This window comes from Geotrypetes seraphini, chromosome 1 (genome assembly GCF_902459505.1).
Source record: "Geotrypetes seraphini chromosome 1, aGeoSer1.1, whole genome shotgun sequence".
NCBI classification, from domain to species: domain Eukaryota; kingdom Metazoa; phylum Chordata; class Amphibia; order Gymnophiona; family Dermophiidae; genus Geotrypetes; species Geotrypetes seraphini.
The window spans coordinates 478,457,023-479,339,713 of record NC_047084.1 but is presented as its reverse complement, the minus strand read 5'-3'; the positions used below and the strand labels follow the sequence as shown (position 1 = coordinate 479,339,713).

At 42.6% G+C, this 882,691-nt stretch overlaps 3 protein-coding genes, 18 non-coding genes and 1 pseudogene across 24 annotated transcripts; 4 read left to right on the top strand and 18 right to left on the bottom strand.

Annotated features, from left to right (window-relative positions):
• The first annotated feature begins 238 nt into the window (after positions 1-238).
• Positions 239-540,284, top strand: RFX3 (regulatory factor X3). 3 transcript variants are annotated; one of them, XM_033925406.1, is made up of 18 exons: positions 128,286-128,386; positions 154,123-154,194; positions 308,732-308,856; positions 323,577-323,674; positions 342,434-342,692; positions 385,901-385,975; positions 406,439-406,620; positions 406,756-406,875; positions 411,817-411,938; positions 415,357-415,469; positions 444,348-444,463; positions 468,961-469,115; positions 493,216-493,313; positions 507,635-507,784; positions 527,000-527,208; positions 528,118-528,271; positions 534,157-534,199; positions 539,182-540,284. In XM_033925406.1, exons 1-18 carry the CDS (start codon positions 128,350-128,352, stop codon positions 539,418-539,420), a joined length of 2,367 nt encoding a protein of 788 aa, XP_033781297.1. In that variant the 5' UTR covers positions 128,286-128,349; the 3' UTR covers positions 539,421-540,284. The 3 variants fall into 3 exon arrangements, with proteins under 3 accessions (XP_033781312.1, XP_033781297.1, XP_033781306.1); XM_033925421.1 differs by lacking the exons at positions 128,286-128,386; positions 154,123-154,194 and adding an exon at positions 239-444; XM_033925415.1 differs by lacking the exon at positions 154,123-154,194.
• LOC117352735 lies at positions 221,015-221,133 on the top strand (annotated as a pseudogene).
• Positions 540,285-565,286: 25,002 nt separating the features above from the next.
• LOC117368371 (60S ribosomal protein L39-like) lies at positions 565,287-565,439 on the top strand. Its single transcript, XM_033962000.1, has one exon. It carries the CDS (start codon positions 565,287-565,289, stop codon positions 565,437-565,439), a length of 153 nt encoding a protein of 50 aa, XP_033817891.1.
• A 55,354-nt stretch (positions 565,440-620,793) lies between these two features.
• On the top strand, positions 620,794-863,336 carry LOC117350769 (histone-arginine methyltransferase CARM1-like). 2 transcript variants are annotated; one of them, XM_033925354.1, is made up of 13 exons: positions 620,794-621,025; positions 677,424-677,549; positions 730,380-730,486; positions 736,065-736,169; positions 748,412-748,522; positions 780,188-780,365; positions 789,137-789,227; positions 797,580-797,661; positions 814,454-814,539; positions 832,419-832,508; positions 837,722-837,859; positions 845,773-845,862; positions 862,881-863,336. In XM_033925354.1, exons 1-13 carry the CDS (start codon positions 620,854-620,856, stop codon positions 862,888-862,890), a joined length of 1,386 nt encoding a protein of 461 aa, XP_033781245.1. In that variant the 5' UTR covers positions 620,794-620,853; the 3' UTR covers positions 862,891-863,336. The 2 variants fall into 2 exon arrangements, with proteins under 2 accessions (XP_033781245.1, XP_033781254.1); XM_033925363.1 differs by lacking the exon at positions 862,881-863,336 and having other exon boundaries at positions 845,773-845,866.
• A 3,618-nt stretch (positions 863,337-866,954) lies between these two features.
• On the bottom strand, positions 866,955-867,026 carry TRNAQ-UUG. Its single transcript has one exon. It is a non-coding gene; the product is annotated as a tRNA-Gln (tRNA).
• Positions 867,027-868,377: 1,351 nt separating this feature from the next.
• On the bottom strand, positions 868,378-868,449 carry TRNAQ-CUG. Its single transcript has one exon. It is a non-coding gene; the product is annotated as a tRNA-Gln (tRNA).
• A 364-nt stretch (positions 868,450-868,813) lies between these two features.
• On the bottom strand, positions 868,814-868,886 carry TRNAF-AAA. The gene has a single exon. It is a non-coding gene; the product is annotated as a tRNA-Phe (tRNA).
• A 394-nt stretch (positions 868,887-869,280) lies between these two features.
• TRNAQ-UUG lies at positions 869,281-869,352 on the bottom strand. The gene has a single exon. It is a non-coding gene; the product is annotated as a tRNA-Gln (tRNA).
• Positions 869,353-870,703: 1,351 nt separating this feature from the next.
• On the bottom strand, positions 870,704-870,775 carry TRNAQ-CUG. Its single transcript has one exon. It is a non-coding gene; the product is annotated as a tRNA-Gln (tRNA).
• Positions 870,776-871,140: 365 nt separating this feature from the next.
• On the bottom strand, positions 871,141-871,213 carry TRNAF-GAA. The gene has a single exon. It is a non-coding gene; the product is annotated as a tRNA-Phe (tRNA).
• A 394-nt stretch (positions 871,214-871,607) lies between these two features.
• On the bottom strand, positions 871,608-871,679 carry TRNAQ-UUG. The gene has a single exon. It is a non-coding gene; the product is annotated as a tRNA-Gln (tRNA).
• A 1,794-nt stretch (positions 871,680-873,473) lies between these two features.
• TRNAF-GAA lies at positions 873,474-873,546 on the bottom strand. The gene has a single exon. It is a non-coding gene; the product is annotated as a tRNA-Phe (tRNA).
• Positions 873,547-873,940: 394 nt separating this feature from the next.
• Positions 873,941-874,012, bottom strand: TRNAQ-UUG. Its single transcript has one exon. It is a non-coding gene; the product is annotated as a tRNA-Gln (tRNA).
• Positions 874,013-875,370: 1,358 nt separating this feature from the next.
• Positions 875,371-875,442, bottom strand: TRNAQ-CUG. The gene has a single exon. It is a non-coding gene; the product is annotated as a tRNA-Gln (tRNA).
• A 364-nt stretch (positions 875,443-875,806) lies between these two features.
• Positions 875,807-875,879, bottom strand: TRNAF-GAA. Its single transcript has one exon. It is a non-coding gene; the product is annotated as a tRNA-Phe (tRNA).
• Positions 875,880-876,282: 403 nt separating this feature from the next.
• On the bottom strand, positions 876,283-876,354 carry TRNAQ-UUG. The gene has a single exon. It is a non-coding gene; the product is annotated as a tRNA-Gln (tRNA).
• Positions 876,355-877,704: 1,350 nt separating this feature from the next.
• Positions 877,705-877,776, bottom strand: TRNAQ-CUG. Its single transcript has one exon. It is a non-coding gene; the product is annotated as a tRNA-Gln (tRNA).
• Positions 877,777-878,140: 364 nt separating this feature from the next.
• On the bottom strand, positions 878,141-878,213 carry TRNAF-GAA. The gene has a single exon. It is a non-coding gene; the product is annotated as a tRNA-Phe (tRNA).
• Positions 878,214-878,597: 384 nt separating this feature from the next.
• Positions 878,598-878,669, bottom strand: TRNAQ-UUG. The gene has a single exon. It is a non-coding gene; the product is annotated as a tRNA-Gln (tRNA).
• A 1,798-nt stretch (positions 878,670-880,467) lies between these two features.
• TRNAF-GAA lies at positions 880,468-880,540 on the bottom strand. The gene has a single exon. It is a non-coding gene; the product is annotated as a tRNA-Phe (tRNA).
• A 395-nt stretch (positions 880,541-880,935) lies between these two features.
• Positions 880,936-881,007, bottom strand: TRNAQ-UUG. Its single transcript has one exon. It is a non-coding gene; the product is annotated as a tRNA-Gln (tRNA).
• Positions 881,008-882,360: 1,353 nt separating this feature from the next.
• TRNAQ-CUG lies at positions 882,361-882,432 on the bottom strand. The gene has a single exon. It is a non-coding gene; the product is annotated as a tRNA-Gln (tRNA).
• Positions 882,433-882,691: the final 259 nt, after the last annotated feature.

The window sequence follows — 882,691 nt, the reverse complement described above, 5'->3', positions numbered from 1 at the left end:
ACTTTGACCCGCATCCCAGTTTGGGAGGGGAAAAAAAAAAAAAAAATCACCCACTTGGCTTTCCCGTGCAAACGGTGCAGAGGCCTTGTTTATATATATCTTTTGGGAAAATGTTTTGCCCGAACCCAAAATGGCCGTCCCGGGCACCAGCCTTTCCTTCCTTCGCCCCGCCTTTTCCGGCTGTCAGGCTAGGTTTTGCCCGCTCCTCCTCCTCCCTCCGCTTTTGTGAGTTATAGCAACTGTTGCCTTGTGAATCAAGCGCCATAGTCACCGTAGTCCTGGCGACTGTTACCCATCAACAACAACTACTCCTCTCCTCTTCATCCTCCTCCTTCTCCTCCTCACCATCTCCATCACCCACCTCCTCCACCATCACCACTACTACCACCACCACCACCACAACAACAACAACATCAAGCAACTACACAACCATCCACAACCCAGGTGAATATTTATAATCATCTCTCTCTTTACTCTCTCTTCCTCTTCTCAGATTGCCGGCTCTTCTTCTCTCTTTCTCGGCGTCTTCTTTCCTGTCTAAAATGTTTTAATCTTTCTTTTATTTTGTCAGTGTACAAAAAGGAAAAAAAAAAACCAACAAAACCCCGCACCAAAACATGTTGATGTTACCCCTCTCTCTGTAGGTTGTATCTCCATCCTCAGCCCTCGCTGGGTTTTCTCTGCCGTGCTCTGGTGGGGGGTGGAGGAGTGGATGGAGAGGCGGCAGGAGGAGGCTGGTTTGTTCTTTTCACATCATCCTTCCTGGACATAGTGGCGATTTCCTGGTATCACGTTTTAGGAAAGGGAGGTGGGGGAGAAGGGAAATAAAACTGGCATTCAAATGAGTCTTTGTATGGATTTCTGTGCTGTGTCTGCCCAGATGAAGGAAGGAATAAGAGGGAGAGCCACTCTGGGGCCTTTGCTGTGTACTTTTTTTTTTTAAATTATTATTGTAACTGCTGGATATTTCCTGCACTGTATTTAAATGGCAATTTTGTCCTCCCCCCCCCCCCTTCCTTTTGTTATTGGGGAGAGGTGAATGGTGCTTTTATTTAAAATAATGTTGGTTCTTCTTTAGTTTCTGTGTTGTTTAAAACCTGTGCTCTTTGTGCTGGAAAGAACTGAGGAGATTGGATGGTGCAGCTTTTTGCCTTGCTGGCTACCACTGCTGGAAAAGAGCCCTTTCCCTCCTCCTCTTCTTTACTGCAAGTGGCCTTTTTTAATAGAATAAGGGCATTGGCCTTGTCTGAAAGCCAGATGCAATGCTGTGTGGCCTCACAGTCAGATTGTAGTTATATTGACCTGGACTTCCAGCTTTCATTTGAAGGGACAATATGTTTAAACTCCTCCTAATGTGGTGCTCACCTTTACATATTACAGACTGAAGGGAAAGGCAAGAAGTAAATACTAGGATAACATTTGTTTTCAGATGGATTGTACTTATGGATCTCTTTCATAAGATAACTTTTGTGCTTTTACTTCTAGGAATTGAAATACAGGTCAAATTGTTCCTTAAGAATGTATGAACTTTCAGATGTTGAAATCTATATTGCATATTTCTTCTTTTTTGTGATCATTAATGTGCAGGGATTTAAATTCTGCCTAGTAAATGAAAAAAGATCATACTTGGATTTTTAGATCCATATAATGATGCTTCTTTATTAATTAGAAGGTGGATTATTTTTTTCTTGTTGCCCTAGCTATCTCTGCCTGAAACACAAGACATTTCTTCTTAATTACTGGTTTTCTGTTTTGCTCTTTTATTATTTCTTGGATTTAGCCATGGATTTATGTTTCCTACCAGATATTTTCCATTAGACAGTACATAATTTTTTTCACATACATTAACAGTTCAAAATTGACTGCATTCTGTCTTGTTTTATTTTATAAGTTTATGAAATCCTGGATTAAATTCATTCCTTTTCCACCTGATAGTGTCAAGAGAAAACATATTGATTTATTTGAAAGAGCAGCTACTGAAGAATGTGGCAGTATTAATTATTCCAGTGATTTGTCAAATACAGAATAAGTTTAATCATTAATGCTTTACTATAGTACTAATCTTGTTTTCTGAGCTAAGATGATTCTTGATTTCTTTCCAAGTTTAACTGTTTAAACATGTTTTCAATTTATACAAGAAAGTATTTGGGCATCAGCTTACACTTGCTTGACCCCTGAAAGTAATTGACTTCTTTGTATTTTATCTAGAAAAAAAATATTAGAGTATATTTGGTTCCTTAGGGACCCTTTTACTAAAGCTTAGCATACGTGCTAGCTAAGAAGACCATTTTATACCTATGGACTTCTTGGCATATAAGCCCATATTCTATAAATGGTGCCTTAAGTTAGGACCCTACCGGTGCCTAACAAATTGAAAATGCTGTTTAACCCCCCCAAACATTTTAAAAATGACTAACGTAGGTACCTACTGGTGCTTTAAAACATGGTGCCTGTATCCCGCTTACAGAGGCACTTTTATGGTGCCTAACACCACTATAGGTATGGCTTAAGCCAGAAGTTGCTTTAGGCATTGTTCCATAGGTGCGATTCCCATAAAAGGTAGGCGCCGAAAATGTAGGCCTTGAAAACCCTGGCCTACATTTCTGGCACCTACGTTTTCCAAAGCCGTGAGTATAAATAGCAACATCGAATATTTGATACACGTTCAGCAGCTGTTTCTAGAATCCAGGCCATAGTGTGTGTGTTAATTCTATTAGGATGCAATTTAACTTTAGTAAAGGGTCCCTTAGTGTGTAAATTGTTTAAGTTGAAAGTGACATCTTTACTTTTGAAAATGAGACAGGATATCAAAGTATAGACGTATCGTGAGATTGGTCAAAGAGAGATATTAATGTGTTGTACTCTAAGCTGCATTATACTGAACTGATACTTGTATAGTTAGTTATGTGTTGGATAAGGTACCATACATATTCAATATGGTACCTTATCCTCTGAATTTGGAGCAACATTTATAACCAGATCCATCTAAAGTACTATATAACAAGTTCTGATTTGAGAGCGAGAATAAATTATGTGATGTTTGTCATAATTTGAAAACACGCCTTATTACAAAGTATTTGATTGCATAATAAGGTTGTTATTAAAGGTGAAAGCTGGGGTTTAGCATTATTGTCTAGGTCAGATGTATTTTTAAATTTTGCATGTTAAATATCTATTATGTGGAGAAATTTTTAAAATATTTGATTATATAATCCACCTTGAACTGATGGTTGGGTGGAATATAAGTGTATTAAGCTAAACTGAACTATCTAGAACAGGGGTGGGCAACTCCGGTCCTTGAGGGCCGGAATCCAGTCGGGTTTTCAGGATTTCCCCAATGAATGTGCATGAGATCTATTTGCATGCACTGCCTTCAATGCATATTCATTAGGGAAATCCTGAAAACCAGACTGGATTCCAGCCCTTGATGACCGGAGTTGCCCACCCCTGATCTAGAATATAGTAAATGTCTTATTTTTTCCCAGTGATGCAATCAGTCACATGTTTGTTTGTTTTTGGGTTTTTTTTTTACTTATACTACTATTAATGCTGAGATTTTACCCATTTTGTTCTTAACTTTCTTCCTCATAGGGGAAAGTTCTTATATTTTCATGTACCTTTTCTGACTCCACTTATGATATTTCCTCAGAGTAATAGGAGGTATATTAACTTATCTCATCTGTTTATATGTTCCAACTCTGCTTACAATCTTTGCTGTTTGTTGAGATGCTTTAATGCATATTAGGTTGACGTTGTAAGTAGCATACTATGCCATACTATGTACTGTTATTTGACAATTTCTACTGGTTTAATTATCTATTGTCTACAGTTTGGCAGGTTTGTTTTTGCTGTGTAATTCCTTGGGTGAATTTCTTCAAAATGGCGGTAAATAAAATCCTCATAGATAATAAAAATCGGCAAAAGGAAAAAAGTACTAGCCAAAAGAGAAAACTTTGTTTGCATTTCAGTCAGCTATTAGATTAGACCAATTCAAACTAGGATTGTTACCACAGCAGCACTTTTTAAGTTATGAAAATACTCCAAAGAACAGCACTATTAGCAGTTCATCCTCCTCACCCCCTTAATGCTTGTTAGATAGGCTCTGCATTATGCATTTGGATTCCCTAGTGCCCTTGATTATCAGAACAGCAGCTGTTTGTGATGCACACCTCTCTTTTTTGACATTCTAATGCTGCAGATTTCTGAGTTAGCTTATGTTTCTGGTTTTATAATCGTACAACTGAGTGCTTGTGTGTGTATCTGCTGCCCCTTTGAAGAGTTTCATTTATGTATTGTGGGACATATGCTGTGGTTTGCCAGTTATGGGCTCTCCTGCATTGTAGCAGAGGGTTCCGACAGCTTTCATGAAGCATTCATCGGTAATAAAGCCACCGTGGAATCCATTAACCATGGCTTTTGTACTACTTGAAATCTTCATCCTTTTTATGCTCTTTTGGATGGGAAGCATTTTGTGATGAAGCACACAGTTTTTTCACCCACTAAAGAAAGCAATGTGTTAGTAAAATTATCCTGGAAAATTGTTTGCAGAAATAAACAATGTTGCTGTTGCTTTCTGTCTTACAAATATAACTTTTTTTCTAGTTATAGTCTGCTTCTCTTGGTTGATCTCTCGTCATCCTTTGTTGTGACTTTCCTTTATAGTATTAGTATCCAAAGTTTTTTGTAGGAGCCTGGTTTTATGGAGTCATGGGGATTTCATTACTAGAAATTGACATGTAACTGTTTCATAATTATTCAATGTACCCAATGTATCACTTTTCTATCTATATGTTATGTAGGGTGGCATCTAGTGTGTTGTCAAGAAATTATGAGCAAGAAATTTTACAGCAACAGTTGGAATATAATGAACTATGCAGGCATATTAATTTCGAGTCTTAAAGCTGCAAAGAGTTTGCAGAGTCATACCATCATAGTTTTTAAGCAGTCAAAACCTCTAACTTTCAGCATGACTGTGTGGATAGAGGCTCTGAGTCAGACTAAGAGCATTAGCAGTGCAGTAGTGCACCAAGAAAGAACAGCCTTTAGTTATGAATGGAACTCATTAGTGATTGCATGTAATTCTGAGCATAATGCTAAGAACTAGACTATACTCAAAGAATGTGTTCTGTTTTCCCACTGATGCCTAGGGTGCCATGTCCTGCAGTGCTGTCAAATTGTTTATTAATGCTAGTGATCGTGAGCTGGATGCTTTACTTTTTCTTTGCTCACAGGTGCACTCTGGGGCCCACATTTCAGGAATTCCTGCCTAAGTGGATAGACCATGATTTTGACTGTGTCTAGCTTGTTAAAGACAGATGGCTGCTTTTAACAGGTGTCACTTTCCTTCCTGGGGCATTGTGTTGGGACTTCCAGTGGCTCACAAAAGGGCTGTCTAAAGCAGGTGCCATCCTCTGCCTTTGTCATTAGCAAGATCTTTACTCCACACACTTAATTATTTTCCCAGGGAGCAGGAACATTTTAATAAGTAGGATGTTTGTATCAGGGTTATTTTAAACCATTCTTACAAAACATCAAGGGTTGATTCTACTTTCAAAAAGGGTTCCTCCTATTCCGCATCTGTGGCAAACAGCATTTGAAATTGGACTTCATTTTGATGGTGACTTTTTTTTTCTCTTTACCAAATACAGTACAGTCGACTCCACCTAAGTGCATGTCGGTTAAGCTCACCCTACCACCACGGTCCCGTTTTTTTACATTAACGTCAATGGACATAAACTCCACATATTTGCAATTCGGATAAGCACACAATCCGCTTATGTGCACTGATGTCATAGGTCCAACCTCTATTCGTTCACTTTACATTCACTCCAGTTAAATGCAATCATGTTCTGACTGGGAATGGCTAGGCTTCACACAGCAGCTTAAGGGCTGTAGGGCATAGCTTTCCTGTACTTTAGGCTCCAGCAGCCTACGCGCCATATTTAAACTGAGCCAGCTTAGCTACAGCCTCCCCCTATTCCTACTAAGCGCACACTCTGTTTATGCGCATGTGGCGACCCGGTCCGAGGGGCGTGCACTTAAGCGGAGTCGACTGTAGAAATATACAGTAAAACCTTGGATTGCAAGTAACTTGGTTTGCAAGTGTTTTGCAAGACAAGCAAAACATTTTATTAAATCTTAACTTGATATACAAGCAATGTCTTGCTATACAAGTATATACAGTATACACACATCCCAACTGAGCCAATGGTTCTTCTCTCTTACGCTGCAAGAGTGTAGTGACTGTTCTAAAGTTTTTGGGTTGTGGAACGAATCATCTGAGGCTCCATTATTTCCTATGGAGAAATTTGCTTTGATATACGAGTGCTCTGGATTACAAGCATGCTTCTGGAACAAATTATGCTCGCAAACCAAGGTTTCACTGTATATTGAAGTTGAAACAGTACATCTATTTTTGACTGAACAATAGTAGTGCCACTGGTGGACTGAAAAGCATTGGGGTAAAGAGATATATAATTGCGATGGATGCCCATTAGATCAGTGCTAGTGTCAGCCTTGCGTTCTGGACTTCATGTGGGTTGTTAGAGCAACAAGTGTAACTCCTTTTACATTGGTCAAACATGTACAATATGTTTGTGTCTCTGAGCCATGTTAAATATAAAAGTGGCTATATTAAGCAATAGTGCTTAAGAATGGTATTTCAAACAAAAGAGCAGCATGCCTGTTGTTGAATATTTTCCTTCTTGCCAGAAGATACCCCAAATTAAGACCAAATCAACATTTCCCAGCCACTTTGCTTCTCAACAAATTTTGTGCTGAAAGCATGCTGGCTGTTTACTATCTTGCTGAAATAGAACGAAAAGAAAAAAGACTGTGCTAGATTGTCCTAGTTAAGCAACTTCCCCCCTGGGGCTTTATCCCTTGACCCATTAATGGGTCCAGCCCCACAGTTTGGGAAACGAGAGTAGCGTACCATGAAGCTCTATATTGTTATGAGAAACAAATGCGTGCATTTGCCCACCAGTTGACTGAGATGTCTGTGCCAGGTGCAACACAGTTTGTCATTTTATGCCCTACCATGCAGCACCCAGAGCTTGCCTTGACAGCCTGGCTCTAACAATAGAGACATATGTGTAATTTAATAATTAACTGCCGCACATCAAGAGTACCTGTTTCCATATGCTATGTAAATAACACCTCTGTGTGTTCAAGCAGCACACTGTCTCCAAAGTCCACTTGTAACGATACCTGAGACTCCTGCAGTAGAGGGCAGCGTTAACTAAAAGCTTTGTTGTATGTTGTATTTATATGGCACATAATATGTTAACTGTTGACTTGTAGCATAATGGAAAAAGAATTCATTGTAGCGCACACAGTGGTATTGACTGGATATAGATAATCTTGCAAACAATTAGATTCACGATGTCAGCAGTATTTCCTATTTAACATTAAGAAAGACCAGCCTTTTACTTGAGCCTGGATGCACAAAACTCACCTTGCATTTTAACGATTGTCGCTAAACCAGTTATAACTGGTCTAGCATCAAAGTATTTCAGCTATCGATTCAGAAAAATGGCAAAACCGCTGTCTTTATCTGATCGGAAAAATCTCTTAAAGTCTTCACGTCACAGTTAAAGGCTTATTATTTCAGAAAGGCTTTTTGACTGTGAATCCCTACAGACGCTTCCTATCCCAGAATAAACAAAACAAAAACATCTTTATCCCCTTAACCTTTTGTGTTTTTCCTTTGTTTTATTAATTTCCCCTTTCTCTTATAAATATTGGAACTCATCCCTTCCCTGAATATCCTTTTGCCCATTTGTTTACAGTATCGGTCTTTCCCCTGTCTGTTTTTAAAAAAATCTTGTACTTTTTAACCGCCTTGATTTGACTACAGTTGTTAAGAAATGCGGTATATCAAATAAATTGTAACTGTCTTTTCTGTGGTTTGTAGCAGCCTCCAATAATTGTATGTAAAATACATTGCAATGAGCTCATCAGTATTAAAATGAGCACTCTGATCAATGCCCACATTTATGCACAAATAGAAATGCCGGTTTTTAATGCTCCAAAATCTCCGACAGGTCTGGAGATGCCAGTAGCATTAAAAAGGTAGCTTTTTCTTTTTTTTAATAGGCACAGATATATATGTGTGTGTGTGTGTGTGTGTTGCACTTGCATAATATCTGTCCCCATAAAAAAAAAAAAAATGTGATGGCCCCAAAACTATTAAAAAAATAATAATAATAATCAGCAGGAGGGAAGCCTACTCCCTCAGCCAACCGGATCACCCCCAAACCTCCACCTTTAAATTAAAAAGCAGTAGTTTGGATGCCCACACCCTCCTGCCACCGAAGCCCCCGCAAACCCCTAACACCCCACCTTAAACCCCCTGACACTCCCCTGAACCCTACCCCGAAAACCCCCACCCTGTACCTTAAATGACAATCCCTTCCTGGTGTATCCTGGGATGCACTGAGAGGGGCCTGATTGGTCTTAGGTGCCTGGGCCAATCTGAGCCTTAGGCCCCTCCCAGTGAATCCCAGGGAGCACCGGGAAGGGGTCTAAAGCTCTGATTGGCCCAGGGACCCAAGGCCTCTCCTATGGGAGCAGCCTTAGGTGCCAAGGCCAATTAGAGCCTTAGGTCCCTCCCTTTGCATCCCAGAATGCACCAAGAAGGGAAGGACCACCATTTTGAAGAGTTGGGCCTGCCAACAGGAGGGAGTGGGCATCCTTCCTACCAGATTGTCATTTAAAGTACAGGTTTGTGGAGGTGGGGTGTTGGGGGTTCATGAGGGCCCCAGCAGCAGGAGGGAGTGGGCATTTCTCCTGCTGCTCTTTAATTTTAAAGGTGTGTGTGTGTGGGGGGGAGGGGGTCAGGGTTGTGAGGGAATGGGTGGCCAAGGCAAAAGGGACTGGACTTCCTTCCTGCCAGTTTTTTTTTTAAACAGGGATGTGGGTCATCATCGGGGGAGGAGGGGATCCTGGCACAACTTTAAAAAAAAAAAAATAGGTACAGATGTGCATATGTAACACATGCACATCTGGGCCCATTATAAAAAACAAAACTACTCTTCTTGCCCTGAACAGGATGCTTTTTACGATGACTCATCGGATGGGGTTACGGCAGAACTCCGGGAAACTAATTTGCATGCAAAATTGTTTCAATATCAATTACCGTTTTCAGATCTGACAATTAATCGGCCCCACAGCAATCCACAGGATTTTAACAATGATTTTGGTGCATCTGGCCCTTGGTTTCTACCATATCTAATCTAATCTTCTATTTCTGCATCACGCATACCTAAGCAGTCTCAAGGTAACTTACAAAGAGAAGTGAAAGGAAGCGGAGAGAGGCAGGGAAGAGAAGGAGTTGAGAAAGGGGGGATACATTTGGGCAGGGGAAGATCTGAGATGTTCAAGTGTCAAAGAGGTAGGTTTTCAGTTTTTTCTGGAATGTGGTATAGTTGGGTTCCATTCTGGTCATTTCAGTGAGGTCATTCCAAGCTTTCACTCCTAGGAAGGTAAGCAAGGAGTGAAAAATTTGCTTGTATTGGAGATTCTTTGTTGATGGCAGGTTTAGTAGTATCCTGTTAAGGGTTCTGCGGGAGGTAGACCCTGCCTTTGAGAAGAGCTGGATGAGTGGAGCTGCTGAGTTTCTGTGAATTATTTGGTATATGATGCGTGAAGTTTTAAATTTTATTCGTGATGGGATGGATAACCAGTGTAGTTGCTTGATGAAGGCTGATAATGAGTCTTATTTTTTCAAGTTGAAAATTAGTCTTACAGCTGTGTTTTGTATGAGTTGCATTTTATGGATCAGTGCGGTGTTGATTCCCATGTAGGCAGAGTTACAATAGTCCAGCTGTGGTAGGATCATCGACTGTACAATCAGAGCAAAGTGATGCTGGTGAAAGTATGGTCTGATGAGTCTTAGTTGTTTCATGGTGAATAGGAACTTTTTCCGGATATTGGAGATTTGAGCTTCCATGGTTAGTGTGGAATAAAGAATGCAGCCTAGGATTTTGGAGGTTTTGTTGATAGCGAGGGTGTTGTCCTCTCGGAGAGTGATGCTTGTCTGCACTGGCTGTTGGGCTGTGTAGAAGTATATCTGTGATTTTTATAAGCCGTTAGCAACAGAATTGGGGTATCGGGTTCCATTTCTTTATGCAGGTTTTTTTTTTTTTTTAATGAGATTGCATCCTTTTTGTTGAATTCAAAAGTGCTGTCTCTTTTAGTTTTCTGGTTATATTACTAAGGGCACACATTGCCTCTCACTTCACTTCAAGTCCTCTAGAGTAGCAGCATTTTATACCCCTTCATTAAGCCACATGTCAGCTGTTTTTTGCAGCTGAAGGTGAGAAACATGATCAAGAGCACAGAGTACCCTGCTGCTATTTGAGTAGGTTTCTGTGTTGATTCGATATAATGGATAGCCTTATGTGGCATCACTAGCAAGTGGAATGGCCTTCCCCTTATCAGAATTAAGATCGCACTCAAATGGAAGATCCCTAGGAAGCTGACAGCTTGGTTATTGTGCTGCTGGTTTTATACCCAACGTTCAACTGTTTGATCCCTCCCCCCTTTTATTTATTCCTTGTTGATGTTGAGAGAGAGAGGTGCTTTTTGTAGGTGGATAACATCACAGATCCTTATCATGTAGTTAGATAATTGATGTGATCTGGAGGAATGGGTTTATGCTGGAGAACCTTTTTATGTAAATGTACAAAAAATTAAGGTGATTAGTGGTAGATTTGAAATTTACATAACAAATGCAACACACATGGACTAATAATAGAAAAGTGAGGAACGTAATTTATTTGACTATGGCATAAAATTGGCCATAAATGTCATAATCAATCGTTTAAAATTTTTTTTAAAAAATTTATTTAAGTATACAAACAATGCAAGAATAATAATATAAAAGGTTCAATGGTAAGCAGTCCACAACAATTCAAAAGGAAACAATCACTGATGTCGCAAGCTTTCATATAAACCACACATACACAAGCTCCAAGTGGATAATCTCAAAGTAGATCATACATATTCGAAGGTCCCATCAGTCAAGCACCACCAATTCCAGCAGGTTGAACAAAGTATGTGAACAATATTTGGAGGTGGTGCTTGGATAAAACATAATAGAAAAAATTGGTCTTCATATGGTATAGCTTTGTAATACAAAATTCCTATCGGAAGAAGACTCATGAGCATAGTGGTTCCAAAGTGCTTCTGTTGAATAACCTAGAGTTTTGAAAAGCAGCATGTGATGCTACTAGCCATGTGATGATGCTAAAATCTGAAAACGTAATTTAGAATTGAGGAGCCTTATCTAGCCATGCTCTGAAATGTGGCAGAAGTCCTCCGTTTTCCCAATGGGCTGTTGAGAAAGCTTCTTTGGTGGGCAGTGAATTATAGCTTAAGTTCTGTCTGGGTCTGCATAGGGCTTACTGACTATAGCAAACTTTTAAAAAAGAAATCATCTTACACTATTTCTGATGTGAGTGCTGAATTTGGAAGCATGGTGCAAAGGAGACGTACATACATTGTAGCCCAGTGGTCTCAAACTCAAACCCTTTGCAGGGTCACATGTTGGATTTGTAGGTACTTGAAGGGCCGCAAAAAAAATAGTTAACGTCTTATTAAATAAATGACAATTTTGCATGAGGTCAAACTCTTTATAGTTTATAAATCTTTCCTTTTGTCTAAGTTTTAATAATAATGTTGTAATTTATAGTTAAAGAGACACATGGTCAAGAAACTGTTTTATTTTACTTTTGTGATTATGATAAACATACAGAGGGCCTCCAAATAGTACCGGCCCCCGGGCCGCGAGTTTGAGACCACTGATGTAGCCCCTTACCTTTTATAATTTATTTATTGTTTCTTTAAAGAGCTCTTCTGGAAGCAAGGGTAGTTGATTTAACGAGGTACATACCTGTACAATTATTGCTGGATTATAGTTTCTACTCAGTGTGAGAAATAAAAAGACCCCCCCCCCAAAAAAAATAAAAACAACAAAACCTAGGGCTCCTTTTACTAAGCTGCACTAGCGGTTTTAGTGGGCGCTGCAGATTAGCGCGTGCTACGCGCCAGAAACTAACGCCAGCATCTAGCGCGCGCAACAATTTAGCGCTAAAACCGCTAGCACAGCTTAATAAAAGGAGCCCTTAGTGTGCTCTGTGACATTGTATTTTTTTTTAAGTCATCAAATCCTTAGAAAATGATAAATGCCAAAAGTAATTCCTGCAAGTACTGCATGGAGATTCTGAGTTGCCTAATCTCTGTACAGTGTGTTTTCTCTATTTATGCATCTAATATTTATGATTTTGCAGTGGGTGAGTGAATTGTGACCGCTATTCATGGACCTGCACATTTCAAAATCAGCCTTCTTTACTTTCGCTTCTGAAAATGGCCACCAAGCACCCAGGGAGTGAGTTGCAAGCAACAACTCCTAAAAGAAAGAAACACGTGATATGTCTTAGTGATAAAATATTTATTTATTTATTTATTAAAAAATGTACATACCGCATATAACTATGCGGTTTCCATATCACATACATAAAGTCTTGTTTCCATGCGATTACCACATATAACATAGACATGTCTAAACAACATCATAATCGTTCCTGTTATAAACTGGGATAAAACACAAATGCAATCAATTCAGAAAATACAAGCAGACTTTAAATCTAAAAAGGAGATTATCAACTGGAATAAACCTTAGCATATGTGTGTTAGACTTCATTCTAGCAAGTCTGTTTCTGCTGTTAGCTGCAAGTTTAATTTTAATAAATCAACACTCCAATCTATCCAGCAAAAAGATGAAGCTATTTGTCAGACAGTTTGCGAAACCGCACTGGAAAGTTCCAAAACAACATCAATGGTTTGTGATAAGTCAATGGAAAAGATAGAGAGGCAACTACATTTGTGGATAATACAAACTGTAAATGGTAAATGAAGCACATTGGAGACAGCATTGTCGTGAGGGACAACAGGCAAAGCTCAGGGTAGCTTAAAATATGAATATACCGTCCAGATCAATTTTTAAAAAGAAAAAGATTAAATAAGTAATAAATAACTTTAACAAAAGTGTAATCTGTTCAATAAAGAGCTAAGAACCAATCAAATTTGAACTTTAAAAACTAATAATAAACAATAATTAAATAAATACATAAAATGAGTACAAATATCACTATTAGCATAAATGATCATAAAAAATTATAGTTGGTGTAAATATTGGTCAAAAACAGATTGGCCATTAGAACAGATTATAAAAGCACACTCAAGTCTGATTCATTGTTTAACCTATTAGATGTGATTGTTCAAGACTGACACAGTTGTTTCAGTCAATGAGTCATGAGACTTATGTGCCAAAGATTTATTAGGCTGAAGTCGACTTGCCAGCCAGGAGTCATACGCTAGAGGTTGATCAGGCTGAAGTCATCTTATCAGTTTCGATGTCTTCATTGTTTATAGGTACTGTCATTCTGGAGCCGGCCGCCCGTACCTCCCCAGAGGTTGGTGTGCCAGAAGTCGACCTGCCAGCCTCGACTCATGCGCCAGAGGTTGATCAGGCTGAAGTCAACCTGCCAGCGTCAACGTCTTCATGCTCTATCAATATTCTGGAGCTGCAAGGCTCTCCCTCTCCAGTGGTTGATTTGACAGAAGTTGACATTGTGTGATACTTCTATATATCCGTTTCCCAGTCTGTACTGCATTGTTTTGTCCTAATGGTGAGAAAACTATGGTACATTATGTTGGTCGATGAGCACACAAACGGCACAAATGGTGCCGTTATCAGCAGTCTCCTTCAAAATCAGCACTGATTGCGTGTCAGTCAGGCAATGGTGCCGTTTTGAGAATCGTGGCTAGGTGAAAGGTAGGCGCCATAAAAGTAGGACAGGGTTTTAAATGCCAACATTTTTGGTGCTTACTTTTCATGTGAATCATACCTAAGGAGATGCCTAATGGTGCCTAAGGCCTCTTCTGACATTAACCTTGCCTACAGTGGCTTTAAGTGCCATAAGGCACCTCCATAGATAGAAAAAAAGAAGACCCAATTTTACCTCCTTAGATAGGACAATGGCGCCATTTTTGGAGGCGCCATTAGGTACCTTCATTTTTTTAACAGCTTTTTAATTGGGGTTTTAATCTGTGCAGTCAATTACTGTGTCAGTTAAACCAATTAAGTCAGGTGGCAGGGCGCCTACTGCCGCCGAATAGATGGCACCAATTTTTTTTTAAAAATAATCTCTTTATTGAGCAACAGGGAAACAACCAACAGTAGTCAAAAACAGCACTCAGAATAAGTACAAAAGGCTCACAATAGAGTACACAGGAAATACACAATAGAGTGTGCCAAAGTATAAAACCAGCACTACAAGTAGGAACAACATAAGTCCTCAGGTGCTACTGCGCGGAAAGGAGCAAGTGCAAAACAAAGAGTAAAAGTTTCAATACCCATTGCTCAACAGAAAGTTTTTCATATATCCACCCAACATCCGGGAAGTTGATCCCAGAGACATTCCAAGACATGCAGCATATACCTCGTTTAGGGATCAGAGATACAGATAAAGACAGATTACATGCAGAACAAGCCAGAACCACTGCCAGAGCGCCCAGCCCTCACCCTGATGGTCAGACTCCATAGTAACATTCACACTTCGTACAGTCACTTCCACGCCGGTCACACAACACATCCCCTCCCCTCCACAAAGCCCCCATCCCCATCCCCACCCCAAGACCCCCCTCCCTCCCATCTTATACTCCACAAGCCACCAAACCATCACAGAGGGTCCCACATGCCAATAACCCCCCACACACACTGCCCAAATTACCAGACCCATAACAGAACCCATAGGCAACCAGGAAAACAGAGAACTTAAATCAAACAAATAAGTTCCTTGTCTCAGAAGCAGAGAAAATCATCCAAGCATCAAAGCAAGAGCTGGCTCCAATGGTACCAGGCCTCCAGGTGTATGGGAGCAAAAACCCAGCGAGATGCGCAGCTGAGGGCGAAAAACCCCAAGAGAAGTCAACAAAGGTCCTTCCAAACTGCACTTTCACCCCGCACAGAGGTCTCCCGTCCAGCAGTCATAGGAACCACACCAGCCAGGTGTTACCAGATAATCAGTCAAACAGGCTGCTCCAACTCTGGAAACCATTGTCTCAGTTGGTCCTTTGCCCCTTCAGTGGTCTCAAACACATAAGGTTGACCATTACATAGAACCCGCATTTTAGCCGGGTATTGCAGGGTAAAGCGCAGATTTGTGTCCGCCAGCTGTTTACAAATAGGCGAAAAACTCCGACGAAGGGAGGCCACCTGCGCAGATTAGTCCTGGAAGATGAGAATCTTCTGATTCTGGAAAGTGAGATATTTTCGTTGCCGGTATGCTTTCATAATCAGATCCTTGATAGCAAAGTTCAGTATACAAAGGATCACAACTGCCCCGGCCTGCTTCTTGCCCAGCCTATGTGCTCTCTCAATCTTCAGGGGGCCCAGTGTGGAAGTAGGAAGTAGTTCCGCTGAGAGTCATTTTTCTAGGACGACAACCAAATTGGCATCCGAGATGACTTCAGGTATGCCAACCAGCCAGAGGTTGTTTCGCCTGGAGCGATTCTCATAATCCTCCGGCTTTTCCTCATAAGAATCTAGCTTGTGTTTCAGCCGGGTGAGCTCTACGTGCACAATGGTCAGAGAGTCCTCCGCTGTACTCATGTGGTTATCCACTCTGCCATCCAGGAGGCAAACTCGGTCATGGAAGCCGAGAGGGTAGTCAGGGTTCCGCGATCCCAGTGCCAGAATGACAGCCTCTGTAAGTTTTGCCACCAGTGTGTCACTAACCACTTACAGTTCTTCGGCAGGGCCCACCATTTTCTCCTCCTCACTTGCCGGGGCTTTGCCACGGGTTCCCTCTTTTTTTCCACCCTTCGTGGCTATATCAGTACCGTTTTTTGGGACAAACTTGTCCATGTGAGGAGGTGGAACAATATGGTAAACGATTGGGTCAAGATGTGCTATAGAATTTGAATCAATTAAGCAGTATGAGAGAGAGAGCTACGGAGCTCATGAAAAACACAGCTTCCCCGCTCACTGCATGGCCACGCCCCCCGACGGCACCATTTTAAGAATCTGAGCCTAATTGCTTACTGTGGTTGTGCAATAGAGTACTGTACAGTATTTATTTTACAGCACTGGTCTGTGCAATTTTTTTTAAATTTAAGAATGTTATTTTATAAGCCGTACTGCAAATACAAAAACTGTTTACAACATTCTGAATGTTCTATATGGTTTTTGTCAAGTCTGTCCCATGCAGGAATCTAACCTCGTTTTTCCTATAGGATCTGTTATTCACTTTCTGTGGTTTTGAGGAACTACATGTGTGGCTGGAACCTAACATCTATTTTTTTCATAGATGCATTGTTTTGTTATTCACAAATTTGTGGTTTGCAAAGATTTTCAGGAACTATACTGCTGCGAATAGCGAGAACGCACTGTATATAGATTGTGGGTAAAATAGCATGGTGGTTGTCAGTCTACTTTTAAAGGTTAAGAAGTAAAAGGAAGAAAAAATTATGTAATTTTGTTTTCTTACATGTAGATTAGAACTGTCTCAGAATGGGCTGTATTACCCTATAGAAATACTCTTCAATAAAGAAATATCATAGATAATATACCAGATCCAGATGTGCTTTTGAGTCAAACAGCCTCCTAGTGACCATACAGTGAGGGATCCCTCCCTTTATGGTTTCCTTGACATGATAAAGGAGCGCTTGCTTTTTGCCATCTCCAGATCAGTGAAGCACCACTCTTTCAGGCAAAAAAGACAGGCCAGTTTTTAAATCAAATTTATTTTCTGCCTGTCTGGAAAGACTTCAGGTAGAGTACAGATAATCAGCATTAAAAAAAATATTTACATGCGAGACACATACATACATACATATATATGTAAATAATATATACCAAATAGTTGCCCATGATTGAACTGAGTTTAATAAAAAAAAAAAAAAAAAAGAGAAAACCTAGTAGGTGGCGATGGGGAGATGAGTCTTTAATAATGTTCTATATTTATTTTGGCATGAATGTGGAGTCTTGGGCTAGGGCCCCAGAGAGCTTTCATTCCAAATAGGAACCTGATGCAATAGGAGATAAAGTGACTTGCCTGAGTTCACAAGGCATGGAAGTGGGAGAGGCTGGGTTTTACCTCTGATTTCATGGTTCCACTTTCCTTATTTAGCTAGTCTGTCACTTCTTTTCCCTTGTAAACTAAAACAACTAATTGCGTACTTGATTATATAAATGTGATGCAAAATTTATTTTTCTTCCTCGCTACTTTCCTTGGCTAGTTGTTTGGTGTAGGGTAGGTTGTTTTTGTTGTGATTGTATTGTCAGCACTGGAGCTCACTCACCATGGCATTGAGGTAAGTAGAGTTCTGTACTTCCTGCAGCACTCTCATCAATATAAGAACATAAGAATAGCCTTACTGGGTCTGACCAATGGTCCATCTAGCCCAGTATCCCATCTTCACAGTGACCAATCCAGGTAACTAGAGAATGACATGGGGACAAATTTTTCCCCATCCCCATAGGAACTCAATTTCCCTGTCCCATCCCCACAAGTTTTGTCACTATCACTATCCCTATCCTATTCCTGTAAGTTCAGCCTTAACCTCATAAATCTCAAACACTTATGATTTTAAAGTGTTTGAGGCTTGTGCAGATGAGGACAGAGCTTGCAGGAATGGGGCAGGGACAGGAAAATAACTCTCTAGGACAGGATGGGGAAATGAGTTCCTGCAGGGAGGGGGGAAAAATTTGTCTCCGTGTCATTCTCTAATTAGTACCTGGCAAAACCTCAAATAGTAGCAATATTCCATGCTGCCGATCCAGAGTAATCAGTGACTTCCCCCATGTCTGTCTCTCAATATGGGCATTTCCTCCAGGAGCTCACCCAAGTCTTTTTTTAAACCAGCTACATTAACTGCTGTTACCACATCATCTGGCAATGTGCTCCAGCAGAGCCACCTAAGCACACCTGGTTTCAAGTGGTATTGGATGAAAGCATAGGACTGAATGAGTCATATTAGGTTCATAAGGACCTTTTTCAGGGAATTTTTATCTATTTTAAAAACAAACAAACCCCAAAATAGGAGAACATTATTTTAGAAAATACTAGATTTTATTTTAATGGACAGAGGCTTGACATATTAAAAAATACATATACAGTGGTACCTTGGATTACAAGCATAATCCGTTCCAGGAGCATGCTCGTAATCCAAAATGCTTGTTTATCAAAGCAAAATTCCCCATAGAAAATAGTGGCAACACCGAAGATTCGTTCCAGAACCCGGGGTCTGTACCTGTCGGGTGCCGGGTGCTGCAGCGCCGTCTCCGCCGTCCGCCTCCTCTGTCCGTCATCCGAAGAAGAACCCCACAGTGCCGCTTCGGGGGGGGATGCCTCTGATGTCCGCCAGCCGCCAGAGATCCCCGCAGTGCCGCTTCAAAGGGATTCCTCCTCCATCCGCCGGCCAGCCCTCCACATCAGATGCCCCCCGCATGCTGGAGAGCCCCCATACGAGCCCACGCAGCCGAGCGCTGCCCCACACGCATGACACACACAACGCCGATGATTGACGCTGTGCGCGTCACACGCAACATGCCGGCGGGACGGCACCTGGCCACGCAGGCCCAGACAGCAGTTCTCCAACCTGCGGAAGACACCCAACGTGGGAGGCTGGCCGGAAGACGGAAGAGGAATCCCCCGAAGCGGCGCTTCCTGGACTGTAAGTGCTCGTTTATTGGGGCAGTGCTCGGTTTGCGAGTCAAAAGTTTGCTGAGTGTTTTGCTCGTCTTGCAAAACACTCGCAAACTGGGTTACTCGCAAACCATGGTTCCACTGTATATTAATGAAGATCCAAGTTAAGATCTAAATCTCCAGCACTAATTCCAACACTAGTGTACAATGCAATATGAACAAATATTTTTTAGCTTCAGACATTGTCTGGGCAACCTCTGTAGAAGGTCACTCAGCTTTTCAAAGGTCCCAAACTTTTTATGTGAAGGGCTATATACAAATCATGGCTGGATGAAAGTTGTTAATGACCTCTCTCCTAACATCTTTTGTTTGTCCTCCTCCCCTTCCCCCTGTTACTTGTTTGCATTTTCCTTTCCCTTCAGGTGTGCCTTCCTCTCATAAGAACATAAGAAGTTGCCCCCGCTGAGTCAGACCAGAGGTCCATCTTGCTCAGCGGTCCGCTCCCGCGGCGGCCCATCAGGCCTAGTGCCTGAACAGTGGTCCCTGATTAATTTTGTAACTTACCTCTAATCCCATCCCTATAATCTACCTTTACTCTTATCTGTACTCCTCAATCCCTTTGTCTTCCAAGTACCTATCCAAAGCTTCTTTGAACCCCTGTAGCGTGCTCCTGTTTATCACATCCTCTGGTAGCACGTTCCATGTATCCACCACCCTCTGTGTGAAAAAGAACTTCCTGGCGTTTGTTCTAAACCTCTCCCCTTTCAATTTCTCTGAGTGCCCCCTTGTACTTATTGATCCCCTTAATTTGAAAAATCTGTCCCTGTCTATTTTTTCTATGCCCTTCATGATCTTGAAGGTTTCTATCATGTCTCCTCTAAGTCTCCGCATTTCCTTAGAACAGTGGTTCCCAACCCTGTCCTGGAGGAACACCAGGCCAATTGGGTTTTCAGGCTAGCCCTAATGAATATGCATGAAGCAAATTTGCCTGCCTATCACTTCCATCATATGCAAATCTCTCTCATGCATATTCATTAGGGCTAGCCTGAAAACCCGATTGGCCTGGTGTTCCTCCAGGACAGGGTTGGGAATCACTGCCTTAGAACACTGTTCCTTGTGCCTCTGTCTTTGGCAGCAATACCAGTGGCAGCTCTAGCAGTAGATATCCAGTCTCTCTCCTTCACCAATTACTTTTCCTCCTACAAAACAGGCAGACATTCATTGCTGCAGCATATATGTGCATGCTGGATCCTTACATATTTCTCATACCTGATTCTTGTCAGTCTTTGGGGGTAGGGAAGTTGGTGATGTTGGAGAGCATCATGTGCCTGTAAATGTTTTTAAAACTAGGGTGAAAATAATTTCCAACTGAAATATTCTACAGGTTTGCAAGAATTCTTTGGGAAATTCGAAAGAGCAAGAAGATGCTTTTTTTAAATTTGTATTTGGGGTTTTTTTTTTTGGTCTGATTACCTTGATATATTGTCTGGATACCTTCATGTATGTGGCACAGTGGTTAGAGCTACAGCCTCAGCACCCTGAGGTTGTGGGTTCAAATCCCACACTGCTTCTTGTGACACTGGGCAAGTCATTTAATCCCCCATTGCCCCAGGTACAGGACAGATAGGGGAAAAATGCTTTGAGTAGCTAAATGTAAACCACTTAGACTGGCTGAGTGGCAGACTTCAGAGGGTGGTAGTTAACGGTACCCTCTCTAAAACATCGGAGGTGACCAGTGGAGTACCGCAGGGCTCAGTCTTGGGCCCGCTCCTTTTCAACATATTCATAGGGGACCTAACTCAGGGGCTTCAAGGTAAGATAACGTTATTCGCTGACGACGCCAAACTATGCAATATAGTGAGAGACGACAATTCACCCGATAGTATGACACAGGACCTACATTTGTTGGAGCTTTGGTCCTCGACCTGGCAGCTGGGCTTCAACACTAAGAAATGCAAGATCATGCACCTCGGCAGCAGAAATCCGTGCAGAACTTACACCTTGAATGGCGAGACCTTAGCTAGAACTTCAACAGAACGAGACTTGGGAGTGATCATCATCGCAGACATGAAAACTGCTGATCATGTGGAGAAGGCTTCATCTAAGGCAAGACAGTTGTTAGGTTGCATCTGCAGGAGTTTCATCAGCCGGAAGCCTGAAGTCATAATGCCATTATACAGAACCATGGTGAGACCTCATTTGGAATACTTTGTGCAATTCTGGAGGCAACACTGCCGAAAAGATGTGCTGAGAGTAGAGTCGGTGCAACGGATGGCCACCAGGATGGTCTCGGGGCTCAAGGATCTATCGTACGAGGAAAGGCTGAAAAATTTGCGGCTGTACTCACTCGAGAAACGTAGGGAAAGAGGAGACATGATCGAGACGTTTAAGTATATTACTGGCCGTATCGAGATGGAAGAAGAGATTCTCTTTCTCAAAGGACCCTCAGCCACAAGAGAGCATCCGCTCAAACTCAGAGGCAGGAAATTTCATGGCGACACCAGGAAATATTTCTTCACCGAGAGAGTGGTTGATCCTTGGAACGAGCTCCCGGAGCAGGTGATCGAGGCAAACAGCGTGCAAGAATTTAAGAGCAAATGGGATGCCCATGTGGGATCCCTTAGAGGGTTAAGCCAAGGGAACCTGTCACCAGGAGTGGGATCCCTAGGATAGTAGACTTGGGAGTGGGTCAGTAGAGTGGGCAGACCTGATGGGCTATGGCCCTTATCTGCCGTCATCTTCTATGTTTCTATGTAAGTGGTATATAAATACTTAAATATATATGTTGAAGCAAATAAGAGTGTTTGCTTCCCTTCTTTACTTGCCATGCAGATACACATACAGTAGATTAATAAATCCTCAGAATTCAGCTTATAAGTGTATAGGTATTTTGTGATGTTATCTTTGTATACATTATTATTTTCCATTTTGCAATATAAAAGGCTTAACCTTGCCTGACAAACTTGATTTTTTTTCCTGAATGTCTTGTTGTATAAGCGCTTTATCCATTTAAAATAGTGCACCACAGCACACAGCTCATGGAAATCCCATGGTAATGAAGGCATTGGGTATTCAGTGTGTGTGTAGAAGACTTGAAGGTTGAGGGCAGGGTTTTCTTAATGCTGGGGCTTTAGTACATGTCTGAGGAGTAAAAGGCTAGTTTCTTCTGCAGTAAGCATTAATGAGGATGTCATGCCTGCTGCTTTTTGCTGAGTAAAGTGGAGTGGTAGCCATATTCATCCAGTTGAAATAAAAACAAACCATAGAAAAGAAAATAAGACGATACCATTTATACTGGACTAACTTAATACATTTTTGATTACTTTCAAAGGCAATACCACCTTCAGACCAGAAATGGGCAAATGTTGACAAATAGAATAGAGAAGTGAAGCATAAAAGCACAAGACATTTAAATGCTTTTATGCTTCACTCGTATTTTGTGGTATGTCATCTTTTGCTCATTTCTGATCTGAAGAAGGTATTGCCTTCAAAAGCTAATGAAAAATGCATTGTTAGTCTAATAAAAAATGAATTTCCAATTGTTCTCTTAACTGAGAAGCCTGAAGGACCCACAACATTTTTCTGGCATGGTGGAAAAGGATGGGTGAAAAATAATGACAGGGGATGAGGAACTGAGGGGAAGTGTGCCAAAACAAGCAGCCAAGCGCTAGACATCTGGCTAATATTATTCGTGCATACTTGTATTTATGCACGCAATAGCATTCCAACACATGTGCATTGTTATCTCTGAGCGCCTATGCAATTTTTGTGCAATATAGCTGTTGGTAGCACAGATTAATGTGCGCATGCTGCTCAAGTGCATACTATTTGCAAACTACATCAAATGCAATTCTTTTGTGTGCATTAGGAAACTTGCGCAAAGGTTTAGCTCGCAAGTCTAGCGCAAGATTTCTGCTTTGAGGCCACAGTTTGACCTTTCCTATCTGTGGAGCTTCGATACCTGAGCACGCCCTGTGTTGTGTAGCACCAAATTGAACCAAACTGTCCAAACATCACTTACTTAGAAAACTCTCTGTCTCTCAGTTCTCCCCAGACTCAGTTGGACAATTAACCCTTTCAGGACCAAGGGACATATTTGTCCCATAACTTTAAAATCCTATAAATTTTGATTGGGATAGTCTACAGTTCTAAATTTGATATGTACGGATTCCATATGATACTGCCTTTATGTAAACAAACTGGTTCCGACATTCATTCATTAGCGTCGTTGCCAGATTGACGAGAAGATTCACTTGCCACACTGTCCATAAGCCAGAAGTTTGATTTTTAAAAAAAAAAATAATGATATTTCACAAAAAAAATCAATTTTTTGGCATCTGCAAGCCCTTTTTACCATACAAATGTCGTCAAAACCACAAAAATTGGCCTACGATCCTTATGGTCCTGAAAGGGTTAAGTACCACACAAAAAGCATTCATGCCAATGTTGGAAAGATTTTTGCCATTTCTTTCCGTGTGATGTTCTTTGAATTATTGTTGACAATGCTTGGCAGAGCCGTATCTCTTTTATAGTTCTCTTTGACAAGGCAGGCGATTCGCACCAGTGTTTGTAGCCTGTCCAATTATCAGGGACCAGTCCCACCTAGTCACATCATTAAAGGGAATGCAAAGCACGCTGGGGTAAAGAAGACTGTGCCTAGAACAGGTGCTTTATATTTGGCACCACATTTGTGCTATTTTTGAGGGATAAATGTGTTTTCAGAAAGAGTGCCTAGAAACCTGTATTTAAGACCACCTGTTCACAAAGGGACTTGCCTAGCACACCCTCCTTTCTTCAGGCTCAATTAAAATGACATTTGTTTACTAGTTCCTGTGCACAAAGAACACCTGCTTTCAAAGGGCTGATGTCCTAAAGGACTTTTCCCATTTTGTGTTGCTTATTATATGGGCCTCTGAATCTCCTATTTGTTCCTAATTTTGTGGCTAGTGACTTTAGTACATTTTGACCAAGGCCCCTTTTTAGTTGATGAAATGTCTGTTTAACCTACAGAATTCAAATAAATTATTTGACATTAACATATGCTTTTAGGTGTTTAGCAGGAAAATGAGAGATCTTTTTTCAGGGCACAAAAAATTTGGTGTTTACATGATTCAAGTACTATTTCCAATTACCATTTTCATTTCAACTAAATATGTAAACTTCTACAACTCAGCAGTGCAGAAAAGGCATAGAGTGGTAGATTGAAGTGCAGGTGAGAGAGTACCAGCGGGATGTGCAGGGCTTCTGATATTCAATAAACACCTATTGTACTTTTATGCACCGAGGGTGTTTTTATCAGTTTCAAGCTAAAATTGGATGTCATATTTATAAAATGTAAACTACGGGAAAGAGGATGGAAATTGGTATACGACCTTTCTGTGGTTGCAGTCAAAGTGGTTTACATTTAACTACAGGTTCTTATTTTGTACCTGGAGTAATGGAGGGTTAAGTGACTTGCCCAGCATCACAAGGAGCTACTGTGGGAACTGAACCTGGTTCTTAGGCGACTACAGGACCCATTAGGCTACTCCTCCGTGCTAGACAAGTGAGCTGCCTCATAGTCAACAAGATTTGAGCCTGGGGGGGAGACCCCCAATGGATTTCAAGTCCATTACCTTAACCACTCGGCCACGACTAGCAACTAAACATGCTGAGGACAACTCTATAACTTGGTATGTCCATTTAGTTATCCTAATGCTGCTCATTAAGCACCAATTCTATAACAGCATCTGTGTGCAAAGGTGCCAATATAGAAGACTAGTGTAAACCTGAATCTGCTCACTTAAATTTAGGTGTGACCATTTCAGTCATAAATGGTCATTCTAGTGCAATAGGTGTGTCATTCTGAACAGTAGCGAATTCTTCCCATGCCCACAAGCCCTGCAGAAGGAATCCACTCCAGGTTTTCAACTTCATCTCCTTTGCCAGAGGACTCTGCTGCTCCCTTCAGTTTTTTCCTTGTGCATGCGAGCAGGAAGGTATCTTTCTGATCTGCTCTGTATATTTCTTTATTCATTTTAGTATTTTCATGTTTTTTTGTGGCTTCGGTACAACAGAGCTCTCCAGTGCAGGGGAAAGCTCTGCTTGCCTGGAGAAAAAGCAGACTTGGGTCTTCAGCCAGTAGGTTAATCCCTTGGGGACCTGTTTGGACAGCCTGCAGAAAACTTTGTGGAGCTTGGGGTCTGTATCCCAAGTTACCCTTTCTCATAATCATGGAGGCGGGAGTGTCCTTGTGCACGGTTTCATCCTTTTTGCTGAAAGCCATTTTGGCATTTCATGTCAGTCAAGAGGTAAGATTACCTCCAAAACTGTTGTAACTTCACTGGAAATGTCCAGTTAGCTCTTTTGTTATCCGCTTTGAACTGCAAGGTATAGGCAGAATAGAAGTCCCTAATGTAATGTAATGTAATGTAGTGTTCCAGACCACAGGGTCAAAGAATAAGAATTGGATTCTGAGAGTACAGAATGTGAGGCGAGTCCTCCTATTTTATCTAGAGCTCACCAATGGATCTATTGTGCTCACCAGTCAGACTAGATGCAGTAGACCAGTGTCTAAAGCTACCATTTCAAAATGGATACAAATGGTTATCTCATCAGCATATAGTGCCTATGGCAGGCAATCGCTAGTCTCCTTGAAAGCGCATTCCACAAGAATAGTGTAGCCTCTTCGTGTATGGAAGCTCAGACGATTATGCCCAGAGAGATTTGTTGATTAGTATCCTGATCTACTTTGCACACATTCTCCAAGTTCTACAGAGTGGACATGGCAGGATGGAAAGACACCATCTTTGGTTTCTCAGTGTTACGAGCAGGTGCAGAGGTCCTGCCCTAGATTTCTGAGACTTCTGAAGTATGTCCCTACTGTCCAGAATGATATACATATTGTACTAGAAAAAGAGATTAGGTTCTTACCTTGCAAATATCTTTTTTAGTAGATAGGTGTATCATTCTGGAACCATGCCCTGTCTGTTATTGCTTACTTTTTCAATCAGAAGTTCAAGTCAAAACCTGAGATTTTGATGTCAGTCAAACCTTAAGGGTATGAATAATAATAATAACTTTATTGTTTTATACCGCCATAACCAAAAGTTCTAAGTGGTTTACACTAAAAAGAGCTGGACAATCCGCGAAATATAATAATACAGTAAAAATACAAGTATTTGTAAAATAGAATTTCAATAATAAAACTCACTAAGTAATAAACTTATCGAACAAAGTGGTCTTAATTAATTTCCAAAAACTGCAATAGGATAACATAGCTTGCTTAATACATTTACCTAACCAAGATTGTTGCCTACCAGCTTGAAATGCTAGGGTCCTATCTAAGAAGGTCTTATATCTACACCCATTAATTTTTGGATAAGCAAATAAGTAGAAGTTTCTAGTTTCTCTTGATGGTCTATGCAACACAAAATGAGGAATAATCTGTTGTTATGATTCATTGGGTGGGGTGGGGGGTAGGGGATGTTTGAGCTCCATAAATGTTCCTGATTGGTGTGGTAATTTTGATGTTTTGATTGTTCAGTTAAAATTCTTAACTTGTTTGTTATATTTTCAGAGCAGAACAGATTTGTAGTTTGGTGAGTCTCCCTGTACCTCTTCTTCTTTATCTGTTCCTATATAGGAGGACCATTGCCTGTTTTGGTACAAACTGAAGGGGGCAGCAGGCCCTTAAGGAGAAGGAGTTGAAAACCTGAAGTGTATTAGTGTATTCTCCCTATGCTCACAGGCATGGGCACTTGGGCAGTATTCTGTACTGTCCAGAATGACACATCTTCTAGAAAAGATATTAGCAGTATAATAACCTAATCTCTTTATTTATTCTGTAAGTCATCACCTGCTTTGTACATATGGCACCCAAACTTTCACGATGCATGCAAATCTTATTTGGCCAATGAGCCGATAATGAGAAATAATTGGATACAAACAACCAATTAACATTAATTTGAACAATTTAGGATTTGCATGTGCATCTGGCTGCATGCTATTCTGTAATACTCGGTGCCGAAATCCCATAGTACGCAACTCAGAAAGGGAGTGTAACCATGGGAGGGTTATGGGTATGTCAGGCATTCCAAATGGTTGCAGTGTTATAGAATAATTGGCCTTTGTGCACAACTTGGGCACCGACATTTACACCAATTTTCAACAGGTATGCGTGGCGCCCAGAATTGGGTGTGGGAGCTGATGTTACGTGCAATTGTATAAAGAGCACATACCCTTCACAGAATAGCACTTAAACAGCAATGTTTTCAAGTTCCCATTTTTCAGCTCCATTTATAGAATTCTCCCCTATGTGTTTAAGTTGGAGACATGCCAATGCTCTACCCCCTTACTCAATATAGCACCTAGTTCACTTATGCACTTTAGGGCTAATTTTGGTGCCTCTGGTGTGCATGAGTAGTGTATAAGTGCCAAACTATAGAATAACCCATACCATCTAGTGCTTCTTGTTCCACCCAGATCCTGGAGGGTTGTTACAGGGTGGTATCTTACTTTTACATAAATGCTGTGATGTCAGATGTTTCTTTGGATAGAATAGGATGTCTGTACACAAAGCTAACAGGTTGCTCAGTCTGTGGTATTTGAAGTCAGAGCCCTAAATGCATCAGGATGGAGTTGTCAGAAATCTAGGACTGGCCCCAAATCTCCCTCTCAGAACTGAGCATTGTGGCAGCTCTCTGTGTAGAATATGATACAATTAGATAATATACCCTTACAGAGAGGGTTCATGATTAGAAAGTGTTTGTGGAAACATTACTTAGCATAAGAGGGTCATTGTAACATAATTAGCTTGTCTGCCTACCTCTGTGCTGTTTAGAAAGACTGTGGTGATATTTTTTACTTTTTATCCTAAGATTCTCAGTCTGTTATTTCTCTCAAAAAGCTGTTGTTTGCTCTTGCTGGCTCAAGCTCATTTCTTGTGCTTACTGCCATGCTGACACCTGCTCCGCCTCCATTGTGTTTATTACTCCAAATGAGCAAAGGATAAAAAGATGAACTTCCAAATGGGCATATGGAAGAAAATATTTACATGTAGTTTCTGCTGTGGCCCTAAACATGATAATAAGTGCTTTAAGAGCACTTGTATTGTCTGAGGTAGAAAGCTTCTGTGTGTGTAAGTTCTTGTTGAATTTAGAGTCCGTGAAAGACATTGATTAAATTGACAGGATATTTATTACAAAATTACAACTGAATGTCTCCTTTTTCCACAATGCAGGTGGATAACTTTAAACAATCACCCTGCACAAAAGTTTCCTTTTGGAGTGGTTGATTTTTGGGTGAAACACTGATCTGAGAGCTTCTTATATCAGTGATGTCTAACCCTGTCCAGAGGAAACCCCAGCCAGTCAGATTTTCTGAATATGCATAAGAGAAATTTGCACATCAAAGAGGCAGTGTATGCAAATCAATCTCATGAACATTCATTCTGGATATCCTGAAAACCTGACTGGTGAAAGTTCCTCCAGGACAGGTTAGGGAACCACTACTTTACATTTTCAGATATGTTTTATTTATTGGATGCCTTACTGGGTCAAACCAAACAAATGGTCCATCAAGCCCAGTAGCCGGTTCTCACAGTAGCCAATCTAGGTCACTAGTATGTGGCCAAAACCCAAGGAATAGCAATATTCTATGCTACTGATACAAGGCAAGCATTGACTTCCCACATGTCTTTCTCAATAATAGACTATGGACTTTTCCTCCAGAAACTTGTCCAAACCTTTCTTAAAACCAGCTATCCACTCTTACCACATCATCTGGCAATGCATTCCAGAGCTTAACTATTCTCTGAGTGAAAAAAAATTTCCTCCTATTGGTTTTAAAAGTATTTCCATGTAACTTCATCAAGTGTCCCTTAGTCTTTGTAATTTTTGACGGAGTGAAAAATCGATCCACTTGTACCTGTTCTACTCCACTCAGGATTTTGTATTCACACCTTCAAAGAAGGCAAGCAAATTTGTGAGGCAAGATCCCCGCTGGCTGAACCCATGCTGACTCCGTCTCATTAAATCATGTGTATCTATGTGTTCCACAATTTTATTTTTTATAATTGTTTCCACCATTTTGCCCGGCACTGAAGTGAGGCTTACTGGTCTGTAATTTCCCAATCTCCCTTGGAGCCCTTTTAAAAATCTGCGTAACATTGGCTATCCTCCAATCTTCAGGTACTGCTGACGATTTTAGCGACAGGTTACAGATCACTAACAGCAGGTCAGCAATTTCATGTTTGAGTTTTTTTAGTACCCTGGGATGTATACCATCCGGTCCTGGCAATTTATCACTTTTTAACCTGTCGATTTGGCTTAGTACATCTTCCAGATACACCAAGATTTCTTTCAGTTCCTCCACATCATCACCTTTACATCTTCTTCCGTAAAGACCGAAGTAAAGAATTCATTCACTATGGCCTTATCCTCCCTGAGCACCCCTTTTGCTCCTTGATCATTCAACGGTCTCACAGATTCCCTCACAGGTTTTCTGCTTCTGATGTACCTAAAAAATTTGCTATGAGTTTTTGCCTCGTTTGCAAGTTTCTCTTCATACAGTGGTCTCTCTTGATTTTTATGGTGGTACAGGCAGGCAACAGTGGTGTAAGCTTTACCAAACTGCCCTGCCCAATGCACCTCGGCTCTGATGTAGAGGTACCCATCGCCTTCAGTCATTTGCAAATCTATCTTGTTCATATTCATCATGGGTATCCTGTAACTTCAACTGAGTGCATGCTGAAAATCACTGTTGTAGATGGAGATAAGGGAGTTAAGATGTTCCCCATGGACAAATTCATGGTAGTGACTTGCTGCTCTAGTGCTAATTGTTTATTATGGGTTTAGCACAGCTCATACCTGTTTGCTGGGAGCAAGATGGAGGCCATCAACTCTTTTCACAAATGCTATAAAACAATTTTCATAAGTATGATGGTGACTTTTCAGGTACCACTAATGTGACCCAGATTCATAGGCTCTTAGTGTGTGTATGCTTTGAGCTGGTCCAGTTTTTGCTGGAAACTTAATTAGATGGTCCCTCTACTGGTAAGAAACACAGGTGTGCTTAATTAAGCATATACTGGAAGCTAGAATGCATCTAATTGCTGCTCAATAAGCCTTTTATTATTTTGTCCCTAGAACAGCGACCTAGAGAAGGTTGTATATTTATGCCAGTCTACTGAACCATCCATTTTCCTACATGTTTGCATTTCAACAAAAATGAAATTGTTGTTCTACCAGATTCTGAAAACGTACACACACATATATATATATATTTATATATTTTTTTTTTTTTTTTTTATTTTTGTATTCATTTTTTTTTACAGATATACCCCTCTCCTTTACCAAGCTGCATTAGCGTTTTTAGCACCAGCCACTGAGGTAACAGCTCTGAAGCTCATAGAATTCCTAAGAGCGTCCGAGCTGTTACTTCCATAGCTGGCACTAAAAATGCTAGCGTGGCTTTGTAAAAGGAGGTGGAAAATGCATTATGTTCATTATCCCCAAGCGTAGCTGCTTGGAGGTAATCTCAATTCATTTATGGTTGGCAGTGTTTGCCATAAATGATCTGCAAATTAAAATATAATGTGTCTTGGCATTCATGTCTCCTCTTCCTCCCCCCATTTGCAGTCAAGCATCCATGTCTCCTCCTCTCCCCCCCATCCACTTGCAGCCCAAGATCCATGTTCCCTCTTCTTCCTTTCCCCTCCCACAGACCTAGCATCCATGTTCCCTCCTTCCCCTCCTCCCCTAGTTGTGGTCTAGCATCCATTCCCCCTCCTCTGCACAGGTCTGGCCTCTCTCTGACTGACTGAACCCCCACTCTATGAGATTCGACATACCTAAGGGCCTCCCAGAGCAGCAGTAGCGGTGGCAGAGACAGTGCTGTGAATATGCTGCTCACACCCAGCCCTACTGGGGCCTTCCCTCTGCCACATCATCCATCTACAGGAAGTGATGTGACAGAGGGAGGGCTCCGATAGGACTGGCCACACACTGCTTGTTCACAGCGCTGCCTCTGCCAGCCGGCACTGCTGCTGTGTCTTTGGAAAGCTTATAGGTATATCATATATAACTGGGGGAAGGGGGGGAGATCGGTCAGAGGGAGAGAGATCAGACCTGCGGGGGGAGGAGGAGGGGACGGGAACAGGGGAAGAAGGGAAGATTTGTACAGAATTCTGCCAGGAGTAAAATTATATCCACGCTATTGGTGCAGCACATTGCCGGTTAAAGGAAGAAGAACTGTGTTTGGCAGAGCAATCGCTAGCCGAGGTCCTCCTCCTGACTGCCTATAAAAAAAAAAACCAGCCCCTGCTTTTCCTGCCTGCCAGTTCAGCTGATCACAGCAGGGAAATCCCCAATCAGCTGAGCCAGCAGAACTCCCTTTCAGATTCAACTGATCGGAGATTCACCTGCCCCAAATCAGTTGAACCGGCAGGCAGGGAGAACAGGGGCTGTTTTTTTATTTTTTTTAAATGGGCCCAGCTGTTGTGCATGTGTTATGCGTGTGTTATGCACATCTATTTCCTTAAAAAACAATAGTAGTGCAAGGACCCGACCACCCCGACCCCATACTTTAAAAATAAAAAATCAATTGGCAGGAGGATTGTTCACTCCCTCTTGCCATGGGTGCAGGACCCTCCATGGCCTCCTGAAATCCCTACCTTTAAATTAAAGAACAGTAGAAGGGATGCCTGCTCCCTTCTGCTGGCAGGCCCACCTCTTCAAAATGGTAGGCCTTCCTTTCCCAGGGCATTCTGGAATGCACTGGGAGGGGCCTAAGGACCTCATTGGTTCAGCAGCCTTAGGCCTCTCCCAGTACATTCCATAATGCACCAGGAAAGGGAAGACTCACCATTTTGAAGAGGTGGGCCTGCCAGCAGGAGGGAATGGGCATCCCTCCTGCCAATTTAATTTAGAGATATGATGGGGGGTACGTGAGACTAATGGCAGGAGGTAATAGGCATCCCTCCTGCTGATATAATTTAGAGGTATGGGGGGGGGGGCAGCGGAAAAAGGGAGTGGGCATCCCTCCTGCCAGTTTTCTTAAGAAGGTATGGGGTGGAAGGTATCAGGCTGTCAAGGGTGCCACTAGACAAACAGGGTGGGAGGCCCTTTTGGCAGGAGGGAGTTGGCATCCCTCCTGCCAATCCTCTGATGTATGGGGGAACTGGGGGTCCCGGCATTGAGGAATCCATCCTTCTTTTGGGGGAGGGAGGTGCTTGACTTGCTTGGCCGGAGGGCAAAACATTAATGGCAGGATCTACCGTATTTTCGCGGATATAACGCGCACCATTGTAAAACGCGCACAGGGGTATAGCGCGCAGAAATCACGATGATTTGTACAAAAACTTTTCTATACCGCGCTCAGGCATATAACGCGCATGCTGCCCGACTCTCCTCTGGCCACCCCGACTCTCCTTTCGCTCTCCCCGACTCTCCTCTGGCCACCCCGACTCTCCTTTCGCCCTCCCCGACTCTCATCTGGTTGCCCCGACTCACCCTGACTTTCGGTGCACTGCCCCGACTCTCCTCTGGTTGCCCCGACTCACCGTTCACCCGCCCTGACTTTCGGTGCACTGCCCCGCCTCTCCGTGCCTGTCCCCCTTGAAGTCCTGTCCCCCCTTGAAGGTCTGCCTGTCCCCCCTTGAAGGTCTGCCTGTCCCCCCTTGAAGTCCTGTCCCCCTTGAAGGTCTGCCTGTCCCCCTTGAAGATCTGCCTGTCCCCCCTTGAAGTCCTGTCCCCATCCTGAAAGCCTGATGCCCCCCCCTCGACGTCCGATTCTTCTCCCCCCTCGGCAGGACCACTCGCACCCCCACCCCGAAGGACCGCCGACTCCCCGACAATATTGGGCCAGGAGGGAGCCCAAATCCTCCTGGCCACGGCGACCCCCTAACCCCACCCCGCACTACATTACGGGCAGGAGGGATCCCAGGCCCTCCTGCCCTCGACGCAAACCCCCTCCCCCCAACGACCGCCCCCCCCCAAGAACCTCCGCCCGTCCCCCAGCCGACCCGCGACCCCCCTGGCCGACCCCCACGACACCCCCACCCGCCTTCCCCGTACTTTGTGTAGTTGGGCCAGAAGGGAGCCCAAACCCTCCTGGCCACGGCGACCCCCTAACCCCACCCCGCACTACATTACGGGCAGGAGGGATCCCAGGCCCTCCTGCCCTCGACGCAAACCCCCCCCCCTCCAACGACCGCCCCCCCCCCAAGAACCTCCGACCGACCCGCGAACCCCCTGGCCGACCCCCCCACCCCCCTTCCCCGTACCTTTGGAAGTTGGCCGGACAGACGGGAGCCAAACCCGCCTGTCCGGCAGGCAGCCAACGAAGGAATGAGGCCGGATTGGCCCATCCGTCCTAAAGCTCCGCCTACTGGTGGGGCCTAAGGCGCGTGGGCCAATCAGAATAGGCCCTGGAGCCTTAGGTCCCACCTGGGGGCGCGGCCTGAGGCACATGGGCCAAACCCGACCATGTGTCTCAGGCCGCGCCCCCAGGTGGGACCTAAGGCTCCAGGGCCTATTCTGATTGGCCCACGCGCCTTAGGCCCCACCAGTAGGCGGAGCTTTAGGACGGATGGGCCAATCCGGCCTCATTCCTTCGTTGGCTGCCTGCCGGACAGGCGGGTTTGGCTCCCGTCTGTCCGGCCAACTTCCAAAGGTACGGGGAAGGGGGGTGGGGGGGTCGGCCAGGGGGGTCGCGGGTCGGTCGGAGGTTCTTGGGGGGGGGCGGTCGTTGGAGGGAGGGGGGTTTGCGTCGAGGGCAGGAAGGCCTGGGATCCCTCCTGCCCGTAATGTAGTGCGGGGTGGGGTTAGGGGGTCGCCGTGGCCAGGAGGGTTTGGGCTCCCTTCTGGCCCAACTACACAAAGTACGGGGAAGGCGGGTGGGAGTGTCGTGGGGGTCGGCCAGGGGGGGTCGCGGGTCGGCTGGGGGACGGGCGGAGGTTCTTGGGGGGGGGGCGGTCGTTGGGGGGAGGGGGTTTGCGTCGAGGGCAGGAGGGCCTGGGATCCCTCCTGCCCGTAATGTAGGGCGGGGTGGGGTTAGGGGGTCGCCGTGGCCAGGAGGGTTTGGGCTCCCTCCTGGCCCGATATTGTTGGGGAGTCGGCGGTCCTTCGGGGTGAGGGTGCGAGTGGTCCTGCCGGGGGGGGGGGGATGTATCGGACGTCGGGGAGTCGGCCGGGCAAGAGGGCTTGGGCTCCCTCTTGCTCCGATCGTGGATGCGGGTGCGGGTGGGAGCGCGTGCGAGCGGTCGTTCGGGGTGGGGGTGCGAGCGGTCCTGCTGGGGGGGTGAATCGGGCGTCGGGCGGGGTGGGAACTATGTTTAAAAACTTTTGTATACCGCGCTCAGGCATATAACGCGCGAGGGGTATGCGCGGTACGTAAAATCACGTATAACGCGCGCGTTATATCCGCGAAAATACGGTAGTCTGCTCTAGCCTTATTCTCCTGTCAGTGTTTGATCCAATCGGTGCTCAGATACTGACAGGAAAGTAAGGCTATGACATTTCAGACCCTGCTGTTAAAGTTTGCTCGGCAAACAGCTGCTTGTTTTGCTGTGCATTTACATAGAGTACTCATTATAATACTAATGAGTTGCTTGTATTGAATTTGCATAGGATTCTCTAATGTTCGTGGTAAAATCTGACGGGCTGCTGTTGTAATGATTTCAAAAAGATGAGTCATTCTTTTAAAAAACACACTTGCAAATGAGGTTCTTGGAGGGTCGCTAAATTTGCATGGGATGGCGATAGCGATTGGTACATGAGCAGAATACACCCGAAAATGAAAACATTTTTTTTTAAAAGACCTCAAATCGAAGAACGACAGGAGGGGTGCCATCGTCAGGCAATCCCAGCCTTAGACGTCTGGGCCAATCGGAGCTTTAAGCCCGTCCCTGATGCATCCCATGATGGGTCAGAGCCAGCTGAAAACTTATTCACAATTTTTCACACTTTGTGGTCCGGCTGTGCACCCAACCACTGCGAATATCGAGGGAGAAGTGTATAGCTACGCATGCAAAGAGTGAAACCAACCAAGAAGAATGTGTGAAATGGGTAAAAATTGTTGACATTCTGTATGTAAAGACACTGTTAGATTGTTGATTACCAAATCTTGGAAGGTTTTTGTTCATCAATGTTTAATGCTTCCATTGTGGGGGCTTGTTTGTTTTTAAGAGAAGTTATAACCAAACATACTTTCTTCATTAGGTGTTAGACTCCTGATGTAGGCATTTCTTTCTGAAGCATGGCTGTGCCAGGTCACCATTTCAATAAACTGTTGTGACTTCACACCTTCTTCTTGGTTGGTTCCACTCTTTTGCAGCCTTGCCTATGTTCTGTGGAATTTATTACTCCTTTTTATTCTCTCAGGAGGATATGAGTAAAGAACATAACATAAAAATTTAATTGTATTCTGCAATACCTTGCAGTTCAATGTTGTTAAATACATAGCATTAATCTTCCAAAAATTTTACAAACAAATAAGATTTCAGTAACTTCCTATAATGCAAATAAGAGGTTGAGCTGGCTAGTATCTGACGGAAGCCAGTGTACCAACTTGCAGTAGTCGTTGAAAATATCTCATATATAAACAACCTTTTACAGATGGAAAAACAAAAAAGCAGAAGTATGCAACAAATGTTTTAAATTGGCAAATATAAAATGCTCCACAAAATAACTAGGTGCAAGACCATGTGATACCTTATAACATATACATCCAAAATTAAAGATCACTCTTGCCTCAACAGGGAAGCCAGTGTACATAAGAACATAAGCATTGCCCCTGCCGGGTCAGACCAGGGGTCCATCGTGCCCGGCAGTCCGCTCCTGCGGCGGCCCCCCAGGTCCATGGCCTGTAAGTGCTTCTAACCTAAAACGTTCATACCTTATTTGCTTAATGTCCTGTAAATAACCCTCTATCTGTACCCTGCAATCTTTGGTAATAAGGTGTCACATGGTCTGTCTTCTTCAAATTAAAGATTAAACGCACAGCCACGTCTTGTATTATGCGTAGTCTGCAGAATTTTTTTTTTTTTTTTTAGAAATAATTAGAACTAGAAGTCCTAGTGGAAATGCAGAGTTGAGTGTGTCTGGCAGGCTTCGTTAGAGTTGCCACCTGACATCATGTCATAAGGAGTAGGCTAGTCCAGTTCTGTGCTCACCCTGTTGCATATGTGGACTTGTAGTTCTGATTGTCGTATTGGGTTATCATAAGAAAACCAATGCAATAGAGTAAAACTGGACTAGTTTAGTCTCTTCTTGTGACATTGAGTCAGGTAGTAAACCTAGATTATATTATCCTCATGTGGACCAGCTTTGGTGCTGGCAGAGCACTTCCTGGTGGCGAGATGTTTAGATAACCGCTGCACTGCTTTTAATGACTGTTTGATTTATTGTAGGACCTAATGGTTGGGCATTCAAGGGGGCTGGCTATGAGTTAAAAAGGGACTCTTGCATGCTCAGCTACCCAGGAAGATAGAATTCAATTGATGACTATGCAGAACTGTATTAGAAAAGGCAGTGATTATGTACAATGGCTGCCAGCTGGAAAGTATCCTTAGCAGTGTGGACAGAAAGGATCTACTTGGCCAGTTCTGTGTTGTGCAAAAAAAAAAAAAAAAAAAAAAAGAGTTGGATCCTTACTGCTCTGACTCCCAGGATTCAAAGAGCAACAACCTTATGTGCGAAAAAAATGCACCATAAATATTACACCAGGTCCTGAAACACTAATACAACACCTAGTGAGAAAACAGAAAAATGGAACAGTTGCAAGATTTCTACACAGAAACATTCCAATTAATAAATTCAGAAAGAAATACTTTTTTCTACCTTTGTTCTCTGACTACTTTATTTTCCCATTTGCTTCGCTAGCAGTGTCTCTTTGGTGTTTCTATATTTTTTTCTTCTGTCTTTGCAGGGTGTCCTGTCCATTTGATATATCCTCACTCTCCATAATATTCTCTCTGCATTCTTATCTATTCTGTCCAGCATCTACCCTCTGTGTCCTTGACCCTTTGTCACCCTGTAATCAGAATTGCCCTTCTGTGTCCCCATCCCCTCTCCATCCAGCATTCCCTGTGTCTGCCCCTATTCTCCCTCCATGCCTAGCATCTCTTCTCTATGCATCACCTTTCTATTCTTTTTTGCCCATACCTCCCATCCTGTGGCTTCCATGTCTCCCTTTCGATGCCTTGCTCTCCCCCTGTAGTTCGCATCTCTAGCTCTTCGAGTCCAGTGTACCCCCTTCCCCCTAATCCAGTCTTTTCCTCTCATCTCCTTTCCCCAGACCCAGCAGCACCTCTCCTCCTCTCATCTCCTTTCCCCTGGTCCAGCAGCACCTCTCCTCCTCTCATCTCCTTTCCCCAGGTCCAACAGCACCTCTCCTCCTCTCATCTCCTTTCCCCAGGTCCAGCAGCACCTTTCCTCCTCTCATCTCCTTTCCCCAGATCCAGCAGCACCTCTCCTCCTACCTTCCCCTTCCCTAGGTCCAGCAGCACCTCTCCTCCCCCTAGGCTGGCCTGCCTCCAATGATGCAACTTTTTCTTTCCTCGGAGACGGCATGACCTTGCGAAGGCTCTATGGCAGCCTGATGGAATCGCTAAACTAATGCTATTGGCAGCTGTGTGGGGAAGTTAAAAGCAGTCAGGGGAGACTGGGGCGAGAAGATGACGACGGTGATTGTGACAGAAGAAAAGCGGGATATATGTGTTGGCAGAAAGAGGGTGTGAGACACGCAGTGCCGCATGCCTCCTGACAATAATATGCATACCCCCTGCGGGACATGTCCCGCGTGTTGAGAACCTCTGTCCTAGTGGATAGAAAAAGGTAATTGAAGGATGAAAATGACAAATGGAACTTGAGATTATTTTATATTTAGTTGCTGGGATGTATAAGGTTTTAAGGCATTAGAAGTGCAGCTTTATTTGTAGTAAGCATGGATAATAAGAAATGAATGTTCAGCTAGACTAGACTGAGGATCCATCAAATCTAGCATCTTGTATCTGACAGTGACCAAACTGGAACCAAAAAACACGCATTGTATATTTAGTTTAGCAGAGGGACTTCATTCATATCATATCAAAAGACACCACAGACAAAAAAAATAATAATAAATAACAAAACAGAGAAAAACAAACCTCATACAATGCAAGTGCCCTAAGCCAGTGTTCTTCAACCACCGGTCCATGGAAATTTCCTGCCAGTCCACAGGGCTGGCATGTGCATTGGGCCGAGATAGTGTTCATCCACGGTCCACGGTGTGATCGATGCGGCGTTGTCTTCAGGCTGGCTCCCACTTCCTCAGTGCTGCAGTGCACAAAGCCGTGGGCAGAGGCTCCTACGCGCGTCCTGCGCCTGAACCAGAAGCCTTCTCTCTGACATCGCTACATCAGAGGGAAGGCTTCCAGATGGGACGTGTGAGGAGCTGCTGCCCAAGGCTTTGTGCACTGCAGCACTGAGGAAGAGGGAGCCGGCCCGAAGATAACACCAAGGGGGGGGGGGGGGCGGCATAAAATGGCCAGGTGGGAGCAGGCCAGAAGGCAAGGCACAGAATGGAGGGCGGGAGATAACGGTAGGGGGAATGATTTTATTTTTGAATTTAGTGATTGATTTTCATCTGCTGTCTGTATTTTGCACTGTTCAGGAAGAAATGCATTTGTTTCTTTTCCTCTGGGGTTGTACTGCATGCAGAGTCTTGCATCTTAGGGTTTGTTTGTATATATAAATACTTTTAGTTCCGTATTTGCATGGTATCTGTGTTCTGGTAAGAATGAATATTGAGTGCGCTTTGTGTAGTTTAATTTTGTGGTTAACCATTATGTGTTGTTAATACAATTATATTGTATGTGTGTATATATATGAAAAATGAATGGAAAAAATGGTGTTACAATTAGTACTATTATGGAGGCGGGGTCTGGCCCACGACTTAGCCCAGTGTTCTTCAACTGCCGGTCCACAAAATAATTATTTTATTTCTGCTGGTCCATAGGTGTCAAAAGGTTGAAGAATACTGCCCTAAGCCACCTGATGATGTTTAGTGAATCGCGCATCACGGTGGTGATGTCATGACGCCCGGCTCCTTCCTTTTTTTTTAATGAGCCGGGCCCGTCTCTCAGTCCCGCTGCCATTTTGAAAGGAGCCAGCCCTACTAGTGTGTTACGTGGGAGCATTTGGAAAAAATATTACTTATACAATTACAGAACTTCTTTTTTTTCCCCTGAAGTGGCCTTATGAGGCGAAACAGAAGTGTTTTCTGTCGGGAAGTGGTAATTTGGATGAAAACGTGCTGCCGCAATTTTGAAATAAGTTTTTCCAAGCTTGATCTAATTTTTTTATTTGTTTTCACGTTACTTAGAAATGTTAATATTTACATTTATACCAGGCTGTTGCCATTATAACCGGTTTTAGAAAGATTGGATTTCTCTCTATATATTATGATGCATGAGAAAAAAAAGAATTTTGAAAAATAAGCTTTTGAAGTGAATGAAAAGATATTTATGTACGGAGTTTTTTTCAAACTAGTGATGATACAGGTGGCTTAGGCCACTTCCATAGTCCTGGCTGCCTGTGTATGAGGTTTGTTTTTCTCCGTTTTGTTATTTATTATTATTTTTTTTGTCTGTGGTGTCTTTTGATATGATATGAATGAAGTCCCTCTGCTAAACTAAATATACAGTACGTGTTTTTTGTTTTTTTGTTGGATATATACGACTGTACCCTTATATATACTAGTGACCAAACTGGGTCACTAAGACGAATCTGGCAGATCCAAAGGAATAGATCCATTTCTTGTAGTTTCCTTTTATGGATGAGCAGTGACATTCTGATATCTACTTGGATAATAAGTATTTATGGGCTTCTCCACTAGAAATTTGTCAAAACCCCTTTTAAATCCATCTGTTTTGACTGTTAGCATAGCTTTACATTTTTTGGAAGCTCTGTCTTTTGCACTCAAGATCTAAAATACACCAAATAACTACTTTTTGGTATTTTTTTTTCCAGTAATTGCCAGTTACAGGAAGCCACCCTCTGGTGAGAAATGCAGCTTTTTCCAGAAGGTTTTCATCCTCCAGATGCTTTGCAAAAATGCTTTAGTCTAACCAGTTTAATATCTGTCACCCCTGAATCTTCCCTTTTATTACAGCTTTGTCAGGTACATTCTGGAAATACTCATTTGACCTGGCAAGATACTGCTCATTTAGACTTGGCTATGAACAGCATCTTCTATTTTTGTTTTTGTTGACATATCTGGATAAAATACATAAATATTTTTTAAAAATTCACAATTATACTTTTGTCTTGAGGTCAGGAGCATGCAGGAAAGCACATCAATAAATTTTAAAATAAACAAGGTGTATTTTGCAAAAATGATAAGACACTTCATAGTAATATCAAAATTAATTTCTACCTATTTTTCACTTATCTAAAAAGAAATCCCAAATTTGGAAATGAATGACTTGGTTATGTTTTCTTGAACCTTTGATGGGACAATTCAATTTTTAAGAAAAAGAAGATTTCATAATATACATTATTTAAAATTTAAGAGAGAATTTGAAGAAGGATATTTGTACATCCTCATAATTGTCGTGGAGGTTTTGTAACAATCAGAAGGATACCAAAAGGTATAAGAAATGACTATCAAAGCAACTTGATAAGCTGTAAAGAATGCCAGAAATATGGGAAAATTATATATGATAACCAGAGCCATGGTTTCCATGGAGATAAGTACATCAGATTTTTTTTTGTTAGGTCCGTGTCAAAGAGAGTGCGAATTGTTATAACTTAGGAAGCAATATAAATTAAAAACAAAATAAGAATTCTGTGGTTCTTGTGTTTTGATAAAATATGTCATTGAGTATGGGTTGGCTGCTACTGAACTTTGTAATTCTAAAGGTAGTGATATTATAATTCTTTGAGAGTAATATTCATAGTCCCTCATAGCAATATTACAGGCCTTTCGGTACAGATGTACCAGCAAACTTTGGACCTGTTTGTATGGGTCAGTTCTATGGGAAACTACACATGGATATCTGACAGTCAAACTTCTGTGCTTGCTTTCATGCACCTGACATCTACCCTCTAATTGTGTCCCATTTCTCCATACTTATTATTAGCAGTTTACAGAAGCCCGTTTTACACAGATAAATGTGCTTTTTCCTGTCATCTGCAGCAGATGAATGTAGATGGATAGGTTATGTCCATCTACCAGCAGGCAGAGATAGGGTACTGAATTGCTTGCTAGATACCAGATGGCACACTCCCTGGCACTTCAGTGTACTCTTATCTCCAGCAGGTGTGTGAATGGCCATTCCTAGCTCCTGGCTTTGTGGTTGTATTGGGGTATTGTAGCCTTGGGCTTGCTCCCAAATTAGTGGAATGTGTGTCAGGTGGCTGAGTATCTGTTGAGGGCACAGCTGGATGCTCTAGCTCCCTGCACGTTCCACCATGCCTGCTTAATCTCCTCTGTTCTCTTGGACTCCATCCTCTCATTAAAAACAAAACAAAACCACACACACACACACACACGAATGATTAAACCCAGTGAGAGAAAGAGTGCTGGAGTGAAGAAGAGAATCAGCATCCACAGACAAAGTGCTGGCAATCAGTATTGCAGAGTTGTGAGTGGCTTCCCTTTTCCCCTCCAGGTTGAGCCATTGGGGTTCGTGGGTGGGAGGAGATGTAGAGACTCTGGGGAAAGTTGACTGTGGGGGTTCCCAGCAGCACGAGGTGGTTTTTTACTCCGCAATTTAGCTGTTATTGGAGCATTGTAACCTCCCTTCTCTTTGCTGGTGCCATTTTAGTCAATCCCGAGGCCTACCTCGTGGTGTCAGTGTTCAGAGCGCTCCTCTCTGGAGAAGTGTGAGGATTTGGGCCGATGGTGACTGAACTCATCAAATGCTGCTCCCACTGTGGGAAGCAGAGAGCAGCATCCGGTGCATGCTTCAGTTGTGATGCGGTTTCGGAGGGACTTCCCATACAAGAGACGGTTGACTCAGTGAGTTCCTAAACAGTACTTGTGAAGAGATGCTGGAGGGTTCATAATGGTGGTTTTCTCTGCAAATTTGTCCTTAGCAGAGGGGCTCATCGGGACATTGGGAAGTGTCGAGGAGGTCGATTCTTCATTGCAACAGGCTCAGCGGGCTGTTGATGAAATGACTTCTCAGGGGAAGCAGGTGATTCTCATTGCCTTTTCCACAGAATTTGTTGTATTGATGCATCAGGCCTTTCTGTTAAAAAGGTTCAGGTAGCCTGGCAAGGGGCTGCTTTGCCTCAAGAGATACTAGAGGAATTGGTTATCAACAAACACTGGGTTCAGTAGCCTCCTCTGGAAGAGATCACCATATTGGCCTCTCTGTTAGCTTAGAGACAGCGGATTCCGTAGCATCTATGGCATCCTCTCTCTTGGATGTTCTGGAAGAGGGGGAGCTCCTGGCTGGGGAGTGGGATGACCTGACTGTAGTGCAAATATTTCACAAAGAGGAGGTCCCCTCTCTTATAGTCTCTAATAGCCTATCTCACAGGATTATAATCTCTCTGCAGGACTACAATTAAGGATCTCACTCTGAAATTGGTGTTCTTGGTAGTAATCTCTTCAGTAAGGCAAGTCTCGGAGCTTCAGGTTGTTTCATGTAGAGACCCGTTTCTGTGTTGTTGTTTTTTTCTGAGGCTAGAGTGACACTGTGTATGGTTCCTTTGTTTCTACCCAAGGTGGTTTCCGCTTTTCATCTAAATCAGCCTTTGTTTCTTCCTTCGGAATGTCGACTGTCCAGAGGATTTTCATTACCTTCATCTGTTGGATGTGTGCAGGATTTTGAAGCGATATCTGCAGGCTAAGAATGAGTTTCGACGGTCCAACTGTTTGTGTTCCTTGGAGGGCCATCTCAGAGGCTGGCAGCTTCTAACGCTTCCATTGCTCAATGGATTTGAAAAGCAATTCTATCAGCGTATCTGACGGTATGGAAATTTCCATAAGCATTGTGAGTGCACTCTACTAGATCCCTGGCTATATCCTGGGCGGAGTTGAGGCTGTTTTCTTTGGAAGAAATTTGTAGGGTGGCTATTTGGGCATCCTTACACCTCTTTTTGAAGCATAGAGTGGATGTGGCAGCTCAGACAGAGGCTGCTTTGGGGGCGTCAGTACTCTCTGTTGCTTCGTCATCTTCCCATTTCTAATTAAGGATTGCTCTACTACATCCCTTCTGTCTGGATTTGTCTGCTGTAGATGACAGGGAAGGTAAAATTAGGACTTGCCTGATAATTTTCTTTCTCTTAGTCACAGCAGATGAACCCAGGGTCCCACCCTGATATCTAACTGAAGTGCTGTTGTTGGTGGTGTTATTTGTTTGTTCATTAGCATAATTTTTTGTAGGTTATCTTCGGTACAGTTGATTTCAAGTTTCAAGTTTCAAGTTTAATCTTTATTTGATAAATCGCTTATAATAATATCTAAGCGATGTACAATATAAAAACCATCAGATTGTGGTAATACATTTAGATAACAAAAGTCAATTAAAAGACAGACAGTATTGGACTGACACGAGGGGTTGGGAAAAAAGGGAAAAAGTTACAATGTTGTTTTACAATAGAAATTAACATCAAAAGGAAAGCACATTAGGTAATAATGGGTTAAGAAAATCTAATAAAAAAAATGTGAAAACTTGAAAAGTTATGTTCTATGAGTCGTATGCATCTTGAAATAGATATGTTTTTAAAATTTTCTTAAATGTGACAAGGTCTGTTTCGCTTTTAATATAGTTTGGAAGAGAATTCCATAATGTAGGGGCTTTCACAGAAAACATATCATTTCGTCTTGTACCTATGATTCTTAGCGAAGGGATTGAAAGTAATTGCAATGAGGAGGATCTTAACGGACGAGAGGATTTGTATGGGACAATCATTTCACTGCCCTTTTCTCATTTTATGCCACATATGTTTGAAAGGAGGGAGTCGAGGATTCAACTGGGGAAGATTTCTTTTCCTGAGTAATACTGAAGTGCCAGGGAGCATGCCATGTGGTATCTAACAAGCAATTCAGTGCTCTCTATCACCACCTGCTGGTAGATGGACATAACCTATCCTTCTGGATTTGTCTGCTGTAACTAAGGGAAAAAGCAAATTATCAGGTAGGTCCTAATTTTACCATTCTTTTAATAGCTCTTGAAAATTAATATCCTTGGATGCATCAGACCTCATTTACTAAAGTATGAAAAGGTTTTGCAGTTATTGCTTGTTAATTGCCAAAGTTAATGTGCAGTAACTGCAGAAGCCCTGTGTTAACTGTTGGGGTGTTTCCCAGCAGTTTGCTATTCATTTAACACACTATACACATTCCATGCATGAACTGCATCGCAGATTGTTGCAGTACATTAGCTGTACTTAACTGAATGGCGCAATCCCTTCAGCATTCTGCATTAAGCAGTTAGCACAGGAATTAGGACATGCTGATGAGCCATCATGCTATTTGCATAAATAATTCCTCTGTTAATCTCTTGGCTTGCTCCAGTAAATACAGCTATAAAAGTGATTTTTCAAACATCTGTTTTTAGAATTGATATAAACTTTTGGTATAAGGAGCATTCTAAGGTTTTTATACATTTCTAGTATTTTTGATAGAGCAAGAAGACTATAGTAGCAATGGGATAAGTTATTGAATGTAGATTTAGCACACTTTAGTAAAAGGGCCCTATGAAAACACACATAGAATTAATCCAGATCCCAAATAGCTAAGAAAAAAAATTAAATTGAATCAGGTTGGACAGACTGGATGGACCATTCGGGTCTTTATCTGCCGTCATCTACTATGTTAAGTGAAACAACATACCAGGAATAAAATCAACTTGTTAGTAGTCCACAATGTAACAGAAGAGGAGCAGCTTAATGATTAGAACAGTAGGCTTTGAACCAGAAGGGCTCAAGTTCAAATCCCACAGCAGTTCCTTATGGTTTGGGCAAAGCACTTGTCTTCTCCTGACTGAGGCATGGATAGTAAATGCCAAACCACTACTGTGTCATGCTAAAAATACTATGGAGTCCTTCATTTTGTGATTGCCAGGTGTCTCGCGCTCACTCTCTCTCTTTTCTAAATGTAAAGGAATCAGAAAGACTAATCAGGTACTTGTGTGGAAACTTTAAGAGAAAAGTAGCTCCCAATGCAAGGGCAAGATCTGAAGCTGAAAGAAAGCTTTCCTCTGACATTGTACATATCAGAATATTCTGATTCCAAAACAGTGCATCACTGTTGTAAACTAACTTGTAAACAGCCAATTCTTAGATTCCTGTCATTAGTTAGTTTTCTTAAAATCTTCAATTTATGATGAGTAACTAGAGAGTCTTCATTTCATTCACTTGCGATGCTGCTGCAAAACTGACACGCAGAATTATGAAGTTTACAATACTAAAAGCAGTAAAATGAAAAGAACTTCAGTTCTTAATAGTAAGGAAAGAAGACATTCATAACAACAAAAGAGACATACATCTAGGGCAGGGGTCTGCAACCTTTAAGACATAAAGAGCCACTTGGACCCGTTTTCGAAAAGAAAAAAAAAACTTGGAGCCGCAAAACCATTATAAAACAAATCTAACACTGCATATATTGTTTCTTATCTTAATGCTATATACAGGATCACTAAATTGAAAATAAAATCATTTTTCCTACCTTTGCTATTTGGTGATTTCATGAGTCTCTGGTTGCACTTTCTTCTTCTGACTGTGCATCCAATCTTTCTTCCTTTCTTTCAGCCTCCTGTATGTTTCCTCTCCTCCAGACCTCATTCTCTCCCCCAACTTTTTCTTTCTGTCTCCCTGTTCCCCCTTCTTTCTGTCTCCGTGCCGTCCCCCAAGCCACTCAGTTTGCTGCCACCGCAATCGGGGAACAGCCCCCAAGCCACCACCGTCCCAAGCTTTCCCTGCAGAAGTGTTGCGCTGACCAGCATTCCGCTCCCTGACGTCAATTCTGACGTAGGAGAGGAAGTTCCGGGCCAACAAGGCATTTCTCCTCATTCCATCCAGCCTGAGCCCCATCTCTCCTTGATCCAGCATTTCCCTTCTGTGTCTGTCAGAATTACCATTCCACCTATTTTCCAGCATCACCCTTCTTTGTGTCCATCTCACCTATATCCCTATCTCACCACTTTTTCAGAAGCTTCATTTGTCTCTGTCCTTATCTTTACGCCATGTTCACCATTTGCCCTTTCAATGTTTTTATCTCCCCCCACACACTTTTTCAGCATTACTTCTATGTCTCTATTTCACCTCCTCTTCATGTCCCCTCTGTATCTCTATCCTTATTCAGTAGGTCCTGCTTACCCTTTCTCTTCTTTGTGTCACTATCTCCATTTTCAGCTTTCCCCCCTTTTCCTTTGTTACTGCACCCTGTAGCTAGAATCTATCCACCCTCCCTCCACTCCGGCCCAGCCCAGTATGAAATATTTCCTTTTGTTTCCCTCCCCTCTCTCTTTCTCTCTCTCTTCTGCTCCCTAACCCACGAGTCCTGCATCTGGCCCTCTCCCTTCTACCTGCACCTGGCAAAACCCCCCTGCTCCGCGGCTCTCTTCAGCAACTTGTCAGCAGCAGTGATCAAGACAAGCTGCCGACATCGAGGCCTTCCCTCTACGAGTCCCGCCTTTGTGGAAAAATGAAGTTGAAACAAGCGGGACTCGCAGAGGGTAGGCCCCGACGTCAGAAGCTTGTGTCGATCGCTGCTGCTGAGTTGCCGAAGAGAGCCGCGGAGCAGGGGATGTGGCCGGAAGCAGGTAGATGGGAGAGGGAGATAGGAAGGCTGTAGATCTCCGGAGCATGACACCGACCCCGGCCAGGATGATTTCTTTTTCAGCGTGCACCTTACAAGTCCAGCGTCGCGGCGGGAAATAGCCATGCTGAGCAGTGAGCTCAGCACTACACAGATGAAAGCCTTGCTTGCTGATTGGTCCGGCGGCACGGCCGCCGGACCAATCAGCAAGCAAGGCTTTCATCTGTGTATGTGCTGAGCTCACTGCTCAGCATGGCTATTTCCCGCCGCGACGCCGGACTTGTAACTGCATGCCTGCGTGACACACTACCGGAGCTGCAGCAAAGGTGGAAAAGAGCCGCATGCGGCTCTGGAGCCGCAGGTTGCCGACCCCCGATCTAGGGAAACAGGTGGACTGCCGGATGCCAGACTCACAACTTCTGAATTACAGTGAAAGCGAAAATGCCTGATCAAAAAACCAGGTTTCCAATTTTTAAAGTGATCCTTCTGCACACAAACTTAATGGTAATAAATTCCAAAAATATGGAGCAGCAAAAAAGAAAGCACAAGTTGCGTGTTGATTCTAGTTATGCTAATCGTGGTCTAGGCAAATCCATCCTATAATCATTTAAAGACCTAAGGAATCGAGCAGTGGAATTTTGGGTATTGTGAGAGATAATTCATCCGGTGAATCCTGTTCGAAAGCTTTAAACGCAAGTAGAATTATAGGCTACTGGAAGCCAGTGATATTGTTTTATTAAGGATGTGACATGATCTATAGAACGTGAATAAATTACCGTAAAAGATGAATAGCTGTGTTTTGTAAAGTTTGCAATCTTTTGATTAAAATAATTATTTGTACCAAGAAGTACTATGTTACAATAGTCCATCTGCGTTTTCAACAGTGTGTGACAATAATTTTAATCAAAAAAATGAATAAACAGTATGAAGTTTTCTAAGTATGAAAAATCTAGGGCTCCTTTTACTAAAGTGCGCTAGCGTTTTTAGCGCACGCACAAGATTAGCGCGCGCTATAGCGCATGCTTAAAAGGAGGCAATAGCGGCTAGCAGTAGCGGCTAGCGCGCGCACTAAAACCACTAGCGCACCTTTGTAAAAGGAGCCTCTAGTCTTACATAGAGCTGAGACTTGCAAATTAAATGTTAACTTTGTATCTAATATAACTCCCAAATAATAGAACTGAGGTACAGGAGTAATGGTGGTCCCTAAGAGGGTAATGGGATCAGTAGAACTGAGAGATTACTTGTATGCCAACAGGCTACGGTTTTATCATGGTTCAGTACTAGTTGATTAGAAAATAGCCAGTGGGCAACATTTTCAAGACAGTTTTGATAAGGAGAGATGTCTGGAGAAAAAGCATCAGTGCAGTGCAATAGAAGAATATCATCATTGAATATGTGGAAAGACGCTGCAGTTCTGAAGAATAGATGCAAGTGGACTGATGAAGAGGTTGAAAAGGGCGATTAAAATGGATCCTTGGGATACTCCACAGAGAAGATGTTTTGTCTTAGAAGTTATTTGGTTAAAAGAGACCTGATAAGTACAACCAGATAAAAATGATTTAAACCAGGCTAGGAATGCATGTGATAATTCTGTGTCTTGTAAGCGGGAAAACAGTAAGTCATGATTTACTAAACAAATGCAGCAGAAAGGTCTAATGAAACAGTTAATGTTACTTGATGTTTGTCCAAAAAAGAATAAGTTTCACTAAGAACTGAGGCTAAAATCGTTTCAGAATCACATGAGAGTGAAATTTAAATTGATGAGGATGGGAAATGAATTTGTTCTCCAAACTGATTTAATTGTAAGAAGGCCACATTCTCCACAACTTTTGAAACAAAGCAGAGATTAGAAATGGGTCTATATTGAGCAGGTAAAGAGGATTATCCTAGGACAAGCAAGAAGCATATTCTCACATGTGGGTGATGTCATCCACGGAACCTAGTACAGATGCTGAAAGTGTAGATCACTTCAGTCTTTAACAAAGCTTCTGGATCGTCTGCACTGTGCATGCGTGAGTGGCTTCCCGCCTGACATCAGCTCGCGGTACTTCTTTCTCCATGGAGCAAAGAAGTTCTGCCAGGATCACCCTCCAAGTCAGTATCACAAGCCTCTATTGCATCAAACCAACAATTGATACAGGCTAAGTGTCAATGCCATAAATTCCCATCGGTATGAGCACTATCATCGGTGCATGCTACTTCTTCATTGGGGTCTCCATCCTGAGGCAACTCTTGTACCGGTGCATCAGACTGTACCAGTGCCATCAATTCAGGACCAACTAAAACAGCTGTTGCATAGAGAGCTTGCTATGATGTTACAAACGCAAACGGCATCGGTGCATTCACAGTCTCCCTCAGTACTGGCCCAGTTTGAGCATAGCACATTGAGGCCAGAAGGTACATCTCCTTGAGCTCCTCCTGTTAAAGCCAGTACCAAGAGAGCGTCGAAATCTATCTACCGAATCCCATTCTCCCCAACGTAAGTCTAGATCAAAACACTAAACGTCATTCACCATCTTCGACATCTTCATCCGCTCGGTACCAACATCTGCATCGTAGTCCTTATTGACATCAGACATCAAGGGTGTATCAAGCCTTTAAAGATGCAGCATTTAGCATAAGCATTTGGCTGTTTTTAAATGAAAGTTTTAATGACGATGTATTTCAAGATGTAAAGCGTTGATTGATTGGAGAGTTAGTTTTCCTTTCCACCTGGTGATATTGTTGCTTAAGTCAGTGGTTCCCAACCCTGTCCTGGAGGACCACCAGGCAGTCAAGTTTTCAGGATAGCCCTAATGAATATGCATGAAAGCGTAATGCATGTAATGAAGATGATAAGAATGTAGATCTGATCTATGCATATTCATTAGGACTATCCCGAAAACCCAACTGGGTAGTGGTCCTCCAGGACAGGGTTGAGGACCATTGGCTTAAGTAATATGAGTAGAGAAATTATTCTTAAGTATTTATAGATTTGTAAATTTAGATATTTAATTTTCTTTGGGTGGGGTCCTTCATTAGTACTATTTCAGTATTTTCACTGCACAGGTGCTATTGCTGGGTATCTTTTCTGATGGAATCAAATCCATTCATTTGTGCAGCTGAGGAGTACATCAGCACAAGGGAAAGGTACAAACGAAGAGTGGAGGATCCAAAGCAGGCAAGAGGAGGAGTGAGAGAGTACACCGGAGTGTTTTATTGCCGTTTATCAGTTAAAACAAAAAATGCAGAAGCTCTAATATGCCTGAAGGTTTGCAGTCTGCTGTCACCATCCAGCTCATTGGTTCTCCAGCAGTCTTCCTTGCTGGTCCTCCAGTCTGACTATGGTATCTCTATTACTTATGTATAACTGGGAAATATTCACATAACATGGCCTCTGTCCTTGAGACAATTGTTCAAACATCAGTTAAAGTTTCTTCATGAGGAATCAGGCTGCTTGCAAGAGGTTTCAATATCTCCTCAGGTGATTAACTTGTATTCTCTCTAATGTTTGGTGGCATGAACTACTGTACTTTTCCCTATGCACAACTTTTCTGCAGTGAGGAGTTCAAGAAAGAGAAGGGTGAGATGTTGAATTGGTAGAGAAGGGGGGCACGGGGTTTGCTGTATGATACTATGGGGAAGAGAGGGGGCAGGGAAATGCTGGAGAAGGCCAGTGAGATGTTAGTTTGTAGGGGATGAAGAGGGCAATGCTGGATTGTGGGATGGAAGATGGAGGAGGAGAGGGCCAAGGAGATTACACAAAGGAAGGAGAAGAGAGATGATGGGACAGGAGCCAGAGGTAGAACATAAGAATTGCTGCTGCTAGATCAGACCAGTGGTCCATTGTGCCCAGCAGTCCACCAGTGGAGTATAGTGCCCTCTTCAGTTTTCCTTCTGCAAGCAAACTAAGAAGATGTGTTCTTATCTGTTCAGTTTGGTTTTTATTATGTTTGGATATTTTTATCTTTTTCATGAGACTTTGGTGCCTAGAGGTCCTCTTGTGAGGAAGTTCTGCTTGGGAGAGGATGTAGATTCCACATAGGAAGACTGCAACTCGCAGGGCAACCTCCAGGTGTACCTGCTGAGCCAGCCTTTGTGCATTTTGGAAGCTTGGGTACCATTCCCCTGGGAGCTAGCTCATCTGATTTATCAGAGGCTTTAGTGCAGACTGTGGGGCTCCTGTGTTAGTCCCTTTGGGCTTCAGAGACCTAGCTGCATTTTTTGCTCCCCCTGTTGCATGCAAGGATCCATGGGGATTGAGGTCACAGTCAGTACTGGCCCGACTGGCAGTCCGAAGATCTCCAGTTTTGGATCCCTTCAGTCAGGCTGCAGGAAAGCTGACACAGGGAGGCACCAACACAGCACCGTGAGTACTGCCTATTATTCCCTATGGTGAAAATTGGGGGAGCCCCCACAGGCTGATTTTGGCATAAATTTGCTGGCAACAACCATCTTGGATTTTAAACAATCTTTTTTTTTTTTTTTTCTAAAGCCTTCATCTGCCTCAAACCCCCTCAATTTAGCTCAAAATCAACTGGAATGGACTCCTCAGGCTGTTCTGTCCCTATATCATGCCAGTTTTTTGCCGGATGGTCAGCAGAGGAGTGTCTGTGTACTATATGCCATGGGGTATACAAGAGAGGAGTAGCCTTAGGTTTAGCCGCCTCCGAGTCCTCTAGGGCTTGTGAACCACATGAGGTCTGGGTGGCAGGAAGGAAATGCCTCCCGGAAATCCCGAATAGTGAATATGCAAAACACAAGTGCGTGGAAGTGGCAGAGCCCAGTCTTAGGTCCTGCAGTGGTTTACTCTGGATTTTTATGTTTTCATACAAAGCCTGTTTGATGGGTCTGGGGTGCTCTGCGCTTCTTGCAAATGCACTGGCTTTGGATTGGAGAGAGATTTCGTTCTAGGAGACCTCCCCACCAATTAGAAATCAGATGCCCAGCCTGAGTGATCAGGCAGACCAGGACTGGGAGGATTGTTGATCAGATTCCATGCCTTTACTGTCCCATAGTGCAGTTTCTTGTCTGGAGGACTCTGGTTCCCTTGCAAGGATCGGAAGTCAGGTGGTGATAGTCCTCAACCAGGGAGATGAACCCTCTGTGCAGCAGCTTTTTAAGTTGGCTACCATGCCTCATATTATTGCAGATGTGCTCAGGGAATTGAAGGGAACCACAACACCCATTGACCTTACAATGCATAGTCATGAGTGGCACAAATGCTCAGACCTTTTTTCCCGTGCACCTGGACATCACTTTACTAGTTGCTGAGCAATGGGATTACACCAAGATCAAGTTTAATCAATACTCTGTAGAGTCATGACCCTGGCAACTAGTGAGTCCCATATATCACACAGTAATATTTAGAGCGAAGAAATGGGATAATCTGAAACTGGTGCTCTGGTTAAGAAAAAAGACTCAGATATGACTGCACCCTCCCATTGCCAAAGTAATATAAGGGCAGGGGTAAAAATACCATTATACGTCAGAAAAAAAAAACTCCATGAAACACTGCAACCAGCTACAGATATAAACCGTGCTCTCAAGCAGGAATTGACCAAAAAAACAAGGGGAAAAAAATAGAAACTTATCTTGACCATTGTATCAGACGCTCCTCATTCTCATACTTTGCCAAAATAACCTTGACAGGGAAATCCCTGTTTTGTCTGCTGCTTCAGAAGGGTGTCCTGCTTCCTTGTAATGGCTCTGCTCTGGAAGAAATGGTGCAAGGCAGCAGCAGAGACAAAACAGGGATTTCCCTGGGGTATTTTGACAAAGTATGAGAATGAGGAGTGTCTGATACAACGGTCAAGATAAGTTTCTATTTTTTTCTCTTGTTTTTGGTCAATTCCTGCTTGAGAGCGGGGTTTATATCTGGCTGGTTACACTGAGTTTTGTGGAGGGTTTTTTTCTGATGTATGATGGCATTTTTGCCCATGCCCTTATATTATTTTGGTACTGGGAGGGTACAGTCATATCTCAGTCTTTTTTTTTTTTAATAATCTTTATTTCATTTTATACTTTTGACATAATTATAAGTCAAAACCAAGAAATAATACAATACCAGTTCCAACATTGAGATAACACAATAATCTATAATAAGAATTTACATAAGAGAAACAAAAAGACTTCTTTTTCTCAACTTAAAGGCAAAAAAAAAAAAATTAAACCAATATATATAGCATACTGGATTGTAAAATTAGACCTCAATTAAAGGGGGAGAAGGCAATACATTCGCTGAATTTTCTAATCTAACAATATAAGGAAAATAAAAGATGGTAGCTGAGAGGGAACAAGAACCTTATTAAACTGAGCTAGCTTGAAACAGAGATTCTCTCAAGAATACTAAATTTGCTCTTTAGCAGAAATAAATTTTATCAACTGCTGAGGTTCAAAAAACCCCCAAATCTATTCCCTTGGTAGGTCATTACACATTTACAGGAGAATCTGAGTACGACCGTCACACCTAACTGCAGGACCCTTGGTCTCAAAATAAGAAACTGTTTTCTTCTCTTTTGGGTCATTCGTGACACATCTGGATACATTCTCAATATTTTAGTCATAAATGGTGTATCCTTAAACTTAACAACTTAAGCATCCATTCTCTGTCAGAATCGATAGCAAATTGTACGAGCAGCGTAGCAGTTGCCGGTGTCTCATTGTCAGACCTCTCAAGGAAATTTGTCAAGCCCAAACTATCAGCAGATAAATTCTGCTGGTTTGGTTTCTGAGCAGGCGGTCTAGTTGGTAAATAATATATTTTTGTGAGAGGCGGATAAGAGATTTCGGGAACTTTCAAAACTTCTTTCAAATACTTCTCTCCACTTTTTTATAACCAGAGCACTGGTTTCAGATTATCCCATTAGTTCGCTTTAAATATTACTATGTGACACAGGACTTCTTGTTTTGGTGGGTTTTTTTTGGAAGCTAGTGAGTCCCACATGTGTGAATATGCCTGCTTGTCCATGGAGAAAACAGAGATACTTTGTAGCAGGTGTTCTCTGAGGACATCAAGCATATAGTCTTACAACCTGCCCACCTCCCCTAGTTATCTTCTTAACCTTTTTACTGATTGTCCTGCGCATCGACATCGCACAGCACCTGCATGCACACAATGGGGCACTGCCTCTAAGATTTAAAGTGACAGTATACTTGGCAGTGTCTGCACCGAGTTCTGTGGATGATGTCACTCACATGTGAGAATATATGCCTGCTGTCCTTGGAGACCACCTGCTACATCTCTATTTTTTTCTTTAGGACCAAAATTACTTTCACCTTTGTAAAGTATACCACTGCAATATCAACTTTTATTCTACAAAAATCTTTCAAAGATGTAGCTTTCTTATGTATATTTTGAGTAATTTAGACAAGTCTTGGAATTATATGCACCCTGTGATCAGCATAAGTAACATATTTTTCTCTTTAGTTATGTTCATCATAAGGACTTTATTGGCCCCTTCCTAAAAGGAAGCCACAGTATTACTTCAGCTATCAACATATTAGAATCTGTATGACTTTGGTTTTCATGATACTGTCAGTAACTTGCCTCTGAGAGAACATAATTGCTCAAGGGAGACTGCTTTTAGCACTGCTGATTCCATATAGTTTGTTTGCAATAAATGATGAAATGCAATTTCTATGTCCTGAACTAATAAGGTTGTCACTTTTTTCTCTCACAGTTCCAATTAAAACATATCCTAGTCTTTCTATTTATCCAGTTCTTATTTTGTTTCTGAAAAATTAATATTAATTAAAACAGATATCACAATAATATGCATAGATCCATTTCAGATTTTTAATCATATTATCAATCTTAGAAGAATACTGAGATTTGGTGATTTAGTTCTGAATATTTGCCAAGCTTTATTTCTAACCACTGATTAGCTCCTAAGGACAGTTTGATTGCTCCCAAACTGAATCATGTTAAATATTGTAGTTTATGTTCAACAATTACATTACAATACATATCTAGCTTCCAGGTCAGACTGTCCAACTCTAATCACTGTTTAGGCCTGGATTGATCCATCAAAGTTGGCATTCTAGATAAGTCAGACGTTAACTTCCTTTTTCCCATTGTGTGTCACAGTGAAAAATGAATGAACATTAACACGAGTCCTGTTTATGTAATATAAAGCCTTCTAAATAGAAAACTGCACAGTGCAAAATTCCAGATCTCTTCAGAGATACCTGCTCACAATGGATATATTATTTCTCTGCTATCTTCACAATGCCATGTTTTTAAACTGATACCCCTAACCCATAGGGATAAATAAATTCAGTAATTATTGAATCTGATTTGAAATTCACAAGGATGTACTGATTTTCAGGCATTAGTATTTCAAAAGTATATTCATTTCCACACAGGCTTAGCTATTGTGTTGGCGCAGCAAAATCACATGAATTTACTGATTAGTTTAAATCTTTACATTTTAAAAATATGACCTTATTATAACATCATTTGTACAACTGGAGTCCACAGTTCTGACTTACATTCTTGACGTCCCTCTGCCTTTGTTTATGTTAAACAACACCAACTAATGATCTTTTGAGCTCAGGTGAGCATCTACTGTACCTTGAATATTAGAAACATTTTTCCTATTTGAAAATGCTATACCACGTATAGCTCCCTCTTTCATGATTCTATTATTGTGTGCCTGAGGAAGGGCATTGAGAAAGAATTCAGAATGTGTCTACTTCTAATTTAGCAGAAAAGAATCAACAAGCCAAAGTAATCAACAATCCATTAACTTACCTCTACCCATCCATTGCAACTTTATAGCCTTGAGTAGAGACTGACACAGGGAAAAATTTGTCCCCATCCCCGCCCCTTCTTCCCAATCGCATCCCTGTCCCTACCCCGCCCCGTCCCCGCGAGTTCCATCCCCATCTCCGCCCCGTCCCCGCTCCATCCCTCGGCAGCATCAATACAAGTCTCAAACAGGTATGATTTTATACGCTAGTCTTTATTAACATATACAAAGGAAACGACAGTGCTATAACATTCTTTACAAGTTAACTATCCCAGCCTATACAAACACAACCTGTACTTTTAACTGTCTTGATTTTTTAATCCATGGTGCTATCCTTGAGAAGTGATCACAATGTAACTTACTTAAGCAGAGGGAAACTATTACAATGTTGTAACCAAACTCGTGACCCTCAGCTTTGCTTTGGACACCAGATATTTTCCTGTTCCTTCTAAATACTCTTGACAAAGGCATAGATGCCGAAACACTGTCAGTGTTGAGTATTTGAGTCCTCGCAATACTTCTATCAATAAAGTGAATTTTGAACTTTACACCTGTGGCTGAATTATTGACATCTCATCCTTACGACTCATTTGTTGTAACCAAACAGTGTGCATTCATTAGCAACTGATACACAGACTGTCCACATTTAAAACAGAAAAACAGTTGGTACACAGATCAATGATGCCCTGAGGATACTTTTAAGTTTATTGATGGTATGTTAATTAAACTACAAAAACTTTGGAGTATACAAAACATTCTACCATTAGTAATATCCACCAACAAGGATATCAGCGGGTGCATCCTTAATAAAAAAAATTATTGCAACCCCCCAAAAAAAACCCCTACAAATCTAACACTTATCTTTTTGGGGGAATGTTTTATGCAGGTTGTGCACTAATGGAGTCAGTCAGAGCACGTTAACTGCTAAGATTTAACAGTGACCCTCCCCACCCCCAACTTAACTGGAAGTTGGAGATCAATGGAAGACTTGCCGGCAGACCTGCCTCTTCAAAATGGCGGGCTGTCCTCTTCCCTTGCGATCAGCTCAGCCGGCGCAAAGACACCCCCATTGGCAGGAAGGATGCCTAATACTCCCTCCTGCCTCACATCAACCCCCCACCCCTGGTGCCCTCCACACCCGAAATTGGTAGGGGGGATGTCCACTCCCTACTGCTAAACGACCCTACCTACCTCTTCACCTTAACGGATCAACAGAAGACCGGCAGGAGGGATTCCCTAATCCCTCCTGCCTCACAACACCCTTCGATGACCTCCACACCCGAAATCAGCAGGAGGAATGCCCATTCCTTCCTACCTGAACGATACCCCCCCTAAGCCTCCCCTGCCTGAATGACCATGAACCTCGCCCCCCTCCCAACACTTTGAGTGGAGTCACTCTGGAATGAAGACCATCAATGGGATCTCTTCTCTCTTGCCGGCAGGCTCACCTCTTCAAAATAACAGACCTTCCCCTATCCAGTGCTCCCTAGGAAGCACTGGGAGATGCCTAAGGCCATGATTGGCCCAGGTGTCCATGGTCCCTCCTACTTAGGGCCAATCAGGGCCTTAAGCTCCTCCCCATGCATCACATGATGCACCAGGTAGGGAAAATGCCACCATTTGTAAGTGGCAAGCCTAAGAGCAGGATGGACTGAGCTTCCATCCTGCTCTAATGAATCTGAGAAGGCACGAGGGGGGGGGGGAGTTCAGGGGGTGGCAGGGGACCTCTGGTGGCAGGAGGGAGTAGGCATCTCTCCTGCCTTTTTTCAGGGGGAGGGTAGAGGATGTTTTGGGGGGCACCTGGCACAGGAGTGGGTCTTTGGTGCCAGTAGGGAGTGGGCATCCCTCCTGCCATATCGCTGTCATAGCTGGGGGGAGTCGCTTTGGCAGAAGGGAGTGGGCATCCCTCCTGCCTGTTTTCTTTTGCATGGGGGGTGTTCGTCATAGCAGGAGGAAGTGACTATTCCTCCTGCCATTTTCGCTGGCGCAGGGGGCCATTTCATGGTGCCGGTTTGTCAGGGAGGGAAGGCCATCTTTTGTGGAGGGGGGGGGCAAGAAATTTTCAAATGTAACACATGCAAAATATCTGTGCCATTGGAAAAAACAAAACAAAACACCAGGCTGACCTGCCAGTAACACAGTTACCAAAATAGATAGAGGGAAGATAATTTAATAAATATATAAAGTAATCAAATCATCAAAACTAGCACCATTCATGACTAACATAAAAGCCATAATAGCGTCTAATGTGATAAATCTAGATCAAAATATGATCATGAATGTTCAAAATATGATTGAAATTAAAATACTCAATAAGGATTATGATTTAATTTCAATCATATTTTGAACATTCATGATCATATTTTGATCTAGATTTATCACATTAGATGCTATTATGGCTTTTATGTTAGTCATGAATGGTGCTAGTTTTGATGATTTGATTACTTTATATATTTATCTTCCCTCTATCTATTTTTGTGTACATTTATAGGGTTGATATATGGTTAAGGCCTTTCTATATAGTAACAGTTACTGACAGGTCTAAACTGAAGGCTTTTTCCAACAGCTAAAATTCGGCATTTTGTCTGGGTTTTGAAAAGCAAATCGCGTTGGGAAGGGCAATGCGGATGCAATGTGGTGATGTCACCACGTCACATCTGTGCATGAGCAGATGCCCTCCCGTCCGTGATGAGCAGGCTGAGGGTACAGGGCTAGGTGCGAGGCTGGGTTTTCCATGTACTCCAACTTTTTGGGGGTAAAAAAGACCTCTCTGTAACAATATCCACTTCCAGTTCCTTAAATTGCTTAAGTTGTTCTTCATGCTTTTTAATACTCTCACCATGCTCCCTTAAGGTATCACTTTGGGTATTACTATAATCAGTCCTTAATTCAGAAACAGCCCTTTTGAGATTGGAGTCCATAGTTTCAATAGCCTTCCACAGAGCTTCCATATTTAAAATTGCAGGCTTAACCATTTCTCTAAATTGTAAGGTCTCATTCCTGAATGCAGATTTTTGAAATTTCCATTCAGGTTACCATTGTCAAGGTTTCTGCAGAGGTTCTGCTGCTGTTCCTCCAGGGCTAGAAATTGCTAATTCCTTTTGGAAGAGCAAAACTGAAGCTTCTGGGCTGGAGCGGTGCCTGTCTGAGTTCCGGGCTCAGTGAAGCCCGACATTCGCTAAGGTCTGCCGTGAAATCTGGCGCACCTCCTGTAACTGGCTGCACTTCTTTCACAGGTTGCGTCACAACTCTCAGTATGGTGGTTTGAATCAGATACCGAGGCGTCACAGACACTGAAGAACCAGTCCGCAGGACACCTTTTCATTTCCCCATTGGAAAATCAAGAAAGCCATAAGAGAAAAAACAAGGTAAAAGCACCGCGTTTTCACCTGACTGGGAGAGAGTAATGCTTATGCATCTTGTCTCCAACGCCTTCTTGGCCCCACGGGATATAAAATTTTAAATAAATAAATAAATAAACCCCTGAAGTACCCACTTCTTCCCAAAGCTCCTTTGGCAGAACATCCACTCCCCTACACTCCCTGTAGGCCTCTTTGGGCCCCTTAAGGACTCTAGCTTCAAAATGGTGGCCATAGCCTGCCTGCCCTGCCCTAGACTACTAGTGCATCTTTAAGGTAGACCTTGGGGGAGGACTCAAAACCTACTCATATCCACATTAAGCAGCTAGCATGGGATTTTTACCAAGCCTTAGAGGTAAAAGAATAATCATATAGTCCATAAAGACATGTGTAATCCTTTTTAACAGCTCTGAAAAGCTTTGGCACAGTTGAGGGTCTGAACTTTGTAGTGTGATTATTCTGGAGGGAACAGTCTTAAAATAGACAGTAAGTACAGTTTGTTGTGTAAGTGCCCAGTGTTGCAATATGAGTGACCTGTAAGCAGGTTGCCAGCTGTCTTCATTTTTTAGACAGGCTTATCTATTCTTGTTTTGCCTAGTGCATCCATAGACAAGCAGCTCTGCTTTTTATGAGAATTTGCAACTATAATATGTAATGGCTCAGACCTAGAATAGTTTGGAAAAAATGGAGTCAGGTAGAAACTATAGATTCTGGAGTCATGTATACTGAATTTATGCACTAAGGCCTGGATTCTCTAACCGGCATCAGTTTTTTTAGGCTCCTTTAGGTGCCCAAGCTCAGTAAATTATGTTTTTAACTGAATTTCAAGGCACCTACCATCGCCTAAAATATCAGCACCGAATTGCGCCTCTGTAGGCACTTTAGGCCGCTTAACTCTACTGTGGGCATGGCTAACGCCAGAACTGGCATTATCCTAGGACAAGCAGGCAGTATATTCTCACATGTGGGTGACACCATCCACAGAGCCCTGGTACAGACAGTTTAAAAAGAGAACTGTCACTTTAAGTTTTGAGAAATTTTATGATGGCCCACACCGTGCATGCGCAAATGCCTTCCCGCCTGACACCTGCTCATGGCATCTCCGTTCTTCGTTTTCTGCAGAATGAAGAATAGAAGTACTTTTTTGACTGGATTCAGTTCAGTCTACATTGCTTTCCCACTTTAGTGTTTTTTTTCTTTTAATATATTTTCTTTTGTTCTTCTGTACAGTAAAAAAAAATATTTATTATTTTTCCTTTTCATTCAAACTTGGGCTTCGGCCTTGGGGTTTTTCCTTCGGCAGGTCTCTCGTTTCCTTTCAAAATTGAGTTTAATCTCACCGATGAAATTTTTCCATATATGCCGAACCCTTTGATGGGTTTTAAGAAGTGCTGTAGGTGACAGCGGCCTATTTCCATCACTGACCCTCATAGTTGGTGTCTACAATGTTTAGGCCCTGAACACTGAGTCGAATCTTGTGCTTCAAAAGCACTTTATCAAGGCCCTTCGCATTCAACAGGAAAAGCTGTTTGGCTCAGTCATGGGCACCGCCAAATCTTCAGAGCCGTTCACATCAAAAACTCTTACATCGACATTGGAAGATCTTACAGCATCAGGGAAGCCAGCTAAGAAGCCATCCACTGCCCAGCAAGCATTGCAATTCTCAACAGCTATCATTCTACAGCTTTGCAGGTTGTCTCTCCTTCACGGGGTGCATCCTCATCGAGGTCACCTGCTCTGAGACAACCTGTTGCACCGATGGTACCAGCTGATGAGCGAACAGTACCGTTGCATACTTTCAGGGAGAAATTCGATGAGTTCTTCCAGAGGGAGCTTGGTAATATATTAAAATTGTACTGCATGCCAGTGCTAACATCAACTCCCTCGTTATTGGCTCAGCCTAAGCATAGCACTACGAGGCCTCAAGATACTGATGTCAGCTATTCAACGGAGCATTGAGCTACTTCTCATGGATCTTCTACGAGGCATTGTCACTCCCCATCTCGATGACATTCTATCTCCAGGCATCAATCTTCGCATCGACATTCTAGCTCAGGGGTAGGCAATTCCGGACCTCGAGAGCCGGACCAGGTCAGGTTTTCAGGATATCGACAACAAATATGTATGAGATGGATTTGCATGCACTGCCTCCTTGAGATGCACATTTATCTCATCAAAATGCTCCTTTGAAAAACCAGTCAATCCTTTGAAAAACCAGTCAATCCATTATGGATTGACTGGTTTTTCAAAGGAGCATTTTGATAATTTATTATGTGATGAATTGGTATCCTGTGCTTATATGTTTAATATATTGTATACTGACTGTGTGTATTTATATAAAAAATATTTAGGATTAAAGAATATTTAAGATTAGCAATTCTTTTTAGTTGAAGTTTTAGGAAATTTTTAAAGAATTGGATGTAATTAATTGTTACTCCCATTATAGTGAGAAGTTTTTAAATTGCCATGCGCTAATGGCAAAATTAGTGCAAGTAGGCACAAAAGAAAAACCTTTCGTCTTGGGATGAAGATGCACAAACTGATGAAAGACAAGGTGCATGTCTCGATCAATCAAAATAGGTCCTTATTTTAATTGTACAAAACCTTAAAAAAGTCCCAACAAGGATCCCTGTTTCGGCACTACTGGTAACGCCTTCTTCAGGGGACACTGTTAGTAGGATGTACAGGCATGTGCTGTGGCAAAATAGCTAGGTGGTCTGTGCTAATCGCTGCAAAAATGAAAGTAACGTTTTGTACAATTAAAATAAAGACCCATTTTGGTTGATCAAGACATCCACCTTCTCTTTCTTCTGTTGTACAAAATTAGTGCAAGGCCATTAATTCATAAAGTAGGTAACTTTGCCATTTTCTGGCCATGGCAAAATGGCCTTATTGTACTGTACAGGAAAGAACCCTGTAAGGGGTGTACTAAGGCCACTTTTGATGTGGCTTTAGTAAAAAGGCCCCAATGTTATTCTGTCCTTGACTAAAGACTATGTATATTGTGAAGTAATACAAAGTTCAACCAAAAAAATCCTGTAAGGCCTAGAGAAAATCTATCGTACTAACTGTGCTAACTTCTAAAACTCATCCAACAAAGACCCTATCTAGGGAAAGGCAAAGCCATAAATATTGCAGTGGACCCTAGAACATCAGTGCAACTATTGAGAAAAATGAACAAGCCAGAATACCAAGATAATTACATAGATATTTCATGCTAAAAAAATACCTGGCCTTGGTTACATCCATAAGAGAGACAGACCCTCACCAAATATACAATTATTTACCGCAAACTAAACAATAGAAATATTTAGACAAAAATCAAAACTGCAAGAAGCCAGAGTTTGCAGCTAGTAGAATACCAGAGAAATAGAGAGAATGTTTTCCTCTTTATTGCATAAAATATATGAATTGCAGATGTCATGGCTGGTATTAGATGGGCAACCAGAGTAACAGCCAATGGTTCCCCAGGCAAAAGGGTGCCAAGCCTCCATGAAGCTGAAAAAGGCACAGCCTTCTAGTAGGCTTTGGGGTCACCTTCTCCCCCACACATTTCTGCCTTTTGCACTAGCTTTGGCTCTAATGTATTATATTCCATAAGTTGACTCAATCGCTAAACAGAAAATATATTTTTTTCTACCTTTCTTTTCTGGCCATTTCATTTTTCTGATTGTATTGTTCCAATCTATTGTTTTTACTTTCCTCCATCCATCTTTGTGTAACTGTTTCTGATATCTCCTGACCTTCTATTTGCATTTTCTTCTGTCTTCATGTTCTCCTACACATTGATATCTAATATTGATCTCATCATAGGCCATGTTTATCTGCCTTCATTTTTCCATCTAGTCTGCCTAACCATGCCATCTACTATCCCCTCTTTTCCCTTAGAGATCCAATGTAGTTGTCCCAAGCTTTCTTGAATTCAGATACACTTTTTGTCTCCACTATCTCCACCAGGTGGCCATTTCATGCATTCACCACCCTTTCCTTGAAAAGTATTTTCTGAGATTACTTTTGAATTTATCCCCTTTCACCTTCATCCTATGCCCCCTCATTTCAGAGTTTCTTTTCAATTGAAAGAGACTCGCCCCTTGCGCATATATGCCATGTGGTGTTTTAACATCTCAATCATATCTCCGTTCTCCAGCCTTTCCTCTAAAGTATGCATATTGAGATATTTCAGTCTGTCCCCATACACTTTATGACAAAGACAACCAACCATTTTAGTAGCCTTCCTCTGGACCTACTCCAACCTGTTTATATTTTTTTGAAGGTCAGGGCTCCAGAATTGTACACAATATAATAAATGAGGCCTCACCAGAGCCTCTAATACAGGGGCATAATACCTTCTTTTTCCTACTGGCCATTCCTCTCCATATGCACCCAAGCATCCTTCTAGCTTTCATAGTCAACCTTTTTGGCCACCTTAAGATCATCATGTACTTATCACACCCAAGTCCCATTCCTTTTTCATGCACAAAAGTTCTTTACTTTCTAAACTGTACCAATCCCTCTGGTTTTCTCAGCTCAAATGTATGACCTTTCGTTTCTTAGCATTAAATCTTAGCTGCCAAATTCCGGACTATTCTTCAAGCTTTGCTAGGCCCTTCCTTGTGTTATCCTAATAGCATTCTTCCATTTATTTTTCTATCCAGATTTCATATTATCTTACTAACTACTCAAAATTTTCTCTTTTTTGTTATATCTCCTTGCCCCACTCTAGCTCTCCCATTTCCCATCTTATTCTCCTTCCCTAACCTCTTATTCTTCAGTATTTCACTATCCTCTCCATGTCAAGTATCTCCCTATTTTCCCCTCCGTATCCAGTATCTCTCCTTTCTCTCTTCCCCATCCAATATCTTCTTGATACCCCAGGACCAGCATATTCCTTCTGTGTACCTATCTTCCTCTGATCCAGCATCTTACCGCTCTGTTACTCCTACCCATATCCATATTCCCCCCTCAACCATGTGTGTCTGTAGAAATTCCTTTCTGTCACATTCTAAGACTCCTTTCACCTACCCCCCACTCAAAGGCACCCAGCGCAAGAAGATATTTGACAGTCTTCTAACGACGCAAGCAGCGAAACTGGACCATACCATCTCCAACCTGATGATAACAACAAGCGACTTTAAAACTTTTCGCAAAGAAATCAAAACCCATCTATTCAAAAAATTTATACAGACGTCATAACTCAAAACTGGATTCCCCTCAGCGTAACTCCCCCATCCTCCCCCCTTCACCAGTTACCCTTCTCTTCAAAGCCTCAAGCATGTCAACTGCTTCCCTAACTGTATATATACTGGAATTGCACTATCTCCTATTTGTACAGCATCCCGAATTGTAAACCCACAGGAATAGCCCAATCTTCCCTGCTGTATCCCATTCCCTAAACTGTACTGCACCATTCTTCTTGTAACTCTTCTGGAAATGTCCAGAAGTCTCTTTTGTAATCCGCCCAGAACTGCAAGGTTGAGGCGGAATAGAAATCAGTAATGTAATGTAATATATGGTACTGACCAGAACAGCGCTTAGTGTGATTCTATAAAAGGTACGCACACCTTATAAAATCGCGCTAATCAACAGTGTGCTGCTTAACTTTTGGATGCATCCATTTTGGCTAGGGAAAGCCAGGCCTTAAGAGCTGCAAATAAATTCTACGAATGCCCACGATCTGCCTATGCTCCTCCCCTGGCCACTACCCCTTTTCAGATTTGGTTTTAATTTATTTATTTGCACATTAGAACTGGCACACAGCACTTTATAGAATACGCCAACCAAGTTGAGCGTGCAACTTTTAATTAGTGCCAATTAGTGTCAGTTATGAGGTATTATTTGCTAATTATCAGTACCAGTTAGGGTTATTTAACAATAACATTATGCATGTGAATAGGATTTTAGCACCAATTTGCACACATAACTTAAGGTGCCATATACAGAATTTGGGAGTTAATGAATACCCCCTTCCCTGGCCCCACCATGCTCAGCATATATTTTCTCCACCAGTGGGCCAGCTGCTTCCATGGTTATCCTGGGTCCAGGATCTGCAGCAGTGGTGCCAGTACAAAAAACAGAAAATAATCTGAGGGCCAGCTTTTTGAACCCATGTGTGTGCTAAGGCAGTACTGTCAGATCCCATCTGCATGCCTTGTGCTTGCTTCCTGTTTTCTAAACTTGCACCGCTACTGCAGGTCCCACAGAGGTATGGCTGGAGGAGGTGGAAGAGGAGTGGCAAACCAGCACTGACATTGCTTGATTTTCTGTCTTGCTGGCTGCCAGCCTTCCCTTTGGAAATCTGACCAAGCTGATTGACAGTTTGATTTCCTTTTCTAGTTAACTCATTACGCAGAGTTGATGAAAAGTTCTCAACCTAACCAAGAAGGGAATGACATGGAGCCATGAAACTTATAAGTTATTTGACATATGTTCACATCTAAGTTCAACACATTTGGCACATTGTGTCTGAAGTTTCTGTAACCCTTCTGTTCCGCCACTTATTTCTGTCAAATGGGATGATCAGTGACACTCAGAAAAGCACACAGACAATATAAAGCATAAACAATAACCCTTTAATATACTTATATATATAGATGAATATAAAAATAGAATAACTTCACCGTGATCCTGGGCAACACCATCCTTCACAATCGGGAATCCCTGCAATTGATAGGTGGGTAGACACGGGCTGTCCCTTGGTTGCAACGAAAATGGATTCTAATGTTAGGGGCCGAGTCCCTTCCTTATATAGGATGAAAGCTGCTGAATTCATAGTTAAAACAGCTGGTCCTGGAGTAACCAGCGTCCTTCCCTACGATTCAGGCACACCCGGTCCTGGTCTTTTGTTCTTTGTTTTGGCAGCACCCAGGTCAAGGAGGTCAAGATAGAAGATAAGCAGACTTGTTGCAGAAACCAGCTTTCCATCTGGTTTTACTGTCCTTTTGTTGTTGTTTTGGCAGCACCCAGGTCAAGGAGGTCAGGATAGAAGATAAGTAGACTTGCTGCAGAAACCAGCTTTCCATCTGGTTTTACTGTCCTTTTGTTGTTGTTTTGGCAGCACCCAGGTCAAGGAGGTCAGGGTAGAAGATAAGCAGACTTGCTGCAGAAACCAGCTTTCCATCTGGTTTTACTGTCCTTTTGTTGTTGTTTTGGCAGCACCCAGGTCAAGGAGGTCAGGATAGAAGATAAGCAGACTTGTGGAGACATGTCAGTAGTATGCTGAGTTTCAGTTACCCCCCTGGCCATAGGCATAACACCTTCCAAAAATACTCTGATGTCTGGTCACTGGAATACTGCTCCACTGCTGCAATCACGTCGGAATCACTTGAAAATTGTCACCCTTTCAAACTTGGAAACAGAAAATAGTTAGATGGAGCAAGGTCTGATAAATAGGGTGGATGGTTTATGCAACTGTGTCAAAACATCCATCATTTTCCCAGCCTTGCAAGCAGGTACATTGACTTGCAAAAAAAGAACTCCTCTCTGCAGCTTCCCTCTCCTTTTAATGCCTCCTTTAAATGGCACAGCAAGTTACAGTAATATTCTGCATTAACTGTTTGGCCCCTTGAAAGATAGTCAGTCTTTACAACGCTTTCCTGATCCCAAAACACTGTGGCCATGGCATTCCCTGCTGACATTTGGGTCTTGAATTTCCTTGGTCTTGGAGAACCTGAGTGCCGCCATTGCATGGACTATTGTTTTGTCTCAGGATCATAGTGGTATAACCATGTTTCATCAACAGTACTAGTCGTTCCAAAAAGTTGGTATCAGCTCATTGAAAACGCTGCAAAATCAACTTGCAAGTGTCGATTTGATGCCATTTCTCATCAGCATTCAAACATTTGGGCACCCACTTGGCTAGCAGCTTCTGCATACCCAGCTGCTTGTGGATTATACACCCAGCATGTTTCTTGGATGTCTGTAGTGTCAACAATTGTTTTAGCTGATATTTGCCAATCTGCCAAAATCAGGTCATGGACATGGTCAATAATTACAGGAGTTGACACCGTTTGAGGTTTCCCAGACCTTGCTGCATCTTTGGTATCAAAATCTCCACCCTGAAAGTTTGCACACTACTTCTTCACTGTGGAATATGATGGGCATTTGTTACTCAATGTTTTCATCATACATTCATGAATTCCCATTGGAGTTTTCTTCTGCAAGAATAGGAACTTCATGATGGCTCAGAGTTCTAAACTTGAAAATTCCACACTTTTCATTGGCATGGTTCAATCAATGATCTGAAACAATGTCAAAACATAGCATTACAATTCTGCAAATTGGCACTTTGCAAAGTAAAATAACTCTCTTCAGCTATAGTGGCAAAATACTACTACTACTACTACTTATCATTTATATAGCACTGAAAGGCATACACAATGCTGTACATTTTTACATTTATAGTTGGTCCCTCTGCTCGGAAGAGCTTACAGTCTAATTTGGAAAGACAGACATGACATATAGGGTTTTTGTCCACTTCTTATTGCAATCTGAATGTAGTTGGTTTTCCCCATTTTTAAATTGTACATCGCTTTGATTCATGATATTGCGATTTATCAAATTTTTAATTAAACTTGAAACTTGAGTTATGAGTCAAAAGCACTCTCAAAGAGGTGGGCTTTTAACTGTGCCTTGAACACTGCCAGAGATGGAGCCCACCATAGGGATTCGGGCAGCTTGTTCCAAGCATAAGGCACAGCAAGGCAAAAGGGACAGAGTCTGGAATTGGCAGTTGAAGAGAAGGGCACGGATTGTTGGGCTGAGAACTTTTAAGCACCCCCTTTGTATCTTCATGCTGCTTCTTTTCTTGTCTCTCCTCCCTAGCTTCCTGTTTAGTATTGCTCCCAAATTGCCTTCAGATATCTACATGTGTTGAGTTCCTCTTTAGCTCTCTTCTCTCATGCAGCATTAAAATGCTGTTAGCTTCACATCTTCCTCAATATACCTTATGCAAATTAAACTATGTCTCGTTTTAATTCTTTTTCTTGGTTTGATTTCATCTTATAGAATAAGTGACTGACTGAAATGCAGGACTTACCATCTCTACCCACTTTCTTTTAAAGACTTATTACTTTAAATTGGTTGTTCATTAACTTAGGTCAGTATCTCATTATTATTTTGTTTCACTTTGCTGTTGCTATGTGCTGCCTAGTTTGTTTTGCTTGAGTTGCATTTTATTGCGGAGTAAGGCACGTAACAAATACTATAAATATATGCTCAGAAATAAAATTGAAACCCATTCCTAACTTGGGTTGTATTCTTTGTTCATTATCTGGTGCTTATTCAAGTCTGTTGTGGAATTGTACATTCTCAGCAGGGGGGTTTATCAAGCAGCTGGCTGCACAAGACCCAGAATTTTATAGCACACACAGAATAAGTGTTTTAGTTTTTGCTTGTTTTTTTGAATGAGAGAAATTAAAAAATATTAGGAAATGAATGTGGGGAAACATGAAGGAAAGCGAAAGGAAAAGCCTGGATAGTATACATAGAAGCCCTTCTACTAAGGTGTGTTACCGGTAGTTGCTAATGCATGCATGCTAACACAACAAAAAATGGATTATCATGGAAAGTGCTATGACATCATGTTGTAGTTTTTGAATGTATGCACACTAACTATAGTAATTTTTTTTGTACATTTTTGAAGGGAGTTCAGGTGCTAAGGGGAAAGAGGATGGACTTTATATACAGCCTTTAAAAATCAAAGTGGTTTACATAATTTATCCCAGGACAAGTAGGCAGCATATTCTCACAGATGGGTGATGTCATTCCATTAATCACAAATTTCCACAGTTTTGCTCCACTCGCCCTACCGTCTGGAATCCGATGCTTTCCTGCTGGACTGGGTAAACAAATTTCTCTACGCGTTTCCTCCAGTACCCTTAATAGGGAAACTTCTTTTCAAACTCAGGCTCCGAGATGGCCAAGACAGCCCTGATACCCTCTTCTACTTTAACTCAGTGTCAAGTCACCCATTCCTCTGTAGATTTTTCCAACTCTTATCACTCCTTCACCCCAATCTACATTCACTAGCTCTCACAGCCTGGTACCTCTTTTCCAGCAAGTAAATGATTTCCATCTCTCTGCTCCAGTATCAGCTATTATAGATGCTGCCTGGAAACTGTCCAAACAGTGCTGTTACCAGTTCCAATGGACCTGATTCACCCTCTGTCATCAGTATTGGACTACCTCTTACATCTCTCAAACACTCTGGTCTAAAGACCACTTTGGTGAGAGTGCACCTCAATGCCATTAGTGCCTTTCACCTTTTTCTTCATGATAAACCTCTGGCTATACACCCACTGGTTTCCAGATTTATGAAAGGACTATTACACGCTAAACCCCCAATCAAGCCTCCTTTGGTTGTACGAGTAAATTACTTGCATATAAAGAAACCCCTCGGGGTTTCTATTCCTAATGAGACTCTAGAGGTAAAGCTGTGGAAATGAATTTGTCGACTTTTCTGGAGAATTCCTTGGAAATTATTACGGATAGAACAACCATGTTGATAACTTTTGCTTTGAAAAGTGATAGAGAATATCTTTATTTCCGTCGTATGAATGATCAGTTTTTAGACTCTTATGTTCACATTTTTCTTGATATCTCAGAAATCTCAGAGGCGAAGGAAAGAATTCTTGGCGTTTAGACCAAGAATCCTAGCCTTGGGAGGTGTATTTTTATTGAAATTTCCTGCAAAATGTTATATTACTTATCAAAATAAGAATTTTCTTTTTTGAGCTAAAACAGCTGTCAGAATTTCTTGAGTCAAAAGAAGGGTTGGTAACTAACTAAAGATGTGTGACGTGCCATATAATGCATGTACCGACTGTGTAGAATATTGCTGCCACTTGTGTGATACATTTATTTTTTCTTTATAACAAATTTATATTTCCTGATGATCTCTCTCAATATTGTGGGCTAAATACTTGAGATACTATTTCCTTTTTTTTTTTTTTCTTTTACTGTTATCAAGCTTTGATGTGATTCAAGTTGTAATTATTATACTTGATTGTAAAACTGAATTTGTTGTAAATAAAAAAAATTTTAAAAACCCACAACTTTTGATTATCCCTGTAGGACTGTCTTTTAGGTCGTCCAAGTGCCGATTTGGGCGGGTTTTTAGATGTATTTCTGTTTCAATTATTGTATATCTCTTGAATTGTGCATCGCCTTAAACCTAGTTAGACATGGAGCGACTCATAAATTGTAGATTAGATTAGATCTCAGTTTTTCCACTTAGCACTCTTGATATATGCCATAGCTATTATGATTAATGAAAGAGATCCACAGGCCCACACATGCACCTGTGCTTTTAGGAGATGGAACAAACAGATATTTAGGAAAATAAATTGAAACAATTGTCCATGTAAGTCATACAAGTACAACAACAACAAAAATATATATAGGCAGCAAAATCAAACAAAGCAAGCTGAGGCTTGCCTAGGTCAATACCTTTTTAAGGTGTTGCAGCTCAGTTAAGTAATGAGAGAATTCACCTTATGAAACGAGTACCCCTCATTGCATAGCAACAAGCGAGGATATGCAGCAATGGTCTATCATTGTTACTTTTCCCAATCAGGCATTCTTATTATAATTTATTGATTTAGATTAGCATGAAGATGTTCATAGAACAATGTTTTCTGAGTTTTTGATAACCATTGAATACAGTTACATATTTAGAGTTTATGCTTACTTAAATCTGGTTTAAACGCTCTTTTCCGGAAGAAACTGAAAACTCTACTGTTTGACAATTAATACCTACAAGACTCTTATAGGCACCTGTCCAAGCTTAGTACAACTAAGATCTCTATGGACACCTGTTTTGCTAATACGATTAGGCTCTTCTTCTCCTTTCCCCCGTCCTTCCTCTCCTGCCCTCCCCTCTATACCCCAGCTACCTTTTTCGTTCTTTGAGTCGCCTAGAGCCTGTTTAGGTTTGTGCGACGCACAAATATTAGATTAGAGTAGAAAAAGAAAGAGGAAAAGCCTAGGAGACCTAAATATAGTATTGCTAAATATTCTGTGGCCTGAGATGAAAATAACATATTGGCTGAGCCTATGGGCTCATTTTACGAAGCCGCGTTGGAGGCTTTGTCGCACGTAGCTTTTTAACGTTCGCTAACCCCCGCGCTAGCCGAAAAACTACCGCCTGCTCAAGAGGAGGCGGTAGCGGCTAGCGCGGCCGGCAAATTAGTGCACGCTATTACGCGCGTTAAACCGCTAAAGCGGTTTCGTAAAAGGAGCCCTATGTGTTGCTCTTTGATTTTGAAAATGTTATTTAGTTGGGGGTTGGGAAAATGCAGATACCTTTCCTAAATTTTGCACATTAAATTCTGACTTTTATGATAAAGCTTTTCCTTGAGCATGCACTTTTCTCATTTACTTTTAACTAGGCAAACCCCTGAAGGACATTGCGTTTTTTTTAAGCATCTTTTTTTTTAAGCATCAGTCCCACTAGATTCATCCTTCACTTCCAAAAGAAAGCACAGAGCAGTAAACAGTGACATGATGAAACAGTTGTTGGCTCTTGCATGTGGTGCAGAAAAGTTCTGTCTCTTTAATCTTATGAAGGGTCAAATTTTCAGTTTCCTATTGTTTTCCTCTGAGTTGATGCTTTCTTCCAGCTTAGTGGTAAACCAATGACTAGCAATTTAGGCTAATTGTTGAAGGTTTTTACACTCACTTGAATGTACTTACTGTACTTGGTTTTATAATTGGAACTTTAGGTGAGATTTTAATATACTATTTACTTAGGAAATGAAAACGACTGAAGATTTTAGAGACGGTGTGTTCTGTTTGTACATATAAAAAGCATATTTACGCACATATAAATAAGTTGTGATGTTAGAATAGGTCTATATGCCAAAGCATGCAGAATTGTAAAGGGGGCCCGGTCTTACAAAGTATTTGTGCATTAAACATTTTTGAACTGCAATTACCGTATTTTCACGCATATAACGCGCGCGTTATACGCGTTTTTACCTACCGCGCATACCCCTCGCGCGTTATATGCGTGAGCGCGGTATACCAAAGTTTTAAAACATAGTTCCCACCCCGCCCGACGCCCGATTCACCCCCCCAGCAGGACCGCTCGCACCCCCACCCCGAACGACCGCTCGCACGCGCTCCCATCCGCACCCGCATCCACGATCGGAGCAAGAGGGAGCCCAAGCCCTCTTGCCCGGCCGACTCCCCGACGTCCGATACATCCCCCCCCCCCGGCAGGACCACTCGCACCCCCACCCCGAACGACCGCTCGCACGCGCTCCCACCCACACCCGCACCCACGATCGGAGCAAGAGGGAGCCCAAGCCCTCTTGCCCGGCCGACTCCCCGACGTCCGATACATCCCCCCCCCCGGCAGGACCACTCGCACCCCCACCCCGAACGACCGCCGACTTCCCGACAATATCGGGCCAGAAGGGAGCCCAAACCCTCCTGGCCACGGCGACCCCCTAACCCCACCCCGCACTACATTACGGGCAGGAGGGATCCCAGGCCCTCCTGCCCTCGACGCAAACCCCCCTCCCCCCCAAGACCCTCCGACCGCCTCCCAGCCGACCCGCGATCCCCCTGGCGCCCCCCACGACCCCCCCACCCCCCTTCCCCGTACCTTTAGTAGTTGGCCGGACAGACGGGAGCCAAACCCGCCTGTCCGGCAGGCAGCCAACGAAGGAATGAGGCCGGATTGGCCCATCCATCCTAAAGCTCCGCCTACTGGTGGGGCCTAAGGCGCGTGGGCCAATCAGAATAGGCCCTGGAGCCTTAGGTCCCACCTGGGGGCGCGGCCTGAGGCACATGGGCCCAACCCGACCATGTGCCTCAGGCCGCGCCCCCAGGTGGGACCTAAGGCTCCAGGGCCTATTCTGATTGGCCCACGCGCCTTAGGTCCCACCAGTAGGCGGAGCTTTAGGATGGATGGGCCAATCCGGCCTCATTCCTTCGTTGGCTGCCTGCCGGACAGGCGGGTTTGGCTCCCGTCTGTCCGGCCAACTACTAAAGGTACGGGGAAGGGGGGTGGGGGGGTCGTGGGGGTCGCCAGGGGGATCGCGGGTCGGCTGGGGGGCGGTCGGAGGTTCTTGGGGGGGAGGGGGGTTTGCGTCGAGGGCAGGAGGGCCTGGGATCCCTCCTGCCCGTAATGTAGTGCGGGGTGGGGTTAGGGGGTCGCCGTGGCCAGGAGGGTTTGGGCTCCCTTCTGGCCCAACTACCAAAGGTACGGGGAAGGGGGGTGGGGGGGTCGTGGGGGTCGCCAGGGGGATCGCGGGTCGGCTGGGGGGCGGTCGGAGGTTCTTGGGGGGAGGGGGGTTTGCATCGAGGGCAGGAGGGCCTGGGATCCCTCCTGCCCGTAATGTAGTGCGGGGTGGGGTTAGGGGGTCGCCGTGGCCAGGAGGATTTGGGCTCCCTCCTGGCCCGATATTGTTGGGGAGTCGGCGGTCCTTCGGGGGGGGGGGGGGGGGATGTATCGGACGTCGGGGGGGGGGGCATCAGGCTTTCAGGATGGGGACAGACCTTCAAGGGGGGACAGTGCACGGAAGTCAGGGGGGGTGAACGGAGAGTCGGGACAGCGCACGGAAAGTCAGGGCGGGCGAAAGGAGCGTCGGGCAGCATGCGCGGTATACCCGTGAGCGCGGTATATCAAAGTTTTTGTGCAAATCATCGTGATTTCTGCGCGCTATATCCGTGTGCGCGTTTTATACGGGTGCGTGTTATTTGCGTGAAAATACGGTACACATATGCCTTGAAGAATTTCCCCATACCTGCTTAAAGTCACCCACAACTCTTGACAAACTTCATATTTGTACCTGAGGTTTGTAGGAGAGCTTGAGGGAGAAGTTGTACTTATCTCTTTGCAAAAATGTTCACTTTTGAGTGATGGCTCCTTCATCAGTTTTCTGAGGATATTCAGATTTCCCAAATTTTGTTACAGGTTTATTAAGAGAAGGGGGGGGGGGTTAATTTTATAACAGGGCACCTATTTGAAAGTCCAAAAAGATGCCTGTTTTAAGCCTATTTTATAAAGGTAACATAGATGCTTATAAAATAGCACTCAGAACCTGCCCCTCTAGTGCATAAAAGCCCATACTCTGAAGGAGATACAAATGTGTGTGTGCATTCATTGCAATTCAGCTTCTGCTTCACCAGCACTAAGGGCTCCTTTTACGAAGGCGCATTACGGCCTTAACCTCTGCTACCCGCTACGGCCTCCTCTTGAGCAGATGGTAGTATTTTGGCTAGCGCGCGCTAATCCAGTGCATATGCTAAAAATGCTTGCGCACCTTCATAAAAGGAGCCCTAAGTTTCTGGGAGCAGCTACCTGAGGTACATAATAATAATAATAATAACAATAACTTTATTATTATTATGTACCTCATATACTAGTGTAAATATATTTGAACTTATTGGGGATCTTACAAGCGCGTGTTTGGCCACATAATTTTATGTCGTTTTTCTTTATGTAAATTAGACTTTACATAAACAAAATCCAGTTGTAAAATTACCCCATTAAGTAGCAAAATTGTCATTTATATGTGCATGATTTAGGCCTGAAGATTTGTGATAGTTTGTCACGTATTGTTGATGTAATAACTTAAGTTATTTATGTAAGTGCTGTAAACCGCTTAGGTTCTAAAGCAGAATCAAAATTTGTTAAATAACATAAATAAATAAATGTTAAGGTACAGGTACACGATCCCTTATCTGAAATCCTCGGGACCAGGCATATTTTGTTTTTTGGAATAGTTCAGTTTTTGAAATGTCAGACCATAAAATTGCCACCAAACTTTTCATCATAATCAAGATTCTGCAATACCTCAACTTTGTGTGCCATTGACAGCGATAAATGCTTCCTTTTCTGCTTCTCCCTGTCACCCTGAGTGGAATCTGCAGCTCTCTGCCATATTTCTAGCCCTTTGACTAGAATTGTGCAGAGAACAAGAGAAACACACGTCAAATTTCAGTTTTTCAGAGCTTTTTGGTTTTTGGAATTTAGGATAAAAGATCTTGTGCCTGTACTTAAAAATGCAAAACCCCAAGTGATGATGTTCTGTTTCGGGTTTTTTCTTCTTCAGTAAAATGGCTGTTCCAGTTGTGTATTGTGCAAAATAAATATACTTGTTTGGTGGCACTATATATACTTCAGAAAAAAGTGTGAATTTGCTACACCTTTCCTAAACTACTAGGGTTATCTTGCACACATGAATGTAAGTGTCCATATAACAGACAATTTATACAAAATTATCTACTTCAATGTAATTATTTATAAATATAGAACATTTTGGCATTAAATGTGAAAACTGAAAATGCCTGTTAACACATATTTCCCTATTTAACTGTTCAGTCTCCACATGATTTTATAAATTTCGTTCATATTTCTTTTTTATTTATTTCTTTTAAAAATTTCGATACCGTTTTATATCAAAACGGTCGATAAAATGATTACATACATAAAATGTTAAATCTGGACAAGTAGAAACACAGCATTAATTTTAATAACAATCGGTACTCAGAAATATGCATCAACAAATAATTGTGTTTATAACAGTTTTCTAAATGAGCTCCTATCACTTCATTTCCGAATTTGGCAAACAAGGGCATTCCATAGTTTTACCCCTGCACATTCAAATGTCATTGCATTGGTTTCCGCATATTTGGGGTTGACATTTGTTTTCAACAATGCAGAATTTTCCGAACGCGGTTGTTGGTTGATAACTAGGCATCTTACTCTTAAAGAATTCTGGAATCAAGCCATGTAGAAACTGGTGACAGCTCATAATCTTGTCTTGGTCATCTCTTTTCTAAGCTGAAGAGCCCCAGCCTGTTTACTCTGTAAGGAAGGCGTTATATCTCCTGTCATTGTTATTACCATACTCTGAGCCTTTGGTAGGTCTATTATGTCCTGTTTGAGATGGAATGACCAGAAATGCATACTGTACTCATGGTACGATTGCAGTGTAGACCTATACACAGACGTATGGTATTCTTAGTTTTGATATTAAAATGCATGCGGATTGTGAAAAATTGCAGGCGGACCTTAGGAAATTGGAAGACTGGGCATCCAAGTGACACATGAAATTTAATGTGGACAAATACAAAGTGATGCACATTGGGAAGAATAACCTGAATCACAGTTACCAGATGCTAGGGTCCACCTTGGGTTTTAGCGCCCAAGAAAAGGATCTGGGTATCATTGTAGATAATATGATGAAACCTTCCGCCCAATGTGCGGCGGTGGCCAAAAAAGCAAACAGGATGCTGGAAATTATTTAAAAAAGGGATGGTTATCAAGACTAAGAATGTTATAATGCCCCTGTATCACTCCATGGTGCGACCTCATTTGGAGTATTGCATTCAATTCTGGTCTCCTTATCGTAAGAAAGATATAGTGGCGCTAGAAAAGATTCAAAGAAGAGCGACCCAGATGGTAAAGGGGCTGAAACTCCTCTCGTATGAGGAAAGACTAAAACGGTTAGGGCTCTTCAGCTTGGAAAAGAGATGGCTGAGGGGAGATATGATTGAAGTCTACAAAATCCTGAGTAGAACGGGTACAACGATTTTTCACTCCGTCAAAAATTACAAAGACTAGGGGACACTCAATGAAGTTACAGGGAAGTTCTCTTAAAACCAATAGGAGGAAATTTTTTTCACTCAGAGAATAGTTAAGCTCTGGAACGCTTTGCCAGAGGATGTGGTAAGAGCGGCTAGTGTAGCTGGTTTTAAGAAAGGTTTGACAAGTTCCTGGAGGAAAAGTCCATGGTCTGTTATTGAGAAAGACATGGGGGAAGCCACTGCTTGCTATGTATTGGTAGCATGGAATACTGCTACACCTTGGGTTTTGGCCAGGTACTAGTGACTTGGATTGACCATTGTGAGAACGGGCTACTGGGCTTGATGGACCATTGATCTGACCCAGTAAGGCTATTCTTATGTTCCTTTTCAAGCATCCCGTTGACTGTTTTGGAAGTTGCAGCATAGTGTACTGAAAATTTCAGCATACAGGCCACAATGACTACCAAATCATTTCTTGGGTGGTGTCTCTTAGCTAAAAACCAGCATTTTATACCTATAGTTGGGATTATTTTTACCTTTCTGTATCCTTTTGCATGTGTTCATGTTAAACCTCATCTGGCATTCAGTTACCCAGTCTTCTAATCTACCTTATCCTTCTGCAAATCCTTGCAGTTGTCTGCCATTTAAATGACTTTGAGTAATTTTGAGTCATCTGCCAATATGATCACCTCTTTTGTCATACCTATTTGCAGTTCATCAATGAATACATATGTTAAACAGCACAGAAAGAAACACAGAAACATGAATGCAGATAAAGGCCAAATGGCCCATCCGGTCTGCCCATCCATAGCATCCACTTTCTCCTTCTTTTCTCCTAAGAGATCCCACATATCTGTCCCCCACTTTCTTGAATTCATACACAATCTTTTTCTCTACCACTTCTACTGGGAGGCTATTCCATGCAGCTACCACCCTTTCTGTAAAAAAAACAGAAAATTCCTTGGATTATTCCTGAGGCCATTGCCTTGCTTTGTGTTTCCACCCTTTAGTTCCTCTGAGTCACTATCAAAAATAGTTTATTGTGTGAATTTAACTCTAACACACTCCTTATTAAAGACTGAAGAAAAGAAATCTCATTTCAAAGTTGGGCTGTATTAGGGGGAAAATGCATTTTAAACTGACCTTGTAATGAGGTAAAATACATTTACTTTTATATACAGTTTAATTTTATACTTTTAAATAATCATTTACTGACCTTTTATTTTATCAAGCTAATTTATTTGGTACACTTTTTTTGGGGGGAAGAGATATTAGTGATGGGTTCTGACAAGGGAGGAAGGGGATAAAAAATAGAGGAAGGGGGAAAACATAGCAGCCCTTTTTCAAAAGCTTAGTGCCTGCTAATGGACATTAGTATGCACTAAGGCCCTGATGCTATAAAAAGCACCTACCATTAGGCACCTAGATTGGCACGCCTATATATATAGGCACCTAACTTAATTTTTTAATTGGTTCAATCAGCACTGTTAATTGAAAAAAGCCATTAAAACTAAGCAATTTAAAAGTACAGTGGTGCCTCGCATAACGGACGCCTCGCACAGCGAATGCTGCGCACAACGAACTTTATGTCTTGATCCGTACAACGAACTTCGTTTCACACAACGAAGTCGCCCGAGCTGCATCCTTCCGCGCAGGCACTGCGCTTAACTGCCCTCTCTCCGCCTGGTTCCCTCTTGCCCCCCCGACTCCCCGACACGATCGGGGCAAGAGGGAGCTCAAGCCCTCTTGCCCCCCCGACTCCCCGACACGATCGGGGCAAGAGGGAGCTCAAGCCCTCTTGCCCCCCCGACTCCCCGACACGATCGGGGCAAAAGGGAGCCCAAGCCCTCTTGCCCCGCCGATTCCCCGACACGATCGGGGCAAAAGGGAGCCCAAGCCCTCTTGCCCCGCCGATTCCCCAACTCCCCGACAATATCGGGCCAGGAGGGAGCCCAAGTCCTCCTGGCCACGGCGACCCCCTAACCCCACCCTGCACTACATTACGGGCAGGAGGGATCCCAGGCCCTCCTGCCCTCGACGCAAACCCCCCCTCCCCCCAACGACCGCCCCCCCCCAAGAACCTCCGACCGACCCCCAGCCGACCCGCGACCCCCCTGGCCGACCCCCACGACACCCCCAACCCCCTTCCCCGTACCTTTCTGTAGTTGGCCGGACAGACGGGAGCCAAACCCGCCTGTCCGGCAGGCAGCCATCGACGGAATGAGGCCGGATTGGCCCATCCGTCCCAAAGCTCCGCCTACTGGTGGGGCCTAAGGCGCCTGGGCCAATCAGAATAGGCCCGGGAGCCTTAGGTCCCTCCTGGGGGCGGGGCCTGAGGCACATGGGCCCAACCCGACCATGTGCCTCAGGCCCTGCCCCCAGGAGGGACCTAAGGCTCCTGGGCCTATTCTGATTGGCCCAGGCGCCTTAGGCCCCACCAGTAGGCGGAGCTTTGGGACGGATGGGCCAATCCGGCCTCATTCCGTCGATGGCTGCCTGCCGGACAGGCGGGTTTGGCTCCCGTCTGTCCGGCCAACTACAGAAAGGTACGGGGAAGGGGGTTGGGGGTGTCGTGGGGGTCGGCCAGGGGGGTTGCGGGTCGGCTGGGGGTCGGTCGGAGGTTCTTGGGGGGGGGGCGGTCGTTGGGGGGAGGGGGGGTTTGCGTCGAGGGCAGGAGGGCCTGGGATCCCTCCTGCCCGTAATGTAGTGCAGGGTGGGGTTAGGGGGTCGCCGTGGCCAGGAGGACTTGGGCTCCCTCCTGGCCCGATATTGTCGGGGAGTTGGGGAATCGGCGGGGCAAGAGGGCTTGGGCTCCCTTTTGCCCCGATCGTGTCGGGGAGTCGGGGGGGCAAGAGGGCTTGAGCTCCCTCTTGCCCCGATCGTGTCGAGGAGTCGGGGGGGCAAGAGGGCTTGAGCTCCCTCTTGCCCCGATCGTGTCGGGGAGTCGGGGGGGGGGCAAGAGGGCTTGAGCTCCCTCTTGCCCCGATCGTGTCGGGGAGTCGGGGGGGGCAAGAGGGCTTGAGCTACCTCTTGCCCCGATCGTGTCGGGGAGTCGGGGGGGGCAAGAGGGCTTGAGCTCCCTCTTGCCCCGATCGTGTCGGGGAGTCGGGGGGGCAAGAGGGCTTGAGCTCCCTCTTGCCCCGATCGTGTCGGGGAGTCGGGGGGGGCAAGAGGGCTTGAGCTCCCTCTTGCCCCGATCGTGTCGGGGAGTCGGGGGGGCAAGAGGGCTTGAGCTCCCTCTTGCCCCAATCGTGTCGGGGGGTGCCAGGGACTACACGGAGTCACCCACCGTACCACCCGATTCGGGTAAGCGCAGGTATCGGTGGGTGGCTTATTTGCGGGGGGGTGCCTTATTTTACATTTTTTTCTAAAAAGGGGGGGCTGTCTTATTTGATGGCCCTGCCTTATCATCGGGGAAACACGGTAGAAAAAAAAAAAAAATGAACAGTTAAGTCCCAGTTTTTGCCGCTGAGACTCTGCCCTCTCACTGTAAAATTAGACTCTACTTAGTCTGTCTTTAAATTTAAAAAATGTGTGTTGTTTTAAAAAACAATTATGTTTTTAGATGTATCTAAATAAAAATAATAACCAAAAATTTATCTTTTTTATGTCATCTTAGTATATTTTATGCTGCAGAACGAATTATTTTTTTTTACATGTATTCCTATGGGAAAACGCGTTTCACATAACGAACGTTTCACATAACAAACTTGCTCCTGGAACCAATTAAGTTCGTTGTGTGAGGCACCACTGTATATAATTTGCCAGTAGGCACCTAACTCTGTAGACGAGATGTAGGCATCTAAACCGAAAAAGTAGGTATGGTTAGGGGCAGAGTTTGGGTATAGATTAAGTTAGGCTCCAGTACTTTAGGCCATGAATAATCTGGCCTAATATATCAGTGCCTATCTTGATTTAGGTACAATTCTACAAATGGTGCCTAACTTTGAACGACATACTGCAGGTGCCGTTTTCCTAGGCACCTACCGAGTTAGATACTGTTTATAGAAGCAGGCCCTAAATGCTGAGCATCCTATTTGTTTACTGATGTGCCACATAGAGGTTAGTGCATACTAATGTTTGTTACCATGCACAACACTTTAGTAAAAAGGCTCCATAATAACTTCATAAAGGATGACAGTTAAAGGACAGTGTGGTCAATCTATCCTGCTCCAAACAGACTACCAACCCCATTTTTTGTTAGGATTGTATCATTCAATCTATGCAGGTTACCTCTCTCTATGCCTTTACAGCCTCATTTTACATAGAGTATTGAGATCAGAAATGAGAAGTTCAACTTGGGGGGGAAGGGGTAAAATGCGGACGTTATGGACCTCGCAGATCTAAAACCGCACGTCCTTAAAAATCTGAGGTCCGTGCCACTTGTAGTTTCTGGCTCTGACAGACCTGTATGACAATTTAGCTCTGACGATTCCTAATGCTTTTCCCTCCCAATGTTGAGACTATTGGCAAAACTTTTGCCCTGAGGTCTGTGCAATTTTTAGTCTCAGCATAGGGAAGGAAAAGCATTAGGATCTGTCAGTGACTAAAATGGCATAGAGGTCTGTCAGAGCCAGAAACTAAAAGTGGCACACACCTCAGATTTTTAAGGATGTGCAGTTCAGATCCTTGAGGTCTTCGAGGTCAGATGTACTGCACACATTACACATTGCACACATTTTTACCCCCCCCAACCCAGCTATTTGCCATCCAGTGTCATATCGCGGGGGCTCTCGGAATCAGCGAGGAGGGAGAGATCTGGAGGAAGGGATGATCGGGCTAATTAGCAAAAACCACGGTGCGCCTCCTCCCTCCTTAGCCATTAGGGAAGGCAGAGCCGGAGGCCTGAGCTGATCGTGCAGGGAAAGCGGTGGAATAAGCTAAAAGGCAGACTTGTCAATGCACAGACCTCAGATTTTTAAGGACGTTTGGTTTTAGATCCGTGAGGTCCATAAAGTACATGAGGTCCGCGTTTTACCCCTTCCCCCCAAGTTGGGGACGTATTCAATCCTAGTGATATTTTAGAAAATGCCTTTCCTAAAATAGCTATAGGAACAGTCCTTAAAGTACTTGAAGTAAAAATAAATTTATCTTTTAATAACTTAAGTAAAAGTTACAGTGAAGAACACATTTAAAATTTACTTAAGTGAAAATGAAAAAGTAATTGCCTAATCTATAATACTTTCACAGGTTTAGCGATGATCACTACTAACCGACCCGATTCACAAAACGGCCCACCACGTGTTTTCCCTTCGATCACCTATTTTCCGAGCAGGCCATGCAAATTTGTAAAACCCCATGTAAAATAGCCAAGCAATTGATTCCCTAACATTTGCTTGGCTATTTTGCATCGGATAAACAGGTCTGCTGGTTTTTTGACAGTTCTGCATGGTTTGTTTGTTTTTTCATTGTTTTTTTTCCATGGCACAGATATTTTACGTGTATTACACACGCACAATATCTGCCCCCATAAAAAAATCCCCTCCACTCCCCCAGTGACCCCCAACAATTGTGCCCTCCTGACAATCCACACTTCCTTGGCACACAGCCACCCACAAATGGCAGGAGGAATGCTCAATCCCTCCTGCCATGATGCCCGCCTGCCCACCCACTTCTCCAAAACTAGCAGGAGGGATGCCTGCTCCCCCCCGCACTGCACTTTAATATGGCAGTAGAGATGCCTACTACCTCCTGCCATCAGCCCCATCAGCATCGGAATTGGCACCCCCCCTGTGCTGAAATGACTGGAGGGATGCCCACTCCCTCCTGCCACCGCAATGCCCCCTCCCCTGCGTCCATACCTTTGGTATTGGGAGCAGGAGAAACCGCAAACACCTCCTGCTTCTCTGCCTGGCCTGCTACGCCACTGGGCCTTAAGCTCTCCCCTTAGGCTCCTTCCTAAGGAGGTCCCTGATTGGCTCAGATGCCTCATGCTCCTCCATTGGGAGGGGCCTGAGGTGTCTGAGCCAATCAGGGCCTTAGGGCCCTCCCCATGCATCATATGATACACCAGGGAAGGGCCTAAGGCCCAGTGGCATAACAAGCCGGGTGAAGGAGCAGGAGGTGTTTGCGGTTCCTCTTGCTTCCAACGCTAAAGGTATAGGCACAGGGGAGGGGAGGGGGCATTGCAGTGGCAGGAGGGAGGGGGCATCCCTTCTACCATTTTGGCAAGGGAGGGTTCGGCGGGGGGTTGGTTCAGGGAGTGTGCTGATGCTGATGGGGCCGATGGCAGGAGGAAGTGGGCATCTCTCCTGCTGCTTTTTTTGTAGAAGTGGGTGGGCCAGTGAGAGTCATGGCAGGAGGGAGTGGGCATCCCTCCTGCCAGTATTTTCGGGGAAGTGGGTGGGCTGACGGGAATCATGGCAGGAGGGAGTGGGCATCCCTCCTGCCGGCTTTTTCAAGGGAGTGGGCAAGCGCACGGGGGAACGGTCATTCAGTGGGGGCAGTTGTCGGCTTTTTTAATGGGACAGATGGTGCGCGTTTAATTCTTGCAGACCAACTGTCCCATTAAAAAAAGCAGAAGCCCTGACAGCAGTGACAGGAGGCTGCTTCTCCTGTAACTACTGTCAAGGCTCTGCACATGTCTCAATCACTCACTGAACGATTGAGTCGGTGGGTATGCATGGAAATGATTTGAACCTTCGTGCAAATCATTTGCATGACTTGATAGTGTGACTCAATCGCTGTTTGAAAATTGGCCAGAGAATCAGCCAACAGCGACTGAGTCGCTATCTTTAGTGAATCTGGGCCCAAGACGGTTAGACAGTGGGTACACTCATGAAGACCTTATAGGCAGGAAGGAAAAGAATAGTCTTCAGCTTTTTCTTGAAAGATCCAAAGCTGGACAATGTATGGAGAGTTGAAGGCATAGTTTTCCAAAGTTTAGGTCCCATGACACTGAAGAGAGATCTTCTCTAAGTTTCTAGCTGGACCAATCGTATCGAGGGAACTACCAGAAGAAGATCACCAGAGGAACGTAGCATCCTGGTAGACTGGCAACCTTGCAACAATGCGGCAGAGAAGCTTAAAGATGATTCTCTGTTCAATTGGAAGCCAGTGAAGTGAGATTAAAGTCGGAGTTATATGGTCAAATTTCCCAGTACTAGAGATGATTCTAACTGTGGCATTTTGAGCAATTTGTTGAGCCCTTGGATGCTTTTTCGAGGTTCCTACTAAAAGTCTATTACAGTAGTTCAAAGCAGAGAAAAATGCAGGCCTGAGCTACTGAGCAAAAGTTAGAAAAGGGTAGGACCTCACATAAACATCTCACAATCCTTAACTTAAGGAAAATCACAGAAACTACTCTCGAAATATGGTTCTTCATGGAGAGGCTGGAATCTAGAATGACTCTCAAGATTGCGCATTGTATCCACTATAGCAATACTGAAATTGCCAATCCTTAGGGATTTTGGAATATCAGAAGGGAGATGAGATAGAAACATGATACAAGTTTTGGCAACATTTATCTTCAAGAAGTTATCATGTAGCTAAACTAAACTAAACCAAACCTTAGGTTTGTATACCGCGCCATCTCGCAAGCGCAGAGCTTGGCACAGTTTAAAGAATTAAGAGGAAAGGAACTACAATGAAAGGATATAGGAGAGGGACTAAGAAGATAAAGAGGGACAGAATACTAGAGAATGGGAGGTGATTAGATTTTTGAAAGGAGCCAAGTTTTCAAGTGTTTGCGGAAGGATTGGAAGGAGCTTGAATTTCTGAGTGGGGATGAGAGGTTGTTCCAGAGTTCTGTGGTTCTAAAGGGGAGGGATGTTCCAAGTTTTCCTGCGCGGGATATACCTTTTATTGAGGGGAATGATAGTTTCAGTTTTTGGGAGGGTCTGGTGGAGTGTGGATTTGAGGAATTCCAAAAGAGTGGGATAACGTGAGGAAGGACGCCATGTAGGATCTTGAAGGCTAAGCAGGCACATTTAAAGAGGACTCTGGAGTATACTGGGAGCCAGTGAAGCTTGGAGAGGAGTGGGGAGACGTGATCGAACTTGTCTTTTGTGAAAATAAGCTTAGCTGCGGCGTTCTGAATTAGCTGAAGTCTATGGAGGTTTTTCTTAGTTAGGCTTATATAGATGGAGTTGCAGTAGTCCAGTCTAGAGAGGATGGCAGATTGAACGAGGACGGTAAAATGAGAATGGTGAAAGCAGGATCTCACTTTCCTCAACATATGAAGGCAAAAGAAGCATTTTTTTACCAAGGAGTTGAGGTGATCATTGAAGGAGAGAGAGGAGTCTATGACGATGCCTAGGACTTTGCTTGAACATAAGAACATAAGCAATGCCTCCGCTGGGTCAGACCTGAGGTCCATCGTGCCCAGCAGTCCGCTCACGCGGCGGCCCAACAGGTCCGGGACCTGTGAAGTAATCCTCTATCTATACCCCTCTATCCCCTTTTCCAGCTGGAAATTGTCCAATCCTTTCTTGAACCCCAGTACCGTACTCTGCCCTATTACGCAATCTGGAAGTGCATTCCAGGTGTCCACCACACGTTGGGTAAAGAAGAACTTCCTAGCATTCGTTTTGAATCTGTCCCCTTTCAACTTTTCCGAATGCCCTCTTGTTCTTTTATTATTTGAAAGTTTGAATAATCTGTCCCTCTCTACTTTCTCTATGCCCTTCATGATCTTGTAAGTCTCTATCATATCCCCCCTAAGTCTCCTCTTCTCCAGGGAAAAGAGTCCCAGTTTCTCCAATCTCTCAGCGTATGAAAAGTTTTCCATCCCTTTTATCAGATTTGTCGCTCTCCTCTGAACCCTCTCAAGTAACGCCATATCCTTCTTAAAGTACGGCGACCTCAAGCTGAAGAGTGGGGCCAGAAGGTAATGGGATGGAGGTGGGTAAATGATCTAATGTTGGGCCGAGCCAAAGTAGTTTTGTTTTGGACTCATTCAGTTTCATTTGTACAGATTGGGCCCAGGATTGGAGATTCGTTATACATGTGGATATATTCTCAGTGAGGTTAGAGAGGTTCGAGTTGGTCTCGAGGAGGATGAGGATGTCATCAACGTAGGTGTAGAGAGTTTCTAGGGGGGATAGAAGAAGGAGTTTCAGAGAGGACATGTAGATGTTGAAAAGGATAGGAGAGAGGGGTGAGCCTTGCGGGACTCCACATTTCGGTTTCCAGGGGGGGGATGAGGTACCATTTATGTTAACAGTGTAGGAACGGAGACATAGGAATTTTGAGAACCAATCTAGGACTGTGGAGCTTATGCCTATTTCGGAGAGTTGGAAGATTAGGATATCGTGATGGACGACGTCGAAAGCTGCGGAGAGGTCGAATTGTAGGAGAACAGCGAATTTGTTGCGAGAATGGAGTTGTTGCACCTTAGAGATTAGTGAGGCCAGAAGGGATTTGGTGCTGAAGTTGGGTCTGAAGCCGAATTGGTGGGGTAAGAGAATAGAGAATCTTTCTAGGTAGGATGAGAGTTGAGTGGATATGATGGATTCTAATAACTTGGTTAGGAGAGGGATATTTGCTATTGGGCGGTAATTTGATGGTATGGAGGGGTCAAGGTCGGCCTTTTTCAGTAGGGGGGTCAATGAAATATGTCCCATGTCGGAGGAGAAAAGGCCCGATGTTAGGGCTGAGTTTATAAGTTCGGTGAGGGAAGCGATGGCCTGTGTAGAAATATTCTCGAATAGGTAGGAGGGGAAAGGATCCAAGGTGCACTTGCAAGTTTTTAGTTTGAGGCAAAGTTTGGAGACTTGCGATTCGGAAACAGGTTCGAAGACGGTCCAGGATCTGTCGGCTGGAATGGGGGTGGAGACAGGCAAGGTGGGGTTGGGGTCAGTAGAGGCCAGGGAGTTGTAGGAGACTGTGGATGGGAAGGAGCATCTTAGGGTGGTAACCTTTTCATTGAAGAAGTTTGCAAGGGCATCGGCTGATAGAGACGGTGGGAGCAAGGGTGGGTCTTTTTTTGTAGTTAGGGAGCGCCGGATGTTAAACAGCGCACTGATCTGATTGTTGGATCTAGAGATCTTGTCTCCGAAGAAGTTCTTCCTGGCTTTTTTTAGTGTTGAATTGTAAAGATTAATATTGACCCTCCAGGTCTGTCTATCAGAGGGGGATTTAGATTTTTTCCATTTGCACTCCAAAGCGCGACATTTCTGTTTCAGTTCTCTGTGAAGAGGTAAGTACCAGGGGGCCTTTTGGGGGTAGGAGATGGATTTAGTGGATATTAGAGCAAGGGAGTGGTAGGTGGATTCGGAGAGGGGGGTCCATTGCGCAAATGGGATTCGGAGTCTGTAGGTCTAGGGTTGGAGGAGAGTTGGTTGAGGAATTTGGACCAGAATAGATTGTTCCCAACATTGTAACCAATGTTCTATCAGGTTCAGGTGTGATTGCAGTGCTAAAATTGTCTCATTAATGTTTCTTTTTACCTTGAGCAAGAATTGAATGTTATCAGCATAAGACAATACCAAGGCGCATAAGCAGTTTACAGAGTGACAGTAAAAAAATGAATAGAATGGGTGAAAGGACAGAACCTTGAGGAGTTTCATTGGATCTGCTTTGGGAAATAAATACAGAATAGGATCTATTAGAAAGAAAGGACTGCAACCACTTCCACACGGTGCTATATTCTCTGAACAGCAAAATTTAGGATGAAATAATTTACTACATAATGAGGGTTTGCTGTTTGATTTGGTTTACTGAGGAGTCATCATTTACACTTTGCTTCCGCTTTTACTTTTTCACTTTTAACTGTAAGCATCAGATGTAACTAGGTAAAATTAGTGAAATTATTACTTCATTAAAAATAACAAATGTTACCCTGTACTTTACAAGTAAAAGTAACAAAATGTTTACTTAAGTACAATAATCAGTTAAATTTACTTAGTTACTATACAACACCGTATACGCAGTGGAGGCAGCCAATTTACACAAGCACAAATATTTTTTAAAAATGGCATAAATCTGACAGCTTCCATTTGCAGTTACACATGGATGCAACACTTTTAGAAGTTCGATATTGTGATGGAGTGTATGTCCTGTCACCGGCAAGCAGAGGGAAGACTCAGTAACAGAAGAAGGATCTCATTTGCATATAAATACTGCAAAGATACCTGGGAGTTCCCTACTCGCCCTGAATGGAAAAGGGGTTAGAAAACAAGGCTTCCAGAGCACAAAACCTGGAAAAGTAGAGCTCCTTCTGGAGCTTAGGCGATCCTTAAGGGGGAAGAATGTTGGTGAGTGACTGGTGGTGACCAGTGGAGAGACTGCTAATGGTACCGGAAGCAGCCAGAAGATCCCTTCCAGTGATGGATAGTTACTGGTGGTGACCAGAGGGGACCAGTAGAGACTGGCATGAGCTGTGGTGTCCAGATTGACCGGGGTAGTGTCCAGAGGAGCCTAGTGGTGAAAGGGGAAAGGAATGGAAACTTGTATACCATTTTTTTTCTGGCTTTGGCATTTCAAAGCTGACGTTCAATGCAGTGGGCACTGGAGGATTAAGTGACTTGTCCAGGGTCACAAGGAGTAGCACCCGGATTTGATCTCACAACTTCTGGGTGCAGAGGCAACAGTTCTACCAGTGAGCCATAGCCCTTGGCCTGTCACACACATGTAAGGCCAACACTTCCATATGTAACTGTCCTATTTTAGAAACCTACACATATAAGGGCTGCCAGTTAAGAAGTGAGGTCACTATAACTTGGTCTCACTTTCCAAGTAGAAATAACCACACTGGATTAAGGAGAATTACTCCCTTAAAGCCTTGACTGAAATTCGTTTTTTAAATGACCTATGCATGCTTTTGAACTAGTGTAAAAACCCAATGTAGATTTATCTCTCCTTACACATGAATTCCCTATATAAATTGGGGAATACACTTGTAGATTGTATTCTAGCCAAAGCCTCACCCAAATTATGCTTTCTGGTGAGACCTCATTTAGAATATTGTGTACAATTCTGGAGAGCTTTCCTTCAAAAAGATATGAACAGGATGGAGTCGGTCTAGAGGAAGACTACTAAAATGGTGTGTGACTTCAAATCATTCTTGTCAAACAGTCACCTAGAACCGATTCCATTTGGCCCGACACATGATAAAGGCCACGCCACTGACTTCATTACAACTAGGGTCCCAGTCTGGACTTCAATCCCATGGTCTGATCACTCTGTATTATCCTTTACACATCACCTCTACATGGGCAGCACTACTCACAAACCAGTCAAACAGAAAGTACCACGCAGAGGTAAAATTGACCCAGATCAATTTTGGTCCATTGCATCCAATCAGCTGAACCCAGGTCCAAAGTTGATAGTGTAGATCAACTAAGCAACTGAGACAATGCAATTCTGCAAACACTAGACACTATCACACCTGTACACACCTGATAAGTACAGATCTCCAAACCTTTCCTCCTTTGGTACAGTGATAGCCTGAAGGTAGAAAAGCAAACTTACCACCGCCTGGAAAGGCAATGGCAGAAATCTAGCCCCGACAATCACAAACACGAATGGAAATTAGCTATGAAATCCTATAAACACCATGTAGCCAAAGCCAAGAAAACATATTATGGCTCAGAAATAGACAATCATACCTTTGATATCAAGATACTATTCCAGTTAATGTACACAACCACTGCTCCCCCAAAACCAGGCCTAGCTAGTGCTACCTTCCAACTCAGTACCCAAAAATTAGGAAACTACTTCCTTGACAAGATCAAAGGCATACAACTAGAAATTAACACAGCACACACCACAAACTTTGAGGCCCAATCTGTCCCTAGCACTACTGACCACTGTACAGTAGATAAAATCTGGGACACTTTTGAACCTCTCACCCAAAGTGAAGTACTCTCCCAACTTAATAAACTGACCACCAAAAGCTGCATACTGGACAAATGCCCTCTGCACCTATACTCCCACATCCCAAATGAGCTTATTCCCTGGTTGGTTTCACTACTGAACAACCTCCTAAAAGCAAGTTGACTACCCACACGAATGGGCCATATTCCACTTACCTCCAATTCAAAAAAATCAGGGAGCAGACCTAACCTCACTATCTAATTTCAGAATACCTCTGCTCTCAAAGTTACTTGAGGCTCTAGTTTGTACAAAACTCACAGCCTACATAGATAAATTTTCTTGCCTACACCTTTCAGAATGGCTTCAGAGCCCAATGTAGCACTGAATTGTTACTACTAACTCTAACCACCAAAATCAAACAGATGTTGAGAATGGGACGACAGTCAATTCTCGTACAATCTAACATATTTGCTGCGTTTGACTCTGTCAATCATGAACTTCTACTGACTAAACCAGAGGTTCTGAACCTGGGATTTGTGGACGGATTTCAGGGGTTCGTGAGGGTCAGATAAAAATGAACATTTATATTCACTATACAGTCTGGTACTGTTGATTTTTCTCGCAGATAACAAGAGAGTAGATGTAGTAGTAGTACTACACAACAAAAAGAACACCAACAAGTTCCACAGGATACCAAGGGAAAACCAAAACAAAACTGTTGATTTGAGGTACTTGATGTCGAAGTTTATTTCAATAATTCTTCACAAATATTTCAAATGGTGAAGCAAAAGCAATCCATACATCACATAAAGAGTCCTGTCCGGTGGTTTGAAGTTACAACTATGCAGAACTGACGTCAGATGCGGTCAGAACGCTATAACGTTATTAATACTAAAGAATCATGGAGCATAGCTGTGATCCCATTAAGCTCAACAGCGCTGTGAGTATAAAAGTAAATAAGAATATATATATAAGTCTTTAAAGACGATTGCAGTGTCTGGTTAGCGTAAGAAAAATAGGTTTTACAATAAGAATCAAGTATCCTCAGTAGGAAATGGCCTTGGGCATAATATCTTTTTGGCTGTAGTTTGCTTTACTGCAGTTTTTTACAGAGATATATCCCTTTCAGTTATAGATGCTGGAGGAGCCTCGACCCTGAAGAAGTATAATTGAAACATGGACATGTCGGGAGAGGCGCTCCATGAAATGATTCTAATACAGATAAGTTACATTATTTAAATATAAATATAGAGTACAAAATAGAAAAAAATTAAAAGATAAAATATTGAAGAAGGGAAGATCTGATGACGACAGCGGCTCATGCGACAGACGCATGAAAATCTATGGAAGAGCCAGCTGAGGATCTATGAAATATTTAAAGTAATTATTAAAGTTAAGAATTAGATATGAGGGGATAATTGGTATATTGTGAAATTTTAACACCCTTTACACCATAGCCAAATGATATTGATCTGGAAAACTTTCTGTGGCATGTCCCAAGGATCCCCTACTTTCTCTAGCACTATTCAACATATTTATGAGCAACCTAGGCAACCTCTCCTTCAGCACTAGTGAATGTCTATCCTACACATATGGTATTTTTCTCCAAATTCCTTTCAATTCTAATTCTAAGGATGCTTCTACAAAAGTTTCCAATGGCATCAGAAAATCTACTCTTAGGCACTCTCTAATAAACTCAAACTAAACACCACCAAAACAAAACTACTTTGGTTCCACTGACCCACACAGACTGTCTCCACTACCCTATTGCTGCCCTCAGGCACAACACTAAACATGGACTTCACTCTCCTCTATGAACCCCAAATCCCAAAACTTTGGAAAAAACCTCCTATAGCTTAAGACAACTAAGTCTAGTCAAACCTTACCCTAATGCAACTCAATTATTGCAACTCCCTGTATGCCAGCTTAACCTCTTCAAAACACTGTAATCAGATTAAGCCAAAAAATCAAAGAAATTTGACCCCTTCTCTGCCTGCTACCGACAACTTCACTGCATTGTCCTCCATTGTCTACCATGCCCTTGACACCAGCGCTCCTGAACAAATAATCCACTTTTTCTCCAATTCATTCTTCAAATTATTCAGAATCAGCAACACACACCAACTGCTCCTCTCATCATCCAAGGGATAGAAGTACAAACTGATATTCAATACCCCAAATAAGAACAGAGACAAGTTATCTCAACTTCAGGAAAAGGCTGAAAACATTCTTGTTTGAAAAATTCCTTACTATTCAGTGACTCAGCTCCCCCTTTGATGCTAAAATCCATCGGTGACTGTTACCTCTTCTGATTCATTGTTTATACCCCCTTTCTCTATTTGTAATCCATGATTTGCTTCCCATGCAATGTTGGTTGTTTTTTTTTTACTCTCTTCTATGTGGTACTAGACCCTCCCTGCTTCCCTATCTACTTGCAACATTGTATCCTTTTCATTGATGTGATATACCCACTATTCCCCATTCTTAGTTAGGGCTTCGTAACTTGTAAATCGCCTTGAACCTGTACTGATAAGTATAATACAGAAATTCAGATTAGATTAGATACTTTGGAGGAAAGGCGGGAGAGGGGTGATATGATAAAGGTGTTTAAATACCTATGTGGCATACTGTATATATGCATGAGGTGAGTCTCTGTGAATTGTATGGAAACTCCCACAGTGAGAGGACATAGGATGAAGTTAAGAGGTGATAGGCTCAGGTGTAATCTAAGGAAATACTTTTTTACAGACAGATAGATAGATGTGTGGAATAGTTTCCCAATAGAGATGGTGGAGTCAAAGACTGTGCCTGAATTCAAGAAAGCGTGAGACAGACACATGGGATCTGTTAGGAAGAGGAGGAGATAGTGGATGCTATAGATGGACAGACTGGATAGGCCATTTGGCCTTTATCTGCTATTATGTTTCTATGTTTTCTTTTTCCATGTGTAAATAGTGGTTTTATGAAATTGCTATTTATACATGTATTTGCAATATGCATGTGTAAATACCACTGTTACCACTATTTGTGCATGGATGTTTCTAAAATAATGACCAAATACAGAGTTTTTAAAGTTTTGCTTATAGTGGAAATTATCTCTCATCCCCACACTTCCCCTCACTCATTCTCTCCCCCCCCCCCAGTTCTCTCAGTCTTAGCTCCTATAGTCATCTTGCTTGCTAAGGGGATAAAGACTATGGTAGTACAATGTCTCCAACTGTGTCTTCCTCCTCTGTTGCATGGATCAGTTTTGTATTTTGATCTGTATGGGATACCTACTACTACTATTTATCATTTCTATAGCGCTACCAGACACATGCGACATTGCACATCAAACATGCAAGAGACAGTCCCTGCCCAAAAGAGCTTATGACAGACACACAAGATAAAAGGGTATATCTATACATGCTGCTCAGGTAGGGAATTGGAGGGGGACTGATGAGGCGGATTGGGTAGGGGACTATAGAGGGAATTACATGCAGATATGGGTGCTTTACAAGTTGGTTGGGTTAGGACTTAAATGCAGTTTCAAAAAAGCAGGTTTTCCACATGGATTTGAATACTACCAAAGATGGAGTCTGACGTACTGAGTCAGGCGGGTTGTTCCAGACATATGATGCAGAGAGGTAGAAGAGATGGAGTTGGCAGTAGAGGAGAAGGGTACTGACAAGAGAGATTAACCCAATGAACAGAGTTCATGGGGGTGGGGTATAGGGAGAGATAAGAGAGGAGAGATACTGGGGAGCTATAGAGTGAATACACTTGTAGATTAATAAGAGGAGTTTGAATCGTATGCGGAAATGGACAGGGAGCCAGTGAAGCAACTTGAGGAGAGGGGTAATGTGCACATAATGATACTGGTGTAATATGAGGCATGCAGCAGAAATTTGAACAGATTGAAGGAGAGGGAGATAGCTTAATGGAAGACTTGTGAGAAGCATGGATGAGGGTTTTGGCAGTGTGTTCTGAAAGGAAAACCAGATTTTAATGACGTTGTAGAGAAATAAATGACAGACAGGTTTTACAGTCTGTTGTATATGTGAAGAGAAGGAAAGAGATGAGTCAAAGATGACCCAAAGGTTGCAAACGAATGAGATAAGGATGAAAGTGTTTTCCACTGAGATACAGAACAAAGGAAGGGGAGAGGTAGGATTAGGAGGAAAGATAAGGAGTTCGGTCTTGGCCATGTTTAATTTTAGATGGTGATAAGATATCCAGGTAGCAATATCAGATAGGCAGATTGAGTTGGGCCTGGATTTCTGTAGAAATTTCAGGTGTAGAGAGATAGATTTGTGAGTTGTCAGTATAGAGGTGATACTGGAAGCTAGGGGAGGAGATTAGAGCATCAAAGGAAGAAATGTAGATGCAGGGAAGAAGTGGTTCCAGAGCCCTGAGGTATACCAACTGATAGCGGAATTGTGCTGGAGGAGGATCCTCCAGAGCTTACGCTGCTGCTGCTACTACTACTACTACTATTAATTATTTATAGCGCTACCAGTCGCATGCAGCGCTACACAAAGTAAAAGTGCAATGGGAAAGGTAGGAAGAAAACCATGAGATAACAGAACTTTGAACCCAAGCGAGCAGAGCGTATCAATGAATAGGTGGTGGTCTACATTGTCTAATGCTAGAGATAGATCAAGGAGAATGAGGTTGGAGTAGAGGCCTTTGGATTTGGCCAGGAGTAGGTCATTAGAAACTCTAGTAAGGGCAGTTTCCATAGGATGAGGGGTCAAAAGCCCGAATGAAGCGGGTTAAGGATAGCTGGAGAGGAAAGAAAGTCAAGACAATGGCGGTGAATAGCACATTCAAGTAGCTTGGATAAGAAGTGGTGGAGGAAGATGAGGCAATAATTGGAGGGACAAGTAGGGACCAGCGAGGGTTTTTTGAGGAGTGACATAACTATGGCATGTTTTAAGCATCGGGTGCAGTCACAGTAGAAAGTGAAAGGTTGAGAATGTGGTAGATATAGGGAATGACAGTAGAAGAAATGGTGACTAGTGGATGGTTGGGCATGGTATCAGAGGAACAGGTTGTAAGTTTGAAGGAGGCAAGAAAGAGCACAGTTTCCTCTTTAGTGATTTCAGAGAACGAAGACAAGGCAGCAGGGGTTGACAGAGCTTCGTCAGGGTGGATCAGAGGAGAGGAGAGGTGGAGGCGATTCAGTTGAGAACTCAAGATTAATCTTGTGAACCTTTTTGTTGAAGTATTCAGTCATAGTCTGGGGAGAAAGCGAAGAAGGAAGGGACTTTGAGTAGAGTTGAGCATGGGAAAGAGACAGTGAGGATTGGATCCAAGAGAATCAGTCAAGCTGGTGTCAGAGCCTCGTTTCATAAGCGAAAGGGCAGATTGGAAAGAGGTCAGTAGGAATCTGCACAAAGTCAGCATGAGTGTGGGATTTCAGCCAGTGACATTCCGCAGATCAGGCACAGGAACAGTAATCTTAGCGGATCTTAGAGGTCAGCCGGGGCTGGATTTGGGCATGTCTTACAGAATGTGACAGGGGAGGAGTAAGGGTATCAAGAGAGAATGGTGTTATAAGGAAACAGCCTCATTGACTGACTTACATAGTGTAGTGTTTGAGAGGAGGGGGAAAACAAGTGGTGGAGAGAATGCAAGGATCATTAGCCTCAAGATTCCTGAACAAATTGATGAGGATTGGTTGTGTCTGGGGGGAGAGTGATGAGTTGTGAAGATTATTAGATGATGGTCAGAGTGGGGAAGAAATTGGCAATTGAGCAGCTGGAGAAGAGGATAAGATCAAGGCAGTGACCATTCTGGTGCATGGGAGTACTGGAGCACAGCTGAAGACTGAATGAAGATATTGGAGCAAGAAGCTTTGAGGTATAGGAGTCAGAGGTGTCATCAGCATGAATGTTAAAATCGCAAAGGATGAGGGAAGAAAATGAAGGTTTGAGAAAGATGGAGAGCCAGGAGCCAAGGTCAGTGAGAAAGGAAGATAAGGATTTGTAAGGGAGGGGAGGTTGACTGCTGTACGGAAAAGTAGGGGAGCGAATAGATGGATGGAGTATACTTCAAAAGAGGAGAAGCAATGAGACTGAGGTAGGAGAAGAGATTCAAATCTAAAGGAGGGTGAGAGTAATAGCCCAACCCCTCCTCCGTGACAGAGTTGCCAAGGTGTGTGGGAGAAATGGTAGCCTTCATGACATAGGGCAGCGACTGAAACCGATTTGTGAGAGAAAAGAAGTTGTGGATGTAAGAGAGCTTGTTGGAGATAGAGCGGACATTCCAAAAGATGTATGTTATCTGATCTGATCTTAAAGCAGTTTAATATACTGCTATTAAGCTCCTTTATGAAGCCAGATAAATGTTCATTTAAGTCCCGTCTATATTCAATATCACTGGCATCCTGTAAATTATGGGATAGAATTCAAATTCCTTGTCATCAGCAGCAGATTAATCCAGAGACTTGTAGGTTATGATAATCAACCAGCAGGTGGAGATATGAAAATATTAAACTGAACTCAGTCACACAGGATGGCATGCTCCTTGGTCAGTCAGTATTCTGGGTCATTCCACACCAACTGTACAAATTTTCAGCATGATCCCCACCTTACCATCTCCAATTTCAATGGAACTTAGCACATAGATGCTCTGGCTTGAAAAACTAAGCCCTGTAACGTTTCAAACTCAAAAAAAAAAAAAGAAATTCATGTAGTAAGAGGTGCCTAAGGAGAGGCCCTAAAATTTTTGTGTGTGTTATACGAAACAAATGGGCAACTTCAAGGACCTCCTGTACAGAGAATATTGCTAACATCAGCCTGAAATTTAATCTACATGTATAACTTTTTGTACTTAATAAGCTTTTAGATTTTCAAAAGTCTAGGCTAAGTGCTCTACTAATGCCCCAATGCCAAAGTTGACCAAAAACTCAATTAGCTAATTTTTGGCTTCATCTTTGGGGCATTTTCTTCACCTTCCTCCTGTTATATATAATTACGTTACACGTCTGTTTGTTTCCTCCTATTTCATGCTCATGATGTAGCTTTGCTGCATTCATGCAGCCTCTCTTGTTGTAAACCGTCTTGAACTGAAAGGTATGAAGGGATATAAATAAAGCTATTATTATTATTAATATATGTGTTATTAGACATAGCATAAAAAATATATCTAAATAAATGAAAGGGTTACTTATCTTTAACAGCTGAGAATTTACTCCATTCGTCGCTCACAATACTCCAAATTCTCAACGTGCTTAATGTGCTCCCCAATTCTGTGTTGTAATCCAAAGTCAAGTTCAAACTCAAAATCAAAATCATAAAACAATAATAATCCATGTGATATAGGGGGTCCTTTTACTAAGGTGCTCTAGCTGTTTTAGCGTGTGCTAAACACTAATGTGTTCATAGACTATAATGGACACGTTAGCGTTTAGGCGCGCTAAAATGGCTAATGCGCCATAGTAAAAGGACCCCATAGTTTTTTAATCCCAAAATAATCCTCAATATCCACAGCCTGCATACTACAATCTTCCTCAACACTGCATGTGTTTCTCCAATCGCGTCTTCAGGAGGAAGGATAACCAGCACTGTTGAAAAAGGAATATTGTTTCAGCATCAAAATATTCACTTTAAAAATACTATAATAAATGTCCTGAAAAAACTACTTCAAACAATTCAAACACTCACATTCTTTTCAAACATCAATGAAAGCTCCACACTGGACAAGCATCAAGCTCAGAGCCCACTGTCAGCATAACTGCCAAAAGACGCTGTCAGCTCAACGCTCAACTCAGTGAGGTTTGTGGTTGAGCAATTTTACATTTCATATAACCTCTGGAGTCGCGTTTACTCACTTTCTTCAGCTTTAAAGGAGACTCCGCAAGTGCCACTAAGCTAATATTAACTTTTTCAATTTTTGGTTCTTCATCAGATGATGGATCAGATAATGAAGCTTGAGCAGTCATTCTGGTGTTTTTTTGACAAGTTATGTACAACTTTTAACCAGGTGTGAACTGAGTCTTTAATTGCTCTGCAACACTGTCACTGATAAGCTTCAGACTCTTTCTAACCTGATGATTAGGTTTCAAGAATGGATTGTAGCACGACCTTTGTAAAAAATCAAATTGCGTTAAAAACACTGCCTCATGATGGAGACAGATAGTTGAACTTCATCGAAACTTTGAGATGTTCGTTGAGTCAATAATTTCTGATGACTTGTGTGAAGGTCTTTTATGAGTTTTAAGGCTCTCTCTGCCCTGTAGGCTGTTAAATGGCATTGTGATTCATTGATTTTGCCAATGGTGCAAGCATTGATTGTATCAATAGTTTCTGGATCCTTTGCTTATTATCCAAATGTTCAAAAAATAAACTCACTTTTTCAAGCTCTGGAAATAAAACATGTGAAAACAAAAGCAAAAGATTACATTACTAACATGCCTGGTATTCACAAGCAAATTTACTCATATCAATAACAATGGTGTAACATGAAACACATGGAGCTTCTTCTATAAACTGCGCTAGCAAGTTTTAGCATAGAGAGCCGCGCTGAAAGGCTCGCGCTGCTCCCAATGCTCATAGGAACTCCACGCTACAAACTGCTAGCACAGTTTGATAGAAGAGGCCCATAGTAACAAAAACATCAAACAAAATCAACTGCTCTTATTCACAAATTATTCTACAGGTTTGATTCAGCACTATAATAATTATGCAATGTCATCACAATTAAGCTTTAAAATAAACAGTAAATTATGTGTGGTGTAAAGTTCTTCATAGTTCAACTTGAATATTTGAAGAACCCTTCAATGACAAATACAATTAATACTTTTAAATAGTTACGCTGTTGTGACTATCAGAATTCAATTGCAAATTTCTTCCCTATACAAAAAAACCCACCATCCTGAAAATTTGATATCTGGTAGAGAAAAAGTTGCTCTAGCCAATGCGTTTTCTGTTTTTTTAATTTTATGTTTATTGAAGTTTGTATTTTACATGATGACATTAACAATCATTCAGAAATAAGCAAAGTAAAAGAATATCCCCCTTTTCTACGAAACTGCACTAGTGTTTTTTAGCGCAGAGAGAGCACAAAGAGCCGCGCTGAATTACAGGACCCTCCAGGATCAATATTGTATCTTCACCTGCACTTGAAATGAAGAACCAGTATGCAGCACTGGAAGCAGAGGAGATGAGAGCATCCTAAGGAGAGGAAAGACCAAAGCTCAAAATCCCAAAAGTTGCTGGATCTATGACCACTAGGAGGTGTAAGGTAGTAGTTATTAGTGAGGCATCCATCTGTAGACCAGACATGATGTCCCAGGAGGTATGCTGTCTGCCTGGTGTCAAAATCCAAGATGCCGAGACTCAAGCCTAATCACTATTGTCCGGTGCTTTTCATCCATGTTGGCACTAATGATACTGCTAGATGTACACCAAATGTATCAAAAGAGACTTTGCATCTCTGAGAGATGGTGAAGCAGTCAGGTGCGCAGGTGGTATTCTCGTTAATCCTCATCTCATGGGTAAAGGCCAGGGCAGAGATGCTCACATCCTGGAGATGAATGCATAGCTGTGTGGATGGTGTCATTGAGAGTGTTTCGGCTTCTTGGACCATGGGATGATTTTCCAAGAGCTGCTGAGCAGGGATGGTGTGCATCTATCAAACAAGGGAAGAAGTGTCTTCAGCAGCAGACTGGCTAACCTACTGAAGAGGGCTTTAAACTAGAATTACTGGGGCAGGGTAATCAAAACCCCCAGGTGAGTATAAGTCCTCAGGTAAGTAAATCACTAAATACCTCTACACAAATGGGAAAAGGGGGCAATGTCTGGAAAGTAGTATATACTAATGCTCGAAGTATGAGAAACAAGGCTGTGATGGAAGAGGCTGAGTTGGATAAAGGGGCGATCGCAAAGACATGGTACACAGAGAACCAGGAATGGGATACTGTTATACTGGGCTATAATCTAAGAGTATAAGAACATAAGAATATCCTTACTGGGCCAGACCAGTGGTCCATCTGGCCTAGTATCCTGTCTTCGTGGAGGCCAATCCAAGTTGCAGGTACCTGGCAAAAACCCAAATAGTAGCAGCAGCATTCCATGCTATTGTCCCATGTCTGTCTCAACAGCAGACTATGGATTTTTCCTCCAGCAAATTTATCCAAACCTTTTTTAAAAGCCAGCTACATTAACTGTTCTTACCACATCCCCTGGCAGTGCATTGCAGAATTTAACTATTCTCTGAGTGAAAAAAAAATTTCCTCCTATTTGTTTTAAAAGTACGTATTACTCTGTAACTTCGAGTGTCCCCTAATCTTTGTAAATCTTGATGCAGTAAAAAATCGATCCACTTGTATCCGTTCTACACCATTTAGGATTTTGTAAACTTCAATCATATCTCCCCTTAGCTGGCTTTTTTCCAAGCTGAAGAGCCCTAACCTTTTTAGTCTACTTATACGAGGGGAGTTTCATCCCCTTTATCATCTTGGTTGCTCTTCTTTGAACTTTTTATAGTGCCACTATATCTTTTTTGAGATAAGGAGACCAGACATGAGTGCAATACTCAAGGTGAGGTCGTACCGTTAAGCAATACAGAAGCATTATAACGTTCTTAGTCTTGTTAACCATCCCTTTGCTAATAATTCCTAGCATCCTATTTGCCTTCTTGGCCACCACCACACATTGGCTGGAAGGTTTCAGCGTATTGTCTATGATGACACCCAGATCCTTTTCTTGAGTGCTGACCCCTAAGATGGTCCCTAGTATCTGATAACTGGTTTGGATTATTCTTCTCAATGTGCATCACTTTGCATTTGTCCACATTGAATTTCATCTTCCATTTGGACCCTCAGTCTTCCAATTTCCTAAGGTCTTCCTGCAGTTTTTCACAGACTCCATGGGGGTTTTTTTTTTTTTTTTTTTTTAATCTTTATTCATTTTCAAACATACAATAAGTATATCAATATGTTAAAATAAATTAATCATAAATATATCACTTAATAATCATCAGTAGTACAAATAATATGCTATTATCTTCTACCCTTTCCACCTCTTTCTATTATATAATCAAATACATTGTACAATATATAATAATAAAATCATAAAATTATCCCCCCACCCCCCTCATAATTGAACCTGTAAAATTAAAGGAAAAATTGTCATCTAATCAGTACAATATTTTGTTAATGGCTCCCACACATCTTGAAATTTCCTAAAACACCCTCGCTGTATTGCAATAAATCTTTCCATTTTATATATGTAACATAGGGAATTCCACCAAAAATTATAATTTAGTCTACTCCAGTTCTTCCAATTATACACAATTTGTTGAATGGCAACCCCAGTCATTATAAGTAACAATTTATTATTTGAAGAAATCTGACTTTTTGCTCTCATTGCCATACCAAACAGCACAGTATCATATGATAATGCCACTGGGTTGTCTAATAAACAATTAATTTGGTCCCAAATTGATTTCCAAAATGTCATAATAAATGGACAGTAGAATAACAAATGATCTAAAGTCCCTGCTTCAAGATGACAGTGCCAACATTTATTAGACTTAGAGCTGTCCAATTTTTGTAACCAAACAGGGGTCCATAATGCTCTATGCAACAGAAAAACCATGTTTGTCTCATAGATGCTGACACTGTATATCTCATCCTCCAAGTCCAAATTTGTGTCCATTGAGACACAGAAATTTGATGCTTGATCTCAGTGCTCCAAATGTCTTTCAGACCAGTGTTTGGCTTCTTTTTAAGAAGTCCAGATAATAATTTATACCACTGGGCAGCCTGGTGACCCAGGAAGTCCGCCTGAAAGCATAAGAACTCCATACTATATTGATATTTAAGATTTTTCCACTCAGGGAACCCAGCCTGAATGGCCTGCTTCAATTACAACCATCTAAAACTTTCAGATTTATTAAGGCCATATTTATATTGCAAATGTGAAAACTCAAGCAGTTTACCATTAGAGATAACATCATCCAATAAACGTATTCCTGCTCTCATCCAATGCTTCCAGGCGACCTTTTCTCTGCCAATTTGAATCTTGGAGTTTAGCCATATAGGTTGATTTGTAGATTTGCAAATTGGAATAGTTGTTAAATTACTTACATAATGCAGTGTTTTCCATGTATCAGCTAATATTTTATTATCTATACTGTACCTAGGCATGTGTTTTAACAACTTTGAACAGTTTAGTGTCATCTGCAAATTTAATCACCTTGCTCATAGTTCCAATTTATAGATCATTTATAAATAAGTTAAATAGCACCGGTCCTAGCACAGATCCCTGCAACATGCCATTATTTTCCCTCCTCCACTGAGAAAAATGGCCATTCAACCCTACCCTCTGTTTTCTGACCGACAACCAGTTCTTAATCCACAATTGAACATTGCCTCCTATCCCATGATTTTAATTTTCTTAGGAGCCTCTCATGAGAAACTTTGTCAAAAGCTTTCTGGAAATCTAGATATGCTACATCAACCAACTCACCTTTTATCCGCATGTTTATTCACACCTTCAAAGAAGTCAAGCAAATTGGTGAAGCAAGACTTCCCTCGGCTAAACCCATGCTGACTCTGTCTCATTAAATCATGTTTGTCTATGTGTTTCACAATTTTATTTTTTATAATTGTTTCCACTATTTTGCCTGGCATCGAGGCCAGGCTTACCGGTCTGTAATTTCCCAGATCTCCCCGGAACTATTTTTTAAAATCGGTGTAACATTGGCTAATTGGCTACCCTCCAATCTACAAGTTCTATAAAATATTTTAGCGACAGGTTACAGATCACTAACAGCAGATCAGCAATTTCATGTTAGAGTTCTTTCATTACCCTGGGTTGTATACCATTCGGTCCAGGTGATTTATCACTCTTTAACATGTCAATTTGACTTAGTACATCTTCCAGGTTCACCGAGATTTCTTTCAATTCCTTCACCTCATCACCCTTGAAAACCATTTCCAGTTCTTCCGTAAAGACTGAAGCAAATAATTTATTCAATCTTTCCGCTATGGCTCAGCACCTTTTACTCCTTGGTCACCCAGTGATTCCCTCACAGGTTTTCTGATTTTGAGGTACCTAAAAAAAATTGTTACTATGAGTTTTCACTGTTTTGGCAAGTTGTTCTTCATATTCTTGTTTAGCTTTCTTTATCAATGCTTTGCATCTAATTTGCGATTGCTTATGTATCTTCTTATTTTCTTCATTGGGATCCTAAAAGATTACAAACTTTACAAAACTCGGGTATTAGGCTAATGGGAAATGCCATGAAATTTGATCATGTTACCCCTTTGTATATAAAGTATCATTGGCTTCTTGTGCTCTTTAGAAATAAATTTAAATTATTTTGTTTAGCTCACAAGGCTCTTTGGAATCAAGAACCAGATGATTCTATATACACCTTCCATATGTCCAAGATCCCTTCAAGATTTTCAATTAGCATTGCCTCATTTTAAAATGGCCCATTGGACCATTACTCGAGAAAGAGAGTATTTTTCTGGCTTGTGATTTTTTGCGATAATCTCCCGAAAGAAATAAGGTCTGAAATGAGCTATAAAACATTTAAAATTTTGTTGAAAGCATATTATTTTAAGCAGGCTTAGAGAATTGAACATAATTTTTCAATAAGTGTGGCTAAATATTATTAAATATGACTTAGGTATACTGATTTTCTGCTAGGTTGAATGTGTCAATGGGTGTCTATTTTTATGTAATTCTTTTAAGAATGTGTGGGTTAGGATTTCCTATCTAATTATTGGAGTTCTTTTTAACTAAATATAATATGTTTTAATTGTAAACCACCCTGATCCAATTAGGCTGGGCAGTATATCAAGCTTTTGAAATAAACATAAACTTGAGCTGCCCATTTTGAGATGGAGTACTCTACAATTAGAGCTAAAAAAGTACTCTACATTCTGAAAAAAGGAGTAGAGCTCTACTCTCGGAGATGAAGCTGTCTCCCTCATCCAGCAATTGAACTATAACCTTCATCCAGAGATGGCAGTGTGCATGACATCCAGAGGCAGTATTGAACTTGACAAACTGAGAAAGAATTGTGCTCAACATCCCACTAAACTAAACTAAACTAAACCTTAGGTTTGTATACCGCGCCATCTCTGCAAGCGCAGAGCTCAGCACGGTTTACAGAGTTAAGAGGAAAGGAACTACAATAAGGGTTAAAGGAGAGGGACTAAGAGGAAAGAGAGGGACAGAATACTGAAGAATGGGAGGAGATTAGATTTTTGCAAAGAGCACTATACCCCAAGAAGAAGTTGCACATAACATCTAGAAATGGGGTTGAGTCTGCATCTAGCAATGGAGCTGGAGCTGCACTCTAGTTGTGCTCCACATTCTAAGATGGATTCTTGCTCTACATCCAAAGATGGAGGTATTCACTATATACCAAGACGGGTCTTGCATTGAAGAACATTGGCCTATGCTATGCCCCAACTCTGGTCCTGAGCATACCTTCTCTAGGCTACATTGCCTCGTGTGTAGCTTTAGATGTTACTTAATTTTGTAAGAGACATTTTATAGTAATTGATGGAAGATAAAGACTTGCATGATACATCCGATCTTTCCAACAAGTGGTCCAGGTTACACACCTTCATGAATTAAAATCTGGCATTGCAAACAATGCAGTAGTTTACCCCCATGTCTACTACATAAAGACATATGAGGGCAACTATAGTTATTGTTTCTTCTCAACTAGGGCTACCAGATGTCTTTTAGAAGACTATCCGGGTGCCCGGATGAATTTTGAAAACCTGGCAGTTTGTCCGAGTTTTGGAAGGCCCCAGTTCTGCCAGAACTCAGGGCCACATCTGGAGGGTCTTCAAGCATGTGTGGATGTGATGCAATGACATCATATGCATTTGCGCATACTCGGAAACCCTCTAGATTCGCTTAGAAACAATTTTAATTAAGCGATTAATCAAATATAAATAAAACTTGAAACTTGAAACTAGACGTGGCTCTGAGCTCAGGGAAGGAGAGGAGATGAGTTCTGTGGGGGGCAGGATTGGGGCAGAATGGGGTAGGGGGTGAGGTGGTAACCCTACCCTCACCAGCACGCCCTCAAAGTACCTCTCAGGTGCAATATTATCTTAAGACTCTCACTTCAGTCCAAGAAAAATGTGACTAAGCAAGGTAGAGCTGGATGGGTGTGACTAGCTCAATCAAAGAGGAGAGAAGAGAAGCCATCTACTCTATGCCTCAACCAAAGAAATGTAAGCTGCAGAAGGTCTGCTCAGGTAAGCTAAGTTTATCTTGGAACCCTGTTGAAACTGCTTCTTTGGAACTCAGGGCCAAGTCCGCCCATTTGTGATGAATTGTGAAGACAGAAACTTTAACTATGGAACTCCAGGCCAGAGACAAACTGTTTTTGTTGTCTTTTGAAAAACAAACTAGAGCATGCTGTGGCCCTGCAGAGGAGGCCATAGGAGAGAACTTTCTGAACATAAAAATTCATTTTTGATGTGTTTTTATTTTTTTCAGACCTGTGAAAGAAACAGGTTACCCATTTTTCTGCATATAAATAAATAGTATTTTACATCTAAGCTTCTGTGTGGCTGCGATTTCAAGGCTCCAGCCCTGCCCTTGCTCATGCTGCTACAAGTCAATTATATGATGCAATTTTGGAACATAATGGTGCTTAGTTTGGAAGCACAGTTTAATTAGTTACTGCACAGTTTATATACCATTCTAGCTTAAATTCTAGGCAGTGCACAAAAACAAACAGCAGACCATGTTTTAGATGCTCATAAACTGGAATTTAGGTATCCGTAGTGCAAGAAAGACCAAATCCTTGTTTTAGGTGCATATGACTATATAAAACTGAAGATCATCCATATGCCAGGGGGGTTTAGTCTGGCTGTGTTGTGGACAGGACTAGGTCTATTTATTTATATTTAAAACTAGTCTTTAAGCCCGTTACATTAACGGGTGCTAGAATATATATGTCTGTCTTTCATTCTTTCTTTCTCTCTCTCTCCCCTTGACCGCTTTCTGTCTCTCTCTTTCCTCGGCTGTCAACCATCACCCCTTGCCTGTTCCACCTGTCCAGCCGTAGGCCTTATCCCTTCCTTTTACCTTCCCCTGTCCAGCAGCACTCCTTCTTTTCTCCCCTGACCCTCTTCCCTGCTCCCCCTGCCCAGCAGCACTTCTTACTTTCTCCCCCTGACCCTCTTCCCTGCTCCCCCTGTCCAGCAGCACTCCTTACCTGCTCCCCCTGTCCAGCATGCGGCTCCTCTTCTTTAAAAGTATGTCTGTATTTTTTTTTGTTGTCTGTCTCCTTGGCTGCTCTCCCTTCCTTTTTTTTCCCCCCCAGTTCATCAGCACCTCTTCTTGCTCCCCCTGTCCAGCAGTAGGCCTCCCTTCCTCCCCCCCACCAGACCAGAATCTCCCCTTTCTCTTTCCCTCCAACAGTCCAACATATCCCTTCTCTCTATCTCCCATCAATCAAGCATCTCCCCTCTGTCTCCTCCTGTCAGCCACTGCCGTTTGCCATCTCATCGAGCCGCTGCCGACAGGCTGGGTCCAGCTCCAGTGCGTCGCTCGCGCACAGCAGCGGGAGCAGCGTCACCAGCAGCAGCACCGCCATCGCCGCTTCTGGACACTGCGGGAGCCCCCGCGCCTGCGTATCACCCTGGCACAGGTAGGCGAGCGGCAGTTGATTGCAGAGCGCGCGAGGCCAGCTTTTCAACCCTTCTCGAGGGGGCGGGACACGCCGGTGAGGAGCTTCGGGGGCTGCTGCTGTTAGCCCCAGCAGAGACGGAGTGGCCGAGCTGAGCGGGCGGCAGAGCCCTCGTGTGTCCCCCCCCTCCCTGGTGCCAGCGCCGCTCTCCCTCTCAACGGGCTGGGCCGGACCGTGGCTTCTTCGGAAGACGGGGCCTCAGCGTTTTGTAGGGCCAGGTGTGCCTGGCGTGCCATGGTGCAGGAGGAACAGAGATCAGTGGCTATTTTGAAAGCAGCGACGCGAGGTGGAGAGCAGGTGGTGACGTAAAACGCGCGCATGCGCACTCGTGTTTCCGCGACGGATCAGGGAACACGACTTTTGAGTGCGCTTGCGCGGCCTAGCATTTTATTATATTAGATTATACTGTCTATTCCTAGGTTGTACCTAAATAATAAATGGTAGCAGGCAGGGCGGGCAGCAAGGAGTCAGAGATGTGATGTAGGCAGATTGAGGGACGGGCAGGGAGAGTGGGCAGGGATCTCCAGCAGTGAGTTAAGTGGGCAGCAAGGAGGGATCCCTGGCATGGTTGCGGCTTGGATGGGTGGGCAGGGAATATCCTCTGGGGCGGCCAGGCTGTGTACCCCCAACAAGCGGCCCGCGTACCCCTAAGGGTATGCGTACCGCGTGTTGAGAAACACTGATCTAGATGTAGATAGGAGCTCAGGGAATGAGCTTTTCCTATGTTGTTGATTGGGAGAGGAACAAAACACTGTAAAAATACAGTCTTGGTCCCCTTTAGTCTTACGAGCCCACTTTAACACAGTGCATAGAGATACAGTTTGCAACCAGGAGGAACAGATTTCAGCTCCCAACAGTTCTTGATGCTATCAATATCAAATAAAGGGAGTTGTTTATTAAATTTTGAGCACATCAGAGAGGTTTTCCCCCTTGACAGTTGCCTACTTGCACTGATTGAGGAAGACTTCATTGTAGCAATAATATAGAAGCTAGAGAGTATCTAACCTGTCTAATATCCGGGGAGGGATCACACAGGTCATGAGATGCTTAGTGTCTCTAAAAGTGCAAAAAGAGAAAAAAGGGAGAACGGAAAGCATTAGTTCCTGTTGCTGAGAACCTTAGTCTCTGTCTGCCTCTGTAAAGGCAGACTAGTCTTTCAAACTAAACAATTTCTCAAATCAGGACCAGGTGTTTAATTAACTCCACCTGTGTACTACTAATTCAGAGCCCTAAGGACTACAGCTACAAGAAATCCTATGAGCTCACTACATCAAGAAGCTATACATCCGCTGGTGAACAACCTGGTTCAGCACAAGCCTTGTCCTGAATTTTGGGCACTTTTAATGCATTTTTCCATATCTCTCGCTGGGTCTAGCACTAAGTTATGAAGGATGGTTTGCCTGGTTACATAGGCTATGGTGATCATCTGTTGTGGGGCTTAGTGCTGTAGTCCCTCTACATTTAGCAGTCCACAGCTTGAGCAGGTTAGTACCTGGAGGCTAATTAGTGTTGCTGGGGCACAGAGAAGGAACTTTCCCCACAAACCTTAAATGTTTTAATTGTATCTCTTCTCTCTCCCTTTTCTTCCAAATTATGCCTGTTTAGATCTTTAAGTGTGCTCCCATATATTTTATAATGAAGATCACTGGCCATTATAATAGCTGCCCTCTGGACCAACTCCATCATGTTCATATTATCTTGAAGATGCTATCTCTAGAATTTCATACAATACTTCAAATGAAGTCTCACCATATACAACTTTTTCCTGCTTGCTATTTCTCTCCATATGCAACCAAGTGCCATCGTAGCTTTAGCTGTTGCCTTTTCTACCTGTTTGGCCACCTTAAGATCATCAGATATAATCACCCTAAATCCTGCTCTTCTTTTGTGAACAGAAGTACATGACTCCTATTCTATACTGTTCTCTTGGTGTTTTGGAGCCCAAATGCATAACTCTGCATTTTTTAAAAGCCTAATGGTTAGTACAGTGGACTAAGATCCTGGGGAATTAGATTTGATTCTCACTGCAGCTCCTTGTGATCCTGGGCAAGTCATCTAACCCTCTATTGCCACAGGTACAAAACAGATTGTGAGCATACTAGGGACAGAGTATCTATATATAATGTGTACAGTGCTGGATATATCTAGTTGCGCTATAGAAATTATGATTATTATTAGTAGTAGGTAGTAAGTCTTAGCTACCAAATTCTTGACTATTCTCAAGCCTTTCTGATCCCTCATTATGTTGTCCATGCCTGTTATTGGTTTTGTTATCATTTGCAAATAAGTAAAGCTTTCCTGATAGCCTTTCTACAGTATTGCTTGCAACAACATTGAAAAGAACTGGACCAAGGACTAATCCTTATAATATACCACTGGTAACACCCATGCCCTCAGAGTGAACTCCATTTTGTTATGCCCTTTGTTGCTTCCCACTTTGCCAGTTCCTAACTCAGGCCTAGATGCACAAAATTCACCGATCGTCACTAAACTAGTTTGATTGGTTTAGCGACTGATCGTATTTGCTGACCTGATGCCCAAAATGGCCCACCACGTGTTTTACCATGCGATCGCTCATTCTCCGATCCGGCCATGCCAATGGGCTATTAATATTAAAATTCCATGCAAACTAGCCCACCGATTGATGCTCTAACATCCCACAAAAAATAGCAATCGCTCCTACCGACCTGAAAATAGACAGGTCTGCCTTGGTTTTTTTTCCCTTTTTTTTTTAATGGCACAGATATTGTGCAGGGAGGGGGCCTAAGGCCCTGAATGAATCAGGCAAGTCCATCAGGGCCTTAGGCTCCTGCCTCTGTATCCCAGGATACAGAGGGAGAAGCCTAAGGCCTGACTGACTAATCAGTCTGACTAATTAGTCTGACTAAGGATGTCAGACTAATCAGGGCCTTAGGCCCCTCCTTCAGCCATTTTGGACTGGCGGGCCTTGGAGCAGTAAGGGCCATGCATCCCTCCTGCTCTCAACTTCTCATAAAGTTATGGGGAGGGTTTGGAGGGTGGGGTAGGTTCAGGGGGAACATCTGGTGGCAGGAGGTAGTGGGCATCCCTCCTGCCCTTTTTGGGGGGAAGGGAGTTTAGGGGATGGTTCATGGGGAGCTCCGTTGGCAGGAGGGAATGGGTATCCCTCCTGCCATTTTCGCTGCCCTGGGGGGGAGGTGATCTCTCAGTGCCAGCTCATGGGGGGAGGTCTTTGGGGAGGACCTTCATCAGCTGGGGGGGGCTAGCACAGCATTTTTTTAAATGGACAGATATTGTATGTATGTGTGTCTGTGTAACATGCACAACATCTGTGCCATTAAAAAAAGGAAAAAGCCCCAATAGCTGAGGGGCTTCCCTGCCACTCGGCTGTTAGGACTGCTCTAAACCGGCTCTGCACATATGTCAGTCACTCTTAGAGCGACTGATCAGATGGAGATTATCACAACCATCTGTTCAAATAATTTTCATGAAGGTTTGTTGGTACATCAGTCCCTGTTCCTGAATCGGCCAACAGCAATTCACACGGTCTTAATGACTGTGTTTGTGTGTCTAGCCTCCAGTCTGCTAGTGCTCAGTTTGTTTATTAGAGGGCAAATCAAAAATTAAAGGCAATTGTTAAATTATGTAATAATCTGAAAATAGGTAGCAAAATGCAACATAATGTACTCGTACTTGGCCTTTAGTCGTGTGGCAGTCACAAGATCAGAAACATGGATGCTCTATTGCAAGATTGCACCTTCAAAGAACAACGTGCAGTAGCGCACTTTCTTTAGGCAGAGGGCATGAAACCTATGGAAATTCATTGTCTCTTATTGATTCAGAATGGACATAGAACCATGAATCAGTGAAAGGTTTATGAGTGAGTAAAAAAAGATTTAAAGCGGGAAGAACAGGTGTAACTGATCTCCAGGTCATTCAGGTCGCCCATCAGCATCGTGCACACAAGAGCACATTGACAAGGCGGATGCCTTGATTAGAGAAGACTGACAGAAAACTGTGTCTCGATTGGCTCCAAATTTGGATATCAGCTATGTATCTGCATTTGCCATAATGCATGATGACTTGGGATACAGGAAAGTCTGTGCACGATGGGTTCCCAAACAGCTTACTGATTTGCACAGCAACAGTGTTTTGGGGTTGCAACCCATTTCCTGAGATGGTATGAAGAAGATCTGAGTATTCTGACAAGACATGGGTGTATCACTGTGACCTGGAGAGCAAAAGACAAAGCATGATGAAATAAAGAAAAGCAGTGCTCACCTGGCTTCTGGAGCAGCCAAAAAACTTCTTTTTTGCTGGAATGTAAAAGCTAGTTGAACAATACAGCAAATGCATTGTTTTGCATGGGGACTATGTGGAAAAGTGATACGCTCAAAATGCTCACAGTTACTTCTATTAAAGCTGTTCAATGTATTTTGTGTTTACTTTTTGATTTACACTTGTAGTTACCTGAAATCTAAAATATACCATGTCTAGTGCTTTCCACGATCTAGCTTTGTCTTTACTCTTCTGGCCTGAAATCTAATCTTGTCTCTATGGGCCCAGGACAGGGAGCAGAGAATCTTACAGCTTGGTGCCAGGGATGAGCTTGTTTATGATAGTGAAATTTTGACCCAGGTTGGAAAAAAGATTATCCCTTAGATAATTCAGAAAACTGCCATTAAACTCATCCACAACGGTAAAAAATATGATCATGTAACACCTTTTCTTACTAAATTTCATTGGCTTCCAATTAACAATCATATCACCTTCAAAATTTTACTTTTAGTATTCAAAACCCTCTCTACTAATGAACCTCAATTTATTGATAAATTACTCATCCCTTATAGCATTTCACATTCTCTCTGGTCTACTAATCAAAAGCATATAGTAGTCTCCTCTTTGAAAGTTATTGGGACACAACGACACAATATGTTTTCAGTGATGGCACCGCAGCTTTGGAACGTCATGCCACAGCATTTAAGAGTGGAAAATGATTTGAGTCGTTTTAAAAGTAATTTAAAAAGTTTTCTTTTTAAAGACGCTTTTAACCTTTAAATTATGTTTAATCGTTAAATTTGTTTCTTTCTTTGATTGCACTCTTCCCTTCCTATTGTTTTTTCCGTATATGGTTCTCCTCTGTACTTTAAAAATACTGAATTATAATTCTGTTCCCTCTTACCTTTTGTATTAGTTGGTCTGTAAGTCTATTTGTCTAACCCATTATTTTAAATTTAAAATTGTGTGTCTAAATATATATATATATATATATTTTATTATTTATTTATAATTTCAAATAACAAATCAAGATACACTTGTACAGAAAGTGATTACAGCAAAAGAAAACTTAACATTTAATCCATTTTGAAGAACAAATATTACTAAACCACTCAAGTCCACAATAAGATCCATGATATAACACAAACGGAATACAAGAAGAATATTAAACTTAGGATACGTGGAACATGGTTAACTATCAGGCATCTAATATATTAAGGTCCTCATTTCTTTTCCCTTTCCAGGGGGGACATAGATAGAAAAGCCGTTAGCTGAAATGGCTCAAAGAAAACATATTTCTGAGAATTATATTGTACTATGCATTTGCAAGGATGGTGAAGATAAAAAGTGCCTCCAAGAGCTAAGACTCCAGGTTTTAGTAGTAAGAACTCTCTTCTACGCCTCTGTGTGTCCTTTGCCAAATCTGGGAACATTTGTATTTTAAGATCAAGAAACTTTTTCTCCTTATTTTTAAAGAATAATCTCAGAAGCCAATTTTTGTCCAATGCAATAGCTAAAGTCACAATCAATGTTGTAGGTGTTGCGCTTTCTTTATCTGACATCTCAAGTAAAGCAGACACATCGATTGGATCTTGATTCTTTTCCTGATGAAGTTGATTTTTATTCGGCAAATAATAGACCTGGGTGAAAGGAGGCATTGAATCTTTCGGAACTTCTAATATCTCCAGCAAATAACGTTTTAACATTTCTCTTGGAGTAACTGTTAGGATTCGAGGAAAATTAATCAATCTAAGATTATTATTCCTAGAGAAATTTTCAAGTGTCTCTATCTTCCTTCTTAAATTAACATTGTCTTTAATTAAAGTCTCTTGAAGTAATTTGGAAGACTTAAGTTGGTCCTTAATATCCTGGATATCTAATTTTGATTCACCCAGATCTTGTTTTATCTGGAAAACTTCTTTATCCTGAGATTTTATTTTAGCATCAATTTGAAAATAGTTAGTATTCACTGTTCTGACCAAATTGGCAGTCAGATCCCACAGAGCCTCCAAAGTCACTTCCTGGGGCTTTACAATGTTAAAAGTCTGCAAATCTGGTAATGAAAAGTTTAGCTCACCAATCAAAGGCTTCTCAATCAAAGGCTTCTCTCTTCCTTGTTCCTCCTGGGTCGGTACTAGGTCCAATGCTGTTGTATCCCCGTGGGCATTCAGGCTCTGCTGTAGGTCAGAAGAACCTGAGTCGTTGATTCTCTCGCTGTCCCCGGGAACCTGGGGGAGAGAGCGCATGCCGACTTCCGACTGCCTCTCTACCCCCGGGGAACTAGCGGCACAGGGATTAGGAGGAGGAACTCTCACGTCGGGGCTCAACGAGATCTCGTGCACCCAATACGACGCCTCCATTCCGTCTCCCGGAAGCGTCTGGGGCTGTGGCAATACCAACGTTCCCATGGCGCCCTGCATCCGCCTCAACAAGTCTTCAATATTACCAGAGGAGAGCACTCCAGAGCGCCGCGGGGTTCCAGGGGCACCCTTTCCTCTCCTTTTTGGCAAAGCTGCTAATTGCCGAAGGAAAAAAACGCCGGTAAGTAAATTTAAGAGATGAGACTTGCGGGCAGTTGCTCAGCAAACCGTGTCCGCGGCCATCTTGGATCCTTCCTTCGTCTAAATATATTTTTATCGATTTTGTACCTCGCTTAGTAAAACTAAATAAGCGATTCATCAAACTCAAATAATCTAATCTAATCTAAACCTTAAGTTTATATACCGCATCATCTCCATGAGAATGGAACTTGACACGGTTTACAAGAACTTAAAATAGTGGGTAGAGAAGAAGAAAAAGGATTACATGAACTTGTGTGTAGAAGGGGGGAGAGAAAGGGGGGAAGGATAGAGCTACAATTTGCTGAAAAGCCAGGTTTTCAGTTGTTTGCGGAATAACTGAAGGGAGCTCAGGTTCCGCAGCGGGGTGGTGAGGTCGTTCCAAAGACCTGTGATTTTGAAGAGAAGGGATTTTCCCAGTTTGCCTGAATAGTGGATGCCGCGTGGAGAGGGGAAGGCTAGTTTAAGCCTTTGGGCAGTTTTGGAGGAGTCGGGACTGGAGGAGTTGAAAGACAGTGGGATAAGAGGAGGCAGGATTCCGTGAATGATCTTGAAAGCCAGGCAGGAACATTTGAAATGGATTCTGGAGATTATTGGGAGACAATGAAGTTTGGCAAGGAGTGGGGAGGCATGGTCAGACTTGGTGCTGCACAGGGAAATGGGGAAAAATAACAGACAGACAACGGGAGGGAGGGAGACAAAAAGAAAGAAAAACACAGGGGCAGGGAGAGGGACAGAAAGACAGACAGAGAAAGGGGGCCAGAGAGAGAGTCAGTGGGAGAGGGAAAGGGGGCTGCTTTGGGGGGAGGGGTGTGCTTGGGGCAAACAGCTTTGCTCTGGGGGGGGGGGGAAGACAGAAGGGGCCATGGAGAGACAGGGAGAGGAATAGGGGGCTGCTTTGGGGGGAGGGGTGTGCTGGGGTGAGACAGAAGGGGCCATGGAGAGATAGGGAAAGGGGACAGACAGCTTTGCTCTGGGGGGAAGACAGAAGAGGGCCATGGAGAGACATTTGGGGGGGGGGGAGGTGGGTGCTTGAAACTTATACAAGGTCAGGTACAGGCAAGGCAGGCAAGGGCTTATGACAGTACTAGAAGTTATGCAGCTGAACTAAAAGTATTTCACCTCCTCATGAGGAGATTGAGCATATAAAGCCATGGATTTGGGTAGTGTGACTCTGAAATTGGAACCAAATATTTAAAACTACTGCTCATAGCTCTTTGTGAGTTATGAAAGACTGGTATAAGGGCCTCCTTCTAAGCTTCTCTTGTCTTAGTTCTAGGTTTATTCTAGATTGTGTGGGACCTGCAAAGCTACTCTAGGATACATGGGGAGGCTTGAATAATTGGGCTTTCCTAAAGTCAAGTTTATAGCACCATTAGATCGTGTCTTAGAGACCTTTTAATTTGGTTGCTCTCAGTCCTGGTTGTGAAAAATCAGATGTCCCAACAAAAGAAGATATTCATAGAATGAAGTTTGGACAGGAAATTTATATTCTGACAGTCACTAATTGCTCTAGGGGGATACCAATGAACATATGAAATCTCATGAGTGCCATTCCTTTTAAGAAAAAAACAAAGGGGGAGACCTGTGGTGCTCAATCTTTTAATTCACTCAAGACCCGACACGTATGTGTTTTGACCCGACACGTATGTGTTTTGACCTACCTCAGGGGTCTTTTCCTCAATGTAGAATGCTGTCTGTAATTGTCCTCTTATAATATACAAACAATATCTGATTCAGTGATGAGGGATTCAATAAGATGACTCTTTTTTTTTTTTTTTAATCCAATCTGCTGTATGCAGGGACAGTGTCTTGTCTCTACTGGATCAAAAGTGGGCACTGTCCCTGTATACAGCGGCTTTTTGTTTGGTTTTTTCTAAGTCATCTTATTGAATGGGAAGTGAGTTCAGTTTTTTGCTCATGCAGTATGTGTTTTGTGCATAGCTATAGTATCTCACAGTGTGGTTTGTTAACTGTGCATTGTGTTGTGAAACATGAGCTAAAGAGTTTCTTCAGCACAAGTTTGGTTTTTGGAGCCATGAAGGCAATGAGTGAATTTCTTCAAGGTGAATCACTTTTTTTGTAAGGCTTGGTTTATCTTGATAAGCTTTGATTAGCCCTTCTTTAACATGAAATATGAACTCAAATTGTATTGAAATGCTGCACCATCATTCATCATTCTTTCTTTTTTTCAATTTGAGATACTCCACACTGGTTTGACTCTGCAATCAGGAATTGTAGCTAGCTATTCTGTTTGAAAAGTTTTGTATCTTTCTTTGCTATTTATGAAAGCTCCACAATGCCTTTAATTGCAATATTTTTGAAATTGGGCATTGTTAAAAAGCATGACACTGTTTAAACAGCTAGGTCAGAAGCAAAAACGAGGCCTACAGGTTTATTAACACCACTTGTCCAGAATGCACAGCATACCCTTTTAGGTTGCACAGCAACAGACTCCTAGCAACAATACGTGATTGAATTTCCAAGGGTGACCATGCTGGATGTTATAATAAAGGATGAGTACAAGGATGACTTTCTTAGAGTCATCTGAATTTTGAGACCACCTAGACTTTGAAATCAGGCAAAACTTCTTACAAAACTAAAGCTATTTGTAGCTTAAGTATCAACAAATTAACTGTAGTACCACATCTGTAAATCATATTAATCATGACTGACAGAAAGGCAGATTGGAGGAGGTGCTGACTATAGACAAAGATTTGTGTTTGAACTTTTGAAAAGTGAGAGTGGCTGAAGCCTGAGGAAAAACATTTGCTTCATATGTTGCTTTTAAACACAATTTAGTTTATATGGTATTTTGATACCACAGGTATATAGGTATTTTGGAATAATTGCAGGGGCACTAAAAATATAATCATTTCTAAAAGTTAGATATACTGATTTATAGCTAGCTTTCTTATGTAATGCCCTAAATTAGTTTTTATTTTCAGTAAAACCTCCATCAGGCTGACAAAAGGTAGAACTTGCATGTTGAGTAACCCCCACCCCCACCCAAAAAAAGAAAAAGAAAAATTAGAACTGAGTAAAAGACATGGGCAGAATTTCGGTTTTAAGTGGGGGATATGAGTTGGGGGTATAGGCTACAAGAATATAGCTGGGATCTGTGCACCATATATATGTTCCAGACTCTACACTCCCAATTGTCTAGAGACGGAAGCCTTTCTCCTCGATTGGCAAAATAAGTTCCTTTATGCTTTCCCTCCAATTCCTCTACTCGGGAAAACTCTACTCACACTTTGCCAAGGACAAGCCATCATGATTATCATAGCACCTCGGTGGCTACATCAACTATGGGTCCACCCTCTCCTTCTTCAACTCAACGTTTGAGAACCGATCACACTTCAAATCTTTCCAATGTTGCTGATACAGAACGATGGCTCTCTCCTCCATACCAATCTACATTTATTAGCTATCACAGCATGGTATCTCTGTCCCAGCCAATAATGCCTTTGCACTATCAGCACCAGTGTCAGCCATCATTGAAGCCTCTAGAAAGCCTTCCATGCAGCGCTGCTATCATTTCATAGTAACATAGTAAATAACAGTAGATAAAGACCTGAATAGTCCATCCAGTCTGCCCATTAGTTATTCTCATTAAAAATACATGATTAAATTAACTTGTCTCTTCTTTGATATTTCTGGGCCATAGACTAAAGTCCACCTGGGTATTGTCCTAGGTTCCAAATGTTGAAGTTGCCATTTAAGCTCACTACAGCCTATCCAACCATCCCTTTGTTTGCAGAATATCTAATGTAAACTCTGGCCAGTAACATCCTCCAAGTTAGAGGAATTCCCATTGAAGCCCTCCCAGGCCTATCCTACACCAAATCAACATATATGGGACACAAACCGTACAAGTCTGTTCAATACCGACCTTAGTTCTTTAATTTATACCATTTGTTTTCCAATTAGAGGTCTTCTGTGTTTATCCCACAGTTTTTTGAATTCCATCACCATTTTCCTCTCCACCACTTCTCTAGGGAGGGCATTCCAGGCATTTACTACCCTCTCCGTGAAGAAGAATTTCCTAACATTGCTCCTAAGTCCCTGTAACCTCAAGTTATGCCCTCTAGTTTTACTATTTTCCCTTCTCTGGAAAAGATTTGGTTCTATATTAATATCTTTCAAGAATTTAAATGTCTGTATCATATCTCCCTTATCCCTCCTCTCCTCTTGAACAGTGTTCCTCATCTCGGTCCTGGAGTACCCCCTTCCAGTCAGGTTTTCAGGATATTCACAATGAATGTGCATAAACTTGATTTGCATAGTCTGCCTCCATTATATACAAATTTCTTTCATGCATATTCATTGTGGGTATCCTGAAAACCTGACTGGCAAGGGAGTACTCCAGGACTGAGCTGAGAAACACTGCTCTAGAATATACATGTTTAGGTCTTCCATTCTCTTCTTGTACTTCTTTTGGTTCAAACCCTTACCATTTTCATCGCCTTCCTCTGGACTGCTTCAAGTTTTTTTATATCCTTCGCCAGATACGTCTTTCAAAACTGAACACAATACCCCAGTATTCTAAGTGTGGTCTCATCAATGACATATATAGGGGCATCAACACCTCCCTTATTCTGCGGGTTACTCCTCTTTCTATACAGCCTAGCATCCTTCTAGCTACAGCTACCACTTTACACTGTTTAGATGCCTTTAGATCCTCAGACACAATCACCCCAAGGTCCCTCTCTCTGTCTATGCTTTTCAGCCTCTCACCTCCCAGCACATACGGTTCCCTCAAATTTCTACTGCCCAAATGAATCACTCTGTACTTCTTCGCATTGAATTTTAGTCGCCAGTCATTAGACCATTCTTGTAACTTTTGCAGATTCTTCTTTACGTTTTCCATTCTCTCTGGGGCATCCACTCAGTTACAAATCTTGGTATCAACTGCAAAAAGGCTAACCTTACCTTCTAACCCTTCAGCAATGTCACTCACAAACATATTGAACAGAATCGGTCCCAGCACCGATCCTTGAGGCACTCCATTACTCACCTTTCATCTCTTCTGAGCAAATTCCATTAACCATCACCATCTGGTGTCTGTCCATCAACCAATTTCTAATCCAGTTCACCAGTTTTGGCCCTAACTTCAGCCCATGGAGTTTATTCAAGAGCCTCCTATGAGGAACCATGTCAAAGGCTTTGCTGAAATCTAAGTAAATTACATCTAGCACATGTCCTTGATCTAATTCTCTAGTCACCCAGTCAAACAATTCAATCAGATTCATTTGGCACGATTTACCTTTAGTAAACCCATGTTGCCTCGGATCTTGAATCCATTAGTTTCTAAGAATGTCACTATAAGAACATAAGAATAGCCTTACTGGGTCAGACCAATGGTCCATCAAGCCCAGTAGCCCATTCTCTCAGTGGCTAATCCAGGTCACTAGCACCTGGCCAAAACCCAAAGAGTATTCCAATATTCCATACTACCGATTCAGGGTAAGCAGTTGCTTCCCCATGTCTTTCTCAGTATCAGACTATGGACTTTTCCTCCAGTAACTTGTGCAAACCTTTCTTAAAACCAGCTACGCTATCCGCTCTTACCACAACATCTGGCAATGTGTTCCATAGCTTCACTATTCTCTGAGTGAAAAAAAATTTCCTCCTATTGGTTTTAAAAGTATTTCCCTGTAACTTCATCGAGTGTCCCCTAGTCTTTGTAATTTTTGATGGAGTGAAAAATCGATCCACTTGTACCCGTTCTACTCCACTCAGGATTTTGTAGACTTCAATCATATCTCCCCCTCCGCCGTCTCTTTTCCAAGCTGAAGAGCCCTAATAGTTTTAGTCTTTCCTCATACGAGAGGAGTTCTATCCCCTTTATCATCTTGGTCACTCTTCTTTGAATCTTTTCTAGTGCCACTATATCTTTCTGGAGATAAGCAGACCAGAATTGAATGCAATACATCAGATGAGGTCACACTATGGAGTGATACAGGGACATTATAACACTCTTAATCATGTTAACCATTCCTTTTTAAATAATTCCTAGCATCTTGTTTGCTTTTTTGGCCGCCGCCACACATTATGTGGAAGGTTTCATCGAATTGTCTACGATGACACTCAGATCCTTTTCTTGGGTGCTAATCCCCAAGGTGGACACTATCTTCCAGTAACTGTGATTCAGGTTATTCTTCCCAATGTGCATCACTTTGCATTTGTCCACATTAAATTACATCTGCCATATGGATGCCCAGGCTTCCAATTTCTTAAGGTCCACTTGCAATTTTTCACAATCCACATGCGTTTTACCAACTTTGAACATTTTAGAGTCATCTGCAAATTTAATCACCTCACTCATCGTTCTAATTTCCAGATCATATATAATAAATAAGTTAAATATCACCGTTTCTAGTACAGACCCCGGCGGCACTCCACTATTTACTCTCCTCCACTGAGAAAAATTTCCATTTAATCTTACCCTCTGTTTTCTATCCGATAACCAATTCCTAATCCTCAACTGAACTTTGCCACCTAACCCATGACACTTTAATTTTCTCAGGAGCCTCTCGTGAGGAACTTTATCAAAATCTTTCTGAAAATCTAGAAACACTATATCAACCAGCTCACCTTTATCCACATGTGTATTCACACCTTCAAAGAAGTCAAGCAAATTTGTGAGGCAAGATCTCCCTTGGCTGAACCCATGCTGACTCCATCTCATTAAATCATGTTTGTCTACGTGTTCCACAATTTTATTTTTTATAATTGTTTCTACCATTTTCCCTGGCACTGAAGTGAGGCTTATCGGTCTGTAGTTTCCCAGATCTCCCCTAGAGCCCTTTTTAAAAATCTGTGTAACATTGGCCACCCTCCAATCTTCAGGTACTACATACGATTTTAGCGATAGGTTACAGATTGCTAACAGCAGGTCAGCAATTTCATGTTTGAGTTCTTTTAGTACCCTGGGATGTATACCATCCGGTCCTGATGATTTATCACTTTTTAACTTGCCGATTTGGCTTAGCACATCTTCAAAATTCACCGAGATTTCTTTCTGTTCCTCCGTATCATCACCCTTTAAAACCATTTCCGGTTCAGGTAGATCTCTTATATCTTCTTCCACAAAGACCAAAGCAAAGAATTCATTCAGTCTTTCCGCTATGGCCTTATCGTCCCTGAGTGCCCCTTTTGCTCCTTGATCATCCAATGGTCCCACAGGTTCCCTCACAGGTTTTCTGCTTCTGATGTACCTAAAAAAATTGTTATGAGTTTTTACCTCTTTTGCAAGTTTCTCTTCATATTCTTTCTTAGCTTTCTTTATCAATGCTTTGCATCTAACTTGCCAGTGCTTGTGTTTCTTCTTATTTTCTTCTTTCGGATCCTTTTTCCATTCTTTAAAGGATGTTTTTTTTGGCTTTAATAGCTTCTTTCACTTCACCTTTTAACCATGCCGGCTCTTGTTTCCTCTTCTTTCCACCTTTGCTGATACATGGAATACATCTGGTTTGGTCTTCCACGATGGTATTTTTAAATAACATTCATGCCTGGTTTACAGTCCTAACCTTTGGAACTGATCCTTTTAGCTTCTTTTTAACCATTTTCCTAATTTTATCATAGTTGCCCTTTTGAAAATTAACGCCCCTACTGTAGATTTCTTTTGCGATGTTATCAGCTCAAATTTGATCACGTTTTAATCACTGTTTCCCAGCGGACCCAACACAGTTAACTCCTGTACTATGTCTTCCATTCCACAAAGGATCAAATCTAAAATAGCACTCCCCTCTTGTCGGTTCCCAGACCAGTTGCTCCAAGAAACAGTCATTTATGACATCTAGGAATTTTACTTCAATTCCACTCCCTGATGTAACATTTAACTAGTCAATGTTGTGGTATAACCCTACCTTTACATTCCTTCCCTTCAAACATGGAATTTCTATCCATAAGTTTTCCACACTGCTATCTATGTCATGCAGAATGTTTATTTTATTTGATTCAAATCCCTCTTTAACATCCTCTTTAACTATCCTATCCTTTCCTTCAGCAACGTTTCCATTATTTTTCCAATAACTGAAGTGAGGCTTACCAGCCTGTAATTTCCCGCTTCATCTTTGCAACCACTTTTGTGAAGAGGGACCACATCTGCTCTTCTCCAATCCTGCGGAACCTCTCCCATCTCTAAAGACTTATTGAAAAATTCTTTAAGAGGACCTGCCAGTACCTCTCGGAGCTCCCTCGATATCTTGGGATGGATCCTGTCCAGTCCCATAGCTTTGTCCACCTTCAATTTTTTCAAGTTGTTCATAAACACTTTCTTCTGTGAATGGTGTGATATCTACTAATTCTCAAATGGACTCATTTCTCAATCTGGTGTGGAATTAACTCAATCCAATCACCTATCCTCTCCCATTGGTCCTGGATTATCTTCTACTATCTCTCTAAGTCTGGGCTAAAACCTAATGCAGTCAGAGTTCATCTCAGTGCTATTAGTGCTTTTCATACTTCACTTTACAGGAAGCCACTCTCTGTACATCCTTTAATTTCCAGATTCATGAAAGGTCTTTTCCAAACCAGACTTCCAATCAAGCCTCCTTCTGTAACTTGGGACCTTAATGTTATTCTTTCCATTCTGATGAAGCATCCTTTTGAGCCACTCTCAAATTCATCTCCTAAACATCTTACTTGGAAAGTAATCTTCCTTATATCTCTCACATCTTCACGTTGAGTCAGTGACCTTTAAGCCCTTGTGTCAGATCCTCACTGTACAACTTTCTATCACGGCAGGGTGGTTTTTCACACTCATCTCAAATTCTTTCTGAAGGTCATCTTGGAGCTTCATCTAAACCAGTTCATAGTTCTACCTGTCTTCTTTCCAAGACCACATTTTCACCCTGGTGAAGTGGCATTTCATACATTGGTCTGTAAATATGCTCTTGCTTATTATTTGGATTGCACCTAATCTCACAGAACTTCTAATCAACTGTTCCAGACTTTTGATCCAAACAAACTTGGAGCTCCTGTCAACAAATGAACCATTTCTACATGGTTAGCGGACTCTATCTCCATTTGCTACTCTCAGGCTGGGCTTATGCTTGAAGACCGTGTCACTGCACATAAAATTTGAGTAATAGCCTCTTCTGTAGCTCATTTATGTTCTATCCCTTTTGAGGACATCTGTAAAGCAGCCACCTGGTCCTCAATTTATACCTTCACATCCCATTAATGTTTAGAGAATCATTCCAGATGGGATAGTCAGTTTGGCCAAGCAGTTCTGCAAAATTTATTCTCTACTTAGATGCTAACTTCTCTACAACCCTTTTGGTTTTGCAGGCTCATGGTGGTTGTAATTTTTTCAGAGACACGATCCTGGCAGCTAGGGAGTTCAACATCTAAGAATATACTGCCTGCTTGCCCTCGGATAAAGCATAGTTACTCACCTGTAGCAGATGTTATCTGAGAACAGCAGGCAGATATTCTCACAATCCTCCCACCTCCCCTAGTTGGCTTCTTAGCTTTATTACTGAACTCAAGGTCCTGCCAGCCAACATTGGGCAGGAAGTTACTGATGCAGTCTTGAAACTTTTAAAGTGACAGTACACTCTTGCACTGTCTGTGCTGGGCTCCATGGATAATGTCACCCCACATGTGAGATTATCTGCCTGCTGTCCTCTGATAACACCTGCTACAGGTGAGTAATTCAAAGTAGCTTTGAATAGACCGAACAGTTCTTGAAGAAAAAAAAAATCCAAGTTTAGCAACCTGAGAAATTTTAAATCGAAAGAAAGCTTAGAATCAATTGTATCATTTAAGGTATTGAAAGGAATCTATGGTTGGTAGAGGCCTGTCATAAAGGGGAGATTGGGATACAGTTTATGGTTTAAGGTTTTTATTTATATCCCACGTTATACAATGCGGATTCCAAAAACACATACATAGTAAAAAAACCACAAAATACTTATATTACAAATACACATACATGGAAGCACAGTCTTGTCTTAACTGCCTTGTCCTACATAAAAAAACACATCAAAACCAAACCACCCCACCCTCACATACAGTACTTACTCCCATGCCACAGTACCTATCCTGTCTCTTTATATTGTTTATACATTCAAGTTATAAAACTACATTTTCTTCTCTCTTAGCACCCATATTTCATCTGTTATCCAAGAAGTGATAGTTTTAGCTATATAAGGACCAGTTTATTAAGGATGAATTTATTCAAAGCAAGCCAATGGGCCAGTGTCTTGTGAGGTCAGATCTGTAGATGACTAAGATTGGGATGAAATTGAGAGGTGGGAAAAATAAGAAATCCAATCCAATCCTTAGTCTTACATACCAGGTCATTCCCAGATGGGACTTGAACCGGTTAACAAAGTTAGCTCAAAAGTACATAGGAAAAAAATAATTGGACAAGAAGAACATACACTACAGTCTCTTATTTGTCAGCTAAAAATTTATCAAACAAATACGTCTTCAGAGTTTTGTTATGTATGTCCCTGTTTGCTGCTTGTTTTTAGACATATTCTTGCTCAATTCCACTCTTGATAAGTTCATGTTGTAATCATGTGCCACAAGTGTATGGATGTGATGGCAACTACAGGGGGCTTTGCTTAAAGTCAGTATGGTAGAAGCAGATAAATGCCAGAGAAAGTAACAGGAACTTTTAAACATTATATTACTAAACAATGAAAAAAATGAGGAATCTTAACTTCCCCTCCCAAAAAAAACCCCAACAAGATTTTCAATGTATTGTTCTGGAACGGTTAGAAGGAGTTATCTTCAGAATATTTAGAAATTGTTTTCTAATCTTTTAGCAGTTTGTGTTTCAGGTTTATAGCATCCTAAAATTTTCTTGATGATGCAAAGTAGCTTAGCATTACATTATTTTCCTTTTGTCTTTGAGAGACATATAGTAAAACAAGATTGATAAACTATAAACCCTTTAAGTTCACCAAGCAGAAAAGAGGCAGTATATGTTCAGGTATTATATTTATGTTCTATGATATCATATTAAAAAATTATGAACACATCTGAAAAAATGTTATGGTAACTGACAGGTATTAGCACTTCTACTAATTATATATGAAGACATTGCCATCCTTCAACTCTCAGTTTGTCTTTGGAATGACAGTGTTATTACTTCTGTGTGGGTGATAATGAAGGACGAGAAAATCCGTACATGCAAATTCAAAAGCCTCTCAGAAACAGTTCTAATGAGGATAATTTTATGTGTATCTGATATGCACATATTTACACTTGCTATTTAATATGTAGCACTTTCCCAATTTATTTTACTTGCATATGTGCGTATTTGTAAAGTTTGCATGTACACACTAATTCCTCTCTGACTCCATCCTCGGGAATCTCAATTCATTTCAGATAAACATGCACATATTCTGTGGACAGTTTTATAAAAGGATTGAGAAAATGCTTCAAAGAGCTGCGACTGAAAAAAAAACAGTAGATAGAGGAGCTAGATACTAATTTTGTTGAATTAAGTAAATTATTATTGTTATTGAATCACAGACTGTTCTTTTGCAGGCAGCAAGTACATCTGAGGTTAAAGATGATCTTCAAAATAAGATTAAAAATATTACTAGAGCACAGAAACTGCAATTTTTTATTTTTCTATCATTCATTTGCTTTCATCATATTTTAAATAATCTTGGAGACATTTTAAATTTGTACTTTAAAGAGGTGGTGAAGATTTACGATAAGGTCCAGTTATGCTATCTAAATAATAATATTTCTAAATATTTAAGGGTAACATGATTGTGAGGGAGAAGGTAATGTTTAGCTACTTCAGATAGCTTTTATATAAGCCATATTCTAGGAAGATTCTCAAAATTCCATTCCTGAATAAGCAACTCTTCTAGCTATTTTTGCCACTGAAAAAGCTAAAATTATAGAAGTCCTTTTACTAAGCTGCACTAAAAGAAATGGGCTTAGGGCATTCTTAAGTGGGTCTTTCCTTCACACTAACGGCCTCTTTTACAAAGTCGTGCTAGCGGCTGCACTGCGCTAACGGCACCGAAGCCCATAGAGATTTAAAGGGCTTTGGGGCTGTTGCCGCACGGCTTTGTAAAAGAGGCTGTAAGCCTAAGTCTAGCATGGCCATAAAAATCTTTAATGTTAATGCGTTAATGTTACTGTTAATGCGTTAATGTTAATGTTGATGCGTTAATGTTATAATTAGCATGTGAAGTTCTTCACCTGATGTTAAATTTCTTATTAAATTAACTTGGGCTCACAGTCACTAGTCCATTCACCACTATTCCCAAGTATTTAAATTACTTATTCTTCTCTTCACCATATTTCTTTCTTTCTTTTCTCTCCCGGACCTCAGGAATACCACTCACTGCTCGATGAAGATAAGTAAAAGAAAATAATATTATTATTTAAGCTGGATTTAAGAAAATTCAAGATAGAAACCAGATTTATAAATATTTTAAGAAAATAAAATGTAATGCCTATAATAGGTGGACCAGTAAAGATATAACATGTGAGGCTAACTGCTATGAGAGTATTCAAGCGGTGAGTGGTATTGCTGAGGTCTGGGACAGAAAAGAATGAAAGACTATGGTGAAGAGATGAATAATTAATTTAAAGTTTCAAGTTTATTAGGATTTTATATACCTCCTATCAAGGTTATCTAAGTGGTTTTTACAATCAAGTACTCAAGCATTTTCATAAATACTTGGGAATAGTAGTGAATGGATAATTTGTATGTGGCCATTAAAAAATTTTAACGTGGGAGTACTTATTCAGGTAGTATGCACTAATGATAGCAAATCCATGACCATTTTCTGCTCCTAACTAACCCTTTCCAAAAAAACATTGCTTGGTTAATGTACACAGATGGCAAAAATAACAGTATTTTAGTGTGTTAGGCTATTTTTGCTTCATTAGGTGCACATAATGCCAAGGCAGGCTGCAACAAATTGCCAGCACAAGTCACAGTGAGTAAGGCTGTTACAGTCTGTGAGGAGAATTGTGGGAAGGGGATGGGTGGGGGTAGGGTGTCAGAAATTCCAGTTTTTAGTGGTATATGTTGTTCCCCTATGTTTCCCCCCCCTCCAGAAATCCTAAATTTGCTGATTTTTGTCTTTTATTTATTTGTTTTTAAGTTATTTTTTGGCACCAAAATCCTGACTGTGGCCTTCTTGGATTTTAGCAATCTTTTTTTTTTTTCAAAAATTTCCTGCAGCTCTAAAACTCCTTGTTTGGCTTCGTAACTTGTTGAGTTGGAGTCCTTGGGATCTTTTACTCCAAATCCATGCCAGTAATGCACAACTTGTGCACTTCAAGAGCATCATTGCACCATGTGCTGTGCCTCACTTGAAGGAGAGGCTGGTGTGTCCGACTTAGCCTCTTCTTTGCACTCTCAGGCTGAAGAAAGGGTGACTAGCCCGGTAGTTCAGGCATTTTTCTTTTCTGGTCTAGAAACGGTGATCGTCCTGTGCAAAAGGGCACAGAAGCAGCAGAGCCTAAAAGGCACAAATTAAGAGTCAACTTTGGGTGACTCTGTGCTACCTGATATGATTTTTTTCATCTGAATTAATTAATTTAATGTGGAAAGCCATCTTTCCAAGGCGAAGGTGGGCTGTGCTTCAGATACTACATGTGAGGGCTTGGCCCCTCTGGGTGCATTTGCCTCACAGGGCCTTTCCTCTGCCATGTCACTTCCGACGCAGAAGAAGAAAGGCCCTGCCAGAGCTGGACGGAAGCAGCCTGTTTATGGTGATTCTTCTATTCACCTGCTGCTGCTGCTACTACCTCGGTAAGGGAGGGAGTGGGTTGTCAGGAACGGCTGCTTGCTGCTACAGTATTTTTTTTCAGTAACTCACAAGCAACCAGAAAAACAATTATCCGATATCTACCAATCCCCATGAGTGCAGAATAGCTGAGAGTCTACTGTATTACAGGCTCCCTGAAGAAGATGAAACTGGAACCACAGTAGCTGTTGACCTTACAGTGCATGGTCCTGAGTAGTGGCACTAATGCTCAGATCACATCTTTTCTCACACATTCAGACATCACTATGTTAGTCACAGGTCTGTGGGATAACCTGGAGGGGGCCTTATGGGCAGCTAAACCTATGTCTAGACTTTATCCCATGGCTCCTGAGTTTGAGCAGTTTTTTGTTCAACCGAAAGTGGATTCCACGGTGAGAGATCTTTACCAGCCGGTTGGATAAGAAAGAGTGAATTTGATAAGTCTTTAAGAGCTCCAGAGATGTTAGTGCTGGTTGCATACAAGGGGGTGGATTATTAGTTCCTCCTAGAGTTATTTTGTTTGGGTTAACATTGTTCACTTTATTCATTAAAGAACAGAATAGAAATGTGTTTTTGGGAAGATTTCCCTGTTCCCCTCCTTCTGATTTCTCTTATTATTATGGTGATCAACTGCTTTGGTACAAACTGAAGGTGGCAATACAGTCCACTGGGGAAGGAGCCGAAAGACGTGAATGACATCTTTCTGCAAGCAATATGTAACCAGGCATACAAAACCTATTATCTGGAATCCTTTGCCCTTCTACTACAAAGAAAATTATTAAGATAAGAACCTAATTTTCCCATCAAAGAAATGACAGAAGAAATGCAAGAAATTAATCATTAATAGAGATGATTTACTAGCAGTTTTGGGGAATTTATTGCCAGTTTTGGGTTTTTTTTCTGTGACTAGCAAATACCTGCAATTTTAACAGAGAGAGCGGGAAGGTAAGAGCTTTTTGAGTGTGTCTGAAGAAAATAAAAGCCCTAGCGCACCTCTTTGCATGAATTGGAGTGATATTCTACACAGAAATATCTTTACAAACATTTTATGTGCAAGAAAATTTTGTAAGGATTTGCTTAGAATAACATTCTGGTCAAGTACAAACACGTGCTGGCATTTTTATTTTCTTTGGACATGCTGACAGTGAAGCTGCTTTTCCTGCAGAACCTTAGTGCACATATGTTGGGCAGGCTTTCCCTAATTTAGCAGCTCAGTTCATTGTATATTAAATTTGCACATCACTGCAGAAACTCAGCCATTGGCATGTGGCTGTACCACGTGGCTTTCTGCATCAATCCCTGAATGTGTTTTTTGGCTAGATACACGAGTATCTAGTTTCTTAACTTTTTTTTAAAATGTTGCCATGCTCTCAAGCCTTCTTTTCTAATTTGGACATGGTCAATTGGTTGAGGTCAGTCTTCAGTTTTCTAATGATTGCCCCTCAGTTACAGAAAGAACACATCCTGGATTTAGTGTTTTATTTGTACTGTACAGCAACTGTTTAGAAAGAGTCTTTAGTGTGTGAGGAAGGTACCATCACGTAGGAGTGAAGGAATCACCATGCTTAAGCAACTCGGGTTCTCATTTTTTAAAAATTGTCACCTGGAGAAGAGAAGACAGGAGAAGAAATCTTACAGTCATCTAGTAAAACTGCTGTCTGTGGAATTGCCATAAATTTGATTTGACTGGGATTGGAAATTGAAGTACAGCACTTGACAACAATAAGCTGTAAATACACAAACACTCGAGCACCCTGTGTGTTCAGCTATTGTGTTAGGTTTTAAAAGTAGCAGTTACAATAAAGACTGGCAAACTGGCAATTACAGTAAACAGCACAAATTAGACATTTGTTACCTATTATATTTCATTAAAAAGATTTCCTTAGGAGAATGACAACGTGGACTCTGGTTGGCTGACAGCTGTGTTTTAAAACAGGTTACAAAACATTCAGTGGAGAGCAAAAGCAACCAGTGTTGTGGAGAGCAAAAGCAACCAGTGTTGTGGCAGCTGAGTGACACAGAACCTGAAGGCAGGGGAGTAAATAATTATAACAGCTTTAGCCATTACATAATAGCTGTAATAAATGTGAAATCACACTTGTGGGGAATTATAGTCTTATACCTTATGCTTAATCTTGCACTATGGAAGCCTACTATAACTTCATGTTTAGACTAACTACTACAAAGTGGCATTAAGGGACCTGTTTACCTCTATTTTTTTGTATCACAGCTGCCTACTAACTAGAATGAGGAGCATGATTGCACTGTCATCTGCTGCAGTGAATAATTAAATGTTTGGGTCCAGTTCAGTGAACAGTTATGCATCAGGTAACATGTTAGTTTATAACGGCTATCTTTTTCTGTTTGAAAAGTAGAAAAAAACTCGTGTGCCCAAGATGGCATATTTTTTTTTTTGTATGCACTATGGGCCATATTCTATAAATGACTCCTAAATTCTGGATCCGCACCTAACTTTTTTTTTAATTGGCTTAATCGGTGTGGTAATTGACTTCATTGGTTTTCAGCCATTCAAAAAAAAAAAAGAAACAATTTAAGAGTTTGGCATCGTCAACCTCTTAAGACACCTAGTGCCGCCTAAGTGGAGGCATCCTCCTACGTCTAATGATGGTTATGGGCAGACAGTTGGCGTGGTTGAGTTAGGCGGCATCAGGTGTCCAATATAAGCACCACCAAATTAGGCAAGTGAAAAACTGGCCTAATGGCATGGTGCCTAATTCCACTTAGGCACCATTAGGTGTGATTCTATAAATGGCACCTAGCAGTTGATTGACGCCTACAATGTAGGCACTGCTAGGTGCCATTTATAGAATCTAGACCTATGAGCTTTCACTGTTTATCCTTTCTTGAAATGGAGGTTTTATTTTCTGATTTCTGTTTTTGGAGTTTTGCAGAAATATGACTAGCAATTTTATGCACATCGAGCCAAGGTTGATTAGTACTTGATGAATAATCAGTACATTACTTTGCTAATCAAGATAAATGACTAGTTTCATGTTATATTATAGAGCTCTTTGTACACGTGCATGTTATATAATATATGCTTTTCACTGTGTGCATTGCATTGGTTGTGCGATGGTAAGTTTAACCTAAGATACCTGAATTTACCATTAATTTGACTAACAAATTTCAATTTCAGGTAGTTTGAGGACCACAAGGTAGTTATAGTATAATGGTGTGCCCCTTGTTTCGCCCATACTTGCATTTATGGAGTAGCTTTCTTTGAACGGAAATGTTCCACTGAACAAGACACTTGCCATTAAAAAATATCTGTTAATGCCAACTTTCATGTGGTTTGTGTAAGACTCATTGAAGGAAGTAGGGGAGGACAAATTAAATTCCAACAAACTTCAAATGTAAATAAACGTACATAAAATGGTATTTATTAACAAACCAAAAAACAATAATGATGAAAAACTTTTTTAAAATCAATAAAATACAAATACAGATTGCCTGATTCAAGTACATACTGAAAAAAGTTTGCAATCTAAATTAAAATGTTGCTAGACTCAACATAGATCTGTGTATCAGTGATAAATAGTCACATGATCTAGCCAATACTGTGTCTGATTTGTGTATATGTAATTATTGTCAATGAATCGGCATGTGTTGAGCAGAAAGGTCAAGCGATCTGCAATCAATCGTTAACAAACCAAAAAGACAACCCTTCAAACTGGCCTTCCCTTTTCCCCAAAAAGTTCAATGGAAAAAGCTATTCAAATCTACCTTTCAAATTTCAGGGACCTAAGTTTGGAATAGCCTACCTTTAAGTCTGCATCGGCTTCTCAGTTATTACAATTTCAAGAAAATGTTAGACATATCTCTTCTTGTAATTCACACGAGGCTTACCCATGATCTAAGAAATATTACTGTAACTTCAACCGACTGTCTTTGTAATTTTATTGTAAACCGCAATGAATAAGAACATAAGAATAGCCTTACTGGGTCAGACCAATGGTCCATCAAGCCCAGTTGCCCGTTCTCACGGTGGCCAATCCAGGTCACTAGTACCTGGCCAAAACCCAAGGAGTAGCAACATTCCATGCGACTGATCCAGGGCAAGCTGTGGCTTCCCCCATGTCTTTCTCAATAATAGACTATGGACTTTTCCTCCAGGAAATTGTCCAAATCATTCTTAAAACTAGCTATGCTATCCGCTCTTACCACGACCTCTGGCAATGCGTTCCAGAACGTTATTATTCTCTGAGTGAAATTTGTTTCCTCCGATTGGTTTTAAAAGTCTTTCCCTGTAACTTCATCGAATGTCTCCTGGTTTCTATAATTTTTGACAGAATGAAAAATCAATCCACTTGTACCCATTCTACTCCAATCAGGATTTTATAGACTTCAATCATATCTCCCCTCAGCCGTCTCTTTTCCAGCTGAAGAATCCTAACCTTTTTAGTTTTTCCTCATACGAGAGGAGTTCCATCCCCTTTATCATCTTGGTCGCTCTTCTTTGAACCTTTTCTAGCGCTGCTATATCTATCTTGAGATAAGGAGACCCAACTTGAACGCAATACTCCAGATGAGGTCGAAGCATGGAGCAATACAGAAGCATTATAAGAGTCTTAGGGCAGGATTCACTAAACCTCCAAACCGTGTGCGATCCGTTTCCGTTTGCATGTCGGCTGACCAATTCAGTAAAGGCCTGCATGCAAATGGGGATGATCGTTAACACGCCCCCCCTACCCATGGCCAGAGTGATCCCCGCTCATGCGCACACCCTGACAGTAGTGACAGGAGAAGTAGCCTCCTGTCACAATTGTCAGGGCTCAGCCCTGATCTCAACCTGCCTGCCCTGCTCTGCCCAGATCTCTCTTGCCTGCTCCCGGATTCTCCTGCTCTCTGCCGCTGTTCCCTGCAATGCAAGCCCGTGGTTTTAATGTGGGCCTGCACTGCGGGGAACGGTGGCAGAAAGCAAGAGAGTCCGGCGAGCAGGCAAGAGAGATCGGGGCAGGAGAGCCTACATCGGCCCTGCCCGACCCCCCCTCCCCCCCCCACACACACCCCGATCTCTCCTGTCTTCCCTGCTCTGATCTCTCTTGCCTGCTCGCCGGACTCTCCTGCTCTCTGCCGCCTTTCCTGCAGTGCAAGCCCGTGGTTTTAAAGCGGGGCTACGGTGGCAGAGAGCAGGAGAGTGGGGGCATGCAGGCAGGAGAGTCTACAGTAGCCCGACACCCTAGCCCAGCCCGACACCCCCCCTGAATTAACCCCAATGAGCCCCACTGCCTTACCCATGACCGGCCCACCCACCGCGCGTACCTTTTTTAATTGTTGGGAGCAGGAGGGGTGCCCAGTCCCTCCTGCTCCTTCGGGCAAGGCTTCTCTTCAGGAGAAGGAGGGGGTGCCCGGTCCCTCCTGCTCCTAGGCTTCCATCTTTGGGAGCAGGAGCGTGACGTCCTCCTGCTCCTGCACCCCCGCAGGAAGCTGCACAATAGCGGCCATAGGCCACGCCCCAGCACATCATCTGATGCATAGGGAGGGGCCTAAGGCCTTAATTGGCCCCTTGGGAGGGGCCTGAGGTGCCAGAGCTAATCAGGGACTTCCTTAGGCTCAGCCCCAAGTACCACAGTTAGATTTTGAGCCTGCTGAGACAGATAGGAAAATATTTAAAAAGTACCTGATTACTATTCAATGTATTGTAAACTGCTTGGAGTAAATCTCTTCATGAAAAGACAGCTAATGAATCCTACCTCCCTACATTGACCACCTCCTTAAGTTGACCTAATTTTCATAGACCGGACATGTACCACATGTACTCAGTGGAAGACTGACCTCTATATATTGACTACCTCTGTAAATTGTATCTTGACCACTTGGACTGTGACACACAATTTACACTCTATAACTTGATCAGTTGAGTCCACTCTACACCAAATCTTTTTAAAACTAGCTACATTAACTACTCTTACCACAACCTCTGGCAATGCATTCCAGAGCTTAACTATTCTCTGAGTAAAAAAATATTTCCTCCAATTGCTTTTAAAAGTATTACTCTGTAACTTTGAGTGTCCCCTAGTCTTTGTAAATCTTAATGCAATAAAAAGTTGATCCATTTACACCCATTCTACACCACTCAGGATTTTGTAGATTTCAGTCATAGCTCCCCTCAGCCGTTTCTTTTCCAAGCTGAAGAGCCTTAACCATCCCCTTTATCACATTGGTTGCTCTTCTTTGAACTTTTTCTGGTGCCGCTATATCTTTCTTGAGATGTGGAGACCAGAATTGAATGCAATACTCCAGGTGAGGTCGCACCTTGGAGCGATACAGAGGCATTATAGCATCTTTAGTCTAAAACCATCCTTTTTAAAATAATTCCTAGCATCTTTTTGGTTTTTAGTCTGCCGCCACACATTGGACAGAAGGTTTCAGCATATTGTCCACGATGGCACCCAGGTTGTTTTCTTGAGCGCTGATCCCAAGGTAGACCCTAGCATCCAGTAACTATGATTTGGATTATTCTTCCCAATGTGCATCACTTTGCATTTATCCACATTAAATTTCACCTGCCACTTGGATGCCCAGTCTTCCAGTTTCGTAAGGTCTGCCTGAAATTTTTCACAATCTGCATGTGTTTTAACAACTTTGAACAGTTAAGTGTCATCTGCAAATTTAATCACCTCACTCGTTCCAATTTCTAGATCATTTATAAATAAGTTAAATAGCATGAGTCCCAGTACAGATCCCTTGGTACACCACTGTTTATTCTCCTTCACTGAGAAAAATGACCATTTAACCCAGCCCTGTTTTCTATCCAATAACTAATTCCTAATCTACAACTGAACTTTGCCACCTATCCCATGACTCTTTAATTTTCTCAGGAGCCTCTCATGAGGAACTTTGTCAAAAGCTTTCTGAAAATTTAGATACACTACATCAACTGGCTCACCTTTATCCACTTGTTTATTTGTTTCAGTTTGTCTGTCTGACTTATTTTATGTATAGCTCCGATTTAAAATTTTTGTACTCCGTTTAGAAATTTGATAAGCGGACTAACAAATTTTAAATAAACTTGGAAACTTATTCATATCTTCATAGAAATCAGGCAAAATCTCCCTGACTGAACCCATGCTGACTCTGTCCCATTAAACCATACAGGGTACAGTTGTCTAGGGGTAAAATTACATGGTCTGCTTGTATCTTTCAAACAGCTTCTTTCATAACCACCGGTCCCACCTTGCTGCCGCTGCCACTGCCACCATTGCTACTGCTGCTGCTTCCGATCTGCAGTAGTAACAGTAAGAAGAAGAAACATATGTGGGGTCGCTCTGCTCAATCGTGCACTGTTGCTGTGCTGGTCCTCTGTCCTGGAGCAGAAATTGACATCTGAGGGGGGCAGAGGACTGGCACAGCAAACAGTGGTGCTACGTATATTTCTTCTAAGCAGTAATAGGAGAGAACAGACTGAAGCCAAGGTAACCCAAGAGGGGAGGGGATGGGAACAGCTGGATGGAAGGGTAGGGAGAACGGGGAGCGAGTGGACGTAAAGACGGAGGGAGACATGTTAAATGGAAGGATAAGGAGAGAAAAAGGGGACACAATAAAAAGGGGTAGAGAGGATAAACTGGATGGGGAAGTGGGGAACATGTTAAATATAAGAAAGATGAGAGAAAAAGGGGACACTGGATGGAAAAGGGGTAGAAGGAAGATGCTGGATTTAAGGATGAGGAGAGAAAGAAGGGAGACGCTGGGAGGAAAGTTAAGAGAGGGAATACTGGCTAGAAAAGGGACAGAGCGAAGATGGTGGAAGGATGAGGAGAGAAAGAGGGGAGACGCTGGGTGGAAAAGGGGTAGAGGAGAGACACTGGATGGAAAGATAGGGATGGGGCATGCTAGATGGAAGGATAAGGATAGAAAAAGGAAATGCTAGATGGAAGGGTGGGGATAAGGGGGATGCTGGATGGAAGTGAGAGACTTGAGAGAGAGAAAGATTGGATGGAAGTGAATAAAAAGAGGGGGGCACTCGATGGAAGTAGGAAGAGAGAATGAATGCTGGATGGAAGGGGGTAGAGGATAGAGTTGATGAAAGATTGGAGAATAAGAGGAAGGGGAATGAGAGCTCTGGTATGAGAGAAAAAAGATAGAAATCTGTAGGTAGACAGTAAAAAGAGGGAAATTGAAGACTACCGTATTTTCACGCATATAACGCGCGCGTTATACACGATTTTACAAACCGTGCATAACCTTGCGCGTTATACGCGTGAGCGCGTTTTACAACTTTTTTTTTTCAATCCGATCGGCATCCCCCCTGTGAACCGGCATCCTCCCCCCCCCCGCTCGCATCAACCCCCCTCCCCCGCGATCCTACATCCCCCCAGCACCAAACATCTCTTACCCGATTGGGCACCGGCACCAGCACCAATGCACAGGACATGCCAGTGCCCGAAGATCTTCCCTCGTTGGTTTGGGCTGGGCTGGGCTGGGCTGGGCGGTGCGATGCAGGAGAGATAATCCTTCTTCCTGCGGATCCTCCCTCGTTGGTTTGGGCTGGGCTGGGCGGTGCGATGCAGGAGAGATAATCCTTCTTCCTGCGCCGGGCTGGACTAGGCTTTGAGCATTTGCGCATGCTCAAAGCCTTCTGGTCTCGCTCTCTCCGATCTAGAGAAGGTTTTAAACTAGAATCATTGGGGCAGGGTGATCAAAGCCCCCAGGTGAGTATACTGTAAACTCTCAGGTAAGTGAATCACTAAATACCTCTAAAAGAAACAGGAAAAAGTGGCAATATCTGGAAAGCAGTATATACTTGTACTAATGCTCAAAGTAATGGAAACAAGGTTCTGGATCTTAGAGGCTGAGTTGAATTTAGTGGTGATCACAGAGATGTGGTTCACGGAGAACCATGACTCGGATACAGTTACACCGGGCTATAATCTGTTCAGGAAAGACAGGGGTAGGAAGAAAAGGAGGAAGAGTGGCATTATATGTTAAAGATCATATTAAAGCCATAGAATTGCAGGATCTGCAAGGTAAGGAATAGGCACTTTGGGTCAAAGTGGAAAGAGGGAATTGAAAATGTATTACATACATCGGTGTGATATACAGAGGCTGAGTTGAATTTAGTGGTGATCACAGAGACGTGGTTCACGGAGAACCATGACTCGGATACAGTTACACCGGGCTATAATCTGTTCAGGAAAGACAGGGGTAGGAAGAAAAGGAGGAAGAGTGGCATTATATGTTAAAGATCATATTAAAGCCATAGAATTGCAGGATCTGCAAGGTAAGGAATAGGCACTTTGGGTCAAAGTGGAAAGAGGGAATTGAAAATGTATTACATACATCGGTGTGATATACAGACCTCCTTCACAGACAGAAGTGAACAGAGATTTAATAGTAGACATTCAGAATATAGCTGTAAAAGGGAAGTATTACTAATAGGTGATTTTAACATGTGAGATATTGATTGGGGTATCCCTTTGTCGGGTGTTCTAGAAGTAGGGAGATCCTGGATTCTCTACAACAGGGGTGTCAAGCTCAATCACATAAGGGGCTGAAATCTAAAACATAGGCTAAGTCGCGGGTCAAATATTTTATTAAGATACTTACCCCCTCTTTTACAAAGCCACACGGCAATAGCCTCAAAGCCCTTTAAATCTCTATGGGCTTCGGGGACGTTACCGCGCAGCAGCCCCTAGCGTGGCTTTGTAGAAGAGGTGGTTAGTCTTAGTAGAAGTATAGAACCTTCCTCACCCTGAGACACCATTCCAACGATCCACCTAGTTATTTTTATCTCATAGATGTTACCATACTTAATCCCAACTTTATTCAAATAGTCTTTCTAGGTATATGTAGAGGAATGCTTTTTTTGGGGGGGAGGGAGGGAAGCAATCTCCACCACAGACCCCGCCCCTATAATAGTACTAATTGTAATACCATTTTTTTCCATTCATTTTCCATGTATACATACAATATAATCTTATTAACAATACATAATGGTTAACCACAAAATTAAACTACACAAAGCCCACTGTATGCTTCTCAACAAATTCCTACCAGAACATCTGGCTTTGGACACACATGCAGAATACAGATAACCCCTATGAAAATACAGGACCACAAACTAAAAGTACTAATATATACAAACGAAACCCTAAGATGCAAGACTCTGCATGCAGTACAACCCCAGAGAAATAAAAGCAAATGCATTTCTTCCTGAATAGTGCAAAATATAGACAGCAGATGTAAATTCTCAAAACTGACACAATTCAATCACTAAATTGAAAATAAAATCATTTCCCCTACCTTTGTTGTCTGGTGATTTTGTTTTTCAAACCATCTTTTCCCAGTCTCTGGCTGTACTTCCTTTTGTCTGTGCTCTTAACTGTGTATCCAGTGCCACCTTATCCATTTGCTGTTTTTCTCTCCTTCACTTTCTGCCATACATCCATCTTTGATCCAAACAGACCGGGGATTTTGAATTACAGTCCACTCGAGGGGAGCAATACTTTCAAAATAGAACAAAACACAAAAGACCCCCCTCTCATCAATACTGGGCAAGTTTCTCAAATAATATCATCATGAAACATTTAAAGTCTTTTAAATATTTAAATGTGCTCATAAGCTCTTCAGCAAGGTGCCACGACAGCAGTACAACGTTGCTGGAAAGGTGCTTGAATTTTAATCATAACACATTGCATGGAGCAAGGAATCTTGCTTCTACAGGAGTGGCAAATGTTATGGCTCTACAAAAGCTATTTAACAGTAGACCACTTATGTGAAAAGGTCAGTTCACAGCTCCAACACAGTCTGTGTTTCCCTAAGCTACATCAGGAAGCTGGAAGGATAAGCTTTTTATATTGATGTTATTTGCAGTGTGCAGTGCCTAAGAAGAACAAAAATGTGCTATGAAAATTGTGCTCATAGTAAAATATATAACAACCATGTATTTAAACATTGTTTTAGTCTGGCTGCCACGCAAATTACCTGAGTCCTTTGATCTACACACTTGATGTTGAAAAAAGACGCCTTGGGGAACGGCACCAAACAGAGGCTGCAAAAAAGAAGCAGCCCAGCTGATGTCAATAACCACAGGGAGCATGAGGACCCGCCTCTCTTACTGTGATTGGTCAAAGTTGTATGCTGCTCAGGAGAGAAGACTCTTACTGCGATTGGTCAGGATGGTATACTGCTCAAAAGAAAATACTTTTGCTGTAATTGGTCAGACTGATATGCTGCTCAGGAGAGAAATCAAATATGTGACAGCACGACTGTAAAAAGCTCAAAAGCAGAGAGAGGAAGAGCCAAACGTTAAGAACCAATAACTTTGTAAAGAACATAATAAAAAAAATTATAAAAAACCCTCCCAGACAGGAAAAATCACCAGAGCAGAATAAAAGATTACAAAAATGCACCCCACTCAACCTCTTTGTTTAAACCTGCAGGGTGTATGGATTGTAAGCGGTGTAAGCTAGAATACTATGGAGGAACGAACAGCGGTGGATTCACCGCTTACAATCCATACATCTCAGTCCTTATGTTTACCTCCCAATATTATTTAAAAAACAGCTCTGGAAGAGACAGTCAATGTGGGCAAGAAGTTCTTCAGAATTTATTCTCTACTTAAAGCCAACTTTCCCTCCAATCCTGTGGGGTTTCTCTAGGTTCCTATATATTAAATATAGTAGTGAATGTTAATCCTCTTCCAGAGACATGATCCTGGCAGCTTGGGTGTTCCACTTGTGAGAATATGATTTCTGTCTGTTCTCAGAGAAAGCAAAGCAGGTGTTTTCTGAGGAGAGCAGATATATATTCTCACAAGCCATCCACCTCTCCTAGTTGGCTTCTTAGCTTTGTTATTGAACTGATTATCCTGTGAGCTGATGTCAAGTGGGAAAATACCAGCATATGGGTGGTATGAGCACTGCCTAAAGATTTAAATTGACAGTGCATTTGGAAGTGTCCTTACTGGGTTCTGTGGATGATGTCACCCACCTGCACAGGTAAGTATCTGCTTTTAAGTATAAGAAACATAAACCATAATTGTAGTTCCATTAATATCTACTTCTCTGTTATCTATTTTTTTAAGATGAGACTATATTTTCACTCACATATTAACATACATTAAAGGAATAGCATGACATCTGCCATTTAATTTGTGTTATATGGCAAAATTGTGTGGCATTTTAATGTTTATCTGTATGCACAATTTCATCTCCTCCGCCTTATTGGTAAAACTCTAGTATTTCATTATGATTTTCACTTTTTCTTTTCTTTTTTAATTTTTTTGGGGGTGTCAGGCCCTAAAGGGTTTTGTTTTAGCTATACTTGTCTCCCCTCCCCCAACTCTTACATAGTTGTGCCATCAGAACCACTAATCGATTTTTATTTCTTGGGTTTTTTGGAGGGTTTTTGGCTTTTCTTTCTCCCCATTTTGGATTGTCTCTATTAAGAGGAAAATTTCTCTTCATTCTGTTATGAATTTCAGACACATTCAAAAAGCAGGTCAGTGGCCTCAATTTGTATCCTAAATGCAGGCAGAATATGTGCATTATTGACCATCACTTTGTTTATTACAAGTGTTTGGAACAAGGCCATTATACCTCTGGCTGTGACATTCACTCAAGAAAATTGTCCACAGTGGTTCAAAGGATAGTCTCAGTAACTTCCCTGCTGCTGAACAAAAGTCTGAGAATCTGCAGATGACACAATATTCAAAATCATTAAAACAGCAGAGGATTGTGAGGAATTGTTTTCTTTGATCAGTGTGATGAGTTCAGGATGAATGGCAGCCATCATGAGAACAGATATCTTTTTCTGCTGTCATTTTACGCACCCATAGGGTATGCAAAGCTATTTTAAACCCAATAGAACTGAACAGTTTGATGGACAGTTTCATCAAATATGTGACACACATCTCATAAATGTACTGTAGAGGAAAAAGTAGTTCTTACTTATAACCATATTTATTTGGTGCCTATCTGCATTTTGCTTTAAGCAATGCAAATAATTGCCATCTCACTAAACAAATTTTTAATAGAATCTGAGCTTACATTGTATAGAAATTGCTATCTAGATAGAATGCCTTGGATGCTCTAAGACATGCAAAGAATTTACAGATCTTGTGAGACTAAGACGGTATATGGAAAAGTACAAATAATGCACGTATGGGAAGATAATCTCAACAAAAAATTACACAATACTAAGTTCGATGTTGGAGTCACTATGTAGAAAATACATTGAAATTTTCAACTCAGTGTGTTGTGGCTCCCCAAAAAGTAAATACAGATAATTCAAAATAGAATGAAGACATTCTTATGTTTCCATACTTGGAAGACAGACTTTGCAAGAGTACATTTTAGGTACCCTATTGGTTTCCAAAAAGCCTGGAGGATTCATACTTCAACATAGATCTTTTTCCCAGGTCTGTATGTCTTCAACTAAATCTGATACTACTGTTGCCTCTTAGATTGTTCTCTGATTCAAAAATAAAAGGTCTGTGTGGCTGGAGAAATGAAACAAGGGTATCTTTCTCACTTTGGAGGTGGATGGCATAAAATTGGCACTTGTTGTTAGCCTTCCTTGAAGAAATCCCACCAAGCTGTCCAAATAGAAACCTAGAAAATGAAGGCAGGTAAAGACTATCCAGTCTGCCCATTGTCTCTTCCTCTTCTTAGAGATCCTATGTTCTGGTCCCAAGCTTTCTTGAATTCAGATACACTCTGCCGCCACTTCTTCTACCAGGAGACTGTTCCATGTCTTCCACCCTTTCTGTGAAGAAGTATTTCCTTAGGTTATTCTTGAGTCTTTCTCCTTTCAGCTTTCTTCTATGCCTTTTCATTCAGAGTTCCTCCTCCTTTGCATTATTCAACAGAGGTATTTGAATATCTCTATCGTATCTCTTCTGCCCCTGCCTTTCTTCTGAAGCATACATATTGATGTCTTTAAGTCTGTCCTAATATGCTTTATGATGAAGACCACTGACTATTTCATTAGCCTCCTTCTGGACCAACTCCTTCATGTTTATATCTTTCTGAAGGTGTGGTCTCCAGAACTGTACACAGTACTCTAAATTAAGTTTCACCAGAGGCATTATCTAATCTAATCTGGGATTTATGAATTGAGCTATGCCTACAAAGGTTCAAGGCAACTTACAGTATAGTTTATGGAGAACAGTTAGTATAGTGCAAGGATGCTTAGAGATACATTACAGTACAAGGATGCTATAGAGATGCATTACAAGACCTTTGGGATTATTTGAAGTAGAGATTATCATACTGTGCAATTAAAGAGGTAATTTGGTACAGTTCAGGGGTGCTGCGGGAAGAACATTAAAATACTATTTAGTGGAAGATTATATACAGCAGGAACACTAATATTGTTCAATGAAAGATACCATGAGGTAGATAGAGACTGTTACAGTCATTAACTACTGGTTAGCTGAGCACTTGGTTCCATGATGGCAATTGGGTGAAATGCGTTCCATGGGTCTATTACTCTGGGAGTCTATTGCCTTTAAGTTTTTTTTGGCACTGATGGATATTGGAATTAGTTGCTGGTGGAATCTAAACTAAACTAACTAAACCTTAAGCTCATCTTCTCTATAAATATAAAGCTCGACACGGTTTACAAAAATTAAAAGTAAAGTACAGTGGGAGTTGGTGGTGGGGGAAGCAGAAATTTACATTTTTGAAAATAGCCAAGTTTTCAGGTATCTTCAGAATAGTTGGAAAAATCCCAGGTTGCGCAGCTGAGCAGGGAAATTATTCCAAAGCTTTGTGGTTTTGAAGTGAAGAGATTTCCCTAATTTTCCAATGTAGGTAACGCCTTTTAGTGAGGGGAAAGATAATTTGAGCTTTTGGATAGATCTGGTAATGTCAGGTCTCGCAGCATTCCAGGATAAAGGAATTAAAGGGGGAAGAATGCCATGCATGATCTTGAAAGTTAGGTAGGCACATTTAAAGTAGACCCTGGAAATTATTGGGAGCCAGTGGAGTTGTAGCAAGAGCGGCGAAACATGGTCAAATTTACTCTTTGCTGCAGTATTCTGGATCTGCTGAAGTCTTTGAAGACTTTTCTTGGTCAGACTTAAATAGACCGAGTTGCAGTAGTCCAGCCTCAAAAGAATGATTGATTGAACAAGGACAGAAAAATGTTGTTGGTGGAAACAGGATCTCACTTTCCTCAACATATGGAGGCTAAAAAAGCATTTTTTTTTTTTTACTAGAGAGTTAAAGATGATCAATAAATGAAAGTTTTGAGTCTATAATGACACCAAAAACTTTGCTTGAGAATTCAATCTGCAGTGAAAAAGTCGAAAGGGAATGTCATTATTTCTTGTGAAATATGGAGTAATTAGATTTACATCTGATGGTTGTTGGGCGGTCATTCCATGCTTTCACACCAGAGAATGTGAACATTGAGTGGAATACACATTTATACTTGAGGATTTTTGTTGTGGGGAGGTTCAAATGTATCCTGTCAAGATTTCTGGGTGAAGCAGACCATGCCGAGAAGAATAGGTGAATTAGTGGTGCGGCGGAGCTTCCATTGAGTATGTGGTGCATAATGCAGGATGTTTTGAATTTTATTCAAGATCAGATGGGCAGCCAGTGTAGTTGTTTGAAGTAGTTAGAGATTGAGTCGTATTTTTTTCAGTCTGAATATGAGTATTATTGCCGTGTTTTGTATGAGCTGCAGTTTGTGGATAAGGGTGATGTTGATATCCATGTAGATGGAGTTGCATTAGTCTAGTTGAGTCAGAATTAGCATCTGCATGCGCAGGGCAAAGTGTTGTTGATGGAAGTATGATCTGTTGAGTCTGTTGTCTCATAGTGAATAAGGTTTTCCATCAGAGGTTGGAGTTTGAAGGCTCCAGGGATAGTGTGGAGTCTAAAATACTTTGGAGAATTTGTCTACTGCAAGAGTGTTACCTGCTTGGAGGGTGATATTTGTCGGGGAGCTGTCTGTTGTGGGGTATGAAACCAAAGAATTTTGATTTTTGATACATTTAGATTTAGCTTGTTGGTCATTGCCCATGTTTGTATTTTATCTCTGTTTGAAATTTTGGGGGGGTTGTATCAGATTGGTTGCTAATTATTGGGATGAGGAGAAGGATGTCATCTGCTGTGTATGACAGTATGCATTCATCGTTGAATTTAATATTGCCAAATGAACTCATAAATAGATTAAATAATATTTGAGAGAGTGGAGAGCCCTGGGGTATTCTACAGAAAGCCTTCCAGTTGTTGGAAAAGATGTCATTTTTCTTGACGAGATATTCTCTTTTTACGAGAAAATCTTTAAACTAGTTTAGTGCGGTACCTGTCTCTCCTATCTCAGAGAGCTTCGTTAGGAAGAGGTGGTGATCTACTGAGTCAAAGGCAGCGGAGATGTCAAATTGGAGAAGGGCTGGCCTATACTTAATAACTGTTTGATTTTTGTGGTCAGGGTTAAGAGAAGTTCTGTGCTGTGCTGTGGTCAGAATCTGAATTGGGAGGGATGTAAGCAGGAGTGTTGTTCAATATATGTTGTGAGTTGTTTGCTTACATGGGTTTCTAGGAGTTTGGTGAGTATGGATCAGCCTAACCAATTTGTAGTTCCCAACCTCATCCTTAATTTCATTTTTGTGGAGATGTACCACATCTGCCCTTCTCCAGTTCTCTGGGACCACTCCAGTCCTCAGAAGCTCTTTTCAGTTTTTCCCATTGCTTTTTTACTTCTCCCTGATGTTTTCATCCAGCCAACAACTCTCTGAGGTATTCTCCCGTCTCGATAAAGTTAGGTGTTTTTTTTAAGTCTAGAACTTTCACTTTTGAATGAATCCTCTCCACATCTGTCTTAATGTTGTACCACGCCATATGGTGATCAGTAGATGCCATATGATCATTCTTTAAAGCATCCGAAACACTCTCACCTATCATAAGCATTAAGTCCAGTATGACTGTAACCCATATGGTTGCATTTATCAACTGCTGGAACAGCTCTCCCTAATTTTTGATTACTCTTTAACAGGGATGTCCTGACCAACATTTGGCATATAGCTATATTTTGAATGTGTTCAATCAAATATCTGTCCACTTTTGCCTTTTTAGGAAGCCTCTATACCACAACAATATAAATAGAATTCCATTCTCTCTCTTGTAATTAACCCACAGACCCTCTTACTTACTCTGTATCTACCAATCTACCAATAATCAAAAACATATTCAAAGCACGCAGAATGGCTGATGCAGGGACTATCCAACAATAATCTCTAGAGAAAAAGACCTCTGTGTCACCCAGGATAAATCCAACATTTTAGCTCTAGGAAAGAGTGCTTAAAAGATAAACCATAAGATAAACCATAGGAGCTTCCACCCATGCACATGATAAACAGGATTTATGTTCAGTCATTCTAGTCCTGAATGTCCGGGAGGTCTGTCCAACATTTAATTTGTTGCAGGGACATTTAACTATATAAATAACTCCTTTTGAGTCACAAGTAGTGTTACCTTTTAAACAGATTTCTTTTGTGTCCCCAGGATTTATAAATGATATTCCCTCCAATGTTATAGCACAGATCATGCAATGCCCACATTTATAGTGCCCCACCTTCCCACTTTCACTTTCAGTCTCAGCAATAGTTGAAATTGCCACTTTACTAGTAGGACATAAATGTTCTTGTAGATTCTTGTTCCTTGAATATGCTGTAATCACTCTGCTATCTCTAAAGCATTCATGTACTGAAAGACAGTGGCAGAATTTTTTTTACAGCTTTACTGAAAAATCTAGCCTGTTGAGTGTTGTATAACACAGGTAATCATATTCTCTTCTTTCTGTTGTTTTGAGTATTCCAGCAGATGTTCTCTGTGATTATAAAGAGCTCTAGTAAAAGAGTTTTTAATACAGCAATCTGGATAACCTCTTGCAGATAATTTCTCCTTTAAAATGCCTGCCTGTCTCTTAAATTCAGCTGTCATTGAACAAATTTGGCGGTAGCGTAAAAACTGTGAATTAGGCAAGCTATCTTTCAAATGCTTAGGATGCAAACTTGTAATGCAGAAAGATATTTCTATCCATTTCATTACGGAACACCATAGTGAAAAGGACTAACTCTCTTATTTCCACCTGCATATCCCCAAAAAAGGAGGGATTCCCGGTGGTGGCAGCTTAGCTTCGACAGACAGGCAGGCAGGGAATATTCTCCGGTGACTTTGCTGCGTACCCCCATCAAGCGGCCCGGGTACCATATGATGAGAAACACTTCTTTAAAGCTTATAACTGACTTCATACCTTCTCTTCCTGTGGTGCGACAGATTTGACTTGGTGGACCATGGGAAACTGTTACAATGCTTAGACGCAATTGGAATCAGAGGAGAGGTATTAAACTAGTTTCGAGGTTTCCTTATATCCCGCACCTATCAAGTACGTTTTAATTATGATCTCTCTGATACATGGAGCGATCCAACTGGCATGCCACAGGGGTCACCACTATCCCCTTTGCTTTTCAATGTTTACATGTCCTCATTAGGTGCGCAGTTGTCCTAGCTGGGGATAAAACTATTTAGCTACGCAGATGACTTTACGATCATTATCCCATTCACTACCTCTCTCTCAGAAGTTACCCCCAAAGCAACAGAAGTACTAAATCGAATGGAGCAATGGATGACTGAATTCAGACTAAAGCTAAACTCAGAGAAAACAAAATTTTTTTATAGCTTCGCCACACCTGCTTGACACTAAAGCATCAATGTGCATCAAAAACCTTAGCTATCCTATTCAACCCACTATGAAGGTATTGGGAGTAACACTGGACCAGAGCCTGACCATGAAAGACCAGGTGGACTCCTTGGTTAGAAAGATTTTTCTCACCCTCTGGAAGCTTCGGTCCATTAGAGCAGTGATTCCCAACCCTGTCCTGGAGGAACACCAGGCCAATCGGGTTTTCAGGCTAGCCCTAATGAATATGCATGAGAGAGATTTGCATATGATGGAAGTGATAGGCATGCAAATTTGCTTCATGCATATTCATTAGGGCTAGCCTGAAAACCCAATTGGCCTGGTGTTCCTCCAGAACAGGGTTGGGAACCACTGCATTAGAGCATATTTTGATGTCTCATCATTTAGAATTCTGGTACAATCCCTTATACTGAGTCAACTTGATTATTATAACATCGCCTACTTGCTACTTTCCCAGAAGAATACGCGGCGATTGCAGCTGGTACAAAATGCAGCAGTACTTTGTGAACTGAAGAAGTCTGATCATGTAATACCTTCCTATCGACTTCTACACTGGCTGCCGATGGAGGCACGTGTGAAATTCAAGTTTGGTTGTTTTTGCTTCAACTTACTATACGGTTTAGCCCCTAAATATATAACAGACCTTTTCTCTTTCACAACCAACAGACATAAGAGAAGCTGACATCCGAACTTTGTTTCTCCACCGGTTAGAGGTTGTAAATTTAAAAGTCATCACCAACATTTTTTCTCACATCAAGCAGCATTATGGGGTAAAGATCTGGAACAACTGCTCATGCCTATGACTTATGGGGAATTCAGGAAACACCTAAAAACACATCTGTTCCTGAAGTACTTAGGTAACTGACCTATACAATCTTATTCCTCAACAAATGATCTTTAGAACTGTTAATCACTAACTCTGAACTTTGTTAATTCCACTCAGTCTGTAGCATCTTTTAATCATTGTAAACTGCATACACCTTCACGGTCCTGCGATATATAAACTGTTATTATTATTATTTATTTTTTTACCTATTCTTTAACCCTACATTCTTACCCTTAGCACTCGTATAACCTTGCCTCTCACATGAATTCTTCCTTACCAAGCTACCTCTCATCTTAATCTTATGATACTATCTCCCAAGCAATATTGACCACGCCACCTTTGACTACAAGTCTGATTTATCTCAACAATCTAGGCCAAGGAAACTCTCCGATATCCAGGCTAAATCTCATTGACCACTAAAGAGGTGCCTAGTGCCCACTCCTTCCCCTCCCCCCTCCACTCATGACTCCTGTGCACAAACTCCTCCTCCTAATACTGACTTTTCCAGTCTCTCTTTTCACCTCAAACCACTTAACTCCCCCACCACTAACTCTCTTTTTGTTTTCACCACCTCACCCTCTTCTCAGCTTCTTCTGATTAAGTCATCCCTACTTTACCTGTATGCATCATAACTATGGCATGGCCCCCCATGCCTGTCTCATACTCATCTGTATTCTCTTACTCCTTCTCTTGCTCTCTGCTAGGGACATCAATCCTAATCCTGGTCCTCCCAATCAGCCCTTACACCGCAATGTATTCAATTTTATTTCTGTTCCTCTCCTCTCCCCTTCCTCTCTGCCTTTCTCACGTACCCTGTGGAATGCCTGCTCTGTCTCCATGACCTCTTTTATCTGTCGAACTTTCCACCTGCTGGTACTAACTGAGACTTGGATCTGCCTTGAAGACTCTGCTTCAGCTGCCACCCTGTGTCATGGAGGCTAATTTTTCTCACATACACCTTGCCCAGTTGGTTGCCGAGGTGGTGTTGGGTTGTTACTTTTGCCATATATCAACTCCTTCTTCCACATCAATCTCACTACTCTTCTTCCTTTGAAGCCCACTCCAATCATTGGTTTGCTCCTCTACCTCTCCGAGTAGCAGTTTTCTACTGACCCCCTGATAAGTCCCTTTCTTTTTTCCTGTCTCTCCTCCTTTCTCGAACCCTCACCTCCTTCCCTCATCCTTAGTGATTTCAATATCCATGCCGATGACCCCTCTGACTCCTACACGTCCAGGTTTCGTGCTCTAACATCCTCATAGAATCTCCAGCTGTGCTCCACCACCCCTACACACCAGAATGGCCACTACCTTGATCTTGTCTTCTCTTCTAACTGCTCTACCACCAAATTTTGTACTTCAACTCTTCCCCTCTCTGACTATCATCTGTTAACGTTCACAACCCCTCACCCTCCCTCCAGATCCAGCCAATTACTACCTATACATTTAGGAACCTTCAGGCTATTGACCCTGGCATCCATTCCACTAATGTCTCATCCCTCCCTTCAATTACTATGTCATACGAGCCTTTTAATGAAGCTCTCTTCTCCTACAATACCATTCTATCCTCTGCTCTAGATACTCTTTCTTCTCCTATTTCACTTCTTGTAAGGCACAACAAACCCCATCCCTGGCTGACCTCCATCTGCTACCTGTGCCCGATTAGCTAAACGTCTTTGGCTTAAATCCTGCACATGTTCTGACTTCATACACTTCAAATTCATGGTGACATCCTTCTAGTCTGCCCTCTCACTTGCCAAACAAGAATATTATGCCCATTTAACTAACTCTTTTAGCTCTAATCCTTGCCATCTCTTTGCCACACTCAGTTCTTTACTCAAACTGCCCTCATCTCCATTCCCCCTTCACTTTCCCCCCAGACAATGGCAAAGTTCTTCTAAGACAAGGTTCACAAGATTCACCTTGAGTTCTCAACCAGGTCACTCCCCTCCCCCTACTCCCCTTCCAGCTGTCCATTCTACCAATCTTCCTTCAACTCCTGCCATCTTTTCTTCCTTTTCTGAAATCACTGTAGAGGAAACAACACATCTTCTCTCCTCCTCCAAACCCACTACCTGCTCCTCTGATTCAATTACCACCCACCTGCTTGGCACTTTCTCTTCCACTATTGTCCCCCCTATCTGTCACATCATCAACCTATCACTGTCCATGACAACAATTCTTGATGTCTTCAAACATGCCATATTCTCATCTGCTCTCAAACAACCTCATTAGACCCCCACATTCCTCTCTAACTTATCTCCCCATCTCCGTCCTCCCTTTCTTATCCAAGCTACTTGAATGTGCTGTTCATTGCCATTGCCTGGACTTTCTTTCATCTCAAACTATTCTTGACCCACTTCAATCAGGCTTTCGTCTACTTTATTCAACAGAAACTGCCCTTGCTAAAGTCTTTGACCTGTTCCTGGCCAGATTCAAAGTCCTGTACTCTATCCTCATCCTTCTGGATCTATCTGCTGCTTTTGATACTGTTGATTGCCACCTAATCCTCGATATGTTATCCTCGCTGGGATTCCAGGATTCTGTTCTCTCCTAGTTTTCTTCCTGTCTCTCCCATTACAATTTGTGTATTCAATTCGGTATCTTCCTCCACTATTATCCCACTATCAGTCGGTGTACTTCAGGGCTGTGTCTTGGGACCTCTCCTTTTCTCCATATATACCCACTCCCTCAGTGCACTGATCTCCTCCTATGGTTTTAAGTATCACCTCTATGCTGATGACTCCCAGATCTACCTACCATGTCTCAACCTGCCTTTCCAATATTGCTGCTTGAATGTCTCATAGTTATCTAAAATTGAATATGGCTAAGACTGAGCTCCTTATCTTTCCACCTAAATCCACCTCCCCCTCTCACTTTTCTTTATTTCTGTGGTCAACACTCTCCTCCTCCCTGTCTCATCACCTCATATTCTCGGGGTCATCTTTGACTCCTCTTTCTCCTTCACCCCTTAAATCCAACAAACTGCTAAAGCCAGTCGCTTCTTCCTCTATAATATTACCAAAATTCTATCTTTCCTTTCCGAGCACACTACCAAATCCCTTATCTACATTCTTATCATCTCTTGCTTTGATTACCACAACTTGCTTCTCTCAGGTCTTTTGCTCAACCATCTCTCCCCCCCCTCCAAATTGTGCAAAATTCTGCTGCATGACTTATATTCTGCAAGAGCTGCCCTACTCACATTACCCCTCTCCTCAAGTCACTTCACTGGCTCCTCATCCATTACTAAATACAATTCAGACTCCTCTTACTGACCTACAAGTGTACTTACTCTGCAGCCCCTCAATATCTCTCCTCTCTTATCTACCCCTGTGCTCTGCCCTGTGAACTCCATTCATGGGTAAGTCTTTCTTAACTATACCCTTCTCCACTGCCAACTCCAGGGTCCAGGGGCTCCTTTTACTAAAGTGTGCTAGAGTTTTTAGTGCATGCACAAAATTACCACATGCTAAACTGCACGGTACGCTTCTAGAATAATGCCAGCTAAATGCTGGCATTAAGGTCTAGCGCGTGCGGCAATTTAGCATGCGCTATTCCGCGCATTAAGGCCCTAATGCACCTTTGTAAAAGGAGCCCCATGTCTTCTATCTTGCTGCACAGTATGCATGGAACAGACTGAGTGTTTACATCAGGCTCCATCTCTTGCAGTGTTCAAATCCAAATTAAAAGTCCACTTTTTTGAGGCTGCTTTCAACTTCCAATTCTCACTCACTGTAAAATTACCTATGCCCTTTTTATCAATCTCTCTGCAAGGAACTCCCATAACCCTATATGTCTTGTCTGCCTGTCCAAACTAGATTGTAAGCTCTTTAGAGCAGGGATTGTCTATTACATGTCAATCAGTGCTATAGAAATGTTAAATAGTAGTAGTAGTGAAGTTGCAGCAGATGGATATCACAGTTTGATGTTTCAACAATCATTGATAAATTTAAGAAAATTATTTTAGGAGAGAGGTATGTGCATTTTGTATTTTTATCTTTCATATATTTCAGTGCATTTCTATTTTTAATATTTCATATTGAAATTATTTCTGAAGAGGAAAAAAAGAAACACAAATGTGAATGGTGATTTAGTTTGTCCAAAGCCAATATTGACTTAAATTAAATCTAGGTCTTCATGGTTGACAGCTGCAGATAATTAGCTTTTTTCTCCTTACAAAGAAAGCTAATGGAGCCACAAGACATTCATTGCCTTTTCTGCCATCATAATAATAATGTATGTATTTAACTTCTGCAGTTCCATAAATTGATTTAGTGCTAAACTGCTGCATTATATGTAATGGGAGTGACAAGTGAGAGCTATAGAGCTTATTTGTGTGGAGTAGGACAATGTGATTGACAGTTAAGGTTCCTCTCTACAAAGAACAGCAACATTGCAGAACTGAAAAACATCTTGGATTTGCTTTCTGTACTGTGAATTTTCTGAAAGAATTTGTGCAATGGAATTGTCACTTGTACTTTTCTCAGTGTTAGTGACAATTGGGGAGAAAGAATTGAAAGTATGAAGAAGAATCATTATTTTTGAAAACAAGGGACTGTGTAACAGCGGTTAATATTAAGTAGTAAGAAGATACTAAAGAGAACCATGGATTGAAAGCAGCAACAGGATTAAAAGAACGATTAAGACAACTCTTGAAAACTTCAGAGATAAGTTTTTTGTACTTATGTTCATGCTATGAAATGTTTCACGTGAAATGTTTCACGTGATATAGTCCTGACAAGATAGGCATTTACAAAATTACAAAGTCTGATAAGTTTGATAAGTTATAAAGTTACAAAGTCACCGGTTCTTCTCATCATGGATAGCTTCTGGGGTTAATTGATTATTTAAAAAAAGAAAAAATAAATAAATAAGTATAATAAAATATAATAAAAATAAATAATTAGGGATTTTTTTTGCTTGTAATGTGAGCAGGAGCAAGTGAATTATTCACAAAGAGACCCAAATTGGGTACAGAGCTCCATATTCTGAGGCATTTTCACCTCAAGATGTTAATGATATATAAAATGAATTGATATTTAGAATGCTTAATGATTGAGCTCCATGATCTAACACCAGTGGGAGAATTGTATATTCTGTTGATGATACGTCTGGACCACATGGTCAATTTTGGATTGGTTTGAGAAAACACTCCTCTCAACACACAGTTTCTGATTCACCTAGAAGGGAATACTTTGAGGAGCCTGACTCAGAAATCTCCAACCATTCAGATGAGGATTTGCCAGAATACTCAGAAGAAGAATTATATGGTATACCTTTTGATCCTTTTCCTCCTCCTGAATGATGCAAATCTCCACCAAATAATATATCTTTTACTGGCTTCATGAGGCAGATTGATCAGGCTTTGTTCATGAAAATGGAAACAGAGGAGGAACCTCGCTCTGATCTTTTTAAAATCCTTGACTTTGAGGCACCACCAAACGAATGCAAAAAACACACAGATATTATGACCACTTTAAACCATAAACCTCTATCTTCTTCATCTAGATGTTCATATTTCTATAATATCAAATAGTGTTGTAATCAGTCATCTTCATCATTTTGAAGGCCTGCTGCTCAATGACCCGGAGCAAGTCAACCAACGACACATAAATCACAACTTCAATCTCAATCCAAACAGCAGTCATCCATTTGATTCATTTCTAGAGAGCATTCCTTTTCCTCTTCCTCCCCTTTTGGAAGCAGATTACTCTACTTCCATCTGTGTTGGACTCTTATAACAAGAGATTAGTCGGTGGTTTGGGTTGTTACGTGGGGCTACACCTTACACTTTATCAGAAAACCTCCAAACCACTCACCAAAAGAGTCTCCTTTCAGCTCCCTTCAGAAGACTCTCCTTCACCAAAAGCCCTTGGCCCTTCTTCAACTGAACTCAGTAGAACCTGTTCCTTTACAGGAGAGTGGTCGAGGGTTCTACTCAAAGTATTTTCTGATAACAAAAAGGATTTTAGGCCTTTGGTCAATTTTAGACCTCTGGGACCTTTACACATCAAGGTTTTTAAGTATTTTCCTGCATAGGCAACTGGCTGATCAAAGCTTCATTATTGCAAACAACTGAACATGATATCAATTCAACAGTTCATCTCTTGGATCTGGTCAGGCTTACCATCAACTTCCAAGTCACATCTGCACCCTTTTCTGATACTGGAGTTCATAGGGTTCTCTCCTGTATACTACTCAGGATTGTGCTTTTCTAACAAAGCAGAGAGCGCACAGTTTCATTCACCTGTGTCAAACAGTCTGCTCTCTTCGATGCATTTCCACAGGTCAGATGTTACTCCTCAGTCACATGGCATCCAGAGTACAAGTAGCTCCATGGGCACGTCTTTACCTCAAGAGTTCCACAATGGACCATATCAACCCATTGGTCTCAAGCCATGTGACATTTGTCTTCTCCAGTCCAAGTCAATTTAAACGTTTATCACTCTGTGCAAAGGTGGATGATTCCTCACAATTTCACTCAAGGTTTTCCCTTCTAGGCCTCCCACCATTACAAACCATCTAACCTCAGATGCTTTGAGGTTAGGATGAGGTTTTCATCTAAATAGCCTCCATACTCAAAAGGTATGGTTTCACCATGAAAAAACTCTCCATATCTATCTTCTTGAACTGCGAGCAATGGACAATGCTCTCAGAACATTCCAGGACCATCTCCTCCAACAAATAGTCCTTGTCCATACAGACAATCTAGATGTCATGTTCTACCTGAACAAAGAAGTGGGCATGGGATCTCACCCCCTTTTCATGGAAGCAATAGAGATTTTGAATTGGGCAACTGCTCACGTCAAATTTTTCAGAGAAGTTTGCTTAGAAGAGAAGCAGAATGTCTTGGAGATTTAAAAAAAAAAAAGACTCAAAGTGGCTCTAAGGCCAAAAACCAAAAAGGTGACAAAATGAACCAAACTCAGGTAAAATACTGGAACAGGACCAAAAGAACAAAATTGCACAAATTCATATCTGCTCCATTTCATGTAGATCTGTGCTTGTATTCTACTGATGTACCTGCATATTTTATAGAATACCTGTGTATATTGCAACTCTATCTGTGCTCTGCTCAAACTACATCCCTGGTCTTGTAGGCATACATATGTGTATGCACCCTTTCCATTTATATATATATATATATAAGTGTTTTTCTGTGCATAAAACTTTATATATATATATATATATTTTTTTTTCTGTGCATAAAACTAGTTCTAAAATTACCCCCATTTCTATAACTGTACACTTAGATTTGGTACATACGGTATACTATAAGGAAAAGTAAGTGCTGCTTTCCTTTCTAGAGTATTAGCATGTAGGTATTGAGGTGTGAGCACTTATGCCAGCTATAGAGCTAGTATAAGTGTGTACAGCTAACTGCTGATGATAACAACTGTAATGTTTAGTATTCTATGTTACACATGTACTTTTGTGCCCTACACACTTTCCCCTGGAGTCTAGAGTATATATGGTACCGAGATTTGCATGTGGATTTAATTATAATTAATGTTAACAATCAATTATTACAGTTAATTGGTAATTGAAATTTGTAAGCCATCTCCCTATGTTTTTTTTGTTTTATGATCCTGCACACCTAAATTCCTTAATGTGCAACTCAGAAGGGAATTTGGCAGGGCTGTTCCTAAAAGTGCCTGAAGTTGAGCTCCAGCATTTACGCCAAGTTTCAGCTGGAGTAAATACAGGCATCCAACTTTTGACTTGGAAATGAGCTGTAAGCGCTTTTCTGTAAATGGCACTCAAAACACATAGTGCCATTAATAAAACAGTGCTTTGCGCTGATTTTTTTTTCTGATGCCGAAATGTTGGTGCCATTTATGGAATGCCCATTCTTTCTGGTCATATGTGCACCCATCTGCAGCCTATGTGTGATATAAGATATGTGCGTAGTTATAGAATAGGGCTTAGGTACATATCTGGCAAATATGTACATATGTGCTCTTATTCACATTATATGTTAGTGTGCTAACCATTTATGCATGTGACTGGCACTTTACATAAACATTTGTGTCTAGTTTATTTTCCACATTATGGATATCTAATGAAGTTGTATATGTTTACATATGCACACAAAAAGATAATTATGAATTTTTGCAAGGTCATTCTAGAAACAGCGATGTTGGGATGATAGTTGAATTTATCACAATCTTGGTGAAGGGGGTTTAAAGGAGCTGAAGACTTAAGGTGCTTAATTCCTTTGCATAAGCCATGACTCCTGGGAATGCTTCCCTTTTTTCCAGTGGCTTAAGTCTTGCCAGCTTGTGAAGGAGAAATACAGATTAAGGGGGGGGGGGGATTTGATAGAGGTGTTGCAAATTTTTGTCATAGGGATCTACCTGGATGATTCTTTGAAAGGTGGCTTTAAAACATAACATTGGTTCTTTATTCAGCAATCTGTATACATTTTCAGTAATGCTAATTCACGTGCATGTTGGTTAACTGAAAGTAATTCTACCAGAGTAGAATAAGGGTGGAAAATTTAATTAAAAAACTGTCTGTAGTCACTCCTAGCAATTCTTAACATTTATTTTCTTTTAAGTGTTTGAGGAAGAATACATTTTTCTTACACTGAATGAGATTTCTGATTCATGGCATCATCGCATGTGCCCAGGTAAAGAGAAATGTCAATAAGCCAGTATTTATTTATTTTTTTTAAACTGAAATGTACATTAATATAATACTTGAATTGCTTTTGATCTTTCTTTTATATGTAATTCCTTTTCATCTGAAGGATGCTTAAAGTTTAGTGTACAGTTCAAGCTGATGGAGCAATAGCAAGTGCTCTGACTCATGGAAGAAAAGAATCTTCAGAGATATTTCATGACAATTTGAGCATTAGCTATATGTAGAACATCAGTTTCTGCTGTACTGTAAATATATTTATGACCACCATAGGTGCACAGGTGGAGACTAGGCACTTGACATAAATATTTCCTCTAAGAAAATTAAAAGAATGCTGTTATGCTGCTTTATTGAATATGGAGCTATAGTCATAGTTGCATGATGTCTTAAAAAAAAAAAAATTACATGTCTTTCTCTGCTACTCACATACATGTGGAGGGGCATAATCAAAAAAAGCGTCTAAGTCCCCTTTTGGCCTAAGTCCCTAAACGTTCAACCCAGAAGCAGGGAAAGTGTCCATAACCAAAACAAACGTCCATGTTTTGATTATGGCCTTCCTCTGCCTAAACGCCCAATCTTTACTACGTCTAAAAGTACACCCACAGCACATCTACACTTTTTAGCCATAATGAAAGAAAAAAACGCCTAAGCCCCAAACGCCCAACAGAAGAGCTTTTAGGCGAAGGAGGAGCCAGTCCTTTGCCTAAAAGCTGGATTCTGTAACCGGTGTCTGTCAAAAACAACACCGGTTACAGAATCCCCCCACCCACAGCCATCCAGGCAGGAGGGTGCCCAAGCCCTCCTGCCATGTCAAACCACCAACCCCCCCCCCCGATAACATCGGGGCAAGAGGGAGCCCAAGCCCTCTTGCTCTGCTGAAGCCACGACCCCCCTACTCGATCGGGGCAAGAGGGAGCCCAAGCACTCTTGCCCCGCGGCAGCCGGGCCTATTCTGATTGGCCCAGGTGCCTTAGGCCCCTCCTGTGGGCGGGGCCTTAGGCACATGGCCCAGGTTGGGCCCATGTTCCTAAGGCCCCGCCCACAGGAGGGGCCTAAGGTTCCCGGGCCTATTCTGATTGGCCCAGGCGCCTTAGGCCCCACCAGTAGGCGGGGCTTTGGTACGGCTGGGCCAATCTGGCCCCATTCTTCTGTGGGCTGCTTGCCGGACGGACGGGTTTGGCACCCGTCTATCCGGCCAACGAAAAAAAGGTACAGGGAAGGGGGGTGGGGGTGAGGGGTTCGTGGGGTCGGCCGGGGGGGGTCGCGGGTCGGCTGGGGGGGGCCGATCGGGGGTTCTGGGGGGGCGGACATTGGGGGGAGGGGGGTTCGTCGAGGGCAGGAGGGCCTAGGATCCCTCCTGCCCGTAATGTAGTGGGGGGTGGGGGTAAGGGGTCGCATGGGCCAGGAGGGCTTGGGCTCCCTCCTGGCCCGATCGAGTCGGGGGGGTCGCGGCTTCAGCAGGGCAAGAGGACTTGGGCTCCCTCTTGCCCCGATGTTGTTTGTGGGGGGGGGGGGAGTGATCTATCGCGGAAGGAGAGATGCCTTTTCTCCCCTCCTGCGATGCCATCACTCCTCTACCGGAACTGCCGCAGGTCGCAGCAGTTCGGGTAGAGGAGTGATGGCATCACGGTAGAGGAGATGGGGCATCTCTCCTGCCACGATGGTTAGGTTGCCAGGTTGCTGAACTGATGGCGCCAGCGGCCATCAGCTCAGCGACCCCTTTTTCGGCACTTATACCTGGTTTTCTTTCGTCTAAGTCAAACAGATCTAAGTGCCGACTAAACTGTTTTGGTTATAGGTGTTGTACGCCTAGGTGTAGGTCGGCCCACCTCCCGCCCACTGCCCGCCCTTTCCCCTCCTCTAAACACACCTCTTTTCTCTCTGTGCGTCTAGAGGCAGGGGAAAGGCCTAAGCTGTTTTTAGATACGTCTAAAAACCAGCTTTGGTTATGGGTACTTGGACGCTCAGGCTTTTTGATCGTCCAAGTAGCCACTTAGGACACTTTTTAGACTTTTTTTTTTTTTATTATTACCCCCTTGATGTAGCTTATATAATCCTGTGTGTTTTGAAAGTATTGTAACTCTAACATTGGTTGCCTTACATATAAATAATTGGTCTTTTACTATACAGCAAAAAAATAAAGCTTGCTGTACTTCCTTTATACAGTAAAAATAATCAGAAAAATTTACTATGAGTTAATTTCTGTAGCGAGGACACAGGTGAATTACCTCTGGTCGGGAGCTGCTTTTAGAAGGATGTCAATCACATCTTTCAACTCCTCCTCCTTTACCAGTGGAGTATAGTGCCCTTTTCAGTTTTTTTTCCTTCTGCTAGAGAGCTGAGAAGGTAATTTCTGATCTGTTTTGTTCAGTTTTTTTTAATTAATTTTGGGTATTTTTAAATCTGTTTTGTTAGGCTTTGGTGCCTAAAGGTCCCCAATTTGGGGTAGCTCTGCCTGGGATAGGATGCAGATTTTGCATGGGTGGTCTAAAGCTCACAGGGCAAACCTCAGGTGTACCTGCTGAGCAAGCCTACTGTGTGAATTTTGGAAGCTTGGGTACTGTTCCCCTGGGAGGTAGCTTGTCTTCTGATTTATTAGAGACTTGAACGCAGGCTGTGGGGCCCCAGTGTTAGTCCCTTTGGGCTTCAGGGAGCCAGCTTCATTTTTCTTCTCCTTTACATCATGGTGGAGGTTGAGGTCACAGTTGGTTCTGGTCCAACTGTCTGCCTGAAGATCTCCAGTTTTGGATCCTTTCTGGAAGGATTTGGAACAGAAAATCTTCTCCCTTCTATCAGGGTACAGAAAAGCTGACACAGGCAGGCACCAGCACAGCACAGTGAGTACAGCCCATTATTTCCTATGGGGAAAATCAGGAGGGGGTGTGTGTGAAAAAGTTGGATTTTTAAAGGTCTCTGGGGCCAGAGATAGGATCCCCCACTTCCAAAACTCCTTTCCCTGAATTTTTTAATCTTCAGGAGAGCCCCCATTGAGATAGTATAAGTTACTTCTGGTGGAATTCTGTGCTACTGCGCAGCACAGAGTTTGTGCAGAATTCAGCACAGGCAGCAGTGGCTCTACTCACTCTCTCCTTCCCTCCAGCGCTAAGTTCATGCCTTAAGAAGAGAAGGAAGTGACCCACTGCACAATGGGTCATTTCTTCCTTCTGTGCCAGCTTAGGTCAGACTGTCTATGCTTCATATAAACAGTTGAGTCTAATTTGGCACTGGAGGAGGAAGGGACCTATTGTGCAGTCAGTCACTTTTTCCTTACCATGGGATCTTAATTACTACTGTGTCTGAAAATGATAAGGGCCCAGAAAAAAGGGTGAGTGTGCAGTGACAAATTGGGGGCAGAGTAAAGGGGTGAATCAAGGGGGTGGGGGGCAAAATAAAGGAGTGAATGTGCCATGGGGAATTGGGGACAAACAAAGCGGGTGAGTGTGCCATGAATGGGTTTGGGAGCAGGGTAAAAGGGTAAATGTGCCATGGGGGAAGGGTTTGAGGGTAGAGTAAAAGAGTGCATATGCCATGGAAGTTGGAGCAGCAAGCTGAAAGCTTGTAATTGGAGATGGAGAGGGGAGGGAAGATACAGTGATAGCTTTGGAGGTGAGGAAAAAGAATTTGAGGTTGAGGTATTGCATATGAGAAAAGACTTTAAGGACAATTATGAGTCATGTTAGAATTTAGAGGGACTAAATAGGAAAGCCACCACAGATACTTTTAGAGCAGTGGAGAAAAGACCTCAGCGTCTCAGCAGTTATAAAATTTTGTAATCCTCCGGACATAGCAACTTCAAAAAAATGTTTGGAGATGCAAAAACATCCTTGGTCTCAAAAACTCCACATTTAACTATCATTCATTGCTTGAGTCAATTGATAATCATATAAATAGTTGCATAATAAATTGTATCAAATTGTATCAAAAACTCAAAGCAAGAAAAAAACAAAAACTTATCTGCAGCAGGAATTTCTTCCACATATTCTGTGGGCAGGGTATAGAAAAGAGGTGTTCACTCTGAGTCCAAATGTCTCCAAGTAAATGCATTAACAGACCCCCTTCTTCAGCAAACTCCCGACAGGGCCCCTGTTTCTCTACTCCAAGCTTCGTCAGCTGTAACAATACAAAAATTACATCAAAAAAATATAGACAAAAAACAAAAAAAACTGAAATCACTCACTACCTTTGGTTTGAGCTAAACGCTTCCAAGTTCCTGCCACCAAAATGGTCCCTCAGCGTCCCAGAAATAGGTTACCAATAACGTCAAAAACGTAATGACATCAAAAATGTCAATCAGATAAAGTGCAACATTAACAGTCCAAGAAGAACAGAAAGCATAGCATCAGAGGAAAAAATGTTTAGAAAAAGCATTCCATTCTATATAAGATTTCAGACCTAAAGGAGCGCATGTATTCAGATTAAAAATCCAGCACTGTTCTCCACCATGAGTTTGCAAAAATAGTTGTTCTATGACCCAGCATTTCAAATCCAGAAAAGAATGACTCAGTGCTAAACAGTGCTCTACCAGAGGTGCCTCTAAGCGTTTACAGTGTAAGCATGACTTATGTTCTGTCATTCTCGTTCGAAATTTCCTAGAAGTTTGTCCAATGTATTATTTCATACAGGGACACTATATCGCATAGATGACACCAGTGGAGTCATGTTGTTGTGCCTTTTAAAGCATAGCTTGTATTGTTTTTAGGATTAATAAACGAAGTACCTTCTTGGGATTTTTTTTGAAGTTGCTATGTCTGGAGGATTGCAAAATTTTATATCCTGCTGAGACGCTGAGGTCTTTTCTCCACTGCTATAAAAGTATCTGTGGTGGCTTTCCTATTGAGCTGTGGCACCTGAATGCATGTTAGAATTAGTGATTTAAGGAGCATTCAATTTGATTGATTTTCTACATTTTTGGAATTTAGAGGGAGACAGAACTGCAGTTGGAGATTACAGTTTGGGGCAAGTAGGGTTTTGGTGGGGGAGGGAGACAAGGCGGTTTTAAAATGTCACCTTAATTTTTTTTTTTGTTTAGAAAACATGGGTCTTGTGCCCCTCCTCCCAACACACATAGAAACTTGATGGCAGTTAAAGGCCAAATGGCCCATCTAGTCTGCCCATCCGCAGTAACCATTATCTCTTTCTCTCTCCAAGAGATCCCATGTGCCTATCCCAGGCCCTTTTGAATTCAGACACACGCACACATCTCTGTTAGTATATTGAGCCCTGGATTTGTGCTTCAAAGTACTAGGCCACAAGAAATTTGAGGCTGCTTTTCCAGTATGTGTTGAGGGAGAAGTGGATCTGCTTCACGTTATTGTTAGGATAGAAGGGCGTTCTCAGACCTACGAGGATCTCTTGGTGCTATAAGAGAAAAGACGTTTTATGAGGGACCTTTTAATGCATGTTACTATGGTTAGGAATTAGGGCTGTACATTGATTTTAAAATTTTAAGTGTGCAATTAAAATTTGAATCACATGATTAATCACATAAAGCACCCCATCACATTTCCTTCTGTATAGTGCAATATATAAATAGCAGATGTAAATTCTCAAAACTGACACATTTCAATTCAGTTGTCCCATAGAAAGGCAGTATATCAAATCCCATTACCTCCTTTACTAAATTAAAAATAAAATCATTTATCTTGCCTTTGTTGTCTAGTGATTTTATCTTTCTAATCATCTCATTCTGCATCTCTGGTTCTGTTTCCCTGTGCTCTGAACTCTACTGTATTTCCAGGACCTCCTGTCTAGTTACTCTTTCTGTTTTGCTCTTCTTTACTTCCTTCATCTTAATTGCCTGTGAGTGAGCATTTTGAAGTGGAAAAGAAGCTGCTCTTTGGACAATTGTCAAAAGTAACTACAACTGCAGAAGCCAGTCAAGAATCTTCCCTGGAAAGACCATCAACTTAGTGCAGCTGTTTTGGAAGTGACTGCAGAAGCCTGAGGAGAGACTGCCATCCTTGACTCTAGCCAAAGTGCTGACAAAGTGCAAGCATGCCAATGCAGATACTCCTAACATTAAGGGGAAGTGCTAGGACTGGGACTCTGCACACCAACAGTGTAATGCCTTCACCTTTTCTGTGGAGTCAACTGACAGTGCAAAAGGCTCATCTTCTACCAACCTTGCTACGCTCATGTCACCCCTATCCTTAAGTTACTTCACTGGCTCCCTATCTGCCATCGCATACAGTTCCAAGATCTTATTGCTGACCTACAAGTGTGTTCATTCTGCTGCCCCTCAATATCTCTCCTCGCTTCTCTCTCCTTATACACCTCCCAGAGAACTCCGTTCCTCAGATAAGTCACTCTTAGCATTTCCTTTCTCCTCCACGGCCAATTCCAGACTTCGTTCCTTTCATCTAGTTGCCCCTATGCCTGGAATAATTACCCGAGTTTATCCGTCAAGCCCCTTCCCTTCCCTTGTTTAAAAGCAGACTGAAAATCCACCTTTTTGATATAGCTTTCAATCCGTAATCCTACTCCTCTGCCCTCCATCCCAGCCCTCTGATTAACCGTTCCCCTTAACTGTATCCATGACATCCTGTTTGTCTGTCTTGCCTGTTTAGATTGTAAGCTCTTTCGATCAGGGACTGTTTTCTTACTCTTTGGGACTCTGCAGCGCTGCGCACGTCTAGTAGCGTTATAGAAATAATTAGTAGTAGTAGTTGTAGTTCAGTGCAGAATCAGCCTGCACCGCGAATGCACAAGTGCCTTCTCACCTGCCGTATGCTCAGACTGGACTGCGCCTGGAAAGTCGTGTCAAAGCTCACAAAGTCCAAGCTATGGCAGATTCTGTAGCTTTCCTTAGGTCTAAGCCTTTGAGGAAATCTGTAAAGCTGCCACCTGGTCCTCAGTTCATACATTCACCTCGCATTATTGTCTGGAGTCTATTTGGGACATTGTTAACATCTAATAGTCCAATTGATAAACATAAAAGTAGACTTTTTCTTATAATGACTGGGGTGGCCATTCAGTTGATCACGAGAAATTGGAAAAATTGGGCCCGTTTAAATTTTACCTTTTGGTGGGAAACACTTTGCTTATACTATTATTACGAAAGAATGTTAGCGGAACAATCTGGGAAAAGTAAAAATTTTAAAGAAATTTGGAGTCCATTAGAGTCCTTTGTTAAACAAATTAATGATTAGTAATTCATTAGATTAAGGGCTCCTTTTACTAAACTGCGATAGCGTTTTTAGCAAATACAGGATTTTAGGGTGCGCTAAACCCACGCTATGTGGCTAGAACTAATGCCAGCTCAATGCTGGTGTTAAGGTCTAGCATGCGTGCTAAAACCGCAATCGCAACTTAGTAAAAGGAGCCCTAAGTTTTCTTTGCACACACATTCAGGGAAGGAGGGAGGGAGGGAGGGATGGGTAATTTGTTTTAATAATTTGCAAGTATGTAAGTGCTGGTTTGTGTTTTGTTTTTGTTTTTTTAATTCTGTGAATGTATACTGTTTGCACTTTTTATCTGCTTAGAAAATCAATGAAGATTTTACAAAAAAAAGGCAGATGATATTTAATGTGAGCAAGTGCAAAGTGATGCATGTGGGAAAGAGGAATCCAAACTATAGCTGTGTGATGCTGGGTTCTAGGTTGAGTCACTGCCCAGAGAAAGGAGGTGTCATTGTTGAGGATATGTTGAAACTGTCTGCTCAATGTGTGGCAGTGGCTAAGAAAGCAAATAGAATGTTAGGAATTATCAGCAAAGGAATGGAAAGCAAAGATGAAAATGTTATAATACCCTCATATACTCTATGATATGGCCACACGTCAAATACTGTGATCAGTTCTGGTCTATTATCTCAAAAAAAGATAGAGCCGAATTAGAAAAGGTACAAAAAAGGGTGACAAAAATGATAAAAGGGATGGGACGACTTCCATATGAGGAAAGACTAAAACGGATAGGGCTTTTCAGCTTGGAGAAGAGACAGCTCAGAGTTGATATGATAGAGGTCTATAAAATACTGAGTGGAATGGACAGGGTAGATGTGAGTCACTTGTTCACTCTTCCAAAAATACTAGGACTAGGGGACATGCAATGAAGCTGCTAAGTAGTAGATGTAAAACAAACAGGAGGAAATATTTATTCACACAACATATAATTAAACTCTGGAATTTGTTGCTGAAGATTATGGTGAAATCAGTTAGCTCAGTGGGGTTTAAAAAAGGTTTTGATAAATTCTTAAAAGGGAAATCCATAGGCAATTATTGAAATGGCTTGGGGAAATCCACTGCTTATTCTTAGGATAAGCAGCATAAAATTTGTTTTATTACTTGGGATCTAGCTAGGTACTTGAGACCTGGATTAGCCACTGTTGTAAACAGGATACTGGGCTTGATAGACCTTTAGGCCCTGATTCTGCAAAGTGCTCCCGATTGTAGGCAGCTGTAGGCATCCTACAGCTGTCTAATCAGTCAATCAGGAGGCACTTTTTCTAAAAAAAAAAAAAATAATGCTCCCCAGGCAGGCCGCCTATATTGAAGGCGCCTCCAGGGAGCCTAGAGAGTCCCACAAGCCGCCTAAGCTCGCCTAAGGCTAGGCGGCAGCCTTAAGCGAACTTAGGCGGCCCTACGCATAGGGTTGGGTATCCTCCTGCTACGATCGTCGGGAGGGCTGTTGGGTCAGCAGGAGGGGTTGGGGACCCTCCTGCCGGCGATCTTAGGGGGGCATTGAGGGGTCCGGCAGGAGGAGTTGGGCACCCTCCTGCCGGCGATCTTCGGGGGGGCCGTTGGGGGGGTGTCCGGGGAGGGATGTTGGGCACGTTAAACCCGATTCTGTAACCGGCCTCTGCAACATGGACGTCGGTTACAGAATCGGGTTAACTTTGGGCGGGTGTAGGCACTATTCTGTATAGGATGCCCGGGATTGACGTCCTATACAGAATCTGGGCCTTAGTCTATCTCAGTATGGCAATTCTTATGTTCTTAATAGATTTTACTAAAAAAAATAACTTCACAGACTGAATGTACTGTTGCCCCAAAGCCAAAGCAAAGAAAAAAGGCTCACACAGAGAGTGGGAAGTTTTCCAAAGTTCAATTTCTCCAAGTAAAACAGGTTTTACACATGTACCGTATTTTCACGCATATAACGCGCGCGTTATACGCGTTTTTACCTACCGCGCATACCCCTCGCGCGTTATATGCGTGAGCGCGGTATACAAAAGTTTTAAAACATAGTTCCCACCCCGCCCGATTCACCCCCCCCAGCAGGACCGCTCGCACCCCCACCCCGAACGACCGCTCGCACGCGCTCCCACCCGCACCCGCATCCACGATCGGAGCAAGAGGGAGCCCAAGCCCTCTTGCCCGGCCAACTCCCCGACGTCCGATACATCCCCCCCCCGGCAGGACCACTCGCACCCCCACCCCGAACGACCGCTCGCACGCGCTCCCACCCGCACCCGCATCCACGATCGGAGCAAGAGGGAGCCCAAGCCCTCTTGCCCGGCCGACTCCCCGACGTCCGATACATCCCCCCCCCCCCGGCAGGACCACTCGCACCCCCACCCCGAAGGACCGCCGACTTCCCGACAATATCGGGCCAGAAGGGAGCCCAAACCCTCCTGGCCACGGCGACCCCCTAACCCCACCCCGCACTACATTACGGGCAGGAGGGATCCCAGGCCCTCCTGCCCTCGACGCAAACCCCCCACCCCCCCAACGACCGCCCCCCCCAAGAACCTCCGACCGCCCCCCAGCCGACCCACGATCCCCCTGGCGACCCCCACGACCCCCCCACCCCCCTTCCCCGTACCTTTGGTAGTTGGCCGGACAGACGGGAGCCAAACCCGCCTGTCCGGCAGGCAGCCAACGAAGGAATGAGGCCGGATTGGCCCATCCATCCTAAAGCTCCGCCTACTGGTGGGGCCTAAGGCGCGTGGGCCAATCAGAATAGGCCCTGGAGCCTTAGGTCCCACCTGGGGGCGCGGCCTGAGGCACATGGGTTCTTGGGGGGGGGCGGTCGTTGGGGGGAGGGGGGTTTGCGTCGAGGGCAGGAGGGCCTGGGATCCCTCCTGCCCGTAATGTAGTGCGGGGTGGGGTTAGGGGGTCGCCGTGGCCAGGAGGATTTGGGCTCCCTCCTGGCCCGATATTGTTGGGGAGTCGGCGGTCCTTCGGGGGGAGGGATGTATCAGACGTTGGGGGGGGGGCATCAGGCTTTCAGGATGGGGACAGACCTTCAAGGGGGGACAGTGCACGGAAGTCAGGGGGGGTGAACGGAGAGTCGGAAAGTCAGGGCGGGCGAAAGGAGCGTCGGGCAGCATGCGCGGTATACCCGTGAGCGCGGTATACCAAAGTTTTTGTACATATCATCGTGATTTCTGCGCGCTATACCCGTGTGCGCGTTTTATACGGGTGCGCGTTATTTGCGTGAAAATACGGTAAATGGCTTTGAAAATTGCCCTCTCCATTTTAGTTTAAAGGATTCAGGGTCCTTGTACTAAAGTGCATTAAATTTTGCAGTTACCATATCTTAATGCAAGAAATCAATATACTTCAAGTGTAGATGTAATTTAGTACCTATTAGAGGGTGTGTTCATCATTTTGTTTGTAAATTGTACATTAAAATGTCCATTAGCATGCAGTACCCTGATTGAAGTTAATGCCAATGCACTTAGGCCTTGATTCTGTAAAGTCCACCTGAGGTTAGGCACTGATATCAGTGCCTAACTTAATTGATCAATAAGCTTAGTCAGTGCCAGTATTGGAACTCAACATCTCACAGTTGGATTTAATTGAAAGTTAGGTGTCTAGCCCAAAGTGCCCCTAACTCAAAAAACTCGATTCTGTAAAAAGTAGGTGCCTAGCCCAAAGTGCCTGTGCTTAAAGTGGGCATGGTTGGGTTTGGATCATGGACATGTTTTCGAGTTAGATACCTCTTTGTGAATTAGGTGCTGTTATGCTCTGACATTTGTGCCTAACCTTTGGAGCAGAAAACTTTTGCATTAATTGGGGACGCCTAATAGCTACATTGGTGCGCCTAGCAGAGGTGGTTGTTGCAGGCCATGGGCAGATAATTGACATGGCGAGCAATCTACCTGCTTTTAAATATCAGCAACAGTAGGAAATCAACTGCTTTTTACACCTCAGCAGCAGCGGAACTATCCGCAACTACCAAGAGCACTCAGACCCGATCCAACCAAGAGTGTGAGCTCCACCTCCCCCTGCAGTACACTAGGAAGATCAACTGTTTTTTACAACTAAGCAGCAACAGGACCAGCCATCACTACCGAGAGCCCTTTGCCCTGATCCAGCCAGACAAGTAAGCTCTTCCCCAGCATTCCGTTGGAAAAATCAATATGCTTGCTTTTAAATATCATCAGAAGTAGGAGATCAACTGCTTTTACACCTAAGCAGCACCAAGACCAGCCGCCACTATCGAGAGCCTTTGTCCCAATCCAGCCAGACATGTGTGCTCTTCACCATACAATTTGTTGGAGAGATCAATCTGCCTGCTTTTAAATATCAGCAGCATTGGGAAAACAACTGCTTTTACACCTAAGCAGCAGCGGGTACATCAGCAACCACCAAGAGCCCACAGACCCGATCCTGCCAGGAGCGTGAAACCCTCCCCCTGCAGTCCATTGGAGAGATCAATCTGCCTGCTTTTAAATATCAGCAGCAGTGGAGATCAACTGCTTTTACATCTAAGCAGCAATGAGACCAGCCACAACCACCGAGAGCACTCAGACCCGATCCTACCAAGAGTGTGAACTCTTCCCCCCCTGCAATCCGCTAAGAAGATCGACCGTCGGCTCCGGGCGGCTTTCCCGCAGAGGAGAGAATCCTGCATTCACCGTGGACCTCATCTGGGGCAGCCTCCTTGGAGCGGCTGGGGCACGGGCAGTGTGTCTGGGAGGGAATGCATGGATGGGAGAACATCGCAGGGGAGGAGACATAGGCATCCTGGGACTGTCGGCCAGAAGAAGCCCTTTCTGGATACGTCAATCGCTCCTCCTAAACTTACTTGCTCCACTTCATCACTGACGCTGACCCATTCTGCTTCTATTCCTTTCTCTCCTCTCTTCTACCTTCCAAAGTATTTAGATCAATGCTGTCTTTTTAAAATGTTTATTTTATTTTTATTTTTCCTCTAACTCTACTTTTCACTTCACTATTACCCTCCAGGTACTTTAGTTAGATTGTGAGCCTTCGGGACAGTAAGGGAATTTTCCAAGTACCTTTCTTATTTCTAATCTTAATGTATATTTTCTGTAAACCGCTTAGAACCTAACGGATGTAGCGGTATATAAGAAATAAATTACATTACATTACATTACATTGTTGTTAGTCAGTCCAACTCCCATAAAATTTTCTCCTTATTAGTGTTGTGATACTCCTAGGGTTGCCAGCCCCTAAAGCCAGCTATAGAAAAGCTTTTATTTCGATATTAGGCTTCCTTCCCCCATGATTTTGCAGCTCGCTCTTTCCTTTCCATTCCTCCTGCAGGCTCAGTATCTTTTCTTCTGCCTTTTACACCCCTCTCTCCCACACCACTCAAGGTCCTCCAATCACAGCTTCTGGTTAGTCTTGGACCCTTGATGCAGCTGAAGGAAGGATTTGAGACTAGATGGAAACAGTATGTCTTCTTCACTGTTGGTGGTGACTCACTGTGTTTTTAGAGCCATGGGTGGGCGATAGAAGAGCCAGAGGGAAAGATGCTGGATCTACAGGAGGGAGAGATGATAAACTCACATAGAGTAGGGGAGGAGGAAGAGGGACAGATGCCAATGCTAGACCCACAGAGTTTAGGGCAAAGGAGAGATGACAGACTTATGGAAGAGGGGGAGGTTGGGGTGGAGGAGATGTCAAACCCATGATGAGAAGAGAAAGAGGGAAAGATGCTAGATCCATGGGGTAAGGAGAGGGAGACATGGAATACCTATCAAATGGGTGGGGGTGGGGAGCTTGGGAGAGATGCCAAAACATGAAGCGGGAGGGAGAGAGTGGAGGAGATGCTATAGTGGGTATGGAAGACATCCAGAGATGCTGGGGAGGAGGGGGGAAAGAAGTGCTGGATTGGGAGAGATGATAGACCCTGATGAGGGGAAGGTGAAAAGTGACAGAGACCTGACCGGGAAGGGGAGAGAAAGAGAAGTGAGAGATGCTGGACTCCAGGGGGGAAAGAGAATGAGGGAGAAATGTTGGATACAGGCGTGTGGAGGAAAATGAGAGAGAGAGATCGTACCAGGTAGTAGAGGAACAGGGAGTTCCAGAGTGAAGGTTCCACACATTTTCTTAGTTGTTGAGAACCTAATAACATTTAGCTCTGGAGGCTGCAGAAGGCTTTTATGTAGATGTGCGAAGATCTCTCCGAGAAGTGCACTTCATTAACTTGTTACAAAGATAGACTGGAAGTTTCATCTGAAATGAGGAGTGGATCAGAGGAAGGATACAACAGTAAGTGTGGCAAGGGAGAGGCATGGAGTACGGCAGATGTGTTTTTCTTTTGTCAAAAGGTCCCCCTAGGCACCACCAGTTCTTATCTCCTGGCACCTACTCTGAGAGAGTTTTATAGCCACAGGGGGCTTGCCCTCTCCCTTACCCCCCCCCATGTGCTCAGGTTCACTCCAAATGCGCAGCTCCAGTTAACTGGCAGGGATGCTGAAGCCTCACCAGCCAAAGAAATTTGCTGCCAAGCTGCTCCGGTTCTCATCTTGCTGCAGTACAGAAGTCAGTGGCTTGCTTCTAGCCGCTGATGCAAGCACTCCTTGCACATACTCAGTTCACACAGAACTGAGCATGCTTGGGGAGTCCTAGTGTTGGGAGGCATGATCGACGTCTTCTGTATTGCAGCAACACAAGGACAATGATTGGCTTTCGGGGCTTTGGCATCCCATCCAGGAAAAGTACTATTTTTAGTATGCTGGACTATATCTTCCTCCTCCTCCACTGCTTGGGGCCAACTACAGTATTTGAACAGCACAGGACACCACAGAGCCTTGTGGTTCAAGCCTACAGTCAGCCTAAGCAGTGGAGGAGAAAGATACATCTTGACAGGCAGCCACTTCCCTTCTCATAGGCTTTTACAACTTACACTTTGGGGAAAGATGGGGAAGGTAAATATTAAAACCTTTTTCTCCTGTAATAAGTGTTCCACTGTAGGGAGTTGTGCTGCTGGGGAAGAGGTAGGGAGAGGGACTAAACTCATGCTAGGAGAGAGGGAGAGAGAAAACCAGGCAAATCAATGCTGCTTCCTAGTGTTCAGAATTCTGCACAGAAGTGTAATTTTGTGGAAATTTTGTCATGCATAGTGACATGAAATTCTCCCAGTCGGTAATATAGAAATGTGGGGGAAAATGTGACATGAATATAGTATGAGAGAAGGGAGAGGTCATGTAAGGCAAAGATTAGACAATAGATTGTAGAAAATTTCATAGCTTTTTAGAGTGTGTAAATGTATATCTTGTAGATGCATTCCCAAAATTGTTTTTTTTTTTTCAGCCATTTTGATAGTCTCTGGTGGGTTGGTTAATGAAAGCCCTCTGCTTAGGGGCAGGTGAATGACAGCAGCAAGCCTTTGGTCAGTTACGCTTCAAGGGATATCCAGGGCAGTCACGTGAATCTTATTAGACAATTTTTCAAGCCTTGCATGTTTAAATCTCTTTGGAATATGTCTTGCTATATTCTGTTCTGCTGTAAGGGATAATTGTGAGCTCTCCAGGGAGAGAGAAATACCCACTTTACTTGAATGTATACCACTTAGATAATTTTCAGGCTTCCAAGTGGTATATTAAAAAATCAAATCAATCAAATAATTCTTTGTTTGAAATCTGCCTTTAGAAACATAGAAACATGACGGCAGATAAAGGCCAAATGGCCTATCTAATCCGCCCATCCACAGTAACCATTATCTCTTTCTCTCTCTGAGAGATCCCACGTACCTATCCCAGGTCCTCTTGAATTCAGACGTAGTCTCTGTTTCCACCACCTCTTCCGGGAGACTATTCCATGCATCTACCACCCTTTCCGTAAAAAGGTATTTCCTCAAATTGCTCCGGAGCCTATCACCTCTTAAAAAATTCCTTGACAAAACCTTCGCCTTCCAAGCTGCCAAGCTAAACCCATGGCTAACCTAAATGGCCCTCAAGGCCCCCAACTACCTCGGCTTTAGAAAAATGCTCAAAACCCACCTCTTCCAAGACCAGGATCCTTAATGCCCCGTCCTAACTAAATAAACCTCCCCCCCTCACCACCTCCCCCTTCCCCCCCTGGCAACTATGATCAAGTTGGTCTTGAACCGCTGTTTACTCTGTTTTAATTGATGTGAACCACTTGTAACTCTACTTAATTGATGTGAACTACTTGTAACTCTATTTAATTGATGTGAACCACCTAGAACTCTTCGGGGTATGGCGGTATACAAAAATAAAGTATACAAAAATAAAGTTATTATTAACTTCATCCTATGCCCTCTCATTGCAAAGTTTCCTTTCAAATGAAAGAGACTCGACTCATGCACCATATTACATAGGTATTTAAACATCTCTCACAAGTAAAAAATCAGAGTAATAAATTAACTCAAAAATCCACAAATGTATATATCACTCACCAGAGATGGGCTATACACCCCCAATAAACATTGCATCAAAAAAGTGGAGAAAAAGCCTCAAAATTGATATCAGCAGCCAACCATCAAAATTGATATACGTTCAAATCTGCTTTATTTTCTATCATAGGCAAAAAACTCCACCACCACTGAAATGTATTTATTAAAAGGGTGAAAAACCCATCACTGTGCACAGGAAGAAAAACTGAAAAGTTTAACTTAGCGTAGGCTCCATGGTCGAAACGCCATAGCTGAAGATGTCTGTCCAGACAAGATGGAACAGCGGCACTGATGAGATGAACAGTCCAAACCCATATCCCCTTCAAATTCCAAAAAGTGCCTTGTTTCGCCACACAAGGGGCTTCAGCAGGGAATATATATCAGCCAAAAACTCTGCTCTCGTTCGGTGCACGCCGGCACAAGAAACAGCTGTTGCTTAAAAGGAATACGAACATTCTACTTCCAGGGGCACTTTCGGGCCGTGGCCACTGAACCAAGAGAACAGCTGATAACATAAACTTGCTGAATACTGCCAGCTCAACCAAAAACGCGACCCAATCTACCCGCTGATTAAGCCCATTGGGCCATAAGGTGTCCAAATAAAAAATCCAGCGTTGTTCATGTTGATATAAGAGACGCTTTACATTGCCCCTACCGGTGCTAGAACAACCGCGTCTTAAGACATCTGGCAGTGTGTCCAATATAAGAAATCTGTGCCGTGATGCCCTCCTGCATGACATCACAAGCTGTACATTTGCCACAATGAAGTATGCATCCATCTGGGCTTAAGAATAACGTACCTGTATCCCAATTTTTTCGATACACACGGATTTGCAATTCAATGGAGCAATTCATAAATCAAGCAGAACCATTAAAACAGCGTTATAGAGAGAGGGGCTACCCTCACAAAGTAATACAGAAATCTTGGCTGAGAGCTGGGTTTAGTCCTAGAGAGCAGCTTCTGCAATATAGTACTCAGGGCACAGATGACAAGATGGCGCCCTCTATTATGAAATACTCTTCTGTATCTCAATGTTTGGGCAGGAAGATTAAGAATATTTGGCCCATGATGCAAACAGCAAGTTGTTTCCATGATCAGGAGTGCAAAATAGCTTTTTCATGCAACAGGAATCTTAATGACATATTATGTAAGGCTGATGTGTGGACTACTTATGAGGAGGGTAGGGTGGGACATTTTCTTGGTGGCAAATGTACAGCTTGTGATGTTATGCAGGAGGGCAACACGGCACAGAGCAGTGAAACTACGTTCTTGGACCACGTGCAAAACAGTAGGAGTGGCCCACGGGATGACGTGCCCTTGTGGGCTTTCTTATATTGGCCACACTGCCAGATGTTTTAAGACACGGTTGTTCGAGCACCGGTCCAATATAGTGAAAATAAAAGAAGTGGACATTCTTACCCAACATTGTGTCAAAGAACGACACAGTTTTGAAGAGTTCAATCGTTTTGTGTTGGAACACGTACCTGTCACCTCACGTAGGGGCAATGTGAAGTGTCTCTTATATCAGCATGAGCAACCCTGGATTTTTTATTTGGGCACCTTATGGCCCAATGGGCTTAATCAGAGGGTACAGTGGGTCGCGTTTTTTGATTGAGCTGTTATCAGCTGTTCTCCTGGTTCAGTGGCCACAACTCGTAAGTGCCCCTGGAAGTAGAACGTTCGTATTCCTTTTAAGCAACGGCTGTTTCTTGTGCCGGCGTGCATGTAACGAGAGCAGTTTTTGGCTGATATATATTCTCTGATGAAGCCCCTTGTGTGGCGAAACAAGGCACTTGTTGGAATTTGAAGGGGATATGGTTTTGGACTGTTCATCTCGTCAGCGCCGCTGTTCCATCTTGTCTGGCCAGACGTCTTCAGCTACGGCGTTTCGACCATGGATCTTAAGCTAATTTAAACTTTTCAGTTTTTCTTTTCCTGTTCACAGTGATGGGTTTTTCACCCTTTTGATAAATACATTTCAGTGGTGGTGGAGTTTTTGCCTAAGATAGAAAATAAAGCAGATTTGAACATATATCAATTTTGATGGTTGGCTGCTGATATCAATTTTGAGGCTTTTTCTCTACTTTTTTGATGAAATGTTTATTGGGGGTGTATAGCCCATCTCTGGTGAGTGATATATACAATTGTGGATTTTTGATTTAAACATCTCTACCATATCTCCCTTCTCCCACCTTTCCTCCAAAGAATACAGGTTAAGATCTTTAAGGCTATCCCCATATGCCTTATCACAAAGACCACACACCATTTTAGTAGCCTTCTTCTAGACCAGTTGTCTCAAACTCATGGCCCAGGGGCCACATGTGGTCCGTCAGATACTATTTTGAGGCCCTCAGTATGTTTATCATAATCACAAAAGTAAAATAAAACAGTTTCTTGATCATATGTCTCTTTAGCTATAAATGACAAAATATTATTAAGACTTAGCCAAAAGGAAAGATTTATAAACTATAAAGAGTTTTACCTTATGCAAAATTGTCATTTCTTTAATAAGACATTAACTATTTTTCTGAGGCCCTCCAAGTATCTACAAATCCAAAATGTGGCCCTGCTCTAGACCAACTCCATCCTTTTTATATCTTTTTGAAGGTGCGGCCTCCACAATTGTACACAATATTCTAAATGAGGTCTCAACAGAGTTTTATACGGAGGCATCAATCCCTCCCTTTTCCTACTGGCCATACCTCTCCCTATACAACCTAGCATCCTTCTAACTTTCACTTCATCTTTTCAGCCTGTTTGGCCACCTTAAGATCATCACATACAATCACACCCAAGTCCCGCTTTTCCGTCGTGCACCTAAGTTCTTCACCCCCTAAACTGTTCCGTTCCTGGTTTTTGAAGCCCAAATGCATGACCTTGCATTTCTTAGCATTAAATTTTAGTTGCCAAATTTCAGACCATTCTTCAAGCTTCGCCAGGTCTTTCTTCATGTTATTGCAGATTATTGTTATCATCCGCAAAGAGGCAAATCTTACCCGACAATGCTTCAGCAAAATCATTTATAAAATTTTAAAAAGAACAGGCCCAAGAACAGAACCTTGAAGTACACCAGTGGTAACATCCCTTTTCTCAGAGCGATCTCCATTGTCACTACCCTCTGTCGCCTTCTACTCAACCAGTTCCTGACCCAGCCCATCACTTTGGGACCCATCCCAAGGGTACTCAGTTTATTTATCAGACGTCTGTGTGGAATACTGTCAAAGGCTTTGCTAAAATCTAAATACACCATATCTAGTGCATATCCTCTATTCAATTCTCTGGTCAACCAGTCAAAGAAATTGATCAGATTTGTCGGACAAGGCCTATCTCTAGTGAATCCATGTTGCCTCCAGTCCTGTAATCCACAGGATTCCAGAAACTTGACCATTCTCTCTTTTAAAAGCATTTCCATTAATTTGCTTACCACAGAAGTCAGACTTACAGGCCTGTAATTTCCTACTTCCACTTTTGTGGAGAGGGACCACATCCGCCCTTCTCCAGTCTTCCGGTACCACTCCCGACTCTAGAGACTTATTGAAAAGATTAGTCAGCGGAGCTACCAGAACTTTCCTAAGTTCTTTCAGCACCCTTGGATCAGTGGCGTATCTAGCATAGGTGACACCTGGGGCCCATCATTTTTTGGCACCCCCTCCCCCATCTGTACGAAAAACATGATTTTTAGTAACAAGCCACACGTCACACATAACTACCTAGGAAAAGGCAGCATCTTACATATTGCAGTGAGCAGTACATCAATACACCCATTGTAAAACTAAACAAGCCAGACCAGTACAGATTAATCCTACACTGTCAATCCTAACAGAAAACCATGTCTTTCAAACACACAGAACACAGAAAACACCTTTGTCTAGTATGGAATATGTCATCACAAACTAACCCCTCCCCCTTTTACAAAACTGTAGTGTGGATTTTAGCCACGGTGGTAACAGCTCTGACGCTCATAGAATTCTGAGCATCAGAGCTGCTACCACCACGGCTGGCGCTAAAAAATGCTCCACAGTTTTATAAAAGGGGGAATAAAATAGAAATACATAGACAAAGGTTAAATTGAACCAGCAAGAAGCTGGACTCTGCATAAAATGCAACACCTGAAATGAAACAGTGACATATGACTCCTAAAGCAATAAATAAATAGAAAATTTTTGTTCTACCTTTGTCTTCTCTGGTTTCTGCTTTCCTCATCTTCTTGTTACTGTCTTCCTTCCATCCACTGTCATCTCTCTTTCCCTCCCCCCTGTGGTTTTTAGCATCTCTCTCTTCTCATTTCCTCCGCTCAGATCTGATATCTCTGTCTCCTTCCCCGTTCTCTGGCATCTCTCTCTCTTCCCTTTCCTTCTCTGGTCTTCCTTCTTTATTTTCTGCCTCCGTTTATATTAAATTCTTTCTTATTATGCAGTCCTCAGTTTCCCTCTTTTCACTATGTCTACCCACAGCATGCCACCCCTTTCCTTCACCCCTCCACTATCTCACTAACTCTATCTTCTTCCCCCCATCCAGCATATGTCCTTTTTCTTTATCCCTCCTTCCATCCAGTATATGTTCTCTTTCTTCACTTCCATTCAGCATTTGCTCTCCCTTCTCTCCACTTCATCATCTGACCTCTTCGCTCTCCCCTTTCTACCCACTTCCATCATCTGCCCCCTTCTCTCAATCTCTCCATCCACCACAGGACCATCTTTCTCCCTTTCCAATTTTGGCAACAAGATCTGCAAGGCCCCCCCCCACCCTTCCCCCGGACAACAGGCCCAGTCCGACAAACCTCCCTGCCCTGTGGCCGGCGATGTCTAAACTTCCTTCTTACAGCAGCCGGAGCGTTGTAGTTGCATATGGCGCCGTAAAGGTCATCTCTGATGCAACTTCCGGTTGTGTCAGAGATGACCTTTACGGCAGCCACAAGCAGCTTCAACGTTCTTGCTCAGGGGTGACCACACTTTTTGGGTTTGCGAGCTACTTTTAAAATGACCAAGTCAAAATGATCTACCAACAATAAAATTTAAAAAAACACAAAGCACACTGTACGCTGAGAAAATCTTAATTATCATTCCTATTCTGGGGGGTTTTCAAAGAGGTCAAAGCAGGTGACTCTATGCACTGTTACCTCAGTAACAACCATACAAAAATAGACAAATATACCCCCTCCCTTTTTACTAAACCACAATAGCAGTTTTTAGCGCAGGGAGCTGCGCTGAATGCCCAGAGCTGCTCTCGACGCTCATAGGCACCCTGCACTAAAAACTGCTATTGCGATTTGGTAAAAGGGGACCATAGTGCAAAATATAGACAGCAGATATAAATTCAGACACATTTTGATCACTAAATTGAAAATAAAATCATTTTTCCTACCTTGTTTGGTGATTTCATGAGTCTCTGGTTGCACTTTCTTCTTCTGACTGTGCATCCAATCTTTCTTCCCTTCTTTCAGCCTGTATGCTTCCTCTCCTCCAGACCTTATTCCCTTCCCCAACTTTTTCTTCCTCTCTCCCTGCCCTTTCTTTCTCCCTGCCTCCCTTTTTTTTTTCTCTCTTCATGCCCCCTTTCTTTCTTTCTCCCTGCCCTCCACCAAGCCACTGCTGCCACCATCGGGGAACAGGCTCCAAAGCCGCGGGTCTGTGATGGAAAGAAGCCGCTCGCACCGGGTGCACTTTTTAAAGCCGGTCAAAGGCCGGGACATAGGAAAATGAAACTGGCCGAGGCCCAAGTAGCGGCCGCGGCGACCCGGAACCCTCGATGCTGTCCGTGCCCGTTTTCCATGACCTGCTCCGGGCGATGATCTCGTCGGAGCTGTCCGCTGCACTTGCCCATCTACAACCGGCCCCGACCTCGACCTCACGTGCGCCAGAACAGCCTGAGCCTTGCGTCGAGCCCCCTCGGGGTAAAGTGCGCCAGCTTCGCCGCATTCCATCCTCCTCGGATTCCTCCCCGAGGCGCCCGAGACGCTCCCCCTCCTCGGACCGCCGCGGGGCAAAGCGTTGCGCTAAAACGACCGAAACCTCAAACCGCCGTACCTCTAAGAAGGCCCGGGGTTCTCCCACACTACGAGGCCGTTCACCAACGCCCCGTACAGGAACGCTGAAGGTGACTGAGTTATCACTCTCCAACCCTCACATCCTCCTAACTCCCCCTCGGACCGGGGCTCCGAGCCGAGGTCCCAGGCTTTCGCCAAGGGAGTCTGGGTCGAGGTCACCGATTCGACATCGATCGGTACCCCGTACCCCGGCATCGTCTCAGAGGGGCTCCTCGAGACGACGTAGGTCCTCGACCCTGGAACACTGCCACAGTGTTTCCCTGGTCTCGGAGCACGGGTCAGAGCACGAACCTCGATACTCGAGGGAAGCCTCCCCGTCCTCCGCCTTACGGAGGTCTCGTTCACCGTCCCCGCACGGGGCTCCGGGAACGTCTCGCCCCTCCTTCACTCGCTTTGTCCAGGACATGGGCCACGCTCTGGACTTAGACCTCCAGTCCGACTCAAGATACTCTAAAGAGTACCTGGCGAAACTAGATCTACCATCGCCGCCCAGAGAGTCCCTTTGCTTACCGCCCAATCAGGTACTCCAACAGGCTTTCTTCAGGAATCTGGAGACCCCCTATATGGTAACAGCTGTCCCCTCCAAAATGGAATCCAAGTACCGTACAGTACCATACCCAGGTTTTGAGCAACCACAGCTCTCCCACCAGTCGCTGTTGGTAGAATCTTCCCTGAAAAAGGCCCACCCCTCCCGGGTCTCAGCGGCGGTCCCCCCAGGTCGAGAGGGCCGGACCCTGGACAAGTTCGGCAGAAGACTGTACCAGAACTCCATGATGGCCTCTAGGGTACAAAGTTACACTTTCACCTTCACGTCCTACTTGAAACATCTCATTGGACTGTTGGGAGCCTTTGCGACTGACCTGCCAGCCTCACGCCAAGGAGCCTTTAACTTGCTCCTGGAGGTCTTCTCCAACCTATGCCTCCATTTGTTTCACGCGGCCTATGATGGCTTCGAACTTTCCTACAGAGTGGCAGCCTTCGCTGTCACCATGCGCCGCCTAGCCTGGCTACGCCTCGTCGACATGGACCACAACTTACAGGACAGGCTGGCTAACCTCCCCTGCGTGGGCAAAGAACTTTTTGATGACACTATTGAGGCAGCTACGAAATGCCTTTCAGAGCACGAAAGTTCGTTTGCCTCCCTCGTTTGGCAAAAACCAAAACCGCCAACGTCCAGGCCGTTCAGGGCCCCTCCTCACCGCTACCCTCAAAAGTCCACCCCTGCCTTCTCACGGCCTCCACCCAGACGCCCGCAAGCTCACCATCGGGCTCCGCCCAAGTCCCAACCGCCTGCGACCGCCAAACCATCCCCGTCCTTTTGACGGGATAAGCGAAGGGGGGCTGGCCCCCTCCGCCACAGCCCCAGGCCCCCTTCCCATCGGGGGATGCCTCAGAGCCTTCTACCCGCGCTGGGAACAAGTCACGTCGGACGCATGGGTTCTTGGCATGATCTCATCAGGATACTCTCAACTTTCGGGAAAACCTTCCAGACAATCCTCCAAGGGCGTGCCCTCCCAACCGAACTCAGTTACCCCTCCTTCTATCAGAAGCTTGAGAACTGCTTCGCTTACGGGCAGTGGAGGTGGTCCCCCCCGACCAACGGGGGAAAGGGTTCTACTCCCGTTACTTCCTAGTACCAAAGAAGACGGGAGACCTGCGCCCAATTCTAGACTTGAGGCGACTCAACAAATTTCTGGTGCGGGAAAAGTTCCGGATGCTTTCCCTACCGATTCTCTACCCTCTCATCGACGAGGGCGATTGGCTCTGCTCCCTCGATCTGAAAGAAGCCTACACACATGTTCCAGTGCACCCCTCTTACCGCAAATACCTGCGCTTCCAGGTGGGGGACCTGCACCTACAATACCGAGTCCTCCCCTTTGGCCTGGCGTCGTCACCCCGAGTCTTCACGAAGTGCCTCGTGGTGGTCGCAGCTGCCGTACGCGCGCAGGGCCTCCAGGTATTCCCCTACCTAGACGACTGGCTGATCAAAGCCCCGTCCAGAGAGGGGGTTATCTCAGCGACCCGACAGACTATTATTTACCTTCAAGGTCTGGGGTTCGAGGTAAACTTCCCAAAATCCCAACTGCGCCCCTCTCAGTCCTTACAGTTCATCGGGGCCGTGCTGGATACGGTTCGACTCCGCTCCTTCCTTCCCCCTCCACGTCAAGAGGCGTTAGTAAGTCTGAGCCGAAGGATTTCGCTGCTGACCTCGGTATCAGCTCGGCAGATGATGACTCTTCTGGGCCACATGGCCTCTACCGTCCACGTCATACCCTTCGCCCGCCTCCACCTGAGGATTCCTCAATGGACTCTGGCCTCCCAATGGCATCAGGACCGGGACCCAATCGACCGTCCCGTGACAGTGACTCCTTCCTTGCAACGATCGCTCCTCTGGTGGGCCGACTCTTCAAATCTATCCAAAGGTTGGTTTTTCTCGCCCCTCCACACAGCAAGGTACTCACCATGGATTCGTCGGAGTACGCTTGGGGAGCTCACCTGGATGGCCTACGCACTCAGGGGATGTGGTCAACAGAGGACCGCTGCTGCCACATCAACGTACTGGAGTTTCGAGCCATCTATCTCGCCGCTGTGGCTTTTCAACACCTGCTCCACGACCGGGTGGTTCTTGTCCGAACCGACAACCAGGTAGCAATACGTAAACAAGCAAGGGGGGACGGGGTCTCGGGCCCTCTGTCAGGAAGCCCTGCGTCTCTGGAAGTGGGCAATCTCCAACAACATCTTCCTTTGAGCGGTGTACATACAAGGAGAGCGAAACGGCCTGGCAGACAGATTCAGCCGCCTTCTCCAGCCACACGAGTGGTCGCTGCACACTCAAACCTTACGACAGGTGTTCGAGAAGTGGGGGACTCCTCAGATAGATCTGTTTGCCTCCCCCCTCAACCACAAACTCCCTCAATTTTGCTCCCGGATGTACTCCCCGGACCGCCTCGAGGCCGACGCCTTCCTCCTAGATTGGGAGTGAAGGTTTCTATACGCGTTTCCGCCTTTTCCTCTGATTCTGCGGACGCTGGTCCATCTCAAACCAGTGCGAGCCACCATGATCTTGATTGCTCCTCGGTGGCCACGCCAGCCTTGGTTTTTCCTCCTACTTCGACTCAGTACCAGAGATCCACTGCCTCTGCCTCTGTTTCCCTCTCTGCTATCATAGAGCCAGGGTTCGCTGTTACATCCAAATCTTCAGTCTCTTCATCTGAATGCTTGGTTTCTCTCCCCCTGACTTCTCTCCCTGTGTCGCAATCAGTCAAGGAAATACTGGAAGCCTCGAGGAAGGCCTCGACCAGAACCTGCTATTCCCAAAAGTGGACCAGATTCTCGTCCTGGTGCTCCTCGCACGACCAGGACCCGATGTCGGTCCCGGTCCCGGTCCCCTTGGTCCTGGAGAATTGGCTCCATCTTTCTCACTCCGGCCTGAAGACCAACTCCATTCGGGTACATCTTAGTGCAATTGCTGCCTTCCACCAACCCCTGGAAGGAAAAGCCCTGTCACTCCATCCCTTAGTTTCTCGTTTCATGAAAGGTCTTTTGAATGTCCACCCTCCTCTCAAACCTCCCCCGGTGGTTTGGGATCTTAATGTGGTCCTGGCTCAACTCATGAAACCCCCTTTTGAGCCATTAGACAAATGCCATCTGAAATTCCTCACTTGGAAGGTGATCTTCCTACTCGCACTCACTTCCGCTCGACGAGTCAGCGAGCTACAGGCGCTGGTGGAAGACCCACCTTTCACGGTATTCCATCATGACAAGGTGGTCCTCCGCACTAACACTAAGTTCTTGCCTAAAGTGGTGTCTGATTTTCACCTCAACCAGTCCATCGTCTTGCCAGTATTTTTCCCCAAGCCCCACTCTCACCCCGGAGAGACGGCGCTACACACGCTTGACTGTAAGAGAGTGTTGGCCTTTTACCTCCAACGCACTCAGTCTCATCGGACAGCCCCACAATTGTTTTTGTCCTTCGACCCTAATCGGCTGGGTCGCCCAGTCTCCAAGCGCACCTTGTCCAACTGGTTGGCTGCTTGTATTTCTTTTTGCTACACTCAGGCTGGTCTCGCGCTGCATGGTTGAGTAACGGGACATAAAGTCTGAGCGATGGCAGCCTCCGTAGCCTTCCTCCGGTCCACACCAATTGAGGAAATCTGCAAGGCTGCCACGTGGTCTTTGGTTCATACTTTCACCTCCCACTACTGCCTGGATACATTGTCCAGGAGCGATGGCCGTTTTGGCCAATCGGTATTACGTAATCTATTTGCTTAAATTGCCAACTTCCCTCCATCCCTTTTCAGTTAGCTTGGAGATCACCCACATGTGAGAATATCATGCCTGCTTGTCCTGGGATAAAGCACAGTTACTTACCGTAACAGGTGTTATCCAGGGACAGCAGGCATATATTCTCACAACCCGCCCGCCTCCCCGAGGTTGGCTTCTTTGCTGGTTAAGTGAACTGGAGACCACGAGGGGGAGATGCGCCCTCTATTGGAGCAGGAAGGCACGCATGCGTGGAGCAGCAGAGCAAACTTTAAATCTTCAATCAAGTTTGCTTGAAAAAGCTGTCCGCATCGGGGCTCCGTAGATGACGTCACCCACATGTGAGAATATATGCCTGCTGTCCCTGGATAACACCTGTTACGGTAAGTAACTGTGCTTTCCTGACTACATGACCAGCCTCTCTTAACTTTTCCAGATAATTTGAAGAACATAAACCTGATGAAAATGTTTCTTTTTAATTAGTTTAATAGTGTTTGGGTAGAACAATAATTACAAATCCATACAGTACTTACTGGGCCAGACCAATGGTCCATCTAGCCCAGTTGCCCGTTCTCATGGTGGCCAATCCAAGTCCCTAGTACTTGGCCAAAACCCAAGGAGTAGCAACATTCCATGATACCGATCCAGGGCAAGCAGTAGCTTCCCCTATGTCTTTCTCAATAACAAACTATGGACTGTTCCTCCAAGAAATTGTTCAAACCTTTCTTAAAACCAGCTTCGTTATCCGCTCTTACCACAACCTCTGGCAATGCATTCCAGAGCTTAACTATTCTCTGAGTGAAAAAAATTTCCCCCTAGTGTTTGTAATTTTTGACGGAGTGAAAAATCAATCCACTTGTACCCGTTCTACTCCACTCAGGATTTTGTAGACTTCAATCATATCTCCCCTCAGCCGTCTCTTTTCCAAGCTGAAGAGCCCTAACCTTCCTAACCTTTTTAGTCTTTCCTCATATGAGAGGAGTTCCATCCCCTTTATCATCTTGGTCACTCTTCTTTGAACCTTTTCTAGTGCCGCTATATCTTTCTTAAGATAAGAAGAACAGAACTGAACACAATACTCGAGGTGAGATCGCACCATGGAGCGATACAAGGGCATTATAACATTCTTAGTCTTGTTAACCATTCCTTTTTAAATAATTCCTAGCATGCTGTTTGCATTTTTGGCCGCCGCCACACTTGGGCAGAAGGTTTCATCGTATTGTCTAAAATAACATCCAGATCCTTTTCTTGGGCGCTATCTCCCAAGGTGGACCCAAGCATCCAGTAGCTATGATTTGGGTTATTCTACCCAATGTGCAACACATTGAGTTAAGCCTTGGTTTTATTTCAACAAATGGGTAATACTATTTTATTTGACTTGTTTAATTTCTTCTCTTTTTGGGTAATTAAGAGAATAGGGGGATATAAAGAATTCTGAAATACTAGACAGGGTATCCATTTTGTGAAATTAGCGGGGCTCATGTTCCTAAACCCTTCCTGTTAGGGCCTTCTTTTGACTTATAATAAATTCACAACATAAAATTGGTCATCTAGCTGGTGAATCCCTTTGTATCTCTGAGTGGAAGAGAATAGGCCTTTCTTTCCAAGTTTGCTGACTACCTTCTGTAAGGTTAGATCCCCCCCAAAATGTAAGGTTTGGAGGGGTTATATGAGGCAGCCTTACAATCCGCCAGGTCCCGGGTTCAATACCCTTGCAGAAGACCACTCAGAGTACTTGCATAAAGAATAGATATATTGTGCAGAGAAATAAGCTTAATATTACTGAAAAGCAAGATTTCTAAAGATACATCAAGCATTACAATGGTAGAAATAAGTTTTACAAATACAGAGACTGCTTCTGTGGTGTTGTGAATGAGAGAGAAAAACAGCTTCCTGAATAGGTGTTGTGAGTAGAAAGAGAGGTAGAGAGAGAAAGGGGGTGGGGAGGGTGATGTTCCAAGCTTCGGGTTCCAGAGAGAGAGAGAGAGAGGGGTGCTGCAGAGAGGAGGCTTTTATAGCTTGGAATCTTATTCTAAATATAGAAACTATTGTATTTCCCAGTATCTTTCTGTTTATAATTTGTAAACTGTTTGAAACAATGGTTAGTTTAATTGATAAGGAAGATGTGATTCTTGCAGGCATGGTAGATGGGATTAGTCTCTGGCTTCTTTGTCCCATTCAAGTAGCATATCTTCTTGATAAACAATCCAGTCTGGCTAGATGCTTAATGTATTTGAATTCTATGCAGGAGCCTTTAGGGTCTATCTGCATCAACATTCCTGAGTCAGATTGATATAATGTCCCATAAGCCTTTGCTGATGTTAGTTAGGCCAATCGAAAATGCTGACTGCTAGCAATGCTAGGCTGACACCTTCATCTGGTGGTCTTATTGTATAACATCTATACCAAATCTCAGCAAGGTGACATTACAGAGAAGTATGGTAGGAAGGGAGAAAAAGACACCTAATGGCTGCACATAGCCCAGGATAAAAAGGTGCCCATTTGTAGCTTACACACTAGGGTTGTTGATGACAATAATGACAGAGCAAAATTTTTAGAAGATAACATCCCTTATGTAGCAGTAGGCCATGGTGAAGATATTATGGATCTACTGCAGGAGAAGATAACTTTTCATTAGTTTCTATAGTTTAAGAGGACTGAAAACTGATAGGTGGATCTTGAAGTTAAAAAGGAGATAACTAAATGCTACTATTATGCAATAAACCCCAGATTTGATTATAGATAGTACACAAAGAGTTCACTCCAAAAATAAAAAGGAAGAGAGGAAAAATATCAAAAGAAAAGCTGCAAAAGGCAACCAATAAAAATATAAGGCCCTTGTGCAGATGAGGACAGAACTTGCAGGGATGGAGCAGGGACAGGGTCAGAACTTGAGGGGATGGAGGTAGATAACATAAAAACATAAGAAATGCCGCTGCTGGGTCAGACGAGTGGTCCATCATGCCCAGCAATCCGCTCACATGGCGGCCCTTTTGGTCAAAGACCAGCGCCCTAACTGAGACTAGCCCTACCAGCGTACTTCCATGTTCAGTAAGAACTTGTCTAACTTTGTCTTGAATCCCTGGAGGGTGTTTTCCCCTATGACAGCCTCCGGGAGTGCGTTCCAGTTTTCCACCACTCTCTGGGTGAAGAAGAACTTCCTTACGTTTGTACGGAATCTATCCCCTTTCAACTTTAAAGAGTGCCCTTTCGTTCTCCCTGCCATGGAGAGGGTGAACAACCTGTCCTTATCTAATAAGTTTATCTCCTTAAGTACCTTGAATGTTTCCATCATGTCCCCTCTCAATCTCCTCTGTTCGAGGGAGAAGAGGCCCAGTTTCTCTAATCTTTTGCTGTACGGCAGCTCCTCCAACCCCTTAACCATCTTAGTCGCTCTTCTCTGGACCCTCTCGAGTAGTACCATGTCCTTCTTCATGTACAGTGACCACAAGGACGGGGAGAAATTTGTCCCTGTGTCATTTTCTAGTTTCAGGCTGGTTCAGCCTGAGTAAAAGTCAGACCGAAGAGACAGAAAAAGCTGAGTTTAAATAAAAAAGTTTCCTCTAATTACAGCGTAAACTGATGCAGGCACATCATATGGCAGCATAGTGAGTACTGTCCATTACTGTCATTGAGAGACATCAGGGCTTAGAGGAGTTTCTGGGGCTTACTTAAGGGTTCCCCTCCCCTAAAATCCTGTTTTTGACATTTTTGTCCATTTTTATAGCTTTCCCAGGCTGTTTTTGATGCTAAAATCGCTGCTGCAGAGGTCATCTTGGATTTCCTGATTTCATTTTCTCGCCTCTCCCTGCTTCAAAACACCTCGTTTGTGTCTAGAATCCATCAAGATGGACTCCACAGGTGTATCATGCCAATTTTGTGCTGGATCGGTGCCTGAGTAGCAACCGTGCACTTTGTGCCGCTAAGGGGGAGGGGCGTAACATTGAGCTTAGCCTCCAGGCCCCTCCAGAAGCTCAGAGGCACAGAAAGCTCAAGAAGTGGGACATAAATCCCTTTTAGAGCCCTATAATGGCGATTCAGTACTGCAAAAGAAGCAAAAGTGTACGGACACTACTTTTAAAGGGAGGGCCCCCGAGGAAGTCCTAAAGAGGTCCTCTTTGGACTCGGGCCAGGTTTTTGACTCTGATTTTTTTTGTCCCTTATGTATGAGGCCTATGTAAAGTACAGTCTGCAGGTCCAGTTGAAGCTGAGCCAGTTAACACACAGGAGAATTTATCCCTGCAGAATCTGGTTCCTTTTCAAGAAAAGGGATGACAGGTACCTGAGGTCCAGGCAGAGAAGGACTGGGATGAATGGGGATTCGAGACTGTGCGTCTTCTCTCCAGAAGTGCCTCCTCTGTAGGAGACACAGGTTCTTATGGGGGCGAGGGCAGGCTGTAGTAGCCCTAGACCAGGGAGTGGATCTGACATTGCCCAGGCTCTTTAAACCATCTGACTTGAATTAAATCATTGCAGTCTCTCTGCAGGAACTCAATTTAGAGGTTTCCAAACTGTCTCAACACAATGCTCACTACTGAGCAGTTCCAAGACTCGGTTCACATTTTTTCCTTAACATCTTGAGATCACTATGATTCTGACTGAGCTTTGGGAAACGCCAGAGGGGCTCTTGCTTAGGGGCCAGGGCAATATCTAATCTGTATCCCATGGCTCCCGATTTCCAGCAACTGTTTACACCACCTAAGATGGTTTCATTGGTGGCACTGGTTACAAAGCGTACTTTGCTTCCCAGTGAAGGGGGTGTGGTCCTGAAGGATGCTCAGGATTAGAGAATGACATGGTGGCTGTTACCCGCAGCTAACCCGCCAAAACGGTGAGGGAGGAAAAAGTACTCACTACTCCGCAGTTAAGGGAAGGAACACGCACGATCACCTCCCTCCTTCCTACCTACCCGAATCTATCTATCTTCCTCCCTCCACCTTACTTTTGCGGCACGTTTTGAGTAACTTCATCACAAAGCCGTCGGGGAGGGAGGGACATAGATAGATTTGGGTAGGTAGGAAGGAGGGAGGGGGGCCATGCGAGGGGTGCCAAAGGGTGGTGAGGTGGCGAGAGGGAAGGTTGGTGGAGGAAAGGAACAGACGCTGAAGGGGGATGGAGAGGAACAGATGCTGAAAGGAAATGGGGAAGACAGAGTGGGGAGAAGATGCTGAAGGGAAATGGGGAAGAGAGAGTGGGGAGAAGACACTGAAGGAATGGGGAAGAGAGAGTGGGGAGAAAACACTGAAGGGAAATGGGGATGACAGAGTGGGGAGAAGATGCTGGAAGGGAAGAAGACAGAGATGCCAGACTATGGGGGAGCTGAGGGAAGAAGATGGGTGCCAGACCAATTGGGGGGAGGAGGGGTTGAAGGGAGAGGCCACAGTAACAGAGCAAATGGAAGACGCAGAGAGAAGACAGACAGTGGATGGAAGGAATTGAATGAGAAGATGAGGGAAGCAGAAACCAGACAACAAAGTTAGAAAAAAAAAAATCTATTTATTTATTTTGCTTTAGAATAAAATAGTATATTAGTTCTGTTCATAAAAATTGATAAACAAAGCCCTACCAACTGAACATCTCTTCCTCTAGTTCAGCAGCCAGAACTTTGATTTATAAGGAAGGAATAAGCTAAGTATTGCAGTACTGAGGCTGTGAGGACGGGGTGGGGACAGTGGTCACGGGGATGGGGAGGGGCGGAGACAGTGGTTGCGGGGATGGGGTGGTGACAGGGATGGTGGTGACGGGGCGGTGATGGGTACAAATTTTTTTTCCCTGTGTCATTCTCTACTCAGAATTGCAGACTGGATCTGATTCTCAAAAGACAAATTGAGGCCTTGGCTTTGGGTCTTAAGGCAGCAGCTTCCTTCATGGTACATACCTGCCATAAAATGCTACGCTAAGCTCCAGCTTTGGAGGTGAACATCTACTCCCAGATGGTTCTGTCAGGGGCGGATTATGTTGCAGATGCTATGTATGACATGTTTAGACTCATGAGTAAAATGCATACTCTATTTCTGCACGCAGAATGCTGTGGATCAGACAATAGGTGGGAGATTTGGCATCTAAAGCCACATTGAACAAGCTGCCCTTTCTTTTTGGCAAAGGGCTAAATGACCTTATGACCAGTGTAATGGATAGGTGTCCTAAGTCTCTCCTAGATAGCAAACCATGTAAGCCTGAGGGTCAAGTTGTGGCTCCTTTCAAGGCTACAGATGACCTCAGTAGTCTTCGGTGAACTTCTCTTCACAGAAGTCATTTTAAGAGACTAGGCAGAGGTTTGGTGCCTCTGGACAAAACCCGCATCAGGTGCCAGTTTGGCATCCGGTTCCAAGAAGTCCCAATGTCAACAAATCCCTCTCTGATCTTCCCTGGATTTTCTTTGGGCTTTGTTTGTAGTTTTACATCTTTTTTTTAAAATGATGACATTCAATTATGCATGGTTCTACATGCTTTTGTAAGATCCTACATGATTGGTTTCACATCTCTTTCATTCAACATGTATGTATATTCGATGTTATCCTCATATGCGCATGATTTTGTTTAAGCCTCCTTTTACAAAATTGAGATAGCAGTTTCTAGCGCGGGGAGCCACGCTGAATGGCCCGCGCTACTCCCGACACTCATTGGGGAGAGAGGGAGCCAGAAAGCCTTGAGCATGCGCAGATGCTCAAGGCCTAGCCCAGTGTCAAGAGGCAGAATCTTCAGGCAGCGGCACCGGGACATCCTGTGGGTTGGTGCTGTGTGCCGGTGCCAGATTTGGGTAAGGGTTTGGATTTGGATGGGCAGGCGATGCCAGTTCTCAGGGTGGGGGAGGCTCATGAGCGGGGGTGGCGATGCTGGTTCTTGGGGAGTGGGATCACGGGGGGGATGCCAGTTCTCGGGTGTGGGGTGGAAGCGCGCCAATGGCCTTGGAAGTGGGGGTTTTTTTGGGATGTGGTGGGGTGGGGTGGAAACGAGCAGCACCGGTGACCTCGGGTGGAGGGGGGGAACCAATCAAGCGAGTTTCCCTTACTTCCTATGGGGAAACTCGCTTTCATATACAAGCACGAGCATGCTTCTGGAACAAATTATGCTCGCAAACCAAGGTTCCTCTGTACTTGAATAACCTAGGCGTGGATATTTCCTCATTATCCATACCAGATCAGTTCAGTACCAATGGGAATATTTTGTCTGTCAGTCAATGGATGGAGACAGAGAAGAAAAGTAGCTCTATGTGATTTACCCCTTGAATGTTCAGTATTTTCTCTTGTTTCCAACTGAATGGCTGTTGGCTCATACAGCTCCTCTGTGGTAATTCTCTACCAGTTCCTGACCTAATTTTTGGCTGTTTCAGTTGAGCCGGGGCTTTATTCTTAATGAACTTCAATTGTGTAGCTCTTCAGGAGTCCGGGTAACACACTCATTGGTTCTTTTCCAGTCCTCTAAGAGGATACGAGTACCTGCAGTTTGTGGAGGCTAAAACTTGTTTGCTACATTTTGTGCAAGTCAAACTATTTGCTAACAATTTTATCATTCCTTAATGGTTTTTCACTGAAGTAAGTTTCTTTTGGTGTTTTCTCATCTCAATAGTCACCTATTGGCAGGAACTTTCACTTTATCCCAGGACAAGCAGGCATGATATTCTCACATGTGGGTGACGTCATCTACGGAGCCCCGGCGCGGACAGCTTTTCAAGCAAACTTGATTAAAGTTTCAAGTTTGCACACTGCACCACGCATGTGCGTGCCTTCTCGCCCACTAGAGGGCGCATCCCACCTCGTGGTCCTCAGTTCAAATTTTTCCGCGGAGCAAGAAAGCCCTGTGGATCTGAGCTCCAGTGTTTTTGCCTTCTAGCTGCCGCGTTTAGTTTGTTTTCCCTTCGAATTAGTTCGCGGTGCTGTTTTTCTTTTCGTTTCCCTTCAAAAAAAAAAAAAAAAAAAAAAGTCTTTCGTTTTTCCTCGGGCTCCGGGGGCTCCCGGAATCCGTGGCCGCGGGACGTCGGTACGTTCCCGGCCTTCTTCTTTTTCTTCGTGGATGTCCCGTCCTGTTACGGGATTCAAAAAGTGCAGCCGGTGTGAGAGGTTGCTTTCCATCACTGACCCTCACCGGTGGTGCATTGTCTGTCTTGGGCCCGAACATCCGACAGACTCGTGTGATCGCTGTGCTACCTTCCAAAACAGGGCCCTCCGTCGCCGTAAGGCAAGAATGGCCGAATTGTTCGCCGTCGACGCGCCGCCTAAGGCCTCGACGTCGGCCTCGGCTTCGGCCCCGGCCTTGACCTCGGCCTCGGCGTCCTCGGGGGCCTCGGCCTCGCCTCGGCCCTCTTCCTCGAAGGCGTCGTCAGTGAAGCAAGCTTCGGGTAAGTCCTCTGTTCCATCCCCTTCAGCAAAGAAGCCATCCTCGAGTCAGGCCAAGGCGGGTGGGTCGACCCCGGCCCCGCATCGGACCTCGACTCCGCACACCCCGAGGGAATACTCGAGACCGAGGTCGCCCTCCAGGGAGTGTGCCCCGGACTCGGAACTCCCCACCTTCGTGGGGATTCCGGCCTTCCAGGATCTCCTCCGAGCTCTGATCTCATCGGAGCTGTCGGGAGCCCTGGAAGTGTTGCAGCGTGCTGCGGTTCCGGCGGCCTCGACCTCGGCCGGGGTGCCTTCGGTCTCGGAGGCCCCGGCCTGGGCTCCCTCGGGAGCCCCGGCCTCGGCGACCTCGGTCTCGGGTACGGTGGCCCCGTTCACCTCGGTCTCGGCCCCGCCCCGGACCTCGACCTCGGGAGAACCCCCTGAGCGGAGTGTAAGGCCCAAAGAAAAGTTGCGCAGAGTGCGCCGTCTTTCCTCCTCTTCCTCCGGGTCTTCCAGACACGCCTCGCCCTCGACGCGACCTCGGACGGGGCGTCGATCGAGGAAGTCTAAGCGGCCCCGAGGCTCGCCTCGGCGCGACCGTTCCTCGTCGTTCGGGGGCGAGGCGCTGCAGGTGTCGGAGTTGCGCCTCGACAACCCGAGGCTCCTCCGCTCACCTCATGGGAAGTCTTCCCGGGCCGCCTCGCCGAGGAAACGGGAGAGTGTCCCACGAACCCCTGGGTCCTCACCCAAGGGTTCTGCGAGGAGGATAACTTCCCCTTCCCCCTCGAGGGCCCTTGAGAGAGGATCCTGGGATTCGGGATCGGTTAGGGATCCTCATTATTCCCATGAGGCCTCCCCCCTCTCCTCGGCGGGGCGGTCGAGAACCCCGTCTCCCCAGGCTAGGCCGTCCTCATTTTCATCCTTCGTTCAGGACATGGCCCAAGCCCTGGGGATTGACCTGATGGTAGGCTCTCGGTATTCCAAAGAATTTTTGGAGGAACAGGACCTCCCCACTCTTCCTAGGGAGGTGCCTAGACTCCCTCTCAACAGTGTCCTTCTGCAAACCTGGCTGAAGAACTTGTCAAACCCTCTTACAGTCACGTCTGTGCCTTCAAAAATGGAATCGAAGTACAGGACGATTCCCCCTAAAGGGTTCGATAAGGCGCAGCTCTCACACCAGTCTCTTCTGGTGGAGTCTGCTCTAAAAAAATCACAGCCCTCAAGGGTTTCTGCGGCGGTTCCACCAGGCAGGGAGGGGCGGACCCTGGACAAGTTTGGCCGTCGCCTCTATTCAAATTCCCTGATGGCCACCAGGGTTCTAAATTACGCCTTCACCTTTTCCTCCTATTTGCGTGGTATGGTGAAGGACCTTCCTCAATATCGAAACTCGTTACCGGACTCCCAAAGAGCAGGATTCGATAAATTTATGTCCAACCTGTCTCAATTGCGGTTGTACCTATTCCATGCAGTGTACGACGCCTTTGAGCTGGTTTCGAGGGTGTCGGCCCTCGCGGTGGCCATGCGCCGCTTGGCCTGGCTTCGCACCCTCGACATGGACCCAAACCTGCAGGAACGCCTGGCAGACTTGCCTTGTGTGGGGTCCGAGTTATTCGACGAGTCATTGGATGCGGCGACCAAGCGCTTGTCGGAACAGGAGCGCTCTCTAGCATCCCTGGTCCGCCCCAAACCTAGGCCCCCGCCGCAGAAACCCTTTCGGCCTCCGCCGCGCCGATACCCTCAGAAGTCGACCCCGGCTTTCTCGAGACCGCCTCCGAGACGTCCGTCTCAGCGAGGCAGAGGAGGACAAACCCAAGCCCCGGCGCAGGGCCCTTCTAAGCCCGCGCCTTCCTTTTGACGGGCTGAGCGGACGGGGCGGGTTCCCCTCCGCACTTTCACAGGAACCCCTACCTATCGGGGGCCGTCTTCGGTCCTTCCGGGAGGCATGGACCGGGATTACCTCAGACGCTTGGGTGCTCCGGATCGTCTCCGAGGGCTACTCGCTCAACTTTGTGTCCTCGCCGCCGGACAGTCCCCCAAGTTTAGTCCCCTGCAACCGCTCGCAGCTACCGACCCTTATAACCGAAGCCAAAGCCCTCTTGAAGCTTCGGGCGGTCGAGCCGGTCCCCAAGGACCAGTGGGGTACGGGGTTTTACTCCCGCTACTTTTTGGTCCCAAAAAAGACCGGGGACCTACGCCCCATACTGGACCTCAGGAAGCTCAACAAATTCCTGGCCCGGGAGAAGTTTCGAATGCTATCTCTCCCGGTTTTGTATCCCCTCTTGGAGGAAGGGGACTGGATGTGCTCCCTCGACCTGAAGGAAGCATACACCCATGTTCCGGTGCACCCCGCCTGTCGAAGATTCTTACGATTCCAGGTGGGGGACCTCCACCTCCAGTACAGGGTACTGCCCTTCGGCCTGGCCGCGTCCCCACGAGTATTCACGAAGTGCATGGTGGTGGTTGCAGCAGCCCTCAGGTCGCGTGGACTCCATGTGTTCCCTTACCTGGACGATTGGCTCATCAAAGCCCCGACCAGGGAGGGGGTTATCTCAGCGACCCGACAGTCTATTGCCTTCCTGCAAACTCTCGGGTTCGAGATAAACTTTCCAAAGTCTCAGTTGAGGCCGTCGCAGTCTCTTCAATTCATAGGTGCGGTGCTGGACACGGTGCGCCTACGCTCCTACCTGCCGACCCAGCGGTTGGAAGCCTTGGTACGGATGAGCCGCCAGGTCTCTCAACTATCGAGGGTGTCGGCCAAGCGCATGATGATGCTGCTGGGCCATATGGCCTCAACGGTACATGTCACGCCGTTTGCGAGGCTACATCTGAGGATCCCTCAGTGGACCCTCGCGTCCCAGTGGCGCCAGGAGTGCGACCCGGTGTCTCGCCTCATTTCGGTGACTCCGCCCTTGCGGAAATCGCTGCGTTGGTGGACAGACTCTTCAAATCTGTCCATGGGGCTATTGTTCCGCACTCCGCCTTTTCGCAAGGTCCTGACCACGGACTCCTCGGAGTACGCGTGGGGAGCCCATCTCGACGGTCTTCGCACGCAGGGCCTGTGGTCGGCAGAAGACCGTCAGTGTCATATCAACGTGCTAGAGCTGCGGGCCATCTTCCTAGCACTTCGAGCCTTCGTTCACATATTGCAGGACCAGGTGGTCCTCGTCCGCACGGACAATCAGGTAGCAATGTATTATGTGAACAAGCAGGGAGGAACGGGGTCATGGCCCCTCTGCTCCGAAGCTCTTCGCCTCTGGGAGTGGGCGGCCTCCCGGAACATCTTCCTCCGGGCGGTCTACATCCAAGGAGAACGGAATTGCCTGGCGGACAAACTCAGTCGACTTCTGCAACCGCACGAGTGGACTCTACACTCAGCAGTTCTACGCGAGGTTTTCGCTCGCTGGGGAACGCCACAGGTGGATCTGTTTGCCTCTCCGGAGACACACAAACTACCACTATATTGTTCTCGGATGTACTCGCAGGACCGTCTGGAAACGGATGCCTTCCTACTCGACTGGGAAGGGAGGTTCCTGTATGCATTCCCTCCGTTCCCTCTGATCATGCGAACGTTAGTACATCTAAAATCGTCCACGGCCACGATGATTCTCATAGCACCTCGGTGGCCGCGTCAGCACTGGTTCTCCCTGCTGCTCCAGCTCAGTGCCAGGGAGCCTCTTCCCCTGCCTGTCTCTCCTTCTCTGCTGTCTCAGAGTCAAGGATCCATGTTACATCCCAATCTGCAGTCATTGCACCTGACAGCCTGGTTTCTTGTTCCCTGACTCCTCCGGACCTGTCTCAATCGGTGAAGGAGGTGTTGGAAGCCTCCCGCAAGATCTCGACGAGGCTTTGCTATGCGCAGAAATGGACCAGGTTTTCCACCTGGTGTTCGTCTTTTCACCTGGATCCGGTATCAGTTCCGGTATCCTCGGTTTTAGAATATTTATTTCATTTGTCGCGCTCCGGCTTGAAAACCACTTCGGTGCGGGTTCATCTCAGTGCGATTTCTGCTTTCCACCAACCTCTGGAGGGACGCCCTCTGTCACTCCATCCCTTGGTGACACGCTTCATGAAAGGGTTACTCAGGGTTTGCCCCCCTCTTAAGCCTCCGTCTGTCGTGTGGAATTTGAATGTAGTTCTGGCTCAACTGATGAAACCCCCTTTTGAGCCACTCAACAAGTCCCTCTTGAAATTTCTGACTTGGAAGGCGGTGTTTCTGATTGCCCTCACCTCCGCCAGGCGGATTGGGGAGTTGCATGCCTTGGTTGCGGACCCTCCTTTCACTGTCTTTCACCACGACAAGGTGGTTCTCCGCACCCACCCTAAGTTTTTACCTAAAGTTGTTTCTGACTTCCACCTCAATCAGTCCATTGTCCTTCCTGTGTTCTTCCCGAAGCCCCACTCCCATCCTGGCGAGACGGCGCTTCACACGCTTGACTGTAAGAGGGCGTTGGCATATTATCTTCAACGCACCAGGTCTCATCGGAAGGTCCCTCAATTGTTTTTGTCCTTCGATCCCAATCGATTAGGGCATCCAGTTTCCAAGCGCACTCTGTCTAACTGGTTGGCCGCTTGCATTTCCTTTTGCTACGCTCAGGCTGGCCTTCCTCCCCCGGGTCGGGTCACGGGTCACAAGGTCCGAGCAATGGCAGCTTCGATAGCTTTTCTCCGATCCACTCCGATGGAGGACATATGTAAGGCTGCCACTTGGTCTTCGGTTCATACATTCACCTCTCATTACTGTCTGGACACTCTATCCAGGAGTGACGGCCGGTTTGGCCAGTCAGTATTGCAAAATCTGTTTTCCTAAATTGCCATCCTCCCACCTGCCCTGTTTTGGTTAGCTTGGAGGTCACCCACATGTGAGAATATCATGCCTGCTTGTCCTGGGATAAAGCACAGTTACTTACCGTAACAGGTGTTATCGAGGGACAGCAGGCATATATTCTCACAACCCGCCCGCCTCCCCGGGGATGGCTTCCTTGCTAGTTATGGAACTGAGGACCACGAGGTGGGATGCGCCCTCTAGTGGGCGAGAAGGCACGCACATGCGTGGTGCAGTGTGCAAACTTGAAACTTTAATCAAGTTTGCTTGAAAAGCTGTCCGCGCCGGGGCTCCGTAGATGACGTCACCCACATGTGAGAATATATGCCTGCTGTCCCTGGATAACACCTGTTACGGTAAGTAACTGTGCTTTTCCTTCTGTCCTGTTGTTCATTGTTTTTTCCTAGGATTACCAGATTTTCTGTTTGGAAAATCCAGACCCCTTAGACCCGCCCCCCAGGCCCGCCCAGTTCTACCCATCTCCGCCCCAACACACCCCAGCTGCCCCCCTCCCCCCCGCTGCCTATTCGGGTTGGGCATGCTCACATGCGACGCGATGATGTCACGTGCACATGCGTGTGCGTGACATCATGTTTCCCTCCTGCCTGACGGCGATTTTGAGGGAGGCTTTTCAAAACCCGGACAAAGTGCCGGGTTTTGAAAAGCCTTCCGGACCCCGGGACATGTCCTCAAAAGGAGGACATGTCTTGGGAAATCCGGACGTCTGGTAACCCTACTTTTTCCAGCCAATTTCTGTTTCTGTTTAGGAGTGGAGATTTTCGTTAGCAAAATTTCTAGCATCTGCATGTTTCCGCAAGTTGTTGTTATTAGGTGCCATTGACTTGTGCTCAAGCTTTCTTTTTCTCTATCACTTCGGCTTGTTCAAGGGCAGTGAATGGCTCAGTGCCGTGATGCTTATTTAATGCTGAGTAGATTTACTTTAATCACTCCCTCTTGAAAGTCACTTTCACGTGACTTGTTTAGCTTGCCTCTTTTCTTTAAAACAAAAAGAGAATATGCTCTTCTCGTAACCTTTTGCACATGGCTTTGAGCTGAGTTTCACAGCTTTCTGTGGTTTTAATGAAATGCTCTCTATTAGGCAGTTGGTCTATTTCCTATCCCACGGTCTTTTCCCGCACTTAATATTGTTAGAGTTTCTGGTGGGCGCTGTGGGGAAAGTCTCATAGTTTCGGCTCATCAATTCACCTGCGCAGCCATCCTAAATTCAGTTATTCTGTTCCTCGAAGGAAATGTTAGCTGGGTTCTCATATGGCAAAAATGGTTGCATTTCAATTGGAGCTTACAGATGTTCTTTTTTAAAGATATTTCCTGACCCAGACTGATATGCATTTGACAGTTTAGGCAATAGTGTAGCCTTTAAATTCTGTTAGGGTTTTACATAGAAAGTGTTTGAGTATACATTAGTATCTTAGGTTGCATTATTTTAGAGTGTAAGGTAACCAGTTTAGAGCACAGATAGCAATTGAGGACAGCTGATTTATAGGCCCTTCAGCCAATTAGGAGGTGGAATATGTAGACTAGGAGTGTTTTTCTTTGAGTTTTATGCAATAACATAAAATAAGATAGCTGCTTCTTTTAACCTAGAGAGCTGCTGTGAAAAATTTAGGCACTTTGTTAGGGCTTTATTCGAGGACAAGCAGGCAGTGTATTCTCACATGTGAGTGATGTCATTAAAGGAGCTCCGGTATGGACAATCAACAAATGTACTGTTACTTTAAAAACTTAAACACCGCATGCACTGTGCATGCATCTGTGCCTTCCCGCCCGAAGCCAGCTCACAGGACCATCCATTCTCAGTTTTCAATGGAACTGAGAAGCCATTCCTTTGAGTTTCAGTGCGTCAAACTTCTATGTCTATTTTCAGTGTCTTTTTGTGAGTATGTTATATACATATACGTATCTTTTGTGCCTTCCCTAACTACTTCTTTATTCAGTTTAGAAAATTTTCATTTTTCACTATCTTTTGTTTTGGGCCTTCGGGCTCTCTTCAGCCTGTCTTCAGTTTGGGAGTGTATAACCTTTTCAGTCTGCCATCTATTTGACCTCCCCAGACCATTGAATCCTTTTACCTTGTGCTGACAGTTTTTCCTTCAGTGTCCAAGGCTCCTAGTGGTTTTAAGTGGTGCAATAGGACCATTTCAGGTACAAACCTGCATAATTGGTGTGTCCAGTGCCTAGGTCCTGAACACCATGAGATTTCCTGCCCGCTCTGCTCTAAACTGCAGAAAAGGTTGCTAAAAGCCAGGAAATTACAGTATGAAAAACCTTTCAGGTCATTTACATCAAGAATGGCAGGAGACTCCGATGCCGATGCTCAGCATCCAACAACTCCAGCATCAACACTGGTACTGATGGCATTGGTAATGTCTACTTTATTAGTGCTGCCTGACTCAGGGAAACCTCATAAAAAAAAAAAAAAAAAGCTAAGAAGCATAAGCATACTTCCCCCTCCACGCATGCTTTGGCATCATCTGAGGCATCTTCACCAACGACGTACTCTAAGCATTGACACACTGATGATAGATCACCATCTTTACAGTTTGTCACCCCTGAATCATGCCTTGACATCGAGGTCCCCAACGCTTCGATACACAGCTTCTGTGCCTAATATACTCATATTAACAACAGTATCGGCGCCATCTCTGCAAGAACAGCATTACATGTTGTTGCAGAAGGAAATAACTGGGCTGCTGCAGACACACTCAGTGTCAAATCCTTCTTCTACACTCCCAGTCTCAACTCAGTCCAAGCAATGCCTAAAGACTCCATTGAAGTATCGAACTCGGACACCAAGATATCACGTTCTTACATTGAGGCATGCATCCATATTAAGGGAGTGAATTCATCCTCTCATTTTTGATGCTCCTCTTGACACTCAAGTCAATATTCCCCTTGACGTTCGCCTCATTGTTCTCAATTTGCAGGACCGGACGTTGAGGGTTATGACTCTGACTTTTCTCTGTTTTCTTCCAGCAACTATCCAGAGCTGTCAGCAGATGAGTGATATGGAATACCTTCAGACCCATCTCCTCCTCTGCCTTATAGAAGGTCACCACTAGAGAGTCTGTTTTTTACTAAGCACATTAGACAGATGGAGCAAGTACTCCTAATAAATATGGAGTCTGAATCAGAGCCTTGGTCAGAACTTATGGATGCACTTCATTATAAAGAATGGCCTAAAGACTGCATAAAGGCTCCTTTTCACAACTTCATGAAGGAAGTCTTGTTTAAGATCTGGGAATCTCCACTTCATGTCCCACGAAAGTTGGACACTCTTTACCGGATTCAGTCTTGTCATGGCTTTGACAGACCACAGCTATAACACCAGTTTCTGGTCATAGAGTCTGCCTTGAAAAAGGCTTATCATTCCGGATACAAACCTAAGGATTAGATTAGATTAGATTAGATCTTATGCCAGCACTCATCCTGGAAGAAAAGGCAGAACTCTGGATAAGTTTGGCCAGAGAGTGTTTCAGGGCTCTATGCTAGCAATCAGAATCCTGAACTATAATGTTTATTTTACATTCTGTCTAAAGTCTCTCATACAAAAAAATGTCTCTTTATGACCAGTATATTCCATCAGAACATCTCTCTTCTATTCAACATCTCATGGATGATCTCCTGGAGACCAAGAAGTACATGATATGATCTACATTTGATACTTTTGATATTTCTTTTTGCATCTCTGCAGTCTCCATAGTCATGTGAAGATAAGCCTGGCTGAGAATCTCAGATCTCAACACTAATGTTCAAGACAGTCTCTCCAACGTACCCTGTTTAGAGGATGATTTATTTAGCAACCGTATAGAGGAGAACACTCAGAAAATCAAGTGACATACTGACAGCATTACTACCTTGTCCTCAAAATCTCACCAGTTTCAGCAACCACGGAGATATTCCAACACCTCCAGGAGGTCTACTTATTATCCAAGGCAAAGATATCAAGTTCGTGGAGGAAAAGTCCATAAATGGCTGTTGAGACAGATATGAGAGAAGCCACTGTTTGCCCTAGACCAGACATGGGCAAACTACGGCCCACGGGCCATATCCAGCCTGTTTAGTTTTTTAATCTGGCCGGCCGACCATCCGAACCCCGCCGACTTCGAGCCCTATATACCTCCCTCCAGAGCAGCGTCTGGAAGGCAGCACTCTAAACAGGCTGCTTTGCAGCTTTCTCTCATCGAGGAATTCCCTCTGCTGCATCACTGATGATGTTATCAGTAACATGGCACACGGAAGGCCCTGACGAGAGAAGGCCACAAAGCAGCCTGTTTAGAGTGCTGCTGGCCCGACACTGCTCTGGAGGGAGGTATGTAGGGCTTGCAGTCGGCGGGGTTTGGGTGGGAGGGAAGGATGAAGGGTTAGCGGGGGCTTGACTGTGCTGGGGGGACAGGTGCTCAAGGGTTCTGCTGCACAAGGGATAGGAGGGAAGGATGGAACATGGGCAAGGGTTCTGCATGAGAGATGGGAGGAAGGGAAGGATAGAAGCTGGGCAAGGGTTCTGCTGTACAGTAGGATGGGAGGGATAGAAAGATGCTCTTGGTCTGGCCCCTCTGTCAAATTTAAGAACCCATTGTGGCCTACGAGTCAAAAAGTTTGCCCATCCCTGCCCTAGACGATTGGTTGGTCAAAGCTCCCATGCCTCAACTGGTTCTCCAATCCATGACTGCTACAGATCGTCTATGAAAACTCCTAGGTTTTGCAGTGAACTAAGAAAATTCTCATCTAGAACCTACTCAGACTCTGGAATGTATTGGATCCCTACTAGACATGACTTAAACTCATGCCTTCTTACAAAAGAGACTCGACGTGCTAGGTCGCTACATAACTGCACGTCAAATGCTGCGTGTCTTTGGCCACATGGCTTCTACAGTACATGTAACTTCATTTGTCCATCTACATCGCAGAGAACCTCAATGGGCACTTTCGATTCAATGGTCTCAGGCCACCAGTCCAGTCTAGTTTCCCAACAGATAAGTGACCTCTTTCCGAAAGGCATTTCAGTGGTGATTCTTGCCAAACAATCTCTCCAAGGGCCTCCTATTCCAGATGTCAGCACATCAAAAGATTTTGACAACAGATGCCTCAATGCTCAGTTGTGGAGCCTACCTCAGTGGCCTCCATACTCAAGATAACTGGACTCCTTGCAAAAAAAATCTTCATATCAACCTTCTCAAACTTCAAGCAATCCGCAATGCTCTCTGCCCTTTCCAGGATCGCCTCCTCAATCAAATGATGCTGATCCGAATAGACAACCATGTATTATGTGAATAAACAGGGTGGAACAGGATCTCGCCGACTCTGTGAAGAAGTCTTGGGCAATTCCTTGTACCATTTTCCTGAAGGCAGTCTACCTAGCAGGAAAGCAGAATGTCTTAGCTGACAAGTTGAGCAGACTCCTTCAACCGCACGAGTGGTCACTGAACTCAACCACTCTGCACCAGATCTTTGTGTATTGGGGGACCCTAGAGATGGATCTCTTTGTGCCCTCCTCCCCCTCCACAACCTTAAACTTCCACTCTTCTGTTCCAAACTCTATACTCTCAATTGTCTGGACTCGAATGCATTCTTCCTTGACTGGTAGGAAAAGATTCTTTATGCTTTCCCCCCCCAATTCCTTTAGCCAGGAAAACTATGCTCAAGCTTCAACAAAAGCAAGCCACCATGATTTTCATAGTACCTTGGTAGACACATCAGCCATGGTTCCCTTTCCTCCTCCAACTCAGCGCATGGGATCCCATTCCAACATTGCTGACAGAGCTCTCACAACGTGTTTTCTTGCTCCCAGCACATAGATGCTTTCACACTATGTGCACATGTGTCAGTCATCATTAAAGCTTCTAGGAAACCTTCTATACAGATTGCTACCATTTCAAGATGATAAAGGGGATGGAACTCCTCTTTTTGGATGAAAGACTAAAGAGGTTAGGAGCTGTTCAGCTTGTAAAAGAGATGGCTGAAGGGAGATATGATTGAAGTTTATAAAATCCTGAGTGATGTGGAACGAGTCCAAGTGTGTCGATTTTTTTTACTCCATTAAAAATTACAAAGACTAGGGAGCACTCAATGAAGTTACAGGGAAATACTTTTAAAACCAATAAGAAGAAATATTTTTTGACTCAGCGAATAGTTATGCTGTGGAATGCATTGCCAGAGGTTGTGGTAAGAGTGGTTAATGTAGCTGGTTTTAAGAAAGGTTTGGACAATTTCATGAAGGAAAGATCCATAATCTGTTATTGAGACAGACACGAGGGAAGCCACTGCTTTCCCTGGATCGGTAGCATGGAATGTTGCTACTATTTGGGTTTTTGCCAGGTACTTGTGACCTGGATTGGCCACCATGAAGACAGGTTGCTTGCCTAGGTGGGCCATTGGTCTGACACAGTATGGCTCATCTTATGTTCTTATCTTAACTCACTGGATCCAATCATCTGTTCTCTGCCATCAGTCCCAGATTACCTTCTCTACTCTGGTCTCATGACTACTTCAATCAGAGTTTGTCTCAGTACTATTAGTGCTTTTCATACACCACTGGACAAAAAGCCATTGTCTCTACATCTTTGTTTTCCAGATTCATGAAAGGCCTTTCCCATACCAAGCCACCTTTCATACCTCCTCTGGTGACTTTGGGACCTTAATTTTGTAAGTTCCACTCTAATGAAGACTCCATTTGAACCATTTTCAAGTATCTCACTTGGAAAGTAATTTTCCTCATACCTCTTACATCTCCACACAGGGTAACAGAGAACCGCAAATGCTAGTGTCAGATTCAACTTATACAACATTCGAGCATAATAGGGTGGTTCTTCTTACTGTGGCGGGGTGGTAGGTGAAGGCTGTAGCCTGCCTATGCCTTAGCTAGACACCAAGCTGAACAGAACCTTGGAGGGGCTGAATTAGGATTGCCTTCTCAATAATGAGTTCTAGAGACAACTTGGATACAAAAAAAAGTTATTTTATTAAGCTCACACCTGCACTAAAGACAAAACCAAAATAGCCAATCTTTTCTTTCACCCAACTGTTTCAAATACGGTTCCCAATATATTGGCAATTTTGCAGTTCTAGCAATTCACTTAGTCATAAGTTTCAACATCACCTTAAATTCTTCAGGATTTTGCCCCTTTTAACATCACTTTTCTTCAACATAAAAACCTTTTCTTTCCAGCAACCAGTCTCTTATCTTTAAAGTCCTGGCTTGTGCTTCTCAGGACAACAGACTTGTGGATAATCCTCTTTACAAGTAACCTGCATGAACCTTCTCAATTACTTAATGGGCTCCTTTTATCAAGGTGCGGTAGGCGATTAACGCGCGGAATACCGAGCGTTCAACCGCCTGCCGCTCTAGTCGCTAACACCTCCATTGACGAGGCATTAGGTTTTTGGCTTGCCACAGGGGTTAGCACGTGATGAAATGTCCGACGCGCTAACCCCCGTAGCGCACCTTGATAAAAGGAGCCCAATGTGTTTCACTGTCCTTCTGCTACCTTAGTGAATTTTTGGGCTAGTGCTCTAGGCAATGCCTTGCTTGTCGTGCTTTAAAAGCACTTCTTGATCCCATTCTCTGACTAGTGATCAGGATAAATAGTCTATCCTCCCAAGCTGATATACCCTCCCAATGAACCCTTTGGCAAGGTTTAAAGGTGATACAATCTGCCTTTGCTAACCTCTCTGCCTGGTTTCATTTAATAGGAGAGACACAGGTTCCCATTCCCCACCTTACTTCTCATTATACTGCATGTGTGCTACTTTCTGGAAATGGGTTACTTTTCTCTTTATTCCTTCTTTCAAGTTAGGCACTTGGGTTCAGGAACCAAAATACATTCATGCTTTACACTGAAAGGGGTGTCTTATGTCTTTTAATTCCCAAATAAACTTTTCCCTTCTAAGGACAGATAGAAAGAAAGACAGCGGGAGGGAGAGAGAGACAGAAATAAAGACAGACAGACATATATTCTAGCACCCGTTAATGTAACGGGCTAAAATACTAGTATATACATAAACCTTTATATATACACAAAGAGCAAAAGAGATTTTGCCACATTTCACAAATAAGGAAACAATAAAACTTGGATCTAGTCCAAAATGAAAAGCAAAAATACTCTGACTCTATGATAGCCCACATTTTGAGGGGGAAGACATTTCACAACTTCAGAGAGAATGATTACTAAAGGAAAAAAAGTGTAAAGAATAGTTTATTGGTAGTGTTTACATCTTCAAACTACTTAAAAGGATCAGTACTTCTCACTAGAGGCATCAAGAAAGAATTGTAAATGAGAGGGCTCAAAAAAAAAAGGAATTTTGATTCAATAGGATCATACATTTATAGGGATATCTTAATTGAAATTTGGCCCCCAAAGAAAGTACAAACTGTTTCAATTCTAGAAATCTTTTTCTCTTGGTCTGAGTTGATTTTGAAACGTCTGGAAACATACTGATCTTACTATCCAGAAAGGCTACTTCCTTAAACCTAAAAAATAGCTTTAGAAGTGCCTTTTTGTCTTGCTTAAAGACAAACGCCACCAAAAATGTCGAACAACAGATGACTTCATCCTATGAGGTTTCTAAAATTTTTGTCAGAGTTAAAGGACTTGGTAACTCAGAAGGGACCTCTAGTACAGAAGCCTTCTGCGTAGATGTTGGTAAAAAATATATCCTACGAAGAGGAGGAAGTCCAGTCTCTGGATACTTAAATTTTTCTTGCAGCAACTTGGAGAATAAGGGCTCCTTTTACTAAGCTGCGATAGCATTTTTAGCGCATGCTAAACCCGTGCTAGTGGCTAGAACTAATGCCAGCTCAATGCTGGCGTTAGCGTCTAGCGCACACAGCAATTTAGCACACGCTAAGCGCGCGCTAAAACCACTATTGCAGCTTAGTAAAAGAAGCCCTAAGTCTTTAGGAGACATTGTTAGCACTTTAGGAAAATTGAGAATCCTTAAATTCAGCATTTTAGTATAATTCTCAAAGTTCTCAACTTTTCTGGCAAACAATAGTCTATCCTGCAACAAACTAGTTGAGAGGTTTGTAAGCCTTGAATTCGTTGATCTAAATTATTAACCTTTTCTCCTTGCATCTTTATTTCCTCCTGAAATTTGTCCAATCTCTGTGCCTGATTATTCACATAATTTATGCAAAGAGTCTAAAACTGTCCAAATGGACTCCAGTGTAAATTCATCAGGTCTTACCAATGGAGGGACCGATGGAACCTGTCCTTCACCTGCTGTACCTTCTGCGGTCTTCTCTAGATTTGATGACCCCACCGCGATAGTATGTGAAGCTGGTAAGCCCACCAGCTCCTCAGGCAACATTACTTCCCGTGCTTGCCATTGCTCCACAATCTTGCGGCTGTGGAGGCGGCGCTGGTCCTGCGGGACTGAGCAAGGCTTCGCTCCCGAACATCGAAATCTCCCTCAGATTTGGCGAAGCCGGTTTGCCCCGAGGTGAGGATGTAAAGAAGCCTCATGAAGGTAGGTTCTGGCTGCTGGGCTGGTACAGCCACCCTTCCTCTTCTTTTTGGCATCGTCAAACTCAGTTAAACCCGATAACAGACATGAAAAATCTATCGGCAGGAGAGAGAGCACTCAGCGTCTGCACTACACCGTCACTATCTTGTCTTCCCTAAGAGATTTTTACATACAAGTACTAATACCTTCATCTGCCTGCCACAGCATTTCTGAACCTTCTTCCACATTAGGGTCCCATACCTAATCACATTCCATACTTTCCTTTCCCTCAGAATTTCCCTCCCAACCCTCATACTCTGAACTCAGTTCAAAGCTTGGCATTTCAGAATCATGTGCTTTAACCTGACTGCCAAGCTTAGCTTCAATAAACCTCTGCCACGTTCCTGTCTCTGTCAGGAATCTTACTCTGGCTGGCTGAAGTCAATTTGGCATCTCCTCTTAAGGGCTGTAGAATTTCCCCTTTAGCCTTTGGAAATCGCTTCCCTTGAGATGCTGAGGGTTTGTTCTCTCTAAGGGATGCTGCTCCTCAATTTCTCCACCCCTCCCTGTTTAACAGGCTCAACTAGGGTGTGGGAACTTCTCATTGATCTGGAACTCTTCCTGCTAGTTTTTTCCCACTCTGCTGTAGCTCTACAATTAAGGTTACTTTACCCCTTCCCCCTCTGAGTGCTGTGCAGGGAACTGAGCTGCCCTTGTGTGCAGTACATTCTGATGGGACTCCTTAACACGAGATAAATAAGTCTGCTTTACAGGAGAGCTCTGATTTCTGACTATCTTAGTGTTAACCTGGGGTTTATTTCCTGAGTGCATGTGCTTTCTTCCTTTAGTGACAGGGGAAGTTTTCTTATCTTGGAAAGGTGTTTCAGTATTTTCCTGGGGCTGTGCCTTATACCCCATCACAGTACTCATCCAAAATTCCTCCCAGAGGTTGTCTCTGAATTTCATCTGAACCAGTCTTTAGTTCTTCCTGTCTTTTTTTTTTTTTCAAGACCTCATTCTCACCCTCTAGTCTAATGTGAAGCCACGCTCTACACATTAGACTGTAAACGTGCTCTTGCTTATTACTTGGATTGGACCAAACTTTGCAAAACTTCCACTTAGCTGTTCCTCTCAGTCCTAACAGACCTCCTATAAGTAAGAGAACCATTTCTACTTGGCTGGCAGACTGTATCTCTTTTTGCTATACTGATGTTTGGCTGACACTTGAAAGCTGTGTCACTGCTCATAACATTCGAACAATGACAACTTAAGTAACTCATCTACATTCCACTCCCATTGAGGACATCTGTAAAGCAGCCACCTGGTCCTCAGTTCACACCTTCATACTCCACTACTTTTTGGAGAATTGTTCTAGATGGGATAGTTGGTTTGGCCAAGCAGTTCTACAAAGTCTATTCTATGTTTAGATGCCAACTTCCCTCCAACCCTTGTGATTTTGCCAGGTTCATGGTAGTTGTCAGTAACCCTCTTCTGAGAGGCATGATCCTGCTAGCTAAGGAGTCCCACATGTAGGAATATACTGCCAGCTTGTCCTCAGATAAAGCAGTTACTTATCTGCAGCAGATGTTATCCGAGGATAGTAGGCAGATATCCTCACGACCCTCCCACCTTTTAGTTGGCTTCTTAGCTTTGTTACTGAACTGATGGTCCTGCAAGCCAGTTTTGGACAGTAAGGCACAGACATGTGTGGTTTAGGCGGTCTTCAAGTTTTTAAAGTGATAGTGAACTTGTTGACTGTCCATGCCAGCATTCTGTGGATGATGTCACCCACATGTGAGAATATCTGCCTGCTGTCCTCGGATAACACCTTCTACAGATAAGTAACTTCACTTTTTCTGTTTTCTCTTTCATCAGGTGCAAGTACTTTTGCAACTACAGTATGACTGGGAAACATTGTGTCATCCAAAGCTGTTGACCCAGTTACAGCTTCTACCTCTGTGCAGGCAGAAAATGTCATTGACGGAGAGGGGCTGTGCTAGATGTCTTCAACTTGAATCCCTCATATAAAAAAGTGAAAGAACTGAGAGAGCAGGTGGCAAGATTGAAAAGTATCTGTGAAAATGAGAAATACCTTGCTGAAATGCTTCATGAGGCATCAAAGATTTCCAGCAGTGGGAGAAAAGAGGGCATGCTGAAATAAGTCAACTGGACTCAGATTACGGGGACCCAGCAGGACTGATATAATGACTCTCTACCTGCCTTCAAACCGAAGCCCTGGAAGTGGAGGAGATGAGAGTATCCCAGGAAGAAGAAGAACCAAAACTTGAAATCCCCAAAGTTGCTGGATCTATGACCACTAGGAGGTGAAAGATAGTGGTGACTAACGGTTTCCTTCTAAGGTGTACTGTTTGCCTGGTACCAAAATCTGAGATGTTATGAAGAGCTTGCCAAGACTTATCAAGCGTATATTAGACTGCTCATCCATGTATATTAGACTGCTCACAAATGATACTGCTAGGTATCCCTACGAACTTAGCAAAAGAGACTTCATGGCTGTGGGAGAGAAAGTGAAGCAGACAGGTGCACAGATTTGGATGTCATATCGAAAATGCCTCTCTATGTATATTTTATTTTTAAGAGGCCAATTAGTACATCCTACTAATATACACATATTACTGAACTAGTCTGTCTTGTAATAGTAATCATATATTGAGGAAATATTGGTATTTACATGCAAAATAAAATGAGTTCTGACATATGAATTTCATTTTACTGCACAACAGGGTGATAAGAACAGATACGATTGTACCTTTGTTATACTGTAATTTGCCAACTCTTCTGATTCATTCAATACCTACTTCCTGATTAACATCTTTTGGTAGATTGTTATCGTATTTTTCACTCCATAAGACACACTTTTTTCCATCCCAAAGTGGATGGAAATCTCGGTGCATCTTATGAAGCATAGGTGCAAAATTTGAATCCCCCGCACAGCTGCAACTCCCCTCCGCATACCAGCCGCACCACCTTGTTAAACACCGCCCGCCGGCCCCCCCGAACAATTGCAAATCCCCCCCTTCCGCGCCACACCACCTTTCAGCACCGCTCGCCACTCCCTCTGGTACAATTCCAAAACACTTCCCCACATCACTTGCCGCCCCCCCGTACAATTCCAAAACACCCCCCCCTGCACCGCAGCCGCGCTACCTTTTTTTTAAAACAACTCCCCCCCTCGCCGCTGTCGTTGCCACTGTCACCAAACTTTTTTCCAAACCTGGTGGTCCAGCATACAACTCTGTATTTTCCGTATATACACTTTTTGGGGCAGATTCTGTACAGGATGCCAGTTTCAGCAGTCGCCTAAGAAGCAGCTGAGAATCACACACCGGCATCTTATACAGAATTGTGTTTGCCCTAACGGACTGATGCCTAACTGCGCCTAAGCATCCCAATTCTCTAATCGGCACCCTTATCATAGGCACTAGTTAGAGAATTACGCCTGATCCTTTGCCATCAGCTAATCACAGCAAGGGAATCACCCTGCCCTTTTCTCTCCCTTACAGATCCAAAGTACTTGTCCCAAGCTTTCATGAATTCAGATACACTTTTTGGCCCTGATTCTCTAAAGTGCATCCCGATTTTAGGCGTCCTACAGCTGTCTAATCAGCCAATTGGGATGCACGTTTTTTTAAAAAAAATGCTCCCCAGGCAAGCCTGAAGGCACCTCCGGGAGCCTAGGGAGACCCGCAAGATGCCTAAGCTCGTCTAAGGGCCTTAGGCGGGCCTTAGGCTGAACCTAGGCGGCCCTACGCGTCTCCCTAGTAGAGGAGAAGCTTAAAATGTAGGCCAGCAAAATGCTGGCCTACATTGTAAGTAGACGCAGTCGCTATACTTATCGCGGCAAGGGATCTCTCTGCCGCTATAAGTATAGCGGGCCGTGGCCCCCTGACCAAGAGGGTGCCCAAACCCTCTGCCCGAAGACGCACCCCCCCCGACACTACCGACCGCCCCCCCCGACACTACCGACCGCCCCCCCGACATTACCGATCCCCCCCCCGACAATATCGATAGCTGGCAGGAGGGTGCCCAATCCCTCCTGCCCGAAGACGCACCCCCCCCGGCGCTAACCTCCCCAAACCTCCACTCCACCAAACCTGTTCTTAGAAGGGTCTTGCACGTCTTGAGCCGGCAGGCATGCCTCGTCGAAATGAAGCGGGCCCGCCCCTTCCCGGCCCATCCCGCCGAAGCCTAAGGCCTGATTGGCCCAGGCTCTAGAAGCCTGGACCAATCAGGTCTTAGGCATAGCGGGTCCGCCCATCCCCACTTAATCTAAGGCCTGATTGGCCAATCAGACCTTAGACTTAGTGGGGATTGGCGGACCCGCTATGCCTAAGGCCTGATTGGTCCAGGCTTCTAGAGCCTGGGCCAATCAGGCCTTAGGCTTCGGCGGGATGGGCCGGGAAGGGGCGGGCCCGCTTCATTTCGACGAGGCGTGCCTGCCGGCTCAAGACGTGCAAGACCCTTCTAAGAACAGGTTTGGTGGAGTGGATGTTTGGGGGTGGGGTTAGCGCCGGGGGGGGGGGTGCGTCTTCAGGCAGGAGGGATTGGGCACCCTCCTGCCAGCTATCGATATTGTCGGGGGGGGAGGGGGGATCGGTAATGGGGGGGGGTGCGTCTCCGGGCAGAGGGTTTGGGCACCCTCCTGGTCAGGGGGCCGCGGCCCGCTATACTTATAGCGGCAGAGAGATCCCTTGCCGCGATAAGTGTAGCGGGCTGTTTCTAATCTAACCCGTTTCTCTAACCCGCGTCTGTAACATGGACGCCGGTTACAGAATCGGGGTTTAGTTTAGGCCGATTCTGAATAGGACGCCTCTCCCGGGCGTCCTATTCAGAATCAGGGCCTAGGTGTCTTGCGGGCCTCGCCTTCAATATAGGCGGCCTGCCTGGGGAGCATTTTTTTAAAAAAACGTGCATCCCGATTGGCTGATTAGACAGCTGTAGGACGCCTACAGCTGCCTAAAATCGGGACGCACTTTTAGAGAATCAGGCCCTTTGTCTCCACCTCCATCTGGAGGCTGTTCCACACATTTACCACCTTTTCTGTGAAAAAGTATTTTCTGAGGTTCTGAGTCTATCCCCTTTCACCTTCATCCTATGCCCCCATATTCCAGAGCTTCCTATCAACTCAAAGAGATTCACTTCATGAGCATTTATGCCAAATAGGTATTTAAACATCTCTGTCATCTCACCCATATCCTGCTTTTCCTCCAAAGTATACATATTGAGATCTTTAAATATGTTCTCATATGTTTTATGATAAAGACCACCAACCATTTTAGTAGCCTTCCTCTGGACCAACTCTATCCTGTTTATATCTTTTTGAAGGTGCAGTCTCCAGAATTCTAAACAGTATTTTAAATGGGGTTTCATCACAGTCTTATACAGGGACATAATTACTTCCCTTTTCCTACTGCTCATTCTTCTCCCAAGCAACCTTCTAGCTTTCACTGTTGCCTTTTCAAACGGTTTGGCCACCTTAATATTATCACATACTATCACACACAAGTCTTAATCCTCTTTTGTGCACAAAAGTTCTTCACCTCCTAAACTGTATCTTTCCATCGGGTTTTTGCAGCCCAAGTGCATGTCCTTGCATTTCTTAGTATTAAATCTTAACTGCCAAATTCTAGTCCATTCTTCAAGCTTCACTAGATCCTTCTTCATGTTCTCTACGCTATAAGGAATGTCTACCCTATTGCAGAATTAGGTATCATCTGCAAAGAGGCAAATCTTAAAAGAAATGTTAAAAAGAACAGTCCCAAGAATCGAACCTTGAGACAGACTACTGGTAATATCCCTTCCTCAAAGCAATCTCCGTTTATCACTACCCTCTGTCACCTTTCACTTAACTAGTTCCTGACCTAGCCCATCACTTTGAGGCCCATACTGAGGGCACTCAGCTTATTTATTAGATGCCTGTATGGAACAGTGTGAAAGGCATTGCTAAAATCTAATGTACTATATCTAGCGCTCTCTATCCAAATCTCTGGTCAAACAGTCAAAGAAATTGATCAGATTTGTCTGGCAATACCTACCTCTAGTGAATCCATGTTGCCTCTGGTCCTTTAATCCATTTAATTCCAGAAACTTCACTATTCTCTGTTTTAAGTGTTTCCGTTAATTTACTTACCACAGAAGTCAGACTTACTGGCTTGTAGTTACCTACCTCTTTCTCATTTCCATGTTTCTGAAGAGAGTTCACATTTGCTTTTTTCCAGTCCTCTGGTACTTCTGACTCTAGAGAAGCATTGAAATATTAGCCAATGGAGTCACCAGAACTTCACTAAGTTTCTTCAGTATCCTCCGATGTGCGCCATCTGGCCCCATCTCTTTGTCCACCTTTAGTTTAGCTAGCTCATAACAAACATGATCCTCTGAAAATAATTTGGGATCTACCACACCTCCATTCCTATTTGCATTTGTCTTCTGTGGTCCTGCTCCCGGCACTTCAGCTGTGAATAAAAAACAGAAATATTTATTAAGCAATGCAGCCTTATCTTTATCAGCTTCTACAAATTCCTCCCCTTTACTTTTGAGTTTCAGAATGACACTTTTGCACTTCTTCCTATCACTAACATATCTAAAAAAATGTCTTTGCCCTCTGTTTTACTGTGTTAGCTATTTTTCTTCCATTTGCATCTTTGCTTTCCTATTTTATCAGATTTTCTTTTCTAGATATTTTTGTTTGGCTTCTTCTTTCTGCAATCTTTAGTCGTTTATGTAAACTAACCTTTTTTTTCCTTATCTTTTCATTTATCAAAGTGGCTTTCTTTCCCTCTTACTTTTATTTACTTTCTTTACAAAATGGTTTGTTGCCCTTACAATATCTCCTTTCAGTTTTATTCACTGTTTTCCTGCTTCAAGATGTTCCCATCCAGTCAAGTCCTTGATGTAATCCCCCATTCTGGACAAAGTTAGTTTTTTGAAGTCTAATGAGCCCTCTCCACACCTGCCTTAATATTAAACTATATGGTGATCACTGGATGCCAGATGATCACCTACTATAACACCAGAATCACCTTCCCCATTCATAAGCACTAAGTCCAGTATGTTTCATGTTTATTAAAATTTGATGCAAAAGCTTATAACATAGTTTCAAAGCGAATTACAAATGTAAAAAAAAGGGATAATAAAAACATTTCACACATATATTAACAAAAAATAGACAGACTAACAGAAAACATGGGGAAAAGGGGGTGGAACTCCCAAATTTTTGAAAAAGATAACATTGAAGGGTCAAACAATGTGGAGGGGCTAAAAGCAGAAGTATATTTGTTTAATTAAAAAAAGACCTATAAAAATAAGTTTAATTGGTGAATTTTAATTTCCGAAGGCATCTCTAAAAAGAAACATTTTCAAAAAACTTTTATACTTATCTAGTGCAAATTCTTCTCTAATATATCCTGGCAAAGAATTCCATAATTGAGGCACAGCTATCAAGAGTATTTCAGTTCATCTTATGCCGATAGCTCTAAGAGATGGTACTGAAAAAAAGTAGGCAGATTAGATTGACGGATCTTAAATGAAAGTAATGCTATATTGTAGGTGATACGATGGGATATTAGCAACCAATGTGCATTTTTTAAGAGAGGTGTAACATGGTCATACTTTTTTGAATTTGTTATGATTTTTGTTGCCGTGTTTTGGGTAAATTGAAGTCTCCTTATTTGTTTTTGGGTGATGCCTTTAAGCAGAGAATTGCAATAGTCGAGTTTCAAAATAACCAGAGTGGATAAGTATATTGAGTGCTGATGGTTCTAATACCTTTGCTAATGACCTGATCATGCACAGTTTGTAAAAACAGTTTTTCACTTGTTGTGTTATGTAGTCTTGGTATGTTAATTTGTAGTCTATAATAACTCAGATAATTTTAATGATTGTAACCTGTTGTAAGGGAATATAGCCAATTTTAATTGACTCTTGTAATTTTTGTTCTTCCTTCCAGGGAAAAAAGATAATCTGAGACGTGGTAACATTAAGGGCTAACATATTTAGCCTCAGCCATTGGCTGATTTGGTCTAATTTACCATTTATTTCACGAATTTCGCCTGGAACCTTGGTGTTAAGTGGATGTAAAAATTGGATATCGTCCACATAAGCATATGGAGTGAATCCAATAGATTGGTCCAGTGTTATGGAGCAAGAAAAATGTTGAAAATAAGTGGCAAACGTAGGGATCCCTGTTGGATTCCATAATTATAAGGAACAGTATCCGATGTAGAATTATTAAAGCTAACTTTAGCATTGCGTTCAGAGAAATATGAATTGAACCAGTTGAGTACTTGATCGCTAATGTCTATGGTAGCTAATCTGTTAAGAAGGAGTGAATGGTCTATTGTATTGAATGCTGCAGAGAGATCTAAAGATATAAGGATGACAGGTTTGTGGTGGTTTAAGTGGTATAGAATTGTTGTAGTAAGGCCAATAAGGAAATGTTCAGTGGAATGATGAGCTTTGAATCCAGTTTGGTTTGGATAGAGAACATGTGTTTTATCTATGAAATCTGAAATCTGATTGAAAATGATTTTTTTCTGTTACCTTTGCTAGGAATGGCATATTGGCGATTGGTCTGTAGTTCGATATTTCATTGATTGAATGAGAATGGTCTTTAATTGTGGGCCTTATTAATGACTCCTTCAAAGCTTTTGGGATAGAACCTGTTGATAAACTGCTTGAAATAATTGCATGGATATACGGCCCTAAGATTGAGAACAATTGTTTAATTTTAGATGGGGGAATTAAATGAGAGGCTGAGCCTTTCGGTTTCATAGATTGAAGAAACCTGTTTAGGTCCTTTAAAGATAGAATATTAAATTTGGTGCATCTCGAAGAGCATTTCTTTGGCAGATCATCTTCTTTGATAATAGTTGGACATGTTTTAGACTGAATGGATTGTCTTATTTTTTCTATTTTTCTTCTGAAAAAATCTGATAGATTTTGTGCAGAAATCTGAGGCGATTCTTTGGGATTTTGTTTGTGGATACTATTAGTAAGCGTTGATCATAGGATAAAAAATAAAGCAGAGGAATTTTTAGCCTTTGTGATCTGGGAAGAAAAATATTTTTTCTTTGCTAAATTAATTTTGTGCTTATAGTAGTTACATTGTACCTTAAATTTATTGAGATTTTCAACAGATTTATGTTTTTGCCACTTGCATTCAAGGGATCGCAATTGTGCTTTGATTAGTACTAACTCAGAGTTAAACCAAGGGTTTTTTTTTTTGCAGAGATTTTTCTTATTTGAATCGGAGCCAATTTTTCTAATAATGTTAGAAGTGCTGTATTCCAAGATGAAAATTGATTATCTATTGAATAGCCAAGCATGTCATCTGTCCTTAAAGATATATTGCCTGCTACAGAAGAGGGGTCAACTTAGTGAAATCTCTCTATGAATAACTTATTGGATGAAAAATTTTTGAGACCGATTTTGCCTGGTATGAAAGGGTGATCAAGGAGTGGTTAGTCCAAGGAATAGTTGTTATACTTGGGGTGCCAAAATGGGCATTTTGTGTATGGCCCTATTCTGCATGGGTTCCATTACCAATTGCTGGAACAGTTCATTTTGTAGAGAATCCAGGATCTCCCTACTTCTAGGAGACTTTGCAATAGGGATACCCCAATCAATATCTGGCATATTAAAATCACCTAAAAGTAGTACTTCCCCCTTTTTACAGCTATATTTTGAATGTCTTCAATTAGACCTCTGTCCACTTCTATCTGATGGAGGCCTGTATATTATACCAGTATAAATAACTTTTCCATTCTTTCATTCCAGATTGACCCACTGTGCCTCTTCCTTACCCTGTAGGTCCTGCAATTATGTGATATACAAAGTTTTTTTTAAAACCCTGGACCCTGGAGTCATCTAATTTTCCTTATTTATCACAGTTTACTTTTTAGCTCAGCAGTTCAGTACTGACCAAAGGTCTTTATTTTCTGAAATATATTCATTAAACTATGTGAAATAAATCAGTGGTCTGCATCCAGGTCCTGGACCATTGTAATCTTATATGTTTAATGTACTGTTCAGCATATGTCTAGCAGCACTATAGAAATGATAAGTATTTGAAGGTTGAAGTTACCTCTTCCTTCTACATACAAGTGGTTCCTCCAGAAAAGGGCAAAGACTTTGACAGGACACTGTTGGAAAGCTTGTACAGTCACTGTTGTGCCACAGATAAATGGAGAACTTTGGTTTTCAATTCTGCTCATCCTGCACCTCTTGGGGTTCCTTTTACTAAGCCGTATTAGGGCTTTAACGTGCGGAATAGCGCACGCACTAGACCTTAACGCCAGCATTGAGCTGGCATTAGTTCTAGAAGCGTAGTGCGTGGTAATTTCCTGCGTGCACTAAAAACGCTAGCGCACCTTAGTAAAAGGAACCCTTGGTTTGCTTGGGCTTTTATGGTTGGGGCGGGGTTAGTTTCTGCTTCCATGGTCTTCCTGGTGCACCAAACTAGTGTTGCTACAGTTCCAAAAACATTCATCAGTCCATTCCTAAGGCAAGGATCAGAGACACATCTCTAGAACAGTGTTCTTCAATCTTTTGACACTACGGACCGGCGGAAATAAATAATTATTTTGTGGACCGGCATCGGTCCACAGACCGGCAGTTGAAGAGCACTGGGCTAAGTTGTGCCCATCTCCACCCAATCTCCGCCCCAGACCCCGCCCCATAATAGTCCTGATTGTAACACCATTTTTTCCATTCATTTTTCATATATACACACACACACAATATAATCGTATTAACAACACATAATGGTTAACCACAAAATTAAACTACACAAAGCACACTATATGCTTCTCAATATTCATTCCTATCAGAAAACAGATAACCCCATGCAAATGCAGGACCAAAACCTAAAAGTATTAATATTTACAAACAAACCCTAAGATGCAAGACTCTGCAAGCAGTACAACCCCAGAGGAAAAGAAACAAATGCATTTTTTTCTGAACAGACAGCAGATGTAAATCAGTCACTAAATAAAAGTATTCCCCCTACCATTGTCTCTCCCTCCATGCTGTGCCTTGCCTTCTGGCCTGCTCCCCGGTGTTATCTTTGGGCCAGTCCATGGTGCGATCAACGCGGCGTCTTCGGGACGGCTCCCTGAGTGCTGCATTGCACAAAGCTGTGGGCAGTGTCCCGATCCTCATCTGGAAGCCTTCCCTCTGACATCAGAGAGAAGGCTTTTCCCATGGCTTTGTGCACTGCAGCACTCAGGGAGCCGGCCCGAAGACACTGCATTGATCGCACCAAGGACCGGCGGCTGAAGAACACTGTATTGGGCCTGATGGACATGCCAGCCCTGTGGACTGGCAGAAAATTTCTACGGACTGGCACCGGTCCACGGACCGACGGTTGAAGAGCACTGCTCTAGAATGTTATCCATACAGTCTGAATTTGGCCATTAGGAGTCCATGTTGTGTGATGGCTGAGATTCTTGTTTAACTTCTCACCCCTACCCATGGGGGCTGCAGTTGTTGCTTTTGAAGCTCAAGCTGGCCCAACTAGAATAGGTTGGTTTGATAATAGAACTTTTGTTTGCAATTTAATACTGTACCTTTTTCATTACCATTAAATTGATTTGAGAAATAAATATTAAGAAGTAATAGTTATATAGTTATATTTGAGCTCTGTACAGCTGTTGAAAGTAAATACATCTAAAAGGTATTGCATTTTATATTTTCTAAAAGTTTTTTTCTTTTCAACTAAATAGCTTTTTGATCCCTGTGGATCTTCTTGCAGAATGTTATTTTGTGGCTTTCTTGCTAATAAGCCATAGTGAAGGTCAGATGCCAATCAGAAGCAGAAATAACAGAATGCTGCTGAAAAATTATAGTGATAAAAGTTTAATGAAAAGTTGTTGTTTTCTTCCTCTGAAATACCCTATGGGTTGTAGATTTCTGCATAACCAATCTTTGGTCAATTGCATTGCTGTATTAAGGACAAAACTCTTGAGACTTCTCTTGTATTCTATCTCTATGGAAAGAAGTGCTTAGAAAATCAAGCTTTATGTATGTGAGGTTAAGACTTTTTGATATGATCAATTATTGCCACATTAAAGAATACAAGATGATAATATATGTTTTGTGACTGTAAACAGTTAAATCTTTAGAAGTTAAGGGGCTTATAGTAAAAAATAAAAACCGTTCAGAGAGTGGCCTAAATTGGTACTTTGACGATCAAAAAGACAGTTCGTTCAATTACCGATAAGCAAAACTGGTTTTAGACGTATCTAAAACCAGCTTAAGCCTGCCTCTGAATGCCTAGAGCGAAAAGAGGCGTTTTTAGAGGAGGGGAAAGTGCAGGAGTGGACTGACTTATACTTAGTCGTACTGCAAGTATAACCAAAAGTCTAACGAGATTGCCCAGTCGGAACTTATATGTTTTGACTTAGACCAAGACAAAACAGGCATAAGTTCCAAAAAGGGGCCGCTGAGCTAATAACAGCTGCCACGATCAGCTCAGCAGCCCCGGCAACATGCCTACCCCCCACCGCAATGATTGCAGCAGGAGAGATGCCTAATCTCGCCTGTGGTGATTGCGATCCCCCCTTGAACTGCTGCAAACCGGCAGGAGAGATGCCCAATCTCTCCTGCTTCCTCAAATATGGCTAAAGTAGTGAATGCTTATACCAGTCCCAAAATGTAGAAATGACTGAAAATATCAAAAAACTGGACTAGTGCATAACCATTTCAATAACAATGCTTTCAATTTTTCATGAGTATGCCTCAGCCCCACCACTCCACCGCTGTGCTATCTTGTGACTGCGTGGAGATTTATGTGGCGCTTCATCATCGGCTGCTCATATCTTTTTATTTTTATGGAATCGTGAAAAATCCTTCATATATTCTTAAAAATGTTTTTCTTAATATAAAGTGTGATGTAAATACTTAGCTCTTATCAGCCAACGTCTGGGAGTCTAACCCAACATGTTTCGCGCCAAACGGCGCTGTATCAAGGGTCTCCCTAAATACAAATTAAAAGACAAACAGTTATCCGTAAGTTCTATGTAACTGTCCCTCAAAACCTACACCTTCAGAATCATTTGTTACTAGAAAAAATGTGTGCTTACCGAGTACGCGCTAGTCATCCGACTCATAGTATTGCTCAGAGTAAGATGGCCGCGGCGTCTAGCCTCGGGTTATATATAGTAAAAAACTACAGTCATTCATAATCCCTGCACCTCCCCCCAGGGCCTGATTGGATGGAACACTAGCCTACCAGAGACATCCACTCTTTCCTTAGCAAAGCAGCAGATGAATCCAGAGACCAATGGGATAGCTCACTTCTACCAGCAGGTGGAGATAGAGAAACTGATTAACAGTGTACTTATTTGCTGGCACTCCTCCTGTCTCATCAGTATTCTCTATCTCCAAGCAGGTGGAAGTCGCTATTCAACTAGCTCCTGGATTCTGGCTGTGGCTGGAACTTTATTACCTCCTGTTGAGATTTTCTCTTCAGTGAGACTGCCATTCTGTTTCTCCTGTTGAGCTTTTTCTCTTCAGTGAGACAGGGGTGTCCGGCTAATCGGTGCCGGCTTTAGAGGTTACACTTGGGCCCCCCCTTGTCCCTGCCTCACCCTCCCTCCAATGATAGAGGGTCTGCCCTGGTCCCTATTTTTCTTCTTTCCCCATTTAAAAAAAAAAAAAAAGGGGGCCTACACAGCTGACTTTTTGCCCTGCTCGTGCTAGGCTGCAGGTGTTGCCGGCGTCTACCGGCACTATCCAGTAGATTGTGAGTATGTGTTTTATTCTACTGGTCTCTGAACTTTGTGGTTGTGTGAGAGCTGTGGATTTTTGACTATGGCAGTTTTGTTTTGTGGTGGAATATGTTATGGTATCAGCTTGATTCATTGAGGTAGGTGGCCTCTGTATTCCTGCGCATAACTAAGGAGCGCTTCCTTTTCTTACCCTAGCGCTTGTGCTGTGGGGTTGGTAGTTTCTGGGACATTGTTTCTTGATACTGCCACGGCCCGTGGGTAAATGTAACTGTGTGGCTATCGATATGGCCGCAAATTGTGAGGACGGCTCCGGGTGTGTATCTGTAATGGAGCTGTAGCGTTCTATAGCGCAGGTGGTGCGAGCTTGTGCTCCCCTTCTGTTGGGAGCCATGCGCCTTTTCCCCTTTCCTCCCCGAGGTGTGTTTTGCATTTTTTTTACGCTTCGGCTATGGGCTCCGAGTCCGGTGTGAGCGGCAATGTTATAGGAGCCAGCCTAATTTGGCGCGAAACAGTCCGAGTTTGGGTCGCCAGCACTGCAATACTCGGGGAGTGATTCTGGGCGGCTGCCGTTCTCAGCGCGGGCCTCGCCGTCTGCTTTGCGGAGCGATGTGCTGCGGTTTTTGCTATGAGCTCCCGGTCTGTTTTGTACAGCGCTATTGGGGGAGCCAGCCGATTTTGATTTTGGCAGGAAAGTGCCCGCGCTTGGGCCCCCAGCGCCGCGGGGTTCATTGACTCATGTCCTACAGCTAACTTAAGCGTGTACCGCGGCTTAGTTTTGTTTGAAATCAGCTGTGCCCCGTATTGCAGTGCTCCATTTGCTGTGGTGCTTTGTCCACATGCTTCTCTTAACAAAAAAAAAAAAATCCCTAGGCACGTCCACATTAAGTTTCTGCTCTGAGTTTGGCTGCCTACGCTTGGTTTTGCTGCCTTAGGGGTTAGCGAACAGCAAGGTGGAATAGGTGTCAAGGGCGGGCCAGTGTATCATTCGTGTGGTTCATTTCTTCACTCGGGGTTCCGATAACGTGCGGCGATGTTGGAGGTTTCCTTAGGCCTTCTGCCTGGGTGCTGAGTCCGCCGGCTTGGGTTCTAGATTGGTTTCTGCGGGGTTGTTGCAGGAATTCCGAGTTGAGGGTCTCTCTTGAGGCCTGATGATTCTTTTTTTTTTTCTTGCTGTGGGCCAGCTTGTCTGTGAAAACCTGGGGGCACAAGGGTTGTGTGCTGGGTTAGTAACAAGGAGCTGAGGTTCAAGCCCCAGCTAAGGAGTAGAACTGATATGGCTCCAAAAGAAGAGGCGAAGGTTCAAGTCTACTTAAAAAAAAAAAAAAAAGCTAGACGGCCTTCCGCTCTAGAAGCATGGTCTAGTGGCGGCTGATCCCTAAGGGCAAGATCCTCTGCTTGCGAGGTCGTAGAGTAGCTGGTACTGTATGCCCAATGAATTCTCCCCTTACGCTCTCTTTTGGAGTGGAAACCTGGTCTATTTTCGGCCAGGTACAGCTCGTTTCTCTGGAGAGGCGTATGCTGCTTCTGGATTACGCCTGGTGCGCCTTGTCTTTCCTTTGCTTGTGTACAGCTCAGGCAGGTTGCTGAATGTCCTCATGCTCCCTTTCACATCGCAAGACGGTGTTCTTTTTCCAGGTTGACAGTTTTCTCATGAAGGAGTAGTCGCCTTACTGTCAGGTCAGGGAGCTGTGAACTTTTTTCAGGATGCTTGTACTAGAGAATGACACGGTGAAAAAATTGGTCCCCGTCACCGCCCCGTCCCCGTCTCACCATCCCCGTCACCGCCCCGTCCCCGTCTCACCATCCCCGTCACCGCCCCGTCCCCGTCTCACCATCCTCTTCACCGCCCCGTCACCGCCACTGCCACCCCATTCACCGCCCCGTCACCGCCACTGCAATCCCATTCACTTTTCTTTATTTACGTATAAAGGAAACATTCTTTAAAACTTAGTTAAATATTAGTTAATAACTATACAAAAACAAAACACGCAGAGAAAAAATTAATTAATATAAATTCCCTGACTTCCCTGCACTGTCCCCCCTTGAAGGTCTGCCCCCACCCTGAAAGCCTGATGCCCCCCCCCCCCCCCGACGTCCGATACATCCCTCCCCCCGAAGGACCGCCGACTCCCCAACAATATCGGGCCAGGAGGGAGCCCAAATCCTCCTGGCCACGGCGACCCCCTAACCCCACCCCGCACTACATTACGGGCAGGAGGGATCCCAGGCCCTCCTGCCCTCGACGCAAACCCCCCTCCCCCCAACGACCACCCCCCCCAGCTTCAAAATGATGCCTGAAGTTACCTTGGGGGTTCTGAGCACTATTAATTTTAATTTATTACAGCACTCCAGAAATGGTCGGGTTGGGCCCATGTGCCTCAGGCCGCGCCCCCAGGTGGGACCTAAGGCTCCAGGGCCTATTCTGATTGGCCCACGCGCCTTAGGCCCCATCAGTAGGCGGAGCTTTAGGATGGATGGGCCAATCCGGCCTCATTCCTTCGTTGGCTGCCTGCCGGACAGGCGGGTTTGGCTCCCGTCTGTCCGGCCAACTACCAAAGGTACGGGGAAGGGGGGGTGGGGGGGTCGTGGGGGTCGCCAGGGGGGTCGCGGGTCGGCTGGGGGGGCGGTCGGAGGTTCTTGGGGGGGGCGGTCGTTGGGGGGGAGGGGGGTTTGCGTCGAGGGCAGGAGGGCCTGGGATCCCTCCTGCCCGTAATGTAGTGCGGGGTGGGGTTAGGGGGTCGCCGTGGCCAGGAGGGTTTGGGCTCCCTTCTGGCCCGATATTGTCGGGAAGTCGGCGGTCCTTCGGGGGTGGGGGTGCGAGTGGTCCTGCCGGGGGGGGGGGATGTATCGGACGTCGGGGAGTCGGCCGGGCAAGAGGGCTTGGGCTCCCTCTTGCTCCGATCGCGGGTGCGGGTGGGAGCGCGTGCGAGCGGTCGTTCGGGGTGGGGGTGCGAGCGGTCCTGCTGGGGGGGTGAATCGGGCGTCGGGCGGTAAATAGCGGTTCCTAGAAGGGGGTACATTGGCCCGCGGGGACAAACCTGTTCACCGTTTCCGCGGTCGGTGAATGGCCTTGTCCCCGTCACCGCAGCGACTGCTAGTTTTCTTCCCCGTTTTCGGCGGTGACCCGCGGCTTAAATGCGGTGGCCGCGGGTAAACCGTCACCGTGTCATTCTCTAGCTTGTACCTTTGCATCCTCCTCACGTTTCCAGAGTCTCTCTGTTTTGCGTTTCTCTTTGAAGTGTGGCTGGTCCTCGGGACAGTTCTTGTAGTTCTTAGGGTACCACTTATTAGTGGGTGGCCAAGATGGGGGCTTTAGGCAGGCTGGATTCCATTCGGCTGCATTAGTTTCTCAGGGTTACCCATTTCTGCAGTCAAACGGGGAAGATATTTACATTTTCTCTATGGACTCTGAGTCAGCACTAGGTTGGCCTGCCTCTTGGAGCAGTGCTTTCGGTTTGGGCACATTCCATTTCACCTACCCAGGGGGTCGTTGGCACTGCAAGGTGTTTTGTCTGATTTATGCGTGACTGCCTGCTTGATTCGGACGACTTCCAGTCGGGTCTTTTGACTGACACGAAGCGGGTGGTGTCTTTTCCTCAATTCTTTACATGCGCATCTTCATATTTGCAGTGCTCTTTTTTCCTATACTAGTTATAGGTATATCGGGTTGATGCTGTTATTCTTATAGGGGAGACTTGTATTTCTTTCCAGAGCCTTGAGTGTGGAGTCTCAATCTCAGATTGGCGTTCTTCGCTTACAATGGCTAAGAATATGGGATTCTGTTCAGGTTTTAGCATCCATATTGCTGACCCCTCTGGGAACCTCGGCTTGCTGTCCCTTCTAACGCTCAGCAGCCGCTTTTATTCCAGTGGTTCTCGGTATCTCTGGGCTCCTATTAGTTGCTAGTCTTCTCCTGCATAGCTCTGTATGATTTGGGGGCTCAGAAAGATTGTCTTCCAGGGCATGCCTCGGTCTTTCCTGGACTAGCTTATGACCACCGACTATTCCGGACTGTCGGGTTGGGGGGCTCGGTGGCTTCCATCCTCAGCTTCAGGAGTCTGGCTTCAGAGGCGAATAAGTTCTGGTTCCTTCTTCTACTCTTGAGCATGGTCAGGCTTCCTTTCTGGAGCTTCAGACCATTCTTCCGGAATGCCGCTGAGGGCCCTCTCAGTCAGTATTATGATGGGGGTGTTTCTCTGCAGCTTAGGCAGTAGGTGATGTACTCAGTTGCCAGGTACAGTGGTTGTTCTACTTCGATGGGTGGACCCTCATCTTTCTATTCGGTTGACCGATCATTTTTCAGGACAGGAAAAGAGTTTGGTTAGTCTTTCTCTCTGTGAAATCTGAGCATAACCCATTTATTGGATGTTACTGTGTGCAGCACTGCGTACGCTCTAGAAGTGTAGACGTTAGTTATAGTGATATCTTCTACATCCTGGTTATTGGGAATTTTGGCTCAGGTGTTCCACTTTTTTTGTGGTGGAAATAAGATCTCCTGGAACTTGACCTCATGGCCTCGTCTCACAATTCCATGCTTCCTGGCTTCTTAGGCGGGTACAGGAAGTGGGAGTTAAAGGGGGTAACAGTGTGGCTTCTTTCTTACAGCCATACCACCCTGAATGTGCCCGATCCCGTCTGGTCTCAGAAGCCAACCAGGATAGGGCCTGTTTAGTACCTGGATGGGTGACCACCTGGGAATACCAGGTGCTGTAGGCTTTTAAAAAAAAAAAAAAAAAAAAACAAACTCCTCTGGTTTCTCTTTTTCACTGTTTTCCCCTGGCTGATGATAGCTTGGATTTGCCATCTCAAGCTCGCTTTAGGGGCACAGTATTGGTACAATCTCTGGCTTGGCTGCGCCATCCTTGCTATGTGGATCTGTTGAGCCTTTCGACAGCCGGACTGAGAAGTTTCCTTTGATCTCCGACTTTGCTCTCCTTGATTGAGATCAACATGGATATTCATACTACTTTGGTATTACGACCCAGCTTTTGAACAGTCTTGACTGGCGTGTGACGGTAATGCGAAGCAGGTTATTTCTTCTCTTATCCAGGCGCTACAGGCGTCTTCTCCTGTGGCTTCTGCTTCCTTTTGGAGGTGTTTCCTTTCTTGAATACTTCTCAACAGTTGCACCCTTCCTGAGTTCCTTTTTAGCACAGGTATATGGCCGATGGCATAGCGTTCAATTCCCTTCAGCTTCATTTATCATTCTTGGCTTGTTACAGGAACTAGGTATATGGCCCTTCGCTGACTTCTCAGCTTCCTGTAGTTCAGTTCCTAAACAGAAGGCGGTATATTCATGCGCCTCTTAGAAAGCCCGGTTTGGTGTAATTCATTCACGTACTTCTTCTAAGTTTCCGATGGCTTCATTTTAGCCTTGTCCTTTTGGGCTCTAAAGAGCTGTGCGGTTGACCATGGGATTCCTTGTGGTCATGGCTTCAGCTTTGCAGTGGCGATGTTGCAGGCCTTGTTCAACGGGGATTCCTATTCCTTATTTCGGTCATATGAGGTGTCAGTTCGGATGGTACCACTATTTCTTTCTAGGGGGGGTCATCCTTTCTTTTACATCATGCTCGCTTTTCCTTCCTTCTTCCTGGAAGGAGATCGTGGAAGCAGTACTTTTATTCACTGCATTTTTTGAAACGTATGTAGCGTTCTCCGCGAGATCGGTTTCTAACAACTGTTAGTGGTTTATATCTCCTTTTTGGGATTCTTCAAGGGATGCCTCAGGCGTATGGCGGAGTCCGATGCCTACCTCGCTCAATGGTCCAGGAGGACATTCTTTATACTTGCCTGCTGGCAGGGGAGCGGGTGGCGATTGAACTTCATGACCATTCCGTTGGAGCGATGGCTGCTTCTTGGGCTCGGCCCAGAGGGTTTTTTGCCTTGGAGGAGATTTGTCTCACGGCTAACTGGTCTTCCGAGAGTACCTTCTCTCCGCGTCTCTGCATGGATGTGCGGGCACATGCGATAGGGGTTTTTTTGATGCTTCGGTCGTTGCGAAGGAGGCGTTTGCTTCCCACCCAAATTAAGGATTGCTTTGCTACATCCCATTGGTCTCTGGATTCATCTGCTGCTTTGCTAAGGAAGGTAAAATTATGTTCTTACCTGTTAATTTTCTTTCCTTTAGAAGCAGCAGATGAATCCAGAGCCCCACCCTTTCTGATATCTGGTTGTCAGTTTTTAGTGTACGGCTTTTAGTGATTGGGTGTTGTTCATGATTGTATTCTGTATCGTTGCTGTTCGCGAGGTGTTCTGGGAAAGAAGTTTTTTACATGCTATACCTACTGATGGTTAAATGTGCTTGGGCAAGGAGCTATACTGATGAGACAGGAGGAGTGCCAGCAAATAAGTACACCTGTTAATCAGTTTCTCTATCTCCACCTGCTGGTAGAAGTGAGCTATCCCATTGGTCTCTGGATTCATCTGCTGCTTCTAAAGGAAAGAAAATTAACAGGTAAGAACATAATTTTACCATCTCAGCATTCAAGCCAGAAGGTGCTACAGTATCCAATGAAAAGATAAACCTCTGTTCATTCTCATTAAGTTTATTATGATCTTTCCCACCGTCCCTCCCAATAACTCTTTTAATGACACGCCATCTCAGCTCGTCGATCTTATGTTTATAAGTGATCCAATGGTCTACCAGGGGGGCTTGTTGGACCCCATTCACAATACGTGAATTTTGAACTACAACTTTGTCTTCACTGCTTATCTCAAGGATTTGATCAACACTATCCCTGATTTTTTCAAATATCTTCCTCAACATTGACTTCTAGAGTTTCAACAAATGCATAATACTCTGGGTCAACTTCGCATACATATGGTTCAAGCTGCATATGAAGCATTTGAAATGTCCTCTAGAGTCACTGCGTTCTCAGTGGTGATGCACCATCTTGCCTGGCTCTGCACCGTGGATATGGACCCAAATCTTCAAGATCACTTAGCTAACATCCCATGCCAGGGCAATGAGTTATTTGATGACTTTACTGAGGCAGCTACCAAGCGCTTATCTGACCATGAGAAGCCGTTTGCTTCCATCATCAGGCCAAAGCCAAAGCCTTCCATTGCCAAGGGTTATAGGCCTACTCCATCCTACCAGAGGCATTTTCCACAGAAGGCAACACCCCTTATTCAAGGCTGCCTCCTAAGAATCAACAGCAGCAGCAACAACAGCAGCAAAAACCTCAGTCTTCTGCTGCACCTATAGCCTCTCAGTCTTTTTGACAATCTAACACAGATCATAAACTCAATTGTTCTGCCTCTGTCCTCTCCTCTTCCCATTGGGGGGTCGTCTCCATCATTTTTACCAGCGATGGGAACTCATTACATCCGATTTCTGGGTCCTCTCAATACTCAGAGAGGGTTAGTCTCTTCATTTCATCCAGATTCTACCAGATTTTCCCCCAAGAAAGTATCTTCCAGTCTGCAGATCACCCTTCTTCTTCAGGAAGCTTAAGCTCTGCTTCATCTCCGTGCCATTGAGGAAGTTCCTCTGGAACAGCATAGCAGGGGGCTTTACTCTCGTTACTTCCTAGTTCCAAAGAAGACGGGGGATGTGCGACCTATATTGGATCTCAGAGCTCTCAACAAATTTCTTGTCAGAGAAAAATTTTGGATGCTGTCTTTAGCATCCTTGTATCCCCTTCTAGATCAGAACGATTGGTTATGCTCTCTGGATCTAAAAGAGGCTTACACTCACATTCCCATTCATCCAGCCTCTCGAAAATTCCTCAGATTTTGGGTGCGAAATCATCATTTTCAGTACACAGTGCTAACCTTCGGCTTGGCATCATCTCCCAGAGTGTTCACCAAGTGCCTCGTAGTAGTAGCAGCTGCTCTGTGCAACCTTGGTCTTCAAGTTTTCCCATACCTGGACAATTTGCTCATCAAAGATTCAACATCTCAGGGGGTTATTGGAGTGACTCAATGGACTACTTGGTTCCTCCAAAGTTTGGGGTTCGAAATCAACTTTCCAAAATCCTAGCTACAGCCCTCTCGGACCCTACAGTTCACTGGAGTTGTACTGGACACTGTGCAAATCGGAGCATTTCTTTCTCAACAATTTCAGGATGCTCTTATTCGACTTTGTCACAAAGTATCACTTCACTCTCAGCGAGACACATGATGGTTCTCCTAGGTCAAATGGCCTCTACAGTTCACGTGACTCCTTTTGCCAGATTTCACCTCAGAATTCCTCAGTGGGCACAGGCTTTTGACCTACTCTCTCAGTACATTATAGTGACTCCTTCTTTGAGACAGTCTCTCCACTGGTGGATGCTCTCTTCCAATCTCTCCAGAGGTTTACTGTTTCACATGCCCCCTCATCAGAAGGTTCTCACAACAAATTCCTCGATTTACGCTTGAGGGGACTCATCTCGATAGTCTTCGGACTCAAGGCCATTGGTCCAGCACAGATCATCAGTGTCATATAAATCTGTTGGAACTCAGAGCAATCTTCAATGCTCTCAAAGCTTTTCAGCATCTTCTTCACAATCAAGTAGTCCTCATTCGTACAGACAATCAAGTTGCCATGTACTATATCAACAAGTAGGGAGGAACAGGATCTCTCCCTCTCTGCCAGGAAGCTCAAAAGGTGTGGCATTGGGCAATCCGTCACAACACCTTTTTGAAAGTGGTCTACATTCAAGGAGAGAAAAACTGTCTGGCAGACAAATTGAGTCGTCTTCTACAACCTCACGAATGGACACTCAATTCCTCGCCTCTCTATCACATTTTTTCTCAGTGGGGGATCCCTCAGATAGATCTCTTTGCATCTCCCTACAACAAACTGTCTCACTTCTGTTCCAGGATATACTCTCCTCACCGTCTGGAGGCAGATGTGTTTCTTCTGGAATGCACGAATCAGTTTGTGTGTGCATTTCCTCCATTCCCTCTCATTCTCAAGACACTTGTCAAACTCAAACAAGAACATGCCACCATGATTCTGATAGCTCCTCGGTGGCTCCTTGGTTCTCCCTTCTACTTCAACTCAGCAGCAGGGAGCCACTACTTCTACCAGTTTTTCCATCTCTACTTACACAGAGTCAGGGTTCTCTACTTCATCCCAACCTGCAGTCTCTGCACCTGACAGCTTAATACATCGCAGCGTAACTACCACTCTCCAGTTCTCTCAATCTGTCAAGGACATTTTAGAGGCTTCTAGAAAGCCTACCCCTAGGCAATGTTACAACCAGAAATGGTCTAGATTTTCTGCTTGGTGCACCATTCATCACAAGGAGCCTCAATCTTCCTCCTTGTCTTCAGTCTTAGATTACCTGTTCCATTTATCTCAATCAGATCTCAAATCAATATCCATTCAAGTCCATCTCAGTGCAATTGTTGCTTTCCATCAGCCTATCAAAGGGAAACCCCTTTCTGCTCATTCTGTGGTTTCTAAATTTATGAAAGGACTTTTCAATGTCAAGCCACCTCTTAAACCGCCTCCAGTGGTTTGGGATCTCAATGTTGTTCTTGCTTAGTTGATGAAGTCTCCATTTGAACCAATGGCTTTGGCTCATCTCAAATATCTCACTTGGAAAGTGGTTTTCCTCATTGCTCTCACATCTGCTCACAGAGTCATTGAGCTATAAGCTTTAGTAGCAGACCCACCTTTCACAGTATTCCATCATGACAAGGTGGTCCTCCGTACTCATCCTAAATTCTTACTTAAGGTGGTTTCAGAATTTCATCTCAATCAATCTATTGTACTTCCAGTGTTTTTTCCAAAGCCTCATTCTCATCCTGGAGAAACAGCTCTTCATACTCTGGACTGTAAGTGTGCTTTGGTGTTCTACTTGCAAAGGACTAAGCCACACAGATCTGCTCCTCAACTCTTTGTCTCCTTTGAGCCAAACAAGTTGAGACATCCAGTTTCTAAACGCACCATCTCCAACTGGTTGGCTGCTTGCATCTCTTTCTGTTATGCTCAGGCTGGACTGCATCTACAGATTGAGTCGCATCTACAGGATCGAGTCACATCCCATAAAGTCAGAGCCATGGTGGCATTTGTTGCTTTCCTTAGATCTACTCCTATTGAGGAAATCTGCAAGGCTACCACTTGGTCCTCGGTTCATACCTTTACCTCTCATTATTGTCTGGATTAATTTTCCAGACAGGATGGCCACTTTGGCCAGGCAGTATTGCAAAATTTATTCTCCTGAATTACCAACACCCCCACCATCCCATTCTGATTAGTTTGGAGGTCACCCATATGTGAGAATATGCTGCCTTCTTGTCCTGGGATAAAGCACACTTACTTACCGTAATAGGTGTTATCCAGGGACAGCAGGCAGATATTCTCACAACCCATCCACCTCCCATGGTTTGCTTTTTGTCTTGCTATCTGAACTCAGGAGACGTGTGCCCTTTGTTGGGCGGGAGGGCACTTGTGCATGCATGGTGCGGCGATCGCAAATTTTCTAAAAGTTCTTCAAGCAAGTTTGCATGTGAGGCTGTCCACATTGAGGCTCCGTGGATGATGTCATCCATATGTGAGAATATCTGCCTGATGTGCTTTATCTGATAATATCAAAGTTACAAAAAACATATCCTGAACTTCAGATTCTTTTTGTTGCATTGCTGTTGAATATGAGAATAACCTTATCAGTAAACTGAGTAGATAAAAGTAGAAAATTAGAAAGGTGCTGCTCATGGTGCTTTTGCTGATTGAAGATTCATTTTTTAAAATTTACTGAATTATACCAATAACAATCCAAGTAAGCAAAATTTTTACAGAACATAAGAATTGCTATACTTTGAAAGACCAAAGGTCCATCAAGCCAAGTATCCTGTTTCCAATAGTAGCCAACCCAGGTCCAAAGTACCTAGCTAGATCCCAAGTGGTAAAACAGATTTTATGCTGCTTATCCTAGTAATAAGCAGTGGATTTCCCCAAACTATCTCAATAATGGCATATGGATTTTTTGGGGGGAAATTAGCCAAACCTTTTTTAAACTCTGCTAAGCTAACTGATTTTGCTACATTCTCTAGCAACGAATTCCAGAGTTTAATTACACGTTGTGTGAAGAAATATTTTCTCCAATTTGTTTTAAATCTACTATTTAGTAGCTGCATCGCATGCCCTCTAGTCCTAGTATTTTTGGACAGAGTATATAAGAGATTCACTACTATCCTTTCCACTCTACTCAGTATTTTATAGACCTCTTTCATATCACCCCTGGACCATCTGTTTTCCAAGCTGAAGAGTTCTAGCTACTTTAGTTTTTCTTATTTATTTAACAAATTTCTTACTCTCTTACATCCTACAGTTCTAAGTGAGTTACAGGAAGACATTCATAATTTAAAACATCTAACTAACACTAAACAACGAACACTAAAACAAACAAAATAGTGTAAAACAGTGTTCTTCAACCGCCGGTCTGTGGACTGGTGTTGGTCCGCAGAAAATTCCTGCTGGTCCGCACAGGGCCGGCGAGATTAATGCGCTGAAATTTCCTGCTGGTCCGTGCAGGGCCGGTGAGATCAAGGGGGCACGATTCAGTATTTGCCTGCAGTAGCGCTGCAATTCACTTCGCCAGCCTTGGGGCTTTTGCTGAGTCACGGCCCTCCTCTGATGATGCAACTTCCTCTTTCCTCAGAGGTTGGCGCGACCCATTAAAGAACCCAAGGCTGCCTAAGTGAATCGTTGCGCTGCTGCAGGCAACGGGGAGGAAGCCACTGTTGGAGACTGGGAAGCTGCTGGACAAGTGAAAATAAAGGGAGAGCTGCTACTTGACCTGGAGGGAGAAGGAGAGATGCTGCTGGGAGGGGTGAAGGGAAGGGAAGAGAGTTAGTACTGGACAGGGGAGGAGGAAAAAAGGAGATTAGAGGAGCTGGCAAGGAGATTAGAGGAGGGGAAGGGGTCATGGTGGAATGGAGAGATCAGATGAGGGAAAGGGGAGAGATGGAGGAATGAGAAAGTAGAGAAATTGATGCTGGAAAGGGGTTCAGCAGAGAAATAAGGAGAGAGGGACAAAGATGTTAGATCTGGTTTAGGAGCGATAAAAATGAAGAGAGCAGAATATATCATGTAAAATGGAGAGAGGGGTGCAGGCTGGATGGAAAGTGGAAAGGGGAGAGAGGCATAGAAAGAAGTCAGATACCATATGGAAGGGGGAGAGGGCAGACAGTAGATGGAAGGGGCAGATGCTGGATTGAAGAGACAGAGAGGACAGACGCTGGAAGGAAGACAGTGAAAAGAAGATGAAAGCAGAAACCAGAGACAACAAAAAGTAGGAAAAAAAATTATTTCTATTTTGTGATTAGAATATATCAGATTTAAAATTCTAATTAAATTAGATCCCTGCTGATCTAGAGGAACTTCCTCTATAGCGTTTAGAAGGAGGAGGGATTGAACTTCCTGAAGAAGGAGGGCAGACTGAGGGGTGTTCAAAGCAGACTCTTTTGGCAGGCTTTGAGCTGGAAGGGTTTGAAAGTTGAGAGAGTAGCCGTGGTGGATGATGTTGAGGACCCATTGGTCCGAAGTGATAATTTCCCACCAGCTGAGGAAAAGAGAGAGACGACCACCTATAGGTTGAGGTAGGTGGGTAGAAGTGGGAACTTTGGCTATGCTTTGGAGAATGCAGTCAAAAGGGCTGCGTCGATTTTTGTTGTGGAGGTGGCTTCACCGGTTGCTGCTGTTGTGGCCTAGGAGGCTGACATTGCTGTTGACGTTGACGCCTGGGTTGCTGGGAAGCTGGTGACAATGGGCGAGCTGCATAGCGTCGTTGATAAGTCGACTGCTGTCTGAAAGGCCGAGTCTGAGGAGGCTTTTTCTTGGTTTTGAGCAGGATATCCCAGCGTGTTTCGTGGGCAGAGAGCTTTTGAGTGGTCGAGTCCATGGATTCCCCAAAGAGCTCATCCCCCAGGCATGGGGCATTGGCTAACCGATCTTGATGATTAACATCAAGCTCGGATACCCGAAGCCAGGCAAGGCGACGCATGGCCACAGACATTGCAGTTGCTCTGGAGGTAAGTTCGAAAGTGTCATAAATTGATCGAACCATGAACTTACGCAGTTGAAACAGAGAAGATGAGCAGTGATGAAAAGCTTGCTGTTTGCGCTGAGGAAGGTACTTTTCAAATGAAGCCATGGTGGTAAGGAGATGCTTGAGATAAAAAGAAAAATGAAAAGCATAGTTACCAGATCTGTTAGCAAGCATAGCATTCTGGTATAATCGCTTACCGAATTTGTCCATGGCTTTACCTTCTCTGCCAGGAGGGACAGAAGCATATACACTAGACCCTGCAGACTTTTTAAGCGTAGATTCCACAAGCAGAGATTCATGTGGAAGCTGTGGCTTATCAAACCCAGGAATAGGGATTACTTTATATAATGAATCCAATTTGCGGGGAGCTCCTGGATTAAAATATGTATCCTGCTAGAACTGGTGTTAGACATAACTGAGGATTGCAAAGCCCAGGCAGTGCTTCTTTAGCTTCTAGTTGGCTTAGGGCTCTCTCTGACCAGGGGGAAGTTGCCCTAGTTGCACTCCCCTAACACTATTCCTGTCATGTGTTACTGCGGTATTCTATTAGTATGATATTTCTGTGTAGCATTCTGTAATAATTTGGCTTATTCAGTTTTCTTGATAGTAGGGGATATATGTGAAGGGGAGAGGACACAGGGGTTTTGTTGATCCTTGCTCTGTATTATTTTTATTTATAAAATGACAATTGTACAGAATATTGTTTCTTTTTATACTTTAATAAAATACATTCAATATAAAATCATAACTGAGGTTTGTGCGGATGGGATCAGATGGTTTGCGGGGCCTGAGCTCACGGAGACGGGGCAGAAACTTTTTTTTTTAATTTCAGTCTTAGTAGTTTGCTGGTCCACAAAATAATTTTTTTATTTCCGCCAGTCCATAGGTGTAAAAAAGTTGAAGAACACTGGTGTAAAACATGAACATGAGAACATCAATACATTAGTCTTCCCACTTCCTACTTACATGTTACTGTTTTAATCTACTTCCTAAAATTCAGCAAAGATGGAACACCCTTTACCTCAACTGGCAATGCATTTCACAATAGTTCGCCTTGCACCACAATCATTGAGTGACAGATAATTCTGTCTGCTTCAAAAATGGAACTTCTAAACAAAGCTTCCCATCTACCTTCGTGCGTGTCCCTCTGCTTTCTAGACTGGTCCACAACTAAGCTTCTTCTCAGTTTCCTTTCCCCTTCCACTGTTATGAATCTCTTACTTCCCTTTCTTCTGATATTAACCATCTTCAATCTTCTCTTTCTCCCTAAGCCACTGAACAGCTTAACACTTCACCCTTCACTCTTTAAACCCACTGCCTCTCTCTTCCTCTTATCCTCTACCCGCTTCTCTGCTCTAAAGATCCTACGCTTTCTCCCTCTCATTCGGTCATCCCCTTTCTCCCTCTCATTCGGTCATCACCTATGTAGCAGCAGCAGGTACCCCCTCACCTCACCTACCCTCACCTGTACCTTCCTCCTCCTTCCCTTTCTTTCTACTGGGGACATCAACCCCAATCCTATTCTTACAGTCCATCTTACTCCTACTGGCCAACCTGCAATACCACCAACCTTATTTCTATTCCTCTCCTTCCCCCTCTTCCTTCCCCTTCTCTTGTGCCTTATGGAATGCCCGCTCTATTACCAACAAGCTTGCCTACATACATGACCTCTTCATCTTTCGATCTCTCCACTTGCTCGCACTAACAGAAACCTGGATCTGCCCTGATGACTGTATCTCAGCTGGTACCCTGTGTCATGGAGGCTACCTTTTCTCCCACACACCTCGCCTGATTGGTCAAGGAGAAGGCGGGCTACTACTCTTGCCCTCTTACAGATTTCAACCTCTTCTCCCACCATCATCTCAATCCTCTTCCTCCTTTGAAGTCCATTCCATCCGTCTTTTTGCTTCCATATCACTCTGAGTAGCTATCATCAACCAATCTCCCAATACCTCCCACTCTTCCTTCCTCACAGACTTTGACTCCTGGCTCTCCTCCTTCCTCAAGCCCTCATCCCCTTCTCTCATCTTCGATGACCCATCCTGCTCCTTCGCCTCTTAAGTTCCTTGCTCTAACATCCTCATACAATCTCCTGCTGTGCTCCACCACCCCTACATACCAGAAAGGACACTGCATATTCCTAATTCTATCCTCCAACTATTCTACCACCAAATTCTGCAATACCATCTCTGACCATCACCTGTTGGCATTCACTATTCATCACCACCAACACATTCAGGAACTTTCAGGCTATTGACCCCACAGCCCTCTCCACTGCTATCTCATCCCTCTCCTCAACTACTATATCACAATATACTATCAATGAAGATGTCCTCTCTTATAATACCTTTCTCTCCTCTGCTGTAGATACCCTTGCACCTCCAATCTCACGTCCTGTTAAGTGTGCCAGACCCCAGCCCTTTCTCACCCCCTGCATCCGCTACCTGCGCTCATGTGCCCGCTACGCTGAATGTCTCTGGCTTAAATTACGTTCATACTTTGACTTAATTCACTTTAAATTCATGCTGACATCATTCCAGTCTGCTCTTTCGCTGGTCAAACAAGAATACTATATCTACTTAACCACTTCTCTTCACTCCAATCCTCGCCATCTCTTTACCACACTAAACTCCCTACTCAAATCACCATCGCTGCCTATTCCCCCTTCAATTTCTCCGCAGAGTTCTTCTACTATAAGAATTAGAAGATTCACCTTTAGCTTTCAACCAGACTGCTTCCCCCTTCCCTTCTTCCATATGCCCTTTCTACTAACCTCTCCTCAACACCTGCCACCCTCTTCTTTTTTTCTGAGATCACTGAAGAAGAAACCACACATCTTCTCTCAACTTCTAAACCCAGTACCTGCTCCTCCGATTTGATTCTCACTCACCTACTTGGTGCTATCTTGCCTTCTGTCATCCCTCCTCTCTGTCAGATCCTCAACCTATTGCTCTCCACTGCAACTGTCCCTGATGCCTTCAAACATGCCATTGTCACACCCCTCATCAAGAAACCCTCACTGAACTCCACGTGTCCCTCCAACTATTGCCCCATCTCCCTCCTCCCCTTCTTATCCAAGTTACTTGAATGTGCTGTTCATTGCCGTTGCCTGGACTTCCTCTCATCCCACGATATTCTGGATCTGCTTCAGTCAGGTTTTCGTCTGCTGCATTCCTCGGAATCTGCCTTTACTAAAGTTTCTTGGCCAGATCCAAGGGCCTCTACTATATCTTCATCCTTCTCGATCTGTCTGCCGCTTTTGATACTGTTGATCATCGCCCACTCCTTGATAACGCTGTCATTTTTTGGATTCCAGGGTTCTGTCCTCTCCTGGTTTTCTTCTTTCGCTCCCATCGCACCTTCAGTGTATACAGTGGTGGTTCCTCTGCCTCAGCCTTCCCGCTATCGATTGGTGTACCTTAAGGCTGTGTCCTGGGACCGCTCCTTTTTTCAATCTATACTTGTTAACTTGGAGCACTGATCTCTCTCAGCTTCCAGTATCACCTCTATGCTGACGACTCTGAGATCTACTTCACTATGTCAAATATCTCTACTGAAACTCAGACCAGAGTCTCAGCCTGCCTGTACGACATTACCACCTGGATGTCTCATCGCTATTTAAAATTGAATGTGGCTAAAATAGAGCTGCTCATCTTCCCGCCTAAACCTACCTCTCTGCTTCCCTCATTCTTCATCTCTGTGGACAACACTCATCCTTCCTGTTTTGTCTGCTCATAATCTTGGGGTCATCTTTGACTCCTCTCTCCTTCACTGCCCAGATACAACATATTGCTAAAACCTGCCGCTTCTTCCTCTATAATATTACCAAAATCCGACCCTTTCTCTGAGCACACTACCAAAACACTTATCCATGCCCTCATCATTTCGTGCTTAGACTAATGCAACTCGCTACTCTCAGGCCTTCCGCTTAGTCACCTTGCTCCCCTCCAATCTGTCCAGAATTCGACTGCACGACTCATATTCCTGGAGAGCCACGTTACTCATGTTACCCCTCTCCTAAAGTCACTTCATTGGCTTCTCGTCAGTTTCTGAATACAATTCAAACTCCTCTTACTTACCTACAAATGCACTCACTCAGCTTCCCCTCGCTATCTCTTTTCAATTATCTCCCCTTATGATCCCCTCCCCACCATGAGCTCCCCTCAGCTAGTAAGTCCCTCCTTTCTGTGCCCTTCTCTACAGCTACCAACTCCAGACTCTGTCCCTTCTGCCTTGCTGCGCTGTATGCTTGGAACAAGCTACTTGAATACCTACGGTGGGCTCTGTCTCTGGCAGTGTTCAAGGCCCAGTTAAAAGCCCACCTCTTTGAGAGTGCTTTCAGCTCCTAACTCCTCTCACCTTGGGTTCTGCATTCCCAACCCTATATGTCATGTCTATCTGTCTAAGTTAGATTGCAAGCTCTGGACCATCTATAAATGTCAAAATGTACAGCACTGCATACGCTTTTCAGTGCTATATAAGTGATAAATATTAGAGCACAATGTTCAAATTAGCTGGTATAGGTTGAAAAGATTACTTATCACAACCGGCTTCTTTGTATGCCACAGCTTATAGATCAAATAAAGTACCTTAAAATCAATTTGAGCTGATATGAGCAAACAATGAAGACTCACTAAAATTGGTGTGAAATGATCAAATTTTGAAGCCCTCATGATTAATCGTGCAGCAACATTTTGCACCGATTTTAGTGCCTGAAGTATATACTTAGGTAATTCAAAGTACAGAGCATTACAATAATCGAGTGTAGGAATCAATATTGCATTTATAACTGTTCAGAAGTCCTCATAGGAAAGTCATCTCATCCCTTTTATCATTTTTGTTGCCAATCTCTGTAGCTTTTCTAATTCCATTATATTTTTTTTAGATACAACGACCAGAATTGCACACAGTATTCAAGATGTGGCCATACCATAAAAAGATACAAGGGCATTATAACATTTTCATCTTTGTTTTCCATTCCTTTCCTGAGAATTCCTAACACTCCTCTCTGCAATACTTCTCAGAGCTGTTTGCTTAACAGGAAAGCAAAATGTGTTGGCAGACAAACTAAGCAGTCTTCTTCAGCCTCACGAGTGGTCCCTAAAAACATCTATCTTGTGTCAGATCTTCTCTAGCTGGGGAACCCCCGACCTAGATCTCTTTGTGACCCCTCATAACAACAAACTTCCACTCTTCTGCTCCAGACTATATGCTCCCAATTATTTGGAGTCAGATGCTTTTCTGCTGATCTGGGAAAACAAATTCCTATATGCATTCCTAATCCTATTGTACTTCTCTTGAATTGTATATTGCCTTGATCCTTGTTAGACATAGAGCAACCCAGAAATTGCAGATTAGATTACGTTAGATTCCCTCCGATACCTCTCATCGGGAAAACTCTACTCAAATTTAGCCAAGATCAAGGTGCCAAGATTCTCATTGCACCTCTCTGGCTATGTCAACCATAGTTCCCTTTCCTCCTACAGCTCACTGTTCGGAAACCCTTCAGACTCCAACTGTTTCTGACATTACTCACTCAGAATAAAGGCTCTCTCTCCCGTCCCAATCTACGCTTGTTATTACTCACAGCATGGTATCTCTCTCGCTGAGCATAAATACCTTCACCCTGTCTGCTCTAGTATCAGCTATTATTGAAGCATCCAAGATACCTTCCATACAGTCATGTTGCAGTCATGTTCAAATGGAGTTATTTCACTTTCTGGTGTAGTCTCTACTTCCTGGACACAATCAATTGTTCTCTTCCTTCTATTCTGGAATACTTTCGTCATCTTTCCAATTCAGTTCGAGTACATTTTAGTGCCATCAGTACATTTCATTCTCCATTAGAAAAGAAACCACTATTTGTTTATTCCTTGGTTTCCTGATTCATGAAAGTACTTTACCATACCAAACCTCCTCTCAAGCCTCCGTCTATTGCCCAGGTCCTCAATGTCATTCTTTCTGCACTTATGAAGTCTCCCTTTGAACTACTCTTGACTTGCTCACTCAAACATCTTACTTGGAATGTGATATTTATCATAGCCCTTACGTTTGCAGGCCAGGTCTCAAATCCACCCTAAAGAAGAATCTACCATGATAGTCATTCTCTGAACTCACCTGAAATTTCTTCTAAAAGTCGTCCCCAAATTTCATCTCAAATCAGTCCATAATTCTGCTTTTCTTCTTCTCTAAACTGCACTCTGTCCAGGACATCTTCAAAAGTGCCACTTGGTCCTCAATACAAACCTTCATTTCACACTATTGTTTAGAGCAGAACTCCAAAGGAGACATTTGGTTTGGGCAATTAGTTCTGCAAAATTTGTTTTCTTCCTAAATGCCTACTCTCCCTCCAACCCTTCTGGTTTCGTCAGGCTCATGTTTCTTCATTATAACCCTCTTCCTAAAGGCATGATCCTGGCAGCTTGGGAGTCCCATCTGTGAGAATATTATGCCTGCTTGTCATCAGAGAAAATAAAGTTACATACCTGTAGCAGGTGTCTCCAAGGAAAGCAGGTATATATTCAAACATGCTCTCCTCCTCTAATTGACTTCTTAGCTTTGTTACTGAATTGTAGGTCCCACAAGCTGATATCGGTATGGGCAGTACCTTAAAATTTAAAGTTGACAGTACACTTGGTATCTATTTGTACTGGGTTCCATGGATGACGTCACCCATCTGTGAGAATATATACCTGCTGTCCTCAGAGAACACCTGCTACAGGTAAGTAACTTTATTAAATGCACATTGTAAAAGTGAAAGAAGAGTTTTGTGGTATGCTCACGTGCACCAGCAAACCTGACTGTGCAGCATACATCAACACTGCTCTTCTGGGCCCCTAAATATAAGCTTTTCATTTTTGTTTTTACTTGGAAGGCTTATAATCTACTATAATAAAATCCTAAGCACACATTACCAGCGTGTTCCGTGATCCCTGATTTGTAGGTCTGTGGCCGGCAAGAGTCCCGACTCCTCCAGAACTGCCCAAAGGCTTAAACTAGCCTTCCCCTCTCCACGCGGCATCCACTATTCAGGCAAACTGGGAAAATCCCTTCTCTTCAAAATCACAGGTCTTTGGAACGACCTCATCACCCCGCTGCGGAACCTGAGCTCCCTTCATTTATTCCGCAAACAACTGAAAACCTGGCTTTTCAGCAAATTGTAGCTCTATCCTTCCCCCCTTTCTCTTCCCCCCTTCTACACATAAGTTCATGTAATCCTTTTTCTTCTTCTCTACCCACTATTTTAAGTTCTTGTAAACCGTGTCGAGCTCCATTCTCATGGAGATGATGCGGTATATAAACTTAAGGTTTAGATTAGATTAGATGTGCGCTAGAAGACACCAGGACTCCTCCTCCCAAGCACCAGCCACACTGACCGGCTTCGCCCCCGCAGGCCTCTCATGGAGCCCACCTTCCCGCCCAGCATGGATGGTGGTGGTGGCAGCGATACCGGGAGCGGGCCAGTACCAGGGCGACTTGAGGTGGCTGTCGGATTGAGGTGCATGCGGCGGCTGTCGGCACGTGTAGGCCACGGTATCTTGAGGCGGCTGTTGGCGCGTGCAGGCATTTGAGCTGTAGCGAAGTCGGATGCTGGACAGGGGGAGCATGAAAGAGGTGCTGCTGGACAGTGGGGGAGGGAAACAGGAAGGGAGGCCTACTGATGGACAGGGGGAGCAGAGAAGAGGTGCTGCTGGATGGGGGGATGTAACAGCTGGACAGAGGGAGCAGGGAACAGGTGCTGATTGTCAGGGGGGAGTTAACAGGAAGGGAGGCCTACTGCTGGACAGGGGGAGCAGGGAAGAGGTGCTGCTGGACAGAGGGGAGGTAAAACGAAGGTAGAAGGGCTGCTGCTGGACAAGGGGAGCAGTGAAGGGGTGGTGGTGGACACAGGGGAGGTAAAAGGAAGGGAGAAGGGCTACTGATGGACAGAGGGAGCAGGCAAGGGGTGGTGGTAGACAGCCGAGGAAAGAGAGAGACAGAAAGAGAGATAGAAAGAAAGACAGACAGACATATATTCTAGCACCCGTTAATGTAACGAGCTATAAGACTAGTTACCATATATACTCAAATATAAACCGAGGTATCCTTTTTTCCCCTCCAAAAAGGGGGATAAAAGGTTGACTCGACTTTTTGATGGCGGCCATCTTGGACTTTTAGCAATCTTTTTTTTTTTAAAGTTCCCTGTTTCTTCAAAACTGCAAATTTTGACTGGAAACCTACTGGGATGGAATTCTTGGGCTCTCCTCATGTGGAGTCTTGCCAGGATTGTGCAAATTTAGCGCTTTTAGAGCATCCATGCACCACATGCCACATGGCACACCTGGGGGGGTGGAGGGGGGCTGCAGTGTCCAGCTTTGCTTCTCCACTGTTGAAGCATATGACCAAACTCTCAGCTAGCGCAGTGAAGTGGCCATTGTTGCTTTCGGAGCTCGGCACGTCTGGTACTTCAGTTAGCCAGGCTGTAGACCCTCCGCAGCCTAAGAAACACAAATGCAAGTCATCCAAGGGTGACTCTATGCCCCAGGAGCCGGACAATTTTGCCAAATTTATGAAATTTTTGTGTTCCAAGTTTCAAAACACATATTCTCTCCTTGAGCAGTCTCAATCTACCCCTCAAAATCAGGAAGTAACTAGGGGGGGGGGGGGGTGATCGAGACCAGCTGAGCCTATAGTGACTTGGCAAGAGGGAAAGCCCCCACTACATCTTGCTTCTTCATTACCAGCCGGTTTAGTGGGACTGGGACCGAAGGCAGTGCTCATCGCAATCTAGATGCACCACTGACTCCTCATTCCTCCCTCTTCCTAGCAGCTGACAAACAGCATAGATGACCGTCGTGGCCGCTGGCGGAAGGAATCAGCTGCCTGCCTCGTATTTTGAGCCTGCCCCCCTATCTACAATTCTGTTCCCCATAGCCAGAGACCCAGGTAGGTAGTGCTGGAAGTGGCAAAGGGAAAGGGTGATGGGGAGAGATCTTGGATGGAGGTGGAGGGAGAGAGATGAGGTTTATTTGTTTGATTTTTGTTTGATTTTATTTATAACCCGCCTTTCACAAGATGGCTCACAATTTAAACATACACAATTTAAAAAAATACATAAAATACATATAAAACACAGACAAATAAGTGACTAGAGCTTACACAATTGCAAATGCCTTAATGCTCCCCATATTTCATGTTACAGAATAGATGTCTCTTCAATAACTTCTTAAAAGCATCAAAATTATATTGCTTTCTAATGTACAAATGTAGCCGATTCCATTCCTGGGGGCCCCTGCAGAAAAATATGCTTACACGTGAGGTATTCATTGTCAGTTCCTTTATGGGTGGCACAAATAAGTCACCATGATGGACAGAGCATAACTAGGATAGTGGGACATAAGCCTGAATAATACCCACCAAACTTGCAGGAGCAAGACCATGCATACACAAATAAACCATCACAAGCAGTCTAAAGCAGTGGTATTCAACCCAGTCCTCGGAGACCACCTGGCCAGTCGGGTTTTCAAAGTCTCTCTCATCCATATTCATTGTGGATATCCTGAAAACATGACTGGCCAAGTGGTCCCTGAGGACTGGGTTGAATACCAATAGTCTTCTAACTTCAACCAGTATAGCGTCATGTAATATTCTGTTAAATGTTCAGTCCTTTCAAAGTGAAAAAGAGTCCTAACCACTGAGTTTTGAGCAACCTGTAATGCACTCAACAGGGTTGTTGGTAGGTCCACGAGCACAAGATTACAATAGTTCAGACACGATAATACCATTGACTGCAGAATGACCCTAAACAGTCAAATACGGTTGAAGCCTATTGAAAAGCTGCAATCTGGAAAAATATGTTTTATCAATTTCTGAACATGAACAGGTGTTGAAGGAAAGTGGAAGAGGATATGCTGGATAGTAGGGGCAAGACAGTAGATACTGCTTAGAAGAGTGAACCAAGACCCCCTTTTTTTGGCCCAAAAATCTCAGTTTATATTTGAGTACATATGGTAAGCACAGAAAATGGATGTCCATGTCCACTTTCACTTTCAGATTTGCCTAGACTTGTACACATTTCTTTCACAGTATTGGCGCTTACTGGCTTGCAAGGGCTTTCTTCTGTTTCCAAAAGAAATCAAAACCATAGATTTTAAGCTGGAAATCAAAAGAAATCCTTTCTTCAAACCTTTCACCAGCTCTGAGCTGGTTTTTATTTTTCCTGCAGTAAGATCAAGGTTTTGTTTTGGTTTGTTCAGTTCTCAGAGAATTGTGAAGGCATAGCAAATGATATAATTAGCATACATATGACTGCATTTAAATAAAATTTGCAGCCATTTCTGCAACACATTTTCCATGCTAAAGCCCTTTGAGCATTTATATGTATGCTATTCCTGTACTAGCTAGCCTTACTATAGGCCGTAGGTTTTGAAAATTGGCCTGTGGTTTTTAGTAAAACCACAATGAATATGCATGAGAGAACATGCATGTACTACTTCCATTATATGGAAATCTATCTCATGCATATTCATTGTGATTATCCTGAAAACTTGTAGGCGTCCTAAGAACTGGGGTAAAAGCCTTGATCTACATGGATCACTGTTCTGTTTACCGTATTTTTTGCTCCATAAAATGCACTTTTCCCCCCAAAAAAAGTGGGTGGAAATAAGGGTGCGTCTTATGGAGCGAATATAACCTCCCCCCCCCCAGTACCTTTATTTAATCACGGAGGTTTCAAGGTTTTATTAAAATTTGATTTAATCGTTTATCTAATTTCTAAGCGAGTTTACAATAAATAAAAAAAGAGCATGAACATAATAAAAATGCCATTAATAATACCATTAATAATTTTAAAAAAATTACAAAGAAACATCAACTAATAATTGGCATATTAAAAAGGGATAAATGAGACAGACATACGGGAGACAAAAGGAAATAGGGTTAGAAATACAATTTGGATAGGAATGAAAGACAAATAAGGAAAAAAACAAAAGGAAAGGGCTAATTGCTGCTTAATTCCTTAAGGGAGTTTAAAAAGGATACTGTAAAATTTAAATCAAATGTTAAAAGCTTCTTTAAATAAATGACTCTTGAGTAGGCTTTTGAAAGGTTTGAGATTGGCTTCTTCTCTAACAAGAACTGGTAAGGTATTCCAAAGTTGAGGGGCTATGACTGAGAAAATGTCATGCCTTTTGGTTCCTATTATATGAAGGGAGGGGACCGTCAGCAATTTACGATTAGATGATCTAAGACTGTGGGGTGGGTCATATGGGATAAGATATTTATCAATAAATTGAGGCAGTTTAGAATGAATTGTTTTAAATGTTATGAGAGAGATTTTGTAAGATATTATTTGATTAATTGGCAGCCAATGGGCATTTCGAAGTAGGGGGGGTAACATGATCATGCCCTTCCCTCACTCTGCCTCCTCATTTCTTCCGGCAGCAGCACAAGGCAGGCGCGAGCTTTTCGCAGCCTACATTGTCCTGCGCCGCTCTCTGAATGGCTGCCATCTGTTGTTGCTAGACTCACGAGAACCAACGATAGTCATTCAGAGAGCGGCGCGGGACCAAGCAGGCCGTGAAAAGCTTGCGCCTGCCTTGTGCTACTGCTGGAAGAGATTAGGAGGCAGAATGAGGGACCAAGCAGGCCATATATAGAAATGCCTGCCTTGTGCCGCTTCCGGAAAAGATCAAGAGGCAGAGCGAAGGAAGGGCAGGAGCGCTGGAACGCCGGGATTAAAAAAAGGTACACGGGGGGTGGGGGGGGAGGTGTTACTGTAATATTCATCATCTTCCTTCTTTCTTAAAATAGCCAGCAATTTGTCTGCTTTTCTATCCCAAGAAAACTGTGGGGCTGTTGAAAGGTCTTTAGTTTTGGTTGAGGAGGGGAAGTGCAGGCAAAGCCTTCTTAAGTGAGCATTCAAATTCATGTAAAAGACTGCAGCACTGAACAGGAGGAATTTGACAGGCCAACATGGTGCTAGGGATGATGGCTATATCTGCAGCAAAATTGCTTTATTTTATGCTTCCAGTGTCCACTACAAAGTTTTTAGGTAGCAGTTCAAGATGACTGGAAAGGATTTTGCACAACTACGGTACCTCAGGAATACCATTAATGCAAAATGTCATGGTATCTTACATGCTGCATTGCTTGTTCCAATTTGACAGGTGAAAAGACTTCCAGGGCAGGCCCTATTGCCTGCCCTGTGCCCTGTCCCGGCTTGCGACTAGACCACCAGAGGGGGGGGACAGGAATTTTTTTTTCTTGGTTTTTCCTCCTCTATAGCTAGGTGTGTCTTATGGACAGGTGCATCTTATGGAGTGAAAAATACGGTATATCACAGAAAAACAATTGCAGGTAAGTAATTATATTTTACTTAATTATAATAATTTACACAGCCCTTCTCTCTTCCCTTTTAGTGGTTGTTCTTTATCACTATTCTGATTATTAAACTGACTAGCAATCAATTTAGAATTTTATGTGTCTCTTCCTCTGCTTGCTCAAAAGCTTTTTGTGGAAAACTATCAAGATATTCCTCTGTTGATGTGCTTAGTGTAGGCTATGCGAATCATTTGGTTCCTATCATCATAGAGTGAACGTCATAGGTAATTTTACTTTACTGTTATGACAAGTACTTGATCGCTATTTAAAATATTCTTTTCTTAAGTGGGAATAAATTCATTTGTTATACAGAGAGAATAGAATGCCTGTTAAGGAGCCTTAACCATTTTTAAAAATGAGATGAAAGGATTCTTCTATAATTCTCATGTTGTTGGTGAGTAATGAAAATCCGTAATTATGGAATTGATTCGGACTCCCCATAAAATTCTACATAAAATTAAATGACTTCTAAAGTCAGAAAATAATAAAATTAAAAACAATAAGGGGGAAAGATACTAAACTACAGTAAAATATGGCATTTTGCCACAGCTTAGTTTACCTGAGTTACTGCCAACATGCAGTAACTCAGGGCTCCTTTTACTAAGCACTACAATGCCGTGCGCTAGATGCTAATGCCAGCATTGAGCTGGCGTTAGTTCTAGCTGTGTAGCGCGGGGTTAACACACGCTAATCTGCTGCGTGTGCTAAAAACGCTAGCACACCTTAGTAAAAGGAGCCCTCGATGATAAATAAATTATGAGCTACATTAGTCAGCTTCCTGGGAGCATGGGGCTGCTGATACATGGGCCAGTGAAGGTGCCGGAGCTTTTCCAAGTGCTCCCCCTCCCGTGGACCTAGCTCTATCAATTCCTGGTGGTCTAGGGCAATTTAGGAGGACTGTGAGACTACTGCTGGGGATCATTGGACCAGTTTTGAACTTTATACTGGTAGTGATCAGAGCATTACTCCCCCAGACCACCTGGACCAGCAACGATTTTGATATAAGTAGGCCCAGAAGAAGAAAGCATGGGGGGTTTTCAGGTGAGTGTCTTAGATCCGTGCCTCATTGAGGGGAAGGGGAGCATGTTAATCTGGAGCAGCCCCGGTCCCTTCAACATGATCCTTGGGAACATCAGGCCACATGATAGTAGCCTGATGTGTCAAAGCAGTTAAAATAATGCAACTTTCAGCTGGCATTATTTTTCCATGGATAAAACATCTTGTGGAGTTCGATGCAATCTGTTACTCAGTTTCCATAATAATGAGGTGCTTTGCAGCTCATTATTATGCAGGCCCTGATGACTTATGCTGTCATGCATTTTGGTAAAATAATGCATGATTTTGCTGTTTAATATGTGTTAATGGGCAAATATTGTGCTTTGTTCCCAAAATGTATACTGTATTAGTAACTATACCCTCCCCCACCTCCATATACTTTTTTCTGTATTTTTGAAATGAGAAGCTAAACTTGTGAATTGATTTTGGAAGTTTTTCCTACATTCACATTCATATAGAAGAAAGCAGGCAGATTTTTTATTATGGAGTAAGGTTTAAAGTTGCTTATCGAATTTAGTATAAATAATCTGTATTGTGCATATTTTATTTTGAATAAGTTAGGGTTGTACTTTGCTAGTTAGTATCTTTTATTGAATTGTGTTATTTCCTTTTATAAGACATTGTTATTTGGATCTGTATTTTAATTACTTGATGTAATTACTATTGTGTAAACCACCAAGAACTGATGGTTTGGTGGTATATAAAAATAAACTATTATTATTATTATTATTAAAGGTGTGGCTCTCAATGGTAAGGGATAGAAAATACACATATGCCTAAATTGGTGCAAGAGGCTGGCCTAGGTCTGAGAGGAGTTGCCACCACAGCACTTGGGCCTAGGTCTGTGAATAGCTGCATCCACTGCAATGGGCATGGCCAGATTGAAAAGTCTATTCTGCGGTGAAAGCCCCAAGAAAAATACTTTCTGTTGCAGTATGTCCAAATCAGAAAAGACAGACACTATCAGTGTGGTTTAGCCTGGGCAGATCTATCATGGTAGTTGGGTCCATACTGGAAGATGTGCTGCTCTGCTGCAACTGAGCCAGGAGAGGAGATACTGCAGTTGCAGTCAGGCCTTGCTGTTGCTGCTAGTATTAAATGTAGGCTGTAAAGTATAGAATTAAAAAAGAACAACATACAAAGTAGATAAGTGACATATTAGTGAGCACATTCAGATTGTTAAAACTAATTTAAGTGCATAAATTCCTTTTATTTTAGATACTGAGATGTATCATATGCTGTAATCCAAGATAGATAGTACAATCGTTTTGAATAAGCTGCAATAATTGTTTACATATTTGTTCAAATTATCATTAATAGCATTGTCCAGAAAAATAAAATAAGAATTACTAATAATAATGCAAAACCTCTATGAAAAATGTGTGATCTTTGAAAAGTGCTCAGTGTCCATGTCTCCTGCAACAGAGCTGCTTAGAGATCATATTCAGGGCCATCATAACACATTTCAGTTCATATTTGTTCTACAGAATTGTGTGGAATCAGTCAAGGATAGTTGGGAAATAGCTATTTGAGACAGTGGGTTTAAATAAGAATGGATGTTTACAGGAAAGAAAAGGAAAAATGGAGAGATCTACAGTAAATAAGGTGGTAAGACTGGAAAGTCGATATGTGGATGGATAATACTAGAAGAATATTTTGTAACCGGTTCTTAAAAACCTATAGTCATTTTTTTACTTTGTCGCAAAATGTAAGAAAACCTGTAGTGCAGTGGCTCTTAAGCCTCTACTTAGGGACCCACAAGCCAGTTGACATTTCAGAATATCTTTAATATTGGCATATGTATGGGATAATGGAATATACCATCCCCAAATATAAACTGACTTAGACTACTGCTTTTAGTTAGCAATCGTATAGAGCGGGTTACATATATAACCCATACCACCAGTACAACTGTGGAGTATTTCTTCTCTGCTAGTTGCTTCTTTGTTTATGATGGAGCCCAGGAGATTGAAATCCTTTACAACTTTTATTCTATTGCTTCTATTGTTTTCAAGCTCAAATCTTCATCATTTTCATGTTCATGATTTTCATCTTGTTTATGTTCAGTTCTAATCCCATTTTATGACTTTTGGACTTTTCTCAGTAGATATAGCATGTCGTCTTTGCTGCTGGTGATGAGCATTGTATATTCTGCATAGCACAGGTTGTTTATATTTCGGTCACCAGCTTTGAAACCAATGCTCTTTTCTTCCAAATTTGTTTTTCTGAAGATGGCTTCGCTGTAAAGGTTTAACAGATAAGGTAACAAGATGCATCCTTGCCTGATACCATGTTTTATTGGAAACCAATCAGTGTTGCCATGTTCAGTTCTCACTGCAGTTTATTGATTTTTGTAGAGGCTCTTTATCAGCTGAGTTATGTGTTTGGGTCCATTTGTGCTAGAGCTCTCCATAGTTTATCATGATCCACACAGTCAAAAGCTTTGTCTTGCCAATCTTGACATTGAAATACTCATTTCATTTGTGATACTTTTTCTTTATCACTGGAATGTTTTCCTTGTCTTCTTTGTTCTGCTACTTTTCTGATTCTTCTGAGATCCAAAGCTATTTCTTGGCTTTCTTTCTCTTCTGGAGTGTTTTTTTTTTTTTTTTTTTTTAGCTTCATCACTAATTACAGTTTTGATGTCGTTCTATAACTTTTCAGGCTCTCTGTCTCCTGTATCAAGAAAGGCAAAACTGTTGTCTAGTTTTATCCAGTGGTCTGATGGAATATTTTCAGTGTCATATTTTGGGAGATCTCTAATGATCTTCTTCTTGCAAAACTTTACTTTGATCTTGCATGTTAGAAGCTCATGGTCACTTCCACAATCAACTCCTGGTTTAGTCCTTGCAGTCAAAACTGCAGATTTACATCTCTGTCCTATGTAGATGTAATCAATTTGATTTTGATACATGCCATTTGGAGAGGTCCATGTATACTGGCGATGTTTGTGGTATTGGAAATGCATATTCATGACTGACGGTTCATTTTGCAAAACTGTGCTAAGTTATCACCAGCGTCATTTCTTTCTCCAGCTTTATTTCAGTGCTTTCCAACCACTGTATATTCAGGTGTACTTCCTACTTTTGCATTGAAGTCCCCCCTAATGATCAGTAGATCTTGTTTTAGCGTTTGATCTATTACACTTTGAAGTTCTTCGTAGAACAGTTCTGCATCTTCATTTTCTACGTCTGTCATTGGAGCATATACTTGGATCAAGGTGACATTGATCGGCTTTCCTTGTAGACGGATTGACATGACTCTGTCACTGATAACATTGTACTTTGGTACCGTCTTTGAAAGCTTATCGTTGAGGATGAATACCACACCATTTTTCCTGTGTGTTTCATGACCAGAATTGCAGATCCAATGCTCGTTTGATTGAAAATGGCCTTTCCTGTCCATTTGAGTTCACTGATCCGTATCAAATCAATTTTGTTTGTTTCCATTTGATCTTTAACAATTTCCAATTTTCCTTGATTCATGTTTTGTACATTCCATGTTCTTTTGTTGTTCCATGTTCTTTATAGCTTCTGTTCTCCCTTTTCTGTCCAGCTGCATCATCATCAGGATGCCCTGACGGCTTTGATCCATCAGCTTCACAAACACTGAGCGATGATCAGTACTTCTCTATTAGCATAGTAAATGCATTTCGATCTAGGGAACCATCTTCCAGCACTATACCTTTTTTAAAAAAAATTTTAAATTTCTTACTCGCTACATCTACAGTTCTGAGCGAGTTACAAATAAACACTCTTAATTTAACAAGTAAACATTAGACAAAAAAGTCATAGAAAACAGAAAATCATATACTTTAAAATATCAAAGAATCTAAAAACAAGCCTCAATGCAACATGCCTAATGACTGACAGCCATATAGAAACATAGAAACATAATGGCAGATAAAGGCCAAATGGCCCATCTAGTCTGTCTATCCACAGTAACCATTATCTCTTTCTAGCTCCGAGAGATCCCACATGTCTATCTCAGGCCCTTTTGAATTCAGACATAGTCTCTATCTCCACCACCTCTTCTGGGAGACTGTTCCATGCATCTACTATCCTTTCTGTAAAAAAGTATTTCCTTAGAATAGTCTGGAGACTATCACCTCTTAACTTCAAAAGTTTTACCAGCACAGCATGGCGTTTCAGACCATGGTCCCAAGCTAAGTAAAACTTTTTTGCTTTTCCTGTGCACAGTAATGGGTATATTACATTTTGATAATTACATTTCAGTGGTGGTGGAGTTTTTTTGCCAGTGATAGTACATAAGCAGCTTGGACTTTAAACACTATTGAAGTTGTTTACTGCTGCATTGAAATTTTTGAGGCTTTTTCTCCACTGGTTTGTGAAATGGTTATCTGGGGAGTTTAACCCATCTCTGATGAGTAATACTTTGTAGTTAAATTTTGGAATTTAAACATCTCTATCATATCTCCCCTCTCCCGCCTTTCCTCCAAAGTATACAGATTGAGATCTTTAAGTCTGTCCCCATATGCCTTATGATGACCACCACATATCATTTTAGTAGCCTTCCTCTGGACCAACTCCATCCTTTTTATATCTTTTTCAAGGTGCAACCTCCAGAATTCTACACAATATTATAAATAAGTTCTCACCAAAGTCTTATACAGTGGCATCATTACCTCCTTTTTCCTACTGGCCATACCTCTCCCTATTCAACCTAGCATCCTTCTAGTTTTCGCCGTCACCTTTTCAACCCACACAAAAAATCACACCCAAGTCCCGCTCTTCTGTCATGCACATAAGTTCTTCACCCTCTAAACATGTACCGTTCCCTCGGGTTTTTGCAGCCCAAATGCATGACCTTGCATTTCTTAGCATTAAATTTTAGCTGCCAAATTTCAGACCATTCTTCAAGCTATGCCAAGTCTTTCTTCATGTTATTCACACCATCCAGTGTGTCTACTCTATTGCAGATTTTGGTATCATCCGCAAAGAGGCAAATCTTACCCGACAGCCCTTCAGCAATATCGTTTATAAAAATGTTAAAAAGAACAGGTCCAAGAACAGAACCTTGAGGCAAACCACTGGTAACACCCCTTTCCTCAGAGCTATCTCCATTGATTACTATCCTCTGTCATCTTCCACTCAACCAGTTATTGATCTAGCCCGTCACTTTGGAACCCATCCCGAGGGCACTCACCCCCTCCTCTGTGAAACCGCGCTAGCGGTTTTTAAAGCAGAGAGCTCCGACCTCTGCCCCGTACCTTATTTTAGTTTGTCCGGCACAGCTTGAAAATGAAAAAACAAAAAGAAAGAAAAAAAAAAAAAGAAGGCTCAGTGTGATACCAGCCATTCAATCTCTCTGTTGAGACCATCAGGAATCACTGTATGCCATGAAAAAATCAGACGCTGCTCCTGCTAAGTAAGCAGCCGAGAAATATCACCACCATTTCTTAATACAAGTTGTTTAAAGACACAAAATTGCAAATCAGACAATGAGTGATGGAATTGAATCCAGTGATCCACTAAGGGAGAATCAATCTTCTGATTCTGATACAGCTTAAATGCTCAGCAATCCAAATTTTAATTGCCCTCTTAGTCTGCCCAATATATAGTTTATGGCAAGGACAGAAAATCATCAAAAGCATACAGCCTTAGCTAGAGTTAGTATTTATCCCATTTAGGACCTCAACGGTGCAAACTGTGAGAAGGTTTCATTCACAGTATGAATTGTACTAAAGTCTTCATCGGTCTTATTTTTTATAAATGGTTTTACTTATTTTATTTTTCAAAAAAATTTTTTAAGAAATTTAATAAAATCAGATACTCATCTCTTTATTAAAGCATAGCAGGGGTTCTTCACCAACATAGGCTATGTTTCGCCCAAAAGGCTTTATCAAGGTATTCTCCTTTGTTATGCCGGTTCCACAGATACTGCCATTGTTAATCTTTTAAGTAAAATAAGTAAAACCATTTATAAAAAATAAGACCGATGAAGACTTTAGTGCAATTCATGCTGTGAATGAAACCTTCTCACAGTTTGCACCGCTGAGGTCCTAAACGGGATAAATACTAACTCTAGCTAAGGCTGTATGCTTTTGATGTTTGAAATCTAGCCTTGGAAAAGTATTCATTATTGCCTTATATACTTGTATAAGGACAGAAAATGCCATATACCACCTGAGTGGAATTACAATTAGTTTTCCGACGTAATTCAAAATTAATGTTCACATTAGGAATGAGAACATTATTAGTGTTCATGGAAAATTGGCAATATCAGCATTTCCTACAAGGGACATGTCCCACCTCAGAATCAACTACTGAACGAGTGGGGCGATATTTCAAACACCTCTCCCAAATTTTTACTACGTCTGAAAGCAAACCTGGACATGTTTCTAAACTCAGGATGAAAACCCAGGAGGTGCTAGTGCTGACTAATAATATTCTGTACATGTGTGGAAAAAGGAGAAAAGGAAGCACACAAGTGATCCTTTCATCAGAGTTGTCTCTGGGAGGTTTAAGGAGGAAAAGCCATTGGCGTTCAGTGCAAGTCGCGCGTTTTATTACTTGAGCAGGATAGCCACATTATTTGAATCTATAAGACATATGAGAAATTTGAGTTTTGAAGTTCACATCAGAAGAGCACAAGCGTTTTAATCTCAACATCTGCCCCATTGGTATACTGTTACGTAATGGTTTCGGATGGTAACTATGATAATGGAGCAACAAGATTTCCGGAAAATAGAGGTGTCTAATTTCCCATTACAGTAAAATAACTGAATATCTAAAAAAACTAACAGATGTAGAGTGGCATGTCATAGTAAACTGAATGCTATGATCACATTGATTAAGATAATCCAGAAACCCTCAGACAAGACCTCCCCGAAAATAAGACCTAGTGCCTTTTTTGGGCACAAAATTAATATAAGACAGTGTCTTATTTTCAGGGAAACACGATAGTATATGGGAGGTTGCTGCGTCACACACGGAATCAAGATGAAGTAAGGGACCATCTTTTACTGTTCCTTGATGAATCAATCCCCCCTTAGTGGATTATGTGCCAAATAAAACAAGAGTAATAACAGAGTCTTTCTGAAATATTCCTCACTGGATCTTGATGTTAGGTGTTCCAAACTGTCCATATGGCAGTGGAGCATGGTTTTTGCCACACTTCTTGGTGAACTTGATCATTCCATGATTTATATTATACATTTAAAGACATTTTATGGTGACGGGACAATCGCGCGCCAGACACCAGTGTGCCGACAATTGAGCGCTGCAATTCTGCGCAAGACACAAGCACACCACAATAAAACTTAGTTTTAAAGAGCTCCGAAGCAGGGTGTGAGTAGGGAACACCCCCACTTTACTGCATACTGTTCACGCTGCCGTTGGGGGTGTGTGGGGTGTGCAACTCCCTACATTATAGAGAAAACAGAACTTTTACCGAAAAAAATTGGAAAAAGTTCCGTTTTCTCTATAATGGAGGGTTCCAACCCCCCAACCCCTCCAAACAGCAGCGCGAACACTATGCAGTAAAGTGTGGGGGTCTCCCACTCACATCCCGCTTCGGAGCTCTTTAAAACTAAGTTTTTCCGCAGCGCGCTGGTGTCTTGCACTGAATTGTCTGCCCTCCATTGTCGGCGTGCTGGTGTCTTGCGCGCGACTGACTATGAACCCATTTTATTATTCAGGAAATTGGAATGATATCAGAAGCTTTCATATAGTCATCTGAGATTTCTGATTTTTTTAGCACTGATCATATTTGCTTTGTTTAGTGTTAAACACATCTTTGGTTCCATTCGTCTCTCATCTGTTTTCCTTCCTTTCTTCTTTCCCACCCCACCTCATGGTCTGGAATCTCTGTTTCCTTTCCTCCCCTGTGGTTTGGCATGTCTCGCCTCTCCTCTGCTTCCCTTTTTTTCATCTTCCGTGGTCTGGCATCTCTCTTTCCTTCCCTGGTCTTCCTCCCTGCCTCTCAGTTTGGTGGGTTTCTCCTTTTTCCTCTCTCTCCCCAATTGGGTGCAACATTTCTTCACCGTGGGATGGGTACCTCTCTCCATTTTTCCTCCTTCAGGTTGCCAGCCCTGGCAGCTTTCCTTTTGCTTCATATTTACACATGCATCTCCCTACACCCTCTTCTGTAACCTCATGTGCATAAATCACCTAGTGTGCAACTCAAAAGGGACATGGCCAGGGGAGCAGCAGGGGCATTCCTAAAAAAGCACCATGTAGGATCATAGAGTAGTCCTATTTCTGCCTTAGAATGCCCAAAGTTGGGCACCAACATTTACATCAGGTTTCAGCTAGTGTGAATACCGGCATCCAACTTTTAGAGTGGAAATGGGCTCAGGCTCTAAGTGTTAGTCTGCAAATGGTACTCAACCCAGAGTACTGTTTATAGGGTAGCGTTCTGTGCTGATATTTTTCCAGTGCTTAAATCTTGGGGACATTTATAGAATTCTCCCCACCATGTTAGGTGTCTTGGAGATATAGGGCCCTTTATAAAGCCGCAGAAATGCTGCCATGGTAAATTCATTGAAGCCCATTCAGTTCTTATGGGTTTCGGTGCATTTACCTTGGTTTTGTAAAAGGGGTCCATAGTTTCGATGGAGTGGGGGATGGCTTTGGGAAATATATGTGTATTTTATGAAACTGTGCATATTCAAAGCAGGTGTACATTTTTGTGTGAATTTGCACACTGTTGGGACTAGTGCTGAGGACCTTATAGTGTAAATCGTGTTTTATTGTTGTACAATCAGCAAACACACAGAACAAAGCAACAGCACAACAAGGTCGAGAAAACCAAAGTACAACAAGACAAGTTTTGGAAATAGACCCCCGTCCCCCACTCTGCCCACTCCTGATTGCATACACTCAACCCATACTGGAATCCCTCCCCCATACCCGCCCATCTCCCCAAAGAAAACAAACAGACCAGAAGAACTGCTGAGCAAGCTGAACAGAGACATTCCCAACCCCGACCATCCTCCCAATGGAAACCACCCCCACCCTCCCCAGCTTACGAACAACACACTCCACTACATCCATACCATCCATCCACACTCAGCCAAACATTCCTGGGAAGCATCCAAGGACATGCGGTATCATCGCCTAGAACGAGTTTAAGACCAGACTTCTGGCCCTAGGGGAAAGCGATTAAATATAGGAGTCCCAGATCTGCAAAAAAAATCTTTTTTCCGCTTGAAAGACAAGCGGGCATGGCGTTGCTCCAAGAGCATCAAAATATGAAAGCAGTTCCTCCAAGCCCAGTAAGCAGGTGCGGTCGGTTGCATACATACACTAAGTATGATCTTCCTACCTAAAACAGCAGCCTTCCGAATCAGCATCTGATGTCCCCGAGCAGACACCCTCAAGGATTCATACCGATCCAGAAGTAAGCCTACCGGCGACATTGGAAGAGATTGGCAAAAAGCCGTTCCAGAAAGCGGAGTACGGCCCTTCAAAAAACTTTCACACGAGGGCACCCCCAAAAAGCGTGGAAAAATGAATTACAGCCCTGCTGACATTTAGGGCAGGTCAGGGAAGATATACCCCCTGCTTTGTGCACCTGCTCTTGGGAAAAGTAGGCTCGATAGGATAGACCACTCAAAATTGGCATTCCCTCAGTTCGGCGCTAATAGATATAGAGGAAATATGATTAAGAGAAGGAAAATTCAAGGATTCGACTGGTATACCCAGATCTCTCCCTCAGCGAAGCCCCAAAGTCTCATAAGACTTCCGAGTAGAGAGACGCCTTAAAGCACCATGCAATGCAGACACTGTCAGGCCACTATCTTGGAACTGGGCAAAAAAGAAATGAAATTGGTGCTGAGGACCTTATAAAAGCACAAAGGTGCATGTTACCTTTATAAAATAGGCACTTCTTGGGAATTTTCACCTATATACATACCCTCCTATAAAATTAATCCTTTGGAAAACTTTGAGTTGTTTTGAATCTATCGAGTTTATAAAAATAAGTTGGTCTAAATCAAGGGTAAAGCTTCCAATGTTCATACAAAGGCTTAAGTAATTGAGAGTAATATGCTGCATTGATTTAGAAATGGTTTTAGTGTGGGCCGAAGACTGCGAAATTTGTTCAGCAGTGAAATTTAGCCACTGAACATGTCTATTCATTCAGGTGGTAACTGGTAAATAGCAGATCAAATTTTAAATTGATCAGTATCTGCTTAAAGATGCATATGAATCAGTGGCAGCACTTACAGCTAATGCCACTTAAAAGTCATCTAGCATTAGACGACTTTCTTGTTTTAAGTTAGCAGCTCTACCATTGAATACATGAGCTTTCATTATTTAGGGCAGATCACAGGGTCATGTGATGATGAAGAGCTCCCAATCCTTCCTGGAAGAAGCTGCTTTTGCGTTAGTGGTGGTACAGATTGAAGCCAGAGATGGTAGGTTCCTAGATCCTGATACCTATAAACATGAAGCTAATAATGGCTGAAGCAGTAGAAAGCTAACAGTGAAGCAGGATTCCATCTCAGTCATGCGGCTCAGAGCAACAGTGACATAAGATGAGGAGTTCAGCCCTGGCACACATCCTATAGCCCTACTATGACATCCTTCACCTTAAAAAGGGCCTCTTTTATCAAGCTTTGGTAGTGAGTCCTGCTTGGCAAATGTACCGAAGCCCGTAGGCCCTAAGTTGTTTTTCCCATAGGAGTTTGATTCTGCTATGGAGGAAGGGAAACAAACCAATTTCACAGTGCAAATGTTCACTTTCCAACTTTCTTTTCCATGATTGTTATATACTGTTAAATATCACATAAGAATTCCAGAGTTTAAATACAAATTGGTTTTTTTTTCCACATGCTCTGTGCTGAGTTAAAGATTAGCTACTTCTAAGGAATTATTTCAGAAATGATCATTTAAGATACTTAATGCAAAGATATGGCTTAATTGTAAATTAATAAGTGTATAAATATAATTTGTATATAGATAGAATCTATTTGATGCTACAGTGTTTCTAATGCATAGTAAGACAGAGCATGTTAAAATGGTATGAATCAAAAGTGTCACCCAGTGGTCATATGGAATAGAAAAAATGGACAGCTTGTATTATTTAGTATGCTTTTGACTTGCAAAAATGCTTAATTATAGTAAGGTGAAAATAAAATGAAAATCTCCCCTACAATTGTCATTAATTAGTACCCTTAGTGAACGTCTGAACAGAGAGGCAAAGGACAGAATGAGGCTGGAAACTAAATTATCCTCTTACCATGAAAGGTGTTTTTATCAGAATAGCATTAAAGGTACAGTAAGAGGATAATTCAAGGAAGTTTACACTCCCCATGCTGTCAGTCTAGTATCATTTGCAAACAGTATATTTACAGTAAGTTATTATTTCATGTGTCAGGAATAAAAAAGTAAAATTTTGGTGATTGACTCACCGTTAGGGCCTCTTATAAAGCTGTGTTAGTGAGTGCTGTATAGCAAAAGTCTCAAATTGGGCTTGATAAAAGAGGTCTTTAATGATTTTGGGCTCCAGGAGGTATATAGCAGCCAAATAGATATACAGTACTGGGGGGGGGGGGGGGGATCCTGTTATTGTCCAAACAAAGTTGATTCTCGAATGTGGGTTTTTATATTTTCAAAAAGATATTTGCATGGACTTGAAACATATATTTGGACAGAGCAGTAGGTATAGCTTTGCTTGCACTCTTTATCCTCTGTTACCACTGAAGTCATATGGTTAATGCAGACAAACTCTATATACCACTTTGACAATGGAAAAGCTACTGTCTCTGTGTATATGCAAACATAAATAAAAGTCAGCAGGCAGTTTCAGTTTAAAAATTTTGTGGTATTCCAGTATTATTGGCATGTAGAGTGGTTTTTTTTTTGTGTGTGTGTGGGGGGGGGTATTTTTTAATATGTGAGACACAAAATTTCCTGTTTGTGATTTGAACTTGACAAGCATGTTTTAGGGGCCAAAGGAAAAAAAAGAAATATTATGCTTTTCAGTTAATATTTTTATAAAACAATCTATAAAAATAAATATTCTAACTAAAGAATATACCATATCATGCTCCATTAAATAGTATTCTAACAAGATGTTTCAGCATTCTTAGTTGAATTGCATTTAAAATGTGAAGCTACAGAAAGATGGTAAACCTGACATCTCTAAGACATTGCAGGTAGATGCATCTTGTGCTGCTCTGACAGTGAAAAGTGCACCTGCAGAAAGCTCTTATAGAGGCCATTATGTTTAAAAGGTTTTCCTCGCACACTAAAATAACTTAATTCAGTTGAAAACCCACAAGTTTCTGTTTATTTCAGTGACAATTACTAACACATGAATTTCTTCTTTTTTCTATCTGTTCTGGCAAATGAAAATCCTCTAGTTAAAATGAAAATGTTTTCTCCCTCCCCCACCTGTCTTCCCAAAGGTTTAACAATAGAAAAAGAGCTTCATTAAATCTATGAAACAGTAAAACACAACCTCACTCTAAGCTGCAGTTCTTTACATAAAACCCCTTTTGCCCACTATGCAAGGACAGAGCAGGTCCTCCGAACCACTCCTAAAACCTGCAGTGAACAGCAAGATTTATACTACCCCATTCCATCCTCTGCCATTTTACTACTGGACTTGTATAGTGCTATTCATGCCACATGGCCCTAAAAGATGAGGGTCCCCAGGACCTCTCTTTTCTACCACCTAGTGAAGGCTGCAAGACTCAAGCTTAAGTATGCCTCTGTATATCAAAGCACCCTCCTGGTGTGACTGCCATAGGCCTGAGTGATCCTCAAGCAGTCCCCCAAATAAAGCTATGCCCATTACAAATTAAACACAAACAAGCAACTCCAAGGTTTCCTGAATGTCATTAATAACTTCAATCAAGTGGCATCCACCCATTCATGCTAAATTTGTTTTCCTTCTTTTTCCCCTATCCATTTACCAATCTGATAGTCTCAGGGCTTGGTGAATGTAAGCTGCCTTATAGTTTACAGTTTAATTAAGATTTTTATGCTGCCACTGATGTGCAGAATATAGTAGTGCACAATATTTAAAACCAAAGGAGAAAAAAATGCCAATAAAGATAGGCAGTGGCGTACCTAGGGTATGTGGCACCCGGGGCCCATAATTTTTTGACACCCCCCCCCATGTAAAAAAATATTTTTTGTAATAACCATGAAACTGAATAAATGGTCATAATAGAAACAGGCAGTGAAAATTTTCTTTTATTGAACCTCATATATGTAACCATTATTCCAAACATACCATAACATAACATAAATTATGTCTGAATTATCATGACATCAGAAGTACATATGGAGTAGTTGCAGGTGATGCTTGGGACAGTTCTGATTGTGTTAGTTTGGTTTTATGTGTTTTTGATTAGAAGGGTTTTTATTTCTTTTTTGAAGGTTTTGTAATTTGTGGTCGAGATCAATAGGTTGTAGAGTTGGGGGTCAAGTGTTGCAGCTCGAATGGCTAGGAGGTTGTCGAACAGTTTTTTTCTTTTGACATTTTTGGTTGGAGGGTGTGTGAATGGTGCGTGAGTTCTCCTATGTCTGGTTGAGGTGGATTTAATTATTTAGCTGAAGAAATTAGTTACCCCCCCATTCCACACACATTAATTCTCTTCCATTTTTGTTCCCATTATAAAAAACACTGATAAGTTCTCAGAAAAAAAATACATTAAAATAAGAAGTGAAAACAAAGGCCCCTACAGATGAGAACATAACATAAGAATAGCCTAACTAGGTCAGACCAATGGTCCATCATGCCCAGTAACCCATTCTCATGGAAGCCAATCCAGGTCACTAGTACCTGGTCAAAACCCAAAGAGTAGCAACATTCCATGCTACCGATCCAGGGCAAGCAGATGTTTCCCCCATGTCTTAATAACAGACTATGGACTTTTCCTCCAGGAATTTGTCTCCAAACCTTTCTTAAAACCAGCTACGCTATCAGCTTTTACCATAACTTCTGGCCACTTCATTTTTAAGCTGAGATCTTTCCTTCCAAACAGAGACTCTGCTAGATGTCAAATACAGCACAAGGTAACTTCACACGGACTTAGCTGTGCAGGAAATGTGAATCTCCTCATACACCCACCATATAGTGCAAAAATGTGCAAAGGTCTGTTTTTTTCTTTCGATCACTACATAGACTAATTCCACACAAGCAGCGCTGTTACAAGCATATTCTGTAGGTCAGTGCTAAGGTTAACAAAGTTTCCTTCCTTGGACCAGAAGGAGATATTGACAAACCACTGGAAGAGATCCCAAAACAACTACCCAGGAACAACACCCAAAGACCCACTCAGTGTGTGAACCAGTTGAGTGGAGTTGACTAACTGGTGGGTGGAAATGGGCCCGGAGTTTGCTCAGCAGAATTTCCCAGATCACCTCTTCCTCTCAACACATTGACACGCTGCCACCACCACCACTAGGAACACCTCACCGGGTAGACCAGCAATGTTATAAACTTTATAAAACACATTATTTTATTTTCTTATAAAGCACATATTTTAACTGAACTCTCTGACATCCTCAGCCTTGCCATTCACAAAAATAGAAGGAAGAAAAGTTCCCATTTCCTGCTGTCTCATGTCCCCGGCCTATACAATATTTTTCTTCTGCAGAGTGCAGACCCTTCAAAAATCTGACCAAATCCTCATTTCACTTGCATTATAAAGTACTGAGGATGCCATCTCTCCCCAATCCCAAGTCCTAAAGTCTAAGACAGTAGCGCAAACTAGTGCTGCCAGATTCAGGAAAAAAAAATTTTGATTCGATTCAGCCTATTGAATTGGTTTATCGATTCGATTTTCCTGCCCAATTGGGTGTTTTTTTTCAAACATCCTGGTGGGTTTATTTTATAGCTTTTTCACCCCCCTTTGGCTTCTCCTAACCACACTGGCGCTGTGGTGTAAATAAAATAAAGAAACAAAAAAGGACTTTTCCTCTCTCTGTTAAATCCTAGCTCACGTTTGCGGTCTAACACCAGCTCTGGCAGGATACACATTTCAAATCTGACATATTGTAATCACAAAATAGAAAATAAAATTAGTTTTTCTACCTTTTTGTTGTCTGGTTATTTTTCAAATCTTGTTGGTCCAAGGCTCTGGTTGTCTTCTGATAACTTGCTTGCCAGGGTCTCTTTCTTTCTTCTTTCTCCATGCTAACCATCCATCTGCCATCTCTGTCCTCCCCTTCTGTTTCCCTTCCCTCTCCCGGATGTCTGGCATCTTTCCTTTTTTTGTCTCCCTCCACAGATCCACCTTTTCTTAACTACACTTTCATCCAGCAGCTCCCCCTCCTTCCCCACCACCCCAGGGTCCACCATCTCTCACTTTCTTTTCCCAACTACCCTCCTAATCAGTATCTCTATCCCCCCCTCCACACCATCCCTTGTGTCCAACTTCTCTCACTTTCTGTTCCTTCCCTCCCTAAAACCCATGTCCATCACCTCTCTCTCTCTCCTCTATTTTCAGACCCATTATTTCTTCCCACCCAAAGTCCGGCATATGCACGTCTCTTTGAACCCTTCCCCCTTCCCTCCGTGTACTTCTACACCAGGGTCCCCCCTCCCCTGAAGGCCTGTCCCCCCCTTAAAGGTCTGCATCCCACCCCTGAAGGCCTGTCCCCCCCCTTGAAGGCCTGCACCCCCCCTGAAGGCCTGCACCCCCCCGAAGGCCTGTCCCCCCCCCTTGAAGGCCTGCCTGCCTGTTCCCCTTGAAGGCCTGCCCCCCCTTAAGGCCTGTCCCCCCCCCCTTGAAGGCCTGCACCCCCCGAAGGCATGCACCCCCCCGAAGGCCTACACCCTCCTCGAAGGCCTGTCCCCCCCATTGAAGGCCTGCCTGCCTGTTCCCCCTGAAGGCCTGCCCCCTGAAGGCCTTTCCCCCCTCCTTGAAGGCCTGCACCCCCCCGAAGGCCTGCCCCCCCCCCGAAGGCCTGCCCCTCCTCGAAGGCCTGCCCCCCCCTTGAAGGCCTGCCCCCCCCTTGAAGGCCTGCCTGCCTGTTCCCCTTGAAGGCCTGCCCCCCCTGAAGGCCTTTCCCCCCACGAAGGCCTGCACCCCCCCAAAGGCCTACACCCCCCTCGAAGGCCTGCACCACCCCGAAGACCTACACCCCCCTTGAAGGCCTGCCTGCCTGTCCCCCCCTTGAAGGCCTGTCCCCCCTTGAAGGCCTGTGCCCTCCCTTGAAGGCCTGCCCCCTCTGAAGGCCTGCACCCCCCCGATGGCCTGCACCCCCCCGACGGCCTATCACCCCCCCAAGGCCTGCCTGTCCCCCTGAAGGCCTGTCTCCCCCCCCTCCACAAGGTCTGCCTGCCCGCCCTACCCTGAAGGCCTGCTGCCCCCCCCCACTACCTCGAAGGACCGCTCGGCCCCACCACCACCACCACGAAGTACTGCTCATTCCCCCGGCCTCCTCGCTTCATTTCCCTGGGGAAACAGCCTGCAGCAAGATCGCGCGATGCCAGCAATCTTTGCTTGCTTCGGCTGTTTCCTCCGCCGCGGTCCCGCCCCCTCCTCTGACATCAGAGGAGGGGCGGGACCGTGGCGGAGGACACAGCCGAAGCAGGCAAAATCGCTGGCATCGCGATCTTGCCGCAGGCTGTTTCCAGACGCGACACCCGGCGCAGGGGGGGGGAATCGGACCGGACCGGGAGCACCCCCTCAGGGTTTGACACCCGGGGCGGACCGCCCCCCCCCCCCCCCTTGGCACGCCACTGAAGATAGGACAGATGTCAATCATCCAATGAGGTTGGGGAAAGAAAATAAAAAAGTAAGGCAATAAAGAAATTACCAGGGTAAAGAAAAAGGAGGGGTGGGGAGAGATGAAGAAGAGAAGAGAGGTAGGAGGTAAGAGGGAAAAAGTAGAGGGGGGAGAGTTTAGAGCAGATTACTACTGCTGGGGCTAGTGGATGGTAACAGAAGTTGTATTAGGTGTAAGCCTGATTAAAAAGTCAGGTTTTGAGCTTTGCCCTGAAATTTTTAAAAGATAGCTCACTGCGAAGAGAGAGAGGTAGGTTGTTCCAGGTTGCCGGAGCAATGAAGTAAAATGCACTGTTTCTAGTGGATTCAAGCTAGACGAGCCTAAGATGAAGAAGGACTAGTTGGTGGTCATTGAAAGACCAGAGAAGTTGTGCGGAAGAGTAGGAAATAGTAAAATAGATAGATAATCTGGGACACCTGTGCAGAGAACTTTGAAGGTAAGTTTGGAAATTTAATAAGTAATTCTTTGTTTGATTTTTTTACCCTTCATTCAAGGCCTTGGAATTATGTTTGGCAAACAAGTGTGGCATTAGGGAGCCGACCAAGAACCTGCTCAAAGTCCCTTTTGGTTGCTTTAATCAATCGCTAACATGCCAGTCTAAATCATTTCCTTATAGCAGGGGTAGGGAACTCCGGTCCTCGAGAGCCTTATTCCAGTTGGGTTTTCAGGATTTCCCCAATGAATATGAATGAGATCTATTTGCATGCACTGCTTTCAATGCATATTCATTGGGGAAATCCTGAAAACCCGACTGGGATACGGCTCTCGAGGACCGGAGTTCCCTACCCCTGCCTTATAGAAAAGCAAAACTTAGATACCCACCAGTGATCGCAAACTATACAGAGTAGCTTTCCAAGCTGACTTGACTTTGGCCACTAAAGTCCACAGGTCTGCACTTTCACTTTTGGGAAATAAGATGTCTTAGAGACAGTATCAGTATCAGTTCCCAGGAAGGTCAAAATATTCCCCATAACCTCTGTCTTTTTATGTACCAACAGTATACTAAAATCTTTTGCTACCTCTATGAAGATAAACAATAAACTTGAAAGAACTGGACCAGCAACAAAACAAAAATTGTCCAAATCTTGGACAGAGTTATCCAGACCGTCTACTTGCTCTGTTTAACTGAATAAACAAAAGTACTAAACATCTCAAAATAAAGGATATTGAGCATCCAATCATCAAGCATGTTGACAAGAAACTGTTCTTCAAATATAATACACAGCAGTAGGAAAGTTGGGTGGACTAACACAGTAAGTGATGCAGAAAAGGACTCTTGCAGTCTGAAAGCTGACTCAATATTCAGCTTGGCTAGCAATGATCCCACCTCACACTTATGAAATAACGCTAGTGCTATCAAATGATAGATTTTGTACTGTACATAACTCCTGAGGCAAATTGTCATTCACTGACCCTGCACGTAAATAAAAGAGGTTACAAATCAAATGAAAAATGTACCTGGAAACATTTTGGGAATCAAATGCCCTTGGGATGGGTCCCAAAGTGATGGGCTGGGTCAGAAACTAGTTGAGTGGAGGTGACAGAGGGTAGTGATCAATGGAGATCGCTCTGAGGAAATGGATGTTACCAGTGGTGTGCCTCAAGGTTTAGTTCTTGGGCCTGTTCTTTTTAACATTTTTATAAATGATATTACTGAAGGGTTGTCAGGTAAGATTTGTCTTTGCGGATGATACCAAAATCTGCAATAGAGTAAACACGACTACACCAACCTAATAGGCACTGAAACCCAAGACACCAAAAAACTATTCCAAATTCTAAAAACCTTAACCGACACCAAACCATACCTTACCAGTAACAATACTATCCCCCTTCAGCCACTCTATTAGCAGAACACTTCCAAAATAAAATTACCAATGCAAGAGCTACCCTCAATGACATCTCTACCCATCCTAACGAATTCACAATTCTCCCCATAGAGATTCTACTGCAGCAGATAGAATATGGTCTCAATTCCCCAACATACAATGGCCTGAATTCAACAAATACTACAAAAAATACAGCCATGCATCCTGTGACCTCAACAACTGTCCACCATATCTCCTAAAAACATCCAGCACAAAATTCCGCACTCTTCTTCTAAACTGGATACAAATCTCGCTAATAAACGGCCACTACCCTACCAACCTCAGCAAAATCATCATCACCCCGATCCTCAAAGACCCCAAAGGACCGATAGACCAAACAACCAACTACAGACCCATTGCCTCTATTCCACTCTACCTCAAAATAATAGAAGGACTGGTTGCCAAATTCCTCTCCAATTACCTAGAAAACCATAACATACTCCATCCCACACAATCCGGCTTCAGAAACAACTTCAGCACGGAAACACTACTAGGATCTCTCTTGGACACAGCCAGACAACATCTCAGCACAGGAAAAAAAATGATGCTCATACAACTAGACCTTACCGCTGCATTCGACTTGGTGGACCATAACATTCTACTACAAATCCTGGATACAATAGGTATCACAGATAAAGTATACACATGGTTTGAAGGATTCCTTAAATCAAGAACCTATAGAGTAAAATCGGACAAACAAAAATCTGAACCTTGGTCAAACCCCTGCGGAGTTCCCCAAGGATCCCCTCTATCCCCGACTCTCTTCAATCTCTATACAGCCTCCCTCAGCTCTCACCTGGACAAACAAGGCATAACTTCCTACAGCTATGCCGATGACATTACCATTCTCATACGCTTCGATCAACCTGAACTTTCCATGACGAACACAATATACCAAACACTAAAATCAATAGCAACCTGGATGAAAGATCACAAACTGAAATTGAACCCAGATAAAACGAAATTCATCCTCCTAGAAAACAACAAAATACCAACCATAACCAACATTGAAATCAACGCAATCAACTACCCCATTCAAACACCCTAAAACTGCTAGGAATAACTATTGACAGATGCTGCACCATGCAACCGCAAATCAATAAAACAATACAAAAGTCATTCTTAGTCATGAGAAACTTAAGACAAGTTTGGAAATTCTTTGAGAAAACTCAATTCCATCTCATAGTTCAGTCCTTAATACTAGGCCTACTTGACTACTGTAATATCCCATGCCCTACAACCATATCAAAACAACTACAAACTATCCAAAACACAGCACTAAGACTCATCTACTCATTAAAGAAATATGATCACATTACAGAAGCATATCTCCAATCGCACTGGTTTCCGATCCCAGGAAGAATACAATTTAAATTCTACTAACTACTATTTAAGACTTTATACGGAGACAGTCCAAACTACCTGAATAACCGCCTCATCCACAACACCGCAACCAGACGTAGGAAAACTCACACCCCATTCTCATACCCCCCAATTAAGGAGGTCAAACGGAAAAACTATATGATGGCCTCCTGGCCACTCAAGCAGCCAAACTAGACAACCAAATCGCCAATCTACTGACGGCATCCCTCGACTACAAGACTTTTAGAAAAGAAATAAAGACCATACTCTTCAAGAAAACTCTGAAAAAAGAAATAATACTGCAAGACTCAAACTCCACCTCTCACTAAAGCCAACTACCCCAAACAAATAACCTTATCCATTTCTTACTCCTTTTGAAAATGACCAATTTTTTTTTTTTTTTTGTAAGATCTTGTTGTAATACATCTTGGATAATTATTTTGTAATCCGCCTTGAACTGCAAGGTAATGGCGGAATAGAAATCCCTAATGTAATGTAATGGTGTGAATAATATGAAGAAAGACCTGGCAAAGCTTGAAGAATGGTCTGAAATTTGGCAGCTAAAATTTAATGCTGTGTTTAAAATGACAAAAGAGGTTGCTTATGGCCAGAAAACTACAGTTTAATAAACTTTTTGGGTCAACTTCAACTGCATATACTAGGGTTGAAGACTTCAATGTTGATGGTGCCAACAGTGTTGATGGAGGAGCTTTGTAAAAAAAACTAAGAAGCATAAACATCTCTTCCCCTCAAAACAGGCATCAACATATCTCAGGTGTCATCATCATCGATGCATTTTAAGTGCTCACACACTGATGCCAGATCACCATCTCTGCAATTGGTGTCTCCTCTGAGGCATTTCTCAGGATCGAGATCCCCAGTGCTTCGACACCTGACAGAGACTACCTAATGTGCCCTTGCCAATATCAACACCTGTGCAATCTCTGCAAGAACAGCTGAGAGAACTGTTGCAGAAGGAATTAGCTGGGATGTTGCAGTCGCACTCTATGCAAATTACTGCATCAACATCCAGCCTCAGCCTAGTCCAAGCAATTCCTTGAACTCCAACAGTACACCAAAAAGAATTATTTCTTAATAATACCACTTGGGAAAGTGATCTTGTTGTTACATATAGGTTTTTTATTTATGCATTTTTTAAAATATATTTATTTTATATCATGAGTGTGTCCATACAAAATAAAGTCAGATATAAAATGTGGAATATAAAATGGTCCTCCGTAGTCACAGCTCCAAAAAACTGTAGAGGAGTTGGAAACTTGATTCTCAGGAGTGTCTATTGCAGATTTTGGTATCACCTGCAAAGAGGCAAATCTTAGCAGACAGCTGAATATCAGCTGGACTCGTAGTTATGCCCCAATATTTGGTGCCAGTGCCTGGACTTGTTCCAGCACTGAATATCAGGGCATAATTTTAGCCAGGGGCAGTCAGACCTTAGAAAAACATTGACCGCCACTGCCTTAATATCAGGGGACTTAATAGATAGATAGATTCTATCTCCATGAGAATAAAAATTATTTTCCTTGTGTGATTGAATGAGCTGATATGGTCGGTTGCATGGATCCTTGCTTTGCTCAGTCTTTCTTGTTCCTGACTCTATAACTGTCCTGGTTTCCAGTCTTATTTCTTTGTCAGAAAATATTTTTTTCTCATAAAAAGTGATGATTGCCTGGACAAGGTGGTAGAGATGAAAACAGCAATGGAATTTTTAAAAGAGTGTGAGATAAACGCTGAATTCCTGGTGACTAACAGGGTGGAAATGAAGTACAGGGAAAACCTGCAACCTAAGAAAGTAAACAAAGTGTTCAATGTAACCTGTGGAGAGTTTAGTTGCAACCTTAAAAACAATGATATTACTTTAATAGATTAGGACACAGGAGAAGGAAGACTGGGTTTTGAGTTCCAGGTGGACATTTATAAGCACTTCTAATCAAAGTAGGCAAATCACTAGTGGGCAGCCTGGATGGGCCATTTTAGCCTTTATCTGCTATCATTTACTGTGTTATTGTGTTAGTACAAGCTCTTCAGCAATATCGCTTATAAAAATGTTAAAAAGAACAGGCTCAAGAATTGAACTTTGTAGTACACCACTGGTAATATCCCATTCCTCAGAGTGATCTTCATTGACCAGTACCCTCTGTTACCTTCCACTTAATCAGTTCCTAACCCAGTCTGTCACTTTAGGGCCCATACCAAGGACACTCAACTTATTTACTAGATGTCTGTGTGGAACAGTGTCAAAGACTTTGCTAAAATCTAGATATACCACATCTAGTGCTCTCACTCTATCCAACTCTCTGGTCATCCAGTCAAAGAAATTGATCAGGTTTGTCTGACAAGACCTGCCTCTAGTGAATTCATGTTGCTTTGGGTCCAATAGTCTATTGTATTCCAGAAAGTTCACTATTCTCTGTTGGCATTTCAGTTAATTTGCTTACCACAAAAGTCAGATTTAGCAGCCTGTTGTTCCCTATCTATTCCTTGCATCCATTTTTGTAAAGAGGAGTCACATCTGCTCTTTTCTAGTCTTCCGGTACCACTCCTGACTCTAGAGAAACATTGAAAAGGTCAATCTATGGAGCCACCACTATTTCCTAGTTCCTTCAGTACCCTCGGATGTATACCATCTCGCCCCATCGCTTTGTTCATCTTTAGTTTAGCAAGCTTCTCAGGGTCAATCACACCTTCATTTCTATTTGCATTTGTCTTCTGTGGTCATGCTCGCAGTGCTTCAGTTGTAAGCACATGAAAGAATTATGCAATTCAGCCTAGAGAATAACACGGGGATAAATTTTTCCCCGTCCCCACAGGAACTCATTTTCCCATCCCATCCTGGCAAGTTCTTTTTCTGTCCCTGCCCCATTCCTGCAAACTCTGTCCTCATCTGTACAAGCCTCAAACACTTTAAAATCATAAGTGTTTAAGGCTTGTGTGGTTAAGGCATAGCTTACAGGCAGGGACAGCAACAAAACTCACGAGGACGGGACGTGAAAATTGAGTTCCTGAGGGGACAGGGACAAATTTGTCCCCATGTCATTTTCTAATTCAGCCTTATCTTTATCAGCTTCTACATATTCTTCCCCTTAGCCTTTGAGTCTCACAATGCCACTTTTGTACTTCCTTCTATCACTAACATACAGTATCTAAAAAAATATCTTGTCCTCCCATTTTAATTGGACCACTTGGGTCGCTCTCTGACGTTCAGAAATTTAAAAAGGTGTTGAAGACAACCTTATTTATAGAGGCCTTTTCCTAAAAGATGGTTTTCTTTTTATTATTAGAAAGTTCTTCTGATAAATGTAAATAATTTTTGTAGCATTATTTTTATAATTATGTATGTATTTTGTGAACCGCTTAGATTTTAAGTGGGGTATAAGTTTTTAAATAAATAAATTTTACCATGTTGGCAATATTTTCTTCCATCTGTATCTTAGCTTTCCTGTCTGCTTTACCAGCTTCTCTTAAGTTTGCTACAGGTATTTTTGCCTGCCCTCCTCTTTCTGCAATCTCTTGTAAAAAAAAACTAACTTTTTTCTTTAAATTTTCAGCTACTGCTTTTGAGAACCAAAGCTGCCTTCTTTTCCTCTTATTTTCCTTACAAAATGATTTTTTGCCCTTACAATAGTTCCTTTCAGTTTGCCCACTGTCTTCCTACTTCTTCTAGAATCTTGATGATCCCATCCAGTGAACAATGGACTGAGTATGAGGTGCTGCAGGCCCCATAGTCTGTGTAGTGTCCTGCAGATGCTGTTCATGTGAAAAGTTCATGTTTATGCCAATACACAGAACAAGGTGTACAGCCAGAGAGAAAAACAGGATGGAATATAGACAAGAAGAATGTGCAAGGCCGTGGCAAAGTTACCATTTCAGTAAAAGAAAAAGCGAGGACTGTCACCAGACAACAACTCCTTGACGTAATCCTTAATCAGAACAAAGTTGTTTTGAAGTCTAAAACCTTCACTTTTGAATAAACCCTCTCTACACTTGACTTAATATTAAACCATACTATCTGATGATCATTGGATTCCAGATTATTATTTATTGATTTAATATACCGCCTTGCAAATGATCTAGGTGGTTAACATTACATAGATAAAACACAAAGAAAAAACTCCAATTGATGACAGAAAAGTGGCACCATTTGTCTGATAGAATACACACAATGCAGTCAAAATTAAAAGGCTGTCCTGTGTTGCAGGTCCATCATTCCTAATACTCAGATTGCCTTGTCAGCCAGTGAACAAAAGTATGTTTTTAGCAGTTCCTTGAAGTCAGGAAAGCACTGCTCAACTTGAATCAGATCAGGCAATGAATTCCAAAGATATGGTGCAAGAAAGTGAAAGGCTGCATTCCTAGTGGATTCTAAATGAGCTTGTTGCAGTCCAGGGAGAATCATTCTGTAAGAATCTAGGGAACACAAAAAGCAGGAGGGAGAATTTGGGACAATAGACTGTGACAAGTATTCAGGTATTCCAGAATGAAAGGCTTCATGGACAAGAATAAGAATCTTAAATTTAATTATGTACTGGACAAGCAGTCAGTGAAGGCAGGAGAGGTGTAACATGATTGTATCCATTACTTTCCCTATTCTTAAGCAGTAAATCTAGTATGGCCATATTCCACATGGGTTCCATTAGCAACTGCTAGAACAGTTCTCCCTGTAAAGAATCCAGGATCTCCCTACTTCGAGAAGACCCTGCAATAGGAATACCCCAATCAACATCTGGTATACTGAAATCACCTATTAGTAGTACTTCCCCTTTTAAAGCTATATTTTGAATGTCTTCAATTAAATCTCTGTCCACTTCTTGTCTGCGAAGGAGGCCTTGCATGTATCACACCAGTGTAAATACCTTTTTCACGCCCTCTTCCAGAATGATCCATAGTGCCTCTTCCTTACAGATTACTACAGGAAGTTGTTTCTCAATCTCTGACTTTCCACTAAAAACTTAAATGACCCCATGAAATTTCAAAAATTCACAAAGGAATAAGCTTCTGAGCACTTCATAGGAGTTTCCTTCTAGGAGACTTTTTGTTGATACATAAGTGTTAGTGGCATAAGAGTTAGATTTCCACTTCTTGAATCATGTGGATTTTATAGTGTTCAGTTTGGTTTTACCTCCACATTGGAGGTTTCCTGATTTCTAATTATTATTTTTTTTAGACTAGGGGTGAATTGTCATGAAATATAGTTCAATTTTACCCTGTTTGGTTTTTTATTGCTTGATGGCCCAGGATATGTGTCTCTAATAGCTTTGTTTATGGTCCTTTGTCTACATTCTATTGCCAGATGCTATCTGTTCAGTTTTTGTAATATTGTTTACAAATGGCTAATCTCCATATAGGGTTTTTTTTTTGTTTTTTTCAGATGTAAAAGGTATTTCACACTCTGTCAAGGACAGGAAGATTCTGTGTTATTTAAAGCTTCATGCAGATAGCTTTTTCCATTAAGACATGAGACTTAAGGGAGCTCAGAGACTGTGTCAATGGTGTTTTAAAGAATGCTATTATGTATCTGGAAAAGGGAAGAAAAATGGGCTGGCAACTTTACTCAGGAAGAGACTTGGGCATTATTAAGGATAACTCTTAATGATTGATTAAAAAATAAGCATCAAAGAACCACCAGTGTGTCATGTAGACATCTATTAAATAAACCATAACTGATGTGGCCATGTTTTGGTAGATCCCTGCATCAAGGGAATAATCCCCCCCTCCGCCTGAAAAAAGAGAAATATAAACTAATAATGTAAGTAATAATAACAAACTGATGAAAAGCCATACATACTGTTTTTTCTTCATTTTCTTTTACTGATTATTTTGATGTGCTTCTCCTTTTGACCCCTAACTAATGATTATGTATATAATTGATTTACTTGAAAGCAATATGGGGGCAAATCTGTCTCATGTATATTTATGTGGGGATACCCTGAGTTGCTCAACCCTCAAGTAAATACGAGAGATTATGTGCAGTAGCTTATGTAAAGAATTTGATATAGATATATAAAATCAACCATCCTGTTAAATTGGTGATGGTGTTATTGCAATTCAGTTTATTCGTGCTTTTACTTGCCATGTGTTACAATAGGCCTAATAGCGTACATGTGGAAGGGCACAATAAAATAAAACGTCTTAAGTCCCCTTTTGGCCTAAGTCCCTAGATGCAGAAAGCAGGCAGCAGGAAAATGTCCATTCTCAAAAAAACATCCAAAACGAGGGTTTTTTTTTTTAGAATGGCCTATCTCTACATTGAGCAGTTTAATCGCCCAGACCACGTCTATCCTTACCATACATTCCTGATCAAAAAAAATCACCCAAGTCCCAAACGCCCAAAACAATACCTTTTAGGCAAAGGAGGGGCCAGTCCTTCGCCTAAAAGCAGGATTCTGTAACTGGCATTTGTCATAAACAAAGCCGGTTACAGAATCCTGGAACTGCCTCCCTGATCGTGGCAGGAGCGATGCCTAATCTCTTGTGCCATGATCCCTACTAGCCTCCCCGGCAGGAGAGAAGCATAATCTCTCTTGCCAGACACATAGTACCCTTCCCCCACACACACAACACCCGCACGATTACTGACAGAAGAGATGCCCAATTCTGCCGGTAGGAACTGGCAGGAGGGAGCCCAAGCACTCCTGCCAGTAGGAAACCACCCCCCAACACCTGCGATGACCGGCAGGAGGGAGCCCAAGCCCTCCTGCTGGTGGGAAACCCCATCCCCGAACACCCGCGATGACCGGCAGGAGGAAGCCCAAGCCCTCCTGCCATAAAGAAAGCAAACTTCTGAACCCCCCAAGCGTGTACCCACCCCCTTAACCACCACACACCCACCCCCGGACACCCTAGCCCCACAACCCCCCTAGCCCCACAACCCCCCTGGACTCCCCCTCTAGCCTCAAAAGATGGCCAGACGGGTCCTCCCTCCAGCCAGCCTGCCTTTCTCTTCCTGGTGCATTGTGGGATGCACCGCGGAGGGGCCTAGAGCCTAATTGGCCCGGGCACCTAAAGCCCCACCCATAGGAGGGGCCTTAGGCAGTTGGGCAAACTGGAATTGGGCCAGTTGTTTAAGGTCCCTCCTATGGGCAGAGCTTTAGGCACATAGGCCAACCTAAGATTTGGGGGGTTGGGGGTGCATTCAGGGGGATTCCGGGGGTGCTTTCTTTCTTGCAGGAGGGCTTGGGCTCCTTCCTGCTGGTCATCACGGGTGTTTTGGGGGGGTTGGTTTCCTATTGGCAGGAGGACTTGGGCTTCTTCCCTACTGATCATCGCGAGTATTGGGGGATTGGTTTCCTCCTGCCGGTCATCATGGGTGTTCGGGGGGGGGGGGTTTCCTTCCGGCAGTTGGACTAGTGCTCCCTCCTGCCGGACATCGCGGGTGTTGGGGGGGTCACTTTTGTCCGACAGGAGAGATTAGGCATCTCTCCTGCTGAGGAGGTTAGGAGGGATTTCGGCAGGAGAGATTAGGCATCTTTTATGCCGTGATCATTACTGGTGCGGGGGGGGGGGACAAGCTGCCTGGACTGCTGAGCTGATTGCGGCAGCTCTGATCAGCTCAGCGGCCCCTGTTCGGAACTTATACCTGTTTTGATTTAGTCTAAGTCAAAACGTATAAGTTCTGTCAGGCAACCTGTCAAACCTTTTTGATTATGGCTGCCAGACGACTAAGTCTAGGGTGGCCCACCTCCCACCCTTTCCACTCCTCCAAAAATACCCCTTTTCGCTATAAGAACATAAGCAATGCCTCCGCTGGGTCAGACCTGAGGTCCATCGTTCCCAGCAGTCCGCTTATGCGGCGGCCCAACAGGTCCAGGACCTGTGTAGTAATACTCTATCTACATCCCTCTATCCCCTTTTCCAACAGGAAATTGTCCAGTCCTTTCTTGAACCCCAGTACCGTAGTCTGCCCTATTATGCCCTCTGGAAGTGCATTCCAGATGTCCACCACACGTTGGGTAAAATAAAACTTCCTAGCATTCGTTTTGAAGCTGCCCCTTTCAACTTTTCCGAAAGCTCTCTTGTTCTAGGCGTACAGAGGCAGGGTAAAGGCCTAAGCTGATTTTAGATACATCTAAAACCAGCTTTGATTATTGGTACTTGGACATTTTTTTTTGATCGTCCAAGTACCGACTTAGACCACTTTTGAATGGTTGTTTTTTTTTTTTAATTATGAGTTCTGTACTGTACAGTATAACTATATAAATGATCAAATACAATGTCATAAAAATATAAATAGAAAATACATTATAGTAAAAAAGTTTTTACAATCTGACTCTTCCGCCACCTCTTGCTAGGAGCTGGAACAGAGTACAGAACATTAACATCAAAATTACACACTCCCAAAACCACATAATAATATAAATTAATTCAATAGAAATCCTAAACAATTCCCATCATAATCTCTAAACCAACCATACCCTCCTGTAATAAAATCTAGCTAATTTCTCAATCATCCATTTTTCTGTTATTTTTATTCAGGTATAACACATGCTATTTCATTTCTTCACTGATTAGTCCATGAGAGATGCCTCACTGATTAGTCCATGAGAGATGCCTGAATGGTTTCTATGGCTCTGGACACAACTATCAGATTAGAATGTTCCTTTCCCAATTGTTTTGCTTGTCTCTCATTAGGTATATATTTCTCTTTCAAGGCTGCAAATATAAAAGATTTGATTTTGGTCCTGAGAGGTGTTTGAAGGGTTTTTCAGTAATGACTGGAGACTGCTGTAATTTCCTCATTGCTTCCTATGGAGCTAAGCCATGTAAGTGCTTCTGAGCATATTGAAATGAGGCAGTGTGGCGATTACAGTGTGAACAAGCATTTTTGTGTCTTGTTCTTAATTAAAGGCAATATCATGTTGTGAGCATGCTGACATAAAGAGAGCGACTCTGCATTTTAGAAAGGGGTAATGACTCATGCATTTTGTATTGAAGCAACTTTCTGCCAGATTCTCACAGAAAGTTTGTAAGTATTTAAAATATTTTTTTTCTTTAGACTTGTGGTTCTTTTACAAAGCTATAGTAGAGAGTGGCCTTAGTGTGTCCTTAAGTAGGTTGTTGCCTGCATGCTAAGGCCTTTTCTGCTGCAGCAGCTAGTAAATTGCTGATTTTCTGTTTTCCACATTTATTTATTTTTTGGGATTTATTAATTGCATTTTCATAAAGAGATTCACTGAAAGCGGTTTACAATATATTGAATAGTATTCAGGTACTCCTAAGTATTTTCTCTATCTGTCCTGGCAGGCTCACAATCTAACTTTTTTTTTCCTGGGCTATGGAGGGTTAAGTGACTTGTCACAGGGAGCAGGCCATTAACATACGGCCATTAACAAAAATTAGGGTGCAAGCCCTTACATCCACCTATTTTGCATGTATTCAGTAAGGGCCCATGTGCTAATTTTCTGCTAATCAGCACATGGCAATGCCAACATGCTAGCCAATTAGCGTATCACTGCCCACTCTCCACTCAGCCCAGATATGCCCCCTCGGCCAAAAATAAAAAGTACTTTTTAGCATGTGAGTTACACGTGCACATTTGAAACTTTCCACGGGATGCTTCAGCACACCCCACAGTAAGCCCTTTTAAGATGCAGTATGCACACACCAGTGCTTACCACAGAGTAGTAAAAAGGAAGCCTAAATGAAAAGCATATTTCTTTTTTTTTTCCTTTGACTAAAACATGCTTGTTCAGTTCAAATGATACACTCAGATTTTGAGTTGCACATAGTTTGAAAATCATGATATTAATTGAAAAAATGTAAAGTAAAATTTTAAAACTGCTCCTGATGACTTTTATTTATTTTTACATATGAAGTAATTTTCCACTATGAAGGCAATATGTAGAGTTTGTATATACTACCTGACTTCAGTATTAAAGTGATAGGTTTGAGGCTGAAACAAATAGGTATGTAAGAAACATAGAAACATGTTGGCAGATAAAGGCCAAATTGCCCATCCAGCCTGTCCATCTGCAGCATCCACTATCTCCTACTCTTCCTATGAGTCCCACATGCCTGTGCCATGTTTTCTTGAATTCAGACACGGTCTTTGTCTCAACCACCTCTACCGGGAGACTATTCCATGCATCTGCCACCCATTCTGTATAAAAAAGTATTTCCTTAGATTGCTCCTGAGCATATTACCTCTTAACTTCATCCTATGCCCTCTCATTACGGAGCTTTTTTTGAAATGAAAGAGACTTGCTTCTTGCGCATTTATGCCATGTAGATACTTAAATGTCGCTATCATATCTCCCCTCTCCTGCCTTTCTTCCAAAGTATACATATTGAGATTAAGACCACTGACCATTGTAGTAGCCTTCATCTCCATCTTGTTTATATATTTTTGAATTGTACACAATATCCTAAATGAGGTCTTATAAAGCAGCATCAATTCCTCCTTTTTCCTACTGGCTATATCTCTCCCTATCCACCCAAGCATCCTTCTAGCTTTTGCCATTGCCTTTGCAACCTGTTTGGCCACCTTAAGATCATCAAATACTATCATACCCAAGTGCCGCTCCATTTTAGAATATGGAACAAAGCTTACAAAATACAAAAATGTACTAATATAAAATCAGAATACATAAAACCAGAAAACTAATTAGTATTACTATACTAGTAACACTTCCCATCCTCTGTTGATGTTAAGTTCAACATGGGCTGGCCAGTGTTTCTCTGTGTTGTATACTGTATTAGCTGAATTTATGTAAAAAAGCAGTAAATAAATCTTAATAAAAATACTCAGTGCTGAAAAAGTCTGCTGAAAATGCCATACTTTGAACTGCTTTCCTAAACTTGGTGACACACTTGAAAGGCCTCAACCTCTTTGGTAATGAATTCCATTCAATTGGGATAGCAACTGAAAAGTCACAAATATCTAGCATTTTAGCTATAATATCATAATTGTAAATGCATAAATTTTCAACTAATAGAAACTATGTATCATTTGATATTCCTTAGCCTTGATTACTGCCTCATATCTTCTTGGCATGCTGTCTTACAAGTCTTCGGAGATCAATATGTTTCTATATCGCCCCTCTCCTGTCTTTCCTCCAGAGTATACATAATTGAGATCTTTAAGTCTGTCCTCATATGTTTTAAGATGAAGACACCAACCATTGCAGTAGCTTTATGCTAGACTGACTCCATCATGTTTATATGTTTTTGAAGGTGTGGTCTCCAGAATTGTACACAATATTCTAAATGAGGTCTCACCAGAGTCTTATACAAGGGCATCATTACCTCATTTTTCCTACTGTGCATTGCTCTCCCTATGCACCCAAGCATCCTTCTAGCTTTCGCTGTTGTCTTTTCACACCCAAGTTCAGCTTCTCTTTTGTGCACATAAGTTCTTCATCCCATACCATTCCTTTGGGTTTTTGCAGCCCAAATGCATTACTCTGTATTTCCTTGTATTTTAGCTGCCAAATTCTGGAACCATTCTTCAAGCTTTACTAGGATCTTCCTCATGCTCTCCATGCCATCATGGATGTCTACCCTATTTCAGATATTTGTATCATCTGCAAATATGAAAACCTTACTAGACAGCCCTTCAGTAATATCACTTACAAAATATGTGGTGCTGAAATCTGTGATTCAACCAAGGATCTTTATATCTTCAGTCTAATGCTCTCCCAACGGAACTTTTTCAACTGCTTTTTTAATATCATCTGCATGTATCCTGTAGTGCACGTCATAGCTAGTTAATAGTTGATATGGGAACTAAATACAGATTAAAAAGTATGGCAGATAATGCAGATCTCTGACTACTGGATAATTATATGATTGATCATTATAAATACAAACTTGAAATTTTTCAAAGAAGAAGGTCAAAAACCATTCTAAAACTTTTCAAGTCACTTTAACATGAGCAAATAGGATACCTTTGATAATTTATCCTATCGATCAGGATCAAGATTATCTTTTGGCATATGACATCAGTACAAGACAGCAATAAATTATCTTTACTATGATATTGTCTGCAGCCAAAACGATAAGGTTCCAATAATACATACAAGAAATGTTAATATGTCAGTCAACACAGAGCAAATTTATTCTTCGTGACTCTTAAAACTACTGAAGAAGAGGACATGACATTAAATTCAAGAATCCAATAAAAATTAAGATCTTAGTTGGTACTACTCTTTTCAAGATATTCCCATGAAGCCCTAGATTTGAGGGTGAATGGAAAATCTTTAAAATGCTTAATAATTACTGAACATCTTATCTTATAGGTCTCCATGGCTCTGGTGGACAACAAATGTCCTAACTCTGCCTAATCAGTTTCTAGGAGCTAGTGGGATAAAGTTGTGATGTATGGACATTTTTATTAATGCTTGCACATATTCATAGAGTAGATACACATTTACACCTTGGGGTTAGAAGAATTTGTGTCCTACTGGAGGTCATAAAATAGGATCCATCCAAAGTTTGTAAATACCTTTTGTTACCTTTATAAAATAGGTGCCCTTTTGGACTTTTTACATATATATCCTATTATGAAATCACTATCTATTATGTATCTGAATGTCTCTGTTATGTCTCCCTTGTATTTGTTGTTATTTAGAGAAGTCCATAAGTCATCTTAAGAAATCCACTGCTTATTCCAAGGATAAGCAGCATAAAATCTGTGACCTGGGTTGGCCCCATTGTATCCCCATTGTATTGGAAACAGGATTCTGGACTTGATGGACCCAGTTTGGCAACTCTTATGTTCTTATACGAGGGGTGTTCAGTAATTTACCTGAGTATGAAAGAAAGTAGCAAGTGTGTTGAAACAAGTCTGTGCTTGTTATGACATATCTTAGTGTTACTCGTGCACAGTTGCAGCTCAGTGATGGTCTAACATTCTAAGAGACAGGGTGTCAATAGAGTCCTTGTGAAAATCAAGTAAGAACCTGTTAGATTTGGAGCACCATTCATTCTCATAAAAGAAGGGAAAAAGTCAACAGAGATCCATGAACGCATGACTGCGGTTTATGGTGAGTCTGCCCAATCATCCTACAAAGTAAAATTTTGGAGCAAGCAGTTTAAGTGGGGTAGAGAGTCCAATGAAGATGACCCTCACACTGGACAGCCTGTGGAAGCAAATTCCACAGAAATGTGCAAGAAAGTCGAGGATTTAATTTTGTCACACAGACAAATTACGGTTTCCCGAATAGCTGAAGAAATGGGCATCTCGCCAGGTTCAGTTTGGAAAATAATTCATGAAAGTTGGGCATGTCCAAGGTTAGTACAAGATGGGTTCCAAAAATGCTGACGCCCTGTCAGAAGACCACGAGGCTCCAGTGTTGTCAGGAGAACTTGGAGATGCTCCATGAAGATCAAGTGAAATTTTTCATTATTTGGTGATTGGAGATAGGTCTATCACAGAGATCCTGAGTCCAAAATGGAGTCAATGTAGTGGAAGTACAAATCCTTCACCTCCCCCTCCCCAAATTGAGATGGGTCTATCACAGAGATCCTAAGTCCAAAATGGAGTCAATGTAATGGAAGTACAAATCCTCCACCCCCCTCCCCCCAAAAAATTTCAAGACAGAAAAATCTGTAGTCAAAGTTATGGCAACTGTCTCCTGGGATGATGAAAGACTTTTGCTTCTGGAGTTCATGCCACACAAGACAACCATAACTGGGGAGTGTTATGCCAACATAATGATCACTTTGCTCTTTAGAGACATATGAAAAGACGAGGAAGGCAAGGAGAAAAGATGAGGAAAACTCACAGCAGGCATGCTGCTTCTTCACAACAATGCACTGGTACATATGTCACGACAATCACAGGCTGCCATCCAAGAATGTGGGTTTCAGCAGTTGAATCATCCAACCCACAGTCCTGACCTGGCTCCCTTGGATTATTTCCTGTTTCAAGTTTTGAAGAAATCTCTCTGTGATTTTCAAGTGATAAAAATGTCAAGGAATCTGTGACGTCTGATCTGAAGGTCAAATAGAATTCTTTTCAAAGGGGTTAAAATCATTGCAGGAAAAGTGGATGAAGTGTATGGAGCTATCAGGGGACTATATTGAAAAATAAAATTTTTCTTTAACTCTTTTATTTCCTGCTGAGGTAGATAAATTATTGAATGCCCCTTTATATCTAGCTATCTATCTGTCGTCTTAAAACTCAACTCTGTTTAGTTTTTGTTACAGAATGTCTCTCCATAACCTTTCTCTAGTCTGCTTCAAGTCTGTCTAAGTCTTTTCAGAGTGCCTCCAGAATAGAATGCTATATAGTAAGTGAAGTTTCAATAGCTTGTATAGCTTCTGTTGGTTATGCTTTTCCTTCAGTATGTTCCCTAGTGTCAGTCTAGTTCTGGGAATCACCTATTATCATATGTATTTGCATTGAAACAGAGTCATACTGAAGTTCATCTCCTCTTTCATGGATATTATTTTCTCACCTCTCTTGGATCTCTGCACTTTATGGTGTTGAACTTTAGCTAAAATAGGAGAATGGTGGTGGAAAGTGAGGTGGTCAATCTAAGAACTTTAAAAATACAGAGTAGACTAAAGGGCTCATTTTCAAAGCATCTTAGATTTCTATGGTATTTTGTAAGTCTAAGTTCTTTGAAAATGAGTCCCTAAAAACACTGAAGACCTTATAATGATAATATTTAACTATTTTGGATCAACTTTAACTCTGTGGAGGAGCTATGAAGGTGTGGGGGAGGAAATGAGGTTAGTTTAGTTTATTTGATAGACCACAAATATATACAAAGGACTAAAATCTATGTGATTTACAATTTAAAAGAAGATACAAGGGAGGGAACTATAGAAAACAATACAAGAACACAGAATCAAAACAAGACATACTGGTACAGAAGGAAAGAACAAGGTATATGGAACTGTTACAATTTATTCAGGATGGTTGGGTAAGGAATTAAGATTTATAAATTACCATAAAGGTTTAGATCAGTTAAATTGTGAGCTTGCCAGGACAGATAGGAAAAATACTTATGTATTTTAAACCGCTTTGGGCGAATCTATTCATGAAAAAGCGGTTAATAAAGCAAATAAATACATTTATCCTAAGATAAGCAGGCAGCATATTCTTACACATATGGGTGATGTCATCCACGGAGCCCGGTAAGGACAGTCTGAAAAGTGAACTGTCACTTTAAATTTTAAGAGCTGCACAACTGCCTTCCCGCCTGAAGAGGCTCGAGGCACCTCAGTTTTTTGTTTTCCATGGAGCGAAGAAGTATCTTTTTGACTGAACTCTGTTCAGTCGGTGTATGCTTACCCGCTTCATGTAATTTTCTTCTTTTTTCATTTGTTTTTATTTCCTTTCATTAAAGACAAGAAGAGAAAACTTTATTTTATTTTTTTTCCCATATCTCAGGTGAATTTCCTCAGTGGGTTTCGTGCTTCAAAATTAATAATGCTGAGAAAATTTTTCCATCCATTTCAAAATCTTTGCCGGATTTTAATAAAGGTAATACGTGTCAGTGGTCTATTTCTGTAATCAACTCTCATATTGGATGGTTCCAGAATTTAAACCCTGAACTCCACATCGAGATTTATACTCGGTGTTAAGAACATAAGAACATAAGAAGTTGCCTCCGCTGAGGCAGACCATAGGTCCATCCTGCCCAGCGGTCCTCTCCCGCGGCGGCCCATCAGGCCCATCGCCTGAGTAGTGGTCTATACCTATCTATACCCTTCAATCCCTTTTTCTTCTAGGAATCTATCCAAACTTTCTTTGAAACCATTTAATGTTTTCTTGTCTACAACAGCCTCTGGAAGCGCGTTCCATGTTCCCCTTTAAAATCACGCTCTCTTAAGGCCCATCGAGCTTAGCAGGAGCAGTTCTTCGGCACAACCATGGACATCGTTAGCAGTCAACATCAAAAGTTTGAGCATTGGCATCGACTTCAAACTTCTAGCATTGGAGGAGCCAGCTCAGAAGCATCCTCTTCCCAGCAAGTGTCATAGGTCTCTACAGCATCGAGTCTCTTGATGCAGACCAGTCGATGATGCCAACGCTCTCCAGCTTTGCAGGTTGTCTCTCACTCATAGTATGTATCCATAATGAGGTCATCCATTTTGAGACAACCTGCTGCACTGATGATACTGGCTGTTGAGCCATCAGTACCGGTGCATACCTCCTAGCATCACAGGTTTCAGTGGCATCGAGTCTCTTGATGCAGACCAAACATCAACGCCGACACTCCCCAGCATAATAGGTTGTCTCTCCCTCATGGCATACATCCTCATCGAGGTCATCCATTTCGAGACACCTTGCTGCACCGATGGTACGATTGTTGAGCCATAAGTACCGGTGCATTCTTTTAAGGTGTCGCAGGTCTAAACGGCATCAAGTCCTTTGATGCAGACCAAACAGTGACATCATCATTCTTCATTTACAGGTTGTTTCTTCTTCACGCTGTGCAATCATCAAGGCACCCTCTTCGAGACAACGTGCTGCATCAAGGGTACCGCCTGTTGAACCATCGGTACCGGTGCATGGTTATGGGAGACACTCCATGAGTTCTTCCGGAGGGAGCTTGGTAATATGCTTAATTTGCACAAATACCACTGCTAGCATTGACTCCCTCAGTACCGTTCCACTTAAGCATATTGATACAAGGCTTCAAGATACCAATGTCAGCTGTCCATCAGAGCATCATGAGTGTGATGCAGTGGTTAAAGTTACAGCCTCAGCACCCCGAGGTTCTGGGTTCAAACCCATGCTGCTCCTTGTGACCCTGGGCAAGTTACTTAATACCCCCATTGCCCCAGGTACATTAGATAGATGGTGAGCCCACCGGGACAGACAGGGAAAACTGCTTAAGTACCTGAATAAATTCATTTAACCATTCTGAGCTCTCCTGGGAGAACGGTATAGAAAATTGAATAAATAAATAAAATAAAATTGACGTTCTCCATTGAAAATTCGATCTACAGTTTTGAAGCATCAACGTTGTTTTGCAATGAGACGTTCCAAGCAGAGGTATCATCCTTTCTCATCGCATCGATCTTATACATCTGACCAAACAAGCGATATTCATCGATCCTCATCATCGTCTTCATCGAATCGGTACCGAGGATGTTGTAAGATTTTTTGAGGACACAAACTTCTCTATAATTCAAATTTTCAATGGGACTCAGATGATGCACTTACTTTATATAAGCCTGAGTCTAATGGCATGCCTTTTGAACTGTTACAGGAACTGCTTTTCAGGAGAAGATCATTTTCAGTGGCTCTTTCCTTTCTTGGATATATTTGGCAGTTGGACACAGCCCTTCCTGTTAATTTGGAAGCTGACACGGAACCTAATGCTGAGTTCATACATGTTTGGGCTATGATGAGTCTCTTCCAAAGAGCTTTTCAGGTTGCCATTATATGGTAGCCTTCCTCAGACGCTTCTCAACAAATTGAGGCACACCTTTAAGTATCATTGTTGCTCCAAGAATACTGGACTCATTCTTCTCCATGGCCCAAATCACTCATTACTGATGAACTCAACCCTTAACAAACATTCCAGCAAGTGAGTTTATACTTTAGCATCACTAGGACATCAAGGCTGTACTTGAGACAAATTTGGACATCGCCTTTGTCAAAATTTTATGCTAGCGACCAGAATCCTTTCTTACACTTTCTATGTGTCCATTTATCTAAAGCAACTGATAAGGAAATGGCCTGGCTTTGAGCAGTATATTCCTTCAGAGCACCTTCTAGAATATCATCAAATTGTTAGACTGATAAATATATAGCAAGGTCAGCCTATCATGCTATTGTGAGGTCATCTAGACCAGTGGTTCCCAATCCTGTCCTGGAGGACCACCAGGCCAGTCAGATTTTCAGGATAGCCCTAATGAATATGCATGGAGCAGATTTGCATGCCTGACACCTCCATTATATGCAGATCTCTCTAATGCATATTCGTTAGGGCTATCCTGAAAACCCAACTGGCCTGGAGGTCCTCCAGGACAGGGTTGGGAACCACTGATCTAGACCTTCTTCAATGTCGGGGTCTATCAGACGACTAGTATGGCTAACAGTCCCTCATACCATTATGGCAGCCACAACATAAAGGGAATGGGAATGCTTTGAATATCACAAAGTCTACTTCCTATTCTTATCAGGGACATATACTTCCACATCTCGGCTGCTGCAGCAAAAATAGCAAAAGTAACAGCAGCCTCAGCAACCTCACACAGCAGCTCCTTCTGAACATGCTCAGCCTTTTTTCATATGCCTCTGAAGAGCAACACTTTTTTCTCTCTCTTTCTCTGACGCTTCCTCAATAGATCTGGTCTGTAACACTGATTTCTGATGGCACCTGTGGGTTCTTAAAGTTAACAACGATACTTACATTTTTGTCACTATATCTCATTTCAAAGTGAGGCCTCATCATCCCTCGGCAGATGCCCTTTTCTCCTTTGACAAATACCGGCTCTACTTCAACTACATGGAAGTAGTTTCCCCCTTCTCAGAATCATCAGGGATTCTAGACAAACAATCTACATTCACCTGACCCACCTTCAACATTTTCAATACAGAGTTGTGCCTTTCAGCCTGGCCTTTTTCCCAGGAGAGTTTATTAATTGCTGGATAGTAATGACAGCAGCTTTAACAGCTCATAGCACTACAGTTATAGTTCAAAGTCAGCTTTATGAAATCCCTCTCAACCACTATGCTCAGCAAAGTTTCCCTTTGCAATCAAGTCTATCATCTACAATCCATCTCAATCAGTCCAGTGATGATCCTATTAGGTCACATGGCATCTACAGTGCACGTTACCCCCTTCACGTTCATCTCAGAACAGCTCAGTGGTCCCTGGTGTCTCAGTGGTCTCAAGCTCTCAATCCTTTTTCTCGGAAGATTGCAGTCATATCGCTTCCTCAATTTCCATGGATGACGTCACCCATATGTGTGAGAATATCTGCCTGCTGTCCCGGATAACACCTGTTACGGTAAGTAACTGCTTTTTGTGTGTGGTGGATGGTGAGCATATATGCATCTGAGGTAGATGTAAAGCTTAGCAGAGGAGCTGTGTGTAAGGAGTTGGGTGAGTGGTGGGGCAAGGGTGTGTATATGTGTGTGAGGAGGTGAAGTTTGGTAGGTTTAAGTAGGGGCTCGGGGGCATGTGGGGGGGTCTTGATATGTGTGTCTGGGTGCGAAGGATGAATGTTGGGGGGGTGAGGGGTTTCTGGGGACAGGTTGTTTATGGTGCTATATGTGTTCTCTGGGAATGAATATATATGTGGTGGATGAGGGAAAGTGCATTTTACAGCTTTGTGATATGTTTATTTGAAAAAAAAATTTGACAACTAAATCAATGTAACTTAATAATTTTGCATAATTTCAGTGGATGCACAAGACATAAATATTGACTTTTAGGGCCAAGGAAAGTAGGAAGTCTTCTGTTTGGCTTTGCCCAAAATTAGAGCAGCTACCTTCGTCCATTCTTTTGCTTCAGGGTACTCACTGCAGATTGAATTCTCAAGTAAAGTTTTGGGTGTCATTATAGATTCAACACTTTCATTCAATGACCACCTTAATTCTCTGGTAAAAAATGTTTATATGATGTTTATATGATGAGGAAAGTGAGAACCTGTTTCCATCAACAACATTTTGCTGCCTTGAAATTGAATGCTTCAAAAACCAAATTGCTTTGGATTGGGCCCAGACTAGAAATTCTCCCGGTTAATGTTATATTGAAGTCAGGTATCCTATTACAACTTGATTTCACTTCCAGAGTCTTGGACATTATCCTGGATTCCTGTCTTACTTTTAATGACCAGATAAACTCTTTGGCAAAGAAATGTTTCTTTAGTTTGCGCATGCTAAGAAGAGTCAGGTCATTATTTTATCATGAACACTACTCATTATTGGTACAGTCCACCGTGCTTGCTCAGTTGGACTATTGTAACTCTGTTTATTTGGGTATTAAACAAGGTAGTCTAGAGCAACTTCAGTTGATACAAAATACAGCGGCTAAACTTATCTTTGGAAAGAGAAAGTACGACCATGTATCCCCATTGTTGAGAAAGCTTCACTGGCTTCAAGTCCATCATAGGATACAGTTTAAGTGTGCATGTGTTGCTTTTAAATTCCTCTATGGAATAGTTGATCCTTCAATCCCTCTATGTTAAGAATATAAGAGATGCCACTGCTCATGCAGCAGCATTTTTGGTCAAAGACCAGTGCCCTTTAATCACCTCGCTCATCGTACCTATGTCCAGATCATTTATAAAGATGTTGAATAGTATGGGTCCAAGCACCAAGCCCTGTGGCACCCCACTGGTGACGATCTTCCAGTCCGAGTATTGCCCATTTACCCCCACTCTCTGTTTCCTATTCTCCAGCCAGTTTTTAATCCACATGAGTATTTCTCCCTCGATTCCATGGCTCGCAGTTTTCTGAAGTAGTCGTTTATGCGGAACCCTGTCGAACGCCTTCTGAAAGTCCAGATATACAACGTCGACCGGGTCACCCTTGTCTATCTGCCTGTTATGTTCAAATGATTTTTATTGTTTCAATGATAAACAACCAAATACAATTAGCAAAATCATCCAGCAAACAACAGTAAAATCTCCCCCCCCCCCTTCCCTATCACTCCCCACACCCAGAGTCCAGAGCCATATCAAAAACTGAGAGTCTGAGTCAAACTTAAAGATTCAATATTTTACTGCGAGCATGCGGTGTGAGGTCCTGCCAGAAGAACTCCCAGGTCTGACAAAATCTATGACCCAGTCCATGATCCAGGTCTCCCACCAGTCTCCGCTCCAGCGTAGCATGAATTATCATCAAGGATCTCCACTGGGCATAGGACGGGGGATCACGGGATAGCCAGTTAGTGAGGATTGCTTTCTTCCCCATCAAGAGCACTCTGGTTACGAAAGCTGACATTCCTTTGGGTTTGGGCGTAGCTATATTATAATATCCAAATAAGGCCCTCGGTTGTGGAAGCTAGCGCCTCCTCCAAAGCATCGTAATATAATGTCCTAGATGTCTCCAAAACTGTTGAATTTTGGGGCAGGCCCAAAGCATATGACCCAAAGAAGCATGAACTTGATCACATTTCGGGCAAGAATGAGATAAAGAAATCCCTATCTGGGCCGCACGTTCCGGTGAAATATAAAGTCTCAGAACAATTTTCAATTGCATTTCCCAGTGGGTGATATTAGGAGACACTCTCTGAATATTCTTCAGTACCCTCTGTAACTGCTGGGCCGTTAACGTGCAGTGCAAGTCCTCGGCCCATGCTGTCGCTAAAATGTCCAAATTGGGGCCAAATTGACTGTCCCGGATCCCCACTATGTGAAACCGAAGAGGGATCCTCTGTTGAGCAGAAAGGCTAAAGAGTTCCGAAAGGGCATCCCTGCTGTCCTTAGTAAGAGAAGTCACTGGTAGAGACTGAACATAATGTCGAATCTGGTAATAGGCAAAAAGATCATTAGACTGTAATTCAAATGTCTGATGTAATTCCGCAAAGGTTGCTAATCTCCCCTCCTCCGAAAACAGGTGGAAAAGATATTGAAGTCCCTGCGCACTCCACCTCTGGAAGGAGATATTTTGCAATCCCGGCTGAAAGGCTCCATTGCCCTGGATGGGTAAATATAAGGATACCCCAGAAGACAATTGAGCAGTTTTACAAACCCACTTCCAGGTTCGCCGAGCCGGCTCAAATATCGGGTAGTGGGACACCAAAGGACGTATCTGTGGATCCACCACATGCAAAAAATAGCTTACGTGGTACGGAGCCAACAAAGATAACTCCAGTGGCGTAGCAGTAAAATCAGATATCCCCCTAAACCAATCATTAATATGTCTCATCTGACAAGCCATAGCGTACCAACGTACATTTAATAGTCCATAGCCCCCCTGTCCCTGGGCAAGCACATCCTAAGGAATTGCATACGGGATCGCCTACCTCCCCATAGGAAGTGTTGTAAACCTTTAGTTAATCGTGCATTATGAATAGAAGATAAGAGCAAAGGCAGGACCTGAAAACGATATAACCATTTGGGAAAGAGCACCATATTAAAAAGGGCTACCCGTCCTGCTATGGTAAGGGGGAAAGTGGACTAGTTTTGTAAGTTGTGTAAGGTGTCACGTAGCATTGGGGAAATATTACTGTCGTAAAGAGTCTTAAGGTCTCTGGGAATCCAAATACCTAGGTATCGAATCGAGGTCGCTGCCCATGTAAAAGGAAAGCGTCCCCTCCATGTCTGTTGCAGTGTCACCGGGCTAGCTAAAGCAACAGATTTCTGATAGTTCAAAGTGAAGCCCGAATAAAATCTGAATTCATTTAGCGCCTGCAGTAGATGTTCAATGGAGTGGTTAGGGTTAGTGAGCATAAATAAGAGGTCATCTGCAAAGGCTAACACTTTTAGTGAGTGCCCACTCCTACAATATCAGGGTCCAGAGACACAGTGCGAAGAAATGATTCCAAGTATAACAAAAATAAAAGGGGGGATAAGGGGCATCCCTGACGGGTACCTCTTTCAATTAGGATTGGATCTGCGATAAGATCATTAACAAGTAGTCTTGCCTTCGGTGTCGAGTATAACGTGCGTAACGCTGTAGCGTACCAACCCGAAATTCCCATAAAGTTCAACACTTCAAATAGAAATGTCCAATTGACTTGATCGAAAGCTTGCGCGGCATCCAAGCTAAGCAAGAGCATCGGCGTGTCATGAAATTGTGTGTGAGCCAGCGCTAATAGTGCCTTGCGGACATTATGGACCGCCTGCCTGCCCTTTACAAAGCCCACCTGTGTCGAGGCGATGATGTTTGGGAGAAGAGTTGCTAGCCTGTCAGCTAATATTTTGGAAAGAATTTTGACATCCACATTTAATAAAGAAATTGGACGATAGGACTCGGGAGCTGTGCTGTCTTTGCCAGGCTTCAATATCAAAGTAATTAAAGCCTCATTCGCTTCTACGGGAAAGTGTCCAACTTGTATTACCTGAGAATAGTAGTCCCTCAGAAAGGGTCCAAGCTGCACCGATAAAAGCTTATAGAATTCTGCCGTAAAGCCATCCGGCCCTGGAGCCGAGAAATTTCTTTGATGGTGGATGGCTTGTAGCAGTTCTTTAGGGGTAATGACTGCATTTAGAAATTCTACATCTGGATCAGAGAGTGGCTTTAGACCAGAATCTGCTAAGTAGTCCCTAATAAGGGAGTCAGCTCCCGAGTCCTGGCGACCATATATCCTCTGAAAATGGGCTTGAAAGATCTGCGCGATATGTGCAGTAGAATGCTGTAAATGTCCCATGTCATCCCGCAGCCCCAATACATAACGGTGTCCCCGAGCCTAAGTTGTTAATCGTGCTAATAATTTCCCTGCGCTGTTGCCATATCGATGATAGCGGTATTTTTGATATAAAAGCATTTTTACCGTACGTTCGTGGATATAGGAATTAAGGGTTGTTTCCACTGAGATCAGGTGTTCCCTAGTAGTTCATGTCGGGTGTTGTGTATAGTGGCGTTTGGCAATTGCTAATTCCTTTTCCAACCTCATGATGCCCCGAGACAAACGGTGGTTTCGCGCTATGACATAAGCTATGCAATCCCCTCTGAGCACAACCTTAGCAGTGCTCCAAAACAGAGTCGGGTTATTACAATGCTGACCATTAAATTCCAGAAATTCTTCCCATTTAGTGGTTAAATAGTTTTTAAAATGAGCATCAGAGAATAGATAACTAGGAAAGCGCCAGCGCACTGGCCCCCGTAGACCAAAACCCACATTCACATCAAGCCAAATCAACGCATGGTCAGATATCACTGCCGGGCCTATACCTGCTGCGTCTACATTTAAAAAGGCCCTACTCGTAGTAAGAATATAATCTATCCTAGATTGTATATTATGGGCACGTGAGCGATGGGTATAGTCCCTTTCTGTAGTGTGAAGAAGTCGCCAGGGATCTACCAAATCCAATGTAGCACAAAGATAGGGAATACCTCTAGTGTGCGTGGCTCCCGTAGCATGTCCCAGTGTAGAGCGATCGCAGCTCGGGTCCATGACCTGATTGAAGTCTCCCGCTAAGTATACCGGGTCTGTAACGCGTTCTAATAACCTTGTTTGATTCCCTCAAAGAAAGAGTGGTCATAGGTATTAGGAGCATACAAATTAAAAAGATAGAATGAGTATGTTCCTACTGTCAAATGTAACAACACATATCTGCCCTGGGGATCACTGTCGACCACCCTAGTAGTACAGGGCAAGGAGTTACGGATTAAAATCACTACCCCTGCCCGCTTACGCTGGGAGGTGGCTGCATAAACAGCACCCACCCAGGATCTCCGTAATTTCCTATGTTCTATATCTGTCAGGCAGGTTTCCTAAAAGCAGGCAATGTCGGCTTTATGTCGTTTTAACTGTGTCAAAATCTTAGTTCTTTTAATAGGGGAAGTAATGCCGGATATATTCCAGGACACAATGCGCAAAGTGTTAGCTATTGTCTAGGAAAAGGAAAAACACCATTAGATATTGAATGTTAACGATCATTCCACCCCAGGCTCCCAGCCCAACCCAGGGTGATAGAGTGATACCCAGAACCCGCCCGAGTACCTGCATTTCACCTGGCATTTCCCATAGCATGTATATAGATGACCCCTCAAGAAGATCCAGACCCACACTCTCACGCAGCAAAAATATATATACAAACATCCACAATAGCAAAGGACTCCAACCCAAGCCTCCCCCATCCACCCCGCCCTCCCCCTAATCCTATCCCTCACACTCATATCTGTACAAGCACATCTATAGGTCCACCCTAAAGCAGTCCTAGAAGTATGAGAGATCACTAAGGAATGCCACTCCAGGCCCCGAGTCTCCATCCATGCTAAATAAAACATATATAGTGTTTGCCTAGTAAAATTAAAATAGTCTGTTATCCAGCTAACCCAAAAAGTACAAGCCCAATGAAAGTACCCTCACAGCATGCTATTCCAAACAAAACTAAACCACCCCATAAGCTAACAGTAATAGCAAGTGGAAGTCCAGAATCCCACTATTGAGTGGGCCAAGACTCCCAGTGATCACAGATCCAAAAATATTTCAATCAAATAAAGTTGTGTGCTTCCTGAGTCCAAGCATCCAGTCAAGTAAGGTCAGATTGAGGAAGCACATGGGTGTTTATATAATTGGCTGCCTTCCCGGCTATATCAAAAGCATGCCATTGTCCTTGGTGGTATAAGCGCAATATGGCTGGGACAGAAAAAGAAAGCGGATTTTTTTTTCGGCTAGGGAAGAACAGAGCGGGTAAAATAATTTCCATCGCTCGGTCAAAGCTGATGAGTAATCCTGAAAAATGCGCGCCTCAGAGTTCTCAAATTTTAAGTCCTCACGGAGTTGCTTGCGCAAGATTTCAACTTTGTGATTGTAGTTCAGAATTATGGCTATGACCATCCGAGGTCGCGCCTCCCGGGCTTGTTCCCTACCCAGCCGATGTGCCCGTTCCAAGCGTATTAGGCCCAAGCTCTCCCTCAAGGAAAAGGTATTTGTCAGCCATTCCTCCAGGGCTGGTAGCAGCTTAGACCCCGATACCGATTCTGGGATGCTGAAAAATCGCAGATTGGATCTACAGGAGCGATTTTCCAGGTCATCCAGCCTCTCTTCCTGCTTTTGTGTTAGGGCCTGCAATTCCTTCAATGTGGTATCCTGGGTCCTCTGCATATCATCCAAGCCCGAGACCCTGGTTTCCAAGGCCGTCGTGCGGCTAGTTGTTTCAGTAAGTAGATTTTTCAATTTCAGAAGCTGTTCAGATAAACGATCGATGCTAGGCTGCATAGCCACCGGCACTGCCTGCGTGAGCACATTCAGCGCCTCCGGCGCTATTTGGTGAACCGCGGTGGAGGTGGACGGCGCCAATTTGTCCGCTCCATGCTGCATTCGGTCTCTGTCTTTTTTTTGAGTTCTAGTAGCCATCGGCGGCACGGGCGAGGACAGATATTTTTCCATGCGCTATCAGCGCCTAAGGCGTCCATGTCCGACCGTCCTCTCACCTCCTGCAGCAGAGATCAGGGCAATCGAAGACTCGGGGCCCAGGAGCTCAGGCAGCCGACGTCTGCCGTGGCTCAGAGAATCACGTGATCTCTTCGTCTATCTGCCTGTTAGAATGCTATTAGATCTTGTCACTCAAGGATTACTACAATTTATAAATTATCATTTACATCCTCTAAAGGACTTAAATGTGCTGGGAAGCTATGTCATTTAAATTGGTGGAGATTTGGAACAAACTCCCAGACTCTTTAAGACTGTTATGTCAGCTACAGCAATTTCGGAAAGATCTAAAAACTTGGCTATTTACACAATAGTTTTCAAGATTATCAACAGATAAACTGTAATCAAGTATATTTTATTTTTTCAAATTTCTATATTAACTTAATAGCACTGATTCAGGAATTGTTACCCCCACTAGCACCCTTCTCCATATGGTCTATTATTATGTCATTTCTATTTTTAATGAATTGTAAATCGAGTTGAGCTTCTTCGGGAAATGATCCGGTATATAAACTGAAGATTAGATTAGATTAGATTGTTCAATCAATTATTCTTATGTGTCTGGATTATTGTAATTCAGTCTATTTAAGCTTAACCAAGAAAAGCTTTCAAAGACTTCAGCTGATCCAGAATATTGCAGCTAGGCTGATCTTTGCAAAAAGTAAATTTGATTATGTCTCTCCATTTCTGCAAAAACTTCATTGTCTTCCAATAATTGCCTGCTTAACATTTAAGATCTTGCATGGCATCCTTCCTCCTTTAATTTCCCTGTCTTGCAATTCTGCAAGATCTGATATTACCGGATCTACTCAAAAATTTAAATTGTCCTTTCCTACGTCGAAAGGCATTATCTACATTGGCAAATTAGGGAAGTCTCTACTTTTCAAAATTACTGAATTGTAGAATAATTTTCCTTCTCAACTGTGCGATCTGGGCTCTTTCCAACTATTTTGAAAACATCTGAAAACTTGGCTATTTTCAAAGTTGTAAATTCCGCTCCTCTCCATACTATTCCAAATCCACATGTTATTGTTCTCTTTTCTAATTTTGTAAACCGTGCTGAGCTCTACTGTTATAGAGAAGATGCGGTAAATATGCCTAAGGTTTAGTATAGTTTAGTATAAAGAGCATGAAAGTCCAGAAGAAAAGAAAATGACAATCCAATATAGCCATGCTATTCCCTATTATCTTTAAACATTTGTATAAATCTAGAACCATTACCAAACCAATCCATTGCTTGATACATGAAGGTCCACTCCACACGATCAAAGGCCTTTTCTACATCCAGGGATACAGAGAAGGCCGTTACTTCCATGGCTTTTGTTAAATTTAACATGTGAAAAGCCAGTCTGGTGTTGTTTGAAGAATGTCTTTGAGCAAAGAACCCCGTTTGGTGCATACCGATAATATAAGGGAGAGCCTTGGCCAAGCGTAGAGCCAATAACTTAGCCAGAAGTTTTCCATCTATATTTATCAAAGAAATAGGCCTGTAATTTGAAACCAACGTAGGATATTTATTTGGCTTTGGAAAAACTATAGTTAAAGATTCTGCTATAGTACCTGTAATACAACCTTTAGTCAGTTGAGCCTGATATAAATTTAATAGATGAGGTAATAGGGTAATTTGAAATGATTTGTAAAACTGTACTGTAAACCCATCACCACCTGGAGTGAATCCAACTCTAAGGGACTTCAATGCTGCTTGTAGTTCTTTCATTGATATAGGTGCATCAAGAGTTCCTTTTATATGCTCGGGATTTTTAGGCCCCTTAATTAACTTCAGGAACTCTAAACCTTCATGTTCTTTATTTGAATAAAGCTCAGAAGAATATAAAGCTTTATAATATTTCAAAAATTGTTTTAAGATATTTCCAATTTGAGAATGAGTTTCTCCATTCTCATCTGTGATAGCCACAATTTTAACTTTTCTTTTACTTTTAGGTAATTAGCCAATACTCTTCCCGCTTTATTCAAGTTTCCTTAATACAGAGCCTGTTGAGAAAACAACTCTTTCCTAGCCATCTGTGATGAAATCTCATTGTGTTTATACGTGGAGGGGCATAATAAAAAAAAATGTCTAAGTCCCCTTTTGGCCTAAGGTCTTAAACGTTGAAAGTAGAAGCAGGGAAAATGTCCATTATCAAAAAAAACGTCCAAAAGGAGGTTTATTTTAAATAATGGCCTGCCTCTACTTTCAGCTGTTTAAATGCCCAGACCACCACTACATCTAAACTTATATCATATAATCAACCTAAAAAAAGCCTAAGCCCCAAACGTCCAAAACAAGGGCTTTTAGGCGAAGGAGGAGCCAGTCCTTCACCTAAAAGCTGGATTCTGTAACCGGTATCTGTCAAAAACAACACCGGTTACAGAATCCACACACACCCCCACGACATCGGGGCAAGAGGGAGCCCAAGCCCTCCTGCCCCAGCCACCCCTGAACTCCCTGACAGGATCGGGGCAGAAGGGAGCCCAAGCCCTCCTGTCCTGGGCACCCCCAAACTCCCCGACAGGATTGGGGCAGGAGGGAGCCCAAGCCCTCCTGCCCTCGACCAAGAGCCCCCCCGAACCCCGATTGCCCCCCCCCCCCACCGACCCGCCACCCTCTGCCGACCCCAGGACCCCCCCACCCCCTCCCCGTACCTTCAATAACGTTGGTCGGACGGACGGGTGCCAAGCCCGTCCATCCGACAGGCCAGCCATCTATTGAATGGCTGGCCTTAGGACCTGATTGGCTAAGGTGGCTCAAATCCACCCACAGGTGGGGCCTGAGTCGCCTGGGCCAACCGGAATAGGCCCAGTAGGCTTAGGCCCCTCCTGTGGGTGGGGCCTTAGGCACATGGGCCGGGTTGTGCCTACGGCTCCGCCCACAGGAGGTCCTAAGCCTACTGGGCCTATTTCAGTTGGTCCACGCATCTGAGGCCCCACCTGTGGGCTGGATTTCAGCCACCTGGGCCAATCAGGTCCTAAGGCCAGCATTCAATGGATGGCTGGCCTGTCAGACGGACGGGCTTGGCACCTGTCCGTCTGACCAATGTTATTGAAGGTACGGGGTGGGGGTGGGGGGGTCGTGGGGTCAGCGGAGGGGGTCGCGGGTCGGCGGGGGGGGGCGATCATGGTTCGGGGGGGCTCTTATGTCGAAGGCAGGAGGGCTTGAGCTCCCTCCTGCCCGATACTGTCAGGGAGTTCGGGGGTGGCCGGGGCAGGAGGGCTTGGGCTCCCTCCTGCCCTGATCATTGTCGGGGGGAAGGGTGGATCGCGGCAGGGGAGATGAGCCATCTCTCCTACCGCAATCATTGCTGTAGGGGGTAGGCAGGTTGCTGGGGCTGCTGAGCTGATCGAAGCAGCCACGATCAACTCAGCAGCCCCTTTTCGGCACTTATACCTGTTTTGACTTGGTCTAAGTCAAAACGTATAAGTGCCGAATAGGCAACCTGCCTAAAGTTTTGATTATACCTGCTGCACGCCTAGGTATAGGTCGGCCCACCTCCCGCCCGCCCTTTCCCCTCCTCTAAAAACGCCTCTTTTCTCTCTGTGCGTTTAGAGGCAGGGGAAAGGCCTAAACTGGTTTTAGATACATCTAAATCCAGCTTTGATTATGGGTACTTGGATGATCAGGCTTTTTGATCATCCAAGTACCCATTTAGGTCACTTTTTAGACTTTTTCTTTTTTTTTTTTTTTTATTATGAGCCCCTTAGTTTTTAAGAATAGTTTGCTCCCATTTCAAGGCCAATTGTGACTCCAACTCTTTAATATTTTGCTCCAAAGTAGAAAATTCCTTTTTGAGTTGATTTCTAATATGTGCCAAATATGAGATTATGTTCCCTTTCATAGTAGCTTTAAAAGTATCCCATAATGTTTCTAAAGAGATTTCATCTGAGGCATTGAGTTGAAAATATTCAGTCATTTTAATTGAAATTCCTCAATAAAGTTGGAGTCTGCAAGCAATGTATTATTGAATCTCCAAACAGGTCTACTACAATCTTTTTCATCAATTTTAAATTCAATCCAAATTCCACCATGGGCTGACATAATGATTGGATCTATGGTAGCTTTTGTAACCTGCTGCACAAAATGACCCCCCCCCCCCTTTTGATGTTAAGGATAGCTTTATGTACATGTGTAAGCTGAATTGTGAATTATGAGTAATAATTCCTCCTATAATAATTCCTCCTATGAATTTGGTTTATGATCACTACTGGTTAAGGCATTGTTCAGAATATCAGACACTGATCACTGATGCTTAATCATGTTTAACTGTAATATTGGGCGGGGTGGGGGCGGGGAAGGAATTCAAATTTGAGTCTTATTTTGGGTAGCTATAATGATGTTTTGGTCCCTGTTTTCCGGCCATTTCATATTGTAATGTTAGTGTTTATTCCACTTCTAAATGAAAAGTTTGCTGTGATTAAGTTGATTAAATAATTTAGTTCATTTGAGCTTGGTTGGTGGTGTGAAATGTGGGGAAGAGTTTCTTTGGAGTCCTTGAAAAGGATTTGCAAGCTATCATTTGAATTAAAACATGTAGCATTCTTCAGAACGTTAAGACACACAATAAAACATATGTAGTGGAACTAAACTTTGTAAATTCTTGTATTAAGAAAGGAGCAAATTAGTTTGAGTTAAAAGACTTCTACAAACTAAAACACATTCCTCTTCTTTTTCTTCTACTCATTTGTACATTTGTGTTTGGTAGGGTAATTGATTAGGTCAGACTATTAAGTTATTTTGTCTGGCATGTAAATTGTAGATGTCAGAGAGATCCCTGCTGTGAATTTGAGTATATTAAATAATCTTCAGAAAGCTTAACAAAAGAAAACCAGAGCATATAAAACCTGCAGCAATCCGTGTTTGTTCTCAACACAGTTGCTTTGCTGAGATTTTTCCTGTCAAGTTGAAGAAATGCTAACTAATCTTGTCATGTTCAGCAGCTGGGTTAGTGCAATATTCTTTTCCTTCTCCTAGGGGTTAATTAGCCTTCTTTCAAAACGTGGCCTATTTAGCTGTAGATTCTCATGATTCAGCCAGCCCTGGCTGTACAAAGCAGAACCCTTAACAGGCGGGTGAGTCCAACTGCTTAATTAAGCAGAATAAAAAGGTCCTTTGTCAAACAAGCATCTGTTGCTCCTGATGCACCTGACATCCCTATTAGGCAAGGATGACTAGATAGAAATCCTGTGCTTTTTCTCCTACAGTAGAGTACTGCTCATTTACATATGGGCTGTGTTAATGACAAACTGCAGAAGTTTATTTAGCTTATCAAAATGAATTAGTGTGACTGTATTTGTGATTGATACATAGTGCTTGAAAGGAGCACTTTAAAGGAACTGAACTCAGTAAAATAATCCAGAGCACACACACAATACAACCAAGATTACTACTAGTTGAAATGAAGCACCAAAAGATTGTACATCATTGTCAGGCATCTTCCAAGTTGTCCTTTTTTTTTTCTTGTTTTGGCTGGCAGCTTACCCTTGATCCTTGTTAGAGTTTCCAATTCAGTGAAAATCAGTCTCAGCTGAATCTGAGGCATCAGGTGCCTTCATTCCCTACTGCCCAGAATTTGTTCCTGTTCTTTAATATAATATTTATTGATTGTGATGTTTTGTCTTGAGTTGTTAAATTTAATAATCAGAAAGTAAAGCATTTAAGCAAGTTGCAGGAAAATGAAAATCAGTTAAAAAAAGGAAATAGAAAATATTCCTGCAAAAAGGCAGGTGGTAAGAGCCTTTCAGATATGCTGTTACTGCAGCACATGTGGGCGGAGACCTACCTCTCAGCAACCATGCCTACAAGCTGTGCTTTTTTGACCTGTGGTAATTTCTGAATTGCCGCAGGCCAAAATCGGCAGTAGGCACCTGCTGTGTAAATTTTGGCCATAGGCCTTAGTAAAAGTGCCCCTTAGAGTAACTTCAAGAACTTATATAAATAGTACTAAGTTGAATTTGTATGTAACTCAAATCCTAGTATTCTTCCCACCTTCCCCACCTCCTTGAGGCCCCTCTTGCATCCCTTTCTATCCATCCCACTGTTCCCTCTCTACCACCACATCCAACATTACTCCCTCTCATCTCTCTTTCTTCCCCATGCATCTCTACTTCACTCCTCTCCCACCACCAAGTCCAATAATTCTCTCTCCCTCCCTATGCCTAACAGTTCTCCTTTTTCTTTATCTCCCCATGTGCACCAACTCTCTTTCACCCTCACTCAGACACCCAATTCTCCCTTCCTATTCACTCCCTCACCTCAGCATCTCTTTCCTTCACTCCCTCCATTTTTACATCCTATGACTCATACTCTCCTCCCTCCCTCCATTCTGTGTCCCAAGTTCATGCTCCCTCCCTCCTTCCTTCCATCCTTTATCCGAAGTTTGTGCTCCCTCCCGAGTCCCAACACGTCCCTCCATTGTGTGTCCCAAGTACATGCCTCCCTCATGTAGGTATTTACCTTCTTCTGGCTGGCTCTTTCCTCCTTCCAGCCACAGTTGTTTTGCTGCACAAAGCCGTGGGCGGCGGCTCCTACACATGTCCTGCAGCTGAGCTATGTCAGAGGGAAGGCTTCTGGCTCAGCCATGGAACGTGCATAGGAGCAGCCACCCATGGCTTTGTGCAGCGAAACGATTGCGGATAGAAGGAGGAGGGAGGCACATATTTGGTGTCCCAGCATGCACCTCTCTCTCCCAAGTCCCAACGCGCCCCCTCTCTCTCACTCCATTCTCTGCCCCAAAGGTAGAACAGGACCCCCGTTCGTAAGTACGAGTCCGACGTAAGTCGGTTGTTCATAAAATGGGGACTGCCTGTATAGTATAACTATAAAGATCTTAGTAAGCCCACCAACTTAGTTTAGTTCCTATTGCCTAAGTGGTAACATATCTGCATTGTTTTAGATGACATCCAGAGTCTGCAAACATCCCGTAGATGCATTTTATTATGTATGTGGCCAATTTATCAAGACAAGAGGGGAAAAGTACTCCATAGAAGCATCTGCTAAGATGTGCAATGCCTTCAAGGCATATTTCAGCATTCCTATTGGGGATCAAGACAAACCTTGGGCACCTCACTTCATATGTGAGCACTGCCAAAAACTCTGGAAGGTAAGAAAATTTTGTTTCTCACTAGGATGGTGAAATTTTCTGCTATAAAATTTCTTAGAATCTTTAATTTTTAAAAATATTTACATTTTAATATTTTCAATGTTATTTGAAAATATATCATTAGTCATAGGTGAAATAAATTTATTGTTTTCATTGCCACAATTTCATTTTTTTCTTCTACAGGATGGTACAGAAAAAAGAGAGCCATAAAGTTTGCTATCCAAAGAATTTGACGGGAACCCACTGACCACTCAGGCAACTGCTACTTCTGCATGGTGGACCCTTTCAAAGATTGAACTAGCAAGCATGCATTTGCAGTCACATATCTAGACATTCCTTCTTCCATCGCCCTCTTGCCACATTGCCCTGAGCTCCTCATACCCACTTCCCCAGAGAAAGAGCATATGTCTTCAGAAGAGAGCAGCAAGTCAGTGAGGGAGACAGTATAGATCCAGTTTACAATATCAGTAGTGTATCTGATGAGAAAAACCCATACTATCCAAACCAAAAAGACCTCAACAACTTGATCAGAGATCTTGGTCTCACCAAGTCCAATGATGAGATTTTGACATCTAGTCTCAAGCAGTGGAATGTATTTGAGGTTACAGGGAGGAAGACTTAAGAGCAATGTTAGGAAATTCTTCTTCAAGCAGAGGATGGTAGATGCCTGGAATGCCCTCCCAAGAGAAGTGCTGGAGAGGAAAACAGTTATGGAATTCAAAAAAGCATGGGATAAAAATAGAGGATCTCTAATTATAAAATGAAGAATGTAAATTAAAGAACTAAGGCTGGTATTGGACAGACTTGCCCAATCTGTGTTCCATATATGGTGATTTGGTGCAGGATGGGCTGGGGTGGGCATCAATTGGAACTCCACTAACTTGGAACATGAGGATGTTACTGGCCAGACTTTATGGTAGATATCCTGCAAACGGATTGGTTGGATAGGCTGGAGTGAGCTTGGACGGCAACCTCAGCATTTGAAACCTAGAACAATACAAGACTTTACAGTCTATGACCCAGAAATATCAAAGAAGAGACAAGTTAATGTAAGCATGTATTTTTAATGGGTATAACTTGTGGACAGACTAGATGGACTGTTCAGGTCTTTATATGCCATCATTTACAACATTACTATGTTATTAGATGAAAGTGTGCAAGTCACAGATCAGTGAAAGTGTCACCAAGCTTTCTCTACCTTCTTCACCTATAAAAATGGGCTCTGCTTCTGCCACAGTGTGACCAGTCTGTTTGAGGCAATTGGAATCACCTGTAACTCAAACAAGTGGCGTCTTTTCAATGGCAGCTCATCCAGGAGCATCAAAACCGTGCTGCTCCATTATGGAATCAAGTACCCATCTCTTCCACTGGCTCACTCAGTACACCTTAAAGAGGATTACAACAGCATCAAGACCTTGCTGGGTGCCTTGAAGTATGATTTGTAAAGTTGGGAGGTCATCAGAGACTTCAAAATGGTGACATTCCTAATGAGTCTCCAAGGCAGTTTAACCAAGTTTCCCTACTATATCTGTCTTTCGAAAAGCAGGGACACAAAGGCGTACTACCAAAGGTGGCAGTGGCCACAGCAGACCAAGTTCTCTGTGGGGAGAAACAATCTCAAATGGGAACCACTGGTGGACCCCTGGAAGGTGCTGATGCTACCACTGTACATCAAATCGGGCCTAATGAAACAATTTGTTAGAGCTCTAGTTAGGAGTTGGCAGCCTTCATATACCTTAGACATCTTCCCTAATCTGTCTGAGGCAAAGATCAAAGCTGGTATCTTTGTCAGACCACAGATAAACAAGATCCTGGAATGAATGGAATTTCCCAAGAAGCTAACTAAGAAGGAGAAAGCAGCTTGGAAAAGCTTTGTTGCAGTGGTTCGAGGCTTTTTGGGGAATCACAAGGCTGGAAGCTATGTGGAGTTGGTTGAGAATCTAAGGAAGAATTACAGTAATATGGGCTTTAGGGTGTCTCTCACAGTCCATGCTCTTAATGCTTATCTTGAGATATTCAAGGAGAACATGGGAACATACTTGGAGCAAGGTGAATGCTTCCACCAGGATATACTGGACTTTGAATGCCGCTACCAAGGACAATATAATAGCATGATGGGAGACTACATCTGAGGGCTGACTTATGAAAGTGACTTGCAATATAATCGCAAATCTTGAAAAACTACTCATTTCTAAATCTTCCGTGGTCATCTTTGTATAACATCGATATAAATACATGTTAATTGTGATTCATATGTTGTTTATGACTTTATAAGAATGAAAAGATTAAAAGTTTGGTTTTTTCACAGTTTAAATATGTAGATTGCAAAATTTGATTATCCTGGTCACAAAAGCAAAGTTTTATTGAAATAACAAATATTTTCTATACTTTTTAGGCCTGAGCAATTAAGAAATTACACTTACTGCCCAGGGACAAAAATCGTGTTGCATTGAAATTAGTGGCAGTAGATCTAGTTTGTCCTTATCCTTACAAGTGGAACTTAAATATATAAGAATTTATTTGTCTTCTAATTCTTCCCTTTACTTTAGCAAATGTATTATTATTTAAACTTATGTGTTTAATTTTAAATCTTTTTATTAATAATTGCCATATTGGGTCAAACCAAAATAATAATAATTTATTTTCTTGTATACCGCCCAACCAGTAATTCTGAGCGGTTCACAACAGGAGAATACTGAGACATTTCAGCACATGGTACAGTTTCATAGAACACACTATCTACGTACAATCTAAAATTATATAATAAAAGTAATACAATTGTTAAAAACATTCAAGTACATCTAGCCTGGCATCCTGTTTCTAAAAGTGGCTCATCCAGGTTATTTACATCTGGCAGGATCCCCAAAAGTATCAAAATTCTATGCTACTTATCTCCAATAAAATTCTACGCTACTTATCTCTAATAAAAGTTGTAGTTTTCTTCTAGGAATTTTGTTAAAGCTGTCTTAAACCCAGAAAAAAGAGCTTATGTTTTCCCCTTAAGGGGAAATATTGTCTCAGCCCCAGTGCTTGGTTCTGCTTGGTATAGAAGGGATGAGTTCTTTTCTTTCTATACCAAGCCTGCAATACCTCTGCACATCTGGTACAGCTCTCATGTCCTCACTATCAATTTTCCATGAAAACATAAGTGATTTCTGCAGAATTGTGACAGCATGAACTGCAAGAAAGTTGCTAGGAGATGTCAGTGGTGGCTGCAGTGGTGCTATGTGATTAATAATATAGGATAATCTTCCTGGGAAACAGGACTGTCTTGGGCCATTTCAGTTCCATCCCCATTACCAGCTGTATTTAGAATGACAGATTTATCCATAAGGCCCATTTGGGGAGTTGCTGGTGTAAAGGGAAATACTCTGGTCTTCCTTTCCATTTCCGTATGGCTGGTGTAAGGCAAGCTTTGCAAGAAAATTTTAAAGCTCACTGATGCCATCTGCTATCCTCATCTTCCTTCAGGACTCCTTGGCTCTGTTCCTCTGTCTAATCTTTCTCCCACAGTCCTTGGTTGAAAGCAACAGATTTCAATTCCCCTTAAAAAAAAGGGTTTCTGAAATCTGCCCTGGGACCAATTGAGTTTTTAGAATATTGATAACGAATATGTATGAGGTAAACTTGCATATACTAGGTTTCTAAAATATGTAAATTTGTGTAAGATGTATTTATTGCGGATGGCATGAAAATACAAGGTTTGATTTAGAAACTTGTAGGTGCTCTGACGTACTTGAGAAGTAGGAGCTGGAACTGAGAATCAAATTCAGTTGTTCATTGGCATTGCATTGCACCATTGCTGAGCTATTTGGTCGGCCCATTACTAAGTCATTTTTTATTAGGAACCCTCTAAAGAGTGAGAATGTTGAATTACCGGTAATGCAATTTGGTATCAATAGTAGCATTCTAGAACAGTCTTTCTCAAATTGGTCCTGGAGTACCCCCTTGCCAGTCAGGTTTTCAGGATATCAACATTGAATTTGCACAAACTTGATTTGCATACACTCCCTCTATTATATGCAAATGTATTTCATGCATATTCATTGTGGATATATTGAAAACCTGACTGACAAGAGGGTACTCCAGGGCCGAGTTGAGAAAGATTGTTCTAGAAGTCATGGGAAGGAAAGCAAAATTTTAAGTATATCTATTTTAAAAAAAATTAGTCCTGGACTATCTTGGCAAAGGGATATATATTTCTCAAGTGTGTTAATAAAATCTGAGACCAACAAGCATACACTCTTAATAAAACTTAAACTCCATGAGTTTCTCATATCTCCTGCACATTGCCCATTTACTAGTGGTAATCTTAAGTTACTCCTGAAATGAAACAGTTTCAGTTGAAGGCATATCATAGTCCCCATCTATTTTCTTATTTGTTGTTGCTTTCTCATAACCACTGCTCACATTTTCCTTATCCTGGCATCTTGTTCACTTTTTCCATCATCTGCTTTTGACCTGAATATAATAATTGCCATATTGGGACAGATCGAAGGTCCATCAAGCCCAGTATCATGTTTCCAACAGTGGCCAACCCAGGTCCCAAGTACCTAGCTAGATCCCAAGTAGTAAAACAGATTTATCTGAAATCATCATATAACGTTTACTCGTCTCTTGGTAATCTGCCTTTCTTGGCTAGAGGCTTAGGATAATAATTGTTGTAAAGCCATAATAAAGATATACCATAAAACATTTGGAGGCTGATATTATAAAAGGTTTTGATTAGATTGTAAGCTCTGTCAAGCAGGGATGTCTCTTACGTGTTTAATTTATAGCACTGCCTACGTCTAGTGACACTATAGAAATAAGTAGTAATTGTTATATCATTTCAGCACCAATCAGAAGGCGTGCTTGGGGCAGGTGTGAGATAAATTCAGATTAACAATTCAGTATAATATTCAGCATTAACTGGCCAAATTTTGCTGCACAAATCCAGTCATTACAATATAAAAACAAATCTGTCTAGTCAATTCTTTTTGAGCTCATATTAACACCCCCCCCCCCTTCCCTAGTTGCCCCAACTGATACAACTCTCCCCCCCCCAAAGTTCCCCGACCCTAAAAACTTTCCCTGAAATCAGGACTGTGTTATTTTAGTCAATTCATAGAAGTGACTAGAATATGTGCGTTTCTCGATGTAAGGGAGCAGTATAATTTGCATTCAAAGGATTTATTTCTCAATTTGTAAGTTACGGATTTTATAAAGAGAAGTAGATTGAAAACCCTGAGTAACTTCTCCAAATCTAGTTTTGAACAACTGTTGGGTACTCTATTTAGAAGAGGCTATATATCATCCTTATACCAATTGTTATAGGCAGATAGGGGCAGTAAAATTAATTATATAATTGCCTGGGAAAAGGATTTGGGGAGAACTATTATGGAAGTAGATGCGAACACATTTTTCTTCAGTTGCATCTTATTAATTATGCATCCCCGATCTTGGAGAATGCTCTGCAAATGTATGTTAGATGGCACATAATACCTGTTGTGATGAATAAAATGTAAAAATATGCTGATGCAAGGTGTTGGAGAGGGTGTGAGAGCGAGGGAACTTACATATGTGGTGGAGTTGTCCCAGCTTGCAGGGATTTTGATTTCAAATTTTTGATTGAGTTAGATTAGTGAAATACAGGATCCCTAAGAATGTGGAAATTACTCTTTTGGGAGGAAGAGTAGTAGATATTGAGGGTACACCAGATAAATTAATGTTACTTGCATTTACAGCAGCTAGAATGGTTGTTTCTCAGAAGTGGAGACAAACAACTTTACCTGCTTTGGAACTGATTCGCTCTCATTTGAGTTGGGTATGTGAAAGTTAACTTTCTGCGATATTGACTTATACATGGCAGCAGTTCTTATTCATTTGGAATAGTTACTGGAGCTTTGAGATAGTTTGGATTAAGTTTATAATATTGTTGTCTGTGACCATCTCCCTTTATCCTTTCTTTTCTTTCTCTGTTCTTGGCACTTGAGATTCTAGTTGTTTTCTGTTTGAGTGTACCATATGTTTAGGCATCATGAGATGGTGTATGCAGGGCCGGATTTTCCTATAGGCTAACTAGGCTTCAGCCTAGGGCAGCGATGGCGAACCTATGGCACGCGTGCCAACTGTGGCACGCGAAGGCCTTGCAGCTGGCATGCGCAGGGCCGCCATCAGGGCAGTACTACCAGGGGGTGCACAGGAGAGAGAGCTGAACGGGGACGATGGGGGACCCGCGGGGTTAAATATAACTCGAGCCGCGAGGCTCGTCTTCTACTCCGACTGTCCTGCCGCTCACACAGCCGATCGGAAATCTTCCCCGACATCAGCGCTGACGTCGGAGGGAGGGCTTAAGCAAAGCCCGCCCTCCGACGTCAGCGCTGAAGTCGGGGAAGATTTCCGATCGGCTATGTGTGCGCGGCAGGACAGGCAGGAAATAGAAGACAAGCCTACGTGGCTCGAGCTACATTTTGCTGAGAAAGTTGCTAAGATGGGCTGGGAGACAAATGGGGAACACAAAAGGGGGAGGGAGTGCGTTTTGGACACAAGGCATGACCTTGGGAGAAAGGAAGGGAGGGAAAGAGATGCTGAGGTGGGGGAGGGAATGGGTTTTTGGACACAGAAGGCATGAACTTGGGAGAGAGGAAAGGAGGGAAAGAGATGCTGAGGTGGGGGGATGGAATGGGTTTTTGCACACAGAAGGCATGGACTTGGGAGAGAGGAAGGGAGGGAAAGAGATGCTGAGGTGGGGGAGGGAATGTGTTTTTGGACACAAGGCATGGACTTGGGAGAGAGGAAGGGAGGGAAAGAGATGCTGAGGTGGGGGAGGGAATGTGTTTTTGGACACAAGGCATGGACTTGGGAGAGAGGAAGGGAAGGAAAGAGATGCTGAGGTGGGGGAGGGAATGTGTTTTTGGACACAGAAGGCAAGGACTTGGGAGAGAGGAAGGGAGGGAAAGAGATGGTTGTGTACACGGGGAATAGAAGAAAGGAGAATTTTTGGTCATAGGGAGGGAGTGAGGTACAGGCAGTGGCATACCAAGGTGGGGGTGGGGGGCGGTCTGCCCCGGTTTTATGCCCCAAGGGGGTGCACAGCTGGCCACCCCCCAGTGTTCTCCCTAGGCTGGCAAACTGCGTCTCTTTAGCCACTTGAGTGCCACCGCCGCCATTGGTAACAGGCCGGTGCCAAGTTCTCCCTGCTTTTCCCTGTGGGGCCGACCAACTCTCGCCTCCTGCGTCAATTCTGATGTCGGAGAGGACGTTCTGGGCCAGCCAATCGCTGCCTGGCTGGCCCAGAACATCCTCTCCGATGTTAGAATTGACGTCGAGTGGCGAGAGTTGGTCGGCCCCGTGGGGAAGAGAAGCAGGGCGAACTCGGCGCCGGCCTGTTCCCGATAGCGGCAGTGGCAGCCTATTCCCCAGTGGCGGTGGCAGCATTTTCCCAATGGTGGTGGTATAGGGGAGGGCAAGGAGAAAGAAAGAAAGGGGGGATAGGGAGCCAAAAAAAAAAGAAAGAGGGCTGGGTGAAACAAAGAAAAATGGGGCACGGAGAGAGAGAGAAAGACAGACATACAGAATGAAAGGGGGTATGGAGAGAGAGAAAAAGAAAGAAGGGGGCAGGGTGAAACAAAGAAAAAGTTTGGGGAGGGAATGAGGTCTGGAGGAGAGAAAGCATACAGGAGGCTGAAAAAGGGAAGAAATATTGGATGCACAGTCAGAAGAATAAAGTGCAACCAGAGACTGATGAAATTACCAAAGGTAGGAAAATGATTTTATTTTCAATTTAGTGATCAAAATGTGTCCGTTTTGAGAATTTATATATGCTGTCTATATTTTGCACTATGGCCCCCTTTTACTAAACTGCAATAGTGTTTTTTAGCGCAGGGAGCCTATGAGCTTCAAGAGCAGCGTGGGGCATTCAGCGCAGCTCCCTGCACTAAAAACCGCTATCGCGGTTTAGTAAAAAGGGAGGGGGAATATTTGTCTATTTTTGTATAGTTGTTACTGAGGTGACATTGCATAAAGTCATCTGCCTTGACCTCTTTGAAAACCCGCGGAATATAAATGATAATTAACATTTTCTCTGCGTACAGCGTGCTTTGTGTTTTTAAAATTTTATTGTTGGTAGATCATTTTGACTTGGCCACAAAGGTAAGGGGGAGGGAGGGGAGCTACTGAAAGAGTCTACCTTGACGTGGTTGCAGGCTTACAAATCTTTTGGTCAAAGAGTGCGGCGACAGAGAAAAGTATGTGTGTATTCGGCCCATGAATGAAATCATTAAAACATTATAAATTGCCAATAAATTGAAATGAAAACCAAAGGATTGTGAATCAAATTGATTCTCTGACAATACAAAGATTCCAACCTTTAAAAATGATGTTACATAGTTCAGGCAACTTTATAAAGAGTTTTTAGATACTAAAATCTTGTTATTAAGGTTTAATTGACGTGCTGGCACTTTGAGGAAATTCTTTGGTTTTGTGCGGCAGTTTGGGCACTCGGGCTCAAAAAGGTTAGCCATCACTGGCCTAGGGCCTCAAGAACCGTGTCACATTTTTTATAAAGGTTAGTACCAATAACAACATGTTTCATTTAACATATTGATATATATCACAGTAATGATGTATTTTATTATCTCTCATGTAATTTACAAACTTAAAAATGGGAGGTGAAAGGGCCTCATAAGTGGAATAGCCTAGGGCCTCTTTTCATCTAAATCCAGCCCTGGGTGTATGGGGTGGTAGGGGAGGGGGAAATTGCGGGTATTGTTTTTCATGTGAATACTGCAGAGTACACTTGTTGTTGATGTATATTATTGTAGCTCAGCACTGAAGAGTTTGCTACGTCGTACTGTTATGTAAGATGTTCACTTTAATAAAGTAAAAAATTGTTTTTTGCTTTTTTTTTAATCCATACTTATGTATATTCTTTGCAATGTGGTTCTTTTAGAATAGTCTCTACTGTTTTGTCAGACAATGGCATCAGATTCACTGGTTTATAAGTTCCTGGATCACCTCTGGAACACTTTTTAAAAATTGCCGTTACATTGGCCACCCTGTAGGTCTCCTTTTACAAAGCTGCGCTAGAGCCATAACGCGCGGAATAGCGCGCATTAGCCACTACCACCTCCTTTTGAGCAGATGGTAGATTTTCGGCTAGCGCGTGCTATAGCATGCGCTAATCTGGTGCGTGTGTTAAAAACGCTAGCACACCTTTGTAAAAGCAGCCCCTAGTCTTTTGGTATGATGCTGGATTTTAGAGATAAATTACAAATTACTTACAATAGATCTGCAAGTTCATTTTTCAATTCAGTCAGTACTCTGGGATGTATACCATCAGGTCCAGATGATTTGCTACTCTTCAATTTGTCAAATTGCCCCATTACATCTTCCAGTGTTATAGAGATTTGTTTCAGTTTCTCTGACTCATCGGCATTGAATACCATTTCTGGCACTGGTATCTTGCCCACATCTTCCTCAATGAAGACCAAAGGAAATAATTAATTTAATCTCTTCTCTATGGCCTTGTCTTCCCTGAGTGCCCCTTTTATCCCCTCAGTCATCTAGTAATTCAACTGATTTCTTTTTCTTGCTTCTAATATATCTAAAATAGTTTTTACTATATGTTTTTGCTTCCAACACAATCTTTTTTTCAAGCTCTCTCTCTGTGCCTTCCTTATCAGCATCTTGCTTTTGACTTACCATTCCTTATATTGTTTCCTTTTTTTTAGTCAGATTCTTCTTCCGTTTTCTGAAGGATTTTATTTTAGCTGTAATAGCTTCCTTTACCTCATTTTTTAACCATACCAGCTGCCATTTGCCTTATTTCCTCCTTTTTTTGTTTATGAAATATATCTGGTCTGGGCTTCTAGAATGGTATTTTTGAATAACATATATTCATGATGTAAATTTTTGATCTTTGCAGCTGTTTCTCTAAATTTCTTTTTTACTATTCTCATATTATTGTACTCTCCTTTTTTAAAATTATTTTATTTATTTATTTAAAAATTTATATACTGCATACAACTATGCAGTTTCCATATCACATACATAAAATCTTGTTTCCTTCCGATTATCACATAGACATGTCAAGACAACATTATTAATCGTCCCTGTTATAATATATAGAGAGAGAGCACAAATTCAATTAATTCAGAAGTACAAACAAGCTTTAAATCATACATTGATGTCAGAAAAATTCTAGAAGGCGATTATCAACTGAAATACATCTTAGCATAAGAAGGCATTGTATTGGATTACCTATGTGTACTTACTCAAGAGATTATATCAAATCTGATCATGTTATGATCACTTTTATAAGTGTCCCCTGCACCATTTCCTCCTGGATCAAATCATTTACTCTACTAAGAACTAGGTCTAGAATTTCTTCACCTCTTGTCTATTCCTGAACCAACTGCTCCATAAAGTAGTTCTTGATTTCATCAAGGAATTTTAGCTCCCTTGCACGCCCTGATATCGGGAAAATTGACATTTTCAGGCAGGATAATTTTGTTCAGATGGGGGATTACATCAAGGAATTGTCTGGATGGGAACAAGTTGAAGAAGTAGAAAAGCAATGGGCAAAACCAAAAGGAGCTATTGTAAGGGCATGTGAGGGAGGAAGGGGTTCTCCCTCACTAAGGCTGCAATTATACCACTGGGCAGCAGGGGGCACGAGCCCAGAAGGGGGTGAACTACATGTCACAGAATGCATTGAGCTCTGAAGTTCAGAACTGAGCCACAAGAAGAGAAGTAATGCAACCCTGCTGAGTCAAAGGGGCGGGACTCATGCTGGGAGGAGAATATATGCCCTAGCCTGGAGTAATTACAGAGAGGTCCCTGATGAAGAGAATTTCCTGAGCAATCACAGAGCGGCACGGGACCAGGCAGAAAGTGAAAAGGTCGCGCTCCTGCGTCGCTGTGCTAGCTAAATAGATGTATCTTTATGCGGTGGGATACATTTCAAAGGGAAAGTATGTGCATGCTTTCCCTTGAAAATTGGTGTACTTTATACAGGTTTTGGCTAAACAGGTTAGGCAGATTCTTAAGGAATTACTCTGATGGGGAGAGGAGTGGAGTAAATTTTATATTGAACTTTTTCCATATATAAAGCCTGTTTTACATGTAGGAAGGGAATTTTATAGAAGTTCATGATTACCTGTGTATGTAAACAAAGGTACATGAAAAGAGTGCATCTATGTTTATGTAGTCGGCATGTGGGGGTTCTTAGGGGTTTAAATGTGGATGAAGCAAAAGTAGGGTTGCGATGTACATGCATATTTTATAAAACATGCATGTACGTGAATGGAGTATATGCATACATTGCATTTTATTTGGAACAGCCATAAATGTGCATCAGCATTTATGTGCTATTCAACTCATGTTTCCTCTGAGACTGAGTCATGTCATCAGTATAAAAATGCCTAGGTTATATAAAGATCACAGAATATTAATAGATACATGGAAAACATTAAGATATGTTAATGATTTAACACCTATTTAAATTTTTAAATCTACATATCAGACCATATGGCTAAACTCCAAGATTAAAATTGGCGGTTATAAAGTCATCTGGAAATATTGGATGAAGGCAGGCAGATGTACTTTAGATGATGTAATTTCTAATGGTAAATTGCTTGACTTTTCATAAGTGCAACGCAAATATGATCTTAATAAATCAAAAAATTATAAATGTTTGCAATTGAAGCAAGCCATTCAGGCAGGGTTCCCTGAATGGAAAAATCTTAGTGATAAGTACAGTTTGCCTTTCTTATGTTTTCAGGTAGACTTTCTGGGACACCAGGCTGCACAGTGGTAAAAATTGATATCTGGATTTCTGAATAAAAAACCAAAAAATGGTCTTAGAGATATTTGGAGCATTGAGATTAAGCATCAAATTAATGCATCTCAATGGCCACAAATTTGGTCTTGGAGGATGAGATCTACAGTGTTGACATCTATGAGACAAACTTGGTTTTTTCTGTTGCATAGAGCATTTTGGACCCTGGTGCGTTTACAAAAATTAGATTGTTCTAAGTCTAATAGATGTTGGTACTGTCATCTTGAAGCTGGTACAATAGATCATTTGTTGTTTTTTTTGCCCTCTAATACATAGCTTTTGGGAATCCATTTGGAGTCAAGTTAACAATTTACTCGAGAACCCGGTAGCTCTTTCATATGATACAATACTATTTGGTATATCAATGAGAACAAAGAGCCAAATATCTTCTAAAAACAATAAACTTTTACTCATAATGACAGGAGTTGCCATTCAACAAATTATGAGAAATTGGAAAAATTATGATAGACTAAGCTATAATTTCTGGTGGAATTCATTGTGCCATATCTTTAAAATGGAAAGAATATTAGCTATTCAGCGGGGATGTTATTAAAAATTTAATGATGTTTGGGAGCCATTAACAAATTATTGTAAGGAGTGATTATTACTAATAATTTATTCTTCCCCTTTTATTTATTGAAGTATAGGGTGGGGGAGGGTAGGTTTAATTAAGTTTTCTGAAATTATAATGTGATGTTCTATTGTAGGGAGGGTGGGAGGGAGGAAATATATTATGAATCAATATATGTTTGATTAATAAGTGTTATTAAAGTGTAGATGATTGTATTCTATATTACTTATTGAAAGATTAAAAATAAATAAAGAATTTAAAAAAAACCCACAATGGTGGCTTCACCTGAAAAATAAAGGCATAACACAATGAAATTTTTTAAAAAAAAGCATTTATGTGCTATTGTGGATGGATTTATCTTTATAAAATATCTGCCTTTTTGGATTTTTCACATAGGCATCCTGCTGTAAAATCAAAATGTTAGGCTTCTAATTTTAAAGAAATATAGCCATTCTGTTAGTCTATAGATTGTTGTGTAACTAAACTTAATTTCCTATTTTACATTATTCAGAGTCCATCATGCAGACATCGGAGACTGGGTCAGACACAGGTTCAACAGTGACTTTGCAGACATCAGTGGCTGGCCAGGCATCAGTTCCCACACAGGTTGTACAGCAAGTGCCAGTACAGCAGCAGGTGAGTGATTTGGGATACCTATGGTACATTTAATCATATTTGTAGATTTTCACAAATTCAGAGTGATGTTTATATAAAGTATTAAATAAACCTTAGCATTTTTTTCTGAAAAAGAAAAAACAAGCCCAAAACTTACTCATGTATAATTATGTATTTGCTTTGTTTTTGTCTGTACATACATTATTTCTTCACTACCCTGATCTTGAAAAGATAACTGTTGAAAACTTTTTTATGGATTGTCTAATAAAAAGGTATCATCTACAGTGTGGTACTATGAATGAGAGTGAACAGAAGAATTCTTGATTACTAGGTCTGGCTTCTGGTCACACCCTAAACACAAATTATCCCAGGACAAGCAGGCAGCATATTCTCACATGTAGGTGACATCATCCACGGAACCTGGCATGGACCATCTAAAGTGATCTGTTACTTTAAGAAATTAAAAGACTGCCTATACCATGCATGCACGGGTGCCTTCCTGCCTGTTGCTAGCTTACTGGGACCATCAGTTCTTTATTTTCCGCAGAGCAGAGAAGCCTTATTTTGGTTTTCTCTTCACAAGCCTTCCTTAAAGCTTGTATCGTATGCATTTTTAATATATGCCTTTTACTCGCGAGTATTTTCTGTGCATATTAATTGTGCAGCTCCTTGTAACCCTGGGCAAGTCACTTAATCCCCCATTGCCCCAGGTACATTAGATAGAGTATGAGCCCAGTGGGATAGAAAGGGAAAATGTTTGAGTACCTGAATGTAAACCACTGAGACTATAAGTGGTATATAAATACTAAAAAAAATGTTTTATGCCTTCCTGTACTATTTTTCTTTAATGCTTATATATATCCCAGGACAAGCATATTCTTACAAATGAGTGGCATCATCCACAGAGCCCCGGTACGGATAGTGTAAAAGTGTACTGTCACTTTAACTTCTTTATAAGTTTCAAGACTGCCCCTACCACTCATGTGCAAGTGTCTTCTTGCCCAACTTCGGCTTGTGGGGCCATCTGTTCTTAGTTTTCCACGGAGCTAAAGTTGTATATTTGGAGTCTCTCCAAGTGTACATTTTCTCTCATTTTTTCTTGCATTCCCGTTGTTTAAATATATTATTTTCTACATAGTTTTCATTCCCAAGTATCTGTTCTTGACATTTTTACTTTTTATTTTTATTTTTCGGGCCTTTGGACCCCTCTCGACCTACTTTCAGGCCAGCGGCATTGAGCCTTTTCCAGACTCTTGATCGCATGACATCCGGCAAGATTGAGTTCTTCAACCTTGCTGCAGCTATTTTTCCATAGATGTCCAAGCCTTCTAGCAGCTTCAAGAAGTGTACTCGGTGCAATAGGACCATATCAGTTACTGACCCACATAACTGGTGTTTCCAGTGCCTTGGTCTTGAGCATCGGGTAAACTCTTGTGCCCACTGTTCTAAGCTACAGAAGTGTTCTTTGAAGGCTTGAATTTTATAACAGGAATAGCTTTTCAGGACTCTTGACGAATAGACAATGTCCACTCCACTTGCATCGAGCAAACACCATTCTCCAGAGGCGTCAACATCGATCTCCTGCTCGGTGTCGGCTCCTGCAGTACCACTGACTGCATCACCTCCTAAAAATGCTAAGAAGCATTCTCATGACTCATCTATTAGGCACACATCAGCGTCAAATGCCAATGTAAGCAGTCTCACTTACCATCTCGGTAGTTGATATCCCCTCGGAGGCATGCCTTTACATCGAGGTCACCAGCACCTTGATGCCCTGCAGCACCGACCTTACAGAAAACATCTGCAGTACCAGAATCAAATTAAAGAGCTACTTCAGAGAGAATTGACATTTATGCTACAGTCACAAACATCCCAGGTTCCTCCCTCGGATCCATAGGTACCGATTCAGCCCAAGCAATGCTCTATGAGAGATTCAGGTACCAGATCATGCTGAGCTCAGTATCACCACACTACTAAGTCTTGTAAACCTCAACACCGCAGCATCTCTTCCTATTCTACATCAGATCATCACTGGCATATGGATAGAAGCTCCTCTCGACATCACAATCTCCGGCCTTCTCAACAGTGTCATTCTAGACACCACCAATCTAGGCATACCCCATCTCCAAGGATTGAAAACTATGACTCAGATCTTATAGACCGGTCCTATTCTGATCCAGAGCTCTCTGCTCTGGAATCACATGGGATTCCTCATTGGATCCCTCTCCTCTACCGCCTAGAAGGAGGTCACCACTGGAGAGCCTATCCTTTACTAAATTCATTTGTCAGATGGGACATACTCTGCTGGTCAAAATGGAATCAGAGTCTGAACTGAGAGCTGAGCTTTTTGATGCCTTAGACTTCGAACAAATCCCAAGGATTGTTTGAAATTTCCATTTCACAACTTAATGAGGGATGCTCTATTTAAAAATTGGGAAGCACCTCTACTCTACTCTGTCGCACCCAGAAAATTAGACTCCCTTTATAGAGTCCAATTATGCCCAGGGTTTGACAACCTCAACTGTAGCATCAACTCCCTTCTTGTTGAATCTGCTCTTAAGAAATCCTCCAGTACCAGGACTTACACCAGTACTCCATCAGGGAGACAAGGCCACATCCTGGACAACTTCGGCTGCAGGTTATACCAGAATACAATGCTAACATGTCGCATTCTGAGTTACAACTTCTACATGACATTTTGTTTTAAGCAACTAGTTCAACCATGGTTTTCCCTTCTACTTCAATTGAGTGTCCAGGATCCCAGTCCACTACATATTTTTCCCTCTCTCTCAACTCAGGGGTCTCTTCTGCATCCCAATCTGCAGTCTCTACATCTTAACAGCTTGGTACCTGTCGATATGACTTCCAGATTTCAATCTCTCTGCACCACTACAAGATATTGTTGCTGTGTCTAGGAAACCTTCTACCAGCAATGCTACCGTTTCAAGTAGACACGCTTTACCACATGGTGTAAACTCCACCATCTGGATCCTGTAACATCCTCTATTTCTTTGGTGCTGGACTACTGTTTCCACCTTTCTAACTCTGTCCTTAAGACCACTTTGGTCAAGGTTCATCTCAGTGCTCTCAGTGCTTTCCACATCCACTTCAACAATAAGCTTATAGCTACTCATCCACTGGTTTCCAGGTTTATGAAAGGACTCATGGATTCTAAACCTCCACTCAAACCACCTCCAGTCATTTGGGATCATAATGTAGTTCTCATACCCCTAGCTTCAACCAAGTCCAAGTAAAGTAAGTGAGATACCGCAGACCACCGCTCAGAGACTCGACTCCTTCACGTTCGTTAGATATGCTTAATAAACATCAATGACATGCACCTGTCACCTGTGTCTATAACCGCATTATCATCAAGGGGGCATAGTATATCATCTTACTCTTGACATTCCTCTACATGACCTTCCCAGCAGCCACGTTCATGCTCCTCCTGAGGTTGCAGCTCTACACCATTGACATCGTTGAATAACCAGATGACCTGCTAGACCAGACATGGGCAACTCCGGTCTTCGAGGGCCAGAATCTAATTGAGTTTTCAGGATTTCCCCAATGAATATGCATTGAAAGCAGTGCATGCAAATAGATCTGCAATATGATGAGGATTATGATTCTGACTTGTCTCCTCATGTTTTTAGCAGATCCGAGTACGATGGTGATTTCTCTGATGGCAGTCTTCCAGATTCAGTTTTACTACCTGATCAGAGTTCTCCAAATTTATCAGACAAATGGACAGAATCTCCCAGTTAAAATGGAGTCTGAAACAGAACTTACTGCAGAATTCAGAGAGGTACTTGACTACAAGGAGTTGCCCAAGCCTGAAGGTTCCTCTCCACAACCTCATGAAGGAGGCCCTCAAGAACTGAAAATCCCCCCTTCGTGTACCAGTGGCTCCAAAGCAGTTGGATTCTCTTTACAAGCTTCAATATGCTCCTGGGGTTGACAAACCATGGCTGCCACACCAGTCGCTAGTAGTGGAATCCTTTTTAAAGAAAGCGCATAGCTCCAGAATTTATGCTAGTGCTCCTCCAGGCAGAGAGGGCAGTATGTTAGATAAGTTTGGACACAGGGTCTTTCAGGTCTCCATGCTCATGAGCAAGATACTAAATCACACCTTCTATATGTCCTTTTACATGAAGTCCCTTGTCCAGAGGATGTCCAGTTATGACAAGATTAGATTAGATACCCTCTAAACATCTCCCATCTTAGCAACATCTCAAGCCTGACCTCCTGGAAACCAGGAAATTTATGGTGCGCTTTATTTATAATGCCTTCGATGTAGCCTCTTGCATCTCAGCAGTCTCCATTGCTATGTGCAGGAAGGCTTGGCTCAGAATCTCAGATCTGGATGCCAATGTTCAAGACTATCTTTCCAACATACCCTGTATAAGTGATTACTTGTTTGGTGAATGAACTCTTGTACGTGTTTCCCCCATGGCCCATGCTCGACTGAGTCATTTGCAGGATTGAGATCTGTCCCAGCTTGGTAGTCCTAGTGGCACCCGATTGGCCTCATGGACTATGTTTGTCTCCAGAGGGACGAAGGCCTCAGACATCCGGTCCAAGTGAATCTTCTCACTCAAGGAATGGGCTTATGGCATGGATCTTCAGCGGGCGGCCCTAACATGTAAGGGTTATTTGGATGTGGTCATTACTATGTTGCTCAGAGAAAAGAAGCCATCTACGGTGGCAGCCTATGCTAAGGCCTAGAATTCCTTTCAGCACTGGTGTGCAGTGAATGATGTAGAGCTCTGGTGAGCTTCAATTTTGGTAGTCCTGGACTTTTTGCAGAAGGGACTTCAGAAGGGTTGGTTCTCTGAAAGTGCAGGTAGCAGGTCTTTCCTGTTTCCAAGCTCAAGGGGAACAAGGCTTCTTGGCCTCTCACCCATATGTCACTCAGTTCATTAAAGGGGCTCTGCGGTTGTGCCCTTCGGTTCATTTTCCTTTCCTTTTCAGGAACCTTAACATCATATTGCAAGGTCTCAGTACTGCTCCATATGAACCCTTACCGGAGGCTTCCCTCTTGGATATTACAGTCAAAACAGTATTTCTGGTGGCAATTACATCAGCAAAATAAGGTTCTGAGTTACAAGCTCTTTCCTGCAGGGACCCGTTTCTTATGTTCAAGAAAGCAGAGCTGTCCTTATGCATGGTCCAGTCTTTCTTACCAAAGATAGACTTGGCCTTCCACATCAATCAGGAAGTCCATTTGCCCACTTTTCACCCTAAGGGGTCTAAGAAAAAGGATAAAGCATTTGCTGGTTGTCAAGCGAGTGCTTCTTCGGTACCTAGAATTTACCAACGAATTTTGCCTTTCGGATCACCTTTTCATTCTCACAAATCATGTCAAGAAAGGGAGGCCGGCATCTAAAGCCTCAATTTCCAGATGGATTAAAATGGCCATTTTCTCAGTGTATGTGGGCTGTAGTAAACAGCCACCAATCGCATTGAAAGTGCATTCCACTAGATGAGTTGCTGCCTTGTGGGCAGAGACTAGGGCTGTCTCATCCGAAGAGATTTATAGAGTGACTACATGGTCTACCCTTTATACCTTCATCAGATTCTATAGCGTGGACATAGCAGCTGGGAAGGATGCTACTTTTGGGGCCTCTATCTTAAAGGCAGGTGCAGCGGGTCCACCTAGGGGACTGCTTTGGTACATCCCTAGCATTCAGGTTCACTAGACACATTGTACTAGAAAGAAAGATTAGATTCTTACCTCAATAATCTTCTTTTTTGTAGATGTGCCCGCCCTGTGTATGGGCTTTTCCTGCTTTACTTTTGGGGCCTCTGTCTTAAAGGCAGGTGCAGCGGGTCCACCTAGGGGACTGCTTTGGTACATCCCTAGCATTCAGGTTCACTAGACACATTGTACTAGAAAGAAAGATTAGATTCTTACCTCAATAATCTTCTTTTTTGTAGATGTGCCCGCCCTGTGTATGGGCTTTGCCTGCTTTCTGCCTTAAGATTAAGCTGAATTTGAAGAATTTCTGTTGATATATAACTATTTCCTCATGACCATACATTCTGGTTTAAGGTTCTACTTGTCAGCAGGTCATGCGAGTAGCTACAAGCTCTATACATAGCTGGTGCTAGTTGCACAAATTTGGATGTTATAATGTTTTTTCCTATGGTTGTTATAGAACAAAATTGTGGTGTCGGGGTCTTTCCCATTTTCCCTCCTTCCTGGTATATCTTTTATTACAGTGCTACTTGATTGCTTTGTACAAACTGAGGGGACAGGAGTCTCCTGGGAAAGAGGAGGGATTGAAAAACATGATTGACAGTTTTCTGCAAGCAACTTACTGGTTGGGATTCAAGGCCCTAACATTCAGGACCACTAGACAAATCTACAAGAAAGAAGATTACTAAGAAAGTGCATTACTAATCTTTCATAAATGGTCCTTTTTCCCAGGACACATTATGTGGTCTCAAGTACAGACCAGGATAGGGTTTGGAAGAAATCCTGATGACCACAACAAACAGTACCTTAGCGTGTGACCCGGCCTGGAGTCACCCTGCAGGATTGGGTTTTCAGCAGTCATGAAATTTGTATCAAAACCATCAAAATAAAGTTCCAACAATTGGATATGTTAAATAAATAGCTTACTTTACTTAAGTCCTCAAAACAGGTAAGTAATGTCTTCCACAATTTAGGCACAACAGTCAGGATTCCATACAGCATTCAAGAGGAAACACAGCACACAAACAGTTCCCAAAACACATTCACTGTTTGTGGCTCACAGACAAGTTCACCTGCATTGGTTCAGGCCAATTATCATCAAAGTCAGCACAAGCCTCCCGAAAGTCCATAGATTCTTCATACAGATGAAACGAATCCTCTGTCTGATCAACTTCAGACAACTCCATAGGTTGGGGCCAGTCGCCCCTGTTTAGCTCAGTAGGATCCCTGGGGAGACAAAGCTTAAGCTTCCTCCCTAGCCGGCTTGCTGGTCTGAATGCCACTGCTGGCTTATCTACCTTAGGGGCATGCCCTGTTCTAGGTGAGTCAGCAGAAGCCCAGGGACCTCTAGAGCTCCCCTGGTGATGACTTACACACAATTCACTCATTTCATCTTCAGCTAAGTATGGCTCCTCCAGGTGGACAGTGACATTATCCCTTAACATACACTCTTGGGAGATCCTGGAATCTTTCTTCCGGGGTTTTATTTTTACCTTATCTTTTAACTTAGCTGGGACCTTGACAGGGAGACTACCTGGCTGGTCACAATATCCATCTACCCAGCCTATGTAAAATTAGCAACATGCCAAACATAGAACTTCTTTTTCTTTATCCCAAAGAAATTGCTCTTTATTTTTTGACCAGATGTCATTTGTTTGAAATTACTGGAGCTTCAGAGACCTACCTGAAATCTCTGTGCATCAGGGATTCAACTCATACAGCCACATCTTGTAAAGCAGTATCTCCTGTAACTACTCAACCCAGAGCCTTCTGGCTTTTACCTAGCAACCTTTCCTTTGAGGAATCCCCTAGAATAGATCTTTATCTCATAGTTCTTATATAGGAATATTTCACAAGGACATTGATGCCCAAGTAAATGATTCATGTACTCTGAATTCTAGTAAGCTGGGCTGCCAGAGAAACAGTGAAGCATAGACCTTTATGGTTTGAGGAACTGCTTTATTACAATTCAGACAGGATGTCAAAAAGAAAAAAAAATACAGCTACTCCTGCAAGGATAGTTATTTTAATGACTATCTGTTCATAAAAAAAATTGAGCAATGAAAGTGATTTTATATTTTGTTCAGTTTGTTGCACAGATATTTCCATTAGGCACAAGAGCCTTGATGATTGTAAAGGTCATACAAAAGTTTCATCACATAAAATGATAGTTACTATATTGGATGATATATCACAGACCTGATTAAATTTTCTGCATTTGAATCATGATTTTTGTCAGTAAAGAAATTACAGTTGAAATTCATTTTATAGGGCTTTTAATTGAGCACAACTTGCCAATAGTAGCAGCAGATTAACAGTTTAGTAATCCTATCCTTGCCAAGAAATATGTGTGAAGATTAAAGACTACAGCTATAATTAACTGCTCTTGCACATTCTTGTATGAATACTATGCTTGACCTTTGTAAAACAGCACCCTTTCTTTACATGACATGTCGATAGGAGCAATAATCTGTAAGGAGGTAAACTATACCCTTCATTAGATTTATTTTTTGACAAATTAGATTGGGAATGCTCAAAATGCTGGTTGGTAAATTATATTTTTTAATCTGTTGAACAATTTTTGCTTGAAGAAAACAATCCCTTAAGAAAATTGTGGTGGATTATCTATAAATTACTGCACAATAATATCTAGAGTGGAGAGAAGAAAATATCAACCATCACAAAGTTGTCTCCATAGAGCTGGAAAATCAGTAAACAAGCCCGTTTAATATTTAAATGGATAAATAAGGACTTCAGTGTAGCAAAAATGAGCCCTAATGAAACTCCAGATCTCATGGACTAGCTAATACCATTACAAGTACCAAAAATACTCCATTAAAAAGAAAGTGCAATGTTAGAATCCAAAAAATTCTTGAGATTAACAGAGATTCTAGTGACAAATATTTCAATTGTACCATACAAAGGGGTCCTTTTACTAAGGTGCACTAATCAATTTAGCATGCGCTAAATGCTAAGGCGCCCATAGAATAATTCAGTTAGCATGCCTTAGTAAAAGGACCCCAAAATGTTCATGTTTCTCAATAAGTAAACAATTCCAATAATTAAAACTGAAAAAAATGCACAATGTAAGTAATTACTTTTAATTCTTAGATATAAACAGTTGCTACAATATTACATAAAATTAATTTTAGCTATTGAAAATTCATCCATTGTCAAAGAAAACATCTGAACAGAAAATGCTCAAGTCCTCAAATATAGGAATCCAGTACTTTTACTCACCCTCCCCCCCTTTTACGAAGCCACGTTAGACTTTTTTTTATTGCTGACTGTGGCGGTATTAGCTCTGACGCTCATAGAATTCCTATGAGCATCAGAGCTAATATGGCTGCAGCTGGCGATAAAAAAGCCTAACGCAGCTTTGTAAAAGGGAAAGTGAGGGGGGGGGGTAGATAGAGATTTAAATCAAATAAGGAAACAAATAATGAAAATAGCTGGCTTGTGACAAGTGCAGATCTCAATCAAACATTATCTATATTCAGCAGGCCTCAGTATGGCAGCATAAAGTAGAACTTCTGGTATCAATGCCAGCAAAGAAACAAAAATACAGTGGTGCCTCACACAACGAACTTAATTTGTTCCAGGAGCAAGTTTGTTATGCGAAAAGTTCGTTATGTGAAACGCGTTTTCCCATAACAATACATGTTAAAAAAAATTATTCGTTCTGCAGCATAAAATATGCTAAGATGACATAAAAAAAGATAAATTTGTCAAAATGGTGAAAATGGTGGTCTTGCTGAGGCCAAACTCTTTGACGAGGTCACACTGTTTTACCCCACATTCACTCCTTCTAATTATTTCCTGTTTCATTTCAACAGAAATCACCTTCCTGCTTTTTTTAGAAGCCATGATATATAAAAAATATTGAGTTTATCTTAAAAGGACGACTGCCGTGATACGTGCGTGCGTGCGTGATTTAATTCGTAATGAAGAACGATTGCCGCGATACGTGCTTAAGTTAAGCACAGTGACTAACGACTGCCTGCAGTGCCTGCGCGGAAGGATGCAATACATCGGCAGCGATCGTGGAAGCTCGGGCGACTTCGTTGTGTGAAACGAAGTTCGTTGTATGAATCATGACATGAAGTTCGTTGTGTGCAGCGTTCGCTGTGCGAGGCGTTCTTTATGCGAGGCACCACTGTATGTTCTATTAAAATGGTTGATCATAGAGTTCCAGTTTGAAGTGTCATTTAGAAATAGGTCAATGAAAGTTTCCTCTTATGAAGTCACTGTTTTTGAAGTATAATACCTGCTAATACTTTAACTAAACAGTTCCCAGTACAATGAAGGAACAAGTGCATTTTATTATGTTTGCCTGTTATTCTGTATCTTCTTGGAATCATAATTTGTCCACCCATGACGAAAGCACTTAAGAAATGAGTGCCTTGATGTGAGGAAACTGATACATTGGTTATTTCATGAGATTTTTCATTTAAGAACATAAGAATTGCCATGCTGGGACAAGACCGAAGGTATCTGTTTCCAATAGTGGCCAACACAGGTCCCAAGTACTTAGCTAGATCTCAAGTAGTAAATTAGATCCAATTCAGCAGCAACATTGGGATGAACAATCTATATTATCTGTGAGTGTTAAATTAGGATGAACAAGCTGTATTATTCAAAAATGGCAGGCACTCATTGAGTAGATTATTATGTAACTATAATGTTAATCTAGAATGAACATATATTACCTGTGAATGTTAACTAAGGGCTCCTTTTACTAAGGTGCGCTAGCATTTTTAGTGCACACAGGATATTACTGTGTGCTACGCAGCTGGAACTAACGCCAGCTCAATGCTGGCGTTAAGGTCTAGCGCACGTGGCAATTCAGCGTGCGCTATTCCGCGCGTTAATGCCCTAACGCAGCTTAGTAAAAGGAGCTCTTAGAATATGAAGGTTAATTTAGGATCTGTGAAGGTTAATTTAGGAAGTACAAACTGTACTATGTAAATGCCTTTGTAACCCGTTTGACTAATTATTGTCTAAGTATTGTGTACATTACCTTGTAACCCATTCTAAGCTCTCTGGGGAGGATGGGATATATAATGAATTAAATAAATAACATCACTTCCATCAACATTCTGAAAACAGAAGAATTAATCTTCATCATCACAGTCACTACTGGATAAAGCTGGTGCAGTTTATGCTGATGACAGCTTCACTGTCTTCATTGCTTTGAAAGGAAGTTCTTTGTATTTCATCTTAATTTCATTGCCTTGAACCCAGTGAAGACGAAACTGGCAGCATAACTACAGCCAGAGTCAAATCTTTGCAGTCAAGATAATGAACAAAATGCTCATCAAGTCCACATTGAACTGCACAAACTAGAGATGCGTGAAGGGAAGGAATATAAAGGTAGGATTATACTACCGTCCCCTGGGACAGAATGAGCAGACAGATGAATAGATGTTTTCAGAGATTAGGAAAGCTGGCAAATTGGGCTTAGCTGATGGGGATTCCCCCTGCCAGCATCAACGGAGCCCTATACCCCTCCCCCTGACATCCCCAGACCTCCCCCACAAATCCTTCCCATATCCACCAACATTTATGGACCCCTGAGTTCCCTGGACACCCCCCCTCCAATATCCACGGACACTCCCCAACATCCCCACCACGTCCCTGAACCCCTGACATCCCTGGATCCCCCCCCCAAAAAAAACATCCCCGGACTCAAAATCACCATTTTGAGCCAATCAGGGCCTTAGGCCCCCTCCCACTGCATTCCAAGTTGCATTGGGAGACAGAAGGCCCATCATACTCAGCACGCAGCCCTGTAGGCAGAAAGGAGTGGGCTTCCTTCCTTCCGATTTATCTTTGGAAGGTACGGGGGATCTGGGGATGTTGGAGGGGGTCCAGAATTGTTGGGGAATGTGTGGGGGGGAAGTCAGGGAGGGTTTGGGGATTGGGGATCTGGGGATGTTGGGGGTCCATAAATGTGGGGGGATGTCAGGTGGTGTTGGTGGATGTCGGGGAGGGGCAGGAATCCCCAAAAATGTCTCAGCTGATGGAGATTCCTCTGCTACAATCAGAGAAGGTAGTTTGGTACATTTACATAATTTGCTTTTGTGCTTTTTTTATGTAGATGTTTTTATTTATGAAAATGGCCAAAAAAGATAGATAGCCTAAGGACCAAAATTTATACATAGGTAATTTTCAAAAATAAAAGACAGATGTCTCCTGCCGCAATGGTTGCCAGGCCACTGAGCTGATCGCGGCAGCCACCATCAGCTCACCGGGCCCTGTTTCGGCACTTATACCTGTTTTGACTTGGTCTAAGTCAAAACATATAAGTGCCAACTAGGCAACCTGTCAAAATGTTTGGTTATACCTGCTGTAGATCTAGGTTGGCCCACCTCCCGCCTTTTCCCCTCCTCTGAAAACACCTCTTTTCGCTCTATGCGTTTAGAGGCAGGGGAATGGCCTAAGCTAGTTTTAGATACTTCTAAAACCAGCTTTGGTTATGGGTACTTGGACGATCAGGCTTTTTGATCATCTAAGTACCCATTTAGGCCACTTTTTGACTTTTTTTTAAAAATTATGAGCCCCGTAGCGTCCCTGGTTATCCCCTCTGAGGATGAAATTAGGGTGGGGCAGAAACTTAGCTAGTTAGCAGCAATTTTCAGTCCACTAACTGGCTAAGCAACTGCATAAATTTAGGACAGCAAAGCAGCTTTTCCTAACCTTATATATTGAATTGAGTGCATACCAGCATAAATATTGGATGGTGCTCAATTAATATCATTTGGCAGACATACCTAATCCATGCTGGGAACTGGGCATGTCTCTGCATTGCATATCTAGGATTATTTAAGTCAACTGCTAATAGCAACCTGCTAACCACTTACTGACTGCCATGGCTAAATATTGACTCCAGAGTCTTTAATGGAGTGAGTAGCAGTACCAAATTCATGTTAAACCTGTTTTTAACACAGGCCTCCAAAAAGAGGAAAGCAATATTACTCACATAGAGGTTTCTGGTGAGATTCAATTGAATAGTAGCTGCAGTTCTGAATATAATATCTATAAAAGACCATTGGTAAATTAGTGACTATTCAAAGCTGCTTAGCCTTAACTGTGAGCCATACATACAAATAGTTAAGGAATTAAAAATGTGCTTTTTACAAAAAGAGAAGAGAGAGGTGAGATTTGATAGAAACATTCAGATAGTCAAACATTTAACTGGTAGACTTTTCCACAGCAGGAAAAATTCAAGAAAATCAGGTCATTATAATCTTGGAAGCTGGAGAGGAATGCAAGAAAATACTTTCATTGAGAGGGTGGGGCCACATAGAAGAGATTTTTTAGAGGTGGCAAGAGCAAAATAGTGGAAGAATTCTAGTATGTTTAGGAAAGGCAGTAAGGCACTTTAGTGGCAAGAGAAGGAGACTACACTTCTCCCTCCATATCCGCGGTTTCCATATCTGCGGATACGCTTATTCGCGATTTTTCAGAAGCTGACTCCGCCCCCCCCCCAAATTACATCATCATTAAAGTTCTTTTTCCTTTTACTGTACCAATAAAAAGGGTATTGCTTACCATTCACTCTGAAAATCGCTGCTACCATGTTTTCTCCCACAAATTCGCTGCTTCCATGTTTCCCAGTGTGCAATGAGAAAAATGCTGCTTCCCAACATCCATAGAGAGAAAGGCTTCTTCCCAGCATGCCTGCCCTGAAATCGCTGCTTGCTTGCCTGCCCAGAAATTGCTGCTTCCTGCCCAGAAATCGCTGCTTGCTTGTCTGCCCAGAAATCGCTGCTTGCCTGCCCTGAAATCGCTGCTTCCTGCCCAGAAATCGCTGCTTGCTTGTCTGCCCAGAAATCGCTGCTTGCCTGCCTGCCCAGAAATCGCTGTAGAAAAGTTATTTGCGGTTCCAATAATAAAAACAGAAGACTTTTTCTAAAAACCACGAATAACATTTAAAAAAGTTATTTGCGGTTTTTCCATATTCATGCCTATGGTCCGCCCACATCCCCCGTGAATACGGAGGGAGAAGTGTACTGCAGACCAATAATATCTGTGGCAGCAGAATAGCCAGATATAAATAGACAGACTGTGTAGACCAGTGGTCTCAAGCTCAAACCCTTTGCAGGGCCACATTTTGGATTTGTAGGTACTTGGAGGGCCTCAGAAAAAAAATAGTTAATGTCTTATTAAAGAAATGACAATTTTACATGAGGTAAAACTCTTTATAGTTTATAAATCTTCCCTTTTGGCTAAATCTTACTGATAATATTGTCATTTATAGCTAGAGACATATGATCAAGAAACTGTTTTATTTTCCGTTTGTGATTATGATAAACATACCGAGGGCTTCAAAATAATGCCTGGCGGGCCGCATGTGGCCCCCGGGCCGCGAGTTTGAGACCACTGGTGTAGACCAAGTTCTACTTAAATTCTAGCATCATTAGTGAAGGCAGTATTCAGCCCTCAGTGGTCAGTGATTATACTGGCCATCACAATCTTTTCTGTATCGTGATATTTGGCACCAGGTCATACCCGGTTAAAGATGCTGAATATCTGGATATTAGATGGCTGCTGGGAGTTACCTGGGTACTGCTGATAATCAGCAGAGGTATCCAGATAGCTCTCTGATTAACTTAAAACAGCCTCTTTTCTGTTCTGAGTTAACCAAGGCACCACTGCTGAATATTGATAGGGGCCAGATAACTCCCAGTTCACCCAAATTTCACCTCCAGGCTGCATGGACATTTCCCAGATTTCAGGGTTGCTATCTATGTAAGAGCCACTGAAAATCCGAATTAGTCCCGGTCAGCATAATTTAACTGGGTAGAAGTCCTCTTACTTGGTTAAATCATGATGAATATCAACTCCTCTATTTTTATGTGATAGTTTTCTAGCTAATTTTAGTAGTATGTGTATGTCTTACATTGATTGTAAGTCATTGTTTCCCAAATTATTCTGCTCATTTCTGCTGCACTTAGCACATATTATGGAAGCTGATAGAAGCATAATAGTGTCTCTGTAGGATAACGCCTCCACAAATTTCTTTTTCTTTGTTATTCAGGTACAGCAGGTACAAACCGTACAGCAGGTACAGCATGTCTACCCAGCACAGGTGCAATATGTGGAAGGAAGTGATACAGTCTACACAAATGGAGCGATGTAAGTTTTATTCCTGAATTGAAACTTTAAATCAGTCAGGAGAGAGCAATCATAAATACATCTACCAGCCATGCTACATTTTGCACTTTTTTTCCTGTTGTGACCAGTGACACTATGAGCAAAATATTGAATTTTCTATTCAAATCTTTGAAAACATGAACACTGATAATTTTAGTGGCCCTATTACATAAACAGTAATTTAATAAAGTAACCCATATATGCGCAGAGTCTTCCTGCTTGTTGTACAGAAAAACATATTTGTGAATGCTAAGTCCCAGCAGAGCATTAACAACTTGCAAAATGGTTCTATAAGAAAAGCAGAAAGCATTTAATTATAGGCAGCATGAAAAATGTTTGTTTGGCTCTTTGTAATAAAAGACTATTGCTAATACATTTTGAGAGTAATTTTATAAAATCACACCTCCTTATCTGCTTAGACCGGTCAAGACCAAATGGGTTGTGTTGTCCATGTACCAGCAGATGGGAGTCAGAGGAATTTGAATGTTCCAATGATGATGTTAGGATAAAATCACTTCTGTCCTTGTAATTCTATGTGTATGTGCTTCTTTACCCTTTTCGCTATGTTTTACACCAGAGGTCAAGTTTATTGCAGAGTTAATATCAGGAAGCTTACCCAAATATAACAGCAGAAACCAGAGATTTATTTATTTATTTATGTATTTCAATTTATATCCCGTTCTCCCAGGAGCTCAGAATGGGTTACAGATTGACATTCACAATCCGTTTTAGGACAGACAATCATGACAAGGAAAGGGATAAACACAGATCATATTCTAGAGTCTTGGCTGGTCATAAAGAGGAGAGCATAAGAGGAATATTTGAGGAGACTGTTCATTGGAGGCCTGACCGGCAGAAGAGGAAAGTTTTCATTTATCTTCGAAAGGTCATTAGGGAGTCCAATAACCTTATCTGTGTGGGAAGCTGGTTGTAGGAGTGTTTGTGAGCAGTATTCGTCTGGAGGGATCTCCCCTTGGGAATGCTGAGTCTTAGCTCTGCTTTGGAGCGGAGGGGGTGGTTGGGGGTGTATGGCTGTATCTTGGATGCAATGTAGGCTGGAGTTTTGTGGTGGAATTTCTTGTGGGCCATCACTAGGGCCTTGGAGATGGCAGCGCTTTTCTATTGGTAACCAGTGGGCTGCACGAAGTGCTGGAGTGGTGGGGTCTTAGAAACTGAGGTTGTACAAGAGGCAAATAGCTGAGTTCTGAACTTTTTGGAGGAGTTTTAGATTTCTTGTGGTGATTCCATTGAATAGGGAGTTGCAGTAGTCTAGCCTAGAAAGTAAGTAGGCATAGAGCAGTTGAGCTAAGGCTGATTCTGGGAGGTTGGGCTTGATCCGATGGAGTTGGCGCAGGTAGTAAAAAGAGGTTGAGAGCACCTATGAGATATGGGAGGAGAGGGTCAGGTGGCTGTCCAGCGTTATTCTAAGACTGCGTACTTGGTCTTTTGCTATTAGGAGGGTGGATTCACAGGTTTGTGTCGGGCAGGTGAAAGTAGTGTTCTTTTTCCTGATCCAGTGTAGTTTGGACTTGGAAGCATTCAGCTGGAGTTTATTGGCTGTCATCCAGTCTTTCATGTTAGATAGACAGTGTTGGAGGTTTGCAAGTTGGATTGGTTGATGTTTACCTAGTGGGAGCAGTAGTTGAAGGTCATTGGCATAAGAGTGAATCTTAATGTTGTATTTATGCGCAATGTCGATGACTGGCCTGATATACAGGTTGAAGAGGAAAGGGGACAGCAAGGCACCTTGGAGAACTCCATATTTGATTGGCTTGGGGTTTGATTTGACTGTCCCTAATAGCACGGATTGTGTTCTTTGATCCAGGAAGGAGGTGAACCATTGTAGAGCAGAGTTCTTGATTCCTATGTCAGTGAGTCTGGCTGGTAGGAGTTTATGATTGACGGTGTCAAACACAGCACTGAGGTCAAGCAGGACCGATAAGGCGTCGTTACCTTTATCAAGTATTGACCTGCTGTCATCAATGATGTTAAGGAGCACGGTTTCCGTGCTGTGGCCTGCTCGGAAGGCTGACTGAAATGGGGATAGGGCTTCTTGTTGTTCTATGAACAGTTGGAGTTGGCGGAGTACTATCTTCTCCAACAGTTTGGAGATGTAGGGGAAGTTGGAAACAGGGCTTTAGTTGCTTGGGTCAACTTAATCAACTTGGCTTATGGAGAAAATTAATTTGATAATTACAAGAAAAAGAACATTAAATACAATGAATCTGTATACATCTGGAGGCTTCACTTGTAAGTCACAGCTTGTGATTACAGTAAAACTCTACTAAGGTAACTACCTCTTATTCTATGTATATCTAATCTATGAATAAACTAGTTTCTTTCTAAAAATGCAACTAAATTCTTAAATCAAAGGAAAACCATACATTACCCAATTTTTTCTCTATGAAAGAGCTCAGGATCCTGCAGAAGAAGGGGACCAAATCAGGAACAGGCTCCAATGAAGTAGCCTCCCCATTTCTTCCATGAATAGTCTTTTATGCATAAATTTTAGACCATGTGATGGGTGGAAAGACCCTAAATTTCTTGCAGACGTGTCTTCAGGGCACATGTCCTTCTTTGCACAACCTTTCAGAAGGTGAGGACAGAATACACACGCCAACCAGTCTCCATTTGCCAGCATGTGCAACTCCCCTACACCTCTACTTACAATTGGAGCATTCAATATCATGTCAACTCCCCTGTCCCCAGAACTCTTCACAATTCTGGGTCACCTCGACCCAACTTCTGGGGGTGGGTGGGACATGACTCAGCTAATCTTGTTTGTTTCTTGCTTCAGCCTAGAGAATGATACGATGACTTACCTGCAGGAACAGGGAGGAAAAAGGACTAGTTGCCGCAGATACGGGGACAAGGCCATTCACCACCCCATGGAGCGGTGAATGGCCTTATCCCCGCAGTAAAATATCTGCTGCATTGCCTCCCTTTCCACCCCTCCTGGTCAGCAGCCCCCTCTCACGATCACAACACTCGCTCCTTCAAGATCGCCGGTGGCAAAAACCCCCAACAAACCTGCAATCTTCGTGGCTCCCAGGGTGGGCCTACCAGCCTCTTCAAAGCTTCCTGCAGGTAGGGCTGCTTCGAAGTCTCTCCTTCTGATGTAGCTTCGAAAAGGCTGGTAGGCCTGTTCTAGGAGCTGTGAAGGGACTGTCACAGGCAGGGCCTGTGTTAGGGGAGGGCAGACAGGGCAGCTGCCCTGGGCCCCACAGCTTCAGGGTGCCCCATGATCCGAGCAACTTTTCCCCTCATCGGGCATCTCCTTCCCTTCTCCTCACCTTTGCGGGTGCTTTTCAGAGTTTTCTCTTTCTGAGGTATCCAGACGTGGCACCGTTCTCACAAGTCCGGCATGACTGCCCGAAGCTTCTCCTCTGACGTGAGCTGCCTAGGTGGAAACAGGAAGATGCGTCAGATGAGAAGTTTTGGGGCAGTCGTGCGGGACTTGTGAGAACAGTTGCCGGGGCCGGACATCTCAGAAAGAGAAAACTCTGAAAAGTGCCCGCAAAGGTGAGGGGAAGGGAGGGAGAGGGCCCGATAAAGGGAAGAGGTTGAGTGGCACTGGAGGGAAGTGAAGAGGGAGGGGAGAAGGGAACAGATGTCGAAGGGAAGTAAGGGGGGAGAAAGGGGTTTATTACTTTGATTTTTGTGTCATCTTTGAAGATACTTGTGTTTCATGTGGCACTTATATTAGGGACCATATCTATCATAGCTTGTTCTCTGTTCCTTATTTTACTTGGTAAACATTTTATATTTTTTGATTCACCAGTTTCTGATAAGCCATTACCAAGGGTCAGTAGTTTTAAAAGTTCAACTACTTTCCTTCTACACATACACTTTCATGGGCTCCGGCCCACTTTTTTTTCCTGGTGTTGTGTCCTTACTAAGCTTCTCTTGAGGAAACTTAAAAAAAAACAGCACTCAAAACCACTTAACCAACTTTTGGATTTTACAGGGATATTACACAAGTCCATTCTCACTGTCCATGTTAAATCATTGAGGGGTTTTCATCTTACTTGCATATTGTTTTGATAATATGCTTCCTCTTGCTGTTTTTACTGATTTTCTCATTTTAAGGCTTGTTACGTTACTTTTTTAGCCTTCGTGAGATCTTAAAGAATAATAATATTATTACAAATATTTTTATCAGGTTGTTTTTCTTCTCAGCAAGCCACTATGTCGCTCTGATTTTATGTTTCATAGCATCGGCTTCTCTGTAATAATTCTTTTCAAGAAAATCCCGCTTTTATTTGATTATGAAATTCCTTTCCCTTTTCATTCATATCTACTCAAGGTTAGGACAGATTTCAACTATTTGTTGGGTCAGCTGCTCCATATAGGTGCATTAGCTAGTAGGTCTCTTATTTGGTTCTTAAATCTTTTTGTTGTATCCATCGCATATATTTAGATTCAACTGACCAGAAGGTCATTTATTATCTTTCAACCTCCATGCACATAGGTTTTATTGGATTTTTCCGTTTACCTTTTGTGGAACATATAGGATTCCTTTCTTCATTTTCTCCATTAGGTTCCTTCCCTCCGCAATCTCACATCAGACATTAGGTCAATGTATACGAGTCAATTTGTGTTTTTCTGAGTTCTTGGAACCCAACTCTGCAATGAGAGGGCATAGGATGAAGTTAAGAGCTGATAGGCTACGAAGTAATCTAAGGAAATACTTTTTTACAGAAAGGGTGGTAGATGCATTGAACAGTCTCTCAGAAGAGGTGGTGGAGACAGAGACTGTGTCCCAGAAACAATAATTTCTAAAGTCCTGGCCATTTTTGGTACAGTAAGTCTGAGGTGAAGCTCAACCCTCCTGGGTATGGGGCTCTGATTTATAGATTAGTTTATACACACAGTTTATGTCTCTATCAGATTGGTTTGAGATGCTTTTGGTCACATACCATTCCGCAAAATCTTAAATAATGGTAGCTTTGTGGATCATTACCTGATCCTTTCTTTAAATCTTTCTCTTCCTACAGCTTAAAAACAATAAAATTCAGTTGGAAGAAAATGATCTGCAGTGCTCCTTGTAGGTGGGAGGGTAGGTGAATGTTGTAGGCCAAAAGTGAATTGGCTTCTAATTGATCTAGAACTTAAGAAAAGAGAAAAAGGAAGCTACTAGACCCAGGCAAATAGAACAATAAGAACAATATTTGTGACTAGTCTTATAACCCGTTACATTAACGGGTGCTAGAATATATGTGTGTGTGTCTGTCTTTATTTCTTTTTTTCTCTCTCTCTCTCCTTAGCCGCTTTCTGTGTTTCTTTCTTTCTGTCTTTTTTTTCCCTTGGCTGTCCACCACCACCCCTTTCCTGATCCCCCTGTCCATTCTCCCTTCCTTTTACCTCCCCTGTGTCCACCACCATCCCTTCACTGCTCCCCTTATTCAGCAGCAGCCCTTCTCCCTTTGTTTTACCTCCCCCCTGTCCATGATCACCTTTTTCCTGCTCCCCCTGTCCAGCAGTAGGCCTCCCTTCCTTTTTCTGCACCCCCCTGTCCATCAGCACCTCTTCCCCTGTCCATCCCTGCTCCCCCTGTCCAGCAGTACGCCTCCCTTCCTTTTTCTGTCCCCCCCCCGTCCATCAGCACCTCTTCTCCTGTCCATCCCTGTCCCCCTATAATCAGGCCCGCCATTAATCTACAGGGTCTTGGCCAGGAGAGGGAAGAAACGCATGCACGTGTACCTCTTGCCAGCTCTGCAACTTTACCATCCTGCAACCCAGACACAAACACTTCCACCAAGCCCCACGCTCCATTCTCTTCCGCAGCCATAAAGGAGAGGGGCGGGGACAGGGGGGAGGAGCCACAGTTTGGAGGCATACGGAAAAGCACAGCAGCAAAGGCACAGTATACAGCTGGCAAGGTTGTATGTTGGGGTGAAGCGCGCTCTGCGCTTGCACCTCTCAACGGAAGTTTTTTGCTGAAGGACAAAGTTTATTTTTTATTTCAAAGCCGCTGGTGTGGCTCCTCTCTCAAGCCGCACCTGCGTCAGAGAAGGCTTCCGATGTAGGCAGGGATCGAGAGAGAAGCCGTGGCGGCGGCTTTGAACTAAGAAATAAACTTTGTCCGTATTGAGGCTGAGGGAGAGCGGCGCGAGGTGAAGAGTAGGGGGGGGCACAATGCCTTGCATGCTTTCTGCGCTCCCACCGGCTTCTTAGCCCTTTTCGGCGTCTGCCCTCCACCAACAGCCCTCCTCCGGGCAGCCGCCACTCCGTGCATCCTGGAGTCCTACGAAGTAAGCGCACATGCGCACTCTCACCGGCCACATCCTGACAGATGAGATCTCAGGGAACACGCGGCGCGAGTGCGCAGGCGCGCTTAGCGTTTTATTATTATAGATGGTAGAACAATATTTTCATTTAATCTAAACCAGAAACTCTTAATGTAACCTGATTGTCACAGATTCATTACTATTGCTAAGTAGGATCTCGTAGTTTGCTCAGCCTTATAGAGAATCCTAGTCCTTCAAATTTGGACTCCCCCTTTCAAGTTGTTTTTACCATTTATGTTTACTGTCCTGTTCTAATGTAGTTCTTCCCCTTCTACCCATTTGTTTCAGTTTTTCAGTGTTTTTTTTTCTTTTGTTTTTGGTATATGTATAATTATGTCTGTCATTCATAATTATATGTATGTTCCCATTTTATATTCTTTGTATATCGCTTAGAATTTTGATAAGCAATTCAATCAAATTTTAAATAAATTTGAAACTTGAATCTGTCCATTCAGCTTGAGTTTAAGTATTTCATAATGATTAAATTTTACAGAATATTGCAATCCTATTTGTGGTTTCAAAAACTCAGGGGAGTAAAGGAGGTAAAGTTCTGTGCAGAAAAGAAAAGCAGAAGCTGTGAGTGATCAAATCTGACGATTTTAATGCGGCCAATCTGGTGGATAAGTTGACAACAACGACCAGATGAATCCTTGATTATATAGGAAGAGGAATTGCATGAAATAAAAGGAGACAATATCGCCTGTAAATAAGTTTCTGGTGAGATCTCATTCAGAGTACTATGTGTATTCCTGGAGATCACACCTTCAAAAGAAATCAAACTGGATGGAGCCTGTCTAAGAGGATAACTAATGAAATAGTTGGTGGTCTTCATTATAACAAATACAACAACAAAGGTGACCAATTGGTGTTCAGTCTCTTTTATTGAAATGGACTCGACACGATCGTGTTTCAGCCCACAAGGGCCTGCCTCAGGAGTCTTGTGATAAGTCGATTCGTGCAATTTCCATAAGCTTTTCAACACATACTATAAAGAACTGCAGCTCTCGTGAACGGCGTCTGATGCTGAGGCAGGCCCTTGTGGGCTGAAACACAATCGTGTCGAGTCCATTTCAGTAAAAAAGACTGAACACCAATTGGTCACCTTGTTGTTGTATTTGCTGTTCACCATTGTGAAGGCAGTTTCTCCTGTTTATATTCAAGAGGTCTTCGTTATAAAGCATATTGAAGAAGACAGAAAAATTTAAACAAGTATGCTGGAGGAAAGAAAATTAAGGGGGAATGTGATTACATTTATTTTTAAAAAATACTTAGATTCTGGAGTAATCTAAGGCAATATTTCTTTATAAAATAGGTGGTAGGAAAATGGAACAGCCTCCCATTGGAGGTGATAGAGATGAGGACAGTATCAGAATGTATGAAACAATATCCTTGTGCACACAATTTTTGAAATTTGCCCACAGAACAGTACATTTTAGCTATTTATGTCAGTATAGAATTTTGAAATAAAGATGGTAAAGCTAGCCCCCAAACAAATACTGAATCAGAAAACTTGGCATCTCAACTTAGATATTTGAATTGAGATATTACAAATAATGACTGGAAGTAGCAATTTATTGGCAATTGGATTTAATACATTTCGTAGCTAAATACAGTTGATTATGGAAATAAATGGAAAGTTCTTTTGCTACATAAATATGATTTGGATAAAGATTCAGGTTTCATTAACTTAAAAAATTTGCATTCTTAAATCATTTCACAAGGGTGAGAAGTCATGTTTGTCAAATAGGGTATTATTCCTTCAGTGATAAAAAGAAAACTCCTGTAGAGGAAAGAAACCTTTCTTGATGGTAGATTTTATTTAAGAAAAATGTGATTCTTAAATGAGCTCTAAAACTGAATAAGTAAAACTGTTACAGCGAGTCAAGATACTGTAACAGATTTAAGGTCATATTAAGCTCAGGTACATACTGAGGCATGATGGGATGGCAAGAACATTAATTTGCAAAAGTAGCAGATCAGTCGTGACATTTGCATAGATCCTAATAATAGACTCAGTTAGCAATAAAGTGACTGTGGGTGCTGAAATTGTAGAAATTAAATAAAAAGGTTTATCTTTTATTTTTCTTGATGTGTATTTATGATTCTGAAATGCATTTCTCTTACAAGAAATATCTAGAATCGGACAGCAGTAGCAAAGAATTAGAAATTCAGCTGCACTTTTCAAAGATTGACACAAATCATTCACTGGCTATTGCCAGTTTAAGTGCATACTTGAAGACCACAGGATAACAGAGTTGTATTCACCACATCAGAAAAGATGCAGGTATCCAGATTGGCAAGGCTACCACTGAATTATTTTGTCCTGGACATAAATTTAGAACCTGTTGTATAAGAGTTCCATTGGATTCATCACTATGTATGAAATGGAGACTAAAATCCACAGTGCAATTGCATCTTGATTATTTTGTGCAGGTCTAGTTGCCCCATTTCAAAAAAGATAGAACTAGAAAAGATAGCAGAGAAGGGTAACAGCATTATAAAATGAATGAAATGGCTTTCTTATGAAGAAAGGAGAAGATACTATAGAGAGGAGATATGATAGAGGTCAGTAGAATTATGATAGGGTGGAAAGTGCAATAAAGAATGGTTGTTTACCCTTTTCAGATAGAATGATTGTAGAGTTTTGTATTGGGGTTTACATGTAATCTGGTTCAATATTAAAAAATAATTAGCAATTGGACACAAGGTTTCCAAGAAGCAATCATTTATGATATCTAGAAATTTTATCTCTCTAGCTCTCCTTGACATAACATTTCAGATTCTTTCCTTTCAGATTATGCCTAGAAATCCATTAATATGCAATGCACACACATCAAAACTATTATCAGAGCACTTAAACATATTTCAGTAATTTTGTATATTTTTGCATAATTTTCTAGAAATTCCAAGTAGGTAAATAACATATTACACAAAATTTAAGCCAGTTATTGATTTTTCACATTAAATTGTACCAATTGTTCACTAGTGCTTTTTAAAATTGATACACCCTTCTGGTCCAGAACTGACAAGAATGGGAGCTGTTTTAGATCTAGTCCTCAGTGAAATGCAGGGCATAGTATGAGAAGTAATAATGTTGGGTTTGCTGGGAAACATTGATCATAACATGATCAAATTTGAGATCATATCTGGAGTGAAGTCACAAAGGAAAACTACTGTAGCGGCATTTAATTTTCAAAAGGGCAGCTATGATAAAATGAGGATGATGGTTAAAAAGAAGCTAAAGGGATCAGCCGAAAAGGTTAGAACTTTAAAAGGTCCTTTTACTAAGGCGCGCAAACCGATTTAAATGCTAACGCGTCCATTATAGTCTATGGACGTGTTAGCATTTAGTGCGTGCTAAATCGGCTATATCAGGTATGAATGTTGTTTAAAAATGCCATTTTGGAAGCCCAAACCAGATGTATTGGTTAAAACGAGAAGTGAAAGAAGTTATTAGAGCCAAAAGAACAACCTTCAAAGAATTGAAAAATGTTCTGAATGAAGGAATAAGAAGCAAATAGCAAGTTAGGTGCAAAAAATAATATGAAGAGAAACTTGTCACAGAGGCAAAAACGCACAGTAAACGTTTGTTCAGGCACATCAGAAGCAAAAAGGCTGAGGTAATCCACGGGACTGATAGATCAACAAGGAGTGAAAGGAACATTGAGGGCGGACAAGGTCATAGCAGAGAGAGAGATTGAATGAATTCTTTACTTCAATCTTTATGGAAGAAGATGAAATGGTTTTCAAGGGTGACAATATGAAGGAACTGAAAGATTTCTCAATGAACCTGAAAAGAATACCGAGTCAAATTGACAAGTTAAAGAGTGATAAATAACCTGGACCAGATGGTATGCTCCCCAGGGTACTGAAAATACTCAAACATGATGTGCTGTCATTAAAATAATTTGTAGAATCTGAAATTGAAAGGTGAATTTTTAAAAAGAGTTTTAGGGTTGATCTGAGAAATTACAGACTGGTAAAACTAACTTCTGTGCAGGGCAAGGTAGTTGAAACTATTATAAAGAATAAAATTACAGAAAACATAGACAAACATGGTTTAATGAGACAGAGTCAGCTTGGGTTCAGCCAAGGAAAGTCTTGCCTCACCAATTTGCTTCATTTCTGTGAAGGTGTGAATAAACATAGATAAAAGTGAGACAATTCACATAGTGTGTGTAGATTTCCAAAAAGCTTTGACAAATTTCCTCATGAAATACTCTTGAGAAAACTAAAAGGATAGAAGGCAATGGTTCTTGTAGATTAAGAATTGGTTATTGTACAGAAAACATAAGAATAGCTTTACTGGGTCAGACCAACGGTCCATCAAGCTCAGTAGCCCATTCTCACTTTCAGATCACTAGTACCTGGCCAAAACCCAAGGTGTAGCAATATTCCATGCTACCAATACAGGGCAAGCAGTGGCTTCCCCCATGTCTTTCTCAATAACAGACTATGGACTTTTCCTCCAGGAACGTGTCCAAACCTTTCTTAAAACCAGCTACGCTATCTGCTCTTACCACATCCTCTGGCAATGCGTTCCAGAGCTTAATTATTCTCTAAGTGAAAAAAATTTCCTCCTATCTAATATAATAAAACGCTAGGCCACGCATGCGCACTTCCTATGTGTGCGCTGGTTTTTCGTGAGCTGTAGCGACACATAGGAAGTGCGCATGCGCGGCTTACGCTCTGTCCTGCTCCCTGTTGAAAGACGCAGCGTCTCCCTTACACTAACTTTGCCGTCGCCACCTCTCCGCTCTCTCTCTTCCACCCCCCCGAGGCGGATGGCCAGCGGCTTACGCGCATGCGCTGGCTTGGTGCACCAGAGGGCAAGATGAAGGGGTGCGGAGCAGCGCTGGCGGCGGCAGTGTCCAGTAGGGAACACGTCCACGAGTCCCCCCTCCTGCATCAACTGCTGCTGCTCCTGTTTGAAGTGGCCTGCTGAGGTTTGCGGCCGGCTGTAGCGAACCTCGCAGGCCGCTCTCCACATGGAGCACGTTCCCTCTGACGCGATTGCGTCAGAGGGAACATGCTACCATATGGAGAGCGACCTGCGAGGTTCACTACAGCCGTTCGTGAACCTAAGCAGGCCACTTTGAACAGGAGCGGCAGCGGCGGAAGCAATCATGGGTGGATGGAGGGAGGGGAAGCGAAAAAGAAGGGCTATGGATCAGGCAGGAAAGAGGGCTGCTTTGGGGGGAGGGGTGTGCTGGGGCCAGACAGCAATCGGGGGGAGGAACAGATGGGGGGCCATGAAGCAGGCAGGCATTGCACAACAGGGGGAGAGGTGAAAGGGGGCTACTTTGGCAAGCAGGGGGGGCCAGGGAGACAGACAGAAAGAAAGATGCACAGACAGGGGACCTGGGATAGACACAGACACAAAGAATGACAGATAGACAGCGTCCAGGGAGAGAGACAAATAAAAAAACCAACAACACACCATACATACAGACATCTACTCTAGCACCCGTTAATGTAACGGGCTTAAAGACTAGTTGGTTATAAAAGTATTTCCCTGTAACTTCATCGAGTATTCTCTAGTCTTTGCAATTCTTGACGGAGTGAAAAATCGATCCTCTAGTACCCATTCAACTCCACTCAGGATTTTGTAGACTTCAATCATATCTCCCCTCAGCTGTCTCTTTTCCAAGCTGAAGAGCCCTAACTGTTTTAGTCTTTCCTCATACGAGAGGAGTTCCATCCCCTATACCATCTTGGTTGCTCTTCTTTGAACCTTTTCTAGTGCCACTATATTTTTCTTGAGATAAAGAGACCAGAATTGAACGCAATACTCCAGATGAGGTCGCACCATGGAGCAATACTGGGACATTATAACATTCTTAGTCTTTTTAACCATCCCTTTTTTAATAATTCCTAGGATCCTGTTTGCTTTTTTGGCCGCCACCACACATTGGGCAGAAGGTGTCATCGTATTGTCTACAATGATACCCAGATCCTTTTCTTGGGCGCTAATCCCCAGGTGGACCTTAGCATCCGGTAACTGTGATTCAGTTTATTCTTCCCAGTGTGCATCACTTTGCATTTGTCCACATTAAATTTCATCTGCCATTTGGATGCCCAGTCTTCCAATTTCATAAGGTCTATCTGCAATTTTTCACAATCTGCATGTGTTTTAAAAACTTTGAACAGTTAGTGTCATCTGCAAATTTAATCACCTCACTTGTCGTTCCAATTTCCAGATCATTTATAAATAAGTTAAATAGCACCAGTCCCAGTACAGTACCCTTGCGGCACTCCACAGTTTACTCTCCTTCATTGATAAAAAAGACCATTTAACCCTAGCCTCTGTTTACTAGCCAATAAGCAATTCCTAATCCACAACTGAACTTTGCCACCCATGACATTTTAATTTTCTCAGGAGCCTCTCGTGAGGAACTTTATCAAAAGCTTTCTGAAAATCTAGATACACTATATCAACCGGCTCACCTTTATCCACATGTTTATTCACACCTTAAAGAAGTCAAGCAAGTTTGTGAGGCAAGATCTCCCTCGGCTGAACCCATGCTGATTCTAATTTATTAAATCATGTTTGTCTGCGTGTTCCACAATTTTATTTTTTATAATTGTTTCTACCATTTTGCCTGGCACTGAAGTGAGGCTTACCAGTCTATAATTTCCCAGATCTCCCCTGGAGCTGTTTTTAAAAATCAGTATAACATTGGCCACCCTTCAATCTTCAGAACTGAACGCAATACTCCAGGTGAGGTCACGCCATGGAGTGATACAGAGGTGGTAAAGACAGAGACTGTGTCTGAATTCAAGAAAGCAAGTGATAGGCATCTCTTAAAGAGAGGAAGAGATAATGGTTACTGTGAATGGACAGACTGGATGGTCCATTTGGCCTTTATCTGCCATCATGTTTCTATGTTAATATGATGTAACCTTCTGCCCAATGTGTGGCAGTGGCCAATAAAGCAAACAAGATGCTAGGAATTATTTAAAAAGGTTAACAAGACTAAGAATGTTATAATGCCTTTGTATCACTCCATGGCATGACCTTACCTGGAGTATTGCATTCAATTCTGATTGCCTTATCTCAAGAAAGATATAGCGGAACTAGAAAAGGTTCAAAGAAGAGTGACCAAGATGATAATGGGGATGGAACTCCTCTAGTATGAGGAAAGTCTAACAAAGTTAGGGCTCTTCAGCTTGGAAAAGAGACAGCTGAGGGGAGATATAATTGAAGTCTACAAAATCCTGAGTGGTGTAGAACTGGTACAAGTGGATTAATTTTTCACTCAGTCAGAAATTACAAAGACTAGTAGACACTCGAAGTTACAGGGAAATACTTTTTCTTTTTTTTTAAATTCTTTATTGATTTTCTGAACTTCAAAAGTGCTAATACACAAATATATATCATATAATAAGTTAATAAAAGCACATTCAACTTACAATAATGCATAACCAACCATTTTCTCCCCACCCAATGATTATTCAATAAAACACAGAAACATAGACTATCCCAATAACCTTACCCTATTCAGATAAAAAATATCCTCCCACCCCAGATGGACATACTCAAAAGTCAAATTAGGATAGAAATAGCCCCTGCCCCCCACCCTTTCCTGGATGTGTACGAAAATAAACAAAAACTGACTCATAATCAAAGACCTACTATAGTGAAGTAATATATGAATTCAATGGCCCCCAAACCAGCTTAAATAAATTACTGTGCCCTAAACTATCGGCATTCGTTTTTTCATATCTATAGGTAGAGCACAAATTTGCCCACTAGAAAGGAAAATTTAGGCGGTCGTAATTCTTCCAATTTTGGGTTACCATCTGCATGGCTATCCCGGTCATGACAACAAAAAGACGGAATTTATAACGATCCATAGAGGGGGTTAACATGTAATAACGTTCCACATATGACCGCCTCATACGTCAGTGGAATTGATGATTCCAATATGTTGTTAATCGTACCCCATATTGACCTCCAAAAGGAAAATACTTTTAAAACCAATAGGAGGAAATATTTTTTTAACTCACAGAATAGTTGAGCTCTAGAATGTGTTGTCAGAGTTTGTGGTAAAAGTGGATAGCATAACTAGTTTTAAGTAAGGTATAGACAATTTCCTGGAGGAAAAGTCCATAGTCTGGTATTGAGAGAGAGATGGGGGAAGCCACTGCTTGCCTTGGATCAGTAGCATGGAATGTTGCTACTCTTTAGGTTTTTGCCAGGCACTAGTGACCTGGATTGACCACTGTTAGTACAAGCTACTGGGTTAGATGGACCAATGGTCTGACCCAGTAAGGCTATTCTTATATTCTTAAATTAATTAGGATTCTTTTGCTTTCCATAGATACTTTTATGCTTGATTTTTGTGATGGCCTGCTGTTCAAAACTATAAAGAAAATTCTGCTCGAATAATTCACTGCTATCAAATTGCTCCACAATGCTTGCTATACTGCTGATTCCTTGCTGAGCACCATACACTGGCTTCCAGTCTGTACTCCATTTAAATTCAAAATTCAAATTCTTGACTTTAAGGGTTCCTTTTACAAAGGCACGTTAGGGCCTTAATGCACGGAATAGCGCGCGCAATAGCCGCTACCGCCTCCTCTAGTTTTTTGGCTAGCACGCACTATAGCATGCACTAATCCAGTGCGTGCGCTAAAAATGGTAGTGCACCTTCGTAAAAGGAGCCCTAAAAGTTTAATTCCCCAGGTTCCTGCTTATTTGGCTGATCTGCTCACCTCTGTATTGTAAAACCATTTTGAAAGCTTCTTCTTACCAATGTTTCAGAAAATCAGTAAAGACCTATCTTTCATGCTACTGAATTTTTACATCGTTTGTAACTTCACTGTTTGTCAGTTATCTCTTTATTGTGAACTGCTTAGAACTGTTATTACATTACATTGTTATGGTATTGCGGTATACAAAAATAAAATTATTATTATTATTAACATACATTCTTTTCAAGCTATACTAGTTGCTCTCCCTCTCCTTGATATTATGCCTGGTATGGCCTTTTGCTATCTAGGACCATACCTATGGAACTCTTCCCAACATCCCCACAGAATCACTATACAAAAAAATTCAAAACTCTTCTCAAAATCTGACATGTTTTAATTAGCCTTTGGTTAAACTCCATGTCTCCTGGTTGGTTGTTGGCACTTTCCTTTTATTCCTTGGTTCTTCCTATACTTTTTCCCCCCTTCTTTTATTCCCTGTCCTTCCTCTAGCTGGTTTCTCTCTACTTCTCTGACTTTTCTTGAATGATTGTAACTTTTCTTACATTTTAATCTTTGATATTTTAATGCCTAGCAGCACTTTATGCAATCCGCAATCTATCAAGCATTCTCAAATAAATAAAAATAAATAAGTGCTTTTGAATATTGATCCCCAATTTTTTATACTCTAAAATGTTATATCATAATGACAAAATATATAAAATCCCAGCGGTGGAGTTATATGGTAAAACCTTTTTATAAAACATAGTAAGTGATGTCAGATAAAGACCTGCATGTTCCATCCAGTTTGCCCAATAGTCACATTTATTATCAAGACAATGTTGAATCAGCAGTCCAGTATATTATTATATTTTTCTGCTAAGTTCCACTGTAAAATGTCTACCCCCCCCAAAAAAAAAAAAATAAAAAGCAAGACCTTTACTTAGACAATACTTGCTCTTGATCCATCCTTGCCATTTTCAGGGATCAATCTGTAAAAAATGTCTCTCCTGCCTTGGCTCTACTTCTCCAGCTACCAAGTGCCTCAAAACCTACTCCAGCTCTTGCTGATCTGTCTTCTCACATACAGGACACAGACCATAGAAGTCCGTCCAGCATGGGCTACACTGCCCTACTACTGGAGTTGTCATCAATCTAACTCTAGCCCATCTTGATCTGTCTTGCCATTTACGGGATACAAACCATAGAAGTCTGTTTGGTATCACCTTCACTTGTCCTCTGCTAGAGCTGCCATCAAAGTTAACACCTGCCCATATTGAACTGTCTTGCTATATATGGGATAAAGATTGTAGAAGTGTTTTTGTCAGCGGCTTCATTTCCCCACTGCTAAAGCTGTGCATCATGAGGGAAGTTATATACTATCCTCTTCCTATTTAGGGATCCTTTGTGTCTATTCCCTGCATTTTTGAATTGTTTTTGCCTTCACCACCCCTAAAGGGAGGGCATTCTAGGCATTCACCACCTCTCCATGATAAAGTATTACTGATATTACTCTTAAATCTGCAATAAAAATAGATAGAAACATAGAAAATGACGTCAGAAAAGGGCCATAGCCCATCAAGTCTGTCCACTCCAACAACCCTCCCCCACTCTACACTCTATCAATCGTCCCCAAGCTGCCCTCCTCTATGCTACCCTCGTAGGGATCCGACGTGGGCATCCCATTTATTCTTAAAATCTTGTATGCTGCTGGCTACGATCACCTGCTCCGGGAGCTCGTTTCAATGGTCCACCACTCTTTCAGTGAAGAAGTACTTCCTGGTATCCCCATGAAATCCCCCCCCCCCCCCCCCCCCCGATTTTCAGCGGATGTCCCCTTGTGGACGAGGGTCCTTTTAGAAGGAAAACGTCATCTTCCACCTCTATGCGACCAGTGATGTACTTAAATGTCTCTATCATATCTCCCCTCTCCCTACGTTCTTCGAGAGATGAACCCAATAATCAACTGAAGGAAACTATGAAAAATATATAAACGTGGAAAAGATCTCAGAACTGGAATGCCCTTGTGTTAATATTTCTACACCAAAATTCTCAAATGACTGAGCTTTAATCCTTTCTAAGCTGCAATATACAAATGTCAGAAATAAAAGAATTATTATGTATGTATGCATGTAGGGGCAAATTCTATAAACGGCGTTCCGATTGTAGGCAGCGGTAGACGTCCTACTGCTGTCTAACCAGCCAATCAGGATGCACGTTTTCTGAAAAAATAAAAACCCCGAGGCAGGCCGCTTACATTGTAGGTATCTATCACAGGTGCAAGGAGATGCACCGGAACACTTAAGCTCATCCAAGGCTGGGTGTGGTTTCACCTGGAAGTGGCCTTGGGCGATCTTAAGCAGTTCTAGGTGTCTCCCTAGAGCCACGATAGATGCCTTAAATGTAGGCAAGCAAAATTCTGGCACACATTTCAAATAGACGCTGCTGCTGAGCTGGTCACGGCATGGAAATCTCCCACGAAGTCGGCCGGCAGGAAGGATGACTATTCCTTCCCTCCAGAACCCCCAAACCCTCCAACAAATCCCTCGGCAGGAGGGATGTCCACTCCCTCCTGCCAGAACCACCAAACCCCACCCCCGACAAATCCCCCGGAAGGGGGATGCCCACTCCCTCCTGCTGCCACCACTCCAGAACTTTCCCACCCCACCCAGTGACACTCCCCTACAGAGCCCCCTCACTTGTAGACCCCCCTGGTATTCCCCTAACCGGTAGACCCCCCTGGCACCCCCAGCCCACCTCCACCATACCTTTTAAGATGAAAGTCCAGCCAGAAGGATGTATACACTCTCTGGCTGGTAGGACTGCTACTCCAAAATGGTGGGCCTTCCCCTTTCAGGTGCATTCTGGGATGCACTAGGGAGGGGTCTAAGGCTCATAATGGCCCAGATGCCAAAGGCCCCATGGGAGGGGCCTTAGGTATCTGGCCAATTGGAGCCTTAGGCCACTCCCACAGCATCCCAGGATGCATTGGGAAGGAGGCCTAAGACTCCGGTTGGCCTACGTGCCTAAGGCCCCTCCTATGGGAGGGTCCTTAGGCATCTGGGCTAATAGGAGCCTTAGGCCCCTCCCTGGTGCATCCCAGAATGCACTAGGAAGGCCCGTCATTTTGGAGTGGCGAGCCTACCGGCTGGAGGGTGCATGCATTCCCCTGGCTAGACTTTCATCTTAAAAAGTACGGGAGTGGGGGGGGGGGATCTGGAGGGGAGTTGTTGCCAGGTAGGTGGGGGGAAATTCCGGGTGGGTGGCAGGATGGAGTGGGCACTCCTGCTGGAGGATTTGTTGGGGGAAGGAGGCATCAGCAGTTCCAGCAGGAGGGAATGGGCATCTCTCATGTCGAGAGATTTGACAGGAGGACGGGACGTTGGTGGTTCTAGCAGGAGGGAGTGGACATCCCTCCTGCCGGTAGACCTGGCCGGGGTTGGGGGGTTCGGGGGGTTCCCTGCCATGGCCATTCAGTTGATCGCAGCAGGGGGATTCCCTTTCTGATGGCAAGGGGTCAGGTGTGATTCTCTAATTGGCACCTATGACATGGATACCGGTTAGAGAATTGGGCTGGTTAGGCATCTGTCTGTTAGGGCAGATATGATTCTGTATAGGACACCAGCATGTAATTCTCAGCTGCTTCTTAGGCGGCTGCTGAGACCGGTGTCCTATACAGAATTTCCTCCGTAATGCATATATAATATCTGCATTAAAAAAATCAAAACAAATGTCTTGATTTCTTTTTCTCCTAAAGACGAACAACAACTTATCCTTATACAGAAACCCAGATGTACAGCCAGAACACTGGGGGAAATTACTTTGACACTCAAGGAGGCTCTGCACAAGTGACTACGGTGGTCTCGACTCACAGTATGGTGGGTTCAGGAGGAATTCAGATGGGTGTGACAGGAGGACAGCTTATCAGCAGCTCTGGAGGGACCTACCTGATTGGCAGTACAATGGAAAATTCTGGTCACTCAGTGACTCACACAACTCGAGCATCCCCTGCTACGGTAAGTGCACTTTTTAAGAAATGAAACTGAGAACATAATTAGTTCCTAGGTTTTCTAGTTACCAATGTAGCATTTACTGAAGGCTTCAGTACTATTTTCTATCTTTGTACAAGGAAACAAATTGTAAACCAAATAAGTGGCACTTGCACCTCTCCAGTCCAGGAGCTCACTTCAGGTTTATTGATCTTAGGTCAAAGGAAAATGTTTCTGACCTGCTTATAATGTGCTTGGCACTTTCTGTTTTTCATTACTTACAATTTTAGCGTTACATACTGAAGCAGAAAATCGGGTGATTTTATCTAGCACTTATAATGGAACCAACAAATCCTTGCTTATTTATTTTAATCTAAATTCAGTCTTGTGTTTTGTTTTGTTTTTAATAATAACGTGAAAAATATTATGTTAAATTAATATCTGAAGAGAACTGCATTCAAATAGTAAGGAAATTATTTAGGTATCTTGATAATAGATAATAGGCCTTGTTAGCTAGGAACATTGCCAATCTTGGAGATTTTATAGTCAACTTTATAAATAATTTTTAAATAATTATGTATATATTTATATGCATGTACCGGTGTGTGTGTGTATGTATGTATGTATATATATATATATATATATATGTGTGTGTGTGTGTGTGTCTATAGATAGATAGATATGCACACTCATACAGTGCAACAGAGATGGAAATGGTACAAATTAAAGTTTGAACCAAAATTATTAGCTCTGTATTGCAAATAATTTAAGGGACTATTTATTAAATAGAAATATATTTTTATTCTTTTTTTTATATGTATAATGACTCACTAAATAAATGGCCAAAGTTTTAGAATTAAAGCAAGGTTTTGACATACAGCTGTGGCTCCTTGTTTTCCGGTTCATAAAAAGAAACAGGTGAGGTTATACATTTCAGTAGTTGTGTACAATGTCAAAAACCATTGATTTAAGAAATGTTTTTTATTATCCTGTATTTTCAGCTAGTTGGTTAAAATTGGTATATTTATGTTTAGGATTTAAAAAGCTATAGCTATATATGTGTTTTTTATTTCTGTAATTTATATATGATGACCTGCTTCCAGATATGCAGTAAGTAATACTGGCTATGGTGGTTCAGAAAGATAATGTAGGCCATATACTCAATAGAATTTTCATAAAAACTGTACATCACACAAAATAATTTTGTTCTGCATTTATTTCTCTCAGTCATCATTACTTTATGCACTCAGAGCTTAACTGTTTGAAATGTATAAAGACAAGCCTATCTAAACTTTGATAAATGATTCTTTTAGGATTTTTCCAATACTGTTATAGAGGGTGGTAATAGGCACAGAGAAATTTTTTGATCAGCATAACCTTGTTAAAAGCCAAAATTGTGTCTCCATCATACTTTAACATGTAGATATGGCACCACCTGCTGGCTTGACAGACCAATGCCTACTTTTAACAGACAACTCCCTTCCTGCTTGGTTCATTCCAGTATGATCTTTTCTGCACTTCTACATCCATTTATTGGGCTGCTGGACGGGGGGGGGGGAGAATATGCAAACTATGTACTCAGATCTCTTTTTCTGCACATGGATGGCTACGTTCCTGTAATATATTTAAGTCATATTGAAGGAGTGGTGACTGAACACATTGGAGGATCCTAGGGGCACAGAGGGTACCTGTTTAAATCCCACAACTATTTCTTAGTGCTAAAGAAACTGCTGGATTTTGTCTAGTACTGAATTTATAGTAATTTTAAATTGTGTTTCTGGGAGTAAAATAGCATTTTACCTGTAGATATGGTGGTGCTTGTGCAAGTATGTACACTTAACTTAGGCATGTACTAGTAATACAGGTTAAGTGACCTGTTGTAAATTATCCTTAAAGAAACTGAAGAAATTTGTGGTACATGTTTGTTATGCCTTGCTCAGGCAAACAGATCCAGTAATCTTTTGTAGTGTCTAGATTTTCTAGGTATAAATCTACACATTCCAATAGTGCATTATCATTGGAAGTGCCTTTGTTTTTGTTAGTCACGGCTATACAGTAGTTATAGGATCAAAGTTTGCTTATCTGGGAGAAGTCTTGTTTATCACCTGTCTCAGGTCTTGTGCTACTTGGAATAAAGATTTGTTATTGATAAGAGTATGATAGGTACCTAGAAACAAGGTGGATCACCTGATAGATTAGGTCTAAGGCCAGAATATATGAATGCATTTTGTTATTGGCAACTAATGGAGTGAAAGCTGGAAAGAATGGACTCAACAAGCGATTATTCACTCTCTCACTTGTGGAACCAAAAGAGTCTATCTTGCAAAGTTAAAAGAGTTGTCAAAATAGATAAATACACAACGTGCTGATACAAGTATCCTCAAATAGGGAACCAGTTTGTTGGGGTTCACCTAAATAAATTTAGTCTAAAGTACAAGATCTAGAAATGAGGCTTATATTGGATGTTTTGGAAAAGAGTTATAAAGGCTTTATAGAATTTGCTAGTTCTCCGAGGACAATTAGGCATAATATTCTCATGTGTGGGTGATGTCATCCATGGAACCCAAGTGCATTGTCACTTTAAATCTTTAGGAAGTGCCCTTACTGTGTGCATGCTGGTGCCTTCCCATATGATTTGTCTTGCGGGACCATCAGTTCTCAGTTTTCCATGGAGCTGAATCTTCTTTTTCTCTGCAGCATGTCAAACTTAGAAAATCTATTTGTGCCTTCATGTTTTTTATTTTAGTGTAATTATCTTCATAAGTCTTCATTTTCCTCATTTTTTAGTCATTCCCTTGAATTTTGTTAATTTTTCTTCATTTTTGATTTTTTTGCCTTCAGACCACTTCAAGACTTTTTTCACCCCTGGGAGCACCAATAGTTTCTGGTATACTTTTCACTTGAGCACCCCAGGCTATTGAGCCTTTTGATTTTGCATCGGCCATTGTATCCTCCATGTCAAAGAGGCTACCAAGCTGCTTCAAAAAGTATACTTGATGTAATAGAACCATTTCAGGCTCTAACCCTCACAATTGTTGTGTTTATTGTTTAGGTCCTAACCATCAGGACTTTTTTGTGAGCTCTGTCTGAGTATGCAAAAGAGGACACTGAAGTTCAACATCTTCAGTGTAAAAATCATTTTGGTTTGTAATTGCCTTCGAGCATGGTGGGAGATTTGAGACCCGATGCACAGTCTACATCGACAATGGCATTGGTATTTACACTGTATATACAGACACTACTTAGAGAACATAGATTATCATGCTCTTTCCAAAGGCAGGATTTGATGTCATCTTTCTCCATGCCTCACCTGTTGGGGGAGGTAGCACTTAGGAAAGCTAAGAAGCATGAACATTCTTTTTGTTCTAAGCATGGCACGATCTCTAGACTAGAAATTGAATAAGGCATGGTGAATTAAATTAATTATCAGAATATGGAGACTCCAGCTGAATGAGGTTACAGTGGTTTATAAAATACCTCAACCTTCCTCCTACTGGAAGATCTTAAACTGAGAACAAGATTCTGACTAACTTCTCTTGGTCCAGTTAAAATCCCAACCCTTGTTTTGTGTTAGAGGTTGTATAGAGAGTTTTCTCCTCAATAGCAAAGCGTCAAGCGTTATTTCTGTAAAAGGCTTTCCATTTCAGAGGTGGCATTGATTAAAGTGTTTGAAGTGTAGGATAGTGGTCTTTCATAAGATTCATTACTTCCTTTAACCTTACCTTCAGACTGATTGCCTCCACTGCATGGCATATTTATAAGTCTTTCCTGTACATCTTAATTATGGCTTGTAACCCATAGCCATGAAAGTCTATAGGCATTGATATGTACATAAGAATAGCCATACTGGGTCAGACCAATGGTCCATCTTTCCCAGTATCCTGTTTCCACAGTGGCCAAATCAGGTCACAAGTAACTGGCAAAAACCTAAATAGTAGTAACATTCCATGCTACCAGTTCTAGGGCAAGCAGTGGCTTCCCCCTTGTCTGTCTCTATAGCAGACTATGGACTTTTCCAAACAGTTACGTTAACCATTGTTATCACATCCTCTGGTGACCTGTCCAGAGCTTAACTATTCTCTGAGTGAAAAAAAATATTTCCTCCTGTTGGTTTTAAAAGTATTTCCCTGTAACTTTGAGTGTCCCCTATTCTTTCTAATTTCTGATGGAGTAAAAAAATCGATTCATTTGTACCCATTCTACACAACTCAGAAACTCTTGATGGCATTTAAAAATGTCATTGTATGTGTGGACTACATATTTCTTACATCTTTCCAATGACCAGTAAGTGATAGGAATTAGCCTGACTTCATGACTCATTGAGCCCATTTTTGAGTTTCCCTCTGTGATACAGTGAGTGAGGACAGGGTTGGGACCTGGACAAAAAGACACTAAGCAGCAGGCTAAGATGAAAAATGTTAATATGTAAGGCTGTTAGGAAAGGGGTCCTGTTTGGGTCACAGGTGAAGGAGAAATCAAATGTAAATCCACACCTTTTGTATAGAAGTGTCCTTTGTGGTCTGCTCCTGCAGGACTACCACAGGCAATATAGTTTCTTGGTAAGGCAATACCTTCTCTTGGCTCTGGTCTGACAGGAGAGAAATCAGTCCAGTTCTTAGTGCTTCACCAGCCAGCCTGCCTTAGGCTGAGTCTAGTATGTCATACTACGAGGTCCCAGGTAAATTGAGTATACCTGACTGTTGCAGTTCAGGACATGGCAGAGGTATATGCAGTAGGTCTTTACTTCTTCCCTAGCTCGGCTGTGCCCTGAGCTTTTATACTTCCTAGTTCCTGTCTTCCTGGCTCCACCCCTCTTGCCTCACTTCCTCCTTGAGTGGGACAAGGGTTTTTAAGGTGGCTCTGACACACTGAGGGAGTGGTCTTAAAGAAAAGTGGCAGCATCCTATAGACTCCCTCACACTTTCATTGAGGAGATAGACAAGTATATAATGTAGAGTTCTTTCTACACATTCACATCTCATTATTCCTTGGTCATAGCTTTCTGATGGCATGGTAGGTTTCAGTTTTGTGTTCTCCAAGGTCTCATTCAGGTATAGGACCCAAATCTGTATTTATAATTTCAGATTGGCTTCACTTTTGTCTAAAATGAAAAATGACTATATAAAAGGGGGGATTACCCAACAAAAGCATTTTGATAGTTACCACTCCCTTAGATAAGGAAATCCCCCTTATGTTACTTGATGAACTTGCTTATCTTCAGAGAAAGCAAAGTTGCTTAACCTATAATGTATGTTCTCAGAAGACAGCAGTTTAACAATCTCACAAACCTACTTCTTTGCTTTCAGAATTCTTTTTCACCAGTTAGATTATATATGTAGAACTGAGGGGAGCTGTAGGGCTGCTATAAAGCAGAAACTATTGCTCTTGGGCAAAGAAAGCCTTAGCCTTACCAAAGAGCTCTGAAGGTTTCTGCCCCATCAGTCCTGATGCACAATGGCCTACTGGTATGACTGGTGAACTGATGTGTTCAAAGAAAATTAATTACAGAGTAGTAACATCACTTATCCCAGAACAAGCAGGCAGCCTATTCTCACATGTGGGTGACGTCATCCACGGAGTCCGGATGCAGGCAGCCTCGCAAGCAGACTTGCTTGAAGAAACTCAGAAGATTCGAGTCTGCCACACCGCGCATGCGCAAGTGCCTTCCCGCCCAGCACAGGGCACGTCTCCTCAGTTTTCAGATTTCCGCGGAGCCAAGAAGTCCGTCTTTGACGCTCTGTGCTGAACTTAGTTCGCTTCGTGCCTTCTCTCACTGCGGCTCATATTTTATTTCTTTATTACCATGTCGCTGTGCTTTTACTTCATTTGTTTTAAAAAAAAAAGTCGAATTCTTTGTTGTTTTTTCATTCAGTGATGGCAGGCCTTATCTCACGCCCTCAGCCTGCGGGCTTCGACTTTGCGGCTCCTCTTTTACCTTATATGTCCCGGCTGGTCACAGGCTTTAAGAAGTATAGCCAGTGTCAGCGTGCGATCTATCTCACTGACCCACACCGCTGGTGCCTTCAGTGTTTGGGGCCTGACCATTGCCCAGAGTCGTGCGTTCGCTGTGCTACCCTTCAACCTCGAGCCCTTAAATGTTGTTGAGTGCAAGTGGAGAAGATTTTTGGTATGGAAACCCCCACTCCAGCCTCAACCTACAACTCGGTCAAGACTGCCATGGGGTATCCTCCTGCTTCCACAACCTCGACTCTCATCAGACCTTCCTCGTTTGGAGTGTCCTCGACCTCAAGTAAAACTGCCAAGTCTTCGCCTGAGCTTCCCTCAGGTCAGATACCTCAGCAGAAGCTTCAAGCAGTAGTTCTCAAACTGCCCAAGAAGCATGTCTCCAGGCCGAAGCATCCTTCCTCTTTGCCCTCGGAGCCTTTAGCTCAGCAAGTAGTCCAGTTTCAGACTCGGATCCAAAATTGCAGGAAAGGGAGTTTGTTCAATTACTGACTAAATATAGTCCTGCTTTGACTCTGCTTCCTGCAGTCCAGCCTGGGCACTCAGCAGTCTCACAAGTGGTTGAGCCCTTGCCTGTGCCTCGAACTGATCTACACACTCTATGCAAGGAGTTGAGTCTTTGCAAGTGTCTGGTCTGGAATCTTCACACTCTATGCAAGGAGTCGAGTATTTGGGAGTGCTTCGAGATACCTCGATCCAAACCACTGAGTCTATGGAGTCTCATCTTCGATCTATAGCTTCCAGCCCTTTATCCTCACATAAGGCATTGACTGTTTCGAAGCATAGGGCGAAGTCTCCTCGACCTCGAACATGACCTGCTTCCAGGCAGCACTCTCATCGTAGGTCAAGGCACTCATCGAGGCACTCATCGAGACGCAGGTCCTCTTCAAGGGATAAACCTTCCTCATCCAGGCATTCCAGCTCTTTGAGGCCTTCAACTCCTCAATCGAGGACACCAATAGCAGAACCGCAGGGCTCCGCTTCTTCCAGTGCCTCATCCCAGTCTGCTTATTCACCAGGATATCAATACTCCAGAGAGGCCTCGCCTTCATTCTCCACTAGAGGCGCATCGAGGTCATCGAGTCCATCTCGAGACCATGCTCTTGTGGATCAATTGTCCTTTTCCTCCTTCCTCCATCAAATAACTGAGGACCTGGATCTTAAATTGGACTTTGGTTCTAAGTACTCTAAAGAGTATTTAGAGGAAATGGGTTTGCTTCTGCCTCCTGCAGGCTCTCAAACTTCCTCTTAACAGGCTTCTTTCTGAGATTTTCAAACGAAACCTGAAGACTCATTCCATTTCTGCTGTTCCAGGCAAGTTGGAATCGAGGTATAGAACTGTTCATTGCAAGGGTTTTGAGAACTCTCAACTATCTCATCAGTCCCTTCTTGTGGAATCTTCTTTAAAGAGAAGTCATCCTTCCAGGGTCTATGCTACCGTCCCTCCTGTTAGAGAGGGCAGGACCATGGACAAGTTTGGCTGTCGTCTTTATCAAAATTTGATGATGGCCTCCAGGGTTCTGAATTACAATTTCATCTTTACTAATTATTTCAAATATTTTATTGAAATACTCCCAGGTTTTACTAAAGGCCTTGCTCAACACAGGTTTTTAGAGTTCCAGCAAGTAATTGCTACATTAGCACAACTCAGGTTGCACCTTCTTCAGTCATCTTATGATGCCTTTGAGCTTTCCTCGATGGTCACTGCTTTCTCAGTAGCGATGCGCCATCTTGCCTGGCTTGGCACTATTGATATGGTCCCCAACATTCAGGAACATCTGGCCAATATACCTTGTGAGGGCAATGACCTCTTTGATGAATCTATAGAGGCCGCCACCAAGAAGTTGTCTGAGCATGAGAAATCTTTTGCTTCCATAGTCAGACCAAAGCCCAAGCCAGCTCCTTCCAAACCTTCTTGACCTCTTCCATCCTATCAGAGGCGTTATTCTCTGAGAGGAGCTCCTTACAATCGAGCACCTCCCAAGAAATAATAGCTCCTCAGTGGCCCAGGCAACCCTGGTTCTTCCTTCTTCTTCAACGCAACAGCATGGAGCCATACCTTCTACCAGTTTTTCCATCTCTGCTTACACAGAGTCAAGGATCTCTACTTTATCCCAACCTGCAGTCTCTACACTTGACAGCTTGGTACCTCTCAGCATAACTCCTCTTCAGTTTTTGCAACCTGTTCGGGACATTTTAGAGGCTTCCAGAAAACCTGCTACTAGACAATGCTATCACCAAAAATGGACTAGATTTTCTACGTGGTGCATCTCTCACAACAAGGAGCCTCAAGCTACCTCCTTATCTTCCGTCTTGGATTATCTTCTGCACTTATCTCCTCTGGCCTCAAGTCTACATCCATTCGAGTCCATCTTAGTGCAATTGCAGCTTTCCATCAGCCTATCGAAGGGAAACCCCTTTCTGCTCATCCTGTGGTTTCCAGATTTATGAAAGGTCTTTTCAATGTCAAACCACCTCCAGTGATTTGGGATCTCAATGTTGTTCTTGCTCAATTGATGAAGCCTCCTTTTGAACCAATGGCTATGGCTCATCTCAAATACCTAATTTGGAAAGTGGTGTTTCTCATTGCTCTCACATCTGCTCGAAGAGTCAGTGAGCTACAAGCTTTAGTTGCTGATCCACTTTTCACAATTTTCCATCATGACAAGATGGTCCTCTGTACTCATCCTAAATTCTTACCGAAAGTGGTTTCAGAATTTCATCTCAATCAATCCATTGTACTTCCAGTGTTTTTTCCAAGACCTCATTCTCATCCTGGAGAATCAGCTCTTCATACCCTGGACTGTAAACGTGCTTTGGCCTTCTACTTAGAATGCACCAAACCACACAGGTCTGCTCCTCAACTTTTTGTCTCCTTTGATCCAAACAAGTTGGGACATCCGATTTCTAAGTGAACCATCTCCAACTGGATGGCTTCTTGTATCTCTTTCTGCTATGCTCGGGCTGGACTGCATCTACAGTCACAGCCCACAAAGTCAGAGCCATGGCGGCTTCAGTAGCTTTCCTCAGATCCACTCCTATTGAGGAAATCTGCAAAGCTGCCACCAGGTCCTCGGTTCATACTTTCACCTCTCATCATTGTCTGGATGCTTTCTCCAGACGGGTGGCCATTTTGGCCAGGCAGTATTATAAAATTTATTCTCCTGAATTGCCAACACTCCCACCATCCATTTCTGGTTAGCTTGGAGGTCACCCACATGTGAGAATAGGCTGCCTGCTTGTCCTGGGATAGCAGGTGTTATCCAGGGACAGCAGTCAGCTTTTCTCACAACCCACCCACCTCTACTTGGCTTCTCTACTGGCTATCTGAACTGAGGAGACACGCCCTGTACTGAGTTTTTTCAAGCAAGTCTGCATCCAGGCTCTGTGGATGACATCACCCACATGTGAGAATAGCTGCCTGCTGTCCCTGGATAACACCTGTTATGGTAAGTAACTGTGCTTTTTTCAGCAGCTTTAAGAATCTAGGATTGTATGCACAAACCAATGTCTCAGAAACTGGAACATTTTTCTGCTATATTTGTTGTTGATATGGTCTGTGATGGGAAGCCTGGTAGACAACATACAGTTTTGTCTGCTGAAGATGATTTTTCATAGCGTGTTGTTGAACAAGTAGGCTCCAGTTTCCAAGTTTGGTAAAGATGTTGTGCCTCTATTGAACAGCATAATAAATCAAGAGCTAGGCTTTTTTACAGAGCAATGGAATATTTACTGTAATTAAGCTTCCAAGAACAAGATTTCTATAATTGGAGGAGATTTGCTTCATGCCATTGAAAATCAATTATTCCATCTACAGGTCCCCCATAAAATCTGTTTGTGGAACTTTTTCTGATGGTGTTGAACAAGACTTGGAGATTGCTAACTTAGCAGTATGTTGCAACATCGTTGAAAATAAGAAAAAGCATTGAAGGAGAACATATTATCACCACATTTGGCTATTACCATACTTGATTTTGAAAGCAACAAAGCTACCTAATTAACCTTGGTCCTTTGTCTAATATGGTTTGACTTGAATTTGAAACACCCAAATAAAACTGCCTTTAAAATTGTCTAATATTGAACTCTTTATAATCATTTTTAGTTGAAATGGTTTTCAGTTGACAGTTTGGCAAGAAGAATCAATAAATTTAAGGCATTGTATGTAATTTTTGGCAGATAGTTTTAAGAACAGTTCTAATTTAGTACTTAAAGAGAACTTGCTCCCTCTTTTACGAAACTGCTATAGCAGTTTCTAGCGCGGGGAGCCGCGCTGAATGTCCTGCGCAGCTCCTGATGCTTATAGAAACTCAATGAGTGTCGGGAGCAGCACAGGCCATTCATCGCGGCTCCCCACGCTAGAAACTGCTAGCGCAGTTTGGTAAATGGAAGCATTGGTATCACCAAATTTATTGCCTATATGATGATTCTTAATTGAAGAATGCTTTACACTCATTAGTAAAAATAATGTTTGGATTTTGCATCTTCAAGAAAGCTAAGCTGTCATTTAAACTATTGATTTGTAGATGTATAAGAAGAATAGCAGCTCTGAACATATGAAGCTTCTTATTTGCAAAGTTTCTGATAGGTCTCTGGATAAGAACTTTGGTGGCCTCTCCAATTGAGAGGATTAATTTGTCTTTGGCTGAGATTTGTAAAGTTATCAGTGGCTATATAAAACATTCTTTTTGTCAAAGTACAAATTTATAAGGCAATAGAGAGCTGTTTTTCTAAGGTTTATTTCAAAAATCAAATATAGGCAACCTTAGATATAGATACAGTTAATCCCGTTTAGAACATCAGCGGTGCTAACTGTGAGAGAGTTTCATTCACAGATATATAAGCACAGAAGTCTTCATCGGTCACAATCTTTTATGTATTTTTTCTATAAGTTTAAATTGTAGTACTTCATTTACTAAATAAATTTTTGAAAAAAAGTACTCATCTCTTTTAAAGAAGCATAGCATGGGCTCTTCACCAACATAGGCTATGTTTCGCCCTGGGGGCTTTATCAAGGTATTTCCCCTGACAGAAAGAAGAGAGAGTTACCATAAATAACTTCAACTTGTTATCATTCTATTTTATACAACCAACTCATACAGGCAAAGCTTCAAGCCTATATCAGTAAGTCTAAAGCAGTTTATAAAAAAACACTCAGAAATGTTTTTAACACATACCTTTGTTATGCCGGTCCATGAATACTGCCGAAAAAGTTTGTAGCAGAAACATGGCGGCAGCGTTCTTTTATCAGAAGTGTCAACGTAATGATCTCATACATACGTACCCTATCAGAATCGAAAGCAAGCAAGGAGACATTTAAACTAATGTCATCCATTCAACTTCGGTATTCAGACCATTCGGTTTAACTGTATTAAGTGAAAATATCATCTTTTGTTCCATAAAGTTTAAACATTCAGCATGGTTTCCACCCTCCCACCCTATCTCAATGCAATCGATTATTCTCCATTTTAGATCACTAATTTTATGCCTCATAGTCTGCCAATGTTGGACAAGCGGCGCTTCTACACTTCCGGTATTAATTTTAGACTTGTGTTCCGTTAGTCTAACCATGATTTTTCTACTAGTTCTACCTATATATACCAGATGACATGGGCATTGTATTGCATAAATAACATGCATACTATTACATGAGGTGTTCATCCTTGATTTAAAGATCCTCTTAGTGCCTGGATGGATCCATTCTGGGCCCACAATCGCTTGTGAGCACCATTGGCATTGTCCACAAATTTCCTGGGTACATACTTGTTCAGTAAAAATAGCTTCATTTTTTTCTTCAAATTTTTGCAAAGCCAAGAATTCGCCAATAGTCCGTCCTCTCTTAAACGAAGCTGTCGGGTATTGTTGAAAACATGAATGAAGTTTCAGCACTGACCAATTAGACTTTATACTTTGAAAAAACATACTGCTTAAATCATTAAATGGAAGCACACAGATCAGATTTTCTTCTTTCACTGATTTTACTTTCCTGAATTAATAAAGATCTTTGAGCATATTTCGCTCGAAGGTATGCTTTCCTAATAGATGTTTTAGGGTAGTGTCTTTCACGAAATCTCTGAGTCATAATTTTTGATTGTTTTTCGAACTCTTCTCGATCAGAGCATAAACGTCTTATTCGTAAGAACTGACTAACTGGTATGTTGTATTTCAAAAAATATGGATGGTAACTCAGGAAATGCAAGAAATTATTTCGTTCAACTTCTTTCCTATACAGAGTAGTTTTAATAGCTTGATCTTTAATTATCATTAAATCCAGGTATGCAATCTTATTAGGATGAGACATCATAGTAAAGGTGAGGTGCGGATCCAAAGTGTTAATCCATGTAAGAAAAGTTTCCAGTTCTGCAGATGATCCACCCCAGAAAAACAGTACATCGTCCAAATAGCGTTTCCATAGCTTTACATTATGAAATACTGGGGCTGGGTATATATAGTCAGTTTCGAATTTAGAGACATATAAATTGGCCACTGAAGGGGCTAGAGTCGCCCCCATTACGACTCCTTGAGTCTGAAAATAGAAATCACCTCGATACCAAAAATAGTTAGATCTAACCACCAGAGTAGCTAGTTTCATAAGCCAGTCTTTTTTAAAACGGCCCAAGTCCATAGTCGCTAAAGTTTCTTCCACAATCTGCAAAGCAGCATTCTGGGGTATGCTCGTATATAATGAGGTAATATCTAGAGTTACTAAGTAAGTAATTTCAGAAAGATTGTTTACTGTCTCCAAACATCTTAGCAAGTGAGCTGAATCTTTCAGGTAGGAAGGGGCTTTCTTAACTTCAGATTTCAAAAAATAATCAATAAATTTAGACAACGGTTCTAAAACCGAATTTCTGGTAGAGACGATAGGGCGCCCTGGGGGATTCTTGAGGTTTTTATGGATCTTTGGGAGTAGATATATTTTAGGAGTGGACGGATACGGTTCCATTAAGAATTGAGCTTCTTTTTTTGTAATCATTTTCCTTTTTGAACCTTCCTCCACTATCTCCTTTATCTCCAATTTCAGTTGCATAACAGGATCTTCATCAGCTTTAACATATGCAGCAGTATTGGCTAATTGTCTCAAGACCTCTTTATGGTAATCAGAGCGATCCCAGATCGTAATAGCCCCACCTTTGTCTGCCCGAACCACCAGTACATCAAACCTCTTTTGTAGATCTTTCAAAACCATCATCTCATTTCTAGAGAGATTAAACTTCCTATGTTGAGAGGAATATACCTCCTCCATAATCTCTAGATCTTTAAGAACAAGATCCCGGTAAGTACTCAAAAAAGGTTGCAAAGCCCCAGGGGGACACCATCTGGATTCATTTTTAACAATTGAAATATCGATATTAGGAGGGTTTTCATCAAAAAAAAACCTTAAGTTGTAATTTGCGAAAAAATTTGAAAAAAGCAATTCGCATCCGAAATGGATCATAGGCATTTGTGGGAACAAACCCCAAACCATATTGTAAAACCTTGGTCTGCTGTACAGAAAGTGGAATGGAAGATATATTTATTACTGTTGATAACGATTCATTCGTGTTCGAACATTTGGTCCCTGTGTATCTTTCGATCTCTGAACTTGTCTTCCTCTCCCTTTTGATTGATCCCCTTGTCGCGCTTTTCCTTGACTCTCTATCGATCCTTGAGCTCCTTGTGAGTCACTCCCGTCATCACTACTAAGATCAGTAGTTCCTGAAGATCCCTCAAAAGCTACTTGTTTGTTTCCAGCTTGAACATAAGATTTATCTTTAAAAACGGTATTTCTGTTTCCTATTTTCTTCATCCATGTATAAACCCTATCTTGTTGGTAGTCACGTTCGTCACGTTTAAATTTTTTAACTTTGCCTAGCTTCAATGTTTCTTTAAATTTAGCAATAGTATCATCTAGGGTTTTCCTTTTCTGCACATTTTCGTCAGCTAAGGATCATTAAAGAACCTAAGACTTTTAGTATGGATAAGTCCTTTATGGAAAAATGGACAGCTATACTGAATAGGTGTAGTCGAGACCTGATGATCCTATTAGTGGAGACCACAGTTAATGTGGAAAATGATATTAAAGAACAAATTAAAGCTATAGATAATGTCATTTCTCAAAACAACAGTCAGCTGACGAAAATGTGCAGAAAAGGAAAACCCTAGATGATACTATTGCTAAATTTAAAGAAACATTGAAGCTAGGCAAATTGCTTTTTTCAAATTTTTTCGCAAATTACAACTTAAGGTTTTTTTTTATGAAAACCCTCCTAATATCGATATTTCTATTGTTAAAAATGAATCCAGATGGTGTCCCCCTGGGGCTTTGCAACCTTTTTTGAGTACTTACCGGGATCTTGTTCTTAAAGATCTAGAATTTATGAAGGAGGTATATTCCTCTCAACATAGGAAGTTTAATCTCTCTAGAAATGAGATGATGGTTTTGAAAGATCTACAAAAGAGGTTTGATGTACTGGTGGTTCGGGCAGACAAAGGTGGGGCTATTACGATCTGGGATCGCTCTGATTACCATAAAGAGGTCTTGAGGCAATTAGCCGATACTGCTGCATATGTTAAAGCTGATGAAGATCCTGTTATGCAACTGAAATCGGAGATAAAGGAGATAGTGGAGGAAGGTTCAAAAAGGAAAATGATTACAAAAAAAGAAGCTCAATTCTTAATGGAACCGTATCCGTCCACTCCTAAAATATATCTACTCCCAAAGATCCATAAAAACCTCAAGAATCCCCCAGGGCGCCCTATCGTCTCTACCAGAAATTCGGTTTTAGAACCGTTGTCTAAATTTATTGATTATTTTTTGAAATCTGAAGTTAAGAAAGCCCCTTCCTACCTGAAAGATTCAGCTCACTTGCTAAGATGTTTGGAGACAGTAAACAATCTTTCTGAAATTACTTACTTAGTAACTCTAGATATTACCTCATTATATACGAGCATACCCCAGAATGCTGCTTTGCAGATTGTGGAAGAAACTTTAGCGACTATGGACTTGGGCCGTTTTAAAAAAGACTGGCTTATGAAACTAGCTACTCTGGTGGTTAGATCTAACTATTTTTGGTATCGAGGTGATTTCTATTTTCAGACTCAAGGAGTCGCAATGGGGGCGACTCTAGCCCCTTCAGTGGCCAATTTATATGTCTCTAAATTCTATATATATACCCAGCCCCAGTATTTCATAATGTAAAGCTATGGAAACGCTATTTGGACGATGTACTGTTTTTCTGGGGTGGATCATCTGCAGAACTGGAAACTTTTCTTACATGGATTAACACTTTGGATCCGCACCTCACCTTTACTATGACGTCTCATCCTAATAAGATTGCATACCTGGATTTAATGATAATTAAAGATCAAGCTATTAAAACTACTCTGTATAGGAAAGAAGTTGAACGAAATAATTTCTTGCATTTCCTGAGTTACCATCCATATTTTTTGAAATACAACATACCAGTTAGTCAGTTCTTACGAATAAGACGTTTATGCTCTGATCGAGAAGAGTTCGAAAAACAATCAAAAATTATGACTCAGAGATTTCGTGAAAGACACTACCCTAAAACATCTATTAGGAAAGCATACCTTCGAGCGAAATATGCTCAAAGATCTTTATTAATTCAGGAAAGTAAAATCAGTGAAATAGAAGAAAATCTGATCTGTGTGCTTCCCTTTAATGATTTAAGCAGTATGTTTTTTCAAAGTATAAAGTCTCATTGGTCAGTGCTGAAACTTCATTCATGTTTTCAACAATACTCGACAGCTTCGTTTAAGAGAGGACGGACTATTGGCGAATTCTTGGCTTTGCAAAAATTTGAAGAAAAAAATAAAGCTATTTTTACTGAACAAGTACTGTATGTACCCAGGAAATTTGTGGACAATGCCAATGGTGCTCACAAGCGATTGTGGGCCCAGAATGGATCCATCCAGGCACTAAGAGGATCTTTAAATCAAGGATGAACACCTCATGTAATAGTATGCATGTTATTTATGCAATACAATGCCCATGTCATCTGGTATATATAGGTAGAACTAGTAGAAAAATCATGGTTAGACTAACGGAACACAAGTCTAAAATTAATACCAGAAGTGTAGAAGCACCGCTTGTCCAACATTGGCAGACTATGAGGCATAAAATTAGTGATCTAAAATGGAGAATAATCGATTGCATTGAGATAGGGTGGGAGGGTGGAAACCATGCTGAATGTTTAAACTTTATGGAACAAAAGATGATTTTTTCACTTAATACAGTTAAACCGAATGGTCTGAATACCGAAGTTGAATGGATGACATTAGTTTAAATGTCTCCTTGCTTGCTTTCGATTCTGATAGGGTACGTATGTATGAGATCATTACGTTGACACTTCTGATAAAAGAACGCTGCCGCCATGTTTCTGCTACAAACTTTTTCGGCAGTATTCATGGACCGGCATAACAAAGGTATGTGTTAAAAACATTTCTGAGCGTTTTTTTATAAACTGCTTTAGACTACTAATATAGGCTTGAAGCTTTGCCTGTATGAGTTGGTTGTATAAAATAGAATGATAACAAGTTGAAGTTATTTATGGTAACTCTCTCTTCTTTCTGTCAGGGGAAATACCTTGATAAAGCCCAGAAGGCCGAAACATAGCCTATGTTGGTGAAGAGCCCCTCCTATGCTTCTTTAAAAGAGATGAGTACTTTTTTTCAAAAATTTATTTAGTAAATGAAGTACTACAATTTAAACTTATAGAAAAAATACATAAAAGATTGTGACCGATGAAGACTTCTGTGCTTATATATCTGTGAATGAAACTCTCTCACAGTTAGCACCGCTGAGGTCCTAAACGGGATTAACTGTATCTATATCTAAGGTTGCCTATATTTGATATATAAAACATTGCCATACTGACAGGAGGGTATCAACATGTAGCATGTGGTAATGAATTCTGGTGTTTATGATAAACCACCTTAATAAGGTGCTGCAATATCTCAACATGGTACAAGCTGGTGGAGACATAACATAAGAGGAATTACTCTTAACTGCTAATTTCCTTTCTGTTAGTCTCCATTCAGTGTGGACCTACCCTCTCTGGAGATGTAATGCTGAGAAGGTTTGAGGTTGATATGTGTTGCATATGATTCTATGATCAGATTCTAACTTGTACCAGTCGATTTTCTACTCAGGTCTCATGTTTTTCAGTATGTCTCTGGCAGCACTCTAATTGAAGAAGGAAATACAGCAAGGTAGATCTTGGAAGGAAAGAAGCATGATAGGAGCTTCTTTTCTAAAATGTGAATGTGAATCTGTTAAAGCAGCAAGCAGCGCTATCCCTACATGTTCAAATGGGTATAGAAATAATTAATAGTAGTAGTAGTATTAGCAGGTAAGAGGAAATTCTTTAAAAAAAATTACGTATATCACTGTTCACATAAACTGCATACTTCACACCAACCTTCATCTAGCTAGAATTCATTTCACTTGTGACCCTAACCATGCCTGCATCATCATAACTTTTCAACATTTTCATGGATTTGTTAGTTAGCTCCAACTAGTATTCTGATCACTGGTAAATATTTCCTTTCAAATAATGAACTTCTTCTATGTTTTCTAGTGAAATAAAATATTATGGGGATATGGGGATGTTATGGGGATTAAGGTAAAGTCATTTATTAAAGAATAACATCTGCACATTAATAATGAAAGTTACACAATTTAGTGGGCTTGATCTTGTTTCAGTTTTACGTGTGCTTTACTACTAAAACCGTTCGCACCTAGATCATTTGTAATATGATTCAGGATTTTAATACCTTTCTTTTCTTTATAGATACATCTAATTTACATTAACTATAAAAGCTAATATTGCTCTAGCTTTGAGTTCTTCTTGATTTGTTTGGAATGTTTCTTTTTAGAATACTAAGGGCTCCTTTTACTAAGGTGCGCTTTAGCGGTTTTAGCGCACGCAGGGTATTACCACGCGCTATGTGGATAGAACTAATGCCAGCTCAATGCTGACGTTAGCGTCTAGCGTGCGCGGCAATGTAGCGCGCGCTTTTCCATGCGTTAATGCCCTAACGTAGCTTAGTAAAAGGAGCCCTAAATTTACAGTATGCTATACAGTATCTGTCGGAAACATGTGGCATGGACTTGTATATCTACTATATTTGTTTTCCTTTTTTATTGGTAGATTATGTATATTGGTATTAGATCCCTAGTATGTCGAGTTAGGATAAAAACTTCTATTGAAAAATACTTATACTGTAGCTATAGCAAATTGTAACTTTTTACTATATAGCAGTGGCGTACCTAGCATATGTGACACCCGGGGCCCATCATTTTTTGGCACACACACCCCATCTGTACAAAAAACATAATTTTTAGTAACAATCCACACATCACACATGAGTACCTAGGAAAAGGCAGCATCTTACATATGCAGTGAACAGTACAACATCAATACACCCATTGTAAAACTAAACAAGCCAGACTAGTACAGATCAATCCTACACCGTCAAACCTAACAGAAAACCATGTCTTTCGAACACAGAAAATACCTTCACCTAGTATGGAATATGTCATCACAAACTAACCCCTCCCCCTTTTACAAAACTGTAGTGTGGATTTTAGCCACGGTGGTAACAGCTCTGATGCTCATAGAATTCTGAGTATCAGAGCTGCTACCACCACGGCTGGCGCTAAAAAACAATCCACAGTTTTGTAAAAGGGGGGATAAAATAGAAATACATAGACAAAGGTTAAATTGAACCAGCAAGAAGCTGGACTCTGCATACAATGCAACACCACAGAAACAGTGACACATGTCTCCTAAAGCAACAAATAAATAGAAAATTTTTGTTCTACCTTTGTCTTCTCTGGTTTCTGCTTTCCTCATCTTCTTGTTACTCTCTTCCTTCCATCCACTGTCTGCCATCTCTCTGCCCCTATATGGCATCTTCTCTCCTTCTATGCCCCTTCCAGAAACTGTAAGCCTCCCCCTTCCATCTCTCCTTTCACCCCCATTGGTCTGGCTTCTCTCTCCTCTCCTTCCCTCTCCCACACCTCTCTTCTGCAATCCCTTTCTTCCTTCATTTTCCTTTTCAATTTATTTTCTGCATCCATCTAGATTACGTTCTTACTACCCTTTCATCAATTTCCTTTTTTACTGTCTACCTACAGCTCTCCACCTGTTTCCTTCACCCCCTCCAGTATTTCCCTAACTTAATTCTTTTCCCCCATCATGTGCCCTCCTTTTATTTATCCCCTCCTTCCATCCTCTGCCCTCTTCTCTCTCTCCCTTCTCTCCACTTCCATCATCTGCCCCTTCTCTTTCTTTTCCCCCAATTCCATCATCTGCCCTCTTCTCTCTCCCCCTTCTCTCCACTTCCATCATCTGCCCCTTCTCTCTCTTTCCCCCAACTTCCATCATCTGCCCTCTTCTCTCTCCCCCTTATCTCCACTTCCATCATCTGCCCCTTTTCTCTCTTCCCCCCCCTTCCATCATCTGCCCTCTTCTCTTCCCCACTTCCATCATCAAAAGCTTCCCCTGACTGAACTGCCTGGGCGGAAACAGGAAGCTGAGTCAGGGGAAGCTTTTGACTGAGCACCTGTTGCCGATCTGAAGTTCTGCTGATACCAGGATAAGGAGGCCGAACTTGAGTGCTGTCGCAGGTCAGGGGGGGCGCCGAAGCTGCTGAGTGCTGTCGCGGAGGGGGGGTGCCGATGCCGCTCAGTGCCGTCGCTGGGGGGGGGGGGGGGGGGACTTGCCGAGCTTATTGCCAAAATCGGTAAGGTGAGGGAGAAAGATGGGCCTGTGGTGGATGGAGAGATTGAGAGAAGGGGACAGATGATGGAAGTGGGAAAAGGAGAAAGAGAAAGAAGGGGCAGATGATGGAAGTGGGGAAGAGAAGAGGGCAGATGATGGAAGGGGGGGAAGAGAGAAAAGGGGCAGATGATGGAAGTGGAGATAAGTGCCGCTGAGTTCCGTCGCATCCCAGGAATTTTCCGGACCTGTCCGGCTGTGCACCCCCTCCCTAAGGCTGCACCCGGGGTGGACCCCCCCCCGTCTCCCCCCTTGGTACGCCACTGCTATATAGTACGTATGTTAACCTGTAACCCATTCTGAAATATTTGGGGAGAATGGGATAGAAAACAAACAAATAAATAAATATTAACACAAGCAAAGCAAACCAGAACTTCAGGAAAGAGTTACATTAAAGCTGTAGGTTACTGCAAATTCAACAATAGTATCCCTTTCCCTGCAATCTCAAACCAATACCCCTTCCCTCCTAATACAGTGGATTCCAATAGAGCAGTGGTCTCAAACTCAAACCCATTGCAGGGCCACAGTTTGAATTTGTCGATACTTGGAGGGCCGCAGAAAAAATAGTTAATGTCTTATTAAAGAAATGACAATTTTGCATGAGGTAAAACTCTTTATAGTTTATAAATCTTTCCTTTTGGCTAAGTCTTAATATTGTAATTTATAGCTAAAGAGACATATATGATCAAGAAATAGTTTTATTTTACTTTTGTGATTGTGATAAACATACATACAAAATAGTACCTGGCAGGCCGCATGTGGTCCCCAGGCCGCAAGTTTGAGACCACTGCAATAGAGCTATAATAGTCCAGGAGGTTTCCCAGCAGAATAAAGGTAAAGAATGAGCCTTCAAATGTGATTCAATTATATTTCCACCTGGTTGGTGTTTTGTTCTTTCCAGTTTTGATAGCTATCCCATACTTTATGAAAAGCTACTATTTGTCCATTCCTTAATGCAATCAATTTTGAGTTTAAGAATATATAATCCAGCTTGCGGAGCACTGCCTCCATTGGGGGGGGGGGGTAACCTGTTACTTCCAAACTGCCGCCAGTGCTATTTTAGCTGCAGTGAATACTGTATTTGTTTTTCTAATGAAATATTCAGCTATCAAAGGGTTTTTCGTCATATAATTTACTGTGGGAAGTGAATTTTTTAAGTGATAGTTTCATTACATAAATGGTTCCATTAGAAAACAAAGTTGACTTTATTCCTCCCTTTTTAGAGATCTGGCAGAGAAGGATTTAAAGTCTCTTAATCAAGAATATACTATCTCACATTCATGATCCTCTCTTCTGGTTGCTTTTGCAACTGGGCTTCCACTTACTGGGGAGAAATGTATTCAACAACTAAGATGAATGGTAAAAAAAAAAAAAAAAAAAAGGTTTTTTTGGTATCTGAAATATTTAAAGGAAATGCTGATCCTGTGTTGGTATTTTCATTGGCAAAAAACCCTTGGTAAAAAAAATTGCTTACAAAAATTACTTTGCTTAACTAGAGCATCATCTTCTTGAAACCATTTCCAAAGCCAAATTCATGTTCTCTATAGCCTTGCTCTTTATTCTTAGTCCTTGAGAACTGCCTGATTCATAAGCAGCTACCTTTTGAACTAGAAGCCCAATGGGAGATAAAGAACAACATGTGCTTATATCAGGTCCATGAATGGGAAAAATGGTTCTAGGTTATGTCTATGCCCGTGGAGGGACATTTTCAATAGGATGTCTAAGTCGAGTTTGGACCTTTTGGGAAAAACATCCAGAACTCCAGAAGATATAATGTCCAGTTTCAAAACAGCAAGACGTCTACCTTCTTTTTTTTTTTTTTAAATGACCTTTGTAAATGTTTTGGTCCTTAGTACATCTATCTTTTTTGGCCATTCTCGAATATAAATATGACCACATGAAAAACACACAAAAGATTTCCTCTAGGCAGCCTGCATTCTTAGTAAACTGTTCAGACAGATGTGCCTAGCAGAGGGGCTCTTCTAAGAAGTACTGTAGTGATTTTCACTTTAAACATCCCAGGTACAGATGTCACTATATTTTGCTTTTATTGTATTACGAGTCCTCTAAAACCCAAAATTCACTGTACCCACCTGTACACAGCAACAATAGCCCTTATGCCTGCAGATGTCATCTTAATGTAGGTACAGTAAGTTTTTGAGGGCTCACCATTCAATATAACATAGTAAATGACGGCAGATAAAGACCTGAACGGTCCATCTAGTCTGCCCATAAGTTAAACCCATTAAAAAAATACATGATTAGATTAACTTGTCTCTTCTTTGTATTTCTGGGCCGTAGACTGTAAAGTCTGATATTGTCCTAGGTTCCAAATGCTAAAGTTGCTGTCCAAGCTGACTCCAGCCTATCCAACCATCCTATTGTTCGCAGGATATCTACCATAAACTCTGGCCAGTAACATCCTCATGTTCCATATTAGTGGAATTCACATTGATGCCCACCCCAGCCCATCCTATTCCGAATCACCATATATGGGACACAGACCGGGTAGATCTGTCCAATACCGGCCTTAATTCTTTAATTTACATCCTTCGTTTTCTAATTAGAAATCTTCTATTTTTATTCCATGCTTTTTTGAATTTCATTACCGTTTTCCTCTCCACCACTTCCCTCGGGAGGGCATTCCAGGCATCTACCACCCTCTCAGTGAAGAAGCAAGATATGGTGACATCTATACTTGGAAGTTTTAATTTGAAGTACCTGGAACTTTTAATGTGAAATTCACTGCAGTAACCTCTGCTCAGTAAGCTCAAATGTCTGTGTTAACATCTGAAGCTGCTTGGGCTGAAAACTTTTCAGCACCCCCTCATAACACAGGCTAGAATGTACTGTTTTTAAAACATATTTGAGTGATGTAAAGGGATCGGTGACCACTGATGGATTAAGGGGGGAGGGTTATGCCTTAATCCCTCTAGTGGTCAACTGGTCAATTTGGACACCTTTTTAGAATTTAGATGCTTTTAAAACAGGTCTAGCTCCAAACGTTTTAAAAAAGCTCAGGACCTTTTTGTTAAAAGTTTAATTATGCTTGATGAGTGTCCAAGCCCTTAGCCTACCCTAAGCCTGCCCAAAACATGCCTCTAACACCCCCCCCCCCCCTTAAGATTTGGAGACAAAACAACCCAAAAGACGTCTAGAAAGTCTATTTTGAGAATGCCCAGTTGGACGTTTTGACTAGTAAGATGTCCAAGTGCTGTGTTTTGGACATCTATCGTTTTTGAAAATGAGCCTCATGATGTCTGCTTGGGAGATGTATTCCAAATATAATTATGTTGGCCCTACAATTTCCTAGGTACTCTTTGCTGTTTTGTGGTAGGTGGGGGGGGCTGATTTCAGTACAGTAGCAGACCATAGTAAAGACTGTAAACCCTCCAAAATAGCACTTAGGGGGAGCACAATCAGGTATACAGCTAGGGCTGATAGTTAGAGAGTATTCCATCTTGCTAAGAGTGATTTTGCATTTTAATCACACCCCAATCAGAGCTACTCTAGACTGGATTATTTGTTTATTTTTCACCCGCCCTTATCCAGGGCGAGTTACATATTAACATACAAAATAAAGGATTTACATTTATCGTACAAAACACTTCATAGATACACTATAACAAATTACATACTTACATATCAACATTGGCGTACCTAGGGGGGGGAGGTCCGCCCCGGGTGCACGCCCCAAGGGGGTGCACAGGAGAGAGCTGAACGGGGACGACGGGGGACCCGCGGGGTTAAATACAACTCGAGCCGCGAGGCTCATCTTCTGTTCCTACCTGCCCTGCCACGCACACATAGCCAACCGGAAGTCTTCCCCAATGTCAGCGCTGACATTGGAGGGAGGGCTTAAGCAAAGCCTGCCCTCCAACGTCAGCGCTGACATCGGGGAAGACTTTCGGTCAGCTCTGTGTGTGCAGCAGGGCAGGTAGGAACAGAAGATGAGCCTCGCGGCTCGAGCTCCATTCGGCTGAGAAGGTTGCTAAGATGAGGGCTGGGAGGCAAATGTGGAACACAAAAGGGGGAAGGAAGTGCATTTTTGGACACAAGGCATGAACTTGGGAAAGAGGATGGAGGAAGGGAGGGAATGAGGTGGGGGAGGGAGTGTCTTTTTGGACACAAGGCATGAACTTAGGAGAGAGGATGGAGGAAGGGAGGGAATGAAGTGGGGGAGGGAGTGCGTTTTTAATAGAAACATAGAAAAAACATAGAAAAATGACGGCAGATAAGGGCCATAGCCCATCAAGTCTGCCCACTCCCCTAAGTCAAGTCAAGACCCACCCCCCTAAGTCTTCTCTCCTGGAGATCTTGCTCCTAATGACCCATCCTTAACTCATCCCATTTACCCTTAAAATTTGGCACGCTGTTGGTCTCGATTACCTGTATCGGAAGCTTGTTCCAATGATCAACCACTCTTTCGGTGAAGAAATACTTTCTGGTGTCACCATGAAATTTCCCGCCTCTGAGTTTAAGCGGATGCCCTCTTGTGGCTGAGGGTCCTTGGAGAAGGAAAATATCTTCTTCCACCTCAATACGTCCGGTGATGTATTTAAATGTCTCAATCATGTCTCCCCTCTCCCTACATTCCTCGAGAGAGTAGAGCCGCAATTTGTTCAGCTTTTCTTCGTAAGAGAGATCCTTGAGCCCCGAGACCATCCTGGTGGCCATCCACTGAACCGACTCTGCTCTTAGCACATCTTTACGGTAATGTGGCCTCCAGAATTGCACACAGTATTCCAGATGTGGTCTCACCATGGTTCTGTATAACAGCATGATGACCTCAGGCTTCCGGCTGACGAAACTTCTGCGGATACAACTTAACAATCGTCTTGCCTTAGATGAAGCCTTCTCCACTTGATTGGCAGCTTTCATATCTGCACTGATGATCACTCACAAATCTCATTCTGTTATAGTCCTAGCTAAGGTCTCACCATTTAAGGTGTAAGTTCTGCACGGATTTCTACTGCCGAGGTGCATGACTTTGCATTTCTTGGTGTTGAAGCCCAGCTGCCAGGTAGATGACCAACGTTCCAACAAAAACAGGTCCTGCGTCATACTATCGTGTAAATCGGAGCTGCTCACTATGTTACATAGTTTGGCGTCATCGGCGAATAGTGTTATTTTACCTTGAAGCCCCTGAGTCAGGTCATGGACACAAGGCATGAACTTGGGAGAGAGGATTGAGGAAGGGAGGGAAAGAGGTGGGGGAGGGAGTGTATTTTTGGGCACAGAAGGCATGGACTTGGGAGAGAGGAAGGGAGGGAAAGAGATGGTTATGTACACGGGGAATGGAAGAAAGAAGAATTTTTGGTCATAGGGAGGGAGTGAGGTTCAGATGAGAGGGAGAAATATTGTGGTGGAACGGACAGATTGAAATGGATGCAAGAGGGAGGAATGTTGGACATAGTGGTGAAGGGAATGGAGGGAGAGATGTGGCATGGTGCTGGAGAGGGGTGATAGAAGGAGAAATGTTGAGCATGAGACTGGTGGGCAGTGGTGAAAGATGAGAAAGGGATAAATGCTGGACCATGGTAGGAGGAACCAATATACAGCAACAGAAGAATTTACAGAAGATGGGAAAGCGGAAAAAAGAAACTGGGACCAACTTTATGGAAAAATAAGTCTCCAGACAACAAAGGTAAAAAACGGAATTTATTGACTAAAATATGTTAGCTTTGGGAAATGTATATAGCAGATGTCTTTGTATTGTGTTCAAAAGAAAAGGAAATGCATTTCTGGTTTTATTTCTACAGTGTTGAAGTACTTGCTGATCCTTTCTGTGACTGGTGGGGATCCCCAAGCACCGCCAGCAGAGGACCTCCTCTAGAGACAGCCAGAATTCCCCTCCACCAAGCACAGCAGTCTCTGGCAACATCCATGAGCCACTAAGGTGCCAGCATCTGTGACTTAGGGATGCTACTGCTGCCTGCCAAGCTTGGCAAAAGGGACCCCCGGCCAACTGCAAAGGAAGTCCTCAGCTGACAGCTTGGGGGTTCTCATCAGCTGAGTATATTTTATATTTACATTAGAGGCTCTGGTAGAAACCCATTTAAAAAGTATGTATTCTTCCCAATTAATATTTCCATATTAATAAAGTGTCTTTGCTTATTTGTAAATGGGTCTCTACCAGAGCCTTTAATTCAGTAGCATAATTAAATGAAATAACTATTTCTGAAGTTTATAGGGACGGGTGGGGACGGAGGGGATTCCTCGCAGCGACGGGTGGGAACGGAGGGATTCCTCACGGGGACGGGTGGGACTTCTGTCCCTGCGTAACTCTCTAGTGCACAGCCGGCCACCCTCCCTATTCTGCCGCTGCTGCTTTCCTTAACCAGCAGCAGCAGCAGCAGTAAACGGGTGTTCACGGGTGCTCACCAGCGTTGCTCATCTTCTGGCTGGCTCCCCTGCTGAAAGCCACGGGCGTCCGCTCCTCACGCGATCCGCAGCTGCGTTGGAAGCGTTCCCTCTGATGTCACAACATCAGAGAGAAGGCTTCCGATGCAGCCGCCCGCGGCTTTCAGCAGGGGAGCCGGCCAGAAATGCTGGGCAGGGAAGGGGGGAGGGTAGACATATTGGGCAGGAAATGAGGGAGGGTAGAAATGCTGCACAGGGAAGGGGGGGAGGATAGAAATATTGCACAGGCAAGGGGGGAGAAATGCTGCAAAGGCAAGGGGGGAGACATGCTGCTGCTTTTTCACAGGGAAGGGAGGAGGGTAGAAATACTGCACAGGCAAGGGGGTGAGACATGCTGCTGCTGCAGCACCCAATTGGGGAGAGAGAGAGAAAGAGGGAGAATGGAGAGGAACCAGAGATGGCAAGTCCATGGGAGAGAGGGAAAGGAAAAATGGAAAGGAGATACTAGACCATGGAGGGAGATGAAGAGATGCCATGGCATGAGGGAAGGGAAGGAGATAGAGATACCACAACATGATGTGGAGTGGGAAGGAAGGAAGGAAAGGAGAAGAGAAAGAGAGAGATGCCAAAGCATGGGGGAGGGGGTGGAGACAGAAAAATGGAGAGGGGTGAAGCTGAAATGTGCAAAAGAGAGAAGGGACCCCAGATATACAGTTTATTGAAGGGACATAGAAAGAGGGAAGATGCCATATAGAAGAGAAAGAGGGTGGACAGTAGATGGAAGGAGCAGAGAGAGTGTGGGCAGTAGATGGAAGTGGTAGAGAGAGAGGGCAGAAGCTGGGTGGAAGGGGCAAAGAGAGGGCAGATGTTGCATGGAAGGGAGAGAGGACAAATGCTGTATAGAAAGAAGAGAGCAAAGAAGAGGATTAAAGCAGAAACGACAAAAGGCAGAAAGATTTTTTTATTGATTTACTTAGAATCAAGTAGTATTGTAACTGTATTGAGTTTATAAATAGGAAATGGAAATAAGAAATGGAAATAAGGCAATTTTTTGGACTAAACCCTCTTTTCCTCAAGTCAGGACAGGATACCATAACAGTACTGTTCTGAATAAAGATTTGGCCTCTGAAAGCTAATTGAAAAATGGATTAGTCCAATAAAATTGTATTTTCTTATTTCTCATTATTTGTTTTATTTTTATTTGTTAATTTGTAAAGTGGTGATTGTTATGTATCATTTTTTTTCAGATTTACATCTACTGTCTTTATATTTTGCACAGTATTAGGAGACATGTGTCACTGTTTTTGTTGTGTTGTGGCGTTGCATTGTATGCAGAGTCTGGTTTCTTGGCAGTTCAGTTTAACTTTTGTCTACATATTTCTGTTTTTAGTTTATGATTATTCCATATTGGGCGAGGGTGTATCTCTGTTCTGTGTGTATGAAAAGGACATAGTTTTCAGTTGGCATTGACTACAGGATCAATTGACTGTGCGGGATCTGGCTTGTTTAATTTTACAATATATGTGTTGGTGTTCTAGTGCTCACTGCAGTGTTTAAGATGCTGCCTTTTCCTAGGTACACTCTTGTTGTGCAATGTGTGGATTGTTACTAAAAATCATATTTTTGATATAGATGGGGGGGTTGTCAAAAAATGATGGGCCCCGGGTGTCACATATACTAGGTACAGCTATAAACAACTCAGATGTGTTGAAAACCAATGTATGTAAAAACAACACTTTCAATGGGAGACTAGTGTGGTCATAAGATGTTATAGTGGTACAAATTTTTTGCAGAAGCAATGAGAAACCAGTGCCAGCTCTTAATTGCTCAAAAAGAAGGAAAAAACCTCAGAAAAGGCCCTCCCACCGCCACAATAGTGGATGTATCTATAATTCAGCATTTATGTGAAGCACAGTTTTTTACTCAATTGCTCACTTTTGAATGAAGGTTTTGCTTATGAGGTTATCGCTTAACCACCTTACATCCACTATTGTGGCGGTGGGAGGGCCTTTTCTGAGGTTTTTTCCTTCTTTTTGAGCAATTAAGAGCTGGCACTGGTTTCTCATTGCTTCTGCAAAAAATTTGTACCACTATAACATCTTATGACCACACTAGTCTCCCATTGAAAGTGTTGTTTTTACTTATACTAGGTACGCCACTTCATATCAAATCAGATTATATAGAACGTATACATCACATCAACGATTTCAGAAGCTTTGCTCCCAGCTATGCAATTAGCCAATATATAGATGGTTACTATTTCAGATCATGTACTGGTTCCCTACATTTGGATTAGGTGAGGAGAGATGGAAAACTTTTACCTAGCTCATGAGCCCATGGTCATTCCACAATGTTGTATTTGCGTAGTTTTTACACAATAAATGGACAGAATATTTGAAGAGCAGTTGAGGATCTGCCATGATTTTTACCACATTGGGAAGGTAGTAATAAAGGGGCATATTGTGGCTTGTAGAGAATCAACTAAAGCAGAGACAGAGATTTTGAGGTTAAACCATTTACTGCAAGAGAGGAAGTGCAAGCCCTTGGGGGATCTGGCCAAGGAAAGCAAATAATGTTTGCTTATTAGATTGGCATGCCACTCAAGTTTACAACAGTTCTCAACCATTAACAATTATTGAAAAAAGTTTAAAAATAGAAAGAAATGATTGCCATTAAATACAGGGCAGACCAACAACATGCACTCAGAGGGGTAAAAAACCATTTTGCATGTGATGCATAATGCCACCGCAAATATCTCGCTCCAGTCACTTAAGAATCCATTTTATAAATATGGTCATTTGTGGAAAGGCCTCTCCAAAGGTCTGCTGAAAAAAATATGTTTTTATTAGTCTTAAAAGCTTTAAACTTGGTTTCTTGACATAGAAAATTTGAGAGCTGATTCCATAGACTAGGTGCTAAGTAGAATAGAAGCTTTGGCTCTGGTTAACTTCCATTAGTTCTGTTAACTGATGGAATAACTAATCTATTGCTTTGTAGTGATCTAAGTATATGTGAAGGTGTATATGGAATGATAATTTGGTTGCTGTGAATAAAGTGACCTAAGAGCCAAAAAAGAACTTTGTAAAAAATCTTATCAGAAATAGGCAACCAGTGGTATTGCAAAAACAAAGGTGTTACATGATCAAATTTCCTCTTGTGTCCCAACAGTTTTAAAACAGTATTTTCTAGCGTCTGCATACATCTAAGATTATTACATTACATTGCATTACATTACATTAGTGACTTCTATTCCGCCTGTACCTTGCAGTTCTAGGCGGATTACATCAAAAGATAACTTGACATTTCCAGGAAAAATTACACTCTAGGGGGCTGGTTACAATAATCCAACTTGGAGGTGAAAAGGCATGAATCAAAGTATGTAAATTGGATTCTTCAAAATTGTGTCAAATTGCATGTAACATTCTGAGGATATGGAAATCTTTTCGGATAATGTATGAAACTTGATCATTAAAAGTCAGGTAAGTATCCTCATTAATTCCCAGATATTTAAACTTTTGCACCAAAGGTATATTCCTATCCATAAATTATCATTTTACCTGTGGTTCCAAATTGTGGCCTGTGAGCCAACAAGATGTGCATTTTTCAGTGTTTAAGATGAGCCTATTAAGAGTCAATCAATTTTTTACTGCAGTAAGACAGCTCACTAAAATATCTAAATTTAATTGGAGGGGGTCTATTCTTGCTCAAAATGATGTCGCATAGAAGTAGACCTTCATGCCATACTCTTGAATGATTGTAACTAATGGTGTTAAAAAGCATGGGTAATAGAGCAGAATTCTGCAGACCCCCACATTTAAGAGGGAACCTTTGGGATGAAGACCCTGTTGAAATTACAAAGACCTGTCTTCCAGAAAAGATTTGAACCAATCTAAAACTGTAAAGCAAATTCCTAAAGAAGCAAGTCTCTATTAGTATTCTGTAATCTATCAGATCAAATGCAGAAGCTAGGTCAAGAGATACTGCAAAGGCAAAAGGACCACTATACCAGATTTCCAGGGTGTCAATTAAAAACCAAAATATAATGGTTTCAGTGTTATGACTTGCTCATAATCCTGCTTGTTTTGGATGGAGTATGTTTGGTTTTTCTATGAATGTCTGAAGTTGTTCTTATACAATTTGTTCAGTGATCTTTCCAGGTAAACATAAATTTAAAACTGGCTTAACTTTGTGGTTGTATAATGTTCTGCAAAAAAAGGTAAATTTCAAAATATCGTCCTAGTCACAAAAGCAAAGCTAGGGGGGAATGATAGCCATTCTCTATACTTTTGTAGCATAGGCAATTAAGAAAGAACACTTATTACCCAGGAACAAAAATAAAATAATATTTTGTCACATAGAGGAGCATAATTGAAAGGAATGTCTAAGTCCATTTTCGTCTAAGCCGCAAGTCATCCAAAGTGAAAAACAGCCTAGGACACATTTTCAAAAAATACATCCAAATTTTTTTTTGTTTCGAAAATCGTCTAACTATATGTCCTGCTGATCTGATCGTCCAAGCCGCTAAATCGTCTATCTTTATACCACATTTTCATCCAACTTTTCGTCCAAGTCAAAAATGCCTAGACCAAACCCTGTTGGATATGGGAGGGTTCTGCAAAGTGATGGACTGAACACCCAGACATGGCACCTAAATAGTGGTGTACTTTACAGGGCACTGCTGTGAATTTCACAAAAAGGGTGCCTTGTCTTCGCCTCACTACAGCTCCCTTATATGTCATGGTGAACCCCCCAAATCACCTCCAGAAGCCCCTAGGCCCACTTATCTACCACCCTAATAGCCCTTATGGCTGTAGGAGCCACTTATATGCCAGTAAAAAAGGGTTTGGGGGGTGTATAGAGGAGTGCACATGTTTAAGTATCAATGCAGTGATTACAGGGGCTTATGGGCATGGGGCCTCCTCTCTATGAGTCCCTAACCCACCCCCAAGACGGCTTAAGCCGCTTCTGTGCTGGACGACTAGGCTTTCCTATGCCAGGCTGCCAGGTGATGATGGTCTGGAGGCTGAATTTTAAAGGTGTGATTACGATTTCTATGGGGTTGGGGGGGTCGGTGATCACTGGGGTAGTGTGTGGGGGTCTGTATTATGTGTTTGCAGTGCTTATCTGGTGACTTTAGGTGGTTTTTTGTGACTTATACATCTAAATCCCGGTTTGATTATCGGCACTTGGACGTCTTTCGTTTATGATCGTCAAAGTGCCGACTTAGGCTGCTTTTTGGATGTTTTTCTCTTTCGATTATGAGCCCCATAGTATATTCTACTTCATAATCAGGTAAAATACCTTCAGGCTCCTACTGACTAATTTCTCTTCTAAATATACAATGTAAAGCTTTTAGCTTCAGAGTTAGTATCTTAGGGGCAGTATACCAGATTTTGTGGGTGATTATTAAACTGGCTTTCTGAGGGGATTGAAGTGGTATAAGGAATATTTGGTGTTTGTTGATGGTCCTGACTCAGAAAGAGAGAGCGTTGTTAAGTTTGGAAACTGAGAAAACCTTTGATAAGGTGAATTGGAGAGATGCTGTTGGGCTGGATTATATTGTAATACTCTCAAGTGAGTGTGTATTTGTTAGTGAGTGGGGCAATGACAGTGGATTTTATGCTGCATGGGGGAACCAGGCAGGGGCACCCTTTGTCACCTTTGTTCTTTTTTTAATTGCTATTTCAAATGATGTATCAAAGAATAAAAAATTTGAAAAAAAAAGGAGAGCTAAGAATTAATATCACCAGGGGAAACTAGTAGAGCTGGTTACATTGAATCACTGCAAGAAAGATTAACAAGTCACAGTTCTGGAAGGCCTTTACCCCCAAATTCTATAAAGTCCACCTAAAGTGTTAGGCATCAGTGTGCCAAGAGAGTTTGTATGGGGTTAGCAGGAGCATGGTGAGATCCCTTCCTCTTCAGCATAAGGTAATAAATCAAAATGTTGAGAGAAATTCTTTCCTGATATGTGCTACTTGACAGCAAATTTAGGATCCTTGTTCTTCATTTTTACTTTAGAGCCTCAAGCCATGTATATCTCGCAAATGGAGGAATTAAAGGGAATTAGAGTGGGTGGACAAGAGCTAAAGATTTGTCTGTATGCAAATGATATTTTAGGAAAGCCCCAGCAAAGTATATCACTGGTGATGGAAACCCTTATATATTATGAAAGCTTTTCTGACTGAGGATAAATTTCAAGAAATCAGTGGCAATGTCAGTTGATTCTGTGCTTCTGGAACATGAATTGAAACATAGAAACATGATGGCAGATAAAGGCCAAATGACCCATCCAGTCTGCCCATCTGAGATAAAGAGGGAGGAGCCTAAGACCCTGATTGGCTTAGATGCTTAAGGTCCCACCCCTTGGGAGGGGCCTTAAGCATCTAAGCCAATTAAAGCCTTAGGCCCCTGCCCGTGCATCACACGATACACCAAGGAAGGGAAGGCCCGCCATTTTGGGCAGAGCATAGATGAGAAATGTGTGCCTTCTACTTTATTCTCTTACTATACAGAATACTGTAAGTTACACATCATCCCTGGTGCATTTTGGTGCCTGCAGTTATACATCTATGGCTGGTGTAATGCGAGCACATAAATTTAAGGCAAGCCAATAGGTTTTGCTAGTATTATGCAATGGAATCTGGGCATTCAGATACTGTTATAGAATAGGATCCCACCATATATCTGGAGACGTCTGGTTGTAGAATTTTACCCATTGTGTATTACAGAGGAGCCACTTATATGCCAGTAAAAAAGGGTTTTGGGGGTGTATAGAGGAGTGATTCTAACCTTGGTTGGCCTGAGGAATGAAAGATCTAAATTTCTTATACCTAGGTCTTCTTCATGAAAGTGTCTAGCATAATTGTGGGTTGTGTTTTAATTTTTTTGGGAAGTCCCATTTATAATTTCATTTGTTCTACTTTCTTTTCTTTCCCTTCCCAGTACCAAATCGTTGTAATGCTGGTGTTACAGTTATGAAAAAAACTTACAAACACCTTTGGGGTTCTTTAATTACAATTGATTCATGGCTTCCCTAAGTCTCCCTACTTTACAGTACTCTGAATGCTTTTTATTTTTTCCAACCCAATGAAAGTGAAAATGGAATGGGATGAAATGCAACATGAGAGAAATCATGTAAAAAGACTTAAACATAGTAACATAGTAGATGACGGCAAATAAAGACCTGAATGGTCCATCTAGTCTGCCCAACCTGATTCAATCTAAAACAACATTAAAAAATGAGCCAATCAGACTGAGAATTCCAGAGAAATAGGCTTTCCCCTCCAAAAAGGGGCCCAGTGCATTTCTGTGGAAGAAGCTCCTGCCTCTGTAGCATAGAAAATTTAACAGAATGAGATAAAACTTGGCATGTGGGTAGAACAGTACAAGCACACAAAAATAGGCTAAATTGAATAAAACATGGTCCAATGCATTTATATGAGAAAAAGAGTTCTGGTTTCTGTAGTACAGAAACTAAGAGTAACATATAGAATTCAGAAAAGAGGACAAGTTATTTTAAAATGTAGAATTCTCTATACTTCCAAACTGCCCCCTACCCCATCTTGCAACTGTCCCTCACACCCAAAAACTATCTTCCCGACTGCCACACCACATTACACTGCCACCACACTGCCCTATACATCTGACATTGCCCTATTCCCCATAACTACACTATAGCCCCACATACTGCACTCTCATCCAAAAATTATTCTCTGCAACTGCCATACTAGTCCCAAACTGCCTCAGCTCCTCTAATTGCTCTGTTGTGTTCTAAGTTTCTGTATTAATTTCTTGAATGTTTTATCCTTTAGGATTTATGATTTTGCTTGCTTGAATTTATGGAATATTGAAACAAAAACGATAGCAGAATTAGGAAAACAGAAAGGCAAGGTGGTCAAAATGGTAAAGGTGGTGGAATGGCTCCACCCTGAGGAAAAGCCAGTTAGGGCTTTTCTACTTGGAGAAGAAAACAGTGGAGGAGAGATATAACATAAATTTATAAAATCTTGAGTGGTATGCAACAAGTGAGCATAAGCTGTTTGCTTTTTCAAAAAGTAGAAAAATAAGGGGTACTCCATGAATTTATTAAATAGCACATTTTAAAAAAATTGGAGAAAATATTTTTGTTTTTTTATTCAACATACAATTAAGCTCTGTAATTCACTGGCAGTGGTTGTGGTAAAAGCAAATAATGTAGCTTACTTTTTTTTTTTTTCTTTTTCTTTATTTATAAATTTAAAAATTTACAATATCAAGGATATCAAAGATAAAGGTTACTTACAGCAAATTTTACAATCATATACAAACACAAACATTCCTTTTCAAGCCCACAATAATGGAGAGGCATTTCAATATCCAATTAACAAAATTAAAGGAAAACTCAGAAATGGTTTTGATTCCAAGACAATCTTAACCATTCCATACTATTTGGGAATCTTAAATCCACCTATATTCTCAGTAGTGAGTCATTAATAAACTTTAAAAGGAAAGTCATTTCTGTTCTCTTGATATTAAGAATTGTTGCAATTGAATTGAATCCCAAAATATATATTCAATGTCTTGTAACTTGACAAGACATTTGCATGGAAATTTTAAATAAAACGATGCCTCAAGAGCTAAGACTCTTATTCTTAATTTCAAAAAATTTTTTCTTCTTAATTGCGTAGCTCTTGAGACATCAGGAAAAATTCTGACTAAATCTCCACAAAATTTTGTCAACCTGTTTTTAAAGTAAAATTTCATAATTAACATTTTATCTATCTCACTCATGCAAGTTAATACCATAGTGGACCTACTCTGAATAACATCCTGAGTATCTTCCAAAACTCTCAGATTTATTTCACTTGCTACCAGGTGATCCACTTCCTGGTTGGATTGTATTTTCTTTTGTGGAATATAATAACAGTTATTAATTGGGAAATTCTCCGAATTGGGTAATCCCAGTATTTCCTTAAAATATTTCCTTAACAAAATTTCAGAAGAAAGTAAGTGAGTCACTGGGAAATTAACCAAGTATAGATTCCTCACTCTATGCATGTTTTCTAACATTTCTATTTTAGAATGTAACATCGTAGAATCCTTAACCACAGATACTGAGACAGCTTGCAATATATTACTTTGATTTTCAACCACAGTTAATCTTTTATCCAAAATACTTAAATTGGAATCCACATTTTCAAACTTTTGAGACACTGAATGTGAATAACACAGATTGTTTCAGTGACTCTCTGAGAAACCCTTCAATTCTAGATATACCTAACCATAAATCCTTAAGGGTAATATCTTGTTTTTCCACCGCTAGTGGTTGATCTTCTACTACACCTGAGAAATCAAGTGGTTTAGGTATTTCAGAAAAATCTCATTTACTTATCTGAGTGGAAGATACCCCTAATTCGGTGGACATAGCGGGCATAATATTCTCGCTAACACAAGATATTGGATGAAGAGGGGGGGTCCTTTCGAGGGGACTCATCGATGCTCCTGATATGGGAGAGTTCATGTCTAGTAGAGGTCGTGAGGTAGTTTCTGTAGAAAGTGTCAAATGTCTGTCCATAGGTCCCAAAACAGCAGGTGTTGAACTTTTAGGCTTAATTTTTCTTTTGCCCATGGTAACAAACAAAAGTTAAGAACCAAAAGAAGATGCTCCCGTTCCCCGGCTCCTCGTTGCTCCAAGGGGCTCCCAAGGGGCGGCCTTGTGGCTGCAGCTGCAGCCGCAGGCAGCGTTTCAATTTAAGGCAAAAATCATGAGCAGGGAAGACGGACCCAATGACGTCAGGGGTCCGTCTTCCTCAATGCCTGCCCAATTTTCCTCGATGCTCAGGTGCTGCTGCAGGGGCACAGGGCAGCGTTCTGGATCTCCTCTGAATGTCCTAGCAGGTAATTAAATGCACTCCCCCAGCTTACTTTTAATAAAGGTGGATAAAGTCCTATAAGAAAAGTCCCTAAGTTACTGAAAATGAGGTAGACTTGGGGAAAGCTACTGCTTATCGCTTGGCGTAAGCAGCATGAAATCTATCTGTTTTGGATCCTGCCAGGTACTTGTTATCTGGATTAGTCAAAGTTGGAAACATGATACTAGTACTTGATGGACCTTTGGTCTGACTCAGTATAGCAATTCTTATATTCTTATGAGCCATTTTACTAAAATATATTAAGCAGTTAGGACGTGTTTTAGCACATGCTAACCATTAGCATAAGCCTGCGCTAATAGCTACTGCACACACCAACTGCTGAACATGGGATGGAATGGGAACTGAGAGAGGGGTATGGTCAAGATTGACATGGACTACACGCTCTAATCAGCAGACAGTCACTAGCCCTTATTTTTTTAATTAATATTGTACTTTCGCCTAGAATTATGATAGGCGTGTATTCAAATTTTAAATAAATTATGAAACTATGAAAAACTTAACTGTTCTTCAGGGAAGATAATGCACAGTGAGTAAAACATCTGAAATACAGGCAAAACCAACTTTAGTATATATTAAAAATACATCATCAGTAGAACTTGTTTTGTTCTGACTTCAGGTCATTAGAGAATCACAAAAATGATATAGAGGCTCATTTTCAATGCACTTAGATACAATTAGTACCATAGTAACCTATGATACTTGGTCTGTCAAAGTGCTTTCAAAGTGATCCCCATAGTGTGATGATTCTTGAGGTACCCGATCATTTCACCAAGTTGGTGTATGTCTTCTGATATACAAATCAAACTATCAGCCACTCCCCATTTATTTTAAACAACCATTCCTTTCCCAACTTCCCTTTTGTTCCATGTACGTCAATGTGAATTCATCTAGTATTTTTATTATTTGATAAAATATTGCTTTTATTTACCCATTTACCCTGAATATTGTCGGCATTTGCATAACCCTCGGTTCTTCCTCAATGTTGCCCCCAGTCAGAGCCAATATTCAACAGCACTGCCCAGTTAAGTGCTTAAGTTGGATTATATGTATACTGTATATATACTGTATATATTTTTTGAATCAACATTCAGTGGTCATTTATGTCGGTGTAAAGCTTGCTAAGAGATGATAAGCCTTGAAAAACCCTTCTGTGGATGAAACATGTTGGCTTCTATTTCCCTCAAAGGAAGACCACAATTAAAAGCTAAGTACCTTTGAAATATGCTAGAAGGGTTGTTAAACAAAAATTTAAAAATAAAGTTTGTGAGTAAGAATTGATAACGGCTCCATTAAGGAGGTAGTACATAAAGCCTAGGGTTGTGAAAGCTTTTGAGCCAAGGTGGTACTTGAGAAGCTGGGGATTATACATTAGAGATGAGGAGTTTGAGGTATATATTGAGCTTGATATATATCTTGGTGAGAGTACTGTATATATGGAGCACAGTTTATGTTTAATATTGAAAAATTAATATCAACTATGTACTTTTACTGTTCTGTGAGGGGTGGTGTCTGGGTGATGATAGTTCAATTAAATGATCAAATTTAACTGTGAGGAGACTAGAGACCTGAAAGTTCATTAAAGAGGCTGCAAAGATGAAGATTCACCTAGAGTGTTTAATACCCATTTTTCACTGGCCCTTGTGAAGCCTGTGGGACTCCTTGTTATGCCAGTTGTAAACTCAATCAGATTTGAGTGTCCAGTTGTAGCTGACGTTCTTAAGTTGTCATCTGCCATAGTAGTTGTTGTCCTAGCAAGTCTTGCTATTGCTGCTTCTTAAACAGTCAAGATCTGGGTGTTTTCTGCTTCTGATACATTGTATTCATGCAAAACACAAAACACACACCAAAGTGCAGCGCTTATGCTGCTTTTTCTGGATGCTTCTAAAAATTCTCAGTCTCAGGTTTCCTACTCTTACATCTGCACACTACTAAGAACCCTGCTTTCTTTTGCTCTGGAATCTTGGGTGTTCTCTCTATGCTGTACCCACAGTTTATTTTCAACTGTGATATAGCAATCATACAGCAAAATAAAGTACAATATAGTGCAAACTTTAAAGCAGCCTACAGATGATCAGTCAATCTTCAGGAATCATCAGAGTACCAGCCAGGTAATATAACCTTTGCTGGGGCAATCGTCATTGATTTACACAAAGGAGAAGGTTATAGACATGATATACGTTATACCCGTGATACACATTGGAGGCTAAATAAATAAAGTATCTGAAACATGATACATGTTGGAGGGGGTTATACACGTGGTACATGTTATACACGTGATACACGTCGAGGAGCTTATACACATGATACACGGAGGCTAAATACATTTATTTAGCCTCTGACATATCACATGTATAACCTCCTCCAAAGTGTATAAAGTGTATCACATGTATAACCTCCTCCGACATGTATCATATTTCAGATGCTATTTTTCTGAGAATCTAAATAAATGTATATGGAACAGTTTCACTTCTTGATATTAAAGACTACTTATCTTACGCAATTGCACCTCTTCCGACGTGTATCACGTTTCAGATACTTTCTTCCCTTATGTGCTACTTGTTCAAATTTAAACCTCCCTTCCAGGGCAGGATTAATTCGTCGAGGGCCCCTAGGCACACAAGTACACTGGGCTCCCTGCCCCACCCCACCCCACCATGCGCCCAAGCAGAAACAGAAAGCTCCGTCAGAGGGAAGCTTTGGGCAAGTAGCACCGCTTGCACAATTACAGTTCCCGTTGCCTTTCTTCCCGCGTTGCTTGCTTGTCTTACTTTCCATTGATTGGGGGGGCCACGTTGCCAATCGGGGTGGGGCCCACATTGCCGATCGGGGGGGCCTGCATTGCCGATCGATGCTGGAGGGCCCCATCGCCATTTGGAAAAAACAATGTTGATGCCCCCCTTCATCGGGCCCCCCTGACCATTTCAGGCCCTAGGCACCGTGCCTATTTGGCCTATTGGTTAATCCTGCCCTGCTCCCTTCTCTAAGTGACATTCAGTGTTTAATGCAATCTCTAAACCCTACAGGCTCAAATTGTGATCTCATCCCACCATTCATCTTAAAGCATCATTTTTCCATTTTTGGTCCGTTCATTCTTAAACTAATTAACAAAAGTCTTTCCACAGCAATAATGCCATCAGCCTGGAAACACTCCATAATCCATCCAATAATCAAAAATATTAAAGAAAGCAACCTGGATTGCTCCAACTATAGGCCAATCTCAAAGCTTCCATTTCTCTCAAAATTAACTGAAAAACTTGTATTTAACCAGATATCCGATTTCTTTGACAAAACTCAAGCTCTTCACCCCAATCAAACTTTCTTCCGCAAAAATCACTCCACGGAACACACATTACTAGGTCTAACCACCTCTATACAAATACTTCCTAGATCAGCACAAATCAGTTATTCTTGTTTCTTTAGATCTCTCAGCCACTTTCGACACTATAGACTACAAATTACTACTCCAAAGACTTGCCAGGATTTGAATCTCTGAGCAAATCCTATTTTTCAAATCGGACTTCCGTGGTATCCTTCAATAACACATCATGAACAATTTTCCAAAATGACTTTGGCATCCCACAAGGACTGTCCCCTCTACTCTTCAACATCTATATGGCCCCCTTACTGACTTTGTGTCTTACCGCTTTTGCTTACGTGGGTGATATTCAGATCATCCATCCCATTGATGCATCCAGTCCCAATAGAAACCAAGAAAACACTGTGGAATGACAATGATCCTGAGATGGAAAGAATCAAAGTTCCAAATATACAATAAAATAATCCACATAAAAAATTAATAATCCACATACAAATCAAAAGGACCTAGTCCGCTAGTGGTGCAGGACCTAACACGGTCCACATTTCGACAAGATGTCTTCTTCAAGGGTCCCTAGGAATCCTATGATGATGAATATGTGGAAGAACTGGTATGTGGAGAGATGAAAGCTGCGTGTGCTAAAATTATGCGTGCAATAAAAACACTATCGCAGCTTAGTAAAAGGAGCCCTAAATCTTATTCAAGTGACATGGTCTTTGTCATTTTTTCTGTTGTGTTACTTGATACTTACATGAACTTCTTTGTCATACTTTTTTGAAATATACACTTTAGCAACAGATCTCACCTGGAGAACGTTTTGATAACAATGATATACTGGTGTTTGATGGGGAATTAGGATTATTTATTTATTAACCACCTTTATGAAGAGATTCACTAAAGGTGGTGTATTATGTAGGGAGTTTAATAGTATGGATATTTTAGTTAATTTTGTAAACTGTTTGCTATAGGTTTGCTATTAATCCATTGGTAATCATGTAGCAGCTTTTCTAACCCTTCATGTTTTTCTTAGCATTTTAACAGAAACAATGTTAAGAGTACTCCTTTAATGGATTCCTTTCTGGATTAAAAAAATATATTTTTAAACGATGGTGTTCCATAAAAAAGGTCTTATTTTTATTACTGTATCCACAGTGTATGAACATTGCTGTTGTGTTCTGAATCATCCTTTGATTATTTACCTAGTTTTGTCACTGAATTCTAATGAGAAAGGGAACATTAATTTTTTCTTATGAATGTTTCCTCTTTTTACATACCATCGCCACTCTCATTAACAATGTCTGCTCATTGTCATTGCACCACTAACATATCACTTGAGATAAAACTTAGGGCTCCTTTTACAAAGGTGTGCTAGTGTTTTTAACACATGCTAAAGATTAGCATGCGCAAACCACATGCTAAACGAAAAAATACTAACGCAAACTCTATGGAGGTGTTAGCATTTAGCACGCGCTAAAACCGCTAGCGCACCTTAGTAAAAGGATCCCTTAGTTTGCATTGTGATTTTTACTCTGTCATTTGAAAATAACTTCAGCTTCTAAACTTGTGATAAGAGGATTACTTATGTTATATAGTCTAATAGAAAGGGCTATAATCACCACTTAGATTCACCTATTCCAAATGAACTGTAGGACATTAGTTTTGAGTAGAATGAAATAACGTACAGCTTTATTGTTATTACCCCAACAAGAGGATCTAACCTGTATATCCAAACCTTTGATAGATAGCATTTATGGCAAATAGCATACAGTTGACAGTTAATAAATCCCAATAAATAAATATTTTTAGGAGGGGGAGGGATTGTCCTACTGGAAGTTGGGGAAGGGAGAATAGTTCTAGGATAACGCAGTGGGCCCCTTTAATCTTCCTATGTCTCCTCCCACTATCTCCACACATTTTTCTAGACTAGTCAGCCAGTCAGAATCATGATCATTCTAATGTGACTGTCTACATGCTATATTGTCCCCTGGAACTAGAAGAGTTCATTCTTACATGCTGTGACAAACCCAGGTCCGTTTCGGCCAAAACAAGCCCAAATCCGTACCGGATTTTGCCCCAGTGATCAGGAGTATTCACAGTGCACCTAGATGCAGGAGGGCTGATCAGGTGACCTGCCAATTGATTGATGAAGCTGACTTCTGCTCTGATTCTGACATGGAGGGAGAAGAGACAGGGCAGGATAAGATTAAGAGAAAAAACTACACTCCATGCAGACCTGCCACTGTCAGAAAGCTTATTCAGTTTGAACAGCCTGTTAAAATCAGGACTAGGGAGAAACCTGCCTGTAATAGCAGGAAGCAAGCCAGTGTGTGGAAAACCCTTCCCCCACCTTCTCAGAGGGGGAGTGGTTATCCACAGGATATAAAGGCTTCTGAGAACAGGAGAGGGGCACACGGAGATGGGAGAAGGGGAAGCCGAGAGGAGGCAGTCTCTCTCAGACTGTCCTATGCTTGAGGTAGACGAGCTACCTCCTGTCTGGGACACTGGAGTACAGCCAGGAGAAGCCATGGAGGTGCAGTAAAACTGTGTAGGAGCTGACACTCTGCCAACACCCATGGAGACACAGTAAGCCTGAGATTAGGATTTAAGTTCTTTATGCTGCCAGCTTGTCTCTTACCTGTGAAGCCAGTGCAGAAGCTCTCCTGGAAATCCACATTTTGAGGTTTCTGTAAAGCAGGAATGTATGTGTTTTCTGAGAAACCATTTTGAATATATTTCCTGTATGGTTATTCAGCTAGGAAATCTCGTTGATCCTGCACAGCTGTGCCTGATTGCTACAGCAACGTTTAGAGGGAAACGTTTGCTTGATTTTGAACTCTGAATAATGCTGTGATTCTTATGTGTTCTGGACTGTTTGATAAAAGAATTTCTTATCTGATTATTACTGCTCTGGTGAAGAGAACTGTATTTCTTGACTGATTAAAGTCCAGAAGCAGGGGACTGTACACAAGGCAGTGCTGACCCAGATTCAACTGCCTGATTATATTATTTGAACCTTTTTGATTTCATGCAATATCAGTTCATGTTGAACTACACGGCTGTTACCTGTATTTTGATTTATTCAACCAGTGGTTGAAATAAAGTTTATTTTTGCTTTGCCATTTCTGACTAAGATTCCTTTATACCTTGCATGCTTACAAGTTTTAGAATGTGCCTGTTTTAAAGACTTGAAGGATCCCTTAGTGGAAAGGGACACGCCGGGTTTCAGCTTTGGTCACGTTCCCAGGTGCTCGCTGCGCCTTACAGGAGCCTGGGTTGTGACAATGCTTGATACCCTTCCATTTCATTGTGGTATAGCTTGGAATTATGATAGCCGTGACTATGTACATTGTGCCAGGGGAAGGAATCAGGTGGCCCTTCCAGAATTCCATTGATGGCTGCCCTGAGTATATCTGCTTGCATAGGTGCTCTTGTTATTTACAAAACCTATGCAGGTCACATAAGACCACACACTTCTCTAGTTTGTATGCAAAAGAGGAACAAGATTATTGTTTGTGCAACAAAGGAACTCAAAATATTTAAAGTAAATTACTGGAGGAGAAATAATTTGATATCAATGAATTTAACCCACTGAAATTCCTACAATTTTAATACCTTTTTGTCTCTTGCTATATAAATTGAATATTCAGAAATGTTTATTTATATATATATATATATATATATGGAGAGAGAGATTATATTTATGTAAATTTGTTAATATTTCATGAATAGATATGGGGAGGGAGGAGGGTACATGGAATTGAATTCTCTTACTGAACCGCAAACATCAAAGGTAAATATTCTTGTTGAACTTGAAACACTCTGTCAAAGTTTCTCTGTTCAGCTTCTTATTACTATCTTGTCTTGAGTCCTTTTTTTAATGACATCTATTATCAGATTGAAATGGCGATTGAGACGCTGCAAAAGTCTGACGGTCTGTCCACTCACAGGAGCTCTCTTCTCAACAGCCATGTAAGTTGCCTCTTCACATAAGCTAATCTCTTGTTTGTTCTGCATGTTTAGCCTGCTTCAGATGCTTGAATCTTTGCTTTATATATTTTTTTTAATTAAATATATTTGTGAGTATGTCATTTACAGAAGAATATTTCTTTCCCAACTCCATTAATATCATCCATTGTAGCCCTTTTGCAGTAACTGTGATGATATGGGATAAAGAAAAATTATCAGTTGTCTAAATACCTAGATAAGATAGATAAAGCTTTGATTTTTGAAAACCATATACCAGTCTGAGTTGTGGGATATGCACAATGAATAATAATTGAACATGTGTGTCTCCCTTTTGTCTGAGAATCCAATGAATGTACATTATTTGGTTATGCTGAAGTTGAATTAGGTTCTCAAAGGCTAGCATTGCTGTCTCCCATGGATTAAACCATTACAAGCCTGAACTTGGATACTGCACTAATTTAATTTATTAGTGATATGAACAGATCAGTACATCCCCTCAATTACTATAAGTATTTCAACAATAATACTCCTAGTTGAAGATGTCTTCTTGAAGATGACAGTGACAGTTAATTAGTCAATCTTCTTTTTTGTAAACATGAATGGTAATCTTGACCAGCAAATTAAACCCCCATTAGTTGCGAAGGTTGTAGAGAGCCCACTGTTTGTTTTCATGCTTCATCTCCCATCACTCTGTGAGGAGCTTCTAGTTGGTGCCAAAGCTTCTAGCAAGTCCTAGAGTTCAAACATAGGAGAGGGGTGCAGGGAAATTCCCCAAAATTACATAAGTCTGTTCTGCTCTAAATGCAAACATTAAAGAACAATGCTGATAAATCACAACTAAATGAAACAAACAAGGTGGTAATAAAAGAATCACCTACCTGTGTACTATCTGCACCAATAGTTCAGTTGCTCTTATGATTGAATTCTTCTTCATTCCTAACCCCACCAGTCAGGCGATAGATACAAGACATCTGACTAAGCAATCATATCTGAAACAGAAAGCAGAATAGTATACATCAGACAGAGTGGGCATCAAGACTACCATTCCTGTTTACAATAAAGAAGATTAGCAAGGTAATAACCAAGTTTCAAGTTTATCAAGTTTATTGATTTTTGATATCCCGATCATAAAACAAATATCTGACCGGTTAACAATTTAAAAAAAATATAATTTTAAATAAGAAAGTAAGAACAAGTTATTGGTGTGTTGGGAGGAGTAACGAAAACATATTAGACATATACTGACAAACATGACTGTGAGGAAGATTTGGAAGGAGGGAAAAAGTTACATAATATTAGAGGAAATGAGATAGAGGGAAGGGATAGTACATGAAGGACAAGGTTGCAAGGTTTAAATGATATGCGCTGCAATGAAAGAGATCGTTTGAGAAAAGGAGAGTAAGTGAACGGATATAAAAGATTAAGATTTATTAAAGGCATCCTTGAATAGAAAAGTTTTAAGATTAGTTTTAAATTTAGGTAAATGAATTTCATCCCGAAGAAATTGGGGGAGAGAATTCCATAATGTAGGGGCTGTTATAGCAAAATTTGTTTTCCTTGTATAGTAAGATTCTTTTAAGGAGGGAATGAAAAGGAGTTTTTGGTCGGTAGATCGTAAGGTACGTGGAGAACTTTGAGGTATTAGTAATTTGTCCAAAAATAGGGGCAGATGTGAAAGTTTGATTTTAAAAGAGAGCAGTAAAATTTTATAAGTTATGCGGTGTGTAACCGGGAGCCAATGAGCCTCCTTAAGGAGCGGGGTGACGTGTTCGAATTTACCTGATTGGTAAATGAGTTTGATTGCGGTATTTTGTATAATCTGCAGACGGCGAATTTCTTTTTGGGGTAGTCCATTTAATAATGAATTGCAGTAGTCTAGGTGAGAGATAACTAATGAATGAATGAGAATAGTGATCGAATCGGTATTTAGGGTGGAAGTAAGTGAACGGATGATACGAAGTTTAAAGAAACAGTCTTGACCAGCGGGGGATGTATCAGAGCAGTCCCCTGTTCCTAGGGTGGGACAGATGAGACTGCTGCCAGTATTGCGATGTCTAGCCCAGCTGCCATATACACCCTGTAAAATTTTGTGAACGTGTGGAGATTAAACCAAGTGGTGCCCTGCAAATCTCTGCAGACATACTAAGTCTGTGTACCAAGGCTGCCTCTGCCAATCTGGAGCTACCAGGATCACTCAACCTGGGTGTGTTATGATCTGCTGAAGCACTCTGCCTATCATTGGCCATGGGAGGAACACATACAGGAGCTCCTCCACAGACCAGGCTTAGAATACAGCGTCCAGCCCAGTGCTTACAGGCTCGTACCTTTGACTGAAGAAACGAGATACCTCTTGTTGGATGTGGAGACCATCAGGTTGAATGTTGGATGTCCCAGTGCCTGACTATACAGTCAAAAGCCTTCCAAGAGAGAGACCATTCCCTGGGATCCAAGGTCTGCCAACTTAGGAAGTCTGCCTGCACATTCTTCACCCTGGCTACTTGAGCCGCCGAGATGGCCAAAAGATGGGCTTCCAACCACTGAAGAGCAGGCGAGCTTCCAAGCTCAGCAGTGCACTTCTGGTGCCTTCTTGCCTGTTCATGTAGACTACTGCGGTCATGTTGTCTGAGAAGACTCAAACTGCCTTTCCTTCTAGGGTGCTGGCCTGGGCTCGCAAAGCAAACCATATCACTCTCAGCTCCAAGCAGTTGATCAACCACTTTCTCTGAGATGGGGGGCTACCGCCCTTGCAGCAGATATCCCTCACAATTAGCTCCCCAACAGTAAACTGGCATCTGCAATCAGGACTGTCCACTGGGAGATGCGTAGCAGCATTCCTCTGATCCAGCCATCAGTCCAGGCTGCTCCATACCTTGCCTGACCACAGCAGTGGGAGGTCCAAGGTATCCGCATATGGAGACCACCTTGAGAGGACCAACTCCTGAAGAAGGTGTAAATGCACTCTTGCCCAGCAAACTACATCTATTGTGGCTGCCATGGCAGTTGAAGATACTGCCAAGGTATGGAAGCTGTCAGACCACAAATCTCCTGAATTGGCATCATTTTGCATACTTCCGAGAGGAAGACCCTGTTCTGTGCCATCTCAAAATGGATTCACAAGTATTCTAAGGATTGAGTTGGGATCAATTGACTGTTCCTGAATTTGACTACCCAGTCCAACATCTGGCATTGTCGCTCCCTCATCCTTCAAGGGTGCTCTTATAAGCCAATCGTCCAGGTAAGGATGCAACAGAATTCCTGCTTTGTGGTGATGCACTGCCACAACCATCACCTTGATAAAGGTTTGTGGTGGTGTTACTAGGCCAAAGGTAAGAGCAGAGAACTGGAAATGCTTGTCTAGTATATGGAACCTCAAGAACTTTCTGTGAGTCAGAAAGATGGAAATATGCAAGTATGCCTCTGATAAATTCAGAGAGGCAAGGTATTCCACCGACACAACCAAGGCAATGACCGACTGCACTGTTTCCATGTGGAAGTAGAGAATTTTGAGTGATGCATTGATTGACTTTAGATCCAGAATTGGTCTGCAGTCTTCTAAGTCCCTTTTGGGCATGATGAAGTATATGGAGTATCTGCCCAAGCCCCATTCTCCTTGCAGTATGGACTTCATTGCTCCTAGAGCGATGAGTCTCTGAACCATCACCTGCATCCGGGCTACCTTTTCCAGATTTGCTGCCAGAGATGTGAGAAAGTGGTCTAGGAGGGGCCGGTAGAATTCTAGCTTGTACCTCTCCCGAATGACCTCCAACACCCACTAATTTGAAGAGATCTGTGACCAAGCCTGCTAGTACTCTGCCAGCCTTCCCCCACACTTGGGGGAAGGGCTACTATCCTGGCATCATTGTTGTTTCTTGGAAGCCACAAAGGAATGGAATCTTGACCCATAAGGACACCTGGTGCTCCCGAACCTGTCTCTGGCCTTGGAATGTCCTCTGATTGGCAAAACTGCCAGAAGCCATAAAAATTTCCCCTACTGGACTACCTCGCATTCTGGAGTCTGCTCTCTGGTAAGGATTTTGGCTTGTTATCCACCACACTAGCCATTAAATCATCCAGGCCCTTGCCAAGGAGCAGCTGTCCTTGAAAGGGGAGTTTGCTCAGAGTCACCTTGGAAGCCAAGTCTCCCATCCATTGCCTGATCCAGAGCATTCTGCGGGTAGAGAATGGCGTAAGTTGAGACCTTGCTCAAGACCCTAAAAAGTTCAAACAGAACATCTGCAACATAATCAATCCCCTCCAAAAGGAACTGGTGATTAGCATTGCTGTCCAGATTCAGAGCCCAGCTTAGCCGAGAGTGGCATGCCCAGGCAATATAAGACAATGATGTACCGCTTTCTGTCCTAGCACAGCAGCCTCAAATTGTCTTTTGAGGACAAAGTCTATTCTGCTGTCCTGTGCATCCTTGAAGGCTATACCCCCTTCACAATAGAGTGAAGTTCACTTTGTAACCTGTGCCACCAGTGAATCCACTTTATTAATAATAATAATAAATAATAATTTATTATTATATACCGCCAAACCATTAGTTCAAGGAGGTTTACAGCAAGAAAGAACTGCACAAACAGTGAATTACTTACATAAGCATATCAAAATTTCTCAGAAAATACAAAATGGCAATTAAGTCACATATTTATCAAACAGATAAGTTTTAAGAATTTTTCTAAATAAATAATAAGACTGAGCTTGGGGAATAAGCATATTCCAACATGAATTTGTTGCACTATCCTGAAATGCAAAAGTTTTTCATAAGAATCTCTTATAACGACATGCTTTTACCAATGAAAACGTAAATCAGTAAGTTTTTCGTGTATTCTTATTTGAATTTAAAAATTCAAAGTGGAACTCAGCATCCATCAGATAGTGCTTAGCCATGGCCTTAGCTACCCCTAAGAGCCCCTTGGAAACATTCCATTGATCTGTTAGCATCTTAGTAGTCTGTGTTTGCAAGGGAAAACAGGCATTCTGTTCTTTAGTGCCGCTCATGAATGAGCACTGAGCTGAGGAGGCTTGAGGTAGCTCCAACTTTAGTTCCTGGAGCATCTCCACAATCAAACCTTGCAGGCCAGAGAGTTTAAATAACATTAGCACCCTCTGATCATCTCTGAGATCCTGGGCTGCCCCCTGATCATGGTCAGCCCCTCCCAGCTGGGATGCTGAATGTCCCAGAGCTGAGAACCCTGAATGAGAAATTAAAGGCCTGGGCTCTGAACCTTCAACCTCTGAGTCCACCAGAGCTAAGGTCCCCGTGAAATCTGCATTGCTTCTAGGGGTGGACCCTGCACCTTTCATTAAAAATCCTCAAACTACTTCTGCCGAGGCCCTCGCAGGGTTAGGTCAGCTTTTAAAACTTAAAAAGGCTTCATACATTATGTGTATGAATTCAGGAACAAACCACTGCCCAGGTTGGATAGGGAAACCACAGATCACAGGTAAGAGAAGATTTTTGCCTTAGACAAGCCTGGAGTCCAAAAGATGGCTTATTTCTTTGGCTGCCGTCTAGTTCCCAATATAGAACTGGACACTCAGACTGCCACTGGGGCTGTGTGACATTGTGGGGGAAGAAACATAGTTGGCCCCAATCCTGGATAAATTGCCCTGGGACTCGTTCAATCTATTCTCAAGCCCACTGTGAACAGAACCAGGGGTGAGCCACTCAAACCCATTGCGGATGAACCTGGGGCGAGATTGCTCCCAAGGGTACAGACCCTGATTTCTGAGAACTACTGATGCAGACTAGCTACACAAGAATCATGTGAGGCATGTGTCTGTGGGCCACAGATCTCAGCCCTGAGAGTCTGTATCTTCTCGCAGCTAGAGATGCCCTGGGGTGACCAGGATCTTCTGAGTACCAAAAGCATCTGACTGGATAATAAAATCCCCCCAAATAATAAAGATTAAACTTGAGCAGAATACACGGTCTCCCTACTCCTCGCTTGTAGAGAGTAAGACCGAAGGGGTGGAACTCATCCCAGGGTGATGAGAGGTGGAACATGAAAACAGTAGGCTCCTTACAACCCTCGCAACTAATGGGGATTTAAGACACTGGTCAAGACTACCAGTCCCTGTTACACAAGAAATGTGTATTGCTTTGTAGAAATATCAGTAGTTTTAAGGGTTCACTTGTGGCTTATTGTTCTTTTCCATGGTTTTTGTTTGTTTTTCATTTATTTGTTTTGCTCCCCTCCTTTGTATGCCTTTAAAGGTTATTAAATTCTTGTACTTATATAAAAGAGAAATTGCAAATGTTTATTGTTTCAGTTTATTAGAGTGAGATTTATTTTAAGCATAAGAAACTAGCAAACCTAAATCCTTGCAAGCCTGAGATTGAAAACCTGAGTGTTATAAAATAGAAAAATTGCACTTTGCTAATCGGGCTTCCTGAAATAATTAGTGTAAAAGATCAACAGAACTTAATGCTAACTAATCTGTATTCTTTTACTATAAAATTAGCAACAGAAAATACATTTTCATGATGGCTCAAATTGCTACAACAGATAAATGATTTTGTATAGGGACAGACCACTATAGCATAAAAATCAGACAGCATTTCATGAGGTCTCTTTTATAACAAAACTAGTCATTAAGCCCGTTACATTAACGGGTGCTAGAATACTGTTCACCCTCTATGTTGCCCCTTCCATTCACTGCCCTCTCTTCTCTTTCCATCCAGTGTGCGCCCCCCTCTCTCTCTGTCCCATATGGCCTCTCTCCATCTCCTCTTTCCTTTTCCCTTGGTCTGGCATACCTTCCTCCTTCCCTCCATGCCCTGCCATCTGTTCTTCCCTCCAAGCCACTCTCCCCTGTGCTCACTTTCCTCCTTCAACTACTTCATCGGGCAACAGTAGCATTGACAATTCATTGCTGTTGCTGGCTTCAGGTATTCCTCTCTGGCGGGTCCTGTGTTCATGAAGTAGGCAGGACCCACCAGAGAGGAAGGCCTGAAGCCGCAACAGCAGCGAATTGTAAACACTGCTGCTGCCTGAAGCACCCGAGGCAGTCGGTTCTCTCCCCTCCCAGCCCAACCCCTGCTGACTTTGCGACCCTCCCGGCGAGATGACTTTAATAACAAACCTCCCTCCAGCGTTGGCAGCTGCAGCACGTTAAACAGGCTGGTTCGCTGCTTTCTTCTGCCGTTGAGTCTATCTGTCGCGTCATTGATGACATCATTAGTGTCATGGCAGAGGGACTCAACTGCAGGAGAAAGTCGCGAAGCAGGCTGTTTAACGTGCTGTGACTGCCAACGCTGGAGGGAGGTTTGTGTAGAAGCGATATGTGTCTTCTATGTGTAGAAGCGATATGTCTCTTGCCCTGCAGTACCTTTGCAGCACTTTGCTGCAGCGCATCCTCCCATCCTGAGTCTGTTTCTCCCCTAGCCACCGCATACGCACTCTGGCCACGGACTTACGGATCAGGGATTACAGATCACGCAGGTCTGAGTGCGCATGTGCGGCTAGCGTTTTATTATATAGGATATATATAGCTACAAAGGTTTCTGTAAAAACTTTAGAAAAGAAATGAATAAAGGCAAGCAGCAGAAATGCTTCCTCAACCTGTTTATAGTAATTTACCCCCCACCTTTTGCAAAACCGTTTTTTTAGCGTCGGCTGGTGCGCTGAATGCTTTGCTCTGCTCCCGACACTCATAGAGTTCCTATGAGCATCAGGAGCCGTGTAGAGCATTCAGCACACCAGCCTGAGCTAAAAACGCTTCAGCGGTTTTGTAAAAGGGGGAGGGGGTTAGAGCATAAAGTATGTATCTGTCTTTTTTTAAGATTACATTTAGAGTTAAAATAAAAAATATTTGTGATAGGGAGAGATCTTATAGAAGAAAATTATTCACTAGAAAAGCGTGCCTCAGTGTTTAAACATAGATTTTCCTATAGTTAAATTTATTTTAAGCAAACTCTACTGTACCTATATGTAGTCAAAAGGAGGGTTATTATTTGGTTTGGGTAGGGACATCTGCTTCTTGGACTAAGCTATAGACAGTTGTTTCTGTTGGTATTGTGTTTGATAATGTGGAGGTGGATTTTAGGATGGACAAACAAGATCCCCAAATCTAGGGTTACCAGATTTTCCGGAACTAAAACCAGACCATGGCCCCGTCCCCAGGTCCGCCCAGTTCCACCTGAGTCATGCCCCGTTCCGCCCCCCCCAGCCCCACCCCCTCAACCTGTTCACTTGTCAGGAGGGCATCTGCGCATGCGCTGGTATGACGCGATGACTAGCTGCTAGATGGACTATGCTAAACTTGTGTTTACATAGAGCCAGCTTCATCATTCAGGATATTTTAATTCACCCCATTGTCAGAAATGCTCCCAACAAATTCACTCCTTTTTTCATGCCTTCTGGCTATGCCCAAAAATTTAACATTTTTGGAGACTAGTTTTGTCATATGTGGAAGGAATTCTTCACCACTCACTTCCATTATCTGCAGCAGGCCTACTGCTTGACAAGTATGAGGCTTTCCAACGTCCCCTCTGTGGCCAAAGGCAGTTTATGAGAAAAGTGGAAGTTTGGGGAAAAGAGGTGATACTTTCAGTATGGGTAGATACATCCCCACCATCTTTCTGGGTATGGAGGAACTATCTACATACCTTGATGCTCTTGGAGCAGAGGACTGCTCGTACCAGTGATAAGTGTAAACAATAATTTATCCTTATTTGGGACTCCTATATTCAATCTTTATCTCCCCAGGCTCGTAGTGACATCCTAAATTCCTTTAAATACTCTTCCTTGCCTGATGAGCAGAATGGCATGGATCACTGGGTGGTGTGAATTTTTTTTTCCCGTTGTTCTTTTCCTTTTCAATTACCTAACAGAATGGGGCTGCTGGAGGAATGAAATGGGACTTTATCTCAGAGGACTATCAGAGTTCAAATCTTCTGAATATAATTTGTACTTTGTCATTATTACTGGAACTGGGGAGGGGTTGGTGGGCAGGGAGAAAGAAAGAACAGACAGAGAGAAAGAGAGGGGAGACAGGGAGACAGAGAGAAAGAAAGAAAGGGGGACAGGGAGACAGAAAGACTGAAAGAAAGGGGGGAAGGGAGAGAGAGAGAAAAAGAAAGGGGAAGGGGCAAGGAGAGAGGAAGAAAAAGTTGGATTCATGGAAGGACAGAGATGTTGGTTGAGGAATGGAATGAGGTCTGGAGGAGAGGAAGCATGCAGGAGGCAGAAAGAAGGGAAGAAATATTGGATGAACAGTCTGAAGAGACTCATGAAATCACCAGACAACAAAGGTAGGAAAAATTATTTTATTTTCATTTAGGGCTCCATTTATGAAGGCGCGTTAGGGCCTTAACGCGCAAAATAGCGTGCATTAAAATGCCACACGCATTAGCCGCTACCGCCTCCTCTTGAGCAGACGGTAGTTTTTTGGCTAGCACGTGCTATAGCACGCGCTAATCTGGTGCGTGCGCTAAAAACACTAGCGCACCTTCGTAAAAGGAGCCCTTAGTAATCAAAATGTGTCCGTTTTGAGAATTTATATCTGCTGTCTATATTTTGCACTATGGCCCCCTTTTACTGAACCGCAGGGAGCCTATGAGCATCGAGAGCAGCACGGGGCATTCAGCACAGCTCCCTGCGCTAAAAACTTCTATTGCGGTTTAGTAAAAAGGGAGGAGGTATATTTGTCTATTTTTGTATAGTTGTTAATGAGGTGACATTGCATATTTTAAAGTCATCTGACTTGACCTCTTTGAAAAAAAAACCAAATATAAATGATAATTAACATTTTCTCTGCATACAGTGTGCTTTGTGTTTTTTTAAATTTTATTGTTGGTAGATCATTTTGACTTGGTCATTTTAAAAATAGCTCACAAGCCAAAAAAGTGTGGGCCCCCGTGTTCTAGTTGTTCCTATTGTCTTCTTGTTATCTAATAAAAATTGTTTCAACACAAATGGCAGTTTATGCACTCTAAAATTAGAATAGGTCTTCTGAAATAATCATCTCTATAAACTATGTGCATATTCTTATAAGATGAACCTGGAAAATTGGGCATATGCAATAATAGCTTTAAGTGTATATATGTACTTTCCATTTCCATAGCCTCATTTTCAAAGCTGGTGTAACTTATGGCATACCTACTGTGCAAGAGCAGTGAGGCTCCTAGAGGGCACTTAAATGAACTGGATCAGGGGGAGAGGGGGGCTTATTTTTGAGTTAGGTGCCTCTCTTTGAATTAGGCTCAAGTATTTAGGCAGAGAAAACCCTGACTTAAATATGGTATGCCTAACTCTGCTTGGCGGCACCAAGCAAAATTCTATACAGTGCGACTAACTTATATAAAATCACGTTTAGCACCACACTAGTCAGTGGCAATTTTTTAGGTGACCTATATAGAATTGGGCCCCTAGTCATTACTAAAACAAGTCTAGCACAAAATGTCCTATTGTTTGCTCTGGATGTTTTTACAGTGTTTCTGTGAGGGAATGCAGTCAGTGTTCTCCCTCATTGAGACTGTAGATAGGCCACTGGATAACAGGGGGCGCTAGCCCAATAGTAAGCCACCATAATGGAGGAAGGACAATCCTGCTGAATCAGAGAGGCAGGTCTAATGCAGGGAGGAGTGTAAATGCCCCAGAGGTCAAGGATTGAGAGAGTGACTTTCAGCTTTCCCTAGCTGTGGGCTGAGATAGATCCCTGGGAAGCAGAGTGACTCAAGTGAGTGAAAGAGAGCCGAGGTAAGCCACTGATATATTGATGTTGTGGACTTTTATTCTAGGTATGGCTAGTGCTAGACCATGGGCTAGCTGCTAGATGGACTGTGCTAAACTTGTGTTTGAGGCAGCTGTGAACCATAGAAACATGATGACAGATAAAGGCCAAATGGCCCATCTAGTCTGCCCATCCACAGTTTACTTTATTTCTATTTCTTGAAAAGTATAACTTGCTTCCTCAACCTGTGAAGTACAGGATCAGACTGAAGTGAAAAATAAAACATCTTTTGTTCCTATGCAAAGTATGTACTGGTTGTGTATATGCAGACCTCTCCTGGAAATCCTACCTAACCTTGTTACAGCTCCATTATTGCAAGAAAACATCCAAATCATAAGCCTTGTCTTATTCCTACCCAAAACAAACCCCCAACATGCCTCCTTGAGATTTAGATGAACTGTGGAGAAAAATAGCTTAAACATTAGTTTTCAAAATAATGATTTGGATGTTTTTACGAAAAAATGTCTTCTTGCCATTTTTTGGACATTTTTCTGTTTTGAAAATGAGCCCCAGTATGTATTAGGCCTATATGTGGCCCTTTAAAAAAAGCTATTAGAATACTTACAGAACATTTTTGGTCTTCAAACAAATGTCTACCATGTATATGCATGCAAATAACGTTTTGTAGTAATAACTGAATGCTATTGGGAACTGTGCTGTTTTATTTATGATTGGTAACATTATTTAATTGGGATTTGTTCTGCATACATCATGACAGGAATGAATTTGAATTTCAGTTTTCATTGCTCACTTACAATTCAGGCGTCATAAGTAGATTCCAGGCCTAGAGGGCTCACAGTCTCAGTTGGTTTTTAAGTTACTACAGTGACTTGCCTAAGGTCACAAGGAGCATCAGTGAGAGAATCAGGATTTGAATTCTGGCTTCCTTTCTGCTCAGCCTGCTGCTTTATCTAGACCATTCCTGTATTCTTAAGCCAAAGAAGGTTGTCTATGATTTCAGTTTCTGAAATTTACCGCATATACTTTTTTATGCTTAATTTGTACTAAGGAGGACTTCCTTATAGAGCTGAATACTCACGCTGCAGATCTGGGAGTTTCAGGACAGGCCAGCACCAACAGCTTAGCATTACCTGCTGGTTCTGGGTTCAGTGGTAGTGATCATAGAGCTAGTTCTCTGGGCAAGGGCACACTTGCACTCTCTCCAGGATGTGCTGCTATTCGCAAAGGGATGCGTTGCATATGCATCTATCTTAGAGAGTGGAATCACAACACAGTCTGAACTGGTGGCTAGAGCCTCAGTCACTGGCTCAAGGAGATCCATCCGCATCTCCACATGGATGATTCTGACTACAGATGCCAGCCTATACGGTTGGTGGGAGTGCATTGTGGGGGTATCTGGTTCAGAGACGCTGGTACTCCTCCCAAAGGAAGTGGTTAATCAACCAGTTGGAGCTGCAAGCCATCTGCCTAGCCCTGCAAGTGTTCAGAACTATGTTACAGAACAAAGTTGTACAAAATTTCTCAGACAATGCAATGGTGGCAACTTCTATTAATCGGCAGGGGGGCACGAAGAGTGCTGCTGTATGCCTGGAAGCTCAAATGATGGTTTGGTAGGCTCTCTCGATGACACATGTAGCAGAAGTGGACAATGTGCAAAGGGAATTGCTCAGCCAGAGAATGGACGCTTTCTCAAGAGGTGTTCAACAGCATTGTGAGCCATTGAGGGTGCCTGAAGTTTGATTTGATGGCAGTGGTGATCAACAAGAAGGCGGCTTGGTTCTTCAATTGAAGATACAACTTGGAAGCGACGGCTTTGACACCCTCTGTGGCCTATGATAGGCAGAATCCTGCAAAGAATAATGTCGCATCCAGGGCTGCAAGTCCTTGTCACACCAGACTGGCTGAGGCATCCGGGGTATTCTTGTCCATCTACAGATGGACCAGAATGTCTGTAGATCTTGTCCATCTACAGAGGGACCAGAGTCTCAGCCTACCGTGCCATCTGGACCAATTACCCTGGAGGATCCAGAGCACTTTGGCCTTACATCATGGCTCTTGAGCATGCAGCCTTAGCATGTAAAAGTTGTTTGGATATGGTGCAATCCTACAATCCAAGAAGCAGTCCACATTAGCCACCTATACAAAAGCCTGGATGCATTTCCAGGACTGGTATGCACAGAAGAGTGAGGACACAGTCACAGCTCCGATTTCTTTGATTCTGGCATTTCTGCAGGAGGGACTGGAAAAAGGCCTGACAGTTGACGCCCAAAAGTTCAATTAGTGAGTCTTGCATGCTTCAGACATCAGGTTTCAGACATCAGGCCTCACTACTGCTACTACTATTAATTATTTGTAGAGTGCTACCAGACATACGCAGCACTGTACAGAGGCACAAATGAGACACAGTCCCTGCTCAAAAGAGCTTATTGTACCCTCCAGTATGTGATCCTTTTTCAATGTGAAATCTTAATCTTATTTTTAGAGGTTCATTAGAGCCCTGTAAGAGCCGCCCCATATGAGCTTCTGGAGCTGACATTCATGTCGGACCTCACTGTTAAAACAGCGTTTTTAGTGGCGATCAATTCAGCTTGACAGATGTCAGAGCTGCAAGCGTTTTCATGCAGAGAACCCTTTCTCAAAATTTCGGAGTCTGGAATACCAGCTTTAGTGCCGAAGGTTATATCCAATTTTCTTGTCAACCAGGAAGTTTGGTTACCTGCATTTACACCCTTGAGGTCCATGAAGAATGAGGAAGTCCTGAGAGTGTGAGACATTCCCAGGGTATTACTTTTTTCTCTGGAAGGGACAAATGAGTTCTGATAGTCAGATCATCTCTTTTTTGCTGGCCAGGGCTACCCAGAGAGGCCGACCATATTCAAAAGCAACCATTTCAGGATGGATTCATATGGCCTTTTCTTCTGCGGGAAGTGTCTTCCCATATTCTTAAAGGTGCATTCCATTAGAAGCCTGGCTTCCTCCTGGGTGGAGTCTAGATCCATTTTCACTGAGGAAATCTGTAGAGTGGCCACATGGTCCTTCTTCCTTACTTTAACAAAGTTTTTTAGAATGAATGTATTGGCCAAATTGGATACTAAGTTTGGATCTTCAGTACTTGCAGCAGGCTCATGTAACCTTCCTAGGTTCTAGGGACTGCTTTGATACATCCCGAGTGTTCAAGAATGATGTGCTTATTGCACTAGAAGGGAAAGTTAGGTACTTGCCTCGATAATCTTCTTTCTAGTAAATAGGCTTATCATTCTTAAAGCCCACTCTGTCAGATCTTCATTTGCTTGCTTGCATTCTCACACATATCCTTATTACCGGTCTCCTTGTTTCTGTCCCCGGTCTAGTACAGTCAGGCATAGGGGGAGCAACTGCTATTGAGAAGAGACCATAGAGTATATTTTTCAAAACTCTAGTTTGCAAAACTCTAGTTTCAAAACTCTAGTACAGCTTGCACTCAGGCTTGTTCATTCCACCTCATTATATAGTTAAATGTTTGATTATTTTGTGCTATACGAAGACTGTTCAAAAAGTATCAGACCTTTATTCATTAAAAAAAAATACTTGTATTCAGATACAACAATCTTATATTAATCTTCAAAGTAGTCCCCTTGAACTGCCACACACTTCTTCCAAAGGTTCTGCCACTGTCAGAAGCAACGCTAGAATGCCTCTTTTGAGATTGCTCCCAAGTGGTCCATCGCATTATGCATGATGTCTTCTCTTGACTGAAATATGGTCACTTTTAGGGGCATTTTCATCTTGGGGAAAAGCCAGAAGTCACATGGAGACATGTCAGGAGAGTAGGGAGCCTGAGGAATCACAGGTATGTTGAATTTGGCCAGGAAGAATGGGCAGGTTCGTTAGCAGCTTTGGTACAAACTTCGCTGAAATTCTTCTGAAGCCCAAATCCTCAGTCAAAATGGAATGAACGGATCCAACGCTGATGCTCACCTTGTCTGCAAGTTCTCTGATCGTGATTTGATGATCCTGCATCACCAGGGTCCTCACTTGGTCAATGACAATCTCATTTCTGGATGTTTTGGGCCTACCAGAATGTGCTTCACTCTCCACTGATGTGCGGCCATCTCTGAAGCGGTTGTACCACTCCTTTATCTGTGTGGTGCCCATTGCTTCATCCCCGAAGGCCTGTTGAATCTTGCGGATCGTTTCCAATTGAGAATCACCAAGCTTTACACAAAATTTAATGCAGTGGCGTTGTTCAACTTTTGCTGTCATTTTGTCAAAAAAGAAAATCCGACGGCGTTCACTTACACTTCCTCACTCATCGGCGGTCTGCCAGCAACTGACAGCTTCTGTAGGCGTGAAAAAATTCAAGCATGTGCATTAGGGTCACCTACATAGATGCACCAAACCAAGCCTCCCTAGCTTTATTTGTTTATGCAAGAAAAATTAAGGTCTGATACTTTTTGAACAGCCCTCTTACTGTTATGATTTGTTTGTCTGCGAGAGTCCCCGTACCCCGCCCTCTTATGTCTCCTCTCTAGGGCTGACCATCTGGTTTGATACAAACTGAGGAATTACAGGACAACCCAGAGTGATGGGAGGCAGAGTGAAAAAATGCTAATGAGGCTCTCTACACAGAATCTTGCAGGAAGAGATTGACTACCCAAGTGTTCAAGAATGATGTGCCTATTTACTAGAAAGAAGATTATCAAGGTAAATACCTAATCTTCCCATACTCCTGCTGCATGCCCTTTGAGTTCCCCAATTATTGAATTGTCTCCTGACCTCCAGGTTCTGTGAAGGTCACTCAGAATTGCCAGGTGAAATTTGATCTCAGTCCTGAGATGTTTACAGCTTAATAGGTTAACAAGCTATTATTAACAGTGTAATTGGATGCTAAGCATCAATTATTGGCACCAATTCAGACTTGGGTGCACATCTGGCTGTGCACTATTCCACAACACTGCATGCACAAATTCCATAGCCTACATCCCAAAAGAGGGTGTGGCCATTGGATGGGTTGGTTAGGGTGTTCAAAAAATTTGTGCACACTATTATAGAATCCTGGAGATGCGCACTGAACATGTGCACCAGAATTTACACCACATTTCAACTGGCATAAGTCCTTTCATCCAAAGTTGCTCATGGGAATCCACACTTCATGCTATTCTGTAAATAGCATTCATCCCGGAGCAACCATTATAGAATAGTATCGAGTGCGGATTTTTCCTTGTGCCTATAAATCAGTAACAATAAATAAAAATGCTCCACTTGTACGGACTCAAAGCACTACCTCCAATGGAAGAAAAAGCCTCAGGTATTATTGCGGTTGAGCAAGAAATGCTCAGGACCTCCTCCACCCACATCATCGGCAAAAAACTTCCAAAAGGAGTGTTCTACTACCACTACTCTATTTATGCAGGACTAAGATCATTTACTGCCTATGAACTGTGAAGATGAAATAACATATTAGCCAACGTTTCACAGCACACAGCTGTTTCTTCAGGGCTTTGTTAAATGTCACTACATCTGTGAAAAAAACACAAACAGTCATTTAATGTACCTTGTTGTGGAACCTGACGTGTTATTCGATGTAACCCGCTGCTTGGCTTGCTTCTCTGTTCTTACCAGTATCCCGTCACTGTAGTTGGTAGCTCCTGTTCAATTTTAAACTACAGCTTCGCCAATCACTTCACTCCATGTCGCTTACATGGAGGAAGTTGGTTACTCATCACTAATTGGACAGCTTAGCCAAAGCACTTCCGGGTAGGTTAATGCAGATGCACGGAGCACTTAAATCAACGAAACTGTATGTTTGACAAATCACAGATCAAAAGAAATAATACCAGTCTATATTCATATTGAGACCCTTAGGTGTTACAGAGTCCAGCTCAAAAATCCAGCGCTGCTCCTTCTGTTGAAGGAACAGCTGTCTGTTCCCTCCTCGCTTGTCGTGTGCCACATGATCCAGGACGTAACACTGAAGCTGAAAAAAATCATAAGCCTGATCCAGGCAGTGTTGTACCATCAGGGCTTGTACAACCTGCCTGTTAATGGCACTCCTGTGCTCATTCAGTCGAATCCTCAACTGTCTACTTGTTTGGCCCACATAGACTTTGGAGCAAGGACACACTATGCAGTTGACTACAAATTCAGTCACACAGGTAGTATCTCTTCTGATTTAAAGGATTAATAAATTCTGTTGAAGTCACCATGATTGCACAGTTCATACAACTACCACAAGCAATGTGCCTTCCTTGTGTCCTAACCCCACTCTCTACGCTTCTCAGTACAGCAGGACTTAATTCTTCCTTCAAGTTTGATCCACTTTTATACGGTAATCTTAAAGCAAAATCTTTAAAGGGTGGTAGCTTCTGTACTAGCGGCCAATACTTATGCAGGATCCTGCCAACTTGATGTGATTTTTGGTCAAATTTAATTGTGCAGGTCAAAATATTTTCTCGGCTAGGTGGTCCCTTATCCATGAACATCAAATCCCTATTGGCATATAATGCTCTCTTATACGCTTTTTGAATGACATGATGCGGATATCCTCATTGTTTCAATTTAGCTTTCAAAATTTTAGATTGAACTTTATATTCTACCACCGTGCTGCACAGTCTTCTATATCTCAAAAACTGTGAAATAGGCAAATTATCCTTCAAGTGTTGTGGATGGAAGCTCTCATAATGCAGAAACGTATTTCTATCTGTTTCTTTTCTGTGTACCGTGGTAAATAAATCCCTAACACGTCGTTCAATTTTAATGTCCAGGAATGTTATACTATTCATGTCACACTGCATGACAAACTTAATATTCGGATGACAGTTATTGAGCCATTTCAGGAACTCTCCTAAATATAATCGGTCACCTCTCCAGATAAGGAACACATCATCTATGAGGCTTTTTCTTCCATTGGAGGTAGTGCTTTGAGTCCATGCAAGTGGAGCATTTTTATTTATTGTTATTTATTTATCCACTTCCACTTTTTTTAATTAGCCTATAAATCAGTGCCATTTACTGAATCCAGCACTGTATGCATACCCTCCCCCCCCCCCTTTTTACAAAACCACAGAAGTGGTTTTTAGCACAGGCTGGCACGCTGAATGCTCTGCACTGCTCCCAACACTTATAGAGTTGCTATGAAAGTAAGGAGCAGCGCAGAGCATTCAGTGTGCTGGCCTGCGCTTAAAACCACTTCCGCAGTTTTGTAAAAGGGGGAGTTTATAAGGAAGATTCTACTCACAATAAAAGCAAATTTCAAAGTGAAATTATACTTGTACTTCTTGTTTCAAAATTGATGCTGAGCTCATGGGTAAAAAGTATGGACAAAGTTTGTCAAGATGCACACAGTCATCGTAAAATGGTTCCATTGTAAAATGGTAGATGACAGCAGTAAAAAAGGCTAATTGACTCACGCAACCAATTATTCTAGTCTATATTGCCAAGAGTATGAGTTTTAGCTGCTAGCCACAGAAACCTGGCCACTTCCAGTCCAACATCCTTCTACCTCTCTCACTCCTGTAGCACCCCTAAGTACTATACTGTCATGAAAAGGCAAAACAGTAATTGTTGAGAATGTAAATATTAAAGATGGGTTGGGATTTTTTTTTTTGTTTTTTTTTGGGGGGGTTACCTATATTCTGGCTTAACACTTCTCCCAATAATATAGATACTGTGTTCTGGACTTTCCAGATGTTAAATGTCCTGTAGTTACTATGTATTGCTTAATATGGAAACCATATGGCGAATAAGCTTAGTTTTGATAGTCTAAATGAGCATAAAATTCAGTGATGCCACTGCCCAAATATCTGATCACCTAAGCTCCTCATCCAGTCTGACTATTTCAAGGCATGCCTTGTTCCCTGATTTGCTCAGCTTCTGTACCTTGTTGTACCACACCTTTTCATTACCAATCCAAGTTTGTCCAGATTTGATTTCATCTGCTGGCCTCCACCATCTCTGTTGGTTTACCTTCCTATGCTTTGCTACCTACTTTTTGATTTTTACAGTCCCAAACATAATTCAGCATTCAAGCCTTCCTTCCTCCATTTCCTGTCATTACGCTTTATCTCATCCTTGTATAACCAGCTAAGCTATCTAGTCTATTGTCAAAAAATATTCAGTCTCTCCCTCCTTATTGATGTTTGCATTTTAACCACGGTCCCTCCTCACAGATTAGCCCTTCCTTCTGGGAAGCCCAATACAGTTGTACCACCACTGTTGGGATTTTGACTGCCAATGTGTACAGGGTACCCTAAACAGTTGGATACTTGGTGCAATTCTACTGCTGCCATTAGGATTATAATGTTATTCTATATAGTTAACCCACCATAACACAGCCATTCCCAACCCAGTCCTCAAGGCACACCTAGTCCCATCGGGTTTTCAGGATATCAACAATGAATATTTATGAGTTAGATTTGCATGCAATTGAAGCAGTGCATGCAAAACTTTCTCATGCATATTCATTATGCATACCTTGAAAACCCAATCGGACAAGATGTGCCCCAAGGACTGGGTTGAGAATGGCTGGTCTAATGCATCCCTATCTCTGATAGGATGTAATCACTCTTACCTCTTCTCTCTGTACATTAAAATACCTGTTCTACTTTTAAGGCTTCCAGTATTCACACCACTCAAGCTCAAATGCCATGAGAGACTTAGGGCTCCTTTTACGAAGGTGCGCTAGTGGTTGTAGTGCGCGCATAGCGCCCGCTACAATGCCCTGCGCGCTAGACGCTATTGCCTCCGTGGAGCTAGCGTTAGTATTTTCCAGGTAGCGCATGCGGCATTGTAGCGCGTGCTAAAAACACTAGCGCACCTTCGTAAACAGAGACCTTAGTCTCCAGATAGCATTTAACAGGCCTTCAAGACCACACTTATGCTCCACAGCACTTACTGAAGAAGTCACTCTTTAGAAGTTCTCCAAAAACAGTTCTATCAGCTTAGTCTCTGATCATTCACTGCATGCGACACACACCACATTGCTCAACTTCTGGAAGCAGAGGAGGTAGAATGACTGGGAGCACATAGTGCGCTTGGAGGAGAGAACTGTAGTGGTTGTCTGCTGTAGCACAAAGAGAAGAAAATAAATCTACTGTGGCTGCTGTCAGCATAGCTATTGCTAGCAAACAGCATTTTCAGTTGGCATAACTAATGTCAGCAAAGGCCTATGGGAAATTATATCAATCTGACTTTGGCATATGAATGTAGATAGACCCTGAGTGTAGGCAGACGGTTTCATATAACCCTAAAATGCCTCCTCCAGTACATAATGGGAGTGGAGAGATCTGCAGTCAATGGCCCTTTCAATTTGATATCTTCTGTTGGCTGTCAAAGAACATGATGTGAAAATGACCACTCCTAGAACATATCACAGCCACTAAAATCTCGATATTTAGTCTGCTACACAATGATCTTGAAACAAATCACCAGCTCCTCAGTTTGTCTTAAAATAAGAATTTATTTTTTTTTAAAAACCCAAAACACCCTCATCACAACTCTAAAACTTATTTATACATTTTTGTAAACTGGTGAAAAAAATACAATACAAAACACCTGATAAATTTGAGAAACAGGATGGTCACAAGTGTTATGAGTTCAGCTAGTTTAAAGGTTTTCTTTAAAATAAAAAAAAGCCTGAAGTCAGCATAACATGAGCACAGATCTCCCTCAGAATGAAAGTAGAGGTCTTTTATTGTAGGTAATAGCTCATGACCACAACATTAAAGTTAGTTGTTGATACTTTAATAAGGTTTATTTATTTATCCTTACTGTTCAAAATTCTTGTAGCTTCAGTGGCTGCTGGATAACTACGAAACAGCAGAAGGAGTGAGCCTCCCCCGGAGTACCCTTTACAACCATTACCTACGGCATTGTCAGGAGCACAAACTAGATCCCGTCAACGCTGCCTCCTTTGGGAAGCTCATAAGGTCAATTTTCATGGGGCTCAGAACAAGAAGATTGGGCACCCGGTCAGTATTGAATTGTTGGATTCATTCCTTCACATATATTAAAAATAATGTTGCAGTGAAATCAACATAGCACAGTATCAATTTTGTATTTCTAACTTAGTGCACTCTTCTAATTTCTCATGTTCCTACTCAAAGGGGGAACTCCAAATACCATTACTATGGAATCCGGGTGAAGCCAGACTCCCCTCTAAATCGACTACAGGAGGATATGCAATATATGGCTATGAGGCAACAACCCATGCAACAAAAACAAAGGTATGTATTAAAAACTAGAAAATATATTTACAAATATAAGTATACTTTCAGGATTGTTATCGTGTACAGATCTTCCCTTCAGATTCCAGAAAGGAGTAAACTGAAATGTGTAAGAAATGTTTTTCCCTCACTTATACCTATTGAATCACTTTGAGGTCTAAATAATAATTTAGCCCTTGTCAAATTACAGTAGCTGTACTTTGCTGATGAGCCCTAGAACATACTTAAAGAAATCTGTAAATATCTGGACTGGTTTCCAGTTTCTGCAGTAGGGCTAGACACAATAACTTACTGCCTCTTTTATAAAGCCACGCAGCAACGGCCCTGAAGCCTTTTAAATCTCTATGGGCTATGGAGCCATTAGCGCAGAGCAGCCACTAGCGCAGCTTTGTAAAAGAAGCTGTTGGGGATAAATTTTCAGTAACATGCTAAGTGCAAATCAGGGAGAGCACACATGGTTCCATGCAGTGGCAGGCTGTGTACATGTCAGAGCAGAAAAACATATTAGGACACATCTGCGCATTTGCTAGATTGTTATCCTGTTCATAAAATGTTTGCAATGACAAAATTTATGTACAAAATATGTGCTGACACACACTTGTGTGTACTTGTAACTGCCCTTGGCATAAAACTATCACCTGCCTGTTCTGTCTTTTTTAAATTTTATTTTATTTTTTTACCTATGCCTCTGAATTTGAAAATCAAAATAGATATCTGAATATAACGTGTATGCATTTCCATGATGCAAAATGTTAAGGCTGAAATCTAATATAAACAGCCCCTTCCTCAAATGTTGCTGCATTCATTTGCATTATGAAAGTACATGTATGCTTTCAGATATCTAAAAACACATTTACCCACATATAGCTGACTTATATATTTAATCCTATGTTGCCTAAATAAAAGGTGTCAAAGGAATTTAAAATTGACACCAGTCGCTTGAATAATTTTTGACTTGCTCTCTAACTGTGCTCAATCGGAGAGCTAAAAAAAATAAAGGTTGTGTGGCAATAGATTTAAGAAAAGTGTTCCTCTTTTAGAATTAAATGGAGGTTAAATTGAAGATAATTAGATACTTGCTTTCCTCTGCAATAAGCTTGGTGGTTTCAAATAAACTAATTTTAGAGTTACTTTATTTCTAAAAATTATATTTTTAAAATGTATGCAAAGGAAGAAATTCAGTTCTATAAATGCTTTAATAAGTATGACAAACAGATTCCAAATCCACAATTATTGTTATTGCTCTAGTATGCTACCCCCCTTAACCACAGCTTGTTTCAATGGTCTTTCTACTCGTGTCACCAAGCTGCCTCTTAGGGCTCCTTTTACGAAGGCGCATTAGGGCCTTAACGCCCGGAATAGCGTACGCTAGCCGCTACCGCCTCCTTTTGAGCAGGCGGTAGATTTTCGGCTAGCGCGCGCTAAAACACTTAGCGCACCTTCATAAAAGGAGCCCTTAGTTTTGTCAGATCAGATCTTCAGTTATTTTATTCAGTGCATACCTGCGCAAAGCTGCCTTTAAAGGTTATCTCCTTGTTTCTTCTGATCATGAGCATATTGGCTTAAACCGTTTTCTTAATAAAGGGAGAAATTCTCTAACCAGTGCTTAAACTTAGATGCCGATAGGCTCCCTGCCAGCGCCGAAATTGATTAGCAAACGTTGTTTGAAATGGCAATTTAACATAAAATTTAAATTGCCTACCGGCACCTAAACAAAAGGCTCCAGAATCATGCCCAATGCCACTATAGGTTTGACTAACACCAGAAGGTGGCGTTAGGCAACTGTAGGTGCCTCCAAAGGCGTAATTCACATCAAAGGCACCAGAAATGCAGGCCTGGAAAACCCTGGCCTACATTTCCGGGGCCTATTTTTGCCGGAGGCGCGATTCTCTAACTGGCACTGTTGTTTGATTGGCACGGAATCGGCGGTCACTTTTAAGGCAGCCGCCAACGGTGTCAGTTACAGAATCCGGACCAAAACTCCTACTGTCTTTGGCTGGGATGTTGTCCTCACTAGGTTGTAAACTCTGCAGAGAAAGGTCTGTCTTTTGCATGCAGGGGTGTTCAAAAATGTATCTACCCGAGTATAAAAGAAAGTAGCAAGCGTGACATGCATGTTGTGACATGTCTCAAGGGATTCAAGCACAGTTGTTTCTCAGTGCGAATCTAGTAACAATCCAAGAGACATGATGTCAGGAGAGTCCTCGTGCAAATCAAGTAAGAAACTGCTAGATATAGTGCACCGTTCAGTGATAAAATTTCTCACAAAAGAAGGGAAAAAGCCAAAGGAGCTCCATGAACGCATGACTGCAGTTTATGGTGAGTCTGCCCCATCATCCTACAAAGTTAGGTTTATGTTTAATAAACTTTAATATATACCTCTTTGTCTTAGAAAGCTAAAAGCAGTCTACAGTATACAAAGAGTATACAATATTAGAAAAGAAACTACAAAACAACTAGGATAGAGCACACTCACACAGTCAAAGAAAAGAGAGAGAGGCAGGGCTGAGGAGGGTTGGGGGAGTGAAAATACTGGGAACTGTGAATTGTCTTCTTTTTTTTATCTCTTTATTGGAATATTAATGCCATACAACGAACAACAGTATATAACATATAATGTACTCAAGAGTATACAATAATGCAGAGCTACAGACTTATTAGGTGATACACATACCCAGAATATAACTTATTTATACAAAACCCAGATTCAGTTATATTCAAAACCATTATCCACTCGAGAATCTACCCATAACAGAACTGATGCAATTTTTTTATACCAAGAAAAGCCCTCTGTCAAGTACCTCAAATATACCATGACATCCTTTTACAAACATTAGACTCGATAGGAATAACAGGCAAGGTACTATCATGGTTTAAAGGATTCCTACAATACAGAACTTATAGAGTTAAAACAAACAAAGAAAAATCAGAACCATGGTCCAACCCTGCAGAGTACCCCAAGGATCACCTCTTCAACCTAAACATTGCTTCCCTCGGCTCCTACCTGGATAAGCTAGGCCTAATCTCCTACAGCTATGCAGATGACATTCTCCTCCTCTTCGACCAACCAGCGCCATCCATAGTAGGCCCAATACACAAAACACTTGAAACAGAAGCAACATGGATGAAAGAACACAAACTAAAGCTTAACCCTGACAAAACAAATTTCATCCTCCTAGAAAACAGCAAGCCCCCAACCTTAACAAACCTAGTAATAAACTCGATCTGATACCCCATTCAGCCCACGCTAAAACTCCTTAGAGTGCTGATATATAGAGGCTGTACCATGCAACCACAATCAACAAAATAACAAAAACATAATTCGCTATTATGAGAAACCTAAGACAAGTACGAAAATTCTTCGACAAAAAACAATTCTAACTCATGGTACAATCACTAATCCTAGGCCTAATAGATTACTGAAACATACTATATCTCCCCTGCCCAGCAACCATGATAAAACAACTACAAACAATACAAAACACAGCCCTAAGACTGATCTATTCACTGAAAAAATACGACCACATCACAGAGGCATAACACGACTCACACTGGCTGCCAATACAAGCCAGAGTACGCTTCAAATTCCACTGCCTACTATTTAAAGCTATAAACGGAGACAGCCCAACCTACTGGAACAACTGACTAATTCAATCCACCTCAACCAGACACAGGAGAACCCACACACTATTCACACACCCGCCAACCAAAATTGTCAAACGAAGAAAACTGTATGACAACCTACTGGCCACCAGAGCAGCGAAACTGGACAGACAAATCATCAATCTGCTGATCTCGACCACAGACTTCAAAAAAGAAACAAAAACCCTATTCTTCAAAAAATACATAAAACCAATATAACATGACCAGACATTTCCCAAGCTTCACCTGAAAGACTATCTACTCCTTAGCAAATTAGAAAATGTTCAGACTATTCCTTTAAGTTCTTAATAGCATAACAATTCTTATGTAATCTGCCTTGAACCGCAAGGTAATGGCGGAATAGAAATCACTAATGTAATGTAATACCCTCCGCATCCATTCCTACATATACCTCAACACACCGTCTTCCCTTGATCACAACACACATCCTCCCCTACACACACACACACCCTCACTCCACTCCCAAATATCTGTCATAAAATCTAGTCAGTCTGAGCAGAGTGTGTCTGCGGATTCCCTACACATCTGGTCTGGAAGGCCTTCTGCAGAGAAACATACACTAAGATGGCACAGTTTCTAGAGTTGCTAAGGGATTGGATCTCAAATCTAGCTATCTCTTGCATGCTATTAAGCCATCCCTGTACAGAAGCAGTGTCAGCAGATGCCCAATGTTGAAGCAAAGTCTTTTTAACCAGGAGCAGTGCAATGTATAAAAATCTTCTATATGGCATAGGAAATCCCAGCTTCCCCCAATAACAACATAGGATAATCCCAAGGGATGGAACAGTTCACAATCTGCTTGAGAATGGGCAACACCTGGCTCCACAGTGTAATCTGTGGACATTTCAGAAAGGAGTGCATAATAGTGCCCACCTTCTTCTTACAACTTGGACAGTTTCCTCCCTCCCAAAGTCCCAGCAGAGCTCCCCTCTCTCTGGTTATATAGGTCCTAAGTTCTTTAAGGTCAACAGAATATCCCCAAGTATGAAGTTCATGGACGAGCTCCAAAAACTGTTGAATGTCATAACTTGTGCCCAGTTCCTCATTCCAAACCCACAGGAGTTTAGCACTGGGATTGAGTGGAATCTCCAGTTTCAGTAGTCCATACCAGGTTGACAATCGATAAGAGCTAAAGGAATTTTTAATAACTTAGGGCTAGATTCACTAACCTGCCCGAATCGGAACAATCCAAGAACCCAGAACATCAGTTTTAAATTGTTAAATTTCTACCAGAACAATTGTATTTTACATCTATTGTTTATATTTTTTTTTCCCCAGGTATAAGCCTGTACAGAAAGTAGATGGTGTTGGAGATGGTTTCACAGGGAGTGGTCAACAGACAGGCACATCTGTTGAGCAAACTGTAATTGCCCAGAGCCAACATCACCAACAGTTTTTAGGTATGTGGGAGCACCGCAATGTATTGATATCAGTTTTCAAACAGCTGCAGAGCAGACAAGATAAGATAAGATTTTAATTTAGATACACTTTCATCTGAAATAATTGGCAAGATTTTGGCTGAAGATGTAGCCCTCTAGGTTTTGGCTGTGAATGTAGCCCTTTGACCAACTAGAGTTTGCATAATTCTGTATGGTTGAGTTCCCTGGTCTGACCTAGAGATAAATTTATGAAAATGTATGTCTGTGTTAATATACTGTAATACCATTAACATACATTAGTAGTAAACAGATGCTACTGCATAAAATGGATTATGAGTTAAGAAAGTAGTGCACCTTAATAAATCAAGTTGTTAAAGCAGAATATTAGTGTTAACTGACTTAGGCCCTCTTTTACAAAGCTGATTACCATGGTGGCCAGTGGTAATTGTACTGAAACCTTTGGGAATTAATAGGCTTCGATGACGCTAGCACAGCTTTGTAAAAGAATGCCTAAGTTTTTTTTTTTAAAAAAAAGAGAACAGCCCTCCATTCCCCCCCACCACCAGTTTTCATTAAACATAGCAAAAAGTACCTGAGTTGCATTGTCCCTCCCAACCTGTTCCTCTAATTCTCAGAATCTTCCTTCCTCCCCAAAGAATTCACCCAAATTAATCCAAGCTGAAACTAGCAGGGGATTTATGGTTCCTTCCAGACAACTAGTTTTCTAGCATTTTTTCTGACAGTGCTAATAGTTTTCCTACTAGTGGTGGTGTCGGAGCAAATCTGGAGGCAAAGCCAGCAGGATGGAAGAGTGGGGTGTCCTTGAAGTCTTTTTTCCCTCTAGCAAGAAATTCTGAGCTTGGAAACAAATAAGTGAAGCCAAACACTAGCGAGAGCCATTGGAGCTGTATTGTAAGTCTTAGTCAGACATTTTCGTAAGAGGATTGCTAGAGTGGAATGTCCTGCCAGCTTAGCTGTGGGCATTGTGGGCGAATCTGGATGGTTTAGAGGGTTAGGAGGAGAGTGTGGCGCAGTGGTTGAAGCTACAGCCTCAGCACCCTGGGGTTGTGGGTTCAAACCCCGCGCTCCTCCTTGTGACCCTGGGCAAGTCACTTAATCCTCCCCAGGTACATTAGATAGATTGTGAGCCCACCGGGACAGATAGGGAAAATGCTTGAGTACCTGATTGTAAAAACCGCTTAGATAACCTTTTTTATTGTTTATTTTTATTGATTTTTATTGATTTGTTTATTTTTATTGATTCTCAATAAAATCAAAACCGTTTACAAACAATATTGTTTAAAGTAAGAACAAAACGCCATGTGTGATAAAGAAACTAGCGAGATTAGAAAAATGGGGGTCACTGAACAGAAGAGGGTCAGTTTCATAAAGGAAAAATAAAAAGTAGAGATTTTCTGTCCAGGAGAGATACTAGCAGACGGATGATCTGGGGAATGCCATGCTGAACAGGTGGGCTTTCAACCTCTTATAGGATTGTTCAGACAGAAGAGAGATGGGGAATGAGTTCCATAAATGTGTCGGGGGGGGGGGGAGGTGGAAGGGCAATTTGGAAAATTGTGGAGTGTCGAGTTACTTCTAATTGAGAACAAAAATGGTAGAAATGGTGTCCAGTAGAAGAACACAGTGTTCGAGATTGAGTATAAGAGAGTAAAGAGGACATCTGTGTGAGGGTCTGAAGCTTGTGTTGTACCCATATTCTATTGGTAACCAGTGATGACATAAAGAGAGGAGTAACATGATATGGTGGCACTGGGAAGTATTAATGATGGTTAGAGTCTCCAGTTTTTGTACATGTATGTGTGTGTTATTTTTTTATGCTTATAGAGTGCCAGCGACAAGGGGTAGAAGTGATCTCTGCTTGTGGTGTTTTGTTTATGCTGATGGAGTGTCAGAAGAGAAAGGATCATGGGGGAATCAGAGCTCCAATTTTTTTTAATGACTTATCTTGTGCTAATAGAGAGATCATCAGGTTAGGGCAGGATTTTTAAAAAATAGTTTTCAGTCTCCAGGGGGTATGTGAACATTAGCCAGCCAGATTTGTTTGCTATTGCAGTGCCTTAATTTGATGTTAGATGGCTAGCAGAATGTCTCCTCATGACCGAATTGCACTCCAGAACCTGAGACGTTAAATTTAGCTACAAAATGAAATTTAACTGGCTAAATTTAAGCACTCAGTTCTTTATGGGGGTAATTTTGGAAAGCATCTTTAGCACATAAATTCCTTCTTAGGCATTGCCTCCATAGCCTTTACAAAAAAAACTTAATTCAGATTCCCTGTTGTGAAGCTCTTTTACCTTACAACGCATTTGGAGGCGACGGTGATTTAGTTTCCAGCACTGAGTTTTCGTCTTTTCTAGTTTCTTATGGATTATTGAATGAATGCTTTTATGTGAACCTGTTTTTTTACCTCATCGCATGATTTGCAAGACTCCTGAGGCAGGCCATTTTGGCCGAAACATGTACATGTCGAGTCATTGAATCACTATTTTGAAGAAATAAAATTTTTTTTTGAAGAAATAAAGGATCTTTATGAAATACATCTGAGTCCACCAGTCTTCTTTGGACATTTCCACTCCTTGGTGTGAAGCTCTGTGCACCATAAAGATATTTTCAGTAGTCTCTTCTTCATTTAATGTCACTAGAAACCATTTGATATTAAGGGCTATAGACTCAGATTGTGTACCATAATTGACTGTTGAATCTACTTACCTGTGAACGGTCTTGTGTGTAACTGGGGGGTGGAGGGGGCAAATATTGTGCTAGAAAACTTTGGATAGGCAGATTATAATTCAGTCCTTGAAAGTTCTTATGGCAGTGCCTCCCAAACTAATGCCAGCCACAATCCTATTTTAGCAGCTCTAAAAATCATGTAGCCCCTTCCCTGCTTTTCTTTCATTGCTTCTGCTTGGCTGAGGATGCTTCTGCAGTTCCTGCCTTTTAGTGAACCTAAGCAAGCCATCAGTCTGCACAGGCTGATAATGTTGGTTTTGGGAGGCTTATGGGGGGGGGCATAGGATAAGCTGTATTTAGGCCCCCAAATGAGGCTTTTGTGACCCCCCATGGATTGCAACACACAGGGAACTATTGGCTTACAAGCATTAACCGTAACTTTATTTGCTTATTTTGGTATACTGTAGTCATTTGTTTTCAATATAATGTTTGCTTTCAGATACCTTTTTATTTGATTTCTTTGTCAAGATAAAATTTCACATGATAGAGCTTATGAATGCAAACTTCATGGATCTTTTTAACTGTAGCTTATTTTTAAAAGAAAGAAAATCATTAAGGTCCCTTGCTCATTAAGAAATATGACCTTGTAGAATTTCTTTCTTTGAACAGTTCTTAAATGTTTTTCTAATGAAGCTGTAATTGGCACCATCCACACTATATTTCTTGCTTTATGTTGCCATGGTAACAGATGCATCTCGAGCACTTCCAGAGTTTGCAGAAGTTGAAATCTCCTCTTTGCCAGATGGTACTACCTTTGAAGATATCAAGTCACTACAAAGTCTTTATCGGGAGCACTGTGAGGTAAAGTAGACTACATTAAGTATTATATGTTAGACTTAACTCAGATGTACCAAATTGCCATTAACTCTTTGTTCACATCTTAGCTGTCCCACTTCTACAGTAGTCAATAACTGGGCATTGATATATTTCATATTTAGAAACAGTAATGAGGCAGGGGTCTACCTCTAAACAACTACCCCTAAAACCTGCATTTGTCGGCACATTTCTCACGGACATATTGTTTTAACCTCTTCGGGTTCTCTCCTGCTTCTCGTCGGGTGCCTCGGTGGAATGAAGCCTAGCTCCTTTTGGCAGGTATGCCGATAAAGTCCACGAGGCCCGGAAAGGAAAAGCCTGCGAAGCCTCTTAACATGGCGGCCTCCAGCCCAATCTCCCCTGCTCAGCCCCAGCACGATGCAGACATGCAAGTATCCATCTGCCATCTTTCCAAGTTGCTGGACGAGAAGTTGTCCAAGCTACATACTGTTCTGGAGGAGGTGAAGGATAGTATAGCGGTCCACGCTGCGCGGATCCAGCAGGCAGAGGAGCGTATCTCGGCGCACGAGGATCGGGTGGTAACAGCAGACAATCGCATAACCGCACTGGAGATGCAAATTAAGCAGCTAGAAGACTGGACTGAAGAGGCAGAAAACCGCAGCCGTCGAAACAACCTACGGCTGATTGGGTTGCCGGAAACTGTCCGTGACTCAGAGCTCGGGGACTTGGTGGCCACTTGGCTGCCCCAAACCCTCGGACTTACATTCTCCTTGGGCCCAGTGCTTGTGGAACGGGTTCATCGCATTGGGGCCCGGCGTGCAGAGGGAGCCCGACTGTGCCCGGTCATAGACCGCTTCCTAAACTACGCAGTTAAAGCCCACATCTTAGAGGCTTACCGGCAAGTTCGCTCTCTGGACTATCAAGGTACCAAGCTCTTGCTCTTCCAGGATTTTTCCATCAAACTCTCAGATCGGCGGCGGGCTCTGGCACCCTATTGCACACAGCTTCATGCCAGAGAGATTAAATTCACTCTTCAGTACCTTGCACATTAATCACAACAATGGGGTGGTCACAATGGACACCCCGGCAGAGCTACGCTCCTATCTGGAGGAGTTGCCGACCCCTTGAGTGGCTTGAGGCGCTGCAGGCCTGGTTGGGCTTGGACCTCAAAACCCTGGGAGGCAGCCGGTTCTCCTTCTGCTACCAGTGAAGTTGGGCACTTTTTGTACTTGTTCACAGCCCTGCAGAGTGTAAGGGGTCCTGCGCCTGCCCTGCTCATGGAGGCATTTGGGGGTCCTTGCCTCTTGCTCTTGGGCCCTTTGCTAACATCTGGCTGCTCTATCGCTTCCTGACTCCGATGAGAACCATCTTCTTTTTCCGATTCTGTACCTGTCCTGCAGCAGGTTGACTCTTTCTTATTTTGGACTGGAGCCTGGCGGAGAGCCATTGTTGGGCACTACTTCCATCTTTATAGTTCCTGGAGAGTATCTACCTATCTCTTTGTGAGATTGCTGACAGCATGGACATCTTGATGAACATTGGTTTCTTGGGGGGAGGGGAGGGACTCGGGGTATTTGTTACGTTCTGGTTTTCAGGGAAGACTGAGTGATGAATGAATGGTTCACGTTTGGGGGGGTTGGGAAGGGCAGGGATGGGAGGGAGTGCATCGGGTGGAGTATGATTGGTACAGTAAGCATGGAGTCTCGAGAGCACGGGCTCCTGACTCGTTGGCCAGATCAGTTTTTTCCATGCAGTTCCATGGATGTTTTTTGGGGCTTGGTGGGAGGATCCTTTTTGTAAGTTTGGAGGGGGGGCCTAGCTGGGAGGCCTCTCTTCCCTCTACTCCTTGGCAGATCTTTACTACATACGCTGTTTCTGGATGAGTAGATAATGGTTAATTTGAAATTTTCCACCCTCAATGTGGATGGGATCCACTCCCCGATCAAACGGAAGAAAATACTCTCCTGGTTTTGTAAAGAGCATATTGACATTGCCTTCCTACAGGAGACACACCTCACGACAACATGAGAAACTCCGGAGAGATTGGGTGGGTGAGGTATATTATTCCTCTTATAGTAGTCGTCAACGGGAGGTAGCTATTTTGGTCCACAAACAACTCCTGTTTCAAATGCTTAAAGTTATCCAGGACAGGGAGGGCAGATATGTCATGGTGCTGGGGGAGCTTTGGGGACAGCATTTCTTGCTTTGTAATGTATATGCCCCTAATATTTTACAATCATCTTTTTTTTCAGGAGTGATATCTCAGCTGGCACAGTACCTGGGCTACCAACTCATCCTGGGGAGGGGGGGACTTTAATATCACGGCGGATCCCACTCAAGATTGTGCTCCCGCAAAGAGCTTTCCTAAGGATTACATGGGTAAGGGGGTTAACTTTCTGACCACGCAGCTCGGACTTTTGAACATCTGGCGCTTGCTCCATCCCACGGAACACACCTATACCTTCTATTCTAACCCCCATAATCTTTACACACGCCTTGATTATTTCCTGCTATCACCTTCTCTATTGCCTATCGTAGCTGAAGCAGAAATTTTGCAAGTTCCTCTCTCTGATCACTCCCCTGTGGTCCTCTTGCTTCAAATTACCGCTGATCCTCCTGAACGGACTTGGCGTTTCCCGGGATATCTCTTTAAAGACCTTGCTTTTCACAAGTATCTGCGAGTTAAGTGGACGGATTATTATACTACTAACCACGCCCCTGATCTTCATCCGGGTCTCTTCTGGGAAGCTTCCAAGGTGGTACTGCGTGGTTTTGTTATTGCCTATGTCGCTGGAAAAAAAAAGACACTAGCAGCGGAATTGCTGACGTTATTGGACGAGTTACAACAACTACAGAGACGCCACCAGGGGACCTTGCAAGATGCTGACCGTATCCACATACACACCTTTAGACAACAGATAGATGCGATTCTCACCCAGCGGGCAGAGCAAGAGCTGTATTTTTGTCGATATACCCTTCATCGTTGGGGGGGGAGAGCTAGTAGGTTAATGGCGCGCTTAGTCCGTCCCTATCGCAAATGTCAGGTCATTACAGCTATCATCGACCCACAGGGTCACACCTATACGACCGAATCCCATATCCATCACCAATTTGTGACTTATTATAAAGATCTCTACGCCCGTAAGCCGTCTGCGGATTCTGATCGGGAAGCCTTTTTTCATAATGTCCTCCTCCCTAAGCTTAATCCGGCCCAGATTCAAGCTCTGAATGCTCCCATTGAACGCCTTGAGGTGGAACTGGGTATTAAGGAGCTTAAATTAACTAAATCTCCTGGACCAGATGGCTATGGGCCCAAATACTATAAAATTTTGTCCGACCTCATTTCCACCTCTTTGGCGGCTGCTTATAATTCCTTACATTCACAAAAAGGTGTGGATCGCTACAATTTGGCCCATGTTGTTTTATTGCCCAAGCCGGGCAAGGACCCTTCCCAGGTGAGATCTTACAGACCCATATCACTTCTCAATCAAGATACGAAACTGCTCGCAGCACTGCTCGCTAAATGTCTGAACGCATACCTACACCTTCTTATTCATGAAGATCAGGTGAGATTTGTACCTGGAAAATACGCCTCTATGAATCTTACGAGGGCCTTGATGGCCATTTATTCTCGCAGGGAAGGTGACAATCGGGCAGCTATTGTAGGTCTCAACATGGAGAAGGCATTCGAAAGTATTTCTTGGTCTTATCTTTTTTGGGTCATGGGTCAATATGGGTTGGAGGGTACCTTCCTGGAATGGGTGCGTAGTCTATTTTTTGCCTCAGGCTAGGCTTCTGGTTAATGGACACCTCACTTCAGCCTTTTCACTTGAACGCAGCACTCAGCAGGGGTGCCCACTGTCCCCGCTTCTCTTCCTCCTGGCTATCGAGCCCTTGGCGGTTAAGATTCGCTCTGACCCCGTCATTCTCGGCATCAAAGTTGGAGCCCGAGAGAGTCGCATTAATCTATTTGCAGACGATATTTTGTTATATCTGGAACAAGCCCATCTGCATTTACCTCTGGCTCTCTCTATTGTTCGAGACTTTGGGACAGTATCGGGCCTTCGGGTTAATTGTGCTAAATCGGAACTCCTACCCCTGGCTTCTCACAGGCATGAGCAATGGCATGATGCTCTTCCAATAACCCCGATTCGAAAACCAATGTGCTATCTCGGAGTCTATTTGAGCACCCAGCCTCATCTCCCCTATCAATATAATGTTCTACATCACATTGAGGATATCCGTAAGCTGTGTGAGAAGTGGAAGGATCTGCCGCTTTCCCTTTGGGGTAGGGCGGCGTTATTCAAAATGGTCTTACTGCCCAAATGATTCCTTTATGCATCACAACTAGAGATGTACAGACCTTTAAGTCTCTTCTAATTTCCTTCTTGTGGTGTAACAAAAGGGCTCGCATCAGCTTCGCTACCTTATCCCTGGACAAACGGCAGGGTGGACTGACTCTCCCTGATATTCGCTTGTACAGTGTGGCTTCCCTGCTGCGTTTTGTCCACGAGGGCATCTCAGGCTATTATAAGTACTCCCCCCCTGGCTGGTTCACTGAATGGTGCGCACCTCATTCCTTCATCTCTTTGCTGCATGTGCATCCCCGGTCGTCACCAGTGGTGGATTTCCGATTTCATTTTCTGAAACCTCTTCACCAGGCCTGATGGTGGTGGCAGAGAAATCAGCAGCGTACCCCCAGGCATCTCCATTCTTGCCCCTGGTGAGTAATGTAGACTTCATCCCGGGGATGGGTACATCGGGGTTTCGACTGTGGTAGTCCCGGGGCTGTGTCAGCCTGAGCCATCTCTCTGACGAGGACACGAGGACTTTCCCCACTTTTACTCAACTACAGTCCCGTTGGGAGCTCCCTACTACGCAATTTTGGGCTTACTTGCAAGCTAGGCATTATTATCTTTCATTATCCCGCAGGTGGGGAGAGCTGTGGTCTTTCGGAAGGTTGGGTGCCCATTTGGCTAAGTTACCCTTTGAGATGAATACCTTGGCCACTTGGTACTGGCTTCTTAAGCATGCTCTCCCCACCTCTTAACTGCCCCGGATTCTGGCCCAGTGATCCCGAGACTTGGGTATTGACTATACCAACGCCCAATTTTTGGACCTTTTCACTAACCTTATTCAATTCACGGGATCTATGGATCTACAGGAGATGCAATTTAGGATCCTCCACCATGCTTATATATCCAGGGCTCGGGGACGGGCCATGGGCTTATGGGATGATGCCACCTGCTCACATTGTCAGAGGGCTACTGGTACACTGGTACATATGTTTTTGGAATGCCCCCATGCGGCTCTTTGGCTTGCGGTTCTACCTTTTCTTGATGACCTGCTTGGCCGGACAGTAACCGGGAATTATGGCCTCTTGCTATTGGGAGACCAGAGGGAGGTATTTTCCGCAGAGTTCACCCCACACTACCAGAAGTTCCTATACACTGCACTACTCGTGGTAAAAAAGCTCTTGCTCCAGCACTGGGTGGAGGTGGCCCCGGCCTCCTTCGGCCAGTGGCTCCATAAAATGCGGTAGATCGCAACATTTGAACTACAGACCTATAAAGCTTCCCTGAGTAGCGATAAAAAGCTCTGTGTTTCACTGTGGAGGGTGTTTCACGTTGCGGCCGACTCCGTTGTATCTGCTGCATCGCCCTAATTTAGTTTTTCCGGATTTGGGAGGTCTCCCTTCTGGGACTTCAATTTTACTGGCATGGCCGGGTGCTCTCAAGCTTGAGTGCTTGATGTTTGAATGCGGTGTGCTTGGTGTATGGATGTTGTGATTTGTGTGTGCTGCTTGGGTTGGAATGTTCTGGGGGGTGGCTGGATGGGTGAGTGTTGCACACGGTGTTTAAAAATTTTCTGAAAATGTTCTTGCAGTCTTTGTTATATTTCGGAGGTTTATTTCTTGCTACGCCTTCTCGGACCCATTTTTGGAGGGGTTACCCCTTTCTTCTAGACTGATTCTGTATTATTTTTTCTCAGGTGGGCGCTCAGTTTGCACTTCCTATGTTGCATGGCATTTGACCATGACTCTGTTCTATTCTTCTGTTGTACCAGTTCTTTTGTTTTCTGACTGAAGTTTCTTGTTTGTATTGACTGCTTTTTCAATAAAAATTATATGCAAAAAAAAAAGAAACTTGAAAAGCAGGTGTCGTACACATTTTATAGTAAAACTTGACTGCCCATGGAATCTATATTCTAGCATATGGACCAAATTCCCATTCTAGTACAATGTGTCTAGTGGTCTGAACGCAAGGGTTTTAATTCTGAACCCTCAAGTTGTATGCAGAATGCTGTCAGTCATCTTTTGAACTCTGCCTCCTTCCCAGGGAGCTGCTCCTGATCCCTCAGGGGTTTTTTCTGCAAGCAAGTTGCTCAGAAGTGTTTCTACTCTGCTCTGCAGTTTTATTATTTCCAGGTATTTTTTTTTCTAAGTGTTCGGTCAGAGGCTCGGTGCCCAGAGGTTCCCACTTGGGACCTCTGCCTGGGAGAAGATGCAGACTCGTGCTGCAGAAATCTACTGCTAGCAGGATCAGCCCTCCGGGACACCTAGCTAAGAACCTACTTTTGCTTTTTCTTTTTCTTTTTTTTTTGTAGCTCAGGGGCTGTCCTCTGCATAGCTGCTCACATCCCTGATTTATCAGGAGCTTGAGCGTAGGCTGCTTGATTCATTCATGGATTGGCTGGGATTAATAGTGGGCTGGCTGCATGGTCCTATTCCCCTGTGCTGCATGAATTTTTCAGGGGGTTGAGGTTCAGTCTGAACTTGGTCCGACTGCCAGCTCGAAGATCAAATTTGTCCGGCAAACCTTTGAAGCAGAGTTCTCCATTTATCCCAGCTGCTTCCTGAGCTGAAGCAGGCAGGCACATGGGGGGATGGGGAGACGATGGTCTCCAAAAGAGAATTTTGAAGGTTTCAACAGCCAGAACCAGGGGCCCACACCTCTAAACCCTCTTTCCTTGCATTTTTTTTTTTTTCTTTTTACTTCAGGGAAGTTCCCACTGGCCTTTTTTTCTAAAGCCTCCATCTGCCTCAAAACCCCTCAAAATTGATTTTGCTTAAAGTTGACAGGGATGGACCCCTAGGCCTCCCTGCCCATATATCATCTTGTGTTTGTGCTGGATGGCCGGCCGATGAGCATCCATGACCCATGTGCAATGGAGCGTGGGGGAGAGGGGCGGAATCCTTGGGCTGAGCTTCTGAGTTCTCCTGGGCTGATGGCCAGCATTATGGACTGTCACCCTAAGGCCTTGCCAGACAGCAAACCCAAGATGACTCAGGGTACAGGATGAACTTTTTGAGATTCTCAAAGATTCCGTCCTTATGCAGGAGGCTAAATGGCACAGAGGTCCTTTCAGAGGTCAGGGCAGAAGCTCTCGCAAGAATTTGCGGGAGCCAGTCAAGAAGCCACTCAGCACCGAGCAGAAGCGCCAAAGTGCGCTCCTGCTCGGTGCCACTCTGCGAATGAAGAAACCCGATCTCGCAGGAGCCACCACCGACCGGGTTAGCAACTGGGAAGGAGAACGGAAAGCTAGCTCCTGCCCGCTGCACCTCTGGAGCACCAGGGATCTGCAGAGGAGGTACAAAGACAGGGCAGGGAGGGGGGACAGGGTACAGAACCTGGGAAGGAAGGAAGGGGGCTGGGTGCAGAACCTGACAGGGGTTGGGAGGGAAGGGGGCTGGGTGCAGAGCCTGAGAGGAAAGAAGGGCTGTGTGCAGTGCCTGGAAGGTAGGGGGCTGGATGCAGTGCCTGACAGGGGAGAAAGGGAAGGGGGCTGAGTGCAGTGCCTGGCAAGAAGGGAGCTGGGTGCAATGCCTGATAGGGGAGGGAGTGAAGGGGGTTGGGTGCCGTGCTTGGCAAGGAGAAGCCTGGATGCAGGGCCTGACAGGGTGCTTGAATATTAAGTCACCCGACTTATATTCAAGTCAACCATTTTTCCTCCTTTTTGGGGGAAATGGGGGTCTCGACTTATATTCGGATCAACTTATATTCGAGTATACTGTATACGGTACACGTTGTGTGAAGAAATATTTTCTCCAATTTGTTTTAAATCTACTACTTAGTAGTTTCTTCGCATACCTCCTAATCCTAGTATTTTTAGAAAGAATAAACAATCGATTCACATCTAGCCTTTCCACGCCACTTAGGGCTCCTTTTACAAAGGTGCGCTAGAATTTTTAGCGCACACACCGGATTAGCGCATGCTGTAGCACGTGCTACCCGAAAAACTAATGCCTGCTCAAGAGGAGGCGGCAGCGGCTAGCGCGCACGGCAATTTGGTGTGCGTTACATAGAAACATAGAACATGACGGCAGAAAAGGACCACGGCCCATCTAGTCTGCCCACACTAATGGCCCACCCCCTAACTACCTCCATGAAGAGATCCCACATGCCAATCCCATCTTTTCTTAAAATCTGGCACGCTGCTGGCCTCAATTACCTGTTGTGGAAGATTATTCCAGCGATCAACCACCCTTTCGGTGAAGAAATATTTTCTGGTGTCACCATGAAATTTCCCACCCCTGATTTTAAAACGGATGCCCTCTTGTTGCCGTGGGTCCTTTAAGGAAAAAGAGATCCTCTTCTACCTTGATACAGCCTGTGACATATTTGAACATCTCAATCATGTCTCCCCTCTCTCTGCGTTCCTCGAGTGAGTAGAGCTGCAACTTACCCAGTCGTTCCTCATACGGGAGATCCTTGAGACCTGAGACCATCCTGGTGGCCATTCGCTGAACCGACTCAACTCTCCGTACATCTTTTTGATAATGCGGCCTCCAGAATTGTGCACAGTATTCCAGATGGGGTCTCACCATGGATCTGTACAACGGCATTATGACCTCGGGCTTATGGCTGATGAAACTTCTACGGATACAGCCCATGATTTGTCTAGCCCTGGATGAAGCTTTCTCCACTTGATTGGCAGTCTTCATGTCTTCGCTAATGATCATCCCAAGTCACGTTCTGCTACAGTCCTTGCTAGGATCTCACCATTTAGGGTGTAAGTCCTGCATGGATTTTTGCCGCCAAGGTGCATGACCTTACATTTTTTGGCATTGAAACTTAGTTGCCAAGTCTTTGACCAATGCTCCAGCAGGAGTAGGTCCTGCGTCATACTGTCGGGCATTGAGCTTTTCTCGGGCACTGTGCTTTCATCTGTTGTGCGGTTGCCTACTATGTTGCATAGTTTGGCGTCATCGGCGAATAATGTAATTTTACCTCGAAGCCCCTCAGCCAAGTCTCTTACGAAGATGTTAAATAGGATCGGGCCCAAGACCGTTCCCTGCGGCACTCCGCTGATCACCTCCATTGAATCGGAGAGGGTACCGTTTACCACTACCCTCTGAAGTCTACCTCTAAGCCAGTCCCTAACCCGTGTGGTTAATGTTTCACCCAGTCCCATCGAACCCATCTTGCTCAATAACCTGCGGTGTGGGACGCTATCAAACGCTTTGCTGAAGTCCAAGTACACGACGTCCAGGGACTCCCCTATATTCAGCTTTCTTGTTACCCAGTCAAAGAAGCTGATCAGATTTGATTGGCAGGACCTTCCCTTCGTAAAACCATGTTGATGGGGATCTCGTAGATTCTCTTCGTTCAGGATCATATCCAATTGGCGTTTGATTAGTGTTTCCATAAGTTTACTCACTATCGATGTGAGACTCACCAGTCTATAATTCTCAGCCTCCGTTCTGCATCCCTTTTTGTGGAGTGGAATGACGTTAGCCATTTTCCAATCCAACGGGACTCTACCTGTACTTAGGGAAAGATTGAAGAGCATGGATAAAGGTTCCGCCAGGACGTCACTCAACTCCCTGAGCACCCTGGGGTGTAGTTTGTCCGGTCCCATAGCTTTGTTCACCTTGAGACTTGATAGCTCCTCGTAGACACTGCTGGGCGTAAACTCGAAATTTCAAAACAGGTCTTCCGAGTTTTCCCTCATCGGCAGCTGAGGGCCGGATCCCGGCGCCTCGCAAGTGAAGACAGAGCAGAAGTATTCATTTAAAAGTTTGGCTTTGTCGGAGTCCGATTCTACATAGTTCCCGTCGGGTTTCCTAAAGTGTACTATCCCATCTGTGTTTCTTTTTCTGTCACTAATATACCGGAAGAAGAATTTATCGCCCTTCTTGATGTTCTTCGCAAGGTTCTCCTCCATTCGGAGTTTGGCCTCCCTGACTGCCATTTTGACCGCTTTTGACTTTGCCAGATAGTCTTCCTTGGATTCTCGCTTCCCTGATTGTTTGTAGAGGATGAACGCTCTTTTCTTCTTTTGTATGAGGTCTGAGATCTCCGCAGAGAACCACTGTGGTCTATTGTTTCTTCGCTGTTTACTTACTGATTTGATATAGCGGTTGGTTGCTTCGTGTAAGGTTGATTTCAGAGTTGACCACATTACCTCTACATTATCTGTTTTGGCATGGTTTTGCAGTGCCCGATGGACGAAATCTCCCATGCTTTCGAAGTTTGTGTCCTTAAAGTTGAGGACCTTGGTTGATGTGCTTGACTTAGTGAAACCTTTCCTGAGGTTGAACCATATCATGTTGTGGTCACTGGAGGCCAACATATCGCCTACCGAGATCTCTGTGACACTTTCTCCGTTGGTGAGTATTAAGTCTAGTATCGCCCGATCCCTAGTGGGCTCTAATACCATTTGTCTGAGTTTCGCTTCCTTTATAGAGGTTAATAGCTTCCTGCTGCCGCTGGTCATAGCGGAAAGATTGTTCCAATTCACATCAGTCATATTGAAGTCTCCTAACAATACTGTGTCTCCACACAAAGTGATATTCCGCACGTTAAGGCCCTAATGCACCTTTGTAAAAGGAGCCCTTAGTATTTTATAGACCTCTATCATATCACCCCTGAGCCGTCTCTTCTCCAGGCTGAAGAGCCCTAGCCTCTTTAGCCTTTCCTCATATGGAACTTTTATCATTTTTGTTGCCCTTCTCTGTACCTATTCTATTCCTCTCTCATCTTTCTTCCTGTAAACCGTGCCAAGCTCCGCATTCGTGGAGATGGTGCGGTATATAAGCCCAAGGTTTAGTTTAGTTTAGTTAGTTTAGTTTACATCTTTTTTGAGATACAGCGGCCAGAATTGCACACAGTATTCGAGGTGCAGCTATACCATAAAGCAATACAAGGGCATCATAACATTTTCATCTTTGTTTTGCATTCCTTTCCTGATAATTCCTAACATTCTATTTGCTTTCTTAGCCATTATTGCACATTGAGCTAAGGGTTTCAACGTATCTTCAACGATGACACATAGATCCTTTTCCTGGGCAGTGACTCCTAACCTGGAGACCTGCATCACATGCATCACTTTGCACTTGCTCACGTTAAACATCACCTGCCATTTTGATGCTCAGTCTCCTAGTCTCACGAGGTCCTCTTGTAATTTTTCACAATCCTCTTGCAATTTAACAACTTTGAACAACTTTGTGTCATCAGCAAATTTAATTATCTCACTAGTTATTCCCATCTCTAAATCATTGATAAATATATTAAAAAGCAGCAGTCCCAGCACAGACTCCTGGGGAATTCCACTATTTATTCATCATTCCAAACTCCTAGGGGATATACAGTGGAACCTTGGTTTACGAGCATAATTCGTTCCAGAAGCATGCTCGTAAACAAAATTACTCATATATTTATTTATTTATTTCGATTTCTATCCCGTTCTCCCAGAAGCTCAGAACGGGTTAAAAGTAGACATTCACAATCGTTTGAAAACAGACTAGTCATGACAACAAATAGGTTACAGTAAACAATAACAGAGCTTATTCTAGAGACCAGACTGGTCATAGCGAAGACTACTAGGAGAAGTACATTGAGGAGGCAGTTTTTACTGGCCTAATTGGTAGAAGAGGAAGGTCTTTACTGCTCTGCAAGAGGTCATTAGTGAGTCTAGCAACCTGATCTGTGTGGGTAGTCGGTTCCATAGCTGAGATAGGAAATGGCTGTAAAATCTTTTGTACGCCATATTCATTCAGGAATGCTGAGTCTTTGTTCTGCTTTGGAGCGGAGGGGGCAGTTAGGGGTGTATAAGTGTAGCTTAGATGCTATGTAGGCTGGGGTTTTTTGGTAGAATCTCTTGTGTGTCATGACCAGGGCTTTGAAGATGCATCGTTTTTTGACTGGTAACCAGTGAGCTGCATAGAGCGCTGGAGTAATGGGGTCATGGTAGCTGAGGTTGTGTAGGAGTCGAATTGCTGAGTTCTGGACTTTTTGGAGGCGTTTTAGATCTCTTGCAGCGATTCCATTGAATAGGGAGTTGCAATAGTCTAGTCTAGAGAGTACATAGGCATATAGTAGTTGGGCTAAGTCTGTTTCTGGGAGGTAGGGTTTGATCCTTTGCAGTTGGCATAGGTAGTAAAAAGATTTGGCCATCCAGTTTAATTTCAAGACTTTGTACCTGGTCTTTTGCTGTTAAGGGGGTGGATTCCCAGGATAGTGTCGGACAGGTGAAAGTAGTGTTCTTTTTCCTGATCCAGAATAGTTCAGTCTTTGAGGCATTCAGCTGGAGTTTATTGGCTGTCATCCAGTTTTTCATATCTGAGAGGCAGTGTAGGAGGTTAGTGAGTTGGGTAGGCCGATCATCACCTAGGGGGAGCAATAGTTGAAGGCCATCAGCATAGGAGTGAATCTTAATGTTGTATTTGTATGCAATGTCGATGACTGGCCTGATATACAAATTGAAGAGGGGAGGGGATAGCAAGGCACCTTGGGGAACTCCGTATTTAATTGATTTGGGGTTTGATTTAGCTGTCCCTAGTAGCACAGATTGTGTTCTTTGATCCAGGAAGGAGGTGAACCATTGCAGTACTGAGTTCTTGATTCCTATGTCAGCAAATCGGTCTAGTAGAAGTTGATGATCTATAGTGCCGAAGGCGGCACTAAAGTCAAGCAGGACCAGTAAGGCATCATTTCCTTTATCCAACATTGACCAGCTGTCAATGATGTCAAGGAGGATAGATTCTGTACTATGGCCTGGTCGGAAACCTGACTGGCATGGAGATAGAGCTTCTTGTTGATCAATGAAAGGTTGTAGTTAGTGGAGCACTATCTTCTCCAGTAGTTTGGAGATGAAGGGGAGGTTGGAAACGGGGTGGTAGTTGCTTGGATCATTTGGGTCAAGGAAGGGTTTCTTGAGGGTGGATTTGATAATGGCCGATTTCCAGTTGAAGGGGAATTTTCCCAGTTGACAGTGAGACGTTGATGATGAGGAGGATTGATTCTGCAAAGGCATCTTTGGAGGACAAAGGGAGGTTGGATGGGCATGGGTCAAGGATGGAATTGGAGGGTCGGTGCTCTTGTAGCATTTCTAGGAGCTCAGCATGTGTGACCGGGTGAAGTTGGGAAAGGTTTCTACAAGGTGGGGTCTTGGGCATGTGAGAGGGATGAGCCGGGGGGGGGGGGGGGAACCTTGCTGGGATCGGAGTCAAGATTGCTTCGGATGTTATCAATTTTTGTTTGAAAGAAGTTAGAGAGAGTTTCACTGTCTAGGTTAGTGGGGGTATTATGATTGCATCCATAAGCAGTGGAAAAGAGGTGGTTAGTCAAGCTAAACAGGTATCTGGAACGGTTTGGAACTTTCTGTAAGAGGTGTGTGTAGTGAGCTTTCTTTGCTTCCAGAATGGCAGCTTTGTAGGTGTTTGATAATTTTCTCCAGTGTGATTTGTAGTTCTCTTTTTGGTGTTTGACCCATTTCCTCTCTGCTTGTCTCAGAGCTCTCTTTTGGGATCGGAGGTCATCGTTGAACCAGGGACCAGGGTTTTTGTTAGTAACTAAGCGTGTAGTTTTTGTTTGTGCCAGGTTGTCATAGAGGGCATCTCGGAGAGAATCTCGGAGAGAGGCGGGAGCCAGAAGGCCTTGAGCATGCGCAGATGCTCAAGGCCCAGTCTGGCAAGAGGCAGGATCTTCGGGAACAGGCACCTCCTATGGGTTGGTGCTGCACGGTGCCAGATGGGGGGAAGCCTTCAGTTTGGATGAGCGGGGAATATCGGTTCAGGCGGGGGATGCCAGTTCACGCCGAGGGGGCGTTCGCGAGGGGGGCGATGCCGGTTCACGGGGGGCGGCATTTGCGGGTGGGAGGGCGATGCCGGTTTGCGGGCGGGGGGACTCGCAAATCGAGTCAATGCTCGGTTTGCGAGTTACGATTTGCGAAAATGTTTTGCTCATCTTGCAAAACACTTGCAAATCGCGTTACTCGCAAACTGAGGTTTGACTGTACTCACTTGTTCCCTACTCAAAAGGAATTAAATATCAGTTTAATTTTATACTATAATCTTCATCCAGCTCAATGGGTACCTTAAAGGAAGGGGAAAGAGCCTCAGACTCCAGCCTGCCACTGCTCATTAGCTTTCAAGCAGGCTATAATAGTGAGCTACCTCATTGGCTCAAAAACCTCCTCCTCCTAAGGATTCTCTACTGATTTTTTAACCAGTTAATAAGTTCTGTAATTTTTAAATTAATAATAATTTATTTTGTAATTTTTAGATATATTTTTATATTAAAAAAACTCCTCAGAGCTATATCCTACAATCCAAACTACTATAAGCTTGGAGGGGCTTAACAGCTGTACTCGGGAGTGACCATAAAATCACTTCCCGCTAGTGTGTTAGAACGGCAGTCAGGTGAGTGTTAGCATAAAATGTGCACAAGAGCTTTAAACTACAACACTTATCTTTCTCCCTCGCAATTCAAAAAAATCTTCTTCATTCCACACTGCTGTTCAAAGAGTGGCAAGTCTTCTGAGCCCAAAAGCCGACAATGGTCTGCCTGCGTTTTGCTATGCTGCGTCAGGGCAATGAGGCTGCTCTGCAATACATTCAAAACAGACAAATTTCAAAAAATCAAACTTACTAAACCAAACTAACATTCCCCTTGGTTAATGAAACAAATGGGTTAAACTTACATTGACACATAACTCCATGCTCAAAAGGCTAGCAAACATGGAGACCTTCAGGTCAGATTTTGAACACGACAGCATTTGATGTCACAGACCCGCTTTCATCTTGAGCTACCCAATCAAATCATTCTCTTACAAAAGCTGGGCTGGGCATATTGTTAAACCTACCGTGCCTCGTAAATACATTGAGAATATTGACCATTTAAACCTTCTCTCTGTTTTCTGTCTTTCAACCAGTTCTTAATCCATGATATGGCATTACCTCCTATCCCATGACACTCTAATTTTCCTCAGAAGTCCATCATGAGATACTTTGTCAAATGCCTTTTGAAAATTCAAATACACAATATCAGTTGGCTCACCTTTATCCACATGTTCATTCACCCCTTCAATGCAGTGCAGTAGTTTAGTTTAATTTAATTTAGTGTAATTCAGCTTATTTGATATATCGCAAATATTGACAAATAAAATTTAATCTAAGTGGTTTACAGTATAAAAACAGGGAAGGGATATATCCAAAGACAATGGGTATATAACACAATAAAGCCAAAACAAAATTAGATGACAGACTCACCTGTCTATAATTTCCTGGATCGCCTCTGCAACCCTTTTTAAAAGTACTACAGTATGCTGAATTTTAGAAAAAAATTACAAATTAAGGGCTCCTTTTACTAAGCTTTGGTAGCGTTTTTAGCGCACACAGCAGATTAGCGCGCACTAACCCCACGCTACGCAGCTAGAACTAATGCCAGCTCAATGGTGGCGTTAGCCTCTAGCACGTGCTAAAACCGCTACTGCAGCTTAGTAAAAGGAGACCTAAGTTTCAAGTTTTTATTAAAATTTGATTCAATCACTTATTTTACTTACTAAGCGAGGTACAATTAAATAAAATTGGGTATCATACAAATTAAAATACAATAACAATATTATGATTTACAGACATGCTGATGAACTAGTATGAAAGGATGTATGGGGTGGCAAAACACATTCAAGGAACACATTCAAGGAAAAAAAGAATAGGGTGGGGGAAAGGGTATAGAGAAGTGGGATTGCTTTTCAGCATCTAAAGATTGTAAGCATCTTTAAATAAAAAATACTTTAAGATGCTTTTAAAGTGGCTTAAGTGTTTTTCTTCTCTTAAATGTGCTGGTAAAGCGTTCCACAATTCAGGGGCTATGATGGAGAAAATACCTTGGCAATGTGTGCTTATTATTTTTAACGACAGGACTGTAAGCAAGTGTTGGTCGATGGAATGAAGTAAGTGGGAGGGCATGTAAGGAATGAGCAATTTGTCTATGAATTGTGGTTCATTTGATGATAATGTTTTGAATAATAACAGTATTATTTTAAATGTTATTCTGTGAGTGTTCGGTAGCCAATGCACCTATTGCAGAAGTGGTGTTACATGCTTGAATTTTTTAGTATTTGTGATGAGTTTAAAAGCTGTATTTTGAATGATCTGTAAACGCCTTTTTTTCTTTTTTTTTCCACCATAAATAAAGAATTACAGTAATTCAACTTTGAGATAATTAATGAGTGAATCAGTATGTTCAATGATTTAGGCTCCAGAAATTTTGATATAGAGCGAATCATGCGCAATCTATTAAAACATGATTTAACCACACTGTTTATATAATCATGGTATGTGAATTTATGATAAATGGTTAGTCCGAGGATTTTGATTGATGTAACAGATTGTAATGGTGTATTGTCAAAAGTGATGGGGTACTTAAGGTTATCCCTCTTTCCATGGAAAGAGCATCAACTTAGTTTTTGAAATATTTAATGCCAATAGCTCTGCAAGTTCATTTTCTTTTTTATTATTATTATTCATTTTATTAATAAATTTTACAAGTATCCACTTGTTCTTGAAATACAGAGAATAAGGCATTAAAACAAAAAAAGAAGCAAAGAGAATTAACAATATCCCAACATGTAAACAAATTATTATCTCTTCCTCAGACCACAAAGAGAACACTAGGGGGGAATAAAAAATGATATGGAGATCGTCAATAAATAAGTATATAAGGTATTGAGGAATAAGCTTAATGGGTTATAGCATTATCTGTCTTTATATCACCTTGAATTTACTGGACCAGCTTCTTAGTATCTAGAAAGGCCTTAAGTTGCTCCGGAGCAAAGAAGACATATTTTGTGGCAACATACATGAAACGACCAGGTCCCAATTTGTATTAGCCTCGTTCTGCTGTCCTCACTACAGATGCATCCGGGGACATCTCTTTAGAAAGAAATCACACATGCAGTTGTATGGCCAAAGAAATGTGTCCTTTATTCAGAGCACTGACACATATTTATAGCATTTCACATGGGTCAGTTTTCTCAGCATATGACTGTAGGAAAGACCATATTTGGTAATAGGATACATAAAAGCAACTAGAAAGAGGTAGCAAACATAAGGGGGGGATAGTGGGAAGTTTCCATTATAGCATTTAATACTATCTTGTCTAAGGTCTAGCAATGTTTCTTTTCTAACAAATGTTTCTTATCAAAACAAGTCAACTACAGAACAAAATGGGGACACAGCTCAGAACACAAAAAGAAAAGACCTTGTGGTCTCTTGGCAAAATGATAACTGTTTCAGCAGTTCCTTTTACACAAGGATAACTGTTTCAGCAGTTCCTTTTACACAAGCAGGAATAGAAAAACTTACAAAGAATATATGTGCCCCTTCAATCCCCTCTTACGTCATGAAAATGACATCATATATGTAAAGCATAAGCTTGGAGGGAGAGATATTCCAGATATGTCTTATGATATATATTTCAATAAGAAGGTGTTTAACCCCTCTTGGGACACCAAGAGCAGCAATATAGACATGGGGGTCAAAGCTTCCGGGAAGATCAGAGGTCTGTGGTAGGGACCGGTAGGTACTAGCCAGGGCTGCAGTAGAGCGATGAACAGCAGAGTTGACTATATCATGGAATCACAGGACCAGGCAAGGCAGGCAGCCAAGAGCGAAAGAGTCAGCAGGGAGGCCACGCCAGGTTCGGAGAGGAACATGAGCCAGTTTGGTGATGCGGTCCACATCTTCCTTGAGCATGGTACCATCATCATCAAGGTCAAGGCAGTAGTTAGAGAGGTGGAACTTGCCACAGACGCTACCTTCCGCAGCCAGCAAGTAATCTAGGAACAGGCAATTCTGGTACATGGCAGTGCAAAAGTTCAAGAACAGCCTGCAAGTGAAGTATGCATTTGAACAGGTAGATTGGGGTCTGACAACCCCAGGAGCCATCTTTGGCCCATGTAGCGGGTCCATAAGCAGCAATGATCCATTCAGCAGGCCAGTTGTCACCCCATTTTCCAATCTGTATGGAGTGGAGAGTGCTAACCGCTTTTGGCAACCCCTAGTGTCGAACACAGGGGCTCCCAGGCGTTCGCCGTCGGCCAGCAGTAGCAGAAAGGAGCTGGGATGGATCCAAGTTCACATGTACCAGTCCGGTGAGCAGGCAGCCAAGGGTAAGCAAACAGGCCACAGAGCCAATATCAACCATCAGGAGCTGGCCGTTGGCCGTAGGAAGTTCCATGGAGCAGGTACTGAAAAGGAGGTCCTGGTAAATTGAAGATGCAATAATGGAAGTCTGCAAGGTCCACAGTGGAAGTCGTGGGGCTGACGTGAAAGAGAGGTTCTGTATTGAAGGCAGGTCTAGCATATCCAGCTGTGTTCATAGCCACTGTTCTCCCATACCGGTCCCACCACAGACAGAACAATTGCTGACATTAAGAGTCTGGCCTATAGATTCAGCAAACTGTCCTAGTTGTGACAGGAAAAACAAAATCTACTTTCATATATGCAGAAAAACGGGGGAAACACAATAGAAAATAGCACATGAGACACATTCCCATAAAGGACAGGCTCCATCATAAGTGAAGGTTTCCTCATAGGGGCATTGCTTGAAAGGCATTAAGCTATAGAACACATTTGAGATAATAATGCTGCCGGTCGAGGAACAGTATAAGGGGCAGTACCATGACCGTAAGCAACATCAAATAACATGCATGCATCAAAATACAAATGCATTGGGCGAGGAGGGTAATGAGGGGGCCCTCAGCACCTGCTAAAGGTACTAGGTGGGGGTTGCGATAAAACACAAGCTGCCAGTTATACTCAAACACTTGTAAACAGTTCCTGTCTAAGAAATTGTGGCGTTGCAGGGGTATCAGTCTCTTTAAACTGGTATGGTCCATACTTGGAGAGAAAGGTGTCTGCACAGACAGGGAGGGACACACCAGCTTGAAAGGAGTTCAGGTATCATCATCCAGCAGCTGAAGTCCAGGGAGGTGAGTCAAAGGAGGACATTTACTTGGCATAAGTACAGAAATGAGAGGCAATATGCAGGTATACAGTGTTCATAAGAGGACAGGGTGATAAGTTTGTGTGGGTTGCACACAACTAGTAAGGCATTCAAGAGAGACCATAAGGATATACTCAGTGTAGGGCACAAAAAAAGAAAAAAAAAATGTCAGAAAGTATGAATTGAGCATATCCAATGGGCACCATGGAATAAATGTAATGTAATTTATTTCTTATATACCGCTACATCCGTTAGGTTCTAAGCGGTTTGAAGAAAATATACATTAAGATTATAAATGAGAAGTAAGAAGGTACTTAAAAAATTCCCTTACTGTCCCGAAAGCTCACAATCTAACTAAAGTACCTGGAAATTAATAAAGAAGAGAAAATAAAGATGGTTGAAAAAAGAAAAATTCTATGTGAATTTATAGGATGGAAATTAAACTGACAGTGTATAGAAACTATATAAACACTGTATAGAATCTTTGTCTTAATAATATAACCCCTAACTAAGCAGCGCTCAGGCCATGAAAACAAGAACTAAAAAGATATTGTGCAATTTAGATAGGAAAAAACAAAAATGCAAAAAATGGGGATAAAAAACTCCAAAAATGGTCAATGGTATGTTTTCCGGGGTACCCCACAAACCAAACAGACAGACAACACAGACAAACATAGAGCTCCAGTAGGCCTTAAACTTGCTTTCATCCGTCAAGGAGTCAGGGCTGAACTTAAATCTACAAATAAACACAATTATACAAAAGGAAGAAGGAAAACAACATCATAGAACATAGCACTAGCAAATTAAATTTCCATGTAACACATGGCACAATAATCAGAAAAGGCATAATCAAAGGGTCTGGAGTCTAAATGTATGCTTGAACTTCTGAAAGAGAAAACAAAAAATTTAGTCAATGGGCTCCATTGCTCTGCCTATTTTATTCATAGGGCATTTCTTCAGTCAAGTCACACAGTCATAAGAGATCATGCAATCAGGGACACAACTGGCTAATTTGTGCTTCAATCTACAGAAATATGAAGATCTTACTAGGTAAAGCAAGATACAGTGTCCAGGGTTAGGCACAGAGGTAATATGAAGTATTGCAGTGGCAATGCTAAGAGGAAAAGAAACATTTTAAATCTTAAAAGGCAAGGTCATTTCAAGGTTACTTGAAGCACAAATTTTTCTTCCTGTTTATTTTGTTTCTGTTCAGCAAAAGATTCTTTGTGCCAAAACAGATCCAAGATAGCTATGTATGTATACCAACCGACTGCTAAGAGAGAGAGAAGAAACATTTTAGAAAAAAGAAAAGTGATAGGGGAAACGTCCCTTGCCAGATACCGGTGGTAAATTGGCTGCCAAAAATCGGCATCTCCCAGACCTGATAAAGAGACTTGTACAGAGTATTGTAAAACAAACAAAAAAATGAAACACTATAACAATGCTAATGCAGATCCACTGGGCTTACCAGATTAAAGTAGTAAATTGCACTTTCCACTAGAACATATGAATTAGTGTCAATTCATAGTTGCTTTATACAGTTCCTACCCCAAAGAGCTTACCTAAACAAAAATAACTTGGAACTTTACTCACACCTGCCTATTCCAACTAGAATGTCCCTTATAATAAGGACATAATACATGCACATACTTTCAAACACGTGACACATCCCTGTTTATCAACATACACTATCCTGTCTGCAACGCCACCAAATCTACATTAGCCACAAAGCAAACCTGAATCTGCAACCTTTCCCATGTTTCTAACCCAAATTATTTTTTTCCCATTTCCCCTGGTAATTTTTCAACAGCACCAATTTCTCTTTCACTGTTTCTTGTCTTGTTTCCCCAGTGCTTTCTTTGACTAAGTTTCCAAGTTAAAGACTCGATTAAATTCCAAATACTAAGCCTTTGACTTTTTTTTTAACTCCTTTGAATTTATCTAAATGTCACTAAACCATAAGATTAGGAGAGTTAATCCAGTCCAAGCATGACTGTGTAAAGCCTGAACTAATTAGCATACCTTATTTTTTATTGTAGGCATGGCAATCCCTAAAACCATAAACTAAGAACAATATGCTTGGCTCCTATTCCTCTTCAAACTTCAAAATGTGCACAGTGCTGTAACTTTTGGCAATAATCCTATTCTTAGATTTTTTTTTTTTAATATTCAGGCGATAGTGTTTGTTTTTCCTGTCACATCAAAATCTAATCTAAATAAAAACATACATTACGGTGCATAGTATTTCTGCCACCTTAAATTGGTGCTAGCAAAAGTCACACACCCACAGCTTTATAAAAGAATTCTAATGTCTCCTAAAGCCAAAAGATATCCTAAAACTATTAATACATAAATTTTTTATGTAGATCAGAAAACTAGTTCTTGGCTCCTACAACCACAGGTCTACCTAGCAAAGTTATCACACAGTGTTGTTTATTTTTATTATTAGTATTAGTATTCAAACTCAGTTAACATTGATTCTCCATAATTACCCAATAAGTGTTTGCTAATAATTCCCTGTTCCTTTCTGCTAAGCACAACACAAACAAAAAATTGACAATCTCCTTTCAAATATGCAAAATGGGTCCTTAGCTCAACTACTAAAGCTCTCTTTCTTCCTGAGTCTTATCTATTTCAGCTTATTCTCCCCCTGACTTGTTCATCTCCTCCCATCTCTGTTTAAGGAACCATCTCAAATTATTTTCTCCTAACATCCCCTCTTCCCCAAGGGTTTTACAGGGAGGAGATAAATTGTAGAGAATGACACGGTGACGGTTTACCCGCGGCCACCGCATTTAAGCCGCGGGTCACCGCCGAAAACGGGGAAGAAAACTAGCAGTCGCTGCGGTGACGGGGACAAGGCCATTCACCGACCGCGGAAACGGTGAACAGGTTTGTCCCCGCGGGCCAATGTACCCCCTTCTAGGAACCGCTATTTACCTGTGTTTCACCGTGCTCCTCATTTGTCAGATCAACCCTTCCTGCCAATCGCAGCAGAAGGGTACCCAACCCCTCCTGCCGGTCCTCCCAATGGCCTCCCCTAAGATCGCCGGCAGGAGGGTACCCAACCCCTCCTGCTGGACCCCCCCCCAACGAACCCTCCCACCCCGGAACCCCCTTAGTCTTACTTTCCAAGTTGGACCGGACAGCTCCTCGCTCGTCTGGCCAGCAGGCCTGCCTTCGTCCAAATGAGGCGGGCCCGCCCCTCCCCTCCCCTGCCTCCCAATGGCCTCCCCTAAGATCGCCGGCAGGAGGGTACCCAACCCCTCCTGCTGGACCCCCCCCCAACGAACCCTCCCACCCCGGAACCCCCTTAGTCTTACTTTCCAAGTTGGACCGGACAGCTCCTCGCTCGTCTGGCCAGCAGGCCTGCCTCCGTCCAAATGAGGCGGGCCCGCCCCTCTCCTCCCCTGCCTAACCCACAGGATCCTAGGGCCTGATTGGCCCAAGCACCTAAGGCCCCTCCTATAGCGGGAGTGGCTTTAGGTGCCTAGACCTATCAGGCCCTAGGATCCTGTGGGTTGGGCAGGGTAGAGGCGGGCCCGCCTCATTTGGACGGAGGCAAGCCTGCTGGCCATACGTGTGAGGAGCCGTCCGGTCCAACTTGGAAAGTAAGACTAAGGGGGTTCCGGGGTGGGAGGGTTCGTTGGGGGGGGGTCCAGCAGGAGGGGTTGGGTACCCTCCTGCCGGCGATCTTAGGGGAGGCCATTGGGAGGACCGGCAGGAGGGGTTGGGTACCCTTCTGCTGCGATTGTCGGGAGGGCCGTTGGGGGGGTCTACAGGAGGGGTTGGGTGCCCTCCTGCCGTGATCGCTGGGGGGAGGGGAGACTTGCAGCCGTAGCCGCGGTCACTATGCTAATCACGGCAGCATTTAAAGTACATGTCGTGTTTGTTTTTGCATTGCTAGCCCCAGGGGTGGTGGAAGATTAGTGATTGAAAAACTGTATGAAAAATAACTATTTTAAATTTAGTGATCAAAATGTGTCAGTTTTGAGAATTTATATTAATTAATTTTTTCTCTGCGTGTTTTGTTTTTGTATAGTTATTAACTAATATTTAACTAAGTTTTAAAGTTTTAAAGAATGTTTCCTTTATACGTAAATAAAGAAAAGTGAATGGGATTGCAGTGGCGGTGACGGGGCGGTGAATGGGGTGGCAGTGGCGGTGACGGGGCGGTGAAGAGGATGGTGAGACGGGGACGGGGCGGTGACGGGGATGGTGAGACGGGGACGGGGCGGTGACGGGGATGGTGAGACAGGGACGGGGCGGTGACGGGGACCAATTTTTTCACCGTGTCATTCTCTAATAAATTGTTTAAGGGGTCTCGTGGGCAGATTTTTTACCTCTTTGCAATCCCCTTTGTTTTTTGGGGGGGTTTTTTTGGGTTTTTCAACAGGAAACATTCCTAGCTGACATAACCAATTTGTCCTTCGCACTAAACTTTGGCCAGAAGCTAGGTGGAGTCTCAATACTTATCATTTGCTTCTTATCTTTTCTCTTAATACCGGACATACTGTCATTATCACTACAGGATCCTCTCTAAGGGCTTTTCCAAAGGATTGCTGTCTGGGGAGATCTCTCACTTTTGCTTTACTCCCCATTCTTGCCTCTTGAGCCACCCCGCATTCAACAGAAATCTTTTGCTTCGTCCATCTCTAACCATGCCCTTCGCAGGACAATGGAAACACAAATAAGGACTCCTCTCACTCCGTGCCCCTGGCACATCTCACACACACACACAAGTGCAGGGTGCTCACAGAAGAAACTCAAGCCAGATCTGGACTCAACCCTATTCTTTTCCCTAATATAGAGATATACAGTATATACAAATGTACAATGTCTACTTTCTTTCCCTATTACAAAACACAGCGTGGTAATACACAAATCTTACTTATCTGACCTTATAAACAAGACACCGTAATATACAATGCAATAGAAAGAAAAAGCACATGCAAGAAAGTTTTCCCTGAACAGCAGAACAGGCGAGTCTGTACAGATTTTAATTAGTTAGATCAGTCCTTCCCAAAAGGACAGGTAATCTGTGGGGTTGCCAAAACCACCACTATGGACTTCCCAAAAGCCCAATATAAACTCACAAAGGATCAAAAGCCTCAATAATCAAATAAGGGCGTGGAAGAGGGCAGAGACCAGTGAGCACTAGAAAACAGATACTCACTAGACCCGGCTCCAAATCTCCAATCCCAGACAAGCCCCCAGCTGAAACGACCAGGTCCCAATTTGTATTAGCCTCATTCTGCTATCCTCAGTACAGATGCATCCGGGGACATCTCTTTAGAAAGAAATCACACATGCAGTTGTATGGCCAAAGAAATGTGTCCTTTATTCAGAGCACTGACACATATTTATAGCATTTCACATGGGTCAGTTTTCTCAGCATATGACTGTAGGAAAAACCATTTGGTAACAGGATACATAAAAGCAACTAGAAAGAGGTAGCAAACATAAGGGGGGAATAGTGGGAAGTTTCTATTATAGCATATAATACTGTCTTGTCTAAGGTCTAGCAATGTTTCTTTTCTAACAAATGTTTCTTATCAAAACAAGTCAACTACAGAACAAAATGGGGACACAGAGCTCAGAACACAAAAAGAAAAGACCTTGTGGTCTCTTGGCAAAATGATAACTGTTTCAGCAGTTCCTTTTACACAAGGATAATTGTTTCAGCAGTTCCTTTTACACAAGGAGGAATAGAAAAACTTACAAAGAATATATGTGCCCCTTCAATACATAACTAAACATTTACATGGGTAACTTAGCAAAAAAGTAGCCCCCAATGCCTTAACTTCTTGTCTCATATTCAAGAATAATTTCCTGCATTCTTGATTTAGTCACATCAGGAAAGACCCAAATTTTTTGCCCACAAAACAGAGCCTGAGAAAACCGAAAAAAACATTTGCATTTAGGTCTTATTCAAACACAAATGAGACAAGGAGAGTGGGGCGAGATTGAATTTTTAAAGATTTTTCCAACAAAGCAGTTAGGTTATTTAAATCAACAGTTTGTTCATTTTCATCTCCAGGGGTTTTTTCCAACTTCTTTTTTTCAGGAAGATAGTAAATACAATTTATGGGCGGCATGGCTTGAGACAAATATTTTTTAAACATGTCACCCGGTGTCACCCCTGTTGCTTTAGGAAAATTAAGGAACCGAAGATTTAACCTTCTGTTAAAATTCTGTTCAATTTTTCTTTGAGTATAAAGATTGTCCTTAGACATATTCCCAGTTAATTGTTGAAGAGAAGATACTTCTTTGTTAATCAAATCAAATTTATCAGTTGTTTCTTTTTTTATAAGTTCTATGGATTTTGTTAAATTGTCAGTTTTACTCACAACCGTCAAATATTCAGCAGATGATTTAATTACAGCAGCTTCCAGCCTTTGTAGCAGACACCACTGCGGTGGGAATCCTGTCTCCCACTCCCTGGATGACTTGACCTTCGGTGACAGGCATCAGCTCAGATCTCTCTGCGCATGTCTGTAACAGCCCTCCCAGGGTTGGAGACACCACAGCGTCACTGAATTCTGATGTCGGGCGCAGTGGAGGCAGGATGAACGGAGGAGACAGAGATATCTCAAGCCCAAAGGTTTTGGAGACTCCTTCCTCCGAAACCAAAGCAGGCTGCTCCACTCTGATTGCAGATGGTGTGCTTGTCGTGAAGCAGTCCATCTTCAGCTGTCCGGGCATGGAGAGATTCTGCCGGACAAAAGCCTTCCTTTTTGTATGGAGCATAATGGAAGCAGAGGTATAAAACACTGAACACGTCAGGCAGCAGCAGCAACTAACCTGCCGCCATCTTCTGCAAGTTCATTTTTCAATTCTATCAGCACTCTGGAATGTAAACCATCCAGTCCAGGTGATTTGCTACTGTTCTTTTTGTTAAATTGACCCATTACATCTTCTAGTGTTACAGAGATTTGTTCAAGTTTCCTGTGGCAATGGTACTCACATATACCAAGATAGTTGGCTTCTCCCCAGCACTATCTAAAATCCTATCTAGGTGACACATGAGATCTGCCACCTTTGAATGAGCAAGCAAGTGATCATGTGATACTCACTTCCACCAGCCACCCAGCTATTTACATGCCTTATGATCGAATGCTAACTATAAAATGATAAAGGGGATGGAACTCTTCTCATATGAGGAAAGGCTAAAGAGGTTAGGACTCTTCAACTTTGAAAAGAGATGGTTAAGGATGGGGATATTATTGAGGTCTATAAAATCCTGGGTGGTGTAGAACAGGTAAAAGTGAAATACAGTGGTACCTCAGTTTGCGAGTGCACCGGTTTGCGAGTGTTTGCAAGACGAGCAAAACATTCGCAAAATCGGCGCCTCGGAAACCGAGCGTGCCTTGATTTATGAGCGCCCCCCCCTCCCCCCGGCGATCTGGCACCCTCCCCCCCACGAACCAGCACCCTCTGCTCGCGTCGCACCCCCCTCCCCGCCGCGATCCAGCATCCTCCAGGCATCCACCCACCCACCCAATCAAATTCCTTACCCCCATTTGGCACCAGCACCAGCACCAACGCACAGGACATGCCGGTGCTGGTGCCCGAAGATCTGCCTCCTTCGCGCTGGGTCTTGAGCATCTGCGCATGCTCAAGGCCTTCGAGTTCCCGTTCTCTCCGAGAATTGTATATTGATATATTGGTATTGGGAAGGAAAACTTACATTGTAAAATCTTGCACTGTAACTATGGCAAATCTAACCGGTAAACTGTATATTATGTATATGGAAATAATTAATAGTAGTAGTAGTAGTAATATCAGACCCCTAATATGTGCCAAGTTAGGATAAAAACTTGTATTGTAATCTTGTACTGAAATTATATGTATGTTTAACCTGTAACCCGTTCTGAGCTCTTTGGGGACAATGGGATAGAAAACGAATTAAATAAATAAATGTTCCTCTTTTCTAGGTCTAGATCCCAAAATTCTACTTGATCTTCTCCTGCACTTTTCTCTCTCTTTCTCCTCAATCAATCCTTCCTTCCTTCCTTCCTCTATTTTGATCCTTCTCTTAATCCCTGTCATCCCATTTTTTTCCTCTTTCCCCATGTCAGTCTCTTTCCATACTTCTCCCACTCAAAACAATCCAACACAGCCCCACACCGTGATATCGCCACATACTTTGCTTGCTATTTGAGATGAGGTTCTCAGGTTGGAAGGCAGTGTTAAGTTTTTGACAAACAAAACATTTGTTGTTGTGACCAAAACATTCAATTGTTGACTTGCCTGCTCGGAAAATATTATTCCAGAAGTCTCCCATTGGTTGCTAATCCCTTCCTTCTCCCCTGAAAGTGAAACTGGAAGGAAAACCAGGCTCTATGTCAGCTATAGGTGGTATGGCCATTCTGAACAAAGTAGCAAGCAGTCAGAGATTAGCCTAATGGTTAGTAAGGTGGACTGTGAATCAAGGGACTCAGGTTCAAGTCCCACTTCAATTTATTTTTTATAATTCTGAGCTTTCCAGAAACAGAAAAATACCTAGACATATGACACCTGCAAGCTTGAAGACTATTAAAGTGATGTACTTTCATTTTTCAAGTCCTGAGGTATCACATTTACAAAAAAAAAAGTTATAGTGGGTTTTGAACCTGTTGTCCCTTGGTGCCAGACAGGCGTTTGTCCTTGGTGTTTTTTTTTCTCAAAAAATTGATGTTTCACTGGATGTTTGGAAAATAGTTATTCATTTTGGATATTCTCCGTGCAAAAATGACAATCTCACAGCATAATCGAACAGTAAATCTTAGAAGTATTTTCTTTTTGATAATGGTTGTGAGATGGGTGGATATTTTTGCAGGATGATTTTTTTGAGGGGGACTTGGATGTTTTTTGAAAATGCCTCTCCACCTCTCTTGTCAGTGTTTAAGTTTGTACATAATCATGTTTGTGAGTATAAATTGTGCTACAGTAGAGACCATCCTAAGAGGTTTACAGTCTTTTGCTCAGGACTGGGTGTTTAACTTATTTTTCCAATAGTAAGAATCAGCAGATTATTTTCTGTCCAACTTAACTTTGTAGAAGAGTACTAACACATGAGGAAAGATCCTATAGCCAGCTGGTTATCTCAGATTTTTCTTCCTGCAAACCAGCAAACTTCTGCAGTGTCCTTCCCCCCTCCCCTCCCCCCCCCCCCCTTTGATGATTCTGAGCTTTTTCCCAATACCGGTATATAACTGTTTGAAATTGTTACTCCTGAGCATACTGTATCCTACAGTCCTTTGAGTAGTCTGGAAACATTAATAGTTTTTTCAATATGGGACATATTATAAAATTAACTTTAATTAACATGCAAATTTATTCATCTATCTATTCTAAAAATATTACTGTGACATTTGCTGCAGAATCTTCATCTGGGCTGACACAGGAAATTGTGGAATACAACATTTTTGAATAGTTATTTTTCATTATGCATGAGTTTGCTCATTTGTATTAGATCCTTCCCTTTCTTTACCTCTTCCACCACCATGCAGAGTAGCACTTGCCCCAAGCAAAGCAAACATATTCAGATGTCCAGTCCAAGACTTAGTTATACAGTACTTGGTTCAAGAAGGACAACAGCTCTCCTCTTTCTTGCACAGATCATCAGCATATTGTTGAATAGGCATGCAACAATATAAGTGCCAAGAATTCTGTTTCTGTTTTGCAGGCGATATTGGATGTGGTAGTAAATCTTCAGTTTAGTCTGATTGAAAAGTTGTGGCAAACCTTCTGGCGTTATTCTCCTTCAGCTTCAGCAGATGGTAGTACCATTACTGAAACAAGGTTGGTAAATGGTTGCATTCTTTTTATGTCTTGGTTTTTCTGGCTGCTAAGGCTGTACTATAGTTTTACACCATGTTCCTCAAAAAAGTTGTATGTATAAATCAAATACTAATTGAATATGAGACATGCAAACATTTTACATACACTGGAATATTTTCCAGCATGTGATTTTTTAAACAAGAAGTGCTAAGTGATGCTCTTGGGGTATATAAATCTAAAAGCACTGTATGAGCTAGGGGGTAAGAAGCTGAAATGTACGGATTAGGTGAGAGACCTTGGGGTGATAGTGTCTGAAGATATCAAGGCAGCAAAACAAAGTGGCAAGGTGATGGCTGTTGCCTGAAGAATGCTAGGCTGCATAGAGAGAGAGGCATAACCGGCAGAAGAAAAGTGGTGTTGATGCCTCTGTATAAGTCATTGGTGAGGCCCCACTTTGAGCTATATCTCTTTAAGGGCATAAAGACTTGAGGCAGTTCAGAGGAAGATGACAAAATTAATTCAGGAGAGGCAGTAGATTAAAAAATGGTGACTAAATTCAGAAATGCATGGAATAGACACAGAAGCTGCCTAGATAGAAAGAGCTGGAAACACAACATGGCTATTGAGGTGCTAGGCAAGAGTAGTGGGAACTAAGGCCTGATGCTGGACAGATTTCTATAATCTGGGTCCTGCAAATGGCAAAAGACAGGTAAAACTTTGGCAGTTCCAATGTTTTAAATCGCTTTATTGTCATGTGCTGCAAATGAGCGAGCTGTGCAGCTCAGAAGGAGAGGGGAAGACATCTTGACTGGTAAGTTGAATACTATTAGTAATACTTGGGGATGATATATGGCTATAACAAGTTTCAAGTTTATTAGGTTTTTATATACCGCCTATCAAGGTTAACTAAGCGGTTTTACAATCAGGTACTCAAGCATTTTCCCTATCTGTCCCGGTGGGCTCACAATCTATCTAACGTACCTGGGGCTATAGAACTAAGATTCCTATATTAAAAATGAACTGGGAATTATTATTTGTTATATTAGGCATTCAAATGTAATACTCCACCTAATACTAATGTCACTATTATTTTTTATTTTGTTTTTATATATCTGCTCTGTGTAATTGACCACATTGACCCTGTGACTGTGTGATAAATGCTAAAAGTGCTGAGTGCCTCCACCAGGTCATTGCTAATGCAGTTCTGACCACAATAGTTTAGGAACCATCATTGTGCTTTACTGTTCCTTTCCTTCCATTAATCATATACATAATGATTATGGCTCTAAGCAATGTATGAACCAATTTCACACGTAACTCAACAAGGCTGAAGCTAATGTTTATCTTGCAGTTCTTAATGCAGACTTGAACCATTCAAAACATTTTCAAAACATTACCGGTACTTATCTTATTGTTGAAATCCTGTTCATGTGTGTTTTCAAATCTCTTTCTATCGTGTCTCATTAATTGCATCAAAATCCATTCATGATAAAGGGCTCATTTTACAAAGGTGTCTTAGGGCCTTAACGCGCGGAATAGCGCTCGCTAGCCGCTACCACCTCTTGAGCAGGCGGTAGTTTTTCGGGTAGCGCACACTAAAAACGCTATTGCACCTTTGTAAAAGGAGCCCAAAGTGCCTATCCAGTGACTGATTGAAAATAACTTCTCATAGTTGTAATGGATTCTGTAGCTAATTTTAGTCTTGTTACTGCCCTCCCTAAGATTCCATCATTTTCGCTTACTATAAGTCTGGCATGGACAAGACTTGACAACCAGTGTTTAAGCTTCGGTGGCTGGGGCCCACACAAATTGGTGGGCATGACTCTGAGCACTTTGTTGGGCAGACTGGATGGACCATTCAGGTCTTTATCTGCCATCATTTACTGTATTACTGTGTCTGTTTTATTGTGTATAAATATAAAATTGTGGAACATTTTGCTGACAATGGACTTTTTCCTTCCTGAAGTTGCAGAAAATAAAATCATTGGTAAAGAATGCCCTGTTACAAAGCTGCAATTAACTTTACATATACAATCTTACATTTTTTGCTTATTTTGGCTGAAAGTATAACATTAATTCTAAATAACTAAAATTTAATTAAAAAATTAATCAGTGGAGAATGGAAATATATGTGGACTTTAGAGTAAAATAATCTAATCTAATCTAATCCTTAGGTTTGTATACCGCATCATCTCCACGTTCGTAGAGCTTGACGCGGTTTACAGTAGGAGAAATAGGAAGGAACTACAACAGAGGGTTAGAGGTAGAAGTGTGAAGAAAATTTAGAGGACTTGGGATGCCAAGATATAAGAGTTTCCTTGATTCCTAAATTGGAGGATCATTATGGGGGTAATTTTTTTAATGATTTGATTATGTAGAGCTGCATTTATCTAGACACCTATAAAATTGTCAGGAATATGTATACACAAAAAAGTAGATGCCAGAATGTTTATTAAAAATTTAGGGCCTCTTCTATCAAACTGCACTAGCAGTTTTTAGCGTAGAGAGCCACGCTGAATGGCCCGCGCTGCTCCCAATGCTTATAGGAACTCTGTGAGTGTCGGGAGCAGCGCAGGCCATTCAGTAGGTAGGGGGAAGGTAGTAATGGATTGAGGGGGAGGAAGGGGTGGTCGGGAGAAGGAGAGGTGGTAGAGTTTGGTTATTCGGGGGGTAAGGGTTCGAGAAATGTATCATAGAGGTAAGATTTGAGAGATTTCCTGAAGGATGGATAAATGGGGCAGATGAGATGAGGGTCACTACACTCCCGCAGCGTCAGAGAGAGAAAAACGATTGGCTCAGTTGTGATGCATATATGCAGTGCGCATTTGCATTGCAAGACCTCACAGCGTCAGAGAGAAGAACCATCGGCTCAGTTGTGATGACGTGGCGCACATATACTGTACGTACTTGTATTGCAAGACCTCATTTAGAATAGTCTGCAGCATCAGCATCAGCTCAGTTGTCATGCGCGTATACTGTATGTACTCGTGTTGCAAGACAGTGCTCGTTTATCAAGTTAAAATTTAATAAAATAGTTTGCTTGTCTTGCAAAACACTCGCACACCAAGTTACTTGCAATCCAAGGTTTTACTGTACCTATGTTAAGTAAGTAAAGTCATCTTCAAATAAAAATGTTTTGAATTTCTTTTTATAAATGGTCAATCTAGATTTAATCTCAAAGATGCTGGCATAGCATTCCAGAATATTGAACCAATAAACTAACATTCTTTTTCTTGAATAGTATCCAAAAGAATGGCACAGCTAATTGATTCTGCTGAATTGAACGCAAGGTTCTAAATGGAACATAGGGAATAATACGACATGCTAAATTGTTTAGCCTTTATGAATGTAATCTAATCTAATTTTTGTGTGTCGTGCACACCTAATCAGGCTCTAGGCAAGTTGAGGAAAGGGAAGGGAATGGGTAGGGGACATGAAACCTAAAACTATGCAAATAAGTAAAGGTCAGATGCTTATGATGATCTTAGAAGTTTAGTTGTCAAGTGAAATTTTCAGTTTCTTTTGAAATAGGGTGTGGTTGGTTTCCGTTCTTATAGTCTCTGTGAGTTAATTCCAAATTTTAATAATAATAATAATAACTTTATTTTGTATACCGCCATACCCAGAGAGTTCTAGGCGGTTCACAGCAATTAATTAAGATTACAACGGAGAGATCATTGGAGTTAACATTTTAGGAATGTCGTGGTCATTGAAGTTGGTAGGAAAATACAAGAATGTACAAGGAATATACAGGAATATACAAGAATATACAATAGCAGGTGAACATGGACTGGAAGATTTTTTTGTACTTAAGATTTTTTGTCGAGGTGAGGTTCAATTGGATCCTGTTAAGAATTCTGCGTGATTTGGGCCATGCATCTGTTAAGAGAATGATGAGTGGGGTGCTGAGTTGCCGTAGATAATGTGATGCATGATACTGGCTGTTTTGAATTTGATACGAGCTGTGATGGGTAGCCAGTGGAGTTGTTTGTGGTGGGTTGAAATGGAGTCTTACTGTAGTGTTTTGAATCAGTTGCATCTTGTGGGTGAGGGTGGCATTGATTCCTAGGTAGGCGGAGTTGCAGTAATGCAGTTGGGATAGAAACATCATCTGGACAATGGTGGCAAAGTGATGCTGGTGGAAGTATGGCCTGATGAGTCATAAGAAAATAAGCATGGCCTCTGTCGAGTCAGACCATGGGTCCATCATGCCCAGCTGTCCACTCCCGCAGCGGCCCCCCAGGTCTATGACCTGGAAGTGATTTTATACCTAAAACATTCTATTCCATAATCATTTAATATCTTGTATGGTAACCCTCTAACTGTACCCTTCAATCCCCTTTCCTTCAGGAAATCATCTAATCCCATTTTGAAACCCAAAATCGTACTCTGCCCTACAACCTCCTCTGGTAGCACATTCCAGGTGTCCACTACCCTCCAAGTGAAGAAGAACTTCCTAGCATTTGTTTTGAATCTGTCTCCTTTCAATTTTTGCAAATGCCCTCTTGTTTTTGTTGCCCCCGCTAGTCTGAAGAATCTGTCCCTCTCTACCTTCTCCATATCCTTCATGATCTTATAAGTTTCTATCATGTACCCTCTAAGTCTCCGCTTTTCCAGGGAAAAGAGCCCCAGCTTCTCTAGCCTTTCAGCATATGAAAGGTTTTCCATGCCTTTTATCATCCTTGTTGCTCTTCTCTGGACCCTCTCGAGTATCGCCATATCCTTCTTAAGGTACGGTGACCAGTATTGAACGCAGTACTCCAGATTCGGGCGCACCATCGCCCGATACAGTGGCAGGATAACTTCCTTCGTTCTGGTAGTGATACCTTTTTTGATAATGCCCAACATTCTATTCGCCTTCTTTGAGGCCGCTGCGCATTGTGCCTCCGGCTTCTTTGTTTTATCCACTAAAACCCCCAAGTCCTTTTCCAGTTTGCCTTCTCCCAGTACCATCCCCCCATCGTGTAGTTATACATCGGATTTCCTTTTCCTATGTGCAAGACTTTACATTTCTCTACATTGAAGCTCATCTGCCATTTGTTTGCCCACTCACTCAGTTTGTTCAGGTCCCTTTGTAGTTCTTTGTATTCCTCCACAGTTTTAACCCTACTGGAGAGTTTTGTGTCATCTGCGAATTTTATAACTTCGCACTTCGTCCCTGACTCCAGGTCATTTATGAATATATTGAACAGCAGCGCTCCCAGTACTGACCTCTGTGATCCCTTTCCAGTCAGAGTAGTGTCCCTTTACTCCTACCCTCTGTTTCCTGTCTGCCAGCCAATTTTTGATCCATCTGTGCACTTCCCCTTCTCCGAGTGAGCACATGAATAGGTTGAAAAGAGTAGGAGAGAGCGGTGAACCCTGCGGAACTCCACAGAAAGCCCTCCAGTTGTTGGAGTATACACCGTCTTTTTTGACAGTGTATTCTCTGTTCATGAGGAAGTCTGTGAACCAGCACAGTACCGTATCTGTAATCTCTATCTCAGAGAGTTTTGCTAAGAGTAACTGATGATCAACTGATTCAAAAGCTGCAGATATGTCGAATTGAAGGAGTATGGCCTGTCGGCCTGTACTTAGAAGTTGTTTGATTTTGGTTAGTAAGGTCAGGATGAGGAGTTCAGTGCTGTTGTCTGAAATCGAATTGTGTTTTATGGAGAAAGGATCTCGAAGTTTATTCTGTGCTGTACAGGAAGCCAGTATTCTTGTCTAAGCAAAAGAGTTATATGGTTGTATTTTCTTGCTCCACTTATTAATCAGATGGCCATATTCTCTACCAGCTGCAATCTCTTGATATCTGAAACATTTACCATTAAATAAAGTATTGCAATAATCCAGTCAACCAATCACAACAGCATGGACTAGAATTTTCAGAGCTGCTTTGAATAAATAAATGCCGTACCAAGTAAAGCCTTCATAGTTGAACAAAAAACCCCAGCTGTACTGATGTAAGAACAGTATGACTAAGATGTTCATTAAATACTGTATAGTCCTTAAGATCTTAAAAGAGAAATAAAAAACCAGTGGGGCTCCTGTCAATAGTGATAGGTTTAACCAGAATAGATGTGCCTGTCTGGGTAAAGAATACATCCTGAAATTTTGTTGGATTTATTTTTAATTTATTAATAGCCAACCAGTCTGCAAGTAAAGTCAACTTATAATTAAGATAATCAACTTCAGAATGATTTAAAGGGTCCACTGTCCCTAGTCTGTATGTCATCTGTGTAAACATAAGGCATATCTCTTCCATATTTTTTTCTAGATTTGTCCAGCAGACAAAATTGGATGTTTTGGAAAGTTTAAAAAACACAAATTGAGATATCTAAATGAATTTTCCAATATCTCTATCCTTCTAGACGTGAGCTTTTTATCCTTAACAACCACTGCTTGTATTTTCTGTAAATTAGTCATCTGCTGTTTTAATTTGTCCAATCTCACTTATGTACTTTTAGTGGGTTCAGAGGTAGATTTATTAACTTCTGTTTCCAGAACAGCTGCAGTTAAAGTAGGCATAGATTTTTGCATAAGAATAGTTGAGTCCCAAAGGGACCCCCAAAGGGACCCCAAAGTCACAGTTTGAGGTTTGATCAAAGAAGGAGCCAATTCTGATTCTAAAGGCCTCTACTCTTGCCTCTGTACTTGGATAACTTGTAAAGATCCAACTTCACTCCAGACAAACTTTCAGAGGCCAGGAGTGATAGGGTATTATCTAGAGTGTGACCTATATAGTGAATTGGACCCATCATATGCTTATAGAGCTGTAAAGTTTGAATAAGTGTTAAGAACTCTGTACTAAAAGGTGCTAATGAGTCATAAAAATGAATATTAAATTCTCCCAATATGGTAGAGGAAGGGAATGAGAGATGATATGAATTAAGAGATGGAAGTAGATAATATGATCCTGTGGTAATAGGAGGTATCAAACTAACAAGAAGTCAAGTGATGTCTTGGTCTTGAATCTAGTGTGAAGGGTTTCCACTGAAGGATATTGTACTGATGAAATTAACATCATAGATAAGAAAGAGTGGTATATAATGGCTACCACCCCCACTCCACCCTTATTATGTCTTGGTGAAAATAGACAAGAGAAACCCGGTGGAGTTGTTTCATGAAGATATGCTATTTCTACACCTTGAATTCAGATTTCTACTATAATCATACTATGTCTAGTCTATGAGTTTGAATAACAATACTGGGACAATTCTGTCACTTCTTGCATCACGTTAGGCATCTCGATAATGGCATCTTTGTACCGAGATTCTGTTATTGAATACTAATGTAATTCAGCAATGATGAACCTACAGTTTGATATGCTCACTTATGCCAGATCTATGGTTGTCGTAAAGTTGGCATCATAAGTGCCCCATGCAGTGAGTTCAAATTACAGTATTTTGTAAGTTGTGCACATAAGTAGGAGACATGCCCATGCATGTCCCCTAGAAGTTAGCACTTTCATATTCCCTTATATAGAATATTGCTTAGTGCATTTGCACACATAAGTACTAATTATGAGAATAGATGGAGTGGGGGAATAATCAGCATTTGTGCATATTGTTGCAAGCTAGACCCCCGATACATGCAGTGGGCATGGCTAGCTGCAATGTACTGTAATCTGGGCGTGTTCCCTAAGACCAGGGAACCCTTCAGGTAAGGTAATGCTAGACCTCCGCCTAGGAGTTCTGTGAACAAGGTTTTAGTGGTGTTGACCCCAAAGAGAAACTCAAACCAAGTAGCAGTTCCCAGGTTTATTCTGACCTTCAGCAGGTCCACAGTTAAGACAGCCAAATTGCATTAAACTTAAGCACCAAAAGAAAACGCTTTCTATCAATTCCAGAAAAGGTACAGAGTTCTGTTAATTGCCTCTGGACATGTGGAGGGGCATAATTGAAAGGAACATCTAAGTCCGTTTTCGTCTAAGTCGCAAGTTGTCCAAAGTAAAAAACAGCCTAGGACACATTTTCAAAAAAAAATTTTTTTTTTTGTTTCAAAAATCGTCTTAAGTATATGTCCTGCCGATCTGATCATCCAAGTTGCTAAATCGTCCATCTTTATACCACATTTTTATCCAACTTTTTGTCCAAGTCAAAAATGCCTAGAACAAGCCCTGTGGGACGTGGGAAGTCTGCAAAGTGATGGACTGAACACCCAGACATGGCACCTAAATAGTGGGGTACCTTACAGGGCACTGCTGTGAACTTCACAAAAAGGGTGCCATGTCATCATCTCACTACAGTTCCCTTATAGGTCATGATGAGACCCCCCCAAACCACCTCCAGAATCCCCTAGATCCACTTATCTACCACCCTAATAGCCCTTATGGCTGCAGGAGCCACTTATATACCAGTACAAAAGGGTTTGGGGGATGTATAGGGGAGTACACATGTTTCAGTATCAATGCAATGATTACAGGGGCTTATGGGCATGGGGCCTACTCTCCATGGGTCCCTAACCCACCCCCAAGAGGCTTAAGCCGCCTCTGTGCAGGATGACTAGGCTTTTCTATGCCAGGCTGCCAGGTTATGATGGTCTGGAGGCTGAATTTTAAAGGTGTGATTACGATTTATATGGGGTTGGGTTGGTGATCACTGGGGTAGGGTGTGTGGGTCTGTATTATTTGTTTGCAGTGCTTATCTGGTGACTTTAGGTGAGTTTTTGTGACTTAGACCATGTTTTAAATGGTCTAAGTCACAACGTCCAAGTTCCGTCGATCCTGTGCTGTATAACTTTCGGTTACACATGCAGTATGACTAATTCTAAGCCAGCCCACGTCCCGCCCAACTCCCACCCTCGACACTCCCCCTGAAATGCCCCGTATAGCTATGGTCGTTCAGCGGCACTATGAAGGCCTAGGTCGTTTAGAAATACGTCCCAAACCCGTTTTTATTATCGGCACTTGGACATATTTTGACAATGTTCATCCAAGTGCCAACATAGGCCGGTGTTTGGACGTTTTTCTCTTTTGATTATGAGCCCCTTAGGCTTCAAAAACTAGTCTACACCAGAGCATAACAATTTTTAGTTCATGCATTGTTCCCTTCATCACCAGCAGGGAACAGGGAAAAAAACAAACAAATTCACCAAAAAGCATGAGAACACTTCTCCCACTACTCCTGCACTGCTGGTAGTGTGGAACTCAGCTGAGTACAGCTTGGGAGAACTCTAGAAACTGCTTAAAATGTTTGCTTTGAAAGCAAAACCCTCAGGTTAACATTTCCCGCCCTGATAATTATCATACAGGCTCTTTCCCCAAAACAAGTTTCCCAAAATACAGTGAAGACATCATTTCACACACAAGCAGAAATGGAGATCATTCTGGGTTGGAGGCAGAAGTTCATTGCAACAAAACATATTCCACCTTGAAAAAGAAAGCAAAAACACGGCTTTAAGAATCAGGGGTACATTCAATCTTTACAGTAGAAACAAGTGGCATACTACTACTACTTATCATTTCTATAGCACTGCTAGACATATGCAGCGCTCTATATTAAAACATTCAAGAGACAGTTCCTGCTCAGTAGAGCTCACAATCTTGGCAAACAGGACAAGTAGGGGGTTAGGGAGTTTCTCATGCATGGTTGCTTTACAAACAAGTAGGGGTTAGGAGTTAAAAGCAACCCTATAAAGTGGGCTTTTAGCTAATATTTGAATACTGCCAGGGACGGAGTTTGATGTACAGAAGACTCAGGCAGTCTGTTTCAGGCGTATGGTGCAGCAAAAGAGAAGAAACGTAGTCTGAAGTTGGCAATAGAGGAGAAGAGTACAGATAAAACTCTCCTCCTTCTATCTATATATTCCCAAGTTTAGTCTACTACCTGGTTCAATTATCTTAATTAATGTAACCAATTTCAATTTCTAAAATCTTTTACTAATCCATTTACTCAATCAATGTAAGGAATTCAGTTTAGAATCTTTGTAATGTTACTACATTTAATTTTTTAATGATACAAAATTTATTATATTTATTATGTTAAATCCTTCCCATATATCGTATCCGAAAAAAAACCTCCCATATAATGTATTCTAAATTAATTTTCCTATGTACTGTTTTCCTGCCTTCTTCTATTCTATGTTTCTAGCCTAATTAATTTATTTTTCTCAAGTACTTTAGCAAGATTGTGAGCCTTTGGGACAGTCAGCGAACTCTAAGTACTTTTTCTTCATTTTAATTAATTTTACTTAATTGCTTCTCTTCTGTATCTTCTGTAAACCGCTTTGAACCTTACGGTATAACGGTATACAAGAAATAAAATTATTATTATTATAAAAGAGGCTTACCTGATGAACAGCGTTCCCAGGGAGGAGTATAGGGAAAGATAAGAGAAAATAGATACTGAGGAGCTGCAGAGTGAATGCCCTGAGAAAGAATACTCAGTGCGTAAAGATTGTCTATACTGGAATCCTCGAGACCAATGTGAACTGTTTCAAAACAAGAGTAAAAATGTTAATTTTAGTAAAAGCCTTTTAAAAATAAATTCTTTATTTCTCTGCCATTACTAGTTAGTTCTTTTGGTTGTCGTCTTTTCACCACCTTTTCATATACCTTTCAGCTGACCTCCCAGCCCACATCAGGCCTATATTTATTTTTAAAATTTCTATACCATTTTTTTCCAAAACACTTTACAAAAAGTTACATACATAAAATATTATTAAAAAAGAAAATCAGAACAAAATAGAAACAAAAAAACAGACAGATTCAATCTTTACATAAGGTAAATCGCTCAAAGAAATGCATCTACAAAAAGTTGTGTTTTTAAAATTTTCCTAAAGGAGTTCCTGTCTCTACATTTTCAAATTTGACCAACAAGGCTATTATACAACTTAACTTCTCTCAGTTCCCATGTTAATATCAACCATTCCAAATCTCCATTCAGTGTTACAAAGTCCAAATGAAATATCCATTTTTGCTCTTTAAAATTCAAATATTGTTCATAATTTCCATCCTCCTACCCTGTCTTCACAGTATCTTAACACAAAGTAACACTAGTCAGGAAAGATTCTATGGTCCAGAAACATAACATGTGAATTATTTAAAATAAAAATTTTAAAAAGGCAAAGAATACTTTCTTATCTCGAGCAAAACATTTGACCTATTTTGATGTCTCAAACCTGTTTTCTCTCAACTTCCAAAATGGTCTTTTTAAATAGTGCAACAAAATCCAAAAGAAGGACTGAGGTGATGATGTGCGCAAAAGCCATCCAGATGGATCCTGAGCCACTAGTGGGGGGTACTGTAAGAGAAGAGGAGCAGAGAAGAAGAGAGGTGCTGGTGCTGACTGACTGCCTAAAAGATGTGCCTCTCACCAGCTCTGGCACCTCTCCTCATTTCTGGCGCCTTGTGGCACACCTGGAATCTCAGGCGGTACATAGTTTGTGATATACTGAACCAGAGAATGTACTAATGAATAAGATTGAGTTCCAGATAATGAAACTGGAGAAACACTTGTTGAAGCACTCACCATACCACCCAACATAGTTTCATCTCTAAGAGGAGCTACTAATCCTTCCAATGCCAGGTTGTGGGGGTTGGGGTTCGTTCACCCAATGAAAAAGAAGCTGCTATCAGAGAGGAAGAACACAGTTGACTTCCAGCTACAACAGGGCAAATATGATTGTCAGTTGGACCCTAAACCAGGGTCATTTTCTTAACAGGTCCCTCGATCTTCCTTTTGCCCTTGGAGTCCAAATTGTCCTACTCTCAGCTCTTCAGCTGGCTCTAAAGGGGCTTCAAAGGGGTGGGACCTGCCCTTTTGGTCATGCCCCTTTGGTCATGTGCCCACACACCTGTGGCCACTTTCTGCGATGGAAATTCTGCTAAATAGCAAGTGGTCCTCAAGCAGCCTGATGTTGTTCTGTCTGACCATGCTGGTGCCTGTTCCACTCACTGGCACAGCTGAAAGAGCTTCCCAACACAAATGTGTTTCTTGCAATAAGACAACATCCCAATTTAAATGCTTAAGCTCATTAAACACAATACTTCTCTTGCCAGCATCATTTAAACCAGTGGTTCCCAAACCTGTCCTGGGGGACCCCCAGCCAGTCAGGTTTCTAAGATATCCCTAATGAATATGCATGAGAGAGATTTTCATACCTGTCACTTCCATTATATGCAAATCTCTCTCATGCATATTCATTAGGGATATCTTGAAAACCTGACTGGCTGGGGGTTCCCCAGGACAGGTTTGGGAACCACTGATTTAAACCATTAACACTCCAAGTGCTCACCTTGATTTTCATATCAGTATATGAAAAATTATTTTTCCCTTGTAATACCCTCCTTCATGATTCGATATTTGATGGCCAATACCCCCATTAGCCAGCTTAAACCCTGGAGAAAGATCCTCACCTCCAAGAAGCTAAATATATTTCCTTCCTCCCCAACACATTCCCCTCCCCCCTCTCCAGAACAAGTCAATCATTAACCTGATTAAAGTACAAAATTAAAATTCACAACATGAAAATACTATAACTCTATGCAGGTGTATCATTAAACCAGAGAAAGAAGCAAATTATGGCAAATCCCGCCTGAAGATAATGAGAGAGTGAAAAGTATCAAATTACTAATAAAGTGGCCTTCTGTGATTGTTTTGACTGTGTGCAAAAGACATTCTGCCACTTATTAGGCATTGAAGATGAATCTCCAGCCTTGAATGGTGGTAAATCTTTACAGCCGAGGTCAGCAAGAGCTCTCCAAGCCTCTATGGTCAATTGCACCCACTTAGATCTTCCAGATATTGTGATCAAAAGGCCACAGGGAAAAAGCCAACTTTAGAGATGGTTGGCACCTTATAAATATCATGTAACAACAGTAAGTTCTCTCCTTTTTAGAGAGTAGATTAGCTAAGTCCTGAAATTCAGCAATCTTACAATTGTCCCAAATGAGATCTTTATGAGCTCTGGCCTTTTTCAAGATAGCTTCCTTGACAGCAAAATCATGAAAGCATGCAATTATGTCCCTGGGAGCCGTATCTGTTTGAGAGCCACGACTTCTATGTACTCTGTCTGTCTGTCTTACAACTGATAAACTGCCTTCATCTATATTTTCCTCCAATTGAAATAAGAAGTGACATATATTCAGTATTACCAGTGTACCATCCCAGTATTAATCGGATTTGGGTATTCCTTAGAAATGCTAATTATTTCATCACAAATGATTTTCTAAGTACTCAATTGCGTCCATTATTCGCTGCAGTTTTTGTTGCCTTTGTTGAACCTTTGACCGGCACGTTTGCAGATTCTCCATCATCATTTCTATGTGTTCATCCCCCTGCTTCAATCTTCTGATGATTTCACTGATATCCTTGTGAATCTCCATGAGGCCAGATTGAACATAAGATTGTGCACCTTTCATTTTAGTCCCCGTTACAATGGGTAAATCCTTTTTCATGACTTCTTCCTCACCTAGAGCGCTCAATAAAAGTTCTTCAGTGGATTCTAAGTGTTCAGGTGCCATCTTGCATGCATGGTTGCTAGTTTTCCTTAACTGCGATCGCTGTCTCTCCTCACTACTGGGTGCAAATTTTAATCTTTCAAGTCTTTTCCTGGTTGACATCTTGGTTAGGTATATAACTGTCTATAATTGCCCAACATGAAGGAAGAGTAAAGTTTAAATTGCTATCTGACGAGCTGCCTTGACAGAGCCAAACACTCAGCCATCCATATTCCCCTGATGTCACTTCCTCCAATTTTTTGTGGTGGGGAAGAGCTTACTACTGCAGTTATACTATCAGCCATCTGAACTGGATTAAGAGACCGACACTGAAATGTGTATTCCTACATGTAAAATATGTTCCATTGTAAAGCATTGCACACTACCTCTTTGCTATCCAGATATCATCAGAGTGGTGTGGGGCAAAGCCGTAGGTGAAAGCAAATATTATCTAGTTAGTGACAGTATTCAAACCACTATCCAGATAAAGTTTGGTTTACTAACTAGATGTTTTTTTCAGAGAATGGTTTGAATATTGGTTCTGTCTGGATAATGGCAGCCCTGCCTGCTCTATCTGGATATTCATCATCACTCACTATCTAAATAGCTTTGATTATCTGGATTTTATTAAAATGCCATGGCTGCCTTTAAAAAAAAAAAAATTGCCAACCGTGGGGGTTTAAACATTGGCCCATAACTGCTTTGTTTTAAGATTGTAAACCTTCATGTAAGCCTATTTCTAGCTTATCTTGTTTTTTTTATAGCAAAACTGCTTAAATAGATAGCGTTGGCCCAGCTGGAAACCCTTCTTGACCAGCACTATCTTTTTGACTCACAACAGCATGGGTTCTTGGAAGCAGCATAGGATTAAGACTCTTGTGATTATTCAACAGGTTAATCTAGTCTGGAAAAGAAGGGTAGTGGGTTTTTGCTGTTGTTCTTAGATGCGTTTGCTACGTTTGATTCTGTGGTCCATGACTTGCTGTTTTAGTGAATTTAATCATAGAAATATGGCAGATAAAGGCCAAATGGCTCATCTAGTCTGCCCATCCGCAATAACCATTATCTCTCTCTCTATCTCTCTCTCTCTCTCTCTGAGGGACCCCAGGTGCCTATCCAAGCCCTCTTGAATTCAGACACAGTCTCTGCTTTCACCACCTCTTCCAAGCATCTACCATGCTTTCTGTAAAAAAGTATTTCCTCAGATTACTCTGGAGCCTATCACCTCTTAACTTCATCCTATGCCCTCACACTGCAGAGTTTCCTTTCAAATGAGACTCAACTCATGCACATTTATATTGCTTAGGTATTTAAACGTCTCTATCATATCTCCTCTCCTGCCTTTCCTCCAAAGTATACAGATTGAGATCTTTAAGTCTGTCCCCATACGCCTTATCATGAAGACCACACACCATTTTAGTAGCCTTCCTCTGGACCGACTCCATCCTTTTTATATCTTTTTGAAGGTGCGGCCTCCAGAATTGTACACAATAGTCTAAATGAGGTCTCACCAGAGTCATATACAGTTAAGATAAGATCTATGGTCTAGCAGTTGTTTTGATCTTATCTGTCTAACCATGAAAAACAAATTCCAGTGAGAGATGCCATTCCTACATGCTATAGGTTGGGGAGGGGAGTCCTACGGGTTCTGTACTTTCTGCCCTTTTATTTAATTTTTACAACCGTTATGTAGTGTTATCTATTCTCTATGCCATATATTATCTCTATCCTGTATGCTCCATTTGTGATTCAGTAAGCATTCAGTCCTCAACTGTATACTGTTTCTGGATGTCGCACAAGGGTTGAAGCAACATAGGCTTGCCATTAATTATGCTAACTTTATCCTCACTTTACAGCTGAACTAAAAGTATGTGATGCATTTTTATATGTGAAACTGGATGTCCGATATTTGGGGGTGGTTTTGAATGCCAGATTATGTTTTAAGTTTATTGGCATTTGATATACTGCCCTATCTTGGAGAAGTTCAGGGCAGTGCAGTTTTCTCTAGCAGATACTCTTAAGTATTTTCCCTATCTGTTGGGCTCACAGTTTGCCCAGGGTCACAAGAAATGGCACTGGGATTGAACTTGCAACCTCAGGCCCACTTTAGTAAGATGGTGAAGATGGTCTTTCATAAAATGAGGGTGTTTCAAAAGTAGCAAACATTTCTATCTGAGGATAAGTTTCATACAACATTGTTTGAATTATTAAAATGTTGTTACCAGGGTCTCACAGATGTCGCTTTGAAGCCATTGTAACTGCCACAAAATACAGCTGCTAGACTATTGCTGTGATAGCCTAGAAGCTCACATCTAACTACATTTCTGACACAGATTCACTGATTCTCTATGGAACTGAGAATACGTTATAAAGTGTTAATATTAAAAATTCCAAAATTTGTCTTATCTATCCTCCTTAGTGTACAAGTATACTTTCACTAGGCTTATGCATTAATTTTCATAAATTATTTATGTATTCATTCCCAGGCATTTAGATTCTATGCACCATCTTTGTGGAATGCTCTACCTGCTGAGCGACAAGCTACCATATATACTCGAATATAAACCAAGGTAACTTTTTTTTCTCCTAAAAAGGGGGAAAAAGGGTAACTCGAATATAAACCAAGGGTTTATATTCAAGTGACCTGCCTTGCCAGTCTCTTCCCCCAGTCCCCCTCCCTCCTTCCTCTCTCCCTGCCTTGCTAGGCTCTGCACCCAGCCTCTCCCCCTCCCCCTTCCATCCCTACTAGGCTGTATCCCCTTCCTCCCTCCCCTGATGCCTTTCAGGCCTCTCTCTGAGCCTGCCGTAAGTCCTATTGGTCCAGGGGCGAGCCGGAAGAGGAGGGATCCCTCCTGCCTCCTGTCTCGGCAGACTCTGAAATATCCCGCCTTCCTTCTGCCTCCCAGACCTCTAGAAAGTCTACCTGAAAGCTCCTGTGATCCAGCATACTAAGAAATTCAAGGAAAGAATCAGTGTAACAAAAGAGCTCAGAGGCTCTTTGACCTGGAAATGTTCCCCTTTTAGTTAGATCTTGGAGTTACTCTTCTAAATCTCTTCTCATCAAGCTATCTTAACTACATATACTTACAATCTGGATTTGGGCTCATTTTTAATGCAGAATTGCTAACAGATCACACAGCTTTTAGCTTCTAGATGATGAGTCTTAGGACTAGAGCATCAAAGTTATTGCATGGAATAGCAATCATTTTGGCTATTTACTTATGGAAAACCTTTGTTTTAATAAATTTTAAAATCTGCTAGATTACCAATCAATTTAATTGAGCAATATTATGTCCATTGGAAGACTATTTTTAAAATTTTATATATTGTCTATCAACTAGTGAAGTAAGTAGTGGGGTAGTATGGGAGGGATTTGTTAAAATCTACTTAGACTATCAAAATATTTAGGAAAACTAAGGACTCCTTTTACTAAGCTGCGATAGTGGTTTTAGCATGCTCTTAGCGCGTGCAGAATTGCTTTGTGCGCTAGACGCTAATGCCAGTATTGAGCTGGCATTAGTTCTAGCCACTGTGGCACAGCCGATGCCCGTGGATAAGATTGGCTCCGGCTAGCGCACAAGATAGCTCACCTCCGACGTGCTTCCATAAAGCTGGAAGTCCTGCTGGTCTCCAAGTTTCATAAAGTGACACAGAATTCAAAAGAGTTAATTCCCAAAAATAACTCAAAATCTTGGTTTATTGGTAAATACCTCTGCAACAGTCTTCTTTATCATACAAAACAATAAACAGAAAAATTGGCACAAAATAAGATGAGCTGAGAACAGTGTCTCACAGCTCCCACCTTTATGCAGGTAAGTAAAAGTAAATTAACTTCAAGTTCTGCCTTTGAAAATAGGCAGCTAATATAAGTCCACTGCTTTTCCAGTGCCTAAGCAGTGTGGTGTCCAAGCCCAGGTTATGACAGGCTTGGCCCCAGCCAACTTGAAAGAAGCTGGTGGGGGGAGGGGAGTAGCAGAATCCACTAATTATTTCTGTTATCACAGAATGCCACAAATGGCCCCGCAATCCCTACCAAGGATGACAAGTGGATTCTTCCCCAAACTACTTCCTCACTCCACACAGTGTTCAAACAAAAACACAAAATATCAACTTTAGCAGTGCAGTTCAAATCAGCTTCAAAAAAAAACGTTTTTCTTCCAAGCTTCACAGAAAGAAAAGTCCAGCACTACTCTCATTCAAAATGCACACAGCTGCTGAGAAGCAGTGCAAACAATTGCTATACTGAGCATGAAGAGCAAAAACAACTTTCAGACCAGTAACTTAATTGTCCTCCATAGGCATACCTTCAGGAAAGTAAGCAGTTTCCTGGCAATCCATGGGTTCTACTTCTGCTGTCTGGTTAGCCACAGGGTCAGTGTCAAAACCCACCATCTCTATATCAGTAGAGCAGTGAGGGTCAGGAGCCCCGTCCTGAACACCTCCTTCCTGAGCTGGCTCAGGGTAGACTGCCTGTCTTCTCCTCAGAGCAGCCTCTAATACATTGAGCCGGGCACGCCCAGTTTTCTGCGGGGGAGGAGCAGCCTGCAACTTTTTCCTACCTTTCCTAGGAGCTGCAATCAGCCTCTGCAGCTGAGAGTCAGCAGGGAAGGAGGAAGAGATCTGAGGCTGTTCCAGGATATTCTCCTCCCATTCCTCTCCCCCCTGGAGATCAGCTGCCTGAGACTTAAAGGGGAATATATCATTTTCCCTATCCTTTACCTCAGGCTTGTCACACTGGTTAGCCCTTCTGATGGCTGGGCTGGTTTTAGTCAAACCCCAGCCTGGCACAAACCGAGCTCTAAGGCTAGGGGTGTGACACCACGTAGCGTGGGTTTAGCGTGTGCTAAAATTCTGCACATGCTAAAAACGCTATTGCAGCTTAGTAAAAGGAGCCCTAAGGGCCTCTTCTACTAAACCGTGCTAGCAGTTTTAGCACAGAGAACTGCGCTGAATGGCCCGCGCTGTGCCCGTTGCTCCTAGGAACTCAATCAGCGTCGAGAGCAGCGCAGCCCATTCAACATGGCTCTCTGCTCTAAAACCGCTAGCGCAGTTTAGTAGAAGAGGGGGGTAAGAAAATTATCAGGCAATATTCACCAAAAATAAAAAAGCTTTAAAAAAGCTTTAAGATCAACAGCAATATTCAAAGAGAACAATAAACCAAAAATGTACCATCTATATTCAAAGCAAATACAGCTTGAACAACAATGCAATTTATTTTTTTATTTTTGCTTTATTAAATTTCAAATTTTCATGATCATACCAAATCATAAACATAATATAAACATAATAACTGTACAATAGAAATTCTAACACCACAGAAAATTATTATAAAATAAAATAATAGAAATTAATCTTTATCTTGAACAATTAATATAGTCCCCAATACTAAGAAGAGAAGGCAATATCAACGGAGATTTTATACAATAAATTTTTTAAGGAAAAGAAAAAGATGAAAGCCTTACTATGGGCTAAACTTTCTTTTCTTACAGAGTTTGTGCCAAAGATCTAATGGGGAAGTGGAAGAAACAACCATTTTACCTGCTATAAATTTAGTTAATTGTGATGCTTCAAAAATATATATATTTAACACCCTGAAGATTAATCAAACATTTACAGGGGTGGGGTACCTGAGGGTAAAAGTTGCCCCCAACTTCACAACCTGAGGTCGTAAAAGCAAAAATTGCTTCTGCTTTTTGGGGTAACCCTCGATACATCTGGAAACATTCCAGTTTTGCTATTCATAACCAATTTGTTCTGATATTTAAAAAACATTTTTAGCAGCCATTCTCTATCAGAGTCCAATGCAAACTGGACGAAAAGTGTGGCCGAAGTCACCACTTCCGTCTCAGATTTTTCCAAAAAGTTCATTAAATCCAAACTATCCATTGAGAGATCTTGCTGACCCTTCTCTGATTTCTTCTTGCCAAATGGTAAATAGTAAATTTTGGATATTGATGGGTAAGAAGACTCTGGAACATTCAAAACTTCAGACAGATATCTCTTGAACATATCAAGAGGTGTAATGGTAAATACTTTAGGAAAATTAATTAATCTGAGGTTTTGTCTTCTAGATAAATTTTCCAATATCTCTAATTTAAAGTTGAGATTAGCACTATCTCTTATCGTAAGCTGGCATTGATTTTGCAGTGTCTCAGTTTTAGTCTCTTGTTCTGTGTAATTTACTTCCAATTTTTCCACTCTGTCCTTTAATTTAGAAGATTCAGAAAATACTCCAGCACAGTGGGAAGCTAAAGTTTGTATCTGGGTACCCAAAGATACTTATAATGAGGAGATAGCTTCCCAAAAGGGAATCTAGGTCAATCGTTGGTGGTTTAACCAGGGCAGGAATCATTGGAATGGGTTCTAAGTCTAATAACTTTACAGTACCTTGCTGGAAATCATTTCCCTTGCCGTCTTCAAGGCACCACCAGATCACAGCTGAGCTGGTAGAGCAGTCTGTGATGTCTGTATCGCAGTTCCCTCTTTCTCTCCTTGGTCTGCAGGCTGGGCTGCGCTACTCTCCTCTTTCCCTGCGTCATCACACACAGTCAGGGAGAGTGGTTAATCTGGAACTCTTTGTTCTTCTGGGGAAAGGCTGACTGCCTCAAGGGAGGGTATTGAGTCTTCCGCTTGGCTCCCGCCTCTAGCCAATGACTTTTCCTCCAGTGCAACTGTTAGCCCCCGCTCTACAAAAGCATCCATGGGGCTGGATAAATACTAAGCCAACCCGGGTTCAACAGAATAGACTCGGGTCTTAGCCTTCCTTTTCACCATCAAACAGGTAAAGTTCTCCCCGTGGCGTCCTGTTGAGCGCTTCAGGCAGCCATCTTGTTCAATCTCCGCCCCCCAGACACAATGCAGTTTAAAGGTAAAATAATTTTTTTTTCTTCTTTTTGTGAAAAGCAAATGTATTGCCAGTATTAAAGGAAAGCAAAATACAGCCATACTTTTCAAGCAAGGAACATAGACCCATATTCTATAAATGGAGCCTTAACTTAGGTGCCCTATCAGCACCTAAGTTAAGAGGGAAACGCTGTTTAAAAGTTCTTTTAAAAGATATTTCTAGGCGCCTACTTGTTCCACAATTGTACCTACATAGATGCTATATGATGCCTAATGCTACTGTAGACCTATATAAACTCTGGCCTATATTTCCGGTGCCTACCTTTGCCGAAGGCGTGATTCTCTAAACAGTGCCATCACATGATTGACACATGAACGGTGGCCACTTTTAAGGATTCCACTGACAACGGCACCGTTTAGAGAATCTGGGCCATAGTACTTAGCATAATACAGGTCTCACGTGAGGCATCCTTGCTTTTCAAACTGGACAGTTGTCTCTTCAAAATTCCAGCTATGATTGGTATTGCTAATGCTATTCATCTCTCCCTCCCACACTGGTTTACTTATAAATCAACTTGAATATATAATAGTTGGTACAACATGAGAATTGACTCTTAAACTTTGTGGGGCTCATTAAAAAAAAAAAAAATAGACATCCAAAACAGGGCGTAAACCATCACTTGGATGTCTTACTAGTCAAAACATCCAAGTGTCTAACTGGACAAACTGTCAAGCTAGGCCATTTTTGAAAACTAAAATTAGATGCTTTGCGGGTTCAAAAATGCAAATTTTCTCAACCCGATTTCTGGACGCTTTTCTCATAATATCCAAAGTCGGACTTAGATGTCCTATTGAAAATGTTCCTCCATGTGTGTCAGTTTATTTAACAGTGGATTTGGATAACTATTGTGCTACCTCACCCTCTTCCTTTTGTTTCTGTTATATCTAGTTTTGCTTATATCTTTCTATTTATTTAATATATTCTGTTTTGTACTCTGCTTTGGTATCATTTGTTGAAAGGTGGTATCTAATATAATAAATCCCTAAGTGCGCATGCGCGCTTCCACCTGCATGCTCCCGTTTTCCGTGAGCTGTAGGGACCCACAGGTAGGAGGGTGCATGCGCGCGGCGGCGCAGAGCCTGTCGGACATGGCGGCTCTTGCAGTCTGAACTTAAGGATGTGAACTGGCCAGAGCGACGTCAGCGGGGGCCGGAACGGACTTTAATTGCTGCCTCCCAGGCTTCTCCTCCTGCTCCAGCTGGGCCCGCATAAAAAAAACAAAAAACAACCCATAGCTTGCTTCGGGTCCAGCAAGGGCTGTGGGTCCTGAAACCTTCCGATTCAAGCAGCGTCTGCAGCACTCTACACAGCACTCTACTTCTACTGAAGGCCCTGAAGCAGCAGTGTGTAGAGTGCTGCAGACGTTGCTGGAATCGGAAGGTTAGTTGGGACCGCGGGAAGGGAAAGGGGGGGGGGGGGCGCAGTAAGAGACTAAGGGAGCTGGCCAGACCACGGGAAGGGAAAGGGGGGTAGGGGAAACGCTGCTGCTGCACAGGGAAGTGGTGTGGGGGGATGGAAATGGAGGGGGAGGGAATCCTGCTGTGGCTGCTGCACAGGGAAGTGGTGGGAGAGAAATGCTGCTGCATAGGAGGCAGGGAGACAGACAGATAGAAAGAAAAGAAGAAAGACACAGGGGCAGGGAGAGACACAGAAAGACAGATAAACAAAGGGGGCCAGGGAGGGAGAGAGACAGACAGCGGGAGGGAGAGAGAGACAGAAATAAAGACACACAGACATATATTCTAGCACCCGTTAATGTAACGGGCTAAAATACTAGTAGCAAATAAAGGGGCCCTTTTACTAACCCAGTGTATCGCAAACTTTCTGGCTGGTTGCACGCTAAATCCAGTGCCCCAGCTGAAAGGCACCCGGAAGTGCGCGGACGCCGATGTGATGATGTCACGCACATGCATAACATCATCGCGTCCATGCATGCAAAGAGGCTCATCTGGCTGCAACCAGCTTTGGTGGAGGGATCCGGGAGGTGCGGGGAGAGGAGGCACATCCTATAGGCAGTCAACCAGTGTGGATGACTCTTCTCCTCGCCAGTGTGTTGCGGTACACAGTTTCTGATACACTGTACTAACCTGTGGTAAGCACTAATGTGTGCTTATTGCAGGTTATAATGCACTACCATGAGGCACGCTCAGGCATCCCTCAGTAGTTTTAGAATTGGCGCATTCTACCTATGTGTTAAAAGATAAAATAAGTGTCAGTAAGGGCTCACATGCTAATGCTCGCACACTAATGGGGCCTTTATCAGAAAAAAGAAAAATCTGCCTTTTACCAGCGGCACTAAAAATGACCTTAGCAAGTGGGAAAGACTCGCCTTGGGGCTATTGCAGGCCATGTTTTAGCACTGCTTGGTAAGAGGGCCCCAAAGCAAATAAATAAAACAATATTTTAAAGTTCAAAGATATTACGGTAATTATTATGTCCCTTGCTTAAAATGTATTTCTTAAAATGTATTTCCAAATAAGAAAATGTTTTTTGTCCTCACCAAAATATGTTCCCTCTCAGTGGAGTTATCTGGTCTATTTCTCTTTTCTATTGAAGATGAGCCTTAGCTATAAATTCTTATGTGTCTGAGATCTGTAAATTGCTGGTCTTATAAAAATGTGAAGTTGCTTACCTGTAACAATTGTTATCTGAAAACAGAAGTTAATCAATAATACAAACCTGCTTCTCTTCATCCATTCATAGGTACACTTCTCCCTCAATATTCGCAGGGGTTAGGGGCAGAGCCGGCCCGCGAATATTGAAAATTCACGAATAACTTTTGGGGCCGGATCTGACTCACCCCCGCCTTCCCCCCAGCTTCCCGGACTTTTTTTTTTTTTAAATGAAACGCTGCATCCCAGACCTCCCTGGAGCTTACCTGGTGGTCTAGCGGGCTTTTGGGGCAGGAGCGATCTTCCTATGCTCCTGCCCCGTGCAAATCACTCATATAAAATGGCTGTGGGGAGTTCCTGTCGTAGTCTCGATAGACTACTGGAACTCGCTGCAGCCATTTTGTATGAGTGATCTGCATGGGGCAATAGCATAGGAAGATCGCTCCTGTCCCGAAAGCCTGCTAGACCACCAGATAAGCTCCGGGGAGGTCCAGGATGCAACGTTTCGTTTAAAAAATTAAAAAAAATTGTGAATAACCGAATCCACAGATACTGAAACCGCGGATTCGGAGGGAGAAGTGTATTATATAAAATGGAGAAGAGCTCAGAACTACAGTGGCATAGAAACTAATGTGCATGAACAATGGAAGGCATTTCCAGAAAGAGCTAAAAGTATCTATATAATCATGTGGCCCATTTTTGAATGCTTGCTACATGTAAACAACGTGGCTAATTGGGCCATTAATTTGGGAGATGTCACTATCCATTACTAGGGCAATTTACAGCACTGCTTACATAATTGTAAAATTCATAAGTACTTTTATTCAGGGACTTTGGACCACTTCTCAAAAGGAACATACATTTTTTTCTTATTTAAAATTACCTAAAGAAAAAGGGTCAGTACTGAAATAACTCTGTTTTCTACACATACTTTTTCCATTGAAAATGATGTATAGAGTTGCCTCACCTAACCTAACCTTACCTCTAACGGCCTCTTTTATAAAGATCAAAACTAGGCAGCCTTACAGCCTCTTTTACAAAGCCGCGCTGCGCTAATGGCCCCAAAGCCCATAGAGATTTAAAGGGCTTCAGGGCTGTTGCCGCATGGCAGCCACTATCGTGGCTTTGTAAAAGAGGCCATAAGGCTGCCTAGTTTTGATCTTTATAAAATGTCTTCTGAAAATTGCCCAGTAGATTATAAAAACACTTTGAATCCAGAAAATAAATTTTTGCCATACATATATAGTCTGTATATATATATATAGTCTGTATTTTCTGAACTTCTAAGAAAATATTTTTCACGTATATGTGATGCAAGATGATTTTTAGTGCTAGCTATATAATCCTGCCCCCACCCCCAACCTCAAGCCAGGTTTACTCAGAATTTTACTGGCTAAACTCATCTTCCTAGTGAAATACAGGTGCAATAATTTAGCTTGTCAGTTTTCATAGACTTTTACATAGCTAAGTGTTTACTTGGCTAGATCCCTTTGAATTTTTAATTCTGTTTTTGTTCCTTTATATTTGTGTAGGTTTTGCTATATTACTGTATCTATTTGTTTCTTTCATACATTTTCAGCAATTTGAGTGAAATAGAAAGTCGACTGCCAACAGCAAAACTGATATCTCTGTGCAAAAATGAATCTATCCTGAAATGGATGTGCAACTGTGACCATGTGATGTACCAGGTTTTGGTGGAGATTCTCATCCCTGATGTCCTAAGACCTATTCCTAGTAAGTTCAGCAAAGATGACTTCTTGAATGAATGTTTGTTGATCTTTTACATTTTGTTGATGTAAGTCATCTAGAGAATTTAGTGGCCTTGTATATATCTGCAAGTACTAGTACCTTCTCATTTGGTCTTCTCCCATTCTTTAACACCATTATTTCTTTTTAGGCCTCATTCAGTGCCACCCTGTCATTGACTAAGGAAGAAAAAAATTACTCTATATACTGGAATATAAGCTGAGATTTTGGGGCCCAAAAATGGGGGGGTCTCGGCTTACATTCGGGCCATCACCTACCTACCCCCCTCCCGTTCCTATTGCAGGCCTCCAGCCAGTGGCATCAAACAGAGCAAGAAGATTGCTCCTGATATGTGCACTGGCTGGCTACCAGGGACCCGAGAGGTATGTGGGGGAGGTGGGAGGGAGGTGTGGTTGTCAATTTTGTCAGGCACAGGAGGCAGAAGGGATTCCTCCTGTCCTTCCCACCGTGAGGCTGCTGAGGAGTCAGGAGGAGAGGGATGCGCAGGGGTTTTTTAAAATTCGGCTGGGACGAGAGACAGGGGATCTCTCATATCCTGGACCACAGCTGGACCACGGCAGGCCCGGTGGAGGCTTGAAAGGCATCGGAATGGAGGGAGATAGTACAGGGTATGAGGGAGGGAGGACAGGGTGCAGAGCCTGGCTGGGTGCAGAGGCTGGCAAGGCAGGGAGGGAATGGGACTGGGTGAGCTCAGCTGCTATTTCCAGGAAGCTTTGGCTACTGTCACAAGTTGTTTTACCCTGGGAGTTGGTACAGTGGAATTTATGCCACCCCTGATGCAGCAGAAATGTGAAACAAGGATTTCTTTGTTGGGTAAAGTAAGTGAGTAGATCCGCAAAAGGTTAATCTACTGAAACAAAAAACCATCTAACTAAATGGTAGTAATTCAAAATGAAGGGAAAGATCTCAGAGTTGCCACTCCCAGGATAATATTGATATTGTCCAAAGGGGAATTGTGGCATATGGTATCTTTCATTGATCAAAAAACTTTCATTGTTTTTTATATATATATATTTGACTTAATTTGTCACTAATCATATATTTATTGAATGCTACCACTCCAAAGATAGCAGATTTATATTTAAAATAGAAATAAATTATTTTTGTATTTTTTAATTTTCTAGAACTGTGCAAAGAAGCCTAAAGTGCAAACATGCCTCACTCAAAACTATGCCAGTAGCATTTTTTTTATAAAGTGGCTAGTGCAACCCTAGCCTACTTGTGCAAACAGGCTGTGCAAAAAGCAAAATGTAACATCAGGAAAAGCCTAATAATGGCACTTATCTTTTAGACTTGATGTAACATGCAACGGCAGATAAAATTTGCCGTGATATTCCTTGTATCATGTCCCAACGGGAACCCATTTTGCCGCGGTCAAGCGGCTTCTTCAGGGTTTTTTGATAAACAGGCTATAAATAAACACATAGAAATTAGTAGAAAAATATGTAAATATTTAGTAGCTAACCATCTAAATTAAAGCACAGCTTACTTACTTTTATCATAAACAAACCGGGCTGTTGTTACACAAATCCGCTTGAAAAAATGGCGCTTAAGAGCAGAGAACACTAGCACATGCGCAATAGGATGACCTATTCAGTGTTTCGATTGGGCAAACATGTTTTATTTTTAATGAATGAGCAATCAGGTCAGATAAAAACTGACCAATCTAAGACAGTATTGAGGCCGAAGGGATGCATACTACTAAACATATGGATCCACCTTAACTCTCTCTCTCTCCGTGCCCCATTTTTCTTTGTTTCACCCTGCCCCCTTTCTTTCTTTCTGGCTCCCTGTCCCCCCTTTCTTTCTTTCTCCCTGCCCTTCCCTATGCTACCACCATTGGGAAAATGCTTCCACCGCCACTGGGGAATAGGCTGCCACTGTCGCCATCGGGAACAAGCCGGCGCCGAGTTCGCCCTGCTTCTCTTCCCCGCGGGGCCGACCAACTCTCGCCACCCGATGTCAGGCAGCGATTGGCTGGCCCAGAACGTCCTCTCCGACGTCAGAATTGATGCGGGTGGCGAGAGTTGGTCGGTCCCACAGGGAAAAGCAGGGAGAACTTGGCGCCATCCTGTTCCCGATGGCGGCGGTGGCACTCAAGTGGCTAAAGAGCTGCAGTTTGCCAGCCTAGGGAGAACACTGGATGGTGGCCAACTGTGCACCCCCTTGGGAGTAAACCCGGGGCGGACCGCCCCCCCACACACACACCTTGGTATGCCACTATCTGTACCTCACTCCCTCCCTATGACCAAAAATTCTCCTTTCTTCTATTCCCCGTGTACACAACCATCTCTTTCCCTCCCTTCCTCTCTCCCAAGTCCATGCCTTCTGTGTCCAAAAACCCATTCCCTCCCCCACCTCAGCATCTCTTTCCCTCCCTTCTTCTCTCCCAAGTCCATGCCTTCTGTGTCCAAAAACCCATTCCATCCCCCACCTCAGCATCTCTTTCCCTCCCTTCTTCTCTCCCAAGTCCATGCCTTCTGTGTCCAAAACGCACTCCCTCCCCCCTTTTGTGTTCCGCGTTTGCCTCCCAGCCCATCTTTGCAACTTTCTCAGCAAAACGGAGCTCGAGCCACGAGGCTTGTCTTCTGTTTCCTGCCTGCCCTGCCGCACGCAAATAGCAGACCGGAAGTATTCTCTGACGTCAGCGCTGACGTCGGAGGGCAGGCTTTGCTTAAGCCCTCCCTCCGACGTCAGCGCTGACATCGGGGAAGACTTCCGATCAGCTATATGTGAGCGGCAGGGCAGGTAGGAACAGAAGACGAGCCTCGCGGCTCGAGATGTATTTAAATCTGCGGGTCCCCCGTCCAGCTCTCTCCTGTGCACCCCCTTGGGGCGTGCACCTGTGGTGGACCGCCCGCCCCCGCCTGGGTACGCCACTGGGTAAGAGCAGTTAACATAGCTGGTTTTAGCAAATGTTTGGACAATTTCCTGGAGGGCGATGGCCCAGTATTGTGGAAACTACAGCTCCCAGGATGCACTGGGCTCAGCAGTCCTTCTGAGTCACGGGGTGGTCCTCAAGCAGGGAGGGGAATATCTGCATGAACCTGGGATCAGTTCAGAGAGGGCCCCATGAGAGAAGAAAAATCCTTATTTTTTCCCTAGATATCAGCTGATGGCAGAGTGGTGGGAAAAGAACTGTTGCCTATACTGCATGGTTGAAGTAAGCCAAGCTAACTTTCTGTAAAGTGTGAGGCAAACTAAAAAGAATAAAAAGTGTTTTGTTCATATGAGGTGGTGGTGTGTCCTAATCTGTCCCCTCCAGCACATGTGCGTCCTTATCACAGTGTGCATATGTGTTTCTCATTTGTTGTTCCCTTGCTTGATGATCTGTATTTGACTGTGTAGCAGAGGTGAGAAATTCTATTAACTTGTAGGTTCTGTGTGGGAATCTGTAGTAGTTTAGCTTACAGATGATGTGCAAATCATTTTACCCTATAACACTTCAATTGCTGAAATTTTTTACCGATTACACCCAGTGGCGTACCAAGGGGGGGGCGGGGGGGGCGGTCCGCCCCGGGTGCCAGCCCTAAGGGGGTGCTCCCGGCCTTGCCGTTCAGTCCCCCCCCCACCCCCGAAGGACCGCTCGCCCCACTGACCTTCCTGCACCACCCATGAAGCAGCCCGCAACAGGATCGCGACTTCAGCAATCCCTGAGCTGCTTGGGCGCTGCTTCCTGCGCCGCGGTCCCGCCCCTCCTCTGATGTCAGAGGAGGGGCGGGACCGCGGCACAGGAAGCAGCGCCTAAGCAGCGCAGGGATCGCTGATGTCGCGATCCTGCTGCGGCTGCTTCATAGGTGGTGCGGGGAGGCCAGGGGGGCGAGCGGTCCTTCGGGGTGGGTCGGGGCATCAGGCCTTCAGGGTGGGGCGGGTGGGAGGGCAGGCAGGCAGGCTTTCAAGGGGGAGGGGGTGATAGGCAGGCAGGCAGGCCTTCAAGGGGGGGGGGGACAGGCCTTCGGGGGGTATGCAGACCTTCAAGGGGTGCAGGCCTTCAAGGGGGGGGGCAGGCCTTCAAGGGGGGGGGGCAGGCCTACAAGGGGGTGGGACAGGCCTTCAAGGGGGGGACAGGCCTTCGGGGGGGTGCAGTCCTTCGGGGGGGGTTCAGACCTTCAAGGGGGTACAGACCTTCAAGGGGGGGACAGGCAGGCCTTCAAGGGGGGGGCAGGCCTACAACGGGTTGGGACAGGCCTACAAGGGGTTGGGACAGGCCTTCAAGGGGGGGACAGGCCTTCGGGAGGGGTGCAGACCTTCAAGGGGGTGCAGGCCTTCAAGGGGGGGGGGCCAGGCCTTCAAGGGGGGACAGGCAGGCAGGCCTTCAAGGGGGGGACAGGCCTTCAAGTGTGGGGGGCAGGCCTTCAAGGGGGTGGGACAGGCCTTTAAGGAGGGTGCAGGCCTTCAAGGGGGTGCGGGCCTTCAAGGGGGGGACAGGCCTTCGGGGGGTGCAGACCTTCAAGGGGGTGCAGGCCTTCAAGGGGGTGGGACAGGCCTTCAAGGGGGTGGGACAGGCCTTCAAGGGGGGACAGGCAGACCTTTAAGGGGGGACAGGCCTTTGGGGGGGACCCTGGTTTAGAAGTACACGGAGGGAAGGGGGTGTTCAAAGAGACGTGCATATGCCAAACTTTGGGGGGGGGAAGAAATAATGGGTCTGAAAATAGAGGAGAGGGAGAGAGATGATGGACCATGGGATTTAGGGAGGGAGGGAAGGAACAGAAAGGGAGAGAAATTGGACACAAGGGATGGTGTGGAGGAGGGATAGAGATACTGGATAGGAGGGTAATTGGGAAAAGAAAGGGAGAGATGGTGGACTCTGGGGTGGTGGGGAAGGAGGGAGAGATGCCGGATGAAAGGGTAGTTAAGAAAAGGTGGATCTGTGGAGGGAGATGAAAAAAAGGAAAGATACCAGACTTCCTGGGGAAGGAAGGGAAATGGAAAGGGAGGACAGAGTTGGCAGATGGATGGTTAGCATGCAGAAAGAAGAAAGAAGGAGACCCTGGCAAGCAAGTTATCAGAAGAAAGCCAGAGCCTTGGACCAACAAGATTTGAAATATAACCAGACAACAAAAGGTATAAAAATTAATTTTATTTTCTGTTTTGTGATTACAATATGTCAGATTTGAAATGTGTATCCTGCCAGAGCTGGTGTTGGACTGCAAACGTGAGCTAGGATTTAACAGAGAGAGGAAAAGTCCTTTTTGTTTCTTTATTTTATTTATACCACAGCGCCAGTGTGGTTAGGAGAAGCCAAAGGAGGTGAAAAAGCTATAAAAGCCACCAGGAGTTTTGAAAAAAATCACCCAACTGGGCAGGAAAATCGAAATGAAAAACCAATTCAATAGGCTGAATCGAATTGAAATTTTTTTTCCTGAATCTGGCAGCATTAGTTTGCACTACTGTCTTAGACTTTAGGACCTGGGATTGGGGAGAGATGGCATCCTCAGTACTTTATAATGCAAGTGAAACGAGGATTTGGTCAGACTTTTGAAGGGTCTGCAGAAAAAAAATATTGTATAGGCCGGGGACATGAAACAGCAGGAAATGGGAACTTTTCTTCCTTCTATTTTTGTGAATGGAAAGGCTGAGGATGTCAGAGAGTTCAGTTAAAATATGTGCTTTATAAGAAAATATAATAATGTGTTTTATAAAGTTTATAGCATAGCTGGCCTACCCAGTGAGGTGATCCTAGTGGTGGTGGTGGCAGCGTGTCAATGTGTTGAGAGGAAGAGGTGGTCTGGGAAATTCTGCTGAGCAAACTCCGGGCCCATTTCCACCCCCCAGTTAGTCCACTCCACTTCACTCAACTGGTTCACACACTGAGTGGGTCTTTGGGTGTTGTTTTGGGATCTCTTCCAGTGGTTTATCAGTATCTCCTTCTGGTCCAAGGAAGGAAACTTTGTTATCCTTAGCATTGACCTACAGAATATGTTTGTAACAGCGCTGCTTGTGTGGCATTAGGCTATGTAGTGATCGAAAGAAAATAACAGACCTTTGCACATTTTTGCACTATATGGTGGGTGTATGAGGAGATTCACATTTCCTGCACAACTAAGTCCATGTGAAGTTACCTTGTGCTGTATTTGAAATCTAGCAAGGTCTCTGTTTGAAAGGAAAGATCTAAACTTAAAAATGAAGTGGCCAGAAGTTATGGTAACAGCAGATAGTGTAGCTGGTTTTAAGAAAGATTTGGACAAATTCCTGGAGGAAAAGTCCATAATCTGTTATTAAGACATGGGGGAAGTGTCTGCTTGCCCTAGATCGGTAGCATGGAATGTTGCTACTCTTTGGGTTTTGACCAGGTATTAGTGTCCTGCATTGGCTACCATGAGAATGGGCTACTGGGCATGATGGACCATTGGTCTGACCCAGTTAGGCTATTCTTATGTTATGTTCTCATCTGTAGGGGCCTTGTTTTCACTTCTTATTTTAATGCATTTTTTTTCTGAGAACTTATCAGTGTTTTTTATAATGGGAACAAAAATGGAAGAGAATTAATGTGTGTGGGATGAGGGGGTAACTAATTTCTTCAGCTAAATAATTCAATCCACCTCAACCAGACATAGGAGAACTCACGCACCATTCACACACCCTCCAACCAAAAACGTCAAAAGAAAAAAACTGTTCGACAACCTCCTAGCCATTCGAGCTGCAACACTCGACCCCCAACTCTACAACCTATTGACCTCGACCACAAACTACAAAACCTTCAAAAAAGAAATAAAAACCCTTCTATTCAAAAAACACATAAAACCGAACTAACACAATCAGAACTGTCCCAAGCATCACCTGCAATTACTCCATATGTACTTCTGATGTCATGACAATTCAGACATAATTTATGTTATGTTATGTTTGGAATATAAGAAAATTTTCACTGCCTGTTTCTATTCTGACCATTTATTCCGTTTCATGGTCATTACAAAAAATATTTTTTTACATGGGGGGGGTATCAAAAAATGATGGGCCCCGGGTACCACATACCCTAGGTACGCCACTGATTACACCTTTCTTTGACTTGAATTTCTGCATGGATTCATACTAGATAAACATAGGAAAAATAACTTTGTTGTGGATTAGTGGTAAAAAAAAAAAATTTGTCCCAGGCCTATAGAAACTCCCTATTATAGATAGAAAGATATTTTTATTAAAGGCTGGTATTAAGAAGTACAGTACTTATGTATTTATTTATTCCTTTCTTAAGAATCCCATATTAGATAAGTTGTGAGAATTACATTCTAAGAGCTCCTTTTACAAAGCTGCGGTTTCTACCATGGGCTGGTGAGGTAAATACTCAGATGCTCATAGGAACTCTATGAGCATCGGAGCATTTACCTTGCTTGCCCGCGGTAGAAACCTCTATCACAGCTTTGTAAAAGCCAACATAAATTAGGACAAATTTGAGATTATTTGTCATTAAATGACTCATCATGTATTTTGGTTTTTGGTTTCTGGTTATATTTGTTCCCAGAGTATTGTGTCTTTTATCTTGTATTTCTATTTCAAAATAAGACTTTATTTAAATAAAAAATAAAAAATGACTTCGGAAAATAGTCCATGCTATTATACAGTATCTTTTTGATTACTCACCCCACCCCCTTTTTTTTTTTTTTTTTACAAAACCGCACTAGCGTTTTTAGCACTGGTCACAGCGGTAACAGCTCCGATGCTCATAGGAATTCTGTTACCGCCACAGCCAGTGCTAAAAACGCTAGCGCAGTTTTATAAAAAAAGAGGGGTAAATTATTGAAAAATTTAGGACTTTAAAAAATGCAGTAACTAGGCTCCAACTAAAAAAAAAATCCATTGCAGCTAAAATAATCTTATATATAACAGTAAATATGAGAGAGTGACTCTCTTATTAAAATCACCTCATTGGCTTCCATCTCTGCAAGAATACATTTCAAGTTACTCAGTTTTCTATTCAAAATTCTTTATTGCCTTAGTCCAAGTTATATTTCATCTTATTTACATCTTCAATCAAGAGCTTATTCTTCTTGCTCTGTTCATACTAATAAGATCCATGTTCCTTCTTACTGATAAATAAATGATTTCAGTTGCTCCTGAATAGTGGAACTCTCTTCCTTTGGAACTTAGGCTAGAAATTGTTTATTTGTGTGTTAGAAAAATGTTAGACATGGCTGTTTTCTAATTATTTTTCTTGTGTCCACTCTGCCTGTTGTATTATAATTGTATCTTATATTGTAAACCACTGAGCTTTTGGGAGAGATGACCTACAGAAACCGGACTATTATAATTATTCTCTTCTCAACAGGAGTTATACTGGTACTCTAGAATATTTACAGTGTTGGCTTTTCATAGGTAGAACTGCTACACTTTGAGTTCTTGGACTTGGTTTATATGGTGATCTTCTGGGTGTCCATTTGCAAGGTCTGTTTTACATTGCACAAGAAGCAATTCTGTGAAGGATGTTCACTTTAATGGGGGCACCAATGAGCATGCCCTTTACAGAGTAGCTGCTTATACTGTAGCAATTGTAAGCTCTCAAGCACAGTAGGGTGTCCACTAATCGTCATGCACAGTTGCATATGGATGTGTGTGGTGCATATGTTGACTGCTGCAGGGATGCCATCAAAATGGCTGCCACTATGAGACTACCTAATTTCAGAGCTTCAGACACCCTCCTCCTGGTCAAGGATGTTCCTAGGAAAAGAACACAATTTTTTCCCATTGCCTGGCAAGAGAAGTGACCATATAAAGATGAGGAGGGCCTGAGAAAGACTGCAAAGGCAATTTAACAGGGATGCTGCATTCCCAAGAGAGGTAAGTGCTAACAGAAGGGCAGAGCTGGGAAGAAAGTACTAGATTAGATATGCAAGGGAAACAGATGTGCCTGAAACTGTTTCCATGCATAACATATAGGCTAGATAGGCAGATGGGCCATAGAGGTATCACCAGCACTTATTCTCAGCAGGATTGAATAGGGACTATGAAAAGATAGAAGATGTAACATGCTGACAGGTCCTATATAACCCATCAGCACTTATACAGGCACATCCCACCTCACTTGCCCAAACACAACTTCCCATATGTAGTCACTGATAGCACATGTAGCCCAATGCAAAAGGGAGAGCAATGACTTAGATAGCAGACATCTGAGCAGTGCATCCTGCCTCGTCCACTAGCACACACTATGCCCATACATCCTTTCAAATTAGTAAGTTCTAGGAAACACTACACAGATCCAGTACTGCACAGGAGTGACAGAGAACTGTAGGGTTACAAAGTGGGCATAGGAAAAGGTCACTAACTTGACAGACAAGCATGCAGCAAATAGCAAAAACCTGGCCTTGATAGTGATTCAACCTCTCCCCTGCTCTCCTTTCCATACAGATTGAGGACATGAAGAGGAGGCCAAGTAGCTTCACTACAGTAGACCTGAATATCTCCAGTGGGTCCATGCCCAGATGCTGGAGGGAACAGGTCAGTACCAAGTACTCATATGCCGGCACATTAAGGGCATCCACACATGACTGCAATCACCACAGCAGACCCAGTCTTAGAATCGTTGTTACAGCTACGTCGATCAGTGACCTGCCATGTGGGAGCCCACATCCAGTATACGAGGTCTGCTCAAAAAGTTCCAGGACAGTTTGAATTGCGTACCAACGGGAAATTCTTTTGAGACGCATTAGGCGGCATTGAGTAGCTTGAAACCTTTGAGTAACCTCCTTTTTTCCGAATGTTGATATCTGTTTTCTTCTCCGAGCTACAGCAGTTTTTGTGAAAGTATGTTTTCATGATCGGTTATTTTTCATCATGTGCAATCTCAATGAGCAGCACTACAGCATGATGTTCTATTTTAAATTGGGTAAAACTGCTACAGAAACTTATGAAATGTTGAAAGTGGCTTATGGAGAACTTGTCATGAGTTGTGGAAGGTGTTTTGAATGCGTCAAAATTCGTGAACTTTGTGAAAAAACGCAATGACATTTCTTCCCCAGCCAATTTACTCTCCTGATTTGGCCCCTGCTGACTTCTTGTTTCCTAAACTTAAATCCATCTTGAAAGGAAAGCGATTCGACACCATTGAAGACATAAAGCAAAGTTCAATGCAGCAACTTTTGGCGATTCCTGAAGATTCATTTATGGACTGTTTCCAGAAGTGGAAACGATGTTGGGAAACGTGTATACATAGGGAAGGGGATCTAATGGAATAAGTTGTAAGATTGTTTAATGCATTTTTATAAAATCAATCCTGGAAATTTTTGAACAGACCTTGTATGCCAGTTGAAAGCACACACATCATTCTATGCTGCCATCTAACCCAAAAGAACCCCTCTAGGATTCCTTCAACACACTTGCCTCCATCATTCTCAAAGGCAGGAAAACTGCTGATGTTTTAGAGGAGCTTCATTTCCTATGCTCTGCCTTGCCCTAATGCACTGTTGTCTCTGAAGGTGTATTTGCCAATATTCTGAGAAAGCAATGGTCTCTGTGCCCAATTCCATTTCAAGCTGGTCATCATTTTCAAACCATTGGTGTCACCTCCAATCAAATATTGTGGAAAGGCCATCCACTGATCCGTGAGCTCACCATGTCTGTGCTGTAGGCTCCACCATGGCTGTTAACATTGTATAGTTGCACCATACCTTCTCCTATCCATAATTTCCATACCTTAAGGCCTCTCTTGAAACATCTCTGTTAATTCCGGTGAATATATATCTTCGCTGAGCACTTGTAACACATGTTTCAGTCCCTGAAATACTCACATTCCCCTGCTAGCTTGCTGCCACCTGTAAGCAATCTTAAACAGTGAGAAAATGATTGCATTTTCCACCAAGTTTAAAGGTCTAAGAGCTGTCCATTCTTGTTCATTTCTGTAGCTAAACATCAAGCGACCAAACCTGCAAGGCCTGGCCCCTTCCCTTAGAATCCACGGAAGGGACAGATCTGGAAGAGAAAGAGGTAGAGGCTGCTAGAGCCCTCCAACTCCATTCTCCCAAACATACCTCCCAACTCCCTCCATCTCATCCACCCATCCCTGGCCATCCTGGTATGCTACTCCTAGAAGAGGATGATGATCAGGAGGTAGTTCTTATCTCTGATTTTGAGGAAGCCCAAGTCCTCTAGTGATCTCCATCCCCTGCCCCTGTAGCCTCTAGAGTTATAGCTCAGTCTGTGAACTGAGGTGGTGCAGGAGATGGCTCATTAGCAGGAGGTTCTACACCAGAGACTAATAGCCTCTTTTACAAAGCCGTGCGGCAACAGCCCTGAAGCCGTTTAAATCTCTATGGGCTTCAGGGCTGTTAGCGCGGCTTTGTAAAAGAGGCCATAAGGGTCATAGAAGAGCATACTAAGAGGATGGAGTGTGTTCTGGTGCACATGCAGCATACCCATGGGAACTGACAATATCTGAAGGCCCCTCTTCTAATGCCCCTTAGCCTAGCTACTTCCTGATATCTGTCTTCCTCCTCTCCCAGAAGTGGCCTCCTTCCTCGCTTCCCTCCCTCTGTGAAGGTACCCCTTCCTAAAATAAAATTATTCTTACAATTTTATAATAAAAAAATTCATTATTGAAGAATCAGAATTATCAAGTGTATTTCATGTATGCAAATGGTTCCCCACCCTCTCTGACCTAGCAGTATGTACTCATATTGGCACACAGCTCCTACCCTAATGTGTTATTGATGGTAAGAAATCATTGAAAATGAAGCAATCCAAGTGTGCTGTAGGCCACTCTTGTATTCATATTCCTCCCTTACTAGGGTCACATGCACTTCTGCATCAAGAGAGTGAACAGGAAGTGAATCTCTGTTTCCTTTCTAAATACCCATCCCCTATTTTAGAGACCGATATATCATGTGCATGCTCCCATTTGTAAACAAAGAAGTTATGATTACCTGGGATATCCTGACTGATAAAAAAGCTGGTTGCCAGAAAACTAGATATAGTAGTAAAAGAGAAAAACACTACAGCAGCATTGATAGAGGTGTCAGTCCCAAGCGATTACTCAGTGAGTCACATGGAGAAAGGGAACATCCTCAAGTACCACGAAATGCAGTCTGAGACCAAGAAAATATAGCAGAGATACAGAAATATTTCCCAAGTTGGTGCCACCAACTTGATCCAAAAGAACTTCCAAGTGTGCCTTAATAAGATGCCTATACATGTTACATCTTATGAACTCCAGAAAAAAGCTCTCTTTAGCACAATTTAAGTACTACAGTAAATTTGAGAGACTGAGATCATATTCCACATACCCTGGCATAAGAGTGAAGTTCATTCCTTTCATGGTATGCACAAAACTAAGTCAACCAAGCAAAGTGGGAACAATTAAAGCATGCAAATGGAATGCAGTAGATCAAACTCCTTATTAAATGGAAACAGGACTCAGCACTGGCAGTGTTTCGGCAAAAGCCTTCATTAGGAGTCCAATCAATAAATCCCCTTACAGGGTTCAAGACTGGAAATAAGAGCTATGGGTGAAAACTAAGCTCATTCAGAGCAGCAAAGTAGCAATATTCAAGTCTGCCTCAGAAGTTATATCATCAACTTTTGTAAGATAATTAATCAGTGAAAATAATTTCTTATCGTCTATATGGTCTTTCTCTATGACAGTAGAGTAATAATTTTTCTTAGCACTGTTCAATTGGGCTTTGTAGTTATGGATCATAATTCTCCAATTTAATCTATGATCCTCACTATTTGATTTCCTCCAACATCTCTCTAGTTTTGTACATTCACACTTTAACCCGCATAGATTTTGGATATGTGGGATATAAATGTTTAAAATAAATAAAAATAACAATACTAGTTCTTCTGAGAACCAGCAAGTAGATTTTCTCTTAAGCCCTGTTCTCATCTTTAAAGAAACCAAGTCATCGAGAATAGATTTACTGAATGAGTTCCTACTACTCTGTTGCTGTCACTATGTAGGAACTCTGCTATTTTCTGTCAAAAATGTTAAATGATCAATTTTATCTCTTGACCAAAATTTTTGTTTAATTGTATCTTTACTAATTAAAGAGGTCCTTTACAAAGTTGCAGTAGCAATACTGCCGTGGTAAATGCACCGAAGCCCATTCAGTTCCTATGGGTTTCAGTGGATTTATCGCAACAGCAATGCTACCACAGCTTTGTAAAAGGGGCCCTAAACCTATTTCTCTCCAATTTATAGTAAAATCCAATCAATAATGATTGAACTATATAACCTTTCCCAGCAATTAGTTGAGAGAAGGATACATTTATTTATTTTACTTAAAATATTTGTTTACCGCCTAAGACCTAGCTGGTATACATTCATAATCAATTAAAACAGGGGTTTAGGGCCCCTTTTACAAAGCTGTGGTAGCATTGCTTTCGCAATAAATGCACTGAAACCCATAGGAACTGAATGGGCTTTGGTGCATTTACCACGGCAGTATTGCTACTGCAACTTTGTAAAGGACCTCTTTTAATTAGTAAAGATACAATTAAACAAAAATTTTGGTCAAGAGATAAAATTGATCATTTAACATTTTGGCAGAAAATAGCAGAGTTCCTACATAGTGACAGCAACAGAGTAGTAGGAACTCATTCAGTAAATCTATTCTTGATGACTTGGTTTCTTTAAAGATGAGAACAGGGCTTAAGAGAAAATCTACGTGCTGGTTCTCGGAAGAACTAAATATTAGCTGACGTCCATAGACTATAATGGACACGTTAGCATTTAGCGCGCGCTAAAACGACTAGCACACCTTAGTAAAAGGACCCCATAAAAAGCCTCCCTTTACTCTATGAAATTCAGCAGTATCAGACAAAACCTTCTCTAAAGAGAGAATAAACCTTAGTTCAGTAAAACGCCTGCATGAAAGAATGTGTTTTTAACAATTTTCTAAATCTCAAAACATCAACACAAAATCTTAAATTCCCTGGAAGGGCATTCCACATCACTGGCAGATTTTTTTGTCTCAACCTAATGAACGCCATCCCATATTCCCTCATCCAGCAACATCTTTTGTTCTGATCTTAGCGTATGTCTTGGCTGATACACACATAAAATATCCTTGAAATATCTTGGTATTGTACCATATATCCCTTGATGTAACTGTTTTAGAATCTTATATTTTATTCGAAACTGAACAGGAAGACAGTGAAGCTTCTTCAATATAGGTAAAATGTGATTGAAGTGAGAACCCCTGTCAACATGCATGCAGCAGAGTTCTGTATCACCTGTAATGCCTTAACATATGCTTGAGATATCCCCAGGTACAGGGCATTAGAATAATCTAAGTTTGAAAGAATCATACTCTGTAATACTTCACGAAAATTCCATCACGAAAGAACAGCTCTCACCTGGCATGACATTCTGAGAGCAAAAAATGCTGAGGACACAGAAGATAGCATTCTCAGAGATTTTGCCAGTACCGAGGGCAGACGTGAAGAGGCAGTCCGAGCTACAAGCAATAAACGCATGGTTGAGGAGATGGTGCGAAGAAGAAGGATTCCTTTTTATAAGAAACTGGACAACTTTTTGGGGGAAGAACAAGCTCTTCAGGAGGGACGGACTACACCTGAGCAAGGCAGGAACGAGACTGCTAGCAAACAACGTCAAGAGAGGAATTGAGCAGGCTTTAAACTGAGAAAAAGGGGAAAGCCGATAGTTGACCTGACGTCGACGGTTCGGACAAGAGTATCCAAAGAAGATACTGAGAGGGAAAAATGCTGGGAACAGGCAAGACACGAACAACAGAAGCTGTTGACCAACAAAAAGGACAATCAGATAAAATTAGAGGAACAGGAGAGATCAGGAAATCAGGATGCAGACGAAAAAGATACACCAAAAAATAAGGAACAAAGGAACAGAAAAGATACACCAAAAAATAAGGAAGAAGGGAACAGAAATGAGGGACCGACAGCCCAAATAGGGGATGGTATGGGGAGCAAAACACATGTAAAACCAGCAGAGAAAAGAAAAGACCAGGACTTAAATTGCTTGTACGCAAATGCAAGGAGCCTAAAGTCCAAAATGGGAGAATTAGAAGCCATAGCCATAAAAGAAAACCTAGACATCATTGGAATCACGGAAACATGGTGGAACGAGGATAACCAATGGGACGTAGTGCTGCCAGGGTACAAACTCTATAGAAGAGACAGGACCAACAAGAAGGGTGGAGGAATAGCACTATACATAAAAGACACCATTCCCTCGACCGGAGTGGATATAGAACCAAAGGCGGAAGGACTGGAGTCATTATGGGTCAAATTACCAGGAAAAGGTGGCCTTGACATAAGATTGGGTCTATACTATCGTCCACCTGGACAAACGGAAGCAAACGACAAAGATCTGGCGGCAGAATTGAGGCGGGAAGGCAACAACAGGAATGTGACAGTAATGGGAGATTTCAACTACCCCGGGATAAACTGGAGTATTGGAAACTCAAACTGTGCGAGGGAAACAGAATTCTTGGAGGCTGTGAGCGACTGCTTTATGGATCAGCTTGTCAAGGAACCAACAAGAGGAGATGCCACTCTTGACCTAATCCTCAACGGATTAGGGGGACCTGCAAAAGAAGTGGAAGTAGTAGGGCCAATAGGAAACAGTGATCACAACATGATCCAGTACAAATTAGGAGTAAGTACAACAAAAGGCAAAAGAACCACAGTGACAACGCTCAACTTCAAGAAAGGGAACTATGATGCTATGAGAGCAATGGTAAGAAAAAAACTTAGAAACAGCTCAAGGAAAACAGAAACTGTAGAGCAAGCCTGGTCTCTATTCAAGGGCACAGTGCAAGAAGCACAACATATGTACATCCCCATATTTAGAAAAGGGTGCAAAAAAAACCGAACAAAAGACCCCGCATGGATAAACAATGAGGTGAAGAAAGCGATAGGAGACAAAAAAAAAATCATTCCGGAAATGGAAAAAGGACCAGACTGGGGAAAACTGGGATGAACACAGGAAAAGCCAAAGAGAATGTCACCAAGTGGTTAGGAGAGCGAAAAGAGAATACGAAGAGAGACTAGCCAGGGAGGCAAAAAACTTCAAATCATTCTTCAGATATGTTAAGGGGAAGAAACCGGCGAGGGAGGAAGTAGGACCGTTGGATGATGGAGATAAAAAGGGAGTGATAAAGGAGCAAAAAGAGGTAGCTGACAGGTTAAACAAATTCTTCTCGTCAGTCTTCACAAGCGAGGACACATCCAATGTACCGGAACCCGACGTGATCTTCCATGGTGATCAAGAAGAAAAACTGTCGGCAATAGAGGTGAGCCATGAGGATGTCCTCCAACAGATAGATAGATTGAAAAGCGACAAATCACCAGGCCCAGACGGAATCCATCCTAGGGTACTAAAAGAACTAAGAAATGAGATAGCGGAAATACTCCAACGAGTTTGCAACCTATCCTTGAAAACTGGAGAGATACCGGAGGACTGGAAGATAGCAAATGTTACACCTATCTTTAAAAAGGGGTCAAGAGGAGACCCGGGAAACTATAGGCCGGTAAGTTTGACATCGGTTCCAGGCAAGATGGTAGAAGCACTGATAAAGGACAGCATCTGTGAGCACATAGAAAAAAATGGGCTGATGAAAGCGAGCCAACATGGCTTCTGCAAGGGAAGATCGTGCCAAACAAACTTACTGCACTTCTTCGAGGGGGTAAACAGCCATTTGGACAAAGGGGAACCTGTAGACATCATCTACCTTGACTTCCAAAAGGCCTTTGACAAGGTACCCCATGAGCGGTTACTTAGGAAGCTGTGGAACCACGGGGTGGAAGGGGACGTACACAGATGGGTCAAACACTGGTTGGCAGGCAGGAGACAGAGGGTTGGAGTGAAGGGTCACTACTCGGGATGGAGAAAGGTCACGAGTGGAGTTCCGCAGGGGTCTGTACTTGGACCGCTGCTGTTCAATGTATTTATTAATGACCTGGAAACGGGGACGAAATGTGAAGTTATAAAATTTGCGGATGACACTAAACTCTGTAGAAGGGTCAGAACTACGGAAGAGTGTGAGGCCCTACAAAGAGACCTAAGCAAACTGGAGGAGTGGGCAAATAAATGGCAGATGAAATTCAATGTAGGGAAATGCAAGGTCATGCATATAGGGAGAAAGAACCCGATGTTCAGCTACCAAATGGGGGGATTAGTATTAGAGGGAAGTAACCTTGAAAGAGATTTGGGTGTACTGGTGGATACAACAATGAAGTCAACGGCGCAATGCGCAGCAGCCGCGAAGAAGGCGAACAAAATGTTGGGTATTATTAAAAATGGTATTACGACCAGAACGAAAGAAGTCATCCTGCCGTTGTATCGGGCAATGGTGCGCCCGCACCTGGAGTACTGTGTTCAGTATTGGTCACCGCATCTTAAGAAGGATATGGCAATACTTGAGAGGGTCCAGAGGAGAGCGACACGAATGATTAAGGGCATGGAAAACCTTTCATACACTGAAAGATTGGAGAAGCTGGAGCTCTTCTCCCTGGAAAAGCGGAGACTCAGAGGAGACATGATAGAGACCTATAAGATCATGAAGGGCATAGAGAAAGTGGAGAGAGACAGATTCTTCAAACTTTCAAAACATAAAAGAACAAGAGGGCATTCGGAAAAATTAGAAGGGGATAGATTCAAAACAAATGCTAGGAAGTTTTTCTTTACTCAGCGGGTGGTGGACACCTGGAATGCGCTTCCAGAGGATGTAATAGGACAGAGTACGGTACTGGGGTTTAAGAAAGGATTGGACAATTTCCTGTTGGAAAAGGGGATAGAGGGGTATAGATAGAGGATTATTACGCAGGTTCTGGACCTGTTGGGCCGCCGCGTGAGCGGACTGCTGGGCACGATGGACCTCAGGTCTGACCCGGCAGAGGCATTGCTTATGTGCTTATGTGCTTATGTGCTGTACGACCTTTAACATTTAAGCACACATTGTCAATTTTGCATCTAATACAACCCCCAACAGAGTTATTTCTTCCTTTACTGGGATAACATAATTATTAACATGTAAGCACTTAGGCCATAGATGTTCTCTCACTTTCCCCACGATCATAAATTCTGTCTTTGCTACATTTAACACCAGCTCATTGCTTCGCATCCATTCACAAATCCTTCTCATAAAGATATTTCAAAAAAGAATTGGGCGTCATCAGCATACATGCGGGGAAAAAACCACCCATCTCTTCTAACAATTTCCCTAATGGAGCTAAATAGATGTTAAACAGCATTGGCGATAATGAAGAACTCAACGGTACACCCATTTCAACTATTTCCCTCGATTAAATAACCCCCTCTACTGTGTACACACATAGTTTGTCCTATCAAATAGGTTCTAAATCATCCCAGTACCCAAACTCCCCATTTCCTTAACCTCGCAATCAGTATATTCAGGTCTACCAAATCAAATGCAGAAGAGATAGCCAATAATACCAAACCAAAACATTTATCTTGATCCACCTCTATTTGGAGGGTATCCACCATAGATGTAAGAAGCATTTCCACACTATGAGCCCCCCCCCCAAAAAAAAAAAAAAACCAAATTGATTATTATCCAATCATTTCAGTCAATAAACTCAATTAATTGAGGTAATACTGATTTTTAAATATTCGTGCCAAAAAATGCAATATAGAAATTGGTCTGTGAATCTAAATGATGACTCTTTTCATGAGTTACAGAATAGGCAGATTGCAATAACTGTAAAGAATCCAAAATACTAGCAAAATCTTTAACCTTTGGATCATTTGCATTCCTAAGGTGTCCTCCTCTGCATTGGGGCTTTCCTCCTTTGTTGCCTCTCTTTCCTATGTCAGAACCCACAGGGCAATATCATGCTTGAACCCACCCCCAGTTATACCCAACAGCTACTACCAACTGTAATGCAAGACTACACAAACACTCGGGTTTCAATAAACGGAGCCAGAAACACAGACAGACAGTAGTAGATAGGCCCAACCAAATTCACATATACACATACACACAAACAATGCTGCACATTGATGGGGGAGAATGGAGGGGATCAGATGTTTAGAGGGTTGAAGTGAGTGATTGGAAGAGTCAAAATGGTGCTGAGTGGATATTAGTGGGAATACTTAGGATTAATTGAGGACAGAGAGGTTGCTACTTAGTGGGTGAGTGAGGGCTGACCTCACAGTGAGACAGACATCAAACCAGCAGCACAATGCACTAAATAACACTCTAGGCCAAAAGAGACATCATCTCTAGTATTTAGTCGATATTTGTAGCTGGTATTCGTTTGGGTGCATTTTTTATGTGCCATCTTGTGCCTGATGTTTATGGAATTATGTCCTGTCACTTAGTTGCTGGTTCTACTAAGTACATGCCTGCTCTCTGCTCCAAACATGCCCCCTTTCAGAGCACATATATGTATGTGACACGTTTGTGCACCTGTTTGTTGTTATAGAAGAGTGGAAGTGTGTTCCCGGCTTTTGGGCAGCCAGATGTTGATTCTAGGCATGCAGATGGCACCTAACTTTAATAGAATTGGCTTCATAGTGTCTGGCTGTGGAGTCTGTGTTATTGTCACTAATATGATACCAGAATTTGAATATAATATTTATCTGTTGAATTGTAATGTAAAACACACTAATTTTGCTTTGCACCTATTGTTGGAGGAGTTTTATTGATTGATCTGAGAAAGTTCCATGTGAATGAATAAATATTTTCTATATAATACACATTAGAAATGTGTGTTGAGTGACATTAATTTTAATTAAAATATAATGGAAGTGTAGTAGGTGGCTGAAAGTGACTGGGGCTGAAATATAATCAGAGGTGGCCAATAAGAGCTGGGTCTGTGTTTTCACTTCTACTACTACTTATTTCTCTAGCACTATCAGACATAGCAGGGCTGTACACCAAAACATGGAAGGAAACAGTACTGCTCGAAAGACCTTATAATCTTGTTAAGACAGACAAACTGAACAAAAGGTGCTCAGGTGGGAGAGATACAGAGGAAATGATAAGACAGATATTGGTGCTTATCAGGGCCTAATGCCTTTGCTGCTTGCCCTCTTCCAATTGACTATGTTTGGAGATCATCAAGTCTGCTACTGGCCTCACTGGAACAGTAAGGGGCACTTGAGAGGGAGGTGCCAAGTCTGCATTTGCATGTGAAAGGGAGGCAGAACATGGCATCAACACCAGAAGAAGGGGAGGGAAACTGTGAAATATGTGGAATATTTTATGGCCAAAATTTTGGGGGTCTGTTCTCATGATATAAACTCTGATTTCTGTATGCTTCATAACTGCCAACTTCTATATAAGACTATACCCTTTTTTCAACATCAGTTTTGATTTTGCTGCTTTTATTTTCTATTTAACGGCTCAGAGAGTGAAGACGACCAGTGGCTTCAAGAAATGCTACACATGGTAGAATCATGTTTGGGATAAATTTCCATGGCATGTATCTTCTATGCTTGGGGCCTGTCGTATATTATCCCTAGCTATTTACCTGCCAGCAGATGATAGCTAGAGGTCTTTAAGGTTGTCAAATATACTGAAAGGCTCCCTAAGGTCTGATCCAGATTTGTTGAAGAGGAAGATCAAGTAATGTTGACTACCTGCATGTTGAAGGAGGCAATGTGGTTTCTGTAACTGCTGTTGGTCCCTGCAGATGGTCTGACTGCAATGTGTTTGCATTCGGCTGCTTTTCAAATATTCTAAAGAGATATATAAAAATAATAATAATTAAGATGACTTCCAAGCAGAGGAAAGTTTAATTATTGTAGTAACTTTTAGTTCAAAAGGCATGAGTCTTGACCAGACAGCTAAAATTCTTCCAGTGTCAAAAAAAGAGTAGTACATGAAATAAGAGTTCATATCCACCTGACATGGGGATATGATTGTTAATTCAGTGTTAGTGCCTGTTACAATATGGTATGGTTTTGTTATATTTTCATTTTGTAATTGATTTTCTTTAAGGTCAGAGAAGACTTGGTCTGGGTGGGGAGCTTCCAATCCCTCTCCTCTTTTATCTTTATATTGATTTGTTGACTGCTTTGTTATGAATTGAGGTGCACCGAGCAGTGTCTTCGGAGGAGGAGCCAAAAATATAGATGATGCATGATGCCTTCCACACAAACTCGCAAGTAGGGGAGCACAACCCACTTGTTAAGGCTCATTTGCCTAGAAAGAAGATGATCGAGGTAAGTACCTAATCTTCCTTTTGGGAAGCAAATAGGACTCAGCCTATTTTGTTGTAAGGGAGGAGGTGTAACGGGCCATAGGCAGGGTGAGGATTGAGGAGTCTGGGGGCTATAAGCCATAAGTGTGGTTGAGGCGTAGTCCATATAGAGGGATGATGGTATTGGGAGCATTGTCTCCTCCCTCCCTCCCCTCTCCGATATTCAATTTTTTTTTTATCTCAATGTCTTTTTTACCACCTCTTATTCCTTCCTTCATGTCATGTTAGTTCCTCATGGTCTCATATCCCCCTCCCTTTTATAAATTTTAATTGCTTGTACTGTATTTTTGTTTAAATGCTTTTTAATGATTGTAAACCATCTAAATACTGTTTTGATAGACGGTATATCAAAGAAATAATAAACTTGGAAACTTAGTGGGGTGGTTAGAAGAATATCAGGCAGGGTGGGATTGGTCATGATTGAGGAGTTTGGGCCCCGCTGGTCCATTAAGGCATTTTTTGGGCTGGGGAAGGGAACAGGAATCAGGGAGTCCTGGTATTTGTGGTCTCCTTCCTGTCAGTGTGTGAGTCAATTTCTGCATATTACCTCGATGGTATGCACTGCTTCTTATGACATTGCACACTTTTTAATCCTTAAAATCCTAAACTAGTTTTATTTTTGATTTAAGTGAGTACCACAGATTCCATATCTTATATTGAAAATACCTTTGTTCTGCCCTATTTTGTTACTAGCAAAGTTATCAGCAGAAAACCAGATTTATAGTTGTTACAAACTGCTGCAGTAGCTAAAAAAAAAAAGTTCCAGGTTTTCAGCACTGTGGAGTGATGATGTTCCTGAGATGGACTTTATTAAAAATACAAAAGTTCCAAAGATACAATTAAACAGTCCACATGAAAATAAAATGATCCATATAAAAACCTAAAGGACCTAGTTCACTGAAAGCGTAGGACCCAACACAGTCCGCATTTTGACAAGTCTTCTTCAGCGTTCTCCTTACAATTCTCCACATATCAGTTTTTCCACGTATCTACCACCATAGGACTTTCAGGGACCCCTGAAGAAGACTATCTTGTCGAAATGCGGACCGTGTTGGGTCCTACACTTTCAGGTTTTATGTGGATCATTTTATTTTCATGTGGACTGTTTAATTGTATCTTTGGAACTTTTATATTTTTAATAAAGTCCATCTCAGGAACATCAACAGTGTTTTTTTAGTTTTCCTTGAATTCTTTTCTCTATGGATTCCTTGAGTTCAATTTTCTCTGGTTTAGTCTTTCAGCACCATTATCCAGACAGTGTTTGGTGCTGAGTATTTGGACAGCGCAATGACTGGCACTGCTATCCAGAAAGTGGTAACAAAGAGCCTGGTTTCTAAATAGCTAACCCAATGAAGTTAGGAGAGATTGTTTGCTGCTATAACTTTATCCATACAGTTATCCGGTTAGCAGAATAAGTATTGCCACTAACTGGGTAACTTCTGGCTCCAACTTCACTCCACCCTGCAGTGTCTGGATAGTGCCAGGGAGTTCTATATTGATTTACAGTGATATTCTCTAGATAGTATTAGTGTCACTAAAAATGAACAGGTGGCCCTAGTTAATGGAACTTACCCAGATAGCAGGTGCTGCTATATGGATAAGTGCATTTGTATATCGGGCCCAAGTTTTTATTTAAAGTAAAAACTCTTTTTATTATGATTGATAACAGAAAATTTTCAGAATCAGGACTTTATATCAGTGATGCAATTGGAAGACCTTCACGCTAAAGTCTACTTCTTCTATAAGCCTAATGAAAAGCAAACTTGCCACGTAATTTTTTGACCTCTGATGACTGCATATGAACAATTTCTTAAACAAGCATTTCAAAGAAAGCTGAATTTGATAGGCTGATATCTTTCCACTTAGCTATATGATATTCAAGTAGAGAGAGTTTGTGTATTACCGTATTTTTCGCTCCATGAGATGCGCTTTTTCCCCCAAAAGTGGGTGGAAATAAGGGTGCGTCTTATGAAGTGAATATGCCCCCGCACCTTTTTTTAAACACACCTCCCACCGCACCTTTCTTTACTTGCCAGCAGTCCAGTGCTCCTTATGGAGTGAATACCCTACCCACCACACCTTTTTTTAATCCTCCACACCTTTCTTTAGTTGCTGGCGGTCCAGCGCCCGTCTCCACCCCTTACTTAGCAGTGGGGCTGCAATAGTGTCCCGCCTTCCGATTGGCGGAGGGCAGATAGAGGGGGTCTTCGTAGGCATGCGGGTGCTACGGAGATGAAGTGGCGCAACACGTGTTTTCCGTGGCGCTTTGTTTTCCTTACGGGCTCCTCTCCAGACTCGCTGCCTGTTTGCACCAGGAAAGCGGCGGGGTTCTGAGCAGCACAATCAGCCCTGCTCGAGGCTGAGAAGACTCGGTGGCTGTGGCTCCCCCTAGTCTGACTTCATCTCTCAACTGCTGCTACTACGCATGCACAGCATTACACATGAACCTGCAGGAGACAGAGCCCACGACAGATACGCAGGAGGGGAGATCGCAGAGGCCTGCAAAAGAAAAGGACTCAGAGGCGCTGAACCACCAGCAATTAATAAAAGGTACCCGTGGGGGGGGGGAGGGCTGCGAGCTGCCTACCACCAGACACATCTACGTGTAGAGGAGGAAAACCCAAGAAAAAAATTCTGAACTAAATTTTTTTTTCTTCATTTTTCCTCCTCTACATGTAGATACGTCTTATGGTCAGGTGCGTCTTATAGAGCAAAAAATAATTATTAATTGTGTGTTATACTTGTAATTGTCAGTATATGAACAGTTTCTTTTATTGTTTGTTACATGCATTGAACTGCAAGATATTGCAAGATAGAAATAACATTTTATAATATGTTTATGTTTTATGTTGTGTTTATTAAACAATGAGGAAAGTGTTTCATCTTATTTTCCCCCTTACTTTTTAATTATTCTTTTACTGCTTAGGTGCCTTGACTCAAGCCATTCGCAATTTTGCAAAAAGCCTTGAAGGTTGGCTTACTAATGCCATGAACAATATTCCACAAAGAATGATACAGACCAAGGTAAAGTTACATTTTTGTAGTTCTTCATTTATACCCAAATAACAGAAGCAGTATGTAATATCAAGTCACCAATTTGTAGCTCTGATAGTCTGAAAATTGATTAAGAACAAAGAAAAGCCACGCTGAGTGAGACTGAGATCTATCAATCCCAGCATCCTATCTTCATATTTTCAATAGTGGCCAGTCTGGGCCAAAACTACCCAACGGATTCCAAAACATAGAGTTTCAAATAGCTTATTTCTAAAGATGAGCAATGGTTCTCCCAAGTGCACATGGCTAATAATCTTTTATGGGTTAGGCTTCCTTCTTTGTTATAGTTTTATACATATAGGGGGTAATTTTCAAAAGGTTCCCTAAAGTTAGACACTGGGATGGTGCGCGCTATGCACAACTTCTGTGACGGTAGTTACACATATAACTGCATTGTAGAATATTAACTTTAAGTCCACAGTTTCATACCTATCTTTAGACATAAGCACCTACACCAGCTCAGTGGCTGGTGTAAATACTCATCCCTAGCTGTAGGCAAGTAAGTGCATAATTGCTGGTATTCTACAACCCACACACATAAGTGCTAGGCACGCTCCGGACCTACCCATTCCCTCCCAGGACCATACCACCCTTGCAGTTGTGCACTATAAATTTTGCATGGGTAATTTGCAGAATCCCAACTAGGGCCTAGATTCACCAAACTTACTGATCCTGTAACGATCCTGTTCCCCAGCCCGATTCACTAAACTGCTGTCCGATGAATCTTCTAACCGATTCAATCCAACCTATGCAAATTAGTAAAACCCCATGCAAAATAGCCAAGCGATTGATTCACTGACATTTGCTTGGCTATTTTGAATCAGGTTTTACTATCCTAAAACCCGACTGCTATAGGCCTGCTGTAGGAGGGTGTGGCACAGTGGTTGGATCTACAGCCTCAGCAACCTGGGGTTATGGGTTTAAATCCTACGCTGCTCCTTGTGACCCTGGGCAAGTCATTCAGTCCTTCATAGCCCCAGGTACATTAGATAGATTGTGACTCCACCAGGACAGATAGGGAAAATGCTTGAGTACCTGATTCTAAAAATCTTCTAGAAACAGCTTAGATATACCTTGAGAGGCGGTATATAAATACCTAATAAACTTGAAACCTGTCGGTAACTGTGTTACCGAAATTCAGCTAACAAAAAACAGAACAGTTCCTAAGTTATCCAACCCACAAAAATGTCATCAATCAAAAAGAAAAGGGAGTATAAAGGATAATTTATACAAAATCTACTTCAATAAATTTTCTACACATTAGTGTCTAACTTCTTTATTGTAGTTAATATATTATTTCTGATAACCCACTTTTTATCATATAAGTAAAACCCTTTTATAGCAACAAACTTACCCCAGCACATAAACTAAGAGGTTGAAGTATCATAAAGGATGCATTGTTCTCAGTAAAGAGACCTCTTATAACTTGGATGTTATTTCAAGTCTTCATCCTGAATGCATATGATATAATCATATACTTCAAAACCTCCTTCCTACCCAAATTATTGTTTATTAATTTAGTTTATTAATTTAAGAGACTGTCAACTAACTAACTAAGAGTACAAACCTATCTTTTATTTAATTAGTTTAAAATATGTTATTGATTTAATTTAATTATGATATCCAAACCTAAAGTCATTTTATTCAACTTATCAATGTACTGGTGAATTTAATCGTGGTGTCCAAACCTAGAATCAATTCATTCAATTCATCAATATGTTTACATGTATTGAAGAAGAACAGCAACACTTATCTTAATGGCTTCCCAGCCAGAACCAATGTTGGTGGGTCGTGAACTACCCGATGCTCAAACTGTTTTAGAGCGTTTCAGCTATTAACTAGCCTTCATCGGGGGACAATGTTGCTGCTGTGCCACTGCAAAAACAAAACAAATAAAGTAAAGTAGTAATCAAGGTAAAAATGAAAATGAAAATAAAAAAGATGAATTGTGTGTGTGTATGTGGAAAAAGTTTCTATGGTGAAAGCTGCCTACTAATTTATAAATCAAAAACTTAGCAGATAAAAACACTACCAATTTAAAAAAACTACCTTATGTTTGTGTCACCCTTAGTTAGAGGAATCACTACATCTCAACATTCTCAGAATAGCGCAAGTAACCCCCTACTTCATGTTCAAAAAAACAATCAATGCATACTTGTTTATTACCTTCTGTTTGTACTTTAGATTAACATCAATATTGTCGGTGTATACTATCGCTATTTATATTAGAGAATATATATGAAGAGTAAATCAAAAAGATCCCAATAACAAACTGCTTTACCTTCTTAGTTTATCAACCTCGTTGGTGTTGTGTATGCGCCCAACGTCAGCATTCTATATAAAGGATAAAGCCCATACGGGACATTTAACTAAATCATCTACAGCTGGTAAAAATGTAATGACGTAGGGAGACGTAACTGAAAAAGGAGGGAAATTCAAAACAACCAGTTTCAATTGGGTATAACCTCTGGCTCAAATGAGCCGTAGTAATATCAAAAGCAGAAGGATTATCATTGGAGATATGGTGCAACTGGAATTATGATTTCAATTTCAATTAGGTTGTGACTTATGGTTCTAAAGAGCCATCATGATGTAAAAAAAATAGTGGAAAACATCATTAAGAGCATGATATAATTGGAAATGTCAATTCTAAAACAAATAAATTACCCCAGCGACAGGGGTGCCTCCGTCAAAGAATTCTACTCCCAAAGGCTATCGAAACAGAAAAGAAACAAGGTAATGGCTACAAAAAAGTAACTGTCAGCGGAATTCTTTGACGGAGGCACCCCTATCGCTGGGGTAATTTATTTGTTCTAGAATTGACATTTCCAATTGTATCATGCTCTTAATGATGTTTTCTACTTTTTTTGACATTATGATGGCTCTTTAGAAACATAAGTCACAACCCAATTGAAATTGAAATCATAATTCCAGTTGCACCATATCGCCAATGATAATCCTTCTGTTTTTGATATTACTACAGCTCATTTGAGCCACAGGTTATGTCAACCTTAGGCCCCGCCCCAGTGCATCATATGATGCATGGGGAGGGGCCTAAGGCCCTGATTGGCTCAAGTGCCTCGGGCTTCTCCCTTGGGAGGGGCCTGAGGCACCTGAGCCAATCAAGGACTTCCTTTGGAAGGAGTCTAAGGAAGTTCCTGATTGGCCAAAACAATGGTCAATCAGGGACTCCCTTAGACGCCTTCCAAAGGAAGTCCCTAATTGGCTTAGGCACCTCAGGCCCCTCCCAAGGGAGGAGCTCAAGGTACCTATGCCAATCATGGCCTTAGGCCCCTCCCTGTGCATCGTATGATGTACCGGGGTGGGGCCTAAGACCGACATTGCGTCTCTAGTGGCCTCCAGAGCAGGAGGGACTGAGCACTTCTCCTGCTCCCAACTTTTAAAGGTACGGGGAGGGGGATGGGCGGGGCCAATGGCAGTGGGGGGTTTCAACGGCAGGAGAGAGATGACATCCCTCCTACCATATCTAAGTTCAGGGAGGGTTCGACGGGGGGGCAATGGCAGGAGGCAGTGGGTAGCCTTCTTGTCATATTCTCATACGCAGGGGGGGCATCGTCGGGTGGAGCATCTGGTGGCAGGAGGGAGTAGGCATCCCTCCTGCCATTTTGGGGGTTCGGGGAGGTGGGAGTGAGGGTGCGCTTTGTCAGAGGGGTGAGGCTTTTTTTTTTTCCTTTTTTTTATTGGCCAGATATTTTGCTTGTGAAAAAAAAAAGAAAAAAAGCAAGCAGAAGCCCTGACAGCAGTGACAGGAGGCTGCTTCTCCTGTCACTAGTGAGCGATTGAGTTTAGGAGTTTGCATGCAAATGACTTGCACCTTTGTTCAAATCATTTGCTTGCAAAAAAGATAGTGAATCAATCGCTCTTTAAAAATTGGTCAGAGAATCGGCCAACAGTGATTGAATCACACTGTCTTTAGTGAATCTGGGCCTAAGAGCTGCTATGCATGTAACAATTAACATTAGTTAAAGCCAAAATAGTGAATTAATTATACTGACTCTGTTATATAATTTGTGTGTGCAATTTTGTGCACTAACCCCCAGATTCTGTATATGATAAGGTATGGTACGCACAGCTGTTTTGCGCAAACAACTTAATTGTTTAACAAGCCTAAATGATGATAATTGATCATTAACACCTCATAATTGACATTAATCATCACTTTTAAAAGTTTACGATAACTTGGAAAATGTAATTCTATAAAAAGTATGCGCCAATCCTAATGTGTGAATTTGAAAATGGGCATAGCTTGGGTAGATTGTGGGCATTCCTAAAAGTTAGGCACACTGTTATAGAATACACCCAATGTGCACACAGGTTAGGCACAGAGAATTAAATCTTGTGTTCCTTGGCCTAAAAGGGTGCACCTAAAAGTTTTGCAATGCACAGGTGCATAGCACAATTCTATAAAAGGAACAGGCACCTTTTAGAATCACGCTAAGTGCCGTTCTAGTTGGCACCAATTTTTTGGGCACTATATATAGAATCTGGCCCTAAGTGTGCAATTGTGCAAACAAGTTTATATAATTAAGATGATGAGGGCAATTCTATAAAGGTCACCAAAAGTTAGACACCAAGAGGCAGAACTCGGATTCTGTTGCATATACACAAGAGTCTGTGCATTAGGTGATCAATCCATGCTTGTGAACCACTTACAGAAGGGAGTCAATTGCATCTTTCAGCTCCTCCTCCTTCACCAGTGGAGTATGGCTCCCTCTTCAGTTTTTCCTTACTATTACTACTACTAATCATTTCTATAGCACTGCCAGACATACACGGCGCTGTACATCAAAACACAGAAGAGACAGTCCCTGCTCAAAAGAGCTTACAATCTAGTCAAAACAAACAAACCGGACAAGAATGTGAATCAGTACACTGTGCTCAGGTGGGGGAATTACAGAGAGAATGATAAGACAGACATTAGTGCTTAGAAGGTGGGTTGGAGTTTGGAATTGAAAGTATCTTCAAAGAAGTGTGCTTTGAGTCTGGACTTGAATTCTGCCAGACTGAAGCTGCTATATCGAATCAAGCAGTTTGTTCCAGGCAGACGGAGTCTGGATTTGAATACTGCCAGAGACAGAGCCTGATGAATCGAATAAAGCAGTTTGTTCTAGATACACGGTGCAGCAAGGTAGAAGGAACTGTGTCTGAATTTGGCTTTAGAGGAGAAGGGTACAGATAAGAGAGATTTACCGATGAGTGGAGTGCCCGGGGGAGTGATGACAGAGAAGAGATACTGAAGAGCTGCAGAGCGAATACACTTGTAGGTCAGTAAAAAGAGTTTAAAGTGTATGCGGAAACAAATAAGGAGCCAATGAAATGACTTGAGGAGATGGATAACATGGGCATAGCGACGTTGACAGAATATGAGGCATGTAGCAGGATTCTGAATAGATTGAAGGGGAGAGAGATGGTTTAGCGGAAGGCCAGTGAGATGCAGGTTGCTGTAGTCTAGGTGAGAGGTAATGAGGGTCTTGGTAAAGCGCTGAGAATAGAAGGGCCTGATTTTAGTGATATTGTAGAGAAAGAAGCAACATGTTTTGGCAGTCTGTTGGATATGTGGAGAGAGATGAGTCAAAGATTACCCCTTCTGCAAGCAATTATTTCCTTCCGCAAATGAATCAAGAAGAGGTGTTCTCAGTGGCATAGCGAGAGTGGATGGTGCCCCCTGCCCTCTTCTCAGCCTCCTGTTCCTTCCCTGCCCCTCCTTCCCATCCCCCATACCTCTATAACTTCCCTGGCGCGAGAAGCATCTCCAACTTGCTGCCCACACCGCTTTTGGCTCTCACTCTGATGTCACTTTCTGGTCACCAGATAACTAAGAGTTTATTCTATATCTGTTCTTGGGGGTTTTAGTCCAAGCTGAAGAACCCTAACCTGTTCAGCCTTTTTTTTATATACAGGAGGTTTTCTATACCCGTTATCATTTTTGTCATCCTTCTCTGAGCTTTTTCTAATTCTACTGTATCCTTTTTAATATTAGAACAGAATTGAATACAGTACTCAAGGTATGATTGCACCAGGAATATGTTCAGGGATATAAGCTGGTCAATATTCAAAATGATTTAACCAGCCAGAAGTGGCTGCCGACCAATTAAATCGCTTGTTCGGGGCTATCCAAGTTTTCAAATTTATTTAAAATTTGTTGTACCACTTATCATGATTCAAAGTGGTGTACAGACCTAATAAAAGAATAGTGTCATATATATAATTGTAATTAATAGGACAGCAAGAGGGTTAGGGATAGAACAGTAGGGAGTGGGAATCCTGTCTGAAATAGTCCGTTTACAGAAAGAGAATCATGTTTCAAAAGCGTCTTTGAATAAAAAGGTCTTTAGTTTTGACTTGAAACGTTCAGGTAGGGGTTCTTCTCTTATGGGGATTGGGATAGAATTCCAAAGTGAGGGGGCAGTTACAGAGAATATAGAGGATTGGATAGAATCATAATTTACACTTCCCCCTCTATATTCGTGGTTTCCGTATCTACAGATTTTCGGTTTTAAACCATGTATTTTCATTTTTCAGGCTATTTTAAGCCCTGTAAGCCCCCCTTTAAGCCTTACCTGGTGGTCTAGCGGGTTTTTGGGGCAGGAGCGACCTTCCCACGCTCCTGCCCCATGCAGATCACTCACAGGAAATGGCTGCCTTGAGCTCCCGTCCTGCCCCAAAAACCCACTAGACCACCAGGTAAAGCTTAAGGGGGTGCTTATAGGGCTTAAAATAGCTGGGGGAAAGCGGGGTTAGGGGCAGATCTGGCCCAAATATTATTTGCGTTTTTTTAATATTCGCGTGCCGGCTCTGCCCCTAACCACCGCGAATACGGAGGGGGAAGTGTATATGGCGTAATGAAGGGATCGCTAATAGATGTTGGGATTGTGACCGAAATGATCTCAAAGGGGTGTATGGGATCAAAAGCCAATTAATGAATTCTGGGGCGTTGGTTGTTAAAGAATTAAAAGTGAGCAGTAATATTTTATAGGTAATTCTATAGGGAATTGAGAGCCAATGTGCTTTGATTAGTATTGGTGTCACATGGTCGAATATTTTTGCTTTCATTGTGAGTTTAATTGCTGTGTTTTGTATGATTTGGAGTCTCCTTAATTCTTTCTGAGTAGTTCCTTTATATAGTGAATTGCAATCCACTAATTTACAGTGCACTTATCCAGTTATCACCACTGAAAACTACTTTGAGTCTGGATTTTAATACTGCCAGGCAGAGCCTGCTATATTGAATCAAGCAGTTTGTTTGAGGCAGACAGAGGAAATCTTTTTCTCAGTGCTGCTCTGGTTTTGAGACAAATTGGCCAAAAGGGAGTGAGCTGGGTTTTCCTTAGAATTAGTCTGAATCTGTGAAGAATTGGCATGCAGGGGAAATAGCAATGTTTCATACCCTCTGTCACAGAACGGTACAGTTTAGGGCAGGGGTGTCCAAACTTTTGGCTTTCCTGGGTCGCATTAGCCAAAAAAAATGCTTCTGGGGCCGCACAAATGCTGCAGCAAGACAGAGGAGGGAGCCGGCAAGATGGTAAACACCCAGGGGCAGCAGAGGAAAACACTGCATCGCCCTCGACCAGGGCCGCACAAAATACTTCATAGGCCGCAGGTTGGACACCCCTGGTTTAGGGGGGTAAAGAACCTTTGTGCATGAAAGAGGAGTGGGACTTGGGTGTGATAGTATGTGATGATCTTAAGGTGGCCAAACAGGTTGCAAAGGTGATGGTGAAAGCTAGAAGGATGCTAGGGTGCATAGGGAGAGCTATGGTCACAAGGGAAAAGAAGGTATTGATGCCCCTGTATAGAGAACTCATTTAAAATATTGTGTACAATTCTGAAGACTGCACCTTCAAAAAGATATAAACAAGATGGAGTTGGTCCAAAGAAGGCTACTAAAATAGTTGGTGGTCTTCGTCATAAGGCATATGAGAACAGATTTAAAGATCTCAATTTATATACTTTGGAGGAAAGATGGGAGAGGGGAGATATGATAAGAGATCAGAGGCAGCAGAACGCTTTTTTGTTTGGGGGGCCCGCAAGCTCCACCCCAGACCCAGCCCAATATCCGCCCCAGACCCCGCCCCCATAATAGTCCTAATTGTAATACCATTTTTTCCATTCATTTTCCATATATACACACAATATAATCTTATTAACAATACATAATGGTTAACCACAAAATTAAACTATGCAAAGCACACTGTATGTTTCTCAACATTCATTCCTACCAGAACACCTGGCCTTGGTCACACATGCAGAACACAGATAATCCCTATGCAAATACAGAGCCACAAACTAAAAGTATTAATATATACAAACAAAACCCTAAGATGCAAGACTCTGCATACAGTACAACCCCCAGAGAAATAGAAACAAATGCATTTCTTCCTGAACAGTGCAAAACATAGACAGCAGATGTACATTCTCAAAACTGACACAATTCAATCACTAAATTGAATTTAAGTGATGTTAAAGTATAAAATGACTGTATAATATGTTACACTTATTTTTGGCTTTAAAATGAATAAAGATTTATAAAAAAAATAAAATAATTTCCCCTACCTTTGCTGCCTGGTGATTTTGGTTAACAAACCATCTTTCCCAGTCTCTGGCTGCACGTCCTTCTGTCTGTGCTCTTAACTGTGTATCCAGGGCCAACTAATCCATTTGCTGTTTTTCTCTTCTTTACTTTCTGCCATACATCCGGCTTTGTTAAGACCAGACACAGGGACTTATTATGTACACACTAGTCAGTAAAATGGCTATGATGTATGGTGGAAGACTGACTATAATGGTAACAAATACCAGTGAGGAAAAAGTGAAGAATGCTTCATGTATGCTCAGAGAAACGAAACTCTGAAGAGGGGGTGAAAATCTCCTCTTGGGAAAAAGAGTTTACCATCCAGTCACTGCATAAACTTTATAAAAATTCACTCTTTGATCACTGGTAAAGCATGTATGTTACTTGCAAAGAAATTTTGTCTTGCAGAGATGGCAAAGTTTTTTCAAAATTCAAATGCCAAAATGATTGCTGGATTGCTAATGCACTTATCTCGTGAAAAACAGTCTTAGGGGTCTCCGATTCGAAACACACTTTGCAAATGTAATTACTTTCCAAGAAAATATCAGTTGCAGATTTCAGAAATTCCAAACAACCTAAGACCCCTAAGACTGTTTTTCACGAGATAAGTGCATTAGCAATCCAGCAATCATTTTGGCATTTGAATTTTGAAAAAACTTTGCCATCTCTGCAAGACAAAATTTCTTTGCAAGTAACATACATGCTTTACCAGTGATCAAAGAGTGAATTTTTATAAAGTTTATGCAGTGACTGGATGGTAAACTCTTTTTCCCAAGAGGAGGTTTTCACCCCCTCTTCAGAGTTTCGTTTCTCTGAGCATACAACTGAAGCATTCTTCACTTTTTCCTCACTGGTATTTGTTACCATTATAGTCAGTCTTCCACCATACATACATCCGGCTTTAGCATTAACATTTAACATTCAACTTTCTTCCATTTTTCTGCTTTCTTTTCAAAATCTACTTTTCCATGCTTTCCCTTCCCATCTATCCAGGTGTACCATCTCCTCCCTCTTTCTTCTCCCCTACTCCCATCTATCCATAAGAAGCATTTCTTCTTATCTCTTCCCTGTTGCACCCATCGCTGTGCACCATCTCCTCCCTCTATCTCCCCTTCCCCTCCATTCCTATTCACCATCTCATCCCTCTCCCATGGTCAGATATCTTTGTCTTCCCCCTTCCCCCCTCATATGGTCTGGCATCTATCTCCTCTCCTTCCCATAGCCTAGAATCTCTTCTCCCATGGTCTGGCATCTCTCGCTCCTTCCCTCCCTCTTCCCGAGATCTAACATCTCTCTCCTCTCCTTTTTGTGGTCTAGCATCTCTCTCTCCCCTCCTTTCCTTCCGTTTTGTGGTCTGGCATCTCTCTCTGTCTCCTTCCCATTCCAGTGGTCTGACATCTCTCCCTTCTTTGGGTCATCTCTCCTACCTCCCAGTGTAACATTTTTCCCTCCCTCCTCTCCATTACTATCATGTACAACAATTCTCCCTCTTTCTTCCTTTCCCCATATACATCATCTCTCTTTCCCTCCTATATCCAACAATTCTCCGTTCCTTTTTCCTCCCCACCAGCAGCATTTATTTCTCTCCCTTCCCATTACTCTACCTATGCAACATCTCTCTTTTCCTCCTTTCCTAACCCCCTCACCCCAGCCCGTGCATTTGTCCTTCCCACCCCTCTCCCCTCTCCCAGTACGTGAAGTATCTGTCTTTCACAACCCCATGAGCATCTGTCTTCTCTGCCTTCCTAACTCCTTACCCCCTGCACCCAGCCTCTCCCTGCGATGCCCTCCACCCAGCCCCCTCCCTCCCTCCCTCCCCTGTCAGGCACTGCACCCAGCCCTCTTCCTTCTCTCCCCTGTCAGGCTCTTCACCCAGTCCCCTTTCTTCCTCCCTTCCCTCCCTCAGGGGAGATATGATAGAGACCTTAAAGATCATGAGGGGCATAGAGAGGGTGGATAGGGACAGATTCTTCAGGCTGAAGGGGACAACAGGTACGAGGGGGCATTTGGAGAAACTGAAGGGAGATAGGTTCAAAACAAATGCAAGGAAGTTTTTTTTCACCCAAAGGGTCGTGGACACTTGGAATGCGCTACCAGAGGAAGTGATCAGGCAGAGTACGGTACAAGGATTCAAACAGAGACTGGACGGATTCCTGAGGGATAAAGGGATCGTGGGATACTGAAAAAGCTAACCAGAAAATAAGTATAGAAACCCAACCAGGTCGTGCTTGTGCAAGACCGTAGGGTTAGGACTTCGATGGGAAGATAGGACTCAATAGGAAACCAAGGTGGCAAGGGGGCTCCTTCTGGTGTACTGGTGTGACCTGTTGGGCCGCCGTGGGAGCGGACTGCTGGGCAGGATGGACCTATGGTCTGACCCGGCGGAGGCACTGCTTATGTTCTTATGTTCTCCCCTGTCAGATTCTGCACCCAGCTCCCTTCCCTCCCAACCCCTGTCAGGCTCTTCACCCAGCCCCTTCCTTCCCTCCCTCTCCTCTCAGACTCTGCACCCAGCTCCCTTCCCTCCCAGTCTCTGCAGTTAACCCTGCCCCATCCTCCTCCCGGTCGGTGGCAGCTGATTTCTACCGCCACTGACCGGCAACCAGCAGGAATGCGCTTTGGTGCTGCCTGCTCGGCTCTCAGCGGCTTCTTTGACTGGCTCCCGCAAATTCTTGCAATTCGTGAGAATTCGCGGGAGCCAGTCAAAGAAGCTGCTGAGCGTCGAGCTGGCAGCGCCAAAGCGCGCTCCTGTTGGTTGCAGCTCAGTGGCGGAAGAAATCAGCTGCCACCAACTGGGTTAGCAGTGGGCAGGAGCGCGGAAAGCTTGCTCCTCCCACTGCTCCCCTGGACTAGAGAGCTGCACGGGAACAGGGACGACGGGAATCCTGTGGGACCCGCAGGGATCCTGCAGGTTCCCCCTTCGGGTCACGGGGATCCCGTGGGGACGTCCCCTAGGGTCACAGGGATCTGTGTGCTGCGGCAGGGCAGGCAGGAAATGGAAGATGAGCAGTGTTCTCCCTGACACCCGGTTGCCCCCCCCCCCCCCCCCCGCCAGCTCAGCCGGTGCTTGTGACTTGTCCTGTCTAATGGCATGGCTTTAATTTTGTGACACTCTTGAGGTTTCCCTGCTATGGCACACTGGTTGGGAGCCTCTGCTTTATCTGTTAATTGTCCTTGCCTGCCCATTTTGTCACTTCCTGTATTTATTGCCCCTGCTTTCCTTTGTCTTTCTTCCCCCCCCCCTCCAAGTTCCTATATCTCTATTGATTTTCCTTGTGATGGACAAACATTGAATAGAAAAGTTGTTTCAGCAAAGGCACACTCTTTCATCAGTATGAAGATGACCTCTTTGTATGACTGGTGCTTCTGTTTGACTTCCATTTTGGTTTTGCTTTAATTTACCTTTGGGAGGGGAGTTAGGGAGAGTTAGGGACGGAGGGGATTCCTTGCGGGGTTGGGTGGGAACAGAGGGGATTTCTCGCGGGGACGGGTGGGGACGGAGAGATTCCTCATGGGGATGGGTGGGATTTTGGCGGGGACGGGTGGGATTTCTGTCCTCGCGCACCACCAGGGATCAAATTTTTGGGGAGGCCATGGCCCCTGTGCGCCCCCCCCCCCTGTTCTGGCGCCTATGATAGAGATGTTTAAATACCTATGTGGCATACATGCACATGAGGCAAGTCTTTCATTTGAAAAGAAGTTTTGAAATGAGAGGGCATAGGATGAAGTTAAAAGGTGATAGGTTCAGGAGTAATCTAAGGAAAAACAGCACAGCCAAAAAAATATATAAAAAGCAAGTTTAATGTTATTGTGCAGACATCAAATAAAACCCAACCCAGGCCATGTTTCGCCCACAGTAAGTTCTGCATTAGGAATTAATAAAACTAGATGGTGTATAAAAACTGAATCACCATCAGGTGAAAGCAAAAGGTAATAGATAGATAACAGAGACACACTCTTGAGTGCTGTTATCTAATGCTGCTAGTTTCCACAGAGATACACTTTTGAGTGCTATTACCCTTTGCTTAGCTGATTTCACCTGATGATGATTCAGTTTCTATACACTATCTGTTTTTACTAACCCTTGATGCAACCCTTAATGTGGGCGAAACACTGCCTGTGTCAGTTTTTATATGATGTCTGCACAATAAAATTAAACTTGCTTTTTATACATCTTTTTGGCTGTGCTGCTTTTTGTTGACCGCCATTTTGGACTTTGCAGACCACCTGCCCTGTTGTTTTCTAGTAATCTTAAGGAAATATTACAGAAAGGGTGATAGATGTGTAGAATAGATAGAGGTGGTGGAGACAAAGACTGTGTCTGAATTAAAGAAAGTGTGGTACAGGCGCATGGGATCTCTTAGGGAGAGAAGGCGATAATGAACGGGCCATTTGGCCTATATCTGCCATCATGTTTCTATGGGGGTTTTTTTTTTAAGCAACCTCAGCACACTGGGCTCAAAATTTGATCATACTGAGCCCAAGATTATTTTTTTGGGTGCTGACTCCTAATTCTGAACCCAACAATTAGTATCTGTGGTTGGGATTATTTCTCACTACACTTCTCCCTCCGTGGTTTCAGCAATTGCGGGTTCAATTATTTGCGGTTTTTAGCTTGCTCCCCCAATTAAGTCAGCTTACATAGAGAAATCACAGATTCCAAGCGTTTACAGAGAAAATTGCTGATTCCCAGCACTTTCTTCACTGTGTTTTGCCTCTCCTTCAGGATCAGGCCAGGTCTTCCACTATGTTATTTGCAGTTTCACCATATTCACAATGGTTTTTAGTAGAAAACAGCGAATAACATATGAAAAAGTTATTCGCAGTTTTTCTGTATTCACGGGTCTGTTAATCCCCTATCACAGCAAATACAGAGGGAGAAGTATATTTTGTATCATATTGCACTTGTCTATATTAAATTTCTTCTGACATCTTGATGCCCCATCTCTAGTTTTACAATATTCATCTTCAAATCCTTGTAGTCCTCTGCTGTTTTAACAACTTTGGAGATATATTTATTTGCTTAAAACTTTTGTATACCTTTTACCCTAATATAAAACACCTAAAACACAGCAAATTTGATCCCCTCATTCATCACATCTATCCTTGCATGATTTATGAATATACTGATTAGGTGATCCCCGCCTGTCTTCTGATCACTATCTCTCCGACTGTAATCCCTAGTATCTGCCATATCCTCAACCTATCGCTCTCTACATGCCATAGTTACACAGCTCCTCAAAAAAACATTGCGGAACCCTACCTGACTTTCCAATTATTGCCCCGTCTCCGTATGTGTGACATTGCAGATTCCTTACACCAGTATAATACTAGAACTTATAACAATACGTTTGAAAATCTGAATCTGTGCTTCCTTAAAACATGTCTATTGATACTGGTACCCACTAAAGGGCATCAATGTGGGATACCAATAAGATGTGCTATTTTACTGTTAACCTCAGTTATTGGCAACTAGTTCTCATTACATAAAATGGGGCCTGTGCTAAAATAGCTCAGGATAGCAGTAAAATAGCATGTCTTAAGTTAGCAGTGGTCTACATTGATAACTGCACCCCTAAGAAATGAAAGTCATAAATAGAGTTGCATATAGGTTCTCAGAAATGACAGTGAGTGCCTGAATTAGGAAACCATGGTGGTCTTTGCTAAAGAAGGTATGCTAAAGTGTTTTTCTTGATAGGTTGCTGCAGTAAGTGCCTTTGCTCAGACTCTGCGAAGATACACATCGCTTAATCACCTGGCTCAGGCAGCTCGAGCTGTGCTCCAGAATACATCCCAAATCAACCAGATGCTCAGTGACCTCAACCGTGTTGACTTTGCCAATGTCCAGGTAGAATAAACCTATATAAAAGTTGTATAGCTGTTACCTTTTTGGATGAGAAGCCTTTCAGTGAGCAAATAATGTGTTTAAAGGGGTCTGTTTGACATATACCAAATCAATTCTAATGCTAACACAGATGCAAATAACACACACCACCACCTGTGGTAACAGTATTACTTCATCAGCCTCTAAATATATAAAGTTATTATATACACAATGTATTGTATTATTCATTGCATAAGCACACACTCCTCCTTGAGAGTGACTTTTGGCATTATCTAAAGAGAAAATAGAGAGAAAAATGTTCTGTTTGTAGTTTGATGCAACTAATTTAAATTAAATTTATGCAGACAAAAAAATCCAAATGTTGCCTGCAGTGTGGGTCATTATTCAGCTACCATATCAGCATTTCTTTTGAAATGCTGGCTGCACTAGTTTTAAAAAAATAGCCAGAAATTTAGTGCCATTGCCTGGATAGTGGCTGGTGCTGAATATTTGGATAAGGCAGCAAGTGCTAGAAGGTATCCAACAATATCCAGTCTGCTATCCAGAGCTTTCTACTTGTCCTAAGTTATTCAGGTAGCAAACCAATAGCGTAGCCAGGCAGCTGATTTAGGGTGAGCCCGAGAGCAAAGTGGGTGGCAAAATGTAATCTCCACCCTCCCCCCCCCTCAACTTAAGCAAACCTAAATTTAAATTTCTGCTCCATGCCCCCCAAAATAAATGGCATACCTGTGCTGGCAGGTATCCCGAAGACCTTATCCTATGCCAAAGAGTTTACTTCTTGGCCAGCTGCCAGCACTGTCCCGGAGCCACTCCACAAGCCACCAGCCTCCTTTGAGCACATCTGGTCAGGCCTTATATCAGTGATATTCAATCTTTTTCATCTCATTGCACACTTCCAAGACACAAAAATTGTCAAGGCACCTCACTGGAATTTAACCCATACTCACCTGTCCCCGCTAAGATCCATTCCATCCCTGGAAGGAATTTCCTCTATCCCAATCTTAGCTGGATATACAGTTAAGAGCACAGCCAGAGACTGGGGAAAGTTGGTTTGAAAAACAAAATCACCAGACAACAAAGGTAAGGGTACTGATTTTATTTTCAATTTAGTGATTGAATTGAATCAGTTTTGAGAATGTACATCTGCTGTCTATATTTTGCACTGTTCAGGAAGAATACATTTGTTTCTTGCATTTTTGGGTTTCATTTTATATATTAATATTTTTAGTTTGTGGTCCCGTCTTTGCATAGAGGTTATCTGTGTTCTGCATGTGTGACCAAGGCCAGGTGTTCTGGTAGGAATGAATGTTGAGAAGCATGCACTGTGCTTTGTGTAATTTAATTTTGTGGTTAACCATTACATGTTGTTAATAAGATTATATTGTATGTATTTATGAAAAATGAATGGAAAAAAATGGTATTACAATTACTACTATTATGGGGGCAGGGTCTGGGGTAGAACTTTTGAGTACTCCCAAATAAAAAAACATTCCGCTGCTTATGCCTATGCCTATAATGACTATTTGAATAAGGTTGGGATTAAGTATGGTAATATTTATGAAGTGAAAATAATCAGGTGAATCGCTGGAATTTTGTCTTGGATTTAGCCTGTGTTTTAGATTTTGGCCCCTTATGTGATTGAGTTTGACACCTCTGCTCTAAGCCAAGGACCCCTGAAGAAGGTACTGTCATATGCCGAAACACGGACTGTGTAAGGTCCCATTTACCTTTCGGTTCTACAACACATCAGCATTTGGTTTACTGTATCTCAAGACTGATTTGACCAACATAGGTGATTCTGCCTCACAGATCAGCTAGAGACTATTTTGGTTACATTGTTGCTTTTGTTATTTCTTGTTTGTTTGTAATACACCTGATTACATCCAGCCCATTTACTCCACTTTTTTCTGCATTTGTATATGCAGGACATTTTGTTTTGTGTTCCCCATTGAGAATATTGACCATTTAATCCTACTTTCTGTTTTCTTTTAACCAATTCTTAATCCATAAAGACATTGCCTCCTATCCCATAACTATCTAATTTCCTCAGAAGTCTTTCAAGAAGTACTTTGTCAAATGCCTTTTGAAAATCCAGATACACAATATTGACTGGCTCACCTTTATCTACATGTTTATTCACTCCTTCGAAGAAATGCAGTAGATTGGTGAGGCAAGATTTCCCTTGACTAAATCCATGTTGGCTTTGTCTCATTAATCCATGTTTATGTATGTTCTCTGTAATTTTGTTCTTTATAATAGTCTCTACCATTTTGCCCGGCATTAACATCAGACTCACCAGTCTATAGTTTCCCAGATCACCTCTGGAACCATTTCTAAAAGCTGACATAAATTCTCAAGACTGATGTAATTAAATCACTAAACTGAAAATAAAATCATTTTACCTATCTTTGAAGCTCTGGTGATTATAATTATTTTAGTCATCTTGTTCTCAATCTTCGGTTGTGTTTCCCCCTTTCTGTGCTGGTAACTCTTTTTCCAGGGCCTCCTTTCCATTTGCTATTTTTTTTTCTTACCTCCTGCCCTAAGTCTGTTTGACACGTTCAGCTTCCTGCACTAAGTCTGTTTGACATGTTCAGCTTTCTTCAATTTCTCTACCTTTTTCTCAAATCTGTCTTGTTGTCCCCTTTCCCACAGCCTGTCTCCCCTTCTCTTCATGTTTATATATTTAGATTTTTATCCTGTCCTCCCAGTAGCTCAGAACGGTCTACAAGCAAACATTCACAATGGAGTACATTTGGACAGTACAAAGACTATACAGTAGTTAAAATACAAGGACTATACAGTAATTTAAGTATAGGTTAAGAATGAACTGTACAGCAATTTAAGTAGAAGTTTTGAATGGAGAAGAGAGGTTAGAGGGGAGGGGGCTTAAGAGGGGGGTGAAGCGTAGACTGTGGTTGAATTTTAGTTGAAGAGGAGGGTCTTTACCGCTTTCCGGAAGGTCATCAATGAGTTCTGTAGTCTGATTTGTGGGGGGAGTTGGTTCCAGAGTTGGGGGATGAAATGGCTGTAGAAGCGTTTGCAGGCAGTTTCTGACAGGAGGAACCTTCCTGGGGGGGTGCATAGGTGTTTCTCCATTTCTGAGCAGAGGGGGCAGGTGGGGGTGTAAAGGGTTAGCTTGGATTTTATGTAGGTAGGGGTGGTGGCGTAATTTCTTTTATGCGTTATTACTAGGGCCTTGAATGCACATCATTGGTTAATTGGAAGCCAGTGTTCAGCGCGGAAGGCTGGGGAGATGGGATTGTGGTAATTGAGGCTATGTAGGAGGCATATTGCTGCATTTTGTACCCGCTGGAGGTGCTTGAGGTCTTTTTTGGCTATTCCATTAAATAGGGAGTTGCAGTAATCCATCCTGGAGAGGACATAGGCGTAGAGGAGTTGGGCTAGGTCAGGTGGGGAGAAGTAGGGTTTGATCCTTCTCAGTTGGCGGAGGTAGTAGAAGGAGGTAGAGACTACTTGAGATATGTGGGTGGACAGGGGCAGGTGGCCGTCTAACATTATTCCTAGGCTGCGTACTTGATCTGCTGCAGTTAGTAAGGTGGAGTCCCAAGATAGTGTTGGACATGTGTATTTGGTATTCTTTTTCCTGATCCATAAAAGTTCGGTCTTGGAGGCGTTTAGCTGTAGTTTGTTGTTTGTCATCCAGGTTTTCATGTCAGAGAGGCAATGTTGGAGGTTGGCGATATGGGATGATCGGTTTTCACCTAGTGGGAGGAGTAGCTGGATGTCATTGGCGTAGGAGTGGATTTTAACATTGTACTTCTGGGCTATATCAATGACAGGTCTGAGATAGAGGTTAAATAGGAGGGGGGATAGAAGGGCGCCTTGGGGAACGCTGTATTTGATAGGCTTGGGGTCAGCCTGTTTCCCTTCTTCCCTTCCTTATTCCTTGTATGTGCAACACTTTACTTATTTTCCTCTATTGTACACTTAGAAATATCAGGAAATATTCTAATTTTGGAACCCACAAACATCTGATTCATATAACAAAGAAACAATATGAGAACAATAATCCTGTCCAGTTCTAAAGCAAAGGTCACAAATAAAGTAATTCTTTGTTTCACTACATCCAAAGATGACTCCAAAATCTCAGTTAAATTTAAACCCATTTCAGATGATACATTTGGGCTAACTCTGTCCAACAGCTTCAACAGAGATAAATATTAAACTCTCACAATCGATGGTGTCCAAAGCAACTACCTTTACCTCTTGCTGGTTATATGCTTGAACATGAACATTCAAAGCTCTCTTCACATTAGAAATCTCAGAAGAATTATTAGTAGCCACTTCCATAAAAGAAGAATTCAATGTTTGCATGGCGTCCCATAGTGCATCCAAAGTCACTATATTCGGCCTCAAGCACAGACACCGCTTCCACAATTGCTCCTTCCCCCGACAGAGATGGAGTACTCAATGTTGGTAATTTCTGCACCTCTCAGTCTTCCCCTCCTCCAACAATGTTTCCAGGGGATAAATCCAAAGCCCAATAGCCCTCCAAGTGAGACCTGGTAAAGATTCCTTTCTGGGCCAATTACTGCCTCCACTGGCACTTGGAGAATTTCCTGGTTACAGCGGGACCGATATCGAAGCAGGGCTCAGGGAGACCCTATCTATACTGCTGCCAGATGAATCCACTGATAGATGCGCCAAAGAGTCCACCTTCTCTGAACAAGTCAGAGTACAAAAAACACCTAAATTCAACTGCGGGGTATAAGCCTGCACAGGAGGAAATTGATGCACTTTCCCCCTACTATTCCCCATTACTAAATGAGAGGGAAGCTGCCAAAGCCTTCAGTTTCGATGAACCATGGAGCTCTGGCTCGAGCAACTGCTCATAACACCATCTTGGTTTTCATATGGTTCACTCTTCGTCTGGTTTCTCAACAGAGGCCAGTCTGATTTGGCTATTCTACTGCATAGCCCTCTGAGTCATTGAAACACACAAGCCCCTCCACCCCCTCCATTCAGACTTTTTCCTAATTCCACAGAGCTATTCTTCATCTCTTTCAGCTCATCTCCACTTCTCTTCTTCCTTTCTACCTCATCTCTTTTTCCCAGCTCCCTTCTCTGATCACAGCCAATGCTTCCTGCCTTAGTTCCTTTCACTCACACAACCCATGTCTAGTCCTCTCACATAGCTCTACTCCTAGTCCCTTACCCCATTGTGATCCTGGCAGAGTGTGCTGGTGCTCCATCCTGCATCAGAACAACAAGGTTTTGACAAGGAAACTTTCTTGGATTTGTTGTGGTTGCAGCATAAACTGGTAGTATTTTTTCCCTTTAATACTCTCCATTGAATGTTTTGTCCTTTTCAACTATTAATAAATCTGTCTTTCCGTAACGTGATATGCCATCAGCAACCATGATTTTTATTCCAAATTTGGGTCATCTAATGGAAGGGATATTTTGAGGCTTGTCTGTTCGAAATCTTTTCTTACCCACTTTCTTACTGTGTTCCTTGATACATTCAGCTTTTCACAAATTTTCTTTATTCTGAACCCAGCATTAGACAGGGCTTGAATTTTACTGCACTGATGCTGTCTTTCACTAGAAATTTTCTGTAACAAATTAGATTTAAAAAATGCAAATACGTTTAAAAAATAGTATTGCACAAAGAAGATGAACCCTGTTACATAAGTAAATATCTTAAGATTCAAAATGGTCATGAAGGAATACCTAGAACAAAATCATTTATAACACTGTAACAAAAGTTGTTGACCGGGGTCAGAAATTTATGGTTTGAAAAAAATATCTGCATTACAGACGCGCTACTGAAACTTTGGCTATTCAAATGTCAAATATTCGCCATACACAAAATTGTGCAGTACCACTCTGAAATTCAATTCACAGCATTTTTATAAGAAAAGACCTAAACACAGTATAAAATTATCTCACCTTTAAAGGGCTGGTATATAAATCACTTATTTAAATGACAAATTCCGATCTTTTTCATGCTTTTTTAGTTTGTACACAACCGCAAGATATTACTGGAAGAGTATGGAATGCCAATGACACCCTATATGTGCATAACAGGATGCACTTAAAGCCTTTTAGCCTGGTTTACTTGTAGACTTTCTCAAGGACAGAGTTAGGCTCAGAGCAGATGTACTGTAAGTGTGGATGCCTACTTTACAGTTGGGGGGGGCAGATATGCACATGATGCCTTTTTAAAATAAAATAAGCATAACTTATGTGCATTTCTGCCTCATAAGGTTGGTACCCTGTTATAATATGACCCTCCTGCAGGGTAATTTCAAAATAGGGCACGTATATGAAATGTACATAAAGGTGCTTATTATATACCTGTTTTATAAAGGCTTACCAAATATATAACTGTGATTGATCCAGACAGAGAATGGAGATCAACAGAAAAAAAGAGTTCCAGTAGCAAGCACTGTAATCTGGGCTCGCTCTTTCAATTGTCAGACCTATTATATTCAAGTTTTTATAATTTTTTTTCTGTCAATGTTGTAGCTGAAATGCTGTGACATCAAAGAGTAACTACTGTAATTGCAGAGAGAATTTTAGAAGAGTACTTATCCAGTGCATGGGATGTCTTCACAAAACAGCACTGTGAAACATGAGACAGGTTTCCAGCTGAGTGCTGCAGCTGCTGAGATAAACTCAACTCAATCAAGTTTCAAACACTCTGCTTCAGGGGTCAGCATGCTGAACTTTTCACTGTCCTCTACAAGTCTGCATGCTGGAGATTATACCCTCCTACTGTCGCATTAATTGCTGATGTCTGCTTACTCAAGATTCCTCACTCCCATAGGCATTTTTAAAAGACCTATGTGTCAACATCATTCAATCAAATTGTCTTTATTATTCACTAGATTGTTCACCAAAAGCATAAGGCTCAAGCATGCATAGAAGTAATCTAAAAGAACAGAGATTAAAATAGAATGCATCTAAATCTCTGCAGCAGTAACCATGCAAAATTGCAAAGTGAAACTGAAAAATAAAATGCCATGTCATCAGCGGAAGTAAGGAGGGGTTAGGGAATTATAGGCCTCGGTAGTGAGTAAACTAATGGAAATGCTTCTTAAGTGGAGGATAGTGAGATTTCTAAAATCAAATGGACTGCAGGACCCAAGGCAGCATGGCTTTTACAAGAGGCAGGTCTTGCCTGATGAATCTGATTGATTTCTTTGATTGGGTGACCAAACAGTTAGATATGGGAGGGGCACTAGATGTAGTGGACTTTGCAGAGCTATGGACACAGTGCTGCATAGGTGATTGATAAATAAACTGAATGCATTGTGGTATGGGCCCTACAGTTACAAACTGGATTAAAATCTGGTTAAGTGGAAGGAGACAAAGGGTAGTAGTAAATAGTTTGCTAGGAGGATAAGGATGTTGTTAGTGGAGTGCCGCAGGGATCTGTTCTTGAATCAGCTCTATTTAACATCTTTGTGAGTGATATTGTGAAAGGACTGTCTGACAAAGTTTGTCTATTTGCAGATGATACCAAGCAGTGTAATAGGGTAGACATCCTGGAGGGTGTGGATAACGTGGCGGGATCTGGCAAAGCTTGAAGAATGGTCTAGTAATTGGCAACTAAGATTTAATGCTAAAAAATGCAGGGTCATGCAATTGGGCTGCAATAATCCAGAACAGTATAGTATAGGAGGTAAAGTACTTCTGTGCAAGGAAGAAGAACGGGACTTGGGGGCGATTGTGTCTGATGATCTCAGGGTGGCAAAACAGGTAGAAAAGGTAGGAAGATGCCAGTAGGCCAGTAGGAAAAGAGAGGTGATAATGCAGTTGTATAAGTCTCTGGTGAGCAGTGGCGTGCCTAGCATATGTGACACCCGGGGCCCATCATTTTTTGACCCCCCCCCCATCTATATGAAAAATATAATTTTTAGTAAAAATCTACATATCGCACAACAAGAGTGTATCTAGGAAAAGGCAGCATCTTAAACACTGCAGTGAGCACTAGAACACCAATACATGCATTGTAAAACTTAACAAACCAGATCCTGCACAGTCAATTGATCCTGTACAGTCAATGCTATCAGAAAGCCATGTCCCTTTCATACACACAGACAGATACACCCTTGCCCAATATGGAATAATCACAAACTAAAAATAGAAATATGTAGACAAAAGTTAAACTGAATTGCCAAGAACCAGACTCTGCATACAATGCAACACCACAAAAACAGTAATACATGTCCTCTAATACTGTGCAAAATATAAAGACAGTAGATGTAAATTTGAAAAAACTGATACATAACAATCACCACTTTACAAATTAACAAATAAAAATAAAACAAATAATGAGAAATAAGAAAATACCATTTTATTGGACTAATCCCCGTAAGCTCGGTTCTCATCCCCACAAACCAACTGATTCCATCCACACAAGCCTTGAATTGTTTTATATTGAACTTATTATATTAAAGTATAAAAAGAAACAATATTCTGTACAATTGTCAATTTATAAATCAGCGTCTTCTCCCCACTCTCTCTTCCCCATTTCCCTTCAGCATCCTCAGCCCATTCTCTCTCCACTTTCCTTCAGCGCACGCACATAAAAACAAGTAAGTAATTTTATATCATTTTCATTCATAGAAATTAAAGTCTAAATAATGCCAGTCACATAACAAAACATGATTTTACAAAAATAATTTCCTGCACAGTCAAGCCTGCAAGGATTACTAGATGTCTTTCAGCAGCTCCCCTCCCTCCCTCCCCCTTACCCTTATGGCCAAGTCAAAATTTTAAAAACACAAAGCACACTGTACGTAGAGAAAATGTTAATTATCATTTATATTCCGCGGGTTTTCAAAGAGGTTAAGGCAGATGACTTTATACAATGTCACCTCAGTAACAACTATACAAAAATAGACAAATATACCCCCTCCCTTTTTACTAAACCGCGATAGCGTTTTTTAGCGCAGGGAGCTGCGCTGAATGCCCCATGTTGCTCTTGATGCTCATAGGCTTCTTGCGCTAAAAACTGCTATTGCGGTTTAGTAAAAGGGGGCCATAGTGCAAAATATGGACAGTATATATAAATTCTCAAAACGGACACATTTTGATCACTAAATTGAAAATAAAATCATTTTTCGTACCTTTGTTTGGTAATTTCATCAGTCTCTGGTTGCACTTTATTCTTCTGACTGTGCATCCAATATTTCTTCCCTTCTTTCAGCTCCCTGTATGCTTTCTCTCCTCCAGACCTCATTCCCTCCCCCAACTTTTTCTTTGTTTCATCCTGTCCCCTTCTTTCTTTCTCTCTCCATGCCCCCTTTCTTTCTGTATGTCTGTCTTTCTCTCTCTCTCTCTCCATGCCCCATTTCTTTCTTTCACCCTGCTCCCTTCTTTCTCTCTCCATGCCCCCTTTCTTTCTGTCTTTCTCTCTCTCTCTCCATGCCCCATTTCTTTCTTTCTTTCACCCTACCCCCTTCTTTCTTTCTCTCTCCCCTTGCCCCCTTTCTTTCTGTTTGTCTTTCTATCTCTCTCAGTGCCCCATTTCTTTCTTTCTTTCACCCTGCCCCCTTCTTTCTTTCTCTCTCCCTGCCTCCTTTCTTTCTCTATGTCTGTCTTTCTCTCTCTCTCCCCATGCCCCATTTTTTTTTTTTTCTTTCACCCTGCTCCCTTTCTTTCTTTCTGGCTCCCTGTCCCCCCCTTTCTTTCTTTCTGGCTCCCTGTCTCCCCCCCCCTTTCTTTCTTTCTCCCTGCCCTCCCCCCTGCCACCGCCATTTGGAAACATGCTGCTGCCACCGCCGCGGGGAAAGGCTGCCACTGGCCATCGGAAACAGGCCGGCGCCGAGATTGCCCTGCTTCTCTTCCCCGCGGGCCAACCAACTCTCGCTGCCCGACATCAATTCTAACGTCGGAGGACGTTCCGGGCCAGCCAGGCAGCGATTGGCTGGCCCAGAACGTCCTCTCCGACGTCAGAATTGACGTTGGACGGCTAGAGTTGGTCAGCTCGCAGGGAAGAGAAGCAGGGAGGGAGAACTCGGCGCCAGCTTGTTTCTGATGATGGCAATGGCAGCCTTTCCCCAGCGGCAGCCTATTCCCCGGTGAGTGGCCAGCTGTGCACCCCCTTGGGCTGTGCACCCAGGGCGGACCGCACCCCCCCCCGCCCCTCCCTTGGTACGCCACTGCTGGAATATTGTATGCAATTTTGGAGACCACGCCTTCAAAAAGATACAAATAGGATGGTTTTGGGTTAGAGGACTGCTACAAAATAAATCATAAATCATATGGGGACAGACTTAGAGACCTTAATATGTATACTCTAGAGCAGTGTTTCTCAACTCCTTCAAGCCACGTTCCCCCTAAGCCTAGCAAATACCAGACGAGTACCCCCGCTCAAGCTTCACCCCATACCCACCCAAGCTCCGCACCAGACCCCACCCCCATAATAATAGTACTAATTGTAATGCAATTTCTTCCATCCATTTTTCATATACACACAATATAATCTTATTAATACATGATGGTAACCACAAAATTGAAAAAACACAAAACACATTGTACGCACAGAAAATGTTAATTATCATTTATATTCCGGGGAGGGGGGGTTCAAAGAGGTCAAGGCAAATGACCTTAAAATATGCAATCAGTAACAACTATAGAAAAATAAACAAATATAGAAAAATAAACAAATATAGAACAAAATATAGACAGAAGATATAAATTCTCAGAACTGACACATTGCGATTATTAAATTGAAAATAAAATCATTTTTCCAACCTTTGTTTTCTGATGATTTCATGAGTGTCTGGTTGCACTTACTTTTCTGGCTGTACATCCAATATTTCTTTCTGCCTCCTGCACACTTCTTCTCCTCCATACCTCATTCCATTCCCCAACCAACATCTCTCTCTCTCTGTCCCTCCAAAGAGTCCAACTTTTCTTCCTATCTCCTCTATCCCTATTGGCAACACTCTCCCTCTCTCTCTCACTGTCCATCTGTCTTGAGAGATCCAGGCATCTCTCTACCCTCTCTACTGCCACATCAAACATTTCTCCTTCTCTCATCCCCCAGATCATGTGCAACATTTTTCACCACTGCCCACCAGCCACATGCCCATTTCTCCTATCTCCAGCACAATGCCATATCTCTCCCTCCATCACTATGTCCAACATTCCTCCCCCTTGCATCCCCTTCAATATGTCCCTCTGATCCCTCTCCACCACCATATCCAACATTTCTCCTTCTCATCCATCTATTCCCAATGCATCTCTACCTCACTCCTCTCTCTCTCCATGCCCAGTAATCCACACCAGATAATACAATCAACTGGAGGAGCATTTTGAAGTCACTCCCAGTGATAAAGATTACTTATAAGTCGGAGCTTGAAGTACATTTTCCTTATCAACATCTGTACATGTGATTTAAAAGATAATTGCAAATCAAGGATAACCCCAAGATATCAAGTCTCTGCGGAAAACTGCAAGACAGCATCCAGTATTTGAACTGAGGCCAATGGGATTTCATTCATGTGTTTAGATAGCAGCATCACTTTTGTTTTCCCTATATTAAACCTCAATCTACTCACATCCATCCAATCCTTTATTCTCAACAGGATGTCACTTAGCATCCTGCTCGCTGCTCCATTGTACATTCCACAGAAAAGAAAAACTGTATATCATCAGCGTATAACCCAGGGGTAGGGAACTCCGGTCCTCAAGAGCCATATTCCAATCGGGTTTTCAAGATTTCCCCAATGAATATGCATTGAAAGCAGTGCATGAAAATAGATCTCATGCATATTCATTGGGGAAATCCTGAAAACCCGACTGGAATACAGCTTTCGAGGACCGGAGTTCCCTATCCCTGGTATAACCGATAAGACAACCCAAGATCACCTAACAGTCTACATAACGGGCAAAGATATATATTAAATAGCACGGCTGACAGGGCTGATCCTTGTGAAACACCAGTTTTTACAGCTCATAGTGCTGAACATCTACCATTAACCTTGACTTCCTGCCTACGGCCATGAAGGAACAACCTGAACCATTCCAACACTATTCCACTAATACCACAGCCCTTTAGTCTATCGAACAAGATCCCATGATCTAAGGTGTCAAATGCTTGTGCTCAAGAGCCCTGCCTTAAGACCAAAGTGCTAGAGGTTTTCCATAGGAACAGGACCCTGACTGAGGTCTTAATGAAGAGGGAGCATGAGTTTCTTGACTCTCTGAAGATGGACTAGATCCACATACCATGGTTGTCGAGGCAACTAGCATCACGAGGCCCGGATTAAAAGCTATCCTGTGAATGACTCGACTTTCCATGGGCCAAAGCGGAAACATAGGACCTTCTGAGTCAGTCAGGGATAAACCAGAGCATTGAGACCCAAGTTTTATGGCACTGCTCTTTGACTGAAGCACTTCACTTTCGAGTTCTTGGCTGAAGCCATCAAAGTCTATCGTTGGTCTGCCCCAGCAACTTACAATAAGACAAAATGCTCTCTGTGAGAGCGAGCACTCTCCTGGGTTTAGGATTTGGTAACTGAGAAGTCTGCTTGCACATTTTCCACACCGGCCACGTGCACCACAGAAAGAGCCAGATGGTGCACTTCCACCCACCTGAACAGCATCCTAGCCTCCTGATTCACAGGAGCACTTCTGGTGCCTTCCTGTCGATTTACATATACTACTCCTGTGGCATTATCGTAAAACACCCTTACTGCTTTTCCTTCCAGGGTATTTTGGAGAGCTCTCAGTGCCAACTGTATGGCCTGTAGCTCTAGATGGTTGATAGACCAGTTCTTTTGACAAAGGGTCCATTGACCTTGAATGGAATGATCCCCACAATGAGCCTCCCAGCCCAAGAGACTTGCATCGGTCGTTAGAGTAATCCACTCCATGACTCAGAGATGCATGCCCCTCTTGAAAGCCTGGCCCCGAATCCACCAGCACAGACTGCTTTGAGCTGATTGCGACCAGGGAAGGGGCATGTAAAGAGGATTATGCTGTGGGAACCACCGGGACAGGAGGCATTGCTGCAGAGGCAACATATGCACTCTGGCCCAGGGCATTACATCCAGGGATGCTGCCATGGACCCCAACACCTTTTTTTTTTTAAATTATATATCTTTATTCATTTTCAATCTAAAAACAGTGCATTCAAGAATTCATACAAGTTATTTGAAAAAAACAGCACTTACATCCACCAAAAAATACATCAGAATAATTTTCACCCCCCCTGATTTCAATATATTCAAGATAACCATACAATAGTATTTACAAATCATTAATAAACCAGTCCCTGCACACTATCCTTCTCCCTCCCACCCACTCCCCTCCCCTGGATGTGCCAATTATAACCAGAAGTAAATTAGAATCAATAAAATTAGTCAATGGACCCCCACGTCAGACATTCTCCTTTTCAGAACTGGATAGGGTAGGAGCAGTTGGGGACACTTCTGTTTCGGTCCACTGGACACCAGGCATTACCTCTGGGTAAGTATTGGGTTGGTGGGGGATAGGTTTTTTCAGAACTTGTGGGCGGGGCTTTATTTCAGGAGGGAGACTTATCAGTGGGATTTGATTTTTGAGTGGTTGAGAGAATCAAATGATGTTGAATGTACCTTCATGTATCAGGCTATGGATTGATTTGGTATAGGTCCAGGATTTATACAAAAGATTCAAACATTGTATAGCTCCCCAGTTGCTAGATTGTATATTAATAATAATTTCTCAGAGCATTTCAATTTGCAATGGGGGGTTAGACAAGGTTGTCCCTTGTCTCCTTTACTTTTTGATGTAGTATTAGAACCCTTGCTATTAGCTATTCAGCAAGTGAAGGAGATACAGGGTATTCCGTATTCTGGTAGGGAATATAAAGTTTCTGCTTATGCAGATGATATACTTCTTCATTTGAGGAATCCTGGAATAACCATTCCATATTTGCTTGAACTGTTAGAGAAATTTGGGAAATTTGCAGGTTATAAAATAAACTGGAATAAATCAGAAGTACTTCCTCTTAATGTACATTGCACAAAAGGTTTATTTGATTCATTTCCCTTTTTATGGAGAGAGGAAGGAATAAAGTATTTAGATAAAAAAACACGCTAGAAGAAGCAATGAAAGTGAATGAAAATTTTTTATTACAGAAGGTAACAGAATAGTGTGAGCAATGGAATCCTTTACATCTGTCTTGGTGGGGGGAGAGTCCAAACTATTAGGATGATGATTTTACCTGTAGTTTGTTACCAAATGGGTATGATACCAGTTTTTTTCACGGGTCTTTTTATAAAAAATTAAATAGTATTCTTACAAAATTTATTTGGCTGGGTAAAATTGCTAGAATTGCCTTAGTGTCTTTACAAAAGTCAATTGCAGAGGGAGGGGTAAATTTTCCCAATTTCTATAGGTATCATCAAGCCTATATTATGCGCCAGGGTATGTATTTGGTCCTCCCAGAACTCATGGAAAAGCTCCCAGACTGGTTGGGATTGGACTGGCAGCTCTTGTTTCCTCTCAGGCTCGGTCATGTTCTTAGTATCAAAATGCCTAGAATGTATAAAGAAAACAGAATATTAATAGATAGATGGAAAACTTTACGATATGTCAATAATTTAACACCTATTCCAATTCAAAATTCTACAAATCAAACTCTATGGCTGAACTCCAAGATTCAAATTGGCGGGTTTAAGATTGTCTGGAAGTATTGGATAAAAGAAGGTATACGCATATTAAATGATGTTATATCTGATGGTAAACTGCTTGATTTTTCACAGCTGCAACATAAATTCGGCCTTGATAAATCACAAAGTTATAGGTGGTTATAACTGAAGCAGGCTATTCAGGCGAGGTTCCCTGAATGGAAAAATCTTAATAATCAATTTAGTTTAGAGTTCTTATGCTTTCAGGCAGACTTCCTGGGGCACCAGGCCGCACAGTGGTACAAATTATTATCTGGATATATGAATGAAAAACCAAAAACTGGGCTTAGAGACATTTGGAGCATTGAGATTAAGCATCAAATTACTGCGTCTAATTGGCCATGAATTTGGTCTTCGAGGATGAAATGTACAATGTCTCCATCTATGAGGCAAACCTGGTTCTTCCTGTTGCATAGAGCATTCTGGACCCCTGTTCGTTTACAAAATTGGATTGCTCTAAGTCTAATAGATGTTGGCATTGTCTTCTCAATGCAGGGACTTTAGATCATCTATTGTTTTATTGTCCATTTATTTTGGCTTTTTGGAAGTCGATTTGGGGCCAAATAAATTGTTTGCTAGAGAATCATGTGGCATTGTCATATGACACAGTTTTATTTGGCATGTCTATGAGAGCTAAGAGCCAAATATCTTCCAAAAATAATAAACTTTTACTGATTCTGACAGGAGTTGCCATTCAGCAAATAACGTATAATTGAAAAAACTGAAACAGATTGAATTATAGTTTTTGGTAGAGATCAGTGTGTCATATTTATAAAATGGAAAGAGCATTAGCTGTTCAAAAATGATATTTTAATAAATTTCAGTATGTGTGGAGGCCATTAATAAATTATTGTAATGAATAGATATCATTTTTCCCTGATTAACATAAATGAAAGAATGGGGAGGGGGGTTTGATTTTCATAATATGTTATGAAAGGAAGGAAAGAATTTATTATATTATATTATATGTAATATTTGATATTAGTATAGTGGGAGGGAGGGGAATAAATCTTATTTAATGAGAAAATTTGTGGAATTGCAAGTGATGTATTAAATTTATTGTTGTTACTTTCTGTGCACTTGATGTAAAATATAAAATGAATAAAGAATTAAAAAAAAAATAAAAATGATGTTGAATGGGATATATGGGGAAGGGTGCATCACTACGGCAGCTCTGTGAATCTCTATTTGGTTTTTTTGTGAGTCGGCCCACACCCCTTTGCCTGTGGTGCCATGTATAGGGCAAATGCTGTACATGCCCCTTGCAGTTACTACTGTCATTGTACTTATCCTTTATCCTAGTGTTTGCAACTAGCACACGGCAAGTGTGAAAACATACCACACTTTGGTAAAAGGGCTCCTGAATATCATTAGAGAAATAGTAAAAATAATCCTAATTTTTTAAATTATTTAAAATTATAAATTATTCACCTGGAACACATGGTATTCAGTAAAAAAATTAAATAAAAGAATATGCAAAAAAAAGAACAAACCCTTAAAAAAAAAACCTTGAAAATAAGAACATAAATAATCCAACTAAGGGGCTATGATAATAACAAACTGCAGAGGGAGCCTTTTCTCCATTTTTGCATCTCAAGTATTTTGGTCATCAATAGATTTACATCTCCATCTCTACTGTACAGTGTATGCCTATCTCATCCAAAACAGTCTGTTTGTTCTTGACTTAAATGTCATTTCCTCCTCACATTTTCTTTGGAAACTTCACTGATCTGCCTGGCAACTAGTTTTCAGGTTTGTTTCCCATTTCATGATACTATTTTTTGTGATTCCTTTACCATGTTTTCTATTGTGGTATTTATGTCAACCCTGGGTATAGATGGCTTTCCTTTTTCCTTCTGACCTGACATGAGATAACCACCCATTTTGCAGCAGGTAGTTTACCTGTTTCTCCAGGCCAAAGCCAGAAAACATATTTTGTCAAAAGGGGGATAAATAAAGTTAATATACATGACATGACAGAGAGTATATCCTGCTCTATTCTCGAGCAAATCAAACTCTATGTCATAGAGTCTATGAGCAAAGACTAAGACCCAAAAGAATTTGTAATATAATAATAATAATAATAACTTTATTTTTCTATACCGCCATAGTCAGGCGACTTCTAGGCGGTTCACATTGAAAGAAGGCTGGACATTCAGCGAATAATAATAAGTCTTAATACAATACAATAAGTCTAAATACAATACAATAAGTCTAAATAAAAAGCTTACATACTAATTGGAGTTCTATGGTAAAGAATACATGAATACATGAAAGAAGCTTCTTGAGAGAAAGAAAAGGCGTTTACAGAGGGGGAAATCCTAGTGAGGGAGAGAACAGTTTTAGTCAATGAATTTGGCGAATAATTTTAATTGATTTTTGGAATGCACTGTAAGTCAAATTGGGTTCATTTATGTAGTTTCTCAGCCAGACTTGCTGTCAGTTCGCTTGGAACTTAAAGGTTCTATCCAGGAATGATTTGTATCTACAGCCTGTGATCTTTAAGTATGCAAAGATGTTTTTGTTTCTGGTTGTTCGTGTGGGGTTGTGTAGGATTGTAACACAATGTTGCGCTCTGAGCAACAAAATCCTAGATGATATGGCACCAAAATACATAAAGAATTAAGACCAACAGGCATGCTGACAAATGGTTTGACAATGAGCTACTTCTACTCATAAAAGACATTGTAGGAAACTAGAAAGAAATTGGAGAAAGAAGAACCTAGACCACTCAAAGAAAGAATGAAGAGAGGGAAGTGTAAGTTTAAGCTGAAACAGAAAAGGAAATGGGGATGCCTACCTGCCTCCATCTGTCTACTCACTGCACCCCCACCCCCCACCCCTGAAGCCAACCTCCTCTAATTAGCCAATAACATTGCTGTTTGTTCACAAAAACAGAAGATTTTGCATGCAATATATCTGTTTTGATGTGCCCTGTTTATGTGGTGCCTTATTAAATGTATTTTGAGCTTAATAAAGCAAAAATAAAAACTCAGAGAGCTATTTAGCAGATCGCACTGAGGACTTCCAAACTGTGCCTAAGTTCTGTCCATAGAGCTCAGATCTATCTGAAGCCCAAACTATGCTCAAAAGTAGACCTCTTTTACAGTGCCTATTGCAGGGGTGTCCAATGTCGGTCCTCGAGGGCTGCAATCCAGTCGGGTTTTCAGGATTTCCCCAATGAATATGCATGAGATCTATTAGCATACAATGAAAGCAGTGCATGCAAATAGACCTCATGTATATTCATTGGGGAAATCCTGAAAATCCGACTGGACTACGGCCCTCGAGGACCGACATTGGACACCCCTGGCCTATTGGACCTAGTTTTACAATTGTTATGTAACTTTCTAGCTCACTGTGTAGCACACTGGTTAAACCTACAGCCTTCTACCCTAATGTTGCTGGTTGGAATCCCAGTCACTCACTCTGATGGAAGAGAAATAAATAAAAACATTAAACAGATACAACTCCCAGTATCACAATTATAATGAAAAACAGCATAAAATCGCCATTCTACTAACGTCATAATAATAAAGAATTATAGCATTAAGGACATTGTTTGGATGGAAAAAACTATATGATGGCCTTCTAGCCACACAAGCAGCAAAACTCGACAACCAAATCTCCAATCTACTACTTATGACCCCAGACTACAAAACATTCAGAAAAGAAGTAAAGACGCTACTTTTCAAGAAATTCCTGCAAACGACTTAATACCACTAGCTCCTTCCTACTTCCCAATACTCCTTCCCACTTCCCAATACCTTCCTGATTCCCCAAAGCAACCTCATCTACTCTTTATGTCCTCTAGAAATTACCAGATATCTTCCTCTTATAATACGTTTTTTTTGTAATTCTTTTGTAATCCGCCTTGAACCGCAAGACAATGGTGGAATAGAAATCTCTAATGTAATGTAATGTAACTCTTGCCTAAAACTCAATTCTCTAAAGGATGTCTCAAAATTTGGACGCCTAAACAGTGCTGAGCGTAATTCTACAAAGGATGCCTATCTTGGACATCCACACTGCGCCTAACATTAGATGCGCTTTACAGAATCAGGGCCAAAATGCTTAAAATAAACAAATATCCTGCTGGCTTCCATGGATTGCTCAATGTCCATTCCCACTTGTTGCCTTGTTGGGTTTGTTTCCATGGGTTCGTGTCCTGTTGGACTTCTGATGATACTTGCATAATGGAACTCCAGCCATGAATGATGGTGAAGCTATTTCTGCAGACATTATAAATTTTATTTCGAGGAGGTTTGTTCCAGCATTCATGTAATAGAAGCCCTTGATCCACAACAACGTTTCCATCAAAATGCTGCTTTCCGAGATTAATTAGTTCAGTAATTTTAGCTACACTTAGGGGGTCTTTTACTAAGGCCAATTTAGCGCACACTAAATGCTAACGAGGCCACAGACTATAATGGGTGTGATAGCATTTAGCGAACGCTAAATTGGCTAGCGCACCTTAGTAAAAGACCCCCTTAGTTGACAATCGGATTTTGAATTATGATACACAATTGTGCTTATTTTATTTTTTGTGGATTGACAGGAGCAGGCTTCCTGGGTATGCCAGTGTGATGACAACATGGTTCAGAGACTAGAAACAGATTTTAAGATGACTCTTCAGCAGCAGAGCACCCTGGAGCAGTGGGCTGCCTGGCTTGACAATGTGGTAACACAAGCATTGAAACCATATGAAGGGAGACCAAGCTTTCCTAAAGCAGCTCGACAATTTTTGTTAAAGTGGTCTTTCTACAGGTACTGTGCAACATCTAAAATGTTTTTTAGATTTATTTTCATATGTTGTTTCGCAAATGTAAATATATAGACATGAAACAGCAGGTGAGCCAACTGCATAATAGAGACTTGATTACCAGATTAAAGGCAAAGACCCCACAATGATAAATACTAGCTATGGCAGTCACTGTACAAGAAGATACAGAAGGGTTAAGAAACTAACTATATTGGTAACCTTCTAGGAAACATGTCTATGTGGCATAATAAATAACGCATGAGGACGATGGATGCCTATTTGATACAGGAGCAAAGCATAATGGGAAGGGCAATTCAACTAGGACAAAGAAAGTAAGGAATAACAAGGGAGACTGGGCTAGAAAGAATAAGGAACAGAGAGAGAAAGGTAACAGAGGTTATGGAGACAGTAGAGGGAAAAGAATAGGATACCGATTAAAGTATTTTTCTCTGTGTTTGCTTAGCAAGCAGACCCAGGATGCATGTCTACCAAATTTCTGTTGTATCTCTCATTTGTGGCTCCTAGCTTGAGGGCAATCTTGATTGTCTATATTAGGGGAGCAGAAAAAATGGGGAAAAGCTTAGGCAATAAATAAATAAAAGCTCATGACACAATAGCTCCCATGAGGCATGTTCCGGTTGAGCTGGAAGTCCAGAGAGAACTGCTGAGTTAAAACAATAAAAAAAAAAGCCTTGAATCTTAAGGTGATGTTTCACGTGACTAGGGTTAAAACACTTCTCATTTTCCTTCAGTCAGATGAAGCTTAGAAATGAAGTAATTGTCCTACATCAAACATATAAAGATCAAAGGTCATCACACTTTCAGTAAGATGGAAAAGGACAATTTGATTAAGATGTTACTTCAGCAGAACATGCTACTAGATATTAATTAAATCTGTATTTCTTCTTTAACAGTTCAATGGTTATTCGAGACTTAACCCTGCGTAGTGCTGCTAGCTTTGGTTCATTTCATCTAATCCGCCTGCTCTACGATGAGTACATGTTTTACTTAGTAGAACATCGAGTTGCTCAGGCAACAGGAGAGACACCAATAGCAGTCATGGGCGAGGTAAGTTAGTGGATACAAGTGGTTGCTTTAAAAATGAATATTTGAAATAGAGTTTTGCTTTGGGTTAAAATCAAAAGTAAATATACCGTATTATATTTGAATATAAACCGAGGTAACCTTTTTCACCAAAAGAAAAGGGGGGGGAGATTGACTTAGATATATAGTTTTATCAAGGGTGGTATTGAGGGTGGGGGGAGTGGCATAAGGCTGAAGGCTCACCCAAGTTGCCCAGTACCCTTGCATTGGCCCTAAAATATTGTATGGCTTGATCTTCTCTCTAGTACTCTTAAATGTTATTCGACTGCTTTGTTAGAAAGGATGGTTTGGATTTTAATTTGTTTGTAGATGAGAGAGCTGTAGTTTCCTATGGGGATATAATTGAGTACAATGGTATGAAAAGTTGACTTGTTTAATAATGATCAGCCTACTGTTGCTTAAGAAATATAAGTTGAAAAGAAGCTCACAAAAGTCTAAAGTCCTTTTATTTTTTTCTTGAAATTTGTTATTCTGTTACATCCCCTCCAGAATAATTACTAAAGGTATTTCACCTCAATCTGCAAACTGGGTCTTGCAGAAATCCACACACTTTTTCTCTTCTGCTCCTTCCATTTGGCTGAGGAATACAGAGCTTCCTGCAGTTTTCATTTCTGTAAGTGAACCGTTCAGAAGTGGTCCTGATTATTTTTCTTATTTTTTTTTGCTGAAGTTTATCTTTTCTCATTGGCTGTGGTGCCTTGAGACCCCTTTGGAGGGCTTTCTGCCTGGGAAAGAAAGCAGTTTCTGTGAAGCCGGACTTTAGCACAGGGCAAGCTTCGGATGGACCTGTGGAGCCAGCCTGCTGGGAGTGTGCTCTGACCAAGTCAGAGGTTTAAGCAAAGGCTGGGTGCACCCTGAGTAAAAGCCCCAGGGTATCAGGGCGCAGGCTACATTTTCCCATGTCTCCATGTACCGTCATGAGTCATTTTGATACTCTGACATCCTTTTTTCCTGCACATTCAGGTCTCACGGCTCTAGTTACTGAACAGTGGGAGACTCCAGAAAGTTCCTTTAGAGTGACTAAGACCATGGCTAAACTTTATCCTATGATGCCAGAATTTCAGCAGCTATTTGAACAGCCAAAGGTGGATTCTGCGGTGGTTCAGGTGACCAAATGCACTGCCCTCCCGAGTGAAGGGCTCGTCTGCTCAGAGATATTTCCAAGGCTACAGACAACACTATAGCAATCCCAGATGCCTGCAGGCTATGGGTTCTTATACTGGCACCACTGTCAAGAAGTCTCAATGACGCCAAGACTTCAGCCACGCTTCCTTGCATTGGAGGCCAGTTGGCGGAGGATAGTGTACAGGGACTGGTTTATTAATGATTTGTAAATACTATTGTATGGTTATCTTGAATATATTGAAATCAGGGGGGGGGTTGAAAATTATTCTGATGTATTTTTTGGTGGATGCAAGTGCTGTTTTTTTCAAATAACTTGTATGAATTCTTGAATGCACTGTTTTTAGATTGAAAATGAATAAAGATATATAATTTTTTTTAAAAAAAAAAGGTGTTGGGGTCCAAGGCGGCATCCCTGGATGTAATGCCCTGGACCGGAGTGCATATGTTGCCTCTGCAGCAGTGCCTCCTGTCCCGGTGGTTCTCACAGCATCATCCCCTTCACATGCCCCTTCCCTGGTCACAGTGAGCTCAAAGCAGTCTGTGCTGGTGGATTCGGGGCCAGACTTTCAAGAGGGGCATGCATCTCTGAGTCATGGAGTGACTAACGACCGATGCAAGTCTCTTGGGCTGGGAGGCTCATTGTGGGGATCATTCCATCCAAGGTCAATGGACCCTTTGTCAAAAGAACTGGTCGATCAACCGTCTAGAGCTACAGGCCATACAGTTGGCACTGAGAGCTCTCCAAAACACCCTGGAAGGAAAAGCAGTAAGGGTGTTTTACGATAATGCCACAGGAGTAGTGTATGTAAATCGACAGGAAGGCACCAGAAGTACTCCTGTGAATCAGGAGGCTAGGATGCTGTTCCGGTGGGTGGAAGTGCACCATCTGGCTCTTTCTGTGGTGCACGTGGCCGGTGTGGAAAATGTGCAAACAGACTTCTCAGTTACCAAATCCTAAACCCAGGAGAGTGGTTGCTCTCACAGAGAGCATTTTGTCTTATTGTAAGTTGCTGGGGCAGACCAACGATAGACTTTGATGGCTTCAGCCAAGAACTCGAAAGTGAAGTGCTTCAGTCAAAGAGCAGTGCCATAAAACTTGGGTCTCAATGCTCTGGTTTATCCCTGACTGACTCAGAAGGTCCTTTACATGTTTCCGCTTTGGCCCATGGTAAGTCGAGTCATCCACAGGATAGCTTTTAATCCGGGCCTTGTGATGCTAGTTGTCTCGACAACCGTGGTATGTGTATCTAGTACATCTTCAGAGAGTCAAGAAACTCATGCTCCCTCTTCATTAAGACCTTCTCAGTCAGGGTCCTGTTCCTATGGAGAACCCCTAGCACTTTGGTCTTAAGGCAGGGCTCTTGAACACAAGCATTTGACACCTTAGATCATGGGATCTTGTTCGATAGACTAAAGGGCTGTGGTATTAGTGGAATAGTGTTGGAACGGTTCAGGTTGTTCCTTCATGGCCGTAAGCAGGAAGTCAAGGTTAATGGTAGATGTTCAGCGCTATGAGCTGTAAAAACTGGTGTTTCACAAGGATCAGCCCTGTCAGCCGTGCTATTTAATATATATCTTTGCCCGTTATGTAGACTGTTAGGTGATCTTGGGGTGTCTTATCGGTTATACGCTGATGACATACAGTTTTTCTTTTCTGTGGAACGTACAGTGGAGCAGCAAGCAGGATGCTAAGTGACATCATGTTGAGAATAAATGATTGGATGGATGTGAGTAGATTGAAGCTTAATATAGGGAAAACAAAAGTGATGCTGCTATCTAAACACATGAATGAAATCCCATTGGCCCCTGTTCAAATATTGGATGCTGTCTTGCAGTTTTCCGCAGAGACTTGATATCTTGAGGTTATCCTTGATTTGCAATTATCATTTAAATCACATGTACAGATGTTGATAAGGAAAATGTACTTCAAGCTCCAACTTATAAGTAATCTTTATCACTGTCTGGGAGTGACTTCAAAATGCTCCTCCAGTTGATTGTATTATCTGGTGTGGATTACTGGGTGTTCCCTCCATTGTGTTAAATGAGTTACAGGTTGTTCAGAATTCCATTATCCATACATTGTTTAGGCTATCAAGATGTGATCACATATCAGAGTTTTATATCAAGTTGTTACTGGCTCAAAGTGGAGTATAGATACGTTATAGGTACGTTAGATAGATTGTGAGCCCACCGGGACAGAGAGGGAAAATGCTTGAGTACCTGATTGTAAAAACCGCTTAGATAACCTTGATAGGCGGTATATAAAATCCTAATAAACTTGAAACTTAAACTTGAAACTAGAGTGAGGTACAAATTGCTGCTGTTAACTAATTTGGCAATACATAAACTGTCATCACGATACATGTCAGAGGCAGTTTCAAACCAGGTTTAGCTCTCAAAGTTATGTTCTTCTGGAAACGGAGATTTATTTATACCATCTAGAAAAGAGTTGAGGATGCAACCATGAGGGCTGCAGCCTTTTAATGTGCAAGTCCAGCAGAATGGAATTAACTCCCGGGCTATATATGGCAACAAGGGAGTTTGAGCATGTTTAAATGTTTGCTAAAATACCATTTGTTCTGCCACATGAAATATGGGTGCTGAGGAGAATGAAAATGGAATTTTTTTTAACTTTGTCTGTATAGTTTGATATATGGAGGTTGTGGTGGCTAAAAGTGAAATGGAGTTAGTACTCTATAAGAGGATTGGATGATTTTTTTTTATGTGTGTCTGGGTTATTAAGATGAGATTCTATTTATTCAGTTATGTATTTTTAATGTGTGTATCTGTGTATTTTATTATGTATGTGTTTTTGGAACCCACTTTGTATAAAGCGGGATATAAATAAAAACCATATTCTGACGTGGTTATTGCCACACTTTTGAAGTCTAAGAAGCCCTCTACTCTGACGGCTTACGCCAAGTCCTGGAAGGCTCTCTAGCAGTGATTGCCTAGTGGTGGCTTCCCTTAAGGTACTGGTGGTAGGCCTTTCCTGTTTCAGAGTACACAGTGGTTCCAGTTTACTTATGGCTCATCCAGATGTGTCCAAATTTTTCAGGGGGCTGCTTCATTTGTGGCCGCCTCTGCGTCAGCCCTTTCCAACGTGGACCCTCAATGTTGTATTACAGGGGCTTGTTGAAGCTCATTTTGAGCCACTCAAGGATCTGTCTCTTCCGGATCTTATCGTCAAGACAGTATTCCTCATGGTGATTGCCTCAGCCAGGCATATTTCAGAGTTGCAGGCTTTCTCTTGTAGAAAGCCCTTTCTCAGGATCATGGAGGCAGGAGTATCCCTCCGTACAGTTTCTTCCTTTCTTCTGAAAGTGGTTTCGAAATTCCATATCAACCAGGAAGTCCATCTGCCTGCTTTTCATTCCACTGGGTCAGAAAAAAGGGATAAGATCTTACGGAAACTAGATGTCCGAGAGTCTTGCTTCACTACTTGGAGAGGACTAATGACTTCTGTTTTTCTGACCATCTGTTTCTCATGACTAGCCAATATAGGCAGGGCAGGCCAGCTTCTAAGGCCTCTATTGCCAGATGGATCTGCAAGACCATTTTGTTGCTGCTGATTTCTCTCAAAGCTCATTCGACAAGAGGTGTCACTGCTTCAGTGGAGTTTTGAGCAATTAATCTGGCCAAAATTTGTAGAGTGGCCACTTGGTTGTCACTTCATACATTTACCAGATTTTACAGAGTGGATGTGGTGGCTCGGCTCGATGCCACTTTTGGGGCCTTGGTATTGCGGGCAGGCTCTTCTGTCCCACCCTAGACATTGCTGTTGTTTTGATACATCACCTTTAGTTTTGATTCCGGAGGGAATGTAACAGAATGGAAGATTAGGTTCTTATCTTTAGTAATCTTCTTTCTGCTAGTCCCTGATGGAATCAATACAGCCCACCCTCTGCCTACTCTGTTTTTCTCTATATTGCCTGCATATTTCTGCCTCGAATGCTTTTCCTTTCACGCTTCAGTATCTTACAGCCGTCACACTGGCACTGTGGAGAATTGTTCTGTATATGCAGGTCCATATCTTTTCTGAAGGCATGTTTCCAGTTTGTGCTCGTTGCACACAGCAGATTGGTTCCATGTGGTTGCCATGTTCTTGCTTATGTTTCAGGTTGCCTGTTTATTGTTCTTTTATATTGCAGAGCAGAACAGAATGCTGTTGTGTAGCAGGGAGATTCTCCATGCCCCCTTTTGTATATATGCTTTGTTGCAGTGATATTCAGTTGCTTTTGGATGTCACTGCAAGGGGCTCTGTATAGAGGCAGATTTTCAGATACATTGCCTTTGTAAAATAGGTTTAATGTAAGTTTATATGTTGTGCTGCATAAGTCACCTTGCTTTTATAAAATTACCCTCTTAATCATAAGAAGATATAATATAACTAAGACTGTGGCTCACTGGTTGAGCTGCTATCTCTGCACCCAGAGGTTGTGAAATCAAATCCCGGTGTTGCTCCTTGTGACCCTGGGCAAGTCACTTAAAATCTTCCAGAGCCCTCCACTTTGAATGTCAGCTCTGACAGCCAAAGCAACAAAAAGGCAATATACAAGTCTCCATTCCCTTTCCCTTGATGATAGATGGGTGAATTAAGTTGACCAACTGAATTGCCAAAAATACAAAGAATGTTAGAAGCTTTACCGTTTTTAGTTTGATAAGAAAAATAGGTTTATGTGCATTCTTCTGTACAGTTAATATTTTATGTTCTGTCCCTCCAGTTTGGTGACTTGAATGATGTGTCTCCTGGAAATATGGATAAAGGTAAATATTGAATAAACTGCATACTTTTTTAGTTGTTTAGATGTGGTCACATCACACGAGAGTAAATCTGGACAGTAAAGATATCATTTTATCTTCCTATTTTTTTTTTATTTCTATTTATTACAGCTACCAAACTATTTTATCCATAAGTAAAGGGGTCATTTGAGAGAGACCCAAGCTAGTGGGGATGGATTTCATTGGCAGGTTGATCAGCAGGTTATGACTCAGCATGGGAAGATATTTGTAGGTAATCCTTCAGCCCCTTTACGCGAGGGGGTGCTGAAAAGTTCTCAGCCCCACCAACTTCCTAAATTCTGAGTGTTATTTTTGCCACTGTTTTGCTGAACAGAGTGTTACTTTGCTTTGAAAAGTGCCAGTTTGCAGAATCGTAATGCGATGTTTCAGATCATTGATTGAACTGTGTCATCAAAAAGTGTGGAAAAAGTCATGAAGTTGCTATTCCTACAGAAGAAAACTCTAAAGGAAATCCATGAATGTATAATGCAAACACTGAGTGACAAATGCCCATCAGACTTCACAGTATTGGGCCATGCATGCAGAGGAACTCTCTTCCCTTCTACAGGCCCATACAGTTGAACCCATACCACCAAGGAAAGAAGGGAAGGGAGTCTCATATTCCAAGTACATCCTAACTGCCCTGAATAAATATCTGATCAGTGTTCCTGTGCTTTTTAGCTGTGCTTTATACTGATACTGTAGCAAATTCTAAACTAACCCCTTTAAATGCTAGCCTAAGAACTGTAACAGACTTTCTATGCTAAGAGAGAGCTATCCCTTAAAACTCCCTTTAAATCAGGGGTGTCAAAGTCCCTCCTCGAGGGCCGCAATCCAGTCGGGTTTTCAGGATTTCCCCAATGAATATGCATGAGAACTATTAGCATACAATGAAAGCAGTGCATGCAAATAGATTTCAAGCATATTCATTGGTGAAATCCTGAAAACCCGACTGGATTGCGGCCCTCGAGGAGGGACTTTGAGACCCCTGCTTTACATGTTAGCATATGAACTGTAACAGACTTTGTGCTAAGAAAAAACTATTCTTTAAAACTCCCTTGCTAAATGAGCAAGTACTTAAAATAAAGTCCCTGGGCATACCTAATTAACTTTAAATCTACCCTTTCCCAAGTATACAAGCAACTTCCCAGCAAAATGCTTACCAGTGAAGATCTCTCTGTCTCTGGCTGTCCTTTCACAGCACTTCTTCTAGACAGAGCCTTGGTTTTACCTGCATTAATTTTCAAACGAAAGGATTTACCCAGGAACTCATTTTTGTTATGCAATGATTAATCTTGAGAAATGTAAGATCTCTAACATTACTATCCGGAATAAGTATAAAAACAGCATCTGCATAGCAATACATTCTTTAATCTATTTCTAGATAAATACCCCCCAACTGAGTTCATATAGATCAGTGGTCTCAAACTCGCGGCCCGGGGACCACATGCGGCCTACCAGGTACTAGTTTGAGGCCCTCGGTATGTTTATCATAATCACAAAAGTAAAATAAAAGTTTCTTGATCATATGTCTCTTTAGCTATAAATGACAATATTATTATTAAGACAGCCGAAAAAAAAGATTTATAAAGAGTTTTACTTCCTGCAAAATTGTCATTTCTTTAATAAGACATTCATTATTTTTTCTGAGGCCCTCCAAGTACCTACAGATCCAAAATACGGCCCTGCAAAGGGTTTGAGTTTGAGACCACTGATATAGATGTAAAGTCATGGAGATACTGGAGCACCTTGTGGAACATCACAGGGAAGGTATCCAAGAACTTCCAATGCAACAATCAGTTTGGCTAGTCAGTCCTCTAGAATCTCTGTGGGGACTAAAATCTACCCCAAACTAACTTAGGATAGGGGCACAAATAATCACCATTTACCTCAAAACACGCCCTAAATAGAACATTCAAGGGTCTTATGGGATTTCAAGGCCACTCACACATAACACATACACCCACAGTCTGAAAAAAAGGGTATGTGAGATTTTGGTGTGCTGGATGTGAGATGTTTTTGATTTTTTTTTGGGGGGGGCTGCTACTGTGCCTCATTTTTTCACCACTTTTTGATATAGTGAAGACACATAAGTGGAGTTTTTTTAGCCATATGAAGCTTAACTGAGGCTTTTTCTCTGTGTCTTCTTTTTTTCAGACTATGGGTGTATGTGTGATGTGTGGGTGGCCTTGCAGTGTCCCATAAGACCCTTGAATGTTCTATTTAGGGTGCATGTTGAGGTAAATGGTGATTAAAATCTACCAGGCAAGAGCAAAGTGGAAATGTCCAATCAGAATGGTGCACAAAAAAGTGTCTTTCAAGTCATCTGATAAATCCAATGGTCTTTATTCATCCAAAATAACTCATACATCCAAAGCAACTCAATGACTCGACATGATCATGTTTCGGCCACCCGGCCTGCATCAGGAGTCTTAGGAGTCTTTGGGTATCAAATGGTCTAAAACAAAACGATCATACCGTTGCTCCGAATCTGTAACACTGCAAAACAACACGGCCTGCAGTGAGAGAAAAAAGCCGTGTTGTTTTGCAGCGTTACAGATTCGGAGCAAAGACTCCTAAGACTCCTGATGCAGGCCGGGTGGCCGAAACATGATCATGTCGAGTCATTGAGTTGCTTTGGATGTATGAGTTACTTTGGATGAATAAAGACCATTGGATTTATCAGATGAGTTGAAAGACACTTTTTTGTGCACCGTTCTGATTGGACATTTCCACTTTGCTCTTGCCTGTTTGATTTTTGTGGAATTGTTTCCCCTGTTTTATTGTGATTAAAATCTACCCCCATCTCTCTAGGCCTATTTCTCTACCAAGCTCCACAAAACGCTTTCTATCTCTCAGAAATTTTTTTTTAAATTTTTAACTGCATAAAAATGGTTAGAAAAAAAGAATTAAAATCATTTCAAGACATGACCATGGATTTTCAACTGATAAAAAAAAATTCTATCATCAGGTCCAAGTTAACCAGGTCGACTGCACTGGAAAGATCAAATTGTATTATTATTGCACACTGATTTTTATACAGTAGGTGTTTGCCATATGCCACCAGAGCACCCACTACTTTTTCCATGGCTAGTTAACACCAAAAATATGTTGGTGTTTGCCTGTTGAGGTGCTTAATTATTTTTCCCTTTTTTTTTTTGAAGGCAGCCTTTAGCTAGGACGTCCCAAGGGCATCAGGATAGAAGTCCTTAGATAACCACCCTCTTCCCCAAACAGTTGAATTCTATTCAAGCTGAGTAAATAGATTGAGCTGTTCCCCTGTGATAGCTACAGGCAGGAAGTGGCGCACATGAATGCACTTAGGACTGGAAAAAGAAGGATTGGCCCAAGAAAATTATTATATTGTCAGCTTGAACTTAACAAATTGATTCTTCACTTTCTTTTCTTTCCAATCCTGCTTTTTCCAGTTCTAAGTGCATCCCTGGAAGAAGCCAATTTATGTTTGGCAAAAGGGGCACCGTCAGGATTGGACTGGTGCAACCTTGTTTTGAGATAGGTTTGTTGGCTCTTTTTGAATTAGTCAGCAGTTATCACTTTAAATTATTTTTTGTGCATTTGAAACAATAAAGAAAAACATATTAAAAATTACTTATAATTACTTAATAAAGGTGTTAAAAATAATAAAATAGCATGAGAGGTTTTTTATAGGATCAGTGATCATAATCTGGAACTGATAAGCCTCTGATTTCAATCATGTAGTATTCCATCAGCTTCTAAGCAGGTTTCCGAGATCCTTTTTCCTCTCATATATTTTTGAACATCTTTGTTTTTTACTGGAAGTCACAGTTTCAATTGAGCCATGAACTGAAACCCCAGCTGCATCAAAACATCCATTGTTTTGCAAGCTTTGAGAGTAGGTGCATTGTCATGCAAAAAAAGAACTCCTTTTCCGCAGCTTCCATTTCTTTTTTCTTTCAATGCCTCCTTTAATCAGCACAGCAAGTTACAGTAGTATTCTGCATTAATGGTTTGGCCCCTTACAACACCTTCCTAATCCCAAAACAATATGGCCATGATCTTTCCTGCTGACTTATGGGTCTTGAATTTCATTGGCCTTGGAGAACCTGAGGTCTGCCATTGCATGGACTATTGTTTTGTCTCAGGATCATAGTGGCGTAACCATGTTTCATCAACAGTAACTAGTCATTCCAAAAAGTTGGCACCAGCTCGCTGAAAATGCTGCAAAATCAACTTGGAAGTGTCCACTCAACATTGTTTCTTGTCAGCATTCAAACAGTTGGGCACTCACTTGGCTGATAGCTTCTGTGTACCCAGCTGCTCATGGATTATACTCCCAACACATTCCCAGGATATCTGTAGTGTCTCAGCAATTGTTTTAGTCTATATTCACTGATCTGCCAAAATCGGGTCATGGTCATGGACATGATCAACAATTTCAAAAGTTAGCACTGTTTGAGGCCTCTCAAACCTTGCTGCATCTTCAGTCTCGAAATCTCCACACAGAAAGTTTGCACACCACTATTGTGGAGTATGATGGACATTTGTCACTCAATGTTTGCATCATACATTCATGAATTCACCTTTGGAGTTTTCTTCTGAAGGAATAGGAATTTCATGACGGCTCAGAGTTCCACACTTGAAAATTCCACACTTTTTGTTGACATGGTTTAATTGATGATCTGAAGCAATGTCATAACATAGCATTACAATTCTGCAAATTGGCATTCTTTTCAGTTATAGTGGTAAAATAACACTCAGAATTTAGGAAGTTGGGATGAGAACCTTTCAGCACCCTTTCATATGCATATACTTGTAACATTCTCTTTAGATTTCACATGAAAAAATGCAGGCATTGCTCCGTGTGCAAACTAAACACTCAAAAAATCTTTTTGATTTCCCTGTATAGCATGAAGACACACCTATTTTTTCACAGGTATTTTATTCTACCTTCTCTGTGCTAGCTTTCTGGTTGTATATTTGTGTAGATGAGGGCAGTGAAGTTGACAGCGAAATTGATGAAGACCTGTATGAATCTGGAGAGCCACCAGCCAAGAGGGAGAAAGTGGAGCTGAACCAGGTGTATCAGGTCGGCTGCATACAACCTACGCTTGAGAGTGGAGTACAGCAGAACCTCCTGAACCCAATTCACAGTGAACACATTGTCACAAGTACCCAGACCATTAGACAGTGCAGCACTACTGGAAATACTTACACTGCAGTCTAACAATATGAAGCCCTTTTTTCCCCAAAAAAATCACGTTAACCCTATTCATGCTGGGCCTAACACATGAAACAGAATATGCCTAAAGGTCACCTGTTGTCAAATTTAGTTTTGCTGAATATTGTTTTGTTATTTTCATGTGTCTGAGTTGTAAAATGGAATCGAGTGGATGTATTTTGCCAGATCTTTTTTCTTTTCTTTTTTTTATAGTAAACTAATTATTTCAAGAGAAGAGTTTTCTTAGTTTTTCAAAGGATTTTTTTTTTTTTTTTGCAAAGGTTAATATTAATGTATTATGTGTCCTCTTAAAAATTCAAAAGAAATTTAAAAATTTTATTAGGGATTTTTTTTCTGTATGAATTCATGTTCATAGCTCTTGAATCTGTGCGCTTCTGTGAAATGCCAGAAGAAATATTATCCATTATGATTTACACTGGAGGCTTACTCATTTGACAGCAGATGCATCAGTTTGCTAACCAAGAAAAAGGTGCTCTTCAATGGACAAAATTACATGACGCTATTTTGATATTTCTCAGTAGTTAAGGGAAAATATTTGGCATTTTTTGTGTAGTACATAGAAGGGTGGAAGAGGGCTATCTGTTTTCTTTCTCTGAGGAAGAAATGTCTGCACTCAAGACTGCAGAGTAAATGACAAAACTAGTTCAGTGTACCTTATTTTAGCAAGAAACCAATGCACACTTCCGTTAACAAAAAAAAAACAAAAAAACAGGTTTAGATAGTATTTATAAACTCAGTTCCTATGTATAATGACTACTGATTCTCTGCAAAGAACCATTGCACAGGTGCTTTCTGCTGGAAAGTGGAGCTGTTTTAAATAGATAGCAAAACTTAAAAAAAAAAAAAAAAGTGACTTGACTTTTATAAGTGTACACACTACTTATGCTGAACTGGACATATAGGAAATCATTCTACTTGGATGCTTTTCTTTTATTCCAGGTCTTTTTCCTAACAGTAGTTCAATCTGCTGCTATTATGTATAGATATATAGGGAAAAAATGTATAGAGGGCAAGGAATGTAGCATCCTGCTTAGTATTTCCTTCAAAACAATTTCCTAGTTCTGAAAAAAGAGTAGATTTAAATACAGAAATACAGTAAATCAAATGCATATGGCAGTGTAACTGGCACACCTCGCTTGTACTTAGTCCCAAATTCTGTAGGGTTTGAATAGGTGGCTAGATGACGCATTGCCATTTTAAGAATGTAAATCAGGGATCATTGTACCTCGGCTATAACATGGTGCCTTAAACCGAACTGAAGCTAAGGTTTAGTACTTTTAGTTCATGTTGTTTATATTAGCTCTTAAATTGGTTCAACAAGGTGTGCCTGTCATTTTCCAGTTCCTTGGTTAGAAAGGCTGGGCAGGTAACGTTCTGCAAATCAAATTATGGGAATGAAAGACACTTTTAATGTACTGCAACTAAGCGTATTTTGTCTTATTGTATGGATGGTATACTTAGCTACTGCTTAGAATTGTTTGGGGGATGGTTTGGAAAAGCGAAGCTAGTTTAATACCAGCTAGCAGTAATATAAATCAAATAAGTTAATCTCCGCCTCCTAGTGTAGCTGTATATCTTGAAGCCACACCCCCTTCTCCCTTGTCAGTGTTGGAAAGTAAGCAAAATGTGAATGCATTCAGTTGAACCTGATTTACTAAGACTATCCCGTTCTTTGTTTGGGGGGCTGGGAGGAAAGGTTAGTGAATCATGCTTATGTGCACATTGATAACACGTAAATATGTTACATTTTGGGGGTTGGGGGATAGGAGAGAAAAAGGAAGAGAAGATGTGGAAATTTGTCAGGGATTTCTTTTAAGCTAAGAATCTTAAAACTATAGATTTCGAAAGCACATTCTATTTCAAAGAATGTAAAACTCTTGGTACTTCTAGTAAGTGGATTATTTTGAGCATGCAGTTTATATTTTAACAGGTATATTACTTAATTTAAATGTGATGATAAAGCAAAATAGGCAGAAAAGGAAGAAAGCACAAAAGAAAGTATAGATAATTGCTTGAGACATAGATTAAATACACTATCTGCATTTTGTTCTGTAAATGATAATATACTAAAATGAGCTTAACTTGGATGATTGATTTTATGTTTCTTTTACAGATACTTTTACTGTAACATTTATTTGCCCATGAAAATAGGTGGGGATTGAGCTCCGTTTCATTGTGTTAGGGTTTTTGTTGATTCAGATAGAAATATCTTACCGTGCAGTGTGCCTTGCATGTATGTAAACTCCACTACCCTGACTAATATTTCTGGCTGGATCAGGAATCCATTGATAAAGAATAGATTGTTCTGCTTTCTACAGCCCTGAGCTAGAACTGTCAGTGGCTTGCAGTGAAATAGCCCCTACATTAGAGGAGATTGACTGCAGGTGTGTGTGCAAGTGCTCCTGAAGTACCTGCGCAAATAGGAATTCACATCATTTGTTCCAGGGAATGTTCCATTGTTTAAATAAAGATGCAATATATTTTATCAAAAAATTGGTATGTCATAAAAGCTTTGATTAATATTGCATATGTGAGTCAGTTGTAAAGCCTGTCATGCCTTAAAGGAGGCTTGATTAATCCTTTTGGGTAGCTAAAACATAGCCCCAGAAGGGAGGCTTATAGCAGTAGAATCTAAAATATTTTTTTTTTCCATTTTTATTTTCATTTATGAAAAGAAGATCCATAGGATCTAGGGATCAGGCACCTGCCACTTTAAAGGAAGTGGTGGGCAACAATGGCCCATTGCCCTTTTACTTTCATTCCAGGAATTTATCTCCTTAAATACTTAACTCTCCCCCCCCCTCCCCTCCCCAGAAGTGTAGCCAGATTTGAATGTCAGGGGGAGCAGACCTTTTGTAAACTAGGTGCCGGTGTGAGGCTGTAGGTCCATTTCACATAGGCACCATTTCATTCCAAATCGATTTGGGAGAGTGGATGCTTCCCTTGCAACTCACCTAGCTATTCCTCTGCCCCCCCCCCCCCAGCAAAAAAAAACTTTGAAAGAAGAGCTATCTTGATAAATAATAGAAGGCAAACTTTTGCAGGGGAATTACCATACAATATTGCTATGCAAAAAGACTAAATTGTCGGTGGAGTAAGACCTTGGCACAACGCTGTACCAACTTAATCAAATCTGCCTTCTCCTCCCTTTATACTGTTAGGAACCATATTGGTGCCACATTATCTTAACACTGGATTCATCAGATGAGGGAGGGTTTTTTTTATTATAGATTAGAGTTCTCTTAGATATACTGGTCCTAGACATATCTAAAAAATGAACCCGTGTGGCCTCAGAAGAGCACATGAACAGCTATTCTTATTGTGGTCCAAAAAAAGATACAGCATGCAAAGAAATCTATATTTTATTCTCCCAAATATTAATTCATGTTCTTTTTCCCTTCTTTCTGCCAAAGACACACAAATGGAGCGGCATAATAAAAAACAAAAATGACTAAGTCGGTTTTAGGCCTAGAGCGCTAGTCGCCCAAAGTTGGCAGCGTCTAAAGTCTATTCTCGAAAAATACATCCAAAATAATTTTTTCCCAAGAATTGTCTAATTATACAGTCCAGACCACCAAGTCATCTATCTTTAAACCACATTCTCGTCCCAAAAATCGTCCAAGTCCAAAACACCTAGAAAAAGACCTTTTGGACATAGGAGGGGTCAACAAAGTGATGGACTGGCCACCCAGACATGGCAACAGAGTAGTGGAGAACCTTACAGGGCACTGTTGTGAGCTTCACAATTAGGGTGCCACATAAACATCTCACCACAACTCTCTTGCAGGTTATGGGGAACCCCCCCCCCAAAAAAAAAAAAAAAAGCCTTATTATACTCACCTGTCTACCACTCCAATAGCCCTTATGGCTGCAGGTGGCACCTATATGGCAGTATAGTAGGGTTTGGGGAGGTTTTGGTGGACTTACATTTTTCTACATGAATGCAGTGGTTAGAGTGACTTATGGGCCAGAGTCCTCCTCTCTATGGTTCACTAGCCCACCCCTCAGACTTCTTAAGCTACCTCTGTGCAGCCCTACTAGACTTTCCTATGCCAGGTGCTGATGTTCTGGAGGCAGGTATGTACATTTTTATTCTGATTTTTAGGTGGGGGGGTCAGTGATTACTGGGGGAGTGGGGGGGGACTGTACTTTGTGCCTGAAGTAGTTATCTGGTCACTTTGGATACCTTCTGGGCACTTAGACCTGTTTTTAGATCATCTAAGTCACAACGTATAAGTTCCATCTAGGCTAGTGGTTCCCATACCTGTCCTGGGGGACCCCCAGCCAGTCAGGTTTTCAAGATATCCCTAATTAAAATGCATGAGAGAGATTTGCATACCTGTCACTTCCATTATATGCAAATCTCTCTCAAGTATATTCATTAGGGATATCTTGAAAACCTGACTGGCTGGGGAACCAGGACTGGTTTGGGAACCACTGGTCTAGGCAGTCTCGTCAAACTTTCGATTATCACTGCAGGACGACTAAGTTTGATTGGCCCACATCCCACCCTAACCACTCCTTGAAAAACACCCCTTTTTGCTCTAGGCACACAGCAGCAGTCAGAAGGCCTAAGCTGCCTCTAGATATATCTAAAACCCATTTCAGTTATTGGCACTTGGAGGGCCTGTCTTTTAGGTCGTCCAAGTGTCGATTTAGGCTGGTTTTTAGATGTATTTTCATTTTGATTATGAACCCCTTGGTCTCCTATGCTCTCTGTTTGTTCATCTAAAGCGAAACCAACCTCTATGATTGTTTGTCCTTTGGCCCAAAGGAGAAGGTTTTAGAACAGAAAGGAATGGGGAAGGGGGGAGGAGGGAGAGGCATCTCTGCCTTGAGATGGCCTTTGCTTTCCATTGAAATAAAACAAAAAATCAGAGCTTTTTTTCGACGGAGCCAGTTTAGAGATTTATTTAAGTGTTGCTACCTTTAGTCCTTCCTAAGGTTGCCAGCTTGCTCCATTTTTCCAGACAGACTGGTCTGCTCCTGCTGTACCCCATTGCTTTTGTTTTTGAGATCAGAGCTACAAGTCCATGCATTTAGTGTGGTAAAGTCAGGACAGGATCAGCATGATAAAAAAATGAAAAGAAAAGATAATTGAAACAGCATACAGAGAAACATGATGGCAGATAAAGGCTAAATGGCCCATCTGGTCTGCCCATCCACAGTAACCATTATCTCTTTCTCTCTCTGAGAGATCCCATGTGCCTATCCCAAGCCCTTTTGAATTCAGACACAGACACCACTTCTTCTGGGAGACTGTTCCATGTATCTACCACCCTTTCTGTAAAAAAATATTTATTTAGATTACTTCGGAGCCTATCATGTCTTAATTCATCCTAAGCCCTCTCATTTCAAATTAAAGTGACTCGACTAGTGCGCATTTACATTACTTAGGTATTTAAGCATCTTATATCTCCCCTCTCCCGTCTTTCCTCCAAAGTATATAGATTGAGATCTTTAAGTCTGTCCCCATTCGCCTTATCATGAAGACCACACACCATTTTAGTAGCCTTCCTCTGGACCGATTCCATCCTTTTTATATATTTTTGAAGGTGCGGCCTCCAGAATTGTACACAATATTCTAAATGAGGTCCTGCCAGAGCAGTGGTCTCAAACACGCGGCCCAGGGGCCACATGCGGCCCGCCAGGTACTATTTTGAGGCCCTCGTTATGTTTATCATAATCACAAAAGTAAAATTAAACAGTTTCTTGATCACATGTCTCTTTAGCTATAAATGACATTATTATTAAGTCTTAGCCAAAAGGAAAGATTTATAAACTACAAAGAATTTTATCTCATACAAAATTGTCATTTCTTTAATAAGACATTAACTATTTTTTTTCTGAGGCCCTCCAAGTACCTACAAATCCAAAATGTGGCCCTGCAAAGGGTTTGAGTTTGAGACCACTGTGCCAGAGTCTTATACAGAGGCATCAATACCTCCTTTTTCCTACTGGCCATACCTCTCCCTATGCAACCTAGCATCCTTCTAGCTTTCGCCATCACCTTTTCAACCTGTTTGGCCACCTTAAGATCATCACATACAATCACACCCAAGTCCCGCTCTTCTGTCGTGCACACTCTGTGTGTATATTTCCTTGGTGGAAGTTTAATGTAAAACAGGTTACAAAAGATTTTTTCATAGTGCTGACTCTGTTTTCCGTATTGCTCCACCAGCTCAAATGTACAGTTTTAGCCATTGCTAGCAATACGTAGAAGAAATTCCAAAATCTTTCAGTTTAAATTGATCCATCTTGAAAAACTACTGCTTTTTCAGTCTTTTCTTTCAGTGGATAAGGACATTAATTTCAGAGAGAAGCCATTCTTCATCATGCAGAGTCTCCTGGTTTTCACTATGTAGGGTTGCTTGCGTTATCTTTCTTACCACTCCTCTATGTTGGACTTTGATTTTTATTTATTTAGGGTACTGAGAATAGTGTAACTTTACTGTTTAAAATGTAATATTTAAGTGCATAGGAGATGTGAAATTTGTATCTTCTTTCTCAGCCCCCACCTTATATTTTCTTCACGCTTCTGTGAAACCAAAATGTGAGGATAGAAAACAGGGAATGCGGCTAGTTGCAAATCAGATTCATTAATGTAGTGTGAATAAAAAGGGTGTGTATACTAAGGGCCTGTTTTACAAAGCTGCGCTAGCGGCTGCAGCACGGTAACGGGCCCGAAGCCCATAGAGATTTAAAGGGCTTCGGGGCTGTTGCCGCGCGGCTTTGTAAAACAGGCCCTAAGGGGAAAGATATGTTTATATTTATTAAAAGATTTATACTCATATACTGCCCTTCAGAAATCATCAGAACAGTTATCTATCTACTGTTTCTTCAGGTTATTTTAGCACAATGTCTCTTTTTATGAAATGGGACCCTGTGCCAAATAACCCAACTTTTGGTAAAATAACCTAATTTAATAGTGGCCCATGCTGATAACTCCCTCCCCCCCCCCCCCCCCCGAAATCTGTGAAAGCATAAGAAGTTCAAATTAAACCATGAATGAAAGGGAATCAAACATATTTCAGATGAAACATAGTAACATAGTAACATATAAAACATAGTAGATGACGGCAGATAAAGACCCGAATGATCCATCCAGTCTGCCCAACCTGATTCAATTTAAATTTTTTTAATTTTTTCTTCTTAGCTATTTCTGGGCACGAATCCAAAGCTCTACCCGGTACTGTACCTGGGTTCCTACTGCCAAAATCTCCATTAAAACCTACTCCAGCCCATCTACACCCTCCCAGCCATTGAAGCCCTCTCCAGCCCATCCTCCACCAAATGGCCATATACAGACAGAGCAATTTATGTGGCTAGGAAACATTTTATCTGTTTGTAATCAGATGCTTGAAAATACCTGTCTTCTATGTGGCTAAAAGTCTACGCATCTCTCACAGGGCACACACTTTTAGCTGTACCGAGAGGAGGTGTTAACGCCACTGTGTTCAGGTTGGGGGAGAATACAGGCATTCATAGATGGCATTTTCAATTCTGTGCACTTTTCCAGCAAAACTCTGTGACAGAAAAAGCAGGTGGATGGGTCTACGTGTACTTTACCTGCAGCAACTGTCAGAGCAGGTACGCCTTTGGGAATTGGCGCAAAGCTCTTTGTCCCAGTACATATAATTTGAAATGTTTACCCTGATGAGGCAATTCTATAAGTGGATGCCCCCATTTATATGTCCCGAAGCTGCGTAGCAGGAGCTTGTTTTGTAAGAGAACCTGCTCAGGTTCTGTTAAAGAATACAGAAGTAACCAGTACCACCGTGCTTAACAATTAGGTACCTGCAGTAACAGCAGCTATAGTAGAGGCATAATATAGCAGAGGTGCACATAATGTACAATATTCTGTAAGTTACTTACCTAAGTGAGAGCTCTACCTTTGACCTTCCATTACCACACCCCTTGTAAATAAGCACTATGTAATTTAAGTGGGTATGTGTGCACATATGTGCGTAAACGCTAGTATTATAAGCATTTATGCACATAGGACCGGATTCAGTCAGTGGTGCCAAAAAGCAGGAAAAAATGGTTCTCAGTGTTGTTCTATAAAGGGCACTCCAGAATGAACTTTACAGAACAGTGCTTAGCACTTATTCCAGCACCCACCTCTGGGCACACAAATTTACACCAACTGAAACCTGGTGTGAATCCCAAAATGCAATCCCCCAGATTTTACAACACAGCCCATAATTCTTTGGGATGCCCCTGACCTGCCCATGCTACTGAGAGGATTTGAGCATGGATCCTTATAGAATCGCATGCAGCTATATCCACTTGCAAATCCAAATTAGAGCCAAGTAACATCAGCAATGGATCGTTAACAGCCAGTTAATGATTGTTGTTTTATTTGCGTGCAGATCTCAGGATTGCACACAATTTTGAGTGCTTAAATTTCAGTGTGACTTGTAGTATCCAGGGGATAATGCATGCATAAATCCGGCACCTAGTTTATAGAATTGCCTTTTGTGTTAAATGAGTCTTGTTTGTTTGTAGTTTAGATTTTTTTTTTTTTGGGGGGGGGAGGTCACATTTTTAGAACTTTGTTACAGAAAGTTATCTCTGCCATTTCCAAAACATCCCTCTCATATGTCCTTGGTTTAAGTGAATAGTTGGCAGCAGTAATGTGTAATTAACAAAAATGTGATAAATCCCAGAAATGAAAATCAGCAAACATGATCTGTTGAGTAATTTAAAGCTCTTTAACTTTGAAAATTATTGTCCCTTTAGGTCAACCTGCAGCTCTCATTAAAATGTCTTAAGCTGGGCCGTTTACATTGTTTTGGATGGTGGATACAGTGCTATAAGCTGTGTTTGAGAAGGGCCTGCAGTGTTCAACTAGTTCCAAGCAAAGCATTTAGGATGCAAGAAGAAATGCACCTTATGCTGAAACGAGTACCACACTACTACTGAGATACAGTATTCAGTCTTTGAAGAAACTTTCCCTCAAGCTGTTGACCAATTGGTGATTCTGTTATCTCACGATACCTAGAAACGTGTGGAACCCTAAATAATCTACTCAAATAATTTCCAACAGTAATATTCAAAACTGTTAAACTAATACCATTATGAATGTACTTTTTATAATTACAGATAAAGTGCTATAACTTTTACTACTTTTCAAAGCTACTTTTAATACTTTACCTCAAAATTAAATTTATGTCAAGGTTCTCTTATACTTACTAACATACGGGAGCACTGCTCAATCTTAAACATGGTGGCTTTTTAGCTCCGTATTAATTTATAATGCATGGGGGGGGAGACCACAAGGATCTCTTATAGAAAAAAGAACAATAGATATTCTGCTTAGAAACAAAAGAGCCAGAAGGCTTGAATGCCAAATTGGAATGGTATCATTTTTATTAAGTATCAGCTGGAGGTCTCTAACACTAACTAAAGGGGAGGGTGGGAATGTCCCTATGACATCATACATAGACTATAAATTAATCCGGAGTTAAGAAGCCGCCACGTTTAAGATTAGCAGTGCTGCCGTATGTTAGTAAGTATAAGAGAACCTTGACATGAATTTAATTTTGAAGTGAGGTATTAAGAGTATCTTAGAAAAGTAGTAAAGATTATAGCACTTTATCTATATGAACAAGAAGTACATTAATAATAGTTTTGAATATTACTGATTCTTTTATCTCCTCTGGAAATCTTGGGAATTCAAGAAAGTGAAATGATGTGTAAGAGACAAAATAATGGATTTAATCTTATAACAATTGTGCTTATTGCAACTTGTTTGCTGATTTTCACTTCTATGAACTAACTTCGCATGAACTAACGTAGTGATCACATTACTGTGTCCAAGCATGTTAATTTCAAATCCATCCTATCGCATTCTCCCTCCACAAGGAAGGAAGGGGAGGCATTACAAATTGATTTTGAGGAAATGCATTAAGACTAATAAACCACATAGTTTACTTTGAGGTAGACCTTGATACATCTTAAATCTTGAAGTCAGGTTCAGAAAAAAAAGAAGAATGTAGATTTCCCCCCCCCCCCCCCATCTTGACAAGGAGAATGCAATAAGCAGTAAGGTTAGTGAAACATCTACTTAGGGCTCCTTTTATCAAGCAGCGATAGAACCTTTTACTGAGGGCCGGTGAGGTAAATACTCCGATAATCATAGGAATTGAATGAGCATCAGAGCATTTACCTCACCGGCCCGCATTAAAATGCTTGATAAAAGGAGCCCTTAATGTACACTGTAATTAATATTTCAAAATGTTGTTGTTTTAGCTATGGTATGAACATGTTGGCACTTTTTTTTTTTAATACACTGCAAATCTGTTTTAGTGAAATTTTCTTTATCTTGTTTTTCTTAATGTATACAACAACATCTGTCTCATTTAAAATGATATTCCTTTGAAGCAGTGCTAGGATATTGTTTTGGAATGCTGAGACAGACACAAAATGTTACCGATGTGCAATATGATTGCCTAGGATTCATAAATGGCTTGGAAAAAGCAAAAAGTGCTAGCATGCAGAAAGAGTTTATTTAAAAATTTGCAGCAATGAAAAACATCTTAGGGTCAGTTGTTAAATTGAAGAAAAGTGTTTAACCAACCATAAAAAAAACTAATTTCTCCTGATCTCTTTTTTATTTTCTTTAAATTATCTGAAAACACTATAGTGCTTAAATAATTTCCAGCAAGAGAGATGAGGCGAAAGCGACCAGAAAATGATGCTGTTCCTCGTTAGGTCTTGCTAGCACAGTATGTGAAAACGCATGCTGGTCTGACGAGACCGGAGTTCGATTTCATCTAGAATACAATAAGACAGATGCTCTGAAGAACAAAATGTCCTTCAAATACAGCCAAAAAATATCTCTTAATATTTAAAAGAACATTTTGTTTTCCCTTCACAATAATACCAGAAGTCTTAAACCTATAATGGGGTGGTAAGGTTTCTGTTTTTTAGAGTTTGGCTCCGTAAAGCCAATCCACCTCTTTGTATATGGTTATATTACTGTAATAAGTCGGTTAATGAAATCCTAGGATCTATGTGAGCCGGTTTGGTGGTTAAAGAAAACTGGAATAGAATCTTAACTTTAGGACCTAGTTTTGGCAGTGCTAGTATTAGAAAATACATTTGTTATAAAGTTTGTGTTTAACCCTTTGAGCATTCTAAGTCATGAATAGCAAAAGCCTGTTAGAAGCATTTATTTAGGTGCATAGAATAATCTTTTGTGCGGATGTGTGCTTATGTCTTAGTGTAAACTTTCACATGAAATGCCTGTGTAGTGCACTCAGTTTATTTCTCTGGAGAAGGTTTGATACGTTGAGACTGTATAGAAAGCATGCTTTGTCACTTTATTCAAGTAGTTTTTCACTGCCATTCATGTCTACTTTCCACAGCTAACTCGGATATAAACTCCTTTAGTGGCACATAGTGAAGAGGAGAGACATGCACTTTGTAAATATTACTCACACTGCAAATGCACTTGAAAAGTATGACTGTGAGTGTGCCTGAGGCTGTGCAAAGGAAAGCTCCATTTGCAAAAAGGCTTGGAAAATCCACAAAAAGAGTCAAATTCCATGTGTAAAAATATCCTTATCTTGAGATATAATAGCTATATAACCTATAATAGAAGAATGCTTATGGGGCTTGATTCACCCAAATTCAAACACCTAAAATTTTTTCCATTAGGAAGATGTTCCTCAAATTGCAAATAAAAAATAATCATTCTCTTTTTTTTTTTTTAATGAAGTTCGGAAACTATGAGAGAAGTTGCCATGTTTCCCTGAAAATAAGACAGTGTCTTATATTAATTTTGGGTCCAAAAAACACATTAGGGCTTATTTTCGGGGATGGCTTATTTTTTCTTCAAAAACAACAATCATCTCTCCCTTCCTCTCCTCCATGCCAATTCTTCCTCTTTCCATTCCCCCCCCCCCCATGTGCAGCATCTTTCCTCCCCTGTCACCCATCCCCTTGTGCAGCATCTTTCTATCCCTCCTTCCCATCCCCTTGTGCAGCAGAACCCCACCGAACCTCCCACCTTGAGACTGGCATACCTCCGCTCAGAGGCCTCCAAAAATAGCAGCGACGACAGCTGTTTTTGGGGGATTCCTAGCGGAGGTATGTCATATCTCACCAGGGTAGGGATCGCTGAATTGACGAGTCCGATTTTTGGGAGCAAATCGAGCAGTGTCAGGGATGGAGTCGGGGAGTGTTGAGGGGGTCGATCTTTACTAGGGCTCATTTTCAGGATAGGTCTTATTTTCAGGGAAACAGGGTATCAATTTGGGCTATTGTTAAGATATGTTATTTTACTGTTAACCCCAGTTATTAGTAACTAGGTCTCATTGCATCAAATGGAGCTTTTGCTAAATCAGCACAAGTTAGTAGTAAAACAACACATCTTAACGGTTGCCCACATTGATAACTAATTTTAAGAAACCTTGATAAATCTCCTTTATTTGTTTTTTTTTAACTGATACTTATCTCTCCATCTCTCCATCCTTCCCCATCCCTTACACATATAGCCCTAGTTACCGATATGTATAATACATGGCCAATCTGTTTACTATACGCATGGTCCTTTTCAGATATGTGGAGCTGCTTTCACGCTATCGCCAACATTTAGAATCGAGTGAAGTATCCACTCAGAACATGCTTCTATTACTTATATATGTACACACCATTTTACATAATGACAAGAATTTGTAGATAGTTCTGCCTTCTTTTTTTTTATTTTTTTTTTTAGAAAGAGTTCTTTCATGTCATAAATGTATGACATGAACTGGGCATGCCCTAGGGCATTGCAGGCAAGTTGACTCCCTAGTCTCCACACTGAATAAAATACAAACCTCAAATTTAAATTTTTGAAATGAGGAGCACCCTCAGCATGGGTTTGAAAGCTTTAAAGAGCAGCTCAGTAAAGCAGCTCTTATGGTTAGAAAAGCAAAAGCCAGCAAACACTGAGCAGAAATTACTACTCCCAGTTCATATCTTGGTGTTTTTCAAGGATTTATTTTTTTTCTCAGGGTTTTTACTGTAATAAATGTATGAAAGACTTTCATTTATCTCCTTCCTCTCCTTCACTCTTATCTGTACCCTTCTCCTCCACTGCCAACTCTAGACTCCGTACCTTCTATCTTGCTGCATCATATGCATGGAACAGACTGCCTGAGTCATTACATCAGGCTCCTTCTCTAGTAGTATTCAAATACAAGCTAAAGGTCCACTTTTTCAAAATTGCTTTCAACTCCTAACTTCCACTCACCGTAAAATTACCTAAGTGCATCTGCAAGTTACCTCTGCAAGAAACTCCCCAACCCCTATATGTTCTGTCTGCCCAAATTAGACTGTAAGCTCTTTCAAGAAGGGACCATCTATTGCATTTTAAATGTATAGAACTGAATATCCCTTTCAGTGCTATAGAAATTATAAATAGTAGTAGGGTAATTATTCAAAGGAACTTATTCTGTGCTGCTAACTAGATAAGTGCCAGCAAGAGGAGTATTCAGTGGCACTAACTAAACTAAACTAAACTAAACTAAACCTTAAGTTTATATACCGCATCATCTCCACGGATGTGGAGCTCGGCACAGTTTACAAGAACTTAAAATATAGGAAGAGAAGGAAAAAAAAAAAAAGGTTTACATGAACTTATATATAGAAGAGAAGAGTAAGGGGGATAGAATTACATTTTAGTGAAAAGCCAGGTTTTCAGTTGCTTGCGGAATAATTGGAGGGAGCCCAGGTTCCACAGCGGGGTAGTAAGGTCGTTCCAAAGACCTGTGATTCTGAAGAGAAGGGATTTTCCCAGTTTGCTTGCATAGCGAATACCGTATAGAGAGGGGAAGGATAGTTTATACCTTTGGGCGGGTCTGGTAGAGTCAGGACTCGAGAAGTTATAAGATAGTGGAATTAAGGGAGGAAGGATGCCGTGAATGATCTTAAAAGCCAGGCAGGAGCATTTGAAATGGATTCTGGAAATCACTGGGAGCCAGTGAAGTTTGGCTAGGAGTGGGGAGACATGATCAGATTTGCGTTTTGCAAAGATCAACTTGGCTGCAGTATTCTGGATAAGCTGGAGTCTTTGAAGACTTTTTTTTGATAGGCTTAAGTAGATGGCATTGCAGTAGTCTAGTTTGGAGAGGATGATGTATTGGACAAGGACGGCGAAATGTTGTTGACGAAAATAGGATCTTACTTTCCTCAGCATGTGGAGGCTGAAAAAGCATGATTTAGCCAAGGAGTTGAGGTGGTCATTGAGGGAGAGAGAAGAATCAATAATGATGCCAAGAACCTTGCTTGAGAACTCAAGCTGCAGTGCAGTGCAGTGCCTGAGGGTAGTGTGAAGAGGGTGAGCAGGTGTTCTAATTTTGGGCCGAGCCAGAGTAACTGAACAGTCTACCCAAATACTTGAGAATAAATGTAACAAAAAACTGATGAAAAATGTTTAAAATTATTTTCACCAGTCTAGCAAATAGATGCATTTTCCTTCCAAGATTTCTTAAGTGCCCCAGAGATTTTTTTGAAAATTGAGACCTCGGTGTGAACTTTATCCACTATTGAAAGTCTCTTTTCTCAATCATAGCACTTTTTTTCCATTTAAAGCACACCTCAACTTATTTCAAGTAACTTGCATATTATTTAATAATAATGGATTTTACTTAGCTTTAGGTTTCAGGGTTCTGAAGCGTTTCACAAGTTGCTTCTTCAGAGAACCTGCATAGAAAGCATTCTGAACCAAAGGGACGTTTTGATTCCCACGCTTCGCTCTCTGCAGGTGAATATAGATGTAACAAGAAACACAATATCATTAAATTCAAAGTGTTTGTTATAAATATTTTTTGGCAAACGCTTGAATGGTACCTGGTTTCACATATGAGTAATGGTTCAAAGACGCTGTCTGCCTGGCCCTTCCTTCCTTTTATACATAAAAGGTGACACCATGGTTTCCAGGCCAATGAGAATTTGCAACTAGAATTAAAGCGCCACTAAATATGTCCTCCGACTGCCTTTGCACTATCCAAACAATGCCAGCTGGTCCATGAGCTGGAAGTTATGCAGAACTGTCAAAGGCTTTACTGAAATCTAAATGCACTACATTTAGCGCTCCCCCTAAATCCAACGATTTGGTTACCCAGTCAAAGAAGTTAATCAGATTAGTCTGACAAAACCTTCCTCTAGTACTACTATGCTGCCTCAGTTCTCTGGGCTCCTTTGGGAGGACGGGCTCAAAAATCGAATAAATAAATAATCAATTTGATTCCGGAAAGCTTTCCTCCATTTTAGAAGTATTGACTCGCCACTGAGGTAAGACTAACTGGCCTGTTGTTTCCAATCTCCTCCTTACTTCCACAGTGAATTTCTTACATGCAAAATTCAGTTTTACATGTAAAAAGCTTTACCAAAGTATTTCCTCACTTTGTCTTCTCATCCATAAAGAAGTACGGTACTTGCTCTCAGGAGGGAAGAAGCTAGCAGTCAGCAGAAGTGTTCTATATTACTGGTGAATAGGCAAAATGCCAGAAACCTTCTATTCTTCACTTACAAAAAGAATGGAAATAAAAAGAAACGATAATATATTTTTGTGTTAGGTGTTTTCTGGTTAGTTCCATAGAGGCAAAGGATGAAGTTATGAGGTGATTGCTCCGGAGTAATCTAAGGAAATACTTTTGTACAGAAAGGGTGTTAGATGTGCGGAACGGTCTCCCAGAGGAAGTGGTGGAGACAGACTGTGTCTGAAGTCAAGAAAGCCTGGGATAGTCACGTGGGGTCTCTTAGAGAGAGGAAGAGATAATGGTTGCTGTGGATGGGCAGACTGGATGGGCCATTTGGCCTATATCTGCCATCATGTTCTTCATTTTCCTGTCCCGTTCCTGGAAGTTCTTTTCTTGTCCCTGCTCCATTCCTGCAAGCTCCGTCCTCATCTGCACAAGCCTCAAAACACTTTAAAATCATAATTGTCCAAGGCTTGTGCGGGTAAGGCAGAGCTTACAAAAATGAGGCAGGAACAGCAACAGTGACAAAATTCATGGGGATGGGGAAATTGAGTTCCTGCGGGGATGGGGACAAATTTGTCTCCATGTCATTCTCTAATGCAGTCCCCACCTATTCCTGTCCCAAAACAGTTTCCCCTGTTTGCATTTTAACACAGGCCTGTGTGCTATTAGTATAGTAACACAGCTTAGTAAATGGGAGCCTTAAAATATTCCAGCCTTTGTGCCCATATTTCTATGATACCATCCATTTTGACTCTTTAACAAGTAACTTATGAGGCTGACAAACACAAAACCAAATGTTCTTGATTTGGAAGTTTTTTGATTTAGATTCTCTTGTCATTTTGAAATTACAAAGTTCAATATCGTAACCAGCGGTCATATCAAGCAGGCAAGTAACAAGGCTTATAAAACCTTTTGTTAATGATAACATCTGTCAGCATATACCGTGGTGCCACTACACAGATGTAACTTATCTATATTACACCATTTGCTAGTTTAATGAGTGCTACTAGCAACATGCCTTCTCTGTCACATTGCAGTGTTTCTGTACAATATCTTTTGCACATTCCAAAGTAGAGTAGCACTGGCACAGCACAAGTAGAGCTATTGTGCAATATATTTCTAACATCTCATACATACTGCCCATTGGGAAAAATAATCCAAATCATAGTTACCGGGTGCTAGGGTCCACCTCGGGTGTTAGCCCCCAAGAAAAATATCATTACAATCTCTATAGGCTTATTCATGGATGGAGGTTTCATTCATTGATCCTTAAAAAAATCTTTCAAAATAACTTGATTGTGTACACAAACTAACAATCTTTTTATCCTTTTTTGTTTTACTATAAATACTTTTTTAATAATCCCATATAAAAATCCAATTCATTTTCTCACATGCACCTCTCACAGATCTAATTTTTCTGTACTGCGAGGGGAAATGCACCCGTAGTGAATAATATTATTATACAAAGCTATCACTCATAGTATGTAATATGAGGAGCACTTATCTTTCATGGAGCACTGAACTTAATGCGTCAACATTTTTTCAAAATCTCGTCCTTGTATGGAGCACAGATGTATGTTATATCTTCTGCTAGCTGATATATGGGACTAGTCTAACAATACACATTTGATGTCTCAGAAACTATAAAATCCCTTTCTGTTTCTCATCATTCACTGATACTATCAGACAGACTCAAGGAGAGCAGAGAGTGATTATGGTGGTCATTCAACTATTTACTGTATATGAGACATTTGGAGGATAATTGTCAAAGCCGTTTCCATGGGTAAATCAGTGCTTTATTTGTAGAAATGGGATTTTAAAAAATCCCACCCCCCCTATTCAAAAAATCTGAGAATAAAACTATGGGCTCCTTTTACTGAGTTGCGATAGCGGTTTTAGCGCGCGCAGAATTGCCGCACGCGCTAGACGCTACCGCCGGCATTGAGCTGGCGTTAATTCTAGCCACGTAGCGTGGGTTTAGTACGTGCTAAAATTCTGCACGCAAAAGACGCTATCACAGCTTAGTGACAGGAGCCCTTTGTGCGAAGGGCATCTATGCACATTCTTGAGCTGCAAAGCATTCCTACAACTGGAACTTTCTCTTACACACATACGTTTGGAGTTTCAAAACTAAGCACATGTTTTTCTCCTGAAAAAATATATACACTGAGGGCCCTTTTACTAAGGTACATAAAACTGAATGCACAAATTAGCATCCATTAAGTACTACTGCACATGCACACCAGCTGTTAGCACAATGTCATACTAATTAGAGTGCACAAATTCACTTGTTAACTGCACGTTCTGGAAACTGAGAACTAGGAAGAGAATCGGCAGGACTGCATTTTACAGTTAGTGCATAGTACTTTGTGCTGTCATTTTTTTCTGTCAGTGCAGGTTTATTTAGCACCTCTGTGCTCATTGCAACCAAGTTTAGATGCACAAATGAAGTTTTTAGTGCAATAATTGCAGAGGACATGCGCACCTGCCCCCAACAATCGCCACACAGCCTTGTTCACTAAGCATGTTTTAAATTGTCTGGTTAAAGCACACTAAGGGGCCCTTTTACTAAGTGGTAAGTGCTTGTACATACTTGCTGCAGTTCAAAAGGACTTGTCGCAGGATGCAGTGAGGTGTCCCGCAGTAATTTTGTACTCTATTCCCAAACCTGCTCTTCCTGAAACCAAAAAATATTTTTTTTGTAGTATGGTGTGTGTGTGTGCAGAGTGTAGGCGTTTCTATGCTGATTAGTGCATGATTATTAGCACAAGAGCCCTTAGGCCCGGATTCTCTAAATGCTGCTGGGTTTTAGGCGCCCAAGCTCAGTACAAAATAAATGACGTTTTAAATGACGTTTTTAACTAAGGGCTCCTTTTACGAAGGTGCGCTAGCATTTGTAGCGCACGCTAGCCGAAAAACTACCGCCTGCTCAAGACGAGGCGGTAGCGGCTAGTGCGCACTATTCCACGTGTTAAGGCCCTAAAGCACCTTCGTAAAAGGAGCCCTAAGTTTTAAGGTGCCTACCAATGCCTAAAAAATCAGTGCTGGCATTGCGCCTCCATAGACATTTTAGGCCACCTTACACCACCATGGGAGTGGCTATGGTGGAAACAGAGACTGTGTCTGAATTCAAGAGGGCCTGGGATAGGCACGTGGGATCTCTTGGAGAGAGAAAGAGATAATGGTTAGTGTGGATGTGCAGACTAGATGGGCCATTTGGCCTTTATGTGCCATCATGTTTCTATCTATATTTGGTACTTGGGTGGTCTTTTACTAAAGTGCGGTTAAGTTTTTGCCTTTAGGGGTTTGCCTTTAGGGGTGCCTTAGTGCACCCTTACAGGGGTCTTTCCCAGAGACTAAAGCCATTTCTTCCCACAGCGAGAAAATGGCTGATTTCCAATTATCGGCATTAATCTCTCTTATCTATTGTGGTGGTGGGGGGGGTGCTTTGGGGTTCTGGCTAGAGGGAGTGGGCACCCCTCCTGCTGCAGGACTTCGAAAGGGAGTTCTGGCAGGAGGGAGTAGGCATCCCTCCTGCTGATGTCAGGGGTTCCCTGCCACAGCTGCCATGGCAGGGGTATTCCCCCTCCGATCAGCTGAGCCGGCAGGATTCCCCAAAACCACGGCTGCCGGCTCAGCTGAACGTAGATAACTTCTCCTGCCGCAATCAGTTTATGGCTGCTGTGGTCTGACTTTAAGGATACTACGGCTGAAATGTAGACCAGGGTTTTCCTGGCCTTCGTTCAGCTGCCTATCCTGGCTGAATTTAGGCGCGGTTCTGTGACTGGTGCTGTCGTGTGATTGACACACGATCGCCAGCCGCTTTGTAGGTGTCCACTGACATAGGCGCTGGTTATAGAATCCGGCCCTTAATGTTCCGACTCTTATAGAATTTTACGAGCGTTGGAGCAGCTTCAGAGCATTTAGCGCCCCAGGACCATGGTAGAAACCTCTACTGCAGCTCTGTAAAAGAGGGCCTAAGTTTGTAGTGTTCATGAAGGTGACAGAGAAATATGCTGAAAAGTAAAAATTACTGAACTTGGTGTATATGTTAGGCTAAAAGTATAAGAAGTATATGAGAAAGCTTTTTGTGGGATTGTATAGAAAGTAGGGTCTGTGTCAGCTATAGTGTTGAAGATGCATATGTCATACACGTTCACAGAAATCATTCAGTATCTTATGGTAATGAATTTGTATCTATGTAGAAAGTATGTTGCATGCAAGCATGAATATGTGAGTGGAAGTGAGCATACATGAGAGACAGGGAATAAGGATGTTGAATGTAAGAAAAAGCACATTTAGGTCATATGAAATGTGTGCGTGAGCTTTTAGCCATTATGGCATGCCAAAGTGTGTTTGAAAGTGGAGCACAGTAATTTCCAGAAGGCAAAAAGTGACACTCGTCTATTAAAAGTGGCTTCTGCATGGAAAACATTTGCTTATGTTCAAGTAGGGAAAGGTTACTGTATTTAGGTGTTAAACGAAAGGAGTACAAGAAGAGGGTTTGTTACATACAAAATCTTTCCCATAAGAGGTAATATAGCAACAGCTTTCCAAAATGGACTTACACCAGCTCGAGAAACCAGAAATGAATAAGAGATGCATGTTCAGAAAAAGGCATAAATTGGTGACGTCGCCTCCTGTGCACTCTGAATACCTTTTTTCCTATAGTGCGGAATGCCTTTCTTTTTGGTTGAGTATCTACTGAATTTCAGTGTTCTAAGCCTAGCATTTGGTGAGAATCTTTGTGGGGTCGTTTTACTAAGGCGCGCTAGCCGTTTTAGCGTGCGCTAAACACTAACGTGTCCGTAGACTATAATGGATGCATTTAGCATTTAGCGCACGCTAAAACGGCTAGCACGCCTTAGTAAAACGACCCCTATATATCTTGCTATTTCATTCCCAGGGATAAACCAATATTTGGATGAATCGAGTCCTTAACGCATTACTGTCCAACACATTTGTCATAGAAAACATAGAAGCAGCATCCTTTGCAGATATGCCTACTTGCTCTCTGAACTAGCTGAGTGCATCCTAGAAGATGTTATATCGAGCTATTCTATGTGATAGCATGGCATCGGTAGTCTAGTGAATATGCATTGTTACCCTAAGAAAAGACAGGTAAGGTGATGTTTGCTTAAAGACATACAATGCTCAAAGGGTTGCAAGTTAATTATCTTTGGTTGATCACAATGATTTACTGTAAATGCTTCTCAGTTTGCATGCCTTGATCATTGCTGCTAGTGATTTTATGTGCCAGTGGACCTGACTTTAGTTTACCAATTTAGCTAAGAAGATAGTAAAAGCCACTTACGAAGTGACTGCCGTTTTTTCTGTTTCAAGTAACAAATGAGATGCCTTATTTTCAAGTCAAAAATAAAGAATAGTCCTGGGATTGGAAGCCCTGAGTAATGAAACCTTTGGTAAGAATTCTTTGTGTAGGTAGAAAAATGATATTCAGAATTTCAGCGAACAGGGTTACACTGCTTTTAGTGGAGATGTTTACCGTCGACTGGGTGAATGGTCCAACAATGCTGCGTGATTGCTTAATATTCACTGTATCTGATGTATATTTAAAAGGTGGCAAAATTCCTACTGATGATATAGGAATTCATCGTTTTACAAGAAATGTAAATTCATTTTTGGAAAATTCAAGATCAGTCCCAGAAATTAGTATCAGGTTTTCACCGTATAATGCTGTTCAGTTAGGTGCCATTGACTCGTGTTTGAGTCCTAGTGACTTGATAAATTACAGATCTAAAAAGAAATATACCTCCCTTTTATAAAGCCGCATTAGGGATTTTTTGTTTAATCACCAGCCGCTGCAGTATTAGCTCCGACGTTCACAGAAATTCTATGAATATGAAATTAATACCGCTGCAGCCGGCGATAAAAGAAAGCCTAATGCAGCTTTGTAAAAGGAAGGATAATGCTGTTTCAACTGTTAAGCTAAAAGGTGGACCCATCTTTTATTTTATTGTTTCTTCAGCATTTGGGGAGGAAATTCATTAACAAGTACTAACAATTAGTGCACATTAAACGCTAAAGATGCCTATTATATTCCTATGAGCGTCTTTAGCGCATGCTAATTGTTAGCACATACCAATACAGTCTGGCCCATTGGTGAATTCCCTCTTAATCGATACGGATGTGCTCAGTTATGTGGGGGGAGGGGATGTTAGCAAATAATGTGTGAAATCAAAACTTCAAATATTTACATAAAATACCCTTAAAATCATTTCATTTAGCGATGTGATTACTTTGCTTTGACATATTCAACAATTAGTGAAAGGCCAGGCCCTTCCCATATTAGAATTATGGAACAGCTATTGCAAGTATAAAAAGTATCTTTCTGTACCAAAGCTAGCATGCATTTTCTTCTCTTTAGTTCCCTTCTTTTCAAATATTGGAATGAACGATAGCCCCCAGCGAGGCTGTCAAAAAGAAAAAAATACATGGAGTGCCTTTTGAAAAAAAAAAATATGAAATTTGTGCCTGAAGTGATACACTTTTTAATTCGATTGTTAATACATACCAACTCATAATTCTGTTATCACTCAGGGCTTTCTTACCCTATGCTTTTCAGTACTGCTTTTATTTTGCTTTTTATATCATGTTTTTTGGGGGGTTTCTAGTGCCATCATTTACATTTCACTTAGTAAGTGGCAGATTACATTATTCAGTCCCATAAGCACAGAAACATAATGGTAGGAAATATTTGAACTTGTTTTTATTTTCAGACTGAATATATTATGTAAATGAGGTAAGCAACTTTTGTAGAGATTGTATGTGTGAGATAATGTAATGTTCTTTTCCAGTTTTTGGATTACAGTTGAATATGATTTTTAATTATTTAAAAACATCTTTACGGGATACCATGTGATGATGAATTTTTGTATAATGTATTTGATTTTGTAAATATGTATTTCCTGATGTGATTTTTGTGAGAAATGCTAAATCTTTTAGTATATCATGTCCTTTCAAAATTGGCAGGAGCTAAATAAATAGTTTGTGAGCAATTTGTATTGTGTACTGTACAATAACTGAGGACCTTTTATAATTATAAAAATATATATATTAACTTTTAGTGTGTTGTTTATAAATGACTGGAACATACTAAAGATATTAGTAGGATTTTTCTGAATATTTCAGACTTGAACTCAGGCTAGCTTTCTTGTGTTGTTTTTCAAAACAAAATTGTGTCTTGTCTTTTAAAAATCAATAAATTTGTTTTCTTGTTTGCCAGGCTTTTTTTGTTCTGTTACAGTACATTGAGCCTTGTTACCTCCATATGTAGAAGGTGCTAATCATTCTTAAAAGTGTACCAGGCCTATTTTTTTTGTTCGGAGGCATTATAATGACTAATTAATATGACACCTGATCATCATATATTGGCAGAAATAGTAGAACAAAATCAATGCAAAATACTGATTAGCACTACTGTGAATTAATGAACATATTTTTGGGGTCAAACCCACTGTTTGAATAGGGGGATGCCAGCAAGCACTAATGACATTAGCACACATGGGCTCATATATTGTTTAGAGCTTGCAACAGATAGTACACAATAAAATTGATTGAGGGCTAGATTCACTAAACTCACCGATCGGGATCGTTGTTGGCCGATCCGTGGCTGATTTTTGCCGAGTGACCAATTTGCTACAGATTATACATGCAAATGATCTGATCGGACGCACGCCCACAAGCGATCGCACAGATCACTGTAAGAGTGATCGAAACACATGTGCAGAGTACCCTTCTTGGTTATTGATGCAATTTGGGCATGCGCTAGCTCTTTGGCCTTTACTACGTAGTTAGTGGGCGGGGTTTAATTGCGCACGTCATTGGTAGGTGGCGAATGCGCCGACCGCAAAGCATTGTTGTCATAAAAAATGCAACATAAACCACCGCAGAAGAGAGCCTTGAAGCGCAAAGCAAACAATGCGACCCTGTGATGTCATATACATGTGACAAGCAAGCTCGAAAGAAAGGGGGAGGGATGACTGTAGTTTACATTGCTGGCCCTAAAAAGGAATGATTTGTGACTGACATAGTGAATTTTTTTGGTGTAGCCAGACATTTTTTTATCGAGCAGGACACGCTTGTTTTATAATTCTGTCCAATGCGCCTGGTTTTCACCCAGGCTCGCAATGCGCATTGGATAGAATATAAAACAAGAATGAATTATTACATTTATGTTGTTATTTTACAGTTTTATATTTAATTTTAATGGCGGTTTTATTTGGGGTTGTAACATCGATATGGATATTTCTGGGCAGGAGAGTCGGCAAGGATAGTAAGCGACTGGTCTTCACCAGTCACTTCTTTTCTGATCGGCAAACTCAAATCAGTGTTCCTTCTACTGTTTAGTGAATCTCTGCCTTCCTACTTTTTCATGGCATTTCCCCTCATTTCCATGTGTGAATCGAATCGGAGATTGATCGCAAAGTTGTTTAGTGAATTTGGTCAGGGAACAATCAGGTCGGGAAACGATCGCAAAACCGTCGGTACACGATCTGTAAGTTTAGTGAATGTAGCCCTAGGACTTTTCACTAAAATGAATGGTGCCACTGATGGCATGTTTTAAAGGGATAATATTTTATTACTTCACAGAAAGTGAGCAGTACTAAAGAATTGTTTCATATATTAAATCCTGGGGTCTAAATAGCTTAGTCCATTGCTAGACCAAAGTCCCTTCAGACAAAAGTACCTTTAGTGAGCATCCAGAGTGATTTGATGTATTAATTTGATGTATTAATTTGATGTACTGCACAACAAACATCAAAGCAGTTTACAATAAACAGTGTAATGACAACAAACTATGAATAGCAATCATAAAAATATAATAAAGATACGTGCAAAGTATCTTTCTTGTAATTATTTCTCAAAAAAATGTACATAGAACCATATTTTTAAGGCTTCATAAAACATCATATAATTATTCATGCTTCTAATTTCCTCTGGCAAAGAATTCCTCAGTTGAGAACAAAAATAACAATTCCTACTAGAAGACAATTTAACCTGAGTTAATAAAGGAAGTTCCAACAAGGTATACTGAGAAGAATGTAACTGCCTTATAGGAACATGCCTTTTGATTACATCAGAAAGATATTTTCGGACTCCCATATGAAAAGCTTTAAGTACCGGACGTGGAGAGGCATTTTCAACAGTGTGTCTAAGTATGACTTTGGATGCATCCCGCAAGATGTCCAAATATTAGGGCAGGGAAACATCCATTTTCAAAACCGCTAGACGTCTCAACTTTTTTTTTTTAATGACCTATTTGGACATCTTGGCCTTTAGGACATCTTAACTTTTGTGGCCATTTTCAAATACAAAAACACCCATCTTCAAAATATCCTAATCCAGACCATTTGGATGTGGGAAGGGCCAACATAGGATGTCTGTGTGGCCAATCCATTACTAACAGAGCAATGGGGCGCCTTAGAGGGCACTGTAGTAAATGTCATATAAAGGGTGTCAGATGAATCTCACCATTACCCACTTATAATTTATGGGAGACCACCAAAACCTACTATACCATCCCAATATCCCTTATGGCTGCAGGTAGCACCTATATGGCAATATAGTAGGGTTTGGTGGGTTTTGATGGGTTCATACTTAATACCATAGATGTTCTGGATAGAGTAACTTATAGGCCTGAGTCCTCCTTTCTATGGTTCACTAGTCCATGCACTAGGTAACTCTACACACCTGATGCTCTACTAGGCTTCTCCATAGTACAGATGCTGCTGTTGTAGAGCCAGGTATGTACCTTTTTGTTCTCATTTTTGTGTGGTGGAAGGGAGTCGGTGAGCACTGGGGGAGTGTGGGGGTGTCTTTCCTTAATGATGCAGTGCTCATCTGGTCAGTTTGGGCACCTATATGGCACTTAGATGCTTCTAATACAGGTCTAGCTCTGAACATTTAAGTTCTGTCTAGGACATCTTGCAAAACGTTTGATTATTGCTGAAAGACGTCCAAATCTAATCCAGGAAATTGTCCATACCTTTCTTAAAACCAGTATGCAACCAGAAGACAAAGACTTACAGCTAAATTCATTAACCTGACTCTCCGTGCCCGATCCGTACAGGCCCGACCAATTCACCAAACAAAAAAATTAAAATGAGGGCGATCGGAGGAAAGCACCCCCCCCCCCTGACCGCACGGATCACTAGTGTGCGATCCCAACGCATGTGCAGACCATCTGTAGATGGTCTGGCTATGTGTCTAAGAGCCGCAACTTTTTTTTTTTTTTTTACTTTTACTAGCCCAGCGAGCCCATGATTTTAATCCGCTTTAAACCCATGGGTTAAAACCACGGACTCGCTTTTCAGTCTCCACCATTGTGGTGTGCGGGTGGGGATAGTTCACTATGTCGTCCCACAAAACCTTCAAAATCAAGAGGTTTCTGGCTGAAAAGCAAAAACAGAGCAGGCCAATCCCTCAGTGGATCCGCATGAAAATTGGCAACAAAATCAGGTACAACTTGAGGAAGCACTGGAGAAGGGCCAAACTTGGCTTGTAAAATATTCAGCATTTTGCATGGCACATTATATCCTCTAAACCATATGATCTGCTAGACTTGTCAAACTACAGAAGATAAAAGGACAATGCAAAATGTCATTTATATTGGTGGCCTCTTGTGTGTAGTAGACCTTGCAATTGAATCCAAGTAAATTGTCCTTTGTATTCTAAAAAAAAACCCCACGGGCTCGCACTGCGGGGAAAGGCCAGGGCAGCGCTTGGGGCAGAGAGCCATGCAGGAGATTCGTGGCAGAGCAGGATGGCAGAAAAGGAGATTCGGGGCAGAGCAGAGCAGGGCAGCAGAAGAAAAAGGCAGAGAGTCAGGGCAAGGAGCAGGAGAGCCAATTCGGGGCAGAGAGTCGGGGCTTAAGGAGCAGGAGAGCAGATTCGGGGCAGAGCAGGGTGGCAGGAGAAAATCTCGGCAGAGAGAGGAGAGTCGGGGGCAGAGAGAGGAGAGTCGGGGGCAGAGAGCTGAAAAGTCGGGGTAGGCAGCAGGCAGGGCAGGGGATGGCAGTCAGAAAGCAGTGAACGACTGGTCCCCAGCAGTCGCTTGTTTGTGATCAGCCAGCCCAGTTGGTGTTGCAGGGTTTTTGTTTGTGAATCGCTGCCTGCCATCATTTCAATGCCGTTCCCCCTCATTTGCATGCGCGGATTGGAGGATGATTGGGACAGAGGTTAGTGAATCAGGTCGGAGGGAAATCGGGTCACAAAGGGGTCGCAAACTGATCAGTACACGATCGGTTTGCGTAGTGAATCTAGCCCTTACTCACTATAGTTGCTATAGACTCTGCAATCTCTGCTCTTATAGATTTTAGAACTGATGTAGTACAAATATTGAGGACGCTCAGGTTTCTTCTGGTGCAAAAGTTTTATTCTCAAAATATCAATTAAAAACACTTTGATGCAGAGAGAAGGCCCCGGTGGGGCAGGCCAGGAGCAGTCTGTTCCGACCACTGCCTCTTCCTGCTGACCACCGCTGCTTCTGCTTTAGGAGACTCAGAGGTGTTAGGACTCACTGAATCGGTGAGTCCATTTTTTTTAGAAAGTGAATCGATTCAAATCGATTTGGATCGGCGAATCAGGCAGCACTATCTCTGACTCTTTTTTGTAGTTAGTAGTTTGTCTGCATATTTTGGCCATAAGTGAATGGTCATTTATTAAAATTACCGTGGGAGCACTTACCACCACTTTATTTTCAGTTAGCACAGGAACACCTATGCTCCACCCCTGTCCTGCTCCCACAAGAAAATACAAAAGAATAATTAGTGAGTGGTTAGTGTGTGCACATCCCAAAACTAACATGGAATATATTAGCACACCCTGTATTAAGCATGCATTAGCACCCAGTGAAGAACCCCAAAGTGAGAGATGTTCATTTATTAGCATGCATTCAATTTGTTTTGGTGCCCCATGATTTTAGCGTGTGCAAATTCCTTGTATGCAAGTAACCCCATGAATTATTTGTGCACATAAAAATGTTCTAGCATGCATACAATGTATGCAGTAATGACAAATGTACAAAGCAAATAAATTTTTAAAACCTCACATATTAGAAAAATTCCTAAAAATATAAAAACGAATCGCATTTTTGGCAGCTACTGTATACGTAGCATCATGCCCATCTAGCGCTGTAGGACGTGGCCTCTTTCATTGGACAGCCAGTCCAGCAAATCTACAGAAAACTTGAGTATACTTGGGGGGGATGATATATGTATTTGTCATAGAATATAATTTTAATTGAATTTAAGTGCTGTTAAAATGTAAAGGGCTCCTTTTACCAAGGTGTGCTAGCGTTTTTAGCGCACGCACAAAATTACCGCACGCTAAACCGTGCGGTATGCTTCTAGAATAACGCCGGCTCAATACTGGCGTTAAGGTCTAGCGCGCTCGGCAATTTAGCGTGCGCTATTTCGCGCGTTAAGGCCCTAACGCACCTTTGTAAAAGGAGCCCAAAATTTCTGTATAATATGTTGCACTTATTTTTGGCTTTAAAATGAATAAAGATTTTTTTAAAAAAGAAAAAGAAAACTTGAGTATACCTTTTCACATGTGTCTTCAGACAAGCTTAGGCTCTGAATTGCTTCATTACAGAATGCATGACTCATTACACTTTTCGCAAAATGCAGAGTCGCTCTCTTTATGTCAGACCTTTCTCACACCACGATATCAACTTTAATTAAGGTCAAGCAAAAAACAAAAATGCTTGCTCACACTGTAATCATTACACTGCCTCATTTCAATATGTTCAGAGCCATTTACATGGCTGAGCTCCATAGGAAGCAACGAACAAATTGCAGCATTCTTCAGCCATTACTGTAAAACCTTTCAAACATCTTTCGGTGCAAAAATTCAAATCTTTTATAGTTGCAGAAATCTACGCCTAATGAGCGACAAGCAAAACAATTGAGAAAGGAACATTCTAAGTTGATAACTGGGTTCAGAATCAAAGAAACCATTCTGACATCTCTCAAGAACTAAATCAATAAAGCCTGGAAAAAAAAAATGTGATACGTATAAAAACACTATAGATGCAGGTTTGATTTAAGACTTACCACCCCCCCCCCCCCTCTTTTAAGAAGCCACGCTGCTGAGTAGCATGAGCTAAATGTTGAGCTGCCCATAGGATTAGAATGGGTGGCTCGCCACCCCCTTTTTTACAAAGCTGTGCGGCAAAAGCCCCAAAGCCCTTTAAATCCCTATGGGCTTCGGGGAAGTTACCGCAGCGGAAGCTGCGGTTTTGTTAAAGGGTGGGTTAACTTGCACTACTCGGCAGCATGGCTTGATAAGAGTGTGTGTGTTGGGGGGGGGGGTTAGTTGGATTTTTGTATAGGATGTATGATTGGGGACTGATTGGCTCCTAACTACTTAAGAGAAAATACTTCACTAAACAACTTCAAATCTAATTTAAAAACATTCCTGTTTAAAAATGCCTTTGACCTATGATCATCCTTATAAGGATGTTTTACATGCATTTTTAACCAGTACTAATCCCAGCTATTACGTTTTCCCTTCCTAATGGCCTTCCCCAATTATACTTTTCTGTCTGAACAATGTAGTTCTTCCCCTCATTCCATTTCGTTCCTGTTCCAGTCTGTTTTGTTATTCATGTTTATCTGTGGTACGTTCGTTTGTTTAATGTAATTCATTATGTATCCCCCTCTGTTTTAAATATGTAAACCGCCTTGAAGCCTGATTAGGCAAGATATCAAACTTTTAATAAACTTGAAACTTGGATTATCACTAGAATTGTTTAGGATTTAAATTAAATATATGTGGGTTTTGGGAGGGAACGTAACCTTTGATTTTATTTTTTCTTTCTTTTTTTTTTTTGACAAGGAGGATTAAGTTAGGCACTCAAGTAAGTTACATCATCCGACAGGGCCTGAATGTAACTCCTCTCGCGCAGCTCATAACTTAGTGTAATCAGTTTTTCTACTTTTGTTGGCTGGTAATTTCATGAGTCTCTGTTTGCACTTCCTTCTGACTGTGCATCCAATATTTCTTTCATTCTTTCTTTCTTTCTGCCCCCTCCACGCTTCCTCTCCTATGGACCTCACTCCCTTCACCCAACCAACATTTCTCTCTGTCCCTCCATGAATCCAGCTTTTCTTCCTCTCTCCTCCACCCCCATTGGCAACATGTCTCCCTCTCTCTCTTTCACTGTCCTTCTCTCATTTCTTCCTTTGCTGCAAAGGGAGTGGGGAAAAAGACAGAGAGAGATCGAGATCCAGGATAGAAACATAGAAACATGATAACAGATAAAGGCCAAATGGCCCATCTAGTCTGCCCAGTCGCAGTAACCATTATCACTTTCTTTCTCTGAGAGATCCCACATGCCTATCCCAGGCCCTTTTGAATTCAGACACAGTCTCTGTCTCCACCACCTCTTCTGGGAGACTATTCCATGCATCTACCACCCTTTCTGTAAAAAAGTATTTTCTTAGATTACTCCAGAGCCTATCACCTCTTAACTTCGTCCTATGCCCTCTCATTGCAGCTTCCTTTCAAATGAAAGAGACTCGACTCATGCGCATTTACATTACTTAGGTATTTATACGTCTCTATCATATCTCCCCTCTCCCGCCTTTCCTCCAGATTGAGATCTTTAAGTATGTTCCATACTCCTTATGATGAAGACCACACACCATTTTAATAACCTTCCTCTGGATTGACTCCATCCTTTTAATATCTTTTTGAAGATGCGGCCTCCAGAATTGTACACAGTATTCTAAATAAGGTCTCACCAAAGTCATTTACAGGGGCATCAATACCTCCTTTTTCCTACTGGCCATACCTCTCCCTATGCAATCTAGCATCCTTCTAGCTTTCGTTGTCAGATTTTCAACCTGTTCCGCCACCTTAAGATCATCATATACAATCACACCTAAGTCCTGCTCTTTTGTCATGCACATAAGATCTTCACCCCCTAAACTGTACCATTCCCTTGGATTTTTGCAGTCCAAATTCATGACCTTGCATTTCTTAGCATTAAATTTTACCTGCCAAATTTCAGACCATTCTTCAAGCTTCACCATTATTCACACCATCCGGTGTGTCTACCCTATTGCGGATTTTGGTATCATCCGCAAAGAGGCAAATCTTAACCGACAACCCTTCAGCAATATCGTTTATAAAAATGTTAAAAAGAACAGGCTCAAGAACAGAACCTTGAGACACACCATTGGTAACATCCCTTTCCTCAGAGCGATCTATGTTGATCTTTTACATACAAGCAGCAGCGAGACCTACCGCAACCACCAAGAGCCCACAGACCCGATCCTGCCAGGAGTGTGAACTCCTCCCCCTGCAGTCCATTGGAGAGATCAATCTGCCTGCTTTTAAATATCAGCAGCAGTGGAGATCAACTGCTTTTACACCTAAGCAGCAACGAGACCAGCCACAACCACCGAGAGCACACAGACCCGATCCTACCAAGAGTGTGAACTCTTCCCCCCATGCAATCCGCTAAGAAGATCGACTGTCGGCTCCGGGCGGCTTTCCCGCAGAGAAGAGAATCCTGCATTCACCGTGGGCCTCATCTGGGGCAGCCTCCTTGGAGCAGCTGGGGCACGGGCAGTGTGTCTGGGAGGGAATGCATGGATGGGAGAACATCGCAGGGGAGGAGACATAGGCATCCTGGGACTGTCTGCCAAGTCTCTTCCCTGAAGAAGCCCTTTCTGGAAACGTCAATCGCTCCTCCTAAACTTACTTGCTCCACTTCATCACTGACGCTGAAACCGTGGATTGAAGACAAAGTTTTATTTTATTTTTCTTTCCAGCTTATGATTTATCTTTAATCTTATCTATTGTTTTGCCTTTTGTCTTTGTTTTGTTCTATTTCTATCATTTAAATTTCTCCAGAATTCTACTGTTCAACTGCTCCCCCTTCTGCTTCTATTCCTTTCTCTCCTCTCTTCTACCTTCCAAAGTATTTAGATCAATGCTGTCTTGTTAAAATGTTTATTTTATTTTTATTTTTCCTCTAACTCTACTTTTCACTTCTCTATTACCCTCCAGGTACTTTAGTTAGATTGTGAGCCTTCGGGACAGTAAGGGAATTTTTCAAGTACCTTTCTTATTTCTAATCTTAATGTATATTTTCTGTAAACCGCTTAGAACCTAACGGATGTAGCGGTATATAAGAAATAAATTACATTACATTACATTACTACCCTTTGTCACCTTCCACTCAACCAGTTCTTGATCCAGTCTGTCACTTTGGGACCTATCCCGAGGGCACTCAATTTATTTATTAGATGTCTGTGTGGAACACTGTCAAAGGCTTTGCTAAAATCTAAATATACCACATCTAGCGCACATCCTCTATCTAATTCTCTGGTCACCCAGTCAAAGATGCATCTCTCCTACTCCTTCTACTGCCACATCTAACATTACTCCCTCTCTCATCCAGCGTATGAAGTGTAACATTTTTCACCATTGCCCATTAGCCCCATGCTTTACATTTCTCCTTCTATCACCCCTCTCCAGCACCATGCCACATCTCTCCCTCCATCACTATGTCCAACATTCTCCCCCATGCATCCCCTTCAATATGTCCCTCTGTTCCCTCTTTACCACCAAATCCATCATTTCTCCCTTTCATCCTTCTCTTCCCCATGCATCTCTACCTCACTTCTCCCTCTCTCTCTCTATGCCCAATTTTCCTCTTTCTTCCTTTCACCATGTGCACCATCTATTTCCCTCTCACTCACACACCCATGTCCAACAATTCTCCCTTTCTATTCGCTCCCTCCCTCCTATGTACCAAGTTAGTGCCCCTTCCTCCCTCCCTTGTGTCCCAAGTTCATGCCTCCTCCTTGTGTACCGAGTTTGTGCCCCCCTACCTGCCTTCCAACCTTTGTCCCAAATTTGTGTCCAAACTTGCTCCTTCCCCCACTCCATTCTCCCTTTGTCCCAAGTTGATATCCCCTCTCTCCCTTACTTACTCACTTCAGGGATGCACTCGTTCCCTTCAGGGCCATCCAGAAGGGCTGCTCCTTTCTGCCTTCAGCCACACTTGTTTGCAGGGACGTGGGCAGCGGCTCTTGCATGTTACATGTGGCTGACCTGCAAGCCTTCCCTTTGTCCACGTCCATGCAAACAAGTGCGGCTGAAGGCAGGAAGGACTGTTGAGGTAACTGGAATTCCAGGCTGACCCGGAAGGCTTCCCTCTGACGTCAGCTCTGACATTGGAGGGAAACCTTCCAGTTGGTTTCATCGATGTAGCTGAAGGGCAGGAAGGAGGGCATGGGATCCCCAGCAGCAGTGGTGATTGAGGAGGAAGAGGGGGTGGAGACCTATGCAGTGCTGTGTACCCCCTACAAGTGGCTCGTGTACCCTTATATGTGTACCGTGTGTTGAGAAACACTGCTCTAGGGTATACAACAGGAAAACATTTAGATCAGGTAAAAGGCATATTAAGGATAACAAACCTCATTGGCATAAAAAAACCCTTCTACGCAAACAAAGACAGCTCTGTACAATGAAAACATGCAAAGAGAATCAAAGTGAAAAATGCTTATCTTGTGCGGAAGATTGTCTCACTGACTGTGGCCAGCGTTTTGCAATTCTTGCTGCTTTGAGGTGTAGAACAATGAATCTCTCCTGCATTCAGAAACATCACTACTGAAAAAATAATGTGCAATGATTGCAATGTGAAGCACAATTGAGACATAGTTCTCAACCTGGTCCATTGGTGTCTGAAGACAATTTTTATAACTTGCAGTGTATTGCAAGTTAACATTTAATTTAGCACCTTGCTATACAGACTAGAGCCAAATATACATAAAGAAGATAATTCCAATACATAGTCGCTAATGTTATTTTTTATAATTACATTTAAATGTTTAAAATAATTACTTATGAGATGTGCACATGTACCCATGTAAGTGCCAAAATTCTGCTTAAGTTCTATTCTGTAAATATGTGCATAACTTATATAGTGTGTATTTGTAAGTGGGACATACACATGGGTACAGCCTAGCTAAACTGGCATAATTTATAAAATATTGTAAACTATGGCCAAATCTCTGGCACTTAGGCATGACCACATACTAGCTCTGTGCTTGGTGTGTTTGCTCCTAACTGGATAAGCACTTATATCTAATCTAATCTAATCTAAACCTTAAGTTTATATACCGCATCATCTCCATGAGAATGGAGCTCGACACGGTTTACAAGAACTTAAAATAGTGGGTAGAGAAGAAGAAAAAGGATTACATGAACTTATATGTAGAAGGGGGGGAGAGAAAGGGGGGAAGGATAGAGCTACAATTTGCTGAAAAGCCAGGTTTTCAGTTGTTTGCGGAATAACTGAAGGGAGCTCAGGTTCCGCAGCGGGGTGGTGAGGTCGTTCCAAAGACCTGTGATTTTGAAGAGAAGGGATTTTCCCAGTTTGCCTGAATAGTGGGTGCCGCGTGGAGAGGGGAAGGCTAGTTTAAGCCTTTGGGCAGTTCTGGAGGAGTCGGGACTGGAGGAGTTGAAAGACAGTGGGATAAGAGGAGGCAGGATTCCGTGAATGATCTTGAAAGCCAGGCAGGAACATTTGAAATGGATTCTGGAGATTATTGGGAGCCAGTGAAGTTTGGCAAGGAGTGGGGAGGCATGGTCAGACTTGCGTTTTGAGAAGATCAGTTTGGCTGCAGTATTCTGGTATTATATACCTACTTTTGCTACTTTTGAAGGAAAGCAGGTGCCTATGTTCATATATACAGAAGGTACCTATTGGAGGAGTAGCCTAATAGTGCAGTGAGCTGAGAACCACTTTGATTTTCGATAAGGCGATATATCAAATTTTAATAAAACCTGAAACCTAAACTTGGGGAACTAGGTTCAGTTCTCACTATAGCTCCTTGTGACTCTGGGCAAGTCGCTTAACCCCCTGTTTCCCCAGGTACAGAACTGAGGGCTCCTTTTACCAAGGTGCGTTAGCATTTTTAGCGCACGCACAAGATTAGCGCATGCTATGGCGCACTAGCCAAAAAACTACTGCCTGCTTAAAAGGAGGCGGTAGCGGCTAGCACGCGCGGCATTTTGGCACACTAAAACCGCTAGCACATCTTTGTAAAAGGAGCCCTTAGATTGTAAGCCCACTAGGGACAGAAAAACGTACCTGCATATGTAAACCATTTTGATTGTACTCACAGACAGGTGATATATCAAATCCATGACCCCATTAGGTGCCAGGTTATAGTGATAATCCACCACCACACAGATTCTGTATAGTTCACTCAATTTGGGGGTGAACACCAGATCCACATGTAAACTAGTTAGTTGATAAGGTGCTAACAATCTATTACTGGAGCCAGCGGTGTAGCGAGGGTGAGAGGCGCCTGGGGTGGTAGCGCCCCCTTCCCCGCCCTCTTCTCCACTCCCGCTCCTTCCCTGCCCCCCACTGCAGCATGCGTACTCCTTCCCTACCCCGCACCTCTTTTAACTTCCCGGAACGAGCGACATCACCCACTCACTGCCCGTGTCGGCGTTGGCTCTCCCTCTAATATCACTTCCTAGGCACGGGACCTGGAAGGATGTCAGACGGGTTGACACGAGCAGCAGGTTGGCATTGCTGCTCGCGCCAGCGAAGAGATAGAGGTGCGGGGGAAGTGAAGGCGCGTATGCGGCGGGGGGGGGGGAGAAGTGGGAAGGAGCTGGGGGTAGAGACGAGGAGGGCAGCGCCCGGGGCGAACCCCTCTTACTCTGCCACTGACTGCAGCTAACAAGCACTTAGTTGGCAATAATTAGGATTCAACCACGGATCTCCCTATGCCCCCATTCTATAACACTTAGGCCTAAATTTCATAGTGTGCAACTGAAAAGTGGGGATGGCCATTGGAGGGCAGGTCAAGGATATGCCCAGAAATTAGATGTGATGTTATAGAATACCATTATTTGAGCACCTAAATGTCATCAGTTGCCCACAAGCCAATATCTGCTTCATGTTCCCCCTTTAAAGATTATCAGTACTTGCCGGGACACCTCATTCACCGTTAGTGCACCCACAATCTGGAACTCTTTACCAACTCATTGAAGGTCTGAAAGTAATCTAGACAAATTCAAAGGAAGCCTAAAGTGCTTCCTCTTCAAAGACGCTTATGAAAGCTGAGCCAGCTCTCTGATCTCGAAAGCTTATCCAGCCTTCTGATCGATCTTTTTTTTTTCTTTCCTATTCAGAGCATTGTTCCTCCCCCCCCCCCCTTCCCCCCGGTTTGTTTTTACCTTATTTGTCCTCCTTTTCTTCAAATATTGTAGTTCTCCCTATTTTCCTTTTGTTTTATCATATGTTATATCTGTAGATATTGTGTTTCTGTACATTATACACATGTTTTTTAAATTTGTCTTTGTTTCCCCTATTTTTATTGTACAACGCTTAGAATTCATGATTGGTGCTTTATCAAAATTTTAATAAACATAGAAACTTATACCAGCTTTTGCAGTTGCAAGTACATGTGGAAACACAGAAACACGATGACAGATGAAGACCAAATGGCTCATTCAGTCTTCCTATTTGCAGCACTCCCTATTTCCTTCGCTTCCTAAGAGATCCCATGTGCCTGTCCCATGCTTTTTTTAAATTTAAATACAGTACTTGTCTCCACCACGTCCACTGAGAATCTAGCCCATGCATCCATCACCCTTCCCATAAAAAGTATTGCTTAGATTACTCCTGAGCCTTCAACCTCTTAACTTCATCTTATGTCTTCTCGGTCCAAAGTTTTCCTTCATTAATGCCACAGAAATATTGAAATGTTTGGGGTATGAGAAGTGTGCTAAGCTAGTTTTCTTTGAAGGCCGCTCTGCTCAGCCTTTACATAATACTAGCTTAGCACAGATCTTAGCAAGGCCTAATTCTGGACAACATTTACTGAATCTGGCCCTATATGGATACTGGTGTTGGCTAGGGTGGCTATATTTTAGGCTGCAAAACACCAGACACATGACCCTGCTCTGTTCCATCCCCCAGCCCTACCCCATCCTGCCTCCAGCCCTACCCCATCCTGCCTCCAGCCCTGACCCCACAAAGCCTCAGCTCTTTCCCGAGCTTTGAACACGTCTGGAGGGCCTGAAGCATGCACAGATGTGTGTGATGTCATCCGAAGTACAGAAGAAGAACAGACTGTGGAATACAATGATCTTGAGGCATTTATTATGACAAGTCAGATAAAAGTACAAATCCAAAATGAAATAATCTTCACTTCATGAATAACTGACGTGTAGTGTAATACGGACCCTACACGGTCCGTGTTTCAGCATAAAACCTTCAGGGGTCCAGGTCAGTATTCACTCAATGATATAAAAATAAATAAATAAAACCTCGTCCGTGAAGACGCTAATATAGAATGAAGCACTTCTGCAAAGCAGGAGTAAAAAAATATGTCATCCGCACATGCTCAGAGGCCCTCCAGGTGCAGCCGGAGCTTTCCAAAACCCGGACAAACTAAACTAAACTAAACCTTAAGTTTATATACCGCATCATCTCCACGGATGTTGTGGAGCTTGGCACGGTTTACAAGAACTTAAAATATAGGAACTGATGGGTTTTGGAAAATCTGTCCGGGCACCTGGACCGTCCTCTAAAACGAGGACATGTCTGGGTTTTCCCAGACGTCTGATAACCCTAGTGTTGGCCACAGCTATCCATGTATGTTCAATGACACTATATGAATAGCTGACCAGTTTGCAGACTGATTATTGCTACTTTCCAAATAGTGGCAGTACTCACTGCCCTGTCTAGATATCTAAATTATTTAAATAGCAGATAGATAAACTTATTTTAACAGAAGTGTTTTATGTATGGTAGAAAGTATGTTTATATGGAAACCACCTTGGTTCTAGGTGGTGTATACATTTTTTAAAAATAAATAAATAAATGCATCCCTACTTGCAATCCAGATATAAAATATCTGGATTACCCTTAAACATTATGGCATACATTTTAAAACCAGTCTGCGGTGTTGAAACCAGTGGTTCTCAACCCTGTCCTGGGGACCCCCCCAGCCAGTCGGGTTTTCAAGATATCTCTAATGAATATGCATGAGAGAGATTTGCATATAACGGAAGAGACAGGTGTGCAAATCTCTCTCATGCATATTCATTAGGGATATCTTGAAAACCCGACTGGCTGGGGGGTCCCCAAGACAGGGTTGAGAACCACTGGTTTAAATTGTAAACCCATGCATTCTGAAGGTACTGTATTGGGAAAGCTCCAGCTATTTCAAGCCCTTCTCATACATTACAGTTTCAGTGACTTCTCAATCATTGCATCCACATTAAAGAATTCCCTTCCTATAGATCAGGGGTCTCAAAGTCCTTCCTTGAGGGCCGCAATCCAGTCGAGTTTTCAGGATTTTCCCAATGAATATGCATGAAATCTATGGTGCATGCACTGCTTTCAATGCATATTCATTGAGGAAATCCTGAAAACCCAACTGGATTGCGGCCCTCAAGGATCGACTTTGAGATCCCTGCTAGATATTGGGTTGGAGACTGATTCCCTCTCTTTTAAGAAGATGAAGACCTATCTTTTACATCACATGTTCACCTCTTTGTGTTCAGTGAGCTGACATGGCCTGTCTTTACCTGCTTTTGTTTAGAATTAGATATTAACCAATTGCATTTTTAATTGGGGGCCCTAGTGAATGGAATCAGATTCCAATGCATGTTACACTAGGAAACAGCTGAAAGCATTTTATTTTCAAAACGTTATCAAGGTTGAATCACAGTAGCTCTGAGGATGTTTATTTTGGAAATTGTTTGTTATTTTGATACTTGTGTGTTGTGGATGTGTGAAGTGTTGGTGTTTTACTGACATTGTGAAAGCTACGTGCATAAAAAGTGGAATATGAACAAACAATAAACGATGTTTGACTGTTTGGTGTGCTTTTGTTTACCACAGTGTTTAAATATTTCCAATGTTTTATTTCTAGTCTGTTTAGAATTTTATTAATTTGGCAAAATATATAAATTAAAAAAAAGAACAAAACACCTAATGTTTACCCAGTATCCTGAAACTGGAAATAAAGACAATTTGTTGGGAAGGGGTAAAACGCGGACCTCACGGACCTGACTGACCTCGCGGATCTAAACCCGTATGGCCTTAAAAATCTGAGGTCCGTGTCCGTGGCGCTTGTAGTTTCTGTCACTGACAGATCTTGATGAGATTTTTGCACTGACGGATCCATCTCAGCATAGGGAGGGAAAAGTGTTAGGATCCGTCAGCGCTAAAAATCTCTTCGAGGTCTGTCAGAGCCAGAGACTAGTGCTGGCGTGGCAGAGCAGAAGCCAAGAGAGCGGGGACATAGGTTTTGGGCGTGCGTTATGGAAAAGAAGTCTCCAAACTCCAGCACTAGTCTCTGGCTCTGACAGGCCTCGAAGAGATTTTTAGCGCTGACGGATTCTAACACTTTTCCCTCCCTATGCTGAGACAGATCTGTCAGCGACAGAAACTACAAGCGCCATGGACACGGACCTCAGATTTTTAAGGCCATACGGGTTTAGATCCGCGAGGTCCGTCAGGTCCATGTTTTACCCCTTCCCCAATTTGTTCAAGCAAGCATAATCTCTGACATGAATCTCTTAAGAATCAGGAACTAGGCAATTCCTGAGCTAATAAGAAGAGGTAAAACACAGAGCTTTGGTCTTAGAAAGTATGCTCCATGGAACTGCACGTGGGATTTAGAAGCAGCTACAGAGTGAGTTGTGTGAGAATCTGCAGTCGGTGGGATCTGTGCTGAATTTCCTGGAGATCACCAAGTCTGGGGGCTCTCCTATGTCTTCACCAAAGCCTAGGGTTACCATATGGCTCCAGAAAAAGGAGGATGGATTGAGACATCCGGGTTTTACTTCTACTGAACGCAATGGAAGTAAAACCCAGATGTCTTAATCCATCCTCCTTTTTCTGGAGCCATATGATAACCCTACCAAAGCCCAGAGCTAACTTACCGTATTTTCACGTAGATAACGCGCACCCGTGTAAAACGCGCACACGGGTATAGCGCGCGGGGAACACAAATCTATGTAAAAAAATTTTAATATAGCGCGCATACGTGTATACCACGCATGCTAAAACCTCCTCCTGCCTACTCCGAACCGGCATCCTCCCCCCCGCTCGCTTACCCGCGTTTTACAACTTTTTTTTTTCAATCCGATCTGGCATCCCCCCTACAAACCGGCATCCTCCCCCCCCCCCGCTTGCTCGGAGAAAGCGAGACCAGAAGGCTTTGAGCAAGTGCAAATGCTCAAAGCCTAGTCCAGCCCGGCGCAGGAAGAAGGAGGATCTCTCCTGCACCACACCGCCCAGCCCAGCCCAGCCTAGCCCAAACCAATGAGGAAGGATCTTCGGGCACTGGCACTGGCACTGGCACATCCTGTGCATTGGTGCCGGTGCCGGTGCCCAATCGGGTAAGACATGTTTTGCGGTGCTAGGGGGGATGTAGGATCGCAGGGGAGGGGGGGTGACGCGAGCGGAGGGGGGGAGGATGCCGGTTCACAGGGGGGATGCCGATCGGATTGGAAAAAAAAAAGTTGTAAAACGCGCTCACTCGTATAACGCGCACGGTTATGCACGGTTTGTAAAAATCGTGTATAACGCACGCGTTATATGCGTGAAAATACGGTAAATAGCTTACATAGCAAGTCCACCGATTGGCTTCAGAGGCAGAGAAGAACAATGAAATAGAAATACACTGTCTATCGGCATGCATGCCTTGTGCAAAGAACATAAGCTGCAACTCGCTCTTCAAGAGCTGTGCCCCAAAAAACCATTTGTGCACGGAAGCACCAGTAGACCGTGAGAAGCTATTTGCACTGGTTATGTAGTCAGTGAACAGTTTGCAAAAAACAAAAGCTGTGACCTGAACACCTCGTGCTCCATGACCCGTGGCTTTTGAATAAGCCTGGCAACAAAATTCACCCGGGTGTTATATTTAAAATGAAATACACAAGACAGTGAGAGATTGAATGTCTGTCTTCAATTTCTTTTTGTGACTCTAGCTCCATTTATATCCCAGTATTTCAACGTGAGCTCACAGCTGCTTCCCTAACCCTGTCCATTTTGTTCTTAGTACTTTGATTACATTTTAAGAAGGGAAGGTTTTTTTTGTTCATGTTCAAACTCTTCATCGAACAAGCTTAGATAAAAATAATGGGTCATAAACAAGTGTAAAACAAACTTTAGAATCAGTAACCTTATGCCATTAATGGCAAACTATTTATGTTTTATTTTTATTTCCCCCCACCCCCCACACACACACTTTGCATAATTATTGCATAATTCTTGTGTTTTGAGTGAGTGGAAGACACACTGGAGGTTTTGTATGTAACACATTCCCATAGACATCACAGGACATTTCTGCTAATGTATTAAATCTAAAGGAACAGAGAGTCCTGCAGATAATTCTTGCCTCCTTATTTTCAAGGGGCTTCTGAAAAGTTCTCAGCCCAACCAATAAAGTTGGGGCAGTCTCCATCAAGAACTATACACTTAACTCTAGATTATCACAAATTTGCATTAAAAACTGATGGGCTGCCATTGCAGCCATTATTGTAGCAATTTTTAAAAAGAGAGTCATTCTCCAAAAAACGCTCATGCAAATGAGGTTGGCGGAGAGTAGCTGGTGATAGAAATGGGCACATGCACGGAACAAATGCAAAAAACCCCCAAAAACAAATTGAGTCACTGAAGTCAAGCAAGCCCCCCATACCTGAAACCTCCCCCCCCCCCCGGCAGCGGGAGAGATGCCAACAATCACCTGACACTGTTAACTTCCCCTCACCACCGTCAAGTAACACCCCCACCCCAGCATTGGGAGAGATGCCCACTCCCACTGCCAAGCAACGCACCCCCTGACATTGCCCCCAGCAGCAAGAGAGATGACAACTCCCTCCCATCATCACGCAACCCCCCATGCCTCTGACAACCCCCCCACCCCCACCCCGTCTCCCTTACCTTGCTTACAATGGCTGACTGGAGGGATGCCTACTTCCTCTGGTCCGCAGGCCCACTTCTTCAAAATGGAGGGCCTTCCCCACCATGGTTCATCCTGGGATGCACCTAGGAGGGGCCTAAGGCTCTGATTGGCCCAAGTTGTTTAAGACCCCTCCTATGGAAGGGGCCTGGGCATCTGGGCCAATCAGAGCCTTAGGGAGTAGGCATCCCTCCATCCAGCCATCATAAGGTAAGGGGGAGGGGGCGAGAGGTCACTGGAGGCACGAGGGGTGTGGAGGGGTTGCTCTGTGGCAAGAGGAAGTGGGCATCTCTCACACTGTGTTGCAGTGTTGGGTGATTTTGCAACACGGCAGGAGAGAGTCGGCATCTCTCCTGCCAATCTTCAATTTGGGGTTTGTTTGTTTAAATTTTAATTTGCATGGAGGGCGGGGCTCTAAGCTGTCAAACCTTACTTTCCTGTCTGTGCCTGAGCCAATCAGTGCTCAGACACTGATCAGAAAGTATGGCAACGACAGCTCAGGCCTGTCAGTAAATTTTGGCCACAAATGTGGCACAACAAGGTTAGAGACTTGCTTGGAGCGCTCATTTTAATACTTATGACTTCGTACTACATTTGCATGGCAGTATCGGAGACTGCTAGAAAACTCGGAAAAGACCTCGGTAAGCTATTTTGGTAATCTGCCACTAAAATACATGCAGGATAAACTGGCTGGAACCAGTTTAGCGAGCACATTAAAGGCAGAATTTAGTTTTGAGAATCTGCCCCTTAGTCCAGTTGTAGCTTTATCATTTGGGCTTTGAATAATAGCCAGTTTGATCTCTTCCAGAATTGATTTGTTAGTCCTTCTAATGGTCCACAGCATGCATAAAATCCTTTTCCAACACCAAAGCTCAAATGAGTCAATCTTCTTTCTGTCTTGCATTCATAATTGACCGCTAAGAAAATGAGTGCGTGGACAAGTCTGATCTTTGTTTGGAGTGTTATTTCCTTGCTTTTGAATGTTGAGAGTCTTCATTGAAGAGCAACCAAGTGCTATTCTGTGGAGTATTTCTTCCCTGCTAGTTGCTTTTTTACTGTTTACAAAAGAGCCCAGGAGATTGAAATCCTTTGCAACTTCTATTCTATCGCCTTCAAGCTTAAAATCGTCATCATTTTCCTATTTATGATCTTCGTCTTGTTTATGTTCAGTTCTAATCCCATGCTATGACTTTCGGCTTTGACCTTTCTCAGTAGATATAGCATGTCTTCTTTGCTGCTGGTGATGAGCGTTGTATCATCTGCATAGTGCAGGTTGTTTATATTTCGGCCACCAATTTTGAAACCAATGCTCTCATCTTCCAAATTTGCTTTTCTGAAGATGGCTTCACCATAAAGGTTGAACAGGTAAGGTGACAAGATGTATCCTTGCCTGACACCACATTTTATTGGAAACCAATCAGTGTTGCCATATTCTGTTCTCACTGCAGCTTCTTGGTTTTCATAGAGGCTCTTTATCAGCCGAGTTATGTGCTTGGGTATTCTCATTTATGCTAGAGTTCTCCATAGTTGATTTAGGCACCTAACTGTATTATTCAATTAGGCTTAATTGGCACTGTTAATTGAAAAAGTCAATAAAAAGCTAGTTAAAAAACAATTTAAGAAATGAATTAGCTGGTAAGTGCCTAACTTGGTAGGCACCTACCACTTCGAGGTAGGTGTCTACTCGAAGACACCTACCTGAAAGTAGGCATGGTTAGTGGCAGATTTTGGTATGGTTTTGATTTAGGGCCAGAAGACACTTAACTTAGGCACACTCATTTAGGCCAAGAAAACCTTGGCATAAATGGAGTGCACCTATTTCAATGCCTAAGACTGCTTAGGCGCTGCTAGGCGTAATTCTATGAACAGCCCCTACTGGATAATTTGACAGTTGAACTCCTCAGCACCTAGAAGTTAGGTGCTACTTATAGAATCAGTGTCTTAGTGACTATAATCCAGGATTTAAGGGTAAAAGTACAGATGATATTCTTCTCTACTACCCTACTGCTACCTATTCCACACCCCCTAAAACACTGCCTCACAGTGACAGCCAATTGACTCTGTAACTATAAACTAGTGTTCAACTTGGACAAAACCATTGCATGTTGGGTTACTGATGATTTTCCCCAAACTTAAATACCACTATTTCTTCTTGATAAGTGGATTTCGCCAGTCAACTCTTTTTGGTATCTAGGAATCCATTACTAACTCTGGTCTCATATTCCAGAAACAAATTTCCAAAGTATTCCCATCTGGTTTCTGTGCCCTCTGTCATTTCTACTCACTTAGGAATATTTTAGACTTTGCTGCCCTTCGCACCCTCGTACATGCTTTTACGTATGATGCCCAAAATCACAGATCAAATATCTACAGACATTGCAAAACACAGCTGCTTACTGCTTCATTTTAGACAATAAAGACTTCACTTACTTCTATGCAGATTCAATTTCAAAATACATTCCCGTATACAAGAAAGAAAATATCAAAAAATCAATACAGGAAGTCACTCATCTAGTTGCCAACTGAGGCTGACAACATGAAACTGAAACTAAATAAAGAAAACCCGCAAATTTTACTGATAAGCCCACCCAGAATCATCAACGATGACGCTCAAATAACACTATATAACGCCCCACTGACACTGGAATGAGACCTGAGAATTCTAGGAATTATATTCAACAAGAACCTATACTGGGAGGCACAAACATGAACATTAACCATGAAAATATTCACAACACTGAGGAAACTTTCAGATCTTGGTTCAATCACGGGTACTATCCCAACTAGATTATTGCAATGTCCTTTATGTAAGATGCAAAGAAAATATATGGAAAAAGCAGTCAGTGGCACAAAAAGGGGAAAAAGCTACAAACCATTCACAATGTAACAGCCAGCCTTATTTTCTCAGCAACCAAATATGACAAAGTGACATCCCTGTACCTCGAACTACGCTGACTCCTCTTCGAAGCAAGGTGTATTTTTAAACCATGTACACTGATCTTTTAATCTTCCATGACGAAACACCAGATTATATGTTGAATTTAATTGAAATACCACCCAAAGACAAATACAACCTGAGCAGCAACCATACGAGAATAAGATTCCTACATCCTAAAGGAATCAAATACAAAACTATTCACTCTACAACCTTCCCATACCTGTCAACGAAATGGTGGAATCTTTTACCAACACAATTAAGGAATACTCCCTCCTACCAAAAGTTTTGGAAAGGTCTATTTGGAAAATACCTTACTCCCCCTCTCCCCCAAACAGGCTATGACCACCAGAAACCAAACAAGACAGAAATCACCTTTTCTGTCTCGATAGATGACCAAGCTCCCTACAAACTAGGAAAGTGATACCCATACCAGAACGTGTAATATCAAGACTACAAAACCAGATATAGTCAATCTCCTCTTCAGACCATATGGCATACACAAACACAAACCAAGTTATCTGTGTCATGAACCCTAATAATGTAATCCCTGGATATGGCCAGGCTTTTCTAAATTGTAAATTGAATTGAGCTCCTTTTGGGACATATTAGCAATCCATAACTAATGTAATGTATCGAAATCTTAGAATTTGTTTTAAGGTTTGCTAGCTCATAAGGCCTTCCATCTATCAGCACATACTATGCCTTATACACCTACCTGACCTCTTTGTTCTCTTGATTTCAAATGTACGGCTCTCACATCACCTTGTCTTGCTCAGCATGCGATCACCAGAAAATTGGCTTTCTATTTCTTTGTCTCAGTACTGTGGAATAATTTACCACCTGCTATCCACTCAGAACAATCTCTTATCAAAATTCAAAGTCCTCCTCGGAATTTTTTTCTGAATTTCTGATCTGAAGAAGAAGGCTTATCTTTGAAAGCTCATCACAAAATGTATTGTTAGTCCAATAAAAAATATATCTTCTTGTTTTCTTTGTTTTGTTTTGTTTAACCTTGGCACTTGCAGCACACTCAAGCAATCCCTAACATTCATTAACCAAATAATTTTCCAGTACTGACATAGGGGGGAAAAATTAGCCACAATTCATTTTATTTAACAGCTTCTAAATCCATTTTCACATAAATAAACTTCATAACCCCCTCTTGCCAGATTAACTTCTACCCTTAACCTGTTTAAATTAGAAGGCTAGTCGATGATGACCTAGCCTCTATGCCACTCAACATAAATTACCCCCAAACCACAACAACTAACTTAAATAATCTTATTAAACGAAAGAAGTTATCCTGCCGCTGTATCGGGCAATGGTGCGTCCACATCTTGAGTACTGCGTCCAGTATTGGTCACCGTACCTTAAGAAGGATATGGCATTGCTCGAGAGAGTTCAGAGGAGAGCGACACGACTGATTAAGGGGATGGAAAGCCTTTCATACGCTGAGAGATTGGAAAAACTGGGACTCTTTTCCCTAGAAAAGAGAAGATTAAGAGGGGATATGATAGAGACTTACAAGATCATGAAGGGCATAGAGAGAGTAGAGAGGGACAGATTCTTCAAACTTTCAGAAAATAAAAAAACAAGAGGGCATTCGGAAAAGTTGAAAGGAGGCAAATTCAAAACTAATGCTAGGAAGTTCTTCTTTACACAACGTGTGGTGGACACCTGGAATACAATTCCAGAGGAAGTTATAGGACAGAGTACAGTACTGGGGTTTAAGAAAGGTTTGGACAAATTCCTGCTGGAAAAGGGGATAGAGGGGTATAGATAGAAATTTACTGCACAGGTCCTGGACCTGTTGGGCCGCCGCGTGTGCGGACTGCTGGGCGCGATGGACCTCGGGTCTGACCCAGCGGAGGCATTGCTTATGTTCTTATGTTCTTATGTTCAGTAAGCACGAGCTTTGCATTGACACCAAGACTTCACCTTGGCTGGAAGCAGTATCGCAGTTAAGCCTTTGTTTTTCATAAACTGTATTGAATTTCAATTCTCCATTTTCCCAAAATAACTGGTCACCTGACATTAAACCCTCCTATCCCTGCCAAAGTGGTGATAGCTCTGCTTATCACTGCTCCCCACACATAAGGCTGCGACCACCCAAACTTCCACCACAGATCGAAGGAAATCCTGCACAGTACTCAAGAATATATATAGCCCAATGTCAGCACAATCAGTCATTAATAACTAATGAGTTAACGCCATGCCACCCACAACCCCCATGAATCTAAACACATCTCCATTCATTCTCCTCAAACACTCAATAGCTTTCACCTTTTTTGCCTTCCACCACACCAACCTAGGAATTATTTGAGACCACACCAGCTTAGTACAAGGAAATTGGCATACATTGCTCCCTGTGACCCTGGTCAAGTCACTTAATCTCCATTGCCCCAAGTACGGTACATTAGATAGAGTGTGAGCCTATAGGGAAAGATGCTTGAGTACCTGATTGTAAACCACTTAGGCTATTAGTGGTATATAAATACTAGAAATAAATAATCAGGAAATCATGCCTCATGCTTCTAATTAAATTCACCCTTTTTATTCTATACTAGTCTTTAAGCCCGTTACATTAACGGGTGCTAGAGTAGATGTCTGTATGTATGGTGTGTTGTTGTTTTTTTTATTTGTCTCTCTCCCTGGACGCTGTCTGTCTGTCATTCTTTGTGTCTGTGTCTCTCCCAGGTCCCCTGTCTGTGTGTCTTTCTTTCTGTCTGTCTCCCTGCCCCCCCCCTGCTTGCCAAAGCAGCTCCCTTTCACCTCTCCCCCTGTTGTGCAATGCCTGCCTGCTTCGTGGCCCCCCTTCTGTTCCTCCCTCCCCCCGATTGCTGTCTGGCCCCAGCACACCCCTCCCCCCTAAGCAGCCCTCTTTCCTGCCTGCTCCATAGCCCTTCTTTTTCGCTTCCCCTCCCTCCATCCACCCATGGTTGCTTCCACCGCTGCCGCTCCTGTTCAAAGTGGCCTGCTTAGTTTCATGAACGGCTGTAGTGAACCTCGCAGGCCGCTCTCCATATGGTAGCATGTTCCCTCTGATGCAATTGTGTCAGAGGGAACGTGCTCCATGTGGAGAGCGGCCTGCGAGGTTCGCTACAGCCGGCCGCAAACCTCAGCAGGCCGCTTCAAACAGGAGCAGCAGCAGTTGATGCGGGAGGGGGGACTCGTGGACGTGTTCCCTACCGGACACTGCTGCCGCCAGCGCTGCTCTGCACCCCCTTCATCTTGCCCTCTGGTGCGCCAAGCCAGCACATGCACGTAAGCCGCTGGCCATCCGCCTCGGGGGGGGGGGAGGAAGAGAGAGAGCGGAGAGGCGGCGACGGCAAAGTTAGTGTAAGGGAGACCCAGCGCCTCTTGCACCCTGCATTCTTGTGCCGCCGCGGCCGACATCCGTCTCGGGGGGGGGAGGAAGAGAGAGAGCGGAGAGGTGGCAACGGCAAAATTACTGTAATGGACACTGTAAGCCGCGCATGCGCACTTGCTATGTGTCGCTACAGCTCACGGAAAACCGGCGCACACATAGGAAGTGCGCATGCGCGGCCTAGCGTTTTATTATATTAGATAAGTCATTACCCTCCAAATGTACTAAAATCGTATCAGGATAAAAAAAAAATGCTGAACTTGCATCAATATTGGAATCAGCAGTTCCCACATTATCCCATGCTGTCTCAACCGCTTCTCAATCCTTGAAACACCAAACGCTTCTTCTGAAGCGATCTCCATCCTAATGTTTCACCACTCCCCATTTACCTTCCTTTTTTACTAATTTTACTTTGATGTATTTTTAAAAAACCTTTCCCTCCCCAACTTCCTTTTTGTTCCATATACGTCAATGTGAATCCGTCTAGTATTTTTAACATTTGATAAAATATTGCTTTTATTTACCTATTTTAATTGTTTTCTTCAATCTTTTTATATTGTACACCATTTAGACACTTGTTTTGATAGACGATATATCAAAAATAAAGAAACTTTAAAATTTCCAAGATGTCTCCCCCAATGTGACCCAACAGCACATTCCTCTGCCCAAAACATGAAGGAGTATCCACACAGCCAAATTCTGAACTTGAGTGGCAATGGATGCTGGAGAGACACTAAAATAAAGGAGAAAGAAATTAATTGGCATTATGCTTAATATAACTTTTAAAATATTGGAAGGCCACCACACCATTTGCTTAATGAGCCCCACTAACTCGCCTGCTGCTGCAGCCACTGCGGTACCAATTCAAAAGGGTCTTCAAAACAGCTGCAAACAGATAGCGAATTAACGGATTACCATCCAAGTGAACCATCCAGTAGAGAGCACCTGGAGACTGCAGGTCTAAGTAACGTGAAGCCCAAGACACTGGATAAGTGGAGACAACACTAACCCACCTCAAATGGAACAACACAGCCTGATCACATTTGAACCGCCAAAATATACAAACCTACTGTTTTGGACTGCACCACCAGCTCTCCTACTCGCAAAGCCCCAAAGAAAGCCAGTACAAAAGCTACTGAAAAAAGAATCACTTCAAATTGTGAAGAACGAATCTTACCCAATTGCCCAATAAAGAAATCAAAATATCGTGCAAAATTGGCAAACATATCAACCACACTACAGATACCCCACTTCATGCAAACTCACACATACAAACTCATACAAAAGCTATCGCAGCTAAAGATTGTGACACAACACCCAAAGACCAACCTTTGCCCTGAGCTTCCACCACAAACTGCAGGACCCGACTCTCAGCTACAGGACCATGATGGTGACAAAATTATTGACAATGCCGCCATCCTGAGGTATAACATTTCCGTGTATTCTCAGCCCACAAATTCTTCAACAATTTCAAATATTCCCAACATTTGTCCCACAAGTCCTCCGGAATCTTGGTCAAGCATTCTTTGGCCTCTGGCCCTGCATCTTCCCTTTTTTACGCTCACTCATCCTCACACTCCAAAAATGAAAAACATCCACATAACAACTCTACAAAATCTTTTGCCATAATTTCCTGGAAAGCTGATAATCTAAAGGAATAATTTCACACAGTGTATGCCCCTTTTGGGAAACTTTCAGAGATCCCTCTACAGACTTTACTACAACAGGTACGGACACCACTGTGGCCCCCTTATCTCCAACCACCCCAGAAGAAGAAAAAGAAGAGGACACAGACATAGAAGAATCCCAGGAATCTGAAGATGTCCAAACTTCCATTGGATCCCCCCAAACTACATACTGCTGCCTTTTTTCCTATATCTAAATGCTTTACTACACGGGAATGAACATCAAGCAATTGAAAGAAGCTGTGGAAAACAGGGAAGCATGGTGAGGACTGGCTTACAGAGTATCCAAGGGTCAGACACAACTGGATGGATAGTAGTAATAGTAGTAGCCTATTCAAAAAAATTTCATTTTGCAGCCAGTGGCACAAAAAGGGAATCATACTACCCGATCCTGAAGGTCTGCACCCCTCCCCCAAATCCTTCAATCCCATCTCACTCAGTACAGTAAAACCTTGGATTGCAAGTAACTTGGTTTGCAAGTGTTTTGCAAGACAAGCAAAACATTTTATTAAATTTTAACTTGATATACAAGCAATACAATACAAGTACATACAATATACACACATCACAACTGAGTTGATGGTTCTTCTCTCTCTGACACTGCAGGAGTGTAATGACTGTTCTAAATGAGCGAGGTCTTGCAATACAAGTACGTATAGTATTTTGCATTAAAGTTTTTGGGTTGTAGAACGAATAATCTGAGTTTCCATTATTTCTTATGGGGAAATTTGCTTTGATAAATGAGTGCTTTGGATTACAAGCATGCTTCTGGAAAGAATTATGCTCGCAAACCAAGGTTTTACTGTATATCCAAAATTTATTGTGACTTCTCCAGTTCCTGATTGCTGTCCACTCACTCCAGCTTTCTCACATGCATCATTAGACTGTGTTGCCACTGCTACTGGCTCATGTAGCACTTTCTATCTTCCTCTGCACAAGAACCGAACTCCTAGCACCAGACCCAGCAGAAGGGGCCTTCTTCTACCTCGAATGTTGCCCTACAGCCCCTCTCCCAGAATGGCCTCCAGGGCAAGACATTTGGCTTCCTCCAGGGCAAGACAAATGATGGGGTGTATCCGCAGAGGTTTCGTCAGCAGGAGACCTGAAGTTATAATGCCGTTGTACAGAGCCATGGTGAGGCCTCACTTAGAGTACTGTGTTCAGTTTTGGAGCCCACACTACCAAAAGGACGTGCTGAGGATCGAGTCGGTTCAGCGAACGGCCACCAGGATGGTCATAGGGCTCAAGGATCTCACATATGAAGAAAGACTAAAGAAATTGCGGCTGTACTCACTTGAGGAAAGAAGAGAACGGGGAGATATGATTGAAACGTATAAGTACATCACGGGACGCATCGAGTCAGAAGATGATATCTTCTGGCTCATGGGACCCTCGACCACCAGAGGGCATCTGCTGAAAATCAGGGGAGGGAAGTTTCATGGCGACCCCAGGAAGTACTTCTTCACCGAAAGAGTGGTGGATCATTGGAATAGACTCCCACCTCAGGTGATAAAGGCCAGCAGCGTGACAGATTTTAAGAAAAAATGGGATACTCACGTGGGATCTTTAAGGGAGTAAATTCAGGGGGGGAGGATACTTGGAATGGGCAGACTTGGTGGGCTATATCCCTTTTCTGCCGCTGTTTCTATGTTTCTATGACCTGATACCTGTTTTATCACGCACATATTTCTGCCTAGTGACTCAAACTGCTTGAGTCATTTTGCTACTCAGCATAGCCTTTGACTGCTCCTGAGCCTGCTGTGTTCTTTGCAGCGCCATCCCAACCTCTGATTACACCCTCAGAGACACTAGCAGGACAGCCGGGTGTGGGAAGAGGAAGAGATGGGCCTTGTACTCAAACAAGAGTCAAATGGGAACACTGTGATACCTTGACGCTGTAACCAGTCAGGCTCCGTGCCTGCCAAGGTCCCTGTGGGTACCGGGAGGAAAGGAGATAGGAAACCCAGAAAGGGGATGCCCAGGGCCCGGCCCCATCACTATGTGGATTTCCGTGAGCCTACTAACAATCCAGAGTCAGGGGTTGGGAAATTTCCTCACAAACCTCGGGAACACAGCAGAGCTAGGACCCAGGAGGGTAAAGCCAGACCTGAAAGAAAGCAGAGGTCCTATTATACAGGTCACCACCAAGGGAGCCAGAGAGAGGAGCAGATCCCTGCTGACTCAGGTAGATCAGGGCGTGTCCCTCCCCTTGAAAGGCCAGCAGTCCTCAACAAACTGTTAGGCAGGATAGGAAAGAAGCTGAGGGCTCTCTCCCATGAGGACCTGCCTGGCTCAAGCAGAGGTAATGGCTGTGTGCCCATGGAAGTGGAGGAAGCTGGAACCCCTCCAGAATTACCAGGAACTGCTGAGGAAACTCCCATGGAATTACAAGTGGAGCTGCCTGCTGAGGAGCTGTGTGTGATTCCAGAACCGATGGATGTGGGAGTGGCGATCAGCTCAGACTGAACATAGACTGTGAGTGTTTGTTCCTATTTTTGTGGTTGGGTTCTTTTTCCTGCTCCCAGTCATTTTGCAAGGACTTTCTGAACTGTGCAGTTGTGAGTAGAGCTAAGAGTGAGTGGGGGGAGAAGGGAGGGAATTTTTGAAAGCTGTTTTTGTGCTTTTGGAAAGGCAAACTTATGGCACTCCTCTTTCCCCAACCCTGATATATTTTAGGCTGGAGGCTTTATGTTTTGGTATTTGCACTAAGGATGTTGGAGTGAAAAAGCATATTCTACAGACACTGTTTTGAATACTGTGGACTGCATTTACCTGAGCTCTGCTGTGGAGCAGACTTGGGGAAAAAGAAGTTTGGGATATAAGCAGCCCTGTGAAAGAATATATCACAGGCAGGACTGGTTCATTGAGAGAGAAATCCTGAATGCTGTCAGGGTTTTTTTCCCTCTGCCTTTTTTTTTGTTTGTTTTTCTTGTTTTGAACATTTATTTGCTACAATGAACTTGGAGCCATTTTTATTGTTTGAGCCATTCTGACTTTATTTTGCAAAGTAAATTTTCTTTATTTCCATTCAAACAACTGTGTTGGTGTTTTGCTTGAGTTTCTTAAAAATCCTGCAGGGTGACTCCAATCTGAATCACATGCCGGTGCACTTTTTGTTGGTGGCCACTGGAGGCACTGCTGAGTCCCGGCCTAGGGCTTCAGTGCTGGCTACAATGCTCAAGATCTCCCAGCACCATCAGTGCTCCAAAGGCTTAACACAAACCGAAACCCCCCAAATAACCAGGAGGAGCCCCGAAGCACCAGGCTACCACACCACCCAAAGTCCTGAAAACAGTAAGTATGACTCAGCTACACATCAGTGTCTAACTGATGGGCCGCCGCGTGAGCGGACTGCTGGGCAAGATGGACCTCAGGTCTGACCCAGCAGAGGCATTGCTTATGTTCTTATGTTCTTAGCTCCACATGCACGCTGTACCCTGCAGACCCCAAACCACTGGAAGTACTTCACGTCCTACTTACCACTATACGTGTGATGAATACTGTGAACCCAACACCACAATTTCTTCCAAACTACTGTAAAATGTTTGATTTTTCACACAAAGAAAATAACCTTCCAACCATGCCTAATCCTTGACACCCTTTCCTAGCTCTTCCAAATACCCTACTAGCACTCCTGCTTGTCAAAACCCAAATCCTTCTCAACCATCAGCCTGCCCCCTTACAGTTCCACCAATAAGAACTCCTCTCTCACCCATTTCGCAGATCATCTGCCCAGATACAAATCCCTATGACATAACACTTATATTAATCCTTCACTGCCTGCCCTTCTTTCCTTACACATGCATCTCCCATTCATCCTATACCAAACCTTTCCATCCCACCTATCCATACCCCTACCCACCTCTATTCTAGCTTTATTTCCTTGACTGCAGCTCCGCCAAGGTTAATAGCCCCTTGCTAAATCAAGGGGCCTCGTTTCTTTCTATTTATGACCTTTAAAAGTGGACTAGGTCAGCGACCCTACAACCTTACCCAAAGTCCTATTCAGACAGCAGTTTGGGTAAACCCTGTGGTGCTTGTTATTATCCTGGAGAATTCACAAGCATTTACCCATATAATTTTTGCCACTCAATGTTTACTGTGCCGTGTCTTCCATGTAATACCAACAAGGTCGATAAACTCAGAAGTGGTACAGCAGCAGTATTGTCCCCCGATGAAGGCTGATTAATAGCTGAAACGCTTTAAAACAGTTTGAGCGTCGTGGCTGGGAAGCCATTAAGATAAGTGTTGCTGTTCTTCTTCAATATATATACTGATGAATTGATCTTAGGTTTGGATACCATAATTAAATTTAAAGAAACAATATTTTTTAATTAAATAAATGATAGATTTGAACCCTTAGTTAGTTCATGTTTTTTTAATTTAATTAAATAAATAAACATTAATAGGGATGGTTAGGAAGGAGGTTTTGAAGTAAATGATTATACTACATGCATTCAGGATGAAGACTTGAAATAACATCCAGGTTATAAGAGGTCTTTTTACTGAGAACAATGCATCCTTTATGATACTTCAGCCTCTTAATTTATGCGCTGGGGGTGAGTTTGTTGTCATAATGGGATTTCATTTGAATGATAAAAAAATAGTGGGTTAATAGAAGCAATATATTAATTATAACAAAGAAGTTAGACACTGATGTGTAGAAAAATCTTTGAAGGAGGCATTGTATAAATTATCCTTTATACCCCCTTTTCTCTGATATCCAAAATTTCTTGTGACAGTTCTCCAGTTCCCTTGCTTGGTGTCTTCCATGCTGTGCACTCTTGCCTTACCATTTTTTGCCAAGTCATGTCTCACTTTATCAGCCATGCTTGTAAATACTATGTCTGCCGTGCTATGCTCTGCCATTCTACGCTCACCATCTATGTCTCACCATACCACGATTTGTCATTTTATGTTCTTAACTTGCTTTGTTAACTATGTTTTGCCATCTCTATCAGACAATGGTTGCCTTGCTGTTTTCTACCATATGATGTCTGCAAGTGTGATGCCGGGGTTATAACTATAACCTTGGCCCCCTGTGGTTGTGGGTTCAAGCCCACGCTGTCCCCCGGTCCCCCATTGCCTCAGTTACATTAGACAGATTGTGAGCCCGCCAGGACAGATAAGGAAAAATGCTTGTGCACCTGAATAAATTCATGTAAACCGTTTTGAGCTCCCCTGGGAGAACGGTATAGAAAACTGAACAAATAAAATAAAAAATCAAGTTCAAGTTTCAAGTTTATTTATTCATTTGATGAATCGCCTATTAAAATTGCTAGGCGATGTACATAATCCAAGTAGAGAATAAAACATAGAAACTAACATATTAACAATATAATTACATAAAATACAAACATGAGGTGGGAAGGAAGTAATTAAAAGTTACAATCTTAAATTTGGTAGAAAAGGTAAGGGGTTGTAAAACCAAAGCACAGTTTAAGAAGGATCTCTAAAATATGTAAACGTTTCAGATATTAAAAAACGTCATTAAATAAATAAGTTTTTAAAAGTTTTTTAAATGTTACAATATCATTTTCAGTTCTAATATATTGAGGGAGGGCGTTCCACCATTGTGGTCCCATCACTGTGAACATGTCTGATCTCCTTGTTCCTATGATTTTCAAAGAGGGTACTGAAAGCAGATTTTGAGCAGATGATCGGAGTGGACGTTGTGTATTGTGTGGGATTAAAGATCTAGAAATAAATTGTGGTTCGTTAGATGCTAATGTTTTGAAAATAAGTAACATTATTTTGAAGATAATCCTGTGGCCGATTGGTAGCCAGTGAGCGTCTTTTAGTAAAATCACTAGTAAACCAAAACAAAATGAGAAATTGAAAAGAAAGAAAGAAAAAACAAAAAAGAGAACCTAAAAGACCCTCCACGCAGCTATAAAAAGCACCTTCCCTTTGCAGAAGCCCCTTAATACTCCTGTGCCATGTACTCGGTATCAAATTGCCTAGCTACAGTAAAGATAATAGCATACTAGTAGATACATGGAAAACATTGTGGTATGTAAGCGATTTAACAACTATTCCAATTTCTAAATCTACCAATCAGTCTATATGGGTAAACTCCAAGATTCAAACTGGCAGAGAAAGACTAGTCTGGAAGCACTGGATGGTAGCAGGAATACGAATATTGGATGATGTTATTTCTTTTTTTTTTTTTTAGTTCAATAAATTTTATTCAGTATTTTAAAAAATACAAGGAGCAATTCAAATACATAAAAGTAGTATAACATTTTGCATTAATATACAGTTAATTATAAAGGCCCATATTATTAAGAAAAGCTCAGAGTTGTTTTTGGATTTGTTTGTGGTGATGTATGACAATAGAAAGTGAAATAGGACAAAGTAAAAATTGAAAGAGAGAGGAAAAAAGAAGAGAGAAAGAAAAAAAAATATATATATATATATGGATGATGTTATTTCTAATGGTGCTATGCTTGAATTTTCACAGTTGCAACATAAATTTGGTCTTAAAAACTCAGAAAATTTTAGATGGATGCAATTGAAGCATGCCATTCAGGCGGGGTTCCCTGATTGGAAAAACCTTAATAATCATTATAGTATGGAGTTTCTGTGTTTTCAGAGAGACTTCTTGGGTCACCAGGCCCCCCAGTGGTACAAAGTGTTAAGTGGATTTAATAAAAAGAAATTAAAAAATGGTTTAAGAGATATTTGGAGCATTGAGATTAAGCATGAAATTACTGCATCTCAATGGCCACGAATTTGGTCTTGGAGGATGAAATGTACGGTGTCAGCATCTATGAGACAAACTTGGTTTGGACCCCTGTTAGGTTACAAAAATTAGATAGTTCTTTGTCTAATAGATGTTGGCATTGTCATTTGGAAGCAGGAACTTTAGATCATTTACTGTTTCATTGCCCATTTATTATGAATTTTTGGAGATCAATTTGGGACCAAATTAATAATTTGTTAATACTCCTTGAGCTCATTGTATAGCGTGAGAAAAGACTGTGATTTAGGACTTCTTTTATCAAGCTGTGCTAGCAGGGTTAACACGCGCGACTTTTCATCACGCGCTAACCCTACACGCTAACCCCCACGCTGGCCTAAAAACTCAAGGGAGGTGGTAGCGGCTAGCGCGGCCGGCGGTTTAGCGAGCGGTATTACGCGCATTAAACCGCTAGCGTGGCTTGATAAAAGGAGCCCTTAATCTCTAATAGTTATCAACGTTTAGTATAAATAAATATAAATCTTTTCATAAAGGCGATTAATAAACCAAATAAATAAATACATATAATCAATAATTAAACATGTCATTTAGGGATCCTTCTACTAAGGCACGCTAACCGATTTAGCGTATGCTAAGGCGCCCATTATATTCCATGGGCGCCTTAGCATTTAGCATGTGCTAATCTTTAGCACACGCTAACTCGGTTGACGCGCCTTAGTAGAAGGACCCCTTAGTGTTGACCATAACATTAAAAGACCATTGCATTTGAGAAGAAACCGTAATCAGACAGCTTGCAAGAACCATCTAATGCCGATGTCACATAAAGGCAACCCAGACATAATAGCACCATATACAGAGAGGAAAAAGGATTGGGCATTCGGAGAAACTGAAGGGAGATAGGTTCAAAACAAATGCAAGGAAATTTTTTTTCACCCATAGGGTCGTGGACACTTGGAATGCGCTACCGGAGGAAGTGATCAGGCAGAGTACGGTACAAGGATTCAAACAGAGATTGGACAGATTCCTGAGGGATAAAGGGATCGTGGGATACTGAGAGAGGTGCTGGGATGTATCACAGGTATAGAAAGCTAACCAGGTCATGCATGTGCAAGACTGGAGGGTTAGGACTTCGATGGGAAGCTATGACTTAAATGGGAAACCAGGGCGGCAAGGGGACCCCTCTGGGGATTCAGACAGGTCTTGACCTGTTTGGGCCGCCGCGGGAGCGGACTGCTGGGCAGGATGGACCTGTGGTCTGACCCGGCGGAGGCACTGCTTATGTTCTTATGTTCTTATGGTTATACCAGTGGTCTCAAACTCACGGCCTGGGGGCCACATGCGGCCCGCCGGGTACTATTTTGAGGCCCTTGGTATGTTTATCATAATCACAAAAGTAAAAGAAAGCAGTTTCTTAGCCAAAAGGAAAGATTTGTAAACTATAAAGAGTTTTACTTCATGCAAAATTGCCATTTCTTTAATAAGACATTAACTATTTTTTTTCTGAGGCCCTCCAAGTACCGACAAATCCAAAATGTGGCCCTGCAAAGGGTTTGAGTTTGAGACCACTGGGTTATATGGTAATTGAAAGGGTCTGATGACCTCACCATTACAAGGCCATCGTGTATCAGGAGCAGACAATAAAACAGCTTTGCAAGGACCATCTACTTTCTCATCATCTAAAACTCAAAGCATGTTCTACTTACCTCATCATCAATTCCCAACAACTGTCCACATCCTAATCACGCCACTGTCTTATCTTTCAGTCTTCAGATTTAACTGATATTCTCTTTCAAGTGTTATTGTATTTCAGATTGAACGTTTTTACCTTGTATCTTAACCTCCGACTGTATGTATCTCTGTTGTAAACCGCTTTGAACTTCTAGTATAGCGGTATATAAGAAATAAATTTTTATTATCATCTAATGCTGTCCTCGCGCAAGAATCCCCAGGGGAAGGCAGTGCAAGAGGGATTAATTTAAGCTTTTAAGACCATGTAGACACTTATCATAAAAATGTTTATTGAAGACTAATTAGCACCAGCATGCTATAACACTTAGCAGGGGACAGAAAGCACAATTATGAGCTTTTGAAAACCTTTTCTAAAACAGCTAAAAAAAAATTTAAAATGGCAGTTTTAAAGAGACAGTACACTAAAAACAGTAGACTTAAAAAAAATTAAAGTAAAAGTGAGCAGAGCAATCCATCAGCTTAAAAGTAATAAACCGGCATTTTTGCCTTTACAGGGATGGGCGTTCATGGTCCTCGAGGGCCCAGTATCCTTCTCACGTACTTATGTGCTAATGTTCTTATGGTATATTCTTTTGAAGAAGCAGTTTCCAGAACTGCACACACTGTACAAATTCATTTTCTATCCCGTTCTCCCAAAAGAGTGCAGAACGGGTTAAAAGTTAAGATACATTATATACAGTTAATAGGTTACAATTTTCCCTAGTTACAGTATCTCATTCTGAAAGGGCAAAACATCATCCAGGTTGTTTCCTTATTGCAATTAGATTCAAAAATGAATAATAAAAGGTGTGCATCTGCTTTACAACTGTGCAGTCTACTCATCATTATTCTGTTAAGCACTGTGCATATGTTGGATAAATACCTGTGTGGATTCAATTGCTCTGTTACTGTACATTATCTCTTATTTTCTAGAGTTTTGACTATATAAGTCTGGGTTTATATGAAGTTACAGGGAAACACTTTTAAAACCAATAGGAGAATTTTTTTTTCACTCAGAGAATAGTTAAGCTCTGGAACGCATTGCCAGAGGATGTGGTAAGAGCGGATAGCGTAGCTGGTTTTAAGAAAGGTTTGGACAAGTTCCTGGAGGAAAAGTCCATTGTCTGTTATTGAGAAAGACATGGGGGAAGCCACTGCTTGCCCTGGATCGGTAGCATGGAATGTTGCTACACCTTGGGTTTGGCCATTAACTAGTGACCTGGATTGGCCACCATGAAAACGGGCTACTGGGATTGATGGACCATTGGTCTGATCCAGTAAGGCTATTCTTATGTTTTTAACTTTATTAGAAGAAGATGTAGTGTATTCTGGTTCATGACTATGGAGTTATCAACAGAAGGTCATATATACCTGTAGATTCACCCTTTTTGCCCTGTCTGTCTGTCACAATTAGATTGTAAGCTCTTTCGAGCAGGGACTGTCTCTTGCATGTTTAATGTACAGCGCTGTGTGTGTCTGGTAGCACTACAGAAATAATAAATAGTAATAGTACAGGGTGAGGGAAAAAATAATAACCCCCTAACAGTAGTTCTTAAACCTGTCATGCGGGACAGTTATCATTCCTATTCTGGGAGTTTTTTCATAGAGGTCAGGGCAGATGACTCTATGCACTGTCACCTCAGTAACAACCATACAAAAATAGACAAATATACCCCCTCCCTTTTTACTAAACCACAAAAGCAGTTTTTAGCGCAGGGAGCTGCGCTTAATGCCCAGGGCTGCTCTCAACGCTCATAGGCTCCCTGTGCTAAAAACCGCTATTGTGGTTTAGTAAAAGGGGGCCATAGTGCAAAATATAGACAGCAGATATAAATTCAGACACATTTTGATCACTAAATTGAAAATAAAATCATTTTTTCTATCTTGTCTGGTGATTTCATGAGTCTCTGGTTGCACTTTCTTCTTCTGACTGTGCATCCAATCTTTCTTCCCTTCTTTCAGCCTGTATGCTTCCTCTCCTCCAGACCTCATTCACTCCCCCAACTTTTTCTTCCTCTGTCCTTGCCCTTCCTCTGTCCCTGCCCAGCCTGTTGGGTTTTTAAGATATCCCTAATGAATAGGTGCACATATTCAGTTTGGCTTGGTTGTGTACGGCCTTTAGATACGCCTGAATAATGAAGAAGGTACTTAATGATATCAGTGTTTGTGATAAAGTTGTGTATTTGTGTGTATTTATTTTAAGGATGAAATGGGGATTTTATGTATGTTTCAAGGAGAGGAGCCGTAACCAGTGAAGCTCTTGAGGATGTCCTTGTGGTGAAACATGGAAGCGTGTCGAGCTTTATCACTGTTCATGATTAGAAAACATTTGTGGTACTAAGGAATGATAAACAACGATTTGCAATATAGAAATTGAATCAATTGAGGAACATCTGCAATAAGAGACATCAAGTGCAATTTTTGCTGCTAATATACGGATGCACGGGTGAACATTTCATAGAACTGTAATGTGATATATTTTAATTGAATTGGATGAACTGATGGGCTCCGTCTGTTTGATGTATGTTTGTAATATGATGAAATTTGATAATTTATGTAATTAATTCTTGAGTCTTTAATTCACTAATAAATGATATATAGTTATATTTTCAATTAGATTTCTGAGTTTTGAGATATTTATGTATATATAATAGTAAAGCTATTGATAGGTATTGATAAGTCCCAGTGGGTATTGTGTAATGAATATGAATGAGGTGGATTGGCATATAATAGAGTTGACAGGTATGCAAATCTGCCTCATGCATATTCATTAGGGATATCTTGAAAACCCAACTGCCTGGGGATCCCCCAGGACAGGTTTATGAACCACCGCCCTAGAGGGATTTTTCTTTCTGTTTTCTCAGCAACTGCTTGGAATTTCAATGTGGAAATTTTATAGCTTGATTTGCTGTTACTGTCTGCGTTTGTGTGCCAGATGGAATGAGATGATCTTTAAACACAGCAAAAAGATTTTTACGCGTTCACCATTCTTTGAAAACAAACGAGGAACCAGCTTATTGTTAATGATGCCATAGTGACGTAGACATTTGTAAACAATAATTTGTTTTTGGTAAAATGCTAATTTACAGATAACTTCTTTAAAAGCATCTTGGACTGGAACAGCCATCATGGGCAAGATGTCAGCGGATGATCTGGGACAGCCTGGCATATCACAGGACCAATCAACAAGGCTGTTAAGGACTTTCCAAAGCAACCAAAGGTCTGTGTTAAAGCTGGGGGCGGGCTTTGGCCCCAATTCTATAAATGGCACCTAACTCCAAGGTGTCGTTGAGTGCAATTATCAATCATCTGAGTCATGCCTAGCAATGTCTAAGCAGTCTTAGTGCCAGTAGGCATTGAAGCCTTAAGCACACTCCAGTGGCGTACCAGGGGGGGGTGGGGGGCGGTCCACCCCGGGTACAGCCTTAGGGGTGGTGCACAGCCGGCCAGGTCCGGAAAATGGTCGATCGCCAAGGCAAAGTGAGTCAATCGCGGAGCCCATCACGGGCTTCGTGATAGACTCACTTTGCCTTGGTGATCGACCATTTTCCGGACCTGGCCGGCTGTGCACCCCCCCTAAGGCTGCCGTCAGAGAGGAAGTTCGGGCCAGCCAATCGCTGCCTGGCTGGGCAGAACTTCCTCTCTGAGAGCAGATTGACGTCGAGGAGAGGAATGCTGGTCACCTGACGCAGGGAAGCAGAGAGAGCTTGGGGCAGCCGTGGTGGTGGCTTTGGGGCCTGTTCCCCGAAGGTGGCAGCAGTGGCTTGGTGGAGGTCAGGGAGAAAGAAAGAAAGGGGGAAGGCAGGGAGATAGAATGAAAGAAGGGAAACAGAAAGAAAGAAAGGGGGCAAGAAGAGAGAAAAAAAGAAAGGGCGGCAGGGAGAAAAAAAGGGCAGGGACAGAGGAAGAAAAAGTTGGGGGAATGAATGAGGTCTGGAGGAGAGGAAGCATACAGGCTGAAAGAAGGGAAGAAAGATTGGATGCACAGTCAGAAGAAGAAAGTGCAACCAGAGACTCATGAAATCACCAGACAAGGTAGGAAAAATGATTTTATTTTCAATTTAGTGATCAAAATGTGTCTGAATTTATATCTGCTGTCCATATTTTGCACTATGGCCCCCTTTTACTAAACCGCAATAGCGGTTTTTAGCACAGGGAGCCTATGAGCGTCGAGAGCAGCCCTGGGCATTAAGCGCAGCTCCCTGCGCTAAAAACTGCTATTGTGGTTTAGTAAAAAGGGAGGGGGTATATTTGTCTATTTTTGTATGGTTGTTACTGAGGTGACAGTGCATAGAGTCATCTGCCTTGACTTCTTTGAAAAAAAAACCAAAATAGGAATGATAATTAACATTTTCTCAGCGTACAGTGTGCTTTGTTTTTTTTTAAATTTTATTGTTGGTAGATCATTTTGATTTGGTCATTTTAAAAGTAGCTCGCAAGCCCAAAAAGTGTGGGCACCCCTGAGCTAGAGCGTTGAAGCTGCGTGTGGCTGCCGTAAAGGTCATCTCTGACACAACCGGAAGTTGCATCAGAGACGACCTTTACAGCAGTCATATGCAACTACAACGCTCCGGCTGCTGTAAGAAGGCAGTTTAGACATCGCCGGCCACAGAGCAGGGAGGTTTGTCGGACCGGGCCTGTTGTCCGGGGGAGGGGGAGGGGGGGTGTTGCAGATCTTGTTGCCAAAATCGGAAAGGTGAGGAAAAGAGAAAGATGGGCCTGTGGTGGATGGAGAGATTGAGAGAAGGGGGCAGATGATGGAAGTGGGGAGAAGGGAGAGCAAATGCTGAATGGAAATGGAGAAAGAGAACACATACTGGATGGAAGGAGGGATAAAGAAAAAGGACTTAAGCTGGATGGGGGGAAGAAGATAGAGTTGGTGAGATAGTGGAGGGGTGAAGGAAAGGGGTGGCATACTGTGGGTAGATATAGTGAAAAGAGGAAAACTGAGGACTGCATAGTAAGAAAGAATTTAATTTAAACGGAGGCAGAAAATAAAGAAGGAAGACCAGAGAAGGAAAGGAAAGAGAGAGAGGAGAGAGAGATGCCAGAGAACGGGGAAGGAGACAGAGATATCAGATCCGAGCAGAGGAAATGAGAAGAGAGAGATGCTAAAAACCACAGTGGGGAGGGAAAGAGAGATGAAAGGAGAAAAATGCCAGAACATGAGGGAACAGAGGGAAGATGATGGATGCCAGACCAAAGGTGGGGTCTAGAGGAGAGATGGAAGGGGGAGGCATACAGTTTTTGGAAGAGGCATAGAAGGAGAGAAGATGCCATATGGAGAGGGGCAGAGAGATGGCAGACAGTGGATGGAAGGAAGATAGTAACAAGAAGATGAGGAAAGCAGAAACCAGAGAAGACAAAGATAGAACAAAAATTTTCTATTTATTTATTGATTTAGGAGACATATGTCACTGTTTCTGTGGTGTTGCATTTTATGCAGAGTCCAGCTTCTTGCTGGTTCAATTTAACCTTTGTCTTTGTATTTCTATTTTATCCCCCCTTTTACAAAACTGTGGAGCGTTTTTTAGCGCCAGCCGTGGTGGTAGCAGCTCTGATGCTCAGAATTCTATGAGCGTCAGAGCTGTTACCACCGTGGCTAAAATCCACACTACAGTTTTGTAAACAGGGGAGGGGTTTTTTGTGTTCTGTGTGTTTGAAAGACATGGTTTTCTGTTAGGATTGACGGTGTAGGATTGGTCTATACTGGTCTGGCTTGTTTAGTTTTACAATGGGTGTATTGATGTACTGCTCACTGCAATATGTAAGATGCTGCCTTTTCCTAGGTACTCATGTGTGATCTGTGGCTTGTTACTAAAAATCATGTTTTTCGTACAGATGGGCGGGTGCCAAAAAAATGATGGGCCCCGGGTGTCACATATGCTAGGTATGCCACTGACACACTCCCATGTAGGCCAGGGTTTTCTTAGTCTGAACAAGTACACCTATGATAGGTGACGGGACTAAATCGCGCGAGACAACGGCGTGCCGACAACTGAACGTAAGGTTGACGGCGCGCCGAAGAAAAGCACAATTTTAAAGGGCTCCGACGGGGGGTGTGGGGGGGAACCCCCCACTTTACTTAACAGACATTGTGCTGGCGTTGTGGGGGGTTTGGGGGGTTGTAACCCCCCACATTATACTTAAAACTGAACTTTTTCCCTAAAAAACAGACAAAAAGTTCAGTTTCAAGTATAATGAGGGGGGTTACAACCCCCCAAACCCCCCACAATGCCAGCGCTATGTCTGTTAAGTAAAATAGAGGGGTTCCCCACCAACACCCCCCGTCGGAACCCTTTAAAATAGTGCTTTTCTTCGGCGCGCCATCAACCTTGTGCTCAGTTGTCAGCGCGCCGTTGTCTCGCGCGATTTTGTCTATGAACCCCTATGATAGATGCCTACTGGCGCCTAAGTCAAACCATACCCACAATGCTCCCTTAACTACACCTACATGGTGGTAGGCGCCTTGGAATAAATGTTTACCTCGAAGTGGTAGGCGCCTACCAGCTAATTCATTTTATTAATGGATTTTTAATTGGTTTTTATTGCGTTTTCAATTAACAGTGCCGATTAAGCCAATTAAGAAAATTAAGTTAGGAGCTTAGATCAGCTAGGCACACCAATTTAGGCACCCACTTCAGGCATCATTTATTGTGTTTGGTTAGATTGCTCTTTGTTAGCTTCGTTAAAGGATGTTCTGTGAAGCAGTTGCTTCTTTGTTACTATTGTTATTTTTCATTTATGATAGATTGTTATCCTCTTTACATTGCTGCTTCAATAAACATATATTTTTTTAAAACCCATCAATTAAAAAAATATATATATTTCACAATACTGAAACGCATGCATTGAATATAATAGTAATGCTCAGAAAATGGTTACATTGTAGCTCTCCATGCTAAATCTTCAACCAATAGTTAAATAGCACCCATTTTCATCACACTGATTTTACATTCATTTGTCCATTCTTACATTTAGTCCCAATAGCAGGCTAATTCAATATATTAAGTGCAATAGTTCTCACAAGTCAAATCTCCTGAAAATTCTTATCGGATGTTGGCTTTCCACTTTAGTTATGTTCAAAACCGGAAGGTGCACTTATCTTTACTGATCCTCCCACTCCATTGTAAGAAACAGCTGTGATGTCGTCTGGCGCCATCTTTATCTTCAATGTGACTCTTCAACACTCCGTTCCGAAACCCAACTGGGTTTCACTGTGCACAGCTTCATGAAGGGATAAAAACAGCTTCTGCTATTGGAGATCAACAAATAATACCTAGACAGACAAACAGACAAACAGGATGGACTCAGAAGCGACAGCTGCCATATCTATTTTGTTTCCGGTCGCTTCTCATTGATATTCAAAGCAGTTGCTGAGAAAATGGCAAAAAACTCTAGGGAGTTATTTTTTCTTACCTCAACCTGTATATCTATGGAAGGAAAAATGGATTAGTTAGTGGCTTTGCTCATTCAGTTGACCTGATATTACAACTGTTGCACATAGATAGGATATTAGACTGCAGCAGTGGTCTCCAACATATGCTTTGCGGAAGTTTCGCCCCCAACATTTCGCCCCCAGCAATTCGCCCCTCACATTTCGCCCCCCACATTTCGCCCCCAGGTATGTTTTGCCCCCGGAAGTTTCAACCCCACACATTTCGCCCCCTGGATGTTTCGCCCCCACACATTTTGCCCCCGGATGTTTCGTCCCCATCGCGTTGGATTATGTGTACTACATCAATAATATGTCTCAAAATGATGAATGATTAAGATTAAAATGATGAAAAAATAAAATAAAAAAAGGTAAAATGATTAAGTAGGTATTTTTTACCTGATTTTTGTCAGAGAAGTCACTGGTCCGCCGGGACCAAACCGGATTTTTCAGAATTTGAGAGGACCAAAATACATAATTTACTTTTTTTGCTTTATTTTATCATGTTAAAATGGTGATTTGTTTCAAAAATCGAAAATTTGGGGGAGATGTCTCCTTTATCCCCAGAGCGAAGTCATTGATTTCTGTGATGTTTATCATTTTATTTTTTATTTTTTACTGTGCAAAAGTCAGAAGCACAAACGTCAATCAAAATTCAAAATTGTATGCTATTCCTCTGAGATACATACTAGGGGAAAATCAGAATACATCACAAACATTAAAATCTAGGTCAGGTATTGATGTAGCAGTCACACATACATACATACTAGGGGAAAAACGCTCAGGGGCGAAATGTGCGGGGGCGAAATGTGCGGGGGCGAAGGTTAAGCTCTGTAGAATTTTGCAAATGTGCGGGGGCGAAATGGCCGAATTTAGCACTGGCGACTATAATCAGAATACATCACAAACATTAAAATCTAGGTCAGGTATTGATATAGCAGTCACACATACATACATACTAGGGGAAAAACGCTCAGGGGCGAAATGTGCGGGGGCGAAATGTGTGGGGGTAAAACATCCGGGGGGCGAAATGTGTGGGGGCGAAAGTTCCGGGGGCAAAACGTACCTGGGGGCGAAATGTGTGGGGGCAAAACATCCGGGGGGCGAAATGTGTGGGGGCGAAAGTTCTGGGGGCAAAACGTACCTGGGGGCGAAATATGGGGGGCGAAATGTGAGGGGCGAATTGCTGGGGGCGAAATGTTGGGGGCGAACCTTCCGGATCCCCCAACATATGGCTCCCAAAGTCCCCCATTGCAGCCCTGAAACAGTTGACTGAAATGTTCTTCAAATCTTGAAAAGATGTGCTAATTTCAGTCTTGCCTACTTGTTTCTCAGGTGTCTCATTTATGAAAATCACTTTTATGTAGTGTTATAGAGTTTGTTATTTTAAATATAGGTGATTAGTGATTATTAACCCTATACTATAAATATATATATGAGGTGTCACCAAATAATATGTCCCATCAGCACAAATTAATTTAACACTTAAAGTAAAGGTCCTCACCAAGATATATATTTTTGGTATGAATATATATACCAGAGCTCAAGTACTTTCATGGGAATTCTAATGTACCACAGACAGATGTTAATTGTTTATGCAAGTACATGTTACACAGAATATGCCTCCTGCATTTACAAAGTTTGTGTTTTATATTCCTCTAGCCTTAGCACTGACTGACACTTCCCCTAGGACTAATGAAACGCAATCTGACACAGCACATAAATAATAATTTACTCAGTAGTTAGTACATGCATTTAAACAATAGTCTCCTTAGCCCTATAATTGCTTGCTCCTCTGTCTTTCTTCCTCTACGCACCCTGTTTCTCCCCCAAAATAAAACCTATCCCGAAAATAAGCCCTAACATGATTTTTAAAGAGGTTCCTAATATAAACCCTACCCCAAAAATAAACCCTAGTTAAGATCGACTCCTGAAGCCCCCCCCCCCCCGAATGTCCCTGACACTAGTGCTTCCTGATTTGCTGAAAAAAATCATACTTATCGATTCAGCAATCCCCACCCCTGCTGCTTTAGGAGGCCTTAGAGCCAGTCAGTTTCACGGTGGGAAGGTCGGTGGGGTTCTGCTGCACATGGGGATGGGTGAGAGGGGAGGAATGATGCTGCACATGGGGGGGGGGGAAAGAGGAAGAATTGGGGTAGAGGAGAGGAAGGGAGAGATGATTTTTGCACTTGAAAAAAAATAAGACATCCTCCAAAATAAGCCCTAGTGCAGGGGTCACCAAAGTCCCTCCTTGAAGGCCGAATCCAGTCGGGTTTTCAGTATTTCCCCAATGAATATGCATTGAAAGCAGTGCATGCACATAGATCTTATGCATATTCATTGGGGAAATCCTGAAAACCCGACTGGATTCAGCCCTCAAGGAGGGACTTTGGGGACCCCTGCTCTAGTGCATTTTGGGGACCCAAAATTAACATAACACACTGTCTTATTTTTGGGGAAACATGGTAGTTAGCATGACAATGGACCATTCAGCACAGGAAGAGCTTTATATCAGGAATCTCCTGGATATCTTTACTACTTCATCTTGACATGCTATCACACCTGAGTGGCTGTTAGTCTCAATGAGTAGCAAACTCCAAGAAATGGAGTCTCAATGAGTAGCAAACTCCACGACGTGGAGAGCCCCCTGGAAGAGTAGCTGAGTGGTTAGTGCAGTGGCCCAAACATCTGGGGAACTGGGCTTGATTCCCACTGCAGTGGGACTCTGTGCAAGTCATTTAATCCTCCGTTGGCTAGATAAAAAAATAAGTACCTGGATGTTATTTGTAAACCACTTTGATTGTAACTACAGAAAGGCGGTATATCAAGTCCCTTCCCTCCCCCATAACGCCTTCATTTGTGCTTCCTGATCTTTTCTCTGTTTATGCTTCCACCTCAGTTACAAATTAAACCATGAAAACCAAAAGCCCCCTCCAAAACTTTAATTAATGACAAATTATAACCCACCAGCAGGTGGTGTTACTGCTGCAGGTAAATCAGATCATCCTTGCTAAGCAATTTTCATATGAAATATTTACAAAACATTTGCTCCTTAATGATTTTAAAAACTGATTTCACTTGTAAGCAACATTTAATGGGATAGGGGGAAGTTATCCAGGTGTGGTAAAAGGTGATCATTTACCACACCTTAATTTACCAAGAGAGTTGGCAACAAGTAGTATAATGAATAATGCTACTTGCATGTCACCTCACAAGCAGGGTTATTCCAGCAGGCTGGGAGCACCAGGCATCGATGCTGTAGCTTGATAATCCCAGGCCAGGCCTTGCAAGACCTGTGTTGTTCTCCCTACAACCTCTTCCCCTCCATCTCAGGGAAAATGATAGTAGGATTTTTAAGATGGTTATGGGTCCTTTGGAGTAGTGGTGCTTGATTGGTAGAAGGGAAGGTGTGATCGGTGGGTGAGGTGGGGGGGAAATGATAAGGGGCGGGGGAGGGGCGCAAGCCCTACAGGCTCCTGTTGGAAGCATCATGCCACAGCTTTAAGGTCCGGCGTCCCGATGTGGTAAAATAATCCTGGAACATCTCGAAAATGGCTGGGTTTTTTTTTTTGGTTTTGTTTTTTTAATTTCAAATTTTCTTTTTATTAAGAAAAGAAGTATACAAAGAAGTAAACCACAATCCGAATACAAAGAACCAGGAACAAAGTAAAACACCAGACTAGAGGGTCTACCGCGTGGTTTCTGCGCGGAGACAAAAGATACTCAGCAAAAGCCAAGAAGAACCCACCCCCCAAACTCCCCCCAACCCCACCCCACACCCCCCCAAGCACTCCAGTGTCAGAAATTCAGAAGGGCACTTCGGACACCCGGAGACAAATTGTCCCAGACCGGAGCCCAAACCGCTCGGAATTTCCTCCATTGACCAGGGCCACTCTTTTTAGTATCCAAATATTCATACTTCAGCAAAGTAAACAGTTCATTTTTCCACATTGTGAGGGTAGGCACCTCGGCCTGCCTCCATAACAAGAGGATACATTTACGAGATAACAAAAAAGCCTTCTTCAGCAACAGGGAATTACCCCTAGAAAGTCCCAAAGAGGTAAAGTGATAAAAAAGGAAAACCTTCGCTCCAAGGGGAAGTAGTTTCTTTAAGATCGTCTGTAGATGAAGGCCAACAAAAGACCAGAAGGTTTGTATTCTGTCACAGGACCAAAACGTATGCAACAAACCAGCAGGGGCAGCACGGCATTTAGGGCATTCAGCATGAGTTGCAATACCAGCCACCAAGGCCTTATATGGGGAAATGTAAAGTCTCAACAAGAATTTGTAGTGCTGTTCTTGCAGTACCACCGAGCGAGTCAGTCTCGGAAGATGTCGCATGAGGAGACGCAAATCCTCACCAGTGATCTGCTCAGTAGAGGCAAGGTCCAGATTCCAAACATCAGCCACCGTATCATAATTCCAAGGGAAAAACTGCCCAAGCTGATCTGATGAAAGGAGAGACTCATACTGGTTGAACGGGACAGGGTCAAAGTCTCCCAAACCAGATCCGCCTTATCTTCCTGCAAAGTAGAACAGTCCAGGGAGTGCAGATAGTGAATGACTTGACCATAAGAAAGCCAATCCCGAGCCTGTACTACACCCCGAGCCTGAAGAGCAGGGAAGGAAACCGGAAGGCCCTGTGTCGTCACCACATCCCGCACATAACAAAGGCCATTGGTCGACCAAGTCTTCAAATAAGTTTTAGAGTCATCCGGATCCAAGTCCCGATTTCCCCACAAGGGTAACAGCACTGTAGAAATAAAAGGCACCTGCATCCGTTTGCATAACCATTGCCAACATTGACACATAGATTTCAACAAAGGATGAGAACGAGTTGGAAAAATCCGATGGGGTCGTTTCGCATGAAGATAATACAACAAATGTGTAGGCGCCATCAGTTGCTGTTCCAGGGACACAGGAGTATAATAGGCAGTATTCTTGATCCAGTCGACCAGGTGACGAAGGAGACAGGCAACATTGTATTTCCGCAGGTCCGGCAATGCCAAACCGCCTCTCCCCAGTGGCAAGGAAAGTTGTGCTAAAGTCAATCTGGGCTTCTTATTATTCCAAAGAAATTTACGTAACACTTTATGATACAGACCAATGTCCTTATTGGTAATATACATAGGAAAAGTTTGCATCACATAAATCCATTTTGGAAACAGAACCATTTTAAACAATGCTATCCTCCCCCGCAAAGTTAAAGGAAAATTGGTCCAGAGAGCCAATAAATCCCGGGTTTTGTGCAATAATACCTTGAAATTTTCCCCATAAGCCCTTTTGAGATCACCAGTAATATAGATCCCCAAATATTTAAGTCTGTGCGCCACCTTTCGTAATGGAAAAGGGGATGTCCAATCCGCATAAGCATACCCACTAAAGGGCAAGGCCTCCGACTTGTCCAAGTTCAATTCAAAACCAGAAACCACCCCATGGCACTGTACTAATCGTAAAACCCTTTGAAAAGAACGGCGGGGCTGAGTCAAGAGCAACAAAATGTCATCTGCAAAAGCCAGGCACCGCATTTCATCCTGTCCCACCGGAAGGCCCAAAATAGAGCCGTCCGTCCGAATGCGATACAACAAGGGCTCCAGTGATAAAATAAAAAGTAGAGGAGAGAGCGGACACCCCTGACGGGTGCCCCGCTCCACCTGGAACCCAGCAGAGACAGCACCATTGACCAGCACCGCTGCACTAGGATTAACATAGAGAATCCGCACCATGTCCAGAAATAGACCCCCCAGCCCAAAGTTACCCAAGGCCAAAAACAAGTAGTCCCAATCGACACAATCAAAAGCTTTCCGGGCATCTAAACTAATCAAGAGGGCCGGGATAGAAGAAGTCACACAATGTCCCAAAGCAGCCATAACTTTACGCACGTTCCACACCGTCTGCCGCCCCTGAACGAAACCGACCTGATCCGGATGCACAACCTCAGGCAAGAGGGAAGACAAACGCATAGCTAAGATTTTTGCAAACAATTTAAGCTCATAGTTAATTAAGGAAATAGGACGATAAGAATCCACCGACGCAAGATTCATAGCCGGTTTGGGGATCAACACCACATGGGCACGATTGGCATGGGCCGGAAAATGCCCATCCAACAGTACCTGAGCAAAGTAAGCCTCCAAATGCGGAACCACATGGTCCTGCAAAATCTTATAAAACTCGGAAGAGAGACCATCAGGCCCTGGGGCCTTAGACAAAGGCGAACTCTTAATCACCTGGCCAATCTCCAAGGCAGTGATGGGTTCATGCAAAAACTGCGTGGAGTCCTCCGAGAACCGTGGCAGATGGAGAGCCCGAAAATAAGAATGTAAAGTTTCCGGGACGGACTGGGGTTTAGCATAAAAGTCCTGAAAGTGGTCATAAAAAATCTCCGTCAAGCGGTCACGGTCAGTGACAAACACACCCCCATGAAGAAGACCTTTACAGAAATGAGGACCCTGCCAAAGATGGACCAAGCGAGCCAACAGTCTACCAGACCTATTACCATATTTATAAAACCGATAACGGCACGAATGAAGGGACCGTTGACTGTGTTCATGAATCTTAACCTGCAAGGCCACCCGAGCCACCAAAAGAGAATCATGGTCCCCCGGAGAGCCGGAAGCAATCCACTGATGTTTACAGGCCTTCACCTTCCGGTGTAAATATAAAAGATCACGCGATTGAGCCTTGCGCTGTGCGACCACATACGCTATGGTTTCACCACGAAGAACCGCTTTCGCGGTCTCCCACAGCAAAACCGGGTTGGAGGCCGAAGAAGCATTGTCCAATAAAAATTGCTTCCAACATTGTACTATATGTTTCAGAAAATGCTTATCCCAATACAAATAGCGAGGAAAGCGCCACGGACCAGGCGTACCACCGAATTGCAGACCCCTAACCTCCACCCAAATTAACGCATGATCAGAGAGAGTAGGGACATCAAGTTCCGCTCTAGTCACCCGTGATAAAAAAGAAGAAACAACCAAGATATAATCTATTCTGGACATGGTGGGATGAGCACGTGCCACATGTGTAAAATCCTTATCTAAAGGATGATATAAACGCCACACATCAACAAGATCCAAAACCCTACAAAATTGAGCAAACCCTCTGGCCGATCTGAAATCCACAGGAGAGGCTCCTCCCAATCTATCCATATCTGGATCCAGGACTGCATTAAAATCCCCCATAAGCATCAAGGGGACATCCGGAAAGATGGCGCACAGACCCACAAGCTGCTGAAAGAAATCCAAATTAAACACATTCGGGGCATAGACATTGGCTAATATCAGCTCCTGACCCTGAATGTCCAGATGAAGAAATAAATATCTCCCCCCAGGATCCTTAACCACTCTACGCACCGTATAGGGAAAATGTTTACTAAGTAGAATGGCCACCTGTAGAATAATAAACCTCCTTAACCCATCCCCTACCCAGTTTCTCATGTTCAGCATCAGACAGGTGTGTCTCCTGGAGACAGGCCACATGCATCCCCTTCTGCCTAAGAGTTTGCAGTATCTTAGACCTTTTTACCGGCGAGTTTATACCCACCACATTCCAGGAGCACACTTTCAGAGTGGAATCACCCATAGTCAGAGCAAAAGAAAACAACCACCAGACTCCCAAAACTGAAGAGAGGAGTCAAACGCCCAGCCCACATAAGACTCCCCAGATCCACCACCAGAGAAACAGATCCCCTTGGCCCAACACAGTCAAAACCCCCTGACACTGGAGTGCAATACCCTCCCAAGCCAAACCCCACCCCCCGAGGGAAACTCCCCCTGTCCATCCCCCAACTCCCCCATGTACCCCCCAAATCCACTTCACTCATGATGTCCTAATCCTCGCCCCTGCTAAACAAAACCAAATATGGGAAACCCACAGTCCCAAACAATCCCCACACACCAAACCCCACTGCCATACACACATGGGAACCCACACAATAACCACCCCAAAAGCACATCATTCAGCCCCCAAACAGAGCAACCAACAAACCCAACAGACCATTAAGCCCTAGTACAAACCCTACAGGGTCCCATTAGCCACTACCACTACATCCGGCTGCCCCCTGCGCACAGCCGGAGGGACCACCTCAATACCCAAAGTGGTGACAAAAGGCAGGGTGGTGGCCGGAGAATCAAAAGTCTGTGTGCGTCCATCCTTCTGAATCCTCAATTTGCCGGATAGAGCAGGGCGAACTTCACTTTATTTGCAAACAAAGCCGAGCAAATAGGTGTAAATTCCCAGCGTCGTGCCGCCACTGCAGTAGAATAGTCCTGAAAACAAAGGATAGTTTTATTTTCGTGGCGCAGATCCTTGCCAGCTCGAAGGGCTTGTAAGATAGCAGTCTTATGAGCAAAGTTCAAGATCTTGAATATAACCATACGAGGCCTGGAACCCTCTGGTCCCCGAGGCCCCAGGCGATGCGCCCTCTCCACCCGGAACTTTCCCAAGCGGGCATCCAAAGCTAGTGATTGTGGGATCCAACTCTCCAAGAAGCCAGGCAATTCCGCATCAAGGATATGCTCCGGGAGACCGAAGAGACGCAGATTACTCTGGCGAGCCCGATTTTCCAGGTCATCCACCTTCTGAGTTAGGGCTGCCAGCTCCTTGGCCATCCGGGAAGATCCCAGCTCCACCGGCTGCACCCGGTCCTCCAAAGTACTCACCCGATGCTAAACTTCATCCAGCTCCAGCCCCAAGCTATCCAGCCGTTCGTGAGCAGCATTGATTTTGTCCAGGAACTGCTGCAGTTTTTTGTCAATTGCCACTTCCACCGCTGCTGTGACCTCCGCCACGAGGTCAGAAGTCAGCGCGGGACATGCTGTCGGGCTAGAGGGAGCCGCGTCCGACGCTATCTTGGGCTCCTGAAGTCGGCCCCGATCACGCGCGGGACGGGCCGGTTTCGAGGCCATAAGCGCTATAAAATCGCGCCGCACAGACGTCCCCCGATGCAACGAAGCACCCGGTACCTCCGGAGCACTCGGATCCCGATTGCAAATGGGGAAAAAAGACGGCAGGGCTCGCGAGGACGGGAGCAGTGCTTTTCAGCGACCACTCATCCCCATGAGGTCACCGGAAGTCCATGGCTGGTTTTCAGTTCAGCATGAATCAATTATTTTCAGCAGCACTACCCAGTTAAATGCCGCTAATAATGATTAGCTCTGAACAGGTGATATAGCCAGCCAGGAGCTGCTGCTGGCTGGTTAAATTGCCTTGAGTATCAACCCCTATGACTAAGTTTCAAGCTTATTAAATTTTTCTATCCCGCCAATCAGTCAAGCCATTTAGGCAGCTTACATGAGAAAATTAAAGAGTCATGGGATAGGAGGCAATGTTCAGTTGTAGATTAGGAACTGGTTATTGTATAAAAAATGGGAGGGGAGGGTTAAATGACTTTTTTTTCTCAAAGGAGGAAGGTAAATAGTGGAGTGCCATAGGGATCTGTACTGGGACCGGTGCTATTTATCTTATTTATAAATGACCTAGAAATTAGAACAGCGAGTGAGGTGATTAAATTTGCAGATGACACTAAACTGTTCAAAGTTGTTAAAAAGCATGTAGATTGTGAAAAATTGCAGGCAGACCTTAGGAAATTGAAAGACTGGGCACATTGGGAAGAATAACCCAAATCATAGTTATTAGATACTAGGGTACACCTTGGGGGTTAGCCCCCAAGAAAAAGATCTGGGTGTTATTGTAGACAATATGATGAAATCTTCCTCACTGTCCCAATGTGAGGAGGCGGCCAAAAAAGCAAACAAGATGCTAGGAATTATTTAAAAAGGGATGGTTAACAAGACTAAAAATGTTATAATGCCTCTTTATCGCTCTATGGTGTGAGGTCACCTTGAGTACTGCATTCAATTCTGGTCGACTTATCTCAAAAAAGATACAGTGGAACTAGTAAAGGTTCAAAGAGCGACCAAGATGATAAAAGGGATGGAACTCTTCTCGTATGAGGAAAGACTAAAAAGGGTTATGGCTCTTCAGCTTGGAAAAGAGACGGCTGAGGGGAGATATGACTGAAGTCTACAAAATCCTGAGCGGAGTAGAACGTGTACAAGTAGATCAATTTTTTACTCCTTCAAAAATTACGAAGACTAGGGGACACTCGAAGTTACAGGGAAATACTTTTAAAACCAATAGGAGGAAATATTTTTTCACTTATAGAATAGTTAAGCTCTGGAACACATTGCCAGAGGATGTAGTAAGAACGGTTGACGTAGCAGGTTTTAAAAACGGTTTGGACAAGTTCTTAGAGAAAAAGTCCATAGTCTGTTATTGAGACACACATGGGGGAAGCCACTGCTTGCCCTGGATCGGTAGCATGGAATGTTGCTACTCCTTGGGTTTTGGCCAGGTACTAGGGACCTGGATTGACCACTGTGAAGATGGAATACTGGACTAGATGGATCACTGGTCTGACCCGGTAAGGCTATTCTTATGTTCTTATGATTTAAGGGGACATTCTTACACTGTTTATACTGAGTACAAATTGCCTTCACAGAAAAACTCCATGAATGAGATTATCCCTTGCGGATGCTGTTATCTTGGTGATGTCTGTTCTGGTCTTCCCCCTCCTCCTTAGGTTCTCTGTTATGGGGTTCTGTCCTTCAGGAAATGGGATTCTTTGTTTTAGTGTGAGATTAAACAGGATGCAGCAGGCCAAGAAGATCCCAGCATACTTTTTCTGGTTTGTAGAGGAGCTCCCCTATAGACCTGTCCAGACATCTGAAGTGTGTCTTTACCAGTCCAAATGTTCTTTCTTTGGTGGATCTGGTGCTCCACAATGTCTCATGCAGGATGGCCTCTATGACATCCATAGGCGCAAAGGTAATAATGTGAAACATAACAGTTGCTGACAACCAAAAGGAGAGATCTTTGTCATGCACACATAAGCAGGTACAGACACAGACTGATCATGGGTTTGGAGTGGAAGATAGACTAGGAACACACTGGCAAAGAGGGTCTCAGACAGAATAGGCTCAGTGAGGAGTATGGAACGGGCTCACAGGTGGTAATGGGATAGGGTGGCTAAGGGGGTCGGGCTGTGGAGGCCAGCAAGGACACAAGCTGTTAGCAAATTGGGAGAGGGAAGTTGGGAAGTATAGGTTCAGGAAGGGTCACAGATTTTTAAAGTAGATTTAAATCTATTTACAGTACATTTACAGTGTGGTACAAATAGGGGGTTAATGAGCTCCAGACACATCTAGACATACCCAGGTGAATAGAAATGGCTCAAAGACCCTCAGCTTTCCCACAGTCAGCACCACCAATACAAGCAATCTTTGAAATATAAAGGTGGTCTAAGTCCCAACGCAGATCTTGCATTTGATATATGTTGGCGTGTTATCTGAAATCAGGGATAACATAAAATTTTATTTGTATTCCACGATACACCGTGAAATTCGATGTGGTTGACACAAATAATCTAAAGATCGTACATAATCAGAGAGGGTACAAATACAGACAGTCTAGAGGCAAGACAGAATCAGCGTCAGATACAATCATGGTAATTAATGCAAAAAGTCCAAATAAGTAAACTGCCTGAGTTACAGTTAGGGTTATAGATAGAGATCTACAAATACAGGTAGCAAAAAAAAAAAATAAAAAGTGGTGGGGTGGGTGGGTAGGACGTAGTAAGTATTAGATGTATCTGTGCATGGAGCATTTACAGTCGTCTGGGGGGATGAGTGTAAGTGACGTGGAGAGAGCACAGGTTTTAGTGCTCTGCTCGAAACTTATTGAACTTGTATGTTTTTAGACTTTGCTTAAAATGCATGTATGATGAGGAGGTCCTATGATGTATGTGATTCTTCACTGCCCACGACATGCCCCCATACCATCCCTAACATGGCTCTGGTGCATTACCTTGGACAGTCCACTCTAATTAATTTCCGTCTCTCTGTCCCTCGGGTGCCTACATCTATAGATGCTACCCCTAAAATCACATGGGACCTCATTAATTTTACTTCGAAAAAATTTAAGTCTTACCTACATCAAATCACTGTTGAAATATGTAGAAATTAAGTAACATTTATTGAATGTACAGATAGTATGAACTACATCTGTAGCCATATAATTGTCTTTAAAATGTCACTTCAGCAAAGGGGCCATCAGCTATGAATCTTTTTCTGCACTTTCTCTGCATGGACAATCTCCTTCTTGGGATCAAGTGTTAAAATCTATTTTTGACAATTTAACTATATCAGCTACTACCTCCTGAAAACTCAAGGGCCCCGATGCTCGAAAGCTTTCTGTGCAAGTAGGACATAATTTTCTGGTTGGCCGAGACATCCAAATAGACAATTTTCAAGAAAAAAATTTGGATGTCTAGTGGTTTTGAAAATGGATGTTCCCATGTCCCCAACTTTGGACATCTTGCAGAAAACATCCAAGTCGAACTTAGATGTTCTATTGAAAATGGCCCTCAACGTGTTCAACCCATGCTTTTTTGTATTCTGTTATCATTTTCATCTCCACCATTCCCATTCTGTTTCATATTTTCATGGTTCTGCTTCTAACTTTTATACAAACTCTTGGTTACGCAGCATTTATCTACACCAGTGTATCTCAAACTGTGTGCCTCTTGCGATTCCAAGTGTGCCGCGGCACAATGAGGAGGAAGAGAGGCGTCTGCCAGATGACCTCACTACATGGTACAGCGCCAGCGCTGCCTGATTTGCTGAAGGCCTGCATGTTCCCCCCTTCTCTCTAGCATCCTCCGGCTTCCCCCCTGGCCTCCCGGCCTCACCTTTAAAGCTAATTACAGCACTCTGCAGAGGATCGCCAGTAGGTAAAATGTTTTTATTTTCGATATAGTGATTGAAATTTGTCAGTTTTGAGAATTTATATCTGCTGTGTATATTGTGTGTATATGAAAAATGAATGAAAAAATTGCATTACAATTAGTAAAGGGGATGGGATCTGGGGCAGAGCTTGGGTGGGCCTAGGAAGGACTGTGGTTGATATTTGTTAGACTTAGGGGGTACTTAGCTTGAAGTAGTTGAGAAACACTGCTGTAGGCAATCAGCTGGCATCAGTGCTTCTCCTTCTCTCCGGCCCTCTTCCCGGCTGGCACCCTCTACTGGCGTCTCAGGGCCCATGTGGAGGGCCTCTGCACATGCGTGGATGTGATGATGTCACGCATATGTGTGATGTCATCATGGTGACATCCATGCACTTCTCAGTGCCTCAAGCCATGGCCACTACCTTTAGTGTGCCCTGGCTCGAGAAAGTTTGAGAGACACTGATCTACACATATCAAAAACGGTGCCTAAACTGACCAGATGATCACTGAAGGGATGAAGGCATAACCCCCCCACACACACACACACACATACACACTGAATGAAATAGTACACATTTGTCTGTCTGACAGCAGCAGATGTAATGGCCCATCCTATTAGAGCAGCAAATAAATGTCTGGAGTAGCCTGGTGGTCATACTGTGGACTCTAGAGAAGGGAACCCAGGTCCATATGCCACCCTAACTTCTACATTTATGGTGGAAAGTGTAAGCCCACCAAAACATACTGTACTGACATATAGGTGACACCTGCAGACATAAGGGCTCTTGGAATAGTAGACAGTTGGGTACAGTTGGTTTTGGGTGAGTTTTGGAGCACTCCCCATGCAATGTAAGGGGGTTATGGTGAGATGTGTAACTGGGATCCTTTATATGAAGTTCACTGTAGTACCCCCTTGGGTGCCCTTCTGCTCTGCCAGCATATCTGTGTGACCATTTTGTTAAAAAGGCTGGCCCCTCCTACATGCAAATGACTTATTTTATATGTTTTTCATTTGTATGTTTTATTTTTCTAAAATGGCCAAAAATGATAGATGCACCAAGGGGGGGGGGGGGGAGGACATGTCTAGAAAGGTCATTAAAAAAAAAAAAAGATGGATGACACGCTTTTGAAATGGACATTTTCCCTAATTTTTGAACGTCCTTCACAAAATTTCCAATGTCAGACTTGGACGTCATATCAAAAATGGTCTTCCACATTGCTACACAATTGTGTCCTGAGTTGGATGCTTTAGTATGGACTTGAAAGTTATGGTTTCTGCTTTGTTATATTGTTTTTGCTCTTATTTTTATCTTTTATAAAAAAAAAAAAAATTTAAAAAGTTAAACATTTCAAAATTCCAAAAAATATAAATTCAAATAACAGCATAAGAGAAAGTTCCACTTAGCTCATAAGTCATCCATTTGGTAGCTTGACTTTGGATTCTGTATAATCTTGTCTGACCTCCATAGTTGTAAATGGCCCACATGTGGCTGTCAGGGATAATTATCTCAGACCGGTGACTCTTTACTTCTCCAATTAGGTATAGCGGCTACAAGAAACAACCCTATTTCTCCTGGTAAGATTAAGGGGCTGTTTGACTAACCCGAAAAGAGCTGTAAAGAGTTGGTACAGAATTTTAAATTTCTTTTTGGGTTAGTCAAACAGCCCCTTAATCTTATCAGGAGAAATAGGGTTGTTTCTTGTAGCCACTATAACAACACAAAAGTCACAGATCTGAGAGCAGCATTTAAGATAAGTATCCCTTATTCAACCACATGTGGGCCACAAAACGCTGATAGCGTTGGAGTTTAAGACTGTGGAGTTCAGACGAGATTATACAGAAACCTGAGTCAAGCTGCTAAGTGGATCAGTGGTCTCAAACTCAAACCCTTTGCAGGGCCACATTTTGGATTTGTTGGTACTTGGAGGGCCTCAGTAAAAACAGTTAATGTCATAATAAAGAAATGACAATTTTGCATGAGGTAAAACTCTTTATAGTTTATAAATCTTTCCTTTTAGCTAAGTCTTAATAATACTATTGTAATTTATAGTTAAAGAGACATATGATCAAGAAACTGTTTTATTTTACTTTTGTGATTATGATAAACATACCAGGGCCTCAAAATAGTACCTGAGGAGCCGCATGTGGCCCCCGTGCTGCGAGTTTGAAACCACTGATGTGGATGATTTAAGAGCTAAGTTTGACTTTCTATTTGAATTTATATTGTGGGAAATTTTGAACATTTGTGGAAAACTATAGATAGATAGATATAGATATATATGTGTGTTTAATATATATCTATATGTATATAGACAAGACAAGGGGAGGTTTTTATGCCTGTGATTAAAGACCAGGGAGCAAAAAGTGGCTTCATACACGATATATGGCTACCCTTGCTTTTGAGGCTTTTCCAACCCCATGCTGGTGAGAGAAAGTGAATTTTATTAAAATTATCAAGGAAATATGGCTAATTTTACAGCAGGTTTTCTATTTTTATTTTAGGTTATTATATTACCATTAGCACATGACCATTATTGTGAGGGCCCTAACTGCCACCTATGTCGTAGGCGGTATGGACTAGTCTGTTAGCATGTGGCAATGTGGCTGTGCTGAGTAGTGCAGACATGCCCATTTTCTAACACTCCCCTCCCCAAGACACCCCTGTGAGAAAAAAATAAATTTTACTTTTTAGCGTGTCAGTAGCGTGTACACATGTCACAAGTATCATGGGATGCCTCAGCATGCCCACATATATGCAGAGAGAGATAAGAGGTGAAGATCCACACCCAAGGGCGGTGGGGGGGGGGAGTGACTGAATCTACTGTTTTTCCATGTCCCCCTGTGGCTATATGCAGGGTCAGGGGAAGATTTTGAAACCAGGTCCTTTGGTGCTATGCTAGCCCGATTGCTTTCAGGAATAGTACTTTGCTGCTAAGGAGCTTATTCTGTATAGAAAAAATTCAAGGAAATAATATCACAGATCTATAGCACGCACCTAGTGCCTTTAACACTCCTTCAGAATATTACTGGGTGCTGAATGGGAGGGAATGACTTGTTGGGTGGGGGTGGGGGAGCTTTGTAGTGTCAGAATTAGTGACAGCGTTCACGTTCCATGCTGCAGATGCTAAACACAGCCAGAAGGTGTCCCACGTGCTTCACCCACTATATAACTGCAAGCTTTCAGTATTTCTTCCTCCCCCTCCCCAAATTCTTTCTCTCTTTTCTCATTCTGTCTCTCCGTTTGTAAGCACCGAAAGCTCTGCGGTTGACCTGCTGCCTGCACATTCTCTCTTTCCTTCCAAGAGAGACCATGGCTGCTTCAGCCCTGCATTCACTGCAGTACAGCGTGAAGCTGCTTTTCCTTAGTGAGGAGCAGATCTTGGAAGGAGGAGGCTTTCAGCTCTCTACCAACCCTATCCACAAAGCCCTACAGCTGGTGGTACACCCTGGAGAGACTGAGGCTGAAGTGACCGTGAGAGATGGTAAAGTATTCTCCATTTTACTCCTGTTCACTGGTGCTTGCTCAGGCTGACAGAGACAGAGGATTTCAGGTTCAAAGTTGCTTTCCATGACGTGTGGGTTTGTTTGGGTTTTTGGTGTGTTTTTTTAAAGGCAGAAACTCATACCGGCTTATAAACTGATGATTCAAAAAGAAGTGCCCTGGATTTACCTAGGAGTGAGGAGGAAGTATTTTATAAGTTAATACTGTGTTTTATTTTCCATGTTATCCAGATCATCATTTGCAGGATCCCTAAGCATATAGGTATGAGTACTGTATGCATTCATGGAAGTTTAGGATAGATTTGAAATGTCTAATTCTTTTTACAAGCTAATGGTTAGTGGCATGTGTGATAGAAAAGGTTCTAGGCTGACTGGATAGCTTCTTCTGCTGTCCTTAGAAAGGCTTTCCAATTTGGAGACTGAACTTGAAAGTGTCGGTTCAGCACAGGAAGAGGTCAGGGATGAAGGCTAGCCAGGACAGGTATTTACTTGTGATGCTTTTGGTTTCATTTGGGAGTCAGAGCTGCGCAGTGTGCAATGCAGGGCCAGTTGTCTACACTCTCACTTTAAAGTTACTCTTCTTTCACTTTCTTGCTCAAACTCTGGAGCAGTTTCTCTCAAACTGTGTGCCCTGAAGAGATTCCAGAATTTTACTTTATTTTTAAAAATTCCCTTCATAAGTATATGCTAGAATAGATGACATGTATGTCGCATATGCAAGAGTGTCAATGTTATACACATCTGTGTGCGTAAGGATATAACCACCCAGACAAAAGATCGTTCTCTGACATGATTGGTCCTTGAAAACTAATGGCAAGTAATTTTAGTTTTAGTTTTATGCAAGGTTTTGTTACCATTTGGATCATCTTATCTTTGCGAACTTGGATGTTCAGCTCTGACAGAAATTAGATTTTTTTTTTTTTTTTTTAAAAAGAGAACTACGGATGGTGGATGATGAAATACGTATTTGCTTGTCGACTATCATGCCGCATTTTGAATTAATTTGCACTCAAAAAACAAGCTCATCCATCGTATCGATTAGCAATTCTATTCTGTCTACTTTAGCCCCCCCCCCCCCTCTTTTACGAATGCATAGCGCGGGTTATAGTGCCAGCAGCAGCGGTAACTGCTCTGACGCTCATATGAGCATTGGAGCAGTTACCACTGCTGCCAGCTCTAAAACCCATGCTATGGGTTCGTAAAAGAGGGAGTTAGTATCGCCATTGTTACAAAATACCTCCTCTGATACTTTCCCACAGGATTACTTATAAAATCTTACTGCTCACATTTAAAACCAAAATTTTTCCATACTTCAGGATTCTTAGATAGACTAATTATTCCTTATTGCTCCTCAAGAATACTAAAATAAAGGCCTCTTTTTGGGAAACTGCGATAGCAGTTTCTAGCACAGGGAGCCGCGCTGAATGGCCCACGCTGGTCCCGACCCTCATTGAGTTCCTATGAGCGTCGGGAGCAGCGAAGGCCATTTGGCATGGCTCCCCGCGCTAGAAACTGCTATTGCAGATTTGTAAAAGAGGGGGTAAGTAATCAACACCTCTTAACTATTCCCTCTTTATGCCACTTATTCTACAAAACAATGCGCAAAACAATTTTCTCTGTGACAGCGCCAGCTTTATGGAACTCATTGTCATCGATCCTCCAGGAAGAATCTTCATTAGACAAATTTAAATCTAACCTAATAACTTTTCCTTTTAAAGATGCCTACAGCTTATAACACCCAGAATCATAGTCTTTTTCCTTTATCAATAATTTCACATGAAGAACACCCCTCCTTCCTATTATACTTACTCTTTTTGTAAATTTATCCTGTTAATTATTGTATGTCACCCCCTTACCACATGTATAAGAATATGTTCTCTTTGTCTGTGAATTAGTATATGTTATCCCTGATTTTTATTTTATTTTTTTAAATATCTTTATTCATTTTAAAGCCAAAAATAAGTGCAACATATTAAACAGACATTTTACACTTTAACTTATCCCTGCTTTTTTTACACCACTTAGACACTTATTAGGCAGTATAATCACATTTTAAATAAACTTGGAAACTTGGATTACCCCATAAATAGCTTAAAGAACTTTAAATAAATAGCTCTCAGATTTAATTTTTTGTTGGTTTTGCAATTTTATCATTTCAGGTATGATGTGCCGCGAAAAACATTTGCTCCATTTACTGTGCTGGAGCGAAAAAAAAGTTTGAGAAACTGCTCTGGAGTTATCTGTTTGATGTCAGATAAGCAGCTTGCAATGAGGCAAGGTCATTACCACTTTTAGCCATTTTCTAGAAGAAAGTGGTGCTGGCTCTTTTGTTCTTGACAAGCTGCCCATCAGCACTAAGTTAAATTCAACATAAGATCAAAAACAACAGCCAGAAGATCCAGTGCTCCTTGTTGCCGCACAGAAGAGGCCCCAGTCTGATTTCTGGACCTATCTGCTGCTCCTTGGGATAATAGGGGACTGGGATGCCATGGAGGCAGCACTCATAGGCAGCAATCCTATAACTGAGCATCTATAAATGGGGGTACACTGACAAATCCGCGCAGGACAATAGCGCCCGACAATTGCGTGCATGACAATGGTGCCCTGTCAATTGCTAGAAATGCCAGAAGTAGATATCTGGAAGACCCTGATTTGCTCAGTCTCCTAGTCTGAGCAAATCAGGGCCTTCCAGATATCCAGTTATGTAAAGGGTTCCCATAGTCATATGTAAACCTTACCCTAACACTAGATAGGAAGTGAATCTTGTAAGTGTAGTGGGAGGGGGACTCCCCCCCTTAAAAAAGAGGGTTACTTTGTAACCCTCAAAAAGACAAAATAATATCCATTCAGTGCGCGCATTTGTCGTGCGCGCAATTGTCGGGACACATTTGTCGGGGCACTATTGTCGTGCGCGGATTTGACGGGTCACCATAAATGGGTGCCCAAAGGGCAGGGAGGCTATTCTATAAAGCAACCTTGGTCCTTGAGGGCTGAAACCTGGTTGGGTTTTCAGGATTTCTCTAATGAATATGCATGATATTTATTTGCATAGAGTGGACGCAGTGCACGCAAAAAGATCTCTTGCATATTCTTTGGGGGAAATCCTGAAACCCCGACTGGGTTGTGGCCCTCGAAGACCAAGGTTGCCCATAACTGCTTTATATAATGGCATCCCTGCCCTCTGGGCACCCATTTATAGATGCTCAGTTATAGGATTACTCCCTACGAGTGCTATAAAGCAGTGGTCCGCAACCCTGTCCTGGAGGCCCACCAGGCCAATCGGGTTTTCAGGCTTACCCTAATGAACATGCATGAGAGAGATTTGAATATAAAGGAAGTGACAGGCATGTAAATCTGCTCTATGCATATTCATTAGGACTAGCCTGAAAACCCGATTGGCCTGGTGGGCCTCCAGGACAGGGTTGGGGACCACTGCTATAAAGAAATGGAGATAGCTCCTTTCCTTTATAAAATACTAGCAAAATAGTGGAAATCCGTACATGCCTATAAGTTTGGCATGAGCACTATCCCAGCTGTAAGAATGATATTCATTACCCCCCCCCCCCCCCTTTTTACAAAAGCATAGCGTGGTTTGTAGTGCCAGCCGTGGTGGTAACAGCTCCGACACTCATACAATTCCTGTCATTGGCAAATGAAAACAGGCAGGATTTTATTTGCCAATGACAGCCTCCATCTCCATGATCCAAGCCCCCACTTCTGACTCCCCTCCCCACAGATGCCCTTTCTGACCCCTCTATCCTGCAGGACACCCATTCCTGCACCCTTAATCCAAGGTGATTGAATAGGGAATCATTGGAGCAAGATCAATACTCATTCTCTCCTGCCCGTGGTTATGGCTGCATCCATGAGACTAGGGTGAAAGGTCAGGGCTGCCATATTGGTCAGTACCGTGGACTCTAGAGAAGTGGACCCAAGCCCAGTATTATATAAAAGGTTCTTGAATGTGGAGTTTTTGTAAAATGTAGATAAGGATGCTGGCCAATACAAGTGTATTTTCTGGTATGCATAGATTTTCGAAAGCTGCAAGTCTAGGAAAAGAGTGGTGTCACTGAGCAAGTTGAAAGTGTTAATGAAAATCAGCACCTTTACATGCAATTGCCAGCAATTATATGTAGAAAATCTGTACTCTGGTAAAAATATGTAAAAATGTCTCCGATTAGCGAATAAAGCCCTGAATACAATTCAACAGCTGAAAAAGTGCTGGATGGCTAAGTAAAATTCTCCTCTCAACCACTCTTTACAAGCCCTGGCCAAAACAAGTGCTTTGATGAAACTTAAGTATATCTCAAAGAAGATGCAAAAGCCTACTGGAAGTATTTTTCCAAGCTTATTTACATTTGATATATCGCTCAATGCGAGGCTTCTAAGCAGTTTACAATTTTAATAATAATAATCATAATAGTTGTAGCTAAGAAAGAGAATAAGCGGGTGTAAAATGAGTAATTAAAGTAGAGACAAGAAGGAACTACAATGCATGATTGGACCGAGGAACGTGGAAAGGGTAGAATGGGGAAGCTGTCCCATAAAATTGGACATATATGTATAATTTTTGTCCCATGCAAGACATAAAACTGTGATTCGAGGTATACCAGGCCCTCTGCACATGTAAATAGCAGCATCCTGACATCATTTACATGTGTACGAGTATGAGTATGCAGTCTATGTACACTGGTAGATGCTACTACCGTGTTTCCCTGAAAATAAGACAGTGTTTTATATTAATTTGGGGTCCAAAAAATATATTAGGGCTTATTTTCGGGGGATGTATTATTTTTTTTCCCATGTTCAACAATCATAGGAACAGGGAAAGCCACAGGGGCCATGGCCTCCCCAAAAACTGGTGCCTGCCCACCCTCCTGACTCCCAGGGTTTAACTTAAAACGACCAGGCAGCCGCTGCCGCCTCGCAGCTTCAAGGTGCAGGCCTGCCTCCGGAAGTAGAATGAAGACTTCCAGGTGCAGGTTGTGCGGTGGCTGCCCAATCATTTAAAATTGTAGCTGCCGCACGATTTTGCTGGGGTTTAGCCCCACCAAACAAGACAGCATTCTGCTGCCCCTGACAACAATCGTCTCTCCCTTCCTCTCCTCCACCCCAATTCTTCCTCTTTCCTTTCTGCCCCCCCCCCCAATTTGCAGCATCTTTCCTCCCCTTTCACCCATCTTTTTATCCCTCCCTCCCATCCCCCTGTGCAGCAGAACCCCACTGACCCTCCCACAGCCCCAGTGGGGAAGACCATGAAGCAGCCCGTTCAGAGCGCTGCTGCCGCTGCTACTTTAGGAGGCCTCAGAGCAGAGGTATGCCAAGTCTCACAGGGGTGGGGGTTGCTGAATTGACGGGTTAAATTTTTTTTCGCCGAATTGGACAGCACTACATAAGAACATAAGAATTGCCTCTGCCGGGTCAGACCAGAGGTCCATCTCGCCCGGCACTCCGCTCCCGCGGCGGCCCATCAGGTCCATGACCTGTAAGTGATCCCTTATATCCTTCAATCCTTTTTATCCTTCCTTATCTATATCCTTTAACTGTATCCTTCTTCTTCCTGTATCTTCCCTATCTATATCCTTCAATAACTTCTTCTTTCAAGAATTTATCCAATTTCTCTTTGAAACCCTGTAAAGTACTCTGTCCTATCACACCCTCCGTAAGTGCATTCCAGGTATCCACCACCCTCTGAGTGAAGAAGTACTTACTGGCATTGGTTCTAAACCTGTCCCCTTTTAGTTTCTCCGAGTGCCCCCTTGTTCTTGTAGTTCCCTGTAGGCTGAAGAATCTGTCCCTCTCCACATTCTCAATGCCCTTCATGATCTTATATGTCTCTATCATGTCTCCTCTGAGTCTCCACTTTTCCAGGGAGAAGAGCCCCAGTTTCTCTAGCCTGTCTGCGTATGAAAGGTTTTCCATACCCTTTATCATACGTGTAGCTCTTCTCTGGACCCTCTCAAGTATCGCCATATCCTTCTTCAGGTACGGCGACCAGTACTGAACTCAGTACTCCAGATGCGGTCGCACCATCGCTCGATACAGCGGCAGGATAACTTCCTTCGTTCTTGTTGTAATACCCTTCTTGATGATACCCAATATTCTGTTTGCTTTCCTTGAGGCCGCTGCGCATTGTGCCGATGGCTTCATTGTGGCGTCCACCAGCACTCCCAAGTCCTTTTCAAGGTTACTTTCCCCAGTACCAACCCCCCCATTTTGAAGCAGAACCTCCGGTTCTTTTTCCCTACATTCATGACCTTGCATTTCTCCACATTGAAGCTCATCTGCCTTTTATTTGCCCACTCCTCCAGCTTGTTCAGATCCCTTTGTAATTTTTCGCATTCCTCTACTGTTCTTCCCCTGCTACAGAGTTTGGTGTCATCCGCAAATTTTATAACTTCACACTTCGTCCCTGTTTCTAGGTCATTAATAAATACATTGAACAGCAGCGGTCTGAGTACTGACCACTGCAGAACACCGCTTGTGACCTCTCTCCAGTCTAAGTAGTGGCCCTTCACTCCCACCATCTGCTTCCTGCCCACCCCGTGGTTCCACAGTTTCCTAAGCAGCCGCTCGTGGGGTACCTTGTCAAAGGCTTTTTGGAAGTCCAGATAAATTATGTCTATGGAATCTCCTCTGTCCATCTGTCTGTTTATCTCTTCAAAGAAGTGTAGCTAGGTGTCAGGGATGGAGTCTGAGAGTGTTGATCTTAACTAGGGCTTATTTTTGGGGTAGGGCTTATATTAGGAGCATCTTTGAAAATCATGCTAGGGCTTTTTTTTGGGATAGATCTTATTTTCAGGGAAATAGGGTATGTACACAAGAAAATATGCATAAAACTCCTACAATAATATTTGATGTTTTCTACCTTTTTGAACTGTGATACACACCACCTTGTGTGGTTTTGTAAGCCTGGGAACACACAGTAGAAAAATTAATACTTTAAAATGAAATGAAATATAAATATATCACATAAATCACTGAAAATACAATTTTGGGTTAGTAGAAAACATCTTGTCTCACAGGCCAATTTATTACTACAACTACTGCTCTTAATTATTTCTATAGCGCCAGATGGATTTTCATATTTTATTATTTTTATGATCTGCCAGATGGATTTTCATATTTTATTTTTCAGATTTGCATTCAATCTTCTAAGTGGTGGTCTTGTCTCATTACAATTTCTGTAATTCTAAATACTTGAGGCTCTCTAAAAACTATCATATCATATGGGTGTTGTATCCCAAAATTTTCTGCTAGGATTTGTTGCAGTTCATAAGAGTGCAAGTGATAATTCACAGTAAGATTGATGATTGGTTACTCTTAGGGTTTGCATGGGATAATTCACACAGGAACAAGTTGGTTATATGAGTTTTTCTCAACTTCTTCAAGCCAAGCACCCCTGAGTCTAACAAATATCAACCAAGTACCCCTGTCTAAGCTCCACCTAGAACCACCCAAGTAGAGAATGACACGGGGAAAAAAAATCTGTCCCCGTCACTGCACCGTCCCCGGCCCACCATCCTCTGCACCGCCCCGTCACTGCCGTTCCCTTCACCGCCCCGTCCCCGTCCCCGCCATCCCTTTCACCGCCCCGTCACCGCCACTGCCATCCCATTCACCGCCCCGTCCCCGTCCCCGTCCCCGCAGCATCCATATAAGCCTTAGTACTGCAATATTTAGCTTATTCCTTTCTTATAAATCAAAGTTCCTACTGCTGAACTAGAGAAAGAGATGTTCAGCTGGCAGGCTTTGTTTATAAATTTTTATCAACACAACTAATATACTACTTTATCCTAAAGCAAAAAATAAATAAATAAATAAATAGAATTTTTTTTTCTACCTTTGTTGTCTGGTTTCTGCTTTCCACATCTTCTCATTCAATTCCTTCCATCCACTGTGTGTCTTCTCTCTGCGTCTTCCATTTGCTGTTACTGTGCCTCTCCCTTCACCCCCTCCCACAATTGGTCTAGCACCCATCTTCTTCACTCCGCTCCCCCATAGTCTGGCATCTGTCTTCTTCTTCCCTTCCAGCGTCTTCTCCCCACTCAGCCTTCCACATTTCCAAGGAAGAGAAACTTTTCCCTTTCACCTCCTCCTTCCTTGTGTGAGCCGGAACACGCGGTCCCCGCAGCCCCCACCCGCACGCCGGCTCGATCGTTTAACCAGCTTCCTCTCTCCAGCTCTCCTTAGTTTGCCGGCTTTCTTTTTCGGCGACCGGCACGCTTTCAAAGAGCCGTGCATGCGCGGCTGCTCAAAGTTCAATCTTCTGCTCTGCTGCAACTTCCTGTTTCCGGTTGGGTCAGAGCAGAAGATTGAATACTGAGCAGCCGCGCATGCGCGGCACTTTTGAAAGCGTTCCGGTTGCCGAAAAAGAAAGCCGGCAAACTAAGGTGAGGTGGAGAGAGGAAGCTGGTTAAACGATCGAGCCGGCGTACGGGTGGGCGGGTGGGGGCTTCAGGGACCGCACGATCCTTTGTGCCTCACTGCGGTGACAAGACTATTCACCGCTCCACGGGGCGGTGATGGCCTTGTCCCCGTCCCCACAGAGGCTGCTAATTTTCATTCCCCGTTTTTGGCGGGTTACCCGCCACTGTGTCATTCTCTACACCCAAGCTCTGCCCCAATAATAATAGTACTAATTGTAATGCAATTTCTTCCATTCATTTTTCTTATACACACAATGTTAACTATCATTTATATTTGAGGGTTTTTTTTCAAAGAGGTCAAAGCAGATGACTTTAAAATATGCAATGTCATCTTAGTAACAACTATAGAAAAATAGACAAATATAGTGCAAAATATAGACAGCAGATATAAATTCTCAAAACTGACAAATTATGATCACTACATTGAAAATAAAATCATTTTTCCTACCTTTGTTGTCTGGTGATTTCATGAGTCTCTGGTTGCACTTCCTTCTGACTGTGCATACAATATTTCTTTCTTTCTGCCTCCTGCATGCTTCCTCTCCTTCAGACCTCATTCCCTTCCCCAACCAACATTTCTCTCTGTCCCTCCATGAGTCCAACTTTTCTTCCTCTCTCCTCCACCCCTATTGGCAACATGTATCCCTCTCTCTCTCTCACCTTCCATCTGTCTTTCTCTCATTCCCTCCCTTTCTGCAAAGGGAATGGGGAAAGAGAAAGAGAGAGAGAGATCCAGAGTGCATCTCTCCCACCCCCTCTACTGCCACATCCAACATTTTTCCCTCTCGCATCCCCCGGATCATGTGCAGCATGTTTCACCACAGCCCCATGCCTATTTCTCCTTCTTTTACCCCTCTCCAGCACCATGCCACATCTCTCCCTCCATCACTATCTCCAACATTCCTCCTCCTTGCATCCCCTCCAATCTATCCCTTTGTTCTCTCTCCACTATCATATCCAACATGTCCCCCTCTCATCCTTCTTTCCCCATGCATCTTTACCTCACTACTCTCTGCCCAATTTTTCTCTTTCTTCTTTTCCCCATGTGCACCATCTCTTTCCCTCTCACTCATACACTCATGCCCAACAATTCTCACAAGTTAGTGCTTCATTCTTTCCTCCCTTTTGTGTCCCATGTTCATGCCCCCTCCCTTCCTACTGTGTCCTGAATTCGTGCCCCCCTCTCTTCCTTCTGTGTCCCGAGTTTGTGTCCCCTCCCTTCTTTCCAGCCATTGTCTCAAATTCTCCCCCCCCCCTCCTTTTCTCCCTTTATCCCACGATCATGTCCCCTCTCTCCCTTACTTGCTACAATGCGCTCGATCCCTTCAGAGCCATCCAGCTGGGCTGTTCCTGCCTTCAGCTACACAGGGATGTGTCGCGGACAGCGGCTCTTGCACACTGCACATGGATGATCCACAAGCCTTCCCTCTGGTATCGGCTCTGATGTCGGAGAGAAGGCTTCCAGGTCACCCCTCTCCCACTCTCATCTCCACCCCCACTCTTTCCCCGATCCCCCCTGCCATGCACGCAGACCCCTTGCCCTTCCTCCGTACTTCTAGTTGTTCACTGCTATGAATAACAACTTCGAAGTGCTCCTCACGACCTCGGTAGCTCTCTTTCTCTGACGTCACTTTCTATGCATGGCACCTGGAAGCGATGTCAGCAGAAGAGCTGATCAGGGCATGAGGAACACGTTGAAGTTGTTGCCCATGGTGGTGCACAACTAGAGGTATGGGGGAAGGGAAGGGGGGCACGCACGTGGCAAGGGGGGGAGTGGAGAGGAGGAGGGGTGCCAGTGACCGCCCCCCCCCCTTTCTACGCTATTGGATGAGTTTCATGCATTTTCAAGTTTCAAGTTTTATTAAGGTTTTGATTTGAACGCAATATCAAATAATTCAATGCGTTTAACAATAGTAATTTTGGGGGAACAAATAACCATTTAAACAATAAAAACATACAATCTTATCTATAGTTATTTGAAGATACATAAGGAATACAAGGATAAATTACATTTGTTTAAAATAAAATAACTAAAAAGAAAAAACATTTAGGGAAGAACAACATCAGGAGGGATATTAAAAGGTTTTACAGAAACTTGGTCTAAAAGTAACTGTTTTTTTTGGGTTTTTTTATAAAAGACTTGATCTAAAGTGATAATAGAAAATCAAAGAGATTATCTGATCTAGGTTTCATATGCATCTTTATAAAGATAGCTTTTTAGTTTGCTTTTAAATTTTTCTAAGGAAGTTTCAACGTGCAAAAAAATTGGAAGTTTGTTCCAAAGCTGGGGTTCCAAGATAGAGAAAGTTGTGGTTCTTCTGGTGCCAATTACTTTCAGTGATGGAATGGACAGCAAATACTGATCAGCTGATCTAAGAGATCTAGCTGGGGAATAAGGTATTAAATATCGATATAAAAATAAGGGAGTATTCGTTTTCTGAATTTTAAATGTTAATAGTGAAGGTATGTGGTGGGCTGTTTTATATGCTCCAACAATATGTTCCATATGAGTGGTCCGTAGAACTTGAATGCAGCCTCATGTGCTTTCTTCCAGTGTACTTGCTGAGAGGAGGGAAAGCGAATCTTGAAGCATTGGGCCGCAAGTGCATTGAAGGTGCATAGAGTTGAGTACCCCTGTGATATGGTAACATAGTAGACGATGGCAGATAAAGATTCAAATGGTCCATCTAGTTTGCCCAACCTGATTCAATCTAAAAATTTGTTGTTGGTTTGTTTGTTTTTTCTTTCTTCTTCTTCTTAGCTATTTCTGGACCAAAATCCAAAGCTCTACCTGGTACTGTTCTTAGGTTCCAACTACTGAAGTCTCCGTCAAAGCTCACTCCAGTCCATCTACACCCTCCCAGCCATTGAAGCCCTCCCCGCCCATCCTCCACTAAACGGCCATATACAGATACAGACCGTGGAAGTCTGCCCAGTACTGGCCTTAGTTCTTCAATATTTACTATTATTTTCTGATTCTAGATCCTCTGTGTTCATCCCACGCTTTTTTTGAACTCTGTCACCATTTTCATCTTCACCACCTCTCTTGGGAGCGCATTCCAGGCATCCACCACCCTCTCCGTAAAAAATAATTTCCTTACATTACTCTTGAGTCTCCCACTCCTCAACCTCAAATTATGTCCTCTGGTTTTTACCATTTTCCTTTCTCTCAAAAAAATTATGTTCTACGTTAATACCTTTCAAGTATTTGAACGTCTGAATCATTATCATATCCCTGTCCCTCCTTTCCTCTAAGGCAGTGGTTCCCAACCCTGTCCTGGAGGAACACCAGGCCAATTGGGTTTTCAGGCTAGCCCTAATGAATATGCATGAAGCAAATTTGCATGCCTATCACTTCCATCATATGCAAATCTCTCTCATGCATATTCATTAGGGCTAGCCTGAAAACCCGATTGGCCTGGTGTTCCTCCAGGACAGGGTTGGGAATCACTGCTCTAAGGTATACATATTCAGAGCTTTCTCCGTAGATTGCTTTGTAGGTCTTGCAAGCTATTTTGAAGTGAATTATTTTCTTTATGGGAAGCCGGTGTAGTTTGTCCAGTATTTGGCTAGCCCACTCCTTCTTGCTTGATTTGAATATGAGCCAAGTTGCTGTGGTTTTTTGGTAGTTGTAGTCATTTCATTTCCCTCTCAGTGATTCCTCGATATAGTGAGTTACAGTAATCTAGGTATAGCATTAATATGGTTTGTATAACTATCCTGAAGCTGTCCTGTGATAGTTTTGGTCTTATTATTCTTAATTGTCAGAGGCTGAAGAAGAATTTTGGGGTGACAGCACTGATTTGATCATGGAAGGTTGAGGCTGAGTCAAATATCACACCTAGGACTTTGAATGTGTTTTCTATTTTGATTGCCTCTCCTATGGGTAACGCTATATCTGTGCGTGGTAATGAGTTGTAATCTCCAAACCATAGTATCTTGGTTTTAGATTTGTTAAGTATGAGGTAATTTTGTTGCATCCATGTGCTTAGACATTCCATTGCGTCTTTTAGGTGTTGCAAGGTGTATTCAAATTTAGCCTGCTCTATGTGTAGGAGAATGTGAGTTTTGGGAGGTGCCAAGAGTTCTCAAGTATAGGATGAGCAGTGATGGGGAGAGAAGGGAACCTTGTGGGATACCACAGCTGGCTTTCCAATTCTGGGATTTAGTTCTGCTTTTTCCATACTTTGTATGTCCTTTTCTCTAGGAATTGTGTGAACCACTGGAGCACTGTTCCCTGTATCCCTAGCTCACTCAGTAGTAGGGGACGATATAATGCATCAAACGCTGCTGCGATGTCAAATTGAAGGAGAATTGTTTGAGTTCCTTTACTGTGGTAGTGTTTTACCTTTGAAGTTAGTTCCACTAGTAGGGATTCTGTGCTGTGCATCAGTTTGAATCCAGGTTGTGTGTCATGATGTACGTCTGTTGTCTCTGTGTATTGAGATAGTTGCATGTTGACTCAGAATTCCCATAACTTTGCAGTCCATGGTATTTCTGCAACTGGTCTGATGTTTTCCACTTTAGATAGGTCGAGATTTGAGGCTTTAGGTAGTGGGGTTAGGGCAATTTCCAAAGCGATTTGTGATATGTGCCATGTTCTAAGCATGTGTTTATGAGTTTATGGCAGCCAACTTGTTACTCGGCATGAAAAATGGAAGAGGGGCACTCTATTTGTTGCTAGTGTCTAGTCATATACAATTTGATATTCATATTTTTATATTTAAAATTCTTAAAGGTATGGTCTCAAATTATCTTGTCCATTGTGAGCAGTTGCCACAGAATTTGTTCATCTTAGGTTATTTTTTTAAATCAGTTTCTTTAGTTAAATCGATTTGACTGTCTTCTACTTGGAAAGAGCCTTCTCCACTGCTGTTCCAATTTTATAGAATTCATTAGAAACTTTTCTGAAAATGAAAGTTAACTATATGACCTTTAGAAAAAGAATTGAACATATGGATTTTTATGACTAGCTATGCTTTTACTAACTCATTTTTATTTGATTTTATGTATTTTTTATTAAGTTTATAGTCCCTTATATGCATTTTTGTTTGTTAATTATATGAAACATAGTTTATTGAATTGTGTTATTTTCTTTTATAAGACATTGTTATTTGGATCTGTATTTTAATTACTTGTAGTAATTGCTATTGTGTAAACCGCCAAGAACTGATGGTTTGGCGGTATATAAAAATAAACTATTATTATTAAACTATGATTTATAATGATCCAAGCGGAACTTTTTGTTTCAGGGAAAAGCAAAGTATAAACTTCTACATTTAATTAAATCGGTATACTTTGTGGTTAAAGCTCTGTTTCAGTTTCATTTCCAAACTAATGTTCACTTACATAAAGCTGCGGAAGAGGTTTCTACCGCAGGCTGGCGAGTTAAATGCGCCAACGCTCATAGAATTCCTACGAGCATCAGACCATTTACCTCTACTGTGGCTTTGTAAAAGGAGCCCTAAAATTTTAAACTTATTTCCCTAATTTTTGAAGGCTGTTAATAAAAATAGTATGAGCTCCCTCCTAGGCATGCCTTACCTTGGGAATGAATGTCTTCTGCTCCACTGACCACTCAGCTTCTCTCAGTATGTATGAATACAGCATTGGAAACACCTGTTCCCTCATCTGTTGGAACTACTAATGTGTTATCATCACTTAAATAGCATCAAACTGATTTAAATATAGAGCATGAGTGCTTTCTTCCTCTTCCACTTGCCCTCAGTTTGTGATCACACATCAGAGAGGAGGTATCCAACATGTAGAATGTGTTTATTATTCACCAATAGATTCCTGATGATTTTACAGAACTTGCCAAACATGATTTAGTCAAATTGGAATTCACAGAAGACTCAGACTGATATTACTGATAATCGCTTTGTGTTATTTCAGTTACCAACATAAACATTGTTAAATCTTGGCGACGCTTTGACAAAAGTAGTTAGTATGGATGGGCAGATTGGAAAGGCCATATGGTCTTTTATTTGCCATCATTTTCAGTGTTTCTCTGTTAAATACCCACCAAGAAATGGAAGACTTGATCCAAGAGCTGGATTTAGGTGTACAGAACTACAAATGAGCCATCAGGCCTGCTGCTTCAAAGGACAATTTCAAAATCCATTTCTGCACATAAAACAGAATGGGTTTGTGTTTTTTTGTGGAAATAGGGGCTGATATATTGTATGACTTGTATGTCTTTTATTTGCCATCATTTTCAGTGTTTCTCTGTTAATACCCACTAAGAAATGGAAGACTTGATCCATTTTACTACCACTTTAATATTTTTGATCTCGTTGTAATATATTTGCATGGCAGAGTCGGAATCTGCCAGGAAGCTCGGAAAAGACCACAGTGAGCCGTTCTGATAATCGGCAGGTAAACTATTGCCACGCTAAACCAGCTGGAACTGGTTTTGCGACCATCATTAATGGCACATTAAATTTTGAGAATCCTCCCCTGAAATTAGCCCTATCCCCTGGATTCTATCTCACTAAATTTCCGCATGCAAATAAATTGACTAATGAGCTCAGAAACATCAATAATTTGGCTCTAAACAACCAATTATTAATGTTAATTTGCAGTCTTAAAAATCAGCGCACAATCTCACTGCGTGCTATTCTATAAAGCACGGTGCCTAACTTCAATTATGCGTATCTGAAAAGGGGGTGTGGCTAGGGGGAATTTCCAAAAAGTTGCATGCAGATTTACAGAATTCACCTGAAGCATGCCCAAGTTGGGCACCGGCATTTACACCTGCTTTTAGGGAGGCAGACATATGGTACTCAAACGTTAGGTGCAGGATCTGCGCTGAATGCTATTCAATAATGGGCGTCACGTTCCCTTCAAAGATCAGTGCTTAATGCTCAAGCTTTTTGACGCTGAAATTTCAGCGCAGTGTATTGAATGCCCTACCCATACTGCGCCCAGACTGTGTCCATGAGAATGCCCTCCTGGAGAATACACTCACAGAATGGAACATAGATTACTGTTATTTAGACATGCATGAATTCCCATACGTGCATACATGACAAGAATGCCGGTAGTTACATTATCATGCATTCCTCATCCTATTTTAGTTTTAGAAAATCAGTAAAACCGAAATTGTAATCGATTTGTAACCTAAGAATTTTATAGTTTTTCACTTCTTCCATTCTGTAAGCTTGTATTCGATGACTTTGTATTGTGACCATTTCTCTGATTGTCTAGCACCTCTTGTTGTAAACCACCTCGAACTATCATGGCTTTGATGGTATATAAGAATAAAATTATTATTATTCCTACATGCTGCTAATGTTTAGCAGTGGTCAAAATTTGGAGCCAATAATCACAAGGTTATACTGTAGATGGAGTCCTGGTGCATACATGACCCCCCCCCCCCCCGGATTTCTACAGTGACCGGGCTGATATGAAACAAGACTTGACAACAGAGTAGCTGGACTGAACACTTCTGGCACCATAGCCAGCAAAAGCTGATTCAGTTTAGTTGGAAACACAAAGGAGCAGGTGGATACTGCTGCTCCCCCCTCCAAAATAACACAAAAAAATCCCAAAACTATGCATTTTTCTGTATAATGATTTGTACAATCAGCAAAGCAGCCAAGGAAGACAAATAAATAATGCATTAGATTACTACTTTCTGCCGTTAGATCTGCTCAGGAAAAGACAACTATGTAAAGAACTTGGATGAGTCTCTTTGCTCAGCACTCCTCTCGCTACAGATCAGAGCAGAAGAGGCTCTTTAGTTCTCTCTTATTAAAGCGGCACCGCATCAAGAGCGAATCTCAGTACTTTATGACAGAATTCGCTGTGTAGCATCCAAAGGGACTTGATAAGAACACGTAATATATCTGAAACAAATACAATAATAAGAGCAATAACAGAAACAGCAGCGTTGAGGGTGCGCAGCAATCCAGACTAGGAGAAGGTCAACACAAAGGCCATTTCTGGTTCTGATATGGGCTACTTTGGTGTAGTCATCTACCAATGGCGTTCCAAGCTCTCAAGCATTCAATGTCTTCTTGAGATAGAATAAAGCTTGTGATACTGTTCAACTCCTTGCAATACGGCCTCACTCTGCACTGGGTCTGTGGTGATGCTAGTGGCAAAGTCGGTTATCAGTTTAACACCTTGCTTGGCTGTGTCGATAACTACCTTCAAACTGTTCAGTAGTGTGGAAGTTTGGATCTTCAGACCACCTGTCCACTGGCTTTGTCAACCATTCATTAGTAATACCATGAAACAGGAAATGTGATTCAGGTCCAACCAAGTCTCCCACAGTTTATCTGCTTGTAAACTGGCTTTCTCCAATGAAACTGTTTGGGCACTGGTATGTTCAAAGCTTTGAAGCTGTGATTAGCTCTTAGCAAAGTACGTATGTTAAATTTCTGTTATTTTTCTCAACAAAGTACAGCTATTGAAGGTCCATTTAATAAAATACTGCTAGATTTATTTTGCATAAAATGTCTTTTTATCAATGTATCATTGCTGAGTGTGAAAATATAAAAGTTATAGCAAATGAAATTTGCTCCATTAAGCAAAAATAATAGTAAATTTTATGAAAAAATGGAGCTTTATATAATCACTGGCTTTGAGCAACCCCAGGATGGGCTTTAAAAATGTTTTTTAAATTTATTTTCTGATCAAACACAATCAAATTTATGGGGAAAACTTCAATTTACACAGTTTTTCCAGCATTAGGTTTTTCTGGACAACCCTAACCTTGAAGTCTGAGGATATTGCTTTCCTATTCAATTAATGGAGTTCTTGTTTCCTCTGTGTTTTTGTTTAGAGTAGGCTGTAAACTGCTTTGACCTACACTGTTAGCTAAAGGCAGCATGGCAAGTCCTGATAAAGAAATAAATACATGGTGCTGGGCATGAGGTTCCTACGGCAACACAAGGCCCAAAGTAGTCTTCCTGACTGTTCCACAAAGGACAGCCCCATTTGAAGCCCTAGTGTTCTACTGAAAATGCAACTTCAAGATCCAGAATTCATTGGGTGTAAAAATGACAAGGCTGGCCCAAGTACTCCTGATGAGATTGCAGGGTGTTTAGCTAAGTACCTTCTCACACATGCCATTGAACTGATGCAAGAAAACTAAAAATAGCATGACAGAGACTACTGCCATGCTGCTGGTAAAACAATCTCGCATAACGGTCATCTGAACAGCCTGACATTTTAAGCCTGAAGCAGTTTGTGTTACAAATGAAAGGCCATAGCTTCCCCTTTTTAATTATTTGTTTTCGATTGTCCACTTAAGAGCTAGATAAACTGGGGGTGTTTTTCTCATTTTGGGTTTGATTTATTAAGACATTTTTTTCATGCTGTGTCTATGGGAAAATACCTTGATGAATCCTTCTTTATGAGTGCAATTCTATAAAGGGGCACCTGTTGGAATCTCTTCCATGAAGAAATGAAAATACTAGCTTAACAGGTGAAGTACAAGCCTATATTTTAGGCGTAAGAATTTGCACCAGCCAGAGTCTATGCCAATGTCATGCCTGGTTTAGCTCAAGGCTGACACTTGGTATAAAAGTCAACTGATAATAATACATTTCACAAAGAAATTAAGAAAAAGGAATATATAAACATATTACTAATAGAATGTTGGGCATGATAAAGAAAGGAATCTCGAGTAGATCGGAGAAAGTTATAATGCCGCTTTATAGGGCAATGGTCAGACCACACTTGGAATACTGCGTCCAACATTGGTCTCCCTACCTAAAGAAGGATATAAAACTGCTGGAGAGGGTGCAGAGACGAGCAACAAAACTGGTGAAGGGTATGGAGAAACTGGAATACGAGGACAGACTTATAACACTAGGATTGTTCTCCCTTGAGAAAAGGAGACTGCGTGGGGATATGATCGAGACCTTCAAAATACTGAAAGGAATCGACAAAATAGAGCAGAGAAGATTATTTACATTGTCCAATTTGACACGGACTAGAGGACATGAAATGAAGCTAAGGGGGGACAGGTTCAGGACTAATGTCAGGAAGTTCTGCTTCACTCAGAGAGTGGTTGACACCTGGAATGCCCTCCCAGATGAGATTATTGCGGAATCGACCGTCCTAGGCTTCAAGAGCAAACTAGATGCATATCTCCTTAAGAGAGGCATGTAAGGATATGGTGGACTATAAATTACGACAGGTGTACACCTGCCAGGGCCTCCGCGTGTGCGGATCGCCGGACTTGATGGACCGAAGGTCTGATCCGGAGATGGCATTTCTTATGTTCTTATGTTCTTATGTACTACCATAATTAACTCATACAGTCAGGCAAACAAACGGCCCACACAGAAGAACTGACAAAGTTTAAGAAAATTTCTCAAGAAAACAAATTGTCTCAATGACCAACAAAATCAGGGTGTCCATCAATCTCATCTACTCATATACATCAACAAAATTACACCTTATGTTGTTCCTGTAAGCTTAAAAATTGTTGAAACTGAATAGGATCCCAAAATAAAAGTTCCTTATCATATAATTTAATTATACATTTACAAGGAAACTTCAGAAAGAATGTTGCCAATACTCTAGGTTTTAATGAAAGAAACTCCTTCCTTCTCAGTTGAGTGACTCTGGCAACGTCTGGGAAAATTAATACCGAATCCCCACAGAACATAGCTACTTATTCTTAAAATAAGTTTTCATTATTAATATTTTATTTATCTCACTAATACAGGTCAGCAAGAGGGTAGACTTAGTCTGAATTACCTCCGACTATCCTCAAAAAAGCCTATCAAATCAAAATTAATTGGTTCCAGTTAGTCTACCCCTTGCGCTGACCCCACCTTCTTTTTTTGTGGGATATAGTAACAAATTGAAAAAAAACAAAAGTTTCCACATTGGACAATCCCAATATCTCTTTGAAGAATTACCTTAACAAAGGTAATTTGCCGTGCACGCTAGACGCTAATGCCAGTATTGAGCTGGTGTTAGTTCTTGTCGTGTAGCGCAGGGTTACCGCGCGCAGCAATGCAGCGCGTGCTAAAAACGTTAGCGCACCTTAGTAAAAGGAGCCCAAAATTTCAGGGGATATCAAATGAGTCATTGGGAAATTGACCAATCGAAGGTTTTTTGATTGAGAAACATTTTCCATTAATTCTAGTTTAGTATGAATAACACATGAATCTTTAACCGCTGATGTTGAAACTTGTAAAGTAAAAATTTGTGTTTCTGTTACAGATATCCTTTTATCCAAGAGCCCTAAATTAGCATCAAAATTTTCAAACTTTTTAACAACTTCTTGAGAAAAAAAAGCTGACTGTTTAACTAATGCTTTTAATAAACCTTCCACTCTAGAAATAATAAGCCATACGTCTTTCAAAGTAATATCTTGTTCAATCTCTGGAGTTTCTACGCCTGCACTGCCCTTATCAGGAATAATAATAGCTATGGGTAATGCAGTAAATACCAATTTGGAAGCAGTGTAGGAAACATTCGTTGCCCCAGGGACCCCAGTGGGATCCAATATGGGCCCACCTTCACTCGATAATTGCGGAAGTGGAGGAGTCCAATCAGGGGGACTTAAGGAAGCTCCAGAAAGCAAATCAGGATTTGTACTGACCTTAGGCAGTATATTTGATGGTCTAAAATGTGTATCTATAGTGCCTGATAATGCAGGTGTTGAACTTTTAGGTTTAGCCTTTCGCTTACCCAGATTTTAAAGTCCGTCTTACCCAACTCTTCTTAAAGACGTCACTCATCGCGGCTATTCAGGAAGGATAGACTCCACCTCAGCAGAGATGGAACGAGGCTACTTGCAAGCAATATCAAGAGAAAAATTGAGAAGTTTTTAAACTAGGAAGAGGGGGAAAACTGACAGTCGACCAAGAGTCGATGGTTCGGGAACCAGTATACCGTGCAGGAAGATAGCGGGGAATACTCATAGGCAAGACAGAAATCCTGACAGATTGAAAGGGACACAAGAGGGAAGGAATTGCAAGAAAGTAACAGGCTGCAAACTCAACTGTATGTACAAACGCAAGAAGCCTAAGAAATAAGATGGTGGAATTGGAAGCTATGGCTCAAAAAGATAACCTTAACATCATCGGCATCACGGAAACATGGTGGAACGAGGAAAACATCTGGGACACTGTGCTACTGGGATACAAGCTATACCGCAGAGACAGAGTAGGTCAAAAAGGTGGGGGTATTGCCCTATATGTCAAAGAGGGAATTGAGTCTACCGGAGAGAACACGCCAGAAATGAAAAACCAAGGTAGAGTCTCTGTAGGCCACAATTCCGGGAACAAATGGAATGGAAACGAAGATCGGCATCTACTACCTACCCCCAGGACAGTACAAAGAAATTGATGGAGAAATGACGGACAAGATTAAATGCAACTACAAGGGAGGCAACATAGTTATCATAGGTGACTTCAATTATCCAGGGATAGACTGGAACCTAGGCACCTCCAAGTTCCTGGATGCTGTAGGTGATTGCTTCCTGGAACAACAAGGAAAACACAAGAGGAAATGCAATTCTGGACTTAATTCTAAATGGACTATGGGGACCGGCGCAAAGTGTAGAAGTAGAAGGGCTGCTGGGAAGCAGTGATCACAATATGATCCTCTTCAACCTGGACACAGGGGCAAAACATCGATCCAGAATGATGGCCACGGCACTGAACTTCCGAAAAGGGAATTACAAAGGGATGAGACTCTTGGTGGGGAAGAAGATTAAGAAGAGGATAAGCACTGTAAAAATACTAGAGCAAGTGTGATCCCTTTTTAAGGACACAGTCACTGAGACATAAAATCTATATATACCGTGTATCAACAAAGGATCCAAGAGGAAAAAGAACAAGGAACCGGTGTGGCTCACTGTAGCGGTGAAGGAAGCAATCAGAGACAAGAAGACTTCGTTTAAGGAATGGAAAAGGTCAAAAATGGACGAAAACTGGAAAAAGCACAAACAACATCAAAGCAGGTACCATAAGGCGGTAAGAGGGGCCAAAAGAGACTGCGAGGAAAAAATAGCCAAGGAGGCAAAAGCCATTCTTTCGATATTTTAAGGGGAAACGACCTGCAAAGGAAGCGGTGGGGCTGTTGGATGACCATGGAATAAAAGGAGTGCTAAAGCCATCGCCAACAAACTGAACACATTTTTTGCGTCTGTATTTACTGAAGAGGATATACACAACATACCGGAAGCCAACAGGCTATACACAGGAAATAAAGATGGGAAACTGACAGGGTTGACGGTCAGTTGAGAAGAGGTATGCAAGCAGATTAATAGGCTTAAAAACGATAAATCCCCGAGACCAGATGGCATCCATCTGAGGATAATCAAGGAACTGAAAGGGGCTATAGCTGAACTGCTTCAACTAATAGCCAATCTGTCGATCAAATTGGGAAGGATTCTGGAAGACTAGAAAGTGGCGAATGTTACGCCGATCTTCAAGAAAGGTTTGAGAGGAGGGATCCAGGAAACTACAGACCGGTCAGTCTGACCTCGGTACCGGGAAAAATGGTAGAGGTGCTGATAAAGGACCACATCATTTATCACCTTGACAGACGCAATCTGATGAGGACCAGCCAACACGGCTTAGGCAAGGGAAGATCTTGCTTGACGAACTTGCTGCACTTCTTTGAGGGAGTAAACAGACAGATAGACAAGGGCGACCCGGTCAACATGTATATCTGGATTTTCAGAAGGCGTTCGACAAGATCTCGCATGAATGACTACTTTGAAAAATTGCAAGCCATGGAATCGAGGGTGAAATACTCATGTGGATTAAAAACTGGTTGGCGGATAGGAAACAGAGAGTGGGGGCAAATGGACAATACAAGCGTCATGAGTGGAGTGCCGCAGGGTTCGGTGGTTGGATCCAAGCTCTTCAACATATTTATAAATGACCTGGAAATTGGTATGACGAGCGAGGTGATTAAATTTGCACACGATACAAAGTTATTCAGAATAGTGAAGACACAGAAGGATTGCGAAGACCTGCAACGTGAAATAAACACGCTCGAGACATAAACATGGCAAATAAGTGTAAGGTGATGCATGTCGGTAACAAAAATATTATACACGAATACAGGATGTCTGGTGCGGTACTCGGAGAGACCCCCCAGGAAAGAGACTTGGGAGTACTGGTCGACAAATCAATGAAGCCGTCTGCGCAATGCACGGTGGCAGCAAAAAGGGTGAACAGAATGCTAGGAATGATTAAGAAAGGGATCACGAACAGATCGGAGAAGGTTATCATGCCACTGTACCGGGCCATGGTGCGCCCTCACCTGCGTACAGCACTGGTCGCCGTACATGAAGAAAGACATGGTACTATTCGAAAGGGTCCAGAAAAGAGCGACTAAAATGGTTAAGGGGTTGGAGGAGCTGCCGTACAGTGAAAGATTAGAGAAACTGGGCCTCTTCTCCCTCGAACAGAGGAGATTGAGAAAGGACATGATCGAAACATTCAAGGTACTGAAGGGGATAGAGACAGGTTATTCACCCTCTCCAAGGTAGGGAGAATGAGAGGGCACTCTTTAAAGTTGAAAGGGGATAGATTCTGTTCGAATGTAAGGAAGTTTTTCTTCACCCAGAGAGTGGTAGAAAACTGGAATGCTCTTCCGGAGTCTGTCATAGGGCAAAACACTCTCCAGGGATTCAAGACAAATTTAGACAAGTTCCTGGTGAACAAGAGCATACGCATGTAGGGCTAGTCTCAGTTAGGGCGCTGGTCTTTGACCAGAGGGCTGCTGCATGAGTGGACTGCTGGGCATGATGGACCACTGGTCTGACCCAGCAGTGGCAATTCTTATGTACCCAGTACCTCTTTTAACTTCCTTGGTGTGAGTAGCATCGCCAACTTCATGCCCGCATTGGCATCGGCTCTCCATCTAACCTCACTTCCTAGGCTTGGGATTCGGAACTGGCATCAGAGGGAGAACCAATGCTGGTGCAAACAGCAGGTTGGAGTTGCTGTTCATACCAGTGAAGAGATATGGGTACGATGGGGGGAAGTGAAGGTATGTGCACAATGGAGAGAGGAGCAGGGGGCGTAGAAGAGGAGGGGTTCCAGCGCCCTCAGCAAGATGGCGCCTGTGGTGGACCGCTCCCACCTCCTTTACTATGCTACTGCATATGAATGTACTTGCAAACTCTGCTCTTGTACCTGTCTACCAGCAAAATATGAGCCATCATGTCACATGTAATTTTTAATCTGTCAAGTGCTTTATAAGAGGCCTTTTATGAGCATAAATGTTTATAAAATTACTTCCAAAATGTCCTAGATTCTGCTATTATATTTGTTCAATTTTGCTTTAATCCAAATGTGGCTATCTTTCTTTTTTAAACATTTTCCATTCACATTTTACCGAATATTTGATTATCTGCTTTTTTAGATGGCCATGCCAGTTTCCAACACCTTTACTTTCTAGTATAGAAGTTTCCATCATCATGACCCATGGGAAAATATGGAACTTCTGGAAACTGAAAAGGCTTCTTGACTTGGGTTAAAACTTTTAATTGAACTGATGGGATATAAACTCATATTTACCAAAGCTATGACTGTAGGTCATTATGGCACTCATTTTCAAAAGAGAAAAGCATCTCAACTGCATAGATGTTTCTCCATTGCAGTAAATGTTAAATAAACTTGGAATCTCGAAAGTGACACAAAGTGGCAGATGGACATTTTTTGGAGGGGAAAGCATCCAAGAAGTTATTTTTGAAACTTGGTTTGAGGTGGTTTTCTCTGCAGTTTGTCTAAATCACAAGGAGGTAGATGGGGAGGGGAGGGGGTGTTTGGGCATGATTTGGGTGGGTCCAGAATTTGGATGTTTTTCAGGGATAAGATAAATTGGGATGTTTTTATCTGGATCTGTTTCAATCATGACTACATCCCAAAATTTTATTTATTCAATTTTCTATACCGTTCTCCCAGGGGAGCTTAGAACGGTTTACATGCATTTATTCAGATACTCAAGCAGTTTTCCCTGTCTGTCCCGGTGGGCTTACAATCTATCTAATGTACCTGGGGCAATGGGGGGATTAAGTGACTTGCCCAGGGTCACAAGGAGCAGCGTGGGTTTGAATCCACAACCTGAGTGCGGAGGCTGTAGCTTTATCCACTGCACCGCACTCTCCCCTAACTGACCACTGAAGGGATTAAAGCATGATTGCCCTTACTTCTCCAGTAGTCATTAACTCCCCCCACCAAAAATAAAAAAAAATGTGACAATGACAAGACATATCAGGCTCTCTGACATCTTCAGATATTATGGCCATTCCTATTAGAGTTGGATTACCAGATTTTCGCAAAGGAAAATCCAGATCCATGGCCACACCCCCAGGCCCGCCCAGTTTTGCCCCATTCTGCCTCCAGCCCCGCACGCGGATGAAATGCGATATCACACACATGCACGCATGTGCGTGATGTCATCGCATTGCATCTGCATATGTGCAGATGCCCACTCCTGATGTTATTTTACAGGAAGCTTTTCAAAACCCGGACAAAGGGCTGGGTTTTGAAAGGCTGTCAGGACCCCCAGACATGTCCCTGAAAATGAGGACATATCCGGGGAAATCCAGACTTCTGGTAACCCTATATTAGAGCAGCAAGCTGGTTCCAGGATAGGCTGGTGGTCAGTGAAGTGGAATGTCCAGAAAGGGACCCAGGCCATATCCCACCCTAACTAGTACACTTGTGATGGAAATGACCCTTCCAAACCCTACAAAAAAGATAGCAGACAACTGCAGACCAGAGGGCTTTGTACAGTTAGATACAGTATGTTTTTAGGTATTCCTGGAGAGCTCACAATATAAAACAAGGATTTTAAGGTGGGATTTATACATGGGTTTCTTCATGTGATGTCCACTGCATTCATCACTCCTTTGCTCTGATGGTGCCCCTCCCACATCCTCTTCCTTGCCCTCGCCCCCACCACCATGCGTGCACCCCCCTTTCCCCATACCTTTTTAACTTCTCTGGCATGAGCAGCATGCCTACATTGGTGTCAGCTCACTCTTTGACGTCACTTCCTAGGCGCAGGTCCCAGAAGTGATGTCGGAGAGAGCACTGATGCCGACACGGGCAGCAACCTCACGCCGGGGAAGTAAAAAAGGTATGGAGAAAGGCAAGGGGTGCGTGTATGCGGCAAGGAGAGAAGCGGGGGGGAGGGGTGCTTCGCCCTTAGGAAGACCGCGCACTGCTCCCACCCTTTTACTATGCCAGTGAGAGGCCCCTCATTGCTCTAGAGGGAAGAATGATTCTTGGCTGAAACTCTCAATCACAATGCCACGTCTTAACTTGTAATTAATTTTTGATGTTTAATGGAAACTGAAAAGCTAAACTTTCATATCAATGAACTGATTCACATGCATTTGCACGCACCGTAGCTCATTGAAGAATTTTCTCATTGCAGTCAATGTACAGTAATGTAACTAGCACACACACACTTTTCTATCTGTTAAATTTATTTTATTTTATTTTTAATTTTTTATCTTCTTTCATTCTTTCTATTTTCTATTTCTTTGATTTTTGATCTTGGAAATGTATTTTTATTTTAATCAGGTACTTGAGCTAGATTTGTGAGCCTTTGGGACAGATAGGGAAGTTTTTCTCAAGCACCTAATTTCATTTTAGTTTGATACATTGTAGGCCGCTTAGGTCAGTAAAATGCAGGAGCGGTATATCAAATCTTAAATAAATAAACATAAACACTGGGGTCCGTTAACTAAACCGAGGCAAGAAATGGCTTCAGTGTCCCCTTGGGTAGATTTTCTCCACATGCTTAGGCCATTTTTATCTGCAGCCATGAAAAGGGACTATTTTCCTTTTTTTTTTATTAGTATATTGCATGTGCTAAAAGTCCTCTGGGTTCGGGATTCCCATGGGAACAAAAGGGAGAAAGAGGCAGCTTGGAAGTATTTTCAGAGCTAAGAAGAATTGCTGCTCAAGGAGTGGTGGACAGAAGAGGAGGAAAGGGTTTTAATCTGAGAATCCAGAGAGGCCAAGAGGGAGTGAGGGACCTGGAAAGATGAACCAACGATTGTAAGAGGAGAATAAAGAAGAGGAAATCTATCTAGTGTCTTTTGTTTTGTTTTTGCTATTTTGATTTTGCCTTCTATCTGTGAAAATAATAAACAAATTGAATCCATTTCTTTAATTCAGCTGGTAAAATATATATATATTAAAATTGAAATACAATCCTTTGGCACGGACAACAAAGTTTTGATGTGAATGGGTGCTCTGAGGCAATAAGAAACACTGGGAGTAGAGCTTATGTCCAGCAATTCCACTTCCCGCCAGGATCCTCTGATGGAGGCCAGGAGAGGTTTTTCCCACCCTCCCCCACCACCTGTAGTTATCTGGATCGGCAGGCTCATATTCCACTTGGCACTGGCTACTCTTGAATTGGAAAAGGAACTTAACAGACAGTACCAAGTTGAGCACTTTGGGCCCAATATATTAAGGGAATGTTCTCTTCTTTCTCGTCTCAATTGTGCTGTCAGAGTTTAGCCGGGAAGAAACAGTGAGCACTTTTAAGTAAGGACAACAGAACACCGTGCATTACTTGCTCTTTCTTTCTTTTGTTTGTTTTATTGGTGTGGGTGTTTGAAAGAGGAAGAAGGAAAAGAGCTGGCTCCTGACAAGGATCATTTCTTTTAATAGAATGCATACCTGAACAGTTCCCTGGTGGCAGCACACATTAAAGTTCACACAGAAGCCCCGCTTCGGAGAAATAGGAGAAAGCAGTTTCCCAAAAACCGTGAAAGGAGCAAGCTATCCACAACGCCACTTGCAAAGATCAGGAGTCGGCAAAGTAAATAAAAATTGGAAACCCTGCCTCCCCCCAATTGCAAATGTCTAGACAGCTGCTTGAGACTACATATCATCCACTCTGAAGGTGCTTGCAAGAAAGCGCTTAGGAAAAACCATTTTTGTGCTTTTTCTTCCCCTCCCCCCCTTGTCTTTTTAGAGATTTTTATAGCTCATTGCACAGATTTATGTTAATAAACATTTTATTAATACACATTAAAACTCAACGCACGATCGTATGCACGTTCATTTGTGGATTAATGCACACTGAAACGATTTTGCCAGCAGTAAATGCTTTAAGGTGTGCTCATGAACCCCATGCTCACCCTAGGGATCTTTTACTAAAGTTTATCATGCACTAAATGCCACATGTCTAATTTTATACCTATGGGCCATGTGGAACTAACTCTCAGATTCTATAAAAAGTGCGGATCCTAGATCTAGGCCCCAAATAATTGTTAACGTACTCCAATGATTGGAGCTAACAAGCACTCACTTACTTGACTGAAACTAATTATGATTTGGGGGCGGGAAGGGTTAAAATGCGGACCTCGCGGACCTCATGGATCTAAACCCGCACGTCTTTAAAAATCTGAGGTCCGTGCCGCTTGTAGTTAGTTTCTGGCTCTGACAGACCTCGGTGACAATTTAGTGCTGATGGATCCGTCTCAGCATAGGGAGGGAAACGTATTAGGATCCGTCAGCGCTACAATGTCATCGAGGTCTGTCAGAGCCGATTTACTGGGGCTGCAGGAAACCAGTTTAAAGGATTCGTTTTAGAGCTGCCCCAGCACTAGCACTAGTCTCTGGCTCTGACAGACCTCGGTGACATTTTAGCGCTTACGGATCCTAATACTTTTCCCTCCCTATGCTGAGACGGATCCGTAAGCACTAAATTGCTGAATGCTCTGCGCTGTTCCAATGCTCTTAGGAACTCTATGACTGTCGGAGCAGCGCAGAGCATTCAGCGCACTAGCCAGTGCTAAAAATCTTTTCCGCACTTTTGTAAAAGCGGGGAATGGTGGGGGGGGGGGCCTTAATTTGTCACACTTATAAGCACAAAGGTCCAGATTCTATAAACGGCACCTGAAGTTAGCTACTTAGATCAGTTCACCTAGCCGATTTGGATGCCTGAGTTAATTTTTTAATTTGCTTAATTGGTGCTGTTAATGAGTTCATAATTGGCAAAAATTAAAATTATTTGAGTGGTAGGTACTTACTGCTTTCTGGTAGGTGCCTACCGGAAAGCAGACACGGGCGAGTCTTGGGCATGTTTTTATTTAGGTCATGAAAACCCTGGCATAAATAGGGGCTGCTCTACACCTGTGTTTGGACGGAAGTAATACATTTTGACTTAGACCAAGTCACAGCAGGTATAAGTTCTGGCTCGGGCCGCTGAGTTGATCACGGCAGCCATGATCAGTTCAGCAGCCCAGGAAACCCGTCCCCCACCCCCCCTCCTCCGCAATGATCATGGCAGGAGAGATGCCCAATCTCTCCTGCAGGAACCTGCCACATCCCACCCATCCCCCCTCCTCCCCCCCAACACACACACAACGATCACGGCAGGAGAGATGCCCAATCTCTCCTACCAACACCCCCGAACTCCCCAGCAATCTTCGCTGGCAGGAGAGATGCCCAATCTCTCCTGCCGACACCCCTCCCCCAAAAGTAGCCCTCCCGGTTGGGGAGTGTCGGCAGGAGAGATTGGGTATCTCTCCTGCTGGCGAAGATTGCTGGGGGGTTCGGGGGTGTCGGCAGGAGAGATTGGGCATCTCTCCTGCCAGCAAAGTTTCCAAGTTTTATTTAAAAATTGATAAAACGCTTTTATAATAAATTCATAACGATGTACATAAAATAAAATATGCAAATAGGGAAGTACAATAGATGAGCATTAGACATCACAAACTAGAGGGGAGGGTAAAAGGGTGGAACTACAATTTCAGGTAGCACTGAACAAGAACAAGTAAGGGAAAAGCATTAAGGGATGGGGTCGCTGGTAGTTAGAAGTGCTTATTCTTGGAGGTCACTACATTGTAGTTATAAAGGATGGTAGATATCTGATTGTCCAGGGCTAACCTAATTTCCAAAAGCGTCAGTGAAAAGGAAGCTTTTTTAGTGAACTTTTGAATCTTTTTCATCCTTTTTCCTCTCAAAGATGAATAGGTAAATAATTCCATTGCAGAGGGGCTGTCACGGAAAATATTTTGTTTCGCCTTGTATTAATTACCTTCAAGGAGGGAATTGGAAAAAGATGCTGATTTGTAGATCTAAGAGCTCCTTTTACAAAAGTACGGTAGCGGTTTTAGCACGCGCTAGCCGCCTCCGCCTCCTTTTAAGCAGGTGCTAGTTTTACGGCTAGCGAGCGCTATGGCACACGCTAATCATGTGCGTGCGCTAAAAACGCTAGCGCACCTTCGAAAAGGAGCCCTAAGTGTTCTAGAAGTGGTGTGAGGAATAAGGAGCTTGTGCATTCTTCCATTTTCTCATTTGTTTCCTCTTGAAAAATGTAGCTTTAAAACTCTGAACACGTGCAAGGAGTGCTCTCTCCTAGTGTGTTCTTGTTCAGTAACGGACGTAGGTGGTTTCTGGACAGCTTAATCATCTCCTTTGCTCTGTAGAGAATCACAAGCCTGTAATAATGTCCATTGACTGCTGTGGTACTTGTTTATCCATAATGACATTTTATGATGTTAACAGAGCTTCTCCTCCCATAGCGGCTGAGTTAGTGGCCTCTTTCCTGTGCGCGTTTGCTGTGGATGTGAATGAGTTCTGTAGCAAACTTCTATCAAAAAGAAACACCTGACTCCCCCCTGCCTTATTGTACCGCTGATATACTTACTGCATATCTGACCTATTTCCGGTCTTACCCAACCATTCTTGACTCCCTAATGTAATCGATCTACTCTACCAATGTAATTTCAATCCCTGCTCATTCTGGAAATTCATTGCATCTCTGTAACTTCGCTGTCTATGTACAGTTTCTTCCTCTGTAAACCGCTCTGAACTGCTTCTGGTATTGCGGTATGCAAAAATAAAGTTATTATTATTATTATTCATGGGCTGGGTTTTGTTGTTGTTTGTTTGTTTTTGCTTGGTTCTAAATTAATTATTTTATATCATATTGCATTGCAGCTCATTAATTTAGAAGTTTAGTCAACTTTCGCACACCCTGCTGACAAATATCTTAGTTTCTTTGTATGGCTGTTTTACTCTAAACTAAACTAAACCTTAAGTTTATATACCACATCATCTCCACAGAAGTGGAGCTCGACACGGTTTACAGGAATTAATAAAGAAAGGAACTCCAATGGAAAGAAGAAGGGCTTGGTAAAAAGGAAGGAAAGAGGGGACTTAGTATAATGGAGAGGGAGGGAGTAGTTACATTTTGGAGAAAAGCCAAGTTTTCAAATGTTTTCTGAAGCGTTGGAGGGAGGTTGAACTCCGAAGATGGGCAGTAAAGCTGTTCCACAGCTCGGTGATGCTGAAGAGGAGGGATGTTCCAAGTTTTCCTGTATGGGATATGCCTTTTAAAGAGGGGAAGGATAGTTTGAATTTTTGAGTGGATCTGGTGGAGTTAGGATTCGAGGAGAGCCAAGATAGTGGAAAGAGGGGAGGAAGGATGCCATGAAGAGATTTGAAGGCTAGACAGGTGCATTTGTAGTGAATCCTGAGGATGACTGGGAGCCAGTGAAGCTTAGACAGAAGCGGGGAGACATGGTCGAATTTACTTTTTGCGAAGATTAGTTAAGCTGCGGTGTTCTGAATTCGCTGAAGTCTGAGAAGACTTTTCTTTGTTAGGCTTAAGTAGATGGAGTTGCAGTAATCTAGTCTGGATAGAATAATGGATTGAACAAGGACAGCGAAATGTTGTTGGTGGAAGCAACTGACTTTTCTTAGCATGTGAAGATTGAAAAAGCATTTTTTTACTAGGGAGTTGATGTGGGCGTTGAAGGACAGTGTAGAGTCAATGATGATTCCCAGAACTTTGCTTGAGTGCTCAAGCTGTAGATTGGTTCCAGAGGATAGTGGGATGAGGGTGGGTAGCTGATCTAATTTTGGGCCGAGCCAAAGTAGTTTTGTTTTAGTCTCATTTAGTTTCATTTGAACAGTGAGAGCCCAGGATTGGAGATTTGTTATACAAGAAGAGATGTTATCAGAGAGATTGGTGAGGTTAGAGTCGGTCTCGAGGAGGACAATGATGTCGTCGGCGTAGGTGTAAAGTGTCTCCGAGGTGGATAGTTGGAGGAGTTTCAGGGAGGACATATAAACATTGAAAAGAATCGGGGATAGAGGTGAACCCTGAGGAACTCCGCAGATCGGTTTCCAAGGAGAGGATGAGGTGCCATTCATGTTAACGAAGTAGGAGCGGGAATGTAAGAATTTTGAGAACAAATCTAAGACTGTGGAGTTTATGCCAATTTCAGAAAGTTGGAGGATTAGTATGTCATGATGGACAATGTCGAAAGCTGCAGTAAGATCAAATTGAAGAAGGACAGCGAACTTGTTGCAGGAGTGAAGTTGTTGGACCTTTGAAATTAAAGAGGCCAAAAGGGATTCGGTGCTGAAGTTGGGTCTGAAGCCATGTTGGTAGGGTAGGAGAATGGAGAATCTCTCAAGATAGGATGAGAGTTGGGTGGCTATGATGGACTCCAGCATCTTGGTCAGGAGAGGAATGTTAGCTATTGGGCGATAGCTGGAAGGAGTGGAGGTGTTTAGATCAGCTTTTTTCAATAGAGGGGATAAGGCAATGTGTCCCATTTCTGTAGAAAATAGGCCTGAGAGCAGGGCGGAATTTATAAGTTTGGTGAGAGATGAGATGGCTTGTGCTGGAATATTCTTATATAGGTAGGAGGGGAAAGGATCCAAGGTACAGGCAGAGTTTAGAGACCTGAGAGTCAGAAACGAGCTCGAAGGCGGTCCAGGATCTATCGGCTGGGATATGGTTGGCCTCGGTTAGATTAGGGTTGGAGGTAGTGAGCACCAGAGAGTTGTAAGTGGGTGTTGGGGGGAAGGAGCATCGTAAGGTAGTGACTTTCTCATTGAAGAATTTTGCTAGATCATCGGCAGATGGAGAGGAGGGGAGTGTGGCGGAATCATGTTTAGAGGATATGGAATGCCCAAATGTTGAACAATGTATTACTTTGGTTGTTGGATCTGGAGATTTTGTGTTTATTTCTGAAATTGTATCATGTTATTCATATTACTAGGGTTCAACGTGTCATCTCCAACTTTACATCATACTCTAGATTAGTGACTCCCAACCCTGTCCTGGAGGACCACCAGCCAGTCAGGTTTTCAGGACAGCCCTAATGAATATGCATGGAGCAGATTAGCATGCCTGTCTCCTCTATTATATGCAGATCGCTCTCATGCATATTCATTAGGGCTATCCCAAAAACTCGACTGGTTGATGGTCCGCCAGGACAGGGTTGGCAGCCACTGCTTCTAGACAGTAAAATAACCAAATATTGGCATAAATACAATCTATATGCTGCTAACAAAATTGTAAGTTTTATGTCATTCTGTACCTACTGTGCAGTGTCTTGGGTGAATCTCTTCATAAAGGCAATTAGAAATTCAAATAATAAATACATGAAGCAAATAAATTTCTCAGCATATATCTGTCCATCCATCTGTCCTATCCATGTATTCAAGTGTATACTGACAGCCATGAGTGTTGAGGAGTACACACACTATATGTGCCATAAAGAAGTGGACGCAAGTTGACTTGCTACCCTGTATTCTGCTTTGTATTACACACTCGTGGAGCAACTCTATAAATATGCACCTAGAAGTACATCCCACTTGCACATGATGCACTTGGGGTATTAAAAAAAAAAAAAAAAAGCAATACATGCTCGGGCTTGAGAGACTGACACACATGGACCAAAAGAGAGACCTTGGGGTGATAGCATCTGAGGATCTCAAAGTGGCGAAACAATGTGGCAAGGCAATGGTTGTTGCCTGAAGAATGTTGGGCTGCACAGAGAGAGGTAGCAGAAGGAAAGAGGTGTTGATGCCCCTGTACAGGTCGTTGGTGAGGCTCCACTTGGAGTATTTTGTCCAGTTTTAGAGGCCATATCTCTTCAGGGACATGAAAAGAATTGAAGTGGTTCAGAAGAGGGTGACAAAATGGTACAAGGTTTGTGCCATATGAGAAAAGTCTAGAAGACTTTCATATGTAGATGCTAGAGAAAAGGAGAAAGAGAGAATATGATACATTCAAGTATTTGAAAGGCATTAATATTCACGCACTGGAGATATAGGGGCAGTAGAACAAGAGGCCATGAATTGAGGTTGTAAGGAGGTAGACTTAGGAGTAACATCAGGAAATACTTTTTCATAGAGAGGGTAGTGGATGCCTGGAACACCTTTCCAAGAGAGGTGGAAGAGTAATAAACAGTGAGCGAATTAAAAATGCATGAGATAAACACAGGGGATGCACAACATGGCTGTTAAGTTTTATGTTGGACAAGAGTGGTGAAAACTAAGGCCAAAGCCAGACAGACTTCTATGGTCTGTAAATGGTAAAAAAACATAAACCCAAGTGAAGCTTCGGCAACTTGGTGTTGCAGATCACTTCATTGTCATATGCTGTGAGTGAGGATGCTGTGGCAGTTCATTGTGGAGGGGAAGACATCTTGACTGTAAGTAGAATACTGTCAGCAATACGTTGGGATGATATGTGGTTATAACCACAGTGAAGAAATGATGTTCCTGAGATGGACTTTATTAATATTAAAACTTGGCAAACCACATAAAAACCTCTAGGATGCAGTCTACTGAAAAGCTTTGGACCCTGGACCCTGGACCCAATACGATCCGTGTTTCGACAGAATGTATTCTTCAGGGATCCCTATGAAGTCATAAGGTAAAGATATGTGGATAAAAATGCTAGTCGGAAATAAACAGTTCTGTAGAAGCTGTGTGCAGGACATGGGCTCAAAAAGCCGAGTGGTTTTTTTCACCTTCACCTCTTCACCCTCACCTCTTCACCCAAACAGCAACGTATGTAATTACAGCTTATGTACTTATATAACTTCAAGAAATTGATCTAACTCTTATTGTAAACCACATAATCAGGCTCAAGGAATGGGCATCAACATGGCAGATGAGGTTTAACGTGGATAAGTATAAAGTGATGCATGTAGGTAACAAAAATCTCATGCCGAATATAGGATGTCTGAGGCGGTACTTGGAGAGACCTCCCAGGAAAGAGACTTGGGAGTTATGATCGACAAATCGATGAAGCCGTCCACGCAATGTGCGGCGACGGCAAAAAGGGCAAAAGGAATGCTAGGAATGATAAAGAAGGGGATCACAAACAGATCGGAGAAGGTTATCATGCCACTGTACCGGGCCATGGTGCACCCTCACCTGGAGTACTGCGTCCAGCACTGGTCATCGTACATGAAGAAGGACACGGTAGTACTCGAAAGGGTCCAAAGTACGACTAAGATGGTTAAAGGGCTGGAGGAGTTGCCATACAGTGAAAGATTAGAGAAACTGGGCCTTTTCTCCCTCAAACAGAGGAGATTGAGAGGAGACATGATTGAAACATTCAAGGTACTGGTTGTTCACTCTCTCCAAGGTAGGGAGAACAAGAGGGCACTCTCTAAAATTGAAAGGGGATAGATTCCATACGAATGTAAGGAAGTTCTTCACTCAGAGAGTGGTAGAAAACTGGAACGCTCTTCCGGAGTCTGTTGTAGGGGAAAACACCCTCCAGGGATTCAAGACAAAGTTAGACAAGTTCCTGCTGAATCAAAACGTATGCAGGTAGGGCTAGTCTCAGTCAGGGCACTGGTCTATGACCAAGGGCCGCCGCGTGAGCAGACTGCTGGGCACAATGGACTACTGGTCTGACCCAGCAGCGGCAATTCTTATGTTCTTATAGATGCTTTGTAGAGAATTGCGGTATATAAGGCACTATATTGTATTGTATTGTATAATTGGCAGTTGCACATACAGTATACGCACTAGTCACTATTCTATAAGGTAGTACATAAGAACAGCCTTACTGGGTCAGATCAATGGCCCATCATGCCCAGAGCCCGTCCTCATGATGGTCAATCCAGGTCACTAGTACCTGGCCAAAACCCAAAGAGTAGCAACATTCCATGCTACTGATCCAGGGCAAGCAGTGGCTTTCCCCATGTCTTTCTCAATAACAGAATATGGACTTTTCTTCCAGGAAATTGCCCAAAACCCTTGTTAAAACCAGCTACGTTATCCGCTCTTACCACAACCTCTGGCAACGCGTTCCAGAGCTTAACTATTCTCTGAGTGAAAAAACATTTCCTCCTATTGGTTTTAGGTATTTCCCTGTAACTTCATCGAGTGTCCTCTAGTCTTTGGAATTTTTGAAGGAGTGAAAAATCGATCCACTTGTACCTAAGTGCTATGGTGTTTAACTGTAAGGGGGGAAGGGAGGGCATACATGTGGGCAGAGCATGGCAGGCCATGGTTGTGTTGCCAAACAATGTACACAACTTATACGAAGAATTTTATTAGCCGAGTGTGGTTTGAATGGCACATCTAAGTGCACCCATTTTCACCAGCCATTGACCTGGCATCTAAATTTTGGTGACCTAAAACAGGTTCCCAAGTGTCTTTCTAGAACTGGTGCAAAACACTTCTGATTGTGACACTTACTTCTTGGTATTCAATTATAGAATTTCCCCCTATGTATGTATTTTCCCATCTTGTTAACGTTCCCAGTAGTATCAAGCAGGTCTATGCTGAGACAAATGGATGCAATGGATTTCCAGAATGAGCAGGGATTGAAAGTTTCAGAGTGGAAGAGGGTCTAGAAAAACTAGCTGTTAGTATGGTAAGTAGTGAGGAGGTAGGACATGATACTGCCAGGGCTATGAGCAGCCCACAGGTACAGCAGGTAGTGGGGCGTGTGAGGATATCCTCGGCATTTCATCTTCTAGTCCACTTTTAGGTTCAGTTCCAGTAGCAGTAGGCCCCAAGGAAGCAGAGAGGAAGTCTTGTTAAAAAAATATATATAAAATAGAGAAGCATTTGAAAGTACAGTATTTGAGGATTCAGGTTATGCAGAAAGCATGTGCTGATCGAGAGCCTAATCAATTTCTCCTTTTACTCCAGTAGACCCGAATAATCCCAAAATCTGAAAATGAATCAAAACAGGTCATTTGAACGATTTCCTCTGCATAATACTGCTGTGCGAAAACTTCTTTGTTTTGTTTCTTTTCTTTTCATTTATTTAGAAGAAAATCAACCAACAAAACTAAAAACAGCCTCTCCTTGCATCCCCCCTAAGCCTCATCCTCTGGGGGCAGGGAGTGCTGGACCTATTTGAAAGCCCATGCTCACTGATGTAGAGTTACAAAGGTCACTGCAGTCACAAACCGTTCTGGAAACACTGCAAGGGATGTTATTAGCACAAATTGCTTCATGCTGCCGTCTGGCCCTTGAAAAGTTAGAGACCAAGAGGAAACATGCTTGGAAACATCTTTGAAATAAAATTTAAAAAAAGAACAATTAAAGTGCAGATGTATTTGCACTTTTATCTGCATGTTCTCATTTCCAATGGAGAGCTATTGGTCCAAGCAGATCTCATTCCTGGGAGATGAGCTGATCCATTGCAGTTGATGCAGCTAGCCCATGTAAGGATCCTTGTAGGCCCCTCGTTACTACTACTACTACTATTATTTATATTTCTATAGCGCTAACAGACGCACGCACGTTACCCCTGTATGTTCCTGCCCCATGACCATTTAAACTTAGATTCCCCTACCCCAAAAGTCTGTATTTGACACACATCGGTGCATGTAGACCAGGGGTGCCCACACTTTTTGGGCTTGCGAGCTACTTTTTAAATGACCAAGTCAAAATGATCTACCAACAATAAAATAAAAAAAAAAAACACAAAGCACACTGTATGCATAGAAAATGTTAATCATCATTCCTATTCCAGGGTTTTTCAAAGAGGTCAAAGCAGATGACTCTAAGCACTATCACCTCAGTAACAACCATACAAAAATAGACAAATATACCCCCTCCCTTTTTACTAAACCACGATAGCAGTTTTTAGCGCAGGGAGCTGCGCTGAATGCCCAGTGCTGCTCTCGACACTCATAGGCTCCCTGCGCTAAAAACCTCTATTGTGGTTTAGTAAAAGGGGACCTTAGTGTAAAATATAGACAGCAGATATAAATTCAGACACATTTTGATCACTAAATTTAAAATAAAATCATTTTCCCTACCTTGTCTGGTGATTTCATGAGTCTCTGGTTGCACTTTCTTCTTCTGACTGTGCATACAATCTTTCTTCCCTTCTTTTAGCCTGTATGCTGCTTCTCCTCCAGACCTCATTCCTTCCCCCCAACTTTTCCTTCCTCTTCCCTGCCCTTTCTTTCTCTCTGCCTCCCTTTCATTTTTTTCTGTTTCTCTTCTTTCCTTCTGTATCCCTGCCTGCCCTTTTTCTTTCTTTCTCCCTGCCCTCCCCCAAGCCACTGCCACTGCCACTACCATCGGGGACCAGGACCCAAACACCACCAATAACAGGCCCCAAGCTCTCCCTTCTTCGGCCAACCAGCATTCCTCTCCCCGACGTAAATTCTGCCGTCGGGAAGAGGAAGGCTGATCAGCCCAAGATCGTGATCAACCTATTGGGGGAAATGCTGCCGAGTCCTGCCTTCGCGGAAACAGAAAGTAGGCAGGACCCGGCAGGAACAAGAACAAATGCTTCACTAACCTGTCTCCCGCATTAGCCTGTAGCGAACACTTGCTTCAGGGCTCTCAACATGTGCGTGCCGGCTTCCCTTCTCCCCCCCCCCCCCCCCGGACATAACTTCCGGTTTCGGAGGGAAGAAAAGAGAAGCCGGAACGCACACGTTAGAGCCCGGAGCATAAGTTCGCTAGGTGCTGAAATCTCCAAGCCGTTTTTTTTTGTTTTTGTTTTAATGTTCAGCAGCGGCAGATGACAGCTGGGCGGACCGCCCAGCTAAAAGGCCCTAGGGAGAACACTGGAGAGGAAGGCTGATCGGCCCGTAGATCAGGACGGCAACACGAGTGCGATCGACTCGAGTTGCCTTCCTGAGCTACAGGTCGATCGCGATCGACGCGTTGGGCACCCCTGATGTAGACAATGGGCTAGATTCACTAAGCAAACCGATCGTGTACCGATCGGTTTGTGAGCCCTTTGCGAGCCGATTTCCCTCTGACCCAATTCACTAACCTCTCCTCCGATCCAATCCCGATCCGTGCATGCAAATGAGAGGAATCGGCATGCAAAACAGGAAAGATGCGATTCATTAAACTTATCAACTAACGATTGGTGAGGACCAGTCACTTGTGCTAAAATCCCTGATTCTCCTGCTCTGCCCTCTCTGCTCTCAGCCCCGACCTGCTGCCTGCCATAATCTCCTGCTCTCAGCCCCGAATCTCTCCTGCCGCCCCCACTCTCCTGCCCTTCCCCGCAGTGCAAGCCCATGGTTTTAACCCGCAGGCTTAAAGCGGGTTAAAACCACGGGCTTGCAAAAAAAAAAAAAAAAAAAAAAGTTTCCTACTGAGAGCATCTACAGGCAAGGAAGATGGTCTGCACTTGCTCAAGAATTGCTCTCTAGCGATCCATGCGGTGGGTAGCAGGCGTGCCAACGATCGTCCCCATTTGCATGCAGGCCTTTGGTGAATCAGTTGGCCTGCATGCAATCGGGCATGGATCGGACATGGAAAGGAGGTTAGTGAATCTAGCCCAATGTGTGCACACAACTAGCTTAATTAGTTAATTGGCACTAATAAATGCCAATTAACACCTGTTAATTGATACTAATTGGCATTAACTGAAAGTTGCACATGCACCTTGGTAGGCGCATTGCACAAAGTGTTATGCGCGAAGTCCATTGCGTGAATCAAAAAGGAGGCATGGCCAGGGGAGAATCGTGGACAGATGGTAGGCATTTCTAAAAGTTATGCAGCATTTAGGTCTGGTCTTAGCTGGCCTACATGGGTTATTCCTAAAAGTTATGACACCCATGGTGCTAAGTGTCAATCTATAAGGTGAGCATAACTTTTACAGTATCACACTTAGGACCATATATAGAATCAGGGCCCTAATGCACGTATTTTGTTTCATAGTGGTTAGGGTTGCCAGATGTTATGCATGTAAAATCCAGACACCCTAAACCCACCCCCAGGCCCGCCACCCATCCCCCGCCCCGTTACACTGATCCCATGCCCCAGCCTTGCCCCCTAGACATGCCCCCCTCAGCCTGCTCGTCTCAGTCAGGGGGGGCATCCGCCCTCCTGACGCAATCTGAATCTCTAATGTAATGTAATGTAATCTGCTTTTCAAAACCTGGACAAAGTGATGGGTTTCGAAAAGCCTCTAAAAAGAGGACATGTCCGGGTAAATCTGGAGCTGGTAACCCTAATAGTGGTGTGGTTGGTGGCAATTACTAGAGCAATGAACTTAGTGCTGGAGAAAAACTGGCTTGCCCCAGCATCTGAGAGGCCAGATACTCCAACAGACTGTTACTAAAGGGATCACAGAATGCTGACTGAAGTAAAAGTGATAACTTACTCATTTAATGCTATACAAGAATAGGATGTTGAAAAAGGAAAGCCCCTCCCCCCCCCCCCCCCCCCACACACACACATTTCCTGTGGGAGAATGCCCCCCTAGAAGAATGTGCATGCTGAGAGCAAACTGGGGTCAGGACTAGTAAGAAATAAATGCTTTATGGGGGCCCTGGGGTGGACCATCTGTATACCAGGACACTTCTCTTATACCCATTTATTTAAAGAAAGCATATTTTAAGAAGCCTTTAAACCAGATTAACAAGCATGCCAGACATAAATTTAACACAACCTTATGGAGCGCTGCAGGATAAAAAGGGCAAAATTGCAAAAGGATTTCCGCTCTGAGGTTGCTTGGCAGTAGTTGAGTGCCTTAAAAGGCCCATCAGTATATGAAGATTGCCTCAGAGAGCAGTGGTTTAAGACTTCCATTAGATAAGCAAAGCATCAATTAATTAGGAGTCCTAATAAATCAGGAGGTTGGTTTAATAATAGATCTGTCTGAAATTTAGAGCTGTAAAGGATTTGAGATCAGCGTGTAAGTTACCTCTGACTTTTCTCCATGCTGAATTGTGGAGCAATGGTAGTTTCTTCCATGATTTCAAGAGCACCAGAGTTGCAAACAATCAGTATATTGTCTGAATGCAGAACAGTTACAAGAGCTACAGCAATCAGACAGTGCTTAATCCCAGCAAAAAAGCAGAAGTCACGTTAACAAGCCTTTCATTGCAGCATGATTTGCAAAAGGAAAACTGAATTTTCCATAATTATTACCTGTTTTAGTTGTAGGGATGTTGGCTTTAGCTCAATAGTTTGGGCACAGCGGGTAGTTTAGTGCAGGAGAATACATTTCAGAGAACATCAAATATTGTTTATTGGAAGCCTCTATGCCACTACTAATGACTAGGGAGTCAACTCTGAGTGGTTTGTAGAGCTTTAGTAAAGATGTTACAATACATGAGCTCAATATATGTGAATCTTACCTATTTATACCATCTATATACATATGCTATAATTATTGTTTCTGTATTAATAATAATAACTTTATTTTTCCATACCGCTAACACCCAAAAAAGTTCTAGGCAGTTAACAAATAAGAGAACTGGACAATCAGGGTTAAGATACAAATGTATAAAGGCACAAATACAGTAGCATCATTGTCAATCAAGTAATAAATTTGTTAAACAGGTGGAGGGACATAATCAAAAAAAGTGTCTAAGTCCCCTTTTGGCCTAAGTCCTTAAACGTTCAACGCAGAAGCATGGAAAGTGTCCATAACCAAAACAAACGTCCTTGTTTTAATTATCGCCTTCCTCTGCCTAAACGCCCAATCTCCACTATGTCTACAAGTACACCTACACGACGTCTACACTTTTCAGCCATAATGAAACAAAAAAACGCCTAAGCCCCAAACGTCCAACAGAAGGGCTTTTAGGTGAAGGAGGAGCCAGTCCCTCGCCTAAAAGCTGGATTCTGTAACCGGTGTCTGTCAAACCCGTTTGTCCGGCAGGCAGCCAATGGCAGAATGGTGCCGGATTGGCCCAGCCGTCCCAAAGCCCCGCCCACAGGTGGGGCCTGAGGCACATGGGCCCAACCCGGCCCGTGTACCTCAGGCCATGCCCCCAGGAGGGGCCTAAGGCTCCCAGGCTTATTCTGATTGGCCCAGGCGCCTTAGGTCCCACCTGTGGGTGGGGCTTTGGGACGGCTGGGCCAATCCGGCACCATTCTGCCGTTGGCTGCCTGACGGACAAGCGGGCTTGGGCTCCCTCCTGGCCCATTCAAGTAGCGGCAGTTGGGGGTCACCGGGGCCAGGAGGGCTTGGGCTCCCTCTTGGCCCAAGCCAGTTGCGGGGGGGAGGTGGTTGCTGGGGCCAGGAGAGCCTGGGCTCTCTCCTGGCCCACTCGATTCGGGGGTCGCCGCGGGCCAGGAGAGCTTGGGCTCTCTCCTGGCCCGATGTTAATTGCAAGGGGGGGTGATGGATCGCGGCAGGAGAGATGCCTCATCTCCCCTTCCGCGATGCCATCACTCCTCTACCGGAACTGTCGCAACCCGCGGCAGAAGAGATAGGGCATCTCTCCTGCCGCGGGTCGCGGCAGTTCGGGTAGAGGAGTGATGGCATCGTGGTAGGGGAGATGAGGTATCTCTCCTGCCGCGATGCTTGCGGTGGGTAGGTTGCCGGGCCGCTGAGGCCCCTTTTTCGGCACTTAGACCTGGTTTGACTACGTCTAAGTCAAAAAGGTCTAAGTGCCGACTAGGCAACCTGTAAATGTTTTGGTTATACCTGTTGTACGCCTAGGTGTAGGTTGGCCCACCTCCCGCCCACTGCCCGCCCTTTCTCCTCCTCTAAACACACCTCTTTTCTCTCTGTGCGTTTAGTGGCAGGGGAAAGGCCTAAGCTGTTTTTAGATACGTCTAAAAACCAGCTTTGGTTATGGGTACTTGGACGATCAGGCTTTTTGATCGTCCCAGTAGCCATTTAGGACACTTGTTAGACTTTTTTTTAAAATTATTACCCCCATAGGTCTTAACTAATTTCCTGAAAGAACAATAGGATACAGCTTGACAGATCATATCGCTCAACCTTTGTATTTGTGATTCACCCTTTCATGTTCCAAGTATCTGAAGTACATGATATTAAATTGTCTTGGTCATTGTAGTACCGTAATTGTTAGAAAGCATAATCTGTAGAGCATATCAACAATACAGTTTAAAATGATACGTTACAGCTCTCAATGGACTGTTATCCCAAAATGAGCTCAAAGGAATGGATTACTGGAAATGTCTTGGTTCTGTGGTTCTAGCTCTCAGAGGCAAGGACCTTTCAGCACTTCACTTCATCTTCTTCCTCATCAGTCTTAGACATTTCTAGTGTAACTGCTGCCTACTGAATATTGACCGGTTCATATACATTACTGTCACTGATTTACTGGTAGTTACTATACAACACTGTAGGAGGGAGATCTTTCCACAACAACTTCTTCATGTTCTCCAGCAGGGGCTGTATATTCAGTGTTCAGAAATGTTTATTGACATTTAAATTACAAAAAAAAGAGAACCCCCAAACCCACCAAGGCACCCACAAGAGCCAGGTATCACATATTTAAAGATTAATCCAAGACAATCATGGTTTTTCTTATTACATAGAGCTGTTTGGACCCCAGTTCATTTACATAGAGTAGATAGTTCCAAATCTAATAGATGCTGGCACTGTCATCTCGAACCTGGGACGTTGGATCATTTGTTATACTATTGTCCCTTGATACTGAAATTTTGGAGATCTATTTGGGATCAAGTTAATAAATTATTGGAGAATCCAGTGGCACTATCATATGATACCATTTTATTTGGTACATTTATGAGAGCAAAGAGTCAACTATCTGTGAGAAGTAACAAACTTCTCTTTATAATGACAGGGGTTGCCATGCAGCTTATTGGGATATACTAAATTACACATTTTGGTGGGAATCTCTTTGCTAAATTTTTAAAATGGAGCGGTTTATGGCCATTCAGTAGGGAAATTACAAGAAATTTATGGATGTTTGGGAACCGTTAACTAAATACTGTAAGGATAGATTTCTTAGTTGTCCCTTTACCATACACATCCAGGGTGGGAGGGCGGGGGGGGGGGTGTACATTTTGGAATTGGTTTCAGGGGTATGTATTGATTGTTCTTGAAGGTATTTATTTACTGATTAATAGGTGAAAGGGTGGGGGGAATTAATTTTCCTTTATATACATTTTTGTAAGTTAAGATGCTTTAATTTTATTATTATATGTAAATGTATTAGTTATTGTGCACTTCTGTAGTTTAAAAATTGAATAAAGAACTTTTTAAAAAAATAAATAAAGATTAATCTGACAATAGGAATCGAACAAACCCCAAAACTTTTGAAAATATGGTAAACGCCTCTGTTTCACAGTGGCAACCTCCTCATACTTCTGCACCAAACAAACAGCAGTCTACCAGACACACCCTGAAACAGCAGAACTATTCTTCCAGCACGATAACATTTGCTGAATTGCTAACCCCATTAATACATCAAATAAGTTGGCTTCTGCTTTATTCAAAATTGTGGCCAAAGCCACAGACCACAGAACAACCAATCTATAAGTTAGTGGAGCAGGAAACTTAAAAATAATAATAATAATAATAACTTTATTTTTGTATACCGCAATACCACAAAACAGTTCAGAGCGGTTTACAGGAGAAGAGACTGTACATTTACAGCGAAGATGCAGAGTCAGATTAACCAGGGTAAAGTAACCAGTAACAATAGCAATTAAAATTAAAAAGTAAGATAGGTACTTAGAAATTCCCTTACTGTCCCGAAGGCTCACAATCTAACTAAAGTACCTGGAGAATAACAAAGAAGTGAAAAATGGAGATAGAGGAAAAATAAGAAATAAACATTCTAACAAGACTACATTGATCTAAAATACTTTGGAAGGATGAAGAGAGGAGAGAAAGGAATATATACAGTTACAAGGGAGTGCAGTATGAGGATAGTAAGATCTGGGGAAGAAGAGATATATAGGTGAGGAAGGAGAGGAAAGGAAGGAAGGATGGGGGTTAGAGAAATTTATCAAAGAGGTAAGCTTTGAGAGATTTTCTGAAGGATAGGTAGGATGGGGCAAGAGAGATGAGGGTGGTAAGGCAATCATTCCATTTGCCAGCTTGAAAAGAGAGGGTTTTGTCCAGATATATTTTCCCAATACTGACTTCCAAAACAATTGTACACAATAGGCAAATAACATATGTTGAAAAGTTCCCACATCCAAACGACATGACCGACAGACACCCAACCGCTCCCTTGAAAACCGGGGTACTTTATAAGGTGGCCGAAGGGCCCGATGAGCCACATAAAAAAAGACTGTGTTACTAAGGCCAAAAGGGTAGGCCTAACCAATCTTGGTTAGGTAACTTCATCAATGGAGCCAGGCTGACTTACGGCACCCTTCGGAAAAAAATTAAAACTGTACTATTTGACAGATCCATCTCCTAAACAGAAACCTCACTAAATTTATATTTTTCTTCTGTCTATCTCTTATATAACATGTTGTACTTTCGCTATTTGCATTTTGTAATTCGCTGATTGTCCAGCTCTCTTCAGTTGTGAACCGCCTAGAAGTCATCTGACTATGGCGGTATAGGAGAATCAAGTTATTATTATTATATTACAGACTCTAGTCCAAAAAGTCACCTATTCATCCTCCCCTCACTGATTCCCCAAAATCATGCTCCCAGATTTGCTCCAAAGCCACACACCAATTAGCCTCTTTAAACTCAAACTTTCCATAGGCAGTTGAGGCTTTCTTATGCTGCCCAATTAACCCCTCACAGTATCACCTTTCTGAACAAGTCTTTAACAACCTACTATCTTTCAAACAATGCTAAAACTGCAACAAACAGTAAAATTGAGACACCCTTAATCCAAACTCCTTTCTCAATTCTTCAAAAGCCTTAAACACACCCCTAGTCAGAAGTTGAGAAACATACCAATACCCTGTATGACAGATTCAAATGTTATAGGTAGTCCTATTAGATCATCAAACAGGTCCTGGAGTGGCCTAGTGGGCAGTGTAGTGAACCATAGAGATGGAAACTACTACTACTATTTATCACTTCTGTAGTGCCAAAAGGCATACGCAGTGCTGTACATTTGACATTTAATAGATGGTCCCTTCTCAGAAGAGCTTGCAATCTAACTTGGATAGACAGACATGACATATAGGTTGGGCTAAGGTCTTTTTCTCAACTCTGCATATTTGAAAACATTTTTGCTATGAAGAAGCATTTTATTTCTGTAGACACAAATTCACAGTTTTGAGAAATGCAAAACCAAGCATTGGTGAAAATAACTTCTAGATTCAATAATTGCCTGTAGTAAACTTTCCGACCACAAATTTGTTGTCTGAGATTCTATTAAGGAAATATTTTCATGAACTTCTAGGTCTGCCAATCGCAGATTCCTTACCAATCTCATTATAGTCCTCAAAAAAAAAAAGAAAATTCCATCTGATTTGGGAACAGATCAACTTGCCCCTACGGAATTTGATCTCTCTGGCTTCTTGGAAGACTCGCAAGATATAATTCGAACTAGGGCTACTTTATTGGTAAAGTTTTCTAATGAGACAGATAAAATGTTAACTCTTAAAATGTATTTCCAAAATAAAAATAAGAAATTCTGTGGGGGACAATGTGTTAGGATTCCCAGATGTTGCTAAAGCAACACAATTCAAAAGAAAAGCTTTTCTGTTATTAAAATCTAGAGTTGTGGCGTTGGAAGCAACATTTTTCTTAAAATTCCCATGTAAGTGTTTACTAAAATATCAGGAAAAGGAATTCGTGTTTTGGGACCCCTTGCAGCTTGAACAGTTTTTGTTAGCACATGAATCTTCAGAAAAATAGTGAAATGACTGTTTGGAGATAGAAAGGAAACCAGTCATAATTGAAGGATTTTAAGGTTTTTTCTTGTCTGTTTATTTACTTAGGTAGTTTTCTAACAATGTCTGATTTTTTCCTTAAAAAGTTTTCTAAGATGTATAATGATAGTCTCCCTAAACATGAGCTAGATAGAAATTGAAATTGTATGATTTTGTTGTTTGGAAATTTACTATTATATATTCCATTCTTGTATTATTTTTTTATATATATCTTTATTAGATTTTCAAACTACAATTGTGCAACAAGTAATTCAGTACATAAAATATCACAAGACAAGCACAATAAACTTTCAGACATTAATATACAATTAAATTTTTCCCCACCCTCCCACCCAATACTCAAATAAAATAAAACCCAAAAGATACTATCCATATATACCCTGAATCAAGTTCCAATGCAACTCCCTTCCCCCACCCCCTCAACCCACCCTCGATGTGTATGTTTACAAGTCTATAAAATAAAATCAATTATTCTTCCTTACAAAATTTAGCCAATGGCTCCCAAGCATCCATAAACTTTCTGTAATGCCTTTGCTATATGGCCATGAAACGCTCCATTTTAAAAATGTAACACAGAGATACCCATCAAAAATTGTAACTTAATCGATCCCAATTCTTCCAATTCCTTAAAATGAGCAGTATGGCAACCCCTGTCATTATAAATAGAAGTTTGTTATTTTAATTAGATATTTGGCTTTTAGCTCTCATCAATGTACCAAATAAAATGGTGCCACTGGATTTTCCAATATGTTGTTCACTTGATCCCATATGGACCTCCAAAATTTAAGTATCAAGGGACAATAGTATAATAAATGATCCATAGTCCCAGTATTCTATATATGAATTTATGTTGAAAATTGCCATAAAAAAAAGAATAATTGCCTATGACATTATGAGTGGATTAGTTTCTGGCAAGACGCCTTTAATTCACACAATTCTGAAGTGTTCCAGGGAGAATGCTATCTATTAATCACTATTAATAACTTTCTTCTGTGAAAGGTATGGAATCGATTCCATTTCCACACGTGCCTTTGTCAATCATTTGATGTTCTTCTCCAGGATTTTCTTCCATGAACATTGAACAGAAGGATTTGTGTAGCATTTCTGCTTGTTCCTCATCACTCTCCACGCACTGTTCCTCATCATCTTTGAGCTTTGCAATTCCACCTCTGGCCTTCTTCTGACCAATATTCCTGAAAAAAAGCTTTACACGTTTAGCCATTTTTTCTTCTGCATGTGCATTTGTCAGTCTCAGTTCTCTTTTTGACTTTTTCAGCGTTGTCTAGTATTCTTCTCTGTTCTTTTTGTGATCTTCTTGCATGACATTTGTTAAGTCTATGCTGTTACAGGCCTTACTATACAAGTCGTGCTGTGTTTAGCAATGCATTGCAGTTAATCTTAGGCTCCGGTCTCTTCTGCAATTCCCCTTAGCTATGACAAGGCTACATTAGGCTATATACTGTAAATAGGTTTATGTTTAAAGTAGCTTAAAAGATTGATAACAGAAGACCAGGTGTGTCTGAAACAATGTATATAATTTTATTATTTATACTAGAGTTTAAGCCCGTTACATTAACGGGTGCTAGAGTAGATGTCTGTCTGGTTTTCTTTTTTCTTTGTCTCTCTCTCTCTCCTTGGATGCTGTCTGTCTGTCTGTCATTCTTTATGTCTGTATCTCTCCCTGGCCCCCTGTCTGTTTGTCTTTCTGTCTGTCATTCTTTCCTTCTCTTTCTCTTCTTGGCCGCTGTTCGTCTGTTTGTTTTTTTCTTTCTCTCTCTCTCTTTCTCTCCTTGGACGCTGGCTGTCTGTCTCTCTGGCCCCCTGTCTGTCTCTCATTCTTTCTTTCACTCTCTCTCCTTGGCTACCGTCTGTCTGTCTGTATTTCTTTCTGTCTGCCATTCTTTATTTCTCTCTCTCTCCTTGGCCGCTATCTGGTTGGGTTTTTTTTTTTTCTTTTTCTCTCTCTCCTTGGACACTGGCTGTCTGTATGTCTTTTTTTCTTTGCTTCTCTCTCCTTGGCCTGTCTTTCTTTCTGTCTCTCTCCCTGGCCCCCTGTCTGCCTGTCTCTCCGTGGCCCCCTTCTGTATTTCCCCCCCCCCAAGAGCAAAGCTGTCTGCCCCCCAGCACACCCCTCCCCCCAAAACAGCCCCTTTCCCTCTCCCTGATTGTCTCTTTGTGGCCCCCTTCTATCTTCCACCCAGAGCAAAGCTGTCTATCCCCCCAGCCACCCCTCCCCCCAAAGCAGCCCCCTTTCCCTCTCCCTGACTGTCTCTCCATGGCCCCCTTCTGTCTTCCCCTCCCCAGATTAAAGTTATCTGTCCCCCAGCACACCCCTCTCCTCAAAGCAGTCCCCTTTCCCTCTCCCCGACTGTCTCTCTGTGGCCCCCTTCTGTCTTCCCCCCCGAGCAAAGCTGTCTGCCCCCAGCACACCTCTCCCCCAAAAGCAGCCCCCTTTCCCTCTCCCCCCTCCAGTTCCTCCCTGACTGTCTCTCCATGGCCCCCTTCTGTCTTCCCCCTGAGCAAAGTTATCTGCCCCCAGCACACCCTTCCCCCCAAAGCAGCCCCCTTTCCCTCTCCCCCTCCTTTGAGAATTTTTACCAGCATGGGACACCTGCAGCACCGTCACGACACCCTCCAGCCGTTCCTCTCAGCTATTAGAGTGAAACGACACCCTTCAGCCATTCCTGTCAGCTCTCAGTGAAACTGCCACCACCGCTCAAACTAATGCACACGCCGCCAATCAGCGCACGTTCTTCAAGCACACCATGCACCGTAACAGAATATGGCCACAGAGGGACACAGCACTTGTCAGGTAGCACAAGCGTGCTTAGAGGATTATTATAGTTGATATTTCATTTTTTAATTTTTAGACTCTGACAGTTAGGTATGTAAGCAGTGGTATAGGAAGGGGTGGCAGTCCGCCCCAGACCCCTCCTCCTCCCTACCCCCCCCCACCTCTTCACACTTTTCTCCCCTGCTATGCACATGCCCCTTTCCCTTCTAGGACTCATGTATGTATAATATGTAGCCACTATGTATATTGTTAGTTTCTTTTTATTGCTCCTTATTGATTTTGTACATCGCTTAGTAATTTTAATAGGCGATTAATCAAATACACTAATAAACTTGAAACTTGAAAACAATCTCCAGGGAATCAAGACAAAGTTAGACAAGTTCCTGCTGAACCAGAACTACACAGGTAAGGCTAGACTCAAATAGGGCACTGGTCTTTGACCTAAGGGCTGCTGTGTGAGCGGACTGCTGGGCATGATACCCTCCGACCTCAGATTCCTCCTTGGCTGGTACACCTCCCACAGTCTTTGGGGAGAGTGTGGGTGCAGTAGTTAAAGCTACAGCCTCAGCACCCTGATGTTGTGGGTTCAAACCCATGCTGCTCCTTGTGACCTTGGTCAAGTCACTTATTCCCCCCCCCCCCCCATTGCCCCAGATACATTAGATAGATTGTGAGCCCACCAGAATAAATAAGGGAAAAATGCTTGAGTACCTGAATAAATTAACGTAAACTGCTCTGAGCTCCCTTGAGAGAACAATATAGAAAGTTGAATAAATAAACAAGCAAGCAGCTGATCCAGGAGAAGGAGAGAATGCAGTGGATATCTCTTAGCTCTGAGCAAGGAGGGTCAGGCATAGGGTTACCAGATGCCTGGCCAAAACCTGGTAGTTTGTCCAGGTTTTGGAAAGCCCCAGTGAGCTCCAGCCACATCTGGAGGGCCTCTGAGTGTGCATAGATGATGTTACACACACATCCCGGCCTAAATGAGGCCTTCCTGACACAGCGTTTGTGAGGTTCCAAATCTGGTAACCCTAGTCAGGCAGCCAGAGGAAACTGAATTTGTGGCCAAATCTGAGTTCAATCCAGCTCTGAGACATATTCAAGAGAAAAAAAGGGTGAAAAAGGAGTCTGCTGGGGATTTGGAGAGGCCTGGGAGAATTAAGGGACTGTGGCTATCTGAGTTATGTTTGTGTTTTCTGCTTTTGTTATTGTTGTGAGTCTGCCTCATTTTTAGTAACTTTTTGAGCCTTGGACTGAGTTAAGAGCTGGTGAAAAAATGGTGAATGTTGTGAATTAATTTGCTAATGGCCCCCAACCTGGATCCAAAATACAGTATCCAGTGAGCATAACCCTGCAAGTCAGTGTTAAATTCATCCCCCCCCCCCCATCTGTCATGCAGCATATATCAGTAATGTGAGGATAGGCAAGAGTTACATTATTTATTTTACTTGAGAAATACATATTTAAAACCATAGCACACAAATATAGTCATTCAAATTACTGTCTTCTGAGATAAATCTGTCACTTATTATGACACATTGTGTTTACGTGTGCGCTGCTGTCGTGCCAGCCAAAACAATTACTGAAAACCCTGCAATGAAGGCAACACTCGGAGCCCTATAGCAAACCTGCCATACCAAAACCACATTAATTCCCAGGATTTAAATGTCAATAAACCTACCAGATTGTATTTCCTGTTGGAAAAGCAGACCAAGCAGGACTGTTAGAAGTCCTGACACAGAAACTGCACATCTTCACCAAAAGGAAAAATTGAAGGTATAGTAAACAAAAGACACAAGCAGAGACCAGTCTTAACGGAGGAAAAAGCCTCAGACAGGGGCCCACCCACCTCCACAATGGTGGAATAACGGTGTTCAGGCGATCACTTCACTGGCATAAAACCTCCTACTATAATGGTCATAGCAATGTGTCAAAAAATTGCTTTCAGAATTGAGTGATATGGAAGAAGATAATAATAACTTAACTTTCTCCTTAAGGATCGGAAGACATATAAACATATAAACATGCAGAAAATCATCACATATAGCGGACTCGCATATAACTGACTTTCGGATATAACGGACAACCAATTGGGTCTCCAAAGCCGCTTTTAGCTGTAGTTTTGTTCGGCTATAACAGACATGCAGGCTTCGCCTACAAGGCGCGTGGCGTGCCAGTGATATAGTATCAAAATGCAGCCCAGATAAAAATGACAGATTATTTTTCTTTCCAGTACAGTACGACATAATGCTTTAGAATATCTTTTAGTGTTCTGGTTTTGCAATCATTTCGTGCCATACCAATGTTTTGCTGAGTTTTGTTATTGATGTGGCTGATAAGCTTGTGCAGTGACTGTTGGTCATTGATTGTACGTTGTTTCAAGCTGACCTAAATAAAGTTTTTAAAAAATGCAACTCTGGATATAGCGGACTGTTTTTCCAGGTCCTTTGAAGTCCATTATAACGAGATTACACTTTTTCCTCCGTATTCGCGGTTTCGTTATCCACAGTTTCAGTTATTCGTGGTTTTATTGTGCGCAGGCTCCGCCCCAAAATTTACGTCAAAGGAAGCTCCCAGCGATGCACAGAGAAAATCGATCCTCTCAGCGTTGTGCAAAGGAAATCGCAGCACTTTCTTGACAGGAACAAGTAATTTTATTCGCGGTTTTGTGTCTTTTGTGGGCTTTTTACAGAAAAACAGCAAATAACTGTTGAACTGTTATTTGCGGGGTTTTCCATTCTCGCGGCTATATCTGCCCATATCCACCGCGAATGCGGAGAGAGAAGTGTATACTGTAGCAAAATCCTTCACATGTACTAAACACAGACTCTTGTCGAATACAGAATACAGGAGCACGAATTAAAAACTGAAATCAGGCTTTGCAAGCAGTGCAACCTCAGAATAAGAACATAAGAACTGCCATCTCCGGATCAGACCCATGGTCCATCGAGTCCGGTGATCCGCACACGCGGAGGCCCAGTCAGGTGTACAACTGATGTAGTTTTAGTCACCCATATCCCTCTATGCCTCTCGTAAGGAGATGTGCATCTAATTTGCCTTTGAATCCTAGCACAGTGGATTCCGTAATAACTTCCTCTGGGAGAGCATTCCAGGTGTCTACCACTCGCTGCGTGAAGCAGAACTTCCTGACATTTGTCCTGGACTTGTCCCCCCTTAGCTTCAAACCATGTCCTCTTGTCCGTGTCACGTTGGACAATGTAAATAATTTATTTTCCTGTTCTATTTTGTCGATGCCTTTCAGCTACCAGACGTCCGGGCGTCCGGATGGCTTTTCAAAACCCGGCACTTTGTCCAGGTTTTGAAAAGCTTCCAGCTCAGGACCCGCATCGGGAGGGCATCTGCGAGTGCGCAGATGCAACGCAGTGATGTTGCGCAAACATGCACGTGACATTATCGTGTCATACCTGTGCATGCACAGATGCCCTCCCGATGTGACTCCGAGCACGAACGCAGGTTGCAGGGGCGGAGCTAGGGATGAGGCTGGGGCAGAATGGCAGCAGGGTTGGATGGAATTGGGTGAGCCAAATATGAGTACATTTTACCGTCTTTATTTCCTTATGGGGGAGCTTGAGTTCTAGCAGTAGTACTGAGAGTTTACTGCTAGGGGTCGACTGGAGCTGGAAAGACTAAAACGGTTAGGGCTCTTCAACTTGGAAAAGAGACAGCTGAGGGGAAATATGATTGAAGTCTACAAAATCCTGAGTGGAGTAGAACGGGTACAAGTGGATCGATTTTCCACCCTGTCAAAAATTACAAAGACTAGGGGAAACTCGATGAAGTTACAGGGAAATACTTTTAAAACCAATAGGAGGAAATTTTTTTTTCACTCAGAGAATAGTTAAGCTCTGGAACGCGTTGCCAAAGGACGCGGTAAGAGCGAATAGTCCATAGTCTGTTATTGAGAAAGACACGGGGAAAGCCATTGCTTGCCCTGGATCGGTAGCGAGAACATTAGAAATGCCGCTGCTGGGTCAGATCAGTGGTCCATCATGCCCAGCAGTCCACTCATGCGGCGGCCCTCAGGTCAAAGACCAGTGCTCTAAATGAGTCCAGCCTCACCTGCGTACGTTCCAGTTTAGCAGGAACTTGTCCAACTTTGTCTTGAAACCCTAGAGGGTGTTTTCCCCTATAACAGACTCCGGAAGAACGTTCCAGCTTTCCACCACTCTCTGGGTGAAGAAAAATTTCCTTACATTTGTACGGAATCTATCCCCTTTCAACTTTAGAGCGTGCCCTCTCATTCTCCCTACCTTGGAGAGGGGGAACAGTCTGTCTTTCTCTACTAAGTCTATTCCCTTCAGTATTTTGAACGTTTCGATCAAGTCCCCTCTCAGTCTCCTCTTTTCAAGGGAGAAGAGTCCCAGTTTCTCCAATCTCTCACTGTACGGCAACTCCTTCAGCCCCTTAACCAATGAATATTGCTACTCCTTGGGATTTGGCCAGGTACTAGTGACCTGGTTTAGCCACAGTGAGAACCGGCTACTAGGCTTGATGGACCACTGGTCTGACCCAGTAAGGCTATTCTTATGTTCTGTGCAGGGGTAGGAGTGATTGGGGATTGTTCCTCACCAAGCTGCTAGACACCAGGGAAACACCTGATAGATTCTGGGGAGGTCTTCGGGGATGGGGCTCTGTGGGAGTCTTGGGGGGGGGGGTGATGGGTCTTTGTAGGGTGGGGTCTTTCATGAAGGATGAAGGTCCTTTAAGATGGCTCTTGATAGTATTGAGCCATGTGTTAGTAGGCAAATACTCCCAGGGAAAAAATAACACAGCATGTAAGGATTTGAGATTCTTTTTTCCCCCTTAGGTGAAATACTTTATTGATATTTATTGAAAAGAAAACAATAAAATTACTTTAACATGGACTGAGCATACTGAGCAGTGGATTGGGATTTGGGTCTGGCCTGAAGCCCTCCTTGTTTTCAAACTTTTTTTTTAATGTTTCCAGTCATGATTAATTACTCTGTTCCCAGAGTAAATGAATGGCTTCAAGACTTACTGAATGCATGTTAAACAGAATGATCATATATGATTAAGTTCAAATACCACTAGCTTTTTTATAAGGAAAAATATTTGACACACTGTATACCATACAGAAATATATTTTCTGGTAGATGTGCACTTATTACAGTGGAATATTTTATTTGAATGGGAATTTTTGCATCTTGTTGGTGGTCCCAGGCATTATAATCAACAGCCCTGATATGAGTACTGTATTTTCTAACCATCATTCAAGTCACAATTGCAGCTATCTAAAATTAAATACTGATTTTCAAAAATTTTCTTTTATAACTTGAAATGTATGGGGGCTCATATTCAAAACAGAAATATGTCTAGAAACCCACCCAAATTGGCACTTGGATGACCTAAATGACAGGTCATCCAAGTGATAATCGAAATGGGTTTTTTAGTCATATCCAGAGACTGTTTAGGTCTCTGAATCCCGCTGTGCACCCAGAGCGGAAAGGGGTGTTTTTGAAGGAGTAGTTAGGTTGGGATGTGGGCTGACCTAAACTTAGTTTTACCGCAGGGATAATCAAAAGTTTTACGAGGATGCCTGGATGGAACTTATATGTTGTGACTTAGGCAATCTATAAACAGGTCTAAATGGCCAGATAACCACTGCGGACACAAAGTACAGACCCCAACACACTCCCCCAGTAATCACTGAAACCCTCTTCCCCCCCTCCCCATCACCATAAAAATTGGAATAAAAATGTACCATACCTGCCTCCGGAATATCAGCACCTGGCATAGGAAAACCTAGTAGAACTGCACAGAGGTGGCTTAAGTAGTCTGGAGGGTAGGCTACTGAACCATAGAGAAGAGGACCCAGGCCCATAAGCCACTCTAATCACTACATTCATGGTGGAAAATGAGAGCCCACCAAAACCCCATAAAATCCTACTGTACTGCCATATAGGTGGCATCTGCAGCTATAAGGGCTATTGGGGTTGTAGACAGATGGGTATAGTAGGTTTTGGGGGGCTCACCATGACCTATAAGGGAGTTGTGGTGAGATGTTTATGTGGCATCCTTTTTGTGATGTTCACAGCAGTACCCTGCAAGGTGCCCTACTACTCTGTTGCCATGTCTGGGTGGCCAGTCCATCACTTTGCTGGCCTCTCCCATGTCCAAAAGGACTTGCTCTAGGCGTATGGGAGTTGGACGATGTTTTGGATGAGAATGTACTATAAAGATAGATGTACTAACGGTCTGGATGATCAAATGAGTGAATGTAGAAGAGGAGGATTTTCAACAACAAAAAAAAAAATTGGGGGACATATTTTTTGAGAAAGGACTTTGGATGCTACCGACTTTGGACGACTAGCGCCCTAGGCCCAAAACGGACTTAGACATTTGTTTTGATTATGCCCCTCCACACGTACACAATAAAGGCATTCTGGAACTGGGCACCCACATTTACAGTAAGTGCCTCTTACATGGGTTAATGTACACAATACCTGTACCTTTGTTGGTAAAGTGTACCCTTAGGTGGCAGCAAATTCTATTCTGTATGGCATATATAAGTGGCATAGCACGTCAATGCAAGGGGTTTTCACATGGGTTGAGTATATGAGGGGCATAAGTGTTGCTGCCTAGAGAATGGCACGGGATGGGATCTATCTCCATCCACGTCCCATCCCGAGTTCTGTCCCTGTCCCTGCCCCATCTCTGCAAGCTCTGTCCTCCACTACACAAGCCTCAAACACTTATGATTTAAAGTGTTTGAGACTTGTGCGGATGAGGGCAGAGACAGGGACAGAACCTTGCAGAGATGGGATGGGGATGGAGATAGATGCCGGGGGTAGACTGACATACCTCCGCTCCGAGGCCTCCTAAAACAGCAGCGGTGGAGGGGTTTCTGAATCGATGAGTCCAATTTTATCAGCAAATCAGGCAGCACTAGTGTTAACTATGAAGTCAGCGAGTGTCGGGGACATTTGGGGGGCCTTCAGAGGTCGATCTTAACTAGGGCTTATTTTGGGGGTAGGGCTTATATTAGGAGCATCTTTTAAAATCATGCTAAAGCTTATTTTTGGGATAGGTCTTATTTTCAGGGAAACAGGGTAACATACAGTTTACTGGTTACAGTTGATGTGAAGATACTAGTCCAGCACATCTTTGAGATGAACTGGTAGATACACTCTGATGCAAAAACTTAAAAGCAAGGATAATTGGGTTCATTGTTGCACCAAAGTTCTGACAACAGTTCCACAGAATCTTACCCTTACACGAATTGAACACTAACTCATTTCCTCTTCAGTTCTGTCTGAAAATTGGAATAAAATTTTTAAATGCATGAACATAGCTTTTTTTTTTTTTTTTTTTAATAACAAAGTCTTTTTTTTTTCTCCCTCAGGTGATGGAGTATGTTTGTTTAAGTGCTTGGTTAACAGAGATACAGAATACTGTCGTGTAGGGAAGCAGTCTGTTTTAATTACCCTAGGATTCAACAGTGTTCTGCTGCACTTCAGGTCACATGCTGGTAAGTGCTTGCATTATGAGATTCCATTTTCATATTATTTATTGCACAGGTTTGCAAATGCAATTCACCTTGAGTTCCCCCAGAGGACAGAAAAGAGATCAAAGCTAAAAAGACTAAATACATTAACAGCGCCCCGTTTTCTTTCATTGCTGTTAGATAAATACTGTATGTGCTTCTGACAAATATGCTCCTAATGCTTGTTTCCTTGTAGTCTGTTCCTTTTCACACTAAGTTAAAATGTGGTGGTTCAGTTACTGAGAAGTCAAACTGAGTGACTTCCTTCTTGCTTGTATCTCACCTAACCCCCCTCCCCCCATCTGCCAACAGCACACCATGGACTCTCGACTATTCATACCTTTCATCTCATCATTAGCATTTTTTCTAAGTTAGTGGGGGATGGGGGGTGTCAATAGTTAAGGAGGTGCAGGTACCACACCTGAGAAATTTTGTACCAATAGCCCAGGGGTATGTAATTCCAGTCCTCGAGAGCCACAGGCAGGATATCCACAATAAATATGTATTAACCTAAAGCCTAAGCTTGGGGAGGGGGTTCAGTTAATTAAATAGCTGCCCATTGGATAACTCAAATTCTTAAAACCAGCTATTAAATATTTAATAAAAACAAGTATTATCTTTATCAATTCAATTTTAATATTATCTCCCACAGTTCATTTCATTACAATACTTTTACAACTTACCAATACATCTGGACATTTCCAGGATGATTACCAAGAGACTTCTGGACTTTTCCAGAAGAGTTACAAGAAGAAGAACATTTCCAGAGGAGTTACAAGAAGAATGGTGTAGTATAGTTTAGGGAATGAGATACAGCAAGGAGGATTGGGCTATTCAGTGGATATACAATTCGGGATGCTGTACAGATAGTATATAGTGCAGTTTCAGTATATATGCAGTTAGGGAAGCAGTTGACAAGCTTGGACTTTGAGGGGGAAGGGTAATTGGTCAGGAAGGAAGGATGGGGGAGTCACACTGAGGGGAATCCAGGTTGGAGTTATGACATCTGTATACATTTTTTGAATAGATGGGTTTTGATTTCTTTGCGAAAAGATTTGAAATCGCTTGTTGTCATCAGCAGGTTGGAGATGGCATGGTCCAAATTCGCTGCTTGCATCGCTAGTAGACTGTCAAACATCTTCTTACGCTGGATGCCTTTGAGTGGGGGGTAGGTAAATGGAGTCTTAGATCTTCTTTGTCTAGCAGCGAGGTTTTGGTTCAGGCAGTTGTTTAGGTAATTGGGGGCTGAGCCATTTATTGCTTTGAATAATAGACAGTATAATTTGAATTGGATTTGCGCTTGTATTGGTAACCAGTTTGAGTCTAGGTAGGCAGTGGTGACATGGTCAAATTTTCTTAGTGAGTAGATCAGTCTGAGTGCAGTGTTTTGGATTGTCTGTAATTGTTTTATCATTGTTGCAGGGCAAGGCAGGTAGAGGATGTTGCAGTAGTCCAGTAGACCTAATACTAGGGATTGGATTACAAGCCTATAATGCTCTTTGTCGAAGAATTTTCTGATTTTACGTAAATTGCGCATGGTTAGAAAAGCTCTCTGGGTGGTCTTGTTGATATGGGCTTGCATTGTGCAGCATCTGTCTATTGTTACTCCCAGGAGTTTAAGGGTGGGTTGTATATGGTATTGACTGAGTAAATGTATCATCAGGGCATACTAGGGTGATAAAATTCCTTGATGAAATCAAGGACTGCTTTATAGAGCAGCTGGTTCAGGAACCGACAATAGGCGAAGCAAGTCTAGATCTAGTTTTTAGTGGAGCGCATGAATTGGTGAGGGAGGTAATGGTGCTGGGCCGCTTGATAACAGTGATCATAACATGATCAGATTTGATATAATCCCTGGAATAAGTTTACACAGGAAATGTAATACAAGTTTCAAGTTTAAGGGCCTCTTCTATCAAACTGCGCTAGCAGTTTTTAGCACAGAGCCGCGCTGAATGGCCCGCACTGCTCCTGATGCTCATAGTAACTCTATGAGCATCGGGAGCAGCACGGGTCATTCAGCGCGGTTCGCCGTGCTACAAACTGCTAGCGCAGTTTGATAGAAGAGGCCCCGAGTTTCAAGTTTGTTTAATATTTGTTATCCCGCTTATCAAACTTCTAAAGTGGCATACAAAGGTAAAATGAATAAAATAGGGGTAGTACATACATATCCCGTTAACAGACATACATTATCCGACAATAAGGATAGAGAGACATGAATGATAAATACAATAGGGAGGGAGAGATTTCATCTGTGTCGTTAAGAGTAATTTAAGGATTATAAATGGAATGCATCTTTAAATAAAAAAGTTTTTAAATTTGATTTGAATCGATCCAGAGAAGATTCCTCCTGAAGATGTGATGGCATAGAATTCTATAACTGGGGAGCAGTTACAGAGAAGACTTTATAAAAGGAGACTTATAAAAGGAGACTTTATAAAAGGACTTTATAAAAGGAGACTATGATAACATGAGGAGAATGGTAAAAATGAAACTTAAAGGTGCAGCTGCAAAGGTCAAAAATATACATCAGGCGTGGATGTTATTTAAAAATACTATCCTGCAAGCCCAGACTAGATATATTCCATGTATTAAAAAAGGAGGAAGGAAGATGAAACAGTAGCCAGCGTGATTAACAAGTGAGGTTAAGGAAGATATTAGAGTTAAAAGAGAATCTTTCAGACAGTGGAAGAAGGATCTGACTGAAAATAATTGTAAATAGCACAAGGAATGTCAAGTCAAATGCAAGACACTAATAAGGAAGGTGAAGAAAGATCTTGAAAGAAGATTGCGTTGGAAGCAAAAACACAGTGTAAAAACTTTTTTAGGTATATTAAAAACAAGAAGCTGGGAAGAGAATTGGTTGGACCTCTAGATGACCAAGGGATAAAAGGGGATTTCACGGCAGACAATTAAATGAATTATTTGCTTTGGTCTTCACATGGGGGAGTTGCCACTGCCAAAAATGGTATTCAATTCTAATGAATCAGAGAAACTCATACAAATCTCTGTAACACTGGATGATGTAATGGGTCAATTTGACAAACTGAATAGAAGCAAATCACCTGGACCAGATGGTATACATCCCAGAGTGCTAATAGAATTGAAAAATGAACTTGCAGAGCTATTTGTAGTCATTTGTATTTTTCTTTAAAAACCAGTATAGTAGCAGAAGGGGGCTAATGTGACACCGATTTTTAAATCGGGTTCCATGGATGATCCAAGAAATTATAGACCAGTGAGTCTGATGTTGATGTTGGGCAAAATGATAGAGACTATTATGAAGAACAAAATAACAGAACATATACATAAGCATGTATTATTGAGAGAAAGTCAACATGGTTTTAGTCAAGGAAAATCTTGTCTCACCAATCTACTGCATTTCTTTGAAGGAGTGGATGAATACCTGGATAAAGGTGAACCAGTTGATATTGTGTATTTGGATTTTCAAAAGGCATTTGACACAGTACCTCATGAAAGACTTCTGAGGGAATTAGAAAGTCAAGGGATAGGAGGTAATGTCCTATTATGGATTAAGAACTGGTTGAAAAACAGACAACAGAGAGTGGGTTTAAATGGTCAATATTCTCAATGGAGAATATTGGGGTAAATAGTGTGGTTCCCCAAGGGTCTGTGCTGAGACCACTGCTTTTTAACGTATTTATCAAAGACCTAGAGATAGAATTAAATAGTGAGATAATTAAATTTACTGATGACATAAGTTGTTCAATCACAAGAGGATTGTGAAAAATTGTAAGATGACCTTGTGATACTGGAAGACAGGGCATCAAAATGGCAGATGACGTTTAATGTGAGAGCAAGTGCAAAGTGATGCATGTGGGAAAGAGGAACCTGAACTATAGCTACATGATGCTAGATTCTATGTTAGGAGTCTCTGCCCAGGAAAAGGATCTAGGCGTCATTGTTGAGGTACATTGAAACCCTCAGCTCAATGTGCGGCGGCAGCTAAGAAAGCAAATAGAATGTTAGGACTTATCAGGAAATGAATTGAAAACAAAGATGAAAATGTTAAAATGTCCTAGTATTGCTCTGTAGTGTGGCCGCAACTTGAATACTGTGTGCAGTTCTGGTCGCTGTATCTCAAAATAGATATAGCAGAATTAGTAAAGGTACAGAGAAGGGTGATGAAAATGATAAAAGGTTTGGGATGACTTCCCTATGAGGAAAGGCTAAAGCAGCTAGGGCTCTTCAGTTTGAAGAAGAGATAGCTCAGGGATGATATGATAGAGGTCTATAAAATACTGGGTAGATGTGAAACACTTATTCACTCTTTCCAAAAATACTAGGACTAGGGGGCGTGCGATGAAGCTACTATGTAGTAGATTTAAAACAAACCGGAGAAATTATTTCTTCACACAATATGTAATTAAACTCTGGAATTCATTGCCAGAGAATGTGGTGAAATCAGTTAGCTTAATGGGGTTTTAAAAAGGCTTGGATAATTTCCTAAAAGAGAAGTCCATAGGCCATTATTGAGATGGTTGAGGGAATCTACTGCTTATTCCTAAAATAAGCAGCATAAAATCTGTTTTGCTATTTGAGATCTAGCTAGGTGCTTGGGACCTGGGTTGACCATTGTCGGTCTGTCCCAGTACGGCAATTCTAATGTTCTTATTTGCAATAAAGAGTGGAAAATTAAGAAAGCAAGTCTTCCTTTTCTGTTACGGCTCCTCAAACATGGAACGCCCTCCCCATTTACTTAAGAGGAGAAAACAATTTAGATAAATTTAAGAGCAAACTAAAAAGCTTTCTTTTCAAGGATGCGTTTGATACTTAAAAAGCTTGATTAAAAGTTTCATTTCATTTCTATAACCTTGTTAAGGTTCATTGTTTATTCCCTCCCTATTGTTTTTTACCATAATTGTCTTCTTTTCTATCAGCAATTTGTATTTATCTGCCTATCCTTTCCTCTCATTTTTACATGTTTGTAATATTAGTCTTTAACACGTTACATATGTTTAGTTTTTATGCTCCCAGTTTCGACTGGGGGCACATAACACTGGCTGAGCCAGAAAGCTGAGGGAAGGAAAGGTAAGGGTTAAATTTAATTCTGTGAGGAGGGGTGTTGGAGTCGGGAGGGGAGGAGAAAAGGTCTGGGATAGGAAGGAAGTGGTGGGCTTAGCAGGATTGGTGGGTGAGTGAGGAGATAGGTGGGCTTTGTATGTGGTAACAAGAGAGAGGATTTGGTGGAGGGTTTTGTGGAGATTAGGGATATTGTAGTGATTTTGGCGGGATTGAGGTATTTTGGTTTGGGAGGGAGGTTGGAAGGGTGAGGATTAGTGGGGAAAGTTGTTTCCCGCCTCTCCCTCCCCTTCTTTTTGTGGGGTTGGATATTTTTTTTTGGGGGGGGGGCAGTTTTGGTTGGAGGGTGGTCCGGGTGGTCGCAATTTTATTGGCAGAAATATGATGTTTTTGGGGCAAGTTTTGGATCAGTGTAGCTATGGAAAGCAGGAGGATTTGTTTTTTCGAGCTGCTCATGTGCGACACCGCCATGGGTGGCGGCAGGGCTCTGGGATGGGGAATTGGAATTGTGGGACATTTTTGTGAGGGGAGCTATTTCGTCACCGAATAGCTCCAGGGGTTGTGATTGTTGTTATGCTACACTGGTTTTTCATGTTTGTTATCAACAATTGATTTATGGAACTGTTGAATAAAGATGAATAAAGCTGCGGCCCAATTTTTGTCACTAAGTGATTGGTGTCATTATTATGGGATGTGAGTTATGACAAAGAAGTGCGAATGACAGTGTTATTGCTCGTTTTGCTGCCCCCTTAATTGTATGTAATTTTAATGATATGTTCATCGCTTAGAAATTTGAGTAAGCGATTAATGAAATATACAATAAACTTGAAACTTGATGTTGGCTTGATTCACTGGCTGTTTAAATAAAGCATGGATACTCATGGTGAGAAACCAGCACATACAAAATGCATCCTTGAAACCTAGCATAACTGGCAATATTTATATGTGTCAGAGCTGGCCAAGGCTTCTAAAATGATCTCCTAATTGGGAATATAAAATGGAATTTGGAGACCAAGTAATCAGATTTGCTAATGGTTGTATTAGTCACGCAGCTCTTCCACTACAATCACATGGGATGGCAGCATGATGTAAAGGACAAATTCAGGTCAACTAAAATGGGATATGTGTACTTTACAGAGCTTTAGCTTGCAAAACTTTGGATCTAATCAAAGGAGAGGATGCCTCAGCATTTCTTTTACCAACAGCCCCTCGTTAGATAAGCGAGGAGGCTCAGAATCATAGGCTGTGCTTACGGTTCAAAACTGCTGACTGGAACAATTGCACATAATTCAAAAGATACCTTGTCACCTCCATGGTTTTCTCTGAAAGAAACCTCATGGGCAAGAGAAATAATATTAAAATAATAAATAGAGTTCACGCACAGGTGGTCAAAATGCATCATTATGCAAGACATTTCTCATCCCTTTAACCTGAGAATTTCTTTTTTTTTTTTCAATTAAATGTGGGCTTTCATAAATCTGTCAGAATGCAGGCTGAAAATCAGACCAGAAAAACATGGTTCACACGGATCCTTTTCTTTTTTTTTTGAACATCATTTTTATTCAAGAGACCACAATAGAAACAGGCAAAAATCCAATAATACAGAACACAAGTGCAAAACAAAATTGCAGATACATGCTGGCAATACAGAGGCAGTACAATCCTCAACAGAAGAACAAGAGAAACCACCAAACACAGGTCCTTCCAAATAGTAACAGCCCGCCTCTTATGGAAGCCTCAGGACTTTTTTGTGTTATAGGAAAACAGACCCAACCCACCCCCATAAGGTCCCACAAAGGCATAAGCACTCATACCAACCAACGCAGATCAGGCAACCAGACATGCAAACCCCTTCCATACTCTCCATACCCCCCATCCAGTCACACCATCCCTCCCTCCCCACCCACCCCACGCCGGAGAACCAGAGGTAGCTGCAGGAACACCCTCCAAAGAGCCAGGTAAGCCAGAATCTCAGGGTTAAAAGAACATTTAAAATAACAAAGTTCGAAACGCGCCAGCTCAATCATCTGAGTCAGCCAGCTGTCCAAGGGGACAGATCCCGCCTGCACCCAATATTGTAAGATTGTTCGTTTAACCGTCAGTACAGTCATGTAAATGAAGCGCCTTTGTGGCACCGTGAAACCCTGCTCCTCCAACAGAGACTGGTCCCCGAGGAGCAATGTCTTGTAATCCCACTCAACTGATCGCTGCAAGACCAACTGCAACTGTGCAAAAGAAAAATTCCAGATAGATAAGCAAGGACACTCCAAAAAGGAGTGGATGAGCGTCCCCGGAGCCCCTGAGCACCTAGTGCACATCGGGTCTTCCCACAATCCCATGCCCGCCCCTCGCTCTCGAGTAATGTAAGCCCTATGGAGGATTTTAAATTGAGTTTCCTGCCAAGCCGCAGACTTCACAAAAGCATGCAAAGTGTAAAAAAGATCGAGAAACGTATCATGGGTATACCGAGCAGCAAGATTGTGGTTCCACCGTTCTCTAAGAGCAGCTAAATGGTCCTGGGAGGCTACAGAACGAATCACCCCGTACCATACCGACAAGGAGCTCTGAGAAGCCGAGATATTAAGTAGGTAATCATCCAAAGAGCCACACAGCCAATCCGCTCCAAACTGTTGATGCAAAGTCTGGCAATAGTGCCGGGCCTGTAAATAAGCAAAAAATTGCTGGTTAGGGATGCCCCTTCGGTCCCGAATAGAAGCAAACGAGACAAAAGCCCCCGTATCAGCCTCAATCAGAAAAGATAGGTTAGAGGCCCCTCTAGAAGCCCAGGAGGCGAATGGAGAATGGCCGAGACCCGGGGTGAAGCCAGGATTACCCTGAAGTTGCAAAAATGGGGAGGCAATCGGAGACCTGTCCTGTAGTCTACGCCACCACTGCCAGGCCAAACGGAAGGGGCGCAAGAACCGCAACCTAGAGAGCAACGCTCCGCCCCCCGTCTTACTCGAAGACACATGGAGAAGGTTGATAAAAGTGTAAGGTGCGCACCACCCAGTCAGCCATCCAGACGGAGAAAAACGAGCAACTCCAGTCACCCCTTCATGGACAAAACGCAAGAGAGCCGCCACATTATACGCACGGATGTCCGGGAGGCTCAAGCCCCCTTCCCGTTTAGCAAGGGTCAATTTCACATAAGCTATCCTCGCCGCCTTCTGGCGCCATAAAAACGAGGTAAAAATGGACCGAAGCCGCCCAACATCTCGCTGCAGCACCCAAAAGGGCACAGTTTGTAAAGGGTACAGCAATTTGGGTAGGAGGATCATTTTAACCAGAGCCGCCCTCCCCAACAGGGTCAGCGGGAGATCTCGCCAGGCAGAACACAAGTTTTGAACTTTATCAATAGCAGCTAACACGTTACTTTTGTACATAACCCGAGGATCAGTATGAAGATAAATACCTAGATATCTCATTGGCTTCCGCACCGGCGGTATCTGCAAAGTAGCATGCCAAGGTTCAGGGCCCAGGCCAGAGAGAGGAAGAAGCTCGGACTTAGCACAATTTACTTGGAGACCCGACAATGCACCAAACTCCGCTACCAAACGCAACGCCACCGGCAAATGAAGGGGCGCCTGGTCCAAAAATAGTAAGATATCATCCGCAAACAACGTGATACGGCACTCCACGCTCCCTATCTGGATTCCCCGCAACAGAGGAGTATTACGGATCTTAATGGCGAGCGGTTCCAGTGCTAAGACGAAAAGAAGAGGGGAAAGGGGGCACCCCTGACGCGTGCCCCTACATAGCGAGAAGGGGGATGAAAGGCCTCCATTAATGATAAGTCTGGCCTGCGGTAGGGTATATAAGCCCTGAATCCACATAAGAAAGTTCCCGTCCATGCCATACTCCCGAAGCACCCAAAAGAGATACTGCCACGAAATACTGTCAAAGGCTTTCTCCATGTCCAACCCAACGATAGCAGAGGTGCCCCCTCCATCACGATGTTCATGGATCGCCGTCAAAGCTTTAAGGAGATTCATAGAAGCATACCGTTGGGGAACAAAACCAACCTGATCATCCGCGACAAGCTGGGGCAAGACCACATTCAGTCGTGCTGCCAGGATGGAAGCCAACAATTTAACATCTTGATTCAGCAACGAAATCGGTCGGTAGGATCCTACCTGTGTAAGATCCTTTCCGGGTTTAGGGAGCAGGGTGATGTGAGCTATGTTGCTCCGGAGACCAGATGTAGACGCGGCTAGAAAGTTAAAGAAATTCCCCAAGGGCTGCGCAAGAAGATCAGGTAAGAGTTTGTAATATTCCGGACCGAAACCATCCGGCCCCGGAGACTTAGTAAGCTTCAACTTCCGGATCCCTAAACGGACCTCCTCTAGAGAGATAGGGGCACTTAGTTGTTCAGCCTGAGTAACGGAGATCCGTGGGAGACAAATATCCCGGAAAAAGGAGTCGCGGTCCGCCTCCGTAAAATCCCTTCGCGCATAAAGAGCGCTATAAAAAGCCACAAACTGTTCCTGGATTTGGGCTTCCTGCGTAAAGCTATCCCCCCTAGCATTCTTCACCTGCCGGATGATTTGTTTCTTCCGATAAGGCCGAACTAGGTTCGCAAGAAGTTTACCCGCCTTACCACCCCACCGATAAAGCCGAAACCTCTGATAATAGAGATCCTGACGAGCCCGATAGTCCAAGATCTCATTGATCTGACGGCGTAATAATTTGATCTGTTGTCCATCCGACACCGTTAAGGACGTCCGGTGACGGGCACGTAACACAGCCAAGCGGTCCGTAAGAGCAAGAAGTTTCTCTCCCTGCTGTTTCCTTTTAGTGGCCACATATTGAATAATATGGCCCCGCATCACCGCTTTAGAAGCGTCCCAGAACACCTCGGAGTCCACGTCAGGGGTATCATTATGCGCAATATACTCCAGCCAGTGGGTCCGCAAATAGAGTCCGAAATCCCGGTCCGAGTACAAAGCAGCAGGGAACCGCCAAGTTCTATCCCCCCTCAGGCCCGTGATCCCTAAAGTAAGCACCACCGCCGAATGATCAGAGAAGGAGACATCTTCAACAGTAACCCTATCCACGCAGGCGAAAAAATTAGTGGACACCAGAATGTAATCCAAACGGGAATACGCCGAATGAGGGTTAGAGTAAAAGGTATATTCCCTATCAAATGGATGAAGAGTTCTCCAAGCGTCCACTACCTCCAGCTGAGCACACAAAAAATTCACCCCCATGCGAGCATAGTGTCTAGGCCGCGGCTTGGCAGGAGAGCAATCCAAGGTCGGATCAGCAGTAATATTAAAATACCCCCCCACAATCAAGTGATAAGTGGGATATTGAGCTAGAATTCCCAGCAGCCCAGAAAAAAAACTATGACTATAAACATTTGGGGCATAGAGGTTGCAAAAGAGGAGTTGAGAACCCCAGACCTCTCCCAACACAATGACATATCGGCCATCTCTATCTGAAATAATCTTATGAGTGTGGAATGGTATGTGTTTGTGCAGTAAAACGGCCACCCCTCTCTGCCTTCCATTGTAGGCGGAGTAACTCACATCTCCCACCCATTCTCTCCGTAGTTTCTCATGTTCAGTACCCGTCAGGTGTGTTTCCTGCAGGAAGGCTACGTCAACGTGGTGTTGCCGAAGCCAAGTGAGAATTTTCTTGCGTTTAACTGGAGAATGTATACCATCTACATTCAGAGTAACTACAGTTAAGTTAACCATAACTACTGAGCAGAAAAAGCCACCATAGCAATCTATTTGCACAGAAAGAAAAACATGCCAGAAACCGGACCTCCCAGCCAAGCCCGGCTCCAGAGAAAAACAGGCGTCCCGCAGCCCCTCCGGTCCCCCAGTCATCACGACCCTCAATCACCACCCCACCCCCCCAACTCACACACCCCCCGACAAGCATCCACAGCCATACAACACACATCCTACCCCCCCTACCACCTCACTCCCTACTCCCGGAAAGTCCTCCCCTGACTTTCCAATACCCCAATCCCAATGAAAACTGTCTGCACTCAACCATCCCTCCCCCCTCCCTTACCCTCAGCCGATATCAGGCAGAAGAGAAAATCCCGCTAACCTAACCTTGACTCCCTACCCCACCCCAAAACACCCCAGTCTATACCCACGCTGTTAAGCTACCAAACCCCTGCCCACTAACTCCTACCCAACAAAGCAATACTCCCAACAAACCCGAAAACCCCTACCTCCCAAAAATAAGTGAAAAGAAAGCCCCTCATGCCCTGATGAAGTGCCCAGCAGTCCTAACAACAGCATCCCATCAGGGGGCAAACCAGTTAAATCAATAAACAAATACACAGCAAGATAGGAGCAAAGCACAGTTATTTCACAGTACAAGCTCCCGGAGACCCACTAGAGCCAGAGAACGGCTACCCCTGCATACCCAAACAATCCACCCCAGACCCATATCCCTCCTCCAACCCACCCCAAGGTCCAGGAGAGGAAAGTGAGAAGACGTTAGCTACAGCAAGCAAAACCCCAGATAAGGAGAAAATCAGAAAAACGTGGGGGCCTCAACAGCATGTGCCCCACTCACTGCCCGGCTGATAACAAAAGCCATGAAGGCAGCAACGAGCAGAAGCAGGCTTACAAAAGGAGCACACAGCCTCGAGCCCCCGCCTAGCAAGAAGAATAACCATAGTCAGATCACATGAGCAGGAAAGAAAAAGAAATAGGAAAAATAAAAGATAGGACCCCGAGGCCATTTCCACTCGATCTAGGGCCCAGGGATCACCAGCTCCCACTCCCAACTGGAGACAACAGGTCACACCCGGATCCCATAGGACCCCAAACAGCAAAGAATAGAGGGAAAAGGAGGAAAGAAGCCAAATCAGAAAAGTAAGTATCACAAAATGTCCAGATCAGCAATGGTGCAGCAGGGTATCATCCTCACAGGGCACAAAGCAGGATCGAGTCTTCGATGCGGTGCAGACTGGAAAGGTAATGTACAGGCAAGTGCAGGATACTCAGTCTGGCAAGCTCTCCAGAAAGGCTCGAATCTCCGCCGGGGTGTTAAAATAATGCGATTTGTTGGCATGGTGGACCCTCAGCTTTGCCGGGTATTGCAAGGCAAAACGCAGCTGCTTCGAGTGGAGCTGCGTACAATACGGAGCCATAGCACGGCGCTGCTCGGAGACCCGAGGAGAGTAATCCTGAAACAGGAGAAGCCGCTGGCCCTCATACGAGACAGTGCCTTTCGCTTTATAATGAAGCATAAGCTTAGTCTTATCAGCGAAATTAAGAATGCGGGCAATGACCGGCCTCGGCTTCCGTTCTCCCTCCCTGTAGGCTCCGATCCGATGCACTCTCTCGACCAGGAGGGGCGAATCTCCATTATCCATCTCCAGCTCCTTGGGTAGCCACGTGGAGACCAGGGCATGCAAACTCGCACCCGAAATTGATTCTGGAAGTCCGATAAGCTGTATGTTATTTCTACGGCTCCTGTTCTCAATATCCTCAGCCCGGTCCTCCAGTTTGCGGCATTTCTCCTCCAGGGCTCGGACTCCCGCCTCCAGAGCCACCGTGCGATCGTCCTGCGCCGAGACCCTGTCCTCCACGTGTTGCAGGCGAGTGGTCTGCCGCTCCACCGAGTCTTTAAGACCGTCGACCGTGGATTGCAATCGAGTTAGTTTGTCATCCAAAAAGGTTGTAAGGTGTTTTTTCAGCTCCTCGATCGCATCTGCCTGCAGCATGATGGTTGGGGTGAGCTTCATGCGGTCAGATGGAGTATTGTCCGCCATCTTAGCTGGTGTAGCAGGGCCTCTTACAACTTTAGTAGACCTCTGGACTCTGGCCGGCATAACGAAGCGCCCCTGCCAGAATCGGTACAGACGAGCAGCCAAGAACTTGCCCCAGACTGTAGCCAAAGAAAACAGGCTGGAAATGCAGATATATAGCGGGATATGGCTAAAAATCAGCCCAGAGTTCGGGAGAGGTACTCAGACACGTCTGATCAGGATGAGTGCATCACGTGACCCCCCCCACACGGATCCTTTTCAGCGTACCATTAAGGTCTGCCAGCACATGCATTTTCCTCTGTAATTACAGTTTTTCTTATTCAGGCTTGTGACTTATGATGAACCTGAGGCATATAATTGAAGGGAAAAGTGCTCTGGATTGTCTTATTGCTGTGACAACGAATCTTATGCAGCTATAGAAATCAGTGTGAATATGTAATGACCTTGTTCAGTAAGAAATGCTGTTGCCTGTAACCCCCGTGATGGACCAGATATAAATTCCCATTTTAAAACTCTCATCCATTGCAGCCCCTATTCTTTCTCATGTTTTCAATCTCCCTCTCCCAACAATTACCTTTCATTCTATGTTCCTACACTCTTGTCATGCAGTCTTGAAGCTCTGTCCTGACCATTGCTGCCCAATCTCTTTCTTGTCATTATAAGAACATAAGAGTTGTCATATTGGTACAAACTGAAGGTCCATCAAGCCCAGTATCCTGTTTTCAACGATGGTCGTAAGTACCTGGCAAGATGCGCTGATCTTTCTCCTTATAAGATGGTTATTGATAGACCTGCTGCATTGTATTAGAAACTTTTGTTCATCACTGCATCAGGTTGTATCATAACTACAGTCAGAGGGACTGGGTTTAGGCACCTACGGGTGTACGCAGTTACAACATAGTTTTGAGGCTTTTGAGTTAATTTTGTTCACTTCTGCAGCAGAGGACGACCTTGCACTATCTCCAGATAAGTACAGCTTTTTATCTGGTTTATGATGCTATAGTAGATGATGCATTGAATGGGACTGCACTGTAGTTATGATGGTCCCAGCCAGCAGCCTGTGCTCCAGATTTCACTTTGATTTTATTTGAGCACTGAGGTATGTGGATCTGAACGCAGCATTGCAGCACTGCATGTTATTTATTGAGATGTTTAAAATAGATGAGACAGATTTAAGTCACTATTTTTTAGAATATAATACTTTATATTTAAAGAAAAGAGCCTGTGTGTAATATATCTTTAACTTGTATCATAACTATGCAATATCAATAAAATCTTTGAACTAAAAAGAGACTTTCTGCTGTTTATCCTAGGAATAAACCGGATTTTCCCAAGCCCATCTTCTGGACTTTTAGGAAATTATCCAAACCTTTTTCTTAGTTCAAATCATTTTTATTGATGACAGATGATCCCTAAGCTATCATATCATAGGGCAGTCAGAGACACCTGCCTGGAAGCTGTTATAGCTCAATAAGTAAAAGCCCTGTGCTCCTCTTCCAGCGGTCATAAGTTCAAATCCCAACCAGCTCTCCCAGCACATATTTTAATTGTGGCATTCTACCTTGCAGGAGCACTTTGATGATCTCACAATGAGGTCACCATTGTGCAGCTGCAAACCTCCATTTGCAATAAAGTAGAAGCCATGCTAAGGTCTGTATCTATTTTTTTCTGTTTTTAAGCTTTTGCAAATGAAGTTATGTATGCAATCTATATATTTTTGTCATGTGCTTTATTTGCTGAAACCACCTGTTTTACAAATGACCTCATTGGAGCAATCTTTAGTGAGAAAAAAGGGTAGCTTTTTAGCAAGAAACATAAAGCTGTTTTTTTTCATGTGCTGTGCTTCAATTAATGGATCTTTCCCTCTAATTAGCAAATATCATTGCTGTTTGCCCAGAAAAATAGAAGGTTTTGCATGCAATATCTTTGTATTGATGTGCCCTGTTTATGTGGTGGCTTATTAACTGTATTTTGAGCTTAATAAAGCAAAAATAAAAACCCATAAGAACATAAGAAATGCCTCTACTGGGTCAGACCTGAGGTCCATCGTGCCCAGCAGTCCGCTCACGCGGTGGCCCAACAGGTCCAGGACCTGTGCAGTAATCCTCTATCTATACCCCTCTATTCCCTTTTCCAGCAGAAAGTTGTCCAATTCCCTCTTGAACCCCAGTACCGTACTCTGCCCTATCACGCCCTCTGGAAGCGCATTCCAGGTGTCCACCACACGCTGGGTAAAGAAGAACTTCCTAGCATTCGTTCTGAATCTGTCCCCTTTCAACTTTTCTGAATGCCCTTTTGTTCTTTTATTTTTTGAAAGTGTGAAGAATCTGTCCCTCTCTACTCTCTCTATGCCCTTCATGATCTTGTAAGAGCTATTTAGCAGATCACATTAAGGACATCCAAACTGTGCCTAAGTTCCGTCCTTAGAACTCAGGTCTATCTGAAGCCTAGACTGTGCTCAAAAGAAGACTTCCTTACAATGTCTATAAGACCCAGTTTTACAATTGCTATGCAGCTTAATAGCTCACTCTGTAGCACACTTGTTAAACCTATACCCTTCTAGCTTAATGTTGCTGGTTCCAATCCCAGTCACTCTGTCTGATGGAAGAGAAATAAATAAAAGCATTAAACAGATCCAACTCCTAGTATTACAATTATAATGAAAAACAGCATAAAATCACCATTCTAATAACATAATAATAAAATATTATAACATTAGGGATATTGTTTGGATGTCTAAATCTCATCTAAAACCTGATTCTCTAAAGGACGCCTAACAAGTTGGACGCCTAAACAGTTCTGAACTCTGCTGAGCACGATTCTACAAAGGCCGCCTAACTTTAGATGTATTTTGCAGAATCAGGGCCATAATGTACTAGTATCATGTACTATATTCATACTAACTAAGGGCTCCTTTTACAAAGGTGCGCTAGTGTTTTTAGCGCACGCACCGGATTAGCGCGTGCTATAGCGCCTGCTCAAGAGGAGGCGGTAGCAGCTAGCGTGCGTAACATTTTAATGTGTGCTATTCCGCGCATTAAAGCCCTAACGCACCTTTGAAAAAGGTGCCCTAAATCCTACCTATTTGCACACATTTTTGTATAAGTGTAGTATCAAATTTTTAATAAAACTTGGAAACTCAAGACAAGCATTATTAAACTGAAATAAACATTTTGCCAACATCAGCACCTGTTTCTCATCTCTACCTAATTTTATCCTCACTGTCTGTATACTGTGATGCAACCAATGAAATGGTTTCTAGCCCTCAAAAGTTTATGCCTCAATAAATGTGTCTATTGCATGCTGAGCATCTATTCTGCCCACACTTTGTGTGGGCATTTCCTCAGTTTCTTATATAAGAACAAGTTTAAGGGCTCCTTTTACTAAGCCGCATTAGAGCTTTAATGTGTGGAATAGCACGCGCTACATTGCTGCGCGCGCTAGACCTTAACGCTGGCGTTAGTTCTAGAAGCGTACAGTGCGGTGTAGTGAGCGGTAATTTCCTGCGTGCACTAAAAATGCTAGTGCACCTTGGTAAAAAGAGCCCTAAATGTTTTATGTTAAGATGTATAAGTAAGGTATGCTCTGTGGACTTAATTCCCCAGAGGGCCTTGCTTTTCCCAGAGAGCTAGGCTGCATTCACAGATCTGAAACCCCGCCCTTCTTCTTCAGTGTGAAAGAGAGCTGTTGCCATATTTGAGTGCATGGCTGCATGCGAACCTTAGTTTTAGCATTGTTCTCCCACCAGATTTTTGTTTACCCTTTATTTCTAACAATCTAACACAGCTTGGATTCTCTATCTAAGTCTGGAGAACAGTGTTATTTCCACAAGGTGTGGACACACTCCTAGCTTGAATAGGGAAAGCTGGTAGAGTGAGAAGATTCTAGGAAAGCTGAACCGCCTTGAAGTCATCAATTGTGTTTATTTTTTACTTCATGTTAAAGAAAGTTGCTCAACAAATACAGGCTTCCTTTTATCAAGCCGCAGTAGAGTGTTTTAGCACAGGTTGGTGAGGTATGAGTAGGTCTTCAATGCTCATAGGAATTGAATGAGCGCTGGAGCATTTACCTTGCCGGCCTGCACTAAGGACTCCTTTTTCTAAGCTGCGATAGGGGTTTTAGCGCATGCAGAATTGTCGCGCGCGCTAAACCTGCACTATGTGGCTAGAACTAACGCCAGCTCAATGCTGGCATTAGCGTCTAGCGCGCGCACTAAAACTGTTATTGCAGCTTAGTAAAAGGAGCCTTAAGATGCTCTACCGCGGCTTGATAAAAGGGGCGCATATTAATGAGGGGCCATTGAAAAGATCTCTCCGCCCAACCTAGAGGAAAATGATGTGGAGCCATGAAACTTACAAATTATTCCACACTTTTCTTGACCCTTTTTGTTTCATGTCATATCATTGAAACATAAATTGTCAAGAAAAGTGTGGAATAACTTGTAAGTTTCATGGCTCCACATCATTCTCTTCTTGGTTGGGCTGAGAAATTTTCAGCAGCCTCTCGTAGGTGCACGCATCTTTCACAACTTTATAAACAGGTCCGGTTAGCCTATATTTTTTAATTGTGTGGTTAGCAGCTACGAGGATGGTTTGAAAAGTTTGGTTAAAAAAAAAAAAAGCAAGTTAAACAATGTAGTCTCTATCAAGGACTATTCATTTAGTCCAGCGAGTTTCCAGTTTTTTTGTATCATAGGAAAAATAGCTTATAAAAAAACTGGAAACTCGCTGGACTAAGTGTATAGCCCTCGATTGAAACTACATTGTTTAACTTGCTTTTATACGAAACTTTTCAAACAACCCTTGTAAAAATCTAATTCTGTCCATATCTTCTTTAAATACCTTCTTCTGAAAAAACTCATGCACCCTTAATGTCCACAATCAGTCAGTTTTTGCACTCTGCCAAATAGTTTCTAACTGGTTGAGACAGTCCTAGATTAAATCATAGATGGTTTGCCCTCTCTTCATGGTGAACATCTGGGTGACATCTGAGTTGGATAATGCATGCCACAGGAAGGAAAGTCTGCATACCTTGTAGCTATACACGCTTCATCTGGAAAAACAAAACTATATTTAGGAACAAATGATCCAGTCAATTAGTAGCCCAACTGCATGGTAGGTATGCTCTGTAGTTCTGGCATGAAACAGAAACATCCTGCTTATTCTAGTGAAATAGTGGTTGGAGTCTGCAAGATAAATTATTTTTTTTCTGGATGGTTTCAATAATACATCTTTCTTTTTACCTTTTTTTGGGGGGGAGGAGGGAAGGGCTTCTAGCATAATCACAAAGCCTAGTATTAGGCTCTGGTAAGATGAATTTTTATTCATTAAATACCCAGGAACATTTATACCTATTTTATCCTTACTAGAGAATGACACAGGGACAAATTTGTCCACGTCCCCACAGGAACTCATTTCCCCATCCCGTCCCCATGAGTTTTGTCGCTGTCCCTGTCCCTTCCCCATTCCTGTAAACTCTTCCTTAACTGCACAAGCTTCTTTACTTTTCTCATGTGCCCTGTGGAATGCCTGCTCTATCTCCAGTGGCGTAGTAAGGGTGAGCGGCGCCCGTGGCTATTGCGCCCCTCTTCCCCATCCCCCCTGCCACATGTGTGCGCCTCTTCCCCGTACCTTTTTAACATCAGTGCAAGCAGCCACGAACTTGCTGCCCGCGTTGGCTTTGGCGCTCTCTCCGATGTCACTCCCTAGGCACAGGTCCCAGAAGTGATGTCAGAGAAAGCGCCGAAGTCGACGCAGGCAGCAAACTTTAAAAAGTATGGGGGAAGGGAAGGGGCGCGTGTGTGGCAGGGTGAGGAGTGGGAAGGGGTGCGGAAAGGAGGAGGGCTGCCAGCACTCCGAGGAAGACCGTGCCTGGGGCAGACCGCCCCCCGCCCCCTCCTTACTATGCCACTGTCTATCTCCAACAAGATCACTTACATTCATGACCCCCTTTATCTATCATTCCTTCCACCTGCTTGTACTAACTGAAACCTGGCTCTGCCCTAAAGACTCTGCTTCACTTGTTGGCCTATATCATGGAGGTTATCACTTCTCCCATGCCCCTCGCCCAACAGGTCACAGAGAAGGAGTTCGGCTGCTTCTCTCTCACCCTCCTGTAGATTTCAACCTCTTCACCTACCTCAGTCTCACCGCATCTCCTCCTTCAAAGTCCATTCCATCCCTCTATTCGCTCCCTTTTCTCTCTGAATAGCGGTCATTAATCGACCTCCTCACAAATCCCTATCTTCATGTCTCACTGACCTTGGCTCCTGGTTCTCCGTCTTTCTCGAACCTTTGTCTCCTTCCTTTATCCTTGGTGATTTCATCATTCATGCTGAAGCCACCTCTGACTCCTATACCTCAAAGTTTCTTGCTCTAATATCCTCTTTCAATCTTCAACTGTGATCCAGTACCTCCATGCACCAGAATGGCCACTGCCTTGATCTTGTCTTCTTCTCTAACTCCTCAATCTAAACTCTAAACTCTAATATCCTAAATTAATTGTCAAAAAAAACCACTGCTATCAATAGATTGGCAGGTTTCTATAAAACATGTCTGATAAGGAAGTGTCATGCTAAGCATGTCCATTTCTATACCAACCAACAGCAGTTTATGTATATGTCTATATTTACGTTTATTAGAATTTATAGACCGCCCTTCGCTTTAACTTCAAAGTGACGTACACAATACAAATATGGAAAGAAATGCCAATTTTATAAAAATAAAAGCAAGAAAACAAAAGACACCTCACTTGACAAACATAGTGACAAAGGCACACCTCGCTCGAGAAGCATATCCACAAAACACACCCATATCAAACGTGCAAAACATTCAGTTGCAACCAATAGGTAATTAACCCATCATATATCTTGATACCCCCAAGTAAACACTTAAGGTATGTACAGTCTGCTTCAACTAAAGTTATTTCCACCATTCCACCTGCCAGTTCAAACCTGTAGGGGGCTACCGTCTGCCAATGATATATCAGCGCTGCTCTTTCTGGTAGAACCTGTTGTGTAATGTTGCGTCCACGTGCAGATGAAAATATTTTGACCACTAAAAATTTGAAATCTATTGATGAATGTTTAGCTGATATCTAATGCCATTCATAATGGATCATCGGTTACAGCTAAAATGTTCCAAAATTCATATACAAATTAGCCATTTAGAACATAAGAATATAAGAATTGCCGTCATTGGGTCAGACCAGTGGTCCATCATGCCCAGAAGTCCGCTCACGCGGCGGCCCTCTGATCAAAGATCAGTGCCGTAACTGAGACTAGCCCTACCTGAGAATGTTCCAGTTCAGCAGGAACTTGTCTAACTTTTTCTTGAATCCCTGGAGGGTGTTTTCCCCTATGACAGACTCCAGAAGAGAGTTCCAGTTTTCTACCACTCTCTGGGTGAAGAAGAACTTCCTTACATTCGTACAGAATCTATTGCCTTTCAATTTTAGAGAGTGCCCTCTCGTTCTCCCTACCTTGGAGAGGGTGAACAACCTGTCCTTATCTACTGTCTATTCCCTTCAGTACCTTGAATGTTTCGATCATGTCCCCTCTCAATCTCTTCTGTTCGAGGGAGAAAAGGCCCAGTTTCTCTAATCTTTCACTGTACGGCAACTTCTCCAGTCCCTTAACCATCTTAGTCGCTCTTCTCTGGACCCTTTTCGAGTAGTACCATGTCCTTCTTCATGTGCGGCGACCAGTGCTGGATGCAGTACTCCAGGTGAGGGTGCACCATAGCCCAGTACAGCGGCATGATAACCTTCTCTGATCTGTTCATGATCCCCTTCTTTATCATTCCTAGCATTTTGTTCGCCCTTTTTGCCACTGCCGCACATTGCGTGGACGGCTTCATTGACTTGGCGATCATAACTCCCAAGTCTCTTTCCTGGGAGGTCTCTCCACGTACCGCCCCGGACATCCTGTATTCATGCATGAAATTTTTGATACCTATATGCATCACTTTACACTTATCCACGTTGAACCTCATCTGCCATGTTGATGCCCATTCCTTGAGCCTGATTATGTCATGCTGCAGATCTTTATTTAAGGATTTTTATTAAAATCTTTCTTTTTTATCTTTTTATTTCCCTGATTTTCCTTACCTGATGTATTTTCCATTTATGTTTTCTTTAATATATATGATTGTAGTTCTACCCTTTCTTTCCCCATGTGTCTGTTAGTTTGTATGATTTTATTTATTATTCTGTATGATAATACATTTATGTATTCTTTTATAATTAATCTGTTGTACCTATTTTTTATCTGTAAATCGCTTAGCAATTTAAATTAAGCGATTCAACAAGTTAAAAATAAACTTGAAACTTGAACTTTGCAATCCTCCTGTGTCTTCACTACTCTGAATAACTTCGTATTGTCCACAAATTTAATCACCTCACTCATCGTACCAATGTCCAGATCGTTTATAAAGATGTTGAAGAGCACGGGTCCAAGCACCGAGCCCTGCGGCACCCCGCTGGTGACACTCTTCCAGTCCGAGTATTGTCCATTTATCCCTACTCTCTGTTTCCTATGCTCCAGCCAGTTTTTAATCCACGTGAGTATTTCACCCTTGATTCCGTGGCTCGCAATTTTCCGAAGTAGTCGTTCATGTGGAACCTTGTCAAATGCCTTCTGAAAATCCAGATATACAATGTCGACCAGGTCGCCCTTGTCTATTTACCTGTTTACTCCCTCAAAGAAGTGCAGCAAGTTCAAACACGATCTGCCTTTGCTAAAACCGTGCTGACTGGTCCTCATCAACCCATATAGCACTGTTGGTGGCAAAGGCATTGGATTAAATAAATAACTTGAGATGTTCTACATGACTTTCTTTCATGTAGCTGATGTGTTAAAAGTAAACTGAAGTGCTGTGCCCTATAACTTATGGTCACACACAGTACAATCTGGGACAGACAGGGGAATTCCTTGTGCCTCAGTATCGCATTCAAATGGTTCTATTAATTTTTAATATTTTTCTTCTTTGTTGCATCTACTTTTCTGTAACTGCATCGAATCGAAAGGCGTTTTGCGGTATATAAATAAAGTCTTATGCTATGATTGCATTAACGGTGTCCATTTTCATACTGAGATTGAAAAAAAAAAAAAGAAGATGCTTTTAAATTTCTCCCTCTTGTAAAATGAAATCAAGGTGGAGTTTGGAAAATATCATATATTTGTAAAACGTATGAATATTTTTTTTTTATGATATGGCTTATGGCAACAGCTTCTATAAATAAAATGACACCAGAGTTGAATCTTGTTTTGCATATATACTTTTTTAACAACAAGGTATGCTGCACATAAATCTCTCATCTCTTCTACATGTTGCCTACAATGATCAAAATTAGAACACAGACGTTGCATCACTCATATTGTCCCACAGGAATATTATCTCACAAATGTTTCAGACACTGTAGTAACTTTGATTTAGGACTCCTTTTACAAAGGTGCGCTAAAATGTCGCGCGCGCTAGCCGCTACCGCCTTCCTGTAAGCAGGCGGTATTTTTCGGCTAGCACGCGCTATAGCACACACTAATCTGGTGCGTGCGCTAAAAACGCTAGCGCACCTTTGTTAAAGGAGCCCTTAGTAAAAACATTTTAGAAACAGTGTCCTTCCTAAAGATAAAAGTAAAAAATTTAGATTTCATGTCTGTGATAATAAAGTCCTATAAGGTCTCAAATGATGACTACTGTAGTATGAGCTCTAAAGCAGTGTTCTTCAACCTTTTGACACCTATGGACCGGCGGAGATAAAAGAATTATTCTGTGGACCGGCAAACTACTAAGACTGAAATAAAAATAACCATCTCCACAGCTCAGTCCCCATCCTGTCCCCATGAACTCGGTCCCTGTCTCCATCCCAGGTCAGCCACATGCAGCGTGCAAGAGCCACTGTGTGCTGTCCCGGCAAACAAGTGCAGCTGGCGCTGAAGATAAGGAGCAGCCAAGCCGGAAGGAAGATTGACACACGCTTGCAGGGGACACTAATTCTTCACAGACCGGCAGGAAATCTTTGCGGACCGGCACCAGTCCATGGACCGGTGGTTGAAGAACACTGCTCTAAAGTGCAGATTAATACCGCAGTTATTCAGTCATTGTACAATTTGCTAAAAAAAACAATTTCTCTTGAAATAATACTTTAGGCATATGAACCAGATGAGAGAGGAGGGCGGGGAGGAGGTTTTACTCAATTATTACAAGTGGCCCAAGTTAGAAGAGGAAACATTTTGGCCTTGAGGCCTAGTGGTTTTGGCTCTACCGGGGACATTTATTTTGAAATTTCTCTCACATTGTTTAGTAATTTTTGAGTCTAAATCATATTTGTTTCTGGAGCTGAAACAACTTCGAATTTTTGATTTCTAAGGAAGTCCAGTCATTTCTAATGCATAACCCATAGGACCGTTCTAAATCATTGTACATCTTTTTATAAAGGCTATCCCCCTTTTTACAAAACCATAGCATGGTTTTTAGCGCTGGCCGCGGCAATAACAGCTCTGACGCTCATATGAGCATTGGAGCTGTTACACCGTAGCCGGCGCAAAAAGAAAAAACAAAACGCACTACAGTTTTGTAAAAGGGTGGGGATATATTTTTTTCCCTTTTTTCTTGTGTAATCTTGACTCTCCAATTGTGAGCAAAAGTATAATGTTTAATATTTGCTTTTCATCTTTAATATATTTGATCTTATTTCATATTACTGCTCTTGCATTTCTCTGAATGTATGTGATAAAAGTTTCATAAAAAAATTAAAAAAGAAAATGTAATTCTGTTCCATCCCAAATCAAAAAAACCCCCAAATATTGTCAATGTATTGCTTCCAAACTAATACCTTTGATACATATATTGAACTGTACAAAACCAGTTTTTCAAAATCACTGACATAAAGACATGCCACTGAAACAGCAATAGTGGCTCCCATAGTTGTACTTTTAATCTGTAGAAAAAAATCGATGGCCAAAATGATCACACAAGGCAATTTCTGCCAAAATTATTAAAAATGCAACCTGCTCCAAGTTAAGTGATTGTTGGCTAAAGTGTCTCTGAAAAATCTGTAAAACCTCTAACTGAGAAGCATTTATATACAACGAGGAAATATCCATGGCTTCAGCCTGCCAACAACATATGAGATGATAGCCAGTCACCAGTTCTGAAAAAAATAATCATTTCCATAGAATTCTTTTTTATATAAAATCTGTTTTGTGGTATGCAAGGACATAAATATTGATCTACAAAATCAGAAAGAGAAATTAATATTGAGCAACACTTGAAACAATTGGTATCCAGGAGGAGCTGTCAATGATTTATTGATCTTGAGCTTAAAGGGCCTGATATTCAAAGTACTTTAAGTGGGCAAGAGCCTCTCCTGCCCACTTAAATTGTATCCTGTGCCTAAGTAGTGATATTCAGTGGCACTTAGAACATAAGAAATGCCAGCACCGGATCAGACCATGGGTCCATCTAGTCCGGCAATCCGCACACGCGGAGGCCCATCCAGGTCTACCCTGGCGAATACCTTAGTTACTCAATGTGTTTTTCAAGAAGATATGCATCCAACTTGCCCTTAAATCCTGGAATGGTGGTTTCCTCCACAACATCTTCCGGGAGAGCGTTCCAGGCATTAACCACTCGCTGTATGAAGCAGAACTTTCTGATATTTGTCCTGGCCCTGTCTCCCCACAGCTTCAGTCCATGACCTCTTGTCCGAGTCACCTTTGACAATGTGAATAAAGATGTTTTCTGTTCTATTTTGTTGAATCCTTTCAGTATTTTAAAAGTCTCGATCAGATCCCCTCGCAGTCTCCTCTTCTTGAGGGTGAAAAGTCCCAGTTTTCTGAGGCGATCTTTGTAGCTCAAATTTTCCATACCTTTTATTAGCTTCGTCGCTCACCTCTGCACCCTCTCCAGTAGTATTATATCCTTCTTTAGATAGGGAGACCAATGTTGGACACAGTATTCCAAGTGTGGTCTCACCATCGCTCTGTATAACGGCATTATTACATCCTCAGATCTACTCATGATACCCTTCTTTATCATGCCCAACATTCTGTTTGCTTTTTTTGCTGCTGCTGCGCATTGAGCCGACGGCTTCAGGGTCCTGTCTATCATTATCCCCAGGTCATAAGAACATAAGAAATGCCTCTGCTGGGTCAGACCTGAGGTCCATCGCGCCCAGCAGTCCGCTCACGCGGCGGCCCAACAGGTCCAGGACCTGTGCAGTAAATTTCTATCTATACCCCTCTATCCCCTTTTCCAGCAGGAATTTGTCTAATCCTTTCTTGAACCCCAGTACCGTACTCTGCCCTATAACGTCCTCTGGAATTGTATTCCAGGTGTCCACCACATGTTGTGTAAAGAAGAACTTCCTAGCATTTGTTTTGAATTTGCCCCCTTTCAACTTTTCCGAATACCCTCTTGTTTTTTTATTTTCTGAAAGTTTGAAGAATCTGTCCCTCTCTACTCTCTCTATGCCCTTCATGATCTTGTAAGTCTCTATCATATCCCCTCTTAATCTTCTCTTTTCCAGGAAAAGAGTCCCAGTTTTTTCAATCTCTCAGCGTATGAAAGGCTTTCCATCCCCTTAATCAGTCGTGTCGCTCTCCTCTGAACTCTCTCGAGTAATGCCATATCCTTCTTAAGGTACGGTGACCAATACTGGACGCAGTACTCAAGATGTGGACGCACCATTGCCCAATACAGCGGCAGGATAACTACTTTCTTGATTATACCTAGCATTCTATTCGCTCTCTTAGCGGCAGCTGCGCACTGTGCTGTCGGCTTCATTGTCATGTCCACCATCACCCCCAAGTCCCTTTCTTGGGTACTCTCATTCAAAAACATCCCTCCCATCGCATAATTATACCTCGGGTTTTGCTTCCCACATGCAATACTTTACACTTCTCAACATTGAATTTCATCTGCCATCTCTCTGCCCATTCCCCTAGTTTGTCCAAGTCCCTTTGCAATTCTTCGCAGTCCTCCTTTGTCCGAGCTCCACTAAATAGTTTGGTGTCGTCTGCAAATTTTATTATCTCACACTTCGTTCCTGTTTCTAGATCATTTATGAATATGTTAAAAAGCAGCGGCCCGAGCACCGAGCCCTGCGGAACACCACTCGTGACCTTTCTCCAGTCTGAGTAGTGGCCCTTCACCCCTACCCTCTGTTTCCTACCTTCTAACCAGTTTCTGATCCATCTATGCACGTCTCCATCCACCCCATGGTTCTTCAGTTTCCGGAGTAGACGTTCATGAGGTACCTTGTCAAAGGCTTTCTGGAAATCTAGGTATACGATGTCTATGGGGTCTCCTCTGTCCATCTGTTTGTTAATTCCTTCGAAGAAGTGCAGTAAGTTAGTCAGGCACGATCTTCCCCTGCAGAAACCATGTTGGCTGGTTTTCAGAAGTTCGTTTCTCTCAAAATGTTCATCGATGTTTTCTTTTATCAGTGCTTCCGCCATTTTCCCCGGAACCGAGGTCAGACTCACCGGTCTGTAGTTTCCCGGGTCCCCTCTTGATCCCTTTTTAAAGATGGGCGTAACGTTGGCTATCTTCCAATCCTCCGGAATCACACCTGTTTTCAGAGATAGGTTGCAAATTTGCTGCAGTAGTTCCGCTATTTCCTCCTTTAGTTCCTTCAGAACCCTTGGATGGATTCCATCCGGACCCGGCGATTTGTCAGTTTTTAGTTTTTCTATCTGCCTGCGCACATCATCAAGGCTCACTTCCATGGATGTTAACTTTTGTGCTTGATTTCCCTTGAAGATTTGTTCAGGTTCTGGTATGTTGGTTGTGTCTTCGCTTGTAAATACCGACGAAAAGAACATGTTAAGTCTTTCTGCGACCTCTTTCTCTTCCTTCACCGCTCCCTTCCGGTCTCCCTCGTCCAGTGGTCCCACTTCCTCCCTAGCCGGCTGTTTCCCTTTAATATATCTAAAGAAAGGCTTGAAATTTCGTGCTTCCCTGGCTAGCCTCTCTTCATACTCTTTTTTGGCTTTTCGAACCACACGATGACATTCTTTTTGATACTTTCTGTGATCTTTCCAGTTTCCCTCAGATTTGTCCTTCTTCCATTTTCTGAATGAGTTTTTCTTATTGCCTATCGCTTCCTTCACTATTTTAGTTATCCACGCCGGGTCTTTTGTTCGACTCTTGTTGCACCCTTTTCTGAATCTGGGGATATAGAGATTTTGCGCCTCGCTCACCATATCCTTGAAAAAGGACCAGGCATGTTCTACCGTATGCCATTTTTTGGAAGTGTTCCTAAGTTTCTTCTTTACCATTCCTCTCATTGCTTCGTAGTTTCCCTTCCTGAAGTTAAAAGTTGTCGCTATGGTTCTCTTTCCTTTCAGTATTCCTATTTCCACCTTTAACTTGATCATATTATGATCGCTGTTTCCCAACGGTCCCACTACTTCCACTTCCTTTGCAGGTCCCTTTAGCCCATTTAGGATTAGATCCAGAGTGGCATTTCCTCTCGTCGGTTCTCTAACAAGCTGCTCCATGAAGCAATCTTGTACAGCCTCCAGAAAGTCTGCCTCCCTAGCGCATCTTGAGCTTCCAAGACTCCAGTCTATCCCAGGGTAGTTGAAGTCTCCCATAATAACTGTGTTACCGCTTTTGCATTCTCGCTTCATCTCGGCTTCCATTTCTTCATCGATTTCTCCGGCTTGTTGCACTTATTGCACTTCTTCGAAGGTATTAACAAACGGATGGACAGAGGAGACCCCATAGACATTATATACCTTGATTTCCAAAAAGCCTTTGACAAGGTGCCTCACGAACGTCTACTCCGGAAACTGAAGAACCATGGAGTGGACGGAGACGTACATAGATGGATCAGAAACTGGTTGGCGGGTAGGAAACAGAGGGTAGGGGTGAAAGGCCACTACTCGGACTGGATGAGGGTCACGAGTGGTGTTCCGCAGGGCTCAGTGCTCGGGCCGCTGTTATTTAATATATTCATAAATGATCTAGAAACAGGCACGAAGTGTGAGATAATAAAATTTGCGGACGATACAAAACTATTTAGTGGAGCTGGGACTAAAGAGGAATGTGAAGAATTGCAAAGGGACTTGAACAAATTGGGGGAATGGGCGGCGAGATGGCAGATGAAGTTCAACGTTGAGAAATGTAAAGTATTGCATGTTGGAAACAGAAACCCGAGGTACAACTATACGATGGGAGGGATATTATTGAATGAGAGCAACCAAGAAAGGGACTTGGGGGTAATGGTGGACATGACAATGAAGCCGACGGCACAGTGCGCAACAGCCGCTAAGAAAGCAAATAGAATGCTAGGCATAATCAAGAAGGGTATTACAACAAGGACAAAAGAAGTTATCCTGCCATTGTATCGGGCGATGGTGCGCCCGCATCTGGAATACTGCGTCCAATATTGGTCTCCGTACCTTAGGAAGGATATGGCGTTACTCGAGAGGGTTCAGAGGAGAGCGACACGCTTGATAAAAGGGATGGAAAACCTCTCATACGCTGAGAGATTGGAGAAACTGGGTCTCTTTTCCCTGGAGAAGAGGAGACTTAGAGGGGATATGATAGAGACTTATAAGATCATGAAGGGCATAGAGAGAGTAGAGAAGGACAGATTCTTCAAACTTTCGAAAAATAAAAGAACAAGAGGACACTTGGAAAAGTTGAAAGGGGACAGATTTAAAACGAATGCTAGGAAGTTCTTCTTTACCCAACGAGTGGTGGACACCTGGAATGCGCTTCCAGAGGGCGTAATAGGGCAGAGTACAGTACAGGGGTTTAAGAAAGGATTGGACATTTTCCTGCTGGAAAAGGGGATAGAAGGGTATAGATAGAGGATTACTGCACAGGTCCTGGACCTGTTGGGCCACCGCGTGTGCGGACTGCTGGGCACGATGGACCTCTGGTCTGACCCAGCAGAGGCATTGCTTATGTTCTTATGTTCTTATATAGACCTATCTTTATTTCAGGCCCTTTCCTTCCTGGTATTTTAACCCATAGCGATTCTAGCTTGTTGGCCGTCTCTGCTGTGTCCATTCTTGTCGATTGTATGCTTTCTTTTATGTATAGTGCTATTCCACCGCCTTTCTGTCCTAATCTGTCTTGGCAATAGAGTTTGTACCCCATCAGTGCTGTATCCCATCTGCATTCCTCATTCCACCATGTTTCGGAGATTCCAATGATGTCTATGTTCTCTGCAATGGCCATGGCTTCTAATTCTCCCATTTTGTTTCTTAGGCTCATTGCATTAGTATATATGCAATTTAGCTCCTGGAATTTTGTTGCCTTCATTTCCTTTCCCTGTGCTTTGGTCTTTAGATTCTTCTCTTTGGTTACGATCTTTCTAATCTCCTCTCCTTTGTTAGTCGACTCCTGTAATTTGTCCCTTGTTTCATCCCGGCCTTTTTTCTCCTTAGTATCTTCACGAGATACCTTTTTCCGAATCATCGACGCTTGGTGACTGTCGGCTTTCCCCTTCTTGTTAGTTTAAAGCCTGTTCTATTCCTCTCTTGACGTTGTTTGCTAGAAGTCTAGTTCCCGCTGCGCTCAGGTGCAGTCCATCTCTCCTGTAGAGCTTGCTCTTGCCCCAGAACGTCGTCCACGTTCCTCACGAAGTGGAATCCTTCTTCCTCACACCATCTCCTCATCCATGCATTTATTGATTGTAGTTCCTCTTGCCTTTTCACATCTGCCCTCGGTACCGGTAGGATCTCTGAGAACGCTATCTTCTGGGTCCTCATCTTCAGCTTCCTTCCCAGAATCTTGAACTGTTCTATCAGTGTGTTTCTTCTGTAGTCCCTCCTGCTGATATCATTCGTCCCGATGTGGATCATTATTGTGGTCTCTTCCGTCTCCGCTCCTTCCAGGATCTTTCCAATTTTGTCCACGATGTCCTTGGCTCTCGCTCCCGGGAGGCAGGTCACCAGTCGGTCCTCTCTCCCTCCTGCTATGTGGCTGTCCACATGCCTCAGGATCGAGTCCCCCACTAGGATCGCTGACTTTCCCTTCTTCAATGTTCGCTTCGGTCTCAAGTCGATGTCCTCGGTATGCTTCTCTCTTTCTTCCTCTGGGCATCGACTGGTCACTTTCTCGCCTTCGTGCGATTTTCCTCCGGGGGTGTCTTCTTTGTGGTCTTCTGTTTCTTGCTCTCCCTTCGATGTTGGTGTAACTTCTTCTTTTATCTGAAGTTCGTTCTCTTCCACCCTCCTCTTGTATGCCTCCTCAATGAATTTCTCAAGTTCCCCGACTTCCTCCTCGATGTGCCTCTCGCTCATGAAGTCTTCAGTTGTCCTGATTAGGTCCTCCGTGGTGTAAAGTCCTTCTAGCTCCTGTATCTTGTCCTCTAGTCGCTTGACTTCCTTCTTCAAGCTTTCCAGCTCCTGACACCAACCGCATACATACGACTGTCTCCCCGACAGTCGGTGCAGAACACTGGAAAGCTCATCTTCTGGTTTCCCTCTGCTTCCATAGTCGTTCCTACTTTAAGATAACACTTAAGACTACGTGTTCCTTGTGTGCCTGCTTCCTTCTGCGCCTTCTTCTTGTGTGTGCTGCCTTCGCTACCTTACTATACTTTGTTTGTGTGTTTGTTCCTTGTGAGCCTGCTTCTTTCTGCACCTGCTTCTTGCCTTACTGCCTACTTCTTGTGTGTGCTGTGTTTGTTCTACCTTACCTTACTGTTGCTTGTGTGTGTTCGTTCCTTCTGCGCCTGCTTCTTTCTTGTTTGCTTTTGCCCAAAGTTGCATCAAATAAGGTATACTGGTGCTCCTTGTTTTTCCTGCCCAGGTGCATAACTTTGCATTTTTCTACGTTAAACTTCATTTGCCACTTCTCTGCCCATTTCTCCAGTTGTCTCAAATCTTTCTGGAGTTCCTCGCAGTCCGTCTGTGACCTGATTGCCCGACTCAGTATTGTGTCATCAGCAAAGTTGATGATTTCACTTGTTTCTTCTTCCAGGTCATTTATGTAAATATTGAACAAGATGGGCCCAAGAACCGAGCCCTTAACTAGAAAGGTCATGGCAGTCATTTTGAAAAGGTGCCACAGGGTCAGGACCAATTAGGCTGCACTCCTGTCCCCAGTGACCCCGCTGGACCACCGGGGTTATATATAGGCCTAGACTAGGGTTACCAGATGTCCGAGAAAACCCCAAAATGTCCTCTTTTTAGAGGATTGTCCGGGCTCCCAGACGGACTTTCCAAAACTCAGTATTTGTCCGGGTTTTGGAAAACCCCCAACTAGCTCCACCTGCATCTGGAGGGCCTTTGAGCATGTGCAGATGATGTCACACACATCCGCACATGATCCAGGCCCTCCAGACATGGCTGGAGCTCGTTCAGAAAAAGAGAGGAGGTTTTGCGGGGGTGGGGCTGGAGGCGGAGCTGGTCAGGGCTAGAGGCGGAACTGGGTGGGGCTGGGGCAAAATGAGGTGTGTCTGGGGGCAGAACAGGGCAGGTTCATGTGTCCGGGGTTTCCTGGAAAAAAAATATGATAACCCTAGCCTGGGGGCCTACCTGGACAGTTGGGGGAACAGGAGGCATTCTGGAAGTGTTTCTTGCTGCTGACTGGGGGGAGGGAGAGGGAAAAAAGGGGCATTGACGGGGGAGGGTGCTCGAGGAATTTAATTTTTAAACCAAAGTTATTTGAGTTTCAGCCTGATATTCAGCCAGGAATTCATAACTCTAATGTGGACCCCAGCTGAATATTGGCTGGGTCCTCATAAGCTCATCTACACTTAGCCCTCAATATTCAGTGCCTATGTCCAGCACTGAATATTGGGGGCTAATTTAGCCAATGATGGCCAACATTTGGAAAAACACTGATCATCGCCAGATGAATATTGATTGGACAGTAAATTGCTGACATAACTGGATGTATTTGAAACAATCAGGCTGTCTAGGCCCCTTCAATATTTTCATGCAGAGCTTCAGTAGGGGCCACCTGCAATAAGCTGTAATCTGTGTCAAGCAATTGTCGAAGTACCTTCTACTTATGGTCATCTGTATTGAAAAGAAGCATCGCACCCAACCCCCTTATCTCCTGGCTTTATACATGAGAATATAAGAATATCCATACTGGGTCAGACCAATGGTCCATCTAGCCCAGTAACCTGTTTCTACAGTGGCCAATCCAGGTCACAAGTACCTGGCAAAAGCCCAAATAGTAGCAACCGACCCCAGGGTAAGCATTGGCTTCCCCTATTTCCGTCTCAACAGCAGATTATAACTACTGAAGAATATTTGGCCAGTGTCCAAAGGGCTGCAAATTCTCCCTGAGATAGAGAGGGGGAAGGGGGTGAAAATAGGGTTACCATATTTTTTCACCCAAAAAAGAGGATGCGTGGCCCTACCCTTCTCTGCCCACAGCCCCGCCCCACCTCCCAACCCCGACCCCACACAAACCTCGTCTCTTTGGGACCACATCTGGAAGGCATCTGTGCAATGTGTTGTGCAATGTGTTGATGCCAATGGTTTTCAAAACCCGGACAAAGTGCCGGGTTTTGAAAACCCATCTGGATGCCCGGACAGTCCTCTAAAAAGAGAGCATGTCCAGATAAATCTGGATATCTGATAACCCTAGGTGAACAAAACAGATTCTAGGTGTTCAACATCTGCCAAGGATTCATAGGACCCGATGGACACAATAAGGGAAATTTATAAATGACTCTATAAGTTAAGCAGCCAAAATCTAGCTACTAAACTAGGATTCTATAACAGCAAATTTGTGCATCTAATCCATTATAAAAGCTAGTATCAGTCAGTAACTAGAAACATAGAAAGATGACGGCAGAAAAGGGCTATAGCCCATCAAGTCTGCCCACTCTACTGACCCATCCTCTTAAGTCTATACCTAGTGACCAATTCTTCAGATCGACCCTCGTAGGGATCCCACATAGGCATCCCATTTATTCTTAAAGTCCAACACGCTGCTGGCCTCGATCACCTGCACCGGAAGCTTATTCCAACAGTCCACCACTCTTTCTGTGAAGAAATACTTCCTGATGTCGCCATGAAATTTCCCGCCCCCGAGTTTGAGCGGATGCCCTCTTGTGGCCGAGGGTCCTTTGAGAAAGAAGATATCATCTTCCACCTCGATACGTCCTGTGATGTATTTAAATGTCTCAATCATGTCTCCCCTCTCCCTATGTTCCTCTAGAGTGTAGAGCTGTAATTTGTTTAGTCTCTCTTCGTACGAGAGTCCCTTGAGCCCCAAGATCATCCTGGTGGCCATCCGCTGAACCGATTCGACTCTGACACCTAAATTTAGGTGTGACCATGTATGCTTACTCTATGTCACTTGTAAATGGACACACCTAAATGTAGCAATTAAACATCTAAATAATAGTATTCGATAAATTGCATGCTTAAATAATGGAACATCCATGATCTGCCCATGTTCTTCCCATGTGAATGCCCCCTTTGCAATTACAAGCTAGAAAGCTTACAGGTCGATATGCAAAATGTTAGAATATCTGCTGATAGCATAGTTAGATTGTGAGCTCACTGAGACAGATAGGGAAAAAAAGAGTACAGTCAAACCTTGGTTTGCAAACATAATTCGTTCCAGAAGCACGCTTGTAATCCAAAGCACTCATATATCAAAGCAAATTTCCCCATAGGAAATCATGGAAACTCAGACGACTCATTTCACAACTCAAAAAATTTAATACAAAATACTATACGTACTTGAATTGCAAGACCTCGCTTGTTTAGAACAGTCACTAAACTCCCACAGCGTCAGAGAGAGAAGAACCATCGGCTCAATTGTGATGATGTGATGCGTGTATACTGTATGTGCTCTTATTGGAAGACTTTGCTCGTTTAAAACAGTCACTACACTCTTGCAGCGTCAGAGAGAGAAGAACCATCGGCTCAGTTGTGATGTGTGTAAACTGTATGTACTTGTATTGCAAGACTTTGCTTGTATATCAAGTTAAAATTTAATCAAATGTTTTGCTTGTCTTGCAAAACACTTGCATACCAAGTTACTTGCAATCCAAGGTTTTACTGTACCTGATTAGATTGTGAACCCTTGTGAACTGCTCAGATGGCAGGGTCAACATGCATTATAGCAAATCAGAAATAAACTTGGAAACTCAACCAGACACAGGAGAACCCACACACTATTCACATACCCGCCGACCAAAAATGTCAAAAGAAGAAAACTGTATGACAACCTACTGGCCACCAGAGCAGCACAGCTAGACAGACAACTCACCAATCTGCTGTCTTCAACCACAGATTACAAAACCTTCAAAAGAGAAACAAAAACCCTACTCTTCAAAAAATACATAAAACCTATATAACACATCCAGATCCGTCCCAAGCTTCACCTACAGTACTATCTACTCATAGTAACATAGTAGATGACGGCAGATAAAGACCCGAATGGTCCATCCAGTCTGCCCAATCTGATTCAATTTAAATTATTATTATTTTTTTTTTTTCTTCTTAGCTATTTCTGGGCGAGAATCCAAACCTTTACCCGGTACTGTGCTTGGGTTCCAACTGCCGAAATCTCTGTTAAGACTTACTCCAGCCCATCTACACCCTCCCAGCCATTGAAGCCCTCCCCTGCCCATCCTCCTCCAAACGGCCATGCACAGACACAGACCGTACAAGTCTGCCCAGTAACTGGCCTAGTTCAATCTTTAATATTATTTTCTGATTCTAAATCTTCTGTGTTCATCTCACGCTTCTTTGAACTCAGTCACAGTTTTACTCTCCACCACCTCTCTCGGGAGCGCATTCCAGGCATCCACCACCCTCTCCGTAAAGTAGAATTTCCTAACATTGCCCCTGAATCTACCACCCCTCAACCTCAAATTATGTCCTCTGGTTTTACCATTTTCCTTTCTCTGGAAAAGATTTTGTTCTACGTTAATACCCTTTAAGTATTTGAACGTCTGAATCATATCTCCCCTGTCTCTCCTTTCCTCTAGGGTATACATATTCAGGGCTTCCAGTCTCTCCTCATACGTCTTCTGGCGCAAGCCTCCTATCATTTTCGTCACCCTCCTCTGGACCACCTCAAGTCTTCTTACGTCTTTCGCCAGATACGGTCTCCAAAACTGAACACAATACTCCAAGTGGGGCCTCACCAATGACCTGTACAGGGGCATCAACACCTTCTTCCTTCTACTGACTACGCCTCTCTTTATACAGCCCAGAATCCTTCTGGCAGCAGCCACTGCCTTGTCACACTGTTTTTTCGCCTTTAGATCTTCGGACACTATCACCCCAAGGTCCCTCTCCCCGTCCGTGCATATCAGCTGCTCTCCTCCTAGCATATACGGTTCCTTCCTATTATTAATCCCCAAATGCATTACTCTGCATTTCTTTGCATTGAATTTTAGTTGCCAGGCATTAGACCATTCCTCTAACTTTTGCAGATCCTTTTTCATATTTTCCACTCCCTCTTCGGTGTCTACTCTGTTACAAATCTTGGTATCATCTGCAAAAAGGCACACTTTCAAGTTTCAAGTTTATTAGGTTTTTATATACCGCCTATCAAGGTTATCTAAGCGGTTTAACAATCAGGTACTCAAGCATTTTCCCTATCTGTCCCGGTGGGCTCACAATCTATCTAACGTACCTGGGGCTATGGAGGATTAAGTGACTTGCCCAGGATCACAAGGAGCAGCGCGGGATTTGAACCCACAACCCCAGGGTGCTGAGGCTGTAGCTTTAACCACTGCGCCACACACTCCTCTTTTCCTTCTAACCCTTCAGCAATGTCACTTACATACATATTGAACAGGATTGGCCCCAGCACCGAACCCTGAGGGACTCCACTAGTCACCTTTCCTTCCTTCGAGCGACTTCCATTAACCACCACCCTCTGGCGTCTGTCCGACAGCCAGTTTCTGACCCAGTTCACCACTTTGGGTCCTAACTTCAGCCCTTCAAGTTTGTTCAACAGCCTCTTATGAGGAACTGTATCAAAGGCTTTGCTGAAATCCAAGTAAATTACATCTAGCATATGTCCTCGATCCAGCTCTCTGGTCACCCAATCAAAAAATTCAATCAGGTTCGTTTGGCACGATTTACCTTTTGTAAAGCCATGTTGCCTCGGATCCTGTAACCCATTAGATTCAAGGAAATACACTATCCTTTCTTTCAGCAACACTTCCATTATTTTTCCAACAACTGAAGTGAGGCTCACCAGCCTGTAGTTTCCTGCTTCATCCCTGTGACCACTTTTATGAATAGGGACCACATCCGCTCTCCTCCAATCCCCAGGAATCACTCCCGTCTCCAGAGATTTGTTGAACAAGTCTTTAATAGGACTCGCCAGAACCTCTCTGAGCTCCCTTAGTATCCTGGAATGGATCCCGTCTGGTCCCATCGCTTTGTCCACCTTCAGTTTTTCAAGTTGCTCATAAACACCCTCCTCCGTGAACGGCGCAGAATCTACTCCATTTTCTCGTGTAACTTTGCCAGACAATCTCGGTCCTTCTCCAGGATTTTCTTCTGTGAACACAGAACAGAAGTATTTGTTTAGCACATTTGCTTTCTCCTCATCACTCTCCACATATTTGTTCCCAGCATCTTTCAGCCTAGCAATTCCATTTTTTATCTTCCTCCTTTCACTAATATATCTGAAAAAATTTTTATCTCCCTTTTTTACATTTTTAGCCATTTGTTCTTCCGCCTGTGCCTTCGCCAAACGTATCTCTCTCTTGGCTTCTTTCAGTTTCACCCTGTAGTCCTTTCTGCTCTCCTCTTCTTGGGTTTTTTTTATATTTCATGAACGCCAACTCTTTCGCCTTTATTTTCTCAGCCACTAGGTTGGAGAACCATATCGGCTTCCTTTTTCTCTTGTTTTTATTGATTTTCTTCACATAAAGGTCCGTAGCCATTTTTATCGCTCCTTTCAGCTTAGACCACTGTCTTTCCACTTCTCTTATGTCCTCCCATCCTAAAAGCTCTTTCTTCAGGTACTTTCCCATTGCATTAAAGTCCGTACGTTTGAAATCTAGGACTTTAAGTTTCGTGCAGCCGCTCTCCACTTTAGCCGTTATATCAAACCAAACCGTTTGATGATCGCTACTACCCAGGTGAGCACCCACTCGAACATTAGAGATACTCTCTCCATTTGTGAGGACCAGATCCAATATCGCTTTTTCCCTTGTGGGTTCCGTCACCATTTGTCTGAGCAGAGCCTCTTGAAAGGCATCCACAATCTCCCTACTTCTTTCCGATTCCGCAGACGGAACATTCCAGTCCGCATCCGGCAGGTTGAAATCTCCCAACAGCAGAACCTCCTCTTTCCTTCCAAACTTTTGGATATCCACAATCAGATCCTTATCAATTTGCTGCGATTGAGTCGGAGGTCTGTAGACTACACCCACGTAGATAGAAGTTCCATCTTCTCTTTTCAGAGCAATCCATATCGCTTCTTCCTCTCCCCAGGTCCCTTGCATTTCGGTCGCTTGGATATTGATCTTTACATAGAGAGCTACTCCTCCACCTTTATGACCATCTCTGTCCTTCCTAAAAAGATTATATCCCGGTATGTTTGCATCCCATCCATGTGATTCACTGAACCATGTCTCTGTGATAGCAACAATATCTAGATCTGCCTCTAATATCAGGGCTTGCAGATCATGAACTTTGTTGCTTAGACTGCGAGCATTTGTGGTCATCGCTTTCCAGCTATTTTTCAGCGATAATCTCCTTTTTCGTATGGATTTTTGTGTCGTTTCACTTTCCGTTGCAATACTAAGAAATGAGTTGCTGATATTGCTTATGTTGCAGCCTTTACTACTATCACATCTTTTCTTTTGCCGGGGGTGGTCTCTATAATTGTCCTTCATACATACACCACACCCACCTTCTAGTTTAAATGCCTAGAAAAATATTGTCTAAATTTCTCTGCAAGGTTTCTTTTTCCTGCTGTAGTAATATGTAGCCCATCAGTGCAATATAGCTTCTTGTCCTTCCATGTATTTCCCCATCCTCCTATGTACCTGAAGCCTTCTTGATGACACCAGGCTCTGAGCCATCTATTAAAGTCCTCTGTGTTTTTCACTCTTTGCTCTCCTTTTCCATATGCAGGCAGTATTTCAGAAAAAGCAAACCTAAAATGTTCAAACTAGCCCTTATGTATTTCCTAATATCACGACAATTCTTATCTAATCCACCTATGTATTTAATAATATTATGACAATTCTTATGTAATCTGCCTTGAACCGCAAGGTAATGGTGGAATAGAAATCACTAATGTAATGTAATGTAATTCTGCTGAATAGCAGCACAGATCGCTCCTGTACTATCCAGTTAGTGCTGGGGAGATCTGTAGGTGGAGCTAGGCTTACTAGATGTCTGGATTTACACAGACATGTCCTCTTTTTAGAGGACTGTCTGGGTATCCAAATGGTTTCCTGGACTGGAGGCAGTTTGTGTGGATTTTGGACTCACTCTCTCCAGTCCAGCCCTTACCCTGGAGTCAGATATGGCTTTTGTGAGTCTTCTCTGTCCCCAGTACCTTCGGTGCTGCAATTTAAAAACTTTGGGCAACCAGCAGCATTAGCGATGTGATCCTTCTGCTGTCGGCCTGCCCCAGAAGCCTTCACTCTGCAGCGCTTCATAAGAACATATGAATAGCCTTACTGGGTCAGACCAAAGAGCCATCAAGCCCAGTAGCTCATTCTCACTGTGGCCAATCCAGGTCACTAGTACCTGGCCATAACCCAAAGAGTAGCAACATTCCACTTAAAGGCCCATATTGAGAACACTCAGTTTATTTATAAGTCATGAACTGATTATTGCCTGAATGATATTATTATGAAAGAAATTGAAAAGTATCAACTGATTATTGCCGTATGCTCTTGAAAAACAAGTATGTCTGCTGCTGAACATGCAAAAACAAAATCTAAGCGCACATCTAGTGCTCTCCCTCGATTTAACTCTCTGATCACCCAGTCAATAAACTAATCAGATTTGTCTGATAAGACTTGCCTCTAGCAAAATGCCTATATCTTGATATGAGCATCTCAAGAAGGGACCTGACGAGTCGGTTGACCCAATGTCCTAGTTGGTAAGAGTGAAGAGGAGGGGCAAATAATTAAAATAGATGCCATATGATTATGAGTCTTGTGCATCCTTATACGTTAATCTGAAGAATCACTTAATGTATTTGAAAAGCGTAACTCGCTTTTTAGATTGAGTCTTATCCATCTAATAATAATAATAATAATAATTTTATTTCTTATATACCGCCAAAGCCATAATAGTTCTAGGCGGTTTACAACAAAGGGCCGGACAATCAGCAAAAATGGTACAATGTTACAATCTAGGTGGCAGAGAAAAAATGGTACAACAGAGAGAATCTATAGATAAGCAAAGCCTTTTGCATAATTTTTCTCATCTCTATAAAATGCATTGATATTAAAAGTTTTAAATTCCAATTTAAACTCCTTCATGTGTTGCTGAAGTTTACCCACTTGTTCCTTATAAATAGTTGGCTATAGATCACATATTATAATATTGTTAAGCTTCTGCTGATATTATCTATATAATAAAACCGTAGGCGGCGCATGCGCAGTCTTATCGGCGTGCTTCCGTGATCCGTATGTCCGTGGCCGCCAAGACTGCAGCATGCCCCGCGCTTACTACGGCCCCACGCGCAGCTCAGTTCGGCACGGCGGTTTCCCCAGATAGGGGAAGCCGAAAAACTCAATCCCGCCTCATGGTCCTGCCGCCGCTCACGAATTCCCCCCCCCCAATCCTCCTGCAACAGCCGCTACCGCTCCTGTTCAAAGCGGCCTGCTGAGGTTCGCGGCCGCTGTAACGAACCTCGCAGGCCGCTCTCCACATGGTAGCACGTTCCCTCTGATGCAATCGCGTCAGAGGGAACATGCTACCGAGTTGGAGAGCGGCCTGCGAGGTTCGTTACAGCGGCCGCGAACCTCAGCAGGCCGCTTTGAACAGGAGCGGTTGCGGGAGGGGGGGGGAGTTTTAACAGGAGGAGTCGCCGAAAAAAACCTTCAGCCGCAGCAGGCCAGCACACGGGAAGGGAAGGGGGAGGGGCCGAATGGAGCAGGGCAGCTCAAGGTAAGAAGGGAATGGGGGGTGGGGGAAAATGTTTCTACTACTCAGCAGGGACCTGGAGGGGAAGGGAAAACCGCTGCTGCTTCTGCAAAGGAAAGTGGTGGTAGGGGAGAGAAGGGAATGGGGGTGGGTGGGGGAAAATGCTGCTACTACTTCTCAGAGATCTGGAGGGGAAGGGAAATATCACAGCTGCTTCTGCAAAATAAAGTGGGGGGGAGAGAAGGGAATGGGGGGTGGGGGAAAATGCTGCTACTGCTTCAGCAAGGACCTGGAGGGAAAGAGAAATACCGCTGCTGCTTCTGCAAAGGAAAGTGGGGGGGAGAGAAGGGAATGGGGGTGTGGGTGGGGGGAAATGCTGCTACTACTTCTCAGAGATCTGGAGGGGAAGGGAAATATCAGAGCTGCTTCTGCAAAATAAAGTGGGGGGGGGAGAAGGGAATGGGGGTGGGGGAAAATGCTGCTACTGCTTCAGCAAGGACCTGGAGGGAAAGAGAAATACCGCTGCTGCTTCTGCAAAGGAAAGTAGGGGGGGAGAGAAGGGAATGGGGGGTGGGTGGGGGGAAATGCTGCTACTACTTCACAGGGATCTGGAGGGGAAGGGAAATAGCACTGCTGCTTCTGCAAAGGAAAGTGGGGGGGGGGGGGAGACACAGAAAGAAATACAGACAGACAAAGGAGGCTAGGGAGAGAGACAGACAGAAATAAAGACAGACAGGGGACCAGAGAGACACAGAAATAAAGACAGACAGGCAAAGGGTGCCAGGGAGAGAGAGAAAAAAATTGCAGGAGGGAGAAAGACAGAAAGAAAGGAAGAAAGAAACAGGAGCAGGGAGAGAGACATAAAGAAAGAAAGACAGACAGCCATATATTCTAGCACCCGTTAATGTAACGGGCTTAAACACTAGTTCTAGATAAAATGGTATCTCATTTTAGTAGCATCAATTATAACAGCATGAAGTCTAACAAGCACTTATTTAACATGGCATTCTACTTGTCAATAAAGGTAGTGTTGTCCAAACACAACCGTGGTTCCTTATTAATTCTTAAACCCCATGAAATCCATTTTGATCAACAATATTCAGTCAGCGTTGCTACATGTAACTCAGCCCTAATTATTCTCTTTTGGATAAAATTCAAAGAGTTCCAATCAGTCTGTATATCTCTTTGCATCAGTGTCAGACAAATGATAAATGTAGACAGTAAATCACTTCCAAATTCACTCCAACTCAGTGGCATAGTAAGGATGAGCGACGCCTCCCTCCCCACTTCCCTTTCCCCCTACCTTTTTAACTTCTATGGCATGAGCAGCGTGCCCACGTCGGTGTCAGCTCGCCCTTTGATGTCACTTCCTAGGTGCTGGTTCCAGAAGTGACGTCAGAAAGCACCGATGCCGACGCGGGGGGAGGCAAGGAGTACTCGCGTGCAGCAAAGAGAGGAGTGGGGGGGAGGAGAGGAGGAGGGGTGCCGCTCCCAGGACAGACCACATAACTAACTCTAATCGCTCACAGGAAATGGTTCAAGAGACTACGGGAGCTCAAGGCAGCCATTTCCTGTGAGCGATCTGCACGGGGCAGGAGCGTGGGAAGATCGCTCCTGCCTGAAAACCCGCTAGACCACCAGGTAAGGCTTAAGGGGGAGGGGTTTCAGGGCTTAAAATAGCTGGGGGAAGTAGGGGTTAGGGGCAGAACCGGCCCAAATATTATTCAGTTTTTTAATATTCGCGGGCCGGTTTGGCTCTACCCTAACCACCACGAATACGGAGAGGGAAGTGTATACAGTTAACAGGTTGCAATTTGCCATAGTTATAATATGGGGTTTTGGGGGGGGGGTTTATGGGAGGGGGGTATAAGTTTTTATCCTAACTTGACACATACTAAGGATTTAATATCAATATACATAATATACGGTTTACAGGTTACACTTTAGGATAGTTACAGTGCAAGGTTTTTCTATTCAAGTTTTTATCCTATTATTCAAATAAGTTCCACATGTGCCTTGGATCTTTATTCGGCTCGTACTATGAAAGTCTTACATGAAACCTTAGGGAATTTTCTGAAAGGTATTGTCAGTGCTTCAGTACATGAAGGTTTAATGTCTTCATCCTTTAAGCTGGTGATAATTTATTCAGTCTTTAAGAAATCTTTGTTGGACTCCATAGATCCAAATAGCTAATGCCCTGTCTCCCATTCGTAGAAAGAGATTTCTTTAAGGCAGAATGCCAATAGCTGCTGTTGTGGGTTTCAGTGAATGTATGAAAGATGAGTTGTTCCACATATGGTCAGAAGAAAACCAAGCTAGTGGAGAGGGTTGGAAGGACAGGAACCTTGCACTGGTTCTGCTCATCTTGTGGCGGAAGTGTCCAGAAATGATCCTATCATACCTGTATTAAAGAGTTTACACTGGTTCCCAATTCCCTGGCAAGTCAAGCTTAAAGTTTTGAGTCTCGTTCATAAGGCCTTGAAGAATGAAGCAACTGAAAGCTTTAAGCATTCCCTGTTAATTTATTGTCTCAGTTTAATTAATTCTGTATATGGCTCAGTAGATTTTAGGTTTATTATTATTATTTTTTATGATTATGTCTGTATGTTTTATCGTTTGCTCCACGTCTAGAATGGAAAAATAGTGTGGGTTATAAATATTGTAAATAAATAAAGCCAACAGACCACTGCAGCAGGAACACCATAGTCCTTGCTGAGGAGTTTATGGAGTGGGTCTTTTTACTAATATAGTACTACTATGGCTTTACCTTTCTCCCTGTGTCGGGTTCTACCTCCCAATGCTGGTGTCTCTTTAGCTTTCTATCTGTAATGTACTTTATTGCCATTCTTTTCATATTTGTTTTTAAATGTTCTAATTCTATTGCCTCAGATTCCTTTGTGTCAGGTGAAGAGTACAGATGAACCTGTAGTCTGCAGTCCAATGTTTCTTTCAAAGTATGTGGTCTTTATGGCAGGAACACCTTTCAGCTCATGCGGAAGCTCGAAACGTTCTTCATTTGATACCACGTTAAGCAGCAGGCCACTAACAGGATATCAAGAGTTTTCTTTTTTGGTTTTATTATCTGTATTTTGGCGCCATCTACTGGGCTTTACTCATACACCCCTGAGGAAGGCTTTTATAGCCGAAACACGGACCTTGTTGGGGTCCAGCACAAAAGAGGATTGAAAGACTCTTTGTTATGCCTGCATTATTTCATGTATATGTTATATATGTATCAGTTATTTATATAGTCTCAATAAATGAATTGCCCCTGAAGTTGGTTGACTGTGTCCCTTCCCCACTCCTTTTTTTTTTGGTTTATGTCTTTATGGCAGTGTCATAGAAAAGATTATTGCAGTTGTCTGGGTCTTGCCACATCTGGATAGGTAGAAGCGACATTTCAGCCATTATTCTGCTGCTTTCTGTAGGGTGTACTGCGAAGTCTGCAGTTTATTATTATATATATAATGGGTTCTCAAACTTGATTGGCTGGGGATTGAGGTGCATGAGTTAGGAAAGTCTGTTGCTCAAGGTGTTAGGAGCCAACTGAATATGGGAAATGGCATTTTATTTATTTCTGTAGAATTGCATTTCCTCTCAGAACCTTCTGGAAAAAGCACTTGACCAGCAGCTTGAAAACATTCGTTAACAATCAAGTCATCAGTAAAAGCCTTTTAGTATAAAAGGAGAATTTGGGAAAATCTAAAGGAGGCCTCTGTGACTTTAATTGAATGTTTCAGTGGAAGCGTCAACATTTTTTTTGTTCTATAATAAAATTTCTTTTAAGCTCCAATAGCTTTTAATTCCATAGTTTACAACAAAGTAGAAAATCCTTTGAATTATTTGGATATTTTGTGGTGTAATGTCAGTTCAAATTGCATGACTTGAATACCGGGATGATTTCTCAGCAAAGTTAGCATACCGCTTTGTTGTGAATAGAAACAAAGAAGTACTTTTGTTCCCATTTATCAGTAAAAATTCTGTTTCCATTTTGCATTTTTCTTCATTTGGGTGTAACTTTGGCATGGCTTCTATTTAGTGGGCATGAGTGTTTCATCATTTTCAAGTAGGCACTAACTCCCATCTCCTAAAATAATTGATAACACAAAAAGGTAAAATATATATATAAAAGGTTGCTGCTTATGCTCCTCACACCCACCACCCAGATATAGAAACATAGAAAGATGACGGCAGATAAGGGCTATAGCCCATCAAGTCTGCCCAAACTATTTACCCACCCTCTTTAGCCTACTGACTCCCTAAAGTATAATTGTAATTATACTGTAACTCTACTGACCCGCTCATTCAAGTCCTAGTGACTCTATCCCTTGGCATGACCTCGTAGGGATCCCACATAGGTATACCATTTGTTCTTGAAGTCTGGGATGCTGCGTGCCTCGACCACCTGCACTGGAAGCTTGTTCCACTGCTCAATCACTCTCTCCGTGAAGAAGTACTTCCTGGCGTCTCCTCGAAACTTCCCTCCCCTGAGCTTGAGCGGATGTCCTCTTGTGGTCGAGGCCAAAACCCCAAAAGATTTTTAAAAAATAGGGACTCCTGCCTATGCCCCCCCACCCCACACAAACATGGCCACAACTTTACCAAATAGAAATCATTTCTGAATTCTAATACCTTTTGCCTCCTCCAACCGCTCCCTCCCCCACTTCACACTGGCTGTGCTGTTCAGTATCTTGGCCTTTCAACAACAACAAAAAAACTCACTGGAAGAAGAGGCTCAGTAGAAAACAAGCAGCAATGAGCAGAAGGAACTGGCAGCTCATGGAAGAGGAGGGTTCAATGCCCAGTGCGCCTCTTTTTAAAAAAAATCTTTATTAAGGGCCTGTTTTACAAAGCTGTGTTAGTGGCTGCAGCACGGTAACAGCCCAGAAGCCCGTAGAGATTTAAAGGGATTTGGGGCTGTTGCCATGCGGCTTTGTAAAACAGGCCCTAAGTTTTCAAAGCTAACAAAAAGTGCAAAACAATATACATACATATATTAATAATCATAATAAGCATAATAATCATAATAAGCTTGACTCGATTTACGAGCACCGCAATCCGGCATCCCTTGCCAAGCACCCAAACTGCATCCCTTACCCCAATTTGGCACCAGCACCAACGCACAGGACATGCCGGTGCCCGAAGATCCTCCCTCTTGGCTGGGCTGGGCTGAGCCTTGAGCATCTGCACATGCTCAAGGCCTTCTGGTCTTGCTCTCTCCGAGATTCTCGGAGATCTCCGAAAATCTCAGAGAGGGTGAGACCAGAAGGCCTTAAGCATGCGCAGATGCTCAAGGCCTAGCCTAGCCCAGCCAAGAGGGAGGATCTTCAGGCACCAGCACCAGCATGTCCTGTGCGTCGGTGCTGGTACCAAATCATAGAAACATAGAAACATAGAAACATAGAAAGATGACGGCAGATAAGGGCCATATAGCCCATCAAGTCTGCCCACACTATTTACCCACCCTCTTAAGTCTTCTGACCCCTTAAGTATAATTGTAATTATACTGTCACTCTACTGACCCGCTCATTCAAGTCCTAGTGACCCTATCCCTTGGTATGACCCCGTAGGGATCCCACATGGGTATCCCATTTGTTCTTGAAGTCTGGGATGCTGCGTGCCTCGACCACCTGCACTGGAAGCTTGTTCCAATGCTCGATCACTCTCTCCGTGAAGAAGTACTTCCTTGCGTCTCCACGAAACTTCCCTCCCCTGAGTTTGAGCGGATGTCCTCTTGTGGTCGAGGGTCCCCTGAGAAGAAAGATATCCTCTTCCACCTCGACCCGTCCCGTGATGTACTTAAATGTCTCAATCATGTCTCCCCTCTCCCTACGCTCTTCAAGAGTGTAGAGCTGCAATTTGCTCAGTCTTTCCTCGTACGGGAGACCCTTTAGCCCCGAGACCATCCTGGTGGCCATCCGCTGAACCGACTCAATTCTGAGCACATCCTTACGGTAATGTGGCCTCCAGAATTGCACACAGTACTCCAGATGAGGTCTCACCATGGCTCTGTACAATGGCATCATGACTTCAGGTTTCCTGTTGACGAAGCTTCTCTTGATACAACCTATCATCTGCCGTGCTTTAGATGAAGCCTTCTCCACTTGAGTGGCTGCTTTCATGTCAGCACTGATGATTACTCCTAAGTCTCGTTCTGCCGTAGTCCTGGTTAATGTTTCTCCATTCAGGGTGTAAGTTCTGCAAGGATTTCCGTTGCCGAGATGCATGACCTTACATTTCTTGGCGTTAAAGCCCAGCTGCCACATCAAGGACCAACTTTCTAAAGTATGCAGGTCTTACTCCATAGCATCTTGTAGATTATGGCCGTTTACTATATTGCATAGTTTGGCGTCATCAGCGAATAAGATTACTTTGCCTTGAAGCCCTTGAGTCAGATCCCCAATGAATATGTTGAAGAGGAGTGGGCCCAGGACCAAACCCTGTGGCACTCCGCTAGTCACCTCCGACATTTTAGAGTGGGTACCGTTAACTACCACCCTCTGAAGTCTGCCATTAAGCCAATCTTTAACCCATGCAGTTAGAGTCTCTCCTAATCCCATCGATTTCATCTTGTTCAGCAGCCTGCGGTGTGGGACGCTGTCGAACGCTTTGCTGAAGTCCAGGTACACGACGTCCAAGGACTCTCCTGAGTCCAGTCTTCTTGTTACCCAGTCAAAGAAGTTGATTAGATTTGACTGGCATGACCTACCCTTGGTGAATCCATGTTGGCTGGGATCCCGGAGATTTCCCTCGTTCAGGATCGTATCTAATTTATACTTAATTAGTGTTTCCATGAGTTTACACACTATTGAGGTGAGGCTTACCGGTCTATAGTTTGCAGCCTCAGCCTTGCAACCCTTTTTATGTAGAGGAATGACGTTGGCTGTTTTCCAATCTAACGGAACTTTCCCCGTACTTAGTGAGAGATTGAAGAGCACTGCTAACGGTTCCGCCAGAACGTCTCTCAATTCTCTGAGCACTCTTGGGTGTAAATTGTCCGGTCCCATGGCCTTGTTTACCTTTAGCCTTGCCAGTTCGTTGTAAACGTCCCCAGGTGTGAACTCAAAATTCTGAAACGGGTCATCCACGTCTTGTTTTATCATCAACTGTGGTCCGTGTCCCGGTGCTTCGCAGGTGAAGACTGAGCAGAAATATTCATTTAGTAGTTCTGCTTTTTCTGAATCCGCCACCGTGTAGTTCCCGTCCGGTTGTCTAAGGCGTACTATACCGTCTGTATTCCTTTTCCTATCACTGATATACCTAAAGAAGGATTTGTCCCCTTTTTTAATGTTCTTTGCCAGAGTTTCTTCCACTCGAAGTTTGGCCTCCCTAACTGCTGTTTTGACCGTTGCAGATCTGGTCTTATATTCTACTTTAGTTTCTCTTCTCTGCGTACGTTTGTAGGAAAGAAATGCTTTTTTCTTTTCCTTAATGAGGTGCGAGATCTCTTCAGTGAACCATTGGGGTTTGTTGTTTCTTTGTCGTTTATCTACTGATTTTATGTAGCGATTAGTTGCTTCGTGTATGGATGATTTTAGGTACGACCACATAGTTTCCACATTGCTGGTCCCTGCATGGTCCTGCAGCGTCTGATGAACGAAATCCCCCATGCGTGCGAAGTCGGTGCCCCGGAATTGGAGCACCTTTGTTTTTGTAATTGATTTAGGGGATCCTTTCCCAAGGTTGAACCATACCATGTTATGATCGCTGGAGGCTAGCGTATCTCCTACCGAGACCTCTGAGACGCTTTCCCCGTTGGTGAGTACCAGGTCTAGGATCGCCTGGGCTCTAGTGGGTTCCGTTACCATCTGTCTGAGATGTACTCCTTTTATGGAGGTCAAAAGCCTCCTGCTGCTGCTTGTTGTTGCTGAAAATGTGTTCCAGTCTGCATCAGGTATATTGAAGTCCCCTAGCAGTACAGTGTCGCCCCGTAGAGTTATATTCTCTATGTCTTCAATTAATTCTGCGTCCATGTCTTCCGGTTGTCTTGGAGGTCTGTATACCACTCCAAGATACAGGCATTTTTTGCCACCTCTTGCCAGGTTTACCCAGAGGGATTCCCCGGTATACTTGACATCAGTGATCCTGGTGGTTTTGATGTCCTCTTTAATGTATAGTGCTACCCCTCCACCTAACCTGCCCTCTCTGTCCTGACGAAGTAAATTGTACCCCGGTATAGCCATATCCCACCCATGTGCGTCTGTGAACCAAGTCTCGGATATTGCCACCACGTCCAGGTTGGCATCCCTTATTTCAGTTTCCAGTTCTAGAATTTTATTGCCTAAACTGTGTGCATTAACATACATGGCCCTCCACACTTTGTGTTTGCTGAGTCCCTGTAAGGCTATTCCTGACTGAGTCTGTGTGGCTCCTAGAGAACTGTTTGCATATTGGGTCCTTACCTCGGAAACAGAGTGTCGACTCGTCCCATCAGGATAGTTCCTTTCCACACCAGTATATGAGTAGGTCCCCTCCCCCAACTTACCTAGTTTAAAGCCCTGCGAATCAGGCGGGCTAGTCGGTGTCCGAAGACGTTCTTACCTCTGCTGGTCAAATGGAGTCCGTCTGGTCCCTGTAGTCCCTGCAGCACCTCTCTATGATCCAGGAATCCGAAGTTCATATCTCGACACCATCCTTGTAGCCATTCGTTCGTTCTCCGGATGCATTCATCTCTGGCTCTTCCCTTGCCTCTAACTGGGAGGATTGATGAGAAGACTACCTGCGCACTTGTCTGCTTCAGCCTCTCACCCAAGGCTCCGAAGTCTCTGGTGATGGTCTCTGGGGTGTTCCTGGCAGTGTCATTCGTACCTATATGGATAAGAAGCATAGGAAAATGGTCATGAGGTGTAAGTAGTTTACCCAGGCTGGTGGTGACGTCCCGTATTTTGGCTCCAGGCAGACAGCAAACCTCTCTTGAGTGAGCATCCGGTCTGCAGATTGGTCCCTCGGTGCCCCTCAGCATGGAGTCCCCAATGACTATAACTCTGCGCTTCTTCCGTTGTGGAGGGGGAAGTCGGTCAGCAGATGGGGTTGCGTGTTGGGCCTGCTCCTGTTCTTCGTGCTGGGCCTGCTCCTGTACCTCGTCGGCGGCTTCTTCCTGAAGAATCTGGAATCTATTCTTCAGGACGAGTTGAGGGGTTGATGTAGGGTTGGCCTGTTGGGAAGAAAAAGAAGAGGATGAAGAGATTGAAAAAAGGGGGGGGATCTTTTATGTTTACCTGTGGAAGAGGTCACCAACTGCCAGGTGTCATTACCGCCAGCCATTTCCTGTATCCCAAATGTTGTCTTCAAAGCTGATGATTTGGGTGTCTCAAGAATGGACTTGTCGTGGGTCTGCTCTGTAATTTGGGACAACTCCTGAACGACTCCGTCGATGTAGGCTTCATCCTCTCGGATGCTTCTCAGACGAACCACCTCCTCCCTGAGGCTCCACAGTTCCTGCATGAGAGCTCCATCCAGCTGAGCAGCCTCCTCTGTCTGCGTGGAGACTGTAGTGTAGTGCCCGGGGGTGGATTCGGTCTGCACGGAGACCTCTGTCCACCGTCCTGAGTCCTCCTCCCTTTTTACGCCGTCCGTGATCTCTTCCAGGGTCCCCATGGTGGCTGGAATGCTGGATTTGATTGTAGCCTTGGCGCTTCTAGTCCTCCCTGCCATTTCGGGAATAAGGGATGCTGTTTGGGTGCTTGGTGGGGGATGCCGGATCGCAGAGGGGATGCCGGTTCGTGGGGGGGGGGCATTTGCTGGGGGGTGCAAGCCGGTTCTTGGGGAAGGCTATGGAGCAGCACCGCTGCCCTGGGGGGGGGGGGGGGGAATGAATCAAACGAGTTTCCATTCATTCCTATGGGGAAACTCGCTTTGATATACGAGCACTTTGGTTTACGAGCATACTTCTGGAACTAATTATGCTTGTAAACTAAGGTTCCACTGTATAACGAAGCCCACAAAAGACATCAATGGATCCCAAACTAATTTGAACAACTTATTATGCCCTAGCATGTCAGCGTTCATCTTCGCATACTTAAAACATAAGCATAAATTTGCCCACCAAAAAGTAAAACTAAGGCGATTCCAATTTTCCCAATTGCGAGTAACCATTTGCATGGCTACCCTGGTCATAATAAGGAAAAGCCGACATTCATATTGGTCCAATGGTGGTTTAAGATGCAATATCATCCCACATATAACTTGTGCGCCTCATGAAATGCTTTCATTTATTTTTTCTTAGTGCCAAACTTTTTATTGGTATTTAAAGAATAACAGCAAAAACAAGAACAAAACAAATATGGAGCTGCACAAAAGCATAGGAGAAAACATCAGAAGATGGTACAATACTTTTAGATAGGATTCAGTCTACCTTGTACATACAGGTCAAGTCATAGATTTGATATCAAGAGTCCTACCCATTCATTCAGCTGCTACGGCCTCATACTTAGCAGTAAAACAGAGTTCCACCAGAAAATCTCATTTAACTGTGAGGAGTCTTTCCAGGCACTGAGAACATTCTGAGTAACAATTGCCATCATTATACTGAAAAGTCGGGACTGAGACAGAAGTAAGGCCTTTTCTTTTTTAAAAAAAATAATACAATAGAATAAAGGTTCATTAATCTGAAAAATCTTAAAGACAATCTTCCATATTGACTGCCAAAAGGGCTGAATCTTACTACATAAGAAAAGCATATGATCCAAAGTAGAGAATGACAAGGTGACAAAATTCATCACCATTCCCGTCCCCGCGGATAACCGCGGGAAATAATCCCATGTCATTTTCTAGTGTCTATTTCAACCTCAGACTTTCTACACCAGCATTCTTCAATGCAAAGCTTGTGGGTCAGTGGTTGTGGCCATTCATACTCTGATTCTTCCCTCTCTCCTTAAAGAATGACATGAAGATGGTCTCCTGCGGTTATCCGCGGGGACGGGAACGGTGATGAATTTTGTCACCGTGTCATTCTCTAATCCAAAGTCCCTGATACCAATCCACAATGCCAACATAGAGAGGACGTAGAAGACTCTAACTTAGAAAGTTTAACAGGGGTCCAAAAACCCCTGTGAGAGAGGAAATAGAAAGATTGGGTGATGGAGGCAGCCATTGAAATCTCACATTAGACAACCAGAAGGTGGCCCAGACATCCTCCGAATGAGTCATTTGCAATTCAGTGTCCCAAATAATCTCAGCATCCAAAGTAACCACAGGGGTCACTTAGGCCATGTATGTATAAAAAGTTGCAGCATGGTTGCCCAAAACATGTACGAGCCCACTTTCAGATATAAGATCTGGAACAATGGCCAGAGATTGCAAGTCAGTAGATCAAGATCTTATATGATATTTTAATTGTACCCATTGATAGCACTGGGAGAAAGAAAGATCGTATTCTCTTTGCAATTCAACAAATGTCAGAAGTCAAAAATCATCCATAACATCACCAATTGTCATAATGCCCTTATCTACCCAGGTAGGTCAGATAAAAGATTTACCAGAAATTTTAAACATAGTGTTTATCCGAAGTGGGTTAATTTGAGAGTGTTTCCATCTAATTTATAGCAATGCATCAAATAGATGGAGAACCTTATGAGAGGATATAATCATCAAGTTAGATCGTAACCTCGGAGAAAGACTAGAGCACATTAAGCAAGTCATTAGGGAGGGTCCTATAAATTATTTTTCCCATAAAAGCCATGAAGGCGACTTCCCAATATATCAATCCAATTACTACATTGTTGTAGAAAGAATGCCAAGTGGTATCTGTAGGAGTCAGGATAGTTAACACCTCCAAGACACTTGGGCTTTCTCAGAATCTTTAAAGCTATTCTAAGTTACTTCTTACTCCAGAGGAAATTCAACAAAATATGATCCAGCGCCTTATAAAAGGCAGCCAGAAAAAGAACAGGCAACATAGCTAGGGTGTAGAGAATCTTGGGAGCAATAGTCATTTTAATAGAATCTAGCTGCCCCACATAAGACACATACGTCCCCTTGCCCTTTTACTAAACCACGATAGTGGTTATTAGCGCAGGGAAGCCACGCTGAATGATCCACGCTGCTCCCGAGGCTCAGAGTTCCTATGGGCGTCGGGAGCAGTGCAGAGCATTCAGCGAGGCTCCCTGCGCTAATAACCGCTATCGTGGTTTAGTAAAAGGAGGGGATAGTTAGAAAAATCCTCCTTCAAACATCATGTAATTTAAAGTTTTCACACAGTGACCTTAAATGTCCTATGTGAAGTCACTTTGGAGAATTCATCAGCAGATGTTAACCGATGTAGTGCATGCTAACGATTAATGTGCACTAAATGCTGAGACACCCATAGGAAAATAATGGGCATCTTAGCATTTAGCGTGCACTAATTTGGTTAGCGTCCCTTGATTAATTCCCTCCTTAGGCGTAATTTTCTATAACATTTTCCATGTCTATGCCATTGTACAAGCAGAAAAGTGTTCTTTTAAAATTGCATGGGAGAGTCCATGAGCACACACATATAGCACACAAATGGGGAGGAGAGTGTGACACAGTGGTTAAAACTATAGCCTCAACAGCCTGAGGGTTGTGGGTTCAAATCCCTGTGACCCTGGGCAAGTCACCCAAGCCCTCCATTGCCCCAGGTAGACCAGATAGACCTCACCAGGATAGACAGGGAAAAATGCTTGAGTGCCTAAATAAAATTCATAAAAACCATTCGGAGCTCCCTTGGTAGAACAGTATAGAAAATTGAATAAACAAATAGTGTCAGATGAATACATTCACACCTTCATAGGAGCAGGGTAGAATTTGAGCACTACCAAGGATAGTCCTGGGTGCCTACTTCTGTTGCCTTTGGAGGTTTTTTTTTTGGTAACTACATGTCTTGTTATAAAATTGCCCTCTTAGCATGTAGTTGAGAGAGGGATTCATTCTGGTTCCCCAGGTCCATGGTCTGCTCAGTAAGCTACACTGCCAGCTCTCATGCTTTCTTGACTATCTTTTATCTATACAGCAGTGACTTTGACATTTCAACAGCTGTTGTTCTTGTTTTCAGAATCAAGTACTTTTTCAAACACATTAAAGAGGTATAGAAGCCAAAAGAAAGAGTGCTCCGCATTCAGCCAGCGCACAGAAGAGTCCTCAGCGGTTCAGTACTTTCAGGTACAGGATGTTTTCCGGACAACTCGAAGTGTAGCTACAGCCATCAGAACGCAAATTGCCTTCTGCAGAGATACAGAGAAGATCATTTTCAAGAGTATTTCCAAAGGGACAGAAGTGCTTTATGCAGAAAAATAGGCTTTTCTAAAATCACCCTTTCCCTACACAGGTAACTGTAATATGGAGAACCAGCAGGGCTAGATTAAGTCCAACTGATGGTCTATGCCAGGGGTGGGGAATGAAGGCCATAATCCAGTTGGGTTTTCAGAATTTCTCCATTGAATATGCATGAGATCTATCTGCGTACAATGGAGGCAAGGACATGCAAATAGAGCTCATGCATATTCAGGGGGGAAATCCTGAAAATCCAACTGGATCGCGGCCTTCGTTCCTTATCCCTGGCTAAGCATAGCCCAACAATGGCATCCCTTGACCCTTCATCACTTAACTGACAAGGCACTAAGGGGCCGATATTGAGGCGCAAGAGGCAGCCAGCTATCTCCCGTGGTTGGTGGTGATCCCCGATATTCAATGCTGGAGCTGTACTCAGCCACCGGCACTGAATATCTGGGTTAGAGTTTGCCACCGCAGACTTAGCCGACCAAGTTGATATTCAGCTGCTTGCCAAAGATAAACCTACTTTTTAGGTAGGTATATCTTGCCTCTAGCCTTAGCCTTCCAGCCACTGAATATTGATGGTGACCGGCTATGTCATGCAACATAGTGAGTCACTAGCCAATCCGGATAATGGGATACTCAGTGAGAGACAGCCAGCTGTCTCCCATTGAAAATCAGCAGATAGCTAGTTTTTTGCTATTTGGCTCACAGGAGCTGTTCCTGGCCAGCCAAATAGCATTGAATATTGGCCAGTTAGACTCAATAAATGTTGAGAAATACCATTATTATATGAAACAACACATCATTTAAATATATTTATAATAATTAGAAAAACACTGAAATTCATGTTGGTTAATGTGTGTAAAATAATGTAGCTTATTAAGAAGGATCAGGACTGAGTCTTCTTAATAAACTACGTTATGTTACATCTTGGATTCTTCATTTTATTGAACCTCTCTCCTTTTCTGATTGCTGTTGCTCATCTATGAGGTTTTGCTGCTCCTACATTTCCCAGATAATGGGTGTTGGTATAGAGTAGTGAAAGAGTTAAGGGCATGATAGCTAAGGGGAAAAACTCTGTGGCGCCCCCCTTCCCTTGGTGTCCTAAGCACCTGCTTATTTTGCTTAATGCTTAATCCAGGGCTGACAGTCAGTATGCACATAAATTGACCTGGACTGTATGGAAACATTTCTGGAGGAAAAGTTAGGGATAGGGTTACATTTGATGATGGACAAACCCAGGTGCATGGCCCTGCCCTGTTCTGCCCCAGCCCTGTCTTGTTCTGCCTTCAACCCGCCCCATTCCACCTCCTTCCTAGCCCCCCAAAAGCACATCTCTTTTTTCTTGACCTCCAGGCAACGTTTGTAGGACCTCCAGCATGCGCGGATGTGTGAAGTCACCCATGCATGCTTGTTGAAGACCTTCCAGACACAGCTGGAGCTCAGGGCATTCCAAAACCCGGACAAAATGCCAGGTTTTCGAAAATATGTCTGGGAACCCGGACAGTCCTCCAAAAAGAGGACATGTCTGGGTTTTTCTGGACATCTAGTAACCCTAGTTAGGGAGGGATTACATTGCATGGAGACATTGGTAAATACAGGCATGTATGCATAAATTACTTTAGCAAATTTGTGTGAGGTCAGGAGCAGGTAAAGATATCCATAGGTATCAGAACAGGAGGAGCTACCAAAATATTGAGCATGCGATCCAGCATCTGCCCCCTGGATTCTTATCAGTTGTGCCTGCTGCCCTCCAGATCCAGCACATCCCTCCCTCCATGCTGAAGCTTCTCCTGCAGTACTAGGTTGAGAAGAAGCAGTGAGTGATAGCGCAAAGATGCAATCACTACTGTCTAAATTGTGAATAAGCATGGCTGGGCCCGCCACAGAACCTCTTCCAACCCCCCAAGAATGATAGAACCTCCCTCCCCCCCCCCCCCCCAAGAAAGTGTATATCAGATAGGTGGAACACATCAGAAGGTTCTATATCTCTCAGGGCCAGAAGAGGTTTCCATGGCAGGCCCAGCCGTTTGCATTTCCATTCTAGACTGAAGTGTCTGCCACTGCTTTTGCACACTGTATCTTCTTGGCTTGCTGTCTGATAAAGGTAAAGAACAAGAGGAGCTGCAGCAGGGAGGGAAGGCAGGACTGGACCATTCAGAGACTAGATCAGATTCTGGAACTGGAGTGGGGAAGAAGAGAGGAGTAATGATGGACCATGCTGAGAGGCCAGGAGATGATGGATGATGTCAGGGCAGGAGGAGAGTCAAGATGGATTATATGGGGGAAGGGCAGAAATAGGGGGTGTTGGATAGGGAGAAGGGGTAGGGAACAGAGAGGGGAGATGCTGAACATGCAGGGTGGAATAGACAAGGTGAAAAATGCTGGAGGCTGGACCACCTGGGCAGGGAACAACTAGGGAGACAGACGGATTCAGAAAGCTGGGCATGGGGAGAGACTAAAGAGACAGAGGGGATGCTGGATATGGAAGTAGGGGACTAGGGACACACAAATTATAGAGCAAGTACGTTAAGGGCAGCCAGAAAACCCTTCATGTTCCAGTCCCCTCCCCCCCCAAAAAAATATTAATAATAATAATAATAATCAAGGACATGGTCCAGCACTGAATATGCAGGAATAATTCTGTCCTTGACAGACAGCAATTAAAAAATGCTGACCACTGTGGGCTGAATATTGATGGGTAGGTATGTGTTAAGGCCATTTAATATGGACATTTTATAAAGTGTGCTATTCATCATAGGGGTAATTCTATAAAAGAGCCACCAGCATTTACACTCTGATAAATGATTAGAATAAAAGCATATTTGCCATATGAGCATAAATGACAACAGTTTGCCTAAGCACTATTCTGTACATAGTATGAATTTTACAAACTGCCATACACATGTGCAGAGTCTGATCCAAATATGGGGAGGAAGTCCTACTTGCATGAATAAAATCAAATCTAACATATTTTAAAAGGAAAATCATGCAAAATCCTGTCTTCTAACCCCTCAATGCAACCTCAGTTTCAAGCATTAGGGCAGGGATGTTTTTTTTGTGTGCTGTTCTCTGAGCCTTGGGAAGGAATAGTTAATGATCTCATTTATATCCATTTGCCTACATTTAAATGCAATTTGGGCTCATTTTGGCATGCATGAATTAGAGCCTTCTGAGCCCTCTGTGCACATTAACGTCAGTACTAGTCTGGTGTCGATAGCCTCTAGTGCCAGCATTAGGTTTCGAGCATTAGCCCATGAATAAGTGTCTAAAAATAGGGTAGTACTGAAGTCTCTGATCTGATAGGTAAAGTAGAAGACATAGAGGAACCAGTAATATGTTGAATAGTTTGGAGCTTGCTAATGAAAGAGAATGCAACTTGGTCTGAATTAAAACCATGACCAGGACTGAGGGTGCTCAGGAATAAAGTGGCCTAGTTGTAGAGCTGCTGTCTCAGCATCCTGAGGTTGTGGGATTGAATCCCAGTGCTTCTCCTTGTGACCCTAGGCAAGTCACTTAATCCTCTATTGCCCCAGGTATAAAATACGTACCTGTATACAGTACTCCCCCGAGTTCTCCCCAGGTTCTGTTCCAGGAACCCCCGCAAATCTTGAAAAACTGCAAATACAGTTTTTAGCAGGGGAGACAGGCAAGGGCAGCCGGAGAGGCAGGAGAGAGCAGCCGGAGCACCGGCGAGTGAAGGAAATCAGTCGCAGTCTGCTCTGACCGCCTCTTCCTGCACTAAAGTCGGGCCCCACCAATCAGGAGCTGCAATCTAGGCACCTTTTATAGAATTAGAGGCTAAATGCTATTCTATAAATGGTGCCCAACTCAGAGCCACATATATAAAGTAGCACACCAGATGAATTTTTTGGGTGCTGTTTTTTGAGTTCAATTTACTGAATCTATTAGCTGTATCTCCTTTTAGAAACACTGACTTATCCCCTAGACTCAGTGGTGTATTAAGGGGAGGGGAGGGGAGCGAGGGGGGGTGCTCCCCGGGCACCATCTTGGTAGGGGCACCAGCTCCTGTCCTCCTTTCTGCCCTCCTCCCGCCTTGCACCCCCTTCCCTCCCCGTGAATCTTTAATTTTCCCGATGCGAGCATCGGTGTCGGCACTCTCTCTGATGTCACTTCTGGGTCCCACTCCTAGGAAGTGACCTCAGAGGAGAGCCGACATGACGTGGGCAGCAAGTTTGTGATGCTGCTCGCATCGGGAAAATTAAAGAGGCACGGGGAAAGGGAAGGGATGAGCGTGCGAGCAGCAGGGGAGTTGGAAAGGAGCGGAGGATGCCACTGCCCCGAACACCACTCATTCTCGCTATGCCACTGCCTGGACTGTACCACTTTGATCACATCTGAAGGGAAGCACCGAACCATATGCTTCAGTTCTATTCTAGAGTTCAAACTGTTTATTGGTATTTAAGTAATACATAGAACAAGGAACATAATCAACAAGATAAGTTCAATAAGTGCAATAGTAATGCAAATACAAATTGTGATCCACAAAGATGCCTGGAGATCAGAAAGCGCATTACTGAAAATCAGGAATAAGTAATATAGTACCATAGTAGATGACGGCAGATAAAGACCTAAATGGTCCATTCAGTCCTTTTCCATTGCAAATGCAAGCAGTGTCTCACTTCTGGTTCACCACACAATTGTTTCCCACGTACTCACCTTTATAGGACCCCCAGGGACCCCTGAAGAAGACTTTTTGTCGAAACGCGGACCGTGTTGGGTCCTGTATCCCTAGCGGACTAGGTCCTTTAAGGCTCTTATGTGGATGATTTACTTTTATGTGGATGGAATTATTTTATGTGGATGATTTTAGTGTACCTTTGGAACTTTGATACTTTCAAATAAAGTCCATTTGGGAACATCGTCACTCCACAGAGTTTTTTTGGTTTCCATCCACTCTCCCCAACCTGATTCAATTTAATTTTTTTAAATGTTTTTCTTCTTAGCTATTTCTGGGCAAGAATCCAAAGCTCTGCCCGGTACTATGCTTAGGTTCCAACTGCCGAAATCTCTGTCAGAACTCACTCCAGCCCATCTACACCCTCCCAGCCATTGAAGCCCTCCCCAGCCCATCTTCCCCCAAACGGCCATATACAGACACAGATCGTGCAAGTCTGCCCAGTACTGGCCTTAGTTCAATATTTACTATTATTATAAAAAGATGAAAATCATACATAAAAACAAAAATAATAAGTCCTGTTCGACTGTTACCTCCGTTCTCATGTACTCTCTGCTGTGAGGAATATAGAAAGGTGCAAATCCCTCTTCATACTTCTGTGCCTCAGCAAGAGGGAATTATGAATTGCCATCTAAAGATGCTTCTAATTTCTAAGTTCACTCATACAAACATAACTGAAATCATTAACAGGCCCTGCATGGCATGTTGCAGTTTAACATGTGAATGCATAGCAAAAGTGGCCTTCTTTCTTTTATGTCTTTTCAGTTTTATGGCTGCTTATCTCAGCAACAGAATATGCTGCAGGATTTTGTAAGGACGGCTACATATCACAGAGCTATCTTACAGAACCACGTAGATTTTAAAGACAAGGTAAGCATTGCATTTCTTTTAAAAAGACAGTGTGCAATTAAAGCGTACCCGCTGCTTGTTTTAATTCACCTCCTTTTGTATTATATAGTCATTGTGTGACCAATTTGAATTTTGGCCAAGTGCAAGGAATGTGATACTGTTTGTTTCTTGGTCTCACACCTACAGAAAGGCTGAACATGATAGCTAAACATCTTTATTCAGTTTAAAATCCATAAATGCACCATGGGAAGAGGCAGCGGGTGCTGTAGAATTATAATCCACAATAGGGCTATTTTAACATTTCCAAAACCAATAATAAAATAAAGTAATATATCTCCATGTAATTGCAACAACTTCACCATAGCCCAGGAAAGCATCTTTATTCAAACGCTGTTAACAAGCACTGATAGAATACTGAAGCTTTTCCTTTCTGAATGTGGTTAGTTTGAAATCAACTCTTTGGCTCGCAGGAATGCTTCCCGCCATCTGCTCTCCAGGAAAACTGATGGTCCCAGAGCTCCACTGAGTACGCTATTGCTTAAATAAAATAATACAAACGTACCAGATGGAGAATGTTGAAGACCACCATCCAGCCGGAGGCAGAGAGAGAGCAAGTTTCCTCACACACAATCTCATCACTGTGCTTCAGCTGTGCTTGAACAGGACAGCTGCTCCTACGCAAAATATATAGTAGATTTTATCATTTGCCTTTTCACAGTGTACTGTAGATGTTGGACACTTGTCAACCATTACATCTGACTGCCATCTGCTCTGGAAGTATGCTTTATTTCATTGCAATGATGACTTTTCTCTTTTAGTACATACAAAACAAAACCAGTAATAATCCCAAGCACACCCAATTAAATTAGAGTGCCTGAATTGCATGGCATGAAGCATTACATCTGCACAACTAAAATATTTGTATTATAAAATGAACATATTCACCATTATAGAATTTGAGGGATCCATGTATAATTTATGCATGAGGATTCCAAGTGTATTAATTCTTTGATATACCAGTTATGAAGAAAGTATCTAGATGGCTTATGATTAATAAAAAGCATTTAAACAAAAATACAGTACAAGCAATTAAAATGTATAAAAAGGAGGGAGATGTGAGACCATGAGGGACTAACATGTAGAAAATACATCGAGATTTAAAAAAAAATTAAAATATTGGAGGTGGGGAGGAGGTTTCAGTTGGTTTAAAACCTCATGCTCAAAGATGCTAAATGCTATTATTTAACCCTTTATTTGGCATTGTTACTCAGAAGCAACATGTGTCTTCTATGGCTGTTCTGGGAGATCTGCATCTCCAAATGCCTGTTACTTGGCACTATTGCTCTCGTTAAACTCAGAGCACCATTTAAAGAATCACACTCATTTTTTCAGTGCCCAAATTTGGCGCCATGTGCAGAATCTAGTCCTGTTTCCATGAAAATTAACAGGCCTAGTTTGAAAATATAAAAAATACACGCTGTTGCTTTCCCTGCTCAAACCTACCCCATGAACACCTCTGCAAAAATACTGGTGAAAGTATGTGTGTTACATACTTTTGCCAGCATCCAGCAGGGGCTGTTTTCAAAAGTCCTTTTACCCAAGGAAAAAACCTTTGGAAAATTGCCCTCTTAAAGAAAAATCACAAATGCTGCATCACTTCTCTGATAAGTAACTTTCGCTGGCTTTTACAAAGCTGCAGTAGAGGTTTCTACCATGGGCTGGCCAGATCAAAGCTCCGACGCTCATAGAATTCCTATGAGCATCGGAGCATTAATCTTGCCGGCCTACTTAGTAGAAACCTCAACCGCAGCTTAATGAAAGGAGCTCTTTGTGAATTACTTAAACACAAGAAAACCCTTACAAAAATGAGTAAGGTAAAACAAGTGATGTTTATCAACAAACATTCCCTTCCAAAACAGAATTTCCCCCCTTTTTTTTAGTAGTCCAAAATATATGATATATATATAACATGGCTGCTCTCTGTATGGTGGTTTATCCTACATTCTCAAAGAGCCTTTCCTGGAGAGGAAATTCAGTAAGGAGGTCTAATCCATTTATTGGATTGAACCAGTGGCGTAGTAAGGGGAGGCAGAGGGGTGGTTCGCCCCAGGCGCCTTCTTGGTCGGGGCACCGGCACCCATCCTTCTTTCTACCCCTCCCTACTCCTTCCCTGCCCCCACTACCATGCATGCACTCCCCTTTCCATCTCCTGTACCTCTTTAATGTTCCCAGTGCAAGCAGCAATCCCAACCTGCTACTCGTGCCAGTGTCGGGTCTTTCTCTGATGTCACTTCCTGGACCCGCACACTTCCTGGACCCGCACTGGACTAGTTGGGGTTGCTGCTCGCATCTGGAACGTTAAAGAGGTATGGGGAAGGGAAGGGGCGCATGCGTGCGGCAGGAGAGGGTGGAGAAGAGGTGCGGGGAGGGGCACCAATGCTCCCATTGCCTCTACCCCTCACTATGTCATTGGATTGATCCACAGTGTCTTGTATGGGTAGTCTCGAATTGGTTTACCACTAGATCGCACAGTTACATCATACACTTTTCCAAAGTGTCAAAACCATAAATTGATAAACTGTGACACTAAAATCAATAACTTTAAATGTGACTACTTCATTGAGTAAAAATCCTAAAGGAGATAAACCCCACACATGTCTCTTCAAAAATTCCATGACTATAATAGTTTAACTTTTCAAAAAATTAGACAAATTTATGTTATCTGTTCATGTTCCCATATCTGACATGTCTCATGCCCGATGGAGCACTCTGTTTCGCTACTGCTTCAGGGGCAGAGATAAACATTGGGAGACTCACAAATAGCAGCTCTCTCCTTGGCAATGCAGGCCATTTCAGTTCCATACTTTAAATTGGAAAAAATGTGATGATATCATTTTGAAAAAAATGTTATTGTTCTTATCCATTCACCTCGCCACCAGCCTCTCCACACACTCATTCAAACCATCTGGTTGAAAAGATTTCAAATGGTAAATCCAGAATTGCTCCTGTGCCAATAGATGAGCCATTCTATCCCCATTAAAGTTCTCTGGGATTTTCTCTAGAAGGCTCCATCTTAAATCAGTCCTTACACAACGTGGTGACCTGCTAATATAAGCCAAACTTCCACCTTACGTTCTGAACAGACCCCTCCGCTCCCAGGAGGAAACAAATCTACAATTACCCTTTAGTCCAAGGTTCAAAGGGAAATTTGGGAAATTACAGACCGGTAAGCCAGACCTCGGTGCTGGGCAAAATAGTGGAAACAATTTTAAAAAAATTAAATTGTGGAACATTTAGACAAACATGATTTAATGAGACAGAGTCAGCATGGGTTCAGCCGAGGAAGGTCTTGCCTCACCAATTTGCTTGACTTCTTTGAAGGTGTGAATAAACATGTGGATAAAAGTGAATTGGTTGATGTAGTATATCTAGATTTTCAGAAGGCTTTTCACAAAGTTCCACATGAGATGCTCTTGAGAAAATTAATGAGTCATGGGATAGGAGGCAATGTTCAATTGTGGATTAAGAACTGGTTATCAGACAGAAAACACAGGGTAGGATTGAATGGCCATTTTTCTCAATGGAGGAGGGTAAATAGTGGTGTGCCGCAGGGATCCGTGCTGGGATTCATGATATTTAACTTATTTATAAATGATCTAGAAATTGGAACTACGAGTGATGTGATTAAATTTGCAGATGATACTAAACTGTTCAAAGTTGTTAAAACATATGCAGATCTGCTAAGCTATCATATCACAGGGCAGTCAACAACACCTGCCTGGAAGTTGTTATAGCTCAATAAGTAAAAGCCCTGTGCTCCTCTTCCAGAGGTCATAAGTTCAGCTCCCCCAGCATGTATTTTAATTGTGACATTCTACCTTGCAGGTGCACCTTGATGATCTCACAATGAGGTCACCATTGTGCAGTTGCAAACCTCCATTTGCTATGAAGTAGAAGCCATGCTAAGGTCTGTATCTGTTTTTTTCTGTTTTTAAGCTTTTGTAAATGAAGTTATGTATGCAATCTATATACTTTTGTCATGTGCTTTCTTTGCTTTCAAGAATGAGCTGATTGGAGCACTGTTTAGTCAGTAAAAAAGGGTAGCTTTTTAGCAAGAAAGCTAAAGCTATGTTTTTCATGTGCTGTGCTTCAGTTAATGGATCTTTTCCTCTAATTAACAAATAGCATTGCTGTTTGTCCACAAAAATAGGTTTTACATGCAATATTTCTGTTTTGATGTGCCCCGTTTATGTGGTGCCTTATTAAATGTATTTTGAGCTTAATAAAACAAAAATAAAAACCCAGAGAGCTATTTAGCAGACCACATTAACTGTGCCTAAGTTCCAGAAGAATGTCCAAAGAGTGCCTAAGTTCCGTCCATAGAACTCAGATTTATTTGAAGCCTAAACTAAGCTCAAAAGTAGACCTGGTTTTCATTCGCCTACAATATAGGCATGATATGGACCCTAGGTCACTCAGTGTTATGTAAATAAATCAAAGGATGCCCAAATTGAGTCATTGCCCAAACCACGCCCATGACTATTGAGTTAGGCGCAAGTTGTAAGCAGGGACATCCAAAGTGGTGTCTATGTCCTTTGGATGTCTAAGTACCAATTATCGCTTAAGACCCTTAATTGTCTCATTAATTACTTAGATATGATGCCTAAAGCACACCTAACTTTAGGCACGATTTAGGAGCCCTTTATAGAATTAGAGCCTCAAAGTCCACCTGGTATTGTCCTAGGTTCCAACTGTTGAAGTTGCCGTCCAAGCTCACTCCAGCCTATCCAACCATCCTGTTTGCAGGATATCTACCATAAAGTCTGGCCAGTAATGTCCTCATGTTCCAAGTTAGTGGAGTTCCCACTGATGCCCTCCCCAGTCCATCCTACACCGAATCACCATATATATGGGACAAAAAAACATACAAGTCTGTCCAATACTGGCCTTAGTTCTTCAATGTATACCATTTGTTTTCTAATTCGAGGACCTCTGTGTTTATCCTATGCCTTCTTCAATTCCATCACTGTTTTCCTCTTCACCACCTCCCTCAGGAGGGCATTCCAGGCATCCACCACCCTCTCCTTGAAAAATAATTTCCTAACATTGCTCCTGAGTCTTCCCCCCTGCGACCTCAAATTTTGCCCTCTACTTTTACCATTTTCCCTTCTCTGGAAAATATTTGGTTCTATATTAATACTTTTCAAGAATTTAAATGTCTGTATCATAAATATCTGTTTTCATCCACAAGAATTTCTAGCACCATTACAATGCCATCACTAAAGAATTACAGAGTCGCATATAGAAATCCTCCCTGGCTCCTTAAATCTGAAGAAAGCAATTGAAAATAAAATAATAAAAAACTCAGTTGCAAGAAATCTATTTAAAACATATTCACATTCAGGAGCAAATTTATTATTAGCAGTAAACTAAAATGTGCCATACTTTTTTGTACTCATAGTTGTGCTCAAGGGGAAATTCTTGGAACATTTGGTTCACATATTACTTCTGAAGCTTCCGCTGTATCACACTTAAGCGCTGAACTGCCTGATGAGAGGAAAGGCTAACTCCTCTAGATAGAGATGAGGGCTTTTCTTTGTTTTCTCATTCACACTGTAATCAGAAAATGCTTTATGGTCTGTTAGAATAGCCCATTTAGTTTCCATTTCTAAAGCTGTTTCTCTTAATCTGTGTCTCTGGTACAAATGTTCTGAGAAGAGGACCTGGAGGAGCTGTTTTAGTGTTTCATGGCGCAATAAGACAAGATGTACATCATGCAACACGCCACATATTGGCTAATATAGTAATTCATGTTGCTATTGTATACCGAGGCAATTGATTTGAAAGGTGTTATATATGAAAGCCCAGAAATGTCAAATTAAGAATGTTTCAGCTGAAAATCCTCATTTTGATCCTAAAACACAGTACAGCCAGTTTGCATGTCCTGAAGTGGTGGTTTTTTGTTTATGTAACAAAATATAATCATGAGAAAAGATGCATTTTGTCCATAAGAAGAAACTTTCGCATGCTAGTAAAATGCAGCTTAATTGTGCCAAGCTCTAAATCCATACATACCTGAAATAAGTTGAGCAAAGCATTCTGTGCAAGACACCAAATTAACTTCTAAAAATCAAAGAATAAAAAGTGTGGTATCTGCTGATTTCTTCATCATTCTGTCTACAGCATTGCACGGTACAATCCAGACTGCTACCATATAAACTGTCTGCATGAAGGGAATACGACATCCATAGGTGCCAGCCCCAATTTTTTGGCACATCATGTGACCGCAGATGCACCACTACTACTATAGTAGCATACCAAAGGTGGTGGGGGGGGGGGGGGTTGTGGTCTGCCCCGGATGAAGCTCATCAGTCCAGAGTTTGGTCTCTCCATGCTTAGCCTGAAAGGTTCGGGCCACCAGCAGCGTTAATGAGCTAAACACGCTGCCTTCGGCAGCCCAGGAAGCTTTTGCTCTGTTGCAACGTCCTCTGTGGGGACAGGAAGTTGAAGCAGAGGGAAAGTTTCTGGGTCTGCCAGAGGCAGCGGGTTCAGCTGATTAACGCTGCTGGTGGCCCATAGCTTACAAGCAGCAGAGAGAGACATACAGGAAATGTTGCACCTGATTGGAGGGAGAGTTAAAGGAGAAAGCCACCAAACTGGAAGGAAGGAAGAAAGAAAGAAGGACCACCAGGGAAGGGAGAGGAGATGCTTCTAATTTCTAAGTTCACTCATACAAACATAACTGAAATCATTAAAAGGCCTTGCATGGCATGTTGCAGTTTAACATGTGAATGCATAGCAAAAGTGGCCTTCTTTCTTTTATGTCTTTTCAGTTTTATGGCTGCTTATCTCAGCAACAGAATGGGAACACCATGGGAAAGGGAGGGAAGGGAAGCAAAGAAATGGAGAGAGATGGAAGGGAAGGAGACAGATGCCAGACCATGGGTGGGGGATGGGACAGAAAAGAAAAAGGAAGAGTGAGGAAAAAGAGATGCCAGACCACAGGGAAGGGAGGGAAGAAAAGGGAAGCAGAGGAGAGATGCCAGAGCATGAAGAGAGGAGGAAAATAGGAGGAAGAGATGGAAGGAAACAGGGATGCCAGACCATGGGGTCGAGGCTGGAAAGAGAAGGGTGAGGCGAGAGAAAGAGATGCCAGACCATGGGGAGAGGGGAGGGATGGTGAGGAGAGAGATGCCAGTACATAGGGGGTGGGAGGAGATAAGAACATAACATAAGAACATAAGAAATGCCTCTGCTGGGTCAGACCTGAGGTCCATCGTGCCCAGCAGTTCGCTCACGCGGTGGCCCAGCAGGTCCAGGACCTGTGCAGTAATCTTCTATCTATACCCCTCTATCCTCTTTTCCAGTAGGAATTTGTCTAATCCTTTCTTGAACCCCAGTACCGTACTCTGCCCAATCACGTCCTCTGGAAGCGCATTCCAGGTGTCCACCACACGTTGGGTAAAAAAGAACTTCCTAGTATTTGTTTTGAATCTGTCTCCTATCAACTTTTCTGAGTGCCCTCTTGTTCTTTTATTATTTGAAAGTTTGAAGAATCTGTCCCTCTCTACTCTCTCTATGCCCATCATGATCTTATAAGTCTCTATCATATCCCAGCTAAGTCTCCTCTTCTCCAGGGAAAAGAGACCCAGCTTCTCCAATCTCTCAGCATATGACAGGTTTTCCATCCCTTTTATCAGACGCGTCGCTCTCCTCTGAACCCTCTCGACTAACGCCATATCCTTCTTAAGGTACGGCGACCAATATTGGACGCAGTACTCCAAATGCGGGCGCACCATTGCCCGATACAACGGCAGGATAACCTCTTTCGTTCTGGCTGTAATACCCTTTTTGATTATATCAAGCATTCTATTCGCTCTCTTAGCGGCCGCTGCACACTGTGCCGTCGGCTTCATTGTCATGTCCACCAATACCCCCAAGTCCCTTTCCTGGGTACTCTTATTCAATAATATCCCTCCCATTGTATAGTTGTACCTCGAGTTTCTGCTCCCCACATGTAATACCTTACATTTCTCAACGTTGAACTTCATCTGCCATCTCGTCGCCCAATCTTCTAGTTTGTTCAAGTCCCTTTGCAATTCTTCACATTCCTCTGTAGTCCGAGCTCCATTAAATAGTTTAGTGTCGTCCGCAAATTTTATTATCTCGTACTTCGTCCCTGTTTCTAGATCATTTATGAAGATATTAAATAGTAGCGGCCCGAGCACCGAGCCCTGCGGGACCCCACTCGTGACCCTCCTCCAGTCGGAGTAGTGGCCCTTCACTCCTACCCTTTGTTTTCTACCCTCCAACCAGTTTCTGATCCATCTATGTACGTCTCCTTCCACCCCATGGTTCTTTAGTTTCCGGAGTAGGCGTTCATGGGGAAGGAGGTATAGAAGGAAAGGAGGCAGAGATGCAACCATGGGGGGGGGGAGGAGAAGGAGAGAGAGAGAGAGACCAGATCATAGGATTGGGTGGGTGAGAGAGAGAGAGAGATTAAGATACCAGACCTGGGGGAGGAAAGGAAAGGTGAAAGATGCCAAACCATTAGGGAGGGGGAATAAGGGAGAGAAATATAGAAGGGAAGGAGACAAAGATGCCTGACCATGCATGGGGTAGGGTGGGGTGAGGAAGAATGAAAGGAAAGGAGAGGAGAGACTTGCCAGAGTATGGGAGGAAGGGGAGACAAAGAAAGGAGAGAGAAAATGGACAGAGGGGAAGCTGGAATGAATCATATAAAAAGGAGAAAGGGGGCACAGGCTGGATGGAAGGGGGGAGAGGGTAAAATGTTTATGGAAGGGACAAAGAAAGAAGGCAGATGCCATATGGAAGGAAGAGAGTGAAGAGAAAATGAGGAAAGCAGAAACCAGAGACAACCAAGGTAGAAAAAAATATTTATTTCTTCTTTTTATTGCTTTAGGATAAAGTAGTATTGTAGCAGTGTTGATAAACATTTATACATAGAAAATAGAAATAAAGTGATCTTTTTATTAGACTAAATTGCATATATTTTTGACTAACTTTTGGAGACCAATATTCTGTACTGACCTGAAGGTGGTGGTTTTGGCATCTGAAAGCTAATTGAAAAATGTATTAGTCCAATTAAATGATATTATCTTATTTGCTATCTTTTATTTTATTTCTGATTGTTAATTTGTAAAGTGGTGATTGTTATTTGTCTGGATGAGGGTGTATCTGTGTTCTTGTGATTTAATAAGACATGGTTTTCTGTTAGCACTGACTGTGCAGGAGCAATCTCTACTAATCTGGCTTCTTTAGTTTTACACAGTGGGTGTATTCATATTCTAGTGCTCACTGGAATGTTTAAGATTCTGCCTTTTCCTAGTTATATCCTTGTTGTGCGGCTCAGATTATTACTAAAATACTTTTTTGTCATATAAAGGAGGGGGTGTTAACAAAATTATCGGCAACCTAGTGTCAAATATACTAGGTACGCCACTGTGATAGTCAGGCAAGAAGAATAGATTCAAAGCCTTTTTTATTTTTATTTTTCTGGAGTGTAATTGGAATTTGTAACCTGTAGGAATGTGCATATCTTCTCATATTTTATACAGTACAGAAGAAATTCATTTCTGTTTTCCATTTTTCTAGTGTTCTACTGCATAGGTTTGTCTTCCTGGGGTTCAGGTTTTCTCTGCATATTTGTATTTCTAATTTTTAGTTACTTATTCTATATTTGTTGAGAATGTGTTTTGGTAGCAGTGCAGCTTTTGCTGTTTTCCCCATAGGAGGTGATGGTGTATTGGTATTCTAGATCAGTGTTTCTCAACTTCTTCAAGCCAAGTACCCCCCTAAGCCTAACAAATATCAACCGAGTACCCCCGCCACACTCGCCCAAGTTCCGCCCCTGACTCCACTCTATAATAATAGTACTAATTATAATGCAATTTCTTCCATCTGTTTTTCATATACACACAACTCATACATAATGGTAACCACAAAATAAAATTAAAAAATACAAAGCACACTGTAGGCAGGGAAAATGTAAATTATCATTTATATACGGGGTTTGTTTTTCAAAGAGGTCAAGGCAGATGACTTTAAAATATGGAATGTCACTTCAGTAACAGCTATAGAAAAATAGACAAATATGGTGAAAAATATAGACAGCAGATATAAATTCTCAAAACTGACACATTTCAATCACTAAACTGAAAATAAAATCTTTTTCCTACCTTTGCTGGTCTGGTGATTTCATGAGTCTCTGGTTGCACTTCCTTCTGACCGTGCATCCAATATTTCTTTCTCTCTGCCTCCTGCATGCTTCCTTTCCTCTAGTCCTCATTCCCTCCCCCAGCCAACATCTCTCTCTGTCCCTCCATAAGTCCAACTTTCTTTCTCTCTCCTCCACCCCTATTACCAATAAGTCTCCCTCTCTCTCTTACTGTCCATCTGTCTTCAGAGATCCAGGAATCTCTCCCACCCCCTCTACTGTCACATCCAACATTTCTCCCTCACTCTTCCCCCGGATCATGTGCAGCATTTTTCACCACTGCCCACCAGTCCCATACCCATTTCTCCTTCCATCACCCCTTTCCAGCATCATGGCACATCTCTCCCTCCATCACTATGTCCAACATTCCTCCCCCCTGCATCCCCTTCAATCTGTCCCTCTGGACCCTCTCCATCACCATATCCAACATTTCTCCCTCATCCTTCTATTCCCCATGCATCTCTACCTCACTTCTTTCTCTCTCTATACCCAATTTTCCTTTCCCCATGTGCACCATCTCTCACTCACACACTCATGCCCATCAATTCTCCATTTCTATTCCCTCCCTTCTGTGTCCAATGTTCATGACCCTTCCCTTCCTTCTGAGTCGAGTTAGTGCCCCCTCCCTTCTTTCCAGCTTTGTTCCAAAATTAAGTTGCATGCTGGGGATCCCTGCCTGCCTCGCCCGCCTGCACTCCCTCCTCCCCCGAAGCCAACTCATCCACCAAAGCCACAGGCGCCACCGGGGTTCCCTGCCTGCCCCGCACCCCCAGCACTCCCCCTCCCTCTTCTGAAGCCGACCCATCCACAAAAGCCGCAGGAGCCCCTGAGATCCCTGCCCACTCACCCGATGCTGAAGCCGCTGCTGGGGATCCCTCCCTCCCTCTCTGCCTGCTGCCCAGCTGCACCACCCTCCACCCATGAAGCTGACCCTGTTACTTTGTTGGAACCGGACTGGCTCCATCCTCCCAGCAGCAACTCCGTGCAAGGACAGCACATGCAGCGATTCACATACTGCATGTGGCTGGCCCACAAGCCTTCCCTCTGATGTCAATTTAGACATCGGAGAGAAGGTTCTGGGTCAGCTAGGAAGTGGGTGAGTCGCTGCCTGTGTCTCTTCATGGAGTGCTGCTGGGGGAGGAGGGAGCCATATGAGTTACACTTGGCATCTGATAAGACAGTCTTCTGTTTTATGGTTTTGTAAAGGGGGGGGAGGGAGAGGTTGGTTTGGTAGATAATATTTTGTTGCTAGAACTTGAAAATATTGGTATAAGATACAACATAAGATAAAATAAGAGAAATACTGCGGAGTTGATGTTCGTGATGCCAGATATATTGAATCACATAACAAATATACCGGTAGTTCTTTGTATAATCAACTGTATCCACATAGTGTAAAAAGTTTAAAGGGTTACAGACCTAAAACGGGCCGTGTTTCAACTCAATCATCTTTCTCAGGGGACCTAAGGATGGATGTTAAGCTAAGGCACCATGTGGATTTTAACAAAATGAAAGATGAACTTTTAAGATGCGTACAAGCAAAGTCGGAGCGTTGAACAAATCTAATAGAGAGGAACACTTTAAATCAATTCAAGACTCTGCCATCTATACCAATATTCTCAAGTTCTAGCAACAAAATATCATCTACCAAACCAAACCCAACCACCCCCCACCTCTTTAACAAAACTGTAGTGCAGTTTTTAGCGCCAGCCGTGGCGGTAACAACTCCGACGCTCATAGAATTCCTATGAGCGTCAGAGCTGTTATTGCCACGGTAGACGCTAAAAACTATGCTATGGTTTTGTGAAAAGGGGGGGGGAGGTGCAAATGTGCCTGAGAGATCAAATGGTAATAAAAGAGCCCTGTTATAACTCAATAAAGATCTTACTTTATTTAAAAGCGACCCTAACACTATTTCTGTATTTTGCCTAAATTGAAACCTTGGTTGGGATGAGTATAAAATATTATCTTCAAATAGGTATTTATTCAAATGGGCACAAACTGTACCTTCCGTTTTTCTTTCAAGATTGTCCTGGATGTTGGTTGTGGATCAGGAATTCTCTCATTTTTCGCCGTCCAGGCTGGAGCTAGGAAAGTCTATGCAGTAGAAGCCAGTTCAGTTGCAAAATATGCGGAGGTGAGTGTGTTGAATTCATTTTATGTATCCTATATAATAAAACGCTAGCCGCGCATGCGCACTCCTATCTGCGTGTTCCATGATCAGTAGGTCTGTGGCCGCAGGAGTGCGCATGCGCAAGCCCCCAGCCTTCTTCCCAGAACCTACCTTGGCTGCCAGAAACGGCGGCTTCTCTCACGAGCCCCCATCGCTTTCAGATACTGCTGCACGGGGCCCACGCCGAGCCATCCGACACTACCAGCGGCCTCACGCACGGCACGCATAGATGGCGCGGGGACCCAGTGAGAGGAGGCCAGCATCAGCAGACCAGATCTTCTCCACCCGAAGCCCTACGCTCGTTGCTATGCCCCTAAACACCCACGCAGCCGACCTTGGAATCACTTTTAAAATCAGAAAACACTCCTTTGCCGGCTCCCCACTCGGTAAGGTTTTTTCGCCAGTCTGACCCTCCCATCCCTTCCCGATGTATGACGGCTCACTTAGTCCTTTGCCACCCCCCCCCCTTCCCTTCCCTTCCCTTCCCGCGGTCCCGACTACGAACCTGGCGATTCCAGCAGCATGTGCAGCAGTCTTCACACGCTGCTTCGGGCCCTTCTACTGCCCTGATTTGCTCTGCCGCGTCTCTGATGATGTCATCAGGGACGTGCCAGAGTAAATCAGGGCAGTAGAAGGACCCGAAGCAGCATGTGAAGACTGCTGCACACGCTGCTGCAATCGCCAGGTTCATAGTCGGGACAGCGGGAAGGGAAGGAGGGGCGGTAAGGGACTAAGGGAACCGGACAGACCGCGGGAAGGGAAAGGGGGGTAGAGGAAACGCTACTGCTGCTGCACAGGGAAGTGGTCTGGGGGGAGGGAAATGGAGGGGGAAGGAATGCTGCTTTGGCTGCTGCACAGGGAAGTGGTGGGAGAGAAATGCTGCTGCATAGGAGGCAGGGAGAGAGACAGATAGATAGAAAGAAAGACAGACAGACAGCGGGAGGAAGGGAGACAGAAAGAAAAGAAGAAAGACACAGGGGCAGGGAGATACACAGAAACACAGACAGACAAAGGGGGCCAGGGACAGAGACAGACAGAAAGAAAGACAGCGGGAGGGAGAGAGAGACAGAAATAAAGACAGACAGACATATATTCTAGCACCCGTTAATGTAACAGGCTAAAATACTAGTGATTTAATAATTTAATTTGTAAAGTTTACCTTGATATAGTGAGTTCCATTTATATATATATATATATATATATATATATATATATATATATGTGTGTGTGTGTGTGTGTGTGTGTGTGTTTATTTATACATATAAATAAATCTCAGGAGCCTACCTCCTTTCCTTCATTCAATGTTCATGTCCTCAGTTCTTAATCTTGTTGTAAACCGCATTGAATCCTAATTGAAATTTACAGTATAAAAGAAAAATGTATGGTATGATATATATACAGTATACCATGATATATTATAATATATATATCTCATACAATAATATATTGTAATACCATAATATATCTCTTAGCCACTTTAATGGTGGAGCACAAGAAAGGATGAGACCAGAGCTGGAAAAGGACTGTGGAAGAGGCGCCAGGGCCAGAAGTGAACATTAGTGGGGGAGGGGTGGCAGTAGGCAGCAGCTTTGAGGGAAAGAGTAAGTTCTGTGGCGGTGGAAGTAGCAGCAGAATCTTTAGTGACTTGGGGGTATCTGCAGTTCTAAAACATAGTTTGAGACAGTAGCATGACAGCACATACACCAAAGCATTCTTTGTTAACAATTTTTATGGCAACTTTAAGAGAGTTGTATAACTCCATGACCTGCATGTGCATATCTTGTAATCATGAATGGATGATTATGTAAGTGAAAAGGAGGCTGTGAGGTAGGTCAGGTATGTGGGATAAGGATTGTGGAGAATGGGAAAGCAAAGGCATGCTAAGGTGTGTTATGGAGATACGAGTATGTCTTTGGAAGGCAGGGTGTTTGCTATGGAGGAAGGTAGAGGCAAGAGAGTATTGAGGGGGGAGGTATTTAGATGATTCTTGTACCCTGTCTTTTCTACCTAATACAATGATTCAAGTTTCCAAGTTTATTGGTTTTTCGTCTAAGACTGGCTAAACAGTTTACAATAAGTTTCATAAAATATAACTTAAAATAAACATGAAATTAAAAGCATTGTATAATTTAAAAAAAAGAAAAAAAAAAGAAAAGGGGGTTATAAGACAGATATAACACACATGAGTAATAGGGAAGATTTCTGAAGCGGATCAATAGCTTGAGATAAGAGAAGTCCAGGCAATGGCGGTGAACAGCACATTCAAATAATTTGGATAAGGGGAGGAGAGAGATGGGGCGATAGTTGGAGAGGCACATGGGGGTCTAGTGAGGGTTTTTTGAGGAGGGGTGTGACAACGGCATGTTTTGAAGGCATCAGGGACAGTTGCAGTGGAGAATGATAGGGTGGGGGTGTGGCATATGGGAGGGATGACAGCGGAAGTGATAGTGCTGAATAGATAAGTGGGAATCTGATCAGAGGAGCAGGTAGTGGAAGATGTGCCGCCAAGACGATTTAACAAATTTTTTTGCACAGATTGAAAACCTCTGTCTCTTCACTGATATTGAAGGGTTGTTCACAGTTTTGGGTTGTACGCATGACCCCCAAGAGTGACATCTTTGTTATTGATTCATCAGTATTAAGCCTCAAGGTGGTTTTGTTATACAATGGCAATGTCTCCCCATTGATACCTATTGGCTATGTTGCACACATGAAAGAAACATATGAAAACATGGAACTACTGTTAAACATATCCAGTACACAAAGTACAACTGGAACATCTGTGGTGATCTTAAAGTAGTAGCTCTGCTATTTGGAATGCAGCTTGGATATACCAAGTAGTACTGTTGTCTTATTTGTGAATGCAACAGCCATGTCGAGGAGTTGCATTACATTCAAAAGAACTGGCCACTCCAAAAAAAAGGACAGAAAATGTGGTACATGAACTAATTGCTTACCCGCCATAGATATTTTTGCCTCCTCTTCACATGGACGGATGAAAAATGTTGTAAAAGTGAGGAACAAGGAAGGCAAAGGTTTTCTTTATCTAAGACAGATGTTTCCAAGAATAACTGACGCCAAGATTAAGGAAGGCATTTTTGTCGGTCCACAAATTAGACACCAAGATGGAGTTCTTAATCCCTCTAGAAGTATGTTACACGTTACCTGATTTCCTCTATGATTCTGCTTAATAGAAAAATACGTAACAAGAATATTATTATGCTTTTTCTTAATATTAATCTGTAGTTTGTTTTTCTGGCCTTGGCTATATCCTTATTCAGATTTTCATGCGCCCACTTTTCCGTATGTTTCTATTGGGTGTGGCCTTAACTTTCATATGTACTTCTAACTAGTTTACCCAGAACCATATGAAAAGCAGACGTTTTTGTAGGAAAAATCTACAAAATACTGCACCCTCATGTCCTACACACTATCTTTTCCATTGTGCCCCCTACAGCCCACAAGTGCCACTGTTCACTGCTTGTCTTTGTGTGTCTGTAGGGATCTACTCTTTTGTTTTGGCTGTGACTGCTCTTTGTCTCATCCCAGAAGCTGAAACCTAAGGTGATTATCTAATGCAGTGGCTCTTAAACCTGTCTGGGGGACCCCAATCAGTTGGGTTTTCTAGATACCCCTAATGAATATGCATGAATGAGATTTGCCTATAAACTAGGCATACAAATTTCTCTCATGCATATTCATTAACAAAATACCCAAATAGGAGCTATGTTTCACACTGCTTCTTATGCTTATAAATAATTCATCATAATAATATAGCCGTTTGGAGTGCATCGAAGGCGAGTGTTAAAGACGCTCGCCTTAGCGAGAGCGCCTTTGCGAAGGGCCTTAAGAAGGGATGAGTCACTGTAAAGAAGAAATACTAGGGAAGGACACCTACACAGGCAAGTACCACAAGGGCAACAGGACAGACAAGCAGCAGATAAACAAACACAGTAGTAGCAGAAGGCAATCACAGCAGACACAAAGGACACACACAAGCAACAAGGATAGCAGGTTTAAAATCAGGAGAGAGACTGCACAGTAACCTACACAGATTCCTACACAAGGAGAAGCCACTTCAGACAAAGCATGAGAAGGCACATAGGGAAGAACAAGAAGCATAGAGGACCTGGGAAACAGGGAGAAGCCACTTCAGAAGGCAGACCGGCAAGCAAAAATCAATGGAAGCAGCAGACAGAAGCAGAAGCTACCCAGTTTTCTGCACCGTTTGTCATATGTACGACTACCTCCCCTCTGGGAGGTAGTCTTATGTATGCACTCGATGCGAGGAACTGGAGGGACTGAAGAAGCAAGTCAGATTACTGGAAGGCAGACTCACAAATGGAAGATTAGATTAGAGTACTAGAACTAGAAGCACTTCGAACAGTTGAGGAGGAGGACAGAGAGGCAGAAAACTTCATGAGAGACGGAACCATTGAGGAATAAGTCAGGGAGTTAGAGAAGTTCATCGAGGAAGCATACAGAGAGGCCATGGAAAATCAACAACAGTGGAACTGCCAAGATACACCTACAGTAAGGACAACCACAAGGAAGGAATAGATGGCACAGCAGTGAGACCTGGAAACAGCGGAGGGAACCCACAGGAAGACGAGTCCAGTGCAAGCTCACGCCAGGATGAGTAAAGATGGAAGTGCGCCGAGGACACGGACCTGCGGCTAGAGACAAGAGAAGATAGAGAAGACAGCAATCGTCGTGGGGGATTCCATCATTTGACAAGTCAACAGCCACATAGTGGGAGGAAGAAAGAATCGGCTGGTGACTTGCCTACCAGGAGCCAAGGTAGAAGATATAGTAAACAGCATTGACAGGATCATAGACAGCGTGGAAGGGAAAGATACGGCGGTGGTGATCCATATTGGGACAAAGGACGTGAGCAACAGGAACTACAGCAGGGAAACACTGAAAGACCGGTTCCAGATGCTAGGAAGGAAGCTGAAGACCAGAACGCCGAGGGTAACGTTTTCTGAGATCTTGACGGTATCCAGGGCCAACAGGAAGATGGCAGACAGAGCTGCAGTCAACGCATGGATGAGGAGCTGGTGTGAGGAAGAAGGATTTCACTTCGTGCGCAACTGGACGACGTGGGGGGAAGGATGGACTCCACTCCAGCGGAGATGGAACGAGGCTACTTGCAAGCAACATCAAGCGAGAAAGTGAGAAGTTTTTAAACTAAGAAGAAGGGGAAAGCCAACAGTCGACCAAGAGTCGATGGTTCAGGAAAAGGTATACCCAGAGGATACCATGCAAGAAGATTGTGAGGAAGACTCACCGGATCATAGGCAAGATATAAATCCTGACAGATCGAAAGGGACAGAAGCAAGGGAGACAGAAGAGGGAAGGAAATGCAAGAAAGTAACAGGCCGCAAACTTAAGTGTATGTACACAAACGCAAGAAGCCTAAGGAATAAGATGGGGGAATTGGAAGCTATGGCACAAAAAGATAACCTAGACATCATTGGCATCACGGAAACATGGTGGAACGAGGAAAACGTCTGGGACACTGTGCTACCGGGATACAAGCTATACTGCAGAGACAGAGTAGGACAAAAAGTTAGGGGTATTGCCCTATACATAAAAAAGGGAATTGAGTCTGCCAGAAACAAAAAATAAGGTAGAGTCTCTATGGGCCAAAATACTGGGAACAATGGAACAGAGACGAAGATTGGCATCTAATGGAGAAATGATGGACGAAATTAAATGTAACTGCAAGGGAGGCAACACAGTTACCATGGGCAACTTCAATTATCCAGGGATAGATTGGAACCTAGGCACCTCCGGCTGCAGTAGGGAGACCAAGTTCCTGAATGCTGTAGGAAAAAACAAGAGTATATGCATTTCTGAACTTAATTCTAAATGGACTACGAGTACTGGCACAAGGTATAGAAGTAGAAGGGATGCTGGGAAACAGTGATCACAATATGATCCACTTCAACCTGGACACAAAAACAAAACATCAATCCAGAACGACAGCCACGGCACTGAAATTCCGAAAAGGGAATTATGAAGGGATGAGAGTCATGGTGGGGAAGAAGATTAGGAAGGGGATAAGCTCTGTAAAAATGCTAGAGCAAGCATGGTCTCTTTTTAAGGACACAGTCACCGAGGTGCAAAATCTATATATATACCACGTATCAACAAGGGCTCCAAGAAGAAAAAGAACAAGGAAGCAATCAGAGACAAGAAGACTTCGTTTAAGGAATGGAAAAGGATGAAAATGGATGAGAACTGGAAAAATCACAAACAACATCAAACCAAGTGCCATAAGGCGATGAGAGGGGCCAAAAGAGACTATGAAGAAAAAATAGCCAAGAAGGCAAAAAATTTTAAGCCGTTCTTTCGATATAGTAAGGGGAAACGACCCACGAAGGAAGCAGTGGGGCTGTTAGATGACCATGGAATAAAGGGAGTACTAAAGGAGGACAAAGCCATCGCCGACCAACTGAACGCATTTTTTGCGTCTGCATTTACCGAAGAGGATATATCCAAAATAGCGGAAGCCGACAGGCTATACACAGAAAATTAATACGGGAAACTGACAGGGTTGACGGTCAGTCTAGAAGAGGTATGCAGGCAGATTGATAGCTTAAAAATGATAAATCCCTGGAACCAGAAAGCATCCATCCGAGGGTAATCAAGGAACTGAAAGGGGTTATAGCTGAACTACTTCAACTAATAGCCAATCTGTCGATCAAATCAGGAAGGATTCCGGAAGACTGAAAAGTGGCGAATGTTACGCCGATCTTCAAGAAAGGTTTGAGAGGAGATCCAGGAAACTACAGACCGGTCAGTCTGACCTCGGTACAGGGAAAGATGGTAGAGGTGCTGATAAAGGACCGCATCATTGATCACCTTGACAGACGCAATCTGATGAGGACCAGCCAGCACGGCTTCAGTAAGGGAAGATCTTGCTTGACGAACTTGCTGCACTTCTTTGAGGGAGTAAACAGACAGATAAACAAGGGCAACCTGGTCAACATGTATATCTGGATTTTCAGAAGGCGTTCGAAAACATCCTGCATGAATGACTACTTTGAAAAACTGCAAGCCATGGAATCGAGGGTGAAATACTCATGTGGATTAAAAACTGGTTGGCAGATAGGAAACAGAAAGTGGGGGCAAATGGACTAGAAAAGCATCACAAGTGGAATGCCGCAGGGTTCAGTGCTTGGGCCCGTGCTCTTCAACATATTTATAAAGGACCTGGAAATTGGTATGAGCGAGGTGATTAAATTTGCAGACGATACAAAGTTATTCAGAGTAGTGAGGACACAGAAGGATTGAGAAGACCTACAACGAGACATAAATGCGCTCGAGGAATGGGCTGCGAAATGGTAAATGAGGTTCAACGTGGATAAGTGCAAGGTGATGCATGTTGGTAACAAAAATCTTATACACGAATACAGGATGTCTGGTGCAGTACTCGGAGAGACCCTCCAGGAAAGAGACTTGGGAGTACTTGTAGACAAGTCAATGAAGCCGTCCACGCAATGCGTTGCGGCGGCGAGAAAGGCAAACAGAATGCTAGGAATGATTAAGAAGGGGATCACAAACAGATTGGAGAAGGTTATCATGCGCCCCCACCTGGAATACTGCATCAATCACTGGTCACCATACATGAAAAAGGACATAGTACTACTCGAAAGGGTCCAGAGAAGAGCGACATAAATGGTTAAGGGACTGGAGTACTTGCCGTACAGTGAGAGGCTAGAGAAACTGGGCCTCTTCTCCCTTGAAAAGAGGAGACTGAGAGGGGACATGATTGAAACATTCAAGATACTGAAGGGAATAAACTTAGTAGAGAAAGAAAGATTGTTCACTCTCTCCAAGGTGGAGAGAACGAGAGGGCAAACTCTAAAGTTAAAAGGGGATAGATTCCGTACAAATGTAAGGAAGTTCTTCTTCACCTAGGGAGTAATAGAAATCTGGAACGCTCTTCCAAAGGCTGTTATAGGGGAAAGCACCCTCCAGGGATTCAAGACAAGGTTACATAAGTTCCTGCTGAACCAGAACGTATGCAGATAAGACTAGACTTAATTAGGGCACTGGTCTTTGACCTAAGGGCCGCCGCATGAGTGGATTGCTGAGCACAATGGACCAGTGGTCTGACCCAGCAGTGGTATTTCTTATGTTCTTATGTTCTTTAAAACATATTTTAACATTATTTCATACTAAACATACACACAATTATTCTCCCAAACAGTGAAGCCCCCCCACAATCTATCCAACACATAGAAAAAGTTAAAATTCATGAAAACTTCATCCTTTCAATAAAACACTGTATTCAGTCCCTAATTCTTATCTGTATCTTTTTGTTACATAGAGATTTTGGACCCCAGTTCGTTTGCAAAAGTTAGACAGTTCAAAGTCTAATAGATGCTGTCATCTTGAAATAGGGACACTGGATCATCTATTGTCCCTTGATACTCAACTTTTGGAAATTAATATGGGGACAAATTAATTTGATACTGGAAACATCTATTCCGTTGTCCTATGACGTGGTAATCTGTGGGACATTGTTGACACCTAAACCTCCATTAGAAAGATATAAAAGCAGACTCCTTATCATTATGACTGGGATTGCCATGCAAATGATTACCAAGAATTAGAAAAATTGGGGCAGACTTAATTTTTCCTTTTGTTGGAAACTTTATGTCTATGTTATAAATATGAAAAAATGAATTCAGAAATATTGGTTCATAATAAACTATTTAAATTAACATGGGGTCCATTGACAAATTTTGTTAACTCTCATTAGTTGTATAAAGTCTTTATTTTCTATTTGATTTGCACACATCCAGGGAGGAGAGGAAGGAAGGAGGGGGGAAATATATTTTGTAGTATTCTTTGATTAAATGTAAGTGTGGTTTATGATATTAATTGTATGTATAATTTAATGCACATTGTTTTTGTTCTCGAATTAGGGTGGGAGGGAGGGGGGAAATAATTTGTAATATTATTTGATCGATTATAAGTGCTGTCTATGACTTTAATTGTATGTATATTTTAATGCACTTTGTTCTCAAATTGAAAATTAATAAAGATTAAAAAAAAAAAAAGTTCTCAATTATAAGAACATAAGAAATGCCTCTGCTGGGTCAGATCCGAGGTCCATCGTGCCCAGCAGTCCGCTCACGCGGCGGCCCAACAGGTCCAGGACCTGTGCAGTAATCTTCTATCTATACCCCTCTATCCCCATTTCCAGTAGGAATTTGTCCAATCCTTTCTTGAACCCCAGTACCGTACTCTGCCTTATAACGTCCTCTGGAAGCGCATTCCAGGTGTCCACCACACGTTGGGTAAAGAAGAACTTCCTAGCATTTGTTTTGAATCTGTCCCCTTTCAACTTTTCCGAATGCCCTCTTGTTCTCTTATTTTTCGAAAGTTCGAAGAATCTGTCCCTCTCTACTCTCTCTATGCCCTTCATGATCTTGTAAGTCTCTATCATATCCCCTCTAAGTCTCCTCTTCTCCAGGGAAAAGAGACCCAGCTTCTCCAATCTCTCAGAATATGACAGGTTTTCCATACCTATTATCAGACGTGTTGCTCTCCTTTGAACCCTCTCGACTAACGCCATATCCTTCTTAAGATACGGCGACCAATATTGGACGCAGTACTCCAAATGCGGGCGCACCATCGCCCGATACAACGGCAGGATAACTTCTTTCGTTCTGGCTGTAATACCCTTTTTGATTATACCAAGCATTCTATTTGCTCTCTTAGCGGCCGCTGCACACTGTGCCGATGGCTTCATTGTCATGTCCACCATTATCCCCAAGTCCCTTTCCTGGGTACTCTTATTCAATAACATCCCTCCCATTGTATAGTTGTACCTCGAGTTTCTGCTCCCCACATGTAATACTTTACATTTTTCAATGTTGAACTTCATCTGCCATTTCGCCGCCCATTCTTCTAATTTGTTCAAGTCCCTTTGCAACTTTTCGCAGTCCTCTGTAGTCCGAGCTCCATTAAATAGTTTGGTGTCGTCCGCAAATTTTATTATCTTGCACTTCGTTCCTGTTTCTAGATCATTTATGAAGATATTAAATAGCAGCGGCCTGAGCACCGAGCCCTGCGGGACACCACTCGTGATCCTCCTCCAGTCGGAGTAGTGACCCTTCACTCCTACCCTTTGTTTTCTACCCTCCAACCAGTTTCTGATCCATCTATGTACGTCTCCTTCCACCCCATGGTTCTTCAGTTTCCGGAGTAGACGTTCATGGGGCACCTTGTCAAAGGCTTTTGGAAATCTAGATATATGATGTCTATGGGGTCTCCTTTGTCCATCCGTTTGTTGATCCCTTCGAAGAAGTGCAATAAGTTCGGTAGGCACGATCTTCCCTTGCAGAAACCATGCTGGCTGGTTATCAGAAGTTCATGTTTTTCAAAATGTTGATCGATGTTTTCTTTTATCAGTGCTTCTGCCATTTTCCCCGGAACCGAAGTCAGGCTCACCGGCCTGTAGTTTCCCAGGTCACCTCTTGATCCCTTTTTAAAGATGGGCGTAACGTTGGCTATCTTCCAATCTTCCAGGATCTCGCCTGTTTTCAGGGATAAGTTGCAAATTTGCTGCAGTAGTTCCGCTATCTCCTCCTTTAATTCCTTCAGAACCCTTGGATGTATGCCATCCGGACCCGGGGATTTGTCAGTTTTTAGTTTTTCTATCTGCCTACGAACGTCCTCAAGGCTCACTTCTATGGATGTTAATTTTTCTGCCTGACTTCCGTTGAAGAATTGCTCAGGTTCCGGTATGTTGGACGTGTTTTCGTTTGTAAATACAGACGAGAAGAACATGTTAAGCCTTTCTGCCACTACCTTCTCCTCCTTCACCACTCCCTTCCTGTCTCCGTCGTCCAGCGGTCCCACTTCCTCTCTAGCCGGCTGCTTCCCTTTAACATATCTGAAGAATGGTTTGAAATTTCTTGCTTCCCTGGCTAGCCTCTCTTCATACTCTCTTTTGGCTTTCCGAACCTCACGGTGACATTCTTTTTGATGCTCCTTGTGCTCTTTCCAGTTCCCCTCAGTTTTGTCCTTTTTCCATTTCTTGAATGATTTTTTCTTATTGCCTATCGCTTCCTTCACTGTTTTGGTTATCCACACCGGGTCTTTTGTTCGATTCTTTTTACACCCCTTCCTGAATCTGGGGATATACAGATTTTGCGCCTCGCTCACCATGTCCCTGAAGAAGGACCAGGCATGATTTACCGTTATCTTCTATACGCTGTTGTCTACTGAATTTGCTTCCACTTTCATTCAATCAAACTTGATCTTTGAGAACATTTTTGCTCGACGCAGTTCTGTGTTGTTTCACCCTAAGGCATTGAAGGCAGTTGAATTTCTCCAGCGTTTGTGCTTGAGTAAGATCCTGATTTGGAGCTCTCAATTCTGGTTTAGGTCAGCAAACTTTTAAATGATGAAATGTCAGAAACTGTGAAGTGGAGCCAATTTTAGTCTTAAGCTCCTGATGACGCCTTAGGGTGAAACACAGAACTGTGTCGAGCTAAAATGTTCTCAAAGATCAAGTTTGATTGAATGAAAGTGGAGGCAAATCCAGTAGACAACGGCGTACAGAAGATAACTGAGAACTGATACAGATAAGATTAAGCACTGAATACAGTATTTTATTGAAAGGATGAACTTTTCATGAATTTTAACCTTTTCTATGTGATGGATAGATTGGGGGGGCTTCACTGTTTGGGAAAATAATTGTGTGTATGTTTAGTATGAAATAATGTTATAATATGTTTTAAAGGTTTTGATGGTACTATATTATAATAAATGATCATAAATTATGAATTATTTATAAGCATAAGAAGCAGTGTGATACGTAGCTCTTATTTGGGTATTTTATTTATGAATTAAGTAGAGCTATTAAAAAGTCTTATAAGTCCCAGTGGGTTAATTAATAACTACCCCGTTTCCCTATGTTTTTCCACAAAAAAGAGTTGTAACTTTTCCCCTCCTTCCCCCCCAATTCTAGTTTGTCTTGTTTTTAAAATTAATGTCATTGGGCTTGTCTTTTTATAATTTTATTTTCTTTTATATTTTGTACATCGCTTTGCAAACCGATTTAGCGATTCATCAAATATTAATAAACTTGAACATAAACTTGAACTTGAACATATACATTAGGGATATCTTGAAAACCCAACAACTTGCTGGGGGTCCCCCAGGACAAGTTTAAGAACCACTGGTATAATGGTTAAGCTTGGCACTGTGAATTTTCTGTCTGAGAAGAGTCAACAACTTGGAAAGCTCCGGAAAGCAAAAGCCATGTGTGTTCATAGGTAGAGAATCTATCCTGGATCCTTCTATTCCACCTGACTTTTTTTTTTTTTTCAGATTGCAATGAAAATCTTGTGGATTACTTCAAATATCCTATTTTAGAACAGTTACTTGGCAAAAGCTCTGGGGAGAGGAGAATTAAGCCCAACATATCAGATCCTCACCAGGCAAAGACAAAACAGAAACCCAACTTTCAATAAAATGTTTATGAATTAAAAGAAACCCAACTATTTAATGCTGTTTATAATAACAATCACCCTCCTTCGTGGTACTTTTTATCCCATCCTCCATAACCTTTTATTTATGGTTTGATATTGTTTTCATTGTATAATAGTGAATATTAAAGTTCCTAGTACATTAACTTAAAACATACTGTATTGGAGAAATCAATTTTGTGTACTGGGGGCATTTTTGCTGTGGTTGTAAGTATAGCCTTTAAGCAAACTAATTAGAGTGTGAAATATAACGGGAAGTCAGACAGAATTTATAGGTCATGGTCTGAAACACCTTGAACTTATTTGTTCTGCATTACTGCCAAGTTCAACCGCATCTGATATTTCTGTTGGCTTAGTGCCATTCTGCAAAAAGGCACATTTTTGTAGTTAGGTAATACCACAGATATTTGAAGAACACCATCTGAAATTACTGTGGAAAATCTCGTAAACCGAGCCAGCAGCCACACACAATCTGGGCACTTCTGAAAAGAAAGAGAGGGGGAAAAATCTGTCTATTCTCATATTCAGGTAATGGAAAATTGTCATTGTGTAAGATGTTTAACTTAGGATAACTCTTTCTAATATTCCCTGTAAATCAACCCCATTAATCTGTCAGCACAATGTTATTCTTAAAAAATAATAATAATAATATCATAAAAGCAAAACCAGAAAATCAAGTCTCCTTTCCAACATCTGTGATATATGGATCTGTTATGTAGTTGTATTCAAAACTTTAGTCAGCAGATAAAGGGAACAACTTAATCTTATTTCTTTTAGTATGTATATACCATTTACGGCCTAAGTGGTTTACTCAAGGATTTTTCCTTATCTGTCCTGAAGGGCTCACACTTTATCTAATGTACCTGGGGCAATGGGGGATTAAGTCACTTGCCCAGAGTCACAAAGAGCAGCATGAGATTTGAACCCATAACCCACTGTGCCACACACTCCCCACACTTTATATACTGCTTAAGCAGTTTATATTAAATAATAAATCAAGTACTCTAGGTATTTTCCCTTTCTATCCTGATGGGTTAGGTGACTTGCCCAGGGTCAGAGGGAGTGATGCTGGGATTGAACCTATTTCATCAGGGGGCTCAGACAGCAGCTCTAACCACTAGGCCACTCCTAAATGATAGCCTCAATAGCACATGAATACTAGATGCATGCATCCTATCTCAGAAATTTGACATTTTTATGGGCTTTTTGTGTCTGTGCACTAAATACTCTGAAGTTGCAATAAAATAGCATTAACACTTATAAGTAATCAGATACAGTTCTCATTCCCTCATGGCTTAGCCTCTTTTGCACATCTGCAGTGGTGTACCTAGGGGGGGGGGAGTTGAAGTCTGCCCCAGGTGCAGCCCAGAAGAGAATACTCTGAGCGAGGGCCGGCATCATGGTCAGACTCTGGTAATTTCTTCTGTCAGCTGCAGCAGCATTCAGAATTGGCTGCTCTGCCGGCATCGGACCTTCCTCTCTGCCGGGTCCTGCCTTCACAGAAACACCGTCAAGAGCAGTAAGTTATGAACGTTGTGCTGCTGATTTGGGGGGTGACAAAGAGAGAAAAAAAGAGGGAGGGAAGGAGGGGAAAGAGAGAGAAATGCTTCACCTGATTGGAGAGAAGGAGAAGGAAGACCAGGGAAGGAAGAGGAAAGAGATATGCCACACAGACCATGGGGAAGTAAGGAGGGCATGGAAAGGAGATTTCAGACCATGGAGGGGGAGGAAGATATGTTAGGGTATAGGGAGAGGGAAGGAGACAAGGGAGAAAGGAGGGAGGGAGAGAGGTAAAGGAAAGAGAGGAGATACCAGAGCATGGAGGAAGAGGGAGAGATAGAAGGGTTAGGAGAGGAAAGGAAAGGAGAGATGCCAGGGCATGAGGGGATGGAAAGGAAGGAAATAAAGGGCTAGATGTACTAAAAATGGTCATTAAGACAATGCAGGTTGCTGTGGGCCAATTTTTTGGCCATTTTCTAAACGGTGATTGATTTTCAAATGGATACCCATGCAAATGAGTTTTGCGAGGGCAGTCATAATCCCATCCGATTGCTCGCTTAGAAACCAGCTTTCACATATGTGCAGAGCCGGTTTGGGGAAGCCCAAACAGCTGAAAGTCAGGGGAAGCCAAAGCAGCCTCCTGCCTCTCAGTGGTTTGGGGCTTTTTTTTTTTTAATTGCCCAGATGTGCATGTGTCACACACGTACAATATCTGTCCCCATTTTTTAAAAATGCGAGCTGCTCCCTCCCCCCCCCATGACATCTGTAACCAAAAATAGAGGTAGGAGGGATGCCCACTCCCTCCTGCTAAATCTCCAACAGCGTGCTTATTCAATAATATTGCTAGGAGAGTAAATCAGTAATTCAAACGATGCAAAGATAATCCTATAAGATCATCCCTGATTAGTCTCTGTGAATTTGACCACAAAAACTAAAGCATCCCTCCTGATGATTATTTATAAAGTGGGGAGGTATAAGGAGAGGTTGGATTGGGAGGGGAAGGGAGAGGTTGGATTGGGGGGATCCTGGTAAGGAGTCAGTTCGGTGAAGGGGTTTGCAACAGCAGGAGGGATTGGGTATCTCTCCTGCTGATTTTTATTGAAGTACGGGGAGGGGGGTCCTACAGGGTGAGGTGGTTCAGCTTGGCTTGGGGGGGTGTTTATGGCATCAGGAGGGAGTGGGCATCCCTCCTGCCTCTATTTTGGTTCCAGGGGGTCTTCTGGGGGAGGCCTTCATTGGCGGATAGTTTGTGTGTGTTACACACACATGCAACATCTGTGCCCATAAGAAAAAAAATGAAAAAAACATGTCAAACCGTCGGTAACACAGTTACCGACCTGTCATTTTTTGGAGGGTTGGTATTAACAATCTGATTATGGCATGCAATGTTAGACAATCAATTGGATGGCTCATTTTAATATTAATGACTTCATTTTAATAGTAATGATGTTGTTTGCATGCCAGAATTGGAGAATATAGGAACGCATGGAAAGCCACATGGTGAGAGGCCCGAGGAGGTAGGCAACATTGGGGCCAGACAGGGTATCACCACACATGCATTGACATCATCCCGCATTAGAAATAGGCAAATTTTGGCTGGTGGGCCAAGAAGAGCAGAAAACATGAGTTTTGGGCTTAGGGAAGCCTAAACTTAATAATTTAATATATAAATGGGCCGGGAGAGCAGAGGTGAGGATCCAAAGCCAGCGGCATAAGAGTGCTGCAGTATAACCTACAGTTGCGCAATTGTGTACACACAACCACAGGAGGTAAGAGACGGTATCTAGAGGATGCTGGGAAAACAGGGGGGCTCATAAAACCCTCAACCGTGTCATTTTGGAGTGATTTTTTCATGCATGCATGGTAGAGTCTAAGGAGACCTGCATTAACAATCTGTTAGTGCAGCAGAAACTATTTAAATTTGCGTTTACAGATACTGACAAGTTGCTGAAGTATACTGTTGGTTCAAATAGGTCTCGTTTATATGCAGAATGCTAGGAATTTAGAGGGTCCCATTTTGGGGTCTTGGGAGGGGCCTAAAAAAGTATAATTTATGACAGAGGAATGGAGTGGAGAAGTGGCCTAGTGGTTGGAGCAGCTGCCTCAGCACCCCGAGATTGTAGCCGCCTCCTGAACTGTTGACTTGTATTACTCTTTTCACCTGTCTGCTTTGCATATAATTGCCTTTTCTTTGAATGGTTTAATCGGGCTGGGCTTGAAGGAGGACTGGGGATTGGAGTGGGTTGGGAGAGGGTTGCTGGGGTGGTCACTTGTGTTTTTCTACAGTGGTTTATTCCTTGGACAGTGGTTTATTCCTTATTTTTGGCTGGTAACTATTGCTGTTCACTGTTGGGGACCACATGGGATCTCTGGGGGGTTTGGGAGTGCGGGGGGGTCCCTTCCTATTGGGTTTTGTGCTTTTGAAAAGTGAGCTTACTTTCTGTGTTGCCTTGTACTTTTGTATCATCTCTTGTTAAGTTCAATAAAATATATTTTACAATAAGTTTGATTCTCACTGTAGCTCCTTGTGACTCTTGGTAAGTCACTTAACACTTAAGTCATTGCTCCAGGTACAAAATAAAAATCTGTCAACTGCTTTGGTTGTAACCACACAGAAAAAGAAGTATACCAAGTCTCACCCCTTTTAGAATTCATGTGCGGGCCTTGTACTATGGTGTTTAAAAGCAAAAATGAAGCTTTTAAATATTATATTTAATTAAAAATATGATATGGAATGTCTGTGAGTTTGAATGCAGATGTAAGCTGTTCCCTGATTTATCTCTCTCTCTCTGAGTGAGAAAAGGGGAAAGTCAGTTCTAAGAATATGAGTGGCCACTGAAAAGTTCTCAGCCCAACCAAGAAGAGAATGATTTGGAGCCATGAAACTTACAAGTTATTCCACACTTTTCTTGACTCTTTTCATTTCAATAACATTTCAATAACATGTCGGGGGGGGGGGCGTCTTCGGGCAGGAAGGATTCGGCACCCTCCTGCCAGCGATCGGACAGGCCGCAGCCCGCTATACTTATAGCGGCAGAGAGATCCCTTGCCGCTATACTTATCGCGGCAAGGGATCTCTCTGCCGCTATAAGTATAGCGGGCTGCGGCCTGTCCGATCGCTGGCAGGAGGGTGCCGAATCCTTCCTGCCCGAAGACGCCCCCCCCCCCCGACACTACCGACCGCCCCCCCCCCGACATTACCGATCTCCCCCCCGACAATATCGATCGCTGGCAGGAGGGTGCCCAATCCCTCCTGCCCGAAGACGCACCCCCCCCCGGCGCTAACAACCCCCAAACCTCCACTCCACCAAACCTGTTCTTACGGCCAGATGGGTTTTGCACGTCCAGCCGGCAGGCACGCCTCGTCGAAATGAGGCGGGCCCGCCCCTTCCCGGCCCATCCCGCCGAAGCCTAAGGGTTTTGCACGTCCAGCCGGCAGGCACGCCTCGTCGAAATGAGGCGGGCCCGCCCCTTCCCGGCCCATCCCGCCGAAGCCTAAGGCCTTAGGCTTCGGCGGGATGGGCCGGGAAGGGGCAGGCCCGCCTCATTTCGACGAGGCGTGCCTGCCGGCTGGACGTGCAAGACCCATCTGGCCGTAAGAACAGGTTTGGTGGAGTGGAGGTTTGGGGGTTGTTAGCGCCGGGGGGGTGCGTCTTCGGGCAGGAGGGATTGGGGACCCTCCTGCCAGCGATCGATATTGTCGGGGGGGGGGGAGATCGGTAATGTCGGGGGGGGGCGGTCGGTAGTGTCAGGGGGGGCGGTCAGTAGTGTCGGGGGGGGCATCTTCTGGCAGGAGGGTTTGGGCACCCTCCTGCCAGCGATCGGTCAGGGGGCCGCGGCCAGCTATACTTATAGCGGCAGAGAGATCCCTTGCCACGATAAGTGTAGCGGGCCGTGTCTAATCTAACCCGATTCTCTAACCAGCGTCTGTAACATGGACGCCGGTTACAGAATCGGGGTTTAGTTTAGGCCGATTCTGAATAGGACGCTTCTCCCGGGCGTCCTATACAGAATCAGGGCCTAGGTGTCTTGCGGGCCTCGCCTTCAATATAGGCGGCCTGCCTGGGGAGCATTTTTTTAAAAAAACATGCATCCCGATTGGCTGATTAGACAGCTGTAGGACGCCTACAGCTGCCTAAAATCGGGACGCACTTTTGGAGAATCAGGGCCTGTATGTCTTATGTAATATTATCCACTTACTTAATCTACTTAGTCAGCAGATGTTCTTTAAACTTTCTTTTATTATCTCACCTCTCTTATATGTTATTCTTCAGGGGCAAAAAGCCTGACTTTTTGAGCCATTAATCCATACGGGTCACAAAAGGTGATATATTCACCCAGCTCTCGATACGGTCATACGGCAAAAACCCCTTCAGATTATTTTTTTCTTTATTTATTTTATTTTTTTCTATTTCTATTTTTATGTTTTGTTCATTTTATTCATTTTAAAAGGAGGGTTAGTTATATTCATATGCCCGTCAGCAACAGTCTGTATTCCACCAAAGATTTCATTATACTGCTAAATAAATAATATAATCAGGAACAGTAATTCGTCACTATTCTAAATCAACTGTTTCATTAATATAAGCCAGCTGTAAAGCTAAGGAAGATTCAACTTATCATGTGAGTAAAGCATGTTAGGTACTTCAATCCAATTCCACGAGCAGGGCCGCCATCAGAAATTTCTGGGCCCCTTACTGAGCAATCCTATTGGGCCCCCCACGCACCCCTTCCCTCCCCCCCCCCCCCCGACGCCCACCCCCCTTCTTCCATGGGCCGAATACACACATACTTTTCTGCTAATGCTCCACCTAAGCCAGTCCCGTAAAATCTTCTCACGTCCATTGGGTGATTTGGTATAGAGGAGATATTCATAAAAAGAACATCCGTCAAGATCTTTACTCATAGACTGTGCCATTTGCTTTAAATCATCTTCCATCATTAATCCAAATTGTACAATTCTTTCTCTGTCTTTGTCCTGAATGACATCTGGCCACATTGCTGGATCCTTCCAGTCAACAAATTTATGAGCAGGCGCGGAGAACGCATTTTTAAACAAATGTAGTTTATCCTTGTACTCCTTATGTAATTTTAATCATCTATGGATATGTTTGTATGTTTATTGTTCAAATGGTTTTATTTATTTCCCCAAATTTATTTTTGTTATATGCATTGAAAATATTTGATATTGCGTTTAAATCAAAATCTCAATAAACTTGAAACTTGAAACGAGTGCCCATGAGATTGTGGGAGTGTTAAATGCTCAAAACTTAGGAGAATAACAATTTACTTAAAGTTTTTGCTACGCCAGCTTTCTGGTATCTTTACATACAGTGGCATACGTAGCACATGTAACACCCGAGGCCCATCATTTTTTGGCACACCCCCCCCGATCTGTAAGAAAAACATGATTTTTAGTAACAAACCACACGTCACACATGAGTACCTAGGAAAAGGCAGCATCTTACATATTGCAGTGAGCAGTACATCAATACACCCATTGTAAAACTAAACAAGCAAGACCAGCACAGATCAATCCTACACCATCAATCCTAACAGAAAACCATGTCTTTCGAACACACAGAACACAGAAAACACCTTCGCCTAGTATGGAATATGTCATCACAAACTAACCCCTCACTCTTTTACAAAACTGTAGTGTGGATTTTAGCCACAGTGGTAACAGCCTTGACGCTCATAGAATTCTGAGCATCAGAGCTGCTACCACCACGGCTGGCGCTAAAAAACGCTCCACAATTTTGTAAAAGGGGGGATAAAATAGAAATACACAGTTTCAACGCTCTAACTCAGAGGTGCCCAAACTTTTTGAGCTTGTGAGCTACTTTAAAATGACCAAGTCAAAATGATCTACCAACAATAAAATTAAAAAACACAAAGCACACTATACGCTGAGAAAATGTTAATTATCATTCCTATTCTGGGTTTTTTTCAAAGAGGTCAAGGCAGATGACTCTATGCATTGTCACCTCAGTAACAACCATACAAAAATAGACAAATATATCCTCCATCCTTTTTATTAAACCACAATAGCAGTTTTTAGCGCAGGGAGCTGCGCTGAATGCCCAGCGCTGCTCTTGACGCTCATAGGCTCCCTGCGCTAAAAACCACTATTGCGGTTTAGTAAAAGGGGACCATATTGTAAAATATAGACAGCAGATATAAATTCAGAACTGTGCATAGTAAGTGAAGGGAAGTTTTCATCTCTTGGAATTTACCCAGTTAACTATTAAGTTATTTGGGCAAATTCCTTTGAAAACTGTGGTAATACTGCCTCCACTTTGCTAAATTTAAAATAAAATCATTTTTCCTATCTTTGGTGATTTCATGAGTCTCTGGTTGCACTTTCTTCTTCTGACTGTGCATCCAATCTTTCTTCCCTTCTTTCAGCCTGTATGCTTCCTCTCCTCCAGACCTCATTCCCTCCCCCAACTTTTTCTTCCTCTCTTCATGCCCCCTTTCTTTTTTTTCTGTTTCTCTTCTTTCCTTCTGTTTCCCTGCCTGCCCCCTTTCTTTCTTTCTTTCTCCCTGCCGTTCCCCAAACCACTTCCACTGCCGCTGCCATCGGGGAACAGGACCCACCAATGGATAACAGGCCCCAAAGCCGATGCCGACGCATGCTCTCCCTGCTTCGGGCCGACCAGCATTCCTCTCCTCGACGTCAATTCTGCCGTCGGAGAGGAAGTTCCGCCCAGCCAGACAGCGATTGGCTGGCCCGAACTTCCTCTCCGACTGCAGAATTGATGTCGGGGAGAGGAAGACTGATTGGCCTGATAGATTAGATCGCCAAGACAAAGTGAGTCCTGGGTGATCGACTCACTTTGCCTTGGCGAGCTACTGGCGCCCCTGCCTTAGAACACTGCCTAGGACCCTGGGGGAGCCCGGGCCCCCTGTCAGCTCCGGGCTCCTGAATGCAGGTCTGGTAGTACTGCCCTGATGGCGGCCCTGTTCACGAGGTATCTTCCTCTGCTCATTCTCTGGCTCCTGCTTTGGGCCACCTGTCTAAATGAAGGGCCTTCCCCTGCCCGGTGAATCATGTGATGTATGGGGAGGGGCCAAAAGCCCTTATTGGTTCAGATGCCTAAGGCCCCTACTCATGTATCACATGATGCGCTAGGAAGGCATTTAGACAGGTGGGCCCAAAGCAGGAGCCTGAGATCGGGCTTCCTGGTTCCAACCTTTTAAAAAGGTATGGGGTTGGGGAGGTTGCAGGAGGGAGTGGACATCCCTCCTGCCATATTTTTTTTTTGGGGGGGTGTGGGCGGTGCATGCTGGCATGTGGGATCTTTTAGGGAGAGGAGGAGATAGTGGATGCTGTGGATGGGCCATTTGGCTTTCATCTGCTTTCATCATGTTTCTGTGTTTCTATATACAAGTCCATACATCAGTGTGCATATATGCACATACATTAGATACAAGTATTCTAAACATTTACACAGATAATGCTTATGTAAATGTTAGCACCTAATTTATAGAATTACCTCCAATATGGCTTATCTGCTGTGGCCTTGTATCTGCTGCAACACCTGCCTTCCAGACTGTTCTATCTGAGAGCATGCAGGTGATATAACTCACGCAGGGCAATGCTTTAGAACAGGGATCTCAAAGTCCCTCCTCAAGGGCCGCAATCCAGTTGGGTTTTCAGGATTTCCCCAATGAATATGCATTGAAAGCAGTGCTTGCACATAGATCTCATGCATATTCATTGGGGAAATCCTGAAAACCCGACTGGATTCCAGCCCTCAAGGAGGGACTTTGAGACCCCTGCTTTAGAATAAGTGTAGCATTTCACGAGTTACAAAATGTTGCCTTTTATCAGGCCAAGACCCCAATGTAGCCTTGTACTAGGATCAACTCCAGAGATAAGGATGAGAGTCCTGGTGACAAGACCTGCAAGTAGCTTAGAGCAATCCAAAGCCATAGCGAAAAAGCCCATGTCAGAGAGGCTCCCAAAGTCACACCCTTAGGCATCAGGAATTAACTGGTGCTCAGTTAAAAGTGGTCACTGGGAAGCAGGAAACTGTTCACACCAACCCAAAAATTAACCTACCCTATTGCTATTAGACTTCCTATGTGAAGAACCTGTACTGCCGATCTTTCTCTTCAGTTTTCCAGGTCTAGCCTTTTCTAGGTTCTGCTTCTTGACTCTAGTTGCTGGTCTGCACTTCTAGCTTCTGATCTAGCCTCGCAGTGTGTCCAACTCCAATGCCACCTTCAGAAGCACAGATCTAGCCTGTTGTCAAGTCTGTTAACCTAAACAAACCTGGAAGAGTTGGACGCCCTAGACGAGTACTATTTTTTTAAATTATTCACAGTATAAAGTATTTGGACTTGTTGCAATTATCACAGTGGTCAAAGTGCAGTGACTGAACACTAAAGGCACAATATTTCAGGGTTTTACCCTGTTTGTTATCTTTTTACCATTGAATTGGTTCTGAGCACTACTGACACCTGTAAGTGGTATTATATGTGCAATAGTGGGTGGTTTTTTTGTAATTCTTTTAACCTGCCTGATGATTTTAGCTCAAGACCCACACCCTAGTCCAATTCTAGTTTCATTCCAGATTTTACTGCCTGCAAGTGACCAGTCTGTGCCTCTGTTCAAATGCAAGCTCTGACTCCATTTTTGCTCCATATTATATTATCTGCAAACTCCAAATGTGGGCCTCTGTTGACTCTTGAGTATTTCCTAGTCTATGATAGATTCTGTATGGACACCCATGCCTGGAACTCAGTTGGCCAACAAAATAAATTTTGGCAACTGGAAAGGCTCTCCTAAATTCATCTGGATATCTATCTGGAATGAATGGCAGTCTCTTTATTGTCACTACGTGGACAGAAGCAATGTTCCCTATTCTGTCTGTATATTTAGTATCATTCACAATCCAGATAGTGCCTGCATGCCTTGAGCCAAACAGGGTACGGAGAAGCATTCTGAAATCTGTTGCAATTTACTGAAACTTTCTAGAGAGTGGAAGCAGTTAGCAGTTGCAAGTATAACTGTGTACTACTATACTTTTAATGATAAGTTAGCAGTCAGCAGCTAATAGAAACCTATGTACGAGCTGCCTGTAGTCACTAGTGGACACACGATTTAGGAAGGGTGTGCGAGGTCTTCAATGACCAGTTAAAGGGTATGAAAGTCAAAAGAAGGTCTAAAGGATGAGTCCCTAAACTTTGGAATTAAATTTCGGGGAAAATACAAGCAGGAACAAATACATTGTTTTGAAAAACAAAACAAAACCATCTGCTTATGGATGTAAACTCATAGAGAGTGGGATAGAGGTATAATTGTAGAAGGCCAGGCTGTGGACTTCTTACTTGGGAGGTTATGTACGTATGTTTCATTAAATGACTTTTTGAACATTTTATTGTTATCAATATTGCAAGTTTGTAAACTACTTTGAATGATTTTTCAGGGAAATGAAATATATATGTTTTAAAAAACTTACATAACTAGCTTATGCAAACAGATCAAAAATATGAAAGCGTTATTTTTGTAGGCCATTAGAAGAAACACTTGTTGGACTGGGATAGCAGTATGCTATACCACAGTGTCTTGTCAGTAGTCCCATTTTTAAAAACATTTTTAGTACTGAAAGTGCATAACTGTGCTTTGAAACTGCAATATATCTTCAATAAATATCTTTAAATATCTTTGTCATCACATAAATATTAGTTTAGTAATCAGCAAACGTAGCTTTTTTTGGTCACGTCAGGGAGGGAATGAACAAGCCGACACAATCATGTTTCGCCACCAGGGCTGTTTCAAGGCTCTCCCCCCCCCCCCTTTTTTTTTCCTTTCTACTGCTTGTTAAGGCTCAGCCTACTGGCGAAACATGATCGTGTCGGGCTTGTTCATTCAATCCCTGACACGACCACAAAGCTAAGTTTGCTGATTACTAAAGTAATATTTATGTGAAGACAAAGATATTTATTGAAGATATATTGCAGCTTCAAAGCACAGTTATGCACTTTCACTACTAAAATTTTTTTTTAAAACGTGACTACTGACAAGACACTGTGGTATAGCATACTGCTATTCCCAGTCCAACAAGTGTTTCTTCTAATGTCCTACAAAAATAACGCTTTAATATTTTTGATCTGTTTACATAAGCTAGTTATATACATTTTTTAATGTCTGATGCTTATTTAAAAATCTTTTCATTTTGAGTCCCTTTGATATTATATATGTGTTTTATACATTAATTAACAGCTAACATGAAAGGGTTATGGAATGTCCCTTACAGCTTATTTGGTGTTTATCATGCAATAACTGTTAACTGTTCCACCTTATCAGTCATGTTACTGATACCTCAAGAGGTGCAGCTGACTGCATTGCATTATCTATTATTTAATTTATATACAGTTAAAGATATTTTATCTGTAAAAACTGAATGGCAAAATGGTTGGACCAGCACACAATAATTAACACATAGGTTCTGCGGTTACTACATGTTAAATATAGCCTTTAATTTGCAGTAACTGCAAAACTTGTTGCACTTTAATAAATAGGTCCCTTAATGCACAAGGCCCATTTCCTCTTACATGACTCCTTTGTTACCCTTTTGTCTGTATTGTAGTTGGTCAGGAAGCACCAGGAAAGAACCAGAAATCTGTGCAAAATTTTATTAAACAAAATGTAATAGTTCTTTTTGGGTGCTCCATATTAGGAAAAAAAAATATTGAAAAAGACATTAACTTTTATCCCAAAATTGTTTCCATCTGTGACAGAAGTTACCTAATTCTTTGCTTTGTAATGGAAATAAAACTACTATTTTCTTTTGTCTTTAAGAATTTCCCTATGAAGACATAAGACATAACCATTGACATGTAGAGTTGGAAGAACGGTCCATCTAGCCCAGTGATCTCAAAGTTGCGGCCCGGGGGCCACATGTGGTCCGCCAGGTACTATTTTGAGGTCCTCAGGATGTTTATTATAATCCCAAAAGTAAAATAAAACAGTTTCTTGATCATATGTCTCTTTAGCTATAAATGGCAATATTATTATTAAGACTTAGCCAAAAGGAAAGATTTATAAACTATAAAGAGTTTTACCTCATGCAAAATTGTCATTTCTTTAATAAGACATTAACTATTTTTTTTCTGAGGCCCTCCAAGTACCTACAAATCCAAAACGTGGCCCTGCAAAGGGTTTGAGTTTGAGACCACTGATCTAGCCCAATACCCTGTTTCTAACAGCAGGACCAGTGTTAAGGGGGAGCAAACAGGGCAGCTGCCCTGGGCTCCATAGCTAAAGGGGGGCCCATGATTGCCTAGTGAGGCGATGTAAGCTTCCCTTCCTTCGAATCCCTTGCTGCCACAGCCTGTAAGTGAATTGAACCCATGCCACTTCCCTTCTCCTCCTCCCTCCCCCTCATGACGTAACTTCCTGTTTCGGAGGAGAAGGGAAGCCAGCATGCACAGTGTTAGAGCCCCATAGCATGGGTTCAATTTGCTTGTAGGCTGCGGCAGCGAGGTAGTCGAAGGGAGGGAAGCTTACATCACCACACCTGGCAGTCCGGGGGGCCCAGGAGGAAGAAAATAATTTGTGAGGGGAAGAGAGATGGGACCAAAGGGGCTCCTTACCATGGGCAGCTCACCGAGCGCTCCTCAAGCTCCAGGGCTGGCAGGCGGACATGTTAGGAGCAGCCCATTTGCTCCAATAGCAACAGCTTCCAGTAGTGGCAGTATTCACAATTCGCTGCTCTGCTGGCATTGGGCCTTCCTTTCTGCCTGGTCCGACAGTGAAGAACACCCGAAGCCAGCAAGAGTAGCGAGTTGTGACGGCTGCGCTGCCAACAGGATGTGCGTGTGTGTGTGACAGAGAGGGAGAGAGGAGGGGGAAAGAAATGGTGCTGCACCCATTTGGGAAGAGAGAGGTAAGGAGGGAGAAGGAAGACCAGGGAAGGGAGAGGAGAGGAAAGAGATGCCAAGACCATGTGAGGAAGGGAAAGGAAGGAAGGAAAGGAGATACCAGACCATGGAGGGGTAGGAAGAGATGCCAGACTAGGGGAAAGGAAAGAGGGAGGGAGAGAAAAGAAGGAAGGAAGGAAGAAGAGATGCCAGATAATGTAGGGGGGAGGGAGGAAGGGAAGGAGAACAGAAAGATGCCAGGGAAGGGAAACTAAGGAGACAGATGCCAGACCAGAGGGAAAGGAAGGAGAGAAAATGTCAGAGTATGGAGGGGGAGGGTGAGATAGAACAGAAGAAGAGGAGAGAGATGCTAGGGCATTGGGGGAGGGAAGGAAATGAAATCGAGATGCCAGACCATGGGGTGGAGTGGGAAAGGAGAAGAGAGATGACAGAGCATAGAGGAGGGGGGTAGAAGCAGAAAAATGGAGAGGTGTGTAAAGCTGAAATGAATCATGTAAAAAGGAGAGAAAAGGCACAGGATAGACAGTTTATTGAAGGGACATAGAAAGAGGGAAGATGCTATATGGAAGAGAGAGAGGGTGGACACTGGATGGAAAGGGCAGAGAGGGCAGACAGTAGATGGAAGAGGCAGAGGCTGGATGGAAGGGGCAGAGCAAGAAGGCAGAAGCTGCATGGAAGGGAGAGAGGACAGACACTGTATAGAAAGAAGAGAAGATGATTAAAGCAGAAATGACAAAAGGTAGAAATATTTTTTTGTTGCTTTATGTAGAATCAAGTATTATTGTAACTGTATTGATAAAAGTTTATAAATAGGAAATGGAAATAAGGCAATTTTTTTTTGGACTAAACCCTTTTCCTCAGGTCAGGACAGGATACCATAACAACAGTATATTGTACTGTCCTGAAGAAAGAAGATTTGGCCTCTGAAAGCTAATTGAAAAATGAATTAGTCCAATAAAATGGTATTTTCTTATTTCTCATTATTTGTTTTATTTCCGTTTGTTAATTTGTAAAGGGGTGATTGTTATTTATCAGGTTTTTTTTCAAATTTACATCTGCTATCTTTATATTTTGCACAGTATTAGGGGACATGTGTCACTGTCTCTGTGGTGTTGCATTGTATGCAGAGTCTGGTTTCTTGGCGGTCAGTTTAACTTTTATTTACATATTTCTATTTTTAGTTTTTGATACTTATTCCATATTGGGTGAGGGTGTATCTGTGTTCTGTGTGTATGAAAAGGACATGGTTTTCTGTTAGCAATGACTACAAGATTAATTGACTGTGCGGGATCTGACTTGTTTAGTTTTATAATGGGTGTATTGGTGTTCTAGTGCTCACTGCAGTGTTTAAGATGCTGCCTTTTCCTAGGTGCACCTTTGTTGTGTGACTCATGGATTATTACTAAAAATAACTTTTTTTTTAGAGAGAGGAGGGGGTTGTTAAAAAAATGATAAGCTCTGGCTGACATATACTGTATACTAGGTACGCCACTGGATTTAATGCATATGTATGAGATGTGAATTGGTTTCATGCATATGCATTGAGCTTACGCCAAATGCCAGTCCACTTGGATGAGCCCTGCAGGGGATGCCACGTGCCAATATCATGATAGGGGAAAGGAAATAGAGTGGAATAGGAGTATTGGGAGAGAGACTGTGGATACAAAATGTAAGGGAGAGGAGACAGGGTAATTCTGGGGATGAAAGATAAAAGGGCATGGTAGATGGGGAAGAAATAGAGAAGATGAATTGTGGGGGTGTAAGAGAAGGAGAGACAGAAGAGATTCTGGATGGCTGCAGCGGAGAAAAGGGAGGTGGAGAGAGAGGAGATTCTGAATGGAAGAGGTAAAGGGAGACATGGGATGGAAAACGGGTGACACTAAATGGAAGAGAAGAGAGAGAGGGGAAACACTAGATGGAAGGAGATGCTGAATGGAATAGGAGGACAGAGTGGATGGAAGGAGAAGAGGACAGAGGTAGAGAAATTCTGAGAAATATGAGGAAAGAGAGGTCCAGGGTGAGGGAAGAAGATGGAAACTTTTAAGAAGATGTAGTAAAAAGAGGGAAATTGAAGACTGGGTAGTAGTAATGAAATCTAGACAGAGAGGCAGAAAAATAAATGGAAGAAACTGAAAGAAAAAGATCAGTGCTAGAGATGGATGTAATGTAATGGAGGAAGTGAAGAAGACAGAAGAGAGAATGACAAAAGGACAGGAAACCCTGGCAAGACAGAGTTAAGAGAAGACAGAGGAAGATAGAAACTGGAGACTGAAATCAGCATGAACAGAAAAATTAAATGACCAGACCACACAGGTAGAAAAAAGAATTTTAATTTAGGATAAAATAGTGTCATAGTTGTGTTATTTCACTCTAAAAGTTAATAGGTAAAAATATAACATATGTAGATGAAAATTAAAAGGAACCCTTAAGAAGCCAGATACTGCACAAAATACAACACCACAGAAAGAAACTGACTTGTGCCCTCCTGTACTGTGTAAAATATAAAAATAGCAGGTATAAATTTTAAAAACTGACATATTACAAACAGTACATCATAAGGCAAGTTTGAAAATTCTTCGAGAGAAAACAGTTCCAAATTGTGGTACAATCCCTAGTCCTAGGTCTAATAGACTACTGCAACATACTATATCTCCCTTGCCCAGCAACCATGATAAAACAACTACAAACAGTACAAAACACAGCCCTAAGACTTATCTACTCGCTGAAGTAATACGATCACATCACAGAAGCATACCATGACTCATACTGGCTCCCAATACAAGCGATAGTACTCTTCAAATGGTGACGGGACAAAAGCGCGACAGATAAAGCCGCGCCGACAATAGAGAGCAGACAAACTGCGCGCAAGACTCCTGCGCGCCATTGTAAAAGTTTATTTTAAAGGGCTCAGAAGGGGGCGTGGGGGGAACCCCCCCACACACACACTTAATAGTGTTCACGCTGCTGTTGGGGGAATGTGGGGGATGTATCTCCCCACATTATACAGAAAACTTAACTTTTCCCCTAAAAAATAGGGGAAAAGTTAAGTTTTCTCTATAATGGGGGGTTACAACGCCCCAAAACCACCAACGGCAGCGCGAACACTATTAAGTAAACTGGGGGGGTTCCCCCCTCACATCCCCCATTGGAGCTCTTTAAAATAAATTTTTACGGCGGTGCGCTCGAGTCTTGCGCTCAATTGTCTGCTCTCTAATGTCGGCGCGGCTTTGTCCCGCGTGCTTATGACTGTGAACCCTTCAAATTCTACTGCCTACTTTTTAAAGCCATAAACGGAGACAGCCCAGCCTACTGGAACAACCAACTAATTCAATCCTCTTCAACCAGACACAGGAGAACTCACACACCATTCACGCACCCTCCAACCAAAAACGTCAAATGAAAAAAACTGTACGACAACCTTCTAGCCACTCGAGCAGCAAAACTGGACTACCAACTCTCCAACTTACTGATCTCGACCACAGAGTACAAAACCTTCAGAAAAGAAACAAAATCCCTACTATTCAAAAAATACTTAAAAACAAACTAACACAGCTAGTTCTATCTCAAGCATCACCTGCAATACTCTCCAATCCTTAGCGACTTGGAAAATGTCCAGAATTAAAGACCACTTTGTTTAAGAAATTCATGTCCTAGCCAGACTCTCTCCCCACGACCAAAGCTACCACACCTCACCCTGAATTATTTTTTCCTCATTATAGGTACCCTATATTCTCCATCTTCTATAATGTCCTCTTCACAATTGTACCCAGCTACTCGCTGGTGTCCGAGCATTTTCAATGTAATATGTAAAAAGTTAAGTCTTATACTGTAACCTATGTATATTTTTCTTCTAAACAATTTGCACCTTGTAATCACTGACTGCTCAGTGACCTCTTATCTATTTATACACTGTAATTCGCTGACTGTACAGCTATTCTTCATTGTGAACTGCCTAGAAGTCGCAAGATTATGGCGGTATAGAAAATATAAAGTTATTATTCTTATTATTATTAAATGTCCTGACAATTTATATGTAATCCGCCTTGAACCGCAAGATAATGGCGGAATAGAAATCACTAATGTAATCTAATAAATATAAATAAAAAATGGAAAATAAGGTGTTAGCTTTCAATTGGAGTAACTACATTTTTGAGAGTAACAGAAGAGGGGTCCTTTTCTGATGTGTTCAAAAATGACCCTATTGTACCTTTACTGTCAACATAGGTGTTGCCTCCCCCCTCTATAAAGAATTAAACTAAAGTTGTATTATATATGGTAGTAATGATGGGAAGATCATGAGAGGGGGAGGGGGCCCCCTTCTTAATTTCTGCCCTAGGCCTCACAATGTCTAAAACTGGCCCTGTCTAACAGTGGCCAATCCAGGACACAAGTACTAGCAGAATCTCAAAAGTAGCAAGATTTGTTGTTACCTTAGAGATGAGCAGTGGCTTTCCCCAGGTCCACCTTATGCCCCCTTTTATGAAACTATGTTAGGCTTTATCATTGCCAGCTGCAGTGGTAAAAACTCTGACGCTCATAGGAATTCTATGAGCGTCAGAGCTTTCACTGCTGCGGCTTCATAAAAGTGGGCCTTAATAACTATGTATGGACCTTACCTCCAGGAATTAATTCAAACCTCTATTTAAAATCCAGCTATGCTAACTGCATTTACCACATCCTCAGGCAACAAGTTCCACAGCTTAACTATGCATTGAGTAGAAAAATATTTTCTCCCATTTGTTTTAAAAATATTACTAAATCAAGGTTCAGGTCAATTTTTATTATATATGAAACTTCATGGCATGTCTCAGTCCTTAAGAGTCCTGAAGAAATGATCATTAGATCATGAAATGTTGGCCATCGTTGGCTTATATTGATTTAATGAGGAAGCTGAAGCCACGTCAAGGCAAAGATAAGTGCTGCTTGCTATTGTTTTTGAACTACACTTCCCCCTCCGTATTCGCGAATTCCGTATCTACGGATTCGCTTATTCGCAGTTTTAAATATAAAAAACACATTTTCATTTTTCAGGCTATTTTAAGCCCTGTAAGCCCCCCTCCCCCCCTTAAGCCTTACCTGGTGGTCTAGCGGGTTTTCGGGGCAGGAGCGATCTTCCCACGCTCCTGCCCCGTGCAGATCGCTCACAGGAAATGGCTCGAGAGACTACGGGAGCTCAAGGCAGCCATTTCCTGTGAGCGATCTGCACGGGGCAGGAGCGTATGAAGATCGCTCCTGCCCCAAAAACCCGCTAGACCATCAGGTAAGGCTTAAGGGGGGGCTTTCAGAGCTTAAAATAGCTGGGGGAAGCAGGGGTTAGGGGCAGAACTGGCCCGAATATTATTCGTGGTTTTTTTAATATTCGCGGGCCAGCTCTGCCCCTAACCCCCGCGAATAAGGGGTTGTTTCGCCAATGATAGAATGCTGGAGGGGAGTTAAAGTGCAATTTAAGCTCCCCTTCATAGCTCCAGAGCAATGTTTGCCCTGTAGCTTCTGAGGCATTTTTCCCCTGTTAAGCTATATTTTTTTTGGAATTTAAGTCTAGTTTTGATAAAGGGTTAAGCTATTGAGCAGTTTTGCTACCAGCACAAAGTTATAACTGGAGGCATAACATTTGATTTATATGTCTCAGTCCTTGTATATATCCAAAAAGTAGCATGGACACATGATGCCATTAGCCTATTTGTACAAATAAAATCAAGTTCTTTTCTCTCCACAGATACTTGTACTTAATAACAAACTTTCAAATAAGATCACAGTCATTTCAGGAAAAATTGAGGAGATCCTTCTACCTGAGCAAGTAGACGTTATCATTTCAGAGCCTATGGGGTATATGCTATTCAATGAGCGAATGTTGGAGAGCTACCTCCACGCCAAGAAATGGTTAAAGCCAAATGGTGAGTCTATTGATGCAGTTATGCAAGCTCAAACTAGGACATGTGGTCATTCATTTAAACCAAAGTCAACAGTCCAATGAAACATAAAAGTTAAGCAATGTGCAGGCAGGCTAAATAGTGAACTCATAATTTTTTGTAAACAGGACACATTCAAAGCTCTCTTTTTATTGCAGTACACAGGTAGACTTTGTGGCTAGGGTTAGAAATGCAATGTTATATTTGCTTTTCTTTGTTAATAACCTACTGTGCACAGAATATCTAGTTTTACTGAAATTCCTTGTTTTATAGTTTTTCTTTAAAGTGTTTCATTCCTATCTTCCTTCTGTCTTTCATTATGTTTTTCCATTCATTTCAGTACTCCCTTTTATTTTTCAGCCTTTTATTTTAGTTTTTTCTCTCTCATCTGTCTTTCATTCCTTCCTTACTCCCCTTCCATAGGCCACATATATATACCTTTCTTTTCACCTTTCTTTCTTCTAGTCTTTCCTTCCATTCTTTCCTCGTGTCTTCTACCTGCCTTATGTTATTTCTCCTTTCTTTCCTTAAATTTCTTTTCCTTGCCATTTTATGACTCTCATCCCTCACCCACATCGTCCCTTTAACCCTCTTCCTATACTTTCCATCCATACTATACTTTCCATCCAATTTCAACTGCTGTTGCTTCCACTATATCTCTTTTCAACCTCTCTCCTGTGGTCATTAGCCTTTTCTTCCTCTTCTTTCAAGCTTTTGATATCCTTGAATAAGCTTTTCAGTCAGTGACCTTTTCCTTTAGCTCATCCCTAGATTCTGGCATCCTTTTTGGCTACACCCTACTCCTATTTACGGGAACCATTCAGGAAGCCACATAGCGCCGACCAGCAGCGCCAAAGTGCGCTCCCGCTCGGTACCGCTCAGCAGCTGAATTAGAACTCGCAGCAGCGACCGACCTGGTTAGTAGCGGGGCAGGAGCACAGAAATTTCACTCCTGCCTGCTACACCTCTGGACCACCAGGGATTCCAGCGGCAGAGGAGGTACGATGGAAAGGGCAGGGAGGAGGGGACAGGGTGGAGAACCTGGGAGGGAAGGGGGCTGTGTGCAGTGCCGGGCAGGAAGGGGGCTGGGTGCAGAGGATGGGGATGGAGGGAAGGTGGCTGGGTGCAAATCCTGACACAGGAGGGACAGGGCGCTGGGTTCAGATCCTGGCGGGTCATTTGAATATTAAGCTGCCCGTCTCCCCCCAAACAAAACAACCTTCTGCTGCCTATGGCTACTGGATTAGGGATACCAGATGTCCTGACTTTCCTGGACATGTCCTCTTTATAGAGGCCATGTCCGGGCATCAAGACAGCTTTTCAAAACGAGAGTAAAATCCTTGATCATGGGTGGGGTCCAATGCAAAAGTCCCTTGAGTCGGCCCTGTTGCTACCCTAGCAATCATTTATCTTGTCTAATAGGTACACCAGCCCTTCGTCTGTCTAGCTGCTGAAGAATTGATACTTGTCATTACTGAAATAAAAAGAAAACAGGAGTTGCTGCTAATGCCTGTTTCTTTTTTCAGACTTGGTTTGCATAAATGGTTTGACCGCGAGACTGCAAGATGAATGAAAGCAAATGAAGCTATGCCTGCCCACTGTTATATTCTTAGGGCTTGATTTACTAAATCAGTGGTTCTCAAGCCTGTGCAAGGGGACCATCAGCCAGTCTGATTTTCAGGATATCTCTAATGAAACTGATTTGCATGCCTATCACCTCTATTATATGCAGCTCTCTTTCATGCATATTCATTAGAGATTCATTAGAGATATCCTGAAAGCCTGACTAGTTGGTGGTCCCTGGGACAGATTTAAGATCCACTGATTTAGTAAATCAGTCTCTATAAGTATAACAGGGGGCAAGCTTAACTTCTGGAAACTGTTCCCTGTGATAAATTTCACTCCCTCCCCCACAACAGAATAGATAAAAGCCATGGTAAATATTTATTTATTTAAAAATTTATATACTGCACACAATTATGCGGTTTCTATATCACATACATAAAATTTTGTTTCCCTACGATTATCACATATTACATAGACATGGCCCTTTATAAGTCAACACGGACTAGTCTATTAGACAAGTCAATTTCATTTTTAGGTGTTTTATATAATAAATACCTGGGATTGTATTTATTAATATAGAGGTTGGTATTCAAAAGAAGCTAGGTTTCTAAGGAGCATTTTTACTAAAGTTTAGCACAATGTATCGCAAACAGTGTGCCATGGCACACTAGTATGCCACAGCAAGATTCCGGTGTGCCGCAAGACGCTGGCAAGGAGGAAAGGTGTCGGCGCCAGCTAATTGCTTATGGAACGTGCCTCTCATGGTAAGCGGCACAGCTAACTGCTTATGGAACGTGCCTCTCATGGTAAGCGGCACGTCTTGTAGGCAGTCAGATGGCACCGGCACCTCTCCTCCACCAGCACCCCTAACTGGCATAGCAATTGCAGGCTCAGGGCTCCGTCTGGAGGGCCTGTGTGCATACACAGACGTCGATGTGATGGCATCACACATGCGCGTGATGTCATCGTGTCGACGTCCATGCACTCCTGGATGCCCTCCAGCCACGGCCCTGAATTTAATGTGCCACGGCTCTAAAATGTTTGGACTAGTTTAGTGCTTGCTAACAGACATTGGCATGTACTAACTGCCATGTAGCCTATACATATAAAATAGGATGTGAAGCATTTAGGGATAATTTCTATATAGGGTGCTTTGAGTTGCATATGTAAATTTGGGCACCCACCCAATTTGCATGTGGAACTTTTTGAATAATGAGCCAATTAGCATTGATAATTGGTATCCTAACAAGCAATTATTAGTGCTAATTGGATTTAATTATAAGTTATGCACATAAATTTAGGCACAGGATCCATGCCTAAATTTTACACAAGTCCAAAAGGGGGGCATTCCTAGAATTTACACTTGTAATTGTAGAATAAGGGAGATCCATATTTAATATAGGCATGAGGAGCTGCACTGTGTTTCAGCTGGTGCAATTCCCGGATGTAAGCGCTATTCTATAAATTACGCCTATCTCTAAGGGCTAAATTCACTAAAGGATAGTGAGTCAATCACTGTTGGCCGATTTTAAAACAGCGATTGATGTAAGATGTAACCAGGGGTTAAAATTAATATTTCCCTCCTTTGGGGGAGGGAGGTTTCTGGGTTCCTGTAAGGTTGCTGTCTGTCACGGGGTTCTTTGGAACTTCTGGGCAACTATGAGCACCTGGGGGTCTGGTGGCCAGCCGCTGAATGAAGGCCTGGTGGGTTGTAGGCACACGTTTGATGGTTCCAATGGTGTAAGTGGATAGAGAATAATTTATTAAGATAACTTATGTAATGATTTGGGAATTTTATTGGATTTTTGGAGAGTTTGGTGAGAAAAATGTGTGACACACACGAAAACACATGGTTTTAAATTTTAAAAACACAGGGTCATCAAAAGAGTTATGCTTAATGGATCCACCAACTGGGAAGTATTTTTCTTTAAATTTGTCCAAATTATCCTCAAAATGTTCCCCTCTTTTATTACCTTTGGGCCAAAAAGAAGCCTGGAACCTTGGAAGTGAAGATTATCCCAAGAAAAGCAGGCAGCATATTCTCAACATGTGGGTTACGTCATCCACAGAGCCCTGTAGCGGACAGCCTCGCAAGCAGACTTGCAAACTTTCCAAAAAGTTTGAGTGCTGTACCATGCATGTGTGAGTGCCTTCCCGCTGAAGGTAGGTCATGCGTCTCCTCTGAAGTACCTCAGTTCTCATTTTTACGCCGAGCCAAGAAGCACCTGTGTTTCTCAGCTCTGCCTGATTTCGAGTTCTGCCTTCTCGCACCGCAGCTTTTCTTTCTTAATTTGTTCATTTATTTTGTAGTTGCTGTGCGGTGCGTCTCTAAAAAAAAAAAAAAGTTTCATTTTTTTTGTCGGTTCTTGTCCGGCGGAGCTTGGACTTAGGCCCTGCCACTGACTCTCATTTGGCTACAGCCATCTTTTTATCTATGTCCAGGCCTGTTAAGGGCTTCAAAAGGTGTAGCCAGTGTAACCGGGCGATTTCACTTACCGACCCACACCGTTGGTGTATTAAGTGCTTGGGACCCGAACATTGTCCTGAGTCCTGCCCACACTGTGCTCCCCTTCAAAAAAGAGCTCTCCAGAGACGTTGTGCCCAGATCCAGCAGCTCTTTGGTTCCATGGATACTCAACCTGCTCAAGAAGTGGTAGAGAAGCCTCGATCGAGGTTTCATTCGAAGCATTCCTCATCATCAAGGCACCTATCTTCGAGGAAGGATAAGGAGTCTTCTCTACCTCGTTCTTCGAGGCCCATCGAGACTCCCTTCATAGGTCTCGAACTCCGAAGCTTTCAACGCCTCGTGCTTCTCCATCTCGAGACTCATCTAGGTCCTGGACTCCTCTGTCGAGGCATGCTACAAGGGGATCCTCATTCGCCTGTTTCCACAAGGCATGAGTCAAGACATTCAGTTCCTCATACTCCTGGGACCTCTCCATTGAGACATCTTAAATGTAAGCACTCTCTGACTTCACCTATATCACACAGCGGAGCTTTTTCTGTGACTCTTACGTCGGATACCAATATCCCTTTCCAATACTTCAGGGAGGCTTCTCCTTCTTATTCAGCCTTGGTCTCGCTCCACATCTCCTCCTGAGGGCTCTTCATCTTCAAAATTCACATCTTTTCAAAATTCATATTTGATATGAGTAAGGCTCTTCAAATTGATCTTCAATCAGAGTCTAAATATACTCCTGAATATCTGGCTGAGATGGAATTGCCTCATCCGCCAAAGGACACCATGAGTCTTCACATGAATCCTGTTTTGAAGCAAACTTTCCTGAGAAATCTTGAGACGCCTTATTCCATTCCAGCTATACCCTCAAAAATGGAATCTCGTTCCTTGTAAAGGGTTTGAGAAGCCGCAATTTTCTCACCAATCTTTGGTGGTAGAGTCATCTCTCAAAAAATCTAATCCCACCAAAGTCTATGCTGCAATCCCTCCAGGCAGAGAAGGATGGACAATGGATAAATTTGGATGCAGTCTGTATCAAAATTCCATGATGGCAAACAGGATTTTGAATTACAACTTCATGTTCACATCTTATCTGAAGTACTGCATAAATACCATGCCCTACTTCTTTTCTAACTTACCTGAGCAGCGGTTGCCTGAGTTTCAACAGCATCACCATACTCTATCACAAATAAGTCTTTTTATGCTTCAAGCAACATATAATGCATTTGAAATGTCATCTCGTGTCGCTGCTTCTTCTGTGGCAATGTGACGGCTGGCTTGGCTACGCATTGTGGACATGGATCCTAACCTTCAAGATCATCTAGCCAATATACCATGTCAAGGTAATGAGCTGTTTGACAACTCCACTGAGGCTGCCACCAAGTGTCTGTCAGAGCATGAGCGGTCCTTTACCTCTTTGATTCAACCTAAATCTAAGTCTCCAGCTTCTAAGTCTTATAAGCCACCTCCATGTCATTATCCACAGAAATCTACTCCAGCTTACTCCAGGCCTCCACCTAGGAAACAGCCACAGAAGCAGCATCAACAAAACCCCCAGCCTTTTGCTGTAGTTAAGCTTGCAGTCTTTTTGAGAATCTAAATCTGAGCATAACGTCCATCATTATCCATCAGTCTTCTGTCCTTCCCATAGGGGGTCGTCTTCATCACTTTTACCAACAGTGGGATCAGATTACATCAGACCTCTGGGTTCTCACCATCATCAGAGAGGGTTACTTGCTACAATTGGGCCATTCTTCAAATTCCACCAGATCTCCCTCCAAAAAAGTGTCCTTCCAACATGTCGCAACTTCCCCTTCTTCAGGAGGCTCAGGCTCTTCTTCGCCTCCATGCCATCGAGGAGGTTCCCTTGAACCAACGGGACACAGGATTTTATTCCTGTTATTTTCTGATCCCAAAGAAGACGGGGGATTTGCGACCTATCCTGGACCTCAGAGCTCTCAACAAATTTCTTGTCAAAGAGAAGTTTTGGATGCTCTCTCTTCCAACCCTGTATCCCCTGATGGATCAAGGAGATTGGTTATGCTCTCTAGATTTCAAAGAGGCTTACACTCATATTCCAATTCATCCAGCCTCTTGCAGATTTCTAAGATTTCGGGTGGGGAATCTTCATCTTCAGTACCGAGTCCTTCCTTTTGGCCTCGCATCATTTCCCAGAGTCTTCACAAAATGCCTGGTGGTGGTGGCTACAGCCCTGCGGATGCAGGGTCTTCAAGTCTTTCCATATTTGGATGACTGGCTCATCAAAGCCTCGTCGCAACAGGAGGTTATGGTAGCGACCCAACGGACTATAGCGTTTCTCCAAAGTCTTGGGTTCTAAATCAATTTTCCAAAGTCCCAGTTACGTCCCTCCCAAACTACAGTTTATTGGATCCATCCTGAACACTGTTCAACTCAGAGCATTCCTGCCTCAACCACGTCAGGATGCTGTCATTCACCTTTGTTAACAAGTGTCTTCCCTCACATCAATCTTGGCAAGACACATGATGGTTCTTCTCAGATACATGGCCTCTACCGTTCACATGACTCCTTTTGCCAGACTTCACCTCAGAATTCCTCAGTGGACCCTGCATCTCAGTGGCAGCAAGCTTGCGACCCACTCTCTCAACACATTACAGTGACTCCTTCGTTGAGACAGTCTCTCCACTGGTGGATGCTCTCTTCCAATCTCTCCAGAGGTTTGCTATTTCACACGACCCCTCATCAGAAGATTCTCACGACAGAGTCCTTGATATACACTTGGGGAGTGCACCTAGATGGTCTCCATACTCAAGGTCACTGGTCCAGCATAGATCGATGTCATATCAATCTGTTGGAACTCAGAGCGATCTTCTATGCTCTCAAAGCCTTTCAGCATCTTCTCCATGACAAGGTAGTTCTCATTCGAACGGACAATCAGGTCGCTATGCATTATGTGAACAAGCAGGGAGGAACAGGATCTCTCCCTCTTTGCCAAGAAGCTCTAAAGCTTTGGAATTGAGCCATCCTTCACAACACCTTCCTGAGAGCTGTCTCCATCCAAGGGCAGCAAAACTGTCTGGTGGACAAATTGAGTCGTCCTCAACCTCACGAATGGACACTCAATTCCTCGCTTCTACTTCACATTTTTGCTCTGTGGGGAACTCCTCAGATAGACCTCTTTGCATCTCCCCACAACAACAAACTGCTTCAGTTCTGCTCCAGGATATACTCTCCTCACTGCCTTGAGGCATATGCTTTTCTTCTGAACTGGGCGAATCAGTTTCTCTATGCTTTTCCTCCATTCCCTCTGATTCTCAAGACTCTTGTTAAACTCAAGAAGGAGCATGCCACTATGATTCTGATAGCTCCTTGGTGGTCCAGACAACCATGGTACTCCCTTCTACTTCAACTCAGCACCAGGGAGCCTCTGTTTCTACCAGTATTTCCCTCTCTGCTTACATAGAGTCAAGGGTCTCTGCTTCATCCCAACCTCCAGTCTCTACACCTAACAGTCTCTCAACCCAACTGCCACTATACAATTCTCTCAATCTGTATAGGACATTCTAGAGGCTTCCAGGAAGCCATCCACTAGGCAGTGTTACACCCAGAGATGGACTAGATTCTCTGCTTGGAGCTGCAATCTACCTCCTTATCTTCAGTTCTGGATTTCCTGCTGCACTTATCTCAATCTGGCCTCAAATCTACATCCATTCGAGTCCACCTCAGTGCTATTGCTGCTTTTCATCAGCCTACCTAAGGGAAACCCCTGTCTGCTCATCCTGTGATTTCCAGGTTTATGAAAGGACTTTTCAATGTCAAACCACCTCTCAAGCCGCCTCTAGTGGTTTGGGATCTCAATGTTGTTCTTGCTCAATTAATGAAGCCTCCTTTTGAACCAATAGATTCAGCTAACCTTAAATACCTCAGTTAGAAAGTGGTTTTTTTCATTGCGCTCACCTCTGCTAGACGAGTCAGTGAGCTACATCTCTAGTCGCAGATCCACCTTTCACAGTATTCCATCATGACAAGATGGTCCTCCGTACTCATCCAAAATTCTTACCTAAAGTGGTTTCAGATTTTCATCTCAACCAATTCATTGTACTTACAGTGTTTTTTCCAAAGCCTCATTCTCATCCTGGAGAAACAGCTCTTCATACTCTGGACTGTAAACATGCTTTGGCTTTCTACTTGCAACGCACTCAACCTCACAGAACTACTCCTCAACTTTTAATCTCCTTCGATCCAAATAAGTTGGGGCATCCTGTTTCCAAACAAACCATCTCCAACTGGATGGCTGCTTGCATCTCTTTCTGCTATGCTCAGACTGGTCTCTCTCTGCAAGGTCGAGTCATGGGCCATAAAGTTAGAGCTATCTGTAGCTTTCCTCAGATCAACTCCTATTGAGGAAATCTGCAAGGCTGCCACTTGGTCCTCGGTTCATACATTTACCTCTCATTATTGTTTGGATACTTTCTCCAGACGGAATGGCCATTTTGGCCACGCAGTTTTGCAACATTTATTCTCCTAATTTGCCAACACTCCCACCATCCCATTCTGGTTAGCTTGGAGGTCACCCACATGTTGAGAATATGCTGCCTACTTGTCCTGGGATAAAGCACTGTTACTTACCATTCTTTGGAGCCATGTGATTGGTTGTCTTCCTTTCTCTCCTGAGATGCTTTATAATACTTACTTCAGTTGAAGACAAATGATTGTAACTATGCATGTGTAATTTTTTTCTTTTGGATTTTAGGAATGATGTTTCCAACATTCAGCGACATCCACATTGCTCCATTCTGTGATGAACAGCTCTACATGGAACACTATACCAGAGCCAATTTTTGGTAATATTCAATGAATAATGCATTATCTTTATATGTGTGTAAAATTTAATGAAGCTTTAAGAAAAAAAAAATCAACTTAAAATGATGAAAAAATAAAAAAAATAATAGGGTCCTTTTTTCTAAGCTGCATTAGGCACTAATATGCACCTAACGCAGCTTAAAAGAGCTTACCACGGGACACAGAGGGAGCACGGGAGCACGTTAGGCTGGCAGAGAGTGGGCATTTCCGCGCTAATCAGTTAGTGCATCTAAATTACCATGTGCTGATTAGCACAGTATTAGCACATGAGCCCTTACTGTTTGCAGAATGGATGGTGGTAACGGGCAGATCCTAAAATGGCGCCTAAGTTAGGCACTGCTAGGCGCCCTAATCACAGACGCCTAGCAAGGCCTAACTTAATTCTGTGCAGAATTAGATTGTTTTTAATTTGGTTTAAATGGCATAGTAATTCTTTATTATGGAGACTCGACACGAACGTGTTTCGACCAAAAGGGCCTGCTTTGTATAAAAAGATACCAAGAAATATCACCTATAAATCGAACAAGTTTCTTGTTGATGATAAGGCACGCGCATCCTGTCGTAATAAGTATGCCAGCTGCTGATTGCTCAAAGCAGAAACCCAGACGTCTGGTAACCCTAGGCAGTGCCCCTCCTTCTGGTAACCAGGATTCAGTTTGACATAAAGGCACATATGGGGGCAGTTTATGTCTGCTTCCTTAAGAAATGGACGGGTGACAGAGTAGACCAAGAAGTTAAGAAGCATTCCCTTTGCATCTCCTCTGCTCTCCAAGAGTGCCTTTTTCTAATCCTAACCCCTAAAATGTGCAGTTTTTGCCTCACGAAAGGTGGACAGTTTTCAGACAGCCGAGTCCCATGGGTAAAATGATTTTTACCTGAACAAATCACTTTGGAAATATCCCTCTACAAAAGAAAGGAAAGGTTGTTATTACTGTTGCTTATGCAGTTTTCTGTGCTTGCTGATGGATCATTAATTTCCCCTGCAGTTTAGCTGAAAGGAAAGGAAAGAGATACATGTCTGAGCACAACATGATAAAATTTCAAGGTATATTTATAAAAGTTTTACAGTGATAGAGCGACATCTGTTGGTCACCTTGTAGTATTTTACATAGCAATCATGATAATGTAGCTCTATACTAGCGAGTCTCAAACGGAGACACACCAAACGGAGCAAATGTTTTTAGCAGCACATTATAATTGGAATTATAAAATTGCAAAATCAACAAATAATTACATTTGAGAGTTATTTATTTAAGTTCTTTAAGTTATGGGTGGGTAATTGTAACAATGATGAAACTAAAGAATTGCTAATCAATGCGATGGATGTGCATGTTTTTCAGTGCAAATTAACTCAAAACGTGGCTCGATAGTCAACAAGCAAACACGCAGTTCATCATCCACCCTCTGCAGCCATTTTCTTTTTTTCGATTTAATTGCTGTCAGAGCTGAAAATCCAAGATAAGAAGATTCAAATGGTAACAAAGCCCCGATTGCTTAGTTGCTCAAGTTAACATAACTACTACATAAAAAATAAAATTACTTGCCGTTAGTTTTCAAGGACCAATCGCGTCAAAGAATGATGCTTGTCTGGGCGCTTGTATCCAATTCATTCCTTCTGATGTGATGCTAGAAGTGATATAACTCATTTGTAGCATCCAGTTAGTTATATAATATAGTGGATACCTTAGCATTTAGCCATTGCTAAATTGGTTAGCGCGCCTTAATAAAAAGAACCCAGAATTCTCTTCACTGTCCTTCTGATCATTTCCTATCAAATGCCCTAATGCCTCACCTTTGTTAAATATAGGGCGCCTTTTACAAAGTTGCGTTAGGGCCTTAACGTGCAGAATAGCGCACGCTAAATTGCCGCGCGCGTAAGACCTTAATTCCAGAATTGAGCTGGCGTTAGTTCTAGAAGCGTAGCGCGGTTTAGCACGCGCTAAAATGCTGCGTGCGCTAAAAACACTAGCGCACCTTAGTAAAAGGAGCCCATAGCCTCCAGAGCAAGCACAAGGGGCCTCCGAGAATAAATGTTGCATCAAATCAACATGGGCCGTGTTTCAGCTGAATGCTTGAGTCAGGGTCATCAATTTCAATGGTGTAACAGGAATTACCCTCTGATCTTTCAATGTGGATAAACACAAAAAATACAACAGTAGAAATAGCACTTTTGTTTCATAACATAACAAAAAATTCACTTCTATACAGCAAATGCCGCTAAGTTCTATGTGGCTCACAAAAGATACAACGACAAGATATCTTTTTTTTTTTTTTTTAAATTCTTTATTCATTTTAAATCATAAACAAGTGTACAATAATATATCCATTAAAATTTCAATATAACACTTGAAATTCTTGAACATATCATCTAAAACAAAAATATATATCCCCACCCCCACCCTACTTAAATTAACCAAAATTCTTGAATCATTTTAAAACAGACAATAAATGTACAGAAATAGATCCATTATAATTTCAATACAACATTTGAAAATCTTTCCGACAAGATATCTAATTTCCAAAAGATTCAATAAAAAGATGCATCTTTAAAGCAAGTCGAAACTGTTGGTAGGAGTTAGAGGATGTAAATAAGTAATTCAGATCCTTGGACCATAAAGCTGCTTGAAAAGACAACAGATGCTCTTGAAATTTTTTGAATTTACAACCCTTAACCCTTTCAGGACCATAAGGATCGTAGGCCAATTTTTGTGGTTTTGACGACATTTTTATGGTAAAAAGGGCTTGCAGATGCCAAAAAATTGATTTTTTTTGTGAAATATCATTATTTTTATTTTAAAAAATCACACTTCTGGCTTATGGACAGTGTGGCAAGTGAATCTTCTCGTCAATCTGGCAACGACGCTAATGAATGAATGTCGGAACCAGTTTGTTTACATAAAGGCAGTATCATATGGAATCCGTACATATCAAATTTAGAACTGTAGACTATCCCAATCAAAATTTATAGGATTTTAAAGTTATGGGACAAATATGTCCCTTGGTCCTGAAAGGGTTAACAGATGGAAAAGAGAATAACACATGAGATTTCCTAGAATGTTTGGAGTTGGTGATGATAAAAGGATTCCATGAAATATTCTAGGAAGAGACCTGCCAATACCTTGAAACAAATACATCCAAACTTAAACTTAATCCGCGCCTCAACCAGTAACCAATACAACTGACGACAGAAAAAGGTAACAAGATCATACGTCTACAAGTCATAGATCAATCTAACCACTGTGTTCTGTATTATGCACAATCTTGGAAGGTTTTTTTGGGCTCCAGCAAGATTCACTCTAGGGGCTCCTTTTACGAAGCCGCGTTAGCAGTTTAACGCACGTAATAGCGTGCGCTAATTTGCCGGCTGCGCTAGCCGCTACTGCATCCTTTTGAGCAGGCGGCAGTTTTTCGGCTAGCACGGGGGTTAGCACGGGCTAAAAATGTGCGTGCGATAAAGCCCCTTACGCGGCTTCATAAAAGGAGCCCTAAATGAGCTATTGCTACCTGTACAAATGCAAAGCATTGTACTTGGCAGCTGCTCTTGCAGAGTAAAAGCCATTCAAGTGTGATTTCTTTTTTTTTTGTAAATCTTTATTCATTATTAATCTTTCAACAAGTGTACAAATTAAAATCATACATATTTTTGAAAACATCACTTGTAAATCTATCAAGAGAAACAACAATTGTATATATATAAACCCATAACCCCCCCCCTTCCCATTATTATTAATAGTATACACAATAAAATAAGAACCCTTCCCCCTCTCTATTATTCATGGTATATATTTCAATCAAATAACTGGTGTTTAATCATCACAAAAAGATGTCAATGGCCCCCATATTTTAGAAAAGGTCTTATAGTTTCCATTTTGTACAGCTGTTGATCTTTCCTTTTTGAACATATGACATAATGAGTTCCACCAAAAGGTGAAATTAAGTTTACTGCAATCCTTCCAATTGTTGGTGATATGTTGAATAGCGACTCCAGTCATGATTAATAAAAATGTATTTAAAAATGTATTACTCGCAACATCTTACTATTCTGAGCAAGTCACACTGTAAAAACATACATAAAATATAAAAAAATACTCAAAACATACTGTTCACTTATCCCTCAGTATAGCATCATAACCCTTTCTACCTGACCTAGCCATCCATAAATCAAATGCTGCAAAATCAAAGACTTAGTCAGACAAAATGTCTCTGGAATAAAATAGTTTTCACCTCCTTTGTAAACTGAAGCAGGCTGTTAACATTTCGTACATCAACTGGAAGAGCATGCCATAATATCACTTCATGTTTGTGCAACCGCTCATATAGAGATGCGAAGCATTAAACTTGGCAGCTGCACGGGCTCAGTTGAAGCCATCCAAGTGCGATGCTTCATGTCTGTACCATGGCTCATTTAAAGTAAACCAAGAGTGCTGTTTATATTCTATTGGTACTTAGGGTTCCTTTTATCAAGCCGCACTAGCGGTGTAACGCATGAAAGAGCACGCATTAAACTGCCGGCCGCGCTAGCCGCTAATGCCTGCCTTGAGCAGGCGGTAGTTTTTTGGCCAGCCCGGGGGGTTAGCGCGTGATTAAAAGTCACGCACGCTAACCCCGCTAGCGTGGCTTGATAAAAGGAGCCCTTAGTTTTTGGAAATTCATTTGGGGCCAAGTGAATAATCTACTGGAAAATCCGGTGGCATTATCATATGACACTGTGTTATTTGGTACTTCCATGAGAGCTAAGAGTCAAATCTCTTCTAATAATAATAAACTTTTGCTCATCATGACAGGGGTTGCCATAGAGCAAATTATGAAAAATTGGAAAAATTGGGGTCGGCTGAATTATAATTTTGGGTGGAATTCGTTATGCCAAATCTTTAAAATGGAGCGGGTAATAGTCATACAACAGGGGCATTTTAAGAAATTTAGGGATGTTTGGGAGCCATTAACAAAATATTGTACAGAATGAATATTATTTTTTCCCTTTGTTCATACACGTCCAGGGTGGGGGGGGGAGGGAATACTTTATGATTTCTTATGTTTAAGTATAATTGTTCGGTATAAGGGGGGAGGGATATTTGATGTGAGTTAAACTTTGATGGTATATTAAATGATGTTAAAGTATAAAATGATTGTATCTTATGTTACACTTATTGAAAGTTTTAAAAATGAATAAAGACATAAAAAAAAGAGTTCTGTTTCCACTGTTGTATATTTTGGAAGAGTTTAGCCACATTGAAAGAACAGAGAGCCAATCCCATTAAACCATTGATATTGATGACCCCTGACCCAGGCTTTCTGCTGAAACATGGCCCGTGTTGAGTCCCTTTTTAAAATTTGGATGCAGAATCCATTCTTGGAAGCCTGTTATGCTTTCTTTGGACTTCTGTGCTTGTTTTTTTTCTTAAATACAGCCTCCATTACACACAAGTTGGATCCAATTCATTCCTTCTGATGTGATGCTAGAAGTGACACAACTTATTTGTAGCATCCAATCAGTTAATACTGTGAGAATCATTTTATAACCCGATACCTAGGTTGAATGGACAAGTGAGTGGCTTTTTCCATCCTATTTTATAAAGACATATAGGTGCCTTAGTAATAGGAATGATGTGGCAGAAATCATGCCTAGATTGAAGACACTGTCAAATATGGCTGCTGGAAAGCGCTATAAATGTTAGTGTGCATATTTTATTTAAAAAAAACATACGTAAATTGTGACTCCACCTTTGCTCTGTCTAAACTGTGCCCAGAACAGGCCTACATACAGGTTGCATAAAATGCCTCATCTAGTTACAGCAGGGGTGTCAAAGTCCCTCCTCGAGGGCCGCAATCCAGTCGGGTTTTCAGGATTTCCCCAATGAATATTGTCACAAACCCGGCACTGTAGTTAGGTTTGTGCCAGGGAAAGGACAAAAACCCCTAACCTTGAGAAGAGCTGATCAGTGGTAAAATACACTTCCCCCTCCCCATTCGTGGTTTCCACACTCACGATTTCACATAATCGTGATTTTTTTTTGGGGGGGAAGGGGGAAAAAAACAAACATATTTTTGCTTTCCCCCCGGCATCACCTAGTGGTCTAGCGGGCTTTTGGGGCAGAAGCGATCTTCCTACTCTCCTGCCCCGTGTAGATCACCAATAGGAAATGGCTGCCGTGAGCTCCCGTCATAGTCTCGAGAGACTACGGGAACTCAACGCAGCCATTTCCTATTGGTGATCTGCACGGGGCAGGAGCGTAGGAAGATCGCTCCTGCCCCGAAAGCCTGCTAGACCACCAGGTAAGGCCAGGATGCCATGGGGAAGGTGGGAGGGAGGCAGTGGTGGGATAGAGCCGGATATTTGCAGTTTTTCGCCATTCGCGGTCCAGCTCTGCCCCTATCCCCCGCGAATAACGATGGAGATGTGTAATCTGATTTAACAGTAGCCCACTATGGTAATGTGCGTGCAGTGTTGGAGTGGGCCCTTCATAAAACACAGTCAGACAAGGATAAAAAGTGAAACAAAGCCCCTTTATTAACCAACGGGCTGATGCTCAAAACCTAGCACCGGTGCTACAGATGATTAGCGTTGGTGTTAGAGTGTGTAGAATGCTCTAATGGTTTCAGCGCCGGTGCTAAAACCATTAGTCCAAATTGCATATAAATGCATTAATATATGGTCATTAATAAGCCCACCGTATGTTCAGAAAAAAATGGTTGTTTGGCATCTTTAGCAGTGGAAAACTAATGCCTGGTCCAGGGTAGCATTGAGGGTTGGTTGAAAGAAGAGGCGTCTACGGGCACCCCTTCTCTCCTAACAACCCAACCACCCTGCACCGTTGAACGGGCTCTCTGACCCTTCAACTCAACCTGAACCCCCCCCAGCCAGGCTGAGCCAGACCCAACCTCCAAACTACCACTGGCCCTAGTGGTCTAGTGGACCATGCTAAGATGCACCAGGCAAGGTCTAAGCAGAGGGGTGTTTTTTTTTTTAACTTCCTGCTCACTTTGAACTCTGCCCAGACAGCCTAACATCCCTATGCTATGTTGGCTCTGATTCCTCAATTTAGTGTCACCTTCTGAAAGGTAACTTAACTGCCACATCAGTAAAGAAGTGTTTCTAGGGATACCTGTCACTATGCCACTCATTCCCTCACACCCACATTTTATTTATTTATTTTAGTATTTATATACCACTTATAGCCTAAGTGGTTTACATTCAGGTACTCAAGCATTTTTCCCTGTCTGTCTATCTAATATACCTGGGTCGATGGGGATTAAATGACTTGCCCAGGGCCACAAGGAGCAGTGTGGGATTTGAACCCACAACCTCAGGATGCTGAGCCTGTAGCTGTTCCCACTGTGCCACACACTCCCATGCTAAAGTTGATAACTTACCCCTCCCCTCCCCTCCCCCTCAGTGCTGATATTCAGCTGCTGAATGGATAATACCAGTGTGGTCACCTTTCACTACATATATTCAATGGTGCTGCCTGTAGAGATAGTGATGAGTCAGTGAATGTATATATTGGTTAAGCGCTCATACCAGTTCTTAACAAGCTGAGAATTGACAGGCTCAGGACAAATACCAGGAAGTTCTGTTTCACGCAGCGTGTGGTGGACACTTGGAATGCTCTCCCGGAGGAGGTTGTGACAGAAACAACCATTCTGGGTTTCAAGGGCAAGTTGGATGTACACCTTCTTGTAAATCACATTGATGGATACGGATAAACAGGTCTTCATCGGGGAACACCTGGCTTGGCCTCCGCGTGTGCGGGTCACCAGACTGGATGGACCAATGGTCTGATTCGGTGAAGGCGTTTCTTATGTTCTTATGACATAAAAGTTTTCGACTGATAGACAGTGAACATTTTGTTTTCTGATGTACATTTACCTACTCAGATCAGATCATTGGACACTGATGGCCTTCCGAAGAGCAGTGAAAACTTTCCTTTTCTGCTAACGACTCTGAGCGGACAGACTCCCTTTGTAGGCTACTGTCTGTAACCTCAAGTCCTCATCTCACTCTGTAAATGTCTTATTGTAACCCATTCTGAGCTTTTGGGAGGACGGGATAAAAATCTAAATAAATATTACATCATATCAAAGCTAAATCCAAATAGATATCCTTGGTGAAGCCCAGTGCTTCTCTCCCATAACATAGCAGAACAATTATAAAACAAAACAGATAAAGTGCAATGAATTCAAGATACCGTATATACACATCAGACATACCACCGCCTCTCTACAATGTATACTAATTGGCATATTTCCTTGTAAGCCTGTGTTTGAGTAATCACATCACTGACATTATTCCACTTGCCTGAGTATCTTACTATATACAATAACCACTTTTTTAGGTATCAACAGTGCTTTTATGGAGTCAACCTCTCCGGCCTTCGGAATGCAGCTGTGGATGAATACTTCACACAACCCATTGTAGTAAGTGCTTGTTTTCAATAAATCTTGGACAGACAGCAAAACGTTTTGTACCTTTGCACCCTCTGGGTAAATTCTCAGTCAGATTCTTCTAAGCCCAGACACTGACAATTCAAGTTGATTTTCAAATACAGGGTACCCGCATGCATTGAATTTGAATATCAAGTAGTCAGTGATACTACAGAAATGTGGGAACCAGTATGCCCAGAATGATGGCATAAAGTATGTTTGTTAGTGGAATGCCTACTATGTGCATAAGAAGACAATTTTCAAATTGCCCACACACCTACAAAATCCACAGGTAATTTTTGACTGTAGATTTTGTACTAGAGAATGACACGGGGAAAAAATCTGTCCCCGTCACCGCCCCGTCACCGGCCCACCATCCTCTGCACCGCCCCGTCATCGCCGTTCCCTTCACCGCCCCGTCACCGTCACCGCCATCCCTTTCACCGCCCCGTCACCGCCACTGCCATCCCATTCACCGCCCCGTCATCGTCCCCGCTGCATCCTTATAAGCCTTAGTACTGTAATATTTAGCTTATTCCTTTCTTATAAATCAAAGTTCCTGCTGCTGAACTAGAGAAAGAGATGTTCAGCTGGCAGGGCTTTGTTTATAAATTTTTATCAACACAACTAATATACTATTTTATCCTAAAGCAAAAAATAAATAAATAAATATAATTTTTTTTTCTACCTTTGTTGTCTGGTTTCTGCTTTCCACATCTTCTCATTGAATTCCTTCCATCCACTGTGTGTCTTCTCTCTGCGTCTTCCATTTGCTGTTACTGTGCCTCTCCCTTAACCCCCCCCCCCCAATTGGTCTTCTTCCCTCCGCTCCCGCATAGTCTGGCATCTGTCTTCTTCCCACTCTGTCTTCCACATTTCCCTTGGGGGTCTGTTCCTCTCCACCCTCCTTCAATGTCTGTTCTTTTCCTTTCCACCACCACCCTTCCCTCCCTCCTTTACCATCTGTTCCTTTCTACTACCCTTCAGCTCCTCTCGCGTGGCCTATCTACCTTCCTTCCTCTTATTTTCATGGCACGTTACAATGTAATTTGTGCAAGCCACTGGAGCCTGCAAGCTCGGTCCCTGTCCCATCCCCACAAACCATCTCGCTTCTGTGCTCCTATTTTCTCCATTTCTAATATCTCCCCTATGTATCTGTCATTGCCCCCCCTGTGTCCATATACCATCCCCATGGCATGTCCCCTTTATGTCTCTGTCCCTATGCCCCATGCACATAATTTCCCCTCTTTCTGTTACCTTCCTGTGTCCAGATTTCCCCTATCTTCCTCTTCCATACCAGTGTGTCTCTTCTTTTCAACCCCATCTAGCTTTTTTCCCTCTTTTTTCCCCCCTTTCCCCCCCCCCCCCCCCCGCTGCTTCTAGCATCTGGCTCACCTGCCAGTCCTTCCCTTTCTTTCCTGCTGTGGGTTTTTCTTTCCGACTTCATCCCCTTGGCCCAGAATCCTTTTCCCTTTCACTCCCTCCTTCCAATTTGAGCCGGGAACACTAGCGATCGCACGGTCCCCGCAGCCACTACCTGCCTGCCCAATCGATCCTAGTGTTTAGCCAGCTCTCTCCCTTCTCCTCACCTTAGTTTATAGGTTTTCTTTTTCGGCGACCTGCACGCGCGGCTGCTCAGTGTTCAATCTTCTGCTCTGCTGCAACTTCCTGTTTCCGGTTGCGTCAGAGCAGAAGATGAAACTGAGCAGCAGCGGGTGAGCGGCTCTCTGATAGCGTGCGGGTCGCCGAAAAAGAAAATCTACAAACTAAGGTGAGGAGAAGGGAGAGAGCTGGCTAAACACTAGAATCGATTGGGCAGGCGGGTGTGAGCTGCGGGGACCGCGCGATCCTTCATGCCTCACTGCGGGGACAAAACCATTCACCGCCCCGCGGGCGGTGAATGGCCTTGTCCCCGTCGCCGCAGCAACTGCTAGTTTTCTTCCCCGTTTTCGGCGGGTGACCCGCGGCTAAAATGCGGTGGCCGCGGGTAAACCGCCACCGTGTCATTCTCTATTTTGTACCACTGCTCAAAGTGAAAACATGCATGCATATTCATTTTGAAATTTTCCTATGGAAAAGCCCTCTTTCACACATCCACAACACCCAGACATAGGAGAACCCACGCACCCTCCAATCAAAAATGTCAAACGAAAAAAAAAGTACGATGCCCTCCTAGCCACCCAAGCAGCAAAACTAGACCACCAACTCTCCAACTTACTGATCTCGACTGCAGACTACAAAACCTTCAAAAACTCCATAATGACAAACTAACACAGCAAGATTCACCTCAAGCCCCATTTGCAATCCACTTCACCCTTTAGCACCTACCAAAAATGTCCAGACAACTCCTAATGTACTCCTAAATGTCCTGACAACTCATATGTAATCCGCCTTGAACAACAAGGTAATGGCGGAATAGAAATCACTAATGTAATGTAATGTAATCTGCACCTCCTTTCTGAGTGGGTCCTTTTTCAGAGTAAAATAATGTGCAGTTTTTGAAAATTCAAAAGTAGGTGCACATGTCCATACATCACCCCAAGCCCAGAAATACATCCCCCTAATATGGCTACAGTGATATATACTACACATATAATTTTATCAGCATATTGGTTGGAAATTTTCATAAAATCAGTTTTCACAGGAAAAGCATTGTCTAGCTAAGCTTGTACCAGGCCACCTGGAACTCCTCAAACTTCACCTCTTTAGCCACAGAAAAACTTCGTCCTACCAAAGAGAAGACTGAACCAAATTTAACTAGTCAAGCAGAGCAGGGTTGTCGGGTAAGAGACCAATATTTTGAATATGGTATCTGATATGATCTTTTCTCTACATTGGTGCACCTTTTTAATTATATTCCAAATATGCAGTTGCTACATTAGTTCCCCACTGGAAAAGTTGAGAAAAAAAAGGCAGAAAGAAAAGCCTGAAGAAAGTCCTTGAAAGGAAAATAAGACGAGGAGAAATAAGACGAGGAGGAGGGAAGTATCTTATGCTAACCAGGCTAAGACAAAAATTAATGTGGCAGTCATTCCATTTCAATGAGTTGCTCAAAATGAATTTAACTGAACGGATATAGTCACTAATTAATTCTAAATTATTTATAACTCTGTAATGAATGTGTTTCTAAATGCCTGCCTGGGTATTAGTGAACACACATTGCAGAGAAATTAGGACCATTAAGGAGCAATGATTTTTTTTTTTTAATCCCCAAATCTGTTTTTAGGTTTGAGGGATCTGTGTTTTTGAGTTTGCAAGCTATGGGAGCAGTTTTCAGACTAGCTACGCTGGAATGAAAGCCACATATAATTGGTACCCTTCTACCTTTGCTCCAATTGTCAAAGCTAAAAGGTGCTTCTGCTTCCTCTGTGAAACCTATTCTGCGTACAAGGAATGCATGATCACTTGCACCTGCATTTTGTACTGCTAGACTTTAGCCTTTTAATCTACTAAATTAGCGCAGTTAAAACTGCAAGATACTCATTTTTCAAATTTTTTGTTCCTCGAATTTTTTAAATTAAATTTTACAGTACAAACCAAGAAGATACATCTAGTTTGCAACATCAGGAAGGGAAATTTAAAAAAAGAAGAAAAGAGATAATATGCTATGTTCTCTCTAATATAGGCCTGGATGCACTAAACATAATCACTAATACCGACTGGATCGCTGTTGGCCGATTGTGGAAGAGCGATCGGTGTAACTAAAAGGTTGCATGCAAATGATTCACGCGGAGGTTTGTCATAATCTTCGTCTCTCTTATCCGATTGATCGGTGTGAGAGCAACTCTCATATATGCAATACCAGCAAAGGGAAGCCCGAGCAGCTGAGGCAGGGGAAGTCTCAAAAGCAGCCTCCTGTCACTCATTTGTTTGGCGTATAAGCATCCAATCAAGTACGTCACAATGATCAGGTAAAAATAGTACTTGTGAAAGAATGAGAGTCACTAGAGACACTACTCCATATATCATAATAAATATTATTTTGATATATAATAATAATAATTTTATTTTTATATACCACCAAAGCCATGATAGTTCAAGTCGGTTTACAACAAGAGGCGCTGGACAATCAGCGAAGTAGTTACAATGCAAAGTCATCGAAGTAGTTACAATACAAAGTCCAAGAAAGTAACAATGCAAAGTCATCGAAAATCAGGTACAGGTTGGGAGGAGTGATACACTAGGTTCATAGGTTACCATCGCTTAAACAAATTTGTTTTTATTGATTTTCTAAAATTGAGGTAAGATGAGGAATGGTTGACGATGTTAGACAGCCAGTTGTTCCATTTACTTGCCTGGGAGGCAAGAGTTCTGTCCAGGAATCTTTTGTAGTGGAATCCTTTAACGATGGAAAGGAGAACAAATGAGTTCTGCGTGTGGATCTAATGGAACTGTCCAGATTAAATTGAGAAACCAGATACATAAGGGCCAGGACAAAAATTGATTAATAGCAAAGGCAAAAAAATTTATGGAGTAGTGTCTCTAGTGACTCTCATTCTTTCACAAGTACTCATTTGTTTGGGGCAGGAAATATTTTTTTTCTTTTTTTAGTGGACAGATGTACATGTGTTACACACGCACAATATCTGCCCCATAAAAAAGGGAGAAAAAGCCCTCCCCAATGACCAGCATTCCCCCCCCCCCCCCGCAGCAGCGAAAATGGCAGGGGGAATGCCCACACCCTCCTGTCAATAGAGCCCCCTGAACCATTCCCTCCCATCCTCCCTCCCTCCGGAAAAAAAAAGGCAGGAGGGTTGCCCACTCCCTCCTGCCACCGGATGCTCCCAAACCTCCCCCTCCCCCCCCATACCTTTGGTAGATCTTGGGAGCCGGAGGGAAGCAAAGTCCCTCCAGCTCCAAGACCCGCCCATTGAAAATGACGGTTCTTCCCCTCCCTGTGCACCATGTGATACATGGGGAGAAGCCTAAGGCTCTGATTTGCCCCATTGGGAGGAGCCTTAGGTGTCTGAGCCAATCAAGGCCTTGGGATCCTTCCTCTGTATCCCATGTGATGCACAGGGAGGGGTATAAGGTCTGACATCTGAGCAAATCAGGACCCTAGGCCCCTCCCTATGCATCACATGGGGTACTGAGGGAGGGCCCTGATTGGCTCAGATGCCTAAGGCCCCTCCCAAGGGGAGGGATGGTTCAGGGGGGGACTCCGTTGGCAGAAGGGAGTGGTCATTCCTCCTGCCAATTTTCTCTAATGGTAGAGATTCCCGGTGCCATGTTCATCAGGAAGGAATGTTATCGGTGGTGGGGGACTTTTTTCTTTTTTTTTTAATGGGACAGATATTTTGCGTGTGTAACACATGCAAAATGTCTGCCATTGGAAAGAAAATGAGAAAAAATAAACCAAACAAACAGGTAGACCTGTCTGTAACAAAGTTACCAATTTTCCAATCACTAAAACCCCTATTGGGGTTTTGGGGTTTTTTTTTTTTTTTTTTGCATAGCCAAGTGATGTTAGTGCATCAATCGTTTGGCTACTTTGCATGGGGTTTTAGCTAATTTTCATGGCCAGATCATAAAATGGACAATCGAGGGGAAAAACACACAGTGTGCCATTTTGTGAATCGGGTTGGTAAAAGTGATCATCGCTAAAGCTGTGCCAGGCAATGTGTAGGCCATGTCACTGAATATCCAGGGATAATTGTCCCGCTGCTGATTTGAATACTGCCAGAGATGGAGCTTGGTGTACTGAGCCAGATAGTTTGTTCCAGGTATACAGTGCAACAAAATAGAAGGGACAGTGTCTGGAGTTGGCCATAGAAGAGAAGGATACAGTTAAGAGAGACTGACCAATGAGCGGTGTTCACATGGAGGAGTACAGGAACATAAAAACATAAGAATAGCCATACTGGGTCAAACCAATGGTCCATCAAGCCCAGTAGCCTGTTCTCACGGTGGCCAATCCAGGTCACTAGTACCTGGCCAAAACTCAAGGAGTAGCAACATTCCATGTTACCGATCCAGGGCAAGCAGTGGCTTCCCCCATGTCTTTCTCAATAACAAACTTTGGACTTTTCCTCCAGGAACTTGTCCAAACCTTTCTTAAAACCAGCTACGCTATCCACTCTTACCTCAACCTCTGGCAATGCATTCTCTGAGTGAAAAAATTTTCCTCCTATTGGTTTAAAAATATTTCCCTGTAACTTCGAGTGTCCCCTAGTCTTTGTCATTTTTGACAGAGTGAAAAAATGATCCACTTGTACCCGTTCTACTCCACTCAGGGTTTTGTAGAGAGGAGTTGCAGAGTGAATACACTTGAAGGTCAGTAAGAGGAGTTTGAACTGTATGCAGAAACGGATAGGGAGTCAATGAAGTGACTTGAGAAGAACACACTGCCTTTCACAGGGGACTTGGCTGTAGCTTCTACAACACCTTCCCACCCCACCCCCCCCCCCACCCCAAGGAATGCCTACATTCATAAATACCTCTTAAAAAGTACAGTATGTTCATAGTTCATACTTTCATACATGTATCATCCCAGACAATGCTTTAAGCACCTATTTTGGATGGACTAACTCTCTACAAAAGGTGCTAAGACTTGTGTATGAAATGTGCCTAAAAATGGCAGATTATACATATTTTACTAATTTATAATTAAAATAAATAGTGAACTGTGAATTTGTGTCTCCACAGCACGATTGTAATTATTGTTAAAAATGAGTCAGCGTTTGTAAATGATCCGTTCTTATTAAAAGCTCCATTACGATTGGCATCATCATCCTAGTCACAATTGTGGTAATAATGTTGATTTATACTGCAGCTTTCATTCATACATGGTCCCTGGGTGCCTTAGATGGGAGGGAGAAGACAGAGGGATGTTATTATCAGTATTCAGTCATTGCTGACTGAGCAAACAAAGGCGCAGGGAGATAAAATGGTCTGCCAAGATCAGTCAATTAGTGAAGGAATAGGATTCAAGCTATTAAGTTTCCCAAGTCTTCCTGACTCAACTGATTTAGCCACTAAACCAAACTCCATAAAGGTAAAAGAATGAATGAGCATGGAAACTTGTTTTCCTTCCCGTACCACTGCTACACTTTTAATTTCAATTTAATTCAAGCCATGATGCCTAGAAACATAATCCCAACAAAGGCCTTTTGTTTCACCAATAGCTGCTTCAGATAAAGTTACCATATTTGGGAAGTCAAAAATAAGGACACATGGCCCCGCTCCCACCCGTTTTGCCCCTGGCCCCACCCCTGCCTCCCAACAGTCTCGCTCCTACCCCATCCCATCTCCACCCTTCATCCATTTCCTTAGTCCCCCTTCCCACACTCTGTACCCTTTTAGTACTCTTTTTCTCCAACCCCCCTCCCTGAGGGTGCTTCTCTCTATTTCACTCCTTCCCACCCCCTCCAACCCCTCCCCCCATGGATGCTTCTAACTCCCCCCCCCCCTCTCCGGTGGGTGTTTCTCTCTCTCCCGCCCCCAACTCACCCTTCCCCAGCAGGATCCAGGTCTCTCTCTTTCCATCCATGGCTCTTCCCTGTACCCCCCTACCTACTCTGCTGAATTTTCAATCTTCAAGCAAGCCAGCAGCCTCAGCGAGGTGAGCCTGCTGTCCACAGCCTGCCCTGGAAGCCTTCATTCTGCAATGACTTCCTGTTCCCACATAGGCAGAATAAAGTTTTGCAGGACAGGCTGCCAGCATGTCTGAAGACTGAAAATTTCAACAGAGGGGAGCCATACCCTGACAAACACCTCTAAAAAAGAGTACATGTCTGGGTAAATCCAGGAGTCTGGTAACCCTATCTTCAAGAGATAATCGTTCAAGCACAATTTAAAGTATTGACACTTATTCACCAAGCCATTTATGAGACAGAATGCTTCAAAATACAATCCTGTTCTTCAGGCAGACAGATATCAGCAAACAAAAACTCCCAGCACATACAGAACACATAATATCTGCATCCCCAGTCCAGCCTCACCTGGCTTAAACTTCCCAGCCAGGGAAAAAAAATAAACAACCAAAAAACACTTCCCAGTTTAAACTCCAAAACCCTCAGGAACAGTTAGTTCCCTTGGAAAGTTTTATGGCAGTTCTAGGCTCCAGCGAGCCTGCAGCTCATAACCTGAACAGTTTCACATGCAACAGTAAAATAATCAATTCCTCCTTGATTTGAGTCAGGCTTGTATGGCAATTTGCCTAGCCCGTTCCAGTGTTAGGACACTGGTTTCGAGCAGTTTAACTGCTGGTGAAGAGTGACTGCTGGATAGAAAAAGTTGTAACATTTAAACCCACCACTACAGCAACGCAGTTTCTTCACTCTGCCTGCTGCAAACAGGCAGCAAATACCCCATTCCCACTCACAGAATGGGGAAAATAAAACAGCTCTGTAAATCCATAGTCTTTGAAAAGGGGGTTTTCCAGCTTAACAGTCCTTAAAAAAAAAAAAAAAAAATTAGCACAAAACAAAAACAGCTTGCAAAAGCTCTTCACTTCCCCATGGCTGCTTGTTGGTTCTAGTAGAGCAACATACCTGCATTTTGTGATTCTCAGATTCTTCAGCTGGGTCTATGTCCATAAGTTGCTCACTCTGAGCTCCCTTCTCAAGAGGCACCTGCTTAGGCAGACCTAGTTCCATGGCTTGTGGCAACTCTGTCCCATCCAGAGCTCTCAGCCCCTCCAGCCTGTTCATTTACGTCTCTCTAGCCTTTTTCTCCTCAAAACGTGTAGCTTGCCTGTCCATCTACCTACAGGCACATTGCTCTCTATCAGGTGTAAGGAACTCTCTAAGCTAGTCCCTTCCTCCACGTGTGTAGAGAGAAAAGTTCTGGCAGGACATGCTCTGAGAGGTGAGGTCAGTGTTGTGTGCCTGCTCCCTCTGGTGGTAGCTGCTGGTAAATGTGCCTGCTTAATTTTTTTTTATTTTTTTTTCATTCATATTAACAATAAATACATCACTTACAAACAATCATTGATATATTTCATAAATTCTTATCCCTTCCCCTTTCCCATCCCTCCCTCCCATATATTCCATTATCATATAAAACATATAATAATAAACTTCCCCCCCTCCCTATACCTTAAGTTGATAAATATAAGGGAAACAAATTCAAATTAATCTTTACAATACTTTGTCAATGGTTTCCACACATCCTGAAACTAAAAGATTATTTTAAACTCAGAAAAGGAATAAGTGATCAGGCTGCTGTGTGTATGCTTCTGGAGGACATAGCTAACAGGAACATACTGTGTATCACAATATACAAAGAAAATCCATTACTTACAACTTTATACAAATATTCTGCAACAGCAGGCTGTTGACTTAATTAGAGCAATGGTGCTAAAGTTACAGGTATCGGAACAGCTTAAAGTTTTTTTCGGTGATGTATGTGATCTGATTATTGGAAGCAATTATTTTGGGTTTGAAGATCATTTCTATTTACAAATAAAGGGAGTTGCTAAGGGGGCAGCTGTGGTGCCCTCAATAGCGTACCTGTATATGGCATGATTTAAACAATTATATGTTCATGGTTCAAGCTTTAGTAAACATATAGTGACTTGGAAATGCTTTATTGATGATGTATTGCTTATATGGTCTGGAGGTAAAGAAGAATTAGATTGATTTTTGGTTTATCTGGAAGGGTGTGATGAGACTATCTCCTTTCAGTCTACCATTTCATATTCATTTACGGTGCCTCCTACGCCACTAGATAAGTGGACCATATTTAGGACATCAGTGTTTGATGCAATTTTTTTCTTAAGTGCAACTCCAGTGTTCCCCGATTATGGATGTTTTTTGACTGATGATTGTGCTTATGGCAGTTTGGAAAGCTGTTCAACAGAGCTTCCACTTAAGACTGAGGTCTCTTTTCTCCAAGGGGTGAGATAAATGTAAATAGAGGTTTTTTTGAAAGACATAAAAAGGAAACAAAATCGGGAATCACTGGTGCACATGCCTTAACATCAGTTATGTTTTGGTTTTTCATGTTGGTTCTGCTGTTCCCATCAAGTATTTTTGAAAATTGCCCACCACATATGCAAGTACAGATCTATACATGCATACTGTAATTTTGAACACATATCATAAGGTGGGTTGGGGATGGAGAGTGCACTTACATGTGTTCATTTCCTGAAGTATGCACATATATTTTCCCAGAAAAAGTATCTATGCAAACAGTAGGGACCAGATTCTATAAACAGCACCTAAGTTCACCTACATTGTAGGTGCTGCTAGGCATGGTTGTCAGTCAATCGCTAGGTATCACTTCTGTTACATCCCTTCTGGATTCCATATTCTAGGTGTCCAATCCCTTCCCGCAATCCAGGAGTTGCAGAAATCTAAACATTTTTCTGAGCATGTGCTCCTCCTACCTTAGAGAGAGTGTTAGAGCCCCCTACAGTTTTCAATTTCTGCCAGCAATCCATGCAGAAATCTTTTGATCTGATCTGATCTGCATCTTTTTCTTATTTTTTCACTTAAAGTTCATTTTTCTCGGTGGCTTCACTGCCGCGAGACCCCGTGCAGTGTCCTCTGCCAGAGGAAAAGACGTAGTCCCACAGAGATAGACTGCTGCTTCAAAGAGAAACTTTGGTGGACCTGTGGAGCCAGCCTACTGTGTGCCACCCTTTTCAGACTTGGGGTCCATTCCCCTGGGAGCTCACTTGCCCTCTGACCCTGTCAGGGTTTTAAGCACAGACTGCATGTGTCCTGAGTAAAGGTCCCTCTGGGTTTCAGGGCATAAGCTGCGTTTTCCACCTCTGGTCACATGGAAAGTTTTCATGGGACGGAGGTTACAGTTGGAGTCCATCCAACTGGCAGTTCAAAGATCTTCAAGTTTGGTCATTTGGAGCAGTTTCTGAGGCAGAAAATCCCTTTCCTCCATTCAGCTGCAGTTTACAGAGCTGACAGGCAGGCACTTCACAGGCACTTTCATTATTTCCTATAGGAGCTTTGGGGGTGGTCTGTGGAACTCTGTAAAACTCATTTTTCAGAGTTTTTGAGGGTAGGGTTCAGGTCTCCCATCTCCCCCAAACCTCAATTCTGTTACGTCCCTTATGGATTTCATACGTTAGGTGTTCAATCCCAACCCGCAGTCTGGGTGTTGCAGAAATCCACATCTTTTCTGAACACATGCTCCACCCTCTTAGCCTGAGAGTTAATAAACAATCTCAGTTACAACTTCTGCAAGCAGTCCGTGCAGAAGTCTTTTGCAGTTGCTCTGCTTCTGTTTATAATTTTTTCTCTTAAAGTTCACTTAAAGTTTGTTTTTTGGTGGCTTCAGTGCCTTGAGACTCCTCCCCAGTGGTCCCCTGTCATAGAAAAGGATGCTGTCCTGCTGTGCCGGACTGCAGCTTCACAGAGAAACTCTGGTGGATCTGTGAAGCCAGCCTACTGTGTGCCACCTTCTTCCAGTACCCGGAGTCTCTTCCAATGGGAGTCTGCTGGCCAGTGACTCTGTCAAAGGTTTCTAGCACAGGCTGCGTGCGTCTGGATGGAAATCCATCCAGGTTTCAAGGCACAGGCTGCCTTTCACGTCTCCAACTACATGACAGAGAATCCATTGGGGGTGGAGGTTGTAGTCAAGTCTTTGGGCAGCTGGCAGTGAGAAGATCTTCAATTCTGTGCATTTGAAGCTGTTTCAGAAGCAGAATGTCCTTTTTCTCCACTCAACTGCTTTAAAAACACTGACAGGCAAAGGAACTACAAAGACTGTGAGTACCTTCATTATTTCCTATGGGAACTTCAGGGGTGGCTTGGGTAGGGTTACCAGACATCTGGATTTCCCTGGATATGTCCTCCTTTTCGAGGACATGTCCAGGGGGTCCAGATGGCTTTTCAAAACCCGGCACTTTGTCCAGGTTTTGAAAAGCTTCCAGCTAACAGTGACATCGGGATGGCATCTGCACATGCACAGATCCAACATGGTAACGTCATTGCGTCACACCAGCCCTCCCGACAAGCGAACAGGCTGAGAGGTGGGGTTGGGGGCGGGGCTGGCATGGAATGGGGCGTGACTCAGGCAGAATGGGGCAGGGCCAGGCAGAACTTGGTGGGCTTGAGGGCAGGGCCATGGGTCCAGATTTTCATTCTGAAAAATCTGGTAATCCTAAACTTGTGGATCGATTTAAACTTCGTTTTTCATCTGTAGGTAGAGTTCAGGTTCCCCTCCTCCCCAGACTCCAATTCACTATTTTTTATTTTCATTTTTTGTTTATTTTTGCCGTTTTGGGCACAAATTTAAGATGGTGGCCATTTTGGATTTTAGAATCGATCTTTTTTTCTAACTTTTATTTCTGCCTCAAAAAACATTCAATTTGACTCGTAAACGATTGGAATGGACTCCCCAGCTCATAGTCTATTGGATGTGGACATTGATTGCGCCAGATGGGCACCAGATCAGTGATTTTGTACCGCGTGCCTTAGTGCGCCGGGGGTGGGGGTGGGAGCTGCAGACTTCACATCCTCCGTGTTCTCATGGGCAGGGGAGCCAGCTTGGGTCCAAGCCTTCTGAAGAAAATCTCTCCTAGGGGCTGTTCTGGAGTCTGGTGCAGTACGCCTGTGTTCTGAGTCTGGGGACTATTTTGATGCGATGCATGTATCTCAGCAGAGCCCTGCCCTGGTTGCGGAGAAGGCCTTTTCACTGGCTTTTATTTGGCTCCTCTGAAAGGTGTATCCTCAGAACCCGCTTGTTTGGCGCAGCTGGCGGACATGTTGGGGGCTTTTTCAGACTATGGTGTCTGTGTAACATAGTAACATAGTAACATAGTAACATAGTAACATAGTAGATGACGGCAGATAAAGACCCGAATGGTCCATCCAGTCTGCCCAACCTGATTCAATTTAAATTTTTTTTTTTTTTTTTTCTTCTTAGCTATTTCTGGGCGAGAATCCAAAGCTTTACCCGGTACTGTGCTTGAGTTCCAACTGCCAAAATCTCTGTTAAGACTTACTCCAGCCCATCTACACCCTCCCAGCCATTGAAGCCCTCCCCAGCCCATCCTCCACCAAACGGCCATATACAGACACAGACCGTGCAAGTCTGCCCAGTAACTGGCCTAGTTCAATATTTAATATTATTTTCTGATTCTAAATCTTCTGTGTTCATCCCACGCTTCTTTGAACTCAGTCACAGTTTTACTCTCCACCACCTCTCTCGGGAGCGCATTCCAGGCATCCACCACCCTCTCCGTAAAGTAGAATTTCCTAACATTGCCCCTGAATCTACCACCCCTCAACCTCAAATTATGTCCTCTGGTTTTACCATTTTCCTTTCTCTGGAAAAGATTTTGTTTTACGTTAATACCCTTTAAGTATTTGAACGTCTGAATCATATCTCCCCTGTCTCTCCTTTCCTCTAGGGTATACATATTCAGGTCTTCCAGTCTCTCCTCATACGTCTTCTGGCGCAAGCCTCCTATCATTTTCGTCGCCCTCCTCTGGACCGCCTCAAGTCTTCTTATGTCTTTCGCCAGATACGGTCTCCAAAACTGAACACAATACTCCAAGTGGGGCCTCACCAATGACCTGTACAGGGGCATCAACACCTTCTTCCTTCTACTGACTACGCCTCTCTTTATACAGCCCAGAATCCTTCTGGCAGCAGCCACTGCCTTATCACACTGTTTTTTCGCCTTTAGATCTTCGGACACTATCACCCCAAGGTCCCTCTCTCCGTCCGTGCATATCAGCTGCTCTCCTCCCAGCATATACGGTTCCTTCCTATTATTAATCCCCAAATGCATTACTCTGCATTTCTTTGCATTGAATTTTAGTTGCCAGGCATTAGACCATTCCTCTAACTTTTGCAGATCCTTTTTCATATTTTCCACTCCCTCTTCGGTGTCTACTCTGTTACAAATCTTGGTATCATCTGCAAAAAGGCACACTTTTCCTTCTAGCCCTTCAGCAATGTCACTGTGGCAAAGCTTCCTGTTCAGGAGCTGTCTTGTCTGGTCATGCCAGACCTTGATTGCAGTAGTTACCATGCAGATTTTATGATGCTTCTGTCTATTACCAATGTATTTAATTTGGATCCGGCTGATGCTTTTGCTGAAACTGGTCTCCTCAACCGCCCTGAGCATCTGGATTTGGAGGTACTGTTCCTTCTTCACATTTTCAGCGAGCTTCTGTCCGCTTCTTTATGGCTGATTTCAGAACACTGTGATCCCTGGAAAGCTTTTTCAGATCTGCTAAAGCTATGTCTACGCTTTATCTCCTGAATCCTGATTTTTGGCAGGCCTGAACAACCTGAGGTAGATTCCACTGTGACGCAGGTTTTTCAGCAAGCAACCCCCCACCCCAGTGATGGGGGAATGAGGTTTCAAGACTTTAAGGATCACAGGGTGAATGTTATATTACAAACTATACTTTTCCAGCATCCTCAGGTTGCCGAGTGGCGGTGGCCACTTCCTATATGGTGCGTGTTTGTCATTCCGGCTTGTGCAATGCATCCTCTGTGAAGGTGCATGCCTGTTCTCCACTGGTGCATTCGAGTTCTTAGTACATTCTCTGCTGATGCAGCCTCTGAGCGCTGAACTCATTGGATTCGTCTTTGGATGAGGACGCTACCTCGAAGATCACCTTCAGCGGCGACCTTTTTTAGGGCCAGATTCTTGTTGGGTATAGGTTTGGATGTCCTCTACTCAGGTGTTGTGAACGCCGCTCTACGTTGCTCCCTGTTAACCAATTTCATTGGACGTCGGAAGTGGATCGTAATTTTCTTCATTCCTCCCACAGGTATCATCAGGGATACTCAGGTTTTTTCCTCCTAAAAATGTTCCAAGGGCTATGCCCACATTTCCACGGTTCCAATTCCAGGCATCCTCAGGTTTCTGTGCAGTGGCTACGCCTCACAAAAAAAAAGAAGAAAGCACCGCTGGTTTCTCTCAAGGCCCACTCAACTAGAAGTGACACTGCGTTGTGGGCAGAGTCTCGAACGATTCATCCAGATGAAATTTGCAGGGCAGCAACTTGGTCCTCTCTTCATACCTTTACCCGGTTTTACCAAGTGGATGTGATGGCAGGCTCTTCTGTCCCTCCCTAGACGCTGCCATTGCTTTAGTATGTCACCTAGATTATGGAATCCAGAAGGGATGTAAAAGAATGGAAGATTCGATTTTTACCTTCAATAATCTTCTTTCTGTTAATAATAATAATTTATTCTTGTATACAGCCAAACCATCAGTTCAAGGCGGTTTAAAATAAGAGAAAAGTTGAACATACAGTGAATTACAATACAAATATCAAGTATTTCTCAGAAAAATACAAATTGCAATTGAATCAAAATATTTCTCAAAGGCGTTTCAAAGTGAGAAAAGGCTGAACATACAATAAATAGTAATCATAAGTATCAGATGTTTCTGAAAAGATAGAAAAATGCAATTAAGTCAAATATTTTTCAAACAAATAAGTTTTAAGAATTTTTTGGAATAGATAATAAGATTGAGTTTGGGGAATAAGAACATTCCAATATGAATTCATTGCACTAGCCTGAAATGCCAAGGTTTTTCCTAAGAATCTCTTATGCTTTTACTGAAGGGAACATAAACCAGCAGGATCTTTGTGTATTCTTGTTTGAATTATAGAATTCAAAGTGGGAAGAGAGGTAGGTTGGGGTCAGTCCAAATAAGACTTTAAAACAAATACAACCAAATTTGAACAGAATTCTGGCCTCTAATGGCAACCAATGGAGCTTTAAGTAGTAAGGGCTCAGGGGATCATATTTTTTAAGGCCAAAAATCAAGCGAACTGCTGTGTTCTGTACTATTCTTAGCCTTACAGGCTTCAGGATCATCTAGCAAGTTGACGGATCCTGTGAGGAGTTCGCTCTTCTGTGAGTATGCAAATTACTGATGGCTGTTTTCATGTCGGTGCTCGTTGCACACAGCGGGTTAGTTCTCCATTCTTCAATGTTTTTCTGTGTTGCATTTTGCCTGTTTATTACTTATTTCTGTATTTTGCAGAGCAGACCATAGCAGAAATTGTTTATGTTCCCGGGGAAGTTCCCCTGTGTCCCCTTATTTTGTCCTGGATTGGTTCCAGTATAGCTGCTTGGTTTGGGGACTGAACTGTAGGGGGCTCTAATTCTCTCTCTAAGGTAGGAGGGGCACATGCTCAGAAAAATGTTTGGAGTTCTGCAACTCCCGGATTGCGGGAAGGGATTGAACACCTAGATTATGGAATCCTACAGGGACTAACAGAAAGAAGATTATCAAAGGTAAAAATCTAATCTTCCATTATAGAATCCCTCCTAGCAGTGGCTAGGCATCCTTAGGCATCTTAGAAGTAGGTTCCAGTATATTAGGCCAGGTTTTACTTGGTCTAATTTACCGACACCTAACTCGGATGCCTAGCGATGCCTAAGTCAACTACACCTATTCTCTGCCCCTAAACAAATCTACTTTTCAGGTAGGTGTCATTAGATCTTGGAGGGCACCTCAAGTTAGGCATCACTAGGCATCCTAAGGGTTCAGCGCCAAATTCTTCATTTGATATTTTACTTTTTTTTTTTTTGATTAGCAAAAACTGGTGCGGCCAATTACCATGCCAATTAAGCCAATTTAAAAAATAGTTGAGTGTGGATTCCAAAGTTAGGCGTCTTTAGGCATCCTCGATTAAGGTGTCTAGCAGTGCCTAATGTAGGCACCCTATACAGAATCTGACCCTAGGTGAATATTTATGCATATACATGTAGGTGCACTGTTCAAAAGTTGCCCCGTGAAATGGCTGCTGACATGAAAAGCAGGGTAACAGCAGTTACTGACTGAGACGGCTGGTGTTTATCTGCACATAAATGGAACATGATGATATCCATTTCTTTCCCTCAGGACACATTTGACACAAGAATCTTAATGGCACGGACAGTTAAATACACTATTAATTTCATAGATGGTAAAGAAGATGACCTGCACAGGTTAGTACAAGGATTGTTAATAATACTGTGCGTATCTCCTTAGCGTACAGTATAAAGTTGGAAATTCAAAGGGACTTCTATAAGTCACCCAAAGTTGAGTGCACACTTGTAGGTACAGATTGCAGATCCACATGCAAATTAATTAGCTAATGAGATGATGGCAATCAGTGGTGTAGCCAGACCCAGTATTTTGGATGGGCCCACAATTAACTTGAAAGGGTCCTTCCACCCCTCCACCACCACCCCCTTCCCTCCCCCCCTCCCCCACTGAGAGATTAAAAAAAATCAGTTTTTCTTTTAACACCCATCTGATATCTTTCCCCTCTCTCCTCTAGGGCGTCCCGGCATCTGCCCTCCTATCTCTCAACCCCATCCCTCTCTGGTATACATTTCATGTGTCCCAAGCACATATAGGGGTTAATTTTTGCTGCTGGCGCCAGCCCCTGAAGTCTTCCCTCTGCTGCGTCCTACTAGACAGGAAACAGCAAGGGCAGAATGTGGCAGAGGGGAGCCTTCGGGGGCCAGTACCAGCAGCAAAAACAAATCCCTGCAGGTGCTGGGAATGTATAAAAGGTATACGGGGGAGGGACGGGGTTGAGAGATAGGAGGGCAGATGCCAGGACATTGTGGAGGAAAAAGGGAGGAGGGCAGTGTGGTGCTGCTGCAGGGTAGGCCTGAACCAAAACAGGGTGCGCTTATGCCCACCCAGGCCCACCCATAGCTACGCCACTGCTAAGCTAGTATTTAAGGTTGTTCCATGCAGACACTCTGCAGAATACTAGCTTAGTACATCATTTTGGCACCATTTACAGAATCTGGCCCTAAATGTGTACTTCCCCTACTTGTGAATTTTCAGCTGTGCTCTGTTTATGTAGCGGGATTCTTTTATTGTGTATCTTTCATGGCCTGTTGTCCCTCTGCTCCACAAGAAGTCTGCTCACCAGAATCTACTAGGGATCATTTTTGAACTTTTTTTTTTTCAGTATGTTTCATGCATTTAGTTTAATAAAAATGTTCTCACACACAAACTATTTACTCACATTAGGATTTATCTCATACCTTTTTCAGCAGTAGCTCAAGATAAGTTACTTTCAGGCACACTAGCTATTTCCCTGTCCCTAGAGACGCACAAATTGAATTTGTACCTGGGACAGTGGAGGGTTAAATGATTTGCCCAAGATCACAAGGAAAGTGGTAGGATTTGAACTGGGATTCACTGGTTCTCAGCCTGCTGCTCTAACCACAAGGCTATTCTTCAACTCTGCCCATTAAATTATAGGTTATTAAATTGATTTTAACGCACAGTTTTTTTTAAGGGGTGCTAATGATCAAAATGCACTACGAATCAATGCACATTCCTGGGATCTACAAACCATGTGGGAGTACTAGTATGCAATGATTGCACTTCAGTCCCTTCTTTACTTGAACCCATCTCCACAGATAGAAATGGTCATATCTGTCTGCTGTCCATATTTAGAGTAATCCCTCTTATTTGGTCTTAGCTGTAGAAAGTCCATCTTCTCCAGTGCATTTCTGCTATGTGTCCCTCTTAAAACCTTTCCAATGTTGGCAAGGACTTTGGACTCTTTTTTTCATCCTTCCTTGACATTACAACTCTAATAAATTTAAAGATATAAGGGGAAGATATATCTTATGAAGCCATTAAAAGTGTGGGTCTCCTTTTATTTTTGTTAGCCCTGGCCATTATATTTGCCGTATGTGTTTTGTGAAGAAAGGGGTCTATTTACTAAACTGTGGTAGCTATTTAATGTGGGACTTACTGCATGCTTAGTGTGACCATGTGGCTCCAGAAAAAAGGGGACGGATTGAGACATCCGGGTTTTACTTCCATTGAAAGCAATGGAAGTAAGGAGAACAGATTGAGACATCTTGGTTGCTTTCAATGGAAGTAAAACCCGGATGTCTCAATCCGTCCCCTTTTTTCAGGAGCCACATGGTCACACTATGCATGCTAGCACCTTAATAGCTAATTGGCAATTCTTATATTAAACAGCCAACACAGAAGGGTGTATGGAATGGTCATTACACCTCATTAACTGTTAATAGAGCAGAAAACACAACCACGGTCTCCTACCTACCTTTTATTTGTCATGCAGTTAATACACATGAATGAAATTTTCTCTTCGTTAAGTGCACAGCATAGTTCTCGGAATGCCCCTAACAGTCAACACAATTTGCAGTTACCTTGTGTCCGTTTTGGCAGTATCTGCAAAAGTGCAGCACAACTTTAATAAAGAAAATTGAAGGGCAGTATATCAAGTCAAATGAATATAACCTAACCTAACACATAAGTCCCTAAATAGAGAATGACCACCGAGACAAATTTTTCCCCATCCTCACGGGAACTCGTTTTCCCGTCCTGACCCGGCAAGTTATTTTCCTGTCCCTGCCCCCAATCCTGCAAGTTCTATCCTCATCTGCACAAGCCTCAAGCACAAACCCTAAGTGTTCGAGGGTTGTGCGGTTAAGGTAGAGCTTAGAGGAATAGGGCAGGGACAGTGACAAAACTCACGGGGACGAGATGAGGAAATTGAGTTCCTGCAAGGACAAGGAAAAATTTGTCCCCGTGTCATTCTCTATCCCTAAATGATGAGCTGTCACCTTGCATGATGTCCAAGAAATATTCTGTGCAGTGTACATAGCTCCTGGTGGGTACTTGGCAGCACCTGGAAGTTATCCAGTACCCAGATAGCTCAGGTCAAGCTAGGACTGTTATTTATGAACTCCTACTTGCCCAAATAGATATTCATGCACCGACATGGAATGTCACTAGTGTCTAAATAACTTTGGAGACCATGGACTCTGCCTTCAGGCTGCCTGGGCAGTAGCCAGATAGCTCCATTGCAGTCAGAGCAGGGGCAGTAGAGCATTTTTTTTGTTTGGAAGGGAACAAGCTCTACTCCAGCTTTGCCCTCAAGATAATACCCCTGATGTGAATGTTACACCCAGAATACAGAGAGATCCTCACTGAAGAAAAAATACATGTCTTCTCCCCAACTTAAACTCTCATTCCCATTTCCCACTAGCTCCCTCGTCTCTTCTCTTCTCCCTCCTCACCCCATGATCAGTATCTCCCCTCTCTCTCTCTTCATCCCAGGTCCAGCATCCCCCTCCTTTCTCTCCTCAAGCCAATTACATCCAGCATCCCCTTCTTGTCTCACTTGTCCCACCCTCACTCCCCATGTCCAGCATCTTCCCCCTCTGTTTTCTACTCCTTGTGGTCCAGCGTCTCCACCTCTCCCTCCTTATCACAGCTCCTCCTGCTCTTTACCTTCATTGGCATGCAACAGGCCACAGCACAGTGTACAATAGTGGTTGCTAGCAGACACTAGATAGGAATGCACACAGCTGAACCTCTGGTGTGTTCCGCCCTTCTGACATAAACTTATTTTGTTAGGGCCAGAAGTTCCACAGAAGGCCTGGCAATCTTTTGAGCAAGGACTGTCTCTTCCATGTTAATGTACAGGTAGCACTATAGAAATTATAAGTAGTAGTAGTGCACATTCCTGTCTAGTGTCTGCCACTGGCTATTAGGGTACTAAATGTTGCATTTTGACCTGTTGCCTGATTATAACTTAGGTAAAAAGCTGGAGGAGGGAGATGCTGGATCTGGAGGGCAGAAGGTTGCATGCAATGCTAGATTGGGTGCTCATATTTTGGAGGTGCCATAGCACCTGTGGCTCCCTCTCCCTCCATTCCAACACCTATCAGCAGACACTAGGACCCTAATTCTATAAAAGATGCCTAAAGTTAAGTGCCTAGATCAACGCACCTAGCCAACTGAGGTGCCTAACTTAATTTTCTTAATTGGCTTAATCTGTGCTGATTATTGAAAGTGCCATTAAAAAGCAATTAAAAATCCATTTTTAAAAAAATTAATTAGCCGGTAGGCACCTAACTTGGTAGGTGCCTACCACTTTGAGGTAGGTGTCTACACCAGGGTGCCTACCAACAAGTAGGCATGGTTAGGGGTGAATTTGAGGTGGAATTTTGGCGTGGTTTGACTTGTCAGGAGGCACCTAACTTAAGCACACTCATTTAGGCCAAGAAATGGCAGTGCGCTGAAGAATTCAACACCTACTGGCATCTGTAACCACTTAGGTACCACTATGAATGTCGCCTAGCAGATGATTAACAATCGTACTCAACAAGGACTAGTTATTAGGCACCATTTATAGAATTGGGGCCTATCTGGTTAAATACCGCTAATTATTTGCTCTAGAGCTAGTCAGTGGGATTAAACTAGATAGAAGACTTTCTACCTCAAACTTTGTGCTGCGGCGAGATTCCAGGTGTGCCACAAGATACCGGCGAGGAGGAGAGGCACCGGCTGACTTTCTACAGGACATGCTTCTCATAGCGAGAAAACCTTTCAAAAACACTACTTTAACTCACAGCAAGAGGCACATCCTGGAGGCAGTCAGCCGGTATCCACATCTCTTCTCCTCACTGGTGCCTCTCCTCTTCTCGGTGCCTCTTCTGCTCCAGCACCCCCACCGGCAACTCAGGGCCCAGTCTGGAGGGCCTACGTGCATGTGCAGACTTCGACGTCCGTGCATTCCCAGGTGCCCTCCAGCTGTGGCCCAGAGATTACTGTGCCGCCAAGCAAAAAGGTTTGCCCGACACTGTTCTACCCAGTTAAATCCTGTTGAATAACTTGTTTATACAGCCACGTTCCTGTCACAGAATGCTATTAAGCAACAATACACATTTTAGTAGAGGACAACAGGGGTTTCTAAACACACCAATGCTCTAGCCCTGATGAAATTGCAATAAAAGGATCTGTCAGCATATACATGGACACATAAATATGAAGACCACATGTATGGAAAATTATTGAAAGGTCAATGGATTTGATTTGAACATGCCTTTACGATAAAATTCTGTAGCTCTCTAAATGAATATTACATCTAACTGTGATTCGCTTTTGAAGGGACCCTTTTGGGTTCTTTTGTCTACTTGGATGATCTCCTCACTGCTTCTTGAGTTCCGCATTCTTGGCATATGATGCACTCCAAGTCTGGACTGCTGTTCATACCAAGCGGTGAGTCATTATTTCTTTTTTTTTTTTTTTTTTAACTGCGCACCTCTATTTATTTATTCATATTTATGTGTCCACATTGCTGCTGGCTTTGATTTTCCTCTTTTCTTTTGAATTCAGTGCTTAACAAACTATCTAAAGTGCTGCCTCCCACAGTAAGGGGGAGCTTATTAGTTTAAGAATACATTACTGAATAAAACACTCTCTTTCTTTCCAGAAACTTCCTCAGGCACTTAAACTGAGAAGTCATGCAACATTAGTTCTATGTTTCTATAGATATTTTATAGAGAGGGATTCATTTAGGGAGCCTTTCACAAAAGCTTAGCGTGTGCTAATGGTACTAGTGTATGCTAAATGCTAAGAACCCATAGGTATAAAATGGACTTCTTAGCATTTACTGCACACTAATAAGGGCCCCTTAGTTATTTGCTTTTTTATATATTTAGGAAGCATAGCAGATATGCATTCAAAATTTAGAATATTTGCAATTGTGGAGATGACTTCTGAGCTCTGCTATAGAAAACGTAATTTTAAAATGTAGCCACTTAGCCTTAATTACAGTTTAGGTTTCAGAGGTCATTTTAGGAGCACATGTGTGCATAAATAGTGGCATTTACACATGTAGCTTGTGATTTACAAGTTTAGCCAGTTTCAGAAAGCTACTATCAATACAATGAGGATACGGATGGAGATGCTGCAATTCAAAGGGGACATACCATAAGTGTAGTTTAACTGGGTCAAAAAACTGTCCATATATTTCATATTTCACATCAGGAATACATGTAGATGCCAGATAACTCCCCCACTGACTATTACACCTTCCTTGAAGCAAGCACAGATTTTATAAAAAATGCTCATTTCAGCCAAGACTTTCAACCTGCCGCATGACCAGACCGTGGGTCTGGAGGGGGCAGAGCACAAAATTTTGCTCCACTGCTCTTTACCATCACTCCCCCTCTCCGCTGTGATCTCACATATCTGAGCTGGTAGGGGACCCAAGCCCTGCCGATGGAAGAGTTCCTCCATCCACGGCATGCCCTTTCCCTGGGTGGTCACTGCCATCATGCTAGGCCTCCCATCTAAAAAGGAGCAGAACTGGATAGGGGGGAGAGAGGAGGGATGGATCACAGTAGGGAGAGGGAAAGGAGGGAAAGGGAGAAGAGATGCTCTGCTAGAAGAGTGGAGGGATGGGAGATACTGGAAATGGTGGAACCATGTGAGAGAGATCAAGGAGAGGGGTGACAAGGAGATGAGTGAGAAGAGGATAATGACTACAATGGTTGAAATGTAATAATGAGGTGCAGATGAAAGGCAGAAGGGAATTGGAGGCTGGGGAAGGAGTGAGATGGAGAATAGGAGTGCTAGAACATGAGAGAAGATGAACGTTGAAATATAAAAAAGAAAGGTGAGAAAGAGGATGAAATTTGAGTGGATGGGACAGAAAAGAGAAAAAGGAGGGAAAAATTAAAAGAGAACAATCAGCATATCAGACAAGTGTAGTGAGGGAATGAAACAAGACAGGAAAGATGAGAAAAGCTAAATGGATAGCAGACACTAGAAAGAGAATTAGCAGAAGATACAGAAAGGCAGAAGAGAAACTGGGACCAATATGATGGAAAAAATAAAACGTCCAGACAAGAAAGGTAGAAAAAAGTATTTTATTTTGACATTTATTAACTGGAATATGTTAGCTTTGCATTATTCAGGGGCATAGAGAGACAAGGGTGGGGGCAAGGCCCTGGGTGGGATGCGGCAGGGCTGTGGGTGGAGCAGGGCTATTGGCCCAGTGTACTTGTGTACCTAGGGCTCTTCGAAGGATTAATCTTGCTCTGGTCTTGGGAAAGGTTTGATTATCGCTGCAAGATGTCCAAGTCTGAGCCTGCCCAAAGCATGCCTCCAACATGCTCCCCTTTTCTCTTGGATGCACAGCGGAATGATGGTTTTGAAAATCGGCACTTGGATGTCCTAGCGATTAGGATGTCCAAGTGCCAATTTATGACATTTTTTAGACATTTTAGAGTTTTGAAAAAGCCAACATGGATTTAGTCAAGGGAAATCATGCCTCCTCAATCTACTACATTTCTATGAAGGGGTAAATAAACATATGGATAACGGTGAGCCAGTTAATATTGTGTATTTAGATTTTCAAAAGGCATTTAACAAAGTACCTCATGAAAGACTTCTGAAGAAATTAGAAAGTCATGGGATATGAGGTAATGTCCTATTATGGATTAAGAACTGGTTAAAAGATAGAAAACTGAGAGTAAGTTTAAATGGCCAATATTCTCAATGGAGAAGGGTAAATAGTGGGGTTCCCCAGGGGTCTGTGCAGGGACCGTTGCTTTTTAACTCATTTATCAATGATCCAGAGATAGGAATAACTAGTGAGATAATTAAATTTGCTGATGACACAAAGTTGTTAAATCACAATAGGATTGTAAAAAATTGCAAGAGGACCTTATGAGACTGGGAGAATGGGCATCAAAATGGCAGGTGACATTTAATCTGAGCAAGTGCAAAGTGATGCATGTGGAAAAGAGGAATCCGAACTATAGCTACGTGATGCAGGGTTCCACTTAAGGAGTCACCGCCCTTAAGGAGTTATCTTCCTTTCCTTAGCCCTGATGAGAAGGAAGTAATCCTGGAATACATTTTGCACCAGAAGAAGGAGATTGCCCTGCAGCTGAAGATGCCTTAATGTCTTTTGGCTATTAGCCCTGAAGCAGTGGACTTATAATATAGCCCACGAAACGCTGGCCGCGTCGGCGGCATAGCATTGTACAGGCATCATACTGCTACTAAATCTTCAAGCCATAATGAAAACTGCTTAAGATAAGTGATTTAGTTGCCTATAACTCTATCTCTGAGAATATTGCACTGTTAAACACTATTTAGTTATAGTAGGGTTGTAACAGTAGATTACATTCCTTAAGGTCTATTAAAGAATTATTTATGAAAAATTCTAAGATTAATTATAATAAAGTTTGAAATGAAGATTTTAGTACAGACCAATAATTTAAAAAATTTAAAATAATAATAAATTAAGAGATTTTATAAGTCCCAGGTTTTTCCGGCCTATGATTGGAGCATGGAGTGGTAACACTACTCTGACAGTTCAGTCCATGATAGGACTACGCGTAGGCTCCAATTCTGAGGCCTTTTCCTGGATTAGTAAATAATTTTTGTTGCACTTCTCGCATTTAGTGGGATATAGCTTTTTATATATGAGTATTTGTGATCTGGACCACTTGGGTAGTTTGTATTTTGGTTATAATATGGGCAATAATCAGCCCATAAGCAGGTCTTTAGCAACTCCCAGAAGCTATCTGGGTATTGTTAATATTCAATAGCGGAACCTGGATTTATTTATCAATGGATTTATTGACTACACAATCCAAATGTTCTTGGTAGTTTACAGAATACATATAAATTCGATATACTCATTCTAATAAAATCGTAAAGAAGAAATCACATTGCATAATTCTGCAATACATCTTGGAGTGATTCATCACTGATTCACAAATACTTAAGGAACTCATCAAAGAGTGACTCTAATTTCCAAACGCCTGCTGAAATTGATAAGTCTTCAAATCCTTCTTAAAATCTGCACCAAAGTGCAATCAACACAAAGTGGATGGTACGAGTTTATACCAAAGTTGTGGTTCCATCACTTTATATAAAGAGGAACAATATTCATTAAGAAAAACAGTTTTACGTGTTGGCACTTCAAGTAAATTTCAAGAAGACCTAAGCGTCCTCACTGTAGCATAAAAATATAAAGTAACCATAATGCGTGGAGAAACTAAGGGCTCCTTTTACAAAGGTCCATTAGGGCCTTAACGCGTGGAACAGCGTGCGCTAAAATGCCCCGTGCGCTAGCTGCTACCGCCTCCTCTTGAGCAGGTGGTAGTTTTTCGGGGAGCGCGTGCGCTAAAAACGCTAGCTCACCTTTGTGAAAGGAGCCCTAAATTATTCAAAACTTTAAAAACTAACAACAAAACCTTAAAAATGATGCGTTGTTCTATAGGAAGCCAAACGCAGTAACTTCAACATAGGAGTGACTTCACAAAATTTAGAAAATCCACCCACAAGTCAGGCTGCAGCATTCTGAGCTACTTGTAATGCTTTAAGGAGTTTATAGAACTCCCATTAATAAAGCATTACAGTAGACAAAATAAGGCATAACAGTACACTTCCCCCTTCGTATTCGCAGGGGTTAGGGGCAGAGCCGGCCCGCGAATATTAAAAAAACCGTGAATAATATTTGGGCCAGTTCTGCCCCTAACTCCTGCTTCCCCCGGCTATTTTAAGCCCTGAAAGCCCCCCTTAAGCCTTACCTAGTGGTCTAGCGGGTTTTCAGGGCAGGAGCGATCTTCCCACGCTCCTGCCCCGTGCAGATCGCTCACAGGAAATGGCTGCCTTGAGCTCCAGTAGTCTCTCGAGCCATTTCCTGTGAGCGATCTGCACGGGGCAGGAGCGTGTGAAGATCGCTCCTGCCCCGAAAACCCGCTAGACCAGCAGGTAAGGCTTAAGGGGGGGGCTTACAGGGCTTAAAATAGCCTGAAAAATGAAAATGCTTTTTTTGGTTTAAAACCGCGAATAAGTGGATCCTTAGATACAGAATTCGCGAATACGGAGGGGGAAGTGTACTTTGCACAACCAATCTCAAATTAGGATTTAAAACTTCCCGCAATCTCCTAATCAATGAATTATTTTTGTGAAAACCTGGTTAACAATTTTGTTCACATAAAGTTTCATAGATAGAGTCAAAGATGACACCCACGTTTCTCATTGAAACCGTAATTGGAACAGTCAGATCATTAATTTTTTAATTCTTTTGGTCTTCATCACTGCTATAATCAGGTAGCAATAGTATTTGTTTTCTCAAGAAACCTAACTGAGGGCCCCTTTTACAAAGCCACGGTAATGGCTACTACTACTATTAATTATTTCTCTAGTGCTACCAGATGCATGCAGCACTGTACAGAGTTACAAAGAAGACAGTCCTTGCTCGAAATGCTCGAAAGAGCTTACAATCTAGACACAAACAGGATGTCATGGATATAGTTAAGGGGAACGGATAATCTGCCGGCTAGGTTGGTGGGCAGAGGGGAGTAGGTTTATGGATTGAAAGTTATATCAAGGTGGGTTTTCAGTCTGCTTTTAAATAAGGTAAGGTAAGGGGCTTGGTGGACAAACTCGGGTAATTTATTCCAGGCATAGGGGGGCAGCTAGATGAAAGGAACGAAGTCTGGAATTGGCAATGGAGGAAAAGGGTACAGCTAAGAGTGACTTATCTGAGGAACGTTCTCTGGGAGGTGTATAAGGAGAGAGAAGAGAGGAGAGATATTGAGGGGCAGCAGAATGAACACACTTGTAGGTCAGCAATAGGAGCTTGAACTGTATGCGATGGCAGATAGGGAGCCAGTGAAGTGACTTAAGGAGAGGGTTGACATGCGTAGCGAGGCTGGTAGAAGATGAGTCGTGCAGCAGAGTTTTGCACAGATGGGGGAGAGGCGGCACTGCAGAAGACCAGTCAGAAGTAGATTGCAGTAATCTAAGCGTGAAGTTACGAGAGTGTGGACAAGGGTCCGGCTACTGCTGTGGTAATCGCTTTGACGCCCATAGGGATTTAATAGGCGTTGGAACATTTACCACACAGCAACTGCAAATACGGCTTTACAAAAGGGGGGAGGAGGTGGTGAGCAATTTAAGATTGCTCTATATAGTTCTCTGGGACTGAATATCAGCAGTGCCAGGTCCACCTCTGCTCTACGAACAGTCTGCCCTGACACTACCAGATTCTGCTGCAGCAGTCACAGCATGGTATTCAGTGTCATTGTCCAGTTAAATATCGTGAGGAAATCTGCACAGTGGGATTATCAGGGCAAAAGCCATTCCTATCCAGTTAACTCTTCAATGCAAATAGACTCTGTTATCTTTTTTCAAAATGTTTTGTCTTTTGTTCAGTTTTATTTAAAAATGTAGAGCTAGAGGTACCAGTGTAAACATGTTAACATGCATTAATGCAATGGAGTCCTATTTACTAATTAAACTCATTAATGCACATTAACATGTTAACACACATTAGTACGTCAGGCTTTTAATATCACAAAAGAATCACACTAATGGCCTCAGAAAACCCACATGTGATTCACAAGCCATGGGTTCTCACTGATCTTAACATGCCTGCGGGAATGCCTTCATAAAATACGAGATTACTGACATTTCTAGCTTCTGGACAGACTATTTTAAAATTATTTGTATTGTCTTTGCTCAAGAATAATAAGGGGGCTCATTTTCAAAAGAGGAAACCGTCCAAAAATGGCATAAAGTGGCAGTTGAACATTTTATTTGCAAAAACAAAGTCCAAATTGCCATTTTCGAAACACATTTTTTAGACAGTTTTCTCTGCTGCTTGTCTGATGTGTGTCTAAATTTCAAGGGGGCATATTGTGGGCATGTTTTGGGTGGGATTAGGGTGGACATGATTTGGACGTTTTTCAGTGATAATGGAAAATCACAGAAAATGTCCAGGGTAAAACTTGGACGTTTGAGGCTAGACATGTCTCAATAATGAACAAATGCCAAAACGGTAGCCAAACTTAACAGATGCCCCCCCCCCCCCCCCACCTTACTAGTGCTGCACAATTCAGGGGGGAAAAATTTTGATTCGATTCAGCCTATTGTATCGATTTTTGGATTCGATTTGATTTTTCTGCCCAATTGGGTGTTTTTATCAAACATCCTGATGGGTTTATTTTATAGCCTCTTTACACACCACACCCCCCTTTGCCCTCTCCTACCCACACTGGCGCTATGGTATAAACAAAATAAACAAAAAAGACTTTTCCTCTCTTAAATCCTAGCTCGTGTTTGCGGTCTAACTCCAGCTATGGCAGGATACACATTTCAAATCTAACATACTGTAATCACAAAACGGAAGATAAAATTATTTTTTCTACCTTTTGTTGTCTGGTCATTATTCAAATCATGTTGGTCCCTGGCTCTGGGGCAAACGTCTTCTGATAACTCGCTTGTCAGGGTATCCTGCCCATTTGTTGTTTTCTTCTTTCTCCATGCTAACCATCCATCTTCCATCTCTGTCCTCCCCTTCCGTTTCCCTTCCCTTCCCCGGAGGTCTGGCATCTTTCCTTTTTTTTCATCTCCATCCCTGCAGCTTCAGTGATGGACCCCACCATCCCCAGATTCACCATCTCTCCTTTTCTCAACTACCCTTTCTTCCAGCATCTCTCCCTTCTTCCCCACCACCCCAGAGTCCACCATCTCTCCCTTTTTCTTCCCAACTACTCTCCTATCCAGTATCTCTATTCCCCCCCCTCACACCATCCCTTGTGTCCAACTTCTCTCCCCTTCTATTCCTTCCCTCCCTAAATCCTATTGTCCACCATCTCTCTTCCTCTCCTCTGTTTTTAGACCCATTATTTCTCTCCCCCCCCCAGTTCGGCATATGCACATCTCTTTGGACTCCCCTTCCCTCCCTCCCTCCATGTACTTCTATACCAGGGCCCCCCCCAAAGACCTGCATATTTCCCCCTTTCTAGTGTCCTTCGGCTTCCCCCCTGGCCTCCCATTCTCACCTTCAGCTAATTATAGCAGCCTGCAGAGGATCGCTGGTGCTGTAGCGATCCTAGCAGGCTGTCATTGACCACCGCAGCACATTCCCTCTGCTGTGGTCCCGCCCCTCCTCTGATGTCAGGGGCAGGATTGCGGTAGAGGGAACATGCTACAGAGGCCAACAGCAGCCTGCTAGGATTGCTACAGCACAGGTGATACTCTGCAGACTGCCATAATTAGCTGAAGGTGAGACCAGGAGGCCAGGGAGGAAGCCGGAGGGCGTTAGAAAGAGCGCTTATGCAGCACTTCCCGACTGACCCTCCCCCCTTGACCCCTAAAGTATGAGCAGCAGCAGCAGTGGAGAGCCAGCAAGAAGCAGCGCTGCCGCTCCTGCTTTAGGAGACCTGAAGGTACGGGGGGAGGAGGGTTGGTCACCGAATTGGTGATCCCGATTTTTTTTTTTTAAACGAATCGATTCAAATTGACTCACCAAAGTGAATCGATTAATCAATTCGAATCGGCAAATTGGTCATTGACCTCCTCCCACCCCTCAACCCCTCCCAAAGATGTGAATGAAACAGTACATACCAGCCTGTTTAACAGCTTCAGATGTTATGACCAGTCCCTATTATAGCAGCAGCAAGCAAGTGTCTGGAGTAACCTGGTGCTTGGTGCAGTGGACTGCAGAGAAGGGGGACCCAGGCTCGTATCCCACTCTAACTAGTACACTTGTGGAGGAAAGTGTGAGCCCTCCAAAAACCCAAAGCCCAGGATTGGGAAAAGAGGAGGTGGACTATTGATTCTTACTAATAACTGTAGAAATTTTGTAGTTTCTGAGGTTGTCTCTCAGGGAAGCTTGGAATGTTTTCATATATCCTCTCCTCAACTTGATTGTACTGTGTTATAGTCCCCCGGGGGTTTTGGCTCATGATATGTCATTGCTCTTGGAGATGTTAATTGAGAATAAGTTTGACCCTATGTATACAATCTTGTTAGGAGACTTTAATATACAGGTCGATTATAGTGCTACTGATATGATGATAGTGACATTTCTACAAATGCTTGAGGAATTAGGGTGGTATCAGATTGTTAAAGCTATAACACACAGTGCAAGCCATACTTTATTTAGATCTTTGTTAGTAAATTTTGAGTTAAGTCAGCAGTCAGATGTGGTTGGGAGGCTGTATGCTGTCCCATGGTCTGATCACCATGTCCTGTCATTTTGTTTTCCAGTTATTGACATAGCGAGGAGTCAGAATGGGGCTGTCAAGTGTCTGGTTAAAGAAGAGATTGATCTGGGGCAATTGAAATCAAAATGGTTACCACAATTAGATGCTTGAGGTTGGGGACACTGCTGATTGTTGGTATAATTAATTGACATCAGTCCTAGACGAAATTGCTCCATTGAAGGAGAGGTGTTGTCGGCGTATACAATTTGCACCTTGGTTTTCTGAGTCTACTCGCACAGCAAAACATGAATTGTGTAAATCGGAATGCAAGTGGCATAAGAAGCCTGGTAGTATGACGTTGGCAGTGTATCAGGAACAACTGATGGTTTAGAAAGTCTTAACGTTAGACTCAAAATAGTGCTTGCTGCTAACTCCTCAAGTGAGTTATTTAAGGTCATGAAAAAAAATCGGCTCTTGCAGAGAAGCAGCTGTGGGTTGAGTTTGATACTGTGTCTGGAGCAGATGTGAAATATTATTCATTGTTTGAATAAAGCAACTTGTTCAATGGACCCATGTCGATAAGGAGTTCTGGCATCTATGATTGACTTGTTAGTGTCATCAATTTTACAGATTGTTACGAAGTCATTGTAGGCAGGTTGTGTTCCTTCTAATTTTAAGAAGGCTGTTTGCCCATTATTAAAGAATCGCATGAATGGAACGAAGTTATAACACTTTCATCCAATCTCATCGTTAAATTTCATGGCCAAAATATTAGAAAAGGTTGTGTTAAAACAATTTCAGGATTTTCTGAAATGTCACGAGATTTTAGATAACTCTCAATTTGGCTTTAGACCTAAACATTCCACTGAATTATTGCTTTTCTCTGTTGTCGATACAGTGTGTTTAGGCCTCGGTCATGGGGTTTCTTACTTCATGATATTGTTGGATGTATTGTCAGCATTTGATACTGTTAATCATCAAATTTTGTTAGCAAGGTTACATGCTTTGGGCATTGGGGGAGTGGTGTTAGACTGGTTTTGCTCTTTCCTGGAGAATAGACTGTTTTGTGTGGAGACTGGGCAGGTGAAGGCCGGTTGGTCACCCCTGAGGTATGGGGTCCCATAGGGGTCAGCATTGTCAGCAATGCTATTTAACATCTACTTGTTATCTCTATGTAAAAAGTTGAGGGACTTGGGCTTAAATTTTCATCTTTATGCTGACGACATTCAGTTTTTAGTTCCAGTCTATCAATCTATGACTGAGGCCCTGAGTAAGGTTCGTATGTCTTTCCAGGTTATTCAAGATTGAATGCGTGAAAATCAGCTGAAGTTGAATGTTGCTAAGATAGAGATCTTGTGCATTGGTCGCACTAATCAATTATGTGCTTTTTCAGTAGAGGTAGTTTTGGATAATGTGTCAGCGCCAGTATTGCAGCAGTGTAGATACTTTGGTATAATTCTGGACTCTGTCTTTCAAGTCACAAGTAAAATCTGTCGTGTCAGGCGCATTTTTTCCGGATGCAAGTATTGCGTAGACTAAAAGATTATCTGTCTGAGGATAACTTTAGAACTACTATTGTAATGACGTTGAATCCGATCTTTGATTATTGCAATGCTTTGTATTTAGGCTTGCTGCAATGTGTTCTTAAGGCTATGCGACTTGCTCAAAATGCAACTGCATGCATTATTGAGCATGTGTTTTAAGAAAGGTTTGGACAAGTTCCTGGAGGAAAAGCCCATAGTCTGGGTTTTGGCCAGGTACTAGTGACCTGGATTGGCCACTGTGAGAACGGGCTACTGGGCTTGATGGACCATTGGTCTGACCCAGTAAGGCTATTCTTATGTGTCACGGTTTGAGCATATTACACCCATTTTGAAGGATTTGCACTGGTTGCCCATTAGTGTACACATTAAATTTAAGATTCTTTATTTAATTTTGAAGGTGCTACACGATAATGGTCCAATGGAAGTGCACTCTTTGCTGCCAACACGGAATCTATGATCAATGCTGGGATGTAACACAGGTATAGAAAGCAAACCAAGTAATAAGTATAGAAATCCAACCAGGTCGTGCATGTGCAAGACCAGAGGGTTAAGACTTCGATGGGAAGATAAGACTCAATGGGAAACCAAGGTGGCAAGGGGGCCCCTTCTGGTGACTCAGACAGGCCGTGACCTGTTCAGGCCGCCGCGGGAGCGGACTGCTGGGCAAGATGGACCTGTGGTCTGACCCAGCGGAGGCACTGCTTATGTTCTTATGTTCTTAATGAACAAACTTTGTTTGGATGTGCCCCCTTTGAGAGCAGTGAGAAGGCCTGGTTATCGTAATATGATGTTATCCGTACAGGACCCTATCTGCTGGAATAAGTTACCATTAGATTTAAGGCAAGCTTCCATGCATTACAGTTCAGGAAGGGGCTAAAACTGTACTGTTCTCGTGCACTTTTGCAAGCTGAAGCAGTGTACACTGACTTATTAGTCAGTCTTCAGTAAATCTGTTGTTTAGGTTTATCTCTGTAAGATAGTAAGCTGCATTGTTATTTGCTCTGGTCTTTGTCGAGTTTTATTGTTTTAATGTGTAATAGGAGGGTTGTTATTTTATTTGGTGAACTGTTATGTGTATGTTGCTGTCCTTTTATTATGTATGTTTTATTGTAATCTGCACAGAATTGTTGGATATGCGGAATAGGACAAAAAAGGAAAACTTCAGAAATTATGTACTGAAATCAGGAATTTTATTGAAAGTCAACAAATGTTATTTCCCAAATAATGGTTCTTGTAGGACATTGGGACCCTACACCCCTTCCTCAGGGTCCTACAGTGAAATATATTAAATAAATATCTCCAGAGTTTGGAACATAGGATGGTAGACTTAGAGTGAAAAATATGATGGTGACAGAGAATGAAAAGATAGAATGGTGGACTTGAAATGAAAAAGCAGGACCAATAGTGCAAAAATGCACTAGTGCAAAATGCAGTGCAATAGTGCAAAAATGCAATAGTGCAAAGATGGATGCAATAGTGCAAAATGCAATGCAATAGTGCAAAAATGCAATAGTGCAAAAATGGATGTGCATATGGAGGCCAGGGCGACAATATAAAGGACAAGTGTTAAAGACACGTTGTGAAGAAGAAAAGAAGAGAACAGAATACACCCCTACCGTATCATGAAAACCCCCCAGTCGATGCCTCTTTGGTGATACTGAGAAATATAGGTGAACGGTAAGTGGATGAAGTGAGTTTAGCCATTAGAAAATGAGGGAAATGAAGGCAGTGAACGTATCTAGCTGCGAATCGTGCCAGGTGTGAGAAGAACCAAAAGGAAATACGAGTAGATACCATAAAACATATAATTCTGATAAAAGAGTAATATGATAAAACTTAAGGGTTGCTACAGTCAAAAATAAAAAGATAAGATATCACGACAAATCTTAAAAATGACATACGATGTACATAAACACAATATAACAACTCTCTAAGTAAACAAACAGCATAAAAATAACTACTGTATAACAAACCTATAAGCATGATAAGGGATATAAAATTTTTAAAAGCAGGCAGAACACATTTGCTATAAACAGAGTGCTAATTATGAATACTCTAAAGATTGTGCCAATATGCGAATATATAATAAATACTAACATATGGGTGACGCCTACAGGCATAAGGGCTATTGGGGAGTTATACAGTTGTACTGCTGGGATGTTTATGTGACCAGTCTGCTAGGAATGCCAGCACCTCCTACTTCCCAATGGTTGTTTTTTATGCGTTTTTTATTAGATGGATTTTTTTTTTTTTAAATGGTTCAAAAAGATAGATGCATTGAGGACAAATATGTCTAGAAAATGGCCAATTGTAAGAAAAAAAAGACATTTTTCTATTTTGTAAATGGTCATTTTCTCTACTGGATTTTTGGACGGTTTTCCCAAAATGTCCAAAATTGGATTTAGATGTCATATTGAAAATGCCCCTCCACATCACCTAACATTTCAAGTGTTTTATTTTCAGGTGTTAATAATAAATTGTTATTATTGTAATTGTCATTACAACATTTTGGTTTTGCCCTTACAGAATGGAAATCCCCTTTGTATTCCAGCTGATGCAGTCTGGACTCATCCATGGCCTGGCATTTTGGTTTGATGTGGCATTTGTGGGCTCAGTGTATGTAAATTTTTTCTTAGTTTGTCATCATAAGATAACATTTTTTGGGGAAAAAAAATCTCCCATGGCTTACACCTGCTATTATACTGGTGATGTCGCTGGAACTTGCTTGTCTATTTCTCTAGCTCCATCTACTGGTCTGGAGACATAAACCAGTGGTCTAGACTGGCCTATTCAGATAAGAAATGAACATTTTTTTTAATGACATAATATAAACAGTTCTTTTTGTGGCAGCCTCCATTCAGCTTTCTAAACTCTAAATCAGGTGCATCATATTACAGGCAGTTATGCTAAAAAAAGAAACAAACAGCAAAAAACCCATCAAGCAACTAATTTGGAAATGAACTTGTATTTACACTCTGAGACAAGGGGCCCATTACAATACTGACATACATTAATTTTAATTAATTTGTGACAGGATCATTGTGAATTAATGTAGCATAATAAAAACCAAACATCATTATTCCTAATGACAGCTATAACTTATAGTAACAGTAGTGTGTCACTGATTGTGTTTGGAATACCGAGTAAGCTATATTAAACAAGAAAAAGAGAATATAATATAAGCAGTTCTTTCTTGAAATCCCATTTTGTATATTTCATCGAGGGAGGAATTAAAATACCCAGATTGAGATTTTCACAGTTCCTCCTGAACACAGAACCCCTCCTCCCTCCTCCCCCCTCCCCCCCCCCCCAATATTCAGCGGCACTTAGCCCACTGGGAATGGCTCATGGCTGGCTAAGTTCCACTTAACCAGTTTTCCTCCAGTATTCAGCGGGAGATAGCTGGCTATCTTTAGCTGAATATCCAGTTTGCCAGATTGTCCAGTGACTGGCTATGTGACGTAACATAGCCAGTTACTGCTATTATTCAGTGGCTAGCAACTAGAAAGATCATCCTTAAAAGCAGATTTATATTTCACTGCTTTGTCTTAGCTGGTCAGGTGCTGAATATCAGCTTGGCCGGCTAAGTCCAAGGTGATGAACTTTGACCCAGATGTTCAACGCCTTTGGCCAGATACAGCCCTGGCACTGAATATCCAGGATTGCCGTAGATCACAGAAGGTAGCTGGGCTGCCTCCGGTGGATTGAATATTGGGCCCAGAGCCTTTTCTAAAATATGTTGAAGAAGGCCAGTAATTGCACATATGAGTGTATTTGGCATCACATACACCAGGTGCTGCCATTTCACAAGGACATATGTGAAAGAATGCAGCACCATGCAGTAGCTTCTGCTTATATAGTCTATACCTGCACGTATACATGGAAGTAGTGATTCTGGAACCTCCACATGGAAATGCCAGCACTTACTGTATATGCATAGTTCTCAATTAGAGAATGATATGGGGACAAATTTTTCCCCATCCCCGCGGGAACTCATTTTCCTGTCCCGTCCCCGCGAGTTCTTTTCCTGTCCCTGCCCCATTCCTCCAAGCTCTGTCCTCATCTGCACAAGCCTCAGACACTTTAAAATCATAAGTGTATGAGGCTTGTGCGGTTAAAGCAGAGCTTACAGGGATGAAGCAGGGACAGCAACAAAACTCACAGGGACGGGATGAGGAAATTAAATTCCTTCGGGGACAGGGACAAATTTGTCCCCTTGTCATTCTCTATTACCAGTCTCAAAAAGCTGTACATAAAAGTGGCAGCAATCAACATTCAAAGTCACAAAAGGACTGGGGGGGGGGGGTTGGGGGGGAAGGGTTACATTTGAAGCTGAAATTTAAAAATAAAATGGGGAGTACGAATGATTCTCTCAATCCCTAGCTAAAATAAGCACTTTTTAAAAATCTATGCCTACCTCTGAGCTGGTACAAAATCTGACAGAAATATATGTATATTAAGAGTGTTCTGGGTGTGATTTGTGCACTTCTTCCAACTAGTTGTATATTCTGTAATTTAGTACATAAGAACATAAGAAGTGCCTCTGCTGGGTCAGACCAGAGGTCCATCGTGCCCAGCAGTCCACTCGCGCGGCGGCCCAACAGGTCCAGGACCTGTGTAGTAGTCTGCTATCTGTACCCCTCTATCCCCTCAGGAAATTTCCCTATTGACATTTACACCTGCTTTGAACCATGCATAATCTCTAAATAACTTTTTATTTGGATATCGAGGTTGGATGTGAGGGCTTGATGGGGGAATGATGCTTAATTCTTTAGTGTCCCAACTGTCCTCCCAAAAAATGTGTGTTTTGGTGACTAAATCAGCTCCCTCCGCTTGTATGTGCAATTAATATCATCAATAAATAGCAAAAGCATTCCTTGTGCTGCTTTTGTGGAGCAATTTTTTTAAGACACATAGGGGTATGTTTACTAAAGTGTGGTAAGTTTTGGTACTTTAATACACCTTCAGGGCAATTTTATAAACAGGTATGTGCAGTGACATGAATCTTGTTTGGACTGGATTTATTCTTTTTGATATACAGCTATTGAGAGAAAGTATTAAATGATGTATAAAAATACAAGCAATTTGAAAACACAAAGCAGTAATATTGCACAATGCAACATCTCTTAAAATAATTCATAAGCAAATACAAGGCAATGTATTTATTTATTTATTTATATAGGCCTGGATTCTGTAACCGGCACTGTGGTCGTTGGCCACCGTAAAAGTGACCGCCGATCCCATGTCCATCACACGATGGCATCGGGTACAGAATCGCGTCTCTGGTAAAGGTAGGCACAGATATATAGGCCAGGGTTTTTCTGGCCTACATCTCCGGCACCTACCTATGATGTTGAATCGTGCATATACTATATGCAGAGGTACTATAAGCTGCCTAACACATTTACGGTGTTAGCCACGCCCACAGTGGCATTCAGAAGCCTAAAGAGACGCTGTAGTTGTGATTCCGGTGCTGATTTTTGCCTAAAAAATCAGCACTGGTTTGATAATCTGAGCCGTACTAAGTGAGGGGTCCCCAAAGTCCCTCCTTGAGGGCCGAATCCAGTCGGGTTTTCAGGATTTCCCCAATGAATATGCATTGAAAGCAGTGCATGCACATAGATCTCATGCATATTCATTGGGGAAATCCTGAAAACCCAACTGGATTCGGCCCTCAAGGAGGGACTTTGGGGACCCCTGGTCTAAGTGGTGTACATTGAGGTGTTCATTCATGTGTCCCTATCTAGCCCAATGGGCTCATAATCTGTGTAATATACCTAGGGCAATAGAGGATTGAGTGACTTGCCCAGAGTTACAAGGAGCAGTGTAGGGCTTGAACCCACAACCTCAAGGTGCTAAGGCTGTAGCTCTAACCTCTAGGCCACTCCCTCCTTGATGCAACATACTGTAAGTGAAATAACAGGGTCAACCAGCAATATCAGTTGAAATCTATGGAATAACTTGCAATTTATTGTAGCAAGCACAACCTGCAGAATCAGATAAAGTTAATAAAATAACCTATTGGTCATGACAGTTCAATAGAAAGTACTGTTGAAACAAGATAGATTTAAACACCTTCCAAAAAGATGAATAAGAACGATCACTGTAAACATTATCCAGCAATGAACTCCAAAGGGCAGGGCCAGCATAAGAGAAAGCCCTATTCCTTGTTGATGAGAGTTTAATCGCTTTAAGACCCAGTAATTGAAATTGAACTTTCTGAGAGGAGCACATAATTGGCGTCCTAACTGGCAGATATATGCACAAGTGCACTATGTGCTGCTCTATAAAATGGTGCATAAGTGCCTTAGAGGGGCATAATGAAAACTTTAAAACATCCCAAAAACCTGCCTAAGTTGGATGTCCTAATAGCAGGGATGTCCAAGTGCCGATAGTCAAAGCAAACTTTCTGGACGTTCAGCAGCACTTCTAAGCTGCTGTGCATCCAGAGCTCAAAGAGGCTCTTGGGAGGTGTGTTATGGGCAGGAATCAAGCACGCTAACACCTGAAAGTCCTGAAGCAATAACCAAAACTTTTCCAGGACATCCTAGGTGGAACTTATACGCTCTTACTTCCCCAGTGGTCACGACCTCCTCCCATCACCAAGAGATGGGGGGATGGCTTGCGGCAGAGGAATCCTCATCAACTGAGCCAGTTTCGGGGATTCCTGCCAGCTCAGCTGATGGAGATTCTTCTTGCCAGGATCAGCTTGAGCCCTATACCCCTCCCCCTGACATCCCCAGAGCACCTGACATCCCCAAACCCCCTAACATCCCCCCAACATTCCTGTACCCCTTCCTCCCCCACACACACATACATCACTTGACACCCCTACCATCAAGCAACATCCCCTACATCACCCGACACCACCCAACATAGGACAACACCCCCCACATCACCCTACATCACCCATGAGTCAACACCCCCCCCCATATCACCCGATATCACCCAAAATGAGGCAACACCCCCCCCCCAAACACACACACATATCAATCAGCACTCCCGTTCCTTCCAATTCAAAATCAGCAGGAGGGAAGCCCACCCCTTTCTGGCTACAGGACTGCGTGCTGAGAATAATGGGTCTTCCCCCTCAGTGGCATAGCGAGGGAGGTTGGCACCCGGGACTGTTGTGCTCAGCATTGCTGCACCATGTGCTGCTCCACACTTCCCTGTTGCTTGGGCACCCCCAACTCTTCCTTGTCACTTGAGCGCCCCTGTCCTTCACATACCTCTTGAAATGTTCACTGTTGTAAACAGCATCTTCCACCAGTGTTGGCTCCCTTCTGATGTCACATCCTGGTCTCGTGACCAGGAAGTGATGTCATAAGAGAACTGATAGGTCTTGACAGCAAGTAGAAGATGCTGCTCGAGGCAGTGAACATTTTAAAGAGATATGCAGGGAGGCAGAAAGGAGGAGAGGCACTGTGCCCCCTGCAAAGATGGCACCCGGGGTGGTCCGCCACCCCGCTCCCCCTTACTATGCTACTGAAGGGGTTATATACATGGGCTGGGCTCCTATATATGTGCATAAATTGCAGAATATAGTAAGCTCTATGCATCTCTGCCATATTTATGTGCCCGCTATTATGCCAGGTCTGTGGCTGATCTAACTGCATGCCGATTCTGGGTTTCGCTAGTATGCCATAATGGAATCTGAGTGCCCATATGATGAAATGAAATAGGCTCCCACTGAGCCTAAATGGAGGTCCCCAGTTGTAGAATTGCCCCTTTAATGAATTATTCACATTTTGAACAGGATAGCAAAATTCTACCAATTTCTGTAGAAGCAAATAAATGTTTCAGTAAATAAATGTCTTTCTCTTGATCAGGGTAACAATATGGTTATCAACTGCTCCTACAGAACCTCTAACTCACTGGTACCAGGTACGCTGCCTTTTACAGACGCCTCTTTTTGCCAAAGAAGGGGAAACTCTCTCAGGGAAAGTTCTGCTTGTGTCAAATAAACGGTAAGCAATAAAGGGAAGGACTGATGTGAGATGTTTCTTAGCACACAGAAAAATATCTTTGAGGCAAGAGTAGGAAAAAACCCAGAAAATATATCAACAGCAAATACTCTGCTCTCTTCTGCAGGGAGGGAACAGACTGACGCTACAAATTTAGCACAAAAAGTAGAGAAAAAGACCTCAGTACATCAGCTAAAACATAGCAAGTGCAGCTTAAAAAGTAAAAAAAAAAACAAAAACCAAAAAACTCCACTCAACAAACTTCAATACGACAAATCAGTCTGAAACCACCCTCGGGCAGATCAGAAAAAATAGTAACACTCTCTCAAGTTTATAAAGATGCAGGAAAAAAAAAACCCTAAATCATCCAAGGTGAAACTGTTAGTTCACCCTTTCTACCTTGTATCCAAAAGAAAGTGTGACCTTTGTTTTCAAACCCTCAGAGACGCCACCAGAAGATCACATCATCATATCCTCTGGCTTTACGCACCTGATCCTCATCGGGTCAATATATAGTGTATATGCTTCTCTAATTTTTATCTATTTTTGAATTTTTTTTAATTTTAGTTTATTTAATTTTTTTTAATTTTAGTTTATTTAATTTTAGTTTATGTTAAAAGACTCAAATTGGGTGGTCATATCGTGGATAAAGAACTGGTATTAAATAGGGATGATAGCCCTGAAGAAACCCCCTCTACGGGTGAAACATGTTGGCTATTTAATCCCTTGCTAACCAACAACCACCAGTGAAGCTAAGTACACAACAATATTCTTTAAAACTATTTATTGTTTTAGAATAAACTAAAATTAAAAAAAATTCAAAAATAGATAAAAATTAGAGAAGCATATACACTATATATTGACCCGATGAGGATCAGGTGCGTAAAGCCAGAGGATATGATGATGTGATCTTCTGGTGGCGTCTCTGAGGGTTTGAAAACAAAGGTCACACTTTCTTTTGGATACAAGGTAGAAAGGGTGAACTAACAGTTTCACCTTGGATGATTTAGTGATATTGCCTTGTAAAAATAACAAATTTGTATACTAGCCAGATATATCAATGGAAAAAAAACCCCAGCACTTATCTTAACAGCAAAACCGGGCCATTCCTCTTCTTAGCACTCAAATCCTGCACACGGGCCATTTTGAATCATCTGTTGTTGCTGTGCATTTCTCTCATGGATTTCTCCTGAAGACGCGCATTGCGAAACAGGGTATTCCTGTCAAGATACAGTGTGCAGGATTTGAGTACTAAGAAGAGGAATGGCCGGTGTTGCTGTTAAGATAAGTGCTGGATTTTTCCTGCATCTTTATGAACTTGAAAGAGAGAGTGTTACTATTTTTTCTGATCTGCCTGAATCAGACTGATTCGTTGTATTGAAGTTGTTTGTTGAGTGGAGGTTTGTTTGTTTTTTTTTGACTTAGTAAGCTGCTCTTGCTATTTTTTAGCTGATGTACTGAGGTCTTTTTCTCCACCTTTTGTGCTAAATTTGCAGCATCAGTCTGTTCCCTCCCTGTGGAAGAGAGTAGAGTATTTGCTGTTTATATCTTTTCAGATGTTTCTTAGCCCCATGGCACTGTATTGTACAGTAGCATTCCAAACCGGTCCTGTGAACCCCACAGCCAGGTGAGGTGGGTTTTCAGCATTTACACAATGAATATGCATAAGATAAAAGTGCATGTGTATATAGAATCTATCTCATGAATATTTATTGTGGACAATGTGGAGATCCTTGAAGGAGCCCCAGAAAAGGTTTGAGAAGACCTGTTTACATTACCTGAATTTTTCTTGTAGGATAACCTGTGCTGTTTTCCATGTTCTTCTACTTTCCCTTCAAGATAGCTGGCTCTTTCCACATTTTGAAATTCCAGTCGAGAGCTCTTCTTTTCTCACTTTGGATCCTCTCTGTTACCATATTATGCAGTTGGGAGGGCAGTTCTGTAACTGGGCACCTCCTTATAGGTACCCTGAGGGAAGTAGCATTGTAAAGGGGGCAGGGCAGACCGCCCTAGGTGCCGTCTTGGGGGGGAGCCAACATCTCTCCTCCTCTCCATCCCCCCTCCCCCCATCTACCTCTTGATCATTCGCTGTCGCCGCTCCTCCTCTACCCTCCCCACCGCGTACCTCTTGAAACGTTCACTGGCTTGAGCAGCATCTTCCACCTCCTGCTCGCTCTAGTCTTGGCTCCCTTACTGATGTTATTTCAGAAGGGAGCCGAGGCCAGCACAAGCAGAAGGTGAAGATGCACCAGTGAACATTTCAAGAGGGAGGAAGGGTGGTGAAGAGGAGAAGCACAGGTGAATGTTTCAAGAGGTACACAGGGGGGTGCTTGAGTGGAAGGGAAGAGTAGGGGGTCGCATGGCGTGGTGTTGCCAGGCACCACTGCCCCGTGTGCCTCCCTCCCTCGCTACACCACTGCCTGAGGGCACAGAGTATGAGCCTATTCAGTAATGGAACTTACACACTAGAGAATGACACGGTGTCAAAATTCATCACCGTTCCCTTCCCCGCGGATAACCGCAGGAAACCATCTTCATGTCATTCTTTAAAGAGAGAGGGAAGAATCAGAGTATGAATGGCCACAACCACTGACCCACAAGCTTTGCTTTGAAGAATGCTGGTGTAGAAGGACTGAGGTTGAGATAGACACTACAGAATGACAGTCTCTGGTATCCAGAGCAGTTATTGTGATGTCATAATGCCTCAATCCACCAGTGCCTAAGAGCCAATCACATCAGTGATGTCACAATGGCTTCATTATCCTTGGCTCACATAAGAATCAGAGTATGAATGGCCACAACCACTGATCCGCAAGCTTTGCTTTGAAGAATGCTGGTGTAGAAGGACCGAGGTTGAAATAGACACTAGAAAATGACATGGGATTATTTCCCGCGGTTATCCGCGGGGACGGGAACGGTGATGAATTTTGTCACCGTGTCATTCTCTATTACACACCTAGGTTCTGTTAAGGCATACTACTATAACCTGGAATGAACATGCCTATATATTTAGGTGATCGTATTCTAATCGGAGAGCTGGCAAAAGTGTGAGCAGCTAAATGTGGTAGAAACCATGGGCCCAATATTCAGCACTATTTAGCCAGCTGAGAATTGGTCCCAGCTATCCACTGATATTCAGCAGGAGATCATTGGCTATTTCCCACTGAATATCCTGTTCGGTAGACCAGCTACATCGCATGACATAGCCAGTCACCGCCAGTATTCATTGGCTGGCCGGCTAAGTTCGGCGGCAAGATAAATCCACCTAAAAAAACATATCTATCTTTGGCTACTATGACTTAGCCAGCCAGTGATCAACCAGCTATCTCCCGTGGTTCGAATATCAGGGGGCATTTAAATTACAGGCATAAAGAGGAGCCCCCACCAACATCCCACATATGCTCTGTCTTTCTGTACACCCCCCCTTTGCAAATGCATGCATAAATGCTATTATGCTAAACATTTACACATGTAAATATAGGCACCATGTTACAGAATTGCCCTTTTATTAATTTAGGAATTAGCACATAGGGTTTATTTAGTCATTTTTGCACAAATGTGACCATAAATGTGCATAAATGACCTGCTATAAAATTGTGACCAGCATAAATGTACACACGTTGGTATCATAGTAGGCATGTAAATGGGCAGAGTTCACAAGTATGCACATAGATTACAAAGTATGCTAATTTATCAATAAAATGTAATTAACCCCAGAAATCACATACCGGTACCTCACTTTAGAACAGTGTATCACAAACTATGTGAGATTCCAGGTGTACCACGAAAGAGACAAGCTGGTCATTGCCAACACCGGCACCGGTGCCTCTCCTCCTTCCCTCCCCCCCCCCCCCAACCACCTACCCCACCCCCAGCGATGAAGGGATTTCCAAAACCCATCAGTTTGTCCAGGTTTTAGAAGACCCCCCGAGCTCAGGGCCGTGTCTACAGGGTCTCTGAGCATGCAATTGATGCCAAAATGAGGATGTCACACGTGTGTGACATCACCAGTTGATGACCATGCATGCTCAGAGGCCCTGTAGATGCGGTCCCAAGTTCAGTGTGCTGCGGTGGAAAAAGTTTGCGAGACACCGCTGTAGAACATGAAAAACATAACAGTTGTGAAAAAAATTGCATAGTCCTATTCTACTGACTCTACAATACACAAAACTTTCAAAAATGAAAGTTGTCCCCCAAACTTTTATAGTCATTACCTCTGTTATTTGTAACCCTGCTTTTCATTCATATAATGGGAAGGTCAGATATAAGACTGGATTGGCTGATAAGAGAATGGATAGTTTGGAAGGAGTAGATATAAAAGGAGGAAATCTACTGATGAGAGAATAGCCAATCCAAAAGGCATAAATACATATGCCTGCTCTCAGGCAGGTATAACAGCCTGGACCTGCAATTTAGGCACTAGATCAACTGTTTGCACTAATATTTTATAAAGACTCATAGGCCCCATGCAGTACTTGCAAGGCTGCTGTGAGAGGTAGTGGCAGTCATTTTCATGAGGCTGACTCAAGAGTCAAGAGTGAGTGTGCCTCATTTCTGCCCCCATCTCCCCAACTGGACTACCGGAAGCTAAGGTAGGCCCAAGGGGGCCCTAAAGAGACTGGTGCAGTGAGAGAATCTTCCCAGAGGGAAGGAGGGGGGTTTCAGAGGGAAACAGCAAAATATTTTTTTATGCGGGTCCTGCACCTAACCAATGAGGCCCAGATATCCAGTGCTAGTACCCGGAATATCAGGTGCCAATTCTGCCTGTAGCTGTCAGTGTTTAAAAAGATGCTGACTACCGTGGGCTGGATATCTACCCCATAATCTCTAAGGAAGGTTTAGCTGCTATTTACATATATAAAATGCTGATTTAGATATACATATTGGTATACATATGTAAGTAATTATTTTATAAAAGATGCTACTTATTATGTGGAAGCAGCAATTCACAGAAATTTTAATCAAGAATTTTCTGGGCATGGTTTGAGTAGTCCTTCAATGTATATACATAGAGGGGCATAATCCAAAAAACCGTCTAAGTCCCTTTTGGCCTAAGTCCTTAAACTTAGCAGCAGGGAAAGTGTCCATAACCAAAACAAATGTCCTTGTTTTGATTATGGCCTACCACTACGTCTAAAAGTACACCCCCACGACGTCTACACTTTTTGGCCATAATGAACCAAAAAAACGCCTAAGCCCCAAACGTCCAACAGAAGGGCTTTTAGGCGAAGGAGGAGCTAGTCCTTCGCCTAAAAGCTGGATTCTGTAACCGGCGTCTGTCAAAAACAACACCAGTTACAGAATCCCCCCCCCCCCCCCCCCCACACACACACACACAACGATCCAGGCAGGAGGGTGCCCAAGCCCCCCTGCCATGTCGAACCGCGAACCCCCCTCCCCCCGACAACATCGGGGCAAGAAGGAGCCCAAGCTCCCTCCTGGCCCTTGTGTAGGTGGGGGGATCACCGGGGCAAGAGGGCTTGGGCTCCCTCTTGCCCCGATGGTGTCGGGGGTGCCGCGGGTGCCCGGGGCAGGAGGGCTTGGGCTCCTTCCTGGCCGACCGTAATCGGGGGGGTTAGCGATCGCGGGGTTGGAGGGCTTGAGCTGCCTCTTGCCCCGATGTTGTCGGGGGGGGGGGCCGCAGTTCGACGGGGCAAGAGGGCTTGTCGGGGAGGTGATGTATCGCGGCAGGAGAGATTGGGCATCTCTCCTGCCGCGATGGTTGCAGTGGGTAGGTTGCCGGGCCGCTGAACTGATCGCACCAGCGGCCAACAGCTCAGCGGCTCCTTTTTCGGCACTTAGACCTGGTTTGACTTCGTCTAAGTCAAAAAGGTCTAAGTGCCGACTAGGCAACCTGTCAATTGTTTTGGTTATATGTGTTGTACACCCAGATGTAGATCAGCACATCTCCCGCCCACTGCCCGCCCTTTCCCCTCCTCTAAACACACCTCTTTTCTCTCTGTGCGTTTAGAGGCAGGGGAAAGGCCTAAACTGTTTTTAGATACGTTTAAAAACCAGCTTTGGTTATGGGTACTTGGACGATCAGGCTTTTTGATCGTCCAAGTAGCCATTTAGGACACTTTTTAGACGTTTTTTTTTTATTATTATGAACCCCATAAATTTTTCACATTGGCATTCACACCACTTTCACTGATGTATAAACTGAGTTTCAAAGCTGAGTTCTCAAACTGGCTCCCTTAAGATTGCAGTCTTACCACATCCACCACTCACACTCATTTGGGGTAATGCTATAAAGCATGCCTTCAACTTGTGTTCAAGTCCTAGCGACTTGATGATATCAAGTTTTCATGGCAGAATACAGAAGTAGATTGCCGGGTCTTTCTTCTGCACAGTATAAATTCGATGTTGTCGCCGTTGACACATCAAATACGACCCTCCGCCTCCAACACTGCTCATCTGCTGCTGCCCAATGGATAGTATCTCGTTAGTCTGACATCTCCACTGAAACCTGACTGCCTTGGGAGGCCCTGAAACTACTGATGGCATAGCAGGTACACTTGATAGATTGTGATCAACTTAGATCCATTTGTTGACTTATGAGAATTTACTTTGAGGCTTTTTTCACTTGGCTTCCTGAAGCAGTCACTCGTGACACTCAGCCCATGTTGAGGTCAGGCTCACATTTGTTCTACACGAGAAGTACTGTACAATTTTTAGAAGCAAATAGATACATTTTTTTTTTACGATGCAATATTGATAAATGTGTGCTATGATTAGAACAACAAATGGACCAATCTGTTTTTGAAAACTTCAGGGTAGTTCTGTGAACAGTTCAACCATGAGCACAATTTTAAAAGATTTCAAAAAAGATTTTCTGTAAAACAGTGGTGGTAACATTACAGAACCCATGATTCCAAGTAGTTATGTGTCTGTGAGATATTTTTTTAATACTTGAGATAAAATTGCATGCACTACCTCCATTCTAGGTAAATCTTGAAAGAGTGTGCACCATTATTGGCCAGTGATATTTCTTTTTGTGGGGTTTTGGGGCATTTTCATTTGATAACAGCATGTGACAAGTTGACATTTCATATCAAATGCCTGTCCCTAGTGTGCGAGGACTTATAGGGGGGGAGGGGGAAATGGGTGTCAGGTCAAAAGCGCGCTGGGACAAAGGCACACCCAGACAATTGAGCACAGCGCGCACCACCGCACCGCTCTAAATTACTGTTTTTAGTGCTCTGACGGGGGCGTGGGGGGGAACACCCCCACTTTACTTAATAGACATTGCGCTGCGTTGTGGGGGCATTGTGTGGGGTGTGGGGGGTTGTAACCCCCCACATTTTACTGAAAACTTAACTTTTTCCCTGTTTTTAGGGAAAAAGTTCAGTTTACAGTAAAATGTGGAGGGTTACAACCCCCCCAAACCCCCCATAACGCCGGCGCGATGTCTAATAAGTAAACGGGGGGGGGGGGGGGGTTCCCCAACAAAAAACCCCCGTCAGAGCCCCTAAAAACTGTAATTTAGAGCAGCGTGGCAGCGCGCGCTGCGCTCAATTGTCGGCGCGTGCTTTTGTCTTTCGCGCCGTTGTCTATGAACCGGGGAAATGTGCCTGTACCAACTGACACTGAACAGAAAATCCTGGTGAAAACTGAGACACAACAGCTTAGTTCAGGTTTCTCATCACTAGACTGTTCCTTCATCCTACTGTCAGATGTCACTGGACTTAGTTTCTTTAGAGGCAAGTGAACCATTTCTTTTTCAAGCTCTGTAGATTGACAAACCAGACTTACTCACTAGGCATAGCCAGCACCATTCTATGTTTACATTTATGATGGCATAATCCCATATAATAAAGAGATACAGTACTCTAGCCCAGATACTCTAACGATGCATTTATTCTCCTCAGTTAAACTTTATGAATATAATTTCTGTTCTTTTATTTTCAATTCAGACAGAGTTACGATATTCAAATTGTGGCTATGGTGGACCAGACAGGTTTTAGATCGGGTAATATGCTTGACTTAAAGAATCCATTTTTTAGGTAAGAATTTCTCCTGATCAAAATTTATTGCATGCTATAAATGGTTTATTGCATGCTGTACATGATTCAACTCAAACCAAGAGGTCCTTATCTAGTGCAAAATAAAAACCCGCTTTGTCTGATATGCAGACAGGTGAGAGCTTACAAGTGTTTCATAATCTTTGTGATGACTAATGCTGTCTGTGAGGTGCATCTGTTTATATTTGTATGTGTATGAGTGCTATGGTGTGTGATCAAAAAATGTGGTGAATGCTGTTGCTGAGCACCATCCAACGGAAAGGTAGGGATCTTCAATACGAGAAGCAGTACGTCAGACATTAGTAACAGTGTGTGACAAGTTTCAATTTGTTTGATGCAGTCAGGCAGTTGTGAGCTACGGTTAAGAGAAGGTGTGTTTTAAAGTGTGCTGTATACCATGGATCACAAACAACATGAAATTTTGTTTCAAACTGCAAAATGTTCTAAAGAAGCACACGAAATATTAAAATTAGTTTATGGTGATACTGCAGTGACCATGAATTCGTGGTTGACCACGCTATTCTGCTGGACTGTTTGACATCTATTGGAATTTCAGGCCAAGTTCTCAATTGATTCCAAGGGTTTCTGGGAAATAGATCCTATAAGGTGTTTAAGGACGATACTATCTCCTACGGTTGGGACAACCCCTGTGGGGTCCCACAGGGCTCCCCCTTGTCCCCCACCCTGTTTAACATCTACCTTGCCTTCCTAGGAAACCTCTTGCAGAATCTAAAGCTCAAATTCTTCATCTACGGAGACGACATCACCATAGTCATCCCGCTATCCTGCTTTACATCTGAACTGCTAAATTCCCTATCATTCACTCTAAATCAGGTTGAACTTTGGATGTCAGCGTTTAGATTAAAGCTAAATTTAGAAAAAACTAAATTTTTCTTGGCAGCCCCAAATGACAAAATCAAGGAAACTACACTACATGTAAATGAGCTGGATAACTGTATTGAGCAATCCTTAAAAACACTAGGAGTCACCTTAGACAAGCATCTCACTCTGGAGAAACACTCTGACCTAGTATTTAAGAAGAGTATCTCGGTGCTTTGGAAACTCCGCACCATTAAAAAATACTTTGATGACCCCTCCTTTTGCCTGTTGGTACAATCTACTATTCTGAGTGTTCTGGATTACTGTAACATCATATACTTAGGCGCCTTCAAGAAAATCGCCAGGAAGTTGAGGTTGGTCCAAAACACTGCCATCCGTCTCATCTTTGGTTTGAAGAAATGGGAACACATAACCCCTTCCTACCATAAGTTGCACTGGCTGCCGTTCGAATCCAGAGTTCTATTTAAGTTTTCATGCATCTGATACAAAACAATATTTGGTCTGTCACCGGATTATCTTTACCCACACTTCAACCTGAATTACAACAATAAGAGCTCCTGCAGAATAAATCTGTTCGCTTTTCCCTCACTGAAATCGTGTCATCTTAAAAGATTCTTCGAAAGAACCTTCTCTTTTCAAGCGGCCAAACTAAACTCATGGCTCTCCCAAATTGTGCTTGATGCCTCTTCTTATCTCAATTTTAGAAAACAGATTAAAACTCAACTTTTCAACAGACCAAATCCTTAACGTTCTCCATCACTATCCCTTCCCATTCTTTTAAAATTGTTGCTCCCTCCTATTGGCTTGTATGTATTTTTTTCCTTCACTTAAATTGTAGACATACAACTTGTTTGACTCTATGATTGCTTTGTTATGTTCTTCCATTTCAACTGCATTGTTTGTATTTCATCTAACTGCTGTGAACCGCCCAGAACTCCCTGGGCATGGCGGTATCTATAATAATAAAATGCTAGCCGCGCATGCGCACTCTCGCCGCGTGTTCCTTGAGATCTGATCTGTCGTGCTAGGCGAGAGTGCGCATGCGCAGAGTACATCACCAGCCAATGATCGCCTCCACAAGCCGGGACTGGGGCACAAAGAGCGTCTCCTGCCCCCCCCCCAGGACGAATCGAAAAACGGAGCCGAGAGGAGTCCAGCAACTTTCCGAACCGGCTCTTGCGATGACCCCGCCGCCCGGGACCCGAGTCCTTTGCCGCCCCATCCTTGCCTTCCCGCGGACCCGACTACGAACCTGGCGATTCCAGCGTGTGCAGCAGTCTTCACACGCTGCTTCGGGCCCTTCTACTGCCCTGATTTGCTCTGCCGCATCTCTGATGATGTCATCAGGGACATGCCACAGTAAATCAGGGCAACCGCATGGGAGATTTCGTCCATGAGGAGCTACATAAACAAGCAAAAACTGATAATGTGGAGGATATGTGGTCGTCTCTGAAGTCCATACTACACGAAGCAACAGACCGATACATAAAGACTGTAAGTAAACGCAGGAGAAACAAAAGACCCCAATGGTTCAGTAAAGAAATTTCAGACCTAGTTAAACAGAAAAGAGACGCTTTTATCGCCTACAAACATTTAGGCAGAGAGGGGGCAAAAGAGGACTATCTAGACAGATCTAAAGCTGTCAAAACAGCAGTCAGAGAGGCCAAACTCCGAATGGAGGAAGAGCTAGCTCGGAAAATTAAGAAAGGGGATAAATCTTTCTTCAGCTATATTAGCGACAGAAAAAGAAACAAAGATGGGATAGTACGCCTGAAGCAATCGGACGGTAACTTTGCAGAATCAGACTCTGTGAAGGCAGAATTACTAAACCAATACTTCTGTTCAGTGTTCACCCGCGAAGCGCCGGGAGCTGGTCCACAACTGCAGACGAGAGATAACCGGAAAGACCCGTTTCAGGATTTCGAATTTACGCCCAGTAGTGTCTACGGTGAACTTTTAAGACTCAAGGTAAACAAAGCCATGGGACCAGATAACCTACACCCCAGATTGCTCAGGGAGTTAAGGGAAGTCCTGGCAGAACCATTATCTGTTCTTTTCAATCTTTCCCTAAGCACAGGAAGGGTCCCATTAGACTGGAAAACAGCCAACGTAATCCCACTCCACAAAAAGGGCTGCAGGACAGAGACAGCAAACTACAGACCAGTGAGTCTCACGTCTATAGTGTGTAAACTCATGGAAACACTGATCAAACAGAATATTGACACAATCCTAGATGAAGAAAAACTGCGTGATCCACACCAACACGGGTTCACCCGGGGTAGATCCTGCCAATCTAATCTGATTGGCTTTTTTGACTGGGTTACCAGACAACTGGACGCCGGAGAGTCACTGGACGTGGTATACTTGGACTTCAGTAAAGCATTTGATAGCGTCCCTCATCGAAGATTACTGAACAAGCTGAAATCGATGGGATTAGGAGACATTCTAACTACATGGGTTGGGGATTGGCTGAGCGGTAGACTACAGAGGGTAGTGGTAAACGGTACCCCATCCAAAGCATCGGACGTGATCAGTGGAGTGCCGCAGGGATCGGTCCTGGGTCCGATCCTATTCAATTTATTCATAAGAGATATGACGAAAGGACTTAGAGGAAGGGTATCACTGTTCGCCGACGATGCCAAACTTTGCAACATAGTAGGCAGATGCGTATTACCTGATAATATGACACACGACCTACTGCTGCTGGAACAATGGTCAAAAACTTGGCAGCTAGGCTTCAATGCTAAAAAATGCAAGATAATGCACTTGGGCAGGAGAAACCCCCGTAGAACTTATGTACTAAATGGTGAGACCTTGGTTAGAACTACGGCGGAACGCGATCTGGGAGTGATCATTAGCGAGGATATGAAGGTTGCCAATCAAGTGGAGAAGGCTTCCTCCAGGGCAAGACAAATGATGGGGTGTATCCGTAGAGGTTTCGTCAGCAGGAGACCTGAGGTTCTGATGCCGTTGTACAGAGCCATGGTGAGGCCTCACTTAGAGTACTGTGTTCAGTTTTGGAGCCCACACTACCGAAATGACGTGCTGAGGATCGAGTCGGTTCAACGAACAGCCACCAGGATGGTCATGGGGCTCAAGGATCTCACGTATGAAGAAAGACTAAAGAAGTTGCAGCTGTACTCACTTGAGGAAAGAAGAGAACGGGGAGATATGATTGAAACGTATAAGTACATCACGGGACGCATCGAGTCAGAAGATGATATCTTCTGGCTCATGGGACCCTCAACCACCAGAGGGCATCCGCTGAAAATCAGGGGAGGGAAGTTTCATGGCGATCCCAGGAAGTACTTCTTCACCGAAAGAGTGGTGGATCATTGGAACAGACTCCCACCCCAGGTGATAAAGGCCAGTAGCGTAACGGATTTTAAGAAAAAATGGGATACTCACGTGGGATCTTTAAGGGAGTAAATTCAGGGGGGGGATACTTGGAATGGGCAGACTTGGTGGGCTATAGCCCTTTTCTGCCGCTTTTTCTATGTTTCTATGTTTCTATGTTTCTAGAAGGACCCAAAGTAGCGTATGAAGACTGCTGCACACGCTGGAATCGCCAGGTTCGTAGTCGGGACCGCGGGAAGGGAAAGGGGGGTAGAGGAAACACTAATGCTGCTGCACAGGGAAGTGGTGTAGGGGGAAGGAAATGGAGGATGAGGAATGATGCTTTGGACAAACAGAGGGAGGAAGGGAGACAGAAAGAAAAGAAGAAAGACACAGAGGCAGGGAGATACACAGAAAGACAGACAGACAAAGGGGACCAGGGACAGAGACAGACAGAAAGAAAGAAAGACAGCGGGAGGAAGAGAGAGACAGAAATAAAGACAGACAGACAGACATATATTCTAGCACCCATTAATGTAACGGGCTAAAATACTAGTACAAAAATAAAAATTATTATTATTATTATTATTATTACAAGTAGTTTGAGTGATTTTGTAAGATTTTGTAATGGTTGTGAATCGGTTGAAGATGAGAAGATATTGGGACGTCCTTCAATATCAAAAACCCAAAAGAATGTTCACTGTCTCTTTGGAATTCTCTTCCATCTTCAGTACGTCTTGAACTTCCATATCTAAGATTCAGAACTATACTAAAAACGTATCTCTTTGAACAGGCTTTTTCTATTCAGTTGGACGGCTCCAATATGGTCTGGATTTACTAGCACTGTTGCCTACAATTTTTTAATTTTAATTTTTTGGGTTTGTTTTTGAGAAATAAATAATTTTATTGTATGTTTTTTAAAATTTTGTGAACTGCTCTGTTATTGTATAAGGAAGGGCAGTATCCATAATAATAAAACCCTTAGCACGCATGCGCACTTCAAACTCCATGCGTCCGTCTTCTATGCCACGCATGCGTAGTAGGCTAATCTGTCTAAGGAGGAGGCAGGGTAGTGCTAAGCATGACCATCCCCCAAACAGAAACATCTGCGTGCACAGTGTGTGTACGGTCTGGCAGAGTCAGCGCGCGGTGGGGTGAGGCGGGGCAGAACCAAGAAAAGGGGGGGGGGGTCATAAGCAAGCTGTTGGGGAGGAGGATGGAAGTTTGGCACAGCTAGAGCAGTTCATGAGCTCCCAGCCCTTCGGTCGCAGCTGTCTCCAAACTCCGGCCAAAATCAAAAATAAAAACAACTGCTGACACAGAGGGGGAAAGGGACGCTTCCGTTTACGGCAGGGAAGGGTGGGACTTCTCAGTGATGGATAGGCACCAGGGACATGTGAGAAAAGGGGGCTGGGGCTGGAAACTGAAAGGGAAAAGATGGGGCTGGGGGGGGGGGTAAAAATGGGTTTGAGCTGGGGCTGAAAATAGGGGACACGTGAGGAAAGGAGGCTTTACTAGCACCCGTTAATGCAACGGGCTTAAACACTAGTATTAAAAAAAATAAACCGTAAAGCAATAAAGAGTAAGGGAATGATTCAATCAAACAGGCAATTGACTATTAGGGAAATTTCTGAGGAGCTGAACATCTCTTATGGTTCTGTTCAAAACATTTTAACAACAGATTTGAATGTGAGGCCTAAGAAATGGGCAAATGGTTTCATCCTCCATCATGACAATGCTCCATTCATACATCGCTTTTGGTATGGCAATTTCTGTTAAATAAAAATATTACAATGTGTCCTCATCCACCCTATTCATTGAATCTGGCACTGTGTGACTTCTGGCTGTTCCTCAAAGTCAAAAAGACCATGAAAGATAAACATTTTGAATCGATTCAAGACATTGAGGCAGTCACGACAGAGCAATTAAAGACACTCACAAAAAATGACTTCCAGAACTGCTTTGGAAAATGGAAAGAATGATGGAATAAATGTGTTTGAAGCAAAGGAGAGTATTTTGAGGGGGGATTAGTGGCAATGTGTCTTTTACTGTAATAACATTTTTTAAATTTAAACATTCATCGTATTTTTTTTAATCACACCTCATATATTTATCTCTTTGGGGAGTTTAGCTATTTATCTTGGAGATGTTTGGGAAGGATGTCAGGAGGGAGTGGAGTGTGTGCATCTCAGCTGTGGGCATGGGTGAATGTGTCTGTTAGTGTCCTAGGGACCTGTGTTGCAGGAGAAAAGGGGTGGAAGTGTCTGTCGGTGTGTCAAATTGAGGAATGTGTGAATGGTTGTGCTTATTGATTTTTAGGCTTCCCTGCCCCCCTGAACTCTCCTCTTCCCCATCTTCTCTCCATACCCCTCTAATCCTCCTTGCACTCTACCCTTAGATATTTACCAGTGGACATGTATGGTGTGTTAGTAAGTGTGTTTGTATGGAGGTGTGTGGAGTGGAGGTGTGAGTATCAGTCTGTGTATTTTCTATCTCTCCCTTCCATTCTCCCCCTTTCATGCATTCCCCTTTCCCTTCCGCCATTTCTTTCTCTTCTTCCCCAACCAAGCTTTATTTATTTTCATAAGGGCTAAACATTTAACATGCTATTAACATGATTACTATGTTAATAATTTAATGCCATTAAAAAATATTAATGCGATTAACTGCATACACACCCTCATGATTGGCAACTTTCCTTCTCTCTCTTCTTTTTTCTACACTATAACGTCGGAAACAGGAAGTTCCACCTGAACTTCCTATTTCCAATGATACAGAGAGAGAGGCTTCAGGCCTGATGAGAAGCAGCCTGCTTTCAGTGCAGTGGCAGTCAAGGCAAGTTTCAGAGAAGGACTGAGCAAGTGAGAGGGAGCTGCCGGAAGTGCAGCTGTGACTTTCAGCAGCAATCTTGCAAGACTGCCGGGGCAAGAGTCACTATGAAGCACTCATGCCCCGGTTAGGCCACCGGACCACCAGGATACCTAAGATAGGCCCTGGACTGTGGAGGGAGCTGGCTGATTGGTGGATCAAGAAGGGAAGAAGGGAGGCTGTGTGTAGTAGCAGCTAGGGGAAAGGGAGGCTGTATGCTGTGGCAGGGGACGGAGGGAGTTTTAATTTCAGACCAATTTTGGTGCTACATTAGACACAGAAACCGAAATTTGTTTGGCCTATAGAGTAAGTGGACTCAGTGGCATATTTTGCTTGCTTTTTTGGTCACCACTGCATATTGAGTGGAAGGTGTCAATGACACCCAGATCTTTTTCTTGGGCACTAACCTTCAAGGTGGACCCTAGCATCTGGTAACTATGATTTGGATTATTCTTCCCAATGTGCATCACTTTGCATTTTTCCACATTAAATTTCATCTGCCATTTGGATGCTCAGTCTCCCAATTTCCTAAGGTCTGCCTGCAAATTTCACAATCTGCATGTATTTTAACAACTTTGAACAGTTTAGTGTCAACTGCAAATTTAATCACCTCACTCATCGTTCCAATTTCCAGATAATTTATATACAGTGATACCTCGGTTTATGAGTGCACCGGTTTGCGAGTGTTTTGCAAGACGAGCAAAACATTCACAAAATCGGCGCCTCGGAAACCGAGCGTGCCTCAATTTACGAGCGTTCCCCCCCCCCCCCCCCGCGATCCGTCACCCTCCCGCCGCGATATGGCACCCCCCCCACCGCGACATGAAGTCCCCCAGACCCACCCGAACCCGCTTCTTACTTTCATCTGAGCCTGGGCACCGGCACCGGCATGTCCTGTGCGTTGGTGCCGGTGCCTGAAGATCGGCCTCCTCTTCTGTGGTGGGCCTTGAGCATCTGCGCATGCTCAAAGTCTGCGAGTTCACGTTCTCTCCGAGATCTCCGAGAATCTCCAAGAGATCGTGAACTCGCAGGCCTTGAGCATATGCAGATGCTCAAGGCCCAGCACAGGAGGCCGATCTTCGGGCACCAGCACCAACGCATAGGACATGCCGGTGCCGGTGCCGAGGCCCAGATGAAAGTAAGAAGCGAGTTCGGGTGGGTCTGGGAGACTTCAGGTCGCGGCGGGGGGGGGGTGCCAGTTCGCAGGGGGGAGGGTGCCGGATAGCGGGGGGAGGGGCCTTCGGGGGGAGCAATGCCAGTTCTCGTGGGGGGATAGAGCAGCACCGCTGGCCTCGGGGGGTGGGAACATATCAAAGCGAGTTTCCATTATTTCCTATGGCTGAACCCATGCTGACTCTGTCCCATTACATCATGTTTGTCTAAATGTTCCACAATTTTATTTTTTATAAATCAGGCTTATGAGTTTGTAATTTCCTGGAAGCTTTATCTAGTAAAGGGGGTCATAATTGTGAAATCTGATAGCATTTAATTATGCTGAACATTATAGAAAAGATGATTTATTAAATATCCATAGACCTTTCTATTTCTATATTTGACTAATATTTGGGTCGGATATTATTTAAAAAAAGATCCGTTTTCTTGTGTTCTTTCTGTGGAGTGCCATAGGGCTCTTCTATTTCTCCTATGCTTTTTAATATCTTTATGAGTATTCTGCAAAAGGTTCATTTGTCAGCCAAAGTTAGCATGTTATCCTATGCTGATGATATTTTTTTTAATTAATCCTGTTAAATTCAAATACAGAGGATATTAAGATCACTGATTGCATGAATAGAATTGGAGACTGGTAGGATGAAATTGAATGCAAGTAAAATGAAGGTTCTTTGGTTTCATAATTCACTATCTTCTGTTCCTTCATTTCTTCGCTGATTGTACCATCCTTCGCCGAATGTACCACTGTTCGTTGATTGTACCATTTTTTTCTCTGTTTGTACCATTTTTTCTCTGCCACCTAATTTTCTCTGATTGTACCATTGTACCATTTTTGCTGATTGTCCAGCCCTTCCTCATTGTAAACCGCTTCGAACTACTATGGCTTTGGCGGTATATAAGAAATAAAATTATTATTATTATTATTATTATTCTTACTCTACAATCAAGTACTACTCTGCAAGTGGATAAAATGTCTAAAGATTGGGGCATTATTTTAATCTCTTACATTTGAAGATCAAATTTCTAATTATGGAGGATGATTTTATATATTAGGCTAGTGAAGTCGTGCTTTTTTGAACATCATCTTGCACTGCTGGTTAGATTAATTTTTGATCTAAAAAGATATGAAAGTGTTGCATTAGCATATAAGAATCTTCATTGGCTATCAGTTGAGAGGTGAATTAAGCTTAATTCAGCTTGCATAGTTCATTGTATATTACAGACTGACTCTTCAGATAATCTGATTTTACTTTTTTCCATTTGCATCATTCTTCCACCAGATTATGTGGTACTTTAATTACTACATTTTCCACAGATTATGGGAGTACAGTATAAATGACAGTTCAACTCCTCTTTTGCTTATGCAGCTATTACAATTTGGAATAATTTATCTGTTCACATTAGGACTGATATTAATTACTTAAGGTTTCATAAAAATTTGAAAACTTTTTTATATGATTTGTTCTAATATTTATGGTATGATGATATCTTCTAATTGATTGTTTTTGTATTCACCTGTAGATTTTACGGCTTCTTTGGATGTAAATAATCTTGAACCTTTTTGATATAGTGTGATTAATAAATTGTGTATTAGATTAGATTAGATATGCCTATTATATCTACCTCATTATTCATTGCTATATACTCTAAAACTCCTATTTTATTTTTTATGCTTCTAGCATTTGTATATAGACACTTCAGGCTGCTGAGAAGATGACAGGGATAATTAGAGTCTTTTACTCTGCCTTCCTTTAAACACTCCTGGCTTTCTTTCACCGTTATTGAAACCTCTCTATTAGGACTCCCTAAATATCCTGTTTCAATACTATCCTTCAAGGATACTTCACACTGAACTATCTACTCCTGGGCAACTGTTGGCTTTCCCCTCTATCTCAGTTTAAAAGCTGCTCTATCTCCTTTTTAAATGTTAGCACCAGTAGCCTGGTTCCATCCCAGTTAAGGTGGAGTCCATCCTTTTGGGACAAGCTCCCTCTTTCCCAAAAGGTTGCCCATATCCTAACAAATCTAAGTCCCTCATCACTGCATCATTATTTCAGCCACACATTGGGACTTTGGAGCTCTGCCTGCCTCTTGGATCCTGCATGTAGAACTGGGAGCATTTCTAAAAATGCTAACCTGGAGGATCTGGATTTCAGCTCTCTACCTAAGAGTCTAAATTTGGCTTCCAAAATCTCCCTCCCACATTGTCATTGGTGCCTACATATACCAAGACAGCTGGATTCTCTCCAGCACTATCTACATATACCAAGACAGCTGGCTTCTCTCCAGCACTATCTAAAATCCTATCTAAGTGATGCATGAGGTCCACCACCTTTGTACCAGGCATGCAAGTGACAAGGTGATCCTCACACCTACCAGCCACCCAGCTATCCACATGCCTAATGATCGAATCATCAACTACAACAGCTGTTGTAACCCTTCCTTCCTGAGTAGAAGCTCCTGGTGTGAGAGGATATTGCATCCCCTCGTGAGCAGGTCCTGGCTATAGAATCATTTCCTACTTCACCAGGGTGATGCTCTCCTTTTCAGAGACCTCCCTCCTCCAAAGCAGCATAGGGGCTGCCAGACTAGAGGTAGAACTTCTCTACAGCATCCCTGTAGGTCTCCCCTACTTCTCTGTTTCCCTCAGCTTCTCTAAGTCTGCTACTCTAACCTGCCATTCTCTGAGAGCTAGGAGTTCTTTGAGGTGAGCACACATATATAACTTCTCACCAACTAAGAGATAATCATACATGTGACACTCAGTGCATAAGACGGGATAGCACCCTCTTGCTACTGGACTACTGCCTGCATATTATTATTGAGTTGATTAATTAAACCCTATTCAGCTATTAGGAATATATTAGATTAGTAAAGAGAGCCTTAGGATTATATTATATGCTTTATTAAGTGCTTGTTTCTTAGAGAGCCTTAGGATTATATTGTTTGCTTATTTAGTGAAATATAGTAAGAATATGTAATAAAGAGTTCTCCTGTTGTCCTAATTAAAATAATTGACTATAAGTAAAGAAATGAACTAGGGATGGGCAGGAGTAGGGAGGGTGGAAGGGAGGGAATGAAGACTAAGCCATATCCTACTCTACCTGCCAGAGACTATCTCTAGCAGAAAATTCAAGCTTAAAAACTATTTTTATTTTAAGAAGACTAAGTAAAGTTTTCTCTTTTAAGGTTAGATTTGATAGCCTATTGTACTGAAATTTTACTAGCTTTAGTACATTTGATAATTCTGATGAGTCAATGTATTATGTTGTCTTGATTATGTGTGTTTATATGAGTATGTATGTTTTCCTTGTAAACTGCTTAGGTCTTAGGTGGATTAGAAATTTTTTTAAATAAATAAACTCTCTATATAAGGGGTAGCTACAATTTAGCTTTTATCCCCAAATTTATCAAAGCTCAGAGCAAAATAATATATACTTTTCCAGAGAAATGTCTTCTACTCCTCTCATCTCAGAAAGATTTGTCCTCCTCTCCTGTTCTCCCAGAAAGAGAAGGTCCTCATCCCTCTTTTCTCTCCTCTCAGAAAGAATGAAGAAATACAAAAAATGCACTTATCGTCAAAATGTATCCTGAGCTTGGGCAATGTTCTCAAAATAAAGTCCACATTGAAGAGTCTCGACATGAACCATGTTTCATGCTAGACTGTTTCAGAAAACCCCAAACATCAAAGCCCTGATCCTATAAAATCCACCTAAAGATAGGCACCAACAGTGGCATAATAAGAGTAGTAGGTGCCTGGGTGGTGGCACCTCCTGTGCCCCCATGCCCTCCTCTCTGCATCCCTACTCCTTCTGTACCCCCTGCTCCTTTCTGCCCCCAATTCCATATTTGCACTCTCCCTTCCCCCATACCTCTTAATCTTCACCTGTGCGAGTGGCTTATGCAAGCATGCACCTCACACCAGCACTGGATTCCTTCTGATGTCACTTCCTGGTCCTGTGACCCAGAAGTGATTCAGAGGGGAACCAGGCTGGTGCGAGCAATAGTCAGAAGTTGCTCGCATTAGCGAAGATAATACGGAGGTACTGGGGTGTTGGAATGGTGTGTCAGGGCGGAGCGGAAAGGTGCCAGTACCCTCACCGACTTGGCACTAGGGGTGGTCCACACACCCCTGCACCCCCTCTTACTATGTCATTGGGCACCAATATCAATAGGCTCAATCAGTACCGATATAGGCACTCAACACCTCACAATCGGCTTTAATTGATTGAAAGTTAGGTGCCTAACTCAAAAATTGATTCTATAAAAAGTAGGTGCCTAGCCCAAGTACCTAAACTAAAAGTGGACTTGGTTAAGGGCAGATCATAGGCATGCTTTCAAATTAGGTGCCTCTTTGTGAATTAGGCGCAGTTAGGTGCTGATATCGGCACCTAAATTTAAGCGAAGAAAACCCTGACATAAATTGGGGATGTATAAATGTTAGGATGCTAAGCACCACCTAAGCACACTTAGGCAATGCTAAGCATAATTCTATAATGGGTGCCTAAGTTTTATAGAATCGATGCCAAAATTAGAGCTTAACTTTAGGCAGACTATAGAATTGGTGCCAATATTAGAGCTTAACTTTAGGCAGACTATAGAATCAGGACCCAAATGATTCTTCAAGAATCTGTTGAACCCCGTTATATAATTTCTATTTGAGTTAGCCTACAACTAATCCAAAGCCTAAGGTGTAAGAATTTGAAGTAATTGGGTAAAGACAGAGCAACACTGGCATGGCAGGCAGCAGCTGTCAGTATGGCAATGGATCTTTAAATGTGCACACTCAAGCTCTGGTGAGTCCTGCCAAAATTTAAGTAACAGGGGTTAGGCCGTAGCAGGCCTTAAACATGTATGGCTCCAGAGCCCTGCTCTACCCTGCCTTTCCTTTGAATGTAGACCTGGGTTCTGCCAGACAATGGATGACGGTGATGGCAGAAGAAGGGAATATGCTGGATATCTGAAGAGGTATGGAAGGGAAGAAATGCTGGACTGAGTGAGGAAGGGCATGTGTAAAGTTTCACCTAGAGCACTGTTCTTCATTGCAAGGCCTATAAGCTAATGGCAGCACATGGGAACCTCTTGTGCGGCTGTCAGTTCCCCACCGACTTCCAAAGCTCCCCTTAACTAAACCAGTGTAAGGAGGGTGCTAGTGCATCAGCAATTCTCCAGCACTGCCAGTGGCCTCTTCTTATTGTTCTTCTGCCATGGTCCATCCCCCTCTGAAGCAACTTCCTGTTTCTGCATGGGCGGACCCAGCAAAGGAACTGTACAGAGGAGGCTGAGGGCAGCACTAGAGAATTGCTGCTACACCAGCGGCCTCCTTGTAGTTTTTGTGGTAAGGGGGACTTCAGAACTGGGTTGGGAGAACATTTGGTAGAACCGGGGGTTAGTGAGGGAGAAAGAAGGGAGAGATGCTGAAAGTAAGAGCAGAGAGAAGATGAATGTGGATGGACGGAAGGGAGGGGAAAGAGATGGAGAAAGGGAAGGGGAAGGCAAGATGGGAGGGGAAGGAGATGGTGGCACATGGACATAGGGAAGTGGGAGAGCAGAGAGGGAAGAGATAGTGTACATGGATGGAGCTAAGGATAAAGATTTGAGGCACAAAAATGGAAGAAAACTAAATATGAAAATCAGTGCCAAAGATGGATATAGTGCAAAAAGTGAAGGAGAGGAAAGAAACAGCAAATGCATAAGGAAGCCTTGCAAACAGAGTTAAGAGCACAGAGGGAACAAGATCATAAAAATAAAATTGCTAGATAAGAAACATAGGAAAAATGTTTTTATTTTCAACTTAGTGATTGAAATATGTCAGCTTTGAAAATTTACATATTTTTATATTTTGGACTGTTCAGGAAGAAATGCATTTCTTTCTGTTTATTTTGTGGTGTACTGTGTGCAGAGTTTGGCATATTAATCAGTGGCTTAGTGACAATATGTTGGTTCTGAACATATCTAAAACAAAATTTATGCTCTTTCCATGGAAGGCAGACTAACTATGACCTTCCCAATTTACCTTAAAGACATTCCACTACAAACAGTTGCAACTATTAAAATTATAAGAGTTATTATTGATCAGAAGCTAGCCTACCACAACCAAATCAGTGTGGTTACTAAAAACTGCTTTTGCAGATTATGCATGATAAGATCTTTGGCAAAGTTCCTAGAACCATCATCCTTAAACATACTGATTCATTCTCTTGTAATCTCAAAGATAAAATTATTGCAATTCACTCTATAAGGGCATTGCACAAAAAAACTGAGACGGCTCCTAATAATCCAAAATGCAGCAATAAAGATCATTACAAAATTGAGAAAGTTTGATCACGTCACTCCCATCCCCCCCCCCCACACACACACTTAAAAAGGCACACTGACTCCCAATCTCCTATCAGATTACATATAAAATAGCTCTGCTAACCTTCAAAACATGATTGTCATAAGCACCTTTATTCCTGGATAAGCTTCTCATACCTTGCACCTCCTCGCCGTCACTGAGATCAAATGAACAACACCTTCTGTCCATACCATCTTTGAGAGTCATTAATTCTGTCACAGCCCTGCAATTTTGGAGCTCCTTACCAGCTCACCAGAGGGAGGAGACAGCTCTAATTAGATTTAATAAAAGCCTGAAAAGTTTCCTCTTTAGAGAAGCTTTTGAAACCTAAGAGTCAGCTATGGATTGTCGAACTTTTTTTAACTTAAGAAATCTTGACTAATCTTAATTCTGATTCTTTCATGCTTCCCTTCAAACATCTCCTCCCAATTGTCTTTTTAACATACATGTTCTTCTGTCCTATAATTATTATAGTTTCTTCCCCCTTTTCCTATTGATCAGTGAGTCAGTCCAGTGTTTATTCTGTTTGTGTTTATCTATACATGTTTTCTGTATTACTAAACTAAACTAAAACTTAACCTTATATACTGGGTCTTCAACCAAAAGAAGCTCGACGCAGTTAACAATAAATTTTTTGAAAAATAAAGTAAACTGAAATGCAAGAGTTAGTTTTCAAAATGTTTAGTGAATAAAAAAGTTTTTAGAAGTTTATGGAAGAGTTGGAAGGAACTGGGACACCTCAAAATTAGGGGAAGTTCATTCCATAGTTAGGGAAATTTAAACGCCAGAGAGCTGATAAAATTCTTAACTCCTTGAATTCCTTTCCTAGAAGGAAGAGAAAGTTTAAATCGATGAATGCTTCTCGCATATGAAAATATATAAACATTCCATAGTAGAGGAACAAGAGGAGCAAATATACCATGTAAAATCTTTAAAACAATACATATCAAGGTGCGGTAGGGGTTTAATTCGCGGAATACCTCACATTAAACCGCCTGCCACACTAGTCGCTAACGCCTCCATTGACGAGGCATTAGTATTTTGGCTTGCCACGGGGGTTAGCGTGTGATGAAATGTCCAATGCGCTAACCCCCGTAGCGCACCTTGATAAAAGGAGCCCTTAAACTGAATTCTAAAATAAATCAGGAGCCAATTGAGAGAGAAAAGCAAAGGAGTCACATGGTCGCATTTGCTCTTTCCATAGATCAATTTCACGGCGGTATTCTGAATCAATTGTGGTCTTTGAAGGCAGTTCTTAGTGATGCCAAGATAAATGGCGTTACAATAATCTAACCGGGATAATATAATAGATTGGACCAAAACAGAAAAATGACGTTGATGGAAAAGAGATCTGACCTTCCTCAACATTCGTAAGCTGAAAAAACATTTCTTAACCAGAGAGTTCATTTGATCCTTAAAAGTAAGAGAAGGATCAAAAAGTATTCCCAAAATCTTAGAGAAGAACTCAATTTGTAGGGAGGCTCCAGAATCCAAAAGTACAGTGGAAGAAAGATGATCCAATTTTGGACCTAACCACAGAAGTTTAGTTTTAGCTGCATTTAGCTTCATCTGGACAGGCATAGCCCAAGTTTGAAGTTTAGAGATACAACAATTTATTTTAAAAGTTAAATTGGTAATATTTAGATCAATCTCAATCAGTATAAAAATGTCATCAGCATAAGTAAAAAGTGTTTCCCACACTGATAGCTTATAAATATTCAAAGTTGTCATATAAAGATTGAACAAAATTGGGGAAAGTGGAAAGCCCTGGAGAACTCCGCAAGGAGGTTGCCAGGAATTAGAAATATTATCATCAATATTAACTGAATAAGATCGGGCCAATAAAAATTTAGAAAACCAAACAAGAACAACCTGATTAAGACTGATATCTGAAAGTAATTGGAGCAAAATGTCATGATGTACTACATCAAACGCCGTGGACAAATCAAACTGAAGCAAAATTGAACATTTATTTTGAAGTCGTAGTTGTTGGATTTTAGAAAGAAGAGAGATCAATAAAGTTTTGGTACTAAAATTACCCCTTTTTTAAGTATTGTACATTGCTTAGAAATTTTATAAGCGATTGCATCAAATTTTAAATAAACTTGAAACTTGATATTAGGGTTTTGTTTGTGTACAATAGTAATTTTAGTTTGTGGGTTTGTATTTGAAAAGTGTTTTTTCTGTTTTCTGCTTATGTGACTGAGGTTAGGTATTCTGTTGGGGATAGAAGTCCAGAAACTTTGGTTGATGTAGTGGTCCCAAGTAGGAAAATATTTGTTGGCTCTCCTACAGCTTTTTTAGATTCAAAACAACCCCTACTGAAAAATTAGTGAAGACCACTGACCTGGAGTGTCACATAACCTTGGATTGATCTTGTTATTATTCTAAAATATTTATTGCATTAAAATCTTATAGTCTATTAATAAATGTCTGTTTCTGGTTTTAGATACGGATAGACAATGTTATAAGCAACCATGAGAAACCAACAGAGCCAGGACCATCTTCAAACTAAACCAAGAGACTCCAATTTTATTTTCTCTTTGCTGGTTCTGGTATAATTTCAGACTGCCACTTTTTGGTGAAAAACTTGAGATGACAGCTCAGGCTAAATCTTTTTTTTTTTCATCAAACTTAGCATTGGCAGTTTACATGCATGAATTGTTACCATTCATTGCATTCTGAAAGTTTGCACCAGGCTTGTAACATAAGGAACCTTAACTACCTCATGTTTATGTGAGACGGGAATCAGAGGGAAGAGTAATGTTTTCTTTTTCACAAATTTTACAAGGTTTCCTGCATGAGTTTTCTAGATGCTTTTGATGTCCCTGGAACTGTTACTGGATCAGAAACAGTTAAATTTCAGGGTTTTTCAAATACTGATTTCTTAATATTTGATGTATACCAGAAGAACATTAAAAGAGGTTAAAATATTTGTGTCCCAGTTGTGACTGATTTCTGGATGAGTGATGAGCATGTCAAACATATAGGGGGCCAAAACTGAAAATTGCTTGGGTAGTCAGCATTTGATGCTAACCACATAAGTGATTTTTTTTTCTTTGCATTTATGCATACAATATAATTCTTGTAGACCACAGTTTCTTAATATCACTGGTTCTACATGCTGTATGAGCAAGAAGCCAGAACAATGCTAGAAAATACAGACAAGAATCAATAAAACTAACGAAAATTGTATAAATGTTTGAGTTCCATGAATAAGCAACAAGAAAAGATATTAAAGAAGATAATATTCCCTTACTTTTAATTCCCTTCACCGAAGAGTATTATGATAAGAAGAATTTGCATTGGCGAGTAAAATTACTTAAGGATGAAAATTCTAATAGCTCGACTACATATGCTGGACCAATGTCATAACAAACCCTAAAAACATACATACATAATTTAAATATGGCTCTGGCTTCTATAGGCAACCAGTGTAATCTGTTCAAAATTGGAGACACTCATATTTTTTGTGCTCTACACATCATATGAGATGCTGTATTTTGTAATGTCAGTAATATTTTCCTTTGTTTGGTCGAGCAACCAATATATAGGGCATTAGAATAGTCTAGTAGTGTCAAAACTAAAGCCTGTGAAAGAATTTGGAATTGATTAAACAGTAAGGGGCTCATAATCGAACCAAAAATACATCTAAAAACCCATCGAAATCGGCACTTAGATGATCAAAAAAAGTCGTCCAAGTGCCGATAATCGAAACAGGTTTTAGACGTATCTAAAAGCAGCTTAGGCCTTTTCACTGCTGTGCGTCCAAAGTGAAAAGGAGAATTTTCGGGAGTGGTTAGGGCGGGAGGTGGGCGGGAGGTGGGCCAACATAGACTTAGTTGTCCTCCAGCAATAATTGAAAGTTTGACGAGACTGCCTAGACGGAACTTATACGTTGTGACTTAGGTGATCTAAAAACAGGTATAAGTGCCCAGAAGGTATCCAAAATAACCAGATAACCACTGAAGACACAAAGTACAGACCCCCAGACACTACCCCAGTGACCACTGAACCCCCCCACCCACCGCCATAAAAATCAGAATAAAAACGTACATATCTGCCTCCAGAACATCAGCACCTGGCATAGGAAAGCCAAGTAGAGCTGCACAGAGGTGGCTTAAGTAGTCTGGGGGGTGGGCTAGTGAACCATAGAGAAGAGGACCCAGGCCCATAAGCCACTCTAACCACTGCATTCATGTTGAAAAATGTGAGTCCACAAAAAAACCCCAAATCCTACTGTACTGCCATATAGGTGCCACCTGCAGCCATAAAGGTTGTTGGGGTGGTAGACAGGTAGGTATAGCAGGGTTTGGAGGACTCACCATGACCTGCAAGGGAGTTGTGGTGAAATGTTTATGGGGCACCCTTTTTGTGAAGTTCACAGCAGTGTCCTGTAAGGTACTCCACTACTCTGTTGCCATGTCTGGCATCACTTTGCTGACCCCTCCCACATCCAAAAGGACTTGTTCTAGGCATTTTTGACTTGAATGATTTTTTGGACGAGAATGCGTTATAAAGATAGATGACTTGGCTTGGACGTATTTTTCGAAAATGGATTTTAGACACTGCTGACTTTGGGTAACTAGTGCTCTAGGCCCAAAATGGACTTTAACACATTTTTTTATTTTTCCCCTCCTTGTATTTTCAAATTCAATGAAGTAAGAACAATTTATTTTAAAAACATTCTTTATCGACATATTAAACTGTTCCATCACACTTAAATCAGAATTTAAAGTAATTCCTAGACTTACCAGTATTCAGAACGATTTGGCTGGTTCTTAACTGGTTAATCGTTTGGTCAGGGCTAACTGCTAATATTCAGTGGCACTTAACCGGCTACATGTCACTGAATATTGCAGCTAGCTTTGAACACAAAGTTGGCTATCTTGGGGACCTTTGGGGGTCAGAGTCAGCACTTGGTCATTTAAGTGCTGATATTCAGCACGTAAGCAGCAAGGGTTACCACACAAATGGGATCGCATAAATGTCTCTCCTGTCTTTATACAGTAGCTCATGGCAGCCAAATATCAACTTAAAGGGCTATGTGTTAGCTTAAAAATAACTGGGTATTGAAAGCCAAAGCTAACACAGCTCCCAGCTTTGAAGATCTGGGAATTACACCATCAACAGTGAGCAAAACATTCACCACCGATAGGTGAATATTGACCCCATAATTTTTAAAGAAAATTCCAAATTATATTCCAAAGTTCCCATATTTAATTTAGTACTGGATGGAGAAGAGTCAATACCCCAACATTTGTTTTTAGCTTTATTGAACTTCAGTGTATATGTGATTGTGAAACAAAAAATGACCCTGGTAACTCCACAGAAGAGAAAAACAAACAATAACAAAAAACTCTGTGGAGAGTTGATGTGTCAGATGTAGACTTTATTGAAGGTTCAACTTGATAATCAAAAACAAAAAACTGTGGATATAGATGTTCTGGAGATAATTTATTATACACTGACTTATAAAAACATGAAAATTCAATTTAAAAAGTATGAGGATAAAAAATTCAGTGATAAAAATCCAACCATAACCTACACGGTCCGTGTTTCAGCAAACACGCCTTCCTCAAGGGTCCAATAGTTTGCAAACTCACATATAAAGAATTGGACTGAAAACAGTCTATTGTCTTTAAACATGTGAGCAAAGAACACCGCTGACAAGCTGGAGGAAGGTGTGTTCGTCAAAGCACGGACAGTGTAGGGTCCGATTGGATTTTTATCACTGTATCGCCTAGCCTTTGCTCTGCAGCCTAATTCTTTTAATCCTTTTAATTCTTAAGCCTTTGCTTAAGGAACCCCCAACCCAAAATCAATTTTATTACTAAGAATGAAACCTTATGGCTCCATTTTACTGGGTCAACTACTGTGAACAACTCATGAAGAAGCAAACAAAAAAATGCTTAACAAAGCAGTCCCGTGTCTCAAGGGGGTGGGGGGTCAAGCTTCTACAGCTAGCATACACCCTTGCTCTGAACAGAGCATGAGCAATTGCTATTTTTCTACCCTCTTCTGCCAGGTTACCAGATAGAAAAAGAGGTGCTGAAACCCGGGATTGAGCCAGAGACCTTTAGATCTTCAATCTAACGCTCTCCCAACTAAGCTATTTAAGCTGATTTAGTACCTATAGCTTTGCCTCAAGTGCAGGTACCTCCATAGGTCCTCCCTCTACCTACCCTTAAAAGGGAAAGCTATTCAACACCGACATCACGTCCTTTTGAAAAGCTCAGGGGGGTCTTCCCACTCTCCTTGCAACAGTGCTGCTGAAGGGCGAGCAGGGCCACAGGGTCCCTGATAAATTTTGCACCCACCCCTCCCCTCAGCACAACATGCCTGGACTTCTATCTTTGTATTCCTCTTTCCTTTGTGCTCTTGGATAGCTAGATGGCTAAATTTACCTCATTCCAGGGACCATACTTTGCTATGATACCATTGCCCCTATTCAGCAGTCTACACAGGCTTGAGTATTCATCTCATAAGGGCAGCTGCTGGCGGTTGAGCTTAAAAAGCGAGCAGGTTCCACTGAGATTTGAACTCAGATCACTGGATTCAAAGTCCAGAGTGCTAACCTTTACACCATGGAACCACTTGGCTGAGCGCTCTTTACAGACATTTGCTCGTTTACACCTATTCCCTCCGTTTTCATGGCTTTCCATGCTCGTTTTCTCCCAGCACTCAACTGCAAAGGCTTCTTTCAACACTCTTTATTCTACTACTCAGTTCCGACACTGAAGGCTCAGACATTTTCTTTCATGACAGCGCGTGATATTCTTGACTAGCTTTGAGAAATAGCTGCTTCAACTCAAGGTCAAAAAAGAGGCCCTTACGTCCTTACCGTAAAGCTCTCCCCGCTGGGCTCGCCTAGCTTCAGCTCTGCAGCCTATCCCCCTTAAGGGCACAGCTACTGTTCTTCAAAAGAGAGCGCTACCAGAATTCAAGCCTGGCGCCTTTTCTCTCTTAACAATTTATCGGACCCATAACAAGCAACGAATTAACAATTAGTAGCAACTTCTTCTTCATTTCGTGGCATATAGCGATTTTCACATCCGTTCTCCAAATCAAACCTAAAGAACCATCTCAGTCTACAAGCCATAACTTTGCATGTTGCTAACCCACGTAGAGTAATGACCATTAAAAAAACAACCCTTACCATGCGACCACCTTTACCCGCGTAAAGGAAGAAAACTGAATTCCTAAATTTTGCACACTTTACCCCACCAACGCTGATGACGTTGCGCAACTTGAATGCGAGATCCAAGTTTCAGTTTTCAGATACAAGCAGTAGCTCCAAAAGGAAGAGGTCAGTATTATCAGGTCTTGGAATTTGGTTCCCGCCATTGATGTCACTTCATATTTCATAAATTCACCAGTGGCTTTGCTACCTGAAAAGTGACAGATACTTATACGAACAGAGAAAGAAAGAACTGCATAAAAACTGAATCACAAGGAGAAAAGTGAACCCCAAAATTCTTCACAGTTTTCTCAGCTAAGTTTGGTGAAATCATTTCTGCTCATGGCATGATTCAGATTCTGCAACCAGATAACCGGTTTCTCAAAGCCAATGGTACTTTAGGTCTAAAAGGAGTTACATTTATGCGGAAGAGCAAAACTGAAAGAAAAACTATCGTGGAGTCCCATCCATACTTGGACTCCCCCACTTCCGAATGCCATCACCTGCAACCTAGGAGGAGCAAGGGGAAAATCAGTCCTCAGCTATATTGAATTTTCCACAGGATCGCAATAAAGAAGGGCAATGGAGCCTTTTAAGACATAATTGGGGATCCCAAAGGAGACACTCTGAAAGGCAACCTGAAATGCATACGATTACGGTAACATGTAAAGCAGATTGCGCACTCTCAGGGGCTTTCTGCAAGTCCTTGAATACAGAATGTTTAAAGAGGAACTTCACTGAAAATATCTACTAACACCGAAGGGATAGGTTCCACTGAGATTTGAACTCAGATTGCTGGATTCAGAGTCCAGAGTGCTCACCATTACACCATGGAACCAACAGGATGCAGTTGTCCCCCTCACAGATGTGCCAGACCCTCTTACAGCTATTACTTCAACTTCTCGTATGCCAGAGATTTCACATCCTCCTTTTAATTCTTAAGCCTTTGCTTAAGGAACCCCCAACCCAAAATCAATTTTATCACTAAGAATGAAACCTTATGGCTCCATTTTACTGGGTCAACTCCTGTGAACAACTCATGAAGAAGCAAACAAAAAAAATGCTTAAGAAGGCAGTCCCGTGTATCAAGGGGGTGTGGGGGTCAAGCTTCTACAGCTAGCATACACCCTTGCTCTGAACAGAACATGAGCAATTGCTATTTTTCTACCCTCTTCTGCCAGGTTACCAGGTAGAAAAAGAGGTGCTGAAACCCGGGATTGAACCAGGGATCTTTAGATCTTTAGTCTAACGCTCTCCCAACTGAGCTATTTCAGCACCTGAAGCTTCGCCTCAAGTGCAGGTACCTGCATGGGTCCTCCCTCTACCTACCCTTTAAAGGGAAGTATATTCAAGACCGACATCTCATCCTTTTTAAAAGCTCAGGTGGTCTTCCCACTCTCCTTGCAACTGTGCTGCTGAAGAGCGAGCAGGGCCAAAGGGTCCCTGATAAATTTTGCACCCACCCCACCCCTCCCCAGCACAACATGCCTGGACTTCTATCTTTGTATTCCTCTTTCCTTTGTGCTCTTGGATAGCTAGATGGCTAAATTTACCTCATTCCAAGGACCATACTTTGCTATGATACCATTGCCCCTATTCAGCAGTCTACACAGGCTTGAGTATTCATCTCATAAGGGCAGCTGCTGGCGGTTGAGCTTAAAAAGCGAGCAGGTTCCACTGAGATTTGAACTCAGATCACTGGATTCAAAGTCCAGAGTGCTAACCTTTACACCATGGAACCACTTGGCTGAGCGCTCTTTACAGACATTTGCTCGTTTACACCTATTCCCTCCGTTTTCATGGCTTTCCATGCTCGTTTTCTCCCAGCACTCAACTGCAAAGGCTTCTTTCAACACTCTTTATTCTACTACTCAGTTCCGACACTGAAAGCTCAGACATTTTCTTTCATGACAGCGTGTGATATTCTTGACTAGCTTTGAGAAATAGCTGCTGCAACTCAAGGTCAAAAAAGAGGCCCTTACGTCCTTACCGTAAAGCTCTCCCCGCTGGGCTCGCCTAGCTTCAGCTCTGCAGCCTATCCCCCTTAAGGGCACAGCTACTGTTCTTCAAAAAAGAGCGCTACCAGAATTCAAGCCTGGCGCCTTTTCTCTCTTAACAATTTATCGGACCCATAACAAGCAACGAATTAACAATTAGTAGCAACTTCTTCTTCATTTCGTGGCATATAGCGATTTTCACATCCGTTCTCCAAATCAAACCTAAAGAACCATCTCAGTCTACAAGCCATAACTTTGCATGTTGCTAACCCACGTAGAGTAATGACCATTAAAAAAACAACCCTTACCATGCGACCACCTTTACCCGCGTAAAGGAAGAAAACTGAATTCCTAAATTTTGCACACTTTACCCCACCAACGCTGATGACGTTGCGCAACTTGAATGCGAGATCCAAGTTTCAGTTTTCAGATACAAGCAGTAGCTCCAAAAGGAAGAGGTCAGTATTATCAGGTCTTGGAATTTGGTTCCCGCCATTGATGTCACTTCATATTTCATAAATTCACCAGTGGCTTTGCTACCTGAAAAGTGACAGATACTTATACGAACAGAGAAAGAAAGAACTGCATAAAAACTGAATCACAAGGAGAAAAGTGAACCCCAAAATTCTTCACAGTTTTCTCAGCTAAGTTTGGTGAAATCATTTCTGCTCATGGCATGATTCAGATTCTGCAACCAGATAACCGGTTTCTCAAAGCCAATGGTACTTTAGGTCTAAAAGGAGTTACATTTATGCGGAAGAGCAAAACTGAAAGAAAAACTATCGTGGAGTCCCATCCATACTTGGACTCCCCCACTTCCGAATGCCATCACCTGCAACCTAGGAGGAGCAAGGGGAAAATCAGTCCTCAGCTATATTGAATTTTCCACAGGATCGAAATAAAGAAGGGCAATGGAGCCTTTTAAGACATAATTGGGGATCCCAAAGGAGACATTCTGAAAGGCAACCTGAAATGCATACGATTACGGTAACATGTAAAGCAGATTGCGCACTCTCAGGGGCTTTCTGCAAGTCCTTGAATACAGAATGTTTAAAGAGGAACTTCACTGAAAATATCTACTAACACCGAAGGGATAGGTTCCACTGAGATTTGAACTCAGATTGCTGGATTCAGAGTCCAGAGTGCTCACCATTACACCAGGGAACCAACAGGATGCAGTTGTCCCCCTCACAGATGTGCCAGACCCTCTTAAAGCTATTACTTCAACTTCTCGTATGCCAGAGATTTCACATCCTCCTTTTAATTCTTAAGCCTTTGCTTAAGAAACCCCCAACCCAAAATCAATTTTATCACTAAGAATGAAACCTTATGGCTCCATTTTACTGGGTCAACTCCTGTGAACAACTCATGAAGAAGCAAACAAAAAAAAATGCTTAAGAAGGCAGTCCCGTGTCTCAAGGGGGTGGGGGGGTCAAGCTTCTACAGCTAGCATACACCCTTGCTCTGAACAGAACATGAGCAATTGCTATTTTTCTACCCTCTTCTGCCAGGTTACCAGGTAGAAAAAGAGATGCTGAAACCTGGGATTGAACCAGGGACCTTTAGATCTTCAGTCTAACGCTCTCCCAACTGAGCTATTTCAGCACCTGAAGCTTCGCCTCAAGTGCAGGTACCTGCATGGGTCCTCCCTCTACCTACCCTTTAAAGGGAAGTATATTCAAGACCGACATCTCATCCTTTTTAAAAGCTCAGGGGGTCTTCCCACTCTCCTTGCAACTGTGCTGCTGAAGAGCGAGCAGGGCCAAAGGGTCCCTGATAAATTTTGCACCCACCCCACCCATCCCCAGCACAACATGCCTGGACTTCTATCTTTGTATTCCTCTTTCCTTTGTGCTCTTGGATAGCTAGATGGCTAAATTTACCTCATTCCAGGGACCATACTTTGCTATGATACCATTGCCCCTATTCAGCAGTCTACACAGGCTTGAGTTTTCATCTCATAAGGGCAGCTGCTGGCGGTTGAGCTTAAAAAGCAAGCAGGTTCCACTGAGATTTGAACTCAGATCACTGGATTCAAAGTCCAGAGTGCTAACCTTTACACCATGGAACCACTTGGCTGACAGCGCTTTACAGACATTTGCTCGTTTACACCTATTCCCTCCGTTTTCATGGCTTTCCATGCTCGTTTTCTCCCAGCACTCAACTGCAAAGGCTTCTTTCAACACTCTTTATTCTACTACTCAGTTCCGACACTGAAGGCTCAGACATTTTCTTTCATGACAGCGCGTGATATTCTTGACTAGCTTTGAGAAATAGCTGCTGCAACTCAAGGTCAAAAAAGAGGCCCTTACGTCCTTACCGTAAAGCTCTCCCCGCTGGGCTCGCCTAGCTTCAGCTCTGCAGCCTATCCCCCTTAAGGGCACAGCTACTGTTCTTCAAAAGAGAGCGCTACCAGAATTCAAGCCTGGCGCCTTTTCTCTCTTAACAATTTATCGGACCCATAACAAGCAACGAATTAACAATTAGTAGCAACTTCTTCTTCATTTCGTGGCATATAGCGATTTTCACATCCGTTCTCCAAATCAAACCTAAAGAACCATCTCAGTCTACAAGCCATAACTTTGCATGTTGCTAACCCACGTAGAGTAATGACCATTAAAAAAACAACCCTTACCATGCGACCACCTTTACCCGCGTAAAGGAAGAAAACTGAATTCCTAAATTTTGCACACTTTACCCCACCAACGCTGATGACGTTGCGCATGTGGGTACTTGAATGCTAGATCCAAGTTTCAGTTTTCAGATACAAGCAGTAGCTCCAAAAGGAAGAGGTCAGTATTATCAGGTCTTGGAATTTGGTTCCCGCCATTGATGTCACTTCATATTTCATAAATTCACCAGTGGCTTTGCTACCTGAAAAGTGACAGATACTTATACGAACAGAGAAAGAAAGAACTGCATAAAAACTGAATCACAAGGAGAAAAGTGAACCCCAAAATTCTTCACAGTTTTCTCAGCTAAGTTTGGTGAAATCATTTCTGCTCATGGCATGATTCAGATTCTGCAACCAGATAACCGGTTTCTCAAAGCCAATGGTACTTTAGGTCTAAAAGGAGTTACATTTATGCGGAAGAGCAAAACTGAAAGAAAAACTATCGTGGAGTCCCATCCATACTTGGACTCCCCCACTTCCGAATGCAATCACCTGCAACCTAGGAGGAGCAAGGGGAAAATCAGTCCTCAGCTATATTGAATTTTCCACAGGATCGCAATAAAGAAGGGCAATGGAGCCTTTTAAGACATAATTGGGGATCCCAAAGGAGACACTCTGAAAGGCAACCTGAAATGCATACGATTACGGTAACATGTAAAGCAGATTGCGCACTCTCAGGGGCTTTCTGCAAGTTCTTGAATACAGAATGTTTAAAGAGGAACTTCACTGAAAATATCTACTAACACCAAAGGGATAGGTTCCACTAAGATTTGAACTCAGATTGCTGGATTCAGAGTCCAGAGTGCTCACCATTACACCAGGGAACCAACAGGATGCAGTTGTCCCCCTCACAGATGTGCCAGACCCTCTTAAAGCTATTACTTCAACTTCTCGTATGCCAGAGATTTCACATCCTCCTTTTAATTCTTAAGCCTTTGCTTAAGGAACCCCCAACCCAAAATCAATTTTATCACTAAGAATGAAACCTTATGGCTCCATTTTACTGGGTCAACTCCTGTGAACAACTCATGAAGAAGCAAACAAAAAAAATGCTTATGAAGGCAGTCCCGTGTCTCAAGGGGGTGGGGGGGTCAAGCTTCTACAGCTAGCATACACCCTTGCTCTGAACAGAACATGAGCAATTGCTATTTTTCTATCCTCTTCTGCCAGGTTACCAGGTAGAAAAAGAGGTGCTGAAACCCGGGATTGAACCAGGGACCTTTAGATCTTCAGTCTAACGCTCTCCCAACTGAGCTATTTCAGCACCTGAAGCTTCGCCTCAAGTGCAGGTACCTGCATGGGTCCTCCCTCTACCTACCCTTTAAAAGGAAGTATATTCAAGACCGACATCTCATCCTTTTTAAAAGCTCAGGGGGTCTTCCCACTCTCCTTGCAACTGTGCTGCTGAAGAGCGAGCAGGGCCAAAGGGTCCCTGATAAATTTTGCACCCACCCCACCCCTCCCCAGCACAACATGCCGGGACTTCTATCTTTGTATTCCTCTTTCCTTTGTGCTCTTGGATAGCTAGATGGCTAAATTTACCTCATTCCAGGGACCATACTTTGCTATGATACCATTGCCCCTATTCAGCAGTCTACACAGGCTTGAGTATTCATCTCATAAGGGCAGCTGCTGGCGGTTGAGCTTAAAAAGCAAGCAGGTTCCACTGAGATTTGAACTCAGATCACTGGATTCAAAGTCCAGAGTGCTAACCTTTACACCATGGAACCACTTGGCTGAGCGCTCTTTACAGACATTTGCTCGTTTACACCTATTCCCTCCGTTTTCATGGCTTTCCATGCTCGTTTTCTCCCAGCACTCAACTGCAAAGGCTTCTTTCAACACTCTTTATTCTACTACTCAGTTCCGACACTGAAGGCTCAGACATTTTCTTTCATGACAGCGCGTGATATTCTTGACTAGCTTTGAGAAATAGCTGCTGCAACTCAAGGTCAAAAAAGAGGCCCTTACGTCCTTACCGTAAAGCTCTCCCCGCTGGGCTCGCCTAGCTTCAGCTCTGCAGCCTATCCCCCTTAAGGGCACAGCTACTGTTCTTCAAAAGAGAGCGCTACCAGAATTCAAGCCTGGCGCCTTTTCTCTCTTAACAATTTATCGGACCCATAACAAGCAACGAATTAACAATTAGTAGCAACTTCTTCTTCATTACGTGGCATATAGCGATTTTCACATCCGTTCTCCAAATCAAACCTAAAGAACCATCTCAGTCTACAAGCCATAACTTTGCATGTTGCTAACCCACGTAGAGTAATGACCATTAAAAAAACAACCCTTACCATGCGACCACCTTTACCCGCGTAAAGGAAGAAAACTGAATTCCTAAATTTTGCACACTTTACCCCACCAACGCTGATGACGTTGCGCATGTGGGTACTTGAATGCGAGATCCAAGTTTCAGTTTTCAGATACAAGCAGTAGCTCCAAAAGGAAGAGGTCAGTATTATCAGGTCTTGGAATTTGGTTCCCGCTATTGATGTCACTTCATATTTCATAAATTCACCAGTGGCTTTGCTACCTGAAAAGTGACAAATACTTATACGAACAGAGAAAGAAAGAACTGCATAAAAACTGAATCACAAGGAGAAAAGTGAACCCCAAAATTCTTCACAGTTTTCTCAGCTAAGTTTGGTGAAATCATTTCTGCTCATGGCATGATTCAGATTCTGCAACCAGATAACCGGTTTCTCAAAGCCAATAGTACTTTAGGTCTAAAAGGAGTTACATTTATGCGGAAGAGCAAAACTGAAAGAAAAACTATCGTGGAGTCCCATCCATACTTGGACTCCCCCACTTCCGAATGCCATCACCTGCAACCTAGGAGGAGCAAGGGGAAAATCAGTCCTCAGCTATATTGAATTTTCCACAGGATCGCAATAAAGAAGGGCAATGGAGCCTTTTAAGCCATAATTGGGGATCCCAAAGGAGACACTCTGAAAGGCAACCTGAAATGCATACGATTACGGTAACATGTAAAGCAGATTGCGCACTCTCAGGGGCTTTCTGCAAGTCCTTGAATACAGAATGTTTAAAGAGGAACTTCACTGAAAATATCTACTAACACCGAAGGGATAGGTTCCACTGAGATTTGAACTCAGATTGCTGGATTCAGAGTCCAGAGTGCTCACCATTACACCAGGGAACCAACAGGATGCAGTTGTTCCCCTCACAGATGTGCCAGACCCTCTTAAAGCTATTACTTCAACTTCTCGTATGCCAGAGATTTCACATCCTCCTTTTAATTCTTAAGCCTTTGCTTAAGAAACCCCCAACCCAAAATCAATTTTATCACTAAGAATGAAACCTTATGGCTCCATTTTACTGGGTCAACTCCTGTGAACAACTCATGAAGAAGCAAACAAAAAAAATGCTTAAGAAGGCAGTCCCGTGTCTCAAGGGGGTGGGGGGGTCAAGCTTCTACAGCTAGCATACACCCTTGCTCTGAACAGAACATGAGCAATTGCTATTTTTCTACCCTCTTCTGCCAGGTTACCAGGTAGAAAAAGAGGTGCTGAAACCCGGGATTGAACCAGGGACCTTTAGATCTTCAGTCTAACGCTCTCCCAACTGAGCTATTTCAGCACCTGAAGCTTTGCCTCAAGTGCAGGTACCTGCATGGGTCCTCCCTCTACCTACCCTTTAAAGGGAAGTATATTCAAGACCGACATCTCATCCTTTTTAAAAGCTCAGGGGGTCTTCCCACTCTCCTTGCAACTGTGCTGCTGAAGAGCGAGCAGGGCCAAAGGGTCCCTGATAAATTTTGCACCCATCCCACCCCACCCCTCCCCTCCCCAGCACAACATGCCTGGACTTCTATCTTTGTATTCCTCTTTCCTTTGTGCTCTTGGATAGCTAGATGGCTAAATTTACCTCATTCCAGGGACCATACTTTGCTATGATACCATTGCCCCTATTCAGCAGTCTACACAGGCTTGAGTATTCATCTCATAAGGGCAGCTGCTGGCGGTTGAGCTTAAAAGCGAGCAGGTTCCACTGAGATTTGAACTCAGATCACTGGATTCAAAGTCCAGAGTGCTAACCTTTACACCATGGAACCACTTGGCTGAGCGCTCTTTACAGACATTTGCTCGTTTACACCTATTCCCTCCGTTTTCATGGCTTTCCATGCTCGTTTTCTCCCAGCACTCAACTGCAAAGGCTTCTTTCAACACTCTTTATTCTACTACTCAGTTCCGACACTGAAGGCTCAGACATTTTCTTTCATGACAGCGCGTGATATTCTTGACTAGCTTTGAGAAATAGCTGCTGCAACTCAAGGTCAAAAAGAGGCCCTTACGTCCTTACCGTAAAGCTCTCCCCGCTGGGCTCGCCTAGCTTCAGCTCTGCAGCCTATCCCCCTTAAGGGCACAGCTACTGTTCTTCAAAAGAGAGCGCTACCAGAATTCAAGCCTGGCGCCTTTTCTCTCTTAACAATTTATCGGACCCATAACAAGCAACGAATTAACAATTAGTAGCAACTTCTTCTTCATTTCGTGGCATATAGCGATTTTCACATCCGTTCTCCAAATCAAACCTAAAGAACCATCTCAGTCTACAAGCCATAACTTTGCATGTTGCTAACCCACGTAGAGTAATGACCATTAAAAAAACAACCCTTACCATGCGACCACCTTTACCCGCGTAAAGGAAGAAAACTGAATTCCTAAATTTTGCACACTTTACCCCACCAACGCTGATGACGTTGCGCAACTTGAATGCGAGATCCAAGTTTCAGTTTTCAGATACAAGCAGTAGCTCCAAAAGGAAGAGGTCAGTATTATCAGGTCTTGGAATTTGGTTCCCGCCATTGATGTCACTTCATATTTCATAAATTCACCAGTGGCTTTGCTACCTGAAAAGTGACAGATACTTATACGAACAGAGAAAGAAAGAACTGCATAAAAACTGAATCACAAGGAGAAAAGTGAACCCCAAAATTCTTCACAGTTTTCTCAGCTAAGTTTGGTGAAATCATTTCTGCTCATGGCATGATTCAGATTCTGCAACCAGATAACCGGTTTCTCAAAGCCAATGGTACTTTAGGTCTAAAAGGAGTTACATTTATGCGGAAGAGCAAAACTGAAAGAAAAACTATCGTGGAGTCCCATCCATACTTGGACTCCCCCACTTCCGAATGCCATCACCTGCAACCTAGGAGGAGCAAGGGGAAAATCAGTCCTCAGCTATATTGAATTTTCCACAGGATCGCAATAAAGAAGGGCAATGGAGCCTTTTAAGACATAATTGGGGATCCCAAAGGAGACACTCTGAAAGGCAACCTGAAATGCATACGATTACGGTAACATGTAAAGCAGATTGCGCACTCTCAGGGGCTTTCTGCAAGTCCTTGAATACAGAATGTTTAAAGAGGAACTTCACTGAAAATATCTACTAACACCGAAGGGATAGGTTCCACTGAGATTTGAACTCAGATTGCTGGATTCAGAGTCCAGAGTGCTCACCATTACACCATGGAACCAACAGGATGCAGTTGTCCCCCTCACAGATGTGCCAGACCCTCTTACAGCTATTACTTCAACTTCTCGTATGCCAGAGATTTCACATCCTCCTTTTAATTCTTAAGCCTTTGCTTAAGGAACCCCCAACCCAAAATTAATTTTATCACTAAGAATGAAACCTTATGGCTCCATTTTACTGGGTCAACTCCTGTGAACAACTCATGAAGAAGCAAACAAAAAAAATGCTTAAGAAGGCAGTCCCGTGTATCAAGGGGGTGTGGGGGTCAAGCTTCTACAGCTAGCATACACCCTTGCTCTGAACAGAACATGAGCAATTGCTATTTTTCTACCCTCTTCTGCCAGGTTACCAGGTAGAAAAAGAGGTGCTGAAACCCGGGATTGAACCAGGGACCTTTAGATCTTCAGTCTAACGCTCTCCCAACTGAGCTATTTCAGCACCTGAAGCTTCGCCTCAAGTGCAGGTACCTGCATGGGTCCTCCCTCTACCTACACTTTAAAGGGAAGTATATTCAAGACCGACATCTCATCCTTTTTAAAAGCTCAGGTGGTCTTCCCACTCTCCTTGCAACTGTGCTGCTGAAGAGCGAGCAGGGCCAAAGGGTCCCTGATAAATTTTGCACCCACCCCACCACAACATGCCTGGACTTCTATCTTTGTATTCCTCTTTCCTTTGTGCTCTTGGATAGCTAGATGGCTAAATTTACCTCATTCCAAGGACCATACTTTGCTATGATACCATTGCCCCTATTCAGCAGTCTACACAGGCTTGAGTATTCATCTCATAAGGGCAGCTGCTGGCGGTTGAGCTTAAAAAGCAAGCAGGTTCCACTGAGATTTGAACTCAGATCACTGGATTCAAAGTCCAGAGTGCTAACCTTTACACCATGGAACCACTTGGCTGAGCGCTCTTTACAGACATTTGCTCGTTTACACCTATTCCCTCCGTTTTCATGGCTTTCCATGCTCGTTTTCTCCCAGCACTCAACTGCAAAGGCTTCTTTCAACACTCTTTATTCTACTACTCAGTTCCGACACTGAAGGCTCAGACATTTTCTTTCATGACAGCACGTGATATTCTTGACTAGCTTTGAGAAATAGCTGCTGCAACTCAAGGTCAAAAAAGAGGCCCTTACGTCCTTACCGTAAAGCTCTCCCCGCTGGGCTCGCCTAGCTTCAGCTCTGCAGCCTATCCCCCTTAAGGGCACAGCTACTGTTCTTCAAAAGAGAGCGCTACCAGAATTCAAGCCTGGCGCCTTTTCTCTCTTAACAATTTATCGGACCCATAACAAGCAACGAATTAAACAATTAGTAGCAACTTCTTCTTCATTTCGTGGCATATAGCGATTTTCACATCCGTTCTCCAAATCAAACCTAAAGAACCATCTCAGTCTACAAGCCATAACTTTGCATGTTGCTAACCCACGTAGAGTAATGACCATTAAAAAAACAACCCTTACCATGCGACCACCTTTACCCGCGTAAAGGAAGAAAACTGAATTCCTAAATTTTGCACACTTTACCCCACCAACGCTGATGACGTTGCGCATGTGGGTACTTGAATGCGAGATCCAAGTTTCAGTTTTCAGATACAAGCAGTAGCTCCAAAAGGAAGAGGTCAGTATTATCAGGTCTTGGAATTTGGTTCCCGCCATTGATGTCACTTCATATTTCATAAATTCACCAGTGGCTTTGCTACCTGAAAAGTGACAGATACTTATACGAACAGAGAAAGAAAGAACTGCATAAAAACTGAATCACAAGGAGAAAAGTGAACCCCAAAATTCTTCACAGTTTTCTCAGCTAAGTTTGGTGAAATCATTTCTGCTCATGGCATGATTCAGATTCTGCAACCAGATAACCGGTTTCTCAAAGCCAATGGTACTTTAGGTCTAAAAGGAGTTACATTTATGCGGAAGAGCAAAACTGAAAGAAAAACTATCGTGGAGTCCCATCCAGTACTTGGACTCCCCCACTTCCGAATGCCATCACCTGCAACCTAGGAGGAGCAAGGGGAAAATCAGTCCTCAGCTATATTGAATTTTCCACAGGATCGCAATAAAGAAGGGCAATGGAGCCTTTTAAGACATAATTGGGGATCCCAAAGGAGACACTCTGAAAGGCAACCTGAAATGCATACGATTACGGTAACATGTAAAGCAGATTGCGCACTCTCAGGGGCTTTCTGCAAGTCCTTGAATACAGAATGTTTAAAGAGGAACTTCACTGAAAATATCTACTAACATCGAAGGGATAGGTTCCACTGAGATTTGAACTCAGATTGCTGGATTCAGAGACCAGAGTGCTCACCATTACACCATGGAACAAACAGGATGCAGTTGTCCCCCCTCACAGATGTGCCAGACCCTCTTACAGCTATTACTTCAACTTCTCGTATGCCAGAGATTTCACATCCTCCTTTTAATTCTTAAGCCTTTGCTTAAGGAACCCCCAACCCAAAATCAATTTTATCACTAAGAATGAAACCTTATGGCTCCATTTTACTGGGTCAACTCCTGTGAACAACTCATGAAGAAGCAAACAAAAAAAATGCTTAAGAAGGCAGTCCCGTGTCTCAAGGGGGTGTGGGGGGTCAAGCTTCTACAGCTAGCATACACCCTTGCTCTGAACAGAACATGAGCAATTGCTATTTTTCTACCCTCTTCTGCCAGGTTACCAGGTAGAAAAAGAGGTGCTGAAACCCGGGATTGAACCAGGGACCTTTAGATCTTCAGTCTAACGCTCTCCCAACTGAGCTATTTCAGCACCTGAAGCTTCGCCTCAAGTGCAGGTACCTGCATGGGTCCTCCCTCTACCTACCCTTTAAAGGGAAGTATATTCAAGACCGACATCTCATCCTTTTTAAAAGCTCAGGGGGTCTTCCCACTCTCCTTGCAACTGTGCTGCTGAAGAGCGAGCAGGGCCAAAGGGTCCCTGATAAATTTTGCACCCACCCCACCCCATCCCCAGCACAACATGCCTGGACTTCTATCTTTGTATTCCTCTTTCCTTTGTGCTCTTGGATAGCTAGATGGCTAAATTTACCTCATTCCAGGGACCATACTTTGCTATGATACCATTGCCCCTATTCAGCAGTCTACACAGGCTTGAGTATTCATCTCATAAGGGCAGCTGCTGGCGGTTGAGCTTAAAAAGCGAGCAGGTTCCACTGAGATTTGAACTCAGATCACTGGATTCAAAGTCCAGAGTGCTAACCTTTACACCATGGAACCACTTGGCTGAGCGCTCTTTACAGACATTTGCTCGTTTACACCTATTCCCTCCGTTTTCATGGCTTTCCATGCTCGTTTTCTCCCAGCACTCAACTGCAAAGGCTTCTTTCAACACTCTTTATTCTACTACTCAGTTCCGACACTGAAGGCTCAGACATTTTCTTTCATGACAGCGCGTGATATTCTTGACTAGCTTTGAGAAATAGCTGCTGCAACTCAAGGTCAAAAAAGAGGCCCTTACGTCCTTACCGTAAAGCTCTCCCCGCTGGGCTCGCCTAGCTTCAGCTCTGCAGCCTATCCCCCTTAAGGGCACAGCTACTGTTCTTCAAAAGAAGAGCGCTACCAGAATTCAAGCCTGGCGCCTTTTCTCTCTTAACAATTTATCGGACCCATAACAAGCAACGAATTAACAATTAGTAGCAACTTCTTCTTCATTTCGTGGCATATAGCGATTTTCACATCCGTTCTCCAAATCAAACCTAAAGAACCATCTCAGTCTACAAGCCATAACTTTGCATGTTGCTAACCCACGTAGAGTAATGACCATTAAAAAAAACAACCCTTACCATGCGACCACCTTTACCCGCGTAAAGGAAGAAAACTGAATTCCTAAATTTTGCACACTTTACCCCACCAACGCTGATGACGTTGCGCAACTTGAATGCGAGATCCAAGTTTCAGTTTTCAGATACAAGCAGTAGCTCCAAAAGGAAGAGGTCAGTATTATCAGGTCTTGGAATTTGGTTCCCGCCATTGATGTCACTTCATATTTCATAAATTCACCAGTGGCTTTGCTACCTGAAAAGTGACAGATACTTATACGAACAGAGAAAGAAAGAACTGCATAAAAACTGAATCACAAGGAGAAAAGTGAACCCCAAAATTCTTCACAGTTTTCTCAGCTAAGTTTGGTGAAATCATTTCTGCTCATGGCATGATTCAGATTCTGCAACCAGATAACCGGTTTCTCAAAGCCAATGGTACTTTAGGTCTAAAAGGAGTTACATTTATGCGGAAGAGCAAAACTGAAAGTAAAAATAAAGTGGAGTCCCATCCATACTTGGACTCCCCCACTTCCGAATGCCATCACCTGCAACCTAGGAGGAGCAAGGGGAAAATCAGTCCTCAGCTATATTGAATTTTCCACAGGATCGAAATAAAGAAGGGCAATGGAGCCTTTTAAGACATAATTGGGGATCCCAAAGGAGACACTCTGAAAGGCAACCTGAAATGCATACGATTACGGTAACATGTAAAGCAGATTGCGCACTCTCAGGGGCTTTCTGCAAGTCCTTGAATACAGAATGTTTAAAGAGGAACTTCACTGAAAATATCTACTAACACCGAAGGGATAGGTTCCACTGAGATTTGAACTCAGATTGCTGGATTCAGAGTCCAGAGTGCTCACCATTACACCATGGAACCAACAGGATGCAGTTGTCCCCCCTCACAGATAGTGCCAGACCCTCTTACAGCTATTACTTCAACTTCTCGTATGCCAGAGATTTCACATCCTCCTTTTAATTCTTAAGCCTTTGCTTAAGGAACCCCCAACCCAAAATCAATTTTATCACTAAGAATGAAACCTTATGGCTCCATTTTACTGGGTCAACTCCTGTGAACAACTCATGAAGAAGCAAACAAAAAAAATGCTTAAGAAGGCAGTCCCGTGTCTCAAGGGGGT

What these genes read in the sequence shown, in the direction of transcription:
- RFX3 (XM_033925406.1), top strand. Translation starts at nt 128,350, where the DNA reads ATGTTTGGGTCCAGTTCAGTGAACAGTTATGCATCAG. An exon ending in AGTGAACAGTTATGCATCAG is followed by an intron (nt 128,387 to 154,122) that starts GTAACATGTTAG and finishes TTTTCTTTTAAG; the next exon opens with TGTTTGAGGAAGAATACATT. An exon ending in CTCGAGCATCCCCTGCTACG is followed by an intron (nt 342,693 to 385,900) that starts GTAAGTGCACTT and finishes ATCTATTATCAG; the next exon opens with ATTGAAATGGCGATTGAGAC.
- LOC117368371 (XM_033962000.1), top strand. Translation starts at nt 565,287, where the DNA reads ATGTCGTCCCACAAAACCTTCAAAATCAAGAGGTTTCTGGCTGAAAAG.
- LOC117350769 (XM_033925354.1), top strand. Translation starts at nt 620,854, where the DNA reads ATGGCTGCTTCAGCCCTGCATTCACTGCAGTACAGCGTGAAGCTGCTT. An exon ending in CAGTTGCAAAATATGCGGAG is followed by an intron (nt 748,523 to 780,187) that starts GTGAGTGTGTTG and finishes TTCTCTCCACAG; the next exon opens with ATACTTGTACTTAATAACAA. An exon ending in GAAATGGTTAAAGCCAAATG is followed by an intron (nt 780,366 to 789,136) that starts GTGAGTCTATTG and finishes TTTGGATTTTAG; the next exon opens with GAATGATGTTTCCAACATTC.